Raw genomic sequence first — 1,072,918 nt, 5'->3', positions numbered from 1 at the left:
GCTCTCTTCTCTTACATGGCACAGAGTATAGAGGAAGAGGTATTAGCTTCTGCAAAGGGGAGAAGACGATGTTTGGCCGCTGGCCTAATGTGTTCCTTCATCCTTTCAGACTGACACTGACAGGAAGTTAGTCTCTACTGAGGGATACTTCTTTTATTAGATAAAGACATAAAAGTATAACTCAGTAGTGTTTTCCTTTTTATTGTTTTGGCTGTCAGAAGACTCAAAACTGTTTTCCCCAGAAAGCACCCAGCCAAATGCTCTGTCTGTGCTGTGGATCATGGCATAAGGTTTAGTGTAAAAAAAATGTTTGAAGCAGATATTACTTTTTAATGTTTGTTTACTTATTTATTTTGAGGAGGGGGAGGGGCAGAGAGAGAGAGACAGAGAATTCCAAGTGGGCTCTGCACACTGACACTGCGGAGCTTGAGGCAGGCCTCCAACCCACAAACGTGAGATCATGACCTGAGCCGAAACAGAGGAGTCGAAATAGAGTGTCGGATGCTTAACTGACTGAACCACAGAGGTGCCCCTTAAAGCAGATATTATTAAAACATGGGCCACACATATTGCCATGTGTCGTAGGGGAAAACATGAAACACCTTAGTAAAATGCCCTTCTGATGCTTAAATTTGAGCCACGAAATTTCCTTATAAACCTTTTAAGTTGAATTGTTGTTAATTGTATTCCAGGACCTGAATAATTTAACCCATTCTAAGAGACTTGAAATAAGTCAACTGGATGTATTTAAAAAATTCTATAAATGGGGATTTGCTTCCAGAGGAGTTTACCCTAAACTAATTTTCCTGGCAATAATTAGGTGGTAGTTCCAATGATCTATTGATACCACTCTTAGTATGTAACAATAAGATCCTTTCGTCTCTATTTCTCCTTACAATAGGTGTGCATTTATTTGCTCAAGAGCAGTAGCAAATGATGATATGAAAGTTAAAAAGAAGATAGGGACAACAGAAAGATGGGGATTATTTGACATTCTTTAGCATGTTGGGCACCCTTTTCCTTTCGTTCCAGGAATTTATTCAGGATAAGGAACAGTTGCTCTTCAGGTGATCCTCAGTAGAGTACAGCCAAGGAAGTCCTATAAGAATACATGCTTATCTTGGGGCGCCTGGGTGGCTTAGTCGGTTGAGCATCCGACTTCCGCTCAGGTCATGGTCTCGCGGTTTGTGAGTTCGAGCCCTGCATAAGGCTCTGTGCTGACAGCTCAGGGCCTGGAGCCTGCCTCAGATTCTGTGTCTCCCTCTCTTTCTCTGCCCCTCCCCTGTTCATGCTCTGTCTTTCTCTCTCTCTCTCTCTCTCAAAAATAAATAAACATTAAAAAAAAAGAATAGATGCTTATCTCGAGGCTGGCAAATTATCAGGCACCTTTTCAATCCCCTTTCTCCAAACCACAAGCCCACCCACTACTTTTCCACAGGTCCCTACAATGATCTTTTCTTTTTTTTTTCTCTTTTTTTTTTAAATGTTTTCATTCATTTTTTTTTGACACACACACACACACACACACACACACAAAGTGTGAGTAAAGGAGGGGTAGAGAGAGAGAGGGAAGCACAGAATCTGAAGCAGGCTCCAGGCTCTGAGCTCTCAGCACAGAGCCCAAAATGGGGCTCCAACTCTCACGACTGTGAGATCGTGACCTGAGCCGAAGTCAGATGCTTAACTGACTGAGCCACCCAGGTGCCCCCCTAGAATGATCTTCTAAAATATACAGCTGGTAGACAGAATTTTCCTCCCCTTCTTTCCTTCCTTCCTTCCTTGGTTCCTTCCTTCCTTCTTTCTTCCTATTCCTACTGTTGGGCTTTATTGATACCCCTGTGGCAGGGTTGCCTTTCACCTATTCAATCATTAGCTTTATTTCAATCAATAAATATTATTTTTTCTTTCTGCCTGTTTCATTTCCATAGCTCTGGGGTAAGGCATAGTCTTCAGTTCTCTGAGCTTTTTCTTTTTTTGGATACTTCATAATTCCAGTTATTAGCTATACTGTTGACTCCCAGGTCTATAGCCAACCTCTCTTCAAGTAGCTGCTGGACATGACATTTAGATATTCTACCATAACTGCAAATTTCCCTCAATAAAATAGAACTCATCTTCCCCATAAATTAGGTTCTTCACCTGACTTTCTATTTATGATAGTTTGCCTTGTTTTAAGACTTCAGATAGTGAGAATAAGTGAAGTTCCATGGAGGTGAACTTTGAAAAACTGGATGTTTTCTACATGGTTGTTAAATAAAGGAAAAAAATATGTTATGACTCAATAGATAAATATAACAAGAAAATTAACTTGAATTACAAAATAAATTTAGTATAGAAAAATGTTACCATATTTAAAGCACAACATACGCCAAAGAATGGCAAAGAATATAGAAAACATGTATGTAATCTTTAAGACGTGGGCTAAGTAACCACCATCTACCACCTCAAAACTATACCACAACGGTACTCAACCAGGGGCAACTTTTCCCCTTGGGGTGGGTGTGGGGGAATGGCAACATTTAGAGACATTTTTGGTTGTTACAATCGAGGAAGTGCCACATCTAGGGATAGAAATCAGAGATGCTACATCCTACAATGCACAAGACAAAAAATTATTTGGCCCAGAATGTCAAAAGGGCAAAGCTTGAGGAAACTCTGCCATAACAGAATCTCCCAAGTCAATAAAGCCTGTAACTAAGTGACCACGCATGCGCACGGCAGATCCTAGGATTATTCCAGAAGTCACTAAGGACTAAACTGCCTGATGAACATGAGTTCTTCATTCCTAAACATGGTCCAAAAAACTCTGGACAGCTCAAGTCTCTGCCCTGATAAAAGATCAGATACTCTGCTGATAGTGAGAAAGAACAAGCAGATCTCAGAAAAGGAGCCATCACCTCTGGCCATCTCCCTTTACCGTTATTCACATGTAAATCATATTTAAGAAGCCCCTGAGAAAAGATATTTGTCCAGTTTAAGTTGGTGACATTCGATAGGGGAGCCATGGCGTATTTTGAATTGAAATGCTGTCTGCCTCTTTCAATGCTAAGATACTATGTATCTCTAAGAGGAACAGGTGAGGCTCAATGATATCAGCTGCTTCCAGAGTGAAAGCCAGTTAGGACAAAAGTCCCCTTGAAATCAGTGAAAGAAAGGTCAGGGATTTGAGAAAAGACGAATAGGCAATAAGGGGGACTAAACCAGTTGAAAAGAAGTATGAATGTGGCAATCAGCACTTAAGATGTTAACTACATGTAGATACAGTACAGAATTTTCTCCCTGTTTGTCCCCACTCCATTTGTTGCTGCTTTCTTTGAGTGTGTGTAGCCATGTGCACAAAATACCTTATACCTGTTTTATTTAGTTACTCCTTATTTAAAGAGAGCCTAAACTATTTTGTCAAATCTATCTTAACAAAGCACTGACAATGTGGCCACTTCAGGAGGTAAAGGTAGAACTAGGAGGAAGATAAACTAAATAAACTCCTTCTCTAGGACAGCCTGAGAACTCAGTCCCTTAACAGATAGAGGAATCAAAAACTGCAATGTTGGCTTGTTCACTTCTGTTTATACTGCAAGCAACAGAATATAACATTTCCCTTTAAAAAATATTCTACTTTATGATCCCAAATTTAATCTTCTATCACTGGCTAATATGTGTCTATTTTGAGGGTACATGAGTTTCAGTAGGCTAATAATGGAATCAGCCAGAGGAAGGATAACTCAGGAAGTGGGTGATAGAAAGGAAGAAATCAAAGATGGTTTCTAGGACAGAGTGCGGTCTTCACATAAATAGGAAAGTGGGGAGTTGCAGGTTTGCAGGGAAGTTTAGTTTGGTAGTTTAATATTGAATATTTGGAGTTCTGGTACAGTATTTAGCAAGAGTTTACAAATACAAGGGGCGCCTGGGTGGCTCAGTCGGTTAAGTGTCCGACTTCGGTCATGATCTCGCCGTCTGTGGGTTCGAGCCCTGTGTCTGGCTCTGTGCTGACAGCTCAGAGCCTGGAGCCTGCTTCAGATTCTGTGTCTCCTTCTCTCTCCGCCTCTCCCACGCTTGTGCTCTCTGTCTCTCAATAATAAATAAACATTAAAAAAAAAAAAAGAGTTTACAAATACAAGATTCCAAAGAGGGAGAGAAAAGCAGCAACTGAAGACAACATATTGGGGGCTCTCCCTGCTGTGTCCTTCAGTACCTGCTGAATACGTCTCAGATGAAGCTTCCTAAAACATTACCTACATCACGTCCTTGTTTTGATAACAAAAATCTCCCTCAGATCTTAAATATCTCTTGAATAAAGTCTTGCCTTCTTGGCCTGGCATTTGAAGCTTTCCATAATCCAACTCAGCTGAGGGTTCAAGACTTATCCCCCCACTATTTCCTTTTGTGTCTCAACCTTCTCACCAAACTCTACTGCTTGCCATCTCCTGAAACACCTGTGTTCTCTGTTCTCATGACGTTCTGTCTCTCTGAACAGTGTATAAATTCCTTATGCAAGAGGTCATGTGTTATATATACATAAAACACGATTTTTGTTTTATTACAGGAGCCCAAGAAATACGTTTTAACTTCTATTACTTCCTGTGTCTACTCATACTGAATTACAATTTGCCCTGTAGTTGGAATTCCTGTGAATAGCAAGCCCTTAGGATGGGAAGGTTGAGGCAACTATGTAACAAACTAGCCCCTAGCCAACTATCTCTTCCACTACAAATAGCCAAGTTATTTTTTTTTTTAGCATAACACTGTTTGACTTGTATGGGGCTAGAATTTTTCAGGTTTAAATTACCCCTGAATAACCTGGAGAAATAATGTGTTCAACAAATATTTATTGAGCCTTTCTCCTGTGAAAGGTACTGCAACAGTTTTTGCCTCCAGGAAATTCACACTACCTTAGCAGGTTTCTTAACCTTCTGGTGATGCCCATGGATTCCTTCTCAGAATGCTTATAAAGGTGTAAAATAAAATAGTAGATTACAAGTGAAACCAATTATAGTGAAATATAATTATCAAAATATTACAAAACAAATTTGTGACATGGCAACATATATGCTTTTTAAAAATGCTAAATAACAAGACCTGGCGGCAGGTCTAGTAACTTCAATAATTCCAAAACACTGATGAGTATAAAAGATATTTCAAGCGTCCTATAATATGTATAATGTGATATGAAAATATCTGAGTTTTTATTAGTGACAAAGCTATAGATATTGTTAATACTGTTAAGATTACTTATCTTGTATATTTGTAAGAGGAAATTCTAAATTTCAGCAAGAAGTCACTGAAAATAAAGATGTGATTATTTTTCCACCCAAGTTCATGGACCAGTAAATTGCATACATGGATCCCAGGTTGGGAAGCACTCCACTAGGGCAAAGCTTTTGTTTTTGTTTTAATTTAAAAAAATTTTTAGGGGCGCCTGGGTGGCGCAGTCGGTTAAGCGTCCGACTTCAGCCAGGTCACGATCTCGCGGTCTGTGAGTTCGAGCCCCGCGTCGGGCTCTGGGCTGATGGCTCGGAGCCTGGAGCCTGTTTCTGATTCTGTGTCTCCCTCTCTCTCTGCCCCTCCCCCGTTCATGCTCTGTCTTTCTCTGTCCCAAAAATAAATAAAAATGTTGAAAAAAAAATTAAAAAAAAAAAAAATTTTTACCGTTTATTTATTTTTGAGAGGACAGAGACAGAGAGACAGAGTGCAAGCAGGGGGAGGGGCAGAGAGAGCTGTCAGCACAGAACTGGATGTGGGGCTTGAACTCACAGACCGAGAGATCATGACCTGAACTGAAGTTGGACACTTAATCCATTAAGCCACCCAGGGGCCCTTAGGGCAATGTATTTTAAATTGTAGGTTACAATTCATTAGAGAGTAAAGCAATCAATTTTTAGGAAGCCCATCAGTACTTTTTAAAAAGTAAAAGACAATAATTTAAAAAATATCAGAGTGTGTCTCAGTAAGAGGAAGTATTTTTTCAGGTACTCTTGCTTCAATGATATATATATATATGTGTGTATAATATAAATTGTTTATAATATAAATTGTGGGTGTCACAAGATTTTAGGGGAAAAGAAAACTCCTTTTTTTTTCTTTTGAGGAAATTATAAGAAGGACTTGAAGGAGAAGGAAGATTTGAGGTGGACCATGACAGACGACTAGAATTTTCACAGATATATGAGAAGCTATCTCAAGTATGGAGAACAATACATTCTAGAATCTAATTAAAAACTATCTTAACAATCATCATATGTCTTCTTTTTTTAAAATTTTTTCTAATGTTTTATTTATTTTTGGGTGTGAGGGTATGGGTGGGGAGGGACAGAAATAGAGAGGGGAACAGAAGATCCAAAGCAGGCTCTGCACTGACAGCAGCAAACCCGATGCAGGACTTGAACTCACAAACTGCGAGATCATGACCTGTGCCAATGTCAGATGCTCAACCAACTGAGCCACCCAGGCGCTCCATATACCCTCTATTTTTGTTTGCTTGACACTTATTTTGTATTTTGTACGATATAAACAGTGATGGTGAGCTCTAATCAAATCAAATAAATAGATATTTGTTAAACTCATATAAAATGCCTCACTTTAGGTCATGTGATGATTTTAAAGAGAAGTCAAGACATCGAAGAACATTAAAATAACAAAGTATGGTGCAAGTACAGAGTGCAAGTGAGTTTAAGATAATTAACTTGGGTAGAGATAATGCACGTGAGCCATTATTTTTACTTTCAAAACGCTCATAAAACAACAGGAAAAGGTTTGTTTGCAGATAAAGCCATAAGAACAGGGCCAAGCAGATGAAGGGACTAGAAGAACAAGGCTTTCAAGCTGGAAAGCAGATAGAAAATGACTTCCTAAAGTAGTCACATGTTCATCTTCCAAGAACAATCCTGGTTTACCCGTATTAATAGTCCTGGAATAATTAATAATAGTATCAGCTTTTACTTTCAAATGTGTTCTGGCTTGAACAATAAATAATATAATCATTCTCAACACAGAAGACATGAGAAACTGAGTCCTAATTTAGCAATAGGAAATGGCAAAAACTGACCCAACTTGTGATATAGAATCCCCAAAAAGCTAATTTGGGAAATGATAGCACCAAGTACCACTGGACGTGAGGTTAAAGGTATATGTGTTTGTTGATGGTGGTAGTGGGGAAGGGGTTGCAAATTAAGAAATAGAGAACTAAGTTCCTTTTTAAAATGTTTTAATATTTTTCCATTCTGTCCATCTATACTGAATATATGGAACAGAGGACACAAGTCGGCTATGATGTTTCCATTTTCCAGTTGTTCCATTCAGTCACTAGACTTGAAAATTGGAAGAGAATGTGAGAAGTGAGTAAAATGTGGAGATGTGGGGCAAATGGACACCTCTCTAAGGATTACTTGTCTCTTTCAGAATAAGAGAGTTCCTAGAACTCTCTTTGCTGCCCCTGCCTTCAGAACCACCTATTTAATGTTTAATATGTAATCTTTTCCTTGCCCGATATTTTCTTCTTCCCTCTGTTATTTACACCTATTTTAAAATCATCGTTCTAATCGTTCTATAAAGTGAAGCAATTATCTGGATAATTGAGGAACACTTACTTTGCCTCCAATTGTTCCGTCAATATCATGTTTTGGGGCCTGAAGTGTGAAAATCATTATATGGATCAAGTCATTTTTACCCTTCATTTTGCACAGGGAGAGAATGTGATATTAAAGTGTATCAGCCTGGAAACCGTTAAAGGACCTGCATGACTGAGATTTTAGGTAAACTGCTACCAAAGAGCCTTTGCGGTTTCCTTCCATTGTGCAACTTTCAGTTCCTTACACTGAAATCACGCAAACAATTGAACTCTTTGGGAAAGTCCATCCCATAGGAAAGCATTAAACATTAATCATTTCACATCACCAAATAATTAATGAAGGGTGACAGTGACGTTTCTAGGGAAGGTTGAGAACCTGTTGAGAATATAGAATACAGAAACTTTGTGCAAGCTAACTCGAAAGTCACTTTCCCTATGAAGTCTGATCCTGTTGCAGAACCCTCCTTTGCAACCCCTCCGTTTTGTGAACTTCCGGAGCATGGATTATTATCTTCTCGCTTGCAATACGGTTAGTGTGTCCTCCCCTGGAGGGACAGGAAATGTATCTTCTTTCATCTCTGTGTCCTCCACGGCATTTGGCATTATTCTTGGCACAAAGGAGCCATTCAATCAAATGTAACTGCGAGGATGATCATGATCGTGATGGCGATGATTCAAGAGATGGGATATTTAAGTGTCTTGAGCATCTTCTACACAGAATTAAAGCTTTTATGTGCATTCTTTCATTCAAAACTAAAACCAAAAAAAACCAATTCTAGAATTGAGCACTGCAATCCTTGTTCTATAACTTGTGAGATGGGATATTGAAGTCTGACGTATTTGAATGCTTAGAAACATCCAGCCCTAATTGGACTTTATCAGGGTTGTCAGTAGTTACAGTCCAATCTCCCAAGATGCAATGGGAAAGAAAAATTACAGCCTAAGGAGTTTGAAAGGAAAAACAAATGCTTATTTTGAAGAATAAGGATGGGGAAGAAGTGATTTGTGATCACTATAAGTAGAATTTAAATTTTACATTCTTTAAGATAATTTTGTTTAATCTTAAACATTGCACGCTTTTATTTTTTTTAAAGTGATCTCTGCACCCAACATGGGGCTTGAACTCACGACCCTGAGATCAACAGTCAGATGCTCTACCAACTGAGCCAGTCAAGCACCCCTAAACATCACATATTTCTAATTTCACCTTTTTTCAGAACCTACTAATAAGCTAAAAGTTTAATGTGATGCATTTATCTGCACAATTACAATAACTATATCTACTCTTCAGTCAGAGACTCATGTTTGCTGGGAAAAAAACCCTTAATAGATGGACAGAATATTTTAAAGTAGTTTCTTTTTTATTAATTTTATCTTATTAATTTCTTTTTTTACATTGCAATGTGGCCAGTGTAGATTCAATCTGTGAAAGGTGCACAAAATACCTAATTAACTATTAGCTAATAGCTAATTACCTATTTTTTTTCTTTTACCTGCACGAGTAGTTCTTTGGTTTTTGCTCCACTGTGGTCAATTGCAATTTCTCCTAAATCTCAATTTCCCATATTTTCCTTATAGTAGAATCCTCTGTAAAAGTATAGTTTCCTAACCCCACCCTAGATCCACAGAATCAGAATCTTCAGGAGAAGGACTGGGAAATCTTTACTTAACAGATGACTTTTATCATCAGATGAGTTAGGAAATACTGTTCTGAAACATTCCTCTGGTCTCCTTGAGACAATATTTTTACAAGACTAAATAAAACATCTTCATTGTTCTGTACTAAAAGTGTGGCTACAGGAAAGCTCAGTAAACACTATTTATTCTGCACCACTGCTCTGATTGACAACTCACATTCACGTTTTAGGGTGAAAAAATGAAATGTATTATATATATGGATCTCTTCTGACTCCCTCACCCCAACAAGGAAACTTTGTGAGAGCAGAGTATCATTTTTTTATTTCACCTGTGCTCCTCACAGACCTAACATAGGCACATAGTAAGTGTGAAATACGTATTTCTTGAGTCAAAAATAAATCAAATTGTATATTATTGACAAATCAGGAAGCTAATGACAATTATGTTGGCTGAATTCATTTTGTTGTTGCGTGGAGGTCACTCTGCTATCTTCTGCCCACCAAGACCCAACTACTATCATCCAAGATTTCTCACTTGGTAAAGGTGAATAGAAAATACTAGAAAAGCTCTTGCTATCAGTCCTCTCTCCCTCATGCATTCCTTCTCTCCTGCTTTTTTCCCCCCAATCTCCTTCTGTTGAGTCTGTTTTGTCCTCTCACATCCAAGTAATGGCTTTATTTACCAATATAGAATGTCAACTTCAATGAGACAGTCACTCTCTCAGCAAAACTTTCTTGTCTTGGTCAGCATATTAATAAAATAAACAGTATTTCTCAATCTATAAACCAAACCATTTCAATGATGAAGGTGGGACATGTCATTCTCTAGTGGGAAAGCAACTTGCAGGAGATACTTGGTGTCACTGAACCAAGAGGTCTCTTGCCATCTGAAACAACTCTGGGCCTGAAGATTTGTGGCTCATCTGGCCTTTCCGGCAATCGCTGGGTGCAACTGGCCTAGTTGCAAGAGAAAGTGTGACAATGGCTGTGGTAGATTGTGTTGTCCGAAAATTCTCACCAAAATTTTTCCAGTCCCATATGCTCTTCTGGAACCTTGTCACTTTCCCATCAAGAGACAGTCTGTCTCTCCTCCCCTTGAAACTAGAGGAGGGGCAGCATGGGCTTTGTGACTCCTTTGACAAATAGAATGTGTTGAAAGGCTGTGTGATTTCCAAAGCTCAGTCCTAAAAGATCATAAAAGGAGATACGGCTCTGCCTGGATATGTCTCTTTCTTGGACACTCACCCTTCAAAAATGGCCTCCATATTGTAAGGAAGCCCAGGTTATACGGAAAGGGCACATGTACATATTCTGACTGACAGCCTCAGTTTCTGTTCCAGTCAACAGCCATCATCTCCTGCCAGAGGTGAGGGAATGAGCCTTCAGATAATTCCGGCCTCCAGCTGTCAAGTTACCCCAAACCTTTTAATCTTCCAGCCAAGGGCTCAGACATTATGGAGCAAAGACAAACCATCCCCCTGTGCCCTCTGTACACCTGACCCACAAAACCCTTAAGCATAATTGTTTTACACAACAAAGTTTTGGGATGATTTTATCATACAGAAGGTAATGGGAATAGTGGCTAATTTGATAAAAGGAACAGAATACAAAGGTTACCTAACCTTTGCCGAACAAAGTATTAATCATGGAAATATGCCCCCACATTTCTGTGAGAAAAACAAAAATAATAATCCAGTGCTGTGTTGTAAGCATAAGCTAGGAGAGATAATCCTGTCTTCCCGCCAGAAGGTTTATGAGCCAAATGCTGATAGGATAGGAAATTGATACCTTATTTTAAGTTTTATTAAACACTATTTTTTAAAATTAGTGATACTTAATTTGGAAAATACAAACACCAAGAAAACAATAATTCCACTGCTCAAAACCATCCACAGCGAATATTTTTCTGTATTTCTTTTCTTTCTCTAAGCATCTGGTTTTAAACATGATCAAGATTCCATTACTGATGCAAAATTTTAATAACATATACAGTCTTTTCATCCTCTTCTTAGCTTAGTTCCTTCCGTCAGAAGGGCCCTGTGCTTCTCTTTCCTGCACAGCTGGAGATCCTCCTCCCCTGGGAAGCCTTCCAGGACCACCCAACCCACAGAGATGTCTACCTCAAAATTGTAGCACTAATTGCCAGCACTTATTGCTGTATAATCACATATTGCCTCATTAAATTGTATGTATGTATCCTTTGATGTCTGTTATCATTCGTATAATCTTTTCCATTATACCTTATCTCCCTAATTAAATTGAAAGTGACTTCAGGGCAGAGGCCCCTTTTTTAATCTTTCTAGTCCCTACACCATTAAATATATACTTAGCAGACACTAAATATTTATTGAGAGAAAAGAGAAGGAGGAAGGTTTTATTTCTAATACTTTCAATTTATTTCAAAATTCTTTCATCTCAAAACAACACCAGTTATTATCATATATTTGACATGTGTATACCTATGAATATATATATATATATTCATATCTCTCAGATTTTATCTGGAAAAGGTATTACAAGGTCCACAATTTTTCTATTATCTTTCACAAATATGCCTTTATTATAGATGCCAACTCAGGTATTCACAATTGCTTTTTTAATGCCCACATTTTATTTACGGAGTATTTTATTACAACATTCTAAGAGTATGCACATACATGATTAGAAAGTAAAGGTTCTTGGAGGCTTTGTTTGCCGTGTCAAAGGTTTTGGTGTACATGCAAACCGCAGGATGAGATGGAGACTGTCTGAAATTGTTTTCATACCAAGTTAGAACTTTCAGGAAAGGGCTGGAGAAGGGAAGGGAGATTATAAACTATTCAGTTTTTTGTTTTGGTCAAGAGCATACAGGAGGAGCCCAAAGCAACATTTAGGAGGTTAAATGCAATTTAGGGGACATTTTGTCATTTTGGGGAGAAAGAGAGAGAGAGAGAGGTGGTGATCTCTCCAAATTGAAGAGATGTTTTTTAAATATTGAACTGGAGTTTGGGAAGTCTTGGTGTGTATCTAGCCTTTATAAGACTGACAGTTACAGGATGAAGGCCAAAGTGGAGAGAGTGGAAAATTAACACAGTTGTGTGAGAAAGTTCGTGGAAATGGGTTCTGTAGGATACGTGATTAGGACCAGAAGGTGATATTTTATGTTCATCACCTCACTTAATTATTCTCTCCGTGGTTTTTAAAATTTTTTTTTTTAATTTTTTTTTTTCAACGTTTATTTATTTTTGGGACAGAGAGAGACAGAGCATGAACGGGGGAGGGGCAGAGAGAGAGGGAGACACAGAATCGGAAACAGGCTCCAGACTCTGAGCCATCAGCCCAGAGCCTGACGCGGGGCTCGAACTCCCGGACCACGAGATCGTGACCTGGCTGAAGTCGGAAGCTTAACCGACTGCGCCACCCAGGCGCCCCTAAAATTTTTTTTAATGTTTATTTATTTTGGGGAGTGAAAGCAGGGGAGGGGTTCGAACCCACGAACCGTGGGATCATGACCTGAACCGAAGTCAGACACTTAACTGACTGAGCCACCCAGGCTACCCTCTCTGTGTTTATCACCTCTGTTCACCACCCTCTCAGCCATGTTATCTGCCTTTAGCTCTCTAAGACACAAACACATACACACATACACGCACACTTTTTCAAAGCCTGCTAAATTTTATCAAAAGCATCGTATCCAGTTTCAGCTCCAGTGTGTTTTCTTTTTTTTTGTTTTCTTTTTTTTTAAGTTTATTTATTTTGAGAGAGAGAGAAAGAGCGTGCACACATGCACACGAGGGGGCAGAGAGAGAGAGAGGGGATGAGAGAAAGAATCCCAAGCAGGCTCTGTGCTGCCACCATGGAGCTGGGTACAGGGCTCAAACCCACCACCCACGAGATCAGGACCTGAGCCCAAACCAAGAGTCTGATGCTCCACCAACTGTGCCACCCAGACGCCCCTCCAGTGTGTTTTTGTGATGGAGATTAATTCTTGCCTGACTCCTATAGGTGTCGGGAGGAGAAAGGGAGGGATGGAATAAGCCGAACTCCTCAAGGGAAGCAGAGGAAGGATGGGCCTGGGCCTGGGCCCAGGCCTGGGCCTGGACCACTAAAGGACAGATGCATTTTTCTCACACAGGAGGCAGCAGCAGGGGGCAGCTGAGCCTCCCTTGTGTGCCAATCGTGGTTCAGGTGTGGGATGGTGCTCTAGGCCATGGGAAGGGCAAACAAGCTAAGGTCTGAGGCATGCCCTTTGACCAACAGAGAAGAAAGATCAATTTACCTTGAGAGAAGGCTACATACAGGTCAGGGAGTTTTAGAAGACAAGGCTGAAAAGGCAATTTGGGGCAGCGTAAAGAAGGCCTTGACTGCCCTGTCAGCTCCCCACACTCCTCCCGCTCTCTCCTTGTCCAGGAGCAGTGCCCTGGGCAGAGATGCTTCTATTTCCTTCCAGAGAGGAGCCGACACAGATTCTCAGCCTTCATCTTGAAAAAAACACCTCATGAGTCTCTTACGTCTCGAAGACCAGCAGATGGTCACTGCACTGGAGGAGAGCTAATTTGCCTGACTGACGAACGGTTTCCTCCCAGAGAAGAAATTAGTCATCAGAGAACTAGGAAAGCCAACAAACCTTCCTCTGAGGTCATCAGAACATTCAGATATGATTTCCTTAAACATAATATTTTCACCACCTTAAAAACCTGTCCAGATAAAAGGGGTGGAGGGAGAATAAGAGCAAGGGGCAAGGAGAGAGAAAGAGGAGAGAAGGAATTGCTGGGGAAGAGGAGGGAGTGATAGAGGAACATGACAAGTCCTGCTGCTTTACGGTCATTGTGCTGACCCCTTGAAGCCATGTCTCTGTCCTCCCTCATGGGCCAAGAAAAACCATATTTGAAGGGTTGACCTATAGTGAAGGAAGCCCCAAGAATGGTGGAAGAGATCCTCTATCTTTCTCCTTTCTCATTGATTTTACTGGCAGCATTGAATGTGCAGTTTTTGGTATGACTTTTTTTTTTAAGAAAAGAGGAATTTATTAAAAATGGAAAAACTAGAAGCTGAGTTGTGATAGGGGCAGTGGGCTGATAAACACACTGCATCAGAGGAAATAAGGCCTAGTCCCAGCCTTCCTCTTGCAGTTGCTTAAGAAACTGAAAATGTATAATCAGGAAGCATTCCCTGGGTTCTTGCTTTTGTACCAGAAATGACTGGGGTGAGCCAGGCGGCGGAGAGATGGTCTTCCTTAGCACACTTACTTTGTTCTTAGTATGTTTGTTTGAACACCCAAACACCATAGGGAGTACATAAAAGGACAGACAAACACCATGCAATCATGCTCCTGAGGGCCACAGTCTTGCAAAATAAAATGCAAAACTAGGTTATTCCAACTCTTGCAAATTGTCACTTACCAAGAGACCACAGGAGCCAAAATGATGCATTCTAAAGACAGTGATGTCCTCAGGAAGGTCTACACAAAAGTGAAATTAGCCTTATTAGTAGGGTGATGTATTAGGGATAATTGATTTTTGTTCTTTAATAATGCACTTGACTATTTTAATGTTAGATAAAAATAACAGCATGGGTCTATCCTATGTTTCCCTAAGAGAACCTTTGTATTTGCCAAAAGGACATTTCATGTGAAGCTGGCACATATTGTATTGATTGGGACAGACTATGCGGGAATATTTCTTATCTTTAAGTCCCACGTGGGTGCGTGACTCCCTGATATCACCAATGTGACATGGCTTCTGCCAAGACACTGTTTGCTGTCTTTGGACACATGCTACATAGGACTTTTGATGAAATCCCATGAGCTGGGGGACAGCCCACACCTATATACTCTGTAATTCAAATCTGCTGTGTTCACCTTTCACACCTTTCTGTAACATGGAGATCTTGTTTACACTGTAAAAAACACACACACATACACACACACACACACACACACACACACATAAAGACATGGGTTTAAATAAGATCATGACTCATGACTACTCAAATTATGGGTTGCTCTGTTCTCTATTATCTGTATGCAACTGCCTGATTTTTGTTTATAAAATTGAAGTTAGCAAAGAAGAGTATTTTTTTTCTTACCCTCATTGCTACTTAACATCTAAGTGTTGGTGGGTTTCACTGACTCTGATAACATGGAGACAAGTGTCGGTAGAAGCAACACAGGCCGTGATATCAGAAAAGAAACCCAGACTACCATGCCAGAAACCCAGATCCTCACTCAACACTTAGGAGGTCGTAGGTGAAGATCTTCGTTTCTCCAGGTGTCTGTAAAATGAGACCAGTTAGACTCTTCTGAAGGAGAAGCAGGAATCAAATGAAGTCATAGGAACGGTCAGCAAAGTGTCCAGCACAGGGCAGGCACTCGTGAACATTAGTTGAATTTGATTCTGAACCAGTGAGTGGGAAAGAATACAAAATACCTGAAAAACACCCATCAGGACTATTTTTAATCCTAAAAGTATTTCTGTTAGCTGAGGAACATGTTTTGTGTGTTGTACTTACTAATCTGGAGGTTACTAGTAAAGTCCCTTTATTTTCTCAACAATAAAACAATGAATTGCTGAGCTTTTTCCATTGAATCTTTCTGGCATTCCAGCTAAGATTTGCACACAATAAATCAGACATAAGCATTATTCTTTAAGTTCATGTTGCCTTCCTTCCATGTACATGTACTTCCAAGAACACTGCCTGTGTGATCATCCTTATGTTCTGCTTTACTTCTAAGCATTCAACAACTACTTTTGCAAATTCCTTTCATTAATGAGAAAAATATCCTTAACCTGGGGGAAATGTGCTAATTCCTTTAAAATATTTAAAGTTGAGAGATACCAGTTGGACATATGATGTCTATGTTTTAGGGTGTCTAGATGTCCACATTCTCAGGGCTGGGGAGGAAGCAGGTCCTCACTTTCAATGAGCCATGGAAGATGAAATGATAGCTCAAAGGCTGTGTCAGCCAACCAGTTGGAGCTCAAGCTTCCCGTTCCTCAGCTCACTCACCATGACTCTGCAGGCAGGGCCTCCCGAGATCACCATGAGTAATCCAGGTGAAGACAGGGCTGAAGCAAGCACAGTCTTGCTGCTCCAAGGTAAATTTGTTCTGAGTATTTCCCTACCACTTTGTGTGGGGAGGAGAAGCTGCGTCTTGCGCGTGTACCTGGAACACCCCTCATCTCAAACTGCTATTGGTTTGTCTACAAAGAATAAAATTGAAGAACAGCAATAATTACACCAGAAACCAAATCCAATTCTTAACACGGTAACTAGAATAATTTAGTACCAAGATTGGTAATAGAACCGACTCTATTAGTTCTGACTCACACAGACTGAGTTCATCTAATGTCTCTGTGTCTCACTTTCCCCATCTGTAAAAGAACTGACTACACTTACGTAGATTCGTATTTGTTTCTGACCATCAGTCCCTCTTCCTCCGAAATAGCATTCCCTTGTCAGGAAACTGAAACCCCCCACCTTGCCCCAAGGGCAAGCTGACCACATCCTCCTTGTGAGTGATTGATCCCATGTGTGGGCACAGGACCCAGTTGGTGCTTTCTGAGTCTTTCCCTGGGATTTTCAAACTGGAGTTTGGGAGAAGTTCTGTGTGTGTGTGTGTGTGTGTGTGTGTGTGTGGTAAAAAAGGGATGGAGACTGACATAGGGCTGCTTGTAGCCTGGAGTGGGAGCAAATGAAGTCAGCAGCAGACAGAAGCAGAGGTAAGAGATAGAAAATCCTATCAAGTCAAGACTGGGGGTTCCAGTTTTCCCAAGGTGGTTACATCTCTCTCCTTCCTGAGGTCTGTCTGTGTGAGACAAGGCAATCTTCTCTTACCTAAGTAGTTCAAGTTGGGTTTCTGACTCTTGAAATCAAAAGAATTCCAATTTACCTGTTTTATGATATCCAGAAACAACCTGAAGAATTCCTCAGGCGAAAGGAGCAATGTAAATATTTTACATGATGGAGCACTGATAGATAATTTTTTTCAGCATTATAATCCATTTCTTGAAAGTAATTAGAAATGACAAGCAATGCTGTTGCTGACTCTATTTGACAGGGTGCACAACTCATAAGAGAAAGAACCGAATATTTGTTAACAACCGACTTCCTCTGCAAAATCCAAAAATTTTAAATTACTTCAAACAAAATTATTTCCTAACCATTGAACCCAGTGACTGTTTTCTTCCTTCTCTTATGTCTCAAGTTAACTTGTCCAGCTGTGTCTATAGAGCCCTTTCTTTTCCTTGGGAAATTTTACCCCGTTACTTGCAAGTTTCCATCCGTTAGATTCATTGTTTCTATCTTCTGCCTCCATTTCCACTGCTCCCTTGCCCTCTGCTCCTGGTGTCCTTATGCCTTCCCTGCCTTAATAAAAGCTCCCCCTACCCACATTCTCTTCCTGAGATACAGATAAAAACTATTTCTTTCCGCTGAATCAAACAAACCTAGAGTAAGAGGCACAATAAGCTGAACAGATCTAAGTGTGATCGGAGTTTTATCAGTTTCAGATGATCAGTAATGTGATATAGCAAATTAATGTGTACAAATTACAACTGTCCAGTCTCTGCTGCAATTTGCTCATCTGTAAAATGGGGATAATAATACTACCTACTTAATAGGGTCTGTGCAAGGAGGTAAGACAGGCCAAGTGTTTCACAGAATTCTAAATGCACAGCTACACTCCCCAATAAACATTGGTTGTCATCAGTATTATCATAACCTGGTCTCCATTTCTGCCCAGGCTTCTTTTTCCCCTTAACAGGCTGCCCTGTGTCTTTTCTCCTCCCAGTCTGCCCTGCCCACCGGTTCTAATCCCTGAACCCAGTTCTTCTCACCTGTCACAGACCTCTCTTCAGCATTTGGCCTCCTGGTTCACCATCTCCTGTTGGCATCTCACTCCTCCTTTAGCCTCTCTGGCTCTCTTCTTAGCTCTTAAATTCTTCTCTGTTTCTTGACAAGCTTCATTTTCTTCTCTAATGGAGGCTTTACTGCTGTTGATTCATTGGTTCTCTTCATCAGTGGAAAGCAGGGCCATGTTGAAACTGGAGCCAGAACCCAAGTGCTAAAGGCATGTGTTGGGCAGGTTTTCAGACCACAGATTTCTCACCAAGATAGGCAGATTTTGTTTGGTGCTCAAAGATATAGTGGAGCAAAGGGCTAAAAGGGGTTATAGAAGAATGTAACAGACAAGGCTTCATCCATTCAATGTTTAATATCACCAGACTTAATCTTGGCCAAATTATAACTAGATATTATAAAAGAAGATTTAAATAAACTTAATAACACAATGGTCAAAAACTTGAGATCCATCTAGATGTTAGCTTTTTAGATTTTTTGTTTAGATTACCTTTACCCTGATTAGTAACATAATTGCTGTAGAATGAATACCTAGGTTATTTATTTAGTCCAGTCCTCATTTGTTGATCTGCCATATGTCTTCCATTACAAATCCTCCTGAAGTTGTGCATCCATTTCTGTTATTTTCCAGTGCCTCTCTAAAATTTTCTATCTTCTTTTTTCTTTTTTTAAATATTTGTTAATTTTTGAGAGAGAGAGACAGAGTCTGAGCAGGGTAGGGGGAGAGAAAGAGGGAGACACAGAATCGAAAGCAGGTTCCAGGCTGTCTGAGCTGTCAGCATAGAGCCTGACATGGGGCTCAAACTCATGAACCATGAGATCATGACCTGAGCTGAAGTTGGACGCTTAACCAACTGAGCCACCCAGGCACCCCTAAAATTTTCTTTTTTTTTTTCTATGTCTTACTGCAAACTCGATTATTCTTGGAACCTCACATCTAAGAAAGTTTGGGAATGAAATTCAAGGCATCTCCAACGTGAGCAAGGAGCTCCTTTATTCTGGGCGATCTGTTGTTTCACTCTATAAGAAATGAGGCCTCACACATGTCGTTAAGTGATGGGAATAATTATTCAGCCTTTGTTTAAACATGTCATCTAAAGTTTCTTCATCCTGATACAATTAACTAATAAAGATCTCTCTTCCTTCATTGTCCGTCTTGTGAACTGTTTTCTCCTTGAAACCTCTGAAAGGGGTCACTTCTCCTCTGCAGTTTTCCTTGAGAGTAGGGACTGTACTTTTTTTTATAAATATTTGTTTGTTTATTTATTTATTTAAATAATCTCTACACCCAACCTGGGGTTCAAACTCACAACCCCGAGATCGAGAGCTACATGCTCAACCGACTGAGCCAACAAGGCGCCCCAGGACTATGCTTTTTTCATCTTAAAAAAAAAAATTTTTTAATGTTTATTCATTTTTGAGAGAGAAAGAGAGTGAGCAGGGGAGGAGCAGAGAGAGAGGAAGACAGAGGATCTGAAGTGGATTCCATGCTCAGAGCAGAGATCCCAATGGGGACCTCAAATCCACAAACCATGAGGTCATGACCTGAGCTGAAGTCAGACGCTTAACCAACTGAGCCACCCAGGCTGAAGCCCAATGTCTTTCATGAGATAATTACCTAATACGTGTCTGATGTTCTGGACAGAGGCAGGGAAATATGCTATGGGGCTTCTTTAAAAACCCGCCTTTGTAACCACCGAGCTCATATTTAGTGGGATGCTGAGCCAGTGACACCACATTACCTACCACTTCTTCCTCTTTCTTCACAGGACTCACCAGAGTAAAGCAGTCTCCCTCACCTCGCTTCCCTCCCTCTAAACATACTTTCTGTGAACTGGGAGATGGGGACACTGATTATGGGGTAAGGGGGGAAAGATAGCATCTACATTGTCAATTCTCATTATCCCATTTGGTCATCTCTACCACTCAGTGAGGTAGAGAGATTAGATCTAACCCCATTTCACAAGCAAAAGTCTAAAGCTTAAGACAGTCAAGAAAATTCCACAAGATTATTTCTAGTGGCTGTATAGTCGGCCTCCAGACTCCTATCCAATCACATGAAATTCTCATGGCCATAGATCTTTAGAGGTCAGTGTGTAACAACAGCTATGCTTTCCCTTTACAAATGAAAAGGCACTTTCGTAAATATTATCTGCTGTCAATACAGAAATGAACCACCAAGATTCCGTGCACCAACTCCACCAGTTCTTTCTAGTAAGTAGAAAGATGTAACTAATGCTAACCTGATGTATTCATTCTGTATCTCAGTAATTGCTTTATACTTTCCTTAAGATTTTAGGGGAACTTCTTTTATGAAAATAAATGTATTTGTATCCAAACCTCACAGCAGGAATTTGATTGTCCAAGTAGGCAACCTCAGTCGTTGGATGTATTTTGATTTAAAACGAAATCAAATTACTTTTTAAAAAATTTTTTTAAATGTTTATTTTTGAGAGAGAGAGAGAGAGCGAGCGAGCATGAGTGGGGGAGGGGCAGAGAGCAAGAGGGAGACACAGAACCCAAAGAATCCAAAGAAGGCTCCAGGCTCTGAGCTGTCAGCAGGAACTCAAACTCACAAACCATGAGATCATTACCTGAGCCAAAGTTGGAGCTTAACTGACTGAGCCACTCAGATGCCCCTCAAGTGACTTACTAAATTGAAATATGATTGATATTACACTGTGTAAGTTTAAAATATACAATGTCTTGATCTGATGCATTTATATATTGCAATATGATTACCACCTTAGGTTACCTAACACCTCTATTATGTCACATAATTATTTCTTTTCTTTTTTGTGGTGGGAACAATTAAGATACAGATTTTTAGCAACTTTGAAGTTTAAAAAATTGCACTGTAGGGGCGCCTGGGTGGCTCAGTCAGTTAAGCATCTGAATTTGGCTCAGGTCACGATCTCGCAGTCTGTGAGTTCAAGGCCGGCTTTGGACTCTGTGCTGACAGCTCAGAGTCTGGAGTCTGCTTCAAATTCTGTATTTCCCTTTCTTTCTGCCCCTCTCCCGGCTCATGCACGCGTGTGCTCTCTCTCTTTCAAAAATAAATAAACATTAAAAAAAATTGCACTGCAGCCTACAATCTCTATGCTGTGCAATAGATCTCCAAGACTCACCTATTGGTTGTAGGTTTGTACCCTTAAACAACATCTCCCCAATTTCCCCACTCCCCAGCCCCTGGTAAGCACCAAATGACATTTGAAGAAACTCCACTAAAGTTTCCAGTAGGCTACTGATGAGGTTTTTGGGGTGACAGTGGGGTTTGTGGGGTCCAGAGCTGACGACCAAGAAAGAATTCTTGAAGACGTCTTTGGTGCAAAAAGGTGATTTTATTAAAGCATGGGGACAGGAACCGTGGGCAGAAAGAGCTGCCCCGGGATCATGAGGAGAGACTGGTTATGTACTATGCAGTTGGGGCAGGTAAGGTCCAGGGGAAGTTTCCAGTGGGATTTTCATATGCTAAAAGGGACTCCCAGGATAGTGGAGGCCTAGCTATTGTCAAGCTAAGGTTGTTTTTCCCTCTAGCAAAGCATTAACATTAAGACAGTAGGGAGTTCCCAGAGAAACGTTTTACTCTGCCAGCCTCAAGTATTTGTCACTGGGCTGCAGGTTTATAAAGAAACTTAGTTCTTTCTGCCTTTGTTTCCCACATTACTGTGGATGGGGGGATGTTGCAACTCCAGGATTGCCTTTTTCTTGTGATTTACTATGATATTTTCAAATAGATGGAGACTCAGGTCCTGCAGGACTATGATCAGTTAACCCTGTGTTTTCCCCTTTCTTTTGTTCTTGGGAGTGCCCCAGGAATATCACACATATCCCACCTGGGAGTGGGAGCAGGGATGTTTGTGGCCTATCAGCTTGCCTTATGTTTCCTCATCAGCTACAACCCCTTAAGGGCAGAGAAATGTTTTATTTACCTATATACTCAGCCCTGTAGCACTCTGCCTGGCATATACTATATACTCAATAAATATTGAAATGAATGAATGAATTCATAATTTTAGTTATCATCTATAGAAGTTCACTTCCAGATCCACCAGTTAACTACCTCCTAACTTCCAAGCTTGGGGTTTTATAATTGCCTGTAATTTTGGAACCCCTATGTAAATAATTATAATTCAGTAAGGACAATCTAAGAGCAATACAATGGCAAACCTAGGGGGGTAATAGATTAGAACATCAAGATAGATTTAATCTCTAACAAAGACCACAGTCGCAAATACACGTAGGCTCAGCTATGACTAGAAAACATGTAATGTATCTAAAACCAAAGAGCACCAGGGGAAGAATTCTGCCTATAGAAAAAATTGGAAAGAGAAGACAAGCACCATAGCAATTGGTATGCTCTGAGATTGGTGTGTATTTTCTGCTCGAGAAGAATTAGGTAGTTTTAGTACATCACCTCGTATTTTGCCCAAGTGGGGAAGATTGCACTTTTGTGAGTTTTGTAAAGACCTACTTGTGTTTAGGGGTGCCTGGGTGGCTCAGTTGGTCAAGCGTCCGACTTTGGCTCAGGTCATGATCTCGCGGTTTGTGAGTTCGAGCCCCGCATCAGGCTCTGTGCTGACAGCTCAGAGCCTGGAGGCTGCTTCGGATTCTGTGTCTCCCTCTCTCTCTGTCCCTCCCCTGCTCATGCTCTGTCTCTCTCTGTCTCAAAACTAAATAAAACATTAAAAAAAAATTTTTTTAAAGACCTACTTGTGCTTAATTTTGATGGAAGTCAGTGGTAAAAGGAGGCTCAGGACCCAGCCAGGATGGGAAATTCAAATTCAATGAAGAGTCAATAATGGTATAATTCTCTTGTATAGGAAGAATTTCCCCAAGGAACAAGAAGAAACAATCTCTTATTTGCTCAACAAGGAAGTTCAAAGATCTTGTTCCTTGAGGTCTGCTCTCTACAGAGAACCATTGTGTGAAGCAAGGAGAATGTGGAAGGTTCTAGCCCAGACTCTGCCATTAATCTTTTGGTGGCCAGGGATGGTTTAACCTGGGACGGCTGCATGATGTAGTGGAGAAAATCAGACCTGTGTTCTAATCCTGACCCTGAGTCCTAATAACTGTATAAATGTGGACAAAGCCTTTCTAGGCCTCTTTGCAGGTTTTTTGAAGAAAGTGACCTATTCTTTCCTCCTACTCCAACAGAGAAACTGCTTCAAACTTTTTCTGAGCCCCAAACTGCTTTCCAAGCAGCCTGCCTGGCTGAGGTTACCTTGTACTGGGGACCACTTGTTTATTGTGCAAATAAGGCCAAGGTATTTGCCCAAGGCCTTGCCTCAGCAGAATGCTAAACTCTGTTAAGCCCTTTGTGGGAGTTTTGGGGATAAATACAATTTATTTGTAGCCATTTCATCACTGCATGCTTGACCTGCTTTATATAACTATCTATCCCAGTAACTCATGCAGTCCAATCATGTCTAATATATTCATAGCCAAGTTACAAAATATTCTCTTGCTGCTGTCCTTGAAATATCTTTTTACTTCAAACTTAACTGACTCTCTCAAATGAATATCCAGGGCCAGGAAGTAAATATTGAGATTATCAGGACCAAGTTAAGGCTGACTGACTCCATTCATTGATTTAGCAAACATGTTATTGAGCACTGTTACAAAGGAGACAATAGGCCTGTAATGGAGTCACTTGTGCTAAATCGCATGTTTGCAAATCAAGACTCAGTACCTAACCTAAGTGCAGTTTCAATCCCCATGCCCAAATGTAACCTATAATCAGTCCACATGGAAAGACTCGGTCAACCCTAGTGACATAATCCACCCAGTAGGCCCCTTCTGTTCCCGTAGGAAGGCAACTTTACCTGAAACAATGCACTGTGTGCTAATAATTTCCTTTTCCCACCTCCTTTCTGCGTTTAAAAACCTTTCCTTCTCTACAGCTTTGTAAAAGTTCTTCCTTTTGCTAGGGAGGCTTCCTGATTCATGAGGTGTTGGAAAAAGGCCAACTTGATCTTTAAAATTACTCAGTTGAATTTTTGTTATTTAACGGCAACTACACGGAACTACATCATTCCAGGCATTGTGCTAGACACAGGATACAGAGATGGAAAGTGTGATCCATGCCTTCACATTGGGTCGTGGTGAAAATTTTGGTGTAGTGGTGAAAAATCAGATTTCGAGTCAATGGACCTGTGTTCTGATCCTGACTCTGCCTCTTATTAATTGCATAAATGTGGATAAAGTCTTTCTGAGCTTCATTTTTCACATCTATAAAATGGGAATCATACTACTTCACATGGTTGGTGTAATAATTAATGACATAAAGCTGGAACATAGGAAGCATTCAATAGATGGTATCTGTATTGTCATTGTCATCACCATCCTGGGGACTGTCAAGTAAATTAGCAATTACAGTATCACATGTGACATATGAGGATAGGGAGAAGGTACTATAAAGCAATATCTGGGCCAGTGATGAGGAAGAAGACTCATGAAAAGAGAGGCACTGATACCAAGCTGAGCCCCCAGGATAAGTAGCAGGAGATCAGGCAGGGGAAGACATTCTAGGAAGACAGAGTATTAGCATCTATACAACCCTAGAGGTGGAAAAAAAAAAAAAAAGGCAGGCACTTCAGGAAACTGCAAATAGTTCTGTATGTGTGGACTTTGGAATATATGTAGGGAAGTGGTGGGAGAGTGGTGAGAAGAGAGGGACCTTGCTGTCACCCTTGCAGTTGCCACAGGCCCTTGCTCCCCTACCTACATACCAGGTGGTCCCAAAAGACCATTTCATTTGGCTTTAGGCTTTAGAGGTATGGGTGTTTTGTTGTTGTCGTCGTTGTTGTTGTTGTTGTTGTTGTTGTTGTTTTGGTTTGGTTTGGTTTGGTTTGGTTTTTTGTTTGTTTGTTTTTTCAGCTTTCCATTTCTTCCTATGCTTCCTAGGTCAATGTAGGTGTCATAAGGGAGGATCAGAGCTCTGATATAATCTTCAGGGGTTTCCCTAAGAGGTGTGACCCACCTTCCAATACCAGAGCAGCTTATAAGTTCATTCAACTCCAGATTTAGGAGGAAGTCTTTACGTCTGGGAGAACAGTAAGAAGAAAGAAGTATCAACAGTATTCGGCTACTACAGAAGCCATTCCTATGGCCAGTATCTTTCCATCAATGATGGCTTTGACCTAGATATAGCTTAGAGGGATGGGTTTTAATCTTAATAAAATGTCCTATGGGCAAGTTCAGTCAAATCAAGTCAACGGGCACTAACTTAGCATTTACTTTTTGTCTAGGACTCTACTAGGCACTGGAGACAAAGACTAAAGCAGTGTATTGAGACTCAAAAGGATTACCTAAAGGCCAAGTCCATGGTTATAAGCAAGCAGGCACAGCAGAACTGGAAACTCAGGTCTGTAGAACTCCAGAGTCTATGCTGTTTCTTATACATTATGCTGCCCTTTTGGCACTAAACACAGCCAATTTAGCTCAGAGAGAGCTACGAAGTAAAGTACAAGCTATGGACAATCATGATTTTGCAGATCTGAACCTGAATGAGCCTGACACAATAGACGTCTACATCCAATCATTGGAAGAAATATTGATTGGCCTTGGAAAGGAGGAAGAAGTACAATGTGACCTGGAAACGCTTAACAAGCTCAGGTGACCTTGAAGAAGTCAAAGCATAAGCTGCTAGTCAATTGAGCTCTGGGAGAATCAGTTGAAACCATAACTGACCCTTGCATCTGCCTTCAGGGTAAGTAAAATTGTCCCTAAGGAGCTCTGGGGCAGGAGATCAGTCTGTTGGCCAGAAGAACCATGGGCCATGAAGAACAAAAGGAAATAGTAGTAGTTGAGGAGGTTTGTGGACTACTCAGTTGCCTTCAGTGATCATTATCTGGGACTATACATCGTGTCTTATTGGTGCATGTGGTGGGGAGAGGAACAGAATAAAGAGAGAAATTGATGGAATCTGAAGGCAGAAGAATCCAATAGACAAATGGAATGAACTTAGACTAGAAATTCACTTTAAGACCCACTTGTCATTTGGCTCTGCTACCTTTAGACACAAAGATTTCATTTTAGGCATCAGTGAGAAATATTTGTGTAACACTAAAAGGGCAGATATAACTGGTCCTTCTTACCAAGGAAAAAGGTGAAGTAGTTTGAAATCCAGTTAGTTCCCTGAAAGTGATAAACATGTACAGACTTACACAGAATGGGAATTGGGGCAGATGTTAACAACAAGGATTGGCTCTAGAAGAGATAGCTGAGGTAGAGAATTCCAGCTAGTTCACTAGTGGGATGTGGAATTAAGACACTCTCACTCCCTCTATTTTGGTTTTCCTACCTATATAATGGAGATGATGATAGCTTCCCTGAAGCTGCCTCATAGAATTATCAAAAATATGAACAATGCAGCATATTAACATACTTTGAGATCTTTGAAAGATGCCTTTTGTACGTACTGGACATGATTTTGTCATTATCATTATTACCTTATCACTGCAGAAAGTCATGCTTAGAGAAGTGTGTTGGCCATTTGACATCAATTTATGGCCGAGTTCATCTTCCTCCCTGATTTCTTTCCATGCTGATGGACATTAAGCCAATCTACCTGGTCTACTCAACCTCTCTAATATAATCATGAGGATCCTAACCTTTGATTCTGTGCTCACGTTGTGCCTTCTGAATTTTCTTTCTGTTCCTCTCCATTTTTCTGAAACACTTCTTCCAAAGTCTAACTCAGGTTTCCTCTCCTCTGTTTCATGACTGTCTCTTTCTTATTCAGCACCATGTTAGTTAGGCATCTCTAGAGAAGAGCATCAATAGGATATACAAAGTATATAGAAAGAGATTTATTACAAGGGACTTGCTCATGTGATTACAGAGACTGAGAAAGCCCACAGCCTACTGTTACAAAGCTGGAAATCCAGTGGTGGAGTTCTAGTCCAAACCCAAAGGCCTGAAAACTGTGGGGAAATAGGTTCTAGTTACATAAATGGGTTGGAAAAAAGCTTAGGGCAGAAAGCCGCCACCACAAGGTGAAAGCGTCTGAGGTTAGCTAGTGAGATATTGTAATGGGATCATGAGTGACTTGTTATATCACCTGCAGGAAATTACTTTCCATCTTGTGCTAATGTACCTTGATCACAAACTCCACTTGCCCCCCAGACCCTTTGCTTCTTATACACACAAGTTAATGATTACTGTCTGGTTGTTTTCTCCATGTTCATGTGTGTAAGATCTTGTTTTCTTCACATTCACCATGTGGGTAATATCTTGAGAGCTCAATAAATATGGAGAAGAAACCCCTGTTCGGGGATTTTGTCTCCTCCCAGACATTAGCCTCTCTCGTATTCAATTCTGTGTCCACTCTCTTGCTGGACAAGAGAGAACTCCAGACTCATAGTCTGTGACAGTAAACCAAGGGAGCCAATGGTGTAGGTCCAGGTCTGAGTATGAAGGCCCGAGAACCAGAGATGCCAGTGTCTGAGGACAGGAGAAAATGGATATCCCAGTTCAAGCAGAGACCAAATTTATAACTCCTCCACTCCTTTAGTTCTATTAAGGCTCTCAATGGATTGGATGATGCTCATCCACACTAGTGATGGAGATCTTTACTTAGTCAACCGATTCAAATGCTAATGACTCTTGGAAACACCTTACAGAAATACCCAGAAATATTTTACGAACCATCTAGCATTCTTAGTCCAGTCAAGCTGACATGTAATAATAACTGTCTAAAGCACACATCATCAATAAACACTTATTGAGTCCCTACATATAAGTAGGTAACGCTCTAGGCACTGAGGATGTAGCCCTAAGAAAGGACACTGCCACTGTCCTCAGGAAGCTCCTGGTCTCCCTCAGTTTCTTTCAAAATTTCTTGAGGTAAGAAATATATTTTATAACATAATCCATCACACAATCGTATATTTGTGTCTTTATACACACACATGCACACACACACACACACATTTCACAATACAATGTCTATGTATGCTGCCTTCTAATATCTTCTATTTTGTCTTAAATGATGCTGATTGTGACCCACTGCTATGATTTTAACATTCCTAATGAGTCTTGACTCACAGTTTAAGTAACACTAGTCCCACTGAGATATAGAAGAGGAAATAGTCATATAAATAAATAATTACAGTATTGTGTTAGAAGCATATACTTTGTATTGTTTGCCATTGTATCTATGAGACTCACATTACCTATTCCAGTAGGGACTGTGGCCTATATCTCTTTGTATGCTTCCTCTGTCCCTCAACCTTTGTATAGTACCCTCCACAGAGAATGCAATAGATCTATTCTTGTTACTGAGAAGAACATATTGCTTTTGCTAATGATTGTGCTAGTGCAGGTCCTCTTAGAAGCAGATCCAAGGATGAATTATATGTGCAAGAACTGTGTTGGGGTCAATGCCTATGAAGGATAAAGGGGGAGGTGCAGGAGAAGGTGGGGAGAGCTTTCAGGCCATGATGCAGATCTGACTGCAACACAATTCCAGGGAAGTTTGGCCAAGCTTATAGGGTGTCCTTGAGCCAGAGCCACCTATTGGGAGAGTCCCAAATCTTGCAGGAAGAGGTCTGTGCTTCCTCAGTGGCTAGCAACAGTCTGTAGGAAGTGCAGCCTCAGTATGAACATGGTGGGGGATCCAGATGGGCAGCAGCTGGGGTTGTCAGTCAATGATGCTCCCTACACAGTTATGAGTGATGTTAGTTTTGATATCATAGGCTAGGTTTCCCTTTTCAACTGGAAGCAAGTGGTAAACAAATTTAAGGCAAGTATCTGTCATTTTCCAGCTATACTTTGTTGCAGATTCCTCCCTCAAACCCCATTTTGGCTGTAGAGATGAGGCCCTCTCCAGCTGGCCCTTCACTCTCTTGCCACCCCACCCTGGGAGAAGCATTAGGGGTTTCTTCTGACCCTGTTGTTCCAGGTTCGTGTTCCTTAGATGTGAGGTGGGGAAAGGGAGTTAGTGCTCAAAGAAGCGTGGAACAGAAGACACCTAAGAAAAACTGCTGACACCAGCATGTCCTACACAAAGATGCTGGATCTTTATAGCCTCAAACCCAGAGACTCAAATGAATTATTCCCTATTAGTGACTCAGTTTCCTCCCTCCATCCCCGGTCCCTTATTTCCATGGCAGCCTACATGGCCAATTTAGGGATCTTGAAGAGGCCTCTCATCACATTTTAATTGAAACACTGCACTTTGTGCAATAAAGCTTTCTTACATCTTCAACAGGTTGTGAAGTTCCTGGGAGCTGGGATCAGTTCTATTGCTTCTAGTCTTTTCCATCATCTTGGGACAGAACTTCCCAGGCTGGGTCACTGCCTGGACACCCTCTGATGGCCTCTCCCTATCTACTGGAAACAGGACCTCTTAGTGATCTGAACTTAGATGTGACATAGCTTATTCATAACCGTCAAAGCAGATTGGCAAGATCTACGTCTGTGATCGCATTTTTAGGTAAAGGAGCACCCACTGACTTTCATGGCTCGACAGCTCATAGCAGTTCCAGTTTCAGGACTGGTTCTCATGATATCACTGCTCATGAGTAACAGTGAAAAGAAATTTCAGTTGAGTTAAATAATTACTATACTCTGTTTGTCCAGTGTTCCACTTAGCAGAAACTCAAGCCCTGTACAAGTGAAATCTCATTAATCCTCACAACAGTTCTGGGAAAGAATTGGCGATAAGTCCATTTTGCCAGTCTGGGAATAGGAGACTTGTAAATTAAGACTGACTCAATCAGTTAAATAATAGTAAGGCACCATTATTGACAGTGTGGCACTTGGGAAACCAAGGAGACAGAGACCGAGTCTGTGAGTACATCCCCTCTAGGCCCAATCAAGTTGGCAACCTCTAGACATGGCCTCTGGTCATTTAGAAGACCATCCAACTGAAATCTAACTCAAACATTATTCACTTAATTTTGATGGAGAATTACAACCTCTGTCTTTCTATCTCCATGGAAGGGTCAGAATAGAAACTACATATACTGTGTGTACCATTGTGATAGTAGTGGGGTGGCTTTGGGGAAGCCAAGCTTCAAAAGAATGGCTGATCTTTTAGGTACAGGTAATGGCTGCTACAGAGTAGAGAAACCATCTGAGCTACCTTCTTCCTGACGTTGGACAATACCCTGATTTATTGTACCCAAGAAGTCTGCAAGGACCTGATTTAGCCCAATCCAACTAAATCTCAACTTAGACTTATGGGAAATAGAGTGATTTGACATCAGTGGGCTAAAAGCCTCTATTCTATTCCTTCTTTCCTCAAAGATGGCTTTCCAGTTTAATAGCCATGGGCTTCCTAAAAAAAAGAAAACATCCTCATATTTCCTTAAGACCCATTCAACACCACATCGACTGCAGCATGCAAGGTGATTCCCAAACAGCATGCTCCAGAAACATGAGCCTGAGCTAACTGTCATCATACCACCCATTGAGGAATTTATTGTTGGTTCTGGTTTCACAACTCAGAAACACTTGGGCTTTGCCCAAATGCCACTGAAGCTTCTACAATTCACTGTCCTATGCTCTTCCGTGTTTTTTGCTGTCCACGTGGCAGGCAGTGTGGTGTGAGCTTTTGTCAATCTTAGATGACTTTTTTATTGCCCCTGAAGAAGGTGACCTTTTGACTTTGTACCCAAATGTCATTTTGAAAGGTGCTTCCCATCTATCTGTCACTTTTGGAGGAAATCTCCAGCCATTACATGGAAGTGCTAAGAAAGGATCATTCAAGCCCACGGGACAAATGCAAAGATGGGGGACAAGAATGAGACATTGAGAGGGTGGTCCATCTTTTAAAATCCTATGCTTCTCCCAAGATCTTTATTATTCCTAACTAAACTGATTTTCCTCTCCTTTGTATTTCTATACACTTAGTACTACTCTTATGACATTTACCGAATTTGTTGTGTCACCAATAATTTCATAGTTTATTAGTAAGTATGAAAACCTTGCATTTACATAATCTTTTATGGTCTCTGAAGCTTCCATAACACATGCTATCTCATTTGACCCTTCCAACACCTTAGACAAATTACTTAATCTCCACATGCCACGTTTTCTTCCTTTATAAAAAGAGTTGTATTACCCTTTCTTAAAAGGATTGGCATATTTTGTCAGTCTAGGAAAAGAAGACTCATCCAAATGAAGACTTATAAATCACTTAATCAAATAATGCTCTCCAGGTCATTGTGAGGAGCAGATTAAACTAAGGGATGTGATGACTGATTTGTAAAATGCAAAGACACATACAGGTATAGAACAGCAGAGACTATAGCTTCTAGCTTTTGTGACTGAGTGCCAAAACAGAGACTTGAAACAATGCATGAGAGATGGAAGATTTACGTGTTGTAACTGAATATTTGATAAGATAGTTGTCTGGCCAGTTGGACTTCTGGGCTGGTGCTTAGAGGAAAATGCCAGGCTTAATGAGTGTGAGAGTCAATGGCATGGAGGCAATAGTTGAAGAAAGGAGCATGGATGACACTGCCAGGGAGTGGGTATAGCATGAGAAGAGGCCAAGAAAAACCTATGGAAGGTCTTCTATGGAAGACCTATGGAAGGTCTACATGAAGGTCCATGTGGAGTCCATGGAGAGAAGACAGCTGAGGAGAAGCTGGACTGGCAGGAAAGCCAAAGGGAGGAAGAAATTCCAAGGCAGATACTAGGAGTCAAATGAAATGAGAAGAAACTTTGTGTCGGCAGCTTAATAGGCCACTGACAGCTTTGAAGGGGGTGGTTTCAGTAGCAGGTTGCAGGACGAAAGAGACATGAGGAAATAGAGGCAAGTAATGGAGAATGTGCATTGGAAACCATCCATGTGACAAGTTTGGTGATGAAGGACAACAGACGGATCAGTAGCTCTAAGAAGGAATAGGACCAAGGGAATGAAAGAAATAATAATAGATAATTCTTAACATTATTCATTTTAATTAACAATGAATGAATGTTCATTGAATGAACAGGAATGTCTCCTCCCTTTGTGTCGCTTTTTTTTTCCCCATAGCAATTATCACTTCCCAAAATGTCATAAATGTCCATAGCATTTATGTGTCAGGCACTGTCCTAAGTGGCTTACAAAAATGCACTTATTTAATTTTTCAACTCTACATGATGAGATAGTTATTATTATTATCTCCACTTTTACACATGAGGAAACTGAAGCATAGAGTGGTTCAGTAAGTTGTCCACAGCCACTGTTAACAACAGCAGAACTGGCATTCAAACTACAGGCAATCTATGGCACCTGGCTGGCTCAGTCAGTAGAGTATGTGACTCTTGAGTTCAAGACTCATGTCGGGTGTGGAGTTTACATAAAAATAAAAATATTAAAAAAAATTAAAAGTAAATATGTCCTGAAGGAATCCTTGACATTAAAAACACAACAAAACAAAACAAAAAAGCTGTAGGCAATCTGGTTCAAAAGTCTTTATTCTAACTCACTTATTTCTTTTTTGGAATGGTTTGGTAGTAGCTTGAGGAAGAAGCATCAGGACTTTTTCTTATTTTTAATGGAGAAGACTTCAACTTGATTGGGTGCTAAGAAGAGGAAGCCAAGACCTTCAGAGAATAAACAAGAATTTCTGAAAATTTCAAAAAAAAAAAAAAACAAACCACCCCAGGATCTGAGAGCATGTGAATGGCCATGATGAGCAAGTGTGTTTTGGACAAGAGTTAGCATGAATTCTTCTAAAGTAGGAGGGAGATGGGGAAAATATTCATTACATTTTGAAGTGATAAGAGAGAAAACTGAGAAAATTCATTTCAGATGGATCCTAACAAGGTTGCTACTGAGAGAATGGGGAGGGGAGGTGGTTCATGGCTCAAGAAGAAAAAGCTGCAGCTTCCTGGAACTTCCTGGAACCAAGGAGTCAGCTCTTACCAAACAGCACTGAAGGTTGCTGGTGTGATTGCCTGGTATGAATACTGCCATCCTAGATTCAGAGCCGCATGCTGAGACCTCAAGCCTCCTCTGTCGAGGTCTAGGTCTGTTCAGAATGCTACAGGAGATAAGATCAGTGAGCACTTGTATGGCCTAATGTTTCTATGGCGCTCAGAGAAGAAAGAGCTCTGTATACCTCAGAGGACCCGGGAAAAGGCTGACTTGAGCTGGACCTCAAAAATCAGGAGAATGTGAAGGATAGAGGAAGAGACACAGTTTTTGGTGTTAGAAGGAGTGAGAGGAACAGAAGGATCAAAAGAAGAGAGGTGGGCATTAGAAGGAGCTCTTGGTCAAAGTGTAGAGGCTGGGCGTGAGGGGAGCAGTGGTGTTCCCATCAGAAGACAACCCTACCCGGGGCACCTGGGTGGCACAGTTGGTTAAGCATCCAACTCCTGATTTCAGCTCGGGTCAAGACCTCACGTTTAGTGGGGTCAGGCTCCGGGCTGACAGCACGGGGCCTGTTTGGGATTCTCTCTCTTGCTCTGCCCAGCCCCCTCAAAATAAAGAAATAAACATTAAATTAAAAAAAGAAGGAGAAGGCAACCCTACCCAGTGACCTTCTCCTGATTTGGGTCCCTTTGGGTCCTCACGTCTCTGTCAGCCTTCTTGGTTGTCTCCTCCCTTTGTTTCGCTTTTTTTTTCCCCATAGCAATTATCACTTCCCAAAATGTCATATTTAAAATTTGTACTTTATTTATTTATACGTGTTAGGATACAGGCAGGTTTCCTGAGAGCAGGGATTATTGTCTGGCTCACTAGTTTATCTCCAGGACCTAAATCAGGCCTGGTCGATAGAAGGCACTCCCTGAAGATTTGCTCAATGAATGAGTGCACCTGCAGCCTCAGGGTTAACCGAGGATCCTTCCACGTGTAGGCTGGGAATCAGGCCTCACAGCCTGTGAAGAAAAGCCTGACCACCTCCTTCTCCAATGGGCAAATGGGCATTCTTTAACACCCAGGTGAAAAGCAAGCTCACAAGAATTAAAGGCAGAGACTGAGGACTGACTGAGGAAAATATCCTCCCACAAGGAGGCAGGAGAGGGGAATTATAACAGATTTTAGGCCAATTGACCCGGAATGGTTTTGGTCAGAGGACAAAGCCCCTGGTTGGACTTGACAACTTTGGAAGGCCTCACTGGTTGTGTGGAGCCCTCAGCTCCTAGTAATCTGTTCCTGAAGCTCTCAGTGGGGACCACGTCAGCCCTGGTCAAAGGGACAGTTGTATTCCGGAGTCCTCTTGTGGGTATGGAATCTTTCCTCAGATCCTGGTCTAGGGAACAAGGGTTCTTTGTATCCTTGCCAGGTTTTTTTAGATTGTCTAATAGGGAAAAACATGATCTTTTTTTTCTCCTACATACGTTTAAGTTTAAAGCTGGCCTCAAACAAGGCAACAAAACACACTCTGTTCAGAGGCCAGGAGTTACAAGCCTGGGCCCTGCCCAACTGTGGAGCTGATCCATCGTAGGTATTCCCACGTGCAGAAGCATCAACAGTCACCACAGGTCCTGTGCCCACCTCAAGCTGCCAATTCCCTCGGGCATTCGCATGGGGGTAAAAGTGAGTCAGCTCCACTGTGAAGGGGTGACCCAACTCTTCATATTCCTGCATCTGCAGAGGGAAGGGGATCGGATCCCACATATGAAATACCTTGTGCTTTTCAAAAAGAGGCAACTTACTTTTCGTCAGTGGCGCTGCTGTTTTGAGTCAATCGGCCACTTGTCAGGAGAGGTTATTTGTCAGGTAGGCTGAGCTGGCAGTTTCCTGGGAACCCTGGCGGGTGCCTCCACTCTCCCAGGGAGAGAGACAGGTTGGCTTTGAATTTCCTTCCCCCAGAGAAATCCAAAAGGTGGTCTTCTCTCCCTCTGATTGTCTGCTAGGAAAGGGTGGGCACTGGGGGAAAACCTGGTTACACCTGTCGACCCAGCCTCCTTAGCTGAAATAGGCGTCATGGAACAACCAGCCCATCCCTCGGGCCGGGATGCCTGCTCAGAGCCCGTTGCCTACCGAGCAGAGAGGCAGGCAGGTCCTGAGTCAAACTCTCCGTGGCCAGGGAAACCCCGCTGGTGTCTTCTGGAGCTCTGGTCTCAGTTGGGTCTATGCAACACAGCGCTGGAGGGCTGGACTTGGATACCTACATCAGGATGCTGCCTGGCAAAGGCCTGGATGTGTCATCGCTGCTTGGCTCTGATAAACAGGCTGTGGGTGTCACCCTCCGGTCCAGAAGACTGATAGAGCAGAGTTGGGCTGAGAGGATCTGGCTCCAGAATGAGCCGAGAGCCTTGTGTTTCTGACAACGTCCTCCCTACTCTTCCTTTTTTCTTTCTCATGTGCCATGGACTTAACCCCTGACAAAGAGGCAGAATGCATCACGAGACTTGCTCTGTTCCAACAAAGCCAGGGTTCTAACCCTGGGTCCACCACTGGGTAGCTCTTTGTCCCTAAGCAAATTGCTTAATTTCTTTGTGCTTCAATATCCTTACATCCATCTATAATAGAAGGATGGCGAAACAATATGAACTCCAAAACCTATGAGAATTAAGAGTTAAGACACGCAAAAGGAATAGGGTCTGGCATAGTGCTCCATAAATGACAGTACGACGGTACTTAGTGGCCACAGGAAGGTTCCTTACAGGCCTCTGGAAAGTTGCTGCCACAGACTGAGCCAGGTAGAAGGCATTGACAAACATTAAATTGCTAAAATATGTTATTCAGCCCCGTTCCCCATCCCCACCCACGTGCCATTCTTTCCACTTGGTGATCCTTGGGGGAAATTGTGTTACTTTTGTAACTACCTTTATGAACCCTCAGAATTGTTCTCTGACCTTGTAGATCTCCTACTTGACCCAGCACTTAAGGCTATGGTGACCTGATATGTACCTTGACGACCCCCACACATCACAGATACACACTCTAAAGGGCAAAATTCATTTGATTGCTTTTTAGCTTTTCTGGCCCTTAAACTCTATTTTCGGTGGATTTTGGGTGGGTAGGTGGGGACCATTAACCACCACCAAAACCCAGGTACCAAATCTATTTTTTCTATCCATGCATGACCTAGTGTTTTCAAAAACTGAGGTCTCCAAATAATGTAGCCATGAGGCTGAATCACTTCCATTTTTACATGTCTGTTTCTTCAGAGGATTGTTTCTTTAACCAGTGGAGGGAATATTAGAGAAGGTGAGACCCCAGAAAGTCCCATCTGCTCCCAGAAAAAACATTGAGGGCAGCCAGGAGGCCCTCTCCTAATTCTTTTCTAAACCTCCCTCCCCAAGTTGTGTGAGAGAGGGGTTGAAGAACATCATAATGTGGTGAAAACAACCTGCAAATCATATTTATCTGTGGAGCCTGAGCACATGGTAGCCAAGAAATAATGAGAGCTGAGAGCCAATGCTGGTGCTCCTGGGATCTTAGGGTGCCTCGGAATCACTTAGATGGCTCCTGCAAACAGTATGCTGGGTCTCAGCCCAGAGTTGCAGCTTCGGGAGGACTGGAGTGGCCCTGAGAATATACCTTTCCATTCCTGGGAAATGCTGAGGATGCTGCTCTGAGACCCACTGGTTTCTCCAAACCAAAGGGATTCTCCAGCTTCTCTCTAGCAACCCAGAGTCACTGGTTCCTTGTCACTACTTCATTCCTCTGCAGAGCTGAGAGGCTGGGTGGATAGTGCCGCCATTAGGAGGAGGTCAGGCTGCCTGGGTTTTATTCTCGGCCGCCGTTTATAGGTTGTGTAATCCTGGTCAAATCACTTAACCTCTGGACCCTAGATTCCTCCCAGTAGTAAATACAGCCGACGCTCGAACAATGCAGGGGCTAGGGTTGCTGACCCCCCACACAGTTGAAAATCCAGGTATAAATCCCCAAACTTAATACTAATATCCTACTGTTGACCAGAAGTCTTATTGGTAACATAAACAACACATATTTTGTGTGTTACATATATTATGTACTGATCCTTACAATAAGCTAGAGAAAAGAAAAACGTTATTAAGGAAAACATAAGGTGGGGCGCCTGGGTGGCTCAGTCTGTTAAGTGTCTTACTCTTGATTTCGGCTCAGGTGATGATCTGATGGTTCGTGAGTCTGTGCTGATGGTGCAGAGCCTGCTTGGGATTCTCTCTCCCTCTCTCTCTGCCCCTACCCTGCTTGTGCTCTCTCTCTCTCTCTCTCAAAACAAATAAATAAACTTAAAAAAGATTTTTAAAAAGAAAAGCATAAGGGAGAGAAAATACATTCATAGTATGGTATTGTCAAAAATCCACATATAGACCTGCCCATGCAGCTCAAATCTGTGTTGTTCAAGGTCAACTACTAATATTTCCTGAGAGCTTACTATGTGCCAGGCACGGTTCTAATGTATTCACTATTTATTTAAATCCTTATAAGACTATGGGGTGTTACTATTATCCCCAATTTACAGATGAGTAAGTTAAAGCACAGAGAGGGATAATAATAGTAAATGCCTCATGAGATTATTATTTGCATTCAGTGAGATAATTCATGTCAAACTGCCATTTGAACATCAAAGAATGTTAGTTACTTTTATTACGGAAGCAAGGATCTGAAGGTCCTCTCCTTTTCTTTTGCGAGTTTTAAGGATTTGCCCAAGACACTCATATCCGTCAACCTATCCCACCTTGAGGTTTTCCCACAGGAGATCGTGCTCCACGCTTGCAGACTGTCTGTCTCCTGAGAGCTGCCCCAGTCCTAAGGGCCCCAGGGCATGCCTGGGTGGAGAAGTGGGAATGAGGGGGGCAGTGAGGAGGAAGTCTACGTGAAAGCAATGGTGTGTGTGCGCCTGGGTAAGCAGGGAGTCCCGTATGAGATCTGACAGGGATGGCTCTCGGGAATGCAGACAGTTTGCAAGCTCACCAGACCAAAAGAGGAGAGCAAGAGAGAAGAGAGAGAACGCCCCAAGCTCCTGAGCTGCACCAGCACATTCCAGCATGATTGACACTTGCTAGTGGCCTTTGTTTTCGCACCAGAGCTGGAGGGGAGGGGACAGAGACTGGGCCGTTGCTTTTCCTGACCTCAACACATTTTAAGCTTTCTTTTCACAGGTCAGGACAGAGGGTTTTCATTAAACCTAGGCCGAATATGAATACGAATTGGTATTAATCATCATCGTGAAATGAAGGGACAGGTGATGATTAAACCTTTGGAACTTTCCAGCAACGAGAAAATATTCTGAGATACAAGTTCTCATCATTTAGTTCTAACCTGTGATCTATGCCTCCCAGTAGTTACGCAGGTTACTGAGCCTCCCCTCTGACCTCACGCTCTGGCCTGTCTCTGGAGCAGCTCAGGCCCGCTCAACTCTTGCCATGTCGCCTCTCCTGGATGGTTCCTGATTCCCTTTCCCAGGCACCACCCTGGCCCAAGCTGGATGCAGTGCCCACTCTCAGGCTTGTCACAGACCCACCTCTTATCCCATTATTGCCCTACAGCTCCCTGACTTGTCTGCCTCCTTCCCTCAACACGAAGACACGTGCATCTCACTCGCTCCGATTTCCCAGTGCCGTGCATAGCACCAAGCTGTAATAGATAACCATTAAATATTTACTCATTTAAATATTTAAATATTTTGTGCACACCCACCCTCTCCTTGCCGTGCTAAGTGCAAGGGGAAGGCTTGATTTCTTCACTCTGAGAGAACAATGAAAGGCAGGAAACGATCTCTGACTAATCCAGTTTGGTTAGCGGTAAACACTGAGGTGGAAACATGTTTGACGTGCACCAGCCTGGACCGAGGGAGAATTGGTTGAGTTGAGCAAACAAGAGGCACCTGCCCAGTGTGTGAACCTTTCCTAAGTGGACAGATGAATGAGAACGTGTCTGAGCTGAGAGGAGAGAATGCAAGCTCACACAGCAGGCCTCACTGTCCAGTTTGATGGCCTTCTAGATACTTAGTTTCTCTTGTGCTCACAAATCTAATAAGACCAGCCTTCCAGAGAGCCTTCACCATGATGAAGCGGTTAGGAGTGCCACAGGCTGGCTAAGCAAGGCACTATAGGACTTGCCATCTTGTAGGGGCAAGCATTATTCTGGTCTAAAGATATCTCTGGGCCCACTTCTCAAACCCCATAATTGCAGACTTTATTTCCTATTCCAGTTGTTTGGTCCCAAATATTAACCCTTGGTCATAAGGGGAATCAAGATTAAAAAGGTATTTGGGTGGGTGGGGTACACGTCTTTGCAACTGGACAGATACCTCTAAGGTCATCTCCTAATAGGTCAGTAGGGCCCTCTTGTTGGGAAGGCAGATAGTCTGCGGAGGGGTCCAATGTGTGCACTTGCTACAGAAGGACTCTGTAGTCTTTAGCACTGCCCCTGGTGACTGTCCAATCAGTTTTGACTCTCTGTCTAATCAGTTTTGCATTCTTACTTCATTAGGATGAATACATGTTCATTGAGGGCAGGTACAGGTTCTGGTGCTTTAGCACAGTTCTGGGGACTTGGGAGAGAGGGAGGAGGAGAGACAGTACTTACTGAAATACAATAAAAATCAAGAAAGGCATTGGACACAAAACCCCTGGTCTATCCATCATATTTCCAATCCAAAAGCAATGCTCCTAAATTTAGTCCCCTGATTTTATAAACTTCGAGACACAAGCCTGTGTCAAACTTCTATAATATGGAAACAAGCCCTAGCAAAAAATGTGTTGCAGTCTATTAAGGAAACTGGTGAAGCTTCCCAGAGGCTGCTAGGGAGCTCAGGCATCCGCTGAGGGGAGCCCCCTTTTCCCTCCCCTCAGGTGACAAACTTAACCAAGGCCGGATCTACTTCTTCATTTTGGAGTGAAATTTGGCTCTACCAATCAGCACCCTTCCCTGAGCAGTGGAAGCCAGCCAGATTCAGCAAGCTAGCACAAGGCAAACTCATCCCCGGGAACACTTCCTTTTTTCCACAAACACTAAAATTACTTTGCTTTTCCTCCAGCTCTTCAAGCTGAGGCACCTGACATAGCAAATGACCTATCTGGCATTCAAGAAGAAATGACTGAAGGAAAAGAAGTCGGTTGTCTTGAAACATCTGAAAAAAAAAAAAAAAAATGATACTGGAGAGGGGTGGACTTGTCCTGCCCTACTTACTGTGCGGGAGGGTTAAGAGGCAGAAGCCTCATGGAGAGCGATTTCAGCCCAGCGGGAGGGCCAATTTCTACAAATCCCAGCCATCTAAAATGGAATGGGCTGCTTTGTGGGGTAATGAGGCATTTTTGAAATATTTAATATACTTTTTTGAACAGGTAATAAATGCCACAGGATGGAATTCAAAATGAGCAAAACTATATGAGCGTTAGTCTCCTTCTTCCCCGTTTCCCAGACATTCCTTTCTTCTTCTTCTCTTCTTCTTCTTCTTCTTCTTCTTCTTCTTCTTCTTTTTTGGCTTACTTATTTTTGAGAGAGAGAGAGAGAGAGAGAGAGAGAGAGAGAGAGAGACAGAGCTCGAGCAGGGGAGGGGCAGAGAGAGAGGGGGACACAGATTCCGAAGCAGGCTCCAGGCTCCGAGCTGTCAGCACAGAGCCTGATGCGGGGCTGGAACTCACAAACTGTGCACAAACTGTGAGATCATGACCTGAGCGGAAGTCGGTCACTTAACCGACTGAGCCACCCAGGCGCCCCGTTTCTTTTTTCTTCTGAAGAGGCAACCTCTCTTACCTGGTATTTGACCAAAGGCCAAACAACTCTCCATAGGGAATACTGTAAATGGGCCATGGTTTCTGGCACTGGGCAAGATGACTTCGGAGAATCTTCCATCTCTCAGATCTTACCGTTTGTGTTTCCAGCTCATACTCCTTAAGGCCGTACCACAAAGCTGAATTTGAAACAGTGAAATACACATTCGCTGCTCGAGGGTCAGGTGGAGGACTTAAGACTTGGCCATGGGAATATTGGACCAGCTCTGAGCAGCCCTTATAGCAACAGGCAGGTCCCGACATGTGACCAAAGAAGTATCAGAGGGAAATGGACCACAGACCCTGTGTCAAGCTTGTGGGAACCCTTTGCCAAGTGTACTCTTTCCCCCATTTGGTACTGAAGAGAACAGAGTGTCCAGAGATTGAGGAAGGGTCATGACTTACAGGAAGGGCTGGGTGTGGGACAGGGAGGAGATAGGCTGCGGGCTAAGAGCAATGAACAGGTCACAGTGCTGCAGGGACTGCTGGGAGCCCTCACACTGGTGACCTGGGCAGTGACCTTTCCTGCTGTTGGAAAACCTCAGGTATTCCTCTTGGCCTTTCTTCCTGGCTGTCCCCTGCCTTCTCCAGTCTCTCAAATGCCTCTCGAGTCTGTTGTCAGAGTACCTAGAATGTATGGTTTCATTCCTGACATACAGGGTTATACACGACTGCGTACATGGAATCTCTTTTCATGTACTTGGAAAATCCAAGGGCATTTTCGATCTTGAAGGTAAGATCAAAACTCTGCTCCTGACAGATGAGTCCGGCTGCAGTGTTCAAGGGCATCCAGACCTGACAATTCCAGGCAGCATCTGTCCTATTTTAGGAGCTTGGCTATTTCCCCAGAACAAATGGAGAAAAGTAAAACAGGTAGGGCTTTCCAGCAGGGCTCTAGACTCCTTTAATTACAAGAAGTATAAGAGGCCATCTTGCCTATCCCTAATTCAGCTTCTTACAGGGGAAACAAATAATAAAACCATTCATTATTGTCATTGTTATAATGGCCATCATTCATTTTAAAGTCCAAGTAGTCGGTGTTTATTGGGGCGCCTGGGTGGCTTGGTTAGGTGTCCAACTCTTGATTTCAACTCAGGTCACGATGTCATGGTTTGTGGGATCGAGCCCCACATCAGGCTCTGCACTGACAGTGAGGAGCTTGCTTGGGATTCTCTCTCTCTCTCTCTCTCTCTCTCTCTCTCTCCTCTGTCTCTCTCTCTTTCTCTCTGCCCCTTCCCCACTGTACACACTCTCTCACTCTCTCTTTCTCTCTCTCTCTCTCTCAAAATACATAAATAAACTAAAAAAAGGGGGCTGCCTGGGTGGCTCAGTCAGTTAAGCGTCCGACTTCAGCTCAGGTCATGATCTCATAGCTTGTGAGTTCGAGCCCTGAGTCAGGCTCTGTGCTGACAGCTCAGAGCCTGGAGCCTGCTTCAGATTCTGTGTCTCCCTGTCTCTCTGCCCTTCCCCGGCTCATGCTCTGTCTCTGTCTCTCTCTCTCTCAACAATAAATAAAACATTAAAAAAAATAGAGGGGTGCCTGGGTGGTTCAGTCAGTTAAGTGTCAGACTTTGGCTCAGGTCATGATCTCACGGTTCATGAGTTTGAGCCCCACATGGGGCTCTGTGCTGACAGCTCAGAGCCTGAAGCCTGCTTTGGATTCTGTGTCTCCCTCTTTCTCTGCCCCTCCTCCACTCACACTCTGTCTCTCTCTCTCTCTCTCTCAACAATAAATAAAACATTAAAAAAAATAGAGGGGTGCCTGGGTGGCTCAGTCAGTTAAGTGTCAGACTTCAGCTCAGGTCATGATCTCACAGTTCATGAGTTTGAGCCCCACATGGGGCTCTGTGCTGACAGCTTGGAGCCTGGATCCTGCTTCGGATTCTGTGTCTCCTTCTCTCTCTACCCCTTGCCCACACTCTCTCTCTCTCTCTCTCTCTCTCTCTCTCTCTCAAAAATAAATAAACATTAGAAATAATAACAATAAAAAAAGAAGTCCGTGTTTCTCAAGTGTAAATTGAAGAAAAGGCTTCTATTTTCTAGACATACTTTCATATCAGCAATAACAGAGCACAGGGCAAACAAAATAAAAGGATCATTAAGGATTTTCATATCCAAAATAAACTCGCAGAACATCTCAAGGGACAGATTATCACACAGCTCTGTGCTTGGAGGTACATTTGGCCTCCATTCTACAAGCTCGGGGATGTGGGCCATGGGAATCTCTGGAGGTAGAGCCAGGCTAGGGCTGGGGTGTGGGTCTCACCCAAAACACTCGAGGCAACGTTGTGCCATGAAAACTCCACTTCTACCAATGAGAACAATAGTGTCAAGAACAGAAGTAACATCATGAAGGGCTAACATATTTAAGTGTCTGCCACAGAGATATTTGCTAGGAGTTTGGCACATGTGTTCTCACTTTTGCTTGACACCACTTGTAAGAAAAGGACTCATAGTGACCTTGTTTTGCAGATGAGGAAGTTGAGGCTTAGAGAGGTCAAGTCGCTTGCCCAAAGTCACACAGCCAGCAAGTGAAAGGGTCAAGGGCCAAACCCATACCCCTTGACTTATCAGATCTTTCTGTTATCTCTTTTGCCAAACTGAGAGGAGCCAACCCAAACGTGGCAGGGGGATTCCAAAGAATGATCTTCGGAAAAAATGAAAGAGAACAATTAGTAAAGTGAAGTCTAGGAAAACCAAGGGTAGATCTCCAGGGATCAAGTGACATGCAAAAAGTTGATTGAGATGAGTGATGTAGAAGAGAATCTGTAAAGAGAAAAGTAGTCTGAAACCTGTCCAGTTTTATTTTCTTTTGTTTCAACTGAAGCATAGTTGACGTGAGACCTGTCTTTTACATGATGCTTATTTGTGTGGTAGGGAAGGTATGTGCCTTACAGAGCCTTGCTGGCTTGGCTCTCACCTTTCCCACCCCATCCAGGGCTCCCACCTCCCAGACAGGACAGAACTGGGGAGAAAGTACACGTACTGCAGGTGGAACGTGGGCCCAGGGGCATTTGTGCACTCCATAACCAAAACCCCTGCATCAGGCTCCAGATCCATCCAGTGGGCAGTGGAGAAGATGTATTGGCTGAAAGGACTCACGGTGGCTGACTATGTGTGTCTCTAACAAACACATCCCACAGAACACCCATCCTAAGCACTCACAAGCAAGGAGACCTATTAACTTAGCAACATGAGAAACGGAGAAACTTTGAACAAAAACTCTATGAGTGATGTAAATTGTGGGAGAATGGAAATAATTATCTATTTGTCTTAACGAAGAATGTTTATTACCAAAGAGGAAAGGAAAGTATTCCTGGTATTGATACACTGTTTAGGTAATAAGAAACAACCCTCTTTGGTCTACCCTCCACATTACAAAGACATTTTAACTTGGTGACTGTGATTTGAGCACACTCATACCTGGATGAGGGTTTCTTACTTGTTCACATGAACCTTAGCCCTGTTGAAGAGGGTTTGTGAATTCTCAGGTTCCTTTCTTCTTTGCTTAGAGGAGGAGGCAGGCAGCGTGCAGAGTAGGGGTCGATAAGTACTTCTTCAATTTTTCCTAGTAGGTCGAGACAGAAAACTATTCTGACCCCTGGCAATTTCCACAGGACACCACCGATGTGCTTTTCTATGCAAGATGCATCATCGTATTGCAGAATTTCTGTTTGCAAGCCACCCCCAACTTAATCCAGGACCCTCTTTTTCCCCTCTGAGAGCCAAATACATTGAAAACACTCAGTTCTGCCCTGTCTGTGTGTACAAAGAGAGCCAAGAGCGTACTGGCACAAGTGTGCTGGAAACAACTCCTATTGGTCATGAAAGCTGATGGTTAAATTTTTAGAAAATTGATAAGCTTGTTGTTAAGCTTTAAAATGGCCAAGCGTGGGGCACCTGGGTGGCTCAATTAGTTGTGTATCCAACTTCAGATCAGGTCATAATCTCAGTGTGTGGGTTTGAGCCCCGCATCGGGCTCTGGGCTGACAGCTCAGAGCCTGGAGCCTGTTTTGCTTTCTGTGTCTCCCTCTCTTTCTGCCCCTCCCCTGGTCCCCACCTTCAAAAATAAATAAACATTAAAAAAAATGATTTTTAAATGGCCATGTGTGAGGTGCCTGGGTGGCTCAGTCAGTTTAGCGTCTGACTTTGGCTCAGGTCATGATCTCGCAATTTGTGGGTTCCAGCCCCACATTGGGCTCTGCACTGACAGTGGGGGGCCTGCTTGGGATTCTCTCTCTTTCCCTCTCTCTCTGCCTCTCCCCGCTCATGCTTTTTCTCTCTCTCTCACAAAATAAATAAACTTTAAAAAGTTTTAAAAATAAGATGGCCATGTGCGGAGTATTTACACCATTGGCAAACTCTACAAAATTTTTTTTCCCTTTGAGAACTGAAAATAAGAGACCATGATTCCTTCTCTGGATATGCCATGCATTCACAATTTTTTTTCAGCTAAAGTTGGTGAACATCTACTAAACGACAGATCTTGTAGTAGTTACAAGAGCCCTAATGATAGGTGATACATGATCTCTGGATCAGAGAGACCTCATTGAACCACTCCCTGACCATCCTTCTACTTACTGCTAAGACAGATGAGAAGCTTTGGGTCTATCTGCACTTGAGATTGAAATAATTTTTTTTAACGTTATTTATTTATTTTGAGAGAGAGAGAGAGGGAGAGAGAACAAGCAGGGGAGGGGCAGAGAGAGAAGGAGAGAGAGAGAGGAGAAGGAGAGAAGGAGGAGGAGAGGAGAGCCCGAGGCAGGGCTTGAACTCACAAACCATGAGATCATGACCTGACCAAAATCAAGAGTTGGACACTCAACTGACTGAGCCACCCAGGAGATCCAAGATTGAAATATTCTGAAATCTCTCCCATTTGTCATGATCAAACATCCTAACAAAGGTATTTCAGAAGCTCGTAAGGAATTCATCTGAAAATGAAATCTTTACTAAATGACAGAAAAAATCAAGCCCCTATCTCTTTAGAAATACTTTTCTTCCTCTATCTCTTTTCCTAACTTTTACCCTGCATCCTTGGGGGGTTTCACGCCAAAGAAAGGAACATAGTACAGAAACTCCCTTGGGTAGTGCAAGGCATTTGCTTTTGCTAGAACCTTCCGGATTTCTGGGAACAGGTTCATAGAGATTTCATAAATGCTACTAATCTTTTGTTTATTTTTTAAATCTTGTTCAAATATATGATTTTCTCATCATTATCTTGCCTCCCGTTCCAGTTGAATTCCATGGTTGTGTCCAGAATGAAAAATGCCAAAGGAAAAAATAGACTGACTTAAGTTACGACAGCCTAGTTCACCTGTGGCTGGAGCTGGTCTGACCCCCTGGTTCTGCTGAGTGACCTTGAGCTATCACTTTCCCAATAAGTGTGCAACAGGATGGCATTTGTAACCACAGGAACATTTAAAGGATTAGCTGTGGCCCTCGAGGCTTTTTAGAAAAGGTAAAGGCAATTAATTCTTACTTATCCAGTACTGGATAGTTTAAAAGACAGACTCTGCATTGTCTAGATTATGGAAAGCCTTGGATCCCTTACTTCTAAGAACCATAATCAGCTTAAAAAGGCTTGAAACTGTGAGTGCTCAGAATTTCCTGTTGAGGATCGGCACTGACGCTGTGGTTGCTCCCAGGAAATGAAGCAGGGTCAGGTAACAGCCTCAAAGACCTGGGTCACGGAGAATGTGACTCCTGACAACATTCCCTTAAGGGGAACTTGAGAATGGAAAACAATAAAGGAGAATCCTGGGCCCTCACGTGTGAGGGTACAGAAGTGGGGTGAGAGGTAAGGGCATTACATAATTTTGTTTTCTCTATTTCCATCTCTCGTGGCTTCAGTTCTTTATCTCTGCTGATTTTTCTAGGATATTTCATTTGTAAGCCTCCTCTATTATAAAGATACTGAGCATTTTTTGGAATACCTTCTCTGGGATACATGCTGGAGATACTCTGAAGAACAAGATGTCGTTTCTTCCCTGACAAGGAGCACACAATCCTTGGTTGGGGGGGTGGGGGGGAGCAGGGGAGGTGGGGAAGAGAAGCCAAGATGGAAACGTGATGCACTAGAACTTGGGGATTGTGGGAGGGGTCCCTAAGCCACGCTAGTCATGGTAGTGGGGGAGCTCCCTGGAAGAGGTGGGATCGGGGCTAATTTAGGGACAAATAGACACGATCCAGGCAAGTGAATGGAGAAACAATATTTCGAGCAGAAGAGAGGGAAAATGTGTAGAGATGTAAAGGAACAAAATACTTCAAGGAGCTCTAGGTAAAACCGGAGCTTAGGGTTTGATCAGGGAGGAGTGGTAGGAGATGAGTAAGTAGAGGCCAGCCCTGGAATGTTCTGTAGGACATGCTAAAGGACTTGCAATTTAGCTAGGGGAATAACGAGGAACCAGTGAAGTATTTTAGCAGTATTTAACCTTATTACAGCTGTGACTTAGAAAGCATTTTAAAATAAGAATAATAAGATTCATTGATAGTTGCTGAGCACTTATGATGTGCCAGGCAAATTTGGGGTATTTTTCTTGATGTGACGCATGTCAGTGCCACAACAGTCTTGGCTCAAAGCCACATGGCAGCAGTAAGGTGTAGTGTCAAGATACAAATCCAGCCAGGACACCACCAGAGACTCTGTTTTCAGCTGCCAAGCCACAAACATACCTTATATTGCTTTTTTTCAGTCACAAATGCAATGTAATTCTCATTGTTTATCTTCTTCTTGTTTTTCAACTTGAAGCCAGTTTACCCCAGCAATCCCCATGCATATGCAAGGGGTCTCTCCTTTTGAGAAACCCCAGATTTCTATTACATAAGGCCTAGGGAGTTTACAAATTGGAAGGAATGCACAGAGAAGTCCACATTGACTAGACTTTTTGCCCTTCTATGGTGATCACATAGTTCCTCAGTGAAGATAACTCTGCAAGACATTTTCCCATTGTTTCAATCGCAAGTTTTGCTGGGAATCCCCAGGAATGCCTAGCCTACGCTCAGTTTCTAGATCCCAGAATAAGTTACTCCTCCTTTTCTCTATTTCACTTGGGGCCAGTTTTTTTAGAACCAAATTCCTTGTTAACGAGGAGCACAATTAAGAAAAATCAAATCAGAGTTAAATGAGGGATAGTTTAAAAAAAGCAAAAAGGATTTCTTTCATTCCTAGAGGGCCAACCTCGTACCTTTAGGAAGGCCCAGATTATGCACAGCACCTGAGATATGCTTGCAAATAATCAAACGTTACTTTTATTCCGTCATCAACCCAAATTACCAAGTACCTGCTATGTGCCAGACACCATGCTGGCTAGCTATACAGAGATGGTTAAGTCGTGGTTTCCTCCTTCGTGCCTAATAGAGTTGCTCAAAGTCAGTCACTGATACTAGTACAATGTGGGTGTTTATCGTCTTCATTTCCCTGAATACCTCCATCTCCTCCGTGATTCTTGCCACATGCATCTTTTGACTTGTAGGACATCCTAAAACACATCTTCCCCTGAAATGGTCCAATTCTACACAGCTACTCCGGTCCAGGGAGATGAGAGATGGCTCCTGATGTGGGTCATCTGACTAAACCAGTTCTCACCAATCCATTACTTAACTTTCCCATTTGACTAACAAATGACTAGGCACACTCTAGCCTGTGATGTTAAGGCCTATTTGGGAGTTGTTGGGCTATGGTCATTTTCTTTCTTTCTTTCTTTTTTTAAGTTTATTTAATTAATTTATTTTTTTTAGTAATATCTACACCTAACATGGGGCTCAAACTCCCGATCCCATGATCAAAAGTCACATGCTCTTCCAGCTGAGCCAGCCAGATGCCTTGGGCTGCAGCTATTTTCTAAAGGGAAAGGTGAAGAGTTTTGATTTCAAGTCATCAGGGAAGAATCACTATTACTTTAAGCACTGAACATGGAAATATCTCTAGAAGAAATGTCAGCCCTTTGGAAAATCTCTGAAAAGCCCAGCTATGTGATCATAAATCCATTCCATCCCTTTCTGAAACATACAAATTTCTCCTTGGGAAATTGTAAGTTTTAAGGGCCTAAATGCAATGCCTGAGGATCAGTTGTCATGGAAACAAAGCTAGGGCATGAATAACTCATTCAGTCTCGTACCCCCTTTCACACCAGGCACTGCTCTGGGGGATATGCTGGGCAGACAGCCGCAGAGCAAAAGGGACAGTGTGTGATCGGAGAGTCCCGGATCAGAAATCTTTATCTCTCAGTATTTTTGGGGAGAGCCTATCGTTCTCATTTGTGAATGGCCGAAGACATGGAGAGCTGAGAGGAAGTGAACTTTCAAATTCATTTTACATTAATTTTTCATTAACTCCATTAACAGCACTCTTCTCCTGTTTTTCTTTTCTTTCTTTCCTTCTGTCCATCTACTCTGCTTATTTCCTACTTCATCCTGGCCATCCCCAGGCAGTGTCATATTGACCTCTTTTCCAGACGCCCAAGGGTTGACAAACCAGTTCCCCAAGTATCACCTTCACCTCCACAGTCACCACTAACTGTAAGTGACAGGTGAGCCTTCTGAACTGTACAGACAGCATGTGCCTTGTGCAAAGAAAACGAGGGCAGCCTTGTCAAAGAGATGCCAGTTTCCGCTGCTCCTAGACACAGCATTTCATTCAGACTCTCTGAGATCACTGACAGCATTTTTGTGTAGTGCAGCAGTTGAGGACACCAGCTTTTTTTTTTTTTTTTTTTTTCTGAAATTTATTGACAAATTGGTTTCCATACAACACCCAGTGCTCATCCCAAAAGGAGGACACCAGCTTTTACAGGTATCAGAGTTTAGCCACCTTTGTTTCACAAGGGCTAACCAGGGTCTAATACAGTGACAGGACCTGATGAGCGAGTATGGTATTGCCCACTGAGCCCCACCCAGCCTTTAAAAACTGTGTCTCTCTCCTCCCACCGCTTTATCTTTTTTTTTTTTTAATTTTTTTTTTCAACGTTTTTTATTTATTTTTGGGACAGAGAGAAACAGAGCATGAATGGGGGAGGGGCAGAGAGAGAGGGAGACACAGCATCGGAAGCAGGCTCCAGGCTCCGAGCCATCAGCCCAGAGCCTGATGCGGGGCTTGAACTCACGGACCGCGAGATCGTGACCTGGCTGAAGTCGGACGCTTAACCGACTGCGCCACCCAGGCGCCCCAACCCACTGCTTTATCTTTATGGAGTTCTTATTTAATCTTACCCCAGTGGTCATAACTGATTGCTTGATGATAAGATTCCTTTCCAAGTTGGGTTAGGTGCCTTGTCCTGGATTTTGGGGCTTGGAATTACAGTGGCTAACAACTGTGAAGGTAAATATTAGAAGATGCGTGTAGTTATTATTATACCATTACGCATGTAGTGGTAAAAGATTTCCACCACATGGAAATAGATGGTCTGCAACAGCAGAGGGCGAGAGACAACTCCCAGGAAGAAAGAGATGGAGAAAGAATCCACACGGTATTAGGTCCCTGCCTTCAATGGTTCCTGAGGTCTGTTGCATCTCTGGCCTTTTTGTGGTTTGGTTGCTCTGGGAGAAAACCCAGGATCCTTCAAGTGTGCTTCCATTTTTTCTTAAGGTATACATTGAGTTTTTGTCACCTGCAATCAAAAGGATCTTGACTATTCCCTGGAATTTAGCAGCACTCTGTAAATGTTTGCTGAGTGATGAATGTGCAGATTTTCAGACTCCAAATTCAGAACGCCATAAGACTTGAAGATGTTAGAAAGGCCCTTTGGTTTATCTCTCATTCTGGGTGCCAATTCACAAGTACCCCAGCCAGGGAGAAAGTGCTCTTGGTTTTAAAGCCCCCTGGAAGAAGATTTTATAAAGTCCCTTGATGATTTAACAAAGCAGATGAAAAGAACGTGGATAATCATGACATCTTGAACATCTCCTTTTCCCTTAAATTTCTGTATTCCATTCCTAGTCTCGACGATTTTCCACTTCTCATTTTTAAGCTATTATTTTAAATCTTTAATTCTTTCATCTCTTTCAATTTTTCATACCATCTAAAATCTATTTGATTTCCCAAACTTTTTTTTTTTTGGTTAATAATATCACATTTATCATTGTCCCCTGATGATTAGCCTTCTCCCTTTTCCAGAGAATTCAAGCAGCTCATCATTAAGAGACATATGATGTACACTGTTCCATCCAGCAGACATTTACTGAGAGCCTTGTATAAAGCAGGCACCATGCTAAAGGCTGGGATATAGAAACATTACAACTAGATCCCTCATGAAAAGAAATTACTTAAAGTCTAGTCTAAACCTGATAATAGAATTTCATTTGTCTGAGATTGAAATTATTACAGCTATTGTCCTTATTTTCTTCATTGATTCATTCACTGTTCAGTCATTCAGCACACAGGTTTGAGTTTCTATTCGGGACTGGGTACTGTCCTGGCTCTGGGTTTATGAAGTCGAACAATGTTTCTATATTCTGCTGGGAGGACAGAAAGCAAGCAAATGCACAATTAACTAATTATTTCAGACGATGATGGATAGTGATAATTGTTATGACTAAAAGGAGCAGAATAAAGGATTAAGCATCCTGGGTTGTAGGCAGGCTATTTTAGATGATGAGATAAGCAAGGGGTCTTCTCTGAGGAGGTGGCATTTAAACAGAGACCTGAGTTACACAAAAGGTTGAGCCCTGCAAAGATCTAATGTGATAGCAGCCCTGCCAGATGGCCCAAGGAATTGGACTGGATGGTCTCTGGGGTTCCTTTCAGCAGAAAAACTTAGAATTCTACCCTTTCCGCCTAGTTTCTCTTTTACAACAGTTTTTATGTTTCCTCTCAAAACCTTTGCCAACATGCATAACTACTGGTTGTAGAGCCCAGAGTTAGTCCCTAGGGAGGTTCTGTCAATAATTAGGACTCCTGGCCCCAGCGGCTTATGATACCATCTAGCCCTCCCTCATTTCAGAAAGAGCCCAAGATGCCAGACAGAGACAGGTTCTGATCTTTCAGGGAAAAAGAAATGGTTTTGGGGAGCACTAGATAGCAACCCGGTGCCATGGTTTATATGCTATGTAAACCTTAATTTCTCCATCTGTAATTAAAAAAAAATTTTTTTAATGTTTATTTATTTTTGAGACAGAGAGAGATAGAGCATGAAAGGGGGAGGGTTAGAGAAAGGGAGACACAGAATCCGAAGCAGGCTCCAGGCTCTGAGCGGTCAGCACAGAGCCCGACGTGGGGCTTAAACTCACGGACTGTGAGATCATGACCTGAGCCGAAGTAGGATGCTTAACCGACTGAGCCACCCAGGCGCCCCTCTCCATCTGTAATTTTGAAGTGGTCACAGTATACACAATATTGTCTTTATAATTTAAATTCATAAGAAAGAGATCAGAGGCCAAATTCCTATGCAACGAAGTCTACCAGATGCCTGGTGTCCTTTGGTCGCATTAGAAATGTACTGACTTTGACTAATGCTAGAATAGGTGGGCCGTCACATGGGCATTGTGAACCTTGGTTCTGAAGATTTACTTTTGCTTCCGCCAGTCACCCTGATACCACTTCAGATTAAATTCTCAGATTGAGAACATTTGAGCCACGCTAGTCGTGTGAACTTCGACCACTTGTGTGAGTGCCAGCTTGTAGTTTAACTTCTCAGATGAGATGTTTCTCACCCTTTCTCCACCAGTGCCACAACAGAAACATGCCAGATTGTTTTTGCTGTCTCTCCCTGTTTGGCAAGTTTATTTCTCATTTACCTCGATAGTGAAGGTATAGCCCCCTTTTTAAAAAAGTATATTTATTTTATTTATTTATTTTGACAGAGAGAGAGCGAGCGCAGGAGGGGCAGAGAAAGAGGGAGAGAGAAAGAATCCCAAGCAGGCTCTGCACGGTCAGCATGCAGCCCGATGTGGGGATTGAACTCATGAACTGTGAGATCATGACCTGAGCCGACATCAAGAGTTGGGCACTTAACCAACTGAGCCACCCAGGCACCCCTGAAGGCATAGCCCTTAGATGTCTCAGCTTTATGTAGGGGTCCCCCCATTTGATTCCTCATCCTGGACATTTTTTCTTAATTAGTGCATAAAATAATGGCACATTTTTAATTGATGGCATTCTAGATTGAGTAGCATCTAGTAATTAATTAGAAAGCCTAGACCTTTGGGAATAAAATGCAAGATGGGTATGTGGAATGAGGGTGGCACAGAGGGAGAAAGCCACTGAAAAGGGACATGGGAACAAACAAAGAGACTAATTCATCATCTACACTCAGAGAAGAATCAGAATCTGACTTCACTGATAGAGCACTGTGATTATTGGCTACCGTTTGGGGCCTGAGTGCCTGAGGATGTGCTATGACACCAGTGAGACCTTGGACCTTAGGGTAGCACATCAGAGTCCCAAGCACAGCTAGGAGAGGGGATCCAAGAGTTTACACTCTTATGGTTCATTGGCGGGGGGGGGGGGGGGGGGGGTGGCGTGGGGCGGCAAGTTCTTTTTCTGAAAGAAAGGTGACTGGGAGCCCTTGCCCATCATTTATTTATTCTTTATCTCCCCTACTATCTGTAAATTCCAGCAAGGGCAGGCATTTTAGCTTTCTTCTACATCAGTGTCTTCCAATGCCTACACACGTCTCTGACTTATACTCGGGGCTTAACAAATATAGGTCACTGTTGGCACCTGCTAGAGGTGATGCAGGGGCTCAGGCCTGCGTTTGCAGTGACAGGCCCAAAGCAAACAGGCAGAGGTACAGAGACGCTAGAAGTAGGAGCCAAGATGTGAAGCCAAGTGGGTCAGAAAGGAGAGGAGCTGATGTGTGAGGAGTAGAGCAGGCAGAGGAAAGGATACTGGAGGAGCGCCCTGAGCTAGAGAGCAGGCTTCTCTTCAGTCTTCCTTGTGGTCCCTGAGCCTCTGGTGTGGGTGTGCTGAGGCCAGGGAGAAAAGCGAGCACGGGGCGAGTAGCCAGGTTGCAGGCAACACAAGAAGATACATTTTTCAGATGCTGCCCATGAAATTCCTAAACCATAATTACTTATTTATTTATTTTATTTATTTATTTTTTTACAAAATGTCTTATAGTAAAAGCAACTCAGAGACAAAGCAGTAGAATGCTCAGGTGCCCATGGGCTTGGCTCCACCTAGGCTCCTTTCTCTCCCACATCAGAGGTATCTATTTCTCATCCTCGCCTCTGCTCCTCGTCACCAAACTTCCTTCTTTCTGCAACTCATTGCAGTCCCAATTCTTCTGGAGCCCCCAGTGCTGTGACTAGCTTACTAGTATCTTAATTATATCTGGTAACTCTTTTTCACTCCTTTCCTGTTGGACTTCCTGTGTTATCTGGCACCCCTTGGGAACCTCCTATTTCCTAAAACTCTGCCCTTGGTCTCTGGGACACTTTCTCCTGGTTTCTTCTCAGTTTAATTGTCAACCTTCTCTTTCTAATCCTTTGTTGACATTCTCCAAGCCTACCCACTTGGGTCCCTCTCTTTACACGCTGCAGCACAACACCGTCTCCTTGAATTATCTCACTGATACCATTAGCTTCAAATACCACCGTCAGACTGTTGACTCCTAGAAATGAACCTCCAGTCTAGTCTCTCTTCATAGGGTCCAACTGTATATTCAGCTAGAAGTTAAAAAGATTTACCAACCTTGCCTGGATTTTTGCAAAAGCCTCTACCTGGTCTCCCTCCAACTGGTCTTTCCTCCTTCCACTCAGCTGTTTGTTTCTCAAACCCAGTTCTGGTCATGTTTTTCTTTAGCCTGCTGAGTAAGTATTGCACATCCACATAATATCATAGCTGGTATTTTGTACGTGCCTTTATGATTACACCTATCATATGGTGTTGTAATGCTTTGTTTGCATATCTGTCTCTCTCATTAGACTGTGAGTTCTAACTAAAAACTATTATCTATAAATCATCTTTGTAAGGCTTCCATGAAGCATAGAGTCTGGTATGTTTTAGGAACTCAAAGAACGAATGAAATAGTTAATGAATGAAAGCAAATGTTGGGTTGGGCTGAGATCCCTTCTTGTTAAACATTAACTCCTTTTAAAACCAACACTGCCACATTTCTTACTTCTTTGTCAGCTGCTTAATACATTATCCCTGTTGACTCTTGTGTAATATTCTACAAGTGGAGACACAGAAAACCTTAGACCAGCTTTGGAAGGAAATCTCTAAGCATAGAAAGAACCCTAACTAAAAGCATTCCAAGCACAGTTTCAGATCCGTCAGGTCATACTACGTTTACAGCTGGTTAATAACTAATATTTACTGAGAGCTATGTGCTCAGGTGCTGTACATAATCACTCCACTTAATCCTTACGGCAACCCTATGTGGTAGGTACACTAGCACCATCTTGATGGATGTACCGTCTTATCCGTTCTTGTGCCCTGGTACCATCATGTACCAAGATGGAAGTACCATCCCAAGGGAACTCCGCCAACATGAGCGCAGTGCCCATGCTTGTATCCGCTATGGTTCATCCCCCCGTAGAGGCTGCCCCTTTGCACTAAAGACAGTAGCAATGGCTCTTTAAAATTAGCTTATGGACAATTGTTCTAGGAAACCCTGTAGCTCAGGCTAGAGACCCCTTCCTCTCTCCTGTGCATACCTCCATCACAGCACTTCTAACATGTCATTGTGATTATCTGTCAGCCTACCTCTACTGTCCAGTTAGATCACAAACTTCTCAAGGACAAAAAATGATTATATTAATTGGGTTGTATCTACAGCACCCAACGTGATGCCTGTTGCTTGGTACGTTTTCAGCAAATATTTATTAAATTAAAGTAAATCAAATGGAGAAAAGCCCTAGGCTAACTGATGGCCCTAGGGGGCACAGAGGCCTGCTCCCAGAACTGGACACCTTCTATTTCTCTTCTGTTTCTCAATATTGAAACTGATGCCCTCTTTAACATAAAAATTTTACAGCCCCTCTGATAATCACTAATATGCAAAAGATAATAGTTTTTAGCTCAGTCCAGTTTCTGCACATCCTCACCAGCTAAAAAGACTTTATTCAGATTGACTTTCATTATTTTCTACTATTAATGTAGTTATGTTTGTTTTAAATGCATGTGTATATATGCAAAATATTTCAATATTGAATGCAACTTCTTCAAAAAAATTTTTTTAAATGTTTATTTTTGAAAATTAAAAATAGATCTACCCTATGACCCAGCAATAGCACTGCTAGGAATTTACCGAAGGGATACAGGAGTGCTGATGCATAGGGGCACTTATGCCTACTTTCAACAGTAGCCAAATTATGGAAAGGGCCTAAATAAATGTCCATCAACTGATGAATGGATAAAGAAATTGTGGTTTATATACACAGTGGAATACTACGCGGCAATGAGAAAGAATGAAATATGGCCTTTTGTAGCAACATGGATGGCACTGGAGAGTGTTATGCTAAGTGAAATAAGCCATACAGAGAAATACAGATACCATATGTTTTCACTCCTATGTGGATCCTGAGAAACTTAACAGAAGTCCATGGGGAGGGGAAGAAAAAAAAAAGGTTAGAGAGGGAGGGAGCCAAACCATGAGAGACTCTTAAAAACTGAGAACAAACTGAGGGTTGATGGGGGGTGGGAGGGAGGAGAGGGTGGGTGATGGGTATTGAGGAGGGCACTTGTTGGGATGAGCACTGGGTGTTGTATGGAAACCAATTTGACAATAAATTTCATATTAAAATAAATAAATGTTTATTTTTGAGAGGGGGGAGGGGCAGAGAGAGAGGGAGACAGAGGATTCAAAGCAGACTCTGCACCGAGAGTGCAGAGCCTGATGTGGGGCTCAACCTCACCAACTGTGAGATCATGAACTGAGCTGAAGTCAAACATTTAACCAACTAAGCCATCCAGGTGCCCTGAATGCAACTTCTAAATGCACCTCTCTACCCCCAGAGATCATGATATGGCTCCACTGAGAATTCCTGGATTTCCCAGTTTTGCTCTGGTCAGCCCCTTCCTCAGGCAGCCCCTTAGATCTCGTCTCGTGACTGGGCTTTACCACAGATGACCAGACTTCCAAGATACTGAACTCCTGCTCTTGACATTTCCAAGTATCTCTTTCCCCATCTCCACACACATCTCTACCTCCCTCTCTACTGCTGCACTCCACTTTGTTAGGACTCCAATTGCTGACCAAAACTCTAGGGCTGACAGGTATAAGACTTGTTCACTGCCTTTGCCACTCTCTTGGGTCTAGTCTGCCTTCCTACTCTCTACCACCCACCTTTGAAGCCTTGTCTATCCCGGTGGGCAAGCTTCACACCAGGACCTACCTCCTCTGGCTCCTCTCTGCGCTATCAGTCCACAGACATGACACAATCCAGTAACCTCGAATGTCTAACAGGCTAAAAGAAGAAAGGCCTCTGTTTGATGCCAGCACGTGTCATTTCCCACTCTGGGAAAACCCAACACGATGAGGCTGGGTTTTGTTTGGTTTAAAGCCAGTTTTATCCCTCAGATGGTAGAGGATTCCATGGAGAGAACTGCTATTTTGAACATAATTCTAACAAGGTTGAGGTGATCGGTTGATACGAAATCTTAGATATTGTGTTGACAAAGAGATGGACACTGTTCACAATCAGAGGCAGAGTAGGATAGAGGAAGGAGCTTCTGTGATAGAGGAAGGAGGTATGTGCTCAGAAAGACCCAAGTTCAATTTCCGACTACATACTCAGAAAGACCCAAGTTCAAGTTCCAAAGTGTGAGTTATTTAGCCTTTGTGAGATCCAATTTCTTCACTCATATTTGGAGATAATAACCCTAACCATTTTGAAGGGTTATTGTAAAGATCAAATGTGAACTCACTAACAGTGTTGACCATGTAGTAGAGAACACAGTAAAAACTTATCTGATTACCCTCTTTATCAACATCCAGTATGAGGTTGGTAAATGTTAGTTTATCAGATTTCCAAATGTTAAATGAAAACATGTGTTTGCTCCTGTGGTCAGAGACTCTAAGTGGAAACCTTGAGCACAATTGTATCATTTCTCATAAGATTTTTTTTTTTGCCATCTGAATAATTAAACATCTTATTCTTTAAAAACTAATGGGTCATGATAGAAAATGGGTTTAAAAGTTGAACAATCACAAAAAAATATATACGAGGACCGTTAAGCATATGAAAACAAGTTCAGTCTCATAATTAGAGAACTAAAAATTTCAATGACACAGAGATATTTTTCATCTCTGAAATTAGTTTTAAAATAAAAATTATTACAGTCGTTGTTGAGGCTGAGAGTAATAGGCGCATGCATGCATTTGTAGTGGTAATACAAATTAGAAAACTCTTATGCGGGGACATTTTTCAATTTCCAATAAATGTACATATGAGCTTAGCTTAAAAAATATGGGACACTTCACAAATTTGCATGTCATTCTCATGCAGGAACCACGCTAATCTTCTCTCTGTCCTTCTAATTTTAGCACATGTGCTGCTTTTACTAAGACGGATACGTTTATCCTCATTATGTGGCACAGGAAACCAGGACTCAAAGAAGTTAAGTAACTTGACCAAAATTATACAGTTATAAAATATCACAATTCTGGGTTTATCTCTGCAGTTGCATCAACCCAATATGGTAAGAATGTTATCTCATACTTATCAGAAGGTCTAATAGGTCGTTACATACAAATTTGATGAACAAAAAAGAAAAAATAATAATTACCCAGTAAATGGCCTTTACTTGATAGCAGCAGATGAAACGAACAACGTGAAGAGGGGTGGTATTTAAAGAGGTTTTGGTTTTTTTATAAAACAATTATCTTGGCCTTTGCAGCAGGTCAATGTCATGAAAAAGAAAGTTGGGGTACAGTTCGCTTAGATTAAAACAAGCAAAACTGCAAAGTGTCCTCCCTGATTTTTTTTGGCTTTGAGAAGACCAGCCATAATAGACATGTTGGGAACAAACTGGGGAACTTGAATATGGACTGAGTGGAGATAAAAATAAGGAATTATTATTCACTTTTCGTTGTGTGTGATAACAGAAACTGTCCTTTAAAGGAGAATTTTTTTTAATTAAAAAAAATAATTTTTTTTAAAAGTTCTTTTACTCTGGAGCTACATGCTGAACTATTCAGTGGTAAAATGTCATGATGTCTTTATTTTAAAATGGTTCAGTAAAGCGATTTGTAGATAGAGGGAATGTGGCAAAATATTGACCACTGCAGACTCTAAGTGGAGGACATATAGGTGTTCTTTGTGGTATTATTCTATTTCCCTGTCTGTTTGAATATCCTCAGAATAAATTACATATGAAAGAAGAGGTCCTTGGGAAGCTCTGATCCAAAGGGAGGGCTCTAGAATTGTTCCATGGGGCTTGGTTCCTGGCCCTGTTCCTTACAAAGACTGGGAGGACTAACACTCACTGAAACCTAGGTTTGGCAAGATGGTCACTGGCTGGAATCTGGCTAAAGGAACCTTAATAAGAAGAAGGTAGGGTCGTGTGTACGGGTTTGAAAAAATGAACAGCCTGAGAAAAGCTGTTAGAATAGCAATTTTCACCAAAAGGGCAAAAAAGCGTTAGTTGGTGGCAAGTGTTGGTGAGAACAAAGTCACACAGCTGCCAGGAAAATGAACTTCAGGTCAGTCTGCATTTCTGGAAGCAGATAATCCAGAACGAGGGGGGTTGAGAGTCCCTCAGGCACATTGGGCCAGGTGCATCTGGAGTTTGAGATTCCACTCTGAGTGCCTTGTTTTGAGTGGCCCTGTGTGGGTCCAGAGAGGGTGGCCGGGTCGTGTCATATTGGCCAAAGAACCTCAGGATCAGAAGTTCAAAAAAGACTAAGAGGAACATGGGTGGTGCAATCAAATATTTCATGGGTTTTGTGCAAGACGGACTAGCCCTGTGTAGGCAGCTTCATAAAAAAGAACCAGGTACACTTGTTACAATAAAATGAAGACTTTTTGTAAAGATGCCAGGGAAGGACTGCCTTTGCTAAATGGAGAGCATTGTGTGCACCGTTCATCGTTCATCGCTCTCCTTTCACGCTAAGAGAACAATGGTAAATTTGAGACAAAGAGAGAGGAAAAACAAGACAAAGTTCTTCAGAAGTTTGAAATGCTACATAAGCTGAAGCAAGGTTTCTATTTGCCGGTACTAGCATTTTGATAGCAAAATTTCCAAGGGCTGGAGATAAAATTTATCTTTGCGCTGGATGCTTGCCTAACGTTTGCCGTTTGCAAGCACTGTGTTGTCCATGTGCACGAAGACAAATAATTACATTGATAGTTTATCCAAAGCTAGATAGCCCTGGTCACTTTTCAAAGTTTTTATTTGTTTGCTTGTTCCATCTTGTTTTGTTTTTGAGTCAGTGAAACATTCATGTGGTTTAAAATTCAAAGAATAGGGGCGCCTGGGTGGCTCAGTCAGTTAAGTGTCTGACTCTTGATTTTAGCTCAGGTGGTGATCTCACGGTTCTTGGGCTAGACAGTGTGGAGCCTGCTTGGGATTTTCTCTCTTACTCTCTCTCTCTCTCTCTCTCTCTGACCCTTCCCTGCTTATGCTTTCTCTCTCTCAAAATAAATAACCTGAGAAATGAAATTTAAAAAATAAAAATAAAACTATTTATTCAAAGAATAAAGGAATACTATGAAATATCTCCTCCCTCTGCCAATTTCTGTGCTCCAGTCATACAGTCCCACTCCTCAGAGCCAACTAATGTTAGCCAAAATCTTGTTGTTGCATGCATGCCTTACTCTTTACCTAATTTTCTCAATGTGAGAGTCTAGGAAGCAAGGGTTTCCTGACTCTTTGGCTATGTGACCCATAAGATGCTTTCTGTTACACAGGACCAAGTAGAAGCCAATCCCAAGGGATTTAGGAACAAGTATTCCTTGAAACAGCAAACACCAGCAAATGCCTAACTCTGCTATTCTGCAGTTTACTGGCCAGGAAGTGAAATGCCTCGCCAAAGACTTTGCAAGGGAAAGATAACATCTGTGGGGGTAAATATGGCTATTTCTTCTCTGACCAACTTTTCCGGCAAAGTTATACAATTGCATCTTTGTTCTTGTCCAGAGAGCTGGGCGGCTGGTGCTATGGAGCACCATATTATATGTCATATACTATTGTTGGTATCACTGGGGATTTATAGTGGAGAGTAACTCATGCTTATTTACATATTGGCCCATCCACATGCTCTTCAATTATGTCTCTCTGTGTTATTTCTCCAATGGAAACAAGTTCCTAATACCTAATACCACTTGTAAATATCTTTCAAATATGCATCTGGGAGGCTCCTGTGGGGATATGCTGTTAGCATGAGATATCATTCTCATCCTCATTAAGTGATACATTTTTCTAGAGAGACAAGAATTACATGTATGAAACAGGGATTGTACTTAGGGCTCTCAGTCTTTAAGAGTGTAAAAGTTTCCTACGATGAAAAAGTTTAAGAACCACTGATATAGACTATTGTTCTCAGTCACCACACTAGAACACTGGCAAACACCAGAACATTATTCTTCTTGATGAGATTTTGGAAACACCCTTGTACTCCAGATGGGGACTTCTTGAGACTTACGAAGCAGTCTATCTGACTAAGCATATAATATTCAAATTACCTCAAAAACTCCAAATAATTGTGCTTGGGACATGTATTTCTCCCTAATTCAGGGGTACAGATACCCCAAATCCTTTTACTGGATATGTTCATTTGCAAAGCACAAAAGAAGAAACATTTTTATCCATGGTTTGTCTGTCCTTTGGCAATGATCTGAAGTGGAATCATGATTCATGTGTGCTCTGAGAGGAAGTGCGTATTACTTCCGGAATTACTGAACCCTAACTGAACTGAAACCAAGAATCATAGCCTACCAGAAACATAGGGCAATCGATCAAGTTTTACTGGTTTTGGGAGGGTTTGTGTGTGTGTATAAGAAATGAGGTCAATTTAGGTACCAGGCCATTTGTTAAAGATTCCTGAAGCCTGTTCTTCAAATACAGTCAGCACAGAGGTTGGTTCTCGCATGTTGGCCCAGCATCCATTTAGCCAGGATTTGGGGATTCTACAAGGCTATTGCACCCTAAAGAAGGGAAGGGACCTTTTATATATGAGCCTGAAGGTGGGTATGGACCACTTGTGCCTATAAATACAATATTTGTAAGCCTAGAGTTTTCTTCTGTCTCCCTCACACTGCTGACACATGGACCAAGACAGAGCTGAAGGTGTACATTCTCAAACCAAAGTAACAAAATGACAAAATACAAGCACATGGTTTAGACACGATGGAGCAAAGATTAGATGAATATCTGATTACACACAGGGCGCTAAATGACATCATGTGAGCGGGGCAAGACAAGGCACGGTTCCTGTCCTTGACGGTTGCAACCACTAACCACTTGCCATTTTCCCCATTGCATCACAGTATCCTCTTGTCATCTGCCAGTTAACTGACAGAGATAAGGACAGAAAGGTGACCTCCATTTCCCTTTCATTATGTATTCATAATAGGTTAACCCCCTGAGGGACTTCCCAGAGCCATCTCCAGCCCTCTGCTCTGAAGAAGAGCTGAAATAATTTTCACAGGAAATTCACGTCTTAGAAACAGAAGGGTGTTGTCTATTACACCACAATTATGAATCCTAAAAAAATAAAATTAATGACACTTGAAATGTTCCACTTGAATCAGCAAGTCTTTATCATCTTGTAAATTAGACCACTTGTATTTAGGAAAAGTGAGAAGAAGATTGTCAAGAGCTCCCAAGAAGGCAAAAATGAGTCACCTTTTTGGCGACAGGTGGGTATTTATGAGAATGCGCTAGCGTCAGAAACAGGCTTGGTTAACTTGTTTTCTCTTGGTGAGTCTGGAAGAGGATGAGCTCCAACCACTCATTGCCTCATTGTCTTGCCTACCGGCTCCTTTCCGGGCAAGGAAGAGAGCTGTGTCTCCTGCAGAGATTTGTAGGTATCTGCCAACAGTCCGTGGAAGACAGCTGTCCTGGGGCCCCGAATGGGCAGTCTGTAGTGAATGCTCTCTGGGGGATGGTGCAAGAAGAAGGAAAAGCAAGGGCTTCTTAGAATCTATTTTTAAAGAAATTCAAAGTATCTAAAGGTCACCAAAGGCTTTTGTTCAACCTTATAAAACAGATTCAAAGTTCACATAAGAATTCCTTTTAGGAGAACCATCTTTAAGCTTCTACAAATCTTGTCAAGGAGGTCAGAAAAGAGTACCTAGAAGCAAAACTCAAGTATTAAAAGTCGTGGCCAATTAAATAAAAAGTGAATATAAAATGTGTCTGCAGTTGTAATGTGAGTCAAAGGGAAAAGAGGATTCGATGCTTAGAAGACTTTTCAGGGACACTTATATGGTTCTGTCTTCAAACAAACAGACTCACATGATCTTACAAAAAGTTGCAATAGTACTTGCATGTCAAAACGAACCTTCATTTTATGAAATGATTTAATTTAGGGTTCCTTAAATTCCTCATCATCCTGACCTCTTCTTCAAACATGATTCTAGTTACAAAAAAGTTGGTTAATCTTCAACTTTTCCAAAAGACACATTGCTTGAAGGAGAGTAAATTAGTGCATGAAATAACATCTTTCTATTGGAAGTCACTGAATGCAAGGGACTTAGGAGTCCTGAATTCTCTGGAAAGCTCCTCGCTCCAGCTGAGTGAGAGCTAAGAGATGTCACAAGACCACAGACCTAGGATCCGTTCAGTCTCGTCACTGGAATGAGGAAACAGAGGTCCAGGGTCACAGGCACTGATGGACTGAGGGCCAGAATCCAGCTCTCTTTAGTCCTAGTTCAGTGTCCCCTCACTGTGCCAGGTGGTCGGCCAACTCAGGGGGTTTGCATCTCTACCAATGTTTAACGACAACAAGAGCCTGTGTCATGAAACGCCAGAGTCAATGTAAGCGAACTAGAAGAAATCCCCATCACTTAGAGAGATAGGCTCTTTCCGTTTACTTGGTTCTTACCGATAATTACTGATAACATATAAAGGTTAGCTGACTCCAGAAAAATACTAGAAGTCGCGGTTGTCATCGATGAGAAGAGTTAGGCAGTGACCGGCAGGAACGTTCACGGGGATGAGTCAGCCTTCTGGCACTTGGAGCGTTTCCACAGGCAGTGTCACACAGGCGGGCGGCAGCTTCAGCAGCAAGCAGCAAGCGCTTTGGCAGGGACGCGTCTCAGCTTTATAAACTGCTGGGGCCAGAGCCCTGTCAGCAGTTGTTCTGGGCTGATCAAAGGTGAAGGCTGCTTGTACTGAGTGTCTGACTCTCAGGCGCAGGGGCGAGGTGGTGGGCAGGCAGAACGCTTCTCTGGTTTTACAGGTGGGAACACAGAGGCCCAGACCGTTTAAACAATTTGGCCAGTCCTGTACAGCAAGCCGAGGCGCTGAAGCCAGGCCTCGTTGCTTCTAGGCTGGTGCTTTTACAAACACCTTGGGGAAGGTTAGAATAACCGAAGTGAAGCTTAGAGATGTCACAGTAGGTCTACCAGGCTTTAGCTCATAGCCAGCTCTGTAAGCACTCTCCCTGAAGTCCTCCTCCAAGACTGCTGCCCTTGGATGGACTCTAGGGGCAAGAGCCATAATACGTCCAAGAACATAATGTGCTCATGTTATGTACACAAAGTCTGGCTCTTACATTGGTAATTGAAATACACTCCCAGCATTAATAAATTGATGAAAGGCATCTTATCGCACTGCCCTATAGAATTACAAAATAAACATTCTTGCTGAGGGAAGGGCATGTAAGTGTGTGTGTGTGTGTGTGTGTGTGTGTGTGTATTACTCCTTTGTGAGGCAGGCCTGAAAAAGTCCAGGTTCAGGGTAAACTCAGAACGAGTGTGTGACTGGAACAGAGAACACTGTGACCGGCCGTACATGTCGGTCACCCAGTGTTCTTCTGGCTTCAAGAAAATGAGGTGGTTGCGAACCGGTGAACAGCAGAGTGTGCTCTTTCCTTGGGTGGATGCTCTTAGCTCGAGGCTCTTCAGACCCTGGGGCTAAATGAGAGCCATGACCGAGGCCGGTATTTGTGGCTACCTAAGAAGGGGTTCACTGGGACATGGCAGCCTTTGGCTGCACTCACATGAATGTCTCCAAACCTCAGCTGTCTACCTTTTACCATCCCAGCAGGATACCCCTTCTATCTTCACATTTCGTCTCTGGATGCCTTCTCAGGCAGTTCTGGCTCTAGTGCCCCTGAAGCCTCCCAAGATGGAGCTCAGACTTTTCCATTTGAATAAGCAAAGAAAGTGATCCTGATTTGCCTTACTGTGTGTATCAAATGAAAGAAAAATTGGAGGTGGCTTCAGTTAATACGGGAGCATGTGAGACTATGGATAAAGTCGCTAAAATGATAGCCTATGCTGCACTAAACCCCTGAGTTGTACCACCCCAAGGAATGACCCACACCCACCTTCACCAACCCAGTGTTGGCTTCTCTAGAAGATGAGACACGGTCAACACTGAAGCTGGAGTTAGATGGTATCCTTTTTTTCTATTAATAGCAAGTGGACATAAGAATAACGCAAGGCTGCTGCCAGGAGAAGGCAGGTGGTTTAGGAAGCCTGTGGGGTGGAAAGTTCAGGCCTTCGGCGAGGCCATTCCAGGGTTGTGGGCATGCAACTCCTTCCCCACATTAACTGGTACTGTTAGGACTGCCTGAGATGGGATGATCTACTTTGTGCCCCATTTCCATGAAGATTCTTCAGCAAGTAGATTACGGGGCTCTTTAGAAAGAATGAGGCGGGGCCGTATGGCATGGAGAGGACCCAGGAAGGAAAATGGCATACATAAAGGCCAGTGAAGCCTGGGGAGGGGACAGGTGGGCTGGTGTGAAGGGAGCACGTCAAGGCCCTAAGCAGCATGTGAAACAGGCCATAAGCAGCATGTGAAAAGAGAAAGGGGCAGACAGTGGGAACGGGTTCAGATAATTTAGAACCTATTTTAGGGATTAAACTTTTCATCCTACTACTGTGGGGGTTGTATATCCCCCAATACAAGTACTCTAAAAATGCAAACCTGTTGAGATGTCATTACAGGAATGTTTGGATTCAGTCTTGGCTTTTGGTGGAGGAAGACTCATCATTCTGTTCGGAAGAAGCAAGAAAACACATTAGTTATGAGACCAAAGCTCGGTGGAAAGGAATGTACCTTTATACATTTTAAAGCACAGATGCTGTCTTGAGTCTGGCACCTGTTAACCTGGCGCTTAGACCGCTTGGCCACAGTGCGAGATGACTGGACCAGAAGCTGCTGCATCTCAGGTTCTTCTTGCTTTATGGATTTTGATAAAAACTTCATTGAAAAAAATATCTTATTCACTGTCAGAACATGTATGGTCTAAAAACAGAAGGAACCAAGAATCCTCCAGTGTCCAGAAAAACATAACAACTCTTCCAGATCAGTAATCTACCCTCCAAGTGCAAAGCAGAATATTTTGGTTAGAACCTTCGTATTTCATTTCATTTCATCTCATTTCATCTCATCTCATCTCATCTCATCTCATCTCATCTCATCTCATTTCATTTCATTTCATTTCATTTCATTTCATGTATTTTTGCTTTAAAAATCCCTTTTTATTCCCATCAATATAATTCTGTTTGACACATTTCTCTACTTTTGAGTGTTACTAAAGCAAAACAGAAACCATTTGGAAACACTTTGTTGTTAATCCAACTTCGATTAAGTAAAATTTTATACAGATTTTTACAGTTTTTTTAGTTTTTTTTTAAAGTTCTTATTTTAATCACCTGGTGCTCATCACGACAAATGCATTCTTTAATCCTCATCCCCTATTTCACCCTCCAATTTTAGAGAAAATGTCTTCACCACATCCTATTTCTCCCGGCAGCTAAGGCTGTGGAAGTGACCCTCGACCAAAACGCATATGAGCCCAAACCATTTCTATATTAAATTGCTTAATTTCTAAAGGCTGACAAATCTGTAAACTTTGATGGGATATCTAAGTCTCTACACTCATTTCATGGTTTCTATTTCTACAAAGATTTTCCAAGATTATTTTTACTTTGTTACCAAAAATATGGCCCATCTGGCCAGTTTCTTTTACTCAACTGTCATTGGAGGATTCAGTGGGACTAAGAAAAAAAATCCCTTCTATCACCCATGTTGAGCAAACCAGAAGGTGGTATTTGTCAGACTGAATAATTTAAGGTTTGTTTGCACTATAATTCAACAAATATATATCCCTCCACTAATATTTCCTCTCTGTCTTTCTTTTTCCCTCTCTTCCTTCTTTCTTTCATTCCTTTCATTCATTCCTTCCATTTTACACACATCCTTTAATTTTTACAATGGTTACAATTTAAGTCACTTTTTTTTTTGAGAATGAAAGAGAGAGAGAAGCGGGGCTCACTCAAAGCAGGACTCAAGCTCATCCCATGTGGGACTTGAACTCATGAACTGTGAGATCATGGCCTGAGCCAAAGTCAGATGCTTAACAACTGAGCCACCCAGGCACCCTAAAGTCACTTTTTAAAAACTATTTTTTCAGTAAGTACAATTCTACCTGAGACTCATAAACTGTGAGGACCAATTTAATAAGCTACAGACAGAACCAGGATCTTACTTTATAGTCACACTAGCTAAATCTCAAACAGAAGTGGTCTGTTTTCCTTCAATACATTGAAAAAAAAATGACGAACCTAATGATACTTCAGGTTAGTGTTGACATGATTTTAGGGTTGGCTCAACCCTTAGTCTAGCTCAAAAAGAATAAATCAGCTAATTGTTTAAAATCAACTAATGATTCTGGAATTTGGGACTTTATTTAAAATACCAAACTTGCAAGATAAATAAACTGGGGCAACAAATTTCAAAAATTCTTTCATTGGAGCGTGAAACTTTTGCTCAGAAATCTCAGACTTTAGATATTTCAGTTTTCCATTTAAAGTTGATAAATAACATTTAGTCGAATTCCTTTTATTATGGTCTCACAGGAGCCTTTTAAAAGTATAGAGTCAGTGTAGGTCAATGTTATCAGTGCTGGAGCCTGTCGAGTTCAAATACACTACCCATTTCCTCCCTGACCCTATCTCTTGGGGCCAGGCACCCAGGACCTGGGCTTCATGCCTCTGAGTCCACATCTCAGCTTGGAGTGAATTTCATAAAAAGAATCATAGCATCTACTGCTGTCCAACATAAGGTTACCAAAAACAAACAAACAAAAAAAACAAAAAAACCCACAACTATTTGTTTTCCCATATTATTTCCTTCTATATGGGGAAAAAAAGTTGAAGATTGTCATTAGATCACATATAACTTTTTTGATTGGTCACATTAAATCTGACTATGACTGTAAAGCAAGTCTACCTATATTGGTGCCTTATCCAGGATGAGTTTGCAGTTTGAGTTTTTTAATGAAGTAAAAATGGAGTCTTTCTTCCCTTTCTGAGAGCTGAATACAGAAGAAAAAAAAACACCCTGAAATCCAACTCATCAAAAATCTGACTGGATTTTATTTTTTATGTACTTGACCTTGTTAAGAAAGCAGCAAATGACCACCACACAAACTGATGACAGCAATTTTTTTTTTTTTAGTAAAAAGTAGCAGAGGATGTCCTGGACTGAGAACAGATTATGTGGGATCTCCCATATCTTCTCAACACAGAAGTCATTTGCATGGAGAATGTGTACTCAGTTCTGCCTGAGTTACCAAAGGAATCTTCTTTCCTCCCCCTCGTACTGTTCTTGGGGAGGTGGAAAGGCAGATTATACTTTCTACCATAATTTCAATAGTTGTTCAAGCAAAAGGATGAAAACAACGATTTTGGTCTAACTATCTTGTTTAAACAGGAAATGAAACCGGTCAAGAAGCCTATTCTCTAAGCATTCCCTGAACATTCTACTTCCTATGTTTCTCAATCCACTGTCCTGTGTCCCCAAACTGATGTAATAAGAATTAAAATGATGTCCAGATTGAAATCTTAGACTTACCTATGACTCATTAAATTCTCAAAGGATAGCTTCAGATTATGAGGGATTATCAAAGTTCTTGGTTGTACCTGAGGAAGAAAATCTCATTTAGAGCAGTGCCCCCCAACCTCTATTCCAATTTAAATAAATAATGCACCACCTTAGCGAACTCAAGTTGTATCTAGTATTAGAATCATTCACATATTCTTTTGTGACATGAATGAACCAGAGGGGATCACCTACTCACAACTCATAAGGTCTATGCTCTTCCCAGGTTATCAGCTTTTAAAGTTAGAAACCTCAAGATTGGTAAACCCTCCCATTCTCTTCGTGGAGCTCACCTCCAATATCCTTCAGGTCTCAGAGCACCTGTCAGCCCCTCACAGACACCACTGACTCCCAGACCACTGTTAGGTAGTCCTCTGCCTTCCATTCTCACTGTTTCCTAGGCTTCCTCTATCAGAATATTCCTAAGGTTTTTATTGTATTTACTTGCTTGATGTCTGGTTTCCCTCATAGACTTTCAGCCTCACCACATGTCTCTGTTTTTGTACTTCCAGGTTCTAACACAGTGACTGTTTAAGAAGTATTTGTTGATCAAATTTGTGAAATGAATGAACCCCTTTTGAAGCACACTGGAAAGTTTTAAGTGTGTCCTTCACATAGGACTAAAATAAATTATACGGTTACAGTATTCCCGATTAAGACATTATTTTCTTGAACTTTTCCAGGTTTGTTACTAGCACTAGACATTGGTTTTCTTTTGGGGCTCAGGCTTTCACTGAGAATTATATTCCCCCCATTATTTCTCAAAAGGTATTGTAGCCATGACAATGACAAGACAGTAACAAAATGTGAGTGCAGATGTTCAGCTGGGCTACTCATTGAGTGACTTGCGATTTAAATTCATGACAGAGCAAGGGTGCCTGGTGGCTCAGTCAGTTAAGCGGTTAAGTGGTAAAGTGGTTAAGCATCCAACTTCAGCTCAGGTCATGATCTCAAGGTCTGTGAGTTCAAGCCCCATGTCTGGCTCTGTGCTGACAGCCCAGAGCCTGGAGCCTGCTTCAGTTTTGTGTCTCCCTCTCTCTCTGCACCTCCCCTGCTTGTGTTCATTCTCTCTCTCAAAACTAAAAAAATAAATAAACTTAATGACACAACAAAACTACAAATTAAGGACCTTCAGAAGTGCTTGCAAATAGAGAAAAATCTGAATATTAAATCTATAGAAATGCCAAGCACCTACTGTATTTAAGCAGATTGTTGTAACTCTTTAGTTGAGGGAAAGTGAGGGGAGGGGGAAGAAGGAATGACCCGGTAACAGGAGCATCTGGGAGTGGTGAGGGCAGCAAAGACTTCGGTGAGAACCTGAGAAGAGGTTTCTAGATACATAGAAGGGATGAGAATGAAGGAGACACACTGCTTTTTTCCAAGTTTCTTCTGAAGTTGGCTCCGTTCCAAAGAAATATGGTGGAAACTATCTACCTTCTCCTGATTAGCATGACCCCTTTTCAAAAGCCCCTAAATCCAGCTAGTACTACTGTATGCATGAGTGGGCTACAGGGGCTTCCTCAGAACAAAGCTACCATTTTGTCCCTGAGAAGAAGTGTGTCATGTGGCCAACTCCTATTCAGTCTTGAAAACCCTGCATGGTCTTCTTCTTGGAAGACTTCCTGGATACCCACTTACCATGCTCGGCCCACCGGGTCCATTTCTGTTTCTATTCATCATTTTATTGTCATTATTTGTTTATCTGTTGGCTCCTTAAAGGCAAGGCTTATGTCTTATTCTTTTGTTCTTATTTTGCCTTCATAGCCTAAGCACCTGGCCCATGGTAAGCAATCAATACATATTCGTTTCAGTGGACTGAATTACATAGACTTTTGAAACCAGTTAATTTACATATGTTAGAGAATGCCTCTAACTTCCTACAGTATGTTCACCTTGACATCCTACTTTGAAGGGGCTTGAAAGTGTGTATTAGAGAACAACGCAGATAACAGAAGGACTACAAAATAGATGTTTTAAGGGGAAGCTCAGCTGTTTGGAGCAGAGAAGTGGCAAGAGACAGTTTACATAAAAGTTAGGCGGATACCCCTGGTGACTCACAACCATAACTTTCAGTAGGCGTTACTTCCACACTAAATAGTTGAGCTCCTGGTGTGGGGTACTCATGCAGGTATATTAGTAGTTTATACATGCCAGGTCCTGTTTAGGATTTTTCTGTTTTCGGTATTCATCCACTTTATGCTTTTATTTTTTTAAATATTTTTCTAGTGCTCATCTTTTTGTAAATCCAGACACCATAAGATTCACCATCTCAGCGTACAACTCAGTAGTTTTTAGTAGTGTCACAAAGTCGGACAACCATTGCCACTATCTACTTCCAGAAGATTTTCATCAGCCCAGAAACTCTGTCCTCATTAGCACTCATTCTTCAAGTCCTTGGCAACCATTACCCGTTTTCTATTTCTATAGATTTGCCAATGCTGGACATTTCATATAATGAAATTTATATAACACGTGGCCTTTACTGCCTGGTTTCTTGTACATAACGAAATGTTTTCAAGCTTGTAGCATATAGAAATACTTTCTTTTCATGGCTGAATAATATTCCATTGTATGGATTTAATCACATTTTGTTTATGCATTTATCAGTTGATAGACCGTTGAGGTATTTTCATTTTTTGGCTATTATGAATAACGCTGCTATGAACATCCTTGTACAAGTTTGTGTATGGACATATGTTGTCAGTTCTCTTGTGTATATATCTAGGATGGAATTGGTGGGTCATATGGTGACTCTATAGTTTGAGGAATTGCCAAACTGTTTCCTAAAGCAGCTGCATTGTTTTACATTCCCGCCATGTGTGGGGGTCCCAGTTTCTCCATATCCTTGTCAACACTTGTTGTTGTCCACTTTTTTATTACAGCTGTTCTTGTGGATATAAAATAATATCTCATTATGGTTTTGATTGCATTTTCTTAAAGGCTAATGATGTTATGGATCTTTTCATGTGTTCATTGGCCATTTATATATCTTCTTTGGAGAAATGTTTTTTGAAATTTCTTGTCCAATTTGAAATCGGGATGTTTGTTTTTTATTGTTGAGTTGTAAATAGGGTTTTTTTGGGTATATTTTGGATTCTTTTTTTTCCCATTCTGTGCGTTGTGTTTTCATGTCCTTCATGGTGTTCTTTGCAGCAAAAAAGTTTTTAAGCTTGATGAAGTTGAATTTATGTATTTTTGTTGTTATTTGTGCTTTTGGTAACATATCTAAGAAACCATTGCCTTATTCAAGGTCATGAAGATTTACATGTTTTCCTCTAGAAGTTTTATGTTCCAGCACTTACAAGTAGGTCTTTGATCCATTTGTAGTTATTTTTTGTATATGATGTGAAGAAGGGCACAGCTTCACTGTTGTGCATGTGAATATAGAGTTGTCTAGGTACCATTTACATTAATTTATGTAAATGTAAATTACATTTATATTAAATTGTCTTGACACCTTTGTTAAAAATTAGCTGTTTGGGACCTCTTATTCTAATTCTTATGGAGACCCCAGATGTATGTAATTAAATTTGATTTTCTCCTGTTAATTTTTGTAACTGTTCAAAAATGTAAGGTTCTATTTCTGGACTCTCAATTCTGTCCCCCTGATCTATATGTTTATCCTTAGGCCAGTACCACAAAGTCCTGATTACTGTAGCTTTATAGTAAGTTTTGAAATCAGGAAGTGTGAGTCCTGTAACTTTGTTCTTCTTTTTCAAGATTGTCTTAATTATACTGCATCTATTGCATTTCCATATGAATTTTAAGATCTGCTTGTCGGTTTCTTCAAAAAACTCATATGAGATTTTGAGAACGATTGCACTGAATGTGTAGACCAATTTGGGAGTATTGCCAGCTTAACAATGCCAAGCATTCCAATCTGTAATTATGTTTTTTTTTTTCATTTGTTTAGGTCTTTTAAAATTTATTTATATGATATTTTATAGCTTCTGATGTACAAGTCTTGCATTTATTTTGTTAAATCTATTCTTAAGTATTTTAATTTTGTGATGCTATTGTAAATAGAATTGTTTTCTTAATTTCATTTTTGAATTGTTCATTGCTAATATATAGAAATAGAATTGATTTTTGTATACTATCTTGTATCCTGTAACTCTGCTATACTCATGTATTAGTTTTAATTGTTTTTTGTGGGTCCCTTAGGACATACTTTATTTATGTATATAAAATTATGTCATTTGCAAATATAGTTTTATGTCTTCCTTTCTAGTCTGGTTGCCTTTTATTTATTTTTTTCCTTGTCTTAACTGCCTTAACTGGAACATGCAATACACGTTAAACAGAAGTAGCCAGAGCAGACATCCTGGTCTTGTTCCTGGTCTAAGGGGAAACTACCCAGTCTTTCTTCATGGAGTATGATGTTAGCTGTGGGATTTCCAGAGACGCACTTTATCAGGTCAAGGAAGTTGCTTCTATTTCTAGGACTCTTTCTCTATCTACCCCAGCATCTACACCCAACCCCCTTCTGAGAAAGGAGGGTGGGGGTGTCAGTGACTCCAGCAGCTATGCAGTACCCCCAACCCCAGGAGGAGCTTGAGGCTCTATTGCACATAGTGAAGCAGGGATATTTCATGCTCATTTTCTAACTTTCTATAGTTTCCCACCAGATGTGCCTGCACTGGTTCTGACTTTCGTGTTTGAGGTCCTTCTTTTGGGGATCTGCAGCAAATGGTAAAACCACATCGTGTGGTTCTACTCCAGTCAGGTCCGGGCAAGGGCAAAGGTCAAAGAGGTCTTGAGAAAGAGAACAGTGCCGAAGTCCCAAGTGAGCCAGCTGGCCAAGCCGGCTGGGGCCCCAGGGTCAGTGCATTCTAAATGTGGACACAGTGATTCCAGGAATAAAACCAGGAGAAGTCCCAATCCCAGTCTCCCAGATTCTGGTGGTGCTAACATTGAACACTGTGATCCTCATGAAGTAGAACATGAACACAGATTGTAACATTCAGATACACTTCTGTTGGTGGCTCAGTTACATTTCCGAATCCCACACAAAAATTTCACAAAACTGCCGGTCTCTTTCATATCCCAGTAGTCAAAGCACTTTCGCCATTAACATGTCGAAGGAGCCTGTCACCTGTCACCTGTTTGTCTTCCACTCCTGGCCCCTCCTCTTGTTGCACATCAGCCCAGAGTCAAAGGAGAATCATCGGATATCAGAATTGTAGAGACCCTGTTCAACTCCTACCCTAAACCTAACCATTTAGTAAAATTAACCTTTGACCCAAGCCGGACTGGCCCTAACCCTAACCCTTAAACAGACCCAAGTCCTAACTCTGACCTGTATGGCATCCGTGCGGACACGGTGCGGACACGGGCCTCTTTCTGAGGCAGCTCTGACAGATGGTAGGGCTTTGTCCTTGTGTCCTCCATTTCCCCTTGCTGTCCTCTTTCCTTTCTTTTTAATTAAAAAGACTTTTTGTTGTGGGGGGAGGGGCAGAGAGAGAGGGAGAGGGAGAATCCCAAGCAGGATCCCAAGCAGAGAGAGAGGGAGAGGGAGGATCCCAAGCAGGATCCGCACTGTCAGCGTGTAGCCTGACTCAGGGCTGGAACTCACACACCAAGAGATCATGACCTGAGCTGAAATCAAGAGTCAGATGCTTAATGGACTGAGCCACCCAGGCACCCCTCCTCTTTCTTTTCTTAATACTCCTTCATTCCCCACCATTCTGCATCCCCAGTTACAGACACCTCCCACTAGCTAGAAACTACTATAGAATCTCTCCTTAGCCTTTATGCTGAGGTGCTGGTTGAATTGATAGACCCAAAGATTAAGCTGCTTGTTTCATGACTGTAATGGTAGAGGCAGATTATGTATGTGTGTGTGTTGTGTTGCGTTATGTTGTGTTGTGTTGGGGAAATTTGAGGGGGGAGAAGTTCCATAATCTTGAACCACTATAGGTGTGAGGTTATCTCAAAGTAAAGTGACTCATCTCATCTCTTTCCCTCTGACTCATCTGCCTTAATTTATCTTTTGGTTTGTTGAAAATGGGGAGGGTTTATCATATCGTGTCAGGTAATAGTACCCCCAGGGCCAACAGGTACTTATTTGCAGCCTTTATCAAGGCCTTCCCTGCAAAAAGCATGGTCTCACATCACTGGGCTCTGGTGGGGAAGGGGTATTGCTGTGCCCTGGGATGCCCCAGCTCCTTCTGTCATCCCACTGACCTACCATTTTTATTTCTTGACATGTGGAGCATAGCTGCTTGCTTCTGATCAGCATGGGGTTACTCTTGTCCCTCCTGGCCTGAGGAGAGAGAGAAACAGAGAGAGGTAAGGAAATGGTGGGGGTATCTGGGCAACAAAGAAGGGGAAAGGGGTGGAGGAGTAAGAGAGGTAACAGTTATTCCTTCCATAAAACAGAGAGGGAGTCTCTGGTCTCAGCCCCATCCCGGGTGGACATGGAGTCCAGGCTTGGCTGCAGCTGGTAGGTTCAGAAAGAGTTGAGGCAGGGCGGTGAGCCACAGACTAGTCAGTGACCTCAGGACCCCTGCATACAGTAGTATAGGCACAGCTTACCCTTTCTCGCTCACACTGACCTCAGAGTCACGAGGCAGGTTCATAGAACGTGTATAATATGGGGGAGAGGGGTCACAGGGACAAACAGAAAATGACTATGAATTAACACCCTTTCCTGTCATTTGATTGTCTGTTGACCTGTTAGTACGTGTGTGTACACCGTGCCCTGACCCCTTCCTGCTGCCGGGAGGGATAGGAAATGGGAAGAGGAGGAATACACCTATGCAACATAGGGGGGTACCTGGGGTGCGCTCCTAAGACCCTCAGTGGACTGGTCCACAAGTAGCTTCGTCCTCTGAGAGACACAAAGCGTTTGGACAAGGCATTATTACTGAAGGTTTGAGGACTGAAAACTAGGGACAAAGTTGGATTCTTTTGACAAATATTTAAAATACATTTCATTTTTATAGGCCATTTAAAAAGAATCAACTGAGTATTACAATGTTGTGGGTTGGTATGTTAAAGCATGAGTGTGAACAACTCGATTCATTCATTCAACAACAGACGTTTATTGTGAGGCCACCCTGTGGAGGGTGCTGGGCTGGGGCCACAAAGATGAATAAGACATTTTCTGGCCCTAAGGAAGGCCAGGGAAAAATACAAATTCATTCATTTGTCCATTCGTTAGGTACCGGGGTCCCTGAAGCAAATAACACACAGCTTCTGACTTCAAGGGGCTTACCACTCGGCAGACTGTGTTCGAGGAAGCACATGGTGTGGAGGGTGTGGTGACAAATATGTTGAGGCCACAGTGAAACTGAAAAAAGCCATAGAGCTCACCTGGATGGGGGTGGGGTGGGGCATAGAGGGAAGGGCTGAGACGGGCTAAAGGAGCCGGCAATTCTTGGGTAGGTGTTGGTGGGTGAACAAGGTGTGGGGAGGGCATTCCAACCCAGGAAACACCACAACAGCAGGGAAGAAGGACCCAGCAGATTGGTTCGGGGAACTGAGGCTAGCTGAGAGTGGACTGCTGTCTGGTATGGGGAGTGGGGAGTGAGAGAGGCCAGAGACACAGAGACTTCTGGGCTTCTGGCAGATTCCACCTTCTGCCAGATCTTCCCTGAAACCCTGGGGGTGGTACCTCTGGGGGCTCCTCCTTCCCTCCCTCCCATCTGTGAGTTCTGAGACTCAGACGCATCTCTAAAGCTGTGATCCAAGGTTGGACGCACTAGATATCACAGAAGCAGCGATGATACTCCTGGGCCTTCAGAAAAGAGAGACCACGTCCCATAGCAGGAATGGGGAAAGGCTTCAAGAAGTGGCATTTGCACTTAAAGGGTTAGGGAAGTATGCACAGGTGGGCATGGGAAAGGGAGAATCCTTGGGCAGGTTTGTTTTTGGTGGCGTTATAAGCAGACTCTTGTCTTTCCCACAGGACATTCCTTCCCCTTTTCCAGACTTCTGGCTTCTACATTAGAGTTCATCGCAAATCAAGCAACAAACATATTTGAGAGATCTCGAAGGTGCATAGCAGGGTCTTGCCAGGTTAATGACGACTGCAGATGTGACTGCAGAGTTCCATAACCATGATGACTGTCATCCCCTAGAATCTGAAGACAAAATGGTTTATATATTGTCCCGCCCAGCCTTGTTAGCTCCTCATCCATTAAGACATAGCTTCGGTGTTTGCTTTCTCAGAAAGTCCTTCTCCTGATCCTCTTACCATTTTGCATACCCTAATGTGAGTTGGGTGCCTGCCTTTCTGATTCCGTCACAGACTTGATACAGCTTTTTTTTGTTTTAATGTTTTAAAATTTATTTTGAGAGAGAGAATCCCAAGAAGGCTCCATGCTGTCAGTGCAGAGCCTGACGCGGGACTTGATCTCACAAACTGTAAGATCATGACCTGAGCCGAAATTAAGAGTTGGACACTCAGCTGACTGAGCCACCCATGCACTCCGAGTTTGGTGCATATTTGCTTTTTGTTGCATTTTGTACTGTTGTTCTTTCTTTCTTTCTTTCTTTCTTTCTTTCTTTCTTTCTTCTGCTTGTTTTTTTTTTAAATAGGCTTATTTCCTCCACCAGGCTGAGAGTTCTTGAAAAGCAAAAACATGTGTCAAAGATCTTTGCATCTCTAGAGCCCATCACAGAATCTGGCACACAGTAGGCATTCAACACAGGCTGGTTGAATGGATGAATCACTGTAAGTGTTTTAAAGTATCACCTATACATACACATATGTGTGTACAAGGAAGTAAAAAACTTCCTTGTTTTCGAATCCCAAACAATTTGGGATTCCATGCCCTGTAGGCCCCAGCTTCCTCCTTCCTGCCTTGCTTTCCTTCCTAGCCCTGGAAGCTTCTGTAGCATCTGCTTCTCACTCTTGGTCTCCTTAAGGCCAGCTCAGCAGCAGTAGCAGGACTGGAGAGTGAATTGTCTGGTGGTTTGGAGCACAGGCCCCTGGTTATGTCATCTGTGGAGCCAGAGCCACCAGGAAAAGCAGCTCTGAAATGTTAATGGGGTTCTCATTTTCCAGGCAGCTGTCCCCAGGATAGCAGATGGAAGCTGTGATGAGAAAGAGAGCGCAACCTTCTGTAGCCCGGCTGAGGAATGAAGCACCCTTGGGTTGGGGCCCAGAAGCCCCGCTTCCCATTTCACAACCGGACACATCCTGATATTGGAGGTTAATATCTGGTGAGTTTCCTAAGCTCTGGCTCATCCCCCAAGTCCTTGGCCTCCTTGAATCTTTGATAAAGAAACAGAGAAGTATGTTTCCCTTCCTCTCCCTCTCTCCACCTCTCTCTCTCTCTCCCTCTCTCTGTGTGTGTCACACACACACACACACACACACACACACACACACACACACGTACCTCTCCACATAACAAAAACCAAAAATGTAAGCACCAGATGGTCATTTTAGAAACAGCTATCAGAAGCATGTCTGAGGAGCACTGACAAATTTGCCTCCAACCTTCCTGCCTTTTGACACCTCTGTTCCTTTTCTCCTTTCTGCTCTTGCCTTAAATGAGAGACACCTCATTGGTCACCTCTAGTTCAACTCTTTCAATGGATGCAGTGAGGAAATTGTGGTCCAGAAGGGTTAAGAGACTTGTCAGCCCATGTATTTAGTTTCAGTAAGTCAGAATTTCCTTAGATAAAGGGTCAAATGAAGACCATCTTTCCTCAGGGAGAAAGTGGACTCTTAGGACCCATATGAGGGTGTAATGATTCCTAGATCTCTTTGAAAAAGGTGGTGATCAGAGAGGTATTTTCAATATTAAAAAAAACCTATGATAATTACACATTTTCCTGCTATCTGATAATAACAGCCATCTCAATTAGAGAATAAAGCTGAATATGGTTTTTTTTTATTTTTTTAATGTTTATTTATTTTTGACACAGAGAGAGAGACAGAGCATGAGCGGGAGAGGGTCAGAGAGAGAGGGAGACACAGAATCCGAAGCAGGCTCCAGGCTCTGAGCTGTCAGCACAGAGCCCGACATGGGGCTCGAACTCACAGACTGCGAGATCATGACCTGAGCCGAAGTGGGACGCTCAACTGACTGAGCCACCCAGGCGCCCCCAAAATAAAGCTGAATATGGTTCTTAAAACACTCATATGGTTGACTAGGAAACATTTCAAACATACATGAAATATTGTCAACAACTGTGCACCTACTGTCCAGACTTACTAATTTTGGGTTTTATTTCAGGTCAGTGGTGTCATTTTTAAAATCATTTTTTTTGTTGTTACATGTCCTTGATCAATATAAAGAGGAAAAGGACCTAGGAGTATGCAAAGTAGTTTCCGTGGTGATCACAAGCTTTCAAAATTTAAGATTCAGTGAGAAAGAAACACTCAAACGAGTCCTTGGTGGTAAGAAAACCCTCCTATACATTCTCCCAGCTGAGTCTCTGCTGCTACAGTGTCTTTAACGGGGGCTTTTTGTCACAGGTCCGCTAAAAGCAAAAGAGATACTGCTCTTGTCTGGACTCGGACTCATTAGGCTAGAACAGCAAACCCAGATCAAAGAGAGGAGACAGGGAGTGGGGGGGCAGGCGCGGAGAGACTGGGGTGGCATTTTCTGCTCCATTGGTAACCAAGAACTTGAGCTCGGTGACACCCAGCCCAGCAAATAGGCCAAGGGGTCCCAGGGGGACCCCAGCTGGAGTCCCCAGATGTCCCGATCCGTCTGCTCTGCCTTGCGGGGAGCTCTGAGCAAGGACCTCTCGGCCTCAGTTGTCCAGCTACTGGAATACGCTTGGCTGCCCACGGCACCAGGAGGAGTCACGAGTGGATGCCTGCAAATGGCAGGTGAAAGTCGTGCCTTGTAAAGACCCTGCTCCACGGAGGATGTTTACATGGGGCCGTGTGGAGGCTGCTTTCTTTGTGTTCATTTTCTACTTTTCTTCTTTATTAGCTCTGCCTCTCCTCTTGTGGTTCCTTTTTCTGGTATTTTGTCCCCCTCCCTACCTCTGTTTCTGTTTTGCTGTTCGTCTTCCTCTTCCCGGGTCTTTCAGTCTCTGAGCCTCTGTTTCCTTTCTGTCTCTCTTTAGAGAGAACTGCTCCAGACACACAGACCACGGCATCTGCTCCAGGACTGCCCCTGGGCAGGGCAGGAAGGCCACTTGGAGTGTGGAAGTTCAGAGTTCTGCCCTTTGACCTGTGACTGGAAGAAGAAGGGAGCCAGTTGGCAGGACCTTTGCACCTGTGCCCAGAGGCCAGGGCCCCTAGTTGGCTGTAAGGCCACCGCAGCCTCCTGGCGGGTCCCTGATTTAGAGGATAAAAGAAGCGATAGAGTGTCCACAGGGCATTCCACTCCCACCAGATACTTTCTTTCCAGAAAGGAGCAGCTGCGGTTGAGCCCGGGTTCACCTCACAGGGGACACGTGCTGCCCCCCCCCCCCCCCCGCCGTGGTGGTGGCCAACTCTGTACAATCCTGTGCACACAGACCTCGTTGAAATAATTTTTATCTTCCTTTAGCCTCCCCGTCTATTTTAGGTACTTTCCCGCGTTTGGCTGTCTCTGTTCAACACAGCACAAGACATTCAGGTTTTGCCACTTCTTTGGGTCTTCATTTCCTTGTGAGGTCTCCTGTGTCACGTAAAACGTATATTAAATAGATTTATATGCTTTTCTCCTATCAATTTAACTCTCAGGCGCAGCCAAAACCCCTAAAACGGCAAAAGGTCCAATTTGTCTTCCCTACACCTACTTGCCTTCCTAATCTGTAGGGGCAACTGGCAACTGTGTTTCACACGCAGACACAGGAGGAGAGCGGGAGCAGCGGGGGCGTTTTGCTTTCCCCGCAGGAGTGATGGATTTGTGAACCCCCAGGGCTGCCTGAGACCGGCCTTCTTGGCTCAGCCTGCTCTTGCCTGCCCTCTAGTGGCCACTTCTGAGTACTGCAGGCACGAAATTCTAAGCCCTGCAGAAGATTGGCCTCCCACCTGCCCCGGTCGTTAACGACGCCTTCCTCTCCCGCCTTTCCCGGCCAGCCGGTCTGGGGCTTACAGTCTTAAAGCCTCGGAGGAGACTCAGAGCAAACGTGGGATGAGGAGGCGCTCGGTGGCCGGAGAAAGCCTGTCTACATCAGAGGTTCAAAGAGACAGTGACTGGAAGGCTTTTTGCCGGTTCTGCACCAATTGTCAGGTGGATCCTGTCCCCGCTCAGAACCCCCGGCGCATGTCATGGGGTCACTCGTACCTACATGCCTGTCCAGCGTGTTGGGGGATTAGTGCGGTGACTCTCAAGCACAGCCCTGTCCCTGTCGGTCCCGCGCCGAAAACCTGCAACGTCTCCTCGCTGCTCCTCGCCCTGGGCCCCGCTGCCCTCCCGCTGGGCCCACCCGTCTGCTTGGTTCCCTTCCCTGCAAGCCCGCCGCTGCGGCCTGATTCCTTGACGTTTACAAGCCCTTCTGCACGCTCAGGCCCCGCGTCTTTGCTCCCCGGGCGCTTCCCTCCACTGTGGAAGTACCTTCCAGATCGCATGCGGACGCCACTTCCTCTGGAACCACTCCCTGGCGCTGTCGGCTCACCCCTCCTTTCCCTCCCACCGCCTCGCCTCGCCTCTCGGGGACTTTGCCCGCCTCTGCTGGCGGCCGTGCACCTGTGCCGTCCACGCACCGTTCGCGGAGGCCGTATCTGACTCACTCCTCTCCCTATCTGCGCTCAACCACATAACTCCGTAAGCAGCTGTCTACCTCTTAACTCGAGGGCCGACCCAATGGTGGCTCGCAGAGCGGAGCTGTCACCACGGTGCGCGTCACCACGAGTGGGGCACTGTGCCAAGTGCTCAGGAATCCCGCCCTGGTACGTTAGCAGCCGCCCCGTGGGTACGTGTACTTTTCAGCTGAGAAACTGTTGGGACGCCAGGGGAGCTCTCTCCCTGGGTCTCAGGGCGCCGCTGACTTCACCCGCATCTTTAAGATAGGAACCCTCTGGGCGGTGGCATATAGGAGTGTCGCCTGGCAGCCGGTCATAGTTGATTTCTGTGAGGTGGAGGGGCCATGAGGACAATATGCGTGGTGTAGGTTGTTGTAGGTGGGCCATGAGGACAATATGCGTGGTGTAGGTTGTTGTAGGTGGGACATGAGGACAATATGCGTGGTGTAGGTTGTTGTAGGTGGGACACGAGGGATCCAGGGCGGTGATGGGACAGTGTCAGAGGTTCCAGACGCTGGGACTGGCTCTGGACACCAGCTGAGAAGTCCTGAAGCCCTCAGGGCATATTTCTCAATAGGATTTGCCCCCCCCCCCCCCCCCCCCCCCCCCCCGCCTCCGCTTTTTGATGATTGTGACCTTTATTCTCAGTGCTGGTTCACTTAAGGTGGGGTCAGTGGGTGGTGCTTATTTGTTTCATTCGGCAAATATCTATGGGACAGTGATGACATTCCAGGCTCAAGATCTGCTAAGGACCTAGGAAATGCCTTTACATTTACATTCTATGTCATCCTAGAACCACTAAGGGTTTCTTTTCAATTAAAAAAAATTTGAGTACCTTAGATAAGACATCTGGAACTTGAAACAAAATAGGCAAATGCGTATCCTTCTTAGATGAAACCAGAAATGCAGAGGCGTGAGGAGATCTGAAGTAATAAAACAAGAGCTAGTTAGATCATAGTCTCTGGTTTGAAGAGTCAAGCCGTTGGTTGTTTCAGAGATGCCGGGGTCCGAATGAGCAGCCCCAAAATGTGCCACTTTGGCCCGTAGATTATTTTGAGCTAATAACAGTCAAGGCCCAAAAGACTCAGGAAGAAACTTTGACTTTCCCATTAAGCGCCTAAAAGAGTTTAGATAGAGACCCTGCTCCAGGAAGAGCACAGTCACCATAGATACCTACAGTATAATATGAACTAAGGGAGGTAGACAGGCAGGAACTTGGCAAAGTCTGTTAAAATTCATCTCCGTGTCCCATGGTTTCTGGACGGCCCCTCAAACAATTGTTTACTAAACATTTACTCTTTCCATTCTTCCTATGAATTGTCTTCCTTCCCTTTGAAATCCCCAACCCCTGCCTCCTTCTCCTTGGTTCAGGATGACATATATACCTCATTTGGCGTGACTGTCTTTGGAATCTCATGTGGGTTCCTGAATGTAAAAAATTAAGTTTGATTTTCTCTTGTTAATATGTCTTATGTCAATTGGAGTCTCAGACCAGCCAGAAGAAACTTGAAGAATAAAGGACACTTTTTTCCTTTCCAACTGAGATAAACCAAGGGACTCCCTGAGAAGTTGTTTTCCATCCCAGTCCTAAAGGGTGCAGGCCAGTTGGCAGCTTTTAAAAGATGGCTTTGCCCTTTTAAGTCACTCTGGCTTCTCTGTCCTGTTTGTATTGAACTAACCAATGCCACTTGTGGATTGTCAGAGACAGTATACAAATTAAGGCAGAAAAAAATTGTTCAGGGCATCTGGGTAGCTCAGTCAGTTGGGTGTCCAATTCTTTAAAAAAAATTTTTTTAATGTTTATTTACATTTGAGAGAGAGACAGAACGCAAGCAGTGGAGGGGCAGAGGGAGAGGGAGACACAGAATCTGAAGCAGGCTCCAGGCTCCGAGCTGTCAGCACAGAGCCTGACGTGAGGCTTCAACCCACAGACCCATCATTACCTAAGCCGAAGTTGGACGCTTAACCGACTGAGCCACCCAGGTGTCCCAAGTGTCCAATTGTTGATTTAGGCTCAGGTCATGGGTTCTGGGATCCTGCCCTGCATCGGCTCTGCTCTGGGCATGAAGACTGCTTAAGATTTTCTCTCTCTCTCCCTCTACCCCTTTCCCCCATTCACACTTGCTCTCTCTATGAAATGAAACGAAATGCTTTAAAAAATTGTTCAGCAAAGCAGATGTGTAATAGGTGAAATGCCCCCAGATCTCCTTCTTGAAAAGACCTATGGAGAAGTTATTCATGAGAAGTGCAGGGTTTTTTCATGCCTGGACTGCTTCCTTGGAGTCTGTGTCCCTGGATGCTGAATCCACTCATTTCTTCCCATGGAACATATTCTTCCTCCAACCGCTCTGGAACATTCTTTCTTTCTAGTCAGGGGGTGAAGCCGTGAAGCTGCAGGGATAGTATCTGTTCTCTTCACAGGTGTGACCTGCCTCGCAGCTGTTGTGGTTCATTTTATTACAGTGTAAGAGGCCAAGGCCAGCAGGGGGCCTGCACATCATAAACTGCCTGTGTATGCAGCGCTGTGCATGCCCCTGGCATTCCAGAAATGGAAACTCGGAATGCCAGGAACACCTCTCCTCTCTAATGAGGAAAGATTTCATTGTTCATTGTTCATTTATAACACGGGCACGTGAAAGGAGTTTGGGGTCCCCGAGGCATTTATGGTTTCATTTCTCCTCACCCTGGGCCCTGGGAGAGCAGGGGAGGTGGGTCTGACCCAGCTCCTTTGCTGCCTTTTGTTTGATTTGTGAACAGCCGGGCTTGAGCATGACACGCAAATGCTGACCAAGAGACACCTTAGAACTGCTTTAACACTCAATCTCAAAGAAGTAGAGCCTCAGTGTGACCTGAGGGCTCTCGAGACTCACGATGAGTTTGGCTTCAGGTCAGGCACTGGTGGGGGAGCCGGGCCTCACCCTCTGCAGCCCTGCAGGTGCGTTTCAGGAGTTTGCGGATGGGGGTGCGCAGAGTACATTTTGCTAGCTGTTTCTGCCTCTTTTTTAGGCTGTTCCATGTTAGAACTGCTCGTCCCAAAGTAGGGTAATACTTAAAGCACATGTGTAACTTTCTTACCAAGATCTTAGAAGAGGGTTTTTCTGGAAATAAACAGCTTGGAACCCAGGGCTTTAGCCAGAGAAAGAGTTGCTGATCTTGAAGAATTGTTTGGTGCTACTCAAACCAACCATCCTTTCAAAGACTTTGTATTCCTGTTGTCTTCCTGAAGGCTCAGGGCACCACACCGCTGTTGTCCAGTCAGCGTCTTTGGAGGTGGGGAAGCATCATTTCTCTTCCAAAGGGCTGAGATTGCTGCCCAAATACTCCCAGTTTAGAAATGAGTAGAGCTGCGCTGACCGCTTAGGTCATTTTTCCCTGTGACTAGCTTGAGGTTAGCTGGCCGGAGGGAAAACTGACCCTTCCCTACTCAGCTGGCTGCCAATAGTCTGGCCCTTCTGACACTCCAGGACCCGGCTGTGAAAGGGAACAGGCCCTGGGGGTACACAGCTGTATTCTGGGTCTGCCTTTTTCAAGCCCCCTTCCTGTCCCCTACCCCTGTAGGTACCCCAAACTGTATAGTCAGGGACTAAGACAGCTGGGGTGACAGAGCCCCACCAGGGAGGCTTTACCTCTGGCTGCAGGGGCAGGTCTAATGAGAACAAGGAGGAGGGTGGGATGGAAATGGTGGACTGCTACCCTAATCAGATGTCAAACACGGGCCATTTCACATGAGCAAGACGCGAGCTAGAGTTTAGATACAAAGTAAAAATAGCAGATCGGAACAAGCACTTCATGGGTGCTCTGAAAACACACACATCTGTCTCTTTGCGGAGAGTGTGGCTTTGAAAAAGGGCAGTACATAAAGCAAAGGTACATGTTATTGAACAGGGGATGTGGGGAGAATGTCCCTCATGGCGGTCGCTTATCTCTGGGCTGGAAGGTATGTGACCCTTACCAACAGGAGGAAAAACTCCTTTCGAGACTCCAACCTTCCTAGCCAACTGTCGCACCTGCCAGAGAGCCGGCCCTCTTCACCTACGAAGTGCTTTCGAAGTTGCCTCCTGACCTGCTCTCTCCTTACTCTCCCTCTGATTGCTCCCGTTCACTATTCAGCCCCACATTACCTCACACTCCCCCTTCCCCTCCCCAGAGCTAGGTGTATCACCACACCCAGGGCCCCAAAATGCAGGAGGAGTGAGGAAGCCCACTCATTCCGCGTGTCAGCACTGAGATGCTGCTAACACACAGGCACCTCCTATTTTGAAAAAGAGAAACATGTTCCATAGCAGTTTGTTGGGACGTGTCAGGCTTGGTGAGATTGGAGAGTGTCTCAAAGTGCTACACAGGCAGCTGCTACTCTACAAAGACAGGAATTTATGGTTCTAGACTTTTGGTGGTTAAAATTAGAAAATTCCAAACGAAAGCTGAGGAGAAAAAGTAAGATGCCGAGGGGGAGGGAAGTGTGTGGAGAATGCTATCCACGGGCAAAATTCTTCCGTATTGCTGCGTGATGGTTGCAGAGAGGGAGGTTAATTAAGAGCTCGTCCCCCTGCCAAGACTATCCTCAGTGCCCACTTTTGTCTGAGAAACCCAGGCCATTTCTGGTTTTAGAGCTCTCAATTTGGGTTTCTCAACCGACCAGATTTGCCCCTCTGAGAACTGCCCCAGCAATCGCCTTCCGTGAGGACTTTGTTGAAACCTTTGCCCTCGGGGGCTGGGCTGTTACCTTTTGGGAAGGCTGAGCACCAGTGGCTTGTTGCTGCGGCTGGCCTCACTAAGCCAAGGGATCTTGTCAAATTTTGGCACAGAAACCTGGAGGGAAATGGAAAGAGATCGGTTTGCAGAATTTATTGCGTTTGAGCATTGCCATCAAAACCAGGACCAAAGTTGGCTAATGGCAGCTCTACAAATGCCAGCACTTTCCAAAACATTTTTTATGATTTATATTTGAGTCTTTTGAGTCTCCCGTAAAGTCTCCAAGAGTAAATAGTGTTATCTCCACTTTACAGACGAAGAAAATCAGAGCTCAGGCATTATGATTTGCCAAGTCACACAGCTAGTAAGTGGATTCGCGTTTTCTGACTTTGGTGCCCCCTATATCTTGTATTCTACTATCTCTATCCCTTTGCTGCTTTATTACTTCCATCTGTTTATGCATCCTCTGAGAGTTCTACGAAGTCAGCTGAATCTCAGCAACCTCCCGTTCAGTCTCCGGCTGTTTTCAGCCACAGTGTCCTCCACCCCAATTCCTTCTAGGCAGCAAAGAGGAGAGAACCACACTTGGAAGCTACAGACAACTGGATGTTAATCTTGACGAACCCATTTTTCAGCTGTGTGGCTTTGGACGCATCACAACCTCTCTGAGCCTCAATTTTGTCCTCTGTGAGGAAATCTATCATCACTTTACAGGTCAATGCACAAGACACAAAGCTCCAGGAGAGCAGGGATTTTTGTTGTCTTCATTCACTGCTGTATCAGGAGCACCTAATACAGTACCTGTATGTGTCCAATGAATTCACGGATGCATGGGAAGTCCCTAGTTGGGGGCCTTAGTAACCGGAGCTCACTAAAAGTAGGCTTTATAATCTCTCGTTACCAGCCCAGCCTCTGCCCCTGGCGTTGTTCGGACGCCAAATCCTGTTGGGGACTGGCTTTTTCCTGGACTCTGAGCGGTGCGTCCTCAGAGGGGAGCCGGGAGGTCCTCTGAGCAGCCAGGAGGGGGCAGCAGCGACCTCGCAGTCTCTCTAGCCGGGGAAGGGCGCTCTTGCCGCGGAGGCTGTGGCGGACCCGGAAGCGCTCGGCCGCCGTCGCGACCCCCGGCGCCCCGGATGGGGAAGGAGGCGGGCGGCCGCCCTTCCCGGCCGCGCAGCCCTGGGAATTGCGGGCAGGTGGGTTTCGAGCGGGAGTCAGTGTTTGCGGGCCTCTTTCTCCTCCGCCGTCCTCACCGGCGGCGGGCGCGGGAGGCCCCGGAGGGGGAGTGGGGCGCCCCTGGGGACACCTGCCCGACCCCCGGCCCCACGGAGGGGCGTTGCCCTTTCCGGCGCCGCGGATCCTCTAGCCCGGGCGAAGCCGTGAGCTCCTGGGGCCGGGGTCCTTGCTGCAGTGAGGGGGCCTCCCAGGGTGTCTCGCTTGTGAAGCAAAACCTAGCGCGGGCTCTATGGAAGAAATAAGGTCGGCAATAAGAATTTTCTTCGCAGACTTGCAGCATGACCGTGTTATTTCTGACTCTTAAGTTTTCATTGTGAAAAAGGGGTCGCTGTCTTCGAACCTCCCAAGAGTTTTTCCGTTATAAGTGGAGTGATAACTTTTTAAAGGATGTTACGCTCAGTTAATGGATTAAGAATCTTTGAGTCCTTGGTACCTTCTTTCTTTTCTTTTTTCTTTTCTTTTTTTTCCCTTTTCTTTCTTTCTTTCTTTCTTTCTTTCTTTCTTTCTTTCTTTCTTTCTTTCTTTTTAATAACACATGCCTTTGAGAACTGCGTAAATAAAAGCTCTGGATCCTATCCCTAGAAATTTGCACTAAGTGCAGCTACAAGCATACAGCGACAGGGAGGGCTTTGGGTGAAGCCTCGGGGATACGTGAACCCCTGAGCTAACTGGTTTAGAGGGAGACATGATGTGAGGCCCAGGCTTTGGGGTCAGACATTGGTTTGAATCTGGCTCCAGTGTTTATCACTGTTAACTTGGGCTAAAGTTACTTTAAGCACTTTGAATCTCGGGTTTTTTCTTGTTTACTAACTAAAGTGGAGCTAATGCTAACTTGAAAGCATGAGGGGATTAAATGAAAGAAGCTCCAGAGGCACTTGGCGCGGAGTAGGCACTCAGTACGTACTAGCTACCAGATGTCTGTTATCATCCGTGGGATTATAACTTAAAATCTGAAACAGAGGTTGAATGTCCACGGTTATAAAATGGCCACCGCACACATGTTGCTCAGACTTCTAATAAACTGGATTGCTTTGACTTTAACTCTATTCTTCCCGGACGGTTCACAGCTTTCCGAGGTTCATGGTGTGTCTTTTTCCAGGAACTTGGCCTAGCCTGGGTTGCCGCCTTTGAAAGCGAGGCAGGTCGGTGCAGTGTCAGCCACCACCCGGCATGGGATTTCCAGAGAGGTCTTATTTCGGAACTTTATAAGGAACGAGAACCACGTGGACTTCTGCGAGGGAGACTGAGCTGGCCTGAGTTTGAGGGAGAGGATAATGGGGACCCAGCCTGTAGCTGACACTGAGGAGGCCAAGTGGCAGAAGGTCCTGTACGAGCGACAGCCGTTTCCCGATAACTACGTGGACCGGCGTTTCCTGGAAGAGCTCCGGAAAAACATCCACGCCCGGAAGTACCAGTACTGGGCCGTGGTGTTCGAGTCGAGCGTGGTGATACAGCAGCTGTGCAGCGTCTGTGTGTTTGTGGTCATCTGGTGGTATATGGATGAGGGCCTTCTGGCCCCCCAGTGGCTCTTTGGGACCGGCCTGGCCTCTTCACTGATTGGCTATGTTTTGTTCGATCTCATTGACGGAGGTGAAGGACGGAAGAAGAGTGGGCGGACCCGGTGGGCTGACTTGAAGAGCACCCTGGTTTTCATTACTTTCACCTACGGTTTTTCCCCAGTGCTGAAGACCCTGACGGAGTCTGTCAGCACTGACACCATCTATGCCATGTCAGTCTTCATGCTTTTGGGCCACCTCATTTTCTTTGACTATGGCGCCAATGCTGCCATTGTATCCAGCACGCTGTCCTTGAACATGGCCATCTTTGCTTCTGTCTGCCTTGCCTCGCGCCTGCCCCGTTCCCTGCATGCCTTCATCATGGTGACTTTTGCCATCCAGATTTTTGCCCTGTGGCCCATGTTGCAGAAGAAACTGAAGGCATGTACTCCCCGTAGCTACGTGGGTGTCACGCTGCTTTTTGCATTTTCAGCCTTGGGAGGCCTGCTGTCCATTAGTGCTGTGGGAGCCATCCTCTTTGCCCTTCTGCTGTTTTCCATCTCTTGTCTCTGCCCTTTCTACCTCATTCGCCTGCAGCTTTTTAAAGAAAACATTCATGGGCCTTGGGATGAGGCTGAAATCAAAGAAGACTTGTCCAGGTTTCTCAGCTGAGTTAGGGACTTCCATTCGGTTCTTAAGGGAAGCTGATAGACTAATCTCCCGGCTCATACAAGATTTGAAGGCAGAATCCCATTCTGGAAGCAACATACTATTGTGGGTGGGGGAACGGAGATCAAAAGAAAAAGCTAACCAAGGGCGTGAGTGATGAAGGTGTTTTTCTTTCTGTTACTTTGTGGATGAAAAAGCTTTCTGGGACCCTCTTGAATTACTGCCTCATTATTGCTGTAACAAAGGAAGTGATGTGGTTTCTATTAAAAAAATAACAACACATCCATTAAGTTGTCCCATGATTTTTCTGTAAGCAGAAGGCTGACAGAAGGGGCATGAAGAGAATGAAAGTATGTGTGTGTGTTCAAGTCACTTCTCTCCTTTGGTTATCTGGATCTCAAATCCTAGAATCCTAGATGCTGTGACATTTTGTCGCCTAAGATCACAGAATTGGTTATTTAACCTTACCTCACTCAGAGTTTCTACGTAGTTCTTAGTGAGGCACGTGCACACTAACTGCCTGGGACCCGGATGTGATGTGTCACAATACATAATCAGAATGCTGAGGGAATTCAGAGGCTGGAGGCCAAATTGAATTGGAGAAACTAGGAAATATTTATTAGAGGTGATGGCATTTGAGCTTGGTCTTGGTGGTTAGGTGAGATTTAAGTAAGTAAAAGATGGTTTTAGGGCAAGGTGGCAAAGGCCTTTAGGAATCAGGTCAGTAATATGAGCAAGGCATACAAGTCACATGAGTCATACTTTGTGTGGCTAATGGCAGCTGAAAACTGGATGGAGCTTGGCCCCGGCCAGGGAGGGCGATCACTACTCTGCTCCAGCTGAGTGTTTCTAATCAGAGCGTAGGCCTGGCTGCAGAGCTTCAGATTTCTGATGACATCTGATGATTTCTAAATGAAGTCTCAGTAGCTGTAATTGTGATTTTTAATGTGAAATCTGACTTGTAAATTCTGCCAAATTTAAATCTGGACAAAAGCCACACTTGCATGCAACATGTGGCTGCCTTTGGGCCACGTCTGTTTTTTAGGACAAGCACAAAAGTGGGAAGGTGTTTCATGGGAGATCAGGGTTCTGGGGGTTTGAGGGAAAGTTGGAAAGGAAGGTTTGAGTAACAAGTAGGGGTGTGAATATTCAGGAATTTGGGCTTTAACCACAGGTCATTGGGAGCAATCCAGTTTATCTAAGGAGGGAGCAAATGCTTGGATCTTGGGTTATGCAACTGCTCTGTGTTTCAGTTTTTTCATCTGTAAAGTGGGAATGGAAGTATTTACCTCTAGAATTGTGATAATTAGATGAGATGTATGAGTGCTTTGAGGAACTCTGGGCGCGTAGCAGAGGAACGGTAATGTTCGCCGTTACTGCTGTATCAGGTTGATCTCTAGGACGACTTGAAGAGGGACAGAGATGAAGTATAAGATGCATCGGGTGCCTCCCAGGATATCTGGTAACTCATGATATAACTCATTTGGGGCAAGTCCCTGCACCATCCCTTCTCACTAGAAATTAATTTCAAGTCAGAAACTAAGTAATGCTTGTATTTCTCTGAACATAGATTTCTCAAAAAATGTCTCGAACAGGACTGTGAACTAGTGTCTTCAGCTCTTTGGACTGATGAGAATAGTGTTTCATTAGAATGGGTAGTTTTCCTTAGGGCCAGTTAGATTGCTTTCCTAGTCCCAAGGACACTGGCCAGAGGGGAGAGAAGGATCTTGGAAACTGACTTGTGGAGCTCAAAGCATCGATCCTGCATTGGGTGTGGCCATTTCACCCCTCGTGAGTGGGCAGAACTGGCTCATAGTTACTGTGTAGTTCACATCAGGAACAGAGCAACAGTGGTTGGAGATAGTAAAGAATTGTATATGAGTGTGCTTTTTTTTTTTTTATGTTTTAATACATTTGCCCTATTTGAATAGGTATGTGATTATCAGCTTTAGGGAACTCACGTAAGCAGCCACATCTGTGTCGATGAGCAGAAAGTTTCCCAGATTTGAGCCACTTTCAAAAACAGTTTCAGTGGGACGAATTAATGTGCCGTGCTGTCATTTTTCAGCTCTTCTCTGTCACACTGTATAGTATTTGGAGCCCCCCAAGACCTGACCATATTTGGTTTGGTGGTTGTGGAAATGGGAGGGGAACGGAGAGTTGAGGGTTGGATGATGTAGAGTGGGGCTGCCAACTCAATTCAGGTGGAAAGATGGTGAGAAGGATATTCCAACCAGAGTGAACAGTATGTTCAAAGTGCACGGGGACCTGATTTATCCTGGCAGTGGACAGAAACACAGGATAGATGGGCTACAGGGAGAGGGTATGGGGTCTGAGAGTGATGAGTACTTTGAATTCTCGTATCCTGCAGTCAGTGTCAATGTAAATTGAGGTTTTGAAAAGGGAGACAAGATTTCCACCACACACACTTTCATGAATGTGTATATCTCTCTATGTATGTGCATATATATGTATATATATAAATACAACTCTGGCACCAGTTTTCGGGCTGAGCCCGGGGAGCTCTGTGGCAATAGTGAAGAGTGAACGTCTGGACTAAGGGTGTGAGGCCGATGGGTGTGGAGATGAGAGGCCTGATTAGAGAGGCTGTCAGAGAACTTGGTAGACTCATGTTGGGAAATGGAAGGGACTGGAGGATGACCGGCTTCTGCCTTGAGTGGATTTGTGTACCATGAAAAGACAGAAGTGAGAACAGGTTTGGAGGTGAAGTAGATAAGAAAATAAGAATGGGACACATAAAGTTTGAGGTGCCTGAGATGGTACACTCAGGCTAAGTGTTCTAATTGTAGTATCTGGAGGACGTTGGTTCTAAATTCCGGGCGTAATCTGGAAGGGTATTGAGATCTAAACAGAATCTAGTGCTTTTGCACTTGGAATTCTTTGTACAGAATTGGTTGCCTCATAACCAGGAATATAGTGGAATTAGAAATGGATCACAGAAAGATAATTAAAAAATCAAAATGGTAAGGAACCAAAGGGAAAGACTGGCCCTATGAAAACAGATTAGAGAATAGAACACCACAGCCCGGAAGGAAGGCTCAACAGAGATACAACATCATCACCTATAAAACTATAAAGGGTCGAAGTGAATCTTGATTTGTTTACCAAGTCATGAGTTACAAAAGACACCCTTTGAAATTTGAGCAAGGCAAGTTTAAGACAAATGAAAATACAATTTTGTACACTTTCTGCAGTAACTCCAAGAAGTTTCACAGACCAAGAATGTAAATGGATTCCAAAAAGTTTTGGGGTAAAATGCAAATAAAAAAGCCATAAATATTTTGTAAGAAAATGTTAAGAAACTCCAAGCTTTTAAGTGGTACTAAGAGCTCACTGCGGGATGATGAGGCTTACTTATGGCACGCTGCTTTGAGTTACTGCTGGCGGCATAGGGAGGCAGGCCTAGATAATGACTGGTATGACCTGTGTGACAGTTGTTGGGAAAGTTACTCATCACTTAAGTAACGTGATGCGGTCAGTCTCTGAAATTTAAACAACACTGAAAGTGTGCAAACAGAACGTTAATGATTTAGACTTTTAGAGAATACTATGATGTGTGTGTGAGAAGGGAAGGGGGAAATGGAAGGAAAAGGCATTAGAGTAGCATTGGAATTAAAATCCCAAACAAAATCTCGTTTGTGTAGGAAACTGTCAGCCCTCCTCACCCTGCACCCCTTCCTCCCGGCTCTGCTTCCTGTCAATCTTCCTTTCAGTAGATATGCTGGATGGTGGGTGGTGGTGGTAAGTGAGGGCAAAGGAGGAGGAATGGGGAGGCAGTTTGCCTGTCCTTCCAAAATGGTGCCAGGGATTGTAGTTGGGAATGGAAGGGATCAGGGAGAGGTAGAGCTGTAGAGCAGCAGGTGTGCTTTGTTTTGTGGCCTGATGTGGCTTCTGGGTGATTGGCAGGCAGCTAGAAGGCTGTGCAGGGATCTGAGGACAGCAGCACATTGGTTCTGCGTGGTGGCCAGATTGGTGTCAGTGGGATGCCTGCATGCTGTGTCGGTACTATAAACTTTTGAGTGAGGCTTTGGGCAGCTGGCTTAAATTGTGGATATAAGAATCCATGCTGAGCATTTTCAAGGAACCATGGAGCCATTAAACATCTTCTAAGCCAAAGGCCCAAGGTCAAGAAAACCAAAAGCCAGCAGAGGGCATCAGTCACACAATTTTACAATATTTCAAACCCATCGAACGCAGGGAAACAGGGCTGGAACACAGTGCCGTCCTGTGGAAGTTATCGATACTCCTTTTTGCGATGAAATTCAACAAAGTCTTGGAATTCTTGATGAGTTGTGGTTTGAGAAATAACCACACCGTTTGAAGTCCCCATAAATTCAGGATACAAATAGTACATTGGGATTTGATAAATTATAATTGCTACATTTTCAAGCACCCAGTGTGTACCAGGCACTGTGTTAGGCACTTTATATACACTATCTTATTTACTTCTTATAACAATCCTGTAATTCAGGTATTATTTTCATTTTACAGTTGAGGTGACTGAGACTCATAGTGGGTCAGGAACTTGCCTCATGCTGTATTGCCAGTTTGGGCTGATGGTTTGCTTTTCTGACAGCCGAACTGGATCCAGGGCCAAAGGCTAACTGGTAAGCAGTTGCTTTTAATGCTTTCTCATATCCCTCATTATCTCTTTTATCCCTTATTCCTACCCCCAACATCTAGCAAAATATTTATTGTCCACCCAGGCTGATCTCTAGTCTCTACCATTCACATTTTATGATGTTTGGCCTCAGGAATTTATTCATTCAGCAAATATTCATTGAGCACTAACTATAGGACACAGTGTTCCACATATTTGAAATATGTCTATGAACAAAGTGGACAAAGTTCTTTGACCTAGTAGAGCTTACCTTCTAGCAGGAGGAGACAGACAACATAAGTGGAAGTAAACGCTATGGGAAGAAAGAAAAAAAGTAGCAATGATATTAAATAAGGGGGTCAGGGTAGGTCTCATGGAAAAAGGAGCATTTGGCCAAAGACTTGAAGGAAGTAAATGAATAATTCAGATTTCCCAGGGGGAAACCATTCTAGGCAGAGGCAAGAGCTGCTGTAAAAGTCCAAGCAGAAGACCCCAAACTGCCTGGCATGTTTGGGGTATTGCAAGAAGTGGCTGAAGTGACCAAGGAGAACAGAAGATGAGGCCAAAGAGGTCATGTGGGAGCTGGATCATGTGTGACATTACAGGCTATTAGAAGGACTCTGGCTTTTACTCTGAGATGGGAGCCATTAGAGGGGCTTGGAGAAAAAGGGGGGCATGATTTGACATACCCTTTGAAAGGCTCATTGTAGTTGCTGTGGGGCAAGACCAGAGCAGAAAAAAGCATTCAGGAAAAAAAAAAAAAAAAAGAAAGAAAGAAAAAAAAAAAGCATTCAGAAGCTCTTGTGATAATCCAAGCAGGGAATGATGGTGTTCAGAACAGTGATAGCAGAAGTGGTGGAAAATAGTCACATTCTGGATATAATTTGAAAGTTTAGTCAAGGGCTTCTTGACATATCAGACGTGGGATATGAAAACAAGAGAAGAATCACAAATGACTCTTCAGGGTTTCGGCCTGAGCAAATTGAAAGATAGGGACGCCATCAATTGAGTTGGGTGCAAAGGGGATATAGGTGGAGATTTGGGGGAAGAAAATCAGTTTGAGGCATATAGGATATGAAGTGCTTTGTGGATATCCGGGCTGAAATGTTGAGCAGGGGGTCAGAGAGGGGAGTTAGGATTTTAGGAGCAATGTATGGGATGGGAATGTAAATTTGGTAATCACTGGTATTTAAATGGTATGAGACTGGATGAGATCATCCAAGAAGTTGATATAAACCAAGAGGACGGAGAACTCCAAATTAAAAGGTTGGAGAGAAGAAGAAGCAAAAAGATTTGGAAGGCACAGCCATTGAGGCAGGAGGAAAATCAAGAGTTGGGAGTTCTGGGAACCAAGTGCAGAGGACTTGGGGTGGGGGGGAGGTGGTCAACTGTGATCAGATGAAAACCTGGTAAATCAGGGGAGCCTGGGTGCTTCAGTTGGTTAAGCGTCTGACTTGATTTCGACTCAGGTCACGATACCACAGTTCGTGAGATTGAGCCCTGCGTTCGCATTTGTGGGTTCTCTCTCTCCCTCTCTCTCAGCATCTCTTCCTCTTGTGTTCTTTCTCTCAAAATAAAGAAAGAAAGAAAGAAAGAAAATCTGGTAAATCAAGTAAGATAAGGGCTGAGAATTTACAGTTGGATTCAGCGAGGAAGCAGCCATTGGTATCCTTGAACAGTTTTTGGTGGAGTGGGGGGGCATAAGGACCTATTTCGGGTGGGGTTAAGTGAGAAAGGAGAAGGGGAGTTGCAGAGGCAAGTATAGGCAACTTTCTGGAAGTTTTGCTTCAAAGGGGAGCCAGGAAACCAGACAGAAATTGAAAGCAAGAGGTGAGGATAAGAAACTTTGTTTCCTAAAATGGGGGGGGGAGGGGATGATACCATGTTTGTATGCTGATGGCAGTGAAACAACAGGAAGTAGTAGTTGATGTGGGAAAGGTAGGATTACCAGTGAGCATTTGAGAGGAGAAGGGGTCTAGTGCACCAGTTGGGGGGCTGGCTTCAGACAGAGGACAAGATAGTTACTAAGTTACTATGGTAACAGGTGGGCGGCAGAGTACATAAGATACAGACGCTGGTGGAAGGGTGGCTGCTAAGTGGGTAGAGGAGGTGATGGGGATTTCCAGAAGTTCTTTTCTGAGTGCTTCAATTTTCCTAAGAAGTAGGAGACAGAATCAGCTGAGAGTGAGAACGAGGGACGAAATGATGGGGGAGTGAGGCGAGAGAAGGTAGGAAATAGTTTAGTACTTCGGGGCAGTGAATGAACTAGGGATGGCTAGTGTCATTGCTCAGCAGGATTAAAGGCTCACTTGAGCATGGAGATCATGACTTTAAAGTGAAACCAATTAGGGTGTTGTGTGTGTTTTCCAGACCATGTGCAAACCAGAGTGGATGGAGAGTTGAATGTCTCTGGGGTGGTGGTTTTATCAAATCGAGAGAAGGACAAGGGAGAAAAGTATATGTGCATGGGCATGATTATAACGATTGACCGTGGCATTTTAGTTGGGTAAGAAGGAGAGTGAACCTTAACAGGGGTGAAGGACAGGGAGAGGAGGGACGGGGAAGGTCGATGAATTGGAGGTTCAAGCAGCTAGAAGGACAGGAAGTGAAGATCAGAGAATAAAGACAAGGTTTTAACTTTGGGAGTGAGTAGCTGAGGTAGAGTGAAGGACAATATCAATGGAGAAATTAAGACCAAGAGAAAAGGCGGGATGGATGGGGTGGGATGTTGCAAGGATAATTTACACACATGTGAAATCCCCAAGAGCGAAGACAGGAAGAGTACTGGAGACAGTGGCAGGGCAACAGGAGTTAAAATCGTCAGGGAATCAGGGAAAGCGAACTAGGGGCTGGTGGGTCAGAGGAACAGTGAAGGGTAGTATGTGTGATAGTCTGATGCCATGAGGTTCAAAGCTGAGGGTTTTAGGGAGGAGGGAGGAAGACGGTGAAAGAAAAAGTGGACAACAGGAGTGCCTACCCCACTCAGGTTCAGCAGTGTGAGGGGCTGTGGGAGACGAGAGGGCTGCAGGGGGAGCCGTGCCCTGAGAAGAGATTCTGGTTGTGTTAGAGCAAGAAGATGGAAGGCACATCCACACAACAGGTTGAAGATACAGGGGATTTTGCTGACCGTGGCAAGCAGATTACAGAGGGCACGGTGTAAGGGTTTCTGAAGTTGAGGAGGGCGGGAGGGCAGCACAGGATGGATGTGTACGGAACTGTGTGGAGAGTGCTGGGGAGGGGGGTGACCTGGCCGTCTTGGAAGACTGACGTAGGCTGGGTAAAGGACCCATAATGAGAGTCCTCGTGGGTTCAAGACAGATGGTGCGGAGAATGCATGTGTTGGGGGTGGGGGCTCCTGTTTACCTTGAAGGGGGTGCGGTCTTAGTGCACAGGCTTCCTCATGTCATCGCGAACATGTTAGTATTGCTTGCTAATGGAAATAATGTGCAAATTCTCCAGGTAATGGCACATTTTAGCAAGAGCCTTTTGGAGGTAATGACACGAACCTCCTGAGAACTGGGTCAACTTCCGACGGTGGGGCGGTGCCATTTGTAGTGTTCTAGAAAGTTTGATTTTGGGGCGCCTGGGTGGCTCAGTCGGTTAAGTGGCCGACTTCGGCTCAGGTCACCATCTCACGGTCCGTGAGTTCGAGCGCCGCGTCGGGCTCTGTGCTGACAGCTCAGAGCCTGGAGCCTGTTTCAGATTCTGTGTCTCCCTCTCTCTGACCCTCCCCTGTTCATGCTCTGTCTCTCCCTGTCTCAAAAATAAATAAAACGTTAAAAAAAAGAAAAAAAAAGAAAGCTTGATTTTGGGTAAAGTGAGCAGAGCGTAGATGAGAGCCAGAGTTTGATCAAGGTCCTGTGGACAGTAGGGCCTGAGGCAGCACCCTGCTGTGACCACGGGGAGGGCTCCGGATAGCTGAGCAGCGGGGCAGAGGCAGAGCAGAAACCACTGAACACCTGTAGGAGCAGCTAGCTTCCACCAGGCTCATGCTTCTGGCCGGTGTGTTTGTCTTTGCCAGGTCACAGGTGTGATTAATGGTGGTTTGTTTACCTTGGGAGACCACAGCAATCACCAACCAAACCAAAATACCATTTCCTTCTCAGATACATCACTGTGATTGACGAGGGATCCCCCGGAGATGAGGTAGTTAGGAAGCATCTGTTTCCCAAATGGCCGGCATCTGCTCAGCACCAGGGGCCTGGGACCACCGTGGTGCCCCTCACTCCCATCAGGTGACGCAGGGGCAAAAGTGCCCGGGGAAGGGGCTCACACGGGCAAGTGGTTTTTCCTGCCACCATGTGGCACCAATTGGCACCTGGGTTCAAATGACACCCAGGATCAGCCTGAGGTCCTGTGCCCTACACAGACTCACTCTACAATCCCTTGACCATGTGTTGCCGGGACAATGGAACGGATTGATTTTGCCAATGCCGAGGTCGACGGAAACTGTGGTCCCTCGGGTCCCCGTGAAAAGCTGGCTCAGTGGCTGCCTCTGCTTTCCCAAGCTCTGCGGGCACCCCGGTCCCCACTCCGGGCCGGCCCTGTGGCCTTGTGCGGAGCCCAAGTAACATTTGGACTCTGCTCAGTGAGAACACTGTGGGCCTCCCACTCTTTGTAAATTGCAAAATAAACAGATCTTCAGGCCCCAGGCGGCTTTTGTGTATGCAAGCTGAGAGTATTTTTGTCTTTAAAAGAGAAAAAGGCGGCAGGCAGAAGGAGCTGTCTCCTTGGCTCTGACTTGCTCTCCGATACCTTCTGAAACGCACCCGCAGCAGAGATTGGAGCTGGGAGAAGATACAGACCCAAAGAGCCAGAATGCCTGGTTTTTCAAGTGTCATATGAAGCTTCAAAAATATACTTTGTTAGCAGCTGTTTTGAGAGAGAAAACCCACATCAGTGACTTCCCCATTACTGTCTTGAGGATCCTTAAGTCTCATTGATGCCCGGGGGAGTTTGCTAAGGCTTTGTTTCCTCTCTGCCTGCCCAGGGCTCTTGTTCCTGAGGTTCACTGACGATGTAGACTGGGGCTAGAAATCGGGATCTGGTATAAAGTACTGTGAAATTCGATTTGATTAGAAACAGTATGGGAGTAGCAGATTAGTCTCGGCTCATCCCACAGCCAGCCATCTAATCCGCTTCAATAGTATCTTACGGTATAATAAACCAAAACTGTGGGTCTAGTATGCTGGCTAACATGTCCTGTAAACGGGGGCATCTGGTAGTGAAGTGTCACCAGCTCCATTTGATTTATGCAGATTGAGACGCTGTAGTATTATAAAGGTAGGTATACAGAAGTTATTATTTTTTTTCTTTTTTCAGCAATCTTTATCTTCCGGTGGGTGAGGTTCATGTTTTTAAAATGGACTCTCAGTTGTAAAGGTTTACTTCAGAATCTCATGGAGCTGGATGAGAGACCCCAGTATCAGTTGAGGGTTTTATTTTTTTTTAATCCTACTTCATGCCGAGTTATGAAACAGATGTTACAACAATTTTCAAACTCTGCGTTAAAAGAGGATCAAAATGTATCCTGCTCCAAGCCCACCGAAAGTATCCATGTCTGTAAAGAAAGAGTAGACGTTATTTCGTCATCTCCTTTTGGCTTCTAGTGTCAAGGCCATTTGGTGAAATACCCCTCCGTGTATATGTGGTCTGCATTTATTTACCAGTGAAACTCCCCAAGGGAAGGATTGGAAGTTTTATTTTTTCCTACCTTTAGTTCTCTTTTCTCCATCTCTCAGATGTCCTGGATTCTTCTAGCTGGAGACTGGGGGGACCTCCCTCACTGCTTCCAGTAAGGGTGCTGCCTTCTGATTCTAAAGCCTTTCTGTCAGAAGCCAAGGCAAAGGGCACGGACTACTTCAGTTTCAATTCCATTGGCCTCTCCTCAGCCAACACTTAGAAATGAAAACTTTGGTTTCTGATTGGCCGAAATGAGTTCTGTTGTTCCTTTCTTTGTCAGAGGTCAGAGTCACCATGTTCTGGAATGTTAGCATGCACTGGATAATTTCGGTTCTAGAACCTAAGTGGCTTCTTCAGCACTGAAGTCAGTAACAGTTCTTCCTGGGAAAATGACTCACATTTTCTCCTGTCATAGCACCATGCAGTAATAGCTTACTGCTATTTTGTAAGCTGCTTTTATCCTGTTACTTCGCTGGGTGCTCCCAGACCACTTAATAGGACACTATTATGAATCCAAGGAATGTTTGACACATAAATATTGGGACGAGAACATTTAAGAGATGGTATGTTTGTAAAAAGTAAAACGTTTTCTCATGATGATCCTGAGTTATGTTCAACTCTGAAGAACGCAGTACTTTTTAAACCCTATCAAATATTGAGGGTGGCGGTGGGGGCAGGGAGAGTTGGGGAAGGGTACATCATGAAACACAGAAACACTAAGGATAGTAAATAAATATGAACAAACCTTACCACGGTTTAATGTTACTGCAGGCTGCTTCTGCCCCCAGCCCTACCCTCCACTCACCCCTTTTTTCTTGCCTATTCAAATGTGAGGAAGGGACTGCACTTTTGTTGAGACTGTGCAAGATTCCTAGGGAATCATTTTATTCTATAATTTAGGTTTTCCTTTCTCATTGTTCATCAGGTCAACTTAAGCTTTGAACATCTAAACTGTGTAACACTGTACATAAAAGTAAGATCATGTTTAGGACAAAGTGGAAAAGTACCAAATAACCTAAAAAAGATGAATTGGTGAAAAACCTTCCCGTTGCCAACCTCTTGTTTGTTTGTTTGAGGTGATATGAAATAATCAGGGAATATTGTCTCTGTTGGGATGGGGATGCTGGCCAATATTATTTAAAAACTCAAATGGCTGGGCTGGAGGTGGAGGCTGGAGTGGAGGGAAGGCCAAGGGCTGCACACTGTGCTTCATTCTGCAGCAACCCAGTCACCCCCAGGAATACTTGAGCCTCAGTTGATTCCCTGCGTGGGGGCCTTTGAAGTTTCTTAGTTGCCAGTGCTTCTAACTCACAGTCACTGGACCTGGCGTATCAGTAAAAATTGATGGAATGTGCTTTGTGCAATTTTAATCAGAGAAACTAGTTTCGCATTTTTGAGTGGAGAGCAGCGTGGTTATAAAAGATTTTCACGGTCCAGAGGGAGAGCACTGTGAGTGAGGGGTCTCCATTTTCTAATTGGAGGGTCCTGTCCACATCTACTTTGCCTGTCCTTGCTGGGGCCTGCCTAGGTCAGACACAAAGTACACGGAAACCCCCATTCCTGACGAACAATTTTTTACTTTCCTATCCTGCATTTTTCTGTCTTAATATGGTAAAGTGAGACATCTACAGAAGTGATCTCACCTAGTAGGAGATAGTTGTAAATTGTAATTTAGATCATATAAATCTTCGAAGAGAAAATTCTGAATTAAATCTTAAATCTTTTTTTAAAATCTGAGATCACAAATTTGGCAGATGTATTTATTACCTTAATAACAAACACTTTATTTGGATAATTTTTTTTTAATGTAGCTTAAAATTTCAGTGTTGGAATCACTATTTGAGGATTAATATATAAAAAAAGTTCTGTTCCTCCAAACTCATACAGATTCCATTCTTCCAGTACTTTACTGACACATTAAAAAATCTTTCTTCTCAAGGTGGCAACATTTCCTTGCACTTTTATTCTGAATAATATATTTTTTCCCTGAATTCGCTGACTAGAATGTTTGAGGTTTTGTGCTTCAGACCTATAAAATTTTCCATGATCTTACATAATTTATCTCCTACAAAGAGTGTTTAGAAAAATAATAAAAACAGGAAAAAATGTTTTGGTGAATAACAATTATTAATGAGATACCTGGAGGCAGGTTGCAATTATGTCTTCTGTGTCTTTTCTAGATTTCTAGAAGTTTTACTTCATTTTTTCGCACTTAAAAAAAATACAGTATAGTTAGCATACAGTGTTGTATTAATTTCAGATGTACAATATAGTGATTCAACAATTCTCTACCTTACTCGGTTGCTCATCACAAGTGCGTTCCTCAATCCCCATCCCATATTTCACCCACCGCCTGCCCACCTCCCCTCTGGTAACCACCAGTTTGCTCTTTAGAGTTAAGAGTTGGTTTCTTGGTTTGTCTTTTTTCTTTGTCCATTTGTTGTGTTTCTTAAATTCCACATGAGTGAATTCATATGGTATTTGTCTTCCTCTGACTGACTTATTTCACTTAGCATCATACCCTCTAGGTCCATCCATGTTGTCGCAAATGGCAAGATGTCCTTCTTTGCTATGGCTGAGTAATATTCCATAGTATGTATGTATATACCATATTTCTTTATCTGTTAACGGACACTTGGGCTGCTTCCATAGTTTGGCTATTGTAAATACTGCTACAATAAACAGGGGTGCATATATCTTTTCAAATTAGTGTTTTCATATTCTTTAGGTAGATATTCAGTAGTGCAATCACTGGGTCATAGGGCAGTTCTATGTTTAGCCTTTTAAGGAACCTCCATACTTTTTCCACAGTGGCTGCACCAGTTTGCATTCCCACCAACAGTGCACAAGCGTTCCTTCTTCTCCACATCCTCGCCAACACTTGTGTCTATCTTTTCATGCTTTCATTGGACAGACATTTCAATTGAAGATAATTATTCTCCACCAAATAGCATCTTAAATAACCATGCTTTAAGAACCACCTAAACATAAGTATTTTTCAGTTTAAGTTCCTTACAAGATCAAACTACATATTTTCACCTTACCTGGTTTTAGTTGAAAATTATTTTCATCTGGGTCTTCTTTAGAAAATGAAACAGAACACATTTCATTTTTATATAGAATAAACTTTGTTTTTATTATAGACATGGATCAAAAATAAAAGTTTTTATGTACATATGACATGTAGTGCAAATGAAAGGCTTTTAAATACCACAGATAGATATGTTGTTGGAAACAAAAGGAGATGAATCATGGGGGTTAGGATGGTCGTCCTGGAACGGCAGGAGGGGGTCGCCTAGTGAAAACAAAACAAAACAAAATAACAACAACAACAACAAACGGATGCAGAGGAAGAAAACAATGTTTAAATTAAAAAGAAGTCCAAATAAGAGCATGCAAAATTATCCCACAAAAGTCAAATTCAAGTCAGACAAAAAACATGCAGACGTGCAGGGGAAATGAGAAAACACCACACGGCAAAGTTTGCGGTTCCCAGGACTTTTCCTGGCTCTTGACATTGTGCTAGGTATGAACCATTTGAGCCCACCCCGAAATCTGATGATTTTGTACCATGGGATGATAAACCCATGCAATCATATTCAGGAGAACTGGAAATAGTACCAGAGCCAAATACCTTTATAACCTTGAGTATTTTGTTTCTGAGCCCTGATTTTGTGACATTTGGTTCCTTCCAAAGATTTCGGTAAATGTTATAAAATCTCCATAGGGAGAGCAGAGTTGGTATAGAAATACGATAGGTAAAAAAAAAAAAAAAAAAAAAATTTTAAGATGAGGGAAATTAGAAGGAGTCACAAGATCAAATGAGCCATGTAATCATAATGCAGAAAATGTCAGGGGTTGAACTTGTAAATAAGAATCTGCTCCCCGTGAATATCCTGGTATGATAGCCTTTCCAGGCGAAGGGAAACTACAAGGCTAGGCCTGGTCCATGGGACCCTGGGATTCCGTCTCAGAGTTGTATACAACTGAAGTTCTGATTTATTCTGAACTGGGTCCAGGGTAAATGAGATGGAGTTTGCCAGATCTTTCTCCATATCCCTAGCCTGACTTGCATCTTGTCAGGCCTGCGCTTGTGAAATAAGGATCCAGAGTTGTGCTTCATTTTGACATCAGCCTCTCTGGATGATTTGGTGCTAGAAAGTAAACTCTACGTTGCATTGAACAGCCCTGTAAGTAGGAAAACAGCAGGCCAAATGAAACTTTCCCACTGGTTTCCAGCAGAAATCTGTACTTTAATTTCCTCTTTCTAACCAAATTGGTAATGAACTCAACATTCCGGCAAGTCATGGACCTGTGAGGTGAGCTCCGTACCCTACCCGCTGTGGGACTTCTCTCTGGCTATTCATCCAGGTGTCGGACAACATGCACACTTCCCTCTTACTCTCATAAGACTTCAGTGAGTGGAGCAATGAATTCTACAAAAAACAAAAACAAAAACAAAAACTTCTTTTTCATCTCCTACGAGATGTTAATGGAGCAAAACTGTTCTATTTCTGAGCAGTGGTAAAAAATCTTACCTTCCCTGAAGTCTGAGACCAATTTTTCTTTGGTCCAATTTAAGTGGGCTACGCTAAGGAGGCCTCTCATCCATTTAAATGATGAAGAACTTGTTTTTGGTAACCTTTCAACTGCGGGGGGTCTGCAAGCCTTTAGCTTTAGAGATCCAGGTAATGGGTATCCCTGGTGTTTTCATGAAGAAAGTGTAATTAAATTCCTGTCAGGCTCAATGAGATTTATCACCCGCCCAGCAAACAGAAACTATTTTTGAGTTCTGAAGGGGCTTTAGAACACTTTAATTACCTCAGCAGGGTGGGGAGGTGAGCCATTAACCTGAATAGCAAGTCCATAGTGCTCAAGAGCCATTCTGTTAACATATGCCAAAGCACTTTCCTGTTTGAGCTCGTTTGGTGTTCTAATGCAGAAACAGGATCAGAAACTCTATGTCTTGGAATATATTTCACCTGACAGCTAGGATGTTGGCTTGCAACATCAGAGTGACATTTATTCCCTCAGGCAGCTCCTTTCTTTTCCTCTTTACTTTCCAGGACCAACTTCCCTCTCATTGCCAAAAAAGCACTGTCAATGATGACACCATGTGGTGGCTCAGTGAGTTCTATCACGGATCATGGCGGTTTGGGTTTTCACTACCTTTCCAGAATTGTCTATATTACTTACACAATGCTGAAGTGCCTGAAGGCAAGCACTGAACATATTTGGGCTTTTTATATGAAGAGCTTTAAACATAGTACCTCATACTGCTGCTGCTTCTGACATGGAAGTTGGAATACTGAATTGGAACACGGAGCTGAAATACTGCGTAGCTAACAAATTTTAAAGGTCAACATGCTACTAGTCACCATACAAGCAAATCTGCCTGAGATTGTAGTCTCAGGTTATACTTTACGTTTTCTGAAAAATAACTTCAAAGAATTGAAGGAACAGGAGGGTAAGGAGGCAGGAAAGTATGTATGTATGAAACATGGGCATAATTCATATCTGAAAGACTCAATTATCAATAAGAGTGATGAATTACCCACATCCTCTTGGATCTACCTACCTCAATGCTACAATCCTTTCCTAGGGTGACATTCCTCTGGCGGGGTTCCTGGGAAGGTCTTAATGACTTTTTTCATTTCTGTTACAATCTCACCAAACATTCTCTGCTTGCTTTCTTTGCCTGTCATTTAGATAAACCTCATATCTGAGATCAGTGGGTGAGTCTGAAGCCTTGGGAAAGTAAGACAGGAAAGTCAAGAAGGACAGCCATTCCTATTTTTCTTTAATCTTTAATTTTAAATCAACCTGGATCCAACCCTTTATAAGAATATAATGGGGTAATGTAATTAATTTAAAGGGAGCTCTTTTTTGGAGAGTGAAAGAGAAAAAAAAGCTAATATGGAAAGTTAGCTGAGTCCTCCACAGGCTTACCAAGACTTGTTCCATGCATGTCTCCAATCTGCTTTCATGCCTCCTGCTCTGATGGGACCTTCCTCTTTGGGTCCAGTATACTGCTCTGACCAAGTCCAGAAAGGTGGTCATGGGTTGGGAACTCTGGGTGCTCTTACATTTGATTTCACCACCTGACTTTGTGTTAGTGACAGTCTGTACTGGACTAATCTCACTCGGTGCCTTTTCTCTCTCACCTAAAGCCCCTGAAACAGTCCTCACAACACTAGTCCTGTGAGGTGCTTTATGAACAAAGCATTGATGGTCAGATGAGCCTGAGAAACCTGTAGACACTGACACTCTCTTAGAGATTCACAATGCAATCTGATACTAAAGCTTCTGTAAAATCTTAGTAAAGAAACATTTAATTTTTAATCATCATTTCCCAAGTATATTTAACCAAGAAACCCTTGTGTTTGTGTAATGCCTACTAAAATCCCACGGGATGAACTTTGGGAAGCTCTGAATTAAGACTGTAGTTTTAGTCAACATCTCTTGTATGTACTCTAATTATTAGGCTGCCACAGTGTCAAAGAACATCAACAAACGGTCTTAAAAGTGGCAATGCCGGGTATGTGTTGAAGTACTAGGAAGTAGGGTATGAGATCCATCCAACCCAAAAACCAGATAGGTTTCTCAGTATGAAATTTAAAGATTCTGCTAATAAGCAGAAAAACAATCTTGAAAACTGAGGAGTTATTTACACTGATGCCAGAGCTATTTAAAAAAAAATTTTTTTTTTTAACATTTATTCACCTTTGAGGGACAGAGCAGGAGCAGGGGACGGACAGAGAGAGAGGGAGACACAGAATCAGAAGCAGACTCCAGGCTCTGAGCTGTCAGCACAGAGCCCGACATGGGGCTTGATCCCATGAATTGTGAGACCACGATCTGAACCAAAGTCGGACACTTAACTGACTGAGCCACCCTGGCGCCCCTGTGCCTGGGCTATTTTAAGACTACAAATGGTAATTTGCCAAATAGTTACCAAATAAGTAGTTCGCCAAATCAGGTCCTTTGGTTTTGATAATTTCCAGTTAGAAATGATTCGGAATAAAGAATCATGAAGTAACACACACACACACACACACACACACACACACACACACACCCCACAAGTGTACAGCATGATTCTCATCCTCTCTTTTCCAGTAAGGAGTTTCCTTTGAAGGCACTAATGTCTCCATTCATGCAAGATGTATAGATATGAAAAAGAAATTACAACAGGAAAGCATGAATTAATACAACAGCTTTTGCAATTCATCTTTTCACAATGAATGTATCCTGAACACAGAGAGGAAATAAACCAACATTCCTCTTCTCCCATTCCCTTCTTGTCTTCTGTTTTTGGGCGGATGGTTCAATCTGGGACTATGTACGTTGATACAGGACATATCATTAAAACTCTGTAACAAAGAGTCTCTATGCTCTGGAAACTGAAGATGAGGATGAGTTTAGTTACTACTGTTTAGTACTCTCCTATTCCATTTTCTTAATATTAGGGAAACTTAAGGAGTAACTTCTCCTCTCAATGCCCAATGAATAAACAATGGAGGCCAACTGTTGAGTTAAGAGCTCATTTTTTTTCTTGTAAGAAATGCCTTCTGTGGATCTAACATTTGGGCAGAATATTTTCTTTCCTTCTGCTTCCCAGGGTTTTTCATGAACATTTCCTTTTGATTAGCAAAATAAGATGGTGCCTCTTGTCAACGGTCACATTGCATCCTCCAACTGTCTAAGCCTTGTGTCCTTTTTTAACCTAGTTCAACACTGACTTTGAATCAGAAATAAAATGTCTCCTACTCTCCTGCCTTTGATTTGTCCAATTTGCTCTCTTTAAAAATCTTGTCCTTCCCCAAATTACTGACAATAATGCCAAATGCTATTCTCCATTTTGTTAATTTTGGGCCAATTTGATCAAAAGGGTTATAAGTATTTAGAAGCCTCACATTTTACTGATTTGCATGGATATGACTCAAATATATTATACAAGAATGAGGAAGGGGGGAGTCCTTCAAATGTTATCATTTATTTCAGGTTCAGAAATAACAGCTTCACATTTTCACAACAGGTACATGTGACCTTCGAGAATGATACAGGCTTGAGAAACTTGCTTCAAAAATTCCATTCACAGAGTCCATCCATATATCAGCATTAAGAAATCCTGAAAGTGCCAAGAAGACAGTGGAAAGTATTCTGGCTCAAATTAATTAAAGAATCAGTAGAGAAGGTTAAGATTTTGCTTCTATACACTGCTTCTTCATAAAAAAGCAAAAGAGGAATGTGATTCAGAAGAGGGAGAGAAAAGAAACAGACAAGCAAAACAAAGGCTATACATAGGAAATTAAACATACATCAAGTAATGGTGAAATTTCTGGACAAGAATAATAATTTTTTTATCAAACAGGCAGCAGACAATGCAAGAGGTTGACAAGTAATTTTTACCATAATTTTTAAAACATTACACAATGAGCAAAGTTTAAGGAATTCAAGGGTAAAAATTAAAAAAAAAAAAAAATGAATGCCTTGAGCTGAGCCATGTGTGAAACTCCAGACCAGAGAGGTGAGAAGTCTCACCAGTATACCAGTATGAACACGTCTTACGACAAACAGGAGACTCTTGTTTGAGTTCCCTCTCTCTTGCTCTCACACATATGCGCATTCTTACACATATATACAGATAGCAAAGCATATACTACGTATGTTTCAAAATATTCTTCAAGTTTCACGATACAGAGCACCACACAATTTTAAGCATACCAACTAGACAGGATGACTTAAGATTATCTAGAAGACATATTTGAGCTTTTAAGAAAGGAATGAGTGATCTAGCAAACTAATTATCGTTTCTCTACAATCATCTAGTTTTATTCACATTAAACTCTGAGCTCACAGGTAGCAGTCCTCTTGGTGGAATGATTTAAAACACTGGGCTTGAGTCTCATTTATTATCTCCTTTCACTGGGTTCCTCAGTTCAGAGACCTACTATTTAGGCTTTATTTTCAGTGGTAAGGACATTACTGTCAATTTCAAATACTTATGTCGTTTACCAAATGAGAAATGGTTACCTGAAAGAGGGGGTGGATGACCTATCTCTGAAGTATTAACTTCTTCCCTGCATTTCTAGAAAATTTACTCAGAAAAGTCCATTATTTTTATTATATTGCTGTCCCTCCACTTTATTTTTTGACATTTACTATAGAGAAAAAATGACTGTGTAGACCAATTTAGCTTTTTTTAAGGTTCAGCTCAGCAATCCAAGAATAATTTATAATTCCAATCAGACCGTAAAAGTGGGTTTCCAGATCTTACACTACATTTGGCAAAAGTAATTTCTTCTTAGATAGCAGTGCTGTGGACTTAGGTCCAAATGTCTGTGGATATTACTCTACCGTGTTATCACAGTAATTCTGAGCTTTGTGCCTCTCCTGGAAAAAATTTTGTAGACCTCATGTATGTTATCACAGTTATATGAACCACTGCCATCACATATTACGGCAGACCCTCCAAAGCGAGCTCTTGTATTAACACAGTTTAAAAAATATATTCATACCCACACACACCAAGCACGTGTACACATATTTACACCCATACATAGCATATATACACAATGCACAAACAATCACACACATGCTTGTGGCATTTTAACAAGTGCTCTTAAACCTACCTACCCAAAGGGGCACAAGACACATGTACTTACAGAAATGAACCTACCATGTATATACTGTACACACAGAGACACATGCATAGAAAATACGTTTGTACACAGAAAACATCAACATTTATCACATACTGGTATTAGGTCCCATTTCATATTTGAGAATTATGGCTACAGTCTATACTAAAAAGTCATAAAATTAATCTACATGACTACTTTTCAATTCTAAGTTTAGAAGGCATACAGTTATATCACAGGAACTGGTTTCCTTAGAATGTTTTGCAATAGAACAAGTTTGTATCTGAACAGGTAGGCAATTTGCTAATAACAGACCCTACTTGCTCTTCTGTGTTATAAATGACAGCTAAGATTAATATTCAGAAGAGTAATCTTGGTAGACGACTTCTGGAAATGCAATATATCTGCCCTAAATCAATACTATTTCAATAGTCTGTCCACAATTGAGTAAACAGTTATTCCAATGAGTCAATAAGCATGCAAGGTTTAGCGTGTGACAAGAAGTGATATACCTATCAAACAAACATACACAGTTTATTTTTCCAAATCCTAAAAATACTGTTATGTTTTATCTGATTATGCTAGGCATCTACTGTGTAGACAACATCAGAGCAATCAGTTAGGAGGAAGCTACACAAAAGATGAGGGGTGCTACGGAAAACTCTCAGCTCATTAGGCTACATTCCCACCTTAAGGCCTGGTATCAGTGCACTTTCCCCACCTCTTAGAGCTTCTGACTTCATTCACACTGACATCTCCTTTTAGCAGGATGCAAATCTTGGGGACATGGTATTCATACTAATTGTATGACACAGTACTGCAGCAAACTGAAAGTATTCTCCAACATGACTTCTGAAATTCCAAGGGAAGCTGGGTTCTGTTAGAAATAACTCACAAGTAAAAGAACAAAAATGTGCCTACAAAGAGAGACAATTGGGACAGTGAAACTGTAGGATTATAATCTGGGAGCAAAAGCCAAAGGCGATAAATGCCATTGTTTATGACTATATAAGATCAGTGGAAAGAAACTTGGAAAAACATCTCCAATTTTCTTTGACATGGTTCGTGCTGATCTAAGAACACACCAGTGGTTATCCACAATATTTTCCTTTAGCAGAAGGAAATTTTTGAAATACAGCAAAATGCAAAACCACATTTAGCACAAAGCCAAACCCTGAAGTATATAATCCGTTAGCTGCCTATTTTAGAGAATTCAAAGGAAGAAGCAAAGGAAATCCTAAAAAGAGGGAATTTTATGAAAAGACCTCACTGTAGATAATTTGTTTTACTGTGGACATTTACTTAACACATTTCCATTTAGCTGCAGGTATTTTAAAAATACATTATGTATCTTGCACATCTGTTCCATTCACAAAAGAGTTAAAGAGTTAAGATTTTTTTCAAAAGAGAAAAAAAAAGATGTGAGAAGATTCAGGGTGGTGTTCTTTATACAATCACTTGTAACTTAAAAGTTGAAATGTTCTTTTTGTAAATCTTGTATTCTCTGATTTTTCCCTATTGTAAGTGGACTAGCTGTAACCCTTTAGAAATAACCTCAGAACAATGCCATTCAACTTGGCAAGTTCTCTTTTTAATAATGGTTGAAAGTTTTTACTTCATAGTTTATGGGTGTCTGCTTTGGGTATAAACTACACAGGAAATTAAAGTTAAGTTAACATACAAATCATGTTTGCTGCTTTCAAAGGGAGACATTTCAGTTGGTGAAATCTGATTTACTTCTGTAGAATATGAAATAGTGTCATGGGACGCCACTATTCAGTGAGTACTTGCTCTGCTGTCTGGGAACAGTTAGCAGACAGAATTCCACTTGGCTTCTGGCTGTTTCCTACATGCTAATCATCTGGTCCTACATGGTCCAAAACTCAGCCTCAAGACTGAACTATTAACCCCCAAGCTAAACTGATTTTGTAAATTTTAGAAATGTTATTAGCATTTGCCAAGTTGCTTTAGATTTCAATGTCTTAATACCATTTAAAAAATTTTTTTTTAGAATGACTGGTATAGAGACTCTGAAGTTGTACAACTGCAAAAGTGTGAGCTCTGCTCTTAAACCATGGCATCTCTTACTAAATGACTTCTATTTTCATTCTAGGGCTCCCTTTAAAAATGGTTATCCCAGATAACCATATCTCAAGATCTATTGAGAAAGCCTAGAATGGATAGGAAGTTACATTAAACAGGTTTTAAAAGTAGGATAAATTCTTACACGGGGGAATTACAAATTAGTATGGAAAGAGAAATTTTTGCTCCAACCAAGTAAATAAATAAACAAACCGGAGTTAGTGTCAAAGTGTAGTTAGCCATGCCTAAAATGAGATCAGTACAAAAATTAAATATTTTCCATGTCAACCTTCACTGTAATCTATAAAGAGGTGAATATATTTGTGAATGAAGAAATTACATATTTCCAGACACTTCTAGAGATGTGAAATTTTGCTTCTTCCTTGAACTCTGAAACTAGCCAAATCTACTCACTGACTACCAAAAAATTAAGCTTTGATTCACTGTTGAATATGCTTCTAGCATGAAGCAAAACACAGTGGTATGAGGAAAAGCTCTCTAGAGCAAGCAATGCATTAACTTTTCCTTTGCAAACTACCTTGTGCTTCTGGAAAAGTTTTATTCTTAAGGAGTCCTAATTAAAAAACAACAACAACACTTCCTAGCAGTCCTATGAAATAAAGCAAAAGGAAAGAGGATAGATCTATAATGGGTAATTATAGAGTAGGAGTAAACATTAATAACAGACAACATAATTTTTGTCAGCCAAACAGAATGTGGGAAAATAAGTATGTATGGCTTAGGTCTAAGCCCACCATCTCATAGCTCTTAAGAATTATACTTAATGGGCTACCTGGTGGATAACCTGGGAACTTGTCCAAAGCAATTTCAATATATGCCAGGGTAGGCAAATGATCTCCCACTACTGGGCTGCTATACAAACCTACCCTTGGTCAATATACGACATATAAAGCCTCGAAAGGTTAGCAGTTTTCAAGAGTCAAACTCCAAAGGTCTGATACACCATGAGCAAAGAAGATGAGCAATAATGCATTAGTAAAACTGGTTACTTGCCTACTGATGTCCACACATGCGACTACTCATGATTTACTGATCAAATATGTTGCTTTCGCATAATTCATTAGTAATTAATTGCCATGCCAGACACTTCGTTTAGTCTAACAGGGAGGATTCTAGTGGACGGATTATAGTGGGACGAGTTGGTGATGGGGGTGGTCTCCGGCTAGAAAGAGAGAAAGAGAAAGGTAAAGAAACAAGTAGAATATCTAGCAGAAGGCTGTCCCAAAGACACTGAGAGAGTCATGGCACACATGCTCATGCACAGACAGGCCAGCAGGAGTGGTTGCCATCTGTAATGATTTTAACAGTGTCACCTCAGTCATCGAGCATTTTTAAACAAAAATACGCTAATTTTTTCATATGCAAATCTTTCTCAAAACTGAGGCTGTCCCTCCCAATACTAAAATAATAATTAAATCATTTAAAAGCTATCTGAAATATACTGCACATGTCTTCGCCAATAGAGAATGATTATATAGGGTGAACTCTGTTAGGTTACGCCGACTCCAGGAACTTATAAGATATACTAGGCTTCAGGGAATTCTGGGTTTTGAATTTTTATTTCCCTTTAAATAATATTCTTTCTCCTTTTTTCACTGTCAGAATGTTAGTTATCACTTCTCATTGCCTTTAGCAGTAGAATTCTCCAATTTATTCTTTTACTTCTAATTTGCAGGGACCTAGAAAACCAGAGAATCAAGGTTTTCGAGTTCTCTACAATAAGTGTCAACAGGCTCAGGATGAGTATCACTCAGTTTCTGGTCAGTAATGGTGTTTCTGAGGTCAGCTGAGGTTGCTGAATCAACTCGAGATAATGAAATATTACTGTACGTGAGAATCTCAAATTTACCATGTAATATTCTTTATTTCCTGAACCCCTACATTTACTTCCTAAGTGTATTAGTAAACTTTGTGTGGACTTGATTTTGTATGTAGTATCTTGGGGAGTAATTTTTGTAACCAGCAAAATTCAACAAATTCTCCAAAGCTAAACCTTTCTTCTTGATAAAACTCTCCCATTGATTTTTTCAGAAAGATTCCTTCTGAAGTATAGTCATGTCTTGCAGTTGTTTCCGCATTGGAAACACTAGCATGATTAAATCAAACATCCCTTCTCAGGTATGAAGAAGTGAAGATAAAAAAATTAAAGAAAACAATCATAAAATGTTTAAAAATCACAAAGCTATAAAATAAAACTAGACGGTCAAGGAAAAAATAAAAGCAGAAGAGATATTGGTGACCAGTGGTATAAATACCATTTAGGCACAAACTCATAGATATTGGCAGATATCTATGGTCCCTGCACCTGAAAAATGTCCAAGAGGCGTTAGAGGAAAGATTTCCTTGGGAAGGTGCACTCCAATTTAACCTCTTATGCTGGTCTTATCATTAGGCAGGCACTCTATTTTATTTATTTATTTTATTTTATTGTTTATTTATTTTGAGAGAGAGAGAGAGAGAGAGAGAGAGAGAGAGAGAGGTGGGGAGGGGCAGACAGAGAATCCCGAACAGGCTCCATGCCACCAGTGCAGATGCGGGGCTCAAACCCATGAACTGTGAGATCATGACCTGAGCGGAAGTTGGACACTTAACTGACCGAGCCACCCCGGCCGTCCCCAGGGACTCAGTTTTTTAAAGTGTAACTGGAGATTCCTTACAGGCACAGTAACCAAATTAAACCGTTCAATACTAGTTGTTTAATTTGAGTAAACAAATAAGTCCTCTTTTTTCCAGAAAGGCTACTGGCTACCATGACCACCTGAAATGTTTTGAGTATTCCCTGCTAGGAAAAGTCCTCCCAGACCATGCGAAAGCACCTGCCTTTCCACCACCATACTGCTCGTTTTCATTTAAAAGGACCATATTTATTTAGCTTATGTCCTGAATCTTGAACCTGAATCATTTTCTCCTTTGATGTGAAGTTTCTAGAGGCCAGAGGTCACATCCACTTAACTGGCCTCATACAGTGTTGAGCGTGATATTACGTGCAATTACGTCCTCAGTGCTGTTTTGTTCATCTGCTAGACCTGCTATCCATCCTTCAAGACTCACCTCTGTGATGTCTTCTCTGACCTACTTCCCCCATCTTGATACAGTTGCTTCGAAAGCATCTCAGCATATTTCTATTACAACCATCACACTGAATCCTAATTAGGTTTGTATGTTTACCTCCACTGATGAGAAACGGGCTGTATCTTACTCATCTTCCTATTCTTACAGGGTGTGCTCATCATTCAGCCACTGAACAACTGACCACTGACGACTGAATAAATTAAAGTTATCCCCAGAAGTAAGAAGCAATTGATGAATACAGGGTGCCCAGGTGGCTCAGTTGGTTAAGCATCCAACTTCAGCTCTGGTCATGATCTCACAGCTTGTGGGTTCAAGCCCCACGTGGGGCTCTGTGCTGACAGCTCAGAGTCTAGAGCCTGCTTTGAATCCTGGGTCTCCCTCTCCCTCTGCCCCTCCTCCTGCTTGCACTGTGTCTCTTTCTCTCTTAAAATAAATAAACTTAATAATAAAGTAAACAGAGAAGCAATTGATGAGTATTCACTGATCTTTACATTACATAAAGATATTTGTTAGTCAATCATTGCTGCTGCAGAAAGAAAAAAAAAAGCTACAGTGACATGTAGGATTTTGACCTTTGGAAATGTTACCTATAACATATATACTCAATTTTTTAATAGATGTTTGGAGTAAGTATTAAATAATAGGCCCCCTGTCCTCAGCGAGTTTGATAAATAGTCACATAACCCATAGAAATGTATTCTTAGCAATTAAGCAGTTCTGGGAGGTGGGGAGGGAGTTGGCCAGAATTTGAACTTGAAGGAAGGAAACTCTACCAGAAGATTCAATAATGGGTTGGACTTAATTAGGGGATTTTTTTAAAGTGGATATTAAATTATAAATTCAGTGAGAGGCAGGATACAACATGGCATGGCGGGTTGGTAACTGTTTCCTGCATGCATGATAGCTTGCACCAAGGATTGTAGCAAAGGGAGAAACGAATACAAACTAAGTTCTCTTCTGATCCTTTTGTTCTTGGCTGAAATGTCATTCCTCAGTCGTTCCTGACCATCCTATAGTTTCCAACCACCCTGCCCCAGTCACTTCATGGTATTTGTGTATTTCATAGCACTTAATCCTATTTGTAATTATTATTTATTCACTAGATTATTGCCTATAGTTTCTGATAAATTCTTTGAGAGCAGAGACCACATACATATTGTGTATTTATTATGTATATTCAGCATTTAGCATAATGTGATTATGCAGTGAATAAAAGAAGGCAGTGAATAAAAATTTATTAAATAATGTACAAATGAATGACTGAAAAGTGTCTAAACAAAGATGTTTGGCTAGGTTAGAGTACAGGCCAGATCAGAGGGGACAGATCCAATGGGGCCAAGAATAGTTTTGAGGTGTTTATCTGCGAGTTTCCGCTGATAGAGTACTAGATCTGGAGTCAGGAGACATGAATTCTAGCTCCAACTGCCAATTTGTACCTTCACTAACCACCGGAAGTTCTTTAGAGAACTTCCTGAGTTTCCCCATCACAGGCATAGGAGACTCAGACTAGATGATCTATAACATGCTTTCTAGTTATACGTTGCATGCAAAATGTATTGAGCGTCTACTATGTGGACTGCATTATGATGCATGATTTTTAAAAACTCAGAATCTATTCAGAGTGGAAGATGAGCAGGATAGACAAGTATGCAAGTGGTTTTTACTATCGCACCTCATTTCAAGTGGAAAAAGCAGGGGCAAATATGATTTCAGCTGCAGTATATAAAACTTGGAAGACGTAAGAGAATGTAGGTCTATAATGAGGTTATAAGAAATTAGAAATTATGGGATGAGGATGGGAGGGAGGAGTTCAATCATGGGGATAGAGAAGGGAGAGATTTAAATGTTCTGATGGCCCAACTGCTGCTCATTAATCTCGTCCCCAGTTTTGGATCATGCTGATGGACCAAGAAAAAGACAACGGTAATGGGCAAATGCAGAAAGGAAGCAAGGCAGGACACTAGGGGAACGTAACTGTCTGCTCTGTGCTGGCACTTTTGTCTTTTCTTGTCAAACTTGCAAGATCTTTGGCTCGTGGCATGGTTTTTAATAAAGAAATCAGGAGAATCTCTCCATTATGAGCTCTTTAAAAGCGTCCCTTAGGGCCTTGCATTAAATAGGCACTGCATACCTGTGTGGTGAATCAATGACTAAAAGGATAAAGGACAAAATTTCCATCGTGTACTTTTAAAATAATTGTGACGTCTTTAAAATATGCACCATTTCAGGTTAAAGTAACCCATATATATATATATATATATATATATATATATATATATATATGCTTAGTAATTAAAAATCCTGAAAGATCCCCCTCCCCACCCTCCTAGAAGGAATAAGCATCATTTTGTTTCCAAAACAAGAAAACTCTACTAGGAAGCAATTCAGGAGGAGCATTAAGTTGTTCAGTGTGATTTTCTTAATAAGCGATCCTGTTTGCCAACTTGAAGACCAGAAATGCATTTAAGGTTTACTGTTAAGGCCATTTCATTGGTCTACTTCCTAACCGTTCAAAGAGTTTCCAAAGACATTCACCTCATAAGACAGTTTGTTTTGGGCAAAGCAAAATTGTTTTGTACCAAATTTTGCTCAGTTGCTTTGTTTAGTGATGGGCTTCATTAAGTAACCCATTACATGGAACTGGAGCATCTTGCATCACTTAGTGTTTATTGAAACACTGTGTTGTGTGTGGGCGGTTTATGGTTATGATAGAAGAGCCATGTTTCTGCTTCCAAATCAAAGGGAAAGATGTAATACTTGCAGTTGCATTTGTAGCTGCAGGGATGAACCTTTTACAGTCTTTTGGACAATGACAATTTTTGTAAGAAAGTCCAATGCTCATGCAGGGTGGGTGGCATTGAGGGCGGGGGTGGGGTGGGGACTGGCTTTACTGATAAGAGAAAAATGCATTATTTGTCTTACTGTCTCTTTCAGTTCTCTTCTAAGAATGGAAGAACTAAAATTTCATCTGCTCTGCTTTGGGTTAGCTGGTTTTGAGTATTCATGATGTGAGGCCTATCTTAACAGGGGTTGGGGGAGAATTCTATAGGGCAAATTGCTTTAGTGTGGGGTGGTGGTGGAAATAAATGACTGTTCCTCTAGTTTCTTGCCACCAGGTACCATAACACTGATTGTTGAAATGGCTTGGTCTTTCTGCCCCTGCCTTTATTCCTTGTTGGGGTGGGAAGTGGGAATTATGAGACTGGTAAATGTATGAGCCAGACTGAGTCTACGCAGCTCAGTTTCCTTCCTCTTCTATGTTTAAACTAAGATTTCCGGACTCCCAGGCCAGGATTCTTTCTACTGGACAGTTACATTAGCATGTGCTAAGGCAATGGTTCTCAAATTGGACCATGAGTCAGAATTCCCAGGTGGGCTTGTGAAAACTGAGACTGCTGGGTACCACACAGTGTTTCTAATGTGGTGAGACATTTCTAGCAAGTTCCTAGATGCTGCCGATGCTGCTGGTCCTGGGACCAGGTTCTGAAAACCATTGTTCTAAGGTATAATAAGTGATTTTGGTCTTACTTTATTAGCAATTCAATTCACTTGCAGATAAAGTATGAGCAAAAAGAGAAAGTACCGAAAAAAAACTCTTAAGAAGGATGAAGAAATGATTATAGAAATACTTTGACACGTTTGAGAATTAGATGTAAGATGGGTCAGAGAGGTGTTAGGTTTATTTTGTAAAGACCAAGATACTATATCTCTGACAGTTCTCTTGTTAGTCATCACCAGAAGAATATACTTGCTTAGGGAAGCTTATATTTGCTTATGATAATGTCAGTAAGTACAGAAAGTAAGTATCTATGAACATGCATTCCAAATTGTCATCTTTGGAGAGGGTTAAGACTGAAATCCAACCTAAATTAGCTAGGTGAACCACCCTCTCCCCCCCCCCCCCAAAAAAAGGAAACACTCAAAAAAGATATACAAACATTAACACATCTAGAGGAATGAGATATGCCTACCAGGGTAGTATTTGCCTAGAAAAGGATATGCAACAGGCTTCTTTATACCACAAGTTCTCCTCATTAAAGATAATTGAGGCTTTAAAATACTTCTGTCTCAAAAATTCAATTTACATAGAATTACATTAGGATGATGGTAGAGTTACACATCCCAGTTTCTAGGAGTCACGGGATCTGATACTAACTTGCCCAACTTGTTTATCTTATTGATGAAACAGGTAAAAAACAAAACAAAAACAAAAACACCCTTTTTTAAAAGAAGGGTTTTGTGTACTGAACCATAAGAAGTAAGGCTACATCTGGGGAATTTCTTAGAAAACAGAACAAAATAGAACTAAAGCAAAAACTGCTTCTGAGTTTTATAAAATCATAAAGAGCACCTCCCACAGTGGGCTCTGCTGGGCTTGTCTCGAAAGCAGCCCCAGGCACACATGGCCCTGGTGGATCAGCTGAGTCGGGGGTGTCCATAGTCTCTCTCCCTTGGGAACTGTAATGCCTTGTCTCTCCACGGTCCTCCTGAATTACGTCATCCTTGCATTGTTTTTCACAGTTTAAGGCATGTATATATAGTTTATACATAGTTCATCATCTGAATGACATTAATAAACTTCCAATGAACCAAGATTATTCTTTATCCTGCTGACAGTCCTCCACAGCACCTGCAGAGGGCAGTGTCCCAACTAGTAGTTCAGTGGATGGGAATGAACGAATATGCCAAGGACAAATCAGGAGAGCACCTCTGGGTGAAATGGAACAGCAACTAACTAGGACCTTCCCCTTGCAAATGTCTGCTCTACCAGCTTATGAGACAGTATTTTAAACACAGTTGCGTTTGTGCTTTGCTTCTTATTTTGAGCATTTATTAACAAAACAGATTTGCATATCTATAAGCTTTGAGGCTGTTTTAAAAAATGCTACAATGGTCAGGATATTGACCACATGGAAGATAGTAGTTTGTAATTTATTATAAAAAATAATATAGGCTGCTATCCAGCATATTTTTGGCCTTTTCAGCGTTAGTAACACAATGAGCCAATACTGTCCAAGAATAGTTTACAGTAGATGTTGGAAAGAACAGAGAACTTGGAGTCCACTTAAAGGGTTTAAGAATTCTCTAATATGATTCGTGCTACATATTAGAGCCAGTTTCTTTCCCCTGTGAAAATGAACCCATGATTTTATAACATATGTCATTGGGAAAGTATGAATCAGTTGATGGAATCTGAAGTAAGAACATAAGGGGAAAAATAGTCCACAACTGTTGTTTGATGATATAAACATCTAATATCCTGTATAAATTAGTCCCTGAGATACATGGTAATTTTAATCTCCCTCCCCACATGGATTTCATTCATAGGACAGTACAGATATACCCACTTCCGTGATTCCAGCAAAAAAGTAACTTAAAGGATGATTTGCTCACATTAACTCTGCTCACTTTGTGATTTGTACAAAATAATTTTATAATAGCATTCAGGCGGGCAAGCGTTTGAATAGAACAGAACAAGAGAGAAAGTATTTGTGTTTAAATTCTTAAAAAATTTTTAAAAAAAATATTTATTTACTTTTGAGAGAGAGAGAGAGAGAGAGAGAGAGAGAGAGAGACAGAATGTGAGCGAGGGAGGGGCAGACAGAGAAGGAGACACAGAATCTGAAGCAGGCTCCAGGTTCTGGGCTGTTAGCACGGAGTCCGATGTGGGGCTCGAACCCACGAGATCATGACCTGAGACAAAGTCGGATGCTTAACCGACTGAGCCACCCAGGAGCCCCTAAATTGTTTCCTACAGTACACTAAATATCGGGTTAATTCCAAAATAAATTTCGATTAAGTGCTGCACACCAACTCATTTTGTATTCTTTCATTTCCCGGTAAGCCCTGTTTATGTGCTACGTGCTGTGTTAAGTCAGAGGTACGGAAACATAATCACTGCCTAGGAGTTTCTATTCGAGATGGGGCAACAGTGTAAGTGCTCTGACAGGGCTGTGCCTCAGGAGTTTCAGGGACACCTGGAGTCTTAGCCTGGGATTGGAAGGTTAGGGGGTTAGAAGGACTTCCAGAAAGCAAGGGAAGTTGAGGGGACTGGCAGCCCAAGAAATAGGAAATAGTATGTGTGAAGGAAAGAAAGCTAGAAAAAAAAAAGCACTGTCAGTTTGAGAAACAAAATGTTGTCTTGTTCTTTATCACAAGTGTCAAAATTCCTTGTTTTGCTCTGAGTCCTAATTCATAAAACGGAGAACTTAGAGGGTTTGGGGTTGTATTGCAATATGATTCCTTAACAGCATTATTTTTGAGATTAAAAAAACCCCATGGTTTAGCCTCTGGACTGTTATCACTGACAACAGAAAAGCTGGGTGGAGGGAAAGACTCAAAGATCTGCAAAGAAGCAGAAGGTGAGAGGGATACAGTGGTAAAAGAAAGGATGTGGCTTGAAAAGAGTTTTGCACGCACATGGCTATTGAATGAAGTTAGGCAGTGTCCCTTCCGATGATTTTCTTCCATTTCTCTCCCTCTCTCCTCTTTTCTCCCTCCCTCCCTCCCTCCCTCCTCCTCTCTCTCTCTTTTGAGAAATCCCCAAAGAGATCTCCAAGAACTTACATGATGTAGAAACCTAGTCCCATTGATGTTGCTGGGGCACAACTATGTCTAACCCTCTTCATCTTCTTCTGTCCTCTTCTCCCTGCCCTCCCCCTCACTCCCACCCCAGGCACCAGGGGAAGGGGTTGGCCAACTCCGCCATTTGGGGGAAGGAGGAGAGGTTGGGAAGGAGGTGCTAAGAACCAGCTACTGGGAGAGGAGATGCACATTCCTTTGTCATCTTAAGTCAGTGAGAAGAGGAAAAAGAAGCAGGGATGGGGAGGAAAAAGGCGCCCCTTTGAATCTCTACATAGAACTGGAATATTTGTTTCTGGTTTGGAAAGACAGAAAAGGCTTTTTGTCCCTCTCTGACAGAGGGCAAGAGTCTTGCAGCCATGAGTATCGGACTTGGGGCCTTACCTCAGGGCATATATGTGACTAGAAATATTGATGGAAAAGTTAACTTTCTAATTCCTTTTATTTTAGTAACAAAAAAACAGAGATCAAGGAATTTGAAGACTTAGGGAAGATTTATGTGGCACCAGTGTTTCACTTCTGCCTGACCGTGATACCTGGTAAATTAAAAGGCCAGTTTTAAAAGCACCACGTGATATTTTTTCTGGCCACTTACGCCTATAAGTCCAAGTGGCAGAAATGGAGACAAAGAGTTACCGGTTTACTAATTACAATCCCAGTGATGATTAAAAAAAAAAAAAAAAAAAAATCCAGCAGGAGGAGCTCTAACATGCCTTAGAGCTCAAGTTTTAAAAACAAAAAAGTTTAAAGCAAACAGGAAAACAGAGAGGCAGTGTGCCTCACAAGCTGCCATGTCAGTGAACAAATATGTGACTAAGTCCAATTAAATGCTTAGTGCATAGCCAGGTGATGATCCTGGTGGAGACAGAGTGGCCAACATTCCCCCTTCCACGAGTCTCCTCGTTCTGATACAGCTAGACTGGGATTGAGCCATGGCGTTAGCTCTCACAAAAGAGGGAGCAAAAGGCCGATTTCTAGGCAAGTCTACAAGTAATTATTTTCCTCTTAAAGTGTCATACTGTTCCTAAAAGAGTCTTTGATGCTGCCTCAAAAACTGCATTTAAAAACAGAATTTTTATCAGGGGCTGAAGGTACTACAAAAACTCCCAAATGTTCCCTCTCCTTTACTCGACGGCTTGATGGGTGCTTTTATTTTTTTTTTACTTTTATTTTTTTTTAAATGAGGGAAATGCTGTGTTTGTAAAAATTGGTGCTAAAAGGGCAAGGAATCATATGTCCCCTGGGCCATGTAAAGAGTCTGCAGAAAGAATTATAGCTTTCTAACACACGCACACACATCAACTGGAACACAAAGAATTTACTCAAGAAAACTGAAAAGTATATGAATTTAACAGTTATAGGATTTGAGGGGTAAGCCTTTCCATTCTGGACAGTGTTGTGGGAGTGGAGTGGACGAGTGGGCATAGAGGATGGTCAGAATTACTTAACCTGAAGGAAACTTTCAACCAATCCCTTTTAATCTATTGCCAATAAGAAGTCAAACTTTTTGTTTTACACCTTAATGGTATGCCCACATTTAAAATTTTTATACAAGCTTCTACAGAAACTTTAACTAGACCAATTCAGACCAAAAGTCACTAAATAAAGCTAGTCTAGACGGAAAAATCTATGAAAACCATATGTCTTTTAGGCATCTGTCTTACAAAAACTGCCATCATCCTGGAGGAATAGTTCACAAAATATGCTTTTAGGAAAACACTGCTGTAATGACCATGGAGCTGTGCTTAAGAAGACGGCTTGACTTGGAGAAAGTGAAGCCAACATGTTTACAAGTGAAAGGCTCTCATTTCTACATACATCTGTCTGTAAACATCACGGAAAGGACAGGCAAAGGAAGATATAATATATATTTCCATTATCTTAGAAGGGATCAAAAGAGTTAGTTTGTTCCTCCACACTCCTACAGAACGTTAGGCCAAGGGATCTCAAAGCCACTCTGTTCTCACTCACAGAAAACTGTTTTGGATAATGTTGTACGTGGATGAGGCCAAAGAACCAGAACATTTTCTTCTGATTATTACCTCATCCTGCTGGCTTGCCAAACACTAGAAGCTAGAAGGCAGGTGTCCGACATAAGTAACTAAAGGAAGACTGTCCTGTTGGATGTAGGGCTCACCTGAGGGACAAGGGAACTCAGGATTGGGGTACAAAGCAAGAGTGCAATGAGAATGCAGCAAAGAGAAAGGTTCTAAGACCTCGCTTTTCTGATTTAATATTGCTTTCTCAACTGGAGACAGTGGTCAGTGCTACCTTCATTGTTCTGGCTTCATATTTTTACCTCTCAAAATGCACGCTTAATAAGCAGCATGAACTCCGTAGGAAAAAGTATAGAAAAGCAAGCTTTACTCATAAAAAGAACAACACTTTAACTGAAAGCTGAACAGTCTATGGAGATTATGAAAGTATTTACAAGTTGCAAGGACTCCTTGTGACACTCACATTTTCTTTTTGCTCAACAGGGAAGGGGACTTTGGAACAGTACAGTAACAGTGGCTATTGGCACGAGTGCCCCATGTGTCGTTCAGTCACCTAGAAGATGGTGAATGAACAACATACATCAAATAGCTACATGTGGAGAAAAGGTCCTGGGTTGGAGGAGGCAAGTATGGTAAAAAAAAAAAAAGAAGGAAATTTATAAGATGCAGTCAATTATACACCAAAGTTTTAGGCAAAAAGGAGAGGCACTATTTCAACATGTCTATTCAAAGATACTGTGCTTTAAAATGAGTTTTCAAGTATTAAGATGGTAATGGGATAATTTAGAGTGTCTGGAATATTAAAAAAAATCAAGTAATCATATCAACATGCCTTGTTACAGATTCCTACACTGAACAATAGGGCATTTAAGTAAGTTAATCAGTGTCTAATGATGAGTCACAGGGATTTTTGTGGTCCATTAGTTTCAGTCCTGAGTACTCTGACACTGCTATTGACGAGCTAAAACTAGACGTTTGCTTTCTTTCAAATAATATGTGTAGCATGGGTTTTATTTTGACCTTAGACTCAGATATGTGGAGGGAAATTACTGTGGTGGTTTCTCTAGTTAACACATTTACTAATGTTTCCTTAATTTTCCACCCCAAGAGGCAATAATTAAGGTAGAATTTGCCTCACATGAAGTTTTATTATTTTAGTTATTAAAATATTTTCCAACACTACCAAGAAGCAAAAAAGAAATTCTGGTTGTTTTAAAAATAAGTAGACATTTTCCTCAGGTTTTATAGCTTTTCCTCCGTGAATGGTGGTCTAAAGGTGGAGCAGTGTATAGACTTTCTGGCAAAGTCCCTTGAGCATGATGCTAAGGGTAGATTTATTTGAGGGAAAAATTTCATTCACTCTTAAAATTGGCTTTGAGAACAATCCTAATATAACCTTAAAAAAATACACATGGTACAGAATATATCTTATATAAGCATCCATGCCCAAGTGAAATAATTTCATTTTAGACTTTCTGGGCTGCAAAATACCTTTGAAAGTCTTTCTCATCTACTCTCACAAGAGGTCTCATTCTAGATCAATGTCATATATACTGACCAAAATAAATTTAGATAATGCTGCCTCATGGAAATCTGAAACCAAATATAGGTAATATTTACGTGGTGGAGATAACTGCTATATTTGACCATAAAATAAAATCACTTCCCAGATCATATTCAAAACCACCTGAAGCCTTCTTCTCACACAGTCTCACTTCCTCTTGGTTCTCAGACCTGCCACAGAAGCCTGGGGACTCTTGTGTGGCGGTGCGGCTACTTTGTGGTTATCCAGGTCTCGTTAGTCTCCCTCTCCACTGGGTTGTCAGCCCTTCCGCAAAGGAAGCAGGGGAGAAATGGAGTTTATTTCTGTTTATTTTTATTTAAAGTTTATTTGTTTACTTTGAGAGAGAGAGAGAGTGCACGGGGGCGGGGGGGGGGGGCGGGAAGGAGAGAGAAAGAAAGAGAGAGAGAGAGGGAGGGAATCCCAAGCAGGCTCTGCACTGTTAGTGCAGAGCTCAGTGTGGGGCTCCAACTCACGAACTGTGAGATCACGACCTCAGCTGAAATCAAGAGTCGGATGCTTAGCCAAATGAGCCACCCAGGTGCCCCGGGAATGGAGCTTATTTCTAAATTTTATATTAACTTGCACATTTACTGGGTTCCCAGTATTTACACTGTTTCCTAATTTTTGGTGTGAAACTAATTCCAATGGGGGAAAACATTGACTTGATGAAGGTTTGGAACTCTCCTTATGTCTGAGCAATTGAAGTAAGTCAAGAAGGCCCAGCCTTGACATTGACCATGAGTGATTGAGAATTTTGCCATTTGCCATTTTGATTAACCATTTTTTTTTTTCTGATCCTTGGATGGAATGTGTTCTCTCTACAGTTCATGTGAGCTGATCATTTTGGCTGGAACACTAGGAACACATTTCCTAGTGTTTATGGGAATCATTAAAAAAATAATTCCAGAAATTAGGGTACCCGCTATTTGTGGGTTTGCTTATCACGTGGCTCTGATGCCTAAAAAGCAGCCAGAAGGAAAAGAAAGTACCATACCATGATGAGGCTGCCTAAATACCTTGTGGCTTTAGACTTTGCCCTAGGTAGGAATTCTTCTATTTTTTAAAAAAAATTTTTTTTTTCAACTTTTATTTATTTTTGGGACCGAGAGAGACAGAGCATGAACGGGGGAGGGGCAGAGAGAGAGGGAGACACAGAATCGGAAACAGGCTCCAGGCTCTGAGCCATCAGCCCAGAGCCCGACGCGGGGCTCGAACTCACGGACCGCGAGATCATGACCTGGCTGAAGTCGGACGCTTAACCGACTGCGCCACCCAGGCGCCCCGGAATTCTTCTATTTTTGATCAGAGTTGCCAAGTGATCTCAGCTTCATCCACGTACAGGTAATAGGGCATTAATACACATACAGATTCTCTCAAGCCAATGCCCTCCCAACACTGTCCCCCTCCCCCCACACTTAAAAATACTGGCCAGACCAAAAGTGTAATATTCTTTTGGCAACAGCATTTAGTAAGCCAGATGGATTTCATTTGGCAACTAAAGGGTGTAAATACGTGTTTAGCTTCAGAGGTTCCCCCAGACAATGGTTACAGTATGTTGGCTCTGGTGAGCTAAAGGATTTCAGTGTTGGGCATTTAAAAATTCTGTGTTTAAGCAGCAATAAAGTTATGTCAGGCAGACAAAAGCCATCAAACCCTCAGCTAAGTCCTCAGCTCCCTTTCTCATACTGCTGGAGGTAAGCATTTAAGGCACATTCTGAGTGAAAGATGCAGTGTTTACAATTTCATGTTTAATTTCCTGGCTGTTTATCAGCTAAAGCAACTCTTGTAAGCTAAATTTCGCTTCTAGTCTTTCACAGTAGCTGATAAGTCAGAGGGGAGGAAGAAGCACCCGGCAGCTCAGAGCCATGAATTGTGGCTCTCTCACCTCTAAATTTTATCCGAGCAGCACACTCCGAGAATGAGCTGTTCGTGCTATGGATCTCTGAAGTCACTGAAAAACATGCCATCTAACCAGAACTGTCTGCATGTGAAGGATTTCCCTGGAAAATCACTCTTCTCTCACAGCGACGGAGACAAAAGAGGGCACGATGAAAGAGCAGTACTAGCTTGTGTGCGCCTGGCTGCCTACACCGGGTGCAGTTCGCTTTTCTTTCTCTTCTGCTCTGTTCTTTTCTTTTTTGAGCTGACATCAACTTGTATAGAGGAACATTCAGCAGATTCCAAACGGTGACAGTTTGCTGCCGACTGGCCACAGGAAGAATAATCATCATTTACTGTGCAGTTTTCACTGGTCAGTGGCTCTTGTGCCAGACTCCCGTCTTGGCTGTCTTCCTCTATCAATCAGGTGAAGCCCAGGGCAGGGCTGGGTATCTTGAAACTCAGAAGGGCTTTCCCTGCAATGGCTGAAGCTTAGCAATTTAGAACCCCAGAGAGAACAATGACAGAGCTATTTGCTATTATTTGTCATGGGATGTGGAAACAGTTGTATTCCGTTAACTTAATGCCAGTTACCACTGGGCTAACAGCGGCATATTGTTATATTTACCACTGCCTGCAGCCTGTCTGCATTTATGTTGCTTGTACTTAGTTTGATATAGATCCTTCCTTCTTTTCTTTTTTCTTCTATCCTCCTGCCACATCGGATGTTTGGAAAAGTAAGATAGGGGACACATCGAAAACAGAAAGGCAATCTGAAGTCCGCCTCGACACCTCTGCAAAACTCCCAGATTCTGACCTTCAGAACCCTTGCAGTTCTGTTCCCGGGCCTCACCTACACACGCTGCCCGTCATTCGCACTGTGGCAGGATGGAGATGTTTGTGTAAAGGAGACTCAAGTTTGCTAGACCCAAGAAGGAAACCACCAGACTAATTTTACCTTCACTTAAACCAGATTGAAACCAAGACTGAAGAATGAAAAACTTTGCCATTAACCATCGATTCACCTCAGTGCAATATTATGTTACGACCAGAATCGTTGTGGAATTTGAATGATTTTGATGGGATAGTTAATTGAGGGGCTTACATTAAATTGAATATTTTATTTAGTGAACAGTTTATGGCCGCATTTCTGTTTTCATTAAAATATATGAAGCATCATGACAACTCATGTTAAACCTGCAACAAATTATTAATTACATTTGGGATTTCAGTAACAAATTTTGTGACACAGCAGCCTCATGAAATGCATTAAGTATTAAGAATCAGAAAGAATACCTCAAAGTTGTTTCTATTCTTGGCATTTATACTTAAAAAAATTTTTTTTGCTTAACTTTTAAATCCAGTCGCTAAAAATAAAAACTGTTCCCTGAAAAATCAGACTACCTAATCATAAATTTATTTATTTGTTCTTTAAAGGGGAAGAACAGTAAGGAAGAAAAAGAAACGTCATGGCTGAAATCAGAAATCACAAGGCGAATTCATCATTTGTCCAAATGACACTCAGCTGCTAAGAGAAGTCATACTTTTAGAGGGCTCTTGAAGAGGGAGTAAATCAGGATGTTTCCAGGACATGATTGCGGGAGAGTCGGACACAGGCTAGTCCCCAAAGTCGCTTAATTGTCCATGTACCCTGAGCCCATGACTTCAATTCTCAGCAGCTTCATCCTTCATGGCACCAAACCTTCATGTTAGGGATGCAAAGACACACTTATAAGAATCGTGGGTTTGTCCTTACTCAAAATTTGGGGGACTGGCTGAAAAACAAAACAAAACAAAACAAAACAAGGAGACCTTATCCCTAAGTGAAAGGGGTTCTGTGTCAACTGTCAATTAAATCAACATATAAAATATGTAAAAGAGATATAGCACAGCAGGGTATCAACGTCAAATGTCTGAAACAAGATTAAATTGTAAAGAGAACCAAATGGCTTTTACTTCCTTAAAGAAAAGACCACGAGTGCAACAATTATCTCCTTGTGTAGAAGGATTTATGTATCTTTTGCCATGGTTGGTTTAGCAGTAAATTATGGAGAATGGGGGACCAGAAGGTGCCATGGCACAAGGGTGCCATGTCAAGTCGGGGGAAAGGAATAAGTCACGGAATGGGTCCGAGCGGGATACCCTGTGGCAGTGCTGATGCCCCTCCGGGGCTGCGCACGCAGAGCAGGGTGCCAGCTTCGCGATGGCACTCATCAGAGAGTCCTCTGATGGAGCGTTTCTTGGTTTCCATCTTGCGTTTCTGTCATGTGGAGGAGTTGGGGTAAAAGCCAAATCCTTTCCTATGATTCAGTTTTGCCATTTTTAAAAGACACCATCAGACTTGGTGACAAGGGTAGTTAAAAGAACATACTTCAGTTTTGCAATATATATTTTTTAAAGAGAGGATTGAGTGACGAGGCAAATGAAGTTTGCTTTTCCTTGGATAGAGACCCTTCCTCCCACCCTTATCCCCTTTTGACTGTTGCAAAATAGCTTAGTCCAAGGAGAGGGGAGAAGACAAATGAGTAAAACAATGCCAGAATCAGCTGTTGCCAGGAAAAACACGCTCTGCTTCAGTTAATTTGTTCTGTTAATGTCAAAGGCTGTGATTCCCAATTAACTAATTTTAAGAAGCTGTGACTGAAAATAGCTACATCAGCCCCAACGTTAGTATTTGATGAAGATTGGGATCTTCAAGTAAGAGAATAGGGCCCCTAAAGAGGTGGTGATGTCTGCTTAAGATCATCTTGCTAAACAAGAACACAACTGGCTGGGATTTTCAAACTGGGCTTTAGCCCCTTCAGAGGAGTTGAGTGGGGCGAGAGGGGAGGGGCACGTCAGATATTCTGGCGGTAGAAAATGTTCCACAAATCAGATTTGTGTACACTGAACTTACTAATGACAGAAGCATCCCTACTGGTGAGTCTCTTTGGGACAGAGATGCCCCCCAGCTCAGGTGGAAGTAATTAAAACAGGCATGTAGCTCGCAGTATTTCCAGCTTCCTCACCGAAAGCCTCCACGCACATAAACCAGAACAGCTTGAGCAGCTGAGAAAAGTGGGGCCAAAAATGACTCCACCCGCCTCTCTCCTTCCTCTTCCTTTACATTGGAATGGAAATATATAATAATTAAAAAAAAAAGCAGAACGCTCATGGTTTCTGTCCAACTGCAAGTGCTTTCATTACCTTTGAATAGGGTTAAAAGTATATATGCTCTTAAAAGTCAAAATCATAACTTGCTAATGAAGTTGCAAATTATCCAGAAGAAAGCTACGTGCAGGCACATGCCGAATGGCGGAATATTTTGCCTCTAAAAGTTCAGTTACTGCCTCTGTAATATTAATGCCCAACAGGGAGCCGGCGGGACATGGTTTGTACTGTCTTGTCACGTTACGAGTTTCTGGTTTCAGATAAAGGACGAGAAAGGGCCCTTAAGAAAGTAAAGAGCTAGGGAAAAAAAAATCAAACTTCCTTCTCGGAAAGCTAAGGGTTGTTTTCCTGGAGATGATGGATAATGGCATTTCATTTTTTTTTTAAGTTTTTAATAGAGAAAATGGAGGCAACTCATAGAGGGAAATCAGAATATATAAATAAACAGAACAAGGTGAAGTTTCAACAAGAGCTTCCTCAACTTTTTTCTTTCTTTTTCCATCTTTGTCGTCTCTTTTTCTCTTTCTTTCCTTTTTTTTTTTTTTTTTTGAAATCTTAAACCCCATTTCTGGCTTGCATTTGGTAGGATTCCTGCTCTGGCTTTTATTAAAAACAGACTTTATGTGGTCAGAATTCTTCATCTAAAGCTAAACTTTAATAGGCATAAGGATCCTGACAGAGTCTTTCTTGCTCCCTCTCAGGTGACCCCCCCCACCCCCCCAGAGGGGTTTCCCTCCCGTTGTGCTGAACTGGCGCTGAAACTTGAAGGCTCAGCACAAAAACCAACTTTCCTCTTTTACTCTGAACTCTCATTTCTGTTTTACATTTGAGACTCTTTTCAAGGCCAGGGCAAGTTAGATCTGGCTCCAAGCTGAGAATATTCTAGCAATTTTGAATAACATAACTGCTGTCCTATAAATTCCCCAACACAGATGCATTAAAGCTGGTGATTCCCTTCTCTAGCGCAAGCTACCAATTCCTGCCTGCTACCTTGTGCGCAGGAGCTTGGGAACACCAAGGGCGACTCCATCCCACTTAACAAACCGATTCAGCATTCAACAGAATCTCTGAAGGGTATTGGCAAGCCAGCTTATCTGAAACAAAGAGGTAAAAAAGCCAAGCAAGCAAACAAAGACATGCACGTTCGTTCCTGAGGAAAGGCACCGCCAGGTTGCTCTGGTTCCTTCTTACAGCAAAACAGACAAAATAGCCGACTCTTTATGGGACTCCTGTCTTCCCGCTCTCAACGCCCTTGCCCAGTGACGTCCATACCTTCCTGGCACAATGGCAGACACTTTCCCAGTCCATCTGAAGTTTCCTAAAACAGTAATTTAATCTGACTTGCAGTGAGACTCAACAATGATCTTTTTAATTTATTTTTTACATGGAAGGGAAAAATCTCTGAAATACCGTAGTGTAGTGGTTCTCAAGGGGAGGGGGATTTTACACCCCACTCCCCACTTCCCCAAACACGCTGGCAATGTTGCCATTTTTATAGTTGCAACTGGGGGGGAGGGGAGGAGTACGACTGACATCCACTGGGTAGAGGCTCCGATACTGCAAAACATACTGAAGTGCGTGGGACAGCCCCCCACAAGGAAAATGCCAGCAGTGCCGAGGTTGAGAAACCCTGGTATTGTGGTCAGGAGACTGGGCTCTGGAGTCAGACTGCTTGGGATTAAAGCCCAGCTCCATTCGGGTCTGGTTGAGCAGCCTTGGGCAAGTTGTTTAGAACTCTGTGCCTCATCTGTAAAGTGGATAATAACCTATCCTTTTGGGTTGCTGTGCGCACTAAACAAAAATGTACCTGCAAAGCACTTAGGACAGTGCCTAGCATACAGTGAGAGCACAATAAATATTAGCTATCACTTTTACTATTATTACTAGAAATTTAGCTGTGTTCCAAATGAGTTATAAACTGAACCTATTTTTAAGAAAAAAAAATAGGTTTGAGAGTACATATATCCTTTCTGATTGGGACCAAAGTGATGATAACCCTAACAACCACAGTGCCTTGCAGTTTATCAGGCTCTTTCAAACACCTCATTTCATATGACGTGGGCAACGACCTTGGTGAAATCGTTCCTCTTTCATGGATGGGGAACCCCTAGCTCAGAGTTTAATGAGTTGTGCGAGGTCTGTGACAAACAAGGTTTTCTGATTTCACATCCTCTGCCATTCCTGGTACACCACCCTTTGTTTACATGTTTAAGGTGCCCCTTCTCTTCATTTCACCCAAAAGTATGAAGATCAGAATAAATGTAAGGCCCGCAATCAGAGGGTGAGGTGACTCAGGCTTCGTGGGTCGGAGGAAGTCACTTCTGTTTTATGGTACATGCATAGTAAGGTTTTCCTTCATTAAGCATATAAATATTTTAATCCTCTGAATTGAATTAAAAAAAATTAAATTTCTGTATGGGCTAATGTTCTTTCCTTTGAAAATTTCTGATGTTGAGGACAAAACCTCCTAATTCCTTCTATTTTTAAAATCTCTAATTATACACATTGTACATATTTGACTGTAAACGCACAAAAGTGAGAATATAGCTTCAACTGTATACGTTTCAAGTTTCGTTTACTTATTCAGTATTTTGTTTCACAAGCCTGAAAAATCTGCTTACACATGCCAAGGTGTATTATTCAAATGTACAAAGTTCCATCTCATGTATGGTTAGTGACTGCACACAGCAATCATCATGTGTGCGTTAAAATTTCTATGCGTAGTTTAAAAAAAAAGTTGCAAACTAATCAGCCCAGTTTTTACTCAGGCTACATTAAAGTTAATAATATTGGGCTTAAGGGTTATAGTTCAGAGGGCAGATGGATAATATTCCTTGAAGTTAGTGGTTTTCTAGAACTCCTTTGGTAATAGAGAAGGCAAGGCCTTAGCTCCTGATACTCTCGGGACCTATGGCACACACAGCTTGCAATAACCCCGCCACAGCTCTTTCTTGCCTTTCAAAGTGCTCTCTCAGATTCTACGAACAGCTGCCCAAATGTCATTCATTTGGACCCAGTTTTCTGTAGTCTCATTAAGTGTGTGCCAGTTGGTAAAGGAGAGGTTTGGACCACATATTGGTTTTTAAATGGTGTCACAGTCTCCACCATTTGCCCATGATACCCTTCCCGGGTGAAAATCGCAAATGTGTAGGATAATATCTTTGCAAATTTCTTTTCCAAATAAACTCTGTCTGTCATGCTATGAGAAGAGAACCGAAGAGCACACACCGGCTCGTGCTGCGCGCAGAGCACTCACCTGGGGACACTGGGCGGGGCCCTGGTGGGCCGGGAGGGCACTTGCGGGGGCGCTCCGGACCAGTCGCTGCTGCTGCTGGGGAAGGGGGGCAGCGGGCCGGGCCGGAAGGGCACAGGGGGCGCCCCCGAGTGGGGTCCGGGAGAGGGAATGGCTGGCGCGGGCCCTCTGCCGGATGCGGGCCGCGTGAGGGGACCGCTCAGGGTCAGCCGCCTCTGGGTGGTGGGGCTCGGAGGGGGTGACCTGGGGAGAGACAGAGCAGTTTCTGTCTGAATTCATCTTTAAGAGAGTATTTTATAGCTTCCTGGTTGCTTTGTAAAAATTACACTTTGACTACTGGCTTGGTGGGAGGACTATGCCGCTCTTGAGCTTAGGGTTCTGGGTCGGATCCCCATGCTGGGTGTCGAGATTACTTTAAAAAAAAACTTAAAAAAAGAAAAGGTATACAAGGAGTCAATGGTGGAGAGGAGGTTCCCTCCTCCCAACCGTGCACTCTGTGGAGACAACCAGTAGCTGTTTCTTGTGTATCCTTTTCAAATACCTTCTATAATACAACACAATAAAATACAGTGCCATATAATGCAATGTTCTCTCTCTCTCTAAATTCCTTTTTTGTACATATTAGAACACAACATTCTACAACTTACTTTTTTTTTTTAAAGCTTCACGTTAATTTGACTATCTTTTCATTTCAGTGTAGAACTTATTCTTTTTAATGACCACATAACATTCCACTGTAGGGATGTTTTGTGCTTGTTTTTGAAGGGGGTTGGGAAAATCTGACCTCCTCTTTCACTCCTGGACTTACATTATCCTTTTTCTTCAGGTTCATATTGGTTTAGGGAAGCACACTCAGAAAATGATACCGGATGAGCTTGGCAGGCCTCTGGTGACATGGGGTCATTTTCCTACCTGCGGGAGTGCTGTATCCAGGAGTCATCCACAGGAGGCGGTGCAGGGGTGAAAGTGGTGGCGGTGTTGATGTCACCAATGATCACGAGGGCCTCTTTAAGGGCTTGGTACATTCGAAGCATCTCATCCCGGCGCTGCGCCTGTTCAGCAGATTCTTCCATCAGAGTGTTCTGGTCCTCCGAAGAATATAACTGTGCTAGGAGCTCCGAATTGATGAAATCTTTAACCTGTCAGGTCACCACAGAAAAATAAAAATGGGAACACACGTGCGGTCAGATGGCACAAACTGGCTCAGAGGCTGTGGACAAAGTCTACAACAGCCCACTCTGGGAAAAGGTGCATGATGCGTGAGGTATGCAAGATGTACAGTGTGTATGCATCTATTTACTCCTAGTTTCCTCCTGCCCTCCTAGTTCTCAGCACCAGTGCAGGAACAGTTTTTCCCTCTGTCTCATGGCTGTGGACTAAAGGAAAACCTACATTAGTTGAAAAGAGGGCTAAACCCTGCCATCGCCAGAGCAGGGCCTGTTGGCTACGTAAGCATTTCCACTATGTTGTCTGAGGCTGCTTGGCTTAGAGACGAGGCAGGTACCAGGAGGGAAGAAGCAGTGTTTTCAGCAGAAAACACTGATGTAAGAAACCTATATAATAACACAAGCCATCCACTCCTTGGTATTCCTAGCTCTTACCAAAATCACTGAAACACTAGCAAGATCCCAGGATGCAATGTCATCTCAAAAGTGGAATTAGTACCAATAAGTGAATTTTTATTAAACACAGAAGCTTATATAATTATGCAAGTTGATTTACCAAAAAAAAGTGAGAGTCTCTGCTTTCTAGAAGTTTCCAATAGAAGCTACTTAACAGTAATGAGAACTGGCATGAGTTTCCATAGTTAGCAGATACATGAAAAAAGACTTAAGTACCAACAATACGTATGAGTCTTAGGGGAGTGGCATTTTGTAGCAGAACGAGAATGGAGAGGATGCATATACTGCACAACACTGAGGGAGAGAGCACTGGCCGCCATATTTCTTCAAGTCTAAGATACCAGTAATTTGAAGACACCATAATTTTCTGGGCCACAAAGAGAACACACCATCAAGTAAACTATGACAGAATGCCAAGATGCCATTGAGTGTGGCATGCATCTTCGGCGTCAGAAATATTAAATGTGAAGTGAATGTGAGGACCAGTGGAATATGGTGTATCCCAAGTGCCTTCAGAAGTCTTCTGATTTAATTCTCACCACACACTTAGGAAATGTATTATGATCCCAATTTTTTTAATGTTTATTTATTTCTGAGACAGAGAGAGACAGAGAGAGAGCGAGCGCACGAGCAGGGAGGGCAGAGAGAGGGAGAGAGAGAATCCCAAGCAGGCTCACGCCTGTCAGCACAGAGCCTGATATGGGGCTCGAACTCACCAACTGTGAGATCATGACCTGAGCTGAAATCAAGAGCTGGACGCTCAACTGACTGAGCCACCCAGGGGCCCCTATGATCCCAATTTTACAGATAAAGCAATTGAAGTTCAGAGTTTAAGTACGTTGCCCAAAATCACATAACATTAGGTTGAATCCCAAATCTTTTGACTCAAGGTCTGGTGCTCTTTCCATTACCCTCTTCCCCACTTTGAGTGCTTAGAAAAGACAATTTGGGGGGTGCCTGGGTGGCACAGTCGGTTGGGCGTCTGACTTCAGCTCAGGTTGTGATTTCATGGTTCATGAGTTTGGGCCCCGAGTCGGCCTCTGTGCTGACAGCTCAGAGCCTGGAGCCTGCTTCGGATTCTGTGTCCCCCTCTCTCTGTGTCCTGCCCCCACTCACACTCTGTCTCTCTTTCTCAAAAATAAAGATTAAAAAAAATTAAAAAAAAAAAGAAAAGACAATTTATGTTTAAGCATCATTATTTTAGAGTGGCAAGGAAGTATGCTAATTGACTTAAGCCTAGAAAAATAAACCAACCTGGATTTTTCAGTTTCTCTGTTAAATGAAACTAACCCTTATCTAGAGTCACTGGGTCTTTCTAAGAAAGAGCAAAGGCCAGTATATTTAATTGTTACAAATTCAGGCAGACAATGGAATAGCTGTCAGATGCTCGAAATTCCTGGGTTGTGGTTAAATACATAACCAAGAGATAAGAGTCTAAAACACATAGCTTTATTATTTTTTAAAGGTATCAAACTATGTAAATAGTTTAGAAAATTCAGGTAAATCACAGCTTCACTGTGGTGAAATAAAAAGTATTCTTTGCACATATTTTGTAAACCAAGAGTGACTCAAATATGGAAGTAATCTAGTAGACAGGATGTATTTGGACAACTGTCTAGTAGGGTAGGTTTATGTGTGATAGTTGTGGAAGGTAAATGTGGCCAGGTCACCTAGGGCCAGATGTGAAAGCCTTGAATGCCAAGGAAAACTATTTGAACCTTATCCACTTGGTAATGGGAAGCCACGGAAGACTTGTAAGCAAGTAAGTGAAATGATAAAAGAGAGATTAGGGAAATTAGTCTGTGATTGGAAAAGAATTTGTAAGGGTGGTAACAGCGATAAAGAAATCTGTTATAAGACTAATAGATCATTTATGAGATGGTGAGGGTTTAATCTAGCAAGATTGCAGTGGAATAGAAAAGATGGGCACAGCTAAATTACATTATAAAGGAGAAGCCAACTGGACTTGGTGCTGTTTTGATGTGACAGGGCAAGAACGAAAGGAACAAGGACACCTCAACCACTGAGGTTTGGGTGAGTCGAAGAGCAGAAAATCAAAAGTCAGGAAGGAAAGTTAGACTTTGAGGAAAGACAGTAAAGTTAGCTTCGGGAATATTTCATTCCCCCTTTTTTGGAGAATTATTCACTTTTCAGCACACTTGCAGGAGTCCCAAGGAGTACCCCAGGGGTCAGGGACATTCACACAAATCTTCCACGGCTGGGTGTGTGTGTGCACTCAGATACATGGCGCAGCTCAGAACTCAAAACCAGACAATTTTCCTGGCATTGAACAGCAGTCGGGTTCAGCTAGTCTGAAGATTTACCTCTAACTGGAGCATCACTTAGAATCTATTAAACGTAATTTAAAAGAAGGTCCTTCCAAGAATAGATTTAAAGCAGGTCTGAAGTAAGAAGCGGCTGTCAAACAAACCACGAAATAAAATAATAAGGGCTTGTTTTAGCATTCTGATAAAAGATCTGCCTTGAATCAACTCTTCCACATCAAATGTTACACACCAAAACTTGCCTACTATCCCAACGATTTGGCAAAAGCTCTGAATTCATAGGAGTATGATTAGCATGGGAGAAAGCAGCGGTGCAGCACAGTGGTCAAGAGCTCAGGCTCTGGGAGCAAACAGCTCTGAATCCGAGTCCCAGCTCCCACGCTTCCCGTTCTTGGGCAAATAGCAACCTCTGTCAGTCTCAGGTTCCTGATCTGCAGAATGAGGGCAGCGGTTGTAGCTGCGTCAAGGGCTGTCCTGAGGATCATAAACTGCCTCGCACAATGCCTCGCATTTCGTTAGTGCTCAGCACACAAAAGCTATTCTTGCTAAAGCACATAGGCCAGACTGGCGTTAGGTAAGCAGACGCGCAAGAACAAAAGAGCAAGCTATCGCAATAGTGCAGGCATCAAGTGACATACGGAGTTCAATACAGAGCGTATGCAGGTTAACATTTTATTTTGCACTGAAACAAAACTTTAGCCTCTGCTCATGTGCTAGCTTAGTGCGGTGATGCTACAACTGGAACAAAGGTAGGGGGGTACTTCAGGGAATTTCCAGACACTTCAGGGACTTTCTGAGCAGTCCGTGTGTCCCTGGTACAAATATGTAAATCAAGGATTCTGCACGACAATTGAGGTCAAGTAGATCCCTTTGAGATGATGGCATTTGGAATGTACCTCACAGAAGGTGACATAGACGAATTATACTTGGATGTAAGACTTGAAATAATTTATGTTTTTAACTAATTATAACACCTTATAACCTATACATCTTGGCACGGTCCACAAAAAAAATCCTCATACACAAAACCTCACTGCAGTTCAGACTCCACATGCTAAACAGGCATGACTGTGCCATGTCGTTCTGCTCAGTGTAGAGGAATGTGAGGTCATTAAAAACCTTCCACATGTTTTCCCCTCTTTCTTACTTTAACCCTTCTCTATCAACCTGTGATAGGTTTGCATCTTAGACCTTTTTTTGTCTTCATAACTAAGACCATTTTAAGGCCTTCACAAATGAAAGGGACATTCCCAGAATTGTCACACAATTCTGTTAGTAAGAAGACCGTTTCCTTAAGGTCTCTCCGTCTCTAGACGGGAGGTGCAGTCTGTGACTGCTCGCAGTCACACGGGTAAGTATGTAAAAAACGTAACAGAAGTGTAAACGTGCTTACTTTGGGAATAGGGCTTGGTGACAAGCTTGTGATTTTTTGAGCTCTCACAGTTCTTTCACGTCTGCTTTAGCTTCCTTTCCATTTCTCAGGGATTTAGTTCTGCTAGAGACCAATGACGTTTCCCTTCTTTAAAAAGCAACATCCTTTGACTCACAAACATAACGTCAAGCAGAAGAAGTTAGACACCAACAAGCACGCACTATATATGATTCCATAGTTCGAGAACAGGCAGCACCCAGCTATGCTGTAAAAAATCAGGAGAGTTACCCTTGGGGGGGGATGTGATGGGGGTGGGGGGAAGGGGAAACACGAGGGGGGCTTCTGGACCCTGGTCCCGATCTGTTTCTTGAGCAGGATGCTGAGGTCTTGACCCGCAGAAACAAACTCAGTGTCCTGGTATTCAAGGTGTACTTTCACCTCAAATAATGAACATTTGAAATAACACTCTACTTCATACACACGAAAGTTACAGTGAGTTCTGAAACTAGGGCACATGTTACTAATTTTCCAGCAAAGTGCCAATGGCCAAGGAGAGTGGATGTGGATCTCCGGGGGTCCAGGAGCAGCACACACTCCAAGTGTGAAACGCCTCTAGGCTTCATACTTGGTTCTTAAAAAGTTTCATAAAAACTTTATGTTCTATTTTGTATTATCTGGGTTTGCTTGAATTTCAAGTTAAGATGTAAAACATTGCTTCTCATATGCAAACAACCCCTAATGAAATCTTTGAGTAAATGAACCTTCTGGGAAGATACACCAGGTATGTGCGGTGGGGATACGAGTCCCCTAGTTTGAGAAGGTTGAGCTGTATTTAGCTTTCCTAACCTCGCCATATGCATTAACAGACGTTAAAAGGGACAGACCCTCAGACTGCAAATGGGAGGATCTGGATTTTCATCTTGACCCTGCCAGCCCCAGCTGTGTGACCCTGGGAAAGTCACTTAACCTCTCGGAGGCTCAGTTTCTTCATTTATAATCTGGGCAAAATAATGGGTACCCAGTGGGTGGCTGTCCTATGGGTCCCAACACAGAATTGTGGACCACTTTGCCAGTCACACTTTTACAATCAAGCTGGATCCCCTTTCTTGATTTTCTGATGGCGAATCTTCCGGTGGAGTGAGCTGCGGAGGAGAGGCCATCAAACTGTGCTTGCCATGGGGTGTTAATGTGTGTCCTGAACAAAAGTCTGCTGCTTCGACTGTAGCCTGACCAGAAGGACCGGCTGTCATAAACGTGCTATTTCTTTGTGCCGCTGTTACCTAGTATGCTTAAGCAATGAAACAGCTGCTGCCCTTCAATAGACAAAGGCTTACAGTATGTCTGAGGCAAGGCATTTATTGCTGGCTTTAAACTTCTTAAATAATTCCATATGGAGACTTGAGTGGCAGAACACTTAATGTAAACTTTCAAAGGAAACTGCCCACCAAATTCTGAACTTTATAAAAGTTGGCTGAAACATATTCTTTTTCAGAAGGCAGAGCAGCCATTCGCATTTCAAAGAGGAAAGGCCACAGCACCACCTTCCATGGTGACTGTCCACAGGCAGAGGACCCCGTTTCAGGCATCTATCGGTTCTGGAGCGTCTACCCAAAGCCATTTCCAGAAACAGCAGGGTTAAGTGAATGGAATTTAGAATGAGCAGTCAAGGTATTTGTTTTCTAGCTGTGATTCTATGATTAATTCTCTACCTTGAAGACCTCTGCACCTTAAAGTGAATAAAAAATCAACACATGTGCACGACACGGTGCTGGGCGTCCACCATGTTTCTCTTCCCTGTACTCAACAGAACACTTCCAGAAGGAACAAAAAGGGCTCAGACATTCTGCACAAAAAGATGCTATGAGAATATGGCACTTAAAAAGAGCCATTTTTTTACATTTTTACATATATAATGATCAAATGTATAAAAAACTATATACTCTTATATACACAGTAAAAACACAGATAACATAATACTCAAGGAAAAGTGGTCATCTGAGATACGTAAAACTATTTTCTGACAGATACAAAAAGTTAAATTTCAAAGAAAGATAACCATAATTTCGTAAGAATCTGGCATTACACGATGTTTCCGTTTTCTCCACATTCCTATTAATCTCCATGTCAAGGTCTGACCGTGCCGATCAGGTCAGAATTGAAGTCTTCGTTCTCATCACTCTCCAAGGTCTCTCTCAAGACAGTTCCAAGAGCTCTGCTTCCATGGATTATGCCCTGGAGGTGGGGGTTTAGCCATTTCATTAAAGCCAACAAGCACACCGGTGAGGGGTGAGGGCAATTACTCCCACATTTCTTTGTGTATGTGTGTGTGTGTTTCTTGAGAAGGTGAAAGTAGGATGGATTTGTGAGAGAGTCATTTTTTTTCCCCTCCTTTTAACTAATTAGTGTCAGGCTACTCCTTACAGCTCTAGACAGGAAGTGCTATTTCCTGTGCTGATGATTTAATATAGCGCAGAGCAACCTAGTGTTTGAACTGATGGCAGCACTAATGACTTACGATAAAATCGTGAAAAGATAAATGATACTTAATCAGGAAAATGTTTAAATAAGCAAGTGCCTGGATATACCACGGCAAAACAACCTGAACTCATTTAAGCAAAGTTAAGAGGGTAATTTTAAAAATACACAGACTATTTGTTTAGTACTTTATATTTTTCAAAATGGCATATAGTTGCATTTATTATGTTCTCTGACAATACAGTGAGGCAGCTCCTTGTTCTTACCGTAATTTTAGAAGTGACTGACTTCAGTTCAGAGGGCCCAAATAATTTGCCTCAGGTCACACAGTAGGCTGCTGACTAAGCTTAAGAATACAATTCATAGTTTGCAAATTTCCAATATATTGCTTACCTACTGCTGATACTTCCAAGTGTCCTACTAACCTTGGTTGAATATGCAAAAATGTGTCTGGGAATGGAGTTAGGTAAAAACCATGGGTGCTTAGGGTTTCTTCAAGAAGGGTTTCCTTCAAGGGGTTTCTTCAAGGAAACCTTTATTCAAGGAATGAATAGACCATGAACAACAACAGAAGGTCATATTTACAAACACAATTTTGAAATAAATCCTGAAATATGGATAAAGGCTTTTTATAGTTCTTATATAGGCAGCCAGCCACACTGCTTTCTTACAAGTATATTTTTCATCGTATTTCCATATATATTATCTTCTGGAATAAATCCCTAAGCCGGGTACTTTTTCTATGATTAGTGTTTTACATATGGAGGACCTAGATGCAAAGAAGTTAACTGATTTGTCTTTAGGTCAACAGAGTTTGTAGCAGAGCCAGGCTTAGAATACAGGTTTCTCTTAAGTTCTAGCACGGGGTTCTTTTTAGTACCTTTGCTAGCTAATTTTTATTTGTTACAAGCAAATGCTCATAATATATCATTGATTTAAATAAAAAGGTGCCCCTAGAAGATTGCTAGAACTAAAAATGCTGGTATCTCCTTTTCAAGAGTCAGAAAAGCCTGTTATAAGGCACCCCATTACAGCCTATCTTATCTAAAAGATAATTTCTCAAATAACTTGGGATATAACTAGTACTTTAATAAACTAGCTACCCAGAGAACCAAACTAGACCATAATTTAAGTATCATATCCTGAATACTATAAAAATAACCATGAAAAAGGAGAGATTCTACATGATACAGATCGATTCAGGGCTAGTGTAGCAGGCACTTTAAGATCTGTGGCAATATCATCATTACTTTAGAAAAGTTGACTGACTTTTAATCCAAGGGGATAGGTCAAAAAGCCATTTCCCAGGTTAAAATAGCATTCCATAGCTTTTAGAAGGTGAAAAAATAACCATGTTAATATATTTTATGTCTATGTGTGTAGAAAAAAATAAATATCTTTTGCCTTTAATCTCAAAATCTAGGAGCCGGGGCATCTGGTTTTATTGTTGCCTTTGCAATTAACTTACGCCCCGACTATAGCTACAGTATTCTTGCTCTGCTTTATTGTGAGCAAATGCATACTTTTCAAGAGATAGGCAGTAGGAAATACCACAGCACTGTGGCTAGAAGTTTAATGTTTGCTTTCCTGAATCCTCTTTCTCTGGTTAGTCACTTAACCAATTGTAATAGAAAATGATGAACCTGGGTAATAGGTATTTCAACCATCCAGAAAATAGCATAAAGAAACTGATGAGACTATGAGCAGTTTCCATACTAAGATAGGTTAGAAGTTAAAATGAGACAGTTTATAGTCACTTACATTGTTGATCATAAGGTGCATTATTGTTTTTGGAATTAGATCTCGGATACATTTGTTGATGATAGACATGTAGGAGTCTACGAGGTTGCGAATGGTCTCCACTTGCCTCTCCAACTGTGGGTCCATGGAAAAGTTTTCTGCCTGGCCATTCTCATCATTTTCAGTCTAACAGAAAGGAAAGAAAACATGGATTGTTTCACATTCGTTCAGAAGAAAAAAATACCATACATTATCAGATGATCAACTTCTGATTACTATATTTGGAGTTATATTACTAGATGGTAACATCTTTATCTTAAACATACCCATTAATTCCGAAAAAAGATCAGAACCAGGAAGTTATTATTCTACTTTCGGCGAGCCACAGCCTAGGAAAAGCAACTATTCTAGTTCTGAGTGAATACTGAGATGAATAACCAGATAAACAGTGCACCTAACAACATACCTCTAGAGAACAATCTAATCTTAAGCCATTTGCAAGCTGGCCAAAGAACTGAATCCAAGTGAATGATGCGGATGTAAACCTCTGGGAGCGGTCTCTTAGGGATTCAATAGATTAGAAATAACCTTGGTGTTGTTCTCGAACTCCTAGGTCTGTTCTGGGATGGATCAGCATTTGGATCGGCCCAGGTTTTAAAACTAAATCTCCTAAGCCTGGCCCGGGGCCAAAGTAAGAGATATAGAGAATAATTCATTTTTCCATGCACTTGCTGGAATTTGTTCTGTAAATTCATGCTTCTGTCATCACTACTAAAGGCTGGCTCCATTGTGGAAAACTTACAATTTTAACTTCCAACTTGTTATTCTTTGAATAAAACAGAACACATCTATACACAAAGAATTTACTTGTGCAACATGAGAGAAGCATCTGTTTTCTATACTATGGGACTTGAGTTAATTTATTTTGGCTTATCCACCAGAGGCTGGGCTGAAATGGCATCTTCATCATTAAGGGCTGACCTATTGGCTTGGCATTGAAATCAATTTAGAACAAATGGTCTCCATTTCAAGTCAGGTTGGAGCATCTAAGCCCCAGAACATGATACAAATATTGTTAGTGGTCTGGGTACTTTCTAACATTTGGAAAGATTTAATTACAAATGCAAAAAAAAGGGGGGGATAATTTATTGCTTCCATTGTAGACACGAAGTACTTTTCTTTGGAAAGGTACATACTTTGATCTGCCAGGTTTTCAATCATCCAATCAGTTCTAGGCAAAGCACTGTGCTAAATGGCTTAAATGGGTGTATAAATGACAAACTTTACTTTTGAATCAATAAGCATGTGTGAAAGGCATATTTGTACACCACAAAGTCAACAATAACAAAGATAGAAATTGGTTCTAATCATTTATATAGGCTTCTCTGGCTCAGAAATATCCAGTACTTTTAAAAATTATTAAAATAATGTACTCAGTCTAAAACACAACAGTCATTTTTCCAGTCCTGAGAGTATGACCCCATGCTTCCGGGTGATAGTTTAAGGACATTTCTGAGGCATCTGACTCTACTACAACAAGGTAGAGGAAGTTTCAAAATGGACAGTTGTTTTAAATGGTCTTTGATCAATGAAAGAAAGAACTAAATCAAGTCTTATGTCGTTATTTTTATTATTAATTTGCGATATATAAGTGCAATAGGATCTGGGATAAATAGGCAAAAAAAAGGCCATAAAGTGATAGAGGGCTGATAGAGGGAAGGTTAGCCATGGCAGTGAAAAAACAGTCATGTTCCCAAACTTCTTTCTAGGGTATAAAAACCGCTGCAAATGTGCTCCATGCTGAGCTCAAACTGTCAGAGTCAGTGGTAACTGCAATGTCATGTTAAGGATATTGTATGTGAAAGTGAAAACTGTAGGTTCAAATTCAAGCTCTGTTGTGTACAGGTTGTGTGGTGGTCACACTTCAGTTACTTGATGTAATTAAAACCTGGCTTCCTCCCTGTCTTTAAAATGGGGACCCACATCCCTGGAAAACTTGTGGAAGCTAAATGAGATAACACATATGAGATGACCTAGCCAAGGGCCTCAACGAATGTCAGCTTCTTTCTTTCTTTTCTCAATATTCATGGAATAGAGTTAGAGAGCTGCTGGACTCTCAACATACGTTATGAAAATTCAAGGTGAAAAATTTGAGCATAAAACATTTTCAATTCAAGCAATATAAAAATGGAAAATGTATTTTTTTTTACACCTCCATGTGTTCTGCAAGCTAGTCCCATTTGCCTGGAACCCTCCCTCCCACCTGTGAAGAACTTTCATCTTTCAGAGCCTTGCTCCATCATCACCTCTTCCAGACAAGCTCCTGATGGCCCCCAGACCCCCAACACTCCCCTGCTCTGTGCTTCCTCTGTGTCTTGTATTCACTTTTACTATTTAATATCCAGCCTAGTTTTATGCTCCTCCCCCTACTGGGCTCTGGGGTCTTATTCATCTTTCTCTTCTCAGCACCTGGCACAGAGCCTGATGCATGGGAGGAGGAGTTAACAACTGCAAAAGGGTTCACCGAAACCAAGGAGGCTGCTCTGGTGCATTTCAGGTTATCCAAGTGTGCCTGCCCATGTGTCAGAGGAATTGGAGACCAGAGAAACCCCAGAGTGATGAGCTGGGGTCCATTATGACTTGATAACAGTGAGAATGATAAAATGATTATGAAAAAAATATAACTATAATATAATATATAATATATGTTATATATATAATATATACTATAATTATATATTATATAAATATATATACATGAGATAAATATATATATACATACATATATATATATATACACACACACACATATATATATGAGAACAGATGACCAACAGCCTTGTGAGGAAAATACCTTTTATACAAAACAATACAAACCTCCATAATGGATAAAATACAATTCAGTTTGTCTCTCTGATCTGAAATATACTGGGATTTTGTTATGGTATTTAACAGTCAGAGGTGATCTGAAATATACTGGGATTTTGTTATGGTATTTAACAGTCAGAGGTGATGACATTCTAGCCTCAATATTCCACCTCTCCCAAGAACATTTATTGCGCACTTGCTGTGTTCTAGGTACTATGCTAAGCACTTTATATAGAAGACCCACACTGCTACCTTAGGAGGGAGGGGCCATTGTTATTGTCAACCTATAGAAGAGCATGCTGAGTCTCTGAGAGCTGAAATTTGTTCAATAAATGTCAGAGGCATTCAATTTTAACAAATTTCTTTTTTTTTCCTTAAGTATAAAAAAATTAAGAAGTATTATGAAACAGTGAAACATCCACAGTACATCAACTTAGTTTCATAGATAAAATTATAAATGTAAAAAAGAGTTTCTAGGAAAAAAGGTGTCAGTGAAGTAGTGATATTTATAAAAAACCAAATTATTGAAACAAAAGAGGAAAGTAGAATAAGTAGTATTTTTAGAAGAACCTGCAGAAATATGAAACACTAAGAAAGTTACATCATCATCCATACTTTTATATAGAAACACCGAATTTTCCCATTTCACACTTTTTTTTTAACATTTAGCTTTACTTTACTCTTTGCACATCAAAATATGCACAAGACGTTCACTTTCACTTTTTCAAACCAGATGCACTTAATAAGGGAAAGTGTCGGAGTGAATGGAGAACACTGAATGGTTTAATTCTCGACACGGAAAAAAAAGAGAGAGAGAGAGAAGTATTCCAGAAAACCCATAAAACAATTTGAAATTCTCTTTTGCTTTTGGAAAAACATGTGGTCACATGCAAACCTGAACTTCTCTGATAATACCACGGACATGATGGGAGTCACGAAATTCACAACGCAAATTGAATTTCTTTCCTGAGTTTAGAAAGAAAGAAGAAACACTTACCCTCTCTAATACGTCTAAGATAAATGGGGAAAATGTGCATACATGGCCTTTCTCTTCTAACTGAGTAATTTCAGACAGCAAATACTCCTTCTTCCCTGACCCAGTTCTAATCAAATTCTCTGTTGTGCTCTTTTCTGTATGTATACTGAGTATGACTATGGCTTTTTTCTTTGTTTAAATTATAGGATTGCAATAGGATTCTTTGCAGTCCAAGCACTGAAGTGACAGCTGTTTATCATTATCCTCATCAAGGGAATGTAAAATAAAAATAGTAATTTGTCTCTGATCTTTGAGGCAAAAAAGAATGGTCTGCAAACATTTAACCTTTTATGTGCAGGTTCATTGATGCTGTTTACAAAATGTGAATAATATTGTGAAAACCAGCTTTCTTCTGAAAAATACAATGGACAGGCCTTCCTATTGCAATTTTTTTTCCAAATAGCTTTTGTGAAATCTAATGCAACTTAAACAATAAAAAAATAGCAACTCAGCACTGTAAATTGTTTATAAACAATACTGTAATTTTCTTTCTTATGAAACTACTTGCACAGTATTCAAAAAACAGTCTGTTTTACAAAATTTTAATTTAAAAGCTTTTTCCTAAAGACTTCCTACTTTAACAGGTGAGAGGACTAGAAATAGTTGAATTGGAAATAATTCCCACCATACCTTAAAGCAGCCATTATAGAAGATCTGGGCTTTATGGGGATATTTATTTTGCATGTGTTTTGTTTTTGTCTCTTTCCTTTCCTTAAGTTTCTTACTGAATTATGTGATAGGTTTCTTGGAAGATCACTGAAACCATCCATATAAGATTATTTTCTTAAGGTGACTGCAATTCTTTAAAGTGGAATGACAGAAACGCACATTATCCTGGCAAAAATATGCACATAAACATACTGGCTAATTGCTCAATCTCTTCTCGCCAATGGAGAGCATTGTACAATGCTACAGATCTACACAAGTGATTTTTACAGATAAGCAATGCTTGCCCGTTTCTAAGCACCTTACTTTTGTTGTACAATTCTCTACTACCTTAAACAAACAGTAGAAAATATCGTTTAACTTTTTCGTAGTGAATCAGGTCATCATTATGAAAATAGGGTTACCATGGTAATGCAGCTTTGAATTTTCCAGCCTCACATTATGAAGAATGTCTCACTGAAAACCTTTCCCCACTTCCAGTCATGCACTTCTCATTTGCAGAGGCTAATTAGAGGCTAATTTGCAGAGCCAGGCAACCAAACTTGTAAAAAAAAAAAAGTATCTATGGGAGAAGCATGCTCTGGAAAGCCTTTGAGAGTAGTACAGATTGCAGTTTGGTGCCTGGTGACAGGTATTTCATTAATTAGTTCAACAAATACTTGTTTAGTGTCTCAGGCGAACTGTGCGAGGTACAAAGGAAGTCTAAAAACACAGGGCTTGCCTGTGAGCTTATCCTCTGATGGGGAGGATCCAGTGTAAGATGCGTTGGTAAGTCAAAGTATGAGTTCAAGGGTGGTGGACTTCATGGGGAGTCCTCAGGGATGGTCACAGTAGAGACGAACTGTAAATGTTGGGTGAGATTTCTGAGACTGAGGGGATATGCTCATTGTTCTATCCTTAGTACTTAGCACAGTGCCCTACTTATAGCAGGAGCTTTGTAAATATTGTGGAATTAATGAAGAAAAAACTAACCCAGGCCACCTCCTGAGGGATTAGGTTTCTGTTTTGAAAGAACCTAAGAGACTGAGCTCCAGGTCACTGAGGTGTTGCTGTATGGTGAATGTGAATAATTGCTTGGATTCCTAGAACTGAGTTCTCCATGTAGAGATTCTTGGTCTGGGCAGGATAAATGACTATCTGTATCCAGAATGATTTTAGTTGCTATAAAGATGTTGATGACTCTGTCGAAGGATGTCTACAGATCGGAGCTGTGATTGTAATCAAATGCTGGCATCTATTTACATCTGCACTCTGTAAGAAATATCCATAATACAGGACAAAACACTGAAGCTTGGGGTGCCTGGGTGGCTCAGTCGGTTAAGGGACAGACTTCGGCTCAGGTCATAATCTCATGGTGTGTGTTTGATCCCCACATGGGCTCTGTATGCTAATAGTGCAGAGCTTGCTTCGGATCCCGTCTCCCTCTTTTTCTGCCTCTCCCTACTCATGCTCTCTCTCTCTCTCTCAACAATAAATAAACGTTTTAAAACAAACAAAAAACCAACCCACCAAACAAAACAACAGTGAACCTCATCTGATCCAGTTAGTGGTGATCTACTAGCCAAAGCAGGCAGGACCCAACTTTGTCTGCTTAGGTTATTTTCATTTTTTTTCTTCCTTCCCTCTTCTCCTTTACCTGTTACTACCTTTTTATTCTCCCTACAGCTTTTACTCTCCTTTCATCTCTACATGACATCATAATAAATTGCAAAACTATGTAATACTGCGAAATTAAACAGCCATTAAGAAAAAAAAACCACACACACAGGATTTGAAAGATACTTACTTGATAACCAACAACAATAACCCTATCTTAATTCTGATGTTTCTAACTCTCACTTAGCTCAATAGCTGTGAATAGTATATTTCTGTGTGGTACCAGTGTATGTCCACATCTCCAATAAACAACTTGGATGATAACAGCAAAGAATAACTGGGATCTGGAGGAATAAGAGGAAGTGCCTCTCGTATAACTGACAGGCACTGAATTTGCATTTAAGATGCACTGAAACAATAGCTTTTATCTGCAACTGTAATAACAAATGTGGATATGAAGATTCTTAGAGAAATCTGAAAACTTATGTACTCTGTCCTGATGTCCTCCTAGAAGTTATAGTAACTCCAATGTAGTTTGTAGTCTATCTAAAGGCCTGTACTGCCTGCTAGCAGATAAGTTCACGAATATTAAATATTCATATATTTTAAACACATTATTGAATATTGCTATTTAAACAATCTTAACTGAGAATTTTTTCTAGATTTATGAATATTTATTTTTGAAAAATTTCCATCTTGGGGCGCCTGGGTGGCTCAGTCGGTTAAGCGTGCGACTTCAGCTCAGGTTATGATCTCATGGCTCATGAGTTTAAGCCCTGAGTCGCGCTTTGTGCTGACAGCTCAGAACCTGGAGCCTGCTTCAGATTCCGTGTCTCCCTCTCTCTGCCCCTCCCGTTTGTGCTCTCTCTCTCTCTCTCTCTCTTAAAAATAAATAAACATAGGGGCGCCTGGGTGGCTCAGTCGGTTAAGCGGCCGACTTCGGCTCAGGTCATGATCTCGCGGTCCGTGAGTTCAAGCCCCGCATCGGGCTCTGTGCTGACAGCGCGGAGCCTGGAGCCTGTTTCACATTCTGTGTCTCCCTCTCTCTGACCCTCCCCCGTTCATGCTCTGTCTCTCTCTGTCTCAAAAATAAATAAACGTTAAAAAAAAATTTAAAGAAAGAAATTTTCATCTTTGTATACTGAGTTTTGCATGACAACCTTTTGTCTAAACAATAGATGGGCTAAGCAGAACAATTAAATGGGTTTCTTTAAAAATAACCACTTGCCTCACCACAGTTTTTGGTTTCAGATAATATTAGTAATTTTGAAAGGGCCAAAATTATTTTGCAAGTATTGACTACTGGCAAAAATATTTGTTTAAAATTTAACTTTGTTAATTAAAATAAAAAGATAACCCCTTTTCTAAAAAGAACTATAATTAGAATCAACTGATACAAATGTCCTTTTTAGTGGGAAAAAATCACAACATTTCTTTTCAGTAGCAAAACAAGCAATAGAATATTTCCAGAGAAAAAATTTCCAGAAAATAGGATCAAATAAAATAAGGATAAATATAAAAACAACTTGTGATGGTTAATTTTATGTGTCAACTTGACTGGGCCATAGAGTACCGAGATATTTGGTACAAACATTGTTCTAGGTATTTCTGTGAGAGTATATTTGGATGAGATTAATACTTAAATTGGTGGGCTCTGAGTAAAGCAGATTGCTGTCCATAGTGTGGGTGGGCCTTATCCAATCAGGTGAAGGCTTGAAGAACAAGAAGACTGGCTCTCCCCAGCAAGAGAGAATTCTCTTTCAGACTGACTGCTTTTAGACTTCATCTGCAATGTGGCTCTTTCCTATTCTACAGAAGACTGCCTTTGGACTTAAACTGGAATGTTCAGCTCTCCTGGGTCTGCAGCCTGTCAGCCCACCTGCAGATTTTGGACTTGCCAACCTCCATTATTATGTGAGGCAATTACATATAAAAAATCATTATCTATGTTATGTATGTATCTGTCTATACACACAGACACACACACACACACACACACACACACACACACACACACACGTGCACACACACCCTATTGATTGTGCTTTTCTGGAGAAGCCTGACTAATAAATACACAGCCCCTCTATAGATCATAAAGCAGTATGTGATTCAATGTTACATTGCTTAGTGGAGTTCACAGGTGCTGTAAGAGTTCAGAGAAGCAGAGGATCAGGAAGGGCTGTGATGGAGAGTAACACTGGTCCTACTCTAATTATTTACCTTTACTTCACAGCATTCGCTAAAGGAGAGAGAGGTGAGTCAAAAAAGAATCCATCTTTACTCTTCTTATTCTATCACAAGGTCTTGCTATGCTTCCCCTGTGGGTAGGGGGAAGATACATTTAGACAGCCTCCTCTCCCCCACTCTCAGTCCTGTTGGTTAGATGGAGCTTCAGAGATCAGGCTGATCTATCCACCCACCCAGGCTAATCTCTGTGATGACACAGATGGCACGTGACCAAGCAAAGCCAATCACAGCACATTTGTCAGAACTCTTAGGAAGGAGAAGTTTCCTTTCATTTAGGAATGAAAACTTTTTAAGTAGGCTTGAGTGCAGGCTTGCCTCAAAATGAAGAGGAGTCAAACCTGTGCGCAAATGAAGTCACCAAAGAGAACAGCACAGTTGAGAGATGGAGAGAGGCAGATATCTGAAGACGTCATTCGAGCGCGTGCATCTGGCTGTGCAGACGTCTCTGCCTCTGGCTTGTGCAGTTACACCAGCCAGTAAACTGTTTTCCGTTATTTCTAAAAGTTGGGTTGGCTTGAATTTAATTTCTGTTGCCGCTATCCTAAAGAGCTCAAATGAATAAATCATTTATTCAGGACGTTCTTGCAACCGAAAACTGTTTTTTCCAACTCCATCTGTTCGTCCTTCCTGGTTTAGTGCATGGAGCACAACTTTGGATGCCGCAGCTAAAATACAGCCCCTGTTCTTCCTGCATCTGAACGTTTCCTTTGTCTTGCATCGTAATTAGGTGTACACATGTCCATTTCCCTAACAAAAATAAAAGGCTCTTGAGGTAGATAATCCTTCAAAGTTCAGTGCAAATACAGTATCACTTGCTTTGCATGCCAAAACTTCTTAGTAAAAAACAAAAGAATGCAATGGCTTAAAAACACACAAGGGTAAAACTCTGTGGGTAGAATCATTACTTGTTTCATGAGTAGAGAAACAAAATGAAGCTTTTAAATAAGCAGCTATATTCAAGGGTTTTAATTTTTCCAAGGTCCTCTGGGCACTGTAGTTGACAAAGCTGTCATCTGGATTCAACTGCAGAATTCCCCAAGTAATTCTCAAAATAACTTTTTCAGCCATCCCTATACATGAATTAGTGAGTACACCTTTGTCAGGCTTTCCAGGGCCCAATGGCCTTACCAGATGATCCAGATAAAAAATATAAAAACTGTTTTAGAAAATTTAGGTTCATTTCTGTTAATAAGAAAGATTAATGTAAAATCAGAACAAATTTGCCAGGTTGAGCTGTTGTTTCTAAACCTCTTGTTTAGAATATTCAACCTCTTATTTCTAATATTCAAAGAGAGAATATTTCTGGTGATAGCACTGGACCACATCTGTTCTGGGTCACCAAACAGCCAGCATGGATGTGCCCCAGAACTGGAAATGTACTTCCAAAGCTGCCAGAAATAGAATTTCTGTCTTCATAATACTCATTCCCAATTAAGAGAGAAACTAAAATGTAAAGGAATTTGTTTCACTATAGGCAAACTTTTAGTTTGCATAAAATAGAAATTCATGAAGATGGTAAGATCAAAATATACTGAAGATGAGTTTTGAAAATAAGATTGATAGGACAGAGATCTACATGCTGGAAGTAATAACCATTGGGTCTGGAGTTTATTTTTTTACTTCTTTCTATCCTTTTCTTGAAATGGTGTGTGTATGTATGTGGGGTGTGTATGTGTGTGTGTGTGTTGCCTGTTTAAAAATATGGAGGATGTAATATATAGAAAACAAATATATATTGCTTCAAATTATGCCCACTTCTCACAACGTGGTAAAAATTAACAAAGGCAAGATTGATTAAAGACCAGCAACTTATGGCAGCATTTATAATAAAAATCAAAAGTACTCTAAGGTAACCTTGGTAGGTGCAATTATTATTAGAAGAAAATCTGTAGTATTTTAAAATTTATATACATAAGACTGTACTGAGGGCTGTGTTAATAAAATTTGTAAATATGACTCGAGGTATAAGAGAAAAAGTTGATGTGGTTTCTTAAAAACTTTCTTCCTCTAGACTGTTTTTAAAGTAGTTTAGATGCAGAAATCAGACTATAACCACTACTAAACACTGATGAGATTATAATTTCAAATAATGCTTTTTATGACGAGATCAAGATGTTCCTGTATAGAATAACAAGGTAACTTTAGATTGAATATGTAAATATTGTTAAGAAAACATATTACTGCATGTATTCACAATTTCCCCCAAATTTCTTTTTTCCTAACCATGGCTTCAAAATTCCTAGAAATGTTATTATTAGTAAGGACTATAATATTGCCCCTGGCAATTGTTTATGTCTACTCAATCCACAGAAATTCTTTCAAATTAAAATAGGTATAATGATTTCTGAATTAAAGAGTAAAACCTCTTTGAAATTATCATCATGAAATTTCATACTACACTGGTGGCCAAAGGCATCAAAAAGAGATGTGGCAACATTATCCATCTGATTCAATACAATTTCTAGCAATATTCCACAACTGCTTATAAAATATCTGGGAATATGTATAAAATGGAAAAGGCATGATACCAATTTTTGGAGAGCTAAAAACTGAATGCACATGGCTTAAGGTAGAATCTAAAGATAGCTTTACACAACATCAAGATGATATGTGTGATTAAGATTTAAAGGGCATTAAAATAAATGAAATAATTCTGAATAATAATTCCTGCCATTTCAACAAAACTTTTTTCTGATTTAACCATAGTTTCCATATTACTGTAAGTAACACATTCTACCAAGTCTATAGAACTCCCAAATCAAAGGAACCACAAGAAAAATATCTGGATCAAACACACGTTTGTAGCATTCCTCAAATACAAGTTTAAAAAAAATCTACCTGACTCTAGTAGATTACCCCAAGTTTCCAAACCACTTCTGTTTGAGCAATGATTTAGAATTGCAATTAAGACTATGAACTATAGAATCAGATGCCCTATATTCATATCTTGATTTTGTCACTAATTAGCTTTGTGACCTCAGTAAAATTAAAGTTAAGAAGTTAGTCATCCTCTCTAGGCCTTAATTTCTGTTCCATGGGAGGGGGTAATATTAGCATCAAACACATTTTATAGGGCAGAGCAGGTGTACAGACCAAATAAGGTAATGTAGAAAAGGTACTTAAGCATGGTGCCTGACATACAGTTAAGTGCTCAACAGAAATTAAATGTGTAACTTGAGATAATTGATGTAAATGACATAAATGACTTACATGAGGTTACAAAATTCATAAATACGAGCTTGGTTAAAAAAAATGCAGGGGTGCCTGGGTGGCTCAGTTGGTTGAATGTCTGACTCTTGATTTTGGCTCAGGTCATGATCTCACAGTTCATGAGATCGAGCCCACATTGGACTCTGTGCTGGCAGTGTGAGGCCTGCTTGGGATTCTTTCTCTCTCTCCCTTTCTCTCTGCCCCACCCCTGCTTGTGCTCTCTCTCTCTCTCTCTCTCTCTCTCTCTCTCTCACAATCAATAAACATAAAATTTTTTTTAAAAATTCAAAAATTGCCCTGCAAACTCTTTCTTTGAGAGTGTTTTCTAAAACAGAGAGAGAAACTGGGCTACAATCTTACCAATAAATATTTGTCGGCTTATTAGACTAAATGCGCCAGGTCCTTCACTGCCTACCTGAGTATGAGAATCACTGACTTCCTCTCTGGAAGCCCTTTCAGCTCTAACATTCTGTGACCATAAGGAAAGAAAGGTGCACGTAAGCTTAATATAAGCAGTCAGAGCCATTCAGAAATGTCATGTGACTGGGGAGCACCTATTAACTACAAGAATTCAAGCAAACTCTTCTGGGCATGCTAGAAAAAACCAGAGCTACAATGAGCAAGGTGAGCTAGAATGGATGAATCCTTCCAAAGATTCTGTGATTCAATAATGTGTCAAAAACACAGACACAGTCACTTCTTTTAGCTCTAAAATTATCAGGCAGTCAAAGAAGATAAGTAGATCTGCTAGTCAAAAGAGAAAAACAATAGCTTTTTCTGTAATATTTCTATGAAAAGGCAAAACAATTAATGGCCAATAATTTTTAAATGTGCTCGCACACACCATCTCAACTGGTCCTCAAAAGAATCTTACAGAAATAGAAGCATATGAGGGAATAAAGGATGTGACAGAGACCACTCGGTTCCATCACTTGTTAACCCTGTTAACTTGGGTAGGTTGATTAATCTCTGTGTACTTCAGTTTTCTGTCAGATAGAGTAATAATTGTACCTATTATAATTATTTCCTCTCAAGGAGTATTGAGTGGATTAAATAAATTGCCAGCGTAGAAATTCAGAAGAGTGCCTGGCACATAATAAACACTCAATAAATGTCAGCCATTACTATAATTTTTCTTTAGGAAGAAGGAATGAAAATACAGAGAGGGGAAAGGATGTGCCTAAAGATAATAAAGATAGTAAGACTGAAACAGATGGTAAGACTGAAATGTCCCCTGTGTACATTTCCTGCTCTTTATACACCACCTCACTGCTTTTGCTCATTAACAATTTCTCAGTGAAACTGAGTACTAAAAGTGAAATTAAAGAGAAAGTGAGAAATTTTTAAAAATTAGAACTTTTTCTTACTCCTCCAACAGGTAATGATAGTGTTTTAACATCCCAAAGAGATAAAATACAGCACTGTCCAGTAGAAATAAAGCGCAAGTCACATTTCAGTAGCCGTGTTAAAAAAAAGTAAAACAAGCAAGTGAAATGCATTTTTATAATGTTTATTTTTTTAAATATTCATTTACTTTTGAGAGAGAGAAACACATAGACAAAGCACGAGCAGGGGAAGGGGCAGAGAGAGAGGGAGACACAGAATCTGAAGCAGGTTCCAGGTTCCAAGCTGTCAGCACAGAGCTTGACGTGGGGCTCGAACTCACAAACCACGAGATCATGATCTGAGCTGACGTTGGACACTTAACCAACAGAGACACCCAGGTGCCCCTTTTTGACATATTTAAGGGCTGAGTTCTATCCACCCCAAATTTGTTGGAATCCTAACTCCGAGTCCCTCAGAATGGGACTATATTATGAAATATGATCTTTTAAGAGGTAATTAAATTACAATGAGACCAGTAGGGTAGGCCATAATCCACTATGACTGGTGTCCTTATTTGGACACAGGCGTACACAGAGGGAAGGCCATGTGATGACACAGAAAGAAGTTAGCCATCTACAAACCAAGGATGGAGGCCTCAGATGAAACCATCCCTGCTGATATTTTGCTTTGATCTCAGGTTTCTAGCTTCCAGAATTGTGAGAAAATAAATTTCTGTTGTTGAAGCCACTTTATTTTGTTACAGCAGCTCTAGCACACAAATGCAATATATAATTAATATAAAAGTCACTGATGTGATACATCCTTTTTTTTTTTTTTTTTGGTACAGAGTATTGAAATCAAATAGGTACTTAAAGCATATCTCAACATGGACCATCCATGCTTCAAGGGTTTAGTAACCATCTGCAGCTAGTGGCTATTGCCCTGGACAGTGTAAGTACGGAGTAGCAACATGATATTATATCTTTTATATAAAATGGTTTTTTAAGTTCTAAAAAAATATGTTTATTTTTAAAAACTTTATGAATGATTACTTAAAAATCTTATTCTTAAGTTCCAATTCCACTGCTAAAACAATATTGCTGATTCATTCTGATAAAAATGTTTACATTAGATTCATATTCTCAGAATGGCTACCTGATAAATCCTATGTTTCCTAGGTAAGTGTTCAGATTTGTATTTTCCTTTGGTCTTGGCATCAAATGAGATATTGAGAGACCATAAAATGATCTCATTAATAGGTTGTACAGCGAATTTTAATTTTGACTGAGATATTTGTCAGTATAAGGACAAACTTCAGTGAACATTTATGACTTTAGGATGACAAGAAGATAGAGTTATATGCTCTACAGGAATCCACCTGAAATGATGATGGTGTTGGTAGCACACGTCATTCTTCTCCCTGCACAAACGATTCTTCTAACTTACAGATTTTCCAGACCTTCAGCTGGGATCTGATATTAGCTTAATGATCATTTTGTTGCTCATGAGTATCTTAATCACAGAGACAAGATCTCCTTCTTCCCCAAATCAGATAAGTTTGCTAATAATGCATGGTTCATTGAAAAGTTTGTCAGAGGGCTAAGGATGAACTGGTATTGGGGAAAGCTTGAAGGTTTTAAAAACCGTAGGACTGTTTACGCATGTCTCAATGCACAGCCACTGAGGGCTGCTGGTAACTGGAAAAAAAACAAATGGTTTTGAAAGCCACTACTCTTGTGACAAATCCTGTACCTTTAAGGACTATGAGTACTCACAGCCCAGTGTTTGGTTGTTTTTACTCTTCTGTATGTACTCATCTACAGGATGCATAACTCATAGTTTTATTTGGAAATGGGTAATCTTTAGGTAAAAACAGGACAGGCCTTATATAACCTAAAGGATTATTGTTTCTTGACTTTTGGGGTTTAGGGATGTGTTCCTGGGGATAAGACATCTTTTCAAGGGGCGCCTGGGTGGCTCAATCGGTTAAGCATCTGACTTTGACTCAGGTCATGATCTCACAGTTCATGGGTTCAAGCCCCTCGTCAGGCTCTGTACTGACAGTTCAGAGCCTGGAGCCTGCTTCGGATTCTGTGTCTCCCTCTCTCTCTGCTCCTCCTCCACTCATGCTCTGTCTCTCTCTCTCAAAAATAAATAAACATTAAAAAATTAAAATAAATAAAAAAGAAATTTTTTCAATGACAATGTAAACATTTTGTGTTTTTGTTTACTATATTTTTTAAAAACCATAGTAACTTATAAATATATTTCTATCATTTCACACATTGATATTTGTTAGTATTTTTAAATTCATTTTTATTAAAACAATTAAAATTTTTAAAAAATGTTTATTTATTATTGAGAGGCAGAGAGAGAGACAGAGCATGAGTGGGGGAGGAGCAGAGAGAGGAGGAGACACAGAATCCGAAGCAGGCTCTAGGTTCTGAGCTGTCAGCATAGAGCCCGACACGGGCTTGAACTCATGAACCATGAGATCATGACCTGGGCCAAAGTTGGACGCTTAACTGACTGAACCACCCGGGCAGGCCTTCTGTTGGTATTTCTAAAAGATAAGGACTCCTTTTCAAAAAACAACCTTAATACCACTGCCACACAAAAAATATTTAATAAGAATCATTTAATATCAGTGACTACTTTTTAAGCCTTTCATTTGGGAAAATTCAAATATATGTAAAAGTAGAGAGAGTAATGAGAATAACAGAAATTAACCTCTAGGTGCTCATTACTCAGCTTCAACAATGCGCCACATGGCTGTCCTTGCTCCCTCTATATTCCCCAACTACTCTGAGGTAAACTCCAACATCGTGTCATTTTACCTGTAAATATTTCAGTATGCATTCCTAAAAGAAACGGACCCTTAGAAAACATAACCACAATACTATTATCACACCGAAAAATATTAATCATTTCTTAACTTGACGAACATAGTTGACCCTTGAACAACACTGGTTTGAACCATGTGGGTCCATTTATACACATTTTTTTTATAAACACAGTATAGAATACTGTAAATGTATTTTCTCTTCCTTATAAATAATATTTTCTTGGGGGACCTGGGTGGCTCAGTCGGTTAAGCGTCCGACTTCGGCTCAGGTCACGATCTCGTGGTCCGTGAGTTCGAGCCCCACGTTGGGCTCTGTGCTGACTGCTCAGAGCCTGGAGCCTGTTTCACATTCTGTGTCTCCCTCTCTCTCTGACCCTCCCCCATTCATGCTCTGTCTCTCTCTGTCTCAAAAATAAATAAACTTTAAAAAAAGTTAAAAAAAAATATTTTTTCTCTACCTTACTTTGTTGTAAGAATAAAGTATATAATACACAGAACATACAAAATATGTGTTAATTGATGGTTTATACTAATGGTAAGGCTTCTACTCAACAGGTTATTAGTAGTTAAGTTTCTAAGGAGTCGAGAGTTATACTGCACAGGGTGCATGGTTCCCCTAAACCCCACTTTGTTCAAGGGCCAGTGTTCACAGTATACTTCCCCAACTGTCTTTGAAAAAACTGATTTAAAGTTTATGTGTTGGAACTGGAATCCAAATAAGTCCATATACTATGAGGGGTAGATACATTTCTTAGGTTTATTTTAATCTATGGGCTTCTCCTCTAACTCATTCTCTTTCTTTTTGCCTTGAAATCTATTGTTTTTGTTCAAAAAGGCGGGAGGAGTGGGAGCAGGTCATTTGTCCTGTAGATTCTACCCAACTTCCCGGTTTGGATTTGACATATTTAATCCACCTGGATATCATTTCATGGGTTCTTCTACCACCTGTGTTTCCTATAATGTGGTACTTACATCTCTAGACTCAATTATTACTTTTTTAAAAAGTTTTTTTAATGTTTAGTTATTTTTGAGAGAGACAGAGTGTGAGTGGGGGGAGGGGAGAGAGAGAGAGGGAGACACAGAATCAGAAACAGGCTCCAGGCTCTGAGCTGTCAGCATAGAGCCTGATGCAGGGTTTGAACTCACGAGCCATGAGATGATGACCTGAGCTGAAGTCGGACGCTTAACTGACTGAGCCACTCAGGCACCCCTACTCAATTATTACTTTTTAAGTGACTCTTTTTGAGTTAGGGAGAGGCAACTACATCAAAATTGATATGCAGACTAGATACTAATATTGTAGAGTAGAAAATGAGCCCCTTATACACAGCATAAACACTATTTCCTGTTGTCCTCTTTGTAGAGTATTTATCTTGGTCTAAACTGGTTTATTAAATAGATAATTGTTACACTTAATCTATGTTATATATTAAGCATACAACATAGAATGAGAAATGTACTAGGTGCCCTGAGAAGTTAAAGGGAGGAACACAACACAATTTGTTCTCTTAAGAAGTTTACCATCTATTTGGGGAGGAGCAGATTAACAGGCAGGACACAAGGTGTCCTAATCACAGCGTGCAATAAATGCTAAGTGCTATGATAAAGCCTCTTAGTATAATCAGTTTTCCAAGAAAACAGTGATTATTCTAGAGTTTTCAGGAGCCAGACAGAGAGAAAGCATGTGAGACTTGGCCCGGTTGTATTGGGACATGCAGACATCCAGAAGACATGCAGGCAAGGGGAACAAAAGGAATGGAGGTAGACATTAGCTTGATATATTTGGGGAAATATTTGGGAGTGCATGGTAAAAGCATGTTGACTGGAAGGAGACACATTTGAATTGTGAAATGAGTGGCCTGTTGTGGAGAGTTCAAGTTAGGCCAAAGAGAGGAGATGCGACATGGTGGGCATGCAATGTCACCAGAAAGGGTATGATCAAATGGTGTTTTAGGAAGATTAATATGGCGGCCGTTTTCAGGCTACATTTATGTAAGGAGGGAAGGACTGGAAGCAGGGAGGCCAATTATGGTCTACGGTAGAAATGGCATGGTATATATCCAGGTACCCGGTCACAAAATGTTTCTTATAGGGGAGGAAAGACATGTGTTTAACATGAAGTTAAAAAAGGGAGCCAGTAGACAAAAGGTGAAAGATACCAGAGAAGGCAGTTGTGTACATGAGATTTTAGATGGTGTCAAAAGCAAATGAGATTTAGTGTATTGGTAAAGGAGGAATATTTAGAAAGATCTTCCTTCTATATCATATTCCAGCTATACCTAGCCATTCACTATTTCCAGATCAAACCATGCACACCACAACCTGGTGCCTTTGGCCATGCTGCCCCTTGAATGTGAATGCCCTTTTGCCTAAAAATCTGACTGCTAAAATCTTTCTGTTATTCCAGGTCTGGTCTATATGTTACCGCCTATGTGATATAACCTTCCCTAGAGAAATTAATTAAAATTGATCTCTCCTTCCTACATATTCATAGCTTATTTAAATGTTTCTTCTTCTTAAAAATTTACATTTTTTCCCATGAATATTATTGATTGCTTTCTACTAGGCTTTTTCCACTGTTTTTAATGCACTGCAGTTACTATTCTACAGTGCTCGATAAATGAAAGCGGCATCTTTCTTCTTGAAGGTTTAAGGGAAGGCCAAGAAGAGAATGGGGAAGAATGAAGATAAGGGTATTGGCAGCTTCATCCGGTTCACCTCAGTGCTCTCCCAGAGGGAGAGGCAACATGCCTGCCTAGAAGGAAAGTGAGGGATGGATGTGAAGGGAAGATCAGATTTGGAGCAGGTGCCAGGTGAGTCAAAAAGAGGTAAGAGGAGGAAAAGTTCCTTTAAATGTTGGGTACCATAAATTTGCAAGGACCAGGTTTTTGCAGCAAATTTTCTTTTAGTAGGAGTTCATAGTTAGAAGGACAGAGAAAGAAGACAGCATAAAGACCAGTCCACAATGCCTGGTGCAGTGAGCGTTACCATATTCAGTAACAAACATTTAACATGGGAGGGTGGGGGTGTGGCACAATGATGCCTCAGAGGACACTGAGATGATGAGCCGGCGTTCAGGTTGAGGAAAGAAACTAACACAAGCTGTCAGGCCAGGTTCTCAGTTCGGTTGCCAAGAATAGCCTGGTATGATTTTGAAGGATACTGATGCCTGGGCCCGGCCCACAGAGACTGTGATTTAATTGATCTGGGCTGAGGCCTGGAGCATCTGTGTTTTTAAAAGTGTCCCCAGGTGAGCAACCCTGCAGTAAGGAGATACAGATGGGGAAAAGCAGAAGGGGTTAGGGGACTGAAGGTTCTACTGAGGATAGAGTACAGGATGAAGTAAAAATGCTATTTATGGTCTCAGGTCTGAAAATTCCCAGGAAAAAGAAGGATCTGACTTTACATAAAAGAAAGTATCTATGTTTTAGGATCCAAATGTGATCTCAGCTAGTTTCCACTGGACAGACGTCATTATTCCCTGACAGTCATAATTGGCACTGTGGTAGGCAGATGGTTGAACGGTAAAATAAACTTTACAAAAAAAAAAAAGTTATTTCAAAAAGAAAGTTGCCTACCCCACAACAGACTTGCAGGGTCTTTCTGAGGCCAAGTGCGACAGAGGAGAGACAAGTGCCGAGAGGACACAGGACGCTCAGGAAATCTCATCTTGGCCAGACCCAAGGTCAGTCATTTCAGCTGATCACAAGAGACCTCCTGTGGGAGGCCTTGGAGCACCTCTCTGACTCCAACTGTAAAAATCAGGCTTAGCCCTGGTTTTCTTAGTAGCCATTTATGGCTCTCATTCATAAATTTGGCTAAGAGGTTTTTGAATTCATTTACATTTCCTGCCAGCACCACCTTTTGGGACCAAAGAGCTCCATAAGTTTATAACCTGCTGTGTGAAGTAGATTTCCTTTCATTTTCCCTAAACTTACTTCACTGTGTTTTAAAGAGTGCCCTCCTTGTCCTAAAAAGAAAAAGTAAACAGGATTATAAGATGAGGACAGATTGGCTGAAGTAAGCAGGGCAGAAAAAGAGCTAGGTGTTATAAGGAACCACAGACTACCTTAAATCCGAAGTATAGTTTTAAAAGACAAACATGGCTGGAATGCGTGACCAAGAGGGGAGCTGAGTGTGCCACACAACAATGGCTCCATTGTTCTCAGAACCCCCTAGACCCTTCCAGGGGCTCTGCATCCTGTTTGGGGCACCACTGCTCAAATGAAAGGGAGAACTTGAATGTTTAGCAGATATCAATAATACTGATTAAATCACTGGAAAAGAAAGAAAAATTCAACAAATGTGGATTTTTCTGGTTAGAGAAAAGAAAACTGTTCCATACAAACGGATCTAGGATATGACGTATAAAATGGAAAATAGTTGTTCTACATTTGAGTTAAAACACAAAGAGAAGGAACCGGCATGCATCAGATGGTCGTTCAGCTTTGCCATGAGAAGGAAGCTCCCGACACTGGCAGTTATATGTAGGACTGAGAAAACTATGCATTTCTTAAAAATTCCTATTTCCAGAATGATTTGGGGCTCATCTTGTCTTTGCACTTGCCTCAATGGATTTTAAAGACAGCTAACTGAGTTATTTACCTAAGATGCTTAGGAAATAAGCACCTTAGAAAATAAAGGAATTTGTGGTTAAAATATTAGTATGTATAATTTTTGGAACTATAAGGAAACAATAAGTATTTAAAAAACATATTAATTTTAGTGGGCCGAATAGTAAACCAAACTATCTGTTGCATTTTTTCCTCCAAGGTCTTAGTACGAAGTTGATTAAAGGAAAGTTTTGTGTTTTAATGGAAAATAGGGCAAAGGTTATGTGTAACAGGAATCCAGTCATGTAAAGCTTGCAGAACGCAGGTTAGGCTCATAAAACTGCTCATTAAAATGCTCTGTTCTGAAGCAAAAGCAAATAAATGAGCTCAAGGAAAAGAGCCACAGAAATCATCTAGAAATATTTCCATGAAAGACTGTGAAAATAGTCCTCCCTAGTCATAAGAAATGTTCAGTTATTGCTTATACAAATAGCCACACTTAAAAGACTTTTAAATACCTTCCCTGCAATGCTGGTTTTGACCTTCTGCCAAGAGCTACTTAGTGTTTTTTTTTTTTTAATTTTCTGAATAGACCATATGATGAGCAAAAAATAAAAAGGCACACACACCAGAAGTTTTAAAAACAGCATTAGCAGAATAGTTATTAACCCCACCCCCAAATTCTGGTTTAAATTTAGCAAATTTACAAGTTCTACACTGGTTTAAAACCCCAATCCCAAATTACAGAAATGAAGACCAAAAGAATCTTGAAGATTTACAGAGTTAGAATTCTCTATAGTTCATTATCTTCTAGTACAGAAAACGTAGATGGAGGAATTTAAATTAATAATGGTAATGTCTTGCTGGCAGAATAATGAGCAGCAAGAGAACTTCTAAGAAGGCAGTTAGCCCCAGAGCAATTCAGACAGACCATGCTTACACAACGGCTGGCTGGTCTGTAAGGCCTCAAGCCAAAAACAACACTGACTGCCAGCAGTGCCCATCACTTACAGAGGGAACGGCACAACTTGATGCTGATGAAGTGTGTGTCGGGTGGGGGGTGGGGTGTCCAGACACGTATCTTATTTTTAATGTAAATTCGGTGATGCCCTCTTCCCTGTCTGAGTCACAGAGGGGCGACCTGGTGCAATCCCAGCATGTCATGGGATCAACCGGAAGGAGGCCAGCTTACCGAAAACAAAACCGCTCCAGAAAGCAGCATCAGTAGTGAGGCATGTGGTCTGAATTCACACCCTACTGCTCTATCTGTGGCTTTTCCTTGCACCATTTCCATAGCCTGTTGCTCCCGGGAGGGCGTTAACAACAGCATGGATGTTCTGCCCACTCATTTTCTGTTTTTGTTTTTTGCTTTTGTTTTTTTGAAGTAGAAGGAATTACCAATGGCAATACTCTTTTTTTCACTCCAATCTATCTTAAGAAAAGCAGTCTGCAGCTCACTGGTGAGACAAGACGCATCAAACTGAGAGAGATTCCTTTTAAAAAGCAAGGCTGGATTGCAACAGGCTTCCTGCCAACATTCAATCAGGTTTTGTTGTTGTCCTCCTCGCTGCTGCCGCTGCGCCTTTTCACTTTGGTGGGGAGGGAGCTGACTGAGAGCCTTGGCTAAAATAAAAATACAGAACTATTTTACGCAGCTAAACCAACTCTCACATCCTGTGAGATAGCCTAGACATTTGATAAACACATCTTGGCAACAACAGCTCATCTCTTCAGAGTTAGCTATGAAAAGGGTATTTCCTAATTCACCCCACGCTAAACAAAATCATCTGCTGTCTTTTTTCCCACTGGCCTCTAACATACCTTATTCTGGAATGACGCTTTCCTTTGCTTGGGTAGATTTTGAAAATCAGCATTATCCTTTCCACAGTGGTAGTTTACATTTTACCTACCTACCTACACACACACACACACACACACACACACACACACACACACACGCATTCTTGCACAAGTTAGCAAGATTTAAAGCCTCTCATTTTTTATTCTTGAAACCCCGAAAGGGAAACTGTTCTTCATGTGCCAAGGAATACAGCCATTCATTATTTTTTCTTCCTTTCTCCCTGTATATCCTCCCAATAGGATTAAAAGCAGTCTGGGGAGTGGAGTATGGAGGTAGAGGGAGAGGGGGTGAGAGGGAGGCACTTTAATAGCCTCTACTACACGGATTCAACACAGTAGGGACCTTGTGCTTCAGACTCCAACTGTTTCCTTCCTTTTAAGCCTTGCACTTGGCCCTCTTCTACTGAAGCCATACACTGATATCTCTGGACAGAGGAGGTAACTAATAAATGGGCCTTTCTGAGAATGAGGGAGGATGGAGAGGCCTAGGAAAACTATCACAACCCTATCTTTGATTTTTTAAAATAAATTTCATCTTGAAAGAATTTGTTTTACAAAAAGGTTGCAAAACTAATACAAAGAATTCCTGTATACTCTTGACCCAGATTCCTTAAACGTTAACATCGTCTGAAACCACACAATCACGGTCAGTCAGGAAATTTTGAAAAGTATTGGCCAGTTATTTTATGGTGTCTCTCAGTTCGAGTTTATCTGATGTTTCCTCATAATTAAACTTAGGTTATGCATTTTTTCCCTACTAAAGCCACATAAATGATGTATCTTTCTCAATGCATTACCTCAGGAGACATGTGATATCAGTCTGTCCTGTTGCTAGTGATGGTTAAGATGGTGTATACCAGGTTTCTCCACTGTAACATTTCTATTCTTTTCCTTTCTAGAATTAAGAAGTATTATTTGCATGCTACTTCGAGAGAATGTAACTATCCTGTTTCTCATCATACTTTCACCTACTAATGTTAGCATCCATTGATGAGTCTTGAGAGAAACAATTACTACTACGGTGTTTTGCAAATGGGGATTTTCTAGCTTCTCTTCTAATAGTATCACTTGGAATTATACGTAAGGAAGAGCTTTCCCTTCTTCATTTAGTTACTCAGTGATTGATTTACAGAAGTATAGTTTCTTATTTTATTCTATGGGTTATAATCCATTACGGTCATAATTTTTGTTGCCGACATTGTCCCAGATTTAGTCACTAGAAGCCTCCCTCAAGTTGTCTCCTGTATCCTTAAATATGTTCCCATCATTTTTTGAGTACTTCTTTACCCTCTGACAACATAAGGTATTCTGCGGTCTTTTTGTACTTTCTCCAGTCCTGAATTTCTCCAAGAAGCTGTCAGTTCCTTTAATGGGAAAATAGGATAGGGGTGCCTGGGTGGCTTAGTCGGTTAAGCGTCCGATTTCAGCTCAGGTCATGATCTGGCAGTCCATGAGTTCAAGCCCCACTTTGGGCTCTATTCTTACAGCTTGGAGTCTGCTTCAGATTCTGTGTCTCCCTCTCTCTCTCTGCCCCTCTCCACTCATGCTCTGTCTCCTCTCTCTCAAAAATAAACAAACATTGAAAAAAAAATTTTTTAATAGTATAAAATAATTCTACCTTTGCTTGTCAGTCAGAGTGAGTCCATAAGTCTCCTAGTGGTAAAAAGTCACCACCATGTGGGTTGGGAGAAACAAAGGCTCTGAACTTCCAGTGTTTTGGGGGATAAAATTTTCACAACTATAAACTGCAATAAAATATGTCTTTCCCACTTCACCCTAAATTGGAAATCCCTGGTAAATAATAGAACTCACATAACTGAATGCTCAGGATCAACAAGATATATATTTTTTGAAATCGGAAGTATTGTGAGATTGTGATTTATAATAAAAAATATACATTTGGTCTTGGTCTTGTTCTTGGCACAGAGCTCTCAAAACCCTTAGAATTTTCTAAGTGATAAGAGTCAGACACAAAAGTGTCCTTTGTTATTGACAACAAGCCCCTTCAACCACACCTGTGTTTATATTAATGAGGAGGCTTTTGGAAAGCACCTAAGGATGGGGGCTGGTTACCAGTGGAACCAACCGTGATTGATTACAGGGTTGGAACTTTCAGCTTCATCCCCCTCACCTCTGGGGAAGTGGGGGGTGCTGGAGATTGTGTTCATCGCCAATAGCCAACGGCCAATGATTTAATCAATTGAGCCTCTGTAATGAAACCTCCATAAAAAAAGGGGGTGGGGTTTGGAGACTTTCCAGGTTGGTGAATATGTGCAGGTACTGGGAAAGGGGTATGCCCAGAGAGGGCAAGGACACTTGGTGTCCTCCCACATACCTTGCCCTGTGCATGTCTTCCATCTGGCTACTCCTGAGTTAAGTCCTTATATAGTAAACCACTAATCTAGTAAGTAAACTGTTTTCTGAGTTATCTGAGCTGCTCTAGCAAATTATCAAACCACAACAGGGGGTTGTAGGGACTTCTGAATTATTTGGCAGGTTGGTCAGAAGCACAGGTGACAACCTGAACTTTTGATTGGTGTCTGAAGTTGGGTGAGAGAGTGGAGCACTCTTAGGGAATTGAACCCTTAATCTGTGAGGTCTGACGTGCCATCTTCTGGTAGGTAGTGTCAGAATTGAGTTAAATTGTAGGACCAATCTGGTGTCACAGAATTGCTTAATAGGTGGAAAATGCACACATCTAGTTTCAGATGCAGTGATGTGCAGCAGAGTTGTGTGAGAGTAGAGGACGTGCACAGAGGAGTGTGTTTTCTTCTTAGAGATACTTATGGATATTTCATTGTAAACTAAAAACCCACCCCAACTTTTGTTATGCTTACCACGGTATAATTTGGAGTAAAACAAGTAAATCTTTTACTAAAGTGCTTTAACATTGTTTTTCTGATTGTTTTACGAGGCACAGGTGAACAAAAGACAATTAAAACTAAGTGGTAATATAATTAAGTACATAATAAACTGTTTAGTTTTGTGGGGAAATAAAACTCACTATTCACATGGCTTTTAATTACCAGACATTATTATTATTGTTGTTTTCATGTTGGCTTAGATTTACCTAAATGTTTATCCCTTTCTTTGTCCATATATATTTTTTTTAACAGTTAGTTATTTTTGACAGAGAGAAAGTATATGTGAGCGAGTGAGTAGGGGAAGGGCAGAGACAGAGGAGAGAATCCCAAGTAGAGAAAGGGAGGAAGAGAGAATACCAAACAGGTTCCACACCATCAGTGCAGAACCCAACGCAGGGCTCGAATCCATGAATCGTGAGATCATGATCTGAGCTGAAATCAAGAGTTGGACACTTAACTGACTGAGTCACCCAGGCACCCCATTTTGTCCATATTTCTTATGGATCATTATCCTTCTTCCTAAAATACTTCTTTAAGAAGTTCTTTTTGTGTGCATCTGTTGGTGGTAAATGCTGTTTGTTGTTTAAAATGTCTTGGGGCGCCTGGGTGGCGCAGTCGGTTAAGCGTCCGACTTCAGCCAGGTCACGATCTCGCGCTCCATGAGTTCGAGCCCCGCGTCAGGCTCTGGGCTGATGGCTCGGAGCCTGGAGCCTGCTTCCGATTCTGTGTCTCCCTCTCTCTCTGCCCCTCCCCCGTTCATGCTCTGTCTCTCTCTGTCCCAAAAATAAAATAAACGTTGAAGATTCTGACCCTCTAAAACCTTGTCATCAGATATTTAAAAAAAATAAAATAACGGTCCTATGAGTGGTTTGGACTGCTAGGGTAGGGCTTCCCATATCATCTCCCATCACCTTTTAAAAAAAAAAATGTCTTTATTATACCCTCACTTTAAAATAATGCTTTAATTAGGTTATTCAATTCTAGGTTAACAATATTCTTCTCTCTATACTTTGAAAATTATTCCATTATTTCTGGTTTCCATTGTTGCTCTTAAGAAGCCTTAATTTTTGTTCCCTGGAAGTTTATCTCTCCTTTTTCTCTGGATGCTTTTAAGATCGTCTCTTTGTCTTTGGTGTTTGGCAGTTTCATTACAACGTACAGCTGTATGTTATCTGTGGTTTTCCTAGATCTTAGAATTCATGACTTCTATCAATTTTGGAAAAATTTTAGTTACTCTCCCATTCTCTTTTAGAATGATGATTAAACATGTGTTAGACTTTCTCATGCTATCTTTCATGTCTCATATCTTTCCTATCTCTCTGTCTCTCTATGCTGCATTCTGGGTGATTTATTCAGTTATGCAGCCAGTCGTGTGTAGGAACTAGCATGTGCCAGCATATGGGAACCAATTGACAGTATCTATTCCCAATTCTGCATTCACTGTCATCACACTGGTGATTTAAATTGGCCATTGTAGGGGCGCCTGGGTGGCGCAGTCGGTTAAGCGTCCGACTTCAGCCAGGTCACGATCTCGTGGTCCGTGAGTTCGAGCCCCGCGTCAGGCTCTGGGCTGATGGCTCAGAGCCTGGAGCCTGTTTCCGATTCTGTGTCTCCCTCTCTCTCTGTCCCTCCCCCATTCATGCTCTGTCTCTCTCTGTCCCAAAAATAAATAATTAAAAAAAAAACGTTGAAAAAAAGAAAAAAAATTAAAAAAAAAATTGGCCATTGTAGGAGTAGATACAGAATAGAAACTGGCAATGTTAAATTACAGGGACTTTTTTCTACTTCCCTGGAGAAATAATTATTAAACATTTATCAGAATGCTACTGTATACAATCTATTTCACTTAGTCTCTCTTGAGCTGTTTAATCTATTTGTGAAGTTTTAACTTCAATCACCATTTTTCATTTCTAAAAGTTCTATTTGGTTCTTCAAAAAATATACATTGTCTTTTTTTTTTTAATTTTTTAACGTTTTATTTATTTTTGAGACAGAGAGAGAGCATGAACAGGGGAGGGTCATAGAGAGAGGGAGACACAGAATCTGAAACAGGCTCCAGGCTCTGAGCTGTTAGCACAGAGCCCGATGGGGGGGCTCGAACTCCCGGACCGCGAGATCATGACCTGAGCCAAGATTGGATGCTTAACCGACTGAGCCACCCAGGCGCCCCTACATTGTCTTTTTAAAAAAGTTGTTCTTTTCTCAAGTTTGTGATTTGCTCTATTTAAACATTTAAACATAATCCAAACTCTTTTCTATTGTTTGTTATTCTCTCTTATTTTAAAAAGATTTTTTAAAGTTTATCTTAATTTATTTTGAGAAAGAGCATAGGAGGGGCAGAGAGGGAGAGGGAGAGGGAGGGAGAGGGAGGGAGAGGGAGGGAGAGAGAGAGGTAGAGAGAGAATCTCAGGCAGGCTCTGTGCTTTAGCACAGAGCCCAATGTGGGGCTTGAACTCATGAACCGTGAGATTATTACCTGAGCTGAAGTCAAACACTTAACCGACTAGGCCACCCAGGCACTCCAGTTTGTTATTCTCTTGACTCACTCACGATGGTTTCTTTTTCTCTTTTGTCTTGTCTTGTCTTTTTTCTTTTCTTTTCTTCCCTTCTTTCTTTTTTCTTCCTTCCTTCCTTCCTTCCTTCCTTCCTTCCTTCCTTCCTTCCTTCCGAGTACTTTTAAATGCTGGATTGTGTATTTAGGTTCAACTGGGCTTTATTTGTGTGAATCCTATTAGGACTGGTGTGAGGCTGTGTACCTTCAGAGAGTATTTATGTTTCTGTGGGCTCCCAGAATGGCTTCCACCCAGGGCCACTTTACGTTAATATCTCAGTTTTCATTCTGCTTGACCACGTAAGTGGTACAAACTTGACCCCCAAATCATATGGATTCTCTAACAATGGATTCTCAAAGATGTTTGTTTACCCAGAATTTAGGGTGAGATAAATAACTTTGTTTTCTTCCATTCCTGGTAGATAGATTCTTCTAGCAGGGGTATATCTTGGAGGGTCCTGCTTACTGCAGAAGGCTTGGTTTCAATTTTCCAACTTGTTCTGGCTGACATCTTTTCCCCTATCCCCATACGACTGTGTAAACCCAAAAGCTCTTGAGTACAGTGATGGCAAACACCCCAAGGACAGCTGTGGCCTCACCATAGTCTTAACCCTCTACTTTCCTGTTCCCTCTTTATTTTGGCCACCACAGTGTTTTCTCATCTTTCTTGTGTGCTCAATTAGAAATTTAAAAGAGCACTTCTCACACTGTCCTCAAAATTTCTAGATGTTTTGAAGTCAAGACAGCTAGTCTAAAAACTGCTGAAATCAAAGTCCACATGCCTGTAAAAAAGATCCTTTCCTAAGCTTAGAACAATTTAGAATTATAAAGATTTGAGAACTCTGATTGGTGCTAAGTCTTTTCTTTTACTTCAAAATATTCTATAGCAAAACATTTATATCCCACAGGCAGACACACACACACCCATCGACACACTATACATTAAGTACTACGATGTGCTGACACTATTATTAGCTATTCAGAATAGCTACTGAGCCTTGCAAAACACTTTGTAAACCATGAATAAGTGGAATCAGAGGTTGATACTCAGAGGAATTTACATCCTAACCACCATTTTTTTTTTTTGTGCCAAATTTTGGGTTCCAAGTACTTTAGACGCCTAGATTCATTCGATGCTAGTAACAATCCTGTGTACTATTCCTATTAATATGAATATATACTTTGTATAGAGTAGAGGTATACAATTTTCAAATTGTTTTACTTATATAATTGGTTTTGAGTTTTTTTTTTTTTTGAGAGAGAGAAGAGAGAGAGAGAATCCTAAGCAGGCTCCACACTCAGCACAAAGCCTGACGTGAGGCTTAATCTTGCAACCCTGAGATCATGACCTGAGCTGAAAGCAAGCATTGGACACTTAACCGAGTGAGCCGCCCAGGCACCCCAAGGTTTTGAGTTTTCATATAGACAGACTTACTTAGACTTATTTCCTTTTTCAGAAACCAAGAGTCAAAACAGATGCATGATTTTTTCCAAGGCCATACAATAGAAGTTGAAGAGGTAGAATAGAAAGTCAGTTTTCAAACCTCTAAGTTCAGTGTGATCAGCACAGATCAATCAGAAAAACTGGGGCATTTCCCCATCTCTATGGGGAAGAAAATCCTATTGGAACAGAGGACTCCGGGACTAGGTCGGGGGGCCACATGGATATACGTTTGTAAAACATGGTTCCATTTTAGTTCAGTTTTAATCGTTTATATGTTTTTGAGGTGTTTTTTTTCTCCCCTGAGGTAACCCTCAGGAATGCTATAGTGATTTAGGAAATGTTTAGTTCAAAGAAGTTCTACAACAGAGATACTGGTACAGAGGACTGGTATGCTAACGGCCTGCTCATTCCCTGCCTTTCTATTTCCAATTAACATTCACATAAAAAAATCAGTAGTTCACTCATTAAAATGACTTTTTCATTTTGAATGCAATAACAATTTTCAGACACTGTCTCTGTACCTTCACAGGCAAATCCTTACAAACCAGTAAACTGGGACTCTTCATGAATTCTTGCACTCTCAGTGAGATTTGTAGTGACAGTTTTCGGTTCAAAAGTGCATTCTTGTAACTAGACTACATGGGATCATCCAGTGGAATGAAGTCCAGTATCACATACACAGCTGTACTCTGAGAAGTAATTTTAGACGTCAAGATAATGTATGTCGAAGCTGTGCAAAACCACAACCCACCAGTGGATCACGATGCCTTTTGGCAAATGCTGTTTATTGTGTTAGTCTCTGGCTGTACAATGATCTGGAAAGCTGAACGACTGGAATTTGTCACTTAAGCCATTCATCCTCAGCTGCCAAGAGGTGGGCACATTCTGACCTCTGGAATTAAAGTTGGGCAGAGTTCCATACACTATCCTACTAAGAATGTGGTCACTATAGCTCCAATAAAGACATCCTGTTTCAGCAATACGGTGTAAAGAAAACTTCACAACTATCAAATGGTTTGGATGTTTTCCATTCATTTTTAGTTGGTAGACGTCCATTTTCTTTTTAGTTATGTCTAAACTAATTGTGTGTCTTGATATTGCATTTTTTTCTATAGCTCTAACCTAAAAACAGCTGAAGTTATTTTCCTGAATACACATAAAAACTCCTGAGCTGAGACCTGATATATCAAGTTTCAGCCTGAAGAATTTTTTTGAGCCGATGGTTTATGCTGAAAACGCTGACAGATGTCGAACAGCCTCAGCAAAGCAATCTTTAAGGGAGTTCTGGGCAACAGCCCATGTGGCTGCTTTGAAAGTGCTAAATTCTTGTTGCTAAATAATTTTATTTAAAAAAAATCCTATGATTTATTATATTAATATTTTAACAGATATTTGGAGAAAGCCATCAATTAATTACTCTGTCGCTAAATTTTGGAACTTGTTAGTTCTTATTTTGCATTTTCTTTGGCCACAAGAAATTCTATATTCATCATTCTAAAGCGCCAGATAAGAGCCAGGCTTCAGAAATTATGACCTTTAAAGCATAAAGCAGATACAGAAAATTTTAAAACTGCTGCAAGAAGTCCCCGAAACCAAGAGAATCTAGATGGTAAACATCTGCTAAATTTGTGGCAGTGATTTTTCTTTCCTGGTATTTTAAAATATGAGTCAGAGGACTCAAACTACAAACTACATACGTCTGATCAGAAGCAACTGAATGTTTATAAGTATTCTACAGGGCGTTCGGACTGTCCCAGGAGGGTAATATTTTAAAGGACATCAGTGGATGCAAATGAATCTCAGCCATAAGAAGGAAGAAGAGGTGAATAGTACTTTTGTCTCTGGGAGACTTGGAATTTCAGACAGGCTCCATTTTGGAGAATTCTATTTAGCTTGCCTGCATTTGCTGATGTTGTTTCAGTTGGGAATGGGAGAATGATATTCCTTATCCCTGCATCCTGAACTGTTCAGCAGTGTTATGCTATGCTGTTAACAGCTGGCAAGTTCCATGGATATGCAGATGGAAGAGTTCCCCGCTGATATAAAAAGACCTTATGAATTGTGTCTTGTGTAAAAGAGAGCAAAATCCTTTTTACAAAGTAAGTATAACATGAGTAAGAACTGCAATTTTTTTCTTCCCCTGTTGGTCTCTAGCAAACTCTCGTCTCTGACAGTCTAATACATAATCTAGACACTTTACTGCATTGCTGTGCTCCTTGGAAAACTGTTTTTACATTTTTTTTCTCCAAAGCTAAGCACTTCCTTTCTTCCTTTCTAGTTACACCATGGTAGTTAGCAATCTTCTAAATGTCTGAATGCTGCATAAATAATTAAGTGGCACAGAATGTGTTGTTTTGCAAAGTAAAAAAAAAAAATCCACCCATCTAGATTCATGAGCATATTAAGTCATTAGCAAGAGGAATATTCCACCTACAAGAAATACACTAATGAGATAAAATGGAAGGGTGTGAAAAATGTGAGCAACTTTACAATGTTACCACCATACCAGAAAGCCATAACAATGGAAAGGCCAAGTCAATGGCCACTCAACATGCAGAAGAAAAAAGATATTCTATAACAGCTTTTATTTATCTTCTTTGTTTGAAAAAAAAAATGATGGAGTGATTATTTGTAATGTAAAACATAAAAATATCCACTAGGGTTATCATTTGGACCATCTGAGAAAACAACAGGCCTTTTTATTTTCAGAAATCTATACCAGTTTAGCATTTTGTATGTATCATGTACATGCATCACCCGATGTACATGTTTACTGATTTAGTACAGTGTTTTTTCTGCCTCTTCTCCTCTCTCTTCTGGCCTCAGGACAAGTTGTCTACATACATGTGGATTTGGTGCTTTGTGTTTCTAACTGCTGACACTATAGTACTCCTCTTAACATATCACTCTACCATTAAAATGATTGTGCACAATCACTTAATTCAGTATAATAAATCCTGAATGCAGAAATACTCTTTGGCCAAAATGCCCTAAATCACATGTGTATTCTTTTTTTTTTTAATTTATTTTCTAATGTTTATTCTATTTTTGAAAGAGAGAGAGAGAGAGAGAGGGCACGCACACGCATGAGTGGGGTAGGGGCAGAGAGAGAGGGAGACACAGAATCTGAAGCAGACCCCAGGCTCCAAGCTGTCAGCACAGAGCCTGACACGGGGCTCGAACTCAAGAGCCCTGAGATCATGACCTGAGCTGAAGTCAGACGCTTAAGCAACTGAGCCACCCAGGCGCCCCACATGTGTATTCTTTAGAAGTTTAATGAACACTGTCTTCATTTATTCCATTCTATTGGATTTGACTCAGAAGATGAATGTTTGGGAATTTTTTTTTTTCATCTCAATTTAGAAAATGGGTATTTAGTAATGTATTACTACTATATCTATCTATATTACCTTTATGTGAAATTCAAAACAGAATATTTTATGATTATTTTCTTGTTAAAATGATCTAAAATTAATAACAACTAGGTTCGAGACGAAATCAGAACACAATCAGCAGACTGCATAAAGACGGGTCACTTACTCTCAGGCAAATGAGGAAGGGAAAATGAAATGCACTGAGCTTGTACAAGCTCTCGCTGTACCTGTAACAGATCTAAGGTTGGCAGCAGCAATCATTTACAGAGAACTTCTAAGTGCCAGGGATGGAACTAAGGGCCTTACTGATTTTATTTTCTCATTCAATCATCACAGTAATCCTCGAGGGGTGTGTGTCATTTCCCCATTTGCATATGAGGAAATTGAGGTTCAAATGTATTTGGTAATCTGTCCAGAAAGTGTTAAGAGCCAGCAGTCAAAACCTTTGCACCACTAGAAAATAGCCAGTCTACTTTAGATGGATAACCAAACATGTGGTGGAGGAACTGGTGAAGTGTCCAAGGAGAAAGGTGTAGAGAAGGGCAAAGGAAGAAATGATATCCCTTGGCGTGTGTGCAGGGTGAGGACCCCCAATATTGGGAGTGGTAGTATCGGAGGGCTAGCCAGAAAGTGTTCTGTTTGGTGACACCAAACAGTTAACATAAATGGCATTATTCATTTATTAAAAATGCTACTGAGAAGATGGGAGGGTTGGGCAGAGCTGATGGTACCTCTCCAGAGTTTGAATTTACCATTTACGAGTGCTGTGAATTCAGGTAAGTTGTTTCACCTCTCCCAGCCATGATCTCTGACACCACATATCTGTTGTGATATCATAAATACATTGTGAGGACTGACGACATTTTAAAAAGACTAGCACAATGCTTGGCACATATTGAGGCATTAAGTAAATGTTACTTCCCTCTTCTGTACTTAGTTAAGTTTTACTGAAATTTTCATATGTTAAACAGATTACTAATTTTCTTCCCAGCTTTTAAAATTTTTGAGTTCCTTGATTTTGTTATTTTTCTGGTTTGCATTAATTACAGTGAACAAAATATTCTATACAAGGATGTGTGATAAATTTGATAAAATATGATAAAACATGAGAATAATAATCAGAAGATATGAACCTGAGTCCTGGCTTTACCATTTATTTATACAATGATACTTACAGGTTAACTGATCAATAGACTAATTTTACTTCCTTTGTAGGGGATCCATCCTGGTTTCTTTTAAGATCTCTTTCTCCTTGGTGTACCATGATTTCACTATGATATGCTAGGTATGTATTTGTTTATTATTTAATCCTATTTAGGACTTGTTATGTTTCCTGATTCTAAGAATCAGTGGACTTGAACAATTTTAAAAAATTCTCAGCCTGCCTTGTCTCCCCCCAGGGTACTTCTAGTATACAGAATTGGATGAACCATAACTCTTGGTTCATGGCACACTTTCAACATTGGTCAATGCACAGACCAATTTTATTTACTTATTTATTATTTAGATTTTTAACACTAGTTATTTTTAGAATGAAATAAGCACCAGTGAATTCATTATCAAACCCCAAAGCTAGGACTTTTAAAATACGCTATGTCTATTCGTATGGTACCTTACACCAATCAACTCGTCATCTCCCTGCCTTTGCCACCACCTGAGGTAAGGATCAGTGAGAATAAACATCATTACCTTACTTTCCTTCTATTATTGTTTTATTGCATCTATATGTAGTTTTAAAGAGTTATTTTATCTTTTATTTTTAATTTCATAAAAAAGAGTAAGCAATATACAATCTCTCTCACTTATATTGCTAATTAGTTAATCGCCTGGGGTGTAGAGCTCAGCAAGATACACCACCTGTCTAACACCCTGTTTCCCTCAGCCTCCCCTACACGTCTTCAAACCAACTTTACGTAGTCACCCTCATTCACCTTCAGTTACTTCAATACACCGTCATTTCTCTGAATTTTTACATATATCGTTCCTTTGCCTGGGATCCGCTTCCCTTTCCCCAGCCTTCTCCCAGATTTTTACTTCTACCCTTAACATTTACCTCAAAAGTCACTTCCTTTCCAAAGCATTTTCTGATCTCCATTCTTGCTTGTCAAAAAAATAATTAGATACCTCTCATCTTTACTTCCTAATTATTATAGTAATTATCATACATGGTGATGATAAGTGACTTTCTTATCAGTCTCCCCTATAGATTGGGACCTCTTTGAGGACAGGGACTCTTTCCTGCTATATACCTAGCATTAAGCATAGTGCTTAATTAGCACAATGAAGGTGCTAATTAAATGTCTGTAGAATAATAAGTGAATTAAGTGGGCACAACTACACTTAAAAATTTGGTAACTTTGACAAGGAAGACTTATTCTAATGATTAACAGCCTGTGTGTGTGTGTGTGTGTGTGTGTGTGTGCATGCACACACATGTTATGTGTGATGCGTGGTTTAGATGATCTGCTCTCTAAAATTATACACAATTTTCTGACTTCCCATTGATAAAGAAAACTGAGGGCTAAATTTCCATTCACTGTGCCCTATAGATTTTGAAATGCTTAACTTACTACCATTCCCCCCACCCACCCCCAAATGCTTTTGGAACCAGATTAATAGGGAGAAAAGTAATTCACTTAGAAAGCCTTCAACTCACAGTTGTCTGAGATGGTTTTGTCCACAAACATTATTTTCTCTAGCATAATCAATTTCTCTTTCTGAAGGAACCTCAAATAAGAAAGCAAGATTTAGCTGAGAAATTACTTTTTGAGAAACAAACATTTTTAAACTTGATGAAACTAAACCTTTGTGTTCAGGTTTTTAAAGGATGCCAGTTTAGCAAACATTCTAGACACATCTGATTTGGACATGAGACCCTACACATTAGTCATCAATAGGCAATGGAATAAAGCCTTTATAAGGATATAAAATGTGAAGTAATCTGAAGGCTTTTTGTGGAATATAATGAAAAGAATGCTAACATCTTTGGAAAAACACATTTTGTGGTATGTTTACATGTATCCTTTTGTGAGCTCACACACACGGGCAACAAAATTAGAATTCCATGGCTATTTTGTTTCAAAATTTAAACCATCAGCCATTAATATTTTGAAGTAATTCCTATTCTATTTCCAGTTTGAGCTGAGTCCATCATAACAACACTGTGAGAAAGGAAACAAACTGCATAGATTCCATCTGGCAAATCAGAGGCCTGTAGATCTGACTGTGGTTCAGCCTCTGGCGCCATCAGTTGGGCTCAAAATCAAAAGCTGTGGAAGGAGGTAATTAGCAGGGACTCTAGACCACTCAGTTGGCAACAGCAGGCTTCTTATAGCCACTGGGAAAGTGGGTGGGAAGGGGTTCAGAAATATTCTCTAAAATAACATTGTTCCTTTAGAATGGATGATTGCAATTATAGAGCTATTTTCATGAAAGAAAAGTTGATTTGGATTAACATTCATATCGACACATTTGTTAAGGTGTCAATATTTAATTGGAAAGTTCGACTACCAGCAAAGATGATTATTACAGATTTTTATTTAATAAGAAAACAAGTAGAGGACAACACCTTCTAACTCACTCACAAAGGTAAAAGGGTAACCCACCACCAATTCTTGGTAAGAAAGGGTGATCTTCCCCATCCCATTAATTTCAGCACAAATTAAACCAAGGAGAGGCATTTTGCCAAAGCAATGAAAATGTAATCATGTAGGTCACATTCAGAAGATAGTGTCTTCTGAATCTTGCTTGACCAGGCTGTTGATTTCTTAAACTTCAGTGTTAAATGGAAAGAAATTGGCTACATTTAAGCCACTCGATTTGGCTATAGCCATGATCATTTACAGATGAAGGCGAAGCAGCCCCGAAATGAACAGAAGATGAGAAGACTGTGTTCCAAATTGACCAGCTGAAGGAAAGTTTATATTTTAAAAAAACAATCACTTGGTCAGTGACTCATGGGGAAAGAATTCTTAAGCTTTCTTCAGGGAAACCCCAGTAAATAACATGTATAATAAAATGGAGATGGTGTTGTCTGTTTTGTTGGGCCGTTCAGTCCACATAATAAACCATTTGGCAAAAAAAGGAACATTCTGAACACGATTCTCTCTGGGAAACCCCCAAACAGCAAGAACTACTGTGGCTTCCTTACAGTTTTACAGAATATTTTGTATCTCAGACTCGCATGTGAAATAAAAACTTGGAAGAAATGTGGAAAAAAATCTGCTTTTTGTTACAGAGTTGAGGATTTTTCAGTCGGGTGCTTCCATGATTCACACTGCACTCCACTCTTCTGAAACTCAAAACCACATATCATAAAAAGCACACTGGCTCGAGTTAATTCTTCCTGCTTTATCCCTAGGAGAACCAACCGCTCTAAGTGTGCCCCACATGACACACAAGAGAAATGAATGAAAAGTTTTCGGCCTGCATCAATTTACTGGAATATGGTGTAAATCATATACTTTCAAAGAGATCTGGAGTCTGAACGTTTTTTTTTTCTAATTTGGGGTTTAACTGACATAATCTACAACAGTTTCAGTTCCTCTCATTTTAATTAGCAAAAGCTTTTGGAATTTTGTTGTTTTGGTCTCCAAGAACATCATGGAAGAAAAAAAAGTTGAGCAAAATGAAATGTGCTTCTAAATGATTAAAGAAAGCCCTGTTTGTTGGGGATAGGAATGGTCAGAGTTCTCTATTCTCCAGTCCCCTGCCCAGAATGCTTTGTTCAAGCCACACGGTGCCTAATCAGCATGTCTTTAGATTATTTTATGTTAATTAAAATTATGGTTAGTTTTAGAGGTTAATGTATACATGTTCATGTGGCTTCAAAGCCTTCCCAAATTACTGGCTGAGCTCCCTTGCCTTGGGCAGGCCTGATCTGTGATAAAACTGACCACATTAAACTAAGTTTATTGCTATGGAGTTTTTTTTTTTTTTAACTCAATGGAGAAATTACATTTTGCAGGTTTCTTAAAGAACTTCCCGTTTTAAAACACTCTCTCCTGATACCCCAAAAAGGTAAGAAAAAAAGAGAAGAAGAAATGTAAAAGGAAGGGAACAAAGGAACTGGCTTACATGGGCTGGTGAGGGGGGGCAGCTTACTGAGACAATAGATAAGACACAGAACACGACTGATAGATTGCAACTTCTCCATGCTTGCTTTCTGTTGTTGTTGTTTTTTAAACTATAGAAATGCTCCAATTCATTGATTTATTGAGGAAAAATCCCACCAAAAATTCATCAAAAATTGGTTAAAACAATTTCCTCTAATTTATTTGTCACTTCTGTCATATGGATGGTAAAGCCCATTAAGTGTTCAATGTCTGTCAGTGACTGTAATTAGGGAAAGTGCATTAGAATGGACAACATAATCCCTGATGGTCATAGCTATAGGGCAGCCTGGTGATGCTAGGCAGGAGACCATCTGGGAGCCAGGAACAAACAGAAGCTGGGACCAGAAATGGGGACAGAGAGGTGCTTCTCCTGTGGAGGAGAGGCTGGCAACCCATGACTTATAATGCAAGTGAATGTGTCAACCTACATCTCATTCTGATCACACACTAAATTCCCAGAATGAATCTAACCCAAAAGATTGGAAAGGGGCACATTTTTCATTTACATCATCATCTATTCCTTAAAACTCTCCTTTGTTCAGGCCCTTGCCACCTTTCTCCTTAACTACCAGGAGAATCTCTTGATAGGTCTTCTGGCCTCCCATTAAATTCATCCTTCACATGCTGCTAGACTAAACAGTCTAAAACACTGCTCTGATCTTTCATAGCGTTTTGATAGCATAGGATGAAGTATATCATCCTCGGTGACCTATCCCTTGCCTGATTAGGTAGAAGTCCCACCATGTCTGATCTAAACAAATCAGGTGTTACCCATTAGGATGCCTTCCTCACCCATGCCACAGGCAGTCAGGTGCTCCTTTTGAGCCACTCAACCCTGAACATACCTTTTATCACCCTCTATTATAAGCTTCTGTTAGATAGTGAGCTCTTTAAAAACAGAAATCATGGATCACTTAGTAATTTTTGCATTTTTGGTACCTAGCAAGTGCTTAATAAAGGCTTGTTGAACTGCACTGAAGTGAAATGAGAGAAACAATAAAGAACATCAAACTCCAACAGACAGGACAAGCAGGAATGATGTATGAAAGAAGTCGGTCTCACAGACTGCATTCACCTATCAGAGACTGGAGGTTACCTGGGAAAATCCAGGAAAGTAGAATGGCTTCCTAAAGTGGGGGAAGATTCAGGAAGCTGTTGCCCTAAAATGTTGCTGAACATCAAGTGTTTGTTGTACCTCTGGGTGCTTTGGCCTATAAGCACGGCATGGCATAATCAAACCACAGTATTTTGACTGAGCAGGTAAGCTGCCAGGCCAGGTCGTCATTGGTTTCTGAGCAGATGACTAATGCTGAAAATAGGGAACGGGCAAGAGTGATTGACAGAGATGAGGTTTCTAAGGCAGTATGAACCAGTGCAAATGTTCTAGAAACAGAATGGTGGCAAAACAGATGGAAATAGATAATATGGTTTGGGTAAAAATGTTCAAGAACAGCATCTTTACCCTTTCCCTATTGCCCAAGGGTAGCAAATGCAAATTTTCAATACTGTCACAAGTCAGGAAGGAAATTTAGTTAAAGGTAGACTCTAAAATAGTCCCAAGAATGAAATAGTCTCTTACACAGTGAAAGGGAACAACTTAACACCAAAATATTTCACAGCCAGAGATTACCCTCAACTCTCCTTTAAAAGCAACCAAACTTTATTTTCTATTTAGAAAGACAAATGTCAATGAACACCATGGTCAAACTTGGCAGAGTGCAACGTAAGAAAATCACCAAACAAGGAAAATGTGAATATACCTTTTAACAAGTTAATATTATAAGGCAGAATAGTTCTAAAAAGCAAAAAAGATGAAAAAAACCCTAAAACTATAAACCTGTACAAATAAACCTTCTACCATTTATATGTGTCAAGTTCAGATCTACTTTCACTCTGGATTTAAAACCAAAATAAAGTACTGGCTATACACTAAGGCTCATCTGAAACACTCCATGGAAGTTTTCAGAGCTTCTTAGCACAAAAGTACAAAGAGATATGGTAATGACTTCCCTGAACAAACAAATATACAGAAAAAAGTGAGTTGGTTTGAGCTCTCAGGGCACACCCGGTGGCCTGTGGCTGCTCTCATCCTGTGCCATGAAGAAATGTATTAGGCCTCTCTAGATCATCCTTCCAGCCTGGGGACCGCCAACAGTTGTTTTCAATGAGGAAGGAGAATGATTCCCCACCACCAGCGTCAGAGTTGCAAGCTGAGTCCATTCACAGGCTCCCTCACTACCAGCAAAATGATTTGCTATAGATCACGGCAGGCAGGGACTTGAGAAGGGGGGATGGTTAGAAAGCTGAATTCTAGTAAACCCAGACCTAAGGCAAGATTCTTAGCATTCCCTCAGTCTATCTCACAGTACAGTCCATGGCTACAGGTGTAAACTCTCCCTCAATTGTGACAGAATGGATACACTAATAGTTTTTGTACCTTATTCTATGGCTACTGTTAGTACCGAGAGTAGTAGTTACAAATCCTTCAGGTTATCAAAATTACCCTGGCAGCTTACTTGAAATGAATACTCCCAGGATATTCTAATTTAGAAGACTTGGGGATGGACCAGGAGTTTGCATTTTTAACAAGCAATCTGGGTGTGTCTCGTGCAGGTCAAATGGACCATACTGAGAAACCCAGAGCTAGAGGCTGCTCCCCTTCTTTTGCCCATCCTGCAACAATGTTTCCCACTGAACACTGATACTACTAGATGGTGCCAGAGATTGTTTAAAAAATAAGGCAGGGGGAGGTGTTATTATTTGAGAAAATAAATTCAAGAATTGCAGTGTCAAACACATTCACATTCCAGTACTCTCAAATTTTAAAAAAGGCTAATGTGCTGTGTCTAACCAGAAGGGAGATACAGAGTACAATGGAACCCAAACATTTCTGATAATTGAATCTTCTTATTTAAATAGGCTGAGCATACTTTGGAAATACTGCTATCTAGAACTTTTATGCCACAAAATATAAAAGCAGAGAACTACTGAGGAGGATAATAATACCTAGATTGACGTGGGTACCTAAGAATGCTCTGGAGCAAAGATGCCAGGCTATACACAAATCCTGAATGTAAAAGCCAAGCAGTGGCTCAGTAATAGGTAGCCTAATTGATGCCTTTCAGACTGTTGGCAAGTGGTAAGGCCCTTGGTAAACACTGAGCTTGGAAAAGAGATGCTATTTGGGGAATGAGGATGATAATTGGGAATCAGAGCAACTCTGGGGTCCAGAAACATGGCACTTTAACAAAGCTTAAAAGACCATGCCAATACAAAAAATAATGATATTGAAGACAGCCAACACCTTTGGAGAATCGACTTTGTTCCTGGCACTATTCTACATACATCACAAGGATTGCCTCATTTAGCCTTTGTGAGGTAGAGATTATTATTTCACAAATGAAGAGAGAGACTCAGAGTAACTTGCACAAAGTCACCCAGCTAATTAAGTGGCAGAACTGGGATTTGAATTCAGACTGGAGTTTTAAAACTCTGCAACTCCCTCTAATCAGAATGGTTAATAGGTTTGCAGCTAAAGGAGATAACCTGAGCAGCAGATTATCTATCTATCTATCTATCTATCTATCTATCTATCTATCTATCTATATCTATATATATATCTATAAAATATCTATATCTCTATCTATCTATCTATCTATCTATCTATCTATCTATCTAGATCTATATAGATCTATGTAGATGTATCTATATATAATATCTATATAGATATCTATATAGATATTATATATAGATATATATATATATTTCCCCCCCCCCCCTTAGGAAAGGCAAACTGGCAAGGATTAGAGAAGCTAATTGAAAACTGTAATGCTCATTGTTCCTCATGGTTAGGGGAGATGTGAATTGCTCTGGCTTTAAGGAATGTACTCTGGTGGCATAAATCAAAAACTCTATTCATTCTATTTGATACCAATTCTGCTTCTATAAACCTACTTTAAGGAAATAATCAGAAGTGCATAGGAAGAATCACACACAAAGATGTTTACTATAAATCTGCATATAACAAAAAATTCGTTGAAATTGAGCATATATTAGAAAGTTCACGAACTCTAGATTCACCACTAGGTTTGAATTAAATCCCGATGCCTTCACATATTAAATATGTGATCTTTGGCTACCTTGCTAACTTTACTAAGCCTCATATTCTCCATCTCCAGAATGGAGAAGATAATGTTAACTTTACAGCAGGGATTCTCAACAGCAGGAATCTTGACATTTAGACATTTAATTCTGAGCCTTAATAGGATTTTTAGTAGCATCCCTGACCTCTACCCACTAGATCCCAGTAGCACCCCTCAACCCAGTTGTGACGATCAAAAATGTCTCCAGATATTGCAAAATGTCCCTAGTTGAGAATCACTATCTTCCAGAATTGTTGTGAGGATTCAATGAGCTAATTTAAAGATACTTGGTGGTGAAAGAGAGAAATAAACAGTATTGAATGAGAAAGCCATTAAGTGTGTTTGTGTGTGTGTGTGTGTGTGTGTGTGTGTGTGTGTGTGTATAAGCAAAGGAGATAAAGCCAGTAGGAGAGAGAATGAAGAAATCCAAGAGCAAATCAAAACAACAATGAGGCATCACCCCACACCCATTAGAATGGCTAGCATAAAAAAGATATGAAATAACAAGTGTTGGTGGACTAATGTTTCCTATCTAGTACTAAAAACTTAAATATTGCTTTTTCACCATTTGGGAGGCCTTCCTATTTGTTAAGCAGTTGTAATACAATGTGTTTGTTAAAGATCTTTTCTGGGACCACAACCTCTATGCCATTTTATAGAATCCAAGCTGAAATTTAGACAACCACCACTCCCTGATGTGATACTTGTATTCTATAAATCTATATAATACTATAAATTGTATACTTTAATACTTTCATAATTTTCCTTATATAATTTTATATAATATATAATTATAACCCTCTCAGCACTTCCCATGAACTAGAAGTATAAAATTGTTACTAGCCTTCATAAGACTTGGCTTCAACAACTGACTTCAGTAATTTTGTCACATTTGAAGAAAATCAAAGTATCCAAGTTTATGCATCAATGACTGAAAAACTCTACTTCTAAATGGGCTGAACAAATAGATGTGGGTGGCTTTATCTTCGGGTTTAGGTGTACTGGCCACCTTAAAGTGACTTATAAAAAAATCTTGATTGGAAGACAATACACAATACATTCCATACTTTGGTCAAGAAAGTTTTCTCTTTGACAATGTGTGAGTTGAAATGTTGGACCCCGTGGAAAGGGACGAATGATGATGTTTAGGTTGGAACACTAGAAAGGGTTTTTTTTTAATAAAGGCTCATTTTTGTATCTTATTTTTATATCTTATAATGCTTAAATATAGAAATACTTTAACTTTTCTGTTTTCATGGAATTCTAATTTTGAAATTGGATTTTAGTGGAAACACATAGTTACCCAACTTTATAAAAATTGGGTTTTACTTATTTAATGAAAGACATACATTCACCAAAAAAAAAAAAAACATTAGTAAAGGCAATTTTTTGTAACACTCAACAATCCTTGACCCTGAACCTCTTGACCAAGTATGCAAGTCTAAGTATGAAAATCTCTTCAGTTTTTGTCATACTTTCTAAGGCAAACCAGCAAATCAAAGGACAGGGAATCTTCTTCACATGAAGCAGATACTGCAGAGGCATAATGGAAAGTGTGGACTGCATATGTTCAGAGTTTGCAGTCTGAACAGATTCCAGTTCTTCAACCAATCCTAAGTAAACTGGGCTCAGTTGAAGATCATAAGTTCAAATCTTCACAGGTTAGATTTTATTATAGGGGGATCTTGCATACTTATTTCAAGATAGGTCAGGGTTTATCAACCTTGACATTATTGACACATTTGACTGGAAAATTCCTTATTATGGAGGCTGTCCTATAAATAATAGGCTGTTGGTTTCTACCCACTAGATGCCAGTACTACCTCTCCAATCTGACAATCAAGAAGGTCTCTAAATATTGCCAAATGTTTCCTGGGGAGCAAAATCATCCCTATTTGAGAACCAATGATCTAAGTGGAAATAATACTTTTTTTTCCAGTTTTTTTATTTGAGGGAATAATTACAGTGATAGAAGGACTTCAACAGGTTAAGCCTTTTTTTAAGCTATATTATGTTCTTTACATAAGATGTCTTTTTTTGTTTGTTTTGCATAATTCCTTGAAGTGTCACCAATTCTTTGAAGCCATGTGACACAAAATTTAAAAAAAATTGTGAGACTAATGGCTAATTACTTCAAAGAGGAAAATGCAAATGTCCCAATCAGAACTTTTCTTCACTTAAAACTTGGTCAATAACAATAATTGTGCGGCAGAATATGTGTTGTTTTTATGTAAAGTTGGTATTTAATATCCTATTTTGTTATACAATTAGATATCCCTAAGTAATATTAGTCTTCGAATTTAGGGCTGATTCAGTTTGTATGCAACTAATTCAGTTAGTATACAACTAAAAACATTTCCTAAAGCCTTATTTAAATACTATTCTGTTTTCTTTTTAGAACTTTGTATATTAGATTTTGCTTATCCTAATAATTAAGAGAAATCCATTCCTCACTCTGGACTAAAATAATATGCATCAAATTGGGACAAACACAATGAGTATGCTTTAGAAAAGAACAGTTATAAATGAAAATATTCTAGTCCCTCTGTGCAGTTTCTTTAAAAAAAAAAAAGAGTCCTAAATAAGTAACTTATTTTAGGTTTTGTTCTGGGATACTTATCTACTGGCTCCATCTATTCAGATTATTTAATTTTTAAATACAAGTGTATGGCTTCTATGTAACAATTATCATTACCAACTGGGTTCAGGCATCCACTCACATGGCCTTCTAGCTTCCCATAAAGGGCCGTATACCTGCTTGTTCAGCCTACTTAAATATTATTGCACCTCCCCCAACTTCAACACACAGTTTTTGTATAAGTATCTTCCTTACCTTATTGGATTTCCAAGTTTATAAAAATAATATATGAGTACATTAACAAATAAATTAATACATGGGTGTCTAAAAAGGTTACAAATAGCCTCCAACTTTTCTTCAAGTCCATTTCCTACACCTTTCATTGTGCTCAGATAAACGCATGCAGAAACACGTGCACATACACAAGGCTCATCTTTCTCAGTCTCCGCAGATGGTTTCTCTTCCTCTACTATACTTTAAAAGGACAGATAATTCTGTCCTCAGCAATCTTCTTTTTGGTTTCTCCATTTAATCCCTACCTGCCAAATTTTAAATATCTAACAACTTTCAAATCTCTGTCTGAAGCTCTCTCCTCTCAACTTAGATTTACATATTTAACTGCCTAGAAGATATCTCTAATTGGATGCTGAGATAGTCATTCAAATATCCAGTTCTCCTCCAAGGACTTGGTAACATGGTACTTTCCTGCCCATTTGAGCTTAGATGTGGCCATGTGGTTCACCTTGGATAATAAAAAGGGTATGGAAATGACACATCACATTTAGACAGAAGCCTTAACAGCTAGTGTGTGAATCTCCACTCATTCTTTTCCTGTGATCAGCAATAATATGACCAACCTGAGTGCTAAAGTGAGACTAACAAGGAGTGGAGGCCCAGACAACTTGAGATGGGTACATAGCATGATGAAGAAATAAATCTTGTAGTCTGAAGCCACCAGACTTTGAGGATTGTTTTTTGCAGCAGTATAACTTAACCTATCCTGACTAAACACCGATATGTCTGAGGCATCCTAAATTAAACATGGTCAAAACAAATGACCCATCCCATTTTCTCCTTTTCCCATATTGCTCATCTTTTTAAATGGCACTAACATGTATCTGTTTTGTAAGACTCAATCACCTTTTTTATTTTACTCTTTCTGTCACTTTCCATGTCTAATCCATGAGTAAATCTTAAAGGATTGGCTTTACCACCAAAGTACATCCCAAATTCAACTGATTGTCAGTATCTCCATTGCTGTGACCCTAACCCAAGCCATCATCTCTCTGAACCAACACAGCAGCCTCCTGACCTTCCTTATAAACCCACTCCCATTTTTTGTTTTTATTATTGTCTTTTACTATTGATTTGTAAAAATGCTTTAAACTTTGGCAAATAAGATATTAACTCTGTCTGTGATAGGTATTATATAAATGTCATTTTCAATTTTAACTTTTTAAATATAAATCTGGCTCAGTCTTCAGAGTCAGATTAAGTCACTGGTTTTAATTGCCATTAGCCTTAATCAGATGAGAGTGCTCAGTAGAGTAACTAGTAAACACATACTGTTCAATAGTCAACATGACTCTCTGAAACCAAAAGGAGGGTTTTTTTTTTTCTCCTCAAGAGGAGTATTTCTTGAGACTCTAATTCTGATCTCAGTACTTCAACTGTCATGCTGCTTTTCAATTTTCAGATTATACATTTTGTTGCATAAATGAATAAATTCAAGGCAAATGAATCAACTTTTAAATTTAAGTTTTACAGAATTCTTTTCATTAGCTTAATATTATATATTATCATTTTTAAACCTCAATTAGATTCCTAAAATAGTAGAAGATAAAGGGTCAGAAATTAGGGCATGAAATGACTCCCTGACAATCCTCGGATATTATATATTTTTGTACATTACACACAGCATAGTCATAGTGGGCAATGGTGCTGGCAGGTATAAGCATGGAATTGAAGGAAAAAAGATTGGTCCAGAAAGATGGGGGAGGGTGGGTACTATGGAATTTGAACATCTGAAAGAAAGACATGATTGAGGGTCGTAGGCAATGAGGGAATGTATCAGAGACTCACAGCATGGTCCTTCAGCAATATGTAATTTAGTGAAAAAAATAACATTGCAAATATAATAACAGACAGGATTACATAATTATACCACATTTGTAGAGTTTCAGATGCTTAATTTCCATCATTTATATTATCTTTGACTTTCCTATAAAGTTTAATCCACTTATATTCAGTATTTTTCCTTCTGAATATTATTTTCAATATTTTATATTTGTTTCTTTCTCACCATCCTCCATTTAAAATCTATTTCTCATTAAAAATATTTTATTGAAATATAGTAGACATAAAGTGTTATAGTAGATTAAGGTGTGTTTAAAACCTTTTTTTTGAAAATTGCACAGAAGACAGTTATCAAGGAAAATGAGAAAATGATACAGGAACAAAATTTAAAATTGCCCATACTATTAACATTTTGGTGTGTATCTTATCAGGATTTCTATGTGCAAATATATAAATATAAATATCATCCTGTATAAGTTTTTTAAAGCAAAAATGGGATTATGTTATCCATGGTGGGTTTTTTTCCCGCTAATTTATCATGAAAATTTCCACCGCAGTTGATATATACTTTTTAAAAATGTGCTTCAAAGCATTTCACTGATGTACCATACTCTACTAAACCAATTATTTATGACAGATATTGATGCTGTTTTTAAATACGTAATTATGAACAGTGTTTTAAAATGAATTATGAGGGGCGCCTGGGTGACTCAGTCGGTTAAGTGGCCGACTTCAGCTCAGGTCATGATCTCATGGTCTGTGAGTTCGAGCCCCACATTGGGCTCTGTGCTGACAGCTCAGAGCCTGGAGCCCGTTTCAGATTCTGTGTCTCCCTCTCTCTGACCCTCCCCTGCTCATGCTCTGTCTCTCTCTGTCTCAAAAATAAATAAACGTTAAAATAAATAAATAAATAAAATGAATTATGAACAGATACCTTTGTACAATTATTGAATTATTTGACAAAAATACATTTTTAAGAGCAAACTTGCTTGGCCAGAAGGTTGGCGCATAACCAAAGCATTTGATACGTAACACCAAACTGGCCACCTTCCAGGAGGGCCGTGTATACACTCCGCCACGTGTAGTGCACAAGGGCAGCTTCCTCAACACTACATATCATGACCATTCTTTCACATTTCTCATAATCTAAAGGGTCAAAAATGATGTATGGCTGGCTATGTGAATTTAGAATTCTTGGTTGCTAGTGAAACTGGACTTTATAGCAGTCCTTTTTTTTTTTTTTTTTTCTTTTTGGGTATTAAATCAACGTCTATTGATTTGGCCAGCTTTCTTTCTTCTTAGGTTTTTGTTGTGTTTTAAGTGAATCAAATAGAAACAGTTCTATTTTGAAGATATTTAATCCCTTCAATGTCATACATGCTGAAATATTTTACTAACTTGTCATTTGCCTTTTAATTGTTTACTGTCTTCTATTCCACACAAAGTTTAAATTTGTAGGTAGCTTAAGCTTTCATATTATTCTTTCATCATTTTCCAGTTCATTAATTTTTACTTTAATCATTAATTCTTTCTTTCTTTAGATTTTGTGTTGCTCGCTTTCTAATTTTTTTTTTAATAGAGAGAGAGTGGGGGAGGGGTAGAGGAAGAGGGAGAGAGAGTATTTTTTTTATGCTGGCTTGTTCCCACAACCCTGGGATCATGACCTGAGCAAAAATCAAGAGTCTGACACTCAACCAACTGCACCATCTAGGTGCCCAATCTCTTTCCAAACTTTTAAATTAATTCACTTCCATTAAAAATAATAAATCCATTTAAAGTTACTAATTTTTCTCTGTGTATAGCATTGGGTATACCTTATAATGTTTCCTGTTTAGTGTTTTCATTGTTATTATATTCCAAATAGTCTGTTAATTAAGTATTTCCATTTGGATCCATTTTGGAGTGCATTTTCTTATTCCTAAAAAGATCAGCTTTTACATTTAAAGTTTGCTACGGGGGTGCCTGGGTGGCTCAGTCAGTTAAGCGTCCAACTTTGGCTCAGGTGCCCTCCCCTGCTCACACTCTGTGTTTCTCTCTCAAAAATAAATAAGCATTAAAAAAATTATTTACAATTTGCTATGTATACATAGTTTTCTGTAGCTTATTAGATAGCAAATATTTATATATTTAAAAAATATACACACACATATCTTTTGAATCAATCTTCTTTCTTTTTTTTTTTTTAATTTTTTTTTTCAACGTTTATTTATTTTTGGGACAGAGAGACAGAGCATGAACGGGGGAGGGGCAGAGAGAGAGGGAGACACAGAGTCGGAAACAGGCCCCAGGCTCTGAGCCATCAGCCCAGAGCCCGACGCGGGGCTCGAACTCACGGACCGCGAGATCGTGACCTGGCTGAAGTCGGACGCTTAACCGACTGCGCCGCCCAGGCGCCCCGAATCAATCTTATTTCTTACAGCAGTCACATTCTTTGTAATTTTAGTTTTTGTCCAGTTGATCTGCCAAGGATAGGGAGAAAAATTTTAAACTGTTACAACTACAATAATTCTGGTATGATTTCACTGTACAATAAAGATAAATAAAAAATTAATTTGTACTTTTTGATAAAAACGCTTCTGTAAGGTCTTAAATTTCAAAATAAAACTAACCACATTGGAACTTCTAAAATCATACTTGATCATAACATGTTTTCAAAAGAGAGGCATAAAAACTTTCTTTTATTTTGGGGCAGTGTTAAATCAATTCCACTCATATGAGAAGATGTTTAAAACACTGTGAGAGACACTATTGGGGGGGGCTACGGTGGCACAGTAACAGGGCCCTAGGATCACCTCACCCCATATATACAACTAGATAACACTCACATCGGTGCAAATAACCCAGAAAATGACCTGAAGACTGGCAGAATAAACTCAACAATGAAAGGTAGAATTGAAGCCATATCAAAGAGAGTAGTAAGGATGGACATGTGGTAGGGAGCTAGATGGACTGCAGTGGGACCTTCTGTGGGCAGGAGGGAGCCTCAGTCAATGGTGGAAAAGGGAGAGAAATGGATTATCACACCAGGGAGCCCACACAGAGAAGATGAATCACCAAGAAATTTGGCTTTGAAAACTAGAGCGGCTGAATTTCATGAGTTCTTAAAACCAGTGAGCCATAAATCCTGGAATTTTAAAAATCAGACTGCTTGGCTTTGGGAGAGCCCAGACTGGTGATAGGAAGCTGTCTGAGTGTCCACCCTTAAAGAGACAGGACAACAAATAGCTTGTAGGGATACAGCATGGAAGCAGCAGTTTGAAAAATGTTTGGTGCATATGGGAGAGAGAATTATTTACTCACCTCAGAGCTTGTCCCAGAGAGGCAGGAATTGCAGGGAGAACCCTCTAGGAACAAGGGAACTGGAAGGTGCCATTTTCTTCCCCCACCCCGCATAACCCCAGCACAAACACCCGAGCATAAACACTCAGCCATCTCATTATCTAACTTGCTTACACCAAGCCCTGCCCCACTGCACTTTGGGCAGATCTGCTCTTCTCAGTCACCTTTGTCTCAATTTGGACTGCATGTTCCCCTCCCCCTAAAGACTGGTGCAAATCTTGCCAAACCAAGACCTGACCAGTGTATTTTACAGGGCCCTTGGTCCTGGAAGCAGCTGTGGTGGCTGTAGGCCCTATGGAAGGGTGTAACTTGTTAAAATTGCTTGCCTTTCCCACATAGCCCCAGTCCCTGCAGCAGCAACTACAGGTCTCATTTTGAAAACAGGCCAGGTTGAACCTTGTTAAAACTACATGCCCCACATGGCCTGGGGACCAAACACTGACCACACAGGCAAAGAAAGCCTCTGCAGATGACAGGACTGAAGGAAAAAGTGGCTAGGACACAACAGTAGGGAACAGGCAACACACATAGGAGACACCTCTGAAGCATGAGGTTCTGGTGAATAGGGGGACATTGCACTGAGGGGCACTACAGGACTCCTTCATAAGACCATTACTTTCAAGAGCAGAAAATGTATCTGACTCTCCTAACACACAGTAACTGACACAGGAGTTAGACAAAATGAGACAGAAGAGTATGACCCAACTGAAAGAACAAAACCACAGTAAGAGACCAAAGCAAAAATAATATGCCTGATAGAGAATTTAAAGTAATGATCATACAGATATTTACTGGATTTAAGAAAAGAGTGGAGGGCATCAGTGAGACCTTTAACAAAGAGACAGAAAATGTAAAAAAGAAACAGATGAAGAACAAAAGAAATGAAACTAAAAATACACTAGATGTAATAAATAGCAGACGAGAAGAAGCAGAGGAATGAATTAGTGACCTGGAGGACAGAGTAATGGGAAGTAAGAGGTGAGAGAACAGGTGAGAGAGGAAAAATTATGCACAATGAGAACAGACTTAGGGAACTCAGCAACTCCATCAAGCATTATAACATTTCCATTATAGGGATCCCCGAAGAAGAAGAAAGAGAAAAAGGGACAGAAAATTTATTTGAAGAAATAAATAATATAAATAATAGAAACTGAAATAATAGAAGAAATAATAGCTGAAAACCTCCCTAATCTGGGGAAGGAAACCGATATCCAGACACAGGAGGGCACAGAGATCCACCAACAAAATCAACCCCAAATCAACCAAGGCGCATAGTAATTAAAATGCCCAAAAGTAGCAATAAAGAGAGAATTTTAAAAGAAGTAAGTGAAAAGAAGACAGTTACATATAAGGGAAACTCCATAAGGCTATCAGCAGACTTTTCAAAGTGCTAAAAGGAAAAATCTGCAACCAATAATACTCTAACTAGCAAAACTATTATTCAGAATAGAAGGAGAGACAGTTTCCCAGACAAACAAAAGCAAAAGGCATTCATGACCATTAAACTAGCTCTACAAGCACTATTAAAGGGGACTCTGAGTGGAAAGGAAAGACCACAAGTAAAAGTAAAAAAAAGTAGGAAGTACCAAAGTAGTAAAAATAAGTACATCTGTAAAAATAAGTCAAGGGAATTATAAAATAAAAGGATGTAAATTATGACACCATATACCAAAAATGTGGTGGGGAGAGGAGTAAAGAATGGGCACAAACTTAAGTGACCATCAACTTAATAGACAGGTATATGCAGAAGATGTTATATACAAACCTAATGGTAACTACGAATCAAAAACCAGTAATAGATATGCAAAGTAAAGAGAGAAAAGAATCCAAGTATATCATTAAAGAAAGCCAGCAAACCATGAAAGAGAGCAAGAGAAGGATCACAGAACTACAAAAACATTCACAAAACAAGTAACAAAATGGCAATGAACATATACTTAACTACTTTGAATGTAAATGGACTGAATACTCCAATCAAAAGACACAGGGTGACAAAATGGATTAAAAAAACAACACCCATCTACATGCTGCCTACAAGAGACTCATTTCAGACTTAAGGATACATGCAGACTGAAAGTGAGGGGATAAAGAAACACTTATTATGCAAATGGGTATCAAAAGAAAGCCAGGTAGCAATACTTACATCGGACAAAATAGATTTTAAAACAAAGACTGTAACAAGAGACAAAGGACACTATGTAATAATAAAAGGGAGAATCCAATAAGAAGATGTAACAATTGTAAATATGCGCCAAAATGGGTGTACCCAAATACAAAAAACAGTTAACAACAGGCATAAAGATACTAACTGATAGTAATACAATAACAGTAGGGGACTTTAACACCCCACTTACATCAATGGACAGATCATCCAAACAGAGTATCAACAAGGAAATAGTAACTTTGGATGACACATTAGACCAAATGGATTTAACAGATACATTCACAGGCGCCTGGGTGGCTCAGCTGGTTAAGCGTCTGACTTTGGCTCAGGTTATGATCTCACAGTTTGTGGGTTTGAGCTGTGCTGACAGCTCAGAGTCTGAAGCCTGCTTCAGATTCTGTGTCTCTTTCTCTCTCTGCCCCTCCCCCACTCCTGCTCTGTCTCTGTCTCTGTCTCTCTCTCAAAAATAAATAAACATAAAAAAAAAACCCAGATAAATCCACAACATTTCATTCTAAAAGAGCAGAATACACTTTCATTTCAAGTAACATTCTCCAGAAGAGATAACATATTGGGCCACAAAACAAGTCTCAACAAATTTAAAAAGAATGACGTCATACCATTCATCTTTTCTGACCACGCTATGAGACTAGAAATCAAGAAAGTCTGGAAAGAGCCCAAATACATGGAGGTTAAACATGTTAGTGAACAATGAATGGGTCAACCAAGAAATCAGAGAAGAAATAAAAAATTACATGGAGGGGTGCCTAGTTGGCTCAGTCAGTAGAACATCTGACCCTTCATCTTGGGGTCATAAGTTTGAGCCCCACCCACATTGGGTGTAGAGATCACTTTAAGTTTTTTTTAATTACATGGAGAAAAATGAAAATGAAAACACAATGGTACAAAATTTCTGGGATGCACCAATAGCAGTTTTAAGAGGGACGTTTATGGCAATACAGGTCTACCTCAAGAAATAGAATAATCTGAAATACACAACCTAATCTTACATGTAAAGGAGCTAGAAAAAGAAGAACAAACAAAACCCCACATCAGCAGAATGAAGGAAATAATAAAGATTAGAGTAGAAATAAATGATACAGAAAGTAAAAGAAACAATAGAACACACTGATGAAACCAGGAGCTGGATCTTTGCAAAGATTAACAAAACTGACAAACTACTAGCCAGTCTCATCAAAATAAAAGGGGGGGATGGAAGGAGGGAGAAGGAGAGAAAGGACTTAAATAAATAAAATTACAAATGAAAGAAGAGAAATAACAACCAACACCACAGAAAGGATTGTAAGATAATATTATGAAAAATTATATGCCAACAAATTGGCCAACTAGAAGAAATGGATAAATTTCTTGAAACATAACCTACCAAAACTGAAGCAGGAAGAAGTAGAAAATTTGAACAGACCAATTACCAGCAGTGAAATTGAATCAGTAATGAAAAAACTGCCAACACATGAAAGTCCAGGACCAGATGGCTTCACAGGTGAATTATACCAAACACATAAAAAGGAGTTAATACTTATTCTTCTCAAACTTTTCCAAAAATAGAAGAGGAAGAAAAACTTCCAAATTTATTCTATGAGGCCAGACTTACCCTGATAACAAAACCAGATAAAGGTACCACACAAAAAAGTAAACTACAGGCCAATATCCCTAATGAATATAGATGCAAAAATCCTCAAGAAAATATTGGCAAACCAAATCCAACAATACATTAAAACAAGCATTCATCAGGATCAAGTGGGATTTATTCCTGGGATGCAAGGGTAATTCAATATTCATAAATCAATCAATGCGATACATTACATCACTAAGAGAAAGGATAAAAACCATATGATCATTTCAATAGATGCAGATAAAGCATTTGACAAAGTACAATATCCATACTTGATAAAAACTCTCAAGAAAGTAGGTTTAGAAGGAACGTATCTCAAGATACTAAAGGCCATATATGAAAAGCCACAGCTAACATCATACTCAATGATGAAAAAATGAGAACTTTTCCCCTAATGTCAGGAAAAAGACAAGGATGCCCACTCTTTCCACTTTCATCCAACATAGTACTATAACTCCTACCTACAGCAATCAGACAACAAAAAGAAATAAAAAACATCCAAATTGGTAAGAAAGAAATAAAACCTCCACTATTTGCAGGTGACATGACACTATAGAGAGAAAACTTAAAGGCTACGCCAAAAAACTAGTAGAATGGACAAATGAATTCAGTAAAGTTGCAGGATACAAAGTCAAGGTATAAATATCTTCTCCATTTCTATACACTAATAATGAAGCTTCAGAAAGAGAAATTAAGAAAAAAATCCCATATATAGTTGCACCAAAAATAATAAAATACCTAGGAATAAACTTAACTAAAGGGTGAAAGACCTGTACTCTGAAAACTACAAAACACTGATAAAAGAAATGGAAGATGACACAAAAAAATTAAAAGGTATTCCATGATCATAGATTGGATGAACAAATATGGTTACAATGTCTATACTGCCCAAAGCAATCTACACACCTAATGCAACCATTATCAAAACACCAACAGCATTTTTTACAGAACTAGAGCAAACAATCCTAAAATTCGTATGGAAACGCAAAAGACCTGGAATAGTCAAAGCAATATTGAAAAATAAAAACAAAACTGGATGTATCACAACATGAGACTTCAAGTTATATTACAACATTATAGCTGCAGTAATCCAAACAGTATGGTACTGGCACAAAAATAGACACATAGATCAATAGAGCAGAACAGAAACCCCAGAAACAAACCCACAACTATATGGTCAATTAATCTTCAATACTCTTCAATTAACCTTCAATAATGTGAGAGAATATGCAATGGGGGAAAAAGACTGTCTCTTCAACAAATGGTGTTGGGAAACCTGGATAGCTACATGCAAAATAATGAAACTGGACCACTTTCTTACACTGTACATAAAAATAAATTCAGAATGGATAAAGGACCTAAATGTAAGACCTGAAACCATAAAAATCCTAGAAGAGAGGACAGGCAGTAGTTTCTCTGACCTTGGCCATAGCAATATCTTTCTAGATACGTCTCCTGAGCAAGGGAAACAAAAGCAAAAATAAACTCTTAAGACTACATCAAAATAAAAAGTTTCTGTGCATCAAAGAAAAAACCAACCAAAGTAAAAAACAACCTACTGAATGGAAGAAGACATACAGATGGCCAACAGACACATGAAATGATGCTCAACATCATTCATCATCAGGGAAATGTAAATCAAAACCATGATGAGATATCATCTCATGCCTGTCAGAATGGCTAAACTCAAAAACTCAAGAAACAACAAGTGTTTACGAGGATGTGGAGAACAAGGAATTCTTGTGCACTGTTGGTGGGAATGCAAACTGGTGTAGTCACTGTGCCAGACAGTATGAAGGTTTCTCGAAAAATTAAAGACAGAATTAGCCTACAATCCAGTAATCGCATTATTGGGTATTTACTCAAAGAACATGAAAACACTAATTTGAAGGGATATATGCACCCCTATGTTTATTGCAGCATTATTTACAATAGCCAAACTATGGAGGCAGCCCAAGTATCCACTGATAGATAAATGGATATAGATGTGAGATATATATAAATATCACACATCGGAATTCAGCCATAAAAAGAATGAGAAACAAAACAGCAAACAAAATGAAACCAAGAAACAAACTCCTAACTATAAGACAACAAATAGTTAGTAGAGGGGAGGCAGGTAGAGGGATGGGTGAAATAGGTAAAGGGGATTAAGTATACACTTAAATTGATGAGCACTGAGTAATATATGGAACTGCTGAATCACTATATTGGATCTCTATATTGTACACCTGAAATGAATATAACACTGTATATTAACTACACTGGAATTAAATTAAAAAAATAATAAAATACTGTGAGAGAAAATATGTCAAAGTTGTGAAGACAAAATTATTCTCATTCCTCATTAACTAGAGTGAAGTCACTTATTTTGGACACAACAGAGGAAATAAAATATATAAATAAGCCTCAAGAACACTTCAGAAGTCCCTGTTCTATCTGTGAGCTTTCTGAGCAACGGAACAATTCTTGCTTTTCTGTGAGTCTATTTGGCAAGATTAATAAATTTGGGAACATAACATAGATTCCAACTCACTTTCAAAGTCTTCTGCCTCCAACTGAACTGCCCTTTTATCCAATGGATTAAGATTAAAGTCATAGAGTTCAAAAACTAAGCATTGAGCAATGCTCTTTTAAGACAGGTTTGTCAAAAAAGAACCACAAGTTTATTGGTGTTGCGAAGATTGAAACAGACAATTCATTTTTAGATGCATATGGAACTGAAATTAACACTTTGAGGCTAGTGAGTTTTCATTTGTTCTTTTCATTTTAATGATATTCTTAATTGGGTTATGCATAAATTAAGCAAATATGATGGGCTCTCCTTAAATCCTAGGGAAATACATTCGCTAATCAGCTTCTCTAAGAAAATCAAGGAAAGCATATACATTTTTCAAAGAAAATAAATAGCCCTAATTGAGCTGACTATATCTACACTTAGAGTGTTCTGATTTGCACTTATGCATTTTAAATATTAGAAAGGAAATGGACATTATGATACTGTACTGTTTGCTTCTTTACAGGTTTGGTAATGGGTTTTCAGTGCCTATCTACGGTCTCTCACATATGACCAATGGCAAAAATTTAGGAGTTGAAGGTTGGCACAGGAGACGAGACAAATTATCATGGATTTAATATCTATGTTCTTCAGTGTGATGTATTTTGGTGACATTTGATCTGGCACACTCTATCTTTGTAAATGACTGCTAAAATCCAGTGGATCACCAAAAGAAATACTCTAGGTAGTAACTACTTTTCCCATTAATGGAGACCAACAATGTCTACTTGTCTTCTGAATGTTTAGGAAATCACTAGACAAAGTACTTCAATGTAAAACAAGAGTTTAAATCTGATTTTTCTTTCTTCTCTTCTTATATAGCAAAGCCCTCCAATGTGTACAACATTATTGCATTTAACCTAACCAGGAGTTAATAAAGACTTAGTTTTTAAAAAATTGTTTTAGCATGTTTGGTTTTATTTCTCCTTTTCAAATACTCCTTCTCTCTAGTCAAGGCAGTCAACTTAATACTTATGCTCAGAGAAATTTAAGAATCCTTTACTTTAAGAAGACTGAAGTAAAATGGGAGTAAATTTCTCTTTCAAAGGTAATAAAATATTCATAAGAGAAGAGATTCAATATAGTTTCTCCACATAACTTAAAATTTTTTGAAGCATTCATTGCTGAACTTAGGATTCTTTTGATTAGTTTTCATTTATGCTTCTGTACCAACATCATTAAAAAACTTGAAAGCTTTTGTTATACAATTTTATTCTTTATTATTTCTCTACCTTCAATTTGCCTAATATCATAGATATTTAACAAAGTCTTTAATACAGAAATAAAATTTAAGTCTCTTAAATTCCTTGAAATGCCTGCCAAGACAGTGCATCAAATTAAAGAAGGAAATTAAATGTCTACTCTCTAGGACAAACCATGGAGATTACTTTTTACCTGAAGGCCTCTGTTCTGCAAATGACATTCTGATTTACATTTGTGTACAACAAATTAAGAAAAAGAACAAAAAACGACCCCCGTTAATGTATGTATTTCTTCACATTCCCAAAACTGACTCAGGAAATCCTAGACTCTTGTCTCCCTCATGAAGACATGGACTTGGAATCCATGGTTCAGGGAAACCCCTCTAAGGAGGAGATAGACTCTACCCTAACCAATGTAGAGTATCACTATGCCAACAGGAAAACATTTTCAAAAGGAAAAATAAGTAACGGGCCTGGAAGGAAATTTTTTTTAGCAACTGTGATCTCCTCACGAAAGGAAAATTTGCTTTGCTTTTTAAGGAAAAATAACAAAATACATATAACTGTTCAAAGAGAAATGTGAACCTTGGTGTTTCATTCCATCATGATATAAATCTAAATGTGCATCTATTATAAAAGTTTGTTTTCCTGGAGTTTACAGGTTTAGCTCCCAAATTCTAAGCATAATCTAAACGCGGCTAAAGCAGATCAGTTCAGTTGTTATTGAGAAAATGAATAGTAAAGTTGTTCCATACACCTCAGAATACACATGTGTGGATGTTTGTATGGATGTGTGTGCATTACATCTAATGTACGTGGGAAGATGAATCCATTCATCCTGTTCATCTAAAGAAACATTAATTTAGCAGACTTCATTCTCTTTAGAGTCTGGTTAATATGATAAATAATAAAATGCCATTCCATAAATAAACAATTAGCCATTGTGAGTCTAAAATGAGTCACCTTTTGCAGCTGGCTCACGTATATGGCAGGCAACAAGTTAGGTATGTTGCCTTGGGGACAATTCAGAATAAGCATTCCAGAATTAGAGGGAAAAAAGAATCTCATATTCTCCTTTTGAAGACTCCAGACCTATACTCTGGAGACAGCACAGCTTGTATTCCAGTGTTTTCCATTTATACTGAAACTCTAAGCTAAAGGAAAATAGCATGCAGATGTGCTGTTTGTGATTCGAGGAGGCTCTTTCGTGCCAGAGTACATGGTCAGTATAATGATCATATTTTAAAAGTATTAGCATTACATTTTTTCACAAACTATCACTTATTCCTAACATAAACAATTAAAAATTAAGGCCTAAGGGCAATAAATACCAGCACCTCCAATGTAGCCACTCTTCAACTAAAAATCAAAACAGTCAGGGCTTGCATCTTTAATGCTCTTCAACTGACACTCTGGCACCTGAAGATACTCCCTCAGCATTAGGCCAGGTTTTCATGATGCAGGTGGTGGCTCCAGGTGACTGAAGACCCTCTAGGATGAAGGTGGCTTCCTCCTAGAAGCTCCCTTATGAGCAGCAGCCTTACAATATGGGGGTTTTAGTGCTCACTGCATTATAATTATTTGAAAATCAGTAAACTCTATTAAACTGAACACTGCCCAGAAGAACTTGACCAAGCAAGACACAATAAACGGAGAACTCCTGCTATGGAGAAGTGTTTTCTTTGGGGAATTTTACAAATGCCTTTAAGTCATCAGTGAGTCACTAGTGAAAGAGGCAAATCATAAATGCTTTTCCAGTGGTCTAAGGGTTAGCACCTCCCCCCAAATGTCAGCAGCTGGTTCCCTGATCTTCAGCATGCACAGGCTGGGTATTCGTGCACTCACAATTAGCTCGTGGTACTTAACAAACAAACAAGAAATGCAGCATATGAAATTCTAGATAGAGACTCAGTGTAAGTGAACAGACCAGACCAGACATGGTTATTATTCAAGAGCTGAAATACATTATATGGTATAAACACTAAACTGGGGGGTTTTATATTTTGTCCAAAGGTTTTTTCTAGTAGTGGTAGTATTAGGTAGAGTATTATCCTTAACTTTGTGTAAGAAATCTCTAATTAATTTCGTAAGCTACCTGCTATATTTAAAAAGTGACCTATTAGTGAGCTGAGTTCACCACCTTGCTTCTTCACAAATGTCTATCTTGTACTTTTCTTGTATTATTTTTAACTTTATTAAATATTATTACTTGGGCCATAAGTAGTTATATCCAGATATAAATTTATAAAGTGACACATTTTCAATACCAACCATTTACTTCAACGTATTCCATAACAGCACATTCCATCAAATTAAGCTGCAAGATTTCCCACATTTGTTTTACATTCTATATGTATGGCTTATGAATAGCAATTTTGATGAATTCCAGCTGCTTTAGATATGCAGGCAGCCCCTTATAGAACAGATCTTTTCAATTCTTATTGTATTCAATGAGGCCCATTTTATTAAGTGGGCCACCTGGTAGGATAAAACACTAATAATTCTACACAGAAAAAATGAAAAACAAATCACCCTGCTAAACTTAAGACCATCTTCCCTAACTATGTTACTATCATATAACTAATATAAGTGAGAAGGAGTTCTAATCCTTTGGAAGAACTGAATTTAAATTTAAACAAGCCAGCAACCTTATGAATGACTCAATTGCTCGTTTATCTAATTACAATAACAACATTAAGATAATTTTCACCATTGGTGTGTGTTGCCTGGTCTCACAAATCTATCGTGCACACTCAGTCTCCTCCTCCATCCCCCACACCCTCCCACTTCCGTCCAGCTGGAATACATCAGGGTGCAGAAGCCAAGTCAAATGTGAACCCCACCCTCCTCCATCCATTTTAAGGCACCTTCAAAGCCAGAGCACTGATCTAGTTCAGTTTCACCAGCAAAGCCAGCCATCCTGCTATTTAAGACTCCAGTTTGGGGTTTTTATAACTGCACATTAACATGAGAGCTTTGATTTTTGGTCAGAAACTTCAGCTGCACTGGGTTTCATCAGACTGTTGTACCCTTTCTGCAGAAGAGTCCTTATTATTAAATCTTCATAATCTTTGCTCTCGGTGTCGACCTCTTTCCTCATACCATCAACCTTTCTGAACTACCATTCAATAACCAACCCTAAAGAGCGTAACTTTTCCCTTCCAAAAGGTCAAAACGGAACCGCCATTATGCATGTTTTCTCCTTTGCACACCCTGTATCATTTGTGCACTGTCGCAGACAACAGTCATTTCAATGTGCACAGAAACGCTCTGGCCAAGATACATGCAGCGGGGGAGGCGGGGTTGGAGAGAAAGAGGAGCTGCGATAGGACAAAGAACTTACTTTGTTGTTCCCCTGTGCACGTAGCCGTAAGGAAAAAAAAAACAAAAAAGAAATATGTTAAACATAAACTTATTTAAAAATTGTAAGGTTTTTCATGCTAGAGCAAAATCAAAACAAATAATTTAACTATTCACTGACATCCCAGACACACACACAGCACCCCGAGCTCATGGACAAGTCAAAGAATCCACTTATATTAAATGAAATCATGTATTTATAACAGCAGAAAATTATGACAGAGACTTCCCCCCTTCTTTCTGCTCGGAATCCTTGGAGTATGGGGAGCTGGCCAAAAAGCACTGGTTTGAATTGGTAATAAGTGAACTGTTAGCATGAACGGCAAAATAGTATGTCAGCTTGCCCTTTCCTGACAGCCCCTCCTCCAACATGCCAAGCAGTGGAAAATTTCATCAGCCAATGCATTTTTAAACAAACACTGCATCCTTGGTTTCAAAGAAGGTGGAAAAAGAAAGGAAAAGAGAGCAGAGGAAAGGAGTGGGTGGTTCTGGGGAGACAGGGTAAGCAGACCAAGTTACGACCTCCATCTGTACCATTCCTCTACTTCATAAATTATGCGTTTTGTCTTGGGTTGGCATGGGAAGTGAAAGCTGTATAGTGGGGATGTGGCCAAAATAAACACTGGTCCACATTCAAGAAAATGGGTCTGGAAAGGTTAGTCACAAAAAATGTAGTCGTTTCTAAAAGAGACACTCTGGATAGAGACACAGAGCAGCCAGCGACAGGCGGCGGGCAAATGGGTCTCCTGTTTCAAACTGGAGCTGCAAGAGTATGATTTATATCAAACAATTTAACGCACATATGGCTTAAAAAAATAAAATGGTGATTCATTACTCCCAGGGCAGCCGAGTCCTTGCAGGGTCAGATCCTGTGGGGAAGACGTGATGGGATATGGGCAGGGAACAGATCTGAATTCGTCTCACAAGGGGCCCAAAAGGAATTTCTCGCTGAGATGCGGAGTTGAAGAGAGCTGGTAGTAAAGTGTGTGCATCTGTGGAGGAGGCTGAACACAGGCTGCAGTAACAGGTTGGGCTGGAGATCTGGCATTTACTTTTAAAAGAGGATGTGGAGGGAGAAATACTCCACACAGAAATTTTCGGGAGAGGGGCAATGCCAACTGGTGACCCTGGGGAAATGTCTAATCCAAGGACCATCACGGCCATCATATTTAACAATGATATCAGTTTAAAGACACCGATACAATAGTGTAGAGAAGCTTCTTGGCATTGTGAGTTGCCATGATATAACTGTTAACATCACTGGCTTCTGCGAGACATAAATAACGGTATAAGAATGAATGAAGGGGGGAGAAAAGAGTCTCTGTAAGGAATCTGCCAACTGTTCAATAATGCAGTAAAGATCCCCACAGGGAGTTTTATCAGGAATAAAATACTATTTTAGAGAATAACAAGACCCCGGTTCTCCAAAGAAGTGCAATATTGCTGAAAATACCTCAAACAGATGGAGTTTATTGAATTCCACAGCAGTGCAGCTTTTGATCTACCAAATAAGTTTCAGGAGTTCAACCAAGTATTTTTGCACATTAGGGAATGACTGGCTTCTCTGCTCGATGGCAGATGGTTCTGTTTGTGGTGGCAACAGTGATGTCACAGAGTAGGGGGCCTTGATCCTTAAATATGAGAAACATCCAAGTGGAGGACATGGTGTGGCTTTGCCATTTCTTGTTTCCTTCAATCATTTCCCAATTGTCTATTCTGAGAGAGGCATAACAGTCATGAATGGTGAACCATAAATGTTTTATAATTCCTTCCACTACACCGTGTGGCGGCAGTTTATGTTTAGATCACGGCAAGTACCTCCACTGAAGAAAAACTAAACTCTTCAGAATTGGTCATGTGGCCGCTCGATGTTCTGTGGGAAGCACTGCTGAATAAGCTAAGAATAAAGTGATGTGTAGTCGGACTCAGCACGGGCATCGTCAGTCTTGTGTTATTAGATGGCTGAATAAATAAATGCATAGGAGTGGTCATCCCGTACTAATAAATATTTATGGAGGTCTGGGGGCATTCCTCTTCTCTCCCTAGAATGACACGGAGACCCTCCCCCCAGTTGTTATTTGCCACAGAGAAAAGTTCAGTTTTAGAGTCTATCCAAAAGGAATTTCTGAAGTCCCCAAAGACTTCATTTATTGAATGCTTTCAACTTCCAGATCAGTCCTATTAATTATAACTGGGAAAGTCTTGAATTCAGGGGTATATGAAGTTTCAGGTATTTCACTTTCTACTGCCATTTTTCATCACTTAAGAAATCATACCCTACAGGCGCCTGGGTGGCTTAGTTGGTTAAGCTTCTGATTTGGGCTCAGGTCATGATCTCACGGTTTGTGAGTTTGAGCCCTGCGTCAGGCGTAGGCTCCGTGCTGATGGTGCAGAGCCTGCTTGGGATGCTTGCTCTCTCCTTTCTCTCTGCCCCTCCCCCACTTGTGCTTTCTCTCTTTCAGAATAAATGAATAAACTTTAAAGAAAGAACAGAGGGGCACCTGGGTGGCTCAGGTCATGATCTTGTGGTCCATGGGTTTGAGTCCCGCATTGGGCTCTGGGCTGACGGCTCAGAGCCTGGAGCCTGCTTCGGATTCTGGGTCTCCCTGTCTCTCTGCCCCTCCCCCACTCACACACACACACACTCTCTCTCTCTCTGTCTTTCAAAAAATGAATAAATGTTAGAAAACATTAAAAAAATGAACAGAAATCATACCCTCTAGGGGAGGACCATCTATCTATACAGTCAATGGAAGTCTCTTAAGAAGCTCTGCAGTATTTAATTTAACAAATAGGCAATACTGAATTTGCACCAAATTTATTTCCAGGGCATCCGCTACTCTACAGTTGGCTGCTTTCAGATAGCCAGCTGGCCAGTATCTGAGGGCAGGCTTGTGAATTCTCACTTTCCCTGACAGCCCCTTGGGCTCACTCCTGACTGACAGATTTCTAAGCCAGCCTGTCCACAGGGCAACATGACCCCTGTGGACAACAACAACTCTGCTTCCTTAACCAACAGGTAAGGAAATTCTCCCTCATTTGCCTAAGTCCCACTAATCCTTTGCAAAGAAAAAGTAACTACTAAACTGGGGAGTGCAGCTTCATGGACCATTAATGATTTTCAGCAATAATAATAAAGGCTACGTGGCATTGAACACATTCACTCAGTTGCAGGCACCAAGCTAGATGTGATATGCAATAGTTCTCATTCAATCCTATAAAATCACGCAGAGGAAGGAATCGTTATTTTGAGTTTAAAAAAGAATACACAACTGACGAGTTAAGTAACTTGCCTGAACCACAGGGCTAATAAATAGAAGGACTGGGATTCAAACATGAGATAGGTCTGACTTAAAATCTACTTCATTTCACTGCACACAAAATGTTCCAAAGAATTTGGAATCCTTTAATGTTATTTATACCTTAAGTCCTACTATTAGCTGACAAAACTGTGCCAAAAGATCAGTCATCTTTTATACCTTGTTCTTTAGATTTTAATCAAATTTCCATTTATTTGTATTCACACTTACTGATGCATGCACATAAATTTTTACTATAAAATAACTTTTAAAAGTTCTTTAATTGTAGCCTACAATACTGATACACACACACTTTTTATCTGTTTCATCAGTTTAAAAAAAAAGAAACCAAACCAAAATACTATTAACTAATTCCATTAGAAACATCTTTAATTTGAAATTGTACAACAATTTAATTATTTAATATAAAATTTTATAGTGGTTATAATTTCAATTTAATGGCCAAAGGAAATAGAAGTTAAAGAAATAAAATTCCGCTAAACCCAAATTCAGATTTGCATATATCTTTAAAGTATTGTGGCTTCTCAAAAAGATCAGGTGACTGGTAGAATGTTAAATTCGTGGCTCAGAGAGGTTATGTGTAAGTTCAGTGTCATATTGGGAAACTGAATCCAGAATGCCTCATTGAGGGTCACATATTATACTGTTCAAATAAGAAGTCTACATTTTGCTTTGGATCCAGAACGATTAAGGGGCAAAAGGTAATTAGAAAATCCACATGGGAATATAGATGGGCTGTTGCATTTTATATACTCGCTATAGTTTCTACCACATTGTAATTATTTGTGTCCCTCATTTCCACTAGACTTGAAACTCTTATAAAGTAAGAACTGCATGTTTTTTATATTCGAATTTCTAGAGACCACCATAATGGTGATGGATGAAGGGAAGGAAGAAGGGAGAGAAGAGAGTGGAAGAGGAAGAAAGAAAGAAAAAAAACTGTAGAAAACTCCAAAAGAAAAAAACAGGTAATAGAACATTATGATATGAATGACATAAAAATATTCTTCATGTGGACATGTTAGAAAAGATATGATGGGGAAAAGCGTGTAATAAAAAAGTGTGCAATCTTAGTTGGAAAAAAAAAATGTGTCCAAAAACAAAATGTGGAGGATGGCTGTTTATCTAAATGAGGCTGAAATTACACAATTTTTAAAAATAATCTTTGTAGATTTTTTCCAATAAAAATCTTGTATAAAAAGCAGAAAGTTTTGAGTCTTGACTTATGTCCATGTATGACAAATGTTTCATTATTAGAATAGAGATTGATTTGCTGTCGACTCAATGGTTTATTGATACAAAACCCAAATGACCCTCCAGAAGTCCTAAAAATTTACTTACAGAGAGACATCTGTTACTAGGTTAATCTGACTTTTTCATCAAATCTAAGTTAGGAATAACTGTAGCTAAAAGTATCCATCCCTCCAAATCTAAGCATGTTCACAAAATGAATGTTTACATAAGCATTCTACTTAGATTGCTTTCAGTAGTTAGCTGCCATTTAAACATCTGAAAGTCAAGCAATCGTGTAATATAACCTCTACAACTACATGGTGCGTAAGAAATGCAAATGTTGTTTATGATGAAAACTGAGAAAAGCAATGTTCATGGCACACTGCCAAGTTTAATTTCCTGTCATGTCTTTGGCATACAGTAAAAAACCCCTTTGTCTTGATCGTCCAAGCAACTGTACCAAAAGTGTACTTATAAACAGAAATGATATTAAAAGAATCAAACAGATCATGTGGGACAACCCTAGATTTGCTTAAAATTGAGCATTCTGATAAAAAATAGCAAATGTTTCATTGAGCGTCTTCTTTCTGTAGAGCTATGGATACATGAAAATCCCAATTTATAAAAACACTTCACCAGGGATAGGTAATTTTGCTTTGCCAAGACAGTTTTCCCTCATAAGAGATGTATTGCATAATTTCTTGAAATACCAAAATTGCCTAGTATATTTAAGATAAGTTTGGCAAAATTATGACTGAAGAAAACATTTTCACAAACATTACAATTGCATGGTAGGAAGACACACACACACACACACACACACACACACACACCACTAATATATAACCAATATAATATTTTATATAACCAATTTTCTATTATTTGGTAGATAGAAAATAGCATAAACTATTTATGATCTCACTGGGCTACATTATAATATTTACAGTGTTTTAGCTCTCATCTTAGTAGGCTGTGATGAAAATGATAATTATCATCATCATTATTATAAATATATATTTATTTATTTTAAGAAGTGGGAGGGGCAGAGAGAGAGAGAGAGGGAGAGAGAGAATCTCAAGCAGGCTCCATGCTGTTAGCACAGAGCCCAATCTCAAGAGTCTAACACTTAACCAACTGAGCCACCCACGTGCCCCACCATCATTATTATTATAAATAAAAAAAGAGTGCTTGCTTGTGTCCACCATATTCAGTGCTTTCCCTGCATTCTCTCACTTTATCCTGTCAACCAAGCTATAGGGGACTCTTGCTATTTCCATTTTAGAAATGGGAGTTTTGAAACCTAAAAAAGCTAGGTAACCTTCCTAAGATCTCACAGTTTCTATGTGAATTTCTGGAATTTCAGTCTAGGTAGTTTGACCCTAAAGCCTGTGCTTGAACACACATGCTCTACACCTTCTCATAGTACCCAGTCTTATAAGACTTTTAAAAATGTAAATCTTATGTCACTAACTGGCTTGAAACCCTCTAATGGCTTCCCATCTCACTCAAAATAGAATCAAATGCTCACCACTTCCTTCAAGGCCAATACAATCTGCCCTTGACCACCCTCTTGGAAACTATCAACCACTTCTGTCCTCCCTCATTGTGTTCCGGACTCACTGATTTTTTGCTGCTCCTCTAAGACACTGAGCTGGCTTTGCACTTGTTAGTCCTCTCCACAAATATTCTTCTTCAGACTTCCATTTCATTTACTCAACTCTTCACATGGGGCCTTCTCTAATCATCTTTACTAAAATAAAGCTTGCCTGCCCTTTTCTCACTGTCTGTCCCTTTAATATTCTTTATTTTTTTTACAGACTGTATCGTGCTCTTAAAATCCCACTATATAGTTATACAGTTATCCATTCACTTGTTTAATGTCTGCTCCTTGGGGGTACGACCTTACTGTTCACCTCTGTTGCCCTACTGCCTAGAGTGGTGCCTGGCAAAAAGCGTGTGCTCAATACGCTTTTGTGGAATGAATGAATTAAAAATTAAGTATATGTCCATTTTTAATACAGAATGTTTGTGAAATTGAACACACTACCATCAATGGATAAGGAAGAGTAATAAGAAATGATCAGAATTAACAACAAAAGTAGAAGTGGTACTCTGATTTTACAAATGATTTCTCATGTGCAGTTTTTAGAGTAGCATATAGCTATGTAAATATGTATGTACACAACTGATAAAATTTGGACAATTATGGAAATCATATAGCTACCTCTGTACTTGGATATCACTAGGAAAGGGGCTTGTTGCACTTCTCATAGGAGAGCATAGGGTTATTGTGGGGGAGGGGTCATTGTTTTAGGTGCTAACCAGACGAAGGTAGGTTGGGATAGGGTTAAGAGGTCTATGTGTGAGCTAAATAACATCAATGAGAAGAACATTTTGGCATAAATCCTCAATCACTTACCACTGGAACTTGGTTAAATTTCAATGCAACCTCAGGGATGTGGTCAAGTCTAAAGTTCCCCTAGAGACGCCTCATTTCTGGCCCCCCCCCCCCGCCCCGCCACCGGTGCCCATATTTCAGGCTCTCCTGAGAAGACTCTTTGTATTTGGGGCCTAGAAATGACCTGACTTGTCCTATAAACTGATCTAGAGCCAAGTAAGCACCAAAAGGTCAAGCTGGACTAAATCCCCAAGGCTGAGTCTCTGAACTTTTGTTCTGAGCAGACACCTGGATAGTGCAGCATCTCAAGGGGAACAGTGAGTAAGCAGTGAGAGCCACTCATTCGCAGAGTCTGCTTAATGGTGTGTGTACATATGTTGGGTGGGACTTTTGAAATTTAAATCCAGACGTTTTCCAAACAAATTCTGTTTATTAACTTGAATGAGAGAAGTGACTTCAAATACTTGAAGTGTATTTATAAAGATAAGTAGGAATTGCAATATAATGTTTTTCTTCTTTCACACTCCAAATGCCATTAATCAGAATTTGAATGCAGATATAATTTTGGATTCAGGTACTATAGACATAGTGAAAGGAATTTTATAAAAATAAGTATATTTTTAAGGCTATGAAATAGTGTTATGACATGATATATATGCCATGGCTATATGAAGAATGTTATAATCCACTATATGACTACTGGGACAACTGTGGAAAACCATAAAAAAGCCATACAAGGAAAATAAAATTTTAAATTAAAACAGAGAAACTCTCTCTTTGTCTGAGATTGGATATATTATGTTTTATGGCAGAGTAGGACATTTTCTCTAACAAGTATATTGATAAACTTCTTAAAATAGAACCTAAGGGAGAAAAAGAAATATGAAGTGAATTAAGTCAAAAGAGAACTAGTTTCTCCAGTATATAGTATGTAGAATTATGTCTTCTTAAACATGGTTAATAATTGTAAAATAATAGTTATATGCAACTTACTAAAGATTTATCAGGATAAACCCCAGCTCTTAGTAGAGATGCCTTCCAGCTGTCCACATCCTCCTGTGAGTCACATGCCAGCTCAAGGAAGCGATAGTCTTTGTATACATTCCTGGAATTAAAAAAAAAAAAATCATACTTTCAGTTCTGAACCAAATTCAAAATGATTTTATATCGCTACAGACAACGATGATACAAATGACAGTCCACGTGGATACTTCTCTGACAGTCACTGGAGGAAAACAAAAGCAATTCACTGTATTTAAAATAATTAGCACATTCGTATATTATTATATAATCCTTTTTAAACTTTAAGGAATTCAGAGCCCCTTGTACTGCTAAGCATTAAGCAGTGAAGGAAGCGCAAATGCTCTCAATATGACACACTGGATGCCAAGTGAGAGGTGTTCCAGGGGAATGGATTTGCTGTTGCCTAGTGATTAATCGATTTTCTGAAACTATTTTATAAGTCTAAATGGCTCAGAAAACTGTAAAAGGTATGGCAATAATCTTACAAACTTAAAACACTAAATTCGATTCAAAACAGAAAGGCTCATCGATACTGTGAAAAGAAAAAACAAAACATCAACCAGTATTTAACAGAGTGAAATGCCTATAAAGTGCATATTTACAACTGGGACAATCCTGTAATTTTCTTTCTTTTCCTAACAATAAAAGGATACATAACATGACATACATGCCCATTTAGAAAGATTTGGAAACTAGATAAAAGGCTAAAAATGGTGACAATCATCCGTTTTCCACTGTTGATAGATAAACATTTCTTTATACTCTTGTTCTATCAATGTTTCACACAGTTGAGGTCTCCCCTACCCACTTCTGTCTCCCTTTCTCTCTCTCTCAATTTTGTGTCCTTATTACTATTATTACATTATGGCCATTTACTTATGCCATTACATCTTCATAAACATCAAATTAGAATGGTATAATATTCATTAATATAAATGTATGATAATCTACTTAACCTCTTTAAATATTAGATAATTAAGTAATTTCTTTTTTTATAATCATAAATAATTCTTAAGTGAGTATTTTTATCCATAAGCCTTTCACATCTACTAATATTATCTTCTGAGGATGGATTCCTATAAAAAAGTTACAGGATCAAAATTACCGTCATTTTTTAAGATACTCATATGCATTATCAATCACCTTTCCAGCAGAGATCATCCAATTTACATGGATATTAGTGGTATACAAAAATTTAAAGTCTTTTTCTCTTCTTATTCTATCCCAAGGTATTCTCACTTATGCCTAAGAGCCTTAGTTTATACTGAAACTCAGATAGCTAACAAATTTATCTCTTTTGCCCAGGACTGCCCTAGATTCACAGTGTTTACTGACTCCTCCACTTGAGTATCTCAAGGGCACATTGACATGAATGACTGAATTGGTGATTTTAACTTGACTTCCCTACCTTCCACACTCTTATACCCTCTTTCATAAACCACCTAAAAGTGTACTTCCTGTATGCTGACCACCATCTCACTGCCACCCTCCCTCAAACATTACAGTAGCCTCCTCACATGGCTCCTTTAAATTTGCTCTCCACACTTGGGGCGCCTGGGGGAGGGCTCAGTCGGTTAAGTTTAAGTGTCAGACTTTAGCTCAGGTCATGATCTCACAGTTCGCAGGTTCAAGCCCTGAGTCGGGCTCTGTGCTGACAGCTCAGAGCCTGGAGCCTGCTTCGGATTCTGTGTCTCCCCCCTCGCTGTCCCTCCCCCACTTGTGCTCTGTCTCTCCTTTTCTCTCTCAAAAACAAAACAGTGTGGAGTGCTCTCCACACTGAATCCTCGTGATCCCCTGAAAATGTGAATCAGATATTTTTACCCATGGAGTAAAACGCTCCATTAGTCACCTGCTTTTAGGGAAGGACTATACTCTATCATGGCCTATAAAACCCTGCAGTCTGGCCCCTTACTGTTACCTTCCTCTCCAGCTTCTTTTCACACTCTGCTCTCCTTTGCTTTTTCTGCTCCAGCCATGCTGACTGTCTTTGGCTTCCTCAAATGTGCCATGCCTACTCCCAACGTCTTTGAATACACTGCTCTCTGCCTCTAGTTCTTTTTTTCTTCCCTCCTTGCACAGTTAATGCTTATTCTTTCTTGGAATCTCAGATCATATTTCTATTCACCTTTCCTTCATATATTAATTACAGTTGTGAATTCAGAATTATAGGAGTTATTTATTTATTTATTTATTTATTTATTTATTTATTGTCTATCTTTCCAACTAGCCCACAAGCAACATTAGGACAGGGAATGTATCATTTTCATGTTTATTATTTTATTCCCAGGGGATTCTGGAAAGATGATGACGTAATTGTGCTCTGCTTCCTCTCCACTTCTAACTTAGGTCAAACACATCCTTTTTTCTTAAGTCAAGCAGATATCAGGACTGGTACTCAGGTAGAGGGTGTGAACCAGATAGTTGTACTTTCTTGCTCTGTGCTGAACAAAGCTGTGGGGCCACAGCAAGAAAAGGCTAAGGCAAGGACCAGCACGTAGGAGCTCTTTGGTAGGGCTGTCCTTCAGTGATCACAGGATCCTGGGTGTGCCTGAGTTTTCTCTACCCTAATGCAGAAGAAAGGCTACCTCCTGGTGTCTCAATGGGTAACTGGAAACTTGCATATTTTGGGCCATGATGACTGAGATGTCTGTGTCCTCCCACCTTCATAGGACCAGTCCACTTCAAGTATCCAGCAGTTGGACCTGCGCCACAATGAACAAAGGAAAATAAAAGGACATCTAATAAGGAGGTATAATAGCCAGAGAAAGCATGAATGAAGAGAGAAATCAGAACACTATATGAATACAGAACTGTCAGGGGAAGCAGAAGAATAGTATTTGATGAGGTAGAAGTACAACATTAAGAAAAAACTTCCTGGAACTAGACAAAAGATTTTAAGTTAAAATATTTAGTAGATGGAGGAGAGGATAATGAATGTTGAAACCAGAATGGTAGGGTTCACGATCTAGTAGGAGAATTTTAAAAACTGAAAAGAGAGAGAAGTTATGAAAATGTGGAGGAAAGACTCAGAACATCTAACCTGTAAATAAAAGGAGATTCAGAAAAAGAAAAGGAAGGTGAGGGGAGAAAAATAATTAGAAAAAGAAACTACTGTTTATAAAAGAATCTTATCCTGGTTTTTAGAAAGATCTGAATCTACACATTTTAAGGACTGTTTCATGTATACTTGATGAGCAAAGATACCACATGGACATATGTTAATACAATTCTTGAGCTCTGAGATAAAGAAAACATGTTCAAGTCTTCTGTAAAGAGACAGCAAGTTGCTTAGAAAGAAGAAAGAATTAGACTGGCACTGACTGAACGCTCAAAAGGTAGAAGGCAATGAAGTAACACTCATGGACTCTTAAGAGGCTGCAGAGACCTACAACTGGCTGGGCTATCACCACACACCTCACCTGTGGGAGTTGCCTAAGCAGGGATGAAGTTACAACAGCACCAAATGAACTCGCAGAGCATGTTCAAGATGAGGGAAGACAAAGAGGAGAAAAACAGTGGTGAGCAACAGCACTGGCGACATCCACAGAGTCAAATAAAAATAAATAATGATAGCCCATCTGAGAACATACAGTGTAAGGGCTAACGAAAGACTTAAAGTAAAAGAGACACACTGCAACAGGAATTCAAATAGTTTAAAGGTTGGGGGAGGGTAGGAGGAAATCAAAAATGCTCCCCAGGTCTTCTCTGATGGGTGCAGGCGCAGAGAGTAGGGCAGCAAAGGGATCCCGGGGGTCTCACTGTTAAAAGTGGGTGTGGGGGGAAGTAGAAGGAAGGGTTTGGAGGAGAAATATTTGGTAATTTACCTCATGGAATAATAGGGCTATGCACTGGTGATGAATGTAAATGTTAATGAAATAAAAAGTACAGAAAAAAAGGAGAAATTAATAGCCTTTTGATCAAGTAAAAAAAATTAAAAAAAGGTAACAAAATAAGAAATTTTAATAAGATGGCAGGAATAAATTTAAGTATATTAATTATGAAATTAATGACAGTAGACTGAATTCTTTCAGCTAGTCAGTTAAATTAGGTTTATAAAAGTTACATATTATTTGGAAAAATAAAGAAACAGGCAAAAAGAAATCAGGCACAAAACAAAGAAATACAAATTCAAGAATGGCAATATTAATAACAGACAAGATGGAATTTAAAAGTACTGAACAGGATAAGTAGTTTAAAAGCACTAAACAGAATTAATAGAAATATTATTATACAATAGTATAAAACACAATTTGTGAAGACTGGAAAATACTCATAAACCTTTTTTGCACCAAGTTACATAGTAGGTAAGGAAAGGAAGCAAATGCTATTAAAATTGCAAGATGAACTTATAGTTATTATATGTATACAATTAGTTAAAATATAAATATAGAAAAAAAAACCTAATATGACTGTTTTCAAGTTGTGCAAATGTAATGGACCAAAGTAAGTAAGCAGATAGAAGATAAAGATTTTTCATCAGCCATAAAACATTTACAAAAATCACTCTTACACTTGCACCTACACACATACACAATGCCAACCTTAAGAAACTTTTAAAAAGAGAGATTACATAGATCACATTCTTTAATCAAAAAATAAAAAAAAAGAAAAAGAAAAAAAAGAATTTCTAAAAAAAGAGACCAAAAAAAACCCCTTAAAACATATTCTTGGATAATCCTTGTATTACAGAAGAAACCAAAATTAAAATTACAAATTATTTAGAAAGCAATAAAAAATATAAACACATTGTATGCAACCAATGGAACGCAGTGAAGGCTACAGGAAAACTTAAGGCCTTAAATATTTTCATCATTTAGAGAGAGGAGGAAAAAAAGTCAATATTCAAAAAAGAGTTGATATTCATCTACGGGGATTATAAAGTTATGATAAAAAAATAAGCCAAGAAGAGGAATTAACATAGATTAAAACCAAAATTAATAGGAAATATAAAAATAACATAAAGGATAAAGACGTCCACAAGAATTTTCCCCTTAGAAATAGATAATATAACACTAATTAAGGGAGAAAACAAAAGTATACAAGATCACAAATAAGAAAGGATAGGATACATAATCACAAATAATCGAGGAGATGGAAAAAATCAAATATTATATGCAAAAAAACCTATGGCAAAAGTAAGAGCCTAAAGGAAACTAATAATACTCTAAAAAATATAAATTACCAAAATTAACTCAAAACCCAAGTGGCTTTTACAAAACACTACTAGGCTATACTTCCAATAACTTAGATATGGGAGAATATTCCATTCATGTTAGGAGAAAGCCTATAGACAACATAGGAATACATTTTTTAAATTAAGAAAATGGAAAAATCTTAATGAATAACATAAAATAAGATCTTCATAAATGGAAAGTCATATTTGACTGTGTTGTTTTGATTACTCTATGTTGTTAGGTCTTACAAAGTGACCAGTGCTAGTAGGTATTCAATTAATATTTATTGAATAATGAATATCATCACACCCATAAAAATACTGACCATCATCCTTAAAATACCTTTACAAATTTTATAATATAAAAGTGATTTTCCATCAAGGCTTAATATTTTTGCTAAGGGGGTGGGCATTTTTACACATTTATGCCAGTGATATTTTTTGTTCTGATTTCATTGACATTTTTTGTCAATCATTTTTGGAATGATTTCTTTTAATTTCCATTTACCTGACATATCTTTGCCCCTTCTTTTACTTTTATCCATTTGCTTTACTGTTAAAAAAGATATATTGGTTATAAATGCCAACAGTATAGTTGGGTTTTATTTTTCATCCCAATCTGAAAAGCACCGCCTATGATTAGGAAAGTTTGAATCATGTTTATTTCTTGCCATTGCTGTATGCTTGGTTTTAGTTTTGTCATTTTGATAAATGCTCCTTACTATTTCCGTTGCATATGTTGATTAATGAACTGTCTTTTTGGCTTCTATATTTTTTTATGGCTTTCATTTCTACAAGTAAATGATTATTTTCTTTCTTTCTTTCTTTCTTTCTTTCTTTCTTTCTTTCTTTTTTTGGAAACTAATTATCTTTAGGTCTTCCAAATCATTCCTGAGTTCAATTATATATATATAATATATATAAATTATACATAATATATAAAATATATATATTAATATTAATATATAAATAAATATAAATAAATATAATATATATAAATTCCTTTTGAGGAATTTAGAAGTATTTACTTCCTGCCACTTTATCTCCTGCATTTGCTAATCTACCTAGAAATACTGACCTAGAATATTATTTCTGAATTATTGTTTTCACATCTCTAAGAATCTTTTTGTTTTTGTTTTAGTATTTTATTTTGTTACACTTGAGCAATTATTTAAATGGAGCTCTATATGTTTAACTTGAATAAATATTTATCATCAGGCATTTTCCACCTGGACTTCCCCATTTGTAAATTCTCACTTGGATTCACTTTTTGAATTGGCTTCAAAGTAGAGTTGGCTATTTGGATTTTGTGTTGGCACAGTATCCACATTTCTTTCATTGATTCAGTAAGGAAAATAGAAGTTTCTTTTCGTTATCTTCCTGTTTAGCTCCATTTTTCTTAATCAAGGTAAAGCATGCAGTGGTTACTCATAACATTTCAATCCAGTTCGCTCCCATGAGTTTTGCAAATAGTTGATTAACATTGCTACTTTCCATCTCCATTGTATATGATCTTTTGGATATAGCAATGGATGGAGAAGGGTAAAAGAGAAGCTTCTAATTTTTCACTGTCTTAAAAAGAGAAGTCATCTCATTTAAACTCCATTAGCCCCTGCAAAGTTGGTAACAGAGCTGTTTTACAGTTAGGAAACTGAGATTCAAAGAGATTAAGTCAAGATCACATAGCATACAAAAGGCACAATGTGGGCCAACCACAGTCCTTGGCATATGGCCTCCGCAAAACAAACATTTGTCAAATGAATGGAATGAATGAATAAATGAATGAATGAACGAATGAACTATGGAATGAACTTGGACTGTGTTTATCTTTAAAACCAACTTTTTAATGTTTGATAGAATCCTTACCTTTCCACAGAAAACCTAAGATAAAGAAGTTTGAAGGGACAAAGCACAACCAGCAGAATGAGTACTTTTAATTAAAAGTGGGACATATTTAAAGGAAATATAGTCTCCAAGTACGAAGGTTTATTGTTGAAAAATTTGAAAGGTCGTATCTTTGCTACAGGGCAGAAAGGGTAATAGATTATCTTGATAGAAATCAAAATTCACCAGTTTTTAATTTTCTAATTACCTCTACCATAGCTTTTAAGCTACTACTTAAGTTTCCATTTGAGGCATTTCCACTGCACAGTATGACTCCCTTTAAGATGTAAAAGGTATGGGGAAGGCAAATCTGGACAAATGCCATGGGGGTTCCTGGCCAGCTGGAAAGCACAGAAAGTAGCGAGGGTGCAGACTTTCCACATTCTCTAAGCAGATCTGAAGAATTCAGCTTTGGCCCATTGTCATTGACCTTTCTCCAGAGTATTTTCTTTCAGGGGCTCTTCACATGGAAAAATCTTGATTTTTTTTTTTCCCTCAAAGGATAGCCAAATTCTTGAGAGGGAAAATAATTATCTGGTTGAAACATTAGAAGAGGGTCAAAGGCTTCTGGTGGCTTTGGCTGCTTCATTTTTACCCATTTTTGAAGCCTCATGTTAGGCTGTGTCTAGACATCCAAGAAGAGTTGGATACAGGTCTAAAACACTGAACGGAGCTGATTTACTGGAAGTCTCATAAATTCTGTGGATGTAGCTTCCAGGTTCTCACCACATGCTGTAGCTGTATAGATAACCCACAGCAATTTGTACTGACTGAATTTTTTTGTTTAGTCTATTTCAACTACCATCATGCAGATATGAGCTTCTGAATGATTTCACTACAAAATCAAGCTTAACTATGTGTTTTATAGTTTGAAAAATAAAAGTTACCTCAACATTAAAAATGAGCATGAGAAATTTTATCCCATAGGTAAAAGGTTTTTAAGTGCTACACTGAAGAGAACATGACCACATGATGGGTCCGTGTTTTGATTAGATGTATAACTTTCATTTACATGTCCTAAGAATGTCTTTAGGTATTAAAAATATAAAGTTTAATTTGTTTACCTATGGCAGCTCTTTAAACATCTGGGACCAGATATTATCTGTCCCTCAAGTCTTCTAAGTCTCCAAGCTGACCTTTCTGCCAATTTTTTCAAATGTTTCTCACATGAAGACATTTCTAGATAACACAACACTCTTATTATTACCCTTCTGTGGATTTGCTCTATTTAAAAAGGACTTTCTTTTTTTTTTTTTTTTTTTTTAATTTTTTTTCAACGTTTTTTATTTATTTTTGGGACAGAGAGAGACAGAGCATGAACGGGGGAGGGGCAGAGAGAGAGGGAGACACAGAATTGGAAACAGGCTCCAGGCTCCGAGCCATCAGCCCAGAGCCCGACGCGGGGCTCGAACTCACGGACCGCGAGATCGTGACCTGGCTGAAGTCGGCCGCTTAACCGACTGCGCCACCCAGGCGCCCCTAAAAAGGACTTTCTGAAAATGATGTGCCCACAACTGATCACAAATCTCCTGATACAATATTATCCAGATGGAAGGAAGAAATTTGGTGGAATTTTCCCCTACTTTCTGGACAGTAAACTTTTACTAATGTAAGCAAATAGCATGTAGTAGAATATAGTAAAGACCATGAAAACACCTGTTGAAATCCAGACTGTGCCATTAATTATCCTATATGACACTGGGTAAGGTAACCTCTCTAAGTTTTAAGGTACTCATCTATAAAATGGGGAAAATAGCTTATATCTCAGGCTTATAATGATAATAAAATAAGGTTACAAGTGTGACACGCTTATTTACACAGTGCCCAGAATCAGGTAAATATGCAAGCAAAATATACACAATACAAAAACTACTATTATTCATTATTCTCACGGCCTTTAGGTCCTTTGGGCTTGACCTCCTATAAAACCAGACTTCTCCTGTACTGAATACGTACAGACTTTTAAAAAAAAACATAAAGTATAATTTATATTTGGCATTATTACATTTCATTTGGTTAGTCTGGCACATTTCCCAATTTTCTCAGATGTTCTGAATTACAATTCTGGCAACTATCAGATTCACAATTCTTCCGGTTTTGTATTATCTGTATATTTATAATAACATAATATTCCCATGTCATTATCAAAGATATACTATAGAACTAAACAGACCTCAAAAGATCCCATGCCAGAGTTAATGTTCTGCTAACTGGTACCCATTGGTATCAACAGTAAAATGACACTTAATCACAAATCCATCATATTTGTACTACACTACCAAGTCATATCCCTCTATTTTCTCTCATGTATATTCCAAAAGAGTATATCAAGATCTAATTACAGATCTGCTAAATTCTATTAAAAAATTGAAGTCAGTTTGGCTCAACTTGTTTTTTAAGATTTGAAGCAAGTTCCTACTGACCACTGATTTCCTTTCTAAATATTTAACTATCAATTTTACAATTAATTATCAACTTGCAGAGCAGGGCACTGATGACAAACTCATCAATCAAAATTTCCGTTTGGTCATCCTTTTTGAAAATCTGAAAAACCACCTCCATTGTGGGCTTTTACTGACCCACTGATCTATCATGTTCCCACTCATCATCAGGTTCCTTATGTCTTTACTTCTGTGCAGACTCCGTTCAGTACTATAACTACTATCTTGCAAACCTTTAACTCCCTTTCCTGTGTTTCCCTTCACCATTTTACTTACCTAATAAAACTCTGACTGAATTATTTCCTTACTGAGTTCCTACATCCAGGTTTCTAAATAATGCAAGAGAAAAACTATACAATTGTGCTTATTGCACTCCAAATTTATAACTACAAATATCAAATGGGCACCTAACTTTCCCAGACCTCCCTACTATAATTCTGTAGTCAAAATGGTTTATCACTATACTAGATAATTACTACATAACTTTTCTTCCATTAAATCTATAATATGCCCTTTGCCACTAACACTTGGCTGATAATCTTGCTTCATACTTCATAGGAAAAACATATACAATCTGATGAGAATGATCTATATTCTTTCCACCAAATACACCAGACTACCTGCATTTGCAAACCACAGACTCTGTCTTTCTCTTGTACAAGGAAAGGCCAAAACCTCAACTTATATACTGAGTTCCCTCTCTTCTAATGTCTTTATGAACATCCTACAATCATTCCCTTTTTCTTTTACCTCCACAATTGCCTCTTTTCTACTATTGGATCATTCATATGGCATAGCAAGCATCTTAAAATACACACACACACTTTCTCTTGACCCTTTCCACACCCTAAGAATTGCCCCCATTTCTATTTGCTTTTACAGCAAAACTCCTTGAGTTATCTTGAATCATTTTCTCTATTCTCTCCTTTATCATTTCCCCCTCAATTCCCCCCGGTGAGATTTGTGATCCTACTACTTTGTAGATACAGGTCTTATCAAGGTCATGTGATCTACATCTTCCCACAGCAAATGTTCAATTCCCTATCTTCATGTTACTTTGCAGCATCTGATATATTGACCACTCCCTCTGTCTTCAGTCATTTTCTTCTCAAGACTTCTGTAATACCACACTTTCCTGACTTCCATACTTCTACATCACTGACTATAGCTTCTTAATCTCTTCTGATGTCTCCTCTTCTTTTGTTAGACTTTTAAATTCTGGAGTGCCCCAAGCTCCTTCAGTGGTCTACTTCCCTCAATCTGTGCTTTTGCCAAGGTGATCTTCCCTATCTGGGAACCTTAAATACTATTGACATGAAGATAACTCCAGATCTTTACAGACTCCTATATCTAAGCCACCATCTTCTCTCATTTGGATGACATCTCTTTGATATCTTTCTTGCTCCACTCTCCACACAGAAGCCACCATGATCATATATTATATCCCCACACTGTTTAAAATCCTCCAATGACTGTGCACTGTAAGTAGGAAAAAATTCAAACTTTTAACCACTGATTTATCTTTCCAACCCTCATCTTCCCTTGTTTATGCTCCTCCAACTGCAATATAAGTTCAATAATGGAACTTTAAATGTTCATCAGTGTATTTCTGGCATTTACATCATACAGTAGGTACTTAATAACATTTGTTGGTTGACTGGCTACTATTTAGGCCTTTTGTCAACATCCAAAATACTTCAAAGACTGTTGACAATGAATTAATGATACCAAGATGGTACATTATCATAAATTAAGAATCAAACCTGTGAATTCAATAATACTAGTTTAATAAAATAGGGCTCAGAATTATTTTTATATCTTACAGAAAATATTCCTGATTTCTTGTACTGAAGATAAAAAAGCGCTGCACTAAAACTAGAAATTATGATAAAAGTTAAATTATGATAAAATTTCCAGTTAAAGTAGAAATTATGATAAAAGTTAAACCACAAAGCCACTTAAAATAAAGTAAAGCTTCCCCCAAAACTTGTGTCAAATTGCAACTCAAAATTATAATAGACATTATTTACTAAACACACAAAATAACATTACTCACTGGATTGAAACTCAGAACATGCAGCCAAACTTTTATTCAGAGGCAAAATCACAGTCATGTATGTTTTATTATTTTAAAAAAAAGGCAAAAATACATAGCATTGACTTTAAGGAGTTAGAAAATTGGAAAACTAATCAAAGCAGAATACAGGATATAGTTAAGTTAGGACCTAATTATGGAAAATTAAACTATCATTGATAAATTTAAGAGTCTATTCTTTGATTAATCAAACAATGAAACAGCTCTGTCATATATAGTAAATATAAGATAAAAATAATCAAAATTAGAGATGATACATATGATTTAACAAAGAGAAGATTAAACTTTTTAGAGATGTTGAGTATACTTTTATGATAGTGGATTTATAAAGTATCAATGTTGGATATAATTTCTAAAACAATATGAAATCATAATTATAAAAGCTTACCTGACCAATATCCACAGGATAAATTGGAAACAAAATTAAAACTTTTATTCAAAATAGTTCTGATCTCAGAGAGTTTTATTGGTCTTTCTTTCCAAATTTTAAGAGAAACATACTTTTATGCAGGTCATGTCAGAAATATTAACAGACCAGTACACATTATAAATCTCCAAGAAATAAACCTGTTATGCATGACTCACCAAACTCACTTGACCCTAGGATCCTTTTTTCTTTGAATTTATCATTTTTAAGACCAAATTTTGGGATATGTTCCTATAAGCCAATCTCACTTATAAATGAAAATATAAATCTTTTAAAAAATATATTTGGAAATTGAATGTCACAAAATTTTTAAAAATATGAACTTGAATAGCCAAAACAATCTTGAGAAAGAAGAACAAAGCTAGAGGCATCACGCTCCCTGATCAAAGCTATATTAAAAAGTTGCAGCAATCAGAACGCTATGGCATTGGCCTAAAGATAACAGAAATCAATGGAACAGAGGGACTGAGATCCCAGAAATAAGCCCACATATATATGGTCAATTAGTTTATGGCAAAGGAGCTAAGAATATACAATGAGGAGAAAGGACTTAACTAAATGGTGTGGGTAAAACTGGACAGCTGCATACAAAAGAATGAAACTAGACCACTATCTTGCATTACACACAAAAATTACTCTGAATGGATTAACACTTGAATGCAAGACCTAAAACCGTAGAAGAAAACATAGGTTGTAGGTAGCTATTTGACACTGCTTTTGGCAAGGATTTTTTGGATTTGACAACAAAACTGTATCAAACTAAAAAACTTCTGCACAAAGGTAACCATCAACAAAATGAAAAAGCAACCTACTGAATGGAAGAAAATATTCACAAATCATATATCTGGTATGGGATTAATGTCCAAAATATACAAAGAACTGATAAAACTCAATGGCAATAAAACAAAATGATAATCTGATTAAAAAATGATCGGAAGAGGGGTACCTGGGTGGCTCAGTTGGTTAAGCATCCGACTTCAGCTCAGGTCATGATCTCGTGGTTCATAGGTTAGAGCCCCACATAGGGCTCTGTGCTGACAACTCAGAGCCTGGAGCCTGCTTTGGATTTTGTGTCTCCCCTGCTCTCTGCCCCTCCCCTGCTTGCACTCTGTCTCTGTCTCTCTCTCTCTCAAAAATAAACATTAAAAAAAATGATCAGAAGATCTGAATTATTTTCCAAAGTAGACATACAGATGGCCAGTACGCACATGAAAAAGTGCTCAACATCATTAATTATCAGGGGAATGCAAATCAAAACCACAAGGAGGTAACAATTCACATCTGTTAGAATGGCTATTATCAAAAAGATAAGAAATAAGTGTTGGCAAGGGTTTGGAGAAGAGACAACCTCTGCGTATTGTTGGTGGGAATGTAAATTGTTGCAGCCACTATGGAAGACACTATGGAAATTGCTCAAAAAATTAAAAATAGAACTATCATATGATCCAGAAATTTCACTTCTGGAATTGATCCAAAGAAAATGAAGACACTAACTCAAAAAAGATATATGCACTTCCGGTTCAATGTAGCATTATTTAGAATAGCCAAGATATGGAAGCATATATTCCTCTGCACAGGGAATGGGTGTAGGGGGGACAAAAGATACAAACTTTAAGTTATAAAATAAATAAGTCATGGGGATGTAATGCACATCATGGTGACTATAGTTATAATATTATATTGCATATTGGCAAGTTGCTAAGAAAATAAATCTTAAAAGTTGTCAACACAAGAACAAATATTTTGTAACTATATATAGTGACAGATGTTAACTAAACTTATGATCGCTTTGTTATATAATATCAAATAATTATGTTGTACACTTGAAACTAATGTAACGTTATATGTCAATTATACCTCAAAAGAACAAAAATCCAGCTACCACGACTATGTAGGGTTTTTCCTAAAAAAAATGTTCTATAAGGAGTTCTATCAAGAGACCACTTGCATTCAGCACCATGTATAAGCCGACCACTCACAAATCCCAGAGTTCCCTTCTAAGCTATAGTTGCATTCTGGATATTTCTATTTTCAGATCTTGGTTTTCTCTTAGATCTTTTCCTCTAAAGTTTCCTGGTATTAGTAAATGATATCTCTTCCCACCTAGGTGCATGTGCTGGATACCTAGGTGTCGTTTCTGACATCTCTTTCTTTCCCACCTCATTTCCAAGCAATCATTTCTGTCAGTGCACCCCCTAATAAACCTCCTTTACTCCATCTCCACTACCTCTGTGTACGTCCAGGTGACCATCACCTTTCACCTGGATGGCTGCAAAACCTCCTAACTTATGTATTTGCTCCATTCCTCGTCTCCATTCTACAGTCAAACATGACCTCATCAGTGGCTCCTCACTGCATTAGGATAAAGACCACCAACCTCAAAATGGCCTATAGGGTGGTAAATGACCTGGACCTCTTGCATGTTATACTCTAGCTGTCAGTTACATGAGCACACAAAGCTTCTTCCTACTTCAGGGTCTTGGTATATACTGTTTACTCTGCCTGGAACAATCGTCCCTTTTCCCTTCACCTAGTCTCTATTTTTAGTCTTCTAGTGTTAGCTTTAACCACTCCTAAATTCCCCAAATGCTGGGGTCACTCTATTATAAATTCTCACAGAAGTGTCATTAACAGTTGTAAGTAAGTAATTATTTGCTATCAGTCTCCTTCCTTGTACTGTAAATTCCACGAGAGCAGAGAACATATTTCTCTTGTTCACAGAACTTAAGTATAGCACCCAGTACATAGAATATTCTCAGTAAATAATTGTGAATGCATGAAGGAATGAATGACTGAAGCAACCACCAATGACTGAATAGCTTACTGAAGCAACCACCAATGACTGAATAGCTTAGAGCCCTTCATTTCCTTAAAATATATTTGTCTTATAAATTTCATATGTTGAAAAATAAAAATAAAAATAAATTACTTGAGAGAATTCCAAAAAAATAAAATAAAACATATTTGTCTTTGGCTTTCAAGATCAGCCTCAAAGATCAGAAACAGGGAGGCAGAGAATCTCAAGCAGACTCCCCGCTGTTAATGCAGAGCTTGAGCTCACAAGGTTGAGATCATGACCTAAGCCAATACCAAGAGTCAGAGGCTTAATGGACTGAGCCACCCAGATGCCCCTCAATGCAACAATTTTAAATTGGAGTTTGGCTGTTGTCTATTGACTCAAAGTGTTATGATTCATTGCCAAAGGGACAAGTTCCTTTAGCCTGACTTGACTTGATAGTCTTTCGATACTTCCTTTTCTCGACATAGTAAAGAGCTAATTAATTAATTAAAATTTGAAAAAAAATTTTGTTTTAGTTTTTAAGGAAAAAAATATTTTAACACATAAGAGCGTTGCAAAACACATTTACTGTAAGTGCAGCTGCAGAATCAGCTGAGTCACCACCAGTCCTGACTTTCTCTGGCTGCCAATGGCCACAGCGCCAGGTCTGTGTCAGCGTTAATCACAGTCATGAGCGAACAGCTAGATGTGTGAGTTTTGGTTGCAAGTGTGGGGTCTTATTTATGATGAAAAAGATCATAAAGAAGGCAGATTACAATCTAAGCAGTGGAAATTCTTACGATGTAGAATATTTAATACCTAAATATTCTTCCTCACACCCAGATGCTAATGTAATGCTGATGTAACATAAATTAAGAAGGTATTCAAAGTAAAAATAGGAAGGTTTGCAGTGACTCGTTAGTGGGAACTTGATCTCCTGGCTTCTTGTAGGGCTTTTGGCTCCTGGCCTCTTTTCTCCAGACTTCATTGTTTCCTCCCCAAAAGAGGAGGAGAACTGACTGGTTTGATTAGTGAGTTATAAAAGAGAAATTGAGCAAGCTTGCGCCCGCAGGACACATGCATTTCTCTCCCGTTCCAAGAAGCTGTGCTGAGTGCTGCCCTGTGGTGGAGGCCTGTGGTTGCTCCGCTGGGGCTGTGATCGCTGGGGGCTGAACTATTAGCAAGACATGTGGCCACAGATCTCCAGCCGTTTGTTCATGCCTTATCTGCTTGTTTCCTGGGCCTCTGAGAACAGCAACAACAGCACATTTAAACTAGAGAGGGCAAGAAAAGTGTGCGATTTATTGACCCCTTAAAATTCCAACAGTGAGGAGTGGCTTTGAAGAAAGGGTACTGGATTTGGTTTCGGATGGGTTAAACAGGAAGTGACAGAAGGCCTTAGGAGTGAAAATGCCCAGTGGGCAGTTGGCGATGTGGAACTGGTGTCTCGGGATAATGAATACTAAGCATACTACATGTGGCTGTGATGCTGGGTGCCATGTGAGTTTATTTTATTTTAATACAGCTTATTAGCTTCGTTAAGCCTTTTCCCATAGGAGAACAACCAAACAGCCACAGGTCCTGTGTCCACTTGGGCATAACCAATAGCAGGCAAATGAGCCAGTATTACAATATTATTAAAAAAAAAAAATTGTTGTTGCAATCCAAACTTCATTTAGCCCAGAGCAACGAAAGACTTTAGAAGGGAATAAAAGGCAACTGGTGAAGAAAGCAGAGAGAGAACCACAATTATTCTCAGTCTGTCTCATTTATTAGGTCAGAAGAGGTTGTGGTAATAATGATCTGCTTAAGCTCAGCATTTCTAAAATCTGAGGAATAAGTATAGAGTGGCTATTGACCCCTCCACGCCATGCCTTATCATGAGCTAGGAAAGATTGCTGCCCAGTCTACATTAGCCTGGCCTCATTCCCTTCAGCATTTGTTATTTGAGAGTCACCTGCTGTGGGACCTTTCATTTGAGTTACTGAATAACTAATAATAATTATTATTATATGAATTTTTTAAGAACTCATTTTGAAAGATCTAAAGAGTAAGATTTATGAGGAACCAACAACACAGGAGAAGTGACACCTGATTCCAGAAGGCAGAGTGTTGATCAATAAGCCAAAAAAACAAAAACCAAAAAACCAAAAAAAAACCCCAAAACCAAAAACCAAAAACCAAACAAAAAACCCCAACAACTATGAGATAATATGGAGTTCTGAATTCATGCTAGCCCTGTAACACCTAGAGAGAGTTTGATGAGAATTCTTAAAACCTAGGATTAGGCTGAGGATATTGGTGTAAATTTATCAGTATGGAGATACTGCGAAAGTGAACAGGGTAGAAGGAATTTTTAAAAAAATGAAAGGGGCTGGCATGGTTGTGGTATGAATGGTTTTACATAATGGCTCTCCACAAAATTAGCCTTTCAAATTATTTTTAAATGACTATTTGTTGATATGATGATGATGATGATGGTGATGATGATGTCAAGTTCTATCAAAATCAGTTCCTTGAAGTTATTTTGGAAAGTTTTATATGTATCTTTATCATGTAAAAAAAAAAAAAAAAGGTTTTCAGGCCTCTGTTCTGTCCGAGGCTAAAAAAAGATGTCCTGGGTGCACTGGGGAAGTTTGGGCCGCTCTGTGAACAGGGCCACGGGAGATGGGCTCTGACACCCTGGCCCTCCCCAGGCTATCAGCACTGTCCACATTCTGGCTCAGCAGCACCTCACTGGTTCCCCCTCAGTGAGACCAGGATTAGGGTGAGCAGTGTACAGTGAAAATCAAATACAATTGTTTAAGTCCCCAAATCCATTCACACACATCAGTCTTCTTATTGCAAACAGTTTGTAAAGATCTGGTCTGCAGGAAGCTTGGCTATTCAGTGACTTGTTTGTGGATGCCATTTTAGGTACACTCGGCATAATGGATAGAAGTGACTCTTCAAAGAAAATAAATCAGACTGGAAAAAATCTAGCACTTCAATGGCAACCTGTATCTTGAGTGAAAGAGTAACGTTTAAGCAGAAAGTGGTGGTGATGATAATGATGACAACAGTGATGAAGGTGATGGTAATGGTTCTACGGCCAGGGGTCCATCGCATGCCATTTCACCCTTCGGGCCTTCCCACGCATGTTACCACTGCCCCCTTGTCTTCATCGCCATTTGGAGAACTTCCCCCATCCTTGCAGCCTTGACTCATACGTTCCCTCCTCTGAGTCTTCTCCCAGGTAGCATTAATTGCTGACATTACTCTCTCCTTTGTGCTCCCATAATGCCCTACTTACCCATCCTTTGATTTGAACTATAACTGCCTTCTATTTATGAAAGTTATTACTCCCAAGAGTTGGCAAAAATATAAACAATGTCAGAGGTGATTTATATCAAAACATGGGTGAAAGACCCATAACGGACTGATAATAACAGGAGAGATTTTTAAAAAAGTTTTTAAGTTTATGTATTTATTTTGAGAGGAACAGAGAGAGAGGAAGAGAGAGAGACAGAGAGGGGACCCTAAGCAGGCTCCACATCCTCAACGCAGAGCCCAGTTTGGGGCTTGAACTCACAAATCATGAGATCATGATCTGAGTCGAAATCAAGAGTCGGACCCTTCACCAACTGAGCCACCCAGGCGCCCCAGAGAGACTTTGAAATACACCTTTCAACCTCAAAGTCTGTATTAAGGAAAACTTCCTTTCCAGGTATCTCCATAAAAGATAACAGAAGAATGGGTGAATTATGTATCTGGTTACACGACATGTCATTCTATATAATGGCACTTACAGTATTCATTTATTGATTGATTTAATGAATCTTTGTTGAGAAGCTATGTGCCAGGAATCGTGCTAGGCCCTGAAGGACACATGATGATTAAGATGGACAAGTTCCCTTGCTTGTATTCTGGCACTATGTATAAAAGTTGATAGTGAACAGAATGCAAAGACACTAGCAATCAATTATTTAGACTCCACTGTCAAGGTATCAAGTAAATCCTAATGTCCCGATGGCATTTCCCTCTTCCCCCTGAACAACAAAACAAAAAACAGACATCTGTTTTATTCTAGTGAGTGTCATCACTTTAACAATTACTCAAAAGACCAAAAATAATTCATAACCCAGATAAAGGAAATCTTTACAAAGCTCCTAGTGGTTTTTAAAAAATTGCTCTTTAAAAATGTACACTACAAAGAAGTTTTTGACCAGACAGCTGTTTCAAAGAACCATGATTTCATGTTCTAAGACTAACTTTAAAATTGAGATGTCTTTGCCTTCCAGGAAAACTCAGCAGCTGTGGAGATTATTGCACTTCTCTTTCTTTCACATTTTACTGGATTTAATTTTAAGGGGGAAAAAAAGATAAAAAAGAGAAAATTGCATGCAACACAGAACAAAACCTATTGCAAAACAAGCAACTGTGCTTTTTTTTTTTAACTACAGGAACACAAAGGCAACCCCAGATCTCTTTTTAGCTGGGGAAGAAGACAGCTTAGCTCTTTCTTAGTGAAATTTACCTCTTTCTTTGCTAAACTCAGAAAATGACCCCCTCCGTCTCAATAAAAACAAGGTGAACCTGGTTTCCTAGAAGAATAGAAAGTATTAACTAAAATGGCTTCAGGAAGTAGCAAGAGGGAATTGGTTATGAAGAATACAAGTAGGTGCTGCCTTGTACTCTTTACTGGTCAAGTCTTGCCAACCACTGTGCCCAATTCTGGAATCCAACTAAAGAGATGTGGCCCATTCATGAAGGAGCTGGGGGGAGCCTCCGAAGTAACTAAAAGAGAGGCAGATGAAGTTAAAAGGCCAGGGAAGATGAACCTAATAGGCAAAGCGCTGTTGGTCAAAAGTATGAAGCCCCTTCCTTTTAGCCATTGCCACTGAGGGAAAAAAATGAAAGGAAACTAACAACAATGCCCAGAGACATGAGGAAGAATTTTCCGGTAATTCAAACAAACCTCTGATAATCAGATCTCCCTAGGTGGCTACCAAGGATCTAAGGTGGCTAGTACCTGGGAAGGAAGAGAGACTTTTAATATGTGGAGTAAGTTAGCAGCTATGTCCTACCCATATCCTTATCCCTTCTCAAAACTTTTACCAGTCAATGTTTCTGGCAGTTTCATTCTTTGGAGTCTTGAGAGCTTTAGGTTTCTTACAAGAATCTGCACGATGTGACAGAAAGAGCATAGATTTTGGAATCAGAGAAATTCAAACTCTGGAATTTGTTAATTATGTTTTAGTTTTGTGACTTGGCCAAATTACTCAAGTTCTCAGAGCCTCAATTTACTTGTTGATAAATAAGGGGAGTACTATCTGAGAGGGTATTTAGGGATTTGATATATGCAGAGCATTTAGCATCCTGCTGGGTAGGAATTACTATTCAAATGCAAATGTTCCTGGAGAAAGTTACTAGCTCACAAAGCAATTTCCCCATGATGTAACTGAGAAAGTAAGTAAGAAGGAGGTGAACAGAATTTAAGCAATGAGGATGAACAATGGACAGGATCAATCACAAACTCCTGCTTCTCCATCTCTGTGCCCTGAGCTTGGTAAAAACCCTGGGATAAATAGTCATGGAGGCAAGTAAAACAGATTCTCATCTTGCTAATATATTTTAGATATAGTTTTGCCTAGAGGTGAAATATGATATCTCTTGGTCCCTTTCAATTCCAACACTATGTAATTCTAAAATTTCAGAGCAAGGAAATGGGATGATCAAAAAGCACATTAGATTTTCAAAGTATCAGTGAGGAAGAAACAAGCACAATACTGCCAAACAAAAAAAAGCTAACATTTAAGAACAGAACTGTAAATTATGGAGTTGGGTCTGCAAACCAGCTTGACTCGTAAGATGCTATGATGAAACTTGTTAATGTATGTTTAAGATGAATAGTAATTGTGGGGCGCTGCGTAGCTCAGTGGGTTAAGCTTCTGACTCTTGATGCCCTTGATGACTTTTGGCTCAGGTCATGATCCATGGTCGAGAGATCAAGCCCTGTATTGGGCTTTGCGCTGTGTGGAACTTGCTTGGGATTCTCTCTCCTTCTCTCTCTGTCCCTTCCCTGCTTGTGCTCCCTCTCTCAAAATAAATAAACATTTAAAAAATGAATAATAATTGCTTATATTAAAGACAATAGCTGTCTACAAATTAATTTACAGTGCTAAACAATATGCACCAACATTTTGGGCTCCAAACCACTTTGTGGGAGCAAAGAGCTGACCCAGGGAATGTGTCACCTTCTAGCTTGGCATGTTTTAAGCATGCTTACATTAAGGAAAATGGGGATGTTGACTAACATTAGGGGGCTTACCGAATCTCAAATTGGGTACCATTTTCCTGGTGACTCTCCTCTTGAGATTTGCTATTTGTGGACCACAGAGAAAAGAAACCCAACTTCAAGTGGATGGTTCATCTGGGACCCTGTCATTTTATCTTCTCTGAACATTTCTATAACCTCCCCGGCTCCTTTCTGTGTATCTCACCCACCTCCTTTTGGTCCCATCGTGGTTCATTATAGATAAATTCCTCTCTATATGATTGCCAGCTCCCTTCTAAAAATCTGGAGGAGTTCCTTGCTCCCTAGCTCCAAAACTCTTCAGACCAGCTTCAAAAATTCCCATTACTTATTTCTGCTAAAACATTCTCCCTTTCCATCACCACACACAGAGAAAATACAAAGTTTTCAGAACTTCTACGTATCAATCACCTCTGTCCAAAGAAACAAAACTTGCAATTTTTGGACACAATTTTCTGTCTTTGACTATGACGTCCAGTATTCCAGTCTTCGTATGTGGAATAACACTTTCATGTCCTTTCAGCCCATTCAAAACAGTATTTCAGGAGAGCTTAATTAATGCAGCTTGGATTGAACTACTCCTCTTGTCTCATTCTGTGTGTGTGTGTGTGTGTGTGTGTGTGTGTGTGTGTAAAACTTGGATACTATTAATTTCCATAATTTTGAGTTTAGTGGCTGTCCTTATAAGCTTTCATGAATGTTTTTCTTGTTCCCTCCTAATATTAACCTGGAATTTCTTTTGGATGGCTTCCTAAATGTTTAACACAGGAAGATAATATATGTAAAAATGAACTGTAAAGTACAATAGTCTCCCCACTTCATATGCCCTGTGGAAGGCATATGTTTCAAGACCCTCAGTGGATGTGTAAAACCACAGACAGCACGGAACCCCAGATGTACTATGTTTTCTCCTATACATGCATGCCTATGATAAAGTTTGATAAATTAGGCACGGTAAGATACAACCACAATAACATAATGAAATAGAACAATTATAACAATATATGATGATAAAAGTTATGTGAATATAGTCAGTCTCTCAGTCTCTCTTTCAAAATACAGTACTATACTCACTCTTCTTGTGATGATGTGAGATGATAAAATCCCTTCGTGATAAGATGAAATGAGGTGAAGGATGCAGGCATTGTGACCTAGCCTTAGGTTACTATTAACCTTCTAATGATACATCAGAAGGAGCGTCATCTGTTTCCAGATCGCAGTTGACCGTGGGTAACTGAAACCATGGAAAGTAAAACCATGGATAAGGGGGGACTACTGTATGAAGTTCTATATGATTGTTCAGTACCATTTTTTATATCCTTACAGAACATGCAGTTACCATTAAGTAAATGTTGAGTAAGCTTGAGCCTGAGGAAGAAAATCCATCAAGCAGCAAGCTCAAGGATATTAATAAGCCATGCCAAAATTCATTCACTTATTCACTCACTTTTTCACTCACTCATTCCTGAATAGCTCCTATATGCCAAGCGCTGAACAAATGAGATTAAGTTGCCTTCATAGAACTTATACTTAAACAGGCAAGAGAGAAAACAAACAAAAAATAAACAAACATATCAGGAAGTAATAAGTGTTACGAAAAAAACTGAACAGGAGTAGGGGACAGAATGGCAGAAGTGCCTCTTTAGAGGGAACAGTCAGAAGATGAAGTGGTGAGATTTGAAAAGAGACATGAAACGAAGACAGAGATGATTCATGGAAATTTCTGGAGGAAGGACATTTCTGGCAAATAAAAAGGCCCTCGGATAGGAATAAGGTCAACATATTTAAGAAACAGTAAGGAAGCCAATATCACTGGAGCAGGGTGAACAATGAAGAGTTGTCAGAAATGAGTAGCTGGAAGCCAGGTAATGGAGGGCCTCATAGGACACAATAAGTTTGGACTTTGTCCTGAGTGTGCTGGGAAGACACCGAAGCAGTTTAAGCAGAGGTGTGTAATAGGATCCAATTTACTTCTTTTGAAATAGCTCTCTGGTTCCTGTGTGGAGAGCACACTCACAGTAGCATGTAGTGTAGCAGGAACAGAAAGGGCCCCCAGCCCGGGGAGGTGGAGGCAGCAGGAAGAGGTTGAATTCTAAATATATAGCTCTCTTCAGAGCACGGGCAATCATATTTTTCTGAGGAACTGGTCATAGAAAGTGACAGTAAGAAAGGAACCAAGGGTGATTCTGAAGTATATGGCACGAGCAGCTGGGAGATTGGAGGAGGGGAGATCCGGAATTCAGTTCTAACTTGGGGTTGGTAGGTAGACTGGATACAAATCTGAAGCCCAGGACAAGGAGTAGAGTTGGATGTGTACATTTGGGATCCCCAGCATATAGGTGGAGCAAGGGCACTCTCTTAGTATTTTCACGTGGTGATAGTGGTGATCAGGGTATTCAGGGTCTCACTGAAGATTGAGCCTGATCTGACAACAGCAATAGAAATGGACCAAGGTAATAAGTTTGCTAACGGTTCTGTGCTTATTTGGGAATTATTCGAGTACAAATAGCCACACGCTAAACTGTGCATATGTGGTGACAGAAAAGGCCCTGCACTATTTACTACACTAGTCTACTATCCAAAGTTACTCAAATATTTTATAAGCGTGTGTATTTAAAGTGTGTGTATCTTAGTATACACATCAGTGTAGTAAAAGGAATTAAAGATGCTCCTAATTTTTTTTCAAGCCAATATAAAATGATTATGTTCAAGCTTTCTCATAACTGAATTGCATCCTTCAAAGGTGACAAAGCATCAGTCCTTTCCTGCACACACACACATTCATTCATTTCCTACCCCAAAGGGAGAAAAATGACATACAGTCTGGCAGGATTATGTTTATAAAACCAGATTGCTAGTGAAAATAAGCAAAGCAAATTTTAGCCATAAGAAAACTGGACCACCTCCCTGGGTTAAGCACGGGGAGACTGATCTCATAGCCTAGGAAAAGTCACAGTGATAGCAGAAACTACCAGAGAAAGAACATTTTAACCTCCAAATTAAATCAGTCACTATAGTCTGCTGGGGTTCTAAGCCAGTCAGCATGTGCTGGGGTTTACTACGGAAACACGGGAGAGCGTTAAAGGCAATGAAGTCAATGGTGCAATGTGACACAGGCTGTTTGTATACTTATGCAATAAGTCACATGCTGATACTCCTGATTTTTAACAGAAGGCAGGACAAAGCAGGGGTGTTTATGAGGAAAAGGATAATGAATCACAGAAACATGGCTTCTCTTCCATGGCATGTCAAAGAATGAGTAGTGAACATCTCCCTGAAGGCAGCTGTATTTGCTACCTCTTATAAAACACTAATGTCAACAGGCACCCATGCAAAATGGCAATAAATCATGAACTGTGATAAAAATTTAGGAAATATTCACCCTTAGCAAAGAACAGAGCCATTATACATCTAAGGAAAATAGACTACAGAGCACTTTTTTGAGAGCGCTTTGCTGTTTTAATTCTATTTTACTCTCAACAGGGTAAAAAAAAAGTATAATGTTGGGTCAAATCTTAGGATCCATCACAACAGTATTCTGTATGTGAGAGAGAAAGCAGGAAACACATGAACAAAGGAAAAGAGGTCTTCCTTGCAATCAGTCTCTGAGCTCAGAGATGCTTTCCTTCAGGTATATGCTAATTTCATATAGATAGCTTGAGGAAGATCTACACCACCTCTCAAGGTTAATGTAGGCTATTAAAGTCTGTAGTTGACAAAACTGCAGTGCATCCTCTATTTTTATCCAAGGGTTCCTCCTCATTCTAGCAGTTTAAAAGTTCATGGGGCAAAATCATAGTTACATAATCAAATGACATTAACACTTCAAAAGCATCTCTCTTTTTTTTCAGAATGAAATATCCTAATCCTTTTTCTATGATCATGCAAGGTAATTCTCTTACCTTATCAGTTGTTTTAATTTTCACCTTCAGAATCTGGTCATATTATACCTCTTCTTGCAATTGACTGAGGGGTTTTTAATGTAATGTTCTAGGTGATAAAACACCAGGCAGGATTTTGTATAAAAGCACGATATTTTCTATTCTTGATGTGTCCACTTGACCCCATCAACATACTGGGTAGATACTTTCAACCGTATACTTCAACTCTAGTATACAGAGACCCTGAGATCCTTTTCACTCAGTGCACTTAAGCAGATTCTGAGTCTTTTTATTTAATGTTTATTTATTTTTTAGAGAGAGAGTGAGTGAGGAAGGGGCAGAGAGAGAAGGGGACAGAGGATCCAAAGCAGGCTCCTCACTGACAGCAGCAAGCCTGATGTGGGGCCCGAACTCATGAACCGTGAGATCATGACCTGAGCTGAAGTCGGAAGCTCAACCAACTGGGCCGCCCAGGTGCCCCCAGATTCTCAGTTTTCAATAGAGTTTGGACCATTTTCCTCTAAATATATGACACCTTATGTTTTTCCACATTGCAATTACTTGCTACTAAAAGACCTGTGAGGTGTTCTGAAGATTGTCTTTTCCCTGCCCAAAGGAGACAGACCTTCAAAGTATGAGTTTTTGTAATGTATTTCGGATTATTTACACAGATGTTAAGACTACTTTGTGCATTGGGTATTTAAGAAATTAAGATGGTAGGAAATCTCATTTATTATACTATACCATTGACAGAAATGCCCATCTCTTTCTATCTCTATACTATGAAAATCGTAATGCAGACTAGCTCTATCGCAGACATAAGCACATAATAAGTTTTCAATAAAATACTTACAAGTTGGATAATTTCTACCCTCTACCTGCTTTCTTGAAGAGAGCATCCTAACCACATTAAAAAAGACACTCAATTCTATTAACTTCATGGTAAAATTCTGCTAATGGAAATTTGAAAACTTAAATATGTAGATATCCATTGATTATTCTCTATTGCCATATATTCAACCTCCCAAAGGTTTCTGGAAATATTTCTGGAAATATGCTGATCCTCCAATTCATAAGAAGAATCCCAGAGACAAGTTGAAAGTGTCAATAATAAATAGTAGTATCACATTTGAGACTGTCTTTGTAAATAACACAAACTCTCACTCAAGGACAGTTGGGGAATGGGATGTTATATTAAGCAATTTAGTTTATGTATAAATTAGAATGCGTGTGTTTGAGTGTACGTGTAATTTGTGTTTACAACATTAAAAAAATTATAACACAATTTACATATTGTGAATCTTGCCAAACAAAATTTAAGCTCTAATGCTTAATAATGCACTTCAGACTTCACCCTATTTGGGGAATATTAACAAAATAAGTAATCATAAAAAAGTATAAAGAAATAGTTGTGCACAAAACAGGTTTTATTTGGTTAAGTTGGGAGGTACCATAGAGGTCACCCAAGCCAAATTCCCCTCAGCAGGACTCTCCTCTATCATCATTAGCAGGTAAAATTCATCCTTTTTTGCCTGGATCATCTCTGTTTATTGTCAAGTGTATCAGCATAATCATTAACAGTGGCCCCCTTTTATCCTCAAGAGTAAATGACAAGTCATGATTACCCTGTCAATACAATGATATCTAGCTTCTGCTCAAAGTGCTCTGGCTGATGGAGTGGCTCCATAACCCACAAGTTGCCCATTCTAGTTTTGAAAAGACAGAGTGGAAATACAGAATTATTAAAATATAAAATCTTAAAAACTCATTCTGATGATGAGCTTCCATCTTTTTCTGAGTCCCTTGTACCCATTACTAATTTGATCCTCTGTAAAGACACTACAGAATGTGAGTCCTTCAACTCCATAAGACAACTGCCATGCCTTCCTTAAACATAAATAGTTCAACATAAAATGGCTCAATAAGGAAACACTCTTTGAGAAGAAGTGTGTAGGAGAATAAATATTATGATACAATAATAGATGATTTTTAGGGAACTATGTTACAGGTGTTTTCATGAGAGCTCTAAAGAAATAACAGCAGCTGATCATTGCCTTTCTCAGGTCTCTCACTCAAGTGCACTATCTGGGTTCCCATGGGTTGGAAACCAATATATATTTTCATAATTTTATACCAGCCAAGTCACATGGAAGAAAAAAACTGCTCTGTAGAGAGAGGCAAAAGAAATCAGCAGGGTAAAGTGGTTTGAAAAGAACTAGAGGGATGCCTGGGTGGCTCAGTCGGTTAAGCATCGACTTTGGCTCAGGTCATGATCTCACGGTTTGTGAGTTCGAGCCCCATGTCAGGCTCTGTGCTGTCAGCTCGGAGCCTGGAGCCTGCTTCAGATTCTGTGTCTTCCTCTCTCTCTGCCCTTCCCCTGCTCACACTCTGTCTCTCTCTCTCTCAAAAATAAACTAAAAACATTAAGTAAAAAAAAAATTAAAAAAAAAAACTAGATAGTTGAAATATCAATCACTGCTTCTTTCTCAGGTTTCCTCCTCAGCAATTCAGGTATAAGAAGAAGCCATACAAAAAGGGTAGAGATTCCGCACTGCAGTAAAATTCAGATATTTTCCAGGTAGCAGAAGAATTAAAATTAATTAATTACTTTGAAAAGAATTAATGGTAGTGATTACATGTTATAGGGTCTGTATACTCTTGTTTAATAAATACTCATTCAGATGATAGTTTCTTTGTTAAAATGGAGATGGAGTTAATTGCCATGCATGTGATCTAGCTAAGAATTTAATATTCTTCTGTATTTTATAGGAAAGGCCAAAATCAGTATCTGGACCCTGGATACTAATCTGAGATGTAAATGATTCAACCTGTTGAGCCCACACAACTGTAACCAGCTCCACTGTGGCATCTGGCAACAGCTACACAAATGACAGGCCATAGTTGTCTAGGAACAATTACCCACTGCTGGGAAGTGTGTTTGACAAATTCAACCCTATGTTTGTAATGGCCAACATCAGAGCAGTACTTGAGGTCTGAGAACTGCTCGTTACCAGTCTACAAGTATGTAGGTATAGAAACTGACAGAAGCCGCTGGAAGCTTTTATAGCAGTCTGACACTGTATGACATCGAAGCCATGAGATACCAGTCTAATGAATAGAGTTTGGACCAGTTTAGGTGGTGTTGAACTCATAAGGTGAGTCACGTGTGGCTCAGGTCATATACTGGTTGCACAAGGGATTGAAACAATTGAAAAATTTGAAAAATTTGAAACATTGAACAATTTGAAAAATTAAAAAAAAAAATCTTTACCGTAACAGTTTGAAAAGCAGTGCTTGAGGAGAAAATTCTCCACTTTAAACTTCTGTTTTGATTCAAGATGAAGGCTATTGACCAAATAACCCTTTCCATTTAGTAAAAACCCATCTAACATAGTTCAGGAGTTCCTGTCTTTCATCACTTCCCAAGCCTATCACAGTGGAGGGGAAGGTAGAAGAAATGCATATATCTTTTCCCCAAACTATTAAAGGGAAGGTCTCCCATTTGAGATTGAGACTCTGTATCCTTTCCCCTTTGTTGGTAAAATAGGGTTACTCTCCTTAGTCACATCTGCATTTCCATACTTGCTTTTTGGAAATCAACACATTTCCAAAGTTTTCATCTCTTTTCCAACTCTAAGCTATTTGATGATTTCTCTTGCTGACACCCATCTACAATAGCATCATCAATGATAAAAGAATAATAAAAGATAAGGTGGGTAAACAAATGCTTGGGAAATTCCACAACTGTTTTAGATTTTATTCTAGGTGTAATTAGTACAGGACAGAATGGCACGGCTTTGATTGCTAGAATAAATCTATCGTGCCCCCAAATGAGTCTGTCTTTCCAGATGTGTTCTGTTTTCACCTTCTACTTTAAGACAGTGTGTAGAACATATAAAAATCTAATATGGTAATCAGTAGATTCTTGGTTCTTCAAAACCAAGAGATGCAACCAATAGACTTACTGGTGCAACAAGTATCTCCATCATTGCATGAAAATAAACCTTAAACTGATGCCACACCAATAAATCATCACATCATGTGTTGCCTAACTGCTATAGTTCTCAAATCATTGTCTAGGGACTCCTGGGATCCTCGAAACACTTTCAGGCGGTTCTCAAAGTCAAACTATTTTCGTAATAATATTAGTTTGCTCATTTAGCTTTCATTCTGTTATGAGTCTACAGAGAAGCTTTCTAGAAGTTACATTACATGTAGCTATCATCACTTAGGCAGTTAATGGAAAGTGAGCTTGTGCACTGTCATGTTTCCTGGAGTTTTCAAAGGCGGCTTGTACATTTTCAGAGATTAACTCATTCATTCTTAGTATTTCTACTATGCTCCCAATAACTATTTTCATTTGTACCTGCTGCTATCATTTCTGTAACCTCATCATCATCTAATAAATCGCTACTTGAAATCCTGAAGTTTACCTCTGCTCATGTGGAGACAAACAAATGTATAGGCATACATTTCTGTCTTGTTTTGCAATACCTCACTCAAAAAAAAAAGACTTTTTCTAAATTTAAGATTTTTTATCTAAAATACTATTTTAGAGTTTAATGATTTTTTCTAAAATAGAAAATGTATTTGTAACATACTTTTCTTACGTTTAAGGATGGCTCATTGGCTTAAAAAAGGGAGACACTTGAAGATTAAGTTTCTTAACCTTTATCTGCAACAGCTACATCTAAAGATGCTAAAAAAGATGAAGACTCACACTTCACAGAGCACTCTGACTCCTGGAAGGAAGGAACCTGAGGCAAAGAAACAGGACAGAGCTATAAATATGAAACAAAACTAGGATGAAAGGTCTTCCTTTCTCTTTGCTTTACTTATATTTATAATTTACCTTCTTTTCTAGTGCAACTGAATACTTTTGAGTAGCATTATAATGCCAGCTAATCACACCATCCTTTGAGAATGTTCACTGAACACTTAAAGAAAAAGGAATCATATGTCTTAAACATAATTATAATGCATTCTTTGGAAGCCAAGTACTCTTTGTTAGAGCTTTCCAAAACAGAAATGAAAAAACCCTTGAAGCATCTTATGGGATAAGTCTTTGTATGCCAATGGCTGGAGAAGTGCACTGTAGCTAAGAGATTAATAAATAAAGACATTTTACACTTCACAGTAATGAATACCTGTTGGATAAAAAGTCAGTAAAAAGAAATGACACTGTCATTGTCCCAAGATAGAGTAACTTGTCTAATTAAAGATTTAGCTGTCGACATGAAGCATGAGTTAAAAATCTCGTCTGCAGAATTACACTTTTGCCTTAAGATGGGACAAATCTAAAGAATTACCATACTTGTCTTGATTATATTTGTCCAGTATCAGTACTAAGTAATCCTCAAAGACCTTCACTTAAACGAATGCTTACCAACAAACAAGTGTTGTTAAAATAGTCAAAGTGCAGAATAATTTTTTTTTAGTTTCACAGTTTATCTTGCAGCAAATGTGTTAACATTTGCACTGATGGTGCAGGAGTAAAAGTGTCTTAACATCAATCAAGACAAAGTCATAAAGTTGGATTGATAGTCATTGTATTCTTCATTGCTATGTACTCACAGTTTTTCGAAAAGCCACCTTCACTTAAGGGTATCTTGATGAAGCAGTATTAATATCAATGTTACTAAACCTAGAGGCTGAGTACATGCATCTTTTGAATGTTCTATGTCACAAAGCGGTAAGTACACATTCGCACTTGTGCTGCCTACTGAGGTGACTGTCCTGAGTGAAGGCACTTGGGCAATTCAACTGCAAGTTAGAGTCAATTTTTTTACATGGGATGCTATTTCTACTTGAAAGTCTGACTGATAGTCCATCTATGCTTATGGAAGCCTGAGTTTTTGGCAGAAATCTTCTCAAAAATGGACAAAATGAGCCTGTCACTTAAAGGAAGACAACTGACAGTATTTATGACCCATGATGAAATTTGGACTTAGAATTCTGGAAACTGTGTATTTCCACCATGGGTTTGAAAGCTTCCCCCTTTCTGATGATATTGGTGGTAATATTAGGAATGCAATTTTTAAATAGTATATAAAAAATGTGTACACATTGAGAAGATCTAATGTAAATCAGTGAACCAATATTTTCAAATGACAAATGCATGATGCTGTGAAATCACCCATAAGTAAAAGATCCCCTTAAATTGCATGTAAAGGGCACCTGGGTGGCTCAGTCTGTCAAGCATCCAACTTTTGATTTCAGCTCAGGTCACGATCTCATGGTTTGTGAGATCGAGCCCACATTGGACTCCACGCTGACAGCATGGGGCCTGCTTAGGATTCTCTCTCTCCCTCTCTCTGTCCTTCCTCCCCCCTCCTCTGTCAAAATAAATACACTTAAAAAAAAACTACAAAAAAATGCTTGGAAGACCAATGGATTAATGCAGCAGAATATGAAAAGTTAATTGCTATGATTTCAAATTCCATACTGCAACTAACTTTTTGGAAACTATCACTTGTCAAGTTTTGGTAAGGTATCAAAGAAGAAAATCTATAATTATCTGAAAATACTATTAAAATACTCTTTCCTTTCTAATTACATGTCTGTGTGAGACCAGATTTTCTTCATACACTTCAACCAAAACAACATATTGCAACAGATTAAAAGCAGAAGCAGATATGAGAATCCAGCTGTCTTCCATTAAACCACACATTAAAGAGTTCTGCAAAGTTATATATATAAAAAAAAGAGCCACACTTCTCACTGATATTTTAAAATATATATTTTCCCCATAAAAACATACTATTTATGTTAACATGAAATAGATTTACTATTATTTTAAATGATTTAATAAATATTTTTAAAAATTTCTCATTTTAAATTTCTGACAATGGATATAATTGGCAGTATGCTAATAAATATTTAACAACTAGCTATCCAGGAAAAAAAACATGGTTTGTAGAATTTGTCAATTTCCATGGAATAACTATCTCTCACTAGCCAATTTTAAGCAAGAATGTGAAGCCAACTAGCTCACAGAATTTCTGATATAATCCACACAATCCACATAAACAAAAGCTCTTTAAAGGTTTCAACAACTTTTAAGAGTAGAAAGAGGTCCTCAAACCAAAAAAGTTGAGAGCCACTGGGTATGGATCTTATGTGGCCAATTTATTTTGAAATTCACAATATAACCATCAAATCACAGAAATATTTTAACTACCTTATTGCGCTGATAGAACAGCCAAAGTTGCAAGCATTTACCAATTTCCAAAGCAAAATCATCCTATGATATTAAAACAAGTACACGCTAGTATCTATAGAACTCATACTTTGGCCTGTAAGAGATTTATAGGTATGGAGTGAGGTATGGGTGTAACAAACACACTGGCAGCAAAGGCAGATACTGTGTTTGAGTAGTCCAAACTACTCTCTGCAATCGCATTTTTTTGGGACTGTACCTTTTTATGAACAGTATTTTCCTCAGATTCTAAGAAATAAACATAGGCAGTTTCAAAATTAGAAAAAGAAAAGAAAAGGAAAAACTCGCTCCAGTTAGTCTCTGCAAATATTTTCTTTATGAAACCATGCATCTGCTCAGAGTTAGTTGCAGAGTGTGACTAACATTTTCTACCAAACTTGTGCCGTGTCAGTTCTCTTTACTGATGCTGCATGTGTTAATTAAAATTAATTACACATGCCAGTAAATAGTTTCCCTCTGAATGCAGCAAATAGAAGCAGAATAATATAATTCATAACTTATATGCAAGGTATATAATTAAAACCTTCGTAATATTTTCTCTCAGCAGGTACAGTCACTAAGGACATCCTTTATGGGTAAGTTGGTTGCACAGTAAATCAACTGAGGAAAAATAAAAATATGTCACACATGCAACATTGGGTCCCCCAAAGACTCCTGATTTGTAAATTGATATTGTAAAAAGCCAGGCTTGTAATTAATATTCTTGAGTGCATGATTTGAGGGAGTTCAGTGATCTTCATAAAGCTTTATATATCTCTGTGTTAGTTTGATTTAAAGGCTTTTTTTTTCAGACTCAAGAACTCTGAGACAAGGTGTTACTGCTTTAGTAATAAATCAGGATAGTACATGGTGACACTGGTAATAATGGAAAACACTGTGCCTGCCAGAGAGTGCCATGGATAGATTCCTCAGTATAACTGGATTTAAACAGCAACAGATTTGACTAATAACCCTCTTTGGACTTATTTCTATTTATTCTCCTATTTCACATAGGGTTTTTTGTGTCAACATGCAGATTGTTTTACAATATTCTATAAGTCATCTCTTAAAACCTGATTATTCCAATAGTTAGTAAAATATACCCTTAATTTTCTTTATTTTTGTTCTTCAGAGGCCTCTAAGACTGCCAAGTGAAATTTAGGTGTTTAGAAATTTCCCTCAGGCTCGACCCAGGGAGGGAAATTTTCACACCCCTGCTTATTCATTTCCTAAGAGCTCTTCCCGGCAGGTTGCTGACTGAAAGACCTGCACTCTTGGCTCTCTCCCTGCTGGCTTCCACTTTGGGGGGAGGTATGCTGTCACAGAATCACCACTTTGCAGTTTAAGCCATAGCACACAACTCACTTTAATTTTATTCTTACCACAAAAAATGAAACTGTAAACTCACTCTTTAAAATAAAAGCTTGAGACAAACCAGTCAATATCTTGAATACGGTGATTTAGAACGACTAATTAGTTTTCAAAAAGAAAAGCTAATTTTTCAGCCAAGACTAGCAATACAATCTTATTTATAAACAATTGCATGTTTAAAGATATTGGATCATTAGTACCAATCTATTTTAACGATGATCTGTCAGACTTTCTCTTGCAACCTAAACACTACAGCGTCTCATTTAAAGACTGTATCATAGAACAGAGCACATATTTTTCTCTAGCATGTTTGTAACCAGTGATTGTTCCCTATCATTAATGAACACAGCTGGGGCCATTTTATGGTCCCCAAATGGAGGCTGTCCCAAGCCACAGTGTTTGTGTGAAGGGGTGGGAGGGGGGAGGGGATTGCCCATCAGCAAATAGTTATTCCAGGAAGTAGGTGGGGAGCAGGCAATGTATTTGTTCTGAAATCCTAGAAGAAAAGTAAACTTGCTGTGAAGGACATAATTTCTTTTTGTTCTTGAACTTTACACAGCCGTAGTGGGCTCATTCATCACGAGTGCCCTTGGACACAAACCTCCTGAACATGAATGCCTCAAACACTGAGCAAGATCCCTGCTGGCGCTACTAATGGCTTAAAATACAACCCCAGTTTAAATCCTTGGGAAGAAGGGAACTGAATGGAAGTTGCTGATTCTATCCTATCAGTCCCTTTGTTTGAAATACTCAAAGGGAGCACAAAGTCTAATTCCCCTAGAAAAATGGGTATGGATTACACACAGGTGTTTTAAGCATGAAGAATGTCTCCAAAGCCTTTTAATGACATTTGAAAAAGCTAAAAAGCACCAACTTGTTATTTTTCTCCCTCAGAAAAGGCAAAAACAGTCATCCAAGTAGGGCATCATACTTCTATTTCACTTGAGAGTTTAATTTGAAAACCAATAAGAGAAGAATTTAAATTGATTGCTTCAAGCCACAGACATTTCATACCCAAGCAATTATGTTGGCTTTCATGAGAATTTATCTTAGCTGTGAAATCAATTGTCACAGACTTAGTTCACAAAAATATTACTAAATCATATTTGATTTCTGTCTTGGTGTAGTCGGTGAATCAAATCAAATGGGCAGACAATGTTAGTTCTCTAATCCAACTCTCCCCAGACTCCCCCTTTGAAAACATTTTCACCACTCCCCTCTGGTGTACCTAGGATTTCCTAACAATGCTATTTCACAACCAGAGAGACACTCAAAAAGGGAAAAGCTGCAGTAGCAAGAACTGGGAAACTATTGTAATATGCAGGATCAGAACCATATGACAACAAATATCTTTGCAGTGAGAGACTGGAACAAAGGAAGAGAGCAGACACAAAAACAGAGTTCTCTGATTCAAAGATTTGCATTTAACAGCTTTCAAGATATAAAGTTTCCTTTTATTGACTTGCTAAACATGTATTTCTATTCAATTCCTTGACAAGGAAAGCATAGGGTTTACCTTTTTAGATTTGTAGTGGGAAATAAACATTACTGTCATTTATGAACTCGCAATCAGTAACTCTGCAAAAGGCCTCAAATCTCTGTGTGACCCATGTGAACTTAATAGATCTAGCAGAACCAAGAAGGACCAAAAACCTATCAATAGAAAACTAAAATCCTATCTTCTGGCTCTCTACCTCCTTTACTCTCCAAAGTTCTATATATAATAGAAGACCTGGAATTTGTTAAGACCTTGCTCCAGCTAAAGAAGTGAAGATTCATAAGGCCAAATGTAAATATCTACAAAACATCCCTGAATAATAAAGGTAACACGGGAACAAAGAATTTACAATAAGACATGTATTCTCTCTATTTTTTTCTTACAGTACAATGACATGGAATATTGTTCTACTAAATTCAAACAAAACTTATTTATATAGTTTGTATAAAACTGCAAATTCTCAGGGGTTTTTCTTGTTTTGTTTTGTTTTTGTTTTTTTTGTGTTTTTTTTTTGTTTTTTTTTGTTTTTTTTTTTGAGAGAGAGGAAGAGAGAGAGAATCCCAAGCAGCAGGCTCCATGCTGACAGTGTGGAGCCCGACTCGGCACTCTACAAGGGTGAGATCACAACCTGAGCGGAAATCAAGAGTTTGATACTTAACCAACTGAGCCACCCAGGCGCCCCTGGATCTTACTTTTTAAATGAAAGATTTGTGTTCATTTTCTCTAGGAGTTTTCCTTCATATTTCCATTTTCAGCCCACCCAGATCTGAGGTGCTAGGCTTCTAGGGCTTAACTACAGAATACTTTTTATTGGCAATTGGTGTTATTTATATCTTCTCCATATAACAGAGAAGAAAAGTTTAATATCCACACATTTATTCATTCACTTATGTTATTCAGCTCCCATAATTACCAGGTACCCTGATAGGCCCTGGGGATAAAACAATGAACAAGGCAAACAGCATCTCTCCCTCATAGAAAGCAGTCTAGCACATATCAGATAAAGGGTTAGTATCCAAAATCTACAGAGAACTTATCAAACTCAACACCCAAAAAACAAATAATCCAGTGAATAAATGGGCAAAAGACACGAATAGACACTTCTCCCAAGAAGACAGCCAGATGTCCAACCGACACATGAAAAAATGTTCCACATCACTCATCATCAGGGAAATACAAATCAAAACCACAATGAGATACCACCTCACACCTGCCAGGATGGCTAACATTAACAACTTGGGCAACAACAGATGTTGGCAAGGATGCTGAGGAAGGGGAAATCTTTTGCACTGTTGGTGGGAATGCAAACTGCTGCAGCCACTCTGGAAAACAGTACGGAGGTTCCTCAAAAAATTAAAAATAGAACTACCCTACGACCCAGCAATTGCCCTACTAGGCATTTATCCAAAGGATACAGGTATGCTGTTTCGAAGGGGCACATGCACCCCAATGTTTATAGCAGCACTATCGACAATAGCCAAAGTATGGAAAGAGCCCAAATGTCCATCAATGGGTGAATGGATAAAGAAGATGTATACACACACACACACACACACACACACACACACACACACACAATGGAGTATTACGTGGCAATCAAAAAGAATGAAATCTTGCCATTTGCAGCTACATGGATGGAACTAGAGGGTATTATGCTAAGCAAAATTAATTAAAGAAAGGCAAATATTACATGACTTCACAATCATGAGGACTTTAAGATACAAAACAGATGAACATAAGGGAAGGGAAACAAAAATAATATTAAAAACTGGGAGGGGGACAAAACATAAGAGACTCTTAAATATGGAGAACAAACAGAGAGTTGCTGGAGGGGTTGTGGGAGGGGGGATGGGCTAAGTGGGTAAAGGGCATTAAGGAATCTACTCCTGAAATCATTGTTGCGCCATATGCTAACTTGGATGTAAATTAAAAAATAAATAAATTATTTAAAAAAAAGGAGAAAGCAGTCCAGCAGTGGAGACAAGTATCAGTCACATGATTACATGTAAATTAATAAATTTATTTGTCATTGTGTTAAAATGAGAAAGTAGTATAAAGTGTTAAAATGTTGACTTAGCACATTCCATTACTTAAACACATTATTTAAGTGTTCTTACAGCAATATCACTGATATCTGATTAATACCAGTTTGCTTTATGTGCTTCTCAAGACAATGCATCAGACTTCAGTTAGTCTCATATCGAGTGGCATTGTTTTGATACTAAGAATACAGTATGGGGAAAATCACACATTTATATCCTACCTGAAGTTACAGAGAGAATGCAATCAACTGGCTAAGATAAGTGAAAGTGATAAAGAGTTTTTACTATCAAATTGATTTTTTTTAAATCTATCAGGTACTCACAGAGGGTATTACAAACACACCTACACACAAAGATGACCCACCAACACTGCATGGGGAAAGGTAGGATAACACACATTTCATTACCCAGCTTGGACTGGAAGACTGGTTACTAACTGACTGAATCTTCATCTGACAAAGAAAAATTTTCTTGAATCAGAGTATTCAGAAGATAAACAATTTTCACTTAGTATTCTATGAGGCAAGAAGAAATGCCTGGAACATTCTTTTGACAACTGTGGGGTAAAATGAAATAAAGTAACTTCTTCGGGTGTCAGGCCTATGTCCCAAAGACAAGCTTCATTCCATTGTATTCCTTATACAATACTTTATTTCCTATTCTGAAACACTGCATATTTCTACTCTACTGAATTTCCAATAAATTTGAGTCTCTGCCATCCCTATTTACAGAAGAGTAATTGTTTCCCTTTTAACATAGATTTGACACTCCACCACATCCAAGTGAGACATGACCTCTTAGACAAGGCATTGTGTACCACCTTTTGCCCAGCATATTTGTTTAATTAAGTACTTTTTGAAACAACTTAAACTCCAAGCACATCTTAATATAGAAACATAGCTATAAAGGTATATAAATGGAAAACCTGACTCCAATTCCTTTCCAGCTAACAAGTGGAAAAATATACCACTCAACAATGAGAATAAAGAGCCATTCTTTACAGAATGCCTAAAGTGCATACACTAGCTATAGTGACATTTATTGAGTGTCAGCAATGTGCTGGAGACTAAGTGGAGTAGTGAGACATCCTAAAATCACTTTCTGTAGGAAAACGAGGGAGGAGGTGAATTGAAACACTTGGCAATGTTGATAAACCATATCCTGAAATGAAGCTACAAAGCAGCGTCAAGTAAAAAAGTGCCTTATGTTAAAAGAAAACAGAGCTGGACAACCCCAAGGGGTACTCAGAAAATACCATGTGGCTGCCCTACAAGCCCCCTGGACAGACACAGATCTCTGCTGGTTACCAGAGCTGACATACCTTGGACCAAATGGGCCTTAGCATGACCTTAAAAGTGAAGGTCTGCCTGGGGAGAGCAAAGACCAGCACAGTGAAGTCATTATCTAGACATGCTTCTACCAGAGAAAACATGACATTTCTAACAGAATCAAATGGAACAAAAACCTGGGGGGAACATTCCAATCTTAGTTTAGATCCTGCCACAAAGAAGTTTAGGAATCTTAAGACTTAGATTTCAAAATGATTTGGCGATGTGATGAATGTGAGAACAAAGTATTATAATTTATCAGTCTTCCCAGGTATCTGGGATATGCTCTTTGAAATCCCCAGAGGAGGGCTGGGGGCTGCACACTCTTACCTGGAGTTTTTGGAGGTTAAATCAGTCTAGGTATGAAATTCACTCTCCTCAAGCGCTGAAGTCACTGCAACTAGTAACAATTCCTTCCATTTATAAAAATCTAAGCACTAAAACACTGTTTATAATGGCTCAAAAATCTGGTCACCAGACTCATAAAGATCATATTAATTCACCAGGACACTGAAGGCTTTTTAAAGAAGGATGTTAAATGTATCAATTCTTACACACCTGATGACTGGGAATTACAGAATAACTGTTTTAAAACTTTATAGTGGAAAATTGAAATAGCAACTGAATGAGCTCTTAGGAATAATGCTGTGGTACAAGTAGCAATGACTAATATAGTTTTTTAAGAACTATAGCAAGGGTACTGGTCAGGTCTATGTTGGGCTTTGCAAATGAGACTAAAAAGCATTCCATGGAAATTTGTAAGACCTAAGAACAAACTGAAATACCTCCATGAGAAGTTAAAAATCTCTTCATCCCTGCTCTTTTGGGAACAATTCCAATTAAAATATTAGGTAGAATTCCTGTTCCATAGTTAATATCAAACTGTGGTATCAGAAAGAGCCCTAGGTCAGGAGACACCTGGCCCGGGTTCCAGTTCTGTCTCTGTCATTAATGGCTTCTGTGACACGGGGAAGGCATTTAACTGTTATGGGTGTCAACTCTTTAACCTGTGAGATGAGGACAGACAAGATTATCTCTAAGGTCTCAGAGAACCCTAGAAATCCATGACATTTTATATTACATTGGTGATAACCCCAGTGTTCACACAGGAGCTGTTAGCTCCAAGCCACTACATCTCCCATGGGTCTGCTGAATGGCTGAATAAATTGATCCAAAACGCTGCAGTGGAAGACAGAGATGAAGCATACAAATCAAAAGAAGCATTTACAAAATCTCTTCTAAAATCTCTTGTACATCTCTTCTGAAATGGATAAATTACCAAAAGCAAGAATAGAACTTTCCTTATAAGATCATGTCTCAGAAGAAAGAAAAAAATAGGAACATAACCTCAGAATCACCCTCAGTGGTGAAAAGAATATCATTTAAGTATAGCTGATAGAATTATGCTAAGCATATGGGCTTTTGAGAGATGCAGGGTTTTCCATCTACATAAAATATTAAAATACATAAACTTACATGGGAAAGTCCAGTTCAATAAACTCCGTGGAGGGAAAAAAAAGAATGTTTTATTTTTTAAACTAGGGCTCATCTTGCCTTTGAAATTAGCTGCTTCTCCTCCAGAACAGTCTGGCAACAGATTAAGCAACATTTCCCAACCATTTGCTTTGACTAATACTATTTCCTCTTTGGGATACTCTGTTCAATTTCCTCTCCATCAATTCATGCCAAGACCCAATAGAAGTCACCTGCCATGCTGCTAACTACTGCTTGTGGGACTTCAGTACTAGAATGAAATATGCTTTCATAGATCTGGTTAAATGTTTCCTTACACACTATAACCCATTTGTTTCATGTATAATATTCTTTCAACTAGACTACCTTTTCTTCCCCCCCCCCATTTTTTTTTACCTCTTCATTTATTCTTACATTTTCTGTCTTAAGATTAGTGAAAAGTGAGGGGTGCCTGGGTGGCTCAGTCGGTTAAGTGTCCAACCTTGGCTCAGGTCATGATCTTATGGTTCGTGGGTCTGAGCCCTCTGTCAGGCTTTGTGCTGACAGCTCAGAGCCTGAAACCTGCTTCGGATTCTGTGTCTCCCTCTTTTCTGCCCCTCCCCCACTCATGCTCTGTTTCTGCTTCTCAAAAATAAATAAAAATTAAAAAAATTAAAACAAAGATTAGTAAAAAATGAATGTTGTATGACACTCATTGGTGATTACAAATGTCAGGCAAAACAAGATCCATCTTGTATTTCATTTAAAATACCAATACTGACATGTATAGCTGATAATGTGGAAATGCCTAATAAACACTTTGGAGTGAATAAAAGAATAGATATTTTTTTATTGAGAGATAAACAGGAGAACAGGAGAATAACAGCTGCTTTTCTCTAATTGGTTTGTAAAAACATTCATGTTTGTAAACACAGGGAACTCCCAGACTGTCCTTCCAGGTTCACTTTTATCATAATCTTTACTTCTTGGGGGATTCAGAAACATAGTTTTGTGTTTCAACAATGTAATGGTAATGAAAGGCCATGCCATTTTAACCAAAATGGCAGATTACAAAATTTTAAAACTCTTTCCTACAAGAAATCAAATATTGCTGAAAAACATTATTTTAAGTGCCTAACCTATTTCTGAAATGAAGGAAGTCCTTAAGAGGAAACAAAGACTGTCACTTTTGACGCTAGGTGGTCTCATTTTCAGTAACCAAAAGGCTTGGACTATGGTAGCCCAAAAGAATGGGAAACAAAATCTTGGGATTTATGTGACAGCCAGCACTCTCCAAAGGCCACATTCTCAGAAAAAGAATGGACTGAGAAAAAAAATCTGTCCATTAGCAAAGATGACAGACAAGTTGTTTTGGCCTGGTCACAGATGAAGAGAGTATCAGTGAACTGGAAGATGGCACTAAAGAAATGACCCAAAATGAGGTACAAAGAGACATATATGTATAAGAAAGAATAGGATAAAATGGCTTAGTATATGTCTAATAGGTATTTTTGGAATAACAAAAAGGAGCAGAGAAGAGACAAAAGAGAATGATATAAGGTTTTCAAACTTTATGAAAATTATGAATCCTCATTGGGAAACACAACAAATCCCAAGCAGAAGATATAAAGCAAAACACATATAAACACATCATACTGAAACTTCAGTATACCAAAGGCAAAAGGGATATTGAAATCATTCAGTGAGAAAATACAGATTAACTATAAAAAGGAGCAACAGATTATTTCTTAAAAGCTGAAGCCAGACTACAGGGGGAAAATGACTTCAGAGTTATGAGATAAGAACCATGAATATACAATTTAATATCCAACAGAAGTATTATTCAAAAATGAGAGCAAAATAAAAACATTTTCAGGAAAATAAACACCTGAGAGTTACAAGCAAGTGGCACACACTGAAGGGATTTCTAAAGGATGCACTTTGGTGTGGAGAATGAACCAAAATCAAACACTAGGATGCAAGAAGAAAAGTGAACAAAGGAATTGACAATTGTGTTAATATATCTAAACAAACATTTCCTATATGAACCAATTTTAAAAAGGTAGTAAGAAAGTAAGATGGAACTCAAATACTGGGTAACAATAATGTGGAAATCAGGAGAGTTAGTGGACTTAAAGAGTTTCAAGGTCATTTTGGAAAAAGAGTAGAAAAGACTAACTTCAAACTCAAATAAAAATGAGGTATAAACAAAGAATTAAAATAAAGAATATAACTACTAAGGTAGGCAAGGAGAAAAATAAATTAACCTGAATTTAAAGAAAAAGAAGTCAGGGCACACTTGGGTGGCTCAGTCAGTTAAGTGTCCCACTCTTGATTTTGGCTCAGGTCATGATCTCATGATTTGTGAGTTCAAGCCCTGAGTCATGCTCTGCACTGACAGCACTGGAGCCTGCTTGGGATTCTCTCTCTCTCCCTCTCTCTCTGCTCCTCCCCCGCTCACCCACACATACATGTGTTCTCTCTCTCTCTCTCTCTCTCTCTCTCTCTCTCTCTCAAAACAAATAAACTTAAAAAAAAAAGAAGAAGTCAGGAAAAAAAGTGGGGAGGGTGGAAAACAAGTATAGAAAAGGCAGGATAAGAGAAAGACTAAAATAAGATGTTCAAATAAATTCAATGAGTCAGTTATAAAGATATAAATGGACTAAATTCACTAGTTAAAAGAAAAAGATCTTACATGAGATTAAAAACAAACAAATACAGATACATGCTAGTATAAGAGAAGACTTAATAAAAATACAAAATGGTTGATGGCAAAAAGGTAAAAAAGCTAAACCAAGCTGGGGTGCTTGGGTGGCTCAGTCAGTTAAACATCTGACTTTGTCTCATGTCATGATCCCATGGTACGTAAGTTCAAGACATGCAATGCAGAGCCCGCCTGGGATCCTCTGTCCCCACATGCTCTCTCACATGCTCTCCCTCTCTCTCAAAAATGGATAAACATTTTTTTCAAAAAAATGATAAACCAAGAAAATATTAACTAAAATAAAGGTAGTATAGTTATATTAAGAGTAGACAAAATAAAGGTTAAGGCAAATAGCACTGTTAGGAATAAAGAGGGTTGTCACAAAATTATATACATAGTGTATATATACAGTACATATACACAATATATACATATTATATACACATATATACATATATAAGTATATATAAAGAGAGAGAGAGAGAGAGACATCAGGAAGATAACACAATTCTAAACTTGCAAAAACCAATAACATAGATTGGCCTCAAAATACATAAAACAAAAATTGACAGACTAATAAAATAATCAAGCTCATAATCACAAAGTGAGATTTTTAATACCCCTCTGATAAAGTGAGATTCTTTATGGCTTTCTTTTATCTGTCTCCCTGCCAACACCCTTCTCTGGAACATAATCTACAGTGTACCATCTTTTTTGTCTATTTTATTTGCAATGTATTTTAAGTACATAGAAAAGTACCTGGCACATAATGGCTGCCTAATATAAACTTGCTGAGTGTTTTAATTAATATGAAAAAAAGATAGTAACTATAGAGATTAAATAATGTAATTGACAAGCATAATCCAGTAGACTCTCATGGAACCCCACACTCCCAAATCAATACATTCTTCTCAAGTACACATGGAATATTTATGAAAATTCACCATGTGCTAACTGTATTCTCTGACCACAATACAATTAAGTTAGAAATAAACAACGGCAAACCAATAAAAGTCCATGCACTATAAACTGTAAACATACTTCTAAATGATTCAGAGAAGAAATCATAAAGAAGAAACAGAAGATTGAAGAAAACAGAACTTAATGATAATACAAAATATTATACCTCAAAATCTGTGGTAAGCAGCTAAAGACTACCTAGAGGAAGATCTATAGATTTACATACATATATAAGAAAAAGAAAGGACAAAAATTGATGAGCTACACATCTAAATTAAGAAGTTAGGAAAAAATACTACAAAATAAACATAAATACAAGGAAGAAAATATTGAAGAAAGGAGTAGAGATTATAGAAATCTCTGTGTATAGAAAAAAATCTATGTGTATAGAAAAAATATACACAATAAAGAATCAAAAGAGTCAAAAGCTGCTTCTTTGAAAAAGTAAAAGTCTGGCGAGAATGATCATGTTAAAAAAGACTTAATAATAAAAAGGGGTCAAATTTCAGATACAGCAGAAATTTGAAAAAATAGAACCTTAAGAAATACTTGAGGCTAATGGACTGAAAAATGAACAGAATGGATGATTTCCTAGGAAAAATACAGTTTGTCCAAACTGACCCATGATAAAAATAGAAAACCTAACAAACCCATAATTATTAAATACGTTAAATCACTAGTTTAAAGCTTACTTACCAAAACTGTCCACTAGGCCCTGATGTTATGGGTGGGTTCTACCACATAATCCATTAAGAGTTAATCCCTATCTTATACAGAATGTTCCTAAGAACAATGAGAACTTCATCCCACTTCAATTATAAAGCTAACACAAACTTGATATGAAACCAGGCAGGGACAGCACAAAAAAGGACATTTACAGGCCAATATCACTTATAACCATAGTCGCAAATGTTAGCAAACAAGCCAGGAACACATCATAAAGAACACTACTTCATGATTTAGCTAGTTTAATCTCAGGAGATCAGGATGGTTTAAGTATATTATAAGGCCTATTAGTATATTTCATTACATGAACAGATAAAGAAGAAAATCATACAATCTCTGTAGAGACAGAAAAAGCGCTTGATAAAATTCGACATCCATTCATGATAAAAACAGAAACAGAAACCTTAGCGACTAGGAACCCAAGGGGTCTTCTTTACCTGATATCAGTTACCTATCAGAAAGTACTTAATTATAAAATTATGAAATAACTTTCCCTAAAATACAAACAAACCAAGGATGCCCAATTGTATTCAACATTGTACTGGAGGTCCTGGCCAGTACAAAACTAATTGAAAATAATCAAGATTTCAGGCCATAAGACAACAGCAAATATGCCTGTAGATGGGACATCCTCGTACTCACAGAGGTCTCTGAGAAGTGGCTGAAGAATTCAATACCTTCCAAGAACCCTAGGATTCCAGAATACCCAGAATTTTAGAGGTCCAGAGTTATCTTATTTTGGTGTCTTTTGCTCCTTTTAAAATATAAGTTGCAGTTCATCTAAAAAAGCTACTCTATCATTGTCTGAATTTTTTTTTAAATTTTGTACCAAGCCCTTTTATAACCTGAACTTTCCAGGTTGATGAAGAACTCAAATTGACCTCCTATGTAGTAGTCACACTTCCACCCTGCATCCAGGCAGGAAGGCCGAGCACTTCTGTAAAAGATTCCTTCAGGACCTCCCAGCTACCCTCTGCTTTGAGCAAAGTATGTAAACAGTACTGTTTGGCCCTAGTATGAGGACACCCTACTGCTCTCTCCAGGAAATCTTTTTATTCTTTACCATCACAGTGTTTTTTTTCATAAGCTACTCTCAAATAATACTAGGTCTTTAAAAACTCCCATCTCAGTATTTGGTAGGGGAGTTATATTTAATTTTCTCTCCCCTTGATCCTTTAAATGACTAGCTCTTGTGGTTTTTCTAGGTATTTTTGTATAATGAGTCACTCTGAGCAACTGACTGGGAATGTAGGAAGAAGACTTCTTTTGCTATTTTAATGTACTGTGTGATTGACCCTGGGATGGTCATTGAACCCAATCAAGGAACTTCATTCATTGCTAAATAAAGATAAAAGGCCTGAAGAGATAGGTTAAAATTAGACCCTGTCACCTAATGACTCAGTCTCTTAATAACTGACTCATAGAAATTAATTCGCTTTTTCCTATAACATTGCCATTTGGAAAAGATCTCCTTGTTATCCTTGTCTCATTGTAGCCCTTTTACATCTCTCTATTCCATCCTCTGTTACCTCTCCATTTGTTTATATTTAATTTTACTGCTTAACTTCAGTGAGTAACCGTGGCACTCCACGATAATCAGCCCCAAATTAAGTTTCGATGTTGTAGGTGAGTGGCAGTAAAAAACAAACAACAATAGTAAGACACAAGTGGAAGGAAAAGTAGATTTAGACACAGTAGTCCTACTTCAGTTTTAAGCTTTCTCATATACTAATTTTATGATCTTAAGAAAGTCAGTTAACCTCTCTGAACTACAGTTCTACTTTATGAAATGGTAACCACACTACTCTTTCTACCTTATGAGAAACTGTTTTTAAAAAAATCAAACAATGAACATGCACAGTGCTTTGAAAAACTGGGAAGTACTACATATCTGTATTTACATTAAGTGAATCATTCTATTCACCAATGCAAAAATGCCCTCCCAAAATATATAAGGTCTTGAGTAATATCCATCCATGCTGGACAGACACTATCAAAAGTTTTAACTGAGTAATTTGCAAGTATGTATGCAATAAATCGAGGACAAGAAAGACTTTAAAATAATAAAATGTACTTTAAGAATGAAAGCAGCATGATTTGGGTGCCTGCTGGAAGAACAGGGAATACTTGAAGATCCTTCTTATTCTAAGTTTTAATCCTGTGAACCCATAACCTATGGTGAAAGCTAAACATACAAAATAAAAGGAAAACTAAAGAGTTAACAAGTTCCCAGGTGGGACCAAAGGAACTCTTGTAAACATGGTCTCTAGGTGACACAGAAATTCAAGTAAAAAAAAATCTGAAGACAGAAGCTGCTTCATTTTCTTACCTTTGTTCTGTATTAAAAAGTGCAAAGATGTGCTTGCTAGACATAAAGCTTTTTTCCACATCCCGAACTTTCAGGTTGTCCAAGGGAAGCATATACTTCTTTTCTTTTTCCTATTGAGAGAGAAAGAGATGGAGAGAGAATTGGCTTTAATAAAAGATCCTGAAGGCTGCCAAGGGCAACTCATCACCTGAGTTGTCCAACATTTGATTACAGTATTTTGATACCAGCTACCAAGGAATAAAAGCTATCTGAGAAAAGAGACTCCAATGATTCTCAACACACGGGTTGCAAGGATGAGGGGAGGAAAAGTGTGGAGGAAGGAAGGCCTCAGTGATAGAGAGAACACATGGTCCTCCACCCTTTCTTCCTCATGTGGGTCCCCTTAGATGTTTTAAAATGTTAGTTTGATATTAAGAATTTAGCCATCTGTTAATATTTAGCAAAAATGTTCTGGTCCTAATTCAATGAGAAATGCCAGATGGATTTCATTTCATATTTTATTTGCAGCCTAAGCAGTTTTGATAGCCAGTGCTGGCAGGGACGGGAAGCACAGGACCCCAGTATGAAATACCCCCTATAAACTAGATAAAGCACAGCAAAATATTTCCTTCATTTGGGTCTAGAATAAAATGTGGGTCCAGAAAAAAGTGATTCCATTAAATTGTTGACCTCTTTGAGAAACAAAAGAACCCATTAGAAGTAGACTGATATTAACTAGAATAAATTCTCTTTTAAAATTAACAATTCTTTAGGAAGAAAATGGACATTGGGTGGGGAGGGAGGTCTGCAAATGGGGCCAAACTGGTCTTAGTGAAACATACTGGATGCTAAAGAATTATGAGAAACATTTACATTTAGGGATTGGCCCAGGGGCAATATTATCATATGTATAAATGCCTAATGATCAGTCTAGGAGGAGAGAGCCAAACACTCAGCTGAAGAAACCTAGTCAATATCTATTACCAGGGGTATTCTAGCACAGTCCTTGTTCAACAGTAGCCCTGTATATGGCCCCAGCCTATATCTCTTGTGCTGGTCCTAAGAAAAAGCAGGACTAGACTCCAGAGGAGGGAAGCATAGAGACTTACTCACAACTTTTAATAAACAACTATTAACTGTATTTCCTGTCGAAAAGTACATGTGCTGTACAAACATGTTTGACATAAGTCTTTTGGTTCCTACAGCACTAGGCTCTGTAGTGTGGAGCAGAACTCTGTGTGTGTGTGTGTGTGTGTGTGTGTGTGTGTGTATGTCTGTGTGCGTGTGTGTGTGTGTGTGTGTGTGTGTGTGTGTGCGCGCGTGCACGTGTTCTCTAGCCACCTTGTGGTAGCCATGTTGTCTGCAGACCCCACAGAGAGTTATTGCCAGGAGAATCAGCTTTGCCACTCATTACTCTCAAATTAATTAGAGAAAATCTGGGCAGAACACATCAGATTAGTGCGGCAGAGAGAAATAGATGACTAAATCAGTTGAAGGAAGCTCGTTGGAGAACAAAATGGCTGTCCTGGCAGACAATGTCATGTCTTCAAAGAAGATCAAAAAAACATAAAAGAAACTAAATGGAAGTGAGAGAAGCCTAAGAATAAACATGAAAAAGCAAAGCGCTGAAAAAAAATTCCAACATTTCTTGTACAAAAATTAGTAATATTTCAGCAAACGCAAGTATATTCTAAATAGCAAAATACATAATTTAAGTTACTGAAGTATCATAGTTGAGTCTAACTTCTTTGAAACACTTGTCAGACTATTTTAGGATAGAATTCTAACAGGCAAGATCACAGATTGAATGAAAAGCTATCCAATACATAATCAAATGAAAATGCTTGAAACCCAGGGAACATTTTTTTATTGGATGTTTTTCAATGCCCTAAATTTAAGCAGCTGGACTTTTTTAACGCACCATCCTATTCAACCTTTTGAAATGATGGATTCGCCTTTTAATGGGAAATCTGCATTTCATTGTAAAGAAGGAACACAATGTCCTTGGCGTGTTTTCTATAGAAGTAGGCTCCCTTTCATATTGCGTTCTTTAGCCTATAGTGAAGACCAAAAATCCAGCAAGTTTACATCAGACATTAAATGCTGGAGAAATACACACATATGCAGACAGGGGAACATGAAAAATGTAGCTTCATTTCCAAAATACTAAGTGTCATTTATCCATGGTTTTTGAGGACATATTGCTAAATTATTTCATAATCAAGAGTTTTAAGACTGACAAAGGGAGATGAAAAAGAAGATTCAGACTGATTTGTTCAATTAAAGTTGTAAGTCAAGTGAAGAACTACAGCCATGAAAAACTCTCTATCATGGATATTTCTAAAATTCTTGGTGCTCTGGGGAAAGAATGATGTTCTGTTAAAAGAACATCTTTAATACGAAGCAGCTAAAACAAACAAAAGGAATTGAGGGGGAGAAAGAATAAACAGAATTATAATTTCCAAAATACAGTGAGTCTTAGCACTGTGAGTGCCAAAATACAGTGAGTCTTAGCACTTAGCTTAATTGAGACATTTGCTACATAATCTTTGTTAGCTCTATTAAACTGTCTAATAATACACTGTGCAATATGGTAGCCACCAGTTACAGGTCACTGTCGAACACTTTAAATGTAGCTAGTTAAATTGGGATATGCTCTAAGCATTAAACACATGCCAGATTTCAAAGACTTAGTGTGAGAAAAAGAATGTAAATGATCTCATCAATATTGTCTAAATGTTTATTTACTTATTTTGAAAGAGAGAGAGAGAGAGCGCGCGCGCACATGCATCCAGAGGAGGGGCAGAGAGAATCCCAAGCATTCGATCCCACGAACCATGAGATCATGATCTGAGCCAAAATCAAGAGTCAGATGTTCAGCTGACTAAGCCACCCCAGATGCCCCCTCAGCAATGTTCATACTGGTATATGTTGGGGCGGCTGGCTTAGTTGATAGAACATGGCTGGCTCAGTCGATAGAGCATGCAAATCTTGGTCTCAGGGCTGTAAGTTTAAGCTCCACTTGGGGTGTAGAGACTGCTTAAAAATATATTGATTATATGTTGAAATGATAATATTTTGAATATATTAGGGAAAATAAAATATTATTAAATGCAATTTTATCTTTATTTTTAGTGTTTTGCATATGGCTGCTAGACTATTTAAAATGATATATGTGGCTAATATTAACTTTCTATTGATGGCATTGAGCCCCATATACTTATCATCACTTTCCTTCCTCTCATCCACCCAATTTTTCTCCTCTAACCTCCCTGGTTCTGCCATTAGGTATATTTTTCATTCTCCCCATCACCCAATCTGAAACCTCACTATCATTTCTGACATATTGTTTTCCTTCACCCCCTTTATTACATCAAGACTATGTTGCATTCTGTTTGAAGCATTTGTCAGAGCTCCACTTATATGACATTCCCACCACATTAGTCCAGGTCTCCGACATGTCACAAGCATGTGGTTTTACATGGTCTGCTATCCAGTCCCCTTGCTTTCTAATTCCTCAAATATCACCAATTTTCTAAAACTACTCTGTCTAATTCATTACAGTCCTTCCAAATGCTCACATCTCTCTATCATTTATGGGAGAAAATCCATGAAACTCCTTAACGTGACATTGGTCATTTTTGTCACATGAAACACCTACAAATTGGTCCAATCCTGATTTGTGAATATTTCTTTTACACTTCCATAAAAGTCTCCATTTGAACCAAACACACCTTTGTCAACAGTCTTTTCCCAACTTGAGATACCCTTTCAACTTCTCCCTAACACATCAGTTTATTATTTAGAGTCAAGTTCAAGTTCAACGTTCTGTGCAAAAAGTTTTCCAAAGTTTATGACTCTCTCTTTCTCACTCCCCAACCTCTCTCCTTTCAATTCATATAATAGGTATTGTTTATTCTATTCATCTTGGGTTTTTTGTTTCTTTTTTTAAATGTGTACTCATTTTTCAGAGAGAGCATGAGCAGAGAAGCGGCAAAGAGAGAGGGACAGAGGATCCAAAGCAGGCTCTGAACTGACAGCAGTGAGCGCGCTGTGGGGCTTGAACTCATGAACCATGAGATCATGAACTGAGTCAAAGTCGGACACTCAACTGACTGAGCCACCCAGGTGCCCTCTACTCGTTTTGAGTTATATGTTATATAAGGTATGCTCATCTTATAAATGCATATTACATAACAAATCTGCGTGAAGGTTATTCATTTGGAATTCGGAACGTTCAATCAATTCTATTGTTCAAGTAGGTTACGTTTGCAAAGAAAAATAAAAAGCAGAAAATGTTTTGCAACATTTGTAAATAAGATGTAATTTGATACTTTAAACATTTTATCTTAATAGACATTTTTGGAGGAAGCACTTGTAAAATTTTAGAGAAAGGTTTTTCCCATGGAGAGTCAGAAAGAAACTTCTGCAAAAAAAGCTTTAGAAGCTGATGTCACTAATTCAACATACATTTTTTCCTTTTTAAACATGGTAACTTTGCTCTCCTCCATACAAAATGGTTACCAGCACTACTTGTATGGGAGGCATCCGGGAATTCTTTGTTCAAAGAGGGGACATGAGAGACGATGTGTTTTTTCCTTGCAGTAACTTGACAAGTATTAGAAGAAGGAGAAATAAGACAGACCCCCAAAAGGATGCATTAAATATGTGAAAAAGTGTTGTATGAGGTGGAAATAACTGAACTGTGAGCTGTGAGTGGTAAAAGGCAGATGAATTAAGGTAGAAGGAGGTGGTAATTATATGATGGCTACATGATACGTTCACTGACCTTGAAAGGAAATGAAAGGATCGATGAGGGACAGATGGGGCCAATGATGGGGTTCTAGCTGGCAGAGCACTGCCAATATAACTCGGTTGCTAGAAGGAGCTACAGTGGGTATGAGGAGAAGGTTGGGCATGGGGAGGAATATCTCCTGAGTATGCACAGCATTGCAAAGTCTTTATACACTGGTGGTTTATATGTAGGGAGTTTCATAACTTGGGGAATCTTTGTGTGGCCTTGGGTTGACGAACTACCTTGAATCTTATTTGTACATACATTTTCTCACTAGCAAGGCAACAAAATATTCAAGAATAAGACAATGACTTCTTCATTTGTATGCATTACAGTGCCTAGTAGAGTGTTGGCCATTGAAATTTATACACATATTATAAATACTTGTTGAATTAACTCGAAAATGTCTGATAACCAAAGCCAAATGTTGAGTAAAATATGTGATAGGCACATATATTTGAGAATCAAATAAAAATTCCGTGGGAAAGAAAAAACCCTGTAAAAGATGCTTGACTGATTGGCACTGCTTTTCTTTCCTTTTTTTAATGTTTATTTATTTTGAGAGAGAGAACATGCATGGGTGCAAGCAGGGGAGGGGCAGAGAGAGAGGGAGAGAGAGAATCCTAAGCAGGCTCCGTGCTCTCAGTGCAGAGCCCAACATGGAGCTTGAACTCACAAAGCAGAAGATCATGACCTGAGTCAGACGCTTACCTGACTGAGCCACCCAGGTGCCCCAGCACTGCTTTCAATCATTAAATGTTTACAAAGTTTAGATTGATTGCCATGTTTTTTACTCTCTCTGCCTCTGCTTGTATGGCTGCTACCTGTTAGGAATGTTTTCTTCTCTGCAAGAAGGCACATATTTGTGGCCTTGAAATTTACATCAAGTGCCATCTCTTCCACGAAGCCTACCCTGATTATGGTATGTCATACATGTCTTTTTCTGAGAGCGCCCACATTTTCCATGATTTTTGTCCTAGGCTACATAGGATGCCGTTTCTTATTTATGCTCAGATGCCTCTTCAAATAAGTTGGACACTCCTTGAGGGCAAGGTTTATGTTAAAATTCTTTTGTGTTTACACTTAATAGTAACACACTGCTGCATATACACATGCTGTTTAATACACTTTTGACTTAAGGATGCAGCAGAAACAAAATGCCAACATGATGAAATTCTACAACTATGTTGTATGTATAATGTTTTGCTACCATGTCTACCTGTCTATTATGTCTACTAATGTCGATATTATTATGTTAAAAATTAAACAGATGTGATATTAAACACTTATTTTTAATGGCTGAAAGATTGATTTTGGATGAATTTGCTATAGCATATAAGGTGGAGCTTTACTAACCTAGACCAGGCCAGAAGGTTTACAAACAGGGAAACTAAGGACATTATCCTGGGTTTGGGGGTGGGTACCTGGGCCAAGAAAAATATGATGCTCCCGTAAATTAATGCTAACCTTTCATCCTTTGAGTAACTTACACAAGAGTTATGTAAGCATACATATTCATCATGCTCCTCAGCCCCATCTCATTCTCCAAGATGAACGGTACTGCCATTCAGAGTAAATTCAAATTTCTCAACATGCCCACTGCGCCAACCTCAGGACTCCTGCTTTCCAGGAAAATCAATGCATTTTTATTTTCCATACAGAACACATCTAATCATATCTCCTTGGGTTTTTTTTTCTGTACTATTTCTTCCACTAGAAATACCTTTGCCTACTTGCCATTCTGCTTCTCTTCCTCGCAAAATTCCTGCAAAAGATTATTCCACCTAGTTCAGACCTAGTGCACATTTTTTTTTCTTAAAGTATTACAGGTCTCATTTTTTCTGTCTTCTTTTCCTTCTCCATCCCACTTGCAGACTTATTATTTTTAAATCAGTAGGATCCTTAAAAAAAAATCTGACACCAAAGCTAATTCTATTGGATAGATTAAAAAGTGAAGTTCCTCTGATTAAAGTCAGAGTGGGGCTATGAGAAAACCTGCCCATTAGACTCATCTTCTAGCTCTGATGTCACCTCTGTGAATTGCAGTTGAACACCTAAGGACTCTGGTACACAGGCCTGGATCTCCTTGCTCTCCTGGTGTTCCCATAGCTCTGCTCTCACCCCAGTTTGTCTGGATCTCGATGGGCCTCATCTGTCTAAGGCTCCTACACCAAGAAGCTCTATCTAGCTCCCTGTGACTTTTTAAAAAGTTTTTTTTAATGTTTATTTACTTTTGAGACAATGCGAGAGACAGTACAAGCAGCGGAGGGGCAGACAGAGGGAGACACAGAATCCAAAGCAGGCTCCAGGCTCCTAGTTGTCCGCCCAGAGGCCGACCCGGGGCTCGAACTCATGAACCATGAGATCATGACCTGAGCCGAAGTCAGACACTTAACTGACTGAGCCACTTGGCGCTCCAAGCTCCCTGTGACTTCTAACTCAGTAAACAGATCTCTTAGAACCATGGATATGATTTAGCAAATCCTTCCAGTTCAAACCACTGTCATACCCTTGTCTGACTAACTGGACACTGTGATGTGCCCAGAAATTCACTCAAGGATACAGTGCTCTCCAGCCATCAGAAATCCCTGCTGTGGCCAGACATAGCACTCAGGTGTCTTCAACCATTACCAGAATTTCTCTGCCCCCGGTCTGATCGCTTGACAGCACTTGTGTGCTTGGTTTACTTTCCCTCTTATTTTCCAAGAGGAAAAAATAAGTTTCCTGACTCTTTCACCTAAGTGTGCCTAGACCCTGCCTTTCCAACTACAAGGTAAGTGCCCAGGGAAAGAACAAACCTGCTACTATTGCCATCATTTCTGTGGTTGTTCGTCATTGTGTGTGTCTTGCTCCCCTGCTACTCTGTAACTATTTCCTGACTTCCCTGTCAATGCATCAGCTCTTTGAGGGAAGCAATTGTTTCCTTCTTAGCTTTAGTTGCGTAGTTGACATTCATCACACACAATGTTTAATGAACATATGATTGAGTCCCCTTACGGCCTGGCAGAGTGCTTTACTTAGATTGGGGATTCAGAGATGATGATTGACTTATAAAATAATCAAAATAGCAAAGAAAAAAAGAAAAAGCTATAAAAATATTGAAAATACCAGAATACTAGTTCCACATGCTTTTGAAGAGTCTGGTGTTTATTGCTATTAAGATGTTATAACTAGAGAGATGTACACGTATGAAACTCATAATACAAACTACCCATCTTTTCATTTGAGCTCTAATTCCCGGCTTTAATCAGAATTACATTTTGAGTAGTAAACAGCATCTGTGAGCCAGGAGGCTGCTAGTAAAAAGTACTTCTTTATATTTTTCCCTTGGACACTGAGGAAACTGCCTATGTGTATGTAGACTTTGATGGGCTGTCAGAGTAGGCCCAAGAAAACCCAATGGCTATGCCACTGGCTTCATGGCTGCCCCCTCTGCACTCACTCAGATCCTTAAAGGGAGCTATATATTGGCATATCCCCATTGGGTAAGAGAAAAATAGTAATGCTTGCCATTACCCAACTGGAGACCCTACTCTTCCTGGCCCCTTCTGTCTCTTCAGAGTCCAATTCAATTTCCACCTCCTCCAGGAAGCCTGCCTGGCCATAAGAGCCCACTGGAGGGCTCCCTCCTCCATTCTCTTGTCATTCCTGGGCAATACCACTTCTTTTTTTCTTTTGCACTTGCTAACATCTTTCTGATATCGTTATTATGTTGTCTTCTTGTTATTCACTTTGAGATTCACTGTTTGAATGTGCTGGTGACTGCTTTGCTTGAGCAGAGCCAACAGCACCATGACCCAGCCAGATGAGTGCTCTTTGGACTGCAGCCTCAGCTAAGTGTGACCCCAGAAGCCTGAGCTCCGTATCCAGCAGAACACATTTGGTAGATGGAGGAAACATCTACGAATAAGGGCATGGACATTACAGGGATTGTGTTAACTTGCTGTTTTGTTTTTTCCTGCCAGGTATTGTATGTATGGTGGTTTACATTTCAGTGGACTGGAAACTTTCCATTTCATTCAAGAAATATGTTCCATGTTAAAAAGCCTTGATTAAAGAGGAGGCAAAAAAGTATATATTGTCCTACAGCTCCAGGTACCTCTAATATCCTCAAATGTGGACTCCCTCTCCTCCCCAAAAAAGGACTTTTGTAATTGTAAAGTGAGAAAACTAAACACTATATCTCAATTTTTAAATATTTAATCTCTATATAAATACTTTTCTCTTTTCCCTCCCCCAAACCCATTTGATAATAGTAAAAGAATAAAATGATATTGATCCACAAGGACAAAGAAAATGAGAAGGGAGAAAACAGTAGACAAGAATTTCCTGAAAGCTTTCAAAGAGAGAAGGCAGACAGAAAAGGATTCATTGACTTAGCATACAGAAAGGAGTTATTTCCCCAAATTCCTACAGCGGGAGAGAATGGAGGAGAAGCCACCCAACTGCATCCTGTCCTGTTCTTTGGAGGCACCTGAAGGGGGTAGTTTGGGGGCTAAGACAGCAGGATCAGATAGTGTGTATACACAAGTACAAAGATCAAATAATGACACAGGGTCACCTCCTTAATGCATAGCAGCCCATTCCTACCCCCAGCAGGAGAACAGAGGCTTTTTCCCTAGAAAGAAAATTATACAAGAGAAGTTTGGGGGCCCAGAGATACGAGCAGGTTGAATAGCAAAAGTGGGACAAAAAGAAGAAAACTTAGTAAAAGTCTTCATATGGAAATGTCCCTCGGCCACTTTCGCAGCCTTACTCCAGAGGGCTAACAACCAGATGTATTTCTCTGCCCCCACCAAGCAGGATATTGGACTGCTCTTCTCTGGGGAGCTAAATAGTTTCAGAGAAAATGCCCTATATTCTAACCTTTCAATGAAAAGAGAAGCTTGCTACCTGTTCACCTTACAGAGAGGTCCTATATTCAGCAAGCTTCACACATACATAGAGTTTCCAAGTAGCTGAATGGTACAGGCTCTTAATAGATTAGAAATATCACAGCTATTAAGTGGATTCTGAGGATGGGCTATCTCTATGACCAGTCCCAACTCCTTATAATGTTTGAGTTCAATTCAAAACTCTCTTTCTCTGCCCAATCTTGCTTTTGTAGCTAGGGCTCCAGATGAGATATAGTTTCAGCCAATCCGATGTATTCATAGCCATACCAGACTTTGGTTTCGGAAGTGAGTCCCATCACTGAGCTGCAGAGGATGTGGCACTTGTTTTCTTGGCCCTGGATCCAGAGGCTAGAATGTGGGGTGGCTTCCTGACTGCAGCCTCCAGTTTGGTGGAGTCAGCAGCTCCCTGGCAACCCCAATTCTGAACTTCAGTTTGGAACCAGTCCAGGGAAGCCAGCCTAATTCTGTAATTTTGCCCTCCCAATGGTTCTTCGAGAAATTTATACCCCTCAGTAAATGTTTTCTACTTAAACCAGCTACAGTAGATTCTGTTGTTGACAACAAAGAACTCAGAAAATACAGTAGCTGTATCTGGTCATTATATATTATTGTGTCTCAGAAAAAATGAATAGTCAGTAAAGCAGAACAATAGCATTTCTCAGTAATTCATCATTTTAAAAAATGAACTGCTTATTAGCATGTGTGTGTGTGTGTGTGTGTGTGTGTGTGTGTGTGAGAGAGAGAGAGAGAGAGAGAGAGAGAGAGAGAGAGAGAGAGCAAGCGAGTAAGCGAGTTGGGGGGAGATGGTTTGTGCAGTTATGAATTTCCTGGACTTTGCACTTAAGGAAACAGTCTTTAACCAGAATAAAAAATTTTATACCTAAGAAATTTTAAAAGGGTAGGTAAGAAGGATAGAATTTTAGTGGCTTCGCAAGAAACAAAATAAAGCAACATGTGAATAAAACAGAATGAATTCCAGTGGCATATATGTTCAGAGACTATTATAAGCTACCACGGTAATAGCAGTGTATTTCATGGGTTAAATTTTCTCTACTAGTAAGCAAAGTACAGGGACTTTGTGTTTTATATTTTCTCAGTTACTAAAGCAGGAAAAAATTTACTCAGCACGGCAAAACATACGGCAAGCACTTTAAAATGAGCATATTTCAAATGTTTAATGGTCTCATTTCCTCATTTCTTTCTGTGTTCCAAGGCAACACAACTTATATTTTTTTTTAAAAGAGAACCTTTCAAGTTTGGAAGAGTGACTGGTTTACTTGAAAAGGTGTGTGATAGGATACAGATTTCTGGTAGTAATATCCCTCAACTCTGGCTTCGGTGGCTGCACATTAAATTACAAAGTGAATTTAAGAGACCCCACAAACTCTGAAATTATGCTTACTTTGTAACAGCTTTCAAGTGCATATTAATCACACAAAATTCTACACGTATAGCCCTTTGAGTGTACTTGTGTGAAACAAAAGTGTTATTTTGGCTAAGTATACCATGCATTTGTAAAAGTTCAACTCAATAAAAGTGCCTTGTTTACAAATGCAACATAATTTTTACTTATCTGAGAAAATGGGGGTCAGGAAGGCATGTACAAACAAAATCCTCTGACAATTCCCAGAACTCAGCAGATGAACAGTTTTAAATTTTAGTCCCATCATTTGTCACAAAGCTAGGAATAAAAATCAAAGCTGAATTTTCCCCTCTCTCTCCTATCATTTCAGTGAAGGAACACTCAAAAAGAGGCAGCACTATGAAGAAAAGCAACAAGACTGAGCATTCAAACAAATTAGTTTGCATTGACTAGTAAGCTAGCAGATCTTTGCATTGACTAATAAGCTAGCCACCTCCCCCCCCTCCACGATAGTAACATAATGCAGTGAGGGTCTTTCTGAGACCGCTGTAGTGTTTGCAAAGGAGAGCTGAGTACCATGCCCTCTGTACTTGAGTCAGCGCCCTTCTCCTTGTGTTCCAAAGAACACGGACTGAAGATGGAATAGGGAAAAAGGGGCCCCTTCCATGCACCTTCTGGGACGCAGCCCTGGACTTGAGATGATATTTGGCTGAATTGCTCTAAGCACAGCTGGTGGTCTGTGTACCGTTACTGGCTCAAATACAGGTTCACACAGAAACAGGGCTTTGGATAAGGGAAAAAGAACTGGAGTAGTTCTCCATCAATCCTAATCATGTCTGCTGACTGCTTTCTGTGGAAAGGGTGAAGAAGAAAAAAAATAGCACAGGGAAGGATAAAGGAGGGGGTAGAGAAAGACAGAAAGGAGTGAAGTGACCTATCTATTAGGGGGAAAGAACTACAGCTACCCACACTAAAAGTACCCTCTGCTTTCATTGCAAGTTCAGGTGGCCCTATCCCAGTCTCCTGGAGACAGAGATCACTGTGAGGAGACTCCCAGGACAGGCAGTGTGGTAGGGGGAAAGGACATGTAGTTTGGGGTTAAGACATGGGCTCATATATGAGCTCTGACACCAGCTATGTGAACCCAGGCGAGTTACCTGATTTCTCTGAGTCTTACCTTATCTTGGTATAAAGTAATAATTCATTAATAATAAATAAAGTAATACCTCTTAGGGGGTATCGGATTAAATGAGATTATGTGCATTCTTCTTAAATGAGAGAGCTGTGCATTCAGAGACTTCTGATAAGTGTTCCTTTGCTTTTCCTTGGGGAAAACCTTTTTTAACCATCTACTTCCCACCCATAAACACAGGAAGGTGCTCTCTCTTCAACATAATTATAATAGTAAGCTTTTATACTTGTAAGCTATAGAGCTATGAGGGGAAAATAGGAAGTTAATTCCATGCCCACCAGATAAACACACATTAAACATGAACAATATCAAGCCGGGAGGGTGGCAAGCAATGAAACAATATAAACAACTTTAAACTATGGCTTCCTATTCAAGGGAGATTTGTAAGAACTCCAGAATTGGGGAACTGTGTCCATAGCCATGGAAAGAGAGAGAGAAAATGTGACGGGCTAAGAGGTGGTATTAATTCCTCTGCCTCACTCCCACGGTGGATTGCACAGAATAACCTCAAGGAAAGTATTTAAGAAGAGATGAAAGTTTTGAAAGAAATATACAAATGAAAATTCCATAATTAAAGAATCATCTACTTTTTATTATAGATATGTTTTTATACTTTTAAAAAATAAGCCAGAGTCTCAAGACTGGCTAAAAAACTAAAAGGCAGAGAAAGTTCGTTTTCCTTCTCCAAACCTCTTCCATTCGGGCAGTTCCGCTTTTCTGCTGGCTCCAAACCAAGATGGCCTTGAGTTGGCGGCTTTTGCCACTGCCTGGTTTGTAAGTTTCTCCCTCTACTGCATCCAAGGAAAGCTCCCCTTCTCGCTCCGTTCGTCCTGTATTACCAGCTGTGTTTTAAACACCAAGAATGGGGACTCTGTTTACCTGTACAGATGTCTGATACTAGTAGGCGTTAAAAATTTTTTTTTGTAATGTTTACTTTTGAGAGATGGAGAGAGACAGAATGTGAGAGGGGGAGGGGCAAAGAAAGAGAGGGAGACACAAAAGCAGGCCCCAGGCTCCGAGCTGCCAGCACAGAGCCCAATGAGGGGCTTGAACCCACGAGCCCTGAGATCATGACCTGAGCCGAAGTTGGATGCTAACTGCCTGGGCGACCCAGGCGCCCCGACTAGTAGGCATTTAATACATGATGACTTATGATGATATCAAACTTATCTATGCTATGACCCATTCTGCTAGGCTTTGTCTTCATGCATGATTATGTTTATAATAAATTAATGTCAGCAAGAGAATCAATTGCTATAAATTATTGTCCTCAGGTAATATATTTGCATTTAAATCAGGTCCTTCAATCCTTCTGCCTGAATTGACCGAGTCACCCTCCTGCTTTAGCAAACTGGTAGGTGTGAGATCCTCAGGTTGCCCTTAAATCATTCCAATAGGTATCTAGTCCAAAGCTGGACTTGAAAACTCTGACTGCTTCTCCAAGTCTTAAAGAAGTAAGTTTGGAGTCCCCTTATTCCCAGAGTTGTAAGGTCTTGTGAGAATTCAAAAAAAAATTTGGGGGGCGCCTGGGTGGCTCAGTCGATTGAGCATCCAACTCTTGGTTTCACCTCAGGTCATGACCTTGTGATTTCGTTGGGTTCAAGCCCTGTGTCAGGCTCTGTACTGACAGTGTGAAGCCTGCTGGGGATTCTCTCTCTCTCCCTCCCTCTCTCTCTGCCCTTCTCCTGCTCGTACTGTCTCTGTCTCTCAAAATAAATAAACAGACAAATAAATACGAGAAAAAGAAATTTTGTGTAGTATTTAATAAAATTAGTATAAGGGATTTTCTGAGTTGTCTGGGGAACCACTTTATAAGTAAGCACTGGCAGTCAAAACTTTTAGTGCCCATGTTTGTGTTTGCACTGAGTAGGAGTACTCTGTTCATGGCAGACTGAGCAGAGAAAGAGACATCAACACATCAGTTATGTACTCTCCTCTAATGACATCACAGTGCCCTGGGTGGATGTGTGTTTCATCCCAATAGGATAAAAGTGGGAGGAGGATGGTGAGGTCTTACAGCACAGTTAGCCCAGCCATGCCAATCTCAAAAGATCCTATGCTTGGGAGCCAGAATATATTTTCCTGTTGACTAGTCAATTATGTTTCCTAAAAGGACATCATCTTTCACATTAATGTTGATCAGTTGAAGTTTTGGGTAGTACAAATTTGCTTGACTTTGACTTTTTTTTTTAATGTAGAATGACAACAGTATGACGTGTTTACATATTTGTAGTTATGTTAAATATAACAATTTTCTGTTTCTACATATTTAAGTAATATTATGAATTAAAATAGTTTGCATGTGCTCATAATTGATGAGGATCCTTTTCCTTTAAAGGTTGTTTGCATATTATCTGGGTTTAAGAAACATTGGTATAGAAAAAGTGTATCTGGAATTTGAAAGGGTTGACATAGTCAAAGTAGGTAAAAACAAATGACCTTGACTTATAAATAATTTGGAGAGCTTAGAAATTGCTTCAACTTGTAATTGCCCTCAGCAAGACCAGGAGAAAAAACACAGGCCTGGCTCTCAGCACCTGGGAGGCCCAGCCACGGCTGGAGCATACATTGAGTGTCCTTGGGGGGACTGTTTTCCTGCTCAGTGCTTCAGTTTCACCATATGTAAAGCAGGGATAATAATACCCAAACTCAATCCTTAAATTTAAAAATGAAAAAAAAAATAAACTTAACTTTATGGGAATAAAGAAGCAATAGATGGAAAAGCATTTTCATCTTTTGAGGAAAAGAAGGTACTATTTAAAGGGGGAACTCTTGAAAATATCTCAACAATATGTGTCTAATTCATACTGACATGTGTAATTGAACCTATGTCTAATTTTTGCTGCAAATTATCTACTTCCTTTAAGAAGCCAGGGTGGTAAAATGCTGAGTTGTGTGGTTCAAAAATGGAGCTGTGGAAGAATGACGGATACATGGGATAAAACACAGTAAGGTTGGGCCCTGAACAAAAGATGAAACAGAAAAGGGAGAGCTGCAGAAAAAGGCTGTGCCAACGGGAAGAAAAAATATCATGAAGCTGATGGAAAATAATAGCAAGGAAGTAGGGATAGTGGGAGATTTTCACACCCAGATCTGGCTAATGACACAGAAAAAGTTGAACATAGGATCCAGTGAGGTCCCCAGTGCTTCGCCAGTTAAGACCCAGAGCAGCTCAAAGAGATAAACAATATAAATGTAAATATTGAGCTTTATCCCATTTCAGATGACAGAGTTTATACTGTCCTCTTTCCTCTCCCCTTCCTCCTTTTCTTACACTCCATAAGCTTAAACAACTTACAACTAAATTTAATCAATTCCTGTTTCATTATTCAGAATAATTAGATTTCAATATGAAAGCCATCACAATTATATAAAGTGATAATTCTCAGATTCCATTTCTATGTTAACTGCCCGCATTAGCAAGTAATAGCATGTATTTAAAATAAAACCAGAATGGTGAGAACCATACTGGCCTTCCAAGAGCATCAGCCCTCCCGGCTCCCAACCTCAGTTTTTTAAGTATAACAGAAATGTTGCAAGATACTATATTTTGTGGGTTCATCAGGGAACCTTCCTTGATATAAGGAGCGATATATATGATTTAAAAGATCACCTGGCCACAGTCTGGAGTGTGAATCAGGGAAGGCCAGGAGTAGGAGCAGGAACCCAACAGGAGTCGAATGCAGTAACGCAGGAAAGAGACAGTGGTCATTCCAACTAGGATGGTGGTTGGGGAGAGAAGTGATTGGCTCAGGAACAGGTTTTGGAGGAGAGCAGTGGTTAGCAAACTATCGTTCCGGGGGCTAACTCTGGCCTTCGTTTATGTGTTCATGGCTCATATTGCTAAGAATAATTTTTACTCTTTTAAAGGATGATGAAAAAAGAAAGAGAAAAGAAGAGTAAGTGAAAGAAATTGTACATGGCCCCTCAAAGCCTAAACTATTCACTATCTGTCCCTTACAGAAAAAGTTTGACAACTCCTTGGAGTAGAGTCAGCAGATCGTGAAATCAAACTGGCTGGAGGGAGGGATGAGGGGAAGACAAGAATGAGGGAAAGTACCTGTGTTTTTAGCTCAAGCAGCTGTGTGATAGACATGGCCTCTCCTTCCAGCCAATCATACCTTCTTGGGTACCTCCACTTTATCTTATTCATGCTTTGTTGTTGTACTTCTTTCACTATCACACTTATTTACCTCTATATGCCTGCCTCCCCTCCTTGGCAGTGAATTCCTTAAGTAGCTCTAATTTTTCTCAGTATTTATGGCACCCAGCTTTGTACAAGACACATGCTCCATAACTATTGGATATGATTGAATAGATGATACGTTAAATTCATTTCCAGTGGTGCTAGTAACATCTTCTTAATAAATACAAAATTATAATCACTGTTTTTTAGTGTATAAGAGTTTATAAACCATTTTTGCAACCCACCTGTTCCTCCATACAACCCCGTATATTGATATTACAGTAAACTTCAATTATAAGTTCCTCTTACAAGAACTTATATTTTATCTTGATTTACTTATATTTAAAATGTTAGGAACTATAAGCATTTTGAAATCCATCTCTTTGGGGGAATGATTAGAAAAAGGACCGAATGAAAAGAAAAACTTTGCAATGGAGCATTATGAAAAGCCAACAATAGAGAAAGAAATCTGGGTATTACAGTGATAGTTGGGGCAACTGAACTGGGTGTGAGGGGGCTGGTGAGGAAAAAAAAAAAGGAATCAAAGGTGGGCTTTCATGTTTTGAATGTAATGGTAGTGCCTGTTACTAAGATAAAGAAAACTATGGACATATAGGTTGAGTTCTGTCTTGGAAAGTTAAATTTGAGATGCCAATTAGACATTTAAATATATAGGTTCAGGTCACTGGATATCTAAGTCTGCAGTTCAGAGTTGGAGATATAATTGTGGTTGTCATAGACATAGGGCATACAGATGGTATTTAAAGTCAAAGGACTATAGATGAGTTCAGCTACAGAATATGTGTGTAGACAGAAGAGGAGAAGGCCCATGTTTAGAGGTAAAAGAGAAGAGAAAGAACCAGAGGAGACTAAGGAGGGTAAAAATGTATTTCAGGATAGAGGGAGAGGTCAATTATATCTACTACTTCTAAGAAATACAGGATGATGTGGATAGAGCAGTAACCATTACATGTGTCAAGGTATAGGAAATAGATAACCATCATAAGCACTGTTTTGGTGGAGGGAGAGAACAGAGCCTCTTGAAGTATGTTGAAGTGGGTTAAAGAGAGAATGAGGAATTACTATAGACATGCCAAGAAGAGATATTCCCACAAAACATTAAACCCTCAAGCTGTAATAAAAAAGAAACTGTACTAAGCAAATATTCACTGAAAAAAACATTCAAACTGTTAAAACACTCTGTTAGCACGTGTATTTTTCCCACTTTTCAAATAGCATGTGTTCTAGAGGATAGTGGGGGTGAAGCGGTTAAACGAAGGGTCCTTTCCTGGAGTCAATACAGCACCAGGGGCTCCATGAAAAGCAATCAGTTTCCTGAAACAATATACCGTGAGCTCCTGCTATGGTGAAGAAGAGGGGACTATAATTCTTCTTCTTCTTTTTTTTAATTGAATTGTGTCATAGCTGACACACTATGTTACATTAATTTCAGTTGCACAACATAGTGATTCAACAACTTTATATTACACTATGCTTACCACAAGTGTAGTTACCATCTGTCACTATACAATGTTATTACAATACCACTGGCTATATTTTCTATAGTGGAGACTATAATTTAATGGAATTTCACAGGCATGTTATCACATGCACAATTTTGTCCAATGAAGGAAAGGTGTATTTTTAGCTTGTATCCCAATCAAGAGCTTTGGCCCCAACAAAAAATCTGGCTCATTGTCACATGGGGGCAGAGCTCAGGAAACACAATATTCTCAGAACAGAGACCAACCAAGAAACATCACAACATGGCAGAGCCATCACCAGGGTTACAGGTTAAGCAGGATCACAGTTTTTACTCCCCCAGTGAAGGAATTAAAGGGCAAAACAAACCTCTAATAACACCAGAGAGGGAGCTTTGAACAGTGCAAAAACAAGTGTAAGAATTTTCTGTACAAGAATATGATGTCCTAGCACAGACAAGTATAGGATAAGAACACTGAGGCACACACAAAAAAGAATCCACACAACTTGGACAGTGAAAGAAGCATTCTCCTTACTAGTTTCTTAGTGAGGAGAAGCTGGAAGTGTACCTAAGAACTCAAACATGCATGCTTGAGTGTGTTTATTATACCCTGCTGTAATATACATATACGTGTATGTTATAAAAAAGGATATATTTCTTATTCCATACCATGGACTCAATCATTCTCCTATAATATTTTCATTAATCACTTAAGTTTTAAAGCTCCAAAAGTTAGTGCTAGAGTTAGAACTTAATAAATATCATAGGCGTAACCTGATTATTACTGACAACATTTTTGTACATAGACAGAAGAGTTAACAATCACACCTTATAGAAACCTGCCTTAGCCAGACATATTTCTGTGTAGCTGTGCTATTCATTACAAAAGAGTGTTACTGATGCAGGTTGACACAGACAGACAGACGGACAGACAGATACACACACACACACACACACACACACACACACACACACACTCATTAGGTGTTTAATTGCCATTTGATTGTGAGCTTTTACTGCTTTTGTCAGATTTAATTGTTTTAGAACATGTATTTCAATTATTTTATTCAAACATATCTTTCCTATAGATAATAAGTCACTGGTGAATAGGGAAATGTGTCTACTTCTAGAACTTTGAACATAATAGGGCTCAATAATTGTTTGCTGAATGAATGAGAATTAAGCATAATGGTTGTTTGAATTTGGAGTATTTATTAACCCTGGTGAGTTTGTATACTCCTAGACTTTAAGTGATTCCCTTCTTTAGGTTAAGACAAGAAAAATAATAAAAAAAAACCTTGCTCTTTGAGTAATTTATAGTAAAATCTTGGCCAAACAAGCTTTTTATGGAAACTGCATAAAGGTGAGGGATGTTATTCAGAGATGGTCTGTATTTTAAAGGATTCTGAGGTACAGTTTGAGCTGTGTTTAAAAACTGTGCTCCATATCAGCTATTGGCAAAGGGAGAGATCTTCAGTGACAGCTGTTGACGGGAAATATTCAAAATTTATATTCACATTGCACGCTCAAGTTATGGGATTGTACTCCAAATCAATCATTAAATGAATTTAGGGGATTCAATAGAAAATACTTGGGAATAAACTAACAGGAAATGTGCAGTGCCTATATGAATAAATTTATAAAATTAGGCTAAGGACAAAGCTAAACTGAGAAACAGATCTTGAATAAGAAACCCACTCTTTAAAGCTGTAAATTCTCCTAAGATTAAATGACTATAATATAATCTCAGGGAAATTTTTCAATAAAATTTTATGAGAGGTAACTTGACAAAATAATCCTAAATTTTATTTAACAGAACAAGCAGGTGAGAGTAGCCAAGAAAATTCTAAAAAAGAAAAAAACCCACAATGACCTATGTAATCAGAAAGATTAAAAAATTTAAATGTAATATAAAAATGACACATCAGAAGCCTGTTGTAAAAGTCCACTGACAGATCTGTTGAATAGAAAACAGCATAGAAATAATGAAACAAAAAATGAGAATTTAGTTTGTGATAAAGGTAGCATTACAAATCAGACTTTTGAATAAATAATTTTAGGAGAATTGGCTTCCATCCCTCCTCCCCCCCAAAATCGATTTTAGGTGGGTCAAAACTCAAAATCCCAAAGTATAATTTAGGTGGTAGTTTTGGTAATATTGGAGTTAAAAAAAACTTTTGACATTTCACATAAAAACTTACAGCTATAAAAATCTCATGGATATGAGATGCTTCACAACAAAATAACGGACAAAACTGGGAAACAGATGGCAAGTGGAGAAAAACTGCTGGCAGAATACATGGCTAAACGTTAATAACCATAATATCTAGAGGGCTTTTTGAAACTCTGCTTAAAAATACAAATCAACACTAATAGAGAAGTGTAGTTTTAGCAGTTCTCAGATAATAAGAGACAATAAAACATAAGACAGCAAACTTCACTAATAATCAAAAGGAATGCACACTCAAATTGCATGTGTGTGAATATTTGCACATCAGTATCCCATATTGATCATATATGGAGAAATAGATATTTTATACATTCTTGATTGGAATGTTAATCAGCACAGAGTTGGGGAATGTGAAAATATCAAATTTTAAAATATCAAAATTTTAAATATGTCCAACCTTTGACTAAAGTAATTGCATTTCCTTTTTTAGGAATACAGCCTAAAAAAATACTTGCACAAGTGTACATGTATGAAATGTTACTTGCTTCATTATTGTTGAAAAACTGAACTGTCCATCAACTGAAGACTAACTAAAAAGTTATGGTACCTATTAGTAATAGCTAATATTTATCGGGTGCTTGTTTTTCTAAGCATTTTATCATATATTTAGTCATTTAATCCTCCCAATATTATGAACTTATTCATCACAGTTTAAAAATGAGTGTGTATGATAAATCCATACAAAAGAACAGTGTGACTATGAAATAAAGGGACACATCTAAATTCAGTGAAAAAAGGACTAAGGTTTTTCTTGATTGAAAGAATCAAGTTGTAGAATAGCATGCATAGTATAATTATATTCATATTAAATGATATAAAATTCATATATTTTACATTCAAAAGAGAGATATCTAAAGGAAGGGTTAACAGTGGCTTTTTCTTAAAAGTGAGATATTGGATTTTTAAAAAACTTCCTATTCTTTAACTTTTTACACAAAATTGTTCTTCAAATGAAGAAATTAGGTGCCTCATATAGGTGTAGTCATCCACTATCTGTTCCTCTATTTCACTTAGCATAATATATTCAAGCTCATCCATGATATTGGATACTGGATTTCCTTATTTTTTAAGACTGAATAACATTGCATTGTATGTATACCACATTTTCTTTTCCATTTATATGTCAATGGACATTTAGGTTATTTCCACATCTTGGCTATTGTGAATAGTAAGTCAATAAATATTGGGGTGCTAATACCTCTTGACATCTTGACTTCAATTCTTTTGGATACACACCCAGAAAAGGGATTACTGGATCCACCTATATAAGGAATGTAAAATAGTCCAAGTCATAGAATTAGAGTAAAATGATCAGTGCCAGAGGTTGGGCAGCGAAGGATATGGAATTGCTAATCAATTGACATTATACAAGATGAATAAATTCTAGAGATCTGCTATACAACGTTGTGCCTAGAGTTAACAATATTGTACTCATAAAATGTGTAAAAAGGCTAGATCTAATGTTAGGTGTTCTTACTGCAATAAAAGCAAACCTAAAAAATAAAGTATTTTTCATTTTGAGAAATGAAAAGCTAATCAGGCTTTTTCTAAGTTCCATTTGATTCTCCTATACAAGTCCTATATATCTCCCCTCTTTTTAAACCTCTATATTTAGGCTTCAAAATAGATTTCTTAGCCCTTTACACTTATTTACCTTTATTATCCCAAGGTTCCCTAAATGTGGGATGAAGCAGAATTCTTAGAATTGCCAGTCAACATGCTACCAACTTGTTAATGCATTTTTATGTGAAAATACAGTGATATGGCCATTTAGTAATAGTTGCTAGTTACAGAGTTGAGAGTAGAAGCTATCAAAACACTCAAAGAAGTTCAGAAAGCCTTTTTGTTCATAACGTGATGCACTAGAGAAAAAGAAACACTAAGCTGAGGTGACTAGAAGGAGGTATGTGAAACCAAAGAAAATGGCATGATATATATAATGGGAGGAGAACACTAGACTAGACGGCAAGAAACCCAGGTTCTAGTTCTGGCTCCGTCACTGGCCAGTACTACAATTCCGGGCATGTTATGTTTATTCATGTAAGAAACTAAAGGTAAGATGTGATCCTTGGTTTTCAAACTTAGGTCACCAGCATTCTAGGGCTTTTCCGGATGTGTTTCAGGGGTCCACGGAAGCTGGAGGGCCCCAAGGCAAGAGGGCTGGATCCTGGGCTCCCACACTGCTTTCACTAAAACAACCCCATTTTTCTTCATTTTATCTAATGGGATTTCAAGGAAGATTTTGATTGAATAAAGAGTTATAATGCTTAGAAACAAAAAAGAAGAGAGAAAAGTTTGAAAACCACAAACTAAAGCTGATGTCTGAGGTTCCTTATAGCTTTAAGTTCTTGTTTTGAAATTAATCTATCCTTCACAATGTATGTAAGTAAGCAGTGAAAATGCAGTTTGCCCTGAAGAGAATTTCCAAGTCACTGAACATCAATCATGAAGAGCCTCTGTTGCTAACATGTGGCAAGTTGATTTTTTTTTTTTGCTTCCCTTGGGTCAATTTACCATCTGCCTCATCTTCATCAAAACATTAATTTCAGCTTAATCCCCTTTCTTCCTCTCTGGTGGTAAAAGGACCTGGCTCACTTTGAAATAAAACAAATAGAGTGCAGCTATGCTTTCAAATGCAGGGTGTTTTCCATCTGATTATTATGGAACTCCAGAATACTAAAATGAATAAAGTAATCTAGCTCTTTTCAGAGACTCAGAGTCTAAAAAACCACTCAATTAAAATAAACTAAAATTCATTAAACATATTGAGTTTTTACTATATGCAATGGACAGTGCAAGGTGTATCTGGTGATAGAAAGACCGACCCTGCTCTCAAATCTAGACTCTCTGGGAAGAGCATCAGAGCTATGTGACTTCAAAGGAAAGAAGTGCCTCATCAGTGGAAGAGATGTCAGGAAATGTTTTCAGAGTCTTAAAAGGTGGGCAGGATTTTGATAGGCATAAGTATGAGGACACGGTAATTTCTAGTTAAGAGAATGCTAGATGAAGAAGTTTGGAATTAACTCAATAAGCAATGTGACAGTTGGTGAACATGTATGTTTTATTAAGATTAAGCTGGTATTAGAACACAGTGTAAACAGAAGGAGGCAGACACTAAAAACTGAGAAGGGAACTAGGATGCTGGGTGCTTCACTGTCCTGATAAAAAGGCGATGAAATAGGATGATGGCAGTGGAAATATCAAGAAAGTGATTAAGGGAGCGACACCTAGAGCAGACTTCCAAGAACTTGGAGAATGGCCAGATGTACATGGTAGAATAGGTAGGAAGCAATTTCTAGAGTCAAGGAAGAAGACAACTGGGAGCTTGGACTAAGGTAGTTAGAAAGTAGAAGGAGAAGAGCATGCATTTCTGAAAACTATCTACAGGTAAAACTAACGGGGATTTAGTGATGGATTGGACATGGAGATGATATTCACTGAGATAGGGAACAATAGACGGAGATGATTCATAGGTTCAGAGAAACTGTGAATTCCATTTTGGGTATTCTGATACTGAGGAATCTGAGACATCCAAAAGGAGCTAGGGTAATGGGGAAAAGAGTGTTCTCTATTTGAGATATGGTTTTCTCAGAGGAAAGTTAGATTTTTTTAAAAATGTTTATTTATTTTTGAGAAAGAGAGAGGGCGTGTGGAACTCGAACTCACAAATGGTGAGATCATGACCTGAGCTGAAATCAAGAGTTGGATGCTCAACCAACTGAGCCACCTAGGTGCCCCAGAAAGTTAGATTTCAATGAATACAAAGAACTGTAAGAATTAATGGGTTAAAATTATAGAATATATGGTAATTTTTCACAAAAGAATAGGTATACAGTGTGGCCTGCAGAGGTGTCTGGAGAGACACAATTTAAATTAGATAATTTGATCATATTCTGGCTGTTAGAAAAAGAAATTGATACTTAATATGAAAAAAAAAACCATCCACAGAATATGAATAGGTCTTTTTCTAGATTTTGTTTGTTTACTAGTGCTTAATGAATGAGTGAGTTATGTTCTTCTGAGATCTTTGACGAGTGGAATTTTCTCCCCATCACATGTTTGAATGTTTAGAACTCTGTTAATGTTCTATTTAGTTCAAGTGGTTATATGTTGGTTCTTTGGCGCCATTGTCAATAATAAAATTCAACAAAACAAAACCCTAAATATGGCTTTGCTTTTCTCTTTTTAAACATATCTGATTCTCAGCCCAAACCAAATTCCAAGTTTTTCTTCTCATGTGGGAGACAAGTGTAAGTGACTGACTACCATTAAAATTACTTTACTCACTAGACCCTGCTGACCTTTTGCTAACCTATCTCTCTACTGTGCCTTCCAAATCCTTGCCCTTCCTTAATATATATTGTCAATTTCCTTTTTTACAAACCTCTGTTTCTTCACTAACTGCCTACTAGATTCTCATTCCTTCCCAGGTAAGAAGCCAGGGAATCTGTATTTTTAATAAGTGTCCCAAGTAATTTGTGAGAGTAGGTAAATTTGAGAAAATCTGTATAGAGCCTCTTCAGGGACTATCTTGAAGATGCAGGAAAAAAGCAGGCTGAGCCATGTTCTTTTCACCTGCTATATACACATTAGGTCTGAGCTTTATTCTTTTCATATGAGGCTTCTATGTATTTTCATCTGAAGCAACACATTGCTCAAAACACTTGAAAATTGTGGTCATGGATCCATTACCACTTCCAACTTTCCCAGTCTCCTTATCCATTCCCACATCGACAATACACTCACAACCAGACTAGAATCCCTCAGCTACTTGATGATTAAGAATTGAGTTTTGGGGCACCTGGGTGGCTTAGTTGGTTGAGCATTCGATTCTTGATTTTGGCTCAGGTCATGATCCCAGGGTAGTGGGACTGAGTCCTGCGTTGGGTTCCATGCTGAGCATGGAGCCTGCTTGAGATTTCTCTCTCTCTCTCTCTCTTTCTCTCTCCCTCTGCCCCTCCCCCCTGCTCACATACTCTCTCTAAAAAATATGAACAAATAAATAAGTAAATAAATAATTGAGCTTGATTGAGGGCCAAATATGTGATAAGGCCTATTTTATGTGTTAAGTATACAACACTGAACAAAACAAAATTCTTGCCTCGCCTTACTTTCTAAGTGGAGAATATAAGTAACAAAATAAATAAGTTGTATTTAAATCTGTTTTTCTCTTAGAAGTTCCAAAGAAAGTGGAGTTTGTTAAATTAGTGGAAAATAACACATAGTATAATGGAACAACATTAATAAAGGGCCAGGGAAAAGTTTACTTTTGATTTATTCTCTAAAGAAAGTATTTTCTAGGCAAAGTGAAGAGATATATAAGATATTGGAAAGAGATTAAATGTCTTCAAATAATCTTCCAGTATGTTGAAAATGCCATTCTAAACAACTGATATTCTTCCTAGCATGCACGTTGAGGACTTCTAGTAGGAAATAATTTGTTAGCCTAGATCTATTTACCAAGCACTCTTCAAGGTAAATAAATAAGTAAAATTTTTAGAGTATTAGAAAATAATGACTGTTATGGAGAGAAATAAAGCAGGAAATGGAGAATAGAGAATTCCAGAGAGAGAGAGAGTGAGGTTGAGTGACAGAGAGAGAGAGAGAGAGAGAGAGAGAGCGAGCACAATTTTAAAAAGGGAAGACAGGGGCGCCTGGGTGGCTCAGTCAGTTAGTTGAGCGTCTGACTTCGGCTCAGGTCATGATCTAACGGTTTGTTGAGTTCAAGGCCCACATCGGGCTCTGTGCTGACAGCGCAGAGCCTGGAGTCTGCTTCGGATTCTGTGTCCCTCTCTCGCTGTGCCCCTCCCTCACTCATGCTCTGTCTCTCTTTCTCTAAAGAATAAATAAAACATTAAAAAAAAGGGGGGGGGGAAGACAAAAAACCTGATAAAAAGATGATCGAGTGAAGACCTAAAGGGCACAAGGAAATGAGCAATGTCGATACCTGAAAGAAAAGCATTTCCAGACACAGGAAATCACAGTAGACGTGTAATCAGCATTAGTAGAATGAACGAATAAACATGTAGGAAGTGCTCTACCAAAGTGATTTTCTGTCTTGGAACCATCCCTTCTCTTCCTGTTACTACAGTAAATGTCGTGTGCTTTAATTAGAATCACCACTTAAGACAACCACCAAGAACATTCATTCTTGATATGATCTAATGTCCTCTCTACAGCTGAAGAAACTGAGGTAGAGGAGAGCATATGACTTGCCTCATGTCAGAGTGCTAATTACGAGTAGGCTGGAGCTAAAACTCAGGCCTTCTAAACTCCAGCCTTAAGTTCTTTCAGCTGAAAAGATCTTTAATATGTGAACCAGAAATCTAAACAATTACATTTTTTTTTCAAATTACATTTTTCATATAAATGTTTTATTAGTGAATAAGTACTCAGACTAATGGGGGCAATATCCTTAACAGTAAATACTGCTTGTGAGTTCCCACACTTCCACATGTCCCAACAAAGAGAAAAGATGCTGAAATAAAGGGAGAAACGAGAAGTGGAGGGAGGGAGAGAAAAAATGGATGAAAAGTAACATCATGTAATCCAACCATCTTTCACATAAACCCAAATCTTTCTAAATCCTAGTTCTTTCCAATACATTGTAACAATACTTTCAATTTCTCACCAAAATTCTGAAATGGACCGATCACATATCCCAAAATTAAAATGTTCATTTTTGTCTTCTCTATGGCACTAGTTTAATAACAAATAAAGGAAACATCCATCATTGTCATCAATTAATGGAATCTCAACCAGCTATACTGTGATAGCTTGATGTTTTAATATGATATCTCCTCAAACTTCAGATCCAAATTCCACCTGGCCATTCCATCCAGTCCCACTTAGACATACTACTTTCCTTTCTCGTCTTATTTGGTAATGCGATCTCCATTTCCTCTACCATTTAATCTTCCCTGAGAAGCACTGCTGTTTCTGACATCTGTTCCTTTCCCATCCATCTCTGTGAACTCTGAGATAAAGACAAAGTTTTCAAGAAATGTAAAGCTCATCTGTCAACGTACTTCCCCTGCCACCTGTCAGAGGCCTCACTGCCTTTCCCATGTGCACTCTCAACTCTATACCAACTTCTCTTGTTGAGCTCTCTTTGGAGAGTTCTCTTCATTCTCTATTTTTTTTCCTAGTAAGTCTTTGTATATTGCATTTATTCACAATGTATCTGATTACTCCCCATTGTCATCATTTTGCATACAGCTCCTATGACATCATTTCTGCTGCCAACTGGGTATTTCAAGAAACTTCTATCTAGTCCTAAAACTCAAAGGCTCAACTTTAGGGTTTAACCTATAATCTGGGTATTTGAAGAGTTAGCACAGCTGCTACAGCTGCCAAGATGAGTATGGAAGCAAACAATCCTTTCTCTTCAATGACCTCATCATATTTGTTCACGCCCTTAAAATAATTAGGCTGGATTAGTGCAATGAATTCTGGGTTTAGGGATATCCTTAAAGACCACCTGTGAGATTTAGTTAGCCCATCTACTTTAGGATCCTGGTCAGATGAGCCATGTTCTACTTACTCCATACATCTAATTTGTAATCTAGAAAAAGTTAACTTTATGCTGAATTTCTAGAAAAAAATTTCTGGCTCATGTGTATTTTCTCAGGGTCTTCTATTTCGAGAGTAAGATTAAGACATAGGTTTTTCACATAAAATGTACCTTCTTCCCCCTCCACCCTTACCCCCTAGGAAAAAAAAAAGAACAAAAACCAAAACAAAACTATCTGAACAGCTTCCTCTTTGCCAGGGAAAATAGGCCAAAATTAAGGAGCTGCAGGTTGGTTTTCCCTGACAACAGGGAGGGCACAGAAAAGTGTTCTGTTATGAACTCTTCTGTATCTTCGCCTCCATTCCCATCTCCCTCTTATTTCTCTTGGATTGAGGCCATTGGGTTTTGACCAGAGACAGCACCACTGTGAGAGGATTTTTCTCATTTGAGGCCTACCACCTCCATATACACATAGAGACACACAGTCATTTACATCTACTTACGCTCTCTCTTAGTTCTAGAAAAGAGTAGACACTCTATTCTCTGCTTGAGTAGATGAATTATCACTTTTTTCTTCCATTATGCTTTGTTGTTCACAGTCTATTTTCTATATTACATTTCATAAAGGTTTTAATTTTTATATTTCCATATACAGTACCTAGCACACTGTAAACTCAAAGGAAGTTTGTTGAAATAATTAATTTAGTTTATTTAAACCAGAGTAATATATGCATGTGATAACAGTTCAAAGAGTTTTGAAGAGCATGTGATGAAAACCACATCCCTCTCCACTTGAAGAAAAAATTTCTTTGAATTTCTAATATAGATCTTCTGGTGCATAACCCTATATAATATGCTTAGAGTTTTACCTCTTGATGTAACCACTTTACAAACTTTACAAACTAGGTACCAACTCTTCTTATTAAAGGAGGCTTTAGCTCACTCATAATCTCCCTTATGGTTTTCCCAGTGGTTGAGGGTTGTACAAGCTCACAATTCTGGAAATCCTCGGAAGCACATATGTCTCAGAATTGATTTTTTTTCAGAATTCACAAAAGTAAAATTGTGTATACATTATAGGCTGCACACCCACACATGAGTGTTTCCACAGTTAATAATGCAAACAGTCACATTACGTGGAATATATAAAGATTAGAAATAACTTCGTATTAGTGCAAATCAGGTTTTGCCAACAAAAAATTTGCTGAAATTTGTGTTCTTCAGTTTGTTATAATGAACCCAAAGTTTACATCAATTGCTCAGTCCTCCTTACCCTTATTCTGATTAATAAATATTACAAGAGTAACAAAAGTCAGTTTTCTCACTTTTTAAACTCTTTCATGTACTTAATCCAAAGCCAAAATATCCAATTATTTATCTTCTATCAATCTTGCTATTTAATTATGATTGGGCTATACCACTATTCTCTTTTTAATTGCTCCCTTAAGTAAGAGCTGGCCCCAAATGCTATTGTCCTTTTTTTTTTTTACCCTCCTCCTACTTGATTGTTCACTAAGGACCTCTGTAATGGTATGCCACTGTGATTGTGTCTACAGAATACAAAGAAACTTTCAGAGGTTAAAGGATACCTATGATGCCCTCAAACATAAAGGAATCATTTCAATTTCAATCAAGCAGACAACCAGATGTTATACTTATAGTTTACAATGTGTCTCGGGCATAATAAAAATACTCTAGAGATTTTTCCCAGCCCAATACCTAAAAGATGCTGAACAAATATAAAATACTATTCACTAAATAACTACCTTATTATAGTTCAAGCAATATATAGCTATTGACTATTCTAGTTTAAAATATGACCAAAAAACTCATCCGAAGACAGGTAGTTTGTGTATTTTTCCAAATGCAGTACTGTGAGCTCATCCCCCATCCCTGCACCGCCACCACCTCACAATTTCTTTTAAAAAAAGTTGTTTTTTTCCCTCAGAATTTTTCTCAAGGAAGAGTCAGCAACAGAATAAAGTTTGATTGATAGGCTATGGGGGAAAAAAGCAAGGGAAGAATAGAATACTGCTGGGTATACAGTATATTCTAAAATAATTGAATTGAATTTTCCGAAACAAAATTAGTCAGGAGAAGGAAAAGAAAGAATGAAAACAAAACCAACAAGTGATGTGTAATAGGCAGGAAGCAGAGGAAAATAATGCATGAAGCCCAGATTCAATCAGGCAACTCCTCTGTCATAGAATGAGGTCTCCAGCATATTTAAAGCTCTGTCCTATTGAACCTGCACTGGCTTCTACACCCAGGAGCCCCCAGAGCTTTCAAATATCTCAGAGAGTAAAGGACTGTGCACCATTGGTTGGCAGGCCCCAACTGCACCAAACTCGTGGTTTCCCACCAATCACACTGGCTGCGGATATTCAGCACCACTGCTCCTGTAAGACAGAGCAGCAGCAGCAAAGGAAGGGTCAGTGGAAGCTCTCAAGGTTAGAAATAAATCTCTCTCTCTCCATATTTCAGTGGTGATGTTTCAAGAATGGGTGTAAGGATGCTGGTGTCAGAACATCTAGAAGTATCACCATATGGGCGAGAGTGCTTATGGACTGCAATCCTAATCCAAACATTGTTTTTCTTAGAAGGAGTCCATTTCTGTTGGAACAAATAATCATAGATGTGTCACCTCGGTTAATAAAGTGAGATTCTTGTGAATCTTGGAAATGAGCTGATGAAAAAAAAAATAAATTATGGCTTTTTAATAGTGAAATGACATTTTAATGTCACCTTTAGAATCCACTGCTATATCTAATTACATATCTAATTACAGACGGAAAATATTTAGATGGGAAAGTTGGCTTAGCCTGGACTTAAAATCTGAGTATAACCATGGTGACAGACAAAGGCTTCATCTCATCAGACTATATCTGAAGCTGAAAGTTTATCTTCTTGGTCTCTAAATTCAGAGGTTAAAGTTACTCAGAGGTGCTCAAGGTCAAATTAGAGAAAGATGATTAATTCCTGTCAATAAATGTTTCTTTTTTATAAATGGAACTTAACCCCTTGGGCAAACGTATACACACACACACACAATCACATGTACCAACCATATAAAGCAGTTACTGAATATGCTCTTTTACAACTTCAAATGAAGACCATTACAAATTCGAATGAAGAAAAGCTTTAACTCTAATTTAGAATAATTCCCATAGCGTGAAGACGTGGTAAGCATCCAATAGCCTTTGTTTTTTAAAAAATTTTTGTTTAGAAAACAAGAGTCTGGGGGAAGGAGCAAGATGGTGGCGTAGGAGGACGCTGGGCTCACCGCACGTCCTGCTGATCACTTAGATTCCATCTACACCTGCCTAAATAACCCAGAAAACCGCCAGAGGATTAGCAGAACGGAGTCGCCGGAGCCAAACGCAGACGAGAGGCCCACGGAAGAGGGTAGGAAGGGCGGCGAGGCTGTGCGCGCTCCACGGACTGGCGGGAGGGAGCCGGGGCGGAGGGGCGGCTCGCCGGCCAAGCAGAGCCCCCCGAGTCTGGCTGGCAAAAGCGGAGGGGCCTGACGGACTGTGTTCCCACAACAAGCGCGACTTAGCGTCTGGGAGGTCATAAGTTAACAGCTCTGCTCAGAAAGCGGGAAGGCTGGAGGACAAAGGGAGGGAGAGCTGCTGAGCCCCCTGACAACAGAGCTCAGTTTGGTGGGGAACAAAGGCGCTCGCCAGCGCCATCTCCCCCGCCCATCCCCCAGCCGAAATCCCAAAGGGAACCGGTTCCTGCCAGGGAACTTGCTCGCTCCGGGCAAACACCCAACTCTGCACTTCGGCGGAGCCAAACCTCCGGCAGCGGATCTGACTCCCTCCCGCTGCCACAGGGCCCCTCCTGAAGTGGATCACCTAAGGAGAAGCGATCTAAGCCTGCCCCTCCTGACCCCGAGCACCTTGCCTACCCACCCCAGCTAATACGCCAGATCCCCAGCATCACAAGCCTGGCAGGGTGCAAGTAGCCCAGACGAGCCACACCACCCCACAGTGAATCCCGCCCCTAGGAGAAGGGAAGAGAAGGCACACACCAGTCTGACTGTGGCCCCAGCGGTGGGCTGGGGGCAGACAACAGGTCTGACTGCGGCCCCCCCCACCAACTCCAGTTATACACCACAGCACAGGGGAAGTGCCCTGCAGGTCCTCACCACACCAGGGACTATCCAAAATGACCAAGCGGAAGAATTCCCCTCAGAAGAATCTCCAGGAAATAACAACAGCTAATGAGCTGATCAAAAAGGACTTAAATAACATAACAGAAAGTGAATTTAGAATAATAGTCATAAAATTAATCGCTGGGCTTGAAAACAGTATACAGGACAGCAGAGAATCTCTTGCCACAGAGATCAAGGGACTAAGGAACAGTCACAAGGAGCTGAAAAACGTTTTAAACGAAATGCATAACAAAATGGAAACCACCACGGCTCAGCTTGAAGAGGCAGAGGAGAGAATAGGTGAACTAGAAGATAAAGTTATGGAAAAAGAGGAAGCTGAGAGAAAGAGAGATAAAAAAATCCAGGAGTATGAGGGGAAAATTAGAGAACTAAGTGATACACTAAAAAGAAATAATATACGCATAATTGGTATCCCAGAGGAGGAAGAGAGAGGGAAAGGTGCTGAAGGGGTACTTGAAGAAATCATAGCTGAGAACTTCCCTGAACTGGGGAAGGAAAAAGGCATTGAAATCCAAGAGGCACAGAGAACTCCCTTCAGATGTAACTTGAATCGATCTTCTGCACAACATATCATAGTGAAACTGGCAAAATACAAGGATAAAGAGAAAATTCTGAAAGCAGCAAGGGGTAAACGTGCCCTCACATATAAAGGGAGACCTATAAGACTCGTGACTGATCTCTCTTTTGAAACTTGGCAGGCCAGAAAGAATTGGCACGAGATTTTCAGGGTGCTAGACAGAAAAAATATGCAGCCAAGAATCCTTTATCCAGCAAGTCTGTCATTTAGAATAGAAGGAGAGATTAAGGTCTTCCCAAACAAACAAAAACTGAAGGAATTTGTCACCACTAAACCAGCCCTACAAGAGATCCTAAGGGGGACCCTGTGAGACAAAGTCCCAGAGACATCACTACAAGCATAAAACATACAGACATCACAATGACTCTAAACCTGTATCTTTCTATAATAACACTGAATGTAAATGGATTAAATGCGCCAAGCAAAAGACATAGGGTATCAGAATGGATAAAAAAACAAGACCCATCTATTTGCTGTCTACAAGAGACTCATTTTAGACCTGAGGACACCTTTAGATTGAGAGTGAGGGGATGGAGAACTATTTATCATGCGACTGGAAGCCAAAAGAAAGCTGGAGTAGCCATACTTATATCAGACAAACTAGACTTTAAATTAAAGGCTGTAACAAGAGATGAAGAAGGACATTATATAATAGTTACAGGGTCTATCCATCAGGAAGAGCTAACAATTATAAATGTCTATGCGCCGAATACCGGAGCCCCCAAATATATAAAACAATTACTCATAAACATAAGCAACCTTATTGATAAGAATGTGGTAATTGCAGGGGACTTTAACACCCCACTTACAGAAATGGATAGGTCATCTAGACACACGGTCAATAAAGAAACAAGGGCCCTGAATGAGACATTGGATCAGATGGACTTGACAGATATATTTAGAACTCTGCATCCCAAAGCAACAGAATATACTTTCTTCTCGAGTGCACATGGAACATTCTCCAAGATAGATCATATACTGGGTCACAAAACAGCCCTTCATAAGTTTACCAGAATTGAAATTATACCATGCTTACTTTCAGACCACAATGCTATGAAGCTTGAAATCAACCACAGAAAAAAGTCTGGAAAACCTCCAAAAGCATGGAGGTTAAACAACACCCTACTAACGAATGAGTGGGTCAACCAGGCAATTAGAGAAGAAATTAAAAAATACATGGAAACAAACGAAAATGAAAATACAACAATCCAAACGCTTTGGGACGCAGCAAAGGCAGTCCTGAGAGGAAAATACATTGCCATCCAGGCCTATCTCAAGAAACAAGAAAAATCCCAAATACAAAATCTAACAGCACACCTAAAGGAAATAGAAGCAGAACAGCAAAGGCAGCCTAAACCCAGCAGAAGAAGATCAGAGCAGAAATAAACAATATAGAATCTAAAAAAACTGTAGAGCAGATCAACGAAACCAAGAGTTGGTTTTTTGAAAAAATAAACAAAATTGACAAACCTCTAGCCAGGCTTCTCAAAAAGAAAAGGGAGATGACCCAAATAGATAAAATCATGAATGAAAATGGAATGATTACAACCAATCCCTCAGAGATACAAACAATTATCAGGGAATACTATGAAAAATTATATGCCAACAAATTGGACAACCTGGAAGAAATGGACAAATTCCTGAACACCCACACTCTTCCAAAACTCAATCAGGAGGAAATAGAAAGCTTGAACAGACCCATAACCAGCGAAGAAATTGAATCGGTTATCAAAAATCTCCCAACAAATAAGAGTCCAGGACCAGATGGCTTCCCAGGGGAGTTCTACCAGACGTTTAAAGCAGAGATAATACCTATCCTTCTCAAGCTATTCCAAGAAATAGAAAGGGAAGGAAAACTCCCAGACTCATTCTATGAAGCCAGTATTACTTTGATTCCTAAACCAGACAGAGACCCAGTAAAAAAAGAGAACTACAGGCCAATATCCCTGATGAATATGGATGCAAACATTCTCAATAAGATACTAGCAAATCGAATTCAACGGCATATAAAAAGAATTATTCACCATGATCAAGTGGGATTCATTCCTGGGATGCAGGGCTGGTTCAACATTCGCAAATCAATCAACGTGATACATCACATTAACAAAAAAAAAGAGAAGAACCATACGATCCTGTCAATCGATGCAGAAAAGGCCTTCGACAAAATCCAGCACCCTTTCTTAATAAAAACCCTTAAGAAAGTTGGGATAGAAGGAACATACTTAAAGATCATAAAAGCCATTTATGAAAGGCCCACAGCTAACATCATCCTCAACGGGGAAAAACTGAGAGCTTTTTCCCTGAGATCAGGAACACGACAAGGATGCCCACTCTCACCGCTGCTGTTTAACATAGTGCTGGAAGTTCTAGCATCAGCAATCAGACAACAAAAGGAAATCAAAGGCATCCAAATTGGCAAAGATGAAGTCAAGCTTTCGCTTTTTGCAGATGACATGATATTATACATGGAAAATCCGATAGACTCCACCAAAAGTCTGCTAGAACTGATCCATGAATTCAGCAAAGTTGCAGGATACAAAATCAATGTACAGAAATCAGTTGCATTCTTATACACTAACAATGAAGCAACAGAAAGACAAATACAGAAACGGATCCCATTCACAATTGCACCAAGAAGCATAAAATACCTAGGAATAAATCTAACCAAAGATGTAAAGGATCTGTATGCTGAAAACTATAGAAAGCTTATGAAGGAAATTGAAGAAGATTTAAAGAAATGGAAAGACATTCCCTGCTCATGGATTGGAAAAATAAATATTGTCAAAATGTCAATACTACCCAAAGCTATCTACACATTCAATGCAATCCCAATCAAAATTGCACCAGCATTCTTCTCGAAACTAGAACAAGCAATCCTAAAATTCATATGGAACCACAAAAGGCCCCGAATAGCCAAAGGAATTTTGAAGAAGAAGACCAAAGCAGGAGGCATCACAATCCCAGACTTTAGCCTCTACTACAAAGCTGTCATCATCAAGACAGCATGGTATTGGCACCAAAACAGACACATAGACCAATGGAATAGAATAGAAACCCCAGAACTAGACCCACAAACGTATGGCCAACTCATCTTTGACAAAGCAGGAAAGAACATCCAATGGAAAAAAGACAGCCGCTTTAACAAACGGTGCTGGGAGAACTGGACAGCAACATGCAGAAGGTTGAAACTAGACCACTTTCTCACACCATTCACAAAAATTAACTCAAAATGGATAAAGGACCTAAATGTGAGACAGGAAACCATCAAAACCTTAGAGGAGAAAGCAGGAAAAGACCTCTCTGACCTCAGCCGTAGCAATCTCTTACTCGACACATCCCTAAAGGCAAGGGAATTAAAAGCAAAACTGAATTACTGGGACCTTATGAAGATAAAAAGCTTCTGCACAGCAAAGGAAACAACCAACAAAACTAAAAGGCAACCAACGGAATGGGAAAAGATATTCGCAAATGACATATCGGACAAAGGGCTAGTATCCAAAATCTATAAAGAGCTCACCAAACTCCACACCCGAAAAACAAATAACCCAGTGAAGAAATGGGCAGAAAACATGAATAGACACTTCTCTAAAGAAGACATCCGGATGGCCAACAGGCACATGAAAAGAAGTTCAGCGTCGCTCCTTATCAGGGAAATACAAATCAAAACCACACTCAGGTATCACCTCACGCCAGTCAGAGTGGCCAAAATGAACAAATCAGGAGACTATAGATGCTGGCGAGGATGTGGAGAAACGGGAACCCTCTTGCACTGTTGGTGGGAATGCAAATTGGTGCAGCCGCTCTGGAAAGCAGTGTGGAGGTTCCTCAGAAAATTAAAAATAGACCTACCCTATGACCCAGCAATAGCACTGCTAGGAATTTATCCAAGGGATACAGGAGCACTGATGCATAGGGCCACTTGGACCCCAATGTTCATAGCAGCACTCTCAACAATAGCCAAATTATGGAAAGAGCCTAAATGTCCATCAACTGATGAATGGATAAAGAAATTGTGGTTTATATACACAATGGAATATTACGTGGCAATGAGAAAAAATGAAATATGGCCTTTTGTAGCAACGTGGATGGAACTGGAGAGTGTGATGCTAAGTGAAATAAGCCATACAGAGAAAGACAGATACCATATGGTTTCACTCTTATGTGGATCCTGAGAAACTGAACAGGAACCCATGGGGGAGGGGAAGGAAAAAAAAAAAAGAGGTTAGAATGGGAGAGAGCCAAAGCATAAGAGACTGTTAAAAACTGAGAACAAACTGAGGGTTGATGGGAGGTGGGAGGGAGGAGAGAGTGGGTGATGGGTATTGAGGAGGGCACCTTTTGGGATGAGCACTGGGTGTTGTATGGAAACCAATTTGTCAATAAATTTCATAAAAAAAAATTAAAAAAATAAAAAATTTTTGTTTAATGTTTACTTATTTTTGAGAGAAAGAGAGGGAGCACAAGCAGGGGAGGGGCAGAGAGAGAGAGGGAGACACAGAATCAGAAGCAGGTCCCAGGCTCTGAGCTGTCAGCACAGAGCCCCAAGCAGGACTCGAACTCACAAACTGTGAGATCATGACCTGAGGCAAAGTCAGACGCTTAACTGACTGAGCCACACAGGTGCTCCATCTCATAGTCTTTTTTTTTTTTTTAAGGATTCTTTTAAGTAGTTATGCAATGTGAAGGAAAAGACCCAGGATCCAGAAAAACTTTCGACCTAAAGGAGGAGATTAAATTTGCTTTACAATAAAAACTCTGGTCATGCCAAACAATGACTGTTTTTGTTTAATAGTTCGTTTTAAATTTTAAAAATAAACTTGCAAAATAATTCCTAGAGGTACTTAATTTCTTTGATGCCAACATGCTTTCCTTAACAATGAATTTTTAATTGTTCTGTAAAAATTTTAAAACTTTTCTGAAGTATCCCAAAATGCACAGCTCACCGAATCTTCACAAACTCGACATTCCCAGGTAACCAGCACCAGATGGAGAAACGTCATCATCAAGCACCCCAAAAGCCCCCTCCTTGTGCCCTCATCTAATGATGCCTTTTAATTCACCAAGTCAAAGTGGTTTCTACAAAAAGCAATACTGGAGCAGGTATAGACTGAACCAGGACTAGCCTGCCATTTCTAGTTCTGTTGGCCTGAAGCATAGCTATTTTGTACGCAACGGGCTGCCTCTACAAGTGAACACTCTCCTGCCTGGTTGAACGTTGAGTCATCAGCTTTTGCTCTCTTGTCATTTAGAGGAAGAAGAGCTAGGTGAAGGGACACTGTGTGGGAAAAGAGAAAAGAACATTGGCTTTGGTAGGCGGCAAAACCAACTTCTTGAGATTCAGATTTTCTTCTTCCAAACAGTTATTTGACCTAGAGCAACCTAGCTAACTTTTCTAGACTTTTGTTTCCTTTATCTACCAGAAAAGATGTTTGACTATGTGGTCTCTAGGTTTTGTTCCAAAGCAAAAAATGTTATGATTTCATATGGAAGGAGGCTTGGATGCACAGATGAGGTATAAACCCATCAGAAGGTAAAGAAGTGAGTATGCTCTCTCTCCATCAGGACCGATCTGTCTGTCCTTTACTTTCCTGTTCCTAGAATCATTCTATTATCCCCTCTTATGTAATTTATGATGCTAATAAATAATTCCTAAGACCATACATAAGTTAAATCCACAAGTCTACTGTTTCTTTTTCAGTCTCCCATGACAATACAAAGTAAAAGGTTTGGGCTTCTTAAATAGCATCTCACACCTCCTCCTGTGGTAACCTGTGTACCACAAGAATAGGAATTTCACCACACATATACATGAAACATGAAATGCTCAAAATGTGATGCCTGTGAATGACTAGATAACTTCTGAGGTGGGCCTTGTTCAAATATATGGTGCAAATAAATTTTTTCGCAAAGCTACTTTATATCATACGAAATATCTTCAGTGACTATGCAACAGAAAAAGACACACACTGGCTTCTATTTAAGAACCTCTGAAAATTGGCTCACATGAATCACTGTCAGCAAGAAATCTTCCAGCAGTAGTGACTAGCCTCAGTTTGCTGTCAGGAGATAGGATTGATATCAGGATCAGAGCAACCTTTCACCTTCAAGCAAGAATATAGAAACTGCCATGAGAACAAGAAGTAGAAATCTCGTAAGTGATGTCCCTTCTGTCCTTTCTTTATTATGATTCCAATATCTTCCCTGCACTTTCCCTTCTCTGATTCATCAGACTTTTTCTATGTGACATTAGAAACAGCCTGGCAAGAACCCTGCTGCAATTGTTTGCATGAGATGAACCAAAACCAAACCGCTGCTTGTTAACTACAAGTTCATTCCTTTGCTTCACTACAACGAACAAACAGAATTAAAGAATGTGAACAATTTGATCTCAATTATGTAGAAATATTATGGCAAGTCCTCCAACCCCCGTCCCTAGCCTCAAAAATACCATCCCCATAAGGCAGAGACACTCATAAAACTCCAGATTCCATTTTCTTTTCAATTTCCACCTGTTCGTTAAAAAGCCCTTTTTTCATGTTACTCCTCTGACCTTATTTCAGTATCTACTGAAATAGACAGAATTGGATAGAAACTCAAGTTTCAGTAATGAGTATACAACTTTGTATGTGTAGTCTCCATAGGTCCAGAGTTTTTCCTTTTTTCAGTCACCTAACCCATCAATTAAAAAAAAAATTGTTTAAACTGGACATTGTGTGTCAAACTCAGAGCAACAACTTTCTCCTCCAGTCATATTCAGTCCACATGAGATACTTACGGATGTAATAAAATATAAAAAAGCATATTTTAGCAGCTTGCTATTTTGAAAAAGGAAAAAAAATCCCTTCAGACAGTAATCAGTTGCATTGTGGTGGAGATTTCTGCAAAATGCATTAAGCAGTTCGCGCCTGTGGCAATGGTCACTGCACATATTTTGGAATGTCTCCCAGACTCTAAGACTTTTTCCAGACATCCAGGAGGAACTTTAGTATGACAGAGATCCTGCTCTGGGCCTTGAAAAAAACTGTAGAAGGAAAACTTTTGAAGGTTCGGTTTCAGCTGGATTTTGTTTCTTAGACAGCCGAGTTGCCTAGGTTATGGAAAATACTAGTAATTATAGAGTGACGATAATCAGAAAAGTGTCCCCCCCCGTCTTTTTTTGTCTGCAGCTTTAATTAGTTAATCATGGTTTTGGTTAAGCAATAATACAAATTTGCTTCCTAAGTGTCTTTACATGCAGGGTAGAGTCTATCACATCCCAGAGACTGAAATCACCAAAGGATATTATGATAATATTTTCTAATTTTTAGAAATAAACAATGAGATGTATCCCTCTTTACTGCCCTTTTGCTATATGAGCAATCTTAAATTTGCTCGGGAGTTATGCCTTAAGGGAGGAAATCACTGGATTTAACAAGCCCTCTTTAACCACTTATTTCTCTGTCGTGTTTAGATTTAAACTCTTCCCTCATGAGGGGTTTTTCCTGTGTCTAGGAATGAAATCCGAGTATAGAAACTGACATAGTTTATATATGAAAGGACATATTGATGTATGCTACAGCCAAATATTTTCCATAGACATATATTACCCTCTTTCTTCTGTCTCAAAAATATAACTTTGCGGGGAGGAGGGGGAGGGGTAGTACCTCCTATAAATCGAATTCATCTTACCAATGAAATAAATACATGAAAGAAAAAGTTTTCCTTGTCTTTTTGTTTCATGTTATATCATGGTTCCCTTTATAGCTTCCTGATTTGCTCAGATGCAACTTTAAAACTTTGTTATTTTTATAGTGGCTTAATATTCCCTTTTTGCTTAAGTTCCAGCTCAATTTTACTCTGTTCTCCAATCCATACAGCTCCTGGTGTGAGAAACAGGTGCTTCTTGGACTCCATTCTTCAATTCCAATCATTCCTGCAAGGGGCTAAAAGTCAGTGATCCTTTAGGGAGGCAACTGTCATTTTCCCTAACTTACTGATTCTTACATTTATTTGTTTGGAACCTAAACAGGCAAAGAAAAGCATGCTTGCTTGCCCATAATATAAATATTTTACATTGTAATATAAAATACAGTGTAAAATATTTACATATATTTTACATAAATATTACATAAAATTACATAAATATTACATTATATATATATATGTATATATATATATATAACACAATGTAAAATATTTTATGCCATTTACAAGAGAGGTGGTTTTGAAAAAAGCACTAATTTAGGAATTGAAGAATTGGGTTATGCTTCAAACTTTGCCATTTATCAGCAGGGTGACCTTGAGAAAATCACTGAACTTCCCTAAGTTTCAATTTTTTTCATTTACAAAATGGGAATAATATACCTTGTTGCCTAACTCAGAGCTTTATTACAAGAGCCAAATGAGATAGTCTATGTCAAAATACTTCTAAGGTAGCATCTGTAAAGAGCTCAGAATGGTGTTTGGTGCATGGTAAATACTATATAAGTGTTAGCTACAATATTATTATTATTATATAATTATTATTAAAACTGCAAAGCATCAGACAAATAAGTAGTCTTACTAGTGTATTTTTGATGGTTGTGTCATATACCATCTCATGATTAGTAACATTTTAAAAAACGTTATTTCATAAATCTATTTAGCTATTTAAAACAGACTTCAGTAAATGCATTTTCCAGGTGATGAAAAACAGCCTTAGAAACATTAGGATGAAAAAAATCACTAGGCTGTATGAGATGCTGTTGCCTAAGATGGCAAGACTTTTCTGGAATTTCAGGCAAGGACTCAGGCAAGAGCACTGCAAATATAGCATTAGGCTACTGTGGGGCTCTTGAAAGGGGTGTGAGTCTCCTCCTTGCTTTAATGCAAATAGCAACAATACACTGGCCTCTCTTAAGCCAGTAAAAGATGAATGAGTCCAGCATATCCAAGGCAGTTCTTCAGATCCACTGCCTTGGCTTCTGGATGAACAGAAATGTCTAATGTACCACAATCATGTCCAGCCCCAGGCAGAGTTGAAAAGTCATCACTGCTCACCCTTGGTACCTGTATTAGTTTGCCAGAGCTGCCATAACAAAATACCACAGACTGGGTGCTTCAAATAATAGAAATTCATTTTCTCACAGTTCTGGAGTCCAAGTCCAAGTCCAAGTTCAAGATCAAGGTATCATCAAGTTTGATTTCTCCTGAGGCTCTTTCCTTGACTTGCAGATGGCCACCTTCTCTCTGTGTCCTCACATGGTCTTTCCTCTGCATGTATCCCTAGTGTACCTTTGTATGTTCAAATTTCCTCTTCTTATAAAGACAACACTTGTATTGGGTTAGGGTCTGCCCTAATGGCCTCATTTTAAATTAATCACCTCTTTAAAGACCCTATATTCATATATAGTCACACTTGGAGTTACTGAGGGCTAGGGCTTCAAGATTTTGGTGGGGTTGGGAGGGACACAACTCATCTCATAATAGGGCCTTCTCTCCTGGTTATTTCTCCCACCAGTTACTTCCTTTCTACCAGGGTCTATGTAGTTCAACATATTTTCTTTTCCCCATGGATCCGTAGTGCTCATTGCTTCTGAGTACTTCTAGAGAAACAGTTAATTAGGCACAAATTTGCAGGTGCTTTGAAACCTATATGGTGATATGAAAATGTTACATTATTATGACTTCTATGAGCATAAGCTTGGCAAAAATGTGATCGAGTCAGTTACATCAGTCAGGGTTCCCTATAAAAACAAAACCAATAAAGTGTGTGTGTGTGTGTGTGTGTGTGTGTGTGTGTGTGTGTGTGTAGTGTGTGCATGTGTGACAAAAACCAATATATGTAACCGGGTGAACATGCTTGCTGCTCATTAATAATCCTGAGGTCCACCAGTGATTGTAGGATGGTGAAGAAATAAGACTCCACACCTACCAGTAAGACTTCATGGACAAAGGTAAATATGACACAGGCTATCACAGGAATCCAGAAAAGTGACAAGTTAGCCTGGGGTACTTTGGAAGGCTTCACAAAAAAATAAGTAAATAAATTAATTAAATTAAATTAAATTTAATTTAATTTAATCTAAAAAAACCATACATGACTTTTGAGCTTGATCTTAAGATTTGAATATAAATTTTCCAAGCAGAAAATGAGCTTAGGGAAGATTTCAAGTCAGCAGTTCCCAAAATGTGGACCATGTTCCCCTGGGAGTCAGCAATACCTTTGCAGAGGGCCCACATGATAGACTCATGTGGTCAAAATTATTTTTATAATAACAGTAATGCAGTATTTGTCTTTTTCACTATGTTGACATTTGCACTGATGATTCAGAAGTAATGGTAGTAAATCTGCTGGTGCCTTAGCACAAATCAAGGCAAGGGCACTAAACTGCACTAGTAGTTATATTCTTCGATGCCAAGCTGTTGCAGTTAAAGAAAAAAAAGTCAGATTTGCTTAAGAATATCCTTGATAAAGGAATAAAAATTATTAATTTTTTTAAAAAATTGCCTTAAAATTTTTCTTTTAATGTTTACTTATTTTTGAGAGAGAGAGAGACAGAGAGAAAGCAGGCGAGGGGCAGAGAGAGGGAGGGAGACACAATCTGAAGCAGGTTCCAGGCTCTGAGCTATCAGCACAGAGTCTGATGTAGGATTTGAACCCGTGAACCATAGGATCATGACCTGCGCTGAAGTTGGATGCTCAACTGACTGAGTCACCCAGGTGCCCCTAAAAACATTGCCTTTTAAATACTGTATATGATGAAATGGAGAAGTACACATAAAACACTTTTTCTATATCCTATAATTCAACGGCTGTTTCAAGGAAAAGCACTGATGTAATGTTGGAGCTGTGCTTATTTCATGGAACCCCATTTTTACTTGAAAGAATCACAGACAAACTATAGAAATTCTAATGTATCGAATGCTGTGAGGCTACAGTTCCACAGAACTCTGATTCAGTTGTATGACATTTCAAGGAAAACAACCAACCACCAGATTAGCTGCCAATCATAAAATTAGAGCTTTTATGTGAAAATTAAAATTTTGGAAAACGTGCCAGCTTCCCAATGCTTATAGATTTATTTGATGCAATCCATGCCAATGTTAACCAATGTAGTTTTAAATATTATTTGATGACATTGATAAACATTTGGAAGATCTACACTACATTCAAAGAACCAATATTTCCCAAATGGCCAGTGCATGATATTGCAAAATCATGCATGGGTAAAAGATCTATCCAAAGTGCAAATAAGACAGAACATGAATTTTAATGTTATAGATTATTAAAACTTAATTGGTATGATTTCAGATCTACATTGTAACTAATCTTTAAGAAATTTCTACTTGTTGACTTTTGGTGTAGTATTAAAGGAGAATATATACACAATTATCTGAAAAGTTTATTAAAATACTCAATCCTGGGGCGCCTGGGTGGTGCAGTCGGTTGAACGTCCGACTTCAGCCAGGTCACGATCTCGCGGTCCGTGAGTTCGAGCCCCGCGTCAGGCTCTGGGCTGATGGCTCAGAGCCTGGAGCCTGTTTCCGATTCTGTGTCTCCCTCTCTCTCTGCCCCTCCCCCGTTCATGCTCTGTCTCTCTCTGTCCCCCCAAAAATAAATAAACGTTGAAAAAAAATTAAAAAAAAATACTCAATCCTGGGGCGCCTGGGTGGCTCAGTCGGTTAAGCGGCCAACTTCGGCTCAGGTCATGATCTCGCGGTCAGTGAGTTCAAGCCCCGCTTCGGGCTCTGTGCTGACAGCTCAGAGCCTGGAGCCTGTTTCAGATTCTGTGTCTCCCTCTCTCTGACCCTCCCCCATTCATGCTCTGTCTCTCTCTGTCTCAAAAATAAACATTAAAAAAAAATTTTTTTTAAAAAATACTCAATCCTTTCTGACTACATCTCTGTTAGAGTCTGGATTTTCTTCAAATCCTTCAACTAAACAGTACATCACAACAGATCGTAGAAGCAGATACAAGAATCTTTTTTCAATCAAGCCAAACATTAAAGAGATCTGAAAAATTGCAAAACAATGTCACTCTTCTAATTTTATTTGTTTGGGAAAATACAGTTATTTCTCACAAAAATATATTACTTAGGACAACATATAATGGGTTCGTTATAATTTTAAATAAATTAATGCATATATTTTTAAATTCTCCATTTTTAATTGTATATTATAGTATTTTATATATACATATATTACTAGTGTATTATATATCAATATGTATAGTCTATAGTCTATATAAATAAAGGCTTTTTGGAAGTATTCAATACTTCCTTCAGAATTTAAAAGGACCCTGAGACCAGAAGTCTGAGAACTACTACTTTGTTTAAAAGAACTAGTTTGTATAAGAGCAAAGATCATGCAAGAGAAATATGGTGAGTTCCTGGAGTGGAAATCAGCATAGGCTTCTCTGAAGAGTTGGTGAGAGAGGATGGTAAGAAGTTTAACCAGGCAGATTATAAATGAAACTCCATGCCCTGAAAAAGTTTGAACTTTATCCTTTATACCAATGGTTTTCAAACTTTCATGACCATAACCCATGGGCAGACATACATTTTACATAAAACGGTACCCAAACACATCTATGTTTTATAGATAAATATAACCAGAGCAGACCTTCACAAAACAACACCTTTACAAACTGTGATGTACTCTATTTTATTTTCTATTAAATTTTTAAAAGTTTAGTGCAAGTCACTAATTTGAATATACTACTTGTTAATAGCTTGCAACCTGTAATGTTTAAAGTACTGTTCTGTGTAATGGAGAATCAAGGGGCAACAGATGTTTTGCCAAGGGAAGTGACATGATCACATTTGTGCTTTTAGAATTGCAATGTGGTGTGGAGGGTGAAACATTCAGGGGGCTGTTGTAATTGTCCAGGAGAGTTATGGTAAGGATATGACCTTAGCCAGAGGATTGAGAGGAGGGACAATATTTGGGAGAAAAATGACTATTAGGATTTGAAGACAAGATGATATAGGGCTTGTATAAGAAGATATATCCATGATGACTCTGAGGAAGTTTGTAATTTGGGAGAATTGTGCAGCTGCTGAGGCTAGTAAGATCCAACATGCAGGAGAATAACAGGTTTTCAGGGCATAGAGGTGAAGGCAGAAATAAATAAATTGAATTTAAGATGGGCTGGATTTCAAGTTCATTCAAGTAGTGACGTCCAAGAAGGGAACAGAAATTTGATGCCATTGAAATGGAAAGGATTCAAGTCTGAAAATATAAAAATAATTGACCTTAAGTTTCCATACTGCCATTTCAGGGGCACTGTGTTAGTCCTTTCAGTCCTGCATTAACACCATCAGGTGTATTCTTTATGAGTACAAATAATACACTGTATAAATTTATGAAAAGTAACTATGATTCTAGAAGACACACTGTCACTAAAAACAAAAATTTAAAAACATATACCAGTTTTAAGTTTCAAAATAAATTTGCAAAGGCCATTATGTTGTCAAGTTTCCTCAACATAGCTCATTATACCAAAAAAAAAAAAAAAAAAAAAAAAAAAAAAGGCAGCGCATATGGTCCCTGTCAACATGTGCCATAGCACTGGGAGATGTTACATACTGCTAAGAAAATCTTTTTCATGACAATAAAACCTCAGCATGCAAAAGGATATAAATACTTTATGATACAACTGTAAGAAAGTGCTACGCTCATTTTTTGTAGAGATCTAAGGAGAAAGGACACAAATGCCCATAACATATGAGTGGAGAGATGTTAAATTTATAAGCATTCAAAATTTGGCGCACAAGCCCCAATTCAATTAATTTCTTTTTAAAAGCCTCATGTCAAACTTATTTATTATTACTAAATGCATGTTTGATGGCAACAAAACCCTTGGCACAGGCATTTTGTTGAAAAATATCAAAGGTCTCTGTGACCATTAAAAATGTGGCAGAATATTTTATCCAGTTTATAGTGATGGAAATCAAGAATCAAATTGGTCAAGCAGCCTTGCAAATATCACACACCACATAAATAACCAAGTTAGTAATCAAACTTATATCATAATTTATCCATTAAATCACACAGTCTTGCAACTGAGGAACTGAACACATTTTATTCTGATACCAAACCCATAGAGATCCCTATTATTTAATAAATCACTGGAAGTAAACATTTTTTAACATGCACGGATTATTAAAAATAACCTGCTGTTATACAAAAGCAAACTTCTCAGACTATAGAGAAGAAATACAGATAAATAATGTGGTAAATTCTATTAGAAATAACACCAGAGTCAACTTCACCAGGAAATCTGATTGTTTACCATAATCATCAAAAATCTCAAAAACAGATTCATATAGTGTTAAATACATGCAAAACGTCTGAGATCAGATATCATATAAACAACTTGCTGCTGCTGCTGCTACACTGTTGTTCCCTAATAACCTGCTTGGGCAGTTCAGCGACCAAAACCGCTCCATGACCCGGACTTGTCAGCACAATGTTTATGCTTCGGTTTCACTGACCAAAAGAGCCTGAACACATCAATGAAATGCAACACGGAATCTCAGCGGATGTAGCACTTGAGGGCTTGCAAGCAATCTAAACATGGGGTCTGAAGAAAGTGGCCTGTGGCTCACCCTTTGGGGAACACGAGGTACCTCAGTTACACAATAGCAGTTAGCAGATCAGAGCAGAGATTAAAGAGACCCTCCAGCTCATTCTTTGTCCTGAACATAATATTTAATCATAGCCAAAGACTAAGCAGAAGTTTAAATTACAAGTCTAACTTCCTGTTTTGTAATTTTTAATGATCAGTTCTCCCGAGTGGGGCTCAGGTTATATGGTTATTGTCTTTAGTCAGGTGTGTTCTGTCTTATGCACCAGATAATTTCTAGAAATAGGAAAAGGGATAAATCACATTCTTATAATTCTATTAATACTTTCTCCAGTGACAAATGTCATCATTTTAGGTTAAAATCCTTTAACTTCAGATTTCTCTGACTCACTATTGGTCAGCCTTCTCTCAAACAGTAAAGTGCTTACAGTTCAACATTAAAATTCACCAAAGAACCAAACCAGTTAAAAGGACTAGGTGGATTAGTCCTTTGTAAAGTAAAAAAGTTTATAACATTTATAAAAAGTCTCATGTTCTTCCTATAGCTTTGATGTTGCCATAAATATATCCATCTGATATTTTGAACAACTTCAGGTCCTATCATTCAACTTCCATGAAATATCCCAGTCACTGTGCAAAGTCTTAATAATGCAAAATTTTAAAACATGGTCTATCCTCTCAAAAACTCCACCATTTAGTAGAAGAAAACACACACAAATAAATTATGAAATATGCCACGTAAAAGTAGACGTATGGTTTGGAAACAGAACATGTAAAAGAATGATGAACCAATGTTTTGAAAGACACAATCTAGGGGCGCCTGGGTGGCGCAGTCGGTTAAGCGTCTGACATCAGCCAAGTCACGATCTCGCGGTCCGTGAGTTTGAGCCCCGCGTCAGGCTCTGGGCTGATGGCTCGGAGCCTGGAGCCTGTTTCCGATTCTGTGTCTCCCTCTCTCTCTGCCCCTCCCCCGTTCATGCTCTGTCTCTCTCTGTCCCCAAAATAAATAAAAAACGTTGAAAGACACAATCTAGAAAAACTCACACAAAGAGAAAGAGATAATCTGATAGGCCTATTTCTGTTAAATCAAATGAGTCAATAATGAATAACCTTCCAAAAAAATTAAAATACTAGACCTTGATGGTTTTATTGGTGAATTCCACCAAAGGTTTAAGTTAGTAATGATATTAGTTCTATAATCTCTTGCAGAAAATAGAGGCAGAGGGAACACTTCGTAACTCATTCTATCAGGACAGCATTATTCTAAAATAAAAACCGGATAAAGCCATTACAAGAAAAGAAAACAAAACATCAATATCACTCACTAACATAGATACAAAATCCTCAACAACATGTTAGCAAATCAAATCTAAGAATGGATTTTAAAAAGTGTGCACCATGACCAAGTGGGATTTATTCTAGGTATACAAGGTTGGTTTACTTCTCAAAATCAAGTAATGTGATCCTTCACATCAACAGGTTAAAGAAAAACAACAACAAAAAAAATCATGTTATTATATAAATAGATGCAGAAAAATATTTGACAAAAATCTAACACCCATTCATGATAAAAACTCTCAGCCAACTAGGCATAGAGGGAAATTTTCTTCAACTTGGTAACATGCACCTACAAAAAACTTAAAAAAAACCTAGAGCTAACATCATATTTAGTAATGAGAAACTAGATGCCTTCTCCTAAGATCAGAACCAGGCAAAACGTCCCCTTATTACTCCTTATTCATTATAATGCTAGAAGTCCTAGATAATGCAATAAGAGAAGAAAAGAAAGAAAAGGCATAGAGATTGTAGAAGAAGAAATAAAACTATCTTTGCAGATAACATGATTGTGTAGAGAATGCCAAATAACTAACCCAAAAAAACTTCTGGAACTAATAAGTGACTAGAGCAAAGTTGCAAGATAGGAGGTTAGTATACAACAGTTAGTTGTGTTCTTATACACCAGCAATGAATAATTGGAGTTTGAAATTAAAAAGACAAAACCATTTACATTAACACCAAAAAGAGAAATACTAAGTTATATATCTAACAAGATAGGTGCAAGATCTTTATGAGAAAAACTAGAAAACTGATAAAATAAATCAAAGATCATCTAAATAAATGGGAAGATATTCCATGTTCACACACAGAAAAACTCAGACTCATTAAGATGTCCATTCTCAATTTGATTTATATATTCAATGCAATCTCAATCAAAATACCATTAGGTTATTTTGTGGACACTGAAAAACTGATTCTTAAATTTATATGGAAAAGCAAAAGACCCAGAATAGCCAACACAATACTGAAGAAGAGCAAAGTTACAGGTCTGACACTATTCAACTTCAAGATACTATAAAGCTACTGTAATCAAGTAAGTGTGGTATTTGTGAAAGAATAGGCAGATAAACAGATCAGAGGAACATATAGAAAACCCAGAATATAGCTAACTGGGAGCAAGGGCAATCCAATGGAGAAAGAATAATCTTTTCAACAAATGGTGCTGAAATGCCAAAATGAGTGGACATGCACATGATGAGAAAAAATGCATCTATACACTGATATTACACATTTCACAAAACTTGACTCCAAATGGGTCATAAATTTGAAAGGAAAACATAAAACTGTAAAACATTTAGAAAATAAGATAGGAGAAAATCTAGTGACCTTGGGTTGGCTGATGAGTTTTTTAAATTAAGTTAAAAACCTCTGCTATGTGAAAAGACACTGTTAAGAGAATTGATGAGGCACAGGCTGGAAGACAATATTTGCAAGTCAAAAATCTGATAAAGGATTAGTATCCAAAATATACAAATACCTCTCAAAACTTACCAAGAAGAAAACAACCCAATTTAAAAATGGGTAAAAGACATGAACAGACACCTCACCGAAGAAGATAATACACTTGGCAAGTCAGCATCTGACAAGAGCTCCACATCATATGTCGTTAGAGAATCACAAACTAAAATAACAGTGAAATACCACTACACACTAATAGAATAGCAAACATCCAAATAAAGCAAAACAAAACAAAACCCGACAAAAACAAATAGTTGTGAGGATGAAGAACAACAGGAACTCTCATTGCTGGTGGGAATGTAAAATGGAACAGCTACCTTGGTGATTTCTTACAAAACTAAACATACTCTTACTATATGATCCAGCAATCATGCTTCTTTGCATTTACCCTAATGAGTTGAAAACTTATGTTCACACTAAAACCTGCACACAGTGTTCATAGAAGCTTTTTTCATAATTGCCAAAACAGGAAACATCCGAGATGTTCTCCTATAAGTGAACTGGAAAACCTACTGTGGTGCATCCATACAACAAAATACTATTCAACAATAAAAAGAAACTTTTAATTAAGCCGCAAAAAGACATGTGAAAATTTAAATGCATATTATTAAGTGAAAGAAGCCTGTCTGAAAAGGCTACATACTGTATGATTCCAAACATATGACATTCTGGAAATACAAAACTGTAAAAGTAGCAAAAATATTAGTGGTTGCCGAGGGTTTAGAGGAAGGAGGTGGAGGAAGGGTAAACTGGTGAAGCACAGGGATTTTTAGGGCCATGAAACTATTTTATATGATATTTTAATGGTGAATACAAAGCATTATGCATTTGTCAAAACCACAGAATGGCATAACACCAAGAATGAACCATAATGTAAACTATGGGCTGCAGTTAATAATAATAGTTGTTAATAATATAGCTGATAATGGGGCGCCTAAGTGGCTCAGTCGGTTGAGCGTCCGACTTCGGCTCAGGTCTTGATTTCACGGTTCGTGAGTTTGAGCCCCGCGTCGGGCTCTGTGCTGACAGCTCGGAGCCTGGAGCCTGCTTTGGATTCTGTGTCTCCCTCTGTCTGCCCCTCTGCCGCTTGCACTCTGTCTCTCTCATTGTCCCCAAAATAAGTAAACATTAAAAAAAAATTTTTAAAATATATAGCTGATAATAATAAATCAATATTGGTTCATCAGCAGTAACAAATGTACCACACTAATGCAAGATGTTAAAAATATGGGAAACTATGAGCAGGGAAAGTGGGTATATGGGAACTCTGTATAATCTGCTCCACTTTTTCTATAGATATAAAACTATTTTTAAAAGTCTATTTTTTTTTTAATGTCAAAACATGGTTCAGAGGCAGAATCTCTACCAGAGTGTTTAACTCTTTGGGAGAGGGAAGAAAGAGAACAGACTGCTGAGCAGGATTTTGAAGGGCGAACTGGATTTTGCTATTCATTTGGTAAAGGACATTCCAGGTCAAAAGAATAAGAAATTGGACTCTAAATTGGAGTAAATATTTCTACATTTATAACAAATTAGAAGAATTATACTGCAGAAGAGTTTGGAAGTATGATGAAAAGCACACCCACTTAGGAGATGTGAATCCTGTTTCTGCTGGTGGGAGGGAACACATGGATTCTGGCACCGGGCTACTGGGCTTTTAAGTTCCCTCCGATATTTCCTAGCTGAGTGATTTTAACCAAGTTACTTAACCTCTTTCAGTCTCACTTTCTTTATCTATGGAGTGAAGATATAGAGTTTGTGCCCCAAAATGCAATCATGAGTTAATTTACATAAAGTGCTTAGACCAGAGCTTGGTACCTGATAAGTGCTAAAAAAGTGTGAGCTATTATTGTCATTATTACCAGGAGTAATTACTAGCTTGACTTTAAAAGAATTCCTTTTACCTTTCTGAGCCTCAGTTTGGGTAACTGTAATCCAGGACAATAAACCACCTAACTTAAGTTGATTATAAGAATTAGTGGAAGTGTAAAGTGGCCCAAACAATGTCCAATCATCCAATAAGATTAATAGCTGCTATTCTCAAAATCATACTATAATAATGCATAATGGTGAGGTGAAAAGAATGGAAATCTAGAGCCCTTTGCCCTAGCTCTACGACCTGAAATGCTGTTTGGTCTTCCTAGCCCTGGTTTCCTTACCTGTGAAACAGAGGGTGATATCAGGACTGCTAAGATGGACAAAGTGATGAATCTTTCAAGTGTATAAATACATCAAATGACAACATTTGGGGGGAAATGAATTTGCCTTTTACTCACATATTACACATATATTTTATACTACCTGAATAAAGTTCAAGGTTATCTAAAGCAAGAGTATTTCCCCAAACCTACAAATAAATGAACTGAGGCACAAGGACTAAGAATTGTTTCTGTTATAAGGAAATGGGAGAAATGAAGAGCAACAGAATATTTAAAGGAACATAAAATTTAATATAATCTGAGTTTCCTTCCATGGAAAGAAGAGAAAAAAAATAGAAAAGGAGAGTAAATGGTCTTCTGCATTTTGGAGAAAAGATACAAAGGATCTTTGAGGGACAAGAAGATGGAGGAGAACCTTAAAGTCAAAAAGTACCAAAATCCAAGTAACCCCACATGCATGCATCTAGAGTCACTTTTATTTTATTTATTTATTTATTTATTTTTTATGAAATTTATTGACAAATTGGTTTCCATACAACACCCAGTGCTCATCCCAAAAGGTGCCCTCCTCAATACCCATCACCCACCCTCTCCTCCCTCTCACCCCCCATCAACCCTCAGTTTGTTCTCAGTTTTTAACAGTCTCTTATGCTTTGGCTCTCTCCCATTCTAACCTCTTTTTTTTTTTTTCCTTCCCCTCCCCCATGGGTTCCTGTTCAGTTTCTCAGGATCCACATAAGAGTGAAACCATATGGTATCTGTCTTTCTCTGTATGGCTTATTTCACTTAGCATCACACTCTCCAGTTCCATCCACGTTGCTACAAAAGGCCATATTTCATTTTTTCTCATTGCCACGTAATATTCCATTGTGTATATAAACCACAATTTCTTTATCCATTCATCAGTTGATGGACATTTAGGCTCTTTCCATAATTTGGCTATTGTTGAGAGTGCTGCTATGAACATTGGGGTCCAAGTGGCCCTATGCATCAGTGCTCCTGTATCCCTTGGATAAATTCCTAGCAGTGCTATTGCTGGGTCATAGGGTAGGTCTATTTTTAATTTTCTGAGGAACCTCCACACTGCTTTCCAGAGCGGCTGCACCAATTTGCATTCCCACCAACAGTGCAAGAGGGTTCCCGTTTCTCCACATCCTCGCCAGCATCTATAGTCTCCTGATTTGTTCATTTTGGCCACTCTGACTGGCGTGAGGTGATACCTGAGTGTGGTTTTGATTTGTATTTCCCTGATAAGGAGCGACGCTGAACTTCTTTTCATGTGCCTGTTGGCCATCCGGATGTCTTCTTTAGAGAAGTGTCTATTCATGTTTTCTGCCCATTTCTTCACTGGGTTATTTGTTTTTCGGGTGTGGAGTTTGGTGAGCTCTTTATAGATTTTGGATACTAGCCCTTTGTCCGATATGTCATTTGCGAATATCTTTTCCCATTCTGTTGGTTGCCTTTTAGTTTTGTTGGTTGTTTCCTTTGCTGTGCAGAAGCTTTTTATCTTCATAAGGTCCCAGTAATTCAGTTTTGCTTTTAATTCCCTTGCCTTTAGGGATGTGTCGAGTAAGAGATTGCTACGGCTGAGGTCAGAGAGGTCTTTTCCTGCTTTCTCCTCTAAGGTTTTGATGGTTTCCTGTCTCACATTTAGGTCCTTTATCCATTTTGAGTTAATTTTTGTGAATGGTGTGAGAAAGTGGTCTAGTTTCAACCTTCTGCATGTTGCTGTCCAGTTCTCCCAGCACCGTTTGTTAAAGCGGCTGTCTTTTTTCCATTGGATGTTCTTTCCTGCTTTGTCAAAGATGAGTTGGCCATACGTTTGTGGGTCTAGTTCTGGGGTTTCTATTCTATTCCATTGGTCTATGTGTCTGTTTTGGTGCCAATACCATGCTGTCTTGATGATGACAGCTTTGTAGTAGAGGCTAAAGTCTGGGATTGTGATGCCTCCTGCTTTGGTCTTCTTCTTCAAAATTCCTTTGGCTATTCGGGGCCTTTTGTGGTTCCATATGAATTTTAGGATTGCTTGTTCTAGTTTCGAGAAGAATGCTGGTGCAATTTTGATTGGGATTGCATTGAATGTGTAGATAGCTTTGGGTAGTATTGACATTTTGACAATATTTATTTTTCCAATCCATGAGCAGGGAATGTCTTTCCATTTCTTTAAATCTTCTTCAATTTACTTCATAAGCTTTCTATAGTTTTCAGCATACAGATCCTTTACATCTTTGGTTAGATTTATTCCTAGGTATTTTATGCTTCTTGGTGCAATTGTGAATGGGATCCGTTTCTGTATTTGTCTTTCTGTTGCTTCATTGTTAGTGTATAAGAATGCAACTGATTTCTGTACATTGATTTTGTATCCTGCAACTTTGCTGAATTCATGGATCAGTTCTAGCAGACTTTTGGTGGAGTCTATCGGATTTTCCATGTATAATATCATGTCATCTGCAAAAAGCGAAAGCTTGACTTCATCTTTGCCAATTTGGATGCCTTTGATTTCCTTTTGTTGTCTGATTGCTGATGCTAGAACTTCCAGCACTATGTTAAACAGCAGCGGTGAGAGTGGGCATCCCTGTCGTGTTCCTGATCTCAGGGAAAAAGCTCTCAGTTTTTCCCCGTTGAGGATGATGTTAGCTGTGGGCCTTTCATAAATGGCTTTTATGATCTTTAAGTATGTTCCTTCTATCCCAACTTTCTTAAGGGTTTTTATTAAGAAAGGGTGCTGGATTTTGTCGAAGGCCTTTTCTGCATCGATTGACAGGATCGTATGGTTCTTCTCTTTTTTTTTGTTAATGTGATGTATCACGTTGATTGATTTGCGAATGTTGAACCAGCCCTGCATCCCAGGAATGAATCCCACTTGATCATGGTGAATAATTCTTTTTATATGCCGTTGAATTCGATTTGCTAGTATCTTATTGAGAATGTTTGCATCCATATTCATCAGGGATATTGGCCTGTAGTTCTCTTTTTTTACTGGGTCTCTGTCTGGTTTAGGAATCAAAGTAATACTGGCTTCATAGAATGAGTCTGGGAGTTTTCCTTCCCTTTCTATTTCTTGGAATAGCTTGAGAAGGATAGGTATTATCTCTGCTTTAAACGTCTGGTAGAACTCCCCTGGGAAGCCATCTGGTCCTGGACTCTTATTTGTTGGGAGATTTTTGATAACCGATTCAATTTCTTCGCTGGTTATGGGTCTGTTCAAGCTTTCTATTTCCTCCTGATTGAGTTTTGGAAGAGTGTGGGTGTTCAGGAATTTGTCCATTTCTTCCAGGTTGTCCAATTTGTTGGCATATAATTTTTCATAGTATTCCCTGATAATTGTTTGTATCTCTGAGGGATTGGTTGTAATCATTCCATTTTCATTCATGATTTTATCTATTTGGGTCATCTCCCTTTTCTTTTTGAGAAGCCTGGCTAGAGGTTTGTCAATTTTGTTTATTTTTTCAAAAAACCAACTCTTGGTTTCGTTGATCTGCTCTACAGTTTTTTTAGTTTCTATATTGTTTATTTCTGCTCTGATCTTTATTATTTATCTTCTTCTGCTGGGCTTAGGCTGCCTTTGCTGTTCTGCTTCTAGTTCCTTTAGGTGTGCTGTTAGATTTTGTATTTGGGATTTTTCTTGTTTCTTGAGATAGGCCTGGATTGCAATGTATTTTCCTCTCAGGACTGCCTTTGCTGCGTCCCAAAGCGTTTGGATTGTTGTATTTTCATTTTCATTTGTTTCCATGTATTTTTTAATTTCTTCTCTAATTGTCTGGTTGACCCACTCATTCGTTAGTAGGGTGTTGTTTAACCTCCATGCTTTTGGAGGTTTTCCAGACTTTTTTCTGTGGTTGATTTCAAGCTTCATAGCATTGTGGTCTGAAAGTAAGCATGGTATAATTTCAATTCTGGTAAACTTATGAAGGGCTGTTTTGTGACCCAGTATATGATCTATCTTGGAGAATGTTCCATGTGCACTCGAGAAGAAAGTATATTCTGTTGCTTTGGGATGCAGAGTTCTAAATATATCTGTCAAGTCCATCTGATCCAATGTCTCATTCAGGGCCCTTGTTTCTTTATTGACCGTGTGTCTAGATGATCTATCCATTTCTGTAAGTGGTGTATTAAAGTCCCCTGCAATTACCACATTCTTATCAATAAGGTTGCTTGTGTTTATGAGTAATTGTTTTATATATTTGGGGGCTCCGGTATTTGGTGCATAGACATTTATAATTGTTAGCTCTTCCTGATGGATAGACCCTGTAACTATTATATAATGTCCTTCTTCATCTCTTGTTACAGCCTTTAATTTAAAGTCTAGTTTGTCTGATATAAGTATGGCTACTCCAGCTTTCTTTTGGCTTCCAGTCGCATGATAAATAGTTCTCTATCCCCTCACTCTCAATCTAAAGGTGTCCTCAGGTCTAAAATGAGTCTCTTGTAGACAGCAAATAGATGGGTCTTGTTTTTTTATCCATTCTGATACCCTATGTCTTTTGCTTGGCGCATTTAATCCATTTACATTCAGTGTTATTATAGAAAGATACGGGTTTAGAGTCATTGTGATGTCTGTATGTTTTATGCTTGTAGTGATGTCTCTGGGACTTTGTCTCACAGGGTCCCCCTTAGGATCTCTTGTAGGGCTGGTTTAGTGGTGACAAATTCCTTCAGTTTTTGTTTGTTTGGGAAGACCTTTATCTCTCCTTCTATTCTAAATGACAGACTTGCTGGATAGAGGATTCTTGGCTGCATATTTTTTGTCTAGCACCCTGAAAATCTCGTGCCAATTCTTTCTGGCCTGCCAAGTTTCAAAAGAGAGATCAGTCACGAGTCTTATAGGTCTCCCTTTATATGTGAGGGCACGTTTACCCCTTGCTGCTTTCAGAATTTTCTCTTTATCCTTGTATTTTGCCAGTTTCACTATGATATGTCGTGTAGAAGATCGATTCAAGTTACGTCTGAAGGGAGTTCTCTGTGCCTCTTGGATTTCAATGCCTTTTTCCTTCCCCAGTTCAGGGAAGTTCTCAGCTATGATTTCTTCAAGTACCCCTTCAGCACCTTTCCCTCTCTCTTCCTCCTCTGGGATACCAATTATGCGTATATTATTTCTTTTTAGTGTATCACTTAGTTCTCTAATTTTCCCCTCATACTCCTGGATTTTTTTATCTCTCTCTCAGCTTCCTCTTTTTCCATAACTTTATCTTCTAGTTCACGTATTCTCTCCTCTGCCTCTTCAATCCAAGCCGTCGTGGTTTCCATTTTGTTTTGCATTTCATTTAAAGTGTTTTTCAGCTCCTTGTGACTGTTCCTTAGTCCCTTGATCTCTGTAGCAAGAGATTCTCTGCTGTCCTGTATACTGTTTTCAAGCCCAGCGATTAATTTTATGACTATTATTCTAAATTCACTTTCTGTTATATTATTTAAATCCTTTTTGATCAGTTCATTAGCTGTTGTTATTTCCTGGAGATTCTTCTGAGGGGAATTCTTCCGCTTGGTCATTTTGGATAGTCCCTGGTGTGGTGAGGACCTGCAGGGCACTTCCCCTGTGCTGTGGTGTATAACTGGAGTTGGTGGGCGGGGCCGCAATCAGACCTGATGTCTGCCCCCAGCCCACCGCTGGGGCCACAGTCAGACTGGTGTGTGCCTTCTCTTCCCCTCTCCTAGGGGTGGATTCACTGTGGGGTGGTGTGGCTCGTCTGGGCTACTTGCACCCTGCCAGGCTTGTGATGCTGGGGATCTGGCGTATTAGCTGGGGTGGGTAGGCAAGGTGCACGGGGGCAGGAGGGGCAGGCTTAGATTGCTTCTCCTTAGGTGATCCACTTCAGGAGGGGCCCCTCTTCTGTGGGCCTCTCGTCTGCGTTTGGCTCCGGCGACTCCGTTCTGCTAATCCTCTGGCGGTTTTCTGGGTTATTTAGGCAGGTGTAGATGGAATCTAAGTGATCAGCAGGACGTGCGGTGAGCCCAGCGTCCTCCTAAGCCGCCATCTTGCCACAACTCCTAGAGTCACTTTTAAAAAAAATTTTTTTTAATGTTTATTTATTTTTTAGAGAGAGAGAGAGAGAGAGAGAGACAGACAGACAGACAGACAGACTGAGAGAAAACAAGGGGCAGAGTGACAGGGGCACACAGAATCCGAAGCAGGCTCCAGGCTCTGCGCTGTCAGCATAGAGCCCAACGTAGGGCTCGAACTCACAAACTGCAAGATCATGACCTGAGCCAAAGTTGGATGCTTAACTGACTGAGCCACCCAGGCACCCCTCTAGAGTCAGTTTTTAAGGACTCCTGGAGCACTGAGTCAAACACTGTGGGACAAACCAAAAGAAGAATACGGCTATTTATTATCTGTTCTCAAGGAATTATGGTCTCATTGGAGGAATCAGATCTACACTGAGGGGGAAAATTTTTTTTAATAGTAAAGTACCATGTCTGAAAGTGACAGTGGTTCCTGCTGGGAGAGAAGAAGAGAAAGGGGTTCCAAGGCAGTGTAGAAGATTTTCATTACAACTACAATTATTATTTTTAAGGATCTGATGCAAGTATGTCATGAGGCTAAGATTTTGTTGAATCTTATTTTGTTAGAAATATTTCGTAGTAAAAAAGGATTTAAAAATAAGCAAAAAGAGAATAATGAACATTATATGGCTGGTACCAAGTGTAAGTGGTATTAGAAATCACTAGGAGAGTGGTCACTCTGGGCTGCTGGTGAGGGAAGGCAGGTGGGAGAGGAGAGTAGAGCAGGTTATGAGAATGGGTAGGATTCTGATGTAAAGAAAGGAAGAAGAAAAGATCTGCTCAAACTTAAAACTGGACACTGGAAAAGACAGTGACATAAAATAGTTAGGTCCCTATGTACAGGTCTTCTGTCACCTCAGAGCTCTTCTCTAAGATGGGTAGGATATGAAGAGAATAGATTTGCTCTCTCCATACGGTGACTTAATGGCCAAAAGGAGTAGCTCCTTGCTTAGAGAGGACAACTTGGACCGCAATGTTTTCAGAACTTAGGGAAACTAACCCTGCAGAGCTAGGGTTTATAACCCATGGTCCATGACTGGGCCTCTGGACTGGAGAACTTTTGGAAGCCATTTTGTGAATGTGTGCAATACTTCTAGAAGAGGTCAATAACTCTACCATGTTCTTACATGGGATTATGACTCCTAAAGTTTAAGAACCACTGGTATAGACAGAGTACATTTCAAGGTTGGCAAAAGCTGCCCTGAAAACTTTTATCAACAACTGATTCTGATTCCTTCAGCTGGCTTGACCATGACTAGAGGGCAAGAAGTCCCTTGGAGAGGTGGGAAGTAGCAACATTTGTATCAAAAGACCCAGATGCCTGGACCTGGGCTCTCAGAAATGGCTGAAACTTTGCTCTAAGCCCATATCATCTTCAGAAGAGGGAGGAATTGTCCTTCCATATTATTCCCCAGGAAAAGAGACGTAAGTATGCTCCATTTTTATCTGTGTTTGGTACTACCTTAAGGGGGTCAACAGAAAAGAAGCTGTATTTCATCACTACAAAGTTAAAAACAAAAACAAACAAAAAAAATGACACAAGGTCAACATCAGAGTCCACATTCCCAAACCCCTGTTCAGGTCATGTTGTCTTTCTGGTTTATATCTCCACATTTCTTGGAATTTGTAACCGACATTTAAATGAACTCTTATGCACTCTGCACTTTGAGGTAAATTTGGTTGTAAGCAAAAACAACTTCAAAAGTCTGAAGTCCTTACTCCCTTTTGGACCCTAAGCACCCAAAAGATGTTCTGTCAACCCCCAAACTCTGGAATGTCTTCCCAGAAAGTGAGTTAAAATGACATTTCTGCTTATTCCTATTTTTATTGTAATTGCTGATGAACAACTTTTGGTTTCCTTGCTTCTCACATTTTGCCCTTTTACCTCACAAATGAGCTTTATTAAAGAGCAGAACTAATTATAAAACAATGTAAAATTCAACAACTGTTCATAATAAGATGCCTTGGAATTAAAGCATAATTTTTATATGAGGATGGGCCAAATTCCTCAGGCCAAAAAAAGAAAAAAAGCAAAATATGGTTTCTTAGACATTTCTACAAATTGATTACGATAGTGGACTAATCAGTTAAGTCCTTCCACATTATTTTATTTTCAGTTTCAAAAGTAGCTAGAAAATCAACTGACTTAACTTGATTAAATTATTTGATAGTCTTTTTTATCTAGCTGTGAAGCAGTGTTTGTAATACATTTCTAACAGAACCTCACAAAATGGCTAAACAATTACAATATTCTAGAAGAATGATTCCTAAGTGTACAAACACATTAAAAATCCTCTGTTCAGGCCAGGTTGCTATATAATTCTGAATGCAGTGTGACCTTGCTTCCCTCAGAGACCTTTGGAATTTGGCTCTTATTTCAGCCTTTCCTTTGCCAAGCATATAGAATGAATTAGGTGAAGCTCTGTTGCAAACGCTCTCCACCCACAATGGTTTCCAGTAGAGAGCTGAGTGTTTTAAACCCACAGTTTAACTTAATGTAAAAATGGTTCTACTTTCAAAACTGGGTTTCGCTTCCCTCTTGCATCTGCTCGCCTTTTCCCCCTTCATGCCAATTTTACTTCCCAGTGAGAGAATAAAATTGGAACAAATGTAAACAGGAAACCTAAAGTAAACAGTCTAAATGCATATTTGTAGTCTTTTAATTTCAGGTGTTCACATACCGAAGGGGCCTGTGGACTTCGTTGCTGATGCAAATAAAGAAGGATGCATTAGGAGCTTCCTTCAATGTCACTTTGGCTTTGGTTCCCAGTCCCTCCAAACCTCTTGAGGCAGGAAGCAAAATCTATGGATAAGTGAGGCCCAGAGAAGCTACTCCCTACGTACTGACTGAGGGGCTCTCCAGCCTCCTTTTCCTGCTCTCTTGTCCTCTCTTTTATCACTACTTCTCCTCCAGATTCTTAGCACACTTTTATGCTTCTGATCCGCAGCCTTTACGAGAAAAGCATCACATTAATTCATGACTGTAAGATGCAGATCACATAAAGGAAAGAACGTGGGTTTACAGGTAGACCAACTGGGAGGTCAGATCTCAGCTCTACAATTCATTCACATAAAGGAGAGTTACTAAACTTCTCTGAGACTTGCTTTCTGCATCTGTGAAACAGAGAAAACATAGGACTGTAAGGAGAATGCACATACCAAGTCCCTGACCCAGATTCAGTGAATTCTAATATGCTTTCTCCTCCTTTCCTATGTCCAGACTTAACACCTCCCTGAAGGGTTTGTCTTTTAAAGTGGACCATATGAAGAGAGCAAGGTTTAACCAAGAGAACAATGAATTTCTAAAAGAGGGATTTTAAGCCCTCAGCACCTAGCCTGGGGGGGTGTTCTGGGGTATTGCCATGTTCTCCCGAACATGCTGCTCAATACTGTGTTGAGGGTAATCTTCAGAAGGGAGAATAAACATTTCAAAATTTCTCCACTTCTAAACAAAATTAATTATAAATTCCTATTTTTCATTGACCAGCTTCCAAATTGTGGCAAAAACTGCTGCACTCCTGCCATTGGGTTTTATGTGGTAGGTATGTTTTAGAAAAGCTCTGCAATTTAAACTGTTACAAATGTAATGGTATTTGTCATACTTGTTTTGGGACCATTTTCTTTATTAATAATTCAGGTTGGGGCACCTGGATGGCTCAGTCAGTTCAGCGTCCGACTTCGGCTCAGGTCATGATCTCGCGGTTTGTGGGTTCGAGCCCTGCGTGAGGCTCTGTGCTGGCGGCTCAGAGCCTGAAACCTGCTTTGGATTCTGTGTCTCCCTCTCTCTCTGCCCCTCCCCCACTCACACTCTGTCTCTCTCTCCTTCAAAAGTAAATAAACATTAAATTTAAAAAATTTTTTTTAAATAATTCATGTTATCTCATGCTAAATTTGGACTGCATATCTAACTCCCTCATCCATGTGGTTAGAAGCATTTGGGTGCTTAGACATTCTTAACATCCTTTAATAGGAAGATAATGTAAACGGTTTCAAGACCTGTATAGCTTTGCCCACTTCCCTCTATACATACTCTATATTGGAAGAGATGACCCTTTAATCTATTCCTTCTATCTATTTCTATATCCATATGAGATTGCAATATCTCCCCTTATCTCTGCATTCCCCTTTGGTACTCTGCAGAGATTCTGGAAGCCAGAGAAACATTCACCAAAAAGGATGTTTTCCCTCTCACAGGACAGACCATTCTAGATAGAAATTTTATACACAGTGGATACATATATAAATGTACATATAAAAAACGAGTAAATATCAAGAAATTCTTAATACAAACTACCAAAATTTCTGGTTTAATTGTAGATTCCACTCTAAATATATAATGAAGCTCCTGTCTATAGATAGGAGTAGCAACCCATTAATGACCTGAAGTGTTAACGCCCCTGCCAACCTAAAGAATTCTAAGTTAGGAGAATGCTTCTGTATGATCACTTCAACTACAAATTCTTTTCCCTGATCTTAAAAGTCATTTAAAAAAAAAATCTCTCTGGAAGCGTCTAAGTGGCTCAGTCAGTTAGGTGTTTGACTCCTAGTTTTGGCTCAGGTCATGATCTCACCATTCCTGAGTTCGAGCCCCACATCAGGCTCTGTGCTGGTGGTATGGAGCCTACTTGGGGTTCTTTCTCTCTCTTTGCCACTCCCCCATGCATGCTCTTTCTCTCTCAAAATAAATAAACTTAAAAAAATCATATATATATATATATATATATATATATAGAGAGAGAGAGAGAGAGAGAGAGAGAGAGAGAGCGCGCTATAGAATTTTTGTTCATCTTTCTAATAAAGTGACTGTAAGCAACTTGAGGCTAGGGACTGTGGCAAAATTAACTTCGCATTATCAAAATTTGGTAGAGTGCCATTCAAGAGCTTTCTGTATGCCAAGGAAATATGTTTATCTTCTAGATTCAGCAGTGAACAATAGCAATACGGCTCCTGGCCTCCTGAGTCTTATATTAGGGAACAGATATAGAAATAAATATGTAACTATATATTAGAATAAATGCTCCAAGGAAAAAGAAGGTGCCATTACCAAGTATGACAAGGGAAGGTAATTTAGACTAGAAAGGGAAGTCAGAGAAAGTGTCTCTGAAAAAGGTCACATTTCCGTTGAATCCTAAGGCTGAAAGGATACAGGCCCTGACTGGAAAGAGCCCTCCTCAAAGGAATAGTAGAAAAAGGAACGGTGTGGCAAGAGGGGAGTCCTCAGTGTGGGGAGGGGGAGGAGCAAAGAAGGGAACGAAGGCAAAGAGATAGGAAGGCGCCAAGTAGCAGTGCATTATGGCCATCTGGATTGGCCATGATGCTGGCTTAGACCGGCAAGTGGCCATGGGACTAAAGAGAAGGAGTCAGATTAGAGATCTATTTTGAATTTTTTAAAATGTTTTTATTTTATTATTTTTGAGACAGAGAGAGACAGAGCATGAGCAGGGGAGGAGCAGAGAGAGAGGGAGACACAGAATCTGAAGCAGGCTCCAGGCTCTGAGCTGTCAGCACATAGCCCGATGCAGGGCTTGAACTCACGGACTGTGAGATCATGACCTGAGCTAAAGTCGGACCCCTAACTGGCTGAGCTACCCAGGTGCCCCTGGAGATCTATTTTGAGATGGAATTAGCAAGAATTGGAGATGGATTGGAAAGGCTATTATGAGGGGAGGATGGAAGACTATTCCTAGCTTTCTGACTTGAGTAAAAAGGTAGATAAAGGTGGTCTTTTCCAGATGGATAAGATTAGAGAAAGAGCTGGTTTGCAAGAGAGTAGTGGGGAGGAGGAGGGAGCAATGCAGGAATGTAATGACCTTCACAATGACCTTGTTGTGGTCACTGTTGTTTTAAGTGCTAGTCTAGAAATTCCTACTACATGGCTTTCATTTTCTAGCAAGAAAACAAATCTATTACCAAATAATTTTAAGCAACTGATGAATTTTGACATTCTAGTAATTAAGGATTTTATCATCTGTTGGACCAAGCACACCCTTTACTAAAAAAGTCGATAATGTTTACTGTATTTATGCCTTGAAATCCAGAATCACTGTATCTTCCTTAAATGACCACACAAATAATTCTAGAGTATTTGTTTACCAAGTTTTTGCTTAAGACATCAAGGTTTAATTTATGTTAATTTAACTTTTTTAAACTTTGGATAATATAGATTATTTTCAACATCATGAAATTATATATTCATAAGTGGGTAAAAACCAATATATAACTTTCCCAGAAATGATTTGCACTTGAAATTAGAACTGGCTAATTGAAATACAATTCTATTGGGCATTATATGGAGACAAATAAGGAGGGGAATACCAGCCATCGCACAGAGACACTGCTATCTGTGTATATATATTTATAAAACAAGTGATCTTCTCATTGGCTATCCTTCTCTGCATTCATCACTTCTCATTAATACCCTGGCATCTGGCACAGGAAAATGCCTCTCTCCACCCAGTTCCCTTTGGAAAAGGAATTGGGAAAATAGACTAATTCCTTTTTTTTGTGGGAATTATGTACAACAATTATGATACTAAAATTAGGCTTTAAATTGAATAATTATCTTCACATTTAGAAGAGTGCAATTTGCCACCAACTGTAGAAACATCAAGAATTGGTGTCCTTGGGGCACCTGGGTGGCTCAGTGGGTTAAGCATCCGACTTTGGTTCAAGTCATGATTTCACGGTTTGTGAGTTTGAGCCCTGCATTGGGCTCGGTGCTGACAGCTCAGAGCCTGGAGCCTGCTTTGGATTCTCTGTGTGTGTGTGTGTGTGTGTGTGTGTGTGTGTGTGTGTGTGTGTCTATCTCTCTCTCTGTCCCCCCAACTTGTGCTCTGTCTCTCTCTCTCAAAAAAAAAAAAAAGTGTAAAAAAAATTTTTTTAATCAAAAAAAAAAAAAAAGAATTGGTGTCCTTAATCCTTCCTTAAGTGGGATAAAAGACTGGACATTTAAAATGTTTCTACTTTTGTTTCTCCCCCAGCATAAGAACAGAAATCCAATCTTGAGACTTTGCCTAATAAGGCTCAGAATTCTAATCCCAGGGAAAGTCTCTGTAACTGCATAAGGAGCATAAAGGGAGGGGCGTGTGGGGCAAAAGGTCTTGAGTATTTCTAAACTGGTTCATTAAAATTTAATTTCATCTTTATTTTTCATTTTAGCAGAGCAAGAGAAAAGCAAGTCTATGGAGAAAACTCCTTTGTTGAAATTATTTGGATGTTATAGCTGGACTTGGTTACCTTGTTTTCAAGGAAGTTCTTCTTTACATTTAAGTAAATAATGTGCCTTACTGTTTCTTCTCTGGTACATTTAAAATATTTATGATGGTTGGACACCAACATGGAAGGTTCTTATTCAGCACCCAGACCTCTAGTTTCTCATATCCCAATGATGCCAGGTCCAAATTAACTTTATACATGCAAGGTCAATATTACCTTGATTTTTAGGTTTTACCTAGTGAGCTAAGCATCCTAGGAGAAATTCTTTTTTTTTTTCTTTTTAGCACCGGTAGCTATCTTAGACTAATTAAACAAACAAACAAATGCTCTCACACTTTTCTTCTCCCTCTTAACCGGACCTCACTTCTCATCTTAACTTCCTCCACACTGGACAGTTTAATGTCCATTTCTAATAGTAAAACTTTACAGTTCATGACAGCCCAAAACTCAAGAAAACTGACATTCTTGAAAACCCTTCTATATTATCTTCAAGTGGAGGGTGTAACGTTGTGGTGAGAGCCATCAAGAACAGCCGTAAGGCAGATTGATTCAGCAGCACCCAATGAGTTAATTAAAAAACAAAGACACCAAGAACATATACAGTTATGTTCAGTCTGGCTTTGCCTATTCAGTTTCAGTCAGAGACCACTGCTTCTTTCAAATAACCCATTTATTTTTGAGGAAAAAAAAATCCTGTCTTCAGACAGGATATGGGGGAGGAGTTAAGGGGTGATGTTTTACACATGCACATCTGGCTACAGTCCAATTATTTCCCTTAAACATTCCCCCAGTTGTTTTCATTTTGCTCCATGCTTTGGCATTCATAAATTTGTGAGATTAATTGTGTGTCAGCAGTCTCCAGGCCTGGAGTTGGGCACTACTTTAATAGCAATATAGCTACAAAACAACTCTATAGAGAAATATATTCACATTTTTTGAAAAGGACAGCCACATATTTCATTTCTGTTTAATATTGTGGCACTGACATTGTACATAAAGAAAGTAGTGTAGTCTTTTAGAGAATTGCCCTGCTCTTAAGATATATATATATATAAACTCAACAGCTTTAAACATAAGAAAGGATTCATCAAGAGTACAATGGAGAGTTCGTGTGGCTGGGCATATGTGTTTCTTGTTTTCATCTGATCACTCTGAGAGGCGCGTCAATAAATTGTTTTCCTAGTCCTAGAAAGTGCCACCAATTAAAATCACCTTTGCCAAAGAACAAATTTATCTCACACATGGTGTAAAAGCATTTTTTTAAATTATTTATACTTTGAGAAGACTCACATGCTTTCCAAACTACTGTTTTAAATAAAATGTTTGTGTCCTCTAAAATTTATATATTAAAACCTAACCCCCATGTTATAGTATTAAAAGGTGGGGCCTTTGGGAACTGATTAGGTCATGAGGGTGAAGTCCTCCAGAATGGGACCAGTGCCCTTATCAAAGAGAACCCAGAGAACTTCCATACCTGTTCTACCATGTAATGATACAGAGGGATGGTAATCTATGAACCAGGAAACAGACCTTCACCAGACACTGAATCTGCTAGGCCCCGATCTTGGACTTCCAACCTCCAGAACTGTGAGAAATAAATTTCTGATGTTTATAAGCCATCCAGTCTATTGTTTTTGTTCCAGCAGACCAAACACACTAAGACAACTGCTATATATGAAAAATGAAACTGGAAACTCCTTGCCTTGATGTTTGGACCTGACAATCTAGATTATGAGCCGAGTGAAGAGCTGTGTTCTTCAGAGCTTGGCACTGCAGGTGCGCTAGGTAAGGGCTTGATAAACGCTGGGTAGCGATGAAAGAACTATTGTTAAATGTTGGTAATGAGACAACTTATTCTTGTTTGACATAATCTTGCATTACATACGTGACTAGGAAACAAACCTATCAGATGTTGTGGCTTTTTCACAAGTAAACACCACAAGCCACCACAAGGCAAATTTCCATATACATAACCCAGCAGATTGTTCCGGGTCAAGGTTCTAGGATGGGCAATATCGCTGTGGGAAGGATATGGGCAGCTTCTTTAACTCTCCACAAAAACACACAGCCAGTGGAGAAGCATACAGCACTCCTCCGCGGAACAACGGGGGCTAAAATAAGTGGTGTGATATCCCCACAGAAGAAGACAGAAGGAAAATTTGTATCCACCTATTTATCTCCAAATATGCCATACGATGGGAAGTTTTACCTAAAGCAAACTATAACCTAGCAGCAAACTCCTTGTTACATAAGCAGCAAGAGGTACTGCGGTTATTGCGTTGGACCCGCTTGCCCTTAGACTATTTATCAGAATCTTTTTTACATCGATAATATTTGAAGTTTGCTGAAAAAAAATTACACACTCTCCTTTGACCTTGATTTCTTCTCCTGAAAAATGAGGTGAATAACATGAGCCCTATCTACTGCGCAAGGTGATGGTGAGGATCAAATGGGTAAGATAAAGAATGGCTAAGCAATCAGCAAACCATGAAGTACAAACAAATGTTGGACTCCATAAAACATTATTCACCATCTTCTATTCTATTGACGGCTCAACACTGAAAACCCAAAATACATCACAGCTTATTCTTTATATAAATTAGGTTACCAAACTCAAGACTAACTGGTAACACATTTGCATAGATTTCTACCTGGCAAACTCGTGGGTTCATGCTAACATAACATGAGAGAGGCCTGTTAACAGAAGGCAATGGCTGCTTTGAAAACAATGTAAATTTGACTCAGAGACATAATATGAATACTGACACAGTACTTATAAGTGCAATTATATTTTATCTAAGCAAATTTATTTTCATTGCTGACCTTATATCTAACTAACTGTGGTGCTCTAGCTATTTATTCAAATCCTTGCTACGCACACTATGGACAAAAAGCTAATAATATCTCAGAGTCATAGTTTCCTTTTACATAAAAAGATAATAATACCTCCTGACATGGTTTTTGTGAAGATTAAGAGATAAGATATGAAGAAGTATTTCTCACATACTGGTCATCCTGTTTTTATTGGATATATCTTAAGAATTATTGAATTCATATTTCCAAAACTATGCTGGTAAAATAAGTCCAGAGTTAAATAAGGCTACAAACAATCCAAGTGATTTAAGTATAGCATCATTAAAACACATGTATATTTATATATATTGCCTGTGCACATATTTTTCTCAGAAAGCTCACAGGAAGTTCTACAGAAGCTGAAATAAACCATAGCAAAATATTTCTCCCTCTCTTTTTAATGGTGAATTCAGAAGTTGTAGTATTATTTTAATATAATAACAGTTCCAATCATCTTAATAATGATGATAAATATACTTACTACTTACATGTTCCTTTAACTTTTCAAGGCATCTTCATATCTATCATTTTATATTGGTTTTCTGAATGACACTGTTAAGAGTACTAACATGACCTTACATTCTACATCTGGTTAAAACCTACTGGGAGAAACAACTTGTCAAAACTGAGACCCAGCAGGGCTGGTCAGAAAAGTTTTGGGAGACCACCATTTACCAAATTCTACCTCCTCACATATAAACCAAAGGTCACAAATGACAATCAGGCACCACTAGCAATAAACGAAAATTTTGAATTCCAGTCCAGATAGAGGTGGACAAAGCTGAATACAAAACTAGAGGTGACAATCTGAAAGTAGCCTCCATAAACTAACCATGTTGGCCATCAACCCTCAAATTCAATTTCATTCATAGTACATACTGATGACTGCTGTTAACATCCTGGGTTTACACTGAATTCTTAACCAGCAGCTTAAAGCACTCTTTATATTTTACGCTAAAACAAGATCACTATTTTTGCTCTACTTTATGGACTGAGATGTAGAGTGATATTGCCCCGGTGAGCTTGAAGAATAACTTAGATTCTGCTGGTTCCACTTTATCTCCAGAGAAATCAACCTCCTGCAATCTTGCGTATATCCTTACCATCATATCGACAGTGAAACCCTAAATATCACTGATGATCAGTTAATAATAAAACCCAGTGGCCTATTTTTACCTCTTCTCATTAAAATTATAGTACTCACCATAGGGTAATGCTGACAATGTGTGTACTTAACACACCAGGAAGACATGTTTTAGTCTTACTGGTACTGAAGCCATGTTATTGTCAGCATTTCCTCTGTGAGGACACTTAGAGCCAAACTGTACAGGGCTCTATACACACAATTATGTATCCTGTAACATCACATCTCATACTCTTATTGCCCCACGTCCCAATTTCATCCCTCACTTATATTTCTAAGCCTCCACAAGGAAGATAATGAAGTCTTTTATCCTAAATTTGTTTTGAACATTTTCACTTATGCAACTAAATTTCAGAGAGTATAAGAAATTTTTGAAAACTTGTTCTTACTGTAAATGTCCCATTTTCAGAACTATACCATTTTTCTTTCAAACTCAAAACACCAGCTTCCACTTTTCAATTACCCTTTCCCTTGAGTCCATTTGGTCACCTGGTCCTGTTGAGTTTCTTTTGTAGTTTTACCTATATATATCCTCTGCTGTCCCTCTCTATATTCACAGACCTAGAGCAGGTTTTCAGTGCTATATCTAATTTTACTATCCCTAATATTACATTTGCTTTCCTTCCCTCCAATCTCCCTGTTCTCTAATATATCAAAACAAATAAAAATTGTTTTATTTTGAGTTGGTTCCTTCCCAGATCAAAACTGTCAAGGGTTCCCTATTGAGAGGTGAATTAGTTTAGCTTTCAAACCTTCTACAATCTCCTCTAAAACTACCATTTCAACTCTGTTTTAGTCATCTTTTGCTGTATAACAAATGGTGCCCCAAAACAGTACACACTTATTATCTCACAGTTTCTGTGGGCCAGGAATCTATGATTGGCTTAGCCAGGTGATTCTGGCTCAGGGTCCCCCATGAGTTGCAATCAAGCTCCCAGGTGGAGCTGCAGTCCTCTGAAGCCTCATCCAACAGGGAGATCTGCTTTTATCTTCGCTCACACGGTGACTGACATGTCTCATTTCTTTGCTGGCCATCAGCTGGAAACCACAGTACCTTGCCACATGGGCCTTTCCCTAGGTTGCCTGTGTATCCTTATGACATGGCAGCTGGCCTCTGCCACAGTGAATGACCTAAGAAGGAAAGAGTCGAACAGAGAAGCTACAGTCTTTTATAATGTAATTGCCTCAGAAGTGGCAAACCTTCATTTCTGCCATAGTCTGCTGGTCACTGTGCTGGTTTCCTATTGCTGCTATAACAAGTTACCACAAGCTTGGTGGCTTAAAGCAACACAAATTTATTATCTTATAGCTCTAGAGATTAGATGTCTAAAATGGATTGGAGGTGCTGCATTCCTTTTGGAGGCTCTAGGGAGAATCCATTTCCTTTCTTTCCCAGCTGCTAGAGGCCACCTGCATTCCTTAGCCTGTGGTCCCTTCCTCTATTTTCCTCCAAAGCTAGTAGGGTAACATCTTCTCTCCTCTCTGATGTTTGCTTCCAATCTTATAGATTTTTTCTAATGTTAAATCTACTATGTCCCTCTTACAGGGATGTGTGATTACGTTGGGTTCGCCCAGAGAATCCAAGATAATCTTCCTATCTCAAAATCTTGAATTTATTCACAGATCACACACTCAAAGTCCCTTCTGACATATAATATAACATATTTACAGGTTCTGGGGATCAGGACATGCACATCTTTGTGTTAAGGGAGTGGGGCACTTATTGAATTTACCAAAGTCACACAAATCAACCCTGGTACAATGTTAGGGAGGGATTATACAAGGATCCGTGGAGAGATATTTTTGGGGGCTGGCTACCACAAAACCTATCTTTCACATTTGTCCCAATCTTGAGCACGCTTTGATCCTTTTAGCTGGACCTGTCCAAGTTTTACTTATACATGATAAAGCAAGTATAGTAAAAGGTCAATTGTTGTTACAAAGGATAACATTTATCCTACTATTCACTGTAAATTTCCTTCACCTTTTCAAATGCTTTTCAAAATAAAATGGGAGAAAATGAAGCCTTAGCTTCATGAAATAGTTCTATTAGTTGTCAGAGGATTCTCTTTCCTTCAGTCTCTTATTCATACTTATTATGTACATTACTCATTTGGTTTCAAATAATATGACTTTTCTAATGTCACTGAAATTAAATATATGAATGGAGACTTCCATATGATACTGTTAGATCTTCAGGAAATGAGGACTATACCTTACATCTTTACTCAATTTTTCTCAAGGCACAACCTGTAAGTATAAGTACTCAATAACTATTAATGAATAAATCATTATCAATGGGTTTTGACTCAGTGAAATATAAGATTTCCCTCCTACATCAGTTTACTTGTAATCACTTTTAAAAATTAAAGACAAAAATCAAGGTGCACCCACATGGGTAAGAGGGTTGCTGTTTGCAAATAAAGATAGTACTTATTTACAGCCAGTCTATTATTATTCCAAAAGTGGAAATATATTTGTGCTGATCCAGTCATGCTCTTTACCCTGTCTCCTGTGCAAACAATGACAACAATTTGGAAGATACCTGAGCAAAGACAGGAGAGAGTGTGTAGCAATGAAACAGATCAACTGTTATTATAAGTAAATATAATTCCCCTGTACTTGTCTTATCAGAACACAGCATGCTTTAATTAACTAAATTTACTCCATATAGGAGAAGATAATTTTTTAAGAACTAGTACTTCCACAAATTAATGATGATCTTACTGTGTGTCTTTTTTTATACAAAAAAATTTTTAATGTTTATTTATTTTTGAGAGAGAGAGGGAGACAGAGTATGAGCAGGGGAGGGGCAGAGAGAGAGGGAGACACGGAATCTGAAGCAGACTCCAGGCTCTGGGCTGTTAGCACAGAGCCCGACGTGGGGCTCAAACTCACAAACCGTGAGATCACGACCTGAGCCAAAGTTGGACGCTTAATTGACTGAGCCACCCAGGCACTCTGAATGTCTCTTCTTAAAAGATATAAAGCAATTTAGACAAATGGCACCTTCCTGAGACTTCTTGTGATATCTCATTCAGAAAATGCTTCTTAATATTGATAATGAATGCTTATTTTAGGTACCTTTAATATTAGAAAATAAACCTGAAGCACAGCTATATCCTTCGTCATTTATGAAAACACAAAACAATAAAATAAATTATCTATTTGCAGTCTATGTGCCATCTATAGGATAGTCTACCAACCTTTCATCATTAGACACTGCTCTTACCAGAAACGTTAGCGGCCTTTCTCTGATATAAGGTACATTAACAAGTTATATTAAACAGTAAAAAAAGGAAATACTAAGTACGACACCAGCTCTAAGTAAAACACTAAGGTATTTGTTCAAAAATGTCAGCCAAGGAAGATAAATTACCAAGGTGTAACTTGTCAGGCCCTTCTAAACCAAACAGTAAAAATCAAGAGTTGGTGTCCAAGTCTCAGATGCTGCCAAGGAAAAAAGTGTTTTTGGTCTCAAATCTTCTCTATTCACTTATGGACACATTTATTTCAAAACAGAGCATAGTCACTTGACAAAGGACCCACAGTTAAGCAGGAAAGGTCTCAAAACCTTGTATTTAAAACTTAAACTTACGCTCCATTAATTTATATTTCCTTCCTGAGTTGATGGACTCAAGCCCAGGAAAAAAGAAAAAAACTCATTCTATATTCAATCATTAAATATATTTAAGTTTCAACTATAGTACTTGTGACAAATATTCTCTAATATTTGAAATTATAATAGTCTCCCTTCACTTCCCATGAAGCATATGCTCTAAGGAATTGTATCACTTTCAATATTTTTAGTCAGTTAAATCAACAGATTAGGTTTTTCTCAGAACATAGCTTATGGGCACCACTATTGCCTCATCATGATTTCAAATTCAGCATTTAAGATGCTCATTTCCTCTTAGGTATGTGGACTCTAAATACTGTTGTGCTAGCTTGGTCCTGGCCATAAGATCCAGAAAACTTAGTCTGCAGGTACCTTCACTTAAGCATGAATCCACCTTGATACTCATTTTGTACATAAAACTTGAAACCTAGCAAAATTAATGCATACTAAACCTGTGACAGACAAACATAAATGCTATAATCATCTTAACTGTTAACCCTAAACTTTACTACTTTTAAATACAAGTAAATCTAGCCATAGTTTTATTCCATTTTAATTTATCCTGAAATCATTCTTGGTATAGACTTCTCCCTGGTTAACTTCAGGATTAAAAAGGTCTCTTTTGAGATCAAGTCCTATATTTTCAATTAGACATCTTTGTCTGCATGGCTCACATACTTGTGAATTTCACTGTATCCCAAACTGAAATGATTATTATCCCTAACATTCCTATTACCTGCACCTTCTCCTGGATCCCTTGTCTGGTTATTGATACTGTCATTCTGCCCACTTGCTTAAACAAAAACCTTGGGATCATCCCCCTCTCTCAATTCTCTCATCAAACTGCTCAATCAAAAGTTTGTCAAGATTACCACTTTACCATCTTCCTTCTTTCACTTTCTCTCCATCTTCACTGCCAGTGCCTTAGTTCTGGCATCCATCATCCTTCACACAGTTTTCCTCATTTCAAGCCACCCTCCACACCTCTACTAGAATAATGCCTCTAACACACAAGCCCATTGCCTTCAAGAACTCTCCACCACCTATAACCATAGCTCACCATCTTTCTCTGTACATAGCTGTACTCTTCTCTATACTGCATCATATAAACCTACAACTCAGCTTAACAGTGACAGGTATCAGCAGACAGTATGCATGGACAGATGTAACAAAAATGAAACAGTGAAATCTTGGAAGCCTCCCTATGAAGGGCTTGGTCTTCCTTACAAGGCAGCAGCAATATCCCAATTATGAACCACTTACCAGAAGGACCAAGTTTCAGCTCCTTAGCAGTCTCCCTGATCTGCGCCCTTTTACATTCCACACACGTTTCCCATCATTCTTCTCAAGGACCCTGTTTATTCCTTCAACAAATATTTATTCATTCATAGATAGTAAGTACCTCTTATTCACCAGGTGCTGTTCTCTGGTCACATGTAAAAGTTCCCTAAATACATCACTCTTTCATGCTTTCAAGCCTCTATACTTGACATTTCTTGGGTCTGGAATACAATTCCACATCCCCTCTTCTAGATCTCCCTCAACAACAGGGTGAATAAAAATTCAAGGACTGTTATTTACAGAGTTGGGTTTTTTTCTTTTTTTTCTTTTTCTTTTTCTTTTTTTTTTTTTTTGGCACTGTTCTATTTATTTATATCTATCATCTGGATACAGAAATCAGCACAACCCAAGATGACTATACAATAAATATTAGTTAAGTCAATTTGACAAACACAGTTCAATATTGTCATCAGCCTAACTCTTCTGTCTAAGGTTGAAATCAGCACATTTTGCAAAGAATGTTTGTATCCCCTCACTCACCACCAAGGAGAAGCTGGCCCTGAGGTCTTGCAGAGCAGGGTAGACAGTATACAGCTCTACTACTTGATTATTTTAAATGGAAAATAAGAAGTAAATAAGAATTTCAGACAAAATACACATCTGATCTACTTCCCTTCCTTCTGTGAAGTCATACCTCCCCAGGAGGTAAATTATGACTCAAGTAATCTCATTCTTATATTCTCCTCTTATACTTTTATCATATGACATTAAATTCTATTTATTTATTTATTCATTTATTTAAAAAAATTTTTTTAACATTTATTTATTATTGAGAGACAGACAGACACAGAGTGTGAGTAGCGGAGGCACAGAGACAGGGGAAGACACAGAATCTGAAGCAGGCTCCAGGCTCTGAGCTGTCAGCACAGAGCCCAACGTGGGGCTCGAACTCATGAACTGTGAGATCATGACCTGAGCTGAAGTCAGTCACCTAAACAACTGAGCCACCCAGGTGCCCCAAATTCTATTTTTTTTTAAATGTAATAAATTACTCACTAACATGCTCATGGTGACTAAAGAGAAACCATTCTATACTTATTTGTTCCCAAACAAAATCCCAAATCAAAAGAGCTGAAGATGAATAAGGAAGACAACATAGAATAAGTACGGTGGGGGAAATAGTCAATATCACTAGTTAATTCATACCAGTTACAAACTCTCCTCTGCTTGAAATTATGTGCTATTCCTCACAGTTTGTTTTGGAGTTATTAGAACAATTGGAGGTATGACCTTTGAAGTACAAAACTAATCCCTATTTGATAGAAGTTATGTTGAAAAGGAACCAGGAGGGGCGCCTGGGTGGCGCAGTCGGTTAAGCGTCCGACTTCAGCCAGGTCACGATCTCGCGGTCCGTGAGTTCAAGCCCCGCGTCAGGCTCTGGGCTGATGGCTCAGAGCCTGTTTCCGATTCTGTGTCTCCCTCTCTCTCTCTGCCCCTCCCCCGTTCATGCTCTGTCTCTCTCTGTCCCAAAAATAAAATAAAACGTTGGAAAAAAAAAAAAAAAAAAAAAGGAACCAGGATATAGAAAGAGATTGTGAATTCAATGATGGACAGAAGTTAAAATTCAGGCTGAAGAAAAATAGTATCACTATTCCAAACAATGTGGAAACATCACCTTGGTTAGATTTTTTTTTTCTATTTTTAGTTTAACATAAATGAAGACAGGGCTGGCATGATCCCTACAAACTCACAAATTCAATTTTCCTTCTTTTGAGAAAAAAATTTTGTTTTAAGTTTATTTTTGAGAGAGAAAGATACAGAGTATGAGCAGGGTAGAGGAAGAGAGAGAGGAGACACAGAACCCAAAGTAGGCTCCAAGCTCCGAGCTGTCAGCACAGAACCCATGGGGCTCGAACCCACAGACCGCGACATCATGACCTGAGCTGAAGTCGGATGCTTAACGGACGGAGCCACCCAGGTGCCCCTCAATTTTCCTTCCTTATGATTTGGTTACCAAAAGGTACAATCCACCAGCTTTCTTCAAACATGGACTCTAAGAATTCATGTCAGGGTAGTTAGCCAGACTAGAGGAGGTCAGACATAGAGAACGCAGACCCAAATGTTCCCTGGCTCTTGCAGCCAGAAAACAAACAAACAAACAAACAAAAAAACAAAACTAAAACTAAACATACTCTGATGTACCATCCATAAACTCTAAGAAAATTAGCCTAAGCGACCATCTTTAGAAAATAATTATAATAATATACTGACAATGACAACACCAATTAACACTGAAGTCCTTACCATACTCCAGGTGCTATGTTATGAGTTTTACAGATATGAATTCATTTAATCCTATTTTCATTCACTGAGGAGGCAGAGAGAGATTAAGGCCCCAGGTCTCACAGCTAATAAGTGGCAGCCTAGCTCTAGAGTCTCCCCCATTCACTACAGCCCTCCCAGTTGGTTGTTAAAAGCTTGAGTCCAACACACCTGTGTTCAAATAGCAGCTTTGCCATTTATTAGCTGTGAGATGTGAAGCAAGGTACCTGACCTCCCAAGCCTGCTTCCTCATCTATCAAAGAAGAATATTAATGGTACTCCTACTTGAAAAGGTTGTTGTGAAGATGTAAAAAACAGTGCATTTAACATAGATCTCATACTTAAAGTATGTGAATTTAAAGCTTAACTAGAACAAAACCAAAAAACTCTTGATTTCTCATGTGATATTCTTCTATTGTGTGATCCTTTCCCTCAAAAACATTTATGTAAAAGCTAATTTGCTTTTATAGTGCATAGATTTCTAGCTCCTTCCAAACTTGCTTCTTAAACATACTCAGAAAAAATGCAGCTAAGTTTATAAACAGAGCTGCAAGGGATTTTTTTTTTCACATACTGCAAAACCCAACATTTTGCTATGAGTTTTGCTCTCAGTTCTTTGATGATGCTACTAAAACTGGAAGTCAAATTTCTGCAAAAGAACAAAAAAGAAACAAGATAATGGGTATTTCACTTAAATATCACAACAAACTGTTTCCCGGTTACAGAAACTGATGTTCATATCAAATAACTAATCCAATGTCATCCGGCCAGAAAATGGAATATGAGTCCATGTCCATAGCTGCAAATACACTTTCTAACAAGTCAAGTTTGCTTGGGAAGTTTTCTTTTAAATCACCTAAGATCTTTCTAAGGTTTCTTCCTATCCCTAAGTTCAAGTTAACTATCTCCAAGTTAATTTCCTGTTCCTAAGACTCAAGCTACCAAAATATTTTTTACCGGAATAGTTTAAAAAGACTACTTGGTCAAGACTCATTGGCCATTAGTGGTCACATTTAGAGAGCTTAACAAGCCAAAAAGTCAGTGGATGGCTCAACCATTTGAAAACTAAAATACCCTTAGGCAAAAAGTTGTTTTTCCTGAAACCTAAAGCCCAGAAGAGAGGATGAAAGGATTATATGATTCTTCAGGGCTTAATGAAAATAACACAATTACGATTTTTCTTCTGAGAAGCAGCAGTCACAGAAATGTAGCTAGGAAGACTGGACTTTGAGTAGCCCCAGAATCCAGATGACACATAGAGGAAGGAGTATTTGAACCCATTCAAGCTCTGGGAGTGCCTAATCTTAGCCCACTCTGGTTGCTGGAAAACTGGAAGAGACTTTTCTACTAAGAAGTTTCTGGAGTGAAGGAAAATGCCACTCATTACAGAACACTACCCAGACAACGTGCAGAAATAGAGAAGGAATCTGCCTTGTAACAGGAGTTGGACAGTAACTAAAACAAACTATGGTGAAACCTGAACTATGTGAATAATTGTTTAAAAGAAAAAGCTAATGAATATATCCAAAGACTAGTACAATTTTCACAATCCCTGACTTTATCAACCACTAATAAACATTTACACCACTAGACCTATGAAAATTTAAATGCAAAAGAACCATATTCATCCCAAAAATATATGCCAATTTTCATCTCTTGAAGCAATAGTGTAAACCCCTTATTTGTGGATCCATCCACCTATCATTATTGCAATTTGGCCTGCAGGACTTGATAATCTATACCTAATTTTAAAATGTCTAGGAAGTGGGGCACATGGATGGCTCAATAGGTTGAGCATCTGACTCTTTATTTCAGCTCAGGTCATGATCTCACAATTCAGGAGATCAAGCCCTGCATTGGGCTCTGTGATCCGCTGATGGCATGGGGCTGCTTGGGAGTCTCTCTCTTCCCCCTCTCTTTCTGCCCCTCCCCTGCTTGTGCTCTCTCTCTTAAAAATAAATGCATAAACATTTAAAAGATAAAATGTCATCAATACAGGTTTTGACAAGCAATAAGACTGTGGGAGGGGCCTATGTCATAAGGAGTCGGCCAGGGACACCTTGCAAATCTAATGTCTGCATTAGGGCTTCCTGTGCAGAGATCTGCTGTGCATTTAATACTTCCAATGAGGGAAAAAAGGCTAGAACAGGAAGAGAATACTTTCAACTAAGCCATGTCTCTCAGGGATCCCATATACTTCAATTGCTTTGTGGAGACAAGCCAGGGCATTTGGTTGCTCATGAGCAACTCTAATCACTCCAGCACCCTGTGGTACTCCAGACACATACTTGGAATGTTTCCAGAGAGCTGTTCTCAATCAGGCAATGTCTTGATAACAGAACAACTGTATACTCAGTCCTGTTTAAAGCGTCTATCCTGCCATCACCATTGAACCTTTTGTTAAAATATGCAAGGTTCCTTCTACCCTGTGTTAACTCATACAGGAAGAAGTAATGGACCATAATGAAGAAATAGATGTGCTTCCATATTTTCCCATTATTGTGCAGTTAACCTTTCAAAGAAACGCTGATACAATGAGAGGGAGACTGCATGGAACAACTAATGGAAAAGACATTCATTCATTTAACAAGGATTCACCTCCACCCACTCCAAACTATTGTAAAGTAAATTATAATATAGGTAGTTAAAACCATAAGGATTTTTTTTTAATTCTGAAATAGAGCAAAGCTGTGCTAATGTTCAGGAAAACTACGTAACACCCATGAAATCTAACAAGTATAATTACTCCCGGAGATGGTATGTTCATGTTTTCCCTTTGTAGTCTTTTATCTAAAGAACCCAAACTCTCAGAGCATCAGGAATTAATCTCCACTTTGCAGGAAATTGCACTTAAAAAAAAATCTTATTGTGGTAATATAAGTTATCAAGACAAGTTTCAAAACTTTAGAGTCTCTCTACTTGAACTTCTTATGAGATATTTTGGAAAATGTGAGCTGAATAACTAACTGGCTTCAAAGTTTCAGTATGCTGATTTTGATAAATTCTTTGAAGGTAAACTCTGTGCCTGTTTGTTCTGTGTAATATAATTGAGGATCTCAGTTACGTAAAAGAATCATGAGGTTTTCTTTCTTAGTAAGTAATGAGCAGTTTTCAGTTTAAAATTCTGTATGAAATCAATTCTCTGCCATTCATGGACCTGAAAATGAACTTCTAGATGACAAAAATCTTTCTTGTTCCTTTTTGGTCTCAGAGCTCCCACTGTTAGCCATGTCAGGATTTTAGAGCATGAAGGTAGGGGAAAGTTAAATAGAAATTCAAATCAGTGAGTTCTATTTTTTAAGCAGCTCTGATAAAACTGTAAGAGATTAAAAATGGCTCGCAAAAAAAGATGCTGGGTGGGGAGAGGAAGTGTGATTATTCCTATTATTAATTGCACAAACATATTTTAAGCATATACTCTGTCCTAGGTACCTTGCTTGTGCCAGACACTTGAAATACAAAGATGGGTCAAAACCTTTGAAGGTATTCAGGTCTAATGCTGACTTGATACCTGTTGCTAGAGATTACAGAGTTGGCAGCACGTATTCCTGGAACTCAAAAAACTTTCTATATGTTTATCTGTAGATTCTGTATGTGAAATAATTACTATGATAGCAGACAGTACACACAAATCCTTTGTTATAACATGTGTGATGATTCATACATACAGCATGATTAAAAGTATCAAGTGGAGAAGAAAAAGAACAACAACAACAAAATCACAAGAATGTGATTCTCAGGCAGCTAAAGACCTCTCTAAGTGACGGCCTCAGTCATAATTGTCCCACCAATCAACCATAATCTTCAGCTGCAGTATTTTAGCATTTGTCTCATTCAGTGCACATGTATCAAACACTATTCTGATTACTGGAGATCTGATGAAAAAAGACTGGATGCCCATCCTTAAGGAGGAATCTGACACACAATCCAACAAACAATACAGCAGAATATGGCTCAGGCCGTGATCTAGGGGTTTATGAGATCGAGCCCTGTATCAGGCTCTGTGCTGACAGCAAGGAGCCTGCTTGGGATTCTCTCCCTTTCTCTCTCTCTGTCCCTCCTGTGCACTCTCTCTCTCTGTCTCAAAATAAATACATAAACTTAAAAAAAATCATTTGATTTTGTTCCATATTCCAAAGACGCAGCACATAAAATGTGCCTAGCACATACAATGTAACTGATAAAAGTTTGTGGAATAAATATTCTTAGCAATGGGAAGAAATCACAAATATATAATTGCTGGCTTGGAGCAGATTAAAAACTTTAGTAGAGAAAAAAATTTTAGTTGAGAAATGCTACAAAGACATATAAAATTAATATTACAAATAGGGGTTTTACTAAATGAAAGCACTGAAGGTTTACATGCAATATTTGCTTTAAGGCACACTACCCTGGCCTGGCAGTGGTTAGGAAAGGCTTCGTGGAAGAAACAAGGAGCCTTGCAGGATTGCTCTAAATTTCATGAGATAGAAGAATGGTGGGCATCCTGTAGGGAAATCACTTTTGAAGGTCCGTGAGGATACCAGTTTAGCTAGAGATTTGGAATGGGGCAGATAACATAACTTATAGACCAGGACTGGATTTAAGAGATTTTACATACTAAGGCTCAAGTATTTGAACTGTATCCTATAAATTATAGGAAACCACCAAAAGCCTTTGAGTAGCATGGTAACATAAAAGCTATACATATTTTTATATATTAAACATATTGAAATATCTTTATTCCCTTACAAACATACACTTTAACTTATTTCTTTTCTGAAATGCATTATAGTCTTAGGTCTTTTGTTTTCTACTCTTTTTTGAAGTTTTTTTTTTTAATGTTTATTTTTGAAAGAGAGAGAGACAGAGCACGAGCAGGGAAGAGGCAGAGAGGGAGGGAGACACTGAATCGGAAGCAGGCTCCAGGCTCTGAGCTGTCAGCACAGAGCCCAATGAGAGCCTCGAACTCACAAACTGCGAGATCATGGCCTGAGCCAAAGTCGGATGCTTAACCAACTGAGCCACCCAGGCACCCCTTTTGTTTTCTACTTTTTAAAAAACTTTACTTTGACATAATGTTTGAGTTACCAAAGAGTTGGGAAGACAGTACAGAGTTCCTTCCCATCTACACTTCACCCAATAAAGCTGTATTTTTGAAAGATTAATTGGGTTAAGGACCAGTTAGGTCTTTAACACATAGATACATATAACCCGATTTACTAAGATTGCTTCTTTGGATAGACTAAAAATGGCCAACTGCTGACTAGATCACGAACCTACATTATAAACTTGGTTGAAATGACTCAGTTGCCTCTGTGCCAAGTCCTCAGCCTCCAGACAAAGAGTTGCATGTGCCCTCAGCATACCCACAAGGGACACATGCCCTGGGCTTTGAAACCAAAGCAGAGCAGAACTTCAGTGTGGCTCATCCACTTTCCACCGTGGGTCGGCGCTGCCCTGTCGGTGGTCCTCGGGAGAAAGTGCCCTTCAAAGACCATCTACCCACAATCTTCCTCACACACCATCCTCACCCCGGGAGGAAGAATTGCTGTGGTTCGGTAGATTGGGCCACCCTTGCTAAGTGATGGATAGGGATCCAGCAGCATGCACAGGTGTGGCTCCTCCTCTGGTTTATGTCTTCCCTGTGCTTGGCATTTCCAGAGCCAAGGCTCATTTCTCCCATCCCCAAACACGTCACTCTAACTTGAGTCTTTGTTACATGTGGTAGGAGTGCGATAAGGAAAAATCGTAGGTATGGATGTGAGTATAGAAGTGGCCCCTTTGGTTTGAAACTATCTGGGCCTCATCACCTCAGGAGAAGTGACTGCTGCATATAGGTGGTCCGGCCCAGGCAGCTAGAGTTCTTTGCACTGGGGTGTGGGGCCAAATCCCCAGCAAATAACGAGGTGCTATTTTCCTTTTCTTGCCATTATTCCTTCTTCAGAAACCACAAGGAGAGTGGTTGCTCTAGTCTCCAGAGGATATGGGTATTTCTGGTCCTCTGGCCATAATACTTAATAGCACCCTAAGCTAATCACACCCTTAACACTGGCTATTGCTTTAACTTGCATTTTATTATATTGGTACATAGTAGCACCAAAACAAAACAAAACAAAACAAAAAAGCTAATTCTCTCCTTTGATCCCTGCATCAAGATAACAGAAAGTAGGGAGCTACTGTTCAGTTGTTTCTAATTGTATTTTCTTTTCCTACTTGAAAAAGTAGTTAATTCAATATGAAGTCTCAAGGATACCTGTTTGTGTGAAAAGGCAGAATCTTACCAAATACTTGCTTATGTTAAGTGCTTTAAAAAAGATTCATGCTTCTGTATCAAAGGAATATTTAAAAGATTAGACAGGGATTCATTCTCAAAACACCCTCTGCATCCATTACTCAAGGTCTCCTTACTTGAAGCCCTGAAAACAATGAAGAGTAACTAAACATTCTCATCTAATGATCTCAGACTAGCTTTAAAAGACTGAAGTAAATTATTCTGGGAAACCTGAATTTCTTTTTTTTCTGTTCCAAAAAAAAAAAAAAAAGGTTTAGTATTCTAAGGTAACATTTATAATGGTTTCAATACATTCTCACATAGTTCAAAATTCAAAAAATATAAAAAGGTGTTTAAGGAAAAAGTCTCTTTCTCACCGTTGGCTGGAATATTTTTAAAGCAAGAGAAATACATTAGAAAGTCATCTCTCTCTTTCTCTTTTGTTTTCTTGTCCTGCATGTTCATTTATGTTTCTGAGTAGTTATCACCATGACAACATCTTATATTAAGCTACTTAACATTAATCAGATCAGAATTTATTGCTAAATGTTTAGAATGATACTTTTTGAGCTTAAAAATCATTACTTCTCTAAGGGAAATCTCAAAGCTGATAATCAAGCAACAACAGATATGCCATTGTATTATACCAGTTTTGAAGTATGGTCTTTATATAAAACTCCATGTAAATAATCAAAAGCAGAGGTTAGGCAAGAAATTATGCATTGTTTTCAGTGACAATGATAGCATATATTGCTGTTTCCTACCATTATAAAAACATTTACTAACATAAGCCCATGCCCTATATATATTTGTTGAGTAAATTCTTTGAAGTACATGAATAGCAAGAAATTTCACAAAATGATGGAGACAGACAAAACTAATTTTTCAATTCCTTTGCAAATATACTTAAACCAAAAGATTGCCTTAGAGAATCATGCTTTTAGGAAATAAGATAACCAATCATCCAAACAAAGTGGATAAATCCCATTTTTATAAAATAATCACTGAGAGAAAATCCACAAGCTATCATGGTAGTACCCCCTGGAGTTTAACAGCAATCAATTCCACAGAGTGCTCTCTTTTGCTCGATCTAGGTCTCTGGTAGCAATTTACACTAATTTATCTTGTTTACTTTCCCTTGGAAGATGAAGTGTGGCTGAACATCCTTCTTCCACTGAAATCTAATTTACTTAAAGACAGTTAAGTTGATTTTAAGCTTCTTCCTCTGTCAAAATACCACCTTCTTTCTTAAACTCAATCCCCCTCTTCCTGCCCACCATACTGCCACATTCCAACCCCGAATCATTTTAGCTGCTCATCTATCGTACCCTCCTTTACTTTTTCATATCTTTCATAGAATCTGAACATGTCTCCTTAAATAGATATGACTAACGCCAAGCATGGGGGAAACATTATTCTCAGGTGATACTTATTGTGTCTTCCCCTCACATTCCAGCAGCACTCTTGATTTAGTTCACATCTCTATTTTTTTATTCGAATGTGAAAAAAAATTTTTTTTAATTCTTAGTAAGAGTCCTACAATACTGAAGTTAAGTTGAGAAATGGGTCATGGTTAACATTCAGGTCTTGGTTTGTTCTCTTTAGCCCTGTACCATTCATTTGTTCTTCCTGAGCTGTATTCTACTTTTTAGTCATTGTTAGACTGCACAGCAAGTGCCACTTTGTATTTGGATCATACAGGAGGTTAACATCACCGCCTAATTTAGTGTCATCCAAAACTAATGAACTTATTCTGGAGTCTGTCATCAAAATCACTGATGAAAAGAGTAAACAATCCAGTCCCCAAACCAAACTTAATACATTCATACTGTTTTAAACAGAGTGTTTCAACCTATTAATAGAAGAATTGCTAAGATTTTTAAAAGTAATTCACATTTTATAGCAAACACCAGACCAATTAGTTTGTATCATCCCTCAGCGAAATTCTACTGGGTGCATTAGCTGATATTTTGCATCTGTTTCACAGAGACACTCAGGAAACTCATCAACAGGGAGCCAAATTCCTGCTGCAGGAGAATGGTGAAGTCAGAAATAGAGTCTCAAGTTTCCTAATAGTATTCTGGGCTGTATCACTCAACTGATGAGTACATCATCTATTTCTTAAAATAGATCTCATGAACATCAACTTAAAACTGAATCTTGTTCATGTTTTGAAGGTAAAGAAACATGTTTATTTGTACATACTGCTCAATTTCTGAAGAGGATGAATTCACGTGAAAAATAAGTTTAGTTCCATGTGAGACAGGCTATAGTCAGCACGGCAGTCTTGGGCTGTACCTCGCTGTGAGAGGAGCTGTCTGGCAGAAACACAGCAACAGAAGTCATTTGATGATGGAAACTTATTTTCAAGTAAGAGCTCGTCTTTTGAAGAGATTACGTTGAGCACAGCATGCGCCAACGGGGACACGTGAGAGTCTGATGACTCTAGCAGGGTGCTTGTTCTTTCCTTTTGCCCCATCCTACTACCTCTGTGTGCAGCTTGACAGGGAATAGAATGCGAAAAAGGGCAGAAATGAATGAAAAACTAGTGCCGGTACATCTCAAACTGCAAGATAATTTTCCAAAGGCAGTGTGCGACCGCTGAAATGACTTGAGTCACTTGTCTCCTTTATTTCTGTACCATGTTTGTGAGCATGTCATTGTGTACACATAGCAGCCCGCCAAACAACCCTTCTGTTTAAAGCTTGATCAGGGGCATAAAGAAGAGAACCTTTAGGACGAGATCCCTGGTTTCTATCAACACCAAGATTATTCATTCAAAGGATTATGATTTTAGTACTTAAAACAGTATTTAGTTTATCAAATCATGATACTTATAACTGTACCTCACATGGTTGAATGTTAGGAAATCTTTTATTTTCTAGTCAGCACTTTTTAAAAGAAAAATATTTTTTTCTTTATTATACATCAAAACTCTCATTTACATTTTATATTTTTTATTTATCTCTGAAAACAAACCTCACAGAATTTTATGTATATAGTGTATCCCTAGATTTTAAATTCGGACTGTAATATCTTACCATTGATTTGCTTCCACTGACTGGAATTTTTTTTTTTTTAAATCAGCAGAAATGAAAAGTCCTCTCCCTGGCTCTCGAGGAAGGATGTCACCCAACCCCACTCTATCCAATCTTGTGTCCCTCCCTCCCCCACTGCTCTCTCTCTGTTCTGGACAAGCTATCTTGGATATGTTCCAAGCCCACCTCTTCCACTGTCTGTTCCTTTTGTGCATGTTGTTGTTCTCCTTAACAGGAATGTTCTCCTTTTTCTATGTGTTTCTTCATAGCCTGTGCACTTTCAAGGTCCACCTTCTCCTCTAATAAGCCTTCATCGGTTGGTCCCTGATATCCCTCTCTATGTCTGTCATTGTATCATTTGGATCTTAAGCAGGTCTCTGGCACCAATCTTACCTTCTCCTATTCTTCCTATCACCCTATCCCAGCCCCACTGGCCTCCTGGCATACGCTAGCCTCAGGGCCTTTGCATATGCTATTCTCCCTTTCTGGAAAGGTTCTTTAGCCAGCAGTCTACATGTTCACATCCTTACCACTTGCAAATACTTTCTCAAACCTCTTGTTTCCTAACACCCTATTTAACAGTGCAACCTCAGATTCCCTACTCTCTTTTCTTGCTTTAATTTTTTTTCATTGAACTGGACAGTCACGAAGACAAGAGTTTTTGTCTTGTTATTCACTGTTGTATCCCCAGTGCCTATAATAGTGTCTGGCACATATAAGTGCTTTAAATATCTGCTGAATAAATTCATGCCAATTACATCCTAAGAGCTTAAGTATACAAATTAAATAAATTCATTGAAATTTATGTTCTTAGTGCTTAATAAGTAATATGTTGTTTAATCCTCCCAATACCCTATGCAAAAGGTTCTGTTATCATCCCAAGTTTACAGATGGAAAAATGGAACACACAGTCAAGTAAATTAGCTATGTAGGTAAGTGATTAGTAAGTAGTCGCACTGGGACTCAGGTGTTCTGACTACAAAAGAACAAAACTCTTTCACACCTCACATGTCTTTTAACTTCCTCCAAATGCTCTTATATAGGTTCTATCCTTACCACAAACTGCTGACCACTTACTGTAAAGAGTGAATTTATGTATGGTATATATCTCTTTCTAAAAAAGAATGTGAGGCAATTAGCTTTAAATATTATTTTCTTATAAGCAGGAAGAGGACGAGGAGGGATGGGAGGGAGAAGAGGAGAGGAAGAAGAAAACAAATGAAGAAATTGTTTACTATCTTTACTATCACAATTACCAACCAACATTAGAGGAAAGAAATTGAGAACCCAGGGTTTGGCTCTAGTGTCTTCTAGAAGGTATTAGTATAGAAAAACATCCTGAATGATCTGGAACACACAAAAAGGTCCATACTAAGTCTAGCTACTTAAAAAGATTTCAAAAATACAAACTGCAGGCACCCAGGTCTATGAGTGCCACAAAGCCTGGCTCACAGGATGAGGTAGGAGTGAGGCATAAAGCTTGGTTCAGAAATTTTAAGTAGAAACAATAATACCAATGAGGCTAACTGAACTGACATCCAGACCATACACTGATCAGATTTTTACAGCCAATAGCAGTTCTAATTGATTGGTGCCCCTACTGTACTTATTGTGAAGTATCTTGAAAATCATCCCTGAAGCTAACATTTATAAAGCACTTAATAAATGCCAGGCACCATGCTGAGAGCTTCCACAAGTTAATTCATGCAATCCTCATAACCACACCCAAATCACAAGGGTGGCAAGTAATGCTCCCAAGGCCACACAGCAAAATGGTAGAACCAGACACATACCCAGGCCTTCTAGCTCCCTAGTCTATTACTGTTAGATGAACCTGAGCATCTATATAAGTATACATTTATCCAACTCATTCTTCTCAACAATGGTTTTTGCCCCTTAAGTCATCCCAAACAAACTTCTTGAAGGCATGCATTTTGCATTATTTCCGTCTCTAGCACAGTGTCTGTGACATGGTAGGAGTCTGACAAACGTTTAGGAATGAATGAGTGAATGGGTGAACAAATGAATGGAGTGACCAGAAGTTTATTTTTTATGTGTGATCTGAAAAATGGCACTTTCCAAAGACACAGGACACCTTGGTTATGAATGCAGGCTTAGACAAATTATGTATTAGTTATTAAGAGAAGCCAGCAAAAAGTTTTCAGATTGGAAGTTAAATGGTAAAACAGCAGCCACAAACAAACAAACAAAACCACCATGTTAAACAAAAGTAATCAAAATAAACCTTAAATAACTCTGCCTTCCTTTTCTACCATAAAGTAGGAATTGAGCTGTGTGAGGAAAAGTTTTAATCCACTCAAATATATGATGAACTTAATGTTATAATCTTGATCTCACGGGTTTTTTCAAAGCACAAGGCCCCCCTGAATTTAGAAATGCATGTCTGTTACTCCCAAACATGGGAAAGCACAATCTGGTTACGTTTACTAAAGGGAAATCACAATTGGAATGATTGGTCTTTATGTTTTAAATGCCAACATTTTTATTATTCACAATCCATTTTATCTTAATCGAGTTTATTCCTTTTTAAATACCAACTTCAAAACATATTTAAATTGTATAAGGGCCACTAATAAGAAAAATAAAAAAAGAATCTCCAGACTATTTTTCTGAAAATAAACAGTTCAATCCTTCCCCTTTGATCTGCCCCACACATATACCTTTTCATATAGAGTTTTAAAAATAGCTAACTTAAAACGTTAGAGTAAAATTCTGCCATCTCTAGAAGGGATGATTTAAAACCAACCCTGAAAAAGGGAGTTTTCCTGCTTCCTTCCCTTCTCTCACTCTGAAAATAATGTCTGCCTACTAAAGACTAGCATGAGACTTTCGTTTTAATCTCAACTGAAGCAAATGTTATGGCTGTATTACTACTCATCAACAGGAAGCAAAATTACTCATCCATTCCACTGAGATATCTAAAAGTAAAAGACTCAACACATTTACTCCCTTCTTAAAGGATCCTATGTGATGGGATTAAATTTCACAAATTCCAGAATACATTTACGATACGGGATTTTAAAATTTTAATCCCTTTGCCATTCACTTTAGTTTCAAACAGCTTGTTTATCTTCTTCCTGCTAGCACAAAATGCAGTGCAGAAATGGAAACCAGATTTCTTTATGTAGTGAATTTCATGTGGTTTCCACATTTCTCCTGGCAGTAGTTTCCCAGCAGACATTCAACTAAAAAATTCCTCCTTGTGATTTTTAAGTAAGATGGCATCTGTAGCATTTGTAGCACATTCTAAGCACACTCTCAAATGTACTACGAATGGCCTATGTATTATAGCATTCTAATTGCAGTTTAAAGTCTTCATAAAGGTAAATAGAAATGCTATGTATGTAAATTAGGAAGAAGATATTTAGTGGTCTTGATTCTTACTTAAGAAGGAATCCCCTTTTTTGACTCTTCACATTCAGGATAAACTCAGATTGATCACTATGTATTTATTGACCTGATTCAATATGAGAAGCCATTGTGCAGCCGACAGAATCTACAGTTGTAGCCCCTGCCTTCAAGGAGCTTAGAATCAAGTGTGAAAGGAGAAATATAAATATCAGAACAAGCCAAACAACAGTCTGAGAAGAATCAGCAAATGGATGAAAGAATGAACTGACTACACAATACAGTCTGTATGGTTATCTGAAAATATTTGGCATGCAATATTCTTTGGAGCCATGAGAAAGCTGATTTAAAGTATAACAGTACGATCTATCTAAAGCTCTAACATTCTCTCTCTTCCGTTCCAAAGGCATTTAATGTTTTGTTTTGTTTTGTTTTGTTTTAAATCAAAAGTCACTGGCTCATAAGACAATTATTTTAAAGGCCACAAGGAAGTATAAAGGCAATGTAATGTAGTTTAGGAATTACTTGTTTTAAGCAATGCATACAGAGGGTTAAATTCATCTGATTGAAAAATTAAAGAGAAAAAACAAAATCTTTTAAAATAGTTGAATACCTATTTTCACTGGTTGCTCAATTCCAATCCCTTGTTCTGAAGAAAAAGCAGGAAGAGTCGAGGCTGGAGAGTAGAGGGGAGAGCAAGAGAAAGTCTCACACTGAGCAAAAGTGGGGTGGAGAGGGAAGACGGAAAAGTAGAAACGAGGAGGAGAAGAAATGAATAAAAATGAGCAGTAAGCTTATTTTACTGAATGCCTTTTGATCACTTGGTGGAGATACACTGGCACGTAATCATGGAGGGACATTGACACCTATCACTGCCTTTTGACACAATGACTAGTTGAATTTCCTCCTTTTAAACATTCAGGGCCACCACATAAGTCATCAGGTAGAAACAGTTCTGCTAGAGCACTGTAACCACCTGCCCCAAGGTACCACCATGACAACTCTCCAAACCATTGCCATATGAATTATTGCAGAATGTTTTCAAAAGTATCTCAGTTTGTTTTATCCATATCATTTAATTCAGGCCGTCTCCCAATAACCTCCTCCCAACCATGCCTCATTTGACAAATAAGAAAATAGCAGAACTGAGCTAGACCCAATCAATTCTGGTGCTCCTTCTCTTATACCTCAGTTGTATCCAACAATACAAAGATCTAACTATATCGTACACCTGAAACTAATATAACACTGTATTTTAAGTAACTGGAATTAAAACAAAAACCTCTTTTAAAAAAGGTTTAATTTAACTTCAAAGAAGTGAAATCTCTTCAAAAAAGATGAAAATTTGAAATCAAATGCAATTAATTAAATCTGTACAAAGGTTGAATCACCAAACATCTTCTGCCCTAGGCCCTGAGTGACTTGGCTTTAGTATTTTCACTGTGAATGTTAATTCAAAACCTCTATTTCATGGTCACGGTATACACCGGTAATCAAGGGAACTGTACTGTGAAAATTATCGTACACTGTTAAAACGGTCCTCAGCATGGCCTTTCCAGTTTCCATCAGCACGCACATACACAAAAATTCACCGAAACTCTACTACATTGAATGTGAAGGAAGTATGTATCATGTACCGTGGGAATGGTAGTTTTAAGTGGAGAACTTTTATATACTCAGGAAATCCTGCCTACATATAATACACAGAGAAACACACTGAAAATGATCCAGTAGAGGGATGCCGCAGAAATGGCTCTTCATCTAAATAAGTCTGAATGTACAACATACAATCTAAACAAAATCAAATTAAACAATAATAAAGTACAGTTAGAATCAACATCAACAAATTAGATTCAACCTAACCAGTATTAGCATTACTGCGTGACCAACACTGATTATTTTATGATGTGAAGGCAAAGATGGAACTAAAATTAAGGTTGATTTAGAAAACAGATAGGACGAAATTTACTGGAAAATCACCTCCCACTAGCTTTCTTGTATTGTTAAAGGTTAAAAAAAAAAAATGAGGGACTAAACTTTCCAAAAATTAACCAATTGAAATGTGGTACTGAAAATTTCATGGTCTGGAATCACGAAAAAAGGGAGGGAAGTCCACTATCCTCAATCTGGCTTCACTACTGACAAAGGCAATTCTACAAAAGTCAAAAGGTTCTTCTCAGGCCACTTATTATGGCTCCTGTTGTTTTCTCTGTTCAGAAGACTTGAACTTCTTTAGTAAACTTCTCAATAATAGAATTTCAGTAGGCCCTGAAAATGCAAGTTGAATTCTAGGCATTGGTTCCAGTAGGTGACACAAACACTGGGCCAGGTAGCACCTAAGGCCACCCCCGAACATTTTCAGTGGGGTCCAGATCTCTTAGAGAAAAAAGAAAAAAACCCCAGAAAACTATTTAAAATTCTACTAGTTCTCCAGCAAAACAAGCCAGCATTTCAAAAGCAATCATCATCCACTCTGGCCAATGAAATCCAAGACTAGCTCTTTCTTGAAAAAACCAAGGTGAAACAGAAAGGAAATAAACTGGACCAAAGGAATACATTCTGTTACAAAGCAGAGGTTGGGGGTAGACTTCTCCCTAACAAAACTGAACCAGGAGTACACAAAGTGTGTGTGCAGTTTTCAAATACAAGCAGCAATAGCTGCGCCTCTGCAGAAATCAGTCCCCTTAAAACACTGCATTTGCAAAATTATGAATGCATTTCCCTTCTAATATACACTTGTTAACCTTCAATTATTCCTGTAAAGCTCTGATGAGCACAATTTTTAAAAAATGACTGAAACGTGCACACACTAAAACTAATGTCTAGGATTACAAAAAAATATTGAACATGCTCTAGCCTTGAAAAGAATAGGTTTCTTTAAAAAGGGAAAGAAGTGATTCTGATGTTGGTAATTCTCATAAAATCTGGTTTAGTTTAAACACACACACACACACACACACACACACACACACACATTTGTACCCACACATCCATGCACATTTAGATACATATGTGTGTTTTAATAGACACATACAGAACTATAATAAAAGTGGATAAACTTATGGGCTTTTCAAAAAGATTCTCCAACAGGCTATCTTAAGGAGCCAGCTACCACTGCAGTGTTTTCAAAACAATCCTATCGTCTTCCTATTAGAATCAAGTATTTAGTTCTGTTTTTACTAGTTCTACATGTACATGGTTTAATAACCTAGTGAGATTATAAACACCTTGAGGAAAATAATACACTTTGTTTCTGAACAGTACTTGCTGTTGCTTGGGCTTTGGAGTCATGGTACCTGACTTGGAATCAGGGGTCAGTAACTGAAGCCACGTGGGGGCCTGGCTTGCCCTCACAGCAGCACCCAACCCGAATGAGGCCCACCTCTGGGCCAGGCCCTGTTCCAAGCTTTTATCACACGTTAGCCTTTTTAGTCCTCAAAGAAACCCTATCTTACAGATAAGGAGACCAGAGCCCAGAACAGTTAAATAATTGCTGAACTCACATAACAAGTTGTGAAGCCAGGACTCAAACACACATGGTGTAGCTCTGGAACCCTCACGCTGCACTGCCTCCTGGAGCTCCCACTTCCTCATCTGTGACCATGGAGAAATCCTACCATCAGGGTTGTTGGATTATATTATAGTACATGTGAAAAACACCAGCACAGGGCGCCTGGGATAAAATAAGTGCTCAAAATAGATATTAAAGAAACAAAACAAACCTTTAAAAACGGAAAACGGTATACTTCCCTTTCTCTACAGCTTTTCCACTATAGGCCTGGATGTCAGTGAAGTTACATAATCTGATTCTGTAAGGCAAACTGAAGCCATTTTTGGTTGTTTACTATGCAAATAATATAAGTGTTTATAAACATATGCGATTAATATTCATTGGCAACATGTAAATAACCTTTCAACATGAACTAATTTATACACTAAGTGCTTTGGTAGGGGGGGTGGGGTGGGGAGAGGGCCTGTAAAAGTAAAGCACATTCCCATGGTGGCATGAATAGAAGTATTTTAATATGGGCTCATATGTCGCTTGAATAAATTCTCTGGAGTCTGAACAGAATCAAGAAGCTAGCGATTTTACAATATACTCAACTAAACAGATTTATGTTGGATCAAACCCTTTTAGCAATTCATATAATTTGTATTTCCCCTTTTGAATATACCAGAGGATTATAAATCCTAAAATAAAGACACAGTGTCCTACATTACCCAAGTATGCCTATCATCACTTAAAAACTTGGAGCTTCTAAAACGACCTACTACATAATTGCAGGTATTTGGGGTAAAGGAGAAAGTTTCCTTTCACACACATGCTTCCTTGTAGCCAATATGCTTCACTAGACCCTCTGGCCACAGAAAGGACACTTTCTCTACACCTGCAAAAAAGTGGTTTCTAAGTTTTTATGTGATGTATACAGAGATTTTTTTTTCCTTTTTGATATCATACATGCTTGTTTCTGAGTCATACTAAGGAAATAAAATATCGGTGATGCCAAAAGACATCAGGAGGCAATATTCTAAAATTGTCAGTGACCCTAGGACACCATATTTCTCCGGTCCAAGTGAGCTAGCTCTCATTTTAAAGTCTGATTGTAACGTGGAATTCAATAGAACGCTTCAATAGATAGCACATAGCATTCAGATGATGCTCATCAGCTTTTGGGGGTTGAAGCAGGCAGCAGACTGCATTCCTAGGACGCTCTCACTTAAAATCTGCCTAGAAAGGCCAGCACCAATTTTCCAATCCCTTTATCTTGCCTTCCCCTGAAGATTTCAAGACAGTGCTTCAAATTTTACTAGAGTCATAAATCATATATTTACCTTCCTGCGACTGGTTTTCAAGAGAGCCAGAGTTTTTAAGGTTTGTCTGCCGGATGTATTATGTTACTGAAATATAGAAATGGCTGCTGTGCACGCCAGTGGTTAGTAAAACTCAAAGGCGTAACATTATCTTTCTCAATTGATTTGAGGAAAGAATGTTCATAAAATATATACTGCTTTTGGTTAGACGCTGATTTCTAAATAAACAGACTCAGCAATGGAAATTCTAGAGACAGGCAAAACAAAACATGCATTAGTAAATGTACGCTCTAAAATCAACTCTCTCACAATCTTCGCCTTTCGTAAGCTTTTTGAAGATTGTAAAGTCAGTTGCATTAAATTTATGATTTATGGCTGTTCTAATTTCACTTCTTTTTTGGTTGTTGAAGGAAAATCTGTTAACTCTTCTGAACTATTTCTCCTCTATTTCACAGCCTCTGATTTGCATCTCTCTGCCTAAAAGGGCACTTCACTGCAGGGATCTGAAGGCAGCCATTTGAGAGTCAGGGAAGGACAGAAAGGGGAAAGCTTTGCTACAACATATCTCCCAGCCCTTTTGGGCCCTAACAAAATAGGAAATACTGGAGATTAGGGGATTGCATTGCCTCCAATAAAACAAAACAAAACAAAACAAAACAAAACAAAACAAAACAAAACAAAACAAAAAACAAGTGCTAATCCACATCACATAAAGCCAAACTAAGTGGGGCTATCTTGTCTAATTTGGAACGAACTGGGGTCAACTAGATTTTTATCTCAAATACAAACTGGGAAGGAGAAAACAACAAGAAAGGAAACGCCACAACTTGGTTAGATCCTGCTTTTCACACAAGATTATATGACCGATAGCTACACAGGATGCTTCCAGAAGATTACAAGGCCAAAAATAAGCAAGGAAATATGGCTGGCCCAATGTTCACATTTATTTATAAAAGAATAGCACTATCGGATACATAGCTGCAGTACACCAATAGAAATGTTACAACTGCATCCATATTTTCCATTTAAATTTAGAAAATAAGATGCTGTAATTCTTGAATTATTGTCAGGATAAATGTTTGATCAGAAACCACCTGAATACTACGTAGCTTTTATTCATTCAACAGTTTCTTGAATGGCCTACCACAGGCAAATTGAAGTATAAAGATACCATCCCTGCCTTCAATCAGCTTATATTCTATTTGGGGAAAAATCCATATATGTGAAATATTTGGTAACATTTCAGTACAAAACGAAGAGAAGGCAGCAGATAATTAACAAATGAATCACAGGAAATATAAGTGCTATAAGAATTCTGTAGGGGAAAAAATGGTCTCTGAGGGCTGACAATATGCTTCGGGGCACAGGTGTTTGAATTAGAAAAAAGATGCGTTCTGTCACTGTAATTCCATAAAGTAACATGCTTAACTTCGAGCCTCAATTTCATCATCAATAAAATGGGAATGATGATAGTATCTGCCCCATAGGATTATTATAAGTAATTGACACATTATGAAAAGATTTTGTAATCTTTAAAGAAGCCATAAATGGCCATTGAGGAACGTGGTAAAAAGAATCACCCAAAACTGTTACCATTAATTTGGGAGAGCAGAAACGTTAGGAGGTTGGAAGGGAACATGATTAACTTTTTCTTTACATACTTTCTATTGATTGAACTTTTATAGTGCCCGTGGCACTAATTTTGTAACACAAAAATTAAAGCTATATAAATACTATCTGAAGTAGAGAGTATAAATACTATCTGTGACACCATATCTGGATGTCACAAAATACTCTATTGTAAACACTAGTAACCCCGTTCCTCTGTAAGTACACAGAAACAAAACAAGTCCTGGTTTCAATTTGAGAATTTCTAAAGTCATAAAAATTTGCCAAGCTTGGGAATGATAACCAACTGAAATAGTGTTTCCTTTCATGACATTTTAAGATAGAACAAATTTTATAGTCACCCCAAACTATCCACTGATTCAAACAATCACTTTGGTCCATGTGCTTTGAAATAGCAAGTTAAATAACATTAATTCTCAAAGGCGAGTCTGTTGTGCGTTAACTGTGCCTTCTAGAGCCCATCACATTTCAGGTATTTAACTGATAACTTCACAGACATAGAAAAAGTCCTCAGGCCATTTCCAAATGAATACCAACAGACTCTCCACAAAGGCATGAAATATTTTTTTTTAGATGGAGTTTGATAATAGATTAGCATTCTTTTTTTTTTTTTTCTGGAAAGGAACAGATTAGCATTCTTAATATTGTAAGTAAGTGTGAGCTCTTTGAGGGCAGGAATCATATCTTCTTAACCCTTATATGCCCAGTCCCTGGCATTGTGACCAGAATATGAGTTGGCAATAATATATATATTTGTTGAGCTATTTGAAGGAAAGAGAACTCTAAAAAGTGTTAGTCAACTGGAAGCCCAATGAGGCAGGTACATGTGCGAAGAAGGGCAAGACCTGTACAGTTGTATTCCACAAGAGGTCATTTAAAATGCTTCAAAAGCTGTAAAGACAATTATAAATTTGAGTTCCTTGAGTAAAACTTCATAAAATCCCCTATTCAAGAGAGGATCTTTCTTATATTTGAGAAACTATAAGATGTGCGAACTAAGATGAAATCATGGAGCAGTACGATCAGAACCACCTTTCCTCCGCCTTACCTAAAATTTCCAAGGCGTGTGTCATCGATATAAATAGAAGAAGGCAGAGGAAAGGCTTTCACTATTTGTGGCAGAAACAAACCCACACCTGGAATGCTGGATTCCTGGCTGACTATTGTCCCATTGGCTCATGACTCCTCTATGATGACTTGTGAACAAACATATGGACACTGAACAATGACAGAGTTGGCATCCACATGTAATGAGACTATTAGGTTGCATGAAGTCACGCTTGCCTATTTCCAGTATTCTACAAGCAGTGACGGGGGGGAGGGGGAGGGGGGGGAGAAGGAGTTGAGGCATCCTGGACTTGCTCAAACACTACAGGAGAGGCCCTGGAGACACCAGTTTGGAAGTACAAGTACAGGGATAGGAAGCAATCCCTCTGATTTCCACTGATAGTTTAAATCCCTCTATGAATGATGTACCCAATGCTAATCTCTCTGTTCCATCCTAACCTGCTGGATAATTCCTTTTTATCTTATTTAATCTTCCTCCCCAGGTGACCAGGGCTTGTCATAACTGTAAATCCCATTAATGGTATGTTAATTCACGAGAAGACATTTCACGATAAGTGAAGGCTTTAAGGCAGTTCTCTCTCACTTGAAGCTTCTTAAAATATTTAACGCAATCTATTTAAAAAAGAGGTAGATTTTTCTGCCTCTAAAAAGTATTGCATAAGTCCAGTAGAAATGAATTGCTTTAGTAGTAATTCTTTAAAGATTACTAAGTTTCATAGTTTGGCTACTCAAATTATATTTGGAAGCTACCTAGGAATTTTCTCACATTTTGATCTCTGGAAGGGCAATTAATCAAGCTCTTGTTTGAAGTAACTCAAACTTTAATCAGAATTCTATGGAGGGAAAGTCACAGGGCTATATACCCGGAATATTCAACAGTATATACAATTGAAAACAGCAACAACAGGAAAAGAGAAGTAGATGCCAGTGGGCTGATACGTTATAACCTTTGGTCAAGCGGTACTTGGCAAATTTCAACAGACTTAGTTAACCAGAGATAGAAGTGAGCAATAGCATACCATTAAAACAAAAGTATTAACACAGAATCAAGAATTCCCAGTGAAAAAGAATGCTGGACCTAAGAGGATGGATCTACCAGAGGCAATTTGTTAGGAGACTGAGGCTGTTATTTCATAGCGGAGGTTTGAAATCAAAACTTTAAAGTTTCTTTAGGTCGGACTATATAGCACGGCATTCCGAGAGCCAGCCAAAATCGCTGAGGGAAACGAGGAAGGCCACATGTGGAACTAATTACTCATGTAGAGGCCATGACAAAGAACATTTCTCCAGACTTTTCATGGGGGCTTCACTTTCAGGAAGTTGCTATAATTACTGTTCAAGTCTAGAGCAGCCTGCAAGCCGCTGACAGATCCAACAGACGAGGAGGAGGAGGGAAAGAGAGAGAGAGAGAAAAAAAATGAACTTATCTGCCCTTTTTGACGAGTGAAATACCAGAAAATAAAGTGCCACAGGGCAGCTCAAAAAAGTTTGCAAATGAGCCCTCCCTTCCAGTGCTCAACTTTCTGTTTACTTTTTTTTTTTTTTTTTTTTTTTTAAATCTACCCTCTATCTTCAAATTACTTTTCTAGTCTGGATCGGACAGCAGATTTGTACTTCTCCACTAGCTCACTTTCAGTTGGCCACAGCAGAACTGTACATCTCGACTCTTTTTTTACAGCTTTTCCATACTGAGGCCCACTTCCTGCCCAGTTGAGGAAAAAAATCTGGCCTGAAGATGAAATGACTGCTTAACATTACACTAAAACATCTGGTACCATTTTATGCACAGACCCATGTCTGAGAGCAGGCGATTCTAGCGGTCTCTCCAGCGGCACCGCGCATACCCAAACCTCCCCAGGGTGACATCATCCCATATATGGACTCTCCAGCCCAGCCCTCCCCCTTTTCCTGGTCCTAAATTCATTGCCAGTTCCCCAGTCTGCAGCAAATGTGCCACGTCAAGACTGGAAATCACAGCCCTTGAGTGTGTCTCAGTCAGTGCAGCAGAATTCAGGGGGGATAGCCGAATGCAACCCCTGGTGCAGGAAGGGAGGCTTTTCCCAAAGACCGGGACAGGATTTTAAGTACACAGATGGAAGCTTCTGGAGATCCTGCTCCGTCGCCCCAGTGTTCAGACTACCTGTTCAGGACAATGCCGTTGTACAGTAGTCTGCACATTGGTTAGACTGGGCAGGGGAGCGCAACGCCACGGACGGCTGGGGACAGAAGTTGCTGTTTCCAAGGAGAAGACTTCTGTTTGCTTTTTCAAATCTCATACCCAGTGTTTTTCTTCACAGGTTTTGCACACTAGGGACCAAGAAGCCCTCGGGGACACCACTGAGAAAGGACTGTTGGAAAGAAGACCTGTGGGTAAGGCCTCCTTGACTGCTCACCTGGTCTGTGCCCAGGAGAGGCGAGGTGGGGAGCCAATGATTTGCGTTCACGTGCGAGAGAAACAGAGGTATATGTGTCATGCGAAGCAATGCATTTAGTTTTGAAAGAGTAACAATACGTGGTATATAGCGATTTACTCTGTTAGTTGATTTCTGAAGATCTAGAAGTCAAGTATATTTTTAAGTTTAAAGTTTTTCCTCCTTTAAAATGAAATATGAAAAGACTCCAGACACTTAAAAATAACTTAATGAGGCTAGTTTTTAATTGTTGAAATTAATAATACAAAGACCTAAAAACTTACTTGAATAAGGGCTGTAGTAGAACTTTTAACCTCCCCAGGACTGAATCCATTTTGCTTCAAAGTAAAGAATATTGGCTATTTTTACAATGCTATCTGTAGAGTGCTTTTTTTTGAAAATTTACGTACATGATAATATCTAACAATAAAAGAAGTGGCTGCCAAGTTCTTGCCCACCAGACAATACAAATGGGACTGACCCAGAAAAGAGCGCCAACCCAGAACCTAGTGAGTCAGCAACTGATTAAGTCACAGAATAGAAGAAACCTCTGTCTTCAGATATCCCAATATACATCTGTGTCACATTTTTTTTTTAAATCAAAAAATGGTTAATAATTGCTGGTCAGCTGAGACCTCATGCCTATATTTTACAATGCTTCTATTTCTCTGAGCATTTAAAATGATAAGGTACTTTGTCTAGAAACCCACTGATAAAAAAGGAATTTGTAAACGAAGGCAAAGTTTTCTTTGGTCAGTTTCCAGCTGTCCTGGAGGTGAAGGGGGATGGGTGGGGAAGGTGGGAGGGAGGAAAACCCTTAAGCTGAATGAAATCCCAATAGAGAGAATAATAGAGAAAGTCTGGGTTGCAATATGATCCTTGCTGAACTTTAAAGGTGGGTCTCTTAAAGAAAGTTCTGGAAAAATGTTACTGCCTCACCCCTAATTCCCTCAACCCCCATTTATATCTACTCCCAAACAATTCTATATAATGAAAACATCTGTTCTATAGTTTTTTATGAAAAAGTGGATGTGATCCCTTTTTGTCCTCCTTTAAATTTTTTAAAATTACAGTGATTTCTGAACAAATCCTTTTCTAAATTACACATTTTGCAACAATTCAAAATTATCACAAGTTCTCTTTTGCGACCCATTTTATTAAACAAGGTTCCCCAAGTTATCTTTCGTCAAAACAATCTGCTTTTTTAAATGACCCTTTTGATCATCCTCAAACTGGCATAAAGAACATATAACCTTTTATTCATGGTTTTTAGTTAAAATATAAAAAGTATGGATAAATTTAGTTATCTTCTCCACTTAGATGATATAGTAAAGTCTTCCTTTGTTTTTTCTATTGTGACTTAGAGGCTTCCATATTAATTATTTTTAATAGAACAAGAGATATTTAAAATCTATATAGTTTCTTTTACATAAGAAAACAAAAAAAAAACCTATTAGGTAAATACAGAAGCTTATTTTCTCCGATATATATTTTTACTAACTGAAGCAGTTACTAAAGAAGAAAGATAGCTATAACGGGCTTTTTTTGGTTTTTGGTTTTCGTTTTTTTACTCTGTAGAAATGACAGAATTTCATAACTTGCCTTCATTCACGTATATTCAATTTAAATGTCTGTCTTCATAATAAATTGCCTTTTTGTTTCTAAGAAACCAACCACAATTGGTCGCCCACCAAATTTCTCCCTAGGATGACTTTTAGTCTGGAGACAGAGAGGACTCGATTGCGTCCTTGGCATAAATACAGGAATAGGAACATAAGAATTAATTTGTAAGGGGGTAGCCGAGGAGTGCCTGCAAGTGCTTGGTGGAGTCCTGAGGACCCACTTTTGATGCAAGCTTTAAACAAATGAAAAGGAATCACACTTACTTTTAAATTGCATGAGCTAAATTACAGATCCAAAGTAAAAGCTCACTTTATAAACTCCTGCTGACTGAAGGCAAGGATGGTAGTTTAAGCAGTGGTATATATACCAGCACGTATACACACATATCATAAAATAACCGTGTCTATTTCCAGGGTAATTAGAACAATGTTTAACTTTATTTTGATATTACTTTATAAGGAGATATACAAATATTTTAGAGGTCATGGGATCTATTCCAGAGGAAACTAACCAACAGTGACATCTTCAAGTAAAACTACCCCTGGATATGATGGTGAGTATTAAAATTAAACACTGTACATTGTCAGAAAGAGAAAAATGTTTTCAGGGGTCTGTCCAAACTGCAGTTCATTGAAGCTGAGTAGTTATTTTTTGTTTTAGTGCGTGGATGACTGGTAAGTTAGGCTAGGTACTGGGTTAAAAGGAAAACTTTTTCTAGCATCTAAGAGAAAGGAAATTAAGGGCTTTAGACTCAATACCATCAATTCCTAAGTGAAAGAGGATCAATATAAAAGTTCATATTTTCAAAACCTCACTCCCTTTTTTAAGCCAAAGATCTCAAAATCAAAGAAAGTTTTACAATGGGACGAAATTTCACACTGATCACTTTCTTGCAATTAGTCAATAGGTTTAACATCCTTCCTGCTTGGCATTTCTGTCTTTCGGCCCAGATAATGTGTTTATGTTTTTAAAAGACCAAAATATACTGTCTACCCCCACCTCTCGCCTTACAGACCACCCAAGTTTTTCACGCCGTGGGAAAAAGTTTAGGCATAAAACTTCTAATGAAAGAATTTTTCCTTTTTTGTTCTTAAGGAAATTAAAAAAAACTACAACTTGATAATGAGAAAAAGTTCACTCATCCACCAGTGTCTATCCTTAGTAAAGAGAAGCCAAAGCTTTCAATTACTCTACAAGAGATTTTTCTCTATAAAAACAACCCTTTTTTCTCTTTTCTAAAGAGAATATCCCACCCATCACAATAATGTCCAAATAATAACTAAGCGACCATCACTCAGAAATCTCAACTTAAAATAATTAGAAGGTCAGACTTTAACCTGAGAGGAGACAGGAAATTGTCTTCAGTGAAGACAGAAACTTTCTTACTTGGTTTCTTCTATCTTTTTACCCTAATGTGCTACAAACTATGTAGATAGAAATATTTATCCATTTTTGAAAGTTTCTTATTAACAAGCATTATCAGTTTTAATAAATAGAGATGATGAGGTAAATTAAAGAAAATAATTAAATATTCATTTTGAATTTCCTGACCTATCGTGACAGCCAGTTTCCTGAAGCTGCTTTGGCTTAATTTTGCTGTAAAGGACTTAGAAGATAATTCTTTCAATGCATTTTTTTTTCCTTAAGATAATAAATAGAAGACAAAAGAAAATGAGGTGTAATAACCATATTAAAAATTACATGTTATGATAATAATGTAAATAGCGCTTTTATATTTTAGCTAGTATTTTACGTGATAGTGGATTGATATTCACTCTATTTGGGAGATTGGAAAAAAGTCTTAAATGTTTTTTTCAGCCTTTCATGTTTTTAACAAGGTTAAAGACAGGTCCAATAGCACTATAAAGTGTGCATATGCAACATACTTACTACAATTATGGTTTAAAAATCTATTAGAAACATGAATTATCTAAAAGTCTTATGAATAGAGTACATATTTTTCAGCAAGATTTTTTTTTCTCCTTGAAAAAAAGTTAACGGTTTTTCAGGCTCAAATATTTTGGATATCTTGGTTTAATAGAACTGTTTCATAGTAAAATATAGCATATAAACTCACAAATATTTCTTTCTATTTTTTCAGGTTGCATGCATCATTCCTTTAATTGAGCAGAGTTAACTGGATCAAATTATTTATGGGAGAGAGAGGGAAAGCTATACAGAATTACAGTAATTTTTAATTTCCACCAATATATTCTTTGTAAGTGAATCACTCTAAATATTTTCTGTTACACTAAATGAAGCAACAATAACAAAATAGTTTCTTAAGGTATTTGTTTTTGCATACTCTGACCTTGTAATTATCTAAATAGCAGCCAAGTTTACTGACATTTTTGATTCTATCAGAAAAAAAAAATTCTCTACTCAGAATGATGACCAGAAACAGAATCAGACATTTATTTTCTTGAAATCAAATAAATGGAAATTTTCACTTATCAACTAATTGTACCATATCTAATTAATGCATAAAAGTTCAGATGTGTAGAAACTGTGATTTTTTTAAGTCTCTACAAACATTTTCCTCTCCATAAAGCTTCTACTTGCTATTTCCTCATAATTTTATCATTAAAGGGAAATAACAAACTATGTGTTTTCTTTAAAATTCTTTGAAAAAACTCCAAGGCACATACTCCTTGACAATAAGGTTTTGTTTTGTTTTTGAAGAAATCCCACTTACTGGAATTTTGACTATCTAAATATTTTGGTTTTTAAAGGGCAGGGGAACTTGTTAAATACCTCTATGAATGTGAATTGATCATTTATATTAAAATAGCCAGAATTATTCTTGAGTCATCAGAATTACATTTCTCTGTTTAACACCATTAACTCTTTCTTACACAAAGTACAAGAAAATTTTCCAAAGGGTTTGGTTCTACTTTTTGGATATGAAATGAAGTTTCCTTTTCTGTGTTTAAGGTATTATTTTGTAACTGTATGGTACCATCAATGTCCACAACACATTCTGAGCATCACTGTGTGTAACAGCTTTTAGTTTATACCCTTTTGATTCATGGCATGGCGCTGTAGTTAATTAGGAGAAGCACGTAAGCTCACAATGGCTTTTTATCTGGTTTTCACATCCATACTTAAAAACTTTACACTAAAAAGAATATGAGAAATTTAAATAAGTTCCTGTTGCTTTATGGAGTATTGGCAAAAATACATTCCCATGTAAAATCCCACTCTCAAAGCATCAGATACCAAAGTTGGCTGGTTGAACTGCCAGATACATTAGGCTCATAAGTTATTTTGAAAATGGCTGCCGTTTCCATGTAAATGACAAGTTTCTTTTTCATGGGCTATGGTACTTATCTACTACAAGAAACATGTATAAACATAGTCTTTATCTTTAACTTCAGTATTAAAATATGCAGAGTTTTTGTGAAGAGGAAAAACATCTGGTTCAATTACTCTGAACTCTGACTGCATGTGGGCCAGTAATAATAATATGAATTGGATTTAAGAATAAACCTTATATTTAATCTTTTGTTTTGTTTTTCCTTAAAATTTCGATGTGAGTTTTCTGTCACGTCAATTATCCATGTTAGCACATTTGGAACAAATGTAAAAATGTACATTCTGAATAAAGTCAAAAGTCTAACTTGTTTTAGTTCCATAATGTTTTAATGTTTAATTCTATTGTGTGTTTCTCTCCCTTTCCCCTGACCCTCCAAAATCACCAAATCTGGAAAACAGACTGATTGTATCTGCCCATGAGCAAAGGAAGCCCGAAGGAACCAAGGGCCTGGCTGGACGGAGTTGTCATGTGACTGCCTGTCTACACTTGCTGTGCAGAACATCCGCTCACCTGTACAGCAGGCACAGACAGGCAGTCACACGACAACCCAGCCTGAATGACAACCAGCCATTGAAAGAAAGCAGCCCTCACACCATAGCATCTACACCAAGAACTACAACCAAAATGAGGGGCGCGGGGGCCTGGGGTTTTAATCTGTTGGTTTAATACTTAATTCGTATGTATTATTATTATTATATTTTGATTCGAATATTGAAACCCACCAAAAGTAAAGTGAGTGGTGCCTATGAAATAAAATAAAACCCATTTTTGAAAATGTTCCTTTGCTTTCTATAGTTCTCTTTTCCTAACTGTTGTCAGTCACTTACTACCCTTGACATTTATTGTACACAGCTTTGCAGCACCCCATAATCAATATGACAAAACAATATAACTTCAGTCTGATGCTTGACAGAGAGCAAATGATTCTAATAATCCTACTCCAAAAACTAAGTTTAGTTTTCTTAAAGTTTCTAGTTTCTTAAAGTATCATGACTTTTTAAGAGAGAGAAGGAGAAAAGAAAAAGAAAAAGAGGGAAGACAGAATGTTCTAGGGAATCATGTATTTTGAGTTAATAAACTACCAGTTTGGGTCTGGGCAAAACGTAGTGAAAAGAGTATTTCCAACATAAAAGAGTTGCTTCTCCTCTGCCGATATATTGAAAATTGAAATTGAAGCTCTGATATTCCCAGGTGTCATGGCACATCAAGATTTATTACTGTGTTATTGTTTAATTAAGAAGGAGATTACACTACAGTTCGAAAGGTGGAATTTACCAGACCAACACATTCACTTGGAATACATGCTCCCATTCACTGTAAACTGTGAAACTCTTGAGATGTTCAGGCAATTCAATTATTTTCAAAAAGAGCAAGCAAAGGGATTAATGGTGATACAATATTTTACCATGTCTTTTGAGGAAATGCCAAAACTTCAGTTTACATACTGTGAACTGCAGTGAAATGATCAGGGTTGTCTTATGTATATGAATGTTTCAAACACTGCTGGGCAAAATGGTGGGAGATAGATAAAATTAGAAAATTGTTAACTTTGATTTGGTTCACTTAAATGTTTTTAACTTCAGTATTTAAAATTAATTTTATTTTCCTTAGATTCTGGTCAAACTTTTAAAAATGTGGCACCAGGCTACATAAAACTTTTAAAAATTTTAACTAAATATTTCAGGGATATATTTTGGACTAAAAATCTATTTTTATTCAGCTATTTCATTTTTAAAATAAAAGACTTAGTCTTAAGGCTAAAAATCTCATGAGGTTAAAAATTTACAGGATTTTGTGCTATTTTACTAAACATGACACTATGGTTTCTTTAAAAAGAAAAGAAAAAAGTGGGCAAAACTATGAAGTAAAAATATAATTAAGGCTAAATGCAACGGGCCTTAGGAAATAGGTCATCTGCAAAATATACTTATGCTAAACACACTGAGCAATGAGGGTTTTTACCTTAAATGAAAGTCCTATTACTAGCAAATAAAGTACTAACCAATAGTTCACAAAATGTAAACTATAAACAGGAACACGACAGAAAAATGTCTCACAAGATATTTACATATTACCGCCCAATTTTAAATGTTTGATATGACAAGCAGCAAATGGCGAGAGGACTCCACATCTGGATCACTCTACTGGACCCTTACAAGGCAATCCCAGGACAGGGCTTGGGACCTCTCCAGATGAAATGATAGCAGGTCAGAACATAAAGAAGACTGTTCCATTCCAGCAAACTCCAAAGGGAAAGCTAGGAGGCCAGTGAAGTCATCCTTAAGTGAGCCACTCCAGGAAAACGTTTCAAATAATATTCCCTTAAACTTTGAGGTTAACATTTTAGTTTTACATTTCAGGCTTTCAAAAAATGCCTGAAAGAATGAAAGAATGTTATATTTATTTAAATTCATTACATGAAGCACATTTAAAAATTGCACTCTTCTGGTAAAGAGTAATATTGTTCTTCTAGAATAAACTTTTAAGTCAGATAAAAAATACATTTAGGGGAGTGGGTTTGGGTCTATTAAATATACTTAATAAATTTGAAATAGCATTTGCCATTATGGGTTGTTGTATATATTTTTCAAAATTATAAATCTTTGGATAATGCCAAAATGTGGAAATGTTTGTATGAAATAATCCTACATTAAAAATCTACATATGTGAAAAAACACAACTAAAATCATGAAGAATTTTAAGTAACATAAATGTTTTAAAGTTCAATATTTATTCGACTTCTTTTTTTGGTAAAAAATATCTAAGTTTTAGCTAACTAAAACAACTCAGCAAGGAGTGTAAATAGTGTTCACAGGGTTAATCCTGACCTCCTCATCGCGAGGATCATGCAGACGTAGAGGAAACAGGCGGAATCTTGAAAGTCTAAGTGAAAATGGAAATAGCTGAAGATTTCTGTGACTTCTTGGTCTCACAACTTTGGCCATCCAGGGATATAGCTGTCATTTTGTTTTCTATTACCTAAGTTACACTTGTCATCTGTTACAGCTACATAATAAAAACAATACTAAGTAATTATCCCTATAAAGGAATTATGTAATCTCTTTATCAAGCTATCCAAATACTTCAACCCACAAAAGTGAGGCCTGTAATTTTTTAAGAGTCCAAAGAATGTTCTTATTTCAATGCAGATTTTGGATTTTCTTCAATAGTATAAGGTTAGCACATTTTCACTGGGAACACTTCTGTTCAATTACCCTAGCTTCCTCTGAGTATTCCGTTATGATTTTAATCTTCATGTTGGATGATAAAAATGGAATAAATATTGGCTACACACTACCATTATACATAAACTAGCAATCCCCTTCAGAGATTTTAACTATCATTCATATATTTCTCATTGACATTAAGAGAAAAATGGCTTTTTTCTCCCTTTATCAGACTCTATTCTTCTAAAATTCATATTTTATACATATTTTAAATAAAAGCCATCCTCTTTTTCCAGATCTGATTTTAAAGTATTCTTTTAATTATTTAAAAAAATTTTTTAACGTTTATTTATTTTTGAGAGAGACAGAGAGAGAGACAGAGTGTGAGTGGGGGAGGGGAAGAGAGAGAGGGAGACAGATTCTGAAGCAGCCTCCAGGTTCTGAGCTGTCATCACAGAGCCTGACACAGGGCTCGAACCCACGGACTATTAGTTCATGTCCTGAGTTGAAGTTGGATGCTTAACCAACCGCGCTACCCAGGTGCCCCTAGTTTTAAAGTATTAATATAAAACTATCTAAACCCCAAATCCTTTTTGAAATGAAAGTTTCCATGTAAAATTTTTTTAATGTTGATTTATTTATTTATTTTGAGAGAGAGCATGAGCAGGGGAGGGGCAGAGAAAGAGGAAGACAGAGAATCCCAAGCAGGCTCCATACTGCCAGTGCAGAGCTCCACACAGGGCTCGAACCCACTAAATCTGAGATCATCACCTGAACAGAAACCAAGAGCTGGACACTTATCTGACTGAGCCACCCCAGCGTCCCACTTTCTATTTTAATTCTACACCTAGCCCTTTTCTAAATCATTTCTAAGAATTGTACAAAATATATTTATAATGTTTTAAAATAACATTAGGAAATTTACTTTCTGCTTAAATGATTTCAGTTCAGGAAGCTATATAGTCAGAGGAGGAAAAAAAGTCCATTAACCTTCAATGATGAAAATTAAGAAAATTTTAAGACAACCTCAAATTCTAAGTTTACCCTGTAATTAAATAATTTAGTTTAGGTACCTGAGATAAGAGGACAAGATGAATTATTAGGCTGTACTAAATAAATATTATTTATTTGCTTAATCACATCTTCACTCAACCAATATTTACTGTCACCTGCCAGTGCCATGTTCATGGTGGTAGAACAGTAAATAAGACAATGGCTCCTGGTCTCAAGAGGCTTGCAATTTAGCAGGAACTTAAACACTGAACCACTACATATCATGGGTGAGGAGTTGTCAATTTTCACCACCTGAAATAATCTCTTAAATCTATCTACTTCTATCAATTTCCATCAACCCACCCCAACCCAAGCTATTATCTCTTAGATAGTCCATAGTCATACCTTCCTAACAAACCCCCAAACCAGTTTTGTACTCCTCCAATCCATTTTTCTACAAGGCAACCAAAAGGATATGTAAAAAAGTCAGATCTTATGTGACTCTCCAGCTTACAAACTTCCAAGGCTTCTCATCATTCTTAGGGTCAAAATCCTTAATCTTTTATAGAGTTCTTTTCTCTCTTTGCTCCAGTTACACTGGCCTTAATTCAGTTTCTTAAATTCAGCAGGCTCAATCTTGCCTCAAAGCATTAACATAAACCTCTGACCACCCAATTCAGTGTCCCCCCAGTGATGTAATCCCCATCCCAGACACCTTTTAAGTCAAACATATCACTGCATTTATTTTCTTCATAGCTTGTAATCTACATCTGATAGGGTTCCCTGTTTTGTTTTGCTTATATGTTTTCTTTATTGGTAAATATCCTTCATGAGGGCAGGTACCATGAGTTCCTTGCTAACCATTTTATCCTTAGTGACTAAAGGATAGAGTATAGTGCATAACAGGTGTCCAGAAAATGTTTGTTAGGAAGTGTTCAGGCAATTAAGAGCATAGCACCAATATTGAGTAGCTTGCTAAATTACTCATTCTCTTTGTGTCTCAGTCTTCATCTCTAAAATGGGGAATGTAAAAAAAAATTTAAAAAAATAAATAAATAAAAATAAAATGGGGAATGTAAATAAAATACTGATTTAGCTCAGTGCTTGGGAAACTATATATACTCAATAAATGTTAACCATTATGATGACAATGATCATCATCAAGATTATCATTCAGATTGAAAGCTGGCCTTCATGACTTTAAACAGGGAGAATAAATAGTGGAATACAATTTACAACCACAATTACTGTCAAACTAGGGAGCATCTTGCTAATTGGAAGTCCATTTGGTTTGGTTCAGCATTTTGACTAGTTTGGATATACAAAAATGAGGCTGGAGCAAAGGCTGAACTAGATTCTAAGAAGAGCTGAATGGATGTATATAACAGAGGGAGAAGTGCCTTGATTTTGGGGCAATCCATATTAACAGCATTGAGGGAAGAAGTAGGAGGCGAGACTGAAAGAGAGAAGCCAATGTACTGTCATTGGGCTGGGCCAGCACAGGGTTAGAGCAGCCAGTAACATACCCAAGTGTGTGTCCACTGGATAAAAACTGTTGTACAGAGGCATTTGAGGCTGTCTGAGTTGTTGTACTGCTTCCCTAAATCCTTAGTAAAGTACTAAATATATCCTTATGTTGTTATTTTGATAGAAATCAAAGGATCTAAGTATCATCTATCCCAAATACAAGGGAATATATGTGGACATACAAGCCTGCATGCCCAAACTATCCTTACCCCCATAAACAGATCTTTCTTGATGTGTTACACACATTGGCAGAATGCCCTGGGGAGGATGAAACGAGGAAAAGGCCTATGAGCCCCCTAGAAAAGAGCTCAGGACCACCTGTATCAGAAACTTCCAAGTCTAGGGTACTGTCCTTTTAGAACATGATCTAGAAGGACAGCCAGGTTTGAGCAAATCCCCTCGGTGATTAGTTATAAACTGTCTAACCCTGTATGAAGATGGTTTATTTCTTTTTGTGTTACAGAAAGCCCCAATCTTAGAGTAATGTTAGAGGATAACATACAGTCATATACATAGATTAATCATGCCTACTATAACCACATTGTATTGTAAAGACTCTTTGAAGGTAACATGTGGGAAAAAACACTGTCTGGGACACAGGTGGAAACCTCTCTGTTAAGCTCATCTATCAGTAACATTGCAAATAACATTATTATAATATAGAGTAATGGTTCAAAAAGTGCAGTCCACAGATGCTTGAGAGTGTTCATGATCCATCTAAAATTCAAGGGTAGGGTGAATAAATCTGTTCAGCATAGGAAGAAAGTAAGAAAAGTACTGGGGACTTACCATTACAGTCATGCCAACTCTAGCTTAAAATTACTACACAGGGTCATGATGCTATTGCCTCTGCCAGCTTGGATAGGAAATCACATGGTTTTGTATCATCAGCTCCAATTCTTGGCTGAGGTGTAAGAGAACCCATAGGCTAGGGGGCAGGCAGTATACCATGTCTCACTAAAGAAATGGGATATGAGTTCCCTCTAAGAATCCAAACCTTACCATTCTCTGCCAAAATAAATAAATATATGCATGCATACATACATACACACAACAACAACAAAACCCAATATTATACATCCTATCTCACAATATGAAATGACAAAAAAATTGGAAATTAGAAGACATGTGAGTCAAAGAATGGCTTTACAGGGGAGGGCACCGTTGTTACTTGCAATGGCAAGCATAAATATATAAATGTGATACCTAAAAGTTTATAAAAGTATTTATTAATAGGGGCGCCTGGGTGGCTCAGTCGGTTAAGTGTCCAACTTCGGCTCAGGTCATGATCTCACGGTCCGTGAGTTTGAGTCCCACGTCCACGTCGGGCTCTGTGCTGACAGCTCAGAGCCTGGAGCCTGCTTCAGATTCTGCGTCTGCCTCTCTCTAACCCTCCCCCATTCAAGCTCTGTCTCTCTCTGTCTCAAAAATAAACATTAAAAAAAATTTTTTAAAAAGTATTTATTAATAAATGATTTCTTAGAACCCTAGAAAATCTCTTTCAGGTGGTTTGCTCGGCAAAGGTCCCCATGCAACAAGTGAAAAGAAAAGCAGAGGCCCAGAGAAGACGGACTTGTTCCAACACTGGCATTAGCCATTGCAAATCCATGTCCTTCATACCTCACTGCCTTTGTTGTACCAAGCATACAGTCCATAGGGTCTTTTGTTCAATTAGTGTGATCCTGGAAAGAGTTTGAGTCATTTTTCTTCATCTCAAATGTATTTCATAAGTCATTTATATTATTACAAACTTGTCATGACTTAAATAAAATCATACCTATAGCATATGGCATAATATGCTATTTATTCAACAGCCAATTAGATATAATGAAAACATACCAGTCTAATTACGCAAGAAAGTAGGAAGATGGCGGAACACGGGAAAAACAATGATAATCCTCTATGAAAATTTGAATGTAAATTTGTCATTGAATAAATGAATGAATCTATAACTAACTTCATGATATTTACTGTGTCACATTTGCTTGACTAAGAAAGATAAATTGTCATATAACAGGATTTACAAGTATGCAGATGCTGATGTGGGTATAGAGGGATACCACGGGAATAAAGAACGAGCATTTAATTTACCAACAAATTGACTCCAAAAGTTGAGTTAGAATTTAGGCTTATTTTCACAAAGCAATATTCTAAATTGGGGTTTTCGAGGTTGCCCAAAGAATCATGTTAAGTTTGAAGGATGGCAGTAAGACTTCTTTGGAATCTAAGTATCATTTAAAACACTGCTGCTAAAAGACGGTACAAAGTCAAGAGGCCAGAGACTCGTCACTACTTCTAAGCCCAACCCTCCTGATGTTTCTTCTTGGCCTCCTTTCTCCACACCCTCCCTTCCAGCTTCTGCTTCCAGCTGACACTAATAACTATTTGTTGAATATAAGCAGAAATCAAGGAACAGTGCGGTACTCTCCCTTTAACCCTGACAGCAAGCTCAAAGGTGGTCTGCAATGGTAGGAAACTCTCGCAAGAGAAATAAAGCAGAGTAGAGGATGACAGTGGTGGTGGTCAAGGAACGGTGAGGTGGGGATGAATGAGGATGGCTCCAGTGGAAAAACGCTCTGCCCCACTGACACAAACAATTTAAAGATAGAGGCCATTTGTGAGTCAGGCATTAATATTTTGAAAACATTTTATGTTGTTTCTGGAGCAGAGTTCTAATGAGTAACAGTAGCTAATGGCTGCAGTATGTGGCCCATCAATTTGCCACCCTGAATTCAAGAGCTCTTCTCAAGCCACCCAGTATAAGCCACCATCTTCTCTTACCTGGACCATTGCTACAGTCTCCTAGCTAGCTGGTCTCCCGTCTTCCATTCTTACCACTCCCCTCCTTCCACATGCACATTCCATCCTACGCATTATGCCCAACCCAGCAGCCAGAGTGGTCTTTCTAAAACATAAATCCAGGGGCGCCTGGGTGGCGCAGTCGGTTGAGCGTCCAACTTCAGCCAGGTCACGATCTCGCGGTCCGTGAGTTTGAGCCCCGCGTCAGGCTCTGGGCTGATGGCTCAGAGCCTGGAGCCTGTTTCCGATTCTGTGTCTCCCTCTCTCTCTGCCCCTCCCCCATTCATGCTCTGTCTCTCTCTGTCCCAAAAATAAATAAAAAACGTTGAAAAAATAAATAAATAAATAAAACATAAATCCAATTATGTTACATCCCATTGGAACAAGCCAATAGTTTTCAATTATCCTTGAAATAAAATCCAAATTAGGGGGTTCCTGGGTGGCTCATTCAGTTAAGTATCCGACTTCGGCTCAGGTCACGATCTCGCAGTCTGTGAGCTCGAGCCCCGCGTCGAGCTCTGTGCTAACAGCTCAGAGCCTGGAGCCTGCTTCGGATTCTGTGTCTCCTTCTCTCTCTGCCCCTCCTCTGCTCATGCCCTGTCTCCCTCCCTCCCTCTCTCTCTCTCTCAAAAATAAATAAACATTAAAAAATTTTTTTAATCCAAATTAGTGCATGGGGTCTGATAAGACCCCACCCACTAGTACCTCTGATTTTATTTCCTACCTCTCTCTCCCATGCTATCACATTCCAGCCACAGTATTCCTGCTGGCTGCCATCCTGGGGTGGGGTGGGGGTTTACTTATGATGCCCTCTTGCTGGAATTTTCTTCGATAAAATCTTCTACACAGCTCATCATCCCAGCCTCTAATTCGATGTTACTTCCTCCCAAACACCCAATCTACAGGTTCTTCCCCCATCACTTTCTAGCTCACTACCCCATTTTATTTTCTTCAGAGCACTTACCATTGCATTATTTGTCTATTTGTTCATTCCAAAAAGCAGCAACTTTGTCATTTTCTCTTTTTTGAAATCGACTAAACTAAGAAAACAACCCTTTCCTAAACTTTCTTCATCCAGATCACTCCATCATATTTCAAGGGTCATTCCCATCCCACCGCCCCATGCCCAAATACCTTTAATAAAATGTCTCCAGCACTCAGTTAGTATTATAATTGCACACATGTATTTTCTATTTGTTGTAAGCAAATGCTCATGAGGGAGCTTCAGCAGCAGAGATTTTGTAAAAAGTTATCTTGAGTTTCTAGAGGAATGGAAGGGATGACTACTGATCATTAACTTACAAAGCTCTCAAAGATTCTTCTTCCCTACAGGGGGCATCACGTGCCTTCCAATGGCCTTGTTTCAGTGCCCACATAGCCAGACAAGAGAACCCCAAAGCCATATTCCAATAACAGTAGCTACTCCTATTATCTTCAGAGCCCTCATACTAACAACCACAAAAAGGTCAATGCCAATATGCCTGGAACTTGTCTAAATAAAACCTCTGTGGGATAAGGTTGACTTGGACAACTGCAGCATCTCTGGGATTCTTGCATACACTTGTGATTGAAGACATGAGCTCAGAAGCCAGATAGCCTGAGTTTGAATTTCTGCTTTGCCACCAACTAGCTATGTGACCTTGGGAAATTAGTTATGCTCACAAACACCAAGTATTCTGCAATAGGGGAAACTGAGTCCTACAGAAAGGACTTTTTGAATAGTTGGGGTTTTTTTTTGTTTGTTTACTTTTCTCTGAAAAATGGGGATAACAACAGCACTTATCCTTAGGGTTACAATGTGGACTGAATGAGTCCATATAGGACCATATATAGGTGTTTTAACCTATAAAAAAACACCAGCTATTATTATTATGAATCCTCAGCAAAATCTTTTGCTTTCCCCAGAATAACTGATAAAAGCTTCCAAACCAATATGAATTTAAATGTACATAAATAATCCTCTAAGTCCTTGGAAACAAAATGTATCTAAGAGAAGATCTCTTAAGGCAAATGAACAAAAGAAGAAGACACTCTATTTACTGATTTTTCTATCTAGACAGGCATCTCAGAGCTCCCGAAGCTGTGGTCTTTGAAGACTGGAGCTTTCCACGGAATGACAGGGCTATCTGAGCAGCCAGCAAAGGAAAGAAACCATTGCTAATCCTCAGACCCTTACAACACCCACTCCATGTTTGACTGAAGTCAGTGAAATATATGACATAAAAAAATATTGTAAAGCTTTTGTGTAAAAATTGTTTCTGTACATTTCTATAATATTCTATTTCCCTTACTGAAGAAAACTTAGTGGCCATCAACTGATCATCTGATTAATATACTATTGTTCACAAAGTACTTAGGAAGCAGAAAGAACTATGTAAGACAAGAAACTTGAACTCTAACAACTGACAAAGGCACCTTGTAGGACTTTCAAAAAGAATACCAAGCCAGGATTGGAAGGACTTTTAACTCTGAAATACATGCCCTTTACAGCCAAACAAAATTGAGGCAATCTTACCTGTAAATAGCTTTCTAAATCACAAAGTATTCTTATCTAATGTTTGTGGACTGCATTATAAGCACCAAAAATAGCTCAGGTCAGACCAGAGCTCTTAAAATTTCCAAAACATAGTTTAATTTCATCCATGACTTCCCAAATTTAGCAGTATCACTTGATAGCACTCTAATGGGTCCACAAGATTGATAGGACTTTTTGCACTTTTAAAGCTACCAGATTAAAATGAGTAGTAAGTCACAGGGCCAAAATGATTAACATCTAACATGAGCCAGAGAACATAATTATCATAATTCAGGCTTTTACATAGATATCATATTTTCAAACAACAAAATTCATATAAACAATTACCTGGGGCTTGCTTGAAGACTATTGATTTGGACATTTTCAAAAGCCTGCCATTTGAAACAGATGTCACAGCCAACAATTCCAAAATTCTTTATTAACTCTGCATCAGTGCTATTAATTTCATTCTTAAGATGCTCTATATCCCTGGGTTTTTTCAACACATTATTTAATGAAAATTGTCCCTATATCAGTATCTCATCATTATTACAAAGAAGGAAATTTCCAACTACTGACCCCTAACTCCATTTCTTCGGGTTAGCAAACATGTGACTATACCAGAGGAATAAAAGAAATTTGAGGGGAGTGTTATAAATTAAGAATCTATGAAGAAAAAACAATGCTTCTTCAAACACCCCAAGTTATGTCTTACTGAAAGAGAATCACTCATGTCTTGGAACTGTACATCACAATAATATCAATTAATTGGAAATTGGAAACACTTTAATAAAATAATTGTGATTCTCTGTGACTTACCTCGTCATCTTTGTACCAGGACAAGCTTTCAGCAGTAAGGACGAACCAGTATCCCTTAGAGCCTCCTTTCATGATGCCAATGTTGCTGATGGTTAACCATCCCTTACGAATCACCTACAAGAGAGCACAGATTGGCAGAGATGTTGAATTTAATGTGAACCAATTGAGAGCATAGGTCTTGTACTAAGTGGAGTTAAAAACAAGATATAAATTGCACTAAGAACAACATTGTTTCCCCAAAGCTCACCCTCTATTGAGCTATTTAAGACAATTTATCTTCCCAAACTACAGATAACCAGAGGGAAATCTCTCCCATCAAATGGACAAAACTAAAATTGCAGACTTATATGGATGGTGGAAGCAAAGCAACTGAAACAGAAAAGAATTGAATGAGGCAGACTAATAGGCTTGTGCTCAGCCTATTTATGGCATTGCTGCTATAATTAAAACATATTTAGTTGATTGGGTGAACAATAATAAACTCTCCAGGCCCACTGCCTCTCTCCCCCCTCCCAGTCCACTGGTCCATTTGTTTGTCTGGTTTGCATCTCATTAGGATTTTTCACCAGAGACTGGCCACCAAATGGTAAAAAGAAGAAACTCAAGTCAACCAATTAGTTCCTTGTTAACAGTTCACCACTCTAAATAAAACTGAATGAGGTTCAAGAAAGCTGAAACAATAAGCAAAAACTAAAAGTTTGGAGCTTCTTAATGGTCTAGATTTATCCATCTACTTCTGGTTGTTATTTGTCATGCTAAAAAGCATGTAGCATCCTCATAAAAACCTATAAACAGCTTTTAAATTTTAAAACATATTAATAACTTAGATTACAGCTCTGATAGAAATTATTTATAAATGGCTTTTAAGTGAAAATCTAACTTTTTCTCAGAGTTGCAAAGTTAAATTCTGCTTTTTCACAGGGCACAGATAACCATCTCCCCTATGCCAGATAGTTTTTGTTTTCATAGAACCAAAAATGAAATACTGTATGGACTTACATGACACTGTTCTAAATATCAATAATCATCCTATACCTAAATTAATCAATATCCTAGAGACCCTGAAATAGCAAAAAATTTACTTATTTAATGACTACTGAGTGTCAGTTCCTAAATGAAGATGAATTACCTGAATAGATTTTTTAAAATTATTGATAATAAGTTTTCTTGCCAAAGAAGAAAAGTCAATCCTAGGGAAAATTGTGAAATAAGCCAAAGTTGTTATTCTTGATCTTCAAGACTCTCTCCACACCCTCAGTCCTTGCCACCCTTGATTCCCTGCTTCAGCTTTCCCAGGTGTCCATTCTCCTTTCTAATGCTCTGTAACTTCTGTAAACCTCTACACAGAACCTCACTCCATCTCTAAGGCAGTTCTCTCAATTGTTCAAAATTACTCCTGCCTCTTACTCTCTACTTCAGAAAGAAGGAAATAATACTTCTCAAAGTATGGTTTCTACCAACTATATTATAACCATCGGGATGCTTTTCTAAAACACAGATTCTTGGGCCACCCCCAGTCCAAATGAATCAGAATATGTACATATGAAACCCCAGAAGTCTACACTTAAACATGTGTCCAGGGTGATTATTATTCATAGTGAAGTTTGATGGCCACTGCTTGTACACATACAGTCAAAACTTCACTCTCCAACAGCAAGTAATCTCATCTAATTTCTAGTAAGAAGCAAGTGGTCAAATTATTTCACACTAACATTGTTATCGACCCTATGAGGTTCTTACAAATAGCATACTAATCGCTGTACTAAAATGAAAGTATGCTTTCGTGCATCTTTGGATAGAATGGAAGTCTTTCAGTTACTCCATAAATTGCAATGAGCAAATCGTTATTTCACTCCTGGTAGGACAGGCTGTATCCAACAAGGAAAGGCATGAAAGTAGTGCAGTGAACATTTCTAAAGAACCTATCATATGTCAAGATGAAAAAATACGATGATATCACAATCCTTGCCTCACGAATCTTACAGCTTAGTAGAGAAGGCAGATCCATAAAGATTTAATTTCAATCTAATAGTATAATAAGACATGTATGTCAAGCAAGGGAAGGGGAACTTGACACAATTTAGGAAGTTGTCATAGGCTTTCTTTGAAGAAATGGTATCTCAGAAGAGCCTGGAAGAGAAACAGAATGCCAGGTCAGGGAGTACAGTAAAACCTTGGTTTGCAAGTAACTTGTCCAGCAAGTATTCTGCAAGACGAGCAAACATTTCTAATAAATTTTAACTTGATAAAGAGCAGTGTCTTGCAATACAAGTAGTACGTGATGCTGAATGTCACATGATCATAACTGAGCCAACGCTTCTTCTCTCTCTCTCTCTTGTTGTGGAATTGTGGGTGATCGTCTCCCATGCTCAGATGCTCGGTCTCAGGCCATGGTGTTTGGCAGAAATCAGTGATTTTTCAGAACATTAGAAGGTGCCCACAACTGGAACTAGTATATTTTTTGTCACTTCAAAGGACCTATAGAAGGTCCTTTGCTTTTCCGTACAAGAGTAAGCTTAGGGATACTTTACTTCATTCTAGGTCAGGTTGCCTGCAGACATAGTTTCCTCTGCTGCCTTATTGCCAGTTACATTAAATACAATATGTGACACGAGTTTATTAATACTGTACTGTAGTCAACATCCATGCAAATGTATGCAATGGCCTCCATGCAGGAAAAGGTGGGAAAGAAAGGCGGTAAGAAGATGATTACAGTGGAAGTTAAGGAAATCATTGAGCAGTACAAATGAGGTATGTGAGTGGCTAAAATTGCAAGATTTTATAAGAAGTCTACATCTGCATCTCGTCTACAGAGGAAGAGGAGAAAAAGATGGAGGAATCCCTCACTTCAAATGAGATTAGGGAGATGTGTAAAATGTGGGGAACGGTGCAAAATTTTGTAGAAAAGCACCACCCAAATAAAGTTGGAGCAGTGCGAGCGATGAACCTGTTTAATGACAATGCAATGTCACATTTCCGTGAAATCGTCTAAAGGAGGCAAGAGCAAGTGTCATTGGATAGGCTCCTTGTTAAAGCTGCATGAAAAGAAAAAGACTCCATTGAAGCAATAGATAGCACTGATCTGTTAGTGATAGTGAAAGTTGTCCTACATAATAACCCTCCTCTCTCGTCTCCCTCACACCAGCCATGAAAGTTTTCAAAGGTAAGCACAGGTTAACTTGTTTATTTTTCTTTACATTTTGTATTTTCTTTATTATTTTGTATTATATTATGGTATTATAATAATTTTTATGTAAATACTTTTGGGTTGTGAAACGAATTACCTGGATTTCCATTATTTCTTATGGGGAAATTCGCTTTGATACATAAGCACTTTGGATTACAAGCATGTTTCCAGAATGAATTATACTCACAAACCAAGGTCTTACTGGAATTTGTTTCTCTGTATGAAGAACAAACAGGAACAAAATATGAAAGAGCCACTTAATACAGAAAATGTGTGGTGGGGATGAAGAAGTTGAGGTCGGGGAGGCAGGTAGGGTAAAGTCAGAGTGGATCCAGTTCCATGAGACGCTAAATTTTACTGATCTCACTCCTCCTGGCAGTACTAAAATAAATTTCAAGTACATATATAGATTTATTTTTAAATTATATGTAACCATTGTATTAATAAATTATGTACATCATATAGAAATATACAGAGAAATTTGAAAGTCTGCATGAAGATAAAATCAACCATACTAAAAGTTTTTTATTTTGTGGGGAAAATGTACTTTATGTCTTACATTTCCATTTTATTATTACTTCTCAAAAATACAGAGCAAGGGTGCTGGCATCAATATGTATATTAAATATTAATAGGTCTGAATTGCTTTCTTATTTTCTAGATAAAAGTACATATAAGGAGTTATTCTACTATATCCTCCTTCATTCTAGTGGATTTGCACTCTCTCCAAGACAGAGAAACTAGATTATGTAAGCTATTGCAATAACTCAAATGAGAAATGACCAAGGTGTGAACTAAAGCCATGATGTAGTAAGGATGAAAATAAATAAACTTACTGGCGAAATACCCATGAAATAAAATCAACAGGAATTATAACTAGATGAGAGAGAGATTAGTGAATGTAAAGACTCTAGAACTGTACTTTACAGTAGCCACACATGGTCATTGGGCCCTAGTGACTAGTTTCAATTCAGGTGTTCAAGAAGTGTAAAATGCAACCTAGATTTTGAGAACTTAGTATCAAAAACAAAAACAAAAACCTCGTAACTGTTTTAAGATTTATCATATATTGAAATAATATTATGTTGAATACATTAGGTTAAATAAAATTGGTTTTTAGTATTCATTCCACTGTTTATTTAAAAAAGTTTTTTCAATGTTTATCATTTTTTGAGAGATAGACACACAGCGTGAGTTGGGGAGGGGCAGAGAGAGAAGGAGACACAGAATCTGAGGCAGGCTCCAGGCTCTGAGCTGTCAGCACAGAGACTGGCACGGGCTTCCAACTCATGAACCATGAGATATGACCTGAGCTGAAGTTAGACACTTAACTGACTTAACCACCCAGGCACCCCTCATTTTATTTTTTAATGTGGCTGTCAGAAAAGTTTAAATTACATATGTGGTTTACATTATATTTTTATTGAACGTTGTGCTGTTCTAAAATGATTTTGAAACTCTTGGGGCTACCAACCTATAAGGAACAGAGGAGAAGAACCAAGTGTTGGAAAGTAGAGGAGTTGAGGATAAATTCAGCCAAGGTCATGTTGAATTTGACGTACCTATAGAAAACACACATAGAAGGGACCCGACCTCTGAAGCAAAATGGCAATGTTAGGAGTAGAAATGAAGACTTCCAAGTCCTACATCTGGATATAAATACAGATATATAGATATAGACATAGATAGATGATATAGATATAGATACAGATATAGATATAGATATAGGCAGATATAGATAGATACAGATATGTCAGTTAAAACTTTGAGTGAAATAGCAGTGGCTCACAGTGGAATCCTGGAGAAATACCAACATTTAAGAAGAGGTCAGAAAAGAGCCTGAAAAGGAATGTCAGAGAAATAATAGCAATAAGGTCATAGAGGCCAAAGGCAAGGAGAACTTCAAGGACAGTGTAGTTGGAAGTGTCAAATTCAACACAGAGAGGGATGTGTAAAGTGCAATGCAGACATCATGGTGTCTTCAGCCATGCCAGTTGCAGTGCTGTGACAGGATAAATCAGAGTTCATTGGATTGAAAGGTGAATAGGAAGTAAAAAATGGAGACAATAATTGAAAAGAGCTCTGTCCAGAGGAGGATGAAAGACAGTTAAAATCAGACACAGGAGCAAAGGAGGTGGTGGCATTGGTGCTGCTGCTGCTATTTTATTGTTGTTTTGGATTCTTTTTTTTTTTTTAAGGATAGTCAAGTACTGAGCATATTTATTGGTTGAAGAGAAATAACAGTACAGAATAAGAGATTGGTGATATAAAAAAATAATATAAAGAAGAGGAATGAAGCATAAAGAGTACAGAAAGGGACTGTCCTTGAACAGAAATGGGACTACCTCATCTTGTGAACCTGGAGAGGTTGGGAGAGTAAGGGCAGATGCGTGTCCTTTGTGAGGAAAAGGGTAGAAAGTTTGGGAAGGTTATATTTGATCTTCCCATTTCTCTTGATAAGAGCAGAGACTAAATTATCTGCAGGAGAGAGGGTGAGAAGTTGGAAAGAAGGCTTAATGAGAGCATGAAACAATTCCTCAGTAATTGAAAGAGAGTGAACATAATAAGAGTTAGTAAAATATGGCTGACAAAACACAGCACTACAGAATTCATAAAAGATAATATAGGAGAAAAAATCTAGATGATTTTGGGTATAGTGATGCCTTTCTAGATACAGCACCAAAGACATAACCCATGAAGTAAATAACTGATAAGCTGGAATCATTAAAATTAAAAAACATCTGCTCTGCAAAAGACAATTTCAAGAGAATTAGAAGGCAAGTCACGGATTGGGAGAAAATATTTGCAAAAAACCTATGTGATAAAGGACAGTTATCTAAAATATACAAAACTAAAATATTAAAACTCAATAATAAGAAAACACATAACCTGATTAAAAAATGGGCCAAAGACTTTAACAGATGCCTCATACAAATGGCAAATAAGCATACAGAAAGATCCTCCATATCGTATGCCATCAGGGAAATGCAAATTCAAACAATGAGATACCACTACACACCTAATAAAAATGCCCCAAATCCAGAAAACTAACAACCACAAATGCAGGATGTGGAACACCAGGAACTCCCATACCTTTGCTGGCAGGAATGCAAAATGGTACAGCCACTTTGGAAGACAGTTTGGCAGTCTCTTATGAAACTAAATATATTCTTACCATGTGATCCAGAAATCGTGATCCTTAGTATTCACCAAAAGGAGTTAAAAACTTATGGACACACATGCATGTTTATAGCAGCTTTGTTCATAATTGCCAAAATTTGGAAGTAAATGAGATGTCCTTCAGTAGATGAGTGGATAAACACACCATGGTACATCTAGATCGTGGAATTTTATTCAGTACTAAAAAGAATGAGGTATCATGCCATGAAAAGACATAAAGAAAATTGATATGCGTTTTACTAGGTAAAATACGCCAATCTAAAAAAGCTATAGACACTGGTAGGGATTTTCCCAAGGGATACAGGAGTGCTGATGCATGGGGGCACTTGTATCCCAATGTTTATAGCAGCACTTTCAACAACAGCCAAATTATGGAAAGAGCCTAAATGTCCATCAACTGATGAATGGATAAAGAAATTGTGGTTTATATACACAATGGAATACTATTGTGGCAATGAGAAAGAATGAAATCTGGCCTTTTGTAGCAATGTGGATGGAAGTGGAGAGTGTTATGCTAAGTGAAATAAGTCATCCAGAGAAAGACAGATACCGTATGTTTTTACTTTTATGTGGATCCTGAGAAACTTAACAGAAGACCATGGCAGGGTGAAGGGGAAGGAAAAAAAAGGTTAGAGAGGGGGGAGCCAAACCATAAGAGACTCTTAAAGACTGAGAATAAATTGAGGGTTGATGGGAGGTGGGAGGGAGGGGAAAGAGGGTGATGGGCACTGAGGAGGGCACCTGTTGGGATGAGCACTGGGTGTTGAGTGGAAAACAATTTGACAACAAATTTCATATTTAAAAAAAACATGTTTAAAAAATAAAATAAATTAAAAGGCTATAGAGTATATGATTTCAACAATGGAATATTCTAGAAAAGGCAAAACTATGGAGACAATAAAAAAAATTAGCTATTTTCAGGGATGAGGGTAAGGGTGGGAGAAGTGATGAATAGGCAGAGCACAGAGGATTTTTAGGGTTAAAACGAATTTGTGTGCTATTATAATGAAGGATATATATATCATTATACCTTTTTCCAAACCCATACAATGTACAACTCTGAGAGTGAACCCTAAGGTAACTATGTATGTTGCGTGAGGATGTACATTCATCCCTGGTTAAAAAAAAAAAATCTGATGAGTTATATGGTAATAGGGGAGGCTACGGATACGTGGAGGCAGAGGGTGTATGAAGAATCTCTGTACCTTGACTCCATTTTGTTGTAAACCTAAAAGTTCTCTAAAAACACAAATTCTTGGGGCGCCTGGGTGGCTCAGCCAATTAGGCATCCGACTCTTGATTTTGGCTCAAGCTGTGGTCTCATGGTTTGTGAGTTTGGGCCCCACATCCTCACAAACCCTCCCTCCCTTGGGAGGAGGGACCTCCCTTGGGATCCTCGCTCTCCCCTCTCTCTCTCTCTGCACCCGTATCCCACTCACTCTCACTCTGAGAATAAATAAACTTAAAAAAATTAAAACAAATAAAAAATAAACATTAAAAATTTTAAAAATAAAAATAAATAAATTTTTTAAAACAAATGGTGGAAAGCTGAGAATGAAGGCCATAGATTGCAGGGATACAATGTGCATAGTTGTATTATCATCGCCAGCAGTGCTCTACACACTAGAAGTAGAAAAAGAGAAGATAAATGGAAATTGATCTAGCGTTCTGAATTTCTAGGTCCACGTGATCTAAGTACATGGGTGTAAAGATGTTGAAGATTTGGGGCAAAGGACTACTTCAGGTGATCATCCATTCAATCCAGCCCAGGCAGAGAAATGAGACCAGGAGGGGCCTAATAGAAAGGTAGAAAATGGAAAGATGAAGAGACTGGAGATGCTAAGGAGGTTTAAAAAAATGTGCACACCATGTAAGTGAAGACACGAATGGAGTTTTGGGGATTTAAGATGATGTGAAGTAATAACTGGCCTGATCCTACTGGCACCATTGGATTAATCTCTCAAGGATGCACCACTATTTCTAGAAGTGCTGAATGTTATAGCTAAATAGGATACTTAGAAAACATGATTTGGTCCAGTGGATATATTCAATTGTGCTATATGGATATTATGAGTTACTAATCACAGTTAAAATGAAATTTGCAAAGAATTGACAAAAATAATTAGATATTACATTCTATGAAACGACAGTCATTGCATTGCAATAGGCTTTCTCATTTGGAGAAAAAAAAAAAAAGAGAGAATGACAGCTAGCATGTTGTGAATGCACATGGCCCATATCCCTTCACAGGCACCCATGGAAGTGTGTCAGTACCGAATGCTGTCAGCAAGTTAAGTTGCTGTCATAAAATATTTAAGAAGCTCTGGCCCACTTCCAGCCCTTTCTGGAAAAGGAAGCATATTTGCCACAAATGGGCTTTTTGTCTTCCCAATGACAGTTCAAAATAAGAATCAAGGAAAGGCAATTCCTAAAGTACTCTTTCACAAAAGAATTGAGGGGTGAGAGAAATCACGAAATCAAGGTAAAGCAGCAGAAAAAGATAGGAAAAGGCAAGCATTCAGGAAAAATGGTCAGAATATAAGAGGTAAGAATGTGAGGGGAAATTAAAAGAACAAGACAAAGGAAAATATGGGAGAAAAAGAAGACAAAGACTAGATAAAATAATAACATTTGAACCGAATGACAAGACAAATGGGTTGATTGTAGATTATTTTCATAGAGAAAGATACGTTAATTTTGCATTCAAATTTAAAATTACAAAAAAAAATCTACCAACGTTCGGTAGAGTAACCATTTTCAGCCTCTTGGTGTTTGAACATCAAATTCTGTTTTGAGCGTCCAAGTAAACAAGAGCAAGAAGGCTCATAATTACATGACTAGAAGGGACCTTCAGAGCTGAAAGGGCGTGTTCATATTTGTAAGGCTTGAATTCAACCATTTAAAAAAATTGTTGCCGTAAAATATCACCCAAGCTCCTTTTGCCAAACACAGAAACTGTGAAAGCAACTGCAAGACCAGCAATGGGGAGAGAAGAACAGCCCAGGCCCTCTCTTAGCGGCAAGCCTACTCTAGAGAGTTCCTACTCTAGCCAGTCCCCTCCATGCTATAAGAACTCAGGCTTTGTCAGGGATGGCAAAACTTATATGTCAGGAATGAGTTCGGACCTCAGCATCTGGCCAGCACCCTGGATCATAAAATTAATACACAGACAAGGAATAAAATTATGGGGAGAAAAAAAAGTACATGTGGAAAACTTCTAATGTGGCCAAGGCTTTGGGCCTTGAACTTTTGTGAGCAGGGCATTTTAACCTTGGCCTTGGCTTATGGTAAACCATACAAGTTTTTCTCAGCTCTGCAGCTGGCTTTTAACTGTTGCAGCCTAAGAAAAGTTTCATATCATCAACTGCTCCATATTTTGATGTTGGCTGATTATAAAAGCTTATATATAGGCTTTACCCACAGAGGAGTAGCTGCTTCTGTAAGGGTAGTGTATATACACCGCAGGGCCTATCTGGGTAAATGCTGCACAAACACATGGGCCCAGCAAAGGCACAGGCCAGGCCAGTTGCTCAGCTGGCTGGAAGAGATGTGCCTTTGCAAGCACAGGCATCTTCAGGATATAGTCTTCTTGAATTTGGCTGGCAGAGATTTTTCTAAGCAGGTGTGCCTGAGGCAAGGATTCAATATTAGGGAAAAGAGTCTTTCTGCATATAGGCCCTAGTAGGCCTCAAGAGGGAGAATTCAATTTACTACTTCTAAACTGTAAGGCAGCTGAGGCCCATGTGTATCACAGAGCCCTCTTGAGGTTCTAGCTTTAATTTACCAGGTTCAGGCCCCAGGTGGGAGGTAGGAAGTGTTCAGTGAGCTTCCCTCAATGCCATTCTTTATCTGAGGTCAGGGCAAACTGTAGAGAACTAACCTTGACTCGTGTGGCTTATTTAAAGACTCAAGGGTCACCCTTCATGGCAGCACAAGTTCACAAGCCTGCTCTGGATTAATTATACAGGCAGGAGAAAGTCTCCTTACAAGGCCAGGGCTTTGAGATCAAGAAATGATGTAACAAGAGGCAGGAAGGGAAACACAAAGGCATAGGAAAAATTCTGAGCTTTTGAATACACTGCACAGTAGAGGGAGGGAACTCAACTAAGACCTGGGGACTAGGGTTGCCACCACTGCGGAGTCCTGAACACTGCAACAGACAGCAATGTTCAGGGCCCTTTTCTCAGACTACGTGCACAGATGGCTTTGCCCTTGGTGGCTAAGTGCACAGTGGCAAGAATAACTTCTTAGGGAGAGAATCTACCCCCAGTAAATTTATAGGTTCACAAACAACTAGAAAAAAACTGTTTGACAGCCTGGTAGGGCTGAAACCAGAAAGGTTTCCTCTGTATACCCTCTCTCTTCCCGATACCCCTCAATGTCTGTTGTAGTCAATGGCCACAGCTACAAAAGGGTACAGGAAGTAGTAATCAAAACAGTATGGTACTGGAACAAAAATAGACACACAGATCAGTGGAATAGAAGAGAGCCCAGAAATAAACCAATACTTTTATGATCAATTAATCTACGACAAAGAAGGAAGAATACCAATTGGAAAAAGACAGTCTCTTCAAAAAATGGTGTTGGGAAAACTAGACAGCAACATACAAAAGAATGAAACTGGACCACTTTCTCAAACCATATGCAAAAATAAACTCAAAGACCGGGGTGCCTGGGTGGCTCAGTCAGTTAAGCCTCCAACTTAGGCCCAGGTCATGACCTCGGGGTTCATAAATTCAAGCCCCGCATCAGGCTCTGCGCTGACAGTTCAGAGCCTGGAGCCTGCTTCAGATTCTGTGTCTCCCTTTCTCTCTGCCTTTCCCCTGTTTATGCGCTCTCTCTCTCTCTCTCTCAAAAATAAATATTTAAAAAATGAATTAAAGACCAAAATGTAAGACCTGAAACCATAAAAATCCCAGAAGATAGCACAGGTAGTAATTTCTCTAACATTAGCCATAGCAACATTTTTCTAGGTATGTCTCCTAAGCCAAGGGAAACAAAAGCAAAAATAAGTTATTGGGACTACGCCAAAATCAAAAAGCTTCTGCACAGCAAAAGAAACAATCAACAAAACAAGACAACCTACTGAATGGGAGAAGATATTTGCAAATGGTATATCTGATAAGAGGTTAGTATTCAAAATTATATATTTTGAACTTACACCACAATACCAAAAACCACAGATAATCCCATTAAAAATGGGCAGAAGACATGAACCTTCAAATGGCCAACAGACACGTGCAAAGATGCTCAATATCACTCTTCACCAGGGAAATGCAAATCAGAACCAAAATGAGCTATCACTTCACACCTGTCAGAATGGCTCAAATCAAATATTAAAGAAACAAGTGTTGGTGATAATGTGGAGAAAAAGGAAATCTCATGCACTGTTGGTAGGAATGCAAACTCATGCAACCACTGTGACAGTATGGAGGTTCCGCAAAAAATTTAAAGTAGAATTACTGTATGGTCAAATAATTGCACTACTGGGTGCAAAACTAACAAAAACGCAAATTAAAACAAAAACACTAATTGAAAAAGATATACACTCTGTATGTTTATAGCATCATTATTTATAATAGCCAAAATATGGAAGCAATTCAAGTGTCCACTCATAGATGAATGGATAAAGAAGATGTGGTATATATATATATACACACACACACACACACACACACACACACACACAGAAATATTGCCCAGTCATAAAAAAGAATGAAATCTTGTCATTTGCAACAAGATGGATGAATCTAGAAGGATAAATGCTAAGTGAAATAAGTCAGTCAGAGAAAGACAAATATCACATGATTTCACTCATCTGTGGTAATTGAGAAACAAAAGAACAAAAAAAATAGAGAGAGGAGAAAACAACAACAGACTCTTAACTATAGAGAACAAACTGGTGGTTACCAGAGCGGACAGGGAGGATGGGTGAAATAGGTGATGGGGATTGAGAGTATAATTATCATGAACCACTATCACTGAATAATATGTAGAGTTGTTGAATCACTATATTGTACATCTCAAACTGATATAACACTATATGTTAATGATACTGAAATAAAAAATATGAAGTACTTAGCAGCTTCAAAAGAAAAGAAAGGGTAGAGGAACATAAATATAGCCTGGGATAACTGCTTTAGACCAAGGAATCTATTTGTCTTAATAAATCTGGTTGATTTGGAGCTAGTGCTGTGATTATCTTTCATGGCCCACCTTTGCTCTATCTCTGAAGTAAGGGCCACAAGAGATGATTTCAGCTTCAGAAGTCCAGTAAGAACAACCCATTTTTGTGGAGGCTGGCTCACAGTGTAGCTTCTGGAGGAACCCCAACTCCACTGAGGCAAGACCCTCCTAGCCTGAAGCCCAGAGAGTATGCACTGGGGATGTACTTGAACTTGATGTTCCACAAGTCCCTTAGACTTTACAAACTCTTGCAGTGATGTAATCTGTGGACTTTAATTTCTGACAACTTCGTAGCAGGAGCGAGTTCATATTTGCATTAAGGACATGTCTATTTTGTTGATATTTTATTACTGAGTGTTAATACATTATAATACATTAAGATGCTATATGATCACTGCAGAATCTCTATAGGCTACAATATGACTGGATGTAATTTGAAACAGAAAACAAGATGAGGAAGAAACATTTAAGTACACACTGGTCCCGGATTGAATTTTACTGATGTACTGTTTTGACCCATTTCAGAGCCTTCTATCCACTAGAGGTGCTTGGAGGACGCCAAAGGAGTCATGGTTAGTGTGGGAGGACTGGCTTTAAGAAGCAGGAGCAGGACTAGTAGACTGTTGATCTCTTCCCACAAAGGGGGCTAGCCACACTCCTGGTTAACCACTGACCTACCCCTTTAACCCAATGGAACAGAAGATGAAGAAAGCTAAAGAATACTGCAGAGTAGGGGGTGGGGTGGCACTCCTGTTGTCTACCCACTCATCTCCGTCCCCCCCCACCCCACCCACCCACACACACAGGAGTAAAGTGACTTCTCAGATTGCTTAATCTAGGAGGACAAATAGGGAAGTGTAGTCAGGACTGTTCTCTCTCCCATTGTCTCCCCTATTCATCTTGGGAGCTAACCTGCCCATAGACAACACACACCTAAGAGAGAAAAAGAAGGGGCTTATGCTTGTAGTTTTAAGAGGAAGTTTAAGTCAGGAACCATGTTCAAAGGTCTTTCTCACCTAAGACACTCCATAAGTCAGTCAAGTGGTATTTACTGAATACCTTTGATGGCCCAGGCACTGTGCTATGTGCCCTGCCCCCATGATCACAAATGAGGACCACCGTGACTATGCCCAGATGTGTCTTACCATGGGCTGACAATGTAACAAACTGATTTTCACATCCGGTGAACTAATCTCATGACTGGGATAAAGAAGATGTGAAACAAGCAAATAAGGTGGAGCATATTGAAAGAGACATGAAATTATCAAATATTTTATGATAAATTGTTTAGTGACATTTGTATGTTTGGATGTTCCTTTCATGGTTTTAACTTTCTAGGAAATCAGAACAGCATTTCACAAGTATCTAAAATAGGCAAAATTAGGAATACAATTTGACTCCATTTCTTGGAACTCCAGGATAATAACAATAATAACATTTACTAAACACAGCCAGGCACTGTGCTAAAAGTATCACGCTCATTATTTCTTTTAATCCACAGAATAATCCTTTGAGGAAGGTAGTATTTTCCTTATATGACCAATGAGGAAACTGCACTCAGGCTCCTGTTTTACTGCCAAGCCCCTCCTTGTAGCCAACAGGCCTTCCTCATAGGAGCTTAGGCACTATTGTCTATTTTGCTCCACTTGATTCAGCCTCTTAATGTTTGCATAAAAGAAAGTCTCTCTGGTGGTCTGATCTCAGAGCCCCAGCCTTTAACCCACAACATATACAGGGATGTTGACTGGCAGTATTGTTTCTAACAGCAGGCAAACGGAAACAACCTATTTGCCTAAATTGAAACTGGCTACTAGAGTATGATATAAACATCTGACGTTAAACTGAGGGAACTGGGCAAAATGGGTGGAGGGGAATGGGAGATATATGCTTCCAGTTATGGAATGGATAAGTCCTGGGAATAAAAGTTGCAGCATTGGGAGTATAGTCAATGATACTGTAATAACGATGTAATAGGACAGATGGTAGCATAATGTATAAACTTGTCAAATCACTAAGCTGTACACCTAAAAGCAATGTAATATTGTGTGACGACTATACTAAAAAAAAAAAAAAAAAAAAATAGGAATAGGGTCAAGGTCAAAGGTTCAGTCCCTATTTCAACCAATGGCTTCATCATTCTGTTCTGTGGTTGCAGAATGCACCCAACCCTGGTTAGTCACATTACAAAATAATAATAGTAAAATATATATATATATATATATATATATATATATATAGTATATGTAGTACATATATATATGTACTGTATATATAGCATATAGTATTATACTATATATACTATATAGTAATATACAGTAATTACAGTAATAGCAATAATTTTTGCACTTACTCTAGGTGTTAATTAAAACCAGATAAGATGATATTTGAAGTTTTTCTATCCTCCATTGTTTTAGGAATTTAACAAATTCTCAAGGTTTCTTATGGTTAAAAAAAAATAAGCTGAGCAAAAACACTGAATGCAAGACATGAGAAAATAGTTTCGTCAAAGAGTGCTCATATGAGACAGGACTCTATATAGTCATACTGTTCAGGATTGTCTTCAGGCTCCAACACCTGCTGGCCAGGTAACATTGTGTGAATCTCTGCCTCAACTTCCTCACATGTAACATGGGATTATAATAACAACTGTAACACAGTTTTTGTGAGAATTATGAGTTAACAAATATAAAGGACTTAGATCAGTACCTACTAATATTATTATATGTGTATTATTTCATTTATATTTTTTAATGTAAGGACAGAAAAAAGACTTATATATACCATATGTTAACTGTGATTGAAAATTAGTGGTAAGATATAAAGTTATATTTATTTCCTCCTTCAGTCTTCCTATATTCTCCATTTGTTCCTACAGTATTCATGCTATTAAAAATGCAAGTTGCAGGGGTGCCTGGGTGGCTCAGTCAGTTAAGTGTCCAGTTCTCCATTTTGGCTCAAGTCATGATCTCACACTTTCGTGGGTTCGAGTCCCACATTGGGCTCTGTGCTGGCAGCACGAAGTGTGCTTGGGATTCTCTTTCTTCCTCTTTCTCTCTGCTCCTCCCCGCTTCCACTGTCTCTGTCTCTCTCAAAATAAATACACTTAAACAAATATATTAAAGATGCAAGTTGCCATCACATGTTGCTTGCTTAAAAGAGGCAATTTCTTGAGATTCCCTTTAATGTTGGAAAACTGAGGCAGATGATAAACAAGTGCGTAGTGAAATAACTATAGCACAACTTAAAAAGAAGTAATTCTGGAATATTATATGGGAAATCACCATGATGAAGGAAGCTTGACTATTTTAAATAAGGAACTGATTTGATTGACTAAGAACATTAGTGTACAATAAAACTGATTGAAAATAAGGAAATGTCATTTAATATCTGTATCAAATCCCTCTTTTATATGAAGATAAAGGTGCCAAAAAGATAATGACTTTCTGGTTTCTCTGTAAAATCCAACCTTTACCTAACAAAACTGGCATGAGTTTGAATTTTAACCACGTAAAAAAAAATCTTTTTTTAAGTTAAGCTGAACTCCAAGTTATTGTTTTATGAAATAAGCTCACAAAGATAACCTTGACGATCCCCCTTTCCATTTTGTTTCTGGACCCCCCAAACCTACAAGGACTACTTCTACGGTGCCTCCATCGGATGGCCTCCATGAATCTTCCATTCATCTCACCCCATTAAAACACCTTAAACTTCTTCTCACTGAGTCTCACTTCCAGAACATTAGCCTTTGCTCACATAACGACTGCATTTTTCATGCCTTTGTGGCTCAGCATGCTACTGTACCTTCTTGATTCTCAAAATTACTCATGAAGAATTTCTTCTCTTCTCATCATATCCCTGAATTTTCTCAGTTGCCTGTTTATGCATTGTTTCTGCAACATGCACTACTATTTCTGAAGAGTTCACTAAGAATCAGCTGTTTATTCTCAGAGTTTACTTACCTAAACAGAGCTCTACAAGATCTAAGCCATTAACCATGATGAAAATCAGGGCACTACTTTTTTCACTTTTTTCATGCGTATTTTTTCCATGTGCAGAGCCTCCTTTGAAGTTAATAGGAGCCCTCCATGTGGAAAAGATTCCAAATGATACAAAACAGAATGGGAACTAAGCTCGTCATCTATTTCTCCCATTCAAGGACAAAAATATACACACATAAAGGAAAAGATACCTCATAATTAGCAAGGTCTGAGTAGAATTAGGGATATTTTACTAAAAATAATTCAGAGAGCTTCTTTAAGAGAGAAAAGAAGAAATCACCTTAGTAAATATTGGGTCATTTAATAGAAAGTTACTGAGTAATTTATATGTGTCAGCACACTGAAAATATAAGGATAAACCCACCCCCAATACAAAAATAAAAATAGGCACAGTCCCTGAACTTCATGGAGCTTATACAAAAATGGGAGAATAGACACTAAGCGAAGACTCGCACGGGCACATGTACAATCACAGCCGTGATTGGTGCTGCCAGGAATTGGTTCAGTATTTTAAGAGCCCTGACCTTCACAGGGTATGCGAGGAGATGAACTTGAAAATTTTAACTTACACTAAAATCTGAAGAGTTTGGGGTGGGAGCATGGGATCAGGTGGCCACAGCACAGAAAGCAAGAGCGGGCCCTTGCAAAACAAGCCTGGAAAGGAGGCAGACCATGCATGGTTGTGTGATTTATGTGAAGAGATTTGGTCTTTATTCTGAGAGGAACGGGAAGCCTTTGAAGTGTTTCAAGTAGGGCAGCAACATAAGATTTGCATCATGAAAATGTCCCTTCTAGCTCTGGTTTGGCGAAGAGATTAGAGCGAGGAGAAAGGAGGCAGGGAAAGTGGATAGAATCCTAAGTTCTAGACAATGGTAACTTTGATGACAGTGGCAGAAATGGGCATAAAGACAAGTGGGCAGATTTGAGGAATATATAGGAGGAAAAGGCAATGTGACAATGATAAACTGGAGATGGAAGATGAAAGAGAATAAGGTGTCAAGGGAGAGAATAAGGTGTCGAGGACGACACCCAAGGTTTAAGTTTCTGAAACTGGACAGCCTATGGAGGCAGGTTCTCTGAGAGAGAGCAAAAGAGCCATCTTTATGGAGGAAATAAGTCATGGGTTCAGTGTGGGCATGTCAAAATGTGAACATGTAAAATAAACCATTTGCTATAGAGAAGTCTTGATCAGATACACAGAGTTGTAATTGTTGACTGTGGGTGTGATTGAAGCTATAGGTACGAAAAAATGACATAAAGTGTAAGTTTGAGTAAGAAAAGAAGACGACCCTGGACTGAGGCTTGAGGAAAACCAACATGTAAAGTCTGGGAGGGGAAGATGAACCCACAAAGGAGACATGAGTGGCTAGAAGCTGGGAGAACAAAATAGGGGATACTGCACCCACAGAAATCAAATGAATGATTTAATATGACAAATGGATGGGAAAGGTCAAATGCCACTGTGAGAGAAAGTGAGATTCAAAATTTTAAAAATACTCAGAAAATACCCCCCAAAATTGATTTGGGTAACATGGAGGTTAGTGAAGAGATAATACTCAAAATATTTAACAACCAGTATGGGATCATCCTGACCAATGTGAAAAGGTGTGGGGGTCACAGTGCTGGAGCAGAACACTGCAGACCTCCTTCTGTACCTGATCTTTGCCTCTAATTTCTAAATAAAGAGGAAAGTTGGGGGATTCTGAGAAAGAAGCCTCAGTGTCTCTGATAATAGACAGGCACTTGGGGGAGCAAGCAGCGAAATAACTGGTATAAAAGCTTTCAATATTTGAACAACCACTGTGGTTCCACTAATAAACACATGCTGGCTGCACAACCTTACCCAGCATTGTTTGTGTGGCTTGGGGGAGAGGGGAAGCTGCCAGACTGAAATGCATGAGTGATGGAGTAGAAAGTCTCCCAGGCAACCCTGATGTCATATTGATAAATCATACCTTTACAACATCTTCTAAATGCAGAAAAAACATTGTTCCAAAAAAAAAAAAAAAAAAGAATTGTCCAATGAAGAAAACATTATCAAAGAGATATATTAAAAAGCTCCTGGTGGGGTGCCTAGGTGGTTCAGTCGGTTAAGCGTCTGACTTCAGCTCAGGTCATGATCTCACAGTTCATGAGTTCAAGCTCCACGTTGGGCTCTGTGCTGACAGCTCAGAGCTTGGAGCCTGCTTTGGATTCTGTGTCTCCCTCTCTCTCTGCCCCTCCCCTGCCCTCCTCTGGCTCTCTTTATTTCTCTCAAAAATAAATAATAAAACATTTTTTAAAATTACAAAAAAAAAAAACCTCCTGGAAATTTTCTCATGAAGAGAAGCAACAAGATGGATTTTATTCAATCAGTCAGGCCAAAGTGTTTTTGAAGAACAAAGCCCCTGACACACTGCCTTATACAAAACAGCCATTCAAAAAGTGTTAGCTATTATTATAATAAGATTATAAAAAAATATGCCAGAGAGTGATACGTAGAAGTATAACAATTCCTGGGTAATATAACACTCTAAGAAAAAGAAATCAAGGGGTGCCTGGGTGGCTCAGTTGGTTAAGCATCTGACTCTTGATTTTGGCTCAGGTCATGATCTCATGGTCTGTGGGATCGAGCCCCTCATTGGGCTCCATGCTGACAGTATGGAATCCTGCTTGGGATTCTCTCTCTCCTTTCTCTCTGCCCCTCCCCTGATTTCATGCTCTCTCTCTCCCTCAAAATAAATACACTTTAAGAGAAAAATAAAAAGCAGTCAATCTATGATACTATTTTAGTGAATAATTAAGAAATTCTATTAGAATCTCTTCCTTCCCTGGACATTTATTTTGTTCATTATCTGAATTTAGCACTTATAGCATCTTGTCTTGAATTACTTGCGATCGTGTTTACCTTGCTTCCATTTTCCCAATTAGATTACAGCTTGGCTGAAAGCATGGATGTTCTGGGTTTGCGTGTCAATTCTGCTGTCTACTAGCTGCATGGACCTGGGCCACGTACTTACTCTAACAATCATTTTTTTTCATCTGAAAGTTGGAGCTAAGAGTCCTAACTCAAGTAGGTACTGTGAGTACTGGATGAATATACATAAAGCAATCAGTAGAATGTCTGGGATCTGATAAATGTTCAATAAATGGTAGATATCATTGTGAAGTAGAGATTATCACTGGCCTGACCCCCAGAATTCAGGAAACTTCTAAGTAGAAGCTTCAACTTCACCTTTTAGAAACTAATTAACTGCTATAATCGAAAAAGAAATATTTGAGGATGACGCCTGTGCAGATGAATCAGGAGGTGCCAGAAGTGCCCAACAGTTATTTCAGACTTATTATAATAAAATCCCCCTCTGGATGTTCATCCCAAACCCTAAAAAAAAGACCCTGCTTTCCCCTGTTGGGGGAGTCATGGCTTTGGCCATGATTCCCCATGATTACCTTGTTTGTAGAATTAAAGTAATCTTGGGAGGTAACTCCACCTCATATAGTCTATGTCTATATCTATAGTTCACCAAGGAGAACACCCACTTTGGTTGACCCAGTAACATAATTTTGCTTTATGCTCCTTTGGAATACTTATACTTTCCTCAGATCATAGGTTAGTTAATAAATCATTGGTACAATAGCTCTAAACCAGGGGCAAACCCAACACCAAGGGCTTTTTGTAAACACATAACAGGTAGACAGTGCAGTCTGGGAGACATCTACTAAATAAAGGTCAAGAATGATAAATGAAGAGCTCTTCCATCTAAAATGATGATAGCACCTGCTGGAGTCTAAATACAATCCATAATTGGGTGATTAGCTCTAAATGTTAATCAAATTTAAATCACGCATTATTTTTCTGGTGGCATATTTAGGTGGGAAACTTGAACGGTCATTCTAGGCAAGCCTGAAGTGACAACTGTGAGTAACAACTACATTCTTAAGATCCATTTTCCCCCTCAGGATGACAAAAAGTGATGTTTAAAATTAATGAGCAGTTGGGGGGCGCCTAGGTGGCTTAGTTGGTTAAGTGTCTGACTTTGGCTTAAGTCATGATCTCATCGTCTGTGGGTTCAAGCCCCGCATCGGGCTCTGTGCTGACAGCTCAGAGCCTGGAGCCTGCTTTGGATTCTGTGGCCCCCCTCTTTGCCCCTCTTCTGCTCATGGTCTGTCTCGCTCTGTCTCTCAAAAATAAATAAATGTTAGCAAAAAATTAAAATTAATGAGTTTTGATATATTCTACATGTTCTCTTCTGCATGTCAACCTCACCGTTTATAAGTCATTATTTTATAGGTAATTTACATCCCTGACCATTTACTTCTAGATTTTAAAACATGTAACTTTTTCTTTCATTCAACAGTTATTTTTTGGACACCTATAATGAGCAGTCTCTAAGTGAGACACAGAGAATTTAGCAAAGAAAATGGCAACTACAGCCCCTGATCTCAGGTTTTAAGGGCAAGTGAGGGAGAAGATTAAACAAAGAAAAGTACAGACACTGGGTGAGAAAAATACATGTTCTTATGGAAACATATAGGAGAGAACTGAAAATAGTGCCGAAGTCAGGGAAGTTACTCCTAAGGGAGTGATGTTTAAACTAAGGAAAATAAGAAGATATTATTCAGGCAAAAAATGGAAAAGATGTTCCAAGTACAGAAAAAAAGCACATCTAAAGCCCCACCTGGGATAGAGTCAGAACCACTGAGGGCACTGACTGAAGGTCACTGTTGCTGCAGCACAGAATTCGGGAATGCTAGTGGCAAGAGAAGGAGCTAGAAGTAGTCAAGGGATAGAAAAATGGATGCTAAAGTTTGGACTTTATCCTAAAAGTAAAGAAAAAGTACTTTTGAGTGGTTGTAAGCAAGGGTGTGACATATTCAGATTTTTTTTGTTTGCACCAAAACAAAACAAAACAAAGCAAAAAAAACATCTGATGTTTTACTCGTTTGTCATTTCAGCAAAAAGTTTTAGGAGAGTGTTGGATTCTGGTTGAAGTGTTTTAATTATAATTATTTGTGGATTTTAATTAACTCATATTATTCCTGATCTCCTTAAACATGGCAAATTGAAAATTGGCTGTAACTGAAGATACTCTGTGAGAGAACTTAATAAAGAGAGCTTCATCTAACAGATCAAATCCTGATTTCTACTGAAAACCAAAGAACATATAAGTAACAGGCATTTTGATTTCTGATGGGAAATGGAGAGGCCCTGGTAAATATCAGTCATCCAGAGCAGCTATTTTGCTTAATCCCGTAAACTAGTTGCAGATGTTGGCTCAAACAGCTAGGCTTTGCATGTGTAATTTAAAAATTGTCTCATATTTCTAAACCTGACTCCGTATGCACCGGAAATCGGTGACATGAATTATGAACTTCAGGAAGAGGAGAAGTACAAGAAATACCAGAAGTGATAGGAGATAATATTCGGAGCAGTGGTCGAGCTATGTGCACAGGATAACTGAAGGATGACACGGTTCCTTCCTCTAGGACGTGGATCCTGCAACCAGGCATTTGAAAATGAAACCCTGCAAGTGGATGTACCAAACAAGAGGAAGTCATTTATAGATAGTTGAGTTCTCAAAAACAAATCCTCCTTTTCCTTTCCCCTCCTCCTCTTTACAGCAGGTCAACAGGAAGACCAGAGTTGCTGGAGAAGTTAAAAACTTTTGAAGAGAAAAAAACTGAGAATACAAATGTATGCTAACACTTCCTTACCTTAATTAAGAAGATCATTTTTAGTAGACTGGGGCAGGAAACAAGAAAGTGAGTTACTATTATACTAAGGTTTTATTTATGTTAGTGCTTACTCATAAAAGACATTTATGAAAAGTCAATAAGGACTTGAATTAAAACTTAGAAAAGGAGCTGGAGGTGGTAGAAGTCCATATATAAAGATTTCATATTGCATTGTAGACCAAGAATAACCATAAGTATTAGAAATGACTTAAATTATGATGACATCATTTCAGATTCATATTTGCATTTCCCAAGCTCATTTTTATTTATGTACACTCTTCCCAAGCAGTGCTCCATTTAGGCAATAGAAAAGGCAGTGCATCAAAAAATCTACCCACAGGAATAATCCATCATGCACTAAGAGTGTAAATAACCTCACCAGAGTCAGGACGAAAACTTCGGCCAATTATTTGGTGAGGCAAACGCACAGTGCAAAGCTTCAAGGAATTCAGATTCATTTATGAAACTAGGACACTCATTTCGTGAAGAGGGAACATTCACCCTGTAGAATTCAGCCTAACAGAATTCCCTACTAAGGAGAGGAATGGGTTGGTTGTTGAGTCAAAAAGATTTCATAGGAACCTTAGGGGTAAGACATTTTATTTCTTAGTTTTTCTAAGATTCTATATGTTTACAATTTGGTTAAGAGACCACCGCTGAAAAGTCTTACATAATTATATACTTATATAATTAGGAAATATATACTGCTAAACAAATAAACCACATTGATCTTTCCAGGAGTTTTCAGATAAATCTGAGCCCAGCATTAAGTCTTTCAAGCTGTTAGGACCACTGCAATTAAATCACAAGGATGAAAGAGTGTATTAGGAATTACTATTAATTTTCTTAGGTGAGAAAATAGTGGTTTGGACATAAAGCAGAATGACTTTTTCTTAAGAAATGTGGGGGCTGGAGTATTTGGAGATGAATTGTCATGATGCCTGCCACTTACTTACAAATAGTACACACACACACACACACACACACACACACACACACACACACAGATACAGCAAACATGACCAAGAGTTAACCTCTGCTAAATCTAGATAGTAAGTATATATGGACATTCACAGAACTATCCTTCTAGCTCTTCTGTATATTTGGCAAGTTTCATAATGTCATGTCAGAGTAAAGACCCAGCCCTACCATTTGCAATGAAGTAACATTAAGAAAGTCACTTTAAGACTGCGACTCTACGTTCTTCATCAATCAATAGGGACAATGATAACCAAACTTTCATAAAGCTCTTGAAAGTATTCAACAAGAATACTTTGGTATTTCAACATAGAAACCTTGGTTTTAATGCTTGGCCCCTAAAAGCACTCAATAGATGCTGAACATTAGCATCATTAGAAGACACTGAACTGAAACACCTCCTGGTCTTTAAACAAACAAACAAACAAACAAACAAACAAACAAACAAACAAAGTTATGCCACATTAGTGTTTAGAATTGCTCTGGCCTTTCACATAATACAAACTAACATGAGAGACCAATGTATGCTATTAAACCTATGTCCACTGACTTTAAATAAAGATGAAATTTCAATATTAAAAAAAATTACAATCACCATGCAACTACTCCCAAGGGAAAGTTAATATGATTCCACAGAAGCTTTAAGAGACCTGCTCATTGAAATGTCTGGAGAGAGAAGAAAAGGAGGGAATCCATAAAGGGATAAGGGATTTACGGCAAGTAGAATTTTGAACTGACATGTATAGCTATAATCTGGGAAATCTGAGACCCTAAGATCAGAAGATATATACTTTTTAAAAAATATAATTTATTGTCAAATTGACTTAAATAAAATACCCAGTGCTCATCCCAGCAAGTGCCCTCCTCAATACTCATCACCCATTTTCCCTCTCCCTCAACACCCCCCATCCACCCTCAGTTTGTTCTTTGTATTTAAGGGTCTCTTGTGGTTTGCCTCCCCCTCTCTCTGTTTGTAACTACTTTTTCCCCTTCCCTTTCTCCATGGTCTTCTGTTAAGTTTCTCAAGATCCACATATGAATGAAAACATATGATATCTGTCTTTCTCTGACTGATTAATTTCACTCAGCATACCTTCCAGTTCCATCCATGTTGCCACAAATGGCATGATTTCATTCTCATTGCCAAGTAATATTCCAAAGAACCACATCTTCTTTATCCATTCATCTACTTTTTTGAGAAAAAAGTAAAATTGTTCTCACATGGGATTATCCCATGAGAAAACAACATTTAAAAAAATTACAATAAAATGTCCCAGCAATTTACACTAATGCTGGGATTAATGCTCTGACATTTAGGTAGCTTGACAACGAGGTTCAAGATAAAGCAAGTCTGTACTGATGCCTAGAAAGGAGCCCATAGGCTGATCACAGATCCTCCTGTATCTAAACTGACATGGTCAACATCAGCTTTCTTTCCTAGGAGCATTCTCAGCATTCCTCAGCATTCTCTTGGTGAAATATCTTGAGAATGTAAGGATGTCTCTGTATTTTGAGGATCTTGGGCTAAACACTAACTAAGGAAAAGTTCTATAAGGTTATTGCACTGAGTATGAAAAGATTCGTGCTTCAGGGACAGAAACTACAATTTGTCTTGGTCATGGTGAATTGGGAGCATACTTATGTTGAGCGGATTTGATTTCAATATGGGAGGCAATGAACAAAAACAACAAAAGAGCTCTATTGGAAATATATACAAAAATTTCTCAACTTCTTTTTCTATTTTCACTGTGATAGCAAACCAGTGACATCCTTTCAAAAAGACCTTCCGGGAAATGGGCAAAAAACATGAATAGACACTTCTCTAAAGAAGACATCCAGATGGCCAACAGGCCCATGAAAAGATGCTCAACGTCGCTCCTCATCAGGGAAATACAAATCAAAACCACACTCAGATATCACCTCACGCCAGTCAGAGTGGCCAAAATGAACAAATCAGGAGACTATAGATGCTGGCGAGGATGTGGAGAAACGGGAACCCTGTTGCACTGTTGGCGGGAATGCAAACTGGTGCAGCCACTCTGGAAAACAGTGTGGTGCCGCCTCAAAAAATTAAAAATAGACCTACCCTATGACCCAGCAATAGCACTGCTAGGAATTTACCCAAGGGATACAGGAGTACTGATGCATAGGGGCACTTGTACCCCAATTTTTATAGCAGCACTCTCAATAATAGGCAAATTATGGAAAGAGCCTAAATGTCCATCAACTGATGAATGGATAAAGAAATTGTGGTTTATATATACAATGGAGTACTACGTGGCAATGAGAAAGAATGAAATATGGCCCTTTGTAGCAACGTGGATGGAACTGGAGAGTGTTATGCTAAGTGAAATAAGCCATACAGAGAAAGACAGATACCATATGGTTTCACTCTTATGTGGATCCTGAGAAACTTAACAGAAACCCATGGGGGAGGGAAAGGAAAAAAAAAAGAGGTTAGAGTGGGAGAGAGACAAAGCATAAGAGACTCTTAAAAACTGAGAACAAACTGAGGGTTGATGGGGGGTGGGAGGGAGGGGAGGGGAGGTGATGGGTATCGAGGAGGGCACCTTTTGGGATGAGCACTGGGTGTTGTATGGAAACCAATTTGACAATAAATTTCATATATTGGGAAAAAAAAGATCTATAAGAACTTGGGCATGTTGCATCACACACACACACACAAAAAAAACAAAAAACAAAAAAGACCTTCAGGTATAGAACATGGCCATCATCACTAACAGAATATCCCATGACACCTTTGTAATCAGTGAAGTTTTCTAATTTGTCCTTTGCTAACCTTAATTGGCTAAAATGAAGGAAATGGGGCTTTCTCACTATAACAAATACAGAAATTAGCGTCTCTACACTAGAGTTTCAGCATGTGCGCTGGCCAAAGGATATAAGCCCTTTTGCTCCTCTTAACAATTCACTTGGTAACTGTACTGAATTTCACCATCTTCTTAAAGCTCCCAAGTAACTCCCACTCCCCAGGCAGTTAACAACCACCCCAGCTTCCTGTTTTATCAAGCAAATTGAGATGATCAAGAATAAGGCATAACAACCTTTCTCCTCAATTTCTGTGACATTTCTGTTTCAGTAGGAATTTCTGTGACATTTCTCTTTCAGTAGGAATTTCAATAGTATTGCATATTCACTCATCTCCTTTTTCATTAATTTCTAAACATATTCACTTATTTTTTAAAGGATAACTTTATGTCATAGGCAAAATATACTAATCTTTAATTAAATAGCAGGAAAACTAATTCAGTGGCAAAAGAATCACCTCCTAATGATGAAATCACGTTTATGCTAGAAAAGCAAGGATGGTTAGTAAATAATACATTACATAACTTGTTCAATATGTAAGAGCATAATAATCTCAATTAAATGCTCATTTCTGAAAGAGAATGTCAGATATAGAGAAAAAGATGAATTCATTTATCACAATAAATCTATTTTAAACTATAAGCTAAAATCAAATGATAACAAACATTCATTCCTATTAAATAAAACATTCCCATTACAAACAGGTAAGATAAAAATTATAATTAAATGAAAAATTATTAGAGAATCCAGTCAGTTCCCACTGATACACAGTAAGTGCTTAAAAATCAATAGTATCACATAGCAATAAATAATTAGTATACTTAAAAAACATTTCCTTCATAATCACAGCATAAGGGTATTTCTACATTATTTTACATTGTAACAATAAATGTGTATTTACCTACATTAAGGGAAAAAACAGGAAATTATAATAATTAACTGAAGAAATCACCATCTGATTGGATGGGATAAAAGAATGTGAAACAATAGGACTTCTTCTCAGTAATTTATAGGCTTTACAAATATTTTATCAAAATTCAAATAGAATTGTAGCTGGAACATGACAAGATTTTAATCTTCAACTAAAAGAATGAGTAATGTACAAAAGGAAAATACAGTTTTTAAAAAGAGGAGTAATGAAAGGAAATGACCTAGCAGATATTAAAATGTATTAGACAGCTGCAATAATTTAAAAGTGGGTCACTGTACAAAAATCAACAAATGGCGGGACAGGATACAAAACCCAGATACAGATCCTAGGATAAGAGCTCATCTATGACCTGGACTGGGGCCAGAATTCTGCCATTTATCCACTGTATGACCTAGAGTGGACTAGTTAACTTTTCTAAGCTTGAGTTACATCATTTATAAACAGAAGAAACAATGCAACCTACTTTATAAGGTGTTGTAGAAATGGAAGGATTGCACTTAGTGCCATACGTAGCCATAGAGGAAGCTCTCAAGAACTATGAGCTGCTATGATTATTACTATTATTATTGACATTATTATATGATCAAGGAAGTGTTGCAAATCAACAGTGATGAGATAGATCATTCAATTATATTTGGACATCTGCTCCTCTGGAATAAAATTTTAACAATAATTATTATATTCTTATTGTCACTGTCAATAATAATAATGTATAAAGCACAGTACTCAGTGCTTTACACACACAAATGTGTTTAATCACATTAATTCTAAGAGGTAGATACAATAATCACATCCCTTTTGCAAATGGGGAAACTAAGGCACAGAGCTGTTACATAACTTGCCCATGGCTGGCAAGTAGCAGAGCCAAATATTGAAGCCTGACAGTCAGACTTCAGAATCCATCATGCTTTTAACACCTACACTCTGCTCCCCAAGTTAGTGCCTTACATTCTTTTAAAAAAAATTTTTGGGGGGGCCACCTGGGTGGCTCAGTCGATTAAGTGTCTGACTTCGGTTCAGGTCATGACCTCGCGGTTTGTGAGTTCGAGCCCCGCGTCGGGCTCTGGGCTGACAGCCCAGAGCCTGGAGCCTGCTTCGGATTCTACGTCTCCCTCTCCCTCTGCCCCTCCCCTGCTCACACTCTGACTCTCTCTGTCTTTCGATAATAAATAAACGTTAAAAAACATTTTTTAATTAAAAAAAAATAAAATTTTTTAATGTTTATTTAAAAAATATTTTTTAATGTTTTATTTATTTTTGAGACAGAGAGGGACAGAGCATGAACAGGGGAGGAACAGAGAGAGAGGGAGACACAGAATCCAAAGCAGGCTCCGGGCTCTGGGCTGTCAGCACAGAGCCCGACGCGGGGCTCGAACTCACAGACCACAAAATCATGACCTGAGCCGAAGTCAGACACTTAACCAACTGAGCCACCCAGGCACCCTGTTTTTAATGCTTATTTTTTAGAGAGATAGACAGAGTGTGTGGGGAGGGGGAGGGGCAGAGAGAGAGGGAGACACAGAACCTGAAACAGGCTCCAGGCTCTGAGCTGTCAGCACAGAGCCCGATGCGGGGCTTGAACTCACAAACCGTGAAGTCATGACCTGAGCCGAAGTCAGACACTAACCGAATGAGCCACCCAGGCATCCCCTGCCTTACTTTCTACTATGATAAATCCCAAATGAATTACAGGGACAAATTACAATAAAGGCTTCATAAAAATGCTACAAATACATGGGTAAATATTCAGCTTCTCTTGAGGTGGACACTACCTTTCTAAACATAAATGCAGTAGAAAAAAGAGAAAAAAAAGAGCAATAGGTATTACTACAAAACGTGTTTTTAAACTTTACCTCAAAAACTTTGTAAGTAAAAGTAAAACATACAAGAGTTAATGAAAAAAATACTTGCTAATCAATACAACAAATTATCAATGTCATTTTGTATAAAATTTGTTATGAATCAAAAAGTACAAAAAATTTAATAGAGAATATTAGCAAAGGCACGAACAGCTAATTACAAAAAAGAATACTAGTGGTTAACACATGAAAAATAATTCTCTCACTAGTAAATTATAGACATAAATGATTAAGGTTTAAAGGATAGAAGTATGTGAGCAGTAAGAAAATAATTTCATTTTCATATAACTATCAGAAGAAAATATAAGCAAGTTAAATATAAATGCTGCAAAAAATTGAAAAATTTGTCCAGATCAAAATTACAATTTTTGCTTCATAATATACAATAAAATCAAATGACACTCAGAAAATACTTGCACAATAAGAAAATAACATAACAGTCCCTTCAAAATGGGCAGAGACACAATCAGACATTTCACTGGAGATGGGATATAAATATCTCTTAAATGTCTTAAAGGATTAAGCTTCAATAAGTGAAATGAAAATCAAAATAATACATTATTGTTCCCATCAAATTATCCAAAATTATATAAAATATAATTATCCAGTGTTGGGAATTCAGGTACTTGCATATATAGTTGTAGGGGTCTATAAACTGGTTCAGCTGTTGTATATTTTTAGGAAACACTGGAAACAAAACAACCCTATCCTCGGGGGAATCATAAATTAACAATGGCACATCTACACTGTGCAATATACAGTAATACTATATACCAGTTAAAGAAGTTTAGTTGTCTTCTGTCTGTGTGTTTACATGGAAAAATCTCTAAGACATCATTAAGTGGCTAAAGTTACTTCAAAAAAAATCGACTAAGCGTCTACCATACACCAGGTTTAAGTGCTACGGATCTATCAATGAACAAAACAGACAAAAAGTCCTTCCCTTTGTGGAGCTTATAACTACAGTGTAAAAGACGTACAATATTTGCGACCACTTTTATTTTTTAAAATCCCAAACCATGTGTGTGTGTGTGTGCGCGCGCATGTGTTTGGGTGTGTGTGTATGCATGTATATGTACTCTAAAATGACAAGAGAGGTTATATCTATGGAAATGAGTGGGATCGAGTGAGATCAAGCATATATCTCCTTGTTCAGCACTATGTAATTTCTTCACAATAAAAATGTGTTCCTATATTTCTTATGTAACAAATGAACATTATAACTTCAAAATCAAACACTACATTAAAACTTTTACAAATGAGCTATGTAGTGCACACAAGGGAAGGCTTGAAGCAAAAAATAAAAAAAAAACACTTCAGGAGCCACTTCTGCCTTTTTATTTATTTTTTTTAAGTTTTTTTTGTTTATTTATTTTGAGAGAGAGAGAGAGCATGAGCAGGGGAGGGGCAAAGAGAGGGAGAGAGAGACAATCCCAAGCAGGCTCCACACTGACACTGCAGAACCCGATGCAGGACTCAAACTCATGACTCATTAGATCATGACCCAAACTGAAATCAGGAGTCAGACGCTCAACAGACTAAGCCACCCAGGCACCCCTCTGCCTTTTTAGAGTTACAACTCTATCCTGACAAACTACTTAAAAAGTGTCTGTGGCCAAGGAACTAGATGATGATCTAACTGGTGAGGAATGGAAACGAGAGCAACCTGAAGCTGCAGCAGATGTGGGCGAGACACCAGGAGCAGGAAGAGGTGCAGTGGGCGAGACACCAGGAGCAGGAAGGGGTGCAGTGGGCAAGACACCAGGAGCAGGAAGGGGTGCAGTGGGCGAGACACCAGGAGCAGGAAGGGATGCAGTGGGCGAGACACCAGGAGCAGGAAGGGGTGCAGTGGGCGAGACACCAGGAGCAGGAAGGGGTGCAGTGGGCGAGACACCAGGAGCAGGAAGGGGTGCAGTGGGTGAGACACCAAGAGCAGGAAGGGATGTGTGTAGGAGGGCAGGGCAACCAGTGTGCGTCCATCACAAGCCTGTATGTAGGAATAAAGTGGAAACTTCTCTGAGATGTGGAATAGAGATGAAAGAAGTAGAAATTAAAACAGTGAGAGCTACTTGTTGAGAACCTGGGAAATGATACAACCCCAATGTCCATAAATACTGAAATTAGTCATAGATGGAAAGACTCTAAGATGTCATTTATCTGTTAGTTCAGGGGAACATTCAGATCTGAAATTATGGTGGTTGATAAAATAATAGTGAGAGAAAACAAAATGTTTAAATGTTACAAAAATTCCAGAGAATTCAACTCACCCAGGCACTGAACTTACCTGGAATCAAACACATCATGCTTTGCAATAAAACAGGAGAAAGAGGAAATAAAGAGGCAGAGGGAGGAAAAGAAGGAAGCAGGGAGGAAAGGGGTAGCTGTGAGCTAGCTAGTAGGAGAGAGGAAGGAGAAGCCCTTAGTTCTCCCAGGTACCCTTTTCCCTGGAAAAACAAAACCAGGCCTTTTCTGCCCCAAGAAAAAAACCATAGCTGATGGGCTGCCTGGGTGGCTCAGTTGGTTAAACGTCCAACATCGGCTCAGGTCATGATCAGGTTTGAGCCCCATGTAGGGCTCTGTGCTGACAGCTCAAAGCCTGTAACCTGCTTCGGATTCTGTGTCTCCCTCTCTCTCTGCCCCTTTCCTGTTCACTCTCTGTCTCTCAAAAATGAATAAATGTTAAAAATAAATAAATAAATAAATAAATAAATAAATAAATAAATAAATAAATAAATAAATAAATAAAATTCTGAAAAGACCACAGCTGAAATGCAGGGCTAGATTCTGTCCACTGAAGGCATTTTTCAAGGTAATTTTGAGTAGGTAGGATTTGCTCCTCACTGATATTAAGCCCTATACCTTCAATTAAAATGCAACTTGGCCATAAAAATACAGTAAGCACCTCTGTGTATGTTCTGGAAAAAATGATGAGGCATACATTAAGTGCTATTCCAAATAGAAGTCGAGGTTTTAAAAGATACAGAACAATTTAGAAGGCCATACATTTTGCTAAGTGTGGCTTTCACAGATTCCATCCTCTATTTTATTAAAATAAAGATTGTTGTATTTTATTAGCTGTTGATTGGCCTCTCTGGAGATATTTCCATGGAATTGAGGGAAAAAAGGAAACACGTTCTAACAGCTATTACAGTTTTTCATTGTTAATCAGTGCCATGAAGTGAACATTATTATTCCCCCCAAATATATATACATTGAAACTCTAATCTCTGATGGGATGGTATTAAGAGGTGGGGCCTTTGAGAGACAATCAGGGTTACATGAGGTCATGCAGGTGGAATCCCCACGATGGTATTAATACCCTTATAAAGAGAGGAGGAGAAGGACGCCTGAGTAGCTCAATCAGTTAAGTACCCAATTCTTGATTTCAGCTCAGGTCATGATCTCACAGTTTGGTTCTGGTTTGTGAGATTCCAGCCTACTTGGGATATTCCTTCTCTCTCTCTCTCCTCTCTCTCTCCCCCTGTCCCTCACCCGTGCCCACCTGGGGCCACACTCTCTTAAAAATAAACTAAAAAAAAAAAAAAAGAGAGAGATTGAGAGAAGAGGGGCACCTGACTGACTCAGTTAGTAGAACATGTGACTCTTGATCTCAGGGTCATGAGTTCAAGCCCCACATTGGGCCTGGGGTCTCCTTTGAAAATAAATACATACATACATAAGAGATGACACAGGATCTCTCCCTCTCTCTTTTCCTGCACCAAGGAAGGGCATGTGAGAATATAACCAGGAAGAGGGCCCTCAGCAAGAACTCGACCACAATGGCACCCTGGTCTCAGACTTCTAGCTTCCAGAATCGTCAGAAATAAATGTCTGTTGTTTAAGTCACCCAATCTACAGTATTTTGTTACAGCAGCCCAAACTGACTGCCACAATCAGATTAATTTATACAAACCTAAGTTCATTCTATTCAGGATCAATCAGATTTAGATTAAGAAACAATTTAAGTAATAAATAAAAATGACAGTGAATGGATTTAAGTAATGTGATTTGCCACAACTGAGACTGAGATTCTTGACGCAATTTACAAACAATTTAGAAGCAGTGGTTTAACAGTGTAATTAAGAGAACAAAGATTAGAATCAAATTGCCTGGATTTGAATCCTAATGCTGTCATGTATAAACTGTAAGACTGGACACATTACTAGGCCTATCCATGCCTCAGTTTCCTTATCTGTAAAACTGAGATACTAAGGGCACCTATCTCACAGGGTTCTTGGGAGGAGTTAATGAGTTAATGTATGAAGTACCTGAAACACTGTAAGTAATCAATGTTAATTGTTAGGATGTCTATAGAACCGATGGGAGTGGACAGCCATTCGTCCCTTTATCCATTTATTTTTATTTTTATTTTTTTAAGTAAATACTTGATAAAAACTTTCTTCTTGGTAGGTTTTGAAAATGCAAATTCCCAAATCTAAAGATGGATTTATGGCTCCACACCATATTTGTCTGTCTGACTCTTGGTTCTCTCTCTCTACCTCTCCTCCCCTAACTTCTTCCCTTTCTTGAGGGGGTAAGACTGGAGAGAAGACTAGATGAGGCAGAACAAGAATGAGGAAAAAGGGAGTTTGTGTATTATCACTTAAAAGTGTTCAGTGTTTCCTTTTTTTTCCTCATGATGTATTATCTGTGTGCTACAAACTTTAGAGAAACAGATAAATTCTCAAGAAGCAATCCTAAAAAAAAAAAAAAACCAGCAACTAATCACAAGATTTTAATGGTACCATGCAGAAGAATAGCACCACTTTATGTCAATAACAGAAGGTATTAGTCTTTTCTCCAAACAGAATAAAGAAAATATCTTTTAAAGCTCCAATGGTCCAATTTATAAATTCTTAGTTTAATAAACCATTAAAGTACATCAGCATACTGTATAGCTAAACTCCAGATAAAGTCTTATTATAGTAAGCCATTTTTTAAAAAAGGAAAGAAAAAGAAAAAATCTACAAGTGGCCAAGGTGTAGTGACTTGAATCCAGTCTCCCAAAATTCACTTCCATCTGGAACCACAGAATGTGACTCTATTTGGAAATAGGATCTTTGTAGATGTAATTAGTTAAGATGAGGTCATACTGAATTAGAGTGGGCTCCACATCCAATGACTGGCGTCCGCACAGAAGCAGACGCATACAGAGCATAAGCAGCCATGAAAAGACGGAGGTGCAGATTAGAGTCAAGCTGCCACAAGCCAAGGAATGCAGAGCCATGAACAGCCAGAAAGAGGCAAGAAAGGTTCCTCCCTAGAACTTTCACAGGGAATATGACCTAAAGACACTTTCATTTCAGACTTGTAGCCCTCCAGAACTGTGAGAGAATGTATTTCTCTTGTTTTAAGCCACTCTGTTTGTGGTACTTTGTTATGACAGCCCCAGGAAACTAACACATCACAGAAAATGGCAGTCTCAGAATTCATTTATAAACTTGAAGATTTAAATGTCACACTAAGTGGCAACAAACAATGCTGTATTCTCCTAACAGGAAAGAAACACAGCTAGGAACAACAGATCTCATTTTACACATGTGATACATGCGAAAGCAGTTGTGATATATGCATGTATTGGCATAACAAATTATATTCCCACTGACTTGAATTGCACAATTTTAAAAATGTTTCCTAAAATGCAATCCAGTATACTTAGTAAAAATCACATTAATATTTCTTTGCTGACAGGGGCATCTATGTAATGCATAATGAATACAGGTACGCATCATACATTCTTAAAGGTATATATTCTACCTTCCTACAAATATTTGATAATTTTTAATTATTCAGTTATTTCTATAAAAACAACAACAACAAAGCACTAGTTATAGCATTGACAGAGTTTTCACTAAAACTGGCCACCTTGAAGATCAATAGAGAGGTAGAACAAAAATTCAATTCTTCCTACAAATGTTTTTTTAGTACTTTTAATGACAATTTGATAAAGAAGTGTTGACTGGTTTAAAAAATTATAATATCTATTTAAAAATACATTTAACTGCTTATTAGAATATTGGGGTAGGGAGTTTTTTCTTTGTTCTGTACTCAGAAATCTGTCCTCAAAAATTAATCCATGAATCGTTGCTGGATATACAGAATTCATTGTTGTTTTGTAGCAGTCTTCCCGCTTCCAAGGGAGGAAAGGATCAATTAGAAAATAAAAACAATTATTTTACTATCTTTCTTGAAGACTAACAAAATAATATAGATATACAACAACAACCATTATAATAGCAAGCACTTTATATAGGACTTATTATCAGCCAGGCCCTGTTGTAGGTACTTAACTTGTATTATCTCATTTAATACTTACAAAAATTTCATGAAGCAGTTACCATTTTTTATCAGCTTCTTTAGATACCTAAGGAACAGGAAATTAAATAATTTGCTCCTGGCCACACAGTGGCTTCTCAGAGCTCCAGCTCTGAAAAACCACTGCACTTTACCACCTCTCATCTTAATATAGTTCACAGAAATGTATTTTCAAAAGAAAGGAAGAGGAAGGTGAAGTGGGGGGAGAAAGTCAAAGGATGAACTGGAAAAAAAATCATTAATCAGTAAATAAACCATAGGGTTTTAATAATGCGGTATTAACCATTTTATATTCCTTTAAGAAGACAACATACATTAAGAATCCTATTATCCAAATTAAACTTTTGTGAAGACAAACAATGCTCAACAAGCACCTGTAGCCATCATCTCTGATACACAACCTCCAGGGTCTATTTTCTCTTCTTCCAACAACAGCTCTTTGAGGTGAAGAGCCCACCCCCAGAAGAAGGTGAAGAAGCCCAGGTGGTCTGGCCTAAGGCAATCAGTACACTTCATTCTCTGGCCATAGTGACTGGCTCAGGAATAAGCACAGATCCAAGCCTATTCAATCAGAGTGAACCTCAGGAGTTTTTTTGAAACCTCCGGGAGGAAGATTAATTTATTTCTTCTGGATTCAAAGTAAGAAGGAAATCCCCCAGGGGCTGACAGCTGTTATGTTGCAGTCCTTTGGACTCTAAGAGTAGAGCCAACAGCAAAGAAGCAGAACCAAAAAATGGAAAGAGTTCATCTAGTTCATTCTGACACTGTTTGAACCATGGGTTAAAGAGTACTTAACTTTATTTCTGAAATATTCAAAGATGTAAACGAATTAATTCACTTTTTTCCCAAGGTCGTGTAAGTTAATTTTTTCTGAAATTTACACCTGAAAGAATCCTGATATAGATAATAGTACCTGGGAAGTCAGGTGAGGGTGGGAGTTGAGCAGCAGACCCAGAAAGGTAGAATAAGCTGAATGGAGGGATGAGGAGGAGGGGCTGTGCAGCGCCCTCTACTGTAGCCTAAGAGTTGTCAATCTTTCTTTTTTTCAACGTTTATTTATTTTTGGGACAGAGAGAGACAGAGCATGAACGGGGGAGGGGCAGAGAGAGAGGGAGACACAGAATCGGAAACAGGCTCCAGGCTCTGAGCCATCAGCCCAGAGCCCGACGCGGGGCTCGAACTCCCGGACTGCGAGATCGTGACCTGGCTGAAGTCGGACGCTTAACCGACTGCGCCACCCAGGCGCCCCGAGTTGTCAATCTTTCTTAACCATTATAAAATAGCTGAGTAAACTCTCACCTCTTGTAACATTGGTCTCAAACCATGTACTTATAGCAGCTGAATAACTAGGGGACTTAGTAGGCAAATTTCAGGATGTTGGCGTGTGTGGGTAATTTTTTGAGACCTGTACAGGGTATGTCGATAATTTTTTGAGACCTACAGAAAAGAAGCTAGCTTTCAAGAAAGTAGGGAGGGATGAGATCATCATCTGTTCTGAGGAGAAAGGTCTTTTCTGCTTGTGGCCAACAATTCAAGAAGTTTGCGAATCCAGTTATCCAGAGCCTTGTAGGTTTGGGAAAGCTAAATTTCATACTCCAATCTAAAGCAATAGAAGGCACATTGGTGGAAAACAAAACAATAAGCCCAGGACCAGAAGGTGCCCTGACATGCAAGCCCCTATAAGTAGCTGCCTTGCTTCCCGCCTAAGGAAAAATTCCTTCTAATTGTACAATCACAGTTGGGTGCAGTCTGGACTAATGAGCATGTCAGCTGTGCCTTCCTGTCCCAGATTCTTATAACTAAAGGAATGGATTAACAATCATGTGATCCTCCTGGCTTCAATATATCCTAGACCTTAAATCTAGGAAATTTCGTCTCCATTTCTCTTCAGCTGCCCACACCCTCTGAAGACAAACAATGCTCTACAAATATCTGTAGTTATCATTTGTCCTTCCCTTCTTCCAGCGTCTGTTCTTTCTTATTCCAATAACATCTCTTTCTTTCAGGTGCCATTCTCTTGCCCACCTTGAGATACAGCATCCCACTCACAGACTTCAACCATCAACCTACCACCTTTTCCCCTCAATCCTGGTGTGTTAGTCCTCCCTTATCTGAGGTTTCACTTTCTGTGGTTTCAGTTACCCAATGTCCACTGCAGCCCAGAAGCAGATGATCCTCCTGACTTATCATCATAAGGTCAGTAGCCAAACGCTATGCCACAATGCCTGTGTTGTTCACCACACTTCATCTTATCACGTAGGCATTTTATCATCTCCCATCGTCACAAGAAGGATGAGTACAATAAGATATTTTGAGAGAGGTCACACTCACATAACTTTTATTACAGTATATTGCCATAATGGTTCCATTTTATTATTAGCTATTATTGTTAATCTCTTGCTATGACTAATTTATAAATTAAATTTTATCACAGGTATGTATGTATGTACACATGTATGTATAGAAAAAGACACATATGTAGGGCTTGGTACTATCCACAATTTTAGGCATTCACTGGGGGTCTTAGAATGTATCCCCCATAGATAAAAGGGGACTACTGTACACATTTTCTCCAATTTCAGTAAACCTCCTCCCCCCGACCCCCCAAGTGCTCTGGCTTGCCCATCTCCTTTCAATTTTCAGTCAACACCATCTCTCCTCTTTTCTTTATCCTGGGCGCAAGTTCAGATTATATTTTTCTGTTTCCCCTGCAGTTAGGTGAGGCCAAATGACTGAGTTCTGGTCAATCAATGGAATGGAAATGCAAACAAATGTGTGACATTTTCAGGCTGGTCCTTAAAAACTTCCCTCACTCAGGCTTCTTTCTCTTTCCCATCTGTTAGAAGGATAAAGAAGATTCTAAAGTCCATGACTGACCATGTAAACCAGGGATAGATGCCCCTTACTCTCACCACCAGCATCTCAATGACCTTCAGTGGATTGTTACAGCAGGGTCAATTAAACTGTTACTGTATTAAGCTACTGAAACTCTGGGGTTGTTTGTTACTTGGTTGACTTGTCCTAATAAATCAATCAAAACTATTCATATGAGATTATACAATCTTTTATTTCAACCTGTCTTTTCAAAATTGTAACCCTTCTGTTCTCTTGACTTTATTTGCTGCCTTCCTGGAAAAACAAACTCAGCTCAGGATATCAATTCCATTGTCTGCTTTCTAAGCTTTATGCTACCTTCTAGCTATAAGGTAAAAGAGTAATTCATAAGACCAAAAGAACTGGTACTACCTCAGGTGATCCCCAACACTACCAGTCCACCTATTTTGACAACCTTCCCTATGTTTCTTGAGCTCTAGGAAACATCTAATACTAATCAGCATTCCCTCCTTGAAACCTTCTCTTTCATTGGCTCTCATTGTACTGCTCTCCAAGTTTTCCTACCTCTTTCACTTCTTAGACTGCTTTTCAGTTCCTCATTCTTCCCTAACTCTTATTTCTCCATTACCCTTTAAATCCCTTATGTTTTTCTGTTTTTATCCATTGGAGACAACCTCATTTACTCCCATGACTTCCATGACTACCATGTACATACATTGACAGCTATAAAACATATCTCCAGTCTAGACAAGTCTTGAACCTCAACCCTCCTGATATTTCCAATAGGCACAAAAAATGTATCTGGCTGAAGTCACCACCTTCTCCCATCTCCTCTGAAATCTGCTTTTCCTTCGCCTGCACTCCCTTGGTCAATGGATCCCCTTAGCCATAGCCTGGAAAGATGACTCCCTCCTTCCAGCTCCACAACTATTTATAACTCTTCCCATCCTCTAAATATAATTTGGATCTGTCACTTCCACATACCTGTTGCTACCAACATTTGTATTTTCTTACCTGAATTATTTCAAAAACATCTCCACCAATTTCCAAACCTCTAGTTTTACTCCTCCAAATCATCCCATACGGCTGACACACAGATCGTTCTACCATACAAGTTAGATGACATCCCTTTCCTACTGGATATCTCAATGGCTCCCTACTACCTTTGGAATAAATAATTCTCCATCTCTTCTCAACTCTAGACACTTTTATCAAACGTCCCTCTGGACATTTTTACTCCTGTCTCCCACAGTGACTCATATTCAATATATCTACCCTTCCTAACGCTGAATCCAAATCTGAGTTTCTTACCATATTTCTTTCTCCATGAACAGCATCTCCATTCATCTGTGCCTAAATCAGATATCTAAACAGCATTGGGGATCATCCCTGGCCCTCTCCTCAACATCCAATTCATTGTAAATCCTTTAGACTCTTCCTGTTTATTATGTCCTGAATTCACCAGCTTCTCCTCAAACCCATCACACATAGCTTAGCCCAGATCACCATCATCTCTTGTCTGCAACAGCCTTCTAACTAGTCTTTTTCTAATCTCATCCTCTCTTCAAAACCTTTCACATGTAGGCAGAATAATCTTTCTAAGATGTTATGATTGTGCTTAAAACCTTACAATGATACTCCACGGCTTTCAGCAACACACACACACACACAAAATAGCTGTAATGGAGCTTAGGTCCTAGTGAAGGAATATGAAAAAATAAATAAGATAACAAGATAATAGATGATGTCAACAAGGAGGGGCGGGATGGTGATTATAGATCTTCGTGCTCAGGACCAGCCTATTCCAGTGAGACCTGAAGGATCAGAAGGAGCTAACCTTGAAAGAGGAGGCCAACTTCAATTTGCTTACTTACCATCATCCTCACTGGGCTGTGAGCTACTTGAGGATAGGACCCATGATTTATTCATCATTCTATTCTAAACATCTACCACAGGTTTGGGTACTCTTAAGTTTTGGATACATATTTGATGAGTGAAGGGATGAATGAAGGTTACAGTTAAATTACTGGGCAGTGCAACTTTAGGCTAATTGGGTGCTCACATTTTTTTGTACATATGTTGACATCAACTTGTGGAACTTCCAAGATGACAAATTTCTAGGAAGCCAAAAACTAATGGGATTGACTTTAAAGAGGAGTTTTACTTTCCCTAAATCCTTCTAAAATATTTCAGAGCAGATTCTGCACAGAAGAATCTTTTACAACCAGGAGCCTGAAGGGAATATCAGAATGGATAAACACTTGCTAGGATAGCACAGGATATTTCAGCCCCATCAACTCCAGGATCAGTTAACAGTCTGGGCTCCAATGACCCCTGACTTTGAGCTTTTTGATAGGCCAACACTTTTTGTAGAAACTGAAATCAACCTCAGACATTCAGATTCAAAAAGAAATGATTTCAAGTAATCATGGTTCATTTCTGCTCAGCAGCTAAAAACAATAAAAGATTCTCTAAAATATACTATATTGCATTCAATGACTGAATTTGATCCTGATATATAAGATATACAGGTTCATAACACTTTACTTGCAAAGTAAAAGGTTTTTCTTTTAAAACAAACAAACAAAACAAAAATGAAGCAGCTAAACCTAACCTGACAGAAAAATATGTTTATCTTTCATTTAATCTACTTAGTGGGACTATGCATTTGTTTTACTGTAGAACCGTGATGTGTTTAATTAAAGGGTGCTGTCTCTGACCCCACAGGGATATTGGGTAATATAGGAAATATGCAATATACTTTTTTTTCTAAACTCCAAAAAGTTCTGGCATTAAAGGTACATCTGACCGTAAGGATTTTGGGTAGGGATCTGTATTCTATTATAACACTCACTCAATTCTATTTTCTTGAATTTTAAAACTTCCATAACGTATGGGCTTTTAAGTACTCAGGGAAAGTAAGTCACAGAAACACAATTAGCATTATTTTAGCATTTGGAAGCAATCTATAATTGAAAACTGTTTGGAGTTTCCTTTCAGATCTGATTTAAAATATGCATTTATGGGGCGCCTGGGTGGCTCAGTCGGCTGAGCGTCCGACTTCAGCTCAGGTCACGATCTCGCGGTCTGTGAGTTCGAGCCCCGCGTCGGGCTCTGGGCTGATGGCTCAGAGCCTGGAGCCTGCCTCCGATTCTGTGTCTCCCTCTCTCTCTGCCCCTCCCCCGTTCATGCTCTGTCTCTCTCTGTCTCAAAAATAAATAAAACGTTAAAAAAATTAAAAAAAAATAAATAAAATATGCATTTATGCCACTATACTCTCGCTTTTCCAATAAGTATAAACTTCTACGAGCTAGCGCTTCTGACCATGAGGAAGGTTTTATGGATAAATCCTTTTACCACACATCTAGCCTTAATCTGGGCATTGCAAGCTTCAGAATAATTTGCCACCGCTTCTAATTTTCCCAAGTGTTTAATTGTTCTCATTTTATAACTTTTGTAATTTTCTTAGATTGTATATTTTTTCTCCCTGAAGTTTCAAGAACAGTACCTACCTGCTAACAGCAAGGTTTATACTGTTTGCAGGCATACACCCAGTATCCAGCTGCAAACCTCATTAGGTAAATTATTTCTGATTCTCATCAGAATCAATCATCCTACAGAAATGTTTTCTATTTTTCCCATCACACAACTGAGCAAACTTGGGTTCAGTTTGTCCCAGGCCACATGGCTACTAAGTGACAGAGCAGAATTTAAACCCTGGAATGTCTAGTTCCAAAGTTTGTTTCTTCCAAAACATCATGAGGCAAATAATTGGCCCACGCTCCAATCTCAGTCTCAACTTGAGCACAGTTGGAAGAAAGACTTTAAAGCTGCTTCATCCATGGTAGAAATAAGAGTGTAATTTTTTTGGTCTTTTTTTAATGTCTACGCCAGAAATTTGACAGTATCTTTACACTTCCATAAAATGAAGATACAATATCTGGTTTTAAAAGATTCAACTTTAAAGCCATGTAAGATAGGAATTGATGTAATTTTGGTTTTGTTTTATTTTTTTAAATAAATACAAATAATTATAATTAAGTTGACTTATAACAAATACATCGAAAACCAGGGGTTTAATACCCACCTTTTACAAGCACCAACTACATTTATTGGAAACATTATCATACGAGTTGTAGAGAAAGGCTTACACCTTGTAACAACAGAGCATAAAGGGACAGAGATGAAGATCATTAATGATTTTAATTATTTTAAGGCCCATTAAAATTAGAGAAATAATCAAAGCACCCACAATGTTAAGGGTTTATTATTACAGCATTTTAGAGTTTACTAGTTCATACCTTTCAATCACAGCAAGTTATTAGCAGTGAAGGGATGAACCCTCTTAAGAGGATTTTTATATCAATGATACAGTGTTACGGACAAGACAACCTAAGTTAAAAAAAAATTAGTAGCAAGCGCTAGTTGAGTTAATCAGTTAAAGACAAACTCTGCCCTTGGGAAGCTAAATGAAAAAGCAACAGTAAAGCTTACAGAACTTAGCTCGTACAATTTGCCTTGAAGGCGGAAGATTGGTTCCCTGAAATAGCAAAGAATTATATGCTTTAGTTCAGAAAAAAGTTTTTAAAATAAAGTCTGTTATTACCTCTTCTCCTTTCAAAACAATGGAAAAACTTCTAGAGCAGAGGTTTCAATTTGTTCAATAATTGTACCTCTGAATTAAAAAAAAACCTATAAATCATCATTGTTTTGACTTGAAAAGAAATAACAATGCAAATATTCATTATCACATAAAACATAAAAGAAACAGCAAACTGTCAGAGTTAATGCAATCTCTGCAGAGCGCTATTAGTCAGAGACAGCTGGTCAGCCCAAAACACAAAAACTCAAAAGATCAGATCTTCTTAGGAATTAACATCTTCATTAACCAACAAAAATTTGGTATGGCAGCGATAAATCCAACAACTGCCTTCTTTTATGAGCTGTCCCTTCACTGTTACCAAGCTGTGCAAATGTGTGAACTAGTCAGCAGCATCAGAAGCTCATGCAACTACTCACCATATTTTAACCTTGAACTGACTCACAGATTCAATGTTAAATCAAATTTAGGGGTAACATAAGCAAGCAAAGTAAGACACAAGGAGTCAATTTTGAAAAGCAGAGCAAGTAGCAGAAAAGTTATTTAAAATAAATCAATAAAGTTAAGTGCATAAGGTAGCAAAAAAAAAAAATGCAACACACTCCAAAAACCTTAAAAGCAAAAACAAAACAAAACAAAAAGCTGCATTTTCAGCAAGATTTGCACATGATTAATTTGCATTAAAAAGCAGTCAATCTAGCGACTGAGTTCAAACTTTGGGGAGAGTGCATGCACTGATTATTTTAAAAATTCCTACCTGATTTCCAATTGTGTTTTTCTTGTGAACCTGACTGCTCCTCTGCTGAGCACTAAGAAAAGCAAAGGAGAAGAGCACTGAAGAAACTTTGGGAACAAGTAACAGATATTAAAATATATACAGGCTTTCAAAATATATCAACAACTGAAGCAGAGCAAATACCAAAACTCCAGGAAGGAAATTCTGGAAGCAGTTTAATTCTGGAAGCAAAACCAACTAAGGGGAATTAGTACCAATTAACAAGCCCAAAACAAAAACATAACACCACAGGATAAAAAGCTGTATTGCTACATCAGTGACAGGAGTTTGTGCAAGTATTTGTGATGTCCTAGTATGTATACAGAATAGCTGTACTGAAAATTAACAGTTAACACTTATTAAATATACATATCAAATAAATGTCATGTTCTAAGTGCTTTGTAGGTATTAGTGATTTTGATTTAAATTTCAATTTTAACCCATGAGATAGTTACTATTATTTTTCTCATTTTACAGATGGAGAAAATGAGTCACAGAGAAGCAAAGTGGCTTTCCCAAAGTCACTCAGCTAATAAGTACCAATTAGTCTGATTCCAGATCCCAAACTCTCTGTGAAATTACCCAAACTCAATGCTTTGAATTCTACATTCCGACAACTCCTACAGTGATCTCTAGCTTGGACCTTTCTCCCCAGCTCCAGACACATAAATGTTTTTGACAACTCACGCTTTCCACTTGATGTCTAATGCACATCTCAAACTTAATGTGCCAAGACTGAACTTATGATCTCTTCCCTAAAACCTGCTCCACCACAGTTTTCCCCTCCTCAATTAGTGGCAATTCCATATTTCCAAGTGCTTCTTAAGCCAAAATCCTTGATTCTTCTCTCTCTCGCACTCCATATCCAATCACGAGCATATGCTATTGACTCTACTTTTTAATATGTATTTAAAATTCAACAATGTATTAAAATTCAACAGCTTGGGGTGCCTGGCTGGCTCAGGTGGTGGAGCATGAGACTCTTGATCTTGGAGTTATAGGTTGAAACCGCATGTTGGATGTAGAGATTACTTAAAAACAAAAGTCTTTTAAAAAGAAATAAAATAAAATTCAACATCTTTTTACCACCTTCATTGCTAGCACATTGGTCCAAGCCACTGTCATCTCTTACTTGTGTGGTTGTGATCACTTACTCGGGTCTCTGTTTCCACACTTGTCCCCCTAACATTGATTCTCAACACAGAGGCCAGAGTGAGTGATCCTTTTAAAAAGGGGATCCTTGCCACTCTTCCGCTTAAAACATTCTATACTACTATGCAATACCATTCTACTCAGGGTAAAAGTCCTTACAATGGTACAGGCCCTACTCAACTGACCCCCACCCTCTGCCTCTTTGAATCACCAACTCTCCCCACCGTGTTCACTGGAGAGGTCCAGCCACACCGACTCCGTTCTTTTTTTCGAGCCCACCAAGCATACTCCCACCTGAAGCCTTGATATGCTTCCCCCATACATCTGCATGGCTCTTGATAGCACCTCCTTCAAGTCTTTGTTCAAATTTATCTTTTCAGTGAGACCTACTATGATCACCCTATTCAAAATTGCATGCCTCCCTCCTCCAGGACTCTCATCCTCTTTATACTGTTCTATTTTTCTTTATGGCAATTTTCACCTTCAAACATACTATATAGTTCACTGATTTGTGTGTCTATTTTCTGTGTTCTTCCATTAGAATGTAAGCTCCTTGTAAGCAGAGGGTTTTGCCTGTTCCATATCCCCAGTGCCTAGAAACTACTTTGGCTTCAACAAATATCTGCTGAATGAAAAGTCCAATGAGACTGATATCATTATAACATGAGCAAAGAGGCGTTAAGAGCCTGATACGACCCCGACAATTTAACCCCAGAGCCCAGATATTTATATGTGATGTTACTGTTTCTGTCAAAAGAATTGAAGGCTTTCTTTTCAGCTAATCCATGAGTAAACACCTATTGATACAAGAAAACACAAGTCATTGGTGGTAATTCTGAGAAGACTAGTAAGAACTGAATCCTCTCACTGGTTGTTTAATAGTTTATAGAAGCTGTTTTGGAGATTGATGAAATAGTCTAAAACAGAGAAAAAGTAGATTAAAGTCATTAATCAACAATTTATTTAAAAATTTTTTTTATGTTTATTCATTTTTGAAAGACAGAGACAGAGTACAAGCAGGGGTGGGGTGGAGAGAGAGGGGGACACAAAATCTGAAGCAGGCTCCGAGCTGTCAGCACAGAGCCCGATTCAGGGCTCGAATTCACGAACTGTGAGATCATGACCTGAGCCGAAGTCAGACACTCAACCGACTGAGACACTCAGGTGCCCCAACGTTGTTTTAAGTTTATTTATTTTTATTTATTTTGATAGAGAAAGTGAAGGTGGGGGAGGGGAGAAGGGGGAAGAGAGAGAAAGAGAAAGAGAGAGAGAGAGAGAGAGAGAGAGAGAGAGAGAGAGAGAATCCCAAGCAGATTCTGCACTGACAGTGCAATGCAGGGCTCGAACCTACAAACTGTGAGATCATGACCTGAACCAAAATCAAGAGTCAGACCTTAACCAGCTGAGCCACCCAGGCACCCCAAACAAAAAATTAAAGTGATGGGATATTATGATTCAGGAGCACAGCACAAATCACACATTCAGAAAAGTTGTTCAAAATAGCAATCTTTTATAATCTCCAGTTCTTCTTAAACTGCTTCTCCTTACTCAAACTCGTGAAGAAATATATACTGCATTCAAATGAGGCTGGGGAAGGCACCAGTGATAAAAGGTCACACAGCATATGATTCCTTAAGATATTATGTGTGTATTTTTAGTTGTTTTTCAATTTGCTAATTTCAGGGTTTCAGCTTCTTCTTTCCTCATTATTGTTATTTTACTAGTTTTTAGTTAAATGCTTGCTTCCCTTAATCACTATGAAATTCATCTCTCTCCAACCATTTCTCTACATCATCCAAATTTAAATTATTCAGGTTTTTGTGGTGAAATTTTAAAGGAGACAAACTTTGTGTTAGGCTGTGGCCAGGGGTCTGATGCTTCCACACTGACTCCTGGCTTCTCACCAGGCCCTGAAGCATGGAGTGTGTCTGAACGTATTATTCCTCTGGGGCTTCAGATTTTGGCCATGCTTTCTTTCTCTAGGGACTGCAGGTTTCTCCTCTTCTGGGAAGAACTGGGACAGCTACTATTGTAGTATGACCATGCCATCTTCCTGGCAATGGTCATCCATTCCAACCACCATAATTCTCTTTTAGGGTTTTCTTTTTTTTTTTTTAATTTTTTTTTTTAATTTTTTTTTTTTCAACGTTTATTTATTTTTGGGACAGAGAGAGACAGAGCATGAACGGGGGAGGGGCAGAGAGAGAGGGAGACACAGAATCGGAAACAGGCTCCAGGCTCCGAGCCATCAGCCCAGAGCCTGACGCGGGGCTCGAACTCACGGACCGCGAGATCGTAACCTGGCTGAAGTCAGACGCTTAACCGACTGCGCCACCCAGGCGCCCCTCTTTTAGGGTTTTCTTAAGGGGAAATGTTTTAAAATAAATCACTATTATGATCATTTCAAACTATGATAGATCCATGGGTGTTTAAAGTAGGCAAACTATTGGGGACCTTTGAATTATGTGTAGGTCCCCTTAAATCACATAAGAGAACAAAACAGAACATAAAGCAAAAGCCAGAGATTGTTGATGACTCCCTGTGCTACCTTAATAAAAAAAAATATGGCTCTTATGGCTCTTATAGTGTGTGTGTGTGTGTGTGTGTGTGTGTGTGTGTGTGTGTGTATTTGCGTGTATAGATAGATAGAAACAAAGGGTGGGGGGACTGGAGTAGCTGTTTCTTAGGTTCCTTTTATTTATTATTTCTTTTAATGAGAGAGGGAGAGTACATGTACATGAGCAGGGGAGAGAGTCAGAGGGGGAGACAGAGAGAGAGAATATCTTGAGCAGGCTCCATACTTAGCCTAGAGCCTAACGTAGGGCTTAATCCCCCAACCCTGGGATCATGACCTGAGTCAAAATCAAGAGCCTGACACTCACCAGACTGAAGCCACCCACGTGCACCTCTTAGGTTCCTTTTACATCCAAGATTCCTTGAGATGCAAAGTTATTTTCAGAAGCTTATGACCGACATTAGGTGAAGAGACTTTGCACTGACAGAAACTTTATCTACTCTGCAATCCTAGTTAGGATCTACCATATTCCAAGAATATGCAAAAAGAAAAAGATTTATCTTATAAGCCAATCTCAAATATTAGTGTTAAAACAAACACTAAATTAACTGTACTTTTGACCTAAAGAATAATCTTTTCACAGCAACTGGCCCCATAAAAATACTTATTAATGATGCATTTAGGTACTTGAAGTTACCCCATAAACAACATAATAAAAACCAAACTGTCTAGTTAGAAAACATTCTTTATCTTAACTCTTATATATGCAATGATGATTGAACTGAAAGCTTTTCAAAATATTTATTTAAAAATGGGAAGACTTCTGGGAAAATGGCAGAGGAGGAGGATCCTAACCGCACCTGGTCCAACTAACATACCTAGTAACAGCCACATCAGCACAACTAAAGCAGAAAATGACCTGAAGAATGGCAGAACAGACTTTCCACAGTTAATTGTAGAGAGGAGGCCACATCAAAAAAAGGTAGGAGGGGCAAAGACATGGTGGGAAACCAAACTCCCAGTGAGACTAATCACAGATGGGAGGGACACTACAAGCACGGAGAAGGTAGAGAAACAGACTCCATCCCAGGCACCCCAGGCACAGGGGACCTGCACTAGAAATACAAGTGCCCGTAACATTCGGCTTTGAAAACTAGTGGGGCTTAACTTCATGAGTTTTTTATAACCAGTGGGGCTTAACTCCAGTACTTTAAAAGTCGGCAGGCTTAGTTCTGGGAGATGTGGAAAGCAATAAGAAACTGCATCTCTGCCCTAATGAGACAGGACAACAAACAATCCCACCAAGATATAGCACAGAAGCAGCAGTTTGAAAAGCGCATGGGGTTTATGGGCAGGAGAGTTATTTAGTAATCTCAGAATGCATGCTGGAGTGACAGAGAGCTTTAGGAGACTTCTCCAAGAACAAAAGAGCTGGCAAGTGCCATTTCTTCCCACTGCCCCGCCAACCCCTGGCCCAAGCCTAGGTAGCCAGACACCTGTGGAAACCAGCTTGAGCACCCTCCACCTATCTTGTTGACACCATGCACTTCACCCCTGCATTCTCCTGTGGAGTCAGCCCATCCAACCTGCCTCGTTCTACCAGAGTCCCTCCAAAGTGGCTCCTCCTGCATCTCATCCTGCAAGCGGCGGCAAAAGGGGCTGGCAACACTCCGAGGTGACTCCTGCCCTGGTGAGAGGGGAAGAAACTACACACACCAATCCCACTGCAGCCCCAGCAGCTGGCCTTACCCCTGGCAGGCTGGACAGAGTGCCCTGCTGATCAGTGTATCTGCAGCCCCAGCAGAGGGTCTTGGTCTCACTGCCAGCACCCCCCACCACAAAAACCTCCAAAGAAGCAGCGCAAGGAGAGAGCCCTGCAGTTTGAGGTTACTTTGCAGCCCTAACAAACAGTCCTCTGGCCTGACTGCTGACGTCACCCAGCTACAAGTCCACGGGGACCTCCAACTGGCCTCCTAACAGCACAGGGACCAAATCTTGCCCACAAAAGGTAAAGTGAGCCACTGCAACTGACTGGACTGAAGGCAAACAAGGTTTAACCACAACAGTAGGGTGCATGGAACCCACACAGGAGACACCCCTGAAGCTCCTGGTTCCGGTGAACAGAGGATGTTGTGCCACAGAGCACCATAGGACCTCTTCCTCATAATGTCACTACTTTCAAGATCCAGGAAACATAACTGCCTTTCCCAATACATGGAAACAAACATAGTGAAACAAAATGAGGAGACAGAGGAATATGTCACAATGAAAGAACAGACGAAATCACAGCAAAAGAGCTACATGAAACAAAGGCAAGCAATATGCCTGATTAAAAAAAATCAAAGTAATGGTCATAAAGATACTTACTGGACTTGATAAAAGAATGGAGGCTCTCAGTGAGACCTTCAACAAAAAGATAGAAGATAGAAAACAAATAGAACCAATCAGAGATGAAGAATTCAATAAATAAAATTAAAAATACACTAGAGGCATCAATAGTAGCTTTGAGAAGGCAGAAGAATGGATCATAAAGCTGGAAGACAGAGTACTGGAAAGCAAACTGAACAGTAAAAAGAAAAAAGAATAATAAAAGAATAAGTTAAGGGAGCTCAGCAACATCATCAAGCATAATAACATTTGCATTATAGGGGTTCCAGGAGGAGAAGAGAGAGAAAAGGGGGCAGAAAATTTATTTGAAGAAATAATAGCTGAAAACTTCCCTAATCTGTAGAAGGCATCAGATACCTGATTCCAGAACGCATGGAGAGCCCCCAACAAAATCAACCCAAGAAGGTACACATGAAGGCACATAATAATTAAATGACAAAAAGTAGCGATAAAGAGAGAATTTTAAAAGCAACAAGAGAAATCAGTTACATACAGGGAAACCCAGAAGACTATCAGCTGGTTTTTCAGCAGAAACTCTGCAGGCCACAAGGGAATGGCATGATTTATTCAAAGTGCTGAAAGGAAAAAACCCGTAACCAAAAACACTCAGCAAGGCTATCATACAGAATAGAAGGAGAGATAAAGAATTTCCCAGACAACAAAAGTTAAAGGAGTTCATCACAACTAAAGCAACCTTACAAGAAACATTGAAGAGAATTATTTGAGTAGAAAGAAAAGCCCATACTCAGGAGAAAGAAAATTGTGAAAGGAAAAAATTTCACAGTAAAATACAAACATAATAAAAATTAATCACTTATAAAACTAGTATGGGGGTTAAAGCACAAAAGCAGTAAAATAAATTATATCTATAAAAATCAGTTCAAGAGATTCACAAAATAAAAGTAAGTAAAATATGGCATCATATACATAAAACATGGGAGGGGAGAGTAAAAATTTAGTGCTTCTAGAATATGTTCAAAATTAAGTGACCATCAACTTAGACTGCTATGTGTGTAAAATGTTCTATATGTGCTGAAGAGTAACCACAAACTAAAATCCTGGAACAGATATGAGAAAAAGAGAAAGCAATCCAAGCATACCATTAACGAAAGCCATAGAATCACAAGGGAAGAGAGCAAGAGAAGTAAGGAACAGAGAAGAACTACAAAAACAATCATAAAACAAGTAACTAAGTGGCAATAGGTACATACCTGTCAATAATTACTTTGAATGTAAATGGACTCTAATCAAAAGACACAGGGTGACAGATAAAAAAGCAAGACCCATCGGGGTGCCTGGGTGGCTCAGTCGGTTGAGCTTCCGACTTCAGCTCAGGTCATGGTCTCACAGTTCGTGAGTTCGAGCCCTGTGTCGGGCTCTGTGCCAACGAACGGCTCAGAGCCTGGAGCTTGCTTCAGATTCTGTATCTCTCTCTCTTTCCCCTTCCCTGCTCATGCTCTGCCTCTCTCTGTCTCTCAAAAATAAATAAATGTTAAAAAAAAAAAAGTAAGACCCATCTATGGGCTAACTAACTACAAGAAACTGGCTTCAGACCTAACGATACATGCAAATTGAAAGTAAAGGGGTGGAAAAGCATTTACCATGCAAATGGAAGCAAAAAGAAAGCTGGGGCAGCAATATGTTTCTCAAACAAAACAGACTTTAAAACAAAGACTATAAAAAAGACAAAGAAGGACACTACATAATGATAAGGGCAACAATCCAGCAAGAGGATATAACAATTGTAAATATTTGTACACTCAACATAGGAACAACTAAATACATAAAGCAACCATTAACATACATAAAGGAAAAAAACTGACAGTCATACAACAATAGTAGTGAGCTGTAACAACCCACTTACATCAACAGATCACCTAGGCAGAATATTAACAAGGCAACAGTGTCTTTGAATGACGCATTAAACCAAATGGATCTAAAAGATATATTTAGATTACTCCATCTAAAAACAGTGCAATACATATTCTTTTCAAGTGCAAATGAAATATTCTCCAGAGAAGATCGCATGTTAGGCCACAAAACAAGGGTCCACAAATTCAAAAAGACTGAAATCATATCATGGTTCTTTTCTGACCACAATGGTATGAAAATAGAAATCAATCACAAGAAAAAATGTGGAAAGCACCTAAATACATGGAGGCTAAATAATGATGAATGCATCAACCAAGAAATCAAAAAGGAAATTAAAACAAAAATACATGGAGAGAAGTGAAAATGAAAACACAATGTTCCGAAATTTTTGGGATGTAGCAAAAGTGGCTCAAAGAGGGATGATTATAGCAGTGCAGGCCTACCTCAAGAAGCAAGGAAAATTTCAAATAAGCAACCTAATCTTACACTTACAGGAGCTAGAAAAACAAAGCTCAAAGCTAGTAGAAGGAAGAAAATAATAAAAATTAGAGCAAAAACAAATGAAATAGAGATAAAAAAACAATAGAATAGATTAATGAAACCAGAACTTGTTCTTGGAAAACACTGACAAAACACTGACAAAACTGATAAAACTTTACCCAGACTCATCAAAAAAAGAAGAGGATTCAAATAAATAAATAAAATCAGAAATGAAGGAGAAATATCAATACCACAGAAATACAAAGGATTATTAAGAATATTATGCAAAATTATATGCCAACACACTGGACAACCTAAAAGATGTGGATAAATTCCTAGAAACATATAACCTTCCAAAAGTGAATCAGGAAGAAATAGAAAATTTGAACATACCCATTACCAGCAGTGAAATTGAATCAAAAACCTCAAAACGAACAAAAGTCAAGACCAGATGTCCTCACAGGTGAATTCTACCAAACATTTAAAGTAGAGTTAATACCTATTCTTCTCAAACTATTCCAAATAATAGAAGAGGAAAGAAAGCTTCCAAATTCACTCTGAGGCCGGCATTACCCTCATGCTAAAACCAGAAAAGGACACTACAAAAAGAGAAAACTATAAGCCAATATCTCTGATAAACATAGATGCAAAAATCGTCAACAAAATATTAGCAAACCAAATTCAACAATACATTAAATTCACCATGATCAAGTGGGATTTATTCTAGTGGTTCAATACTTGCAAATAAATCAATGTGACACATCACACTGACGAGAGACAAACAATATAATCATTTCAATACATGCAGAAAAAGCATTTGAGAAACTACAACATCCATTCATGATAAAAACCATCAACAGAGTAGGTTTAGAGGGAACACACCTCAACATAATAAAGGTCTTATGTGAAAAACACACCGCTAATATAATCAATGGTGAAAAACCAAGAGCTTTTCCTCTAAGAGCAGGAGCAAGACCAGGATGTCCACTCTCACCACTTTTGTTCAACATAGTACTGGAGGATGCCTGAGTGGTTCAGTTGGTAAGCGGCTGACTCTGGACTTCAGCTCAGGTCATGAACTCATAGTTCATGAATTATAGCCCCACATAGGGCTCTGCACTGACAGCACGAAGCCTGCTTGGGATTCTCTCTCTTCTCTCTCTCTGCCCCTCCCCTGCTCTCTCTCTCTCTCTCCTTCAAAATAAATAAATAAACTTAAAAAAAAAAAACAAAACGAAAAACATAGTACTGAAAGTTCTACCCAGACAAAAAATCCAACAAAAAGAAGTAAAAAGTATCCAGATTGTAAGGAAGAAGTAAAACTGTCACTATTTGCAGATGACATGATACTATATAGAAAAAACCTTAAAGAATCCACAAAAAACTACTAGAACTAAAGATAAATTCAGTAGACTCAGGATACAAAATTAATATGTGGAAATCTGTTGCATTTCTATCAACTAATAATGAAATAGCAAAAAGAGAAATTTAGAAAACAAGCCCATTTATAATTTCACCAAAAAGAATAAAATACCAAAGAATAAACTTAACCAAGGAGGTGAAAGACCCATACTCTGATTATTATAAAACGGTGATGAAAGAAATTAAAGATAACACAAACAACTGGAAAGATATTCCATGCTCATGGATTGGAATTTTGTTAAAATATCCATACTACCCAAAGCAATCTACAGATTGCATGCAATCCAGATCTGTCAATACAAATAGCACTTTTCACAGAACTAGAACAAATAATATTAACATTTGTATGAAACCACAAGAGACCTTGAGTGGCCAAAGTAATCTTGACAAAGAAAAACAAAGCAGGAAGTATCACAATCCTAGGCTTTAAGATATCTACACTACAAAGCTGTAATAACCAAAACAGTATGGTACATGCACAAAAAGAGACACATAGATCAATGGAACAGAAAAGAGAGCCCAGAAATAAACCCATGCTTTTATGTTAAATTAATTTACAACAAACGAGGCAAGAAAATACAAAGGGAAAAAGATAGTCTCTTCAACAAATGGTGTTGGGAAAACTGGACAACTACATGTGAAAGAATGAAACTGGACCACTTTCTCATAACATACACAAAAATAAACTCAAAATGATTTTAAGACCTAAATGTGAGACCTGAAACCATAAAATTCCCAGGAAAATAACACAGGCAGTAACTTCTTTGACATCAGCCATAGAAACATTTTCTAGATATGTGTCCCTTGGCAAGGGACACAAAGGTAAAATTAAACTGCTAGGACTACACCAAAATAAAAAGCTTCTGCACAGAAAGTAAACCATCAACAAAATGAAAAGAAAACCTACTGAATGGGAAGAGATAGTTGCAAATGATGTATCTTATTAGGGTACATATACAAGATACATAAAGCACTTCTACAACTTAACACCCCAAACCAAATAATCCAATTTAAAAATGGGCAGAGGAACTGATTAGACATTTTTCCAAGGAAGATATACAGATAGCCAACAGACACATGAAAAGATGCTCAACATCACTAATCATCAAGGAAATGCAAATCAAAACCACAATGAAATATCAGTTTACACCTGTCAGAATGGCTCTAAGCAAAAACAGAAGAAATAATGAGTACTAGTGAAGATGTAGAGAAACAGGAAGCCCCATGCAGTGTTGGTGGGAAAGCAGCCTGGTATAGCCACTGAGGAAAACATTATGGATACTCCTCAAAAAATTTAAAATAGAATTACCATATGATCCAGTAATTCCACTAAATGGTATTTGCCCAACAGAAACAAAAACACAATTCGAAAAGATATATGCACTTTTATGTTTATTGCAGTATTACTTACACAAGTCAAGATATGGTAACAACCCAAATTTCCACTGATAGATAAATGAATAAAGATGTTTTACACACACACACACACACTGGATCATTACTCAGTCATTAAAAAGAATGAAATCTTGCCATTTGCAACAACATGGATGGACCTAGAAGGTATTATGCTAACTGAAGTAAGTCAGGCAGAGAAAGACAAATACCATATGATTTCACTCACCTATGGAATTTAAGAAACAAAACAAATGAACACACAAAGATAAAAGAGACAAACAATAAAAAACATTCTTAAATAAAGAGAACCAACTGGTGGTTGCCAGAGAGGAGGTTGGTGGGGGAGGAGTGAAACAGATAAAGGGGATTAAGAGTACACATATCTTGATAAGCCCTGAGAAACGTACAGAATTGTACACCTGAAACCAATATAATACTGTATGCTAATTATACTTGAATTTTAAAAAATAAACTAAAAACATAAATTAAATTAAAAATATAAATAAATAAAAATTAAAATGTACTTATGAGAAACCATGTAAGGACTTGTAAGTTAATTTAAGCCTTTGGAGATATTCTTGGTGATAGGTACCTTAATTGGTTATATCTGCAATACTGAAAACATACCTATATATAATTCTTTAATTTGATGTAAGTCAAAAGTTTTAGGGCACCAAGTTATCTTCAAGGCACTCTAGAAGATATAAACATGAAAAAGCCTCCAATTTTCCTTGCGTAGGTAGTGAGATACATACACAAAACACAAATAACATAGAATAAGCTCTATAAGAATAAATACATGAAGTATTGGTACTGCATCAAGATAAAAAGCTTCTGCACTACAAAGGAAACAATCAATAAAACTGAAAGGCAGCCTACAGAATGGGAGAAGATAATTTGCAAATGATGTATCTGATAAAGAGTTAACATCCAAGATCTGTAAAGAATTTACCATACTCAATGTCCAAAAACCAAATAACCCAGTTAAGAAATGGGCAAAAGACATGAATAGACATTTTTCCAAAGAAGACATCCAGATGGCTGGACAAAATAAATCAAAACCACAATGAGATACCACCTCACACCTGTCAAAATGGCTAAAATTAACAACACAAGAAACAACAGGTGTTGACAAGAATGTGGAGAAATGGGAACCCTCCTTGCACGATTGGTGAGAATGCAAACTGGTGCAGCCACTCTGGAGAACAGTATGGAGGTTCCTCAAGAAACTAAAAATGGAACTACCTTATGATCCATCAACTGCACTACTATGTATTTATTCAAAGGATACAAAAATACAGATTCAAAGGGGTACATGCACCCCAATGTTTATAGCAGCACTATCAACAATAGCCAAACTATGGAGAAAACCCAAATGTCCATCAACTGATGAATGGATGAAGAAGATGCGTGTGTGCATGCGTGTGTGTGTATGTGTGTGTGTGTATATATATAATATATAATATGGGAATATTACTGAGACATCAAAAAAGAATGAAATCTTTCCATTTGCAATGATGTGGATGGAGCTAGAATATATAATGCTAAATGAAATAAGTCAACCAGACAAAGACAAATACCATATGATTTATTACATGTGGAGTTTAAGAAACAAAACAGGTGAACATCGGTAAAGGGTGGGGGAGAGAAGAGAGGGAAACAAACCACAAGAGATCCTTAATGATACAGAACAAACTGAGGGTTGATGGAGGGAGGCAAGTAGGAGATGGGCTAGATGGGTGATGGGTACTAAGAGGGCACTTGTGATGAGCAATGGGTGCTGTATGTAAGTGATGAATCACCAAATTTTACTCCTAAAACCAATATTGCACTGTGTTAACTAGAATTTAATTTAAAAAAAAAGAATATATGAAGATATAAAAGAAAGCTAAAAAAAAGAGCTTCTGTTCCAGATGTAGGATATTAATTACCTTATATCTTCTTACTCTGTGTGTGTGTTTGTTGTTAATTATATAAATTTCTATTACACACAAGTCATTGTGGAAGGTTTTGCCAAACATACACATTAGGTTTATTCAGTTTAATTTTCTAAGACCTAATGATTTTTAAATGGTATAATAAGAGGTTTAAATTTTTGTAAAAGAGTTTGCCGCTGCCTTGGCTTGAGCAGTGCGGGACTGTCAGGGCCGAGACGCGTCCTCCGCCCGCAGCAGCCATGAGCACCCCAGCAGTGCCCCGGGAGCTACAACTGCCCCCGAGCCAGAGGGCCCAGCCCGAGTTCAGAGAACAAAGACAGAAACTCAAGGAACATATGTTAAAAAGAAAAACGTTTTTTGCATACAAGGAGGAAAATCACATATCCAGTAGAGACGAGAAAGTGATGACCTCTGAGGGCCAGGTCCATGAAGAGACAAAAGTTCTGAAATTTAAAACAAAAATGGCTGGTAAAGAAAATGTCAGTAGACCTCCCGGGAGCAAAAATAATATAACAATGGAAAAAAATTGTATTCCTTTAAGGCCTTCTAATGAACTAACCAATTCAACTATAGCAATTGATACACCTAATTCTGAGGATAATAATCAAACTGGGCAGTTGGTACCAATTAAAGGTGACCCTCCAGGTCAACACATGACATTAAGCCAAGTGTTTCATCTTAAAAACAATAAAAAGAAACAAATAATGACAGAAAAGCCAAAGCAAGATGCTAACATGTCCAAGAAGCTTGTGTGTGGATCTTACTGTGGCCAAATTGTTCAGTCTAAGATTAATTCATTTAGAAAGCCTCTACAAATCAGAGATGAGAGTTCTGCAGCAATAAAGAAACTTTCAACTACAGTCCCTAAAGCTACAGAGCCTCTGCGCACAAACAGCAGCAGTGTGACAGCGAAAAGCGATAGAACCTCTAACGTGACGACTACCACTAAACTTGTGAGCACTACAATTCAGAACAGACAGCTTCTGCGACCTCCTATTAGAAGTCACCGCGACAATGCTCAGGACGCTGTGAGACCAGGCATCGGTAGAAGCTCGGCCAATGTTACGATTCGGAAAGGACCTCACGAGAGAGTTAGTGCAATTAAACACAGTTTCATCTAGTGACAAAACTGGTTCTCAGGATATAGAAAGAAAGAAAACACTAACAAGAAGCATGAAGTCTGAAATCGTAGCCAGGCCTGTTTCATCTTCTAACACCAAACTGATAGAAAAGTCGAAAAACGTTGACCCTTGCAGGCATACAATAGCAAAAGCAACTATTGATAGATCAGCTCAGCCCAAAGAAACAGCAGAAGAGAGAAAAGCTCGTCTGAGTGAGTAGAAAGCTGGCAAAAGGAAAGTCCTGAAAAGGCCTCCTAGCTCAGGAGTTACCCAGCCGGAGCCTGAAGGGCAACACAAAAACCCAGTTGGGTCCTTTTGGACTACCATGGTAGAAGAAGATGAACAAAGATTATTTACCGAAAAAGTGAACAAGACATTTTCTGAATGCCTAAACCTGATTAGTGAGGGATGCCCAAAAGAAGAAATATTGGTCATACTGAATGACCCGATTAAAAATATTCCAGATGCCAAAAAGCTTGTTAAATATTGGATATGCCTTGCACGTACTGAACCACTCACAAGTCCTATTGAAAACATTATCACAATCTATGAGAAAGCCATTCTGGCGGGCGCTCAGCCTATTGAAGAGATGCGACATACCATAGCAGATATTCTGACAATGAAGAGTCAAGAAAAAGTTAAATATGGAGAAAATGTTGAGGAAGCTTGTGCAACCAAGGAATACATCCATGAAGTCAGCACTGAAGATAGAGAGGTTAATCTAGAGTCAGGAAAACCAGAAATGGAAAAGAAAACTAGAAATGTGGTATTCCAGGATGATGAAAAAGAGCAAGATGACAAAACAAACGATTCAACCAATGATGTTAAAACCCCCAGTACAGAAACCAGGGGGAGTTGCTTAATTAAATATAATGTGTCTACTACACCATACCTACAAAGTGTAAAAAAGAAGATACAGTTTGACAACACAGATTCTACATTTAAAGAGCTAAAGTTTCTAACACCAGTGAGACATTCTCGACGTATTCAAGAGAAGACTTCTAAATTGCCAGATATGTTAAAAGACCATTATCCTTGTGTGTCTTCATTGGAACAATTAACAGAGTTGGGAGGTGAAACCGATGCTTTCGTATGCCATCCCAATTCAGCACTATGCCCGATGTTCTCAGAGCCTGGAACAGCAGAAGAGAAATAAAGTGATGATGAGAAATGGGGTTTTTATTGTTCCTGGGGTATTTTGTTTGCTTGTTGTGGCTTTGTGTGTCTCTTAGGAGTGGGCCAAGTACCTAAGTATTCATGGCAGTAAGCTCTCTTACTGATGTTCAATACCTTATAGCAGGTATTGCCTTCTGGGCAGCAGAGAGCTAATCCTACCTTTTTGATCTTAGCAGAGGGAGTTTCTAAGATGGTAAATTTATCAAGTAGTTTACTATATTCCTTGGCTATAAACAGGTTTCATCATAATGTTGACTTGTTCACTTTTAATCGTCTTGAGATAAATTTTTAGTCATTAAATATAAGTACAGTAATGCTGCATCATCAGAAAAGGTGTTCTAGATAAAATTGATATATTTGCATAGGCTTGTTCTTGAAATGTATAATATACATGCCAGCCTTTAAACAGAATGCTGACTTTTCATTGCCTTTCCTTGATTCTATAGATCAGTCGAAAAGTCAGTAATTGTAATGTGTAGAGTGACTCCCTTCAAATGTGAAGACATGGAAGATTTAGCTTGCTTTTCCACCCAGTTGTTGTTACCCAGACTGCTGTGGTCTGTTGTGCTTTGGCTCTTCACTATCGTTTTCCATCAGTGCTAGTGAGTCTGTGGTCTCTGTTGGCTTCTTTCTTTTTTATTGTAGCTGAGGTCACCAGGAAGGGTAATTAACTGAATACCCCATGTCTAAGAGCAGATACTTTGTACTAAGAAAGAAAAGGTGTCGAACTCAGTAGGTATTTGAAACTTTCAATCTGAGTTTCTTTCTTTAGTTCCTTTTGTAACTTGACTATCTAAAATGCTACAATTTTAAATTTTATCATTTCACTTGATATAGTTGGAATTAGAGCAGGAATATATAATGTTATTCTAATGTAGGTAGAATTTCTAAAATAACTAATAGTTTCTTATAAAAACTTTCCTGTTAAGTCATGTCCCTTGAAACGTGATAGTTATATGCGATAAAACAGTTTCTTCTCCCCACACATAAATATCACCAATAAAATTGTTTTGTAAGTCTCTGAACTAATTCTTAAATACATCGCCTACCAATTCTACAGCTTCAAAGATATGTTAGTTTTAAAACTGTGTGTAATATAAATGTGCTTAAGAATCACATAGTCTTATGTTCACTCATTCCGTTTGTACAATAGCACCTATCTTTGTTCTATAATAGTTTTGTGTCCTAGAGAGGATTTTTAGTCTTTTATAAACTGTGTACCTAATATTTATAAATAAATATATCTGTATTTCGAAAAAAAATTTTTTGTAAAAATAAGAGTACAATGAAATTCACTGAAAGAAAAAAACCCATATTACCTTTTAGCTCAAAATTTATTCTGCATATTCATTTCTATACACATACACATACAATAAAAGATTCAAATAATAAAAGAGAGTGCCAAGGGGGCATGTGACCATTTTCCAAATAAGTCCTATGCATAGTAATTGCTCCAAATGTTCAAAGAAAAGAAAGATTATTTTGGTCTAATGTGACTTAAGATTTTCACAGAAAACTTGAAGAGAGGTTAAGCTGTAATAAAACAAGACAACCAAATGCATTCCAAGAGAATGGAGTAGTATTAGCAAAGCCAGGAGGTAGAAAAATGAGGCATGTAGGGAAGTTGTGGAAAGTAAAACTATTATGGTGGAATTATATAATCATAGACTCAGGTTTGTAAAATGACCTTAAAAGCCATCTAGTACAATAACTGTATGTTGAGGTCAATTATGAAGAATTTGGCCACTACCTTAGAGGCAGCAAAAATATTCAAAGTTTCAGAGCCAGCAAATGGCATGATCAAAGCAGTGATTTAGTAAAAATTACCTCCCTGAAATGGGTAGTATTGACTCTTAAGCAAGGAAGACAGGAAACAGCCAGCTTCAACCCCCTCCCTCTGACTGTTGGAGTCCTGCCCAACCTTCAAAGTCAATCAGGTACCATTTCTGGATTATGCCTTCTTAGAAGGTTCCAGTTATCTTTCTTTCCCAGGAACTCCGAAAGCTCTTGGTCTGTGCCTGAATTATATAAACAGGACTTCATTATAGGCAGGTCTCTAACTCCCCCCCCAACAACTTATGCTCCTTGATGGCTGATGGTGTGTTGCATAGATCTTAGTATCTTTACCTCTCTCACCACTGACATTACCTAGCCCAGTGTTTAGAGTGGTTTCTTATGAAATATTTATGAAATCATAGTTTGATACCAAGGTTATTTTTAACTAGGTTATTAATGGTTTTCTGCAACAGGGAATTTAAATAATTTGACAAAGTGTGCCACAGACATGTGCTGCAGCAAGAGTAAAGTACACAGTGGTCAGTCTGGCTAGAGCACAGAGCTAGGGAATAGGATAGAGAGAAATAGTGACAATAGAATAGGCTCAAGAGGTAATCAGAAGATAGATTCTACAGGACCTTGGAAACCAAACTAATGAATTTAGACTTTATTCTGAAAATAACAGGGCGACCCAGAAAGAATGATAATGAACAAGACGAGAGGCAGGGAGACTGTTGTAGTAACCCAGGCAAGAGAAGGCTAACTTTAGTACATTAGTGATGATGACAGGAAGAAATAGACAAATTCAAAAGCTATTACAGAGGCAGAATCAAATGGACTTGGTAAAGATGGTGGGAAACAAAGATGAGAAGAAGGAGTAGAGAGATGCTCAGGTTTCTGGTTTGAACAACTGGGAGGTACCATCCACAGAGAGAAAGAACAATGGAGGAGGAGTAAATTCTAAGATCACATGATGAGTTTAATTTAGGAATATTTGGTTGAGGTTTCCATAGGCTATACAAGATGCCTAGTATGTAGTAGGATATGGTACACAGTCCAGGAAAAAGCTCTGGAATACAGTTCAAGATTTAGAATCATCAAAAAAGGTGGTAAATGAAACCATTGTAGTGGGAGGTATCGGTCAGGGATGGTGCAGTGAGAAAAGAAGAAGATCTATTAAAAAATAGTGATAAAAAAAACAGTTTTTAAGCCATGATCAGAGGATAAAGAGCTCCAAAATAAAACTGAGAAGGAATGGCTAGAACAGAAAGGGAAACCAGGAGCCAGTGGAGGGGTACTGAAGCAAAGGGACAGACCTCAACAAGAAATGGTTAAGGTGTAAAATGACTCAGAATTGTCTATTGGATTAACTGTTTGTCTCAGCCAAAAGCAGTCTCAGTAGAGTAGTGTGGTAGAAACAGGACTGCAGTAGGCTGAAAAGTGAAAAAGAAGTGAGAAAGAGAAAAGGAGAGTCGCAAAGATGGACTCTAAGTCAATCCATAGAGGGTTCAAGTGAATCAAGGAAATGGAGTCCCTCAGAGACACAGATTCCATGGCAAATGTTAGGGTATGCCTCTCCCTGCACCACTATTCTTAGATTGTAGAGGAGACTTGGAATTAGATGAAACGTTAGTAGTAATGATGATAGAAAAATACTAGTAAAATGGCAACATACCGACTAAAGCAGTTTAAGGGAAAGGCCCATCCTTTACACTCTGGTGACAGAGCATTCAAAGAGTTGACTGCATACTCCTAAAACTTCGGATTTGCTTAGCAGCAGCTAACAAAGTTATCTCCTTCTTCTCTTCCAGTAGCTACCACTGTACCACCACCAACCCACCAGTAAAGTATGGCTCACTGATGAAGGACTCAGAGCAATCAGTTGGATTCACCATACTCTAGGACTATACTATCCAATACAGTTGCTGGTAGCCAAATGTGGCTATATAAATCAAAACTAATTAATTAAAATTTAATTTAATTTTCATTTCGTTTTATTTCTTCTGTTTTGTGAGCCACATTTAAGCTATGCAATAGATACACGTGCCTGGTGGCTACTGTATTGGACAGAACAGATTATAAAGTTTCCACCCGTTCAGAAAGTTCTATTGGACAACATCACTCTGGAGTTAAGAAGCTCTTTCAGAATGTTCTTTTACATTATCCCAAGAAGATTATGAACACTTGCTGAGAGTCCCAAGAGTGCAGCTTATCACATGCCAGCCTGGCTCCATCCAATCAGATTGAAGCCAAAAGGAGAAGAAAACTACATGATGTCAATTCCCCCTGCAGGGTATTTAGTGAAGTCATCACAAGCTAAATATTATGCAAGAACACCCTCCAGAACCTGGGGGCTTATCAAAGAAGAATGACTCACTTCTTAAGATCCATTTTTTTTTTCAACGTTTATTTATTTTTGGAACAGAGAGAGACAGAGCATGAACGGGGGAGGGGCAGAGAGAGAGGGAGACACAGAATCAGAAACAGGCTCCAGGCTCTGAGCCATCAGCCCAGAGCCTGACGCGGGGCTCGAACTCACGGACCGCGAGATCGTGACCTGGCTGAAGTCCGACACTTAACCGACTGAGCCACCTAGGCGCCCCTCTTAAGATCCATTTTAAGGATGAAGATAAAGTTCAACATAACAGATTTGAGAATGAAAGAGCAAAGTTGAAGTCTGCTTATTTTTAAAATGGTCCTTGAAACAGAATTCATAACTTATTTGAATTGGTGATACTAATGATGCCCTTATGAGTTGTTCAACCCTGTATTTCTACCTGGTACTAGTCCCAGTAAGCAAGCAATTCCTGAATTTGCATAAGAATCAAAAGAACAATCTTGCTACAATACCTAAATTTTGATTCCACAAGCGAGAGAACATTCTCATGTAAGAATAGGAACTAGAAACCCTATTATGATAGAATGCAGTTATGTATTGGAGGGGGAAAAAAAGAACAAAAAAGGAAAAACCCAGATTGCATTGGAATTTGATGCCAAGGTTCCCATATACCACCTTCAGAAAAATGGCAACAGAGACATTCCAGAGGATCAAGAAAGAGATAAAATGAATATTACAACCAACAGAATTTTCATGGTACTCATGTAACAAGAACTGAAATCTGCACACTATATCATTTCAACCATGAAAAAAACAGGTGTTGAGATCTATCCACCCAGCAGATTGAAAAGCAAACCTTGGGCTGCTGCTGGTGGCATAGAGATATTACTCTAACGGTTTGTATCTGGAGCCCATCTTTCTCTTAAACCACTGAACTTCATAAGTCTCAGTAACTCAGAAAGGCAAATTGTGCCCATAGAACAAACGAAGAACACAAGAACGTGAAAGTTCACTTCCCAAGGCATTCTGCTAACACGTTTGCTTTTCTACTCAAATATAGCAGGATAACAGAAAATGAGAAGAAGTGAATAAAAGAACAACTGGACTAGCTTTTGCTTTCTTAAATAACAAGAACTAGTATTGTGTAAAAAAAAAAAAAAACAGAATGTAGGGTTGGTTTTTTTTTTTTCCAACAGAGAAGAATGGTAAGTTAAAATCTTTAAGTCATGAGGAAAGTTGACATTTTCTCCTGAAATATAGGACTTTTAGGTTAAGAAACTATATTACAGTTGAAAGATCAAGCTTTCAGAAATCAGGAAATTCCAAAGCAAGCCTACAGCAGTGCTTACTTGGACACATTACACATGGTACATATTTTACGGTCCACGTTTAACAAATAGCTGGGAGATGAAAAAAAAGTTCCACACATTCAGCAGAGCAGAATAAGGTCTATAGCAGAAGGGAGAAGTTTGAGATGTTCTGAATGCTACTCTGAGAACTAATATTCTGTTAATCTAGTTTTAACAATTTGTTTTTTTTTTAATTTTTAGAACAACAGTCATCCCAGTTGAAAAAAAGTATATGTGTGTGTGTGTAAAATGCTATGTCTATCACCATCCTATAAATCTGAGAGGTGCCCCCCTCTTTTGGCAACTCTCTAAAAATCTCATGAAATAAATGCTTGTTTTTCCTCAACTCCAGACCTTAATTTTCTATCTTTGGAACTTAAAAATACTTACATAATTGTCTTCGAATACGGCTCGACTTTTCTTCTTTGATGGAAACAGCATTCCTGCCAACTTTAAAATTTATAGCTACAACCATACTTTTTTAATTTTTAAAAGTACAAAAAAATACCACAACCTCTTGAGATTTTGAAATGAACATTTCTTCATATTCATAATTATCCCATGTCATACTGAAATAAACTCCAGCTCAGCATACAAATGGAAAGAACATTTACCTCTGAGTCTCATTTGGAGACAATATCAGCAACTAAAAAAAATTCCAGTAGCAATCATACTCCAGGCATCATAAATTTCATAATAAAGTAAAATGGTACAACAGTAATCAAATTCCTCTGTGTATCTCTCTCTCTCTCTCTCTTGCTCTCCTTCCTCACTCTGTGTGTGTGTGTGTGTGTGTGTGTGTGTGTGTGTGTGTGTGTGTAACTCTCACTTTTACAGGCTACACCACAGTTTTCAAAAGCACTTTCATATAACTTCAATAATCTGATCTTCCAACAACCCTCAAAGGTACACAAGACAGGGATTACTTATTACTCCATTTGATAGAGCAGTAAACCGAGATACAGAAAGGCTAAACGACTTGCCCAAACCCAAAGCTCACCAGTGACAAACTCTGGGAAAAATATCCAGACTGTTGATTCCCAGATCAGTCCCTTAAAAGAAAGTTTCGATGTGCAGTTTAAATTAGATGAAAAATGTGCAAAGTTGCTAGGTTTCTAAAGCAGTTTGAACAATGCTTTTTTCTCCATCATAAATGTTCATAGTCTATGTCACTGCTGGAAAAGTGGGGCAGTCACCTGGATTACAGAGAGACTGCATCAAAAGGCTGAATTTGAAAGTATTTACATTTGCAAAACTACATGCCTTTGAAAATCCAGTCCATATAATACTGTATTTGAACATCTTCTGAGGTAGAAAATACTGAAATTTACTGGAGAAAATAAACACTGGACCATTTATCTTTAAAAATAAATAAAAGAGTAATCTAGGGGGAAATGGTTCCAGAAGACTATATGGGTGAAATTTAAATCATAGTACTGATTACAAAACTTGTTCAAAAAAACGTGAATCCTTCCAAACTCATTATGACTTTTTTTACGTTTCCTCCTTAAACCAGGTACCACAACAGGGCAGCATTGCAACATCCTTTTCACTTTTAAGTTATGGTGTCAAGTTTACATCTACATCTGCTACATTTTCATAAGAACCTAACTGGCATTTGTAACCAATAAAAATCAGTATTAAAGGCAGCATTCTCATTATTTCAAATGACTCAAGGGTTTGCTGTTCTTTTTGATTCCTCAAAGAAGCAAGTGAAGTAAGTGGAGAATGTGTCAGCATAACTTTTTACATGTGTTTCTCTCTATTTTTCAATTATTGGGCAAGCTCCTAAAAACAAAAAGAAAATTATTTTTCTTTTTCTTATATATTTTGCCCCTAGCAACTAGTGTAGAGCTCGGCACAGGCCACATGGTGTTCACAGACTATGCTGGAAACCGGGCAGAAATTCTCAGGTTCCCCCTCCAAGCCCAGGGATAGAGAAGCGTATCAGAGTCTCGATTTCTTCCCACCAGTGATTTCACAGAAGGAATTGAGCAGTACATATGGTGACAGCCACAGGGGTTAAAAGGGAGGGAAACAGGTCTGTGTGAAGCGCCTGTGGAGAAAATACCTATCTTGAAGCTGGAGTTGGTAGCGTGGCTAAAAAGACAACTGACCAAAGGAACATATTAATCACTGTGTTCTAACAACTTTACACACAGGTCACGGACAGAAAACAGTTGAGAAAAACTAATTTACCACACAATGGATGCAAAATATACATAAACCCTTGGTTAAGCCATCACAAGGACAGCCAACTTTAGAATGAGACAATTGTCTGTTGGATAATTAGGCCTTTGCTCCCTAAAACATGTCTATAAATTATTCCTCAGGCCAACATTTAGTTTACATCACATAATCTACATAGCGTTGCTTCTAAGTCAGAGTGTAATTAAATAAATGTTTTACATTCTGCTGTGTTGTATTTCTTATTTGTCCTTATTCTTAAATACATGGTTCAAGTAACAGTACATAGGCCCCTTTGCCTTATATTTTATATAAAATAGACGTTTTATGTACCTGAAGTTGGAAACCTGTACATGCCCCAAATATATTTTAGAGTTAGAATCAAAATTCCTTAAAAGCAAAGAAAAACTTGTTCCACTAAAGGGCAGGAAAAATGGTGAATTCAGGGTCTTGAAAATGTCACATGATGAATAACCAACCCTGAATAACAAAGCATATCTACATGACAGTATCTGTGAATACAGCAATAGAATATTAGAATGTAATAGAATACATGTATGATAGAATAGCAATATATAGACAAGTTTATATAAAGTGTACACAGTTTGTAGAAAAGAGAATGTTCATCTAAAAAGATTCCATCTAAGTTTACAAAGGAGAGTTTAAAAAAAAAATAGGCCTCTGTATTCTGAATTAGAGATGATAAAATAGCTTGTATCCTGTGAATTGCATTTGATGTTTCAAATTTATGTGAGAAAGTGTTCCCAAACATATTTTAAATGTGCATCTGTTACTGCTTATCTATGAGAGTTCAAGTACAAACTGCAGATCACCATCCAAAAACAATGAATATCTAAGACACATATGACTTCACATGCTGCACAATGAAGGAGCCAACTACTTTATCGAGAAAACATGGCCTCATGGCCATGAGGCTCAGACCTCCTACGTGGTTGACTCAGAGTTAATCCTGACACAGAATGTGCTCTCAGAAAGAGATATGGTTGTAGTAGGAAACTCACAATGTGTATTCTAGACAAACCATCAGGAGGAAAGCATGTGGCAATCAACTGTTTTACGTACTTTGCAAATCCAATGAAATCTTCGTGGTTGGTGTTGATGTAAGAGACTTGGATGTCAATCAGTAGCAGTACCTATAAGTTAAAGAGAAACCCTTCAGTGAAAACTGATCGTAAATATTCTCAAACACAAAACTGAGTAATTGCCTACAAATTATTTATCTTTATTTAATTCTTAAAAGGATGCTTCAGTTAAAATGAGAAGTTGCATTAATTTTTTTTTTCATTAGACTCACAATTTTTACTCTAAATTCAGAAATTAAAAATCTACATGAAAAGTCTGAGTCCCACTTGAAGACAACATGTTTATAGTTTATAGGCATGGACTCTGCTAATTTAACACAGAATGCAGGATTATTCTAGTCCTCTAAAATGTAGGCATAATGTTCAAAAGAAGGATACATGTGTACCAATGACGGGCTGCTCAGAGCTTCCTGTTCCTGTAGGCACTATATATTAGCCATGAAATAACAATATTATCTCTTGTTTTTCCTCTTCTCTTCTACCTCTTTAAGCTCCTTCTAGGCAAGCAGGAGTAACATCTCATCAACCAATTCAAAAAGGCAATATACAAATAAATAGAAAACTTCCTCAAGATCAACAGGCCTGGTTATCAAAGCAAAACTTCAGTTAGGTCTCTGCTAAAAGATCACTTCATTAGAGGGATCCTCCCTACTATCTAAACTAGCACTCTGGGGGCGGCTGGGTGGCTCAGTCGGCCTGACTTGGGCTCAGGTGATGATTTTGCAGTTGATGAGTTCAAGCCCCATGTCGGGCTCTGTGTTGGCAGCTCAGAGCCTGGAGCCTGCTCCAGATTCTGTGTCTCCCTCTCTTTCTCCAGCTCCCCTGCTCATGCTTCTTCTGTCTCTCTCAAAAATAAATAAACATTTAAAAAAATTAAAAATAAATAAACCAGCACTCTGTTTGTACCTTATTATACCACCTTATTTTCCTTTGTAGCACTACCGCTAGCTGACATAGTAAGTTTTTACTTATTCAGTATACAGACCCCATCTGCTGTATCCATGCTCTATCCCCAGTGCCTTGAACTTCATGGACATTCAATCAAGATTTGTCAAGGAATGAACTGAATGCATGTTCCCATAAACATGAAACATGAAAATGTTCTAATCATGAGATACTTAGAAACTTTAAGTCAGAGGTTTGGAAAGTCCCTCTGTAGAAAATATTCTTCAATAGGAGATAAGAGAGGGTAGAGCAACCAACCAGACACTGTAAGAGAGTTTTATCCCAGAGATACTCAAAACTGAGTTCCCCTTCCTAAGTTTCCTTTTGTTCTCCCAACTGTGTGTCCCTTCTCTTTCTAGAATGCTTGTTAATAGGAAGAAAAAAAATCCAGAAACCCTGCCTACATACCTCCAGAGCTCTGCACCTTGACTTTGTTGAACGAACTTTTGATAAATATGATGAGCATGTTCATGCTGCCTCCCTTCAATGAAGATGAATTTGAATGCATCAGAGCCCTCAGGATAACAGTTCACTGACCAGGTCTATGTAATGTTCCCCAGAGGGTACTTCCTCAGGAAAGGCTTACCAGATCCTCACCCTATACGCTCACCCCAAACCAGGTTAGATCATGCTAATACTGTCCTATAGACTATATACTGTATTATATTTTGTATGTATATTGCACCTTATACTTTTTATTTGTGGTATATACCACAAATGTAATTAATTCTTTGTGTATATTTTGTTTGATGTTTTGCTTCCTCGCAAGACTGTAAGTAAGCTCAGGGTGCCCGGGTGGCTCAGCTGCTTCAGTGTCTGACTCTTGATATCGGCTGAGCTCATGATCTCGCAGTCATGGAACTGAGCCCTGCGTCAGGCTCCACGTTGGGAGTGGGGCCTGTTTAGGATTCTTTCTCTGCCTCTCTCTCTGCCCCTCCCCTGCTCTCTTTCTCAAAATAAATAAACATTTTTTAAAAAGACTGTAAGTAAGCTCCATGGAAGCAGGAGTTATATTTGTCTTGTTCACCTCTTATCCCCAGAACGTAGCATGATACACATAGTAGGTGCCTAGTAAATATTTGTGGCTATAAATTGATAACTGTCTACCAGCCTTGAATAAGACTTTGCTTTAAAGGGAGCAATTTATTACCACATAATCAGTAAATGGCCGCTTACTGTTGTTTCTGTGTCACTACCCAATGCTATGGGCTCTGGGGGTTTGCTTTTATGGCTAATCTCAGCTGGTCGTCTTGCCGTGAATCCCAAGGGGACCTGGCCAAAAAAAATTAATGCATCACCCAAATCCATCCTTACTACCAAATATAAAGTCACGGTACAGGCACTATTAGGTCAGTGACGTCATACTTTCATGAAAAAGTTTCGTATCCTCAGATACAGTTTCATTTCTTGTCCTAATGAACAAAACTCTAGAGTTAGAAGGGGTCATCATTATTACTTTGTCTGTGGTATTGCCTCTATTCTCCCGACAATAAAGCCAGATTCTGTTAAATGTTATACTCCCAAATCCATTTGGCCAGGAGTTTGCATCAATAAACCATAATGTTTAAGCACAAATAAATTGTTGCCGCCATAAAGAGCAAAATATCTACATAATTCTCAGCATTGCCAAAGGTTGTCACGAATATCTTGGCCGTTCATGCACATTAACTTGGACTGCAGTATAGGAAAAAAGTGGGAAAAAAAATAAAAACTATGGCTGCTCTCATTCATATTCCTGGAAACTGGGAGTCTGTGTTCATCCTAGGAAAAGAGCCAGGTCGCATGTGGGGGATGAAAAGGAAAATAGTACATTTTTTTTCCTCATTTTTTCACTTTCTCAGAGTTTCTCACTGCCTTTTTACCCACAGTTATTGAATATTTAGTTAAAGAAAAAGTAAAGCTACCCCTGCTAGCAATAATCACCCACAAAGTCAGTCCCTTTAATATGCAATTACATGTGTGGAAGCACCTGGAATGATAGCAGGCACACATTTTAAAAAACCTATATCTTAGAAAAAAGCTCACAGATTTATGGTTGTCTATATGTTTAATATTGAAGAATTCCCCCCCACAAGGCTTCCAGAGCAGAGGTCAGTAATAATTTCTTAAAAACTTTTAAAACCTGGGGCTCCTGGGTGGCTCAGTCAGTTTAGCAACTGACTTTGACTCAGGTCATGATCTCAACCGCTTGTGGGTTTGAGCCCTGCACTGGGCTCTGTGCTGACAGCTCAGAGCCTGGAGCCTGTTTCGGATTCTGTGTCTCCCTCTCTCTCTTCCCCTCTTCCACCTCCCTCCCTCTCTCTCTCTCTATAAGAATAAAAAAAAAATTAAAATTAAAAAAAAATTTTAACTAAAAAATAACTACAAGAACACCTCAAAGCATTTCTGGTACAAAGGCCTGGGAAAATGGGTCACTCTCTGGCCAGCTACTTTGGAAGCATCATACAACCCAAAGCAGCACGGAGTTCGGAACTCAAACCTGAGATCTATGCAAACTGCTACCTTCACATGTCCAAGAACATGAATGTTTTCACCGCACAGGTCATACTATAGGTGCCAAGTACCAGCTTCTTCAAGTGGTTGGCTGATGAACTGTCAGACTAGGACACCTGAGATGGCCACTTAGTAGAGACACCTGCTCCATCCCTTATCTCCCACTTGAGGAATGAAGTGATCACTACATCAGAGTTGCAGGTGAAAGACAATTTCTCTTAAAATCAGAAAAACGCAATTCTTTCTCACAGATACTAGGTACCACAGCTCTGTAGGAAAAACAATGAAAACAACTAAAATTAATGAAGAACTCAGAACTGCATTTGGATGCTTAATTTCATCCTCATAAAATTCCTATGAGTTAACTACCATTATTATCTCACTTTAAGATGAGGAAACTGAAGTATACGATGTCAAGCACCTTATTATTTGCACAGAAAATAATGGCAGAGGTGGAATTCGGACTCAGGCAGTCTGAACCTGAAGCCCACAATCTTAACAACAGTGCTAAGTTTGATTACATTGTTTCAGTAAAGCAAAACTCTGAAACAGGAAACATGAAGCTAACAACTGCTTAGATAGGAAAACAAAGGTAATTAAGATAATAATTGTACTACTTCAATATTGTTTTTACATAGGATCCCTAAGAGTTAAGTAGGATAATATTATCCTTTGAATTTTATAAAATATGGACACTAAATTAAAATTGTTATCTTATTGACTTAAGGTCAGGAGTACAGTTGATACTAGAACTTCAGTTTTCTTGGTCCAACTGCAGCCATGACATTAGATGTGTGGGGGAACTTCTGGTGTCAGGATTTTATATCTGGCCCCAGGCTTGATTTCACTGGCTCATGAGTTAACATTGATTTGTTTATCTCTACTAAGTCAGAAAGCCTATTTTCTCCTCTTTTTGGCTACTGTAGCTATCCAAGGGTGTGGAAGCTGGAAAGCAAGTGAAAACTATGAATAATGGTTAATTAACTTTCAAAGCACAACGATAAAAAGTAGTAGCGATGAATCCCACAGCTCAAGCTGATAGTCAAGTTTTACTGAGTCACAAATATCCCAACCTACTGGGCCTCCATCCTGTCTCTTCACTTTCTCCTTCCACCCTCCCCACCCCACCCCACTCCACCCCACCCCACCCCTACACGCACCCTCTGTGGCAGTTTGCCTGTGTCTCTCTCCCTGTGGTTTCTCTCTCTTCTATTTTGCCTTCTCCTTTTTCCCTGGCTTTCCCTCTCCGCCTTTCCAAAATCTTGGAATTCTAAGAGGCACAAAATCTTGGAATTCTAACTTAGAGAGACTTCTGAGATGACATACACCAACATCCCAAAGCTGTACATGAGAAGACAACAGTCCTAAGAAGTGATTTCCACAAGAACATGCTGTTATTTTGTAGAGAACACATGGCCTGAGTCCAGTGTCCTCTACATGCTGTCACAGCTGTGTCCTGGAATTGAAGAGCATTTGAAAACCTTCATGCTTCCCATTATAACATTTTTGTAAATAACTAAGAATAAAATCCACCTAAATTTAAAAAGCTTTTACTATTTACACACAGTCCTTAACTTTTTCTAATGAATTACCTTCGCATAAGATAACCTTTTGAATTAAAAGAGCTAAATAGGATTAGAAGATAATTTTAAGGTCACTCCTTACAAGCCATATATATATATGTGTATATATATATATATACACATATATATATATATATATTCACTAAATAGAAATGTTTAAAAGAGCTGGTTTTTTTTCAATGTTTATTTATTTTTGAGAGAGAGAGACACACACACACAGTGAGAGCGGGAGAGGGGCAGAGAGAGAGAGACAGACAGAGGGAGACAGAATCGGAGGCAGGCTCCAGGCTCTGAGCTGTCAGCACAGGGCCCAACGTGGGGCTCAAACCCATGTCATGACCTGAGCCGAAGTCAGATGCTTAACTGACTGAGCCGCCCAGGTGCCCTAAAAGAACTGTTCTTAAACATTTTTTTCTCTAATTATTTTTATGAAAATGAATGTAGATGAAGGTATACTGAAACTAGCACAGTTTAAACTTGTTGAAGAAGTGACAATGAGAATAATCTTTCTGGAAAGCAATCTGGCAATATGTATCAAAAAAAATCTTAAAACCCTCTGTATATCTGTCAACCTAATTATTTCACAGGATTCTGAGATTAAATAATAAAGACATTCATCACAGAATTGCTTGGGATAGCAGCAATAAGACAAACAAATAAACTGTTTAAACAGTTAGATACTTAAGTATCTAATCACAGGTTCCATGGATAAGTTGATGAATAGCTTTCTCCATTCACCTAGGGGGAAAAAACTGACATTCTTCATGACATTTTAGGAATTTATGAATATCCTGATACCCATCTGTCGGCCCATTAAAAGCTAAGAACCTCTGCTTAAAGAAAACATGTGGAATGTTTCTGGATTATTGGCTTTCAGAGAGGAATGTATACATGCCAGGGGTGCACATGACAATCCATGGGGCACCGAGAGTAAAAGTAATTCCTATTACTGTTTTCTAAACGTCATCCTTCAAAGCTTTTACACTCGTTTATATTCTCAACATACACAAGATGTTAGTATAGCAACACATGTATAAAATTCATAAATAAGTAAAAATAAACATATGTGGTTGTGTTCTTTCTTGCCATTCAGAGAAAGGCCAACTGTTGGAGACCACCAGACAGCCTTGGAGAACTTCCACTTCTGACAAAGACCCTGCCCAACAAGGAAGCCTCCCCTCACCTGGTCCTTTGTCTTCCCTTCTCGCTCGCGAATATGGTTGGCAACAATCCTTTCTGTTTCCTCGCAGAGTCTGGGGAAGTTTGCCAGCTGTTAAGAGAAACATCTGAGTTAATACAAAAAAGTTCTACTGCAAAAAAAGAAGCAAAGATATGTTATCTTATAGAAGGTACATATTGCAAATCTAGAAGCGAAAGTAAAATATCCTAAAGAAGAATGGCAGAGTGACAGAAAGGGCTCCACAAACAATAATCAAAATAACTACATTATCTGATAGGAAACACTTCAAAACCAGTAGAGAAATTCCCTGCAAAAACAAAAACAGAAATCCAAATACCATCTAGTACTATGCTCTACAGAGTTGGCACTTAATAAAGTTCAAAGATAAAGAAGATAGAAATGAAGATGAAAAAGAGAACAATGACTCACATTTAGAGAGTACTTACCATGTTCTAGGCTGTGTGCTTAACACCTCATGAGTTATCTCATTCAAAATCCACAACAATCATAAAAGATAGATATTATTAATTCCATTATATAGAGGATGAAAATGAAGCATAGAGAAGTTAAGCAACTTGCCCAAGAGTAAACAGCTCAGAATTGGTGGGCCTAGAATTCCAACCCAAGCCCTTGGGACTCCAGAGCCCATTGTCCTGTCCACTACTCTTTGAGAATGATTTATTCCATGAACCACAGAAGTCAATTTTTTGAAGTTTTAATTTATTTATCCTGAGAGAGAGAGAGAGAGAGAGAGAGAGAGAGAGAGAGAGAGAGAGAGAGAATACATGTGCATGTGCACTTGAGTGGGAAGGTGCAGAGAGAGAGGGAGAGAGAGAATCCCAAGCAGGCTGCACGCTTTCAGAGCAGAGTCCGATGACAGGGGGCTTGATCTCACCAACTGTGAGATCATGACCTGAGCTGAAATCAAGAGTTGGACACTCAACTGATTGAGTCACCAGGCACCCTGACATAATTTTTTTAATTCTTCCCTAACAGATATGTTTGCATGTACATACTTTTTGGCAAAACTATAGAAACAATACATTTCAATCACTTATCCCATCTAAATTATGCAGGTAATTGTCAAAAATTTAATTTGCAAAAAGGAATGAATTAATCACAGTTGTTTTCAATGTAAGAAAGAAGAAGAATGGGATTCTACGAGAATATTCAAGGAGGCCTAATCCAGAAGGACTTGGGTAAAGTTGTGTAGAACAGTTGTGGGGGAAATGAAGCTTTCCACGCCCCAGAACAGTGAGAAGGCAATGCGGGACAGGGACAATGAATGGTAAAAGAAGTAAAGAAAGATCAGAGCAGAGAGTGAGGAGGATGGTCTTATGGTGAAAGTAGAAAGGTAAACAGAGGTCAGATCAGAAGGATCCTTGCAGACCTGCAATGAATTTTGTCTCCTGAAGCAATTCAGATGAGAAATGCTGGTGACGTGTACTGGGATAGCAGAAATAGAATGGAGAAAAGTGTGCAAATTCATGGCTTATGACAGGCAAATGCTAATTCAATGATCATTTAAAGCATCTGAAAATAATAATAATATCCCACAAAATAGGCAAAGGACATGATTTTATTAAAAAAGAAATTTAATGATCAATAGCAAAAGAAAAATATTAAACTGCATAAATGATCCAAGTAATGCAAAGAAAGATAATAACTCTCATGTTGTCAAATGGTTCTAATTATTTTTATGAGACTTAATCCAGATGAAGGTATACTGAAACTAGCAGTTTAAACTTGCTGAAAAAGCGACAATGAGAATAATCTTTCTAGAAAGCAATTTGGCAATATATATCAAAAAAAAATCTTAAAACCCTCTGTTTACCTGTCAACCTAATTATTTCACAGGATTCTGAGATAAAATAATAAGGACATTCATCACAGCATTGCTTGGGATAGCAACAATAAGATAAACAAATAAAACTATTTAAACCACCTAAATATGTAATGATATTAAATAAGTTAAGGTAGATCCACTAATGGGATATAATTACCTGTTCAAATAATATCCATTACCTAATTTTTTCATTCTAATTTCTAAATAATATCTAAAAACATGGTAAAGTGTTTATGACAGTAAGTGAAGAAAATCAGACCACATATATATAAATGTGATTACACATAAGCATACACACATATACACGTAGTCATAGGCCACCATATACCCTTGATATCCTTCAAGGATACAATCCAAGATCTTACAAATCTCAAAATTCTTGGGTAATATTGTAGCACCTAACAGGTCTCCTAATTTTTAAGCAGTTGGAACTAAACCTCCCTGAAATATAGCTGCCCCATGGTCAAACAAGGTCACTGTACACAGCAACTTTATAGTATGCATGATGCACATTAGTGTCTTAGCTAAACAACAAACTGTAATTCTTCATGGAACCATCATAATCACAAATCATACATAAATATTCAACCTCTAAGGCTGCAAGTCTACTGTCCACTCACAGAAAAAGGTCTATAGAAATACTACAAAATGTTAATAGGAATAATCTCTTGGAATCATGGGTTATGCATAATTTCCATTTTTTTCTATCTACATCTCTACCTTCTCCAAATTTTTCTACAGTGACCATAGAGCATAGCATCATAATAAAAGCATAGAGACCTGGCTGCCTCGTTACTTTCAAAATTCACAGCCCAGTGTCTCTTCAGGAGATCACCAAACCATTACTCCCTTTTTGAAATCCTTAGCTGAATCCTGAGATGTATGGCTCATTTGGGGGATTATTTCATGAATAATTGAAGGCACAAATGAAACTTCCACTTCAAGTTTTGGAGGCATTCCCCAGGAAAAGTCTATTATCCCAGCAGCCCTTTTATACTCTGAGAATATTGTAAGTTATTTTTTGTGAATCCTGTAAAAAGTTTTAAGCAGAGAAGAGATAGCTGATCAACACCAGTCGTTCTTCTTCACTAGTGCAAACCCGGGTGGTATATGTGACAGTCACCACTAGCCTGTCCTAGGCCACCAGAGCAACTGTTTCTCCTCTGCACTCAGAGCATCCCAAGCTAACGGCACACCTTTGCTTTCTGACAACAGCTGCACAAATATAGAATTGTCCTCCTGCAGAAAAGTGACAACACAAGGAATAGTGGTCTACTGAGAAGGAAAGTCAAGCCTCTAATAGCATTTAGAAAATGGATGACAGCAGAAGGTTATTTTTAAAACACCAAGGAATGGCACTATAAATATTTTTTTTCAGAAACAAAATACTTGATAGCTGAAGGTTCCCAAGCTAGTATGCAGCCATCATTAAAGTCTTGAGAAAGGCCAAAATGACAAGAGTACTCCAAGAAGCAGAAACATCTAAGAACCCTCCCACTGCTGGCCTTGTGGGGAGGATTGATTTTTTATGTGTATCTCCTGATCTTTCCAAACTTACTACCCATGGGCTTAACTTCACCAGGAAAGGAGCCCACCAGAGCCATAATTTGGTACCTACAACTGAGACAACTGGAAGTAAATGAGCCTAATTTCTAAGTGGAAGAAAAGGGAAAGAGAACACACTGTAAGAACCGCCCCCATGGAGGCAAAGGAGGAGAAATATTGAAGGAGACACGAAGCAGTGCAGGACCTAGACATGGCTGGAAGGCAGTAATGAAGCTGGTATGGTTTCTATCTAGCTGGTTGATCTGGAAAGACTGTAGGAGTATAAAAATCAAAATGTTGGCTTGAATTGCTGGCTCTCAAATATAATACTCCAGTCCCAATTCTTCTCATAATATATAGAGGAAGAAGTTAAAAAAAAGTCCCACTCATATTCTGAATCATTTCTGATTTCTGATCAGGCTTTCTGCCACTCATTTCGTTAGCTCATTCAATGGCAGTTCCTGCTCAGTTTGCATAACCCTTTTCTTTGTTTAAAAAAATACTTCACTCTGATTGCTCAGTTCAGTTCCTCACCTCTCTTCTAGGTCTCCTATTTAAGGCACAATGTTTCCTCAACCATATTAACCATTATAATTTCCTATCTCTTTTGCTCTGAATGCCAAATTGAAAGCTTGCATTTATAAGACTATATTTACTTTGTCAAATCATCAAAGTTGTAATTATGTATGCCAAAATAATATTGATTTAGAGGATACCATTTTTATGCATTTACTCCCCTATTAACTACTTAAATATTCTAGAAATTGATTAATACAGAATCAAGGAATTAAAGCTTTGCTATTGATTATATTAATTTTATATTCCTGAATTTATTTCACATCATTCATTTAACAAAGATTCATTGGGCAACTGCCATAAGCCAGCTCGACACTCAGTTTTTGTCAAACTACCTGATGTTAAAAACAGTCTTGAGTGGCAGGTTGACTATAAAGATATATTGTCACACCAGAGAGAAATATTTTATAAAAATCAAGAGAAAACACATGAAAAATAAATGGCTAAACCTGCTCAGAGAAGACCTCAGAGGATCTGATGCTTAAAATCAAAACAATGAAACTTCCAGACAGAGCAGGACATTAATCAAATGACAAATTATTTCTAAACAGCTTACTGTTTTGTTATTTTTAAATGTATTTATTTTTGAGAGAGAGAGAGAGAGAAAGAGACAGAGTTTGAACAGGGGAGGGGCAGACAGAGAGGGAGACACAGAATCTGAAGCATGCTCCAGGCTCCAAGCTGTCAGCAGAGAGCTCAACATGGAGCTCAAACCCACACACTGCGAGATCATGACCTGAGCCGACGTTGGACGCCCAACCCACTGAGTCACCCAGGTGCCCCTAAACAGCTTATTGTTAAAATTACACTGAATAATCTTAAGTAATAAGGAATATCCAATGTGGAAACAATGCAGTATATATGAAGTAATTCTGAGAGAAAATTTTAGTTATGGTCTGAGAGAAAATAGCATCATATATTTTTTAATACAAAACATGTTTTAATAAAATTCAATATTTTAAGTGTTACTTATGGCAGCATTTAATTATTTTGGTGGCATTTCAATATAAAATTTGCTTTTAAGCATGGACCACATTTTTCCCCTAAAGGAAAAAATATTACTTGAATGGCCTTTCTATGCAATAAAAGTTACACACTTATAAAATTTACTAACAATTGATTAATCAGACCATGAGAGCCATGCTATTAGGTTTCCCTTGGAACAGACACAGGATGAGGCAAGATTTCTACACCGTCAAGAGTAACTAGTTTGCTGCCTTAAGCAAAGACTCAGGTTATTAGGTAACCATCTGTTCATAGTTCCATACCAAACACAAACGGAGAAAATAAACTAAAGTCCAGATCAATTATTTTTTAATGCACATGACTTGACTTGATTGGTTTGGCTAACCTAAAGGTATGGACTCTGTTTTGATACAAAATCTATAAACCTTCCAATGTTGGCCACTGAGTAACAGTAATGATTTTACTGCTTATGAAAGCATATAATAATTTTATTCCATTTCTGTGAATTAAAACCTGCCCCTAAGTCCCTTTTGTTTGTTTATAGCATAACACTGGATTCATTCAGGAAAGGAGAAAATATTTATTATGAAATAAGACATTTATTATGACAAAAGGTAAAACAGAAGCAGTAACATCTGCAAAGGTGAGAAACAATTCTAGTACAGAGGTCAAGAGATTGCACAAGTGTAAATGGGAAAATTTTTTTATCAAGTGTTCTGTATTTTAGAAGTGGCACATGGGAAGTCTTAGAAGACCTAAGTAAAGTTGTTAGAAGGGGAAGGGAGCCAGGTCCCATTGAGGTGGCCTTGGGTAAAGTGGTCAGAGAAAAAGAAATGCTGCTGGCCCTCCTTCTCCAAGTGGGCAAATCCCAAATCTCTACACCTCAGATACTTTCTACAATTGGTGCATATGTGATAGAAGAATATGTAAGTTATACTGGTATGTTCTCACCATAACATTTCATCTAAGCAGAGAAATGAGAACTTCAATGTTAGCAAATGCTGAAGAATAAAAACAAAAGTCCAACCTTGAGTGAAATAAGGCTGAAAGATAATCAGAAGAGAGAGCCTCACGAAGTAATTCAGAGCACACCCAAACAGGAGCCCAGGGTGGGGCTGACACTGTCCCCAAACAACACCTGAAGATAATAATCAGATTTCCTTTCTTTCCAAGTTTATCTCTGGTAGACGTATTAATGAACAGCTTAAAAAGAAAAATCAGGGTGCCTGGGTGGCTCACTCATTTGAGCATCTGACTCTTGATTTCGGCTCAGGTCATGATCCTGGGTCATGGGATCGAGCCCCAGGTCACGCTCTGTGCTGAACATGGAGCCCACTTAAGATTCTCTCTCTCTCTCCCTCTGCCCTTCTCCCCCACTCGTGCTCTTTCTCTCTCTCTCTCTCTCTAAAGTAAAAAGAAAAAAGAAAAACAGAAAAATCAAGGGGAAAAGCAGAAGCCAGGGCAAATTATAAATTAAGAATTACAAAGATCATAAATTCTTTAGTGAATTATGAGATGAAAAGGTGAAATTCCTGGAATATTATTCAGCCATTAAAAAGAGGGAAATCCTATCATTTGTGACAAGTTAGATGGACCTTGAGGGCAGGGGCTAAGCAAAATAAGTCATACAGAATCTGCATGATCACACTCATGGAATCTTGTAGAATCTAAAAAGCAATAACAACAACAACCAAGCTCATAGATACTGAGAACAGATTGGTGGTTGCCAGGAGCAAGGAGCGGGCAAAATGGGTGACAGTGTTCAAAAGGTACAAACTTATCGTTAAAAAATAAATCCTGGGGATGTAATGTACAGCATGGTGACTATAGTTAATAATACTGTATGCATATTCGCAAATTGCTAAGAGAATAGATCTTTAAAGTTCTCATCACAAGAAAAAACTTTTTACTACTATGTGTGGTGATGGCTGTTGACTAGACCCAATGTGGTGATCATTTCACAGTGTATACAATATTGAATCATTATGTTATATACTGGGAACTAACAAAATATGTCCATTATGCCTCAATAAAATAGGTGGGGGTGGGGTTAAAAACAAGTAACAATAACAAAAAGGTGAAATTCCTATTCTTTAAAAGCCAAGTCCCAGGCCTGAATTCTCTACAATACCCAATGAGAGGTTCAAACTTTAATAATCAGCCTGATTTGAAACATGAGTTATGTGAGGCATCTATTATATACAGAACATAGCAGTTTGTTAGACTGACAGCCAACTGGCAGAGAAGGTGAAAAGTGAGTCTTTTTGTTCATAGAAAACCACAGCAGATCTATCCAGACCTAAAAGAGCCCTATCTGAGCACGATACTTTGCAGCTATCCTCCTTCAACCTATAGACTTTCATGGAAGGTAATCAAGTGGCTATTCAGTCAAACTCATCATTATCTGCCACATCAATAAGACATGATTCACTTATTCTTTCAATTATTCAATAATTATTATTGAAAATCTGGCTGTTTTAAGATTGTGAATAGAGTGCTGAATAAACCAAATCCCTACTCCCATGGAGCTTATATTCTCAAAGTCCCTTTATTGTCCAACAAGAAAAACAAAAGATATACATAGTATAATTCACGTGGTCATACGTGCCACAAAGAAAAATGAAGTTTGGTATGTAGATGAAGACTTACGTGTATGTGTGTGTATGTCTCCGTTTTGAAGGAAGGCATGTACAACTGTAGATAGGAGAATCTGAGAAAGACTGATTAAATGGCATTTGAGGAGAGACTTGAAAGGAAGCCGGGGGTGATCTGCACAAGTATCTTGAGGCAGAGCATTTCCAACACTGAGAATGAGAAGTACAAAGGCCCTGCCATCATATCCCCTTGACATGTTGAAGAAACGAGGAGACCAGTGTAGCTGGAATGGACCAAGGGAGGGGAAAGTGGGAGGAGCTTAGAGGTGAAAAGGAGTAAGATCATGTAGGCCTTGAAAGCCATGCTAAGGACTTTAGATTCACCTGATTAGTTATGTGTACTCAAAGCAAGATATTGAGTCACCTAACATGCCACAAAATTCAGCATTTCTTCTAATAGCACTTTTTAATGAAAAAATTTTCCTTATATTTCTAACAGCCAACTAATGCATCTTTTCTATTTCCTTGCAAAGCTTTTCTTTTTTTTTTTTTCCTTTTTCTGAACAGGGTAAAAAAAAAAAAAAATCAATTAATTGGTATGATGGCAATCCAAGAATGTGGTTTCCCAAGAGGCCAATAAATGGCACAGTTGCTAAACTGTGGTTAAAAAAAACAAGATGTTCCTCTCAGTGCTTCCTGAAAGAAACTCAGGACCCTGCAATGGTGCACTGGAGAATTGGGGGTAAAGAAAAGCAGCTGAGAGCTAATACCCACAAGAAAAATTCTGAAATTGACACGTCTCTGGAGTGAAGCCAAACACTCATAAAGCTCTAATGTTCTTGTCTTGTCCTCCAGTGGCCCAGAGACAACAGTGAGAAAATACACGAGAAGACTGCATTTCCCCAGGTTAGAAGTCTAGCTTTGTGTTTTGTTACTTGAACACACATAAATCCCATGTTTTCCACTGATGTTTATTTATGTGGCTTAAGAAAAAAATTAAGTATTTTACACATAAGACATTCAACATGAGAAACGTTGTAAATGAAAATACTGTTTTAAGAATACATGTGAATATATACATTCACAATACAGCTAGAGTAACTATGCCTTTCAGATGGCCTGGAGAAGTCTTGCTTTACTCCTACTATTCCAGTGAAAGTATTAATAGCTCCCCCTTTCAATCTCAAAAGAGTCCTATGTTGGATGATAAATAATATAATCACATTATCTATGGCTCATATTCAAGGGGGTCAAGTAATAAAGCCAGGTATCCTCAACTTTAATCAAGATTATTTTGCTTGTAAAAGAACTTGAAAGTAGACATAACAAGGGCAAAAGTCAAGAACATCAAAATGAGAAATAAGGAAAAGAAAACCTGCTCAAATTTTATCATTTAAAAAGGAATGACTAGGGGGGCCTGGGTGGCTCAGTTGGTGGCTGAAGTTGGATGACTTCAGCTCAGGTCATGATCTCATGGTTTGTGGGTTCGCACCCCGTGTCAGGTTCTGTGCTGATAGCTCAGAGCCTGGAAGCTGCCTCAGATTCTGTGTCTCCCTCTCCCTTTGTCCCTCCCCTGCTTGTGCTCTCGCTCTCTCTCTCTCTCTCTCTCTCTCTCTCTCAAAAATAAATAAACACAAAAAGTTTTAAAAAATAAAAATAGAAGTCATAACTAAAATATCCTTTCAAAGTACAGATTTCTTTAGCATCAGGATAACTTTAGAATATCTAAAATTTTTTGTAAGTTTATTTATTTGTTTTGAGAAACAGAGTGCACATGTGCAATTGGGAGAGGGGCAGAGACAGAGAGAAAGAGAGAGAGAGAGAGAGAGAGAGAGAGAGAGAGAGAGAGAGAGAGAGAGAAAATCCCAAGCAGGCTCCACAGTGTCAGTGCAGAGCCCAATGCAAGGGCTTGATCTCACGACCATGAGATCATGACCTGAGCCAAAATTAACTTGCTTACTGACTGAGCCACCCAGGTGCCCCTAGAATATCTCAATTCTTAATTTATAAAGTATTTATAGAGTGTCTCTTCTGTAGGGTTAGTCATTATGTTAGATACCAAGAATAAGAAGATAAGACATAGCTCTTTTTTTATTATTTTTTTACATTTATTTAGAGAGAGAGCGAGAGCAGGGGAGGCGCAGAGAGAAAGGGAAGGAGGGAAGGAGGGAGGTGGGGGAGGGGGAGAGAGAGAAAGAGAGAGAGAGAGAGAGAGAGAGAGAGAGAGAGAGAGAGAGAATATGACTATCCCAAGCAGGCTCCACATCAGTGGTGTTGAGTCCTACATGGGGCTTCAACTCAGGAACCATGAGATCATGACCTGAGCTGAAACCAAGAGTTGCACACCTAACCAACTGACCCACCCAGGCACTGACATAGCTCTTTTTTAAAAGGAGTTTAGAACCAACAGGAGGAGATTATAGGTTATTTAGGTTATTTACCCAAACAAATAAATTATAAACAGCTACAATCCCATATCATAAATGCTCTGATAAAAGTAAACATAGGGTGTCAAGTGAAGCACTGAAAAGGGAGCAAGGATGGCGATCAGGGGAGGATTCACAGAGGCCGTACAAGATTTTTTAGGAAAAGGATGATGATTGAGCTGGATCATGAAAAATAAGAGGGGATGGAAGGTGAAGACAAGAGGAAAAGGAGACATTCAAAACAAAGGGAATCACATGTGCAAATGGTAAAGGCATGAACAATCTGTGAAAATGGTGCAAATCACTTAGAATGGCAAAAGCAAGCACAAAGTGACAACGGATATAGCTAAAGAAGGATTCAGAGATCAGATGTGAAACTAAAAACAACCATAAATGATTTGAGCTTTATTCTCAAGATAAAGATAAGGAGCCATTGCATAGTTTTGAGGGAATGGGCAAAATAGATAAATTTTAGAAGGGCTACTTTCACAGCAGTGGGGAGGATGAATTTGATGGAGCCCAGACTGGAGGTGGAAAAACCAGTTAGGAGTCCTCTGGAGTAATTTAGTTTAAAAAATATCTGCGGGGACATAAGTAAGAAGAGTGTAATGGCAGCAGACTGTGGAGTAGATGGTTTCAGTAAAGAGGCTTGAGCTGAAGCTATAGATTTGAGGATCAACATTTTAAGTGGTAGATGAGCTATGGGAGATATGATCTGGCAGGGAGAAAGGACAGTGCAAAGAGAAGAAAGCCAGGAGCAAGCTCTGTGTGACTCTAGTGTTCAGAGGCAGGAAAAGTGGATAAACTCCTGAAGGAGATGGAGGAGGGATCATGAGAAAGATGAAGAGAACCCATGAGAATGGGGTGTCAGCTCCAAAAAGAGGGTAGAATACAGCACCAGGAATGAGTATGCGTTACATCTGGCAATCAGGCTTCTGGTTGATCTTTGCCATAATTACTCAATAGAGTGGTGGCATGGAAGCCACATTTTAGAGGGTTATGGATTAACCGGAGATAAGAAAATAAAGATAGCAAGCATAGACTACTTTTTTCCCCCAAGAAGGTTGGACATGAAGAAAAGGAGAATAAGGTAGTAAAGGTAGTAAATAGGCTTTGTTATTGTTGTTACTACTTTTAACAGTAAAAGATTATTGAAAGATTGTTTTTAATGTGATGCAGAAAGTCATGAAATAGAAGAAATCCAGCACAATTCATCCACGTTCCTCAGTGAGGAGTCCCCTGGCGAAGAGTGTCTCCCTCACCATTCTACATCATAGATTCAATAAATATCACAAGGTAGAGAATATTAGATGCTACTAAAATGGCCATTTATTGATTAGCCACCATTTACTGAGCACTTGCTATGGTTAATCAATGTGCAAAGTGCCCCATGGGTTTGAGGCATCATCTTGTTTATTTCTCATGGAGGTGGTAGTATTATTATCATCACCCTCATCTCACAAATAAATTAACAAGACTATAAGGGATTAAGTATGATACTCAAGGTCACATAGAAAGTAAATAGCAGAGCCAGGATCTGAATCTAGACACCTGGACCTCAGAGCCTGAGGTCTTAACTACTACACCACATTGCTGCTTCCCAGAATGTCCAGGTTCAAGTGGTATTCATTTACAATTTAGAAGAATTTTTTCATTGATATACACAATGTCAATAATTCCCTTCTCTGGCATTATCCCCATCTACACACGGTAAGAAAAATTAGAGCATTCACCTAATTATTCTAAAGTGATGTTTACCTGTTTAAGACAACGAGGAAAAAAATAGCTGACTTAAATATACTCTTCCTGGCTTCGGCAAACCTATCGGACATGGGTGATAGAAGACAATATCTCTGCCAATCAATCATGAAAGCAATTCCCACTCAGTACTTTTCACATTCCTTCCTCTTGGACAAACACAACGAAGTGAGGGTCAGGAAAAGAGAGGCACGTAGCAGGATAGGAAAGATGGGTAAACCAAATAGTTACTTGTTGGAAAGTTAAATAATTCAAACTTACTTTTTTGGTACACTTCTTGACGGTATTGATTAATTCTTGTATTACCAGATCTACACTCTTCAAGGACGGTCCTTTAAGCTTTACAATTTGTTTTTTGACTATTGCTTCAAATGCCATGTCTGGAGTAAACAACCCCGTCCTGAATGTAAGGAATAAAGCAGCACATTAGATTTTTTAAATTGCGTAATATCCAGTCAGTACTTTTTTGAAAAAGGCTTCAATTGGCATGCTACCTAAAGCAAGCATGTAATGCCCAAGTTTGAAAGTTACATAGTGATTTATTCTATAGACAGTATCATTTGTAATAACATTTTCAATACTACAATTCCTTAATAAATCCCAATCTATAGATGACTAGCATTACGTAAAAACAGTTTCCAAAATGTTTTCATGGACTCTAATAATACGACTTCTAACTAACACTTGACTGTAATTTGTCTCATCTCACAGTTTCACAGCAATAAAAAGCACTGCTACAATAAAAATGGTCCTAAATTTACATTTCTATTCCTAAAGTATTCCAAAAGCAACCCTCTCTTGCCCTTCAGAGAGCAGAAAATAATCCTCACTTTGTGAACGCTGAAATGGTAGCGTTCCTGACTATGCAATCTATTCTTCCTAGGAGAGCTGTATTATAGTGAGCTCAGTGGTTCCCAGTCTGAGGTCCTGGGGTGCTAGAGGAAAAGGAAGACAGTTAAGTGGAACTAACTTTGGGACACAGAATGCCTAAATCATGAATTTACAAAAATAACAAATGATAACCAAAATAGCAAGTATCTTTTCACTCAGCTGGAATTAATTCAAATTGGTGTCCTAACAATGCTTTTGTCATGCTCTTCTCACTTCTTCTTTGATTAACTTCTCCTCCTTGACCACTCAGTTCTGTGGTACCTCTTTTGGGAAATTTAACACTTCCCCTTACAGCAGCTTTATACTGCCCCTCCTAACCATTTACTTAGCACCCTATGTTCGCCTCTATTTCTAACTATAGTGATCATATTATACAGTAATTTGAAATCTCTCCACGTTGGACATAGAATAAAATCCACACCGTTTGGTCTAATATTAAACATTTCCCCCGTCTGACCCTGATTTTCCATTGCAGTTATTTGCCTCCACCCTTTCATGCACCCTACGTTCCAGCCAAACCCAACCATTTGCTTTCCACAAACATATTCATACCAACGTTTCCTGTCTTTGCCTTTGTCCATGATGTTCATTTCACCCTCCCCACAATTTCAGCCTGTCCCGAATCCCACCTGTGCTTCAAAGCCCAGATCAAAAGCAACCACTTCCTACAGCTTGCCTTCTCCAGTCCTGCCACTGACAAGGCCTTCCTTCTCTGAACCCCAGCATCCCATTTGGCACTGCAGTGGTCTGAGCACACACAGTCCCATTACTACACGGGTAGGCAGGGCATTAATGCATTTATCTTTGTTTGCCCCACAAGGGCTGTCTTCTTCCCTTGCTCGCCATCGGCATACGGCGCTTGCAGAACAAAGAAGGACCCACAGGTCTGCAGTGGACAAAGATGGCTTCTATTCAAATGTCTAACAGAATCAACTGGAAACAAAACTTGTCAAATGAAGTGTATTTAAGAGGCTAAATAATCATGCTATCAGTGTGTCTTATTCTCAGGACACTGTGTACTTATCATCCTATAGGCAAATTAACTCCAGAATAATAACAATCTCTCCTTTTGGTATGTAAGTAAATCAGAAATTTTCAAAACGGAATTACTGAGCTTTTGCAGTTACATTCAACAGAAATGTATGTGGTAAGGAGTTTGGGGGTTTTTGTTTTATTTATTTTGAGACAGAGCACATGCGTGCACACAGGGGAGGGGAAGAGAGAGACAGACAGACAGACACTGTCCCAAGTGGGCTCCACGCTGAAAGCGCAGAGCCCAACATAGGGCTCAGTCTCACTACCGTGAGATCATGGATGACCTGAGCCGAAATCAAGAGCTGGACACTTAACCGAGCCACCCAGGCGCCCCTGGTAAGGAGTTTTAAAAGCCAAGTAAAAGTACTATGTCTTACTTTTACAGTAAAGTAAGTATAAAAATACTTCATGACCCAAAACATGTGATTTGGTTTCACTGCACCTAGCAGATTGACATTTTCGGATACCAGCTCTGCCCAGCTCAAGAGTAAGACATAGTTTCCATACCAAATGCATCCTAGATTTGAGCGAGAGAATAGAGTGAATAGGGAACTTAGAAATCCTGTTGATAGTAACAGAAAAATACTGGATTTGGTTATAGAATGTTTTCTCCCTTTTATTTTGTGAATGCATATTTACCTATCCTATTTGCAACTTTTAGAGCAGGTGTCTGAATTTTAAAATGATAAATAATTCAAATGTCATAACTCCTTTTACATGTACACTCAGCGTCAAGCTTTGCCCTCTCAGGCTCTGTTCCCAAAATAGTCTCAACTCAACCCTGTGGCAGAAGCTGAGATATAGCTGCCAATAGACAGGGGACACCTGCTTCACAGGAGATAATCTATGAAGTAGGCATCCTAAGTTCAATACCTTAAATTCAGGACACTTACTATATGTGCCATTAAATTTTGTTTAGCCTTCTGTACATGAACTCAAGAAATGTGTGTTTTGAGTTTCTTTAAAGAAACTAAATGAGAATAATCCCGTTGCATACAAGGGAAACTTCCACACAAGGTACAAGCTCTACTCCCAGCCTCAGATCCCACCATGCTCCTGTCTACATCCCTGACTCCAGTCAAAAAGCAGGCCCTCTGCTCTGTAACTCCACACTGCGCTTTACCACCTCTATGCCTCTGTTCACAATACTCCTCCCACTTTCAGTACTTTCTTTAATCCTCCTGCCTCGACAATCTCCATACTCTCAGGTTTTACACACACGCACGTGTAAACACACAGGACACCGTTGCCTGCTGAAATCATTCTTGTTCTCTAAACAGGTAAGGTTCCACTCAAAAGTCACCACTCTTCATTAATCTTTCCCAATCTTACTCTACAGCTCCAGCCGAAATGTATCTGTCCTGTCTCTGTGTACGTAACGATTACTTCTGAGCATGTCAGGCCTCCTTCCCCAACATGCCAGGCTCTGGAGAACAAGATCTTGCTCGTTGGTAAAATCCCTGTGCAGAGCACAATGCTGTGAGTGCAGAAAGCTTTTCTGCTTTTTTAACCGAAAAGTCTTCTTTTGTGAGTATGACAATACAGGAAATTAGCACGAAACTCAAACTAGAGTGTCTTATTTCTTACTCCCACCTCTGTATTCTACTCTGCTCAGATGATGAAAAGCCTACTTCACTAGCCATTTATAAACATTAATTTTCTCTTAGTAGCTTCAACTGAAGACAAGGGAAATGTGAATTACTTGCCTGATACCATGTATGTTTTTGATTGCATAGCTTATTTCTCTTCGTAATTCTTTCTCATTGAACTCCATCTGCAGAAGCAAAATGAGCCACAGTTAAAACACTTAATTCCTTTGAATAATATTGTTGAATATTAAAATATGAGGATAACTTGAATTAGTTATTAATAAATGTATACTATGTCTTTCCTAACCTAAACCCAGATGGTCAAAACATCTGTTTATATAAAGTTCAAGGCAACGTAGAACATTGGAGATTTCTGAGTTTTAGTGCAGTGGATTTTAACTCTCTTATAGATAGGAGTACTATGCATAAAAGATGCCTTCTGCACATAAATCTGGCCATTCATTTGAAATATACAATACTTCATTCTTTTGCTGAATGTAGTAAATGTATTCACAGACAAATGCATAAATAAGTGTCACCTGACATGCAACAGCAGTCCAGCTGTGCTGAGATTAACAATGGCTGTCTTTTCTCCCTGGCCATTTTAACCACCTGCATTCAAGGCCTCTTTACAAGAGGAAATTAATAATATTTTACCAATCCAATGTAGGACAGATTGCTGCATAAAAATTTCCCAGAAGCTTTAGGTACTTTAAATTTACTTGGAATTAGGATCAAAGTGTCATGGAGCTTAGACCTAAAAGGGATATCAGAGCACATTTGGTTCAGCCTTTTACTTCTCAGATTTGGCTTCTCCAGCCTGTCTATCCATTTCCCCCCTCACACTTTATACCACAGAACGATAAATTGCTTTAGTTCCCTACCCACACCCTGTGGCCCACAGCTCAGCCTTTACCGTTCCTCCCTTCTGTCTGGAACAATTCCAGCCCCGAACCTTCTCCTGCTTCGCTAGTTGCTCATCCTTCTAAACTCAGCTCAAAAGCCAGGCTCCGTCATGCACTCACACAGGGATTCAGGTCCGTAGGCTGTGTTTCCATAGCACCTTATACTGAAGTTTATCACTTCACTTAGCACATTTTAACGAAACTATTTACCCATTTCCCTCCCACACCAAGATATAAGCACCCTCCTCTGTATGTGAAGCAAGGAGCATAGTCTCTAAAACTATTCAGCTGCCTATTGGGCAATCCAAACTAAACATATCCAAAATAAAATTCTTGGTTCATACCTCTACACAAACTCAGCTTTTATTCAGTTTCCCTCATCAGATGGGCACTAACATTTGCTGTTGTGCAAGCCAAAACCTTAGGGGTCATCCTGAATCTTCTTTCTTGCATCCCCCATATCAGTCCAAGCCCTACTGACCCTACCACCAAAATCACAAATCCATCCACTTCTCTCTACCCTCTCTTCTGAAGCATTTTGACTATGAAGCTAAGAAGATTAAGTTTCAGGGCTTGTCTTTTGCATAAGCACCTTCCAAGACCCTGTGCCTGTGTATTTATAATTTTGTATTCTTCTTCTTCAACATCCCCCCCCCCAAAAAAAAAACTGTATAAACGTTAGGCCCCACAGAAAGTGGATTCCTCCCGCTCTGGCTGTACTGGTGAACTTACCTTACTTGTCTCCCTGAATCAACTCTTGCCCCTTTACAATCCAGCCTGCAAAGCATTCCTTTCAAAATCATCAACCAAATAGGGTCCACCTTTTCTTAAAACTCTCCCCTAATTTCTCACTGTTAAATGTAAATGCCTCACTGCAACCTGGAAGGCCCTATGTAAACTGGGAGCTTCCTTCCTCTAAATCCATGGCATACCGGCTCCCCTTCCTCAGCTCTGCCCGAGCTTCATCTATTCCTTACCCACTGTACAAATGCTTGCTTTAGGGCCTTATCCTCGGCTGCTTGCCTTGAATGACCCTCTTCCCCGAGATCCTTACAGCTGACCTCTTCATGCCATTCCGATCATGCTTTCAGTGTCCCCTACTCAGAGAGACCTTGCCTGAAACATCCCATCAAAAGGGGCTCACTCAACCCCTCTCTCTAACATTATGTTACATAATAACACTTGATGTTTTCTTACCTTGCCTATCTGTAAAAATTTTCTGCCACTCCCCACCAGACAGTGCCTCTGTCTTGATCACTGGCATCGAGAATTTTGGCACAGAATAGGTGCTCAAGAAATATTTTTAAATTAATTAGACAACAAATAAATATCATAGGAACTCAGTTAGTACTTGTTGAAATACGTTGAAATGTTGCTAGATCCCATTAAATACAATCAGAACCATCAGTAAGAAAATACTTCTCTCCTAAATTTCATCACCTGAGTATGGAGATTTTTGTTCAGAAAACTCTCTTAGTCCCATATCACTCACATAACATTTTACGAATAGTTATATAGAATAGAACATGGAAACGAAATGAAGTGAAAGGGAAAAAAAATAATATTTGGTACAAACCTTTACTATCTCAAAAGGAAAGCGTTCATGGAAAATACGGTTAATTTTAGCCCCTCCTGAGAGCTCCAGCGTATCTACTTGATCCCCTGACCCTTCAATTCTCTTCTCGAAGTCCACAGCAAATTGCTGAACCATCCTATAATTGTAAAAGAGAAATAAATTCAAGTTAAAGTTATAAGGCTTTGCATTTCTCATTCCAATTTGCTGTGGTTATCCCTTAGAGTCCTTTTCCTAGTGTTCTTAGTGGCACCTACTGGCAGAATGATCCCTGCACTCAAAAATGTAACTATATGAAATACATGCTATCAAAATTTATTTGAGGTGTATAATTAAAATATATATCTTAAATATCTATGTCATTAGATGCATTCTGTCCAATTAGCTGAAATCATAAAATGGTATTTAAAAATACTTAAATAAGTATACTTAAAATACTTAAAAATACTTAAAGTAAGAATTTAAGTTAAACAATGAAACTGCATAGAAGAATCAAAATGAATCACACTCATCTAATGTCCTAACTGCTCCAGCTGAGCCCCCTCATTACCCTGTGAGCTACTCTCTTCCCCGCCCCCAGGATCACAGACCTCTCGAAGCCAGAACAATGCAAATTTGTGACCACCATCCCCTCCACAACTAGCTCTAGCCTTGTTTTTCAAGGATTCCCCACATTTTAATAATAAAAGTAAAACTCCTGAAGTCATCACCCAAGATTCTCCGTGGTCTGGCCCTGGAGCTCCAGCTCTCACTACTAGTCCGCATTCACCTCTAAGCCAATCATAAAGAAGCAATTGGCAGCTCCCTACATGCACCACGTCTCTGTGCTTCTACACCTGTTTTCCTTTCTGCTCAGAATACCATTTTCTCTGCCGCTTGCTTCCTTGCCTGGCTTATTTTTCTGTCCCTCAAGACTCAGGTCAAGCATCAGTGTTTAGGAAAACTTCCATGACCCTCTCCACCACCCCTCCTCACTGCCATCAGACGAAGGGCCTCTCCTCTGTTTCTTCAGCTTATTTTCAGCATAGTGCTTAGCAGAGAACATCACCACTGTTCACTTATCAGTCTCTCTCCTAAGGGCAAGGACCATGCATTTCATTTATCTCTCCCTTCTCAATATGAGAGGTACTCAATAACTTCAATGAAGGAATGAATTAAGGTGGTTGGTAAAAAACAAAGAAATATAAGGAGAAAATAACCACTTATATTTGTGATTACTAAATTTAGAAACTAATTTTGATATACTAGTACTACTTCCAAATTTAAAATTTCATAGGAAAAAATTCAAACCATCTAAAACTCGTACTTTTTATTCTCTTTTAACGAAATCCTGGATAAATTAAAATTGCAAATTATTCAGGCCACAAAATTCAGAATATAATTTGATGTAGCTATGTTTACACATATGCCAACATTGCCAATGTTAAGCTAATTTTTAACCACCTGAGAAGGTATAGACATGACACATGCACTGAAACCCTGGGAAATTTTAGAAAATTTACCTCCGGCCACTCCTTTCCTCATACCCTACACTCCAGCCCCCTGGCCCACTACAACAAACCATACCCGAGTTCGCACTATTTTCTGGTCCTCCTCTTCCATCTGACAAACTCTTCCCATACATCAGTGTCTCATTAAATATCTTGTTCTCCGTGAACTCACAACCTTCCTCACCTGTAACTGCTTCCTCAGCTGGGCTCCCTTAACATTTTGTACTTACCAGAAATACGGCATTTATCAGATTTTAACACAGTTGCTTATAGATCTGTTTCCCTCTTTCTATTGTAGCCTCTTCTTGAGGTCAAAAGTCTTTTCAGTAGGTATCAGAGAACCAGACACCAAGTGAAACACAAAGAGATGAGAGGAAAGCAAGAAGAGAGGTAGGCAGAAAGGGGAGAATGAAAGGAGAAAGGGAGAGGGGAAGGAACTGATTAGCTCCCTACAAGGGAAGAATCTAGATATAGAAAAGTCTGTAATCTGAGTCCAATGGAGTCAGAGGCAAGACCAGCATTTGTAAGGAGAATAGTTTCAGGTGGATGTTAAGATAATGACCTACGGCTTACACAGAAATAGCTTTCTTTTCTCTGTAACTTGAAGAGTTTTTATAGGAGCTTAACCAAAGCCAGGAATAAAAAAAAAAAAAAAAAAACTAGGAAAGAGTTGAATCCACTCTTTCCTCTGTATGATCCTATAATATTTTTAAATAGGGAAACATAGAATGTTGCATTAAAATCTTACTTAAATAACTTGAGCATTTAGAAATATCTCTACAAAGACAGGAATTATGTCATGAATTTTAAACATCAAATGAAGGGGGGGTGTATCTTGATCAAGCCTGCACAGGAAGAAGGGGGCCATAAGAGGTGGCAAGCATTATCTTTGTAAATGGACTTAGGATGTTCTAGAATATCAGCTGGGCAGGAAGTCTTCTGGTCAAGAGGAACCTGACCTAAGTTGCAGCACAGTAATAAAAAGGCAGGTGAGGCTAGGAAGGGCCAAAAAAGAGAATAAAGATAAAAGGCACAGGAGCTGGCAATTCTCTAACAACTCTGCTGCACCACCTGAGACCTCTCAGGGATAAACCTAGTAATCCAAGGGTAAGATGGAAAGACCATGAAGGAGTAAAAAGATACTTGGCAGTTTTCACATTTGTATTTTTAAACAGCTACATTAAAATCATAACCGAAAAGGAAAAAGAAATCTAAATGTGCCCTTATTGTCCATACTTTATTATTAAAGCCTTGGTTCTCATTCCACTGAAAAATGCACACGGATAAATCACGTGAAATGACTAAAATAATAAAAAGATAATAAGTACGAGTGACATCAATAGAAACAGTTGTACAATACAAATGACATTTTCAACAGGACCTTTGTCCACTTCTAAGGGCTAAGAGGAAAAACGCTGCTGAGTTATCATTATTGGTTTTACTCATTTTTGGAATCCAGTTATAAAAGTACAATGAAATTGGACATGGGGATGAATAATTGGTAAATTTATAGTAAGAGAGGAAGATCCACAATTATTCTTCAAGACCACATAAAGACCTAAGGCCCATTGTCTAACATGCACCAAGTGTCATATACTTGCTTCTTCTGTTACACCTAGAAAATAGCATGACAGACAGACTGAGGCAAGAGCAAACTGAAGAAATTAGTTTCAAATGCTGAACAAGGGAAGGGAAAGGTGACTCACTGCAACAACGCTTTGGTCTTCCTGGTGGGGTCTTCGGGCTTGAAGTTTTTATGGGCTTCCACTTCATGTTCAATGGAGAGCAACTGTCCCTGTAGTTTGTTCCTGAAGTTCGGCAGGGTATCTCGAATGTGGTTGGTAAGTTGCTAAATAAAACAAAACAAAATCGTACAGATATAACAGATTAAAGATTAACTCATGAGATAAAAACTGACCTTTACTGTTTCCCTAATCATTCAAAACTTAGAAATCAATTACATATATACACTTGAGACTAACTCTGTAGGTAAATAATGAGAAGAAGCTCCAGTTCTCTCCTCCATGGCCTTAAGGACATGCTCAAAATGCCTTCAGTTGGAGTCACTCACTTGGGCTACCTCTTTATGCCTGGAAACACCCTTGTTAAAATGCACACAATGTTAATAATGAGGCTGCCTAATAACATTTTTGCATGAATTAATATATCAGATGGAACCTTAAGTTAGAATTTAGTTAGAAATGAAGGAATTGGGGACTTCTAGGTGCTGCTGGATGTTTTCAGGACCATACTGGTGGAACTCATAGGTACCTGTCAGTTGTTAACTTCTAAACTCTGCAGCTCAGACAGTGTTTCCTCTTGCCCTACCTCTAGCGCCAGTGCAGTGGTGGGTGTTCAGGGGCTTCTGCCTTTAGCGGTTTTCATATTAAAGCTCCATGACTAGCAAAGGAAAGCTCTCTCTGCTGCTGCTGCTATCTCTACCTACCTGCTTTGGCCCCTCTGTCTCCCTCTCTTTCTGCCTTGCCTCTCTCTCTTTTTCTCTCAAAAAAAAAAACCATTAAAAAAAGTAAGGGGAATAAATATTCCCAGACTGACTGAAGAAACCATCTTAATCATTTTTTATGTTTATCTGAGGTTACTATACTTATTTAATTGTTGATAGTTCGTAACTATATTATACCTTTGCGCACAGTATGATGTATGTTATTACCCAGCATATGCTATTTTTATAGCTCTGAAGCAGAATGTAGAGGACTGCATTCCCAGTAGCAACATCACAAACCCCCAAGTCTAAGAGTAACAGTAACCACGAGAAACCAGTAGCCACCTGTCTGCCATGTGAGTGGTAAATGATAAAAACACATGGTTTCCACTTTTTGCTTCTTAGATATCTCAATAGCAAAGCAACACTGTGGACCACTCTTAGATTCCTAAAAAACTTCTTTCCTTGGCTTTTGTGGCCCTAGATCCTAACATTTATGGATGTACCTTCTCCATCTCCATTGCCAAGTCATCTCCCTCCACCAGACCTGTAAATACCAACATTCCTCAAATCTGATTCCTAATCTTCTTTGTTCACACTCTGTTCTTTCCTAAAGGAATCTTATTCCACCCATAGCTTTAATAAATATCCAAACACCTGTGACTACCAAGGTGTTATCTACAGACCAGACTTTTTATTTTTGCTATAGGCATATGTATTAGACCATGGACTTTACTTCTCTTAGATGTGTCAATGACACCTCAACCCCAGCATGTCTGAAATCAAGCACCTAATCTTCCTTTCAGAGCTCTCCATCTTGGAGACATCATAACAACCTGGGAACTTGGAGGTTATCTTTGACTTCATCTCTCTATCACTCACCAAAGCTAATCTACCACCAAGTTCTTGATTTTCCTAAACATTTCTCAATTCTGTTTTTTTCATCTTCACTGGCCCTAACCAAGACCAAGCTACTATCATTTCTCATTTTGACTCCTAACTTCTCATGTCTAGTCTTGATCTTCCTACCTGCAACTTCCATGATCATTGTTAATCCACAAATACAACTGTGTAATTTGCCTATTCAGATGTCTTAAATGACTCCCTACTGCTCTTAGGATAAGAACAAAAATCTTTAACTTGCCTACAAACATTACAGGATCCAGCCTCTGCCTACTTCTCCAAATTCATCTCTTATAACTCACTCCCTCATTCTCTGCCCTCCAGCCATAATGACATTGAATTCCTCAAAAGTGTCATGTTCTGTTCCAGTTTTTCACCATAGAAACTGTTCCCCAGGGCCCAAGGTACTGGTGCACACAGTGAATCAGCCATAAAAGTATCCTATTTTCAAACAGTTTGAAGATCCCTGAAGCAGTAAAAAAGAAGGTGATTGATTATCCAAGAAATGAGAGATCTTCAGTACAAAATTCATTCAGTTTTCAGTCATCCAGAATCCAATTATGTCATAATTTAGGGGTCATTTGTAAAACAAAATGGCCAATTATATTCTTTCTATTTTTCTAGTATTCACAACCTAATTTATTTCCAACCTTATCTTCCTAATCATCCTAATGATTTTTCTCTAAGATTTTTTTCAGTTTATTTGTGTTTTTCATAGATAAATCCAGGCATGAAAGTAATAATCTAAAGAGAGTTTTACCAATACTAAATATATTTGTGGACTATTAGGGTTTTTGCATGACAAACTAATGTTCTTTCTCTAAAATGCATTCATTCATATTTGTTAAATGACACAAGCACAGCACCACCTCATGGCTTCTAAATACTCATCTGCTAGGAATTTATCCAAGGGATACAGGAGCACTGATGCATAGGGCCACGTGTACCCCAATGTTCATAGCAGCACTCTCAACAATAGCCAAATTATGGAAAGAGCCTAAATGTCCATCAACTGATGAATGGATAAAGAAATTGTGGTTTATATACACAATGGAATATTACGTGGCAATGAGAAAAAATGAAATATGGCCTTTCGTAGCAACGTGGATGGAACTGGAGAGTGTGATGCTAAGTGAAATAAGCCATACAGAGAAAGACAGATACCATATGGTTTCACTCTTATGTGGATCCTGAGAAACTTCACAGGAACCCATGGGGGAGGGGAAGGAAAAAAAAAAAAAAGAGGTTAGAATGGGAGAGAGCCAAAGCATAAGAGACTTAAAAACTGAGAACAAACTGAGGGTTGATGGGGGGTGGGAGGGAGGAGAGGGTGGGTGATGGGTATTGAGGAGGGCACCTTTTGGGATGAGCACTGGGTGTTGTATGGAAACCAATTTGTCAATAAATTTCATAAAAAAAAAAATAAATAAATAAATAAATAAATACTCATCTACCCATAAGTAAAAAGCACAAATTTTACATTAGTCTATGTTATGTCACAAAAAATAGAAGTATACCACTGCCTGTTTTTTTTTTCTTCCTAAAACTTGTTCAATTGTTTTGCCTAAATGGTTCAGGTCCAATGTCACAAGTAGCCTGCTATTGTGTTAGTCTCTACTGACACCTTCTAGGAGCAAACAATCAGAACATGCAATAATGACTTGATTAATTGACTGTTAAAACTCATAAATAAAAGTTAAAGCATATCTTATAATTCTGTTGGTCAGAACAGCTGCTCACCATTTGGTCAATGTAATCAAAACTCAGGGAGGAAGCCCTGCACTCACTAAGGATGATGCTTAACTTCCCCAGGAGATGGAGAATATATGGGAAAAAAAAAGTAAAAAGTAAATGTACTGAGGTTTTATGGAAGAAGTATGTAAGTGCATGGAATGTTGGAAGATGGGGACCCAAGTCTATCTGTGCAGAGAAAGGGGTTAATCTGGAAAAACTTCTTAGATGAATGGAGATCAATGAGCTTACAAGGATTTCTAACTTAGGGAAATCTAAGCTAACTATTACATGTTGACATTTTGAAACCAGATCCCAACAAATCAACCTTTCAGAAATATACAAGTTTAATTTCTTAAGATAACTACATATTGTGAGTAAAATGGGCGCTGATGTATACCCTTGTTTACTGTTCCTAAATAAGTATATACTTCTGCTTTGAGCATTATTATTTGAATAACATTAAAGCAGATTCTACTCACTGAGAACAGTAGGAATGTGGAACTAAATATTTACATTCGTTTTTTAATTCATATCATTTAAGCTGAATGTCTTATTTTGGAAAAAAATGAATATTAAAATGAAATACGAATTCTAATAGTGACTTACATATTTCATAATTGTTCTTGTTGCTTGAGAAAACAGTTTTACCTGATTAAGGACCTTCTGCAGGTGTGGGGTCCCCATCCTATCAGCAATATGTCTGTAAGCTGGGTGTGAGAGGAAAAATTTCCTTTCCGCCAACATGGCAGCCTTAATGTCCTTCTTCCCATCTATGTCCTTCTGGCTTCTGTTTACCACCCCCACGTAACCTGAAACACAACACATACAATGGGGTTTGGAATACTTTTTGTTGTTTATTCTGGGAAGATTTCAAGGCTCTTGAAGAGGCTGAATAAGCCAGGCAAAATTATTTTTAAGGACTGAAGAATTGAACCCTTTACGAACTCAGTTTGAGACACCAGTATTTAACAAAGGCTGGTTCGTGTGGCTAATGATAATTTCTTAGCATTAACACAATAATGTCTTTTTCCCTTAAAAGCTCTGTACATTTTAATACAGTGTGTCTCTTAGCAGTTTTGTCATATGGTGGGCAAGTAAATAAGTCACACTTAAAACAGAACAGTATATATTTATGCAGTCTATGATGAATATTTATAACCCCCTTCAAACCCTTCCTTTTCCTGTTTTCCTATTCCTATTATTTTAAGAAATAGTTCTCCTATTGGATCATTTTTAATATATCACTTGGGAACATTATGCCACTCCATAAAAAGTATAACTAATCATGAATACATTATTCCTCACAACTGTGAAGGCATAAAGCCAAGCTTTGCATTGGTTTCCCAATCATTTCTCTGCTACATCATCAAAGCAAATCCTGTATAGGACACAGTACGTTACCCCTGCGAAGAGGCAGAAGCTTGTTCTCCAGAACATCCCTGGCATCTGTTCCTTCATCCATAAGATCCAATTTGGTGATGACTCCAATGGTTCTTAAACCTGTATCACAAACCAACCCACTTTATTACACAGTATGCAGAAGACTAACAAATTTTAGAGACATATATGTCCCAAGACTAAATGCAAGGTACTCATATTTCTGGTCCTTTTCCTATTCCTCTCTCTTATTTTGTTTTCTGATCCACTGCTATCCCAGTCTGGTAAATTTTGATGTGATGAGCAGGAGAGTTTTAAAATTACCCATCCAGGGGCACCTGGGTGGCTCAGTTGGTTAAGCATCCAACTCTTGGTTTGGGCTCAGGTCATGCATGATCTCACAGTTTGTGAGTTCGAGCCCTGCATAACAGGCTCTGCGCTGGTGGCACAAAGCTTGCTTGGGATTCTCTCTCTCTCTCTCTCTCTCTCTCTCTCTCTCTCTCTCTCTCTGTCTTCTTCTCTCTGCCCCTCCGTCTCTCTATCTCAAAAATAAATAAACATTTAAGATAAAATAAAATAAAACCACCCATTCATAATATCACCACAATAATTTTAAATATATGAGTTTATTTTTGTACCATATATATATGGAAACTATACACTTAAAATTTTCCTCCAAGGTCCTGCACATGATATGGGTGCTTTAATTTTTTTATGTATTACTTTACTGAAAACAAACAAGTAGGCTACACATGGACCAATGAAGAGAGTGTATCATAAATCAAAGCTGATTATTGATCCATTTCTGAGCACTTGACACACAAATTATAAGAAAATTAGGTATAGGATAGTGTCATCACTAAGAATAAAGTTTCAAGTCTCACAGCATTCCCTGTTCCTCATAAAAAAAAATATGACTTAACGGAAAGAAGACCAAACTAGGAATCCTGAGGCTTAGATTCTAGTCTCAAGGAAAGTCACTTAACTCTCTTCTCTGGGTCTCAGTTTTCTTCATCTATAATATAAAGAGTTGGAAACCACAATTTCCAAGGTATAAAATAAAATAATGTAATAAAATAATGTAAAAACCTAGACATTTTACGTAGCACACCAGATACATTGTCTTTGCCCATTGCTCCCTTCACTAGATAAAATAAACAATATTTGCCTAGTGATTCAAATCTTTAAGTGCATTCTTTGGACTCCCAGTTAAACATGATAAAGTGAACACACACCTTTATCTTTTTACCTGAAAGCATCTAAAATGGCTAATATTTATTAGGTCAGCTATGGTTATACATGCTTTACATGTCTTAAATCATTTACTCTAAAAAAATCATTTAATCTTAAAAAGGACTCCAACTACTATTTTTTTAAGATGAGGAAACTAAGGCAGGAAGAGATTAAGTAACTTTCTCAAGGTCATACATGGGTCTAGGCATCCAGAACCCATGCAATATACTGCCTCTCACAATAAAAAGAATTTTAAAAATAAAAAAGGTTTAAAACAAGAAAGTAAAAAAAAAAATGGGAGAGAACTGAAGAAAAATTTTGAAACTGGAAACCCAGCAGGATGACTGCTAACTAACTTAACAGACTAGCCTAAGAGGAAAACTGCATCCAAGAAAGCCAATGACAGGAGAAGCCCAGAAGCTGGATAATTTACATCACAGACTCTCAGAAAGGTTCAGGGAAACGAATAGCTCTGACAATAATGGAGAGCAGTGGTGGCAGCTGAGGCTGAAAACAAGAGCGCTGGATGAAAGCAGTAAGATTTCCATGGATAACACAGCTAAAAGCCACCCTGGTCCATCTTGGCAGGAGAGCACAGATTTACTCTCTGGAAACACTGAACTATGGAAAACTGAACTAATGGGCACCTGGCCCAGTTCGAGGGCGTCAGGTATTAAAAGAGGGTGATTAAGTGAAATTCCACATACTGAATGGCGAGACCTCTCTCCTCAGTCCAGTTTAAGAAAAAGCTGGATGGCAGAATTTAACCCCCCAAGCAGGAAACTGGAACAACTCGGTCTGGGGAAATTTACCATTCTAAGAGGAAAACATAGATATTGAAATTCAGAGGAACTCTGATCAAGACAGCCCAATAAATCATCCTACTGCAAAGCCTCTAACTCCTTTGGCCAAGCACACCCACAGAGAGTTTCCAATCACCTATTACTATTTCACTTTTGAATATAAATCAGTAAGTGTAGGCTACCATCTGTCATCATACAAATTTATTATATTATTGACTATATTCCTTACACTGTACTTTTCATTCATGTGGCTTACTTATTTTACCATTCTGTGATATATATAATTGTAGAATCGCTATGTTGTACACCTGAAACTAATACAATATTGTATGTCAACTATGCTTTGATAAAAAATAAATACTAAAAAAAATAATTTTAAACGTGAGTGGATAGCAAGGAGAGTCTTTGAGACCAAAACAAACAAAAGTTGTAAAACAGAACAGGAGAAAACAAAGATAATGCAAAACATGGAAGAAAACTTTATTATTTTTATTAATATCCTCAGAAAGAAAGGAGAGGTCATTGTATTCATTGAATAAGAACAGAATGTCATAAAAGGAAACATTCAAACAAACGAAAGAGATTCTCAGTAACTAAAAGTATGAGTAGAAATTTTAAAAAATGTTAGTCGCATGGTTGGAGGACCAAGTTAGAAACTCTTCCAGAAAACAAAAGAAATAGAAGTAAATAATACAAAAAGAAAAACTTCTTTAAAACTAGAGAAATAATCCAGAAGATCCAATATCTGAATAATTGGCATAACAGAAAAACAGAGAAGATGAAACAGAAATAATTGGTGGGGTGGGGGCATACTATTCAAGAAAATATCTTATAAGTGAAAGATGAAATTATGCATTGAATGAACCCATCAAGTGTCCAACACAATATGAAAAACACATACAATATGGCATATCAGTATAAGATTTCAAATGCTGGCAACAAATGAAATATCCTAATAAGCTCATAATGAACTTAAGGTGAGAGCATGACAAAAGAAAGTTTGGGAATTATTACAGCATCCGACTTCCCAGCAACAAATTGGAAACTAAAACTCAATAGAGTGTTGTTTCCAAAATTCTGAGGGTAAAACTATTTCTAGCCTGGAATTCTAAACTATCAATAAATGTGACAGTAGAAAAAGATATTTTCAGACTTGCAGAATATCAAAATATTTTACTTCCATTTCTCTTTTTCTTTGGAAACTACTAAAAGGTGTGGTCCACCAAACATGGGAAGCAAACTGACAGAGAAGTAAAGAGATCTAGGAAGGAAGAAATATAATATAACCAAGAAAAGAAGGGACTTTTCAGGATGGTGTGGATCCCAGTACTAGGCTAGAAGAACAATCAGTATCTGTTAGAATGAGAGGGCGCAGATTACTGAAAAAATGTGTTTCCCCACCAAGAAAAAAACAATGAAGGTGATAGAATACCTAATGCCTACAATGTTTTAAGGTATTAAAAGATATAGACTCCTGAAGGAGAGGCTGAGAAAGCACTGGTGATGGATATATAGAAGACTATGCAAACAAACAAAAAGAGAGACAACCATCAACCTTGAAGACAGCAATATCATGTAAGAAAGGAAATGTAACCATAATTGACACATGGCTCAGCTGCAAATGATATTTTCAGAATCATAAATATTTAAATATAATTATATTAGGAGAACACGGGAAGGTAAGTGTATATGTGTATGGTTAGTATAAGTGGGTACGGGAGAGAGATATAAGACAGCTAAATCCTTCTCTACAGTAAAGAGTCAAAAGTGAATATCTAAAAATAAAAAATGAAGAAACAGTAGTATAAACAGATTACACAGCAATATGGATGTAAATACCAAAAGAAAGCTAAAAGGATTGAAAGTGATAGACTCTACAAATCAGTAATCAAGAGTCATGAGGAGTGGGCAAGGGACTAACAGTTTTTGTTAAGCGTGGAACTTATTTTTGGGACTTATTTTTTAAATTATGTATATTTATAATGTAATAAAAATAAAGGTGAAATTTTAAAAGTTTTTTCTTTACTATTCCTTTATTTCTGCAAAGGCAGAGAAGTCTATGCTTAGCGGTGTACTGCAAAGGAGATAGCAAAGGAGATTATTTCTTTTCACATTTAGTTATACAAATAGGCAGCTTAAAAAATAATCAATGAACTCCTGCTGGTGGACTCAAGACCTACACTCAAAAAGCCATTGCCAGAAGAGATTCAAAGGCAGCATGTTTCCAAAGCACTTCACTGGGAATCTAAACACTCAGATAAAAATAATAATAGAGACCATGAATTGAGTCTTGATTATGTGGTGGACATACACTTGAGACAACTCTATGAGATAGGTACTATTATCTCAATTACACAGATGAGGAAGTGAGATTGGGAGAGGAAAAGCACACTTACCTAAAGGCTTACAGAGGGTTTCCTGTCTCACATTTAGGTCTTTCATCCATTTTGAGTTTATTTTTGTGAATGGTGTAACAAAGTAGTCTAGTTTCATTCTTCTGCATGTTGATGTCCAGTTCTCCCAGCACCACTTGCTAAAGAGACTGTCTTTTTTCCACTGGACACTCATTCCTGCTTTGTCAAAGATTAGTTGGCCATACATATGTGGGTCCAATTCTGGAGTCTCTATTCTATTCCATTGGTCTATGGGTCTGTTTTTGTGTCAATGCCATGCTGTCTTGATGATTACAGCTTTGTAGTAGAGGCTAAAGTCTGGGATTATGATGCCTCCCACTTTGGTTTTCTTCTTCAATATTACTTTGCCTATTCAGGGTCTTTTGTGGTTCCATACAGATTTTAGGATTGTTTGTTCTAGCTTTGAGAAGAATGCCGGTGCAATTTTGATTGGGATTGCACTGAATGTGTAGATTGCTTTGGGTAGTATTGACATTTTAACAATATTTATTCTTCCAATCCATGAGCACGGAAATGTTTTTCCATTTCTTTATATCTTCTTCAATTTCCTTCATAAGCTTTCTATAGTTTTCAGCATACAGATCTTTTACATCTTTGGTTAGATTTATTCCTAGGTATTTTATGCTTCTTGGTGCAATTGTGAATGGGATAAGTTTCTTGATTTGTCTTTCTGTTGCTTCATTATTGGTGTACAAAAATGCAACTGATTTCTGTACATTGATTTTGTATCCTGCAACTTTGCTGAATTCATGTATCGGTTCTAGTAGACTTTTGGTGGAGTCTGTCGGGTTTTCCATGTATAATATCATGTCATCTGAAAAATGTGAAAGCTTGACTTCCTCTTTGCCAATTTTGATGCCTTTGATTTCCTTTTGTTGTCTGATTGCTGATGCTAGAACTTCCAACACTATTTAAACAACAGCGGTGAGAGTGGACATCCCTGTCACGTTCCTGATCTGAGGAGGAAAGCTCTCAGTTTTTCCCCCATTGAAGTTGATATTAGCTGTGGGCTTTTCATGTATGGCTTTTATGATGTTTAAGTATGTTCCTTCTATCCCGACTTTCTTGAGAGTTTTTATTAAGAAAGGATGCTGAATTTTGTCAAATGCTTTTTCTGCCTCCATTCACAGGATCATATGATTCTTATTCTTTCTTTTATTATTGTGATGTACCACATTGATTGATTTGCAAATATTGAACCAGGCCTGCAGCCGAGGAATGAATCCCACTTGATCATGGTGAATAATTCTGTTTATATGCTGTTGAATTTGATTTGCTAGTATCTTGTTGAGAATTTTTGCATCCATGTTCATCACGGATATTGGCCTGTAATTCTCCTTTTTTGTGGGGGTCTCTGTCTGGTTTGAGAATCTAGGTAATGCTGGCTTCATAGAATGAGTCTGGAAGTTTTCCTTCCCTTTCTATTTTTTGGAACAGCTTGAGAAGGATACATGTTTGCTCTGCTTTAAATGTCTGGTAGAATTCCCCTGGGAAGCTATCTGGCCCAGGACTCTTATTTGTTGGGAGATTTTTGATAACTGATTCAACTTCTTCACTAGTTATTGGTGTGTTCAAATTTTCTATTTCTTCCCATTTGAGTTTCAGTAGTGTGTGGGTATCTAGGAATTTGTCCACTTCTTACAGGTTGTCCAGTTTGTTGGCATATAATTTTTCATAGTATTCCCTGGTAATTGCTTGTATTTCTGAGGGATTGGTTGTAATAATTCCATTTCATTCGTTATTTTATTTATTTGGTTCCTCTGTCTTTTCTTTTTGAGAAGCCTGGCTAGAGGTTTACCAATTTTGTTTATTTTTTCAAAAAACCATCTCTTGGTTTCATTGATTTGCTCTACAGTTTTTTTAGATCTATATTGTTTATTTCTGCTCTGATCTTTATTATTTCTCTCCTTCTGCTGGGTTTGGGGTGTCTTTGCTGTTCTGCTTCTAGTTCCTTTAGGTGTGCTGTTAGATTTTGTATTTGGGATTTTTCTTGTTTTTGAGATAGGCCTGGATTGCAATGTACTTTCTTCTTAGGACTGCCTTTGCTGCATCCCAAAGTATTTGGATTGCTGTATTTTCATTTTCATTTGTTTCCATATATTTTTAAATTTCTTCTCTAATTGCCTGGTTGACCCATTCATTCTTTAGTAGGGTGTTCTTTAACCTCCATGCTTTTGGAGGTTTTCCAGACTTTTTCCTGTGATTGATTTCAAGTTTCATAGCATTGTGGTCTGAAAGTGTGCATGGTATGATCTCAATTCTCGTATACTTATGAAGGGCTGTTTTGTGACCCAGTAAGTGATCTATCTTGGAGAACGTTCCATGTGCACTCAAGAAGAAAGTATATTCTGTTGCTTTGGGATGCAGAGTTCTAAATATATCTGTCAAGTCCATCTGATCCAATGTATCATTCAGGTCCCTTGTTTCTTTACTGATCCCTGTGTCTAGATGATCTATCAATTGTTGTAAGTGGAGTATTACAGTCCTCTGCAATTACCACATTCTTATCCATAAGGTTGCTTATGTTCGTGATTATTTGTTTTATATATTTGGGGGCTCCCATATTTGGCGCATAGACATTTATAATTGTTAGTTCTTCTTGATGGATAGACCCTGTAATTATTATATAATGCCCTTCTTCATCTCTTGTTACAGCCTTTAATCTAAAGCCTAGTTTGTCTGATATAAGTATGGCTACTCCAGCCTCCTTTTGACTTCCAGTTGCATAATAGATAGTTCTCCATCCCCTCACTTTCAATGTGAAGGTGTCCTCAGGTCTAAAATGAGTCTCTTGTAGACAGAAAATAGATGGGTCTTGTTTTTTTTTATCCATTCTGATACCTTATGTCTTTTGGTTGGAGCATTTAGTCCATTTACATTCAGCGTTATTATTGAAAGATATGGGTTTAGAGTCATTATGATGTCTGTAGGTTTCATGCTCGTAGTGATGTCTCTGGTACTTTATGGTCCTTACAACATTTCACTCACAGAGTCCCCCTTAGGATCTCTTGTAGGGCTGGTTTAGTGGTGATGAATTCCTTCAGTTTTTGTTTGTTTGGGAAGACCTTAATCTCTCCTTCTATTCTAAATGACAGACTTGCTGGATAAAGGATTCTTGGCTGCATATTTTTCCTATTCATCACATTGAAGATTTCCTGCCATTCCTTTCTGGCCTGCCAAGTTTCAGTGGATAGGTCTGTCACTAGTCTTATGGGTCTCCCTTTGTAGGTTAGAGCCTGTTTATCCCTAACTGCTTTCAGAATTTTCTCTTTATCCTTGTATTTTGCCAGTTTCACTATGATATGTTGTGCAGAAGATCGATTCAAGTTATGTCTGAAGGGAGTTCTTTGTGCCTCTTGGATTTCAATGCCTTTTTCCTTCCCCAGATCAGGGAAGTTCTCAGCTATGATTTGTTCAAGTACACCTTCAGCCCCTTTCTCTCGCTCTTCCTCTTCTGGAATTCCTATTATACGAATATTGTTCTGTTTGATTGCATCACTTAGTTCTCTAATTCTCCCCTCATACTCCTGGATTTTTTTTAATCTTTTTATCAGCGTCCTCTTTTTCCATAATTTTATCTTCTAATTCACCTATTCTCTCCGCTGCCTCTTTAATCTGTGCTATGGTCGCCTCCATTTTATTTTGCACCTCATTTATAGCATTTTTTAGCTCCTCATGACTATTTCTTAGTCCCTTGATCTCTGTAACAATAGATTCTCTGCTGTCCTCTATGCTTTTTTCAAGCCCAGTGATTAATTTTATGACTACTATTCTAAATTCTTGTTCCGTTATATCACTTAAATCATTTTTGATCAATTCGTTATCTGTTGCTACTTCCTGGAGTTTCTTTTGAGGAGAGTTCTTCCATTTCATCATTTTGGGTAGTCCCTGCAGTGGCTCCCAACTGCAGGGCACTTCCCCTGTGCTGTCCGGAGTAACTTGTGTTGGTGGGTGGGACCACAGTTAGACCCAATGTCTGCCCCCAGCCCACAATTGGGGCCGCAGTCAGACTGGTGTGTACCTTATCTTCCCCTCTCCCAGTGGCAGGACTCACTGTGGAGTGGTGTGGTCCCTGTCTGGGCTACTTGCACACTGCCAGGCTTGTGGTGCTGCTTTGATGGGATCTGGCCAAGGGCGTATTAGATGGGGTGGATCCACAAGGTGCACAGGGGCTGGAGGAGCAAGCTTAGCTCGCTTTGCTGTTGGCAGTCCCCTGCGGGAGGGGCCCTGGCGGTCCCCACCAGGAGGGAGGGAGACCCATCAGAGGGATGGATCCACAGAAACACAGCGTTGGGTGTTTGCACGGTGCAAGTAAGTTTGGTGACAGGCATTGGTTCCCTTTGGGATTTCGGCTGGGGCATGGGAGAGGGATATGGTGCTAGCCAGTGCCTTTGTTTCCCGCCAAGCCGAGCTCTGTCTTCCAGGGCTCAGCAACTCTCCCTCCTGGTGCCCTCTCACTCTCCCCGCTCTCCAAGAGCAGGGCTGTTGACTTTTAATATTCCAGATGTTTCCCACTGGCTATCAGAACTCACGCAGTCCAGCCCGTCTGCTTTTGCAAGCCAGACTCGGGGATCTGCCTTGCAGGAGGGGTTGCCCCTCCACCGCCCCAGCTCTCTCCCGCCAGTCTGTGGAGCATGCACCGCCTCTCCGCCCTTCCTACTCTCTTCTGTGGGCCCCTCGTCTACACTTGGCTCCAGTCTGTTCTGCTAGTCTTCTGGTGGCTTTTTGGATTATTTAGGCAGATGTGGGTGGAATCTAAGCGATCAGCAGGAGGTGAGCCCAGCGTCCTCCTACACCGCCATCTTCCAGTTGAGAATTCTATTCTGTTTATTTCTACTCTAATCTTTATTATTTCCTTCCTTTTGCTGGGTTTGGGTTTTATTTGTTCTTCTTTTTCTAGCTCTTTTAGGTGTAAAGTTAGGTCATTTATTTGAGATTTTTCTTGCTTCTTGATATATGCATTTAGTGCTATAAAATTCCCACTTAGAGCTACTTTTGCTGCATCTCATAGATCTTGGACTATTGTGTTTTCATTTTCATTTGTTTCCATGTAATTTTTTATTTCTTCTTTGATTTCTTTGTTGACCCATTCATTGTTTAGTAGCATGTTATTTAATCTCCATATATTGCTGCTTTTTTGAGACTTTTCCTTGTGGTTGATTTCCAGTTTTATAGCATTGTGGTCAGAAAAGGTGCATGGTATGACTTCAATGTTTTTGAATTTGTCGAGATTTGTTCTGTGGCCTAATATGTGAAATTAGGATTATGAAGATTTTTCTGTGTGCACTCAAAACAAATGCATATTCTGATGTTTTAGGATGGAATGTTCTGAATATGTCTCTCAAATCAATCTGGTCCAGTGTGTCATTCAAAACCACTGTTTCCTTGTTGATTGTCTGTTGGTCTGATCTCTCCATCTCCATCAATGTACATGGGGTGTTAAAGTCTCCTACTACTACTGTATTACTATTGATTATTTCCTTTATGTTTGTTATTCACTGTTTCATGTAATTAGGTTCTCTCATTTTGGATACATAAATATTTTTAATTATTATATCCTCTTGTTGGTTTGTCCCTTTTATTACTGTATATTGTCCTTCTTTGTCTCTTGTTACAGTCTTTGTTTTAAAGTCTATTTTGTATGATGTAAGTATTGCTACCCCCGCTTTCTTTTGACATTCATTTGCATAGTAATTGTTTCTCTGTCCCCTCACTTTCAATCTGCAGGTATATTTCAGCCTGAAATGAGTCTCTTGTAGGCAGCATATAGATGGGTCAAATTTTGCATTCACTCCGTCATCCTATGTCTTTTGATTGGAGCATTTAGTCCAGTTGCATTCAAAATAATTATTGATAAATATGTATTTATTGTCACTTTGTCATTTTGGGCTTGTTTCTATAGATTTTCTCTGATCCTTTCTTCTCTGGGTTTGTTGGCTTTCTTTAGTGATATACTTGGATTCCTTTCTTTTTTGCACATCTGTTACTAGTTTTTGATTTGTGATTACCATTCGGTTTGTATATAACATCTTCTGCATATATCAGTCTACATTAAGTTGATGGTTGCTTAAGTTAAACTCATTTCTTTACTCCTCTCCCCCCCAACTCCCACCACCACATTTTAGGTATATGGTGTCATGTTCTGCCTACTTTTATGTTATGAGCCCCTTGACTGATTTTTATATAAATATTTATTTTTACTGCTTTTGTGTTTTTTACTTTTCATACTCTCACTTACGGTCTTCCCTCTCCACTCATAGAGTCCCCTTTAATATTCTTGTAGGGCTAGTGTAGTGGCCATGAACTCCTTTAGTTTTTATCTTGGAAACTTTTTATCACTTCTTCTATTCTGAATGATAGTCTTGCTAGATAGAATATTCTTGGCTGAAGATTTTTCCCTTTCAGCATTTTGAATATATTATGCCACTCCCTTCTGTCCTACAAAGTTTCTGCTGAAAAATCCACTGATAGCCTTCTGGGGTTTCCCTTAAATGTAACTGTCTTCCTTTTCTCTTGCTGCTTTCAAAATTTGCTCTTTATCGCTGCTTTTTGCCATTGTAATGACTATGTACCTTTGTGTGGGCCTCCTTGGGTTGGATTTTTGGGAGGATCCTTGTGCCTCCTATATCTAGTATCTGTTTCTTTCCCCTGATTAAGGACATATTCAGCTATTGTTTCTTCAAATAAATTTTATGCTCTCTTTCCTCTCTCCTTCTGAGATCCCTATATGCAAACGTTACTATGCTTGATGAAGTCACTGAGCTCCCTAAGACTATTTATTCTCACTTTGCATAACTTTTTTTACCTCTCCTTTGCTCAGCTTGGTTACTTACTATTATCTGTTTTCCAGGTCGATAATTAGTTGCTATGCTTCATCTAGCCTATTGATTCTTTCAGGTGTATTTTTAATTTCATTTATTATGTTCTTGATCATTGACTGGTTCTTTTTTTACCTGTGTATTAAGGGTCTCATTGATGTCCTCGACTTTTTTCTCCAGTCCAGTGAGTATCTTTATGATCATTACTTTAAATTTTCTATCAGCTTGGGGCACCTGGATGGCTCAATCAATTAAGCAGTTAAGCATCTGACTCTTGATTTCAGTTCAGGTCATGATCTCACAGTGCTTGTGGTCAAGCCCCATGTTGGGTTCTGTGCTGACAGCATGGAGCCTGCTTAGGATTCTCTCTCTCCCTCTCTTTCTGTTCCTCCCCTGCTTGATTACTCTCTTGCTCTCTCACTCTCTCTCTCAAAAAAAATTCTCTATTAGGTATATTATTTATATCCATTTCACTTTGGTCTCTTGCTGTAATTTGGTTCTGTTCTTTCATTTGGGAGATATTTCTCTGTCTTTTCATTTTGTCTGACTTTCTGAGCTTATTTCTCTGTGTTAGGAAGGTCAGCTACTTCTCTTGCTCTTAAGGATAATAGCCTTATGAAGAAGAAGTCCTATAGTGCCCTGAAGTGTAGTGTTTCTTGTTCCCTAGAGCCTGGCACTTCAAGAAGTGTCTCCTATGAGTATTGCGTATGCTCCGCTGTTGAGTCTTAGCTCCTTTTTCTTTCAGCATAGTTGTATTCAGAGGCTCTCTCTGCCTATTGTGAGCAGTGTTTGGTTCCCAGCAGGGGTGGGGCACATTTTTTTTACAAGGTGTATTGTGGTATGCCTACTAAACAAGACCTGCCCCCACTGTCAGAATTGAGGTCCTGCAAAACACATGGGTAGAAAGATGTGGGGTTTATGGGGGAGAGGGCCTATAGTGCTGGGACTGAGGCCAGCATGACTGGTAAGGGTGGATCCAGTGAAGTACAGTAGGGCAGGCCTTGGTACAAGCAAGTTAGGTAAGGAGTGATGAGGCTGTGCTGGTTCCCACAGGTGGCCGTTGTTTATGCTGGACAGGGATGGGAAATGGCACCTTCCAGCTCCTTTGTTCTTGGAGGGGTCTCCCTGTGATCCATGTCTCTCTGGGCCATGCTCTGAAATGAACAAATCAGTCTCCCTCCCATCTTCCCCCAGCATTTTTCACACTGCTGGTTCTACACTGTATCTTCACAGGCTGTTTGTCATGCTCTCTCTTTAAGGGCAAGGACTCTGCTTCCTAATACCCTCCAGGCTCTCCTAGAGCTGAGCCTGCCAATTTTTTTAAATTCCAGGGTTTAAGTCCTGCTGGTTGCAAGAACTCGTGAAATTTGGCCTGTCTTGCTTTCAAAGGCAAATATTATAGGGATTCATCCTCCCCATTTGTGGGCTCCCTAGTGTGAAAGTCTGTTTTCCATCCTTCTCCATGCCACCAGCTCGCTCCCCACTGTGGATGGCCACAGTCTGTTTCCAGACTGTGTCATCATCCTTCCTACCTTCTACGTGGCCTCTTCTCTACTTTTAGTTGTGGAGTTAGTTTTGTCAATCTTTAGGTTGTTTTCTGGGTTGCTTAGGTTGATGCAAGTGTTATCTAGTTGTATCTGTGGGATGAGGTAAGCTTAGGGTCCTCCTACTCCATCTCCCCAGCCCATGACTACTACCTATCCTTCAAAATATCCTACAGGCCTGTCCTGCAGATCCTTAATCAGCCTCCCACATGCGTAAGTTTGGAGCCCTTTCTCTGTGCCTTCAAGGCTCTCTGTATACACTGAAATTATAGTTCTTATATGAAACTAAGGATCTGCTTCTTTGTCTCTCTCACCCAGCAGGTCATGATCTCTTTATGAATAAGGACGATGTCTACTCTACACATTCCTGCAATTCATATAGGTGCCAAACACAGAGTGGAAACTCAGCCAATGTTTATTTATTAAATGAATAAATGAGAGTAAAAATAAGCATATTTATTTCTCTTAGGTTCAGACAAGAATTAAAATACAAATTTCAAAAAAGAAATATGATTAACATTCTACCATGTTATCTAGGTTTGTTGTCAATATGATAATTTCCCTATAAGAGCACTGCCATTTCTTTCATTTATATATGCAACTAAATTTAAGTAGTGTGTTGTTTCATCTAATGGAGAAATGGGAAAACACCAAGCCACGAACCACATTAGCAGTTGCCAGAAAAGTAATCTAGAACACAGTGTACACTGAAACAACAGCAATGAAAAACAAAATCCATGAAAAGCTTAGTGTAAACATATATATGGCAAAATTAAAAACAGACTTAGGAAATTACATGTCCTTCAGTTAATGCATTTTTTTGTTGTTGTTGTTTTGGGTTTTGGTGGGATTGGGGGGAGTTTGAAGTAAATGTTGTTGTTTCTGTTTGGCAAAGATTATGGAATCTTTTATTTCTGAAAGCAATTAGTGATGAATAGGAATAGTTTCATTTTTTCCTCCTATAAGTTTCCATTAACATTATTGGATTGTTACTTCCAACAATTCTGAGTAACAGTTTTCATTTTTAAGCCATCAGGTAATATTATTACATGTGATACTAGGTAAAATATTAAGTTAAAAATAGAAAACATAAAAATTACTATTGCCATAATAGCATAGACTGTCTTGCTCACCAATGTGTATGCCCAGCGTTTAGAAAAATACTTGAAAGTTTTAGTACTTATGGAAGGAAGGGAAAAGAGAAAGAGAAGCCAAAGAGAGAAAGAAAATAAGGAGGGAATGGAGAAGGAATTACTCCAAAGATAAGAAAATTTAGAAATAGAGTACTGCAAAATAGACTAAGGCATGAAAAAACAAAAGAAAAAGAATCCATATATTTTTTGTCTATTTAGGGGCGCCTGGGTGGCGCAGTCGGTTAAGCGTCCGACTTCAGCCAGGTCACGATCTCGCGGTCCGTGAGTTCGAGCCCTGAGTCAGGCTCTGGGCTGATGGCTCAGAGCCTGGAGCCTGTTTCCGATTCTGTGTCTCCCTCTCTCTCTGCCCCTCCCCCGTTCATGCTCTGTCTCTCTCTGTCCCAAAAATAAATAAACGTTGAAAAAAAAAATTTAAAAAAAAATCTATTTCCTTCTTCCTTGGCATACAGCTTAACTATATTTCCAAATCTCCCTTAAAATTGAGTTACAATCTCCCTTACAATCTGCCTGTGACTGAGTTCTAAGCAGTGGAATATGAGCGGAAGTGATATGTGCCACTTCTAGACTTGGTCTGTATAATTCCTCACATGTACGCCTGCCTGCTCTATCACCTTCCACTCGATAGATCTAACCATAGTAAGCACCTAAAGGTAACAAATGCAAACCAGCAAAAACCTTGTCCCGAAGGATAACAAATGCAACTATCCGGGTATCTGAATTATTTCATAGACAAGAAAAACCACACTACCCTGAAAATCTGCCCAGGATGGACGTTTCTACTGTTTGCACCATTACATGTTTCATTGTACTTATTTCTGTATATTAGTAAAAATAGTGGTACTTTGCAGAAGAGAGTTGCTGTAATGAAAACTTAACTTACCAAGATTAGGTAGCAAGGACACAAATATAGCAAGTCCAAAAGATCAAGACTCATGTCCTGCAATAGCTGTATGTTTTGTAAGGCTGCTTCATGTGATACCTTGTGAGGCAGACTAAGTGCCTACTGAGAGGAGAAGCTATTAGAAAGAGCCAAAGTGTTAACTCATATTGATTGTTCCTTGTTGCTTAAAGCAAGGAATTTAAGAAACAGATGAGTTCACGTAAGAAATTTATCATTTTGCAAGCAGAAACAGCATGGATTACAGAGAAGGTAGAGCTTTGGGTCTTTTAATGTTTGAAAAAGCCAACTGTTCTTGTAACTTGAACAATAGAATAGACTGAAAAGGCTCAGGAAAAAAAGGTCACTAATAATTTTCAGTTAAGCTAAGGAGCTCAGTGATTTTTGTTTCTGGCTATAAAAGAGGTAACAAGTTCAGACATGACTTTATCCTAGTAAACTACTAGAAAACTGATAAAATATATGCAACAATTGTTTTCAGACAGGAAACAATGGGTTGCACAGAACTGTGATACCTGAGAGTAGAGACACAAACAACATAACCATAAAATTAACCAACTTCTGCATGGAGAAAATTTCTGGACTGTAGTTCAAGAAGGAAAACTCCAAAGAGAGCCCAGCAGTCATGCATAGTTGAGGAGACAGAGACTGGATTTCAAGGAGACCAAGACAGCTAGAATATACATAACAGTGTGCCAGATAAAAGGGGGCTATGAATAGAAAGAGCTCTAGAAATGGGCTTAAGGGTCTCCTTGAGTCTTTGAATGCATGCATGCCTAAGGTAAAATTCCACCTGGCTGAGCAAAAAACAACTTTCAGGGAGCTCTAAACCAAACAATTCCAAGAGTTCACACAGGACTGAGAGTCATTACAGTCCCACCAGCTAGAGTGGAGAGATCTGCTGGATTTGAAGCACCAAAAGGGTCAAATCTCTGCACAGGTTACTCCAGACTCACTTTTTTAAAAAACCTAAAAATGAGCGTCAAAAAAATCTAACTATCTGCAAGTAATGTAACCTATTCACTTACACAAAGTCCAACACATTTTAAAGAATAAAACTCAGCATTCAACGAAGTAAAATTCAAAATATCCAAATTCAAACAAAAATCACTAGAAACACAAAGAAGAAGGAAAATGTAACCACAATCAGGAGGGAAGAAAAATCCTCCAACAGTATCTCATTTTGAAACAGCGGAATTCACAGGCTATGCTAAAAAAAAGCTGTTATAAATATGCACAAAATGCTGAAGGATATAAAATAAAATGTGAAGATAATGAGTAAATAAAAAGAAGACGTCTATGTGAAGATGTCTATAAGACTTCTATAGAACAAGCCATTCAACAACAGTAGAATACACATCCTTTCTAAATACACATTGGTCATTTATCCAAATGGAATGTATGTGCTACAAACAAGCAAATCTCCACAAATTTAAAAGGAATAAAGTCGGGGGTGCCTGGGTGGCTCAGGCAGTTAAGCATCAAACTCTTGATATTGGCTCAAGTGGTGAGATTGAGCCCCACATTGGGTTCCGTGCTAAGTGTGGAACCTCCTGGGATTCTCTCTCCCTCTCTCTCTCTCTCTCTCTCTCTCTCTCTCTCTGCCCCTCCCCTGCTCATGTGTTCTCTTTCTGTCTCTCAAAATAAATAATAAACATTTAAAAAATGATAAAATAAAAGCAATAAAGTCATATCAGAAAGTTAATTTCCAAAAAATTAGGAAATTAAACAACATATTTCTAAAGTACCATGGGTCAAAAATTAAGTCCCAGGGAAATTTAAACATATTTTAAACTGAACAAAATAAAAGCACAACGTGTCAAAATTTGTAGTACACAACTAATTAAATAGAAGGAAACCTGTAACTTTAAAATATTACTATTACCAAATAGAAAAGGTTTAAAACCAATAATCTAAGTTTCGACCTCAAGAAACTAGAAAGAGAATAGCAAATTAAATCCAAAGTAAGAAGAAATAAGAAAATAATAAAAGGTAGAAATAAATTTGATAGAATACAAACAATAAATATAATCAATTAAGCTAAATGCTGATTATTTGAAAAGGTCAATAAAATTGTCTACTTTCACTCTTTGACTCAACCTTCTACTGGAAGTCCTAGTCAGTGAAAGAAAGACAAATTGATTCAATTGCACAAACGTTATAAAGAAAACAGTAAAACTATTCACATACAGAAAGACTGTTAATGTAGAATATTTTTGAAAATCTATAAGGCAGGGAGAATGGGTGGTTCAGTCAGTTGCGCATCCAACTCCCGATTTCAGTTCAGGTCACAATTTCATGGTTGTCAGATCAAGCCCCACATGGGGCTCTGCACCAAGCACAGAGCCTGGCTGGAATTCTTTCTCCCTGTCTCTCTGCCCCTTCCCAGCTCGCACTCTATCTCTCTCAAAAACTATAAAAGGCTACCAGAAGTAATAAGTGTATTAGCTTAAATCACATTTCTGCCATAATGGAAATGTTCTTTATGTAGGCTTTCCAATACAGAAGCCATTAGTCACATGTGGTAATTTAGCACTGGAAATGAGGTGTGACTGAGAAACTAATTTATTTTCTTTTGTTTTAATTAATTTTAACTGTAATTTTAATAGCCACATGTTGCTAATGGCTAGCATATTAGACAGCAATGCTATACATTTAATGTAACACCAAATAAAATCTTCTTAAGTTTTTTGTAGAAATTGACAAGCTGATTTAAAAATTTTAACGAAAAGATAAGGTACCTATTATAACCAAAGCAGTGATGAAAAATTTTGCACTATCTGATTTCAAGGCTTATTATAAAGTTACACTAATTAAGATACTGTGATATTGGTATAGGAATAGACATATAAATAAATGGAACAGAAAAGAGTCCAGAATTAATGATTACACACACACACACACACACACACACACACACACACACACACACAAAACTGGTTTTGGACAAAGATGCCAATTTAACTCAATGGAGAAAGTATAGCCTGTTCAAAATAAATGGTGCAGAAACTACTGTATATCCATATGGAAAATAATGAACTCTGACCCACCCTTACTTCACACCATCCACAAGAAAAGGTTCACAGACCTAAATTTGTTTTTTCAGACCCAAATTTAAAGCTAAAACTATAAAACTTCTAAAATAAAACGTAGGAATAAAAATCTCTGCCAACCTCAGTAAGATGAAGATTTCATAGAAAGGATGTTTTATCCACAAGATAAAAACATGTAGATCATGTTTTAAAAATTAATAAATTGTACATCATTGAAAACTTGTTCTTTGAAAAAATAAAAATAAAAAATCTCTAAGAAACAAATAAATAAAACTTATTCTTTAAAAGATATGGTGAAATAATAATTTACAAGCAAGCTATAAACAAAGAAATGGTTATAGTACATGGTAAAAGATCTGGGTCAAAATATATTTTTTTAAATCTCATAACAATACTAAGAACACAGATCATTTAAAATAGGCAAAAGATTTGAACGACACTTCACAAAAGAAAATCTATGAATGGCCTATGTAAAGATGTAAAGATGCTCAGCATCATGAGTCATCAGAGAAATGCAAATCAATACCATGACACAGACATTACAGTGATTGCAACTAAAATAAAACTAAAAATACCAAGTGTTGGTGAGTATGTGGAGCAACTGAAACTTTCATATGTTGCTGCTACGAAGAAAAGTTGTACATCACTTTGGAAAAGAGGTTAGGGGTTTCTTGAAAATACTAAACATAGAATTACCCAGCAATTCCACTCTTCTGTATTTTCCCAAGTGAAATGAAAACATATGAATAGAGAAAACTTATTTATAAATATTTGTAGCAGTTTTATTTGTAATCACCTATTAGGATATAAACTAAAATTCCATCACAGGTGAATGGATCAACTAAATGTGACATGTCCATATAATGAAATAGTATTCAACAATTTAGAAGAATGAACTATTGAAAAATGCAGCAGCATGGATGAATATCAAGAAACATGCTAAGAAAAAGAAGTCAGGCACCAAGAGTATTTTTCATATGATTCCATTGTATATGAAACTCTAGAAAAGACAAATCTAATTTATAGTGACAAAAAGCAGATCAGTAGTTTCCCGCAGCAAGGAGTGGGGGACCAGGCTGAGACGATGAAAAGGAATACAAGAAAACCTTTACAGGTGATGAAAATATTCTTTATCTTGGTTGTGGTGGTAGTTATGTGAGTGTATATATTTGTCAAAACTCATCAAACTTTACACCTAAAATGCACACCTCCCCTTCCAAGCCTATAGTCTCAGGTAGCCTCAAGGTAACCCCAGTAAGTTGAAAGAGAAAGAAAGGGGTTGGGGGAAGGGTACTGGTGGCAAGGAAACAAAGAAATAGTATATATTCAGGATTTATGTCTAGGAAGAAGTTTTGTACACAGAATTATTTCTACATGGAATTAACTAGAAACAGATAGTGAAGCTGACTGAATGTTTAAAGAAATTATGTTCCCAAAGAAACAAAAAGCTTGGCCTAAAAGAGATTTTGATAGTATTCGTCTTTAAAGCAATATTTATGGCCCCAAGTTTTTACAAGTAGACAGCAGGATGTAAAAGCTGTGCATTTCCTGAGTAGGTCAAAATCCCTCATTTCCACTTCAGATTTGTCAGATTTGTCATAGAGGTTAACAAACAAAGAACAAACTCCCAGAAGGAGTCCTGGGAGAACAATGGACTACGTACCAGGGCATTCCTCCAAGAAAGCACACTTAGGATTTAATCAAGAAACTTCTTTCACTGCCAGGGTAGGACCTGAAAGTCTTCACAGTGTCTGCCCAGCAGGATTTTGTCATTGCGTGGTCCTGGGACTATTATGTATTTTCTACTCTTGCCTTTCTCATACGGTTTTTACTGTAGGCAACAACTAATCAGGCTCTGCACACAGCCCTTAGTAATCTATCTGGCATCCTGAACAGATAACTCAAACTGCTGACTGCTGACCACAAAATGATCTGGCCTAGAACACCATCCAGGGACTCTGTTGGCAACAGCATGGACACTCTTTTAACTGGAATCTTAGCTGGTTAACTTGGGACTAGTTGAAAGCACCAGATCACTCTTTTTTAATGTCACCCTTCACACTCAAACCAAATCCAAGCTCCTCTGAACAAGAATTTCTCCCACAGCAAAAGTTTCCATTAAGTCCATCTGCTCTGCTGGGATCTACTAAACGGGGAACATGATTTGCATTATATAGACAGCTAGAGGCACCATTACCAAAAACTGTGGTTTACACACATGCACACAGTTACATAGGTAATACAACTGTTTTTTGAAAGGGTGGTGCATCATAATGGGTTGTAAAGATAACAACACGTGAATCCAAGGAACCTTTGACAAGTGATAATGTTGACAACCATAAGAAAAGACAGGCAAGAAGGAAGTGGACAGCAAGGGTTAACTTTGTTGAGTGAAATTTAAATTTAGCATCTATACACTTCCTGAAAATACTACAACTATCTATGGATTTTTAAAGGTCTTTTATAACAGAAATTCCTGCAATAAAAAAAAATGACTTTGCAAGCCTGAAACTCAACAGCCACAATCCCACTTTTTAATCAATGAAAGAAATTAATTTTATGTAAAACTTCTATAGAGCTTAATATGTGACAGGTACTTTTCTAAGTACTTTACAGACATTTATTTATTAAAATTTGTAACAATCTAATAATGAAGGTATTATTATTATCCCCATTTCATAGATATGGAAACTCAGACATGGATAGATTAAGAAATTTGCCCAAGATGACACAGCTATTACCTTGTAGAGCCAGGATTCAAATCCAAGCAGCTTGGCTCCAGAGTTTCTGCTATTATCCACTAGGTTGCACTGTTTTAAAATATAATTGCATATGTCTTATGCTTTTATTAATATTTTATTTTTAAGGCAAAGTTTCTTAAGAACATTTCTTGGTTATTTCAGCAGAACAGCATGTACCTTCATTCCAACGTGCTTCCTGCTTCCTCCCCTTGCTGCCTTTCTGCCAATCCTTTCCACTGTGCCATCTGGAACCATCTTTGTCATCAAATTACTCCAACACACTTATGCTCTGATCTAAACAATAGCTCTCACCTCTTTGCCTTCATTTAAACCCAGATCTCTCCTTCATGTGTCTCAGGTGGAGACTGCAAACTGTATATTCTTCCAGGCTTCACGGAGCCCAGGGTTGGAGAAGAGAATGAAGGTTAATAAAGTTTTCTTAATCCTCAGTGCTGCTCCAAACCAAAATCTTCTACCTTCACATAAAAAACATTGCTTTGGAGCTTTACATCATCTGGTTACAGCACCCTCTACTACACTTTGTTGCTGTCTTCTACCAAATGCCGAGACATCCATCTTACACACACACACACACACACACACACACACACACACTTTATTGAAGGTTTTAGAATCATGGTACTTCTTACTACCCTTATGTCCACCATTGTCTGGGCAGCATCAATGTATGTGAGGATGATGTAGCTAGTTCTCTTGCTGTATTGAGTCTCTTGAGCTCTTCTTTTCAATGATTTTCACCTGCATGCCATTTTAGCAATTTTCTCCCATGACCACATCCTGGACATTTATAAACTGGACTTGTTCCAGCTGTAAATCATAAGCTCCAATACTCTAAAGACCACAAACTCCTAGTCTTCCAATTCTTTTATTCACCTACTATGAATAATGCATTGCTATTCTCCAACCTCATCCAGAATTCCATCACTGAACCACCCAATTCCCCCCAAATTTACAGGTCTTTTTGGCTTCGTTTTCTTCCCTTCTTGCAAGGATTTTACAGTCTAGCTCCCCAATTAATATTTTTCCAATATCCTTAACTCTTTTGCGCATTTTGTCTTCCATCCAACTAACCCTTCAAAATTCTAACTCAAAAGTAATCAAAATATTTGCCTCTTTTGACCCCCTTGCTCTGAGTGTTTCTGGGAATCACACAAGCCTGAAGCTTGGTGCAGATCGACTCTGGCCTCAGTGGAGTTCTTTACTGTTGGCCCACTTTCTCCTTTTCCCTTTCTCCACAGTGGCTGTTCAAAATACCTCTCTTCTCAAACATCTTACACAACCCCGTCTCTCCTAACGTCCTTCCTCACCCCACTCCCAGTTCTTTCTCAGCCAACAGGCTTGCTCTGACTTAGAAAAATCTATGTTAACAGGCAATAAATTCTTCAAATGCCTCTCCAGATATAAATCAGCCTCTATCTGCATGTACTTTCTTATTTCACTCTTGTCTCTGTGGAAGAAATAGTTCTCCTACTCATGGATCATAGCAAGCATTCAAGAGATGTTGCAGAGGAGTAGAAAAAAAGGAATGAAGAGAAAGGATGGGAGGTAGGCTAGAGGGAGGAAGGAAAGGGAAAGACAGGGAGAATGAAGTTCTTACAAAAATTTAGAAGAATTTTGTTTTTATTTAATGGTCATATTTTATTTATATTGCCCACAAAATAACTATATAGATCTGGTTTAGATAAACATTCTGAGAATGGCTTATAGAATATGTTTCTATAGCAACTTAAAAAAAATTATGCTACGAGAATGTTAGATGCTCATGATGCTATCAGAATTCAGGATTCAGATTTAATTGTACAGGTTACTATTAATTGTGTTTTAAATATCTTTGAGTTTTGGAACAAAGAAGACATGACTAGCAATGCAACATTCATCCATATATTATTATGAAGAGAATGCGTGAGAAAAAAAAGATTCAGATCATGAGTGTGCAATTATAATTAAGGGAAAAATATGTTTTATTTCTTTCTTTTTTCTTTTTTTATTGAGGTATAATTAACATGCAGTGTTATATTAGTTTCAGGTGTATAATATGATTCAACAATTCGATATATTACCTAATACTTACCAGAGTCAAGTATAGTCACCATCTGTCACCAAACAACATTATTATCATCTTATTGACTATATTATCTATGCTGTACTTTTCATCCTTGTGACCTATTTATGTTGTAACTGGAAGTTTGTATCTCTTAATCCCCTTTATCTATTTCATTCACCTCTCTCCCCAACTACCTCCCCTCTGGTAACCACCAGTTGACTCTCTGTATTTAAAAGTCTGTTTTACTGGGGCTTGGGTGGCTCAGTCAGTGAAGCATTCAACCTCAGCTCGGGTCATGATCTCTCAGTTTATGAGTTCAAGCCCCACATTGGGCTCTGTGCTGACAGCTCAGAGCCAGGAGCCAGATTTGGATTCTGTCTCCCTCTCTCTCTCTCCCCCTTCCCCACTCATATTTTCTCTCTCTCGTCTACCTCTCTCTCAAAAATTAAGAAACATTAAAATACATAAATAAAAGTCTGTTTTATTATTTGTCTTTTTCTTTTTTTTAATATATGAAATTTATTGTCAAATTGGTTTCCATACAATACCCAGTGCTTATCCCAAAAAATGCCCTCTTCAATACCCATCACCAACCCTCCCTTCCCTCCCACCCCCCATCAACCCTCAGTTTGTTCTCAGTTTTTAAGTCTCTTATGCTTTGGCTCTCTCCCACTCTAACCTCTTTTTTTTTCCTTCCCCCCACCCCCGATGGGTTTCTGTTAAGTTTCTCAGGATCCACATAAGAGTGAAAACATATGGTATCTGTCTTTCTCTGTATGGCTTATTTCACTTAGCATAATACTCTCCAGTTCCATCCACGTTGCTACAAAGGGCCATATTTCATTCTTTCTCATTGCCATGTAGTACTCCATTGTGTATATAAACCACAATTTCTTTATCCATTCATCAGTTGATGGACATTTAGGCTCTTTCCATAATTTGGCTATTGTTGAGAGTGCTGCTATAAACACTGGGGTACAAGTGCCCCTATGCAGCAGCACTCCTGTATCCCTTGGATAAATTCCTAGCAGTGCTATTGCTGGGTCATAGGGTAGATCTATTTTTAATTTTTTGAGGCACCTCCACACTGTTTTCCAGAGTGGCTGCACCAGTTTGCATTCCCACCAACAGTGCAAGAGGGTTCCCATTTCTCCACATCCTCTCCAGCATCTATAGTCTCCTGATTTGTTCATTTTGGCCACTCTGACTGGCATGAGGTATATCTGAGTGTGGTTTTGATTTGTATTTCCCTGATGAGGAGCGACATTGAGCATCTTTTCATGTTCCTGTTGGCCATCTGGATGTCTTCTTTAGAGAAGTGTCTATTCATGTTTTCTGCCCATTTCTTCATTGGATTATTTGTTTTTCGGGTGTGGAATTTGGTGAGCTCTTTATAGATTTTGAATACTAGCCCTTTGTCCGATATGTCATTTGCAAATATCTTTTCCCATTCCATTGGTTGCCTTTTAGTTTTGTTGATTGTTTCCTTTGCTGTGCAGAAGCTTTTCATCTTGACGAGATCCCAACAGTTCATTTTTGCTTTTAATTCCCTTGCCTTTGGGGATGTGTCAAGTAAGAAATTGCTGCGGCTGAGATCAGAGAGGTCTTTTTCTGCTTTCTCCTCTAGGGTTTTGATGGTTTCCTGTCTCACATTCAGGTCCTTTATCCATTTTGATTTATTTTTGTGAATGGTGTAACAAAGTGGTCTGGTTTCATTCTTCTGCATGTTACTGTCCAGTTCTCCCAGCATCATTTGTTAAAGAGACTGTCTTTTTTCCATTGGATATTCTTTCCTGCTTTGTCAAGGATGAGTTGGCCATACTTTTGTGGGTCTAGTTCTGGGGTTTCTATTCTATTCCATTGGTCTATGTGTCTCTTTTTGTGCCAATACCATGCTGTCTTGATGATTACAGCTTTGTAGTAGAGGCTAAAGTCTGGGATTGTGATGCCTCCTACTTTGGTCTTCTTCTTCAAAATTACTTTGGCTATTTGGGGCCTTTTGTGGTTCCATATGAATTTTAGGATTGCTTGTTCTAGCTTCAAGAAGAATGCTGGTGCAATTTTGATTGGGATTGCATTGAATGTGTAGATAGCTTTGGGTAGTATTGACATTTAACAATATTTATTCTTCCAACCCATGAGCACGGAATGTTTCTCCATTTCTTTATATCTTCTTCAATTTCCTTCATAAGCTTTCTATAGTTTTCAGCATACAGATCTTTTACATCTTTGGTTAGATTTATTCCTAGGTATTTTATGCTTCTTGGTGCAATTGTGAATGGGATAAGTTTCTTGATTTGTCTTTCTGTTGCTTCATTATTAGTGTATAAGAATGCAACTAATTTCTGTACATTGATTTTGTATCCTGCAACTTTGCTGAATTCATGTATCAGTTCTAGTAGATTTTTGGTGGAGTCTATCGGGTTTTCCATGTATAATATCATGTCATCTGCAAAAAGTGAAAGCTTGACTTCCTCTTTGCCAATTTTGATGCCTTTGATTTCTTTTTGTTGTCTGATTGCTGATGCTAGAACTTCCAACACTATGTTAAACAACAGCAGTGAGAGTGGACATCCCTGTCACGTTCCTGATCTGAGGGGGAAAGCTCTCAGTTTTTCTCCATTGAGGATGATATTAGTTGTGGGCTTTTCATAAATGGTTTTTATGATGTTTAAGTGTGTTCCTTCTATCCCGACTTTCTCGAGCGTTTTTATTAAGAAAGGATGCTGAATTTTGTCAAATGCTTTTTCTGCATCGATTGACAAGATCATATGGTTCTTATCTTTTCTTTAATTAATGTGATGTATCACATTGATTGATTTGCAAATGTTGAACCAGCCCTGCATCCCAGGAATGAATCCCACTTGATCATGGTGAATAATTCTTTTTATAAGCTGTTGAATTAGATTTGCTAGTATCTTGTTGAGAATTTTTGCATCCATATTCATCAGGGATATTGGCCTGTAGTTCTCTTTTTTTCCTGGGTCTCTGTCTGGTTTAGGAATCAAAGTAATACTGGCTTCACAGAATGAGTCTGGAAGTTTTCCTTCCCTTTCTATTTTTTGGAATAGCTTGAGAAGGATAGGTATTATCTCTGCTTTAAATGTCTGGTAGAATTCCCCAGTGAAGCCATCTGGTCCTGGACTCTTATTTGTTGGGAGATTTTTGATAACTGATTCAATTTCTTTGCTGGTTATGGGTCTGTTTAAGCTTTCTATTTCCTCCTGTTTGAGTTTTGGAAGTGTGTGTGTGTTTAGGAATTTGTACATTTCTTCCAGGTTGTCCAGTTTGTTGACATATAATTTTTCATAGTATTGCCTGATAATTGCTTGTATTTATGAGGGATTGGTTGTAATAATTCCATTTTCACTCATGATTTTATCTATTTGTGTCATCTCCCTTTTCTTTTTGAGAAGCCTGGCTAGAGGTTTATCAATTTTGCTTATTTTTTCAAAAAACCAACTCTTGGTTTCACTGATCTGCTCTACAGTTTTTTCAGATTCTATACTGTTTATTTCTGCTCTGATCTTTATTTTTCTCTTCTTCTGCTGGGCTTGGGGTGTCTTTGCTGTTCTGCTTCTATTTCCTTTAGGTGTGCTTTAGATTTTGTATTTGGGATTATTCTTGTTTCTTGAGATAGGCCTGGATTGCAATGTATTTACCTCTCAGGACTGCCTTCACTCCTGTGAAAGCATTTGGATTGTTGTATTTTCATTTTTGTTTGTTTCCATATATTTTTTAATTTCTTCACTAATTGTTTGGTTGACCCATTCATTCTTTAGTAGGGTGTTCTTTAACCTCCATGCTTTTGGAGGTTTTCCAGACTTTTTCCTGTGGCTGATTTCAAGCTTTATAGCATTGTGGTCTGACAGTATGCATGGTATGATCTCAATTCTTGTATACTTATGAAGGGCTCTTTTGTGACCCAGTATGTGATCTATCTTGGAGAATGTTCCATGTGCACTCAAGAAGAAAGTATATTCTGTTGCTTTGTGATGCAGAGTTCTAAATATATCTGTCAAGTCCATCTGATCCAATGTATCATTCAGGGTCCTTGTTTCTTTATTGACCATGTGTCTAGATGATCTATCCATTGTTGTAAGTGGGGTATTAAAGTCCCCTGCAATTACCACATTCTTATCCATAAGGTTGCTTATGTTTGTGAGTAATTGTTTTATATATTTGGGGGCTCCCGTATTCAGATAATAGACATTTATAATTGTTAGTTCTTCTTGATGGATAGACCCTGTAATTATTATATAATGCCCTTCTTCATCTCTTGTTACAGCCTTTAATCTAAAGCCTAGTTTGTCTGATATAAGTATGGCTACTCCAGCTTTCTTTTGACTTCCAGTAGCATGATAAATAGTTCTCCATCCCTCACTTTCAATCTGAAAGTGTCTTCAGGTCTAAAATGAGTCTCTTGTAGACAGCAAATAGATGGGTCTTGTTTTTTTATCCATTATGATACCCTATGTCTTTCAGTTGGAGCATTTAGTCCATTTACATTCACTGTTATTATAGAAAGATATGGGTTTAGAGTCATTGTGATGTCTGTAGATTTCATGCTTGTAGTGATGTCTCTGGTACCTTGTCTCACAGGATCCCCCTTCGGATCTCTTGTAGGGCTGGTTTAGTTATGATGAATTCCTTCAGTTTTTGTTTGTTTGGGAAGACCTTTATCTCTCCTTCTTTTCTAAATGACAGATTTGCTGGATAGAGGATTCTCAGCTGCATATTTTTTTCTGTTCATCACATTGAAGATTTCCTGCCATTCCTTTCTGGCCTGCCAAGTTGCAGTGGAGAGATCCGTCATTAGTCTTATTGGTCTCCCTTTATATGTTAGAGCATGTTTATTCCTAGCTGCTTTCAGAATTTTCTCTTTATCCTTGTATTTTGCCAGTTTCACTAAGATATGTCATGCAGAAGATCGATTCAAGTTACGTCTGAAGGGAGTTCTCTGTGCCTCTTGGATTTCAATGCCTTTTTCCTTCCCCAGATCAGGGAAGTTCTCAGCTATTATTTCTTCAAGTACACCTTCAGCACCTTTCCCTCTCTCTTCCTCATCTGGAATACCAATTATGCGTAGATTATTTCTCTTTAGTGCATCACTTAGTTCTCTAATTTTCCCCTCATACTCCTGGATTTTTTTGATCTCTCTTTTTCTCAGTTTCTTCTTTTTCCATAATTTTATCTTCTAGTTCACCTATTCTCTCCTCTGCCTCTTCAATCCGAGCCGTGGTCATCTCCATTTTATTTTGCAGCTAATTAATAGCATTCTTTAGCTCCTCCTGGCTGTTCCTTAGTCCCTTGATCACTGTAGCAATAGATTCTCTGCTGTCGTTTATACTGTTTTCAAGCCCAGCGATTAATTTTATGACTGTTATTCTAATTTCACTTGTTATATTGCTTAAATTGTTTTTCATCAGTTCGTTAGCTGTCGTTATTTCCTGGAGGGTTTTTTGAGGGGAATTCTTCCGTTTCGTCATTTTGGATAGTCCCTGGAGTGGTGCAGAACTGCGGGGCACTTCCCCTCTGCTGTCTTGAATAACTTGTGTTGGTGGGCGGGCCGCAGTCAGACCTGATGTCTGTCCCCAGCCCACTGCTGGGGCCACAGTCGGACTGGTGTGTACCTTCTCTTCCCCTCTCCTAGGGGCGGGATTCACTGTGGGGTGGCGTGGCCATCTGGGGTATTTGCACACTGCCAGGCTTGTGGTGCTGGGGATCTGGAGTATTAGCTGGGGTGTACTGGCAAGGTGCACAGGGGCGGGAGGGGCAGGCTCAGCTCACTTTTCCTTCGGAGATCTGCTTGGGGAGGAGCCCTGCGGCACTGGGAGGGATGGATCTGCAGAAGCACAGCCTTGGGTGTTTGCACAGTGCAAGCAAGTTCCCTGGCAGGAACTGGTTCCCTTTGGGATTTTGGCCAGGGGATGGGCGAGGGAGATGGCGCTGGCGAGTGCCTTTGTTCCCTGCCAAGCTGAGCTCTGTCGTCCAGGGCTCAACAACTCTCCCTCCCGTTGTCCTCCAGCCCTCCTGCTCTCTGAGCAGAGCTGTCAACTTATACCCGTTCAGATGTTAAGTCCCGCTTGCTGTCAGAACACACTCTGTCTGGCCCCTCCGCTTTTGCCAGCCAGACTCGGGGCTCTGCTTGGCCGGAGGGCCACTGCTCTGCCCTGGCTCCCTCCCGCCAGTCCGTGTAGTGAGCACTGCCTCTCCACCCTTCCTACCCTCTTCCGTGGGCCTCTCGTCTACGCTTGGCTCTGGAGAATCCCTTCTGCTAGTCTTCTGGTGGTTTTCTGGGTTATTTAGGCAGGTGTGGGTGGAAGCTAAGTGATCAGCAGGAGGAGGTGAGCCCAGCGTCCTCCTACGCCGCCATCTTCCCTTCAGATTCTGTCTCTTTTTTTTTTCTTGTTCATTTAATTCTTAAATTCCTCAAGTGAGTGAAATCATATCCTTGTCTTTCTCTGTCTGATTAATTTCACTTAGCATTTTACTCTCTGGGTCCATTCATATTGTTGCACATGGCAAGATTTCATTCTTTTTTATGGCTGAGTCAATTTCATTGCATATATATATATATATATATATATATATATATATATATATACTACATTTTATTTATCCATTGGTGGACACTTGGGTTGCTTGCATATCTTGGCTATTGTAAATAATGCTTCAATAAACATAAAAGTGCATATATTTTTTTCAAATTAGTGGTTTTGTTTTCTTTGGGTAAATACTCAGTAGTAGAATTACTGGATCATATGGTAATTTTATTTTTTAATTTTTTGAGGAAACTGAATAACATTTTCCACAGTCCCTGTACCAATTTGACTCCCACCAACAGTGCATGATGGTTCATTTTTCTCTACATCCTTGTCAACATTTGTTATTTCTTGTCTTTTTTATTTTAGTCATTCTTGCAGGTGTGAGGTGATATCTCATTGTGGTTTTGATTTGCATTTCACTGATAATTAGTGATTCTGAGCATGTGTCTGTTGGCCATCTGCATGTCTTCTTGGGAAAAGTGTCTATTCCTATCTTCTGCCCATTTTTAATTGGATTATTTGGTTTTCTGGTGTTGAGTTGTGTAAGATCTTTATACATCTTGGATATTAACACCTTATCAAATGTAATATATGCAAATAACTTCTCCATTCAGTAGACTGTCTTTTCATTTTATTGATGTTTTCTTTTGCTGTGCAGAAGATTTTTATTTTGGTATAGTTCCATTAGTTTAATCTTTGCTTTTGTTTTCCTTGCCAGAGGAGACATATCTAGAAAAATATTTCTATGGCCAAAGTCAAAGAAATTACTGCCTGTAGTAATTTCTTCTAAGAATTTTAAGGTTTTAGGTTTCACATTTAGATCTGTAGTCCATTTTGAGTTTATTTTTGTAGGAGGTAATCCATTGAGTTTATTTTGTATGATATGAGAAAGTGGCCCAGTTTTATTTTTTGTATGTGGCTGTCCAGTTTTCCCTACAGTATTTGTTGAAGAGACTATCTTTTTCCCACTGTGTATTCTTGCCTCCTTTGTTGTAAATTAATTGACCATAAAAGCATGGGTTTATTTCTGGACTTTCTGATCTGTTTCACTGATCTATGCTTTTGTGCCTGTACCATACTGTTTTGATTACTACAGTTTTTAGTATATCTTGAACTCTAGGGTTCTGATACCTCCAGCTTTGTTTTTCTTTCTCAAAATTGCTTTGGCTCTTCAGGGTCTTTTGTGGTTTTATACAAATGTTAGCAATATTTGTTCTAGTTCTATGAAAAATGCTACCGGTATTTTGAAAGGGATTGCATGAAATCTGTAGATTGCTTTGGGTAGTATGCACGTTTTAACAATATTGGTTCTTCCAATCCATGCACATAGAATATGAATTTGTTTGTGGAATCCTCAATTTCTTTAGTCAGTATTTTATGGTTATCAGAGTATAGGTCTTTCACCTTCTTGGTTAAGTTTATTCCTAGGTATTTTATTCTTTTTGATGCAATTGTAAATGGGGCTTTCTTAATTTCTATTTCTACTACTTCATTATTAGTGTATAGAAATGCAACATAATTCTATATGTTAATTCTATATCCTGCAAACCTTACTGAATTCATGTATCAGTTCTAATAGTTTTTTTCATGGATTCTTTAGGGTTTTCTATATATAGTGTCATGTCATCTGCAAATAGTAACAGTTTTACTTCTTCTTTACCAATTTGGATGCCTTTTATGTCTTTTTCTTGCCAGATTGCTGTGGCTATGACTTCCAATACCATGTTGAATAAAAGTAGTGACAGTGAACACCCTGGTCTTGTTTCTGCTCTTAGAGGAAAAGCTCTTGGTTTTTTCACCACTGACTATGATATTAGCTGTGTGCTTTTCATAAATGGCCTTTATTATGTTGAGGTATGTTCCCTCAAAACCCATTTTGTTGAAAGTTTTCATCATGAGTGAATGTTGTACTTCATCAGATGCTTTTTCTGCATCTAGTGAGGTGATGACATGGTTTTTATCCTTTCTCTTGTTAATGTGATGTATCACATTGATTGATGTGTGAGTACTGAACCACCTTTATGTCCCTGAAATAAATCCCACTTGATCATGGTGAATGATTTTTTTAATGTATTGTTGATTTTGGTTTGCTAATATTTTGTTGAGGATTTTTGCATCTATGTTCATCAGAGATATTGGCCTGTAGTTTTCTTTTCTTTCTTTCTTTTTTCTTTTTTTTTTTTTTTGTAGTGTCTTTACCTGCTTTTGGTATCAAGGTAATGCTGGCCTCATAGAATTAATTTGGAAACTTCTCTTCCTTTTCTATATTTTGGAGCACTCAGAAGACAGGTATCAACTCTTCTTTAAGTGTGTGGTAGAATTCACCTGTGAAGCCATCTGCTCTTGAACTTTTATTTGTTTGGTTAATGATTCTATTTCACTGCTAACAGTGGGTCCATTCAAATTTTCTATTTCTTCCTGATTCAGTTTTGGAAGGTTATATATTTCTAGGAATTTATCCATTTTTTGTAGGTTGTCCATTTTTTTGGCATATAATTTTTCATATTCTCTTCTCTTATAATCCTTTTTATTTCTGTAGTATTGGTTATTATTTCTCCTCCTTCATTTCTGATTTTATTTTTGAGACCTCTTTTTTTCTTGATGAATCTGGCTAAAGGTTTATAATTTTGTTGATCTTTTCCACGTACCCGATTTCATTGATCTTTTCTATGTTTTTCTAGTCTCTTTTTCATTTATTTCTGCTCTAATTTTCATTATTTCATTCCTTTTACTGGCTTAGGGCTTTGTTCTTATTTGCTTAGCTCCTTTAGGTATTAATTTCAATTGTTTTATTGCTTTCTTATTTATTTTTTAGTCATTCTCATAAATAGTGTTTTTCTCCACATTCAAATTTCATTCAAATTTCACAAAGAGCACCTCTGGGAAATTTGAGATTTGTTCAAGCAATGTCTTTACAGTGACCCCCAGTGGCAAAAGGGATGAACGTGTCAGTTTTAGGAATCCATATCTCCATGGCTTGTTACACTGATAATATCTTGATGACAATAATAACATTTTAACAGTGTATTCACTTTTGCCAAAATGCCCTCTCATTTTTCTCTTTTATTCCTATTTTTTTTAAAGAATTCAAATGTCATCTATACATATGCATATTCAAGTTCTAAACCTATTCTTTTGGATGGTAAGTTTTATAATCCAGGCCATTTTATTTTTCCTAATAAAAATACTATATGAAAAATATACACTTTTATAAAAAAGATTTTTTTAAGCCTTGTAAGATAAGTATTTTTGTGGTCATGTTTCCAATTCTAAGATTCAACATACTTTTTATTTCTATACATAAATATAGATATAAAGAATTATATGTAATATATATATATATATGTGTGTGTGTGTAGATAAATCTTAGACATAGTTCTAAGACTCAACAAACTTTTTAAAGCTCAGATGGAAGTTCTGTACACTTTGGCAAGCCCATTTAACCAATCTACAGATGCACGATTCTCTCTGCAAAGGGGCTGATTTCTAACATAAGATTGGCAAACTTACTTGAATTGCATATGCATGTAACTTTTAAAATTGAAGTACATACAATGCAAAATAGTAACATGCATTTGAAATGTGCATTTGTAATTCTCAGACTTCAGAGTATAATATTATGATGATATACTCCATAAGCCTCCTATCAAAGTTTTGATCAGGACTGCAAGATCATGTGTACTTGAGGGCCCTGCTTTCTTAAGAGTAAATTGTCTAACTTAGACATTGTTCAAGCCTAGTACCTAGTGCTTCTCAATTTAAAAGATTTATTGATTGAAGAGAACTGATATAAATCAATTTTTCAAAGACCACAGATGCTTTTGTTTTCAGCCTCTGTTCTTAGCTCTTTGTCCATTTAAAAAAAAAAAAACAACATTGATTGATTTTAGGAGTTGCATTCATGTTAGAAATAAGCTCAAAACTATATCCCTTCAGAAGTTAAAACATGGCTTCTATGAGATACACACTGAGTTATTTCTTCTTAGAGTGATATCTTCACACATATTAATTGATTCAATTAGTATCAGGTGGTATTTGGATTCTTAATGCAATTATTTAAGATCTATTAATTTTTTTAATATGGTCAAATATTTATGCTAAGAATTTCAAGGTAAAATGAGAATCCAACTGGGGAAAAAGAATACCTACAGAGAAAGATACACTGCCTGAAAAATGGGTTTTTCTCCATGGATTGTTCTTATACTTGTATTTTATAAACACAGTCACCATACTCTGAATGCTGATTTAATGCCTAGAGGCTTGAAGCTTCTGTTCAAGTTAACAGCACCTCCATGACCAGACAGAAAAGTAAATGTCTGCTAAATATTGCTAAAGGTCAATCAATATCAGCTTACATCACCCATGGACTTTAACTTTTTCTAGGTTGAAGACAGAGACTTGTTGAAAGGCACAAGCTTAAAGATGTTGGTTGAACACACCTCCAGAAAACAAATAAAGAAGTCTACCTCCAGCTTCATGGTAAATTCTGACCCAATTCACAAATTTCATCTCAAGAGAAAATGTTACTCTCTTCCCAACCAGAGGTCTTACAGTCCTCGTGGAGTGTTTTTATACTCTAGGAAGACCTCTGGTCATGCTAGATTTAGAAATGAAATTCATTTGCTGTGAAATAAATCACCATGAAGGGAATTTCTAGACACATTTGCCTCCCTAGTGAGGCCTTTGAACAGTGCTCTATTGTAGACGACAAACTTGATGGGTAATGCTAAAATACTGCTGTGCCCAGAAAATAAAAGGCACAATGAGAGTCTTCATGGGTAATGAACTCATGCTCAAGTAATAAATCAATACCACTGTTGGGACTGACTCCTCTGCTTTCTTTACAGGAAATGTGACTGTCTCTTTATGATGAATTGTCAGCTAGGGTATAGCAGTGTCTATAAAAATATGCAGATGTTGAACAGCAGTGTAAACATGGTGTCTTTATTATAAGACCATTAAAACCAACCAGGATAGATGGGTATTATACCATCATAAATAAACTCAACATGAAAAAAGTGCTCTCCCTACCAATCAATCTAACCAACTAACCTCATCTGCATCCATATCCTCTACCTTCACTACTATTAAAATAGAGAGACAATCTAATTCTCTCCTATCTATGGCACCCACAGGTGCCCTACATTATATTCCCACTCCCTGAGAAAATCAAGGATTTTTCTCATCTATTTATCCTATCTTTATCCTATTTCTTCTACATTTATCTCATCTCTGTCCTTCACCAATTTTATCTCTCTTCTGCCTCATTCTTATCAACACACAAACATGCTATTAATATCTCCCATCTTTCAAAAACATTCTTTTGAATTTATACTAGTATCCTACTTTCCTGCTTCCCTCTACAGTGAAACTTGAAAGAGCTGCCTATATACTATCTCTGCTTCCTCACAATCAAGTCCCTTCTGAAGCTTCTCTAAGGAGACTGCCCTACCAAGCCCTTGTTATCAAAGCCACCAATGACTTTCATGTGGCAAATCCAATGGTCTGTTCTCTACCTTTGTCTCTATTAGATGAAAACATAAAAGTCTGATTTAGATACAAAGATTGGAGGTAATGATGATTTAGACCCAGTTCAAGCTGCTTTCCTTCTGTTTACTACTGAGTCTTCCAGCAACAAGTTTGAAGAATTCAGGGCTAAGAATACAAGTGACTGAATGGATGCAGCTTTCCAGCACCTCCCTGGTTCCTCACAGAGGAGCACGATAAGGTTCAAGTTGAATATAGCCTGTCAGGACTGGGTAAACTGCCAAGCCAGAGAGGCAAAGACATATGGGTGCCCTGCCTTTTATGCCATTAGGTTGGGTGTACCACTTCATTACAATATAAGGGAAATCTCACTACCCCGTAGTTACCAAGTCCTGTGTTCCATTTCTGACTGTGTTATTGGGCTTCCTCACAGTAGGCTCAGCTTTCACCTACCAAATCATTCTCCTTGATCTCTCAGCAGCATTTAGCACATCCATCACGATGCCCTTCTCAAAATGCTCTTTTCCTGTACCTTCTGGAGTACCATGTTCACTTGGCTCTCTATCACTTCTCAGTGGCATCTGCTTTTTCTCCTCCCTTCCAACACTACTAAAATAGACTTGGAGAGCCCCAGAGCTATTTCCTTGACCATGCTTCTCTTCCCTATCTATATTCATCTCCTACATGATCTTAACTAGTCTCAAGGAATTACTATCTGAGTTAGTTCCTTATGACGCTTGCAACAAATGACCACTAGTGGCTTAAAACAACAGGAATTTATTTTCTCATAGTTCTGGAGTCCAGAAGTCTGAAATTTAAAGTGCTAGCAGTGCTACAATCACTCCCATAAGAGGCTCCAGAGAAGGATCCTTCCTTGCCTCTTCCAACCTCTGGTGACTCCCGGAGTTTCTGGGCTATGATAGCATAGTTCCAATCTCTGCCTCCATCTTCACATGTCCTTCCCTGTGTGTCTCTCCCAAATCTCCCTCTCTTTTCTCTTATAAAGACACTAATTACTAGATTTAGGGGTCCACCCTCAATCTAGGATGATCTCATCCCAAGATTCTTCATTACATCTGCAAAGATCCTATTCCCAAGTAAGGACACACTCACAGTTATGGGAGATGAGGCCTTAGACGTATCTTTTGGGGGATATAGTTCAACTCACTACACCACCTCTAGGCTGATGTTTCCCAGATTCTTAAATCCAGCATGAAACTCTCCCTTGAATTCTAATCCCTATCATCACTACTTACCTGTCTAATACACATCTCAAATTTTACATGTTCATAATAGAATTCTTGATTCCCCCAAACATCTTCCTCTCTCTTAACAATCCCCATCTTAGCAAATGGCATTACCATTTAACTTGTTCCTTTGGTTAAAACCTTTGAAGTCATCCTTGACTCTTTTTTTTCCACAGCAAACCATCAGGACACTCTCAGCTCTACTTTCTTTCTTTCTTTTAAATGTTTATTTACTTTTGAGAGAGACAGAGAGCACAAGCAAGGGAGGGGCAGAGAGAGAGAGAGGGAGACACAGAATCTGAAGCAGGTTTCAGGCTCCAAGCCATCAGTTCTCTCAGCTCTACTTTCAAAATATATCTTGACTCTGACAGCTTCTTCACTCTGTACCATTCCTCTCTATTCCAAGCCACATCCTCTGTCTCCCCACAGGATCTCTTTATAGGAATAATCTAAGTGATCTCTTTGTTTCTATTCATGCCCTTCTTTTAGTCATTTCTTCTCATAGCAGCCAGACTGACCTATGAAAACATAAATCAAATCTTGTCCCTCTACACTCAAAACCGTCCATTAGCTATATTTTGAACAAATGCGAAGTCTTTGTGATGTAAAAGAACCCACATGACAAGGGCCCTGCCTACCTCTCTGATTCTAGAATCTGCTGCTCTCTTCTCACTGAGCTCCATCCTCAATGGCCTCCTGGTGGCTCCTTAACACATCAAACCAGTTCCACCCCAGTCCTTTGTGCTTACTCTTTTCTTTGCTTGGAATGCTCCACCTCCAGATATTCACAGGGCTTGTTCCCTCACTTAGCAGTTCTCTGCTCCAATGCTTCTTCCACAGCCTAAAATAGCATTCCAAATCTCTCTCTCTCCCCTTATTCTGATTTAGTTTTCTTCATAGTACTCATCAGTGTCTGGCATTATATTAACCTGATATTAAAATAATTGTTTATCTTTCATCTCTTCCCTCTGTTAGCATATAAGCCCCATAAGCCTAAAATTTTTGTTTTGCTTACCAATTTTCTCATGATGCTCAGAATGGTGCCTGGCATATAGTAGTTGCTTATTAACTATGTGTTGAATAAATGAAAAAGCAACTAAAATGATCTCTTAAAATTAAAGCAATATAGCCATATTAAAAACTGGTATGAAAAATGAAAATCTCATGAAACCAGTTGAAAATAATGCTCATTAATGCTTTTGGGAAATAATGAAAAAGCATTCACGTGATAATGTAAACATGAACTCTTCCAAAACAATTCTTTCTCCAGCATTTATAATATTTGCTCTAAGAGTTCAGTTTTTAAGTTTGCCAAGTGGTCTATTTCTTACACATATTGATGCAGAGATATTCCAATAGATATCTGCCTTACAAAAGAACTGTAAGGCAAAATCTAATTCAATGTAACTTTGGCAATGTTTTACTGTGTTTACTACCATAATACTTCATTAAACAGGTTTCACTTCAATTTTATAAAATTCTAAGAAGTATTCATGATTATCCTTGAATACAGTGTCTATAACACAGTTGGTGTGAGAAAGATTGATGATACATTGGCAAACCAGACCTGCTGTTATCAGAGATATGTGGGCTTACATCATGCTTCGGCTACTTACCAGCTGTTTGATTATGAGCAAGTTCTCTAAGCTCAGTTCCTCCTATATAAACTGAGTAATGCCACCTGCTTGACAGGATACTTGTGGTTATAACATATGACATGGTGTTACTACACAACTCATTTCACTTGAACTGACATATGCTGTGAACCAAATTACATCCCCTAAAATATGAAAATGTTCAGTTCATAAAGCAGATCTTCTGGAATACTTTTCCCTGGGGATTTCTATGACCTCACACATAAGAAAAGATGCCATGCAAACAAGTAGCTTTTTTTAAATAGTGGAAAGTACAAAAATTATTAGAAATACATACTGAGGGGCTGATATATGTATCAAAAATATGACTGAGTGGCTCAGTTGGTTAAGCGTCTGGCTCTTGATTTTGGCTCAGATCAAGATCTTATGATTCATGAGTTCAAGCCCCGCATTGGGATCTTCACTGACAGCATGGATCCTGCTTGGGATTCTCTCTCTCCCTCTCTCTACTCCTCACCTGCTTGCACACACTCACACGCTCTCTCTCTCTCTCAAAATAAATAAATAAACATTAAAAAAAAGAAATATATACTGAGCATTTATATAGTCCAGTTTCCTACCAGGTGGTCCTGCATATAGAATATATACTACTGACCATGAACACTTTACCTAGCTCAAAAGATGAATTATAAATGTCTGTTGAACAAGAAATTAGTGAACTAACAAAGTCAGTGACTGAATTTTTAATGTAGCTGAGTAGAAATTCCTAATAGTTAGAGGAAGTGTTCATTAGAGGAATCATTGTAAGACTGTGCTGAGAATCCTAGTCTGCCCTCTTACTCTAAGTCTATGAGCGGTAGCTGGCACAGTGCCTTAAACCCATCAAGCCAAAGTAAAGACCCCTCCTTCCACCCTACCCCAGCTCCAACCTGACCCTGCTAAAATCTCCTTTCACCTACAGTTAATCTAACAATTTATAAATGAATCTGAAATTATTTTTATTTTTATGCTAAAATATTAAAATATTCAAAATAATTCTATTATAATTCTATGTGTTATCGAGCTTCATTAATTCATATTCGTACAGGCAGCAGTTTGGGTTACAGAAGGCTAGTGATTGTTTTATAGGTTTCTCATCCCTATAAATTACGTACAATAAAATAACAAAGTCGTGTCCTTTGAATCTTTTCAAGAGGAAAATAATTTCTAGCATTTGGTTAGTAGCTTAGAGTTATCTTTACAGATACATTTATCTTATTTAATTATTATAGCAACTTTTTGAGGCAAGGTTTATGGTAACTTCGTTTTATTTTCTGGATGAGATAATAAGGCTCGAAAAAGTTGAACGACTTGCTCAAGAACATACAGCTGGGAAGCGACAGGCCTTCCAAGCTCTGTGTTCTTTTATGTACACCACTGAATAAAACAATTAATTGAGAAGTGGTCTAATGAGGTAGAGGGGCTACCTCTAGATGTGGAGGGAGGGGCTACCACAAGTGCACTATGTGGTCACAGCCATGTTATTCAATAGTGTAAATCACCAACATCTGCATAAACTTCTTCACTCCAAAATGGGACCTCTCAACAAACCAACCTCCCAGTATTCTGGTGAAACTAAGAGTATGTAAGAGCACTTTAAAATAATAAGACAATGATACAGGGAAATTTATATGTAAAACATTATTTACTTCTAATGACTAGGAATTTGACCTTGTCAATAGTATAGCCAATCCCCTTAAAGTTTTACTAAAAATCTTCATTTAGTCAGTAAAAATATTTTTCACAAATGATACAAAAGATAAGCTTGAGCTTTCTCTAGCCACAAATGTGTTACATTCTACATATACAGGGAGAATAATTCACCATTACATTTGTTTTAATATAAGACATTTATAAATACATCCCAGCATTATAGTAATATTCATTTTATAAAAGCTTTTATTTTTAATATCATTAGGCAAACATAAACTTCCCAACTATATATTCAAATATACCCAAGTCCTGCCCAGTTGAAAATGGCCTATCTATGTCAAAGAGGCTTAATTTAGTACAAAATCATGACTGCCTAAATTAGACCATCTCTCAGAAAACTATATAATTATGTACATCGGTGGATAAGATTATATTTCAGGTACCTTGAATAAAGAATTGCCCTCTATTATCTAAATAGGTCACCCTCATTAGCTAAGGGCAAAACTTCAGGAAAGCTGAAGATGAAGTGGTGAAAATAGGCTACTTGCACAGGCAGTGAAATCAATCCTAAAGACCAACAGGGTAACAGATGTCACAAACAGATTGCCCTCAGCATCCCAATTCAAATGTCTTTTATATGACAATTTCCCAATTATTAAAGTTACATAAGATCAGAATGAAGAATAATGGAATGGAATAAGGGGGAAGGCTATTTCTCCATAAAAGCAACAAAAACACTGGCAAAAAATTGTCAAAATCAACTTTTCAGAACTCTCAAATTAACAAAATGCTTGTAACAAACAGAGGAGCATTTGTTCAACGAAAATGACTGAATCTCAGTAAGATCAGCAAGATTTGTGGTGTTTGAACTTTTCCAATTCCCATTCCCTTCTCCTTAGCTCTACAGTATCTTGAAAATGAAAATCCCCCCAAATCACAGTGAAAACTAGCAGCCAGAAGCCACTGGAGGGGACAGAATAGGATTGGAATACACCAAAAATAACATTTTCAGTGAACTGTAATTATTTAACCTCTCTAGCAATCCTCTAAAAACACCTATTTATAGAGCTTTTCTTTATTTGATCTGACTCAGAGTATACTCAGCACAACAGCCTTTTACCCAGGAAGCATGTCAAAAACAATCAGTGGCAATATTTAACATCACAGCTACTTTAAGCAGCAATAAGAGTTGGGGCAGAAGAATCTGACCAAAAAATTTAAACGAAAAGCTGGGAATGAGGTGGCGATAAGAATCATTGAGGTTTGTATATATGTACAATTTAGCATCTAGAAGGCTACATGCATGCCTGGGGCTGTGCACATTCTCAGGAGAGATCTGAAAAGACCCCGAACTCTGGCTAAACTTAAGCCTCTACACAAGCAGGAAGTGAAAGTTAAGGCAGAACTGTAAACTGCCTGCTATTGAAGGCATATTCCAAAATTCACACCAAGACCTTCACCAAATGCTGGGAGACTTATTTGCCCTGTACACTTAAGAAAATCTCTGTCAAGTTATTAGCTAACTAATAAGAAAATTGAGCAAAGGCTCTAATGCCCACATACAACAAAGAATACAGACTTTACAGATTTAGTTCAGGAAAATTACTAGGCAAACAAATACCAACAGCAACAACAACAAATGGCAACAAAAACAATCACTGGAAGAGGAGAGGAATCTGATTTTTGAGTGTTACCACATTATATTACTTAACATGTCCTATTTTCAATGAAAAAACTACAAGATATGCAAAGAAAGTATGGCCCATACACAGGAAAATAAGCATTCAATAGAAACTATCTCTGAGGAAGCCCAGACATTGAACTTACTAGCCAAGGACTTTAAATCAGCTATTTTAAATATGTTCAAAGAACTTAAAAAAAGCCATATCTACATAATTTTTAAAAGTACAAGCATAATGTTATACCAAATACAGAATATCAATCAATAGATGGAATTAGTTTTAAAAAGAACTAAATAGAGGGGCGCCTGGGTGGCTCAGTCGGTTAAGTGTCCGACTTCAGCTCAGGTCATGATTTCACGGTCCGTGAGTTCGAGCCCCGCGTCGGGCTCTGTGCTGACCGCTCAGAGCCTGGAGCCTGTTTCGGATTCTGTGTCTCCCTCTCTCTCTGACCCTCCCCCATTCATGCTCTCTCTCTGTCTCAAAAATAAATAAACGTTAAAAAAAAATTTTAAATAAAAAAAAATTAAAAAAAAGAACTAAATAGAAATTCTGGAGGTGAAAATTAAAATAATAAAAATAAAAAATTCCCTAGACAGATTCAACAGAAAATCTGAGTAGGCAGAAGAATCAGCAAACTTGAAGATAGGTCAATCGGGATTATTCCTCCCACCCAAGAAACAGAAAAGAAAAACAAAAGAACCAATAATAAAATAAGTGAGGGGCGCCTGGGTGGCTCAGTTGGTTGGGTGACCAACTTCAGCTCAGGTCATGATCTCACAGTTTGTGAGTTCGAGCCAGCATTGGGCTCTGTGCTGACAGCTCGGAGCCTGGAGCCTGCTTCACATTCTGTGTCTCCCCTCTCTCTACCCCTCCCCTGCTCACATTCTGTGTCTCTCTGTATCTCAATAATAAAAATAAAACATTTAAAAAAATGTTTTAAAAAAGAAATGAACAAAGCCTCAGAGACCTGTGAAACACATAAAGCATGTTCACATACATTTCATGGGAGCCAGAGAGGAGAAGAAAAGAAGAGTTGAAAAAATAATGCCTGAGAATGTCCCAAATTTGATGAAAAACATTAGTCTACACATCTCAAGACCCCAACAAACTCCAAATAGGATAAAATCAAGGAGATCCACACCTACATATATCATAATCAAACTCTCAAAAACCAAGAGAAAATCTTGAAAGCAGCAAGAGAGAAAAGATCCATCATATTCAAGGGGGTCTTGAATGAGATTAACAGCTGATTTCTCATCAGAAAACCACAGAGGTCAGAAGGTAATGAGATGATGACATACTCAAAAAGTAGTGGGGGAGGGGGAAGACTATTAACTAAAAATTTTCCTTCAAAAATTAAGGATAAATTAAGACATTCCCAGATAAATAAAAACTGAGAATCCCACACTAGGAGGCTTGCCCTATAAGAAATACTAACTGGGGGCGCCTGGGTGGCTCAGTTGGTTAAGCGTCCAACTTCGGCTCAGGTCATGATCTCACGGTTCGTGGGTTCGAGCCCTGCATCGGGCTCTGTGCTGACAGCTCATAGCCTGGAGCCTGTTTCAGATTCTGTGTCTCCCTCTCTCTCTGCCGCCCCCCCACTTGTGCTCTGTCTCTCTCTGTCTCAAAAATAAAATAAACATTAAAAAAAAAGAAAGAAATACTAACTGGAGTCTTTCAGGATGAAAAGAAAGGGCACTAGACAGTAACTCAAATCCACACAAATAAATAAAGAACACTGGTGAAAGTAGCTTTGTAGGTAAAAGAAAATATAAATGTGTTATTATTGGTTTGTAACTCTTTTTTCTCCTTTCTGATTTAAAAGACAGCTGCATAAAGAAATAGTTATATGCCTGTGTTGATAGGTAGTGATTACAGCACATAACAAAGGGAGGAAATGGAGCTACATGGGAGGAAATTTTTGTGGACTGTTGAAATTAAGTTGTACTAGATATAAACTATATTGTTAGAAGTTAAGATGTTAATTATAATTCCATGGCAACCTGTAAAAAATGACTTTAAAAATATTAAAATAAATGACAAGGGAATTAAAATGGTACAGCAGGAAATATATTTTTAACAAAAAATTATTTCTCTATTCCTAATAAAGAAATAGACAAACAAAAGACATAATACATACAGAAACAAATAGCAAACTACAGATATAAATTCTGCCTCATCAGTAATTACATAACATGGAAATGGATTTAACACTCTGGTCAAAAGGCAAATATTGGAGAATGGGTTTTAAAAAATGATCCAACCACACGCTGTCTACAAGAGACATATTTCATGTTCAAAGACACATATAGGTTGAAAGTAAATGATGGAAAGAGATATACCTGGAAAACAGTAACCAAGGGAGAGTTGGAATGGTTATACTAACATCAAACATAAATTTTGAGACAAAAATTGTTACTGGACACAAAAAAAGGCATTTTGTAATGATCAAAAGGCCAATCCATCAAGAAGACATAACAAGTATAAATGCACCTAACAACAGCGTCCCAAAATACATAAAGCAAAAGCTGACACAATTGAAGGGAGAAATAGATAACTCATCAATAATAGTGGTAGACTTTAATGTCTCAATTTCAATACTAGAACAGCCAGACAGAATACCAGTATTTGAGTAGTACTATAAACCAAATAGACCTAACAAGTATCTACAGAACACTATACCCAACAAAGGCAGAATACACATTCTTCTCAAATGCACATAGAACAGTCTCCAGGACAGGTCACATGTTAAACCGTAAAACAAGTCTCAAATTTTAAATGAATGAAATGTTACAAAGTAAGTTCTCTAAGCAAAATGAAATGAAATTATAAATCAATGACAGAAGAAAATTTTGGAATTTTACCAACATGTGGAAATTAAGCAACACATATCTAAACAACACATGTCACTGCTTTTTTACCAAAGTGGTAATTATAAGGAAAACTAGACCTCTGAGTCAGATATTTAAAAAATACTCACAGAATGACTAGAAAGGCACAGAAAGTAAATGGAAGTCTCTATTTGTCAATCCCAATACAACATAGCCCTATTCACCACATTCTAAGGCATTTCCAGCTTCTTCCTTTCTCTATTAATTCTTCTACCACTAATGAAAACATAGAATTTAAACTCTATTGGTTTGGGAAAGAATTAACCCTCTTCCTTTGGAGCTTCAATGATGTCCAGGACCAGTCAAAGCCACAGGTTAGCAACACACCAAAATGGATCTCTGAGGGAGACATGATCATCATGCAAACCCTTTGGATAGTTCTCAGGGTTCCTGAGCATAACAATGTTACGGAATTTAAAGAGGGATGTGAAAGCAAATTATAAGCCTTGAGGCTAGCAAGGAACTTTTAGTAATTAACCCAAGAATCATACTTATTAAGAGTCTTCAGGCAATGGATTAATTTGTCCTTCTTAGCAATCACCATGAAGGAATCAGTCAGACAAGTAAATGGCACACAGTAGCACTGAATGTTTTCTCTTTTCTGAAAAATTATTACTTGCAAAATTATCTTCCAATTATATGCAAAACTTACAAAAATCTGTCCTCAGAACTACCACATATAGAATATGAAAAGCTGGTGTAAGGAAGGTCTGTCTTTGACAAAGCAGGACTTCTACTGATCCATAAGAAATGACGCTCATTTTGGTAAGTCCATGAACATTCAGATGGCAATTTCTAAGTAGCACCTAATAACAACAGGCTTATAAAATAAGCCAGGCCTAAATTAGAAAAAAAGTTCAAATTTAACCTTCTGGATACAGATTTGTAGCATACTATTACAAATCCATGACTAAAACTCGATGTTGTATTTCACTTATGCTGTAACAACACGCTGTTAATACTCTCAGTGAGATTGTAAAGACTGATTTCTTTCTGGTAAACTGATGATTCCCTCCACCAATATTAATTGCTCCTACCTAACGTTATGCCATCACAAGAGAGTTATTGCTTTGGGTCATAAATGAATTTTCTTTTGAGGAGGCTGAGGAGTGAGATATAGTCACTGCCATTAATAATCCCTTCTACACAGTGGGGCCTGGGTGGCTCAGTCCATTAAGTGTCTGACTCTTGCTTTCAGATCAGGTCATGAGGTTGAGTCCAGTGTTGGGGGCAGCTGTCAGCATGGAGCCTACTTGGGATTCTTTCTCTCTCTGCTCCTCCCCCCGATCACATGCATGCTCTATCAAAATAAATAAACATTAAAAAAAATAATAATCCCTTCAATACAAAAGGAGTTAAATAGAACATGAATATGTTAAATGAATCTCAAGAATTGAGGACACTTTACAGGACATATTAGTTGGCCAATTTTCTTTTAGTTTATATTTCTCATAAAATTCAGAATTTGTAAAAACAAAAGATTCTCCATTGGCTGTTCTACTATATTTGAAGTTGTGAGGATGTAAGGCAGAGACAACTGCAAGCATCTTGCCGCCTGTGAGGAGAATAGATCTGAGAAAAGAACCACCTCCAAGGAGACAAAACCAAAGACTGACAAAACTAGAATCAGAGATTGGGGGATATCATTTGTACTCTCCATGAAGTTTCATCTCAACTTCGAGGGGACTTTTTAGGAATGTGATTGTGCTACACTTGCTAGAATCCACCGATAGAATTGCTACCTCTGCTCCCGTACGATATCGATGGCTTTGTCTCCTGTGAGACAAGAAGGTTGCTGAGACAGGGGTGTTACAGCATCATTTTTATAACTAGACCCCAGCCCCACTCCTTAGTCTGGCTTTCCTGCGCACTGATTTTGGAGAGCCCTGGTGATGGTCCCCATCTAGCCACCTGTAACCTCCACCTCCTTGGTTGCAAGCACCAATGTCAGAGATGCTGAAGGAAGCCACAAAGAAGTAAAACAATCACTAATGAAGAACTCTGGAAAGGTTTAAAAACTAAATGCACCAAGGCCAGGGTGCGAGAGGAGCTAAAAATGGAAGAATTTGCTGAAAATGTCTATACGATGTTGTTAGACCTCCAGACCCTTTCCCCCATCTTGCATAACCACATAGCTACTCCTCCTTAACCTCAGCAGAATACTGAAGATTTACTTTCAGAAGAGGATAGAGGGACTGTGGACTGAGGAAGACCTTTAGGAATGCCATTATGAAAACGGAGGGATTCATTAGGAGTCTACATGCTAAACAGCAAGAACCACCCCATGTCACCATGACAACAATTCTTCCTCTTCCATCTGAGAACACTGGACATTAGGTTTACATCAGACCGGCTCAAGTGGAAATATTTGTAGCATCTAATAGCAGCTGAGGAAGGCTCCCAACAAAATGGCCAGCCCAGTCACCCTATGATAATGCCCATTAGTCAATGAATCTCATGCAGACACATACAGAATTTCTGTCAGCTTATTAGTGCTCTACTCTTGTATCTGAGCAAGCAGCAAAAGATCACCAATCATTTGAAAAAAGGGTGTGACATCAAAGACAGTGACCAAGAAAAATGACCAGAAAAAAATGGACTCAGAGACATTGTAAATTACAAAAGGAAAGCTTCAAAAGATCTCTCATTAAAATCTTTAGAGAAGATAGTGTACTTGCAAAACCAAGAGGATGATGCTATTTTAAAAAATAAAAATAACATTCACAAAATGAGAAAATGCTGTTGGGACTTCTTTAAATGATATCAGAAATGAAAAATTAATTAGAGGAGCTGAAGATAAAGTTGAATAAATTTTGCAAATGGTAGAACATAGAGACAAAGAATAAAAGAGGAGGTTTTTTTTTTAAATAAGGTTAATCCAGGAGTTCTAACATACTAATAATATGAATTCCAGATAAAGAGAACAGAGAAAGTAGGGGCAATTAGTTATCAAAAATAATTCCTAGAATTGGGGAACATGTATCTCCACACTGGATAGACACATCATTGAGTGCCCTTCCATAATGACTTTAAACACACACACACACACACACACACACACACACACACACACACAGAGCCCCATTTTGGGGTCTCTGAAGATAAACTATTGTTAGCTCCCAAAAAGAAAAAAATCAAAACATCAGCATAAATAAGATAAATCTCTGCTTTTACAATATGTGCTTATTTCAAGTAATTATAAGCTAAATAATATTTTACATGCATTAGGGACACCTGGGTGGCTCAGTCCATTAAGTGTCCAACTTCGACTCAGGTTGTGATCTCACAGTTTGTGAGTTCGAGCCCCACGTTGGGCTCTGTGCCATCAGTGCAGAGTCTGCTTCAGCTCCTCTGTCCCCTCTCTCTATGCCCCTCCCTCCCTATCTCTCTCTCTCCGTCTCTCTCAAAAATAAAAGGAAACTATTTTACATGCATTAAAAGGGTTTCCTATCTTAAAGAAACAAGACATACATGAAACAGAAAGTTTTCACTGGGAGTATATTCAAGTAACTCTTTCAATAACTGAGGGGACTATCTGATTTCTGTACCAGCAGTTTATTTTATTTGCTTTTTAAAATAAGTAGTTCATAAGGATTAGAAATATCTGTTTTCTTAGATCTCACTTGATCTTACATTTATTTATATAGGTTTAGACTATATCCCCTAGTCATTTTTCTTTCAGCATCTTAAGTTAAAAAAATCTAACAATCTTAATAATGGCTAATTAAATAATAAAATTAAGTTATGAGAATTTGTGTTACCTTGAAATACACCAAACTCTTGACATGTTAAACTAATTTTCTTCCATCCTAAAAGCCACACACTCACCTTGAGGATCAACTTCTTTAGCTAGCTTCAATGCATCTGAGTTTGCAAGATCGGTGTTGGCTGGAGTAACAGCCAAAATGAGACAGTTCTCCCGCGTGATGAACTGCATAATCATTTCTCTGATCTGATACTCAATATCTGGTGGCTGATCTCCCACGGGCACTTTAGTAATTCCAGGTAGGTCGATAAGTGTGAGATTTAACACTGTGTGGAAAAAAAAGGAGTCTTACATATACCCTCAATGCTAAAAATATCAATAATGAAAAATCACCAGTCTCTTCAGTAGAAGTAAAACAAGCTCAGCTTTATATACTGTGTGTTGAGTTAACTCCAACTCATGTGTGTAGAATAGAAAGCACAGAATACAAAATGGCTTTGTTAGTTTTCTTTATTTTTATGACATGATTGTGCTATGCCAAATAATTATCTTAACATAATTTGAAAGGCACTGATTTGCATATCTAAGAGAGAGCTGTCATAGCTGTAACTAGCGTGTTATAACTCAAACACTGAACAATAAGTGCATACGCTGGCTGCCGGTCTTGTACAATTGCCTTCAAATAGTGTAAAAATTCTTAGGGTAAGATTTGTCCTTCCCTTCAAAAGCATTATATATTATCTAGAGAGGGTTAGCCGCTCAGCCTACTGGACAGCTGTTAGTCATTTGTGGTACCATGAGGTTACGGTGCAGGCTATGTGCCCAGACTCATGGAGTACCACCAGGAGGGCAGGAAACTACCCCTGAGTCAGTGACTCCAGCAGCAGCCTCGCTATCATTCTCCGCACACGACAGGGGTGGCACCAACATGAAAATCTGCCCCACTGAAAATTTAGTCAGGATAGAGGTTATTCCATATCATACGCCATGAACTGGTTATGTAATTTATAAGTTTCTTCTGATAGTCTGGAAAAAAATCAGAGTTGATGCCTCAGGAAGAGAATAAATAGAAATATACAGCACTATAAGAAAATCCAATAGAAGACTCAACTACAGTACCATCCATGTACCTCTAAGATTCTTGCTAAAACTGAAGATATTAAAAAATAGAAGTTTTCACGCATACCTCTTAGAAAGTCTAAGAGTTTAAAATAAAGAAAAAATTTTAAGTGACTTACTCAATTCTGATCTTTTTAAAAGTCCTCTCCTGCTTTCCCATAAATCTGTGAGCTCTTTGAATCATACCATTTATGGCAGTATCCAAACACTATCCTAGAAACCCGGTACTTTTTGAGAGAACAAACCATCTTCTGCACAAATAATGTATGTCAATTAATGCAAAGATTTTTGAGGAAAAAAATTTAGAATTTTGTTATTTTACTTACCATGTGGAGAATAGACTCGTAAATTAATGGGTATGGAGGAAATGCCTTTATTCATTCCAGTCACTCGATCTGTTTCTGCTTCAATCTCATGGCGAACTTCATCAAAATCTGTAAATTTTTTTCCTTTGCAATGTAGAAATTCAGCATACTCTACAAAAGACAAATTATCACAACTTAAAATCTATGCATCCTTGCAATAATTATAAGGAAACAATGTTTCTTTAATTACAAGGCAAAGTATCCAATATTGTCTCTGTAGCCATTAAAATGAGAGAATATAGCAGTTACTAAGAAACACAGCTAACACTTTAGAAATATCAAACATAGTACAAATGCTAAGAATGCTAAATTTGCTAATTTTCAGATAAGCAATTAAGCATGACTTAAAGAGAATGTTGGCCCTCCAAATGATAGAGCAAACAGCATCTGATTGTCAAAGAAATTAAGTCTAGGGTACATACAAAGCCTACCTAATCTTATTACTAATCTTATTAGCATGTCCTTTTTCATATCACCACTTTATTAAGAAGGAATGCTAAGTTATATAAAGATACCTTTAGAAGGCAAGATGGTTTAGAAACAAAATTTACTTAATTCTTTAAAGATAAGTAATATATGGAATATCTTAGCTTTAAAATATACTATTCAAGATACCACACCAACTTGTGTAATTGAAAAGACAATTTCTCAAGAAAAATAGAGTTTTAGATCAAGGAAAATATTTACCTGCAATCTAAAAAAAAAATTAGTAGGAAGTAGGAAAAACTCTAAACTATATGTAATAACAGAAAATTGGGATAAGTTTCAGTAACATCTTACTAACTGCTGTGCTATTGATTTCTATTCGTACCTCCAGATGTGTCAGGTATATGATAGCACAACTCAAAAAGGAAGCTGACACTATTAGACTTTTAAAAAAAATTACCATTTGGGGGCACCTGGGTGGCTCAGCTGGTTAAGCACCCGACTCTTGATTTGGGATTCTAGACTCATGGTCATGAGATGAAGGCCCTCCTGGTGCTCCGCACTGAACGTGGAGCTTGCTTGGGATTCTCTCTCTCCCTCTCTCTCTCTCTCTACCCCTCCCCCGCTCACACTGTCAGCACAGGCTCCACACTGTCAGTGCAGAGCCCAATGCAGGGTTCAAACTCACAAACCATGAGATCATGACCTGAGCCGAAATCAAGAGTCCATCATTTAACCAAATGAGCCACCCAAGTGCCCCCGGAAAATGTTTCTTAATGATGGTATGAAATCTGCTTTCTAATCGTATTTCCTTTGTCCAACTTTTGCCCCCTGGAGCTAGCTATTCAGACAAAGTCTCCTCCCTGTAAAATGGCCAGGACTATTCTGAGCTCTAGCACCAGGAGTTCATCTTCTTCCTGAGCTTTTCTTACCACTTTCCAAAAATGCTTGTCTGATCATTGCTCAGGCCTCCTGATGTCAGACATGGGTTTCCCAGAGCCACCCCTGCTACTCAGGACTGGAAAGGTCATGGCTCCTGAATTGGACCAACTAGTTTAAGTTTTAATTTCCCAAAGAACTGTAATGGCCTAACGTTTCAAAAGTTAGAATGATAATCAGAGACTTTACTTCATTTCAGACTTTACTGTCAATGTAGGTGGACATGAATATTTTTCTTTCTTACTTTCTCCATATAGTATGTGTCACTTTTGAAAAAATGGCCAGCTAAGGCTTGAGTTCATTCCTCAATGGTTGAAGTATACACAGTAAAGGTTGAAGAGGCTTCAGAGTTCTGGCCTGCGGAGATTACTGCATCACTGGGCATGTTCTCTCACATGTTTGCCCTCACAGGTACCATTTTTATTAGCATATAAATTCCCAGAAAATTGAGCCTTTATTTCATTTATCTACTCAGGGGATTTGCCAGTATCATGTGAACATAAGAGGTTAGAGATAAGTAGAGAATAAAACAATAAGAAAAATAAAGAGGAACAAAGGATGTCAGATCTCAGAAAACAAAAATTAATATGTAAAAATGAGTCATAAATAATTTATAAGAAATGGAACTGTAATTTTTCAGTTCAACAAATTTTGTGTTAAATGCACACTTGAGGACTTATAGCTATCATAATTATTACTTTCATAAAATTAATAAGCTTCTGGATCAGGGACTATATTTTCAATTATGTTACTATCAAGAATTCAAGTGACACAAATGTAGATTTCTCTCGGTGCCACTAGAGGGCACCTACCTGCTTTCTCCATAGGAAACCAGTGCCCTTCCAGAAAGAAAGAGGCAAAATCAATGCAATTTTCAAATTATATTTAAATTCATTCTTGGACTCCTATAAAAATGCTTTCATTTTGAAATTTGGAGATTAGAATTGTGCAGGACACTCTCAAACCTTTGTGTCTTTTTAAGGATAGGGTCCCACAGAAAGATTTAGAGATGCTGGTATTCATTTATTTATTCAAGTAATATTTTGAGCTCTTACTACTCACCAAGCACTATTTTAGAAATTGCAGGAGGAAAAAAAATAAGTGTCTAACCTCACAAAGTTTAAATCTGCATGAGATGAAACAGTAAACAATGTGGGTGTGCCAGATGATAAGTCTTAATGGAGAAAAGTGAAGAGTAAGGGAAACATCAAATGCTATGGCAGGAGGATTGCTTCGTTATATGCTTTGGTTGAGGAAAGTTTCTCTGATATGACAAAGTGATATCTGAACAAAAACTGAAGAAAATAAGGGAGCAAGCAATGTTTTATGTAGGAACATCCCAGCAGAATACGTGAAGTTGGAAGCATCTGGGAACAAGAGCAAGGTCAACATGCCTGGATCACAGAGCATATGGGAGAGAGAGAAAAGAGATGAGGTCAGAGCTGTGGTACAGACCTGGATTGTGTGAAGCCCGTGAGACTTTAAATTTTACTCTGATTGAATAGTAGAACACTTGAAGGGTTTGGGGTAGAGGAGAGACCTGATGTGACCTAGGTTGGTTGGTTGGTTGGTTGGTTGGTTGGTTGGTTTTATTTCATATTAGAGAGAGAAAGCATGCACGTGTGAGTGGGGAAGGGGACAGAGGGAATCCCAACCCAGAGGTTGTGCGCTCATCAGGGAGCCTAATGCAGGGCTCAACGCCACAACCCTGGGATTATGACCTGAGCCGAAATCAAGAGTTGGACACTCAACTGACTGAGCCACCCAGGTGCCCCATGACCTAGGTTTTAGGTCTGTGGCTACAGTGTTGAGAATAGGCAAAAAGGACTCTATTGTCTATTGTCTATTGAGCTGGGATACTACTGGGATAATGGAGGTGAGAGATGATGGAGCTTGGACTAGGGAAGCAGCAGTGGGAGGTGAGAAGTGGCTAAATTCTAGTGTCCTTTGAAGGAAAAACAATAGGATTTGCTGATGAATTAAAGGTGGGGTATAGGCAAAAGAGAGAAATCAAGAACAACTTCAAGGAGTTTGACCTCAGCAAGAGGAAGAATTTTGAAATAGAAAAGACTGAAAGGAAGAGGATAGGGAGATGGGGGTTGGGAATCAGGAATTTGACTGGGGACCTATTAAGCTTGCATTGTCCACTATACACCACCCAAGTGGAGAAACAGAACTGCTGCTAATGGTTGAGGATTACACAGCTGTAAGAGATACCACTCACATTTGCAGTCATGTGTTAAGTGTTTATTTATTCTGAAAATTTTCCAGAAGATGGCAGTCAAGTGCTTGAGGAAAAGAGCAGCTTTTTCTAATTAGCACAAAAATGCCTTTGGGGCTAGACACATTAGTGTTTCATCTAGGGAGGAGTCCAAAGCTAGAAATATATATTTGGAATTCATTAAAGTCAGACAAGAGATTAGATCACTAAGCGAGAGTTAGATGGAGAAGGGGCCAGAGCACTAGGCCCTGAGTGTTCCAATGTTTAGAAGTCAGGAGATAAAGTGAGCAGGAGTGGTTAACAAGATAGGGGGGAAACTGAAAAAGAGGTGACCCAAAGCTAAGTAGAAAGGGTTTTTCATGAAGGTAAGAGACCTTCCACTCCATCAAATACTGCCAACATGTCAGGTAAGATGAGAACTAAGAATGGATCACAGAATTGAGCAACTTGAGAGTCCTTCAGGAGGTTGACAGGAGCTGTTACAGTGGAGTGGGGTGGCTGATAGCCTGACTGGAACAGATTTAAGAGAGAAGGGGAGGAGAAGAAGTAGAGACTTATTGTAGACAATTGTTTTCGTTTTTTGTTGTAAAGGAGAAGGAAGAAGTGAGAGGGCAACTAGAGAGGGATGTGAGGTCAAGGGAGGGCTTTATAAAGATGGGTAGACTAACATGTTCATAGGTTGATGGCATTAATCCATACCATGGAAAAGTTGGCAATCCAGAACTGAGAAAAAAACAAGTGCTGATGTGATATCTTAAGGAAGGGACAAAAGGAATTAGAAACAAATACACCAATTCCTCCAAGGGAACAGAAAAGAAACAGAACAATGAGAGTTGACAAACAAGTAGAGGTGATGGTGGTGAAATTCATTAGGTGAGAGTAGGGACTTACCATATTTGTGTAAAATCCTTTTATGTCTTAAAAAAAACATTTCTGTATATATTCTTACTGGTTAAACTCTACAAACCCTATTATTTCTACCACAAAATGTAACACACACACACACACACACACACACACACACACACACACACAGTGATCCAAAATGAGTGACCTAAGAGTAACCATAACAGGATGTCAACTGGGTCTAATCTATGTCCATTACTGGGATTCATACCTGCCCAGCATATCAGAAGAACCAGTGGGCAATACCCACAAAATCTTCTTTTCTATGGGTCCCCAGGAACCTCTTAGAAGGCAATTCATCCTACAGGATGGAATTCAGGCAAAACCTACTCTGAGCTGCCAGAAGGAAGCTACCTGCAATCCATCCCTACCCAGTTCTGGAGACTCCCAGGTCTATGTCCCCTTGCATCTAACAGTATAGTGATAGTCAGATCACACATCCTAATTCCTCATTAGAAAAATATGTTACAATTCATAGCTACAAGTTTATATTGCCAATAAGGTATGTCTTATTAGAAACAAGATAAGCCAGGGGCGCCTGGGTGGCTCAGTTGGTTAAGTGTCCAACTTCAGCTCAGGTTACGATCTAGCGGTCTGTGAGTTCGAGCCCAGCGTCGGGCTCTGGGCTGATGGCTCAGGGCCTGGAGCCTGCTTCAGATTCTGTGTCTCCCTCTCTCTCTGCCCCTCCCCTGTTCATGCTCTGTCTCTCTCTGTCTCAAAAATAAATAAACATTAAAAAAAAAAATTTTTTTAAAAAAAGAAACAAGATAAGCCAGTCCTGTCATGGGATCCCTGCTCCCTACCAAGCCGACCATAAACAGGTGGTTGGCAGAGGTGGCATGAATGTTTTTGAACAACTGACCACAGTTGCTATTGAGGAGGATTATCAGTCAGCTTGTATCATCACAGAATCCTAAATAAATCTTTATTAGCAATGTAGAATTTAAAAGATGACAGCTTTACTTCTCTGCTGTCCAAAAATACAATTGTAGATGAAAATCTTAAAAGGATTATCACAAGAGTAATGCACCACTTACTATACTCACCTCTAAGAGAATGTTCACATGAGTTTGGGGATGAAGAAAATTCTAAACCTAAACCAAAATCTACAGAACAGGCTATACTAGCTGATCAACAGCTAGACTTTTTAAGAGCTAGTAAATGTCTGTCTCCTGAGACTTTTACACTATGGCAAACTAATATGTCGGAAGTCCTAACAATTTTATCTTGTGGTTGAGATATATTCTTTTTCATAGAAAGATACGGTGTCCAGTGGTACACCTTCTCTTGGCATGTTTTCAGTGTTCCTTTTATTCTAAATGCTTGGTAGTTGGGAACATGAAATGGTCTCTTTCTCAAACAATTCCAGACTTCAGCCCAACTTAGCCACAGGCTCATATAAAGGATGAAGTTTATGTGCATATTATCACTGAAACCCTGATAATGCATCCATGAAATTCTATTGTCTCAGTATAACCTGTATTGCTGAAATTCATAGTATGTTTTCATTTTGCAGAATAAGACTCCTAGTTTTAAAAATCATTCCTGTCTACCCAGTGTTAAAAATAGCAAACATTTAACTAAAAGGCAACTGACATAATGGGAGAAGATATTTGCAAATGACATATCATAAAGGGTTAGTATCCAAAATCTATAAAGAACTTATCCAACTCAACACCCAAAAAACAAATAATCCACTGAAGAAATGGGCAAAAGACATGAATAGACACTTCTCCAAAGACATCCAGATGGCCAACCGACACATGAAAAAATGTTCAACATCACTCATCATCAGGGAAATACAAATCAAAACCACAAGGAGATACCACCTCACACCGGTCAGAATGGCTAATATTAACAAGTCAGGGAACAACAGATGTTGGTGAGGATGCGGAGAAAGAGGATCTCTTTTGCACTGCTGGTGGGAATGCAAACTAGTGCAGCCACTCTGGAAAACTGTATGGAGGTTCCTCAAAAAATTAAAAATAGAACTACCTTACAACCCAGGAATTGCACTACTAGGTATTTATCCAAGAGATAAATATGCTGTTTCAAAGGGGCACATGCACCCCAATGTTTATAGTAGCACTATCAACAATAGCCAAAGTATGGAAAGAGCCCAAATGTTCACTGATGGATAAATGCATAAAGAAGATGTGGGGTGTGTGTGTGTGTGTGTGTGTGTGTGTGTGTATACACACATACATACACATACAATGGAGTATTACTCAGCAATCAAAAAGAATGAAATCTTGCCATTCGCAACTATGTGGATGGAACTAAAGGGTATTATGCTAAGCGAAATTAGTCAGAGAAAGACAAATATCATATGACTTCACTCATATGAGGACTTTAAGATACAAAACAGATGAACATAAGGGAAGGGAAACAAAAATAATATAAAAACAGGGAGGGGGACAAAACATAAGAGACTCTTAAACATGGAGAACAAACAGAGGGTTGCTGGAGGGGTTGTGGGAGGGGGGATGGGCTAAATGGGTTAGGGGCATTAAAGAATCTACTCCTGAAATCATTGTTGCACTACATGCTAACTTGGATGTAAATTTAAAAAATAAATTAAATAAAAATTTTTTTAAAAAGAAAAGAAAATAGCCAACATTTGAAGCAAAGGTTAAGACACATTTTTATATCAAAGAATGTGGGAAAAAAAGAAGAGTATTAAAAAATCAGAGCTATCACTCTTTTTTATTTTTATTTCCCTATAAAACATTTTAGCACTGTCATTTCTAATGGTCATGAAAAACAAATTATGCTAGGTTAAACAACTGACAAGTTGTTTGGGGGAAGGATGAGATGGTTTATGCCAGGCAGCATTCCAATCATCTGTGAAAAGCACAGCACGACCATAACAATTTAAATATTTCCAATATGCCCCTTCCATGTGGAAAAACACGCATATGTTGCAATTAATCAAGGTTAAGTAAAGAAGAATAATTATGGAACACATGCACATAACCTCTTGTCAATCTTTATTCTAAGAACTGGTGTCCTCAATACTTTAACTGGGTCTTACTTCTGAAGTGTTTTTCAACGTTTATTTATTTTTGGGACAGAGAGAGACAGAGCATGAACGGGGGAGGGGCAAAGAGAGAGGGAGACACAGAATCGGAAACAGGCTCCAGGCTCTGAGCCATCAGCCCAGAGCCTGACGCGGGGCTCGAACTCACGGACCGTGAGATCATGACCTGGCTGAAGTCGGATGCTTAACTGACTGCGCCACCCAGGCGCCCCCTGAAGTGTTTTAATAGCAATGTTTTGTGAGCACAGGGCTCCACTGAAAATAGAGTACGTGGGTCGCATAAATAGGGAATAGTTTTCAATGTGACTAGCTGAATTCACTGGCTGTAAAGTATCTATGTAGGACTATATTTAAAAACATATTTCAAGAAAAGAGGCTACATTTTACTCATCTGTGTTTCCCTAATGCCTACTTTATTTAGAGTAAAGAACATCTGTGGGTTCCTTCCTTCTTCTTCAAAGCAGTCCACTTTGCATACCATTGATCAGTATCAGTTTTGAAAAAAAAAAATGCTTCCATTAACACTTCAAGTCATTCCAAATTGAAAACAAGATCCTAAGAAATGTGGTTAAATAAGTAACAGGGTGAGTTAGATATGAATTATATAGACCCAGATTTGAAGCAAAATTCAATTGTGTCCCTAAGGTAAACATGGAAAGTCTAGCAATCAGGAAAAAAAGGGAAATCTAAAATAAAACAACCTAAGAGAGTCCAGCAGTGGGTGAAAGGTGAAAGTCTCAGGAGAAGGGTTAAGAACAGGCACCTGGGTGGTTCAATTGGTTAAGTGTCTGACTTTGGCTCAGGTCACGATCTCACAGTTCCGTGAATTCAAGCACCACATCGTGCTCTCTACTGTCAACACAGAGCTCACTTCAGATCCTCTGTCCCCTTCTGTCTCTGCCCCTCCCCAGCTTGTTCTCTCTCTCTCTCTCGTTTTCTCTCTCTCACTCTCTCTCTCTTCCTCTCCCTCTCACTCTCTCTCAAAACTAAACATTAAAAGAAGAAGAAGAAGAGTTAACAACAACTTTGGGGTGGGATGGGAATAAATAGGGCCAAGATTTCATAGTAGAAAAAAAGGTGGGTGCCGAGCAGGTATCAGAGATCAGATGCAAATCTACCCTTTAGGATCAGGGTTCTGGTACTTCCAGAGGCAGAGGAGATCAAAAGAGAACTCCAGACCCAAGTGAGCCAGAGGATACCAGGTAGAAAACCAAGACACAAACTCGAGACTTTTTCGTAGGATACAAAGCCAAAGCCACTTACACAGACCTCAGGGTGAAGACAAGTTAATATCAATGCTGCTTTGATATTTACAGCTCAATAATGGCTTTTACAGTTTTCTTGCCTAAGAGCAGAGCTGGTTCTGAAGCCTGGGTTAGGCTGAGCCTGCTAGTGAAAGTTAAGTGGCTCCAGATAACTGAATTAGTGCTGGCACATGAAACCAAAGCCAGCCAGCACTTGACAGAAGTCCCACCAGCAATAGGAATCTATACGACATATTCCACCACAAGTCTCCAAAATACTCAGAATCAGCAGCTGTAATAGCTAAATAGCCCAATTTAGTTCCATATTTTTTCAAAGGATCTCAAAGAGTATACCAAAAATCAACTCTATTCCATCCTCATAGTTTCCATGTAAAACACACAAGAGATAAACTGTATTCCAAATACAGAAACCCAATAAGAAGCATGTAAAGCCCTTGGCCAAAAAATTGCAAAGTGAATAATTATTCTAAGTGTCATCAGCCTTTGACATGATTTTCCTCTTCTACCTCAAAACATCCTCTTTCATGGACTCCCATTATTCCAACTTTCCTGACTTTTCTCTTTCTTCACTAAATGCTCTTTTCCATGTTCTTTGCTTATTGTTCCTCCTCTTCTACATTTCCAAATATCAGGGACTGCCAGACTTCCTTCTAGACCTTCCATTCTTCGTTGTCATCTGTATCTTCTCTCATCTACTCATACATATAAATTCAAACTCATCTCAAGCACTCATTTTCCCCCTGAACTTCTTGTATCTAATTCTAATTCTTAATTAGCATTTCCACTTGGATGTCTAACAGATATCTCAAAATTAGCATGTCCAAAACCAAACTGTAATTCCCCACTGAGTTCTCCTCCCATCATCCATACCTGCTCCTCCTCACAGTCTTCCACATTTCAATTATTGATACTACCACTGAATAGGGTGCTCAAGTAAAAAACCAGAACTATTTTTGCATCCTTCTTTTCCTCGGCTCTCTCCCAAACATCTTCTCACTGCCTCCACTGTGGCCATCCTCCTACTAAGCTGGCACCACCTCTCACCTGGACTACCATAAAAGCATCCAACTCATTTTTTTGACACCAGTCTTGCTCCAGTGAATCCCTTCTCCACCAATCAATTAGAGAGAGCGTTCTAAAACCCTGTGTCAGACGGTGTTTCTGCCCTTTTAAAACCTTTTGTTGGTTTTCTAGTGCAGTCAGAAATAGTCAAATTAATTACCCTGGGGTTCCAAGTCCTAGACAGTCTGGCCCCTGTCGACCTCCATAACTAACACTATCCCCACCTGCCACGCTCAAATCACTACAGCGGCAACAGCCTCCTTTCTGCTCAAGCACACAAAATCCATTCCCAGCTCAGGGCCTCTCTACAAACTGCTCCTCTTCTTGAATGCCCTTCTGCCAGACCTCTGCATGTGTCGGGTCCTCCCTGTCATTTACTTCTCATTCAGAACATCACCTCTTTAGTGAGGCTTCCTTGACCAGGCAGGCAAAGAAAAGCAGCAGCTCAGTCACACTCTATCACATCACCCAATTTGTTTTCTTAGTATACATAATAATGAACTGAAGTTTTTCTTGTTTTTTTGCTGCCTCTCTTTATCCACTGGAATATAAGCTCCATGAAAACAGGAACATTAGCTGCTAAACTCCCAAGTGCCTAAAACAGTGAATTGCATCTACTAGGCACTCAATACGTATTTGTTGAATTAATGAACAAATAAAGAGAATGAGTAAATAAGTGAATGAATCAACATATAAACACTGGAGGACATGAGGTTTGAGGATGCAGAGAAGAAAATGATTGTAAATAACTTTTGACATATTGAGTCTGACATCTTTGAAATATTCAAGTAGAGTGTCGAGAAGTCAGCTGGAAACATGGGTTTGGAGTTTAGCCCAGGAGCTATAAATGTGAGAGTCACAGGTACATAAGTTGTACACATAAGAGATTGTCTAAGGGAGTATATGAAATGACACAGAAAGGATCCTTGGGTAGGTGCAAACTTTAGAGGCCAGGTAGAAGCTAATGCATCCAATGAAAGAGACAGAGCGGCCAGAGAGATAGACGGAAGACCAGAAGTATGTGGCATCATGGAAGCCAAAAGAATAAAGTATGGTTCAAGGAAAAGGAGCAATTGATAATGCTAAAAGCTGTTGAAAGGGCAAGGTAAGTACTGACAAATGGCTACAGGAATTTACAGAAATTGAGCATGTGTTATATAGTTTCCTGTACCCTTAAACAGTGTTCTGTAAGTCATTTGGCATATTTATTATTTCAATGATTTTTGCTATAGATTGCTTAGTTAAAAACTGTTTTACCTTTTTTATTTTACTGAGTTTCTAATTTTAATTCTAGTGAAGTTAACATACAGTGTTATATTGGTTTCAGTGTACTCTTTTATCTTTTTTATGATTCTTGTGTGTGTGTCTCTTCTCTTGCTATCAGGTCTGTCATTGTCACTTCTTACTGTTAGCAATGCTCTGCTTTTAAGAATATTCCCATTCTAACTTGTAGCTTTGTATTCTACTCTAGACTGAAAAGTCCAGTAACTCAGTATATATGGTCTGAGGCTAAAAAACAGAAAAGCCCACAATAAGGCCATGACCCTACAATGCATGAGCTTTAGATCACAAACTTTGTAGTACTACTTTTGACTACCAAAGGCTCTTTTTGCCTCCTTCCAATAATCAGCAAAGTTTAGAAATTGAAAATACAAAAAAGAGGTTTTCAAATAAATATGTTATTACAATGATATTTAAGAATAATTGAATATAAAAATTCAGAAACAGCAAATGATGCAATGTCATTCCTTGTTTTAATAACACAAAAAATAAAGTGATCTGCCAAGTAAAAACCTGTAGAGTTATTAAAAAGTGAAATGGCTAGACTTTATCATGAAAATTCAAATAACTGGATTTCAATGCAAAAAATACAATTCAAAGTCTAATTTACAAAATGAAAACATTATTTTCACATAAAATCTTATACACAAGGAATGAAGCTTATAAATGAGATTTTAGTAGTAATCACACCAGAATTACAAGTATATAAACATGTAACTAAAAAAATATTCTCCAAGAAAACATTTGAGCTGTAATATACATTGCTGGATACATATTATAATATCTTAACTGCTTGACCAAAAAAACCTTTTCCGTAAGTATACACTTCTATGCACAAGTTGTAAGCAACAGCATTCCATCTAAATATTTTGAAAGATCTTAGTGTATTAGGTAAGCACTTTAAATGTCTTCATGACAAATTCTTAAAAGCCATGAAGGGTCAGCTAGAACCACAGCCAACTTAACTTTTGCATATGGTAAAGGTATGAATAGTAGTTCACTTTTTACATATGGATAGTCAATTTACCCAATGCCATTTGTTAAAAATACTATTCTTTCCACTGAATTGCTTTTATATCTTTAACAAAAATCACTTGTCTATTTATCTGTAGGCCCATTTTTATTTATTTTTTTAAATGTTTTTATTTCTTTTTGAGACAAAGAAAGAGCATGAGTAGGGGAGGGGCATAGAGAGAAGGAGACAGAATCCGAAGCAGGCTCCAGGCTCTGAGCTGTCAGCACAGAGTCTGATGTGGGGCACGAACCCACGGACTGTGAGATCATGACCTGAGCTGAAGTCAGACACCCAACCGACTGAGCCACCCAGGCGCCTCTCTGTAGGCCCATTTTAGACTTTGTTCTATTGGCCTCATTGTCTCTCTTTAATGCCAATGTCACACTATCTTGATTATTGCAGCTTTATAATTAGTATTAAAATCAGGTAGTGTTCATTCTCCAACTTTGTCATTTTTTTAAGTTGTTTTGTCTATTCTGGCTCTTTTGCATTTCCTATGAATTTTAGAACCAGCTTGTCAATTTCTACAAAACAATGTAATATTTGAATCTCTGCCAATTAGCAGTCTTCACAACATTACTCAGAAAAGGTTTCCTCCTCTGTCCCAACCTTGTATATACATACAGCATGTATAGCTAAAAGTATAAGAATTTTCCTTTGAACACCTGCTCTGCTAACTGCATTGAACTTTAGTAAAATAACAGATTCTTAAAACATGGAGGTGCATCTCCTCTAAATTCTGTCTCATTACAGCAATCACTTCAATGCTACTGGGGGGCCATACAAAAATATTTATCAGCTATGGCCCAAGCACTATCTAACAAGTCAATATGGTATAGCTTGAGGATGATAAGACATATTTTTACAACAAAAGTCCGAACAAATAAAAATAAACATTTTACTTTGAATATATGAAAATTCCTCATTTTACTATGCTTTGCTTTACTTCACATTACAGATGATTTGCTATTTACAAACTGAAGCTGTGTGGCTGCCCTCTGTCAAGCATGTTCATAGGTACCACTTTTCCAACAGCATTTTCTCACTTGTGTCTTTGTGTCACATTTTGGTAATTCTCACAATATTTCAAACTTTTTCTTTATTGTTATGTTTGTTATGATGATCTGTGATCAGTAATCTTTGATGTTGCTATTGTAATTGTTGGCATGCCATGAACCACAGAAATAAAAGATAGCCAACTTAGTCCATAAACACTGCATGTTCTGACTGCTTCACCGACTAGCCTTCCCCACCCCCCCGCCACCCCCATGTCTCTCCCTCTCTATGAACCTCCCTATATCCTGAGACACAACAATATTGATATTAGGACAATTAATAACCCTACAGTGGCCTCTATAAGGGTTCAATTGAAAGAGTCAAACATTTCTCACTTTAAATCAAAAGCTAGAAATGATTCAGCTCAGTGAGGAAGGCATGCCAAAAGCAGAGACAGGCCAAAAGCTAGGCTTCTTGCCCCAGACAGCCAAGTTGTAAATGCAAAGGAAAAATTCTTAAAGGAAATTAAAAGTGCGACTCCAGTGAACACATGAATGGGAAGAAAGCAAAACAGTGTCATTGCTGATATGAAGAAAGTTTCAGTGGTCTGAAGGGAAGATCAAACCAGCCATAACATTCCCTTAAGCCAAAGCCTAATCCAGAGCAAGGCTCTCTTCAATTCTGTGAAGGCCCAGAGAGGTAAGAAAGCTACAAAAGAAGAGTCTGAAGACAGCAGAGTTTGGTTCATGAGGTTTAAGGAAAGAAGCCGTCTCCATAACATACAAATGCAAAGTGAAGCAGCAGGTGCTAATGTAGAAGCTGCATCAAATTATTCAGATCAAGCTAAGATAATTAATGAAGGTGGCTTCATTAAACAACAGATTTTCAGTGTACACAAAACAGTCTTCTATTGGAAGATGTGATGTAAGACTTTCATAACTAGAGATAAATCAATGTCTGGCTACAAAGCTTCAAAGGACACACTGACTCTATTAGGGGCTGATGCAGCTGGTGACTTTAAGTTGAAGACAATGCTCATCCACCATTCTGAAAATCCTAGGGCCCTTAAGAATTATGTTAAATCTACTCTCCCTGTACTCGAAAAATGGAACAACAAAGCCTATAGAACACTATATCATCTGCTTACAACATGGGCTACTGAATATTTTAAGCCTGCTGTTGAGACCCACTGCTCAGAAGAAAAGATTCCTATCAAAATATTACTACTCATTGACAACGTACCTGGTCACCCAAGAGTTCTGATGGAGATGTCAGACAAGATTCATGCTTTTTCCATGACTGCCAACACAAAATCCATTCTGCAGTCCATGGATCAAGCAGTCATTTTGACTTTCAAGTCTTATTATTTAAGAAATACATTTTGTGGGGTGCCTAGGTGGTTCAGTCAATTAAGCAGCTGACTCCTTATTTCAGCTCAGGTCATGATCTCACAGTTCCTAAGATCAAGCCCTGTTATCAGTCTCTGTGCTGACAGTGTGGAGACTTCTTTGGATTCTCTCTCACCCTCTGTCTCTTTCTGCCCCTCCCTGCCTCTCAAAATAAATACACAAACATTAAAAAAATACATCTTGTGAGAGCTGCCATAGATAGTGCTGATGGATCTAGGCAAAGTCAATTGAAAACCTTCTGGAAAGGATTCACCATTCTAGATGCCATGAAGAACATTCATGATTCATGGGAAGAAAACAAAGTATTAACATCAACAAGAGTTTGGAAGAAGCTGATTCCAACCTTCATGGACAATTTTGAGGGATTAGAGACTTCAGTGACAGAAGAACTGCAGATGTGATGGAAATAGCAAGAAAATTAGAATGAGAAGTAGAGTTTGAAGATGTGACTGAATTGCAACAGTCTGATGACAAAACTTTAATGGACAAGGAGTCACTTCTTATGGGTGAGCAAAGAAAGTGGTTTCTTCACTCCCGGTGAAGATGCCATGAAAACTGTTGAAATGAGGAGTGCTGGGTGGCTCAGTCAGTTGAGTGTCTGACGTCAGCTCAGATCATGATCTCGCGGTTCGTGAGATCAAGCCCGACTTCAGGCTTGCTGCTGTCAACATGGAGCCTGCTTGGGATTCTCACTCTCTAACCCTCCCCCACTTATGCTCTCTCTCAAAAATAAATATTTAAAAATAATAATAATAAAATAAATATCTTTAAAAAAAGAAAATTATTACTGAAACACAACAAGGGAATTCACAACTACTCAACATCACTCATCATCAGGGAAATACAAATCAAAACCACAATAACATACCACCTCACACCAGTCAGAATGGCAACAATAGGCATTAGGCAACAACAGATGTTGGTGAGGATGCAAAGAAAGAGGACCTCTTTTGCACTGCTGGTGGGAATGCAAACTGGTGCAGCCACTCTGGAAAACAGTATGGAGCTTCCTCAAAAAATTAAAAATAGAACTACCCTATGACCTAGCAATTGCACTACTAGGTATTTACCCAAGGGATATAGGTATGAAGGGGGCACATGCACCCCAATGTATATAGCAACACTATCAACAATAGCCAGAGTATGGAAAGACCCCAAATGTCCATTAATGGATGAATGGATAAAGAAGATATGGTGTGTGTGTGTGTGTGTATACACACACAATGAAGTATTACTCAGCAATCAAAAAGAATGAAATCTTGCCATTTGCAACTACATGCATGGAATTAGAGGGTATTATGCTAAGCGAAATTAGTCAGAGAAAGACAAATATCATATGACTTCACTCATATGAGGACTTTAAGATATAAAACAGGTGAACATAAGGGAAGGGAAACAAAAATAATATAAAAACAGGGAGGGGGACAAAACATAAGAGACTCTTAAACATGGAGGACAAACAGAGGGTTACTGGAGGGGTTATGGGAGGGGGCATGGGCTAAATGGGTAAGGGGTTTAAGGAATCTGCTCCTGAAATCATTGTTGCACTATATGCTAACTTGGATGTGAATTAAAAAAAATTAAATTAAATGGTAAATAAAATATACAGTAAATAACATTTAAAAAAAAAGATATGCACAGATTAAGATATGGTTTTTTTAAATATATAATGCTGCTGCACACATAATAGACTATAGTGTAGTATAATAGTATAGTGCAGACCTAACTTTTATATTCACTGGGAAACCAAAACATTCATTTGACTCACTTTATTGTGATATCTGCTTTATTATAGTGCTCTGGAACCGAACCCTGCAATATCTCTTAAGGTATGCTTGTATTTACAATTGATGGCATAAAACTAAACTGCAAAGTAACTTCCACTGACAAGATGCCTTTCTTTCATAAACTGCAGAAATTATTCTACAACTCAGACAATAGTCAATCCAACAAGTTCTTGAAAACTTAAAAAAAGAAAAAGGAAAAAGGAAAAATTGTTCCTAGTATGAAGAAAACTTAATAAAACAGGTTGATTAGTGTATAAATTATCTAAATGAAGATAAATAAATTTAAACTATTTTAAGGCTTTCCTTAAGTGATTTTTTTTTAATCCTAAGGGATTTTCTAAGATCATCCAGCACTTAGCAAAACTCAATGCATTATGTGGTCAGCTAAAATGATGCTAACAGAAATGTACCTACAGAGAAAAACAAAATAAAGTTCTGATCCAAAACTCAGTACTGTGGTTTTTATAATTCAGATTTCACATAAACTAATATTTAGCTACAACAGTCACCAATTATCTCAATAGGAACTTAAATAATAGAAAACTTTCTCAGATCCTTTAAAAATGAGTTCAAACATGGGGATAATCAATTACTTTTGCCAAACAGAAAATTAAAGGAGTTGAAAAAAATAACAATCAATAAAAAAATATGTGAGGAAAAAAAATTATCTGGCTTGGAAAACAAGTGCACTCGTTTTAGAGGGTCTTGGAATATGAATACATTGCATGGATCACAATGAACAATACAATATCAATAACAACGTATTGACTATTTGACCATCCAAGTGTGTCATCATACTGAAAACTGATTTGAAATATGCTATATTATTTGAAAACCCCTCTTAGTAATTCCATTATGGTAGAAGAGCCCATCCAAAATACCTGTATCCTTCCTCTTTAAACCAAGCAATCTACATGTAAACCATCCCTAAAGTAAAGTAAGTTTCCCCCTTGTTAACATTTTTGCAGAGTTAGCTATGCCTATACAGTATTCTGTAGTCAAGAACATGACTGATTAAGACTTTCCGGAGTCAGACCTGAGTTTGAAGGTTCTACCATTTCTTTATCACGTGACTTGGAAAGTCACTTTAACTTGCCCACACCTCAGTTCCCATCTCTATAAATGGAGTCTCTTTCACAGGTTACTGTGAGGAAAAGAGCATGTCCATTTCTGCTTCTTTCATCAAAGTTCTCCCAGTGGCTGGTTATATGAGCTCAACAAACTTATATTACATCAAAGAATAAATGAATTAAAGGATTTGACACATAGTAACCTCTCTTAAAAATATTCAAATAAATTTTAAATGAATATGTAACAGCTAATCTAGATGGCAGAGGTCTTAGTCTAGAGATTAAATAAATTCAGGGTCTCACAGCTAGGAGTGGCAGTCCAGGATTTAAATCTAAACATTCTGACTCCCAAGGACAATCTGCTAACCATCCTATCCCAATTGCTTCTCATTATTTTAAGTTCTCTCCTCCTTGGAGCTTCCAATTGTCAGATTTTCACAGCTTCTTTATTCTCAACAGTTCCTTCTTTCCACCTACCACCCCCCTAGGTGGGCATTTCTCTAAGTCCAGAAATTACATGTGCTACCATGGTTCATGTTTCTGGGGACCCTGGAACCTTTGCCGATAAAAATGTACAAATTTACATATACACAAAAATTGGGGGATAATTTTACAATATTCACAGATAACTCCACCCTCTTCCTCACAGGTGTACTTAAAGCACCTAGTATTGGCTCCTGCATAACAAACAATAAATGGTTTGTATCATTCTCATGATTATAATCTGTGCTTACCTGACAAGTCCCTACTTAAAAATCACTTCTACTAAAAACTCCCTTTGACCACTTCATTGACTATGAGAAATGTTTTTCTCCTCTGAAATTTTTAGGGCTCTCTGAATGTACTACTACTCATGTGATTTTACAGGCAGAAAGAACCTTAAATAATCTCCATTCAATGTTTAAGAACATTCACATAGCATGTATGACACAGCATAGTCACTGTTTATATATCTTATCTCCAATGCAACAATGAAAGTACTTACAGAGTAGGGACTGTACCTTCTATATCTTCAGTGTAACATCCCTTAAGGATACAGAAATAATTTTTCAAAAATCAGTGAAAGAACGGATACTTTTGACTTTAAACTGCTATTCACTATTTTTCAAAGACTCATGAGGACTTGAATGTCTATTTCAGCATTTTAGAATTTCTAGTATTTTTTCCGCATTCAGCATGAATCAGCACTATGGAGCAAAATCTTTTTCTGCACATTCTCTGTAGGACCTTTTTATGAGCCATCTCCTCCCATTCTCTAATCAGTTAGAGAGTAGCCTTGGATAAGACTCTGGAGAGTATGTTATTGCTCCCTGGACTTCATTTTAGTAAGAAGTTTAATACCATGAAAATATTATATTTTCAGTCTCCCAAAACATGTTCTGGCTTTTGTGATAAGGTTTCCCATTTCCTTGTGAACAAGTCTTCAATTACACATTGTGCTTCTTAGGTTACAGAACTGTGACTGTTTTCCATTCTGTAATATAATATATCCTTTCAAATAAGAGTTGATTTTTCTGGCCAGACAAAAATCTATTACTTATTAAGAAACTATAGGGGACACAAAGTGTTAAAGCTGTCATTCACAATCTTGAACAACTGACCCAAGTTAGAAAAAGAAGACAAAGTTATGAAAATTAAGCAAAAGATTTAAATAAAATTTCATATAGAAATTATCTAAAAAGCTTAAAATTTAAGATAGAAAACACTGTCATAATTGGTAAACAATGGAGTACTTAGATGCTATGAGGATTTACCAAAAGGAAGGGGTCTTTGGGCTGGGGTGGTCTGTAAAGGATTTATGGAAAGAAGTGAATCTGAGTAGATTTAGGAAGATAGACAGAGTTGGGTTTTTGACCAATAAGAGAAAAGAGAACATTTAAAACTACAAACAAATGATAACAAAACTACCAAAGTGAAAAGGCAAATGGGAATTGGGGACAAATCAGCTCAGCAAATAATAACAAAATATCCAGTTAAAAAATATTTGTGGAATGAATGAAAACGTAAAGCACTTATGGAGGAGTATAAGAGACAGAATGCACACCTCTTTGTGGATAAATGTTGAATGAAATGTTCCACATAAAGCATTCTGCACAATGTTCATTCCATACTAAGAATGTAAACAACGGAGGCTATTAGGAAGGAAAGATGGTGGCAGAGTAGGAGCATCCTAGGTTCTCCTCATTCCATGAACACAGATAACTATCAAATCATCCTAAATACCCCAGAAATCGATCTGAATACTGGCAGAATAAACTCCACAACTAAAGGTAGCGAAGAAGCCACACTGAAGAAGGTAGGTAGTGTGGAAACCCTGTTTGCCAGAGAAATGGATTGTGACTGTAGGAGTTGGGAGGGAGCCTCAGTCTGTAGAAGAGCAAGAGACAGACTAGCACACAGGGTAGTGCTTGGGGAAAACAAACCCCCATAGCAATTTCTTGGAAAGCAAGAGGGCCTGGGTTTCATGAGTTCTTATAACCAATGGAGCTTAAAGCCCGCAGTTTTAAAACTGCTCTGGGAGAACTGAGGACATTGGAGCTGCTCTTGGAGAAAAGGCAGAGCAAACAGCCTGTGGACATACAGGGTATAAACAGCAATCTGAAGAGCACCTGGGGCACAGGGTGCGGAGGTTATTTGCTCTTCTCAGATCATGTCTCAGAGGCAGCATTCACAGAGAGACCCCCTGGGAACAAAGAAACTGGCAGGTGCCTTCTCCCTCCTCCTCCCTCAGCATAAACACAGAGCTACCTGTGAACCAACACAGCACCAACATTCACTACTTAACTTGCTTACATCAAGCCCCCCCCACCCTCACTCCAGAAGAACTGCCCCTCCCAGCCACACTTGCCTCAGTCCCTGTGAGGCAGGCCCCTCCCCCAGGAGACCAACCAAACCCCTTCCCACACTGTGTCTCAACCCAGGAGTTTTGTAGGACCTAAGTTCTGCAGCAATTATGACAGTTCTCATTTTACAAGCAGACCAGAATGTACCTAGTTAAAACTCATCACATACAGGCCAGAGACCAAACACTGCCCACAATAGGCAAAGAGAGCCTCTGAAGACAACTTGCCTGAAGGATAAAGTGGCCAGGACACATACAGCACACATTAGAGACACTCCTGGAAGCACTAGGCCCTGGGGAACAGGAGATACCACATTGCAGGGCACTTAGGACCACTTATTCATAAAGCCATTACCCTCAAAAACAGAAGACATAGCTGACTTTCCCAACACAGAGAAAAAGACACAGAGACTTAGACAAAATGAGAAGATTGAGGAATCTGTCCCAAATTAAAGAACAGGACAAGGTCACAGCCAGACATTTAAGCAAAACAGAAACAAATAACATGCCTGGTGGAGAATTTAAAGCAACGGTCATAGGTCCCTGGCCTTGAGAGAAGATGGGAAGACAGTGAAACCATTAACACAGAAATAAGGCAGAGATAAAGGGCTCAGTAAACAAAATGAGAAACTCACTTGATCAAAAGAACAACAGGCTGGAAAAAGCAGAGGAATGAATTAATGGCCAAGAAGATAGAGTAATGGAAAGTAATCAAGCTGAACAAAATAGAGAAAAAAGAATTACACAAAACAAGTAGACTTAGGGAACTCAGTGATTTCATCAAAGGTAATAACATTCATATTACAGGAGTCTCAGAAGAAGAAAAGAGAGAAAGGAGGCCAAAAACTTATTTGAAGAAATAATAGATGAAAATGTCCATAATCTGGGAAAGGAAACAGATATCCAGATACAGGAGGCACAGAGAACCCCAAACAAAACCAACAAAAGCAGACCACACCAAGACATATTGTAATTAAAATGTCAAAATATAGTGCTATCAAACATATTAAAAGCAGCAAGACAAAGAAAGACAGTTACATACAAAGGAAACCCTGTAAAGCTATCAGCGATTTTTCAGCAGAAACTTTCCAACCCAAAAAGGAGTGGTATGATATATTCAAAGTGCTGAATGGGAGAAACATGCAGCCAATAATACTCTATCCAGCAAGGTTATCACTCAGAAGAGAAGGAGAGACAAAAAGTTTCCAAGACAAACAAAAGCTGAGTTCATGACCACTAAACCAGCCCTGCAAGAAATATTAACGGAACTCTATGAGTGGAAAGGAAAGACCAAAATGACAGTATGAAGGTAAGAAACATGAAAGCAGTGAAAATGAATAGTTCTGTAAAACATCAGTCAAGGAACTCACAAAGTAAAAGGATGTAAAATATGACATTATATACCTAAAATATGGGGAGGAGAGGAGTAAAGAATGGGTTCCAGTTTAAATGACCATCAACTTAATATAGACTTCTATATGCAGAAAAGATTATATACAGATCTAATGGTAACCACAAATCAAAAACCACTAATAAATATGCAAAGAATAAAGACAAAGAAATCCAAATATATCACTAAAAAAAACAGCAAACCATGAAAAAGAGAAAGAAAAGAAAGGATCAACAGTATCTTCAGAAACAACCACAAAACCAGTAATAAAATGGAAACAAATATATATCTATCAATAATTACTTTGAATGTAAAGGGACTAAACACTACAATCAAAAGACACAGAATGACCAAATGGATAAACAAGACCATCTATATGCTGCCTATAAGACTCATTCCAGACCTAAAGACACCTACAGATTAAAAGTGAGGGGATGCAGAAACATTTATCAGGCAAATAGAAGTCAAAAAAAAAAAAGCCAACGTAGGAATATTTACCTTATATTGGACAAAAAAAGATTTTAAAACAAAAACTGTAACAAGAGACAAAAAAGTACAGTATACAATAATAAAGGGACATGGGCACCCAGGTGGCTTGGTCAGTTGAGTATCCGACTCTTGGTTTCAGCTCAGGTCATGATCTCATGGTTCCTGGGTTCAAGCCTTGCATCGGTCTCTGTGCTGACAGTGCAGAGCCTGCTTGGGATTCTCTCCCTCTCCCTCCCTCTCTGCCCCTCCCCTGCTCAATCTCTCTCTCTCTCTCTCTCTCTCTCTCTCTCACTAAATAAATAAATAAATAAATAAATAAATAAATAACTTTAAAAATGTTTTAAATAATAATAAAGACACAATCCAAAAAAATGTAGGCTATTGTTTTGACTCTTACAGTTCTTTTTAAGAATCAATATAAAACTAGTGCCTGAAATTTGACTCATACTTCATTTTATTTTTAAAACCTGTTGGGGAAAGAAGTTTACACAGAAAACAAAACTGAAGTCTGATAATGGCTACCAAATTCTTTTCTGTTAACATCCTCAAAACAGAAATTCAAGAACTAATTGAAAGCCATTGGTAAAAACTGAGCAGTGAAGGTTAGAAGAAATGATAATTGTGTACACAGAACTATATATATAGGATTGCAATTTATGGTCCTAATAGTGATTTTGACTAAAACCTGTCTTGGCCTTAAAAAATGATTTTAGAATGCAGTATCAGTGTAAGATGGAACTGTGTATTGGCACCCACTCCAATGAAAATTTGGAGGATAATTACACATCTTTTTTTCCAAAATTTTTAATGTTTATTTATTTTTGAGAGAGAAGGTGTGAGCAGGGGAGGGGCAGAGAGCAAGGGAGGCACTGAATCTGAAGCAGGCTCCAGACTCAGTTGTCAGCACAGAGCCCAATGTGGGGCTCGAACTCACAGACCGTGAGATCATGACCTGAGCCTAAGTCGGACGCTTAACTGACTGAACCACCCAGGCACCCCAAGTGTAATTTATACATCAACAAAAATATTTTCATCTATCACATTTAAAACAGAATTTGAATCCAAAACTTATATACATATTCTTAGGACATATCTGTTGTACAAGTTAAGATATGAATTAACACACATGAACTCCTATTAATACCCATGACAATCTTGAGAAGTGTGTATTACTAGGGTGCCTGGGTGGCTCAGTGGGTTAAGCGTCCGACTTCAGCTCAGGTCATGATCTCACGGTTCATGAGTTCGAGTCCCACGTCGGACTCTGGGCTGATAGCTCAGAGCCTGGAGCCTGCTTCAGATTCTGTGTCACCTTCACTCTCTGCCCCTCTCCTGCTTGTTCTCTCTCTCTCTCTCTCTCAACAATAAACATTTAAAAAAAATTTTTTTTAAAGAAGTTTGTATTACTATCCCAGCTAAACTACAAGTTCTCTAGGCCTTAGTTTCCTAACTAAAATGATGAAGATGATGATAATGATAATGATGATAATGATGATATCCCTTAAAGGCTACACAAAATCAAGGTTTACTAAAAGTGCTACCCTTAAAATCTTTAATATATATTACCTTATATTTACTATTCTTTAATAATTCTGAGTTTGTTATTAGATTCCTTTAAATAATTATTTAAAGATATAATGATTTTTATTTGTTTCCACTATAAAGCGAAAACAGGAGGATGCAGAAAGAAATTACACAGGCCGAATTTTAAAAAGTACTTATTTTTACTTGTTCCAGTATAAATCTATGGTTTTGCCCCAGTGCAAGCCCCAAAGATTATACTGATGACTGTGTAATCAGTAGCTTTTAACCCTTGCATTCAATTTTAAATGACTTGAGAATTTGTTATACACCAAGCTTTTATTAACAAGCAGACACACATATCACAGGTTAACACCCACAACAACCCTGGGAAGCAGGTATTATTATCCTGGGTGAACTATAGCTTCTCTGTGCCTCAGTTTCCACTATGTACAATGGAAACAATAATAATATCACCTACCTCATAGGATTAGATAAGTCAATATATGCAAAGTACTTAGACAAGTAGCTGGTAAGTATGTACATGCTAAGTGCCATATAAATATTGCCATTAAACTAATAATGGGGCACCTGGGTGACTCAGTGGGTTAAGTGATCAACCCTTGATCTCAGCTCAGGTCATGATCTTGTGATTTTGAGATCAAGCCCCATGTCAGGCTCCATGCTGAGCCTGGAACCTGCTTAGGATTTTCTCTCTCTCTGTCTCTCTCTCTGCCCCTCCCCAACTTGCATGCACACATGTACTCTCTCTCAAAATAAATAAACACCTAAGAAATATACAAAATAAAATAATTATAATAAAAGTTATTATTTCTGTATAACTAAAAATAAAGCTTTTCTCTATCAAAGCTAAATGACCCAAATGCAGGCAGAATCTGAGAAATGTTCCTACAGGCACCAGTTGTAACCACCAAAGTTCATGCTTGGGCAACACATCAACAGCATCAGTTTGTATTTGGTATTTGAAACTTACCTTGATATAGCAATCATTTATTTTCCCAATAGAAAATTAAAAACAGTATTTAAATTGACACTTATTTTTCCTCAGTGTAGCTTAGTAAACAAATGTGACATAAGAATGGACTTTCATTCCAACATAACAATCCTTTGAGACTGATATTTTTAGAGGAAAAACATGGTAAGTTCTGAGTTTCATAATGACAGCATCATTAGAAGCCTCAACAGTAGTGAAGGTCCTTTGAATTAACAACAGATCATTTTGCATACGTATAGCACACGTATAGTGTTCAAAGCACCTGTATGTGCACTAGGTGATTCGATCTTCAAAACCATTTTCTGGAAAGTGATCATCAAAAAACCTAAGTGATTTCTTTATAAAGTCACAGAACTAAAAAATGGTGGAAATACAAAATTTAGATGATTTCACTCCTGGTCCCTAGTGTATTTCACCATACCACGCTGCCACAGTCTCGTGGAAATCTTCAGGAAGACACTGACATCATGGGAAGAACTGACATAGAAAATATCTCAGAAGTTATTTTTGACCTCTTGGGTCCCCTTAACACTTCTGAAAATACAACCATAAAAGGATAAGAATAACTGATGCCATTTATAAAATCTCTTTGAAAAAATTAGTGGCCAAACCCCTAGTCCCCACATTCTTGCCATCCATTTATTTTCTGCATGGGTTTCTTTTTCTCCTGACATTATGCTGGTGCTTGTTTTGATGCCCTTCTTATTCACTGTCTTTCTCTAGATAAAATTTCTAATTTTGGGTTTGAAACACAACTGTATGTTTATGACTTCCAAATCCACAGAGCTAGCCTAGATTTCCCCCCCAGGCTGCACACTTGAATATCCATCTGCTTGAATATGCTTCAAGCACCTAAGCTCATCATTTTATCTGAAGAAACTTTTAGTTGTCTCTTTTACTTGACATCACCATCACTGACCCAGTAATCCAAGCTAGAAATCTGGAAATACCTTGTTCTTATTTCTACCTGGATATCTACTTTTTCCTTTATTATCTTTTTACTATAATGTTTAATAATATAGAAGAAAACATATATGATGAATGGCATCCATATAATGACTGACAATAATCTAGCACCCATACACCCACTTGCAACACAAGAACCAAAACTGCCCAATACCATTCTATCCTCCTATGTACTTCCCCATTCCATATCCCTTCTTTCATCTCCTCCTCCATGGAAGATAACCATCATCCTTAATTTTGTTTTTAATTTTTCCTTTTCAATATTGGTTTATTTCATATGTATGTATCTCTAAACATTATTCGGTTTTGCTTGTTTTTAAGCTTTATAAAAATGAAGTCACTCCCCTGGGACTTGCTTATTCATTCAACATTACACTTATAAGATTCATTCATGTTAATGCAATTAACCATGTTAATGGTGATGCAATGCGCCAGTTCTACATACTATTTCATCGTGAGAATTAATTAGGAAACATAATTTTAAAAATATATAATTTACAATATCGTCAGAAACTATATGATGCTTAGAAACAAACCTAGCAAAAGATATGTCAGATAGGTATATCTATCTGACTTTACTTTCTTAAAATTTCTTGACTACCCTCAAATCCCTACCACCAATGTCAAGTGAGGGAAGCCCGCATCAACTCTTACCTGGGCAGCTTACCACACAGTTGCACCCTGAGTATTGCTCCATTCAGTCTACCTTCCCCATCATCATCACAGCAATCCATTTAACATGTAAAGATGACTATACCATCCCCTTGCCCAAATGCCTTTGAAAATTCTCTTTTGTCCAGAGCTCCTCATGTACCCCACCCCAGTCTCTCACTCACACAAACACTATACACTCCAGCAACTTCAGTGTGTTTCTCACCTCCAAACTTTTATTCCAACTTACTTCCCACCCCTTTTCTTTGTTCTTCCAAATATACAGGCATCTCCACACACATTCACACACATCACTGCACAAAACACACACACACACACACACACACACACACACACACACACACACTCACCTGGTTAGCTACTATTCATTAAGATTCAGCATGAGCATCTACTCAACAAAGTTTTTGTGTGATGCTACCATGCCCCTCGCCTGTGAGATCAGGTATCTCTCCTCTAAAATATCATGTTAGGTATAGTTATGATTGTCGTAATGATTGTGCTTATGATAGTAGCTTTCTCATTTCATTGGCCACATTTGCTATTTAAGTTTCAGACTCCCCTTCTGGTCTGTGGGTTCCTCTAGGTCCAAGACTATCTTGCTTTCGTCTCTATCTGCCATAGAGACTAAATTCCTCTCTATCTGCCATAGAGACTAAAATAAACATTACACTCAGTAAATACTGAAAAAAATATTTTTCTTTTTTTTCCTTTATAAAAAGTTATTTATTTATTTTGAGAGAGTGCACAAGCCAGCAGGGGAGGAGGGAGAGGGAGAGAATCCCAAGAAGTCAGTGCACAGCCTGATATTGGGCTTGAACTCACAAACTGTGAGATCATGACCTGAGGCAAAGTCAAGAGTGGGGTGCTCAACTAACTGAGCCACCAAGGCATCCCAAAAATTAGTCCTTTCTTAATTGTTCTCTGTAACTATGAAAGTTAGGGTCTTACTTTATTTATTTTTTTTAACATTTACTTATTTTTGAGAGACACAGCATGAGTGGGGGAGGGACAGAGAGAGGGAGACACAGAATCTGAAGCACGCTCAAGGCTCGGAGCTGTCAGCACAGAGCCCAACGCAGGGCTCAAACTCACGAACCATGAGATCATGACCTGAGAGTCTGACACTGAACTGACTGAGTCACCCAGGCACCCTGGATCTTATTTTAGAACATTATCTTCTTTTGGAAATGATCAGATCTATCATGTTTTATAAATGAATATTTGTCAAATTTTCTTTTTTGTTTGTTTTTTGAGAGAGAGAGAAAGAATGCATGCACACTTGAGCTGGAGAGGAGCAGGGAGAGAGAGGGAGAGAAAATCCCAAGCAGGCTCTACACTCAGCATGGAGCCCAACGCAGGGCTCGATCCCACGACCCTGGGATCATGCATGACCTGAGCTGAAATCAAGAGTCAGATGCTCAACCAAATGAGCCACCCAGACACCCCAAATATTTGTAAAATTTTCTAAAGCACAGCAGTACATAGCATCCATGTTTTTAAGCAGTTCATTACCCAACGTATTCATGAAAATAATACATTTATTTTAATGTCTCCCTGATTAGGAGATAACATTTATTCAGCAACTCACCTATTCAAGAGAGTAAAACCCAAGAGTCCATCCAGCTAGAACTTCAAAATTGAAGGTTGCTATCACATAATAGTATATTCATATATGTACTTTAAATTGTTATTTTAACATGCTGAACCATGTGTTTTAAAAAGATCATATCAATTTAAGCTGTTCTAACAGAACTTCTCTACCTTCAAATTGTGGTGACATTTTATTAGTAAGCTAAATATCCCTAATTAAAACCAATCTGCTTAGCATAAAATCACTCTAATTCATTAATTCTCTTCTGAGAATATATTTTTAGCTATCTCAAAAAAATTGCATAATAAAGTGTTGCCCCAGTTTCCTCAATTGTAGTTATCCTATTTGAAATGCCACAATATGAGAATGTTTTCATTAAAAATCATCCTTCTTCTGGTGGTGTTTTCTACTGGTGTGGCTCAGAATTTTCTGGGTTCATTACCAAGGACTAAACCTCCCCTTGTAGAAGTGAGCAAGCACACTAATTGAAATAAAAGGTGATCAGATATAAAATGTCACTGCCCCCAGAGGGAACTGAATTTCAACAGTGAGAATACTAAGCAGCACAGTGATTTAAGAGCATTAACGTTGACAGTCACTTTGCTATCTTAAGAAGATTTCAAGAAATAATACTAGGCACCCAGAAACCAAAGAAGGTTAAGAAATGTATGAGGACAAACAAGGTTCTTTGCTACCTCAGAAGGTTCCAGACCCAGTTCTGAGAAGCATTGTTTTCCCCTGCCATTTGAGCAAAGTAAAATGGTAACCTTATTATGCAGAGGAAGAATGACACAAGCTGGAAAAAAGAATCAGGACCCAAAATTCTCAACAGGCTGAAATCATCAGTGAAATGTAACAAAAGAAATTTATTATCATAATAAATATAAAGTCCTGCTCTTAAATCAGGACTGCAAATAGAGAATCCGGGCAAAGTACAAAAAAGAAGAGTTGGCAATCATAGCAGATGGCAAGTTCAATATAAACCAATAATAAAACACCCCTACCCAGAACGTGCTGTGATCTGAGACTGCATTCATTGTAGTTCAGTGTCCTAAACACAGGAGCAGCTGTCCTTCAGAATAATGTGCTGCGTAGACCACACAGGTATCACATACAGTTTTGGATATGATCCTTCAGGGTGTTTACTGAAAACATGGAATGTATGAAAAAGGATAATAACCACAATAGTGAAGAAACACAACCTCACATTCAAAGCTTTCCTAAAGAAAATTAAAACAAAAACTTAACAGAGATTCAACGCCTTTTATTCTGAACACATTTCTTTCAAAACTAAACCTTCTCGACACCACTCCACTCCCAACTATTAGCATTCCTCTAGTTAAAAAATTTTTAAATGAGGTAAGAAAAATGAAGATGCAGAAAGGTACTGTAAATTAAAAAATAGAGCACAGTGTACACTGAATGCTTCCCTAAGTTCCCATCTACTTAAAGCTCAGATAACTGGCTTCACTGAAAGTGCAAGATAATTTGCCTAAACTTCTAAAACCACAAATAATTGTCAAAATTGAAGGTGTGAATATGGCATATAATTACAAGGGAAATTAATAGCCAGGTTTGTAATCTGTAGATAATAGTAAATATCGCATTCAGCTAGGATATGAAGTTTGAAAGAAATACATCTTCAAGAACTAGAAATGAGTGTAAGGTCATAAATTTGCTAGTCCTCTAGATATATGCATCTAATACAAACTAAATAAGCAGATCATCTCTTATCTGGTGATCTTTATTAATAGTTAAAACTTGAATGTTTTAAAGCTTTGAAGTCTTTTTCTCCACAAAAGGACTATTATTAAATGCCTAGAATCAATAACCATTTATATAATTACCATGATATAACTACCTCTGTGAATGAAGAAAATAAAATAAACAGGACAGTGTTTTATTAATATTTTGACTATAAAATCAGTGCTATTAATGATGATAAATACAAAGTCTAGCTCCCTAAAAGAACCATAATTTTTAAATGTAGATGTATTACTATTATAGTAGTAGAAACTCCTTTGCTTTCTACAACAGCAGCAAAGAAACAACCAAATAATTTTTTTTTGATAATTCACATTGTAAAATAACTCTTCAAAATAGCAAATAAATTTACTGGTCTATCCATTTAACTTGCCCATGCTAAATTTCATGACATTAAATTTTTGTGGAATACAAACTTCTACTGTATTTTCACCCACTAAAGTTTATACTGGTAAGATCTCACAAGATCTCAAAGTCTGCATTCAGTGGAGATGGAGAAGAACCCATTAAGTCATTCTAGGAGCACTTAAATGATTGTTTACCATTTTACAGGAGTTATACTTAGGTGCTTGGCTACAAATCTAATCATCTCTGCCTTCCAGAAGCTTACTGATTACTAGACAAGGCAGTCAGATAAACACCAAGTTACAGAACAAAGTGATGGGTGTTATTAGAGAAGTCTATGCAAAGTGCTGGGGAATATTAGGAAAAGCACAAATAATTAAGGTAAGGAGGGTGTTGGATAAGGTTTATAGAAGAGGTGGCATCTGGCTGAAGCCCTTTTCACAAGAGAACAGAAGTACATCAGAAAAAGAAAATGACTGAAGGAATTCCAGACAGAAAGAACAGCCTGAAGAATGCCATATTTACTGTTGCTGTAGAGGACTGAGTGAAAAATACCAGAGAAAATGAGACTGGAAAGATGAAACGAAACTTTGAAGGCTTTGGGGGAAAATACTAATATCCGGGAACCTAAGCAATCCTAAATCCTAAATTATATTTACATTTTAGGTAAAACAACTTCCCACTGCCTTGTCAACCCTTCCATTACTTGAGCTTGCATTGCAGTAAGTCCTCTAGATAGAATTCTTTTTTTTTTTTTTTTAGTATTTATTTATTTTGAGAGAGAGAGAGGAGAGAGCACCTGCACGCCCAGGGGAGGGGCAGAGAGAGAGGGAGAGAGAGCATCCCAAGCAGGCTCCATGCTAAGCGCAAAGCCCGATGTGGGGGCTCGATTGCATGAACTGTGACATCATGACCGGAGCTGAAATTGAGAGTCAGACACTTAATTGACTGAGCCACTCAGGCGCCTCAGTCCTCCAGATAGAATTCTTAAAACATTTTCTTAACACATGATACTTCCCTGCTCAGAAATCTAGAATGGCACTCTGTCTTTCACCACAAAATTCCAAATTCTGCTATCAACTTTTCAATGTTCTCTCTAATCAGGCCTCACCCTGTACCAACTCAGCCTCATCACCAAAGCGGAAGGAGAGGTCTGCTCACTGTCTCCTGTGTATCCCATTCTCAAGACCTAACTTCAAATCTGACTCTCCACCTAGATCATCACCCAGTTTGCCTTCTATTGTTCTGAAGCTTACATCACATCAGGGCCTCCACTGTGCCTTCTCCACCTCTTCAAACCCACTTTGATCTCTCCTTTCCTTGAACTCCTTCTACACTGAAAGTCACAACTGCACAGCTTATCACTCAATTGTCAATTCCACCCTGTGTCTCCCCATACAGGAACTAAGGCTTTTACTTCAACTATATGCCCATCAGGCCTTGCAAGTATTATGCAAACTGTACAAGATGGAGTTGGTAACGTGTCAAATAAATAGTTTTGGTTGGCATTGGGAGCAGAGAACAACAGTTTTTAATCTTTTAAAAAACATGAAAATCTTGATTCTTCTATATTTTAGAGCACATCAAATTTTTATTTTAATGTCTTACTTCTAGTTAAACATTACTGTCATTATCACCCAAGCCATCCTTGTATGGCACAACACGAGGAGAGATCTGTCCAAGTGAAGAATGCACAATCCAGCAGTGAAAGAATTAAAGAAGACTTTAGGAAACTACTGCCTAGGGATTCACAATGTCAGCTTATAAGTGCTATGCTTAGGACACCATATATATGTCAAAGAAGAGATAACTAAAGACCAAATAGGCTATGCATTGGCCAAGGCCATACAATAAATCATTTATTGACACTCAGTTTTGCTGCCTAAGCAGAAAATCTGCCTCTTTAGAAAGTTGATTATTCAGAAATATATTCCTTGACTAATAAATTAAAACTTTAGAGCATAAGAATGTTTTTCCCAAACATAAGCACACTTCAGGGACAGAAAAGCCATGTGGATGACAAATTAGGCTTTTATAATGCAAAGCATTGCATGTAAAATATTTCAAAATCTGGTTTCTATTTTAATACTTTGCCACTTGATAACCAAGTAGGCACCAAGTCCTACATTTATCAAAAGAGGTCGAGATATGACCTGCCTTGAGATCTAAATGTAAGTTTTATCAAAGTTATGATCATGTTTTAAGTAAAAAAACAGGAGGGCACAACAGTCACCAGGATCCTTACAATTGATAGAGCAACCACCAAGTTTCATTATCTGAACTAAGAACTCAGGAAATATGAGGCTAGTAGAGTTTACAATATCTTAAAGAGAATTTAACCTTAAGAAAATGTGTATGTGATTAGTCACACTGTTTATTATCTAACACCTTTGGGAAACAGAGCACAAAAATCAAAGCATGAGCAAGATGGTATAGCACATCCTCATTCCCCTACCCCCGAAATAAGCAATAGTTTCTATATATAACTAAGCCACAAATTCATAGCAATTAGGTAGATGGACAAATGGTATTTTAACAGCTTTATTGAGGTGTGATTGATACAGAATTGTATTACTCAGGGTTTTCTAGATTATAAGAACCAGTAGGATGGATGGATGGATGGATGGATGGATGGATGGATGGATGGATAGGCAGGTAGGAGATAGGTAGGTAGATAGAAAGATATAAAGATATACATGTATATACACATATATAGAAAGAGATTTTTTACGAGAGATTGGTTCACATGGTTATGGAGGCTGAGAAGTCCCTCAATCTGCCATTTGCAATCTCGAGACCCAGGAAAACCAGTAGTATAATTCCATTTAAGCCTGAAACACCGTGGAGGAGAAGGTAGTAAGTCCCCATCTGAATCCAAAGGTTCTACTACCAGAAGCACCAATGCCCAAGGGCAAAAGATGGATGTTTCAGCTGAAGCAGTGAAGCCAAACCCACCTTGCCTCTGCCATTCATTTGTTTGTTCATTCATTTAAATTCAGGCCCTCAACAGACTGGATAATGCTCACATGCATTAGTGAGGGTGATTCTCTTAGTCTATCAATTCAAATGCTGATCTCTTCTGAAGACACTCTCATAGACACACCCTAAAATAATGCTCTACCAGCTCTCTGGACATTTCCTTAGCACATAAAATTAACAATCGCAACAATAATACACACATACTTAAAACATTCAGTGTGGTAAGTTTTGATCCATGTAAACCCTGTGAAACCATCATTGTGATCAAGTACATAGCCATCACAATCCAGAAGTTTCCTCATGCTGCTTTGTAATCCCTTCCTCCTGCCATTCGCCACCCTTCCTCCAGACTAGTTTCCATTTTCTAGAAATTTATATAAATAGAATCATACAATACATATACTCCTTTTGTCTGGCTTTTTTAACTCTGTACAATTATTTTGAGATTCATCCATATTGCTCAGTGTGTATCAGTTGTTCATGCCTTTTTATTGCTGAGCTATATTCCATTGTATGTAATATTCCACAATGTTTATCCATTCACCTACTGATGACCATGTGCAATGTTTCCAGTTTTTGGCTATTTGTGTACAAGTCTTTGTGAAGACAAATGCCCAATTTCTCTTAGGTAAATGCCTAAGATTAGACTGGCTGGTTATATGGTAGGTGTATGTTCAACTTTCTAAGAAAGTTCCAAACTGTTTTCCACAGTGGTGTACCATTTTACATTATATATCAACAGCGTATGAGCATTCTAGTTCCTCTACATCCTAGTCAACACTTTGTAGAGTCACTCTTTTTGATTTTAGACATTCTAATAGGTGTATAGTAATTACCTTGTTGAGGTTTTAATCCACATTTCTCTAATGCTAATGATGTTGAGCATATTTTCATGTACTTGTCATTTGTCATTAGCTAAAACTAGGGCAAATTATTATGAGGTAATGTTCTTCCATTAGGGTACAACAGAAATATTTTGCTTATAATATTTAAAATATTTTCATTTAAATAAAGACAATTAATTAATTCTATAATTCCCCATATTAATAATATTTTACAAATGGCACAGCTATTTATTTCATAAAATCAGTAAATTCTTGAGGTTTCCCTATAATTACAAAGATAACATAATTCATCTTTTAGTCACTTTTATACATTTCCCTTATGGAAAAAAAATCATAACAGATAAGAATATTCTCGTTAATAGAACAACGGATAAAATCTGAGAGAGCTATATTTTCAGTTCCTAACCAATATGCCTAAACAAATTACATAATTGAGGAAGTCACATAATACTGCATTTTTTGCAGAGCTCTTCAATGCCTGAATACTAGGAAGTGGAATCATCTTCATAATTTAGTTGTAGTTTACACATCTTGACCTTAGTGCTTCCTCTTATCTAGATTCTGTTTTAAGAACAAGAGTCACTTAGTGTTTTGGTTAAATTATCACTTAGGAATTTGGTTCCTTCAGGAAACTCATCTGTTTGAGGAAGTAGGTTAACAAGGGTTCCAGCAGAACTGGCAACATGTAGTAGCTGTTTCCCTTGGCAGCGCTTCTTTCAATTGCCCGTGTTATCAGTGAACAAGTGCCTTCCTTCTTCTCTCCAGAAGTGATCAGATCAATGAGAAGCTCTTTCAGATGTGAGCCTATGTATATGTATATACATAGTATATACATAGTATATACATATATTAGACATTTTCAACTTGGCATTAGCCATTTGGCAGTGTATAATATTACCCTTCCATGCCAAACACCAGAACCCTAAAAAATAAAAATGACAGTTAAACTTAGGTATTCAAATTAAGAAATATCAGGGTTCTTAATGCAGCTCATTCTGGTTTTTTTGTTTTCCAGTTTCCTCATTTATTTTTTAATTTGCATCCAAATTAGTTAGCATATAGTGCAATAATGATTTCAAAAGTAGAATCCAGTGATGATTCATCCCCTACATATAACACCCAGTGTTCATCCCAACAAATGTCTTCCTTAATGCCCCTTGCCTATTTAGCCCATCCCCCCTCCCACAACCCCTGCAGCAACCCTCAGTTTGTTCTCTGTATTTAAGAGTCTCTTATGTTTTGTCCCCCTCCCTGTTTTTATATTATTTTTGCTTCCCTTCCCTTATATTCATCTGTTTTGTATCTTAAATTCCACATGGGAGTGACGTCATATGATATACGTCTTTCTCTGACTAATTTTGCTTAGCATCTAGTTCCACCCACATAGTTGCAAATGGCAAGATTTCATTCTTTTTGATTGCTGAGCAATACTCCATTGTGTGTGTGTGTGTGTGTGTGTGTGTGTGTGTGTGTGTGTATCACATCTTCTTTATCCATTCATCTATTGATGGACATTTGGGCTCTTTCCATACTTTGGGTATTATTGATAGTGCTGCTAAAACATGGGGGTGCATGTGCCCCCTTTTTTTTAATTTTTTTTTCGACGTTTATTTATTTTTGGGACAGAGAGAGACAGAGAATGAACGGGGGAGGGGCAGAGAGAGAGGGAGACACAGAATTGGAAGCAGGCTCCAGGCTCTGAGCCATCAGCCCAGAGCCTGACGCAGGGCTCGAACTCCCGGACCGCGAGATCGTGACCTGGCTGAAGTCAGACGCTTCACCGACTGCGCCACCCAGGCGCCCATGCATGTGCCCCTTTGAAACAGCATACCTGTATCCCTTGGATAATACCTAGTAGTGTAATTCCTGGGTCATAGGGTAGTTCTATTTTTAATTTTTTGAGGAACCTCCATACATTCCAGACTGGCTGCACCAGTTTGCATTCCCACCAGCAGTGCAAAAGGGTTCTTCTTTCTCCACATCCTCGCCAAGATCTTTTGTTGCTTGAATTGTTAAATTTAGCCATTCTGACTGGTGTGAGGTGGTATCTCATTGTGGTTTTAACTTGTATTTCCCTGATGCTGAGTGATGTTGAATGTTTTTTCATGTGTCTGTTAGCCATCTGGATGTCTTCCTTGGAAAAGTGTCGATTCGTGTCTTTTGCCCATTCACTGGATTACTTGGTTTTTGGGTGTTGAGTTTGATAAATTCTTTACAGATTTTGGATACTAACTCTTTATCTGGTATGTCATTTGTAAATATCTTCTCCCATTCTATTGGTTGCCGTTTAGTTTTGGTGACTGTTTCCTTTGATGTGCAGAAGTTTTTATCTTGATGAGGTCCCAGTAGTTCATTTTTGCTTTTGTTTCCCTTGCCTCCAGAGACGTGCTGAGTAAGAAGCTGCTGTGGCTGAGGTCAAAGAGGTTTTTCCCTGCTTTCTCCTCGAGGATTTTGATGGCTTCCTGTCTTATGTTTAGGTCTTTCATCCATTTTGAGTTTATTTTTGTGTACAGTGTTAGAAAGTAGTCTAGGTTCAATCTTCTATATGTCACTGTCCAGTTTTCCCAACACCATTTGCTGAATAGAATGTCTTTATTCCTTTGGATATTCTTTCCTGCTTTGTCAAAGATTAGTTGGCCATTTCTGGGTTGGTCCATTTCTGGGTTCTCTATTCTGTTCCACTGATCTCAGTGTGTTTTTGTGCCAGTACCATACTGTCTTGATGATTACAGCTTTGTAACACAGCTTGAAGTCCAGAATTGTTATGCCTCCAACTTCGGTTTTCTTTTTCAGAATTGTTTTGGCTATGCAGAGTCTTTTCTGGTTCCACACAAATTTTAGGATTGTTTGTTCTAGCTCTGTGAAGAATGCTGGTGTTATTTTGATAGCGATTGCATTGAATATGTAGATTGCTTTGGTAGTATCAACATTTTAACAATATTTGTTCTTCCAATCCACAAACATGAAATATTTTTCCTTTTTTTGTGTGTGTCTTCTTCAATTTCTTTCATAAGCTTTGTACAGTTTGCAGTGTATAGATATTCCACATCTTTGGTTAGGTTTATTCCTAGGTAACACAGCTCATTCTTAAAACATCTCAGTATTAACTTCTACTTTCCTTATCCATTATAAATTAGTACCTTCATTAAAAATTAGTGAGACTGTTTAAATTGGCAGGTATTAAGTGATTTACCAATAAAAATTTGCTCATATAATGTATTAACACTTTCCAAAGTGTTTAAGTACATTATTTTATTTCTCTAAAATATTATATTTGTTTCATCAGCTGTCAACAGATTGAAATGCTGTCTGTTCATTACAAATAGAGGGTTTTAAAGATTACAAATAATTTATAAAGAACGTGGAACTTACCGAAGATGGAATTACCTTAAGGTGCTAACTTTGGGTAGAAGCAAACTATAGCCACCTAAGTGGTATGGTTTTAAGAGCTTGAAAATCCCCTACAGATTAAAAATAATCAAACAAACACCATCCTCTTTCCAATAGAAAACTCAAGTAATAGAGATTAATTTCTGTAAGTAAGGTTTCTCAATTTTTTTGTTAATATTCAAAGGCCTATGGGGTATTAACACTTTAAACTATATCAATTACTTGTATCTGAGTATAAATGAGCTTAATAGATATTCTTGGAAAGGCTTTCGAGCTACTAAGTGTATATGAAAATTCGGGGACCTGGGAGAGATAAGATAGCACAAAGAGTAAAAATGAATATAGACATGGCAGGTCAGGGCCAAAGGAAATAAATTTAATTTACTTAACTACTTCTGATATATCCTATTTTAGAGAAACTCTGAAATTCTATATAAATACTAAGGAAAATTATTGCTATTAATATACCTGAAATTATTTTTTTTTTAGAGAGACAGAACATACAAGTGGGGGAGAGGAGCAGAGAGAGAGAAGAGAATCTTAAGCAGTCTCCATACTCAGCACAGAGCCCAATGCAGGGCTCGATCCCATGACCCTGGGATTATGACCTTAGCCGAAATCAAGAGTCAGACACTCAACCAACTGAGCCATCAGGCACCCCTGAAATTATTATTGATAATCTTTTGAAAGTGAAGTCAAATAAAAGTGTTTCATTATTTGCTGTGAAATACTGATTTTTCTCAGCCTGTTATGATGAAATTTAAAACATTTAAACTCTGAGCATTGCTTTTGAAAAATATCTAAGCCCAGTCAAATTAGAAGCCTTGATGGGTAATATACAACCATTTCCCCAACATGCATACACACAAAACCTGCTGGGAGAAATTAACCTAAGGACAGTATAGTAGACACACACACACACACACACACACACGTCCTATAGATTATAACTCTTATGAAGCTCATTATAAAGCTAGAGGTTTAAAGAGAAGAAATGAAGACTCAGTCCAAATGCAGCCACCTGATCCACAGGAACCACAAACCTCACTAGGTCTACCTTCATGCTACCAGCAAAGTAACAGATAGCTGCTCCCTATTCTTTTGTCTGACTTCTGATATGTGTCACTGCATGGTAATCCCACCACTCTCCCCAAATGAAGTGGAAATGCAATGGATACTTCACCAAACTGCACAATATTTAGCATATTCACATACACACTTACCACAACTTCACAAATACATTATCATCCAGCCAAAAGCAAGTCAGCAGGGAAAGGATGCTTATCAATCTTCATTAGCTTAGCACAGCTCCACTAGTCTCCCTCAATTCTATGGAAATATACAGGTATCAACAGCCTATACAAGTTGGCTTTTATGAAGTCTGAAGGGCTATCCATTTGCTTCCTCAGTTTATTATTTAATTACAGGCATTTAGTTAAGGTAATTGAATTTTAACTTAAAAATTATAGATCTGAACCCACACTTCTGTAATGTGTTTACACCTTTAAACAACTATCCTACTATCCTTGTGAGGTTCTCAGACTGCACATAATCTAACATTTAACTCCCACCAGTTGGAATAACTGAGGCAAGGCCACTTATTTTAGGTACATGTATAATCCTTACAGTAAGGATGGCCTCATGAACTAATTTCCCTTTCCTTATTATCCTTGCCATTATTCTTTCTAAAACCAACATTGGGATGGTTTTTTTTTTTTTTTTGCAACTTCCAAGAGATGATGAAGCAAGCAAAAGCAAACAACAATAAACAGTCCTGACAAAATTCTTCTTAAGATTCTTGTTGAGAGGCACCTGCGTGGCTCAGTCAGTTAAGGGTCCGACTTCAGCCCAGGTCATGATCTCATGGTTTGTGAGTTCAAGCCTCATATCAGGCTCTGTGCTGACAGCCTGCTTCAGATTCTGTGTCTCCCTCTCTCTCTGCCCTTCCCCTGGTCATGCTCTGTCTCTTTCTCAAAAATAAACACTAAAAAAAAAAAAAAAAAAAAAGATTCTTCTTGCGAAGAGGTCATATTAATGGTAACCACTAATATGGTGACATTGCCATATCAGTGGGAACCCTCTGCAGAGTCTAATGGAGGTAGATTTTAAGGTTAAGTTCTAAACGGGACAACTACAAACCCAAGTCCTGTTAACTCATCCACCTGGCAGCCAGGCAGCCTCCTCTGTCACCTAAAAATGTCTGAATTTCACATCCCTATAGTAGCTTGAAGGCACCATCAAGATTTTAGCAAATTGGTTTTTTTAAGTTGAAAAAAACTGACTCATCTGGTATTCTATATTTCTTTGGGAGCTTCTATAATGGGGAGACATATTACAAAAAGAGATGTGAAAGAAATAGTTTAAGGTAAACTCTTTCTCTGGGAGATATAAATGTTTAAGGTTTTTTTCATCACCTCAGAGCCATAAGCCAATGCCCAAAAATGACCCTGGAAATGTTTTCATGAGCAGTGAAAACTACTGTGATCTCAATGTTGACCATTATCAGAGTAAAAGGTTAGCAAAGTCTTACCTCCACTTCCAGCCATGATAAAGTATCAGGAGTCAGATTTACCCTCCCACCTTAAAAAATTAGAAGATAGGACCCAATATATAAAAGAACAGGGTTTCTACATTGAACAACAGACAATGCAAGACAGTAATTCTTGAGAGAAGGGAAATCAACAAGGTGAGTATTTCAATTGCCTCAAGAAAATGTCAATGTGGCAGCACAGGAAGGGAGAATCCATACAAACCTCAACAGTCTCACTGAAATGGAGGCACAGAATTCAGGGTTCAAGGAAGCCAAGATGTGGTAGGGTCCCCTCCCTTTGGAAAGAAAAAAACCTCAAGGCAACCTGGATATATGCATACGCGACAACATGCCTCATGACCTTGTAACATGAGACCACTTAATCAGACTGCATATTTGTGTGTTACCATATATGGGAGACAAAGAAGTGAAAAATACATAAGAAACTACACCACATGGCGTTCGGGACTCAGTTCTTTGGTTACAAACCCAACTGAGCGGTGCTGGCAGGAATAAAGTTGCTTCCTGGAAAGAAAAGCCTCCGTGTCATGACTCTCTGCGAGCATCCTGCTACAAAGGCAGGTAGAATTTATTTTTTTAATGTTTATTTATTTTGAGAGAGAGAGAGAGAGAGAGAGAGAGAGAGAGAGAGAGAGAGAGCGCCTGAGTGGGGAAGGGGTGGAGAGAGAGGTAGGGAGAGAAAGAGGGAGAAAATCCCAAGCAGGCTCCATGCTCAGCATGGGGCTTGATCTCAAGACCATGAGAGATAATGACCTGAGCTGAAATCAAGAGTTGGGACACTTAACCAAGTCACCTAGGTGCCCCATCAGGTAAAATTTAGTGGAGCAATATTCTTCAAATATTGAAGAAAAAGGGGCTGCACAGAGATAAAGTTCCAGACTAGTGAATGCATGTGAGGAAACTATTAAGCCTGGGAGAAAGAACCACCAGAAAGGACTACTCCAGAGCTCACAAGCTTGGAATAGTTGGCTTCCAAGAAGCCAGAGTGGATACTTAGTAACACCTGGGGCTTCAAGTAGAATCAATAATGAGGTCAAATTTGCCCTGATTTAAAGGCTGCTCTGGAGCCATGCAAATAAATTCCAAAAGCGAACCTCAAAGAGATCAAACTGGATGCCTATTAACTTAATTGCATATCAGAATGAAGCCCAAAATTATTAAGACAAAACCCAGTACAACATAAAATTCACACTGTACAGTGTTCAGTCAAAATTACTAGGCATGCAAAGAAGCAGGAAAATATGAGCCATAATCAGGAATGATAAAAGTCATTCAGCAAGAACAGACACAAAAACTACAAAGAGGATGGAATTTGCACACGAGAATTTTTTTTTCAACATGGGGACAGTTTTAACATAGTTCATGATTTAATTAAAGTATAATCATTTAGTGATCATTTTGATCCATTTTATCTTCTTATTCCCGAAATTTTCAAGTTGAGGTATAGTTGACACATAATGTTACTTTTCCTGTGCAAAGTATTCTCCAGGACCAACCTCTAAACATTCACTTTCATTATTCTAGATCATTTGGCAATTGCAGTACATATACTTTCCTCAGTCTTATAATCGCTTCACATCACTCCCATAGTTTTACATTCTGCTATTATACTGTCCCAGAATTATTTAAGGGTGTGGCTCTTCTCACCTATCCGACACTACACCATCACCCTTTTAGTGTAGGGACTCTGTCTCATATACATCTTTGTACACCCTTCAATAACCTAAAGAAATAGCTTTTATGAGTAGTGAAAAGGCACTCAATAAACTGCTGAATAAGCATTCCTTGCCCATGTACATTTCTGAACACCCAACTTTAACAATCTTGATAACATAGATACAAAATAACTGAAAGATTTACTTAAAAGGTTAGCAGTAATTTAGACAAAAAACAATTTAGACATCTCAAGATTATACCTACCTGGTAAATCAAAATAGACCTGAATTATATTTAAGGTCATTGATGTTTATTCTGAAGCCTGCACTAATACTTGGTCAAGGAAAAGTCTACATAGAGCCTAATATGAACACTGGTAGACATGTACACAGAAAAATGAAAACTTAAAATAATACACTGATGAAGAGTCAGATATATCATGTACATGCCAAGAAAACGGGTTTTGATAAGGAATAAGAACAAGAGTAAATAGATATTCAAAATGGGGGGGGGGGCAGCTCCGTTAGTTAAGCATCTGACTCTTGATTTCAGCTCAGGTCATGATTGTGCCTTAATGAGATCAAGCCCCATGTCAGGCTGTTTACTGACAGCATTGAACCTGCTTAAGATTCTCCCTTTCCCTCTCCTTCTGCCCCTCCCCTGCTCATGCACTCTAAATAAATAAATAAATAAAATTACAAAATGGAAATCACAGTTGACATGCCTCAGATTTGAGACCCTCCAAAGGACAGAGGCTCAAATGGCTTTTGACATGCCTTAGAGAGATACGTGCTTCTAAGCCTGAATACTTGTAAAGTATTGCATGACCCCAAATTCCTATATAATGAAACAATAAAAACTGAAGTTAAATGGAAGAAAATTCCATCCATATATCCTCTGTACATATGCAGAGGTTTAAAAAAAAAGGGCAGGGTCTCTTTAAATATTAGCCAAAGTAATAGTAACAGGAAGACAGTTGAACGGACATGATGTACAGGACACAAATTGGCAACTTCTCTGTTGTGTGGCACACTGTAGGCATATAAAATCTATTTAATGAACAGGTGAATGAATGAATGAATGAATGAATGAATGCAAAAACAAAAAGATAAAAATTTACCAAACAAATACACTTTGGGAAAATAATGAAAAGAAATTCTACCAGCCTTGCAGGATATTGTTTTTTGTTTTTTGTTTATTTTTTTAATGTTTATTTACTTTTGAGAGAGACAGAGACAGAGTGGGAGTGGGAGAGGGGCAGAGAGAGAGGGAGACACAGAATCTGAAGCAGGATCCAGGCTCTCAGCTCAGCACAGAGCCCAACATGGGGCTCGAACCCACGAACCGTGAGATGATGACCTGAGCCTAAGTCGGATGCTTAACTGAATGAGCCACTCAGGCACTCCAGGATATTGTTAATATTAAACTAACACGATCACTTTAAAAGTACTTAATGTGAATTTAGCTCACTTTGCAAAATAAACACCTTCAGTTAGTACAAAACCATCTTGTAAATCAGCAGAGTAGCTCAGTGATGGTCTACTGTATGCCATTCACGCAACAGAACCACCGATTTCTTAAATTTGTGGACGATGTCATTCAGTGAGATAACTCATTGTGCCCTGCTGGACTAGTGGCTGCTGAAGTGAATGTTTCACAGAAAGAAGAGTGCAGGCTGTGGCAGTAGGGAAGACTGAGCATGACACATGGAGAAGGAGAAGGCCGAGAAAATGATTTCCAGACTATTACGACTCACCCAACAAATGCAAATGCAGGGGACATCTGTGATCTACAGTTTCCATTGTTAGAAGCTCAAGGGGAAACAATGAGAGTGGGAAGAGGTAGGTAAACAGTAATTATTAGTTGACTACAGTCATGGGTATGATATAAAATACGTCCACTCATTTTCTTACAATAAAAATCACATCTCCTTCTCTCAGATTTAAACAGATATTAACAACTACACAGTGTATCTTTTAGTCTTCTTAATCTCAATTATTTCAAGACAACCCATTTTTTAAAAACTGGGAGTACGATGGGGCATAAAAAGAAAGAGAAGTTCCAAAATGAAGGAACTTGTCTCCCTTCCATCCATCCTCTTTAAGCAAACATCATAGTCTAAGGTCAGATAACTATAATTTCTGGCTAGGAAATGAGGCTGAGAAAAGCCTCAATGCCTTCTTTTAAAATGGAATAGAGACAAAGAGACCTAAAGAATTGGAAAATAATTGGCAAATTATTGACAACTCAAAAGTCATCTTAACCTCATGATCAAGAATGGAATTTTATTGAAATATATATTTCTTCATTTCCTTTCAGGAGAAATATAATACCTTTAATTTAGTCATTTCCTTCCTAAATGGAAACATATGTAGCATTAAAGGGCAGCCATCTACCTGTGAAGAAATAAAATTTAAGTCAGGTTTGCTTAGAATAGCTTTTTGACTTCTCTCAAAATTTTGAGAGTTGAACTAAAATTGCTGTGGACTTCATAATGGAAGATACATAACTGAAAACTAGAACTTCTAAGTCTATTAATCAATGTGTAGCCAATATTTAAGCTAAGAAAAGGACAACAAAAGAAAAACGGTAAAAATGGTTTTAGAGTGTTGTCAGCAAAAATAAGAAGAAACAGGGCGGGGGCGGGGGGAGGGGAGGGGAGAAAAATGAAAACCCAGTAATTCACAGTGGAATCCCAATACCCAAGCATAAAATGAAGACAGTTAAATTTCTTGAGTTATACAAATATTTAAAAGAGCAGTGATCTGGAAAACACAACCAAACCAGATTTAAAGTAGGTCTGAATGAAAGTGCACAAATGACCGTTTTCCTCCCTCATAAATAAGGTTTATAAGAATCCTGAAAGAGCCATTTGACCTCTCCATGAAATAGATTACAAATGTGAGAATATGTGTACTAAGTCTTGTCTTAATATATGTATAGAGTCTCTCCATGTCTATCCATTTAACAAGAATGTTATTCTACCTACAACCATTAGGAGTTCATTTATTTATTACATTGTGTCCAACATTCATGGAATAATAACTCAAAGCACCCCCCAGAAAAACAAACCCTTTAATCCCTTCTATGCCAGTGATCCTCAAACTTCTTAGAAAAACCAACATCCCCACTGTCCAATACCCTAATATATTCTAATGTATTTTTGATAGTTATATTTTCCAGAATTAACATTGGATGCTTGATAACTGTGACAGTCCAAGGGGTCAATGGGACTTCCTGGGCTTATCAAGAAATCAAGGAAGACCCCAGCTGCAAGGGTTGAGTGGATATGCTCTGCTGTTACAGAGATTTCACTTGGATGTTTTTTTTCTCTATATATTTATGCCTGGAAAGTAAGTGAGTTATGCAACAACAAAATTAAATGTTATTAGAATCTCAACCTCTGACAGTCTATGAAAATCCTGAGATACACATATATCAAATTATGACATCGTACACCTTAAACTTACACAATGTTATATGTCAATTATATCTAAATAAATCTGGAAAGAAAATATCCTTGGGCTCTTCAAATACCAGAGCCAAATACACTGGTGTCTGAGCTAGATGCCCTGGCAGCAGGAAAATACCCATCAGCAGTGAATGAGTGCCTGTTATGTTCAAAGCACTGCACTTAGACCTGTCTAAAGACTCTATGACCAAACATTTAGACAATTTAAAAAATAATAATAGGTAATACCTAAAAAAAGAGGCTATTAAAGGGAAGAAGGAAAGGTAGTTAGGAAAAGAAAAGACCAGTGAAAGAATTAGATGAAACTGTTATGAATGTTTCCCAAAGTGTTTATCAAAGACCAACAGCTTACAGAAGAACTTGACAGTAGTTCTTTAAAATGCATCCCACTGCTTTGCTCCAGACCTACTGAATCAAAACTTCTAAGGAAGTTTCCAGAAATCCTTAGGAATCTTATGCACATTAAAATTTAAAAATAGCTATATTCAAGGGACTTTCAACTATGAATCTGCACTTTATATGGTAACTTGCATTTTATAAGGAAGGCAATAGGGAACCAGCAATGGAGCAGAACGAGGTCAAAGCTGTAGTTAAGAAAGAATGTTTTCAGAACCACATTTGTTTTTACATGAGGTTAACTTGTTACAATGAAAAAAAAAATAAACATTTAATCCTCTGCAAAAACAGACTATCTTATTCTAAAATATCAATTCAAATCAAATTCAGATATTTAAATATAAAATGAATGAGACATAGCTTTAAAATATTTTCAATGTTGTTATTCAAAAAAATACTTGAGTGTATCAGTCTAATTTATGAAGCGAGAAAACAGGTCCTGAGACACTGTACGTATAGCAGGATTCAAAGTCTAAGTAATCTGTAAAATCCTTCAAAAAGCTCACCTGTGAGAAGGTGACATTTCTCTCTAGAATGAACTATTCCCTGACTCTTGTGGTAGGAGGCAATACCCTTTGGCTCAGTTCCACCTAGACTCACAGTGCTGTTCGAGTGGCCCTGGAGAGGGGCCTCAGGGTAGAGCCCTCACTTAGAACATGGGGATCTGTGCCTGCTGCTTCTCAGGCCTGCTGCCTGAACTTTGTGTCTCCACCTCATCCTGTTAGTCATCTGGTGTCTCAGAAACAAGTTCTCTGGCTTCTGTTACTGAACATCTTTATTAAAATGGACACTTAAAGCAATTCCAAGTTCCCCCAAAAAACTGAATAGTAATAATTCTCTAATAAATTATAAGTCATATGCAATTTTTGAAACACAGACATGTTACATTGTGCAGTAAATGTCATACAAAGGTGGCAAATCAAATTTTGATGAATTAGGAATATATTTGACATGCATGAAAGGAGGAAATACCAAGGAAATCTTTCACAAAAGAATATTTCTGTAATTTGAACAATTAACTTTAATTTAACCATTTTGAAAGTTCTAATTTGTAGTATCTTTCTTTCTTATACCAATGTCATTGAAATAAAGGAGTATGAAGCAATATAATGGCATTTAGAGAAGCATTTTAACATAAAAAAGTTCTCCAGATGACAAAACCACTTATCCTTAACCATGACCTACAGGCTTTACTTTTGTAAATCCTTAACAGTAACTTTTAATGCAAAGAGTGACGGATTCTACTGTCTTAAAAACCCACCCCTCCGGAAGGAAGTATATCAAACTCCAAATGGATCATTTCTCTTTTTTAAGTAATTTTTTAATGTTTATTTATGTATTTTTTGAGAGAGAGAGCCTGAGTGGAGGAGGGGCAGAGAGAGAGAGGGACAGAGAATCCCAAGCAGGTTACACACTCAGCGCAGAGACCAATACAGGGCTTGATTTCACGACCCTGAGATCATGACCTGAGCCTAAATCAAGAGTCAGACGCTTAACCAACTGAGCCACCCAGATACCCCCAAGTGGATCATTTCTTAAAGCAGTGACGGGGCGCCTGGGTGGCGCAGTCGGTTAAGCGTCCGACTTCAGCCAGGTCACGATCTCACGGTCTGTGAGTTCGAGCCCCCGCGTCGGGCTCTGGGCTGATGGCTCAGAGCCTGGAGCCTGTTTCTGATTCTGTGTCTCCCTCTCTCTCTGCCCCTCCCCCGTTCATGCTCTGTCTCTCTCTGTCCCAAAAATAAATAAAACGCTGAAAAAAAAAAAGCAGTGACACTTTCAACACACTCAGCAGACCATCAAAAATATTATTAATTCAGACACATTTGTTTTCTCAGTTTGACATGTCATTAAACCAGTGAACAGCAAGACTCATTATTGAAAAGAAAGAAACCAGTGGCATACTGGTAAAGGTTTAACAATAGCTGGCACCCTAAGGAGGAAAAAGTCTTGATTCATAGCATTTGCCAATTTCCGTAGTGTAAGTACTCCTACCATGACCAACTTCAGGTTACTATCATGATGTCACCGAATACAGAAATGAAAAGAGAGTTGCATAATCAGATCTCAGGAGCTGGCAAAAGTCAGTTTCAGCATGGCACTGGAAATGTCCACAGGCATTGAAAACTGTCCCCTTGTCTTAGCAAGACCCCCTACCTACTCGCTTGCCCTTGACACCCCAGTCCTTACCCAACACTTCATCAGTGCTTTCTCCAGCTCTTGTCCTCCCAAGCCAAACCTTCAGAAATCCCTCTCTCTAAATCCAAACTATCAAGACGTTATCACTTAAAAATGTTATCTTTGTTAATAAAACAGAGATGGTAGTTTTTTCTCACCTTCCTCACAACACTGTGTGATTTCTTAGAATGCTCTCCTGTACTAAGTACTAAATTTCCCAAAACAAATTACACAGAATAAGGCTTAGGGTCTGTAACTAACTTTTTGGCTTTGTTTAGCAACTAATACGTAGCAGGTGGAGACAAGCAGTCAAATGTTAGTAAATGAGCATCATGTTGCAAAGTAAATGATAATTATGAGTTAATCAAATAATTTATGTATTTACTATTCACATATTTATGCTTCCTTACATAAAAAATAGCCCAATACAAATATAAAGTGTATCCTGTAATTATAAAGGAAGCGGCTCAAGGGGCACCTAGCTGGCTCAGTTGGTAGAGCATGTGACTCTTGATCTGGGGGTCATGAGTTCTAGCCCCATGTTGAGCATACCGTTTACTTAATAAAAAATAAAGCAAACAGTTCAAGTTTCCTATTTTTAAAATGCAATATTATTAGTGTCAGAAAGACATTAGTAACAATCCCTACTCCTACCAACAGTGTGGCCTCTGACAAATCGCTTAACTTTGCTGGGACTCTTTTTCTAAAATGGGAATCATAGGGGCGCCTGGGTGGCTCAGTTGGTTGAGTGTCCGACTTCAGCTCAGGTCATGATCTCACAGTTCGTGGGTTCGAGCCCCATGTCGGGCTCTGTGCTGACAGCTCAGAGCCTGGAGCCTGCTTTGGATTCTGTTTCTCCTCTCTCTACCCCTCCCCTGCTAATGCTCTGTCTTTCTCTGTCTCAAAAAACAAATAAACATTAAATAATAATAATAATAAAAAATAAAATGGGAATCATAACATCTATCTCAGAAGATTCTTACATGATAATAACTAACGCTCAAAACATGGCAACCACTAAGTGTTATAGCTTTCTAAATAGTAACTGTCTAGGGTTTAGCTACACTTTTATAATAGTTTCTTAGAATTACAGCAGGAAAATCTCTGCATTAGAATAGGAAGTATCCACATGATTTTGAATACCCCCTGTGTGCTCTGATATCCCATGCCTCAGGACCCAGTGCAACCACAGCCTCAGGTCTACCTCTCCCAGGCTCATACTGCCCACAGCTGCTGTCTCTGAACCCCTGAGTCTAAGACACATTCCTTTGTAAAAAAGCCAGGCTAGCAGTCCTCCTTAATTGGAAACAGAGACGAAAATTCATCACTGGGTTTTTAAGAGTTTCAAAGCCTAGTAGAAAAAAATCAAAAGAGACAGAAAAAGAGTTACTCAATTGATTTTGATTTTTTTTTTAACGTTTATTTATTTTTGAGACAGAGAGAGACAGAGCATGAACAGGGGAGGGTCAGAGAGAGAAAGACACGGAATCTGAAACAGGCTCCAGGCCCTGAGCTTTCAGCACAGAGCCCAACGCAGGGCTCGAACTCACGGACCACGAGATCATGACCTGAGCCAAAGTAGGACACTTAACCAACTAAGCCACCCACGTGCCCCATTTACTCAATTTATTTTATGCTGACCAGTACAGATTTCATTTGATAACCTGATGATAGATATATGTATATATAAATAAATGTAAATAACCTAAGATAAATTGGTGAAATTACTTTAATAGTACCATAAAAGAATAAGTTACTATAATCAAATGTATCTTAGGAATGCAAGAATCTTAAATGCTTAAATAAGAAATCTATAAATGAACATATCAAAGAGTTTTTTAAATGATTATATCAATAAATGCCAAAATGTCACTCATTAAAATTATATATCTACCTATTAGGTTTTAAAATATTTTTAAAACTAGGAATAAGGGGCCTCTGGATGGCCCAGTTGGTTGAGCATCTGACTCTTGATTTCAGCTCAGGTCATGATCTCTCACAGTTTATGAGATTGAGCCCCATGCCGGCTCTGCACTAAAGTGCTGAGCCTGCTTGGGATTCTCTCTCTCTCTCTCTCTCTCTCTCTCTCTCTCTCTGCCCTTCTCAAAATAAATAAATAAACATTTTTAAACGTTAGGAATAAAATAGTTCTTTACCAGGAAAAACAAATAGTAAATAGTATATGCATAATTTAACACAAGACACACACCACTGGGAGCAAAACATGGTTCTGGAGTTCCTGGTTAATGTGGTCAGACATTAAAGAGAAATAGCAGACATATTAATGGAAATGAGAACAAAAAATGATCATTATTAGCAAATATCTTATCTCCTTTTGGAAAAAATAAAGTCATCACACGAGGAATCTCACAACTCTACCACTACAAGTACAGACTTACTACTAGTTTCTCCCATAGTTTCTTCCCATGTGGTTGCAATAGAAAAGGTATCCCTTCATCCTCCTCATGAGTAAAAGAATTATCTCAACCCAGTAACCAATCCCTGAGTCACTCTATTATTTCATTGTCTTACATTCAGGGGCACCTACTTTAAGCCCTAATCCTACTATCATGTTCCTTCAAGGCACCGGGCTCACAAGACCCTACCCAAGCAACTGTTTCAGCAATGCTGTCTCTCTTTACCCCATTTTCTCCCCATTACCTCCTCTCTCCACTCCAGCCCTACTGGCATCCTTTTTAAACTTCAACCACACAAGTAGCTCCTATCTTAGAATCTTCTAACTTCCCTCTGCCTACATAAACGTCGGCATGGATTGAATGCTCACTTTCTTCATCATCTAACATTCTATGGCATTGAGTTTTTTTATTTTGTTTTGTTTTGTTTTTCGGGTGGTTGTTGGTTTCTCCCCAACTAGAATGTAAGCTCCATGTTGCCAGGGTTATTTGCCTGATAGACAGGAGTCATTCAATAAGCACTGAATGAATGAATGAATGAATGAATGAAACTATCAAGATAAAGTAGTATTTATGGGGGCACCTGGGTGGCTCAGTCAGTTAAGCATCCGACTCTTGATTTGGGCTCAGGTCATGACCTCATGGTTTGTGAGACCGAGCCCTGCACTGGGCTCTGTGCTGACAGAATGGAGCCCGCTTGGGATTCCCTCTCTCCCTCTCTCTGTCCCTTCCCTGCTCATACACATTCTCTTTCTCTCTCTCAAAAATAAATCAACTTAAAAAAACAGTAAGTAATATTTATGGAACTGATCCCAATTAAGAGCCAAAGGCACAAGTAAATTACAGCAGTGACATCTATCCCAGCTTGCTTCTTTCAGCCATTGTTAGCCCCCATCAACCCAAGCCTATAGTCATACGTGGGATTCCCCTATGAACAATTCACTTAGAGTGGAAAAAAAAAAATAAGCAGAGTTCTTAGCTGGCATCAGCTAGAATATAGTGTTGCAATATAAAAACCCCAATTTGGGGTTCATGAATGATTGTGAAAACAGCAGGTTTTCCCTAAGGGAAGAATTTCTAGTCTACTTTGCATGAAAAGAGAGGTGGTGTGTGAAGTATGATCCTTAGTAACTAATGACAGAATGGTCAGGGGCTTAGAAGTGACAAGATTGGGAGACTGTTAACAAAAAGGTATAAGGAAAAAGCATGTGAGGTACCTTCTCAAAAAAGCTCAACATGTAAGTACTCACCCAAAAATCCCCAGTGCAAAGGAGATTATCTATTTTCTCAGCTATCTCAGTATTTGCATGGTAAGCATTTATTGAAAAAAATTAAGAAATTCTATATATAACTAAATAACTATATATATAACTATATATATAGATATAGATATATAGATACAGTTATATAGATCTATATATAACTATAGATCTACATATCTATATAACTATATATAACTATATATCATATATATATAACTAAAATACACAAGAGAATCAATTAAAAATATTTAATGTCAGGGCACCTGGGTGACTCAGTCCATTAAGCCACTGACTCTTGGTTTAGGCTCAGGTCACGATCTCATGGTTCATGAGTTTGAGCCCCACCTCACGCTCTGCGCTGATGGCATGGAGACTGCTTGGAATTCTCTCTCTCCTTCTCTCTCTCTGCCCCTCCCCTACTCTCTCTCTCCTCTCTTTCAAAATAAATAAATAAAATTAAAAAAATACTTTAATGTCAAATGTAGAGTAAAATGGTTAATTTAAAAATTAAAAGTAAAAATAGCAGCGTTAACATAATCTGCAATGAGAGATTAGAAAATATAATGTAGGGGCATTTGAGCGGCTCAGTCAGTTAAGTGTCTTGACTGTAGCTCAGGTCATGATCTCACAGTTTGTGAGTTCAAGCCCCATATCAGGCTCCACACACTGACAATATGCAACCTGCTTGGGATTCTCTCTCTCCCTCTCTCTCTCTGCCCCTCCCCAGCATGCAGACTCTCTTTCTCTCTCTCTCAAAATAAATAAATAAATATTTAAAAAAAGAAAAGAAAAGAAAAGAAAATGGGGGGGGGGGACCCTACTCAAATGACAAGAACAAAATGAACTAAATATGAATACCCTAACTAGAAATGCACGGATGCTATATAAAGATAATCAAGAATTTTACTAAGGAAAAAGAATATTTGAGCAAATGAAAGGATATAGCATGATCTCTGGACTAGAAAAAAAGTGAATATTTTAAAGATATCAATTATTCTTTATGAATCTATAGGTTTAAAATAATTTTAGTGGCAATAGCTTTGTCTTTATAAAATTATCCTAAATTTTGCCAAATAGAAAAGAGCCTCTAAATAAAAATAGGTAATGGCAGAAGACTACAAACATGACAGATGGATATTAAAGCAAATTATAAATCCACAAAAGTAAAACACTGTGTTATTGGCACAATAAAACAGAAAAGATCTTCATAAATAGATTGCAGTAGGAATGTGATAGAAGATAAAGGAGACTGAAAAAAATAGTTCAGTATACATGAAAATAAATTTCAGATAAAAAGAGAACTAAATGTTAAAGATAATTTTACATATGAAAAGGAATAAAAGTGTGCTAAGTATTTACTTTTTGTGAAAGATACATGTATAGATTTTACAACCATAAAGAGTAAAACTTCAATACGTCAAAAATTTTATAACAATTTAAATCACCAGAAGAACAGGGACTTTGTCCTAGTTACTGCCATATCTCAGAGCTTAGAATAGTGGCTGATGTATTGTAGATTTGTAAGTAACTTACTTTTATCAAATGATAGTATGTAAGTCCATTCCTTTGGATCAAACTTAGCACAGACTTTTTTTATATTAAAAAATGGTTAAAAATATCTACAATTTCTACCCTCAAAAAGTCATCTGGGATTTTTATAGGGATCGCATCAAGTCAGTAGGTCAGCTTGGGAAGCACGGCCATCTCAACATTGCTAAGTCTTCCAATGAATGAACACGGGATCCTTGTCCAATTATTTAGATATTCTATAGTCTCTTTCAACAATGTTCCATAGCTTTGAGAGTACAAATTTCACACTTCCTTTGTTAAATTTATTCCTAAGAGTGTATTATTTTTGATGCCATTATAAATGAAATCATTCTCTTAATTTCATGTTTTGAATGTGCATGACAAGTTTATAGAAATACAATTGATTTTTGTACATTGATCTTGTATCCTGCAACCATGCTGAACTCGTTTACTAGTTCTAATAGTTTTTTGGTGGATTCTTTAGGAATTTCTACATATTTTATCATATCCTCTATGAATAGAGATCATTCTACTCTTTCCTTTCCAATATGGATGGGGTTTTTTTCTTTCTTTCTCTTGCCCAACTGCCCTAGCTAGAACCTCCAGCACAATGCTGAACTGAAGTGGCAAGAGTAGATATCTCTGCCTTGTTCCTAATCTTAAAAGGAAAGCACGCAGTCTTTCACCATTAAATATGATGTTAGCTGTGGGCTTTATAGTCTATGACCTTTATCAGGTTAAGGAAGTTCTCTTCTATTACTATTTTGTTGAGTGTTTTTATAACGATGGGATGTTGGACTTTTTCAAATGCCTTTTCTGAATCTGTTGAGATGATCCTGTGATTTCCTGTTTTTAATTCTACTGATATGATACATTACATTAATTGCTTTTTAGATGTTAAACCAATCTTGCATTGCTGAGATAAAACAAGCTGATTCTACAATTCATACAGAATTTCAAGGGACCCAAGGTAGCCAAAACAATCTTGAAAAAGAACAAAACAGGACTCACATTTCTCAATTTTAAAACTTACTACAAAACAACGGTAATTATGACAGTGCAATACTGGCACAAATATAGAAATACAGATCCGTTGAATTGAATTGAGAGTCCCAAAATAAACATATGTTTATGGCCAACTGATTTTTGATAAGAGTGTCAAAACCATACAAATGATGCTAGGACAAACTGGCTATTCGCATGCAAAAAATGAAGTTGAACCCTTTCCTCATACCATATATAAAAATTAAGTCAAAATGGATCAAAGACCTAAATGTTAGAGGAAAACTATAAAATTCTTAGAAGAAAACATAGGGGTAAAACTTCATAACTTTGGTTTTTGCAATTTATGAGGTGTGGTTTTTATGAGTACTTTCAAAGAAATTGGTAAGAAAAGTAGTAAAATCCTCAAGAAGAAATAGGGAAAGATAAAAATAACAATTCACAAAAGAAATATAAACACCAAGTAACACAAAAAAAATCTAACATCACCAGTTGCTAAGAAATAAGAATGAAAACAAAGCTCATTTACCTACCAAATTATCATGGTGTTAAGGAGTGGGGGAAGCATAGCACATTAGACGTAGATATAGATACACATACACTTGTACATATGAATACAGATATTAGATGGATATTGAATTGTTACTTAAAAAAATTCCCAAGCACACACACTTGTGGAAGAAAGTAAGCCAGTAAAGTATTAGTAGTTAAACTGTATTATAAAATTATATAAACAAAAATTATATATGTATATATATATAATTACATATACATTATTTTCTTGGCATAAAAAATAGTAGGTGTTTTAAAAGCCTACACACAAATAGATTTTCCTTGTGATGTGATGAAAGGAATTAAAGGAACAATGAAGAAGAGAGCATTTGGAGAGAAATACAGGCCACTACCCAGAGCAGAGGGTTCACAAAAACATTTCTGTTGCTACAACCCAACACCCAGGAATGGAGGCAACAGGTACTACAGCAATGTGCTCACTCATGTGGCAAACATCCTTATTTATTACCTGCTTTGGAAGTAACAAGCTGCAACACAAGAGGCCGTCTGGTTACAATGCCCGACCCTCGAGGGAGAAAGTCCCTAAAAAAAAAAAAAAAAAGAGAGAGAGAGAGAGAGAGAGAGAGAGAAAGAAAGAAAAGAAATAATAAATTAAGGCATTTTACATAATTCTGATTACCTACAAATTTATAAGTCAAGTTCCACAGTAATTCCCCTAATTCCCAACCTGTCAGTGCATCACATGTCCAAAGAATGCTAGGCCCACTTTATAAAAGAATCATGTGCAATGTAAAAAAAAGGAAGGGGGGAAGGCCCCTTATATTGAATATTAATCCAGGTGTATTATCATAATGACCTCACTAGAATATGTCACTCATTCATTTAGCTGTAATCAATAAAAGTTTACATTAAATTACTTTGTATTTTCATTTCACATTCATTTTCAGAGAGTCAGTATTTATAAAAACATGTGATACAGAAAACTCCTTTTGGTAATTAAAAAATTCAGTGAGGCACCTGGGTGGCTCAGTCACAGAAGTGTCTGACTCTTCATCTCAGCTCAGGTAATGACCTCACAGTTCATGAGATAGACCCTCACCTTGGGCTCTACACTAACAGCTGGGAGTCTGCTTGGGATTATCTCTTTCTCTCAGTGCCTCATTCACTCTCACTCTCACCTGCACAGGCGTGTACACACTTTGTCTCTCTCTCAAAACAAATAAATTTTTAAAGAAGATCAATATTAGCACCATCAAACACTGACCATTATTAGAGGTAAGAAAGGCATTTTAGACCATGCCTTGTAAATATCCTGAAATTTTTTCCAATAAAAGGTCACACATAAAATGCAGGATTAAGTAGAGATACATATTGTGTATGTAGAAATTAACAGCAGAAAAAACACTGAAGCTTGAGGTTTTTTGTTCTCGTCCCTGATAGGTGAGAGTTTATTTAAAATGGGAGTTTTTTAACAAATAATAATTGTGTTTTAAGTGCATGTTAATATACACTAGACCAATAAAAAAATGCAGCTAAGAAAGTATTTTATAATTACATCTCCAATGCCACATAAACCAGTACTGATTGTACAATGTCAAATTCATTAATATACCTATAACACAGCTTTTAAATGCATTTAGTTTTTTTAATGTTTATTTATTTTTGAGAGAGAGAAAGACAAAGTGGGAGCGGGGGAGGGGCAGAGAGAGCAGGACACATGGAATCTGAAACAGGCTCCAGGCTCTGAGCCATCAGCACAGAGCCAGACGCAGGGCTCGAGCCCACAGACTGGGAGATCATGACCTGAGCCAAAGTTGGACGCACCGACTGAGCCACCCAGGCACCCCTAAATGCATTTAGAATGCCTCACAACTTCTGGAAGATTCATCATTTTAAAAGTCACAAAATTCCATTCAAAATAAACTTCTGACTCAATGGCAATGTTTCTCAAAAATGGTTCCAGGACCACCAGAAAGCGTTATATATCCACAGATGCCCAGGATTCATCCTACATCTACAGATTCAGAATGCCCAGGGGAAGATGTGCAGTATCTGCACTTTTTTTTTTTTTTAATGTTTATTGATTTTGTTGAGACAGAGAGAGCAAGCAGGGGAAGGGCAGAGAGAAAAAGGGAGAGACAGGATCCCAAGCAGGTTTTACAGCTGTCAGCACAGAGCCAGACACAGGGCTCAAACCCATGAACCATGAGATCATGACCTGAGCCAAAACCAAGAGTCTAACACTTAACCAACTGAGCCACCCAGGTGCCCCTGCAGTATCTGTACTCTTAACAAACTCCAGGGGTTTCTGACGTCCACCATGGTTTGAGAAACACTGACTTCAAGTCAGGATACATTACTCAACAATTCAGTGGGTGATAATAGCATAGGTCATACTATGAGTTTTGTAGAAAATCTGGCAGAACAGAGCTTCAACACAGTGGGATTTCAAGGAACAACAGCTTATAAAAATGGCAAAGTCCAGTGAGAATGCTACAGAACCCAAGACTTTAGCTCTACTGATCCTTTAGAATAGAGAGTTGCAGAGATAAAATTAAAATTTCCCCTACTACACATAATTTATTTTGCAAATGCTCATGTAAAGTCTAACAGAGGAAATGACACTGAACAGCCTCTTAACTAAATTAAAGCTTTACTCCTTGATTCCAAGGACTGTTTCATTTGGAATACCATACGTGACTAAAATAAATAATAGTGAAATTACAAACTTGTATTGATCCCGAAAATGGCAATCTGAAATAAATAATATTATTTATTCATTTAAAAAAATCACTGAGAAACTAAAACGTGCTGGGGAGATGCTGTGGGCATCACCCTACACTAGTTTCACACCAGAAGTTTGAAATCTAATGGGAAGATAAAGACATGCACGTAGAAGACCATTAAAGAAGGGAACAGATTAACTACACTGGAGTTCAGAAAAGAGAGACCAATAATCTCTAAATACGTATAATGAAATACCCTTTTAATATTCTCCAGGAACTATATTAGAATATTTTCTAGTTTTTATGGTTTCAATAATCACTTAAAATTTAATCAGAACAAGGACAGCATCTACTCTGTGTCTAAAACCAAAACCTAGAAAAAAGAAGTTAACTTGAGAATCAATATGGATAAAGGGAAAACAAAACCAAAGTCCATAGCACAGAGTGGGAGGGAATCTGTTTGAGCTATTAGGACTCTGAATGAGATTTTAGGATGTATAGACAGATGATGCCAAAGACAAATAAATATTCACATCTTAAATGCCTGAATAATGCCATTTAATGAATCAATAAAATATTTTCTTAAAAAATAAAAAGAGGTAAAGAAGAAGGGGGAAAAGGAAAATGGAAGAAAGAAGTTTAGTTACTTAATACCTTCGTGCTGAGATCTGTTTCAACTCATGTTTATGGCCATCTATTTATAATGTAGATTTAGTAACAATCCCTTTGAAACATTATTAAAGCAAAATATAATGTATCAAATATTTTAAATAACAATTACCATGTGTTTGACTTAAAAGTAAGCCCACAGATACATCTAAAATTTTTCTCTACCTTTTTTATTAAACAAACAGAACTTTACATGAAAAGTAATAAATGGAGGGGCGCCTGGGTGGCTCAGTCGGTTAAGCATCCGACTTTGGCTCAGGTCATGATCTCGCAGTTTGTGAGTTCAGGCCCCGTGTCGGGCTCTGTGCTGACAGCTCGGAGCCTGGAGCCTGCTTCAGATTCTGTGTCTCCCTCTGTCTCTGACCCTCCACCCGTTCATGCTCTGTCTCTCCCTGTCTCAAAAATAAATAAACGTTAAAAAAATGTTTTTTTAAGTAATAAATGGATTCAGGTATCCAACCTCACTTCTTACTAACTCATACTTACTGGCCCCCTTCCATCCTACCTCCGATACATATATTCTCACCAAAAATCAAAAGATTTGGTAACCAAATCCTGCTATTTGGAAGTCTCTCTGGACCTCACAAGAGTATCTAAGTGCAACAAAGCACTGGAGAGAAATTTCTCTCTTCTGACGACTACGTGACTGATCTGGCATCCTGAAAATCCATGTCATTCTGATGATCCAGCAGCATGAAGACCATATGCCCAGCACACTGCTGCTGTGAAAAGCTGAGGGGTGAGCTCTCAAATGAAACCCAGAGAGCCTGGCTTTGAGCCCCAGTTCTGCCAATGAATGCACAAAATTCTCTTTAAACCTTAACTTCTTTTGCTACTAAACTGAGACAACCCTATGGATCAAATGAAATGCAACATATGACAACTTTTTTTTTTAATTTTTTATGTTTATTTTTGAGACAGAGAGAAACAGAGCATGAGTGGGAGAGGGGCAGAGAGCAAGGGAGACACAGAATCCGAAGCAGGCTCCAGGCTGTGAGCTGTCAGCACAGAGCCGGACGCGGGGCTCAAACTCCCCAGCCGTGAGATTGTGACCTGAGCCGAAGTCGGATGCTTAACCGACTGAGCCACCCCGCACCCCCAATATAGCAACTTTTTAAAAACCAAACCACTATAGAAAAAAGTAGTACTATTACCATTATTGTTGCTATAATATAGCCACAGCATGTTTTCCCTGATGTTGCCATATTCTCTCATCTCAAATAAATAAATACATAAAAAGCCTCCGCACATAATAGTTTAACATTCATGAATGGAAGTTAAAGATGAAGAGCCACAGACCCCACTTGAACTGTACCCTTGGTGTTGACTAGCTGCACTGGTTCAGAAAGCTCAGTTCCTTATAGCTGCCTCCAGCAGGGAGTCAAGACACTGATACAAACAATTATGAATAATTCATTAGCCATTGCATGCAACCATCCACTTGAATTTTACTATTTTCTATGCAATAGGTGGTTCTCCTGTATGTATACCTTATGGGAAAATTACTTTGCTAAATTAATGCAGAAAAAAGTGACTTGCTTTTAGTTACTGTGGATTTAAACTATAATTTCTATTTATGGTCATGTATATAAAAATATAAAATTTGCACGCCATGTTTCTCCAACGTGAACCTTCAAGGTAAAAAATAAGAAGAGTAATCTGAAGGGGTGCCTGGGTAGCTCAGTCATTAAGTCTGCAACTTGGGCTCCCGTCATGGTCTCCTGGCTGGTGAGTTCAAGCCCCACATAGGACCACCTGCTGTCATCACAGAGCCTACTTCAGGTCCTATGTCTCCCTCTCTCTCTGCCCCTCCCCCGTTCTCTCTCTCAAAAAGTAAATAAACATAAAAAAAAAAGAGTAATCTGAAGACTAAGTACCATTTAACTAACTCCACTCTATTGACTGAGTGTCTTATTTATGTACTTATGGTTGGATTGTACAGATTTTAAGGCAGGAAGAGCACTTCCCTCTCGATGCCACATATCAGCTACAACTCAAATGCCTTCCTTCTCTCTCAACCCACCTTAATAAAGCATTAATCTGCACGGTCTTAATAGCTGCTCGTCAGACAATAAATCGATGCTCTTTCATGGTTTCCTGACTTCTGCACAAAAAGTAGAGAACAATTCCCACTCTATGGTCTAAGAACCATCTTGATAATATTTCTTATTGGCTCTTCCAGAAACTTAGTTTACCAAGAAATATTGTTATTGGACCACTACGAAATGACTGACCTTTGGAAGCCTAAAAAAAGGAGAGCAGACTTGCTGTATCAACCAAGCTAAAAGAAGTTTCCCCATTAGCAACAAAAAGTAAATATAGAGAAGTTTTTCTTTAAGATAGATGTTGAGGGGCACCTGGGTGGCTCAGTCGGTTGAGCGTCCGACTTCAGCTCAGGTCACAATCTCACGGTTCATGAGTTCGAGCCCCACGTCGGGCTCTGGGCTGATGGCTCAGAGCCTGGAGCCTGCTTCTGATTCTGTGTCTCCCTCTCTCTCTGCCCCTCCCCCATTCATGCTCTGTCTCTCTCTGTCTCAAAAATAAATAAACATTAAAAAAAAAAAGATAGATGTTGAAATGATCATTAACCAGATGATTTGCTTAATAAATACGTTTAACATCTGCCCAGACTGAAGACACGAGGCATAACTTATACTCTCCAAGAAGTTAATTCATATAGCTGATTCATTCAAAGATAAATAAGTTTAGTCTTAGAAGAGAATAGCATGCAAATGATACAACAAACACGACAGGTATATGATTAATTAAGCTCCACACAAGGTGAGATATTGACATAGATCAGGCAATAATCTATTCTGCTTGGAGGAAACGATTTCAGAGAGGCACAAGGTAGGAGGCACTCACAGGGGATGTACAGAGACATGGAAGAGCGAAGTAACACAGAATATCAAGGAACTGTAAATATTAAAGAGAGATCACAATGAGGTAGAAAAGAGTCTGAAGAAGAAGGCAGGACCAGACCTCAGAGGCCTCCACTTGTATATATTTTTTTTCTTCTTCTAAGGCACTAAAGAGTTTTAACTGATCAGATTGGCATTTCAGAAAAATCCCTGGGGGACTATATAGACAATGTTGAAAAAAAGAAAAAGACAGGGAGACCAGTCACTAGCTTGTCCAGGTCACTGAGGATGAAGATAATAAAAGTTAAGCTCAGAGCAGTAATGGCAAGAGACAGAAGACAACAGAGAGAACAGACAATTGGCAGGACGTAACGATCATTTTGATGTGGAATGACGTGAGATGGAGGAGTTAGAATAAATCTCACAGTTCTGGTTCGGTTAGCTGGCTGAATAGTGGTGCCATTAACCAGAACAGGAAATACAGTAAGGTCCAATTATAGCTGTTATTTATATAGTATTTATCATGTGCCAAGCACCATTCTCATTTGATCCTCAGGTAGATGCTATTGTTATTCTCACTTCACAGATGAGGAAGCTGAGACAGAGAAAGGTCACATAATTTTCTCAGGGTCACAAAGCTACTAAGTGACAGATCTAGAACTCCAACCTAGAGAATCTAGTTCTGTGCTAATGTGACCATTAGACTACACTACACTGTAAAGGAATGGGGAAGAAGATAAGGGAATATATTTGTACATACTGATGATCCACAGATGTCTGGAGAATATCAAAATGGAGACAACTACTCAGTTAGACTGAGCAACTGGACCTCAGAATAAAAATCCTGTCTAGAGATAATAATCTGACAGAAATCCATGGGGCAGGTAGTTAAATCCAAGAGAAAACACAAATAGGAATGGAATGGAGAAGATTGATGAATATGGACTAAGGAAAATACCAATATTTAATGGACACTGAAAGAAACAGAACTGACAGATTAAGAAGGGGTCTACAGAGAGGCAAGCCAAATACTATAAATCAAAGGTATCCCTAAAGTCACACTAGCCTCTTAGTTACCTCCACCTAGATGTCTCATACTCAAGCTGTACAACTCATTATCGTCTACCCAACATGCTTTTCCTCCTTCATTCCCAATCATAGTCCAAATCATCAGTATCCACATATGTTAGCCAAGCAAAGTACATGGAAAGCATCCATCCTTCATTTTCCTCTGTCTTCATGCTCTTAATTGGTCACCAAGTCCTGCTGATTCTACCGTCTTAATATCTCTTAAATTCAAAAAAGCTCTCTTCTCTATTTCAATAACCACTTCAGGTACCACCAATGCTCATATACGCTACTACAATAATGTCCCAATTAATTTCCCTGCACCCAAATTGAGCATACTCTAACCCAATCTAAACCAATCAACAATGACATATCCCATCACATCATTTCCAACTCTAAATCATTCAATCATTCTCCATTGTCTTTAACATGAAATTCAAACCATCAACAAAGCAGATAAAAAGTCGTGTTCTTTTGTGGAAGTCTCCATATGCACCTGCAATCTCGGGCTCAGTGCATCGGCACACTCCATATTCGCCTCCTGGGATGCCCATCTCCCACTTTTCCCTCTAGCCAACTTCTACTTGATCTTCAACACTCACCTCCATATCATTTTCCCTTAGAAGCCCTCCTTGAAATCTCCCACGCATACCTCTATCTAAGCTCTTAACATACATATGTTACACTGGTCTATTTACATGTCTGCTCCCTCACGCCTGTGTTCTTCCCAATGCCTCCTTCAGTGCCCAAGCATTAAATATTTCTAATACTTTCTACCTACCCATTAAGGAAGATTTCCAATAGCCCCATATATTCATATCATGGAGGGAAAACACTGTCCTCTCTGATTCCACAACCAGCAGATAGCTAAGTGGCATTTTACATGTACAGAAAGAACAGATAAGAAAACTCTCAATTTATAATTTATTGAGGTCATTTAAGTTAACATTTTTATTATGAACATTTAAGGTCCAACAATACTGGGGCACCCGGGTGGTTCGGTTGGCTAAGTGTCTGACTTCAGCTCAGGTCATGATATCATGGTTCATAAGTTTGAGCCCTGAGTCGGGCTTTGTGCCGACAGCTCGGAGCCTGGAGCCTGCTTTAGATTCTGTGTCTCCCTCTCCCTCTGCCCCTCCCTCACTCGTGTTTTCTTTCTTTCTTTCTCTCTCTCTCTCTCTCTCTCTCTCTCTCTCTCTCCCCCTCTCTATTTCTCTCTCTCAAAAATAAACATTTAAAAAAAATTTTTTTTAAAGATCCAACAGTATTTCCCCAAGTAAAAAATACAAAATACCAGATGGGCCAATATTACTGACTACCTAAAGACACAGAATAGAATTTGAAGGAAACAATTTTTTAAAAAAAACTCCCAGAGCCAATACACTTTTAAAAATTATTCCTTAAGGGGTGCCTGGGTGGCTCAGTCAGTTAAGCATCCGACTTTGGCTCAGGTCATGATCTCATAGCTCATGAGGTCGAGCCCCATGTCAGGCTCTGTGCTGACAGCTCAAAGCCTGCTTCAGATCCTGTGTTTCCTTCTCTCTCTGCCCCTGCCCCGCTCACCATCTCTCAAAAGTGAATAAACATTTAAAAAAATTTTTTTTAATTATTTCTTAAGAACAGGCATGCCTCTTCCAAAAAACTTATCTTCAAAATATAATTTTATGTGTTCCAAAATAATTCCTGAAGGATTACTATCTTGAAGTCCTTTAAAATGATAAAACTCCAAGTCAATTAGAGGGAAAAGAAGGAAAGAGAGGCGAAGAGGGAAAGGACGGATAGAGAAAGACACAGTGAGAGAAAAACAGACAGGTCCCTGCCAAATACTGCCCACCTCCTGCCCCAAGAAGCACTGAGGTCATGTATTCCACATGCTAAACACAATGGTGCTGTTAAAATCCCTGTGTGCTTCTATGCCTAATCCCGGAGCTTTGCCAACCATTACAATGCCACTTTAACTGTTGAAGGAAATAATTTTGCCAAAATCTACAGATTTAATTGGAAATTTTCCAAAGAAGTTGTCTTTTTTTTCCCTAAATTCTTAGCAGAGTATGAATATTAGCATTTACAGATTTGTAAAAGATCACATTTTTCTGTTATTAGTCACTATATAATTTGAGGTATTCAATAAATACCACCATCATTTTGTTTGAAAAACATAGTTACAAATCCATATGCGGGAAACACTGTTTTTATTTTTTTTACTAGCATTTATGGAATTTTAATTCAAATTTACCTTTCATTCACCAAACTCAAAACTTCTAAGCAAGTTTTTCATTAAATCTAATTAATCAATAATGAATGGTTTCCACTGCAACATCCAAAATGCAAAATTTCTGAGTCCAAGATCTATAAACTGAATGAAGAAGCCAGTTTTTAGTTCACAAATACCATGCGTTCTCTCCAACGGGAAACTCTCAATAACTTAATGCCTTCATATTTAATCCATTTTATTTGCTTTTTCACAAAGCCAGCTTGCTCAAAAATTAAAGCATCAGATTAGTGAGTCCCAGCATGAAGGAGAGGCAAAAGGCTCTTGCTCTGCTCCACATCACATGGATGGATCTATTGCCACACAAACGGATGACAAAAGGGACAACCAAAGAGGCTGCTAGTTGCCTGCCCAGTATCTATTTATACCTTATTTCTTATTAACAGAATCCCAATTTTGTTGAGAATGGCAATGGGACCAACTTTAAGGTAAATAAATAAATCTGTATTTCCCAGCCTCCCTTGCAAATGGGGTATCCACATAACTAAGTTTAATCAGTAAAACATAAGTTAACAAATAGTTCCTTTAAAAAGGTCTGATTTAGCTAATGCATACCTTCTGTCCTTCCCTCTGCTTTCTTCTCCTTGTCAATTATACATAATAGCAGAGCTACAGAAACCATCTTAAGCCACAGGGCAACCTTGAAGATAAAAGCTATGGACTAAGGATAGCAAAGCAAAAGAAGACTGTCTAATACAGTGATGGCATTATGAGTCACTAACCCAGACTGGTACATACTGCCTAACAAAATGAGTAAGAAAAAGAGAGAGACAGAGAGACTACATTTTAGAATAGTGTTTCTCAACCTTCTTTCTTTTACTACCCTCCTAAAGAGTCTTAGTATACATTTTTCTCCACTAAATTTTCCCCCATTAAATTTAATACAAACAGACACACTGTATATCAGTAAATGTTCTGCATGTACATAGGTGCTTTATACATGAGAAGAGTAAGATTACTTTTGTCCCCCAAGAATCAACTTTTGCCCCTTGGAAGCAATCTCACCCCCACTGAGAATATGTGCTATGGATCAGAGGAATAAGAGAACCCAGAATGCTAAACATTCATCCTGTCAATCATCCTTTCCTGCAGGGTTTCTAAGAGAGATACGTGGAGGAAAGAAAAGGTCAGAGAGCTTTTGCCTCAAACCCCTACATATTCTCCTCTGAATCCTGGAAACATGGGTTGGACTATATGGAACCCTCATCTGGCCTAGTTATGAGGCAGGCTTAAGGCCTAGTACCAAAAAAGGCTAAAAGGCCTCCTTTGCCCCTTTTCCATGAAGCCCATATATGAATCTCAGACCTTTGTACGTTGACACTATAGTGGGTAGGAAAGGCCCAAGTGTAGATGACCACACCTCATGAGAAGAAGCTAGGACAAGAGAACACTTATCCAAGGACAAGGGGCAGGACTAGTGTAGGTAGCCACTTCAATTGACCTTGCCCCAAGACTGGACTTGGAGAAATATGACCCAATTACTGTCCTTGGTCCCGATTGTTTATTAGCAGTTCCTTGCAGGGGCCTGGAAGAAAAGAGTATGGATAAGAGTAGACGGAAACTTCTATAGTCAATACTATGCTCATCTGTTTTCACTCTTCCTAAGATGTTGGGGGGAAAATTAGGTATTTAACTTAAAGCCAAAAGAGTCAGTTTTTCCACTAAAAAATAATGGAAAGCCATAGCCTCCAACTTCAGTTCAGTAACGCATCCAACTTCAGCTTAGGTCATAATGTCATGGTTGGTGAGTTCAAGCCCCCACAGGGCTCTGTGCTGACAGCTCAGAGACTGGAGCCTGCTTCGGATCCTGTGTCTCCCTCTCTCTCTGCCCCTCCCCTGCTTGCTCTCTCTTTCTCAAAAATAAAAAACATTAAAAAAAAATTTTTAATAAAAAATAAAAAGAATGGGAATCTGATTTTCTAATTATCAAAGAGGGATTTAACTAGATCCTTGGATCTAAATCTCCCTTAATACTCTAGAAGCTTCATCTATTATTTACCCAGGCATACCTTTTATTCCAAGAACATCAGGTTCCCAAGTGACTTCACACTAATTTCAGGCCTTTATCTTGAGTCTTCTACCACAGAAGCCCTTCCCCAAGACATCACCCTTCTTTACCCATCTCACTCTAAAGACAGAAACCTCAGACCTTTTGTACTTGTACACTACAGTGCCTTCAAGAAAGCATTTCGTGAAATGTTAATATATTTAAATGTCTCACCCTCTTTATTCCAAGGTACCATGAACCCCCGTCACATCCCCTCCCCTAGAGAAGCTATCCTAGGACAAGGACCTCATTTCTAAAAGGCCAGTGTTTGGCACAACACTTGACACAAATAAAGTCATCATTATAGGAATTAAAACTGTGAATTTCTTGGGAAGACAAATTTTAAGAATTAAAAAATAAATATGCAAACATTTATAATTAAAGATATAGGTATCATGTATGTGATCTATTCTTTTATTTTTTTACCTGAAAGATTTTTTTTTTGTCTATTTAGTTGATTCTTTTTTTGTGATCCTGTAACATTGACTGGAAACTTTAAAGATCAAAGGAAAAAGGAAGAAGGAAAGGCACTTAATATCTAATAGATAGATATCTAACAATATCTAATAAATAGATTCATATATATTTATAACATACATATTATAAATATTTAGCTATTTCTTATCTTAAAGGTTACCCTTGAAATGATAGTCCCAATGAAAGGTTCAGAAATATATGTTTAATAGCTCCAAGTCCTAAAATGTACTAAAGGTAGCCAGTGGAAACACATAACAGAGTCCAATAAATTCTTGCTTACTACTTAATACATCCAGCTGACTAAAGAAGGTTTATTGATGAGTAAACTTAAAGAATTACTTTCTCTATCTACACCTCTCTGAGTACAGCAATTAAACTATATCACCCAGTTGTATATATGAAGAATAATATGTAAACTACACATCCACCAACAATCGGTAAACTGATAGTGTGTGAATGAAAAGACACTTTATTTACAGTCCAAACTACCTGTTGTGCTAAAATGATTGGGGTGGCTCCCTGTTTGTTCAGAGTGGAGAGCATCACAAAGCACATTTGCCTCAGCAGCAATGTTTTCTCTTTCTCCTGAGACCTACTAGCATGCTTTATAAACAAGCACAGAAGCTTTTGAAAATTTAAGAAGTCCAAAGGAAAATAGACCATTAGGTTGAAAATAAAATAATCAAGACTGGCAGGATCTACTAATAAATTATGGCCATGAGAGTTTAAGATAGTATTCAACATGAGAAACAGAACAAAGAAATATTAACTCTATTCAAAACCTGAATTTCTCTACCTTTACTAGAATTTTATTAGATAAATATGTAATATTTCTATCTGTGAAGAGCTTTTAAACATTTCTTTTCAGTAAAGCATGGTGGTTAAGAGCACAGATTCTAGCACTGAAATTCCTGGGTTTGAATTCAGGATCCACTACTCTTTGGCTCAGTTTCCTCATCTGTAAATTGCAGGTAGGTTGGGGATAGAATAATAGGAATAATACAATCCTTTATCTTTGGGTGCACTGTGGCATGCAACTCAAACTTTCTTCAGATTTAAGAAAGGTAAAATGAGGTCTGAAACTTAAGCTGTGTAATGGAATCTGACTCAGCACCTGGAATCAAACATACTATTTCTGTAGCAAAACAAATGAATATTCACAGTAATAGAAATAAAAGCACACCATGAATAGCCTCACATCAATCAGGTCAAGTCTGCCAGTAAATGGGTTCAGGTCAATATAAGTTTTGCCAAATGAGTTACAAAAATAATACTTAATTTTCAGATAATTTTGCATTCTGAAATTGTAGACAAGAAGACTGAAGTACATACTAGGCACATAGTATGTGGTCAAAAATTTCAGCTGCCATCATCACCATCACCATCATCATTAGGATTTTTAGAAGATAGTAGTAAGTTATGCTGATACTTATTTAATTAATTAATTACACAAATTTGTTTCAGAATATATCTCCATAGCAACAAGTAGTGATTATCTTTGGCTAGCCATAAGCATGTGACTTTAGGGCAAGCTAGATCTAGTTTTTCATAGTGTATCTAAAGTTTTGAGTGATATGAAAAGGAAACTATATCAAAATAAACACCTGTAACTTTAACTTTTTCAACTACTTCCTAGAAAGTCATCAGCTACCTAAAGGCTTCATTGTCTAAGAACCCTCACCACTGTTCTACTGCTTTTCATGAGAAAGGTTAATACAAAGCAAGGAATGAAAGCTTAAACCAACAAAAGAATCAACACACATTCCAACCACAGTGTGCTCAATTCAAATACAGAATGAAATGAACCCCCTGGCATCTAGAGTATTCACACAAGCGTGTGGCAAGTGTTATTTCTAGCCACTTAAAAGCACCAGTGAAAAGAGCTCAAATACTTAGAAAAGAAAAGATCTCCGATCCCATGAGGAGAGGCATTTATTAGCACTTAATGGCCCTCTTTCATTGCCTTTCCACTGACACATCTCTAATTGTTCCAATTATAATTTCAAGTAACAAAACCAATAATGGTAAAAGCCTATAGTTCAGTGTATGCATTGTGAAAAAAAAGGTCTTTAACAGCACAAAGCAGATATAAAAGTATATGACAACATCGAATCTGGGCAGGCAATGTCACAATAAATAGAGAAAGGAGGTGGTATAAAATGAGCACTGGTCAAGAAACCAGTTTAAGTTCCAGCTGTGACCTCAACAGGCCATTTAATCTATAAGACTCAGTTTCTACATCATTAAAATGTGAGGACTAAACTAATGTCTTCCGATGCCTCTGCCACTCCCAAAATTCTACTAATCCCTGAATGCTAGAAGTAAATCAAGATACACAGAATCTAATCTCACCACTGGCTTTCTAAGCAATCTAAGGCTTCTTGTTTTTACTTCCATAACTGGGAATGTTAGTATCCAGTTTAAGTCCAGTGAATGCAAGGACTATGTCTTATATACTCCCCACTACCATGCATGGCACATAGCAGGTACTAAACATATTAAAGAGAAGAAGAAAAAGGGAGGCAGGCAGGAAACAAGAAGGCACAAAGACACAAAGCCAGGAAGGCGAGACGAAATTGGTTTACTAATTTAATCTGGCTACAGCACTGCACATAAGAGTGATGGGGCTTGGGGGTGATGGTGGGAGTTCAAAGCTGACACCCAAGAAAGAATCCTTGAAGACATCTTTGGTGCAAAAAGGTGATTGTATTAAAACACAGGAACAGGACCTGTGGGCAGAAAGAGCTACACTGGTGTTGTTAAGAGTGACTGATTATATACCTTCAGGTTGGGAGGGGGTTAGGAACAGCATAAGTCTTTAAAGAATTTTGGAAGCAAGGTTTCCAGGACCTTGAGGGACTAACTGTTGTTAGGAAAACGTCATTCATTACTGCTTAGTAAAACCTCAGTCATGAGACCCTTCAGATGTATATCAGGGGCCATATGCTTGGAGTATAATTGCCAACATATACTTGGGGGTTAAAGATGAAAGAGGTCTGAAAAGGAATTTTTATGTGTTTAAGGAGACTCACAGGATCCTGGTGGGGGTCAGGATAATGTTAAGCCAAGATCCCCTTTTGCCCCCAGCAAAGTGTCATCATCAAGGCAGCTGAGCTCCTAGAGGAAGGTCACTCTGCCTGTTTCAAGGACTTGTCACTAGGCTGTAGGCAGTAAGGGAGTTTAATTTTTCATTTGCCTTTGCATCCCACATCACCACGGCAAGCACTTAAACCCCCTTACATCTTGATGAGGATGATATTAGGGCTCCAGGAAACAGAGTCTATAGGTTTCTGGAGATTAGGCTATGGATAAGATTGCATTTTTCTTGCAATTTACTAAGTTATCCATGAACTGAAGGAGACTCCTGTTGTGCATGACTGTGATCTCTGTCAGTCAATCATTTGCTTTCTTTCCTTTCCCCTGTTCTTGGGCAGCCAGGAGTGTCTGAGGAACATCATACATATCCTGCCTTGGGAGGTGGGGGTGATGCTTTCAGCCTGTACTTTGCCCTCAGCTTGCCCCAGGTTCCCTCCTCAAGAGGACAGTGATGAAAGACAGCTTGAAATATGGGTTTCCTGCTTTTAAGAAAGAGCAGATTAGGAAATTTCAAATTCAGAGAATATATTATATTAAAGAATATTACAGTTATAATATCTATTAAATGTTTTCTGTCCTCAGAAATTAAGATGCTAAAAAACAAATGTATGATATATTATGCAGGCTTACATATTAATTATTGTCATACTTTAAGAATGGAGAAAGCATAAATTATATTTTCTATTCTTGAATATTTTTCCTCATTGTTAGTATTTAATATTAATACAGGTAAAAAAAATAAACACCAATCAATTAAAAATGAAAATACTGAGATTTGGAAGTGAGAGAGGAAAAGATAGAAATCTCTGGATAAAAACCAATTTTCTTTTTTTTTTTAATTTTTTAAATGTTTATTTATCTTTGAGAAAGGGAGAGAGAGTATGCAAGCCAGAGAGGGTCAGAGAGAGAGGCAGAGAGAGGATCCAAAGCAGGCTCTGCTGTCAGCACGGACCTCAATGTGGGGCTCAAACCCACGAACAGCAAGATCATGACGTGAGCCGAAGTCAGATGCTTAACCAACTGAGCCACCCAGGCACTCTGAAAAGCAGCATTTCTAACACAAGATTTCAAACATTAGCAAACAACATTAACAAAATAGCAGCACTTTAAATTAATTATATATTTATGAAACTAAATCTATACTACTTTTGTTAACCTGAACATGAATACTGTAAATATTCACTAATAGCCATAGGTCAATAGTCAAAAGTAGAGTGTAATTTCAGTTGTCATTGCCCACAGTTTATATTTTCATGAAGTTAACATACAAGATTCATATCCTATCTCCTGAGTCAATGAGATCTGAGATACAATAGATCAATATTTTTTTAAAATATGGGATGTGACCAATAAATAGATCATGAAATCAATTTTGTAGATCATGACTCATATAGTTTTTATAGTAAAAAGGAACAGAATTCCATGGAAAATATCTGAGCATATCACATGTGGAAATGTTAATTATTTCATAAAACTTCTGTTTGTTTTATAAACATGCAGTGGTTCAAAATGTAAAATATATTTCTTACAACGAGATACAGTCAATGTTTGAGAAACACTAGGTGAGTCTTCCCCATTCCATGTAAGATTGTTTGTAGTATTTTAGATATATTATAATTTTGTACTTCAATATAAAAAAAATTGTTATCATTTAATATAGAAGCAGAGAATTTTAGAGTCTTAAAGAGTTTTATCAAGAGCTTGAAAATCCTAGATTATTGTATTTTAAGTCCCACAGGGGTGCAGTTTTAAATAGTGGATTAGTATAGGCCTCAATGAAAAAAAAATGAGATTTGAGCAATGACTTGAAGGGGTGAGTGAGTTAGCAGATATGAGAGATATGAGAGATATGTGTCTGGCATGCTAGAAAGAAAGGAACAAAGGGAAGAAATCAAAGATTAGGTTAGAGGGGGAAAGAGAGGCCACTGTAAGGATTCTGGCTTTTCTCTATGTGAAATGGTGAGCTACTGATCTCACTTACATTCAAGAGGGAACAGACCTCATCATAATATAGGCCGCATGTGACATACCCACAGCTAATACCGTACTCAACAGTAAAAAGCTGAAAGCTTTTCCTCTAAGATCAGGAACAATAAAAGAATCCTTATTCTCCCCACTTTTATTCAACACAGTATTGGAAGTCCTAGCCACAGCAATTAGGCAAGAAAAGAAAAAAAGACATCCAAATTGGAAAGGAAAAGATAAAACTGTCACTATTAGCAGATGAGATGATACCATATATACATATATATATATATATATATATATATATATAATCCTATAAACATTGGGGTGCATGTGCCCCTTCAAAACAACTAAAGTGTATTATGCTAAGCAAAATTAGTCAGAGAAAGACAAATATCATATGACTTCACTCATACGTGGAATTTAAGATACAAAACAGATGAACATAAGGGAAGGGAAGCAAAAATAATATAAAAACAGGGAGGGAAACAAAACAAAAGAGGCTCTTAAATATAGAGAACAAACTGAGGGTTGCTGGAGGGGTTGTGGGAGATGGGATGGGCTAAATGAGCAAGAGACATTAAGGAGGACACTTGTTGGGATGAGCACTGGGTGTTATATGTTCAGCATGAATCACTGGACTCTACTCCTGAAATCACTATTGCATTATATGCTAACTAACTTGGATGTAAATTAAAAATAAATAAATAATAAAAAATTAAAATAAGTAAAAAAAATGTTTAAGCCCTACAGACTTCACCAAAAAACTTTTAGAACTAAAAAACAAATTCAGTAAACTTGCAGGATACAAAATTAATACACAAACTCTATTGTGTTTCTGTATACTAATAACAAAATATCACAGAAAGAAATCAAGAAAATCCCATTTACAATTGCATCAAAAAGAATAAAATACCTTGGAATAAATTTAGGAGGTGAAAAACTATATTGAAAACAATAAAACATTGATGAAAGAAATTGAAGAAGATGCAAATAAGTGAAAAGGTATTATGTGCTTATGGATTGGAAGAATTAAAATTTGGGTCCATACTACCCAAAGCAATCTACAGAGACAATGCAATCCCTATCAAAATTCCAATGGCATTTTTCACAGAACTAGAACAAATAATTCTAAACTTTGTATGGAACCACAAAAGACCCTGAATAGCCAAAGAAATCTTGAGAAAAAAGCAAAGCTGGTGGCATCATAATCTCAGATTTCAAACTATATTACAAAACTACTGTAATCAAAACAGTATGGTATTGGCATAAAAACAGACACAAATATCAATGGAACAGAATAGATTATAAATAAACCTACACATATATGGTCAATTAATTTACAAACAGGAGGCAAGAATGTGCAATGGGGTAAGGACAGTCTCTTCAATAAATGGTGTTGGGAAAGCTGGACAGCTACCTGCAAAAGAATGAAACCAGACCACTCTCTTACACCATACACAAAAGTTAACTCAAAATACATCAGACTCGAATGTAAGACCTGAAACCATAAAAATCCTAGAAGGAAACATAGGCAATACGCTCTTTAACACTGGACTTAGAAATGTTTTTCTTGGATCTGACTCTAAAGACAAGAGAAACAAAAGCAAAAATAAACAAATGGGCCAACATCAAACTAAAACCAACAAATCAACAAAATGAAAAGGCAAACTACTGTACGGAGAATACATTTGCAAATCATACATCCAATAAGGGTTTAATATTCAAATATACAGAATTCATACAGCTCAGTAATAAAAAAAAACAGTGAATCTGATTTTTAAAATGGGCAGAGGATCTCAATAGACATTTTTCAAAAAAAAGACATACAGATGGCAAACAGACACATGAAAAGATGTTCAACATCACTATTCAACATAGAAATGCAAATCAAAACCACAATGAGATATCACCTCACACCTGTCAGAATGGCAATTAGCAAAAAGACAAGTAAAAACAAGTATTAGCAAGGATATAGAGAAAAGGGAACCCTTGAGCACTGTTGGTGGGAATGTAAACTGGTGCAGTCACTATAGAAAACAATATGGAGGTTCTTCAAAAAATTAAAAATAGAACTACCACATGATCCAGCAATTCCACTTCTGGCTATCTACCCAAAGAAAACAAAAACGCTAATTTAAAAAGAGAAATGTACCCCTGTGATCATTGCAGCATTATTTACAATAGCCAGGACATGGAAGCAACCAAGGAATCCACTGATGGATGAATGGATAAAGAAGATGCATGTGTGTGTGTGTGTGTGTGTGTGTGTGTGTGTGTGTGTGTGTATGATAAAACAGTACTCAGCTATAAAAAGGAATGAAATCTTGCTGTTTGCAGCAGTATGTATGGACCTTGAGATTATTATGCTAAGTGAATTAAGTCAGAAAGAGGAAAGCAAATACCACATGATTTCACTTACACTCTATGTGGAATCCAAAAAATAAAATAAGCAAAACAAAACCCAGATTTAATAGATACAAAGAACATATTGGTGGTTGCCAGAGGGGAGGAATATGGGGGTTTAAAATGAGTGTATGAGACCAAGAATACAAACTTCCATTTAGAAAATAAACAAGTCATGGAGATGTAATGTACAGCATGGGGAATACAGTCAATAATATTGAATTAACTTTGGTGATGAATGGTAACTAGACTTATTGAAGCAATCATTTTCCTTTTTATAATAGTATAATATATTAAAATATAATTATTTTATTTTATTTTAGAGAGACAACAAGTGAGTGGGGGAAAGGGGCAGAGAGAGAGAGAGAGAGAGATCTCAAGCAGGCTCCTCACTCAGAGCAGAGCCCAACAAAGGGCTCAATCTCACGACTGCAAGATCATGACCTGAGCTAAAATCAAGAGTTGGATGCTTAACAGGTGTACGAGGCAATCATAATTTCAATGTATGTGTACAAAGGTCGAGTCACTATGTTGAGCACTTGAAACTAATAATACTGTATGTCAATTATATTTCAATTAAAAAATAAATAAAAATAAAAGGATTACTTTGACTACTACAAATAAACTGTAGGAGTCAAAGATGGAAGGAGGAAAAACAGGAGATGTTAGACTAATAGACGCAAAATATGGAGACTTGGACCAGGGTCATAGTGACGGAAGTAGTGAAAGGTGGTCAAATTTGGGGCATAGTTAAAAATAGAGCTCACCCGGAAATAGTTCTGCCTTGCAGCACAATGTGGTAGGATATTTTTTGTTGTGTCCAGAAAGACTTGGGCTCAAATTCCAGCTCTATCGCTCACTGAGTCTGTATTACCTTGGCTATTTTATTTCACCTCTCTAAATCTCAGAGTCTAGGTCTATAAAATAAAAATAGTGTCACATGGAGCTCCTGGGTGGCTCGATCGGTTAAGTGTCCAACTCTTAATATTGGCTCAGGTCGTGATCTCGTGTTCGTGAGATCAAGCTTGGGCTCCTTGCTGAGCATGGAGCCTGTTTGGGATTCTTTCTCTCCCTCTCTTTCTCTGCCCCTCCCCCCACTCATACTCTCCCACCACCTCAAAATAAATAAACAAAAAAAATTTTCAATGATTTTAAAAAATAGCATCACATACTCTAAAAAGTTGCTGAAAGGATTAAATAACGTATAGAGAATATAGCAGGACTTCAATAAATGTGAGCTGCTTTTCTTCCTTCCTATTATAATAATTTTGTTAGAGACATACTTAAAATACAGAAGGCCCAGGAAGTTACATCCACTGAACATTTCATGGAAATCAAGAATTTTTGATGAAAATGATAACTTTTACAATATAATTATATATCTATAAAATAAAATAGATTTGTACATTCTTATTAAAAAACAAAAACAGAAGATTCAGGCTCATGCCGGATCCTTCACGTTGGAGGACATCAGCAATGAGATTCTGTACAAAAGTTTCTTGACAATCTGGTTCATCATTTCATTAGAAGACCACTTAATGGTAGAACATCAAGAACAGCTCTCAGGGGCAAGAGAGCCTGTTGGTCTCTGAAATGAAAAAAAAATGTTACTTAAAAAGAAGTTGTCCTAAAGAAGGACAACTTTACAGTGCAATTGAACTACAGTTCAATTTTTACAGTGCAATTGAACTACGGTTTTTCTTTACAGTGCAATTGAACTACAGTTATAAAATCTTAGTAATGTTTGACAAGCTACTTCACTCATTTCTTCAGCAAATCTTTGAAAGCTATGAGGTTGAAGGCACTGTAAAGATATTGAACAATCTAGAATAATCCTTTCCCTCAGAGGGTTCACAGTCTAGTACATCTACCCTTCATTCAACCATCTCATACTGAAATCACACTCTACCTGCAAACTGAAGAGGTAGGTCACCTCCTAAAATTAAAAACTCTCTATTTCCAAAACAGCCCATTATATTTTCAGTCTTAAGACTCATGTTTTGACCCTTACAATTTACTTGTATCCATGTTGATTTTCCTGTCTGTGCAGCCTCTTCATTCTTCAATAAAATTAATTTTGTGTACCACTCCCAAGTTAAAATCAACTCGAAATACCTCCCTCACCTATTAAAAAGCTGCTTCTCAATAACCACCTCATTATGTTTAAAAGTCCTCCTCCTGATTGAAGATCTTCCCCTAAACCCAGCTCGCACTGAGTAAATGTTTTATGGCTATTCTCCTCCCTATCACATGCACCAAAAAATTAAAAATAAATCTCAGCTCCATCAAGACAGTTCTCCTTAGGGATCCTGCTTCCGTGTATACCAGAGTCCCCTGCTCAAGGCTTTTGCAACTGTGGCTCTCCCTCCATTAAATATCTTCTGTCTTCTTAATAAAAGTCATTTCATTCAACTCTCACAGTCTGTGATTTAAGCAAGGCAAGCATTATCTCTATATTGCAAATTAGGAAGCCAAGAATTATTTTTAGACTCCCTACTCTCTGCTTATTCAAAAAGGAGAGGTGATATTTGACATGAATTCTTAAAAATGAGTAAGCATTTTCCAGGTGGTTAGACAAAGATGAGGACATTTTCAAGACAGATGCATAAAGGCCAGGAGGTATGAAAGAGAAGCACATATACATGAATGTATACATGTGTGTACATACACATTCATATATGCACATAAGCTATGAATTGCTCCACTACACTCAGATCAAGAAATGTCACATCTTTTTGTTTCTCAAATTCAAACCAGTTTAGATTTCCAGGCCAACATTCATTCATATCAGTAAGAAATCTAGTATCACACACGTTTAAGGACTCTTCTTTCACCCTTTGATTTGTATCAGACCCCAAAGGTGATGCAGTGAAGAAAAACATAGTCAAGGCCTTTAGTCAGTGGCCCATGGTGACCCCTGCAGGAGATGCTCATTGTTTATACCCTTGTGCCTTGCTGACTTAGCTCCTTTGGTGGCATCCAGTGCTTACCCTCCATGCCACCTTCCCCAGCCTCCATACCAAGTTAACCATGGGGACCTTCACAACGTATGTTCAGTCCTCCCTAGTACCCATATTACCACATTCACTTCAGAACCTCCAAGGCACTGCTTCAACTAGAGTACCAGCTTCAACTATCCATAAAAATGAACTGTCTCTGATTTCCTCTCCCTGGAGATTTCTTTTTTCCTCTGGGAGAAATCAGGCAATCTTCTAAAGACAACCAGCATTTCTTTCCCAACCTTTTAATAATAATGGGGTTCAGTTTTTCTCTCAAAGACTTTAGACATAGGATAGTCCTAAAAGCTTGTACCATGGAATCTAAGACCACAAAGAATGTTTACCTTCCTTGGGAATAAGGAGGATTCCATCTTTAGCAATGGAGTAGACAGTCTCCCATTCCCAAGAACAGAATGTATGCTTCTTTCAATGATGAAGCACAAACATTAATGTTGTATTTTCCTATCTTGCTACAGTAAATTCTTGATAAGTTGCCCTGTTACATATATATCTATTTTTTTTATTTTTTGACTTTTTTTAATGTTTTTTTTTTTTGAGTGGGGGGAGGGGCAGAGAGAGAGGGAGACACAGAATCCGAAGCAGGCTCCAGGCTCTGAGCTGACAGCACAGAGCCCCATGCAGGGCTTGAACCCACAAATTGTGAGATCATGACCTGAACTTAAGTCAGACACTTAACCAACTGAGCCACCCAGGCACCCCTTTATCTAACTAATTTTAAGTCTTTTTCACCAAAGAGATCACAGGCACCTGGTATAATTGTCACTGTAGGCATGCATAGTTGATTGTTATATAAGCCCAAATATATATTATATATATATTTGACAATCACAAACCAAACTGTCCTTAAGTATAGCTAGGTACAACAGATACAACAAAATTTATCGAATAGATATAAGGATTATCTTTTTAGTCCAGCATTAAAAGGCATCACATTATCTCTAATTAAAAATTAAGTCTGTGTTTCTGATAGATCCTAAACTTTGTCAATAAAATATTTTCCACAATTACTATTCTACCAAGTACCAGTCTGTCACAATAAATGTAGGACCCACAAACCCAAGTCTAGTGGAGAAAGAATTCTAACTCTGAGATTATTTTGCTCACAGTAGAACATTTAAAACAGTACAACATTTAAAAATTTCCAGCTATTACCTCTTTTTAAGCTCCCTTTTCTAACAGTATGCAACATGTCTACAAGTAAAATTTTTAAGTTCCAAGCTCACTTAAAACCTCTGATGAAAATGTCTTCTTCAATCAATTCCCACATCAACAAAGTGCTGCAATTAAAAGATAATGGATTACAAAGAAGAAAGAGTTTGGTCCTGACACTAGTTCTAGGGCCTTGAACAAGTTACTGAACCCCTTTTACCTGTTCTCTCATTTGTAAACAAGCAAAACAAAACAAAACAAAACAAAAAATAGCAATAGTACGCTGGCCTTCCTCCAGTATAGTTGTGTCATGTTTTATCAAATAAGACAGCACTTGGGAAAGCTCTGTAAAAACTGTAGCATGAAAAAAATGCAAGGCAGTATTATTGCCAACATCCATCTTGGAGCATATTAACAAAAAAAGTTACCCCCAAACACAAGAAAATTCAGAAAGACAGAACCAAGTACAAAGGAAAAATCAACAATAAGTTGATTTTTAAGTTACAGTATTTGCTACTCTCCATTCTGGGACATCAAACTATATATATATAAGACTTTTCTTAAAATTGTCACATTATACATCTTGTTTCTCTCAGTGAGAATTTCTCTTTATGGTATTCCCCTATTTTTACCCCAGTTCAACCCTTTAAAGAAGTTTTCTTAACAGAACTGTTGTAGAAAATTTTCAGTCAAAACACAAAAAAACACAAGCACTTTTTACCAATAAGATACTTTTATATTCCCCTATCCCTGATAGACCCCTGAACCAATTGTTCCCTGTGAACCCAGTCACTGAACCAATTGTTGATAAAATAATCAGAGATTTAAGTCTTTGATCAATTAAAAAAAAAAAAAGGTTTCTCATCCTAACAAAGATTATCACTCCTGAACACACTTCCACAGAGTCAACAACATTCCAGGTCATTACTTTGATTTTAAGCCATTGTCCAGATTTCAGACTTTTACTTATAAGACAAAAACATTACTCAAGTCAGGAATTTTGGATCTTAGAAGGTTTCAAGGTTTGTCCTTCCTGAATGTCAACAGGGCTACTGCAATTCAGTAATGAGCATTTTTACTTCCAATGTACCATAGTCTGATTTTGTTCCCTGGCAATTCTCAAAGTATAATTGAAATACTCATTTCTTTTAAGTGGTAAAAGAAATATAATGGAACTTGCATATTTGATTTTTAATCATTTCTATTTTAGATTACCATTTCAATTAAAGATATTAAATGGAAAGAACACTATATCTCAGAATAAAAGAGATGAATATTTGCTACTCCAAAGCTGATAAAATTAATGTAATCTTGAGGATCAAAGGACAGTCTGGGATAGGTTTTTTTTAAATTTTTAATGTTTATTTATTTTAAGAGAGAGTACAAGTGGGAGAGGAGCAGTGAGAGATACAGAGAGAGAACTCCAAGAAGGCTCCACACTGTCAACACAGAGCCCTATGTGAGGCTTGATCCCACAAACTGTGAGATCATGACCTGAGCCAATATCAAGAGTCACATGCTTAACTGACTGAGCCACCCAGGCACCCCATGATAGAGTTTTTTTAATCTTAAAAAACCCCGACTATTTACTAACCTTTCTATGATCCCAGAAAGCAATAAAGACTTGGAATGTTTTAAATGTGGTAGAAATATAAACTTGAACTGACAATATGAAGCTTCCTTGACATTCCCTTCATCTAGCACCAGGTTTTCTATACCAGCCACACATCACAGCTCTCTCTCAGCAATTTCTCTAAGAAACACTAACTCTTGGGCATCCTATACACAAATAATAACAGAGTGAGAAAGGCCTCAGCTAACCCTTTAAGTGCCAAATTTTATTTTATTTTATTTTATTTTATTTTATTTTATTTTATTTTTTATTTTATTTTGAGAGAAAGAATCTCAAGCAGGTTCCTCACTGTCAGTGCAGAACCGGACACGGGGCTTGATCTCATGAACTGTGAGATCATTACCTGAGCTGAAATCAAGAGTTGGACGCTTAACCAACTAAGCCACCCAGATGCCCTGCCAAAATTTTATTTTAATGGAAAACTATAAAATATAATTAATATTTTCTTGTTGGCATTCTTAATACACAGTATATCAAGTATTAAACATCTCTTAATAAAGGCTTCATTTAAAACATCAATTATTATTACAGTAGGCTAAAGCATAGTGATACCCACAGTGGATATTAAAGAAACCTGAAAACCCTGTACAAACTGTGAGCTCTTATTATTATTATTATTATTATTATTATTATTATTCCCTTAGGAGGCATTTACAAGGTGCCTGTCTTCTCCTTTGCTATCAGAGCATTAGGTGCTATCAGAGTATTCTCTGCCACCAGTGCACCTGCTCTTAACCACTCCTACTTGGTAGTGTGGGCGTCAAGGTCAGATGTAGGAAAGTTGTCTGGAACTGATGTGTTCTAGGCAACAGCCTGCATTGTTCACCGAAGGATAACCCAGAGGGACTTTGCTGTATTACCTTGGCTACTCACAGCCCATTTAATTCACCTAGGGTTATATGGAAAATCAAGGATGTAAAAAGCTTTCTGCAACATAATACACCATATTGTTAAACTGTCAAAATTATAAAATTGAAGACAAAAGCATTTTTTGAATTTCTGAGTTCCGGCCAGGTGAAGTGAAACAACAATAATGTCATCTTTTATACATGCACTGAACTCTCTATATGTTTCAAAGCATTGACAATATACAAATACTATGGCCTTCAGTTCTCCTCACAGTGAAGAAGCTAAGTAATGGCTCTTAGTATTCACCTGCTACAAGTGAAGAAAGAGACAAGGAGAGGCTAAGGGACTCGTGCTGTCACAGGAGTTCACTAGTGACAGAGCTGGGGCTATAGTTTGATATTCTGATACCCAGTCCTAAGCTTTTTCTAAAGAAAAAACTGCCTCCCAAAGAAGTTGCCTTACACATCAAGTTCTCCCTCTGGGGATCTGTACTACTTTCAAAGACCACATCCCTAATAGGTTAAAAGGAATATATCAAGAAATTTTATTCTCTACTTTTTTACAGAGGTTAATCAGTTTACATAAGGAAAGGAAGTATTTGTTTAGACCATAGGTTAAACTAGAGAGATGAAGGAAGTTGGGGTGAGAGGGAAAATTAAAAGGCTCAGATTTTATATTTTGGGGGGCAAAAGAGAAAAAAGTAAAGACTTAGAAAGAGGATAACACTACAGGGGTGCCTATGTGGCTCAGTCGGTTAAGCATCTGACTCCTGATCTCACCTCGGGTCTTGGATCTCAGGGTCATGAGTTCAAGGCCTGCATTGGGCTCTGTGCTGGACATGAAGCCTACTTAAAAAAAAAAAAGAGGGTTGCGGGGGGACACCTGGGTAGCTCAGTCGATTGAGGATCCGACTGCAACTCAGGTCAGGATCTCTCAGTTTGTGGGTTCGAGCCCCACAACAGGCTCTGTGCTGACGGCCTGGAGCCTATTTTGGATTCTCTTTCCCTCTCTCTCTGTCCCTCCCCCACTCACGCTCTGTCTCTCTCTCAAAAATAAATAAACGTTAAAATTAAAAAGAAAGAAAGAACAAAAGAAAGAAAAGGAAGGAAGAAAAGGAAGGAAGAGAGGGAAGAGAGAGGGGAGGGAGGATAACCTTACAAATGCACACAGACAGAGTTAAAAGCCCACTTAGAATAGAGTCTGCGTGCTGGTATATATCCATGTAACATCACTCTGACAGCTTTGAAAGTAAGATCTTTGTAGTTATGCATTTGTGCTCAGGACCCCCTGCCTTCCTGCCTGCTCTGAGACCTCCTTGCCACCATTTACATCCTCTCAGACTCTCTCCCACATTTTCAACCTCCCCTCTTATGTGGCTCTTAGAAGAGTATTCCAGTTCTCCATCCTTGGGGGGGGAAATAAGCAAGGAAATGACCACCCCTCTCTTCCTCCATTCCTCGTTTCTCTCACCCCCTCCCACTCACTCTCACCCCTCACTGCCTCCCTACAGCCAGGTTTCCTAAAAGAGGATTCTAAAATCATGCGTCCTTGACTTCTAACATATGCCTCCACCACTAAAATGTAGGCCAATCTCCTACTTTCCCCTTGAAGTTGCCCTCACCAAGATCAATGATGACCTTCTTATTTCTAAAAGCAATGGTACTCTGAGAATTGATCTTCCTTCTTCTTTCAGCAAATCTGATATTGCTGACCTCTCTCTCCTCTCCTCTCCTCTCCTCTCCTGATGTCTTTTCAGCTAACCTCCCTCCCTCTACCCCCTCCCACTTTTCCTCCCTCTCTTCCTTCTCAGTGTCTTCCCTTGTCTACTCCTTAGGTCTTTATCAGCCATCTTCTCACTCTACATGTTCTCCCTTGGTGGTTTCATACACTCCCTGCTACTGGCTGCCACTCATGAATCTGCAGTCCTAATCTCTCTTCTGAGCTCCAGACTACTACTTGTTATAACGATATATCACGAGCACCCCAAACTCATCCTGTCTCAATCTGTTCCTCCTTGTTTTTTGTTGTGGATTTTTTTTCTCCTATAATAGTGAATGGCACCACCAACCAAGTAAAAATCTGGAAGTTCTCCTCGATTTCCTCCTCAATCTCTTTGTCTATATCAAGCCCTCATAAAGTATTTATTGCCAATCTTCCTCCATTTGGCAGTCTCTGCTTTTTCTGTACACTGAACTCTTTGTAGTGCCCTGCAGATTCCATCTTCTTTCTTGCACCCTTGCCTTCTTGCAGTTTCCTCTACCTGGAGTACCCTTCCCCTTGTTCACATGTCCTTCAAGACTCAGCTCAGCTATCAGCTCCTACAAGACTTCTGTTACTCTGCCTAGCCTGCTATGATATCCCTACTCCGAACTCCATAATATTCGTAGAAACCCATATTATAGAGCCAGCTATGATATGTTTGTCCATTTTCCATCTTCCCAACCACTCTGTCAACTCCCAGAAAGCAGGAACCATGTCTAATGCATCCTCACGTGTCCAAATTTTGATATAATTCCTGGTACATCACAGGCCTTCAATTAATGTTCAATGAATTAATGAATAAAAAATCAAACCTGGGTATCTTCCATTGTCCACATTTCTGTGCTTCCTGTCATTTGCTATGATTATCAAAATCCTACCCATTCTTTATTGTCCCAAATATTTCATTTATGAAGCCATCCCTGATTCCCACCCCACTCTCTTACTTCTCACATCTCTTATGGTGATTAACTGCAATGCAAAGTAGACAAAGAAAGATGAGCACTCACTTGTCTATTCTGCTACTGTTCTGCTATAGAAGGCTCGAAGTAAAGGATAATTACTTTATCTTTTAGTTGCCTTAAAACCGGGGCTTTGCTTACTTTAGAGGAAGGCACATTCACATTTGAAAGAAACCAAAAGCAACACACTAGCAAAAACCTCCTCTGCACTAAACCTCAGCAGCATCTCACAATAGAGCTTTCAAAAGGAGTTACAGATCCTGTGTGTAGTGCTGCTTACGAGCCATCACATGGCAGCAGCGGGGACGGCACACCAGCACCAAACCCGAGACAAAGAGCAGAGATGAAGCCCGCTCTGTTCCTGCTGACGCTTACTGAGGCCACTGCTCTCTCAGCTGGGCTAATGACACACAGGCCCAGGCCAGCCCGCCGCCCAGCTAGGCAAGCGGGCAGAGAAGCAGCCCAGAGCAGTGGTTCCCAGCCTTTGAGGGCTCTGCTGCCCTACTTCACTTTACCTTCAAATACACCTCTCATTACCCCCTTCTCCTAAAAAGTGAATAGCACGAACTCCTCTTCAACTAACAAAAGTTAAAATGAAATTGTGATTGAAAATAATACATTAGTCCCTCCCTTACCCGCAGGGAATACACTCCAAGACTCCCAGTGAACGCCTGAAGCTATGGATAGTATGGGACCCTATATATACTGTTTTCCTACACATACATACCTATGATAAAATTTAACTTATAAATTAGGCACAATAAGAGATTAACAACAATAAGCAGTGACACAGTAGAATAATTATAACAACATACTATAATAAAAGTTATGTGAATGTGCTCTTTGTACTGTACTCACCCTTCTTCCTGTGATGATGTGAGATGATAAAATGTCTACATGACGAGATGAAGAATGTGAATGATGCAGGTATTGTGACGTAGCATTAGGCTACTATTGACCTTCTGATCTGTCAGAAGGAGGATCATTTGCTTCAAGACCACAGGTGACTGTAGGTAACGAAAACCACAGAAGCGAAGCCGTGGATAAGGGACAAACAGCCACAAAGAGGGGACCCATAATACAAGGGAACACTAGTAATCATTAAGAAGGGTGTAAAAGAATAGTTAATAACATGAAAAAAAATCATTCTACTATTAAGTGAAAAATCAAACCAACAAACCTAAATGTACAATATATCTAATACATATATACATTACATTTTTAAATCATATAGCACAACAGTATGATGCGATGTAACATAAGATAAATCTCTGCCTATTAAAAGTGGTTGCCTTCTATGTGACTAGATTATGGGTGATTTTTATCTTCTTATCATTTTATCTGTGTTTTCTAAATATACTTTAATGAATATGTATTTCTTTAATAGGGAAAAACAGGTTTCTGAAAATGAAATGGGCATCTCTTGATTAATTTCTATAAATCTCTAAACCTTCATAAGTATATTCCATGTTTTATTTATATCCTAAAGACTTAAAATAGTTTTTTTTTTAATCTCAGTCTTACTGGATCTTACACATGTTGGTGCCAGATTTGTAAGATCACTAGGTCCACAAAATGTCATGGTATATTCAATAAAATGCTTACTTGTAAGACATGGTTCAAAATGAAAACAATAAGAAATGTACTGATTTTAAAATAATTTCTTATTCAGAAAAAAGGTCGTAACAAAGTCAGAAAACCAAGGTTTAATTTTACCACTGGCCAACTGGAACAAAGATCATCTATAAAATGTAGAAAATGCCAGATTGTTAACATTAAAGGAAGTTCCTGCCAGATGTTAGATTCTATATATCTTCACATTAATGAATTAGATGATTTGAAAAGATTCATTTATTATTCATTTAGCAGATATTTATTAAGCATTCACTATGGAGTAGCATGTGCTAATTTAGGTTTTCAACCAAAGAAGCAATTCTCCACAGCATTTCCCTTACTTAGAATCAAAAGACTGACAAGAGATAGACATGATTATTCACTACTGTCAAATCTCTGACATCTGTTCTACGCATTAAAGGTCTACCCTTAAAAAAATAAGAAGTAAAAAAATAAGTAATAATAAAGGTCTACCTTTGACATCTGTAGAATAGGATAATAGCTTAAATTGTTTAAGAAAAAGAACTCTTCAAATAAAGGACTGGGGGGAGAAGCTTATATTAATTAGAGAAAGGAACACAGTATGAAATTTAAATTAAACATTTGGAGGGGGCAAAACAAATCCTACTTCATGAAAGTCTTATTTGTTCTTTCTTTGTTCATCTTTAATGTACAGACTTGACAAAATAAAAAAGGTGGCAACTTTAAATCCACTGCCATGTTTTTTTGTTTTGTTTGTTTTGTTTTGTTTTTCAAACTAATAAAATTCAGCAGTCTGGGAGCCACGGGTTTCAAGAGCATTTCGGCCACAGACAAGAGGGCTAATCCACAACCTGGAACTTTGTCGCTAACACAATGTTGCACATATTGAAATGCTCAAAAAATATTTGTTCAATGAAGATGTAGCCCTGTTTCATAAAGAAGGTGCGGCTTGGGGATGACTCTAAGATGGCCCAAAAGAACTAAGAAGATTTGAAAATGAATTAAATGAAGCAATACATTACGGGAGAATTAAGAGAGGTTGGCCCTAAAGAGTAAGATTTCCCTACACTGCCTACTAGTTTTTAATTCATCATTAACACTGCCTAAAATCCTAACATTGGGTAGAATATATTTGGATGAATATCTATTCTTCTTTGAAAATATAAATAATCTAGAAAGGATTAAGGAACATAACCTTTTAACATGAATATTGTATCAGAAAAATTATAGGAATTTTATCATAGTGTTTACTAAATATATAAAATATAATTATGTATTTAAGATTATCAGATATCTTTATGGCAACTTAAAACTTACTTAAGTTTTAGCCACTTCATGTACTTGCCTGTAAATAATATACTGGCTTACATTTCAAATTATATTAGATTGAATCACCAAAAACTGATGGATTTTTTAGTCAAAAATGGTCAAAAATTAAACAATTAAAAATAATTAGGGGTATATGACACCATAGCAATAAATACATGACACTGTGCATTGTCAAAACCTATAAAACTTTACGGCAAAAAGAGTGAACCTGAATGCATACATTTTTTTAATCATTAATGGTCCCAGAATGGAAGGCAGAATGTGACAAAAGAGTCTATCTGTATTACAAATGTGTGAAACAATCTCACTGAAAGGTGGAAAGGGGAAATGACAAAAAGGACATTATATATAATCACTGTACTGTAGCTGAGAAAGCTGTAACCTCCCAAGGATACAAGTTAACAATTCTGTTACTGCTATACATGTGTCCTGGATGAACAGTGAAGTAAATAAACGGACGGCATGAGCCAAGTTTCTTAATGTTGGAATGAGAAGTTATAGATAAGCAAGAACAGTAGGCTAGAATTGCCCATGTGATAATAGGTTAGAGTTGGAGATATCAATATGAACTCACGCTTAATTTAACATATAGATGTCATATACAGAAATATTTATACATATGTATATATACTCAGATTAGTATACACACATATATATTCCTGCTCGGTCAGCTGAGAGGGCCTAGAAGTAACTACATACCACTAGCAATGATTATACCATCTGGATTTTGGTTTCTTTCTTTCTTTTTTTTTTTTTAATTTTTTAATTAAAAAAAAAAAAAAAAAAAAGAAAGAAACCAAAATCCAGATGGTATAATCATTTGGATTTTGGTTTCTTTCTTTTTTTTTTTTTTTAATTTTTTGAAATATTTTTATTTATTTTTGAGAGAGACAGACAGACAGACAGAGTGCAAGCAGGGAGGGGCAGACAGAGAGAGAGAGACAGAATCTGAAGCAGCCTCCAGGCCCGGAGCTGTCAGTACAGAGCCTGACACAGGCCCCCAACTCATGAACCGCAAGATCATGACCTGAGCTGAAGTTGGATGCTTAACCAACTAAGTTACGCAGGTGCCCCTGGATTTTGGTTTCTAATACTATTCTCCATAAAAGGAACCAGGGCTCCTCAGAGAAATTGCTGATTCTGGAACTAGGGCAGGAAATATAAAAGAAGATCCTGGAGCATCTTACAGTGACAGAAAGAAAGAGCTCAAAACATACACACACACACACACACACACACACACACAATGATGGAAGTTTGTCAGAGGGATACAGGAGCCAAATGAAAGAACTCCTAAGGGAACAGTATGAGCAATAAAATAAAGTAGTGTTGGATTATAATCCAAAGTATAGAATACATATCCACAAGGGGTACCTGAGTTGCTTAGTCGGTTGGGTCTGACTCTTAGTTTTGGCTCAGGTCATGATCTCACAGTTCAAGGATTTCAGGCCCACTTTGGTCCTGTGCTGACAACATGGTGGCTGCTTGAGATTCTTTCTCTCCCTCTCCCTCACTCTCTGCCCCTCCCCCGCTCCCCTGCTCTCCCCTCCCCCACACCACCTCCCTGACTCCCTCCCTCCCCAGCGCAGACACTCTCAAAATACATAAATAAACTTTTTAATAAATAAATAAATATCCACTAGTCCATTTTGATACAAATAAATTACCAAATAAATAAATAAATGGAGAAGAAGCAAATCTGCTCTGCAGAATTTCAAGTAATTTAGCTCAACAATCTACCTTCAGGGAAGAGGAGCAGAAATCCCACTCCTTAAGTATAGTTTGTGCATAGTGACTTCCTTCCAAAGAGTACAGTAGGAATAGGGACAAATCTGGTAAACAATACCTTGGGTCAGATGCTAATGGTCAACATCAATACTAAGTCATGTCAATAGTACATACCTCCAATATGATGGGCAATTTCCTTCTGTGGTCTTTCACCCAGAAAACATATAACTCCATGATAAACATCAGACAAATTCCAATTAAGAGAGATTCCACCAAATACCTGATCAGTACTCCTCAACGCTAACAATATCATCAAAAACAAGAGACATCTGGGGGCGCCTGGGTGGCGCAGTCGGTTAAGCGTCCAACTTCAGCCAGGTCACGATCTCGCGGTCCGTGAGTTCGAGCCCTGCGTCGGGCTCTGGGCTGATGGCTCGGAGCCTGGAGCCTGTTTCCGATTCTGTGTCTCCCTCTCTCTCTGCCCCTCCCCCGTTCATGCTCTGTCTCTCTCTGTCCCAAAAATAAAAATAAAAACGTTGAAAAAAAAATTTAAAAAAAAAAAAAAAAAAAAAAACAAGAGACATCTGATAAGTTGCCACAGTCAGAAGAGCCTAAACAGACATGACTAAATGGAGCGTGCTATCCTGGACGAGATCCCGGAATAGAAAAAGGCCATGGGGTAAGAGCCAAGAAAGTATAAATATAATATGAACTTAAAAAAAAAAAAAAATATATATATATATATATATATATATATATATATATGCATACTGGTTTGTTAATTGTAACAAATGTACCATACTCATGTTAAGATTTTAATTATAGAGGAAATTGGGTATGGGGTATACATATGGGAGCCCTCTGTACTATGTCATTTTTCTATAAATCTAAAATTGTTCTAAAATTAAAAGATATTTAAAAGTAGTTTGGGAAGAGTTGAGATATCTACTGCATATGATGATTATCCAATATATACGTCCAGCCCTATCCCTAAGACCATATTTTGGCATCAACCACCTCCAGCTTGGGAAATGGGAAACTCTTACATCTTATGTTTTGGTCACTGCAGCCTTTTCACTTTGATATTCTTCCTCTCTTGGGTAGACTGTTGGTCATCCCAGCAGTTTGGATGCAAAACCAGAGAAAGTCAATTATACAGAAAGACTTTCAGAAACCAATGTATTTTTAAGAACCAGATTTTTCAACAACCACATGCAGTGACTTTCAGAAACTGTGTCCATCGTTATTTCAGAATGCATGACTGGTTTTTTTTTTTGTTTTTTGTTTGTGTGTGTGTGTGTGTGTGTGTGTGTGTGTGTGCGCGCGTGTGTGTTTTGCTGTTGTGATTAGTGCCTAACAATCAAGACCAAAAAGATTTATACACACCCTCTCCCAAATTGGGAGTTAGCACTATTCTAACATGAACTATGTCACCTCTATAAATCTCAAACTTATTTTGTAGAAATGGTGTCAAAAAAAAAAAAGGACCAAGTTAATGATTTCTTTTTCCACTGGAAGTTGCTTATAAGTTAATTCAAGTGATACCTAAAACTTCATATGAACTCTTTAATTCAGAGAGTCAAGAAGTAGCTGACAGCCACTGTTCTAACTTTAAATATGTTATGTTAAATGCATATTTTAAAGCCAGTTTTACTACAGGATAGTCACCAAGTCCATTTGAAATAAATTTGATTATGTTTTATCTCTAGGAAAGCATCTGCTAGGTTTCTAGGAAAATGAATCAACTAGTCATTTGTTTCCACTTGGCCACAAATGCTACTTCTATATAAATTCATAGAATAAGTACTTCCATACAAGACTGAAAATATCTTTAAAAAGCCAAATCTTAAAATAAAACTGAAAAACAGATTCACTGAACATTATTTTTAGCATCCCTCTTACAGTACAATATCAAACTAAGCTTTAAATATGGCCTCACAAAAGGCTTGGCTGCCAGGCTCTATTCTTCTCTTTTGAGGTGAGCTATAAAGAATTTGAACATAAAATGTAAATGAGAATGCACAGCCAAATAAATAGCTCATTTTAAGGTACTACATATCATATCAGCTTTGGAAGAGAAATTTGATAAGGGATCCCCAGGCATTATAAGGTGCTCTTGATGTTCAATGCTCTCTCTTCCTCTGGTCCTGTAACTGATAGATCTCCACAATGAGAACAGATCCATGAACTGTATCCATGATCACCGTTTGGTTCATTGATCTTATTGCAAATAATTAGGGATGGTTTGTAGACTAGAGGCTGGTATACATGTAGTTTTTCTCATCGATTTTTTTCTTATCTCTTCATTCTTAGCATTCACTATCACTAGAAACTGCAACTGGTAAGTCCTACTCAGAGGAACACAAAACAAGGCTTAAACTCAGATCAGGATGGACTACAGCACATGTAGACACTTACACAAGCACTGCAGCTACACTTGATATATTAAATAGTAATGCTCTTAAGAAAGACACTTAAACCCAAATGTTTCATCTGATGAATGTTCAGTCAATCTCTGCAATGTATTTCATATTTCTGGGGAAGAATAGGGGTTTTTTGGCAAAACTAAAAGGCAACCTACAGAATGGGAGAAGATATTTGCAAATGACATATCAGATAAAGGGTTAGTATCCAAAATCTAGAGAGAACTTATTAAACTCAACACCCAAAAAACAAATAATACAGTGAAGAAATGGGCAAAAGACATGAATAGACACTTCTCTAGAGAAGACATCCAAATGGCCAACCGACACATGAAAAACTGCTCAACATCACTCATCATCAGGCAAATACAAATCAAAACACAATGAGATACCACCTCACACCTGTCAGGATGGCTAACATTAACAACTCAGGCAACAACAGATGTTGGCGAGGATGCAGAGAAAGAGGATCTCTTTGGCACTGCTGGTGGGAATGCAAACTGGTGCAGCCACTCTGGAAAATAGTATGGAGGTTCCTCAAAAAATTAAAAATAGAACTCCCCTACGACCCAGCAATTGCGCTACTAGGTATTTATCTAAGGGATACAGATGTACTGTTTCAAAGAGGCACATGCACCCCAATGTTTATAGCAGCACTATCAACAATAGCCAAAGTATGGAAAGAGCCCAAATGTCCATTGATGGATGAATGGATAAAGAAGATGTGGTATACATACACAATGGAGTATTACTCGGCAATCAAAAAGAATGAAATCTTGCCGTTTGCAGCTACGTGGATGGATCTAGAGGGTATTATGCTAAGTGAAATTAGCCAGTCAAAGACAAGTATCAGATAACTTCACTCATATGTGGAATTTAAGATATAAAACAGATGAACATAAGAGGAGGGAAGCAAAAATAATATAAAAACAAGAAGGGGGACAAAATGTAAGAGACTGTTAAATGCAGAGAACAAACTGAGGGTTGCTGGAGGGGTTTTGGGAGGGGGATGGGCTAAATGGGTAAGGGGCATTAAGGAGGACACTGGTTGGGATGAGCACTGGGTGTTACACATAGGGGATGAATCAATCACTGGATTCCACTCCTGAAATCATTATTTTACTATATGCTAACTAACTTGGATGTAAATAAATAAATAAATAAAAGAATAGTTTTTCTGTTTTTTCTTCTCTCTCTCTCTTTTTTTTTTTTTTTTGAGAGAGAGAGAAAGGGCACAAGTGAGCAAGGGGGAAAGAGGGAGAGAATCCCAAGAGGGGCAGAGAGAGAGAGGGAGAGAGGAGCAGGGCTCGTGTTTCTTACCTGAGGGGGGGGGGGGGTCCACTCACCCGATGCAGGGTGAGATCATGACCTGTGCCAAAGTCAGATGCTTAATGACTGAGCTACCCAGGAACCTCAATAAAGAATAGTTTTAAAGAGGCTTTTCATCTTCCCTAATCAGCAACTTTATCCTCTACTCTCTTCTCGAAGGAGTTTTAATTTTAAAAAAACAAACAAGAGTCCTTTCTCCTGTCTTAATGCAAGGTGAGGGCAAAGTATAGGCTAACAGCACTCCTCCCGCCACCCCATAGAATATGTGTGATATTCCTTGGACACTCCTGGCTACCCAAGAACAAAGGAAAGGGGTTCAAGTGCTTGCCATGGTGATGTGGGAAACTAAGGCAAATAAAAAATTAAATTCCTTTACTGCCTACAGCTCACTGACAAGTCCTTGAAACCTGCAGACTGACCTCCCTCTAGGAGCTGAGCTGCCACCATGATAACACTTTGCTAGGGGCAAAAGAGAATCATTATCCTGGCCCCCCAGGAAACTGTAAGTCTACTTTTACATAAAAAAATTTTCTTTGGGGGCACCTGGCTGGCTCAGTCGGTAGAGCATGTAACTCTTGATCTCAGGTTGTAAGTTCGAGCCCCACCTCGAGTGTAGAGATTACTTAAAAACAAAATCTTAAAAAGGAGAGAGAGAACTACAGGCCAATATCTCTGATGAATACTGCAAAAATCCTCAACAAAATATTGTCAAATCAAATCCAACAATATGTTAAGAAATCATTCACCATAATCAAGTGGGATTTATTCCTTGGATGCAAGGGTAGTTCAATATTTGTAAATCAGCATGATACAATACATCAATAAAAACTTTTCTTTGGAGGGGCTCCTGGGTAGCTCAGTTGGTTGAGTGTCCAACTTTGGCTAAGATCATGATCTCACGGTTTGTGAATTTGAGCCCCACATTGGGCTCTGTGCTGACAGTTCAGAGCCTGAAGCTGCTTTGAATTCTGTGTCTCCCTGTCTCTCTGCCCCTCCCCTTCCGGATGCCATGCACTCTCCTTCTCTCTCTCTCTCTTTCTCTCTCAAAAACTGAATAAAACATTTAAAAATTTTTTTTTAATTCCTTGGGAAACTTCCTTTATCTCAAGGAATATATGCTTGAGATATATGTTGGCAATCATACTCCAAGCTTATGGCCCCCTGATATACATCTGAAGGGTCTCATGACTGAGGTTTTACTAAATGGTAATAAAGAGCATTTTCCTAACCTACCCCCTCAAGGTCCTGGAAACCTTGCTTCCAAAATACCTTAAGAGACTTACTCTATCCCTAACCCCCTCCCAACTTAAGGATACACAATCAGTTACCCACCACAACCCCAGTGCAGCAATTCCTGCCCAGGGGTCCTGTCCCATGCTTTAATAAAATCACTTTTTTGTACCAAAGACATCTTCAAGAATTCTATCTTGGCCGTCGGCTCTGGACCACCGCACCATCACCCCAAAACTTCATCATTTTCATAAACTTCAGCTAATTCTTGGGGCACCTGGGTGGCTCAGTCAGTTGGGCATCCAACTTCAGCTCAGGTCATGATCTTGCAGTCCATGATTCAAGCTCCGCGTAGGGCTCTGCACTGACAACTCAGAGCCTGGAGCCTGCTGCAGATTCTGTCTCCCTCTCTCTCTGCCCCTCCCCTGCTTGCACTCTGTTTTTCTCTCTCAAAAATAAAATCAAAACATAAAAAAAAAATTTTTTAATAAAAAAAAAACCTCAGCTAATTCTCAGTTTTAGTCTCCCCAAAACTATCCTATCTAAACTTTGATATGAATTCTTCTCCAGTCAGGAAGAGACTAGTAGTGACTGTTCTGGCTTTTGAATATATTGTTAGATACATATTTTAAAGCCAATTCTACTAGAAGAAAGTCACCAACTACATTTTCAATAAATGCTTCTCCTGTATTCTTCCTTAGTTACATGTTCCTTCCTTGATATTTTGTATATTTTCTATGGCCTTTGTTTTTTGTTGTTGTTTTTTTCTTAGAGCCCAAAGCCAAGCTTGTTCTCAGGACCCTGAGATCAAGACCTGAGCTGAGATCAAGAGTCAGACGCTTAACCAACTAAGCCACCCAGGCACCCCATATTTTCTGTGATCTTTGTGGTCAGAAAGTTGTCTAAATAGCTAGCTTTGTTATATAAACCACCTTGCTCATAAACATTTCTCTCCTGTTTAGATCATCTCATGAGTAAAACCATCAGAATTTCATTTTTTATTATCAACCATCTTCATAGGTCACAGTTCCTTTAAATACCCTTTTCTTTAAACTTCTTAAAATCTACTTTTTAAAAATGATAAACAGTACCACCTTGCCTTGACATTATAAATTCTAATAAGGTTACCTTTCCAAGAATTCCTTTTAAGGCCATATCACCAATACATTCTTTATTAGTCATTAAAAGATACAGCACTGTCATTCTCTCCACTGGCTTCTTCCATCTTCAAAGAGATGACACCATTGGCAAGATAAAAGAAGAATGCATCAGAAGCTCTGGCTTCATGCTAACTCATATCTGTGCAGGACTGCTTTCAAAATATTTTCAAGTGCATTATCACATTTGATTTCTCACAATAAACTTAGAAGTTTGGAAAGACGGGTGTTATCACTTGAAGGCTGAAAACAGTTAAATTATTTACTTAAGGCCACAGGCCAAATGGAAATTGACACATATTTGGGGGTCCTTCCCATTATAATGCCTTCCTCTTCTTTTAGCAGAATCAGACTTCCAGTCAGTAACAGGATGGTAGAAGTTCCAGGTACCTATTATTTCTTACATCTATGCCAGTTTTACAATCTATATTAAGAACTCTTAATTGTTTCTAATAGCTACAGAATTTGTTCTCTGGGGAAGTGATGTTATTTCCCCATCCACCAAGAAAAATGCATTTCATATGACCTTGGTTTTATTCCCAGCTCTACTATCTTTTCACTGTATAACCCTGAGAACTGGCTTCAAACTCAACTGCAAATATAACATTACTGTACTTTTTCACATTTCACAACCAAATTTTTTTCTTAATCATAAAGAAAAACAAAAATTCCTCTACATCTTAACATATAATGATAATAACCAGCCAACTTCTAACTATGGAAAATATAATAAAAAAAATGAATACTAGAGAGTAGAAGATAACCAAGAATTTCTTGACCATATGAGTATTAAAATAGAAGACAGGTCACAGAGAGCATAATGGAATCATAGCCCTTTTTGACCTCTAAAAATTAATCAGATTGTAAATATTGGTTGTATATATATCCTAAAGGTTCCATTTGTATCCTTGGGAAAAAAAAGAAAATGGGAAAAAACTATATAACAGATGACACCTTAAAATCACAATTTGGTTATAAAAAATTAGCAGAGAATGAAATAAATCTTAAATCTTTTCTAATATTGACAGGACACATACACATTTGTATATCTGGGGGTTACATAAATGTTTTTATAAATTATCAAAGTAATCTCAAAATACAGTAGAAATCTTGTGAAAGAATCATGTATTTAACCTATTTAACCAAGTAAATAAAGCACCACAAAAATAAATACAAGATTTACCTTTTTTATGGATCCCACAATTCACTGGGGAAAGATCCATAAAGAATGCAATGATTGTTACAGCATAGGGAATATAGTCCCTGGAACTGTAATAGCATTGTAGTAATAGCACTGCATGGTGACAGATGGTAGTTGATAAGAACAAAGGCAAGAGAAATGTAGATAAAATTAAATTTCCTTACAACTTGCAGCCAATTGAAATGTACTTGAGACACACTGAGTGACATTCCTCAAGGGAACTCACAACTGCCCTAATGTTAATGCTTTGCTAGAGGCAAGAAGCAACCTCAGCTAGACAATAGTCAGACCTCCAGGATCCTGTAAATAAATCTTCTTTAACATATCAAAATCCTTTCGGAAACTTATCTCTGCTCCTCCAACTTAAAGGTATATAATCAATTGTTCCTCATAATCCACCACCCCCCCCCCCAACTCTTTCTGCCTACTGTCCTGTCCTGGTGCTTTAATAAAAATGCCTTTTTGCACTGAAATCAAGAGTTCTTTCTTGACAGTTCCCTCCCAGTCCCACATCACATCAGTAGCTACACTTGTGGTGAGCATAGCATAACATATAGAATTGTTGAATCACTATGTTCTCTACCTGAAACTAATGTAACATTGTGTTTCAACTATGTTAAGAAGAGAAGATTTTGCTAAGGTGTTATACCCTGACAATAATCAAAGAACTTTTAAAAAGGCTAAGAATTGGCTTCTAAGTTTATGCATCCATGAAAACTATAGAAAACCTTTTAAATATTACATGTAAACAAAATTTTAAGAGATTCAGCCTCCAGAAAATATACCCCATACAAACAGAGAAGGGACACTCTCTGTATTTAGAAGTAACCGTCACTAGTTCAGGGATATTATGGTCCTTGGTTCCAATTACAGTGTGTGCTTGGATAAGAAAACTTTCACCCGAATATCCTTATTTTTTAAGTGAGGGTGTAGGATTATTTCTAAAGTCCTAATATCTCTAGAATCCTGTGACTCCAGAAATAACAGCACAAGTCTACTAGCCTGAATGTAATAAGTTTAGATCTCCAGCAGGAAATATGAAGTTCACTTGTCCACAACCCACAGGTAATTGGGTTTTCCCTCACAGCAATAACATCTCCAGTAATTCAATTACCTGATAAATCTACCTTCTCCTGCTCTTGATGATAATATGTTATTATCCAATCATATCACATTAAAATATAATTCCAGTATAACCAATGAGAAATAACTTTCTAGTAAGAAGATGCATAATGAGTCTTTCAAACATTAAACCAGAAAAGATAACTCTGTGTGCAGACTTGCAAAAACAATTCAGCTTTAAGAGAGCTATGTGAATCTGAAGAAATGTTTATAACGTAGTCATTAATCAAATGCCTTATAAATGAAATTACTAGACACATGTTCAATGCTAATGACTTCTTAACTTAATCCTCAGATTAGAAGACTAAAATTTTTATGTCTGCCCTTTCTTATTTCAAATTCAAGCCACAGCCAGAACACAATAAGCTCGGATTCTAACTCTTCTTTAAGGCCTCCCATAACATTCCAGAATTCCTAAAAGTATAATGTGAATAACAAAGGCAAGGGTAAAATTTTCCAGGTAAGAAGGTACTGACAAGGGGATTCTTTAAAAAAGGAGGGGGGAAGGAGAGTAGCGGAAGGGAGGAGACAAAAGAAAGCATCATTAAAATTCATTTCAGCCATAGTAACACCAGCCCCACCCCAGTTGTTTCTTATACAAGCATACCTCCTTTTATCGCACTTCACTTTGTTAAGGATATTGTATCTTTGCAGATATTGTATCTTTTACATAGTGAAGGTTTGTGGCAACCCTGTCAAGGAAGTCTATCAGAGCCATTTTTTCCAATAGCATTTGCTTACTTCATGTCTCTGTCACATTTTGCTAATTCTCAAAATATTTCAAACCTTCCACTGTTACTATATTTTTTACAGTGATCTGTGATCAGTGATCTTTGATGTTACTATTGTAATTATTTGGGGACACCATGAACTACACCCATATTAGATAGCAAACTTAATCCACAAATGTCATATGCATTCTGACTGCTCCATTGACTGACTGTTCCCTGTCAATCTCTCTCTCTTCTGGCCTCCCTAAGACAAAACAATACTGAAATTAAGCCAACTTATAACCCAAAAATAGTCTCTTAGTGTTAAAGTCAAAGAAAGAGTTGCACATTGCTCACTTTAAATCAAAAGCTAGAAATGATTAAGCTCAGTGAGGAACTCTTGCCCAAAGCAGAGACAGGCCAAAAGCTAGGCTTCTTGCCCCAGGCAACCAAGTTGTGAATGCAAAGGAAAAATTCTTGAAGTATATTAAAATTGCTACTCCACGGGGCGCCTGGGTGGCTCAGTCGGTTGAGCCTCGGACTTTGGCTCAGGTCATGATCTTGGGGTTTGTGGTTCTGAGCCCTGCGTCGGGCTCGGAGCCTGGAGCCTGCTTTGTATTCTGTGTCTCTCCATCTCTTGGCCCCTCCCCTGCTCATGCTCTGTGTCTCTCTGTCTCTCAATAATAAATAAACGTTAGAAAAAAAAATTTTTTTAATAATAATAATAAAACTGCTACTCCAGGGGCACCTGGGTGGCTCAGGAGGTTGGGCATCCGACTCTTGATTTCATCAGGTCATGATCTCTTGGTTTGTGAGATCAAGCGCTGCGTCAGGCTCCATGCTGGCAGCTTGGAGCCTGGTTAGGATTCTCTCCCCCTTCCTCTGCTCCTCCCCTGAGCGCTCACTCGCTCGGTCTCTCTCACTCTCTCTCAAAATAAATAAATAAACCTTAAAAAAAAAAGGTGCCAGTCCAGTGAACACATAAATGATAAAAAAGTGAAAAGCTTTATTGCTGATACGAAGAAAGTTTTAGTGGTTTGGAAAGAAGACCAAATCAGCCATAACATTCTCTTAAGCCAAATCCTAATGCAAAGCAAGGCCCTAACTCTCTTCAATTCTATGAAGTCCCAGAGAGGTGAGGAAGCTGTACAAGAAGAGCTTGAATCCAGAGGAGGTTGGTTCATGAGGTTTAAGGAAAGAAGCCATCTCCATAACATACAAGTGCAGGTGAAGCACCAAGTGCTGGGGATGTAGAAGCTGCAGCAGGTTCTCCAGCAGATCGACCTAAGACAATGAAGGTGGTTACACTAAACAGATTTTCAGTGTAGATGAAACATCCTCATTTTGGAAGATGCCATCTAGGACTTTCATAATTAGAGAAGTCAACATTTGGCTTCAAAGCTTCGAAGGACATGTTGACTCTCTTTTTAGGGGCTAATGCAGCTCATGACTTTAAGTTGAAGACAGTGCTCATTTACCATTCCAAAAATTCTAGGGCCCTTAAGAATCATGCTAAATCTACTGCTTATGCTCTAGAAATGGAATAACAATGCCTATATAAGAGTACATCCATTTATAACATGGTTTACTGAATATTTTAAGCCCACTGTTGAGACCTACTGGTCAAAAGAAAATATTCCTTTCAAAATATTACTGCTCATTGACAGCATACCTAATCACCCAAGTGCTCTGATGGAAATGTAATACAAGATTAATGTTTTCACACCTTCTATCACAACAGCTATTATACAGCCTGTAAATCAAGGAGTCATTGTAACTTCCAAGTCTTACTATTTAAGAAGTACATTTTATGAGGCTAGAGCTGCCATAGATAGTGAGTCCTCTGATGGATCTAGGCAAAGTCAACTGAAAACCTTCTGGAAAGGATTCATCATTCTAGATGCCATTAAGAACATTCGTGATTCATAGGAAAGGTCAAAATATCAACATGAATAGGAGTTTGGAAGAAATCAATTTCAGCCCTCGAGGATGACTTTGAGGGATTGAAGTCTTGAAGACTTCAGTGGAGGAAGTAACTGCAGATGTGGAGGAAACAGCAAGACAACTAGAGTGAGAAGTAGAGCCTGAGAATGGAACTAAATTGCTAGAATCTCAGGATCAACCTCTAACAGATGAGGAGTGGCTTCTCATGGATAAGCAAAGAAAGTGGTTTCTTGAGATGGAATCTACTTCTGATAATGATGCCATGAAGATTGTTGAAATGACAACAAAGGATTTAGAACACTACCTAAACTTAGTTGAGAGGATGGACTCCAATTATGAAGGAAGTTCTGTGGTGAAACGCTATAGAACAGCATTACATGCTACAAACTGTCATGAAAGTAAGATTCAGTCCATGCAGCAAACTTCACTGTTGCCTTATTTTAAGAAATTGCCACTGCCACTCCCACCTTCACCAACCACTACCCTGATCAGTCAGCAGCCATCAACATCAAGACAAGACCCTCTACCGGCAAAAAGATAACTTGTTGAAAGCTCAGACAATGGTGAGCATTTTTCAGCAATAAAATATTTTTAATTAAGGTATGCACATTTTTTAGACATAATTCTACTTCACAGTTAATAGACTACAACATAGTGTAAACATAACTTTTATATGCACTAGAGAGCCAGAAAATTCATTTGGCTCACATTATTGTGATATTCACTTTATTGCAATGGTCTGGAACCAAAACTGCAATAACTCAGAGGTATGCCTGTATCTGCTCTGCCTTCGAGTCTTCCGTCTCTTAAAACCATTTTAAATGATGCTGAACTTCTGTTATCATTCCCTCTAGTCTATATCCATTAAATTTATAAGTGCTAAAGTCCCATATAAATTGGTACTCACTTTTCTTTTCTTTTAAAGATTTTATTTTTTAGTAATCTTTACACCCAACATGCTGTTTGACCTCACAACCCCAAGATCAAGAGTTACATGTTCCACCGACTGAGCCAGCCAGTTGTCCCAGTATTCATTTTATTACTATCTGGGAGGCTCTATAGGCTAATCATTTAAATTAAAAATAAAATACTCTACCACTTATAGAGAAAAAGTAGCTTAACAACTTGACATGTTTCCTAAAAGAGATTACAATCTCAAAATTTTGCCACATATTATTAACATGAACCCAACATTTCAGTTCATACTCTCACAAAAGAAGCACCAACTTCATTTGCTGCCCTAAAACATAGTAAGTTAAATAGCTATTTAGCAGTTTTTTATTTAATTATATTCCTGAAGTCATTTGATTTAATCAAACCTCCCAGAATTCAGGCTAAGACCAGTCCAGCCTGTACTCCCCTAGCAGAGTCCCACTACTGTCAATAGCCTTTTAATATCCCAGATTAGGCTACCTCCCAACCTTTGCAGTCCAAGGCAAAGGGGCCTGTAGCCTGGGTCCTATCTACATCTCATCCTACCCCCCATTCTGTTCCACACCCTTAGGAACCTCCAAAGCAGTGTAACAGGCACCATAACCCAAGTCCAAGATCCATCTACTCTCTAACCCTTGGCCACCTCTTGGGCCTAGGAGGTACACATTGGTGCAGTCTGCCTTCAGAAGAAGAAGAAAAGAGACCTACACAGGTCCTGAAAGTAACTCAAGGCCATCTAGGTAGAGAATTTTGGAGTCCATTTTACTTGGAACAGGATTTAGAGGAAGGTAGAGCGTAATCTCTGGGTGGGACATCTCTGGCCCACTGGCACATCCTTGACCCCTCCAACTCCTAGCCAGCCAACAGCCATCTCCTAAGCTCAGCATACCAGAGCATTGCCTTAACACTCTCCCTGGATCCTAAAGATTACTCAAGTTCGGGGGCACACTAAAGGAGTCAAAATAACTGTACAGATCAGTCCAACATTACCCAAGCACCTACCTCATGCCAAACACATGGTATGAGCTAGGGTTTCTACCCTAGATGGGTACGATGAAATCCTAACATCAAGGAAACTGTGGTGGATTGACTAGAGTAATGGCTCCATTTGCTCACATATCCTCTATCCATGCCCTTTGATAGTTCTCTCCCACACTGACCCTGGGGCTGGCCATATGACTTATTTTAGACAATGAGGCAGTAGCAACTGTATCAGAAGCAGAAACTTGATAAGTTCCTGCACATTAAAGTTTGCCCTCTTGATGCTCTTGGGAACCCTGTGGCTGTCATGTCAACAAGTTCAAGCAGCCTATTGAAGAATGAGAGCCCACAAGAGAATAACTAAGGTGTCCCAATCATCAATCAGCCAGCCTCTTCTGACCCAGCAGTTGTCCATATAAGTGAGTCCCAGCAAAAACCAGCTAAGCCCTACTCAGCACAGACCAAACTGCTGATTCCACAAAATCATTAGCTACATAAATGGCTGCTGTTCTAAGCCACAAAGTTTTGATGTGGTTTGTCGCAGTGCAAAGTCTAACTGATATAAAACTCAAAAGCTTATAGGGAAGCCAGACTTGTATACAAGAGAACACAGTCCAGTATGAGGGCTGTAATAATGCACCTAAGTACAAGATACCTGGATAATTCAGAGGAATGGGTGATTAACCAGGCTGGGTCCCGTGTGGAAGGCTGCAAGGCACTGTCAGGAAAAGGATCACAGAGGAAGATGATGTATATTCTTCTCCTTTATTCTGAGGAAAAGAACCACTGCAGGAGGTGACAGACTTAACCAAGCTCTGCTTCTTCCATCATTAACACAAATCCCCTAGAGGGTACATCAGGACCAAGTCAGAATCCATGGGCAACTGTTTCCACTGAGAAACCACAGAATGTTCATTCAACCAGAAAACTCTCTCTCTCAGAGCCCAAGAAGCTTCACCAACACCGAAACCAAATAAGACCTTGAAGATGCAGCCAAGTTGAACATCTGTTTAACTCAGCTGTATGCAGCTCCCTGTGGTCTCCCCAAAGTCAGGCTGAGAAAATGACAATGCACTGTCACTGCAGATGGTATGACAAGCACTCTGAGCAGACAAATAGATTGGCACATTGAGAGAAAGCAAACCCTTACCTAGAAAGAGGCCCCAAAACTCAAGACTGGAATGTCCCGAGCTTCTGAAACCATGCAAACGCCCAACATATATTTAAATATATTTAAATATATGTTAGTGTAACTATAATAAGGAACATTAGGAAGCTACTAAAAATATGCTTTCAAAGAGCCTTCAATGAGATGGCAAATTCTCCTAAAATCAGATACAAAAATTGCATATACAATGCAGAAAAATTATGTAGAAAAATTAATTCAAAGGAGAAAAAAAGAAAGAAAGTATGCCTAAATGTCAACAGTATCCTTGGGTACCAGGATCATGGGTGAATGTTTTTCTCTTATATATTTCCATGTTTTTCAAACTAAAATATAAAGTTATTTGTTTAATTTTCTTTTTTTTTTCAACGTTTATTTATTTTTTTGGGGACAGAGAGAGACAGAGCATGAACGGGGGAGGGGCAGAGAGAAAGGGAGACACAGAATCGGAAATAGGCTCCAGGCTCTGAGCCATCAGCCCAGAGCCTGACGCGGGGCTCGAACTCATGGACCGCGAGATTGTGACCTGGCTGAAGTCGGACGCTTAACCGACTGCGCCACCCAGGCGCCCCTAAAGTTATTTGTTTAAAAAATTGAATCATACAAACCAAAATTAAGAGTCTATAAAACAACTGGCCTGTACTCTTCAAAAATATCAATGTCATGAAAGAAAAGGAAAGGCTAGGAAAGTGTTTTAGATTAAAGAAAATTAGAAAGACACAGCAACTAAATGCAACATGTGATTTTGACTTGGATATCTAGTCAAAGGGAAATATGTTCTAAAGAATATTATTGGGACAATTGGCAAATTTTGAATATGGACTGAATGTCTAGGTGGTTATATAATAGAATGTCCTTGGGGACGCCTGGCTGGCTCAGTCAGAAGAGCATTCAACTCTTGATCCCAGGGCTGTGAGTTTCAGCCCATGTTGAGTGTAGAGATTACTTTTAAAAAATTAAATAAGGGGTGTCTGGGTGGCTCAGTTAAGTGTCTGACTCTTGATTTCAGCTCAGGTCATGATCTCACAGTTTGTGGGATCAAGCCCCGCATTGAGCTCCATGCTGACAGCATGGAGCCTGCTTGGGATTCTCTCTCCCTCTCTCTCTGACCCTCCCCTGCTCCAGATCTCTCCCGTTCTCTCTTTCTCTCAAAATAAACTAAATACACTTAAAAACATATATTTTAAAAAATTAAAAAAATAAAATAAGAGAATGTCCTTGTTTTTAAGGAAACACACTCTGGAGTGTTTGAGAGTAAAGGGGCATGATCTACCAGCACCTCTCATCGTACACGAAAACACACACCCATGTGTACAAAGCATTAAAAATTGGTGAATCTGGGTGAAAGGTATGCAGGAGGTTTTTATACCATTCTTGCAACACCTCTATATTTGAAATGATTTCAAAATAAAGCCAAAAATATAACTCTAGATCTAAAAAAAATCAATTTAAAGACAAAAAATCTTTGGTAATTGTAAATTTATTATCATAAAGAAAATTTTGAAAAGATTTGGTTCCTAGAATGTTATGTAACATTTTCATGCCAAACAACAAAACTGTCTCCTTGGAGAAACTGAGGTAGGAAAAGGACAAATCCCTTCATTAACCCAGTTCATTAATCCCTTCATTAATAGATGTCTTGGCTGACGCTCGAATCTCTCCCACTCAGTACCCACTAAAGGCTAAAGGTGCTGGCAACACATCAAAGTCAAGCACTCTGGATGCTTACATTTGCATATCTACACTGCAGAAAGAAGGCTACCATTTCAGTAGCACACACAGAATAATATTTCACCCATGGCCTTCATCCCGACTCTCCAGCTCTCAGACCCTGCTGGGCTCTATGATGCCACTTGTGGCTCGGCCAGGCCCTCTGCCTGGAGTCTCCTATGACCTCATCTGAAATTTCCCAGTCCTATAAATTTTCCCAACTGCTTAACCGTCAAACGCACCCCTTAAGCCCTCTGCCTCATTCTACAGGAAAAGACAAAACTAGACAGAAGAATTTTCATATTAAATAGCATTATCCATACATTATCCATTTCCTCAAATTTTAAATTCCTGAAAGGGCTATATCTTAAGTTTATTCTGCATTATACTTAATGTATATTCAATACCAAGATCACAAAATTAAAGAAGTTTACATCTCAGAAAATCCACATCATTAAAAATTAATTCCATCTTACATATGAATAATATTTTGTGGTAGAAGTGATAAGTCAGTAGAATAAATAAATATTTTTTACAGAACTGGTTGAAAAATTAAATAAACCAGTGTTAATGTGAATGTAGCTTTATTATTACATAAATACTAAGAAAAGTCACAGGACATGAATACAACTGCTCTTAATAAAAGAATTTCAATAATCATTATTATACTTGGCAATTTGGGCAGTTTCCAACAAAATTAATTTTACTCACAACCAAAAAAATACTTCCCAATAAATTATCCACAAAATAATTCAAGATACCTTGTCAAATTTAGCATATTTTTTGTACTTCTTTGTACTTTACAATTTATTCTGCCTGTGGATTTTGAATAGAACACCCAGTAGATAACTCATGGAATTCATTTTTGGTAATCATTTTCTTATAATACAAGTACTATGCGCTCATTTGAATAAAAAAATTTTAATATAAATAAAAAATCAATTCCAATTCCACCACCCAACAATGTCTTAATATTTTATCTTAGACCTTTCCAGACATTTTTACACATATACTTTCATAACAACATTGTCACACTCCACGTATTGTTTTATACCTTCTTTGTCCACTTAACAGTATATATGATTCTTTGGCACTAAATATACTTCTTTTTTTTTTTTTTAATTTTTTTTCAACGTTTTCTTTTTATTTATTTTTGAGACAGAGAGAGACAGAGCATGAACGGGGGAGGGGCAGAGAGAGAGGGAGACACAGAATCAGAAACAGGCTCCAGGCTCTGAGCCATCAGCCCAGAGCCCGACGCGGGGCTCGAACCCACGGACCGCGAGATTGTGACCTGGCTGAAGTCGGACACTTAACCGACTGCGCCACCCAGGCGCCCCTAAATATACTTCTTTACCATCAGGTTTACAGGCTCCATATTAGTCTATTGGGATATACCAAATGTTTGACATCTAGTTGTTTCCATTTTCCTCTAACATACACAATTTTATAAGCCACTAACATCATTAATTATTTTCATGGGCAAGCTTTCTTTTTCTTAAAAAAAATGTTTATTTATTTTTGAGAGAGAAAGTACAAGCAGGGGAGGGGCAGAGAGAGACAGAGAGAGAGAATCCCATGCAGGCTTTGCACTGCCGAGCCTGATGCGGGGCTCAGACTCATAAGTGGCGAGATCATGACCTGAGCTGATCAAGAGTCAGATGTTTAACCGACTGAGCCACCCAAGGTGCCCTATGGACAAGCTTTCTTAAAGGAAGAATGATCTCCTACAATCACAGAGCTGCCACAATAGGAGCATCTGAACTAAATGCCTGCTGAAGGCATCTCTTCCTACTGTCCATGGGCAACCATCTTCAACCAACTATAGTACAGCTGGAGTAGGCCACAATGAGGACCTTAGTTTTCAGGATAAAAATTACAGCACACGGCATGGCAAAGCATTTCTTTCCTCTGGTTTGTGATTTCTATAAATAAGAAATCTTGTAAAAGTATGAGATTAACTCACCATATAAATGTCTATTTAATAAATTGTGCTTATAGAGAAAAATAAAGTACTGTCCCATTCAAGACACATAGTCACTATACATTAAGCATATATTGTTAATGTCAACATTCTTGAATGAAGGCAAATTTTATGTCCTTAATTTATTTTATATATAAAATAGAAATCATGGAATACTTAACTTGCTCAACAGAACAGACCACAGAAAATTTTCTTGGGGAGTCAAAACAAAAAACAAAAAACTAAAAGACAACTAACCTAACCAAAGTATATAGATATAGGCTCACAGAATGTTAAATCTAAAAGGAGACTTAAAGATTATCTGATCAGAGCTCTCCCGTCATTCTTAAAATAAGGAAACTAATGATAAGAAGGGGCTAATGGCCAAAGTCATGGTTAGTACATTTATTCAACCAATATTTATTGAAATTTTACTAGGTGCTGGGTCCCATGCTCAGTTGTGCACATATAAGGCTCAGCAGGACAGATATTATCTCCCAACAGCACGGAGCATACAAACATCGTGCTGGTGGGCAGTTAATTTCCTATTGAATGACACACTGGATCTCTGATTGCTATTCCAATGTAGTTTCACAATTCATTCATTTAACCAAACATTCAGCACCCACTATGTGCCAGTCTCTGTTGTAGGCTCTGGGGGCAGGGAACACAGCGAAGCACTTATCCTCATGCAGCTTGCATTCTAATGAGGTACAGAGACAGATGCATAGCCAAAAATAAATAAGATCCTGCTAAGTGCTAGGAGAATATTTAAGGATGATTAACAAAGCAGAAATAATAAAACAGAGGTACCCCCTAGCACCTTTAGCAAAGGTAATCTGAGAAGTCCTCTCTAATTCCAGAGAAGAAGGTAATATAGTAGCTACATTTATAGCAATTGAATCTACAAATCTTTTTCCTCATTTATAAATAAGATATTTAATAGATGGCCTCAGAAGTCAGACATTGCATAATGCTGGGGTCCCTAGGTGGCTCAGTCACTTAAGCTTCTGACTTCGGCTCAGGTCATGATCTTGAGGTAAACGAGTTCAAGCCCCACATGGGGTTCTGTGCTGACAGCTCAGAGCCTGTAGCCTGCTTCAGAGTCTGTGTCTCCCTCTCTCTGCCTTTCCTCCATTCATGCGCTCTCTCTCTCTCTCTCTCTCTCTCTCTCTCTCTCTCTCTCCTTTTCTCACTCAAAAATAAGTAAGATTAAAAAATTAAAAAGAATAATAATAAGGCATGTTCATTTCAAATGTTTCTTTTATCCTAGTTTGTTCTGCCTTTCTGACCTTGGGTTAGGCCAGTTATTCTGACAGTAGGCACCATGGAAAGGAAAAGTCACTTCATAGAATATTCAAGAGTATGCTATTTAACCTTTACAGACTCTTTAATTTATTGTTTACTCAACCAATGTTGCTTACGCTCCATTTACTCTACTTAATGCTCTGTATGCCAAAAAAATAATCTCAATTAAATGCACTAGCATAATTACCAGTGGGAAAAGTTATAATTTCAAAAGATAGCCAAGTTCTGAAGAGAAGACATATGGGATTTAAACTATAAATACACATAGATACCTGAATTATTCCAGCTGGCACATCTGACCATGTAATTAATGATTACTAGATGTTCTTCTGCACTTGGATAATAAAAACAAAAAAATCTATTTTAAAAATATACACGGAGACCTAAATGCAACATACACAGTCTGTATCCGAAAACTGTTTCTTTCATTTAATCAGTCAAATTCTAAATTTAAGATTATTTTCTAGCAATCACAGGGAATAACACAAGAGCATTTGTGGTAGATACAGCAAGTGGCTAGCTCAACTTCTGTTCTGGTTCTCTTTATTTGCCTTCCTATACTGCAGAAGCTAGAATGTTAAAAACAAATAAACAAGCAAAAAACACCAAAAAGACAACTTCACTTCCCAGACTCTCTTGTAACTAGCATTCTCCATGCAGTTTAGTTTTCACCATAAGGTGCACTTCTGTAAGACCTGAATTCAGCGTCAAATTAAGCGGAAGAGAAGCAGTGCTCAAGGCGTTGTTTTGCTGGTGTAGATCTAGAAGGCAACAAAGCTTTGAAGCTAACAGTGCTGACAGCAGTCTGGTCACAAATCACAGCCACAGTAGAATATTCCAGAACACAATAGTTGCTTCAGGATTCCTGGAACTGGTGAAAGTGGTGAAAGCAGCAGTTGGCATAAAGATTTCCCAAGTCTCCAGCTTCCCAAACATAACTACAGTAGTAGTTCCCTTGACAGCCAGTTCTTGAGGCCCAGCGTAGGGTCTAATCCTCCAGTCCTTCCAATGATTAGCAAACACCTAATTCCTTAGGTTAAATCCCTTTTGTCATTGTTTTTTTGGCTTAAATAGTTAGAGTGGTTTCCGTTATCTGCAACCACACCCTTGAGTGATAGATAGTAAGACAATTACTTGAAAACATACAACTGCCTCAACACTTTCATGTTTCCAAATAGTCAAAGTAATCTAAAGTGATCTAGACTCTCAAAAGATAGCAGTGACTAAAGTATATCATTAATTCTTCATTTTTTTTCTGAGCAGTAACAAAGAGAAGCCTAGATTTTAAAATCAAAGCTACTCAACATGTTAAGTCATTTTTTTAATCCAACTCATTATTTGATATTTGAAAACTACACCAAACAAAAAACGTTCTAATTCCAACCCTTGCTTCTTCGAACAACAAAGCAGCACCTTTCATAAGGTAGACCCTGAATATATGTTAGCAAATGAGTATGGGTGGAATGATATAAATGATTCAAACTAACAGATAAGCCAAAAATACATTCATTTTGATTTGGGGCAACAGGTTTAATTATGAAAATGTCACAGATCAAATTAAATACATTATCATTAAATCCACTAACTTTATTGTACAACTGCACATACTCTGACAGAAAATATAGGGGAGGCTCCATGTTAAAATTTTAGGAAATTTCTATAAAGGATGGAATAGTATAATAATTTCCTAGAGTGGCAGAGAATCTAATCAGATAAGTAATTTCTTCAGCATATTTCTGTTTTTTCGTATAATTATGGTTCTTCCATTTTTAAAAAAACTGACCTTCAAAGTCAGAAATCTATTCATTGAGGTAGATAGAATCTATTTGATAATAGGTCCCAGCACTAACCAAGTACCTCTAGGACTCAAAGCAATACTCTTTTTCCCTAAGGGTACTAATGACATACTTTTCATGCAAAAATATGATGACTTTCCCCTGAATAATGAATAGTACAGCCTCGGTTCCCATCTATGCAGAAAAGTAGTTTGATAAACTGAGGTTTACTTTTATCTCTGTCACTTAATACAAGTTTGTTCTCCAGTTCATGGGAAAAACAGAAATGCTTCAGCAGATCCTTCTACCAGGAGCATCACTACTATAGGAAAGAAAGACTCAGCTGCAAGCCTTTTTCACGAATAAATTCCCACAGTCCTATCAATGTGCAGATTCAAGTTTTTATTGACTTCCAAAAAAAATTAAAGGGATTTTAAATTAATGTTTCCTGATTATTCAATTTGTGAAAAATGCATTATTAGTTGCCAAGGAAAGATACAACAGCACAGAAAACAAGGTCCTTATCCCCAAGGAGTCTGAGGGAGGAAAGCTCTCACATCTTTTTTTTTTTTTTTCTCTCCAATCTATGTAAAAAACAAACAGAAAAGAAATCATTAAAGCCTCTGGAAACTATTAGTGATCCTTATTTGGGGGAGTTGTTAGACAGCTTTTCTTTAGTACCCGCCCCCTCATTCTTCTCACTAATTCCATGCAGCATATTTTTAAATGAAAATGTTACTTTTTTAAAATTCTCTCAGAACTTCATTAGTCAGCCAAAGATGGCACGATGTGTCACAATGACTACATGGAGAATCACTGTCTCGGTGCTATGGAAAAGCTAACTGAGGAAATGAGTGAATGAAACAATACAGCTTAGCAAGTGCTGATCCTCACTAAAGAACATCCACTCTCACGCCAGTTCATAATCAAAGGCCCCGCCTAAAATTTAACCATGATTCGAACCTTGCAGATATGAATGAGGCAATTCACTTCTGTGAATTTGAATTCTTCAGTGTAGTAGCTAAAGGTCAAGAAATTGGGTTAATGAGAGCATGAAGCTGGGGTGGTGGTGGAACAAGGGAGCAGAAAAGGCAGAGACCATTCATTCTCCACTGCAAGTGAGAAAGTCATGGCAATAGAACCCTGCTGTGATTTTTTTAGGAACTTGAATCGTTTAGCTTATAGATTATCTGTGTCCTTTAGTGCTTCTTTTTGTTTTAGTATCATCTCTTAACTATTTCACTGGTGATTACACTGGTGTAAATGCAAAGGAGATTGAAGTAAAACTCAAGGTAGGCCAATTTCACTACGAGGCAACAAGGAAAAAAGATTTATCATGAAGAAAAGACTAAGGTGAGTGGAGTCTTCACCTTGGATAAGTTCAATTTATAACAAGCAGATTTACAAAATACTTAAATAAGAGGTTGATTACAATTCTTTGCTCTTAAACAGTCTTTCTTCTTTAAAAATATTCCACTTACTATTATGTTTAATACACATAAAACTCTTGGGTTTAAAATGCTTTTAGGGGTTCCTGAGTGACTCAGTTAAGTGTCCGACTTCGGCACAGGTTATGATCTCATGATCTGTGGGTTCAAACCCTGCATCAGGCTCTGTGCTGACAGCTCAGATCCTGGAGCCTGTTTCAGAGTCTGTGTCTCCCTCCCTCTCTCTGCCCCTCCCCCACTCATACTCTGTTTCTCTCTCTTTCTCAAAAAATAAACCTAAAAAAAATTTTTTTTAATAATGCTTTTAGGGGCGCCTGGGTGGCTTAGTTGGTTAAATGGCCCAACTCTTCATTTCAGTTCAGATCATGATCTCATGGTTCATAAATTCAAGCCCCGTGTCACACTCTGCACTAACAGCTTGGGATTCTCTCTCTGCCCCTCCCTCACTCATGTGCGTGTGCTCTCTCTCTCTCTCTCTCTCTCTCTCTCTCTCTCTTTTTCATTCTCTCTCAAAAATAAATAAATATTTTAAAAAATAAAATAAAATAATGCTTTAGCTTACTAAAATGTGTTTTACATATGGTTCCAAGAAAGCTTAGCTGTGCTATGGGGGAGGGTTGGATGGCTAAAATTATGGTTATTTAAATTTATTTCTATGGCTTCAGAGCCTATGCAGAAGCGAAACAAAGTTCTATAATTTAGGTTTTCAATATAGACTTTTTTTTATTTTATACTAGACTCTTTAGAGTCTATAAATGAAAAAAAAATAATGTGGGTCCCCAGAATAGGAAGAAAATCTTACTTTCCATAACCATAAAATAGAAAACAAGTATTACATATGTTCAGACTCCAAATATGCCAGGATTAGATGGATAGTTCAGTAACTTAGCTAATAACCTCAACAACATTAACTTTCCAAATGAAGACTTTGAAAGGATAAAAGGAAATGCCTAAACAGCAAAAATACTTCAATATAAAGCCATAAGTATTCCTATTTGGAATTACCACTACAAAATCTTAATAATGCTCTTTCATTCAGAAACATGGTACGTTAGTAACAACTGTGACACAAAAAAAGGAGCGCTGTTTTGTTTATTTTGACTCTTTCTAGATTATAGTCAACAAATGCCATTTATTCAACAAAGATTTGATGTGCAATGTGTTTGCTATGAGATTTACAAAGATGACCTAGCCCCCAAGGAGCTTATGCCTAGGAGAAGTAAAAGACACAAACGGGAATAACCACAAAGCCATACAGTATGCAGACAAACCCAAAAAGGACCCAGGGGGCTAAATTAGTCATAAGAAAAAAGATGGGATGTGGCTGGGGTTATCAAGGAAGACTTTACACAAGGTGGCATTTGAATAGCAAAAAAGACAGAAATCTTATGCCAGATTTAGATAAGGAGTCATAAGGAACAAGAGGAAGGAAGGAAGGAAGGAAAGGGAGGGAAGGAGGGAGGAAGGAAAGAGGGAAAGAGGGAGGAAGGAAAGGGAGGGAAGGAGGGAGGAAAAAAGAAAGAATAAGAAGGGGAGAACTGTCCCTTTTTTGGTTTTGACTTTTTATTTGGAAAATGTCAAGCTTACATAAAAGTAGAGAAAAGGAGTGTCTGGGTGGCTCAGTTGGTTAAGCATCCAACTTCGACTCCAGTCATGATCTCACAGTTCGTGGTTTCGAGCCCCACGTCCAATTCTGTGCTGACAGCTCAGAGCCTGGAGCCTGCTTTGGATTCTGTGTGTGTCTCTCTCTCTGCCCCTCCCCAGCTTGTGCTCTGTCTCTCACTCTCTCAAAAATAAATAAACATAAAAAAAAAAAAAAGTAGAGAGGAGGGTGTAATAAATCTACATGTACCTGTATTCCACCCCAACAATTATCAGCCCACAAGCAATCTTTTTTTTTTTTTAACTTTTTTTTCAATGTTTATTTATTTTTGGGACAGAGAGAGACAGAGCATGAACGGGGGAGGGGCAGAGAGAGAGGGAGACACAGAATCTGAAACAGGCTCCAGGCTCCGAGCCATCAGCCCAGAGCCTGACGCGGCGCTCGAACTCACAGACCGCGAGATCGTGACCTGGCTGAAGTCGGACGCTTAACCGACTGCGCCACCCAGGCGCCCCATCCCACAAGCAATCTTATTTCACCTCTCTTCTCACCCACTCCATGGCCCACTCTCCTACCACATTATTTTGAAACAATCCCAAATAGCATACTATTTTTATCAGTAAAAATTGAACTATGTTCCTTTAAAGGTAAGGGCTCCTTTTTTAGACTTGCTGTGGTATTTTTTTTTTAATGTTTATTTATTTTGAGAGAGAGACAGAGAGCTCCAGCGGGGGAGGGACAAAGAGAGAAAGAGACACAGAATCCCAAGCAGTGCAGACAGAATCTGACGAGGGGCTCAATCCCATGAACCTTGAGATCATGACCTGCACGGAAATCAAAAGTCAGACGCTCAACCGACTGAGCCTAACACACACTGTCCTAATTGCTTTACAAATACCAACTTAATTTACCCTCTAATCAACAATAGTATAAGAATGATATTATTATCATTTCACAGATGAGGAAACTAAAGGCCAGAAGATAAAAATGTAACTTGCCCAAGATGGCCCAGCTAGTAATAAGTGGCAAAACAGGATTTGAACCCAAGGGTTCAGACTTAGCTCAATGGTCTTAAACACTATACTACATTATGCTGTCAGTAAACATTTGGTTTACTCCTTCAGAGTCCAAACATAACTTACACAGTGTTATTTTCACATGCTATGTTTCAACTTGACTTTAAAAAGAGATACTATTAGCCCTGCAACCAAGAAAGAAAGGTACAATTGCACACATTCCAATGGAGTAACACTGGTTTTTTTAGCAACCTTAGTACACCCAATTCAGACAAAATAGTCATGAACTCTAGAAGTTCCTGAAAAAGTGCAAGTACTCTGGGCTGACGAATCACACATGTGCATTTGACAACTAATGAACTACTCAAATGTCATATTTTGATGATAAAAGCAGAGTCCTCAAATTATTTTCAAGAACCCAATTTCATCAACCACTGTATACCTTCTGACTACAACATATGAACGTAAGAACTATCATAGACACCAGTGAAACACTGAATTATTTTGACCTGCACAAACACCACAAATTATTTAATTTAAATTAATATTTAATTATAAAAACTGCTGGTTTCCCCAATTCTTTCAATTAATTAAGAAATTAACCAAATTAACTTAATCACTAAAATATGCTTATGTATGTATAAATATACATGATATATACACATATTTTAATGGCATCCAATTTTAATATCTGAAAACCTAGATATCTGAAAAATACATGTGTTTGTATATATGCATATGGATTTGACATCCAATTTTAAAATATGGAAAAACAGGGATGCCCAGGTGGCTCCGTCGGTTAAGTGTCTGACTTCAGCTCAGGTCATGATCTCACAGCTCCTGAGTTTGAGCCCCACATCGGGCTCTGTGCTGACAGCTCAGAGCCTGGAGCCTGCTTTGGATTCTGTGTCTCCCTCTTCCTCTGCCCCTCCCCCACTTATGCTGTGTCTCTCTGTGTCTCTCAAAAATGAATAAACATTAAAAAAAAAATTTAACTATGGAAAACAACCATCTCTGATTAGGAACTGAAAAAGCTGAGCTTACATTACAGTATGTTTTCAAATGAGTTCCAGGAAAAGAATTATCTACCATTTCTTAAGTAATATACTTTAACAGATACTTTAACTGTGGCAAGAGGCCCTCTCACATTCATTCCTATCCTATGGTCAAGTGACACTCAAAAGAAAAACAGAAACATTCTTACTTTTGAAAACACTCACAACAATAATGTCACATAATGAGAGGCTCAACATAAATGTGCCTCTGGTTTGGATTACAGCTATACCCATTAGGAAGTAACGGAAATAGCTCCTAAGGAAAGATTTGATAATACCATTAGGAATGATTATTTTATTGTCATTGAAAGAAAAGATAAAAGAACACCATTTACTTACTTTCTGAGGAGAGGAAAAGAAAAAGCATATACGTTTTCATATGTAAACCTCACTTAAGAGTATCAGGCATTTTCACAGCTTCTAGAGCCTAACAGCTGTTCTTTAGAATGCTTCCTTAAGACATGTCTATTTCTCACCCCAAAAGCTACCTGGTCCTTTGAGACAAATTTCTCCCAATTTAAGTAATTTATCTTGTCAGCTGAAATGCCAACTCCTAACTAGGAAGGAGAGACACAATTAATGTTGTCATCTCCAAGTCTGTGCCTCTTCCCCCTGAACAGTCCTGATCTGCCTTGACCTGTTTTATCTTTTCTTTGGTCCAAATCCCTAATCATCCTGCACTTTACCATATAATTTCCTTATTTATCACGTCCACTGTTTATTCAACTCCCCAGTTAGAATATGAGCTCCTGGAGAACAGGAATTTTTTATTGTTTTATGGGCAATAAATAAATAAATAAATATCTATTGAATTTGGAGTTTTAAATAATATTTTTTTTTATTTTGTAAAAATACTTATCTTTGAGAGAGAGACAGAGTGCGAGCAGGGGAGGGGCAGAGAGACGGTAAGACACAGAATCTGAAGCAGGCTCCAGGCTCTGAGCTGTCAGCACAGAGCCTGCCGTGGGGCTGGAACCCATGAATGGTGACCCAAGCTGAAGTCAGACGCTTAATTGACTGAGCCACCCAGGCACCCCTTAAATAACCTTTTAAATGTTAGTAGCACTTCACACCAAACATTAATGCTGTGTCCTTCATATCGATTTTAAAAAGTCACAACAGCCCTATAAAATACATAATATTTTACTGATGAAAAATGCGTCACAGAGATTACGTAGTTTCACAGCAAGTGAAGCTTATTCAAGATTTTTTCATCTTAATGTATGATTTGACTTGACTTTTTAAAGTCAACACACTGGGGCGCCTGGGTGGCGCAGTCGGTTAAGCGTCCGACTTCAGCCAGGTCACGATCTCGCGGTCCGTGGGTTCGAGCCCCGCGTCAGGCTCTGGGCTGATGGCTCGGAGCCTGGAGCCTGTTTCCGATTCTGTGTCTCCCTCTCTCTCTGACCCTCCCCCGTTCATGCTCTGTCTCTCTCTGTCCCAAAAATAAATAAACGTTGAAAAAAAAAGTTTAAAAAAAAAAAAAGTCAACACACTATTAGATCTTCAAATATTCAATCCCATCCAATAACTACAACAATAAAATGTGAGTTAACAAAGTTGATCAAGTGTCTTTACAAATTATGTGAAACACAAAACTCAAACCCTAAAAGTAATTATGGAATGATTTTGGTCCTCCTTGCTATGATTATACTCCTACCTTAATCTTAATAACAGAAAAAGAATAATAATTTCTATAATACTTTATACTTCATAACATGCTTTTATAAACATTATCAAATTTGACATAAACTATAAAAAAATCCTGTTCTTCAACCAATTCCAAAGACAAAAAAAAAATCTTGTCCAAATTAGACCTGAATCAGAAACAGATATTTAGAAAAAGACCTCCTGATGGCAATTTCTAGAACTTCCAGAGCAGATATTGGCTTTCCAAATGTTCTCTTCCCTAATAAAAGGGACTGGGAGAAAAGCAACATGGTTTTAAAAATTCAGAGCACAATTGGGCCTGGCCAGCATGCCAAAAGTGGAGGAAGCTGTCCTCTTAGCCCCAATTACTAATATCTTGACTTCACTTTTCCTAGGAAATGCTAATGGAGAATATACAGAAACAATTCCCAACTAAGAATCATTCATTCATAAGTTATTTTGACAATATGTAAGACCTAATATTCACCAAGTGGCTACTCTGTGCTCAACACTATGGGAGATCCAGTGAAGTATAAGACATAGTTTCTATGCTCAAAAACTAGCTGGAAAAAACAGAAAGAAAGATGTAAAGATAAACAATAGAAAAGTAAACTACACAAACAAAAAAATCTAGAGACTAGGAGACAAAAAAGAAGCTTTATCATCTCAGGAAATACTTGGCATTTCGTAATTCATCCCAAAGTCTGTATAATTAATACAACTTGGAAGTTCATTTCAAATTCAGCTTTGTTACAAAGCAGTGTACTCTTAAAATCCTGTTAAAATTTTATTTGTTCTTTAAGACCTAACTCAAATCTGACAAGCTCTGTCATCTTCCCTGACCTTCCCTCAATGCTCCCAGGTTTTCGTCATCTCTCAAATTTTCCGCACACTCTCTATCATACATCTGACTTGCCTGATGAGCTACTAGCCAGCTACGTGAGAGCAGAGGTCATAGCTCATACCTGCATGGTAGTACCTGGCAGTTGGTAGGGGCTTAGCAACTGTTGGCTATATTGAATGGAGTAAAAAAAACACACAAAAAAAAACAAAAAACAAACAAAAAAAACTACTCTTAAACCCACAAAATTTATCTTCCTAGAGAAAACAATTAATACATAATCTCTGACTTATTAGGGAATTACATTTTAAATGTTCTCTTTGTCAGGTAAGAAACAAGCAAAAGAACAACCAAACATCTAAACAAAAAGAGGAAATTAGGCTATTTAAATTACATAAGTCACTGATAGAATAATAGAGCAGTGGTTATCAATGGGCTACTGAGAAATTTGTGGGGGTGTTTCACAGTGATTGCAGAACCAGAAGTGTTAAACATCCTGAATTCTTAGAAAAGTCCTATACACTGAACAATTATCCTGCATCCTGCATGATTTTCCAATCTTTTGCTACATATTCATGTAAGTAAAATTATCTGAGCTGAAGCCTAACTCTGTTTTATATATAAACAAGGATTTAGGCAATTCATGGAATTTTCAGGGAAGAAAACTACCATGTGAGCGGAGAGAAGATTGTACTTTGTTTTGTTTGTAACTTTATGAAGAATTGTTCAGCATTTTGAAAAATCAGGTCCCCGATGGCAATGTATCCATCCATTCTTGTAGTTCTAGGCACTGAGCATAGAGTGATGAGTACATACATTGTTATGTATCAGGTCGCTCCATTTCCCAACAATCTATACTGGTTCCTCCCTGATCTCCCTCCACCCTAAATGGCCCCCTCTGCTCCATCACTTGTGACAATGTCCAATGCAAAATTTTGACTTACAGCATTTGAGGTCATTTAGAATCTTCCCTTCTTAGCACGTACTCGACACTGTGATTAAGCTATTCCTTATACATGCCAGACTTTTTTCACGTTTTCAAGTGTTTGTTCATGCCATTCCTCCTCCAGATACACCTTCCCCTTTCTCTGTCTTCCCAAATCCCATCATCCTCTAGGGTCCACCTAAGTGATCCCTCTTTGATAAACTCTCCCTAGATATTATCTTTCTAAGTGGTCTATTTCCCCTTAAATTGCCCATTACAAGATAGGCTGTTTTGCTACCTGATTGATTTCAGTTTAGCATTTTATTTTATAGTCTTATGCTGTTTTCTCACTGTTTCATGTCTTATCTTTCCCCCAACAGAACATAATTTTGAGGGCAGGAACTCTTCTGTACAGCTTTTTGATACGTAATCTATTTTGCAAAGTGACTGGCATATAGTAAGTGTCCAACAGAAACCTATTTAACTGAAGATCAACTTCACGTTTTATCTCAGGGAACCCAACACTGAACATGCATAAGAGACTTCAAAGGCTTACAAGTCCCAAATGAGCAAAAGACTCCCTGATCATCAACTAGTTCACAATGAAAAAATAAACACATTAGTTTTAAAATTAGTTCCACCTAAAGTTTGTCTTCTTAATGAGGATACAATGAGAATCCATAAAAATTATATATGTTACCAATTTTACTTTATATCCTTTTATATATTTATATAAAATATAATTTATATAAAATTTTCCTTTTATCAGGGAATACAAACCAGCATTATTTCTCAATATTTTCACAATAATGGAAAACATAATAACAGGATACTAGTATTTAAACAGGCCCTGAGACAAGCCAACTGAACCCTGACTGCAAGGCTAGTTCTTCAATAGGCATTTATATCTTCCTAGGCACTATATATGCACTTTCAGTAGCTCCCACCAATGGTGCCTAAGTATGGCTTTACAACCCAAATTAGTGGTGAAGAAAACTGAATGTGAGACATAAGTTATAGTTAAAATTATAGACAACAGTAGAACTGGGGCACCTGGGTGGCTCAGTCAGTTAAACATCTGACTCCTGATTTCAGCTCAGGTCATAATCTCACAGTCGTGGGAATAAGCCAAGCTCAGCACGGAGCCTGCTTGGGATTCTCTCTCCCTCTCTCTCTCTCTGCCCCTCCCCCACTCACACATGTGCTCTCTCTCTCTCTCTCTCTCTCTCAAAATAAATAAATAAATAAAAACTTTTAAAAAATCAGTACTTCCTGGGGCGCCTGGTGGCTCAGTCGGTTAAGTGTCCAACTTCAGTTCAGGTCATGATCTTGCAGTTTGGTGGTTCAAGCCACGCATTGGGATCTGTGCTGACAGCTCAGAGCCTGCAGCCTGCTTTGGATTCTATGTCTCCCTCTCTCACTCTGTCATTTCCCCTGCTTGCGCTCTCTCAGTCTCTCAAAAATAAATAAGCATTAAAAAAAAAGAATTTAATAAGTAAATAAATAAATAATAAATATAAAAATATCAGAACTTTCCATATTTAAAAATGAACTTGAGTCCATGTAAAAGTTATCAGTCCCCACCTTTAACTGGTTGAAGGTTAAAGTAAACTGAAAGTGGGGCATCTGGGTGGTTCAGTCAGTTAAGTGTATGACTTTTGATTTTGACTCAGGTTCATGAGCATCAGGCTCTTCACTGACAGCCCAGAGCCTGCTTGGGATTCTCTGTCTCCCTCTCTCTCTGCCACCTCCACTGCTCACTCCCTATCTCTCTCTCTGCCAAAACAAAGAAATAAACATTCAGGCACCTGGGTGACTCAGTCGATTAAGCGTCCGACTTCGACTCAGGTCATGATCTCGTGGTTTGTGAGTTCGAGCCCTGCATTGGGCTCTGTGCTGGCAGCTCAGAGCCTGGAGCTGCTTCAGATTCTGTGTCTTCCCCTCTCTCTGCCCCTCCCATGCTCATGCTCTGTCTCTCTCTGTCTCTCAATAATAAATGTTAAAAAAAATTTTTTAAAGAAATAAACATTAAAAAAAAGTAAACTTAAAGTAATTGTCAATAAGTTGATTTCTGCCTTGAGGTAGCATGAAATAATTATTGCCTATGAGCATTAATTTTTTGAGCAATAAAAATAAGGCAGAGCAGTAAAATATTTTAGTAGTAATAACCCAGCATCATACTTCAGTGAAAACTAATGATCATCAGTCATGATATGAATCCATTTGCAATTAAGTAAATGGAAAAAGAAAAAAGTGAATGGCCAGAAATTTTCAGGTCAAAAGCTTACGTTTTTACATGGATATAGGTACAGGAAAAACATGGTTAGTATAAACTAGAGAAGAGGAATTCTAGAGTAAAACAACACAATTCAACAGTGAGTTACAAATGACAGCTACAACTACCAGCTTCCCTCATGAGGAAATGCCTCTGAATAGACAAACTGAATCAAGAATGAAAATCACACACAAAAGATCTTAGGAAAGTTGAACTCTGCGAAAATCCTCTGGGACCAAGCTCTGAGCAAGCAGGTGACAACTCCTCAGGCACGTGGAAGGCACCACCCACGGGGAGGGCAAAGGGAATTGCACTTGGGTCATGTGCCAGCTGTCTTTGCATATCTTAATTCAGAGGGGAAAGTAACAGTTTGTGCCCAAAAGCATTCACAAAATGGCTTTTCCAAAGATCAAACATATCATGCTCAGATACACAGCCTTAAGAAAAAAAAGTACATGCAAGAACAATCAGCCTGGCAACTATAATTTAAGTAACTGTATAATGGACACCAAGAAGTTTCTTTTGTTCCTTTTCACATTGCAAATGCTCTATCAGTGAAGGAAAGAAAATAAAAACCTAAGTTTCTCAATATACAGAGGCTACTTCTTGCTTAATAAAACAAGCCAGAGTTAGAAGACAGCTAATTCTCCTTTCTTTCTGCCTGAGAAATTGTCTAGTGTGACATCACTAACTCAATTATGCATGTCTGCAAAGATCCTATTAAATAGGTGGATTTGAGCATTTCAAATAGATCTGGCGTGAAGCTATTTCTTGCTCAAAAATTTCCACTCATTCACACAACACACACATTGCAGTGCTGAGGTTGAAAACAGGAAAAATCACTTGGCTTAACACCAAGTACTTCAGGGCGTTACAGTTTCTGCCCCTTGGCCTGTGCAGACGACAGAGAAAGACGGATGCTTGAAATGCCATGAGCTGTGCTCAGGACACCACTTGACACCTTCACTAGGGAGGGTAGGTCCCAGGGCATGAACCAAAGAATTGCAAAAGTGGTCAGCTCTAAGAGATCCTGTTTCTTAAAAAAATAACACTACTATCGCTCAAGCAAGAAGTACCTTTTTAAGAAATGCCTCACCACTTGGGGCACCTGGGTGGCTCAGTCAGTTGAGTGTCCTACTTTGCATGATCCTATGATTTGTGAGTTTGAGCCCTGCATCAGGCCCTCCACTGTCAGCACAGAGCCCACTTGGGATCCTCTGTCCCCCTCTCTCTCCCTCTCCCCTGCTCATGCTCTCTCTTTTGCAAATAAATAAACATGTGAAAAGAAAAAAAGAAAGAAATGCTTCACCACCAACACTCTTAATGGCATGAGGATGATTCTGGGTGGAAAAACACAGATGTCAATCAATGCATTGAAGAGTAATTCATGAGTTGAACCCAATGTGGACAAATTTGGGGAATAATTATCAATTTATTTCATTTACATCTTACAACTTATGTATGCATATGAGTGACATATGATAAAAATCTATTTCTAAAGTCTGAGAGCTTTTCCAGGAAGTACAAAACAAAAATTCTAAGTGGTAAGAAAGCACTGTGTTTAACTGACAGTGGTTTTCTTTTTCTTTCTCAGCTATATATAAAATAATGGAGCATCTTAAAATTGTGGATAAAACTGATGGATAGAATATGGTAGGATATGTTAAAACACAGTTATATAAACATGTATTTATGATACATGACCAAAGATACCACTGAAGTAAACTCCACAAATGCCAAATACTAGAATAACAGGGATTCCCTTTGACACTCAAGCATGTAACTGCGGGTCTGTTAATAATTTTTAAAGTAGATTATAAACATGAAGTATATACTATTCCAAGAAGAGGTTAGGTTTAAATAAAAGTAGATTCAAAGGAAATGCAGAAAAATTTATGTGACAATATCATAAATATATGAAAAATACTTTGGGAGCATCTAACCTTAGTTTAGAATTAACATCTGAAAGGAAAACCATCTGCCCTGCATCTCTCCATAACACATTACTTGGGTGCCTATTAGCAGAAGAGTCATGGACTGGATGAACATGATGTGACCTGTCAGAGCTTAGTACAGACAGGACTTCTATATTTGAAGTTCAGAGCATGAACAGCCACATGAAATACAGGTCTTCTAGTGAAATCATCATGATAGGGACAGTGAGAGAAGTATTTAATTACTTAAGCAGTAACCACTTCCACAAGACTAGACAGAATTATATCTAATTTCAAAAGCCATCACCTCTCACATGGATATGTTTGCTTCAAATCTGTTCCAAGCCTGCTCTTCATCCCACTTATCCTTTGGGGAGGCCTGCACTGAAGGTCTGACTCCTATCCCTGCCCAGACCATTCCATGAAGACCATTCTTCATACACCGTGTGGAGTTCCTGCTAACTTCAAAGGCTGTGCTCCATGTGCAGCTATACACAAAGCTTAAAAGACTTTATTGGAAACTCACATGCACCTAAACTTTTTTTAAAAAGACCTTAGGAAGGCTTCATAGGGGAAGCAATATGTAAACTTCAACTTACCAACAAATTCCTCTCTATACTTGTGTGAGATCTTTGAGAGAAAGGATCATCATTCGCATCTCTGAATCTACATTAGCTAGTACAAACCTTTGTATACAGCAAACAATAAAGTTTTAATAAACTGAATTAAAATGGGGGAAACAAGGGGCACCTGGGTGGCTCAGTCAGTTAAGTGTCCAACTCTTGGTCTCGACTCAGGTCATGATCTGACAGTTCCTGAGTTTGAGCCCCACACTGGGCTCTCTGCTGACGGTGCAGAGCCTCCTTGGGATTCTGTCTCTCCTCTCTGCCCCTCTCCTGCTTGTGATCTCTCTCTCTCTCTCTCTCTCTCTCTCTCTCTCTCTCTCTCTCTCAACAAATAAACAAAAAAAATTTTTTTTAATAATAAAATAAAATGGGGGGAACAAGAAGAGCAAAAAGCATTCTAGATGGAACAAGCAGTATGAGTAATGACACAAGGGGATGAAACTACAAATGTTCCAGAAAATGGTACCTATGGTGTGTGAATGAGAGGAAGAGAAGACACTGCTGAAAAGTAGTTGGTGGCTGGGTCATGGAAAGCTTTAAACACCATGCCAAGAAGTTAGGAGTTTATCATGTAGGAAAAGGGAATGGTGGTGATTAGGGTTGTGCAAGACTATTTAAGATGATTTAGAAGGGAGTTGACCAGACACACTATTAAAATAAGCTACTGTGGGGGCACTTGGGTGGCTCAGTTGGTTAAGCATTCAACTCTTGATTTCAGCTCAAGTCATGATGTCACAGTTCTTGGTTTTGAGCCCCGTGTCGGGCTCTGTGCTGACAGTGTGGAGCCTGCTTGGGATTCTCTCTTTCTCTGTCTGCCCCTCCCCTGCTCATGCTCTGTGTCTCTCTCTCAAAACAAATAAATAACCATTGAAAAAATAAGAAGCTGTTGTGATAGATCAGAGAAGAGGAAAGTAAGTCCTGAAATGGGACAGTAGCAACAGAAATAGAAAAGCACCATCAGGGAACAAAGGTATCACTCAAGTAGAACCCATAAAATATAGTAGATACAGGGAGAGGAGAATTGAAGAAAATATGAAAGTTTCAAGGTTTATTGATTGTGAGAACAGCCAAGTCCATCAATACACATAGGAAATGAGCTATTTGGGAAATATATGAATCTATTAATAAAACTGTGAGTATTTAAGTTGAAAGAAATTGCAGCATGTATCTGAAAATATGAGAATGGGATCCAGGCTCAAAGTCCCAAAGTCACTTACCCAGCTCAACCCTGATAATGGGTGAGATCATAGAGGAAAGAAACTACTATTTGTAGTTACAAAATATGAGAAATTGTTTTTGTTCTGCTCTAGAGGAAACTATATGAATATTCTTCTTCCTCTTTTCTGATAACAAAACTATCTGACTGATCCATATTTCTCTTTTTCACCTAACTACCAGGGTGCTTACAGGTATCCAATTCTACTATTATGCTAATCTTTATGTTTGGAAATTTTCTATTCTTCATTTCTTGGTCTTAGTTACTTCTTTTTCTTGGCCCTGCCTCTTCACTTCTATTTTACTTTATTGTTTTATTTTATATGTCCAGTACCTCCATAAATATTTGTTGCAAAAAAATGAATAAATGAATGAATATGATTTGTAGGATGCCACCTCAAATCCTTTATGGAAAAGCAGGATATAAATAAATTTAAATTAAAAAATGGTTTTATTTGCAGGGATGATAGCTAATTTCTTATGAATTACAGAAATGTTTCTCCTCAATTAAGAAAGCCTGCTAGATATTAAATGCTTGTGTTTTAAAAGGCAAATAAAGGGATGATTCCTTTCAATTATAAAATAATTTAGGCATACAAAAAGATTCTTGCTCTAAATTAGAATTTCAAGCAACATAATAAAAAAATTTTAAACTAGAAACTTTTGGCAAGCAAAATCTAACAATTAAAGCATCTCTAACATAATAATACAAACCATTAAGAAAACACTTTTTAAAATATTTATTTATTTTTGGGAGAGTGCAAGCAGGGGAGGGGTATAGAGAGGGGGACAGAGGATCTGAAGTGGCCTTGCACTGAAAGGCTGACAGCAGAAAGCCTGATGTGGGGCTTGAACTCACAAAACACAAGATCATGACCTGGGTTGAAGTCAGACACTCAACCGACTGAGCCACCCAGGTGCCCCAGAAAACATGATTAACAAATGTTCAATTTTTATGCCTTTTTTTTTTTTGAAAGAGAAAGAGAGAGAGAACAGGGGAGGGGCAGAGGGAGAGAGAGAGAGAATCTTAAAGCCTGACTTGGGGCTCAAACTCACAAAGGAGAGTATGACTTGAGCCAAAACCCAGAGTCAGACATTTAACCAACTGAGTCCCCCAGGCACCCCTGTATACCACTTTTTAAAGAGAGAAGCAGGATGCTTGGGTGGCTCAATCAGTTAAGCGGCCGACTCCAGCTCAGGTCCTGATCTCATGGTTTGTGGGTTTGAGCCCCGCATCAGGATCTGTGCTGACAGCTCAGAGCCTAGAGCCTGCTTCCAATTCTGTGTCTCCCTCTCTCTCTGCCCCTCCCCTGCTTGCTCTCTCTTTCTCTCAAAAATAATAAACATTAAAAAAAATTTTTTTAAGAAAGAAAGAAAGAAAGAAAGAAAGAAAGAAAGAAAGAAAGAGAAACTAACTACTGAGGGGTGCCTGGGTGGCTCAGTTGGCTGAGCACTGGACTCTTGATTTCAGCTCAGGTCATGATCTCACAATTCGTGGGCTCTGCATGAACAACACAGAGCCTGCTTGGGATTCTCTCTCTGCCCCTCCCCCCTTACACTTCCTCTCCCTCTCTCTGCCTGTTTTCCCTTTCTGTCTCTGTCTCTCTCTCTCTCAAAATAAATAAACTTTAAAAAAAGAGAGAGAGAGAAAGAGAGGCCACTGAATAAAACAAGCCACATGATGACAATTGAACAATAAATGTTGTACCCCATTCCAAATAGAGGTGTTTGTTGTATGCATATCATGTATCTAAATTATAACCTCTTTGTGCTTGTCTTGGTTCCAGCCTGATATGAAAGACCCTTTTCCAAGCTCAGGGGCCTCCACTTAATACACTATGCTTCCACAAGTCCTGTCTGTTCTATAGACAACTGATAGTTGGCTCTCTACCCTTGCAAGTCTTATCATAAGCTCTGTTAGTTCCTTTTTTTAAATAAAATGTTTAATGGTTTTTTAATTTTTGAGAGAGAGAATGTAAGCAGAGGAAGGACAGAGAGAAAGGGGGACTGAGGATCCAAAGTGTGCTCTGCACAGACAGGCAGACAGCAGCGAACCCAATGTGGAGCTTGAACCCACAATCTGTGAGTTCACGACCTGAGCTGAAGTCAGACACTCAATCAGTTGAGCCCCCAGGTCCTCTGTTAGCTCCTTTTAATCACAAGACCAGTTATCAGGTTCTTGTCCTCCTCACTGGCACAGCTCCTTAATGTTCAGGCAGCTGGAGACCTTAATGGAAGATGTGCAAGATAGGTCTAAATATGCATATTTCCCTTCTATACCAAATGTATCTCTCCATTCACCCACCCATGGGTCTAAACCAAGAAGCATACACATCATTCTGAAGAAATACTACCTTTTAGAAAAACAGCGTTCAGTCATAAGTCTTCATAATTTGTCTTAAATATGCAAAAAAAATGCAGCATTTTAAATAAAGCAGGTGTCTGCAATTCTTGAAATGGAGGTCATCTTTTAGGCATGTTTTGCTAATATTTTTTAAACTATCATTTATTGAGAAGTCTATGTACTAGACGTTTAAAACCCACTTTTTAGACTTTGTTAAAAGAATTGAGATCATGTATATTATTTCTGTTCTGCAGATGAGTAAACAAAGTCAGAGAGCCATGTAAATACAAAGGCCTTTGGCTTTTTGGACATACAAAAATTATCCTCTCTGGATAATTCTTCTGTGTTCAAAGAGCTCATCAGTTCAACAGGGCTCTGAATATCCCCAGTCTTTCAACACATATTAGTGAACACTTTCTACCTGTGAGCTTAGTGGAGGCTCCAAAGAAAGAGGTGATAGCTGTATCTTGAAAGGTAAGTAGGGGAGACACCTGGGTGGCTCAGTCAGCTAAGCATCTGACTTTGGCTCAGGTTATGATCTCACAGTTCGTGAGTTTGAACTCCACATCAGGCTCTCTGCTATCAGCGCAGAGCCCACTATGGATCCTCTGTCCCCTTCTCTATCTACCCCTCCCCCACTCGTTCTTGTTCTCATTCTCTCTCTTTCTCCCTCTCTCTCTCAAAAATAAATAAACACTAAAAAAATACTTTATAAAAAAGAAAGAAAGAAAGAAAGAAAGGTAAGTAGAGTTAGGCAGAGAGTTATTCCAATAGGGAGCTGAATATCAAGAATATAGATTTGAGCATGTTGGAACCTATAAGACATTCAGGTGGTTGGGTATGAGAATCTGGAGTACAGAGAGTTTAAAGATATTAAACAGTAGTTGTCAGTATTTCATTGATATTTAAAACTTTACGATCGAATAGCAAAAACTACAAAACATCACTGAAAGATATTAAAGAAGACCTCAATAAATGGAAAGGCATCTTCTATTCATGAAGTGTTGGAGAAATGTCTATTCAAATCCTTGCCCATCTTTAAATTGGGTTATTGTGTTTTTATTGTTGAGGTATAAGAGCACCTTATGTATTCTGGACACTATTTCTTTCAGATGTTTACTTTACAAACAAATCTCCCCCATTCTCTGGGTCGTCTTTTCATGTTCTTAATAGTGCCCTTTGAAGCACAGTTTTCAATTAAAAAAAATTTTTTTTGATTTATTTTTGAGAGAGAGACAGAGCGTGAGCAGGGGAGGGGCAGAGAGAGAGAGGGAGACACAGAATCGGAAGCAGGCTCCAGGTGCGTCAGCACAGAGCCCGACATGGGGCTTGAACCTGTAAACAGTGAGATCATGACCTGAGCCACCCAGGGATCGCATAAGTTTTCAATTTGGATGAATCCCAATTTATCTAATGTTTTTGTTGTTGTTGCTTGTACTTTTGATATCATAGCTAAGGAACAACTGTTGAATCTGAAGTCACCAAGATTTACATTTGCGTTTCCTTCTAAGAGTTTTATAGTTTTTAGCTCTTACATTTAGGTCTTTGATCCCTTTAAGTTAGTTGTGTATATGGTTTGAGACAGGGGTCTAAATCCTTTTGCATGTGGATATCCTATTGTCTTAGTACCATTTGTTGAAAAGGATGCTCTTTCCCCCATTGAATTGTCTTGGCACTCTTGTCAAAAATCAACTGATCATAAATATAATAGTTTATTTCTATTGATCTCTATGTCTATCCTTATGCCAGATACTACACTGTTTTTGAGTACTGACTGCAGTTTTGTAGTAAGTTACGGAATTAGGGAATTTTTATAGAGATTGTATTGAATCTGCAGGTTGATTTGGAATATATTATTATTTTAACAATTTTTAAGTCTTCCAATTCATAAATACAGACTTTTCATTTATTTAGGTCTTTTTAAATTTATTTCAATGATGTTTTATAGTTTTTACTGCACACTCTTGAAGTTTTAAACATCAATGAAATACTGACCACTTCTAATTAATATCTTCAGTTAAACTCTCTTCTGTGCTCCAGACTCTCATATCCAACCATGTGGATATCTCACGGGCTCTTAACATGCCCTAACCCATACTCTTGATATGCAGCTCCCAACTTTTTCTTCAGTCTTCCCCATTTCAGGAAATGGCAACACTGCCCATCTAGTCACAAGTTAAAAACCTCTAAGTAATTTTTTATCCCGCCCTTCCCCTATCTAATCCATCAACAATTCATAATGACTCCACTTCCAAAATACATACAGAACCTTGACATTTCTCTCCATGTTCGCTGCTGCCACCTAATCAAAGCTGTCATTATCACCCACCTAGACAACTGCAAAAGTTTAGTAACGCATCTCCCTGATGCTACTTTGCTTGCCTCCAGTCTATTATCTTCACAGCATCTACCAATAATGGGAACATACTTTGAGTCACATAAATAATTCTGAATTTTCTGGTAGCCACATGTACCAAAAAATGAAAAGAAACAAGTCAAGTTAAATCTGACGGTTTATTTTAATTTAGCCCAGTCACACCACAAATATAATTATTTCAATATATGTAATCAATATAAACAATTAATGAGACAATTACATCTTCTTTTCATACCAAGACTTTGAAATTTGGTATGTATTTTACATCTTATTGCACATCTCTACTTGGAAGTTTAATTTTCATCAGAAATACTTGATCTATATTTAATGTTATAAACTTATGGTTGAAAAAGTTTCAAAACACAGAATGAGTTATCCAATAACTGAATCAATTATGCTTTTAAATTTAGGTTTAAAATTACATAAAGTTGTAAATTCAGTAGCATTAGCCACATGAGGTTATGACTAAAGTCTTAAACAGCACTTTCCTAGAGTGATCTTTTTTAGATATAAATCAGATATAAATCACTATCCTAACTAAAATCCTTCCTTCCGTTCCTTACCATTGCACTCGAGACAAAAATGTAAACTATTTTTGACAGCAACAAAACCCCCTAAACTCCCTTCTGCCACTTTTCCTTACCATACTTTCCCCTAACCCAACTTACCTTAAGCTCCCCCAACACACAGAGCTCTTCAATGCCACAGAGACTTAGCACATACTGTTCCTTTTACATGGAATGCTTTTTCCTAACTCTTCCAGGGCTGACTCCTTTTCCTTCAGCTAAAGTGTCACCTGATCCGACAGGCTTCCCTGATAAACCTATAAATAATATTCTTCTCTGACATGCTCCAGCATTGTGTTAAGATCATCTCTATCATGGCACCATACTGATTTATAATTATACTTAATTATAAGTATATAATTTATATAATTTATAATTTATAATTATTTATTTGTTTGTTGTTGATCTTTTCACTATTCCACAAGCTCTGTAGTGACCAGGAGTATGCTTGTTCACTTATTAACGTCTTTCAGCTGCCTAAGAGTGCCTGGCACACAGTGAATGTTCAATAAACAAGATCATATGCTGCGGATAAATCAGTATGACAAAAGCTGAAACCTCTCTATTGTATTTGTTGACTCATTCACTCAATATTTATTTATTCAAAAACTTACTATGCACCAGAAGTGAAAGTAAACAAATAAAAGGGGCTCTGCCCTCAATAAATTCACATTAAAAAAAAATTTTGTGTAATGTTTGTTTGTTTATTTTTGAGAGAGACAGAGACAGAGCGTGAGCAGGGGAGGGGCAGAGAGAAAGGGAGACAGAATCCAAAGCAGGATCCAGGCTCTGAGCTGTCAGCACAAAGCCCGACACAGGGCTCGAACTCATGAAACGTGAGCTCATGACCTGAGCTGAAATCGGATGCTTAACCTACTGAGCCACCCACGCACCCCCCAAGAAACTCACATTTTAATGACAGAAGTAGATAAAATAAATTAACACAGTGCAAGAAGTATAACATTAGAGAACTACTCAGAGTTATGATGCCTAGAAGGACAAGTAACTTGGGAAAGGTAAGAAAGTGGAAGGTAGCTGAGACATCCAAGAAAAGAAGATAAAGATAACTTGAGTTACAGATAACAGGAGTTAGTCTGGTGAAGGATCACATTATTCCTTATAAAGAGATCTACATGAAATAGGCAAAGAAATGTGAAACATTGGTGAATGTGTGCAGGGCAAAGAATGACAACAGATAACCTGGAGAGGCTGGGTCATGCAGGTCCTTTATGTCATGCCAAGAAGCTTAGACTTTATGCTGTTGGCATTAGACGTTGAAAAGTTTTCACCAAGATAGTGACATCATTTAATTTTAATTCCATATCAATCATGTGACGACTGTGCAAAAGTTAGGTTGGAGGGTTACGGATAGAAAAATCATTAAGTCTATTGCTGTTGTCCAGAAGATGAATGATGCCAACTTGAGCACAGTGGTTGTAGGAATTAAGCAGAGGTGATCAATTTCAGAAATACTTAGTAAACTCATCAGCAACCTTGGCAAGGGCAATGTCAGTGTACTGATGGGAATGGAAGACACATTTCATTCCTTATCCACAGCTGCAGAAATCACAGGAATTTTGAAGATGGTGATTAGGAGCTCCCAAATCTAGTTGCTTATTAGGAGTAACAGGACAACTTTAGAAAAATACTGATTATGCTGGCTTAATCCAGACCCACTGAGTCAGTCACCACGAGTCGAGCCCAGCATCCCTTATTTTAACAAGTCCCTTAAGTAAATCTTACAGAGATATCCACATACTTGCATTGGGAGATGCTAGGATGGACCAGTCTCTCAAGTATATTTAAACCTTGTAATTCAGATTTGATTCTTGGGTTCAGACAGCAAGAATTCAGATAGTAAAGGTTGTAAAGACAAGGAAGGAGCTAAGCCAATGGTTGAAGAGAGCAGAGGTTAAAATGGGAGAATCCTAAATAGATTTAGATCATTAAAAAAATGGATAGAGAAGTATAGATGAGAGAAGGGATAACTAAAAATCTAAGGCACATGAGCTAAGAACATTAGTTTATCAAGCTAAGAGCACTAGTTCATCAAACACAATTTTATCTCATAAATATAAAATATAAATCTCTTGGGGTACCTGGCTGGCTTAGTCAATGGACTGTATGACTCTTGATTTCCAGGTTGTGAATTCAAGCCCTACACTGGGTGTAGAGATCACGTAAAAATAAAATCTTAAATATATATATATACATATATATACATATATCCTATGTGTATGTATGTGTATATGTATATATGTATGCGTATAAGTATCCTATGTGTTTTTATATATATATATGTATACACACACACACACACACACACACACACACACATATATACATATATATATCTTACTAAAAGCTGTAATTTTCATTCCTAGTCCCAACCCATCTGAAGTTGGGCCAACAATTTAATCAGTGAAAACTCAATAGAAATTAGTACCTAAAACAGAATTGTTCACAATACTGTAGGGAATACCAATAAGGAGTTTGCAGTCAGCCTCAGAGACCAAAAACCAATGTAAATCAATCAGAAACCTTAAAGTGTCGAACAGCATGGAACCTCTAGAGTCCTCAAGAGGTCAGAGAAGGCTGCAATCTGTGACCTCTGCCTCTGGCCCTCTCAACTTATCAAATTCTTCCTCTCTAATGTGTATTTCAAACTCTACCTCTTTCACGAAATCTTTCCTGGACTCTCCAAAGAGATGAGATATTTCCTTTGAATCATCTAGAACACTCTAATTCTAAAGGCACCCGAATTCTGCCTAAACTTCCATTCCCAGTAGAAAACTGTTGCTATGTGATAGGCACTGTCCCAAATGCTTTACATGTATTAACTAATTTAATCTTCACAACTACTCTAGGAGGTAGGCCCTACTATTACACCACCATACAGATGAGGAAGCCAAGGCACCAAGAGGTGAAGTGATTTCCTAAGATGAAAGAGCTATTTAAATGGCAAAGCTAGGATGGGGATGCATGCGGCCCAGCTCCAGGGACTGAATGTTCTTTACCACAACACTTCAAAAGTTCTGGAGGACACTCTATGTTAGTCTACATCAGATTCTGTTGAGGGCAAATACTTTTTAATTGCCTTTTCATCCAAAGTAAGTGCTCAAATATGTGCTGATTTTTGGAATTCCTTTTGGTCACAGAAGATCATGTTCTGCCCGGCCATGCTCGTTCCTATGTAGTCAAAAATGACCACTTTGGGGCGCCTGGGTGGCGCAGTCGGTTGGGCGTCCGACTTCAGCCAGGTCACGATCTCGCGGTCCGTGAGTTCGAGCCCCGCGTCAGGCTCTGGGCTGATGGCTCAGAGCCTGGAGCCTGTTTCCGATTCTGTGTCTCCCTCTCTCTCTGCCCCTCCCCCGTTCATGCTCTGTCTCTCTCTGTCCCAAAAATAAATAAACGTTGAAAAAAAAAAATTAAAAAAAAAATAATAATAATAATAAAAATCACATAGGTTTGAAAAGGTGAACGGTAACTGCAAGTTCTTGAGGACACTGACGTGAAAGTTGCGTGTTGGAAAATTAATCTGACAGCAGCAATGTTAGCATGGGAAGGATGAATGAGAAACGGAGGAAAGGAGAGAGCAGGATACTTGAGTTCTCCAGGTACGAGGGCAGGACCTGGACTAGAATACGAACGTTCTGAATAAGGAAATTATAATATGTATTAGATTTAGGAAGAGGATTTTAGAAATGAAAAAGACTAAGTGTAAATTTTTAAAATGGGTTTTTAGACTAGTATACCACTGGAAAAAGATGGATTTTTAAAGCAGATTTTAAAATCAAGCTGTTATTCCATTTTTTTTCAAAGAATAATACAATTTATTACTAAAACATTTTTATTCATAACTGCTTCTGTGAGAGATTCTGGTTTCTTTACATCTACAACTGATTTTTGAAGTCCTAGAAAGACTGGACCCAGGGAGGAAGGCTTAACCCTTTTATATGTCTGACACTTTTTATCTACTTAGAGATAATCTATCAAAAACATACATTTTTAAAGCCAGGCTACTTACTCTCTGATACCCAGCAAGCCAAATCATAGACTTCAAGTTATAAAGAACCTTCAAAGTCCTTTTTCTCAACCTGTCTCCCATCTACACCATGCCAAGAAGCTAGTCAGTCTTTAATTCCCAGTCTCTATCCTTCTGGTAATGGAATACTTACTAGTTCACAAGGAACTCATTCCATTCTTCACTCTTCTGTTGAGCACTCTCTCTTACGTTTAAATCTGTCTGCCTGTAACTTTCACTCATCTGTTTGTGGCTTCTAGGGACATACAGAGTCAATCTAATCCCTCTCCAATTAACAGCTCCTCAAATATTTGGAGACAACATCGTGACACTACCAACTACTTTTTAACAAATGCCTCACATAAGAATCATTAGCCTGGTTACCCTAAGAATAACAGCACAGTGCATATCAACCCTTGTAGTCTCCTAGGTCACCAAGTTTTTGAAGGAGCTCTCAATATGTAGAGCCTCACATAGTTTCTGGCATAGAGGAGACTCTCAAAATAGGACTGTAAATGACTCAATGAATGAATAAACCCATCTGCAAATAGAATTTTCAAACATATTCTCTCTCAATGGGTTTTATCATCTACCTACAACCAAACAAATTTATTAAACTCTCTCTGCCCTCAAAAATCAAATAAATGCCATATAAGGAAAATGTAAACCCAGAAATAATCTGGCAGGTATTCAGGTAAATGAAACATCTTGACAAAGCAGAAACCTTAATGAGGGAGACAATTTTTACTGTAAGTCCTTTAGAAATGTCTGAGTTTTTAACATATGTACCTATTCTGTTTTTCAATTAAAAGACAGTTAACAAAATAAAAATAATAAAATTATCTCCATTTTAAGTCACTTAGTGGAATAGTATGGTATAGTGTGAAACATGCCTTCTGTAATAAAAGGATCTGTCCTATCACATATATAGAATCATCAAATAAATAACTAGAAATAACATTAGATTTAATCTAGTCCAGAGGCACTCAACAATTTTGAGTACAACCATAGTAAGAAATACATTTCATATTGCAGTGTGATATACATAACAAATATATAACTAATACAAAAGTTTCCAATAATGTACACTACTTACCATTACAACTCAGAATGTACTGATATTTTTTTTAAAGCTGCCACAACCCATTATATTGATATCCTGTCCTGCTAAGTCACACCCACAGTTTGAAAAACATGGATCTAGTGCAACATTCACCCTCAACCAATTTATTAACAAATCAGGTACACTTCAGCTTGGATAAGTGATGTATACAGAATCACGTAGCTAATTCGGACAGCATTAAATGAAAATGACAAATAAAATGTACCTCTTGACTTCATGCAAGCTGCAAATAGTTGGGCAAACAGCGCAACCAATTGTATAGTAAGACCCCTGTGCGCGAAGTATGAACAAGGACCACCAAGGAGGGGCCTCTAAATCAGACAGGAAGAGCTGAGGAAGACCAGCAGGGTGATGGTTATATTGGACTAACGCCAGTTCGCATTGCCTTCCCCCATGATACCTCAGCTTACCTGAGGCAATCCTTTAACAAACATCCATCTCAAACTACATAACTCATGAATACTCCTAACTCCCTCAGCTGTTTTTTCTTCATATCTCCCTACAATATAGTAGATACTCAACTAAGCAAGGCTTCCTCCTTCCCATTCCTGCTCTTGTTCTTGAAGCAAGAGACTCATGATCCTTCTACCATGTCCTTTCTTCACCAACTTGGAAAGAAATCCCTGGGGATATTATAATATTCATAGTAGGTAAATCAAATCAAGTACCCACTCCCCCCCACAATTTCACATGATTTGTTAGAATTAAGTAAACAGATCATGTAAAATTTCTTAAATTGAATCTACCAAGAACTGCAGTCAATATTCAAAAAGTTATATTGATATTTCCAGAAGAAAATGCAAAAATTTCACCACACAATGGTTACTGTCCAGGAAGTAGGATTCAGAATCATGAATGCTAGGATCCGTGAAAAAAGACTGCGGGCCTTTTCCCTTCTCTTAAATATATGAAAAGAATGAATCTCAGTTTTATTAACCAGAAAACAGACACACGGAGTTCTAAGCTTCCTCTAGATAAGACACCCAAAGCTATTCTTACACAAATATTCTAAGGCACATTTAAAGGTAACACAAAGATACTGTAATTCCAAATAAAACCAGGTAACTAGCTCAGAGCTGAAATTGGTGGTAAGTTGTAAGAATGCCAATCAGGTCAGAGTATGAGTCTTTCCACTGAAAATAGTCACTGGATAGTATGTCAACATTGACTACAAGAATTGCAGTACTTCTCTAAGGTCTAATAACACCAGACACAACTATTTTTCTGACTTAGCTCCTGATCTCTTGGCTGTAGAACTTTTCTGTTACTTGGGCTTAGCTTATGCTCTTGCTAAGTAGTCCTGTTTCTCCAGTTGGACTCCGCTATTTTTCTCACCTCTACCCCCATCTTTGCCTAAATTTCACCTAATATTTCCAAAAGATAAAGATATACTAAGAACGGTTTACTCCATACCATAGAATCAAATATTTTCCTTAAATTTATTCTCTGGGAGAAGGAAGAAAAATTTCAGCAATATTCATTTTTGATTCTATTATCACAGTGTTATTAATTCTATTATGTTCATTATCTCTAGTATTACCACTTAAACTCTAGCATGTCACTTAACTTTTTTCCAGCTCAATCTTCCTCATTTCTAAATTGAAGTTAATAAAACAAGACTTTACTCTCTTTTCAGGGATATTGGAAGGATTAATAAAAGAATAAATGGAGAAATACTTTGGAAATCTTGGAAAAAAAGAGCATACAAACTGGATTTATGTTGTTTTATGCTATTTAAAGAAAAGATATACTATGGTAATGCTAAATGTGGGCAATGCTTTCTCTAAAGAAGGCCCATATATACTCTAAATCAGTATGATCTAGAAGTTAGTATTTTGATGCAACTGTAATTTTCCAACATGCACAAAAAGGAGAATTTGCAAATATGCATCACTATCATCTCTCCTAAATTTATTATTTATTGTACAATACAGTATTAGTTAAAATTATACATACCATACAACTTCTGTATAATTGTAAAATTATGTATTCAGAAAAATTCTAGCCCAAATTAAAGAGTTAGACTAACAGCCATTAAATGAGTTCTAGTACTAATTCCAATGTGGGGAATGGGGGTTCCCAAACCAACAAGCATTGCTCTGGACACCAGCTGGGTGTCCTACGATTCAACTCAATTCTGACACCATATCCAGAGATAGCATCATATTCCACAGGTTGAAGGCTCACTCCCACAAGACTGCACCCCCACACTTCAGATGCCAATCTGAACCTCCTTGGGTTCAATTAATTTGCTAGAGTGGCCCACAGGACTCAGAGAAACATTTAACTTATGAGATTACCAGTTTGTTATAAAAGTATATAACTCAGGAACAACCAGATGGAAGAGATGCATAAGGCAAGCACCTCGTGCTTCCATGCCCTCTCCAGGCAATCTAGACTCCCTAAATCTCTGCATGTTCACCAACCCAAAAGTTCTCTGAACTTTGGGTTTTTAAACAGGCTTCATTACATTGTCATGATTGATTAAATCATTGGCTGTTGGCAACTGATTTAACTTCAAGGCCTCTCTTCTCCCAAGAAGTTGGGGGATAGGACTAAAAACTCCAACCCTCTTACTGAAGGGTTAGTTCCACCAGCAACCAGCCCCCATCCTTAGATGCTTTCCAAAAGTCACCTCATTAACATAACAAGAAGCCTTTATTACTCTGAACACTTAGGAAATTCCAAGGGTTTTGTGAGCTGTAAGCCAAGAACCATGGATGAAGACCAAATAAATATGAGAAATATATTTTGGTCGTATGAACAACCAAATATATGCTTTTCTTATGAATCATAATATCACAGGCATCATTTATTGAATGCATATTATGAGCCACACACTATATACATTATCTTACTTAGAACCCACATGCACATTAAAAAAAAATAAAGTCTGGGACACTTGGGTGGCTCAGTCAGTTAAGCGTCCGACTCTTAGTTTCAGCTCAGGTCACGATCTCACGGTTTGTGAGTTTGAGCCTCAAGTCGGGCTTCTCACTCACAGTGTGGAGCCTGCTTGAGATTCTCTCTCTCCCTTTCTCTCTCTGCCCCTCTCTCACTCGTGCATTTTCACATGTGTCTCTGTCTCAAAAATAAATTAACATAAATAAATAAAGTCTGTATTATTATGTCTATGCTGCAAATGAGGAAATTAAGTCCCAGAGAGGTTCAACGCCTTGCTGAGGAGTCATGCTACTAACAATAGTCAGAGGTGGGACTGAAATACCAGTGAACAAAGCCTGCACTCTATCACTAGGATATGACAAGTCCTTTTCAAATATTGGCTTTTTGAGAATCTAAGAAAACAAGTATCATAAATAAAATGAGTCACCCATCAAATTACTTCTTTAAATGGATTTGTCCTTTTAATTCCAAGACACTGAAACAAAGAGGTCCTTCAGAAGCCCTACCCACTTCTAATAGGTATGTATGTGTTATTCATGGGTATATCATAATCTTGAAACAGTGGGAAATGAAAATGAGATGCTGTCACCAAGGAGCACTGACACACACTTGAAACTTCTAAAAACAGAGGACTTTCAGCAGAGATGCTAGAGAAAAACAAGACCTAAAACAGTCCTGTATCATTCACCTAATTCGTGGATTAAATATACCATCCTTTTCCTCAACAACTATCTTGCCTTTCTAATCAATTAACGTTAAGGATTTAACACTATATTGACGCTTGTTGAAATTAATTATTAGTAATTTCTATGCTATGGATGGGCCTTCCTCTAAGGATACAAAATACAAAAGGAGGAGGCAGAGTGAGGTAAGAGGGAGGCACTTTAGAACAAACAGTAAGAGGAGGAAAAGAAGATGATGAGCTGAACAGGGCTCCCAGTTCTGAACACCAAGTTCCAAACTCAACTCTGATTCTGTTTCCGACCTTGGGCAAATCTCTTGGTCTCTCTGTATCCTGATGTAGCTCCAGGAAGTTAGCAAAGAAATTAAGACAGAAGAAAGTTTCTTACAGAACCTTGTGGAATGCCTGCCCTTGCTACTGACAAAAGCAAAGCTAAGCTACCCATGACAAAAAAATAACAAAACACCGATTTGGTATTCATAAACCCTCTAATTTGTTGGAACAGTGTTTAACTCAAGAAAAGCAAATCATTTAGTGCTAACCCTCTTCCTTTATCCTCCCCCACTTCTAAACAATAAACAACACATTCCACTCTCGTTTGCCTTTTAGAACATTTCCCTGACATTCTGTCTTCAATTTCCTTCACTACTTTAACTAAACACCTTTTATTTATTTATTTATTTATTTATTTATTTATTTATTTATTTATTTATTTATTCAGCTAGCTAGAGCAAGAGGGGCGGGGGGGGGGGCGGGCAGAGGAGTAAGAGAAAGAAAGAGACAGAGAGAGAGAGAGAGTGTGTGTGTGTGTCTGTCTCAAGCAGGATCCATGCTCAGCACAGAGCCAAATGTGGGGTTCCATCCCATGACCCTGGGATCATGACCTGAGCCAAAATCAAGAGCCCAATGCTCAACTGACTGAGCTACCTAGATGGCCCTAAATGCCTTATTCTTAAAATTCTTAAAAAAGAAAATAGAGGCACCTGGGTGGTTCAGTCAGTTAAGCATCTGACTTCAGCTCAGGTCATAATCAGGTTCATGATGAGTTTGAGCCCCGCATCAGGTGAGCTCCACTTCTCTTTCTCTCTCTGTCTCTCTCTCTCTCTGCCCCTCATGGGATTCTCTCTCTCCCCCTCTCTCTCTGCCCCTCACTCACTTGTGCCCTTTCTCAAAAAAAAAAAAAAAAAAAAAAGACAAGAAAAGAAAAAAGAAAGAAAAATAGAATTCCACTCCTTTCAGCATTAGTGCCTTGGAGGTCCTTATAAAGCAGTTGGTTGGCCTGATCCATCCCACTCTTACTTAGCCTTCACTGCATCCAGTTATATTTTTAATCTCTCCAACCTTTTTTCTTTCCTCCTACTCTTCTCTCAGGCCCTCTCCAATACACAGTATCTCTTTGTGATAAGGTGATAGTCTAAATTCAATGCTTTGTTGTCGAGTCAGACACTGAGACATAGATAGCCGCTCCCCACTTTGACATCGATACTTCAGTACATGCAGCCTTGAGTTAAAATGATACCAGCTGCCAAATGACACTGGAAACTCATATATTGTTTACTTTCCTCTTATATTCCAATTCAATTTCAGAAGTATGGGTTTTCCAAGTTGTTTTCTTTTTTGTAAAAATAAATTGAAATAGTATAAATTATTTTGTTCCACTTTGCATTACACACAACTGCATTCATTTTACAAAGCCACTTGAAAGTTGAGATCTCATATCTTATGCTGTCAGTTCTCTTTTTATACATACATCAGCTCCTATGCATTCATACTCCCTTCTATATTTACCCACAATAGTTAGAACTCAATAAATACATGTTCATTGACTTCGTTTGATCATATTTCTCAAGAGTACCAATGGAAGTCATATCCAAGGCTTAATCTCAGGTTGGCCACTTACTAGCCATGTGACCCTCTGCAAATTACTGGTCTCTCTAACCCTGAGATTCCTCCCCTATTGACATGGAGATGTGAAGACAGGTAAGATAAAGAAAACATGGAAAGTACATAACAGTGTCCATGCTTGCAACACAGTAAGGCCTCCTTCTTCCTTCCACTTTATAAAAATGTGTTCAGTATTATATTGCCCATTGGGATTTTAAATTAATGCTGATAATGTGAGAAATTACAAAGCAGACTTAGAGGAAGGCAAAACTTTGGCCAAACAGAAAAAGAAATGGATTATTCTATACAGTACAGTAGTTCAGGGCTCTCTTGACTTGGCTCTGGTGGGAGAGAAAAAAATCATCTGTTGTAGTTCCCTCAATGTTAAATAAACTATAGTAACTAGTAAAACATCATAATTTAACTCCACTTATTAGCCCTAACAAAAGGTAGTAAGAAAAACACCTAATATACTAAATGTATGTTCCATTGGTAGATAACCCAATAGCCTAATCTCTAGCTATTAAGTTTTCCATTCCTCCAAAGTTCTGGAAGGCTTTCTGCTCAACTTCATTCCTAAAGAAGTTAATCAAGTGCACTTAAAAAAAATTTTAATGTTAATTTATTATTTTTGAGAGAAAGAGAGAGAGACAGAGCGTGAGCAGGGGAGGGGTAGAGAGAAAGGAAGACACAGAATCTGAAGCAGGGTCCAGGTTCTGAGCTATCAGCACAGAGCTTGATGCGGGGCTCAAACTCACAAACTGTGAGATCATGACCTGAGCTGAAGTCAGATGCTTAACCAACTGAGCCACCCAGGTGCCCCCACAAGTGCATTTTTAAGTATCTGTTAATGATAAGCAAATTTCAAAACAGAGATTTTCTATCCAGTCAAGTTTGTCTAGTTTTACTGCTTCTCTGATACTATTAATAAAAAAGAATTAAGTTGATTGTGGTAATTAAATCTTACCAACTGTGAATTTGTGATAAGCTAAAGTACATTATGTATGTTAATTCAGCAGAAATACCTTCGTAATTTCAGGTTTTAGCAATTCATTGTTGGATGAAAAAAGTTCATGTGTCTGGAACTTTATTTAAATAGACTCTTGAGAACCATGAAGCTCAATTTTCAAAAATTATCGCATTTTAATTGTTAGCACCCATTTACCTAATAACTTTAGCACTTGGAAGCCATTTGTTGAAAAATATTCACTAATTCAGATGCTTTGATATTTAAAAAAATACTTTCCGTCAGTACAAACCCATTTCTGAATTAAGTTTTACTAATATAAATGCTTCTGTGCCTAATCCCATTTGCAATTAGAGAAGTCTTACCCCCTCAATTTTTAACTACTCTCTTGAAATTAGTCAAAAGATTTAAAAATAGATTAGTGTTGATCTCACAACTCTTGATCTCCGAATCGTGAGTTCAAGCCCCATGTTGGGAGTGGAGCCTACTTGATTTTAAAAAATATATTTTAAAAAAGCTTTAATTTAATAATCAACATCCATCTTTAAAACATCACAACTAAATAAATATACATTTGACACTTCCACATTGAAACACATTCCCTCAACACAGTCACTTTTTAAAAAATCTTCTTTTAATCATTAATCAGAAAACCTATTCTATTTGTACAAAATTAAGTCTATTTACCACTCAGACTAGAATAAAATAATGTGGAATTCTCTGCCTATATAATTAGCATTGAAGAACTAAAATTTCCAACAAGTATATCATTAAAAAACATTTGCACATTAGCAACTAGTACAGTTTTCATTTAACACCTCCATAAACAACTTATATGCACTCTAAACACATACTTAAACAACCCAATTACATGCTAGAGCTCCCTGCAAGAATGTCTAATACAGTAAAGAAAAATACTTCCCCTTTAACTAATGTTGCTTCTTCCTAAGGAAGAATCTTCTGTGAAATGAGGCAAGGTAGACATAAATAAATATGATTAATACTATTAATGTGGCAGCTTCTTATTTAGGTGGTGCTTTTAAGCGTGATCGAAGAAAGAAGTTAAAAGTATTCATGAGAGGTTTGGTAAATCTAAATTCAGAGGGGGCAATATGACACAGAGGTTTTAGAGTATAGGTATAGAGTCCAGACACCTCAGGTTGAATCCTAGCTCCACTGTTCTTATGTTAAATTAAATTAGCCATCAGCAAGTTACTCAAACTCTCTAAATCTCAATTTCCTCCTCTGTAAAATGGAACTCATAAGAGTACCTTCTTTTGTGAGGTTTTATAAGTATTAAATGAGATTATCCATTACAAGCCCTTAGAATAACCACTATCATCGTCATCATCGTCTCACCGCACTGTAAAAAAGAAAAAAAAATGGATATGAAAGTAGTTGAGTAAATTCAATTCTTCCATACACAAACCAGACAAATGGGCAGACCCCACACCATTTAATGCACCCCTATATTCACACCATGAGTCTCAGCTTCTACTCATTAGACCTTACATTGTCTCTCATTGCCAGCCTATATATTTCATCTGAACAACCAAAAAGAACAATCTGGTTACTCACACTATATTACGTTAATATGTAAACTCATCACTTCAGAAAGAAAGTCACAAACAAGTAGTTCATTCATGACTCATTTTATTCATAACAATCTCAAACTTGTCACCCCAAAATTGGATTTTACAGCTACAGTTAAATGAAGTAAACACATTCACAACCAAATTCATTCAGTGGTGTAAAAAAAAAAAAAATCAATGTAAATAAATAGTCCACTAAACACAGGTTGTTAAATACTGAGGAAAATGCATCATTATTTTGAAGAGAACAAGCTTAAATGATGAGTAAACAGAACTCACACAGGCAATGACCCCTTGTTTTATGATTACATTCAATAACTGCGCATACACCAGAGTCTTAAAATGAAAACAGATAACATATAAAAGAGGAATGTTTCATCCTTAAAGGATCTTATCTTTATTGCAAAATGTCTGGATAATAAAAAGATAAAAGGTTATAGTGGGGTATGAGTAGTTTTTTTTCTGTCTAGGACCAATCTCCTTCCAAAATTGAGAACTCCTTTTTCCCTAAGGTTGGTTTATAATTAGAAATTAGATTCCTCAATAATTCAATGACTGAAACCTTTATTAAAGTCAAATGACCTTTTTAATTAATTTTTTCCTAATATATAAGCTCTGCTAGGCAGGTGTCATCTCTACAGATAATAAAGCCTTTATATATTTATTAAATGAGATCTCCCTCTCTGTTCATCCTTTCCTTTGATTTGATATTCTAACAGCAATTAACTACTGGCACAACTTTAAAAAGCATAACAATACTAATGTATTCTGCTAAATGCTCTGATTTGTATACTTGTAATGTCCCTAATTTTTGTTCTATCATGAAAAATGTTTAAGCTAAAATATTTTACTCTCCCATATCTCTTTTTTGGAATTCTCATTTTAAAAGAATACAGCTAGTAAAGGGAAGTGTGTCAGGATTTGAAAACTGGAGAATGGAATTGAGATGCATGCATAAAAGTGACATATTCAAAAGCTCTTGACGCAAACAGTGCATTTATAACACAGGCCCATCCCAGTAAATACGTGAGGGATGCATAAAAACATGGCCATTGCATTTGAATTACTTACAATTTTAATCTTTAAGTATTTGTTTAAAAATAAAAGTAGTTAAATGACAAGGCACCATGTTAGACGTCCTGGAGCCTGAAAATTCGAAGTATACTGTCCTCAATCCTCACTGTCCCTATGGATACCACTATAAGTTTAGTGACAATAAATCAAACACAAAGTAAAACCCTTAAGTGTATGGCTGTTGTATGTGTATGTTTGAAATCACACTCATCCTTCACTTCACCATTAGTCTGAGATGACGTATGCAAAATGTTTCACCATCACTTTTGCCATCACTCAAAGTGATAAAACCGAAGTGAAATGATTGAGATTTACTCAATTGTCAGCAATTTTACTTTTTTACTGGGGTCCTAAGCTTTCTAATTCACAGGAGGAAAAAAAGACGAGGACGAAGAGTATCATCAGACAGAGCATCGTCTGAGAGAAAAGACTATGCACTTTACAGATACTAACAATTCCCAAAGGAGATGTAGGAATATCGAAATTTTACCTATCACCAAACACTAACCAAAAAAAAAAAAAAAAAAAAAAAGGTGTGGGGCGGGGAGGAACCTTCCGAATCTCAAAACACTCGCCAGCCCCATACAAAGAGTAAAGTACCAGCTCGGGATTGTCCCCACTCCGGCCCACCGTGTCGCCGCTGTCCATTTCTACCTGCTTTACTACAGGAAACAGATTTCAGCTTTCGTAACGCTTTAAAATGGGCTTTTCTTGGCAAATGTCTGCACTCCTCAGGCGAGGCCGTGAAGGTAACTTAATCCCCCACGCACTGCTCGCTGGAGGAAATGCTGATTCCCAATCCAAAAATTAATTCTCTAGCTTTTTCTGTGTTAAAAGAGCCACGAAGAAACCCGTAACTCTCATTTAGGCTCAGCATATTCTCTTGAAGACCCGCCGGACAGATGAGAGCTCAGGGAACCGAGGATGATGCTGGGGGGGGGGGGGGGGGGGGGGGGGGGAGGGGGCACGCGGGGAGAGTGCGAGAAAGACGCTGGTCAATCCCGAGATGATGCAGGAATGACATGGCATCTGGGCAACACGAGTCCACGCTCACCCCCCTCCGAGAGTGTGCCTCGGTTTCTCTGACATAAGCCTGGCGCTGTGAATAGGTGCACACGCGAACACACCACCTTTTATTCTCCGACTCCTAGGGAGGAGAATGGTGGGGAAGCGTGGATGGGTAAAGCTTCACCACAACAAACGGTTTCTTTCTCCTCGCACCCCGCCTCCCCTGCCAGGAGCAGGGGACGACTGTCTCGAACAGTAGACAGCTGAGCGGAGAAGCGGGGCGAGAAGGACAGCATCTCCCGGGGAGTGGGGCGGTGGGGGGGGGGAGCCGCGAGGCCGGGGTGGGGGGATAAAACCCTGAAGCCTCCCGGAGATCCTCCCGGAGGCTGACAGGAAAAAGAGGGGGATGAGGGGCCGGGAAAACAGAGGAGACGCGGACTGGGAAGCTCCCGGGCGCGCTACGCATCCAGGCTGCCCGAGGCTTGGCGCCCCGGGCGGGGCGGGGAGGGGGGGGGGGGAGTCGATCCCGGGCGGACCCCCCTCCCCTGACTCCCCGGCCGGAGGACGCAGAGGAAATGGCTTTGTATCGCAGGATGAAAGGCAGACAGGAGGGCCACCGGGCGCGGGGGGGACGGAGGATGCCCGCAGCCGGGACGACCCCGCCCGCCCCGCGGACGCCGCGGCTCTGCCCTCCATTCCTCCTCAGCCCCGGGCCGGCCCTCGGGCTCCCCGCCGCCGCCGGAGCACGCTCCAACGGCCGCGAGCGGGGTCGCCAGCCCCGCCCCCCGCGCCCCGCGCGCGCTCACCTGCCCACGAAGTTCTCGAGCACCGAGCTCTTGCCGGCGCTCTGGCCGCCCACCACGGCGATCTGCGGCAGCTCCAGCAGGCAGCTCTGTCCCAGCGCCGAGAAGGCGTCCTGCAGACGGTTCACCAGCGGGATCAGCTCCTCCATCTCCCGGTTCCCCATCCTGCCAGCGCCGCCGGCCGCCCGTTGGTCCCTGCTCTCCTCTGCGACCTGGCGGGGGGAGCCGGGGGGCCGCGCCGCCCTAGCCGCCCCTGCCGCGCTGGGTTCTGTCAGCCGCTTCCAGCGCAGACGTCGGATCCCGCCGCCCGCCAGCCGCTCGGCTCCTGACAGCTAACGGCCCGCAGCGCGCCTGCGCGGGCGAGAGGGGGCGTGGCCTGTCTCCGCGGCCGCCCCCTCCGCGCCCCGCCTGGCTGTAATTTCGCCTGAGGGTTCCCGGCCGGACACCCCGGCCCCGCGCGCGCACGCACTGCCTCCCAGCTGCGGCCAGATGCCACGACCTCCGTCCTCTGCTACCAAGGCTCAGAGGCAAAGTTACAGCACTTGGCCAGGGAGTCAGCAGCAGCTACAAAGCCAAAGTCCAGTGGGAAGCCCTACCGATTACCACTCAGCCCTGTCACCAGCAGTAGTAGCAGCATCTCCGCCACCACCACCACTGCGCCGCCGCCACAGTCACTTCCCAAAAGCAGATCTCATATTCTCACGCCCTGCTCCAGAACCCAGCTCTTCTCAAGGGGGCCGGCCTGTGGAGTCTAAATTCTTCCATCTGACATCCATTTCAGGACCTGCGGAGTCTGACCCTACCTAATTATTCGACTCTAATGATTCCGTCTCCCAGCCCCGTCTAAACAAAGGTGGAGCCGGTCGTGCTTACCCCGTACCACTCCCCCTTTTCAATCTACCACACTCATTCTGTCCTTTGCGACTCCTTATGCCATTTCTCCTACCCATCTGTCTCCTCATAGGGTCTATATAAGCGTGTACTCTGCACATTTTCTGTTATATTTAGGAGACTGAGACGGGTCCTGTACCGGCTGATGGAGACATGAAGATAAATGGTCGTGTTTTGCTCAGCCTCCTTAGAGGGTTCCTCTTTACAAATAGGTATCGATGCTTTCCAGGATTTAATTCATGGGCCTTGTCTCACATTTTAAGGGCTACCTGAGGACTTTCCAATGGCTTTAACTCCACAAAATGACTAGCGACTACAAGAATCTAAATTGCTAACCCACCTCTCTCTCCTTTACTGTTGACTACTCCCACTGGTCCTGGACCTCATTACCTGAATGTCCCACAAGTACCTCTGACTTAATTATTCAAAACTGAGCTCATCTTTTCTAATTTCAGCATTTAATGCTATAAAGTTCCCTTGAAGCCTAGAAAGACTTGTATAAAAATGTCCAAATAACCAAAACACTAAGAACAGCCCAATCATCCATCAAAAGGTGAATGAATGAACAAGTATGATTTGGGCATACTTCTAAGCAACAAAAAGGAGTGAACATTCAATACAGCAATAACATAGTTGAATCTCAGATATAGTATGTTGAATGAAAGCCACTAAAGAGTACATATTGTATGCTTCCATTTATGTGAAGTTCTGGAATAGGCAAAATTATCTGTGTTGATAGAAATCAGAGTAGTGGTTGCCTCTGAGGTGTAAGGATTGACTGCAAGAGGCACCAGAGATCTTTGTAAGGTGATGGAAGTGTTCTATGTCTTGATTTGGATGCGAGTATGTATTCGTAGACTCATTGAACTAAACATTTAACATCTGTACATTTCAGCGTTGCCTGGGTGGCTCAGTCGGTTGGGCGTCCAACTTCAGCTCAGGTCATGACCTCCCGGTTTGTGAGTTGGAGCCCCACATTGGGCTGTGTGCCGGCAGCGCAGAACCTGGAGCCAGCTTCAGATTCTGTGTTTCTGTCTCTCTCTCCTTCAAAAATAGATAAACACTGGGGCGCCTGGGTGGCTCAGTCGGTTGAGTGGCCGACTTCGGCTCAGGTCATGATCTCGCAGTTGAAGAGTTTGAGCCCCGCGTCGGGCTGTGTGCTGACAGCTCAGAGACTTGAGCCTGCTTCCGATTCTTTGTCTGCCTCTCCCCTGCTCATGCTCTGTCTTTCTCTGTCTCAAAAATAAAGACAAACATTAAAAAAAATTTTTGATAAACATTAAACAATATTTTTAAAAAGATCTGTGCATTTCACTGTAAATTATACCTCAAATTTTCTGAAAAGCAAAAGAGAAAGACAAAAATGAATGTATCATCCCCTCCACCAAAGCGTATCCCTAGTAGGATGTCTGCCAAACATGCCTTCTTCGGGAATCACCTTTCCATCTACCACATGGCTGTAGCCAGAATACTTATGAAGACACAAGGGCATGAAGAGCAACTAACTGTGCCCTCCAGTGTGCTCCCTATCTCAGCAAGAGGTCTGCCCAGTCCCAATCCAGAATCTGGAAATCATCCTCACTCCTTTTCACTCTCTCTCTCCTTCATCCCCTACATCAGGTTGAATCCCAAATTATGCCCATTGTGCCTCCCTACAACCCATCTCATCCTCTTCATCTTTGCTGTCAGTGTCTCATTTATAACTATCATTTGTTAACCACTTTCTTCCATGCTTCCCATATATATATGTAACCTGAACAGATTTTCATTATTGCACTTGACCCATTGCATTGAATCTCTGATTTATATGTCTCTCTCTTCCACTATAAAGTGATAGCAGAATAATGCCCCCCTACCAACTATGTCCACATTTAAATCCCCAGAAACTGTGAATATGTTACCTGACAGGACAAACAGAAATTTACAGATGTGATTAAACTAAGGGGACATCTGAATGGCTCAGTTGCTTAACCATTTGACCTTGGCTCAGGTTATGATCTCTCAGTTCATGACTTTGAGCCCTGCATAGGGCTCTCTACTGTCAGCACAGAGCCTACTTGGGACCCTCTGTTCCCCTTTCTCTCTGCCCCTCCCCTGCACACATACTCTCTCTCTCCCTCCCCAAAATAAATAAACAGTAAAAGCAAATTAAAAAAAAAAAAAAAGCTAAGATCTGTGTGATAGGGAGATTATGCTGGATTGTCTGGATAGACCCAGACTGATCACAGGGATCCTAAAGAACAGACAGCCTTACCTGGCTATGTCAGAGGGATATGTGACTACACAAGAGTCATCACAGAGCTGCAACTTTGCTGGCTTTGAGATGGAGAAAGGGAGACCACAAGCCAAGCAATGTTGTCTGCATCTAGAAGCTGGAAAAGTCAAGGAAACAGACTCTCCTTGGAGCCTCGAAAAGGAACACAGCTTTGCTGACACCTTCATTTTAGCTCACTGAGACCTATGTCAGACTTCTCTAACCTACAGAACTGTAAGATAATAAATTTGTGTTGTTTTAAACCACTACGTTTGTGGTAATTCATTAGAGTGGCCATGGAAAATGAACACAACTAACCATAAGTTCCTTGAGGGCAAGATCCTTCTCTGTGACTCTCAATGCCTAGCACTGTGCTTAGTACCTAAGGACACCATAGTCTCCAGAGAACAGGCATAAACAAATTATCACAACACAATGTAATAATTGTTCCGATGGTAGTATGGACTGAACTGTGTCTTTTCAAAATGCATATGTTGAAGTCCTAATCCTCAGTGAGGCTATATTTAGAATAAGGTTAAATAAGGTCATAAGGGTGGAGCACTGATCCAATAGAATATCCTTACAAAAGCTTGCTCTATCTCTGCCATATGGGGACACAGTGAGAAGCCAGCCATCTGCAAGCTAGAACAAGAGTCCTTACCAGGAATCAAATCAGTCAGCACCTGAATGTAGGACTTCCTAGCTTCCAGAATTTTAAGGAAATAAATTTCTGCTATTTAAGCCACCCAGTCTATAATATTTTGTTATGGCAGCCTGAGCAGACTCACAATACCACGTTTGTTTAAAGGAAAAAAAAGGACAACAAGATGGGAATCTGGGAGTAACCATTCTGTCTGGGGAGGCCTTGATGAGTATATCCTGCACTCTGCTATGTGCTGTGAGGAATATAAAAAACTCAGAAGCACTAGCCCTTGCCCTGAGTATCTTGCACTCTAATGTAAAAGGCAATGCTACCATGCCTTAGAGAATGTGTAATCATTATATAAATTTGAATTTCAAGTGCACTGAAGCAATGCATGTCATCTGTGTTTTCCAGAACTTAGGTCAAATCAGTCCCACCCACCTACGTCAAGAAACCAACCTGAACTACTTTTGCTAATTGCTTTCTTTCTTACTTCCCATTTCCAGAATCAATTCTGCAATAACATGCAACCTGAGAAATTTAATACTCACACTCAACACCCTTTTTGCATAAATTAATCTGGATAAAACAAATAGCAAGGAAAACTCCAAGGGGAAAATCTGAAAGGAACTCTTGACAAGAAGACAACCTACACCTTTGAGGGTGGGTGTAAAGCTGAAAAGGGGAGCCCGGTCAGCCGCCCCTGCTTCCTGACTGCATCATATGATCACCTCAGCCCCGCTTCAGCACCAAGTGATGAATGCCAATTCCTGCTCCTTAACACACTTGTTTCCACATCACCTTCTGAAAATGCAGAAGATTCCTAAAGGTTAACAGTCATTTTCAGGTGTGGCTCTCTAGCTAGGAAGTTAGAACTTTTTATGAACACATCAGAACTCTTATTCAAAAGAGGATTTTCCTTCAGAGTCATTGTGAGAAGCACCAATGCAATTGCAATTGCAATTCTACTGCATTTCACACAGTATCAGTGGAACCCCTCCTTTGAAATTAATAAACCTTCTCCAAAAACTCAGACTCTGTTCCACAGTCACACATCATTTCAGGTAAACAAAATATTATCCGTGTTGACTTCCTACCACATTCATAGGACTTGGTACCAAATAACTTCTGGCTAATTCTAAGAATTAAACATATATACTTAGATGTATCTTAAGTATGCATATATTTTTCAAATATCCTACAGGCTGAAAGCAAGCTCTAAGGAGGTAGGAAATTTTTGAGCAGAGAAAACATCTTTGAAAAACACTTAACCTCTGAAAGAAGAGCACATACTTGAAGATATGATTTAGGAATTCATAGTTTTTAAAAATCAGTCACATTACTGCAGAGCCACATCTCCCACAGTGCCTCACTCAGTAATCAGTAAATATTTATGAAGCAGATCTGAACCAAAACTGCAAGCATTTGTCATGTCAAAGTACCTGTTGGTACTTTGTGAGTACCAATAGTAAATGATAATGTTACTCTGTGTACAATTTAGGACCTATTCAAGCCTTACAGTTCATTCCCCAAAGGTTATCCCTTGGATGGATTTTAGATCTTACTGCAAATCAGTTTGTCTGCAGGCATCTTTTAAGTTCTGTTAAACCCAGTGAACATCCAACATAGACACACAGACTTTCAATACTGTAGCCATCCTGGTTGACACTTAGGTCTCCCAGAGCTTCTCTCCTTCAGCTGAGAGCAGGGGTCAGAAAGTAAAGACTCTCAATTTTGTTGCCCATATTTTTCCTTCGCTGTCATCAAGCAGCAAAATAACTCTGGAAGAACTACTCCAGTCTCCTACCCTTATCACTTCTGTCTATTTGAGATCTGACAGATGGAGTGTCACCAGTAGTCTCATGGAAGCGTGGCTGAATCTCCACACCTGCAGGACAGAAAATACCAACAGGCAAGATTAAGGTGTTAAAACAGAAGGGTTAGGAAGAAGTCTCTGTATCACTTCTATTTGACTTAGCAGTTTGTGCCTCCTTCTATCAAGTAGGTATAGCCGTTTTTCTGCTGTAAGCAAAATCCATACATACTGAAGCGGAAAAGAAAGCACATAAGATTCCTTTTAAAAGGAGGGCCCCTAGTGCTTTTTAATTCTCATGTATTGAATTATGAATCTTGTACATATAGAGATATATAGGGATAATTGCATATTAATTGCATATTATATGTAATTCTACAGTATCATTAATAACATACTAATATTTTTATGTATAGGTAAGCTACAATGGCCATTTAAATACGTTTATGAAGATTTTTCACTGACAGGAAATGATATGACTAAAATATTAAATGAAAAATGCAGGTTATAAAATTTTCCATATGGATTATCATATCTGCATAACAGACTGTCTGGGGAAAAAAAACTAGAAAGAACTGTGCCCCAAAATTTAATGATATTCTCAATGAGAAAGTATTGAAAATCTTTATTGCCCTTTTCCATTTTTTCCCTCAAAGTTTCTACAATGAATGTGTATTACTCTTACAATTTAAAAATTGAATAAAAATGCTGTTTGGCTGACCCATAACTAGTTTACACACACACCAGCTTGTCAGCCACAAAAGTGTTGTGTAATATAAGGTTAAAATAACACTGCAAATAGGAGCAGGAGAGGCCACGAGCTCCTTGACCCCCAAGCCTTTGCCACTCAATGGCAGCTGGTAAGTGGCAAGTGATAACTAAGATTTTAAAGTGGGAAACATTTCTTTCTGGCTCAAGGAGCAGAAGTGTTACAAGCCCTGGCCACTACGGTCACAGGAAATATTACTAGCCAAGCACCCCAAACTGCACACCATCCACAGCTATAGAAAGGAGGTATATGAGCTGAATTTTGTGTGCTTAAAGCATATGCCATAATCTATGGCATCAATAATCCAGACATAAAAGACTGCATCCTGTATGAATACATTTATATGACATCTAGAGAAACCAGAACTAATGGATGATGACAGAAAGCAGTCTGGGGCTGAGGGTGGGGACAGGGTATTGACTGCAAGGGGCATGTGGAATCTCTATCTTGATTGTGCTGGTGGCTACGTGGTTGAATATGTTTGCCAAAACTCATTGAACCATAAACTTAAAATGGTGCATTTTGTTTTGCATAAATTATACTGTAATAAAAACAACCTATGGCATTTGTGACACACACCTATATGACATGTAATGGTAATACAGAGTATGATCATCTCAGTCTGGGGATAACCTTAGTAATGTGCAGCCATAATCATGCTGGGTTTTAAAAGGACAAAATTAAATATACATACCCCCAAGAAGCTTGCAATGACTCCAAAATTCTGCCAATATAGAGCCATTCTTTCGGGATCTCTGAGTATTATGTTGCTGGGGGGAAAATCACTTAGAGAAGGGAAAGAAACAACATAAGCCATTAAAAACTATCTCTTGGAGAAGATTACATTCCAGCAGCGTCAGCTCAGGAAGGGGGTTCTAGGACAAGAGTGGAAAGGGTATCATAAAGACACCAGAGTGAGAGTGTCCTAAGCAACTTTCCCCATTTCACATGGTCTCCTCTCTTTAATTTTACAGGAAAAATGTAAACCTTGGAAAAGTCCAAGCCCTGAGCATACCGGTGAGGTCCAATTGAACCCCAACTCCCTCCCTCCTGGATCTTTTGCCAAAGACTGTGGTAACAAACAACATTGACAGCTTTTGATACTGCTTTATACCCACAAAACATTTTCATGTCACAGCTACTTTTGGAGTAACAACTAACAGATGGCAATACAATTCCCACCTCATAGTTAAGAAAATTGAGAGAAATCGAAGAGGTTAGGTGACTCGGCCAATGTCATGCAGCTAGAACTACTAAAGATGCTGCCTGCTATGCTAGAGCATACCATACTTGGATCATCCCCTTAAAGAAACTTTGAACCTTGCGATACATAGTACTTACATTTGCCAAACCTATATTGAGACTGAAAAGTGTTATCATTTCTTGGCCTTTTGGCTAAGACCAAGTGGAGACTGAAAAGTTCACGGTGAATTCCTGTTTGTGAACAAAACCACGTTTTATCTTCATACAAATTATTTCAGTTGTCATAACCTAGAGTCAGAAGATTGAGATTAAAGATCCTATTGGCTCTGTGATTCACCCTCCTAGCCCTTAATTTCGTCTGTAAAATGGGTATATTAATGTCTGTTCTTCCTAATTCATAGAACTATTGTAAAATCAAATAAATAATGAACACTAAAATATTCTAGAAACTGCATGGTATCAAATGGCTATTAAATGCTTTACTTATAATTATCCAAATCTACCCATGGATTGTAAATATATTTTATTAATTACCAAAAGGGTGTCTTGATTAACTATAATTTTTACATGATTAATGTGATAAATATCTATGTGATAAAAACATCTTCACATATCTTACTATTCATGTATCTCATCAATTTTAGGATTCCTTAATCTGGTAAATTAGGATTGTGGAAGAGTTCACTCTTAAGAAGAGCCCAGAAATAACCAAACAGAAAGTGTAATTGAAAGTAACAGTTCAAATTAAAAGCAAAAATGAAATATTGGGACCTCATGAAGATAAAAAGCTTCTGCACTACAAAGGAAACAATCAACAAAACTAAAGGCAACTGACAGAATGGGAAAAGATATTTGCAAATGACATATCAGATAAAGGGCTAGTATCCAAAATCTATAAACAACTCACCAAACTCCACACCCGAAAAACAAATAATCCAGTGAAGAAATGGGCAGAAGACATGAATAGACACTTCTCTAAAGACATCCAGATGGCCAGCAGGCACATAAAAAGATGCTCAGTGTCACTCCTCATCAGGGAAATACAAATCAAAACCACAGAGATACCACCTCATGCCAGAGTGGCTAAAATGAACAAATCAGGAGACTATAGATGCTGGAGAGGATGTGGAGAAATGGGAACCCTCTTGCACTGTTGGTGGGAATGCAAACTGGTGTAGCCACTCTAGAAAACAGTGTGGAGGTTCCTCAAAAAATTAAAAATAGATCTACCCTATGACCTAGCAATAGCACTGCTAGGAATTTACCCAAGGGATAAAGGAGTGCTGATGCATAGGGGCATTTGTACCCCAATGTTTATAGCAGCACTCTCAACAATAGCCAAATTATGGAAAGAGCCTAAATGTCCATCAACTGATAAATGGATAAAGAAGTTGTGGTTTATATATACAATGGAATACTACTTGGCAATGAGAAAGAATGAAACCTGGTCATTTGTAGCAATGTGGATGGAACTGGAGGGTACTATGCTAAGTGAAATAAGTCAGGCAGAGAAAGACAGTTACCATATGTTTTCACTCATATGTGGATCCTGAGAAACTTAACAGAGAACCATGGGGGAGGGGAAGAGGGGAAAAAGTTACAAAGAGGGAGGGAGGTAAACCATAAGAGACTTAAATACTGAGAACAAACTGAGGGTTGATGGGGGTGGGAGAGAGGGAAAAGTGGGTGATGGGCATTGAGGAGGGCACCTGTTGGGATGAGCACTGAGTGTTGTATGGAAACCAATCTGACAATAAATTATATTTAATAATTTAAAAAAAAGTAACGGTTCACTAGGAATCAAGCATGACAAAGTAATGGAGAGCAAAATAAGTTTTCACAAATAAGCACAAGTCAGAAAATCCAGAAAGCAATGAGTTAAGAGGAGGCAAAAATGGGCTGAGATGGAATTTGATGGAGAAATTACACTTAAGCTTAGCCCCTTTACAAGTTTTGTTGTGCTCCATGTACAGTTTGAAAAGAACTTAAAATAGAATAAAGGTAGCCAATGACACAAGTATAATTTCCAGGTTCTCCGGAAAAATTATGCAAAGGAATGCAGTATCTCTGGAGCCAAGGATCTCCAAAAATGCCCACTCCCTGCAGAGTCCTCTTTAGACTTTCCTTAGTGACTGTTCAGGCAAAACTCACTCCTACCCTCTTCCCCTCAGCCTGCTGACCCTCCTCCTGGCTATCATCCTCATTTGCCTCAAAAACTTTTTGTAGATCTAAGAGCTTGTCCTTTAGCAAGACTGCCAAAAAGCAACTCATTCTGAAAAGTCAATACCCCAGGGTCTCATAGAAAAAAGGCCAAAACTGAAGACCTTTAATTTTACCACTGCATCACTATTCCATCGACCTGTCACTCTGATAAAATGGTTCCAGTGCTTCCCTACATGATCTTCCAAATGTTCTCCTTGTAGAGTAGTTTGAGGAAGTTGTTTTCTTTTCTGTTTTTCTTCCATCCCCACATAAATTATTTCAGGAATGTAAATGCTGGCAGACATGCGCTGAGAGAATAGAAAGAGAAAATTCACATAAAAGGTGATAGGCGGGTTCAACCCCAACTCCCTTTTATGCAATTTATTTTTTTATTGATGAAAATTGCCAAATGCCTTATGGCTAAAGAACTATGTTCTGAAAAATAAAAGTTCAGCTGTGAAGACTGAGCTGTAACTCCAGTGTTGAATGCCTCTGAATCCATTAGGGCATGCTCTACTTATATCCTGCTGCAGAACAGGAATTTTTCACACACACACACACACACACACACACACACACACACACACACACACTCCCCTTCAGGCCACTGATTTCTGCAAAACAACAGCTCCACCAAGAAGGCCGTGATAACAGCAAAAAAAAACAATTATGTTTTCTATGAATCAATGTGCACATGTGTCAGATGAGCCACTTATCATCTATCTTAACAAAAATAATTTTCTTGTTTTCTTCTTTCTTCTTTTTAAAAGCAATTTTGGCAGTGGCTGGTTTGAGAAGGATCTGGTTGAAATGATGGTGTTGACTCTCCATTCACTGACACAAACCCCTCACAATCAAAAGGGGCTAGATACTGCAGTGAGACAGAAGTTTGCCATTGCCAGGTCTATTATGCAATTGAGATGGACTCTTCAGTGATTTTTCTGTCCTATCCAGATGTCTCAATACAAACAGAATGAGAAAATCAGAGAAGTCTCTGTTAGGGCAATCAGTTAGAGTTGACTGACAGTTATGTCTAATCTTGCAATATTGGCTGAGGGCTCCTTTATTACCTGCTTCTCCTCTCTGTTCCAGGAGCTAGATCCATTTTAGACAGCTGAGAACTGGGACACACTACTTGCTGCAGGCAGAGCCCCAATATGTGGAAAAGTCAGTCCGAGGCAGGCAGAGGAAAGGACTAATGCCATTGCTAATAGTGTGTGCCTCACACACAGGGCTTTCATTATTTTCATAGGCTATGTATCTCTTCTGTCTCCATTCACCCAATCCTGAAACACCTCCACTGTGCTCTCTGCACCCCATGGTCTACTACCAATAGAATCTCTTGTATTCTCAACTTTTTTTCCAAAGTTACTGTACAGAAACCTGGTTCTTCCCAGAGGAGCCTTTTTCTACTGGAGTAGTCTCAAACAGTAGCTGTCATCTCTCTCATGCCTCCTGAATCCAGGATAAAAGTAGACTAGGTTTCCTCAGTGCTCCTCATTGCTGCTTCTAAGCCATTATCTCTAAAATTTTCCAGCTTTAAATCTATATCATTAGTCTCTTATCACCCCTGCCTCTCCTTGCTGTAAACATCTACCAGTCTCTTTTTCATTCTTCTCAAGTTTCAAAGATTCTAGTTTGTGACTCACTCTAACAACACGCTTGTCTTAATTCTTAGTGATTTCAATTCCATGTGGATGATACTTTCAACACTTCCCTCTTTGTCCTTCTAACCTTTCCAGTGATTTTTGTCCTCCACCCTATCTCTCTCTGCCTGTCTCCCCAGGGTCAATCCTCAGTCCCTGTCATTATTATCACAATATACAACCATCCATGATCTCAAATCCAAACATCCCACACTCTGTCCTCCATCTACTCTCTTTCAAGATCACTCTCTATAGAGGCCACCTGCAATAATCCATCAATCCCACTAGGACCTACAATCAATTAATTCCATCATCTGTTTACTGTCTCTCTCCCTCCATGTCCTCACTTCCCTCACCTTATTTAAATGCCATGATATATCATTATAAACATACCCTCCACCTCCCGCTTCTCTCTCAATTTATCATATTTAGCAAAACCCAGCCTTGGAAAAATCCAATTCTCCTCCTACTCTGTGCCTGCACCCAAGAAGCTGAACATAACCAGGAAAACAAAAAACAAAAACCACTATCGGGCTGACAGGAACCATGTATTTTTAAAAATGTTTGTTTGAGGGGTGCCTGGGTGGCTCAGTCGGTTAAGTGTCCGACTTCAGCTCAGGTCACGATCTTGCGGTCCGTGAGTTCGAGCCCCGCGTCGGGCTCTGGGCTGATGGCTGAGAGCCTGGAGCCTGCTTCCGATTCTGTGTCTCCCTCTCTCTCTGCCCCTCCCCCTATTCATGTTCTGTCTCTGTCTCAAAAATAAATAAACGTTAAAAAAATTTTTTTAAATGTTTGTTTATTTAGAGAGCAAGAGAGAGAGAGTGGGGTAGGGGCAGAGAGACAGGGAGGGAGAGAGAGAATCCCAAGTAGGTTCTGCGCAGTCAGCATGGAGCCCAACTTGGGGTTTGACCTCATGAACCATAAGATCATGACCTGATCCAAAATCAAGAGTCAGATGCTTAACTGACTGAGCCACCCAGGCACCCACTGGCAGAAACCATTTCAAGTTAATGATACTGGACCTCAAATAGACCCGGTAATACTACTGCTTTTCCATAGTCCATTCAATCTTGCATTCTTCTAGATGACGACTTCAGACCTCCATGTCTCTTCCCTCATCCTCATTCTCAAATGGTGAATTGTATTCTATTTCATTAAGAAAACAGGAATAATCAGAAAAGAAATTCCCTTAGCTCCTATCATCTCAAATACCAGCCTACAGCTTCTAGATCATATACTCTGCCTTCCCTGGTGTTTCTGTAAATGGACTATCTAAACTTCTAAGACAGGATCTCCACATAGGCACTGGATTCTACTCTCTTCTTTATTTGATTACAGCAATTCTCTCTTAACAGTATCATTAATTTTTACCTCTCAGTTGAACCATCCCATCAACATATAAACATGCTAGCTTCCTTCTAGCACTTGATCTATTATTTTTTTTCTTACCTATCTCAGTTAGTGGAAAGTCCATTCTTCCAATTGGTCAAGCCAAAACACATGGTCATTCTCAACTTCTCTCTTTCTCTCACACCATACATTCAGTCCATCAAGAAATCCTACTAGCTCTACTATCTTCAAAATGTCTCTAGAATCAGACTGCTTCTGACCACCTCTGCTATTATACCCGTCTGAGCCAGCACCTAGATTATTACACCACCCAGCACCTAGATTATTACAATGGATTCCAATGTGGCCTCCCTACTTCCATCCTTACACTCCTGTTAACTATTCCCAATACAGCAACCAAAGTAATCCTTTTAAACATAAGTCCCATCATGTCACCCCTTTGCTAAATAAGTAAACAAATAAATAAATACATAAATAAATCCACCCACCAGTTTCCAATCTTACTCAGACTAAAAGACTTAGGAGGCCCCTGATTACTGATCCTCTCTGCCAGCTCCCCATCCTGCTCTTACTCTGCCTTTCTCTCCAGCTCTCTGCTTCATGCACTTTGCTACAGCTGCAGACTTCTTTGTTGTTTCTTGAAAATAATCAACAGGTTCCTTTATGGGTGCCTTTTCACTTGTTCTTCGCTCTGCTTGAAACACTCATCCTTCAGATGGTCACGAGGCTGAGCATCCTTCAGATGCTCACCTTCTTTAAAAGTCTGTGCGCGGGGCGCCTGGGTGGCGCAGTCGGTTAAGCGTCCGACTTCAGCCAGGTCACGATCTCGCGGTCCCTGAGTTCGAGCCCCGCGTCGGGCTCTGGGCTGATGGCTCAGAGCCTGGAGCCTGTTTCTGATTCTGTGTCTCCCTCTCTCTCTCCCCTTCCCCCGTTCATGCTTTGTCTCTCTCTGTCCCAAAAATAAATAAACGTTGAAAAAAAAAATTAAAAAAAAAATAAAAGTCTGTGCTCAAATGTGACTTTCTCAGGGACTCTGGGCCTGACTATTCTACTTAAAACTGCACTCCTACAGGGTACCTGGCTGGCTCAGTCAGTAGAGCACTTGACTCTTGCTCATGGGGTCATGAGTCCTAGTCCCCCGTTGGGCATAGAGCTTACATAAAAACAAAATTGCACCCCCTCATACACAATTTCTGTTTTCCTCCCCTCTCTTAGTTTTCTCCATAGCACTTATCTTCTAATAACCTATATAATTAAAATTTTAATTTGTTTGCTATCTGTTCCATACACGCATGCACACATGCCTGAAAGTAAGCTCCATGAAGAAAGGAATTTGTCTGTTTTGTTCATAGTTACAAACCCAGTGCCCAGTAGAGTACCTGGTGCATTAGTACATGCTTAAATATTTGCTGAATAGATGATTCTAGCAACATAATTAGGGGTTTTATGATTTTGAGCCTATCTATGTGAGCAAGTCTAGAAGTACTGTAAGCTTCTTAATGCTCAGCATCACGCTATCTACTTTCCTGACTTCTCTCCACAGCACAAATCATGGCTTCCACAAGATGGGTTTCCACATTAAATCACTACTGAATTGAACTGCACTGTAATATTACCCCATTCAGCTACATCCTTCCCAAATTCCTGACTTTTGGAACCTCAGAGAGATAATAAGAGGATTGGTGTTATATTAAACTACTAAGTTTCAGAGTCACTTATACAAAGCAAAAGCCTATTGGGGCACTTGTAGAGTATTGCTCTTGAAATTTATAAATAATTCCCACCTTATTAAGTTAGCTGTCTCATGCTAAGTTTTCTCCCTATCTAGTAATTTAGTTACCAATAAAAATGACTTAACCAACTGACATAGTTATTGGTTAAGTAAACTACTTACATAATAAATATAATAGATCACAAAATGCATAATAGCTCAAACACAGTAAAAATTTTTTTTGCTTGTAGAGTACAGAAAAGTAAACAAATTAATAGGGGTAGTCTTTCACCAGGCAGTCAGTCTAACAGAACTTCTTCTAACTTCAACATGCAGCTTCCACAGTTACCCTAGAAGTTGTCTCCATTCTAGCCAGCCACAAAAGGAAAAGAACATACAGGAGCATACAAGAGAGGTTTTTATGGGCCAGTCCTAACAATGATACATCACTTCCACAAATATTCCACTGGTAGAACTCAGTCACACAGCTACATCCAACTGCAAGGAACACTAGGAAGTATAATCTAGCTAAGTGCCCAGGAAGTAGAGTTGCCAGATTTAGGGAAAACAAAAACAAAAACAAACAGGTCACCCTATATTTACCTGCAATCCTACCAGGAATAAGAAGAGAACATTTCTGTTGAAAAGATAATATCCAAATAAGAAAGGAGAATGAGAGTTCATTATATATTCTTAATATGTCCCAGTAGTATGATAACATCTATCTCAGAGTACTCAAGACCAGTTTCCAACAACTCAGGATCAGTGTGATTGTAGATCACAGATGAGGACCTTGTAACTCATCCATCTAAAGTAGATTCATCCAATGACTATTTACTGACCTAATTTATTTCTCTGGCAAAATGACCTTATATGTGGCTAACAGGAGATAGAAGATGGCAGAGAAGAAACAATAGATTTCAGCAGCCTTTTCATGACCTTCCACCTGAATACCATCAACTCTCCTTAGCTATCTTCTCTCCCTACTAACATAATCATTTTGACATACCTTTACCCCCAGGAAAAATAATTATTCTGACAATTTTTATACAGGCAGGCACTGTTTATCTGCAAGGGGCTTCCAGCTAGGATCCTACTGACTAGGTAATTCAGGGAATGCTAAGTATGGTTGACATAATGAGAAGAATATCACTATTCACAAGAGTGAGACTAAATTTTTTTTGATAGATTCAGTCTCAGCTCTCAGTTAAAAACATTCAAGTTAAGTATTAGAGATGGGATGTTGAGATTTAGCAGTAAGAAAAAAATTACCAGCAAGCAAAACCTAATCAGAGCCTGATCACAGACATGACCCCAATACCCAACCTAATACCAGATCAGTCAAAGAATGCTGGTGCTACATTATTTAGTTTCTTATCTCTTCTAAACTTAAGAATTCTAGAGAGCTAACCTACTTATCAAAAAAGGTAGTGCACAATATGGTTTCTATTTTCATAACATTTTCCACATTTCTCTATTTTGATGTAGATCTATTTTTGCAGCTAACAAGCCTAACTGTGATATGAGACTATTCTGGGGACACTCAGTTTTCTCTTTCTCTAATTGGAGACACATTACCCTGTCCATTTGCCTCAAGAAGTTGGCATAAAAAGGGCCATTAATGGCCTTAATGAAGGAGGAAATCCAGTCTAAGGCAGGTATATCAAAATGGATGGCTTACTTAGAAGCTCCTCACAACGTCATCACCCCGAGTTCACTCGTGGGTTTCTTCTTAGAATTTCCCAAGAGCCCTGCCAACACTGGTAGGAGTTCATCATCATCCCCCCAACTAGAGCCAGTGGAAATGAAACACAGAGGGATGTCTTAATATAGTATATAAGTGAGGAGTCTTCTAAAACGTCAGAGGTCATTCAGCAACAAAGGCAGTATTGAAACGCATGAGTTTTGGCTGCTCCATTTTAAGAGATACTCAAGTCCATAAAGTGGGAGATTTGTTATTTGTCTCATTGGTTTTTCTGGGACAGATTTTTTTTTTTTAGGGCAGATTTTAAAATAAAACTTCAGAGCAAAAAAAAGAAAAAAATCAATGTCCTATTAGTAGCATAGTTTTAATAAATACTGCTTTTGAGAAAGTTCTTCATCTATTTCCATATCCACACCATTGCCCAGGAGTGTTTATTAGGCTCTACTTGCAAATACTTCTATTCCATCTGACTCATAGAGAGTTAAGCAAATCTATATGCAAGAATTTGCTATCTAAATCGTACTACAGATCCACTTATAGGCAGAAAGGTGTAGCTTTAGAATATTTCCACTGAGTTAAAATTCAACAGGGAATAAAGAAACGCCTCACATTATTTGTACCAGGGACATGCAAATCAAAACCACAGTGAGATAACACTGCACACAAACTAGGATGGCTAACATTTTTTTTAATGGGAAATTATTGTTGGCAAAGATGTGGAGAAATTAGAAGCCTCATACATTTGCTGGTGGGAATCTAAACGTGTGCTGTTGCTGTGGATAACAATTTGGTGGTTCCTCAATAAGTTAAACATAGAATTAGCATATTACCCAACAAGCAATTCCTCTCCAAGGTATATTACTCCCGCCCCCCAAATTAAAAATAGGTATGCCAAAAAACCTGGCACACAAGTTCCATAGCAGCATATTCACAATGGTCAGAGAGTGGAAATGACCCAAATTTCCACCACCTGATGAATGGATAAACAAAAGGTGGCATATACATAGACTGAATATTACTCGGCCGTAAAAAGGAATGTACTACTGACATGTGGCAACATGAATGAGCCTCAAAAACATTGCGCTAAGTGAAAAAACCTAGATATAAAAGGCCACAGATTGTATGACTCCATTTACATGAAATACACAGAATTGATATATCCATAGACACAAAACCCAGTTGCCAGGAACTGGGCAGAGGGAGGAAATGGGGAATGACTGCTTAATTGGAATGGGGTGTCTCTTTGGGATGATGAAATATCTTGGAACTAGATAGAGGTGATAGTTACCAACATTGTGAATGGACTAAATACCACTGAATTGTACACTTTAAAATGGTTAATTCTATGAAACCAATATTGCACTATATATTAAGCAACTATAATTTAAATAAATAAATAAATAAATAAATAAATAAATAAATAAATAAATGGAATAATAAAGCAATAAAGCAAATATCCTATCAGTTTATGAAATAAAACATTCCAATTGTCTTTGAAAAAAAAATGGTTAATTCTATGTTATATGGATTTTAATTCAATAAAAGAAAGTGGGGAAAAAAATCCAACAGGGAGGGCACACCTAGGTATATACACACCCCATCACCAACAGCCCTTGTCAGGGGCTTGGCAGTCTGAATTTCAGGTTGAGATGGGGCACAGTTGTTCTTTGGCCTTGTCAGGGCCTTGGTCAGCTTTGTGCACCCACAGCCCTGAGCCTGGAAAAGAGCAGGGTTGAAACACGCCTTCTTCTGTGACCCTCAGAGTTCTGAGCAGGTGATGTTCTCTTCTGCAGGAAGCTGATACTAGATGCAGGCTGTGCTTTTTATCCACAATGATCAGCCTGTTTCAAGAGCTCCTACCATTTATGTATTCCTCTCAAAGCCCAAGAAGCCTCGGCATTGTTCCAGGGCTCTCCTCTGGGCTATTCCCCACGGGAGTAAAGCCTTGATTTCTGTATCCACAGCAGTGTTTCTGAGCAGTCCCGCGCCTATATCATTTCCACTGATATTTGCCCAATGTTTAGACGATGTTACCTTAACATTCCCTTTCATTGTCACACTCTTGAGTCCTTGACTATTAACATTTATGCAACAGTACTTGAATTCCAGACACTGTTTTTAAACTTTGCAATAACCTGACAACTATTGGGGGAGATTAACCACCCTTATTCATCACTTTATACTGAGCCCAGAAGCAAAGGATTGAAGAAACATGTCTGGCATGTCATAGGCTCTTAATAAATGGAACATCTTCCAGAGAGCATTTTCTGTCTGGAAATTTCTAAGATTGCAGTCTATGCACAGGCTAATCTTATGCAAATCACTTATCAAAAGCGTATGCTAAACTCATTCACAGGGACTCCTCTTTTGCATGCAGTGCTACTTCAAACACCCTTGGAAGAATTCTCATAGGGACCACAGCTCAAGGGAGTCACTGTTATCATAGGCATTCTCTCACTTAACCTGGTAGCACAAGTACCATATATATATATATATATATATATATATATATATATATATTTATATATTTTTTATATATATATATATATAAAATATATATATATATTTATATATATATATAATATACATTTATATATTTTATATATATATATATTTTTTACTGATTCATTTAACAAACATTTCCTGACAACCTTCAGAATACTATGCCTGGCATTAGAGATAGAAAGAAGAAGAAACAAAGACGTAAGTTCAAAGAACTCAGATATTTCATCCTCTATTCGAAAAGGTCCGTTCCTGGGGCGCCTGGGTGGCGCAGTCAGTTAAGCGTCCGACTTCAGCCAGGTCACGATCTTGCGGTCCGTGAGTTCGAGCCCCGCGTCAGGCTCTGGGCTGATGGCTCAGAGCCTGGAGCCTGTTTCCGATTCTGTGTCTCCCTCTCTCTCTGCCCTTCCCCCGTTCATGCTCTGTCTCTCTCTGTCCCAAAAATAAATAAACGTTCAAAAAAAAAAAAAAAAAAAGGTCCGTTCCTAAACCTGGAAGAAAAATAACAGAAGAAACTCTCAATAGGTCAGTAGGCTGCCATCTCAAGGTTCAGTTTCCAAGTCAGAGTCCATTTTTCTGGTGTTACCTCTTCTGATTGTCCCTGTTCAACTCTAATCAATGAAGTTGTTGCTTCATTTGCATCTGTGACTTCATTACTTTGTGAGTGTGCATGTGCATGTACTCACAGAGATACCTTAATAACTTTCCATACATTTCATATGTAGGTATGGGAATATACACATACCTTCTTATCTTTCTTTCCAACAAGCTTTTGAAGGAGTAGTGGCTACGCCCTGTATCACCTTTTTTTAATATAGCCTACCCACCTTTGTTCCCATGCTCACACTCAGCATCAGGTATGGACTATATACCTACTAGGGTCTCAGGAAAGGCTGGTGGAGGCGTCTGGATGGCTCAGTCAGTTAAGCAGTAAAGCGTCTGACTCTTGACTTCTGGTTCAGGTCGTGATGTCACATTTTGTGTGATCCAGCCCCACATTAGGCTCTACACTGTCAGTGTCAGCAAGGAGCCTGCTTGGGATACCTTCTCTCTCTCTCTCTCTCTCTCTCTCTCTCTCTCTCTCTCTCTCTCCCTCCCTCCCTCCCTCCCTCCCTCCCTCCTTCCCTCCCCCACTCATACTTGCACTCTCTCAAAATAAATAAACATTTAAAAAAAAGAAGGGCTGGTGAACTAACTGGGAAGTAAGGGATTAATGCTGGTCACGTGACATTGTAATTCCTTCCTCCTTGAAAAGTAGTAGCTATTCAACAACTTCATACTCAACATTCACGAAGCCCTTCATGGCTTTTCAAAACCTTCTACCTATATTACCTCATTCCATTCTCACAACAATGGGTAGCCAACAGTGGGTAGAGTGATTTCTCCATTTTATGATGAATGAAACTAAGAACCAGAGAAGAAACTAACCTGACTAGTAAGCAAGGTGTGCCACAAGCTTTTTGTTTGCCCCCAGATCCCATCTCTACCTTTTCCACTCTGCCCTTTCCCCTAGGAGGCAATCTCTATGGCCAGCATCAAAAGCTCCTTTGCTCTCTGCCTTCCAGTTGGATTTGGCCAGTGGAAGGACATAAGGAGAGAAGGTAGAAAGAGAGTGAGGTTGGGATTTATTCCTCTAGCTCCCTTCCTGTTGGTTAACTATAATTTGACTGCACTTTTTAAGTGATGGCCACAGATCCTCCCAGTTGACCTCCACATATTTCTACTCCCTCCTACCCCAGTAACCACTGCTGCCCCTGCTTTGTCAGTAATGGCTCCCCACTCTGGTTTTCCTGGGGTCTCTTGCACCATCACTTGTTGTTTCCCTGAACCCACCCACACCTTTGTAAATAGTCTATTAAGCATTCTTCAATTGCCCAGTGTAGATTAGCCACCAGCCTTGCTAAGATCCTAAGCAATATATATCAGTCCTATTCACACCTTCTAACTCTTGCTCAACCCTTTGAAGTCCCAATCTAAACAGGTGCTCATTTTGAGGTTACCAATTTTGAGGAAAGAACATTGTCACATCACACTGGGCAGCCCCTGCCTGTTACACTTCAAGACCTTCCAGGAATACAAATACTCCCAAACTAAGCATGCTCACTCTGCTGGTGAGATCTGGAGCACAACAGTCTGTACCTGCAGACAGCTGTAGCTTGCTCTCAGTAAACAAGTCAGACCCAGCTGCTGGGACATTAGTGGAGGCAAGACAATGACTCATCAGAGAAGCTGCAGTCACTTGACCCCCTGTGACTCAGACACATTTTGTTGTCAACAGGGCGCTGAGCTGAATAAAAGCTGAATAAACCATTGCTCTGCCTCAGCCAGGTTCCTGGCAATCAATGAGTTACAAGGCACTAAGAATATGAGTCCATTTGGTCCTATCCTCAAATATTGTCTCCGACAGTCCTCCAGTGTCCCTCTGCCATCCCACCTCTTTCCACTTCACCCACAACTAAAGCGTATTTGCTGAAATGACGCAGAGAGAGGTGCACATGGGCTGTACTTCCAAGATAACAGGTACACGACCACAAGCCAGTACTGCACTTTGCTTTAATCATTTTGTGCTGCATGGTGTCTATGACTCCAAAGTCTCATTTCTCTTGTCTTCCAATTTTAGCTTTAGCCAAGAACTCAATTTGAGAGGCAAGTACCCTCAGCTGACTGCCTTCTAATCCAGCCTCTTCCCCAATTTCTTTCTTAGTTGAGATTCCTTCAGGTTTTGTAAGTTTAAGACCTATCCTATTGACGGGGCCTTAAAAATTTTTTGATATAATAGCTAGATATCATGTTGAACAAAAGCATGCTCAATGAAACAACACTGAGTAAATTACAAGGTGACAAGCATGTGCTAAGGCCTTTGCTTTGGTTAATTCATTCAATTATCTTAGTAACCATCTGAGATTGCATGTGTGTGCATGCGTGCATGTTTTGCAAGTGAAGACAGGTTTAGATTTAAGTAATTTAGCCAAGGTCACACAGTTATTGGTGAAAAAGGAAAAACTGAGCCAACATCTACCTGTCCTTCAGTTCCATACTCAACCATTTTCCTGCTTCTGTGTATATTTAACCACTTAATTTTCAAAATTCATAGTTCTTCCCCTCCAGATAAAAATTCTCAAGAGAAGCTAAGACATGCCCTATTATTTTTTTTTTCAATTAAGTTTAGCACTCATTTATTGAGTACCTACTCTGCACCAGCCACTATGCAAAGTACCAGGGGCAGGCACAAAGGTGGAAAATATAGTCTCTGCTTTTCAAGAGATCACAATCTAATCAGAGAAACTTCTGAATTCCTTTTAAGGCTCTTGGTTTCCCTTGGGCCTTGGTATTATATATGAGTGGATTTTTGCCTTTGTTTATGTTAATCTCATAGGTAAGGGATTTCTGCTTCATATACAGCAACTGCAACTGAGAGACCAGGATAGGTGACAACCTGTGTATTTATTCAAGGAAGAAAGAAATGAAGGCAGGAGAGGAGGAGAAGGAAGAGGAGAAAGAAGAGAAGGAGACGGAGATGAAGACGAAGAAGGAGGTGGAGGAGGAGGACAGGAAGGAAGGGAGGAGGTGGGAGAAGGAAGAAAGGAAGGAAAAAGGAGAAAGCAGAGGGGAAGGAAGGAAGGAAGGAAGGAAGGAAGGGAAAAAGAATCAGTGCATTGGCCTAATGCCTAATGTTTGAAATAGGAACAATCTCCAAAAGTCCGTGGCATGAGATCATTACACATACATTGCAAAATCATTCAATAAGCATCTCTTGAACACTTATGATAAGCTATGAGTAGTGTCTGATGCTGGTGATACAGTCACATAAGACTCTTCTCACCCTCAAGGACTCATGGTATAATGATCAGAAAGACAATAAATTAATAATTACAGCCCACTGGAAGAAAAGCCGTGGTTACAGCTATCACAAGACCCCATGGGAAAACAGGAGAAGAGAATCTAATGAAAAGGGGGTAGTAAAGAAAGAGCTGTACCGACTTCAGCCAGGTCACGATCTCGCGGTCCGTGAGTTCGAGCCCCGCGTCAGGCTCTGGGCTGATGGCTCAGAGCCTGGAGCCTGTTTCCGATTCTGTGTCTCCCTCTCTCTCTCTCTGCCCCTCCCCCATTCATGCTCTGTCTCTCTCTGTCCCAAAAATAAATAAAAACGTTGAAAAAAAAAATTAAAAAAAAAAAAAGAAAGAAAGAACTGTAACAGGAAGGAACTGATGCTTGAGCTAAGACCTGAGGTGAAGTGGGAGTTAGAAAAGAAAAGTAGGGGAGATTTAGAAGAAAATTCCAGGACAAAGGTTAGGTCTACAAAGGCAGGGAGGTAAAAAAGCCCCAGGACTTTTGGTGGAAACCACTGAACATATGTCTGATATTCACATCATTAAAGTCACCCCAGGACTTACTTTTTTTTAATTTAATGTCTTAAAAAGCTAATACAATCATGGTTCAAAATTAAAACAAAATGATACCTATTTAAAAATCTTGTTCCCATTCCTATGTCTATCCTCCTCCACTTCCCATATTCCCATCTCCATCCCATAGGTAACTAAAGATCTTCCTTGACTTCCAACGGGGTTACATCCCAATAACCCATTGTAAATCAAAAATATTGTAAGTTGAAAATGCATTTAATACACCTACCCTACTGAACCACATAGCTTAGCCTAGCCTACCTAAATGCCCTCAGAACATTTACATTAGCCTACAGTTGGGCAAAATTATCTAACACCAAGCCTTTTATAATAAAGTGTTGAATATCTCATGTAATTTATTGAATACTATACTGAAAGTGAAAAACAAAATGGTTGTACAGGCACAGAAAGACTGTTAAGTGGTGTATTGGTTGTTTGATCATGATTGTGTGGCTGCCTGGGAGCTGTGGTTCACAACTCAAAATTCAAAACTATGGCCAAGTACATACTCAAAATTCAAAGCACAGTTTCTCGGGGCACTTGGGTGGCTCAGTCAAACATCTGACTCTTGATTTCAGCTCAGGTCATGATCTCATGGCTTGTGAGTTCAAGCCCCATGTGGGACTGACAGCACAGGGCCTGCTTGGGATTCTCTCTCCCTCTCTCTTTCTGCCCGTGCCACCTCCCCCCCTCAAAATAAATAAACTTTAATTTTAAAAAAGTTTTCTCCTGAGGCACCTGGGTGGCTCAGTTGGTTGGGTGTCCAACTTTGGCTCAGGTCATGATCTCACGGTTTGAGTTCGAGCCCCGCATCAGGCTCTGTGAAGACAGTTTGGAGCCTGGAGCCTGCTTCAGATTCTGTGTCTCCCTCTCTCTCTGCCCCTTCCCTGCTCACACTCTGTCTCTCTCTGTTTCAAAAATAAATAAACATTAAAAAGTTTGTTTTAATTTTTCTCCTGAATGCATAAGGTAAAAAAATCATAAGTCGAACCATCATAAATCAGGGACCATCTTGTACTCATATAATCTGGTATATATTTTTCCACTGCTTCTTTATGAGATAAAAAGCAATACAACCAAATATACACAAATAAATAAGGACTTCCTAAACACACATGCACTTTTTACTAAAGCATTGTATTACTTGGGAAAGGTAAAATATTATACATTTTAATATCTGAAGAACTGGTTTTCATGGATTATTATTATTAGCCTTCATGGATGAAGTGCCTCCTACATACTTTACACCTAATGGTCATACAGTTTCATTTTATAGATGAAGAAAAGTGAGATTTGGAAAGGTCAAGTAACTTGTCAAGTTCAGATTACCAGTGAATGGCAGAACCAGGAAGATGTCCCCTCCTCTAGCATCCTATTTTGGGAAAATGGTGCTACCATTCACCTAATTACTTAAGATAGAAACCTGAGTATCCCTCACTGCTCATATCCAGTCAATCACCAAGTCTTATTGGTGTGGACCCCTCATTATCTTTCAACTCTATCCCCAACACCAGCTTCTTTATGGTCCTCATCATCTCTCGCCTGTCAATGACACTGACTTTCTAACTAACCTTTTACTTTCTAGGCTGATGTCCCCTCCTACTTATCCTCCATTCTGCTGCTAGAGCAATCATTCTAAAATACAAAAGTATGCTAAAAGTTGCTAAAAGTATGAAACCTGACTCCTGTGTATGGCATGGTTGGGCCTGGCCCCTGCCATATTCTCCTGACAGTCCCACTACATAACTTATGATACACAAAAATCAAACCACTCCAAGTTTCTAGAACTTTCCAGCTCTCTCCTGCTCTGGGCTTTTGCCCAGCTGAGTCCTCTTGTCCAGAACACTCTTTCTTGTAAAACTCTACATCTTTCAGCTCATGTGATACCTTTTCTGGAAGACTTTCTTGCCTCTCCCAAGCAGACCTGCACATTCTTACTCCTAGTGTTTTTTGTTTATACCTGTACAACAGCAGTCACTTCACAGTAATGAATGGTTTATGTGGTTTCCACACTAATCTTCACATTCTTTAAAGTAAGAACCACTTACCTTCTAATTTTAGATCCATAGTGCTTAGCACAATGCCTATAAGACTTCCATATATATTTCTGAGCATTTGTTGTATAACAAATTCCAAAACTCGGATCTTTTCATTCATAATTCCATACTGTCTCCCTAAATAGCCCATAACTACCACAGGGAATTACTTGAATTATAGGAGCATGATACAATCTCAGCAGAGGGCAGCAGAGGGAGCAAAGGAGGGTCCTGTGAAACTCTGAGTTATTATGAGAGCATAGTGAGTCCTCCGGAATAGGAGACACTAGTGACCCTGCAACAAGGGAAACAAGATCAAAAAAGGTAAATTTTACCTACTTCCTTACCTTGCCTTTGCAGTTCCAGGCTCAGGCAGATGTATTTGAAAGTTAGGCTTATCTACAGTCTGAATATGCCCAATCTCGTCTGAAATTTAGGCTTAATAATCTTGAATACTAATCATGAGTTCACTACTCTTATGCTACCATAAGCAGTTAAAAAAGGAACTAAACATTAAGGGCCCTAAATTCTAGAAAATATTGGCACCACAGGTTTGGGTTATATAAGGAGAAATTCCCCTATTCTAAACTTAGGTTCCAAATTAGGTATAGTTTTAAATTTTAGGTGAATGTGAGACTCACCTAGGCAGTTTTTTAAATGCAATTTTCAGTCCCACCAAAGAGTTTCTGATTCATGGGGCCCAGAAATCTTTTCTGATGATGTAGGTTATACTTGGCAGTGGTCTCCAAACCTTTTTTATTATGTACCCCAAGCATTTATTTTTTTTTATTTATAAATTATATCATGTATTTCTACACTTACACATAAAACGTACTCAAAGTAGAAATGTTAAAAAGGGGGCGCCTGGGTGGCGCAGTCGGTTAAGCGTCCAACTTCAGCCAGGTCACGATCTCGCGGTCCGGGAGTTCGAGCCCCGCGTCAGGCTCTGGGCTGATGGCTCAGAGCCTGAAGCCTGTTTCCGATTCTATGTCTCCCTCTCTCTCTGCCCCTCCCCCATTCAGGCTCTGTCTCTCTCTGTCCCAAAAATAAATAAACGTTGAAAAAAAATTAAAAAAAAAAAAAAAAAGAAATGTTAAAAAGGTTAAGATGAACATAAATCTAAATAGAATCTCTAATCCTGTCTTTCCACACATCTATGAATCATCTGTGCCCTACTACAGAGTCTGCCCATCAATAACATGAGCATCTTTTTTAATCATTTCAAGGGCCTCCATTGGGAAGATATCCAACTACAAAAATCAAAGAAACATCTATTAAGGTGTACCTTCTGTGTACCAGGGACTATGCTGGACCACTTCACCCATATTATCTCCAATCCTCCTCCAAACCCCTGTAAGATTCATGCATTATTCATGTCAATTACATATGAGATTGACATTCCATGAGATTCATGTAATTTGCCTAATTTCTCCTTGATCATAAATGATGAAAAAGCAATTTGAATCCAAGTCATGTTTTTCACTATATTGTGTATATAAGTTAAGAGTATATTTGGCTGCAAGTAACAGAAATTCAATTACAGTGATCTAACTAAATAGTGGTTTATCTTTTCCTGTAACAAAAAGTCTGCATGTATGGAATAAGGGCTGGTAAAGAGAATCTAGGATGGTACCAGAGATACAGGTTCCTTCTCTTTTTCTGTCCTACTATCTTTAGCAAATGGTTTTTGCTAAAGTCACAAAATGGCTATCCCATCTCCAGGCATCACAGCCAAGTTCCTAGCAGGAAATAAAAACTGCAGAGGGGACAAAAGGCAAAATGTGAAAGCTGAAAGAAACTTACCAGATGACTCAGCTTTAACAAGAAGCTTCCCAGAAGCTCCACTTGGTGACTTGATCTTACATCTCACTGGTCAGAACGGTGTCACAAGGCTACCCTTGTGCAAGTTGCAAGCTGAGTATTTTAAGCTGTACATAATTGGGACAAAGTTGGATTTCTCTTAAGAAAGAGAGGACAGATTTGGGGGAGGAAACCCGGAACATCTGCCACATTGCTTCTGTTGCCTTAACCCCACAACCGCCACAGCACTGTAACTGCTGCATAAAATAATACAGCCTTAGCATTCCAGGAAGAGAATATTTTCAAATCATATAGTCAAGACATGGTCCATGTCAACATCCAATGCAGTAATCCAGTCACGACCAGGTTATTATTCAGAGTCTCCTTGAAACTTCCAGAGATGGGAAAACTTGTGACTTTGCTTTGTAATCTATTCTAATTGAGGGAGGCTTTAATTGTTGAAACTTCTATTTCTAGTCATAATCACAATGTATCACATTTACATTTTTACATTAGCTCCTTAGGACTAGGGGCTTATTCATCTCTGTACCTAGTATAGTTGATCACCACAAAGAGGTGACTCAAGAAAAAATTTGAGGAATAAATTGAGAAATCTCTTCCTCATATCGAGATTAATGATCCTTCTAGCTATTTAAAAAAAAACAAAACAACTTTTCACTCACAGGCCCATCCCATTCAACTACACTGTCATGTTAGGTTAATAAGCAGCATCAAGAGTGAAATATTAGGGTCACATCCCAGGAGATGGTCAGGATATACCAGAAGCCCTGCAGAGCTCTGGAAATAAGCACTGATCCAGGAAGAGGTGAATGTGCTTCAGGGAACAGCTTGTGATCTTGAGCCACACTGCTGAGAAGAAATGGGGCTCCTGCAGGGCAGTCCCCAACCGAAAATTCACCACCCTCCCCCTCTCCTCCATTAATCTGAGTTTCCGTCACTGCCTCTGGTAAATTTTTGCTGCCACAATGACCAGGAAATCAAAGAAAATGAGGTCTGCGCATATGTGTCTATGTGTATCTGTCTCCAGGGCAACGCTTTCTCTTCTCCAGGGCAACCACCTCTCAACCTGGACCGAAATTGCTGCATATCTTGGTGTGTTCACATACACAACTAGTTTTTACTCCAAAGTGAAACGTTTAGAGGTAAACAGACTAAGCGGTGATGTAAGTTCACAAGTTTCAAGAAAGTAGGACGCAATGGCTGAGAGGTAAGATCTGCAGTCAGGCAGGACAAGAGCTGGTCTTGTGATGACTTACCCTCCCTAAGCTTATGTTTCTTCACCAGTAAAGCAGGGATAGCAGCATCACCTACCTCATGAGATACAGCCTGTCAAACACCTACCACCGTGCCTGGAATAGAATATGTCTGGTAAATATCAGCTAATCTTGTCACCATCACCCCCTGGGACCCTGGGGTTGACACCAGTTCTGATCCTTCCACAGGCACTTTCTCTAGTTCTGACCCTCAAGATCATACTTGTCTCTCACTCTTCCTCCTCTGATCCCTCCAACCCATGCTTAGCTGACTCAGTGTTCTAGGCCTTTGGAAAAGGAAGGCCCCCTTTTTTTTCTTTTGACTGGGGCCCTTCTCTGCACTTGGCTCATAGACTTACTAGTATCCCCAGGTTCCCTTCTCAGAAATTATCTCACTGTTTCCCTGACTCTGGATGAGCATTGTCTGGGTACCTCCAAATGGGCTTTTTACTTCCTTTGTTTACTCTTCTCTAACTTTTTCATATGGTGAAAACAAGGATCCAATTCTTCTTAATAAAAAGGATTTAAAAAAAAAACATTTTATAGCATGTTACCACTTACTAAATCCTTCCACCTAATAAATCTCATTTTATCTTTGCAATAGTGCTGCAAAGGACTATTATCCCCATTTTAAAATGTTTATTTATTTTTGAGAGAAAGGGAGAGAGAGAGAGAGAGAGAGAGAGAGAGAGAGAGAGAGAGGCAGAGAGAGAGGGAGACAAAGAATCTAAAGCAGGCTCGCGCTGTCATCACAGAACCCGACACAGGGCTCAAACTCACAAACCGTGAGATCATGACCTGAGCCAAAGTCAGATGCTTAACCAACTGAGCCATGCAGGCACCCTATCCCCATTTTAAAGATAAAGAAACAGATTCAGACTTGCTCAAGGACCCAAAGGCAGTCAGAATAGTTGTGAGATTGAAACTCTGATGCTTTGAAACTCATGGTTTGGTCTCTGTGCCATCTTGACTCAGTGCATAGGCCACTATGGGTTGGGTAACCTGGAGAAGAGATACATTACCAAAGTCTCCTATCTTGCCACAAACAGGTGTGCTGGGACCTATAAAGTCTGCCTTCTATCTTTTCACTGTCTCTATAACAATATGAGCTAGACATGTTAGTATAAGCTGATGGCAATGGAATAGCCCAGCTTCTTTTCTACTACAAGAATTACTCCCCAAAGTATGCATAAAGTATGTATTGCATACCCAGAATATATTCAATGCCATAGAGAATATACAGAGAGCTCAGATCTAGTCCACGGCTCCCCAAAGCTTCCAATCTAGTCAGGGACTAAGAACATAGAACAATACATAGTTAATTGTTAACTAGGACACTGAGATTGTAAATGCTATAACTCAGAGGAAAGATAGATTTACAAAGTCTAAAATAATAAGGGAAGGATTTATGAAGGTGAAGCTTCAACTGGAATGAGAGGCTGCATTATGAAAACAATGAGACCTGTGTGGATGGTCATAGATAATTCAGTATTTATCGTGCCAGGCATTTAGATACATAATCTCTCAGAATATTCAAAACAACAACACTGGAAGGCAGGTGCTTTTATCCTTCCTTTACAGGTAAAGGAACTGAGAATCAGAGAATTTAAGTAGTTTGCCCAATGTCACAAAGCTTTTTTTTTTAATTTTTTTTAATGTTTGTTTATTTTTGAGACACACACACACACACACACACACACACACACACACACACACACGGAGTGTGAGCGGGGGAGGGGCAGAGAGAGGGAGACACAGACTCTGAAGCAGACTCCAAGCTCTGAACTTTCAGCACAGAGCCCAATGAGGGACTGCAACCCACAAGCCGCGAGACGACCAGAGCTGAAGTCAGACACTCAACCAACTGAGCCACCCAGGTGCCCCTTAATGTCACAAAACTTTTAAGTGATGGATCCAGGACTTAAAATAAGGTTAATATAATGTCACAAAGTTACTTATTTCTCTTCTACCTACGCTGTTTACCACTGACAGGTAAATCCAAAAGCTAAAAAAACAAACAAAAAACCCCAATGTTATTGGCTCAAAAAGAGGTCCCGTTGAAAGAAAGCAATGGTGAAAAGAGCATTGGAACTAGAATCAGCACGCCAAATATTACTAAAATTTCAGTTTCTAATTTGTCTGGCAAACGCCTAAATCCTTTCCAGTTTCCACATCTGGGGAAAATGGAGAAAACGCTAGCATCGATAAATATGAAATGAATAAACATGTGGATGTGACTAACACATACTAAACATCCACTCTAAGAGTGAACTTTAAAAAGCAATTAAAATGCACATGACTCAGCACCTATATCATATTTCATCGGATTTACCTGAACTCATTTCAAACATTGTAGCATCTCCAAGTATTGCAGGGGGTGGGGAAAGATTTAGAAAGGGCAAAGAACCTTCTGGCACGCCTATCAGAGGTCCATAAGCCTTCAGAGCTATCGGTCTCTCTCTAAAGCTGATGCACCCAGGCTCCAAAGTGTCACCTCTCAGTGTTCTCTCCTCAGACCTAGGAGTTCAGGGGTGAGACCTCCCCCAAACAGAAAGCCAAAGACCACCTCCGTAAGAGAACCAAGCTGGGAACACAGCATATGCTCCATATGCTCCAGTTAAATTTAACTGGATTCCCAAGGGCCCTAAAAGCAGCCTCGAAGATTAACCATTCTGTAGAATCAAGTAATGAATGGGGATGTCACCATGCCTGAAGGACATAGGCTCATAATGTGCGGGACTAGGGCAGAAATTCCTATTCTGGCTCCTCCTCTGCATTCCATGGCCAAAGGACTGCAAAGGATTTCCTAAGAGGAAAGTGCTCGGGCTTCCTGGTCATGGCTGAGTGTGCCAGAAGGGCCCTCTCATCACCTGGTCAGCGAGAGCTGTTTAAGCTGGAAGTATCTTAGGAGGAAAAGTGTCCTTTTATGAGATACATGGCTTTCTTACTAACAGGTGACATTTACTAGTCCAAAGCTAGTACAGAATTTTGGTTTATGACTTGAGGGAACAAAAAAATTACCACTTTCTATTTATGTAATTATAGCTAATGCTTTTATTTCCCCAACAGCTTGAAGTATTTGTTAGTTATTCTCTCATGAATTCTTAAAAACTTAGAAATGCGGTTACAGAGTGGGGCAAAGAGTTTCAAGAGGCCTAGAGGTCCGGCTTGAGCCAGCAGAGCCAGACCCCAGATCGCTGATGCTAATGTGATTTCATTGGTGTCCAGAGGCCTGCCACCCTTGTGCTGTGGTTGTTGGGGAAAAGGCAAGGAAGGGAACTGCACCTTTCTCTTCAGCCAACCATACCTGTACTCATTTATTTATTCATTCAATGATCATTTACCAAGGAACTTTGTGTGGGCCAGGTACTGAACTGTAAAGACAAATAACTTTATAGGACAAGGTTGTTGCTTTAAAGGAATTGCAGCCAGGAAATCAGGCTGGAAAGTGTGACCTTTAGGAAGAGAAGTCAGTCATGGCCTAACGAGTAATAGTTGAAAGTTTCCCTTGAGTTCCCTGGCAGAGTCACCTTGCATGACTGGACTAAGCTTAAACATATCATGGAAGCCAGGATGCCTTTCAGACAACTCCATGAGCCCAACATGGTGAAAAGAACACAGGCTTTGTAAGAAAACATAGATTTACACCCTGGGTTTACCTTTAATTAGCTTAGAACTAAACCTCTCTAAACCAAAATTTTCTCATGTGAAAAACAGATGTAAAAAATACTCACTGGGGGCACCTGGATTGCTTATTCAGTTGAGCATCCAACTCTTGGTTTCTGCTCAGATCATGATCCCAGGGTCGTGGGATTGAGCCCCACATTGGCCTCTGTGCTGAGCATGGAGCCTGTGTGGGGTGTTCTCTCTCTCTCTCTCTCTCTCTCTCTCTCTCTCTCCCTCTCCCTCTCCCTCTCCCTCTCCCTCTCTCCCTCCCTCCCTCTGCCCCTCTCCCCCACTCATGAGTGTTCTCTCTCTCTCTCAACTAAAAAATTAAAATTAAAAAAAAATCACTGAAAAACAAGGTTATTAGGATCAAATTACATGCTATGATTTCCACTTCCAACAGAACGGAGTAATAGGGATCAGATTTTTCTCTCCCACTTGAAACAAATAAAATGCAAGACAAAATACATGAAGCAATAATTTTCAAGACATTGGACATCAGGCAATAAAGGACAATGAGCCCTGGGAGATGGGAACCAAATGAGGTGGGCTCTATGATTGAGCCAGTTTACTGTCTTGAGAGAGTTTCTGGGCCATGACACTGATAGGTAGATATTGTGAGTTAAACATACACATAGGAGAGCCCAGACAAATCAAGGGACTAGAATGTGCAAGGCAGAGGGTCTCCTCATGTATTCAGTAGAGGACTATAAAGATCGGAAAATAATCCCAAGAGCTCACATGGGATCAGGAGTAATTTATCCAAGTGGAAAACCATAATTCATGGGACATTAGTTAGACTACTCAGAAGGATTTTGCCTCAATAGTGGGGCATAAAATCAACCTTACGCTAAACACTCCTGTGTGTTTCTGACTAACAAAACTCCAAAGCAAGACTCAAAAGGATGACACTGTTTCCAAGTAACTTAATTACATCCTGGAATAAAGCTCAAGAATACTTACAGGTATGCAAATGTATCCAGCACCCTAAAATTTTAAATTTACAATGCTCAGCATCCAATCAAATACTAACAAGCAGGCAGAGAAGCAGAAAAAAGCAACCCACAACAAGGAGAAAAAATCAATCAAAACCAACTACAAAGGGGCGCCTGGGTGGCGCAGTCGGTTGAGCGTCTGACTTCAGCCAGGTCACGATCTCGTGGTCCGCGAGTTCGAGCCCCGCGTCAGGCTCTGGGCTGATGGCCCGGAGCCTGGAGCCTGTTTCCGATTCTGTGTCTCCCTCTCTCTCTGCCCCTCCCCTGTTCATGCTCTGTCTCTCTCTGTCCCAAAAATAAATAAAAAATGTTGAAAAAAAAAATTAAAAAAAAAAAAAACCAACTACAAAAAGTAAAGATGGTACAAGTAGTAGATAAGGACGTTAAAAAGTCATTATAACTGTACTTCACACATTAAGCTAGAGCTTAAATATATATGAGATTTGTATGATATAAAAAGACCCAAAACAAACCCCTAGAAATGAAAACTAAAGATGAGGGGAACCTGGCTATCTCAGTCAGTAGAGTATGTGACTCTTGATGTCAGGGCTGTGAGTTCAACCTCTACGTTGGGCTTAGAGCTTACTTTAAAAAATTTAATTAAAAATAAATTAAAACAATAAATAAATAAAACTCCTGAGATGAAAGAAAAATACAGTGGATGGGATTAATGGCAGATTAAACGTGGAAGAAAACATTAGTAAACTTTTTTTTAATCTTTTTAACATTTATTCATTTTTGAGAGACACAGAGAGACAGAGTGTAAGTGGGAAGAGGGGCAGAGAGAGGCAGAGACATAGAATTCAAGGCAGGCTCCAGGCTCAAAGCTGTCAGCACAGAGCCCAACGCAGGGCTCGAACCCACGAACCACGAGATCATGACCTGAGCTGAAATCTGATGCTTAACGGACTGAGCCACCCAGGGTCCCCTATTAGTAAATTTGAATATACGACAAAAGAAATTATTAAAAATAGAACACAGAGAAAAAGAGGTTGAGGAAAAAATGAATCGAGCATCAGTGAACTGAGGAACAACCTCAAGAATTCCAAGTTATATATCATTGAAGTCATTGAAGAGAGAAATTCCTTTAAAGACAGAAATTATCAAAGCTCACTCAGGTGGAAAATTGTTCTGAAGCCTGAATATCCCTACATCTATTAGAGAAATGAAATTAAAATTAAATTACAGTTAAAACTGTAACACGTGGAAACTCGAGACTCCGATGAATTCACCAGTAAGTTTTATCAAAGATTTAAGGAAGGAACATTTCCAATTCTTTTATTTATTTTTATTTATTTTTTAATGTTTATTTATTTTTGACAGAGAGAGAGAGAGAGACAGAGCATGAGCGGGGAAGGGGCAGAGAAAAAAGGAGACACAGAATCCGAAGCAGGCTCCAGGCTCCAACCTCTCAGCACAGAACCTGACGCGGGGCTCGAACTCACAGACTGCGAGATCATGGCCTGAGCTGAAGTCAGACGCTCAACTGAGCCACCCAGGCACCCTGGAACATTTCCAATTCTACACAAATGCTTCCAGATAATTAAAGGCACAAGAATATTCCCAACTCATTCTACAAAGCAACCATTGCACTGATACCAAAACCAGCAAAGACATTTCAAGGAAAGAAAATTACTGGGATGCCTGAGTGGCTTAGTTGGTTTAAGCGCCAACTCTTGATTTTGGCTCAGGTCATGATCTCCAGGTTGGTGAGATAGATCAGCTCTGCACTGAGCATGGAGTCTGCTTGAGATTCTCTCTCTCTCACTGCCCTCCCTCAATTGCACAGGTACTCTTGCTCTCTCAAAGTAAATAAAGAAATGTTTTTCAAAAATGAAAATTACTGATTCAAATTCCTCACGAACATCAGTGCAAAAATTCTTAAGAAAATTTTAGCAAATCTAATCAAACAATATTTTAAAAGAATAATGCATGATTATGTGAGCTTTTCTCAGAAATGCATAATTGGCTTTTTAAAAAACAACTAATGTAATTCACCATATTAACAGAAAATGGGAAAAGGGGGGGAATCTCAATAAATATAGAAAACATATTTGACAAAATCCAACAACTATTTCTGATTATATATATATATATATATATATATATATACACTTATATAATCAGAAAAAAATATATATATATATATAACTTCAGTAAACTGGGAATAGAAGGCAGATTCCTCAATCTGATAAAGGGTGTCTATGAAAAATTTACAGCTAACATCATTAATAATAGTAAAAGGCTGAATGTTTTCTTCCCCTAGACAGGAACAAGTAAGGATGTCTGATCTCACCATTTCTGTTTGACATTGTACTAGAGGTTCTGGTCAGTCTAATAAAGCAAGAAAAACACACAAAAGGTATAAAAGTAAAAAGGAAAAAGTAAAATTCTTTATTCACAGGTGACATGATTGTTTATGAAGAAAATCCTATGGAATCTGAAAAACCAAATGCGTCTGGAATAAATGAGTTTAGCAAACTTTCAGTATATAAGATGAATAAATAGAAGTATTTCCCTATCCTAGCAAGAATGGCAAATTGAAAATTTTAAATACTATTTACAATTGCATTAAAATATGAAGTACTTAGAAACAAATCTTACAAAAGATGCATCCTACTTGTACATTAAAAATTATAAAAGGTCACTGAGAGAAGTTAAAGAATACCTAAATAAATGAAAAGATATACTGTGCTCATGGATCAGAAGATTCAATATTTTAATTATGTAAATTCTCCTCAAATTAATCTATAGATCCAATGCAATACCAATCAAAATTCCAGCAGACTTTTGTTTATGTGAATATTCACAATCAGATTCAAAATTAATATGGAAGCAAAAGACAGAAGAGCAAAAAAAGAAAATGAAGTTTGGAAGACAACACTATTTTAATGCAAGACTTATTATAAAGTTAGAATCATTTAGACTGAGTGGCATTGACATAAAGATAGACAAGTAAATCAATGGAACAGAATAAAGAGTCCAAAATTAGACCACACATATTTGAAGAACTGATTTTGACAAAAGTGTAAAGGCAATTTAGCAGAAAAAAGATAGTCTTGGGGTACCTGGGTGGCTCCAATGGTTAAGTGTCGACTCTTGATTTCGGCTCAGGTCATGATCTTATGTTTAGTGAGTTCGGGCCCCACATAGGGTTCTGTGCTGACATCACGGGGCCTGCTTGAGATTCTCTCTCTCCCTCCGTGTCCCCCTCTCCTGCTCGTGCTCTGTCTCTGTCTCAAAATAAATAAACATTTAAAAATAATAAAAAGAGGGGTGCCTGGGTGGCTCAGTCAGTTGAGCATTCCACTTCAGCTCAGGTCATGATCTCGCGGTCTGTGAGTTCAAGCCCTGCATCCGGGCTCACTGCAGTATTTCTAGCGCAATAGAAGAGTGCGTGGCTTTTGGCACTGAGTGTTTATCCATAAAATGTTTATCAGAGAAAGAAATCACTTAATAAGATACTTGGGAATTGAATCTATATGCAATGCTTTGGAGAATCACCAGATGTATGTAAACTTCCTTGATCAAAATAATGGTTAACTTCATTTTGCTATAACAACTTTCTGTGAATACCTTCACATTTCCTTACTTATTCCTTCAAACGGTCTGCTAGCATCCTCCGGAGACTGGTAGAGACCCAAGCCTTATTTTAAAGAAGAAAGCGGGGAAACCCATTATTTCAGAGCTGTGAATTAAATAGCAACCTAGGGACGCCTGGGTGGCGCAGTCAGTTAAGCGTCCGACTTCAGCCAGGTCACGATCTCGCAGTCCGTGAGTTCAAGCCCCGCATCGGGCTCTGGGCTGATGGCTCAGAGCCTGGAGCCTGTTTCCGATTCTGTGTCTCCCTCTCTCTCTCTGCCCCTCCCCCGTTCATGCTCTGTCTCTCTCTGTCCCAAAAATAAATAAACGTTGAAAAAAAAAATTTTTTTTTAAAAAAATAAATAAATAAATAAATAAATAGCAACCTAACCAGTACTCTGCCCACCAGATGGTGCCCGGCAGGCCCCGCCTGCAGGTCAATAAGGCCCATCAACCATCTCTGCAGTTTGTCCCCGCCCACCATTAAAACAGAGAGAAAAAAGTTTTTAAGAGCAGATTGCGTAGATAAGTAAGATATATCACTATAATACTAATTGTGTGTTCATTTCTATGATTTTATTAAAGGAACTACCTGGTTTTGATGCTCTTGGTTAATGGATATCTAAATAGAAAGAACCTAATGAATTCAAACCTTGCCTTCATAAAATAAGGTAAATCATTCCAATTTTCTTGAGAAAAGACTTCACTAGGAAATGTTGTATATTCAATTGTAATTTTAACTTTACATTCTAAGAAGCTGTCTTACAAAGTTGAGCTTTGTTTTTCATGCGTAATATATAAATTTACCTTTTTGAATATAATAAATGCTTTCATAAAAAAAAATAAAAATATGCTTCAAAGAGTTCCAGTGGGATAACAAACTCACATTGGCTCTTTTTCTTAGTCCTAGAAGGTAATGCCCTCTGGCAGCTGTTCTAAGGCCTGTTTATTACCAGAATTGCTCCAGAGCTCTTAAAAATGCAGATTCTAGAGCTCTACCATGTCCATTCCATCACCCCACACACATACCCAAGATTCTGATATAGTAGGTCTGGGATATGGTTTAGAATCCATATACGGATAATGGTCCGCAGGTGGTTTTCTTGAGCAACCAGAAACCACCTTGTACGCTGTGCTGCCATATATACAAATCTCCCCAAACTGCTGACTATAAAATCAGGGGCTCCTTTCCCCTTATTCTAAAACAAATCCTGGTGCCTATACAGGAGCTACAAACTCTAATGCCTGCAGGGCAAGGCAGGAAGGAGACAGAAAGGGAGCACGGGGGACCGTAACAAACATGGCTATATGAGACAGATACTTACCAGTTCTAACCAAGTGTGAACATGAGCTCAGCACCGCCAGAGTTCCAAGGTTTCAAAAGAAACTAGAAACCCAGATTTTATATGAAATGTCCTATGAAGGCTAAAGACCTCTGCAGGTAGCATGTGCCCCAGAGGCCATATAATCTCTGGTTCTGGGCAACAGCACAGATAAAACCCTTTTAGGCAGTGTATCCATTTCCTAAGGCTACGGAAACAAATTACGACACATTAGGTGGCTTAAAACAACAGAAATGTACTCTCTTACCATTATGGAGGTCAGAAATCTTCAGTCGAGGTGCTGTTAGGATTGGTTCCGTCTAGAGGCTCTGAGGGAGAATCATTCCATGTCTCTTTCCTTGCTGCTGGTGGCTGTTAGCTATTCTCAGCTCACGGATGCATCTCTCCCATCTGTCTCTGTCTTCAATAGTCTTTTCTCCTATGTGTCCTACCTCTCTGTTTTCCCTACTAAGGTCTTGTCTTTGGATTTAAAATTGCCCTGATCCTCAGGGCTTTTGGGTGGCTCAGTTGGTTAAGTGTTGGACTCTTGATTTCAGCTCAGGTCATGATTCAGGGTTGTGAGACTGGAGTCTGCTTAAGATTCTCTCTCTGCCCCTCCCACATGCGCTCTCAAATAAAAGAAATAAAAGAAAATTGCCCTAACCCAGGATGATTTCATTTTAAGATCCTTAGTTACACTTGCAAAGACTCTTTTTCCAAATAAAGTCACATTTACAGGACCCAGGGGTTAAAATTTGGGCATTACTTTTTTGAGGCTACTAGTCAAACCACTACAGGCAGGTTGGCACTTAAAAAAATCCAAATCAATTATTTCAATCAAATTATATTTTTTCCAACCTTTCCCACATGTACTATTTTACTACTAAAATGGCTTACCTCTTGGCAGAAAACTTGATATGCAAGCTCAGGTATTTTTATTTCTTATATGCTTCGTAGATTTAAGCTCTTTTACATTCTATTAGCAGCATCCCGTTGCTCCATTTCCACCAATGCTTCTAAAATCAGGGATGGGAGGCAAAATGACCCCTGCCTCCATGCAGTGGCCTCCTTGATTGGAAGGAATCATCTGTCCGTATGGATGGGAAGACAGAAAGGGTAATAGAGGAAAAGCAGAGTGGATGAGGTATTGAGTGAAGAGAGAGAAAAATAGGCAAGGTAGGAATGTGGCTTCAGGCACAAGAGAAAAAAAACAGGAGATAGGAGGATTCTCAAAAGAGTTCTGCTCTCCGGGGGCCAATTCAGAGACACCCCAAACTTCCGTGTGATCTTTAGTGCCATCTACTGGAAAGCATAGGAACCAGCTCAGTGGGAAAACAAAACAGTGGGTCCAAAACATGTGGTTCCAACACTCATCATGCATTGCAAGCTAGTCAGTGTACTCTGTAACATCAGGAGCTGTATCTCTTTCCTAAGCAAGGTGTCTGGCACAAAACAGCCTCGGGGAGGGGAGGGGAGGGGAGGGGAGGGGAGGGGAGGGAAAGAAAAAAGAAAGAAAAAGGAAGGAAGGAAGAAAAAAAGAAGAAAGAAAAAAATCCTATTGAATATAAAAACTCAAAAATTCTACTTCTCAACCACTACTTATCGATAGATTTGTAGAAACCAAATGGCAAGACAAGCCACAAGAGTAAAGAGAAAAGCTGGGTTACCTATGGTTTACTGAAGCCTTTGGGTTTTCTTAGCGGTCCTCAGGATGTTCACTCAGGGCCCAGTTATAGTGGGGACTGGGCTGCTGTGCTCTGTGGAGAAAACCACCCTATGCAGCAAGCTGACCTCCTCACCCTACTGTCACCCACTCAAAGGGCAAAGAGCTGAGGTGTGCACAAGTGTCCAGGTGTGTGAAATAATACGAAATACAAATTGGTTTCGGACTCCGGTTCCTGACACATGGCTCCTAAATCTCCTGAAATTTCCTGGGTGACAGAAGCATCTTTTGTTCTGATGAGGTGGGCTCCTGGATGGGAACTGTCCACCAGAAAGACAAAGCCATGATTAGAAACTTGGCACTTTCAGCCCACCTCTCATCTCTGGGGAAGGGAGAGGGGCTAGAAATTGAGTTAACCATCAATCATACCTATTACCTGTATGATGAAGTCTCCACAGAAATCCCGAGTGCAGGTTCTGAGAGCTTTTGGGTGGGTGAACACCTGGAGGTGCAAGGGTTGGGGGCACACGCAGAAAGGGCATGGCGGCCCCATACCCCTCCCTCACACCTTGCCTTGTGTGTCTCTTCCGTCTGCTCATTCCTGAATTATATCCTTTTAAAATAAATGGGTAATCTAAGTTAACTGTTTTCCTGAGTTTTGGGAGCTGCTTTAGCAAATTATCAAACCTGAAGGGGGCATGGGAACCTCTGACTTATGGCCAGTTAGTCAGAAGCACAGCTGACAACTTAGACTTATAATCTTGAGACTGGCACACAAGGAGCGGGGCAGTCTCTAGGTCTGCACTAACCCCAGGCAGATAGTGTCCAATCCGAATTGAACTGTATGACACCTCATTGGTGTTGGCGATCTGGAGCATTGCTTGGTGTGTGTTGGGGGGGGAGAACCCCAACACATCTGGTAGGAGAGTGTTATGAGTAAAAGCAAACACAATGTGTTTTTCTTTAGACAAGGTGGGAGAAGAGCATTTCCCATCAAGTGACTGTTACTGGTTGCATGTCAGAGCTAAGCCAGAAATGGGAATAGCATAGCCGACTAACATAGCCACTCACATAACCATCACCTCAGTGCTCCTCAACTTTGGCTGCATGCTATCACTGGAAAACTTTTGCTAAGTCTGATGCATAGGCTGTACCCCAGACCATTTAAATCAGAATCTCTGGGGGTGGGGTCTAGACCTAAGTATTTTTTAAAGTTTTCCAGATAGTACACTGTTGGTGGGAATGTAAATTGGTGCAGCTACTATGGAAAACCGTGTGGCGGTTCCTCAAAAAATTAAAAATAGAAGCACCTTGCAATCCAGCAATTCCACTTCTTGGTATTTATCTGAAGAAAATTAAAATACTAACTCAAAAAGATATATGCACCCCCCCCCATTTATCGTGGCTTTATAATACCAAAGGTATAGAAACAACCTAAATGTCTATCATTGGATGAATGGATAAAATGAAGACACACACACACACACACACACACACACACACACACACACTGGAATATTATTCTGCCATAAAAAGGAATGAAATCTTGCCATTTCAGACAACATGGCTGGACCCTGAAAGCATTATGCTAAGTGAAATAAGTCAGAGAAAGACAAATACCATATGCTCTCACTTACACCTGGAATCTTAAAAACAAACAAGAAAACAAAACACTAAAACCAAGCTCACAGATACAGAGAACAGATTGGGGGTTGCCAGAGGCAAGGGCTGAGAAAATAGGTGCAATGAGTGAAGGGGGTCAAAAGGTACAGAATTCCAGTTATAAAATAAGTCATGGGGATGTAATATACAACATGGTGACTATAGTTAATAATACTGTACTGCATATTTGAAAGTTACTAAGAGTTGACACACAAAAAAGCTTCCCAGGTATATTAGTTTTCTATTACTGCTGTAATGATTTACCACAAACTTACTGGCTTAAAACAAAATAAATTTATTATCTTATACATCTATAATGCATTAGTCCAAAAGAGTTCTCAGTGAGCTAAAATCAAGGTGTTGGCAGATTTGAATCCCTCCTGGAGACTCTACGGGATGCTCAGTTCTCTCACCTTTTCCAGCTTCTAGAGGCTGACTTTCCATCTTCAAAGCCAACAACCATCAGTTAAGTCTTTCTCATATTGCATCAGTCTGACATTGACTTCTCTGCCTCCCTCTCCTACATTTCAAGACCCCTGTGATTGTGTTGGGCCCACCCAGATAATCAAGAATACTTTCCTATTAGTTGATTTACAGTATCAAAATCAAATGCATCTGCTACGTTAATTCCCCTTTGCCATGTAATGTAATATATTCATAGGTTATGAAGATTAGAACATGGACATATGTAGGGACCATTATTACCAGATCAGATGACTCCGATGTGAAGCCGAGAACTACTGGTTTACCCACAAGATTGGCTCAAGAAGTGGCCCAGTTAGCAAGCTGAGCCATGATGGAAGACTGGAGGCACACTGAAGAATTGTTGTATTGGGGAGGGTGGAGAAGGGGCAATAGCCAGCGTCACCAATTTTACATTGTTGCAGAACTGGTCCTGCAGGAAGGGGAGAGGGTTGTAAGGTGATTTATTATCATTCAGCCTCCAATAGATCTGGGAAGTTAAATTGTACACTATCCAGGGGTACCCGGGTAGTTCAGTTGGTTAGATGTCCAACTGTTGATTGACCCTTGATTTCAGCTCAGGTCACGATCTTAGACAGTCGTGAAGCCCCACATAGGGCTTTGCACTGGGAGTGGAACCTGCCTGAGATTCTCTCCCTCTCCTTCTGCCCCTCCCCCGCAAGCAAGAACACACACATGATCTCCCCCTCTCTCTCTCTCAAAAAATAAAAACAAAATTATGCACTACTTCAAGGATGGCAGTTGATCTACACTCAGGAGTAGCCATTACAGAAAATGTAGGTCATAACCCAAAATGGGAATTTAACAGACTTTTGAGACTGGTAGCTATCATCTTCCTCCTTTTTTCATGGTTTTTTTTTTCATGTTTTATTTTATATTTGAGAGAGAGAGAGAGAGAGAGAGAGAGAGACAGAGCATAAGCAGAGGAGGGGCAGAGGGAGAGGGACAGAGACAGAATCTGAAGCAAACTCCTGGCTGTCAGCACAGAGCCCAACGTGGGGCTCAAACTCACAAGCTCTGAGATCATGACCTGTGCCAACTGGGACGCTTAACCGACTGAGCCACCAGGCACCCAGCTTGTTCCCTGTTTTATGCTCACTCAGAGCTGGGTGTATGCCAGATTCTCAAGTGCTCTGTAGACGCTCGCCTAGAGTGGAAAATGCAAATTACCTGCCCATGGGTTGAATAGGTCTTGAAGATACTTCCTGATTGGCCAACATTTTAATACTCACACACACAGATACATTCAGGATTTCTGCTGGTCTTAAAAGATCTAGCAGTGCTGGCACAGCGCTCCAGGACAGTGCTCACTCAGAACAGCTGCTGCCTTTTGATGGGGCACTTCCTCTCTGGTTTGCCGTGGGCTTCTTCCCAGCCTTTATGTTTTACGTCTCACTTCACTTCATGTTACTTGCCTAGTCTGGAAGGTGTCGGAGTTCACGGGCTTCCCCCACTCCAGAATTCATGTGCCTAGTTAGGCAAAATTCTCATAAAGACCCATCTGCCTGTCATCCATGTAAAAGTGAATAGCTCTTAGATGTTAAGTAAACTTATTTTGGTGATCATTTTGCAATATATACAAATAATCATGTTGTACTCCTGAAACTAATTAATGTGGTATGCCAATTACATCTCGATAAAAAAATAAAAAGAAAATGGAAACTCATCTCCACCCCCCCCCCCAAAAGAGGGGATAGCTCTCCATCGAGAAAGATGGGATACAGCCCGAAGGCAGTGCCTGTACACAGAAACCCCTTTCCTCACAACTTAGGGAGCACAGTGAGGGGAGTCAGGACTAGTGTTTGAGTAAACGGCCTGAGCCACCACGTGATCCAGTGAGCAAAGTGGTCTCCATTGGCACAAGGCTTTTTGTAGGAAATTAGGCTGAGAGCTGCACAACTGTGATTTCTGCCCACTGGTCTTTCTTCAGCCTTTGGAGGCACGCGTCAGCCGCTTCACTCTTCTTTCACAGCCAGACTTCCCCGATTTTTAACACAACTATCAGCACACCTGCAGGCCTTTTCCCACCTCCGAGGAGGCTTCTCTCCAACAAGCCTGCCTAACTCCCAGGACGACTCTCCTCAGACATAGCTGAGATCTAATCTTCACTCTGGTAATTCCCTAGTTTGGCTGTGCCACCCAAATGAGCTATTCAAAAGTCAGCACAGCTAGAAAGAGAGGACTGAAGGGCAGTCAGACTAGACCTTTTGACTCAGACCCTGTTCCCCTATCACCTATCCTAACCTTGCATGAACTTACAGAGTAGAAAACAATGGAGGATCCCCAAACTAGGGCCCTTTGAGGTGCAGGGGCGTGACACGGGATGGCTCCACGGTAGATCATCCCTTAAGGAACACCAAGTTTTTATAATGGGTAAAATCCAAAAATTCTACTCTGTCCTCACATCCTTCTTCAATAGGCTGACACAATTTTGTATGGATGACACCCTGTCTTTTAAATATGCTTCACCTCAAGAGCTCAGAGTCCATTTTAAAGGGCCTGTGAAGCAAGCTGGGGTGGTGGAGGGTGACAAGGTGTACTTTCCATGGCACTGCTCATTAAGTCAGCCCTGGCATCATTAGGAGAAATGAACTTCAAGCCAATCTCGGAACTGCTGGTTTCACAGTTGTACAAGCTTGATGCTTCTGGCTCCAGTGAGATCTGGGATTAGATGTAGTTTTGGCTTAACTTTCCTTTATCTCATTAAATAAAACAGCTTACGTAAATCACTTAAGGAGTTATTGGAACATGTTAATTTTTATTGCTAATCCATGTTTTCTGCCCATTCTTAACCACCTTTCCTTCCACCACAGCTCTCTACGCTGGGTCCCACATGCAGCTGTCACTCAGCGAAGGTGAGTAAACCGACTTTAGTCGGTTTAGACAGACTTTAGTCTCTGTCTCTGACATGCACAGTTATGGGGGCCACTCGTATCCACCCCTTCTGCTGAGAACAGAACAAACAGCTTAGGCTACAAGGTTTGGATAGCTGGGGAAAGCTGCTTAGTAAAGCGGGTTAGCCAGATTCTTAAAACTCGGGATGTCAGCGGCAGTTCTATCTGGAGGGAGGCAGAGTGGATGTTCTGTCAAATCTGTCTCACATCTATGGGAATCCTGCTCTTTTTACAGTCTTTTGGCACAGAATGCTGTGCTATCTCCCTGGAGATCATTCCTGCAGAAGCAATAGGAAGATAAAGCAAAAGCAAACCAGCGCTCAAAGTTGATTATCTTCCATCCTAAGGAGCTTGGTGTATAGTTGTTAAGGCATCAGCTGGGAATCCTGCTCCAGGACACAGTACAGGGAAGCAGAGGGGGTCAACCAAGTGGAACTAAAGAGGACAAGACGGGAAGGACATTTTTTATTTTCCCAGATCTTCAGGCAACCTCGCTAAGCTGGAGGTCGCATGCAGCTGAGTATGAAACCAAGAAAAATATGAGGCTTAAAAAATATGGTGCATTATATTTCTTCAATCTCTCACAGGCCAGGAGCCCAAGGCCAGTCCGGCACGAAGCTGAGCAGACTTCCCGGCCTCAGCAATCACACGATCTTCACAGTCTTGAGCATCTCTGACAGTATGTAGGTGTCATCCCACCCCCTCCCAGGCTTCCGCAGGGTCTGCTCCAAGGCCTGGGCCATTTCCAAGAGCTCTGGCGTGGAAAGTTTCTGCTCCGGGTGCAGCTGACAGAACAGGATCTCGTTTACTTCACCTTCAATTCGCCGGACATACAGGAGAGGGAACACGGCCTTGAGCCCGGTCAGCACTGAGTCCTTCAGCCCCAAGTCTCGGCACACAAGGTTGAGGATAAAGACACCTAGAGTGTGGCAAGGAAAGAGTCACATCCTGCAGATCAGGGGACACGTCGGAGACAAGGTTCCGCGCTTAGAAATATACCAATTCCTGCCCCAGGGACACTGGTGGGCTAAGAAAACACAAGTGCTTTGAGTTTGCACAGAACACACCACACAAAAAGAGAGAAGAGCGTGGGGAATATGTGAACTATGAGAAAACTTCAAGTTAATTTTTTCCTCTTCCATGCTGCTAACAAATTATTTTATCATTCTCTACACCTCAGTTTACCAAAGAATTGCTCTGAGAAAGAATTAATATCCCCAAGGGGGAAAAAACAAACACACACAGGGATGTTACGTTCTTGGCATGTACCTTATGGAGTACATAATGAGAGGGCCAATCAGAGGGCCAATGTTACCTGACTTGTGACAATTAAGGTTCTGAATATCTCTGTTCACCCAAGTACCTGACACCAAAAAAAAAAAAAAAAAAAAAAATCTTGGAGGCTGTCAACATATGGATGAAGAGCTCCAGTGTCCAAGTCGCAAGGACTTGGGCTGAAGCTCCAGCTGTCACTGTGTCACCCTGGCAAAGTCTCTTTACTTCAGTTTCCTCATTTGAAAATGGGCTGCTATGAAGAGGAAATACCATTCTGCCTAGTCCAGGGCATGTGGAAAGAAATCAAATGGTAGCTAACGTGACCAAGCTGGTGGAAATGTGAATTGCTACGTTCACTTTGTAAAACTGTGTGGCAGCACCTAGAAAACTCGAGCATACACGTGATCTGTGTTCTAGCAATCACAAGCCTTCATATATGTCCAACAGACCTGCAAATCTATTTCATCAAAAGGCATCTACTGGAACGTTATGGTCAGTACTACTTATAAAAGTCCCTCATAATCCAATACCACCAGGAGAATGGAGACACGAATGTGGTACAGTCACACAACGACACTACACAGCAATAAAAAGGAACAATATAAACACAACACCATAGATGAATCTCACAAACATCATATTGAGTGAAAGAAAACAAACACTTAAAGACCACATTCCATAAGATTCCATTTATATAAACAACAAAAATGGGCAAAACTAAGGTGTGCTAACTTAAGTTAGGATAGTCACTATCCTTGAGAGGAGAATGAGTTACTGGAAGGAAGTAAGAGGTAGACTTTCTGGGGTGCTGGAAATGTTCTGTGTTTGATGAGAATAAATAAGAGTGTTCAATTTGGGGCAACTCACTGAGCCACACACTTCTGACATGAGCATTTTTCATTTGAAAAGAAAAACAAATTTAAAGGACCCACCCCTCCTCCCTCCCCAACCTTTGTCTTCCTACCTTCAGGAGTCAAGATGCTTTTGACCTTCTGCAGGAAAGGCTGGTCCACAAAAGCCGGCGGCGGACAACTCATCCCCAGTGTTGGGTCCTTACTGTCTACGTCAAACATGATGACGCTGTAGTGGGGCCGCACTGGGAAAGAGAAGCAAACAAGGCTCTGCCTGACACCACTTACACGCTTACACCGCATCTCCCCTGTGACCTGTGGGGGCCGCAAGCGGCTCAGTTAGGATGACGTGGAAGCTGTGGTTCACCTGTAAGGGCACTGATGTCACTGTCAGGGGAGTCCTTGTCAGTCAGGGTTCTCCTGTGAGCACCCCACCTGAGAGACAGGGCATTCATCTCATCTTCTTCCACATTTGAAAGCACTTTCCAGGGGCTCCTGGATGGCTCAGTTAAGCATCTGACTTCGGCTCAGGTCATGATCTCATCATGGTTTGTGGGTTCAAGCCCTGCGTCTTGGAGCCTGCTTCAGATTCTGTGTCTCCCTCTCTCTCTGTCCCTCCCCTGCTCGCACCCTGTCTCTCTTTCTCTCTCTCTCTCTCTCAAAAATAAACAAACATTAAAAAAGAGGCACTTTCAAAAGACTTCCAAACACATTAATGGTGTCCTCTAGCTTGATTACTACTTGATGAAGGGTCCATTTGTACCAGTATTTTGACATAGCAGAACATTAGAGACTGGGAATGTTCTAAACACTTAGAAACTTGGGCTCCGTTCCTAATAAACTGAGTCAAAAACACTGGACAGGGAAGGAACAGATGAGGAGGGGAGATGGGAAGCTTCTGGTATTTTTCTTAAATTGCCAGGTAATTCTAAATACAGGCAGAGTTGAGAACCATTGATCTAGGCAAAGCAGCTGCCTAAGCCTTTAGGGACTGACCCAGCAAATGTCTGCAGGACAAAAACGTTCTCAAATTAAAGTTGGTATATCTTTTCTAGTTAATTAAACAACAGCTGACTCAGGAAAGATAGATTTGCTAAATGGGTGAGAAAGACCTGATTATGAACCAGATGCACTCCTTTGTATGATGGGAATGTCTTTTACAAGGGGTAAGTCTGCAATGCTACTGACTTTTAGCAAACTTTGAGACTATGATAATGATTATTCATTAATTAATAAATCTTGACTTAGGACTCCTGCAAGCCTGTTAGTATCCACAGCACAGATCTCATTTTGGTTTCTTAGCAGAACATGTTGGCTCATCAAAGTCCAAGGACACCACTGCCCCCATTTGTAGCACTGAGCCCTCCAACAATCTGGAAGGTGGCTGTTAGACATGATCGCCAGGCTGTTCAACACTGACCAACAGGCAGTCACAATGGCAACACATCACGCACGAAGTGCCTGCCAGGAGCCTAGCACGGTTTTAAGTGTTTCCCATGTATTGGCTAGGTTGGGCCTGGGCCCCCACACTGGCCCCAGACTCAGACAGGTAACCTGTGAAACTCTGATATAGTTCAGTTCAGTTTGCAATGACCGTGAACACACCATCTGTCCACCCAGCACCAAAGGACTCACCCCCGGCATCCTGATTTGCCACACCCTCCTAGGAGCTACTCTAATCCAGTGAGAGCCAGAGTATCAGGTATGGAATGGGCAGACCAGGAAGGGTGGGTGGCCTAAGCTCCCCAGGTTCCCTTAAGCCTGGACCAGCCTGACTGACTTCTCCCTGAGGGACACACACTCCGGAAAGCACCAGTCACGGGAGCCTACGTGTAAAGTGGCAGAAGGACCGGAGGAGCGACTGCAGAACATTAACGTGCCTTTTGTCCTCCGTCTGGGATACGAATCATTAGAGCAAAATGGAGCCTTCACTCCATCAGAATCCCCGCCGAGTGACATCTATATCAGGGTTTCACATCCTCAGCACGACTGCCATCTGGGGCCAGACGATTCTTTGTCATGGGTGGCCGTCCCAGGCGCTGTAGGATGTTTACCAGCATCTTCAGGCTCTACTCACGCGCTGCCCGGAGCAGCCCTACCCGGTGGTTACAACCACCAAACACCCGTCTGCAGCCACTGCCCAGCACCCCGCAGGTTTAGTCACCGGGCTACATGAACACTATCTCTGGCTTCACCTGCAGCTGAAAGATTTACAAAACACCTCGACACACACCCCAAATCCTTTTCCCCTTCTGCTCACCTGACTACAGACGTTAGGTTACATGGGAAGGTAAGGAAGTGGCAAGGACACAGGGTCAGAAGAGAATCAGGAGAGAAGCCCACTGATCTGTTAGCGCCACAAGGGCAGAAACGGTGTGGGGTTTTTCATTGTTGTTGTTTTTATTATTTATTTATTTATTTATTTGGGCGAGAGAGAGAGAGAGAGAGAGAGAGACTGGGAGGGAGAGAGGGAGATAGAGAATCTTAAGTAAGCTCCACGCCTGGCGTAGAGCTCAATGTTGGGCTCGATCTCACAACCATGACATCATGACCTGAGCCGAAATCAAGAGTCAGACGCTTAACCAACTGAGCCACCCAGGCGCCCCAGAAGTGAGTTCTTCTAGCACAGTATTGAGCATATGGCTAGCACTCTATATTTACTGAATCAATATGTCAACCAATGAATGAAGAAATGAACAGGTGAAAGACTGGGACGATCCTAACGCTGCTCTCTTACAGAGGAATTCTAGAAGCCCTGCAGATCTGCCAAGCTTGGATTACTCTTCCCTCAACATCCCTCCGAATTCTTCAATTGCAGTACCTTCTCTTCCTGCCAGGCTGGTAATATAGTCCAGGCCATCTGCAATGTGGACCTTCATCCGGTCGCTCTGGGAGAAGCCAAACCACTGGGTGGCCACTTCCAACATGGAGGGGTCGATCTCCACAGCATCAATGCAGGACTTCGGGAAATGATCGTGGACAAACAGGGGGAGGCTGCCCCCGCCCAGGCCTACCACCAACAATGCCAGTGGGGTCTCTGCAATAAAGGAAGAAAGCATCATTTTACTATCTTCTCATGAACAGTTTTGTACCAGCCTCGGGGAGAGTAAAGAGGGCAGGGGGAGTCAGATCACTGGCTCTGCCCAGAGGATACAAGATTTAAAGGCCTAGCTTCTCCGTCTCATCCCAAAAACGCAGGAGCCAATCTGACATCTACATCTGAAAACTCAACCCTGGCCTCACAATCCTTCCTTTACTAGATCCAGAAGAGGAACCGGTACATGGTTCTTTGGGGACCCTTCAAGTCCCAAGGCACTCAGCTGACATCATACCAAGAGTCCCCACCATGAGCATTAGACTCCCCCTAGGAATTGAGAGGGACAACAGCCAACATCTTGCTCATGATCACAAGGCAGTGTAGATGCAATGCCCTCTGCCCAGCTTTCAACTCAAAGGCCACAACTGCCCTCTCAGACACATCAACCAAGTGAGGGCAATAAATCCAAGTTCCAGAAATCACAGGAAAACAAAGGCCCACATCCTAGTCCTAGGTACAGAGAAACCACAGAAAACACAGGGGGATAGAAGTAGACAAGAAACAAGAAAGAATCACTAAAAGGAGACGTTAAACATAGATTAATGTCTGAGGATTAAACATAAGAACTTACACTCTAGGGACACACATCAACACCAAGACGGGCCAAAAGTACAGGGTGTTTCAATAAGATATACTCAGGACTCTGGGTGAAGACAGTGACAATCTAGACAGGAACATGAACATTTTTGCTACTGTGGTCAGATCCAAACCTGTTATTAGTAATACAGCTATTACTGTACTACCAACAACATGGCTTTTTAAGTAAAAATTTAAGAAAGAACTGGGGCGCCTGGGTGGCGCAGTCGGTTAAGCGTCCGACTTCAGCCAGGTCACGATCTCGTGGTCCGTGAGTTCGAGCCCCACGTCGGGCTCTGGGCTGATGGCTCAGAGCCTGGAGCCTGTTTCCGATTCTGTGTCTCCCTCTCTCTCTGCCCCTCCCCCGTTCATGCTCTGTCTCTCTCTGTCCCAAAAATAAATAAACGTTGAGAAAAAAAAAATTAAAAAGAAAAAAAAAAAGAAAGAACTGCATCTGGTGCTCAAATGATGCATTACTGATAACCCAGAAATTCTCCTAAAGTACAAAGACCATTTCTGGAGTCATGATTTTTAAATTTTTTTTTTTTTCAACGTTTATTTATTTTTGGGACAGAGAGAGACAGAGCATGAACGGGGGAGGGGCAGAGAGAGAGGGAGACACAGAATCGGAAAGAGGCTCCAGGCTCTGAGCCATCAGCCCAGAGCCCAACGTGGGGCTCGAACTCCCGGACCGCAAGATCGTGACCTGGCTGAAGTCGGACGCTTAACCGACTGCGCCACCCAGGCGCCCCTGGAGTCATGATTTTTAAATGTTCCACTTGTTGGAAAAAAAAAAAAAAAAAAAATTTAAAAAAATTTAAAAATAAAAAAAAATAAATGCTCCACTGGTTATAGGAGTAGATACATATGCAAGCACTCAGCAAACTGAAATACTTATAATGTGTACTTTATGTATCTCCCCAAACATATGTTATACCTTAATATTTTAAATAAATGAACAAAATAGAATTCTAATAGAATTCTAATAGAATTTAGACATCAACACATGCAGCCATTTCAAGATTACAATTTGAGTTTGAGGGAAAAGTGACTGATAAACTTAGAAGATGGTCAGGAAGAAGAAAGATATAAATACATGTGCATTTGTTGGTCTGCAATGGCTGCTGTCAGACTGGTCTGTAAGCTTACTTGCCCTGACTGTGGGAGACAGTGCACCCCGCTTACCTAGGAGCAGCTCCGGGCTTCTCAGCAGGGCAAGGCCAGCAATCATTGCTTTGTGGTGTTCACAGCACAAGTAACTCTTGTCAATGGACTGCCCCGGGGCTGCAGGCAGGTCCTCCGGAGTGTCAGCAGGCCGCTGCTTCTTCCTGTCCTTTTTCCGTTTCTTCTGGGCTAAATGAGAGATAGAGATAATGAGGTACTATGCTTAGCACCCCAGTCCGGGGAAAGCAAGACTTACCAGCAGCATTGTGCTGTAGCTAGCTTGATCCAACTCAAGAACCCAACTGCTAAATATACACAAATTTTGTGACATGGTTGACATGTTGGTAGTTTGAAATCTGCCTGTGGTGGCCTTTATTACGCCACAGAAATTGGCAAACAGTATACATCAGGGCTTTTTGCCCCCAAAATACAATTGTTAAACATTTAACACATACCATTGGATACCAGAGACTCAAAAAAGGAAAAATGGCAAAAACACACCCAAAAACCTGGGAAAACTAAACTGAGGAGTCCTAGCCCCTTTGCCCTGAGAAATATAAGGCCACTAACAGGGTAAGTCTATTCACAAATCCTTTTAGAGAAGGACTTAAAATTACTAATTACCTCCTCTATGACTATGCTACAACTTCTAATTATTTAACTCTTACAACGACCTTATAATTCCCATATTAGGCAGATGGAAAAACTGAGGATCTGAAGAGTTAATAATTAGTCCCAGTATCAGGAGGTGCAGACAGAATGTGAACCTGGGACTGCCTGTCTCCAACGCCTATCATCCCTCCACTGTACCATACAGACAGTAATACACACTGCCCTGCTAGACGAGGAAATCACAAGTGCTCACCAAAGGGAAGAAATCCTATAAAGGCCCCACTCCTTCCCTCTGGTATATAGTAAACAGATGCTCATTTTTCACTGTATACATTGATTTTCAAACGGTTACACTGAGCAGTATTGCTTTTATAATACAAACATGCACAACTGGTGAAATAGCAGGTGAAACAAACTCTTATTTTCCCCACCACTGGGAGTTTCTGAGTGGCATCTGGGAGACTGCTTACAAGGGATCCTAAAGGACCTGGCCTGGATCTTCACAGTCCAATATTGTAGCCACTAGCCACCTGTGGCCATTGAATTGTAAATGTAACTTAATTACAATTAAATAAATTAAAGATTCATTCCTTAGTTATCCCAGCCACATTACACATGCTCAGCAGCCACATATGGTTAACGGTTACCATTTGGGCAGCTAAGTGGATATTAAACCCTCCCTCCATTTCAGAAAGTTCTACTGAATAGCACTGGACTAGATGACCTCTAAGTACCCACCAACTCTAATGCCCTCTCTAAAACATGCTAGGGGGTGGTGCTGTGAAGGAGGGCAGGGTTCACCTGTACCCTCCATGCTTGTGGCTCTCCTCACAGAGCCTTACTGAATGAATATACAGATGCATAAGGAGCATTGTGCGAAACAGATGGCCTCTACGCTGAAGGCATTAAAGTGACAATCACATTTATTTGGTAAGCTACCACCCCAGCTCCTTATCATTTCAGAGTCTTTGCTCAGGAACAAAACACACCTCTGTTCTGTTTATTGTCACTTAGACTGAGTCCAGATGGTAACAGGACAACTCGAAGAGCCATGTGCCTCTGATCACACGTACCCAGGTCTGTCCTACAACTCGGCCAAGCTCCCAACACTTTCTGACCACCCCAAGTGGAGAGTCCATGCCATGACAGCTTGGGTCATGTGTGATGACACCTCACCTCTGTGGGACACATCCTTCAGCAACCTAGCTTCTGACTGCACCACATTCCTGTTGCTGAGGAAGATCAGCCGCCGGAAGTAGCGTTTGTCATCCCCCTGCACATCCTCGACGACATAGTTGCCACTCAAGGGACTGCAGGCTTGGTGCTGAATGGTCCGGACCCCAATGTCCCCACCCACAGACAGAAAGGGCACCTGAAGATGTAACAGAGATGCGGTCAAACACCAGCTCAATCAAGAAACAGGAGAAATTTTAATCCTGTCATGGAATCCCCTATCAAGCTTCTGGGCAGCAAGAACCTAAAGATTTGCCTTTCTATTAAAGAACTTTTCTACAGCTTTTCGATAGATCACAAAAGTCTTAATTCACTTTTTTGAAAACCAGTTGAACACATAAAGATCCCTGAAACCATTAGTGAAATCCAATTGGTTCTCCCTAAGAAGACAATGAGTTTCTCAGGGCACCTGGGTGGCTCAGACGGTTAGGCATCCAATTCTTGATCTCGGCTTAAGTCATGATCTCACGGTTCGTGGGATCAAGCCCCATGTCAAGCTCCACACTAACGGCACAGAGTCTGCTTGGAATGCTCTCTCTCTCTCTGCCCACCCCCTGCCCATGCTCGCTCACTCTCTCTCTCACTCTCCCTCAAAAATAAATAAATATACTTTAAAAAATTTTTAAAAGAAAAAGAAAAACATGAGTTTTTCAATAGGAATCCTTAAAAGGGCTTTCCATAAATGCTAGAGGGAATGCACAGCAGGGGGCTAACTATGAAAGAAAGAATCAGAACAGGGATAAAGATAGCAAATCCACAGGGAAAGCAACCATTCCAAGTTTGAATAAATTTCTCCCTTCCCTCAATTATTCACATCTTTTCCCCCATTTTTCTAAACAGGAGAAAAAAATTAAGAGAAAACTATATTTTCCCACTAGGCTTTTCCATAACCTTTCCAAATCTTTACATCTATTTCTTTTTAATTTTTTAAAAGTTTTTATTTATTTTGAGAGAAAGACACAGCACAAGTTGGGGAGAGGCAGAGATTGATGTGGAGAGGGAGAGAGGGAGAGAGGGAGAGAGGGAGAGGGAATCCCAAGCAGGCTCCGCACCATCAGCACAGAACCCATGCGGGCTCAAACTCACAAACCATGAGATCATGACCTGAGTCAATATCCAGAGTCATGCTTAACCAACTGACCCACCCAAGTGCCCCTACAACTATTTCTTTTTAAAGATTTCCAAGAGAATCCCAGGGACTGCTGACTCTGCAGAGATGCAGGCCCTGGAGAGAAGGTCACAAATGAACCTCCCTACAGGATCTATATCTCTGATGGACCAATAGCAAAGTCTGCCAGGAAGAATCAAACACACATTCATCTGTAAACACAAGTCAGCCTAATGAGCAGAAACACAGGTGAGAACCAGGGGTCTAGGTTCATCTTTTCAGATCTGTCACTACTGCAAAGAGCCTCCAGGCACCTTGGCTTTCCTGTCAAAGATAAATTCCTCACTATAAAGTACCTGCAATAAAGTCACCTTTTCGCTACCCTGAGCAGGATGGAACAAGACAGTGTCAATGGACAATACCACATCATTCTTCTGGCAAAAACCTTCAGTTTCCTTACCAGCAATGTTAATATCCTGAAAACTAACCTAAGCTGTGTGGCTCTTTTCCATTCTCCAATCAGATAATGAGGATTCTAAGAAGGAAAATGGTCAAGGAAGGCCTGCACAAAGAGGGGAAAGAGAAACACAGTCTGTACAATCCACAGTAGAAAGAGCTGGAGCCTGCAAGGTGGACAGCATTTCCTCCGTGCCATCTATGAGGAGTCTCGAGGCCCCACACACACAGATGCTACCCTGGGTCTCAATGGTCTCAAGAAAAGCCACCGCTCACCTTCCTCTCACTGCCCGGGGCAAGAGAACATAAGCTCTGCCCACTTAGCTCGCAGCTGTTGACATGCCCTCCAGGAATAGACAGGGGCACAGACACTGGTCCTAGCTCCTTCCAAGACACCCTCCGCCTTCCTGGCTGCTAATACGACTTGTCTAGAGATCCATGGATGCTGCTGCCGAAGCTCTGTTACCTGCTGCTGGGTGGGCATCCCGGCAGGGGCCAGCTCCAGGACTCTGGCTGACAGCTCGGCCTGGATGCTGTCCATGCCTTCGTACTGCTGACCTCGGTGAAGGGCCACTGTGATCAGCCTCCTGAAGCCTGCGCTGGCTGCCAGCTGCTTCCGACCCTCCTCCATGCCAAAGAGCCACTCGGTCTCGCGACCCTGGGGGACTGGAAAGAGGCACCTGGTGACACGAAGTCCCGGGAAGAGTTGTTCAAGCCCCAGCCAATAGAAACTACAGGACAGAGAGTCAGGCCCTGCACAGGACAAGCAACCCTTCCAACTGTGACCCAGTGAGGGCTATCAATTCCCTAGTGCACAATGCCCAGAGCAAAGAAGCCATCAGACACATGGTAGGTCCCACATTACATGTATATAAGGGGAGAGAGGCAGGTACCTGGTGCAAAAAAAAAAAAAAAAAAAAAAAAAAAAAATAGCAATGATACTAACGCTTGTTACATGCCAGACATTATTTCAAGAAATTTACAAACAGAAACTAATTCATTACTCACAACAGTCTAAGATACAGGTAGTATTATTACTCCTAGTAATATTACAACTCCAAGGAAATTGAGACACAGAAGTTAAGCTATTTGCACAAGTTCACACAGCTACTAAATGGGGAAGCTGGGATTCAAACCCAGGCAGTCCACCCCGACCCTCCATGGCTGTATCCGCTGTACTATTATTTGTTTTCATTGGTGGACAGGTAGAATTATGGAATACTTGGGAAAATGGCTCAGTTGTCAGCAAATTACCAGCATGATGACTTCAAAATCTTGCATTTTGTCCACAATTTCCTACTTCTGAAGGCATTTCCTCATTCTCTCTTCTGATCATTACTGAGCCAATCTGATATCACTTAACACCCTTCAATAATGACACTGATGTTTATAAAGCACTTACCATGTGTAAGGCACCATTCTGAGAGAGTTTACACTTCTCAAAACTACACAACACAGTTGATCTTACTTTAGAGATGAGGAAACTGAGGCATAGAAAGGAAAGGAATGTCCAAAGTCACACCACCAGGAAGTGACCGAGCCAGAACTGAAACCCAAACAGTCACTTCTTTAGCTACTACTCTCCCTATATTCAACAGAGAAGCACAGAAACGTCCCCAGGTCACGCAGCTCACAGGCTCCAGAGCTGGGACTCTGTCGCTCCCATGACTCCATGTGACAAAGTAACTCCTATCTCTACAATATGAGACGTACCTATACTTATCTGTGTCACTCTCTGTCCTCCCTACCAAATCCATTCTCACACGTCATCAGGCCTTTCCAAAGGGAGATGTGAAGAAATAAGCCCCAAATCTAAGCAGGTAGCCGGATAGCTGCTGTGCCCCCTCCCTCACGCCCTGGCTGGTCTCACTTCTTAAAGTGCCACCCCCGGCAAGATAAAACCAGCCAAGCCATACCCACCACCAAAGCCCCAGCCCCTCAGAGCCAGCCCCTCCAGGGAAGAGAGGGCGCAATCCCAACTCACTGATGAAAATGGCAAAATGATTGTCCCGCGATGGTTTCACAGCGGGGCTGTCCACCACGTGGAGGGTGTAGCGTGGCTCCCCTGTGTCCCCATCGCACAAGTCCAGAGAGACACTCCCCAGCCCGGCCTTGCGGTACAGCTGGCCGCACAGCCAGGCATACTGCTGCCGCTCCCGCACCGCCTCGGCCAGCCGCTCGGCACTCTCCAGCCGCACAGGCTTGCCCTGCTCCTGAGCACAGAGCTCAAAGATCTGAAGGGCAGAGCCAGGGCCCGGCCTGAACTTGGTCATGATGAAGGCAAACACAGGCAAGGAGAACCGAGGCTCTGCTTCCAACACCTGGTCCTGGCTGCTGGCCACCTGGTGCACCCTCACCATCCACCCCTCCCGAGAGAAGTGACCCACTGCTTTCTTCAGGACGTGAGCCTGAGCCAGGGAGATGCAGAGGTAGCGACCGCCCACCTGCAGGACACGGCCAACCTCAGCCAGCATCCTGTCCACTTGTTGCAGGGTCTTCTCCTCCTCATCTGTCAGCACAGCGTCCAGGGTGCCCTTGTCCAACACCACCTGGAACGAAGCGTCGGCAAACTCCATCTGGGTCATGTCCATCTTCAAGAAGCTCATCTGGGGCCGGCGGCTGGCATTGCGTTCCTTCATCTGCTTGATGACCACCTCACTGATGTCAATGTTCACTATATCCTGATAGCCCACATCATACAGCTGTTCGCTTAGCTCTGAGTTACCGCACCCAATCACCAGCACCTGAGGGAAAAAGCCAACAAGACGAAAGTGATCAAGGCAACGGAATGACCTGCACGTACTTCCCGGGATCAAGTCTCGCCTTGGCTGGTGCAAGTTTTCAGAAGGTGCAGATGCTATGCACAGGACGGAGCACCGTTACAGAGGTTATTCTAGGCTCTATGTTGAAACACTAATGGTTAGAGAAACTCACAAGTGAAAACCACATTCAGCCACAGCAATGCAAGTTATGTATAAATAGACTTTCCATACTGCAAAAACAAACAAATCCTGCTTGTTCTTTTCTCTGAAGAAAGCATTTATTACTCAAGAACTGATAGGAAGTCACACAATAAAAATATAGTAGAGTTCAAATCTCCTGTTTTACTATTGAAAACTTAGTTGTGGCAAAATCCTATTCCACTCATGCCTTCAGGTCCACCTAAGGTATTCCGCTATTTTCCAAAGCTAAGCTTAAAAGACGGGTCGTTGCCTCCCTCTCTATGGAGCAATCGCCCACTCATCCTTCAAAACTCTGTCCCAATGTCACCATCTCTGGAAAAGTTTGGTGAGAAGTGCATACGCTGGGACTAGATGGGCCTGAGTTTAAACTCCCATGTGACCACACACTACATGTATGATCTTGGGCAAGAAACTGGATCTCAGAGCCTCAGTTTCCATCTCCTACATGAATGAACCTGACAGAGTTTATTATGAGAATTCAACTCCTGAACACACACACACACACACACACACACACACACACACACGCACGCAGCACCCAGCATGTCTGGCACATCCTCCACGAAGGTTAGTTTGCTCCCTTCCTTTTTTCCTACCTCCAGTACAATTCCATTTCTATCCACCCCGTTGCTGCATTTACTACTTGTCACTTCCGGAACGTGCCCAAGGTTTACGCCTTGCTGCTCTTGTTGCTTATGGAGCACAGTGCCTGAAATTCAGTGTGCCCACAACAACGATTTGGCTAACAGATTCCTGTGTCAGTAAAGCCACAAGTACTGTCTGCTCTACACGGATGGACGGTGGCAGAAAAGCACAGGGTCTCTCTAGGAGGCCATACCTAGGTTGCCCAACTAACGAAGTCACTGTCCCAATGAGGCTATTAGTTCAGCGGTGAGCTGGGCGCCGCATGTCTGTTATCCGAAAGCCTTTGCAAGAACATTTTTAAATTGCCTACTTTGGGCCGGAATGACGCGGAGAAGCCTCAAAACATGGGCCCAATTAGGGCCCTCACGCCTGTCTCTATCCACCAGGAGTAAAGTTATCATCTGCCACGTTCCCGAGCACACACTCAGGACCGCCAGGCCGCGCGTACCTTCTCCCTGGGTTTGATGTATTTGTGCAGCACGCCGCACAGTTCCAGGTAGGTTCCGTACCACTCGAAAGCTTTCTTTCCTCGCTGCTGAAAGAACTTCTCCCAATAGTCCACGGAGCCAAACTCCTTGGAGCTCTTAGGTAAGAGGTTCATATTCTCACTGTCCGACCAGGCTCGTCTCTCCTAGTCCCTGTGAGGTACCATCGGATGGGCTTCCACACACGCTGGTCCCGGCACCCTCGGTGGAATTCTTTCCACGACTAATAACCACATTGATTTCTCCCCCGCTCAAACCCCAAGGAGACGACGCTTACACGCCACCCGCACGCACGACACACTGAACCAAACCCACGCTCAGCCCTCCTGCCGGCTGCCAGCCCCAGCCCCAGCCCCAGCCCCACGTGCGGAGCCCCTCACACTTGCCCACAGATGGGCTTCAGAACTGGCAAGCACATCCGGGTGCGCAGCGTCGCGATTGGTCGGCCACCCGGGCCCTCCCAGCGTCTCATTGGTCACTGCTTTTGGTTCCTGGCACCTCATTGGTTGCGAGTTGCACGCCGCACGCCTGCGGCAGCGCCGCAGTCACCCAGCGTTTATCTACGCGCGGCAGCAGGGGGTGGGGCCGCGGGCGTGAGGCCGGGTGGAGGCGGTGTCGGGGCCTCGGCGGCGGGTTTGCGTCCGAGCGCCGCGTGGGGGCAGCCTTCCTGGGTCCCGGCTACTCCGCCGACTCTGAGAGCGCGCGCGTTCCGCACTGTGTGTTCGCCTTCTCTCCGAGCCGGCCCGGTGGCCACTTCTGATGTTGAAGGGCCGAGCCGCCTGACCGAGGGGACGCGAGGAAGAGGAGGCCCCGGAAAACAAAAACCCAAAGAGGAGGCCCCAGGAGCTTAGAGGGAGTGAGGGAAGGAAAGAGTAGACCCCGACCTTGACAAAAGAAAGTAGCCCCAGCCAGGTTACCTGCTGCATCTCCCGCCCCGCCCTCCCTTAGTTTAACCACTTTACTTGTGTCATTGAGGTTTAATTTGGAGAAAATTGGCACTTGGCGGTACTTTTTCTGCACCAAAATGCAGGATCCCAGTACTAATGTAATGACCTGAAAATTCAGAAGAGTAACAAGTATGTATTGAGAGGTGCCGGCTGACCCTGTACTCCCCCGAAAGCACGGTATGCAAAATGTAACCCTCCTTTTGAGAAACAGCCTTCTTAGGTTGTCATTCTGATGTCATCTATCAGTAGGTGCTACCGCCTACTTGGTGTGTTTAATGAATAAACTTTACTTTCAGATGCTCATCTTATTGTAATGCCCCAAGGATGTTCCCATAAGGGCACAGGTGCCAAATATGTGCCTTGCTGGGCTTTCCAAAACACTGTAAATTGCGGGGGGAATATACAGGCCAGGCAGGGCATAGGGCCATGGAATGAGCATCTAATAGTCTGGGCTTTACTGTCACAGGTAGCCAAGTACACTCTTGATCCTTAAAGTGGACTTAAACTTTGGTTTGAGAGAGTAGTTCTAAAACTTTGGCATGCATCAGAATCACCTGGAAGACATTAATTCACAGGTTGCTGAGTCCCAACCCCACGGTTTCTGAATCATCAGGTGTACTGAGGTCTAAGGATTTGCATTTCAATGATGTTGGTCCAAGACCACACTTTGAGAACTACTGTTTTAAATATAAATAAGAGAAAAGTCAAAATGAATTTAGTTCCCTCTCCACAACTTTAAAAGGTTAGTCTAAAAGCCCTCTACAAGGTGACATCAAAGAAAATCTATTTTCATGTAGCACTTGTTGAGTTCACTTTTAAGCCTAGCAAGAAAAGAAACGGAAGGAGCCTCTCAGGTGGCTTCAGCTACTCCATCATGCAGGGTTCTTAATGAGTGAGGTATGGGCTCTTTCAGAAAGGACTTAATTGGGGCGCCTGGGTGGCGCAGTCGGTTAAGTGACCGACATCAGCCAGGTCACGATCTCGCGGTCCGTGAGTTCGAGCCCCGCGTCAGGCTCTGGGCTGATGGCTCGGAGCCTGGAGCCTGTTTCCGATTCTGTGTCTCCCTCTCTCTCTGCCCCGCCCCCGTTCATGCTCTGTCTCTCTCTCTGTCCCAAAAATAAAAAGTTGAAAAAAAAATTAAAAAAAAAAGAAAGGACTTAATTGAGTGTTGAGGCTGCTGATTTGCTTCAAGTGCTACACAACACCAAAGGAAAAAACAGATAAACAAAAAACACAACTCTGCCCTCTCCCCTGAGAATTTACACAATTCATCAAACATTTAAATTGCCTAATATGAACCAATCTTTGTGATAAAGCTAAGGATGCAGTGGTAAGCAAAGCAGTCACGTGAAAGACACGCATCGAACAATGACAAAAACAAACTGTCGTGAGGGTGTGATGGATGCTGTGAAGGAGAAGTATAAGATTCTGTAACAGCAGACACCTTCCAGACCTCTGTTGCCTGACCAGAGAAGGCTTTCCTGAAGAAGGGACAGAAAGTTCCTATCATCTGTCAGTTTGGGTACCACCGCACACCCCAACTTGTTCCAGTAGTATCTGCACAACGGAGGTCAGAACCAAGCATCTTCACCCTCTGATGGTCTCTTCCCTCTGGTTCTGTTGTCCTTCCTGTTCATGGCTTGCTATTGGGGAAGTTGGTAAGCAGTGATTTCTGTCGTAGCCCAGGCACCAGCCATTTATTGAATGCCCTAAAAATACAATTATTGTTCGCAGTATGTTGCAGACCAAGAGGATAAGTGACTTACCTGTCCACCCCTGTGCCAGCTCCCTTCTTAGAGCCTAGGAAAGCAGTGACCACCCAAAGACTTTAAGCTAACACTTGCTAGAGGTTTCCTGAGAGTGTATGAATGATTAAGGCAGAAATACTTCAGATACAGCAGTAGAGTCTGTCCTTTAAAATACTTACATTTGAAACTTATTTCTCTCAAGGTTTGACTATAAGTATAATTAATAGCTATGTTATCATTAGCATAGTTAATTTAAGCCAGGTAGATATTATGGTTTGTGTTTTATTAGGATCTCCAGAGTGGTTACCAGTATGTTTTAAAATGCAAATTGATTGTAGGGGTACCTCACTGGCTAAGTTGAAAGAGCATGAATTCTTGATTTCAGCATCATGAGTTCAAGCCCCACATGGAGTGTTGAGTGTTTATTTGTTTTAAATAAACAAAAAAAAATTTTTAATGCAAACAGTGTAGAAAAGTCACTCAATATTGTGGGTTTTTTCCCAAAAGTATAAATCTAGACCTCTGAATATATAATTTGCAGCTTGTATTCTTACTTTTCATTTAACATGAGGTTTTTGGTACCATATTAAGCTAATTGATTGTTGCTAACAAATTTGGAAAATGAGGCATAGATATTTAAAAGCAGTCCTCACAATATGGGGCCCAGAGGATGGGATTGAGCATGTGGTAGGCAGAATAACATTCCCCCGAAGATGTCTATGTCCCAATTTCCTGAACTTGTGAATAAGTTAGTCTACATGGAAAGGGGAATTAAGGTTACTTGTCATCTGAAATTAAAATAGGATCATCCAGGCATGCCCAGTGCGATCAGAAGGGCCCTAAAAGTGGAAGAGGGAGACCATAGATTGGAGGCATGAGAAGGATTGGTGCAGCATTGCTGGCTTTGAGATGGAGGAGGGGTTGTGAGCCAAAGAGAGGGCCTTCCAGCCTATGGGAGCTGGAAAAGTCAAGGCAATTCTCCCTTAGAGCCTCCGGAAGGAACTCAGCCCTGGAGACACCTTGATTTTAGTCCGGTAAGACCCCATCAGGCTTCTGACCTCTAGAACTGGGAGATAATTTGTACCGTTTAGGTTCCTAAGTTTTGGTAACTTGTACAGTCATAACAGGAAAGTAGTACAGAGCACACCCATGGGAGGACATGTGTGGTTGGGCAGAAGGTTACAGTGTGTGGATGCAGCAGAAGACAAAACTGGGAACTGAGGTGAGCAGCAGGTTTTGAGAAGTCTTCCACTTTGAGCATTTAGATTAAAGCTGTCAGGCCAGAAGATGCCAGCGGAGAACTAGGGTCATGACAGTTAGAAAGAACTAATACAAAAGATGTTCTCGGGGGGCGCCTGGGTGGCGCAGTCGGTTAAGCGTCCGACTTCAGCCAGGTCACCATCTCCCGGTCCGGGAGTTCGAGCCCGCGTCGGGCTCTGGGCTGATGGCTCAGAGCCTGGAGCCTGTTTCCGATTCTGTGTGTCCCTCTCTCTCTGCCCCTCCCCTGTTCATGCTCTGTCTCTCTCTGTCCCAAAAATAAATAAACGTTGAAAAAAAAATTAAAATAAAAAAAAAAAAGATGTTCTTGGGAATGACTGAAGCATTTGATGTCTGATCCTATAGAGGGGGTATAAGACCTGAGGACTGAAAATGGCTTCCACATTGGCCTCTGGATGACTGGGGAAATTGCCTATACAAAGGAACAGGGAGGGAGCAAGGAGGTCATGTGGAGAACTGTTGCTTGAGAGGAATTTAGAGGTCATTGTGCTAGCCATGACTGGGTAGAAGCCAGTATCCCCACCCTGCACGCCTATCCCAGGGCTCATACCCTTCTCGAATTCTGGCAGAGGTATCCAGTTGGACTTAGTGGTCCAGGACATGAAAATACTTCATGAGTAGGGCATAAAACTGTTTAAAGGGAATCTCTCCTTGGTGTCTAGGGAGTGACACATATAATCCTGGAAACAACTTCACACTGGCAGTCTTTGCAAATGAGTTTGTTTTCCACATTTGAAAAATTAAGATTTCAATGGTCTCCTATGTCTTAGAATAATGGAAGACAGGCATGCCATACTATGATAATGTTGTACCACTCGGTTAGCTGGCATCAAGACTTTCTTAAAGGTATTGTTAACCTGAGAAGTAATTCTCAAGGTGGCATTAGAGTTGTAAGATTGGGATAATCATAATAGAATTTGTTAGTTTGCATAGCACTTGGGACTTGCCAAGAATTTCCTCATACAGTACTTGAATTCATGAGATGGACACACACACACACACACACACACACACACACACACACATACACCCATAATTGAGACAAAACTCTAATTGATTAAAAAGAAATTTAAAAGTTAAGTATGATGGAGTGAATTCAGCCATGCCTGGCTCTGAGTATTATATTCGATTCCCAGGTTTCTCCTTGTTCAATAGTTTCTTCTGTCACTGTGGACACCTGTAGGGGCACTAGTTTCCTGACATGGGTGGACTGCATATCGACTTTGGTGGGGGAAAAGAAGGGGCATAGCATATAATGCAAGTTGTTTGCCTTTGGGGCCAGTGGGCAATAACATTTTGAAAACTAGAAAAGGTGAGGACATGGTGTTAAGGATGATGGCCTGTGCCTGGTGCATGGGACCTCTACGTGAGGAGGCTGACCAGGCCTCTTTCTGGTCCTCATCTTTGTTTTTTTGCAGCCTGGATACTGGGAAAGATTACAAGGGCACACTATTACAATGTTTTCTCCATTATTCTATTCTATTCTAAACTTGAGTTCCCTTGCAGGGGAAAAAAAAAAAAAAAAACAACGACCTCGGAAACCAAGTTGTTTTTTCCACACTCTAGCACTCAGCACATCTACCATGAGATTCTCATGTATCCCATTTTTATTGGATATTCTCTGTCCTCCGCCCGTAACAAAATATTTTGCTCCCATTAAAGAAAAGGACATTAAAATAGTACTTTATGAATAAAAATCCCTTAAGCGCCCCACCCTAGATAATTTTTTTTTCAACGTTTATTTATTTTTGGGACAGAGAGAGACAGAGCATGAACGGGGGAGGGGCAGAGAGAGAGGGAGACACAGAATTGGAAACAGGCTCCAGGCTCTGAGCCATCAGCCCAGAGCCCGACGCGGGGCTCGAACCCACGGACCGCGAGATCGTGACCTGGCTGAAGTCGGACGCTCAACCGACTGCGCCACCCAGGCGCCCCAATAATTTTTTTTTTAACTTTTAGGTCGAGATCCTAGAACAAATCCAAGAGAACAAAATTCCCATTATTCCAAGAAAGAAGTCCTCTATAATCCTTCTTTAAACTGAAACACTTTTCTTGCCATGAGGGTGCAAGAAAGTTCTTCTCCTAAGAAGAATCCCAACTTATGGTGCCAGAACTCTTTACTGCCCCTGATCTATCTCATCTCTGATCAGTAGATCTTCATGCTGATCGTTCTGATATGAAGAAGGAAAGGAGATTTCCTTAGTCTGTCACAATTACATCCAAACGGCAGCTCTAGTGCTTGAAGGCTCAACAGAGAAATGGCCTCAGGAAACATGGTGTGAGTACCTCTGGAGATAGATGGCATGAAAGGGCACCTAAGTGGCTTAATTCAAGGCCCTTTCCTTATGTCAACCTATACAGCATAGAGGTAAGAACATGGGATTTGGAATCAAACATCTAACTGGTTGTCAGTGTGTGAATTTGGTCAGACTTCCTGCCTTCAGGTCCTTTGCCTAGCGGCCTCCACTCTTTGCCCAACACAATCCATTTGCTACTCAACGCCCACCGTGAATTTTCAACTATATATCTAATGGCATCTTTTCCCATTGAAATATACCTCACATAACAAAATTCACCATTTAAAAATGTGCAGTTCAGTGGTTTCCAGCATATTCACAATGCTGTACAATCATCACCACTACCTAATTCCAGAACGTCTCCGTCATCCTGAAAAAAAATCCCCTCCCTATTAGCAGTTAGTTGTATTTTCCTCTCCCTGCGCCCTCTCTCAACCACTGATCTACTTTCTGTCTCCATAGATTTGCCTATTCTGGAGATTTCATAAAAAGGAGTCATATAGTATGTGGTCTTTTGTGGCTGGCTTCTTTCAATTAACATCTGTTCTCGAGGTTCATACATGTTGGAATGTATAACAGTAGCTCATTCCACTTCTTCACTGAATAATAAATTTTCAGTGTACAGATAAACAATATGTAGTGTATCTATTCATCGAAAGATGCACATTTGGATTTTGACCCATTTTGGTGATTATAGTGCTGCTATGAACGTTCATGTACATGCAAAAGAATAAAGCTGGACCCTTATCTTCACCATTTGCAAAAATTAACTCTAAATACATTAAAATCCTAAGAGTAATTAAAATCCTAAGAGTAAGACCTTAAATAATCAAACTGGAAGAAAACACAGGGGTCAATCTTCATGACTTTAGATTTGTCAGTGACTTCTTGGATATCACACCAAAACCACAGCCACAAAAGCAAATATTTACACAAGTGGGTTTATTCAGATTTTGGCACATCAAAGGAAACAACAGAGTGAAAAAGCAACCTATGGGATGGGACAAAGATTTGCAAACTATGTGTCTGATTCTGGGTCACTATCCAGAATATGTGAAGAACTACAATGTAACAACAACCACAAGTCCCAAAAATACATGGGCAAAGGACATTTCTCCAAGGAAGATGCACAGATGGCCAACAAGCATATGAGAAGATGCTCATCATCACTGATCGCTGAGCAATGCAACTCAAAACCACCTTTTACCCATTAGGATGGCTGCTAACAAAAACAAAGTAACAACAAGCAACAAAACACTCAGCCAGGAGCAGAGACTTGAGAGGGAAATAAGCCCACCTCCTCCCTGAAAATCACCCTGATGCTGTGCTTCAAATTGGCAGCAGTCAGTCCCCATTTGGACTTGCCCCTTATCAGGTCCAGGGTTTCTACTGCAGTCTGGGGCTCCCAAGGAGTCTTTTGTTTTGTTTTTAAAATTTTTTTTTAATTTTTTTTCAACGTTTATTTATTTTTGGGACAGAGAGAGACAGAGCATGAACGGGGGAGGGGCAGAGAGAGAGGGAGACACAGAATCGGAAACAGGCTCCGCTCTGAGCCATCAGCCCAGAGCTCGACGCGGGGCTCGAACTCCCGGACCGCGAGATCGTGACCTGGTTGAAGTCGGACGCTTAACCGACTGCGCCACCCAGGCGCCCCAGTTTTTAAATTTTTTAATGCTTATTTACCTTAGAGAGAGACAGAGCATGAGAGGGGGAGGAGCACACAGAGAGAAAGAGAGACACACACAGAATCAGAAGCAGCCTCCAGGCTCTGAGCTGTCAGCACAGAGCCCAACACAGGGCTCGAACCCACAAACAGTGAGTTCATGACCTGAGCCGAAGTCGGATGCTCAACTGACTGAGCCACCCAGGCGCCCCCAAAGGGGTCTTTTATTGAAAATTTCAGCTGCCCTGCCCCACTAAAGCAGTCTAGTATTCTCCAGTTTTGTGTTTGGGGGAATACGCTCATCATATTATGCATAACAGGTCTTGTTTACCAAAGCTCACTTCCATTCTGGGCCTCTCTAGACCCTTGCTCTGCTCCAGATCCTTGGGAACCCTGTCTACACTGCATGCATATGCACAATAAACACCCCTTCAGCAAGCCTGGGCAGTCCAGGCACTCCAGGGTGGGGAGCTAGGGCCTGGGCCACCTGCATACCTTCCAGGGCGGAGGGAGCCCAGCCCTGCTAGAAGTCATTCCTTGAGCAGCACCTACAAATTGGCAACACTCATTCACCAGTTAGACTTGCTGCTGATTGAGTCCCTCCCAGGTGTCTCTTACTGGAGGGTTCCACAGCCAGCCAGTGGCTAGAAGTAAGGCATCCTTCAGCCCTGCCTTCAAGGGGGATATACACATTTGTGTTCCCTACAGCTTGCAGTTAGGCATAGACTTTGTTCCCCAAGAACTTGCTTCTGTGACCTGACCTCTCCAGACCCTTGCCGTCTTCTAGATCCAAGGCAACCCTGAGCTGCTCTGCAGAGTGTGTGCACAGTAACATTCTTTTAGGAAGACTTGGGAAGCTGGGGCCCTCCAGCTGTGGAGCTAATGCCCATTCAGCACCACCTGCATAGACTTAAGGGTGGAGGGAACCCATTCCTGAAATCTCTCTTAGGCAGCCACTGTAATAGGTGGAAGTGAGTCTCCCTATAGATTGACTGCCTGTTCAAATCCCTGGCTTCTACAATGTGGAACAAGAAATGAGGCAGAGCTAAAATAAAACAAAAACACTTATTTGGTGTCTCTGGATTGTAATTCAGGGAACACAAATTAGGGCAGCACCCCAAATTATGTCCTCCACCAGGGAATGAACATTAAGTTTTTTAAGACAAAGAGAATGGTTTATGTGTTATAAAAATTTGGATTGATGTTGACAGCAGAAAACTAATCTTGGCTGAATAATTGGTTGCTAAGGCTATCACTAAACAAAAGCTCTTACTGTAGCAAGTTGCAGGTGTTGGGCCGGAGTCCTGGGGACGTTTGCAGTCTGGCCCAGTTCAAAATTTATGGTTTCATTCCATGAGGACATGGGTAAGGCCCATTTCCTTAATGATCTCCCATCTCCATATTAAAACCTGTCAGCATAGTGACTACATTTAACTTCACCTTTCACATTTCCCCTTTCGATCAAGACCTTTCTCTGTAAGCATCACTGACCAACTATAGATTTTCTTGTCCCATGTCATTGAAATGGACCAGACCCAGCAAATCAGGTCCCACATCAGAGGATGTTTTAAGTCTCTGATACTGTTTCAAAGAGTCACTGTCGTTAGGGTTAGGCCACATTCGAGTAACAAGGCAGCAGTCGGGAAATGGTTCTTAGACAGTTTCCTCGTCTGGGAACTTTATTAAGCCACCTGGAGGTCAGGTGAATCAACCCATTGAGTGGTCATAATCTTGGTGGTTGTAGAGGTTCTGGATTCCAAAACCACCAGCCCATTAAGTGGACCTTTCTTACCAAGGTGATAAGCCTAAGAGAGCAATTACCAATTATAATGTCTAAAAACCTCATGGACATTACACATAGTAATCTAGATAACTAGTAAATTGTTAAGAATGTTGAATTAAGTCTCTAAGCAGCCTAATAAATGTGTCAGTGCAATAGAGCAGATCTAAGGAACTAAAAAGAAACTTACATCAGTTTATCAAGAATTGAGATTGGAGGGTACATTTATCTGTTACTGTTCATTGGTTCATCAAGGTCATTTCATTCATTACTAGGAAAAGCATGGTTTGTACAGTACTCAGAAAGTCCTTCTTCAGGAAATAACTTTTTTTGGTAAGTCAGCAAGGAAAGTACAGTTCCATATTTTTAATACGATGGAATCCAAAGTACAAAATGCAAGTCATTGCTGACTGCTCTTTTTTTTTTTAATTTTTTTTTCAACGTTTATTTATTTTTGGGACAGAGAGAGACAGAGCATGAACAGGGGAGGGTCAGAGAGAGAGGGAGACACAGAATCGGAAACAGGCTCCAGGCTCCGAGCCATCCGCCCAGAGCCCGACGCGGGGCTCGAACTCACGGACCGCGAGATCGCGACCTGGCCGAAGTCGGACGCTTAACCGACTGCGCCACCCAGGCGCCCCGCTGACTGCTCTTTTTATAAGGTGTATGTAGAGGCTGCTTTTAGGCAACCAACTTGAACAATGGAAACCTAAGTAAAGTAGAAGGGCCCACAGTGACCCCCTGGCCGGATACAAACAGGCCCATTAGGTGACCCACCTCACATCCTTATATCCATTAGCCCTAACTGACCAATGGGTTACTTACACCTGGACATAGGTACCAGGTACCAAAGAAGGACAATTCCATACCTTCCCATAGCTCCTCACTTTCTCCCTTACCTGCAGCCACCCACAACTGCCTCATCGCAGGCAGCCTCTCCTTTGCTCTCCTGCCCATCGCTCCCTTGCAGAATATGCAATAAACTTCTATCTTCTTTCTTCTGCCTTGGGTGAATTCTTTCATCGCCCACACTGCTGGACTCCACCTGATTGGGTTGCCCCACGATGTACAGTTAAGCTAGCATGGTTACGACTAGGAAAAATTGAGACAAGGTATAGGAATAGCTTATTGTAACAACTAAAACTGATAGGTAACATCTACAGGCTTGTGGATCTAATCAGCAGTAACATTTGGGACTAAAGTTATAGGTAAGACCTATAACTTACCTAGTTATAGGTAAGACCAAGGAGTTTCAAACATCATGAACAGATTGGAGTTTCTGGTGGCAGATGTAACACAGAGGTCTCCCCTTTTTTAATCTACTGAGAAATGCAGATAAGAGTGTTGTCTCTACAAAACAGAGAAACAAACAAACAAAAAGTAAGAAGCAGCAGCAAGGAAAATGTTCTGCAGGTCTGGTCCAGTCATCTTGGGAACATTGTCTCTTTCAGCTGTTGTCTGCTTCAATTCCCAAAAATCTGCTTTCAGGTCAGTTGGTGTGCAGGTCCAGTCAGGGGTCAATACTTTCCTTAAATGTGACACCTGAATCCCAGAGTCTGTTCCTTGGAGTTTGGTAGCATGAGGATTGTTTAACAGCTTGAATAGGGTCTTTCCATTGGGGTTGAAGAGAGTCTTTCTGAAGATGCCTTTTCCAGTAGATGAAGTCCCCAAGTTATAAAGTGTGGTGTTTAAGGTCTTTTTCTCCTGGAGGCAAACTGGAAAGACTGCTCTACCAAAGCATGGTTATTTTGAATAGAAGCAATTAGAAGCAATAGAAGCTTTCATAAGGTCAAAATATGTCTCCTTTTATCAACTATGGATCAAAGAAGCAGGGGTTAGGTATATTGGACATGCTGTTACAAGAGGAATAGATTCTTATTGAATTATGCAAATACATACATTGTCATGAAAAATAAGGACATTTAGTAAGAGTTTCAGAATTCTGGAGGGATCAAGTAGGAAAAAAAAGATAAATGTTTCCAACTTGGTTGTGAAGATGCACTTTACCAAATTAATGTAGGTTATAAATAGCTTAAGGGAGAAGAGAAACAGGGATCCTCTCAATCTGGAAAACAAAACATTAAAACAATTATTTTTCCATTCATGTCTTAGAAGTTTTTAGTTATGTGTTTATAACTAAGTTTAGTGTTATGATCCTAAATTTATCAAAACCTGTGTTTTAGTGTATTTTTCAAAACCTTTCTCATGAATCTCTTTGAAGATGAAGCGCTTACAACAACTACCTATAAAAAACTGAAAATAGCAATGGTTAGGGGCACCTTGGTGGCTCAGTCTGTTAAGTGTCTGACTTTGGCTCAGGTCATGATTTCATGGTTCATGGGTTTGAGCCCTGCATTGAGCTCTATGCTGACAGCTCAGAGCCTGGAGCCTGCTTTGGATTCTGCGTCTCCCTCTTTCTGTCTCTCTCTGCCCCTCCCCTGCTTGTGCTCTCTCTCTCTCTCTCTCTCTCTCTCTCTCTCTCTCTCTTTCTCTCAAAAATATATAAAAAAACATTTTTAAAAATAGCAATGGTTAGAGATCTAATGAGAATTCACTAGGATGTAATTGACAAGGAAATTTGGTTATTTCTGTGACACATAACATTTTAAGATACTAACTAAAATTGTGACTGAAAACATTATACCATTATCCAAATTTTAGGACTTTTATATACATTTCTAGAACACTTATATACTTATACAAATACATCATTAAGGCTTCATATCACCTTTTTTTGGGCTTAGTATCACTGCTTGACAATGTTTCCCATGTAATTTCACATATCAAATAACCGTGATTCATGTAAGATCTCCATTTTTATGAGAGAACAAATCTTTTGAGAAGTTCCAGGAACGCTCTGAGAATTCTTGTTTACTTTAGGTCAAAAAGAATTCATTTAGAATTTGATTGTGGAAAGTTTGTCAAAAATCAAAAGGTTTTGGACACTTGATCAAATAGGATTATAGACCATTATGAAACAATATTTAATTATCTATTTGGCCAAGAGACAACAAAAGATTCTGGAGGCAAATACAAAGGGTCACATGGTTGTAAACAAAACTTAGCTCTCTAAGTACCCAGAAGGTGCAGTATGTGAATAATCAAAGACCTGATGAAGACAAAACATAGAATCTTTGTTTTACAGGTAGATCCCCTAAAGGTAAGTAAAAATCATTTACAATTTCTTATTTAGAGCAGACCAATAACCCAAGAAAACTTGTCCTTTTAGCAGAAAGAAAACCAAATTTTGTTGAAACACCAGTGTACTTCTGGTATTAAAACTCGCTCTTTAGCTTAAATAAATCCATTCCAATCTTAGCTTGCCTATATATAAAATTCCCTTCTCAATATTCTGTTACCTCCCTCCTTGGAAGCTACAGTATGAGATTTCGTTTGTCTCTAGATTCATCCTGCTCTGTTAGTCTGAGAATAGAACAGACAGGCAACGTTCCTCACGGTATTGGTGAAGGGGGTTGGTTGGTCTAAGTGGGGTAGGCAGAATAAAGATTTGAAAAATGGGACAACTTCTGAATTGATGGCAATATGGGAAGCTATCTTAGAATTCCCAGCTTTGCAGGTAGTTACAAGAAGTTGAAGTTCTTTTAAATAAAGATTGCTGCTTGGATGGGGCACCTGGGTGGCTCAGTCAGTTGAGCGTCCAACTCTTGATTTCGGCGTGGGCAATGATCCCAGGGTTGTGGGATGGAACCCCACATTGGGCTCTGCACTGAGCATGGAGCCTGCATTCATTCTCCCTCTCTCTCTCTCTCCCCCTGCTCTCTCTCCCTCTCCCTCTCTGTCCCTCTGCCCCTCTCCCCTGCTCTGCACTCTCTCTCAAAAAAAAAAAAAAAAAAAAAAGAATTGCTGCTTGGCTGCAAACCTGAAAAGACAAAGCAACAAAGTATGTATGAGCCTATCATAGGGTGATTACAATTTAGCCTTCAGAAGCTATCAGTGTGCATACAGAACAGAAAAAGTGGTTTTTTTTTTTATATTGGCCTTTTCAGTTGGCTGTACAGACTCTTTCGTCCATCAATGTATGATGATATAAGAGCAGCAGCTTTTGAGCATGTTGGATCATTCCACAGTAAGAAATACTGTATATTCCTAGCACACACATATACACACACATATGACCATGTAAGTAACTGAAATAAAAGTGTGAATTGTGTTTCTGGCAGATGGACTAAGTTAAACTTACTTGCTCAGATGGGCAAGTCATTTACTAAAGACTTTATTGTATGCTGTAAAGATCCTTCAAAACTGTTCTTGAAGTCATTTTGTTGATTACAAGCTTCTACATATCAAAGAATGTATTCCACTGTATCCAAAAGATCTGAAATCCTCTTGTTTAGAGGCACCCCTTCAGGGCGAATGCACTCCAATGTTTACAGCAGCACTATCTTGACAATAGGCAGAGTATGGAAAGAGCCCAAATGTCCATCGACAGATGAATGGATAAAGAAGATGTGGTATAGATGTACCATGGAGTATTACTCGGCAATCAAAAGGAATGAAATCTTGCCATTTGCAGCTACGTGGATGGAACTAGAGGGATTATGCTAAGCGAAATTAGTCAGTTGGAGAAAGGCAAATATCATATGACTTCACTCATGTGAGGACTTTAAGATACAAAACAGATGAACATAATGGAACAAAAATAATATAAATACAGGGAGGGGGACAAAACATAAGAGACTCTTAAATATAGAAAGCATGGGGCGCCTGGGTGGCGCAGTCGGTTAAGCGTCCGACTTCAGCCAGGTCACGATCTCGTGGTCCGGGAGTTCGAGCCCCGCGTCGGGCTCTGGGCTGATGGCTCGGAGCCTGGAGCCTGTTTCTGATTCTGTGTCTCCCTCGCTCTCTGCCCCTCGCCCGTTCATGCTCTGTCTCTCTCTGTCCCAAAAATAAATAAACGTTGAAAAAAAAATTAAAAAAAAAAAATATAGAAAGCAAACAGAGGGTTGCTGGAGGGGTTGAAGGAGGGGGGTTGGGCTAAATGGGTAAGAGGCATTAAGGAATCTACTCCTGAAATCACTGTTCCACCATATGCTAACTAACTTGGATGTAAATTAAAAAATAAATGAATTATTAATTTAAAAAGATAATAAAATAAAATAAAAATAAAGGTGCCCCTTCATGTGGGCTTATCAAAGTTAAAGCTTTCCCAGCATGGCCTTCACCTACAAGCATATGAATAAGTTGGTAGAGGTCAGAATAACCAGGTTGACAAGTTTGAGTGATCAAGTTAACTTCTTTAGCAAAGCCTACAGAGTCCTCCAGGGCATTAGGTAATTCCTTAATAATACTTTGCACATCAGCCTTAGTACAAGGGTTGCAAGAGACAGGGAGTTCCTAAATCTCCTTCCTCAGGTTTTACCTTAAAGGGTGCTTGAATGACTGGGGGGCTTGGCGGAACTTCAAGGTCCTTGTTACAGTTTCAGATGCAGCTAAGCTGGGGTATAGACATGGACAACAGGGAGAGGTGGAGGAGAAGGAGTAGTGAGCTCTCAGTGGCTGGTATCTGAGAAAGGTCAGAGTTGGCTTTAGAGAGCCTGTAGTTCACTTCTTGTAAGGAAGCTGTAACAGAACCAATGTGCGTTGCCTCCTTGGTGAGTCACAGAAACTGCACCAAGGTTGAGCTGTCACACAAAGAACACTTCGTTTGCAGCAAATAAAGAGATCAAGGGGAATGGCTTCCACAGCTGTGACTCCCAGAGCAAGAGTGGATGAGTTCCTTTTATTTAGTCTCAGGATGAATATTCAGGTAGGGAAGGCCTGTCATCTGATGCAGAGCTGGGCATAGGGCCCCACAGGCACCTTAAGGAAACAGGCCTGTACACATTGTACGTTATGTGAATGAGGCTCGTGCTCTTCCCTGGGCCAAGATTTTAGTATTATAATGAGGTACAGGTAGTTGTCTGTCATTCTAGAGGTCACTCCATGGTCCATCTGCACAGGGTGAGTCGGGGGTTATGCTCACACTGGTCTGGGTGGTCTGGGCCTGCTGGAGGTCCTGTCAGGGCAGTCACTATGCCTTAAGGGGTGGTTTCACTTTCCATTTGCCTGAGTTAAGAGCTAAGCTGGAAGGAAGAACTTAAGGAAAAACATAGGACAAAGGTCAGTGAGTACAAGCAGGTGGGCAGTAAAGTTCAGGTCTTAGAGTCTAACTGGTGACAGAGAGTTTCCAGAGAGTTTCACATCATGAGAGTGTTTAGAGGCCTGAAAATACCAATGAAAATAGGCTTCTCATTCATTTTGCTTGGTTTTGTATCCCTGTTCTTATTACACATGCAATTAAGTAAATTTTAGAATTGCGAAGGATCCCCAAAGTGGCCATTGTCATTCAAAATATTTTTTAAGTTTATTTATTCATTTTGAGAGAGAGAGAGTGAGCACACTGGACCGCAAGAGGGAAGGGGGCCAGAGAAAGAGGGAGAGTGAATTCCAAGCAGGCTCCCTGTGCTGTCAGTGCAAAGCCTGATGTGGGGCTTGAACCCATGAACCTTGAGATCAGGACCTGATATCAAGAGGGGGACGCTTAACAGACTGAGCCACCCAGGCACCCCAGCCATTGTCATTTTAAATCACTCTTAGTAATATAGGTCCATCGTGACAAAAGCTCACCGGAGGAACCATAATATTTACACATAAAACCACCTGGAGTCCCAGATGGGGGCTGCCCTTTAGGTGGCGATTTTGGGGATTAAAATTTCCAGAGAATCCTCACTAGATAATGCCAGACTCGAGAGTGTTAATCCCCTATAGAAACTGTAAAGACAGAGAAGTGTCAGTCTTTTATGAGAAGCCCTTACAGGTTAGAGTCTGGACAGAGAAGTGTTAATCCCCTGTGAAAAACTGTGTGGAACAGAATCCAGGCACAGAAGTGTTACTCCTCTATCAATTCTGATGCCAGAAAGACACCCAAAGAAAGGTGAGAACCTCAACCAAGGAGGAAGACTCAGAGCCTAATGGAGTCTCCACAGGATCCGGAGCCACGTCCACGGAGCACGGAGCATAAAGCGCTCGAGTAGGTACCATGCTTGCATCCGGTGGTGGCACCGAATTGACACGGTGTGTAGCTTTGGATGCCAATCCTGCTGACATGAGAAAAGTCCACCGAGAACCGAGGCAGAGCTAAAGTAAAACAAAAGCGTTTGCTTGGGGTCTAGAGTCACAACTGAGAGAACAGATCTGGACAGTAACCCAAATTGTAGCCTCCCCTGGGAAGCAAAGGCAAGGAGTTTCAAAGACAAACAAAAGATTGTATGTGTTCTTTACAAAGAATTCTGATGCATGGTGATAGCAGGAAACTAATCTTGGCTGAGTACAACTGCTTCCTAAGGCTGTCACTAGACAAAGACCTTACTGTCCCAAGTCCCAAGTGTTTGGGCTGAGTCCTTGGAATGTTTGTGGATGGGCACAGTTCTAAGCTCATTTCATCTGATGAGGACAAGCATAGGGCCCATTGCATCATGGCCTCAGGTTTACATTTTAAAACCACTTGACATACAAAGTACACCATTTTGCTTTACCTTTCACAGCAGCAACAAGGCTCACAGGGGTCTCTTACTGGAGGATACCCGAGCCAGCCTGCCTAATCCAGCTCTGGAAAGGCGGTGCAGATTGCTTTCAGGGGAAGTATAAACACTGTGTGGCTCAGAGCTTGGAATCAGGATGGCCCTTTCCTGACACCAAGCCGCTTGGGATGCAGGTCCTGATCTGTACTAATCTACACAAATACATACAGTTCTGGGATGCCTGGCTGGCTCAGTAGGTAGAGTATGAGGCTCTTGATTTCAGGGTCATGAATTTGAGTCCCATGGTGTGTATATATTACTTAAAAAATAAAAATCTTCAACAAATGCACTTAAAAAATAAAATCTTTAAAAAATGCACATAATCACTGAAGAGAGAACTGAGGACTCTGGAAACGTTGCATGGGTGGACGGGAATTGGGGAGTGGTGCACAGGATGGTCAAGGCATCTTCCATTATGAGATACCTGGGAGACTTGGTGGCTGGAGAAGCCCAGAAACCCATCAGGCAGCCAGTCCAAATGGAGACTAACAGCTGCCAATTTAAACCTGTCACCTCAAACATATTTTACCAGTGTGGACTCTCTCCACCCTGAGACCATTCAGGTGGTCTTCTCGGAACCACAGGGGCCCTGCAGTGTGTCCTGTAGGCCCAGGCTGTCTGACCAGGTATGGTGACACAGGGCATGGAAGGGGTACTACAAGGAGAGGCTGGGTCATTGGAGCTAGTTATTTGGGTCCTGGCATCTGCCTTATTCCATATCAAGTGTGACCCCACCAGGCAGCCAGTCCAAAAAGAGACCGGCTGTCGCCATGTAAAATCCTTAGCCTCAGAAAGATTACAGAGCGAGGATTCCCTCCAACCTGATGCCACTCAGGTGGACAGGGTCCTCCTTGAACCTCACAAGCCTGCCCTGCCTCCTGCAGGCCAAGGCTGGCTAAGTGTGGCATACATCTGCGTGTTGAGCCGTGGACCTGGAAAAAGGCAGCTCAAGTTCCAGGCTGTGTCAGCGGAACAGGATATTTAATTAAGGTCCCTTGCATCTGCCACATTCCAAGCCATATACCACATTCCCCAGAAGGAGGAGCTGGAGGAAACTGGTTGCCTTGCCAGCCTCAGGTGGGGTCCTGGCAACCCCTGCAGGGCCCTGCTGGCTAAGGCATCCTCCACCAGGGGACAACTGGGAGCATGGGTGCTGGAGAGGCCAGGAACGGGCCAGGCAGCCAGGCCGAAAGTGGAATGACTGCCCCCAGTTTAAAGATGCCACTCGGAAGATTTTCTGGTGTGGGACTCCTCCACCCGGCAGGCTGTGCAGGTGCTTTGGCACCAGGAGAAACTCTACAGGCCTAAAGGGCCCTACAGGCCTAAAGAGGGGTGTGTGCTGCGCATGTGCAAGCCCAGGCAGGGACACGGGGAACATGGGACAAGGCTCAGTAGGTGCTTGCACACCGCCAGGAGCTCACCAGGCCTGGAGGGCCCGGGCTGATGTCCCCGGGCCCGGGGGGTACATGGTGCGCATGTGCGAGCCGCTCACGTCAGAGGAGCCAGGGACCCAGACTGGGGCAAGGGTCTGGAGGGGCCGGGTTACTGGTTCCCGTGGTCAGTGGCCGGGAGGCATGTGCGTCATTGCAGATACCTACATTCCCAAATGCACAGGTTCCTCCTGAGCCCTGACATGGAGGAATCTGGGGGATTCCTGGGGGACTGGGGGGAAGTGAGTGAGATGTCCGCCACTCTCCGATAAGGGACACCTGGAGACACTGACCGATTTCTGGAGGAGTGTGGAAACCATCCAGCAAGCTGGTCCCGTTGAGCACTGTAGGTCCCTTGTATCCAAAGGAGTCTCCGACAAGGTTTTGGCGGGTGGATTTTCCACACCGTGAAGCCATTGTGTTGGCCCTGGAGGTGCCAGAGTTTTCTGTGCCCTGGGTGCCCCATGCAGGGTGAGGGCAGCACAGAAGCTACAGACTGTGTCTGCAGGGGCAGACCCAGCTCTGGGGATGCAAACAACAGTCCTGGGACAGGGCTGTGTGGGCTTGGGTCATTTCATGGATTGGGGGCCATGGTGGATGTCTGGCATGTGCCTCGCCCCAGCCTCCTGCCTACACGGGGTGCATATTCCTGCTGTTGGGAAGCCTGGACGGGGTCTGGACTGCTTTGTCAGGGCAGCGCTGCTATGGATGATCTGGGTGTTCTTGGAGAAACACCCGAGGGCTTGTGTGGTAGCCATGCTTGTGACCCAATCAGGCAGCCAGCCCGATAAGGGACTCTGCGCTGCAAATTTAAACCTGTCGCCTCAGAAGGAAAGTTTTGCTGTGGACTTTCCCTTCTCTGAGCCCAGAGAAGGGGCTTGGGGTTTCCCCTGAACCCCACAAGCCCCGAGCACCTCTTGCAGGCAAAGCCAGCTGAGGTGCTGAGGCCTGCTAAAGCTCAGGCCCCTCGGTCTGGGGAGCCCCCATACCTGGAAAAGGGCAGATGTAGGGAGAGGCTGGTCACCTGAGCCGGCTATTCAGTGTCCCTGGCATCTGCCTCATTCTCAGCCCTGTCCTACATTCCCTTTGAAGGCAGAGCTGCAGGAAATTGGGCGGCCTGGCCAAGCCGTGTTGTGCTGGTGATGTGCCGGGCTAATGCAACTGGCCTGGGCATCATTTCATGAGAGGCACATGGGGGCGCTGATTCTGGAGTAGTCCAGGGCCGGCTCAGGTAGCTTGTCCAAAGGTGGACTGACTACCTAAAGTTCACTGCTGCCATCTCACAGGTTTTCGGGGATGGGATCCCGCCCACCAAGGAGACTATGACGATGCTTCAGCATCTGCAGGGGCTCCATTAGCCTGGAGGGCCCTGGCTCACCTCCACGGCTGAGGGAAACATACTGAGCATGCATGAGAGCCACAAGGCAGAGGAGTCAGGGCCACAAAAGGCAAGTGTCTGGAGTAGGGGCTAGGGGGTACACACATGCACCTGATTGCAAGAACTAAGTGACACCCATGTACCATTCCCCCTGTAGGTAAGGCTGAGGAGTCTGGACTGCCTGGCCAGCATGGGGCCTACGATGCCACCTGTGTGTCCTTCACCAAGAGACACTTGGGAGACTTGATGCCCGGGAAGTCTGGGGCCCCACGGGCAGCAGGTCCAAGTGAGGACTGACTGCTGTTCGTTCAAAGCAGCAGCTTCAAAAAGGGTTCTTGGAGGTGGGTTCCCTCTGGCCTGGAGCTCTGCAGAAGTCATGGGACTGACCCAAATTCCATAGGCTTTGAAGCACCCTCAGTGGGTGAAAGGTTGCTCGCTTCACCCCCCAGAGCGGGGCAGTTCAGGGGAACCAGGGATCTGGAACACGCCAGTGTATGCTCTTCACCTGGGTGTCCTTTCGGGGTTTGATGCCTCTGCTCAGTTTTAAATACTTACCTGCAGAAACGGACCCCTGCCTTTGCAGGCTGTTTTGTCTGGGGAAGCAAATTAATGCTTAGAGTGGTAGTTTCTCTTGGCTGGCAATTATTTTCACCCTCTTTCACAGCCATATTTGCAGGCAGGGTATTGTCTTTTGATGGGGCGATAAACAAATAACACACTCCAAACCCGTGTTTGATTAACCACTATAGAGGTTAAGACAGTGGAGACGGAAGGAGTAAAATCCCTGTTAGGTTCCCGTATCATTCCGTGAGTTAATACTGGGGAGACGTAGCTTAGCCAAGTAGCACTCACGTCCAGCCGCCAGTACAAGAGGAAAAGTGGTGTGCTGGTGAGGCTCGCTGCTATGGGACGTGGGAGCTGGTGCTGCGGGGCAAGTTGATCTTTTCAGGAGGCGGCTGCTGGACAGTCACCACTGCCAGTAAGAGGGTCCCCTTTACCAGGGTAAGAGCGAATAGCCCCAGGGTCTTGAGACAGCTATTTTAGAAACGCAAAATGTACCCTTGCCCAGACTGAACCTTCTTGGAGAGTCCTCAGATGCTCCCGGTATTGATGGTCCACGTACACTTGCTTCTACACGTTTCCATTGGTAAGCTCCCAGCGAGGCCTCTCGGCAGCTGCAATACTGAGTTCTCATGGGGTAGACCAGAGGGGATGATGGCGTCCTGACACACCTTGCTTCGTATATCCGAGAAAATTTACTTTTAAAGACCACCCTTTTCGGTCTTTGTCTGAAACAAGTGGATTTGAAATCACCAGTGTGATACACATCCACCTACCCTGGGACTTTACTTACACCCTAATGAATAGTAAGTTAACTCCCTACACAAATCTAAGTTCACGGAAGTACCACTCCTGTGATTCTACATCACGTGCGATCTTAATCACAATCGTATTTTGCGAGAATTATTCCTTTGGTGCCCATTCTTTTATACCATAATTTAGATGCCAGCTTGTTTAAGCAACCCTATTCCTAATAATATCAGTATAATCATCACAAAGACTCTTAACAAGGTACCATATCCAGTCACCAAATGACCAAAATTTAACCTCTTTAGGTCACTCAATTTAACTTTCTTGTCAATGACGTTTCCAAGGAAAGATCATTTTCATGAGGAACTAGGGGTACGAGCTTGTGGAGCCCTATCAAGCACCTGCTAAACTGCCTTAACTGCAGAATTCAAGGCTGTCGCTATTTTAGGGAATACATGTGGAGTTTTTTTTTTAAGTTTTTTTTTTTTCACTTTGAGATGGAGAGCATGCGTGCATGGGTGTGCGATTCGGGGAGAGGCAGAGAGAGAGAATCCCAAGCTGACTCTGCACTGCCAGCACAGAGCCCAGAGCAGGGCTTAACTCAGGAACCATAAGATCATGACCTGAGCCGATACCCAGAGTCGGACCCTTAACCGACAGAGCCATGCAGGCACCCGGCCTGTTTTTATTCTCTTTCCAATTCCTGCAAAGTGAGTTGACTTTGTCTCATTTTCCAACTGTTTCTTGACTTAGGATTTCTAAGGTATGATTTCCATTTATTAGTTCTAAGAGGTTCACTGTGAAATGTTTCTCCCATTAGTTTAATACATCCTTTGTCTTCTCTTGGCCTTGAATAGCATCTTTTCCTTCTAGTGACCCTTGCATTACCTGGTCTGCATTTACCCGTTCCCTCACGTTGTGTGCCTTATTTTTCCCTTCACTCCAATGGGTTAGGCTGAGGTTTGGCTCAGAGCACACTGTCTTGCTCCAGTTTCCCATATTATAGGTCACTGGCTGAGGAGGCAAAAGGCCACAGTCACAGGTACTTGTATCCTAGGTTTAGACAAGCTTCTACTAATAGAGACATTTTGGTTCCATTCCATGAAATATATCCTCAGGAACATGTTTTCCTGCTAGCACAGGGGGCTTTCTGTGACCTGTCGGCTCCATTCTCTCTGTTTCTTTTTAAATGTGTATTTGTTTTTGAGAGAGAGAAAGAGAAAGAGAGTGCCTGATCTGGGGAAGAGCAGGGAGAGAGAGCGAGACACACACACACACACACACACACACAGAGAGAGAGAGAGAGAGAGAGAGACAGAGAGAGACAGAGAGAGAGAGAGAGAGAGAACACCAACAAGGTGCCAAGCTCAGAGTGGAGCCTGACGTGGGACTCAGTCTCTCAAACTGTGAGATCATGACCCGAGCTGAAATCAAGAGTCAACACTTAACCAACTGAGCCACCCAGACGCCTCAAGTGTGGGAGGTTCCCAAGGGGAACCTCAAGTGCGGGAACCCAATGGCATGTTCCTTCCTTTAAGTGCCAATGTCCATTTCATAGTTTCCCAAGGAATCGCAGCCATCAGGATGTGTGGCATCTACTTCTGGTAAGGTTGTTATCACTGGTGATCAGTATTGCCCTGACGTTACAGCTATTTCAACAGTATTCCAGGTATCAATCAATCTGAAGTGTACCGTTGCACAATCTACAGACAGAGAAATGCTGGTTTTTTGGTGTTTCATTATCTTTAGCATTTTCTCCAATGGCTTTATGTCGAATTCCCTGTTTTATTTATTTCCATGTGAAATTCATTGTGCATTTTATTGCTGATCTATGCATCTGTGTACCCAGTGATGACAAAGGTGCCATTTCATATCTGTTAAATAGAGATTGCTTGGTCTCAAAAATTTTATTTTAATGTGATTTGATCCATTGGTTATTGAGAAAACATGGCTGCCATTGTTTCTCCAGTTAAATCATCTGCCAGTCCAGCAAGGAACTGTAAATGTTTCCTTCCTTTTGGCAAATCTCTTTTTGGCATAGGTTGTAAATTGAGCATCAATAAAGAAGGATAAAATGAAGCATAGTTTGGGCATGATATCTGGCTTGAAACAATTAAATTTCAAGGTATATGCTACTATTTTAGGCTCCAGTATGACCGGGAGAGGTTTATTAACATAGGTTCCCATATTCATGTGATAGAGATCTCTGGTGCAAGAGAGAAGCCTGATATATACTGTGTACTATGAAAGATAATAATGTGTTCTATACTAAGTTTCCTGTATGTCCTCTATATACCTTATATGTGTCCTTGCTCTTTCAAAGTCTGGACACGGGGTCCATGGATCTATGTTCATTTTCTAGTAGGGAGTATGAGTTAAACGGTGTAATTTAGGAGTGTTGAAAGCAACATAAATTTTTGCTTAAACAAGCCATTACACCTTTCAATTGGTTCAGAGGCAGCTAGGTTGTAGGGTGAATGGAAATTCCACATTGTACCTTGTTCTTCAGCCCATTCTTGTATTAGCTTTCCTGTGGAGGGGGTGCCATGTTGTGCTTTTATGATAGTTCAGATACCATTGTAAGCCATCCACAGTTCTAATGCTCTGATTATAGATTTTGATCATTTTTTTTCTCCAAGAATAGGATAATCCTATTCCTGACCATGTGTCTACAATGGTGCATACATAGTTTATTCTTAGATACAGGTTCTATATAATCATTTGCATAATTTGGAAGGATCTGTCAGCTTTGATATAATCTGGATTATTCATTAATGACTCCCAAGACTTAAACTTTCAGCAATTCTCATTTTTCAATTTGAAATTGGATGTATTTGGTACCTACACAAGTGGATTTATTAGCCCTAACCTACTCCCTGGCTTATGTTCCACCTGAATGCAGAGCTCAAATATATGGACTGCATTGGCAGGGTGGGGCCCCCAGGCTGGCCATGGTATCATCAATGAGGGATTCCTAAGAGCAAAGGTTGCTGGAGCAGCCCCACAATCCTCAGAAATTGAGTCCAAATGGGGACTCCCTCACTGTACCCAATATACAGCTGGTGCTTCAGGGTGATTTTAATGATGGACCCACTCCACACTGGAGCCTACGCAGGTGTTTGGGACCAGGTGGCGGCTTCACTAGCTGTCTCAGGCAATCTGAAGGAGGCTGCTCTGTGCACACTCAAGCAACACAGTTCAGAGTAAAGAGGAACCTGGAACGGGCAGGGATCTGGGGAAGCCATGTCGAAGGAGCAATATTTGTGCATGCAAAGCATCTGCTTTCTTCTAATCCCTACCATTTACAAATGTGCATATGCCCCCAAAGGCATGGCTGGAGGACTCTGGAAAGGCTTCCAGGTCAGGGCCAGGCTGGGTGGTCAGATTTCCACCCGCCCCCCGCCCCCCATTCAGTGACCCCTGTTAGCCATCATGTATCCTGCTTCCAGTTTAAAACTGCCTCATCAGAAAGATTTTGGCAGGTGGGCTCCTTATGCCCAGGAAGCCAAGCAGGTGGTTGGGGACCAGCCTGAGCTGAATAGGCCTAGAAGGCCCCAGTTGCCCAAGGATGCCGCTGGGTGCACGCTGTACATGTGCGAACCAAGCAGGTCAGGATCGCCAGGGGCCCATTAAGAGAAAGTGTCAGGAGAAGCCTCATCATGAGAGTGGGCTGCTGTGGGTACAAGGCATCTGCTTAATTCCTAGACTAATTTAAACAAATGTCTATAATCCCCTGGAAGGCAGAGCAGATTGGGACTAGGCTGACTGGCCGAGCATTTTACAATAAGTGAACCTGGGAGCCTTGAGTGCTGAGGAAGCCCCAGACCCTTCAGTCAGTCCAAATAGGGACTGATTGTTCCATTTTAAAGCTGCCACCTTGGAGGGGGGAGGGGCGGGGTTGGGGGGAGGTGGACTTGCTTTGCCCTGGAGCCTATGGAAGTAGTTGGGGATGGTCCCTAGCTCCACAGTCTTGGAATGCTGGTGTTGTCCAACGGTGTCTGATGGGGTTCATGCTGCACGTGTGTGAGCCACACAAGTCCAGGCAGCCTGGAACCTGGCAAAGTGTAGGAGAGGTCAAGTCAGCAGAGCAGGCCATTGGATGTTCCTGGCAGCTGCCTAATTCCAAGCCTTTATCTACATAAATGCACATATTCCCCCTTGAGACAGAGCTGAAAAAATCTGGACTGCCCTTCCAGGGCCGGGGCTAGCTGAATAGCCAGAGTTCCCTTTAGTAAGAGACACTTGGGAGACTTTATTGCTGTAGAAGCCTGAGACCCCAACAGGAAGCCGGTCCGAATGGGGGCTGACATTTACCAGCACAACTGAAGCCTCAGAAAAATTTTTGGTGGTAGGCTTTCTCCCCCCAGGAGGCTAACAGGTTTTGGGGGACTGACCTGAGAACCATAGGCTGCTGGGGATCCAGTAGCCATGGGCCAGGTGACAGGATCCAGACTGTGCTTATGGTAGCCATGCAGGGCAGGGTAGCTAGGGTATTTGAGGGGGCAATGTTGGGCAGGCCTGGGTACAGGAGGGTCTATTGGTGGTACCTTACACAAATGTGCATGTTTCCCTTATAAGCAGAGCTAGAGGAATCTGGACTGCCTTGCCAGAGTGGGGCCAAGTGGATTTACCAGGTTACCCTCCAATATGAGATTCCTGGGATTCCTCCAGAAACCCAGGACCTATCAGGCAGCCAGTCCGAGTGGTAAATCACAACAGTTGCCAGTTTAGCCTGGAAGCTCAGAAATTTCTGTGGGTCAAGTCTCTTTACCCTAGAGGCTAGCGAGGATTGGGGTCCTACCTGAACTCCACAGGCCTGGAGGGCCCAGGCAGCCAAGTGTTACTGACAGAGTGTGGATGTGCGTGCATGGGCCACACAAGACGGGGTAGCCAGGAACCTGGAACAGGGTGATGTTAGGTCACGTAACAGGGCGGGGGACCTGACATCTGCTGAATTCTAATGTTTATTCTACATAAATGGGCATATGCTCTTTGAAGGCAGAGCTGAGGAGTCTAGACTTTTCCATGGTGGGCCTTGGTGGGATGGCCAGGTTACACTCCAATAATAGACACTTGTGACCCCTGAGAGCTGGAGAAGCCCAGGGCCCCCCAGGCAGCCAGTCTAAATGGGGATAAACTGTCACCAGTTATACACTGCCACCAGAAAGATTAATGGCGTGTAGTCTCCCTCTACCCTGAGGCAATTCAGGTGGTTGGATCTGGAGTGTCCCCTGCAGCCCAAGAGTGGCTGAAGGCACTCAGGACATGATAGCCAGTGGTCTGGAACAGGGCAGTTTCCTGCTGGGGAGGGGTGGGGGGGTGGGCACAGGAAGGGGCTGTTAGGGCTGTCAACCTTAAAAAGAAAGTAGCCACTTATTCTACTAGTAAAATCAGTTTATTCAGGAACAGGAGAAGAATTACAATTTGGGACAGCAAAATATGGCAAACCACAGGTATGTCTGAAAAGACAATTTATTAGGTTTTAGGGAGGAAATAGGAGAGGGTTGTTTTGCACATAATCCATTGGAGAACAAGAGTTTGAGGTTGTGGTGGTTTCTCATGGCTCCAACTGGTGGTTAGTGCATTGTTGCTGGGCGAGACCTTCCTTTTCTCATAAAAAGAGGAGACAGGTTCCTATGCGAAATGTGTCCTCCCTTGTCAAGATAAGAATTATGTCCCTTCTTCCTGCCGGTTGTGCAGGCTGCAAGGAGTGCTAAGAGCATGGGAGCACCCCCGTCAGGCCTTCCCAACTCCATTTTATGAGGTTCCCTTTCATTTTCCCATTTCTCCCCTTAAAAAAATTTTTTTTAACGTTTATTCATTTTTTGAGGGGGGGGAGGGGCAGAGAGAGGGAGACACACACACACACAGAATCCGAAGCAGGCTCCAGGCTCCAAGCTGTCAGCACAGAGCCCGACATGGGGCTCGAACCCGTGAACTGCAAGATCGTGACCTGAGCCGAAGTCAGACGCTTAACCCACTGAGCCACCCAGGTGTCCCCCCATGTCCTTCTTTTGACCAAGGTCTTTCCTTGAAAGCATCACTGATCAAGAGTGAGTTTTTCCACACTCAGTCATTTTGCGCCTCAGTGCCAGGAACGTCCTTTTCTGGTTGTCACGTTTCACGTGGCGGGGGTGGGGGGACAGTGTATAGACTGGACACGATGGAGCCACATTTGAATAACAAAGAAGGGAAGGAGGGAGGACTCTTCAAACAAACTACCTGATTTCTTTTTTCTTTTTTTATAAGACATTTTTCCTTTTTTTATTATTTTTAAAAAAAAAATGTTTATTTTTGAGAGCGTGCACGTGAGCAGGGGGAAGGGCAAAGGGGGACAGGTTCCAGGCTCCGAGCTGTCAGCATACAGCCCAATGTGGGGCTCGAACCCACAGACTGTGAGATCATGACCTGAGCCGAAGTTGGATACTTAGCCGACTGGGCCACTCAGGTGCCCCTGATGTCTATTTCTCATCAAGGTGGTGAGCAGCGGAGATCATCTCAAAGCACTGAGCCAGCATCACCCTATTTGGTGCATCACTTCTGCAGAGATTTGGCATGTAGCAACGTTTAAAATGGGTTATACAAAATGAGACAAGGAGCAGAATAATGCTCTGAAAGTAGGAGCCCAAACCTGAAGGTAACCAGCTAAATCGAGAAAAAGACCATGGATTGGGATGGAATTTGTTGTAGCCAATATGCTTGTTTTTTGATTTTATGCATTGGGTTTCTTCTTCCTCACAGGAATTTATCCATGTGCGACAGTGGTATTTGCTGTCACACCAGCACCTTCCTGTTCAGTAAGTGGGTAATCAAGGGCCATGTGATTGTCTGAAACTGCTTTAACCAACAAGTGATCACTGTTAGGCTGTTACTGTAGGGTTGTAGCTAGCTCCCCTAATGTTAGGGAGAGATGATTTATCGTGCACTCCTTGGCCCTTACTCCAATCTGTGGGAGAAAGGCTCTCCCTATGGAGGCAAACCCAGAGTCGTGTGCCTCATGGAAGTTCCCATTTAAGGCAGCTGTAGAGGCTCGGTGAGATGGACCAGTAGGAGATTTTTGATTTGTTATGGATTTTAACTGGGACGATTAAATATCCCAATATGCGTTGACCTCTGATTTGACAGCTGTCTAAACATTTGTACGCCCCTGGGAAATGCTGTCCACCACAAGCCAAAATGAACTAGACGGAGCATAGGAGCCTCCAACTTTGGTCTAGTTATTGTTGGACTCACGAGCTAGAATTTTTTTGAACCGCTTCTAGCCATGGGTGAGAGCAAATGGGATGACATTCCGTAAAAGGCTATTACTTCTTAAAGGAGTCTTTTCTAAAATCCTCACAAAAAGGTGTCACCCTGGTCGTATTTACCTTGGGTTGAGTGGAACAGATTGTATTTAGGAAAAGAATGTCCGGGAGGCACGGGTCATCCTATTGACAGGGGCGGAAGTGTTCGGTTGAGGCAGTACGGGTTGTGACTGAGGAAAGGTTGAAACGAGGTATGGGACAGCTTGGTTGTTAACAACTTAACCTGACAGGTAATATCCATAGGCTTGTGGGAATAATAAACAGTGGCATTTGGGACTGAAAAATTAGATATAGGGAAGACCCAGGGGTCTCTGACACCGTGAACGGATTGGAATTTCTGGCGACAGATCCAATGGTCAGAGAGGTTTCCCTGTTTTGCAGTAGGCTGACAAAGGCAGACAACAGGGTTTTCTCTTAAAGAGGGGGACAAGTGTGAGGCTGTAGTCACCAGTGGGGGTGCAGATGTCAGTTCACAAGCTCCTCAGGAGCATCCCACGTGTAATCTGAAGCTGGCCCCCACACTGAGGGCAGCGAGGGACCAAAGAAAAAGGCAGGGCGCTGCAGGTTGGTAGGAGGCAGTTTTAATAAGCAAAGGGAACTGGGGGCACCTGGGTGGCTCAGTGAGTTAAATATCTGACTTCAGCTCAGGTCATGCATGATCTCATGGTTTGTGGGTTTGAGCCTCGTGTTAGGCTCTGTGCTGACAGCTTGGAGCCTGGAGCCTGCTTCGGATTCTGTGTCTCCCTCTCTCTCTGCTCCTCCCCTGCGCTCTCTCTCTCTCTCTCTCTCTCTCTCAAAAATAAATAAACATTAGAAAAAAATAAGCAAAGGGAACTTACACACAAGGCTATCCTGGGCAGCAGCAGGACCAGTAGATCTCTCTACCCACCCCGCCCCCCTCAAATCATAAAAGTTCATATTGAAGACTTACCTGGCTTCAGTCACATATACCATCCACGTGGTCCCAGCACCACATCCCTATCTCAAGGCCATGTCCTTGGAGCTTCTGAAAGTGGGGAAAGCAAGTGAAAACCACATTCCAAAAATGAGGCAGGCGGGCGGGGGGTAGGGGGAGGAACCTCGGATCGCCCGGGTCCAGCTCACGGGTTGCCTGACAGTCACATCTTCTTGGTGAACTATCCCAACACTCCACCCCTCATGACTGACTTTTCCAATTTCACGTGAACTTCTGCAAAGTGCTGTGTGTGTTACCAGGAGGTGGCTTCTCTGGCTGCATCGGAGGCATATGGCACAGTAACAATGTAGGCACATGCAAGAGAAATCACAGTTTAAGACAATGACTCACAAAACCAACCACAAATTTTTCATCAAGAGCACCATGATCCAAACCACGAATTAAGTCCACTAGGCCAGGGGTTGGATCACTTGTGTCCTCATATAATTTAATAAAGACAACACATTAACAGACCCATCAAGTATGAACAGACACATGATTCTGTTTGGATAATGGCACAGGTATCTCCTTGTGAGGAAATAACAATGTCCAAGGCCATCCTATTTTGGAGGACGCTTTTTCTCGTTAGAGACATTTTAATGATCCATAAGGTCTGGGTTTGTTGCTATTATTCAAGGCTTGCTGAGTGAATTTATGTGTTCTTCTATATGTGCTATAACATCCTCCAGGCAAATGAAAGAAACAAGACAGTGGCCAAATGATCATCTCAATGGGAAATAGAATGTGCCCACCTGGCCTTGAGGCATGAGAGGTTGGCAGCTTTAGAAACTTGACCCAGTTGTATATACCATACATGTTGGCCAGTAGAGGCAGCACTGTCATGGGTGAGGAGATGGACTGGGGATGCGATAATGCCAAAGACCCCTACCTTCTCCCCTCTTTGAATGCCGCATATTTCATTCCAAAGATAGTATGCTTTCACAGGTCCAGCTTGCAGCAGGACAATAGATCCCAGTGGTGATTGTGTACTTCCCCAGGGAAGCGCACCCTGGGGTGCAAAGTAACTCACAGATCCCAGTGGAACATCCCATTGCAAATTCCAGTGGATAACTCCTCTCCCAGGTGGGATGGGGGCTTGGTGCTCTCAGCAGTATAGTGCATTGATCCACGGTGAGAGTCAGGGTTATGGCTGTTTCTCACAAGGTCCATACATTTATGGTATTGCGTGCCTCATTGGAGGTTCCAGGTCTGGCATATTGGCAACAGGCCCTACTGGATGATCATTCAAGTGTATCAAAGCCCAGGACAGCACGGTAGTCCACCCGGTCAAGGTGATTTTACTTGTTAGTAATTTTTTTTCAAGTTTTATTTATTTTTGAGAGAGAGAGCATGAGTTGGGGAGAGGCAGAGAGAGAGAGGGAGACACAGAATCTGAAGCAGGCTCCAGGCTCTGAGGTCAGCACAGAGCCCAATGTGGGACTCAAACTCACAGACCGTGAGATCATGACCTGAGCTGAAGTCAGACACTTAACCGACTAAGCCATGCAGACGCCCCTTACTTGTTAGTAATTTAATCTGTTGTTTCATATTCCTTATTTATTTACTTATTTTTTAACATTTATTTATTTTGAAAAAGAGAGCACGAGCGTGGGAGCAGGGGGAGGGGCAGAGAGTGAGAAGAGAGAGAATCCCCAGCAGGCTCTGTGCTATCAGTGCCAAGTCCGACCCGGGGCTCAGTCTCATGAACTGTGAGATCATGATCTGAGGTAAAATCGAGAGTTGGATGCTTAACCGACTGAGCCACCCAGACACCCCTCAAAAATTTTTTTAAAGTTTATTTATTTTTATTTTAGTAATCTCTATACCCAGTGAGGGCAGTGAACTCACTACCCCAAGATCAAGAGTTGCATGCTCTTCTGACTAAGCCAGCCAGGTGCCCCTATGTCAAAATTTTTAGAAACATATTTTTAAAATAAATTTTTCTCAATGTGGCATAAGACATATTTATTATGTGTCTGTGTAAAAAAATTACAAAGCCAAAAGTAGATAAAACATATTAAGCATTTAATGTTTGCCTTAGTTGATAATGATTTAGATATTCAACAAATATCCATTATTTAGTTTAACTTAGTATATTAACTTGGATCTCATTTATATTTATGTAAATTATTGCAATGAACAGTTATACTTGGATTAGACATTAAATAGCTGTCATCTTAGTTCCTTTGTTGCCAATTTTTAAATATAAAGATAGTATGAGTTTCTTTGATTAGTAAACCCAGGTAGAAAAACTTGCTTATCTGCATTATATTCAATGCTGATAACTCTAAAGACATGCCTGTTTTTATTAAGCCAATAAATTTAAACTAGCATTTAAAAAAAAATGTTTATTTATTTTTGAGAGAGAGACAGAGCATGAGCAGGGGAGGGGCAGAGAGAGAGGAAGACACAGAATCTGAAGCAGGCTCCAGGCTCTGAGCTGTCAGCACAGAGCCCGATGCAGGGGCTCGAACTCATGAATCGTGAGATCATGACCTGAGCGGAAGGCAGAGCTTAACTGACTGAGCCACCCAGGCACCCCTAAACTAGCATTTTTTTTTTTTAATGAAAGACTATATCTCAGATCACACGAACTTGAAAACATTTGTGTCAGTTGATGTGGGGTCGGGAGCAAATGGTCAAGAGAGAATTCTTGAGATTTTTTTTTGGTGCAAAAAGTGCTTTTATTATAGCATGGGGACAGGATCCGTGGGTAGAAAGAGCTGGGGCTCTCTTTAGTAAAACTCCTGCAGGCTCACCCATGGAAACCTCCTTACGACTTTTATTACTTCAAGGGCCACTGTCTTCTCACACTTCTCCAGGGCTAAGGTGGGGCTGATCTCAGGGCCCCACTAAACCATCCCATCAGTATTAACAATGTACAGTGTAGGGGCGCCTGGGTGGCTCAGTCAGTTAAGTGTCTGACTTCGTCTCAGGTCATGATCTCACCATTCCTGAGTTGGAACCCCACTTCAGGTGAGCCCCACTTCTCTCGCTCTCTCTTTGCCCCTTGTGGGATTCTCCCTCTCCCTCTTTCTCTCTCTGCCCCTTGCTCAAAAAAAAAAAAAAAATCAATGTACAGTGTATGTACAAATGGCAGGGACTTAATGCTAGCTTATGACCCACGTTTATTGGGAATTCCTCACTCACGGGGAAAAATTGCAATCCCCAATCCCCATCCCCAACAGGGTTCGACAGGTTACCACATCTGCCAGCAAAGGGGAGGCGCATGCGGGACCAGTCACTGTAGCACATGTACAGTCCCAGACATCTAAGGGCATCACCAACCTGCTGTTGCTAAATCTCGGATAGCTGAACACCACTTGTCCCTCTCAGGAGTTTGAAAATGCAGAGTTGGGGGTCATGTAACTAGTTAGCATGCCAGAGTCTCATTCGATACTGGAATTTACCAGACAAATCCCTCCACCAAGTAAGAATGGCCACACACCAACACCCATGGAATCAAGAAAGACTGTCAGTTTATCAGTCCTGTCTGGGCCCAGCCAGGTGATGTTTTCCGTGTTTAGTCAGATTGAGCCCCAGGCTCTACTTCCTGGTGGTGCCCTTCCATCAAGTCCTATAAGTCTCAGCTCTGCAACCAAACTCCCCCCCAGAGCCCAAATACTTTGGTTTCTCAGCAGCTGCCTGGTGCGTCAGGGGAATAATTCTGCGGTTTTGCCAGTCGGCATCCGTAGTGGTCAGAACTACGACAGTATCTGACCAGCTCTGAACCTCTGGACTGTCACTCTTGATTAATGAGAACATTCTGGGCAAATGCTTTTGCTCTGGTCTGTTTTGTGCAGGTTCAAGAATTTCACCTCTAGCGGTGCAATACAAATCCCCGTGCTCTCCCTCTGAATCATAGCCTCAGTTCTGAAAACCAACAAAATAGGCCTGCGGTGACCATGGTAGGCATGGGAACTACCATCAAAAGTTGATAGGGCAGATGTTAGAATGGGTTGTCGCCATGGGGCTGGGGGTGGGGTGCAGTCCTATGCCATTATTCCTAGCTGCAGTACCCAGGCAGCTCAGGCCTGCTTTGAACACTCTAATTTTTTCCAAGTAAATGCTTTAGGCCCCAGGGACACTCAGCTAAGAGCACTGACGGGGCACTGACAGGCAAGTGGCAGGGACAGGGGGTGGCTCACCTTGTGGCAGACCGCCCACCCGCTGCCAAGATCCAACTATGAGCTTTTTAACTGTAGCAACTTTAACATACACTATTAGAGCTGGAATCACCCCAGCTGCCGGCAGCAGGTTTGGATCCTAATTAAAGGATTTAAAGTGGACTCACTCCAATTACAAGGCCTGGAAAGAATCCTGTATTACCTTTCATCACTACCTCCCCAGGTCAGGTAATTTGTGCACTGCTGCCCTCCCTGGATGTGGTTGTCATTTCTCAGGCTCCCTCTCTGGACTCAAACCCTGATGGTCCATCACCAGTCAAGGCAGGGAGAGGCAGGGTCGGTGGTGATGGGGGGCCACACTCAAGGTGCGGGCCTCTAGCGTGCTGGACGGTTCAGGGAAAGGCTCCAGTGGAGACACAGCTGGGCCACCAGGTAAACGTGCCCAAGATCCCCCTGCTACAGGCACAAAGGCTCCCTTGGTACCTGGGACGCTCGCTGGCCAGCCTCAGGAGCCTTGGTGAGCCTCCTTCCAACTGACCCCATCGCTGCCCTCCACCCTGAGCGACCCTCACTGTGGGGGCTGTCTGAGCCTCTATCTGTTCAGTCCATTCTGCAGTTATGTCCAGGGGAAATGTTCACCACTGAGGCGGCCTGACCTGTGCCTGGGGCCACCGCCAGCTGTAGCTGGGACAGGAATGAGTGGAGAGAGCTGCTCAAGGTGTGAGTGGAACAGGGCACACCGGGACAGCCCCCCTTTGGCACATGATGTGGGCAACCCTCGCATGTGCTCCCGTGCAGGGGCCCTACACCTGACACCAGGCCCGGAGGGACCAGTGGCCACTACCCGGGGAGGAGGGACAGGAGCTGGGGGTTCCAATACCCCAAGGCACCCTCTGGGATTGCTAGACAAGGCTTTCTCACCGAGGGTTCATCATCCCCACCCATTCATACCCCCACTGGGCCTGTAAAAATGCCTTCAAAGACATCAGGGCTTGGGGGATCTGCAGCAGATGCAAGCATAGGGCATCCCAAACATTCACAGTTGGGGACATACGGCCTGTGATGCCACAGCCCGGCCCATTTGCTTCACTGAGCACATCAAAATTTCATGAGAGCAAAATGCTTGTGTTGCCTGGGAGGGCTTGCACTTCTAGTAAGCACAAGGGAACAAAGGCTCACACATGCGCCACATCACTGGCTTGGTCTCCCATGATAACTCACACACCCGTGCATGGCTTGGCTAAGGGAACACACAGCATGGGCCCTGCCAAGTCAGTCCCCCTGGTACACAGTGGGATGAGGCATCCGCCCCCAAAAGGGGGCAGGAGTGCATACCTTACCAACTCCACCATCTACTCTTTGGAGATGCCACCAACAGCGTGGCCCAGGTGGAAATAGGAAATGATGCCACCACTTAGCCTCAGGGACCTGAGTGGACGACCCAGGGAGGGGGACACCTGTCACATGGCAGGGAGCCTTGCAGTGGATCATCAGGACCTCCTGGGGCCATGGCCCAGCTACTAGCCCCCAGCCCTGCCCCATCACCGCCAGCCTTGGAGCTCGCAGGGCCATCTGATCAGCCCTAGGAATGTGGTGGCAGATAGGACCCAGGACGCCTTTCCTGCTGGTCATCTCTGAATTGGGAACAATTCCGCGGAGGCACCTCCAAAGCCCCACAGGGGACTGTGGCTGGAACTGGGGACTCTTCTCCCTGGCCCTCGCAGGATGGCCCATGCCAGTCCAGACTCAGGGTTGGGACTTGGAAAAAAAAAATCCACAGAGGCAGCTCCGGAGGACTGGACCTCATGGGAGATCCTGGCTGGGCGGTGTGGCACCCTACGTGGGCCTCCCTTCAGGGCCCGGCGGGTCTCCACCTCTGCAGCAGGACTTGGAAAACTTGATGAGAAAACCAAGTCTCACGTCCGAGACCCCATGCGTGCCCGCTGCCTGCCTGGCCTATTGCGCCCTCCAGGGGCCTCCCCTAAAAGCTCAGGCAGGTCCCCACCACTGCAGTGGAACGCGGTGGGGGAGGGGGAGGAACAGGTGGCCTGGTAGGTCCGACAACGAGGGCCACAGGCAGGATGGCGCCTAGACGCCGGACACCCTCTTCCATTCCTCCGAGGGGCCTCAAGTGGTCCCCGCAGGTGGTAGGGGCACCAGCAGGTGCTGGCCCACCCCTCCAGGTGGCCCCACAACACTCCTTGGGAGCGTGGCCGGTGGCCGCGACACCGCTCCCTCATAACCCTGGACATCCAGTCTCTGGCAAGCATATGACTACCCGACACCCTGGCACGAGCAGAATTATCACCCTAGCGTCTCTGGTCTCCTGTAATTTCAACTGGTGCACTACGGCCAAATCTCATCCCTTGCCGACTTCACAGGCGCTCCAGAGGGGAGAAACTATATAAAAGTGGCCACCAGGTGGCGCCCGACAAGTGGCAGGAACATCATGGGACAGATCTAGATCGCAGGCCAGGGAGGGCGCGCAGCCTGCGTCCGGACTCCGCCCTTACCCTGGCTCATCTCAGAACTCGTCTCTCGGCCTGGGGCAGGTGAAGGGCATCGAGTGCAGCTGTGGGGCGGCTGCATTGGGAGCTCCCAGCTGGCACAGCGTGACAAGGGCAGCCCAAGGGAGACGTGGAAAATTTGGGCGTCAGCCGGGCTGAGAGTGGACTCTACATGACTCCCAGGCTGGCCAGTGCGGACGTGGGCAGAAGATTCCCCAGGGACATCGGCCGGCCCTGAACTTCCGGAGGGAGGGGGGCTTAAAAAAACTTTTTTTGCAGGCAGGGACTGTAAAATTTAAACCATGGAAGTACTCACAGAACAGCAACGGAACCGCGTTTGTCCTACCATCTCAAGGGAAGGTTTTTCTGAAGCACAGAAACAAATTTCAGGAGACAGAAAGGGGGGTGACTGATAAACCTGACCACAGAAAAGTTTAAACAAAATCCGTCTCTGCATATACCACAGTGAAGTCTAAAGACAACAAACAGGTATGGGGAACATTGGTGCAAATGCACCTGTAGTGATAGAAATATTGATTTTAGCATTACTTACCTTAATAAAACTATCCAAAAAAAAAAAAAAAGGAAGGGAGGAGGAGGTTAATAGCCACTTACTAAATAGATCCAGTTCCAGGACATCTGTACAGTTCAGTGCTATGACTTTGTGTGTATTTTGAGAAGAGGTAAATGTCGATGATGAACTGTTTCATGAAATTAAGGACAAAGAACAAACCAAGATGTAGCACTTCCTTTGGTGTTAAAAAAATTGTTTTTTTTAAAGTACATGTATTTCTCTTTAAAGAGGTATATGGACAGGCAAAGGAACTAGAATTGCTACAGCAGTTTAAAAAATGGTAATACAATCACTTCTGGTTTAATGTTTATAGAGGTAATAGAGAGCGTGTGATGTTGGCAGACAGAAAGACATCAGTGGAATCTAACTGATAACCAGACTGTCCGAGCTCAACTAAATTTTGGCAAATATGCAAAAGCCATTCCTGGGAGGAAAGATGGCCTGCCTCTTCTCTCCATCAAACTGGAGGACGGTAATCGGACATCCACAGGGAAAATACACAAGCAGACAGGCAGACACACAGATTGACAAAGCAACGAAAACGCCTTTACCGAAACCCCCACACCCCATACAAGCGTGAACTCGAAATGGATCACACGCTTCTGTGGAAAACAAAACTAGAACACACTTTAGCAGGGTGGGGGGAGGATTCTAAGAGAAATAATTGGGGACCTAGAGCCAGACAAAGAGATTTTAAGACTTGATGCCAGACATATGATCCATGAAAAGAAATGCAGACGCTGGAAGGCATCAAAATTAAAAACCTAGACTCTGTTGGGGCCACTGGGTGGCTACGTCGGTTGAGTGTCCATGTCTTGATTTCAGCTCAGGTCATGATCCCAGGGTTGTGGGATGGAGCCCCGTGGCAAACCCCGTGATGAACTTGGTGTTGATCCCTGCACTGAGCGTGGAGCCTCTTAAGATTCTCCCTCTGTCCCTCTTCCCTGATCGTGCCCTCTCTCTCAAATTAAAAAACAAACAAAAAACCCAACCAAACAACAACAACAACAAAAATGTAGGCTCTGCAAAGCAACCTCTGCAGAGGACCAACCAACAAACGACAGACAGAGGCTTGGGGGAACAAGCAGGGGGGTGAGACAGAATGCTGAAAAGGGAAGGAAAAATGAAGAAGCGCTTTCAGAGGTTGGGACAGGGTCATTAGGTGAATAAGGTACAATCTGTTCAGAGAGGAAGTCTGGTGGATGGCCAAGGCAAGGAAGATGACGACCATGATTCTAGGGTTAGACTTTTTTTTTTAATGTTTATTTTTGAGACACACACACACACACACACACATACACACACACACACACACACACACACAAACACACAGAATGAGCGGGGGAAGGGGGGGAGGAGGGGGAAGGGCAGAGAGAGAGGGAGACACAGAATCCAAAGCAGGCTCCAGGCTGTGTGCTGACAGCTCAGAACCCGACACAGGGCTTGAACCCACAATCCATGAGATCATGACCTAAGCTGAAGTCGGACGCTCAACCAACTGAGCCACCCAGGTGCCCTAAGGGTTAGACTTTTTTTTTAATGTCATGTTTAGAAAATCAGCTGGGCAGTTTTATATCTAATTGCGGATGGACAGGAAATCTGGGGTTTATAAGCATAGAGCTCATAACTGATCACCCACAGGTTATTAAAAAAAATTATAACAACAGTAGACACTGTAGGACCCATTAAATTAAAGAAAATAATAGGATGCTTCCATAAAAATTTCAGACATGAAGAACAGCATCTTTTATTTTTATCAACACTAAATGCCTAATACATAGCCTAGCATGTTGCAGGCAAATTATGCTTGGGGCAATTTTGACAATAATGCCCATCATAACTACAGATTTCCCCAAGTGGCAAGAACAACAAGAAAGAATTAGAATTTATAGGACATTGTCTTTAGTTTACAGGCATGAATCTGCTGCATCTTTCACCCTGTCCATATCCCTAAGTGGGTCAGTGCAGCACGCTGCCTGCTGACCATACTGTTTTGCCTGTTGCTCACTATTGGATACCATACTCATTGTAGCCATGGACATTCTTCAAACAGCTGCCGCAGTAGAAATTGTGCCAGCATTCTGAATGAAAATGCCATCTTCTGGTTCAGATACATCTCCACTGTCTGTGACATCCTCTTCTTCCTCTATGGATCACCACCCTGATCGCCTTCTTACGACTCAGGACTCACCAGCCATCACTAAGCCCGACCGCACTGCCCCACCCTTCCGTGTCAGCACCATCAACTCTCTGGGAGACCTTCAGTCAATGGAGAAATCAGATACTTCGGGAACCTGATGAAGCAGTGGAAATCTTCACTTCAATCTCCATAAGAATCAATGAGGGTCTCGAACAACAACTGTCCCTATTAGACACTGACTTAGAGGATGAAGTTTGGCCTCAATTACTAATTGGCGCTTGGTATTATAACCCAGCATATATACCAAGACACCCAGGTACTAACCTTTGTATTTTTCTCTTACTGAATTGAGTGCAGCATTGGACATATGGCAGAGGCTGTGAAAATAACCCAACATAATTCTTGATTCACTTTGTGTTCTACCATTTTGAAAGGCCAACTGTCTAATGTGCAGAATGGGCAATTATATCTTTGAATATAAATAGGCCCCAAATTGATCAGTTACTACACTCTCAGTACATGATTTAATCCATATTCACCTATTAGAAAATGAACAATAGACCCTATATCCAGACTTTAAAATAACAGGGACACTTTGTAAGGTGTTCAGAAGCCATATAGGAAACTTAGCATAGAACACAAAACATTATCGTTCATGGTATATACATCAGCTTCTCTCTCAGATCACATATTTCTACCCCCAAAATAAAAAACTCTCGAGGTCATATTGGAACCTACAATAGTAGCCTATACCTTGAAATTTAATATGCAGGTGTTTCAAGACACATATAGGTCCCCAAATTGTGCTCAATTTTACCCATCATCGCCAATGCCCAATTTACAACCTACGCTAAAAAATTGTGTCAAAAGGAAAGACTGTTATAGTTCCTAGTTGGACTGGAAGTAGGATTATTGGAGGAACAGTGGAAGCTGCTCTTTCTCATTACAATTCAGTCAAATCACACTAAACGTAAACTCTTTGAAGCCAAACAAGCTCAATGAATCACACACGCAATGGCAGCTTTGTCACCCTTTGGTACATAAATGGATAAAATCAGTAGTATATTATAAAACATAAATGAATTTCACATAGAAGTAAACAGAGCAAGGGAAGTTTGACATTAAAGCAGTTGAGAAAATGCTAAAAATAACATCAAAAAACATGAAAGATGCTTCTCTATAGACTGACAATTCTTGCAGTTAAAATTGGTTGACATATGGAATACTGTTGAAACAGGTATAATGTCAGGGCAATACTGATTACCCGAGATAACAGACAACCTTAGCGGAAGTAGATGCCAACATCTTGGTGGCTGTGATTCCTTGGACAGCTATGAGGTGGACATTGGCACTTGAAGGAGGCACATGACATTGGGTTCACACACTTCTGCGGTTCCCCAACATCAAAAGAGAGAGTGGAGCCTACAGGTCACAAAAAGCCCCCTATGCTAGCAGGAAAACATATTCCTGAGGATATATTTCATGGAATGGAACCAAAATGTCTCTATTAGTAGAAGCTTGTCTAAACCTAGGATACAAGTACCTGTGACTGTGGCCTTTTGCCTCCTCAGCCAGTGACCTATAATATGGGAAACTGGAGCAAGACAGTGTGCTCTGAGCCAAACCTCAGCCTAACCCATTGGAGTGAAGGGAAAAATAAGGCACACAACGTGAGGGAACGGGTAAATGCAGACCAGGTAATGCAAGGGTCACTAGAAGGAAAAGATGCTATTCAAGGCCAAGAGAAGACAAAGGATGTATTAAACTAATGGGAGAAACATTTCACAGTGAACCTCTTAGAACTAATAAATGGAAATCATACCTTAGAAATCCTAAGTCAAGAAACAGTTGGAAAATGAGACAAAGTCAACTCACTTTGCAGGAATTGGAAAGAGAATAAAAACAGGCCGGGTGCCTGCGTGGCTCTGTCGGTTAAGGGTCCGACTCTGGGTATCGGCTCAGGTCATGATCTTATGGTTCCTGAGTTAAGCCCTGCTCTGGGCTCTGTGCTGGCAGTGCAGAGTCAGCTTGGGATTCTCTCTCTCTGCCTCTCCCCGAATCGCACACCCATGCACGCATGCTCTCCATCTCAAAGTGAAAAAAAAAAAAAACTTAAAAAAAAAACTCCACATGCATTCCCTAAAATAGCGACAGCCTTGAATTCTGCAGTTAAGGCAGTTTAGCAGGTGCTTGATAGGGCTCCACAAGCTCGTACCCCTAGTTCCTCATGAAAATGATCTTTCCTTGGAAACGTCATTGACAAGGAAGTTAAACTGAGTGACTTAAGGAGGTTAAATTTTGGTCATTTGGTGACTGGATATGGTACCTTGTTAAGAGTCTTTGTGATGATTATGCTGATATTATTAGGAATAGGGTTGCTTAAACAAGCTGGCATCTAAATTATGGTATAAAAGAATGGGCACCAAGGGAATAATTCTCGCAAAATACGATTGTGATTAAGATCGCACGTGATGTAGAATCACAGGAGTGGTACTTCTGTGAACTTAGATTTGTGTAGGGAGTTAACTTACTATTCATTAGGGTGTAAGTAAAGTCCCAGGGTAGGTGGATGTGTATCACACTGGTGATTTCAAATCCACTTGTTTCAGACAAAGACCGAAAAGGGTGGTCTTTAAAAGTAGATTTGCTCGGATATACGAAGCAAGGTGTGTCAGGACGCCATCATCCCCTCTGGTCTACCCCATGAGAACTCAGTATTGCAGCTGCCGAGAGGCCTCGCTGGGAGCTTACCAATGGAAACGTGTAGAAGCAAATGTACGTGGACCATCAATACCGGGAGCATCTGAGGACTCTCCAAGAAGGTTCAGTCTGGGCAAGGGTACATTTTGCGTTTCTAAAATAGCTGTCTCAAGACCCTGGGGCTATTCGCTCTTACCCTGGTAAAGGGGACCCTCTTACTGGCAGTGGTGACTGTCCAGCAGCCGCCTCCTGAAAAGATCAACTTGCCCCGCAGCACCAGCTCCCGCGTCCCATAGCAGCGAGCCTCACCAGCACGCCACTTTTCCTCTTGTACTGGCGGCTGGACGTGAGTGCTACTTGGCTAAGCTACGTCTCCCCAGTATTAACTCACGGAATGATACGGGAACCTAACAGGGATTTTACTCCTTCCGTCTCCACTGTCTTAACCTCTATAGTGGTTAATCAAACACGGGTTTGGAGTGTGTTATTTGTTTATCGCCCCATCAAAAGACAATACCCTGCCTGCAAATATGGCTGTGAAAGAGGGTGAAAATAATTGCCAGCCAAGAGAAACTACCACTCTAAGCATTAATTTGCTTCCCCAGACAAAACAGCCTGCAAAGGCAGGGGTCCGTTTCTGCAGGTAAGTATTTAAAACTGAGCAGAGGCATCAAACCCCGAAAGGACACCCAGGTGAAGAGCATACACTGGCGTGTTCCAGATCCCTGGTTCCCCTGAACTGCCCCGCTCTGGGGGGTGAAGCGAGCAACCTTTCACCCACTGAGGGTGCTTCAAAGCCTATGGAATTTGGGTCAGTCCCATGACTTCTGCAGAGCTCCAGGCCAGAGGGAACCCACCTCCAAGAACCCTTTTTGAAGCTGCTGCTTTGAACGAACAGCAGTCAGTCCTCACTTGGACCTGCTGCCCGTGGGGCCCCAGACTTCCCGGGCATCAAGTCTCCCAGGTGTCTCTTGGTGAAGGACACACAGGTGGCATCGTAGGCCCCATGCTGGCCAGGCAGTCCAGACTCCTCAGCCTTACCTACAGGGGGAATGGTACATGGGTGTCACTTAGTTCTTGCAATCAGGTGCATGTGTGTACCCCCTAGCCCCTACTCCAGACACTTGCCTTTTGTGGCCCTTACTCCTCTGCCTTGTGGCTCTCGTGCATGCTCAGTATGTTTCCCTCAGCCGTGGAGGTGAGCCAGGGCCCTCCAGGCTAATGGAGCCCCTGCAGATGCTGAAGCATCGTCATAGTCTCCTTGGTGGGCGGGATCCCATCCCCGAAAACCTGTGAGATGGCAGCAGTGAACTTTAGGTAGTCAGTCCACCTTTGGACAAGCTACCTGAGCCGGCCCTGGACTACTCCAGAATCAGCGCCCCCATGTGCCTCTCATGAAATGATGCTCAGGCCAGTTGCATTAGCCCGGCACATCACCAGCACAACACGGCTTGGCCAGGCCGCCCAATTTCCTGCAGCTCTGCCTTCAAAGGGAATGTAGGACAGGGCTGAGAATGAGGCAGATGCCAGGGACACCGAATAGCCGGCTCAGGTGACCAGCCTCTCCCTACATCTGCCCTTTTCCAGGTATGGGGGCTCCCCAGACCGAGGGGCCTGAGCTTTAGCAGGCCTCAGCACCTCAGCTGGCTTTGCCTGCAAGAGGTGCTCGGGGCTTGTGGGGTTCAGGGGAAACCCCAAGCCCCTTCTCTGGGCTCAGAGAAGGGAAAGTCCACAGCAAAACTTTCCTTCTGAGGCGACAGGTTTAAATTTGCAGCGCAGAGTCCCTTATCGGGCTGGCTGCCTGATTGGGTCACAAGCATGGCTACCACACAAGCCCTCGGGTGTTTCTCCAAGAACACCCAGATCATCCATAGCAGCGCTGCCCTGACAAAGCAGTCCAGACCCCGTCCAGGCTTCCCAACAGCAGGAATATGCACCCCGTGTAGGCAGGAGGCTGGGGCGAGGCACATGCCAGACATCCACCATGGCCCCCAATCCATGAAATGACCCAAGCCCACACAGCCCTGTCCCAGGACTGTTGTTTGCATCCCCAGAGCTGGGTCTGCCCCTGCAGACACAGTCTGTAGCTTCTGTGCTGCCCTCACCCTGCATGGGGCACCCAGGGCACAGAAAACTCTGGCACCTCCAGGGCCAACACAATGGCTTCACAGTGTGGAAAATCCACCCGCCAAAACCTTGTCGGAGACTCCTTTGGATACAAGGGACCTACAGTGCTCAACGGGACCAGCTTGCTGGATGGTTTCCACACTCCTCCAGAAATCGGTCAGTGTCTCCAGGTGTCCCTTATCGGAGAGTGGCGGACATCTCACTCACTTCCCCCCAGTCCCCCAGGAATCCCCCAGATTCCTCCATGTCAGGGCTCAGGAGGAACCTGTGCATTTGGGAATGTAGGTATCTGCAATGACGCACATGCCTCCCGGCCACTGACCACGGGAACCAGTAACCCGGCCCCTCCAGACCCTTGCCCCAGTCTGGGTCCCTGGCTCCTCTGACGTGAGCGGCTTGCACATGCACACCATGTACCCCCCGGGCCCGGGGACATCAGCCCGGGCCCTCCAGGCCTGGTGAGCTCCTGGCGGTGTGCAAGCACCTACTGAGCCTTGTCCCATGTTCCCCGTGTCCCTGCCTGGGCTTGCACATGCGCAGCACACACCCCTCTTTAGGCCTGTAGGGCCCTTTAGGCCTGTAGAGTTTCTCCTGGTGCCAAAGCACCTGCACAGCCTGCCGGGTGGAGGAGTCCCACACCAGAAAATCTTCCGAGTGGCATCTTTAAACTGGGGGCAGTCATTCCACTTTCGGCCTGGCTGCCTGGCCCGTTCCTGGCCTCTCCAGCATCCATGCTCCCAGTTGTCCCCTGGTGGAGGATGCCTCAGCCAGCAGGGCCCTGCAGGGGTTGCCAGGACCCCACCTGAGGCTGGCAAGGCAACCAGTTTCCTCCAGCTCCTCCTTCTGGGGAATGTGGTATATGGCTTGGAATGTGGCAGATGCAAGGGACCTTAATTAAATATCCTGTTCCGCTGATAGAGCCTCAAACTTGAGCTGCCTTTTTCAGTTACTTATATGGTCATATACACACACATGCATCTCACACACACGCAGGTATGTGTGCTGGGCCATAAAATATACAGTATTTCTTACTGTGGAAGGATCCAACATGCTCGAAAGCCACTGCCCTTAAATCACAGTAAATCGATCCACGGAAGAGTCTGTGCAATCAGCTGAAAAGGCCGATACAATGAAAACCACCCTTTCTTTTCTGTGCATACCGGGTGATAGCTTCTCAAGGCCAAATTGTAATCACTCTGTGATAGACTCATATTTTGTTGCCTTGTCTTTTCAGGTTTGCAGCCAGCAGGAATCTTTATTTAGTGCTTCCTCCACTTGTTGTAACTGCCTGCAAGACTAGGGATCTATGGTGGCTTCCCAAAGATTTATACCTTTGCCATCAATTCAGAAGTTGTCCCATTTTTCAAATCTTTATTCTGCTTACCGCACTTAGATCAACCAACCCCCTTCACCAATACCGTGAGGAATGTGTTGCCTGCCTGTTCTTCTATTCTCAGACTAACAGAGCAGGATGAATCTAGAGACAAACGAATCTCATACTGTAGCTTCCAAGGAGGGAGGTTAACAGAATATTGAGAAGGGAATTTTATATATAGGCAAGCTAAGATTGGAATGGATTTATTTAAGCTAAAGAGCGAGTTTTAATACCAGAAGTACGCTGGTGTTTCAACAAAATTTGGTTTTCTTTCTGCTAAAAGGACAAGTTTTCTTGGGTTATTGGTCTGCTCTAAATAAGAAATTGTAAATGATTTTTACTTACCTTTAGGGGATCTACCTGTAAAACAAAGATTCTATGTTTTGTCTTCATCAGGTCTTTGATTATTCACATATACTGCGCCTTCTGGGTACTTAGAGAGCTAAGTTTTGTTTACAACCATGTGACCCTTTGTATTTGCCTCCAAAATCTTTTCTTGTCTCTTGGTCAAGTAGATAATTAAATATTGTTTCATAATGATCTATAATCCTATTTGATCAAGTGTCCAAAACCTTTTGTTTTTGACAAACTTTCCACAATCAAATTCTAAATAAATTCTTTTTGACCTAAAAGTAAACAAGAATTCTCAGAGCGTTCCTGGAACTTCTCAAAAGATTTGTTCCCTCTCTTTATAAAAAAGGAGACCTTACACTAATTAGCATTATTTGATATGTCGAATTACGTGGGAAGCATTGTCTAAAAATGCCAAAGAAAAAAGTGATACTAAACCTTAATGATGTATTTGTATAAGTGTATTTATAAGTGTTCTAGAAATGTATATAAAAGTCCTAAAATTTGGATATGTCCTGGTATAATGTTTTCAGTCACAATTTTAGTTATTATCTTAAAATGTTATATGTCACAGAAATAACCAAATTTCCTTGTCAATTACATCATAATGAATTCTCATTAGATCTCTAACCATTGCTATTTTTAAGTCTTTTGAAGGTAGTTATCCTTTTAAGTGCTTCATCTTCAAGAATATCATGGGAAAGACTTTGATAAATACGGTAAAACACAGATTTTGATAAAATTAAGATCATAGCACTGAACTTAGTTATGAACATATAACTAGGAACTTCTAAAGCACTAATGGATAAATAATTGATTTAATGCTTTTATTTTCCAGATTGAGAGGATCCCTGTTTCTCTTCTCCCTTAAACCATTTATAACCTACATCAGTTTGGTAAATTGTATCTTACGACAAAGTTTGAAACATTTATCTTTTTCTCCCTACCAGATCCCACCAGAATTCTGAAACTTTTTCTTAATGTTTATTTATTCTGAGAGACAGAGAGAGCGTGAGCACAAGCAGGGGACGGGCAGAGAGAGAGGAGGACAGAGAATCCCAAGCAGGCTCCGCACTGTCAGCGCAGAGCCTGACATGGGGCTTGATCCCACAAACCATGAAATCATGACCTGAACAGAAATCTAGTGTCAGATACTTAACCAACTGAGCCACCCAGACGTCCCAGAATTCTGAAACTCTTATTAAATATCTTATTATTCATGACAATGTATATATTAGCTTAAGTTCAATAAGAATCTATACTTCTTGTAACAGGATACCCAATACACCCAACCCCTGCTTCTTTGATCCACAGTTGATAAAAGGAGATATATTTCGACATTATGAAGGCTTCTATTGCTTCTTAATTGCTTCTATTCAAAATAACCATGCTTTAGGGGTGCCTGGGTGGCTCAGTCAGTTGAGCATCCGCTCTTGATTTGGGCTCAGGTTATGATCCCAGGGTCATGGGATCCAGCCCCACGTTAGGCTCCATGCTGACAGTGCAGAACCTGCTTAGGATTCTCTCTCTCCCTCTCTCTCTGCCCCTCCCCTGATCATGTTTATTGATAAACTGATGTGAGTTTTCTTTTTATTTCCTTAGATCTACTCTATTTCACTTTAGATATTTAACTCAATATTCTTAACAATTTACTAGTTATCTATATTAATATGCACGATGTCCATAAGATTTTCAGACATTATAATTGGTAATTGCTCTCTTATGCTCATCACCTCGGTAAGAAAGGTCCACTTTAATAGGCTGGTGGTTTTGGAATCCAGAACTTCTACAACCACCAAGATTATGGCCACTCAATGGGTTGATTCATCTGACCTCCAGGTGGTTAATAAAGTTCCCAGATGAGGAAACTGCCTAAACCATTTCCTGACTGCTATTTTGTTACTCAAATGTGGCCTAACCCTAATGACAGTGACCCCTTGAAGCAAATATCAAAGACTTAAAATATCCTCTGATGTGGGACATGATTTGCTAGGACTGTTCCATCTCAATGACATGGGATTAAGCAAATCTACTTTCACCCATTACAGTGGCTGCCTAAGAGAGATTTCAGGAATGGGTTCCCTCCACCCTTAAGTCTATGCAGGTGGTGCTGAATGGGTGTTAGCTCCACAGCTGGAGGGCCCCAGCTTCCCAAGTCTTCCTAAAAGAATGTTACTGTGCACACATTCTGCAGAGCAGCTCAGGGTTGCCTTGGATCTAGAAGACAGCAAGGGTCTGGAGAGGTCAGGTCACAGAAGCAAGTTCTTGGGGAACAAGGTCTATGCCTAACTGCAAGCTGTAGGGAACACAAATGTGCATATTCCCCTTGAAGGCAGAGCTGGAGAATGCCTTACTTCTAGCCACTGGCTGGCTGTGGAACCCTCCAATAAGAGACTCAATCAGCAGCAAGTCTAACTGGTGAATGACTGTTGCCAATTTTTAGGTGCTGCCTGAAGAGTGACTTTTAGCAGGGCTGGGCTCCCTCCACCTGGAGGCTAGGCAGGTGGTTGCGGCCAGGCCCTACCTCCCCAGACCTTCAGGACACTGATGAACCAAGACTTGCTGAAGGGGTGTTTATTGTGCATATGTATGCAGTGTAGACAGGATTGCCCAGGATCTGGAGTAGAGCAAGGGTGTGGAGAGGCCCGGCATGGGATCCAGCTTTGGTGGACAAAACCTATGCCTAAATCACAAATTATGCAGACGTTTGTATTCTCCACATGGCAAACACACGCGCGTGCACACACGCACACACACACACACACACACACACACACACACAGAGCTGGAAAATACTAGCCTGCTTTTCTGGGGCAGAGCAAGGGCAGCTGAAATTTTCAATGAAAGACTCCTTGGGAGCCCCAGACTGCCATAGAAACCCTAGACCTGATAGGGCAGCACGTCCAAATGGGGACTGACTGCTGCCAATTTGAAACACGGGCTCTTGGGGGGAAGGGATTTTTCCGGGAGGAGGTGGGCTCACTCCCCTCTCAAGTCTCTACTCCTGGCTGAATGTTTTGTGCTTGTTGTTATTTTGGTTTTTGTTAGCAGCCGTCCTAATGGGCTATGGTAATATCTCATTGTAATGTTGAGTTGCATTTCTCTAGTGATCTGTGATGATGAGCATCTTCTCATATGCTTGTTGGCCTTTTGTGTATCTTGTTTGGAGATGTGTCTATTCTAGTCCTTTGTCCATGCTTATTTGGGTTTTTGTGGTTGTCATTACGTTGTAGTTCTTTGCATATTCTGGATAGTAACCCCTTATCAGACACATAATTTGCAAATATTTGTCCCACCCAAAGGGTGTCTTTTCACCCTGCTTATGGTTTCCTTTGATGTGCCAAAGTTTGAATAAATCCACTTATGTATATTTCCTTTAGTTGCAGTGGTTTTGGTGTCATATGCAGGAAGTCAGTGACAAATCCAAAGTCATGAAGATTTCCCCCTGTGTTTTCATTCAGTTTGATAATATAGGTCTTACACTTAGGTCTTTAATACATTTACAGTTAATTTTTGTATATGGTGAAGGATCCAGTTTCATTCTCTTGCATTGTAGATATCCATTTTTCCCAGCTGCAGGAGTCTGGAATTTTTGAGGATGAGGGAGGAAGCCAGTGTGCCTGGGATTTGGCAAAAGGGGTGAGTGGTGGAAGGGGAGATTGGAGATGCAGGTAAAGCCAGGATCATAAAAAATCTCTGTAACACCTGCAGGGAGTCTCCATTTCATACTTGGGGAAGCCACTGGAGAGTGATATAAACAGAATCACATGTTTGAATGATCACTGTTTTCCTCAAAAAGTTAAACATAGAGTGGTCATACGACTGAGCAATTCCACTGCTAGGCAGATATCCTGGATAACTGAAAATAGGCACATTCATACAAAAACTTGTACATAAGTATTGATGGCAGTACTACAATGCAAAATGGGTCAATAACCCAAATGGCCATATTTTGATGAATAGATAGATACATCACATATTGTTCATCCAGAAATGAAATATGTATTGTTCAGTGAAGAAGTGGAATGAGCTACTGTTCCATGCTCCAACATATATGAACCTTGAAAACAGATGTTAATTGAAAGAAGCCAGCCACAAAAGACCACATACTATATGACTCCTTTTTATGAAATCTCCAGAATAGGCAAATCTATGGAGACAGAAAGTAGATCAGTGGTTGAGAGAGGGCGCAGGGAGAGGAAAATACAACTAACTGCTAATAGGGAGGGGATTTTTTTTCAGGATGACGGAGACGTTCTGGAATTAGGTAGTGGTGATGATTGTACAGCATTGTGAATATGCTGGAAACCACTGAACTGCACATTTTTAAATGGTGAATTTTGTTATGTGAGGTATATTTCAATGGGAAAAGATGCCATTAGATATATAGTTGAAAATTCACGGTGGGCGTTGAGTAGCAAATGGATTGTGTTGGGCAGGAACAGTGGAGGCCGTTAGGCAAAGGACCTGAAGGCAGCAAGTCTGACCAAATTCACACACTGACAACCAGTTAGATGTTTGATTCCAAATCCCATGTTCTTACCTCTATGCTGTATAGGTTGACATAAGGAAAGGGCCTTGAATTAAGCCACTTAGGTGCCCTTTCATGCCATCTATCTCCAGAAGTACTCACACCATGTTTCCTGAGGCCATTTCTCTGTTGAGCCTTCAAGCACTAGAGCTGCTGTTTGGATGTAATTGTGACAGACTAAGGAAATCTCCTTTCTTTCTTCAAATCAGAGCGATCAGCATGAAGATCTACTGATCAGAGATGAGATAGATCAGGGGCAGTAAAGAGATCTGGCACCATAAGTTGAGATTCCTCTTAGGAGAAGAACTTTCTTGCACCCTCATGGCAAGAAAAGTGTTTCAGTTTTACAGGATTACAGAGGACTTCTTTCTTGGAATATTTGGAATTTTGTTCTCCTGGATTTGTTCAAGGATCTTGACCTGAATGTTAAAAAAAAAAAAAAATTATCTAGGGTGGGACACTTAAGGGATTTTTATTCATAAAGTGCTATTTTAATGTCCTTTTCTTTGGTGGGAGAAAAATATTTTGTTACGGGCGGAGGACAGAGAATATCCAATAAAAATGGGATACATGAGAATCTCATGGTAGATGTGCTGAGTGCTAGAGTGTGGAAAAAACAACTTGGTTTCCAAGGTTGGTTTTTTTTTTTTCCCCTGCAAGGGAACTCAAGTTTAGAATAGAATAGAATAATGGAGAAAACATTGTAATAGTGTGCCCTTGTAATCTTTCCCAGTATCCAGGCTGCAAAAAAACAAAGATGAGGACCAGAAAGAGGCCTGGTCACCCTCCTCACGTAGAGGTCCCATGCACCAGGCACAGGCCATCATCCTTAACACCATGTCCTCACCTTTTCCAGGTTTCAAAATGTTATTGCCCACTGGCCCCAAAGGCAAACAACTTGCATTATATGCTATGCCCCTTCCTTTCCCCCACCAAAGTCGATATGCAGTCCGCCCATGTCAGGAAACTAGTGCCCCTACAGGTGCCCACAGTGACAGAAGAAACTATTGAACAAGGAGAAACCTGGGAATCGAATATAATACTCAGAGCCAGGCATGGCTGAATTCACTCCATCATACTTAACTTTTAAATTTCTTTTTAATCAATTAGAGTTTTGCCTCAATAATGGGTGTGTGTGCTTGTACATCCATGTGTCTGTGTGTGTGTGTCCAGTCCATCCTGTGCATTCACAATACTGCATTAGGGAATTCTTGTAAAGTCCCAAGTGCTATGCAAACTAACAAATTCTATTATGATTATCCCAATCTTACAAATCTAATGTCAGCTTGAGAATTACTTCTCAGGTCAATAATACCTTTAAGAAAGTCATCCTTGCCTTCCATTATTCTAAGATATAGGAGACCATTCAATTCTTAATTTCTCAAATGTGGAAAACAAACTCATTTGCAAAGACTGCCAGTGTGAAATTGTTTCCAGGATTATATGTGTCACTCCCTAGACACCAAGGAGAGATTCCCTTTAAATAGTTTTATGCCCTACTCATGAAGCATTTTCATTACTTGGGCCACTAAGTCCAACTGGATACCTCTGCCAGAATTTGAGAAGGGTATGAGCCCTGGGATAGGCATGCAGGGTGAGGATACTGGCTTCTACCCAGTCATGGCTAGCACGATGACCTCTAAATTCCTCTCAAGCAACAGTTCTCCACATGACCTCCTTGCTCCCTCCCTGTTCCTTTGTATAGGCAATTTCCCCAGTCATCCAGAGGCCAATGTGGAAGCCATTTTCAGTCCTCAGGTCTTATACCTCCTCTATAGGATCAGACATCAAATGCTTCAGTCATTCCTGAGAACATCTTTTGTATTAGTTCTTTCTAACTGTCATGACCCTAGTTCTCCGCTGGCATCTTCTGGCCTGACAGCTTTAATCTAAATGCTCAAAGTGGAAGACTTCTCAAAACCTGCTGCTCACCTCAGTTCCCAGTTTTGTCTTCTGCTGCATCCACACACTGTAACCTTCTGCCCAACCACACATGTCCTCCCATGGGTGTGCTCTGTACTACTTTCCTGTTATGACTGTACAAGTTATCAAAACTTAGGAACCTAAATGGTACAAATTGATTATCTCCCAGTTCTAGAGGTCAGAAGCCTGATGGGGTTTTACCGGACTAAAATCAAGGTGTCTCCAGGGCTGAGTTCCTTCCGGAGGCTCTAAGGGAGAGTTGCCTTGACTTTTCCAGCTCCCATAGGCTGGAAAGCCCTCTCTTTGGCTCACAACCCCTCCTCCATCTCAAAGCCAGCAATGCTGCACCAATCCTTTTCATGCCTGGTCTCCCTTTTCCATGTTCAGGGACTGTTGTGATTCCATTGGGCACACCTGGATAATTCAGACTGGTCTCACTATTTTTTTTTAAAGTTTATTTATTTGTTTTTAGAGAGAGAGAGCGTGCGCACATGTGGCAGAGAGAGGTAGGGACAGAGAGAATCTCAAGAAAGCTCTGCACCATCAGCACCACCAGCACGGAGCCTGATGCTGGGCTCAAACCCACAAACTGCGAGATCACGACCTGAGCTGAAATAAAGAGTAGGAAGCTTATCCGACTGAGCCACCCAGGGTGTCCCTATTTTAATGTCAGATTACAAGTAACCTTAATTCCCCTTTCCATGTAGACTAACTTATTCACAAGTTCTGGGAATTGGACATAGATGTCTTCCGGGGAATGTTATTCTGCCTCCCACATGCTCTATCCCATCCTCTGTCTCCCACATTATCAGAACTGCTTTTAATTATCTATGCCTCATTTCCCAATTTTTCCAGCAACAATCAATTGAAGATGGTATCAAAAAACCTCATGTTTAAGTGAAATAAGACTACAAACTGCACCAACATCATTAAATTGCAAATCCTTAGACCTCATTAGACCTGATGAATCAGAAACTGTGGGGTTGAGGCTCAGCAATCTGATTTAATGTCCTCCAGGTGATTCTGAGGCATGCCAAAGTTTGAGAACTACCCCTACCAAAGTTTAAGCCCACTTTAACAAATTAACAGTCTGCTTGTCTGCGGTGTCAAATGCGGTGTCTCTTGGCCTCCAAATATGGGGCCATGTTCAGGTGGAAGCCAGTGGCTTGGGAGGTGAATGAATTCACCTGAGCCAAACTAAGGAGATACGAGTTTATGGAATACACCGCAGGGGGGCGTCGCAGGACAGTAGCGAAGAAGCAATCTGCAAGGAGGCATTGGTAGGAAGCTGCTTTTAAGGAGGGAAAGTGAGGAGGTATGATGACATATGGAATTTTCCCTTCTTTGGTAAGTGTGCCTAGTTGTGAGTAACCCATTGGTCAGTTAAAGCCTATGGATATTTCGGGGTGGGTTGCCTCATGGGCCGGTTTGTATTCAGCCAGGTTGTCACCATGGCCTTTTCTGCATTCCATTGCTCAAGTCTGTTTGCCTAAAAGCGACCTCTACATTGGCCACCAATGCTAGTAAGGTCTAGAATATCCCGGGCTATAGATGCTCATTCCAAGCCTATCTCCCTTGCTCAGTCTGTTTCCCCCGCAATTTACAGCGTTGTTAAAAGCTCAGCGATGCACATATTTGGCACCAGTGCCCTTACAGGAACACCCTTAGGACATTAGGATAAGATGAGCATCTGAAAGTAAAGTTTATTCATTAAACACACCAAGTAGGCGGTAGCACCTACTGATAGATGACATCAGAATGACAGCCTAAGAAGGCTGTTTCTCAAAAGGAGGGTTACATTTTGCATACCGTGCTTTCGGGGGATTACAGGGTGAGCCGGCACCTCTCAATACATACTTGTTACTCTTCTGAATTTTCAGGTCATTACATTAGTACTGGGATCCTGCATTTTGATGCAGAAAAAGTACCGCCAAGTGCCAATTTTCTCCAAATTAAACCTCAATGACACAAGTAAAGTGGTTAAACTAAGGGAGGGCGAGGCGGGAGATGCAGCAGGTAACCTGGCTGGGACTACTTTCTTTTGTCAAGGTGGGGCTCTACTCTTTCCTTCCCTCACTCCCTCTAAGCTCCTGGGGCCTCCTCTTTGGGTTTTGTTTTTTTTTCCGGGGCCTCCTCTTCCTCGCGTCCCCTGGGTCAGGCGGCTCGGCCCTTCAACATCAGAAGTAGCCACCGGGCCGGCTCGGAGAGAAGGCGAACACACAGCCAAGGACGCGCGCGCTCTCAGAGGCGGCGCAGAAGCCGGGACCCAGGAAGGCTGCCCCCACGCGGCGCTCGGACGCAAACCCGCCGCCGAGGCCCCGACACCGCCTCCACCCGGCCTCACGCCCGCGGCCCCACCCCCTGCTGCCGCGCGTAGATAAACGCTGGGTTACTGCGGCGCTGCCGCAGGCGTGCGGCGTGCAACTCGCAACCAATGAAATGCCAGGAACCAAAAGCAGTGACCAATGAGACGCTGGGAGGGCCCGGGTGGCCGACCAATCGCGACGCTGCGCACCCGGATGTGCTTGCCAGTTCTGAAGCCCATCTGTGGGCAAGTGTGAGGGGCTCCGCACGTGGGGTTGGGGCTGGAAGCCGGCAGGAGGGCTGAGCGTGGGTTTGGTTCAGTGTGTCGTGCGTGGGGGTGGTGTGTAAGCGTCGTCTCCTTGGGGTTTGAGCAGGGGAGAAATCAATGTGGTCATTAGTCGTGGAAAGAATTCCACCGAGGGTGCCAGGACCAGCGTGCGTGGAAGCCCATCCGATGGTACCTCACAGGGACTAGGAGAGACGAGCCTGGTCGGACAGTGAGAATATGAACCTCTTACCTAAGAGCTCCAAGGAGTTTGGCTCCGTGGACTATTGGGAGAAGTTCTTTCAGCAGCGAGGAAAGAAAGCTTTCGAGTGGTACGGAACCTACCTGGAACTGTGCGGCGTGCTGCACAAATACATCAAACCCAGGGAGAAGGTACGCGCGGCCTGGCGGTCCTGAGTGTGTGCTCGGGAACGTGGCAGATGATAACTTTACTCCTGGTGGATAGAGACAGGCGTGAGGGCCCTAATTGGGCCCATGTTTTGAGGCTTCTCCGCGTCATTCCGGCCCAAAGTAGGCAATTTAAAAATGTTCTTGCAAAGGCTTTCGGATAACAGACATGCGGCGCCCAGCTCACCGCTGAACTAATAGCCTCATTGGGACAGTGACTTCGTTAGTTGGGCAACCTAGGTATGGCCTCCTAGAGAGACCCTGTGCTTTTCTGTCACCGTCCATCCGTGTAGAGCAGACAGTACTTGTGGCTTTACTGACACAGGAATCTGTTAGCCAAATCGTTGTTGTGGGCACACTGAATTTCAGGCACTGTGCTCAGCCCATAAGCAACAAGAGCAGCAAGGCGTAAACCTTGGGCACGTTCCGGAAGTGACAAGTGGTAAATGCAGCAACGGGGTGGATAGAAATGGAATTGTACTGGAGGTAGGAAAAAAGGAAGGGAGCAAACTAACCTTCGTGGAGGTTGTGCCAGACATGCTGGGTGCTGCGTGTGTGTGTGTGTGTGTGTGTGTGTGTGTGTGTGTGTGTCTGTCTGTCTGTTAAGGAGTTGAATTCTCACAATAAACTCTGTCAGGTTCATTCATTGTAGGACATGGAAACTGAGGCTCTGAGATCCAGTTTCTTGCCCAAGGTCATACATGTAGTATGTGGTCACATGGGTGTTTAAACTCAGGCCCATCTAGTCCCAGCGTATGCACTTCTCACCAAACTTTTCCAGAGATGGTGACATTGGGACAGAGTTTTGAAGGATCAGTGGGCTTCAAGAGGCTGATCACCGTGGCCCTTCACCGAGGTCAGCAGTACGAAAGCATGGACAGCATCCAGGCCGAGCTGTCAGCCAGAGTCCTGGAGCTGGCCCCTGCCGGGATGCCCACCCAGCAGCAGGTAACAGAGCTTCGGCAGCAGCATCCACGGATCTTAGACAAGTCGTATTAGCAGCCAGGAAGGCGGAGGGTGTCTTGGAAGGAGCTAGCACCAGTGTCTGTGCCCCTGTCTATTCCTGGAGGGCATGTCAACAGCTGCGAGCTAAGTGGGCAGAGCTTATGTTCTCTTGCCCCGGGCAGTGAGAGGAAGGTGAGAGGTGGCTTTTCTTGAGACCATTGAGACCCAGGGTAGCATCTGTGTGTGTGAGGCCTCGAGACTCCTCATAGATGGCACGGAGGAAATGCTGTCCACCTTGCAGGCTCCAGCTCTTTCTACTGTGGATTGTACAGACTGTGTTTCTCTTTCCCCTCTTTGTGTAGGCCTTGACCACTCCTTGACCATTTTGCTTTTTAGAATCATCGAGTGTAGAATGGAAAAGAGCCAAAACAGCTCAGGTTCTTTTTTAGGACATTACCATTGCTGGCCTCGTATTTTACTGGTAAGGAAACTGAAAGTTTTTGCCAAAAGAGTGATGTGTTGTCCATTGACACTGTCTGTCTTGTTCCATCCTGCTCAGAAGGGTAGTTGACAGGTGACTTTTTTGTAGGCACTTTATAGTAAGGAATTTTATCCTTCCTGATAGGAAAGCCAAGGTGCCTGGAGGCTCTTTGCAGTAGTGACAGATCTGAAAAGATGAACCTAGACCCCTGGTTCTCGCCTGTGCTTCTGCTCACTAGGCTGACTTGCGTTTACAGATGAATGTGTGTTTGATTCTTCCTGGCAGACTTTGCTGAGACTTTGCTGTTGGTCCATCAGAGATGCAGATCCTGTAGGGAAGTTCATTTGTGACCTTCTCTCCAGGACCTGCATCTCTGCGATATAAGGGGTCCCTGGTGATTGGTAAATACTCTTGAAAGTCTTTACAAAGAAATGAATGTGAGGGATGCCTGGCTGGCTCAGTGGAATGTGCGGCTCATGATACCAGGTTTGTGGTTGAAGCCCTACTTTGGGTGTAGGGATTAGTTAAAAATAAAGTCTTTTAAAAAAAGAAATAGATGTGAAGATTGGGAAGGGAAATGGAAAAGTCTATGGGGAAAATGTATTTTTCTCCTAATTTTTTCTCCTGTTTAGAAAAATGAGAAAAAAGATGAGAATAATTGGGGGGAGAAATCTGTCCACACTTGGAATGGTTGCTTTCCCTCTGGATATGTTATTTTTTTCCCTGTTCAGATTCCTTCTTCATAGTTATAGTCCCCTCCTGCATATTACCTCTAGCTTTTAAGGAAAGTCCTTTTAGGAACTGAGAAATTCATGTTTTTCTTAGGGAGAACCAGTTGCATTTCACTAATGGTTTGGGGGATCTTTATATGTTCACCTCGTTTTCAGTAAAAGTGAATTAAACGTTTTGTGATCTATGGAACGGCCCCAGGAGGTTCTTTAATAGAATGGCAAATCTTTGACGTTTTTGCTGGCCAAAACCCTGGTATCGGGACCCTCAGTTAGAAAAGGATTATAGTTTCTCATATGCCACTGCCTCCGACAGTAGAGGCGTGTAAGGTTACAGAAGTCATCAGCGTCAACTGTCTTGTGGTCTGAGAACAGTGAGTACAGACCAGCAAAGGCACATACATTCTTATCTTTCTTCTTTCCAACCATGTTCTAAGTTCATAAGTGTCCAGTTACTTTCCCCTCAAATTGTAATCTGGAAAAGGCTGCATGTGTTGATGTCTAAATTTTTTTTGTTCGTTTATTTAAAAAGGCGATGAAATATATTCAATGAGATAGGTGAAGTACACGGATTTTAAGTATTTCAGTTTGGTGAGTGTTTGCATATGTATCTACTCCTGTAACCAGGTAGTTCACTTAAGAATCATGACTCCAGAAATACCTTTGCACTAGGAGAATTTCTGGCTTTCGGTAATGCATTATTTGAGCACCCAATGCAATTCTTTCTTGAATTTTTACTTAAACAACAACCAAAAAAACCTTATTGTGGGTAGTATAGTCATAGCTATACTACTAGTAACAGGTTTGGATCTGACCACAGTAGCAAAAATGTTCATGTTCCTGTCTAGATTGTCACTGTCTTCACCCAGAGTCCTGAGTATATCTTATTGAAACACCCTGTACTTTTGGCCCGTCTTGGTGTTGATGTGTGTCCCTAGAGTGTAAGTTCTTATGTTTAATCCTCAGACATTAATCTATGTTTAACATCTCCTTTTGGTGATTCTTTCTTGTTTCTTGTCTACTTCTATCCCCCTGTGTTTTCTGTGGTTTCTCTGTACCTAGGACTAGGATGTGGGCCTTTGTTTTCCTGTGATTTCTGGAACTTGGATTTATTGCCCTCACTTGGTTGATGTGTCTGAGAGGGCAGTTGTGGCCTTTGAGTTGAAAGCTGGGCAGAGGGCATTGCATCTACACTGCCTTGTGATCATGAGCAAGATGTTGGCTGTTGTCCCTCTCAATTCCTAGGGGGAGTCTAATGCTCATGGTGGGGACTCTTGGTATGATGTCAGCTGAGTGCCTTGGGACTTGAAGGGTCCCCAAAGAACCATGTACCGGTTCCTCTTCTGGATCTAGTAAAGGAAGGATTGTGAGGCCAGGGTTGAGTTTTCAGATGTAGATGTCAGATTGGCTCCTGCGTTTTTGGGATGAGACGGAGAAGCTAGGCCTTTAAATCTTGTATCCTCTGGGCAGAGCCAGTGATCTGACTCCCCCTGCCCTCTTTACTCTCCCCGAGGCTGGTACAAAACTGTTCATGAGAAGATAGTAAAATGATGCTTTCTTCCTTTATTGCAGAGACCCCACTGGCATTGTTGGTGGTAGGCCTGGGCGGGGGCAGCCTCCCCCTGTTTGTCCACGATCATTTCCCGAAGTCCTGCATTGATGCTGTGGAGATCGACCCCTCCATGTTGGAAGTGGCCACCCAGTGGTTTGGCTTCTCCCAGAGCGACCGGATGAAGGTCCACATTGCAGATGGCCTGGACTATATTACCAGCCTGGCAGGAAGAGAAGGTACTGCAATTGAAGAATTCGGAGGGATGTTGAGGGAAGAGTAATCCAAGCTTGGCAGACCTGCAAGGGCTTCTAGAATTCCTCTGTAAGAGAGCAGCGTTAGGATCGTCCCAGTCTTTCACCTGTTCATTTCTTCATTCATTGGTTGACATATTGATTCAGTAAATATAGAGTGCTAGCCATATGCTCAATACTGTGCTAGAAGAACTCACTTCTGGGGCGCCTGGGTGGCTCAGTTGGTTAAGCGTCTGACTCTTGATTTCGGCTCAGGTCATGATGTCATGGTTGTGAGATCGAGCCCGACATTGAGCTCTACGCCAGGCGTGGAGCTTACTTAAGATTCTCTATCTCCCTCTCTCCCTCCCCTTCTCTCTCTCTCTCTCTCTCTCTCTCTCTCTCTCTCCCAAATAAATAAATAAATAAATAATAAAAACAACAACAATGAAAAACCCCACACCGTTTCTGCCCTTGTGGCGCTAACAGATCAGTGGGCTTCTCTCCTGATTCTCTTCTGACCCTGTGTCCTTGCCACTTCCTCACCTTCCCATGCAACCTAACGTCTGTAGTCAGGTGAGCAGAAGGGGAAAAGGATTTGGGGTGTGTGTCAGGAGGTGTTTTGTAAATCTTTCAGCTGCAGGTGAAGCCAGAGATAGCGTTCGTGTAGCCCGGTGACTAAACCTGCGGGGTGCTGGGCAGTGGCTGCAGACGGGTGTTTAGTGGTTGTAACCACCGGGTAGGGCTGCTCCGGGCAGCGCGTGAGTAGAGCCTGAAGATGCTGCTAAACATCCTACAGCGCCTGGGACGGCCACCCATGACAAAGAATCGTCTGGCCCCAGATGGCAGTCGTGCTGAGGATGTGAAACCCTGATATAGATGTCACTCGGCGGGGATTCTGATGGAGTGAAGGCTCCATTTTGCTCTAATGATTCGTATCCCAGACGGAGGACAAAAGGCACGTTAATGTTCTGCAGTCGCTCCTCCGGTCCTTCTGCCACTTTACACGTAGGCTCCCGTGACTGGTGCTTTCCGGAGTGTGTGTCCCTCAGGGAGAAGTCAGTCAGGCTGGTCCAGGCTTAAGGGAACCTGGGGAGCTTAGGCCACCCACCCTTCCTGGTCTGCCCATTCCATACCTGATACTCTGGCTCTCACTGGATTAGAGTAGCTCCCAGGAGGGTGTGGCAAATCAGGATGCCGGGGGTGAGTCCTTTGGTGCTGGGTGGACAGATGGTGTGTTCACGGTCATTGCAAACTGAACTGAACTATATCAGAGTTTCACAGGTTACCTGTCTGAGTCTGGGGCCAGTGTGGGGGCCCAGGCCCAACCTAGCCAATACATGGGAAACACTTAAAACCGTGCTAGGCTCCTGGCAGGCACTTCGTGCGTGATGTGTTGCCCTTGTGATTGCCTGTCGGTCAGTGTTGAACAGCCTGGCGATCATGTCTAACAGCCACCTTCCAGATTGTTGGAGGGCTCAGTGCTACAAATGTGGGCAATGGTTGTCATTGGACTTTGATGAGCCAACATGTCTAAGAAACCAAAATGAGATCTGTGTTGTAGATACTAACAGGCTTGCAGGAGTCCTAAGTCAAGATTTATTTTATTAATTTAATTTTATTTTTTTAATATTTTTATTTATTTTAGAGAGAGGGAAAGAGAGACATAGGGGCAGAGAGAGAGGGACACACAGAATCCAAAGCAGGCTTCAGGCTCTGAGCTGTTAGCACAGAGCCCAACGCGGGGCTTGAACTCATGAACCACAAGATCATGACCTGAGCCGCAGTCAGACGCTTAACCGACTGAGCCACCCAGGTGCCCATTACGTCATGATTTATTACTTATTGAATAATCATTATCATAGTCTCAAAGTTTGCTAAAAATCAGTCGGTAGCATTGCAGGCTTATTCCTTGTAAAAACCATTTTCTTCATAGCAAGGAGTACATCTGATTCATCATCAGTACTTTCTCACCCATTTAGCAAAATCTTTCTTTCTTGAATGTTTTTAGAATTACCTGGAGGTTGAAGAAAAACACCAGAAGCTTCCTATCTCCCCTCACACCTGTTCCATCCCACTCCAGGGTTTTGACTCAATTGGTCAGGAATGGAGCCCAGGTTCTCAAAGTATTTAGGATGTTCCCAGGGTGAATCTAATGTTCTGTTGGGATTGAAAATTGCTATATAGATAGACTCTCAACCAAGTAGCACTTATGCTAGGATAGGTCCCATTAATTTATTTGGAAGCCTTTGGTAAGTGCTTTCAAATGTGGAAGTAGATGACATGAATGCCCTCTCAGGTGGGGTGCTCACAGTAAACCCCTGACTGACAATGACTCCCCTGACAGTGACATCAGTGCCCTTACAGGCGAACCACAGCCTCCACGTCATCCTAACTGAGCTGCTGCGGCCCCCACAGGTCACAGGGGAGATGCGGTGTAAGTGGTGTCAGGCAGAGCCTTGTTTGCTTCTCTTTCCCAGTGCGGCCCCACTACAGCGTCATCATGTTTGACGTAGACAGTAAGGACCCAACACTGGGGATGAGTTGTCCGCCGCCGGCTTTTGTGGACCAGCCTTTCCTGCAGAAGGTCAAAAGCATCTTGACTCCTGAAGGTAGGAAGACAAAGGTTGGGGAGGGAGGAGGGGTGGGTCCTTTAAATTTGTTTTTCTTTTCAAATGAAAAATGCTCATGTTAGAAGTGTGTAGCTTGATGAATTTTCCTAAATTGAATACACCCACTCTTGGGCACCAAACACGGAACATTTCCAGAAGTCCAGAAAGTCCTCTTTCGTCCTTCCAGTAACTCATCCTCCTCTCAGGGATAACAACTATCCTAACTTAAGCCAGCACAGCTTAGTTTTGCCCATTTTTGGTTTTTGTATAAATGGAATCTTACAGAATATATTCTTTGTTTCTTTCATTAACATGATGTTCGTGAGAATCACCCATAGTGTCGTGTTTAAGTTGTACCTTATATTGCTGTGCAGTGTCATTGTGTGGCCGTACCACATTCATTTCTCCATTCTGCTGTTGGTATTTGGATTGTTTCCTTTTGGGGGCTTTTATAAGTAGTCCCTGCCCTGGTGTGAAGCCCAGATTCCTCTACCTCTGCCCCCAGGAGGAACCTGCACGTTTGGAAAGGTTTATGTTTGCCAGGAGCATGAGGCACGTGCCTCCCCGCCCCTCAGAGCCTGCACTGGCGACCTGGCCTCTCCACAGACACTGGGCCTGGTCCAGGTCCACGTCCCTTCTGCCTTGGCTGTGGATGGCTGGGGCGCAGTGTGCACCCAGTTTGCTTGCGGAAGGCAGTTTGGGCCCTCCAGGCCTGGGGAGTTTAGGGTGGTCTCAGACCACCTGCCAAGCCTGCAGCCCCGAGAGAGCCCACCAGCCACCACAAATCTTTCTCAGGGAGCTGCTCTCAACAGGCAGCAGTCAGTCTCCCATTGGACTGGCCGCCAGTGGGGGCCGCTTGGGGCTTACCAGTAATCAGGTCTCCAGGGGTCTCTTGTTGAACACTACCCCAGGCGGCGGCCCTGAAGTCTAGACGTCCTCTAGCTTTCCCTTTAGGCGAGTGTGCACACTGGAGTAGGCTGCATCTGGGATTTATCCACATACCTGTGGCCGGGACAGCCTGCTCCCCTGCCGCCTCTCCAGACAGTTGCTCTCCTCCTGGCTTCTGGCTGCCCATGCACAGCCACCTGCTGAGCCTCATGAGCGCAGGGATCCCAGCCCAAAAAGGTCTTCTGAGACAGCAGCTGGAAATGGAGGGCAGACAGCCCAATTTGGGCTTAGCTGCCTGACGGCATTGCTGGCTTCTCCACCACCCAGTGGTGCTACGTGTGTCCCACTATTCACAATAGCTAAGAGGTGAAGCAGCCCAAATACCCACCGATGGGCAAATGCATAAAGAAAATGTGCAATTTACATACAGTAGAATACTAATCATCCTTTAAAGTGAATGAAATCTTGACAGATGCTACAACATGGATAATGTTTGAGGATGTTGTGCTAAGTGAAATAAGCCAGTCACAAAAAGACAAGTACTATAGGATTCCACTTGAGTGGGGTATCTGAAGTAGTCAGATTCTTAGAAACAGAAAGTAGAACTGTCATTGCCAAGGTTTTGAGAGAGAGGGAAGTGGGGAGTTGTTCAGTGGCCATAGAGTTTTAGTTTTACATAGAGTTTTAGAGCTCTGTTGTAATGTGGCTATTGCTAACACTACTGAACTGTACACTTTAAAATGGTTAAGAGGGGGGCCCTGGGTGGCTCAGTCAACCAGTTAAGTGTCCAACTCTTGATTTCAGCTCAGGTCATGATTTCAGGGTTCATGGGATAGAACTCCATGTTGGGCTCTACACTGACTGCGCGGAGCCTGCTTGAGATTCACTCTTTCCCTTTCTCTCTGCCCATTCCCCCGCCCCAAATATAAAGAAACATAAAAAAGTGGTTAAGAGGGACAGCACCTGGCTGGCTCATTCAGTAGAGCATGCGACTCTTGATCTCAGGGTCATGAGCTTGAGCCCCATGTTGGGCATAGAGCTTACTTAAAAAAACTTTTTTTAAAAATCAGGAAATTAAATACACATATGCATACACACACGTACTAAACTTTCCTGCCTAAGAGCCTTTGTTCTTGCTGCTTTTTGCATGACTGATTCCTTCTCATATTTCTGGTTTCAGCCTAAATGTTACCCCCCCCACCCCACCCTGGAAAAATCCCCCCTGACAGCCCTATCTTTTGAAATAGCCACTTGTTTTTCTTTTCAAAACATTTATCACAACATATAATTTATTTCTGCCTTTCTTTCCTGCTATACTACAAAGTCTGAAGACAGCAGCTGTGCTTATATTTAAGGCACACAACTTAATTTAGTAAGAGATATACAATAAACATCCAGTATACTTTTTGTGAGTGAACAAATGAGTCTGTATAAGCTGGGAATAATAACATGGGATTGCCGTGAGAATCAGATGCAGTAACATATTGGCAGAGGGCCTGGCACATACCTCTAGTTTCTAGGGACAGAATTTTTATTGTCCCAGATGACCTTTCAAGTCTGATCTAACTCCAGGCTTCTCAGGGATGGTACAGGACCCTGGGCAAGGCAAGTATGTGCATGTTAGTAAGCAGAACCCCTGTATTCTAGTCAGTAAGAGCAACCTTACCAAAGAGTAGGATTTTTCATGCCTGGGACAAACAGGTACAGAAGTAGTTGTTTGTTTTTTGCTCAGAACTCACGATATCCTTAGGGCCATCCACGCCTTATGGGAGAGGGTGGAATACTTAAAACAGGAGTTCTGAATCTGGGGACCCTTGAGGACCCATGAATAGAATTCAGAGGGTCTGTGGACTTCGATGGGGAAAAAAATTATATTTATTTTATTTATTATATTTATTTCCACTAACCTCTAACAAATTTAGCATTTCCTTCAACTATAGACGGAGACCCCTCTCCACAAAAGTAAACCCTGTCAGTAGTACTAGCTGTACCTGTGATTTTTTTTTTTCAACGTTTTTATTTATTTTTGGGACAGAGAGAGACAGAGCATGAACGGGGGAGGGGTAGAGAGAGAGGGAGACACAGAATCGGAAACAGGCTCCAGGCTCCGAGCCATCCGCCCAGAGCCTGACGCGGGGCTCGAACTCACGGACCACGAGATCGTGACCTGGCTGAAGTCGGACGCTTAACCGATTGCGCCACCCAGGCGCCCCTGTACCTGTGATTTTATTACCAATTGGAACCACTAAGATTTTTGTATCACATTACAATCATAGATATCTTGAAATATACTCATATGTGGAATTAAGGTACAAAACAGATGAACAAAAGAGAAGGCAAGCAAAAATGATATAAAAACAGAGAAGGAGACAAACCACAAGAGACTCTTAAATACAGAGAACAAACTGAAGGTTGTTGTCAGGGTGTTGGGTGGGGAGTTGCGCACTTGTTGGGAGAGCACTGGGTGTTATATGTAAGTGATGAATCACTAAATTCTGTTCCTGAAATCATTACTACGCTATATGTTAACTAACTTGGATTTAAATTAAAAAATAATAAATTATTTAAAAAACAAAAATAGATATCTTGAAATATTGTTTATGCTCGTTACTAATTCAAAATCATGGTAGATGTTGAGTATGACACTAGATTTTGTGGTTTAAGGAGTTAATAAAGCACATACCTTAGTGTATCAGAAATTTTACTTTTAAAATATTTTATAGCATTATAAATTGCCTTGCTTTGCAATTCTGTGTAGTTTATTATTTAAAAAAATTTTTTTTAATGTTTATTTATTTTTGGGAGAGAGAGCACAAGCAGGGGAGGGGCAGAGAGAGAGGGAGACGCAGAATCCGAAGCAGGCTCCAGGCTCTGAGCTGTCAGCACAGAGCCTGATGCGGGGATCTAACTCACGAACTGTGAGGTCATGACCTGAGCTGAAGTCAGATGCTCAACCAACTGAGCCACCCAGGTGCCGCTGTGTATTTTATTTTGATGCATTTAGAAATGTTACTCTGATAAGAGGTCCCTAGACTTGACCATATTGGCAAAGGTTCTTGGTGCACAATGCCTGTCACTTAACAGGAGCATTGTGGGGCGCCTGGGTGGCACAGTCGGTTGAGCGTCCGACTTCAGCCAGGTCACGATCTCGCGGTCCGGGAGTTCGAGCCCCGCGTCGGGCTCTGGGCTGATGGCTCAGAGCCTGGAGCCTGTTTCCAATTCTGTGTCTCCCTCTCTCTCTGTCCCTCCCCCGTTCATGCTCTGTCTCTCTCTGTCCCCAAAAAAAAAAACAAAACAGGAGCATTGTGAATGTTTCTTCGTGGTTGAGAGAATTTCTCCTATGCTTTTGTTACTGCTTTGAATCTATAATTATGCAAAGAATAAACCAGAAAGGCTTGCTTGGTCCTTAGCGAAAACCTGATTACATTCTTTTAGAAAAACGTTGTTAGAGATTTATTATTTCACTTTAACTTTTCATTCTCTGAAGAAAGTTTGAAATACATCTATTAAAGGTATTTGGATGATATAATTCCATTCCTTCTACATAACTGTTCATGTATACTTGTGACCATAGCATCTAAAAAAAATTTTTTTTTTTTTTACATTTTATTTATTTTTGATAGAGACAGAGCACAAGTCGGGGAGGGGCAGAGAGAGAGGGAGACACAGAATCCGAAGCAGGCTCCAGGCTTGAGCTGTCAGCACAGAGCCCGACACGGGGCCCGAACTCACAAACCGCAAGATCATGACCTGAGCCAGTCGGACGTTTAACCGACTGAGCCACCCAGGCGCCCCAATGACCATAGCATATAAAGTGGGGAACTGTGATTTGTGATATTACTTTAACTCAGTGAAGTGTGACTGTGAGTCTAAGACCCAGCTTTTCAAGGATCGTGTCTTAAGCTTAGAAATGAGTGTGAGCAGTGATGCAGAATTTTCTTTGCTTAAAAGAAAAAGATTAAAAATGAAAAGAAAAAGATTAAAAATGTTGTAATATTCACAACTCTAATAAAGGAAAATAGGAATGATAAATGCATATATATCATACATATAGAGGTTTAGATACAGCCTACGTACAGATAGAAATATGAAGTGAAAGGAGATTCTTCTTGTCTAAGAAATCTGTGATCTGTGGCAGAAGGGGAGCTGGTTCAAGGATCTCTGATTAAACGTGCCTTCATTGCCAGAAGAAACCAGAATCCTCTTCTCACGCTCGCTCTCCCCCAGTCAGAAGCCATGAGAAGTGATGACTTCTGACTACTGAGGTGTGTCTGGGAGGACCTAAGAAACTCTCTCGTTTAGAAAACCCTCTCGACTTTCTTGCATAGTTGCTAGCAAATGAGCTTATCCCTTTACAGTACTTTAAGTGCAGCTTAGATAAAGTTCCCTTTCAGGTATGATGCAGTAAATTGAGACAGACCATTGCTCCCTCTAGCAATTAATAGAAAACCAGATAAATACCAAAAACATCTCTATGAAGCAGTCAGAAGACTGTTTAAGCAGGAAGACAGAAAGGGCCAAGATTCCAGAGAAGGAACTGCGAAAAGGTGGTCTGCGTTTGCCCTGGAGATGCTTACAGATTTCGGGTGCAGGGAAAGCTCCTGAGCAAGCATCTGGGCTTTGCCTGGTCCGAGGACTGTTGTGGGGACAAAACAAACAAGCAAACCAGTGACACTTTGGGGTTTCCCAGGACCAGAAAGACAAAACTGCAATCTTAGAGAGCCAGGATCTCAGGGAGAAGGAAACAGTAATGAATTGAGGTACTCAGATATTTTTCTCCTCAAAATTTTGCTGAATTCTAAAGCTGTTTTGGGGTGGGAGGCTGAGATGATCAAACCACTGTTTTTCAGAGGCTTTTTGCTTAGCATCTTTATCAGCAGAGATGAGAGTGAATCTTCTTTAGAAGATTTTGGAGGATAATATCACATACATACACAATATTTCTTACATTCAGTATTTTATATTCCATTTTTAATACTCAATTATTTTATACTCAATAATCAGTACTGAATATGAAAAACTATTAGGTTGGGTGCCTGGGTGGCTCAGTTGATTGAGCATCTGACTCTTGACTTTGGCTCCAGTCATGATCTCATGGTCATGGGATTGAGCCCTGCATGGGGATATGTGCTGGGCGAAGAGCCTGCTTGAGATTCCCTCCCTCCCTCCCTCCCTCCCTCCCTCCCTCCCCCCAAATGCACGTGCTCTCTCTCAAAAAAAAAAGAAACAAACACAACTATTAGGTATGCTGAGATAAGAGTCTTATGACCAAAAACCAAGAGAAAAATAGACAATAGAATCCAGCCCATAACTAATCCAGGATTAGATTAACAGACAAGGACTCTGATTAAAATGTTCATAAAAATAGATGAAACACGGACAATTTCACTGGAGACTTAGAATCTACTTTTTAATGGAAATTCTGGAACCAAAAATACAGGAACTGAAGTGAAGGGGGCCTGGGAAATGAGGAAGCAGGAAATCTGTCTGTGCCCGTGGCTGCTGCCATTGGTTTGGGCATATGCCTCAGCTGCAGCTCTGGAGCCCTGTTGTCAGTGCCAAAGCCCTAAGAGCTAGTGCAGACTTAGAGGATTTGTACACACATTTTAAAAAACCAAACTTCTATTTTTTTTTTTAATTAAAAAAATTTTTTAATGTTTATTTTTGAGGAAGAAAGAGAATGCGAGTTGGGGAGAGGGAGAGGGGGACAGAGAATCTGAAACTGGCTCTGTGCTGACCACAGAGATGGAGAGCTCAAATTCAAGAACCATGAGATCAAGACCTGAGCCGAAGTCAGATGCTTAACTGACTCAGCCACCCAGGCACCCCAAAAGACCAAACTTTTTTTTTTTTTTCAACGTTTATTTATTTTTGGGACAGAGAGACACAGAGCATGAACAGGGGAGGGGCAGAGAGAGAGGGAGACACAGAATCGGAAACAGGCTCCAGGCTCTGAGCCATCAGCCCAGAGCCTGACGCGGGGCTCGAACTCATGGACCGCGAGATCGTGACCTGGGTGAAGTCGGACGCTCAATCGACTGCGCCACCCAGGCGCCCCAAGACCAAACTTTTAAAATAGAAGTTCATACACTTGTCTTCAAGAATATACTGTTGAGGTGCCTGGCTGGCTCTGTTGGAAGAGCTCTCGGGGTCCTGAGTTCAAGCCCCACTTCGGGTGTAGAGATTACTTAAATAAAACTTAAAAAAAAAAAAAAAAGAGTATACTGTGTTGCAGTAAATAGGTTCCAGAACATAAAGATGCATTCTTTTTTCAAGAATAATTTCTCAAGAATTCTCCAAATAATTCTAAGCACAAGTATGTTTTCAAGTATACTATCATGACATTTTAGAAAGTAATTGGAAAACTTATTGCTCTATCTATGAAGGATGGGGACAGGGGTTCAGTGATTGCCAAAGAATTTCCTTAAAACATTCCATAAGGATGGTTATCATTGAGTTTGATCCCAGACAGATATCCTATAGTTAATCCCATATGCCATGTTCCAGTCCTGGGACTGCTTAACATTAAAGTATACATTCCAAGCAGATGTGATGAATTCAGAGTCACAGAAAAGATACTGTGAATTTTTCTGTTAATTCTTTTTTTTTTTTCTTTTCAAGTGGGGAGAGTTGGATGCTCAATAAACTCAAACAACAAGCATAAGTAGAGCCAGAAGGAAAACTACTGCTTTATTATTTTTTTTAATGTTTATTTGAGAGAGAGACAGAGACAGAGCATGAGCGGGGGAGGGGCAGAGAGAGGGGGAGACACAGTCTGAATCAGGCTCCAGGCTCTGAGCTGTCAGCACAGAGCCGGATGCGGGGCTCGAACTCACAAACCTTGAGATCATGACCTGAGCCAAAGTCAGACGCGCAACTGACTAAGCCACCCAGGCACCCCAAAACTGATTTATTATTAATGATGAAAAATAGACATGCAATCTACCACAACATGGGGAAAATTGGATAGGATATGGCAAGCTATGGATGATTCAGAAAGTTGTTTTCTAGTTAATGCTAATTAAAATTATTTTGTTTGTTTACACTTTATAAGTAAGATACAAAGATAAAGTGTCTCCAAGAAATGCATTTTGAAATGCCAATGAAGTTCAAGTGTAACTTGACTTGAATGAATAATGAGCTGAAATGACTGTGGAATCCCAAAATCAATATTTATTTAAATATTTAAAGGCAATGATATGGACTAAGGTTTAAAGTAATCACGTTGCCTCTGTTCATTTCTTGATTTTATTTTTATGAGTCACAAACTTACATTGCTCATATTCTTTTTTCCCCTCCTGTTACCTTGAAATGTCAAAAGAAAATCAGTGCCAATAGGCCAGACTCTTTCTTGCTAGTCAAGCTATAATAACAATGAAACAGTTCAGAGAAAAGCAAATCTGTAAAAATGGAAAAACTCTACATTGTTTATAAGGTGACAAGAATGTATAAATATTGTTTTACTAAGAGCTTGTGATATTCTTAGAAGATAATAAGGAGGCAGAGATTACTCCTTGTTTGCTGCCCGGGAAATGAAACTGGTACTGAAAGTTAGTGACCGCGAAGTCATGCAGCAGGCTAAGTGCTTGTAGGATCCCCATGCCCTGGGAATGCTAAAACTTTTCTCTAACTATCACTTCTCTTATTTTCTTCTTTCTTGCGTCTTTTTGCTCCTTCAAAAGCAAACTTTAAAAAGCATAACCCACTCAATAAATTTATTGTGTGCTTGTACTGTGCAAGATATGATGGAGGATAAAAAGGAATCTAAGTCCACATCCTTGATTTAAAGGAGCAGTCAAAATGACCATTCTAGCCTGGATCTTCTCAGCTGCTGAGCCATCCTTTTGTTCACTGTGTTAAGTTCCAAAACTTCTCCATTTTCTTTACACTCCCAACTGTAACACTGCTTCCTTGACCCTTCACATTGACTCTTGAGTTTTACTGAACATTTCTAGGTGATCTTGTGAGTTTCCCTAACTTCTTCTCTTTTCCATTTCAAAATTTCTCTGTATCTTTATCAGTCACTTCCTTTCTTCTTGCCTCCAAGAAAGGATTCTCTCTCCATCCTGCCCAGAACGTACCTCTGGTACTCTTCTAACCCTGATCCTCCCACCTCTGCAAGGGACATCACCCATCCTTATTTCTGTTTTGATTTTGCATTATAGTCTCAGTCTCTTTGTGGCTCCTTACTCCCCATTCCTATGTATAACTTGGTCATTTCTGATAGTACCTTGATTGTGCTGCTGCTCAAACTGCAATTTAGTGTGCCATTTCCCTTTACAATTAAATTTCTTGGAAGTGGAATCTATAATCTGCAATTCCACTAAAAAATAACTCTTACAAGATGCATTCCACATCCACAATGTTACTGAAATACTTCTTGAAAATCAATAATGTTCTGTGAGTCAGCAAATCTAATGGCTTTTTCTAGCCTTCATTCCCACTTTCCTCCATCCCCCACCAATTTCTCTGAAGTCTTTTTATTTTTTTTATTTTAGAGAGAGAGATAGAGAATGTGTGTGAGCTGGGGAGAGGGGCCGGGGGAGAGAGACAATCTTGAGCAGGCTCTGCACTGAGCCCCAGCACAGGGCTCAATCCCACCACCCTGGGATCATGACCTGAGCCAAAATCAAGAGTTGCACGCTCAACTGACTGAGCCACCCAAGCACCCCTGAAGTTTTTATTATTTTTTTAACGGGGTTTTTAAGTTTTTTTTAATTATTAATCTCTACACCTAATGTGGGGCTCAAACTCACCACCCTGAGATCTAGAGTCCCTGCTCTTCCAACAGCCATCCAGGCACCCATGAAGTTTGATGCTAATAACCCTTCCTTTTTCTTTTACACTGCCCTGTCTTGTCATGTCTGCTGCTCCAACCGCTTCTCATGGACTGCTCTCCCTATCTCTAATGCCTACCTTCTCCTAAGTGCCCTTTCCCTTAAATACATTCTTCCTTGGATTCTTCTTCATAGAGATAATAGTTGAAGCCGAGGATTCCCATGCTCTGGGAATTATAAACAATTTAAGCAGTGCAATTTATAATAAAGACACTGGGGCACTCCAACCAACAGATTCATTTTCAGATACAAGGTCTTGGCCCTATTTCAAAGATTAGTGAGTAAATGTATGATGATACCTTTGAGTCAAAATAAAAAGATTAAAGTATATCTGCTTTTTTAAATCCTTACCACTTTAACTGACTTTTTTAAATGTTTGTTTATTTTTGAGAGAGCAAGTGAGTGGTGGGGCAGCAGAGAGAGAGGATCCCAAGCAGGCTCTGCCTGTGGGCCTCAAACCCACCAATCATGAGATCATGACCTGAACCGAAGTTGGATACTTAACCGACTGAGCCACCCAGGTGCCTCCTGACTTTTTAAATTAACCAATGAACATCTGGTCTCAATTTCAGTGGGAAAGAGAATCTCTCCTGTAGTATACAAATGGTACAAAATACCACACAATGAGAAAAGGTTTCCTTTCTGTGTTAGTCCGTTGAGGTTGTTATAACAAAATACCACAGACCAGATGGCTTAAACAACAGAAATTTTCTAGAGGCTAAACGTCCAAAATCACGGTGCCATCAGGATTGGTTTCTGGTGAGACCTCTCTTCCTGACCTTTTCATCTGGCTTGCAAGCCACTTTCTCAATGTGGCCTCACATGGCCTCATCTCCATGCCCACACACACATGGACACCAGCCCTGTCAGATTAGGGCGTCACCCTTGTGACCAACGTCATTTAAACCTTATTATCTACCTAAGGCCCAGTTTCTACATACAGTCACATTGTGGGTTAGGGCTTCAGCGTATGAATTGGGAGGGGTTCGGGAGGACGCAATTCATGCCAAATTCCATGCCAGATTCTCAGCCCTTCTGGGTTTTTTTGTATGTGATGCTCAAATGGAAGCAGAGTCCATGTACTGTTCTGCACCTTTTCTCACTTTACGGTAACATACAGAGAGGCATCTGCACGGCTCAGTTGGTTAAGCGTCTAACTCTTGATTTTGGCTCAGGTCATGATCTCACAATAATGCCGAGCCTGCTTTGGATCCTCTCTCTCCCTTTCTCTCTGCTCCTCCCCCACTCATGCTCACGCGTTCTCTCTCCCTGTCTCAATCAATCAATCAATCAATCAATCAATAAATAAATAAATAAATAAATAAAATATTTTAAAAACCACATAGAGATATTCTAAGTGAGTGCATGTATATCTACTTCAGTTTAATCACTATATACTGTTACCTTAAATGGATATTCCAAACTTATTTCCTATTGCTGGACAGTTAAAGCTTCTTTTTTTTTCCATGCTTGTTGCAAAAATCCTTTGAAGAATATTCTTAGAAAATGCCTTTATACAACTTGGGGAAGTATATCAGTGGGATAAATTTTAGAAATAGAATTGTTAGGTCAAAAGGAACTTAATATAATTTTTGACGTGTTTTACCACCCTGAACTTAAAAAAATTTGTACCAATTTATACTTCCACCAAGTGTTGAAGAAAGCTTGTTCTTCCCACCTCCCACACCACAATACCGCGTGTACACATCTCCATCACTGTGTTGTCAAACTTTTTAATCTTTGCCATTGAGCTAGCAAAAGGATCAAATTTTCAAGTTAGACTCAGAAATCAGAGATCTTACCATTTTAAACTCTACTAATTTCAAAGATACCACTGACCAAGAGGCACAAAATAGGGAGAGGTTCAGGACTCAGTGCTGTTTCCCAGGTCCTTTTTTCCTGCATTGGGTGCATCTCTGCCTAAGATCATAGATATGGTTTCTAAATAAGGTATGTAGTCACCTCACGCAGAAGCAACCAACTCAGTTTTGGAACATCTCCATTACATGCTGAGTTACATAAATTACATGATATTTTCCAGTCATGCACCTCAAATCCACAGATTTTGGGGGTGTTTACCATAAACAGTCCCAGCCCAGGAATATCTTACTGAAGGAATTCCATAGATATCAACTCTCCTTACTAGCAAATACTATTAATTTGTTTGTCAGGAGGTCTGTTATTCCATATTTCTAAGAATTACATGCTTGCTTGCTTTTCTAGGGGTATTCCTCTATAAGGGGAGAGAATGTATTGAAGATCTGCTGCTAAATTCCTTCCTTCCCGGTCAGTGATAGATGAAAAATGGTATTTGATTTACATTTTGGCTGATGTTGAACAGTTGTTCACATGCTTAGAATTGTTTTGTACTTTTTTTTTCTGCCTTATGGGAACAGAGACAACAACAACAAAATATTGAAACCTGCAAAGTAGATGAATCAGTGACAATTACTTTAGCAGACTTAAGAAACAAGAATCCTAAGCAGGCCACGAAGCAACCTGATTTACACGGCTAAACCCTGCATAAATAAGGCTCGGGAATTAGAAGTGCTAGGTAACTCTGAGCATGATGTGAGCTAAAAACAGGAGGAATAATAGAAAGTTTAAGAATCAATCAGATGCTCAGGGGCACCTGGGTGGCTCAGTCAGGCCTTCCACTCTTGAATTGGGCTCTGGTCTTGATCTGAGGGTCATGAGTTCAGGCCGCTTTGTGCTCCGCTGGGTGGGAAGCCTACTTCAACAAAATAAATATATCAGATGAAAGAGAAATTATAAGAAAATTGGAAGATGAACATCTGAATAATTAATTGAAGCTCAAGAAAGAGAAAATAGGGTAAAAATAACCAAATAATTCAAATTGGTGAGCCTGGAACCCTGTTCTGACCTTATATCCAGTGCTGTTTATATCCTTTCAGGCTTACTGGTATATCTGATTCATAGTAACTGTAAAGTGACATTTTCTACCCTTTCCAAAATATAGGGGAGAGTCAAAGGGACTTTGTTCAGGTGATTAAGGGGTGGGACTGGCATTACCCCTCCCCTCAGCAATCTTACCAAAATGGTTGGCAGAACTAAAGAATTATGGTTAAAACAAAAAGAATTAGTTATACAAGTTACGCAGTGAGGTGCTCCTACAGCTCAATCACACTCTTAAGTTGTGTAAGTAAGAAAGGCTGATGCTGTAAGTGCCTCAGACTCTAACTGGCTAAGGCACCAAAGGAGGGAGACACCCCATAACAAGCAGATTTACAGACGTAAAATCACCTGTGGAAGAAGGAAATAACTTTTGGGTCATCTGTGGGGTCTAGGGTAGTGTCACCATTATGCCTAAGCAGAGAAACTGTAAGAAGCTTTCCTTCTAGGTGGGTGGTGTCTGTCCAAGTCAGCCTGGGTCTGAGTAGTAAACTCACAGCGAGTCTAACGCCAGGTTTTCAGAAACTTCAACTGACAACCCACGGCTGTTTCTCAGCATCCCGGGATGATTGAATCAGAATCTCAAAGTAGTGTTTGGGCATTGTAGTTTTTAAAGTTTTCCAGGTGATTGAACTTTAGATAATCAGAGTCATCCCAGCCAGGGCATCTTCCACTTAGGTACGTTTTAACTGAAAAATGCCTGCAACGCTGTATCAACAAGGGACCCACACGTATTACGTGAAAAAGATGCGTAATGCACAAATGATCGGGGTGGGGGGAATGAGTAAAACAGTCCAGCAGCGGCGTGTTTGGGAGGAATGGCTAAGTGAAACAAGGGACCGTAAAAGCATATTCTAGAATGGTTTTGGATTACTATGCCCACCTAATTCAGGCTTGCAAATTTAAATATGATACTGAGGGGGTGAAGGGGGAGGGTGAAAAGAACAGTGGACAGGCCATACAAGGGTGATTTCCTAACAAACCCGAAGGCTCCGGTGTCTGGACCTAGTTATTTTAGGTTAAAAAGAATACAGGGGAAAGAGCACTGAGTCCTCCTCCCAAATCTACCTAAACTAGCTTGCAGCCGCCAGTAAATCTAGACCAGAGATTCCTAACGTCTAAAATGAGGTGGGATTCGCAACCCTCAATAGCTCCCTGCTAGTCTAACTGCATCGATAAACAAGGGGTCACTTAGAGCTTCCGGAAAGGCCCAGACAATCCGAAGTAGTTCCGGGGCTGCGAACCATCCTCCTTGTTTTCTACTCGGTTTCTTTAGCCAAGGGTGATGGGCTGCGCTTAAAGCATCACCTAAAAGCCTCTTCCACCCGTCCCGGGCTTGTACAGCGCGCGCCCTGAGGGACTTCTCCCAGCTTCCTCCGCCTCCCCTGGAGGCGCTCCACTCACTCGATTCCTTCGACCATCTCCGCCGCCTGGGCCCGCCCCCTCGTCCGGCGCCAGGCCGCGGAGCGCCGATCGGCTCGATGAGCGGGGGCGCAGCTGCGGCGGAGGGGCCGACGCCGAGTCCGCGCCCACTGTCTACCCCTCCCCGTTTTCTTTCTGCGCTTCCCACTCCTTCCCCCGCCCTCCCAGCGCTGTCGGCCCCGGAGAGCTGCCCGGAGCTCCCCGGGAGACTCAGGTACTGGCGCCGGCCCTCTCGACGGGAGGGGCTGATGTGAGGAGGAAGGAAACGGAGACGACGCCCCTGTTCCGCCGCGTCCCAACGTCCGCGTAGGGCGGCGAGACCCGCCTGGGGCGGGCGGGGGGGGGGTCGGGGAGGGACCCCCGACTGGGGAAAGGCTGGATTCGGGCCAGGTGTTGTGGAGGAGGACGACCTGGACGGGGGTGTGCGGGAGGGGTGGGGGGGGAGAGGGGGAGAAGAATGGCAATTGAAGGGTGCTCTGGCAGATGGAACAGTGGAGGGCGTGGGGAGGGTTTGAGAAGAGTGGGAGGCACCCTGGAATGTGAGTGGGTATCTTGGGGTAGAAAGGACCAGAGTTAGGAGCAGATGTCGGAGGACGAGGCCTGGTGCGACAATTGGGGGGGGGGGGGGGGTCGGGGAACCGAGCTACTTGCTGGAGGGGATGGATTTGTTTCATTATTTAAAGTCAAGGGAGAAAGAGCGCCAACGCTGCTGTGTTTTATAACGTCCAGGTGACGTGAATCATTAGTTTGATAGTTTTCGTGAGTAACATCTCCAAGCTGTGTCCAAGTCACATATTTCCGTGAAACTGCACCAGTCAAGACTGTTGATGGAGATAAGGAAGAGGAGTCAGAAGGGAATGGAGGCGGGGAAAAGGGAAACCTCTGCCCAGATTCAAGCTTTGTGTGAAATGAAATACATAGGGGTTTTTGTTCTGTGCCTAAAGCAAAAAAGAGGCCAACGTTTACTAAACAAGTTAGAAGTGTATTACATGTAAAGACATTGAATAGAAAACTACTGCCTCTTAAAAAATATATATACACGAAATTGTAAACGTATGGTCATGACATAAGCATATGGTGATGTGACATTTTTAGAGTGAATTGTGTATTGCTGTTCCACTCTCTATGAAATGCATGATGAAAGCTCTCTTATTTACGTATTTACCCAGACACAAATCCCTGAATTCATGTGTAATGTTTGCAGGGGAAAGTGTAGGTAGAAATATATGCCTGATTTCTGAGCATTCTTTATTTCTACTAGTTATTTGACACAAATCATCAGTTGCATAGTTAATCTTGCCTGATGCTTTGCTGATGGCTTTTCTGTTGTCAGACACTTTTCTTGTCTCCGTGAGGCTGGTCCTTAGATTATAGGACCTGATTATGGTGTTTGCTCATCATTAAACTTGTAGCTTTACTGTATATTTCATAAAGATGTAAGTCTGCCTGTTTGGGGGATATTAAAGAAGCACCTTTGTTGGGTTTAAAATATAAATAACATACAGGTATAATTAAAAGCTCAGAAAACTTGCTTCCTGTTTTTTTCCTGGAGTCTGTAATATTTCTGTGTGAATGAATTATTCTGAAATCAAAGTATGAGGAATAAAATGGGCCAGATGTACATGACAGAAATATTGTGGGATGAACTCTAGAACTGTTACTTAGGTAGCAAGAATTTGATTTTTGTTACAAGTGATTAGGTTTCTGATTTAGAAGCATTTCTTATCAAAGAAAAGTGTATCAATTTGTTTTGATAGGACACTACCTTAAAATATTTTATTTGGTTTATGAAACTGGACTCTGGGCTTGTATATGTTAACTAGCAAACTGATGCCTAATTAAAGATCTTAGAGGTGATTTCTTATGGAAGGGGAAAGAGGGCTGCTGGGTTGTTTATAGGGAAGTGGTCTTTCTAGAACAGAACTGTAACTTGATAGGCAGCTAATTGAATAAATATTAAAAGTGATCATGCATAGCCATTGGTTAATTTGGGTCTATGTGTCTGCTGTTTCAGTCGGTAGAGGGAATATTAGTTACTTTTCCTAAATTAAATTCTCTTTTAGCTTCTTAGTGCCTACTTTAAAGGAGTATCATATAGACTAAAAGAAAATACATGTAAGTCACTGAGCACAGTGCATACCACATAGTAAAAGATTCAGTACTTTAGCTAGTAGCTATTCTCATTTTTTATCCATCTTCTAATCCAAGAAACTGAAAACTCATGTTTGCATGTCAGCTTTTTCTCCAGAAATTTTGAATAAGCTGCATACTCAAGCATTTTCTTGGAAAGCCACAATGCATATTAGCATATGAAAAGCTGTGAAACTTTCTGTAGGAAAAAAAGAAATAAAACCAAAACCAAAGGAAACCAATAACAACAACCAAAAAAACCCTTCAAAACAGCATCCTGGCTCTGTTTAACCCAGTATTTAATACACATCCCTTTTCTTAGAGCCTAGTGCTGTGCTTTAGAATAGGGTGTTATAATTTACAGAATGTTTTTGCATGAATTATCTGATTGACCGTGCCAACTCCATGCAGAAGCCTAGAAATCACTATTTCACACTTGAAACGGAATCATGGTTTAATCAACTAACTAAAAATTAGAGAACTAGGAGTGTTCTGTCTTCTACTTCCAGGTTAAACTCTTAAAGCATTTAATGCCTCATTTTCTCCAAATTTCCCCCACTCCTAGGCAATCTGCTCTTTAGTTTTATAAAAACTTTCACTAGGGGCACCTGGGTAGTTCAGAAGTCGTTTTAGCTTCCGAGTCTTAATTTCGGCTCAGGTCATGATCTCTCGGTGCCTGAGATCAGGCCCCGAATTGGGCTCTGCACTGACAGCAAGGAGCTTGGGATTCCCTCTCTCTCTCTCCCTTCCCTGCTCGCGCATGTGCTCCATCTCTCTCAAAATAAATATTGAAAAAAAAAAAAAAATCACTGATTTCCCACATGTTCTCTTTCACAAGTTACAAGTTACATCCATTTTCTCACAGTTTTTAACTTTTTTATGTATCAAGGCCTGGCATGGAGGACAGCATCACCCGGAATGAAGCAAGTGGGAAGGCAGTGGTTGAAGTCAGAGAAGTCAAGGAGGCTCCACCATACAAGGCTTTGAACACTATTTAAGTACTTTAGCTTTCACCCTCAAGTCTCAAATATAATGACATGCATTTTCCCTTAAGGTGGCGAATACTTGTTCTGCTGGGAAACAGAGAAGTACCTCTTGAGTAAAAAATATGCCTCCCAAGTTCAAGCGCCACCTAAATGACGATGATGTCACTGGTTCTGTGAAAAGTGAAAGGGTAAGTTCAGAATCTTCAGTTTTTAAACAGATTAAAAATATGCTTTCATTCCTTTTGTAAATTGTTTTAGAAAAATCTAAATTTTATAGCTGTATTCTACTTTATATTTTTTTCTTCATAGTAAATATTTAAAAGTATATGTTCCTTAGATTGGTGATTCATTTGAATCCTGCATCCATTATTGATCAGATTATGCTCACTGCTTCTTTCTAGTCTTTCAAAGAAAATGTTAAATACACAGGATCTTATTCAGAACTCTGGGCCAAAATTGGTTGGAATTGAGAGTTTTTAAGATTTTAGTAAGGTAGTTAAGTGCATATTATATAACAGCCTTTTTAGTGTCTGGAGCAGCACCTCCAAGTATGTTAGTATTTCTCAGAGAAATGTCTGATTAGTAAGTAAAGCTAACATCAGTTCACGCCAGGTTTTCCTCCAAATGAGTTTTGGCTCTAAACTTACAAAACCTCTTGGTTTTCAGAACTTTTTAGATTTTTGAAATTGCAGATAAGGAATTCTTGTTCTGTAACTGTCCTCGGAGTCCAGAGTAGCTTTTATATAATGTTCAATTTTCCTATTTATCCCAGAACATTCTATGCAGATGTGTATAAATCTGAATTTTGGAAGACAGCATTTGATATAAATGTTGTAGATAGGTTACTTTTAGAATAAGCACTCACCAAGTATTTATTATGGAAGGAATTAGTGGCATTCTTTTTTATCCAGCAACCTAAAGCCCTTGCTCACTTCCTATCTCATTGCTATTCCTTCATTTACTGATTCATTTATTGACCACCTGCTATTGTGCTAAAGACTGGAGGGCCCATATAGAGCTTATAGTCTACTTGACTTCATTTTACACGTTCCTTTTTTGTACAAGCTCTGAACCTCCTATTATTCACTCTGCCCAACATCTTACAATTTAAAAGTGTCTTTTAGTATAATACAGGAAATGTGTCTTCCCTTTATCCTAACTTTCTGTAGTTTTTACTTGAAGGAGGTATAATCCACCAATAGACTAATTGCTTGTAAAATAAACTTTATATATAGACTTAAAATTATAAAATACAGTCTCAATCCACCACTGAGACTTGTAACTGTAACTGTTGTTGGTTGATTACTACTATGATTTATTGTAAAAATAGGGTATTGAATCAGAATTGAACAAAATTGGCTGTTTAAATAGAGACCTCCTTTTGAATAGTTACCAGATGGTGAAATTTGATAACTGGTTCTAATAATCTATAAATTACTTTTTAAAACTTTATTTAAAGTTTTATTCCACTTGCCCATTCCACTTTTTTTAGTAACAGGTTTATTGAGATAAAATTCATATGCCATACAGTTCACTCTTTTAAAGTGTATACAACTCAATGGTTTTTAGTATATTTGCAGAATTATGCAACTATCACTGCAGTCAATTTTAGGACATTTTCATTATTCCAGAAAGAAACCCTGTACCTTTTAGCAGTCATCCCCCATCTCTTCATCCCCTCAACCTTGCAACCACCAATCTATAGATTTGTCTACTCTGGACATTTTATATAAATGGAATCATGCAATATGTTGTCTTTTGTAATTGGCATTTTGGACTTAAATCATAATGTTTTTGAAGTTCATCCATATTGTAGCATAGATCAGTATGCCATTCCTTTTTATAGCTGAATAATATTCCGTTATATGGATATATCACATCTGTTCATCACTTGACGGACATTTGGGTTTTTTTTTTTAATATTAAGGACTTCTTGCATACTGCTTTTGACTCTTGGCTATTTGACTGTTAAGAATAGCAGTGTTATAAACATTCATGTACAGGTTTTTGTGTGAACATGTTTTCAGTTCTCTTGCGTGAATACCTAGGAGTGGAATTGTTGGGTATTATAGTAACTCTCTATTCACCCTTTTGAAGATTGCCCAATTGTTTTCCAGGGTGGCTGCACAATTTTTACATTCCTACCAGCAGTATATGTGGATTCCAATTTCTCTGCATTTCTTCTACCAACCAGTTTCTCCTCACCACCAATTTTTCCTCCTAACACTTGCTATTATTATCTGCCTAGTGGGTGTAAAGCGTTATCTCATTGTGTCCTGTTCTCTTTTTTTGATAGTGTCTCACTAGCCCTTGTGTTTGTTCAATGAATGGGTGTAAAGACATTGATTTTCATGTGTGTTTCTTACAGTACAACTATAATAAATATATCTTATCATTAGTGTCATTATCTTTTAAGGCACATAAACTGTTTCATAAATATAGTGACTGTTAAACTTACTAGCTCGAATAGCATTCAAGAAATATTTGTTGGAGGAATTTATTAATGCATCTCCCTGACTGTTACTGACTTTGAACATCTTTTCGTGTGATCATTGGCCATTTCTTCTTCTGTCTGGAATTGCCTATCTCTCTCCATTGACTATTTTTCTCCCTTGCCGTCTTTTTCTTATTGTTTCCTCAGAGCTCTTGATATAATACAGATGTCAGACCTTTTCTGAAAGTATGTTGCAGATTTTTTTTGCCCAATCTGTTACTTGCCAGTTAACTTTGTTTATGATAGTTTTTCATGTTTAACATTTTTATGTTATCCATTAATCTTTTTCTCTTAAACTTCTGGAGTTGTGTGTTGCTTAGGAATAATTCAACCATCTTAAGAGTTAAATACTTATTTCATATATATTCGGTTTTTGTGATTTCGTAAATAAATGCATTTTCCTTTAAGTGCTGCTATGACCCATAACCTACAGATTTTTTTCTCTAGTGTCACTTATTTCTAAATAGTCTGTTAAATTTCCATTACATTTTAATGTGTTAATTAGAAGAGTGTTTTAAAGTTTTATTGTTACTTTTTTTTAAGTTTATTTACTTATTTTTGAGAGAGAGAGAGAGCGCATGAGTGAGGTAGATAGAGAGGGAAAGAGAATTCCAAGCAGGCTCTGTGTTCAAACACACGAACTGTGAGATCATGACCTGAGCCTAGATCAAGAGTCGGACACTTGATCGACTGAGCCACTCAGGTGCCCCTTTTGTTACCTGTTTTAATTTGCACTGCATTATGCCTGGAGAATGTGACCTATGTAATTTCTAGTTTTTGGAATTTATTAAAATTCTTTTGTGGCACATCTATTTCTTGGATATTTGAAATTAAAATTTGCTAAATATAAAGTTCTAGATTATTGTTTGTCATCTTAGTTTCTCTATCTCTGAAGGGTATGTTAAATCTTCCCTATGATTTTGAATGTATCCATTTCTTTCTTTATAATTTGAGCAGCTTTTGCTTTATATCTTTTGCAACTATGTTGTTATATATAAACATTCATTGCTGTTAAATCTTTTTGGTGGACTATGCATTTTATCATTATAAAATCTTAAATTTGATTGTTTAATGCTTTTGTCCTAAATTCATCTTTGTATTAATATTGCTAACTCTAACATTCTTTTTGTTAAAATTTGCTGATATATTTTTTCCCACCTCTTCTTTTCTTCCTTTATTTGATAATTTGTTTTAGGTGAATTTTTTGTAAACAGATATTGGCTGGAATTTTTGAACTCCAATCACATGTAGTTCTTTTTTTTTAATAGGAGCATGTCGTAGACTCTAAGTCTAAAGTTCTCTTTTGTCTAGCAAAAGAGCGAACGCAGGATTAAAACGAGAGATGGCTAATGTCCGGGAAAAAGGCAAGAGCCCCGAATAAGGGTCCTTGCCCCATATTTATTCAGATCAGAAGGCTTGCAAACGTGATGGGTGTGTATAAAGAGACAAAGAAACTAGGAACATTAACTTGTGGATGTGAGGGGGAAAGGGGGATTTTGAGGATACACAGTGTTTGGGGTTTGGCTCAATACAAAATAAATTCCAGGTGCCGGGCAGATGGGTAGATGGTTGTTAACAGCAGACAGGAGGCGCTGTGCCTGTTTATCTTTGCCAGCCTAGGAGATGAGACAGGTAGGGGGAATAACCTCAGGGTTAATAAGTCACCTTGGGCTGCTTTGCCTGCAGTGCAGTGGTCCAAAGTCCAATTCACCAATTTACCTGCCCTGGCCCTGTTCTATGAAAGCAGCTTTCTGCTGTAGTACTAAACTTGGGGTGCTTTCACCTTGAATATCTAATCTTGTTATTCCTATGTATTGGGCACCTTTGCGCTGATTCTATTTCAGGCCTTTGCCTCTCTCTATGTATTTTTGGGGGTTCAGCACCCCTCCCTATTTTGGGGAGCCTTTGCACCTCCCTATTCTTGGAGTGCCAAGCTGGTTATCCAAACTCAGGTGTGAGCATTTTATGACTTTGTGTTTCTTTGTGCCTCCTTAACCCATTGGTGTAGGCCCAGGGAATTCCTAAGCTTATCCCCCACGGGAGCATTCATACCATTCACATTTGTTACAACAGCTAACGTATTTGGGCTTTTTCTGTGCTAGCCAGTCCCTCTGATGCCGGTGAATGCCCTTCCCCCTGATCTTTGGTTGGCCCTTTGTTATCATTTGGATCTCTGCTTAAGTTTCACTTCTTGAGAGTGATTTTCCATGACAACCTAATCTCATTTAGTCACCCTGTCACTTTCTATCCTATCTCTGTTTCAGTTCTCTGCGTAGTTGTTTTTTTTTTTTAAACATTTATTTTACATTTAGAGAGACAGAGTATGAGCAGGGTAGAGGCAGAGAGGGGGAGACACAGAATCTGAAGCAGGCTCCAGGCTCTGAACTGTCTGCACAGAGTCTGATGTGGGGCTCGAACCCATGAACCGTGAGATCGTGACCTGAGCTGAAGTCAGACACTTAACCGATTGAGCCACCCAGGCGCCCCTCTGCATAGCATTTGTTACCATCGAATATTTTTCTGTGAGAGCTCAGACTTTGTCTTGTTCAAAGCTGTCTTGATACCTAGAACAGTGCCTGACACATAGAAGATGCTCAGACATATTTATTAAAAAAAATTGAATACATCCTATTTTCATTTTTTCTCTCTGTGATATGTTATATATCATTATGCATAGATCATTATATTTCATATATTTTTCCTCTTTTCCCTGACTTCTTTGGCAGATTGATTGTTTTTCCTCATCTCCTCGGCGTCAGTATCACTAGACAGTTTAAAAGTATCCTTCCTTTCTCCCTTTGTATCTCTCTCTTTTTTGTTATTAACTTCATATTTTAACAGTGATGTTTAAATCTGTTTTCTGTGTCAACATACCAAACACCACGTCCCTTCCATTGTTTTACTTCCTCATTCTGGCCCACTTTCCCTGCCTCCACTTGTCTCCCCAGCAGATGTGACTGTTATGTTACTTACTTGCTTCACTCTTCTCCCAGCTTCTAGGTTTTGTTAGAATGGTTTGGGGCTCTTTTAAAGTTTCTCCTTATATTGTACCTTTTCTTTTTCAGTAGCTATAAGTAGTTCACAATCACATTACCGTATGTATTCAAAACTGACCACACATTTTATTAGGTTCATTGATTTTATTGACCTCTGTCTTAGAATCTTTGCTCTGATTTAATTGGGTTTTGTTGTTGTTTGGGCTGGTGCAATTCCTTGAGTAATTTTCTCAGAAAAGGCAATAGGTGGTGTATTTGTTTCCTGTTGCTGTTGTAACAAATTACCACAAACTCAAAACAACACAAATCTATTATCTTCTAGTTCTGGTGATCAGAAGTCGAAAGTGGGTCTTCCTGGGCTAAAATCAAGGCTCTGGCCAGGCTGTGTTCCTTCTGGAAGCTGTAAGGGAGGGTCTGTTTCCTTCTTTTTGCCAGCTTCTAGAAGCTTCCCATCATCTTTGGCTCATGCTCCCTCCACTGTCTTTAAAGCCAGCAGTAGCGTCCGACTTCAGCCAGGTCACGATCTCGCGGTCCGGGAGTTCGAGCCCCGCGTCGGGCTCTGGGCTGATGGCTCGGAGCCTGGAGCCTGTTTCCGATTCTGTGTCTCCCTCTCTCTCTGCCCCTCCCCCGTTCATGCTCTGTCTCTCTCTGTCCCAAAAATAAATAAACGTTGAAAAAAAAAAAAATTTAAAGCCAGCAGTATAACATCTTCTATTCCGTCTCTCTCCCCACTCGTCTGTCCCTCTTTCCTCTCTCTCCCTCCCTCTCTCTCTGGCACTTCTGCCTCCCTCTTTTAAGAACTCTTGGGATTATGTTGGGCCCACATGAATAATCCTTATTGATCTTCCCACCTCAAGACCTGTAACTCAGTCGCACCTGCAGAGGCCCTCTTAGCATGTGAGGAAACAGTCACGGTTTCCGGTTTCTGTCTTGGGGAGCTGTTATTCTGTGTAGAAGCTGTGTACTATTGAAGTTCTTCCATGCGGGAAAGTCTGGTTGCTGCTCTTCATTAGGCTCCTTTTGGAACTTTATATCTTCCCCTTTTGGGGAGAGGGTGAGATCATCTTCATTTTAAGGAAAATAGTTGCATCTTATAGAGTAAAAGTATAAAGTGGTTTTTGTTTGGAAGTTCACATATGTGTCGAAGGTTATTTGTGAACTGTGAAGGCAGTAGGTGGACTGTGCCGATTCTTAAACCCTTGTGTCTCAGCTCCAAACCTGTCCTCTATACCCTTCTGTCTGATGCTAGAGTTGGACTCAGCAACTGCACTTCTCCTTTGCCGCGTGGCTTCCTATTAGGTTCTGCCAGTGGAGAGAGACTGGAAGGCGGGGAAGGAGACGGGACTTAATGTCTTCCTGACTGCCTACAGTTCCTCAGTTCCCTGCTGGTTTCAGTGACCTTTCTACCGTGTTGTCAGTGATAGGATTCTGGTATTGTAAGCATTTTCTTCGGAAAGTTGGCAAATGTGGTTCTTTCAGCTTACGATAAAGCACATGTAACCACTCTTCCCTCTGTCTGGAAGCTTAGAGTTAAGAAATTTCACCAGAATAGAACTCCTTTCATTACTCCTCCCTGACAGTTTGCAAGACGTCTGAATCTGAAAACTCACGTCTGTTTTTTTCCCCCTCTTTTTTTGACAGAGAAATCTTTTGGAAGATGATTCAGATGAAGAAGAAGACTTTTTTCTGTAAGTTTTTTTTTTAAATAGCTTTATTGGAGTATAATTAACATCCAGTAAAATGCATATAGAGTATATAATATGAGTTTTGGTGCATGTACTATACGCCTGTGAAATTATCACCAAAATCAAGTAATGAACGTGACCGTCACCTCTGAAATTTCCTCATACCCTTTGTAATCTATCACTCTCCCAATCCCCAGGCAACCACTGGTCTACTTTCTATCACCGTAGTTTGTGTTTTCTAGAATTTTTTAAATGGTATCCCACAGTATGCCTTTTTTTTTTCCTGGTATCATTCCCTTTGCATAATTATTTTGAGATTTATCCATGCTATCCCATGTATCGATAGTTTATTTCTGAGAAATATTCTATTGTGTGAATATACTGTAGTTCATTCATCCATTCACTTATTGATGGATATTTGTGGTGTTTATATGTTTTAGCTATTGTGAATAAAGCTACTGTAAACGTCTATGTGCAAGTTTTTGTGTGGATTGATGCTTTCAGTTCTCTTGGGAAAATACTTAGGAGTTAGTCGAGTGGCCGGTATATATTTACAGCTGTTTTCCAAAGTGATGCACCATTTTATATTCCCACCAGCATCATATAAGAGTTCTAGTTGCTCTAAATCCTCGTCAGTACTATATATGGTCAGTTTTTAAATTTTAGTCATTCTTGCAGATGTGTAGTGGTATCTCACTATCGTTTCAATTTGCATTTCCCTAATGACAAGTTATGTTGGACCTCTTTTTTGTGTATTTGTCATCCCCATATCTTGGATTAAGTACATGTTAAAGTCTTTTGTCCAGGTCTAAATTTGTCTTTTTATGTAGTTGTTTATGTATTCGGGATACAAGTTCTTTGTCAGATGTGTTTTATAGACATTTACTTTTCATCTGGTGACTTAATCTTTTCATTTTCATGACAGTATCTTTTGAAGATCAAAGTGTTGATTTTGATGAAATCAATTTATTACATTTTTCTTTTATTTTTTTTGCTTATTTAAGAGATCTTTGCCAAACCCACGTTTACTAAGATTTTCTCCTATGTTTTCTTCTTCTTTATTTTAATTTTTTAAAAGTTTGTTTTGAGAGAGAGAGTATGCATGAAAATGGGAGGGACAAAGAGAGAAGGAGAGAGAGAATCCGAAGCAGGCTTCGTGCTGTCAGCACAGAGTCCAGTGCAGGGCTTGATCCCACCAGCCATGAGATTGAGACCTGAGCCAAAACCAAGAGTCGGATGCTTAACTGACTGAGCCACCCAGGCATCCCCTCCTATGTTTTCTTCTAGGGATTTTCTAGTTTTGGCTTTCACATTTAGCTCTATAATTTGTTTCAAGTAAATTTTTATGTATGGTTGAGGTAAGGGTGAAGGATAATTATTATTTTTTTATTCTTTTATTTTTTTTGGCATATGGCTATCCATCCAGCTGACGGAAAGATTATCCTTTTCCCATTGAATTGCCTTGATACTTTGTCAGTTAATTGACCTGATCAGTCATCTACAGTTATAATTAGAAAGGGCTGTCATCATATAGGCCTAAGTTGTATTTGCAAAGGCAGGAAGGAGGACATATGTGGCAGGAGTTTTCTCTAGAGATTGGTGTAGGCAGATGTGCCCCCTCCCCCCCAAAAATTTGCCTCCCTCTTTGTTATAATTTTGTAAGATTTTTGTAGAGGCTTTTCCCCTCATAAAAACATTTTATAAAAATAATTGACAGCCATGAAGCAGTGAACAACATAGGAAACAAATCCATTAATAGGAAATAGTATCATTTTGGCAAGGTCAGATGATGTGGGAAGATACCTCCTACTGTGACAAGATTTCCCAAGAGTCACAAAGCTAATTGCCACAGTGGCAAATATGGTAAAAAGCCTTAGACCTAGAGCACTAGCTACCCGTCAGAAAGGACCTCGTATTGAAAAGGCCTTGTATTGAAAAGGTTACATAAATGATTCTCTCAATGTCAGCGAGATACCTTGTGAGAAACACTAATTCTTCAGACCTGCAACGTACCCCTGGAAGTCCACTCCCAATAATGTACCTTTTGCAGAGGGCCTGACAAGCAGCTAGCACACTTGCTCAAAATACAGCTTCCACACACTGTGGGTCTGTTTGGGTGTTGAAGAGGAGACAAACCAAATAAATTTTTAAAAAAGAAATCAAAATCCAGGTTTATCACCCAGCAGTTTATCAACACCCAGCAATATTCTCAAGAGCCAAAAGATGGAGCAACCTAAATGTCCATCAGCAGGTGAATGGATAAGCAAAATGCAGTGTATGGATATAGTAGAATATTAGTCTTAAAAAGGAAGGAAGTTCTGGGGCACCTGGGTGGCTCAGTCAGTTAATTGTCTGACTTGATTTTGGTTTGGGTCATGATCTCACGTTTCTTGAGATCGAGTCCCACATCAGGCTCTGTGCACTGTGCACAGAGCCTGCGTGGGATTCTCTCTCTCCCCCTCTCTCTCTCTGCCCCTCCCCTTCTCTCTCTCTCTCTCTCTCTCACACACACACACACACACTCTCTCTCTCTCTCTCTCTCTTTCTCTCTTTCTCTCTCTCTCTCTGTTTCCAAATATTAAAAAAAAAGGGGGGGGGGGGTAGGAAATTCTGACATATGTTTACAACATGGATGAATCTCCAAGAACCTATGCTAAGTCAAAGAAGCTGTTCACAAAAGGATAAATTTTATGTGATTCCACTTATATGAAGTACCTAGAGTAGACAAATTCATGGAGACACAAAGCAGGATGGAGATTGCCAGGGGCTAGGAGGAGGAGGAATGGGGAGTTAGTGATTAATTGGTAGAGATCTTTTTCTTTTCTTTTTTGTAATTTTTTTTTTTCTAAGTAAGCGCTATGCCTAACATGGGGCTCAAACTCACAACCCTGAGATCAAGAGTCGTATGCTCCACCAACTGAGCCAGTCTCCCCAATTCTATTTTTTTTAAGTTTTATAATTTATACCTTATTCTCAATCATCAGAGGAATGCTAATTACTCAAAATGGATTATCCACAAGTTTTTATTTCCCCAGTATTAAAATGGATTGGTTGAAATGATACAACACTTGACTAACAAATAACAGTTTGAGAAATGTTGGTATTTTCATAGACCTGAATTTCCCGTTAGCTTTGTTGATAAATTTAAGATGAGCAACAAAAAAGAGTGTTTTGAATGGATTTTTTTCTGTATCCATTTTTGATAATCAGCATTTATTATAACCTAATTCAAAGGTGAATTTACTTTTTCTGTCTATAACTGATCAGAAAGCTATTCATAGTCACTGGCACTCTTGTTATGATGTTTCAGAGTTTAGTGATTACAACAACCTTTGTGTAACTTAAGGTTATATAAACTCTATTTTCTCTGAAAGTTTTAACATTCAGAAGAATGAGGTTAGTTGTGGCCAGTGAAGTGCAGATGTGATTACACATCACGTTCCAGCAATACCAGTTATGTGTGGTTCCTTGGGGTAAATTCCTGGTCCATGTTTAGAATTAAGCCTGATTGTGTGTATGTGTTTTCTATTTTTTATTTTAATGCTCTCATTAATATGTGCTTGGTATTTTGTTTTCAGAAGGGGACCATCTGGACCAAGATTTGGACCTAGAAATGATAAAATTAAGCAGTAAGTTCCTGAGATACTCATTTGTTTAAGTGATTTTATCGTATTTCTGTGTGGACCCAGGGTTGGCAAACTACAGCCTAGGAGCCAAATCTGGTTACTGCCTGTTTTTCTAAATAAAGTTTTATTGGAACACAGCCATGCCTATTTTCTTACTGCCAGTGGCTGCTTTCAAACTACCATGGCAGATTTGAGTAGCTGTGACAAAGACCTTATGGCCCACAGAATCTAAAATACCTATTGTCTGTCTGGCCCTTTACAGAAAAAACTTTGCTGAGCCCAGATGTAGACTGACTATAACTACAGGATTGTAAAAATCCAGTAACTTTCTATTTTCACAAAGCTACCTCTGAATCATAGCTAAGGAAATCTGGTGCCTGTTTGTTGGTTTTCTTAACTTGATTACTTTATGTCAGATGCATTTATTTAGCATAATCTCAAGGTCAGTTTTGGTTTAAATCTGTGCTTGAGTCCCATTTTCAGAATAATAGATGTAATATCATAGGTTTGGTTTTTGAAAGTGCAGTTGTTTTTTATATCCCTCCAGAATGTTGTCATATCTGTTACTTATTCTAATACATATATTGATCTAAGTTTTATGGGTAATTAATTTTCCGTTTAAACCTTTATCTATATGTGTTGGTGGTGGTGGGTGATGGGTAATGCGGTAGTAAATGTATCTAATGTTAGAAGGATCTGAGTCCTGACAAGAAGGGAGACAGAATGGGCAGAGCAGTGAAACAGCTTTGGAAACAGACTAAGTTTTGAATACTAACTATGGACGGTAAACTAAATGGATTCAGGATCTCAGGAGGGATAGCCCTGCTCTAGTTCAGGCTATAGTTGGCACATAGTGGGAAGGGTGCTGTGATAGGAAATCAAGTTACTATTAAGATACTTGGGCTTTAGTCAGGTAGCCGTTGGTATGAAGAAAAAATATCCATACTTCACCTAATCCTAGCTAATGGAGTCTGAAATCAGAACCAAGGTTCCAACAAACTGAGTTCTGGACAGGACGTTTTCATTTTCTCTTACTGTCTGACAGATTGCCCTGAACTTAACAGTCTAAAACAATACGTATTTATCATCTCACGTTTTCTATGGGTCAGGAGTTCAGTCACTGCTTAGGTGGGCTGTCTGCACAGGGTCTCACAAGCCTGAAATCAAAGTTTTGCCAGGGCTGTGATCCATTTACTGACTGAGCTCAGGTAGTATTGACAGAATTATTTTCCTTGCAGTTGGAGAACCCATGATACTTGCTCCTTCAAGGCCAGCAGAAGAGTCTGCTGCTCCAAGTCTCTGTTGGCCAGTAAAGATACAAAGGACTGCTTAGATTCAGGCAGTCCATAACATGTAGGCAGTAAAAGGAAGAAGTGCTAGACTCTCTGGGTTCTCGGACACACCAAAAATGATGATTCCAAAACAAAAGGGGCCGCATGGCTGTAATAGGAGTTGTAGGGTACCCTGTTACAGAGGAGCCAGTTCTGCACTGTAGCTCGGCGGTTTTATAGTCGGCAGATACGCCCTGCAGAAAGCCTCATACATCATCAGAACCTGGGAGGTGGTAAGAAATTGTCTGTGGACAGTCTTCTAGGGTGATGAGTGGGAGATGGCTTCACAGTGAATGGGAGATGGCTTCATTCATCTTCTCATGTCCTGGGAGGGTTACAAAACATTCAGGGTCATCAGGATGCCATGGCAGAGCTGTTCCTCTACACTGAGCCAGAGTGACTTCTGTTCCACCCACATAGTTCTCATACCTAAGCTGCTCTAGAGAAAAGGACTCCACTGATGACACACTTGTTTTTTGTCCTGCCCATATGCTTGCTTTTCTCTCTGATATCCTTCTGCAGAGTGAGCCTAGTACTGAGTATGGCCTATTGAGTCTTCTGAATATGATTTTCCAGCCGAACCCCAAACCACTGCTGGTTGTACCAAATGGGCATTGCAAACAAAGCATATGTCTATGTGAACAAGTACCAGGCACACACACATGAATATGTATATGTACATATTAATTAGCACAATATCTTTGGTGATCACAGAATTTTAGAAAAGTAAGGAATTGTTGAGTAAGTATAATGGTTCTCACTCTAGAGCTAAAATCTTGCCAGACTTAAAAGGTGGTCAGTCATGTAAACCTTGTGGGCACAGACTCATGGATGCTTATTTAACCAGGGCATGACTCCATGTGTGTGCCCAGAATGCCCCAAGATGGCAGAGCACAATCTACCACACAGCTTGCCCATGGACAGATACCTGGCATTAGTTGAGTAACCAAAATTGTTAGCGCTGGTGAGTTCTTTAAGCTGTTATCACCATGTAATTTATAACATTTTAATACAGGGTGTTTCTTGACCTCATGGATCAGCAACATTATTACTTTGTTTGAATTCGATTGGCATGTTGCCACCAGATTATTTTCACAAAAAAATATTCAGGTGTTTGAGGGAAGATTTTTTTCTGGTTAGATTTAAAGTAATCACATGCCTGTATAAAATGTATGATTCTCTTTGGAATGTTTTCTTTGCTTTTAAGTTAAATAATAGCTTTATAAATGCAACTCTAATGGATTACAGTCATTCTCTGTTCTGGGTAGGGAATTTCCTAACTATAGTCTTGGTCCAATCAGTTTAACTTTATAAAAAGGCCCCCAAGGAATGTTCCATGATGTAACAGCAATATAGTTGCAAAAATACAGCATAACTTTAAACCTTCTTTTGTCAACAGTACCTTAAAAAGCCACAAGATGGGGGTGTTAACTGTAAAAATAAATATTTTCTTTATAAAATAAGGGAAAAGTGTTTGTTGCTGAGCACTTTTCTCTTCTTAATGGAAGAACACTGACAGTAAGCACAGGCTAAGGGTTAGGCATTGTGCTAAGCGTTTAAACACTATTACATCTAATTCTCACACGTGAGAGACGATCATGTGGGAAAATATGAGGCTCCAAGAGGTTTGTGACAGACTCCACAACACCGCAGCTTCCCTGTTGATGATTAGAATAGGGACGTTTCAGGAATGCAAGTTGTGTCAGACTCTAAGGATGACTTAAGTCAACGTTGAAATACCTTTTCCTTTCTGCATGTTTTATCCTTTCCTGGGTATGTTCTCTCTTGTGTCCTTTCTTCTACCATCCGACTCTCCTTTAACTGGAAATGATATAAATCTCCACACCCTCCTATACAAACTTGCTTTTCCTTTGAGTTCTTAATTTTTTCTTTCAGTTAATGCTCATCATCTACGGACGCTCAGTTGCTCAAATTATAAATCTAGAAGTCCTGCACCCTTTTCTTGCCCCAGCTTCTTCACCAGTGTCCAGTGAATCACTTGATACTTGAAATATCCCCTCCTCTTACCTAGAACTTTCCCACCATCAACCACTTTCATTACTCTGCCCAATTCGTACTTCTCCCCTCAAAACTCAGTACCAGGATCTCGATGCCATCTCTCTCTGATCCAGGCTGAATTCATCTAGGCTGCATGACTGGTACCATGGGCTTCCTTCCATTGTGGCACTTAATACATGGTAGTATAATCGTGGATACCAGTTTTCCCCAGTAGACTGTAATCTTTCTAAAGACTGGACTTAAAACCTTCACATTGGTGTCCTCAATATATAGTATCATAATAATTCCTTAATAAATGTTTTTTGAATGAATGAGATATTTCATTCAGATCCGAAAATATTTGTTGAATGCCTACTGGGCGCATTTCACATGACCTAGGAAATAAAAGGACAAGTGGGACAGTCTCTGCTTTGAAGGCATTTGAAGTGTAACGATGAGGATAGGATCAACATAAAATACAAATAGAACCCAGTACTGTAACTGCTGTGAAAATGTAAAAGGTAATTGCAAAATATGTTATTGCTTGTTTTTAAAAAATTACCCTTTATATTAAAACAAATAGATAATTTTCTCTTCTATGGAAGTTGTGTTCTGGGCATGAGAACATCTTAAAATACAGAAACCCAATTGTGAGATTGTCCATTATTAAATAAGGGTTTTATAGTAGCTGGATTGAGTCTTATACCAGTGGATGGTGAACTTTATTTTGCTTTAGAATCGTGTAGTGTATTAAATGTCTGTAGGAGCCATCATCTGATCACGTGTAGGGCTGCAGCACATGTTGCCCATTCCTACCCTGCAGAACCGCCTTACTTTAGGCTATTGTCATCTCCTGCAAATGTTGAAAATAGCTACCTGGGTATTTCAAAACTAGTCGTTGATGAACAATAGCTGTGTTTCTGTTACAGTTGTCACAGTGAAATGGAGACCTCCAGGGGCGCCTGGGTGGCTCAGTCGGTTGAGCGTCCAACTTTGGCTAAGGTCATGACCTCACAGTTCGTGAGTTAGAGCCCCGCATTGGGGTCTGTGCTGACAGCTCAGAGCCTGGAGCCTGCTTCGGATTCCGTGTCTCCCTGTCTCTCTGCCCCTCCCCCACTCATGTGCGCCCTTGCTCTCTCTCTCTCTCTCTCTCTGTCAAATGTAAAAACATTTAAAAAAAATGAAGACCTCCAGGTATACTGCCTTATTATATCTTCCTCAGGTAACTGGGTATGCTTTTGCAGGATTTATACTCAAATTGTTTGCTTATTCAACAAATGTTCATTGAATGGGTACTGTGCTCCGAGCACCGTGGCTGGTACTAGGGCTGCAAAAGTGAACAAGATAGGCACGTTTTCTGCATTCATCGAGCTTAGTGGGGGAAAGGCAGAAAATCGGTATGTACTTTCACTTAGTGTTAAATGCTCTAAATGGAGAAGTGGGATGGGGACGGGCTGTGTCACAGCTCTGAGAGTTAATGCAGTACGCTCCTTGCACATTTGAACTTAAGTTCCATGAGAGCCAGAATTGTCTGCTTTCTTCAGTACTGTCTTCCCAGTGCCTGAAACAATACGTAGTGGGCTCTCATTAATTATTGGATATATTAATTAGTTGCTTAAGTATTTGTGCTATTGTTCTTAGATAGGGTGAACATCTTTAGCTCTTTGTTTAGATGGTTAGGAATTGCAACAAGACATCTTAGGGATCCAGGGACTTGTTAGATCTTTTTGGGCAGAAGAGAGTTCTGCTTGTCCCAGCTTGGATCTGCTTCAGTCTGATATTCAGTAGAATCTGAGGCACAGAACTCTGGGGAGCTGTGGTGAACCCTGAGTCTGTGTGTGGATAGTCAGTGGGTATACCATAAGAAGGAAGGACTGTCATCACACATAGCAATTGCTACTTGAATCTGAGACTACTTCTGAACCCACCTATGTCTAATGGGGCCTCCATTTTGATTTTAAAGCAAACTTTTTGAAGATACAGCTCTGTGATAGGGAAGAGATAGAACTCTTTTTAAAAAATTACACATCCATGCCTTACTCCTGACTCAATGGGTTAGTTTGAGGGGTAGTGTGGAATAGAGGACAGAGACAAGAGGTGTATTGTGAGTTTTTTTTAAAAACCTTACAATTGTGACATTGTGAAATTGTGATAATTGACACAGTTCTTTCTTCCCCAACTAGAAACAACAATTGCATATCCTTATATATGCCATATATATATATGAATATACACACACACACGTATATACACACACACATACACACTATATAGTGTATGTACATAGTATATATAAAGAGATATATAATCCAATGCATTTTAAACGTATTTTGAGTTGTAAGAACCATGAGTTCATTTTATTTCTCCTTTTAAATATTTCACTGGTATGACAATTTTAAGAAGTAATTTAAGGTAATTTTTGTGTAACAGAACAGAGGAAAACTAAACACTGTAAATTACTTAATGCTTCTGTGTTTATGTACTTGAAGCTACTCTTAAGTGAGAGCAGGCAGCTAAGAACCAGTGAAGATGAATCCTGACACGGGCTCGATCTCCCGACCCTGAGACCACGACCTGAGCCGAGAAATCAAGTCGGATGGATGCTCAACCGACTGAGCCATCCAGACACCCCAAAGATTAAATCTTTATTAAACAGTCTGAAATTTGGTTAGAACAGGCCCTCATCACCTGACATAAAGGAGGAAATTATATTTTCATTTTGAAAAACAGCAAAACAATTTTTCCTTTCTGCTCTCTCTTGGCCGCTTCAAAACCTTTCCAGGTGTGCCAGTGTCTTAAACCCTGTTTGTTTATGAGAAAACTGATGAGCAGTGAATGGTTATAGCCCCTGATTATCAGTGTACATTTCCATTTTGGAAACTGAATATTTTCATAAGCTGATAACATCCTAGGCAAACTCCTTTGTTAGCCTTAGTGTATAAACACAGCAGAAGTACGTTATAGCTGTGTCTGTGATGCCCCAGTAGCCTGTTGAAAAGCAGATTAAACTGGATTAGAGTCAAGCTATTTTACTAAATTCTAAAATTACTGGACATTCTGGCAGTACATTTAATTTGCAGGAACAGGGCTAAAAACAAACCATCTTTAAGTTAAATATTACTTTTACTTATCTTTAATTGCCTGGGTATTCAAGCCCACAAATGGAAGGACATTGCTATATAACCTTAAATGTTTTGAGTTGAATAATTGTCTGAGAACTTGCTATTTTCTATCATGGAAGATTTCTAATGAAAGTTTCAGCAATTATAAAATTCTTAAAAGAAAAAATAATTTTTAAATCTTTCTTTTAAACTAGTGTTCAGAATCAGGTGGATGAAGTTATTGATGTCATGCAAGAAAATATTACAAAGGTAATTGAAAGAGGGGAGAGACTAGATGAACTACAGGACAAATCAGGTACAGCTACTTCATATATTTCTTGATATTGTTAATCTGTGTTTTGATAGTTTTTTTCTCCTCACATTCCTCTAGCCAAAGTTTAGGAATCTTGATTTAGGACAATGATATTTGGTCCTTAAATTTGTGATTTTAGTACTTTAATTTTAGCTCCCTTTATTTGAATCATCTTACTGCATTATTTGTTTGAAGATGGAAATTTTTTAAATTTATTGTTGAATAGAGTAGAAATTTTTTTGCCTTATGTTGATATGCTTTGTGTTTCTCATACTCTCAGGGAGGAAGTCTAATCACTTATTTTCAACACTTATGTCAAATTTAATCTGATGTTTTTATCTTCTGCTTTTTCTGGCGACTTAGCAACATTTCTTTACTGACAAACGTTAGTCTCTCTTGTAACAGTTGCTGTCACATGTTAGGTATTCAAATATTGTTTCAATGATGAATAGCTGAATACCTGATTAATCCTGGACAGACTTGTCTAACCAAAAAACTTAACCACTTTTAAAATTCATTGTTTTCCTTCAAAGTCAGTCTCTTTTTGTATCTTCTAAGAATCTAACCTTTTCCACATGTAGATTTTTTTTCTATAGGTATATCAAGTACTTGAATTTTTAAAGAGTATTTTCTTACCAGAACTCGTATGTTTATGTGAAAACATTGAGGGCCCTGGGAAGACTTCTCTTAATCTTACTGTAAAAATGGGCTGAGCAAACTGACCTGTACTTTTGTGTACTTTTTGTGCTCTTTCTTTTCTCCCAACACGGATTGCCAGTTTGTGGGTGGAGGAGAGGGAGGATGTTGTTTTCGTGCTTAAAAGGGAATGCATTTGCAGAAGTAGAAATTAATATTTTCTTGTCTTTGTGTGACTAGATAAAAGAATCCTGTTATGTCGTTTAATCCTTCTCTCCATCCTCTATGTGATATAGAAAGCTTATCGGATAATGCAACTGCTTTTAGCAACAGATCGAAACAACTTCGAAGGCAAATGTGGTGGCGTGGATGCAGAGTAAGTCAGAAGCTATTGGATAAGTGGCCCAGCATCTCAGGTGGTCTTCGAAGAATATAGGGCCTCTAGATTTGAAGCTCTGAGGGGAGGGCAGGGCTTCTTCTATCTCCTGAACTTGGGATGTGCTGGGAGTCAGTAAATATTTGTTGAATAATTGATAGCTTTGGGGACAGGAATACGTAAAGGAATCAAGCAGTTCCCAAAGGGATGTTTCCATGTATTTCGTCACAGAAAGTAACCCACATTTTATTAATGATTTAGCTTCTTGCAGACTTACTACCTTATAAGAAATATAGGGGCGCATGGGTGGCACAGTCGGTTAAGCATCCGACTTCAGCCAGGTCACGATCTTGCGGTCCGTGAGTTCGAGCCCCGCGTCGGGCTCTGGGCTGATGGCTCAGAGCCTGGAGCCTGTTTCCGATTCTGTGTCTCCCTCTCTCTCTGCCCTTCCCCCGTTCATGCTCTGTCTCTCTCTGTCCCAAAAATAAATAAACGTTGAAAAAAAATATATATATATATATAAATTTTTCATCTAATTTATTGTTAGTACCTTTTTGGAGCCACTTCTAGCATTATATAGAAATATTTAAAAGATAGAGTGGAAGCTAGAGAAAAAGAATTTTCTGTTGAGAAAAATAAGAGTAGTTTATATGTCAGAATCCATTATGACAAATGGGGCTTAAAAAAAAAACTCACTATCCTTTATTATTCCAGAGAAATAAGAAATAAAAGAGAAATGTTTAACAAGGGGAAAAAAATGAAAATCAGTACATATTAATATATTCTTAACAAAAATTTTATAGGAATGAATTTACCTCTTAAATATGGCTGCTAATCATTGAACAGAAAATGCTTAAGATTTTATAGTGAATTTCATGTCATGCGAGCAGTTTTCTTTTTCCTCCCAATTCCACGTGTCATTTTTGGCTTTGTTGAAAATCTTAGACATAAACTCATTGTTTTTAATCTCTCACTTTCAAGTTTAGTGATAACTTTCTAAACTTGGCTTTGCCATATGCTAAGAATTTCTTCCCAGGGTTGTTGTGGAGTTACTTATTTTTGTCTACCTGTTAGGTCATCTTACTTTCACAAATAGAACTGAGGAAGGGAACATGTTTCATTGTTCCCCTTGTCTGGAATTTTAATTTTGTTGTCAATTTGTATCCTTTGAATAATAAATTTTCCATTTTCTTTTAAGTTTTCCATTTTTATAGAAATTCTCTGTTCTATAACCTGGTTTGGAAGAGCAAAGGGTCCACGAGCCACTCACTTTCCCCATACGTACACAGGACCCATTTGTGTAGCCACAGAAAGATGATCATAATGTGCATTGTGACTAGCTTTTTTTAGCCATATCTAAATATCTAAATTGTGGTTTTGTACTTACTGGATTTCAGATCAGAAGATCAGAGGAACAGTATGCTTTTAAGGAGAAAAATGAAATTATATTTTTAAATTATATTTCTGAATGGTCCCTGTGTCACTGCCATTTTCTCGATTAACTTTAGGAAAGACTGAGAAGGGATATGGGGACAGAGCACAGATCAGAGGTTGCCAATGGCTCAGGACAGGGAGGTGGATACTGACTATAACTGGGTATGAGGGAATTTTGGAGTGGTGGAAATACCTTATGTTTGACTGGTGGTGGTGGCTGACAACTATATCTTTGTCAAAACCCATCAGAATGAACTTTAAAGGGTGAATTTTATTCTAGAGAAAGTGTATTTCAATAAATCTGACTTTAAAAATAAGTGAACAAAATTAATCCAACAGGTGGGGAGGGAGAATTTCTACATCTTTTGGTTATCATAATGTTAATAGGCACCTGGTGTCCAAATTGCAGAGCTTCCATGGCTTCTCTTGGTCACTCTGCTTTTCTCATAAATGTAAGCCACTAACATGTTACCAGAAACATGTTTCAGGAACATAACAATAGCTACTTCTTGTTGCTATTTCTGATACTCCTAATGTTTCATGTGTTTATAGTAGCTGGGCATCTTTTTTTTTTTTTATTAATGAACCATCTTTAATCAACTATCTGAGAAAGTTTGATGAAAACAAGACTTTCATTTGAATTCATCAGGAAAATCAAACCAATTTATAGCTTATCCATGTTGGGATTAAATGAGGAATGTGACCATTTTATAGAGAAGTGACCTGAAAATATTAAGCAGCTGACTGTGGACCAATCTTCAGAGGTTTCTGCTCTTGCTAATGAATTTGGATGTAAATTAAAAAAAAAATTTTCTGCTCTCAACTGAGAAACTGGCACACAGAGTGCCCTTAGGCAAGCCATTTATTAAATGAGGTTATTCATGAAGAATTGAAATTATATTCCCCAGAATGGAGACAAAAAATGCCAAGAAGAGAGTAAGGGAACAAAGACCAACAGAATTCTCATATACTTTAAGTGTCATAAAAAATGCTGCTTTGTATATAGTGAATCAGTTGTATTAAATGCCTTTGTTACTCACCATATCCTGACACTTTTGAACAGAGTTGCTAAAATTTCATACTTTTCCTGGTCTCTGTTAGAAAGAAGCATGAGAAATCATAGACAAATGTTCAGGCTCTTGAGGGCTTTGATTGTTAACTGTTTGCTGTGCAGTAAGTACAGCCTTGGACAAAATCCAGTCAAGCAAAACGCTTGAATTTGGGAACTCTGATTATTTACAAAAAGATGCAAATAGGCAGCAAGTTCACATGAGAAAAAATGTGAAAAGCTTTCAAAGATTGAGCCTGTTCATTGATGAGTTAGTATCATAAATAGCACTACAGATAATCTTGACTTTATTAATAAGTCAAACATTAATATCTATCTTATGCCTTTTTGTGTGTTGTAGATAAAAGCCATCATGGCTTTGGTTGCTGTTACCCTTTTGCTAGTGATTATCAGTAAGTATTTACTGGACTAGTAATTTTGTGGGGGGCATTATTTGTTTTAGAGTTCATTTTAATTTCCCTTTTAACTTATTTTCAGTTGACCCAGTATGACTAATGTCAGGATTGAGTAATGACTTCTGACCCAAGTCAGGACCTCTTAACCTAGGATCTGTAGCTCTGACAATGTTTGTAAATTGTATGTAAAGTTTTACATTTTGGCATATGTACATTTTTATGGGAGAGAATCTATATCTTTTATCAGATTCTCAAAGAGAACTTTCTACCCCCCACCCACAAATACAGGGCTGAGCTCTTTGTTTGAGGCCAGATATGGCTACTCTTACACCCATTTTCTATTACTAACTTTAGGTATGGAAGCTTGTATTTTGTACTATGTTTGGAAGACAAATCCAGATAAATTTTCACCATATGATAGTTTTTTGTTTTGTTGCTTTTTGTTTTGGATTTGAACTTGATTTCAGGCGTTTAAGCATTAGTCTTCTCCTTTCCTTTGTATTCTTATTAAAGTCGGGTCATTTTTATTATCTCTTTTTCTCCAAAGCCTCTTTACCTATGTTTACAGGGATTTTTATGAAGATTTAGAGGGTCTCAAAATAACCACTTGAAAAATTCCATGGTGATACCCTTTTTAAACAGAAAAGTTTGTCCCAAAGAAATATTGCTGATCCTCATTATTCGTGGATTCTGTGTTTGGGAATTCACCCACTGGGTGACACTGATTGGTAAACCAGAAATCAGTATTGAGGTGCTTTCCCAGTCATTGGCAGCCGTGTTGAGAGCAGAGAAAAATTTGAGGCTTCTGACATGCACATTCCCAGCTGATGTCCAATGAGGCCATGGTCTGCCTTTCTAGTTTCAGCTCATAAAATAAGTATTTAGTGCCACATTTCTCACATTTTTGTGCATCTTGTTGATTTCACTGTTCAAAGTGGCCCCCAAGTGTAGTGCCGAAGTGCTGTCCAGCCTCAGGAAGGCTGTGATGTACCCTATAGAAAATACATGTGTTAGATAAGCTTCATTTGGGCATGAGTCATATAGTGCTGTTGGCCAGGAGCTTAATGTTAATGAATCAACAATATATATTAAAAGGTATAGAAAACACAAGGTTATATATTGATTGGTTGACAGAAATATAACCAGGAGCTTGCAAGAATTTAACCCTGCGTGTTCCCTACCAACAACGATTCAGTCAGTATTCACTGATTCGATGTTTGTGGTGACTTTATAGAACGTAACTACTGTAGATACCAAGAATGGACCATATATTTATGGTGGATAATTTGGAAAATATGGAATAAAACATTAGTAAAACTCAACTGTAATCTTACTACACAGATAGCTACTGTTAATATATTAAACATGCTTTTCAAAAATATCCTATATAGTTTTTTATAAAGTGGATAATATTTATAATATTTAAATTAGCAGCTGTATGCTATGGTAATACTGCCATAATCTGTTTGATCAAAATGCCAATATTAGGGGTACCTGGCTGGCTTAGTTGGTAGAGCATATGACTCTTAGTCTTGGGGTTGTAAGTGTGAGCCCCACATTGGGTGTGGAGATTACTTAAAAATAAAATCATTTAAAAAAAATGCCAGGGGTGCCAGTCGGTTAAGCATCCGACTCTTTTGATTTCGGCTGAGGTCATGATCTCAGGGTCGGGAGATCAAGCCTCTCAAAATAAATAAATAAATAAATAAATTTTTTAGATGGCCAATGTTAGACATTTACTTTGTTTTATGATGTTTTTGCTTATTTATTCTCATTTGTTACCTTTCATCTCAGATCATCTCGAGTTTCTTCTTCATTGCCTATTTCCAGAAGTGGACACAGCTACATTTAGGAGCACTATTGTTAACATAGCATGTGAATCTGATTTTGATATGTTCCTTTCCCATTTCTTTCTTTTGCAGTTCTTATAGTCATGAAATACCGTACTTGATTTGGTGACAGAGATCTTCATTACGCAAGATCTGGGACAACAATAATAAAACATTGCTGCATAATTTAAATGAAACCCATGTATATAACTTTCAAAACTTCTTTTTCAAGAAACTAAGAGGCAAGTATCACTTCAAATTGGAGCATTGAGAATGTCCAGTTATCTTCTTCCCTTCTAACAAAATGTGTCTTTAAAAATTATGTTTAAGGCAAAGGTAGCCTCTATTTTGCCATATTCCAAGGATCTAATTTGAAACCGGATACTTGCCAGTTTATTGTTTGTATACATAATTAAACAGTGATGACGATACTGCAGACTGTTAGTAGAAGGACCTGCATTATCGCATCGACCTGGGGTCAGACCAGGAGTCCAGAAAGAAGCCCATGGAGAGCACCAGATCATTGTGCTAAGACACGCACCGTCGTTCCATCGGTATTTGCAAGATTCTTCCCACATTACAGTTGCTTTGCGAGCAATTTCCACGTTTATGGGCGTAACAGAAGCTAAATGTTGTAAATGTTGCTGCCTTCAGCTATAACTAAAACATTCCAGTAAACCTATTTTTGACTGTATAAGGGAATGTGTAGTAATTTTTTGGCATTTGGATTATGGAACTGGAAAATTTAAACAATATGAAAAGCATAGTATGGCACCATAAAGCTGGAGATAATAAAATTCTTGGAGAACATCATTGGAGTGTTTGAACATGAATAGCATGGTTCAGGCTGTTTCCAGTTAGCCTGCAATAAGGAGGGACAATCCTAATGTGAGTAAACGAAATCCACAGGTAACTTATTCCTTAATTTTGTTTTCTTTGATAGCTTCCCTCTTTAGTCCTTCTGCCAGAAGTGCTAAAAGTAGCAAAATCGTCTTAGAATTTGCTACTTTTGCATTCCTGATCATCCCCTGAGAGATGCATGTTGTACAATCAAGTGTCAAATTAGTCACCAGTAATGATTATAAAAAGCCAGGAGAGAGTTATCTATCAGTCACTAACCTAATAGCTAGAGTCATCATTAATCTAAGACTGTTTTTACAGCAATAAACTGTATTGTTAGCTTTAAAATGTGCCAACAAGTCAAAGTGAAAATACATAGTTCTCTATCAGGGAGGAAGCTTTATCATAACATTAGAGGTTCTGCAGACACTGGTGCACATGGATATGTTGACTGTATGTATGTAACTAAATCTGAGATAGGGTTAATAGAAGAAGCAGTATTTAGGAAAGAAAAATGGTCCTGTGTAGGTTTTATTTCTTTGGTCATTTTAATTCAGGATGTATGAAACACAGAATCTGTTTTTGTTTTAATTCTATAGGCTCAGTACTAAGAGGCAAAATGTTCTGTTTAAATGGAAAGAAATATGAAGGGAGGAAGCATATTAGGAGATACTCAAGGGGCACCCGAGTGGCTCAGTCGGTTAAGCGTCCAACTCGATTTCAGCTCGGTCCTGATCTCACAGTCAGGAGATGGAGCCCCGCGTTGGGCTCTGCACTCACATCACAGAGCCTGCTTGGGATCCTCTCTCTCTCTCTGTCCCTTTTTTGCACACACACTCTCTTTCTCACAAAATAAACACTAAGACAAGGACAACAAAAAAGAGATACTCAAGACACCTACAAGTTACAAAGATGTAAATATAATCACTAAATTTTATAGTCCAGTAAGAATATTTTAAAAAAGGTAAAAGTCTTACATACTATAGGGTACTGTCACTGGTCTCTCTTTGTAAATGTTAATTAATGTAAATAACATAAATACTAAATCCTTTAATAAAAATGAGCATCTTAGAATTTTAGTAGCTAATATAGTTCAGGAATGGAAATGTTTTAACAGAGTGGACAGAATCATTCCTAACATATGTATGTGTCTCTTTGGGATTGGAACTAGATTCATCAGTGGTTAATTTTCCATTGGTAGGTGTAGAAATCTGATTTCTATGTGATTATTTCTCAAAAAGAATCCACATCTCCAGTGTTTTCTTTTAATAAAGTATGCCACTCTTAAATATAAAAAATAAAATTATAAAACTATTTTAAAAAATTTTAACCTTAGAGGATTTATGTAATAGCGTATATATTCTCTATGTATTTAAATATGTTGCTGCCGAAAATACTGGTGGCAGGTGTGTCGCTCTCCATACTAGTGGTGGCCTGGTTCACAGTTTACCATTTGCTTCCTTGGTCCTGATTAATCCTGAGACTCTGAAAATAGCTGGCATGTTTATGACTTTATTGTGGTAATCTTAGACATGTGAACCTTTTTAAAATCAAAAACAGAAGAGAAATATGTTGTTCAAATTGATGCCAGACCTGCCTGCCTTTCTTCCCTTAATCATTCTTTTTCTCATTCAGCTCAGATCATCCTGCACTTGAAAAATGCAGTTTTACCACTATCAAAACTATCATTATTTAACAGCAACAAAAATCAACAGAAAAATTCAGGTAGCTTAATAAATACTAGTTGATACCTAGTGAAATCAGGTCATTATTTTTATAATGCCTGAATCATACCCTCATGATTTACGTGTAATTAGCAAAGTCTATCGCCCAGAAGCAATTTCATGATTGTAATACTGATTAACTCCCTCTGATTATAACCCAGTGTTACCTGTGGTCTTTGGCTTCTCTATACTGATAAAGCTCACTGGAAGTTGCACTTAGAGTTCATGAACTTGGGGGTTCCTTGATGAGAAGAAAGTTGAATATTGGAAATGGAACATTACCTAAAATGGAGGAAGAAAAATTAGTATACATCAGATATAGAAATACATTGTGTTAGCTCTCCTGTGGACCACTTGTTACATTCTTACTGTACAATCACTCTGCATTAGAAAATCATTTTTATAGCAAAAATTGACATCTTTCAATTCTGTATAGCATATGGATTTCCTGAAAATTATACTTGTATAGATTAAGGAAGCCAGAATAAAAAGAAATAGAAATTTCTCACTGTCAGTACACTCTTCAACATGGTTGATGCTTTGTCAGTGTTGTTGCCCACACTTAACTCTACATCTGTATGTGTATACACTGATTAGAAGATATGCACGAAATAGGGGTGCCTGGGTGGCTTAGTCTGTTAAACGTCCGACTTCGGCTCAGGTCCTGATCGCACAGTTCATGAGTTTGAGACCCACGTCGGGCTCTGTGCTGACAGCTCGAGCCTGGAGCCTGCTTTGGATTCTGTGTCTCCCCCTCTCTCTGCCCCTCCCCCACTCATGCTCTGTCTCTCTCAAAAATAACCACTATTTTTTTAAGAAAGATATTCAAGAAATAGTTTTTCATGTTGAGAAGGGATGCTGTTAGAAGCGGTCCTTAATTGTATGGAGTCAGAGTATCACTAGGTCAAGGAGAGCTACCTGCTGTTTTACTAGTCTAATTTTGTGTTTTGACATGGAGATGTGATTGAAGTCCGTTTTTCTGCGAGTGTGGAGTAAGGGCAAAGTCAGTCCAAAAGCATTTATACATTTGTTGTAGAATGCATTGCATGCTTCTATTTGTGCAGGAAATTGTCACAAAGCCATGTAAAGACAGTCCTGTGGAGCTGAGATACTGTCTCAATCTGTCCACTGCTGTTTTCATTTTGTAGGCAAATGGAACCACGCTTTAGACTGATGTAGGGCTTGGGCCGTCTTTCTAAGTTTGATTTGGTCTTAACTCTTTTTCTGAAAATCAAATAGAATAAGGGATGGGGACACAAAGTCTTTGGTTCTTGTTATTAGAAGAAACTGCTTAGAACAAGGCAGTAGGAATTGAAAGTATGACCGACCCATTTAAAGTGGGTAAATGTCGTGCTCGCTTCGGCAGCACATATACTAAAGTGGGTAAATGTAAGCTTGTGAGAGCACAGATGATAACCATATTTCTGTGTCTCCATGGCACCCAGCACAATGCTGTGTACATGGCAGTTTCTAGATCGTATGCCTAGGAAGTCACAAAGACACCAGTGTGCTAGTGAGAGCTCCTGTAGTCCTCACTATAGAGAGGACATGATTCGCATAATAGTGGCCTTTGGACTTACCAGGAAATATTAGTGCTCTTTGATAATAATTGGGTATAGAAAAATTCCAGTTTTATGGTATTCCATCAGGTTTTCATTTGAAGAAGTCTTAATGGTTAGATTTCAAGGCTACAAAGTAAATTGCGTATCAAAAATGTTAGTAAAATCTTAAAAATCAACCCAAAAGAAAATTCAACCACTTGATTTTTATGCTTTGGGTATGTGTCATTGTTTGAGATTCCACACTCTTATTTACCCATTTTGATAAGTGCCTTTGATGTTTTAAGATGTATGGTGGAGATGAGCAAATGTAAATGCCATGTGCCCTGGTCTCTAGCTTCTGAGTTCTTCCTCACCATTTTCACCAATGTTACACAGTTTAGGACATTGTGTTCATATCAGATCTGTATTTGTAGCCCCTCCATAGTAAACAATAAACTATTTCATAGAAAACAAAATTAAGCACTTTGGCTTATTCAGTATGTGTTACTTGTTGCCTTACCTTCAAAGCATTTAAAATAACATCTGGCTGATCACCCTGATTTAACCCATCCCAGCTTTCCAACAGAGTACCTGGAGGGGAAAAGGAGACACAAAGTGTTCTCTAAAAACCATGCCCAATGCACAATGTACCGATGGAGTTCAGGAGGAATTTCTCCATGTAAAATCACAGAGTCTCAGCTGTGGTGGAATACTCACAATGTACCTCCGTCACGTCTACTTGAAAGAGAGGACGGAGGAGAAATTTCTCTCAGACATAAATGTCCTGGTCAGAAATCCTGAGGTATCCCTCAGCCGGCCGGTCTCTAAAAATAGAAACAACCAGAGTAGTGTTCATTCTCTTCAACCTCCCTCCACCTACACACTAAATTTACTCTTTTTAATATTCCAAAACTGTGTGGGAGGGGGGTGATATTTGGGGGCACATTGTGCCGGGAGATCTATAGTCTCCACAAGTAAAGTGCTGTAGTTAGGGAGCCGGGGAGCACCCTGGCAAGTGCATTCTGAAAACGATAGTATTTAATACACTTCAATGTGTGAGAGAACCAGTCAGGAAGGTCGTATCGGAGGACCTGAATCCAACAGCCACACTTCCAAAATGCCTATTAAGTGCTAGAAAGCACTGTGGAGCAGGTGAACATCAGCCTGCTCTTCAGCTGCTGGTATAGGAAGGGTTCCGACTAGTAGCCAACTGAGCAGGGCCACGGGCAGTGCCCTTACCCATGTGCTGAGTGAGGGGACTGTCAACTGAGGAGTCTTCCGAGATGCATGCAGGGTCTGCGAGCACAATGCAACAAGGGACAGGGACAGGGTGTCCTCTTGGATCCTCCCCAGCAACATACAAATCGGCTGTTGCTTCTTCCTTCTTAAAAACCCCAACCAGCTCTTCTCCCCACTGCCCCTGTCAGCTTCCACCTCGTCCCTTTGCTCTGCTTTCTGGCAACGGTCTTTGGGAGAATTCACCCGTATTTGCTATGGTTCTTCACTCATTCTCTTGAACAGGACAGCTGAGCGTCTGCTTCCACCCACCACCAAACTTAACTCTTGTCAGAGCCACCATGACCTCTGCACTGCTGGACCCAGCAATTGCACTACTAGGCATTTATCCAAAGGATACAGGTATGCTGTTTCAAAGGGACACATGCATCCCAAACTTTACGGCAGCACTATCGACAATAGCCAAAGTATGGAAAGAGCCCAAATGTCCAACGATAGATGAATGGATAAAGATGTAGTGTGTGTTTATGTGTGTATACACACACACGCGTGCGCACACACAGAATGGAATATTACATGGCAATCAAAAAAGTATGAGAAGGAGAGAAAGGCTCTTGAATGCCATTACCCACTTTCTGCCTTGGAAGCAAGGTCTGGTTCTAATGGAAAGAGTGGCCTCTGGGGCTGTCAACACCCCTGCTGTTGTAGCTGTGATTTGGACACAAGCTCAGAATTCCACTGGCCCCAGGATACAAACAGTGATGAGGGATCGTAAGGCAGGCTGAGGGCAAAGTGCAAGCTAACAACCCCACCCCCACCATCACCACCACTGGGAGATTATTATGACATCCCTCAGGTACTCCTTGCTGCCCATCAAAGGAAAGGGGAAAACAAAGGGTTAACTGATAGAGATCACAGTCATGCAGGACCTGTGTCTCCATCAGTTTATGAATGTCTTAGTAAATTACAAGAAAAAAGGCAATCTTACCAATAGTCTAATCTCCAGAAACCTATAGACTCAGTTGCCTGGAGCCCTGCTATCACTCTCCTCTCCATAGTGATGTGGGGAACAAAGGCAAGAAGGAAATGGTAGGCAAAATTAACTTTCCTTATAACCTGCTGCCCACTGACAGTTGAGGCAAATACAGAGTATAAGGTTTCTCCAGGAACTCCTTACTGCCTTAATGTTAATGCCTTACTAGAGAAAAAACAACCTTAGCTTGACAACAGCCAGGCCCCCAGTATCTTAGGAGTCCTCTTTAGCATATCAAAGTCCTTCTGGAGGCCTCCCTTTTGCCTCTACCTCCCCCAACTCCATAGTATAAACCAGTCACTCCTCACAACCCCAGTGCAGTTCTTTCTGCCCACGGGTCCTGTCCCCATGCTTTAATAAAATCACCTCTTTGCACCAAAGACGGCTCAACAATTACTTCCTGGTCGTCAGCTCTGGACCCCCACACTCCGCAACCCCATCAATGGGAGTTCAGGGAGACTCAAAGCAAGTGCAGGTGGAAGTGCTGTGGAAGCCAGGTAGCAGTACCAGTCATGAATGCTGCATGCAAATGCATGGCAAGGCGCGGAGATCCACGCATGCCCATTTGGACTTCACTTACAAGCACAAGTTCGAAGATAATTAAGGATTTCAAGACAGTGACAGAGCTTTTAACCAAGTGTAGCGCCCTTCTGAGAGCACATGGTGTGACGGCATGTGTCACGTGTGAGAAATAAGCCCACCAACCCAATCAAAGGAGGGACACAGCGATTTGGAGTACAGTGAAGTGAAGCTTTGATCAATGTTGTTGCAAGAGCAGATGTCTGATCAATAGAACAGAATAGAGAACCCAGAAATGGACCCACAAACGTAGGGCCAACTAATCTTGGACAAAGCAGGAAAGAATATCCAATGGAATAAAGACAGTCTCTTCGGCAAGTGGTGCTGGGAAAACTGGACAGCGACATGCAGAAGAATGAACCTGGACCACTTTCTCACACCAGACACAAAAATAAACTCAACATGGATGAAAGACCTAAACATAAGACAGGACACCATCAACATCCTCGAGGAGAAAGCAGGCAAAAACCTCTCTGACCTTGCCCGCAGCAACTTCTTGCTCAACACATCTCCAGAGGCAAGGGAAACAAAAGCAAAAATGAACTACTGGGACCTCATCAAAATAAAAACCTTCTGCACAGCGAAGGAAACAATCAGCAAAACTAAAAGGCAACCGACAGAACAGGAGAAGATATTTGCAAATGACATATCAGATAAAGGGTTAGTATCCAAAAATCTATAAAGAATTTATCAAACTCAACACCCAAAAAACAAATAATCCAATGAAGAAATGGGCAAAAGACATGAATAGACACTTCTCCAAAGAAGTCATCCAGATGGCCAACCGACACACATGAAAACATGCTCCACATCACTCAGCATCAGGGAAATACAAATCAAAACTACAATGAGATACCACCTTACACCTGTCGGAATGGCTAACATTAACAACTCAGGCAACAACAGATGTCAGCGAGATGCAGACAAAGAGGATCTCTTTTGCATTGCTGGCAGGAATGCAAACTGGTGCAGCCACTCTGGAAAACAGTATGGAGGTGCCTCAAAAACTAAAAGTAGAACTACCCTACGACCCAGCAATTGCACTACTTGTATTTATCCAAGGGATATAGGTGTGCTATTTTGAAGGGGCACACGCATCCCCATGTTTATAGCAGCACTATCAACAATAGCCAAAGTATGGAAAGAACCCAAATGTCCACTGATGGATGAATGGGTAAAGAAGATGTGATATATATATATATATATATATATATATATATATACACACACACATGCACATACACACACAATTGAGTATTATTTGGCAATCAAAAAGAATGAAATCTTGCCATTTGCAACTATGTGGATGGAACTAGAGGCTATTATGCTAAGCGAAACTAGTCAGAAGAAAGACTTCACTCATATGAGGACTTTAAGATACAGAACAGATGAATATAAGGGAAGCAAAAGTAATATAAAAACAGGGAGGGGGACAAAACACAAGAGACTCTTAAATATAGAGAACAAACTGAGGGTTACCAGAGGGGTTGTGGGAGGGGGGATGGGCTAGATGGGTAAGGGGCATGAAGGAATCCTGAAATCACTGCTGCACTGTATGGTAACTAACTTGGATGTAAATTAAAAAAAATAAAAACAGAACAGATGTGTGAGCGACAGGCACACTGGGGCACTCACAGCAGACAATTTATCTGCTCACATACAAGTCCCTCCCTTGCTTCCTCATTGGCTGAGTACTACAGAGCTTACAGCCTTACCCAACCGGTCGCCTGTGTTCATGTAAGGCAAAAAGTAGTCTGATTGGAACACATGTACATTCCTTGAGGGGACGCAGAGACTTTCACTACCTCCTCCATTTGTCCTTTGGCATATGCTCAATGCAAAGCGCATAAAAATAAGCCCGTAAACAGAGAGGGGAAGAAGAACCAGGAAGTGAAGCATCTAAGGGTTTGGGACTCCATTGTTGAGGGGGGGACGGGGTTCATACATATTTCCAATAGGTTGTAAACCTATTGTTAACTAGACAGCACAGCTTTTTATTTGGTATTTCTGAAAATGAATCATCTCCCTTAGTTCTCCCATCACACACCCATACGAAGCCATCCCTGCTCATCCGCTATATTCTTCTGGGGCATTTATTTACATGGTATCAACATCTGTCTTTAAAGATGGAGCCCATATAAGTTTGGTAAGCTGCAGTGGTGTAGAAGGATTATCTCAGAGAATACCATTGTCATGCCAACTTTATTATTTTTTTTATGCCACTGCCCTGTTACTGATTTTATTCTCTGTTCATTAACTTTCATCTCCTTTTTAAAAAAAAAAAAAAACAATACTTTTCTCTGGCTCATGATTTCCTTGCTGCAGATATTTCTCATTTCTCAACCTTCTGTTTCCCTTCTAAATTGATTAATAGTCTTTGATTGGATTCAACCCTGGATCCTCACCCAAACCTGCCAAAGAGCAGGTGTTTCACATTTGCGCGTTGACGATTATCTTATTTAACCCTCAGAGAAACAAATGTCCAGTAGTGACTTCCACTTGTCACTCAGTCATGTTTTCAATCGTTCAATCACAAATATTTATTGAACACCTACTCTATACCAGGCCTCCTCTTTCTCATGTCTCCACTCACTCTTGAGATCAAGGAGGAGGAGTGATGATGATTGTCATAAATGTCAAGGCACAAGGAAATTATTACCAAATTTCCATCCCACTCCTTTGAAATCTCTTCCCATTTGTTATTGGCCATCCATCCCATACAATTGACAAACCTGTCCCCTCAATACTCTATCCATCTTGGTATGACCTGCAAGCTCAATGAAAAAAATTTTAGGGGCACCTGGGTGGTTCAGTCGGTTGAGCGTCCGTCCGACTTCAGCTCAGGTCATGATCTCCTGGTTTGTGAGTTCGAGTCCTGCACCGGGCTCTGTGCTGTCAGTGCAGAGCCTGCTTGGATCATCTGTCCGCCTTCTCTGCACCTCCCCTGCTTGTGCACCCACGCACACGCGCGCACGCGCGTGCACACACACTGTCTCTCAAATATAAACCTTTTTTTTAAAAATTAAAAAAATAAATTTTAAGTAAACTGTATGTCCGATGTGGGGCTCGAACTCACAATCCTGAGATCATGAGTCACATGTCCAGCCAGGCACCCCTCAATGAAATTTTTTTAATACAACTCAGTCACTAGTTGAAAAGCATTGAAAGCACTAGCTTGGGCAAGGCAATATTCAAAATATTTTTAAATATTTGGGAATACTAGGCCCAGGACCAGGGTGGGGACCCTCCAGAGCTCAGGGCAGTGGCTATTTGCCAAAGGGAAGGAAGTATATCAGTAATTTCAAATCAGTACAGTTATACTCACATGTACCCATGGGCTGGTATCAGCCTGGCCCAGAGAGTAAGATCCTACCTATTGCCACCCCTTAGGGTCCCTCTTGCTCTCTGGGATTGGTGCAAAACCAACATTAAATCACCTCTATTAGAACGTTCAGGGCACGCCTGGGTGGCTCAGTCAGTTGAGCATCGAACTCTTGATTTTAGCTCTGGTCATGATCCCAAGGTCTTGGCATTGAGCCTGGCATCAGGCTCTGCGCTGAGCGTGGAGCCTGCTTAAGATTCTCTCTCTCTCTCTTCCCTCTGCCCCTCTCTCCTGCTCACATGTCCTCTCTCTCTCAACATAAAAAATAATAAATAAGCAAACAAACAAGAACATCGTGAATAGTTGTACCTCAGCGCAGAAGACTGGTCCGAGTGGAGCTCTACAGCAACCTCTTGAATTCTGGCGCCTTCAGAGGAAGAGAGAAGAACGAGAGGCTGAGGAGGAAACTTACCATCTGCCATCTCTCAGGAGCTACGAGTCTCCCCGTGTTGAGCCGTAACACCCACGCTCATGAAGAGAACCTGTGGCAGAGCCATGGGTCTGTGGGAAGAAAGACCTGCGCTCACAAGTGAAGATAACTCAAGTTATCCCAGACTCACTTAGCCTAATTAGCCTAACTCACCTGCTTACCATTCTGAGTCTCCTATTGGCCTCAGGAGATCCTTGCTACTGTTCACTGAGGTTAATAAAAGTGCAGGCAATCAGCATTTATTGAGTGCCTCCTAGCCAATAACTGGTTTTTGAATCTGTATGCAAAACGGGTGTGGATTTTGAGAAATCTAAATGTAATAGGAGGAAGTTTAAAGCTTTACTTTTTCAGTGATTAGCATAAGATCTACTTTCTCTAATCTGTCCTGGAAATAAATCCTACTTGTCTGATGGGTTTGCATCACTTGGTTTTCTCACAAAACCAAGTCAGTGGGAATTGGGACTGGAAAATGCCCTGTGTGAAGGAATTAAGCCTTAGAGATCGTTGTAACTAGGAAAAACACTATTTTGATAAAACACTCATCAGATCTTTTGCCTCCCGCCTGATCGTGCCCTCTCCTACCTCCTTTCCTGTTCACAGGCTCCGAGCCAGTGCACGGTGAGAGGTGAGCCGATTCGGCCCATTTCCAAGCAAGGAAAGCATAGCAAGTCCTTCCTTCACCATCTTCTCTCTCCCCTCCTTCCGCCTTCTCCCCTCCCCGCCCCCACCCTCCTACCCTCACTTCCGCTTTGGAGCCATCATCATCACTAATATGTTTAAGTACCAAACCAGAGTCAGGCCCAGCCCAGGTGCTTTATTATTTTTTTTAAGTTTATATATTTATTTTGAGACAGAGAGAGAGAAAACCAAGTAGACTCCATGCTGTTAGCACAGAGCCCTACTCGGGGCTGGAACTCATGAACCCCGAGATCACGACCTGAAACGAAATCAAGAATCAGGTGCCCCAACCTAGGGGCCTTATAGGCATCATCTTAACACCAGTTACTTTGTCAAACTCTATTATGGAGGATGTGGAAATGTTGGGGCTCAGAGCCGAAGGTCAAGAAAGAATTCTTGAGTCTTCTTCGGTGCAAAACTGTGGTTTAATTAAAGCACAGGGACAGGACTCTGGGGCAGAAAGAGCTGCCCTGGGGTTGTGAGGAATTGGGGGAGGTAAAGTCCAAGGGAAGTTTCCAGAAGGACTTTCATATGCTAAAGGAGACTCCCAGGATCCTGGAGGCCTAGCTATTGTCAAGCTAAAGTTGTTTTTCCCTCTAACAAAACATTAAGATTGAAAGAATGTCTTACCCTCCCGCCCTCAAGTATTTGTCAATGGCCTGCAGATTATAAGGAAATTTAATTTTATCTACATTTTGTTCTGCCTTTGTTTCCCATATCAGATATCAATTAAGCAAGTAAGCTTACCTTATTCCTACTTTAATTAGAAGGTGAATCTTAAGTGGTTTATCTTAACACAGTTAAACTAACCAGTGACTCCCAGCTGGGAGCAATTTGGGGTGACCTCCCCTGACACATCTGTCAATATCTGGACACATTTTCAATGGTCACAGCTCGCTGCTGGTATCTAGTTGGGAAAGGTCAGGGTTGCTGCTGTGGAAAACAGCCCCCTACTTCAAAGAGTTACCTGGGTCAAAATGTCAAGAGTGCTGAGGTTGATTAACCCTAAGATCAGTTATGCTTTTATAGGGTTTGGAAACCATGCACCATTAAGAAAAACTTAGGAGACCACTGATGTTTTTACATCAAATTATATGATTTTAAAAAATCATTAATTTCCACACCTTGCTGCAACACCAGAACTGTTTCAAAGCATTTTTAAAATAAGTCAAAGTACTTTATTTTCCATAAAGTGAAGACCAAAAAGGATATCTTTTAGCATCATATAAAATATAATTTTCTTATATTACTGTTATTAGCTCAGCAGACAATGGTTTCCTTTTTTTTTTAAGTTCTTTTTTTTTTTTTTTAAGTAACCTCTATACCTGATGTGGGGCTCAAACTCATGACCCTGAGATCAAGTGTTGCATGCTCTTCTGACTGAGCTAGCCAGGCATCCTGAACACTGGCTTCTAAGAAAATTGGATTTAAAAAATGGGGCACCTGGGTGGCTCAGTCAGTTAAGCGTCTGACTCTTGATTTCCACTCAGGTCATGATCTCACAGTTCGTGATTTAGAACCCCGTGTCAGGTTCTGCGTTATCACCTTGGGATTCTGTCTCTCCCTCTCTCTGACCCTTCCTTGTTTGCACTCTCTCTCTCTTTCTCTCAAAATAAACTTTAGTCTCTCTCTGTCCCAAAAATAAATAAATGTTGAAAAAAAAAAAAAGGGGCGCCTGGGTGGCACAGTCGGTTAAGCGTCCGACTTCAGCCAGGTCACGATCTCGCGGCCCGTGAGTTCGAGCCCCGCATCAGGCTCTGGGCTGATGGCTCGGAGCCTGGAGCCTGTTTCCGATTCTGTGTCTCCCTCTCTCTCTGCCCCTCCCCCGTTCATGCTCTGTCTCTCTCTGTCCCAAAAATAAATAAATGTTGGAAAAAAAAAATTAAAAAAATAAATAAATAAACTTTAAAAAAAAAAAAAAAAAAGAAAATTGGAGAACTATCATAGTTTTGCAACTTTTCCCCTTTAAACTTCAATCTTGCTGGTAAGCACTAAACTGAACCTGTTTATTTTCTGTTAAGGTAAAACTCATTTCTCAACTTACTTTTCATCAGTGGATAGCAAAGGTGGATTTAAAAGAAAAGTTTTAAACGCTCCAACAAGTGTCAGCCAACAACAACAACAAAGTCAACCATTCTCTTCATTTTCTTTTATCTCTGGTGTTTAACCTCATATTCTTCTATCCATTCAATGGAGCATTTTTCTTATTCTGTCTCTTAAGTAGTCTCAGTTTTTTTCCTAAAAAGCTTATGTTTTCCCCCAAAAGTTTATAGGATCCTGCTTTGCCAAAAAGCTTACGTTGTCCTCTAAAACTTGTCTCTATACACGCAGTTCGATTCCCACTTGTTGATGCCTTTCACACTTGAACTTTCTTCAGGTCTACAGTCAGCTCTGGGCTTAGCCAAGTTGGCTTCATATTTATTATATGTGCCTAAAATTGCCTGGACAAGTACTAGGGCCAGGAACAAAATCCAGGCATTTTGAACCTCATCATTTCTTGTAACGTCCACATTCCTTTTATTTAACAACCCCTTCTCCTCTACCTTCACCCCAATTTCCAAACTAAATCAGCCTTCAAGACAGGACTCCTTCTAGAGCCACAAAGTCTTGTTTATCCTAAAAACTTGGCCATCAGGTTTCGAATTCTGAACAGTATGCCCTACTTAAGGGGGAAGGTTAGGAGAAGAGAAAATAGCTTTCCCAGAAGTATGCAGCTAAAATATTTACCAATCTACTTTTACAATTTGGAATGATTTCTCCCTTCTTTATTTTATTACAAGAAAGACTGGTTGCAGGCCATTGTTGCTTGATGACTTCCCAAAGCAGCCCCGTCCTATTTTTGTAAACAGGTTGTCTCTTGCTAAAGGTCTTCATCCTCTATATGGTCCTCAGCATCTCCTGCCTTTGTCCACTCACCATTAGTTTATATTATTTCTGAGAGGAAATCAGGATCAGATACTTGTTGTACTGCATTAATTGAAAGTACAAGTCAGCTCTAAAGAGACTGGTGATTTCCTTCTTGGCATTCTGCTTGTGATTATACTTGATATTCCCAAGTAAATATTGGCTCCTTGTATTTGGCAGTGGCCCCCAATTGTAAACTTGCTCCAGATGTGACTTAATCAGGATGATTTAAGAACAAAAAGAATAAATATGAATCTAATTTTCCCACTTTCCCCCTAACCATTTGGCTAAATATAAATAAATGTTTGGAGTAAGACTTAAAGAAATATATTCGCCAAGGTTTGCATTAGGCTCACTTCTTTGGTGAAACTCAAGCATTCAGTATTACCATTTAACTATTATTTCTCCCATTTTCCCATAAGGAGTTTTTTAAACTTCTTCCACTTAAAGTTGGGATATCAAATGCTTCATCAGAGCTTCTGTTTGCCCTCATTACACCTGCCTTCACAAGAACTATATTCCTTTTTTTTTTAATTTTTAAAGTTTATTTATTTATTTTGACAGAGAGAGAAAGAGCATGCATGGGGGAGGGGTAGAGAGAGAAGGAGAGAGAGAATCCTAAGCAAGCTCCATGCTGTCAGCACAGAGCCCCACTTGGGGCTCGATCCCACAACTGTGAGATCATGACCTGAGCCGAAACCAAGAGTTGGACGCCTAACTGACTGAGCCACCCAGGCACCCGGCAACTACACTCTTCATTTAAACATCTTGCTATTAACTCTAATTCTCTAATAAGAGACCCTTTGGGTATTATGTCTTGACAGCCCTGAAGTCCAGCTCTTTTGTTTAAGAGTTTTCCGAAATGAAGAGTTGAAAATGGAGAACACTAAAGAACTTATCATTTTGTGATGGTCTCTTTTCTATCAAGAAAATCCTGCTAAGGAGCCACATTTTGAAAGAACATGTCAACTCTTCCAGACCCCCTTAATTTTTGTCACATTTTCTATCTCTATTTTCTGTGGTGCAAGCTTGGAATATCTTTCGATTTATCTTCCAGCTCATCAGCTTTCTTGTCATCTATATCTAATTGCTGTTTAACCTATATATTTGAGTTTTTAGTTTGGCCATATTTGTCTATTTAAGAAGTGATACCTATTTTTCAAATTTTCTTCAAATAAATGTTCTTTATATATAAAGAACATTTATTTGAAGAAAATTTGAAAAATAGGTATCACTTCTTAAATAATAGCATCATATATATATATAGGTATTGTAATGCCTGAAGTTCCGAAACCTCCCACAAAAGTCCACCAGAGTCGTAAGTCAAAGCCAAGCGGCAAGGGTCGTTTATTGCAGGTTCAAACCTGGTCCTCTGCGCACTCGTCGCCGGTGACGCAAGAGGCCACGATCAGGGTTGGTACAGCGTTTTTATAGACAGAGACAAATAGCACAGGGGAGGTTTCAAATTATGAGGGGCCTGATTAGTTGATTTTAAAGTAAGGACATTTGTTGTTCTCTGATTGGGCGTCCTTTGTCTGTCCTTTGGCGGGAAGGCTTTGTCCGTTACTTGTGGCGGGAGAAAAAAGGGGGAAGGGGGAAGGGGGTAGGCTAGGTGAGGAATGTGCTAAGCAAGCAGGTTTACAGAAGCGAGAAATGCCAGTTAGTTTATGTACAATCACTCATTCCATCACATATCAGACTACATTTAGGAAGGTTTACAACCCATTCTACTACACAGCGGGTTACATTCAGGAAAGGCCTCACAATGCTCGTAGCAAACAGCAAGCAAAACAGACTTCTCAGCAATTGTATTTCTTATCAAAGATCCATAATAAGCAGAAAAGAGAACTTTAGCTTTAAACTAAGGCAGGGCTGTCATTTGGATTTAAAGCTGTTCTTTTCAGTATCACTTCTTAGTATAGCATATTATATATTATATGCTATATTATATATTATATGTATTATATATAATATAGCATATAATATATTATAATATAGCATATATATATATATATAAATAGATATCACTTCTTAATACAGCATCATATATATATATATATATATATATATATATATATATATATAGCATCTTGCTACTGGGGAACCTGGGTGACTCAGTTGGTTAAGCGTCCAACTACAGCTCATGTCATGATCTCGCAGCTTATAAGTTTGGGCCCTGCATAGGGCTCTGTGCTGACAGCTCAGAGCCTGGAGCCTGCTTCCAATTCTGTGTCTCCCTCGCTCTCTGCTGCTCCCCTACTCATGCTCTGTCTCTCTCTCTCTCTCAAAAAATGAATAAACATTAAGAAAATCTCATAGCCTCTTGCTATATTCTTAGGATTTCAAGTCCTCCTTCTGAGTCTTCAATTATTTTTACAAAGCCTGTCCTATGTTCCTGGGCTCTAATTCCCCCTGTGGTGTCCCTGCTGGTCCTTGCTGATGGTAGATGGTTCTGGGAGCCACTGCAGCACACAACTCCAGCGGCTCTGTTCTCATCACCATCCATGTGTAACTCACAACTTAAGCAGACATTGGTGGTGGGCCTAATGAGTTCTTCCTTCCTTGTTTTATACATTTTCATTGGTAAGTTATCTTTAGTAGGGATATATTTTTCCTGTGGCAACCCCATAAAAGTTGCTTTCCAGTTTTACATAATTTCTGCCAAGCATTCCGAGAGTATTGTCAGGGATTGATTTCTAAAATTATTTCTCACTTTGATGGATTCTGGACCACTTAGGTAATATCAGTTCAACCCTCAAATATGTGCAAGGTTCAAGATTGTCTCAATGTCTCAGGAGATTTCTCAGGAGACAAACTCAAGCTTCCTTTCCATTTCCTTGTGTTAGTGAATGTTTTGGTCACTTTTTTTCCCCCTCTTATCATTCTTTTGCTGTTAGAGGATACACTTCTATTGTTTAAGCCATCAGTTTGCAGTACCCTGTTATGGCACCTAGTCAACTAATACGTTACTATTCATCCAAAATTTAAAACAACCGGGGCACCTGGGTGGCTCAGTCAGTTAAGCATCTGACTTTGGTCATGATCTCACAGTTTGTGAGTTTGAGCCACACATTGGGCTCCCTGTTGTCAGCAGCAGGGCCCGGTTCGGACCCTCTGTCCCCCTCTCTCTGCCCCACCCTTGCCCCCTGCTTGCGCGCTCTCTCTCTCTCTCAAAAATAAACTTTAAAAATTTTTTTAAAAATTTAAAACAACCTGAGTGTCTACCAACTGGTAAAAGAACAAACAGATTATGGTACATTCATACTATAGAATACTACTCAGTAATAAAAAGGAATGAACCACTGATTTATGCAACAACATGAATGATCTCAAGAGCATTTATGCTAATTGATAGAAGCCAGAAACTAAAGGTCATATATTATCCTTTATATGAAATTCTTTTATTTAAGTTTATTAATTTATTTTGAGAGAGCGAGCATGCATGCAAGAGGGGGAGGGGCAGAGAGTGAGGGAGAGAGAGAATCCCAAGCAGGCTCTGTGTTGTCCATGCAGAGCTCCACAACAAGCAGCCTCCAGGCTCTGAGCCATCAGCATAGAGCCCAATGCAGGACTCAAACTCACAAACTGTGAGATCATGACCTGAGCTGAAATCAAGAGTCAGACGCTTAACTGACTGAGCCACGCAGGAGCCCCTATATGACATTAAAATGCAAAACTGTAGGGACAGAATCAAATCAGTGGTTGCCAAGGGCCAGTGAGAAGGAGGAAGGGATTTATCACAAAAGGGTCTAAGGGAACTTGGTGGAGCAAAGGAAATATTCTGTATTTTGAATCAAGTGGTGGATATATAACTGTTATCACACATATTAAAAAAGGTGAATTTGGGGCGCCTGGGTGGTGCAGTCGGTTAAGGGTCCAACTTCAGCCAGGTCATGATCTCACGGTCCGGGAGTTCGAGCCCCGCATCAGGCTCTGGACTGATGGCTCAGAGCCTGGAGCCTGTTTCCGATTCTGTGTCTCCCTCTCTCTCTGCCCCTCCCCCGTTCATGCTCTGTCTCTCTCTGTCCCAAAAATAAATAAATAAATGTTGAAAAAAAAATTAAAAAAATAAATAAAAAATTAAAAAGGTGAATTTAATTGTATGTAAATTATACTTCAATAAACCTGACTGTAATTCTTTTTTTTTTTCAAATTTTTTTATGTAAGGTCTACACCCAGTGTGGAGCTTAAATTCATGACCCCAAGATCAAGAGTCACCTGCTCTACTGACTGAGCCAGTCAGATGCCCCAAATCTGACTTTTACAAATTAACTTATATTGCAAAAAATGCGAAGATGAGGGGTGCGTGAGTGGTTCCATTGGTTAAGTGTTCGACTTCAGCTCAGGTCATGATCTCACAGTTTGTGAGCTCGAGCCCCACATTGGGCTCTGTGCTGACAGCATGGAATCTGCTTGGGATTCTCTCTCTCCTTCTCTCTCTGCCCCACCTCCACTCATGTTCTCTCTCAAAATAAATAAACTTTGAAAAAAATAACGTGCTCATTTCATTTAATAAAATATTGTAAATACCAAAATTCTTTGAAACTTTATCTCTGACTATTCTATTCCACGGCATATGATTTTTTTCAACCAATCCCCTATTGTTGAAAAGGAAAGTTTTTGGGGCGCCTGGGTGGCTCAGTCAGTTGAGTGTCTGACTTCGGCTCAGGTCACGATCTCACGGTTCATGAGTTCGAGCCCCGTGTCGGGCTCTGTGCTGACAGCTCAGAGCCTGGAACCTGCTTCGAATATTGTGTCTCCCTCTCTCTCTGCTCCTCCCCTGCTCATGCTCTGTCTCTCTCTGTCTCCTTCAAAAATAAATTTTAAAAACATTAAAAAAAAAAGTAAAGTTTTCCCCACAGTGTCTTGCAATTATAAACAATGCTTCAATCAATATCTTTAAAGCTTAGTTGTTACATACATTTGTAAAAATGCAATAATGGGTTTTAAACAATAATGATAAAAATATCATATGATACTGGTTTAAAATCAACCCACTTAGAATATATCCCCGTTACTATACAATTCTGTGGATTGTTCCCTTCATGACATATACTTTCCCATAGCAGAATTCAGAGGCTGAGTAGGACAGTGGAAATAACATGAGTGCTAGAATCAGTCGATCTAGGTTTGTGACCCAGCTCTGCCCCTTTGTGACCAAGTCGCCATTATGTACGTTAGTTTCTCATCTGTAAACCCGGAGATGGAAACAACACTATGCCACCCACTGTTGGTTGGCTAATCAGACCTCCCTGCCAAAGTGCTTTGCTCTTGCTCACATCTGCTATAGAGAGGCTGGAAAAGCCACATAATTTCCTGGCCACTCTTTTTCTTTAGTTAAAAAAATTTTCTTAATGTTTATTTCTGAGAGATAGAGAGCAAGCATGAACAGGGGAGGGGCAGAGAGAGAAGAGGACAGAGGGTCCGAAGTGGGCTCTGTGCTGACAGCAGAAAGCCCGATGCGGGGCTCGAACCCACGAACCATGAGATCAAGACCTGAGCCAAAGTTGGATGCTTAATCTACTGAGTCACCCAGGCGCCCCACTTTCCCACTCTTTTTTGAAGCTAGGATAGCCGGGTATACCAGTGAAAGGTCTGTTGGGAAAGCTTTTACGTTTCTCATAAAGCAAAGATATCCCTGGTGCCCGTTCCTTCCCTTCCTCATTCCCAACTTGAACACAGATGTGGTGACTGGAGCAGCTGTCTTGCAACCATGGGTGACTTTTCTGAGAGGTCAGCATGGTAAGAATGGTAAAATGGAAGGTCAGAGGAGCCTGGATCCTTGGTGACACTGTTGGGCCACCATAGCAGGTCCAGAATGCCACCTCCGGGCCTCTTGTTAAGTGGGAAAAATAGCCTCCATCTATTTAAGCTGGTCTCCTGCCACTAGTAGATGAAAGCATTCTTAACTGATGTGCCAGCTGTTGTGGAGGGCAAAGGAATACAGATGGCACTGTGCTTTGGAAAATGGGAACCAGCATAAACATCTCAGGTGACATTTGCTGGTCAGTTAAATACGAAATTCCGAACACGGTGGCTGTCTTTCGACTTCTGATCTTTGTCTCTCTCTCCAAGCTTCCCATTCATCTTACATTTCCTGTACCCTGTCAACATGTTTTCAATGATTTACCACTAATGGATGATCTTCAGAAAATGTCTGTGATCACACCACACTATTCGGCGCATGGCATTTTTTAAAAAAGAAACACAAAAAAATCCGTTCTTTACTCAGTGCAACGAGTATTGTAAACAGTACCATGGCCGTGTCATTGGAAGTGGGACTAAGAGTTCCACTGTCAAAAGCAAGGGTAGAAATTGCCAGTATGGTCCCCATGGCGGTAGTTGAGTCAAAGCCTTGTAGAAGGGCGGTGTCTCTAACTGCTCTCCAGAGCATCATGTCCCTGGGTTGGGAAGTCTCACTCGATGAGAAGTGTTGGAAACAAATGCTGATGATGATTTGAGACTGCAGAGCCCCACACTCCTCATAATACATGACAGAGTCTTTAAAGAGAAAAGATGAAGACTTTGATGAAGTCAAAGAAAAAGTCAAGAAAAGATGAAGTCAGCAGCAGCCAGAGAGCCTCTGGTTTCTCACTTGCAGAAAGGGGCGATGTAGCTGCCATCCCGCAGGGGTGCGTAAGCATCAGAGTTAATGTAAATAAAGCCCCTGGCATTTACTAGGTGCTTGGGAAACAGAAGCTTGGCTTTCATACCAGGAAAGGCCCCGACTTCTGCATTCCAGAGCTCAGCGGGGCAGAACTCCCTTTACTTAAATCACCCTCGTTGAGCGGTGTTGGACAGAGACTCACTTCTCTCATCTGTTAAATATCATGCTAATAACAGTACCTGCTTTAAAAATGCGTTATGAAAGATTAGTAATAGAATCCTGGTGAAGTGCTTAGCCTGGCTCCTGGCACATGGACGGGCTTCGTAAATGTCCGCCCCTATTATCGTTAATACCTCCACTGCTGCCCCGCTGGCTCTTTCCCTTTAGCATATAAACACATTAAGTTTTTCCATCTTAAAAAAAGTAATAGACTTTCAATAGTACTTTTATTTATTTTGCCCAGTTTTGTTTTGTTTTTTTTTCCTTCCCTCTGTTCATATCCTCCACTTTGCCTCTGGCTGCATACACATAGCCTGGGTCAATGCTTAAGGGGTCAATAATGTCCACCTGATCCCAGCACAGGGCGATCCTTAAAGGGAGTGGGGGGGGGCGGGGAGGGGGGTGTAGGGAGGTTGACGCAGGATCCACATCTAAGCTCACCCATGTTACTCTCAGCAAGAGGCCTAGTTCCTCACCAGGTAGACCTCTCCATGGGCTTCTCACAACATGCCTTCCCCCCAAGTGAGGGATCAGAACAAGGGAGAAAAGCCTGAGAAGCCCAGGAAGGAAGCCACAGTTTTTTGTTTTAATTTTTTTAACGTTTATTTATTTTTGAGACAGAGAGAGAGACAGAGCATGAACGGGGGAGGGTCAGAGAGAGAGGGAGACACAGAATCTGAAACAGGCCCTGGGCTCCTGAGCTGTGAGCACAGAGCCCGATGCGGGGCTTGAACTCACAGACCGTGAGATCATGACCCGAGCTGAAGTCGGACGCTCAACCGACTGAGCCACCCAGGCGCCCCAGCCACAGTTTTGTATAACCTAGTATCAGAAGTCGCATGTCATCACTTCTGCCAGTGCTATTGGTCATACAGACCAGCCCTGGTACAATGTGGGAGGAGACACAAGGGTGTGGAAATCAGGAGGCAGGATCTTTAAGAGTCATTTTTTTAAAAAGTTTATTTATTTATTTTGAGAGACAGAGAGTGCAAGCAGGGGAGGAGCAGAGAGAAAGAATTCCAAGCAGGCTCCACGTTCTCAGCGCAAAGCCTGACAAGGGGCTCGATCCCACGAACCGTGAGATCATGACCTGAGCCAAAATCAAGAGTCAGAGACCACTAACTGAGCCACCCAGGCGCCCCTTTAAGAGCCATTTTGAAGGCTGACTACCACAGATGAGCTTTCCGGGTGACTATGTATATTGTGGGGAAGGCAGGGATCCATGGAAGGAGCAGTGGGCCACCCCCAGGTATGGGGAGGAAGGAAGAAGAGAACCCAGCTGAGAAGGAGAAGGAACAATCAGAGGGGCACAGGAGACTCCCGAATGTCAGTGTTGCTGCAACAAGAGTGAAGCAAGATTCCAGAAAGGGTACAGAATCAAGACAAAATGCTGCAATGATATACACTGTAAAAAAAAGAAAAGAAAGGAAAGAAAAGAAAATTTAAAAAGAACAGTTATATTTAGCTCGGGCTGCATAATGTTCTTGGTCTTTATGTGTCTTTGTTTTCAGGAGATTTACCTTTTTATTCAGTCTTGCTGGTGCTAAGAGTAAAATCATCCTGACCTCCCTGACCACAGGCTAGCTAGACTCTGTGGAAAAGTTGCCTGGGAGATTTAGTCTGTCAGGGAGCTCGCTGGACCTGGACCATATCCACACATAATCTTCAATGCACACAATTTCCGGCAACATGTTCGGGGGCCACTGACATAGGTCATCTCCTGATTTTCCATATTTGATGCCTTTCCACTTTCACATGGGGCAAAAAGCCACAAAGAAGATAGCTCTTTCTTTTGAGACGATTTTCTGCCCTGAGCTTTGCTCAGAACCTACCAGAATGGGGATTTTGGACAGGACAAACTGTTCTCACTTAAAGCCAAATTGCCGACTTTCAGTGAACGTGTGTTTCTGCCTCCTTGGCGTTCTCTCTCCACTTAATTTTGCCGGTGGGAGTTCGCAGGTCCATCTTTTAAAATGAAATACATTGTAATGCTTTCTTAATTAAAAACCCTTTGAGTCATGCTTACTGAAATCTGTTACACGGATTTAACTGATCACCAGGAAAGAGATTTTCTGTTCTCTGTGGAATAAAAGCATTCAGAAAGGAAATGAATAGATGAAAATGTTCCAGTAATGAAATCCCTCTCCTTAATAATACATGTCACCCTGAGGTATTATCTACTGGTACTTTTGCTAAACTTCAGTAAAATAAAGAACTAACCAGTCACTCGGGAAGCCCGGGCCCTGGGGAAGAGGTGGGTTCACATCCCAGCTCCCATACTCACCGACATGTCTTTCTTTGAGACTCAGAAACTCAGTTTCCTCATAAGTCATGTGGGGAAACACCAGGCATCTGGGTGGTCGGAAGGATAGATAGACTCTATATGTAAAACTGCTCGTGTATAATCAGGGCCCAAGAAATGGTGGCTCTTTTATCAGGAAATGATTCCTAACCTTGTATCACCCTCCCCCCCCCACCCCGCCCAAAACACACACACAATGTCTGGTGAAGTGAATTCAGGAGAAAACGTTTATCCTCCAGGGGCCCCTTTGCTCCGAGAGACGGACTGAGGAGGAGTAGCGGGCGTTAAAGCTTCTGCTGTCACACCCTGAGAACTATGACACTCATTTTGTCATGCCATCTTCACACGAACTTTCAGGGGCATTTATTTATTTATTTATTTTTAAAGTTTACTTACTTATTTTGAGAGAGAGAGAGAGAGAGAGGCCATGAGCAGGGGAGGGGCAGAGAGAGGGAGAGAGAGGATCCCAAGCAGGCTCTGCAGCCCGACGTGGGCCTCAATCCCATGAACTGTGAGATCATGACCTGAGCCAAAATCAAGAGTTGGACACTTAACCAACTGAGCCAGCCAGGCGCCCCTCAGGCGCATTTTAAGTCTGGAGCGATTTGGGCATGGCCAGCGACACAAGGAGGAAGAGACTGTGTGGAGAAATCTAGGTCCCATCCTCTTTCTGCTCTAATACACCAACCCCTAAGAGAGTGGAAATAAACGGAATAAGTAAAAAGTACAGTTGGAAGAAGCTGAACAAAATTTTAAGGTAAGTCATTTACTAATGACTCCAAACAAGTTCCGGCTGATTATTAATCTTCCACTCTTAGACTGAACACAATAAAATGGGAATATTTTAACAAACTTTCATCATTGTCTATGGAAAATATTCTACTTTTCTGTGAACTCTGCATAGATAGCATTCTTTTTTTTTTTTTAAGTAGGTTTCACACCCACAGAGCCCGACGTGGGGCTGGATGCCACGACCCTGGGATCATGACCTGAGCCACAATCAAGAGTCAGACGCTCAACCAACTGAGCCACCCAGGCGCCCCTATAGATATCATTCTGAAAGTAAAGCCTCTACCTAATATTTGCCAGGAAAACAAATCAGTATGAATTTAATATAGATTAGGGCTAAATTTTTACAAACTTTATGTCACCTTGATGAGGTGGAAGAGGGAGGTTAGTGGTGTTGGACGTGCCGTGGGGGGTTCTAGGGGGCGATACCATTGAGAACTTGGTAAGTACTTCATTTCCACAGTTTCCTCCTTTGTAAAATGGGGTTAATGGTACCGCTCTCTCAGGATGGCCATAAGTATCAAAATAAAAATGATTTGGTGAGTGCAAAAACATGTTTAGGTACGCAGGACTATACAAACAGATAAAGCAACAATGGATCTACTTGGGAACTTCCTCAAAAGCCAAAAGTTTTTGGTTTGCGTGTTTTTACACGCAGAGTTCAGTCCACAACGGGCTCTGGTTTCGGTGGATTTCCCACCGTGTCGCCCTGGTGGCATGGGCCTCTCTGAGGCCCTCACTGTCCCTCCATTGCACACCGACCCTTTATTCAACTGACAACAGACCAAAATAGCCTTGACTCCACACCAAAGATCACCAGTGGATTGTGCTCGTAATTCATAAACGTTTAGCTTGTGAGAAACTGTCATAAGCCCCCACGTGAACAGCTGCTGGGTCTCTAATACATATCGATTGAGAAAATGCCCACTGATGCATGGACCCTGGGCAATAAAGACCCCACGTGCTAACTCCTCTTTATGTCTCTTTCTCCCATTGTCCTCCAGTGTAGTCTGGGAGTACATTTCAAAAGAAGTATGTTTTTCTCCTTTGATGCAAGCCATGAGAAGCAGTTTCCCACAGAAAAGTGTAAGTAATAAGGAGGGTCCCCCAAAAGCCCCATAAAAGTCTGTTTTACCTATGCTGTTGCCGCATAGCCACCGTGCATATGATTTCTTTTTTTCTATGTGTGGGTAAGAAGAGAAGCCCAAGTCATCTAGAAGTTGTTTCCATCTTCACCTTGGCCCCCTCCGCCCCTACAATCTTCACCAACAATCTTTGAAATATCTTTCTCATGGCCTAGGACGGTGCCAGGCACACAGAAGGCCCTCAAACAGTTCCTGTATGAGTGTCCCACAATTTTTCCCTCCTTGGGAAGAAACACTGCCTAAACCTGTCGAGGAAGAGATTACTTTGGGCCACTGAACTAGAGTTGCTAAGTAGTTCTTAGTTGCTGAGTAGTTCTAGTAGTTCTAGAGTTGCTAAGTAGCTCAACCCACATCTCCTTCTATGGGAATCTTCTCCCGTAGGCTGTTCCATTCTGAAGAGCCCCCTCACCCCCCTCCACAACACACAACCGAATGAATTATGGTTGAGTTTCTGTCCCAAGAACAGAACTTCTGTTGGTCCCTGGGCAACCTCTGAATGGTGTGGTCGCTGGAAAGAAGGAGCTCAGCCAATCAAATCTCTCTGGAGAACGTGCTCTCGAAACGACACCAAGTCGGTGAGCAGGCTTGACGGGTGTTAGGCTGGGAGGGAGGCGCGGGCCTGGGGCCACCATAAGGGGCCAGACCAAAGCTGAGGTCATCGGGAAGATAAGGGTTAAAGTGGAGGACGGAGCCGGTGCCTCAAGAAGCAGAGCTGGTGGGGCGCCTGGGTGTCTCAGTCGGTTGAGTGTTCCACTCTTAATTCCGGCTCGGGTCATGATCTCACAGTTGGTGAGTTCAAGCCCCGCATGGGGCTCTGTGCTGACAGTGCAGAGACTGCTTGGGATTCTCTCTCTCCCTCTCTCTGCCCCTCCCCGATTTGTGCTTTCTCTCTCTCTCTCTCTCTCTCTCTCTCTCTCTCTCTCTGTCTCTCTCAAAATAAATTAAAAAATGTTAAAAAACAAAACAAAACAAACAAAAAAACCAGAGCTGCCATGAGTGAAACTCACAGCTTCTGAGAAGCAGGGAGAGAAGTGCCCTTGACCATTTTTTAAAAGGCCAGTTTTAGGGGCGCCTGGGTGGCGCAGTCGGTTAAGCGTCCGACTTCAGCCAGGTCATGATCTCGCGTTTCGTGAGTTCAAGCCCCGCGTCGGGCTCTGGGCTGATGGCTCGGAGCCTGGAGCCTGTTTCCGATTCTGTGTCTCCCTCTCTCTCTGCCCCTCCCCTGTTCATGCTCTGTCTCTCTCTGTCCCAAAAATAAATAAAAAACGTTGAAAAAAAATTAAAAAAAAAATAATAAAAGGCCGGTTTTAGTCTCAGTTTAGGAGAATATTTACCATATTTGGCTTCCTTCCCCCCAACCCCCACCCTTTTTTTAAAAAAGATTTTATTTGGGGGGCACCTGGGTGGCTCAGTCGCTTAAGCATCACACTCTTGATTTCAGCTCAGGTCCTGATCTCACGGTTTGTGAGTTCAAGCCCCGCATCAGGCTCCGCACCGTCAGTGCAGCGCCTGCTTGGGATTCTCTCTCTCTCTCCCTCTCTCTCTGCCCCTCCTCTGCTCACTCTCTCTCTCTCTCAAAATAAATAAATCAACTTAAAAAAAATACCCCTTCTCTTTAAAAAAAGGCTTTTATTTTTAAGTAATCTCTACACCCATTGTGGGGCTCAAGCCTACAACCCCAAGATCAAGAGTCTCAGGCTCCACGGACTGAGCCAGCGGGGTGCCCTCTCACCCTTTCTCCTTTTGCTTTTTGCCTCAAGGAAACGTGAAAGAGAATCTGTACCTTGAACGTAAGACAGGAGAGTCTCCTTGCTCAGGCTCAGGAAGATTATGCCAGCAGCCCTCACACCAGCCTCAGGATGAGTCTCCCACTGCCCTCAGGGCTAGTCCTGGACTCCCCAGTGACACCCTGGCTACAGTGCTCCTCATTTCTGCTCTGGTCCCACACAGTGGACGTCACATAATCCTCCTCCACGGGGCCAACCCAAAGCAGACATCCCCACATACGCTTGGGCTGATCTAGGCCCCAGGCTACTAGTCAATAGATTGTGTGGAAGAGAAACACCTTGTAAAGTTCATTCTTGAGGCTTCCCTGTAGCAGGAGTAGCTGCAGAAGTCAGATGGAGTGAGAAGGCAGAGTGCTCGGGTCATGGTCATACCAGCCGTGTGACCTCGCACAGATCAGCCAATTGCTCTCATCCACAGTGTCTTCATCTGTAATGGAGGGATTACAAACTTTGCCCAGCTTACCTCGGGGTTATTATGAGGGGGTGCAATGAGCTGGGGTTTATGGAAACGCCCTGGAAGCCTGCTGGCCCTTGTTCAGACGTATGTCTTTGGCAGTGTGATAAAGAATCGGAAAGAAATTATGCCAGCTATGGGAAAGTTTCCAGGCTGTGTCTGCTCTTATTGTAGTAACAAACCCTGTTCCCGACAGAAGCATGAGATCCCATAAGGTAAGTCCATGGTCGGGGGGGGGGGGGGGGGGGGTAGTTAAGAAACTGGAAAACCACTCTGCCTTATGGCACTTGTCCAAGTGAAAATTCTAGGAGCGCAAATAATGATGGAAAATAAACTTCCCCTTGCTTTTAATTTCAGGAAAAAATGATGAGAACCAAAGGTCAATGAGTAAGGAAAACAGACCAAAAAGACATTTCCAAATGGGTATATATCTGGTCCTTAGGAAGAGACTTCTACATGAACTTGAAAGAACAATGAGAAAAACAGTATGATCTCATCAGATCCCAAAGTGGATCATTATTTTTTTAAAAAACCAACAACAAACAGCATCGCCGTGTGGGGGTGAGCTCAGGAGGGTCAGGCTAGCAGAGAACATGAAAAAAACAGCAAACCCCCAAATCTCCAAATGCAGGAAGCAGGTGGGGACTACTGGGTAACATCGGAGGCCAAGTAGGTGGTAGAACATGTTCAAAACATCGCCCAGTCTCTGTCAGGACACAAACGATTGACGGGATTAAGCCTGGCCTTTAGAGAAAAGAAGAAAGGGGGCACCTGGAGGCCATCTCTTGATTTCAGCTCGGGCCATGATCTCACGGTTACGAGATCAAGCTGGGCATTGGGCTCTGTGCTGGAAGCATAGAGACTGCTTGGCATTCTCTCTCTCTCTCTCTCTCTCTCTGCCCCTCCCCTGCACGCACTCTGTCTCTAAAATAAATGAACATTAAAAAAAAAACCCTTCTAAAGAAAAGATGAAAGAACAAAGAGTAAAACAAAAGATCTAGTTAAAAAGCAACTAGGGGCACCTGGGTGGCTCAGTCGGCTAAGCATCCGACTCTAGGTTTTGGCTCAGGTCATGATGTCACAGTGTCGTGGGTTGGAGCCACACATCCGGCTCTGTGCTGGCAGAGCTGGACCCTGCTTGGGATTTTCTGTCTCCCTCTCTCTCTCCCCTTCCCCCACTCACTCTGTCTCTCTCAAAATAAATAAATGAACTTACAAAAATTAAAAAAAAAAAAAAAGGCAACTAGAACATTGCACGTATTTAAATCAGCCCAGCCTGTCGGCGTGGACACTACGACCCTCTTCTAAGTCCACTTTTTCTTTGGAATCTCAGGAAACTCTTAAGAGATAACTAATTTGGATCATTTTAAAGAATAAAATGAATATAGGATACATCACCAGTTCAGAGATGGGTGACAATTTTGTTTTTGTTTTTTTTTATTTTTATTTATTTATTTATTTTTAATTTTTTTTAACGTTTATTTATTTTTTGAGACAGAGAGAGACAGAGCATGAACGGGGGAGGGGCAGAGAGAGAGGGAGACACAGAATCGGAAACAGGCTCCAGGCTCTGAGCCATCAGCCCAGAGCCCGATGCGGGGCTCGAACTCACAGACCGCAAGATCGTGACCTGAGCTGAAGTCGGACGCTTAACCGACTGAGCCACCCAGGCGCCCCAACAATTTTGTAAAGTCAGGCATACAAGGATACTGTGTCCCAGCTCCCAATACGTTAGCAATCACTGTTCCCCTCAACCCTGGCTCTTCCAGCCGGATCTGGGACAGTCCCGGGGACACAGGCCTGGTGCTCTTTCTCATACAGGGCTGTTCTTTGATCTTTTGAATAAATCTCACTTTTTCTTTCTGTGCTTCTTCTTGTATCTCCATACCCTTCCCACTACCAATACCCTGTGGAAATCCTACCCATCAATAGCTGTAGCGAAGGAAAGGTACCCACGAAATAATCCCACTTGAGGCTATCTGTGTGCATTTGGGGGAGGGGAGTGTGCCCCCGGCAAAGTTTCCTCTCCAGCTGGGGGATCCCTGCCAGCAGGGAGCTGCCCAGAGTGTCCTGAACAGCCTACGGGATGGTGCCACTCGCTTTGTGTTCCTTCCTTGGGGCCCTCTTTCTCTTTATGCCGGCTTGAATTTTGCATCCATCCATGCATCCGTTGAAAACGTATCGAGTGCTTGTATCCGGCAGACACCGGGGACAAAATGGTGAACAAAGTGGTCACCGCCTTACTTTCATGGGGGTTACGTTTTCTCCTGGAAGAACTGCAGGAGAAAATGAGTAGCCAGCCGCCCGAAACCCAACACTAAATGAACAAAAAGAGACACAGCCTTGAACGGAACTGAAGGAGGCGCCTTACTAATGCCGCTCCCTAGCGCCCCCTGCTGCCTCCGTCTTGCACAGGAGGCCCCCCGCACCTTCCATGCCTGCTCCAGCAAAGGACACTAGTTTGCACTTGGCGGACACACCCCATGAGCGTCTTCCTGGCTGCTGGCAGCATCTGAGCTGGAGGCTCCCTGGCTCCAGGCTCCAGAAAGGAAATGGCCACGGAACACAGTCTAACAGCGAATCTGGAGTGCACAGTGTTTCCTCGGAGGAAAAGGGGCCTCAGGTCCAGGCCAATACCAGGAGGTGGGGGCGGTGGGGAGTGGGGCGCTGGCCCCGAGAGGGTGGTGACAGGCAGGAGGGTGAAAAAAGCACACCAGATGTTTACTGCTGCTCATGGGCCAGGACTGTGCTTGTCTGCAGTGAGCCCCTTTCTCTGCTTTTAGGAGAGTAATTTGATTTGATGAAAGACTGCCGTTTCATAACGTCAGCTGTGAAAACCGAAGGATGTGCATGAGTTTTCCCTCATGAAGGCCTTTATTTAATGTGAATATAGGAAGCTAGCTCATTTCCTAGAGCGTCAGTTCCTGGAAGAAGTGACTGGAGTCTTTCATACATTCTGGGCAACTCCTGGGCACTTGGGTGGTTGTGGCTTATGCAAGACAGTGGAAAACCTCAGAATCAGAAGACCTCAGTTTCCTTTCTGGCTCTACCGCTCGTTGGTAATTTGACCCTGGGCACATCTTCTCCTTCCCTGGGCCTTAGTTTTCTCATCTGCTAGTGTCCTTGTGGCTCAAGCCCCATGAAGGCTTTGAAAAGGCAGGCAGCCAGGCAGAGCTCCAGCAGCTGAAGCCCAGTGGGGGATGAGGGGGGGTATGTGAACCCCACAGCCACGTTTTCTTTTCCTGAGCATTTGCCAGGGCCCATAAAGAGCACTGGGGGGGGGGGGGGGGACTGATGGTAGCTCTCCCCTGGTGTTCAAAACCTGGGTTGGACCAAGTGAAAATGCCGGGATTGTTCAACTCTTCACCCCCCCCCCCCCCCGACTGGCACCCACGAGGCTCCTCAGCGACTGTGTGACACGACTTTTGTGCCAGGGACTGGCCTGCAGCGCAGGGGAGATAAAGGAAAGGAGAGGATGGAGTGTGGGCCAGAAAGATGAAGCTGCAGTAAAGCGCAGTGGGAAGTGACCAGTGGGAAGAGGCACGGCAACTTTGGGCTGTGCGCTCCTGGGTTGTACCAGGCAGTGCTGTCGCCTGGAAAGGAGCTCAATCCAAGAGAAGTCAGAACACGGGACCCGACGTCTCTATTGTTTCTTTACAAGCAGAGTAATCCTGAGCAAGCTGAAGGCAGGAAAATTACTTAATGTTTTTCTTTATCCAGAACTCCTTTCCTCTGTGGATTGCTCCCCTAAGGAACAATCTTAGTTCTCTTAACAGGAAGAAAACATTCCTGAGAGTAGAGCTGAACAGACTTGAACCAGTTCTCACTGACTATTTTGGTAATGTTTATTATCGGATTCGGGAACCATTTTGGTAATGTTTATTATCGGATTAGGGAACGGAGAATAGGACCATCTAGTCAGCAGTAAACAGGCACCCATTTGTAAATGTCTCAAGTTCAAGTCTGACTCTAGAACCAGATAAGAATAGAATCTTTAAAATTTTTTTTTCAACGTTTATTTTTGGGACAGAGAGAGACAGAGCATGAACGGGGGAGGGGCAGAGAGAGAGGAAGACACAGAATCGGAAGTAGGCTCCAGGCTCTGAGCCATCAGCCCAGAGCCTGACGCCGGGCTCGAACTCACAGACTGCAAGATCGTGACCTGAGCTGAAGTCGGACGCTCAACCGACTGAGCCACCCAGGCGCCCCAAGAATAGAATCTTTTGAGCAAAATGTATTCTCCCAAACTCGAGGTGAATCTGCCAAACATTGAAGATGTTTTTGGTATCAAACCACAGAAATCGCTCAACGGCAAACATTATTTTTGAGTTACCGATGAGGCTGCTACACACGTTCTCATTTGCACAGACCTCCTCTTAGCACATTTGGCGGGTTTTGTCATTTGTTATTTGTTTGTTTTCTCTTTAGGTTTATTAATAAAAGCAGGGAATGGTTAGCCTAGGGTAGGAAAAAAAATCTCATCTTTATTTTCACTACCTTCTAATTAAATTTTAGGTTTAACATTTCATTCCACGATAGAAATAGCCATAAATCCAAAGTTGTAATAGCAGTACCTGTATTATCATTACCAATAGAAATCACAGGCATTTTATGTTACATTGTGATTGGTGCAGATATCATGTGAGAAACAGCATTTACACTCAAACTACTTTGAAATTAGACATCCCTTCCTATTTTTAAAGTGTTTAAAGACCAAGCTTGTTTTCAAGGTACCTGGGTGGCTCAATTGGTTAAGGGTCCGACTTCTGCTCAGGTCATGATCTCACAGTTTGTGGGTTCGAGCCCCAAGTCGGGCTCTGTGCTGACAGCTCAGAGCCTGGAGCCTGCTTGGGATTCTTGTCTCCCTCTCTTTCTGCCCCTCCCTATTCATGCTCTTTCTCTCTCTCAAAGATAAGCTAAACATTAAAAGATAAAGGCTTTGTTTTCAATTTTTTTTAGTATGTGTTTGTGTGTGTGTGTGTGTGTGTGAGAGTGGGGGGAGGGAGAATGAGTAGGGGAGGGGCAGAGAGAGAGAAGGAGAGAGAATCCCAAGCAGGCTCTGGCTGTCAGCACGAAGCTTGACTTGGGGCTCGAACTCATGAACTGCGAGATCATGACTTGAGCTGAGATCTAGAGTCAAATGCTTAACCTACTGAACCATACAGGAGTCCCTAAAAGACCTTGTTTTTATTTTTATTTATTTTTGAGACAGAGAGAGACAGAGCATGAACAGGGGAGGGGCAGAGAGAGAGGGAGACACAGAATCGGAACCAGGCTCCAGGCTCTGAGCCATCAGCCCAGAGCCTGACGCGGGGCTTGAACTCATGGACCGCGAGATCGTGACCTGAGCTGAAGTCGGACGCTCAACCAACTGAGCCACCCAGGTGCCCCAAGACCTTGTTTTTAAAATGTCAACAAAGATGGCTGGCTGGCTCAGTAGTACAGCATGTGACTCTTGATCTCAGGGTTGTGAGTTCAACCACATATTGGGTGTGGAGTCTGCTTAAAAAAATTAAGTGTTAATAAATGACATGCATATTTCAAATTTTCAAAATATTTTGATAGTATTTCAATATCTTGTGCTTCCTTTGCAGTCCTATAAATTTTACACATTTAAAAACATCTTCCTGGGGGCATGGGTGGCCCAGTCGGTTACGCATGCGACTCGATTTCAGCTCATGTCATGATCTCACGGTTCTTGAGATGGAGCTGTGTTGGGCTCTGCGCTGACAGCCCAGAGTCTGCTTGGGATTCCCTCTTCTCTCTCTCTCTCTCTGCCCCTACCCCACTCGTGCTCTCTCTTTTCTTTCAAAATTAATAAATAAACCTTAAAAATAACAAAAACATCTTCCTGAGAAGGGTTCCATAGATTTCATCAATGAGAATTGAGGTGCTTTTGCACACACACACACACTCGGTAAGAACTAGTCTAGAGCCTATCACTGACTTAGGTGCCTGATGTGCTGAGACCAGAATTAGGAGGTTCTCCCAAATACACACCCACACTTGTTGTAAAGCTCGGGGCAAGGGAGGAATTCTGCTTCCAACTGCTTTTACAGGATCGCTGCTCCCTGAAGCTGGGCGGCATGCTGCCCTCATGTTCTGGCTGGCTGTTAGGTGTCTCTGTCACTGCCACAGGGACAGAGGGACTGTGTCTTAGGAACAGTCTGCATCCCCCGTTTCTAGCACAGTCTGTGACACAGAGCAGGTCTCAATAGAGTTTGCAGAGTAAATGGAAATACAAACCAGAAATAAATCCTTATTGAAACTGACACACAAGTAGTTCCCATTGGATGAAGTAGGCGCGTGTGAATGCGTGGGCACAAGACAGGGTGGGGATATGGGGGAGAATATCAGAGGGATACGGGGTGCATAAAGCGAGACGTTCTTTTTTCAAAGAAATTCAAAACAGACTTCTGGAGTGTCATATTCTAAGAGTTTTGCTGGCCGTGAGAAAACAATTCCCCTGTGCATGGCCCCACCCAGCCTCACGTGGCCACCTCCCCCCTCCAGTGCAGGGGTGGCTCTCCAGTATATATAAACCTCTGTGAAGCCAAGGCGTGCACCGGCAGGGCCACCCGTCCAGACACCTCCCAGAGGAGGAGAGCTGTCGAAGCCTTGCCCGGTCTCTGCACATCACTGCCGCTGCAGGCCCGAGATGCCAGCCATCCAGCTGCTACTTCTAGCCTGTCTGGTATGGGGTTTAGGGGCCAGGACAGCCCAGCTCCGGAAAGCCAATGACCGGAGTGGCCGATGCCAGTACACCTTCAGTGTGGCCAGCCCCAACGAGTCCAGCTGCCCCGAGCAGGGCCAGGCCATGTCAGCCATCCAGGACCTGCAGAGAGACAGCAGTGCCCAGCGGGCAGACCTGGAATCCACCAAAGCCCGGCTCAGGTCCCTGGAGGGCCTCGTCCACCAGCTGACCCTGGACGAGGCTGCTGGGCCCTCAGCGACCCAGGAGGGGCTGCAGAGGGAGCTGGGCGTCCTGAGAAGGGAGCGAGAACAGCTGGAAAGCCAAAACAGGGAGCTGGAGGCTTCCTACGGCAACCTCCTCCGGGACAAGTCAGCTCTGGAGGAAGAGAAGAGGCGACTGAGGGAAGAGAACGAGGATCTGGCCCGGAGGCTGGACAGCAGCAGCCAGGAGGTGGCAAGGCTGAGAAGGGGCCAGTGTCCCCAGGCCCGCGGCACCCCTCAGGATGTGCCATCAGGTTCCAGGGAAGGTAAGAATGTGGGGTGAAGGGGTCCCCAAGTCCAGAAGGTGGCATGGCTCATAGTGACCTGTTACAGGTGGTCCAGGCTTGCTCTCCTGCCCTCCCCTCTCTTCCGGAGGCTGCACGTCCAGCACGAGGCAGACGAATCCAGGGGAGCAATCAGCCTCACAGGTTACTAGTCATCTCGCTCCTGGGAGCTCTGTTCGGGTCAGCGGTCCCGAGCTCTTGTGGCTTCCGGGATGGTTCTCACAGTGACGATAAAATGAGAAATAGGAGACCAGGTGAGACGTATATGTAGATGATCAGTAGAAGGTTCCCAACTAGGCTTTTTAGAAAACTACCCCTTCGGTGGGTCTTTCTTTGGAGACTGTGATTCCTGCCTCTTGTTGTTAAAATGACCTGACAATCGATTTATGAAATCATGATAGACGGTGGGGATTTTTTCATGTCCTTTCTTGGCAAAATAAAGAGGTGGTGACTCTTTGTCGGGTTCCTCAATATGTTGTCTTTGCGAATTTTCGGCCTCTTTGCCCAATCCGAGGACCTCTGCTTTTAAGTCACCAGGCAACTCCTTGAGGTGGCTCTTTCTAAGTTGCTGGGCTGTTCGTCCTTGTCCCTGCTTGAAGGTGAGTCCGTGAGTGTTGGCTGCAACGGGGGGCACACTCTCCCCATTAGTTGGGAAGATAGTATTTGTGTCACTTTTTTTGAAGCTGTGCTCCCAAATATTCACTGTTGGAGAAGTTTTCCAATCGGGAGGAAACAAGCAAGGAAATCCAACTGTGGGACAGTTAGTCCAGACTCATCAGAGATGTCACCATCAAGAAAGAAAGAGGACAGGTGGATTGTTCTAGATTGAAGGAGGCTAGAGAGATGCGGTGGCCAAATGCAGTGCCTGGCTCTGGACTGGCTCCTACATCCAGGGGAAAAAAAGCTACAGGGACAGGCTTGGAATCACTGATGATATTTGAATATCGGCTGCTTCTACGGTCATGCTATTGATGACTGCTCAGTTTCTTGGGCGAGAGATGGTGTGGTGGTTAGGGAGAGTATCTTCCGAGAGTACATACTCAAGTCCTTAGGGGAAAGGTGTCAGAATGGTTGCAATTTCCTTTCAGGCGGTTCAGCAAAGACTGTAAATATGGAAAGAGTGACAGAAAGGAAGGTAAAAAAATGCACCAAAGTTTTCACAACTGGTGACTCTCTGTGAACAGCACGTGGCGAGGAGGGGGGGACTTATTGTACTATTCTTTCAACTTTTCAAAAGGCTTGGAGATCATCAGAATAAAACAATGGGAAATTATTTTCTAAAAAGGCTTTCTACATAAAAGGCAAAGTCTGCAAATAAGCGAGACTGACAAACATCAAAGCCTGTATGTGACCTTGGGCAAGTCCTTTACCCTCTGGACCTTGACTTCTTACCCCACGTGCTAATGAGAATGTCTACTGTGAAGGATGTTTGTGGGGCTCACGAAATAACTCTAAGATGGAAAGGATTTTTAAAGACCCTGTATTGCTGTAGTTGGAAGAGATTTGATGCTAAATTTTACAACAAAAGAAAATGAGGCCCGAAGGGCCCCGGGTTGCTCGGTGATCAGTGGTCGCACTAAAACTTGCTGAACTCGAGTCTTTGAGCACAAGTAAAAGAATTAGTATTAATAGGAACATTATGAAGATTACTTATTTCAGACTGTTAAGTGAATGGAGTCACATTCTCAACAAAAACCCGTGTGTGTGTGTGTGTGTGTGTGTGTGTGTGTGTGTGTGTGTGTGTAAACAGAGGCAAATAGCCTTTTATTGCCCTGTGGTCATTTAACAAGCCTTGGGGAATTTATGAGATGTGTTCTCTAATTTTACATTTCTTTTTGTTCTTTCCAGCTACTCTACTTTTGAAATAAGGACAACAGCCCATTAGAGTGAACTCCAAGCTTGGAAACTCTTTTTAGCCATGGGTTTTTTTTTTTTCATGAGCAGGAAATTACATTAGCACAAGAACGTAGAGCTGCAAAGTGGCCTGGAAAGCATCTGATCCACTGGCTCATTTGTGCAGATGTGGAAACTGAGGTCCAGAGCTGGTCCATGGCCACCTAGCCAGCTAAAGGCAGAGCCAAAACTCAAATTCAGTTCCTCCCCTTCCTGAGGTCCAGCGGCCCTTCGGGGACCCTGAGGTGACCCCTGGTTTATAGAACCTAATGGTAAAAAACAGGAAGTGTGCATTTAAACATCAGGGAAAGAAATGTTTGGAACCAAAGATAGGCTTCGAGGTCTTAAATCTGAGGGTAAAGAAAGGGCTTTCTGGGCAGCTGGAGGTTAAGTGCGGCTGTGCTCGATGCAGGGGCGGCAAGAACTGAGGGTGAGGGCAGGGGAGGCTGCAGGAGCCCAGCCCAGGGAGGCCACAGAAGGTGGACTTTTTCTTCGTCTGCCATTCAGACTGTCACCACCACTGTCTTTATGGTGTAATTGTTACATAGAAAAAAGATCTTCTTAGAATCACAGAAACCCCTTGTTCATGTGTGTGTGTGTGTGTGCGCGTGCGTGTATGAGAGAGTTGAGATAGTATATATACAATTTTGTCGTAATAATTTTGCAGCAGAGTGTCTGGACACCTATTAAATAAGCCCCAAGAGAAAAACACAGATTACCACAAGATCTCTCAGAGTCAGTTAGCAGTGTCCCAAGAGAAGCCCACTTTCCCCTTTACTTTGCGTCTGCTTCAGTCTATACTTCCCAGAGAGAAGCCTGGGGTGGGGGCTTTTATGCAGTGATTTACGTGGGTCTAATCCCAGGGAGATCAGGAATCAGGGGCAGGGGAGAGCGAGTCAGAGAAGGAAAGCGAGCACGTAAGGAGGGAGGGGGCATTCCCCAGTGGGTCCCCACAGTGGATGGTGGAGGCTTGACCCCACCAAGCCCTGCCGGGGAGCTGTGTAGAATGAGGGCACCCAGGTGGTTCAGTCAGTTGAGTGTCCGACTTCAGCTCAGGTCATGATCTCACGGTTTGTGAGTTCGAGCCCCGCGGCGGGCTCTGTGCGGGCAGCGAAACTCCTGCTTAGGTTGGGATTCTCTCTCTCCCCGTCTCTCTCTTTCCCTCCCCACTTGTGCTCTCTCTCAAAAATGAATAAACATGTTAAACAAAGAAAAATAGAATGCAGCCAAGGGAGGGAGCATTCATTCGTGGATCCCGCTCCCATGATGCACAGATGTGGGCACCAGACTGGCTCTTGTGGAGTCAGAGAAGCTGGGGCAGGGCAGCGGAAGCCAGGTCCCGGCCGATGACACCTGCACACGACAGGTTGCCACGGCAATGGCTGGGAAAAGGTGGGCAGGACATGGAGGAGGAGCACCAGAGGTGTTCAAGGCAAGGGCTGCAGATAGCAATCCCCTGTGGGGGTGACCACGCAGATGAGAGGTAGTGGGCAGAAGCAGGCAGCACTCTGAGCGCAGTAAATGCATCGTGACGAAGGGCTTCTTGTGCTCCTGCTGCCCTACTGTTTTAAAACGCCGTTTAATGATTATAACGTTTACCCGTACATAATATTTTGGCATGCACGTTGATCCCAGAGACAGTACATGTTGGCGTAACACCCGGGACATTAGTCTGCTGGCTAATCTTCGCTTTCCTGGGAGTTTCTGGCTTAAGCTCCCTAGAATGTGTCTGCAAAGCAGAGGTAAGGGACAAAGGGCAGAGCATGCAGAAAGTTTCCAGAATTTTGCAATAGGCATGAACTTTTCAACCACGGAAGGACTGAATCTTAAGAGAAACAAACAAATAAAAGCCCTAAAAATTTTTTAGCTATTGGGTACAATACAGTCCTTAATATTTTCATAACCTCTTTTTGTTTTCTCCCCACGTTCGGAAGGAAATATGAGCGATTTTTCAACATTCCAGAGAAATTTTGATTTTGACACATTTTTATCGAGGACATTTCGTTTATAGTTTGAACTAAGAATACTGAGGCTCAGAGAGGTCGAGCAACTTTTCATAACCTCTTTTTGTTTTCTCCCCACGTTCGGAAGGAAATATGAGCGATTTTTCAACATTCCAGAGAAATTTTGATTTTGACACATTTTTATCGAGGACATTTCGTTTATAGTTTGAACTAAGAATACTGAGGCTCAGAGAGGTCGAGCAACTTGCCCAAAGTCACACAGCAGGGACGTGGCAAGCCCGAACTAGGAAGCTACGACTCGGGCCCAGTCCCAGTCCCGGCTCCTTCACACAGCTGCTTCCCACCTTTGCCCCCCCCCCCCCCCCCATGCATCCTCTCCCACAGGCCTCTGTCTTCATGCCAGACGGCTCTGCCCTGGGAGCTCACCATTGCCAGATGCTCCTGGCTGAAACAAGCAAGAAGCAGCCAGCTGACTTGTCAGCCTACCATCCCACCTGCCAACGGAGAAAGGGCCTTGCTGTTGTTCTGGAAGCCATTCCCTGACTAACTGCTTCACTATGGTTCTCGTTTACTGCTAAGAAAGCAAGTGAGGTGTGGTTCTGGCAAAGAGGGAGGAGAGGCGTGGGGATGGGGCAGAGAGACAGGGGAGAGAGAGAGAGAGGGAAGATGGGACGGAGGAAGAAAAGGGCCCTCTGCGCAGAGCTGTGAGGACCTCAGTGGGACCAGGAAAGGAACTCAGCAGCAGCCACACACCGGGGCCACCTCTTCTTTGGCAGCCGGCCAGAAGCCTGGGCTCCCTAGTGTGTGCCACCTGGGAGCTGTGCGTGCCACCCGGTGGCATCTGAGCTCGGGTCCAGGAGTGAGTCACTCCCCCCAGTTCTGAGCAGCTTGTCTGAAGCTGCTGGAAAAGCCTCAGGTACGGGTCTGCATCCAGTCAGGGCATAGACTCCACGCTGCGGGTTATGTCATGGCCTTTTAGTGTTTATTTTATTTTTTAATTTTTATTTATTTATTTTTATATGCTTGAGAGAGAGAGACAGAGAGAGAGACAGAGAGAATTAGTGGGGGAGGGGCAGAAGGAGGGAGAGAATCCCAAGCAGTCCCCATGCTCAGCTCAGCTGGGAACCCGACTGGCAACTGAAACTCACTGCCGTGAGATCATGCCCTGAGCTGAAATCAAGAGTCAGATGCTTAACCAACTGAGCCCCCCAGGTGCCCCAGGGCCTCTTTTTTTTTTTTAATGTTTATTTTTGAGAGAGAGAGAGACAGAGTGTGAGGGGGAGGGCAGAGAGAGAAGGAGACACAGAATCCGAAGCAGGCTCCAGGCTCTGAGCTGTCAGCACAGAGCCCGATGCAGGGCTCGAACCCATGAGCATGAGATCATGACGTGAGCAAAAGTCCAACGTTCAACTGGCTGAGTCATCTAGGCGTCCCCGCCAGGGCCTCTTAATAGAAAGAATCAGGTAGAATGAAAGCACAATATGAGCTGAATAAGTAAGCTCTACCTGGCACCTTCGGGCTGAGGGAAGGTCCCAGAGGAAGGACAAACTTGGACCAGGTCGGGCCTCACAGAGGAAGGTGAGGGCCAGCCCATCGGATAGCAGAGAAGCTGGCCACTTTGTCCAGGCTGGAGCCGAATGCCCAGCTCCGGAGGGTGACCGTGGTGTGGGACACTGGGGTCAGGGACGGCTGCGGAGCCGGCTGGGGGCCTGTAGAGGAGGCCGGCAGAGCACGGGGGGGCCTCTGCAGGGACTCTGGGTTCTGTGTTGACAGGGCTGTGGAAAGGTCATGATCGGGCCGAGGCTGCAGGGTCGCAGAGGAACCGAGTCTTGGCTGGGGCAGGACTCCACCAGATGTCCTCACCCTCACACGGCTAATCCAGCCTCCCTCCACACCCCCACACCCCCCCCCACAACTTCCTTCCACAATCTCCCCCCAGCGCCCTCTACTGAGGAAGCCTGACATCGTGCTCACTTGAAAGGAGAAATGCCTCGTTTTTCAGAAAACATATATGGAAGTGTGCATTTGGCACCGAGGGGCCATCAATTTATAACCGACCAACCTCCCCACCGCAGGGAGGAAAGGTTCACAATTGCCATGGCCTAGACAGACCCAGGTTCAAATCCTAGTCCCACCACTAACCAGCTGTGTGGCCTCGGGCAAGTTACTTAACCTCCCTGTGCCTCAGTTTCCTTTTCTGCAAAACGAAGAGAATATAGTCCGCATCAGGACCGTTATGTGGAAGAGAGGTAATGACAGCGAGCTCCTAGCACAGTCCCCGGCTCGCAAGAGGCACGTAGTAAGTGGTGGCAATAATTACATGAGGTGCGGACTGCAGCCCTAAAGCCTTCTTCCATTTTTTTTTTAAAAGCTGTGAAAGTATCAGATCACATAAAGAACTTATATGAAACTGCTTCAAAAGGTGGAAAGAGCTATAAATACCTGTTAATCATCCCTTTCCCCAAAGCATCTGTTTTCAGTATTTCGGGGCCAGTATGTCAGCTGTCTTCGGGCAAGTCTCCTGGGAGAATGCCTGTTCGGGTTTGTTTCCCCCACTTTCTCCCCTCTGTGGGTAAAGAGGGCCTTTCTCTTAATTTTCTTCTCATTGATTTGCAGGCGTGTCCCTTTCCTTTTCTCGGCCTGTGTCTATTTCTCAGGAAGTCGCTACGCCCCGTGATCACCACGGTCACGTTCACAGGATAAGGCACTGTGCACCAGATGCACAGAGGAAGGGCCCGGCACGGGGGCCGCGTGGCTCACAGTGGCCCTAGTATGGCAACCGTGGGTCCTGGAGCCGAAAGGTGGGGACCTGGGGTGGGGCAAGGGAACTCTCTAGAAGTTTTGTACAGCTGCCACTGCAGTATTTGTCTCTCACCTCACACTGCCTACACTCGCTCCGGTGTTCTGAGAATGAATGGAAACAAAAGAAGTTTGGAATTGTTCTGAGGAATGGTCCGTGATGGTCCAAGGAAAGGTACAGAGGAAAAGCAAACAGCTCACCTCAGGGAGTTTGCTGATTTTGAGAAGTTGCCTCTGCTCAGCCTGAGAGGTCGGCCAGGCACGGCGGGGCGGGGGGGGGGGGGGGGTGAGGGGAGTGGGGGGGGGGGGTGCTCCCCATAGCCAGGGGTCAAGGCTCCCTCGCTGTGTTTTAGGCCTAAGAGAGCAGGCGTAGGGGCGGGAGAGGCAGATGGAGAGCGGGGAGGCCTGTGCTCCAGGAAGCAGGAATAGTTACGAACCGCTCTGCTCTCCCCTCGAAGAGGAAGAGGTCCCTCACTCTTACCTCCTCCTGGCGGCACAGAAGAGCAGGGAACCTCAGACACCCCGCCCCTCTGCCATGCTGCCCACAGGCAGCACCAATTCCCTGGCTCAAGTGTGGGGGTCGCCAGCCCTGGACAGGAAGGAGTGGCTGGTGACAGTCCCCAAGTTGGTCTGGGAAAAATACCCATGAGCTAGTGAATCAGCCTCTGCCCTGTCAAGGCAAGCTGGGAGTAAAGAGCAGAGGAGCTTCCTCACCTCCGTAGATCTTCAGGCAGACAGAAGCAGATTCAGGGAACCAAATTCATTTCCCAAGATGCTCGCGGAGACATTTGTATCGTCCAAGGGGACCTTGTTCCCAAAGCAGCCTGGAGTGAACCCATGTGACTCCTCAGCCAGCCCCTGAATTCCTCAAGGCCGTGGACAAGTGTATCTCATTCACCCTGTATCTCCACAACCGGCACAACCTTGCAGTGTAGGTGTCCCGGAGGGGCTGGCTATTTAGATGGATGGGCAGCTCCCCGAGACTGGGGACACTGAAGACCTGCCATGTCCTTGGGGGTGTCCCCACTCGCCCCTGGAGTTTGGGCTGCATAGCTAGGATGCCCTCAGTTGGCCACACATTTTGGCTGAAGGCTCTCAAGTGCTCACACAGCCCACTCTGGACTGGGGGACACCCAAGCAGGAGGATGCAGGCCCTCAGGACAGTCACAGGCCGGCAGAGAGCAGGGCAGGCGGCAGCCGGAGGGGGGCCACAGCTCAGCTACACAGCCCCTCACAAGCCTGAGAGCTTTTTTTTTTTTTAAGTTTATTTATTTATTATGCATGTACAGGTGCCTGAGCTGGGGAGGGGCAAAGAGAGAGGGAGAGAGAGAATCCCAAACAGGCTCTGAGCTGTCAGCACAGAGCCGGATGAGAGGCTGGAACTCACAAACCATGAGATCACGACCTGAGCCGAAATCAAGAGTCGGATGCCCAACTGACTGAGCTCCCCAGGCACCCCAAGCCCGAGAGCTTCTAGGCTGGATAGGAAGTGTTCCCCACGGCCTTCTGGTACTGTCGTTCACCGAAGAATGTGTGGCTGAAGACTGATGAAATGTGGCAGAGCCAGAAGGGTTAAGCATTCCATTGTAACCTGTGCCTGAAGGGCAACTTGAGCTAACAAGTGACAGAAGACAGAATGTCTGCCTGACCTTCTCCACTATGCAGGAGCCCAGCCCCAGTCACCACACTGACTGCCCTCGGGGACAGTGGCGTGGGAACCCCAAGCGGGGCGGTCACCCCGGGGGCCGAGAACTGACTGAGATGGCCAGCAAGAGAACAGGCCACCATTCTAAGCATTTTATTCTGATGCTCTGACGTCTGGGCCTCGAAGATTAGCCAATTCCTAGAGACAGCATTGGACCCACCTGCCAGCTCGCTTCTCACGCGCAAGCCCACCCACCCAGCGTCCGTGCCCCACCCGGCCTCTATCAGTGATCACAGTCAAGGGACCATCCGCCTGCCCTCATCTCCTCCGAGCCCGGTACCAGACAACCAGGGACAGCCCCTATGCCCCAGGCCTGCTGAAATTATTCACGCCAGCCAATCCTAAACCTGTTTACCTGGCCTGGCTCATTCCTTCCCACAGGAAAAAACAGTAAAGGCTCCTGCCCATGTTCCCCTCCCTCCTGAGTGACCCCTGGCGCTTCCCCATGTGGGCCTTAGGGTGTGGGTGTGCCTTCCCACTTGGGATAAGTGCCTTCCCCTTGGGATCAGTGTCTTTTCATCAGCGATCAGCTCCTGACCTGCTGGCCTCACCAGACGTACCTGCGGTGGCTGCTGCTTTTTTATTGGATCCAGGGACTCCTGTATAACACTAACCCTAACCCAGAGTAGCAGTGTGTGACACGGTGTGGTAACTTTAGGTCTCACCAGTGCCTCCCACACACACCCCTTCCCTTCTCTATACACAACCCCCGCCCCCGCCCACAAATTCCTATAGGAGCCCTGCACATTTTCTCCTGGTCCAAAACTGGTCTCAGAAAGGGTTCTGACAGTATATTTCAATTGACCATGTAGAGCTGAATGTATTACTTCTTATAGGAACATTTGCATCATGACCAGGAAGAACCTTATGTCATGCAGGGAGTTGTTGATTGTTGAATTTCAGGCATCCCAGAAAATGCTAAGGGCCTTCTGAATATCCCAGAATCACCTGCTAATAAATTAGACCCGCTAGTGGGAATTATTTTAAGGGGCACGAGCTTACTTTATTTTATTTTGAATACCCTACTCTGTGCTAGGCATGTCGCTATGCAATGTATTATTTGTGAGCTTTTTATCATGGAAATCTTCCACACATTCATAACAGTAGAGAGAACATGAACCCCAGTTCTGACAGCTGTCTGATGAGTTTTTTTTTTTAATGTTTGTTTGTGAGAGAGGGAGAGAGAGTGTGAGCAGGGGAGGGGCAGAGACAGAGGGAGACACAGAATCCGAAGCAGGCTCCAGGCTCTGAGCTGTCAGCACAGAGCCTGAGGTGGGGCTCGATCTCCTGAACCGTGACATCATGACCTGAGCCGAAGTCTCAACCGACTGAGCCACCCGGGTGCCCCAGAGGGAGAGAGAATCTTAAGCAGGCTCCATGTTCAGTGTGGAGCCGACTCGGGGCTTGATCCCATGACCCCGGCTGGGGTCATGACCTGAGCCGAAATCAAGAGTGGGATACATAACTGACTGAGCCACCCAAGTGTCCCTTGTTATCTCCTTTTAAAGTTTTATTTATTTAATTAATCTTTACACCCAACATGGGGCTCAAACTCATGACCCCAGATCAAGAGTCACAGGCCCTCTGACTGAGCCAGCCAGGCACTATCTTAAAACAAATCTCAAACATCATCTTATCTCTGGAAGCCTATTTAAATACCATCCTCAACACAGTCATTGGGCCATTCTTCCTCATAGTACGAGTTTGTCTCTTTCTTTTAATATAGTTTCTAAATGGAACGTGGAGACTGTCAACTTCCAGGAACTGAAGTCAGAGTTAACTGAGGTTCCTGCTTCCCGAATCCTGAAGGAGAGTCCATCTGGCCATCCCAGGAGTGAAGAGGGAGACCCTGGTATAAAATTAAATTTCTTCCCTTTTGTACACACCTGGTCTTGATCTATGACTAGCTCTGTGCTCAGAGTTGGTCAGCCCACTTTGGCGGAGGGCAGGTCATCAATGAGCCCTGGCAGAGAGAAGGGAGGAGGGAGAGGAAGAGCCCCTCTCTGCCAGCTTTCCAGGGCATGCTGGCAGGTGTCCGCCTTTCCCTAGCAAAGCCTTACATCTCATCACCCACGTGGGGGGTGGTGGGCTCAAGTGGGCTGCAGAGGGTGGAGGCTTAGGGAGGGGTGAGGGGTGGTGGGAAGAGGAGAGATATGTTTATTTCACCCACTTGATTGCCACATAGAATTATTTTTAAAAGAATTTTTTAATGTTTATTTTTGAGAGAGAGATAGACAGACAGACAGAACATGAGCAGGGGAGGGGCAGAGAGAGACAGGGAGACCCAGAATCCCAAGCAGGCTCCAGGCTCCGAGCTGTCAGCACAGAGCCCAACTCAGGGCTTGAACTCGTGAGCCGTGAGATCATGACCTGAGCTGAAGTTGGACGCTTAACCGCTTAACCGACTGGCTCTGTTACTAAAGGTATCTTTTCTGAACTTTGGGTCCTGAGGTATTGCCCCCTCTCCCAAGTGTTCCCTGAAAGCCTGACTTTAAGGCAAACACTGTGGTTTTCAGAAACTGTGACTATCCGTGTCACGGACAATTATTCCAAGCAGAAGAGCATGTATGGTGGTGGGAAGTTTTGAAATACCCAGAGTAGGGTTCCCTGAGACATGAGCAGCAGAGACTTCCCATTTTCTAGAAGGACATTGAGAAAAGCACAGAGATCTGTTGCATTTATTTCCACGGAATCTAAGTTTTCAACCATTTCTTCACTACATTTAAAAAATTATGTTCAGGTTTTATTGTATTTAAATGGTGCCTAAACTATGTGGTCCATTGGTTAGGGCTTGAAGAACTTCATTTTATAGAGTTTATTATAATGACTTGATTTTTGTTTCTTTTTTTTTAATTAAAAAAATTTGGGGGGGGGGATGTTTGTTTATTTTTGAAGGAGAGAGAGAGAGCGTGAGCAGGGGAGGAGCAGAGAGAAAGGGAGATACAGAATCCGAAGCAGGCTCCAGGATCTGAGCTGTCAGCACAGAGCCTGACGCGGGGTTGAACTCACGAACTGTGAGATCATGACCTGGACTGAAGTCAGACGCTTAACCGACTGAGCCACCCAGGAGCCCCTTGTTTCATTTTTCAAAATGAAGTAAATTAGACAGGAAAGTCATAAACAGTAGTATGATGAATACCCATGAGTTCCCACCCGGCTTAAATCAAATATTAGAAACACAGTTTGAAGCCCTCGGTACAGCCTCATCTTTACAACTGACAGCGAGTAGGAGAAGTCCAATCCATACGGCATATTGAGCACATAATATTTACTGGGCATTTACTCTATGCCAAGCACCTAATACGTATAATTACATTTAAAGTTTCCAACGTCTCTACTACCCAAAACACTATACCCCTTTACAAATGAGAGAGCCGAGGTTGAGGGGGCTGAGGGACCTGAAAGTCACACAGCCAGCGGATAGCAGAGCCTGACTTTAAAAGTTTTTAATTTATTATTTATTTCTGAGAAAGAGAGAGTGCGAGCAGGAGAGGGGCAGAGAGAGAGACAGAGAGACAGAGAGACAGAGAGAGAGAGAGAGAGAGAGAGAGAGAGAGAGAGAATCCCAAGCAGGCTCCATGATGTCAGCGCAGATCCCGACCCGGGGCTTGAACTCACAAAAACGTGAGATCATGACCTGAGGCGAAATCGAAAGTCAGATGCCTACCTGGCGGAGCCACCCAGGTGCCCTGGCAGAACCCGAGTTCAAACCCAGATGCTCTGTCTCCGGCCTTCTGGCTTTTACCGCTTCCACGTGGTAGAAAGGTGGTGGAAAGGCGTTTTACGAGTCGGTTTGCCTTTCATTCACCAGGATGCGGAGAACTGGTTTGGGTAGGGGAGCCGCTCACCCTGAGAAGAGCTGAGACAATCACGGGCAAGTACGGCGTGTGGATGAGAGACCCGAAGCCCGCCTACCCCTACACCCAGGAGACCACGTGGCGAATCGACACCGTGGGCACGGACATCCGCCAGGTGTTCGAGTACGACCTCAGCAGCCAGTTCCTGCAGGGCTACCCTTCCAAGGTTCACGTGCTGCCCAGGCCGCTGGAAAGCACGGGCGCCGTGGTGTACCGGGGGAGCCTCTACTTCCAGGGGGCCGAGTCCAGAACCGTGATCAGATACGAGCTCAACACCGAGACAGTGAAGGCTGAGAAGGAAATCCCCGGGGCGGGCTACCACGGGCAGTTCCCGTACTCCTGGGGCGGCTACACGGACATTGACCTGGCTGTGGACGAGACGGGCCTCTGGGTCATCTACAGCACCCAGGAGGCCAAAGGCGCCATCGTCCTCTCCAAACTGAACCCGGAGAGTCTGGAACTTGAACGAACCTGGGAGACTAACATCCGAAAGCAGTCAGTGGCCAATGCCTTCATCATCTGCGGCCACTTGTACACCGTCAGCAGCTACTCGGCACCCGATGCCACCATCAACTTTGCGTATGACACGGGCACAGGGCGCAGCAGGGCCCTGACCGTCCCCTTCAAGAACCGCTACAAGTACAGCAGCATGGTGGACTACAATCCCCTGGAGAAGAAGCTCTTTGCCTGGGACAACTTCAACATGGTCACCTACGACCTCAGGCTCTCCAAGATGTGAAAAGCCCCTCCTACCGGGAGGTGATGCGGAGCGCTCCTGAGGGGAGAGCCAGCCAGCCGAAGCCCACGCGGCTCTTCTCTGCTTTCTGAGCTTTCGTTACTAATCCAGAAGAATGCGCTTCGTCGCCACGTCTGTGGAAATAGCCACCGGGGGGTTTAGACGGTTTCACAATACGTATTCTTTTCTTCTGCCAGGTTTCACGGGGCTGTTGACCCAAAACGGTTCAAGTTTGGTGGTGATTTGGGGCCAAAGCTCTAACGCATAGTCGTCTCATCGTGAAAACTACAAGGCTTTCTGTAAAAGGCCCTCCCTGGCTAAAAGAGGAGAGTTTGGGCAGAACAGCTCGCCCCGTCGTGGCGTCCAGGGTCATTCCCTGCACGTCGCACAGTTACCATTAGCCATGACACAAAGCGGCACTTCTAGAGGAGGGACAGCTCCTGCAACCTGTGCCGAACATATGCATAGTCGGCTTCTAATGCTTCACGCGGGGTCCAGTGGGTGTCACATAACCTTTGCCCTGGGAAATAAAGTGATCTTACACACCATCCACCTTGAACTTTGTGGGATACTTTGCTTAGGAGGAGAGTACGGATTCCAACCATCAGATAATTCCTTTGGGTTGGGAGCTGTGATTGCCGGATGCTAAGGGTGTGTGTGTGTGTGCGTGTGTGTGTGTGTGTGTGTGCGCATGCCTGCGTGACTGAGGGGCCTGCACCTGGTTTTGAGGTGCCACCCAGGATGACACCAGCCAAACAGTGGAATTCACCCCTCCCCCGCATACCATCTCCTGGTGCTCGTGGTCTTTCCCAAACTGTCTTTTCGTCTTTCCCCAGCTCACCCTGTCTTCACCCTGGCTCTTGTTTGCTGTCATGGGCATGGATTTCATAAACCACAGCCTCAGGGGAGCAAATCTTATGCCACTAATTTTCAGTAACCGAACTTCATTGCCCTCTCGCGGTGCCATCGTACCTAATGGTAGAATACCCCATCTTGCCAATTCAGCTCGGACTCTGTCCCACTAGCAGGTCTTCAGTCAACTCGGGTTTTCCCTCTTCCTCCTCCCGCTGGCACCTGTGCTCGAGAGAGCCAGGGTGTGGGCACGGGGGCACGGAGGGAGAGGAACCCAACCAGGGTTTCCTATCACAGTTGCTTTTAGTCATCAGCGCAGGGTCCAGAATTTGCTGCCCACACGCACGTCTCCGTATCCAGTTCCAGTCCCAGGGTCCTCCACATTCTGACGGCCAGCCCCATCAGGTGGCCTGCTTCTAGCCTGTTCTTGTCCCATCAGGAGCTCTCCTGTACCCCCGGAAACCCAGGGTGCTCAGGCCCTTTCTCCTAGATCGACCTCAGTTTCCCTTTTGCTCTTCTGTGGGTGCAGGGCCACTTCTCTTGGACCTTCGCCACCTACACAGGATTTACCTGGACGCAAGTATGAGTCGCTCTGCCTTCTCATGCCCCAAATCGTGTGGGACACAGAGACCTGACAGAAACGCTCTAGAATCTAAGCTCTCTTTTGCTCCCCTTTCCCCTTGCTTTCCCCAGGCTTTATGCAGCCAGCAGGGATGCTACAGTCGAGCCCTTTATTTATCTTCTCAAATCCTGTTCATGAGAACAGGGCTCAGCCTTTGGATTTCCAAGAGTGCCAGCTCTTAAAAGCCAAAACCTTGACTTTATTTTTTTTTTAATTAAAAAAAAATGTTGGTATAGGGGCACCTGGGTGGCTCAGTTGATTAAGCGTCCAACTTTGGCTCAGATCATGGTCTCACAGTTTGTGAGTTCGAGCCCCGTGTTGGGCTCTGTGCTGACAAACCTGGAGTCTGCTTCAGATTCTGTGTCTCCCTCTCTGTCCCTCCCCTGCTCTCTCTCTCTTTTTCTCGCTCTTTCTCAAAAAGAAATAAACATTAAAATTTTTTAAATGTTTATTTTTGAGAGAGAGAGAGAGAGAGCGAGCGTGTGAGCACACACACAAACGGGGGCGGGGAGGGGTACAAAGAGTGTGCTTTGGTAAGTAAGATCAAGAATTTAACTTTTCTTCCCCTCTGAGAGTCGATCCTCATCGAGGCTATGCATGCCACGCCTGTGGAGGAACGGGTGTAATGTCTCTCCAAAGGTGTATTCGTCAGCTCAGTCCACCATAACTAAGGGCCACGGAGAAAAAACAACAGGATTTTTTCTCTCACGGTTCCGGAGGCCAGAAGTCTGAGATCAGTGTGTCAGTGGACCTTGTAGATGCTGCCTTCTCCCTGTATCTAAACACCGTCTTCCTTCTCCTCTGTATGTGTGTGTCCTAATCTCCTCTTTTATAAGAACAACAGTCAAATTGGATAGGGCGCACCCCCAATGACCCAACTTTAACGCAGTTACCTCTGTAAAGGCCCTATCTATCTCCAAAGGTGGTCACATTGAGGTCCCAGTGGTTAGAGCTTTGACATATGAATTTGGTGTGGGGCACGCAATTCAGACCGTGACAACTAGATATCAGCCCTGCCCCCCACTGACAGCAGCCTCTTAATGAAGAGAAAGCCCAGAAGTAGGAATGCATGAACTCATTCACCCCTCTGAGCACCTGTGGCTGCCGGGTTTTTGAGTGAAAAGCGGAATGTGAGGAGACACCTTTGGGTGGGGAGACAGGGGAGGCAAATCCTGCTTGCACAGACCTGCCCAAGACTCCTGTTCTTTCCTTCTCTCAACTCCTGCCTCTGGGATAGAAGAAGGGGATGGACGAAGGAGGCACAGAGGGAAGAAGGAAACTCTTTCTTCGCTTAGCTTCCAGGACATTAGACTCCCCCTACATCACTGATTGCTCCTTCTTGACCTTTTTTGCTGGTTCCTCCCTTTGCCCTGTATTAGTCAGGAAACAGAACCAGCAGGAGGTACAGACGCTGGTAGGAAAAGAGATGAGAAATTGGCTCATGCCAATTGTAGAAGCTGAGAAGTCCCACGATCTGCTTTCTGTGAGCTGGAGACCCAGGACAGCTGGTGGTGTCATTTGGTCCGGGTCCAAAGGCCTGAGAGTTGGGGGGGGGGGGTTGATGGCATAAATCCCAGTGCAGCAGGAGGGAAGACAGATATCCACACTCAAGCAGGCAAGCAGGAAGCAAAAGGGGTGAATTCCTCCTACCTCCAGCTTTTTGCTCTATTCAGGCCTTAAATGGATTGGATGACGCCCACACGCACCGGGGAGGGCAGCCCACTTTACTGAGTCCGCTGAGCCAAAGGCTAATCTCGTCTGAAGATCCCCTTGCATCACACCCACAAATAATGTTTAATCTGGGGACTCTTGGGTCCAGTCAAGTTGACACATAAAACTAACCAGATAGCCTCGATCTCTTAAGATTGAAGTGTGTCTGGGCTCGATTTATGGTCTCCTCATGACCTACTCATTCTTCTGGTCTCAGCTAGCGTCATGGCTCTAAATGCTGCATCTATGCGGATAACTGCCCCCCACCCCCGATTTATACCTTCAGCCCAAACCTTACCCCTAAACTCCAGATTCATATATTTATTTGCACACTTGATCTCTCCACTTAAATGTCTATTAGGCAGGGGCACCTGGCTGGCTCAGTTGGTGAAGCATGCAACTATTGATCTTGGGGTTATGAGTTCAAGCCTCACCTTGGGTGTAGAGATTACTTAAAATCTCTTGGGTGTAGAGATTACTTAAAACCTCTTGGGTGTAGAGATTAAAAATAAAATCTTAAAAAAATTATCTTTTAGGCATATCGAATCAGCAAAATTTGAATTTCTAAGTTTCCCTACCCCACCCCTCTCAGTCCTGCCGAATCTGTTCTTCTAGGAGCGGTGGAAATTCCATTCCTCCAAAATTGCTCAGGCCAAAACTCTTGGAGTCATCCTTCACTCGTCGCTCTCAAAACCCCACATCAAATCCATCAGAAACTTTTGTCGGTTCCATCTTCAAATATGTAACTGTAGAATCTGACCGCATTTTTCACCACACCAACTGCTAATTGTCCAGATTCCCATTGCCTTTTTCCTGAATGGCTACATAGCCTCTGAGGTGACTCTGTTCCTTCCTCCCAGCCAGCCTTCTCACAAAGCAGCCAGAATGACCCCATTAAACTATTAGGCAGATCGTGCCTCCTTCCATGGCCTCCAGACCTCCATGGCCGTCAAAACTTCCATGGCCTCCCAGCTCAAAGTCAAAGTCAGAGTCCTTACAAAGTCCCCCATGGTCTTTCCCACCACTGTGACTTCACCTTTTACGAATGCCCCCAATTCACTCTACTCCAGCCAGGCTGCCCTGGCCTGATTGCCCTCCCCCGAATACTCCAGGCACACACTCTGACTTTGAGGCCCCTGCATTCCCTCTGCCTAGATGTCTGCACACCTAACTTCCTCATAGGCTTCAAGTCTTTACTCAACTGAACCTTCCTACGGAGGCCAAACCAGATGTCCTATTTAAAACTACAACTTACCAGCTGTTTCCTCTGCTACTTCCAATCCTCCCGACCCGGTCTGATTACTTACAATTTTTCCTTTCCATTACATTTATCATCTCCTGACATATGATACAATCCATTGATTTTCAAGATTGTTTTAAATTTTATTTTCATTTTCTTCTAAGAGAAAGAGAGAGCAAGTGAGAGAGCATCGAGACGGAAAGAGAGCAAGAGAAAATCCTAAGAAGGCCCCAAGCTCAGTGTGGAGCCCAATGCGGGGCTCAGTCCCATGACCCTGAGATCATGATCTGAGCCGAAAGCAAGAGTTGGACGCTTAAGTGCCTAAGCCACCCAGGTGCCCCAACCACAGCCATTTTAAAGTCTTTTGTCATTTGCAGACAGTTGCTGTTTTACTCTGATGCTTTGGGGGGGAAATTATTCCTGTCAAAGTGCTTCGTCTTCAAGGAAATGCAATAAAAAAATACTCTGACAGGTTTCTGATAACTAAGATCAGTTTGCCTCATGTGGGAGGGATAATAATAAGCCTTAAAAACTTTTTTTTAACTTTTTATTCATTTTTGAGAGACAGAGAGAGACAGAGTACAAGCAGGGTAGGGGCAGAGAGAGAGAGAGAGGGAGACACAGAAGCTGAAGCAGGCTCCAGGCTCTGAGCTGTCAGCACAGAGCCCAATACGGGGCTCGAACTCATGAGCTGTGAGATCATGACCTGAGCAGAAGTCTGACGCTTAACTGACTGAGCCACCCAGGAGCCCCAATAATAAACCTTTTAAGTGCTCTCCCAAGGCCACCTGCACAGTCTGAGACCTGTCCCTATTCTCCTTCCCCACCAGGAAAGTGAGCCCATTACATGGATGATGTAAAGACATGTAAGGATTTGCCTCAGCTGTGGGACACCTAGCAGGCTTTGCTGGAGCATTCGTTTTGTGCTGTTGTTTCTTAGTAATCTCTACACCTGACATGGGGTTCAAGGTCACAGCCCCAAGATCAAGAGTCAAATGCTCATCTGACTGAGCCAGCCAGGGGCCCCTGTTGGAGCATCTGTGAGAAAAAAAAGATGAAGAGTGAAACCACGGAAAATTCAAGGCCCAGGCACTGCCATAACATTCTGGGAGTTGTCTGGTCAGGTGAGACTTGGGTTGTTCCACAAGCTGTGATCGGTAAGGTACAAGCGTATCCAATCCCTAAGAATGTGAAAGAGGTGCATGTCTTTGTAGGGATTTTGGAATTTGGAGGACTTTTGATCCCCACTTGGCACAGCGCCTCTGATCCTTATGCTCCCTGGGAAAGAGAGGACACGTATGGGACGGGGCATCAGAGCAACAAGCCGTCTTTGAGAAAGCAAAAATACCAGCGCAGCAGATCAAAGCTCTGGGCATCTCCCAAGCAGGGCTGTCGCTGAGTTACATGGGTCTGTGACTCCAGAAGGTGTGGACTGGCCACTGGGGCAGAGAAAAACATAGAGGGAGAAAGTACCCCTAGGATATTGGTTTCAGCTCTGAAAGGGGACAGAGCCCCACATACCCCCATAGAGGACCAACTCCTGGCAGTGCACACAGCACTCCTCCGGGTAGAGCCTCTCCCACAGCAGCCAGTAGGCTGGGCTCAGAGCGGCCTGGCTGGTGATTATCATGAGCCCTGGCCGTCCACTCTTTGCACTGATGGCTCTGACAGTGCACAGGATGGATGACCGTGAATAAGCCTATGGGGTCAGGCTACGTAGAAAGACATCTGGGGGCATCTGCAAGAGCCTGAGGCAGTCCTCACTGTTCCCCATGTCTCAGCTCACGAGGCGTTGAAATCCCCTGGCAATTAGGAAGCTGATGCCCTAACTCGGTAAGAACCCCATCTGCTGACTCTTCAGTAGATGCAGCAGGCTGGGTGCACAGAAGGAGTGGCCACCACATGGCCCGGTAAGGTGGCGTGTTGGCAAGGATGTCAGGTTGCCCTTGAAGTTCTGTGACGTGGTTAATGCAGTAGAAGCATGTCCTGCCTGTTTTCAATAATGCCCAAGGCAACTACCAAAATAACCTGGGGCCATCCAGCAGAGTTCCCAGCTGATGAGGGATCGACAAACTGGTTATATGGGCCCCCTCCTTCTGCAGGAGGGCTCCGAAGATGCCTTGGCTTGTGTGGACACTGCATGTGGCCTAAGCCAAGCTTTCCCCTGGAGCCATGCCAACCAAGCTTCCACCCTTAGGGGAGAAAAACTAACGACCATGGGTAGATACCCTCATCAACTAGACAGCCATTGGGGGTCACATTTCAAAAGTCGTGACTTGGAAGACTGGGCAATAGAACATGACATTGAACGGCGGTTCCATCTCCCCTATGACACACAGGCGGCAGGGTTGGTAGAGAGAAACAATGGAATATTAAAAGAAGATCACATTACTAACGATGGTCAGGTGGATTAAAGTTCTGTCCCAGTCTTAATACACTCGAATGGTCAACCAGTAGGGCCTTTTGTCCCATATGCCGGACCAGAGACCCCCATGGAGGCACACAACACTGTAAAGGTATGGAAGCCATTAAGCAACTCTTACCATGTATGAATGTGCTATGCTGCCGAGAACACCAAGCCCCCTCACACCTGCGGAAGGAGTTATCTAGTGGAATGGGATGTCCCACCAGGATGGACGAATTACTTGGGACTGCTGGGTGATGGGGGAGTACTCAGTCTCCAATGGGATCTGCTCTCAAGATCTATTGAAACGTACCCTCTCTGATGGAACACGCACCACCAAAAGAAGAGAGAAGGGAGGGGTCCTGGTCTGGACTATCTCACCCCAAGTTCATCTCCTCCCCTCTGGCAGTGCTGCCTTCCCTGGCCAGCACTTATGGTAGGTACAACCAGGTTACGTTTCTAAAGTTGCCAACCTCCCACTCCTCAAGGCCAGGTGGGAATGTTCTGTCTTTGCCTGATATGATCACTTGGCCACCATCTTTGATCCTTCCATAGTCCTGTTGGGAACACGTAGAGAAGCCCTTATTAAAGTGACCTATCAAGTCTTAAATAATAGCAACAAAGCCTGTCCTTACCGAACACTGAAATGACTACATTATTCAGGCAGAATGTTGTGTGTTCATACCTGATGAGTCTGCTAAGGTGTCATCTTTATTTTTTTAAATGTTTGTTTATTTTCGAGAGAGAGTAGGAGCAGGGGTGGAGCAGAGAGAGAGGGAGACACAGAATCCGAAGCAGGCTCCAGGCTCCGAGCTGTCAGCACAGAGCCTGACACGCAGATCAAACTCACGAACTGCGAGATCATGACCCAAGCTGAACAAAGTTGGATGCTTAACCGACTGACCACCTAGGCACCCCGAAGGTGTCATTTTTTTTTTAATTTTTTTTAATGTTTATTTATTTTTGAGACAGAGAGAGACACAGCCTGAGCAGGGAAGGGGCAGAGACAGAGAGGGAGACACAGAATGTGAAGCAGGCTCCAGGCTCTGAGCTGTCAGCCCAGAGCCCGACGCGGGGCTCGAACTCACGAACTGTGAGATCATGACCTGAGCCGAAGTCGGATGCTTAACCAACTGAGGCACCCAGGCGCCCCATGTGTCATCTTTACTAAATCATATGACACAAGTGAACACCTTGAATGATCCGACTTCCAGCTTAGGGGACTTGGTAAATCAGGGATTCAGCTTATAGACTCCTGTAGAAAAATTTGTCACTGATTTGGGGGAGTCATCATGTTCATCTGTGATTTCCCTTGCATGTACCTGTATTGTTGCTGTGTCATCTGCCTCCAGTGCACCAGATAACTGCCACAGGAGCCACCCCACGCTAGTGAGATCTCTTGCTGCAAAACAGTGGGGCTTGCGAGATTGTAAGAACTCGTCACGAGCAGTGGAGTGTCGGGGAAAGTCATCAACGAGATGTGACCACCGTTGCCCGTGAGCTGGCCCCGGCACAATCAGAGGCTCCTCACCTCCTTCCCTCGTGCTTGGAATGTGGGTTCTGTTTGTCTTCCCACTCCCAGAGGCTGCTCCGAGGACACAGCCTTGAGACGGTGTTGTGGTTTTGAAAAGACCCACATGGCAGATGTCACCAAGCCCAGGTAAGGCCCCTTATAAACTTGAAGATGTGGCAAGTAGCTGCAAGGATCCGTTTGTCTTGCTGCCACCCAAGACAAGCCTTGTGTGCAAGTTCCCTTTGCTCACTAAACCTGCCACCTACCAGCCCAGGGTGGCTGGCCTCTCTTCTCATCTTTCCCTGCCTTCTGAACTCACGGGCTGGTTTCTGATTTCACCTGGGAAGCTCCCTCGGTGACTGCAAACCAACAAATACATTCCATGGAGTCAGGAATTGATGGCTTTGTTCAGTGATATGCCCTTAGAGCAGTGCTTGGCTCACGGAGTAGAGAGTCTTTTTAATTTTCATTTTTTGGTCAGTATTTAAAAAATAGGGAACCAAAGAAAAACCATCCTGGAGTTGGCTCACGAATAACTGGAAATAAAATACCACAAGGGTTAGTCTTTCTCACTCTTTGCCCTCCTACATTCTACTCTTTTTTTTTTTTTTTTTTTTTTTTTTTTTTTTTTTTGAGAGAGAGCAAGAGTGAGGGAGGGGCAGAGGGAGAGAGAGAAAATCCCAAGCAGGCGCTGCACCGTCAGGGCAGAGCCCAACATAGGGCTCAATCCCATGAACCTCAAGATCAGGAGCTGAGCCGAAATCAAGAGTCGGACGCTTCACCAAATGAGCTACCCAGGCGCCCCTCCTGGATCCTATTCTTCATTGGTTGTTTGACCTTAAACAAGTCACTTAACCTCTGTTCCAGCACTAATAGAACTTTATAGAATGATAGGCACATTCTAGGTCTGCCTCATCCAACATGGTGGCCACGAGCCCCACACAGCTACTGAGTATTTGAAACGTGGCTAGTGCAACTGAATAAGTGAACTTTATTTAATTTTAATGAATTAAAATTTAAGTAGCCACAGGACGTCTAGGTGGCTTGGTCAGTTAAGCGTCTGACTCTTGATTTTTGGCTCAGGCCACGATCTCATGGTTTGTGAGATCGAGCCCCCTGTAGGACTCTGAGCTGACAGTGTGGAGCCTGCTTGGGATTCTCTCTCTCCCTCTCTGCCCCTCCCCCAACCCACCCTCTCTCTCTCTCTCTCTCTCTCTCTCTCTCAAAATAAACAAACATGTACAAAATAAACTTATGTAGGCACAGGTGGCTAGTGGCTACACTATTGGACAGTGTAGGTTTGTTTTCTCATCTGAGGATGAGGTCATGTGTATGTGGAACACCCAGCTGGCAAGGACAGGCACCCCGTGTGTGCTGCCCCCAGCCCCTGCCCCACGCTGCCGGGACAGACTGCAAGTAAGGAACCTGACCGGACCAAAGGCACAGCCCACAGACTATGTGGGTAGGGGGACCAGAGTACGTGTTTAAGGGCAGGCTTGGAGAGACGACACCCACAAGGACCCTATGAAGTGGAAGAACTCAAAGATGGCCCCTCAGTACATTTCCCATACGTGGATTCGAAGGATCGCATCGCTGATGGTTTCAAACTGCTCAGAAAAGCCTTGGAAGTCCTCAGCGGTGCTTTGGGGTTGGTGGAGAGCCTTGAACATGCACTTCTTTCCTACTCTGCACTGGGCTGTGAAAAGCAGTCAGGTTAGGTTTCTTCTGTTAGAGCTTGAAATTCACTGAGATCCCCTGGAGGCACACTTTGAAAATAGTGTCCATAAATGTGACACATAAGCACCCTGCACAGGAGACGGGACACGGCGCAGTTAAATCAGTGCGAAAGGCCATAAAACTGTAGCGTCCCAGGCCGAGTTCTGAAAACCCAAATATCTCATGGTTCTCTGGAGCTCAAATCTTTTTAAAGTCACAGAGTCCTGGACTTTTCAATCATCCAGATTTAATAACAAACATCAAAGCCTGATTTTTAAAAAAATTCTGATACACTCGACTACCATAAATGCTCTGCAGAATGGCACGAATTAAAGATCAAATGTGTACATATATCAGAGACCTGACTTGAAAAACCAGAAATTGCTCTAAATACATTAGTGAGGATAGCCAACACTCAACGGTGGTTGTGAGAAAAGAAAAACAGGAAAGAAAGAACAGAGATGTTCCAAGACCGTCTTCAAAGACCAACCCCAAGGACTTGATGGGAACCTTCCTGGAGTGATGTAAAAGCCCACTTAGCCCTTGTGGTCCTCCACTGGAGGAGAGGGAGCGGCTGGGGGTACCGTAGGGCCCGCCCTGCTAGAATGGACTTGTTCCAAATCCAGGTTGGAAAGCATCTCCCTGGCTTCATCAACTTTTCTTGGTAAATCTCTCTTCTCTGGGAGGAAAGGCACACTGAATGTTATTTAAACACATAGGATTTTTTAAGAGAAGAGAAGAGAAGAGAAAAGAGAAAAGAAAAGAAAAAAGAAAAGAAAAAGAAACCTCCAGATCCCAGCACCTAAAGAGAACCACTCCACATTCTAAAGGACATCCTTCCTGACTCCTTTATCCAGGCTGATGGGACTATCTATCCTGGCAAGAGGGAGACGCACTCTACGCTTTCATTGTGAGTCAGGTCTTCTCAGAGCGCAGTGGTGCCCGCTTCTCCCCTTGCACCCCAGCTTTCTGTCATCGCGGCCGAGGGCTCTGCATCCCAGCTATTCTCTGGCCAGCCCAGACAATTTCACTTCGCCTCTCCTAACTCCCCCCCTGCACTCCCCCAAGCCTGCCTTCTGCTGGGGTATACACCAGGGTGTTCCCATTCTCCCCTGGGCTGGGCAAACCCTGCCCTCAAGAGAGTAGGACTAGGCCTGTCGAGGGCTTAAAGATTCAGAGTCAACCGAACACCTACTCTGTTCCAGGAACTTGGGGCTAGAAACTAATGACCTGCAGATTCTCGGCCACACCACCCAGTAAGCTTGTCCGCTGAAAAGCCTGAGACACAAACAGACGGACCCGAGTCACACGGCTAGGAAAAGGCAGAACTGGAATCCGGACTCAGATCTCCCGACCACACGTCCCCTGCCGCATCCCCCAGTCAGACCTGATCCCTAATGTTGCTGATGGAGGAAGCAAACGCGGAGGGGGGCTAGGAGAGGCTTCAGAGGTGTGGAATCTCTTCCCTTCTCAGTAGGTGCGAGAGCACAGTGACCGCAGCCCCTGGCAACCAAGGCCCACGCTCGCGGAATAAACCAGTGGGGTCAAATTTGCCACGTACCCTTGTCAGTATAGGTTTCTGACACCCCATATATGTGAAGAAATTATATATAATATTTTTAATCAATATCTTACATCCCCCAAAACTCTAAGGTCAAGAGGCACTATGAATAATATTGGACGGAGGTATTTCCAATCAGCAAGCTTTGCCAATTTCGCTGTTTATGCACATTTGCATGATTAGAAATGACTTCAATCAGGTTTCTTGGCAGAAATGCTGTTAGGCTGCTTGTCCCTTTGGAGGGTTACATTCATTAAGAGCAGATAACACACCGTGTAAATCCACTTAACCCACACACGTTGTTTGCAACATACTGGCATTTGCTGCAAGTGAGCGAAGAAGCGCCAGGACTTCCCCCAGCGTGTGGCTCCCACCCCTCCCCCGGGAAGGTCTCGTGATGGACCCATGACCACTGCGCATTCAGCAGAGGGTGCTGTCCATCCCCCAAACATCAGTTTCAATAGAGCTTCGCTTTCATGTACATGGGAGTCCTAATAGTTCTTTATACACCTTCATAGAGCAGCTGTCTTGGGCCAGAGACCAGACCAGAGACAGGACGGGACACCCCACAGTGGCTGTCATGGGCTCGTCAGAGTTTGCAAAGGAAAATGCAAGTTGCCCAGTTAAGTTTGAATTTTTGGATAAACAACGACCGCTAAACACCATCGGGGAAGGGGTCAGGCAGTGGGTCCAGAATTCCCACACGCCCCACAGGGGCTGGCTGCCCCGCGGTGTCAGCGCCTCTTCTAAGGGCTGGCCAGCACAGTCCCGGGCACCAGGCACACGGTGGCGGAGGGGAGAAGAAGGACCTGCCTGCAGGGAGCTTATGGCCTGGCTGGGAATGCGGACAAGTTTTGGAGGGGGGGCGGGGTCCGTGAAAGACCAGGTTAGTCTGTTTCCCACGGTGGGTGACAAAGCGGTGTCTCAGCCACAACACCTTCCCCGAAGCAGCGGATGAAGGCAGTTGAACGCCCGAAAAGCAATGTTTCCTGCAGTTTCAGGGGTCCCCGTGGGGATCAGCATTTATACTCCGCCCACCCCCCACCGAGCCAGAGCGCTCTCAAGTACCTGGGGGCCACGGTGACCCTGCGCCTGCTCACCTCGGAGCCTAGGTCTCCTCCGTAAAGTAGGTTATTGTCGTGGTCTGCCGTGCTTTTCCGAGCCATGGCCTTGCACTCAGAGGACTCCAGGAATTTAGATCACCGCCCCGACGAACCTAAGATACAAGCGCCAGTAAATGTACTGCACGGGTCACACGTGGGTCCAGCACGTTTGCTGCCACCCCACCCCCACCCCCCTCCCCCAGCCCCGCCTGTCGGGAGGCAGCGCTTCAAAATCCAGAGCAGTCGCGCTGACTCCTAGGTGAAAGCTGAGGTGAAAGAGAGGTGGACGGTGTATCCCCAGGTAGCGCAGCTGGGCCCTGTCCCGTTCTGCCTCCCCTGTAACAGGTGCAACGCCCACGGAGCCCCTGCCCCCCCAGCGCTGTTTGGCATCACTGACCCACGAGGAGCTTCCTTCCCAGAGTACTTACCTTCTAGAGAACAGGAAAGGGACAGGGACAAAGCGGGGGCGGACCAGGTACTTAGATATGCACGTGGCATAGACCCTGGGGGCTTGAGAGTGAGGACAAAGGTAACAGCGGCCGCCCACTTAGTGCCAGCTCCCCCTTGGATGTCCTTTTATGTTATCTTATTTGCTAACCACAGTAACTGTGCCAAGTGCTGTGATCCCCGTGGAATGAATGGGGAAACTGAGCAGTGGAGAAGTTCAGTAGCTTCCCCAGGGGCACAGAGCCAGAATCTGAGCCTCGGCCCGGCCGGCTTCAAGGACTCCACTGCAGAGCCAAGGAACCCCCAAGTTCTGACCCAGGAACAGGAGAGGAGTCTCCATTGCTGGAGCCGTGGCACTCTCGAGGTGACACTCTGGTTCCTCCAGGGTGAATTGCGATGACCTGAGCTCAACGGCCCGATCTGGCTGGAGAAGTTCATTCCTAGGAGGATGCCAACTGAGTTACCTTCTGATCCCAGATCAGCTCAGCGTGTGACCCCGTCCGCACTTCAGCTCATGGTCTTTGAAGAAATGCCCTTGCTACAGACTCTGTACCCACACGTCTGCTACACCCCACGCCCGCAGAGAAGGAAAAGACCAAAACGCCACTGCCGTCGGCTCGCTTCTTCCGGTCTTTTATCCCCCGGTAGTCAGGCTCTCTCGGGAACTGGGCTTCATGCGGTTGATTTGCCCTTAGAAGGTAGCAGCTGACCCAAATTTTCCCTGCAGAAGTGTCCTTGATGAGGAATCCTCACAGATGTTGCAGGAGGAGGTGAGTCTTGAGTGCAGAGCAGGGAAGGGCAGTCTGCCGCCTGGGCCACCAGGAAGTCCTGCCCCAGACGCCCGTAAATGTGACATCTGACCTGTGAACTAATGACTCCATTTTCAAAAGCTAATTCCCGCGCACCCCCCTCCCAGGTCACTGCGCCCACCCTTCCTGAGGATCCTGGCACTTCCACTGACGTGTCAGGTGCTCCGGCTTTGGAATGGAAGTTGATTTCACGGACTCCCACTTTTGAGCTGAGTGATCTTGGGCAAGTGATTTCACCTCCATGAGCCCAGGTTTTCTTACCTGTAAAAGGGGAGGGACACTCTCCTAGAGCAGGAGTGAGGGTTGAGAAAATATTTGCAAAAATGCCTCGTTTTTACCTGTTCTTTTTTATTTAAAATTATTTAAAGATAGGGGCGCCTGGGTGGCTCAGTCGGTTAAGCCTCTGACTTCATTTCGGCTCAGGTCATGATCTCACAGTTCATGAGATCGAGCCCCACCTCGGGCTCTGTGCTGAGAGGGCAGAGCCTGCTTGGGATTCTCTGTCTCCCTCTCTCTGCCCCTCCCCTGCTCGCACTCTCTAAATAAATAAACTTTAAAAAAATACTTAAATAGATGCATTTAGCCCCGGGATGAATATATGTGTATACATATATTCCCCCTCATATAATGCCATGAATGTAAGGCTTTTCCTCACAAATATGCGTTTTGAAAGCGGGAGCTCTTTTTTCCCTTCCCTCCCATCCCAGGGCTTGGCAGAGTGCTGAGATCCTCGTGGGAGCCCGACAAGGACTTAAATTGAGTCAGAATCTGTGATAGCGTTGTGTTCCGGTTTTCTGGAGCGATAGGATCACCAAAGTCTCTCGAGTGTGAGGGGTCTGCAAAATGTAAACAACTATCTTCATCGTGTTCGAATACGTCAGAAGCAATCATTGCATGTCGACTTCAGAAGGGACACAGGGACGGTATGGATTTCTTAAAAGGGTCTGTTTTGTGTTGCTTTGCTGCTGTTTTGACACAATGGCTTTGGAGAACAACATCTGAGCTCTAGGTAGGGACCCTTGGGAAGTGTGATGTCATTCAGATACATCTAAAGCGATGAGCTGCGACACAAAGCCAGTCCCTACCTCCTATGCTAGGCATCCTTTAGGATGGTCTGTACTTATCTAAGACATGTTTCTGAATCGAGACATCTGAACACGAAGTTTACAGTCCAGATAGGTAAGAAGAAGGCCTGGTAATATTAAAGCAAGAGGGTTTTTTCTCTACACTGACCAAAATAGGAGGAAGCCGCTGCTCATAAAGCCGGTGTTCAAAACACCATCAGCCTGGCATCAAAGTTTATAAACGTCACAACTATGTTTTTCCACTCACAAAACACATACGTGGGTAAAATAAAATGAGAACACGTATTCTGTAGAAAAACCGGACGACTTTTCAACTACCAACATGATTCTTCTTTTATTTATTTATTTATAGAATTTTTTTTTTCAACGTTTATTTATTTTTGGGACAGAGAGAGACAGAGCATGAACGGGGGAGGGGCAGAGAGAGAGGGAGACACAGAATCGGAAACAGGCTCCAGGCTCCGAGCCATCAGCCCAGAGCCTGACGCGGGGCTCGAACTCCCGGACCGCGAGATCGTGACCTGGCTGAAGTCAGACGCTCAGCCGACTGCGCCACCCAGGCGCCCCTGATTCTTCTTTTAAATGTTTATTTATTTATTTAGAGAGGCATGGGAACGAGCAGGGGAGGCGCAGAGAGAGAGGGAGACAGAGAATCCCAAGCAGGCTCCAGGCTCTGAGCTGTCAGCACAGAGCCCTACGTGGGGCTCGAACCCACAAACCGTCAGATCATGACCTGAGCCAAAGTCAGACGCTTAACTGACTGAGCCACCTGGCGCCCTCGGACTAGTCTTGCTTTAAATTCATGACTGCAAACTTCAAGTGGGTGCTTATCCCAAGCCTAGAAACCTCTCATCTCTCCTCAAACCTTCAACACTTTCTCCCAACTCTCAGCACGGAAAACTGAAGCAATGGTAAGAACTCGCGGAGCACGTCTACCCATATTCTTGTCTCCTTTCCCCCCGACCACAGGAGAACCACTGGCGCCCTGAGTCACCTTGCACTCGGCACCGGATCCCGTCCTCTCGCACCCACTCCAGCCTCTGCTCGGCAGTCCTTCCCTCCAGAACGCCAGCTCATCCCTCCCTGTTGGCTCGTTCCCATCAGCGTACAGACATGTTGTTTCTGTTGAAACCCCCTCTTGCACCCACTGTTTCTCACCACAACGCAAATAAGCAAACATTTCTTGGAAAAGAGTTGTCTGTATTCGTTGCCTCCAGTTCCTTTCCTTCTGTTCTCCATCAAATCCACGCCAGTGGCATTTGAAACCCTAGATGACTCCCTCCTTCCTGAGACGCTTCCTTCCTTGACTTCCAGGACATCACACTTCCCCTGCTCTGACCTCACTGGTTGCTTCCTCAGTTCCTTTTGCTTGTTTCTTCTCATCTCCCTAAACTCTTTTAACATTAGCACATCCTAGGCTCAGTCTTCAAATTCCTTCGCTTCTCTATGCCCACTTCCCTGTTGATCTCATTTAGTTGCATCATTTAAATACCATCCGATGGTATTTAAATACCATGGACGATGACATCCATCTTTCTGTCTCTCAGGTTCCGCTCTGTCCCCTGGACTCGAGACTAATACATCTACTGCTTACTTGACATCTCTATTTAACTAATAAACATTTAAGCGCAACACGTCCAAGAACCGAACTCTAAACTCCTTCAAAAGTGTTCCAATACCTCCCCCATTTCTCTGAAGGGTAGCCCCATCCTTTCAGCTGCTTGAGCCTCAAATCTAGTAGTCATCTTTCCCTTCTCTCTCTCTCTCTCTCTCTCTCTCTAATTCACATTTAATCCATCAGCATATGGACAGCTATGCTCTTTAAGCTGTACCCAGAATCCAGGCCCTTCTCACCACCTTCACTGTGACCCCCCTGGCCCATAGCTCATCATCATCTTTGGGAGGAGAATTGCATTGCTTCCTAATTGGTCTGCCTGTTGGATCCTTGTCCCTCCGTCAGTCTGTCCCCAACCCACAGCCAGAGCGATCCTTTTAAAATATGTCATGCTACTCCTCTGCTTCAAACTGTCCAGTGGCTTTCTATTTCACTGGGAATAAAAACCAAAACCCCTTACAGTGGCATTCAAAGCCCAATACGGTCTGGCCCCTTACCCCATCCCCAATTTTTCTGATCTCAACAATTATTGCTCTCCTTTTTTCTGACTCTGCTTCAATTACCTGGCCTCCCCACTGTTCCTTGAACACCCAGGGACACTGTCTAAGCCAGGCTTTGCTCTTGGCTGTTGCCTATACCTGGAAAACTCTTGCCCCAATATCTGCAGTTTGTCTCCTTCCTTCCGCCACATCTCTGTTCAGCACAGTGAACAGAGTATTCCATCTAAAATGTAGAAAAGAGGGGAGTCCAGTCGGCTCAGCGACCGACTCTTGGTTTCGGCTCAGGTCATGATCTCACGGTTTCGTGAGTTCGAGCCCTGCATCGGACTCTGCACTGGCAGCACGGAGCTTCCTTGGGATTCTCTTTCTCTCTGCCCCTCCCCCACTCATCTCTCTCTGTCTCCAATAAAGACACTTTAAAAAAATAAAACGGAGTAAAGAACATGGCTTTTGTCTGCTGTATCTGAACACCTAGAACAGCACTCAGCGTGTTGTAGCAGATGCTGTGGTTGGGCCATCCGGATCCCTTTCAGACCCAGGCACTTGCTTCCCTAGTGGCTGCGAATGTTGGTGGCTGATGGCTTTCAGCTGAGTCCCTCTCCAAGCATTGCTTTCAGCTGCAGACAGGTACCTTGGCCAAGTTCACGGCCTTCGCCTAGAGACAAAGGAGAGCCCTCATCCAATGACTGACCAATGTGGGGGTGTGAATGCCCAGCCCCCTTGCTTCACTTTGACCGTAGCTCCCGAGGCCAGTGTGTAACTGTACTGCAGCTCCGCTCCTCCTACTCACTTCGCTCTCCAGCAGGTGCATATGCAGAGGGCATTCCACCAACGAACTTCCTGCACATAAATCTTACTTGTGTTTCCCAGGAAACTCAACCTAACACTGTGCATACCAGCAGTGGTTTGAGGAAGCAGACTCTAAAAGCAGATTTGGGTGGTGGCTTATCAGACAGGGGCAACCCCGTCACCGGTGGCAAGTGGAAGACAAATAGCCCAGCAGGTTGCAATGGCCACGTGGCGAAATTTTCATTGGTGGTGTCTTGGGATGGGACTCTGTTGAAAAGGAATGAACTGGCAGGTTCAATATCTCACGCTTTTGAGAGGTTCGTGGGAAGCACTAATTTGTGAGGATAGTGCTTCTTGCTCACGGCTACTGATGTTTTTGAGAAAGACCATGAAAAATTGGGGTTAGAGATCTGCAATCGAAGGTGAGGGGAGGAAGAGGCCACCTTGGCCACACGTAAAGGGACTCTTATTTCTCCCCAAAGGGCAGTGAAAGCTGAGGATATGGTTGTGTAAGACCTAATAATGAGATAAATAGCATCTCAGAGAAGGCAGACTTCTCAGTCCCAGCAAGGCTGGAACACAGCAGGATCCTGAGATTTGGGATGAAAACTTTGGGGTGATACACTTGGAGACCTTGAAACCCCAGATGCACCCGATCCCCAGGGCCTGCAGGAATGACCCAGCCCTCCCTACTGGGGACCAGCACTCCTTTTGATTGAAGAGGTTATAGACGCCTCTGTCTTATAAGGCAACACACATCCCTTCAGGACCTCCCTTCTGGCTATGAGACCAATATCGAGTCACCATCAGCAACTCACCAGAAAAGTGCTGGGTTAAAGGGGGTTTGGGAGGCCACTCTCCTGAGATACATAATTCCCCAGCAAGGACCCTAGGAGATAGTGCTCATCTACTCCCATGATGGTTCTTAGAAGTTTGGAGTAAGGGATGGCCCACATTAAATGAAGTAGAAATTCTAGAACAGATGGTGGAAAAAGGGAACCAAAGGATCAGAGAAATGGGCATTCTAGACTGGATAGACTGTAAAAGGACACAGAACTCGCCAGTTGAGTATGCTCTGTGGGTGAGCCAGGAGAACACTCATTTTACCAAAGGGACCAGGTAAGTACTGCACAGAAGGGCTCCAGCATCATCGGGAAGCTCTGTCCTCTGTAGGAGGCTGACAGCACAAGATCCAGTTATTGGAATTGGCCTCACATAGAGCAGTGAAGAAACTAGGTGATAAGACAAGAGGTCAGCTGGAGGTACTCAGTGATCAGGAACATGTGGATAAAATCACCATAACGAGCAGCAAAATCAGAGTGGCAGCTGGGAGGTTTGACCCCCCACAGAACCATAGAGGCGGTTCATAGAACACAGCATTCACAGGAATAGTCAATGGTCAACAAATATCGCTCAGTTTCTACGAGCAAATCAATATGGTGGATGACAAGGAGGTTGAGGGCAGCCACTTCAATAAAAAGCCACCATCTATTATTCAGGTTCTGGACCTGGAACCCACTAAGAGGGAAATCAGATGGATGAAGGAGCCCGTAATACCCCGGCAAGTGTATATGGTAACAACGGCCAATAGGGACCTAGGGCCATTTACTCAAGTCACCATACACTGGGGACAGAATATCCACACACTTTGAAGATTTTTGGACACAAGATTCAACCTGATGCTGATATTCAAAGTGTCAACATGGTCCTTCTGTTAGAGTTGGGGGCACAGAGAGGCCCGGAATAGAGAGTCCTGGTCCAGGTCTAACTCAGCGAGTCCACCGGGTCCATGACTTGCCCAGTGGTCATTTCCGTATGTTCTGAGTATACCATTGGAATGGACCAACTTGCAGGTTGGCGGTATTCTAATAGAGGCCTTGGCCTGAGGTACCAGCTATCGCAGAGGGAACAACTTAAATCACGCCCCTGCCCCTCAGACACCAGAGGAAATACCTTGTGTCAGGTGGGAATAGTGCTGATTGATGTTGTCCTTACAAACCTGAAGGGTGCAGGGGTGGTGGTTCCTAGAACATCCGCATTGACCTCGCTCCTCCGGCCTCTACAAAACCACACTGGAGTCGCAGCCCCATCTAAGAGCAGCTGCCACTTCCAAAGCCACATGCGTGTTAGAGCAGATCGATGCGGACCTACCCCGTCAGTGAAGTTTGCGGGGATCCAAGGGTCCAGGACACGTCGTTCCATTACCTCCAGATTAAAGGACACAGTATTGCACCTCCCGTCTCTCACCACGCTTCTAGGTGGAGCACATGACTGGCGGGCCTCTCTGGAATCTGAAGCAGCATGCTCCACACCTAGGAATCCTGCTCCAACCTACGTACTGGGCGACATGGAAGTACGCCAGCTCTGAGCAGGTTCTGGAGCGAGAAGGGCCCCTGCGGGTGCAGGCAGTGGGGCGGGTGGGCTCCCAGTCACTTGGTCAGCACTAACTAGACGACCTCACGGTATTAAAGGTATTGGTGATGGAAAAGCTGTTGTGTGCCAAGCTCCAGAAAGAGGATTACAATGCAAGGCCATCTGCAACGGTGTTGTATTCAAGGCTCCTGAGAGAAACCGAGCCCCCGACCTTGGGATACGAAGCCACTAAATGGCCAGAACCGCCCGTCTTGAACGGTTTGAGCAGGCCCTGTGGCAATGCATCCTAAGATGGCAACGACACAGCTAGAACCTGAGGGACGAACAGGGGGCCCAGAGCCCCAGATCTTTCACACCAGAACCTCTCCCTAAGCTCCCCCGTATGTGTGCGTGAAGGGTCCCTGATGGTCACCTTAGAAGGAAAAAACTGAAGTGTGGTTCTGTCGGTTCACTATGTGGGTACAAGCCCAAATTGGATAGCTGCTGCTCTATGGCAGGCGGCGGGCGGGGGTGGGGGGCGCAAACGACAGTGATGAGGGAAAATCGTCCCGACACACAGTTTAGGGCAATGCATCTGGACATTTACTATGTGGGAAGAGAAGTGGTCCAAAGCAAGAATAAATACAATGGTATAGGGCTTGGCTGTTGGTCAGGAGCTTGGAAATAAAATGGCTGCAAAATCGCCCAGCACTTGGGTGACTAGAATCGACACATTCTGTATATGGGTTTGCTTTTTCTGCCTGCAGGACCTCGGCCAGCATCATCAGTGTTTATTCTACGCTGATGGGACCCTCCACCTCCTCAGACCAAAGAATCTGCACTAACAGCCAAAGAGATGTGCAGTGGGCACGGAACCCGCAGTCCGCCGTTTCTATGACATACGGTATCCTCTGGAAGCTGCCAGCCTGATTGACTGGAATGGCCTTTTGAAGATGCAATGGCAGAGCCAGCTCGGAGACAATACCGCTCAAAGATGGTGTGGCAGGAAGCTTCTAAGAATCCTTGATGATCCCTGCCTCCTGCCATTCACAGCCCTGTGTGACTGTGCCCCTTGAGTGTGGACTTAATTGACTGGCTTCTGATAAACACAATATGGCAGAAGTGACAGGATGTCACTTCCGGACAAAGTTACAAAAAGACCGTGATCTGTCTTGTTTTCTCACTGCCTCTTGGACTGATTGTTTTGAAGCCAGCTGCCATAATGTGAGGTGGCCCCGGGGACAGGCGCAGTGATGAGGGGACAGCAGCCTACCAATGACCATGAGCGATCTTGGAAGAGGGCTGACTCCCTCTGAGCCTTAAAACGGGCTGCGTCCTCTGTCAATGGCCCTACGCACTCATGCAAGACCCGGAGCCAGAGGGACCTAGCTAAACTGCACCTGTGTTCCTGACCCACAGAAACTGAGATCATGTTTGTCATTTGAGCCACTAAGTTCTGGGGTAATTTGTAACATAGCGTTAGGTAACTAACATGGAGGACTGCCCTTTTAGAAACCAGAGGTGGAGTTGAATAGTTTAGCGTCACTCCCAGTGACCCACTTAGAGAAGTTGGGTTTCTCATAGCTGCAACTCTGGGCCCCGTGGGTTGTTTTTAATTTTAGGGAACGCGCGCACGCTAACATGGGGAGAAAGGCGCGGGGAGAGAGAAAATCTCAAGCAGGCTCTGCGCTGAGTGTGGAGACCCCATCCCAGGACCCTGGGATCATGACCTGAGCTGTCACTCAACCAACTGGGCCACCCAGGTGCCCCCGGTTTAGAGGTTCTTGCTCTGAGAAGAGGAATGCATCTACTAGTGACACAGGGACATACCCATTAAGCTTTATAGCTTAGAGTTACTTCGGGGTCATTTTGCCAAGGAACAGCAGGCAAGGAAAGAAGTTACCGTTTGGCGGAGGTGCGGGAGACTCCAGTCCTCAGGAATTGGGCCAAGGAAGACTATGTCTGACTCTCAAGTGATCTAAGAGGGCAGATAAACATGGCCACCTGTGGTAGAAAGACCTGGTGAACAAGGGCTCAGACTCCCTCAGAGATTAGGAGCGGGTCAAGCCATCCTGACCAGCAGAGGTGCGAGTTGATAGAGCGCTCTAGGAGGAGGAGAGGGGAGGAGGTCACTTGTGGCCGGGACACCAGCTTCGATGGCAGGGTCTGTGTTTTGCCCACTAACCTTCTTCGAAGCAGGAAGAAATGCGGTGGACTCTGAAGCTATTCCCAGAGCTGCTTTTCTGAAGCCGGCATATCCGAGCGGTGAAAGGATGGCCCACACTGGATGCAATAATCAGACTACGCCGAAGGTATAAAAGTCTGGCCCTCTGGCCTGATGGATACCGCAGGAATATCGTGTTTCCAGAGCATCTCACAGGATCTCTGCACAGCCTTTGTTGCAACACCATCTCAGTTCAATTCTTCCTCCTGCCCAGTCCTCCTTTTTACTCCCTCACAAATGTTCACCCCACGGTCAGGCCCCAAGAAACTCCCCGTACGCATCTTTTGCAGTTTCCTCTGGAACCCAACACAACAGCTGAACAAATGAATACATGGTTACCTATTTGGTGCTGTGCCGTCCTTAACTCATTTGCACAACCCAAGAACTAGGAGAAATGTGGTTTTAGAATGGCAGAGACCATCCAGAGTGGAGCTCAGGCCTATGCAGCGCCTTCTAATGGGAAGAATTCAAACCACTGAGTTGGAAAAGATGTCAATGGTCTTCCAACGGTTTTTCGTAGAGAACCGCGTTTTTTGAGGTGCAGTCTTACGTGGGACCTTACGTGGAGAGGGAGTTCAAAGTTACCTCCACCAACATGGCTTCTCTTGCCGTGAGACACCTCTGAGGAACGAGATTCCCTCCGTATCATCTGAAATGGGCAAGGGAAACCCTGACCTGCTGCCATGTTTACAGAAGCTATTTAACTCCAGAGAATTCCTGGAGTCTGAAGAGCAGACACCAGATTAAGCGACGTAGATTTAGCAAGACAATGACCTGCTCATTTTTTTGCAACCTACCAGACACCAGGCATTCTATTTATACGTATCCTATTTCATTTAATCATCAGAACCCTGTGAGGAAGAATCGTTTCTGTGTTACGGCTGGAAAAACCGAGAGCTGTGATCTTTCTTAGTAACTTCAAGTCCAGCGCTGCCCATAGCTCAGCGGTCAAGAGCTTGTGCTGGGCACTCAGACTGCCGGGACCAACTCCCGCAACTACTGCGTAGCTTTGGGCAAGTGACCTGTGCCTCATTCTTCTAACGCCTAAGGGAGACTGGAAAGTCACCTACCTCAGGAGGACGTTGGGAGGAGTCAGCTGATAACGTGTCAATTAGAACAGAGCCTGGCGCACAGGCAACTTCTAAATTTGGCTATTTCTCTCCAGACATGGCAGGCCTGGGAAGAAGCCAGTTTCGGACATGCGAGGCCGGAGTATTACCCTTTGTCACCACTTTTCCCCTGTGACTTCTGGTCAGAACACACTTGGGGAGAGCCTTTGTACCAGAGGTGTGGATGGGCACCCGAGGGTCGGAGCACGGTCTGTCCCACGGGTAACCTTCACCACCAGGGAAGGAGTTCCACCTGCGTCTTTTTCCCTCTGTGCTCCTTGGGAGGGTGGAATCATGCCTCTCTGGGATTCAGGACCTCGCAAGGGTGATGCCTGCCACATGTCCGGTGCTACACAAATCCTTCTGGAATGAAAAGCACTCCTGCGGGAGAAGGGGTGGCTTCACGTGGGAGGCCTACTCCACCATTCTGTGCTTCCTGCTTGCGTCTCAAAGTACCTTCAGGATGAAGGTTAAACATCTCAAGTACCTGAACCATGCCCTGATCCTGGGCTGCAGGGAAGGGGCGAGTAACATTTATTATGAGTAACTCCGTTTTTCCCTGTGTGGCTTTAAGCTGATAGAAAATCTGCTAACAGCCATTTAAGAGGAAAATTTGTAACATCCTTTTCAATGACCAGGTTACAGAAATCCAATACCCAATCAATCCCCCCACTGTGGGTATCACTACCAGCTTCCGTGGGGGAGTATGGCCTTATATTTGGTATTTTCAGCTTCTCATTCTGAGGAGTTGGGAGAGCAGCTCCTCCCTGGCACCAATTACCCTTAATTTACGTTAGTACTCATATTCTGTACAAGCCATGGAATCCCTTAGCCAAACAAATACTAAAAACCACCTCAGGTGAACACTATGCGTACTTCCAGCCCTAAGTCAGTAAGCCAGGGATCATTCCCCACAGAACAGGTGGGCTAGTCAACATGGGAGATCAGAAATTATGGATACCTTAATTCCTCGACCTTCCGTGTGCACTGATTTTCCAAGCAATCTTTTGGTGAAGTCCTATGCCATTTCTTTGAGATGCCTGCTGGAGTCTTTTACACAGGGTAAAAGAATGGAAATCGAAATCGGGAAGGGCCGGAACCAGGAGGGCTGCCCCTCCTGGTTTAGCTCCTCTGCACTATTGCCCTTTGACCTGAGGCCCACGCATCTGGCAGCACAGGCCTGCTGAAGGGAATCTCCCCGCTCCGATTCCCCACGGAGCACCAATGCGTCTGCGGGCTCCCTTTTCATTTCAGGTGAGGAAACTGTTGACTCCTGCTTTTGCTCAGAAACCAGTTAAGACCAAAATTTACAATCTCACGTATTAGCTGATGTGTCAGGAAATGGTGAGAAATGAGGCCAAGTAAGCACTGCCTAAGTACTTTTAGAAGATCTTAGTCATATTTAGGAAGTTAAGCAGTATAGATAGATGGAAAGAGAGATAGAAAGGAGAAGGCCTCGATGGGCAGAAGATGGCCTAAGGCATCCAGAAAACAGGTCAGGTCATTAGTGGCAGAAATCTGAACGACCTCAAGCCACCACCTGTAGCTCTACCTCCTCCATCAGACCACGTTGAGGTACGAAACGGGACTTCTGCAGTCCCAGCGACTGATACAGAAGTTGATACTTGACCCCTTGCCTCATTTTACCAGTCTCCCCTTTTGCTTAAACTCGCTAGTTCAGGTGAAATTTTCTTCTCCTGTGTGTGGTACCTTATTCCCCTGTTGAGGGAAATGTGTTTTTAAAAACAGCTCGGGGGCACGTGGGTGGTGCAGTCGGTTGAGTGTCCAGCTCTTGATCTCAGCTCAGGTCACGATCTGTTTGTGAGATCGAGCCCCGTGTCGGGCTGTGTGCTGACACCGTGGAGCCTGCTTGGGATTCCCTTTGTCTCCCTCTCTGCCTCTCCTCCCGATTGCCCTCTCTCTCAAAATAAACTTAAAAAAAAAAAAAAATCTTACATCGGAAGATGGAGTACATTAGCCAGTCTTAAGCACGTTCTGACCACTCGCTAGATACCAAACTGACCGATGCCCACAGCTAGTAGGCTAAGTCCAGATTAGTTGAATTCTACCAATTTCACTCTGAAAAATTCTTGTCAAATTAGGTGTAGGGAAAACCAGAAAACTGAGAGGAAGTGTCTGTAAAAACTCAAAGGAATTCTGTGCTTACCCTGTGTAAAAGACTCCAGCAGGCATCTCAAAGAAATGGCATAGGACTTCACCAAAAGATTGCTTGGAAAAATCGGTGCACATGGAAGGTCGAGGAATTAAGGTATCCATAATTTCTGATCTCCCATGTTGACTAGCCCATCAGTCCAGCTTTCTGGAGTTGTTTTTTTTTTTTTTTTTTTTTTTAAGTAATCTCTACACCCAACACGGGGCTTCAACTCACAACCCTGAGACTGAGTCGCATGCTCTACTGACTGAGCCAGCCAGGCACCCCAGATCTGAAGGCTTCTACTTAAGAATCCAAGTGACACCAGGTCTTGCTCCCCCACCACAGAAATAAGCTTCATTTCTGTCGTAGCAGGAACACGACCTGCCAGCCCACTGTGCCCCAAGAAAGGCTGAAAATCAACAGCACTCTTGGCCTGGAGCCTGTTGCCACGGTCTTCTGAATTACTTCAGGAAAACAAAACAGAGCCGCTACTTTGAGCGCCAACAGCAGACTCGGCCCTACACCTGAGGGTGTGAGTGAAGACCAGCACACAAAAGGAGGAAGAGGGACCAGCAAATGATCCCCTTTGGCAATGTGTGAATGCCTGGACGGCCAGTTTAACAGGAAGGCATCACTGTCCAGCTCTTTTCTAGTTCATTTCACAAGCAGATTGTTTTATGGCTGAAATTTCTTAATCACTTAAAATATAATCCAATTTAGATGCTTTCCACAAACAGGTCAACTGTGGCTCGCTGTAGCTGCAGGTTACGGGTAGAAGAGACTGGAAAGGGCATGTGGAGATACTGAAGACGCCAACAAGCTGTGGCAGCAGAGGAAGCCCTGTTAGAAGGACGAACCCGACACACTCAGTCCTGACAGTCCTCTCAGCTTTGTTTAACCCAAGGTATATGTGGATTCGGATCCCATCTTCCAGCCAAGAGTATGCTGGAACTTCACTTCCTGTAATTTGTATTGTGAAAATAAGTAGATTTAACGCCTTTTCAAACTATACCCTCCTCTCGTTCCCCAACCCGCCTCCCCCACTTACTCTCCCATCATAATGCACAATTTATGACTAAGGACAAAAACGCCCTGTTCCTCCTTACCAGAACAGTTCAAAGGGCAGAGAATGTTCAAAGGGTTACGTGACCAAAGCCACTACCGATGACTGACTGTAACATCTTCTGGGTAATCTAGTCACACGTCAGAAGAGCCAGAAACAAGAACTGTATGGCCAAACTGTGGAGATCATTTACATAAATACCTTACTTTCACTGGACACGCTTTTGTTCCCATTTTTAACACTGTATGATCCTACCCGGCAAAGGGCCCAAGGTGTTCGTGGTTTCAAATTTGCACAACCAGCTGAGCAGAACGTACCTGATTGCTTACAAATGCAGAGTACAAACTACATAGTTCAGTCACTCTGAAGTTCTACCATTTACCAGGATCGAACTGAAGGGTCAGAATACGAAAAACAAAGGCCATCGAGGTGACTTGGTAAGAAGGCAAACAGGTGAAGTGGTGACTCCAGCTCTCTTGGTACCCGTCTGTGATCCTAGCCTTACCCGTCGCACCAATTCAGAACACACTTTGAGAAAGAAAACCTTACACAGAAAGCTTGGCTTCACAGTACTTGGGTGTTCTAAGTGATTAAGAATCACAGTAGCCACGAGTAAAGACGGCACACAGGTCATCAGTGACTGGATTACTAGTTTTCCGAAAGCTGGGTCTGGAAGCCATGTGTTCTGGATAGGGGATTGTAGACAATTAAAATCCCTCAGCACTTCACATTACAAAAGGAGTAAATGATAAAACAAATCTCTTACAGGCTGCTTGTGTGGGTGACGACGACTATCAGTGTGCTAGGAAAAATATAAAAAATGCAAACGTTTTAAGTACCGAGATCTATTTTGGGTCGTTCAATTTCTGCCCAGAAGAACAGTGAAACTATTTTGCTACGTTCAGCACTTCACACCATGCACAAAGACCTCTCTCCTCCTGGGCAGACTTGTTTTCAAAAGGAGTATGGCTACCCTGGGAACAGAGGCCACGGCTAATATCTTCCATGGCAACATCTACTTTGACTGAATAAGCTTTATAGTTCTTAAAAAAGCCAAATCAAGTCTTTGGATGAGAATCTCTTCCTCGAGCGCAATGTACCCTTGATCACTATTTTTGGTACATGACATACCTTCTTGCTCCAAATTTGGGGAATGGATCAGAAGTTCCAAGATTCATTATTTAGAGAATACTTTATTAGTTTCTGTAATCAAACCCATGTAGATAAGACCTTACACATTTAATACAGTGCGTTACCCCTGTACAAATGGAAAAAATTGTGTTTAACATTTCTAGACCAATATGGCTGTTAATTTCTGTACAATGCCAACCCAACACGGTACGACTGGGGTAGTTTTTCCAAAGTTGACAGCACAGCTAAGGTTTCCAAAAATTCAAATTATTTATATATATATATGTATATGTATGTATATATATATATATATTTATTTATTTATTTATATAAAAAGACCAATAGCAGTATGTTATGCATCAATAGCAGCAACAGCCTTTCCAGGTTCTGCGGTCATCTGCACAAGATTATAGACACATCCAGCACGCTCCATTAATAAAAAAGAAAAAAAACAGGTAAAAAAACAAACCCCCAGAAAACAGCAAAGTTCTGTTACTGTTGTGGTACCTGGCACCATTTTTTTTTTTTTTTTTTTTTTTTAGCTTCTCAATCATCATCTGGAAAGAAAACATTCTAGAATAACGTCATTAAAAACAGCTCTGAGAAAGCACGGTCACTGTTACGTATCATAAAGCAGGTACAAGGTATTTTACATTCACAGAGGTATGATACAGTACTGTCCTACACCTAGAATACTAGAGGATACAATTTAAAAAGGCATTATTTGAGACTTGATTCTACTTTTCCAGCAGAGGGCCCAAAGGGTGGTACAACACAGCTCTGGTAAAGAAATGCACCTTCTCAGACAGGATTTCCTGTCATTAAGGGCACGGTTCTAGGTATTCACTGCTCTTGATGAACATGAGCTAAAAAACCGTTAAAAAAAAAAAAAAACACCAAAACCCAACAAACCCCATTGGATTCATACAAAGATGATGGAGTGGAGGCAAGCCAGACTCAATCTAACTAGTATTTTACCCAATCTGTCGTGTTTGAACGGTAAGAACTCCGTGGAAGAAAGGAGACGCCAAGTAGCACTTCAAAGCTTCAGGCCACAACCAAAACAGCATCATTTCAAACAGAAGCGGTTAGCCAAACCCTGCCCTCTTGGGGACGTCCAAGGGTGTGGATGTCAACATTTCATCATCTACTCACTCATCCAGGAAGAAGGGGAGATCAGTTACTGTACTTTGATTGTGTTCAACTCAATCACAAGGTTACAAAAATAGCAAGCTGCCATAATAAAAAATAAGGCTCCTCTATCCAGCACCAGTTACCTTCAGTTCTTGACCACCAAGCCCACAAATGCTACAACCATACCCAAAGCACACAGGGAGCAAAGAGACCACACCTGACACATTAGCTGGAATCACTGCTGTTCGGCATCAGCTGTTCCTCTGCAGGGTTATTTTCCTCTACCTCTGGTGTTTCATCTAACCGTAAGGATTGCAGTTCTAAATTCTGTGCACTCACGGGATGCGTGTGCATATCTGTACATAGATTCTGACCGAAGATGCACGGCGGTCAACCGAGTGTGCATCACATAGCAGGTGCGAGCCGGCAAAGCCTCACTTTACTGGTGCAGCAGCTGTGTGTCAGTGTAAATTGCTCCTGTGTCCCCTGTGTACCTCCAAGCTCTGGACAGGATAATGTCACAGACCATTTTACCCCTTTGGCTGCTGGCATTATCCAACTCAGTTCTCCCTCTTTCCCCGCTCCCCTCCCCTGGCCCCCGGCCCCCGGCCCCCGGCCCCCGGTCCGGCAATAAACCACAGCCTTTAAGATTTTGTTTCTTCTGTTTTGATCGCCTGAGGCTTGATTGGTCCAGTTCTAACAGGTTTGGTGGCTATGGTGGGTGCAGGGGGTGGCTTTTCTTCTACTTTTTCCTGACAGACACCAGGTGGGTCGGCCAGTGTTTCAGGAGGTTTACTGGAATCACTGTCCACTTTCTGGGCTTTGCCTCCTATCTGTTTGCTCTGTTGTTGTTCAGAGAAGAACCGTTGCGTGGACTGAAGAACCTCTGCTCTCTGCTTTGCCTTAAAAAATAAGAAACAACAACTGAAAATGCTGCAGCGCCACCAAAGCCCATCCATCAGTCTCAGTTCACACTCTCGTACCGACCACAAATCAGTCTTCCCCTCGCTGGTCTGGCCCAAAACCAAAAGCACCTCAATGATCTTTCAGCTTTTAACTGATAGATTTCTTCCTATCTTTGCAATCATTCCATGTGATTTTTTTTTTTTTTTAAGCATTTGGAAACAGGACCACCTCCCACCACCTTTTCAAAGTTTGCCCTCTTATAAGATAAGAAGATAGAAATTGCTGTTGCTCTGTATCTTTTCCGGAACAAAACTTATTGATATCACATTCTGTTTAGGGAAGCTGCTTGCAAATTTGAAAACATATATATGTAACACTTAAAACTTCTAGTTATCAATATGTGGTCTACAATAAAACGAAAAGGAAGCACTTATATTGTGGCATTACCAACACCTAGGACCAAATGTCTTGTGGCTGAGTCCTCTTCCCACAGCTCTCTTCTGCAGGGGAAGAGCGTCAGAAATTAGTAACTACAACTTCACTTGATCACTAAGTTCTGATAGCTCCTACCACATCCTGAGCTGGTAAAATAATCTCCTACTTTTAATGGCTACGTGCCCCGGAGAATATACTTACGTCAGTCACTCTGTAAATTATACCACTGTAATGTACACAAGTAAAATTTAAGTTTCTGTATCTCTTGCATACAACAAAAAAGCCCTTCGTGTTCTACAGGAAACCTGTACTATCCAAAGATCTAAAGCAATTCAAGAAATTTTTACCCCCCCCCTCCCCGTTATAAGCTCTACTGTCATTTCCAACATGGGCATTATATGAAAATCAAGTGCCAAGGAGACAGAAGCACAAGTGGAAACCATGGCCAAATAGTTTCCAAAGATTTCTACACTTGTATTAAATATACAAGTATATTTAATAGTTATGAACAGATGGAAATCCCTAGGCACACGGCCGTAATACAAGTAGATAATATTTAACAAGAGTTTCACCGCAGAGTAGTCTTTAAATTTGATTACTCAGGATGAGAAATGAGGGATATTAATGCAGAAAGAAACCAGCCAGTCAACCAAATTTTCTAAGCGACTGATCATGAACATGTTTCTAATTCAGAGTAGAGCATTACTTTGGACACTGCCCTATTTGAAAGCAGTAAACGTTTCTTTGTTCTAGTCTGACATGATAAACACACACACACACGTAGTGACAAAATAGGCAGAATTACTAAGACCTCTAAAGTCAAGTCTAAGTAAATACAGAAATCAATGGACTCCGCTGGCTGTACAGGCAGACAGGTACAGTTTACGCTAGAAAAACTGTCCCCACACAGACTCCTAAAGGCACTCTTCTGCATCAGCAAACGTCACGTTATCAGTGCCTTTTATCGTGAAGGATCCCAAAGTGCTTCTCCCAGTCCTTCATCTACAGCTGCACCATCTGCTGTAGGACGTGCCAACTCAGGTGGCGGGCAAAAAAACGGGCATGGAAACAGCTTGAGAAGAAAACTGTACATGGATGACTCATGAAGGAAGAAAAATCAAGATAGGTAAAAATCTCTTACCCACTCCAGAGTTTTCACATAACCATGATTTATATCTTAAGTTTGGGGAGGGGGAAAGGATAAAAAAGAAAACCAAAGGGGGGGGAAAAAAAGAAAATGGGGAAGCCTATAATAATCCGTAATCGCTTTTTTGCTCTTCCAAAAAATGGTAGCAGCTAAACTCAGATCTCCCTCAAATATGTATTTTTAAAGTAATTCATTTTGCCAGAGTTTAAAATGTCAACTTGTTTGCTAACTAAAGTTGCAAAAAAAAAAAAAAAAATAATAATAATAATAAAAAAATTAAAAAAAAAAAACAAAACGAAAAAGTGGGGGGAATAGGGAGGAAAAAAAAGGAAAAAAAAAAACCAGGAGTGAATAAAAGCAGTTAGCTCGGTTAAGTCTGCTAAGACAATGAATGCCTGGGTATGTGGTTATGGTCCAGAGGCATCTTAAGACATGGTTCAGAGACAGATTCTTGCTCTGTTGGCTGTTAACACTGTACTAACCTTCATGTCTTGTTCAGCCTTCAACGCAGCCTGGGCCTGATTACCTCTGACTCCAGATAGTGATCCACAAGGACCCCTGGCTACATGTGGCAAACGAGCATGGCTCATGAGGCCTGTGGTCAGCGGAGGAGGCATCTGACTGGCCAGTGCCATTGGTGGCCTCTGAACAGGCGCTGGGAAGGTGTTAGTATGTGGGGCTCTTACCAATGGAGGGACCAGGTTAGGCTGAGAGAGAATCTGAGTGAAAAAAACAAAACATACAACATTGAACTGTTAAAAAAAAAAATTCTGCCAACTAGACCAAGGTTGGCTTATCTCAGAGTAAATCTGTGCCCATTCTGCCAGTGAAAGGAAGTGTATGGATTTGTGCCATTCTATTACAGGACCAAGAACAAACAGGCCATGCTTGGAGAATCTAACAGAAAAATTAGGCAAAGCATGCTATGGCACTTCAGTGGACTCTAGCATTTCATTCAGCTACAAATTCTGAAGGGGAGATAGAAAAGCTATTAATTAGGATATTTTTTAAAAAGATATAATTGCAGAAAAGGCACACACTTATACCAAACATAATCTGAAGATAAATAAAAATGATACCAATTCAACAAATAAAGTGTTTTTTCAGGAACAAACGCTAGTTTGTGAGAGTTACTATCGATTTTAGTCTTTCCATACGATCAGCAAAGGGAAGAGAAGCCAACGTTTTTACACATATATTAGAACATCTTTTGGAAATTTTACCTCAACTACACATAGTTATCTTAAAAAACAACAACAACAACACAACAACAAAAAATCTTTAAACCTAGAAAACTTTAAGCACTGGGACCCTTCTCTGAAAAGTCAACTTCTTCAAAAAAAAAAGATAAAAGAAACAGGACTAAAATAAGTGATCAGAGCTGTGTGGGGAATCTTTTGACTACTTCTCTTGTCTGCTTTAGAATTCTACGGATACCACCTGTATCTAGCTAAAAATTGCAGAGAACACAGGTCACAAATTTACTGTTAAATAAGAAGCTGTTTCTCATTAAAAACTCTGTTTCTAAACTAGTTACAATATGGCAAGATTATGAAATCAGAGAATTAGCCAGATTAGCACTCATTTGCAAGGAAATAATACTCATTTCTCACTCGTATCTGCCCACCTGGGGTGCAAACTGTGTAGGAAATGGTTGTGTCATTCTCACAGTGGCAGGGGCTGACTGGAACTGCTTCTGATAGACAATGCTGTTCATTTTGCCGGACTGGCTGTTCGGACTTGTGGAAGTAGCCCTTGGAAAAAAGCCATCACTGGTCAGTACAGTAGTGCCAAATAAACAATGCTGTCAGACTTTTAGAGACGTTGCTCTTGGTAGATTCTTCCTGTGTGGTAGCTGATGAAAATTTACCACGGTGAGTTACCAAATATTATGGCAGTGGAGAGACACTGGAGGGGGCAGAGGTGAGAAAGAAAACTAGCTAGATATGCCCTGTATTTAAAAAAAAAAAACAACTTAAAAATACAGTATAGCAAACACATTCTTAAGAATTTAATAGCTTAACATCTCAGGTACAACTATCGGAATGTCTTGTGCTTACCACAGACCTGGTGACACAGTAAGTAAGATCTAACAAACAAATTGTGCTTAAGTATCTGAAAATCCAAATGCCCATTTTACCGGAAGGGACTAGATGTTGGTGTGGTGCTTCTACCGCTGATCGGAGGTGTGCCTGGTTTTATATCAATGCCACTTCCAAAGGCTTTCAGTTCCATTTCAGACATCTGAAAAAAAAGCATAGGATAAACTCAGCATTTCTGGAATCCCATAAGCTGAATGCTGGGTTAAGTGTTCTATATACGAAGACTTAATCCAGGAACGGTCAAAAACCTTCAGTACACAAATGCTATATATAATTAAATTGCAAATACCATGGAATGATCAAGGCCAAATTTATGGATGGAAAGTCTTAAGAGATAGTGTAAACCCAATTCTTCCACAAAATTTGTGAATTGTTATTAGGCAAAAACCAGAGGAAGCCAAACACATTAAAAGTAAATAGATCTTTAAAAGTATATTGGGGTTTGAGGGGCACCTGGGTGGCTCAGTTGGTTAAGCATCCGACCTCAGCTCAGGTCATGATCTCAGTTTGTGGGATTGAGCCTCGTGTTGGGCTCTGCACTGACAGCACAGAGCCTGCTTGGGATTCTCTTTCCTTTTTCCTCTCCCCCTGCACCTCCCCCGCTCATGCTCTCTCCTGATCTCTCAAAATAAATAAATGTTAAAAAAGTATCCTGGGGTTTGAGACTTCCTGGAAGGTGGTAAAAACCGATGCATTTTATTTATTTTTATAAACTACACAGATGCATACATCTAAACACATGGCCTTAAATTCTTAAAGAAACTGTCGGTTTCTCTTCACTTACTTTTCCCGTGGTTGCGATCATGCTATGCTGTGTTCCAGCAGGGATTAGTCCTCTAAAAGGCTGGCTTACTTGTGCAGGACGACTCAGGCTCTGGGCCTGGGCTTGCGGGGTGGTATGCTGTAATGGGGGCTGAAGAGTCTGAGGCAGAGCAATTAAAGGCTGCCCCGTAGATCCAAAATTAGGCAATGAAAGCTGAGATGCTGGTAAAGGTACCGTAACCTAGAAAATAAGCAAACAGTAACTGCAGCAATTTACTTATACCTACTGTATGTACATCCCTACAACTACATATACAACCCTTCATAAACTTTTAAATAAAATTTTAAACAGGCTACGTCAGTCTGTTAATGTGTCTCACATATAATCTTTTGCTTAGTGCTATCTCCATTCTTTTATTAAAGGTGCAACATTAAGACAGATTAGTAGTACAGACGATATAACCAAAATAATTAGGACTATCTTTGAATTAATCCATGGTACATGTCTAACAACCACATAATACAATAAAATCATGGGGTATAAACTAAGAAAGCAGTGTTATTACCACTTCCCAAATAGACATTTCTATATTGTTTTCAGGTCTGGTCAAAACGACCTTTGACAATAAGAAACATAACCTTTCAGTTTTCATATAAACGGTATTTAACTTGAATGTCAATAAGGTAATAAATATATTTATGAATTTCTACCCTCCAAAGAGCCACCAAAATTAGTAATAAGAAAATGACTAATGGTCTGCCTCTCTCCTTCAGTCCTCTACGAACTTTTAAAGATTAGATTTGTGACATTGCTAAGAGACAGTACATGCCTGTCATTTACACTGTCATACTCTGCCACACTGTTCTAAGTATGACATTAACCAGGGTGATGTTCTTTAGAGCCTTCCTTCGCCTCCTAGCATAAATGGTTAAAGCACCTCTCATGCTTTTATGTAACTGTATATCCTGAAAATGGTTTTCGAACTTTTATATTCATGGTATCCTTTGTTACAATAATGAGTACATGGAAACTCTTTTAAAACAAACAGGCAAACAGCTGAACTGACTTTCATGTGGCCAAGGGAAGGGTGTTGTGGGACCGAGCAGGGTCTACTTCCAGTGACCCCATGGAATTCTAGGAAACCTCAGAGAAAAGTCTGACAACTATCGTACCATCTCCCCCATCCTGGTTCTATTTAAAAACTGCCAAGCAACAACAAAAGCAGTAAAAGTAATAAAATAATGAAGAAAATTGAGGAAATTTACCATGCCATAGTTTACCTGCTGGAGAGCACTTGGTGACTGGGCAGTGTTATAAAAATTTGTCTGACCAGGCGGTTGTACTTGTCCAGAATAAAGATTTGAAGCCTGGGTAAGATTTGCTCTAGCCTAGGAGAAATTTTGTAGGAAAACAGCAGTAAGATTGAAAAATTTCCAATTCAGACATCAAGTGTGTAACTTGAAAGCAATTTCTAAGAATTTTAGTATTAGGTAAAAAGAGCTTTCCCCCGCCATTAAGTCCTTTAACATTTTTTCTTTAAAAACAGTTTCTTTAAGTAACCTGTTGCATAGGAATACAATGACAATGTAGGATCCTAGTTCATCTTACCTGGAGAAGATGTGTATCAATCAGCTGGGAACCTCCTAGTCCTGATGCCTGACCCAGCTGATGTTCATACAAGATAGGAATAGGTTGCGTATTTGAGGTTTGTTGAAAGGCAAGACCTGATTGTGCCTTTGCAAGTTCCTGGTGTTGCACAGCTGGAAAGTTATGGATGGCAGTACCAGAAAGGACCACAGATGGTTGTGACAGACTGCTTTGCATAAAGGCTGGCTGAGACCTACATAGGTATTGAAGAGAAAAGACTTGTGTTAGCGAGTGAATTCTATTTTGGAATCTGGGGATCTTAAGAATGGGTATCCCAAATGACCAAGCACTCTCATTAGCACAATTAAGAAAAGAGAGAATGCAGATTGTGTCTAAGGCGCTTGTGTCATGATTTAGAGCCCTGTACACAACAAAGTTCTAGGAAAAGGCTTGCTCTTCCTGAGAAACTAGTAAGATTTTTCTCCTCTTGAACAATGAGAATGATTCTCTTGTCATTTGTTCAATAGCAAGCTCTTAACCAGATCTGGTTTTCTCTTTGGTATGGACATCCTTTTCAGATTGACAGCACTAATAGCTGACTTTTATTATTTATATTTCACTACTTCCCCTTATATATATGTTTCTTATAAAAGATCTCAACACTTCTATGGGATGAAGCAGAGTAGTTGTTCAGGATTACCCACAAAGTTTTGGTTTATTTTTATTGCGGTATAGTGGTCATATAACATTGTATTAGTTTCAGGTGTATTACATTATGATTCAGTATTTGGATTATGAAATGATCACCACAACAAGTCTATTTAACATCTGTCACCATACATGCACATAGTTACAAAAACACTTCTTTCTTCTGACGAGAACTTTTAAGATCTACTGTCTCAGCAGCTTTATTGTTTAATGTTTGAGAGAGCATGTGTGTGCATGAGCAGGGGAAGGGCAAGAGAGACAGGGAAAGAGAATCCCAAGTAGGCTCCGCGCTCAGCGCAGAGCCCAACTCGGGGCTTGATCCCACAAACCGTGAGATCAAGACCTGAGCTGACATCAAGAGTCGGGCGCTTAACCGACTGAGCCACTCAGGCACTCCTCTCAGCAACTTTAAAATGCCCAACACAGTATTATGGCCAAAGGCTGCAAACTGCTACTTATAAAGTAAGTCATGGCAGGAGAGGGGTGTGTCTGGGCGGCTCAGTCAGTTAGACATCCCATTTTGGTTCAGGTCATGATCTTGCGGTTTCTGAGTTCGAGTCCTGCATTGGACTCTGTGTTGATGGTTCAGGGCCTGGAGCCTGCTTCCAATTTTGTGTAACTATAGTTAATAATACTGTATTGCATATTCGAATGGTTAAAAAAAAAAATACAATGCTGAAATCTAACTTCAGACTACCCTCTTACCTCTGGGATAGGGGCCTTCAAGCTATATTTTTAAAAATGCTAAGATAAAAAGTAACTAGATCAAAGTAGTGGGTTAAAGACAGTATTACCCATAAATAATATTACGCTTTGTTAAAGCTGACATATGTGGCAGAAACAAAAGCCATTAAGCAGGAATGCTAGCCTGGAGTCACGACCAATTTTTAGAAGGTCTATGTTTCAAATACAAAATGGGAAAACGTAAGCATACTGTTATAAACTGCCCTGTCATGGCAGAAGTTAATTCAGGGATTCCATATTAATAAACATTATGCTGATTAGGTTGAGAGCAAGAAGTAGCAGAATGATGTAGGAATACAAACAACTGCTTTCAAAGGCTAACCTGTGCCTTCTAATATGGTTGTCATTAGCCACAATCACATACACAGCGTACATCATATTTCTATTGAACAGTCCTGGTCTTAAGAAGTACATCTTCCAAGACAGTCGTTAAGATGGGGATCAAGACACAGACCGTCAGTGCACAGCTACTCCAACTCCCACGGCTAAGGATGACATCGCTCATCACGGAACTCTTTTTTGCACAGCTGGAAAGTAGCCGCAAACTTTTCAACAATGTTTTGAGCAACTCATACCAATCAAAAGATTTCCTTGATCAAAAAAACAGTTTCTTCTATATTTGTCACCATTCTCACCACCGCTTCTGTTCTTTGACACTCTGCTCTTCTCTCTTTAATCACACCCTATCCTAAACCCTGACCCCTTACATACCCCTGTCACCTGCCAGGTCTCGGCTCACACCCCACACAGCAGGCAGATTTCTAGTTGTTGCAGCAAGATGGCAGGGAGCCTTTTTAGGTCTGTTAGCAGCTATTTTCTGTGATTTCTAATTGTTCTGGGATTGTTGTTATCCTCAACTTCAAGAAGGTTTGAGGTCTCATTTTGTTAGGTAAAGTCTTGACTGAAATTACCAGAGGCTGAGTCTCATGACATATAATCATTTAACAACAGGGTCATCCTAGCTTGGGGCGGGGGGGGGAGAGAAGGGGGGAGGAAGGAGCAGTAGGGATATGGCAAGAAGGCCCAGCGGTCACAAAAGCATGTACCTGTACGGCTGAAGTGAGGAAGTGAATAGCTCCTGAGTCTGGGAAACGGCAGGTCCAGCACCAAGACCCAGCTGGGCCTGATGCTGCCCTTGCAGTGGCGCGTAAATAGGGATCGGAATCTGCTGAACTGAGGCTGGCTGCAATGCAATAAAAAACAATACGTGAGCACCATATACACAAATCACAACACTTGGGAAAATAAAAATTTGAGATATGAAAAGAATAAAAGAACAATGCCATGCATATCAGCTCCCTTTTCAAACGAAACCAAATGTAAACATCTAAATTTTCCTTTCAATACATTACTTTTTCTACACTGTTAATCACTAAGGTTTGGCAAATTTGGGAAAAGTGTGAAAATTTGGCCAGTACATATCAAAGTAATCGTGGATTGTCCCATGTTGTCAACAGAAGATTTTAACTTCAAAGAGGCTGTTATTTGTAGCCCAAGGTAATCATTACACCATTAGCATGCCAAGAAACAAACGTCTGTGGTATTTACCTGAGAAAGACCTGGCTGGAAGCCTTGTTGCTGAGCCAAGGATGGTGGGGCCAAGCGTGCATGTTGGGTGTTGAATAAATGACTCGTGTCCATATAGAATGCAGGGATTTGAGCTACAGACCATCAGGAAAAACAAGCAGTAGTCAGTGTCTGAACTTCAGAATTTTCCAAATAGTAACTAAAAACTAAATCTTGAAGCAGATTTCAAATTAAATGAGCCTTCTGAAAATTACTACAGCCAAGGAAAAACTAGATATGTAGAAAGATGCAAAACTTCTGGCAGACAGGTATATGCAAATTAAAACAACAAAACTCTAGTACAGTTGACCCTTGAAAAACATGGGTTTGAACCATGCAGATTTTTTTCGAATAATTCCATATAGTACCGTAAATGCATTTTTCCTCTCCTTACAATTTTCTTAGTAACGCTTTTTCTCTAGTTTACTTTATTGTAAGAATACAGCATATAATACATATGACATACAAAAATATGTGTTAATCAACTGTTTATCAGTAAGGCTTCTGATCAATAGTAGGCTATTTGTAGTTACATGGGGGGGGGGGGGGGGGAGGGGCTAAAACTTGTATGTGGATTTCTGACTGTGTAGGGCGTCAGCATCCCAACCCTTGCATCATTCAAGGGGTCAACTGTACCTGTGATGATATAGGAAAACAGATATTCATATACTGCCAATGGGGTATAAACTAGTAAAATTTGACCTGATCTACTAAAAGTGAAAATGAACCTACCTGCTTACTGGCAAACCTACTCTAATTTTATATCTAATTAAGGAATTTAATAGTTCAAAGGAAGTGATGTTTAATAACTGAAAGAATTTGGTATAGATTCTTAACAAATTTCTATATATTATATAAACTATTTTGTGATTTGCTGTTTTTATATAATAGTATGTTTTGGAGAAGTTCCCATATTGTTTTTAATTTGTCATCATTATAAACAATATTGCAATCAATAAAAACTCTCATACATGTATCTCTTATTAATAGAGAAATTTATTCATATAAGATTCCTAAGTGTGAAAACTCTCACTACAGTTAAGTACATACACATAGAATATTCTGAGATACTTTTCTAAAAGAATTAGGTTCAATTTATACACTCACCAGCGATGAATTAAGAAACTATTAATAATACCTGTGACCCTTAAAGAAATCAATCTTCCACATAGAAAATGCCTTTCTTTGAATAGAAAGGCAAGAAATAGACTGTGTTCATTTATTTTTTTCTTCTTTGCTAATCTTAGTTTACTCTTCCCCACAAATTTTATTATCAATTTGTCAAGTTTCAGATAACAAACTTTTATAACTTGACTGGAATAACATCTAATGCAGAAGTTATTTTGCTAATTATTAGACACTAATTTGTCTAATATATTTGTAACATATGTATAAGGAACTGCTAAGAGTCCCAGAATACTTACCAAGGAGAGATAACATTAAATTTCATGAGGAAACAAATTTGCAAAGCAGATCAAAAAAATATTTAAACTTGAGGGGTGCCTCGGTGGCTCAGTTGGCTAAGAGTTCGACTCTTGATTTCAGCTCAGGTCATGATCTCGTGTTTTGTGAGACTGAGCTCTGTGTCGGGCACTGACAGCGTGGAGCCTGCTTGGGATTCTGTCTCTCCCTCCCTTTCTGCCCCTCCCCACCCTGCTGACGTTCTCTCAAAATAAATAAAGCTCAAAAAATTTTTTTTAATTTGAAAAAGAGAAAATATAAGCATTTAAAAAAGTTTTCATTTTCTAAATTCCCTATACCCAAGCCCAAAAATCTTACCTGCTGCAGACTGAGACACATAGACTTGTGGACTCTGTTGTTGCTGGGCAATAAGGGAAGGCATACAGCTTAACTGTGAAAAATGACTTGCAGAAGGTAGGCTGCTTGTCTGTAACTGCTGGGGTTTCACTTTACAAATATTAGGAGGGTCCGATGTGGTTGTAGATTTTGTACTCAAAGAAGAGGTAGTGTATGTACCAGCTCCTATACATGGGAGAGGGGGAAAGTAGCATATTTTCAAGTGCCACTGTTGTTCACTGTAAAATAACTCAAGCACCAGCTGGAAACTGGCAAATTCATGTTTATGTTCCCCATGTACTTAAGTAACAATCACCAAATGTAAACAAGACTATAAAATTTGGGGAAATATATACAATAAAAAAATACAAAGAGAAGACAATTTCAAAATACTACTCATAAAATAAGGTGGCCAAGGGTCTACAGAGTTGTTACAGTTTGGTCTCCAACTAATAGTGTTTAATCATCATAAAGAAAAGGAAGGTCAAGTGCTTCATTCATTTATGGCTAGGCTAAATGTAACAAGACAGAAGGATGAAATGCTGCACCTTATGAATAATTAAGGATGTAAATGCATCTCAAGAGATCACAACTCCTCCTAAAAAGTCACGTAAACAAAAGGTTAGAGTTTTTCTTCTTTCCAGCAAAATACCTTAAGGGTAATCTTAAGAGCTGCATTCATTTATGAATATTTACAAACATCTACTACGGTCAAGCATAGACATTAAGAATATAGAAGATCAAAGTGCTGCACCTTAAAAATCATTAATGTAAAAGGAGCCTTTAGAGATCACAAGTGCTCTTAAAAGTCATATAAACTTAAGGTTATAGTCAGTCCCCTCCCTCCTGGTATATATACCAGCAAAATACAGGTATGTGATGATACCTTAAAAACAAAGACAAATTATTAGTAAATAAGTAGAGTTATAAAACTTAAGATCTTGACAGATCAATTAATTCTGTAGATCAGTGAGCTTTAATGACTGTAACACTGGAGGAATGACAATACTGGCATTTGATTAAAAAGTGAGATGTAATCATCATTCTTTTCAGACTTCAAAAGATGTTCTAAGAGAGGACCAAGATCAAGGTACGTTTGTTCTTCCTTCCACTTGAGTTTCTAGCAGTAGGAGTACACTTGACCCTTGAACAATACAGGTTTGAACAGTGTGGGGCAGTCCCTCCACTTACACATAGACTTCCCCCCGCCCACCCCGCAATTAAATACAGTACGGTACTGTAAATGTATTTTCTCTTATGATTTTTTTTAGTAACATTCTCTTTTCTCTTACTTTATTGCCAAGAATACAGTATGTAACACATGTAACAGACAAAGTATGTATTAATCGGCTACTTTTATCAGTAAGGTTTCTGGTCAATAGTAGGCTATTAGTAGTTCATTTGGGTGGGGAGGGGAGGAGTCAAAAGTTATACCTAGGGAAAAGGTTATCCTGGGGTTTTGTTTTGTCTGTTTTTGTTTGTTTTTTGACTGCGCGGGGGAGGGGAGGGTCAATGCCCCTAACCCCTGCGTTGTTCAAGCTGGGTCCAAAGAAAGATGTAGGAACCTTCCCAGTCCCTTTATTTCCTAATCTCCCCACCACACTCCCCTCCTGGTTGCTTTACAGTCCCAACTCCTATCCACCCAAGTGACTGGGTACAATGCTAAGTATAATGAAGATGTCTTACAAATTCATGGTAGGGAATGCTTGAAAGGGTCTTAAAGAGGGCAGAGAAATAGAATACTCTATGATTTGAATCTCTATGCTTGTCTTGATACATACTTTTGATTCATACTTTTGATAACACCAAAATAACTGTAGTATATTCTAAAGACCACTTCTTTTGGTATAGAATGCCAGAATATTGAAAGGCAGTAGTGCAATCACTAAATGAGAACCAAAGAAAGTAAATTATGTGCTGGATTATTTTATATCTTTTGGAAAGCAGCTTCTGTTGCTTTGGAAAACATTACAGCATAGTGGGAAAGCTTGAAATGAAATTTGTTTTCAATATAAGAAACGTGGTTATACATATGGTAAAAGGGTGTACTTTCCTAGAGTCGAGCATTTTAGAAATGTAATTACTTAAGAACTGTAAAGTCCCCAAATGAGATACAGTTTAATGAAAGGATTACATACTAGCAAAAAATTTAAGGAAGAAAAACACTTTCTAACCTGGGGTGTTCATGGACTCTCCTTAAAAACAGATGAAACAAAAAACAAAACCCACTAGATAGCATCTCGTCAAATAACAGACTGGAAATTCTTTACCCCTAATTCTTCACCAGAAAATACACGTCATCACAATAGATTTAGGCCAACAATTCCTTCAAATTAGATACAGATCACAAAAATCTACAGCTCGTGTGATTCTTTGTTATTTCTGAATTGGACTATTAGCTATATATATAGGTTAGAAACTAAAAATCCAACTGTGAATTTTATAGAAAAATTTAGAGGAAAAAGATAAACATCTTTTCGCCAATTACTTATTAGTACCTATGGGGGGGTTGTTGCAAGCACACAGGAGGGCATGGGGGTGGGCAAGAAGAGTTTACAAAACAGCTAATGATCAGACATTGTGCAGTCTTAAATATTTTAAAAATAGCAGGTTTTGGGGATAGTAAACAGGAAAAGATCATAGGAAATGTTAAATAATTAAGACATTTAAAGGAAAGGTATAAAACCTTCTACCTGATAGTGATGTTGTGGGAGTGACTGAAGCAACAGGAATCTGAGGCATTGATGCACTTGAGAATGAATTGTAATTAGCAGGGCTGGGCCCACTGGCACTACTGCTGACTCCACTTGCAATTGGAGGTGCTGTGGAAGTTACCGGAGACCCCTTTTCCCGTACATTTGGAGAATTCTCCCATGCCTTACGTGCTGACTCCATCTGTAATAAAATGGACATTTTTTTTTAAAGGGGGAAAAAAAGCGAATGCAGAATACACATACCAACATACACATGTGTGCATATATTTAAATTCCAAATATAAAAAATAAACAAATAAATAAATAAATTCCAAATATAATCCTTCAAAAAAAACTGCAAAAATTTAAAAGATTAAAATCCTAAGGCTTTCAAACCTTTCACTTTCCCCTTTATCTTTGTTCCCTTGCTCTAACTGGGAGGCAGTAGGCTGTAATTGTGTATCTAAAGAGAGCTTGTTGACAGCTTTGGCAAAGAAGTCAGTGAAATATAAAGTCAAAGCTCCTGTATCATGTCCATAGGAGTCCCCAGCCCTCCAGATGATAAAGAAACAGAAATGTCCTGCCCCTTAGGACTGACCTAAGGCTCTGACTCCAGTTGGAAAGGCACTGAGGCCCTCCATAAATACCTATCCCTTCTGTGTAAGGCAGTTGTCAAATGGCAGATGACAGGCACCTTTTGTTTGGCTGTTTTATGTTCAGCGTTTTAAAAGGCAAAGTAACCAGATAGGTTTTAGGCTTGGGTGCAGTAGAAATAGGTCTTGTTTTACACCCAGACCTCAACAAGCATTTCAGATACTGACTGCTGCCATTTGAATTTGTGACTACGGGCTTTACCTGTAGTCTCCTAGTTTCTTAAAATGTAAAATCAGGTTGCATTTTCATCTACCTAGACCAGTGCTACTGAACAGAAATGTAAATGCAAGCCATATATATAATCTTAAGTTTTCTAACCTGTATTTATTTATTTTTAAAAAAAAAAAAAATTTTTTTTTCAACGTTTATTTTGGGGACAGAGAAAGACAGAGCATGAATGGGGGAGGGGCAGAGAGAGGGAGACACAGAATCAGAAACAGGCTCCAGGCTCTGAGCCATCAGCCCAGAGCCTGACGCGGGGCTCGAACTCACAGACCGCGAGATCGTGACCTGGCTGAAGTCGGACCCTCAACCGACTGCGCCACCCAGGCGCCCCACCTGTATTTATTTTTGATACAGGGAGAGACAGACCATGAACAGGGGAAGGTCAGAGAGAGGGAGACACAGAATCTGAAGTAGGCTCCAGGCTCTGAGTTGTCAGCCCAGAGCCCGACACGGGGTTAGAACTCACGGACCGCGAGATCATGACCTGAGCTGAAGTCGGCCGCTTAACCGACTGAGCCACCCAGGCGCCCCATAATCTTAAATTTTCTAATAGCCACATTTTGAAAAACTAAAGAGGTAATACTAATATCGATAACATCTTTTATTCAACCCAATGTATCCACAATGTAAATTAAAAACTACACATCAACACAAGAATTGACATGTTTTAATTTTTAAAAATATTAACATTTCAGATCCGGTGTCTATTTTACACTTACAGCACACACCTCAACTTGGACCAGCCCATTTAAGTGCTTACTAACTACATGTGGTGAACTGGATGCCACAGATGTAGATCTTCAACAGGAAGGAACAGATACACAGATTGTGGCGTTTTTAGACCTACTGGTCAAAATACTGGGCCAAGAAAAAATGCTGAAAGTAATCTATAAAATTCGGCTGTAAAAAATCAAGTAACAATTTTTAATGCCATAGTTAAGATGTTGTAGGTCTTTGAAATACCAACTTAAAAATACTAATTTTTCCCCTTGACAAAAACTGTCAACAAAATCCATGTAATAGAACTTTTCTATACTCATATATTACCCAACTAAAGAGAGAGTCAGAAGAAGTAAAAGTAAAGAAACTAGAGAAGTTTTAAGCTAATGACATTTAATTTAAATTCATTTGAATTTTAAATGTATATTTCTTCTTGGAATGTCAAAAACATTAAGTGAAAAGCAGTGTTGAATAGGTTCTCTGAAGAATTAACTGGCCTAAAGAATTTATGATGATATATTTGCCTATGTGAAATAAGACTAGCCTTGAATAGCATACAGTCAAAACCACACATTAAGACACAGTATAAAACACAGACTGAGACAGTCCTTCAAGTGGAAAAACAACGGCTGAGTAGGAACTGGTAATAAAGAGGAAGGACTGGGGAAAGATGGTGGGGGGGGGGGGCTGACACAAAGCAGAATGGTCACCTCATAAAATTTTAGTCTCAAACTTCTAGAACTGAGCATTGGCCAACATGTCTCCCCCTCTCCTGAAGACCATCAAAGATTCGCTGTCAACCAATGCAGCATTAGGAGGCCCCGCTATAGAGGTTATACTTGCCCAAATTACAGAACTGAACAAACAGCACCAATGGAATAAACATACACACTTTAAAAAACCTTCACTTTATTTCATGTCTGTGCTTTTTAAAAAAAACCTGACTAATCTGGAGGTGAGTGGAAATTGATTTAAAATTCTCAACTCAACTGTAAAAAAGCGTCAGTGACACAGTTCAAAGTTATAGACACAAAAGGAGTTTTAAAAACAAGCCTAAATTTCTTGATATAAAAAAAATGTGTGTTGTCTATTATCTCTTTTGCCCTCTAATTCAAAATTATCCAACAAAAATCAAATCAAAATCACTTGTAATTACCTCATTATAAAATATTCTACTTATTACAGTGCATTCATTCAATTCACATGATTTACAGGAAAGATAGAAAATTAAGTCTTACCATTACTGGTACTTAGGATAAAAAACCATGCAACACCAAGCTAGTTGGTTTGTTTTGTACACAACTGATGTATCCAAACACTATGGTCCCTGAGAGGGACTCAGTACAAACACGGAATATAAGTGCTCTCCTGTATTTTTAACACAAAATTCGCAACCGTAACCGGCCTCACTTTAAAGTGGATTTAGAAATTAATAAAATTTTAGGGTATAATTTGACATAACTATTTCCTCAGCTTAGTAGTGTTGCTTACCACACAAAACAAGTAAAAATACCAAAAGAATATTTTTAACGTATGTCCCCTTGCACGCACTCATCAAGGACCTTTAGAGAAGGACGCTGTACATACCTTGAAGGTGAGGCTGAAAGTAGTGGGAGGAGCTGAAGTGAGGCTGGAGCTCTGTTGGATAGTCTCCCTCTTAGGGAGGGGGAGGGTGTTGGGCAGGGGCACCTGAAAAGGTAGGCAACACATATCATCATCAAAGTTGCTACAAAAGCCCCATTACGGAGAATGCTAAAGTACTCTTTAAGGGTGTTTATCTTTCATCAGAGCCAACAGGAATATTTCATTACTTAGAGTTACATTGTGTCTGCAGTAATTGATATTTTTGGACATCTTAGAGAAATGCAATCTGCTTTTTAAATCTGTTCCAAATATAAGGTATACACTCAAAGGCAGTTAAAATTTTTTTAAATTTATTTAGAGAGAGAGAATCCCAAGCAGGCTCCACACTGGCAGCACATGGCCTGAGGCAGGGCTTGATCCCATGACCAAGAAATCATGGCCTGAGCCGAAATCAAGAGTTGGATGCTTAAGCAACTGAGCCACCCAGGTGTCCTGTCTCGCATATTCTAATGTGTATACTAATCACCAGGGGATGTTATTAAAATGCAGATTATAGTCAGGTGGAGTGAGGTAAGGCCTAAAATCCTTCAAACAGGTACCCAAGTGGTGATGCTTCCTAGACCATACATTATATTACGTAGCAGAGCTCTAAGGAATATAATTTCCATTAAAATTTTCAGGGACCCATGGGTTCTATCAGAAGCATTTAACATGATAATGTAAATATTAAGAAATTAGTCTCCTTCCTGCAATTTAGTCAATACTCTTATAACTAGATTCAAAAACAAAAGTCAAATTGGGAGGAAAGTACAGAATATTGCTACCACCCTGTTACACTGAGCAAGCTGGCTCGCTCTAGTTATAACATGATTATGGCAAATATTGTCAGAAACGTGAATATATTACAAACTCTCTACACATATCTTTTCCCCTCTAAGTCTCTAGACCTTGAGATTTTATTATGTACTACAGTATGATTGATTTTGATGGTTCATTTATTCAGATAAAATGAGATGCTTAGCAAGCATTTTAAGGTAATCATTTTAAGATCACTTTGTGTGTGGTACTATGGAGTACTAACAAATTGAGAATACCATGGACTACTTAATGGAGATTACTTTATACATTTTTTAAATAGCTGTGCTAGGAATATTAATTAAAAAAAAAAAAAAAACAGGGGCGCCTGGGTGGCTCAGTCGGTTGAGCGTCTGACTTCAGCTCAGGTCATGATCTCGCAGTCTGTGAGTTTGAGCCCCGTGTCGGGCTCTGTGCTGACAGCTCGGAGCCTGGAGCCTGCTTTGGATTCTGTGTCTCCCTCTCTCTCTGCCCCTCCCCCGCTCATGCTCTGTGTGTGTGTCTCTCTCTCTCTCTGTCAAAAAAATAAAATAAAAACATTAAAAAAAATTAAAAAAACCCCCAACACCTGCATTTAAATCTTCAAGACATTCAAAGATTCAAGATTCAAAATGATTGTAACATTAATACTATCCAATAAACACCAGCTAAATATCTTAAATAAGTAGATTAAGCCTTGATAAGGGGAATAAACCTTTATCAAGAATAATTTTTTCAAAACACAAAAGCTCTATGCATAAAACCCTCAAACACACTAATGAGTGCAAAAGGAACATTTCAAAAGGTCCTAAAATTTTTCCCATGTAGGACATTTTTTTTTTAAGTATTTATTTTGAGAGAGTGCGTGAGCAGGGGAGGGGCAGAGAGAGAAGGAGAGAATCCCAAACAGGCCCTGCACTGTCAGTCAGCGCAGAGCCCAACGTGGGGCTCGAACCCAGGAACAGTGAGATCATGACCCGAGCCGAAACTTAGAGCTGGACGCTCAACCGACTAAGCACTCCAGCCCCCCCTAGGACATTTGTTTTTAATGCTACGTTAGTTAAGTTCAGAATCACCACTATACTTGGCACAAATAAGCACCACTGTGAAATCACTCCAAACTGATGACCACCTGTAATTCTCCCTGACCCAAGATGATCTTCCTGTTTTCACACATGCTGTGGATACACAGCTAAAAAGCAAATGTAGACTACTTGCTCAGACACAGGCTGGGTCTCTCTCTTTTAGTTATCCTGCATGCACAAGGAACTACACTTTGATTAGCACTGCAGATCATATGGAAACCATGAAAACACTCTCATGAATATTTTCAATGACTTTTAAGGGTTCTGAGAACTTATTCATATTTCATGAACCATATTTTTAGAGGGTGGTCTGGCAGAAAGCATCATATACTTTCTTGAAAAAGTGTCATCTAAAAATTTTTTTTTTTTTTAATGAGAGAAGACAAAGTATAATTCAACTTTATGTTGAGGCTTACTGATTCAGTATTTGATAATCAACATAGTGGTATCCACACTTATCTGACAGGGAGTCTTTCTGTCCTTTGCAAATTTCCCATTACTTCTTACAGGAAATTAAAGAAATTTAAGACTATCTCCAAAAAGGTAAGGGAAAAGGGATTTGGTGTATCAAGAGAGGCTCTATTACATGGAAAAGCTGGAGACATTACATTCATCAGCTCCTGAGGAGCTCTCCTATCACTAACAGAAAACATGCAACATACTCCTTTCTCTCTCCCTTTTCCTCAGTCCTATGGCCTGACCACTAAAGTTGGATTACATGATCCCTAATGCACTTTATGCCTCTAAAATTCTATATACTTGATGCCAGATGTAAAACTAGAAAGCACAGGGAAAAACATCTGTAAGACCTAAGATTTTTATTCTCAGAATGATAGAGTTAAAGCCCTTTGTGTGAAAGGTTTAAATATATCTGTGAAGGAGATTTTTGAAAAGAATGAGCCTTATTGTATATTTTAAAAAGAGAGCAACTGACCAAATTTCCACCACACCTGCCCTCCATAACAAGGGCCGCATGTGTAACTCTAAAATGCTCTTCCACCGCAGAGGGTTACCTAACTTGTCTGGGCTTATAATTTTTCACCTGTCAATGAACTAGGCAAAATGAGGGACTGTAACGACTTAACATAATCTTGAATTATAACACGGCTGTTCTGGAAAACTACAGCCAAATTTACGTAACTTACTATCACTTAAAAAAAATTTTTTTTAATGTTTATTTTTTCAGAGACAGAGACAGACCACAAACTGGAAGGGACAGAGAGAGAGGGGGAGACACAGAATTGGAAGCAGGCTCCAGGCTGTGAGCTGTCAGCACAGAGCCTGACGTGAGACTTGAACTCACAAACTGCGAGATCATGACCTGAGCCGAAGCTGGATGCTCAACCAGCTAAGTCACCCTGGTGCCCCAACTTACTATCACTTTTTAACAGAGCATTTGAGAGTTTCTGAAGTACAGTACTTACACATATGTTACAGCTCAATCTTTACAACAGGAATGTTGCTAAGATACAATGTAATTTTTTTTAAGCTCAAAAAGAAACACAAGGAATCTTTGGCAACACTCTTTTTGTTTTAATTGAGTGAGCTTTCACTGCATTATGAAAGGTTTCATTTAAGAACAAAATTATCAACCAAATAAATTATTGAATCTGTAGAATGTGAAAGGAAAGAACAAAATTCTTAACCAAAACCAGGTTAACAGGATTAGTACTTATGAAACTAAGCCTAAGCTTTGACCATTTTTGGTACTTATTGTTATGAGTGCCCCAAAATACAAATTGACTAGGACCTTTCCCAGAGAGGAATTAAGTATCCGTCACACGGTATGTATCAGGTAACAGCAGGTCCCTGACCAAACCTGAGCGTCCGAAGTTGATTACTCACATCGTTAACCAAAGTGTCCTCCATCTTTGCACTATTAGTAGCCACAGTGTTAGGCAGAGAAGAAGAAGGTGTAGTATAGTCTGTCACAGACTCCTGTGGAGCAGTAATAGAAAAAAATACACTGTAAACTAAATTAGTGACTCACCTTCTAATGACAGCCTAACAGATGTAAAGTAGTTTTGGAGAAAGCAGAAGAGGAGATCTTAAGACTCAAATTACTCAAATCTTTAAAAGCAATAGTGTGATAAAACAAACGTGGACTCACCCCTGAAGGGGTGACATTTGAACTACTGCTGGGGTCCTGTACAGTTTTTTTTTAATGCATTGCTATACTGTACAATTACACTCCAATTACAACTTAAAAAATTTACATGCATCGCACAGTAGGAGGCTGCCAACAGTACCATTTATTTCTGCGGATTACTAAAAGAACTCTATGTGGTTCTCATACTTAATCTATAGCTTACTTTCAACTACTGTTTTTTTTTATTCTCTTCAAAATACAACATAGATAAGTGAGTGTCAAGATCTTAGTTGTTGCACTTAGGTTTTAGGATAAACCTGTTTATCTTCATGAATCTGTTCTTTAAATATGGTAGAGTTGGATCATCAGAGTTTTTTGTTTACACGTATTGAGTTGTATAGCAATTAAAAGGAACGAAATATTCAAATATGAAAGTTTCCACCTACCTTTCTTCTCATTGAGTATATGAACCAGAGTGAACACAAAAGGGCAGGTATAAATTTTGCCATTCCCACAAGCATTGGTCCATATAAGTCACTCAGTGTATCTTGCCATAGTGAGTATTTTTAAAGATCTGCACCTTTCATTCAATGAGGTCCCTAAACACTAGTCAATGATTTCCTCTGGTGCTCAAGCAATGGAAGTGATCTACTGCAACCCTGGAAGAAAACTGGCTATCCTGGAGTCACTAAAAATTTGATTTGACCTACTTCCCAATTTCAAAATCTTACTAGTGGCCAAGGTAAGGCTCCACTGTAACACCATTAACAAAATAAAAACATAAAAAAAAAAGGATTGTTATCCTTTCAAAGCCTGTCAAAGCCCAATGAAAAGCATTCGAATCTTGTGTGCACATTTTTCACTTAAACTACTCAGTCCAGAATTAAGAATAAATTTCCACAGAAAGAAATAATTTATTATAAGGAATTTCTTTAGATCACAAATACATACCATGCAATAAAAGAGTCTCTGCAGAATAACCCATTAGTTTATAGAATTATATGCCTCAAGCCAAAGAAGAGGAGGAAGAAGAGGAAGAGGAAGAGGAAGAGGAAGAGGAAGAAGAAAGAAGAAAGAAGAAAGAAGAAAGAAGAAAGAAGAAACAGAAAGACGAAGGAAGAGAGAAGAGGAAGAGTATTATTGCTGTTTTCCCCATTCATTCAGACATGGTTTGCATCAACCGAGCCGGTCACCACTGCATGTTGCCTACCTTCACATTAGTGCCATATTCCGTGGATGAGACTGAAATCATTGTTCCTATTTCAGTAGACATTTCAGAAACTGCTTTGGTTTCCTTTGTTGTTACAGGATCTGTATTTCTGACTGTAGCAGCGCTTGGTTTCTCTTGTCCCTCTGGCTCCACCTGTTGGGCATCTTTCACCTTTCTATTTTTTAACGATCGCTCTTTTCCAATAGGACCTGGTTTGTGTTCTTTGTTTTCTACTGGACTCAAATCTGGAAGCTAAAAATTCAATGTTTATGACAAAAAGGCATCACGACCAAAGACAATTCATTGAAAATTAATTCAACTTTAAAACTGTTAACCATTCTCCTTTAAATGTTAGTGGCTTTCATATGAATTATATTTACCTTCTGGGCTTTGATGGGGCCTGCCCGAGGCTGCTTCTGCCGTTGTTCTTTCGGTTCAGGTATCTTGTCAGTGTTTTTTTCCGAAAGCACGGGCACAATTTCATTTTCATTCCCATTTGAAGCTGGAGCACCAAACTGAATTGTGTCAATGCCAATTTCAACTCCACTTTCTTGACCATTCTTTGTTCCCTAGGAAGAAAATATTTTAAAACTTGATTATTATCAAAGCAAACGGAGTTCAAAGATGACTTAATGATGTATGTAGCACATATTTCGTAACAGGAGGTTTGAAGCAATCTATGCATTAACTAACACTGATCATGTTTTAAGAGAACTTTCCTTTAGCCACTACTGATCTGTATTAAAAAACGACTCATAAAATGAAAACCAGGACAAGACTTACGTTTTCTAAAGTCCTGGCTTTAAGAGTTAGAAGTTTGAGTGTGGGCAAATCATAGCCTCAAGTTACTCACTCATTTATAACAAATGTAAAAGCGACAGACACACAAAGACAGCATCAGCAACAAATAAACGGATGAGGGAGAGAAGAAAGATAGGGACACGTGTCACATACTTTCCTTTAAAAGAAAATGAAATAATGTCCATGAAAATACTCTGTGTTTGGTAATAGAGTGCACACAACTTAGGAATCAAATTAAACTGCTAACTTATGTGGCATCTTTGTGCAAGGCACTAATCCGGACACCAGGAATCTAATTAATCTAACTTGCAGAATTCGCATTATAGCATATGGAAAAAATGAACAACTTGAAAGGGATATGCAAAAATCAATACATGGTTAAGCCACTTCAGATTGGTGGACAAAAAAGGCCCTGAGGAGGTCACACCGAAACTTAATCTAAAAGACCAAATCAGGGGGAAGTGTTTCTAGCAGAGAAAACACCCGGTGTAAAGGTTAAGAATTAAAAAAAGGGTAGTGGAGGCTGGAACATAGCAGGTATTAGCAGCTGTGGTAGAAGATGAACAAGTGGAAAGCTAGACAAAATAGGGTTTTCTAACCTAGAGAACATTTGTAACAATTACTTAATCTTTTCAGGAAGAACGAACAAACAAAACTTGGGACAAGGTTCAACTTCAGGCCTTGGTTTTACAATCAAATCATTATGTCCTATCAGCGCAGGTATCCCTGAACTTAGTGTATCAGTCAATTTCTGTGTAAGGTTACTGTTACATTTATCACTGTAACAATATCAACGGTATGAAAAGAACATGCCATTCAATTTTATTTTATTTTGTTTACTGGGGAGAGGGGGCTGGAGGAGAATCTTAAGCAGGCCCCAAGCTCAGCGTGGAGCCTGACACGGAGCTAGATCCCACGACCCCTGGATCATGACCTGAGCCGAAATTAAGAGTCGGATGCTCAACTGACGGAGCTACCCAGGTGCCCTCAGATTTACTTTTAATATGTGAATATTCTCTTTCAAATACAGGCAAACATTATTGATGTAACTTAGAATAAGAATCTCTATTTGCTTTAGTCAATGATGAAATTCTATAATCCAGTGTAAATGTACAATTAACGTTAGAAAAGCAAAATAGTACAGAAATTAATCACTGAAAGCTATTGATTTTATGTACAGAAACAATTAAGAACTTATACACAGTTTAATGAAATGAAAAAACAGATTGACAGTTAATAGCACTATTACAGAATGTGAGTTTTAGGAAGAATATCATATCCTTTGAAACAAAAAATATTTATAATGAAACTGAGATCATATTATATCACCAATCTTGATGGGTCTATTTGGTGTATCTAACATTCATAGCACTGAATGAAACTATCATAAAGAACTGTACTTCGGGGTGCCTGGGTGGCTCAAACCGACGCCAGGCTCCATACTGACAGCGCACAACCTGCTTGGGATTCTTCTTCTCTCTCTCAAAACAAACAAACAAACAAACAAACAAACAAACAAACATTTACAGGGGAAAAAAAGAACTGTATTTCACTAGAGTCATTCAAGAAATCCCATTAAGGAACACCTTCCATCCATGAAATGAATTAAAAGTGAACTGTAACTTTGCTAGCTCAAAGTTCACCATGAGGCAATATTCCAAAATCATGTGCAATGAACATCAACCAAAAAATCACATTCTATCCAGAAAACATAAAAAGGATAAAGACGTGAAAAAAATGAAATACCACCGAAGTATCTTCCTCTGCTACCTGTCTGAAGGCAGATGTGAGCATTCTTTCAAGTATGCTTTCTACTGCAGTACTGGAAACCCATAGGAGAATGTCTACAAGAAAAATCTTGCAGCTAAGAGTGCTGAAAAATCATTCCAGTACTTCAATGTCAATTTAAAAACTGGTAACAAACAGTTTAATAAACTCATTGAATCCAGTGTACCCATCCAAAACACAAGAAACACTTTCCACCCCGTCTTTCGTGATCAGTATGAAATAGCTTGAACTTCCTATTTAAAAAATGCTACGATTAATCCTAATGCCTATACCAACAGGAAGAAGAAAAATGATTACACTGAGGATCTTAAATACTGAATGCAGTGACTCCAAATTATACTTTTCTCTACAGGCATTTTTTCCCTCCCACTTTCTCTTAAATTCACTCTAACCAGGCTTTCATGCCTACCGCTCCACTGACACTACCCTTGTCAAAGTCATCAGTGACCACCACATTATTAGTTTCAATCCTCAGGCCTATCTTACTTGACCTTTCAGCAGAATCTGACACATTCAATTTATCCCTCCTCTTTTCAACTCATTGTTCACTTAGATCCTCCAGGGTACTTTTCCAATCACAGCTTTTTATGAGTTGGAAAGCCTGAGGACTTAGCTTCTGATTCTCTTCTCTTTTCTAACCACTCTTAGAATCCATTCTCCTCTGGTGGCCTCATCCAACCGCATCACTTTAAGTGCCTACTAATGACTGAAATTCATGTCTCCAAACCAGATCATCTCCTGTGGACTACAGACTCTTCCATCCAACAACCTACCCAACGGCTCCACTTAGATGTGTAACAACCTAAATCTAACGTGCCCCAAACCAAACTCCCTCATCTTTTCCCCCAATGCTGATCCATTTTATAGCTTCCCAATCAAAACTGAAGGAAACTCTATTCCTCTTGTTCAAGTCAAAAACTTTGGAGATAAATCTCATTCTTTTTCACATACGATATTTAATCCATCAGCATGTCAGCTTTATCTTCAAATACCTAAAAACCAACCACTTCTCATCATCTTTAATGCCACTCCTTGGTTTAAGTTACTATAGTTTGGTTATTATGATAGCATCTTAACTTCTACTCTTTGCCGCCCCCCCCCCCCCCATACACACAGACCAGTCTTAACAAACTACTTAGAATAACCTTTTAAAATTCAGGTGCTGTCATTCTCTTGCTTAAAACTATCTATTATCTTCCTGCGTCTCCCAAAGGCCCTGTAGGGTCTGTCTTCTGTTATGCTTCTAGCTTCATCTGGTCTCTCTCCATCCCTTATGTTCACTACAGCCACAGAGACCTCCCTGATCTTCCTCAAACACATCAGCCATATCCCTCTCCCCCGGCTTTTGTATTTGCTATTCTCTGAATCAGGAATTCACTTTTCCTCAGAAATCTTAATAGCTTGCTCTTACCTCTTCTAAGTCTTTAACTCAAATGCTCACCTAAGGGGCATTTCTTAGCCAACCAATTTTAAATGATCTCCATATCTCTTGGGAAATTACTTACATACCTTCCCTACTTGGCTTTTCTCCTCAGCACTGATCACCATTTAACATACTATATGGTATATATTAGTGGTTCCCTCCCAACCACAACGGAAGCCCCATGAATACAGGGCTTTTTGTCCATTTTTAATCACACTCTCTCCCTGTTTTGTAAACCCATGAGTCAGAACACAGCCTAGTATACCACAAGTGCTCAAGAAATGTTTGTTCAATGAATAAGTGAAAACCTGCTAACCTAAATAGTCATTTACCAATACTGCACATTTGAGAAATTATGGTATAACTTCTGTAAACACTGCTTCTAAGTAATTATACTGTCTAATTAGTCGAGCAAAAACATGGTAGAAAAGTAAAAAAAACTAGTAACTGCACTTATATTCTTTGTATCACAAGCACTTTTATTAAGACTTGAATTAAAAAATGTTAACCTCAGGGCACCCGGGTGGCTCAGTGGGTCGAGCATCCACTCTTGATTTTGGCTCAGGTCATGATCTCGAGGTTTGTGGGCTGGAGCTCAAGTCGGGCTCCACACTGACTGCACAGAGCCTGCTTGGGATTCTCTTTCCCTCTCTCTCTGCCCCTCCCCACCTCACAGTCTCTGTCTTTCTCTCTCAAAATAAATATTGTTAACAAACCTAATTTAAAAAAAAAAAAAACGTTAACCTTATTCGGTCTAAAGATGAGAAGTAGCTTATAAATGTAGAGATCCAGCAGCAATACTATCACTTAGGAACTTGTTAGAAACGTATCCAGGCCTGGGTGACTGGGTGCCTCAACTGGTTGAGGATCTGACTCTTGATTTTGGCTCAGGTCATAATCTCAGTCTCGGGATCAAGCCCATGTCAGGCTCCATGATGAGTGTGAAGCCTGCTTGAGATTCTCTCTCTCTGCCTCTCTCCCCTGCTTAAGGGGAAGGAAGGAGAGGGAGAGAGAGAGAGAGAGAGACAGACAGACAGACAGACAGAGAGAAGGAGGGAGGGAGGAAGGAATGTATGTAGGTCTCAACCGACCTAATGAAGTGGAAAACTCTGGGCAGTGGTCTCAGCAGTCTCTTTTAATAAGTTGTCCAGGTGACTGTGATGCATGCTCAAGTCTGAAAACTATTTTAAGGGAACTCCGGTACACTAACCCCAACTAAGGCCATTATTAAGTCTCCTCCTACCTCTGATGAAGTAGCTGATCCAAACGATGTTAGGGGCTTATTCCACGCACTGACTGAAGGTGGCTGTGGTGGACTAATGGGACCTACTAAAAAGAAGAAGTCACGGGAAATGAGACCATTAAAATTTAGAGCTCGATAATCCCTAACCTATTTTACCTTTTCTTTCAACAGTAGCCTGACAATAAAACAATGACTTTCACGATACACTTAAGAGAATTTTGTAGACCAAAATAAAATAAATAGATGTCCCCCGCAAACAGTGTACTTTTTTAATCAACACAAAATTGTGTCCATAAAATACGGCTGTTAAAAGTATAACACATTTGTTTTAGAAACAAAGCCTTCAAGAAAGGAAGCGAAGAAAAAAATTACTATTACTGCTTCTTACTAAGAAAAAAAAAAGGTGGCTAGGAAAATATACCAAGTGTATAAATGAAATTGAAAACAAACCTAATATTCTCATGCCATACCCCACCCGTCACTTCTCTGTTGAACTTACATTTCTTTGAGATGTCATTCAGCACAGCTGGTGGGGCCACCTTGTTATCCCATAATTCAGTTGTAAGTGTGCCATGTGACTGTGAGGTCTGGATGGATTTTCCTGTGGCTACGTAATCTGTGCCATTAGGTGTCTGAGCTGAAGGCAGTCTGATTGAAGGTGGTGGCTGTTTTGAAGACTGTGTCGTAGTTTGAAGTGGACTCTGGACTGGTTTATGAGTCTGGCCCTGAGTCTGGGCTGGTGCTGTGGGGGCTGAAGCAGAGATGGGGACGAGGGCTGGAGCTGAAGGTGGGGCGGGGACTAGGGTGGGGGCTGGGGCTGGGGTCGGGGTTGGGGTTGGAATCGGGGTTGGGCCGGCTGGGGCTGAGGCGGCTGGGGTTGAGGTTGAAGCCGGGGCTAGGGCAGAAGCAAGTATGGGAATGGAGGCTGAGGCGAGGATGGGCACAGAGGCTGGGGCTGAGGCTGGGGCTGAGGTGAGGATGGGGACAGAGGCTGGGGCTGCGGAAGAGACGGTAGCTGCAGCTGAGGTGGAGGGTGGGACAGGAGCGGAGGCCGCGGCTGGGAGTGGAGACGAGGCTGCAGTTAGGCCTGGGGCTGGGGCTGGGGCTGGGGCTGGGGCCGGGCCTGGGCCTGGGCCTGGGGCTGAGGCTGAGGCTGGAGCAGGAGCTGTAGCTGGAGACTGGGCCTGCTGGGGTCCTGTAGCTTGTTTTTTGGCAAATCTTGGAGGAAGCTTAGAAGTCTGACTTCTTCCCTTCTCATTTGCATTCTTTTTGTTCCAGACCTTAAAAAATTGTTAAGAAACATTTTTGTCAATAATGTAGCTGAAAGTTAACGGTCTATGAATATCTCTAACAAGATCTACTAATTTAGTCCCTTTAGTTTTCAAAATAGGTACTTGATAGAGCAAAAATATCAAAGCTGCAATGAGATTTTAAATTATGAAAACCCAAGATGTTACTAGGGACAAAAGACAAATATGTATTATACATTCTTGATATATAGTTTCATAATCTCTTTCACAATTCTAAAAGTAAAAAAATTAAGGAATTTTTCAGTGAATTCAACTGGCAGCAAAGTCTGCCCTGATCTGGGGTACCTGGGAGGCTCAGTCAGTTAAGCGTCCGACTTTAGCTCAGCTCATGGTCTCGAGGTCAAGAGTTTGAGCCCCGCATCGGGCTCTGTGCTGACAGCTCAGAGCCTGGAGCCTGCTTTGGATTCTGTATTTTCCCCTCTTTCTCTGCTCCTCCCCTGCTTGTGTGTTCTCTCTCTCTCAAATTTAAAAAAAAAAAAAAAAAAAAAAATCTGACCTGATCTGACAAAAAACTACTTACTGGCTTCGCTCAACTTACATCTGCCACAGAAATATTAATCTGTGGGTGTGCTGGGGTCTTATGCTATATAGGATACCATTTTTACCTTAAAAATTAATGAATGAATAGACAGACAAATGAGTGAATGACTTCTGAAAATATCTAGTCCCAAGGGCTATATTCGACTGAACTCAATATTACCATTCACATAGAATTTTTACAGTGTTTCTTGTTTTTGGGCCTTCTCGTTTGTTAGAGCTTATTATCACTAAGATCTATATGTTTTATTTATTTTTATCCTGTGTCAGCATTTGGCAAAATGGGTGTCTGGGTTGATTTAAATGGGATGACTTACCTTGATGCATACTGTGTGTTTAAATGAACTAGTTTAGATTATAATCAAAACTTTTACAGGTCAAGAATCTGCAATTTATTGTATCATGGCAGGTGTCTTCAAGAGCTTCCCAAGATAATTTAAAATTAAATAGCTCTGCCATGAAGTAAGATGGGACAAATAAGATGACCAGTACTGAAACATGAAACATTCCTGAATGAAAGATGGTCTTCTCTACGGCAAATAGTGAGCTACGGTGATTACATTCTATTTAACATTTACCTCAATTCTGGTTAAAAACAATTTAAAGTTGTGACAATCAAAGCCATTTAGAACACATGAATAAATGCAGCCTTGATATTATACGTAGATAGAAACCTTTTGATTATTTGCTAATATATTTTGGGCAACAATCTAAGTATCTAGTAACAAACTGAAACACTAAACCTGTATGATTTGTTCTTCCTTCTTTCGACGTTCCTCATCCTGTAAACGTTTTTGTTGTTTTTTGGAAACCACTTCCGTAAAACCATCATCATTCAAATTTGACTGGGGGTCTTCAACTACTGTTACTTCAGGATGGTCGTCAATTATAACAACACCTATGGGTACGGAAAAAGATTTAAAATGATATTTTCTGTTTTTCAAATGAAAAGATAAACACATGTTTAATCCAATAGGAAAGAAAGAAAGAAAGAAAGAAAGAAAGAAAGAAAGAAAGAAAAAGAAAGGAAGAAAGAAAATAAAAGAAAGGCAAAGCAAAAATCTCGTTTTGATAATCCACAGTATAACCTAATTCCCAAACCATAAAGTAGCCATTTGTTACTAAGATTTGAAGAGACTTAATAGATACATGATTTCATAAATAAGGTTAAAAATTTTTTTTGACTTTTTGAAGTCCCTGAATGATATGCATCTTTTTTTCCCCCAGCAATACAGTGGTGTTATCTTTTAAAACATTCTACTATCTTAGTCAAATCACAGAACCTCTACTTCTCCCAGGATCCAATCTGTATCGTGCTATACTCATCTACATAGCACTTTACTTGTATCTAACCATTCTAAGAGGTGGATATTACTATTGTTTTCAAAACACGAATAAACTCTCGAGAAGCTGACATGCTAAAGGTGAGCTGGTGAATAGCCAAGCTGGTCTTATGACTCTTAATGCCTGTTTTATGCAGACCATTGTCTACAACGTGTAGTTGGTTAAAAACAAACAAAATATATGTGAAAGTTCTACGTGAATGTAAAGTAGCACAGATGTATGCCAAGTCATAACCTTGCAGATTAGTAATTCAAGATGTATTTTCAACTCATTGTCCAACTAACAATTATTTGGGCTATCTTCTTTATACATCCTAGAAAGTGTAAGAAATCTAGATCTCTTAAGTTTATTTACTTATTATTTTAGAGGGAAAGAGCATGAGTGGGGGAGAGGGGCAGAGAAAGAGAGAGGAAGAGAATCTCAAGCAGGCTCCAACATGGGGCTCAAGTAACCTTGAAATCACAACCTGAGGCGAAATCAAGAGTCGGATGCTCGACTGACTGAGCCAGCCAGGCGCCCCAAGATCCCTTAAATTTAATATTTAAAAGAAAACTTAAAATAGGTCAGGCAATGCAACTTGTGGTTGCAGGTATGTTTCCAAAATAAATATAACAAAAGGGTGAGGCTGGGAAGCCTGGGTGGCTCAGTCGGTTAAGCATTCGACTTCGGCTTAGGTCATGATCTCATGATTCAGGAGTTCAAGCCCCACATCAGGCTGACTGCTGTAAGCCCTGAACCCGCTTTTGGAGCCTCTGTCCCCATCCCCATCCCTGCTCTTCCCCCACTCATGTTCTCTCTCTCACAAAAATAAACATTTAAAAAAAGGGGAGAGTAAGGCAATTCAAGTAAGTTATGTTAATTTGTAAAAAATATACATCTTAATTGGGGAACACAAAACAAAAATATGAATTTGCTTGGGAATGATACATATACAACTCAGAAAGGTGATAACCTGTGAGGGATGGCAAGAGGGTATCATCAGGGAGTGGTTTGTCGGGAATCCACTTGCAAACAATTCTCTTTACATAGCTAAAAATTTCCACTTATGTGAATAGTGACAGGAAAACAAAAATACTAAGACCGGCTCCCACTTTTTAAAACCTATTACTGTTCTTGTTTTTCTTTTTTACAAAATTTTAAGTAATCTCAGGGACGCCTGGGTGGCTTAGTCAGTTAAGTGTGTGATTGACTTTTGATTTCGGCTCAGGTCATGATCTCATGGTTTGTGAGTTTGAGCCCTGTGTAGGGCTGTGTGTTGACAGTTCAGAGACTGGAGTGTGCTTTGGATTCTGTCTTTCCCTCTCTGTCTGCCCCTCCCCTGCACATGCTCACTTGCTCTCTCTCTCAAAAATAAACATTAAAAAAATAATAATACAATAATGTAAGTAATCTCTACACCCAACGAACGTGTGGTTTGAACCCACAACACCAAGGTCAAGAGTTGCACGCTCCACTGACTGAGCCAAACTGGCACCCCATGTTATTTTGCTTTTCTAATAAAACCTTGATTGGCTCTGATTTATCCATGATACTTCTACTATGTGGGGTTTTAAGTCCTTTACAAGATTAACTCTAAAATGGAACAGCACTCATTTCAATGAAAGGTCTTAGACAAGTCACTGGATGCCGTGCACTCCATTACATCACAGTGGTAAAGAGACCTTCAATTGTAAGTTCATCTCAGTCTCCCGCTTAGACTACATCGTGTGGGTGTAAAGCTTTTCTTCATAGCCATGCCATCACTCATTACTTTAATTTTCTTGCCAAAGAGCTTTTTTAGAATCCTTTGAAGAACTCGTTTGCCCAACTACAGGCAACATCTATAGAAATCTGAATAATACTTTGTTTTCAACACCCTGTTCTTACCTGGTGCTTTGTAACATTTTGGGCTAAAGAGAAATTACTTAAATGTTATTAGGAAAACAACCTAAGGATGAGTGTATCTTAATGAATTTTAAAGATGAATAGCCTGGGTGCCTTCGTGGCTTAGTCAGTTAAGCAGCCAACTCTTAACTTCAGCTCAAGTCATGATCTCACAATCGTGAGACAGAGTCTCACACTGGGCTCTGTGTTGGGAGTGAAGGCTGCCTAAGAGTCTCTTTCTCTCCCCTCGATCGTGTGTGCGCTCTCTCTCGAAAAATAAAAATGAATAGCTCAATTTCCAACCACCAATTCAGAAATACAATGGAGTTCTCACCTTTTTAAGTCTTAAGCCAATAATATAATAGTTCTCTGGAAGACGGAAAACTGGTAAACAAGTATTTGGGAAGATAAATCTGCCATATTTTGTGGACTTTTTATAATCTTCATTTGTCATTTTGCAAATACGGTGTTTAGGCTCTCCTCTCTCTTACGGACCACCACAAGGCTGGCATCCAAACTTCCTGCGGGTCTACTTTGTTCTCTGTGTATCAGTGCTTTTTAACTTGAGTGCTATCAGCATTTTGAGCTGCCCGTCCTGTGCACTCTGGGAAGTTTAGCAGCACCCTGGGCCTATACCTACTAAGATGTCAGTAGCATGCAGCCCCCCTGCTATGACAAAATGTTCTCCAGAGATTGCCAGACATCCCCCGGGGTACAAAAATCACTGCTGTTGAGAACCACTGCTTTACATAATCTAACTAAAAAAAAAATTTTTTTAATATAACTTATTGTCAAATTGGTTTCCGTAATCTAACTAAAAATTCTTAAACACACGACTAAACCAAGTTTCTTTCTTTCCTACGTGAATCCTAAAATGGTACTCTAGAACAGTAATTCTCAAATATCTGCTTACATCAGAATCACCTGGAGAACTTGTTAAAACACAGACTGCTCCAAGAATTTCTGATTCAGTACATCTGAGGTAGATTTTGTATTTGTCACAAATTTCTAGGTGATGCTGGGACCACATGTTGGGAGCTATTGATTTAAAAACGATAATGCCAAGGGCCTGGGCCCAAAGAGTTTCACAGTTTAAATGACCATTAAATAGAAGAAAAGTCTAGTCTTTATTTTTAATACTGGAATAATAGTACTTAACTTTCCCATTATTACTATGTGGTCTTAGCAGATCTCAATTTTACACAATACTCCCTGCTTAAGTCTCATCTGAATGAATGGCAAATATGGTAAAAATACAGGTGTATTCCTTGTTAACTTCCTCACCAAATATTTTCTTATTACTAGTGTTATTCTTCGCACTTGATATCCTTTTACTTCGTGGCTTTCTGAAAGTATTTACCCAGAGCAACACTGCCTCCCATCCTAATATTTATTCTGTATTCACCATATCTTAGAAACCATATTTATAAAGCATACAGAACAGAATTAAGATCTTTGTTTTCTATGTTTTCCTATACCTATTTGGCAAGGTAGAGTGGTTAATTTTCCCATTAACCTTTTTTATGAAGAATAGTGAAACCCTGTGGATTATCTTTAACAAGAACTTTGTTAAGTATTCAAGGCTGTGCTAAAACCTGGTGTTACGTTAGTTCATTTTATCAATTAGTGATTCATAATCAGCCTCTGTCTCCACCTTGTAGGCCCAATTCTGGCCTCCTTTAATTACAGTGTCCACTTAAACGTAGCAGATGATATATAAATAAAAGGAACCTAAGACATACTTGCATAATTGTTGAGATCAAACTGTGACAGTGCATCTGCTTTCTCTTTGGGTTTTTTGGGGCCTGATTTGGGGTCTTCTCTTTTTTTCCCTGTCGAATCTTTGGAGTTCTTCTGTCCTGTACCATTTGGTGCTCCTTCCTGGTGGTGTGCAGAGCTGCCATTGACGGGATCAACAATAGTTGTGCCCGCAGACTGGTCATCAAATGGCCTATAAAACAGTAATTTGAGTTATTACCACCTCCACATAACCGAACAAATGAAAAACGATTACTGGCCGTTTATAAGTTTAATGTAAGAAGAAACAGTGGGACAGAAGACTCTAACTCTAAAACCAGCAAGACTTAGTGACTTTTCTTGAGTACAATGTCACTAAAACTGAGCTTCCCAATAAAGGAGATGGACTAGCTCCCATGAGTTCCTTCCAGGAATTAAACTCTAGAGTCCCAATTGTGCCCTGAAGGTTCTTATTGTGTCTATCATGGTATAAATAAGCTAATCAATATTGTTTATAGCAGAAAGTTTATGATACAAACTAGTCCAGAGGATTCACTACTGGATCTTCTCCACAAGAGGGCAGCATATGAAAATTTTAAAAAGCACTGCTTACGTGTATTTTTTTAAAAGTTCAATCAGACTTACACATTAATGTAAGTACATAAAAAACCACTTTTAATTCAGAAATATTTCACAATCCAATGCATTTCTATAGTTTTTGTTTCCTATCAAATTTTATTCTTGGATTTGTTTATTTAAATTTATGAAAATACACCACAGAAAATGGGTTCACTAATTCATCTTAGCCATTGGTATCACTTGAGATAAAAGCTTACCAAGTGCTTGGCACAAAGCATGACCTCAAATATTAGAAGAAAATCGTTTCTTATAAACGGGACTTGTTGAAAATACTGCCTTTAACTACAACCAATCAGTAACTGCTATATCTGCACGTTCAAAGTTGTTACTATCTACATGGCACGAAAGTCTTAAGTTGTTGAGATCTGCATTACACAAAAACCAGATCAAGATTTCCCTTGAGTATTATTACTCAAAACTCTAATAGTTTGGTTATAGTCAGTAACTAAACTGCGGCTACGTATGTTATCCTAATTCTTTTGACCTTCTAAAGGGAGGTTCAAATTCTGTGTTAAGAAAGTACTCAGGAAACACAGTTGGTCATACTATTTCCCTAAAATTTTTCTAAGTTATCAGAAAGCAAAAATATTTTCATTGACGGATGCAGTAATCTGAAATGCTAAGCATATTGTAACTAACCAATGCAGATGACTATAGTAATTATCTGAATAAATTTCTTATCAGCTCAGGCTCCAAAGCTAGGAATTTGGTCAAAAACCAGGACATACTATAATAATAGTTGGTTACTATATACCAGATATGTTATGCAATTCACAAATGTCATGTCTGTAATGTTTACCAATGCTTGTAAGTACTATTACTTTCTCTCCATTTTAGTGGAGAGGAAGGAGAGTTTTATACAGGAAGTATCAAAACCTACATTTAAAACTAGGCAAATAAATGAAATCAATCACTCGATCAATAAAGGTAGGCATGCTGCTACTGTAATTTTTCCTAATATTAAATAAACTGATAATTTATTATAAACATTTTAATATTTAAAAGAACAGAAAAAGCTTAACACAGTTTAGGAAAACTGTTTTAAAATAAATCCAAAGATATTTATGTTATTGGTGGCCTTGGTGATTGGGCAGGACTTTGCTTTCTGGGCCTTTATCCAGCTGGATTATTTATTGTAGGTTTGCAACTCAAGAGGAAAATATAATTTATTCTTAAGGTTCAACATTCACTTCCTAGCAACCAGTACAGAGCGATAAAACATATGGTTAAAACGTATTCATTTAAATCGCAGAGGACACGTACAAGCACCAGAGTTTTGCAAAGAAAACCCCAAAAAGAAAGGAGGGCTGCGTGTCATCTAGAAGATGACTTACCAACAGGAAGACAATATGCAGGCCCTTCTCTAAGTGTGAAGACTCTCCTCCCAAAGCTGCAAAGTCCTAAGAGGACTCTTCTGGAAAATAACAACTTAGGAGGCAAAGACTCCGGAGACCATTAACCTCTTTTGCTCAAGCACCCTTACGCTCTGAGAACAGACCAAAAAACTGGGGGAGAACAATGTCTGGGTCCTCTGTCTAGACTGGCTCCTCTGCTCAGTTCAACTTTCAGCTTCTTTAAAGGAACACAAGTTGATTACACTGAAGCCAAAGTACTCACCCTCGCTTCCCACTTTTTGATGGCGGCCCACTTCTCCTTTCATTTCTAGGACCTGAGAAATTCCTTCCAGATTTGGGTGGACCGCTGTTGCCGCGCCGATTCTGGCGATCTACGCCAGGTCTCTGGCTAGAAAAACTTCTCTTTGCTATTTCCCTTTTTGGAGGTAAAGCATTCTCTCCGGTCTTTACAACTGCTTGTGCATTCAAATCAGCATTTTTTTTTTCATCTCTTTCACGCCTCTCATTGAAATCACTGCTTTCAGAAGCTGTTTCCCATTCCTCATTTGCCTGATCTGAAGAGTTCTGATTAGATAAGTCTGGTGTCTTGTTTCCAGAAATCTCCCCAGCAGGATTAACTGGTTCTTGAACGACATTATTAACTGGGCCATTTGTGGGCACTGCCACCTCGTTGGTTTTTGAAGCAGCCTCCCTCTCTCTGAGACGTCTGAATCTAGGTGGCTTGTCTTGTCTCGGTGGCCGGGTAGGACGTTGTCTTCGGGGCCTCTCTCTAGCTGGGTCAAATTTTCGCTCAAATTTTGGAGGTCGTTTATCTGCTGGTATAGGAAGAAACTGCTCATGCCTTCTTGGTGGCTCTTCATCGTCTGGCTTAGGAGCTTCTACCTGCCTTGGGTTCCACTGATTGTCCCGATAAGCAGGTCTTCGGATGGTGGAAGGGCGTGATGGCCGACCTGCAGGATCCCTTCCACCGCGTCGGAATGTTCCCCCTCTGCCTCGCCGTGTAGGCTCTCCCTTAGGAAGGAACCCTGGTTTAGATTTATCATCATCCCTCACATAAGGTTTTTCTAGAGGTCTATTATCTATTCGGATGTGATTTTCAGGCTTGAAAGAAGACTGAGGCTTCATGGGCTTTTTGTTTTCAGAACGCTCCTCTCTTTTGGGAAGTTTACCTTTGCTTAAACTATCCTTGTCACTTGCACTTTCATGAATTTCACTGTCTGTGTCAGTCTCTGAACCTCGCTGTCGTCTCCTTTTGGGAACGACTTCAAAATCGGAGCTCTCACTTCGTGTTTCACTTTCTTCTCGCTGTCTGAGAGGTCCTGAGGGCACATGCTCTGTCCGTGGCTTACTGTCTCTATACTGAGGATAATCTCGAGTGTGCCCTCTCCCACCACGGCCACGCCCTCCATAAGAACCTCTATAGCTCCGGCCCCTGGAATAGTATTCGCCTCGGCCTCGACCTCTGTACCCTTGATCTGGAAACCAATCTCTATCTCTCGCTTCTTTCCAATAGGTCCTAGGGGGTAAAGTGGATTCTTTTTTAACTGCTGGTCTTGAATCTGGTCGAGGCCTCTCTACAAGGTCTTTGCTACCAACTTTCTCAGGTTGTTTTTCTTCCTTGACTGTTGGTGCTGTGACAATCTGTGGGTTTACAGTTTTAGCCACAGGCTCTACCTCAACACTACTTACAGGTTCTGAGGGCTTCTCAGCATCTTGAGGTGGCTTTTGAACCAAAGTTGAAGTTTCTGTTGAAGGGAATTTCTCTGGTTCTGGTTGAGGTGGTGGTAGAGCTGACTGTGGCTGAGTTGGCGCAGCAGGCGGTGGGACTGGAGGGACAGGATCTTTCTTTTCCGTCTTCTCGGGTTTTACAAGTTTCTCAGGGACCTTTTCTCCCTTTTCCCCTTCTTTCTCCTTCCGTTGCTCTCGTTCCTCTTTCATATCTCTAAGTATTGGTTTTTTAATGGGACCCGATCTTCTCACAGGCCTATCACTACCCTCTTCTCTTCTGTTGGAGCTTGGCCTTGGGCCCCAACGAGTTTCCGATTTGGATTTATATAGTTTTTCAGGTTTTGGTCCTTCAGAAGATCGTATAAAGCCATCCTTCTTTGGTTTTTCCTCAGTCCTTTCTGTTGGTTCCTTTGGATCAGTGCATCTGCTGGTTACTTTAGGAATGCTTACGGATGGCTCACTTCTTTGCTCCTCTGACTTTTGAGTATGGTTAGAGCCATGGGAAACACTTCTTTTCCGGGCAGGCTGACTTTCCGCTCCAGCCGAAATCCGCTCTTCTGGAGGAGTGGATACAGGTTTTTGATCAGGAACATCAAAACAAGCAGACTGATTATTTGTGTCAGTATGGCGAGGTCTAATGTCTTCCACAGATCTGCTTAAAAACTTTTGTACTTCTGTCTCATTTGATTCTCTGACAAAGTCTGCTTTTGGATGAGCCTCTAATTGACTGTGTTCTACAGGATAAGCAGCAGTAATCGGTTCCGGATCCAGTGAGGCTTCAGGCCTAAAATAATGAGAATTCAGAGGCATCGCTATCAACGCAAAAACTCTTTTGCATAAGTGTACAGCAAAACAACCTCTCTAATTATACATGTAAATGAGGGGCGCCTCGGTGGCTCAGTCTGTTAAGCGTCCAACTCTTGGTTTTGGTACAGGTCATGATCTCACGGTTCATGAGATCAAGCCCAAAGCTGGGCTCCCCTCTGACAGCATAGAGCCTGGTGGAATTCTGTCTCTCCCTTTCTCTCTACCTCTCCCTGGCTTGCGCACACATAGCTCTGTCTCAAAATAAATAAACCTTAAAAAAAAAAAAAAAAGTAAATGGATCCTAATCATAAAAAACATTTAAAAAGGATCCTAAACTTTGTCTCCTTTAAAAGGTTAGTGCATCATTATTCATAATCGCCAAGAGGTGGAAACAACCTTAAATGTCCACTGACAGACGAATGCATTAAGAAAATGTGGTGTCAGCATGCCTGGTGTCTTAGTCAGCAGAGCATCCAACTCTTGATCTCAGCTCAGGTCTTGATTTCAGAGTTGTGAGTTCAAGCCCCGTGAAAAGAAAATGTAGTATATACATATATATACATACATGGAATATATATACATAAATGGAATATTCTGTGCTACCAAATGGACAAGAATGTTATGTTAAGTGAAATAAATCAATCGCAGGGCAAACACTGCAGGATTCCACTTATATGAGTATATAATATAATCAAACTCATCCAATCATAAAACAGAATGGTGATTGCCAGGGCCTAGGAGGCAGTAAGATGCAAAAGTTCCTATAAGATGCAAAAGTTCTACAAATGTGCTGTAAAACACTGTACAATATTGTTAACACTGTACTTAGAGTTAACAATATTGTACAAACACTTAAAAATTTTGTTGAGAGTAGATACAGTATGTTTTTTCCCTCTCATTTGAAAACAAATGAACTTCATAAGAAAAAAGAAGTTTAGGCTATGCTGATATGAAGTATTTATTTATTTAAATGATTATTCAATTTTAGAGAGAGAGAGCAAGAGAGCGAGCATAAGCGAGCAGCGGAGAGGCAGTGGGGGAGGTGGGGAGCAGGGAGAGAGAGGATTCAGAACAGGCTCTGTACTGACAGCAGAGAGCCTAATGCAGGGCTCGAACTCACAAACCCGGAGATCATGATTTGAGCCAAAGTTGGATGCTTAACTGACTGAGCCATGCACGTGTCCCATGCTGACGTGAATTCCAAGACTAAGAATTTCCACCTATAATTATAATCGAAGACTATCCCAGAGTAGGTCTATCTTCCCCGATTAATCAGAATGATAAAGCATCACAAAATACACTCCCTTGAAAACGCAGAAGTTCTAACTTCATAGCTATCAATTACTATAGATCACCAACTGTCTGCTACTTCAAAGTATCTTAGTGTTTATTTTTTAGGTAGGCTCCACGCCCAGCATGGAGCACAGCACAGGGCTTGAACTCATGACCCTGAGATCAAAACCTGAGGTGAGATCATGAGTTGGCTATCTAACCAACTGTGCTACCCAGGCGTCCCCAGGTTCCCCTAAAGGATCTTTGTAAATTAGTATTTATCCTTCTCTCGGCATTAGAAAACTTCCACAAGATACTGATAATCAAATGTCTACCATTTCTCATCAGTGGAAAAACTATATCAACACTTTAGCTAGACTACGTATCAAGTATCTAATCAACAGTAGAAACTTGCCAATTTTAACATTCAACACTGAATTTCAGTATTTAATTCAGTGTACAGAACTAGGTGACAAAATGCTCTAAATACAGAAATGACAGAAAAATAATGCATGTCCAAAAATGAAATGACATACACTACATGGGAGGAAATCAGATTTGTGGCTCAGTCCTAAACCAGGATGATCTTCAGGGACACTACCTACTTTTCATTTTACCACAATATTCAGTTTAGTCTGTTAATTTCTACCATTACCTTGCATCCTCAGGTTCTTCTGTTGCCTTGGGAGCAGTGGCCTGTTGAGGCTCCGTATGAGGATAGGGATCCGACCCCCACATCACACGAGGTTCAGAGAGGGAGACTGCATGATCTCTTGCAGATCGTGCTATATGCTCAAATGACTCAGAACTGTTTGGTGATCCTTCCATTTGCTCTCTTCTCATTAATGGCTTGGGAGGAATCATTCCTTTACAAAAGGTCAGAAAAAGATGGGGAAAACAATCACTATACACACAGAATCTGGGTTATTAATTACTATTGGGACTCTCTATACTTGAGCTACAGAAATACTTTTTGCCAAGTTAAAGTGATGAACTCAAGAAACGATCAGTGAAAATTACACAAGTTTTTCTGTGAATGAGATACTTATTGTTGCTATTAAATAGATTTAAGAATTGAGGAAGTGAAACAAAACCACAATAGCAGCTTATTTTTACTTTAAAGGAAGAAAAAAAAGCCTATAAAAATCAGGTAACACATGATGCCTCTATGCATGTAAATAAAAAACACAGAGGATTACGCCAACAGTGACAGACTTCCAGAGCAAATATTTCCTATAGAAAATTCCATTAATACAGTTTACTCAGTTGATCAATAATGCTATCAATTATTAAATTTTAAAATTGCAGTATATATTTTAAAATTAAGGCATGACTCTCGATATTTTTATATTATGATCATACCCATAATCTTCCTCGGTATCATTTTGGTAATGTACTATCTGGATTTATTCTGATAGATTCCACACAAGACTGCTAATTCACTGGTTTTCAGCTAACTTATGTGAAAAGTCCAGTGTCAGGTGGAGAAAATGGAAAAGCTGGAATACAGAATATATGACAAAATTCAAATGCTTAAGCACTCCAAAGAATGAAAACAATTTAGCAAATAACAGAAAGCATGATTTAAGACTCAAAAAATGTTTAAATAATATTTACAAAACTGAAAATAACTAGTGTCTTGGCCTTATCACACCGTTGCTACAGTGTCTGCCTTTAACTCATCTGTGTGCAAAGTTACAGAACTTCTGATTAAAAATCTAGGCACCCTATTTTAAATTCTTACTCCATTATAGCTCTTAAAGGAATTAAGGGTACAAATGGGAGGAAGATGAAAACCTTTGGTCTCGCAGAGCTACAAGTGAGCCATGAGACAACCTCAATTTCAACTTACCAGGATGAATGGGCGGAATATCCATAGCAGGTCTACCTGATATCATTCGAGGATCCATGTATGACTGCATCATGAGCCACCTTGGGTCAAAACCCATAGAAGCCAAATGCTGAGGGTGAGGCTGCATGGGCTGGTAAAGAGGTCTGTGTGGTGGGGGAGGGACCGCACCGCTAGATGGCTGTGAAGGGACTGCCTGTGGAAGGACACCTTGCTGCTGCTGCTGCTGCTGCCACTGCTGCTGTTTCATCTGTTCCTGAAAGAGCAGGATCACAAATCCAGATTTTAGGTCCATGTAATAAATTAGTATAATCAATCATATCAAAAAATAATGGGCTTTTTTGAATTCTTCAGGGAAAAGAATTCGAAAGACATTTAACAAAGAGAGGTGGTGACACAAAAGAACCAAAGAGAAGTTAGGACACGTTGCCTTAAACTTAAGAAATTAATCAGGAAGGAAGAAACCACTCATTAATTAGACTGCAGAAATTGTTTCCTAGAAAGGAAGATGGGGTCTATAAATGAAGTAGAGGGGGGAAAATGACACAGAAGTTTTTGGTAATATCCATTAGCAACAAACTTTTATTAAAAAGGGAAAGAATTTCAGGGAAAACTTGTGTCCTTTTTGTATTTTAGGTTTCATGTTATACTCAGAGTATTGAACAATAAACCTTTTCAATCACACATACATGATACAATGTTTTTGTTGTTACCTGCTGTCGCTGGAATCGAGGCGGTAAAGACTTCTGAAACTGTTTAAAATAACCAGATAATACAGCAGGCCGAGGCTGAGACCCTGATTCTGGCTCTGTTTCATGTGCCACTTGCGTGGTCTCTTTTTCACTGCGATTGCTGTCTTGTCTAATGAAAACTGGGTCATCCTCTGTCCAAAGAAAAGGTGAAAAATAACTATACTCATCTATGAGACTTAACAAACACATGATGTGTGCGCTGCAGTGAAATTACTAGATTGATATATTAAAAAGGTTAAGAAGAAAGCATCCTCAACAGTCCAGAAAACTATCCTATACTCTCATACTGGTAGCCATCAATGAGATTTACATTAACAAAACCTTACATTTCCTCAAGGCTAGATAAGCAAGAAAGAGATTCGTAAGAAAGAAAACAGGCCCAAATGCTTTACCGAGCAAAAATTTGTATTTGATATTTTGTGATAATAAAATATTTCAAATATGACGTATTTCCCATTGTTTCAATAAATATCAATCCTGTCAGTATTTACCTGTGGCTCACTAGGACTTATGTGAAAACACAAATGGCCTAAACTTAAATAACAACACAATAGTTTTTTGATCAACAGACTACTAGGAAAAAGGAAGCCAATCAAAGTCTGACAACAGAGTGATCACCAGCTATCTTCAAACATATAAATTATTATTCTATGTACAGTATATATCACGAATGATACCAAAAAGAACTATACACATACTTACTAAATAAATAACAATTTTGGATTCTAAAGAAAACCAGAGCCATATTTGTTCTAGAGAATGCCATTTGTCACAATTACAAAGCCAAGTTCATTATGAATTCTTTTCTCACAGAACTAGGGATGAATTTTAAAACAAAATTTATTTTGCCAGTGTAAAAATCATGCTCTAAAGAATCACAAATCACATTTTATTGTTGGCATACATTTGACATTAAGTGTTGTAAAAGGGAAAATAAAATATTGGAGAGAAAAAAAGAGCCAAGTAGATTCAATGCTTAAAACCAAAAGGGTACATCACGCTGAAAAACTTAGCAAAAATTAAATTGCCATCATAGAATATATATGAATAAAAATAAAAACGCCATTAAATAATGATTAAAAAGTATAAATAATTTGCGTCGGTATAGTCCTCACTGACAGTTAAATCAATCGGGTGAATACATGTATTCACTGGCAGAACAAGGACTAAAATATGAATTTCCTTATTTCAAATCTATACTCCTTTCTCATCATCTGTTAATGAGATTCTCTGAGGTTGTTCTCTTTTAGCATCCATTAATATTAAAGTATGCCAATGATGGGGTGCCTGGGTGGCTCAGTTGGTTAAGTGTCTGACTTCAGCTCAGGTCACAATCTCACAATTCTAGAGTTCATGCCCCGCACTGGGCACTCTGCTGTTAGGAAAGCCTGCTTCAGATCCTCTATCTCCCCCTCTCTCTGCCCCTCCCCTGAGCATATGTGTGCACATGTGCATGCACGCTTGCTCTCTCTCAAAAATAAATATTTAAAAATAAAGAAACAAAATGTTTCAATACAATAAAACCAACTAAACACAAAAGACATGAAATGACAGAAAAGGAGGGGCAAAAATGGAAAGAAGGCATATAAAAAGCCAATAATACCAAAAGGTCAGAAATAAGTCCCCTCTAATCAATATTTACTTTAAATGGACCTTCAAAAAAGGATAAACATACATGATCTAACTATATGTTATCTGTAAGAAACTCACTTAAGATCCAAGGACAAAAAGGGATTGAAAATGAAAGTATGAACAAAGATATTCCATAGAAATAGTAACCAAAAGATCAAGGTGGCTATACTAGTATCAGACAAGACTGGCTTTGAAATAAGTTTTACAAGACAAAGGATATTACATACAAAGGTTCAATGCAGCAAGATACAGCAATTACAAATATTTACACATATTTAATATATGTGTGTGTCTCTAACAACAGGCCATGAAAATATATGAAGTAAAATACTGAAATAGTTGAAGGGATAAACAGACTGCTCTACATTTACATTTGGACACTCAATAATGAATAGAATAACCAGACAGAAGGCAAGTTAGGAAACCAAGGACTAAACACAATAAACCAACCAGATCTACAGAACACTCTAACAAACAGTCAACACATTCTTTTCAAGTGCACGTAAGACATTTTCCAAGATAGACCCTATGTTAGGCCACAAATCAATCAACTGTTGAAAGACTTAAAATGATAAATCTCATAGGAAGTATTTTCTCTGACTACAATGAGATGAAGTTAGAAATCAAAGAGAGAAGAGAAACAGGAAAAGTCACAGATCTGTGGAAATTAGACAACACACTTTTTTTTAAGTAGGTTCCATGCCCAATATGTGGCTCGAATTCATGACCCTGAGACCAAGAAACAGTTGCCATGTTCTACTAACTGAGCCAGCCAAGTGCCCCTAAACAACACACTCTTAATCAACTAAGACGTCGAAGAATAAATGACAACGGAAATTAGAGAATACTTAAGATACGAATGAAAACAAAACCACAACATACCAAAGCACACAGGACATGGCAAAAGTGGTGCAAAGGGGGGATATTGACCGGTATAAATGCTTACATTAAAAAAAAGATCTTCAATCCAAAACCTAGTATTACAATGTAAGGGAAGAGAATAAGAATAAAGTAAACCCAAGGTTACTAGAAGAAAGGAAATAAAGGATCAACACAGACATCCACAACAATGAGAATAGAAAAATTGAGAAAAGTAATGCAGCTAAATAGTGGGTTCTTTGAAAAGGTCAACAAAATTGATAAACCTTTAACTAGGAAGATTCAACTTATTAAAATCAGAAATAGAAACTGGGACATTACTACCAATTCTACAGAAACAAAAAGGATTATGAGAGTATTATGGGCAGCTATATACCAAAATAGGATAACCAAGATGAAATGAACAAATTCCTAAAAACATAAGCTTTGTAGTCCCTAGTATACTAATAACGTATGACCTAAAAAAGAAATTACGAAAACAATTCCATTTATAATAGCATCAAAAAATATAAAATGCTTAAGAATGAAGCATGGAGGTGAAAGATTTGCACAATGAAAACTACAAAATATTGCTTAAAGAAATTGAAGAAGACATAAATGGAAACATATCCCATGTTCACAGATTGGAAGACTTAACATTGTTAACATTATCAATACCACCCAAAGCAACCTACTCTCAAAATCTTAATGGCATTCTTTACAGAAGTAGAAACACCCATCCTAAAATTCACATAGAATCTCAGGGAACCCAGGATAGCCAAAACCATCATGAAAAAAAAGGTAACAAAGATGGAAGACTCACATACCTGGATCTAAAAGTATACTAGAGGGGTGCCTGGGTGGCTCAGTCAGGTAAGTGTCTGACTGCTTTTTTATATGTTTGTTTATTTTAAGAGAGAAAAGAGAAAGCACTCCCATGTGAGCATGAGCAGGGGAGAGGAAGGCAGAGGGAGGGAGAGAATCCCAAGCAGGCTCTGTGCTGTCAGCATGACATGGGGCTCAACCCCACAAATCGTGAGATCATGACCTGAGCTAAAATCAAGTGTCATATGCTTAACCAACTGAGCCACCCAGGGCCCCAAGTGTCTTACTCTTGATTTTGGCTCAGGTCAAGATCCCAGGGTCATGGGTTTGATGGACTCCATCCTGAGCATGAAGCCTGCTTAAGATTTTCTCTTTCCTCCCTCTGTCCCTCTCTCCCACTCACATGTTCTCTCTCTTTGAAATAAAATAAAAATAAAAGCATACAGTAGTAAAAACAGTATAATACTAGCATAAAGTCAGGCAGAAAGGCCAATGGGAAAGAATTGAGACCCCAAAATAAACCATCGCATACATGGTTGAATGATTTTAGAAAAGGCTGCCAAGGGGCACCTGGGTGGCGCAGTCGGTTAAGCGTCCGACTTCAGCCAGGTCACGATCTCGCGGTCCGTGAGTTCGAGCCCCGCGTCGGGCTCTGGGCTGATGGCTCAGAGCCTGGAGCCTGTTTCCGATTCTGTGTCTCCCTCTCTCTCTGCCCCTCCCCCGTTCATGCTCTGTCTCTCTCTGTCCCAAAAATAAATAAACGTTGAAAAAAAAAAATTAAAAAAAAAATTAATGAGTGATTATCTTTAAAAAAAAAATTAATGAGTGATTCTCTTTAAAAAAAAAAAAAAGGCTGCCAAGACCATTCAATGGGGGGAAAGAATAGTCTTTTCAGCAAATGGTACTGGGAAAACTGAATATCCACATGCAAATGAGTAAAGCTGTACCCTTACCTAACAAAATGTACAAAACTGAACTCAAAATAGGTCAAAGATGTAAATTTAAGACAAAGCTATAAAACCCTTAGAAGAAAACACAGCAAAAGCTTCATATTAGATTTGGCCATGACTTCTTAGACTTCACACCAAAGGCAGAGACAACAAAAAAAAGACGGATTTCATGAAAATTTTAAAGGTTTTTGTGTGAAAAGAATATCCAGAGTGAAAAGGCAACCTATGTAAAGGGAGATGATATTGCCATATCACATATCTGATAAGGGATTAACATCTAGAATGTATAGCCAACTCCTAAAACTTGACAATCTGATTCAAAAATGGACAAATGACTTGAACATTTCTCCAAAGATATACAACTGGCCAACACACACACGAAAAGATAATAATACGTGGCATCACTAACTGGGAAAAGGCATGGTGAAACTACAATGAGATACCACCTCATACTCATTAGAAGGCTACTATCAAAAAAATCCCAGAAAGTAACAGATGTTGGCAAGGACATGGAGAAACTGGAACCCTTGTACACTATTGGTGGGAATATAAAATGGTGCATTTGATGTGAAAAACAGTATAGTAGTTCCTCCAAAAATTAAAAATAGAATTCCCAGATACTACAGCAATTCCACTTCTGAGTATATAAAAAAAATTTTTTTTTCAACATTTATTTATTTTTGGGACAGAGAGAGACAGAGCATGAACAGGGGAGGGGCAGAGAGAGAGGGAGACACAGAATCGGAAACAGGCTCCAGGCTCTGAGCCATCAGCCCAGAGCCTGATGCGGGGCTCGAACTCACGGGCCGCCAGATCGTGACCTGGCTGAAGTCGGACGCTTAACCGACTGCGCCACCCAGGTGCCCCTCCACTTCTGAGTATATAATCAAAAGAAATGAAAGCAGGGTCTCAACAAGGTCTTTGGATACTCACATTCACAGGAGTGTTCAAAATAGGTAAAATATGGGATCAACCAAAGTGTCCATCAACAGATAAAGAGATAAACAAAATGTGGTATATATAGGTAATAGATTATATACTTAAAAAGGAAGAAAATTCTGCAATAAGCTTTAATATGGAAGAACCTTGAAGACATTATGCTAAGTGAAATAAGCCCATCACAAAAAAGACAAATACTGTAGGGTTTTGTGCATCTGAGGCACTGAGAACAGTCAACATCATAGAGACAGAAATCAGAATAGGGGTTGCCAGGGGCTGAAGAGAAAGGTGAATAGGGAACTGCTGTTTAATAGTACAGAGTTTCAGTTTTACAAGATGCAAAGAATTCTGGAGATGGATGGATGGTGGTGATGGCTGGACAACACTATGAATGTATTTAATACCACTAAACTGTACAGCTAAAAATTGTTAAGATGGTAAATTTTATGTTACATATATTTTACCATAATAAAACAAACTGAGGAAAAAAGGATAATAAAGTATCCAATACAATTCAACTTCTACTTAAAAAAAAAACTCAATCACTCTCATCTGGATTACAGACCTGTATTAAAAATACACAGGGGTGTCTGGGTGGCTCAGGTGGTTAAACATCTGACTCTTAGTTGCGGACCATGTTTATGAGTTCAAGCCCCACGCCAGGCTCTGAGCTGACAGTGTGGAGCCTGCTTGAGATTCTGTCTCCAAAATAAATAAACTTAAAAAAAATACACAAACATCCACACCAGAGGTAATATGAAGCCTCGTAAGTTTCTATAAGAACAAACAAGACTAGCATACCTTTACTACAGGTGTTTTCACTTTCTGGTTTCTCTACCACAGGCTCTAAAGTAGGTTCTTTGTGTTCGATTTTCTCCTCCACTTTCTCCCTTTCTTTCTTCTCCGACTCACATTCTTTTTCCTGTTCCTTGATCTTTTGCAGTTCTTTTTCCTTTTCCTGCTGCCGTTCCAGTTCTTTCTCTTTTTCTTGCTTTCTTTCCTTTTCCATTTCTCTCTGTTTTTCCTGCTCTCTCTCCAGTTCTTTCTCCTTCTCCTGTTGCCTCTCCCTTTCTTTTTCCCTCTCCTTCTCTCGCTCCCGTTCCTGTTCTTTTTCAAGTTCTTTCTCGCGCTCTCTTTCTTTTTCTCGCTCCCTTTCTCTAATCTCCTCTGGAGATGGCTGTTTGTCCACTATGCCAAGCTTTTCATCCAACCGTTTCAGTTTCTCTGCACACGCTGCCTTCCTTTGCTCTTCCATTCTTCGCTCTTCCTCTTCGCGCCGTTTCCGAGCACGTTCCACTGCGGCAGAAAGTTCTGACTGCTGTCTTCTTCTTTGCTTCCATATTTCATCTTCATCCGGTACTTGCTGCTTGGGGGGGAAAGGGCCTGGTCTTCCAGGTACTGCCTGTCGGTCTGGAGGAGGATGCTGCAACATTATGATAAATTATCAGGTGAATATGACAAATCTATTTCCGACCAACACTGGACTTCTGACATGAAGGGGGCAGGAAAAACTCCACAAAATGTCACAACTATTCCTGATAAGACACGCACATTAAAATGCAAACAAGAAGCAACATGGCAAAAATATTAAATTCAGATAATTCCCCAAACTAAGACCAGAATAATTAATCTAGCCATCTAACATTTACTGCGCATGCACCTATTTATTGTGGCAGACATTACTGCTCACTCAGAATTTGTTGAATAAAATTAGAAGCTGTCACAACATGAATTTCAAAATCTAAATTTAGACACAAAGGAAATTTAGAATGTGAGCACTTTTCAGAGCACCAACTGTCAGAGATGGAATGCCTAAGGAGGGAGAAAAGTCCATAAAGATGCAAAACTGTGTCACATGAGCCCTGAGAATATAAAGGTACCATTACAGGGAAAAAACACACCCAGAGACGCTAGGTGAAGAAGAGGAGACCCCCCCTACTGCTGACATGTCAAAGGAGGGAAGATTCCTAGAAATCAGCCTGCACAGATAGAATTTTCTCCCTTTAAACTGAAAGATCTAGAAATGCATACCTAGAACCCATAGTGAAATGTGGGAGATCACGTGAGAGATTTTTATGTTTTAATGATTTACGTTTCAATCGATGTGTTCTAAAACCACTACAGTCACTGCCAGCAACTATGCAGAAATAAGCAAAATAAAAAGAGCACCTGAAAGTCTGAAATATTAAGGAGCTAAAAAAAGTTGTCTTAAAAATACTGATTTTAGTACCTAGTAGGGGAAAGAAACCTTAAAAACCATGTAACCAGTCAGAATCCTCACAAACGAGAAAATAACAGTACGACAAAAACACTGGGCTATATAAAAAAATATGATCCAGACTCTATCATTTACTAACAGTACTGACTTAGGCAAACCACTTTATCTTTCTGGTGTTTAGTTACTTCATCTCCAGCTCAGAGATAAGCTTCAAACATAAAATTATACAAAAGTACCTACTTCACGCAGTAAACTTAAAGAACAATCATTTTTTAAAAAGCAACTTCATTGAAATAGAATTCACATAAAATGTGAGGCACATATTTTAAATGCAGGTCGGAGGAGTAGGGACAAATGATACACTTGTGTAACTACTGTCCCGATCAAGACACACAGCATTTCTGGGGTGCATGGGTGGTTCAGTTGGTTAAGTGTCCGACTTCAGCTCAGGTCAGGATCTCACGGTTTAAGTGTTCGAGCCTCACACTGGGCTCTCTTTGCTGTCAGCATAGAGCCCGCTTCGGATCTTCTGTCCCTCTCTCTCTGCCCCTCCCCCACTTGTACATACACTCTCTAAAAAATAAACACTGGGGCGCCTCGGGGGGCTCACTGGGTTGAGTGTCCAACTTCAGCTCAGGTCATGATCTCACAGTTCGTGAGTTAGAGCCCCGCGTCAGGCTCTGTGCTGACAACTCAGCCTGGAGCCTGCTTCGGATTCTGCGTCTCCCTCTCTCTCTGCCCCTCCCCTGCTTGTGCTCTCTCAAAAGTAAACAAACATTAAAAAATTAAAATAAATAAAATAAACACTTAAAAAAAAAAGAGACAGAACATTTCTTCACTCCTCTGTCAGTACAGTGCCCCGACCCCAAAAAACCACTGGTCTACTTCTTGCAGCATAGAGCAGTTTTACCTTTCCTAGAGTTTCATATATATGGATATATCAAGTTATATTTTCTTTTGTGTCTGGCTTCTTGTGCTCAGGATGATAGTTTTGAGGTGTCTATCAGTAATTTGGTCCATTCTATTGCTGGACAGTATTCCATCATAGGCACATCACTTCATGTGGGACGGACACGTGGACTGCTTCTAGCTTTTTAACTATGAATAAACAGCTATGGACATTCATGCCTAAGTCTTTGTGTAAATGTATGTGTTTTCATTTCTCTTGGATAAATACCAAGGAGTGAATCTGCCAGAGTCACATGTTACGTATGTGTTTCACTACATAAGATAATATCAAAATGTTTTTCAAAGTGATTACAAGGTTTTACAGACCCGCCAGCAACATACGAGGGTGCTAGCTGCTTTATACCCTCACCGACATTTCATGTCACCAGTCTTTTAAATTTTGGATCCATAATAAAATCTCACTGGGGTTTTAATTTGCATTTCCCTGGTGGTAAAAGATACTGAACATCTTGAGGCGCCTGGGTGGCTCAGTTGGTAGGCATCCTACTCTTGATTTCAGCTCAGGTCATGATCTCACGATTGTAAGATTGAGCCCTGCACTGGGCGTGGAGACTTCTTAAGATGGTCTCTCTTTCTGTTCCTTTGCCCCTCTCCTGCTTGCACACTCGCTCTCAAAAAGAAAAAAAAAACCAAAAACAAAAAAACCAAAAACAAAAAACTGAACATCTTTTCATGTGGTTATTGGCCATCTGTAGATCTTGTTTTGTGAAGTGAACGTTCGAATCATCTTGTTGGGCTATTTGTCTTATTATTAGTTATAAAGGGTTTTGTTTTGTTTTAAATATATCCCAGTACACGTTCTTGGTCAAATGTATTATTAATATTTTGTAGGACATATTTTTTCATTGTCTTAGAGATGTTTTTCAAAGTCTAACTGACATTATTTTTTTCTTTCTAATTCATGCATCCTGCGTCTTATCTAAGACCATCTTTGTTGGCCCAAGTTTAAAGACTTTCTTCTACATTTTCCTCTAGAGGTTAGTTTTAGCTTGTGTGTATATAAAAATACTATAAAGAGCATTCAGTGGTTCAAAGGAAAATGACTGGTGAAGATGATGGTGACGGTTGTGGTAGATGTACCTATCACATAGGGTGATCACGGAAGGCCTCTAAAATGGTCACACCTGAGCAAAGATTTTGGTCAGAAGAAGAACCTCTGGAAAATATTCCTCTAGTTAGAGGGAACAGCAAATAAAATGTATGTTTTTGGTGCTTCAATAAACCGTGTGCAGCAAGAACAGAGAGAAAAGTAAGTAAGATCAGGAGAGTAGACAGAGACCTTAAAGACCACTGGAAGGACCTAAGCAAGAAATCACTGATCTAACATATATAGTTTTCAAGGATTATATCTACTATAGAATTTAGGATGGGGGTGGCAGGTAAGCAGGCAACAGGAGTGGAAAATAAGACCTATTTGGAACCTACTGTGGTAGTTCAAATGAAATATAACAGACAGTAGTGAGTACTCAGTGTAGGAATATATTCCAAAGATAGGGATGCCATAATTTGCTGATACATATAGGCTGGATGTATGATAAAGAAGAAAGACGATTTGTGAGTGACTTCTAGGTTTCAACCTGAGCAAATGGGTAAATGATAATGCCATTACCTAAGATGGGAGGCCCAGGGAAGAAGCAGGGCCGTATGTGTATATGGGGGTGGGAGGTGTTATTACAGTTGTTACAGTTTGGACATACGTATCAGAAATCCAAGTGGTGATGCTGAATTGATCACTAAATACATGATTCTTAAAGTTAGGGTAGAGCTTTAAGGGCTATAGATACATGTATCTGAGTACCACCAGCACATAGATGAGATCCCCCAGGGAAAGGATATGGCTAGAGAAAGGAATGAGAACACAGCCCTTAACCCTCCAACACCCAAAGGTACTAAAGGCCCAGAAGAAATACAAATTGAAGAGAACAAAATAGTGTGATGGCTCAAAAGTTAAAAAAAAAAAAAAAGTCTTTCAAGAAGGATGGAGAGGTTAACCTTGTCAAGAGCTACGGAGATTAAGTAAAATGAAGACAAGAGAAGTGGATTCGGCAAGATGGAAATCACTACCGACCTTCATAATAATAGTTTCAAAGGTATAGCGATAGATGAAAAAGCTTGACTGTTAAGGGTTAATGAGAAAGTGAAGATATTAAGTGTAAATTACTAAGACAATTTTGCCATGAAGGAAAACAGGGAAATGGGGTAGAAACTACAAGGAGATGGAGGGCAGTGAGAGTCAAAGGATGGGTGATTTTCCTAACAGTTTTTTTAAGATGAGAGACAATATTACCAGTAAGTGACAGAAGAGGGGATCAAGGGAACAAGTAGAAGGGCTGTGCTTAGTAGTGAGGACAGGAAGGGCACTGAAAAGGGAAAATGGTTGCTTCTCATTTCTTAGTGAAATTAGGAGCATGCTTATTAGTTGAGAATGAAGAGTAGCGGAAAAAAGAGGAAGAAGATACGGTGAGAGCTAAGGTAAAATCTGTAACTGTTTCATAAAAGTTATACATAAGAAACATACACTGAAATCTTACCATTAAAATAAGTAAAATCAAATAATTCATACAGACCATTAAGAAGAGTTTAAGATTTACCTGTTGTGCAAGCAATTTTGGAGGTGGCGGCAGGTGTGAAGACGGTCCACGTTCCTATTATAAAGATGAGGACAATTACAAACTAATCAGATAAAAGAGATCTACTGGAAATATTTCTGAACATACTCAATTTTTTCAGGACTACAAGATTGCAAAAAGTAAGCCATTTTCATCCTTTTCTCTTTTTCAATAAAAATACACTACTCACTGCAAAATAACTTCATATTCTATAAAATCACTTTGCCACTTTAAAAAATTTTTTTTTTTCAACGTTTATTTATTTTTGGGACAGAGAGAGATAGAGCATGAACGGGGGAGGGGCAGAGAGAGAGGGAGACACAGAATCGGAAACAGGCTCCAGGCTCTGAGCCATCAGCCCAGAGCCCGATGCGGGGCTCGAACTCACGGACCGCGAGATCATGACCTGGCTGAAGTCGGACGCTTAACCGACTGCGCCACCCAGGCGCCCCAACACTTTGCCACTTTAATATGATTAGAACCTCAAATGAACTTTGCAGAAAGAAGAATTTTAGTGTATAAATTCTAAAATTCTACCACAAGTGATGTGGCTATGAAGTATGCCTCCAATTTTATCACTTTATTTATGTTAGCCCTTTTCTTTTTCTGAATTTTTTTCCTAATGACAAACTAAATGTATGCGATTTACCTAAAGAAAAGAAACATCTAAAACATATCAGAACTAAATATGATACACAGACTATTCACTTGCTAATACATGCATCAGTGTCACAAACACACACAAAACATCAAGACATCAAGATATGGCATAGGACATTCCTCTATTCTTACAACTATCACTCTCCATGTTAAGCCAGTAAGTTAAAAATCACACAAAACACGAATTTTATTAGAAACAGAACAAAAAAAAACTTGAAAAATCCTTTTTAAGAATTCACAAATTTACTCCCCAATGGCTAACCACTGCCTTAAGAATCAAATTCAGGAGGATGGGCTAAATGGGTAAGGGGCATTAAGAAAGACACCTGTTGGGATGAGCACTGGTTATACACAGGGGATGAATCACTGGAATCTACTCCTAAAATCACTGTTGCACTATATGCTAAGTTGGACGTACACTAAAATTGTAACTAATTAATTTAAAGCAGAATAAAATTCAAGCTTCCTTGTATAGCATACACTTATCAACTGTTACACAGCTCTCCAACTCCCCTCCTGTATCAAATTACTGGGGACTTCTAGAATGTACCAAGCTTTCTCATGCTCCTTTACTCTGAACATGTTACCATTGCTTGAAATGTCTCTCTTCCCTTTGTTTACTGGCTAATTCTCACTTCAAGTACCAAGTCTTCTGCAAAATCTTTTCCAGAGAATTCTCTAAGAGCTCATTATGTACGCTGTCATGCCACTTATCACACTGTATTGCAACCAACGTCTGATGTCTTTTCTCTTTGTTTTACAGAGACTGTTAACTACCTACTTCTACCTCCTTGAAGGGACCAGATCCTCCATAGGTTGCATATGAATTCAATAAATACATGCTGAGTACATTATGAGTTAAGTGACTCTCTGGATGATAGCCCTTTATTATTCCCAGCTTACAATGCATTTTTTGCTATGTCTCGAAGTAGGATCAAGTGTATCTGTTTACCCACATATTTCCTTTAACAATGTTCTTCAAAATGACTCACATTTAATAGAATTCTCTACTCCTTATGTGTTATTTCCCTATTCCGCATACTATTTCACATGAATACTGACTAGGATTTACCAAGTATTTAGTAAAGCATAAAGCACTTAGCAATGTTAGTTTGGAAAAACAGTTTATCCCTCCACTTTGATACAGCCAAGCTGTTATAAGGGAAAAGAAGTTAAACTTTAGTTTCTACTTGATAATTTTAGCTACTATATTGACAATTCCTATTAAAATGCAAAAAAATTATGGTTTAGATCTAAACTATTCAAGACAAAATATGGTTTCCTTTTCCTAATTCTTCTTCCAACTTCATAATTACAAGATTAATTCAACCAAAGCATATGCAGTGACAAGGATCCTGAGTTCAACAAACCTGATTAAATGAGGGTCCCTTCCCGTAGGGACCTTTTGATACTGATGGCTGGGCAGGTATCTGAGAAGACGATTTAGTGTTGCAAGCTTCATCTGCTTCTTTTCGGTTTTCAGTGTTTTCAGAGGCTTTTGAACCTTGATCCTCACTGAGGAATCAAAAATCCAGATGAAATTAAAAAGTTAAGTGGATAGACTATACCATAAGTAAAAGCATTTTATCTATATAAAAAAGACTGTTTCCTATGGTTTTAGTGTGAGACAGGGGGAGTATATCAAAGAATGAGATCGTTTTGTGACCTGGTGGTGCTAATTCATTCAATACGTAAACATATACCGTGTATCTTTAATAGATCTCTAATGTGTTAGTAACTGGGCTTGCCCAGTTTATCACCACAAGGTATAAAGTACAGTAGAGTAGTTGTCAAATACGCACATACAACTTGAAATATAACCTGGCAAATGAATTATAATCCCACCATTTTCTATCACCTCCACCCCAAAAGTCTCTCTCATCTAAATGCAACCAAACAGGGGTGACTGGGTGGCTCAGTTGGTTAAGGGTCCGACTTTGGCTCAGGTCATGATCTCTCAGTTTGTGAGTCTGGGCCTTGTGTCCAGCTCTATGCTGACAGCTCAGAGCCTGGAGCCTGCTTCAGATTCTGTGTCTCCATGTCTCTCTCTCTCAAAATAAACATTTTTTTTTTAATTAAAAAAAATAATAAATGTAACCAAAAAATATTATAATTAATTAATACCTGTATTCTAGTTTACTCTGATTTAATGAAAGAGACAAGTCAAACTATGGCATTTTTTAAAATCACAAGTTCCAGGCAGCTCACAACTGATCATGAAACAGGAGTGTATCATAACGCCATGGCTAAAAAACTATACCAACATGTGCATGCAAGCTCCTTATATTTTAAGAGCCTGATTTTTATGTTACATAACCCATATATTTCTGACTGTGATGCCCCTATGTTAGAGAAGAGAGTAAAAGCTCTCATTGTCTAAACTGAAATGCTGCTTGAAATTTAAAAAAAAAAAAAATCAAAGACTTGATTAAAGCAGCTGTAGTAGCCCAAGTTATTTTTCTCCAATTCTGGAAATATGAATCAGTTCGAGCAAGTAACAAGTTGGAAATGGTCCCTGATGCTGTCTTTCTAAGTACCTCCAACTAAACATCTTTTTTTCTAATTATGTATTTTATTTAGAAACATCAAAGTTTAATTCCTTCATTAGCTGTACTTTAAAAAAAATTTGTGGCTTGTTAGTCACCTTTCCAGTCAGTATATTCTTGGAGTAGAATGTAGAAAACTTATACAAAAAGAATAAATACCTATTAATGAAGCCTCTCTGCATGAATGGATGTTGTATCAATGAATTCATACTGTTGCTTGCGGAAGGTATCACAACAGCTTACCTGCTATTTTCTTTAGGGCTACTACTTCCTTGCTCATCGTCATCGCTGAAATTCAGCTGTTCTGTATAATCTACTTCCATCTGAGCACCTATTAAATTAAAGAAAACTTAGACTGACTGTTTAAAAACATCTAAAAACTAAAAATGCTTAATTAATTTTGCCTCTTACCTGCCCAACCTTCATCAGCTTCAGCATCGAGGTTATCAAATTTATCAAGCTCCTTTAGTTCTGATGCGCTAAGGATGGAGGGGCGTTCAGGCTCAGAGGCCCATGAAGGAGGCGGGCCCCTTCCTCGAAGGCCTCTAATGAACAAAAGGTGATGAGGCGAAAGGATACAAAGTTTTAATGCTTCTAAATTAGGTAAATATGAAAAGACTGGAATTTCATTTTAATTCAACATTAATGTTTTCCACACCATGATATACACAAAATATTTTGCACTGGACATGTGTATGAGAAATTTCTAATGTATATATGTAAATTTAGGACAATATTTGATACAGTTTTTTTGTAAGTATTTAATATTAGACAGTGGGCTTTTTATCACCAAAAATATTTAAAATACAATAAATATGTTAAAGAATAATATGGCTAAGACACACTAATATCAAAATGAAGAATTTTAAGAAAAATCATCATTAAGAAAAATGCTCAAGTCTTACGCTTGGCAAAAAAAAGGGGGGTGGAGAAAATGGGAGGTCATTAATATCACGGAAAGAAAAAGGGATAAATGTAAGTGTCACATCTTTGTGATGATTTCCAGTTTTCAGAATCTTATGTCAATTAACGTTTTAGAAGAATAAAGCATTTGTGTTCTGTCTTATAAAGGTCAATTATTTGTTCCTGGAAATTGTACTGTGAGATCAAAATAATGAATCAATCATCACAACTCACTCAAACTACAGAAAATCTTAATGAGCATATGTGCCTTGGCAACTTTAATCATTTAATAGCCTTACTTGTTCGTTTCAGATAAAGAAGGCGGAAACCTCAGAGGACCATGAAGAGGAGGATAAGCCATCCTCGGATACTGCTGAAACATCTGTATGAAGGAAACAAAATTGATAAATTTTTTAACCAAGTTATATATATATATATGTGTGTACATAAAGACCACTCTACCTAAACCAGAGATTACAATTTATAGAAAGAAAGGTTAAAATAAACTATACTGTGAAAAATCAGTTTTATCGGCTAGTATATAAATCATCATTCACCCTTAACAATAAGCCATCTGTAAGACTACTGCTTGCACCAAGGCTTTACAAATAAAGGTAATAACTAGGGACATATCCTACAAAGAGCTTCTGTTATCCCATTAACAAAATTACATAAATAATTATATACTGACACAAAAAACCTAAAAAGACAACATGCATGCACTCCAGAGAACTGCAAAGCCTTAACCAAGTTGAAATATTTGAAAGGAAACAATGTGAGACTTCACTGCAATGGAGGAGTAGATTTATTGAAGGCAGATTTCTTGGTAAAGGGAAACTCCGTTCAGATAAAAATATCATCCACAACCCAAGAGAGTGAGGGAGGAGGTGGGTAGGGAGCTACTTGGGAGATTTTCTATGGGTAGGACATAGGTGAATTTTGATTCAAGTTATTATATAGATAGTCATCACAAACTGAGGCCCAAAGATGATGCTCTCTATGGGAACTTGGATTTGAAAGCTAAGTTTAGGAAAAGTTATAAGATAGATTATGAAGATACATCATGAGGGATTTATCTTATGATATGAAAAGGAAGATAAGATGTCAAGGGGCGCTTATAACCAGGTCAAAATATTTATAAGAAAGAAAAGAGGAAGAAAGAGAGATAAAGAGAGAGGCAGGCAAACAGACTGTATTACCTTAAAATATATAATCTATATTCTGAGACATATTAGCTTTTCTTAAAAAAAAAAAAAAAAAAGTTAGGTGCAGAAATTACTTTGTACTTGAAGAAAGGCTATGTTTATATGATCATGTTGTCCAAAGAAGAAATTTCTAAGTAGGGTTAGAGCAAAGTTAATTAAGTTAAGTACAGCAGCTGAAGCTCAAATGGAAAGCTTTTTGTCTGGGGAATACTCTGGAGAATTTTCAGTTACATCATCCTGTACTGAAGTTAGTGAAAACACTGCTGGAGGCAAATGTTCATAGGTAAAGTTTTATTAGATCTCTCTTCTGCTAATTAGTCAGGCATAGAGATTAATTTCATGTGGTATTAAATGTTTAAAATTTAGGAATTTGCCACAAAATTAATTCTATAAACAATCTTTAAATTCTCAATATATAGTCATTATTTTTAATGTTTATTTTTGAGAGAGAGAGAGAGAGAGAGAGAGAGAGGGATGGAGCAAGCATGCGCACGCACAAGCAAGGAGGGACAGAGAGAGAGAGAGAGAGAGAGAGAGAGAGAGAGAGAGAGCGCCCAAATCAGGCTCCAGGCTCCAAGCTGTAAGCACAGAGCCTGATGTGGGGCTTGAACTCACGAACTGCGAGATGATGACCTGATTTGAAGTTGGGACACTTAAACAACTGAGCCACCCAGGCACCCCTATAGTTATGGTTTTAAAAGCTTTTTGTTTTTGTTAATTAGTGGAAGACATTATTCAAACAAAATGGTTGATGAAACTGGGCACAAAGGCCACATGCTCTCCCCTTTTACTTTCCCTTCTCCCATTCTACCCCCACGCCGGAAAATTCAGGGGTCTCTGGAGGCAGAATTTACAAACTACAGGAGACAAGTAGCCTGGTGTAAATAATTTTTCAAGGCCAGGTTAGCATATGAGACTCATTTTTATCATGCATGCAAATTAAAAACTAATTTAACAAGCAATTGTATTTAGACATTCCTAGAATGGTTACATAATACAAAGAATCAGAAAATATGAACAAATATGGATATTTAGCACATGAATACTTAGGAATTAAGTCATAATAAAAATAAATATAGGGCGCCTAGGTGGCTCAGTTGGTTAAGTGTCCGACTTCGGCTCAGGTCATAATCTCGTAGTTTGTAAGTTCAAGCCCTGCATCAGGCTCTATGCTGACAGCTCAGAGCCTGGAGCCTGTTTTAGATTTTGTGTCTCCCTCTCTCTCCGCCCCTCCTCTGCTTGCACTGTCGCTCTCAAAAATAAACAAACATTTTATTTATATATATATATATATATATACATATATATATATAATATTATATATATATTATATAAATTATATAAATATATAAAATAATAAATGTAAGAACCAGACTATTATTCTTTTTGAGACTAATGGTCCCCTGAAAAATGTTAGTTTATTTACTTGGGCACATGTAAACTGCCATAACATTTCATAGGAAGCTGAGAACAAACAGACGTGTAAAGGCACCAAATCTAAATTTTAATTTATAGGAATATATGGATCAGAAGTATATATTAAATAAAACTACAAAAATAGAATCGGCAGAATCCAGACTATAAAAACTCCACAGGTAACAAATAAATAGTAACAAATAAGCTCCAAAAAAAATCTTAAGAGAGGGAGGATAAGAAGTAACCAAAGATAAGAAGATTCCTAAGAAAAATATGAACCAATTTTAAAGAACAGATGTTATCTAGATCGTAATTATAAGACAATCAAGGAAATTAGAACACTGACTCGATGTTTTTAGAAACTTTCTTTTTAGGTGTGATGGTGCCATTGTGGATTTTCCTCCTGGTCTTTCTGTTTTAAAATCCAACATAAAATACACATAGATGAAATGAAGTATCTGGAATTTGCTTCAGTAATCTGAGGTGGTGGGAAATAGGTGAAACAGACCACAAGTTGATAAATACTTAAGATGGACAGGAGGTATGGAATAACGGGGAGGGTCACTGTACTATTATTTCTGTTTTTGCATATGTTCAAAATATTCTATAATAAAAAGTTAAAAAATATAAAGTATGTTTACCAATAAAAACTTTAGAACAAAGCACATATTAAATTTTTTGTGCCATGGACAAACCCTGTGGGCAGTCTGATAAATCCTATGAACTTCTTCTCATAGAAATGTTTGAAAAGCATTATCTAAAACACAGAGTACTATGAAAGAAAACAATTATATTAAAATGTTGTTACTACAATGTTTAAAAAACCAATCTGAGATATGGTAATGTATGTGATTCATTACATAACCAGTGAGTCTACCCATGTGGTCTAATAACTTATTTTTTTTAAGTTTATTTATTTATTTTGAGTGGAGAGGGAAAGGGGCAGAGAGAGGGAGAGAAAGAGAATCCCAAACAGGCTCCACAGCATCAAGGCACAGCTGGATGCGGGGCTCGATCTCCCTAACCATGAGATCATGACCTGAGCTGAAGCCAGAGGCTTAACCAACTGAGCCATCCAGGTGCCCCTACTAACTACCTTTTTTTTTTTTATTTTTTAAAAAAAAAAATTTTTTTTTTTCAATGTTCATTTATTTTTGGGACAGAGAGAGACAAAGCGTGAACGGGGGAGGGGCAGAGAGAGAGGGAGACACAGAATCGGAAACAGGCGCCATCAGCCCAGAGCCTGACGCGGGGCTCGAACTCACGGACCGCGAGATCGTGACCTGGCTGAAGTCGAACGCTCAACCGACTGCGCCACCCAGGCGCCCCCCTACTAACTACCTTTAAGTGTGGCTGAGTGTAATTATTTTGCTATATCCAAAACAATATGATGTGATATGAAAATACCTATGATCCCTATTAACGAGAAAAACTAGGGTACTCCTGATACCTCTGTGATTTATTTCCTGCATTCATAAATCAAGGAAAATTTTAGTTAGATGTTAATGCAAATAAAAACCAAAACTTTTCCCCATTTTAATTCTCTCCTTGGAACCCAGATCAAAAGCCTCTAATTTAATGGCCTGGTTCTTCGACAATACTTACGTAAGGAGGCATCATAGCCCTGTACTGGGAAGCCAGAGCAGGCTGCTGCCCGTTCAGTTTAGCCTGTGGAGGGCCACAAGCTATCCTCTTTTCCACCACTTTGAGGATGTCACTTTGTTCTGATGTTCCAGCTGTGCTTTCATCCTGCCCAGAGGGCTTTTCATCTTGGTCAGATGTTAAAGGTGAGCCAGCAGACTTCCCACCATCTCTCCAACAAGCAACATCTGGTATGGAGAGAGATAAGAAATTCAATTAGAACAAAGAAACAAACACCACTTTGGAATTCAGCACCGAAATTAAAAGGAAAAAAAAAAAAAAGGAATAAGAAAAAAACCTGAAAATGGAACACAGTGAAATCAAAATAGGCACACTTCTAAATTTAATAAAGTAACAAGACACACTAAAAGAGCAGTGAAAATCTAATCTAGACCCTAATGCTTTCAAGGTGTTTAGTATTCAAAAACAGTGGCTTCCAAAGCAGAGCAGATGTACCTCAGAAGGTGCCATCAAAAGCAAATACTGGGGATGGGGAAGAAAATATTAGAACTTCTCTATTAAGCTTTACAGATATGTGAGATAGAGATTAAAATCACTGTTGGATCTGAGGTGTCCTGAGGGAAGGGGAGTTCTATAGTTACAGTAATGCTCAAATTTGTTTTTAGTCTAATATGGCTAGTTACATGTGTCCAAGGAACTCAGTGACTACAGTGTTTGGTAGGTAGCCTCCAAGATGTCCAAAATGCATTTCTATCTCCTGGTATTCACACCCTGTGTAGTCCTCCCTGACAGTGTACCAGAAGTGGTCGGTGTCACCTACAGAATAAAGCAAAAGTGATGATGTGTCTCTTATGAGATTAAGTTATTAAAAACTGGGCTTCCATCCAGAGTGGGAATAGTCACATCTGTCTTTATCCGGGGAAGCAACACTCTAAGCAGCCCACATACAAAAGAGGCATCGTGAGCGAGCTTGGGACAGTAGCCACGTCAAGTCAGCATCAGATGATAGCTTCACTGCAACTTTCTTGACAGAGGTCCTGAGCTAGAACTCCTGGCTAAGCAGCTCCCAGATTCCTGACCCTCAGATACTGTGTGAAGTTAACTCCAGTTCAGTTTCTTGTTTCAAGCTGCCAGATTTATTATTCAGCAACAGATAACTGGTGAAAATCAACTGAACAAGAAAACACTAAAGCTAACACATCTATTTCTAATAGAAATGCATCAATTACATAACAGCAATTAAAAATAAGATGATTTCGGGATAGAAGGAACATACTTAAAGATCATAAAAGCCATTTATGAAAAGCCCACAGCTAACATCATCCTCAACGGGGAAAAACTGAGAGCTTTTTCCCTGAGATCAGGAACACGACAGGGATGCCCACTCTCACCGCTGTTGTTTAACATAGTGCTGGAAGTTCTAGCATCAGCAATTAGACAACAAAAGGAAATCAAAGGCATCAAAATTGGCAAAGATGAAGTCAAGCTTTCGCTTTTTGCAGATGACATGATATTATACATGGAAAATCCGATAGACTCCACCAAAAGTCTGCTAGAACTGATACATGAATTCAGCAAAGTTGCAGGATACAAAATCAATGCACAGAAATCAGTTGCATTCTTATACACTAACAATGAAGCAACAGAAAGACAAATAAAGAAACTGATCCCATTCATAATTGCACCAAGAAGCATAAAATACCTAGGAATAAATCTAACCAAAGATGTACAAGATCTGTATGCTGAAAACTATAGAAAGCTCATGAAGGTAATTGAAGAAGATATAAAGAAATGGAAAGACATTCCCTGCTCATGGATTGGAAGAATAAATATTGTCAAAATGTCAATACTACCCAAAGCTATCTACACATTCAATGCAATCCCAATCAAAATTGCACGAGCATTCTTCTCGAAACTAGAACAAGCAATCCTAAAATTCATATGGAACCACAAAAGGCCCGAATAGCCAAAGTAATTTTGAAGAAGAAGACCAAAGCAAGAGGCATCACAATCCCAGACTTTAGCCTCTACTACAAAGCTGTAATCATCAAGACAGCATGGTATTGGCACAAAAACAGACACATAGACCAATGGAATAGAATAGAAACCACAGAACTAGACCCACAAACGTATGGCCAATTCATCTTTGACAAAGCAGGAAAGAACATCCAATGGAAAAAAGACAGTCTCTTTAACAAATGGTGCTGGGAGAACTGGACAGCAACATGCAGAAGGTTGAAACTAGACCACTTTCTCACACCATTCACAAAAATAAACTCAAAATGGATAAAGGACCTGAATGTGAGACAGGAAACCATCAAAACCTTAGAGGAGAAAGCAGGAAAAGACCTCTCTGACCTCAGCCGTAGTAATCTCTTACTCAACACATCCCCAAAGGCAAGGGAATTAAAAGCAAAAATGAACTACTGGGACCTTATGAAGATAAAAAGCTTCTGCACAGCAAAGGAAACAACCAACAAAACTAAAAGGCAACCAATGGAATGGGAAAAGATATTTGCAAATGACATATCGGACAAAGGGCTAGTATCCAAAATCTATAAAGAGCTCACCAAACACCACACCCGAAAAACAAATAACCCAGTGAAGAAATGGGCAGAAAACATGAATAGACACTTCTCTAAAGAAGACATCCGGATGGCCAACAGGCACATGAAAAGATGTTCAGCGTCGCTCCTTATCAGGGAAATACAAATCAAAACCACACTCAGATATCACCTCACGCCAGTCAGAGTGGCCAAAATGAACAAATCAGGAGACTATAAATGCTGGAGAGGATGTGGAGAAACGGGAACCCTCTTGCACTGTTGGTGGGAATGCAAATTGGTGCAGCCGCTCTGGAAAGCAGTGTGGAGGTTCCTCAGAAAATTAAAAATAGACCTACCCTATGACCCAGCAATAGCACTGCTAGGAATTTACCCAAGGGATACAAGAGTGCTGATGCATAGGGGCACTTGGACCCCAATGTTTATAGCAGCACTCTCAACAATAGCCAAATTATGGAAAGAGCCTAAATGTCCATCAACTGATGAATGGATAAAGAAATTGTGGTTTATATACACAATGGAATACTACGTGGCAATGAGAAAGAATGAAATATGGCCTTTTGTAGCAACGTGGATAGAACTGGAGAGTGTGATGCTAAGTGAAATAAGCCATACAGAGAAAGACAGATACCATATGGTTTCACTCTTATGTGGATCCTGAGAAACTTAACAGAAACCCATGGGGGAAGGGAAGGAAAAAAAAAAAAAAGAGGTTAGAGTGGGAGAGAGCCAAAACATAAGAGACTGTTAAAAACTGAGAACAAACTGAGGGTTGATGGGGGGTGGGAGGGAGGGGAGGTTGGGGGATGGGTATTGAGGAGGGCACCTTTTGGGATGAGCACTGGGTGTTGTATGGAAACCAATTTGACAATAAATTTCATATATTAAAAAAAGAAAAAAAGAAAAAAAAAGATGATTTACCCAACCAGACAAGAAATGAGCCATAAGAAATATGAAATATATCAGGTTATCAGAAATAAAGATTTGTAACCATCAGTGAAAAGAAAAACCTCCCCATGTATACAGAATTCTTTGATATATTTGGTAATGACAATCGAAACTAATACAATTCATTTAAAAATCTCAAGGATTTTATATTTCTATTTTTAGTTTTTGCTTTATAATGTACACAACTATTTCTCACTATCCAAATTTATTTGGTTCTCTGCTTTGAGTTCAGAAAACAAGGGATCCTTGAATGTTAATAGAGTAGTAAATAAATGGATATAATTTATAAATAAATATTTGCATATTAGGGAGGTTGGTCCAAAATTTTTACTACTGTAAAAATGACCATTATTAATGTGCAAAGAACTCATCCAGGCATCTTGTTAAAATGCAGATTTTTGATTTAGTGGGTTGGGTGTGAGGCCCAAGATGTACATCTCCAAACTTAAGTTCTCTCCCCACCCCCACCCTCAAACTTGAGGTCTTGAGTTCTACGAATGCTGTGTATGTGAAAACCACACCGGAATGATAGCAGTTACTGTCTGTCTTTCAAAATAGGCAAGTCACATAGAACAATAATATTGGGCAGGAAATTAGATCATTAAATAAAACACAAATATCATCTCATTCACCATTTTTATTAAATAGAAAGTATTCTTACTTGGTGGACGTAAACTGGGTCCAGGTCCATAGTTGTCATCATTCGTTTCTTTTTCTTTTTTTTCCTGATCTCCAGCTGCCTGTAGGCTGGGAAATTCTTGCTGAAAATGACTATTCACCTGGATTCCTACAGATTTTTTTAAAACATTAAGTGTAACACTTATACTCAAGATAATGGAAACACCCTCCCAGGGTAGAGTTCTCTGCTTTTCTCTGATAAATTATTCCACTTTTCAATGATGACTGTTTATATCCATAAAACGTTAAAGTTTATTTAGAATTAGAATCCCTTGGAAAGTTAATGAACAGCCATGAGGAGATAAAACTTTAAGAAAAGATTCTGCCAGACACTGTTCAGAACTCATTAAAGACGACGAGGCAAGTAAGCAGTGTCACTCCTGTTTCTCTTTCATTATGACTCCTCACATTTTCAAAAAGTCAAATTCCTTTACTAGTAACTCTAAGAATCAGTTCAAATAATATTACTGAAATAGAATATATAAACAAACACTGCAACTATTCACTGTGAGGCTAAAATGCCTTCACTGAATTTACAACTGAGATACTGGTTGCAACCTTCCTAGTCACCCATTCACCCATCCATCCATCCATCTATCTACCTGCCTGCTTGCCTATTTATACACTTCTATAAATTAAAAGATCTGATTGTATTAGTTTAAGGGCCTGGATAGGTTCCCATACAATGCTTTATAGATGTTTCCTGGTTTGCAAGTGGAAAATTTAAATTTTTCTGGGGAGTCCATCATTCCTAAGTGGGGGGAGTATTACTGTTACTGTGCTTTATGGAAACTGTCTAGCTCTTCTCTACCATGGAATCGGGAGCAGCATGTTTGAAACAGAAGAGGTAATGGGGCACACGTGGTGATGAATATGGTTTATAGCAACCTACACAGTGTCTGGGTCCTTTTATGCCTTAAAGAGCTAAAGGTACTAGGGTAAAGATAAAACAATGTGGGACAGAGGGGATTTTAAAGACTCCCTTTTAAATTCCTATCATTGGCTCATACCTGGGTTTTGGCACTGAAACTTAACTACCCCAAGAGCTGAAAAAAAGACCCTTTTTAGGGCCAGAGTATATCCTTCAACAATGTTCTCCACCCCTGCCAAAACATAATAATCCACCCCTTATCTCCTGCATGGCTGTTCAGTAACCATCAAACCTAGCCAGTTTCCTCAGCTAATGTCCACTTACCATCTCCTTGCCCACCTTGCTTGTTACTGGCCCAAGATTTGGGAGCAGGTGCTACTTCTGGGGGAGCTGCAACCCCAGGTTTTGGCTGTGCTGGTGGAACTTCTGGTGTTCTTAAAAAAAAACATGAATCCATTATTTCAGATATTGTATGTTCAAATAAAATAAATATTGTATTTATAGTAAATCTGTGTATAGATGGTTTTGGCTACATATTTACTCATAGGTGCATTTCCCACAAATGCTTTTCCTCTGCAGCATTCTTTTAAATAAAGTATAGCTATTTTCATCCCCTTTCATGTCTATCTTTTAATAACCCAAGAAGACAGCTTGTTTTTAATTTTGCAAAAAAAAAAAAAAAAAAAAAGGAACACTCATTATTGAGCATAGCTACCAAAAGTCTGTTTTGAAAAAGTCTACATTTCTATATAATTAGAAATAACATTATAGCATGCATACTGTCTGGACTGGTGGACTTGACCAGTGCTAAGTCTAAGCAAACTCTCCATCTGGCAGTCAACAGGTTCACCACTGTACTTATTAATGTTACCGGAAGCAGTAACAGCAACCTGCCTGGTACATCCCTTTGAGTAAAAGGTATCTTTAAACAATCTACAGTTTTATTCAATAATTATAATGAGTTAATGCTTGAAAATAAAAAAGATAGTAGTTAAGAAACTTAACAGATGCAATATATTTCTGGTATACTGAGACCCGTAACTAACTTGCTACTACAAAATAATTCTACAACTAAGAAACAGAGAACAATGTCTTTGACAAGCTTTATCCAAGTAAAGTCAAATTTACTATATAAAGTTCCCCAAATAGGAATACAAAAATTTGATCACAGATACAGACAAAAAGCACCAAGTACCCAATTGCTTGTATTATTTTTCCAAATTACCACTACTTCACTTGGTCATTCAATAAACTTAAGAGCCCTGCATAATCCCTGAAACACAGAATGCTAAACATGCATTGAATAAGGTCATTATTAATTCTATCACAGCCTTCCTGCTAATTCCTTATTCGTTCAAATAACATTACTTGAGCACTTAAAAATGTGCATCAGGTATAGTTTCAGTGAACCAGGCAGGCAGGAATTCTTAGTATCATGGAAATTACTTAACAGAATCAACTCCTAATTATATTCAGAGAATGCCAGATATGGTGGGGGTTTGAGGGCGCCTGACATGGTACATAAGAAGAGTTGTGATTAGCAATTCTGTCATCTGTTGTTCTACACTGACACATGGAAACACCGCCCCTAAATATTCTCACAAAAACAAATTCATCATGGGAGCCTGGGTGGTTGAGTCGGTTAAGCATCCAACTCTTGATCTTGGCTCAGGTCATGATCTCACAGTGACAGAGCCCTGCATCAGGCTCTGGGCTGACAGCTCGGAGCCTGCTGGGAATTCTCTCTCTCCCCTTTCTCTGCCCCTTCCTCACCTGTGCACACATGCTCTCTCTCTCAAAATAAATAAACTTTAAAAAATGAATAAAACTTTCTTTAAAAAACAAATTCACCAAAAGTTGGCTATGTAAAAGATTTTAGATGGCATGAGGTATCTAATACATGTAGCATAACGTCTAGCACGCAGAACAAACGCAAATAGAAGCTCTCTCCAGGGCACCTGGCTGGCTGGAGTCGGTGGAGTATTCGACTCTTGATCTCAGGGCTGTGGGTCTGAGACCCATGCTGGGTGTGGAGATCACTTAGAAATAAAATCTTAGAAGACAAGACAAGACAAGACAAGACAAGACAAGACAAGACAAGACAAGACAAGACAAGAGAAGTTCTCTAAAGAAAGGGGAATAGTTTCATTCTTTAGTTGAGTTTGACTCACTTTTCTTCTTCATGCTGTTCTTGTTTTGATGCCCATCCTGTGCCATCTTTAGGTACAATGTTCACATTAGGGTCATTGCCTTTGTTTTCTGCTTTGAGACTTGGGAGGTTAGCAGGTGGAGGCATACGCCGTGAAATACCAACTTTTCCGAGACTCTGTAATCCATGTCGAGCTGCAACTAAAGATCAATAACATCAACTTTCTTAGAACATCTATTTTATCGCTCAATTTATTCTTAAAACTGTATAGAAAGACAACAGGAATTAATGAAATCTTGAACTATTATTTCCTAATATTTTAAAATATGAACTTCCTTCCTTCCTTCATTCATTCATTCATTCATTCTCAAGTTAGTTAACATACCATGTACTCTTGGCTTCAGGAGTAGAATCCAGTGATTTGTCACTTACATATGACACCCAGTGCTCATCCCAAAAGTGCCTTCCTTAATGCCCATCACCCATTTTCCCCACTCTCATCAATCTCTGAGTTTGTTCTCTGTACTATACATCTCCAAACTGTATAGTTTGGAGGTGCCTGGGTGGCTCAGTTGGTTAAACATAGTATCTGCCTTCAGATCAGGTCATGATCTCACAGGTTTTGAGTTCTAGCCCTGTATCGGACTATCTGCTCTCAGCCCAGAGCCTGCTTTGAATCCTCTGTACCCCCCCCCGCAACCTTCCTCCTGCTCCTCTCGCACTGGTGCTCTCTCTCTCTCAAAATAAATAAACTTTAAAAACAAAACAAAACCTTTAAAAATGAGTCTCCTATGGTTTGCCTCTCTCTGTTTACATCTTATTTTTCCTTCCCTTCCTCTATGATCATCTGTTAAGTTCCTCAAATTCCACATATGAGTGAAATCATGTGATATCTGTCTTTCTCTAAGAATTTTAAAACTAAGCCACATGCCAGCAACATAACCCACGGTAGAAATATTAAACTATCGAGTTACTGAAAAGATGATTTAAACAGTTTAACAACCAACCCTATTTACTATGAAAAGGAAAAACATGGGTGAAAACATGTAATCTTTTCAGGGAATCTATTTTAAACCCCAAATTTAGTACATATTTAGAATATGCTAACTTCTCATTCATAATGAATACTGCTAACGTACCATACATACGTAACGTTCAGTTTTCACCTTTCACTGTAAACACTGGGTTCAAGTTATCAAGAAACAAACAAAACACCCCAGGACTGTCTTTATTCCGTAACTAAAAGTGGTGGTAAATACCCACTATTTCTATGCCTACCAATCTCATTGAATGAGATTCCCCTTTGGAACCACACAGTTCTACTTATTGTCTGCTGACAACAAATAAGAAAATAAAAAACATATTTTAAAACACTTATAAATTTTCAGCTGTAAGATTATTTAATTCTTCCCCTGAAAAATGAACACATACACAAAGTCTAATGTACAGAGGGCTGCATAAACATGGGTTTGTCCTAACTCCTAACAGGAATAGCTCCAGAATACCAATCACGGTAATAAAACAAAACCATGAAAATCATAAAAATATGCCACTTGTTTTTACTCACCTGTGGTTTTCTGAGTTTCTAAAGATTTACCCTTGTAAGTATTAAATAAACTGAGTGTTGCATACTTTTTCCCATCCTTTGCTTTTGTGCTCTGGCCTGACTTCTCCGACATTTCGGTGGAAACTCATCGAGTCCGAAACCTCCTGCCACACCCCTTCAAACCTTTAAGACACACATAAAAATGAAAAGTGAGGAAAATTTTAGAATTTATTAGCTAGCTTACTTTAAGAAACTCTCAGTAAATTCAAACGTTCCCAGAAATTCTGAAAAATAAAAACACTGAGAAATGAAATCAATCTTCAATAACTCATATCAACAATAATTTCAGGACACCTGGTTGGCTCAATTGGTTAGGCACCCAGCTCAGTTGGCTCAGTTGGTTGGCTCAGTTGGTTAGGCACCCAGCTTGGTTTTGGCTCAGGTCACGATCTCACGATTCATGAGATCAAGCCTTGCACTGGGCTCTGCACTGATAGTAAGTAGCCTGTTTGGGATTCTCTCTCTTTCACTCTCTCTCCCCCTCCTGCGTGCTCATGCTCTCTCAAAATAAACAAACTTAATAATAATAATTTCATACACTCCTTCAATACTGTCAAATTCCAAGAACACACAACCGTATCAATCAAAGTAAACTGTCCTGCCTTCAGTTAACACGTTAGTGGTTTATAACCACTTAACTGTATCAGAATAAGAGTTTTAATCCAGAGGCTCCCGGCTAGCTCAGTTGACAGCACATGCTACTCGATCTCAGGATCATGAGTTCGAGCCCCATGTTGGGTATGGAGCCTACTTAAAAAAAAAAAAAAAAAAAAAGAAGAAGAAAAAGAAAAATTTTAATCCATACTGAAATGAATAGTTCAACTACAGTAAATCTATGGAGACTGTCTTTCTATTTAATAAACAAAAACTATTCAATTTAACAGGCTTGAGACGACAGGCATCAGTTCAAATATATGGAATGTAAATATGATACAAGGATTACCATCATTCCTCTAAATTGCATGCCTCTGTTTTCAGGCAGTATGTGTCTTAAAAAACTACAGTAATTTAACAATTTAGAATAAAAGAAACATTCTATTTTCTCTGCAAACATTTCCTCATAAACCTAAGGTACATAAAAACAGTATTCTATTTCATGGCTATGGATTTAATGTTCAAGAAGTGGTGTGAACTTGTCAAAACAAGTCTCTCTATATAAAAGAAGTTATTAGAAGAAAATAGTATTTTTATGAACACTCATATACAAACAAAAAGAATTTCATCTTTGGGGCTAATATATCCTAATCTTGTGTGTGCCTTAACTAAAAACCAGTCTATTAATAAACACGAAAAATACACAAATTAGCTTATACTATTTTCCTTCCATTTCATGGAGTTCACACATATCAACCTTATGGTTTTGTTTTATATTTAAATATGTCTTTAAGTGGTTAGGGTGGAAGTAGGGCATAAGATGGCCAATTCTACCCCCAAACCCTACACCCATCAATAGCTAAAAGCTCTGAGAACTGAAGCACAGAGAATAGATACATACATCATGCAAAAAGTATTCCAAATCAAGGAATGCCTATGCAGACTCTAACATAAAGATCATTTTGCCTACTGGTTTTACATTTGTCAACTGTAGAATCAACATCACATGCAGAGGTGTGGTGTTACAGGTATATCAACTACCACATTCAATATATGTATAGTTCTATAGAATTTACCAAAAATTTTCACATTATCTCATTTCAGGCTAACAACTAACTGTATACTATAGTTAGTATCCTGATTTTACAGATGAAGAAACTGATGTTCAGAGGTAAATGGGATTGGATTTGAAATCAAGGCTTCTGGGTCAGTCCATTATATCATGCCACCTCCTCCCCATGTAACTGTAGATAACCAGTTAGCTCTCCAGGTATACACTTAGCAAACAAGCTCTCCTTGATATAAATTGTGAAAAGGACTCACCGGCAACCAAAAGAACTACATGATATATAAATAGCTTGCTATCTGCTACCATATATGTAAGAATGCATACAATTCATTCCATTCCTAAGGTGCTAATGATGATGATGGTGTAAAGAGCTGTACTCCCAGAACCTATCGTGTTGACATATTTTCACCAATACCATGAACAAAGATGTAGGGAAAACATATATTCATCTACAATGACAAAAACAAAAAAAGGGGCAGTGCATATTTACTAGATGATGAAATTAAGATTCAAAGAGATCTCTCTTCAGGTAAGAAAAAGTAACTGATATATCAAGAAAAAAAGTCAGTGGCGACTGGGTGGTTCAGTGGGTTGAGCGTCTTGACTCTTGATTTCAGCTCAATGTGTCCCTTCCTTTGCCCCTCCCCTGTGCTTGCTCTCTCTCTCTCTCTCAAAATAAATAAATAAATAAAGTAATAATAAATTTAAAAAGGAAAAAAAGAGAAACAGTCAACTTGTTCTTTCACTCTCATTTAATGGCAGTTTAACACCTTAAACCTCTCAACCACTCCCTGCCACACTGTTAGTGGAGACCCTCACATGCCTACATCATAGACAAAACAACGTTTTAAGAAACTCCTCAAACACAGGGGCAAACCTACAAGCCCACCTGCATCTACATCCATCTTTCTCAACAGCGTCCCTGTCTCCAACTACTGGCACAGGGGTTCTCAACCATCATGTACAACTTACCAGAAATGCAAATTCTCAGGCCCCAACCCAGACCTGCCAAATCCAACCCTGAGGATGGGGCCCAGCATTCAGTTTTACCCAGTCCTCAGGCGATGCTGAGACACACACAAGTTTAGGATTTGCTGATTTATTAAAAGCAGATATATTCTAAGCCATGGTTCTTAATCCTTGCTGCACACTGGAATCACCTGGGACTTAAAATATGTCAGTATCTGTGGTTTCAAGGTGGGGCCTGGGCATCAATCCTTTGTTTGAAAAAATTCCTCAGCTGATTCTAATATGCAAGCAGTCTTCAAAATCACTGCAGTAAAGGGGATGTATCTTTCTTCCTATTCCTTAAAAAGAAAGAAGTGAAATAAAATATGCCCTTCAGTACATACTCTTTTCTCAAAAGAGGTTATTAAAATACACACTGGGTGTACTCTGCAGTGAGAAATACGGACAAAGAATCAACTTATTAGGCCACAAGAATACAGAGTAAACATGTGCTTTCATATGCTTATGACCTGCTCTTGTTTTTATGTTTTACAGTACCTACTACACCAGAAAAAAATATACATCAAATACACAAGATGGTATATAAATGAATTGAATGATAATTCCATCAAAAGGACAAACTATCACTTAATGTACCTAACTGGTATAAAAGAATATGCAGCTTAACAGGGGTTTTTTGAAGTTTTTATTTATTTATTTTGTGAGAGAAAAAGAGGGGATGGGGGGGGGGATGGGAGCAGAGAGAGAATCCTAAGCAGTCTCCATACTGTCAGCACAGGGCCCGACAAAGGGCTGGATCCCACGAATCATGAGATCACGATCTGAGCCAAAATTAAGAGTTGGACACTCAACCAAGCCACCCAAGCACTCCACAATATGCATTTTTAAAACCAAAGAATTGGACGGGGTGCCTAGTAAGCTGTCGATTAAGCATCTCACAGCTTGTGAATTTGAGCCCCATGTCAGGCTCTGTGCTGACAGCTCAGAGCCTGGAGCCTGCTTCACATTCTGTGTCTCCCTCTCTCTGCCCCTTCCCCCACTCATACTCTGTCTCTCAAAAATGAATAAATGTTAAAATTTTTTTTTAAAAAACCAAAGAATTGGAGCCATAAGCAATAAAACTATAAATCAGAAAGGTCGATTCCACTACAGTGATTTGCCAGTTGGTATGAGAACTTTTAGTTTAAGGCCAAAGTTTAATTTAGCCTACTTGCTTTTTGGGGTGTTCCTTCTGAAAGACTTGAGAAAATATACCCTGAAAAAGCCCCAAGTAGACTGAATCTTAGCTAACATATATCTGAAAGAAAAGCCAATGACTTGTTCAAAATTTAAGATTACTTTTAGGACAAAGTATCAAAAGAATCCAACCAATCTAGCCTAAGCATGATCAAGATTTACCTTCACTTTGTATAATGTACTTAAAAAATATTTTTTAAGTGGAATTCCTGTTTGGGTGCCTAAAATAAATCAAAGAATCATAGCTACACAAGAATTTTCTAAGAAAGTAATAATCGGGCCTGACAGGTGTACACTTTCAGCTAAAATGAAGTAACAGGGATCAGATTTACATTCCCCTACTGAAACAATTCAACTCAAAAACTGGACAAAACACATTTTTATATATACCATCCAGTATATATAGACGTGTATCTGTATATACACATATGCATATGTATAATTTTTATATGTAAGTAACACCAGAGCCTAAGATACTGCACATCAGGCAAGAAAGTACAGTGATCCCCAAAAGACAGAAAAAAGTGAATTGGGACCTACGGTTTCCTGAATTTAGTGCCTAGAGAGTTCCCAGGTCATGGCACTCAAGTGGAAGCTGGCAGACTGCCTGAGCGGAAAACTATGAAGCTGAGCTCAGGGTGCTAGGACAGAATATTTGAAAGAGAGTTATACAGAGAAAATGCTACAGACCTGAAGAGGATCCCCCTTGAATATTCAGCACAGTACCAGTGTGCAGATGTGTGTTAGGAAGTTACCAAAGCCAGGAAAGAACCTTCTTCTTTTTTTTTTTTTTTAATATTTATTTATTTTTGAAAGAGAGAGAACACATGGGGAAGGGACAGAGAGAGAGAGAGGGAGACAAGAGGGTCCAAGCTGGCTCTGCACTGACAGCAGAGAGCCCAAACTCAGGAACCACAAGATCATGACCTGAGCCTGTCAGAAGCTTAACCCATTGAGCCACCCAGCTGCCCCAGGAAAGAACCATTTTAATCAGAGGAACAGTACATGCTATTCACAAAGGGCGGGGAATAGTGTCTGTTCTCACCAGCCAGACTTAAAAAACAACAACAACGAAACTCTTAAATCACTGGGTATTGGATAGAGTATTAACAAACACCTCATCTCAGCAGTGGTTAAAAAAAAAAAGTACCCAAAGAAAAGTAAACACTGATCTGGAAATCTTAAAGCAACACTCAAAAGGATCAAACTGTTGTTCCCCAGTAACCAAGTCTGAAAGAAATTTAAAGAATGTATATAAAAAAGAAGGAAAATCCAACACCCAAAGAGAGTAAAATCTACACTGTTGCATGCAAATAAAAAAAAATTACACAAACAGACACGAAAAGATGAGCCACATTAAAGAATCAATCAATTGAAACCAACCCAGGTGACCCAGTGGCCATAAACCATTGTTAAACCAGTTTTTTAAAAGTATAACTGCATTCTATATATTCAACAAGAAGGTGACTACAAATAGAGACATGAAAGATATTTAAAAATCAAAATTTATAGAAATGAAAAACACACTGGATGGGACTAGCAGCATTTTAGGCATTTTGATAAAAAAAAAATAGTGAACTTGGAAGTCATCAGTAGATGAAAAGACAATGCGAAAAAAAGAACTTAAGAAAAAAAAGTATCAGTATGACTTGAGACGACTTCAAGCAGCCTAATCTTTGTGTAATAGCAGTCACTTAAGTAGGGTGAGAGAAAAAATAATGACCAAATGTTACAAATTTGATGAAAACTACAAACCCAGGTCCAAAGGGCTCAACAAATCCAAGCATAAAAAATATGAGGAAAATCACACCAAAAGCACATCATAATCAAATTGTTCAAAACTAAAAATAAAGAAGGGAGCCTGGCTGGCTCAGGCAATAAAATATACAACTCTTGATTTTAGGGTTGTGAGTTTGAGCCCCATGTTGGGTGTAGAGATTACTTAAAAATAAAAAAGTCTTTAAAAAAAATCTGTAACAATAAAGAGAAAATCTTTTTTTCCCAAATTTTATTTTTGAGAGAGAGAGAGAGAGCACAGGTGGGGAAGGGGAAAGAGAGAGACAGAGAGAGAGAGAGAGAGAGAGAGAGAGAGAAGAGACAGGAATCTGAAGCAGGCTCCAGGTTCTGAGCTGTCAGCACAAAGCCTGACACAGGGATCAAACCCACGATTATGACCTCAACAGAAATCAAGAGTCAGACACTTAACTGACTGAGCCACCCAGGCGCCCCCTAAGGAGAAAATTTTAAAAGCAACAAAAGAGGGGCACCTGGGTGGCTCAGTCAGTTGAGTGTCATCATGATCTCACAGGTTCGAGCCCTGCATCAGGCTCTGTCCTGACAGCTCAGAGCCTGGAGCCTGTTTCGGATTCCGGGTCTCCTTCTCTCTCTGCCCCTCCCCCCACTTGTCTCTGTCTCCCTGTCTCTCAAAAATAAATAAATGTAAAAAATAAAAAAAAATTTTTTTTTAAGCAACAAGAGAAACAAACATAAAAATAACAACAGCAGGGGCACCTGGGTCAGCTCAGGTTATGATCTCACAGTATGCGAGTTCGAGCGTCACACTGGGCTTTGTGCTGTCAGTGTAGAGTCCACCTCAGATCCTCTGTCTCCCTCTCTCTGCACCTCCCCTGTTGGAGATCTCCCTCTCTCAAAAATAAGTAAACATTAAAAAAAATTTTGTTAAGGATACTTAAAAAAACAACTCTTGTTGGAAATGATGCAAGTGAGAAATGTTGCAGCCTCATGCCTGAAAGTATTGAAAGAAAAAGACCCTGATGAACTTAGAATTCTCTACTGAATAAAAATATCTTTCAAAACTGAAGAACAAAAAAGGGGTTAGGGGCTTTCTCAGACACAAAAAACCTGAAAGAATTCATCACTAGCAGGACCTACACTACAAGAAATATTAAATATTAAAGTTCTTCAACTAGGAAAAAAAATGGCAACATCAGAATCTAGATCTACAGAAAAGAATGAACCACACCAGAAAGAGAACTAAAGGAATAATATATGAGATTTTTTTTATTATTTAAGTATCTTTATCCCAGGAATGCAAGGTTGGTTTAACAATCAAAAATCAATGCATTTCACCATAGATAAGCACACGATTATCTCAATATCAAAAGGCACATGACAAAGCCAATACCTATCCCTGATAACAATTCTAAGTAAACTAGGGCTCATCTTGATAAAGGGTATGTATGAAAACCAACAAAAAAATAAAGTCTATTAGTAAAATCCAAAAACCTATAGCAACATCATACTTAATGGTAAAAGACTGAATGCTTACTCCTGTCCTCCCAAAGATCAGGAATAAGGCAAAGATATCAATTCTCTCCTTCTGTCCAACACTGTACTAGAAGTTCTAGCCGTGCAATAAGAAGAAAAAGAAACAAAAGGAATTCAGAATGGGAGGGATGAAATAAAACTCTTGACTTTGCTGAACTGATCACATTTGCAGAAAATCTAACAGGTTCTAGAAAAAGCTATTAGAGGGGCGCCTGGGTGGCGCAGTCGGTTGAGCGTCCGACTTCATCCAGGTCACGATCTCATGGTCCGTGAGTTCGAGCCCCGCGTCAGGCTCTGGGCTGATGGCTCAGAGCCTGGAGCCTGTTTCCGATTCTGTGTCTCCTTCTCTCTCTGCCCCTCCCCCGTTCATGCTCTGTCTCTCTCTGTCCCAAAAATAAATAAACGTTGAAAAAAAAAATTTTTAGAAAAAGCTATTAGAACTAAAAAAGAGTCTACCAAGGTTGCACACAAGACACAAGATCAATATATAAAAATCTGTTGTAGGGCCCCCTGGTTGTCTCACAGGTTCGGGTTCCTGTGATCAAGTCCTCTGTGTTGACAGTGCGTAGCCTGGTTGGGATTCTTTCTCTACCTCTCTCTCTGCCCCCCCTCCCTCCTCGCACTCTGTCTCTGTCTCTCTCAAAAAAAATCAACATTAAAAAAAAATCTTTTTTTAAAAACATAAAATTACAAATCATCGAAGAAGACCTAGATACATGATGCTATGCCCTGTGCATGGATCAGAAGACCCAATATATATGAGATGCGATTCCTTGCCAAATTGATCTACAGATTCAAAGAAATCCCAAACAAAATCAAAGAAGGAATTTCAGGGGGAGAGAGTGGTAGAATTTGTCAAGCTGGTTCTAAAACTCATAAAGAAATAAACAGGACCTAGAATAATCAAAAGAGCTTTAAAAAGAAAGTTGGAAGACCAAGACATTGGTCACCTGATTTTAGTACTTATCAAACAGCCATGAACACAGTGTGGTATTGGCCTAAAAAAGACTGATCAATGAAACAGTACAGAGTGCAGAAATATAAATATACACAGGCATCTGATTTTTTACAAATGTGAAGAAAATGCAGTGGATAAAGTACAATATTCTCAACGAGTGGTGGTAGAGCAATTAGGTATACATAATATACAAAATATGAATTCTAATCCATACCTCCTACCATATACAAACAACTCAAAATGGACCATAGCAAAGAGTACAAACTGAAGTTAGAAGACATGAGCATTCTGGAGATCTAATGCACAGCATTATGGTTACAGTCAAAATGATACATTATATACACCAAAGTTGGTAAGAGAGAAGAATTTAAATGTTCTCTCTACACAAAAAAATAACTATGTGATGAAAAGAACATCAACTAATGTTACAGTAATAATCATCTGGCAGTACAGAAATGCATGAAATCAAGTCAACACACACACCTCAAACTTCTACAACGTGATATGTTAATTGTATCCCAATTTTTAAAAAGGGGGGCATAGACAAAATGTAAAAACTTAAAACAAGGGAGAAAGTCTTCGCAACCCTGGGTTAAAGAATTATTTGACAGCACATTAGAATCTGCTCTCAGGGGTCTTTGTGGTGACTGAAAGGATAGATGAATATGATCATTTCAGACAATAACAAATGCTACGAATGAAACCACACAGGATAATATGAGAAAGTAAGACACAGTGGAACTACTAGTTGATCGCCAAAGGCCTCCCTGAGGGAAACGCTTCTGACTTGGATCTAATGGGGAAGGAGCCTGCTTCAAGGATGAAGAAAAAGCAAATACAAAGGCCCTAAGGTCCTGACATGCTTATCATGTTTGAAAACATAAAAGCTGAGTAAGTAGAAACTAGTGAGAAAGAGAGTTGAAAGGGAAAGAGAAGTTTGCATGAGAAAGTCTATTAGAATTTTAAATGTTATCTTTAAAGTAATGTGAAACCATTTGATTCCGAACAGAGACGTATGTTTGGTTTTAAAAATATCCTGGCTACAATGTGGAGAATGGATTGTGGAGAGCCAAAGGGTACAAGGTGGAAACATCACAGACTGCAACAGCCTAGGCACAAGATGCAGCTGTGGCTAAAAATTGGAGACTAGATACATGAGGTCACACATAATATCAACACTAAAAGGAGTTTGGAAGAAGTTGATTCCAACCCCTGTGGATGACCTGGAGGGGCTGAAGACTTGAGTGGGGGAAGTAACTGCAGATGTGGTGGAAACAGCAAGAGAACTGAATGAGAAGTGCAGCCCGAAGATGGAACTAAATTGCTGCAATCTCCGCATCAAACTTAAATGGATGAGGAGTTGCTTCTTAGGGATGAGCAAAGAAAGTGTTTCTTGAGATGGATTCTACTCCTGGTGAAGATGCTGAAACGACAATAAAGGATTCAGAATATTACATAAACTTAGCTGATAAAACAGTGGCAGGGTTTGAGAAGACTGACTCTAATTTTTTTTAAGGTTATTTATTTATTTATTTTGGGAGAGAGAGAACATGATCCGGGGATGGGCAGACAGAGAGAGAATACCAATTCAATTGATGTGGCAAACTTCACTGCTGTCTTATTTTAAGAAACTGCAACAGCCCCCCAACCTTCAGCTACTACCACCCTCATCAGTCAGTAACATCAAGGCAAGATCCTCCATGAGCAAAAAGATTACGACTCACTGAAAGCTAAGATGATGGTTAGCATTTTTTTATCAATAAAGTAATTTTTCATTAAAGTATATACACTGTTTTTATAAAACATACTGCTATTGCACACTTAATAGACTACAATACAGTATAAACATAATTTTCACATGCACTGGGAAACCAAAAAATTTTTCATTTGATTTGCTTTATTGAGGTATTTACCTTATTACACTGGTCTGGAACTGAACCCACAATATCCCCAAGGTATGCAAGTATAGCCACAGTTGAGAACCACTGGGGGGATAAAACTAATTTTGATCTGGGATAAGTGGGTTCATGTCTGAGGGAGAGAGGCAGGAGAAGAAGTCAGAGTAGGCAGCAGAAGTCAGATTTTGCAGAGCCTAGTAGACTAGGATAGGACTATTGTCCAATTTAATCTAAATGTCATGAAGAGCCACTGGAGGAAAATTAATAAAAAATCTCAACTGCTGAGTAAACCCAGGGCTGCATTCAGCAGATCCACACCTTCAGTAACAGAACAATACAATTTACACAATCAGTAATTTATTTAAAAACCCTTGAAACAGTAAGCTCAACAGGTGCATTTCTTTTCAATCTGCCAGATTCTGACTTCAAAAACTGTATTGTCACAGTTACAAAGGAACTATAGCCTCTATAAAGGAACTATATAGTCTTTTTAGTTTTAAAAAAATTTTTGTTATTTGCATGCCATTAAGAATGTATTTTTTTAACATTACTGTCTTGCTTACGATGTACCTATAAAAGTGAATCATTAAGGCCTGTGGGTCAGTCAACACATCATCCTTGCAAGGGGCCAGGCTGATCTCTGTTATGGGTCCAATTTTAGTATATGTGCTGCCCAAGCGATCACTCAGGGTCAGTCTACGAAAACAAAGCCTATGAGGGGCGCCTGGGTGGCTCAGTCAGTTGAGCATCCAACTTCGGCTCATGCCATGATCTCGCAGTTCCTGAGTTCGAGTTCCGCATCGGGCTCTGTGCTGACAGCTCAGAGCCTGGAGCCTGCTTCGGATTCTGTGTCTCCCTCTCTCTCTTCCCCTCCACGGCTCACTTGCGCTCTTTCTCAATAATAAATAAATATTAAAAAAAAAAAGCCTATTGAATAATAGGCTCTTTAAGGGAAGAGAAAGTAATCTTATTTTTTTTAAGTTTTGTTTTTTTTTTAAGTTTTTTTTTTCAACGTTTATTTATTTTTGGGACAGAGAGAGACAGAGCATGAACGGGGGAGGGGCAGAGAGAGAGGGAGACACAGAATCAGAAACAGGCTCCAGGCTCTGAGCCATCAGCCCAGAGCCTGACGCGGGGCTCGAACTCCCGGACCGCGAGATCGTGACCTGGCTGAAGTCGGACGCCTAACCGACTGCGCCACCCAGGCGCCCCTAAGTTTATTTTTTTAGTTTGAGAGAGAGTGAGAGGGAGAGAAAATGCACGTGCCTGGGGAAGGGGCAGAAAGTGAGTGAGAGAAAGAATCCCAAGCAGGCCCTGCACCAAAGGAAAGTGCAGGGCTCAAACCCACGAATTGTGAGATCATGACCTGAGCCGGTACCAAGAGTTGGACACTTAGCCAACTGAGCCACCCAGGCACCCCAGTGATCATATTTCTAAATTCAAGGTTCTAGGACTCTGAGCAATGATGGTCAGAAACTAACATTTTTCACCAAAAGTAGATACACCAAAACATGTGCATTTACATTTTCAAGATTTAAACAATGAATATACATATCACCTTGTAAACAATTTTTTTTTTTTTTTTTTGCAAAAAAGTGTTAAGATGAAATAAGTGAAGAAGGAAAAAAAAGCTAGTATTTCAAAAGCAAATAGACTGTGGGGCACCTGGCTGTTTCAGTCAGTAGAGCATGCTACTTTTTCAAAAAATTATTTTAATTTTATTTTTTAAAGTTTACTTATGAGAGAGAGAGCAAGGGTGCTCAAGTGAAGGAGGGGCAGAGAGAGGGAGACAGATTCTCAAGCAGGCTACATGGTCAGCACAGAGCCCTACACAGGACTTGAAACTTTGAGCCATGAGATCATGATCTGAGCCAAAATCAAGAGTTAGACAATCAACTGAGCCATCCAGGTACCCTTTTTTTTAATGTGAGACAGAGACAGAGACAGAGACAGAGAGAGAGAGAGAGAGAGAGAGACAGAGAGAGACAGAGAGAGAGAATGAATTCCAAGAACGCTCCACACACAGCATGAGCCCTACGAAGGGAGTCGGGGCTGATCCCACCACCCTGGGATCAAGACCTGAAAGCCAAGGAAAGCCACCCAGGCACCCCAGAGTGTGCAGTTCTTGATATTGGGGTCATGAGTTCAAGCCTCATGCTGAGCATGGAGCCTACAAATATACATATATAATAAAAGCAAACAGACTGCTTCCAAATGGTCTAAGGGAAATTTGGAAGGCAGTAGTTTATCACAATATAAACACCAACCTTTCAAAATGAAAGGATGACACTCAACACTGGTAACAAAAAGATGGTTTTTATGAAGGACAACCATCATAGGTTGAAAATTATTTGAAAAAAAATCTGCAAAAGGTTTCCACATCAAGGCAAGATTAGCTATGATCCCTTAGATTCCTTCAGTCTCAGAAAGTGTAAGATTCTAAGGCTACTCACCATTACATAAGGATTTACAAGTATTCAATACAAAAAAACATTATTTTTAGTGACATTTAAAATCTAGCATATTTCAGTGGCGCCTGGGTGGCTCAACGGGTTAAGGGTCCAACTTTGGCTCAAGTCATGATCTCATGGTTTGTGAGTTCGAGCCCTGCATCAGGTTCTCTGTCAGCACAGAGTCTGCTTCAGATCCTCTGTCCCCTTCTCTCTCTGCCCTGACCCCCCATCTCAAAATAAATAAATAACGATTTTTAAAAATCTAGTATACTCGAAAAAACCCATACTTTCACAAATTGCCAATTTGTTAAATTCAACTAAATGCCAATCATCTTTCTGACCACCATGGGCTTCTAAGTATCCAAGCTCTGTTTACCTCTCTTTCCTCATTAATCTTACGGTGAGAATTTAGTTCCTCTGGAAAATGAAGTACAATGTCCCATTGATTTAAATAGTTAACATTAAAAAGAACCTGCAGCCACTTCCAAATAAGCATACTATATACACACAGCATATGTTTTATTAAAAAAATAAAGGAAGAATCTCTACTAATAAGTAATAGGTATCACATACAAATATAAAAAGTAAAAAGATTCTATATAAACCAATTTCTTTGGTCTCTATGACTGACAGTTTTGTCTCTCTTTTTCCTATTTCCCTACATAAATGGTAACACGCTTTTGCCATCTCTCTTTACCAGCTCTCTCTATGAGCTTTCCCGCTGGCCATCTCATCTACTGTTCACTGCTTCGGTAAGGATAATTACCAAACTCTCCTTCAAACTACAATCTTTAGCGGGTGGATGGAGCGTGGCAACTCTTGATCTTGGGCTTCTAAGTTTGATCACCACAGTGGGTGTAGAGATTACTTAAAAATTACAAAACAGGGGCACCTGGGTGGCTCAGTTGTTTGGGCGACCGACTTCGGCCCAGGTCATGATCTCACGGTTCATGAGTTCGAGCCCCGCGTCAGGCTCTGTGCTGACAGCGCAGAGCCTGGAGCCTGCTTCCGATTCTGTGTCTCCCTCTCTCTGCACCTTCCCTGCTCGTGCTCAGTCTCTCTCTGTCTCTCAAAAAATAAATGTTAAAAAAAATTATTTTTAAAAATTACAAAACAAACTACAATCTGCACGCACACATTTTTAATTGTAGAACAAATGTCTTTACTTAAGTTTCTTGACAGAACTACAACTCAAAATGCTTGATTCCCCTGTTCACTAATACAAATATTTACCCAGCGCCTACTGTACTACTATTAGGCACTACTAGGAACAAATGAAAAAGGCATGGTGTCCTCATCAACTGAGTGGAGATAACAGGAAACGTAAGAGGGTTGGAAAAGGCTTCCAAAGAACTGGGAGCGAAGACAGACAACCAGGCAAACGATGCAGTGACAATCAGTGCTGACACCCCAGGAGAAGCTGGCAACTGGGGCTATAGAATGGTCTTCCCAAGCCTGAGCAGCTTGAAGACTCTCATTATTAATGTCCAGCAGCACATCCAGGAGTGGGAAGTGGAGGGAAACACACAGCAGCTGGAACGAAAAGGAACTAGAGCTCTGCCAGACACGTGTAAAGAAAAACAAGGGAGAGGAAGACACTGCCAGGAAAATGGTCAGAGTAACATTTCACGGAAGTCTAAGCCAGAGAGTGAAGTAGAAGGTGGAAGACGATAAGGAGGAAAGCAGAAGGAAATGCCAATTTTAACGACTGATTAAAAGCCCCCCAAATAGTAATTATTAAATGCTTACTGAATCAAGCTTACAAGCATTGCTTTGTTCATTTAATAAAAACAAGAGGAGAAAATGTACTACCTGAGTGAGAAAGCATTAAGAGCTTCTGATTGGAATTTAAGGCTTCAGGTGATGACAGGATTTAGAACAGCAAATAACCAGGGAATAGGAATGAAGGAATACAGAATTCTTCATGCTACTTTTACAACTTTTCTGTGAGATTAAAATTATTCCAAAAGAAAAAAGGGAAAACAAAAAAAGCTCGTCTGCTCTCCCAAATACGTTCTTCTCCCCAACTTCACATAACCACTTTCCCTGACCTCTAGATTTAAAGCCTTGAGTAATCGGGGCACCTGGGTGGCTCAGCTGGTTAAGCATCTGACTTCAGCTCAGATCATGATCTCGAAGTTCGTGAATTCGAGCTCCAAGTTGAGCTCTATGCTAACAGCTTGGAGCCTGGAGCCTGCTTCAATTCCTCTGTCTCTCTGCCCCTCCCCCTCACGCTCTGTCAGTCTGTCTCAAAAATAAATAAACATTAAAAAAAAAAAACCTGAGTAATCTTTCATATTTACATCTCCCACTTCTAACACGAAGAGGGATGTTAAGTTCTAGATGTTCTAATGTAGTAATGTCTCTTGAAGCTTTTTTTTTTTTAATCTGAGCTCTAGAGATGTAAAAACACGAAATTGGGAATAAGAGCTCAGAGCTCAAGTTACCAAAATTTATCAGTGAAGAAACAACTTTAAACAAGTAAAAATAACCTACCCAAAACTCCTAGATGGGGAGAGATAGGGCCAAGATTAAGTCGAAGCTTGATGCCAAAAGCCAATGCCCAAGATAACCTCACCACGTGAGAATCATAATTCAATTTTCATTATAACAGATAAACATCAAACCTTTAAAATGTAATGATAAATGTTATTTTAGGCTAAGAGATTCTAAAGACTCAAATTTTTATTTCCAAATTTACTCCATTACAGTACAGAATAAAATATCAAGGATAAAAAATTATAGTAACAAAATACAGTAATAACTATCAACAAACACATTCCATCTGTTGTGAAAATGTCATTTTGAAGTATAATAACATAACGTAAAAAGTCTAAGAATCAGTGTGCAAAAGATCGTAAATAAGGGGGGGGGCACTCTGTACAGAATTGTTTCCCCTCTCAGAATTCTTACATTGAAGCCCTGACTCCCAACTTGACAGATGGTATGTGGAGATACAGGGCCTGTGGGAGATAATCAGGGTTAGCGGAGGTGATGAGGGTGGGGCCTCATAACGGAATTAAGCTCTTCCAGGAGGAGACACCAAGGCACTCTCCCAGCCACATGGAGACACACAGCTAGAAGGCGGCTGTGTGCGGGGCAGGAAGGGAGACCTCGTCAGAGCCTGATTATGCTTGGTCTTCAGCCTCCAGAACTGTGATAAATTCCTGTTAAGCCATCTAGTCTATGGTATTTTCTCATGGCAGCTGCAGCTGACAAAGACGGGATGTATTAACTCCAGAAGACAGCATTCTGTCTATAAAATTTTAAACTGAATTTTCCACTTAAAATAAAAGGGTCCTGCTCTGGGTAAGAAGTTGAACTAGTCAACTTCTAAGTTCATTTCCATCTCCAATTGTTATAACCACTTAGTGATCCTAAAGTTAGAGTGACATCAAATATTTTTAAGATCACATTTGCAGCTATCATAGAAAAGCTAAGAATACTACCATATGTTGAGTGCCTCTACTACAAATAGCACTACAGCATTAAAAATTGTCATTTTTAAAAACAAAGTGTAATATAAATAAATCTGTTGGGAGTTCTAATCAGAATGGTAGAAGGGCTCAGGCTGTTCTTAGAAACTGAAACACGTGAATTAAGTTTCTAGGGCAGAATGCCCTAAGAATTAGAAAAGATACGCAGCTATTGAATCTTCTGTACCACAAATTACTGTTCTAGCAAAGTTATAAATCTGCACATCTACCATTTACTCAATGAAGTGATTCCCAGATCACTCTTTCTGACAACTTATAATATTTTTAAAGTGCTCATATCACACAACTACTTCTCTTAAAACTGACTTGGTTAAAAAACAAAACTGATTTGGTTTAAATCCCAACTCTAACATTTGGTAGCTAGGTGTTTTCATAGCATAACTGTGGCATATGCATATTATTGGATAAGCATTTCCCTAGTCATTAAATATAATTCTGAACTTTATTTCCTCATCTGTGGGCTATATCCTCTATAGTCTACTGTGAGATTTAATTAACAAAGTACGTATAAAGCTCTGAAAATGGTGTCTGGCACTTAATAAATGGGTAACAGTGTTTTCAAAACTTACACATTACAAATAAAAACCAAAGCATAAAACCTTCTTAATTAACTTTTTTGCAAGCAAGTCTGTTGGATGTTATAGGATAAAAAGAGACGCATTCTCTTAAAGATGTTCATTTGACATCATGAACTATCCTAAACTTCAACGAAATGGCACCATAAGGGTTGAAATTTCAAGTTTAAATTTGTAAGTGTAGAGAACCAGTTAGCACCCCTCCCTGCCAAGCGCTGGCTCCACTCCTCCACCATTAAAACGTGTATCTTGAGACATGGAAGCCTACGCATCTTTCTCCTACTAACTTTATTCTTCCCATGTTTCCAATCTGTCATAAATATAACTACACAATAAAAAAATTTTCTGGTCAGGAAACCAAGCAATCAGCACTTGTAGGCTATTACTGACTTTTCTGTTCTGTTCCTCTTCTTCTCTTTCTCCGTTCCTTCCTCTCTCTCTCTCTTCCTTTCTTTAAAATCTCTACACCTATCGTGGGGCTCCAATTCACAACCCCATGTATTAAGAGTCACATGCTCTTCCAACTGAGGCAGCTGGAGGTGCCTAATTTTTAATCCTTATTCAACAGCTCTTTCTTCAGCAGGAGAGATACTTTCTCTCCCCCCAATATCCAAAGAGTCCAAAGACTCTGGATCTAGGGTTGGGAAATATTTCATCTTTCTACATTCTGTATCCTAATTCTTGATGCAAGCTACATGGCTCCACACATATTAAAACTCACAGAGTGGTACACCAAAAGATCCAATTTTTATCTGAATTTCAAAAACTCATACAACAATATAACCAATCTCTACTCTGTCAAAAGCCTCATTTCAATAACACCTCTTTCCTTTAAAAACAAAATTTCTCAGGGCACTTGGGTGGCTCAGTCGGTTAAGCGTCTGACTTCTGCTCAGGTCATGATCTCAAGGTTCATGAGTTCAAGCCTTGTGTCGGGCTCTGCACTGACAGCTCAGAGCCTGGAGCCTGTTTCTGATTCTGTGTCTCCCTCTCTCTCTGTCCTTCTCCTACTCGTGCTCATGCTTGGTATGTATGTATGTATGTATGTATGTATGTATGTATGTATGAATGAATGAATGAATAAAGCAAACATTAATAAAATTTTAAAATTTTAAAGTAAATGGACTCTTTCATCTTCCTAACCTTCAGAAGTTGATTTTATACCTCCTACATTGTGGCTTCTTCAGTTAAAATCCACATATATAGTCTGTTTCCCAGTTACTGGAAACATTTAATAAGCTACAATACTCACCTTTAAAATACACTGGATAAAGTGGACGAGTACTTGCCCAACTACTTAACCCATCTTAAAAAGTTCTAAGCTTTTTGTTCCTTGGTGACCATTTCTCCAGTCTCCCGATTGTTTTTTATTCTGTTCTAAATGTATCCTGAATAGATCTCCCCAGGACCTTTTCAGAGCATCCACTGGCCTCCACAGGGCCTTTGTGCAAATAGAAAAACATATGCTTCTGGGGAGAAACAGGAACTCCTCTGGGTGAGGTGGTGATGCACGGGGAGAGAGGGGAGGAGTGAAAGCACGATTACCCCTGGGAGGCCTAGCCAGAGCACAGGACTCTGAAAGCAGAGCCTGGAGCAGATTTCAGTCCTTGTTGTCTCCTTCAGCCCAGCACATTTGTGCAGTGCACAAACGGCACAACCACACAAAGCAGCCCTACACTTTCAGATCATTCACTAGGAAAGAGGGAAGAAAGATCAATTATTAACTTCTCTAGCCACCCATTCTCCAGCTACATATGCATCCATCCCTTACCTTGCACACTCAAATATTTGGAGGGGATCTCTCAACATCAGAAAGCCTATCCTCCCTTTACCTTTTTTAACTTTCTATTTTTCATGGTTCTCTTTTCTGTTTAAGTATGGTGAATGCTCATGTAATATCAAAGAATATTAAATTCAAAAGACACATGGAAACACATTTAATGTGATCTTTGCAACAATCCTCTGAGATAGGTGAAATGGCGATTTTCTTTATTTCATAGATGAATATACAGGTTTCCCCTGCTATGAGAGAGCAAAGCTTTCCTCTGAAACCTTGCGTAAGCTGAAATGGCTACAGCAAAGAAACAATTACCATTAACTCATATGGAAAAATTTTTGTAGCATTCCCAGACCCAACAAATAACCTCTCTTAGGCTTTTCTGATCCCTTAGGAGCCATCCTGCTAACAAATTCACACACACACACACAAAAATAAAGTACAGACGTTGACAAACACAGTTCAAAGCCATGTCCCGATGCTACGTAGTTCCCGAAGGACATTGGTGGCATCACTCTCACTGCCTCTATAATGGCTCACCACTGAATGCTATTGTCACTTTTTGCTTTCTGTAAAAGTGAAAATCTTCTTCAGAATTCTTACAGGGTGCCTGGGTGGCCCAGTTGGTTAAACGTCCAACCTCGGCTCAGGTCATGATCTCACAGCTCATAGTGAGTTTGAGCCCCGCGACGGGCTCTGTGCTGACAGCTCAGAGCCTGGAGCGTGCTTTAGATTCTGTGTCCCCCTCTCTCTCTAACCCCGCCCCCCCCCCCGCTTCTGCTCTGTCTCTCTCAAAAATAAAAAAAGTAAAAAAAAAAAGTTCTTCCGGTTAGCAAAAGCGGGTACTAATGTATGTCTTTCATAAAAGCAAAGTGGGATAGTACAAACCTCCAAAAAGCGGGGAATACCTGTACCTAAAATTTGAAGAAGCCATGTTACTTGCCTCTCAAGTTAACAGCAGGCACAAAGGACAAAACGTAGGTGACAAAAGGACTAAAACTAGGTGTTTTAACTCACAGTACGGAGCTCATATTGCGCATTCAAGTCACCTAAAAATCAAGAAGTCTCACTACTTATTCCTCCCTGCTTAACCTTTCACCCTCATTACTCGATCTAAATTCTTTTAGGGTCACCAAAGATCTCTCAGCCAAATCCAAAGGCCACTTATATTTTTCTGAACTCTGCTCCATTTGGCTGTAATAATCCCCTTTTTTAGATTATTCTAAATCCACCCTGATTTCTGTGGTGACTTCCTCACTTATTCATTCTTGCCTTCCTTCTCTTCCCACAGATTGTCTTCGGTATCTTGCTACATTTCAGTCTTAAGCAAATACCTCCACTTTGCAGTTTATAATGGAAATGGTTGCCCCAAGTACATGGTCAAGGCTCTAATTTAGATCTCTTCTCCTGTAATGCTGCCATTCCCTGTGATGAATCCATTCCATCCTAGACTTTCATCACTTCTCGCTTTCATTACTTCTAACTGTTGCCTAATCCTATCCAGCATTCATTTCTTGTTTTTCTTTCTTTTTTTTTTTTTTTTAATATTTTTAAGTATTCTCTACACCCAACATGGAGCTCAAACTCACAACCCCGATCAAGAACTGCAAGCTCTACCAACTGAGCCAGCCAGGCTCAGTTTTGTGGTTATGTCCTGAACAGTGGAATACAAGACTACTAATGGTGTATTAGATGATTTTAAATGGTCCGTAGAGGAATATTTAAAATTATGTTTATTTGGGGGCACCCGGGTGGCTCAGTCAGTTAAGCATCCGCCTCTTGATTTCAGCTCACGTCATGATCTCACAGTTCATAAAATCAACCCCTGAGGTGGGCTCCGTGCTCAATGTGGGGCCTGCTTGGGGTTCTCTCTCACCACCCCTCCCCTGCTCCCCACTTGTTCTCGCTCTCAAAATAAATAAATAAACATTAAAAATAAACAAAAATCAACTTTAAAAAATGTTTATTTTGAAACATGTTGAAGGGGGGAAAAAAACTAACACCAAGTAATCATGTATATTCTTTTAAATTCACTTACTTAGGGGTGCCTGGCGGCTCAGCTGGATGAGCGTCCAACTTCGGCTCAGGTCATGATCTCAGTTTGTGAGTCCAAGCCCCACATTGGGCTCTCTGCTGTCAGCACAGAGCCTGCTTGGGATCCTGTCCCCCTCTCGTTCAGCCCCTCCCCTGCTCACTCTCTGTTTCTCTCAAAATAAGTGCACTTAAAAAAATAAATTCACTTATTTAAAAGACAGTAACTTGAATTAAAGAAAATATTAAAACAGAAGGTTTGAAGATCTTAAAAGACATGAATGTCTTAAGGTTGGGAAATACTGGCCACTGGGAAATCCATGTTGTATGGAAGTTACACACTTAGGCTCTGGGCCAATGATTCGAATCCCATATACTAAGTAACTTTGAAAGAATTACTTAAACCTCTTTAAATCCCAGTTTACTAGGACTGGGTTACTAGGTCCCAGTTACTAGGATAGTAACAAGGACAAAATAATCTACCTCCTAGGCTTACTGTATAGATCGAAAAAGATAATCTACAAAATTACCTTAGCTCAGTGCTTAGCATGGAAAGTGCTCAACAAATATCAGTAATTGCAATTATTCTTTTAATTTCTTTTTTAATATTTGGTTTTTTTTTAGAGAGACAGAGTGCAAGTGGAGGAGGAGCAAAGAGAGAGGTAGACACAGAATCTGAAGCAGGCTCCATCCAGGCTCTGGGCTGTCTGCACAGGGCCCAACATGGGGCTCAAACTCACGAACAGTGAGATCATGACCTGAGCTGAAGTTGGACGCTCAATCGACTTAACCACCCATGCGCCCCAGTAATTGCAATTATTCTTGATCTCTCTTGGCCATCATGCCTTCACTTGTAATCAACTAGGCACCTGATCTATATTATAGAAATGTTCATATATGGATTTTCTGCCCCAAATTTCCCTTTTCTGCTTGTATGTCTTTATTTTTATCTTCTGGTATAAATCCAAAGATCACACGTCAACTTTTAACATTAATCCTTAAAACCATGAGCATCTTGGCAGTAGGAACCAAAAGCCATATTCCTCTGACTCACTATGCCTTACAAAATTAAAAGAATCTTTAACGTTTGTTGAATAAATCTAAATTTTAGAAAGGAAAATCGGATGCAAACAAATCTCACAACGCACAGTACATAAACATAAGCTATGTGAAAGCATCTTATGCTATTCTAATGGAGAGGTGGGCGGGGTGGGGGGAGGGAATGACAGGGTACTATTTTGCTCTACTAAGATATCTGTCAGTTGAATCTTAGTTGGTGGGTCTAGTCTTCTATTTTCTAATCTCATTCACTCAATAATAAAACCTAGGTATATGCCAACCACCATACAAGGTGTGGAAGATATGGAAACAGTCTAGTAAAGCAAAACACACTAATATTGGAACACAGGTAAAAAGAAAATTACTACATAATATGCTATGTAAATAATACCCAAGTGGTTTTTTTTTTATACTAGATGTGCCCCACAAATGTTAACTACATCCCATCCTCCCTTAAGGCAGAGCACCTAGGGGTGAGAACATTACATCACATTGACAGTAATAATTTTATTGCTATCTTGTGTTGACTCTACGTATACTAACCATATAAAAGTTTTTGTCTGCCAACTAGACAACTGTTGAAATTCAGTAATTGTTTGATCTGATTTGCCGGCAAACATGTACACACACAGGCCCTAAAACATGACTGGCATTCTGTTAATCTAGAGCAAAATGACGACTAATGTAACTGGTGAAAAGATCAGTTTATATTTAACCTTTCTGGGACTGGGAAAAAACACTACAGAAAATACACTGAAGTGACCCTCTCGAGAATATTTTCACCCACAAAGATGTCCTGACTGACGCATCAAAGGCTTTATTGAGAAATTTAAAATGTTATGACTCAGAAAACTAACATTAATTCTCAAGTTTCTAAACAACAGTTAACAGTTAACATAGACGGAGATAAGCTATCATTGCGTTACCCTATTCAGAAACTGATTCTCACTTTGCTGAAAGTGTATTAGTCATAACTCAGTGAGACACAACTTCTGGATCTCCTTCACTGTAAGAACAGGATTTGTACCAATTTGTGTAACATTTTATCAATCATCAATCCTTGTCTTACACAAATTTGGCATAAACAGCATCTGAAACAGAAGTTACTCAACTGGCTTACAAATTGAAGTGGGGGGGGGGGGCAAGAGGAAACCACTTGGAGGGAGAGGGGGATATAATATAATCTTCAAAGCCATTTTACCAATACGGGTGGTGGGGTGGCATTAAGGGTAAGGGAGGGAATGAGTCAGAACTTCTGTATTTTCAGCTGTGCTCAACATACTGAACCCAGGGTTACTGACTGCAGAGCATGAAGAAATCTTTAAGAACAAAATCTAGCACGTAAGTGTAAAAAGAAAGAAAAACTATTTAAATACGCAAAGAATATATACTCCATTCTAAGAATATACAGATTACTTACTGTTTATGCCAATATTCTGCCAGTCTACTATTAGTTGGCCTTTTACTGTATCCTGAGCACAGTAACAAGCCCTTTACACACATGATCTTTGTTAATCCTGCAGCAAACCTTAGAGGGAAGTACTGTTATCATCACCTCCATTTTACAGATGAGGAAATATTCTACCAACAGTATAGGCCAGATCTCAAAATTTTAAGATTATGTCATACTACCTAGTCAAGGGTTTTAACCAACTGGCCTTTACTAGAAAAGGGGAGAAAAATTAGCTTCTAGCCCATCCCCAAAGTAGTTACAACCATTTTTTTTAACCTTGCAACACTTTCACCATTGTGTGCAACAATGTTTCTATACTGAAATCAAGCAAAAGAAAAAACTAGGTTAACAATGCTACATCTTCAGTTACCACAGTTCCTAAAATTACAAGAAACAGGGAGGCAGTTTGATGGCTTTACAGCATCCCCTTTCGATTTAGACAGTCTGGGTTTGAATCTCTACCGCAACACGGTAACTGCCTGTGACCTTGGTCACATTAATATCTCTGATTTTATCTCATCTGTAAAATGGGGATGATAATAAGAGCACCTCCCTCAAGTACCGGCTGTAAGATGAGAAAAGATAATGTATGTAAAGAGCTCGTTACTGTGCTCAGTACACAGTAAAAGGTCAACTAATGGTGGAGGGAAAACAGCCACATATGTAAGCTCACCAAACCAAAATATACAAGTAAAAAGCCTGCATTCTGACAAGCCCACTATAAAAAAACAAATTACTATTTGACCACACGCCAAAGGCAAAATTCAAAGTCAATCCATTCCTAATTTTCCTAGAGGATCAATGCATTTGAGGTGGGCCAGAAACGATGCTGCAGTGCATCTGACACACACCTAAAAATGGCTCCAGTCGGAGTAGCATCTTAATCACCACCAGAGGAGGTTAAATCTACTTTTTAACAAATGCTGGAGTTAGGCTCGGTGGGCGCTTAGGTATCACGCCATCGTGGTTATTTGCAGGAGGAAGCTATCAAGCACTGGATCAAGAATCCTGATTTTTCTGGTGCATTCCAAAGGAAAACCTTCCAGCACAAGCCGCCTACCGTACAATTCCAAGGACCCTAGCGAGGTATGAATCTACGAGCCTAGGCTGAAGATCAGCCAATGCAGAAATCCGGGCGGCTTCGGGAGCCAGCAAACATCAGGCATGTTGGAAATCTCAAACAGATCTCAAATCAAGTCAAAACAAATATGCATCCCTTTAAAGGAACTAGACGCATTCCTCTCGGGCAAAGGAACAATTTATCAGCGTTCCCATTGGTCCCCATGCCCTTTTCTGCAAGTCCTGAAGTGGGGCCTTTACCGTAACACCAGTAACATTAACGCTATCTCAAAGCGAGAGAGCTGCAGAGTGGGATTCACTACGCAGCTCAGGGGATGGCGAGGCCTGGGGAACGAAATGACTACCAAATCGTCGTCTGGAGTTGGGGCTGCACGTCCCTAGCGGAAGTAGGGTTGGTCCAGGTTCCCCCAAGCGCCTCTCACCGAGTCAGGTCTTTAGCCCGGTCTCTCTCACACAGTGCTCGCTGCAAATTCCACCCTAACTACACACGGAAAAGAAGTAGGCAGTAAAGGCCCCAGATGAGCCCTTGAGCCGTTTGGGGGACGCTTCCCACACAGGAGGAAAAAAGCCATTATCCCAAGGACGGGAACCCCCTTCGTCTGGCCGGCTACGCGAGTAATCCCCCCGCGGGGCCTGAGCGGGGACCGGGTGGGAGAGAGACCGACGGCTCCGGAACTCCCGCTGCAGACCACATGGGGCGGGTCTGACTCCGGTTTCCCGCTCCGCGACCAGGAGGCCGAGACTTCCCCCAGACACAGACATGATGAGAACCAAAGAGAAAGCGGGGGATGGCTCGACCCCAGGCCGTCTCCCAGCGGCTCGCCAGTCTCTGCCCGCCAGGGCCGGGGTGCGCTCCCACGCCCCAGGCGGCCCCCCGCCAGCCCACCCCGATGGGGCCCGCTTTGATCACAGCTCCTACGCCCTCGCTTTCCTTACCGGCCAGGGCGAGTGTCAAGCGGAGTGTGTCTGCGCACTTCGAGAGTCTCTGCCGCGCTCTGATCGAGGGAAGGGGGAGGGGAGGCGAGGGGTGGGGGGGGATGGAAGGACCACCCGACCGGGGAAGCCGAAGCTGCGGATGGACAAACCGCCAAAGCACTTTCGCTGCTTCCCGAGAGGGAGAGAGCGAGCGAGAAAAAGAAGCAAGATGGCGGCTAGCCAGCCCCTACGTACTACGTCATGCCGCGGCGTACGTAAGGCAAATCTCCGCAAGACCGCCCTCCGGCGCAGAGACGGCCCGATCACGTGAGGCCTCCGTGGCGGCCCAACCCCGGCGGAAGGCGACGGCGCCTCCTGCTGGAAGGAGGGAGTTCCTGCAATCGGGGTTCCCGCCGCGGGGTAAGGATTTGCAGGAGCTCTCTCCAGGAATTCTGGAAGGGGCCACGATTGTACACTGATAGGCCTCAGGGAAGGCAGCACTCTTGTAAGTGGTGGATGGGTGTGTGAATTGGTTCAACCGACAGTCTGGCGCTACGTATCAACAGTACATTATGCATAATCTTTAACCTTGGTGTTTGACAGTATCTTGATATTTTCCAGAAATATGAGTACACAGTATTCATAATACCAAAAGCTGTCTGTTGACAAGAGATAAATAAATGCATTATGATACATCCATATAATGGACTATTCTGAAGCCATTAAATTCATATTAATACTTAATGATCAGGGAAATGCTTATGCCCTAATATATTTATGCCGTAACTATGCTAGAAACACACACACATACACATATTCATTGAAAAGAATAAAAAACGTACTCTGGATGTTAATAATGGTAATGTGAACAATAGTTTTCTTAGGGCATTCATATTTTTAAAAAAGATTTTATGTATGCCTTTCTATAATTTCCATATTTTATCATCACAAATCAGTTTTAATGTGTAATGAAAACTTTGTGAGTCATAATATTGTTATGAGACACAAATGATAAATATGTGCACACATATAGTGTATATAGTGTGTGTGTAACTGTATATGGTATTGTGTTAATTTAAGTTTCATAAAGCATTACGTATTTTTTTAGGTTTTAGAATAAAACAAAAACATGTTTTGCTAAGTGCTATGTCATATGGGTAAGTTACTTAATATCTCTTTGATTCAGTTTTCTCGTGTAAAATGGAGGCTATACCTACTTCTATCTGTGTCAACTATACTTCAATTAAAAAACACAATAAAATGTTTTAAAAATTAAAAAAAATTTCTTCCACAAAAAATAAAAATACCTACTTCTCAAGTTTGTGTTATTTACTCACCAAATGTGTACTGAGCACCTACTGTCTATGCTAGGTACTGGGATATAAAGGTATAGAGCAATTAAGACATTGGCCCTGGGGCACCTGGGTGGCTCAGTGAATTAAGCGACTGATTCTTGATCTCAGCTCAGGTCTTGATCTCAGCGTGGTGAGTTCAAGCCCTGTGTGGGCTCCTTGCTGGACATGAAGCCTGCTTAAAAAAAAAAAAAAAAAATGACCTTGGTCCTAGGCAACAGTCTAGTGATACAGATCAAATAATAGGTTTGGATATGTGCAACAAAAGAAACAAACAAGATATCAAGATAAAGAATAACCAGGAAGAAGGGCAGGGGGAATTTATTTTAGAAAGCGTGGTCCCTGAGTACTTTTCTGAAAAGGGGCCACTGAAACTGGGACCTGAATGACAAGAAGAAGCAGTAATGCAAAGAGTAGGTGGAAAAGTGCTCTGGACCAAGTGAACTGCAATTGCAAATGCCCTGATCTGGGAAAGAGTTTGGAATGTTCTAGAAACTAGGAGAGGCATATGTCTGGAACTTAGTTAAGAGAGTGACACAAACAAGATGAGACTGGAAGGAGAGTCGAAAGCCAGATTCAGAGGAAGCTAGGTTAGGGAGTTCAGAAAGAATGTCACCTAGGAGCAGTGAAAAGCCATTTGAAGGTTTTAAGAAAAGGAGCCACAGGATCTGATTTTACATTTTAAGGAGATCGCCAGTAACTGCTGAATGAAGAGTGTGAAAAACAGATTGTGGGGAGGCAAGAAGGGAAGCAAGGAGCTCTACTAGGCAGTAATGAAGTAATTACAGTGGCGAAGAATGATAGTGGTCTGGACTAAGATGGAGGCTGTGAACTTGGAGAGAAGTAGACAGATTTGGCACATATTTTGGAGCGAAAATATACTCGCTTGTGGGAAACGATCACTTCTCCATGTAGGGAAAGAAGAAAAGAATCAATGACAACAGATTGACGGCTTGAGCAACTGGGTGAATGACAGCAGCGTTTATAGAGATTATGGTGTTGGAAGAGGGGAGGAAAACCATTTGGCTGGTAGAGCAATATTAAAAAGAAAAACTGGGGCTGAGCCCAGGTAGCTCAGTCAGTTAAGTGTTCGACTCTTAATTTCAGTTCAGGTCAGGATCTCACGGTTTGTGGGTTGGAGCCCCAAATCAGGCTCCAGGTGGAGCTTGATCCCAGAGATTGTCTCCCTCTCTCTCTGCCCCTCCCCTGCTCGCGTGTATGAGTGCACGCACATGCTCACATGCACACACATGCTCTCTCTCTCTTTCTCTCATTCAAAATAAATAAACAAACAAACAAACAAATAAATAAATAAATAATTTTTTTTTTTTTATTTAAAAAGAAAAATTGGAAAGGGGTACCTGGGTGGCTCAATCGGTTAAGCGTCCAACTTCAGCTCAGGTCATGATCTCGCAGTTCATGAGTTCAGGCCTCGCATTGGGATTTGTGCTGACAGCTTGGAGCTCGGAGCCTGCTTTGGATTCTGTGTATCCCTCTCTCACTGCCCCTCTGTCATCTCACTCTCTCACACTCAAACATGAATAAACATTAAAGAAAGAAAGAAAGAAAGAAAGAAAGAAAGAAAGAAAGAAAGATAGAAAAGGAAAGAAAGAGAAAGATTGGGAAAGATTAAATTTTGGACATATTAAATTTGAGGTGTTCATGTAATGTCCAGCTGTGGATCAAATATGCAGTTGACATGCATATCTAGAGAGCTCAGGGGGGAAGTCAGCATCAGAGAGAGAGAGTTGAGTCTCACAGACGTGGGTTTCATACGTGTACACATGTATTTCATAGACATGTGTTTAAAGTGGTGGAAGCAAGTCAGATCCCCTAGGGAGAGAGTAGGGAAAGAAGGAAAAATGACCAGCTCTATGGAACAGCAATATGTAAAGGTCAGGTGGAGGCAGAGAACTTAGAAAAGAAAACTGGGGAGAAGCCAGAGAACTGGAAAACCTGAAGATGATGATGTCACAGAAGCCAAGAGAGGAGAGGATTACAAGATGGCGTGAGCACTCACATATGTTAAATGCTGCTGAGAAGTCAACTCATATGAAGAAGGAGCCAGAAGTATCCACTGGGTTTGGCAACATGGAGGTTACTGGTATCTTTTACAAGAAGTTTTGGTGGAGTAATGAGGCCAGAAAGTCATAAGATAGTGAGCTGAAAAGGACATAGATGCTGAGAGAGTGGAGACTACGGATAAACAATTATTTCCAGAACTTGAACTTCGCCATAACAGAAAAACAACTATAACTGGAGGGAATCTGGAGTAAAAAGAGACATTTAAAAAAAAAGTTTTTAAGTTTATTTACCCATTCTGAGACAGAGAGAGCGAGTGGGGGAGGGGCAGAGAGACAGGAAGAGAGAGAATCAGAATTCTCTGTTCAGCTCTTTGGTATAGCTACTGAGAAAATAGATTCACCAGTGCTGGGTTTGACTAGGCAAGTATGATGTAGGGAAGTGATCATATTGAATTTGAACATATAGTGGGTGTGTGGTAAATGGAAACTTGTGTCCACTTTATGAATTACATATGGTATATTTTTAAATTCAAAAATTCCCTGCCACTTCTCCTGGTCTGAGCTGTCTTCCCCACCAATATAGTCAAGGAATTGTCACTGTAGCAATGTTAGAATAAAATAATAAACAGAGGTAAATCACAAGCATACCCACCCCTCCATTGATATCAATGGTCCTTTGAAATGGAAAAGTTTGGCTGATAATATGCTCATTGCTGGGGGAAGGCCTACTGACTGTCCCCAAGAGGACAGGGAAGCCTTACCTCGGTGAATTTTTCCCAACCTTCCAGGATCCAGCCTAGAGTACTTTAGTCTCAGAAATACGTTTCTTCAGCAACATAAAACAGCTTCAGCCATCAGATGAATTTACATTAACCAAGGTCATGAGAATGATACATAGATCCAGAATATTAATTTATTAATTTTCAATGTATATACCTGAAGACTCAAGACTGCAAAGCCAGTGAATTTTCTATGTAGACAAACCTACTCAGGAAACCTAAGGCATTATCAATCAGAAGGCTGCTTGATGGGCACAGATTCAGAACAAGTAGGGTTATGCGTATAGATTATTCTTGATTCACCTATCTGCATGACAGGATGATTTTGTCCCAAAGATGGAAATACTTAATTTCCAATGGTTGCAACTTTCTACATCGATCTCCAATACAGTAGGGACATCCTGGCATGCTATTGATTTGAGCTGCTTCTCTCCTTGACAGCACTTGGATGGGCACTGGCCCTGAAGTGCCTTGGATGCTTCTTTCTCTGTTTCAATGGCTACTCAAACCTCTCAGCAATATTCTTTCAATAAAAATCAAGTTACAGTCAGGTCAGGCCAGTTTGTGTTTTAAAGGTGACTTTGCTTAATTCTGGTCTTATCCATTGTGTGTCATCTTAAAGTTTAGCTCTCAGTCTCTTCTGTCTCTTCCGTCTTCTGTCTCTTACTTCCAATATCTTGGGGAAGAGTCTTCTGTCTTCTGTCTCTTACTTCCAATATCTTGGGGAAAATCTGACTGAAATCTCTAGGTATTGGTACAATGTCCAAAGCCAAATAATATTCTTTTAAAATGTGTTTTGTTTTGGGAGTGCCTGGGTGGCTCAGTTGGTTAAGCGTCTGACTTTGGTTCAGGTCATGATCTCAGAGTTCATGAATTCAAGCCCCATGTTGGGCTCTGTGCTGAAGGCTCAGAGCCTGGAGCCTTCTTCAGATTCTGGGTCGCCCTCTCTCTGCCCCTTCCCCTGCTCACGTTCTCTCTCTCTCTCTCTCTCTCTCTCTCTCAAAAATAAACATTGAAAAACATTTTTATGTACTTTGTTTTGAATTATTCACATCTCTCCTAATGCCCCTTCAGCATAGGTAAATTTGTCATAATGGAAATGTTCTCATGACAGACTGAATGAAACTTGTCATTTAATTTCCAGTTTTGATTTGTAAAAATTAATTTGGGGGCTACATGATCAAATTGCCAATTAATGGTATGCAACCAAGCAAACTGTTTCTTACTCAAAACAAATTGTCCAAACAATGTGACCTATTTCCTTTGTGATGCCCAAGTCTTATTTGCTAATGTTTTTATTGAGTTTCTACCCTTGTCATTGAGATTGATTCTATAAACCTAGAGGCACTGAAGATTTATGAGATGTTTGGTAAAAAATAAAAGAATCAATGACCACATCATGCTTTATTAGTAGTAGTGTTTCCTAAAGTTTTGCGTGCACATGACAATTTTGGTTTCTTTTCACCAATGGTCCAGCATATCATCTAGTAAAACTGTGAAACATTATAATCCTGATGTAATGAAAGCTATAGTAATGTAATCTCATTTTTTTTAAACTTCAATAGATATTGAACTTTGTTAGTAAAGAAAAATATTGCCAGTGCCTCAAAAAATTACCTTTTGCCAACTTGTAAAAGGTTATATACTAAATATAGTATATATGCCATATATAAAATATTGCATTAAATGTAAACTGGAATAAATATTTTTGTTTTGTTATCAGTCTATTTTTTGAGGGGAGTGGGGCAAAGGGAGAGGGAAAAAAGAGAGAGAGAAAGAGAGAGAGAGAGAGAGAGAGAGAGAGAGAGAATCTTAATCAGGCTCCATGCTCATTGTGGAGCCTGACACGAGGCTCGATCTCATAACACTCAGACCACAACCTGAGCCTAAATCAAGTCAGATGCTCAACCGACTGAACTAACCAAGCTTCCCAGTCTATTTTTTTTTAATTTACTTTTTTTTTTAGTAATCTCTCCACCCAACATGGGGCTCAAACTCATGATCCCAAGATCAAGAGTTGCATGCTCTAACGACTGAGCCAGCCGGGCGCCCCTATCAGTCTTTTATTATTATTAATTGGCTCAACCAACCCTTCTTATAATGGAATAAAAGTACAATCTGGTTAAAAGTGTTATTCATTTATCACAAGTCCTTTGTTAATGAAATTTGAATTAACTGGAACATGCTGTCCACCTGAAATTTCCCCAGATTTTTCTTAGCTAAGAGAAGAAACTAAATTCTTGGAGCAGTGGACCCGTCAGGAAGGTATAGTGTTGTTAACGAACACAGAACAATATTTGGGAGCACAGGGAAGAAGGGAGGGAAAGTGAAAGGAGATGGAGAGAACAGACCTGCCGAGCTCACAGTTTTGCCTGAGGCTGGAATTTCACCCAAGTCAGGAAGTGAGTAATGATAAGGGACAAGAATCCAGAGACAAACGGGAAAGAGGGTGGGTCTAGGGAATGTAGAGCAGAAAAGGTTAAAAAGGAAAGTAGCCAGGGGGCAACTGAAGATAGAGAATAGGGGATGTCTTAACTTGTTAGCCCAGAAAATAGAAACTTGACATCTTGCTGATGGATATACAGTGCTCAATAATTACCTCTAAAATTGTAACACTGGCAGCTGCTTGTAGCATTTCTCAAAGTATAAGTCACTTTTTCCCCTGCCCAACCAATTGTATATACAGTGTACAAATGAGGGGCTCCTGGGTGGCTCAGTCGATTAAGCGTCTGACTTGGTTCAGAGCATGATCTTGCAGTTTGTGAGTTAAAGCCCCACACCGGGTTCTGTGCTGACAGCTCAGAGCCTGGAGCCTGCTTCGAATTGTGTGTCCCTCTCTGCCCCTCCTCTGCTCACACTCTGTCTCTCTCTCTCTCTCTCTCTCAAAAATAAATAGACATTAAACAAAGTTTATAATGTATAAATGAAACCACACAGTTTCAAATGTTTTATTGCTCCATAGTAATTAAGAGAAGTGATATGGATAGTACATTTCTTTGTTAGCAATGGGACGAAGTATTTGTTTGCTTTATTTTTAATCAACGCATAGTTTCACACACAATATTATATTAGTTTCAGGTGTACAATATAGCAATTCAACATTCATATATATTATGAAATGCTCACCTTGATAAGTGGAGTTGCTACCTGTCACCATACACAAGTATTACAATATTATTTATTCTATTCCTAATGCTGTACTTTTTTCATCACAGTGATTTACTTATTTTATAACTGGAAGTTTATACCTCTTAATCCCCTTCATCTATTTTGCCCATCCCCCTACCCCACCTCCCCTCTGGCAACCACCAGTTTGTTCTATTTATGAGTCTGTTTCTGGTTGTTTGTTAGTTTTGTGGATTCCATGCGTAAGTTAAATCACATGGTATTTGTCTTTCTGTGTCTGACTCATTTCATTTAACATAATGCCCTCTAGGTCCATCCGTGTCATGGATGGCAAGATTTCATTCTTTTTATATGGCTGAGTAGTATTCCATTATATGTATATATGTATGTATGTATGTATGTATGCACACACGCAGACCCCTCCCCCCCACATCTTTTCCATTCATCTATCGATGGACACTTAGATTGCTTCCATATCTTGACTATTGTAATTCTTCACTTTTAGGCCTCTTACAGAAAAGAGACTTCCATGTGTTACAAAGTATCTGCCACCCATGCCTTGGTCAGGGTTTGTTTCTTTGTATTCTCCCTTCTTATTTCTGCTGGGTTTAATTAAACGGTGATTTCAGAATTATTTGAGTTGCTGAGTCTCAGTGAGATGATTGCTTCAAGTGGGAATTCATAGTACAATACTCCAGGGATTGGAGTTAACCTTAAGGGAAGAGTCATAATAGGAAGAAGAAAGAAGAGGAACAGTGATTGAAAGAATTGAGAAAAAGCTTCCAAAGTACTTAACAGGATGGGTATATTGCAGTGAAATGAACCTCTCTTCATTTCAGTCAGTATTGCCCATGTGAAATTTTTAATTCAAAAGTCTTAATCATTGTAATGATTAATAAAATTGTGCTACCTTTTAGGCTACGTGTAACCAGGACACTTGTCCAACTTAGAGAAGATGCTGACAGGGTAGGCGATCAATCATTCCAGTTTACATGAAACTGTCATGGTTTTATTTATTCATTTTTAAATTTTTTATTTATTTTGAGAGAGAGAGAGAGAACACAAGCTAGGGAGAGGCAGAGAGAAAGGGAGAAAGAGAATCCCAAGCAGGCTCCACACTGTCAGCACAGAATTTGACGTGGGGCTTGATCTCCCGCGAACAGTAAGATCATGACCTGAGCCGAAAATCAAGAGTCGGATGCTCAACCAACTGACCACCCATGTGCCCCAAGACTGTCATGGTTTTAGTCCTGAAGATCCCATGACCCAGTACACTTCTCAGCCTGGGGCAAATAGGACAGTTGGTCACCTTCTGCTAGCTACAAGGAAGTGGACGCAAGGATCTTAATTCCAAGCTTCTTCCACACTGAAATCTCCGTTGGGTCCCTATTATCTGCCTGAGAAGATATCCTTACTGGAGACCACTAACAGGAATGGAGCCTTGTCTGACACCAGAGAAGATTCTTTTAATCCTGGGGGTTCGTGAAGCGGCAGAAAACTCGGAAGTTAGTCCTGAAGAGCCCCCTGGCAACAGGTGGACACATCATCGTTGTGGTGCTCACCTGGTTGTCATGGGTACATTAACCCTTTCTATCCTGTTCCAGCTGTCAGTTATCTAATGCTTACGGGGGCCAGCCACGTGCTAAGTCCTTTCCATTGCACACAACATGTAACCTGGCAAACTGCAATACGGATTATAAACCCGAAGTTCCAAGAGGTGAAATGGCTCGCTTTGAGCTCCCGGTGCCCATCAGCGCAGAGCTGGTGTTTGTACTGAGGTCTAACTTCGAACAAAGCTGATGCCCTCATCCACTCTGCCGTCTCCCACGTTGCCTGAAAACTGCATGTTCTCTCTGACCTTTCATTTAAGGTCTCTATCTCTTCATCACTTGCTCTATGACCCGGAGGTTTGGTGACTGATGCTGTCGACTAGACCAGGCTCTTTCACATGGAGCATCGTACTCCGTGACCGGTGCTGGTGGAATCTCCCTCTACTCAGGGGCAGAGGGTGATTTCAAGTGATTCTTTAAAAACCACAAAAAGAACAAGCATGAACCAATACTACGTGTTGGTACAAGATCAATAACAATGGCAAGAAACCCTGTTGCTAGAGTACTGATTTAGAAAGTGAGCTAAGTCACTGTTCTTAAAATTCCAGTTGAACTGACAATTCAGCAAGGCATTAATTATTTATCTAATTTTATCAGTGCTATGAAATGAGGACATAATGGGAAAGCATTGAAGCTTACATAGTACCATGCAAACATAAATTCTAGTTATTAGCTTGGCGTTTTGAGCTTTATCCAAGGTCAAAGGATAAGAGAAAATTTGGTCTCAGCATCATGATTTTTTTTCAGCACCCCAAGTTGCAAAAGGTAAGCTTTCCCCAGAAACAGGGGAAAAAGATATCTTTAGTGAGCTGCAGCCTGCTGCGTCTTCTCTAGCAGTGTGACCTCTGAGCCAATCAGCCAGACCCCGGTACTAGTTGAGGTTTTCAGAGCTTAGTAGGAAGAAAGGCATTGTTAACAAATCATCACTATTATCATCTTATACTAGAAAAAAATTTTCTCAAGTCACCCTAGAAGGAATTTGGCTTTAAAGAATTGGCATCAATGGGGCACCTGGGTGCCAACTTCAACTGGGGTCATGATCTCAAGGTTGGTGGGTTCCAGCCCCACGTCGGGTTCGTGCTGAGAGCTCAGAGCCTGGAGCCTGCTTTGGATGCTGTGTCTCATTCTCTCTCTGCCCCTACCCCACTTGTGCTCTGTCTCTCTCTGTCTCTCAAAAATAAATGTAAAAAAATTTTTTAAAGAATTGGCATCAAGGGCAGCTGGGTGGCTCAGTCGGTTGAGCGTCCGAGTTCAGCTCAGGTCGTGATCTCACAGTCTGTGAGTTCGAGCCCTGCCTCAGGCTCTGTGCTGACAGCTCAGAGCCTGGAGCCTGCTTTCAGATTCTGTGTCTCCCTCTCTCTCTGCCCCTCCCACCACTGCCCCCCTCCCCCATGCTCTTTCTCTCTCTGTCTCTGAAAAATGAATAAACCTTAAAAAAAATAATAAAAAAAAAGAACCGGCATCAATCTTAGAAGTAAGCATTGCATAGAAATTTATTAGGTCACAGATGTGACCTAGTGACAGGGAAGAGTTCACCTTTTTCTAAGTGGATCACAGAAAATAAATGGAATAGGAATTCTTTTCTTTTTTGGAATAAGAATTCTTTTTCAAAGCTTTTTTTATTTTTTGAGAGAGAGAGGGAGCGTGAGTGGGGAAGGGGCAGAGGGAGAGGAAGAGAGAGAATCCTAAACAGACTCCACACCCAGCAAGGAGTCCCACGTGGGGCTCAGATCTCACAACTGTGAGATCATGACCTGAGCTGAAGTCAAGAGTCTGACACTTAACCTACTGAGCTGCTCAGGCACCCCTGGAATAGCAACTCTTTTTAAATTTTTTTTAATGTTTATTTATTTTTGAGAGAGAGAGAGAGAGAGGGAGAGAGAGAGAGAGAGAGCTCAAGCAGGGTAGGGGAAGAGAGAGAGGGAGACACAGAATCCAAAACAGGTTCCAGGCTCTGAGCTCTCAGCACAGAGTCTTACACGGGGCTTGAACCCACAGACTGCGAGATCATGACCTGAGCCAATTTGGACCCTCAACCGACTGAGCCACCCAGGCACCCCTGGAATAGCAATTCTTAATGCATTACTCAAATTGTGTATTTGCTATTTGTAAACATCATGTCATATATCATAAGTCTGCATTATTTTATTTTATTTTATTTTATTTTATTTTATTTTATATGTTTTTTGATTGTTTATTTGTTTTTGAGAGAGAGAGAGAGAGGAGGAGGAGGAGGGGCAGAGAGAGAGGGAGGCAGAGAATCTAAAGCAGGTTCCTTGCTGTCAGCACAGAGCCCAACCCAAAGCTCCATCTCACGAACCAAGAGATCATGACCTGGGCTGAAATCAAGAGTAGGACGCTTAACCGACTGAGCCATCCAGGTGCCCCAACTGCCTTTGAATAAAGACAAAAATCTTTCTCTGAAGGCTTGGTTTGATCCCCCACTCACCTTTCCAGCTTCCTCTGGCTGGCCTCTCTATTTCTAGCCAGGGAGGACTGGATTTTCACCAAGTTTTGTGTTGCCTTGCCCCTCTTCTTCAGGGCCTTTGCCCATGCTTTGTCCTTTCTTTCTACTACTCTTTTCTCTGTTTTTACCCCTGCTTTTACATATTCTTCACTGTGAATGAATATTTTATTTATTTTTTAATTAAAAAATTTTTTAAATGCGTATTTATTTTTGAGAGAGACAGAGACAGAGACAGAGACACAGGGCACGAGCAGGGCAGGGACAGAGAGACGGAGATGCAGAATTTGAAGCAGGCTCCAGGCTCTTAGCTGTCAGCACAGAGCCCAACGCGGGCGGGGCTCAAACTCACGAACTGCGAGATCATGATCTGAGCTGAACTCAGATGTTCAACCGACTGAGCCACCAAGGCGCCCCTGTGAATGAATATTTTAAATAATTACTAATAAATGGTTATTCTTACTTTTTGTCAGGTTCTATGCCTTGTATACATTGTATCTCTTCACCCTTACAAAACCTATAATTGGTATTATTGTCCTCATTTTGCAGGTAAGGAACTATGACTCACCCAAAATCAAGCAGGTATGAAGTGAAGTTGTTCAGTTTAGGATTCATTTGCTGCTGAATCCTTAGACCAAGATAAATTCCCGGTTCCAGCCTCCTGGGAAACAGCCTCCAGTTTTCCTATAGAATATACATTGCATTCACTATTAAAGTCTGGTTTCCCAATTAAACCGGAAGCTGTATGAAGACAGAGACCATGTGTGGCATGCATCTATGCCGGTGCATAGTAGATGTTTATTACATACTTTTTTTTTTCTTATTACATACCTCTTGAGTGGGTATTGAACGGCTAGAAATCTCCACTTGCACTTTGTGTAGTATTTTAGCAGCGAAAGATTGGATTCCGGAGTCAAAAGGGAAGTTCAAGTCTAAACACAGCCAATATACGACCACGAGCTGGTATTTAACCTCTGTGAACCTCAATTTCTTCACCCGTGAAACAAAGATAATACTTTCCCCTCTTACAGAATTGTTCTCAGGAATGAATAAGATGATGTCGAGAAGTTCCCACCGCAGGGTGTGACACGTTCTTTTGTCTTTCCAACTTTGAATGCGAAGTATTCAAGTGCAAGTATCAAACCTTGTCATCATTTTGTGTGTGTGGCATAAGTAAAGTATACAGTAGATAGCCGATAAGTAGTTACATTGAATGCCAGGAGGTATTTCTGGGAGCTAGCTGGGGTTTAAGATTTTAGTTTACTTATTTCACAAGTCAAGGGGTAAATAAAGCAAAGTTTTCTCATCACTGTCACTGTTTCGCAGTTGAGTGAGATTGTTGCTGTGTTCACAGGGTGGAATTGGATTGAGATCAGAGTGACTCTCCATCTATCTAGGCCAGACAATGCAAGATACGTACAAGGTACATGGAAGATACAGAGACCTGTAGACGGGGGAAGGGGTCAGAATTCATGGAGTTGCCAATTTCCACAGTTTGGACCTTAGAAGGTACATGAAAGATACAGAGATCTACAGACGGTGGGTGGGGTCAGAATTCACAGACTTGCCAATTTCCAGTTTGGTCTCATTTACTTATTCATTCATTAATCAAACAATTATATGAAACTACTGTATGTGGAGTGCCCCTCTAGGTACTCTGGGCAATGATTCTTACACACTTGCTGGCCACAGAATAAACTCCTGAGGGATTGTTAAGATTATAGGTTCTTGGGACACCTGGCTGGCTCAGTTAATAGAGCATGTGATTCTTGATCTCAGGGTCATGAGTTCAAGCTCCATGTTGGGCATGCATCCTACTTAAAAAAAAAAAAAAAGATACACACACACACACACACACACACACACAGATTCTTGGGTCTCACTTGGGGTTTCTTTTTTTATTATTTTGAGAGAGACAGAGACAGTGTGAGTGGGGGAAGGGCAGGGAGAGAGAGAATCTGTACCATCAGCGTAGAGCCTGACAAAGGGTTTGAGCCCATGAAGCCTTGAGATCATGACCTGAGCTCAAACAAGAGTCAGATGCTTAACCGACTGAGTCATCCGGACGCCCCTCATTTGGAGTTCTTTTTTTTTTTTTTTTTTTCTTCACTTGGAGTTTCTGAGAAAGGTCTGGGATTGTCCTGGGGACCTGTGTTTAAAAAAAAAAAAAAAACTCTTGGGGGTGCCTGGGTGGCTCAGTCAGTTGAGCGTCTGACTTTGGCTCAGGTCATGATCTCATGGTTCGTGGGTTCAAGCCCTGCATCAGGATCTGTGCACAGAGCCTGCTTCAGATCCTCAATCTCTCTTTCTCTCTCTGCCCTTCCCCCCTTAAACAAACAAACAACTCTTGATGTGATACCCACGCACTGTTCTGGGAAAGCAAACATAGTGAAGGCACTGTTTCTTCTCCTTCTTCTTCTTCTTCTTTTTTTTTTTTTTTTTTAACTTAACTTATTTAAGAGAGAGCATGAGCACCAGTGGGGAGGGGCAGGGAGAGAGAAGGAGTGAGAGAGAATCCCAAGCAGGCTCCACTCTGTCAGCACAGAGCCGGTCGCGGGGCTCGAACTCATCACGGACCCTCGAGATCATGACCTCAGACCAAGTGGAACTTAACAACTGAGCCACCCAAGCGCCCCCTGAAGGCACTGTTTCTATTCGCAAAGAAGCCCGGGGGAGGGACATAGTTAATGAGGAAAACTTAATCCGGTCACATTGTTACCAAACAATCCATCTCGGCCGCTAACTCAGGAAACGGGTGAACCCCGCGGGCGCTTCGGGGGCCAACGCCTCCATCCCGGAGAATCCCGATGGGGCTGGACGAATCGAAAGCACAGCCCCTGGCTGGGTTCGCCAACACTTGCTGAACAAACTTGTCATAAAGAGAAGCCAGTAACTCAAAAGATGAGGGTTTGGGAAAGAGAATGGGAGAAATTTATTTCCGGGGCCAGTAGCAGGGGGAGGCTGCAGGCTCAAGGCTTAACCGGCAAGATGGACATCTGAGGGTTTGACAGAGAGAAGTTCAGGGGGTACGTGCGAGAGAGCAGGCAGAGAGCATGAGCTCACGGGTGGGGGTTGGGATGTGTTCAGGGAATGGGAGGGATGGTGGGGTGTGGTCTTCTAGGCCTCCTGTGGCTATCAGGGCTTTTCTAGTCTGGCAGCTGGAATGTTCTGCGCCTTGCAAAACATCTCCGTCAATGCCTCAAGAAAGTGTGATAAGGAATAAGCACAAAGGGTTTTAGTTCGTTAAGCATGAGTTAAGCAGTCTAGTCTATTTCTGGTTTTAACTGTTGGGGTCTATGGTGGAGCAAGAGGGCGCACTGACAACATCCGGGTTTTTTATTTTTTGGTTTTGTTTTGGTGGTGGTGGTGGTGGTTTGATTCTGGTTCTGGGTAATATGAATTTATTTGCCCATATCATCCCTCTTGCAATCTAGCCTAAGGCTTCATAGAAAGGGTCCAGCGACATTGTTTTATTCATGTTTCCATTGTTGGGGTTGAAAATGTACTGGAACGTGTGGGCTGATAGAATGAGCCAGCATACGAGTTGGTAGGAATTTAGAAGCATACATGATAAAATAAACTCTACTTAGGTCTAGTAAATTCCAGGCCAGGAAAAGATGAGACAGAATTATCTGAAGAGGGAGGACCTCCTTACCAACCAGGCTAACTATCTAGAAGAGTCAGCACTTTGCTGTGTAAACATATTGATCAGTGTCTTTCTATCAATATCTAGAAAATGCCCCATTACCAGAAATGTGCCCATTCTCACCCACCCTGTGGCCTGTCCTCCGGCTCCCCAAAAGTTGGTAATGGGAGCGAAGGAGGGGTGCTGGATGTCTTCACCCACACAAACACAAATTCAGCATGAACCCTGAATAGGAGCGTATAGATTTGGTACAGCAGAAAATGCACTGAGTGCAGAAGGAAGGTACGTGTAAGAAAAAGCATTTCTCCTACTCAGTTCCAGGATGTGGAAGAATACGTATCCCTTGCATTTTCCATAATCAGGAATTTCATGGTTGCTATGTTGGAAAAGTTTGGTTTCAACATTAAAACCAATCAAATATTACTGAGTACCTGCTGTGTATGGCAGGGTCTTTATGCCAATAGAAGAAAAACACTGTTGCTTTGACTGTGTTTACTTAGAGCCCAACATTTTACAAGCTATGTCAAAATCCCTGTGATTAGCGTCTGCTTTGACATGGAGGTATTAAGAAGAGAACTGCGGCCCAAGGTGAAGTCACTTGCCCTCAGGACAGCAAACCAAGACTTAATTGCAGTTTCAAGCTCTCCAGGGGTGGAGTTTTAAGACCATCAGTCTGGAATTTTTCTGGTCGGCACCAATGAGGTAATCTATCACGTATGCTCTCTCCCCACCCCACCCCTACCAAAGGAAGATGAAGTAATCTGCATGATAAGACCCCTGCCCTTCTCCTTGAGGGAAGATGCACAGGCCTGAACTCTCAGAACTCTGCCCCACCTTCCTTCCTATAAAAACCTTCTTCAGATAGAACTCTCTGCTACTTGCTAGGTGAGAAGCTCCCCACACTGGAGCTGCTTAGCAAAACCCATTAGGTCTTGGAATTTAGTTGGTTGAATTTTATTTTTTTTTAAAGGGAGTAATTGTGGCCTGTCACCCAATTGTTGTTTATGTGTGTGTGTGTGTGTGTGTGTGTGTGTGTGTGTGATATTTGAATTTCTAGCCGTGAGTCTTTGGGGGCTGTTTTGTACTACCTCTGCGTGACAGATAGTTGAGTCATAGGATACACTTTTTATTAGAGAGGGACAGATTGTGCACTCAAGATGAGGAGAGGGACTGAGGGAGAGAGAGAATCCTAAACAGGTTCCACACTCAATGTGGAGCCCGATGTGGGGCCCCATCCCATGACCCTAAGATCGTGACCTGAGCTGAAATCAAGAGTCGGACGCTCAACCAGCTGAGCCACCCAGGCACCCCCATAGGATACACTATTAACATAGGGCTTTTGAAGTAACTAAGCCTCTCATGGCTTGTCATGGATGCAGGGTCTGACAATCACCCTACTTTAGCTTTAAATTTATCTTTTGTAAAATTTTCCATAATTGCCCTAAAAATGCTTTTTTTTGCCCCTGAAAAAAATATGATTAAATATATTAAGCTCATGTTGAATTAAAATATCAGGAAGAAATGGATAACTAAAAATAACAGGATATGATTAATGGTTTTGATTCATAGCCTATTTTTATCCTTTTCTGGAATCTGAGTGTCCAGATTTGTATTTGCAGAGCAGTACAGGAAACACTGAGATTGGAACATTTGGTTTTGAAATTCTCTTCTTTTGCATTCTTAACTTTGGGGAAAGACTATCACTTGAGAATTTGATCCATTAGTGAATACTAATAGAGTGGTTTTTCCTGGACTAGATGTTAGCCTATGTAAGAATTCATTGTTAATTTTACAGGGTGTGATGATGTTGTCGTGGTTATGTTGTTTAAAAACCCTCATCTCTTAGAGATATACATAGAAATATTTATAGATAAAATGATATACACCTTGGTTTCACTTTAAAAATATTCCAGCCGAGGGACTCCTGGCTGGCTCTTGATCTTGGGTCCTGAGCTCAAGTCCCATGTTGGGTGTGGAGCTTACTTAAAAATTTTTTAAAAAATATTCTGGCCAAACAAAACAAGGCAAGAAGAAAATGGAGAAGTATATGTAATAAGAACGGCAGAATGTTCTTCATACCTGTCAGAGTGGCTAAAATCAACAACACAAGAAACAGGTATTGGCAAGGATGTGGAGAAAAAGGAAACCTCGCGCATCGTTGGTGGGAATGCAAACTGGTGCAGCCACTGTGGAAAACAGGATGGAGTTTCCTGAGAAAGGTAAAAACAGAACTACCCTACCATCCAGCAATTGCACTATTGGGTATTTACCCAAAGAATACACAAGCTCTAATTCAAAGAGATACATGCGTCCCTATGTTTATAACAGTATTGCTTACAATAGCCAAGATATGGAAGCAGCCCAAGTGTCCATCCATAGATGAATGGATAAAGAAGATGTGGTACATATGTATAATGGAATATTACTCAGCCATACAAAGAATGAAATCTTACTATTTGCAATGACACGGTTGGAACTAGAGAGTATAATGCTAAACAAAATGAGGCAGTCAGAGAAAGACAAATGCCATATGATCTCACTCACGTGGAATTTAAGAAACAAAACAAATAAACGAGGGGAAAACAAAAGAGAGATAAACCAAGAAACAGACTTAACTATGGAGAACAAACTGATGGTTAGTGGGGGCGGGGGACTGGGGAAATAAGTGATGGGGATTAAGCCGGGCACTTGTGATGAGCACTGGGTGTTGTACAGAATTGTTGAAACTCTATATTGTACACCTGAGACTAACATAGCACTGTATGTTACCTAACTGGAGTTAAAATAAAAACTTAAAAAAAAAAACAATGAATTTCAGAATGTTGATAATTGTTTAAGGCAGGTGATAGACAGTTGGGGGCTCATTAGGTTCTCTTTCCATGCATTAAAAAAAAAATCCACAATAAAAAGTTTTGAAAAAGGTTTTTCTCGGTAACACAGTATGTGTGTATATATATATATATATATATATATATATATATATATATAAATTTTTTTTTTAGAAATCTTTTTAGTTTTTAAATTTTTTTTGGCAAAACTCTACATCTAGAATGTGAACACAGTGAGACTGGCCCTTCCCATTCTTTGTTCATAAACACAATTTAGCACCCATTTAATGAATAACCTATGTTTGGTGCAGTTGCTGCTGAGGCAAAAGGATTCAAAAGGAGCACATCATCTGGTCACCAAAAACAAGTCACAGTTCTGACCTTTAGTTTCCTTATTGGGAAATGAGCAAACAAAACTGGATGGCCTCAGTAATCCCCTCCCAGTTCTATGCCTCTTGGAGTCTGGCTTCTTGAGAATAAGAACCATAATGACCTTTTGGTTAAGACAGCATAAAACGATTAGACTTTAAATACATGTGTACTTAATAATAGGTGACTTTCAACCAGAGGCCTGTTCCTTCATGTGATAACAGGACATTCTTCATGGCTTTTGCTCCCCTGTCAACTCCCTTTTACTTTCTCTTCCGGTGCTAGTTTCTTTCCAAGAATAATCTGGGATTTTCAGCCAAATAGTTGCAATGCAGAACTTACCCTTCCAAAATTTATGGTATTTTCCAATAACATACTCATAAAAATTTTTGGTAACTCTGCTGAGTTTTGTTTTGTTTTGTTTTGTTTTTTTAATTTTTTTTTTTTTACATTTTATTTATTTTTGAGAGAGAGAGAGAGAAAGAGAGCACAAGTGGGGGAGGGGCAGAGAGAGAGAGAGAGAGAGAGAGAGAGAGAGACAGAATCTGAAGCAGGCTCCAGGCTCTGAGCTGTCAGCACAGAGCCTGATGCGGGGCTCCAACTCACAAACCGAGAGATCGTGACCTGAGCTGAAGTCTGATGCTTAACTGACTGAGCCACCCAGGCCCCCCACCCTTTTTTTTTTTTTTTTTTTAATGTGAGTTAATGTATTTGCAAATTGAATATGGTCATTTTCCTTAGCTATGAAGAGTAAGTGAAATCAGAAACACATTTGACAGGACAAGCCAAGTGCCATCTGGTACTCAGTTATTAGGAAATTGGAAGACTTAAAACCTCAATTTTGACATCCTGTGAAAAGAGCAAATACCAGGTTGTTCTAAAGAAATGAATTTAAAGTAAGTGTAGCTATTTTAAAAATGTGTTTAGCAGAAGCAGGAGAAAAATGTGTTTACAGAGTTGAATGTTGCCCTGGAGAATTCAGAAGTTAATTACATATATATATATATATATATATATATATATATATACATATATATATATATATATGTATATATATATTATGACAGAAAAAGATAGACTCCCACAAAACCATCTTTTCTTGAAAGCTTTTTACATTCAAAAATGTTATATCTTTGGATTCTTTTGTAGATTCTTGTTGGATTATTAATTACATATAACAAATCACATATAACAAATATTTCTTTAAAAATTTTTTTTTAATGTTTATTTATTCTTAGAGAGAGAGAGAGAGAGCATGAGCAGGGAAGAGGCAGAGAGAGGGAGACACAGAATCCAAAGCAGGCTCCAGGATCCAAGCTGTCAGCACAGAACCTGGCATAGGGCTCGAACCCACGAACTTTGAGATCGTGACCTGAGTGAGCTGAAGTCAGATGCTCAACCGACTGAGCCACCCAGGCGCCCCACAAATACTTCCATTAAATACTGTCCAAATAGTATTTTGCTCAGGGAGGCTTAGAGATGTATTTTTGCCAACATGAGTGTGTGTTTTCTTGCAATCTTTTCTTGGGAACTGGGAGTACGCACTGCAACTGTATGCCTTAAACTTTTTTATTGGCAAGAAGGCAGGGCTAGGTTTGCAGTTACCTACAAACTTAGGTAAGTTGGTAACTTGCCTTTTTCTTCTGTCTTACAAATGAAAGAAAATGCCCGTTTTTTTACCTCCATCTCCTTCAGTCATTCTTCCTCCCTTCCTTCCACAAAAATTCATTGAGGTTTTTCTATGTGTGAACTTTTAGGGATTTAGAGAAGCAGGGATTGGGATGTGGAAGAGAAGAGGCTCTGACATTCCAACCAACCATCAAGAAAGTCCTGAATTCTAGGACAGAACTATACCCCACTTTCTTGCCAAGTCATGGCAGAGCTCTGATTCTCTCCTCAGCTCTGGAATTGTATTTCCAATTTTTTCTTTAATGTTATTAATTTGAGAAAGAGAGAGAGAGAGGCAGAGAGGGAGACACAGAATCCAAAGCAGGCTCCAGGCTCCAAGCTGTCAGCACAGAGCCCGACAGAGGGCTCCAGAAACAGCACAGACCCTGACACGGGGCAGAGAGAGAGGGGGACAGAAGATCAGAAGCTGACAGCAGCGAGCCCGATGAGGGGCTTGAACTCACAAACCGCAAGATCATGACCTGAGTCAGAGGCTCATCTGACTGAGCCACCCAGGGGCCCCTCCAATTAAAAAAAAAAAGTTTATGTATTTATTTTGATAGAGAGAGAGCATGTGGGGAGGGGCAGAGAGAGGGAGAGAGAGAGAGAATCCTAAGCAGGCTCTGCACTGTCAGATGATCATGGGATCATGACCTGAGTGGAAATCAAGAGTCCGCGGTTCAACTGATTGAGCCACCCAGGCGCCCCTATATTCAGCTGCTTTCTAAAGATCACAACTCCTGGCTTCACCTAGTGGGGCCAATCACCAGTTCCCAACACTTCAGATAGCAGAAGTTTCTGGGAGCCCCGCCGTCTGCACTGGCCCCTCAGTTCTATAGACATTTGGGATTGCGATCTTGGTACTATAGAGTGATGAGGTAGTAAAAACGCAAGCTGTTTGCCATGGAACAGACTTGATTTGAATCCTGGCTCGGCCACTTAACTATTCTGACCTGTATCTCCTTATTGCAAAGTGGGCAGAGTATCTGTCTTACAAGAAGTTTCTTAAGAGAGTTTAAAGAGAAAATGCGTGTAAAGCTCCACAGTAATTGTTAGCAAATGATAGCTAGAAAAAATATAATTAAAAATTGGAAATAGAGGGGTGCCAGGGGGGCCCAGGCAGTTAAGTCCAACTCTTGATTTCAGCTCAGGTCATGATCTCACAGTTCGTGAAATCAAGCCACATGTCAGGCTCTGTGCTGAGTGTGGAGCCTGCTTGAGATTCTCCCCCTCTGTCCCTCTCCCCTGCTTGTGCTGTCTCTTTAAAATTAAAAAAGAAAACCATTTGCAACAATGTGGATGGAACTAGGGGGTATTATGCTAGGCGAAATTAGAGAAAGACAAATATCGTATGACTTCCCTCATATGAGGAATTTAAAATACAAAACAGATGAACAAAAGAGAAGGGAAGAAAAAAATAATGCAAAAAGAGGGAGAGGGACAGGACATAAGAGACTCTTAAATATAGAACAAACTGAGGGTTGCTGGAGGTGTTGTGAGTGAGTGGGATGGGCTAAATGGGCAAGTGGGATGGGCTAAATGGGTAAGCGGCATTAAGGACACTTGTTGGGATGAGCACTGGGTGTTATACGTAGGGGATGAATCACTGGATTCTACTGCTGAAATCATTATTGCATTATATGCTAACTAACTTGGATGTAAATTAAAAAAAATAATGAAAACATTAAAAAAGAAGAAAGTAAATAGCTGAATGTAGATTTTTATTTTTTATTATTCATTCATTCACTTTTTTTAGAGAGAGTGAGCAGGGGAGAGGGGCAGAAAAAGAGAGAAATCTTAAGAAGGTTCCACAGAGCCTGATGCAGGGTCCAATCCCACGACCCTGGGATCACGACCTGAGCTGAAATCAAGAGTCACGCCCTCGACCTACTGAGCCACCCAGGCACCTATGAATTCAGATTTTAAATGAAACCCCTCAGTTATCAAATGACGTTATTTAATCATATACACATTTTTTCAAATGTCAGGGCCAAACAAAGCATGTCTACAGGCACCTCAACCTTAACGCCTCCATAACTGTGTTCATCTTTTCCCTTCAAACCTGTTCGTTCCTGCTCATATGGCAGTAGGGGTATCTCTAGCCACAGAATGTGTGGGGTTCAAAACTGAAGTCGTTTCTCCTTTCTCCTCCTCATCCCACATTTCCAACTTCAGAAATATCTCCCAAACCTGATATTCCTCTCTGCCCTCCCTCCTCTTCGCTCCCCCCACCCCAACTACTGTCTTTGGTCAAATTCTTATTTCTATCTGCCCGATAGCAATACCTCTTACCTGGTATCCCTACTTCCAAGCTTTCTCCTCTGCAGAACTATGGGTTAAATTAAAAAAAAAAAAATTGCCCCCAAATCAGCAGAGAGAAAGGACACACTGTTAAAAAGTTAATTTGGGGAAAATTGGCTCACTATATAGAGAAAATAGAAATTGGATCCCCACCTAACACCACACGGGAGAGTGGATTCTGGATGGCTTGAGGATCTAAATGCAGAAGGTAAAATGACAAAGTTAATAGAAGAACATGTAGGAGAATAACTTTGTGATTTGGGGTCAGAGAGGACTTTAAAAAAAATAAAGCAAAAGCCTCAACTATAAGGAAACAAAATTGACAAATGGGATTATATCAAAACTGAGTATTTCTGTAAAAGATGTTAACAGAGGAAACAATAAGGAAAAGGCATTTGTAATATCTAAACCTACCTAAGGATTAATATATAGAATACTTAAAGATACTTCTGTAAAAGGCAGCAACCCTAATGGGGGGAAAAAAAGGACTGAGGATTAAAAAGTAGGCCACAGAAATTTCCAGAAGAGGAAACCCGAATAACTAATAAGCATATGAAGAGAAGCTCCTCATCGGTGATCAGTGAGGTGCAGATAAAAACAGCAACGAAGGGGCGCATTCTGTCAGTGCAGAACCTGCTTGGGATTCTCTCCCTCTGTCTCTGCCCCTCCCCTGCTCGCCCTCTCCCCCCACCCCTCTCAAAATGAATAAACTTAACAGCAATGAAATGTCAGTTTACAGTGATGGGACCAGCAGGTATTAGAAAGCGTAGGTGGGGTGAGGGAGTTCAGTTACTCTCCTGCATTACTGTTGACAGTGTGAAGTGGGGTGGCTGTTTTGGAGGGCAACCTGGCACTATGTAGTCAAATTAAGTATCAGCGGGCCCTGTGACCATAATTCTGCTCCTGAGTATATATACCAAAGGAATTGTTATACAGATGTGTAATGGGACACATAAGAGATGTTCTGTGAAGCTTTTTTCCCCCCCCATGTATTAGTGAGGAGTTGGGTGTTCATCACTGGGAGAATGGATAGTAAAATGTGATGGATGTACACCCCCTTTTATTTTTATTTTTTTATTTAAAAAAATTTTTTTTAACGTTTATTTATTTTTGAGACAGAGAGACAGAGCATGAACAGGGGAGGGGCAGAGAGAAAGGGAGACACAGAATCCGAAACAGGCTCCAGGCTCTGAGCGGTCAGCACAGAGCCTGACGCGGGGCTCGAACTCACGGACCTTGAGATCATGACCTTTGCCGAAGTTGGCCGCCCAACTGACTGAGCCACCCAGGCGCCCCTGTACACCCCCTTTTAAAAAAATGTTTATTTATTTTTGAGAGAGAGAGAGAGAGGGAAAGCAGGGGAGGGGCAGAGAGAGAGGGGGACAGAGGATCCAAAGCAGGCTCTGTGCTGATGGCACATAACCTGAGCCAAAGAAGAAGCTAAACCAACTGAGCCACCCAGGTGCCCCGATGGATGTATACCCTTAAGTACGGTATAGCAATTACAATAAACAGATTGGCTATACACACTGCCATAAGGATACATTTTAAAATCATAATGTTTAGAAAAAAACAAGTAAAAGAGAATGAGTTACGTGACACCCTACCATTTACATTAATTAAAAATACATGCACGTTTCTATTCAATATAGGGTTCCTATCCAGAATATATAAAGGATTTATGCAACTCAGCACCAAAAACCCCACAAATAATCTAAAAATGGGCAGAAGACAAAAGAAAAAATAGGCAGAAGATACGAACAGACATTTCTCTAAAGAAGACATACAGATGGCCACAGGCACATGAACAAAGTGCTCAATATCACCAATCATCAAGGAAATGCAAATGAAAAGCACAATGAGATATCATCTCACACCAGACAGAATGGCCCAGATCAAAAACATAAGAAATGAGTGCTGGCAAGATATAGAGAAAAAGGAACTCTTGTGCACTAATGGTGGGAATGCAAGCTGTTGCAACCACTGTGGAAAACAGTATGAAGTTTCCTCAAATATTAAAAATAGAATTACCATATGATCTGGTAATTCCACTACTGGGTATTTACCCAAAGAATACAAAAACACTGAAGTTGAAAAAGATATATGCACCCTTGTGTTTACTGCAGCGTTATTTACAGTAGTCAAATTATGGCAGCAGCCCAAGTGTCCATCCATAGATGAATGGATAAAAAAGATGTGGTATATGCATACAATGGAACGTTACTTGGCCATAAAAGAACGAAATCTTGCCATTTGCAACAACGTGGATGGACCTAGAGAGTATAATGCTAAGTGAAATAAGTTAGTCGGAGAAAAACAAATACTATATGATTTCACTCATATGTGTAATTTACACAGAACAGAAACAGAAACAGAACAAATAAACAAAGAAAAAAACTGACAGACCAAGAAACAGATTCTTAACTATACAGAACAAACTGACGGTTACCAGAGAGAAGGAGAGTGGGGAGAATGAAATAGGAGAAATAGGTGATGGGGGTTAAGAGAACATTTATCACAATGAGCATTGAGAAGTGTATATAATTGTCGAAGCACTATATTGTACACCTGAAACTAATATAACACTGTATTTTAACTATACTGAAATCAAAATAAGAAATAAAAGATGAGCACATTTAAAAAAGAGTTTATTTGGGGCGCTTGGGTGGTTCGGTCAGTTGAGCGTCCGACTTCGGTTCAGGTCATGATCTCGCAGTTCGAGCCCGACGACGAGCTCTGTGCTGACAGCTCAGAGCCTGGAGCCTGCTTGGGATTCTGCGTCTCCCTCTCTCTCTGCCCCTCCCCTGCTCGTGCTCTGTCCCTCTCTCTCAAAAATAAATAAACATAAAAATATTAAAAAGTTTATTTATTTTGAGAGGGAGAGAAAGAGAGAGAAAGTGAGCACACGTGAGTGAGGGAGGAGCGGAGAGAGGAGGAGAGAGAGAATCCCAAGTAGGCTCTTGCACTGCCAGCACCGTACAGATCTGTGAGATCGTGACCTGAGCCAAAATCAAGAGTCCGACGCTTAACCCACTGAGCCACCCAGGCACCCAAGATACGCACATTTTGTAAGAACACACACAAAGAAGAACACAAACACACATAAACGAAAATATCATTGCATGTTATATGATTGCATATAGTAGGAGTTAAGGGGCATGAAAGAGATGGAATATGAGGATACAAAGAGAATAAATTAGAAAGTTTTGTCTGGACAAAAAAATAATAATAGGCCATGCACGACCTGTTCAGTATGATTAACTCATCCTTGTGCATCTGAGGTCCAATAAGAATCATATTCCCCCTCCCACCCCGTACACACAGACAACGCACACAAATGCTTTCTCCTTAGTACTTCCAAAGCTAACTTTCCTCCATTGACTTTCTGTCACCTACAATTAAGTCAAATTTCATAATAAACTGTCCCGAGGTCTTCCACCTCTCCCTGAAATTCTTGCCATTCCTGAACATACCTTTCCTATTGTTTCCATCTTGAGTTTTGACTCTTATCATATTGTATTGTGATAGTTTGTTTACATGTTTGGGGGTGACTGGAGTTGAGGGTCCGACTCTTGGTTTTGGCTCAGGTTGTGATCCCAGGGTAGTAGGATTGAGCCTTGTGTTGGGCTCTGAGCTGAGTGTGAAGCCTGCTTGGGATTCTCTCTCTTTCTCTCTCTCTCTCTCTCCCTCTGCCCCATTTCCCCATACTCTCTAAAATTAAAAAAAAATTTTTTTTTAAAGAGCGTTTCTTTAAAAAAAAATGGGAGGTAAAGGAAGTGGTGAAGGAAAAAAAATGTTTGTTGAATTAAGTAATTACTCAGTGAATTATCAAATCCAGTCAGCACCCCAAGGACTGAAATTTGGATCCAGTCAAATTCCCAATGTCTTCTGGAAATGAATGTTGATAGGGAGAAATATGAGGCCTCCTGACTTTCTCCTGTATGAATGATTTAATTTTTTCAGTCCAATAACTTTATTAGGATATGCCTTTTTGGTTGAGTTTTCCCTGGTACTTATTAAGTCCTTCCAGTAAGTACACTCACATCCTCATTTGTTTCAGGAACATTTTCTTGAATCTTTTGGAACTATTTATTATTGCATTATTTTGGTTTTCTTCTTCAAGGACTTAAATTGTGCAAATGTTGACACTCCTTGTGCTCTAGATAATGCTGTCTCCATTATAATCTTTATTTTAAAAAAGTAAGATCTTTATTTCGCTTTTCTTATTTTTTAAAAAAAATTTAGACGGAGAGAGAGAGAGAGAGAGAGAGAGAGAGAGCGCGCAATCGAGGAAAGGAGAGAATCTTAAGCAGGCTCCACACTCAGCATGGAGCCCAACATAGGGCTCGATTCCACAACCCTGGGATCATGACCTGAGCTGAAATCAAGAGTCAGATGCTCTACCAACTGAGCCACCCAGGTGCTCCACTTTTCTTATTTTTTTATACTTTAGGACACTTACTGTATTTTTCTTCCGTGTCTGTTCTCCCTGTGTTTCTGCTGTCTCATCCTCACATTTGTTGGCCTTACTTTTTTCGTGTCCTTCTTTCAGTTTACATTTTATCTCCTAGGATTGTCTCATCAAGTCTTTCCAAAATTCTTGTATTTCTGCTTTGCATATGTCTTCCAGGTATGCAATTACTTCATTTATATTTCTTAACTTCCTGGTGAAAATTTTGGTTATATCTCTTTTTTAAAAACAATTTCGTTCTTAAATTTGAGTATGTTTGACACACAATGTTACGGTAGTTTCAGGTGAACAACATAGTGATTCAACATGTCTATAGGTTATGCTATGCTTACCACTTTCACCGATTTCTTTTTTTTTTAGGTTTTTATTTATTTATTTGAGTCATCTCTGCACCCAGTGTGGGGCTCGAACTCACGACCCCAAGATCAAGAGTTGTGTGCTCTTCAGACTGAGGCAGCCCGGCACCCCTCACCTGTTTCTTGGTAGCTAGTTTTCCCCCTGGTTCATAAGTTTGGAATTATCTTCACATTTTGAAAAAGTACATTTGTATCAGTGCTGTGATAGAACCTTTTTTTTTTTTTTTTTTTTTTTTTTTTACTGCCTAACAACGAATGTGTTAGATTTTCACAAGCCATCGTTTGCAGATTATTAAACAGCAAGACAGGCAGGTTAGGGTAGTGTTTGCGGGCTTATAACCCAAAGGCTCTCTCCTTCTCCGTTGCTACAAGAACTGCCCCCACATATTAGGATTATTTTTGTGACTCTTTGGAGAGTCCCACCCTGCCCCCGAGCCCCTGGTATCCCCTGTTCTGCTTTCTCTCTTTATGAATTTGGCTACTCTAGCTATATCATATAAGTGGAATCATACAGTATTTGTCCTCTCGTGTCTGGCTTATTTCACTTAGCATGTTTTCAAGAATCATCCACGTTGTAACATGTATCAGAATTGCTTTCCTTTTTAAGGCCAAATAATATTCCATTGTACGTATATGCCACATTTGGTTCATCAATTCACCTTTCAGTGGGCATTTCCATTGTTTCTACCTTTTGGCTATTGTGGATAATGCTGCTATAAACATTGGCATATCCTAATTGTGTATTTGTTTCTGTGTTTCATTGTTGCTTTTCTAGTTGCTTTGTGTGCTTTCCAGGAGGTTTAAGATGCTGATCTGCACAGCTGTGATTATTCTGGACATTCCTTGGAAGCTGCATTTTAAAATAAATATTCCAGAGATTCTTAGGGTCAGCCAAGTTTGGAAAACAATTTGACCCGTTTCCATTTGAGTAAAATCCAGTGAAAATAGCATCCTATAGTCTCTGAGAAGAGAAGAAGCACCCAGAAACCTGGGTAAGGTTGGTCCGAGGAGAAGCATTGATAGGAAGTGGGAGGATTGGCATGTATAAACAGGTTAGATACATAAGAACCAATTGTTCTATTAACCACCATCTGGCAGAGCTGGTCCTGCTTCCATGGGTCTCTATGCGGGCAGAGAGAGGGTGGCTTGGATGGGTTAAAATTGCCTAATTCCATTTCTGGGCTGACAGCACCTACAGAAAATCCCTATTTGGCTCCGCTTTCAAGAATGCCAAGCTTAGCTCAGCACTTCCGCTGTGCATCTGCTGATGCCCATATTTTGAACGGGGGGTAACCCAAATCATGTCACAGTAACTGTTAGTTCCTGTTTTAACATCATAATTTTAAAGCTTGTAGGGGCGCCTGGGTGGCTCAGTCAGTTTAACGTCTGATTCTTGATTTCGGCTCAGGTCGTGATCCCAGGGTTGTGGGATCAAGCCCTGCATTGGGCTCTGCATTGAGCATGGAGACTGCTTGAGATTCTCTCTCTCTCTCTCTCTCTCTCTCTCTGCCTCTGCCTCTCTCTCCCACTTGTGCATGTACTCTCTCTCTCTCCGAAATAAAATAAAAAATTAAAAACAAATCTTGTAAAGGTTTCCAAGAGTTATTGGCTGGTCTAAACTCACCTCTTGTGCATGTCTTAGATTTGCATCAAGGGAGTTATGTGAGTACCCCAAGGAATAGCCTCGGTGACATAAGCAAATTGTAGTCATGGGAATATCTTTGAGGCTGTTTGTTAGTGCACTGTTGTTCAAACTCCATAAAGCAATGGCATAGAGACTCAGGTAAAACAGTTTGGTATTTTATGGCCAGCAAAGAGACACTCGGGTAGCTTTCTAGAGTGAGAAAAACATTTTGCAGGGCACCTGGCTGGCTAAGTCAGAAGAGCAAGCAACTCTTGATCTGGGAACTGCGAGTTTGAGCCCCATGTTGGATACAGAGATGACTTAAGTAAATAAATAAGCTTAAAAGAATTTTGCTAGCGGCTGCCACATTTTTATTCTTTCAGTAAATATTTATTGAGCTCCTATTGTGTTCTAGGTGTAGCAGATAAAGCAGAGGAAAAGATTTTTTAAAAAAGTCCCTAAAGTTACTGAGCTTTCATTCTGGTGTGGGAAACAGAAAATAAACAAGCGACCAAATACCAAGATCTTTCCAGAATACACAGTACCACGTTGACCTAATTAAGTATTTCATAGTGATTGATTAAATGTATTGCAAGAATGCTTTAGATTTTGGGGCCCAGTGGCTGATTTCAATTCGGCTTTGTCTCTAAAAATACAACTTACAAACAAATCTTCCTGACATGAAATTATTTTGCAAAGGTCTTCCTCTTTCTTAAGGACTGAGAAAACATGGAGACTCATGGGTAAAGAGAACCAACAGTATCAGTAAACAATAGGGTTACGCGAAGGGGCACCTGGGTGTCCCCCTCTTGACTTTGGCTCAGGTCGTGATCTCTCGGTCACGGGATGGGGCCCCACGCGGACTACTAGCTGGTGCGCGGGGCACGTAGCCAGCTTCAGACTCTCGCCCTCCCGCTCACGCGCATGCGTCACCACTCACACGCGCGCGTCATGGCTGGCGTGTGCCTGACTGCGCATGAGCGCGGGCAGTCTCTCCCTCGGATAAAATAAAATTAAAAAAAATACATGGTGAAGGGCAGACTGGCAGTATAGATTCAGAGTGCCACGGCATTTCGCATAGGAACCGAGGGTTTCCATGGTTTTGGGGTCTGAGTGTGGAAGCTTTTGCGTCTTCAGACAGATTTCAGACTTCACCCACAATTTCTTAAATTGGCTTATCCACTTGTTCACTTTCTTTGGTGTTCCGTCCCTTAGCGGAGGGAGTGGGAGGTGAGAGGAGGCGGAGGTTATTATGTGCTGTTCCCTGTGGGCTGCCGGTATATAAAAATGGCACCGGGAGATGGTTGGGAGCGGTGCTTCTTGTTTCTAACCAGGATGGCAGGGGTTGAGGGTTTGGTGGTTGTAGCTGTTAAGGAAAATGTGGAAAGATCCCAGGTGTTAGAGTGCCTGACTGATTGTCCACAGCGACTAAGTGGAAAACGGTGCCTTTGGTCTGGGATATGAAAATCTCCATCAGAAACGAAACAGTGGTCACTCTGGCTCGATTTGAGCGGGCTAGGGCCTGAATGTGTTTCATTTGCTTTTGATAATACCACACAGATATCTTTCCTGAAATATTTAGGTTGAAAGAATGACCAAGGACGGAAAAAGGAATGCTGTCTAAATGTCACACAAGAATGAAACTGTAAGGAGTTAGAAGCATAGGAGATTAAATTGGTATTGAGCAGAGTATTTGGTGGGAGTAAAATCGTTAATTTAAGTGACATGCCACCATTGAATGTAAATTATTCTTATACAGGTGATTTTTTTTTTTTGTCTAGATGACATGTAAACATGCATGGAATCCTCCTTTAATCATGCCTGCACTAAAGTTTTTGAATTTTATTTTATTTTATTTTTTTTAATGTTTATTTATTTTTGAGAGAGACAGAGCATGAGCAGGGGAGGGCCAGAGAGACAGGGAGACGCAGAATCCGAAGCAGACTCCAGGCTCTGAGCTGTCAGCACAGAGCCCAGTGCGGGGCTCGAACTCAGGAGCTGAAAGATCATGACCTGAGCCGAAGTCAGGCTCCCAACCAACGGAGCCACCCAGGCGCCCCTAGAATTTTATATTTTATTTTATTTTATTTTATTTTATTTTATTTTATTTTATTTTATTTTAGACACAGAGAGAATGAGGGGCACCTGGGTAGCTCTGTTGGTTGAGCGTTTAACTTCGGCTGGGGTCATGATCTCACAGTTTGGGAGTTCAAGCTCCATGTGAGGCTCTCTGTTGTCAGTACAGAGCCCACATCAGATCCTTTGTCCCCTTCTCTCTCTGCCCCTCCCCCACTCATGCTTGCTATCTCTCTCTCTCTCTCTCAAAAATATTAAAAAAAAAGAGAGAGACAGAGAGAGTGTGGCAGAGGGAGGGAGGGAGAGAGAGCAAGAGACAGAGAATCTCAAGCAGGTTACGTGTCCAGTGCAGAGTCCGACGCAGGGCTCAATCTCACAAGCTTGGGATCATGACCTGAGCTGAAATCAAGAATTGGACGTTCGACTGACTGAGCCACCCAGGAGCCCTAAATTTTTAGAATTAAAAAAAATTTTTTTTTGCTACGCGTGTCACTTGTAAGCTTACTCCCTTTCTAATCATATTGGGGCAAATAAGTTTGTCTGCCAAACATTAATTAACTTGAAGAAGTATGAGGAAACATTTAGGAAATAGGAACCTATATCCAAAGGAAATATAGGAAAATAGGAAACTATATCCAAAGTTTACACAATTAGCAAATGGACTTGATTTGATCTCATTTCAATTTATGTCAGGCAAAAAGAATTGCATTTTGCTTACAAACGAATTTACAAATGAGAAAAGACACATGTAGCATTCAGTCAAGTGTTCTCCGGGGAGTGTGTCATTATCTGTTTATATAATGAACTCCCAAATGAAGGCGAGAAATGACTGCACACAAATGTTCTATCCCTGCTCTACTGAAGCAATGAACCTGGAGAGGTGGGGTTTTTTTTTGTTGTTATGTTTGGTTAGTTTTGAGAGAGAGAGAGAGAGAGAGAGAGAGAGCGAGCGAGCTTGCCCAGGTGTGCGTGAGAGCAGCAGATGGACAGGGAGAGGGAGACAGAGGATCCAAAGTGGGCTCCACACTGAGAGCAGAGAGTCCCCATGTGGGTTCGAACTCCTGAGCCCAAGTCGGATGCTTGGAACTGACTGAGGCATCCTGGTGCCCCCCCACCCCAACCCCAAGACTTTTTTTAAAAGAAGGATTGGCTTTGAAATGTCAGTGTGTCACAGGCCTGTTTGTAAAGGCTCCCCCCACCCCATCGTAGGGAGCTGGGAAAAGCCTGTAACAGCAGAGACAATTTAAGTCTCCGTAGAATGTTTAAAAATCAAAAGAGAGAAAAAAAAAACCTTCTTTACATTAAAGCCTGACGATTAATTATGGTGATAGTTAAAAACCAAGCTTAAAAAACTTCACTTTCCACATCGCTTTTAAAATATGTTTGGAAACAGAAACCCATGGGGGGAGGGGAAGAAGAAGAAGAAAAAAAGAGGTTAGAGAGGGAGAGAGCCAAAGCATAAGAGACTCTTAAGAACTGAGCCACCCAGGCGTCCCCATAAGAGACTCTTAAGAACTGAGAACAAACTGAGGGTTGATGGGGGGTGGGAGGGAGGGGAGGGTGGGTGATGGGTATTGAAGAGGGCATCTTTTGGGATGAGCACTGGGTGTTGTATGGAAACCAATTTGACAATAAATTAAAAAAAAATGATTGAAAACAAAATGCTTCACAGAGTTTTCCTTTACCTGGCTTGTGTTGATGGACACCGAACCAATTGGAATTGATTTTTGTTGTCTAGTTGATAATGTTAAAATTAAAAACAAAATTAAAAAAAATTAACATTTATTTATTTTTTGGGAGTCAGAGAGAGACTGAGCACGAGCAGGGGAGGTGCAGAGAGAGGGAGACACAGAATCAGAAGTAGGCTCCAGGCTCTGAGTTGTCAGCACAGAGCCGGATGCGGGACTCAAACTCACGAACCATGAGACCATGACCCGAGGTGAAGTCAGTCGCCCAACCGACTGAGCCACCCAGGTGCCCCGATAATGTTAAAATTTTTTATGATAATATTTTCATGTCCTTCTTTCCTTTCCTTAGCACATTGCATGAATGTGTGACCATTTTTCCTTTCACACTGCTTGCTTTATAATTGCAAGGGACTATTAACCAAATTAGAGATATCTTGAGGTAAATAGTAAATTATATTTACCTACGACACACATTGCCACTGAGGCATACCATAATAAAAATTGATAATCTATGAAACAGGCCTCTGAGGCTCCTTTCACAGAAGATTTTCTTCTGAAAGAGTTGAAAAAGCTTTTAAGAACGAGGATCATCTTTTTTTTTTTTTTAATGTTTATTTTTAAGAGACTGCAAGTGGAGGAGGGGCAGAGAGAGGAGACAGAGGATCCGAAGCAGGATTTGCGCTGGCGGCAGCAAGCCCAATGTGGGGCTCATGAACCAGGAGATCATGGCCTGAGCTGAAGTCAGATGATCAACCGACTGAGCCACCCAGGGGCCCCCAAAATGAGGATCATCTTAAAATGAGTTATCATTGAGGTCAAGTCTATATCATTAACACATTAGAAGATAAGTTTATGCTGGCAGGAGTATGATGGCTCTGGATAGAAATGTCCTGGAAATCTCCTGAATAATATTTATGAACCTAAAATGTACATACTGATAATTTATTCTACAAGCTTACGACTTTCTCCTCTTTCTTCTTTTTCTTCTTCCTCTCCTTTGTCTTTTCAGCTCCACAGACTTGAAGTCATTTAGTCATTGACTCAACGTGTTCTTTTTCAGTGCCTATATCAGGCACTACTCTAGGCTCTGGGAATATGGCAGTGAACGAAATATACAAAATTCCCCTTTTTGGGAGAAATCTGATGGATGTGGGCATCCAAGGTCATATCACCCTCATTGAGACAGACCAACGTCTTATATCTCCTGATATGATGCTCTGAGGGCACACCACTTCTGTAAGATTCCTGCCCAAAATGCGTAATGTGAATCTGACCATGAGGAAAGAGACAAACACAAGTTGAGGGATATCTGCGAAAGAACTGGCCTCAACTCTTAAAAAATGTCAAGGTAAAGAAAGACCACCACGACCACCAGCAAAAGACTGAGGACCTCTTCCAGATTACTAAATGCAGTGGACCGGGTCCTGGATTAGGGAAAAAAGCTATAAAAAACATTATTGGGACAATTGATGTTATTTGAATATGGACTGTGTGAATTAGATAATAGTGTTGTATAATTGTTACATTTTGAGATTTGGGTAATTACACCTATTACAATTAGATATGCTGTATTACATAGAAAATATAGGGGCACCTGGGTGGCTCAGTTGGTTGAACATCCAACTCTTGATTTCGGCTCGGGTCACGATCTCATGGTTTGTGGGATTGAGCCCTTTGGGCTCTGGGCTGGGTGTGGAGTCTACTTAAGATTCTTTCTCTCTCTCTCTTTCTCTCTCCGGCCCTTCCCCCTTCCCTGCTTACTCTCTCTCTCTCTTTCTCTCTTTCATAAAAAGAAAATATATATATAACACAGGATATATGCCTAAATATATAGTATATATTTGTCATGTCTTTTCTGCATATTGTGCATATATTTTTGGGTTTACTGAACAACTGAGCATAGAGTACAGAGTTCCCATATGTGTCCTTCAAACGATTTCTTTTTTATCAACATCTTTCATTAATGTGATACATTTGCTACAATTGATGAGCCAGTAGTAACACATTATTATTATTATTTTAATCTAATAATTTATTTTTTATGATTTACATCCAAGTTAGTTGGCACGTGGAGTAACACATGATTATTAACTGAAGTCCATAATGTACATTTTAGGGTTTGCTCTTTGTATTGTACAGTTTTATGGGTTTTGCCAAATGCATAATGTCATGTGTCCACCATTACTGTATTACATAGAATAGTTTTATTGCCTTAAAAATTGCCTGTTCTCCACTTGTTCAGCTCTCCATTCCCTTTAATCCTTGCCAATCACAGATCCTTCTATCTCTGCATTTTTGCCTTTTCCAGAATGTGAGGTTTGGAATTAATTATACCACATGTAGCCTTTTCAAATAGCTTCTTTCACTTTCGAAATATGCATTTAGGGGAGCCTGGGTGGCTCAGCTGGTTGAACATCTGACTCTTGATTTTGGCTTAGGTCATGATCCCAGGGTCATGGGATCGAGCCCTGTGTCAGGCTCTCAAGCCCTGTGTTGGGCTCTGTGCTGAGTGTGGAGGCTGCTTGAGGTTCTCTCTCTCTCTCTCTCTCTCTCTCTCTCTCCCTCTGCTGCTCTCCCCTGCTCACTCTTTCTAAAATAAAAAAAAAAAAAAGAAATATGCCTTTAAGTTTTCTATGTATCTCCTTGTGGCTTAATCGCTCCTTTCTTTTTATCCCTGAATACTGTTCCATTGTACAGATGTACCACAGTTTGTTTATCCATTCACTTATTGAAGAATATCTTGGCTGCTTCCAATTTTCGACAACTGTGAAGAAAGCTGCTATAAATATCCACGTGCAGATTTTTGTGTGGACAAAAGTGTTCAACTCATTTGAGTAAATAACTAGGAGTGCGATTGCTGGCATGCTAAGTCTATGCTTAGCTTTGTAAGAAACTGCCAAACTGCCTTCCCAAGTGGCTGTACCGGTTTAATGAGCATGGGAGTTTTGACCTCCTGCATTTCTGACCTGGGCTAGCTCAGCCCTCCTTAAGCAACTTGATGGTCCCCTCGCTCCTGGGAGGTCGCTGTGTTAAAGCCCAACATGGTGCAGATACCGGATTGGCACAGTGTGCTATACCGCCCGGAACTCCTAGGCTCGAGTGAAATTCCTGTCTCCAAAAGAGCTGGGACTACAGGTGTGGGCCATCGCCTCCAGTGCTCCTGGTCGTACCATGTTGCATTCCCACCAGCAATGAATGAGGGTTCCTATTGCTTCCCATCCTCACCAGCATTTGATGCTGTCAGTTCTTATCATAATGTTTGAAATTTTAGCCCCTTCTAGTCTATGTGTAGTGGGATCTCATCTTTCCTTCAATTTGCATTTTCTTAATGACATATGATGCTGAGCATCTTCTCTTGTGCGTACTTCCCTTCGGCGTACCTCCTTTGCAAAGTTGTCCGTTTAGATCTTTTGCCCGTTTGCTTCAGCTCTTTTGTCTGAGGGGTTGTAGTTTTAAATAGTGTGTTCAGAGAAGGTCTCATTGAGACTTCTGAATGAAGATCTGACAGGCTGAGGGAGGAAGCTGTTTGGAACACTAGGGAAAGAATGTTCCAGGAAGAAGTATAAACCCCTGCAAGGGCCATGAACGAAGGGTGTACTTGGTATGTTCTAGGCTGGCAAGAGGCCAGTGTGGCGTGAGTGAGTGGCCAGGGGAGAGATGAGCAGGTAAGAACAGAGGGACTAGGGGGTATGGCTGTAGTGGCTGGTGGACGCCAAGATTTTGCTTTCATGCTGAGTGAGACAGGAGCTGGAAGATCTAAAGCAGAAATTGATGTAATCTGACTTCTGTTTAATAGGCTCCTTTTACGTGCTGTGTTGAAAGCAGACCATGGGCATTTACTTTTGAACGTCGCCTCTGCAAAGAGAGCTTTCATACTATTCTTATTTTCTAATCTCATACTCTCATAAAATTTTGCCTGCTGCTCATTTTGTGTCCACCTCTTCATTCTTCGAAGCCGCGAGACAACCAGCCTCGGTTGAGCAGTCTCCACGCTGGACATTGAGCCCAGTGCAGGGCTTCAACTCACGACCTTGAGACCAAGACCTGAACTGAGACCAAGAGTTCAGGCTGCACGGACTCAGCCACCCAGGTGCCCCGTCACCATGCTTGCTTCTAATTGACTGTCTCAAATGCATTTATCCTTTCAAGTTATAATTGCTATCCGATCTCTGTTCTCCAATGGTTTCTTCGTGGAAACCAAAATGCCAATATTTTGTCATAATATTTTAACTCTTTTAGGTATTTTATATTCTTTTATTTTTTTATTAAAAAATTTTTTTAATGTTTATTTTTGAGAGAGAGAGAGAGAGAGAGAGAGGGAGTATGAGCAGGGAGGGGCAGAGAGAGAGGGAGACACAGAATCTGAAGCAGCCTCTGGGCTCTGAGCTGTCAGCACAGAGCCTGACATGGGGCTTGAACTCACGAGCCATGGGATCATGACCTGAGCCGAAGTCGGACACTCAACTGACTGAGCCACCCAGGCGCCCTTATTTTATGCTCTTTTAATATTTGTATTCTCATTTCAAACTTCAAAACATGTTTCTCTTCTGCCAATTCCCCAAATAAAGTGTCAAATCTAATTTACATTTCTGGTAAGTCTGTCACAATTTTGATCCAATAATATTTTAAATATAAATTTATTTCAAAAACATTCAGAAACCGTTATAATGAACAGAAGTAGCAGAAAAGTCTTCCCATGATAATCAGGATGCAAACTAGGTGAAATACTCCAAAGGCAAGAAAAACACTGAAGAGATACAAGTACAGATTTGCACTACTTTTAAGGTCTTTGGGGTTGACATATTTTTGTTCTAAAGTCTATGGCAAGCCACAAAATGTTTGTTGGTGAGAGATTAAGAGTTCTCACATTTCATAGCCTGTACCTGTGTATTTTACTTATATAAACAAATCAATAAATGAACCCTGAGGGCTAAAAAAAAAAAAAAAAAAAAAAAAAAGAAAAGAAAGAAAGAAAAAGAAGCAAGCAGACCAAAGGCAGGAAGACACAAAAGCAGACTGGCTGGGAGACTGTTGCCAAAACAGCCAAGAGGTGAAGGTGACCAAGCCCTGGGGTGGTATTGATAGGAAAGATGAGAAATGATTGAATTCTGCATATATTTGGAAGATAAGGGATTTACTACTGGACTGGAATGGAGGTATGAGAGGAAGGAATGGAAGATAAAGAGAGTCTGCTAGTTAAGCCAACTGTGCTCTTTCCCCACGGGGGACTGCTGGGCCGTGGCCGAAAACAGTAGCCTCCTGGGTAGTGTACGCAGCCTGTTGCTTGTTGGGGTTGCCCTAAGGGACCTTGGAGACAGCCCTTTGCAGTGGACATTCATGTCTGGCCTCATGCTGTCTCCAATCTGGGCTCTAGACAGGTAAGCGAGGTGACTTTGGAAAGCCCCAGGGCACAGTGGCCTGGGTCCGCATTGGCAGTCGTCACGTCCATCCGTGTCAAGCTGCAGAAAAGGGAGCATGTAACTGAGGCCGGCCCTATGCAGGGCCAAGTTCAGGTTCCCTGGCTGCCGGAAGATCCACATCTCCAAGAAGTGAGGAGAAATTCGAAAACGTGGTGGCGGAGAAGCGGCTCATCCCAGATGGCTATGGGTTCAAAGACATCCCTAATTGTGGCCCCCAGGACAAATGGTGGGCACTGCACTCATGAAAACCTCGGTGCTGTCCCCTCCTTATTCATGCCCGTTGATGGATCCTACTTTCTGTCAACAACAGCAACAAGAACAAAAATAAACTGAGGTATATTAAAATGTTAAGGGTTTATTTGAGCTAACATTGATTTGAATCAGGCAGTGCCAGACTGGAAGCAGTTAGAAGCACCCTACTGGTGGGAACGAGGGGAAAGGTTTTCGGAGAGAAGCCAAACAAGGAAATGATTTCATTGGCTATAACTTAAGGAGTGTGTTACTTGGGAAAGCCTAGTTGGCGGTTTGTGATTGGTTGTTCCTCTTAACCTCGAGGCATCTGCAGGATTGACTCTGGTTTAGGTTTCAGTTTGTTTATGTAGGCCTACCATCAGAGCCACCCTCAGTCTGGTGACCTTCTTGTGTGACTGCTGTAACAGTTCTGAGTTTGTTTTGTTTGTTTTTTTCCCCTAAGCAAGTGGAGAATAGCATTGATCTCCCTGTCACCCTAGGCCTGCACGAGGCCCTCTTTTTCCTCTTTATTTCTGATCCCATATTCCTCATAGGCATCCGCCAGTAGGCTTGAGACATATATTATTTAGAGTGTTTTAAATTTACATGGGCTCCGTGCTACCGATTTTATTTTGTGTATCACACCTTTTCCACTTGACACGATGTCTTCAGAGCTGACCACATAGCTGAATGTATATCTGCTTCATTAATTCTGGCTGCTGCTTAGTTATGCACTGACTGCATACATTCCACTTGATAGAGTTATTTCCCTGACCACCAGCCCCCAGCTTACTCCCTGCCACTGCAAATGGCACTGAGAGGCACACCCTCATACAGGTTCCAATAAAGACTCGCATGCAAGTTTTTGCGGAGTGTATTCCCAGGAGTGTGATTGCTGGGACATATTTAGTTGCATAATTACTGGTTGCATTGTTCACTGTCACAAACCAAGAGCCTTTGAGGTAACCCTTGCCCCGCATTCTTACCAGTTCTTGGTATTAAACTTTAAAATTTTTATAAAGTAGTATCTCATTGTTATTTTAACTGCGCTATCTGCTTCCTAGGGAGCTCAAGCATCTTTTCATAGATTTGTTAGTCATTCTTCCTTCTGTGATTTGTCTATTCTAATTCTTTGTCCACTTTTCTATTGGATTTCCTATCAATCTATTGGATTTCCAATCAACTCTTGTTGATACATAGAAGTTCTCTCTATATTCTACGTATGAATTCCTTGAGTTTTAGAGGTGGCAAATATATTCTTCCAGGTTGTCACTTGTCTGTTAATTTTGTGTATCATGTCCTTCTTTCATAAGAAGCCCAATTTTTGTACACTCAATCTACATATTTCTCCTCTGATGGTTGTAGTTTTGAGGATTTCCTTACTAATTCCTCCAATTCATGGTCACAGAGATATTCTTCTATACTTTCCTTATCTTTATTGGTTTCCATTTCAGATTAAAGTATCTAATCTCTGGCACAAAAACAGACACTCAGATCAATGAAACAGAATAGAGAACCCAGAAATGGACCCACAAATGTAGGGCCAACTAATCTGGGACAAAGCAGGAAAGAATACCCAATGGAATAAAGACAGTCTCTTCGGCAAGTGGTGCTGGGAAAACGGGACAGTGACATGCAGAAGAATGAACCTGGACCATTTTCTTACACTGTACACAAAAATAAACTCAAAATGGATGAAAGGCCTAAATGTAAGATAGGAAGGAGGAGAAAGCAGGCAAAAACCTCTCTGATCTTGGCCACAGCAACTTCTTACTCAACACGTCTCCGGAGGCAAGAGAAACAAAAGCAAAAATGAACTACTGGGACCTCATCAAAATAAAAAGCTTGTGCACAGCGAAGGAAACAATCAGCAAAACTAAAAGGCAACCGACGGAATGGGAGAAGATATTTGCAAACGACGTATCAGATAAAAGGTTAGTATCCAAAATCTATAAAGAACTTATGAAACTCAACACCCAAAAAACAAAGAATCCAGTGAAGAAATGGGCAAAAGACATGAATAGACACTTCTCCAAAGAAGACATACAGATGGCCAACAAACACATGAAAAAATGCTCAATATCACTCATCATCAGGGAAATACAAGTCAAAACCACAAAGAGATACCACCTCACACCTGTCGGAATGGCTAACATTAACAACTCAGTCAACAACAGATGTTGGTGAGGATGCAGAGAAAGAGGATCTCTTTGGTACTGCTGGTGGGAATGCAAACTGGTGTGGCCAGTCTGGAAAACAGTATGCAGGTTTTTTAAAAGAATTAAAGAATTAAAGATTTAATTCTCTCAAAGAATTAAAATAGAACTACCCTATGACCCAGCAATTGCACTACTAGGTATTTATCCAAGGGATACAGGTGTGCTATTTTGAAGGGGCACACACACCCCAATGTTTATAGCAGCACTATCAACAATAGCCAAAGTATGAAAAGAGCCCAAATGTTCACTGATGGATGAATGGGTAAAGAAGATGTGGTATATATACACAATGGAGTATTCCTTGGCAATCAAAAAGAATGAAATCTTGCCATTCGCAACTACGTGGATGGAACTAGAGGGTATTATGCTGAGTGAAATTAGTCAGAGAAAGACAAATATCGTCTGACTTCACTTATATGAGGACTTTAAGACACAGGACAGATGAACACAAGGGAAGGGAAGCAAAAATAATATAAAAACAGGGAGGGGGACAAAACATAAGAGACTCTTAAATATGGAGAACAAACAGAGGGTTACTGGAGGGGTTGTGGGAGGGGGGATGGGCTAAATGGGTAAGGGGCATTAAAGAATCTACTTCTGAAATTATTGTTGCACTATATGCTAACTAACTTGGATGTAAATAAAAAAAAAGTAATCTAGGGGCACATGGGGTGGCTCAGTCGGTTAACCATACGATTCTTGATTTTGGCTCAGGTCCTGATCTCATGGTTCTTGACTTTGAGCCCCACATTGGGCTCTGTGCTGAAAGTATGGAATCTGCTTGAAATTCTCTCTCTCTCCCTCTCTCTCTCTCTGTCCCTCCCCTGCTCACATTTCCTCTGTCTCAAAATAAATAAATAAATATTAAGGTATCTAATCTATTACAGTCAACATTTCTATACGGTATCAGGTAGAACTCCAACTGACTTTTTCTCCATGGAGAAGACAGTGCTTCTGGCATCAATGGGTAAATGGTCTACCTTTTCTTCATTTTTAGAGATGCTATTGTATACAAAATTTCTGTGTACATGTGGGTGTGCTTCTGGATCCCTATTTTATTCCATTGATGTGCTATTCCTGGGCCAGTAGTAAATTACTTTCATTGCTGTGGCTTTGTGACATATCTTAATATCTGGTAAGAAAGGTCCTCCATCTTTGTTCTTCTTTTTCAAAATTGCATTACATACTTGTGTCTTAGTTATTCTTTTATTTTAAAATTTTCTAATGTTTATTTTTAGAGAGAGAGACAAGACAAGAGAGTGAGCAGGGGAGGGGCAGAGAGAGAGAGGAAGACACAGACTCTGAAACAGGCTCCAGGCTCTGAGCTGTCAGCACAGAGCCTGAAGTGGGACTCAAACCCACGAGCCATGAGATCATGACCTGAATCGAAGTTGGACGCTTAACCAACTGAGCCACCCAGGCACCCCTGTGTCTCAGCTATTCTTTATAATTTTTAGAATCAAGTTTGTCACACTCCTCTCAAAATTGTGTTGGAATTTGAACGAAAAATGTATAGTAAGCATGTTATTTTTAGAAGAATCTATAGGTTTCTTGTTTTTGTTAACTGTTTATTTATTTTGAAAGAGAGAGAGTGAGAGTGCACACGAGCAGGAAAGGGGCAGAGAGAGAGGGAGAGAGAGGATCCCAAGTAGGCTTTACATTGTCAGTGCAGAGCCTGATGTGGGGCTCAATGTCATGAGCCTGTGAGATCATGACCTGAGTCAGTTGCTTAACCGACTGAGCTACCCAGATGCCCAGAATTATAGATTTCTACTGGTAAGCTATTCCACGTGAATATGGTATTCTATATTTTCTGGCCCTCTTTCATGCTTTAATAGGGTTTGCAAGATGATTTTTTTTTTTTAATTTTTTTTTTCAACATTTATTTATTTTTGGGACAGAGAGAGACAGAGCATGAACGGGGGAGGGGCAGAGAGAGAGGGAGACACAGAATCGGAAACAGGCTCCAGGCTCTGAGCCATCAGCCCAGAGCCTGACGCGGGGCCCGAACTCACGGGCCGCGAGATCGTGACCTGGCTGAAGTCGGACGCTTAACCGACTGCGCCACCCAGGCGCCCCGCAAGATGATTTTTAAGACTCGAATATAGAAATCACTACAGATATATTTAAAGAGACATTTATATGAGTGTAGTGAATGTTTGGAAACTATCTGTTCAATAATAAAGGAACGATTTAAAAAATAGCCAATAGTTTGATTATGCATTAATAAAACATTGCATCAGTAAAAAACATACCTTAGGGGCTCCTGGGTGGCTCAGTCAGTTAAGCATCTGACTTCGGCTCAGGTCATGATGTCACGGTTTGTGAGTTCAAGCTCTGCATCGGGCTCTGTGCTGAAGGCTCGGAGTCTGGAGCCTGCTTCGGATTCTGTCTCCCTCTCTCTGTTCCTCCCCCACTCGCATTCTGTCTCTCTCTCTCTCAAAAATAAATAAAGATGAAACAAATTAAAAAAAATCAAAAAACATACTTTAAATGAATCTTTAATGACATGAGAAAATATTCTTGCTATAATATTGCATTATTAATTACCGAGATTACATAGACTTCAATTGTCTTTATTACATACTTTTGGGTTCCAAATTCTCTAAAATGAACATGCTTTATTTTTGTGAAAACTGTTTTTTTCTTTTCTTTTCTTTATTATTTTTAAATGTTTATTTATTTATTTTGAAAGAGAGAGAGAGAGAGAGAGAGAGTGAGTGAAAGAGAGCATGGGGGGGAGGGGCCGAGAGTGAGGGAGAAAGAGAATCCGCTTTTGAGCTGTGGGGTTCAATCTCCTGAGATCATGACCTGGGCAGAAATCAAGAGTCAGATGCTCAACAAACTGAGCCACCCAGGTGCCTTTGTTTTTTTTTTTTTTTTTTTTTTTTTAAGTTGTTGGAAGCAAGTAAGATTTGCATTTGCCATCTGACTGTACAGGAACATTGGGAAAATGGTTTTTGACTCATCTGATGAGCTCATCCAGCAAGAAACGATAAGTCATGTGAAAACTTCCCAGTTTGACCCCCTTCCTGCTCCATCTGCTGGCCAGTTTGTCAGGCCTCCTGACTCAGCTAAGCCTGAATAAATGTAATTTCACACATTTGCTTTTTCATGCAACAAATATTTAATAGTCTGCTGCTGTATGCAAAGCACTCTATTGGGGCCGTTAAAGACAAAGGGATGAGTTAAATAGCCTCGGCCCTGAAGGGGCTCAGCATGGCATATATACACCTAGGGTCTGCCTGGCTGTCAGGCCCACCTTCTGTGCCAAGTCTCCAGTCTTCTATGCTCTAGGCAAGCCAGACTTTTTTCACTGTCTTCATGCCGTTCAGTCATTTGGAATTTCTTCCCTTCCTATAACCTACAAAAATGCTACTTATTCCTCACACATCTGTGAGGACTTCTTGGACCCTCCCACTTTTTCTGACATTCTTCCAGCACTTCTAGTGTGGCTCACACTTGGCACGTTTTTTGGTGCGTTCTTATCTTTTTAGTCATTTTTCCCAAAGCAAAGCTGGAGGCATGATTGTTGTCTGCATTAACTACTGCACGTTTGGTTGTGATGGACAGGAAAAATGGAAATTCAGCATGTATATTTTAGAACAACACACCCCACAACACTTTTCTCTTGTGATATTGTCAGCAGATAGGGAATTAAGGAAAAGAACGTATAGGACCACACTGGTGATAGATCGTCAGTGTCTCCTCAAAAGTTTTAATCAAAGAGATTGTCTGATAGATTTCACTAAAGCTGAGGGGCTATTTATTAGGGAATTAACAGACCTTGATAATTCAGAGGCCAAAAAAGAGTGGTTCCATCAAGGGGTGAGAAAACAGGGCTCAACAATGTCCCTGTGGCCCTTGCCCTGGGCTCCATCCACTTGGAGAAGGTGTGTCTAATTCTGATTTGCACAGGGCACCTTCCAAGTCCTGAGCTTTGCTCCCTAGAGCTGTGTTCCCCTGTGCAAGTGTCTCTCTTGACTTTGTGGAAAGGAGTTACAGAGGCCCACCTGTCCACAGGAGAAGGGAAGGCTCTGTTCCGTCTCCCAGACTCACCCATCGGCTCATTCTCTTCTTCTACGTGGAGGAGTGAGGTGAGTGTGGGGATGCAGACAATGTTCCTTTCACATGTCTCCCTCCTGGGATGCGGAGTTGAAATCCTCCCCGCCTTCCCCCCCTTGGATGTGTGGAATGCCCCTTACCAATCATCCTGTGTACTTACAACTCCCCGTGGTGTTCTTATTCTCCTTTTATAAATGTGTGGCAGGAAAATGGAGACAGCAACGGCTGACAGATCACTTGGAAGTCTTGGAAGAAAGAGAAGGAAAGAATTTGAGCTGCAAAAAGCACACTTCTGTTTTGTGAAAGGGGAATGTGTTTACTTAACAAGGAGAGCTCTGTTTGGAGGCCAGTAGTTCTCAAACTTGAGTATCAGAATCACCTGGAAGGCTTGTTAGAACACAGATTGCAGGTTGCACTCTCAAAGTTTCCGAATTAGAAGGTCTGGGGTGGGGCAGGAAAACTTGTATTTTTAACAAGTTCCCACATGGTGCTGATACTGTTGGGCCCATACTCTGAGAATCTCTGTTAAAGGCTAAGTAAGGCAGGGGTTGGCAAATACCCACTGATTGTGTGTGTGTATGTGTGTGTGTGTGTGTGTGTGTGTGTGTGTATGTGTGTTTTATCACTCATGAGTTAAGAATGGGTTTTATATTTTTATTTTTATTAAAGATTTTTTAATGCTTTATTTTATTTTTGAGAGAGAGAGAGAGAGAGAGAGAGAGACAAACGTGAATGGGGGAGGGGCAGAGAGAGAGAGGGAGACCCAGAATCCAAAGTAGGCTGCAGGCTCTGAGCTGTTAGCACAGAGCCCGATGTGGGGCTCCAACCCACGAACCACAATATCATGACCTGAGCCAAAGATGGCCGCTTAACTGACTGAGCCACCCAGGTGCCCCAAGAATGGGTTTTACATTTTTAAATGGTTGAAAAAAATCTGAAAAAGAATCATATTTTGTTGCATGCAAAATAAGAAATTCAAATTTTATTGCCCAAAGAAAAGGTTTTATTGGAATACAGCCACGCTTATTTCATTTTGTATTGTCTATGGCTGCCTTAATGCTACCACAGCCGAGTAGTTGTGACAGAGACTGTATGGCCGGAAAATCTAGAATATTTACTACCTGGTCCTTTACAGAAGAAGTTTGCTGCGGACCCCCCCAGCAAGGATGGAGAGGTTAGTCATAAGGGAGAAGGGTAGCTGATTGAAGGGCAGTGTTGTGCATGGGGCAAGACGGAACACAGTTAAGAGAGAAGGATATCTCATCCTCTGAAACAGGAGGGAGGTTGGTGAGAATTAGGGTGAATCTACGTAAAATTGCAGATGGCCATTTGGTTAGAATTTGATAAAGATCAATTACTAGAAGCGAGGCGGGGAGGGGAATTGATACAATATGCTAAATTTAAAATACTTACGGGGAAATAGGGAAAACAAAAAAAGGCACAGCTGAATCTGAAGATCAGTAATTTTTAGTGGCTTTGTGTACATAATGTGTCATCATTCTTTAAAGAAATTTTTTTAGGTTTATTTTATTTATTTTGAGAGAGAGATAGAGAGCAAGCAGGAGAGGGGCAGAGAGAGAGGGAGACAGAATCACAAGCAGGCTCTGCACTGTCAGCACAGAGCCAGATGTGGGGCTTGAACTCATAAACTGTGAGATCATGACATGAGCCGAAATTAAGAGTTGGATGCTTAACTGAGCCAGTCAGGCGCCCCTAATGTGTTATCACTCTTTCCAATTTTGCTTACTGTCCCAATGTAGGAGCAGAGAAGGGAATCATAGTCTCCATATGGAATGTGAAGATAGGTGTGCCTTGGGGATGACGGTGTTCATGAAAGAAATGTGCATATGATCAACCACATGAGTACCCTGGGTTCAGAAGGGAAAAAAAGGTCAGGAAAAGGCTGATGGAGCGAAACCAAAGGTTCAAGAAGTAGAAGACTGTCCTGTAGGATTCAGAAATAATTATGGTGCTTGCAAGGCGGGGTCCACAATCAAAAGATGAGTTATTATAGTTCCAAGTTTAGTCAATGGAACAATTCCAGATGGTAACAGAGTCCAGGTCTGATCACAAGAATGAGTAGCTGAATGAAGTGGAAATAGTGATCGCTGGGGTTTTAAGAAACTAGAAAACTATAGGGTAAGAAAGGTTACCCACATGGACGTTGAAGACTTCCAAGATGATGCCCATTTACCAAGTAGTCCGAGAATGAGAGCACGGAAAGTAAGCAGATGTCACAGATAGAATAACTCTCAAAAGCATAGTGATACTTCAAGGACAGAGAGGGCCTGGAGGCGCTACTGGGAATGAGGAAGAGCTTAAACTTGCCCACCTATCTTTAGGTACATCGGCTCCGGAAATAGCTAACCCCCACAACTAGGCTGCAGCCATCTTGGACCAGAACGAGACCTTCATTATGATTAAGGGATTGAGATAATGTTCTATGAATTAGGGATGCAGAGAAGCTATGGGTATGGGAGGAAAAAAAGCAATATGGGGATGAAGGTGTTGGGAGGGAATCTATTTTGGTTGCTGGCCAATTTAGCCCACGTGATGCCTGGCATGAGCGAATGGCTATAGTGTTTCTCCGCTCAGCTCTGCGTTGAATGGTCCCTGGGTCTCAAGCACAGAGAGGGGGTCTAGACGCTGAGTCTTGTGCATGTCAAGACCTTTGATGGTTGTGCACCTAATCTCTTAGAAATGTTAGGTTGGTGCAGACCGAAGCTTGGTAAATGAAGAATTTCACAGGGAAAAATTTCCTTGTTCATCCATTTGGCAAATTGAATAACTAGGTTCCAGGCAACGTAAGATACTTAGGACACAGAGATAAATAGGGAAGGATCATTGTCTTTGTGTCTGTGAAAAGTTTAGTGTAAGAGTGTGGTAAGCAAGCACAGTGGAGTGTTGTGGAGGGTTGCTTGAGCGTGCAGAGGTGCACATAACCCTGTTTGAGAAGGTCAAGGAAAGCTTCCTGACTGACGTCTTCACTGAGACTCAAGAGATGATTTGGCTAGAGGCCAAGCCGGGCAGAGTGGAGGTGCTGGGAGTGGAGAAAGGAGAAGAAATGGGGGATAGTAAGCAAAACAAAAGTTTTGCTTAGTTTCATCTAAGGCCAAGGGGCTTAGATGAAGGGGACTGCTTGCAAGGAGCTGAGGACTTGGGGGTGATAAGGCTGATGGCTGCAAGCATTTGCCAATGTCAGGTGCCCGGCAAGCCGAGTATGGTCTTTTCTGTGATGGTTTTGGTGTCATCGAGGATTTTAAGCCAGGGGATGACATGATGAAATCACCATTTAATTTAACTTAATTTAATTTTGAGAGAGAGAGAGAGAGCGAGCACAAGTGGGGGAGAGGGGCAGGGGAGGGAGAATCTTAAGCAGCCTCCACACTCGGCATGCAGTCTGATGTGGGGCTTGATCCCACAACCCTGGGATCATGACCTGAGCCAAAATTAAGAGTCAGAAGCTCAACCGACTTAGCCACCCAGATGCCCTGATTTTTTGTTTTGAGATGTTTCTGTGAGAAATAAGCCCACTGACCCAATCAAAGGAGGGATGCGGAGACTTGGAGTACAGTGAAGAGAGGCTTTAATCAATGTTCTTGTAAGAGCAGGTGTCTGACGGACAGGCACATCCGGGGCAGATACCGCAGGCAATTTACCTCCTAGCACGCAGGTCCCTCCCCTGGTTCCTCATTGGCTGAGTACTGCGGAGTTATAGCCTTTTCTGGAGGTCACCTATGCCCACCTAAGGCAAAAAGTAGTCTGATTGGAACAAACGTACATTCCCTGGGTGATGCAGAGACTTTCAGTCCCTCCTCCCTTTATTCTGTGGCACATGTTCATTGCAAAGCCTGTGACAATAAGCCTGCAAAACAGAGAGGGGAAGAAGAACCAGGAAGTGAAGTGTCTAGGGTTTGGGACTCCGTTGTTTGGGGGGGGGGGTGGGTCATACATACTTCCAATAGGTTGTAAACCTCTTGTTAACTAGACAACACAGCTTTTATTTGGTATTTTTGAAAACGAATTATCTCACTTGCTTCTTACAATTTCTCTATCTTATTGATGACTCCTCAGGATAAACATCGCAAGAACAATAAAAGCTAATGCACATGTATGCTCTTTATCTCATGCCTTCACCATTCCAAGCACTTGACTCATTGAATCCTCATTGCATCCTTCTGAAGTAGGTGCTATTATTGCCCCATTTACGGGTAAAGAAATAGAGGCACAGAGAGTCTCAGTAACTTGCCTAAGATCCATGGATAATAAATACTCTTGACCACTATGTCATGCAAAGAATGTACCAATGTTGAGCAAGAGTTAGCAAGTTTTATGTGTGTGTATATATATATAACTCAATACATGTAAATACATATATATTACTTAATATATATTAATATATATTATACTACATTATACATGTTTAAATATAGTGGTAAAGCCATTTAACATTAACATGTGATCTTTTAAAGTTTATTTATTTATTTATTTTCAGCAAGTGTGAGAGAGAGAGAGAGAGAGAGAGAGAGAGAGAGAGAGCATGAATGGAGAAGGGACAGAGAGAGAGAGAGGGAGAGAGAGAATCCCAAGCAGGCTCCACACTGTCAGCATAGAGCCTGATGCAGGGCTTGAACTCACGAACCATGAGATCATGATCTGAGCCGGAATCAAGATTTGGATGTTTAATTGACTGAGCCACCCAGGTGTCCCCAACCACAATTCTATTATTTGCTTCCATGAGTTTGACTATTTGGGATACTTCATATAAGTGAAATCCTGCAGTATTTGTCCTTGTGTGGCTGTCTTCTTTTGCTTAGCATAATGTCCTCAAAACTCCTTCATGTTATCCCATATTGTAGGATTCCCTTCGTTTACTATACTATCAAGGCTGAATAGTATTTCATTGTATGTGTATACCACATTTTAAAATCAATTTATCTGTCAGTGGACACCAAAGCTGTTTTTAGTTTGGTAATTGTAAACAGTGTTACAATGAACATAGGGGTGTCAATAGCCCAAGGTATGAAAAACATATGAAAAAGTGCTCAACGTCACTACTCATCAAAGAAATGCAAATCAAAACCACATGAACCTCCCCCCCCCCAATGAAATATCATCTCACACCTCTCAGGATGGCCATTATCAAAAAACCCAAAAAGACGAGTCTTGGCAAGGCTGTGGAGAAACGAGCCTGTTCACTGTTGGGGGGAAAGCAAACTGGTGCAGCCAATGTGGAAAAAGCATGGAGTGTCCTAAAAAAAAATAAAAATAGAACCACCATATGATTGAGCAAGCCCACTTCTGGGTATTTGTTCAAGCGAGTTATTATTATTGTTATAGTTTTTTAAAGTAGACTTCACGCCCAGCATGAAGCCGAACATAGGGCTTGAACTCACAACCCTGAGATCAAGACCTGAATTGAGATCAGGAGTCAGATGCTTAACTGACTGAGCCCCCCAGGTGCCCCAAGCAAGTTATCTTAAGGTGAATTTCATGTTGTCCAAGTCTATATTGCTTTAACCATGTGGGTGGAGTTCTTTCAGCATTGCGAGCCCCGTTTCCTTTTATGGAAAACTGCATGAACAAAGCAGAGGACTCAGACATTCTTGAGTCACATAGTAAGAATGGTCCATGCTGAAATAAAACATCGTGTTAAAATACCGGATGAACCTGAAAGTTATGTCGCAGTTTTAGGAGAAATTAATGTCCTGGAAAGACACTGGCTTGTTTCCAAACACAGTCTTATCAGCAATGGGTGTGACCCTGGCCTTTATATCATAATTATTTCCTGTTTCACTTTGCTCTCACTCACCTGAGGTGAGTCACTCTGAGAACTCAGAAATTTTCTGGGATTGCCAGAAGGCTCAAGTCGGGAATGAAAGAAACTGAAATGTGAAAGAGACCTCAAAAGAAAATCCTGTTTGCCAAAACTTCAAGCTTTGTTTCAGGGAGAAGGAGATAAGGAAATCCTGTTCAAATAATCCAGCGCTATGCTGTCAGAGCAATGCCATGCCGTCTGGATTCTCTCCCACCCAGTGCACATCAGGGTTTGTCAGGCAGGGTGACCATTACAGTGCCGATAGCGGAGTGACAGGTCCCGACACAAGCCACTCGATCTTTCTGCCCACCGTTGCAGCGATGCGATCCGGTTGGGCTGATGCCACTTGTATAAATCAACAATTTGAACTTGTTGCTACAACTGTAGAGCTGGGATGGACGGGGTCTCATGGGTCATCTAGGCAAAATGATGGGTTCAGTCACCTCAGGCTGCCCTAACAAATGACCTTAGTCTGGGTGGTGTAGGCAATAAACATTTATACCTTGCAGCTCTGGAGGCTGGGAAGTTCTGGGCACTGATTTAGTGAGGACCCTCTTCCTGGTTTGCAGATGGCCCTTTTTTTGTGTGTCCCAATGATCTAATTGCCTCACAAAGGCTTCACCTCCAAATAGCATCACTTTGGAGATGAGAATGTCAACATATGAATATTGGGGAGACAAAAACATTCAGTCCACAGTCAATGATGGTAATTTTTTTTTTAATTTTAGGGGTGGAGTCCTGTTTTTAAATAAGACTTTAAATGGACTCCTAATATAAAATGGTAACACAATTTTTTTAATGCTTATATTATTTTTGAGAGAGAGAGAGAGAGAGAGACAGAGAGAGAGACAGAGCGTGAGTGGGAGAGGGGCAGAGAGCGAGAGAGGGAGACCCAGAATCTGAAGTAGGCTCCAGGCTCTGAACTGTCAACACAGAGCCTGATGTGGGGCTCGAGCTCATGAACTGAGAGATCATGACCTGAGCCAAAGTCAGACACTTAAACAACTGAGCCACCGAGGCACCCCAAAACACAATTTTTAAAAAGTTTATTTATTTATTTATTTATTTATTTATTTATTTAGAGAGACAGAGAGTGCACGGGAGGGGTGAAGAGACAGAGAGAGAGCGAATCCCAAGCAGGCTCCACACCAGCAGCACAAAACCCAATGTGTGGCTTGAACCCGCAAATGAGCCCATGAGATCATGACCTGAGTCGAAACCAAGAGTTGGACGCTTAACCGACCGAGCCGCACAGGCGCCCCAGAAGCAAACACAACTTAATTTGCCTGCCTTTTCTTCACTCTCCTGAGCGACCTACAGAGGCACACACACCAAACACAGTATGATGACCTCCGATCTAGTTTAAATCTCTCCCTGTACAAATGAGAGGATTGAGGCCAGGGAAGAGCAGTGACATGTCTAAAGTTATTGTGTTAGTGGCAAAAGTTGTTGCCATGCACATGACTGTTTAGGACGTGGAACTGTAATTGTTCCAATGATCTTGGTCAAACATATTTTTCTTTTCTTACCTTTTTTCCTCTCTTACTTCCACACTGCACATCTTATAGTCCCTCATCAACTACCTTCAAAATACATCCAGAATCAGACCACCTTTCCCCCACCCGTGCTATGACTTTGATCCTAGTTGCCATCATTTTGCTTCTGCAATAGCATCCCAACTCATCTCTCGGCTTCCGGCTTGTGTTGATCCTACTTCCCACCTGCCTTTGCTGGTTTCACTCAACGGAGCAACCAAATCAGTCCTTTTGAAAACACTGTGCTTAATTGAATCTAAGACGCCACCAAATTAAGATGCATCATTATCTCATGTACCATTGAGAAAGCAACGCTTCCAGTCATATAATGATGTAATGCTCTCCATCACTTACAAGTTTGCTTTAGCCTTTGTACTTGGCTCCCCGAAAGCTACCCGACCCTCGTAAGGCTTGGTTAGGTGTTCCACCCACATACTCTCACAACTTCTATTTATCTTTCACTTAATACTGTATTTGAGTTACCTGTTTACTCGTCTGTCTTCTTTAAATTTTTTTTTTTTCAACGTTTATTTATTTTTGGGACAGAGAGAGACAGAGCATGAACGGGGGAGGAGCAGAGAGAGAGGGAGACACAGAATCGGAAACAGGCTCCAGGCTCTGAGCCATCAGCCCAGAGCCCGACGCGGGACTCGAACTCCCGGACCGCGAGATCATGACCTGGCTGAAGTCGGACGCTTAACCGACTGCGCCACCCAGGTGCCCCTCGTCTGTCTTCTTTTAGTATGCTAAGGTATTTGAGGGCAAGAATTGTGCATCACTTATTATAGGATCTTTAGGAAATAGCACAATGTTAGTAGTACACAGCAAGTGATCAATTGATATTTGTTAAATGAATGAAATTTTTTTTAATCTTTATTTTTGAGAGAGAGAGAGAGAGAGAGAGAGACAGAGTGTGAGCAGGGGAGGGGTGGAGAGAGAGGGAGACACAGAATCTGAAGCAGGCTCCAGGCTCTGAGCTGTCAGCACAGAGCCCGATGCGGGGCTCGAACTCACGAACTGTGAGATAGTGACTTGGACGCTTAACCCACTGAGCCACCCAGGCGCCCCATCAATGAATGTTACATAGGCTGATTGTACTGTCAATGTCTAACATTATATGGACACCTGAGCCCCCCAAAACTTTATTTACTGCACATGTCAGCAGTTATTCTGCCAAAGTTTGGCTGAAAGAGTTCTTACTAGGGGCCCCATCATGCAGGATGACGATCTTCCTGGACAAACCACTATGGTTGGTCATCCTGTCATCATGGCATAGCACATAACTTTCCAACTTTAGTACCTTTCTGTGACGTTTCTGTATTTGTAGTCACATAGTTTTGAGTTTAAAAACATTGTGCCCCGAACATGCTTAAAACTTTCTCTCCCTAAAATTATGTTTTTATTTTAAAGTATTCACAGTGTACCTGATACACTATTGTCATCTTTGACTCCCAAGATGGTTCCTTCTACACAATTACTGTTTTTAGTTTGCATGTGGCCTTTGGGTCTTTATGCATTCACACGCATATTTACAAAAATAAACTTATGGAAATATATGGTATTATTCTAGGGGTACTTATTTCTAAACATATTATGCAAATTGCCTTTAAAGGAAAACTTTTTTTTGAGAAATAGGCATGTTATTATTTTGTTTTTATTTTTAAAAGAAAAATGTTATTTTGTTTTATTATTATATTAATTTATTTATTTGATTTAAATCCACATTAATTAACATAAAATGTAATAATAGTTTCAGGAGTAGAGTTTAGTGATTCATCACTTGCACGTAACACCCAGTGCTCATCCCAACAAGTGGCCTCCTTAATGCCCATCACCCATTTAGCCCATCCCCCCCCCCACCCAACACCCCACCAGGAACCCTTAGTTTGTTCTCTGTATTTAAGGGTCTCTTATGGTCTCCCTGTCTGTTTTTATCTTATTTTTCCTTCCCATATCCTATGCTCATCTGTTTTGTTTCTTAAATACCACATAGGAGTGAAATCATATGATATTTATCTTGCTCTGACTAAAAATTCATTTTTAATGAGACTTCTATAGCAGCATTTACCATATATAATTAAATGCAACTAAATATAAAGGACCAGCCAGGATGGCTAAGGACCCACTTAAATGTATTTAAATTCTGAGCAGTCTGGACACTAAAAAAATATAGATTCTGAAAAAGAGATCAGGATGTCCAAGTATTAATGTAAGAATAAATCATACTTGGAACCTGGGAGGAGAGGAAAATGTCTTTTTTTTTTTTTAAAGCAATCTCCACACTCCCTGTGGAGCTGGAACTCTCCACCTTGAGATCAAGAGTCAGATGCTCTACTCACTGAGCCAGCCAGTTGCCCCAATGGGGGTGTTTTAGATGTAGTGATGAGAAATGACCTCTATGGAGGTGACAGTTTCAGCGGAGGGTTAACTTATATAAAACATCATGGCAAGAAAACTTAGGGAGTGTTCCAACTGGTGAGAACAGTAAGTATAGTGAGGAATAGGAAAAGCTGGGCATGTGAAGGCGATCAGAGTACGCTACCCTGAAATATGCTACTTTGGCATGAAGATTATTTTGAGCCGAAGGCAACTGAGAAAGAACAGATACAAGAAAAGCTGTCTATCCTGCCCCTTCATGGCTAAGACAGGGTATCCATTACTCTTTGTGAAGGTGTGCCCGTCCCCATTCCAAACCAGAAAGAAGAAAGAGAACTCTAATCACTAGAAACACTCTTATCCCCCTGAAGCCTATGTGAGATTGAGTCTGCATAACATTTCTTACTAAAATTGCCTTTATCTTCCATTTGCTTCTGCCCTGTATTTAACTTCCTGTAATTTACCAGCCCTAGAAGCCCAAACTGCTTTCTTTGTCTTGTCACTTTCCCACAGTTTTTTTGCTCTTTGTTAAAATAGGGCAAGGGTGGAAGCAGCAAGGCTCTTGCCTTAGTCCGGATGAGGGATGGAGTGTGGGGGCTTGGGCTCGCGTGGTAGCTGTGAAGGTATTGAAAAGCTAGTTTCCATTCATGAGTTATGAAGTACACAGATCTTGTTGGTAGATTGGATGTGCGGAGTGAGTGAAAGAGAAGAACCAAGGATGACTCGTAAGTTTTTGGCTTGGGCAACTCAGAAGATGAGATGGAAATAACTGGAGGGGAAGCGGAGTTTTGGTGTGGGAAACAGATAGATTTTGGCTATGGTGGATTTGAGATGCGTATTGGACATTCAAGGGGAGCTGTTGGTTGAGTGTCCAAATCTGGGGCCTTGAGGAGAAATAAATCTTGGTGCTCACTGTACAGTTGGTAATTACATCCATGGTCTGGGTAAGTCTTGGGGAGAGTTTAGGTTTTTTAATTTTTTTTTTTCAACGTTTATTTATTTTTGGGACAGAGAGAGACAGAGCATGAATGGGGGAGGGGCAGAAGGAGAGGGAGACACAGAATCGGAAACAGGCTCCAGGCTCTGAGCCATCGGCCCAGAGCCTGACGCGGGGCTCGAACTCCCGGACCGCGAGATCGTGACCTGGCTGAAGTCGGACGCTTAACCGACTGCGCCACCCAGGCGCCCCTTGGGGAGAGTTTAGGTACAGAGAGAAGGGGACTCAGAACTGAACCATGTTCAAGGAGAGAAAGACATGCCAAGAAGGGATTGGAGAGAAAGAAGTATGAAATAGACATTTGGGTGAGAGGGAAAGTGAATTTACTAGGGTGTCAAGTGAGATCACTCCACAGTGCCAAGAGCCCCATCGAGACCTGTGACCCTAATTTCCAAGTTAGAACCAGTCAGCACCACTGTGTGTTAGTTACTCGAGCCACTTTCAGCCGTCTGGGTGCAGGTGCTAGGTAGGTAGAGATTTGGTTTTCACCAGATCCAAGTTTTGCCTCCAACTAAGAAAATTGAAGAGAGGAGCAGGGCAGTTGATGGTGCTGGCGAGGAGTGAGTATCACGGCGGACCATAAGAGTACAAGCTAGAGAAATGGGTGAGGGGGGGGTAATGCTAGACAGTGAAAATACTGGCATCAATACAGTGGATTCTGGGGAGGTTGAAGACTGACTGAGGGGAGCAGGAAATGTGGAGATCTGGGAAGTGGAGATCTCAGCATGGGAGGTCTGGAGCAAGATTCCAGAGACAGGCAGTGGTCATTGGAGACCCAGAGGTCAAGGACTTGAGAGGCCAAGTTGTTTCTTGGCTCGCATAGTTGGCTGTGCAATCTTAGCGACAGCAGCTGTGCTAACAAGGGACATAGCAAACCAGGAGCTTTAAAACTTCAAAGAATGAGGGTGAGTAACGGGAGGTGGATGGATGGTTATGAAATGGAGAGGTAGTGGAGTCTAGATTCTAATGGCAAGTATTTAATTTGTAAAAAATTTATTTTCCTCTCTCCCTCCCTCCCTTCCTCTTTCTCTCCCTCTTTCTCTCTTTCTCTCTCTCTCTCTTCCTTCCTTCCTTTTTCCTTCCTTCCTTTCTTTCTTTCTTTCTTTCTTTCCTTCTTTCTTTCCTTCTTTTCGTTCATTCGTTCATTTGTTCGTTTGTTCTTATAGACTCCATGCCCACCCAATGTGGGGCTCAGACTCACGACCCCGAGATCAAGACCTGAGCTGAGATCAAGAGTCTGACACTTAACCAACTGAGCCACCCAGGCGCCCCTCTCTTAGCATTTTTATCCGCAAGTTAATAGTGACACAGTCCTGGATTTCATTCTGTCTTTTACACATTGTCCCATTCAGCAAAGTACTTCTTTTTCCACCTCTTGGGACTTTTAGTTTTTATCAGATACACTGAGTATATCCCTGTACCCTACTCTGACCCACATAGACTGACCTGGTCTATTCAGCACATTTGGCTAAAGTCTATTGCTCATAATTGCTGCTTGTATGATCATAAAACCAAGTTTTTTAATAAAATTAAATCAGAAAACATGCTTAAAATGAATTTAATATGGTCTGTGCCAACATTAAATAATAGACATTAATTTTGATGAAATCACTGGCAACTTAGGCTGGTTTAGTGAGTCTGCCTTTTGTTGTAGATGAACAGCAACAACAGATTAAAATTCATCTAAATTACTAAGTAACAACTTCTTTTAGCATTTTTTTTTTAAGTTTATTGTCAAGTTAGCTAACATACAATGCAGTCTTGGCTTCAGTAGTAGATTCCTGTGATCCATCACTTTTAACGACAACACCCAGTGCTCATCCCAACAGGCACCCTCCTCCATGCCCATCACCCATTTTCCCCATCCCCCACCCCCCACCGCCATCAACCCTCAGTTTGTTCTCTGTATTGAAGAGTCTCTTATGGTTTGCCTCCCTCTTTATTTGTACCTTGTAAATTAAGCATTACTGCTATAGGATGATTCATGCACCTGGGTTTATTGAAAACAAACACTGCTTCCCCTGATTTCTTTCTAGAGGAATTCAGAGAAAATCCATTTTTTTCAAAAATATTTTATTTTTAAGTAATCTCTACGCTTAATGTGGGACTTGAACTCACAACCCCAAGATCAAGAATTGCATGCTCCCCCGACTGAGCCAACCGGGCTCTCCTGAAATCCATTTTTTTAAATAGTTTCTTTGCCACACGAGGACGACAACCTACCTAGTGAGCATCCCTGGCCCTAGCCCTCCCAGCCATTCCCTACTTTGAACTGGTGTGGTGTGATGGTTAAGAGAATGAGCTTTGGAATCATCAGCTGGACCTCGATTTCAATCATGGCATGCCATACACAAATTTTATGTTACTTAACTTCTTTGAGCCTCAGTTCCCTCATCTGTAAAAGAGAGATGGTGATACAGGAGCTAATTTGATATGGAATTTGAGAAGAAAGGATTTAATAAATTGCTCTGCTTTTGAATAAAAACATTGGAAAAAATGGATCCAACTCAAAATCCTCCTTCTTATTTTCTTAGGAATAGAACAATAGACGAAAACCAAGTAAGGAAATCCACCCTAAACCTTTTTTCTGACTGAGAACACCCTCACACAGCATGGCCCCAATAAACAAATTGTCTAGTGGAAATCTTCTGCCTCTAGGATGTTCACGACTTGTGGAATAGTGGCTTTAATTTGCAGCACGTGCTGGTATTTTAACCCCATTACAAGGGTCCCATCTGGTTGGACTTAAAGTTTTGTCTATTCCAGGGGCGCCTGGGTGGCGCAGTTGGTTAAGCGTCCGACTTCAGCCAGGTCACGATCTCGAGTTCCGTGAGTTCGAGCCCCGCGTCAGGCTCTGGGCTGATGGCTCAGAGCCTGGAGCCTGCTTCCGATTCTGTGTCTCCCTCTCTCTCTGCCCCTCCCCCGTTCATGCTCTGTCTCTCTCTGTCCCAAAAATAAATAAACGTTGAAAAAAAAATAAAAAGTAAATTAAAAAAAAAAAGTTTGGTCTATTCCATTTCCGAAAGGTCAGTTCTCCATTCCTCAGATTATAGACCTTGAATTCACTAGTTGTGAAATCTAAAATGCCGGCCAGTTTTCTCCTGGACAAATTCCAAATTGGGGTCTCTTGGGCAAATGGTTTACAGGACGAGCCAGGGAGAATTAGGTATGGCTCTTCCCATTATTGGCCACCATCTAATTCATCACCTTTTGCTGAAATCTCTTTCCTAAGCACACAGTTATTTGCAGTTTTTATTGATCTTTCCTTGGCCTTTGCCTCTGTGGTCAGGAATCTATTCTGAACTTAGCCGTTTAACTTCATAGAATCCCCAGAGCTACTGAAGCTAATGTAGAACCTGTACTTTAATAGCATCACAAAAATATGGGTCAATAGATAAATTTAATTCAGCTGGAAGTAAAATGTAATATGATGAAGTCCGCACCTTCCTTTTAAAGCAGCTCGTCTGTAATGGCTTGACATCATCTCTCCCTGAGCTGGGTGGATGGCCCCTTGCTAAGGAGATAAGCACTCCCATCTGCTGATACCACGCTTTTATTATCAGGAATTACTGTAATCTCTTACTGTAAAAAAGAATGTCTTAGATCAGCGTTAAGGAATCCAGTAACACTTGTGTGTGGATTTATGGGAATTTAGCATCTTAAGGGTGGCATTTCAAAGCCAAGAGGAATGATGGAGTGTTTGATAAACGCTATTGAGAAAATCAGTCATTATTTAGAAAAAGAAAGAAGTTTATTCATATCTCACAGCGTGCCCTGAAATAAATTCCAGATTGTTTAGAGGCCTAAGCGTAAGAAACTATGCTATAATGTGTCAAAATAAAACAAAGATTTTCTTAGTAATTTTTGTGAGGGGAAGGCACAGGTAAGACACCAAACGTAGGAACCCCAAAGAAACAGAGAACCAGAAACACCCCTGTAAAATTAAAAGTGTTTTCATGATGAAAGTGACCATAAGCAAAGTAAAAGATAAGAGGAAGACAGGGAGAAAATCTGTGCAACATATACAATAGGCAGAGAGTTAACATTTATACAACAAAAAGAGCTCCTGTAATCGTTAATTAAAAACAAAACAAAACAAACCAAACCCAAACAGTGGTAATTGTGGAACCACAAAGGAAGAAATACAAGTGGACCATTTGCTTAAAAAGTTGCTAAACATTCGGCATCCCATTCCAGTGGGTGTGGAGAGAGGGTTTTCCCACACCACCACCGTCAGCAATTCTCTGACACCAGCTGGGTGTCCCACAATTCAACTCAATGCTGGCAGCATCTACCAAGAGCCAGCCTCAGATCGCCCCGGCGAAGGGCTCAGGGTGCAAGATTGCCCCCCTCCACCCAGCTTCAGATGCCAGTCACCAGTCCCACGTTGTTGCCTGTGCTTCTGATCTGTTGGTTGTAAATCAGAGGTTTCCACGTCCCCCTCCTTGGGTTTGATTAACTTGCTAGAGTGGCTCACAGAACTTAGAATCATTTTACTGACTAGATCACTGGTTTATTATAAAACGATGTAACTCGGGAATAGCCGGAAGGAAGAGATTCATAGGGCAAGGTATGTAGGAAGGGCCTGGAGCTTCCACACCCTACCAGAGCATACCAGTCTCCCCAAAACTCCATGTGTTCGCCAGCCTGGAAGCTTTCCAAACCCTTTCCCTTTGGGTTTTTAGAGAGGCTTCATTACATGGGCACGATTGATTCAACCTCCACCCCTTTCCCTTCTCTGGAGGTCAAGGAATGGAACTGAAAATTCCAACCTTCTATTCAAGTAGGTTCCCCTAGCAACTCCCAACCTTAGGTGCTTTCCAGAAGTCACCTCATCAACAGAAACCCAGTTGTGGTGGAAAGGATCTTATAAAGAACAAGACACCCATCTCATTTTTATGGCTCTGTAGCAACTAAGTGCAGGAGACCAAATATTATGACAAAAGATGTTCCCACTGCTCTTACTGCTGAGGAAATTCCAAGGGTTTTGGGAGCTGTGAGCCAGGAACTGTGGATAAGACCAAATATATATGAGAAATATATATATTTGGTCGTCTCAATGACCAGATATAAATATTTCTTATAAATCATAATATCACAGTTGCTCAGCCAAGAATCAGGTAGATGTGAGATCAGAATAAGAGCTGGCTTTTCACGTTTATTTATAAATTAAAATATAGGAGATAGAAATTGTACGAGGGGCCAATTGAGAGAAAAGATTGTTACTGGTAGAAGTGAGCACCATGCCTCAAGCTGGATGGGCTTCTGAAGCTGGTGGGCTTTTCTTGCATGAGGTGGGAGGGCACCCTTGAGACTCCTGACCAGGGAAAAATCTTGGCTACTGACATACTGGGGGAAGGTAAAGTACAGGCTGTAGTTTACCACTTCCTGCAAATTCCTTTGCCTCTCTCTGACTGTACTGTGAGTCCAGGGGGAGATATGGGAGATGCCCTGAATGCCAGCTATCTCCTGCCCCGCTTCTCCCCCGTGTGATGCTGCTCATTTTCTCATCAATATGGCCTCACCGCCCAGTGTCGCACTGCCTAAATTACCCCAATTCCACGGAGTTCATGTCTTTGGCATCAACAAATACCGAGGCTGGGACTGGACTGGGCATCACATGGGAACAAATGGCTGCAACATCCTACCCTTCTCTATACTGTCTTCTGTATCTTGGAAGCCTGGAACTATACAACCCGTCCCAAATTCCTGGGAAGAGAGCAGATTGGAACATGGCACTCCCTGGGTCGAGGCCTGCTGGGAGCGGTTTCTTGGAATTAGAAAAGACAGTTCGGAGAAGGGGACAAATCACTCTCCTCCACTGCAGGAAGCCATGTTTGGGCAGTGTGTTTGGGGACTTAAGTTTTTCCACATCTTCCAGCCCCACCACCTGCCAACTCCATTTGGATGTGTATTTTCCTTATAATTTTTTTTGTTAAGATTGATACTATCTAGGTTTGGCAAGGGTGTGAAGGAAAGGACACTGAACAGTGTTTGGCAATGTTACAAACAAGACAGCAGTCCCCAAACGGAGTCATGTATGCTAAGCCCATGTCATTAAACTGAGACTTACCTTAGTTACAGTTTCAGATCTCCCGGAAATGGAATCTTAAACCAGTCAGTCAGGAATCATTTGATCAGCATAAGTTAGGCAATCTGTCTGATAGACCCCTGCCATTCTCTAAAGGAAAATGACCTTGCAATAACTGATCAGCTTTTCCGTCCAGCATAACTTCCTTGTTCCTGCTCCCTTCTGCCTATAAAAGTCCATTTGTACAGCTCCTCGGAGCTCCTTTCTGCTAGATTGGATGCTGCCTGATTCATGAATCATTGATAAAGCCAACAAGATCTTTACAATTTACTCAGTCGAATTTTGTTTTTTAACAGTATTATCTATTGTTTTATCTACCGAACCAACAATTCTATTTCTAGGAATCTATCCTATAAATTATTATTCATATTATTCATTATTATTCATTGTCTTTGAGCTCTAGACCCCTATTTCCATTTCTTTTTAATTTTTTAATTTAATTTTTTTTATTTTGAGAGACAGAGGGAGTGCATGCACGTGTGTGTGTGTGTGTGTGTGTGCACGCACGCGCACAAATGGGGGAGGGGCAGAGGGAGAAAGAAAGAGAGAGAGAGAGAATCCTAAGCAGGCGCCCTGCTCAGCTTGATCCCACAACCCTAGGATCATGACCGGAGCTGAAATCAAGAGTCGAATGCTCAACTGACAGAGACACCCACGCGCCCCCTATTTCCATTTCTAATTCATCACTGGCTAGCTCCATTTGGATGTCTCACAAACATCTCAAAAGCACACCTCCCATCCTATTAACACTGAACTCATGATGTTTCCATTCTCAAATAGGACTCGCATCCCATCACCCTCATATCAGAAAATTGTGCCTCTATCTAATCTGTTTTCATGCCAAAAAGTCATGAGTATCTTTGATATTATTTCCTTCATACCAAATGTCCAATCTATCACCAAGTCCAATGGATTCTATCTTCAGAATATATCTGAAATCTGTTAGTTCGTCTCCACCTTCACTGCCCCCATTAAGACTAACATCTTTTGCTTGTATTAGAGCAATAGCTTCATAACTTATATACTGTTATCCCCATTTATTCAATTTATTTAAAGTTCCTATATAGTAAGAAAATGAAGACATGAGGCACAGAGTGGCAGAATATATTTACAATCATATAACTGATCTAAAAAACTCATATTCAAGGGGTGCCTGGATGGCTCAGTCAGTTAAGCGTCCGACTTCCGCCCAGGTCATGACCTCGCAGTTTGTGGGTTCGAGCCCCGTGATGGGCTCTGCGCTGACAGCCTGGAGCCTGCTTCGGATTCTGTGTCTCCCTTTCTCTCTGCCCCTCCTCTGCTTGCACTCTGTCAAAAATGAATAAACATTAAAAAAAACCCTCACATTCAAAATATATAAAGAACTCTTACAACTCAATAATAACACAAACAACCCCATGAAAACTGTTGTTGTTGTTGCTGCTGCTGTTGTTGTTGTTGTTAGTAGACTTCATGCCTGGTGCAGAGAGCAACATGAGAGCTTGAACTCATGACCCTGAGATAAAGACCTGAGCTGAGATCAAGAGCCAGATGTTTAACTGACTGAGCCACTCACGCACCCTCAACCCCATTTAAAAAACAGGCAAAAGAGTTGAATGAATTCTTCACTAAACACTGTATACACAGGGAAATGAGCACAGAAAAGAAAAGATATTTGACACTATCATTCATTAGAGAAATGCAAATTAAAACCACAAAGAGATATTACTACCCACCCACTAAAATGACTCAGAGAAAAAGTCAGACAACAAGTATTGATGAGGATGTAGAGAAATTGGAAGCCTCATGTGTTTTGGGTCAGCATGTAAAACCATACGGCCACTTGGGAAGACAGTTTGGCAGTTTCCTAGAAAGTTGGATAGGAACTTTTCATAGAACCTAACAATTCCATTTCTAGGAATCTGCCCAATAGAAATAAAACATATGTCCATACAAAGACTGGTAGGTGAATGTTCACAGTGGCCTCATTCTTAATAGACACCCCCTGGAAACAATCCAAACGTGTACCAGCTGGTGAATGGATAAAACATGTTATATGCACACCTTGGAATACTACTAAGGAATAAAAAAATAACAAACTGCAAATACCCACAATGCCACTAATGAACTGCAAAATTGTTGTCCTCGATGAAACAAGCCAGACACGAAAGCCTACATAGCATATGATTCTATTTATATGAAATTTCTAGAAAAAACAAGGCCATGGAAACAGACATCAGAGAGGTGGTTGGCTTGGGCTGGTGGGAATAAATAGGTATAAAATGGGCAAAGTAAACTTTTTTGGGTGATTGTAATGATGGCTGCACAACTGTATAAAATTTATCAGAACTCATCAAACTGTAGGCTTTATCCAGTGGATAAACTGGATGGTAGGTCAATTATACTTCAGTAAGGCTGTTTACAATAAAAATGCCTCTAGTACTTCTTGTTTGCAATACTTAGGTAAAAGCAGACATCTTTCCCATGACCGATAAGGTCCTGATTTATTTGGCTTGATTGGCTTTGATTCTTCCGAATCCTCCTTTTTACCCATCTTGCTCGCTGATAGCTAGTCCATAGGACTTACTCCCAGAAATATGCTCTACGGTACTCTCTTCTGCCCCAGGGACTTCCTACTTCCTGTCCTCTGCCCGAAATACCCCTAATCCCTCACTCTTCAGTGGGGAGCTATTACTGCTTTTTACATCTCAGTTTAAAGGTCACTTCCTCAGAGAGCTTCCTTAACACATCCCTTCACAGCTGCAATTAGGTCACTCTGTCATTCTCTCTACCTGGACTGTTCCTTCAAAGTGTTTTTCACCATCTGAAATGATATATTTATTTTGGGGTGATTCGTTTGATTTCCATCTTCGCACTTGAATGTAAGCTCTGAGAGGGCAGGGGCCACACCACTTTTATATACTCATTTTCAGGAGGTGTCCTCCAACATTTAATTGGTTTGCATACAATAAACAAGCAGGTCAATTCATGTAATTACCCAGGATTGCATATTGCAGTTAGAATATCTTGAAGGGTTCATCGCAAAGTACACTGCTAAAATTCAAATAGAAACACTTTATTGAAGTCTTATTGTTATTATTATTTTTCCTTTTTACCACTTGGGCGGTTGGCAACATGAGCTCGGGTTAACGTTATTATAGACAAGCTCTATGGTGTAAAAATTTGGGTCCTCATAGCTGTCAACTGTTTCTATATATGTCGGCAGGATTGATTGTCCAAGTGCAGACACTCCCTTAATTGAACACATATCTGTAGAGAGTTGAACTTTTGCCAAACGCACATTTGGGAAGAATAATATTCTGCAAAGGTTTCTACAGAATATGTGTAATCTTTGCAAAACATCAGGTACTTTGCTCATTTGTACTGGGCTATTTTGGTCCCTCTCAGAATTGCTTTTAGTGGCTTTTACTACCAGTCAATACACAGAACAACATTTTCAGAAATACTCCTGCTGACTTTATTGCAGAAATGCAGTGTTCTTTCTCAGCAGAGGTCTCCTTATGAGAACACACTGTCTCTCAGGAGCGCTAGACATGACTGTCCAACTACCCACGAGGCATCGCCGCTTGGATGCAGACCCAGGAATGAGAGTAAGCAAGATGACTGAGTGTAACATTTGCACATAGAATTCTTTTCTATTAGTAGGAATGAGTGGCTTCCAAATTTTTAGCAGGGCATTATTTTCCTTAATAAAATCTCACTGGGTACTCCAATATATAAAACCTAACAAAGCAGGAGTGGGAGTGGGGTTGTGGCTAAGCCATGCTTCAATTTTTTTTCCTGCATTCAAGTATCTTTGGTCCTCTGAAATAGGTAACAGGGGAGCCAAAAATCCACTGATCTAGTCCCATCGATCCATGTGGGATTGTGTCCCTTACTAAAACGCAGAGGCACACAATTCATTGAATGAAATATAGACTCTGTAAATGGCTCCTCAGGAAGATATAGGAGAAAATTTCCTCAAATGCATGGCAGATATTAATGCATCCTACAGTGACAGGAGGCCGCCCAGGAGTAATATAATGTGTAAGCTGGACCAGTCAGTATTGTAGGACGATTCACTAAATGTCCATCAATCCCACCTCCAGGAGGGTGACTTTTGAAAGCTTCTTTAAGGATGAGGTCAGCAGGGGGAGCTGTTCGTTAATGTTTCCGTGTTTCCGGCGGGGCTTCTCAAACCTTCCTACACGACTGTTCATGCATTAATACTACTAAAGGCCTGGGCACTCAGCAAAGTACTTTTGAGGGTTGGGAGCAAAAGAGCACATAGAAGCAGAGCCCCCACATGGCCCAGTTTCTTTGAAGTCTCCGGATTCATCTCAAACATTAATGCAAATACTGTATTTTGTTCCATAAGTTGTTCACGATTACATCACTGTTAAAACACTGTTTGAGGGGCGCCTGGGTGGCCCAGTTGGTGAAGCGTCCGACTTCAGCTAGGGTCATGATCTCCTAGTTCATGAGTTCAAGCCCCACCACGGGTTCTCTGTTGTCAGCACAGAGCCCACTTTGGATCCTCTGTCTCCCTCTCTCTTTGCCCCTGCCCCTCTCGAGCTCTCTCTTAAAAATAAATACACATTAAAAAAACCCCACAATGTTTGATATTATTTGCCACCTAAGTGATTACTATGCTTCATCTCTCACATCCCACCCTACCCCAACTCTACTCTTTGAGTTAAATGAATGGTTCTGAAAGATGGGTGATTCTTCCTAAGATCGCCAGTGTTCTCCCACTCAACTAAGTCTAACACCAAATCTCTGTCTTCCTGTTTCTGTCCATCCTAGCAGCCTTTGACAACTTGACCTCGTTCACATTCCAAAGTACTTTCTCCTCTTTGTTCCCTGAGAAGTCACGTTTACCTGGACATCACCCACCTCGTCTGCAGCACTGTGCTCTGAACACAGCCCTTCTCCCTCTTGTCTTGTTTCTTCTTCTCCTTCTCCCCATTTCTATTGAACTCTCCATAGATTATTCTATTTGCTGTCAGGGCTTCAGGTACTTTTATAAGCTAATGAATCACCATTTACATCTCTAATCTTGACTTCTCTCCGGAGCTCTCGACTCTCGTATCTACCCTCTATGTGATATTCTCACTGGTGTTGGTAACAGCTGCTCAAAGTTCATGTATCTACACAGAACTCTGTTGTGCTTCACTTTGAGAGTTTTTTCATTCATTGTGTTGGGTGCTTAGTGGGCCCTTCCGGTCTGGGGCTTCAGTTTGGGGAAGAAAATTGTATTATTTCTTTGAAATAAGTAATGACAAGAATTGCTATTAAGATGCTCTGAAAGTCTTGGGGCGCCTGCATGGCTCAGTTGGTTGGGTGTCCGACTCAGTTTAGGCTCAGGTCATGATCTCATGATGTGTGGGATCGAACCCTGTGTGGGGCTCTGTGCTGACAGTATGGAGCCTGCTTGGGATTCTCTCCCCCTCTGTCCCTCGCTTGCTTGTGTGTGTGCACGTGGGTGTGTGCGCTCTCCCTCTCTCTCTCAAAATAAATGAATAAATAAACTAAAAAAAAAAAAGATTCTGAAAGTCTTATTATCATGATGTTAGGTTTCCTAGGTGCATCCTCAAATTTTCTTAGTTTTTTTTATTATCCATAATTTTCTATTTTTTTGTTCCACTTTCTGTGAGGATTCCTGATCTTTATCTTTCATTCTTATTTTTAAACTTCTATAAGCCCATTCCTATTCTATTTTTCCTTTTTTTAAAAAAATTTTTTAGTTTTAAGTAATCTCCATACCCAGCGTGGGGCCGAACTCACAACCCCCAAGATCGAGAGTCGCACGCTCCACTGACTGAGCCAGCCAGAATGCCCTCTATTTTTCCTTTTTACAATAATATTCTGTTAATTGTTTCATGGAGTCAATACTATCTTTTATCTCTCAGAGGACCTGGATTCTAATTCTTCTGATGTTAACTCATGCATTTTTTTCATTTCCTACAACTACTTTTCTTCCGTGTCTGTTTTGGTCTCTGCCTTCTGTATTAGATGATTTTCTGAAAGGAGTGTCAGCCCTTGATTTCTCTTCATGTTTCAGAGCTCAGCACCAAACCGTTGATTTGTGATTCTATAAGCTTATGCAGGACTTTTCAACTGGTGAGATGGGTCATGGAGTAATCAGGCTGGGATTGTTAGGATCCCCACTTTTTTTGCTGGGGAGCTTCTAAAAGTTAGAATCCAGAAGTTTTTCTTCAGAGTCGTTCAGATTTTCTAGAGAGGAAAGTGTCTGTCTTCTTCCGGGCTGCTGGAATTCTGGACACAAGGCACAAGAAGGGATGTCTGGGGCTCATTCTTCAGAATGGAGACGTTTAATCTTTTTCTTAAAATTTTAATTTTAATTCTAGTTAGCTAACCCGTAGTATTAGTGACCCAGCAATTCCATACATCACCCAGCGTTCATCACAAGTGCACCCCTTAATCCCCATCACCTATATCACCCCCACCCCCTGACCTTGTTCCCCTTGGTAACCATCAGTTTGTTCTCTGTAATTAAGAGTCTGTTTCTCGGTTCTCTCTCTCTCTTTTTCCCTTTGCTCATTTGTTTCTTTTTTTTTTTTTTTTTTTTTTAATTTTTTTTTTCAACGTTTTTTATTTTTTTATTTTTGGGATAGAGAGAGACAGAGCATGAACGGGGGAGGGGCAGAGAGAGAGGGAGACACAGAATCGGAAACAGGCTCCAGGCTCCGAGCCATCAGCCCAGAGCCCGACGCGGGGCTCGAACTCACGGACCGCGAGATCATGACCTGAGCCGAAGTCGGACGATTAACCGACTGAGCCACCCAGGCGCCCCATTGTTTCTTAAATTTTACACATGAGAGAATCACATGGTATTCACACTTTCTCTGACTGACTTATTTTGCTTAGCATTATTCTTTTTTTTTTTTTTTTAAATTTTTTTTTCAACGTTTATTTATTTTTGGGACAGAGAGAGACAGAGCATGAATGGGGGAGGGGCAGAGAGAGAGGGGGACACGGAATCGGAAACAGGCTCCAGGCTCCGAGCCATCAGCCCAGAGCCTGACGCGGGGCTCGAACTCACGGACCGCGAGATCGTGACCTGGCTGAAGTCGGACGCTTAACCGACTGCGCCACCCAGGCGCCCCGTTTAGCATTATTCTTTTTAGCTCCACCCATGGTGTTGCAAATGGCAAGATTTCATTCTTTTTTTTTTATTTTATTTTTTATTTTTTAAAATTTACATCCAAATTAGTTAGCATATAGTGCAACAATGATTTCGGGACTAGATTCCTTAGTGTCCCTTACCCATTTAGCCCATCCACCCTCCCACAACCCCTCCAGCAGCCCTCAGTTTGTTCTCCATATTTATGAGTCTCTTCTGTTTTGTCCCCCTCCCTGTTTTTATATTATTTTTGTTTCCCTTCCCTTATGTTCATTTGTTTTGTCTCTGTAAGTCCTCATATGAGTGAAGTCCTATGATTTTTATCTTTCTCTGACTGACTAATTTCACTTAGCAGAATACCCTCCAGTTCCATCCACATAGTTGCAAATGGCAAGATTTCATTCTTTTTGATCACTAATACTCCATTGTATATTATATATACCACATCTTCTTTATCCATTCATCCATCAATGGACATTTGGGCTCTTTCCATACTTTGGCTATTGTTGATAGTGCTGCTATGAACATGGGGGTGCATGTGACTCTTTGAAACAGCACACCTGTATCCCATGGAGAAATGCCTAGTAGTGTGATTGCTGGGTCGTAGGGTAGTTCTATTTTTAATTTTTTGAGGAACCTCCATGCTGTTTTCCAGAGTGGCTGCACCAGCTTGCATTCCCACCAGCAGTCAAAAGAGATCCTCTTTCTCTGCATCCTCGCCAACATCTGTTGTTCCTTGAGTTGTTAATGCTGGCCACTCTGACAGGTGTGAGGTGGTATCTCATTGTCGTTTTGATTTGTATTTCCCTGATGATGAGTGATGTGGAGCATTTTTTTCATGTGTTGGTTGGCCATCTGGATGTCTTCCTTGGAGAAGTGTCTATGCATGTCTTTTGCCCATTTCTTCACTGGATTATTTGTTTTTTGGGTGTTGAGTTTGATAAGTTCTTTATAGATTTTGGATACTAACCTTTTATCTGATATGTCATTTGCAAATATCTTCTCCCATTCTTTCGGTTGCCTTTTAGTTTTACTGATTGTTTCCTTCTTTTTATTTTGATGAGGTCCCAGTAGTTCATTTATCCTTTCGTTTCCCTCACCTCTGGAGATGTGTTGAGTAAGAAGTAGCTGCAGGCAAGGTCAGAGAGGTTTTTGCTTAATTTCTCCTCAAGGATTTTGATGGCTTCCTGTCATTTAGGTCTTTCATCCATTTTGAGTTTATTTTTGTGTCTGGTGTGAGAAAGTGGTCCAGGTTCATTCTTCTGCATGTTGCTGTCCAGTTTTCCCAGCACCACTTGCTGAAGAGACTGTCTTTATTTCATTGGATATTCTTTTCCACTTTGTCAAAGATTAGGTGGCCATACATTTGTGGATCCATTTCTGGGTTCTCTATTCTGTTCCATTGATCTGAGTGTCTGTTCTTGTGCCAAAGATTTCACTCTTTTTTATGGCTGAGCAATAATCCATTGTGTGTATATATATCACATCTTTATCCATGCATCAGTTGATGGACACTTGGGCTGCTTCTATACTTTGGCTATTGTAAATAGTGCTGCTATAAACCTAGGGGTGCGTGTGTCCCTTTGAAGTAGTGTTTTTGTATTCTTTGGGTAAACACCCAGTAGTGCATTTGCTGGACCGTAGGGTAATTCTATTTTTAACTTTTTCAGGAACCTCCATACTGTTTTCCAGAATGGCTGCATTAATTTGCATTTCTACCAGCAGTGCCTTTCTCCACATCCTCAGCAATACCTGTTGTTTCTTGTGTTGTTGGTTTTAGCCATTCTGACAGGTATAAGGTGATACCTCATTGTAGTTTTGATTTGTGTTTCCCTGATAATCGGTGATTTTGAATATCTTTTCACATGTCTGTTGGCCATCTGGATGTCCCCTTTGGAAAAATGTCAATTCGTGTCTTCTGCTCATTTTTAAAATGTTTATATCTTTTTGAGAGAGAGAGAGAGCAAGAGCAGGGGAGGAGCAGAGAGAAACTGGGACAGAGGATCCAAAGCAGGTCCGTGCTGACAGCAGCAAGCCTGATGTGGGGCTTGAACCCGTGAACCGTGAGATCATGACCTGAGCCAAAGTCGGACACTCAACTGACGAGCCACCCAGGTGTCCCATCTTCTGCTCATTTTTAAAGGAAATTATTGGGGCGCTTGGGTGGCTCAGGTGGTTAACTGTCTGCCTTTGGCTCAGGTCATGATCTCGGTTTGTGGGTTTGAGCCCTGCGTCGTGGGTTTGAACCTGCTTTGGATTCTGTGTCTCCTTCTCTCTCTGCCCCTACCCCACCCCCTCAAAAATAAGTAAACATTAAAAATTTTAAAAAAGTTGGGTTTTTTGGTTTTGGGTGTTGAGTTTTTAAGTTCTTTATATATTTTAAATACTAACCCTTTATCAGATATGTCATTTGCAAATATCTTCTCCTATTCTGTGGGTTGCCTTTTAGTTTTGCTGCTTGTTTCCTTTGCTGTGCAGAAGATTTTTATTTTGGTGTAGTCCCAATAGTTTATGTTTGCTTTTGTTTCCCTTCTTTCAGGAGACAGATCTAGAAGGAAGTTGTTCCAGCTGATATTGAAGAGGTTACTGCCTATATTCTCCTCTAGGATTTTTATGGTTTCAGGTCTCACATTTAGGTCTTTAATTCATTTTGAATTAATTTTTGTGTATGGTGTAAGAAAGTGGTCCATTTTCATTAATTTTGCATGTTGCTGTCCAGTTTTTACCAACAAAATTTGTTGAAAAGACTGTCTTTTTACCATTGGATATTCTTTCCTGCTTTGTCGAAGATTAATTGACCATACAATTGTGGATTCATTTCTGGGTTTTCTGTTCTGTTCCATTGATCTATGTATCTATTTTTGTGCCAGTACCATACCAGTTTGATGACTACAGCTTTGTGATATAACTTGAAGTCTGGAATTGTGATGCCTCCAACTTTGCTTTTGTTTTTCAAGTTTGCTTTGGCTATTTGGGGTCTTTTATGGTTCCATACAAATTATAGGATTCTTTGGTCTAGTTCTGTGGAAAATGCTGGTGGTATTTTGATAGAGACTGCATTAAATCTGTAGATTGCTTTGGGTAGTATAGACATTTTAACAATGTCTGTTCTTCCAATCCATGAACATGGAATGTCTTTCCATTTCTTTGTGTCATCTTCAGTTTCTTTCATCAGTGTTTTATATTTTTCAGAGTATAGGTCTTTCACCTCTTTGGTTAGGTTTATTTCTAGGTATCTTATTTTTGGCACAATTGTAAATGAGATTGTTTTCTTTTTAAAAAAAATTTTTTTTTCAACGTTTTTATTTATTTTTGGGACAGAGAGAGACAGAGCATGAACGGGGGAGGGGCAGAGAGAGAGGGAGACACGGAATCGGAAACAGGCTCCAGGCTCTGAGCCATCAGCCCAGAGCCCGACGCGGGGCTCGAACTCACGGACCGCGAGATCGTGACCTGGCTGAAGTCGGACGCTCAACCGACTGCGCCACCCAGGCGCCCCGAGATTGTTTTCTTAATTTCTCTCTCTGCTGCTTTGTTACTGGTGTATAAAAAGGCAATAGATTTCTGCACATTGATTTTGTATCCTATGACTTTAACTGAATTCATTTATCAGTTCTCATAAATTTTTGGTGGAATCTTTAGGGTTTTCTGTATCTGGTATCAGGTCATCTGCAGATAGTGAAAGTTTTTCTTCTTCTTTACCGGTTTAGATGTGCTTTGTTTCTTTTTGTTGTCTGATTGCTGTGGCTAGGACTTCCAGTACTGTGTCGAATAAGAGTGGTGTGTCTTGTTCCTGACCTTAGGGAGAAAGCCCTCAGTTTTTCCCCATTAAGGAAACTGTGGGTTTTTCATATATGGCCTTTATTATGTTGAGGTATGTTCCCTCTAAACCTACTTTGTTGAGGGTTTTTATCATGAATGGATGTTGTACTGTGTCAGATGCTTTTTCTGCATCTACTGTAATGATCATATGGTTCTTATCCTTTCTTTCTTAAAAAAAGTTTTTTTTAATGTTTATTTAGTTTTGAAGGAGAGAGAGACAGAGTGTGAG

The 1,072,918-nt window shown here is 40.2% G+C and overlaps 7 protein-coding genes, 2 long non-coding RNA genes, 2 other non-coding genes and 1 pseudogene across 33 annotated transcripts; 7 read left to right on the top strand and 5 right to left on the bottom strand.

Annotated features, from left to right (window-relative positions):
- Window positions 1-44,049: 44,049 nt before the first annotated feature.
- On the bottom strand, window positions 44,050-99,842 carry CF1H1orf105 (chromosome F1 C1orf105 homolog). Of its 3 annotated transcripts, none has more exons than XM_047840095.1 (7): window positions 99,655-99,842; window positions 85,954-86,039; window positions 82,066-82,153; window positions 74,775-74,849; window positions 68,558-68,625; window positions 65,624-65,691; window positions 44,050-44,206 (listed from the first exon to the last, which is right to left on the bottom strand). In XM_047840095.1, the coding sequence occupies exons 1-7, from the start codon at window positions 99,673-99,675 to the stop codon at window positions 44,085-44,087; spliced, it is 528 nt and encodes a 175-aa protein (XP_047696051.1). In that variant the 5' UTR covers window positions 99,676-99,842; the 3' UTR covers window positions 44,050-44,084. The 3 variants fall into 3 exon arrangements, with proteins under 3 accessions (XP_047696051.1, XP_047696050.1, XP_047696053.1); XM_047840094.1 differs by lacking the exon at window positions 44,050-44,206 and adding an exon at window positions 62,214-62,620; XM_047840097.1 differs by lacking the exon at window positions 44,050-44,206 and adding an exon at window positions 62,632-64,169.
- On the bottom strand, window positions 57,985-58,091 carry LOC125155929 (U6 spliceosomal RNA). The gene has a single exon (XR_007148435.1). It is a non-coding gene; the product is annotated as a U6 spliceosomal RNA (small nuclear RNA).
- On the top strand, window positions 86,964-89,602 carry PIGC (phosphatidylinositol glycan anchor biosynthesis class C). 2 transcript variants are annotated; one of them, XM_047840092.1, is made up of 2 exons: window positions 86,964-87,115; window positions 88,255-89,602. In XM_047840092.1, exon 2 carries the CDS (start codon window positions 88,430-88,432, stop codon window positions 89,321-89,323), a length of 894 nt encoding a protein of 297 aa, XP_047696048.1. In that variant the 5' UTR covers window positions 86,964-87,115; window positions 88,255-88,429; the 3' UTR covers window positions 89,324-89,602. The 2 variants fall into 2 exon arrangements, with proteins under 2 accessions (XP_047696048.1, XP_047696049.1); XM_047840093.1 differs by lacking the exon at window positions 86,964-87,115 and adding an exon at window positions 87,140-87,398.
- A 2,928-nt stretch (window positions 99,843-102,770) lies between the features above and the next one.
- On the bottom strand, window positions 102,771-666,725 carry DNM3 (dynamin 3). 13 transcript variants are annotated; one of them, XM_047840082.1, is made up of 22 exons: window positions 666,394-666,725; window positions 576,401-576,474; window positions 521,657-521,806; window positions 520,334-520,537; window positions 472,665-472,763; window positions 471,912-472,072; window positions 467,890-468,032; window positions 464,697-464,832; window positions 462,333-462,400; window positions 458,962-459,100; window positions 446,993-447,079; window positions 440,769-440,839; window positions 416,560-416,611; window positions 415,713-415,742; window positions 373,190-373,303; window positions 257,523-257,632; window positions 210,910-211,021; window positions 202,949-202,960; window positions 142,382-142,546; window positions 133,779-134,005; window positions 132,870-133,109; window positions 102,771-102,918 (listed from the first exon to the last, which is right to left on the bottom strand). In XM_047840082.1, exons 1-22 carry the CDS (start codon window positions 666,552-666,554, stop codon window positions 102,882-102,884), a joined length of 2,592 nt encoding a protein of 863 aa, XP_047696038.1. In that variant the 5' UTR covers window positions 666,555-666,725; the 3' UTR covers window positions 102,771-102,881. The 13 variants fall into 13 exon arrangements, with proteins under 13 accessions (XP_047696038.1, XP_047696040.1, XP_047696045.1 ...); XM_047840084.1 differs by lacking the exon at window positions 102,771-102,918 and adding an exon at window positions 106,483-107,754; XM_047840083.1 differs by lacking the exon at window positions 102,771-102,918 and adding an exon at window positions 127,661-128,165.
- LOC125155168 (uncharacterized) lies at window positions 154,877-172,707 on the top strand. Its single transcript, XR_007148075.1, has 4 exons — window positions 154,877-154,936; window positions 156,157-156,260; window positions 160,802-160,967; window positions 171,956-172,707. It is a non-coding gene; the product is annotated as an uncharacterized LOC125155168 (long non-coding RNA).
- Window positions 356,021-362,148, top strand: LOC125155167 (uncharacterized). 3 transcript variants are annotated; one of them, XR_007148073.1, is made up of 3 exons: window positions 356,021-356,389; window positions 358,513-358,606; window positions 360,155-362,148. It is a non-coding gene; the product is annotated as an uncharacterized LOC125155167 (long non-coding RNA). The 3 variants fall into 3 exon arrangements; XR_007148074.1 differs by having other exon boundaries at window positions 356,021-358,606; window positions 360,155-360,271; window positions 361,768-362,148; XR_007148072.1 differs by having other exon boundaries at window positions 356,021-358,606.
- On the top strand, window positions 429,672-432,298 carry LOC125155164 (cytoskeleton-associated protein 2-like; annotated as a pseudogene).
- Window positions 666,726-711,405: 44,680 nt separating the features above from the next.
- Window positions 711,406-725,722, bottom strand: METTL13 (methyltransferase 13, eEF1A lysine and N-terminal methyltransferase). Its single transcript, XM_047841507.1, has 8 exons — window positions 725,288-725,722; window positions 723,216-723,975; window positions 721,698-721,897; window positions 719,611-719,806; window positions 717,844-718,011; window positions 715,807-716,022; window positions 713,099-713,230; window positions 711,406-711,778 (listed from the first exon to the last, which is right to left on the bottom strand). Exons 1-8 carry the CDS (start codon window positions 725,438-725,440, stop codon window positions 711,504-711,506), a joined length of 2,100 nt encoding a protein of 699 aa, XP_047697463.1. The 5' UTR covers window positions 725,441-725,722; the 3' UTR covers window positions 711,406-711,503.
- Window positions 725,723-779,896: 54,174 nt separating this feature from the next.
- Window positions 779,897-831,915, top strand: VAMP4 (vesicle associated membrane protein 4). 3 transcript variants are annotated; one of them, XM_047840500.1, is made up of 11 exons: window positions 779,897-780,312; window positions 781,109-781,275; window positions 784,054-784,269; window positions 786,744-786,875; window positions 804,120-804,239; window positions 811,183-811,229; window positions 814,805-814,855; window positions 821,498-821,598; window positions 822,528-822,607; window positions 825,451-825,502; window positions 827,428-831,915. In XM_047840500.1, exons 5-11 carry the CDS (start codon window positions 804,174-804,176, stop codon window positions 827,454-827,456), a joined length of 426 nt encoding a protein of 141 aa, XP_047696456.1. In that variant the 5' UTR covers window positions 779,897-780,312; window positions 781,109-781,275; window positions 784,054-784,269; window positions 786,744-786,875; window positions 804,120-804,173; the 3' UTR covers window positions 827,457-831,915. The 3 variants fall into 3 exon arrangements, with proteins under 3 accessions (XP_047696456.1, XP_047696458.1, XP_047696457.1); XM_047840502.1 differs by lacking the exon at window positions 781,109-781,275; XM_047840501.1 differs by lacking the exons at window positions 779,897-780,312; window positions 781,109-781,275; window positions 784,054-784,269; window positions 786,744-786,875 and adding an exon at window positions 800,959-801,149.
- Window positions 831,916-861,552: 29,637 nt separating this feature from the next.
- MYOC (myocilin) lies at window positions 861,553-875,724 on the top strand. The gene is made up of 3 exons (XM_047840711.1): window positions 861,553-862,204; window positions 872,310-872,435; window positions 874,395-875,724. Exons 1-3 carry the CDS (start codon window positions 861,643-861,645, stop codon window positions 875,177-875,179), a joined length of 1,473 nt encoding a protein of 490 aa, XP_047696667.1. The 5' UTR covers window positions 861,553-861,642; the 3' UTR covers window positions 875,180-875,724.
- A 27,494-nt stretch (window positions 875,725-903,218) lies between these two features.
- Window positions 903,219-1,000,850, bottom strand: PRRC2C (proline rich coiled-coil 2C). 4 transcript variants are annotated; one of them, XM_047840230.1, is made up of 35 exons: window positions 1,000,629-1,000,850; window positions 975,717-975,878; window positions 974,172-974,349; window positions 972,325-972,434; window positions 971,113-971,238; window positions 966,943-967,166; window positions 963,016-963,098; window positions 962,225-962,358; window positions 962,057-962,144; window positions 960,638-960,782; window positions 958,590-958,643; window positions 953,613-954,234; window positions 947,569-947,738; window positions 946,859-947,111; window positions 945,662-945,872; window positions 941,462-943,711; window positions 939,211-939,419; window positions 935,005-935,159; window positions 932,914-933,694; window positions 932,415-932,500; window positions 927,540-927,728; window positions 927,160-927,411; window positions 925,706-925,798; window positions 921,945-922,046; window positions 918,759-918,960; window positions 916,048-916,251; window positions 914,251-914,363; window positions 913,749-913,885; window positions 911,272-911,503; window positions 910,944-911,051; window positions 909,685-909,903; window positions 908,939-909,042; window positions 908,426-908,552; window positions 907,281-907,517; window positions 903,219-905,212 (listed from the first exon to the last, which is right to left on the bottom strand). In XM_047840230.1, the coding sequence occupies exons 2-35, from the start codon at window positions 975,826-975,828 to the stop codon at window positions 904,955-904,957; spliced, it is 8,568 nt and encodes a 2,855-aa protein (XP_047696186.1). In that variant the 5' UTR covers window positions 975,829-975,878; window positions 1,000,629-1,000,850; the 3' UTR covers window positions 903,219-904,954. The 4 variants fall into 4 exon arrangements, with proteins under 4 accessions (XP_047696186.1, XP_047696187.1, XP_047696188.1 ...); XM_047840231.1 differs by having other exon boundaries at window positions 974,172-974,343; XM_047840232.1 differs by lacking the exon at window positions 907,281-907,517.
- Window positions 1,000,851-1,038,175: 37,325 nt separating this feature from the next.
- On the top strand, window positions 1,038,176-1,038,309 carry LOC125155881 (small nucleolar RNA SNORA70). Its single transcript, XR_007148397.1, has one exon. It is a non-coding gene; the product is annotated as a small nucleolar RNA SNORA70 (small nucleolar RNA).
- The last annotated feature ends 34,609 nt before the right edge of the window (window positions 1,038,310-1,072,918 follow it).

The sequence above is a fragment of the Prionailurus viverrinus genome, chromosome F1, assembly GCF_022837055.1.
Source record: "Prionailurus viverrinus isolate Anna chromosome F1, UM_Priviv_1.0, whole genome shotgun sequence".
NCBI lineage: Eukaryota > Metazoa > Chordata > Mammalia > Carnivora > Felidae > Prionailurus > Prionailurus viverrinus.
The sequence above is the reverse complement of the archived record's forward strand: the minus strand, read 5'-3'. Positions and strand labels throughout refer to the sequence as shown.

What these genes read in the sequence shown, in the direction of transcription:
- PIGC (XM_047840092.1), top strand. Translation starts at nt 88,430, where the DNA reads ATGGGGACCCAGCCTGTAGCTGACACTGAGGAGGCCAAGTGGCAGAAG.
- CF1H1orf105 (XM_047840094.1), bottom strand. Translation starts at nt 99,675, where the DNA reads ATGGAGAAAAGAGAACTAAAG. An exon ending in TTCCAGATGTCTTATCTAAG is followed by an intron (nt 74,850 to 82,065) that starts GTACTCAAATTT and finishes CTCTCTCCTCAG; the next exon opens with GCCAGGAGGGACAAGAGTAA. An exon ending in GAGAATTTAATGAGTCATAG is followed by an intron (nt 65,692 to 68,557) that starts GTAAGTCTAAGA and finishes TCTTCCGAACAG; the next exon opens with AATGATGAGTCTTCCTCCAC.
- DNM3 (XM_047840078.1), bottom strand. Translation starts at nt 666,554, where the DNA reads ATGGGGAACCGGGAGATGGAGGAGCTGATCCCGCTGGTGAACCGTCTG. An exon ending in AAAAACATACATGGTATCAG is followed by an intron (nt 459,101 to 462,332) that starts GCAAGTAATTCA and finishes CCTTACATTCAG; the next exon opens with GACGGGGTTGTTTACTCCAG. An exon ending in TCAAGAAGTGTACCAAAAAA is followed by an intron (nt 447,080 to 458,961) that starts GTAAGTTTGAAT and finishes TTCTCTTAACAG; the next exon opens with CTGGCAAACTTCCCCAGACT.
- METTL13 (XM_047841507.1), bottom strand. Translation starts at nt 725,440, where the DNA reads ATGAACCTCTTACCTAAGAGCTCCAAGGAGTTTGGCTCCGTGGACTAT. An exon ending in TCATTTTGCCATTTTCATCA is followed by an intron (nt 721,898 to 723,215) that starts GTGAGTTGGGAT and finishes GCCTCTTTCCAG; the next exon opens with TCCCCCAGGGTCGCGAGACC. An exon ending in AAGCCCGGAGCTGCTCCTAG is followed by an intron (nt 716,023 to 717,843) that starts GTAAGCGGGGTG and finishes CCTTTATTGCAG; the next exon opens with AGACCCCACTGGCATTGTTG.
- VAMP4 (XM_047840502.1), top strand. Translation starts at nt 804,174, where the DNA reads ATGCCTCCCAAGTTCAAGCGCCACCTAAATGACGATGATGTCACTGGT. An exon ending in AGAAATGATAAAATTAAGCA is followed by an intron (nt 814,856 to 821,497) that starts GTAAGTTCCTGA and finishes CTTTTAAACTAG; the next exon opens with TGTTCAGAATCAGGTGGATG. An exon ending in TGAACTACAGGACAAATCAG is followed by an intron (nt 821,599 to 822,527) that starts GTACAGCTACTT and finishes TATGTGATATAG; the next exon opens with AAAGCTTATCGGATAATGCA.
- MYOC (XM_047840711.1), top strand. Translation starts at nt 861,643, where the DNA reads ATGCCAGCCATCCAGCTGCTACTTCTAGCCTGTCTGGTATGGGGTTTA. An exon ending in GCCATCAGGTTCCAGGGAAG is followed by an intron (nt 862,205 to 872,309) that starts GTAAGAATGTGG and finishes CTTTTAATATAG; the next exon opens with TTTCTAAATGGAACGTGGAG. An exon ending in GAGTGAAGAGGGAGACCCTG is followed by an intron (nt 872,436 to 874,394) that starts GTATAAAATTAA and finishes TTCATTCACCAG; the next exon opens with GATGCGGAGAACTGGTTTGG.
- PRRC2C (XM_047840230.1), bottom strand. Translation starts at nt 975,828, where the DNA reads ATGTCGGAGAAGTCAGGCCAGAGCACAAAAGCAAAGGATGGGAAAAAG. An exon ending in CAAAATTGCTTGCACAACAG is followed by an intron (nt 954,235 to 958,589) that starts GTAAATCTTAAA and finishes ATAATGTTGCAG; the next exon opens with CATCCTCCTCCAGACCGACA. An exon ending in TGAAAACACCTGTAGTAAAG is followed by an intron (nt 947,739 to 953,612) that starts GTATGCTAGTCT and finishes TTCTTTGGACAG; the next exon opens with AGGATGACCCAGTTTTCATT.